This window comes from Nomia melanderi, chromosome 4 (assembly GCF_051020985.1).
Source record: "Nomia melanderi isolate GNS246 chromosome 4, iyNomMela1, whole genome shotgun sequence".
Classification (NCBI taxonomy): domain Eukaryota; kingdom Metazoa; phylum Arthropoda; class Insecta; order Hymenoptera; family Halictidae; genus Nomia; species Nomia melanderi.
This window is the reverse complement of record NC_135002.1, coordinates 18,562,251-19,696,990: the sequence shown is the minus strand read 5'-3', so window position 1 is coordinate 19,696,990 and position 1,134,740 is coordinate 18,562,251. Positions and strand designations below refer to the sequence as shown.

Here is a 1,134,740-nt window from a genome sequence, read left to right as displayed (position 1 = left end):
AGTGGATAACCAGATGATGCACATATGTCTCCAGTGTTGTGGAAATGAATCAATAAATTAGCGAGAATGTCTTTGATAAAGCTGATCTTACGTATTAAAAACTCCAAAGCTGTATTGGTAATAAATAAATCGAGAATCTGGAACGCAAGTGTTTTATCAATACTACAAGTACATTACTAGCTTGTAATTGCATTTCTTTGATTACTAGGTTACACATATTGTATATCCATTGTTTCAATGGTTCAATTGTTGAATTCCGTCAGCAATGTTATTTACTTCTGTTTATTGACAAATATAGAGTTGTTTAATGGTCAACGATTGGCACCTTTCCGCAGTTAGAAAATAATTTCTTTATTAATAATTGTTCTATAGTACTTATAAAGGGGAAAGTTTTTAACAATAAATGTAATTCTTCATTTATTATTTGTTTCCTTGTTTACAAAACAATTGATACACAATCACACCAAGAAATTCACGTTAATGTTCCTTATTGTTACTATCATTCATGCTGTATAACAAAACACTTATTCTTCTATATTTAATTTTTTTTTATTTTATTCACTTATTAACGTGCGACGCATGGAAAATGAAAAAGGTTGTAATCGAAGCAAATATTACATTTTCAATTAACGCTTAAAATTAACATTAGATTTTACTGATTGTACTTAAAAATATCTCGTTGCAACGTAATCCGTTACTTGTAGAGTTCGCAGATTATGCAGATGATCCTCAAAGCACTTGGACCTGAAAAACGTACTTTTTGCATTTCCCAATGCACTCACTCAGGTTTACATTTCACATTTTCTCCTCGAAAAAGATTTTGAGCCGGTAAAAGGATTATTTCGCTAATCCGATTTTTTCTATCCCTCTGTACGAGTACTAACGTCAGTTGCGTCTAATAGGAAAAGAACTTTTCGACGCATCTGCCGTTCGTAACAATTTGACAATGATCAGGATTTGGATCGGATTAAAAGATATCATTATTTACGTTTACAGATTAGTAAGATAGTAGTAGACTAGATGTCCACAAAGCGTGATTTTAAATGTTACCATTATCGTCGGAGAATAAATTATTTTAAACATAACAATTTGCAAGTTAATTATAAGAAATAACTTTTTTATTTCTTCCGACAAAAGTGTACTCTTTTTTTAGAATTTTAATTTGCGTAATATATCACATAACTAAATTTATTTAATTTAAAATTTTCTATTCGAGCGTATCAGATTGAACATTTTCTGATTGCTATTATTTAAAACTTAAATAGTCACGGATTTCTGTTGTTCTATTACATGTCTATCCGTTTAGAATATAAATTGTAACGCAGTAAATAAAATTTTAATATTAATCTTTAATATTTGGAAAATACACGTATTCTCTTGTTCGTCTCGTTTATAAGACTTTTCTCTGCACTAAGTTTTACGGAACAGGATAAGTAGGACAGAAAAAGCTTCATTCTGTTCCGTGCGGAAGTTTCGAGTTTCGGGGCGGTGCACTTGTGAAAAGATCGATAATATTCTAGGTTTGAAATCAAATTTCAACTCTCGATAAGTAAAATTTTAACCATAATTAATAAAGTTTCACGCTCTTTATTCTTGCAATAAGTCCATTAATAATAATCATTTATCACAAAGTATTTTAATCGTTATGAAATCGTTATACAGAATATCATACAGTAAATATTCTAAACATGTTAGAAATTAGAACAGCGAACTCTGTGTTACGTAAATATATACCTCAGTTTTAATATTTACCAGTTATTTTATTTTATATTCTTTATACATGTAAAATTAAAGTCTTAAAAAGTCTATTACCTGTTTTCCTCCGTATAAATATCAAAATAAATTGTATAAAATTATCTGTACCGGGACATAAAATATTTCAGCTTCTTATGCGACGTTAGAACAAGTTTGTAGAAATAATTGTTGCATTAAATTGAAAAGGTTCCCCCGTTCGTTAAATGTTATTCAGTGAAAAAATATCATCAGATGGGCTTTCTCATAGTTTGTTTAAGTACGTTACCATCGCGATTGTGTCGCAGAAGCGCAGGGTTCGGACGGATTTGGCCTAGATCTAGTTTATATTCTGTCTACCTAAGCCTGAGAGCGACCCAACCCTCTATAATAGGGGTGCGCGATTGAATTTATAGCGTGAAATTTACGGACAACACGCAATCCCTTACGGTTCTCATTATAATAATAATTTGCGAGCAGATTTTACCATTAGAATTCAGACTAGCCCCGTTCCTGCATTTGAAAATCAATCCTTCCCATCAAACAATGCATCACTTTCAAATACTTATATTCAGCGGACTGAATCTTTTTTACAGAACGCACCTTCGTTCGAGGCACAGCGTTGTCTCATAAATTTCTCATACTCCGCAATCTCGCATTTGAATAAAGAAATGCGCTTCTATCGATCGGCAAAAACTCTCCCAAGTTTTCTTGATAATTAGGTATTATATTTGCTAATAATTGCTTTCTTTGCTTTGTCAATTTTAATTATATATATTATAAAATGTTTGATTCACTTTAGTCAGATTTCAAACCATTTTTTGTTACATTATAGACGTAAACAATTCAGTTTTTCTATAAACTATATATTCACCACATGTGTATGTGATTTTTATCTTTAAGCATAGGGATCGCAACCTCAAGTTTCACCTGTCGATCGTTTAACTTTCATTAAAACGTTATTGTTCATTTTAGTGTGTTCTTTTAAACAATTGATTCGTTATCAATATAAACATTGGTTTTATTGGTCGCAGTCGTAAATTTACGAGGTGACTTAACACTGAACTTTATTTATATTGTTTCATGGCCGGACCGTATGATCGGAGGGAACCACGCAATCTCATCGATAAACTTCGATAAAATCGGGGACCCACAATGGAGCCGATAAACCTATGTAACATGTTGGTCCAGCAACGACAAACAAAATGAAACATTTCTAAAGGCTCGACTAATTCTTGCCACCGTGGACGTTGAACGCCGCGCTCCGCCGACGAAAAAGATGTTCCCGGCCGCGACGGCCCTGTAAAAAAGGGTCTTTCGATAAATTATTATCATCCGGATTTACGTATTCAGACAAACGAACTCGAGAATCCGATCGGAGTTACGGAGCTAAGGCCTCGTTCACACCACGTTATATATTATGGAATTTCGGTATTATCCGTACAGTATCGATACGATTATTTGGTCGTTCCCGGTTTGAGAAGTTTATACGTTTTGTACCGTACCGGGTTTATTCAGCTCGCGCGAAAACATACGGAGCTCCGGGAACGTCTCGTTCGCTTCCACCGACAATGCCACCGGAGGATTTTAAAATTCGTCCGCGCGCATAATCCTCAGAAAGTGCGGCGAGCGTCCCTCGTTTTTCCCCTCCCTGTATTCGATCCGACTCGAGATTAAAGATTCTCTATTGGGCTTGTCGCTGTGCAGGGTGATTTAAAAAACAGATACGCAACATTGTTGTTTTTCTACTGAAAATTGAAATGGAAAAACAGTTAGCGAAGGGGAGCCTGTCCGATAGAATCTCTTTTTACAAATGTTTGTTTTACAATTTATTTGTGTTAATTCTAATGAGATTAAATTATTGTTCATTATTATATTTATATCGAATTTTTTAATTAAATGTTACATATACGTTTAATGAAACACGTTAACATAATTGTTTGTATTATAAATGCCTTGTAAATCTGAATAGAATTTTCATATTTTATTCGATATTTGATAATATAATACAAATATTGAGACTATTTACATTTTTAATATTTATATTTTTAATAATTTCTCGTATTTTTAAGTAATGTTCACATACCTACTTTATTTCAATACCAAATTCACTGTTTAAAGTTCTGTTTGTCAAACTTGCTAACATTAATTTAAATCACCCTATAGATACGAGCAGCTCCCAACGTTTCTGACCTAGGGTCTACTTATTGTCAACCTCCCAGGTTTCAAGTTCAGCAAACTAGATCCAGATCAAATTGCTGGGTAGATCTCTAATCTAACGCGTTCTTCGTTCCACAATGTTTATTTCACCCCGACCCAATCTTTTACTGACAAAATTCTTAAAAGTAGTTATTATTTCACAGCGAAGCACAATTAACAAGAACAAAATCTACGTTTTTAAAGAGTTCGAATAAATTGAATAAGAATGCGAGAATAAATACAAGAATATAACGCGGTCAAATGAACGCAGTATTAAAAGGGATAATCAGAATAACCTATATAATAATTTAAAATATAAATATACACAGTAGTCTGAAACCCTTAATTGAAACGAACATGTAAATATTGAAATTTGGTAAGACTGTACAGACAGATGACGAGATTTTATAAAATTCCATCCTAATAATAGTTACAATAAAACAAGATTATAATCAAATGATAAATCATCCCTCAACCTTCATTTCTTTTAGAAAAATATTAAGCCACACCTATTCTGTGAACAATGTAATCATAAAGCTGACACACCGTGACATTTAAACACAAATCATTATTTTACTCAACTAAATCCGAATGGTACAGGATGAAAGAATTCCAAGCATTTTAACTAGCGAGTAATTCTGAATGGTTTTGCGAGTGCATGACCCTCAATAGCATAATCTGTTGCTTCTCCACGATAGTGGTCACGATGGAAAGCACCGCGGGAGTCTGAACAGTGAAAAAGCGATAATAACGAGTGGTTCGGACTACATAGGCTGTGTCAAGCGACGGATGCGAGTAGTCAACAGGGTTCTAGGCACGTTAGAGGGAGGAAGGGATGGATAAAGCTGGGCAGGAAGGGGGTGGGCCGGTGCGGGCCCTTTGTTAAGACGCGTGCCCTTGCACGTGTGCACGACTAATGCACGCGCACTTCTGTTATGCACCATGCCATGACGCAGGGGCGGATTTCGAAGCCATAAATTTTATTTTCAAATCGTTGTCGCTACCGAAACTTCGTTACCGCGGCTCGTGAAAGCAACAAGTATACCTATGGTTCGATTTCAACCGAAATCATTCGGTTTTCTCTAACAACGCGTGTAACAATTATTATTTCACTAGACGGATCTTCATTAAAACTTGTTACAACTAACATATATCTATAGTAAGACTATTAATAACACTAGACTTACGGAACGAGTCAATTTAACTCGTATTGAATTTTATAAGCATCATGTGGTAAATATTTTGGGTCAATTTTTAGTAATGCGGTTATGCAAATATGTATCCTAATTGTCTACTGTTAAACATCTAATTTCTAAGATCTAAATGAACGGATAACAATCGTTCTAAGAACAATATGAATGACTTTTCAATGTTTGTAATGATCTTCTGGTAAGTGTTAGTGTATTATAAATTATTCGAATATAAAGAGCACTGTGGAAAGTACGGTTTTTTAATTTCGAATATAATTTCCATTAAGATTTAAATGAAAAATTTCAGTTTCATTGCATTCGTGATTGTAGATACTTCAATATTCGGAAAATATGTAATAAGTTTCGTATAAGTTCCTATTGAGTTTATAGGATTCTAATTTAAATTACAAAATACGTAGAAGATTGCAATTGATAAAATGATCTGAAATTATTTAGATTCTCTTCGGTATTCAACAGACTCACTATGCTACTATAATTTATAAGTTTCAACGGTTACTCTTAAAATATATGTCAATACTTTCTGCGCATAATTTATATTGATTTGGAATGATTTGAATGATTATTTTATTACTTTCTGACGCATATAATTTCATAGAATTACGGTGTTTTAATAAAATATCAGTAAATTGAATTATAAAAATTATATACGGAAGTTCATTATTCAGAATGAACTTTGATGTTCATTATTCATTATCTAAAACGCGTATGTGAAGTCAAACGCTAAAACTTGAAATCTTATCAGTACTACGTATAACTGTAGTTCTCAAAATAATCAGTGTTTTTTCTTCGACAAAAGCTAAATATTATAAAAGAAAGTAGCTTTTACTTTGTCTATGTTTTATGTACATGCACCCTCTGCCACTGTAATTTGCAGTCGCCAATCGGTTCATGGCTCCACAATGTCGGCAGGATACTTTTCTTCACAAGTTTGAAATTCGGATGAAAATAATCCATGGCAAAAGGCTTCTCGAGTGATCGGCATCCGGCTAGAGTTTGGGTCGCTTGATTATTATCATTAGTCACGTACCCTCGCACAGAATTTTGTCGCATATGCGTCATATTTCTTCGCAGAAGCCTGGCTTCTGCTTCGCGGTGGTATTTTAGCCGTAAGCGCAAAAAACTCGCGTTAGATCCGTTCGCGTGAATTAAACCGTATAGCTTTGGCTACAACGCGCAAAAAAAGAATGTTCCCTTTGCTTGTTTTGCGGTCGGGCAAATCCTGGGAGAGGAAACGCTTCAGATTTTTAGCTTCTGCCAATTCGTGACTGTATCAACCGATTATTTCGCCGAAATCGAATGTTTTCGGTAATGCACAACAGGTGAAACTTATAAAACAGCAGCAAACATAAATACTTCTTGCTGGAAACTCGGAGTATTAATTATAATCATAGTCCCTTCGGATTCTTTGTATTTTGTGTACTATCTTGGGTAGATTTTTCGCAGTATTCTTGTGTACTTTCTCCATAGTTATTCAGTGTTGTGTTTATTGTATTAGTGTGTCATTATTTATTATTATTTACAAATAGGTAACGAAAAGTTTATAAATCATATATTAACTAATTAACTGCATTTTGGCGAAAATACATATATAATGTTATTTTAAAGCCCAAAATAATAGGTACTCACTTTTCGAAACAATAAATTATTGATTTATTCAAATAAACATGTACTTCTTTATAAGGTTTCTTTAATTTTTCATGAAAATATGTCATACGTGTATTTCCCCTGTTTTTGATGGGTATAAATAGATATATACTCGCCACTGTTTGATTTTAATTGTGCAACCTACCAGGAATTTTTCAAACTAACGACAAATTTCACAGTTAACACTATGAGAAAGCATAGCTATTATAAATACTGTCGCTTTTAGAGTTAGTTCGACACAGAACTCGCAGTAAGTGTAAGTCTACAAAAAGTATTACATAAACATTCCATAACTTATGTTGCATTGATACGTTACATTCCATAGACATCAGACATACATTTACAATATCACGTGACAGTCTGAAATACAGAAAATGGGTACAGTGTTTGCATAACCTTTGATATTTTCGTTACGAAATTTTCTTATCAATGATTTGTAAACCGTGTATTACACATTTATATCTTACCTACAAATTACAGTAGCAAACTTTCTACAGAAATCATTAGAACATTTTATATGCTCGACGAAGCATACCATCGAAAATATTATTCCAGTATACCCAATAACAAAAAAAGAATAAAATAGCCATTTCCCAGAGAAATAATCGTACACAGTAATAGAACATCCAATTATCAAAGAGTCCTCGAAATTTTGAAAACAACCGTGGTACCAGATCTCGACGCGCCACGCACTTTTCTAGATCGCGAAATTACCGATGCCAGTTGGCAAGACCGTTCTGTCTCGTGGCTCGTATGTCTGAGTGAGTGTGAAACACGTGCGTCCATACTTTAACGTATATTAAATGAACGGTATTTCATACGGTTTACGATCAAGAAGGCTCGAGTCAACTGTTATCGAGAATCACCTAGTGCCGCAGGGTCCACTTACGACTTACAACCGCACGGTACAAGAAAGAGAGACTTCCATATCGATTGGAGTCGCGTGGCCGAAGCGTGGCTGCCGCGCCGCCTCTTTCTTTTCAACCAACAGTACTTACAGTCGGCTGAAACGAGACGGTTATATAAGGAACGAACGACAAAGATGCTCGGCCAGACGCTTGGGAACCGGCGAGGGCACGAGAAAGAGGGACAAACGTTTCAGACACGCTTCGTTCGTGTGCCTGAACTGAAACGTCTGACGCGGACCAGCTGCCCTTTGGCGTGCTGTTTCCTCCAAACGGAATCTCGTTTGGTTCACGACAATGCGATCATCGTCCTTCCCTTCTGACAACAGAAAGTTTAAAGGGAACGAGACTCTGGCCGGTCGTCTTGGTCATTCAAGAAACATCTGATCGACAATGCACCGACATTTTCCGCCGAAAACAGTCCCGCGGCCATTGGGTTGCGCATACACTCTCGATCGAGTTTTGCGGTCGCACACCGCGCGTCTGCGGAATCTCCTCGACTACTTGAACATTCTTTCCGATTTGCGGATTGGAGAAAATGAAGCCGCAGATCTTCTTTTTCATGTTCTGAGGTAGCTTCGTGGAAGTTACGAAGATCTAAGAGAGTTCTTTAACATGTTCCTTGTTATTTATGGTGCACACGGAATTTTTGTAAGGAAACATTTGTTGCGAGACATGTGTCGAAGAATAGTACACGTCGCGAAACAACAAAAACGTAAAGGAATAATATGGAAGTATCTGGAAAGTCAGCGAAAGCTTGAATGTAACTTAATCTAGCAGTTAAATAATCAGTGCAGTTTATAAGCAAAATATAACCGAAATTTCCGGTCGCACGGAATGTGTCAAGAACTTCTGGTTGTATGTAACAGTTTTGTAATGCAATGAGTACTTGCATTTGGAATTTTTTCTGAATATTGAGCATTTCGTTGATTAGTCTCTTTGTTGCCGTGAAATGTCTTTGTTAAGTTTGTGCGGAATGAATTAGATATTAATGTTGAAGTTTGAGTCAATTTACGGATAACATAAGAAGGATTTAAAGCAGAGAAAATCAAACATAAAATAAATAAATAAAATAAAATGAAATTTCATATGACGTCAAGAAATATTGCCGGAAACTTATCGACAGCAGGGTGTTTTGTGACGGAAATAATGAAATATTATATATTACTGGCAAGTTCAAGTTTGTCTGAAAATATTTAGCAATTAATTAAACTTAACGTTGATGTATCTTATTGGAATTTTTTCAATGCGCGAGTCATTTAATGAGGAGAAAGCAACAGAGAATATCTGAATTTTAAAATCAAGAACCTATTTCTAAAAACAGATTTATTATATTTAAATTGTGTAGAATTGAATAGTGAAGAATATTGGAATGAGTTAATTCAATATAGGTAGGGAAACTTACTTTCTTCAAAATCATCATAGGACCAATTTCAAATGAAGCGTCAAATAATTAATGGAAGTTTTCTATAGTTCTTAAACCTAATCTACTTTCTTCGTTAACATCCCATTAATTGGTTCTGTATTGTTTGAATTATCATTCGATAGTTTAAAAAGTGAAGAATTATTATATTACGCAGAAGAGGCGAAAAGAAATTGTGGTTCTGTACAGTTAATAAGTCACATAAATGTGTCATACCACAGAAAAATAAAAGAACGAGCCAAAAATATAGTTCGGTTTACGCAATATTCTTTAACGAGGCCCCAATCATTTGCACTGATTTGAACACAGTATTTTCGCAAACGACATCGATAGTGAAATGTAATTTCGTGCATGGTGACTTGCAGGTACCTCGATGCAACGCAGGTGAGAGTGGCTTGCACCTGGATTCGCCGAAATTAACCGGCATGCAAACGACGATCGTGCTGGCGTTTCATTGGAAACACAATCGACTTGATTAATTACCTAATTAAGCAATCATGGCTCGTGTTAAAATTTTCCCACTGTTACGGAATTTTCATTTGCATCGTACATATACATATCTCATAAAAGAAAGTTTTCTTTTCATACTTCACACAGAATTCAACTATGAACTTCTAATTAAAACGTTATGTTGCACAACAAAATAAAGTGAACTTATTCCATTGAGTTTTAACATAAAAATACCTGTTTAAACAAAATACAAACTTTCACTTCGTGTGCAATAATTGGTAGTTCACAAGTTACGTTGATAATTGTACAAATTAATTAAAACAATCATTTTCTAGAATAAAACAATGTTTAAGAATAAATGTTCTCCATTGCGGAATCCTAGAGTTCAACAATGACCTTAAGTTACGTGTTGTCCATCGTTACACAGTTCCACATTAAAGCTCGAAGAATATCACAATACCGACAACAGAAAATAACAGAAATCGAAAGAGAAAGTTATGAAAAATAAGTAGGCGCTTCCTTTCGCCATCCGAGAATTACTACATATTTCACAGTCAACGTGAAGCTTTAATGAAGAATATAATAAGCCATGAAAGGTTCCTCTCGCGGTTCCAAAATTCGAAACAGTGAGCCTGCCGTCAGTTTCCCGATCCTCGATCTTATTTTTCCACGCGCCCACTCACCGCGTGCGATATAAGCCGGAAAACCAGGCCGGCGCGCGTCGGTGTTGGATTCTCCAATTTTTCTTCGGGGCTTACTGCCTAATTACGAAAACACTCGTTTCCTCGTTTCCCGGTGTCTCTCGGGGGGTTCGTGGCTTCCGACTTCCTCCGTTAGTCGGACAGATAGCCGATTCCCGGTTTCCACTGAGCGGTTCTCTCTTATTGCTCGCGTCCAATATCCATGGAGCATAACATATGCGGGCAGATGGTTTCTGCCCCCTTCCAGCTCCCCTTCTTCCACCAGACCCGGCCTCATACGATTTTGGTCTTCCTCTTCTCTCTTCACTACCCCTCGCCGCAACGCGCTCTGTCTCCCTCTCTCTTCCTCTCTTCTCTCCCTCCGACGGCCCTGTTTCCCTTCGTTCAATCGTACCCGATCCAAAAAAGCCGGAGGCACCCTCTACGAGGAGTGCTCTCTCGCCTGTTGCCCACCCCAAAAATATCCCGGGACTCATCCAACCACCCTGTGCACCCATCAGCCACGTGCACAGTGGTTCTCTCTGTCGCTGACAACCACTTGTGGAGTCTCGCTTTTTATAGATTCCGCTACGTTCGCGATGCTCCTCCGATTCGTAACGGTGCAACGTCGGCTACGATGAAACTGGAATTCCTAAATTGAATTTTCTGTATGGGATTATGCAATGTTGACAGTAAATGCTAGTAAATCGGTGTTTCAATGAACTGTTGGGTGAATATTTATTTAACAGTTAGCCATCATTTGGTGTGCATGAGGTTGTGATTGTTTATTGCTTGGTTGTGGTGAATGTTGACTATTATTCATGGAAACTTTAAGGTGGACAACCATTTGAATAGTATTAGATGTTAGTCTGTATGGATGCAATGTGTTTGAAATAATGTCAGCATTGAAATCATTGAATTGTCAGTTATTAGTCTGTATTAAGACGCGATGCATTCGTATAAGTTCGTTAAACAAATAATTATTTTTCATATAAATGGATTGAACAGTAATAATTGATTTTATTCCGCCAAAATGCATTGTTTGTTACTATTGTAATAAGAGAAGAATCACAAATAAATATATTCTGTTCCGTTCCTCATTCAGTTTTCTCAAATACTGTGTCCAAATAACAAATAATTAAACTAATGATACGATAATATAACGGTTTAATATAAATTATGTAGTTACTAATGAAATATGCATTTTTATTTCCTCTTTACAACCTATCTTCTATTATTGGTGTCCTTTTAAAATCTGCGTTTTCGACGTCTTGCCACTACCTCGAACGTAATCGCCAATATTGGTAGCCTTGCATGTTACGACGGAGAAACAACAATTTTCAAAGTTCAATAGCCCATATTTAACGTCTGAAATTGAGAAACGGGTTAGACGAGGTTTCTGTGTGCGTCTACTTGCAGTTTCTTCACATAGCCGTACAGCGCAGTGTTAAGACAACCTTGCACGCGCGCAAGAGCCGCAAGAGAGTGAATTTAGGGGTGGATTCAGCCCCGTGGCATGCGACGTTATTCTTTTGTGTCCCCGACCCCATGCATTCGCACCAGCACACTCTTTTTTCTCCTTCTCTCTCTTCCCCTCTCCGTTACACTCGACATTTCTTTCTTTTCCCGTGCTTGTCCTCTTCTGTTCAGCACGCTCGTGCGCGAGGGTTGCCGCGCAACCCTCCATTTATCTGGGCGACTGCTTGCACATGCGTGTTCGCGCGGGCCCAGTGGTTTTCAAGCAATTAACGACCACAGTAATCTATGCAATTTTTTCTTATCTGTCCATCATACGATCGCTTAAACGTATGCTGCTGATTTAGAAAGTTATTTTCTCTCCCGATCAAATGATCGTCAGGGGTCGACAATAGTTTTTCCCTTGGGGCATATACTTTGTAATCTAGACTGTTTGCAATTTGTGATTTTCAAACGTGGCTGAGAACCACCATTTCATGGAAATGTATATAATAAGTTTCTTTACTACGCGATGGACTTTTGTTCTTTTTTTTGATAATGCATGAGACGGAACGTGTCTAAGCGATAGGTGATTTTTCTTTGTCACGCGATTAGAAAAATAACTGAGAAATGGTAATCTCATAGAAAGGAAGAAATTGTTTTATCCAAAAATATTGTGCTACACCATTTAAATGAATAAATAACATTATTTGCGAAATGTAAGAGATTAACATACTTTACTATGTTTAGATTGGTATCACTAGATGAATGATATAGATTTACAATGTTTGCAATATTTGAATATTATTATTACTATTATTTCGTAGTAAATACTTTTGATCTTAGATATGTTTAATGTATTAGAATGACGAAGGAATGAACAAATTGTGTTTAAAATTTTTATATAATAAATATATTTGATATTGATATAATAAATTGCTTCAGATGTATGTACGTTTTGGATTTCACAATGAGTAAAAGAAAAGGAATTTGCGTATGTTTTCATAACTGCTCTAGTATCATATACTTTTTACATGCGCTTATTATCCGGCATTGAAATCCCTGTTATTGTATTTCTACACACGAAGAATAAACACTTATGAAGGAACTTTACTACTTTCATTATTCGAGGAATCAAGTGAAATTCTTTTTACTCAATAATAACATAGATTACTTCATTACTGTTTACAAAAATTATTTCATGAACTAAATTATAGGAATTATAACTGAATACTATAGGTTCCCTCTCAAGTATTATGTCTTGTAAAATGGAAAAATCACATATTGATAACAATATTAGGTTACGCACTATATTTATTGAGGAGTTCATACATCCATAATAAATGATGTCATTACTAGGTCACTGGAATCAAAGAATTTCCTACTTGTTTCACTCTAAATCAATTTTATTGTTTCATTACTATGTAAATAATCAATCAATGAAGTAAATAGACCGAACAAAAATACAATCCAAAACAGTTCTGAACTATACTATAGCTTTGCTATCATCTCGTTTAGCGGACTACCGTTTCAACGACCCAGTACTATCATATTGACGAAATTTTAAGGTCAAGGTCTTTCTGAACCAATACCTTCGAAATAGCCTCTAGTTGTATTGTATTGTAATTATATATAAAATTTTCATATGCCCAATGTGCATCATAAAATTAGAATTCGTGGTAATCATTTCAGTTAATATAGCATTGAGTTAACTGATACATCAATATCAAATTTATCGCCTACAATATTAAGAAAATACGTGTGTAAAATAAAATAATCGTTGAAAAATATTTCTGGTAATCTACAGTGGAGTGTCGAAAGTATGTATTTTAATTCATTATTATGGTCGTTATCATTATTATATAGTATTATGCTTGCGTGACACCATTCGATAACCGCCGATTGACACGCGTCACGCCTACGTGACACCGACCACCGAAGTACAAAAAGAAGAATCCCAGTTGCATATATTTGCACACATTACGATAGAAAAATATTTTTCGTAATAAACATTATAAATGGCACTACCCACTGAATCTTTTATATAAAACCTTTGTATTATATGCATTTTGTGTAATTTTGCACTTTCAAATTTTCCATAATTCCACAATAATCCACACACTCCACTCAACAGGAGTACATACAATGTATAATCCAGCAATAAATAACCAAACAAATAAAGATATGTTGAGCCGTTCATACAAACCGCGGCAATAAGCACGTGCTGAACAAATGAACATCATCTTAGATGTGGCCACTCCCGCGTATTTTTCTTTTGTTTATACTTCACTTGTTTTCCACGCGCACCCTCTCATTATTGTGTGTGTCGTCGCATGGTGGATCTACGTGCATCGAGGTTTATCTCCTCATCAAGGTAATGCTGCTCAATTAAGAAACCATTCAATTAACCTTTTACAACAGGCGACTCTAGTTGTCACTTTATTTGATACAGTAAAATTATCAAATTTCAAATACAACATTCAATTTTATAAAATGTATCAAAACATGAAACATTGAAATAAAGTAGCTTTAGTTAGTTCCAAAAAATGTCGTCTACACCTTATCAAAAAGTGTTGAATATTTCTAATGGAAACCTTTCAACTGTAATGGGGTTAACCCCTCGAATTACAATAACGTGTCAGACACGTAGTGTAGATTTTAAACAGAATCGAACAAGTATGAACGTTACTCGATGCCTTTAAATACAAATTTAATATTATTCTTCCATTATCGATTATAATACTTTGAATCAAAGATTAATATAGAATATGCCTTTAAATCTGTTCTTTTTCTTAATAAATTATTCATTACAAAGTAGTTGTATTGATCATAGTTAAGAAATAAATCGTAATGCAAGGGGTTAACACATTGAATGCCATGGGGGTCACCGGTGACACCCGCTCAAATTCAGTTACTGCAATTTCCTCAATTAATACAGTTATCTAATGTGGTAATATGCAGCAAACCAAACCTACGATAATAACAACGCAATTCAATTAACACATTCGCGGACCTGAGTGCTATAGCATTAATTTCCATTGTGATGCAAAATGACATGAATGCTATAACATTGAAATTTATAACTCACATTGTCATGAATTTAATTCTCTATAGCGTTAATTTTTTCAAGTTATTATACACTTTAACCCTCGGAGTACGGCATTTGCATTTTTCCTATGTTTGCGGTTCATTAGAATTTTTACTGTCCGCGAACGTGTTAAATAATTGAATATTATATTTTTTTCATTTCGTATATTCTGCACCTTAAAATTGTGCGGCATTCAACGTGTTAATATTCTATCCAACCCCGTAACGGTTGAATATGGTTGAGCATCACTGTGTTAACGCACGAGATCAGTGCAGTTATGCCGGATCATGGTCTCCGTATGGTAGATTTCGGCCGTAAGTTCTGGCAGGGGCGACATATGCCACCTGAATGCCGAAAATCAGGGGAGCAGTCAGGTTTCTGGATCAAGTCGAAGTTCGGGGATGCAAATTGGGATTAGCCCTCCGCCGGTTTGCCCTGATATGCCTGCATACGTGCGTGTGCATTAGTCGCGTCGCGTATGCATACCTAATTTATCATTTTATGCGCCGATACGGTTCAAAGGGTTTCTCCATTCTTTTTTTATCTCCTTCCAGACTCAATGGCTATTTCAATAGAATAATCGTGTGTATGTAGGTACACGTACTGAAAAATGTGTCTGGCGAGCCCGTATGCGCGAGGTCTATACAGGGTATTCACGAACAACAGGACGATGACTCGAGTCCTGTGAAAAATAGGTCTACGTGTTGTTACGAATTTTAGAATGGATTATACAACAGACTTTAAGATTCGTTTTACTTGAACGTTCTGAAAATGGATTCACTTGTTGTTGTAACGACTTCTTTTATTCTTGATTGAAATAGATTATTTTTCATAGAATCTTAGTATACTTTATACAATGCTTTAGACTTTCATATTTATTTTGTGTATTATGTTTATATCGAGATATGCATTTTCTAAGTCATTTATTGTAAGGGAAGGTGGAGTAAGATGAGGCCAAGGCGGGACAATCGTTTATTTCGAATTATTATGCATTCATGTTATTAAAAATAAATAAGCATACTAATTATATGTACAATAGACGATCAGTTGCCACTGGTTAGAATCTTACATTTGTGATCTTATTCTTCGACGTATTTTAAATATTAATCACTCAGTAATAATTCTCAATCATATTATCATTTTATTACCATCAGATAGCGAATTTCTTAAGGTTTTTTATATTTGTGTTTATAAATATCAATCGTAAATAAGTAATGATTATATTACCCGATTCATTTCGATAATATTTGGGACAAGATGGGGACATTCTCGTAACGTCATTTAATATTTAAATAAAATGCTGTTCTTTCAATAATAATAATAATACAATTACAAAGATTGTTTCTCGAGAGGGTGAGAGGGTGCTGCAGCAGGGGAAAAGTGATCACAGGCTTCCGAAGATTCGACGAAAGGTGAGAAAAGCGCGGCAAGAAATGGATATCGCAGTGACACGATCGAATCCGGACAACAAAACGCGCGTCCCTTCGAACGGAAAAGGGACGGTATGCTGAGGGGGAGAAGAAGGGAAGCAGAGACGGCCGAATCGTAGAAATAAATCTCCATATCTGACATTCGGTGGAATAGATCAACGCTTTTCTATGAAAACCCATGGAAGAACACTCTTTCAAGACCCGAGAACCGAACAAGGATGGGAGGGTGATAGTACAACGAACGGAAAAGGAGAAGGGGGAGGAGTAAATCTGGATTGGTGGAAGAAAGAGCTTCAATGATTTCTGCTTCGCTGTGAAAGAAATCTTGCACGAGCCGGTACTGAACGAAACGACGGAGAACGGTGAAGAGAAGAAACGAGCTGGATAGACGGAGACGAAACTACTGGAAGAAGCAGTTGATCCGCCGTAGTAGGACCGTTTCGAATCCGCCTGTTCAAAGAGATTCGAAGGAAAAGAACCCTCCTCGAGGCATTTCGGAATTCCCTTTGTCGCTGTTTTGTACAAAAAAGAAATTGAAAGTGTCTCCCGATTGGGCTTCCATTTAATCGATACTGTGAGGATGTTTATAGACTTTTGTTTAGCAAGATAGAAAATATTTCTGAAAAATATTTCGTTGTTGCTGTTGTTGTCGTTATCATTATTAATGTTTATGTTAATTCATATGAGTCCCAGATACGTCTACGAAGTATTTGGATATACTTTTCTATGCAAAAATACATTATTACTAATATTGTTTAAATATTATTTTATTCGATTTCAATTTATTTTATTCGTTGAATTATTTGGAAGTACTTGGGATTGAAATCAAAATATTTAACTATTTGGAAATTGTTCTTCTTTGCAAGAAGTAATTGTTCATTGGTACATCAAATTTATATATATATATATATATATATATATATATATATATACGCAGAAGAGATGTAATATTATTGGCTTATTAATTCCGTGGAGGAGTCGAAATGTATTAAAACAGGTGTAACGTCATACTTCCATAAGTAGGTTCCTCAATTAGCATTTGCGATTGCATAATGATCGAATGAGTTCAATTAACAAGGATGCGGATAAAAAATATATAATGAAATTAATAAAAGGACGATGAAGCAATTGCTGGGTTAAATGAATGCACTTCCTTGTGTGAAATAAAAAACATATTTAATCCTTTGGCTGCGGCAAAATTTTACGTCAGCGCGTATTTTTAAGGAACTGTATTGAAACCATCGAAACACTGAATTGAAATAAATTAAAATGATCTAAGATTTACGTCAGATTTAAGCGAGCTTTGCCGTAATTATTCTCAATAACATTTTGCGGGCGCCTGTATGCGTTAATAGTAGCTAAGGACTTAAGAAGTAGGTCTAACTGAAAATTCGGCTAAAAATTTCAGCAGATATTTTTTAATTATATTTGTATTAGTATTAATTCTAATATTATACAATTAATATAAATATTGTATTGTTAGTTGTACGTATAATAACAATAAAGTTCTTACAGCTTATACTTTTCTGTCGAACAACAAACATTTGATTTGTAATATGAAGGTTGAATCATACTTTGCAGGTTCACTTTTGAGTAGAAATAGAAAAGTAAATTTATAGTTTGTTCATTTTACAATTTCACTTGAATTTTCCCTTAAACGTTTGATTGTTGAAAATTTGAGCAAGTTTGGGAGAGAATCAGAGCGAAGGTTGGGAACAGCGAGGAAGAAAGTGTAATATTTCAAAGTAGGGAGTTGAACAGGGAGGGGAGAGAAAAAGAGAGAGAGAGAGAGAGAGAGAGAGAGAGAGAGAGAGAGAGAGAGAGGAGCAAGGCGCGTGCCATGCTTATTAACTTTTTTTCTTTCTGACGTATATATTGATTCTTCTTACTCGTTTGTCTTATTTTATCGGCTTTCGCAATGCTCCTTTTTTGTAGGAGTTGGCGCAAGTATGCAGGTGGAGAGAATGCTAAAATATTGTGAAAATTAATTCCATCATTGAACAAAATATTATATAAGAAGAAATTTTAATAATCCAGCGAGATAATAAATGTCTTCGTTGGCTATAAGACAAAGACACTCGACTGGTAACCGTAGAGAAGTGTCATAGTCAAGTGAAATCAGTGGAGTTTGCTTTTTTAGTTATCTAACTGTCGATCGTATATGCAGTGGCATTTGATGTTTTAGAGCCATCAGTGATATGAGTATATAATTTGTGAATGATGTTTCTAGATCTTGGTAGGGTGTCTTGATTACGACTGGATGGTTTTCCTTACGATAGCGATTAATTAAGGTGTTGTTTCCAATTTTGGGGATGGACTTGATGGGAATGGGGATTGAATTGCTTTGCTTATAACAGGTTGTATATTGATTTCTAGTTCTTTTAAATAGTTGTATATTCTACGGAAAAAGTGAAAGAGCGTTCTTTTTAAAATCGTAGATTTTCGAAAACATATAGATAATGAATGTTCTGGGGTACAAGGCTTTCAAGGTAAACGGAGATTTTAAATGCAAATTCTTATTTCAAGATTTCGGAGATACATGTTAGATTTCTTTGCACTCGGAAGTCTTTCACTAGAGATATTTGAACATTTTCTCATGAGATAAAGACGATATTTTGCGAAACTAACTCAAAGAGAAATCACACGTACATTGAGGAAAAAAGCTATTTTATTTTAATATTTCTCAAATTGACGCATTATACGAAGTATAATATTAAATATCAAATTTTATAGTTTTACTGTGTGAAATTACATGGCGAGTGAGCTTATCACGAGCGATATTTCTAAAACTCGAACAATCCTAAATTACTTCTGCTAACTTCTTCTTAAGATTAATATTTCCATTCAAAACTGCAAAGTAAATAAATCAAATAAAATTCTTGATGACCTTACTGAATTAATTAATAACCAGCATCAGCAATACTTAAAAACATAAATATATGAATCAATATTTGTAAATGCTGAATAACCTACAAAACAAAAATAAAAAGAGACGGAAAGTATAGTTGACACTTCAAAACCAAAATACAATTTCCATCTAAATCTACAATCATATCGAACAAGTACAACACATGGAATACTAAAAATTGTTCAGAAAATCGTGACCGTCATGGTCATACTTTCCAAATACGTATATCGATCACAACGGCTCACCTAGTCATTTTTCTGCAATATTATTTCATTATTACGAAGTTGCCGTTCATTCTTATTTCCTTACACTGAACATATACATACTTCTCTTCATTTAGTCGATTTCTTTCATCGACTGCTCCCTCTCTCCCTCTCCCTCCCTTTCTCGCTCTCTCTCTCACTCTCTCTCCTTCTTTCCCTCATTTTCCCACTCAGACGCGCGCGAACGTTTGCGGACTTTTTTCATGTTTTTATGCATTGCTCGTTTTTCCCTTCCGAAATATAATTGGCGGTGCGATGCACCTGTCTTCCCCTCTCTCTCAGAACCCCTTCGCCCCCTACCTGCCGACCACTTCTTGTACTGCAACTTCTCCCAGGCTTATCCCACGATACCGACTTCCACGTATTCCGGCGCGTGCCACGCTTACTTGAAATACGTTTCACAAGGTTACACGATGCAGGGACACAACGTACACACGAACACACGCACGCATACACGCATACACGCATACTGACAGAAAATTAACACGATAGAGGAATATCGAAGCAGCCGCTGCGAGCAACGGGAGCTTGCGCTTCGCGATTAATTTACTGGACGCTGCTGGATACTTATTACTCGTTGGACTATTTTTTTCATAACATGGAAGTTCATCTGAAGCTGCAGTTTGAAATCCGGTTAAATGAATGTGGAAGCAAGTTTGAAATGGAATTATTGTAGTCATCTATAGATAGCTTCAAGTGCAACCTGTCGGTTTCTTTTGGTGAACTGCAATTGATTTGTTTGTAAAATTGTGGGTTTAGTCATTTCGTTCGGTGATTTGATGCTTGTAACTTTTTTATTTTATTGTATTTATGGAGGGGGAGTAGAGTAAAATAGAAAACCAATGTTTTTCGTAGTAAAAGAGCTCATATCGAGCAGATGTTACATGACATAGACCTAATGAGTCTTCGGTATAGTTTGTAATCGACTGCAGGTCAGTGCGCAAGTATCATCTACGAAATACATTGGTGTTTCGTTTAACACTAGAACTAACGAGCATTCAAATTGATATATTCAAATTTTTATATAGAAACTCTAAGAACGCAGCTATTGACATTCCAATTGACTTACGATTCAATTTGCGTATTAAGAAATCCATTTCTTTAGTAATTTCGCAGAGCAGCATCTGTTATCTTTTTAATAACTGGGGAAGAAGAATTTAGGAATGAGTCAATTTGACCCATTTGGTAGTTCTAATGTTAACCTTGCTGTCCCTTATGTTTTGTAATAACCGAGAACATATTTGTCAAATAATCATATACCTACTTCAGTTAAAAGTCAGTTGTTTTCTACCAAGTTTGGTTCGTTGAAGTAAAAAAATTGCAATGTTCCTTCTTGTTAGATGAACTTATTGGTACAATGGAATTATTTATGTTATATCAACCTACATATATTTATCTTAGGCGAAAGACTCGTGTTTATTGAAGAAGAAAATTGTATACGTTACCATTGTTCCATTGTTAGAATTTTCGCCAGATTGTTTACTAGTACAGTGAAAATTTCGTATAACAATAAAAATTTTAATATTTTACAGTTGAATTATAAAAGGAACCAGTAATACGCATTAATTAGCTGTTCAACAACGTGTTAAGTACGCGAGAGTGTAAAATTAAAGGTCACCTTCACTTCCTCGAATATATTACCGGCATTAAAAAATTACACAAGCTGTTACGCTGGTTACAAAAAACAGTAAAATATTTTACTGTTTCGTTTATCCCAAGTAATTACCATTTACAAGAATAACGGTAGCTCGGAACCGCATGAGCATCTTACACGTGAAGTCTATAACACACATATGCACAGTGGGTTGCGTAGAAATAACTGGACTTTATAGGCATATGAAAAACCGTAATATTTATAACGCAGAATGATATAATTATGCACGGTGGAGCATATGAATGAAATCGAATAAAAGTCTCGGATATAATGATTCCATTTGCACGGCCCACCGTGTAAGTACTTACGAGTTTTGTAAAGATTCTCAATATTCTTTCGAACGCTGTAAATTGCGTTGCGAATTGCGAATTCCATTATTCGCCGAGCAAACTTTAAAACACGGTGTTTGAGAATCAGATTTACCTGGACCGAGCCGAGAATTGGAAAAGTTCGATTCGGTCCCTTTATTCGACTTAATCCGAAGGAACGGTGCTTACGTAGCTGAGTCAACTTCCGTTACCATTCCCGATGTATGTATATTCTTGGACCGTGAATTGTCAACTGGAAGCACAAGCTAACTCATTGAAATCGAACGATGGAAAACGAGATTACAGATATCAATTTTGCTTTTCTTGCTCGAGCCAGCTATGTCGGCCAGCTGCTCGTTACCTTAAAAATGAAATCCACCCGATTTGTAAATGCAAAATCCTCGACTTACAGATATCACCGGTACATAGGATACTAATTTACGTGCTGGTACTTGCTGGTTCTTGTTCTTCTTTATTCTTCTTATTTTGGGGGGATCTGAAGCGGCACGCTTCACCCTAAAGATTCAATTATTTTATCGGATAAAATATAGGCTTACCGATCACGCGATCGCGAGAACGAGAAAAGTTTGTAATTGTTAAAAAGAACAGGCGAGTTTCTTCATTTTCTTACACAAGATTTTTGGTTTCTCTGGCTGTGTTGTCCGCATGCCATATTGCGGTGCATTGGCTGCTTGTTGCAAGAATGTCGCTTGGGATTGCAACACTCTTATAGAAGTTTACGTAATTAAAGTGAGAAAGTTCGCATAATAGATATAATTCACAAAATATACAGTACTTTCTCGGAATGGTAAATTTACCATTTCTTACGTAACGATTAATCTCGTTTGAGTGGACCGTTGATGCGAATTATTATAAAAATGTAAAGAAGGCAGTGCGGTTCGGTCGAGAACGGAATCACGGCGATTGATAAATCGGTGTCGCTTGGGAAATGGGGCATGTAGCATTAAAGGCATTGAGTAAAAAAATAAACGTTTAGTGTGTCTGCCATTGGATACCAAGGAGAAATTCACCCTGAAGTTAAAAGTAATCAATCATGTATCGGTGTGTGATAGTTCAATTATAAACAAAGGAATATGAAGAAAAAAAATTAGCTGCATAAAAATCATTTTTATTGATTTATTCCTTCCATTGTTGTTTCATTTGGTACCATTTGTTCAGTATTTGATGGAAAATTGTATAAGTAGATAGAAGTTAGCGTTATTTTTAAATACAAAATTCAATTTTGATCGTTTTACAATTTAACTTACATAAAAATGCAAATATAATATAAAATTAAATTTAACAAAAGTATTTTACAATTAACAGTTTACAAAGTACGTCAAACTTGCAGAAAATTACACTTAACGATTAGCAAAATGATTTCTTCAATCGTAAAATCGAAATGTAAGAGTTTGGGAACCGTTTGAGAACGACTGAAGAAATATTTTTAGTCGTCGACAGATAAATCTCCATATACAAGAGAAATAATTGTTTGCAAATAGCACAATCAACTTCGAACCAAAATTACAAGGATGAAACCTCAAATCACTCTTCCCTTGTTTCACAAAAATCATTAAATACAAGACAATCCTGGACAGTGCAGAATAATTAACCGAAACCCTAAAACTATCAGAAATACAGTGAAGATTGGACAATTGCAACATCCTCATCCCCACCATATCCTCACCAGCTTCCTTTTAACACGCCATAGCGTTCGACGACCAACCGCGGTTTAATGGTGTAACATAATCCAAATATTGTCGAACTCAACAATTCCAACATTTCTTTCTTTCCTATTAGCAGCTCTTTTCTATACCCGAACCTTCAATCGGTAATTATACAAGCAATTATTATCGTAATTCTATCATGTTTGGTGTGATTTTAACCAGAAAAACGTAACAAAGACGATGATGCAAGTTTCATCCATCAACAGTCGAAACTAAAGGAGTTGAATTTTTCAGTCAAAGGTCTGAAGCTCATCACGAGCCTTTAATATTGCCGAACGCTTCAATTCTATCTTCCTTTCCCTTCACCACGCGTCGTCCTTTTCTACATTCACCATGCTAAAATCTTCGTATCGTCAGAAGGATTCGATTCTACCTCTTCATAATTGCAACCTCCAGGTCCCCATCAATGTTCCAAGCAATCCAATGTTCACTGCATCTAAAACAAGTAGTCAGAGTGAACGACAAGACATTCCTTCGTTAAAAATTAGTACGAACATTCTCTACGACCCATACGTCACCGAAACATAATACAGAGAGACTCCAAGTGACATTAAAAGGGCCGAAGAAGTTCCATATAAATATTCACTTTTTGCGGGATCAGGCCGCATCACAAAGAAAGAAACGATCGAAACGCTGACGAACTATCCGCCCGGAGTTAATTAAGGTCCATTAAGCTTCCCCGGAGCTTGAACAGAAACGAGTTCCTACTCGTTCGTCGTCCGAAAACGACGCGACGTCGCAGATTAATCCGGATATCTGCTACCCTAGTTTTTCTCTTCCGATGGGAAGAAAAGGAAAGGAAGAAAGTGGCCGCGGTAGCACGCGCGCGGTCCCGAGGTCCCGCGACGAGGACGGCGCGGCGTGCCAGAACGAGAGGGGAAGGAAGAAACGGCTCGGTGGCGTGCGAACAGCAGGTGCACGACCTCTTCATGAAAACCGCCGCTCCTCGATCTTGTCTCCTCTTCGTCGCGCCCTCCTCGTTCACGTCTTCGACGCGCGGCGATCCTCGTTGGTCCACGATCATTCTCGATCGCGCGAACCACTTCCGACTCGCTTCGTAATTAGCCACCGCTGAAAGAAAAGCTGAATCCATACGCTGCCAACGAATTCGGCAGTTTGAAACAGTCTCGCGCGAACAATTTTGTATTTACCTATTTTACACTCATATATGAACCGTTTATTTTGAATGTGGCTTCAATTCACTTAAGAAAGATCAGAAAACTATTCAAGAAGAAAAAGATTATGTAGAATTGTAAGTATCGTAACGGTTAATTTGATTTCTTCGGAAAATGGACTTAAGTCACTTTCAAAATAAACAGCTCATGTAGATGAACACTAGGTTTACGGAACGCGTCAATTTCACGCATGAATTTCATATACATTACTTGGTAAACGTTTACGTCAACTTTGATCGATGAGATTAGACGAATATGTATTCTAATTGTGTGTCTTTAGACCTGTAACTTCCAAAATTTCAATGAAGGAAAATCTAGTTATCTAGAGTCAGCAGACTGCGTCGTTCTTCGCATTTTGACTGATCGGCACAATATGAAAAAGAACGCAAACGTGGTTTCAGAGCCATGATTCTCTGCCTGTCAATTACAAAAATATCAGTCCGCGTTACGTACTGCGCAGCCTTCGCGCTGCCGATGATTGTTATTACAGCGCTGGCAAATTCGTGCTTTTGCGGCGTGTACCACATTTCGGAGTTTCAGTAGAATCTCTTAATACTACTGGTCACTTAATTTGTACATTCCTCTTTGGCGGTTGTAATATCGCGAGCCGCTTGCAATTATTCCGAGCTGAAGTATAGTGAATTAAGTCGTGCCTAATGTGGAAGCGCATGATTTCTTGAATATTCCGTGCGTAAAAATGCTTAATGGAGGGATGTGCGTGGCACATGCGTTGCTCCAAACGTTCATTTAATAATTTGATTGACGTATGGTACGCAAGAACGGATAAATGTAAGTTTGATAGGTAAATAATACAAAAAAGGACACTATAATCTTGACATTTCGGGCTGTATGATTTTTTTTATAATTATGTCGTACGAAATAATAAAAAGTACGACACATACATATGGGAAAATTTGAAAAGTTCTATTTGAAGCAATGAAGCAAGCGAAAGTAAGTTTCATTAATTAACTCTTTGCACTCGAGAGGTGCCTCTCACTCACCACTTGATTTCATACAGTAAAACTATAAAATTCGATATTTATTACTATACTTTGTATAATGCATCAATTTGAGAAATATCGAAATAAAATAGCTTTTTTCCTCAATGTACGTATGATTTCTCTTCGAGTGAATTTCACAAAATGAATAGGATAACGAGGCGAATCGGATGAAAATAAGAATAGTGGCCATATATTACGTTGTTATAGAAAGCAGCATGCTCCATATTATTTCGTACACTTTCCCTACACTTAATCCAATACATCTGCAATTGTTTCAAACTGTAGTTTACCATCAGCACGTGTTAGAATCAAAGTGAACCTAACTAATTCTTGGCTCGTCTAAAATACGTAGTTAGAATTTCACATTTAAAATGGAATCGGACATTTTTCGCTTTTCAGTGTTTTGCTTATAAAACGAAGATTTCTCAGTTTTCCAAACATTCGTTTTGCTAATATTGAAGTTGAATGTCTATTAATGAGGAATTTATGAAAACATGTTAATTCGAAGTTCTGACTATTAATTGTTCACTGTTCAATCTAAACTGATCTGATTCATCTCGATCTACCTTACCCCATAACTGAACAAATTGTAAGTGAAATGCATTAAAAAAGGATTACTTCCATAAAATGTTAGTAATGTTAATAATCTGGAGGTCTACATGCATATTCTGAAGTGCATTTACGGTTGTTATCAAACCAAAAGATAATATTCCCGAAGTAACAAGTTCCAATTTCTTAAACGCAATACAATTTACACAACATACACCGAAACAAAATATCAAGGTAAATAAGAAGTCTACCGATAATATCATACGAATAAAACTTTCCTTCGATAGTGGCCAGTCCTGGTTCGAAGATAAGACGAAATTCAATATCCTGGATGAACAATATATTTACGTTTTTATTGAATTATTGATAAAGGGTAAATTCCAATAGCATTAATAACATTCTTCCCGTATGACGTCCCGTAGGTGTTCGCGAGAATCATTCCCGCATAAAAGCCGCGGCGTATAGCGAAAATAATGGCGCTTAGGCGTGAAATAGGTGTTCGGCAGTAGAGAAACCGAGTAAGTGAAGTAATTTCAATTATTCTTCGGGGAACGCCGGCATTCCGCGGGCATCTGCATATCGTACAAGTCATATAAGAGTAATTCGAATGATTATTTCTGTGCCACGTGCCTCGACCCTCTCTCTCCTTTCCGATCGTCCTCTCCTCTTCGTCCTTACGTTCTCGTTATCGTGCCGGTGGACAAGGATAGCTGGAGCCGTCCAGTGACAAGCGGAACAAGGAGAAAAATACGAGATGCACCTGTCTGTCGCGAAGGCAAGGTGCCAGGCTGAAGGCAACACTCGCTCGCGCCAACCGCGATACCGAGCTAATGAGCCACAGCGAAACCGCTATACGTTTTCAGCCCAGTGCTGTCTTAAGCTGGATCCTCAATATCCGTTAACGCAGTTTGTTGCTAACCGCCATCGCGCCGTCATCGAAATATCGTCCGATTGGCTATCAATGGCGACCGTTAGGCAGCTTTTACACCGGTTTCTTCGAGAAATAATTTCGATGCTCTCTAGCGGGCAAGCTCATCGGCGGATAGTGAGAATCCAGCTTTACACACGCGGCGCACTTCAGTCACCGCGATTGATTGGCGCGCCATCGAGATAAAGACGGAAACCGCGAAAGTAATCCCCCAGTTTGATATTCTTTCTTCCTTTTTTCGCGGAGTGAAGGGAGGCTCGATCTCCCTTCTTTCTGCGAGATTAAACTACGGCGCACGTAATTAACGGTGTGGCAGTAAGTTGAAATGTTGTAGCAACGAAAAAAGCTCTTTACTTTGGGCAACTTTTTCGACGGTTGTTTTTACTTCTTTGTTGTTTCGAAATGTTCCCCGCCTTTGTTTACTTTGAATGTTGTTTTCGTGAATCTGAAATTTTCTGATAATGGAACCTTTTCAACTAGCACACGTTGATTTGAATGAAACTTATGTGAGAAATGGTTCTCGAGGACATATTTGACACGTATTTTTTCTTATTAGCCAACATCCTCTTTGAACGAGTGAAAACATCCCTTGAAGTTGGAGGTTGAAAGCATATTTTTATAATATCTCTGAAATCAGGGGGTGCAGAAAAGAAATTTAAATTGTTCATTCCCAGACGATCAATTTAAGAAAATCTCTTTTATACACCCTCCAGTTTATGAGATGTAGAAAATATACCTTCAACTCTCAACCTTGAGGGATGTTTTTACCTGTTCAAAATGGATGGTGGCCGATAAGAAAAAATGAGTGTTAAATATTTTCTTGAGAACTATAGGTCTCACATAAGATTCATCAAAATCGGTGTGTGCTGGTTGGAAAGATTCCTTGGTAGATTCGATTTAATCCTTAAAATGAGTGGGTGGGGACATAGTAATTGTGATACACACGAATAATAAGAATCTTGCATAAAAAATTTTGTGGACATTGTAAAATAATAGTATTAAGTACGAATCTCATTTTCTAGAAAAGGCTCATGATTTCTTTCATATCACTTTTTACTGATTAGTTCGTACTATCAGTTTCATTCATTTTTCCGTTTATTAAGATGCTTTTATATATCCAAATAGTACGATTAATTTGAAAATGAATATTTTTCATTTTGAAGAAACACCCGTTTAATTTAGAGAACATAGTATCCTTCGAATGTTTATCTCCAAAACTACAACAAAATTGTAAGAAGAATATTGTAAATAGATTTTTTAATTGTTTAGGATACGCGAAATTGTACGTATAGGAAAACGGTTTATAAAATCAACTCAACTGACTGAGAAGTTGACTGACCGGGCACCTGAAGACGAATTCGTTGTCAAATTGTCTAACAGCGGGATATTATTATCAAGATGGTGTTGTTGGAAGCCTATTGGCCGAGTCTACGCTCATCTTTCCTCGTACCCAGTGAAAGTGTGTTTCGATTTATCGCTGAGAGGAATCTTCCCTGCGCTTCCTTCTCGAGGATAACACCATTCGAGGGTTGCTAGCGAATGAAAAGGAAAATTTGTCTTCCATGTTGTTCCCCCATTGTTTACGAAGATTAATTTTAGCACACGGTTTGAAACGAACAACTGGTACGAATGCTTTGTACGTGTTCCTATCGATGTATCAATTAATTACTGGAGAATCATTTGTTCTAGTTTCGTATAAGAGAAATCAAATGCTTAATAACAGAATGAGACAAAATTAGAAAATAAGTGAAACTAGTAGGCTACAAACATTTAATAAAAAAAGAACACTAAATAAGAAACTGAAAAATTATTATATAGTATTTTACATTAATAACGAAAACAATAAAATATCAAATCGATAAACAATTTTCAAATAAATTAATTTACCAAATAAAAGTTAACTTTTTTCCGTGAGTTACCGAGGTCGATTAAGTTAATTGACGTCATTACTATAATTATCAAGTACGCAACCCTCTGCTGCGATTACACGATACACAGTCAGGTAGTAATTAATAGAACAAATGACGTGCACGTTTAAATAAAATTGGAGTACACAGGTGTTGCATATGACGTGCTTGACTGAGTCGCGGCCAGCTGATTAAATTGGTTGTATAATAACGTACATTTGATGAGTCAATATGTCGATGTTAATGTTACGACAAGCATAATGTCTGAATGATAACGATTAAGTTATCGATTATAAGGCTATCAGGACGAATAAGTAACGAATGAACGACAGAAGCAGAAATCCGTAAAGAAGATCGACGATGCTCGTCCAAGATTTATCGAGCCTGAGGATCTCTGATTGTGAGTAGAAAAAGATCAAGCTATCCTCGTGGTCCTCGGCTAACCAGAGAAGAATGGACCGGTGAATTTAACAAATAATGTGTACAAAAGAATGGGACAGGCCCCATTATTTTCTATTCAACCGGCCCTTTCGAATCTGCTATCCCGTGTCCGCCGTTTCTCCGTTTCGATATACTCCTGTCGGAAGAAAGCTATTATTCGCGAATTCAGATAGAATCTTCTCTTTCGTGATAAATCAGTTTTCACATTCTGTCTCTTTCGGTTGCAATTCTTTTCGGCGAAGATCAACTTCCCGCGCTGGTCGGCGCATTTTGCATGAAAAAACTCGACTAATGCCCATTGCTTCGTCTTATCGCTTATCGCGCGTTGTGTATCAACATTAATTACTATTTCGCTGTTTTTATAACAAAACATTCTTCTATTTTTCCTTAAAAACCATTTCGTAACAAATAGCCCGTTAAAAACAAACTTAATTTAACCCTCGTTTCTTCTTCCATTAGTCCACCGACAAACGATTTTAACAAACGTGCCAATGTAATATATTCAATGCAATACCGGGCAACTGCGGAAAAGAAAACTGAAACTATTTCGCGGCATGACCTGAGTTTTATTAACACTATTTCTACCGAAGGTATCAAAAGACACCTTTTGAAATTTTGACTTACAATTATTTTCCAAATTTAGTTGTATGTTCGGAATCGACTTTTCTACTTTTCCAATAACGACTATACAATTAAGTATAGGAAATGTCCAAAATTCCATTAAGGAGAAATGATTATTACAATTAGACTGTGAAAATAACTTTAAGTTAAAATTTCAAAAGGTGACTCTTGACAACTTCGCTGGAAATTGTGTTAAACAGTGTTTGAAAATCAGCAAAATTCTGGTGAAATCATTTCGCGACCGATTTCATTTTATTATGTTATTATTGATACAATACTTCTTGAGCTACAACTATGTCAACAAAAAGAAGACGATGGATCCACTCTAATTACTTTAATTCGAAACTTTTACCTGATCAGAAAGAAGGTAATTCTACATAAAAGAAATGAGCTGAAAATAATGAACAAATTTGTTTCGCTTGAAACATGCTTTCCAAGAAAATTGGTTTAATTAGCGCCTGATGACTCGATTAAATAGAGGAGGCATAATTGGCAGAAACATATTTTACATGAAAGTATATGCGAGACATGCAAAATTAATTAATGAATTACAGGCAGAACATTTTCAAACTTGATTTTTTCGAAAAACAGTTTCGAATTGAAGAAATGTTCCAGTGGAACAGATGAATTGTACACATAGTGTGAATGATTATTGTGAAGTAGTATAGTTGCTCTTATTAATACACAATAAGACATAGTATAACCGTTTTTAAATTAATGATATTTTTTAAATATGGTAGTAGAGGACAAACAAATAGACAGAACAAACAGAAGTACAGACAAATTTCCCGTTAACCAGTTAACCGTGGAATTTAGATTGAAAAATCTCTCATTGAGCGCGACAGAGTTCAACAATAAAGTATATACTCGTTAAACACAGCGTAAACGTACCCATAATATATTCTAACGAAAAACTAAACAGCAAAACGAAGAAGAATCACACGTGTATCTGAAAAAATAACTAATTCATCGTCGAAAATTTTAGTATCGTTTCGAGCTTTAAGATGTACACTCGTTAAACGTAGTTCACTGGTCAACACGTTCGCTACTATCGTCACATATTTGTGACGGCCGTAATTCTATATTTTACATAATGAAAATGAAATGAATCCTATAGATATTGTTTTTAGAAATTACAAACTACGACATTATATTTCGGAACTCAATCACTCGTTTCAGTTTCATTTTTTTAATATTTTCTTTAGAAGATTTATTGGATTGATGAAAATATTCTAATTAAGGAGACCGTCACCGAAATATACGCTGGTAGCGAACGTGTTAAAAAAGTCGCAAATGGAAAAGGGTAAAAGAATGAAACAGTTTGAAGGTTATTATATTCGAAAAGAAGTAAATCAACGTCAGCAGTCGCGAATGTGTTAACTCTTTACACTTAAAAGTTTCTCACTAAAAATATTTAACATATTTTCACGAGGCGTTGATGATATTCTTTGAAACTAACTCGAAGGGAAATCACAAGTACATCGAGTAACAAAGCTGTTTTATTCCAATATTTCACATATCGAGGTATTGTACAAAGTTCAACATTAAATATCAGATTTTATAGTTTTACTGTGTCAAATCAAGTGGTGACTGAGAGTCACCTGTCGAGTGCAACGGGTTAATAGCAAAATATATTTAACCCCTTGGCGTACAATGACGAGTGAAACTCACGATGAAGATTTCCAGCCTAATTTAACAACAATCAATATGATTCATTATCCACGGATCAAAGGAAACAACTACTTTCCTATTACCAATAGTACTATCTTCAAATGAAATTTCCAACTTGAAGTACAATGGACAATTTTGTTGCATTTCTTCCAAATTGTTGATAATAAAATGTTACACGAGCTTAATAGCGAAAGTAAATAGTACGCCAAGGGGTTAATTCTAACTCTGCTATTCCAGGCAACATAAAAAAGAATACAAGAAAAAAAGGGGTACACCGTTCTTGTGTAATTGACTCGCGCAAGCTTCAGCAAAGGGATCGGTCGTGTATTTTTGTCGTACTTACGCGGGTTTCGACCCACTCTGCGATCCTTTGATACCTGACTGGATTCTCGGTCGACGTCGGGTCAATTCTCCGCGAGTGCCTAAAAAGACGAGAGTCTCGGCTTGGGCATGTACGCGTGCGCGCACGCACACGCTCGCGTAGAAAGAGAACCGCGGCGCGTCGTGGAAGAGGGGAAGACCTGCTCGAGATGAGACGAGAATGACCGGGGGCAGCGCACGCGAATCCGTAATGATATACCAAGCGAACAGGGCCAAATATCGAGGACCTGGTTCTCCGTGGTCCCTGGGTCCCTTGGTCCCTGGTCCCTCGTACCGATGGTAAAAGCGAGTGGTCACTCTCGCGTGGAGTTGTACGGATGCACCGACTTTACGCTACTCTAAAGTCGAGGACATACAAGAGTTAACCCTTTGCACTCGGAAGTTTTTCACTAGAAATATTTGAACATTTTCTGATGGGATAAAGACGATACACCTGAACTTCGATTTACACGAAAATCCGTTCCACGTGGGTTCGTTTCACGCGAACGAAAATCGCGTAAATAGAGCCTGTTGGTACAAGAGAAAACAAAATATTGAAGAGAAAAGCTGGTATAAGTTTTACAAATACATATTTATTTTAGATAGCTTAACAAAAGAAATACTAATAATGACATTTTAGAAAACGAAAGTATATTTTATTCGCTGTTACTAAATTGAGATCGCGTAAATTGAGATCTCGCGTAAAAACTACAGCGTAAATAGTATTCCAATTTACAGCGTGAAGAAAAGGCTCTTGTAAAAAAAATCTGAGTAAATCGACGGTCAGGTGTATTTTGTGAAACTAACCCGAAGTGAAATCACACGTACATTGAGGAACTGTTTTATAGAAATATTTCTCAAATTAATGCATTATACGAAGTATAATGTTAAATATCAAATTTTATAGTTTTACTGTATGAAATCAAATGGTGAGTGAGAGTCAGTTGGTACTCGACGATATCTTTCATTATAAATATTCATTATTTTCCGATGAAGGCGGTGATACTTTTATAACGAACACAAAGAAAGTTCTCGCATCAATTACGGGATAGAAGTATTTTAGTTAAATGATTCACGTGTTGAAGCGTTACACAATATTTAACACGTTCAGTGTCACGTGTACCATATATGGTATGGTAACCATATATAATGTACATATGTATATGTATGGTAATTAACTTATAACACTAAACTAAATTTACGTTAATAATCAAATGATTTATTAAATGATTTATTAACACTTACCAAACAATTAGCAACTGAAATTACGAAACTAAACTCGCAACAAAACATTACACTGCAATATCATTTTTGCAAACGTTGCTTATTATCACGATCTATGATTAAACATATAAAAATATGTTGCAATTTAAATGTGTTAAAAAGGTGGTTGCGACGTTAATTTTGTTTCGAGATATTTCGAATGAATTTCTTCGAGGTAAATAGGTCAGATCACCTAAATGTTGGAACGATATGCACCGTTTTCGAATGATGCTGTACAATTTTTCCCTTATTATTAGCTGTACTACTTTTCTTAGATATTATTCAAATATATTCCATTGAATAAAGAATACAGTGAAACTTTCTTGCAAACGGATATTATGTTGAAAGTTACCATCCGAAAATATCAAACTCGCCGTCACTCTCCAAGACAACATCTTCACTTACGAGAGATGCGCTCGGAAGCAACTCGAAAGAAGTGTTACTTTCAAATGGATACGTACCTTAACCCTCAACAGCAGCTCGTGAAGCAGAACTACAAGATAAACAGAGTTCTGTAAAAAACATTCCTGTTGACTTTACTCTTAGGCAGTGATAGAACCAGTATGAGACTGCTACAAGGTGTTTCACGTAAGTTAGACATATAAGTTATCTTCACCTTTACTGAAACTAAAAAAAAATTGAATAAGCGAAGTCGATCGTGAGTTAATAAAATTAATACTTTCAGGGTCTTCTTAAATATCACTTCAAGGTCATTGCAGTTTTTTGTAATCTGATACTGTAATCAATATAGTAATCGACATTAAAATCATGTGTATAATAATTTATCAGTTTCAAGTTATTTATTGTGGAGGATCTTGAAAATTACTTACCCTATAATTTTGATGCCAGCACAGTAAGAAATACTACATAATTATCTACTTATTGTATTAGATTATTTCAATTTATACTCATTTGTGTGTACCATATAATTGTACATATCAAAAATACATAACATTTACAAACCAGTAAAACAATTAACCAGTAGCATATCTAATTGTACATTTTACAGCATATGGTTAGTATTGTCATACTTCTTTATACTGTCGAAATATTTGAACAGTATTATTCGATCGTTTACAAAATGTCTAATAAGAGAATACAACATTCGAAACCGTAGCTGTAACTTTGCGTGCCTGTAAACTATAGGATTATATGTAGTACCATTGCAATATATTCGATAGAATACTCATGACAAGGATTAAATGCATACTATGGCAGCACTGTAATTTATAACTGTTATGGATTACATTTTGGAATGTATGTTGACCAGAAATTAACGTTCTTTGGCAATAATTACATTAAGGTAAATATATTAAGTACCGGGAAAATGTTCGTGCGGTTTTCTTGTTAGCGATGAATTGTGGTTCGATTTTAATCAGTATTTGATTAGTTTAATCAATGAAATTGGTATTAGCAGCAAGTTATATTCATGTCTTTGGTACCAAACGGTACCAAATCAGATCAAATAATTTTACGAAAACATTGTGCTCTTTGTGTTTATATTTTGATTTAAGAACCTTTTTCCCGAACCTAATGGCTTAATAACTTTAGAATATTCAGAATATATAACTTCAAATTATTGGACTATTCATTTTATTAATTTCTTCAAGTTTAACACGCTAGAGGTACATGATGTACGCAAGTTATTTTTGCCAGAATAACTGGAATCGTTTCCCGAAATCATCACGAAGGGTTTGAACATTCGTCGACGTGATGTGTCACTTGTTGCGATGTACTTGATCCCATCACTACTTTCAAGAGTAAAAATTCCCAGGAGTCTACTACCAACAGGGCACAGGCGTAAGAGCTACTACGGAGAGTAACTCTCATATGGACAAGGGAAATTACTCTCGAAAACGCGTCCACATCTCATTAATATTTATTGTACAAAATTATATAGCATGTAGAGTTTAAGCTACGGACTAAATGGTTGAAATTACTTGACAGGTTTCCCTGAAATTAGACAGTATGACAAACTTTCTCGTGATACAATTTGTAATTCGTGAAGAATTACCTGAGAAATCCATTCCGGTGTATACATGTTATACTGAATGTGGTATAGACATAAGTTCATGGAAAGATGTATTAATTAATACAGTACTACGATCATTTTTGACCTTGAATGACCTTGATGGCTATTAGGTTACAGGAGAAGAGACCAGTTTCATTTTTGCTGAAGACGAAACCTCTGCAAATAGATTTGTATATCATTTAAATAAAAGATGCATTAACCATGCATATAATATATTCGACATTATTTATTATAGACAATTTTAAGTTTTATTTAAAGTTCCCACATGTTTTATCTGAATATTTTTCTCAACTATCAATTCTTTACACGGAGCAAACAAATCATAAACATAATTTGCAATATTTTAACATGTATAACAAGAAATTTGCTTTATTTGTTTACTTTAATCCTAAACTTTAATCCTACTGCTAAAAGATGTCCAAAAATTACTTATCTTCGTAATACATATTAATTTCAATTAAACCGTCCTTCTTTTACTTTCACCTTGTGCCACAAGTAACCTTATTAGTTCACCCATATTTTACGCAAAAATTCCAACCGATGTGAGTTACGAGTCAAATTTTACAGAGAAATATAAAACCGGCGGCCGAATTACCACCTTCTCCTCTAACAATTATACATCTTTGTTTCCCGACTTTTATTCAATTGAATTTCATAACTTTAATTTACTTTTTTCTCAATAGTAACTATCTTATATACAATACTCTAAATTATTATAATTACGTATAATTGTATACAGTAAATCTCAATCTTGTATGCACATGTTTAGTATAATGAAATTTAATTAGATTTTTATTCATTTATGAACAGTTCTGAATGTTATAAAATGAAACGATATCACGCAGAAATAATACATTTCAAGCGGAGAATTACAGAGGGTCTCAGTAAATCAGTATAACCAATTTGGAAAGTGGCATTCAATATACGATGGAAGTTCGCTCGCATATTGCACCCGTGCAGAACACGCGGTTCCGCGATCATCGATCGAAATTACCGATCGATTGATAAATATCGATTCACTGTTCGCGAAAGCTCCTTTAAAAAGTACCGGCGAAATCGCCCGCTGGCAGGACCCGTTTTCTTTTTATCTTTTCGCCTCTCGTTTCTGGACCAATAAGAGGACTGTATTTAAAGAAAGTCCTGTAGGCGTTTCGTAATGCACAACACTGCAACAATAACGAATTTCCGTGTCTATAAAGAATTACTGTAATTCTAACAACGAAAATGCAGTGTTTATAATACTACGAGTGTAAGATTTAACCAAATGAATAAGCTAACAGATTCCAAGAAGATATACATATGTACATATACGACAAAATCATGACTGATTTTGAACACTAGAACTACCGACCAGTAAAATTGATTGTTCTGCATTTTCTTATAAAACTCATAAAAATACATTTATTGAGTTGTCAATTTCCTTATATTCTAGTTTGTATTTATCTAAATCAATTTCTTGAATAATTTCTGAGAATCGTCTGTGCCTTTCTCATAATTGCGAAAGAAGAGACGCAAAATAGGTCTTTTTGACCGATCTGCTAGTTCTAGTGTTGAACAAACTAATTATTTTAAGAAATCTTTATTTCACCAACTTGATGTTAACATTAAAAAATAAAACTTCAGATAATATTGAAAATGCATTTCAGTTTTGCTTCTTCTCAGGGTGTACTCTTGCATTGATTATATTTCTCCACAAAAGTATGCTTCCACTTTTAACGTTTACTTAAATAAGTCCACATAGTTTCTAATACTTACCTTCAATCTTCTTGAATTTATCAAAAACTATTACTAATATATCTGAAACAAAATTCCACTCAATTTCCTCCTAATATTATTAAACGTTCCATCATTATGGAAGGAAACTAAGCTTAAAAAACTTAACCGACCATTTTTCAAGTAGATACTACTTATTAACATCCCGACAAGCAAAACTTCATTGAAGATCCTCCTTACCCTCCTTCTCGTTTCCAATTTCAAGGAGAAAACCGAGACCGAGTCGAATAATGAAAAATCGATCGACGCGAACGAACAAGAAAATAGAAAGCAGCAAATGAGGGCGTAATGAAAGGAAGTTTAATGAAATTTAATGGAAAGCGACAGGGGTCGCATTCGGAGTGACTCTCGGCGTACGTAGGCGAGCGAAAGTGATCGATCGTCGTGGAACTGATTAAATTGTCGCTAAATCATTTTTGTTTGCGGTGCGGCGGGTTTTATGGAACGCGAGGAAGAGGGCATCGCGCGCGAGCGCGTACGCGGAATGAGTTACGCAGCTGTCTTCGTCTATTTTCTTCCCGTGTAAGCAGCTACGCCGCGTGGCTTCTCTTCCTGGCGATTCCACCTTCGGCTCGTTTATTTTCACGAGGCAACAGTGTTTCAGTCGCTGAACGGAGGGTGCACGCACGCCGAGGAAATAAAAGGCAGCCGCCTCGGGAGCGTGTTCCACGATACACCGGCTCATCGTCGGAGAAGAGGATCCGCTACGCGGCGGCGGATCGGACAAAGACGGAGAGCCCGGGTTCGGTGGGAACCCGAGAAGTTGCTCCCGCTCCTGTTCTCGTCCTGTCGGTACTCGCGCCGATCGTCCTCGAAATTTTTCAAATCTACCGATGCTCGATAGAACTCTTCCCTTCTTTTTTTCTTTAGCACCACAACAATCAATGGGGTCAAAATGTACCGTTTCTTATTGTACTGTTTTATTATTACGGAAATTATGGAGGTGCGTCTGTACCGGGTAAATAGAATCTTAGAATTTTTTAGAAAACTTAGACATTTGTTACATGTAATATTTAGTGGTTTTAATGCTAACAAATATTCGAAACTCAAGTAACAACTTGTCAGTCGCACCGAAAGTTTTTCAAATCTACCGATGCTCGATAGAACTGATGACAAATATCGGCTTGTATCAATAATTTTAGTATCAGGCAATAAATTTTCTTATTGTGGTAATGAAATTTGTACACAACAGACAGAAAGATAACGAGAAGGAAGCATGTAACAACTATTTTCGAAGGAGCCAGCCGTATGTTCTAAATATCTTTAACTTATACTTAGAATTTTATTATATAAAAGACGAATTACTTGTTACCGTTGAATCATATTACACGTATATTCTTTGCACGCTCGCATTTACGACAATTTGAAACTATATAAAGCCTTCTAGCGCTGATGCAGGTATCTCATCACGAATGGAGAACAACAGAAGGGAACACCGTATAGAATGTAGTCGTGAGTACGTTGCCTGGAGTGAGTACTACACTGATCCGAAGAATGAAAGAAGCAACTTGCGAAGGCGAGTAAATCTGACGGCGCCCGAGAGAACAGAAGAAGAGGAAGAGGAAGAAGAAGATGATCTATAGGAAGAAAAGCGAGAAGAGGCAAAGCCAAGACGATCTAGAAGGAAGGAAAGAAAAGAAAGAAGTTTTTCAAGAGAGGGTGGAGAAGAGTCGAGATACCAATCGCTATTTCTTGATACCAATGTAGCGGTAAGCGAGGAAAATTGGTAGAATTAAATATTCTAGAAACTTCCGATATAACGTCAAATAAGAGATATTCCGTCGATTGAGTAATTACTTAAAAAACATAAGTATTAGAAAACAATTGTTTTTTCATTGTGAACAAATATCTTGTGAACACGTGAAACCAAATCTTTTGAGAAACTTATCGTTTCTTACAATTATTTCTATTGTGGTGAAATTTGTTTGTCACTATCTTCGCATAAAAATTGTTCGTATCATTTATAAATCACGATTAGGGACACAATGATATTTAAAAATAAGTGTAATTCATATGATCGTTAATAATCAATATTATTTTTAATTCTAAGCTATTTTCGTTAATACAACTTCCTTCGATATCTTTCCCGGATTTAATTAAACATGTTTACTATAGACAAAACTCTTAAGTTAATTATTCTCAATAGCAGTTGATCAAGATTTTAAAAAAATGTATTTTCTATAAAAGTGTTAATAGAGGATTATGAAAATTGAATGATTATGTTCTGTCTTGAAACATTTCCGATCGTAAGAAAAATCGAAATAGGTGTTCTTATAATCGTATCTCACCTTGTACACCAGTTCTACAAGTCCAAGGTAATACTCGATACTAAAAAATTTGGTGCTTCCTTTATTATTCGGAGTTTTATTATTATATTTAACCTTTTGCGGACGAGGATTCTGTAAAGAATACGAAACCTTCTGCAGATTCCGCCAATTTAGGTATCGAATGCTTAAATACTAAAGAATTAGGAAACTATGTACCGATTTTTTGCTGTTGCAGCAGTCAAATAATTTGTTTGCAACTGGATACTGCAAACATGAAAGTTTGATCTCGGCAAAATGTCGACATTCGTCCACAAAGGATTAATTATTATCATGGAAAATAAATACACTACAATTATCTGATCTGTACCCTTCATTGTAATTAAATGCCAGTTCATTACTCTTACAAAACCGCATTCTTTATAAAACATTCATTACATTAACCCCATTCTATAGAATATGAAGTCAGGTTCCTGATGAAGACTTTAAACAAAATTTAATGAACATAAATATTATATTCTTCAAGTCGAAATTAAGGAAAATTTAGTTATAAAATTATATTATATAATATAGAAAAGAATTAGAAAAATAAAATTTTAATGCATATTTTATGTCTATGTTTCCTCCAAAGGTTAATGATTGATAATAGAAAAGTAATATTTTATTTATATTCCAAGAAAGTAAATAACACGTAAATTTTTCAAATTCGATTGAAAATTTTTATCACGAGTCTGGCACGATACTGTAGATCAAGGGGTTAAAGGAAATACTCGAAGTGTCCTGCTTCGATAGTCTCAAACCCATTTTGTATTCTTTCTTGCAGATCCTGCACATTATTCACTCGCGTTCCATACACAATAGTCTTAACCTAAAAGTGTCAGCTTATGGATTCGTACGATTAAATTCAGTTTACTTATTTGATTTTCTTTCAATTATTTATTTTTATCTTTCTTATCACCTCCTTAGAGAAAGAAAAATGGATCGATCGCACCGTTTAGAATCTTTTTACGTGAAAACAGAAAAATGTCATTCAATTTCTGAGCTGAAACTAAAAAAGCACGATTGCACCGGTTGGCACTTTCCGACCGGATGTTTGCGATGCTTGTGGCACTTAAAGGTAAAAGTCTGAAGGATCGAAATCAGAAGATCGTGATCGATGGACATTGTTTGTGAACATTAGAGATGGTTAAGACACATTAACGCTGAAACTACCGAACAGTCAAATTGACTTCTTAAAATTCCTCTATAGAAACTCCAAAATTGCATCTATTGAGACTTCGATTGATTTACAATTCAGTTTGTGTATTGCTAAATCAATTTCTTTGATAATTGCTCAGAGAAACAACTGTTATCTTTTTAATAATTGTAAAAAGGAGAAATCAGGAGTGGGTGATTTTGATCCATTTGGTAGTTTTAGTGTTAAAGCGTTCACAAGCGTGAATTATGCTAGGAGATAGGCACTTCGAGTATTTCCTTTAATCATCCATAACTCGAAAACTAAGGTACCTATCTAGGATATATGTTCATATGACAGCTTTTACTTGTTCGCTTGTTTTGTTTTCCTGCGGACCGATCGTGTGCATTCGGCCTTAACACGTTAAGCGCCGCATCAGTCACTAATGACTGACGCTTCCCAATGACGAAAACAATCGTAATATACAAGACAATCGATGTGAAATAAAAATGTTTAATAACGTAACTAAGTTGATAATAGTGTAATGCAAGCATTGCAACGCCAAATAATCAATAACTGTTAGCTAGCAGCGTCACATATTTGTAACAGGCACAATCTTATACTTTACATAAAGCAAATGAAATTAATCTTATAGATATTGTTATTTAAGTTATAAGCTACGGATTTGTATTTAGGAACTCAATAACTTGTTCCAGTTTCATTTTTTCGATATTTTGTTCAGAAGATTTATTGGATTGAATAAAATATTACAATTGAGGAGGTCCTCGCCGAAGTAAACTGGTAGCGAACGTGTTAAAGGAGCAGAAGGTAAATGCCACTATACAATAACGTCTATCGGTGAAACGTTACGTTTCTTGTGAAAGAGGAGTGAAATGTAAGAGCCTGGTCGACCCGAAAGCGTGGAAGATGCCGAAAAGGGTTACGGTGGCACGCGCGTTACAGCATTCTCCGTCGGGATCGCAAAAAAGTATCGAGGAAAGGCTACCGTAGTTGGCGGCTGGCTCGAAACGAGTTGCTTACTCGTACTTACAACGATTACAACGGTACCAAGAGTACTACGACTCCTGTACATCGGCTCGTGGCTACGTTGAAGCCATTGGAACGTGGTGAAAACGAAGAAGAACCGGTGTATACCGTGTTCGGTAACTGTTACCTACGCGCTGTACGATTTATCGACGACTCCTCACCTAATGCGAGGAAACTCTTCAAAGTAACAACTAGACGGAGAATATATGATAGATTGTTACGTAACGAATGAAAATGAGATTTTTCGGATTGTATCGATTAACAGTGCTGAGCAATCGAAGAGACTGCCATAAGGTATTTTCTTAACCCCTTGCCTTACGCTTAAATTTCGTAGGTGTATTTGTTAGAACTATTTATCGTTAATGATGTACTAGTAAATTTAATATAAAGCAGTGTTTCCCAACCTTTTTTGTGCCATGCCCCACCTAAGTCTTTCTAAAATTCTTACGCTCCCCTATGTAACATATATATAATTTTTAATATTATATTATAATTTTTTTTATAATATTTATTATACAATTTTTGCTATTTCGTTTATGTGCGTAAATATTGTGAAATATATGATGTGATATTTCAAACTTCAAATTGCCCCCCTGTGGAGCGACGGCCCCATGTTGGGAGACACTGGTATAAACCATACAAATTGCTAACAAGAACAATAATGTTTCATTTAAACTGAACGCAACTCAATGACATTTATGGTTGTTGAACCATATTAGAAATTTTTGCCCCGTGTCTGACACGATATTTTAAGGTAAGGGGTTAAAGAAAATAATAGTGTGCTCATGCAGATTTTGATTGAATTCTTTCGTAGCTACGAATCAAAATAACTACGCGCAATATTCTGACGAACTAAGCAATTTACTTGATAATTTTTTGCAGCAACGTAATTTCATATGTTTCGTGTAATTGTCTATTTATTCATATTTTATAATCATAAAAAGTAATAAGTATAATAGTAAATGCCAGCCGTCGTGTGCAAGAAATTAATTTTCAGAGAGGTGTTCGACGAATCAAGACAATTTCATGAACGGATCGTGAAGATTACCCACTTTCACGTGAACCAGCCCAAGTACGGAAATTACTCTGAAATGGGTGTAATGATATTCAGTTCGTAACATTTGGTAAAAAAGAGGAAAAATTCTGGCCGCAAGTACAGGGTGTCTGTAAAGCGATGGCCTCTTTGAAGAAACCCAGACAGAGAGAAGAGATTAAAAGTGGTACAATGATAACCTTATGGAGCAGACTCAACGTTATCGTTTATATTAAGAACAATGTTACATAGCTATCTTTAATTTTATAGATTCATTAAAAGAACCTGCACTTAACTAAATCTGTACAACACTATTGAACAGTGACCTCAGTTCTGCATTACGAAAAATAATAGCTCTGTTGGAAACATTATACGCTGATTATTTTAATAGCACGTACCATGTTCTATACAAATCTTTGTTACATTCATAAATTCCAGAAACATTGATTTGATCGTACTCAAGTCATCCACCATTATTCACTTATAAAATATAAATAAAATTGATATTTCATATGTAATCTCGTACATTGTTATCGATAAATCCATTTCAACAATTAACTTCGTCATAAACAAACTAACTCACTTGGAAGCTGTCAGATTTTTATAAAATTAAAAACCTAATTGTACAATGCAGGTAACAGATGATAAATCTATATTTCTAAAACTAAATAAACAAGATCGAAATTGACTTAATAAAAGTACACCGCAAATGCTTCTTGAATATTCGTAAAAATTCCGAAGAAGATGAAAAAGAAGAATTCCCTTAATAAAGTTTATTATAACGATGTATCGTACGAATCTTTTAAACCTATTTATATAAAACCAACTGTAGCAAGTGTTGTGATTCCACTTACGCAGTCCACCTTGCATACTCTCTTTAATGAACCAATAAGTTCACTGAAATACGATCATGTTTATTCGCAGAAGAAATTTAGAGTTGAACTGATCGTCATTTTTCAGAGACACCCAGTATCCATAAGCTCTCTCGGTAAGCCGCCATTCGGCCGAAACGTTGGTGATGCGACTTTTAATTCTCTTTTCGAACTGACGGTGCGTTCCTTAGCTCGGGATCCTCGTTACAGAATCATCGAAGGTATTGTTTATTCTCACACGGGCGCAAGCGTTCGGCTGCACGGACGCAATCACGAGGAAAAAGGGAACGGGCCCACCGTTCATTCGACGCTTTGATCTGGTCAGGCCTAAAAGGATCGAGAACGCTGGATTCGGTTTGTAGGTTCGTGTGCCACGGGGCCAGTGGGCTCCCGCGGTGGAAAGTGTATGTGCGCGCACGCGCACCCCGCACGCCGCTCCTCGCTTAAATTCGCACGCGCGAATCGCATGCACGAAACCTGCAGTTTCGTTTGTAATTTCATCCGGTTTCGTGAATGCAGTCGAAGAAGATTATACAACTTTTTTTCGGCTTCTACGAGTACTTTGAGCTTCGGCCGAACATGCGCGCAGTGGTCCACATTCAGGACCGTTCGTGCCATATTCAATGGCCCCTTCGGAATATGCTAAATATGAATGGGGCCCTTATGTTATTATCGGACCGTGGATATATTTATTAACATATATCTCTTGAACGCAATTGAAGGGATATAAATTCGGTAGAAAATTGGGTTAGGTTATTGGTTATTGGGTTCGTCGAATTGACTTTTTGACATTTTTCTATGGAAACTCCAACAATGCTACTATTGAGATTTCTATTGATTTACAATTCTTGCCTATTGCTAAATCAATTTCTATAGTAATTTCTCAAAAAATTATCTGTTATATTTTTAATAATTGTTAAAGAAGCAACCAGGAATGGTTCATTTGACCTCTCTAGTAGTTCTAGTGTTAATGTTTATTGTTAATACTTGTGTTTAATGCAGTGGTTTCCAAGTTTTATGCTACTACGCCTCCCTAAAAAGAATTTTATTTTCCGCGCCTCTCTATCTTTTAATAGATATAACGATATAGACATGTTTTAAATAATAATAACTTATTACAGTATAAGCATTACTTCACTGAATTTGTACTGTTATGTTAAGACATGAAGTTTATTTATTTGTAGATATTATGGCAAGAACATTAATTTTTTATTAAAAATTTTGGCCCCCACCAGGTTGGAAATTGCCGGTTTAATGTATTAGTTTTGGTAACAGGTATTTTGAAACGTTAGAGAAATGTCTCTGAATGAATAGGAATGTTTTTAGTACATTAACTTTTGATAGTCTTATTGCTTTTGTATTATTATAGCCTATTTGATTCTATTTAACTATCAAACCGAACAATTCAGAGGTTTAACGTTTTATTTTAGTTTATTTCATTTTATATACACGGATATGTTGCAAATGTGTTAAACGGACAGTTTTCGTGTGTATTAAGTTTCATGAGAAATAAATAAAGTTACATATAAATTCTAGCAGCCTACAGAATTCATTCAACTTTATGTTTCGGGATATTGTGTCTAAAAATGTAATAAGTGTGTGTATGAATAATATTATAAGACTAATTACTCAACTACAATAATAGTATGATTAAGACGTAATTTAACACTAAATGAAAGATGTGTTTTATAGTTTATTAGCAGTATATACACTACTGTACAGTGAATGCTAACACAGTTTACAGTTACCTTCAGATTATGTTGCTCAATGTTTTATTCGTAAAATAAGCTAAGTTTCAGTGAGACTAATCAGATCAATCAATTACTAAATTTGATCTCTATTCTTCTGATCTATGGAATGTAAAACTAGACACCAGTTAGGCTGATCCTTCTTGCGTTTGATTTGCTTCGATCTTACAGTTCGTGTACAATTAACTGATCATTTATCGACTGTATTCGATTAACCCTTTGCGGATGAATGTCGATATTTCGGCGAGATGAAACTTTATATTCGTAATACTAAGTCGCGAACAAATGATTTAATTAGTCGAACAGCAAGAAATCAGCACGTAGTTTCCTTTTTTTCTATTAATTAAGCAATCCGTATATAATTTAGCTCGATCTGTCGAAGGTTTTGTATATTTCAAAGAATCTTCGTCCGCAAAGGGTTGTTTGATTTACGCGGACTTTTTTCACGCAAGCTTCTTTTTCATGCGGTAAATTGGAACACCACGGGGTAGTTTTTACGCGCGATCTGAATTTAGTAACAGCGAATAAAATATACTTTTGTTTTCTAAAATGTCATTATTATTATTTCTTTTGTTAAGCTATGTGAAATAAATATGTATTTCTAAAACTTATACCAACTTTTCTTTTCAACATTTTGTTTTCTCTTGTACCGACAAGCTCTATTTACGCGATTTTCGTTCGCGTAAAACGAACCCACGTGGAACGGATTTTCGCGTAAATGGAGGGTCAGGTGTACATAGGCGCAGATTCGTACTCGCGGAGACTCGATTAAGAAAAACTGCCAGCACCCTTCCAGCAGTGGACCACCTTCAGCTTCCTCTCTCTCTCTTTCTTATATTAATAATTGCGCCGCCGAAACCTGTCCGGATTATACTCCTGTAGAGGAGCAACTGGCTGTTCGTTGCTGCTCGTTCAGGTACTCGTAATTATCGGAGCCTCTCTTTCGATCCACTCGCTGAATACCACGCAAATACATTACGGTTTTATCGACAGAATTTGTTTCCCAAATGAAAATCGCGCATTCGGCTAGTGGCGACACTAACATAGGACAAGAGATTAGAATTAGATGCAATTGGAATTCAAGAAGATATTTCGAAAGGCAACAAAATTTTAAGTAGTTGTGATCTTTTCGATACCAATACTTCTTCGACTCGTGCTAAATTAACACCAGCATTGTATCGAGTTAACACTGGTCTTGAACCATCTACCTAAACTATCCACTTATGGATATTAATTTGATATTTATCGAATGTGACGATATTCATTGAATATTTTACAAAATTCTCGATATCCATTCGACTTTTCATTACAATATTGATACTAACACACGAATATTATAAAAAATATGGAAATTCATAAACGTTACTAACCACGCAATTATAAGCAGATCCCAGTAAGACTTTCTTGTAAAATTGAATCACTGCTTAAAGCACAACGTTGCGAATGTTGGATTTTATCTATAATAAATATTCACAGCGTACCAAAAGTTCCTAAAAAACTACATAACAGCCAATTCAATAAAATCCATTAGAGTTTCATATCAGTTTCAATCCATTACAACCAACGAAAATAACATTTGAATTTGTCTATAAAAATACGAATTTTTCAGAAACATCTACAGCCAACTTTCCAACGAGTATCAGGTAACATAAACTTCATCATGTTTTACACATGATTATTTGTCTTCTGTAAAGTATACAGAATAATTATCACTCAGTAAAATATAATAGAAAACAACAGAAACGTAAATAGATATGTAAATCCGAATTTTAGATAAGTGTGGTTTCAAACGGCAATGAGAACGAGTAAGCCAAACTGGTTCAAGAGAACACAAAGAACGCTGATGGGAGTAGTAAATTTCAGATTTTCATCTGAAAGGTATTAATCCGCATGGGTGTACAGGATTCTAAGATCGTAAACGTCGTCCTGCCAGTAAAACGACCGGCCAAGTTCGCCGACGGCGAACCCTGTGATCGTCAGCGTCCCGATCGTATCTGGTACCTGCATGGTTTCTTAGTCGCGCGTCCGATTCCTCCCGAAAGAAGAGGAATCTCGTCGTGTTCCCCAGGAGCGAGGAAGCCGCGACCACCCACGACACTCGTGGCGAATTTTTCAAACGCACACGGGCACGAGCTGAATCCCTTCCCTTCTTTTCTACTCTCTTTATTTCCACTCGCCCCTTTCATCGTACGCGCTGGAAAACTCGGCCTGGCCCGCTAAATAGAATCGAAATAGAAAGGAACGACGACCGCCCGCGATGATCGCTTATAAAACGCTCTCTGTCACGATCCTTCTTCCTTGCCCTCCGGGGGATGCTTTCGACGATCACTTCCGGCCGTCCAGACGACTATTTTATTAACACTGACCGCGTTATGGACCGTGTCAGGTGTGCGTCGCTGGTTTTATTCAATTGTTATATTAACACATTGCATACGGGTATATTTCGCAGCGGACTTACTCGTGTAGCGGGCGTTTTTCGTTAATTTCGTGGGAATACGGTCATTCAGTAAAATTCCAATAAATCGATAAGCACTTCGTTTTTCTCAACGAAACTTTTTTTATTTTACACTTAAATATATACTCTATGATTATTTTTTTTAAACAATGCAAATCGTTGTCTAGCAACGCAAACACGATACATACTTACAATGCCCATTGTATTTATACGATATCCGCTCTCCAGCACAAATCTACTAAATACGTACTTTTATGTAACCCGCAGTCCAGTGACAGACTGCGAAAAACGTAAAAGTACATTTCTTGTAAGCAATGTGTTAACAATAGAACTACCAGATAGTTGAAAATGATCCATTCATGATTTCTTCTTTCATAACTGTTGGAAAGATACAAATGCTATTCAAAGAAATCACGAAGCAACTTGATTTAGTGACATGCAAGATGAGAGATAATCCGACTGAAATCTGAATAAACGCATTCTTATAATTCTTATAGTAAAATAACAAAAAATCAGTTCTATGTTAACACTATATTTAGAGGTATTTAAAGAACAGTTTATTCTATTGTTCCTAGAATAGATAATAATGTTCGTTTATTTAGATTTTCAAAATGATAGATTTGAAAATGGACGATTAGGATACATGTTCGTGAAATTGTATGAATGTGTAAGTATGATTTGGTTAAAATTGCTACAGATATGAGAGCATAATCAAATTCAATGGTACTTTAGTAAACGAAGAAGAGTGAATTGTGAATGTTGCCTTTATTGAAATTTTATTTCCCAACAAAGAACATAAATCTTAGAGAATAGATACTAGAAATAATATGAGTTAGTTTAAGTGTTAAATTCTTGATATTTTTAGACTATTATGCAATATACAAACTATGAATATATTAAATATGTTAAATAAACATTACTTGTGTAATGTTTAAATTGTATTATATTGTATACGAATGATATAAAATGTATAAACCTATTATGTGCTGGATACTTCATGGAACGTAATATCATACACCTACATATGGATAATATATATCACATTACACGTATTTACAAAAAATTTCCATATAAGAAAGTCTATTTGAATGTTATATTACACGTGTTTCGATCCTACACAGAATTATCATGAAATTCTCTTGGTCCCCAACCCTAACTAAAAATAAACCATCATTAATAAAATTATAACAATTGAGCAAAAAACATTAAGATAGAAAGTATAGTGTGTCAGCTTCGCTTCCGGGGAGGTCGGAACAATTCATCTTCACGGAACAAGGGGATGAATCGGAGAAAGGCGAAGGTTTTCGTGAACGGAAGGAAACGAAGAACCGCGCAGACTCTCGGTGTTTCTCGTAGAAAACTAGCAGGATGACCAGCATGTTACGGCATAGCTCCTCGACATGGTATAAACTCCAGCAGAGCCATTGTCTGCCGCCCGAGGCGACCGTTCAACGAAGAGCAAGTTTCATTGTCACGATCCCGTAACCATGAATGGCTGGCTATCTCGTTTAACTTCAATTACCATGGTTTCCCTTTCATTTCGTTGCTAGTAACGTCCGGGAGTGGGGACAGGGTATGAATATTCTGTCTGTCTTTCTTCCCTTCTTTTTTCCCCTTCTCTGTACAACGTAGACGTTTTTGTTGCGGAAAAACCATATTACGCGACGGATTACATGGCCTCGTTAAATTCTTCTTTCCTCGATTCCCATTTTGATTTAGCTCGATGCATGTATTCGTGGAGAAATTTGATCGCTATATTTGGATGAATTACTTGCGATTTTATATACATTTTATCAGCAATTTGATTATTAGTAATGATTCGTTATGGATGCGACGATGAGAGATTAATGGTAGCAATGGTTCAGATATTAGTAGAAATTTCATGAGATTTTAATTATTTATTTATGTATTAATAATATTATAGTTTGTATTATAGTGACGAAAATATACAGTTATTTGAACGTTAGAGTAGGCGTTAAAAACAGGCAGTGAAGGTTCTATGAAACATAGAATATATTTTATGAGCATATTTTAGAAACACCCTGTAGGTACGCATTGCTATTTTCTTCTGTTTTAAATATTTTACGCATTTTTCTACAACGGAAGTTATTCTGTTCTACAAGGTTAATTACTGTAGCTCAGCAACAACATAAACAGGTTTAAGATTATGTTATTATCATGCAACAACTTAACTTCGATGGTGAACATAACGCTGACTATTATTAGACGACTTCATCGATGCGTGTAGCAAGTTGTAAATTAATGCAAATAAATAATTCCGAATAGGCTACTTCTATCAAAATAATTTTTTAAGCAGTAGCAAAATCTATTTATACACAATTTTCTACGAAAAATGAATTCCTTTAATACTAAACGTCTCGGTCATTCATCTAATCCTACCTTACATAGCCAAATAACTGGTTACAAAATAAAGATGTGTTTAAGTTAGATATTAAAACTTGATTAATCGAATAATATAGGAATTGATACAAAGTTAAATGAACGAACGAAAACGCAGATATTATTCAATCAAACTTTGAAACCGGTTATTTAGTCCAGGAACGTTTAGTGTTAATTTTTTCAACATTTGCCTTGTCATGTAGAATCTAAATAACATCTTTTAACGATCATTTATTAATGATAATTAATCAAATAATAAGACAAAGGTTTAAACAGGCTTTTTAAACATAATTTTATAATTACAAGAAAAAAGTGAGTTCTTCCACGTGTTTCTTGGAATGAATCATATTATCACGAAGTTTTTTTTCTAATCATAGATTCATTTTTCTTTGTTTGAAGATAAAATCCGTTTACCGTCACGATCATGAGATACTCAGAGAAAACAATGGAGTATCCGGTAGAAGATGAGTGGCGACCGCAGGAGGTCCAATTTAACGATCCACAAGGTATCGGGACGTTAAATACTTTCTAATCGTTTGTCGATGCCTGCATGAGGAAAAAACAAAGGAAGAAGCCTAACTCCGCTGAAACTGCTCTTTTTATCGTGCCTTTCCTCGTTTAATCGACCGTTCGATCTCGATTATCATTTTCGCCGATGTAAAAGCGGCATATCACTGTACGGGATTGAAGAAAGTCAACCTCGACACTCGGACCACCTGGTTCCTTCCTGGGAGGTCGCAAAAAATGGATATATGGACCATTAAAAAAAAGGCGATCGAAGTGAAAAGTTTCGTAGCTTCGGAGCTATAAATTAAAGATCAAACAAAATTTCGGGATTAAAAGATAACCTATCTTCCATGCTTCTTGTTTTTGTCAATTTAGTTGGAAAAGACGCACAGTTTGTATATAATTGTTTATAGTATTTCTTTACCTGGAGAACCCGTTAAAGTAAACATTGATATAAGTATTAACATTATGCGTATGCTTTTGTCTATAATACGATAAAACCTTTAGTTTACTGTTTGAGGTCTTTGAAGGTGTTACAATACTTCAAGCATTCTAGAAATAAATCTTATATATGTGTGTGTGTGTGTAACAGTTTTTGAATTTTAAAATGTATCGTTAAAGTTTGAAAAAGAATGCTTCTTACCATGACATCAACTCTTTTGAATCGAATAAGTTTGTAAGAAATCCTCCACAGTAACATGTTTATTTATTAACTCTTCATTTGTTTTATTTGCTTTCATTTTCATTTTCGATTTCTGTTCAACTTTTAGATGTAACATTAAAATAGAACTGAAAAAGAAATGCGGTTAACTTTCTGAATATTAGAATCTATCATGTCTCTAGAAACCAACAAATATAACTTGTTTGAAATGTCCTATGTCAAAGTTCAAAATGCATATATACTGACAGAAACACGCAATGCCATTACCAAACATGTCTAATCAATTAAAAACATCTTCGATTTTAGTCTAACACAATTCACTTTGCATAATTGAAAACATGAAGATTTCATAATCGAATTGTTTAATCTTTATACCTTAACACTATTTCTACCGAAGGTGTCAAAGAGCACCTTTTGAAGTTTTAACTTAACTCTTTGCACTTGGAAATTCTTTCCTAGAAATATGCAACATTTTTCAGCGAGAAATAAACGATATTCTTTGAAACTAACAAATGAGAAAACGTATATAAACTAAAAAACAAAGCTATTTTATTTCAGTATTTCACATATTGACACATTATACAGAGCACAATGTTATATATAACAATAGTTTTGTTATATCAAATCTAGCGATGACTGAGAGTCACGTCTCGAGCGTAAAGGGTTAAAGTCATTTTCTCAGTTTAATAATTTGTTCTCAATTGAATTTTGCACATTTCCGGTAGTTAATTTTATAATCGATATTAGAAAAGTAGAAATATCAATTCAGAATATACGACCAAACTCGGAAAATAATTGTAAGATAAAATTTCAGAAGGTGCTATTTGACAACTTCGATAGAAATAGTGTTAATGTTACCTGGAAAAGAGCACGTGGTACCAGGAATTTAACACTAAAACTATCGAGCAGTTAATTGCCTTTTTGAAATTCCTCTATAGCAACTTTAAGGGTGCATTTATCAAGACCTTAATTAATTCTCGATTCAGTTTGCGTGTTGTTAAATCAGTTTCTTCAATAATTTTTCCAAGAAACATCTGTTATCTTTTTAATCATTCCGAAAGAAGAAATCGGGAATGGGTCATTTTCACCCGTCCGGTAGTTTTAGTGTTAAGTGAGACATCACGGTGTGATCACGCCTTCATGCCCGAGAGAAACTCTCGTAAAGAGTGGTTATGATGCAAAACGCAAGATAAGAAGATCGATACTCTAGTTTCTAGCGTACGGACGAAGAATCTCCCGCAGTGACCTCCCTAAGAGTTGACTGCGTACGAAGATGAGATCGAGGTGACTCCGGGCTCGACCATTTTCTCTCGGGCGGAAGACAAAGCCCGAGCTTTGTAAACAACGTCCCACTGCGACCGATCGAATTTCAGGAGATGACCGATCGCCCGCCCGGTTGACATCGGTTACGTTCCTCCGAGAGGGTTCTCTGGAATCATGACGGACTTCGGATAAAAATCTTTCGAATAATGTCCCCAGCCCGCCTATGAACAAAGCAGGCGACTGATGTTTAGATCAGAATGCTGGTGATTTACGTAACCAAGATGATGGCTATCGTGAATACATATGTCCTGGGTGACAATAAACGTCGTGTTCGCGACATCATAGTATTCCATCACTCGTTAGATACATGGCTGACGAATATGTTCAGATGACTTGAAAGTTTCAGTTTTCTCGAGTAGCTTGGTATTATTTGTTCTTTATTTGCGAAACGTTTTTGTCTTATTTTCTCTTATTGTGAGAATAATTTTTGACGGAATAATAGAAAAATCTGAAAGAAAGGTATTAACGCGTTCGCTATCAGCGTTTATTTCGGCGACGGTCTCCTCAATTCTAATACTTTCTTCAATCCGGTAAATCGTCTAAATAAAATATTAGAAAAATTAAAGTGAAACGAGTCATTAAGTTCCGAAATATAATGTCCTAGTTTATCATTTCTAATAACAATATCTATAGGATTCATTTCATTTTCATTATGTAAAATATAGGATTACAGCCGTCACAAGTATGTGATGGTGGTAGCGAACGTGTTAAGCGGACAATGTAAGATGTTTAAAAGTGTTGGTTCGTTAAATAGTAAACTTTATATAGAATAAATTTCTACCAAATATCTCCAATCTTCGTCAAGTGAACCTCTATTGTATTGTATGAAACACTGTTCCCGTTAGGTATTCTGTCGGATTTTTCTCGCCACTGCTACGTGAAGTTTTATTTTATTCATTATGGAAGTGGTACTCATTTAATTTTATTAGTGTTCAAATAATATAAAAAAAATATTCTAACAGAATTTAGACCTAAAAAAATATCTGTGAAAAGATGAACCAAGATGTATTATATTGTACCCAACTGTTCTTAATGCTTCAGGATAATAACCATTAATGTAAAATGCAAACAATTGTAGCAAATTAGTATAGTAGGAAACTTAGTATCTAAGCCTTATAACGATCTTGGGCAGCTATCAACATAATAGGTTTGGTAATAGACAATAATCACTTAAACACCGAATGCATCATATCATGGTATTATGTATTTCTATCAATATCAAATAATAAATTACTAATTACTTCGAATAAATAAATTTAATATCTATATAAAATACTCACGATATTTCAAAAATCGATCATTTCTCAAGTGACCTTTATGAACGCAGGCAAGTCTTTTGAAATTCACAACAGCGTCATATTATTTATATGCCGAAGGTTAAGAAGATACTCGTTGGGTTTGTCTTTGCATAAAACATTTAAAATCCTGATACTGTCTCCAAACTTTTTGCTGTTTATTATCAGGAATTCGTCGTTAAATTTTTACGCTTACATCTGTTCGATAATAACGTCGTAGTTAAAACGTTTTGGTTATGAAAAGTATTGAAGGTTACGCAGAGTCGTTCGGTGTCTGCCGTCGAAGGACAGTGATGCTTCACTGCCAACATACGCGTGGAAACGAACATAAATTCATTCGACGATATTTTGGATCGTTGAAACTTGTTTCACATACATTAACCGTTTGAGACCCAGCGGTTTTTGCAAAAACCCGGTTGAAAAATGCTAAGCGACGCGATCGCGCTACTTTTGATTCAATTTAGAAAATGAATGACGTTTTTCTATTTTTACAAACACAAATTTTAAATAGGGCGATCGTTACATTTTTCCAGTCTTAGGCGAGTAAGAAAAAAATAAAAATGAATAATTAGAAGGAAAAGAAATAAATAAGCTTCATCTGATTCTACGAACCGATAGACTGGCACTTTTGAACAATGTGATACAGAAGCGCCATCGCGCCGCTTGGGATTCAAACGGTTAAAAACATTTCACCATAGAATATGTTTAATATAATTCACTTGAGAAACATATATATTTTTAAAGATAATACTATATATTATTAAGATATGCGTATACCTATGTTCATACACTCGCACTCATCATTATATCACAATAATTACATTTTCCAAATAATATGAAGAAAATATTACTACTATGCTACAACTTCAAAATAAAAATGCCAAACTTCCAAAATATAATTTTCTGAGCCAGGAATCACTACAAATGCAACAACTTCCCCAGTTCAACAATGACAAATTCGACGCATTCGAAATTGAAAGAATCTTCCAGCAGAATGAAGCGTTCTTCAATAATTTTCGCTGCTGACCGAAAGAGAGGGCGTGATTCGGGCAAAATGGTGGCAGAATAGCTATGAATCCTATTCTGCGAGTACACAATGGGAGGCCTGGTCTATAATTCCGCGGACTTGAGCCATCTTCCCTGATTTTTCCACCGCAAACTCACCAACCTTTATTTTTCACGGTTTTCTCTTGCCTCTCCCTCCCGCGCCAGCCCTCCGCGTATCTCTGAGGGGGGTGACAAAGAGTCGCTGTCGAAGGAAGAGAATGAAGCGGTGAATGGTAGCGGTCAATGCCGAGGCGTGAGACCCCAGGACATCGTGGATTGTCCTCGAGAGAAAACGACAGAAAGCTGAATGGGGAAGAATGGGCACCAAACGAGGCAAAGTTAGTCGACCTTAGGGCTACCTGTAGGATGGAAGGGGACAGATTCGACGGGGATGAGGTCGAGACCTCGTAAAAACGCTCCTTGTCCCAGGGAAGTCGCGCTCCCTTCGTCCCGAGCTGCGATAATATTTTCCTAGGTGCCTAGGAAAACTCGATACGGCCGCAAAGAGCGATCCGATTCGCCCTGCGATCTCGTTTCTCGCGTGTCCCGGCGGATTTCTCGATTCTTTCCACGACAGATTAAAGCCCTACCCGTTGTTCGGAGAACCACCCCGTTTAGAATGAAGGTAATTCTGGAAAAAATCAATATTTGGAAGAGTCTCGGTCACTAATTGAAAAAATAACAGAGTTTCGCTGGTTGAAAGATTTTTCAAGTCTATAAATGATCGAGTGATTAATAGATTTTTTTCTAATGTAACATGTTTTGAACAGACTAATCAGTGACGATATCGATATATTGTTTTAAGGGCAGTGGTTACAGTATAATAAAAGGGAATAAACTTTACTTGTTTTCTTCGAAATTGGAGGTTCTCTACATTACAACGATTATAACAGCAATTTTCAGACTGGTTTGGAATCATTGCCAATGTTTGTGTAATGTCTTTGCACTGGCTTATTAATGGAACGATATATAATAACTATATATTTATATATTCAATATAAACAGTGCCCACACGATTTTTTGACAAATGCTAAGTGCTCTGGGAATTTTGTTTGCCATGAGAACAATAAACTGTATCACGTTACACGTGTTAAAAATTGTAAAATATCTATGTATTGAAATATGTATCCTACGTAACAATTTTTACTTTTAACTTTTGCAAAATTAATATGTAAATACTTTTTATATTTATTATATGTAATTAAGGTCGTATAATTCAATTGTATGTTTGTTTTATTATTATTGTTATCACATTTGTTCATACATTATTTGCGAAAATGTCGTTGCAGAAATGATATGAAATTTGTTCATGTGAGAGATATTTTCTAGTGGTTCGACGCGTGTCTGACAGTTGGCAGGAGAGGAATAAGAGGGGAAACGATAAAGGATAGCTTTTGTTGCGATACGAGCATCTCCTTAATTCTCGTAGGCAGATCGGTGGGCTTTCGTGTTTTTTTAATCCACATGGCCTTTTTAAGGCTTCTCTCGATCTTCCACGTCCGTGGACGTGTATATTTAGGCTGGCATTAGGCTCTGGCTACTTCTACGCGGCTGCTTATTAACTCTGTTCAGGCATAAATTGCTCGTCGTAATGCAACCAACCAATTGGATTCTCCGCGTTCTACCGCTCTTTTCGTTCGTATTTTCCTTCTCTCATTGCTTTTAATGATTTGGTAAGTATGACTAATTCCTATATCCCGTAGCCGATTGATAAAGTAATTACAGATCAGGATATTAATATTAAATTCGTACTATTTCTGCGAATTGTTCGTTTTATCTCAGTGTAAATAGTTATTTTGTGATTAATCGTTCTCCATATTTGTATTTGTAATGAAATTACAGAAGGCGTGAGAATTAATTATTGAGCCGTTGCCCATAAAATATCGTTTCCTCTCAATTCCGTACGTAGATTTAATTGATTCTTACCAGGTAATTACAAGGTATCTTCGTGATTGGTAATTAAGAAAGTGTTGAGTTTCTACCATGCTTTTTATATCACTTATTATATAGGACCTACATACATATATATATATATTGTAGATCCATTCCTGTATTGAAGAATACTGCAAAAGATAATTGCTGTGACGTTGATAATTGAATAATTATGTAATTAAAATTATATAATAATTTACAGTTCTTATTACGGACGTACCATTAAAATCAAACATTTGCGTTTATATAATGTTGTATGTCATTCTTTTAAATAACAAAATTTTAATACAATAATACATATTGTATTTATATGAAAAACAATATACTTATCAGTATTTTGTGTTACTTGCATCATTTTCTTCAAGGAAACTCACAGCATAATTGTATACGAAAACTGATTACATAACTTTTAATACTACCGTACAACGTTTCATTAAATATGGAAACTTGACTTTTTCTTTAAATGAATTTTTCCAAAACTTATACAGGAAAGCAAATAAGACTTAAAGGTTCATATTTATTTCAGAAAAATCATTAAGTAAAACCTGTTAAACGTCGAAGAAAAAGAAGTAAACATTTTTCAAAGACGTAATAAAAGAAACTTCTTAAACAAAATAATCAGAAAAATATACTCGCATTCTTGCTTGTGTGCACCACCCTGTACATTTCAAACACGAAAGAATCGAACGTTCATCTCGTATGAGTATATTTTACGATGACAAAATCCGTTGTCGTCGTGATTACCGTATTGGTGCATTAGTCGTCATCGTAATGCAGACACGAGTTACTCGAAATCTATGAGGTGGATTGCTTTCGAGGTGCAAAGTAAATCCTCTTATCCGCATCGATGAGGCCGAACCGTATGAGGAACACGAGGAGGAATGCAATTCCGGGCACAAGAAGACGTACGCAACGAGTAGACCGATGAAATCGGCCGCGAACAGGCGAGTTAGAATACGTTTATCGCAAAGCTACGATACAAGCTGAGGGAGTTTCGATTCACAATACTTGATGAATTTTATAGAGTTTTATATAGTTTTTTTTGGTCTTGTACAATGTTATATAGATTATATATATTTATATAGTTTTCTATAGTTTTCTATAGTTATATATAGTCCTCTATAACTTCGTACAGTTTTATATAGTATTACACAATTTTATATCGTTTTATATAGTTTTATGTAGTTTTATGTAGTTTTATGTAGTTTTATGTAGTTTTATGTAGTTTTATATAGTTTTATATAATTTTATATAGTTTTATATGGTTTCATATAGTTATATACAGTTCTCTATAATTTCCTACAGTTTTATACAGTTTTAGATAATTATCATTAGCCAATTAGCCAGACGTACCTCTATACGTCGTTTGAACATGAAACTCTTTATTTGAAACAAAAGTAAGTATTTCCTCGCTTCGATCTCATCGCAGCTCTGCTCGATGATCACAGCTCCGCTATAAACGTACCCTTAAAAAGGCGAAGCGGCAATATAAACACAGCTCTGTCTAACCGGTAAGGATCCTCGGAAGGAACAACCAACGACACTCGTTGCATCTTGTTACTGACCACCTTGTCCTCTTAAATTGGATTTAAATTTGGGGATTTATAACGCGAGCTCCGACCGTCCACTTCGGAGAACTACGCCAACAACTCTTTCAATCCCTCCATCTGGCATGTTTTGAGGACCTTTTGTACTTAACCTCTTTAAATTAGAGATAATCGTATAAACACGCGACAACATAATAGAAGATTTCGTGTAAGGTGTTTTATTTATGTTCTGCTAAACATACTGCTGCGTGTGTGTATTGGGACATTCGGTACACTTAATTATAACATGATTCGTAACATTTCTTTTTCCTGGGTTCTTAAACCATTTATTTGTGATTACAACAATTCAAAATATTTACAATTATCCACAGTATAATTATTTAATTATAAAATATTTAATATTGTGAATACACTTTTAACTAAAGTTTCTTTCATTAAATTTATTAGTATATTAAATGCATTATAAAATGCATTCTAGAATATTAATACCTAAGAAGTAGTACCTGCCGAAAAATTATAAGATTCAATCACTTCAATAACATTATATCACAGTACGTAAGGTAAATTATATTGTTGACTCTATTAGAGGATTATATTGTACAGGGTGATATTCCTAATTTCAGACTTTTAGACAATTTAATTTTGTAAAATATTCACTATAGAAAAAGATGACACGTTTTTGAAAGACACATGGAAAGCAGTAGTCAATGTATGGAGATATGAAGATCACTTTCAGTTAGGCACTGGGTATGCTCGATATTTCTTTCTTAAAGTAGGAGTACATAATATAATGTTTAATTTCATAGATTAAGGATATCGTATACTTTAAATAGATATTGCATGACAAAAACGGTCCCCTGTTAACCGATCTTCCTGAGATCATTTTTCTGCGTCCGTACACTAGAATCTCGGGCCTATGAGAAAGTTCCAAGGCAGGAAGTGACTACAAATATTTGCCTAGCTAGCCGTCTTTCACGATTACACCGCGATCCGACTGGACTGAAGCTCGATTGTATTCACGCGACGCGATATTCGGTTCTGCTTCCTTCTCGATGTTAATGCGAGTCGCGCCAGAACGATTTGAAACATACAACAATCATTTCCAGAAAACTTAATAATCGACTGTTCATATTTCTTCCTCTCGAAACAAGAGATTTTTTTTTCAATTTTTATTCATCAAAAAATTCGAAATTAAATACGAACTACTCTTCAACTTAACACTAGATTTACGAACATTTATTGTACAGTTTATTCTATTGTTCCCAGAAAGATTGATGTTTGTTCGTTTAGATCTAGAAAATCAAATGCTTAAAAATGTATTATTAAGAACTATAATCACGTAATTGAATCAATCAAAATCGACCAAAAGATTTACCAAATAATGTTTATAAAATTCAATATGAGTCAAATTGACTCGTTTCGTAAAGCTAATGTTAATACGTTTATGTAGACAGCGCTAATCGAATACCTAAAAAAAGAAGATTAATCACTACTTAAAACACTGTGGTTAACAATTTATATTTTTTAAGAGATAACTCGTGATATGCTGGTACATTTATAATGAGGCCTTTTAAATCTATAGTTTTTCAAAGTTAGAATATTCTAAATGCTAGGGTACTCGAGTAATAGAGAAATCCTTTATAGGAGACAAAGAACGGAAAGTTCTGAAAATTCTTTTACTTGTAATAATAATAATGAATTATTAATTACTGGTATTAACACTATAACAACCGAGCGTTTAACATGATTAACCCTTTCCAGTACGATTTAATTATGAAAAATTGTGCAGGATAGAAGCGTTTTATTTTTATTAAAGAAAACAACGTGTTCCATTTTATGATTCACAGATTTTGTTAATTAAATGAATATTAATTCAAAATAATCTGGCAAGGTACTACTAACTATTATGCTAATTTATTCTCAATTAAGAACTGCAGAAATTTTGTATACGTAAAAATATGTTACCTGTAACTTTAGTCGTTTGACGAGTGTAGTCGCTGCACAGTTTGCTACGGAAAACCAATGACGAGCTGTACTCGTCATTCTACCGCAAGGGGTTAATACGTAATCCTTATAAAAATTGTAACAACAGATTTTTTTCGGTTTCTCCATGTATTGATTATAGACAGTATTCAAGTAAAACTTTATTTTGTAAATCATTTCAAATATTTAACGCTTTTATCGCTTTGTTGACTGGTCAAGAGTTAACTCATGTTTGCACTTGCATTAGCCATTTCAATTTTTGAAACGCAGGACAGTATAGAATATTGCGAAAGCAAAATATTCAAAGTCATAGAAAGGGTATGTCCAAAGTTTCGTTTCAATCCATTATGTATAAATAAAGTATATTGAAGTTTATTTCGATTGTTTCACTTTCATATTTAATCACAGAATAATAACCGGTGAGATGGGATAGCTTCTGCATAAAATTGCCAGTTAACAAAGTGTTATGATAATAATTACGAAATGAGAATGCCGAAACCCGTCATTTTGGCATGTGCGGTTGTTTTAATGTTAAAGGAAACATTACTAAAATTTACACTTTCTTCTTTTCTTCGGGTAACTTTTAACGAAATATCAATGAAAAGATATTTTCTCCGAGTAAAAGGTAATCTTTACGGACTAGTATTATCGTTTCAGCGCAGACATAGTGGCAGTCAATGAACAGAGGCTTTTTTCGAAAAACCAAGACAATTTTCGTAAACGCATCCGACGTTTTCTCTGACATGAGACTGTCTGAAAAGCACCCAGCGGATGGGCGGAGTCCTCCTCCCATTATCCTTGTCAATGCTCTTGTGGTTTTGAGTAAATAGCCGACAGAATTACAGTAATTTCTCTGTCGAGAGTCCCTGCTGCTAATTCTTCGATTTTCGTAACCACAATACACATGAACCAAAAATCGGCCGGCCGTAATCACGGGTTTAACGTGTTTATGCGCATAATATGTTATTAAGAACTTTCTGTCACTTTGAAGTTTCTACCTAAGTATCTGTGTCTGATTTTCAGGTACTGTGACACTAAAACAAATCAACGTAAAATAATTATTCACAACCTTTAACTTCCATTTCTGAAGTATAATTGTAAACTACCGATTTGTATTCGATAATTTCGAACATGAGGTAATCTACATAGACAGTTTTTACAACACTTTGGTCACTAACAGATATATTAGACTTATTAGACTCACCAATTATTATAATTTTAAGAGAGAATAATATGTAGAGATATTGCGAATAAAAATAAGAGTATACAAAAGGGAACTTTAGGAATCTTTAGCTCAACAAAGCAACAATCGATAATGGAAAATAATAATCTAAGAAATGATTTTTTTTCAAAGTAAAAGAATTATGTTACTTTGAATTTTATATTTGTTTTTAAAATCTTAATTAATTCAATACCTATACGAATCTTTTATATATTGAATTCCACTGTTTAAACTCACATCTAATGAAACAATTTATGCTAATTAAGAAACTACAATAATTAGTCAATAATTGAATATATGCATGCATACAATTAAATGTATGATCCATGGTTACTGGTTCCATGAAAAATGTGAATTTGAAAGCGTTGCACGTAATCTCCAAAGTAACTAAAGTGATTAAATATCTGAATACTCTCTGCTTTTAATAGTGTTATTAAAGAAAAATTGTTTCGGAAGAGGTATTGATACTTTTTCAATAACAATTACATCAAACGTAATTCTGAAGTATAATATAGTACTCTTACGACAATTCCAGTTTACTCTTAATTTCAATTTTACTCGAAATAAATATTTCTTTTCTATTTTATATAATTCTTATCTAAATTAGTTCACTCGATACTCCATGGACACAGTAATTTTATTAAATGTCCACATTTTCTCATTTCTCAGACATTTTCTCTAATTTCAAATTCGTTCATTCTTCTTAGTTTCACCTGTTAAAGTTGCATTTAAGTGAATAACCAATACCTGCAATGAGTTTAGAGTTCTACCCGAAACTATCAGGTCCGTTAGGGTAGGTTAGTAATCTCTACCTGAGAACGAAATTACACCGGCTAAACTTCGTTTATGGAAGGATCGATACTACGATCGAGAAGCATTGCTAGTGATAGATACCGTTACAGAAAACAATAACCGCTCCTCGAAAATTTTGTCCGTCGAGTAATCGCACTACCTGACTCAACTACGAAGTCAGGTGTCCTTGAATTTTCATAGCAGTTTGCAGCGACTACTTTTGAAATAGATCTTCGTAACAACAGATTTTGTAACAACTTTTCTTGTGATTTTCACCCTTCAAACAATAGTACCAGAATATCATTTCGTTTAAAATCTACTGAAAATTAAAAGGCTTTTATAAAACTAAAATAAATAATTTTCTATTTAACTGAGGAATGAAGAATTTACTATTTCTCTTCAAATGAAGACTATTCGCACACAATGAATAAGAAATTTAATCAAATTAGTATTACTATTATACGAGTATTATAATAATTAATGGTAGATGATCAATAATTTTAATTGGTAAGATGCGTATATAATAATTTATTAAATTAAATTCAGTACGACATATTATAAAATTTTGAATATTTTCATTAACGAAAGAAATGATTGATTACTTAAGAATAAAGAAAAGTCTGTAGTAGAAAATAGATAGTTTTCATGATTTTAGGAGAATATTATTGAGGTAAGAAATAACAAGAGTCTTTTATTATTCATAACGTGGCCCAATATATTTAACGAATTATTTCTCAATATTTACAAAAAGGCACTGTCTCGATAAATTTACATTCTTTGCAATTTATCCACTCCGATTCCATTCAATATATATCATTTACAATATTATTACAAATTATATTACAACAAGAGCTTTCACAATTCGCGAGAACAGTATTTAAATACTCCTCCGAATTAACATAAATATTTTCGCGTAGTGTTCGTAACATTTTTCAAATTTACAACGTTTCGACGTTTAAACAAATCCGTCAACTGGCAATTGTATTTCCTGTGATATTCAAACGGAATGTCTTTTCAGAAAGAAAACCGGTTATTATTTATTGCGGAGAGTTATGAAACTGAAGAATTCTAAGGCACTCTGGAATGCGTTATCCTTCGAGGATGTCCCTTACAATTAATGTCGATACGACATCATCTTACTATTTCTAGAGCATCTTCGTATTTACAATTCGACAGACTGATTTGAAATCATCAACGATTGCAGCATTAACACGTTGACTGCCAAAGTTCACTTTAACTTTACAACAAAGAAGTTTCCCGTTGTTCAAATATTATTTCTTATTTTACAATATTTAGATTCAGATAATCTCCTGACGAATTATAGTTTACAGAATCTCGATTTCATTGAAAAATTATTTCACGGGAATTCTCCGCAATGGCGGTCAACGTGTTAAAAGCAAATTACCCATAAGGGACTGGCAAAGACACGCTTTAAAATGACATCTGTATGTACAAACATTAATATGACTAGATCACAGTTAGTGGAACAGCCTGTTCGTCGCCTTCTTCCGATTTTGTGTGTCACCCTTTGACTGGTTTCTGTAACAAACAATTAAAACATGCCCGTTAAATACAAAGATCTTTAATCTATTTGTTCTTATAATAACAAACAAACTTTTTGCTCACAAACTTTTTTATCCTTCAATTATTCGTTAGCAATTACTTGTTCGCTAACGCGTACACTCTCACCAATTTTATAATCAACTATATATTCGCGGCGATACCAGTTTATAAATTTATTCTCGCCGAAAACGGAACCGTCGAAGGTCGCTGCAGGTATAGAAACGAAGCAGGGGATGATTTCAGGTAAGGGCGGTTGTACTGGAAGGGACTCCAACGAAAAAGAAGAAATCGAGAGGGAGAGAACGGGAAAGAAAGAAAGAAAGAAAGAAAGAGAAAGAAAGAGAGAGAGAGATAGAGAGAGGGTTCAAAAACCCACAAAAGGGAGACTGAAATATCCTGAAAGATGCATTCAAGTGAAACGCAGCAGGCGAAATCGTCTGTTGTCGGAGGAAGACGGAGAAGTAAGCGAAAAATGAAGGAGGACGGGCAATAACGAAGAAAAATTCGGTGGGACCGTTACCGTTCGTCGTCACTGAATTCGAATATCCATTCAACTCCGATTTCTTTTTCTTCTTTAGATTGGTAAATATCAGAGAGCATTATATAATTGATAACATCTGGATATTATGAAAATGAAAGTGAAAATGAAAGTGAACATGAAAATAAAACACGAAAGTGAACATGAAAATAAAAAGTACAAATGAAGTGGAATTAAAAGGACATATAAGGGAGCAGGATTTTCCATTGTTTATCAAAAGTGTATAAATATCGAACATTCTTCAACTAACAACGATTCAAACGTAGTAAAATTTTCAAATACCGATAGTCGAGGGTTGTGGAGGGAAGGAAAAACGGTAGGGGCGACACTGACACACAAACGGATCCGTGTGCGTGCGTGTGTTCGCTCGTGTGTGCGCGTCAGCGAATGGTGAAAGAAATCGGGCACAAAAGCGTCGCTTCTCGAATGTATACCCTTCTGAATGGAGTCTGCAATTTGAATGGCTCAAGTTTCAGCGAGGGGTCGCGCGCACCATTGTCGCGGGGCAAGGTCACAAATCTGGTCGGAAACTCCTTTGAACTTCCTCGGTAACACGGATGTTACCTCACGGATAAAATTTACGGTTGTTGAAAAGCGAGGGAGGTGAGAAGCTTTCCGAAAATAGTTCGACCGAAACACTGTATACTTCCTTTTTTATAATATTAGTGAAAATAGTACTACATAGACTAAATTGTAAATTGAATTCAGTTTTCTTTTTTTTTCAAATTGTGCTAGATGATTTTGACAATCGGTAAAGAATTAATTTTGTTGCGATAAAAGTGTGACACACGTTGATGTATCTTCCTCCACAATGATAAAAAGAATGAAATAATTAGGATAAGTAAGAATAAAACGAGGATCGTGAACAACAAAATCGTGAAAACATTCTGGGATCAACATGATATCGTGGTAAATAATTGTTAAATGAAATTTCCTTTGTACAAATCTGAAACATATACCAGTATAGAAACTAAAATGAAGCTTAACAATGAAGAGTGTCATTACGGTTTTAATTGAATAGCATATGTTTAATCCAAGGAGCAAATTGCTGAACACTCATTTCCTGTTAATCAGCCTATAAAATTGCGAATTTGCATAAATATTCACATCCTTAAAATAAATATAAACTAAAAATAATTATAAACTAAAAAAGCGACTGTTAGTTTGGCGGAAAACAAGTGGCCATAAGAATTATCATCATATATTATACAAACAGAATTCTTAAGTTATGTAAAAATTCATTATGTAATCGTAATAATGCAGAATTCAATCTTCATAGAAAGTGCTGTAAATATCTAATAAAAATCAAAAGGTTCATTCGATTCATAGTTACTTCCAAACCATAAAAAACAAAACCAAAAAATAAACAACCATTTATCAAATGATCAATTTAGTAAAAATTCATTATTACCCTTAAATTGAAAAGTAATAATTGAAATCTCTGTAGGAAATAAACGTCAACTCGCTGACTACTACTACCCATTGTTTCCCACGTGTCTAACGACATCGCCAATAAAACGTCAACAAGTGGGGACACAAACACCAACCTCATAAGCAGGAAAGGAACCAACTGGAATGCGACGCGGGGGCAGGCCTCATTGACTTTGTTGCCACCAGGAGATAACGTCCAAAAGTTCCTCGTCCTCGGGGCTCATCGGCTCGTAATTATCGTAACCGTCGGAATGGGCAGTGTAGAGGTTGCCGGAAGTTCCGTATCCCTGGCTGCCAGCTGACGAGGTCTCGGAAACGAAGCTCGGCGTGGGTGAACTGGAAGCTTCGGAACAGGGCGCCGGCACGAATGTCGGGCTGGGATTTTGTCTGAGATGCCTGTGCATGTCGGGGCTGTGGTGTCTGATTTCGTTCATGTTCCCCCGTAGTCTCAATTCTGGCGAGTGGTGGCTGCTCTCCACTCCGATCCCGTTGCCGGAGCCACACGTGGACGAGGAGGTGGACGAGGGCGGCGACGAGGTCGGCGAAGACACACTCGCGTCCGAGCCGCTGTCATGCTCCTCCAAAAGACGTTGGAGACTCCTGATGTACTCGACGGCCATCCTTAGCGTCTCGACTTTCGACAGTTTTTTGCTACCGGCCCTGGCACCGCCATGCGTTCCAGCGGTGCTTCCACCGAGTGCTTGCGCGACGCTCTGGGGTATGTGCTGCCTTAAAGTAGCGAACCCGTTGTTCACCTGTTTCACACGATTTCTTTCCCTCGCATTCCTCCTCGCCACTGAAGCTGGCTGGTGAGGAACAGTCCCGTACGGTCCGGTCTGTCCGTAGATCTTGGACCTCTTGCAACCGTGTTGGTGGATCTTCATGTCGTTGGACGGCATACTGTTCGTGGAGACGATCACGTTGCCGCGATGGGTTTGAGCACTGGTCGTGGACGACCCATGGAGATTATGGTGGTGATGCTGCTGCTGGACGCTCAACATGATGGGCAATACGTTCCCCTCCTTCGACGCCACTAAGGTCATATCACTGATCCGCCACTGCAGGAGCGCGGCAGCGCGTGCCAGGTGACCTTGAGGAATCCTTGCTGAACGGTGGAACGGTGTAACCCCTTTCTGACACCTTGGACGAGTACACGCGACCGCGAACAAACGTAAAAAAAATCAGCAATGCTGGGATGATTACCGTCTTTTCGAACGAGTCAAGTCGAGTATCGCGAGTTAAGAAGACTGCCGCACCCTCGGTGTCGATGGTACGGACCTGGCTCCCGAAATGCCTTGCCAAGAAGGGTTCGAGGCCTTATATAGCCAGGGCGGGCACGCGCCTATCCCCTCCACGGGACCCATACTCGATACCGGGCCCTAAACCCCTGGACTCCCCCTTCCCTCCGACCCCGGCGGCCTGCAGCGCCTCATACCCCCGACATCCCCACCACAGGCCCTACGACCGAGATTCTCATCTTGAATTGCCCTCATGCTTTGGCTCTTGGTTCGAATCTGTTTACTGATTTGGATATTTGAAGATGATACCTCGGACGCATTATCGAGTCGATAATTCCACGCCGCGAACGTTCTTGGAAGTTAGAAAAGCTAACTTTGAAAATCAGCTGCTGTTCGAGGTGTACGGGCAGCTTTCGTGCCAATAAAGTTTTCTGTTGCGTGGCGCTCGACATTGTTGCTGCGAAATGGTTAGCGATGCTGGCCGGTACGAAGAAATGTTGAATCGAATTGTTTACCTTTATAGAAAGTAGTATTGCTCGTTTCATTTCATAAAATTTTGAAATTTCTATACCACATATCTTCAACTTCAGTGTTTTGACTCTTAAGATTTTCTATTACTCTGTAGAAAACATTGATTCTACAATGAAACTCTTATAAAATACGGAAAGGGTGCTCTTATTAAAGCGATTTGAAACTAGCGACCAAAGATACAGATTAAAAACTGTATACAACTGACGGCAACACCAGTTACATACCTTCGCCTATTACAATTCACTACAACAGTCGATCGAAAATTTACAAATAAATACACAAATCTCAACGGCGCGGAAGTATGATCAAAGTTAAAATTGAAATTTTAAACATTCGAGTTGCCAGCTATTCGAACGATTCGACAAAAAAGCTTCCAAACGAAAGGTGACCCGAAAACTCGCAATTTATGATTTCCATCGAAACGTCGGGATCGTTAGAAACAAAACAAACGTGATTTTCATTATTATACTTGAAATAATTTACGACCGGCGTGAGAGACACTGGCGCACGCGTAAGGGTCCAATCCCCACCGGCGGACCCAGGGATCGAAATTTGAACAGTTACCGGGAGAAAGAAAAGCTGGTCCAGAGATCTGGCTGAGAGAGACGTGCGCACGCGAGAGGAACGGGATGGACAGAGAAGATGAGGACGATACGAACGAAAAAGAAGAAGAAACGTGAGACGCTTGGTGGGGAGCCGGGAGGGTGTAGAGAAGCAAAAGTAGTGACTCTACTGGCGGTGGAGTAAAGGGGGTTCGGGAGGATATGTGGGCCCAAGCAGAGGGAAGTTGGCTGCGCCGATGGGCAGAAGAGGGCAGGGGGTGTAAGACGTGAGCCGTTCTTCCCACCATTGGGCCATGGCGCGCGCCGATCCCCATCCATCGACCCCCTCCCCACCATGTCGGCGATTCGCGTGCGTGCTTGGTTGCGTACGTGCGCGTACTAGGGCGCACGCGTGCTCGCCAGGCCGCGTGCTTAAGCGAGTCGAGCGCTCGCGCGTACAGGCGCGTGGACCTACTACGCCTGCGCTCGTGTACGTGCGCGCGCGCGCGAGCGCGTGGAACAGGTATATGCCTCTCTTCCTTTTTTTCCATTTTTCACAGCCGCTCTCCGTCTTTTTTTTTCTCCTCCTCTCTCTCTCTCACTCACTCTCTCTTTCTGGCTTTCTGCTTATCTTTCTCTTTCCCCGACTATCTTCCTCTGTGAAAAAGCGCCGCGCTCGAGGGCCACTAGACGCTCCCTGATAAATATACGACGGCTGACGGTGGATTTCGAGCGATAGAAGACGCTCCCTGGATTTTGATTAATTTCGTGGGTAGCAACAAATAGAGATAACCGCGCGACGCTGCTTCGACCACTGCGCGTGAAATGCCTCGATAATTGAATTACGGGTACTCGTTGCTTTCTTTTAGTGGCTTTAGAATTTAGGTGGTTGAGTGTTAGGAGCTTTAAGGCGAGGAAGATTTATTAATCTCTTGCCCTATGATTTATTTCTCAATTGCGATCGATACAACTTTGTCGTTAATAATTTATTAGGAAAAGAGAAAAATTCGGTGCATATTCTATGTCCACATTTGCTCTAAAATATAATAATTGATAGCGAAAATAATATTTCATTTGAATTCATAAGAATCGAGTAACATGTATGTTTGTTAAAGTCTGTTTAAAATCTTCACCGTGAGTCTTACACGTTATTGTAAGGCAAGGGGTTAATAAAGATATGTGTTTAAATGTAATGTTTTTATAGTGTCAGGCTGATTTGAATTTTTCTAGTCAATGGATTTTCTATAGTAACATTCGCTAATGACAGTACCATTTTCTTGTTTACGAGGAAAAGTGATATCACAGGAAGGAGGGAGTATTGGAAGTTCATTGGATGGGAAAATTCAGGTAATTAGAATGTTGATTGATATTAGATCGTTATTGCATGGAAGGTGAAGAAAGTGATGAGGAATGTTTTTTACGACTCTGATTCAAGGTAACTAATGGTAACTTTGAAAATTTTCTTTCTAACATGGTAACATTATAGGTAAAAAGTACATAAGGCAATAATAATCAAATTTTTGTACAAATGGTTTTTTTTAACAAATTTGTTCAATAACACAAATATACGTACCCTTTGAAATTATTCCAAAATTATCCACGTATTTTTCTTGCAGAACCTAAGATTATATGAAATCAAGATTTTTCAACTTACCTACTCTATAATAATATTGTTACTTCATGTTGTTCACCTGATGAGCCCTGAAAGGAATGTAGGTCTTATTGGTCAACTTTCATCTTTTCTCATCTAATTTTCAATACTAATTTGCTGTTCGACAATACAGTTACACGTAACCAATCAAAACCATAAACAAAATCCTTAGTGAGAGACTCCTCTTGCCCCTGTGCCGTCCCGGGGCTCATCTCGTGAACAACGTGGAGTATCCTATTGTACGGTTAAGCTTTCGTGTTTTTTCTTTCTATTTGTAAGTACGAGTACCTACCCACGTTAAGTAAACCGAACAGTATAATTACATGGGAGAGGATGAATAGGTACTTAGTAATCTAACATATTAATTCTTCAATTGATCGCACATTACTTCTGGTATCTCGCCTGGATGATTAATAATTATCTTGTTTCAAACTAAAAAAATGAATAAATGAAAGCCTTATTCTCTGAACGATTAGTATATGGTATAGAAACTTCATAGAACAAAACAGAAATGGGAAACTTCTTAAATGACCGTTTAAAAGTTAATATCAATAAATTGAATGCACATGGTGCAAGTTCGAGAAAATTAATGTACAACATTGCCATTCACTCAGTGTAATATTTTTGCAAGTGAACACTTCATTCTTCCAAGGTAAAGCATAAAAAATGAAAATCTAGGGAGATAGGCAAATACAATATAAATTATGTGATGTATCATTAAATTATTCAATATGAAAGTGATATGAAAGTAATACAAGTGTATAAAATTCGATGCAGTGACGAATATGATAACTTCATGCGAAATTACGAAGAACAGAAGAAAGTTTTGTTTCAAGTTGTTCCTAAGGGTCAATTGCCCTCACTCAGGTAGTTTACCCTGTCTGTTTCCTTCTTCGGATCAATATTCCTTGCTCAAGGATCGTAACCGCGCAGAATACCCTCAAAGATTTACAGGTCTACCTCCCATTCTTCGTTCATGCGAATTCTCGCTGCGTGACAAATTTTCAACCGCAAAGTTGCAGGTACCGACAGTTATTATCGTTCGTAGAGCTTCTCTCGGTACGACAACCTGTTCGAAAGGACATAACGCCCCTGAACCACTCGCAATCCCGTTATACCTACTAATTTCTGTCTGTGACCAACATGGAAGCCTCGGTATACACATCCCTGTAATTCCATGAATTTCAGTGGGCGGCCGTTGCAATTTATTTTTAGATTGCTATTTCACCTATCCCTTGATTCACGCGGACTTTTTTCACGCGAGTCTCTTTTTTACGCGGTAAATTGGAACACTATTTACGTGGTAGTTTTAACGCGCAATCTCAATTTACGCGATCTGAATTTAGTAACAGCGAATAAAATATACTTTTGTTTTCTAAAATGTCATTATTAGTATTTCTTTTGTTAAGCTATGCGAAATAAATATGTATTTCTAAAACTTATACCGGCTTTTCTCTTCAATATTTTGTTTTCTCTTGTACCGACAGGCTCTATTTATGCGATTTTCCTAAAACGAACCCACGTGGAACGGATTTTCGCGTAAATCGAGGGTCAGGTGTATTTTTCATTTAGTAGTGGTTTTACGAATCTTAATTGTACACATTATTGTACTGCCTCCAAGAAATAGTTATAGAAATGTTATAGAAATAGTTATGAAAATAGTTATAGAAAAATGGTTGTAAAAATGAACTACGATATGTATTAATGCTACTAGATTAATCGAAGCCAGCTTAAATTGATTATAAATAATATTTATAATTCTTGTAATCACAAATTAAAGTTTATAAGCAGACGATAATTATAAAAGAGGGTAACATCGATCAAATATTCGCAACAGGTACCCATACGTGTAGGATATCTATTTTATACTTTTCAAATTTCGACTGAAGATCAGCAGTCAGTAAATTAGTAGTTTTTGCAAACACTTTTGTAGAGGCGAAGAAAGTTTGTTCTAAGAAATTCTTATGTGTGGGTGGAAAATATTCTTTTAATTTCAAATTAATACGATATTTAATTAATCTGAGTATTTTTCTGTTCCATCTATTGATATATCCTAGACATACTATTTAGTAAGTTTGAAGAGTTAAAAATATTCATTAGTACATTAGATTGAATGTTTCTTTAATTAAATCACTAACATTTCTGAATTTCTGTTTATATAAAAACAAAGTTACCATGCACGCTTAGTAATTCAACGAAAAGCGTCAAAAATTTAACTCATCCGTAATAATTTCATTCAGTTGTTTCATTATACCAATAATAACGAAGCGAACGGTTCTTATGGAAGGGATAAAACCAAATTAACTCAAAGAAATGTCGCCGATAACTCTACAAATCAGAAACAAAAAATTATGAAACACACCTATATATGCAGACGCATAATTCCCCGAATAAAATTGATTTATGTGAAAAATCACAAATGGTATTATGTATTTACATTAAAATCGTAATTGTATTGTGTAGTTATCTTAAAATCAGATTGGCTTTTACCCGCCAAGCAGCTGGTTCCTAGTAATAAATAGCGTTCACGGTAGAAGGGGTTAATTAAAATCGCGATACAAGGGACCGAAGTATCGAACGTGCAGGTCCGACTTGGGAATTATCGATTTCCACGTGTTGGCATTCCACTATCGGCTGACATATGTACTACAATAAAACACAGGTAGCTGTCCCGCGAACCTAGGGGGGTCGAGGGAGACAATTTATGCGTGTACACACGTAGCGTTGCGGCCCATAGTCTAATCCATGGCGCATATGGTGCCCTCGGAACGTTAACAGGTACGAATATCGGTAACACGGCAACGTACATCGCATATGTCGTTCCAAGTTCCTAAATGCCTCACGGAGCCGGTAAATTCCTGGCATTATCTGCCTTTCATTGTGGCACAAACAAGCAAGCAACTGATTTCTGTGGGTCAGAAGTGTTCAAAGAATTTCGATACGGCGTGGTAGAATGAATTAACTTATCCCATAATTCCTTCGACAACCACCGTCGCTAAAGTTGCCTGATTGTCATTAATTTCAGGATGGAAAAGGAAATATTCTGTTTCAGGAATCTGTGTTTACACCGAAGGTTCTAATGTCTGGTGAAAAGCATTTGATTTGAACTTAAAGGGAATAAAGAACATGCAAGTTCATTTAAATCAGTTGAATATTTTGATCGCTGTTGCGACTTGATATTACAAAAGTTAAACAATGCAGTTATTATGTGAGGCAAATAAGGGTAGAAGGTATTTTCTGTAGAAATGAAATATTAATACGTGCGATGGAAATGTAATTACAGTGTATTTACGATACAATTAGGTAGCTGGTAATGATAATTTCATTGATTAAACTGATTTTCAATGCTCTATTGCTAGAAGCTTAAATTATTTTAATTAAATCACGGGAAATTCTTTGTGAACTTGGTTCTTTAATCAATTTTAAGATATTTTTATTATATTGAATGTTAATTATTATTATTATTTGTCAATTTCTTTATTTTCGAAGTGTTTGTTTTCTAACCACAAATCCACTGTAGCATCAGTTGAAAGTTAGGCAAATGCTCGTACGTTCAAGAAATATAATAATAATTATTATTATTATTATTACTATATTATAATAGGTATGTTATTCTGTAGGTATACTTTCATCGTACGTATTTACACAGAATTAGCTTATAGAATACTTTATAATCCAATCATAATGGTCTAGCAAGGAGCTTTAAAGGAACTGAATCAGAAAACATAAACGTTTCATACCAAGTTGTTTGTAAATCAAGACATTTTATTTTTCCGCGACACGTGATTCGACCCGCGGGGCTTCCATATAGGCTTTTTGATCCTTTAATCAACCAGCGATGGTTTCATTAAGAAGAACACCGGGGAGCAGATTCTCATCGACCTCGACGAGTCTTGTTCTTCCATAAAAAATATGAGGCACTCGTAATAGTCGCGGATCATTTCTGTTATTACTCATTATGGTTAAATGATATTAAACGTGTCTATTGAACAACTTCTTCGTTGCAGAGATGCAATTAAGCGATACTGTTAAGATAATTGCAAGATTCGCCTGGACATAAATATTTTCGAAATTGTTATATAATAATATATTCAACAAAATGTATTCTTCTGATTCTTAAATACTGCAACAGTGAATATTTTCTAACATGAAATGTTCAAACTGTTGCCACGTCACAGGAAATTCAATTATTAGGTCATGCAATATGAAATGTCGGATTTTTCTTACTTATCATCAAAGTAACCTTTTGCAAAAAACTATTTCTTGCACCATTTTTTGAAAACAGTCCAACATTCCTGTAATTTTCGTACATGAATTCAAACTTAGAAATAATGCTGTAAAAACAATTGATAATATAAACAAAGTATTTGAGGGCAATACTGTGAATGAAAGAACGGTGCAGCGTCGAGTTGCAAAATTTCGGTGATGTCTCTTTGCAAAATAAGCCGCGTGGTAAACTCGAAACAGTAGTTTATAACGATGTCTTTAAAATTGATTAATTCCAAATATTCAGAATTTCTCAGAAAAAGAGTATGTTCATTAAAATCACGTTGACAGAAGTGTATCCAATCGCGTAGAGCATATTTTGATCGAATAAACGTCCTTTAGAAGATCGAACAAGATTTCGTTTCTCCCACAAAATCCAACGTTTCATATTACACGACCTAATTAATTAGTTATGAAAACAGAATGTAACAAATATAGCTTATACTTTACTCAAGAAATCCCTGAAAGCCTTCTAACTCTTACGATCGAAGCTTCAGGATACAGCCCGGAGCAAAAATCTAGATTAGATGTATTTAATATGCGGACAGAGAAGTAATGTAATGTTGAAAAAGGAAATTCAAGTTTACCGCCTTTGGCATAGCTGGGGCCCTCCACTTGGAGCAGTAATTAATTTCACGATAATTAGTAGCGAGATGACCAGGTAGCTTGGTCGTCGTGGTATAAGAACATGATTATGGAATAAATCCTTCAGTCAAAGGTTCAAGGTTATAAGGCTATTATCAGTATCTTAAAAAACGTCTCCATTCCTTCTTTTTCTTTTCTTTTTTTGTTACTATCGTGTGACATTTTTCCCAGTTAAAACAAAATATTTCCCATTGTATTGTAGTAGACAATTGGTTTATGTGGTTCGAAGTATTTAAATAAACAAATAATTAAGTGTAAAAATTGTTATAAATATGATGAAAACCTATAATTACAAAATACCCATAATGATCAATACCTATGAATTTCATGCTCACGACTTAACATTTCTAAAACTGATGCTGATTAATTTTTATCACAGTATTGTATCATTAGAATTTTTTGTTACGCAAACATTTTATTATACAAAAGCAATTATGATTTCTTCTCAAGTTTTTATAATTATAATTATCTTTTAATCAAAGATTTTATGAAACATTCTCACTCATTGACTACAACTACTTAACACAACATAAATGTAAACTAAACAACCCTTTAAATACAGCGAACGCCATATTACTTCTTATTAAAGAAAGTTTCCTACTTTCATTTACCTACCGTTTCCAATTAATTTCTGCAAAATGCATTTAAAAAAAAATACTATTCAAACTTGTCCCTTTGCAGATTGCAAATAATTAAGGTTTGTAACTGTTTCAATGCCTGACAGAAGACAGTGCAGGCATATTGTTTCATTCGAAGAGGTTCACCTTCGAGGCAAACAAATCGCGAAGATAAATTCGCGATAACCGCGTGCCACCATCTGCGTGGTTTTCTTCAACTTCGAAACAGCATATCGCAGGTGTAATATACACGTATCGCGCCGTCGAGAAGACTTTAATTAGCCCATAAAGTATACTCACGTCACAATCCTTAATAGATTCCATAGATTTTTCCGCGATGAATAACGAACAAGGTGCGAATCTGGTTTGCGTGCATATTGCCGGACCGTCCTGTGATTTATTGTTACGCCGCGTCGGCGATAGTTCGGCAATTTATCGGTATGTCAAGCAGAATTCATTTAGAATCAGCAGCTTGTTCCTCGGGAAAAGAAGCATACAGTGTTGCAATTATTTCGTTTGACCGCGTCACGCAAGTCACCATGGTTTCTCCCCGACACGGTACAATATTTAAGCGCAAAAGGACGAGGATTTTACGGCTCCATCGCTTCGTTACACTGATTAATGATCCTGAGCACGTCGTAGTCTGTGGTACTGACGTTTTCCATGGTTCATGCGTGACCTTGTCCGGTTTATCACCACGGGACTGTCTTTTCCAGGAACCATGCGAGACCAGAATCGTGTGGGCATCCTTTCACGCGTTCACCAAACCACCTAAGTAAGTAGTTATTAAGTTGGACTATTAGTAAACGTACTAACAAGTAATGTACTTTTTGGCTATTCAGGAACATTCATGATCATTTGTCGTACAGCGTGCGTAAAAAGACTAATCTTTGTTAAAGGGTGGTATAAATTCCATTTATTATACAACGTTTGTGTAATAAGTGAAGCTTACATATTCGAAGAAGCTATTGAAATAAATTTTACATAAATGACGCTAATGTTTTTTACAGAAATAGAAGGATTTGTAAAATTAATAAAAATTTTAAAATCGATGGAAAATGCATAGGTGTAATATGCACAGCTCGGTTTTATAGGAGTGTATTCAGTTTTCAAATGAATTTTGTATATTTTGATAATTTCACCTTCTGTTTGTACAAACCTTATACCTACATCTTTTCATTTTCGATATTTTTATATTTACCTTGAATGATTTTTTCTAGCTACCAAGATATAATCTCAAGCGACACGGAAATGTTTCAATTTAAAGTAATAGGTGCTGTAAAACGTGATAACATCGTGCATGAAAGTCATTTTAGCAAATAATAGTAGAAGTTTTATTTATAAGTAAATAATATAAGTGAATAAACACGATATGGTGATGTTATATACTGTCATCGAACATAAGCTGAAACAAATAGCTTGCGAAGCGATCTAGAGACTTTAAAAGCTAAACTATCAATACAATGTTAGGAAGGTAATCATATATTATTTAGTTTAACACGTTGAATGTTGCGGGGGTCACCGATGACCCCCGACCAAATCGAATTACTATAGTTCAGTCAACGAAATGACGATTATTTGAACAGATTTCTATATTATACATAATGCTATCTAATACGGTGACATTCAGCTAGATGAACGTATAATAATAATAATACAACTCAATCAAATGATTTAATATGCTATATTTTCCATTTTTAGTATTTTGCTCTATGAAATCGTGAGGTATTCAACGTGTTAAAATCCTTTTCCATAAGTTCTAATACTGTGGTATACAAATATTTTTTCACATGTCTTTATTATTATCATGTATTCGGCATCTGAACGATGTTGATGAGTTCCTGTGATTTATCTTCAATCTCCGACGAAGCTCACAGATACGTGCGCTAAAGACACTTGTGATGGAGTGTTACGAAGACCGATCGACATGAGATCTTGCATTGAAAGATTTACACGATGATGAATTACAAATCATTTTTAAGGAACTGTATAAAAGTAAAATGTAAAAATAGTTGCATAACGACAATTAATTTCTAAGTTCGACAGATTTTTAGCAATAAGCGTTATATCTTTTAAGTTATATCTTACGTTGGATTTTATATTCCATCCTACAATATTCATTGCACTTTTCTATTAAATTTATATTCTTGATTAAATATTGTTGCAACGAAAAACAGATTATAATTTATAAATACAAATATCCTTTCGTTATCTTGCGTGAAATACAGAAAACGAATTATTTTATGCAACATGAAATTAATATTACAAATTTTTCTCTTTTCATTTTTATTCAAATAACTTTCATCATATCAATAACTATTATATGACTGTGAATCATTAAAGTACCTATAGTCCTACAAATGATTGAAATAATAATTTTGTTCACCCCTCAGCAAAATAATTTAAAAAAAAACAATCTGGTATTTAATTTCAATTTTAATTTCTATACATTAATCTGTACAAATTTGCATAAACAACCGCAGTTATCATATTCAATGCAACTGTTCTCTCAATGTGTTCTTTGGACATTTTCGCATACAATCGATCTTGAACTACTGTCAATGGAAACTTTCTAACGTTATGAAAAGAATCAATGTGCAATGTTGAACAAAAAGTATTCAAAGAGAAACCTGAAGATCGGTGCTTGAAGTTTCGTCCAGCATTCCTAACGAATACCAGGGACTGGACAGATCATGGCAGATAGTCCTGAAAGCATACGACGTCCTTCGTGGCATTGGCTTTGTTCGTTCACGTGAAAAATGACTCGGCGAATGATCCGCCACGGGAAAAAGAGCCTCGGAATTACGTGAAGGACAGGAGGACACCGCTGGTTGTCGATAAATCTTGCGGCGTACGAGTGTGCGTATAGTCGATCCTACCCTTGCGACAAGAATTCACCGCGATGCGCTATTATCTAGTCGGCACAATAATCAGAAGGTACTTTCACTTATTTATAGCTTCATTAAATTGTAAATATGGTGGATCGATTCTCGGATTCTGCTGAAACAAGCCAAATCATAGAAATCTGGTCGGCAAAGATTAGGATGAATAAGCGTTGTGAATGTCAGTACCTATACATTTGCCATTACAACTTATTCAGTAGAAAATACATTAGAATTTTACTTTATATTTTTCATTGCTTTGTCTGCATTTATTCTAGGGACCTAGGATAGTTTAAAAGTTCTGTGTAAAATGCAACGATAATCAAAACATGGTTTTGCTTGAAAGTCTTAGAATATTTGACTATTATCAAAATACAATAAATTTCACTGATCGAAATATAGTTTATGAAGATTGGTTGTTTGTTTAAATATTCTTGTATTCTTGATTTTTATGACTGCTAAATTATAACGTAAAATAAAATATATCTTAATGTTAGAATACTCATGTAACAGATTTACGTATTTTGAAATCACTGAAGTTTGTTTGAAAATTCTTACAGCGAGATTTTGTGATTTGTAATTTTCATTTTAATATTGACAGAGATCTTATTTTCCGCGAAGTTACTTTTTTCCTGTTCTTTTTCAATCATCCTCAGTTCTGAAAGAATTCTTCCACAATATAAACACCTGTCGTAATGCGATAACTCTCAATGATAAATATGTAATTTTCCGTCCGATTTTACAAGCGAATGAACAACCGTGGTAGAATTTTCGCATCAGATAAGCTCATTGAATCTCGCAGAATTTTACCGCAGCAAGATTTGTTGAGTTCCAGGCGAAAGCTGTTTGATTGCTTTACGACTTCCCGAACTTCAAATATTCGGTGGGGATCCTTTAAGAAAAATCTCAGCTTCGCTTAACAACCAGGAGAATCTGTACAGTTCTTTTGACAGCCTTATCTAAATTGTCTTTGCCCGGCCCAGCGAAAAATGTCAAGCGGTTCGAAGGAGTTTCTGATAACTGTAATTACAGGTGCCGCGACAGAATAGAGATATCGACTCCTACACATTAAGAACAAATGAATGTTTCACACGCAACTTTGAAATTTAAAACAACAAAAACTTTCGACGTGGCACGAGTACTTGAGTACCTGTATTAATTATTATGGACCATACTAATCGTTATAGAATTAATTAATCTTCTAAAATAATTTTCATCTACTCTTAATTAATCTTTGTCTAGACCACTTCTAGAATTCCAGCACATTTTGAATACAAGTTTCAAGAAATTTTTATTATTGGATTTGTAAAAAAATCTTTTCGTTTTCTAGGGGTTCGTAAATACGAGTATCTACTCGATATTTATCTCGCTAAAACGATAAGCCAATTTAGTAGATTTTTTTAATAGATAATGTAATAATTATTTATCTTTATATCGATTTCATTGCAACCGAAAACCTTTTCCGTTTCCTTTTATGAGTGTCAATCAAACGAAGGGAAACGATTCGGCTCTATAGTTGCTCATTAGTAATCCAAAAATGCCGAAAAAACTGCGTCTCCGTTTCACGAAATGACGTTTGAACTTTGAGGTTAAGTGGTCATGGATATCAAGATCTCCCGGACAAGGACGCTCGGTACAAGCCCAACACTTCGGTGACCTACGACCTCGGCCTACCTCACCTCGGCAGTCCTTCACGGCGACCCATGGATCTACCTATCACGAAAAATAAAACGTTTAAATAACTTTCAACTCGACCAACGTGCCCGCCTGGAAATAATAAAATATACATGTATATATGGACACCAACAGCTGGTCAATCCAAGAAAAAATCGAGAAGAATTTAAAGTAGAATAAAATCTGTTCAACTTCACCATCTATTGCCATTTTACTTGTAGCATCCATTACCATTTATACATAAACCAATGAATAGTGATTCAGAAAATATTCGTAGAACTTTAAGTCACAAATAAACGATCGAAAGAATACATTTTTCGTAATGTATTTAAAATGAGTACAAAATTATTTTGCGTTCACTATTCTTAACTTAATAACAACAACGCAGAAACAGTTTCATCGAAGACACTCAACGACAAAGAAAAGTCTCGTGAAGGCAGAAATTAAGTATATAAGTACCTGTAACACCTTGTAGCAATAATTTTATTTCTCATACTGCCCAACCTTCAATGAATTTCGTATCTTTCACGAACACCGAAAAGATTATCTTCACCGTGAAGTTGAAGAAACTCTTGAAACTGAGGTCACTGATAAACGAAATTGCAAGTACAGAATTTATTCTGTACAATCTTTTCTTAATTAACTTAGACATAAGAGAATACAGAAACAATACTATCGTAAACACTTAGCTATTGGAAAACACGTTCCGGGCATTAAAGTTAAGTACAACCCCTTGTAGCAAAATTCTTATTTCTCGCATTGCTGAAGCTTTAATGAATTTCCTATCTTCGGTAAACAACAAGGCGAATTATCTCCACGATGATTAAACTGAAAGATCTCGTGGAAAGTACCGGACCGTCGGTAAACGAAGTTGCCTTATAAGTTTCGTATGCAAATAGATTACTATAAAAAGGGAGTTCTAAAACAAAAGCCGCTGCCGTGGCCTGGCCAAGGATGACGAAGTAACGTCGACGCAGAACTCTCTTCGTATTTTTTTCCTTCGGGTCCCATCTTTGGTAATCGACCCATTATCTGCCAAGGGATAATTACGATCGGTCGAGGTGTAATTAACGAGATACCGGCGCTAAGAACCTCCAGAGATGCACTATACCGGTGTTATCTTGGAAATCTTCGTACCGACCCAACCACCGCCGCGTTCCTCTCCTCTCTTTTCCTACTTTCGTTGCTCCCTTTCACTTAACTTGATTCACACTTATTTTTCTCTCTCCCCCACCCCCTCATCGCTCCCGCCCCACACCTTTTTGTTCCATTCCCGGCCGACCTTCCCTTCGGGGTTTGTTCTTCCTTATTACTATACCGAGATTATCGACGTTTTTAGCACCTTTGAACCGCAATCGTTTTTTACCCCCTCGTTCTCACGCCTAATGTTGTGGACCTTTCATCCTGCTTCGTTAAAATGTGAAAGGACCATGATCGGGGGAGTTTTCGTTAACCAGGGATACCGATTCGAATTATTCGCGAATCGTTTGCGATGTTTCTTTCACTTATACCCGTTTCTTCGTTTACGCGGTAAATTGTAACAATATTTGCGATTTATGGACGATTCGAATTTCATGGCACCGAATAAAATTTACTTTTGCTTTCTAAAGTATTATTATTATTATTATTGTTTTGAAGTTGTTGCTTATTTTTGTAGACCTTTCTTTTCTGTTAACAAACCCTTTTAAGTGAGTATCAAAAATAAAAATCTTATACTTCTACATCACTAATTTCTTATTTCACATTACTAATTAATATTAATAAAATCCTCTTTATAAAAGAGTTCAAACTATATTTATAATCTAAAATATTCACTGCATATTTAATACCTGAATATTATGTAGTAATTATTCTCCTATGCTATTTGAATTTTCAATGAAATCATTTTACATAAAGAATGTTACATTAATATAATAGAAGAAATACATTGAACAACACATAGAGTTACATCGTATTTATTTCAATGTCGTAAATAAAGAATTTTGAGCACTGAAATTAGTATCTTCTTCTTCCTGTACCTACTTTCATGCTAATTAAAATCAATGATAAATCCAGTGTTTTAGTATTAAATTTAACACATTGTATGTAAGAAGATAAGCACAGTTTTTTCTCACATGTATTCCTATTAAACATTGACATTAATAATTAAAGAAATATTGATGCTGACATCTGTTTTTATAATCTTGAAATACTTTTTTCGGAATTTTTGTACTAATAGTACAAATAAAATATTCTATTTTTATGCTATTCAAGTTTTTGCAACAATGAAAAATAAATGAATGAAAATATCATAAAACTTGAAAACATGCCTGCAGCATCTATTACGATCTTTTTCAACTATCAGACCTTTAAAGCCATAATCTACCCATGTAATAATTACCCCTTCCATTTTGTTCGAAAATTTTCTGTGTATCACGGAGTACTTCGTGATCAAAGTAAAAGAAGACGGTGCAGTAAACACAGAGAAGCAAGAAGCCCGGTTGGAAACAAAACGGCAGGTGGATCCGCTCGAAATTCATTCAGGAAGCAGAAAAAGGATTTTCAAGGTTGGTGGAAAGCAAGTAAGATAAACACTTTAGAAAATAATTCTTATTTTCTAGAAACAATCCTATCTAATCTTTCCAGTAATGATTTAATCTACTGGTGTTCTTGCGAAGTTGTAAAAATTTTAATCAATCTGTTATGTCCTGGACATGATGGTACAAATTTGTATTAAATGATGATTTAATTTTGTTTATCGAAGTTTATTAACTTTTACATTATTTTTAACCGTAGGAAACATAAACATTAAACGTATACACTCAATTTGCATCACGATGGTCAGTATCGAAGCAGAAGAAATTTCGGGTCGTGTAAACATTTGTTTAAGTTGCATATAAGGTAAGCTAACGTATTTCACAGTATGCTATAAAAAAATGATGTACAATTCTAAATAGTTGTACATAACCTACATACAGTGATTGCATGTTTTCCCTCGTATAATCCATGAAACAAGTAACTCGATTGCGGGATTCTTGAAAACTTTAACGAAACAAAAATGCAATTCTTGGACAGCACAGTGGAATTCCTGCAAAATCGACGAACGAAACCGCATTGATCATTCCAATTAATCCTTCAAACGAATATTTTTACCGAAATAGCGCATCGTTACTGACAGCAGAAGTCGATTACGACGGGAATAAAAAGAAAAGCATTCTATGAATTGTTTTGAACTCTGCTGATTTTTCACGAAGTTTAATTGGCTGGGATGAAGCGAAACGCGTGTTTGTATTCCTTTTTTTTTCTGATTGGCTTCTTATTTTTGATGCAGAATACGCGTCGACACTTTGAAGATGCGGGCCTCCGAGGGTACCAATTACGATGGCCAGCTGCCGCACTGAAACCCTCCGGTCTGCGAATGTATTTCGACTCGGATGGTTTGAAAATATAGGCGTTAAGATATTTGACTATGATTTCTACCGAACGTTATTTTTATGATAATTCACATTGATCGTATGATCAGTTTAAATTTCGCATTATTCTACTGTAGTAAAGGATGATTATTGGCGTGTTGTCATCGTCGAAAGTGTTCAATGCGAATGTTTTGATTTTCACTCTCTTATATACCATAATAAACAAAATGTATGTTATAAAATGGTATGAAAGTAGCAAATGAAATTGATATTTTTAAATATTAGGAGTGATTTATTGGAGTTATTTTTTAAGAATAGGATTGACATTGATAATTCATGAGAAATTTGATGAAGTTTATGGATTTTTTATTACCTTCATTTGTATTTTATTTTGGAATATGCAGTCGTTAAAACGTTCGTATTGAGAGTTTTGCGAAGGAGAGGGAGTTTCTTTCTTTTCTTCTACATGCTACAATTATTGATATATTCTACTTGCTATAGCCGGTAGTTCCGCCTTCTTGAATATTAATACCAATAAGAAATGAGTATTTATATTCATTTCTATCAATGATTACTACCCCAATTATAGGGTGGATTACTAAATCTACAATCATAAATATGAACAAAGCAAACGTTATTATTGAATTTTACGAATCTTTGTAAAAGTTTGATTGATCGTCGTTATTAATATTCCACGCAAATTTTCTTTTAAATAATAATTTGTCCTTCAAAGGTCGATGTCTAAGTTTTGGCTTATATTTCATATTCAAAATTATTTCATCAATTAACAACTTAAATGTGTAAACTGATTATAAGTACCTTAGACTCATTTATAAAATGCGTCAACTCAAATGGAAAAAAATTATTCAATGCTTACTTTTAAGCCTAATTTCGAGCTTGTCTTTAAATGAATCATTAAAAAATTCAATATCGTATATAACACAACCTTTAAATTATGATGTAAAATGTTCTTTATTATTAACTAAAATTTATAACATAAATATAATATTTTTATACATTCCAAAGTCAAACACACACGAGTATAACTAAACGTTTTCACAATCGATTTATAGAAATACACGTTCCCTTTAATACTATACAGACACTTGCTTTTCATCTACCAATTTTATAATCTCACGTCCAACTGTTCAAACATTTCCATTGAATGTATCAGATTCAATTCTTTCGACAACTAGACTATTATTTTCTATCTATAAGCATGTTTAACAATAAATCTACTTCAATAAGAAATACAAAAATATCCTTTCCCAAGGGAAAAGCATCAACAACATAATTACTTAATCCCTACAGCCAACACACCGAAGCGCCGATCCCAGCCGCGAACCTAAAAATCAATTTCTCTGATCGATTTCCTCGTTAATTCGTTGCACCGCGGCGACGAAGCGGGAACTGTACCGGGTGGCGGTGGAGAAACGCGCTGCGGCACCGCGCGCGAGACGCGGGAAAGTACGATGACGGAATTTCGCATTAATGAGTGTTGGCGCGCGCCAGCCAGAGTATCAGTCGGTGGCGCACGCGCGTCAAAAGAGGCCAAGAGAGACGAAGAGGTGGCAAAGCAGGGAGTAAGAGGGGAAGAAAGAAACGGCAGCTGCAGCTGCGCTGCCACGCGCCCTCGGATACCATTTTACAGGTTCGCTCCGTGACGTTACTATTCTCCTCTCCCCGCTATGCCTCTTTTCGTCTCTCCTCTCCACTCCGCGCCGCACCTTTCCTCTTTTCTCCTGGCCGGTGCCTCTTTTTTCTCCTACTTTGTCCACTACGAGACACCCATCCTTGTCGCGAGACAAGGTGCACGTATTTTGGTGTCCTTGTCCCCGCGGGAACGTGGTGACACGCACGCACACATGCTTGGGACGGGACCCGCGCCTCCAACAGGACCACCGGACTCGTCACCTGCACCTTGGCAGTCTCCCAACGGTTCTACGGCCACCGTCGACACCTTGCCTAACTTCTTCGGCCAGCGAAGTACGGAGATTGAAATCGAGTCGGCGATAGCTTCTGATAGCGGATTAGGGGATGCGCTGCGTCGAACCGCGGTTGATTGACACTGACGCGACGCGTTTCGTTGGAAAATTTGTCATTGGGTCGTGTATGAACAGTGATACTTCAATTAACGCTCGATATATGCTCTTAACACGTTAAGCGCCATGCCAGTCGCTGGTAACTGACGCTTCTGAATGACTAGAAAACAATCGTAGCATACAAGATAACCGATGTGAAATGAAAATGTTTAACTCCTTATCCTACAATATCGTGTGGGACTCGTGATGAAGATTTCAAATAGAATTTAACAAACATCAATATTATTCAATTTGTTTGGATGCAAATTACACATTATTCCTCTGTTATCAATGATTATGTTTTAGAACACACGTTGACGTAGAAGAAGCCTGGAATTGTCCCTTATTTTCAATAAATTATTCATTATAAAGTAGTTGCATCGATCACAATTCAGAAAGAAATCGTAGAGCAAGTTGTTAATAACGTAACTAAGTTGATAATAGTGTAATACAAACATTCTAACGACAAATAATTAATAATTGTTCCTGCTTTCCCTTGCTGTAAAAGAAAGATTTTCGTGGCGGTTAACGTGTTAACCGTTTGAGTGCCACGGGTCTTTGCAAAAACCCGGTCGAAAACTGCTAAGCAGCGCTCTTCAATTTAGAAACTAAATAACGCTTTTCTATTTTTACATGAGAAGATTGTAAATAGCGCGATCGTTCCGTTTTTCCATTTCTAAGCAGGTAATAACAAGAATAAAAATAAATAATTAAAAGGAAGACAAATAAATGAAGTTAATTTGATTCTACGAACCGATGGAGTGCAAAGCGCCATGGCGCCGCTTGGCGCTCGAACGGTTAAAAGACAAATCGTTGAACGAAACAGTATTAACCCTTTGCACGCGAGAGGTGACTCTCAGTCGCCACTTAAATTGATACAGCAAAACTATGAAGTTGAATATTTAATATTTTGAATGAAACTTTGTATTGCTATAGGATATATTTAAATCAAATAGCTTTGTCGCTTAATTTATTTGTGAATCATCGTTAAATTAGTTTCAAACAATGTCGTCTACATCTCGTCGAAAAATGTTGAATATTTCCAGTGAAAAACTTTTGAGTGCAAAGGATTAAATGAGATCACCCTGATACGTAGTGAGTACAGTGCGTTACTCACGTGAACCAAGTCGGCCTGTGGCTCAAAAGTGAAGAAGAGTAAGGGGACTTAGCCGCACGCTCCACTTCAGCTCGCGACTGGGCCAGTAACAAAGACGTGCCGCAACTAATTCCGCCATTATTATCGGGCCGAGCGCTGTGAGTTGACGTCTCTCATTGCCCCTCTTCATTTTTGAGTCACAGGTCGGCTTGGCTCATGCGAGCAACCCACTGTACTTACTTCGGTAGAACTTTGATTATACGATTGAACACGTTGAATGCTATGGAGGTCACCGGTGACTCCCGAATAAATCAAATTACTATAGGTCACTCAATGAAACGATGATTATTTGAAAAGATTTCTATATTATAAATAATGCTACATAATATAGTGCTATTCAGCTAGATGAACATGGACTACTAATAATGCAATTCGATCAAATGATTTAATATTATTTTTTTCCATTCTGTGTATTTTCCTATGTGAAATCGTGCGGCATTCAACGTGTTAATCTGCTTTAATCCGACGATTAACAATCCAGATGAATAGAGACTTGAGAAGAAATTGTTGAATATGTATGTATAAAATTCGTTCGTATAATATTCCGAGGTACTGCCTAAGACTAAATTCTTCAGTTGAAATCTGATCAAACTGTGGACAGTCTAGATGAAAGTAGCGAGTCGGTTAATCGAGGTTTTCCTGTATGCAGCAATAAGAAAAAAATCGAGAAGGCTAAAAAAGTTTTATAGTAATTTTGTCTTACTTTTCTATTAATTTAATGGTTAGTTGTGGATGATAATGATGTTGTTTCCGGAAAAAATGGAATTAGCTCGAATCTGCATTGCTTTTAGTAGCGTTAAACGGTGTCTTATTATTATTGTTTATTTATTTAAAAATGATAAATACTGCGATTTTTTTTTGGTTCGTTCATTGAGAACTTGAATGGCGCATAGAAATATGCCTTGGTCTGAATATTTTAAGCTTGTATAAAATTGTTTAATCTTTTTATCATCTTCTGTTAACATTTTTTAAATGTTCTAATAAACGATGCTTGGATATATAAATGTATCTTTTTGTGTTTATTTAGTTTGATTATTGAGGAACGTCTTTTTTGCTACCTTTTGCTGAAAGTGAATTGTATACTATAAACCGCTCGTCCCTTACAATGTAATACTCTTTTATTAAAACTGCAGAAAACACTATACACTTATGGTTTTAGTGGGTAATTTGGTATTGTAAACGTGTTTGCGTGACACTGGCCACTGAAACGTTATGTCGCGATCCACACTCTACAACGCATAAAATTATAAAACAGTTGAAGCTGAAGAAGAAAAAAGAAGAAAAGTTGAAGTAGTTAAAGTTTGCATATGTAGGTTACAAGGACATGATACTTATTGAAAAAGGGCTGTTACAGGAATTACCCTATTAATTTCACTAAAATTTGGTGGAATAATATTTGAGAAACATCAATCTTGAGGACAATATGCCTGAAGTATAGGAAAACAGCGTAATTAAGCGTACACGAATAATGGAGAGTGATTCATATCGAGTCCTTAGATGGTTGTCCGATCTTCGATCGCGAGTCAGGAAAGATTGCTTTATCTTCCTTTCATACTCAATGAAGCGTGGAAACGTAGACAACCTCCGCGGTTAAGAAGCAAATCAACGCTACCAAATAAAGGAAGGATCAAAAGACTTATACATTAAATTCTTATAAGAGATAAATGTAAAACATTGTACAACACTTTATTATTTTCTGTTGAAGAAATGAACATAAATATAAAATTAACTGGGAGCCAACGATGCTTGTTATTCTAAGTATTATAATGATAATCGTACAAGCGTTGATATAATGGTCGGTTTGAAAGCAGTATTTAATGAGAGAAACGGATAAAAGAAAAGAGAATTGCAAAAAAGAAATATGCACTTAAGAAGAACGAACAATTTTTAAAATGGGACGATAATGAAATAGCGTTGTGCATGGGGACTAAATTTACCAAGTTGTTCCATTAAAAAACTTGATCGATAGCGTGTCTGAAAGTACTTAATGATTCATAAACATTTCCCGGAAGGTAGACACATTAACCGGGCGCATTTTCACCGAAAGGAGGGAATGCAGGCGCGTGCTCGATCGCGATCGCGTACACACGCACCAAAGAAATATCGTGCATCAGAATTCATCTTTGCCCCTGCACCTGTCTTTGGCTTGGGAGCTCGTTTAGTGTCGTTACATCAGAGCCTGTGTGCAAAGTCCCTAAAAATACGCGAGTATGGCTTCAAACACGTTCAAGATATCTCTGCCATGTTGCTTTCGTGAAAATTTTTAAAAACTGATACTTATTATCATATTGAGTGAGATGCTGCACTTGAAAGCCACATTGAATTAAAATTCCAATTAACAGCAAGATATTTCAGGGTCTTATATACCATTTTGTTCCAACATCCTCATTAGTTTCAAAATATTGAAAAGATAACTTTATCCGTTATAATAATTTCGGAGAACAAATATAGGTTACTTTCCATTTCGGATTTCGATAGAAATAATTGTCAACAAGGAATATATATTGAATATATTGTATGATTTTAATTGGCGAATAATAAGTCTGAATTTTATACGTAGAAATTTAGCAGTGCTGGATTAAAACAATTCATTTAGAGAATTTCCTATGCTGCACTTATATTCATTGAATTTCCAAATTACTGTCCTTTTAAATAGCATACGTTACAATTATTACGTGATTTATCACTATTGAGTTTTACAATTTACTCATGATAAATACTATATAGGATGTTTTAGGTTTTTTTGCGTTATGTATAGGTACTTGTAAGAAGTTTAAGAATCACGATTTAGGTTGACGAACATCGCAAAGTAGGATAATTAGCATTGAGCATAATTAACATTGATGCGTTCGGTGGCGCTTTGCAATGTTCATGCTTTAAAGTACGACGAATGTTTGAAACCGTAGGAATTCAGGTAAATTCGCATTCACCGACTTCCGACAGCCGTTGTAAACGTCGTGTTTGGTGTGGCTGATAATAAATTCGCTTCTTTACAGTTACGATTGTATCTGTAAGTTTACAACGAATAGTGGAATTAGAGGAGTTGACGTTCCGCCGTAAACAGCCTCCATTCTCGAACGCTTCATGAACGTCATTAAGTCATGAATGAATAAAAAACATAATTAATAGAAAACCTCAATCCTAATTATAATGCGAATATTTGAATGAGCTTTCATTTTTTTAAATTTCACTTATATAATATATAAATTAATTTCATAAAAATAGAGAAAAGTTTATTTGATTGAATAGGTATTCATTCACATCACAAATAGACATTTTATTAATATTAATACAATTCCTCTTCATATTTTCCCTTCTATAACTTTTTTCGTATCTTTAATTACTCAGAAAATAAATTATCATTCATTCGAATATCATCCCGACCTACAAAAGATTGGTAGATATTATTTGTACAAATTATTTGTACAGCTCTATATTTTGCATAAAACAGACTGACTACAAATCATATTATTAATCAAATTTGTTTATCATATTCATTTAGTAATGTGTTTACATTTAGTACTGTGTTTACATTTAGTAATGTGTTTTCATTGTAATCGATACTCGCCGATCTTGGCTCATACGATCGTGAACGGTTTTACGCAGCGCGGATAATTAAACAAGATAAGTGTGCGACTTGACGTATATAGGATATTTCTTCTTATTTCATGAATGTAAGCGATAGGTTGGCAAGAAACCATGGGAATTCCTGTAGAACGAGATGTGAGTCTGAGGATTCAAGGGCAACTCTAGATCAAGCGCATGTTAGGTGCCTTAAATGACACGAGTCCGTAATTATATTTACAAACGAGTTAATAGTGGATCAAAAAGAAGTGAAGGTTAATGTACAGTATGATATCTATAATGCACAATATAATATCTACATAGGTATCTTTGGAAGCTATTTGTCGTAATTAAATAACGGATGTTTAAACAAATTCACAATTTCAGGTATCTACTTACTAATTTGAGGAAATTCAAATTAAACACAATTTTATTTTTAACAATAGAAGCTTTTATGGCAGCACAATATTCTTTCGGAAACGTTAATGAATATTTACAGACTACAGTACACATGGGAGCATTATCATTCCAGTTAATTGGTATGCAGAGTTTTCAATTTTCTAAACTCCAAAAATGTTTGAACGTGTATGATACGAATCGAATAAAAATATAGATACGTAGTGTTCGACTACCTGTATGTAGTAGATATTTTAAGGAATATTTTTACAAGTTAAATTCAGATGAAAATCAAGAATTCGTTTTTAAGTTACTAATGACGAAAATTTGCCAATAGTGATGCGTTGGTCACATGTCTCTTTTGTCGTACGATACATTACGACTGATACTGACCTGCCTCACGCATATCATTAAAAAATTGAAATTCGAAATTTTTTTAATTTAAGATATTTCAAACTTGGAAGAGGACGAGGAAAAAAGGTTCCTCTATAAAGAATACATATATATACATATATATATATATATATATATATATATATATATATATATATAAGCTCATTTTTATGTACGCAATAATGATACCAATAATTGCTTTCTTGAAATAAACCTATCAATGACGTAAACATCACTCCTTACTTAAACGAGTTTTACCGTGTAAGTACCAAATTTGGAACACGCGGCACTGGATGCGTTAAATAACTACTCTATACAATTAACTGAGCGCCTTGTATGGCACGTTATTATACTTCTACAATCAGTGGCGTTTGATTGAGGCGCACATAAGTTAGGGCGCATAACGTTAAGTCAGAAAATACCCGCAGGCAAACCTCCGAATCTAGATGTATTCTTTGGTTATTTTTCGGAATGGCAATTTGTTAATTTATTACTGAATCTTTGCAACGAAGTGTTGAATTTATTGCAAGGTACAAAGGGTTAATCCTTGATTTATGCACGGGTGCCTCGTATTCGGCGCGCATGTTACGTGTCACTTTAAGAAGCGGTATACGTGAAGTGGTTCAGACATACAAACATCTGGTAAAAATTACGTTACACGGTTATAGTTGGTGCAATGAAATATACGCCATCTCTAACAAACGCGCTTCAATAACGCTGAGTGTTCAAATTTTTGTATGAAAGGTTCTTTTATGCTGCCTATACGCGACCACTTATATTTTGTTACTTATTTCGTGTAATGTAGGACATGTCTCGGGTAGTAAAATGAATCGTGTATCCTTAAATCACGAACTGTTATAAATAACTTACATACACACTAACTTACGCTTCTTTATTCCACCGACGAAACCACGTGAAGCCCATTTTACACCTGCCTTCGACCAGTGGTTCGACGGAACATTAAACGTACCGACATAGTCATATTCAATTCAGCCTGCGCCAAGAACTTAAATAAGAATATTGCGATCTGCTACAAATTACAATTCCGAATGAGAAGGTTGCAATTTTGTTCGTAATTGCTATCTATATTAATGTTACTACATAGTTCGTTGTTCTCCCTTTTTTATTCGCCTGTTAGCAACTTTTCTACTTGGAAGATATTAACAAATAAACGTCCTTTGGCATATATTAAATACAGCGAATGAACTGCAAATCGAATAACGGCATATAATTGAATAGAGTAAATAATTTGTCCGAAAAGCGTAACACATTCATATTTAAAATACAAATAAATCTTTAACTTTCATTGTAAGCATACATAAATATTGAATATGTATAGGATACCAATTCTAACCAGTGGATCATAAACAATAAAGTATATAATTGTTGCAGGCTAATAGAAAACTGTAATAAAATATAATATATTTACTTGAGAATATCTTCTAACTGCTTTCATTGTATACTAATTTCAATATTTCTTTGTAATAATAAAATATAATAGTATATTGATTATAATCACTTTTCATAATATCGACTAATTGTACCAAATATATAAGACTTCATATTAAATTTAATAAATATGAATACTTATCTGGTGTGAATGATAAAGGAATAACAGTTTAATTTTATGCAGATGAAATTTTTAATATGAACACCCGTGCACCGGGAAATAATTATATCTATGTAGTCACGAAATGAATCATTATACAAGATACTGTACCTTTATTATAATACGCATCACATTACCGAAGAGTTGAATAGGAATAATAAAATTATACTAATAAAAAGTGATCTGTAAATAATTTATCAATAGAACAGTCAAGACGAGATATATAGCTTGCGGTTAGCGTGCCGCGCGCGCTGTAAATCCACGGAGACTTGAACGCGTGGAGAAGCGCGAACGCTGGAAGACAAAGCGGCGCGTCGCCGCTGAGAAATCGCAAAGGGCAGTGAAACCGTAGGAATTAAGTTAAAAGGGCTTCCAGAAGTGGACGGGCGTCGCTCATATCCGGCTGATTGTAACGTCGCCGTCCATTTTCTGCATTGTTCCCTGTGACGCGTCGGCGATCATTTATCAATGCGAATAATAACGAATAATAAAGACTTCGTACGCGTACATATCCTGCGTCTGCGAGCGTATGTTCAGCCGTATACGAGCTATATACTTATAATAAAAGCCGATTCCGGGCTCGGGAATAGCGATTCCGGAGGCGGTTCAATGCTTCAATGGATGCAATTGAAAATAATGGCCGAGTGGGCGGGCATTGTACTCCCGGCCGAGCTTTTTGTTGATTTTCACGTGGCCACTACACGTCCTTTTCGTCGCAAACTTCGAGACGTTCAGCTGAGACCGAATGAAAGAGGAGGAAAGACACGAGATACCTCGATGCACGGAGATACTTCCGTCGAGAAAACGGAAACGAGAAACTCTCTTCTGAATCTTTGTCCATAAACATGTATTTAAAGGTTGAAATATTGAATTCTTGGGGCTGATTAGAAAATGTGTAACGTAATGCATTAAAAGATTTTCTTAATACTATCTGTAATTAATTTCTTTTAAATTATTATATAAGGTACCCATTCCATTTTAAATGGTGGGTAGATAAATGTTCTATTAGTTTTCATCCTTTTGTTAATAGTGTCCTTCTTTGGACTAGTCTTTAACTTCTTTTGTTGTTTTTCAAGAAGTATCATTTTACTGACAAATGATGTCAAATGTAAAATTGGTTTTTTTAATTATTCAACACGCAAGTCGTCTTTGTTAAGTTCCCGGAGCTTGACGTATGGTCAGTTCTTCGGAGTTAACTCTTATTATTGTGTCTTTTATTACTTCTGGGTTTCGTGATCCCCGATTTGTCTTGTTTTGTACGTCTATATATGTAAATAATAATAATACTTATAATCATAGATCCGTTTCATCCCGCCCGATTTGATCTGAATAGCATCGTCCTTAAGAATTGCAAAGTGAATACGATAAATGAATAAAATAAAATGTAATGATCTAAAGTACATTAAATACTGAATCTAAACGTCTTACAGATCAATAATAATCAACACATTTAAATTTCCAAGTTTAGCCATTTTGCATGTAAAATTTCAACTACGTGTTTTAAATCACAAATTCGTTACGTTCGCACGCGTTCAATCGAATCTAACATGTGCTAGTAGTAAACAACGGTTTGAAATAATTAAAGATGTATTGGTTTAAGTGTAAGGAAGGCGTATCAACAAATATAGCCAATATTCTTATGTTTATCCGTTTCATCCTGTGATCCTAATCGTCTCGGTCTGCCCTAGTATGTTTCTATTATAGTTTTATGTAGCACATATTAACCCTTTGCACTCGGAAGTTTTTCACTAGAAATATTTTAGCATTTTCCGTTGAGATAAAGACGATATTTTGTGAAACTAACTCGAAGAGATATTATACGTATATTACACTAACTCGAAGAGATATTATTACAAGGTATAATATTAAATATTAAATTTTATAGTTTTACTGTATGAAATTAGGTAGTGAGTGAGAGTCACCTCTCGAGTGCAAAGGGATAATTTTAGTGAAATTTTGTCAGTTACTGTTGATGTTTTATCATAAAGCAATAGATTTGTTTTTTAATAATAGATTTCTATAAAATTTAGTCCTAAAGCAAAGTTAAAACTACGATAGCATTTAAAATTCAAATTTTATCCTTAATACGGCTTCGTGTACGAAAGTTGTTCATTAGTCTGAAATATTTTAATGACCAGGACGACCAACATAAACGACGCATCATGACCATTTTGGATAAGTCGATGATATCTTGTAGCGGTCGCTTTCGAAGCTGATAAAAAGATCAGATATGTAATTAATGTGGATTATGGGCGCCTCATGGACTAGATCGAATTATCAAAGCTATCTTAATGAGAATGAGTAACGAAATTCAGAGTGGAGATGTTAAGTGTATTCCAGTCGCACAAAATACTCAATTCATACGCATATCAATTCGGATCAAGCGTACGAGATTTTTAACATCAGTAACGAGATCAAACACATTCTAAATATTTTTAATTCGGGTCTTGTGTGGGTTTATGTAAATACAGGTAATTATTTTAATGAAGGAAAAAAGAGATGATACAACAGAGAAATATTACATGGATCTTAATCTGGTCAGATAAATGCTTCGACAAATTCTAGGTACATGGAAAATACCAATAAATATTTCCAATATTACTGTCTATCAAAATTCAAATGCACTTGCATAGTTACAACAAAAAATCTCATTTTTTTGTTTGGTAAGCTCCATTATTTGTTATAAATTATATGCAGTTGAAGCGAAAGAGTAATATATAATAACTTTAAAAATAATGTTCAGTAATAACAGTGTCGTGCAACAAACCAATTATTGAAATAATTATTTCTTATAGGAGGGCCAAAAATGGAAATAAAAATTTGTTTTTATACCAAAAATTGGCCACTTCCATCTAGAAGCTTCGACAACTACCAAAGGTACTTCTATTTCATGAAACGTAGTACAGCACTGCATACGTGTATGTAAAAAGGCAAGTAATGTGGTCAAAAGTGTAAGGGCGCGTGCGGGGGTGGCCAGGTGCTTACTCCCGCATCATAAGTAACTACTAGGAAAACGAGGGTGGTTTGAAAAAAAATATGTTCTGACACGCAGTTGGCATAACTGTGCTCAATGATAAAACCAGATCAAACAAGGCGAAATGATACTACACTTCCGATAATGGAGAATTTATCCTATACAGTTCGCTCCATTTGTCTTCTTAACTCCAAACATTTCTGAAATTCAATACTATTTACTTTAATATCTTTGTTGATTCTTCATGCTTCATTATCATACTAAACAAATTAATCTTCGATCACAGATGATTATTTTATTAAACCTTAACCTTTATTGACAGTTCTTGGTTATATGGCACAAAAGAGAGTTTGTATCGAGAAGATGTATGAACACTATAAACCTAAAATAATATGGAAATAGATTGTAACGAGGTAATAATGGGATCGAAAGAATTTTTCAGAATGAGTCGAATCCAGTTTCTACGTACCCCGAATTTAGAGGGTTAAGAATAGGTATTAAAGTATTATTTACGAGAGAAGGTGGGTTTCAAGATGACATAAGATTACTCACGTTTGTATATAATGTCTGATACGTTAAAACCAAATTTTCATCGAGTTTATCAAAATACAACTGAAATCTATAAAATGATATAAAAATATTGGGGAATACATAAGTTGATGGTTTGTGGGTAAACGAAAAATAATTTCATATAAAATGATATCAGTATAAAATAGATTATGTAACTGGTAAGTGCCATAGATATGTATTGTACATGTTAATATAAAATTAATGATCGTAGTATAAAATAATACACACGATAGAAACAAATTAATATTATTTTAGAGTATAAAATCATATACCAAGTATTTTATTTTTCATCAAAGATCGTGTTAGCACAAGAACATTCAGATAAAACTGTAACCATGAAACAAAGAGGAAAACTGCTTGCTGCTACAATTTTCAAAAACTCCCTGCATTTTTTCAAATTAACGTAGAAACGGTGATTCGGTAATTTCATACGTAGAAAAATCCAGACGTTTGCAACGATCGGAGCAGAACGAGATCAGTGTTTTGTAGTTCCGTTCAGAGGGCAGTTATCATTGCTGATCAAAGGGTGTTACGAGCGATTACGGGGGTGTATTGACATTATCTTTCATGGGGTTGTCAGGCGGCTGGTCGGTGGTCGGCTATCGATCGACCATGAGGATAAATACTTACGTGTATCGTGGGATAGCCAACCACCTGCAGGGGGCAGGTGATGTCGGACATAATCAGAACGGGGCAACAATCCGCGTCACCCTTGTCTCGGAAACATTTGTTTCTCTAGTGCGTCGCAATGTGGCATGGTGACTCATGGAACGCGAAAATAGAGATGAATTTATCGGATAACAAGTTAAAACGAACTTCTAACAAAAATCCTGTTGTCACCATTTGCTTTTACCCTTATGTGTACAACCGGGCACCCTGCTAACCATTTCCACTTTACATATAAATTTATTTATTAAATTGATCTGACTGGAATATTTAAAAATCCTTTTAGGTACTCTTTCTTTGGACATTTTTGAGCGGATGCATGTTTAATAAATAAAGATTCTTGGAAAAAAGAAAATGTTTAAGAATTTAAACCCACCATATGCTCTACTCACGAGTACCTATAACATAAGATGGATGATAGAGGAAAGTTGAATGTTAATAAACAAAAAAGTTGTTGTTTTTGCTAATTGACATATTAATCATTAATTTACATATGAATGAATTATGTACTGTATAAATTACATTTATTTCTTATACTGATAGCCTATAATTATTACCTTTTGTAATCATTTGTACTTGTCGCATATAAGCTTGTTACAATTTTGGCAACGTTTACATGTTTCTGAGATGTTTGATATATTTTTCAGAAGTTTCAACATAAAATCATTACTTTATATAAAATCTGCTTGAATCAAACGCTTGGGGTACCCAAAATAATCACTTTCTTCTGTAAAAATTCTATGTAACACTTAAAGTTCGTAACATAAGAATGTAGATGATATATTTCTGCTTAAATCAATGTCTCTTTTAAAATATCTTATACAGATTTAAAGCAGGCATCTGAATCCAGGGAATCAGTCCTCGTTTAATCAACAACGTATTTAATTATCTCAGTTACCATCTACGGCGTAACCACTGCATAGTTTTATCTTTAATCATCATCTTCACGAATAATCTCCAATTATTAAAACAATTGTGTGACATACATTTAAATCGCCAGAATTAACACTATTTCTACCGGAAGTGTCGAAAGATACCTCGCGAAATGTTCAATTCAAATTATTTTCTCAGTTCAATGATTTTCCCGCAATTGAATATTGAGCATTTTATAATCGTTATTGGAAAAGTCGAAAAGTCAATTCAGAATATACGACTAAGTTTGGAAAGTAAGTTTAACCGTTTGAACTCGGAAGTTTCTTACTAGAAATATGTAACATATTTTGACGAAGCGAAGACTGTATTCTCTGAAACTAACTTGAACAGAAATCATAAGTGCATTGAGGAACAAAGCTATTTTATTTCAATATTTCACGTATCGAGACATTATACAAAGCTCAACATTAAATATCAAATTCTATAGTTTCACTGTGTCAAATCAAGTGGCGACTGAGAGTCACCTTCCGAGTGCAAAGAGTTAAGTTAAAATTTCAGAAGGTGTTTTTCGGCACCTTTGGTAGAAATAGTGTTAACAACGACGAGTAACTGAAACATTTTCAAATACACCTGACCGGACTTTCTTCACGCGAGCCTCTTTTTTACGTGGTAAATTGGAACACTATTTACGCAGTAGTTTTTACGTGCGATCTCAATTTACGCGATCTGAATTTAGTAACGGCGAATAAAATATACTTTTGTTTTCTAAAATGTCATTATTATTATTTCTTTTGTTAAATTATGCGACATAAATATGTATCTCTAAAACCTATACCAGCTTTCCTCTTCAATATTTTGTTTTCTCTTGTACCGACAGGCTCTATTTACGCGATTTTCGTTCCCGTAAAACGAACCTACGTGGAACAGATTTTCTTGTAAATCGAGGGTCAGGTGTATCTTTACAACACTGAAAACACTTACAATTATCCACAAAACATTGAAAAACGCACGTTTATTGAATTCGTAAGAAAAAAGTTACAGCGACTGGGTTAAACGAACACTTCCATCGTAGTAGACCTTAGTCCAGAATCTGCGACGGTCTTGAATGAAAGTAGAAGAAATCCCGCGTGTCCTTCGCAAGGACTATTTCTTGTCTGGTCCCCACTCTATGGCGCGTTCGTACTATAAGAAAGGGGAAATCCACGTTACTAGCAGACTAGCGTTAGACGCCGGTAGACCGGTCCCCGATAAAAACGTACTGGACACTTGAACAGCGGCGTGCATGCTTCAGCCGTTGTTGAGTGTCGCATTCACTAGGTTAGTAAGTACTGTCGATCGATGTGGCCGAGTCTCTTTAGCGTCGTTCCTTCTATCCCGTTCCCCTCTCACGCTATTTCTTCATTTTGATGATGCGGGTCCGTTGGCGGCGTGCCGTGGCTATATACAACTTGTACCCACTGGCCTACACAAGCGTCTGGCCTAGCAACTTGCTTCGATTCTCTCTTCTCTTCCTCCTCCTTTTCTTCTTCCTCTTCGGAGGCTATAAACGCAGCCTGCATCCGCCGACTTTTTCCATTTATCCGGGATCGTTGTCCTTTAATCGTTTGATCCGCTTAAACTACGCGACGCCATACAATACATGTTCAGAGAAATCAAGTGCATCAACATCTGCCACGTGCTCTGGTAAGTACGATGTACTTGTGTGCGAGATGCTATTTAAACTGAAGGGTTCAGAGAATAAAACATGTCTACAAGATATCGTGAATCGCTCTTAACACTTTACCGGCCGCTGTCACGTACACGTGACTTCTTTTTGCCAGCGGTGATGCTATTTTATCGTTCCAATATTTGTATAGGAATACATATTGATGGTATTTTTCGAGAAACCATTGCTTCCACTGTTCTCCCTTCCGAATTTACCAGATCGTCCTTTGTTCAAATGTTTTTAGCGGATGCTTCTTCTGTCAGTTCCTAACTGTCTTTCGCTGCCTTCAAATCTCGAAAGTTTAGATTTATTAGAAAGTTATAAAATATCCTTGAAAATGCAGTAGAAGGGCAGATACGATAAATGTGCGGCCAGCAAAGTGTTAATGTTAGTATTAATTACATCTTTCTTGAATAACTTCGTAATAATAAAAATAAATAAATACTTTACGTGTTTCTTGATAAACATTTTCTTTTGTACTAGATTTAGTTCAGACTTGAATTAACCTTCATCTGGCTCTTAAAAAATCACAGCGAAAATCTCCATTTGGGTCGAAAAAGACCAAACGGCCAGATCAAGGTTAAGTTCACGAATGTTCAAAATTTGTTTAGATATGCTAAGTGAAGTTTGAATACGTCTAACAGTAAATTAAGTTGATTAAATTTAATTCACTCCTATTCTTTCTGAAAATACCGACAGTCACCCATCAGCGGGAACTCATTTTACCCTGATCAGGTAGTCCTGGTAGTCACCAGCTGAGTGCTCCGTATATTCTCCAGATTCTTCGCATATTAATTTAAAGCGTTTTGAATAAAGAACTAATAATCTACATAAATTATTACGTTAATGTAGCAGATGTTGCATTTGACTCGGGCAAAGCGTACACGCGCGGTTTAATGTGGTAAAATGATCATTCTTAAAATCTAACCGCGTTAAGATACTTCGCTCGATCTACTAATGACATCGAACAGGAGAGGCTAAAAGTAACCAGGGAGTATATTACAATATTCATTGTCCGATTATCATTAACATTATTAATGTTCATTATAGAAACTTGCTTCAGCGGCAGAAAAGCCGTTCGTAAAACTCGTAATCGCATTTACAATGAAAAACAGATTTATCCGAAAGCTGAGAATTCTCTTTCGACCGTTACGAAATAAAAAGAATCGGCGAGTCAGGATGGCGGTGGGGAGTTGAGAGCCAGTTAATGACGCGACTACTTTATGCGACAGGCACGCGTGAGTTCTTTCTTTCTCTGTCGTATGATTTTTCGTGGTGGTTAGATGTGGGCATAGGGGCAGTCAGTTCAGTCGTGGCACCCAAGGAGGCAGGCGAGCAGTCAAGTTAGGTGCTATGAACGCTATATTCGTGTTCGAGGAGTCGAGTGACCCGGCACCGTGCGCCTACGGCAGGTGCTTGCCTCTTACAGCCTTCTCGCTGGTGTCGGCTCCTCTCGTACCTTTAATGCCGCCTTGGTAAGAGCCAGAGCCCGAAAGAAGTAAGCATCTGCTTCTCTCTCTAGAGACGGTCGCGCGAGTTTCAGATCGTCGGAGGCACCGCGCCGAGTGGGGGAGAGAGGATTGAGCCACGCGCCAACCATCCCCTCCAATCCTCCTTTTCACCTTTCACAGCGCTTCGTGTCCATTGTACTACCTACATATATGTACCGTACATGCACTCTGATATACAGGGTGTGGCGTGTGATTCTGCATGCGAGAAGAAACTGAAAGTGTAACGTAACATTTTTGCATGAGAAATTTTATTTACGAGTGAAATTCAGTTTAAATGGCGTTGGTTTGATTTACATACCGGTCGTAGGGTAATTAGCCTTTTTGCAGATTTTTATATCGGAATGTCATTGTTATTTTTGTAAGAATTGTTTATTTCAATGTTAGAATACTTTCATCGGATACTGATCAGTAATATCGTTGATGCTTTCAACTCCTCCGTTTTGATAACACGTTCGCTACCAGCGTCACATATTTATAACGGCAGTAATCCTATATTTTACATAACGAAAATGAAATTAATCCTATAGATATTGTTATTAGAAATGATAAACTACGATATTATATTTAGAAACTTAATGATTCGTTTCAATTTCATTTTTCTAATATCTTGTTTAGAAGATTTATTGGACTGATGAAAATATTAGAATTGAGGAGGTGTTAAGCTACAAGTGAAAAGTAAATATTTTTAGTAAATTTGTGGTGAAAATATGATCTGATCCAATATCGTTACTGACTTGTGGCAATTGCCAGTTTCAAGCTATATGATTTAAGACTGGTGCTATGCTCTATTTAATTCGTTATTGAATCATTCATGTTAATTAATAAATGCGTTTATGCCTAAATGAAATTTATTAAGGGATAAATTATTTATATTTACAAGTGTATTTATTTTTCAACTTAGCTTCGGTAGTATCCGTTTGATCTTCTGAATGAAGTCTGACCTTAAATTATTACATTGATTAGTATTACTACATATAAGGGTATGGTAATAACAAGTGAATCAATAACTAGAATAAATTTACCATACATACTTGTTTGTAATTTCTAATAACATGAGAAAAGGAATTTATCGGTTATAAAATATAGTTGTAAATCGGAACATTTATCCCGTGTAAAGTCAAGGATTTTTATACTTAACAAGTACATGAATAATTAACTATTACTTTAGTTGACAGTGCTGTGCTAATAACCAATGGTCAAGTAACACTTTCAAAAAATTCGAATTCATATGAACAAATTTTATTTTACATTTCTATTTATTTTCGCATACTTCATGAAATCAACCCTTACTCTGTTACACTACCCATTGTTACAGAGTCACCGTATATATTGACAGTTATGGACGCTCATAGTAACGCGCTTCCGTGTATTTACCTATATAAGCAACCTGCACTTGCAACACACACTGAAATTATTTAAACGACTTACATCGAAATGTGTAAATTTTATAAATTATTTATATACATATCAAATCCATATGTTTTATTATTAAGGAATTAATTTACACTTAAATTTTTATGCATATTTTTAAGCAAATTTGAGAACAATAATTTAATGTTTCGCTCAAAACATTTGCGTACATCTAATTTTGAAATTCAATATGGCTGAGTATTGTAGGTATAATATGCCTAGGTAATATTCGTTTCATACAGTTACACTAGAACTTATTATACCAACTAGTTGAAAAACGAATGTTACATATAACTTTAAAAATGCTACAAATCCAAAGAGTCATTACTCGTTCGTCTTGACATACAGGTAATTTCACACATAGATTTCTATTATAAAAATAGTTATCAAATAGAAACTTCGTAATAGATAATTCAAGTTTCTAATTCTTTGAACATTTATATGGTTTCTGAATGCGCGTTTGTCGTTACACGACGTGAATGTTACCAACAATTGCCGCCTCTAAAAAAAGAAAGTCCAAAGCAACGATCGCGACAGATGCTTCGATACGTAGATGAATTCGCTTCCACACCTATGAACCTTTTCTCGAATGCGAATCACGCATAATCTTCGATTATGCTACTTCTATTCGAGCTTTCAACCCTTTTCGAATTCATGGAAACTACCTACGGGAATTTTCAGCGAGAATATTTGAATAAGACATCTAGACGACGGGACAGCTGCGCGGTTGGCTCAGCGTTTTCCGAGTTTCCTAGAGATTTTTGCATGGCGCAGATGATGCGGGCACGCGACTACCCTTTCCCGACCCTTTTCTCGTGCATTCCCGATACCCGCAGAAACCCTTCCGGAATCTGTCCACCTTGAGTTACGAGGATCTCGACGCTCGAAGCGGATCGCGGCAAGAGCAAAAGAGAGGAAACTAGCAGATGCTCGGTTTTCCTGATTGAAGAGCGCACTATACCGCCAACTGTGTACATGTCAAAACAGGATAATCCTTTAGGTTCCTTCTTTCGCTAGGATACTGGCTCTGTATACTTCACTTTTTCATTCGAACGCGACGTTAAATACATTTATATTCGCACGGCGTTGCCACAGTATAATGTTACAAGCGAAGAAATTCAAAATCATTTGTTTGTTCCCATACTTTTGTAGAGAATTGTTTTAATTTTTTATATTGCTGTAGTTTTTTAGGATTTTACAGCACATTTTTCTTATATTTCTATATTACATTTTATTATATTTATACATTATCTATTATATTATATTATATTATATGAATATTACATTAATTTTATATTTTTCAGTAATTTAGATTTTGAGGGTACGTAACATACTTTTGCACGTGTGTTCTAAATACGAGTAGATACAGAGATAACGAATGTTATCATGATATTTTACAGTTCACTTATTTATTGTAAATAGATATATCAAAAAACAATTTATCTTCCAGAAATAATTGTTTTACCAACATTGCTTAGTTAATAAAGAATGAATGGTTGCACGATTACTTTTCACTTTTACTGTACACATATTACTTTATTTAATTTTGATTATATCTACTCGATGATTCACGCAGGTTCTCTAATTTAACGTACAAAAGAGAGAACGATGAAACGATATATCGTAAAACATTTTATTCCCACGCATTTTGGGTTGCGTGGCACAGTCTAGTACCCATAAAAGTTCACCCCAACTCGTGCTACCCTTTTGAATGTGAAAAAACTCCTTCAAATCGTTCTCGCAGGGGACCTCGTCGCGTAATTACTGAAAGAGAACCTGGCAATAACAACAACGGCGACGTCCGCGACGCCATCACCTACAGCATATGGTGCTTTCCCCCAAAGGAACTCAATGGTTACCCAAACACTATGCAAAGTAGTCTACAAACGCACCACCGAATCCTGTTTATGAAAATCTTTCGTTATTTCTTCGATTCCCCTATTTTTATCGAAGCAAATGATATGGTTGCAAATACCTTTGTTTTTATCTGTTAAAAAACTCCGATCAATAAAGAGTATCAAGACATCAGTATTTTCGGCTTTATGAAATTTTATATATATACGGTTTATTACCTATGTTGCGTACAATGGAATGCTTCTATTTGAATCGTAGTAACAAAGTATCTGCCGTAATGCAGACGTGCATTATAAAGCAGAAAATAATTCGATTTAACAATAAAATAGGAAATGTTATATCCCCGACTTCTGCATTAGAAAAAAGAGAAGTTAGGACAGGAATTCCATTTTACACAATGAAAACACTAGATCGTTGATTAGCTCGATAGTCAGTAAACTGGCGTTGCTAATATTTACAATATCGAATAAGGGATAGTCAGGGCTATAAATTGCCGTCTGACCGCCAGCCGCATGTCATCGAGATGCTTACGATGAAATGCAAAACGCTCGGTTATCGGTGAGATAGTAAGTGGTTACCGCAAACAATAATAAGTGGTTACCGCAAACGAACATCAAGCACTGGTTTCAGCAACTTCGCTGTTCGTGAAAGCTGCGCTGGGGCGAATACTACCACACGGAAAGGAAAAAGAAGAAGGTAAGTACCTATTGAGTAACATTTCTGCCGTTTACGATCTTTTTGAACGCGAGGAAGAAATGGGAAAGAAAAAAAGTACAAGAAGAATAAAGCACGAGAATAAAACCGCTGTGGTTTACAAAGGGGTTTTTATGGTGTAACCTACGGCTACGCAGCTATTATTATCTATCTCGGTGATGGATATTGGTTGCTTTTTAATACACGCTTACCTCTCCTTCAAATCAAGTTTTTAATAATAACTCAGATTAAAGAATGGGTCGCCGATTCCGAAAAAACGCGACGAAATTCGCGGCGGTTAACACTAGGTTTACGGACATTTCTTCTACAGTTTATTCTACTAATCGTAAACAAATTTATGTTCGTTTCTTTTGATTTTGGAATTTAAATGTTTAACAGTAGATAATTGAGACACATACTGGTGTAATTGCGTCAATTAAAGTCGACCTAAGCATTTAGCAAATAACGCTTATACAATTCGATATGCATCAAATGACGCATTCCGCAAATCTAGTGTTGACGGATTCACTGTTATCCTTGGTAGAACTTCAAGGTTCTAAGTTTTAGAACGCTATGGCACTGAAAGCGATTATTATAAATATCATATTAGAATTAAGGAGCATCTTTATTGTTGCATTATAACATGATTTCTTACGGTTTATAGATACCTATTACTGTAGATATATTTCTTAGTATTATATTAGATATAAGTAGATATAAATAATATTATTAGGTTCCTTGACTAATCATAGGTCATCCAGAAAATGAATATTATTACCGAGCAATTTATTATATAACCTATCTTATTATATCACTATTAGCAATTCAAATACTTACATATACTACCATTTACATTAGAAAATATGTGTATAATCAAACAGCAGAAATATTGATTTTAATCCTAGTATTTACGTATAATAAAAATGTAGATTAAGGTAATTATTAAATTTATAAGTATAGAAAAGGTTATATTTAATCAATTTACAATTTGTATTTATAAATATAGATGAATATAAAATAACTTTGGGATTTCTGAAATTAATGAACTGTTAATGCGTCAACTCTTAATTTGATTAATTATTGATTTTGTGTAATTGAAATAAGATTTATTTTTTTCAGATGAACATGTAATTCTTCTTTGTCTTGCTTTGGTATTTCGTTAAAATATATCCTAGGTGCATTCGTCATGCGTTTGACCGGTACACACTTCATTTTTTGACTTTACTACGCGCAAAACGAGGTTTTTTAAACTAAATTCCACAGTTAAGAGATTAAATAATAAGAAGTATGATTTACAAATTCTGTAGAACAAAGAAAACTTTAAGAAAGAGTTTATTGAATTAGACAAAAAACACATATCGAACAACTTTGACAAATGTGCGAAAAAATCGTTATGTTTAACGTACAAAAACGATTACAGATATAACACAAATAACAGATAACAATAAAGAAAGTATTTTTAAACAGTATAATTGAATACACGCTTTCTTAGAAAGAATTGGATAATTATGAGAAGTGGCAGATCCTTTTCGTTTAACAGCTTATATACATAAAAAGTGTTATTTTCGAAACGTACACGAGCAGAAATAATCATTTGTATGCTTTCCCATAGAGAAAAAGTTAATGAGTGGATAGTGTATTTGTTTCTGCTGGATAGAATCGTATGGACAAAAGAAACAGACGTGTTTCGTACCCGTAAGATTTATTTCGCGAGCAATTCGGGCCCTGAAACAATGCGAAAGTTGGGCATCAGATGGTAAACCAGACGATCGTGGACCATCTGGTGGTCCACCCTGGCATACGGCGAGCATCCGATGTATAAGCACGCAAAAAAGGTCCAAAACCCAATACTCCGAACGCAAGCCTATAGGAACATTAAGATAGCTAAGTCGAACAAGTCAGCTGTAAAGGATAATCCCGATTAAATCGAACGAAAACAATATGGATGCTTCGATAAACAATATTGAAGAGTTTGCACGAGCAAGTGGAAATCCCCTAATCCAACAACTTCCTCCGTCTCAGTGAAGATTTCACTCTTCTAATTCATATGAATCACTTATTTAGGGTGTTCACGATAATTTGTACAATCAGTTTTTTTGTAAACGGTAAACATTAGAAAAAAAACTGAACAGAAGAAAATTGTAGTATATTTTACTAGCACTACGATAGCGTACCTAAATTTTTTTTGTATTTTTAATATTTTTCTAGAAACAAAGGTGGCCTTCAACCATGTAGTATACCATGGTCTTCAAAGTCATACAAGGGCAGAAATAAAATAAATACATTGAACATTTAACGTTTTTCTCTAATGTTTATCGTTTTCGAAAAAACCGATGGTACAAATTATCGCGAATACTCTGTATATTTCGTTTGTAGTCTGGTTTTTCTTTTCTTCGATATAGTGTGATTCCATAAGATAGACAAGTAAAAGCTTCGAAAATAATTGCGTTCGTCAATGAACGATGCTAAGAAATGTTTGAGTTTTCTAGCAGTATATACAATTTTCATCGTAAAGTGAACAATTTCAATATGAAAGTTCTTAAAATAAGAAAAAAAATCTCATGGGGGAAATATGTATTGAACAAGATTCGATTGCATTAGTGTTAATTAAGTTTAAGATAAGTCATACTAATATCGATAAATATTGTGTATGCCAACTGCATATTTTTGAACTACAAACTGTACATCTTTGAAAACTCGATTAATCCTTCGTACAAATTTCAAAGTGAATTTTTATGGCAACGCATCGAAGTAACATCAAACTTTCTAAGATGAAGAAATGTTAAAAGAATAATCACTGTACAACATCTTAATTGTTTCATTTCGGTTTATTAAGTACATCACTTTGGTTTCGTTCGATAGTCTATGTTTTAATGTCTCACATCTTAAACCCTCTGATGTATTACAAAAACATAAGTTTTATATCCAGTTACAAACATTATCTCTATGTTTTTACAATAAACTGTCTTCCATATATGCAAATGGAAATAAGATATTTGGGCCAGAATTTCACTGTATCCAATGCAATTCGAAGTTCGAGGGAGCATAAGCCGAGAGGAGTGTAATTGCTTTGTTTTTCAGGGGTAAAATAAGACGGTTAACTAAATATAAGGCGAAATGGTGACCGAGTCACGTATGCGAGAAGGCACGTGCAGCACGCGTGCTTCGACTTTGTACACCGGCTAAAGAATGGCGGGTGCGCGACTATACGATTCTGCAATGAGACTCGTACGGTTACGAAAATATAATTCTGCTTGGTAGTGTCAAGGACGATCCTTAAGCGACACTCATCTCTGACCTTGAATAGAGTTTGGATATCGACATCAACATTTAACACGACTACAAAATGCTTAAATCGACGGGAAAAGACGTCAATAATTCATTGGTCACACGGTAAAATCTTTTTAATTATACGTGTAAATATTTCAATTATAAAATATCATAATACTTTCGAAAACATGATTTCTTTTATTAGTGACTGTATAAAATGATTATTCATTTAAGTTAAATGGATTATTTAAGTTACTGCCTTACAATGACAACGATTCGAAATTCAATTTAATTAATATTATTATTCGCTGTATATAAATAACAGTGAAATATTGTAGATCATCGCTATAATAAATATTTAATATTCAATGTAAATATAAACCATCAATAAACACATTCCCCTCTTCGTCTGCGTGAAAATGACTAACAAACAACATTAATGAACACTACCATGAAAGAGTTAATAAAGTAATTGGACCTCAATATGTTTTAAAAGCACACCAAAAGAATAAATAGAATTAATACAATAACATTTGGAACAGAATTACGCGTGTTCTATTATTGCTTAATTTTTGAACACCACTATTCCATTTTAACTGATATATTCAAGCGCTGTTCGCTTGCAATTTCATAATCACATTTTGACGGCCTACATCACGCAGCCGCGACTATTATCAGTCAATGCTGATCCAATCGAAGTCACGCAAAAGTGAGTTCGCAAGCCCACATTAAATTAAAATACTCATTTCTAGCCCTTTGACTTTGCAAAAGATACCTATCACTATTAAAACTAAATAAATGTTATTGTGTGGCTTTACCTAGCAATAAAAATTGCTATTTAAACGATTCTATTCGTGAATAATTCAGTAGCTGCGGTAATTGGAACAATCATAAGCAAAATATATGAAATTAGGTTCGATTATTCGATTTCGTTACAATCAATTTTGGAACACGACCACATGATTAATCAAAGTGACCAATATAGCGCACGCGAGGTGTTCCCTTAACCATTTTCCGCCTCCTTTTTTTTATTCAAGGTACTTCTTTGTCTACCGTGGCGGCACGTACCCCAGTTTTGCCGGAATGATTTACAAGTCAGTCCAGCGTGAAGGCAGGTGACCGTGCCGGTTGAACGCTACTTAAACACTTGCACGAGCCATGAACGTGAACCATGGCTTCACCAGGAAACGCATGCCGCCGCCGATAATAATAATAATTCGGTATCCGTCCACCGTTTTTGATCAGAATGCCTCAATGTCTTATGGAAATCAGGCTGGGTTACCTCTAAAATTGTAACAGTAGAGTAATAATTTAGTGATTAAACTTATATACCGCATGAAAGTTTCCGGCGAACATGAACAGAGTTAATGAATTCGCGGATGTTAAAATTTCGCCGTGCTTTCGGCAATCTTCACCCTCCTGATAACTGCTTGTGCCACGGACCAGGGGCGATGATCGGCGAAGATAAAGGTTATCCGCCTCACGAGATGATCCGGCGTTGGTATGGACATCGCTTCAGTCGTTCGCGACGTACTAAACGACGTACGAAATCTAGAGCGCATAATTAAGAGGAAGAATTCTCAAGTCAAAGATCAAAAAATATAAGTACATACCACCCAACGATTAATGTATTGTACACGTTACTTAACACTAAACGTACTGACACTTTAGCTACCGATCAAATTTTTTCGAAAGAAATGTAGGTGATTATTGATTTAATAATACAGAGACAATGCACGAAACGTTTATAGTACAGAATATTTAAAATTATATATTTTTATTTTTTTTTAACAAGAACGAACAATTATAGATGCATTTTCTTATTTGGAAGCATCGGTCATTTGACGTTTAATATTAAATGCACAGTGAATCTTGCTACTTTATTAATCGACAATGATGAAAATGTTTCTAAATCGCATACACGAGAATATTAATAAATCACCGATTTCGTACATATAATTCTACTGTATAATAATCCTATTATGAAGCTAATATAACCCTATCGATTTGATTTTGGTTAAATATAATCTTACTATATAATGATTCTACTATGAAATTGCTGTAATCTTGTTGATTTGACTTTGGTTACAATCTAAGATGCAAAAATTCATAAAAAAAGAAGTATTGTGCCCAATGAAAAAGACGATTTTAGAATTTCTTTCTCCTAATCCGATAATTTAGATCACTCTATCGCGGCGAAGCAAAGATGTCGCGATCCATTCGACGCCAAAGGATCAATTTCCTGGACCAGGATCTTTCATTTTGTTACGGGTAAGGACCGAAACTGTATTCCACGGTCATTAGACCGTAAAATCGTCGTCTGCGGGGGTCCTCCGGTAACTCGGAATCCGAGATCGCTGTTGAAATCACTCGATCGTAACACCGTACGGCAAAAAGTGAGCCGACGAGAAAAAACGTGTTGATGAAAATCGTTGATCTGTAACTTGGTTGCCTTTGTTCGACGTAACTGATTCCATTTCATTTCAGCTAGATGGATTTTTGCTGACTGTTATCTGCGTTTTGAATGCGTGAATTGTTTTGTGATATCGTTGAACAAACTATAACATGTTATGGTAGTGAAAATACCATGAAGAGATCATACTAAAGTGATTTTTAGATAAATCTTTGATAGAAAATAATGTTTATGAAAATACTTGAAACGTATATTTTTCGATATTTCGTATATTTATCGTTTATGAGGTACGTATTATTTTCAATATTTAAGAAATTACAGTAAAAATAAGGATAAGCAATACAATTGTGCGCTTTGTGATAAGGAACTTAATTGTGGGAGCAAACTTCTGGAAATACACCTGTTTAAGTAATGAACCAAGAAGGTCTTGTCAATTTGTCTTTTGTATCTTGTTTTTACTCCTTGTATTTAAATAAAAACTGCTAAAAAACGATGTTACATTTTTTGTGGGAACTTCCATGTAAATTTTATCGAACGCGGTCGATACGGATCCAGTTTGTTCCGTTATAAGCGAAGAAATAAATATTTTACCCGTCGCGTGTTGGCTGCCACAGAAAAATCCACCTTAAAGTCATGATAAAATGCAATTAATCACGTATTGGTGTGCAGTATCTTGAATGTAAACTTTAGAAGTAGAATAAGTTGCACAGAAATTATTTAAATTGATCCACTTTCTCGTTCGTATATAGCACTGTAATATTTGTTTAATACTTAAACGTAAACATTTGAAAAACTCGTCAGTTTCATACTCTAAAGTCTTGAAAATTGTTTTATAATCTTATAAAACAATACGAACAAAAATCGATCATACATGGTTTCCTTTTGTCCTTAATATTACAGGAAACACATTAATTAGTATTATAATTATCGATAAATTATGAAATTAATAACAGCAATGAATAAATTAATAAGTTACATTTTTATTATTATAATTATTATATAATAACATATTAATATATTAATTGTATTACAATAATACTGTTACAATAATACAGGAAATACGTTATTTCTTATTTAACGTTTGCTCCTCTGAAATAAATATTTTCTCTACGTACCTATTTTAGTGCCAATGGAAACAACGAGTATGTTGCAGTCTCTAATTTCAAAGAATTCATCCCATGTATTGGCTTTCAGGTTAATTTTCCACGTGCTCTTTTCAAGTACATTCCACTTTTGCGTTACGAGCAGCAGTAAGAATCATTTACCCCTGATAAAAAGGTCAAAGAGGTGATAAAAGTAACAACGAAGGAAGAACGAAAGTAACGGAACGATTTTACACTTCGTAGAATTGCCGGCCCGAAGAAGTTAATGTGTCAAGGTCCTTCGAAATAAGAACTTTAATTTCATGTTCCCGCGAAACTAGTAACGGTCTTTATTATTTGCCCGAGTATAGTTAACACGACTGACCCGTGCGCAAGTTCCGACAACCTCCAATTATTTCTCACGTACCAAACGGAGCCGTTTTCGATAGATTATGGTTTGCGCGCACGCACTCTGCTCTGCAATGTACGAGACTCGACGCCATAAGGGTACCATAAATATCAGTTTGTACAAGAAACTGAACGCCGGGGCATTTGCGGAGCGAAGGTTGCCCGCTTCGACGGATTTTTTTCGAACGAACGTATCACGTGCCGAGTAACTCCATAAAAATTTCATCCAATTATGCCGCATGAATGGTTCGTCATTTGTCAACATCAACTGATCTTTTCACCTTTCGAAAGCAAGCATCGTATTAAATAAAGTATTCTTTTTGTACTCGTGTTTTGATTTTCTCAGTTGAACTTCGATTTTGAATTTGAATTTTACTTTCGACTTAAATTTGATACTTACAGTCTAGATTTATCGATTAATATTTTCATTGATACGAATGAAATTATGTAGTTCATATAATGTGTCTCGATTGAATATTACCAAAGTTTACGTTTTTCCAAATTTCGAAGGATTTAGTTCTAGACTCATATGTAGAATAAGACAAATTTACAATCTATATTTGGTATTTACAATTTAAAATGCAGCTTGTACTTACGTAAGGAAATAAATAGAAAATTAACAAGTTGAACATTGTGAACAATCCGCATTTCATAACAAGTCTTTCGCACACTCCTTTCGATCAACAAAATACTTGATCAAATGGAATTGTATTGACTGCTATATATAGAAACGAACTTCAAATTTGAAACATACGATGATCCTAAAGATAGTAACAACTAACAAAACTCTTACACAAGAATTCCATTAGAAAAAATTCATTTATCTTGCTACAGTTCTTCATTAAACCGTACGAATACATAAATCGTTATTCATAAAAGAATACCAAATTTCCTAATGAAAACAATTAGAATTCTCAAAACCAAATCCTCAACAAGCCACTTTTATGCACAAACTCTGACAAATAAACGAACGAAAGGAACTTTCATAATGCAGTAAGATTCTTGAAACTGAATGCATAACAAGACCTTTATAGATAAATTACTTTACTAAAAACTTCCACTAAAATTAAAAGTAAAACATTCAAAATTCTCTACACCGAATCGTCAACAAGAATTCCGCGCAAAATTGCCGAAGAGTGGCAGAGTGTAAGGACAGTGTGCAAGGTAAGCGCAGAGGCACGTGCTATCGCGTTCGTCTAGCGGCGCGGGAGTAGATACCGCTTGGCGCGCGATGTTTGTTCACGAAAGGAAGAAAAAAAGTGCGAGGTTGTGTGGTGAACGCGTCGAAGGGGCAGGGAAGTAGGTGTAAGAGCCGGGACTACGTTGAATCGGCTCGTTGTTAGCTTTCCCGTTTTCTTTCCTCCTTTTATCTGTTCCTTCTCCTTTATTTCCCTCTATCCACCGTTCACCTCCGACCTCTCGCTCTCACCCTCGCTCTTCCCCTCTCCGTCGAACAGTTCGTTTAGCTATAAGTCTGTCCTCTTTCCCCGGAACGCAGGAAACTGCTATCTGTCGGAGCTATCTCATAAAATAGAGTACACACGTCGTTGTCGAATCGGAAGACTTTTCAGTGGAATTGTAGCTGGAAGCTGCTAAAAGATTTCATCACTTTTGCTTTCGGATTTCACATTGAAACTATTAAGTACTTTTCTCTGCCAGCGATTACAGAATGGAATTTCTTTACTTTGATTTTTGATTATTTGATTGTAGAAGAATGTCGAATCGTAGATACTTTTGGTTTCCAGTGTTTAGAATAATAGGGAAAGTAACAGTGTTTAGATAAAGGAACTTTTAGATAATGAGATAATAATTTGTTTCATTCAGAATATTCTCTAATATCGAATTGTAAGTGGAGTTTTTCACATTTGAAATTATAGGGAAACAAGTATATTTAGATAAGCAAATTTTTCGATTGTAGGACACTTCGTTGAGAGTAATCATGTTGTTCGTACTAAGTTTAATTAGTATCATTAAGCTGTATTAACGTCAATGTGAATTACACTTGAAACTACTTAATAATTTGCGTGGCATTAAATAACATATAATCATTATAATGTTGCAGCGTATAATTCAATAATGTTCACGTCTGCTAAAGATTTTCTGATTATACTAGAGCATTTACTCTAACGTACTTTGATCGGTTCGATAATCGTATACTGGAATCTGGGTTCCCTTGTTCACATCGATAATTTCCACAGATTGCATAAAATTTCTGCATTAAAGGCGACGATACAAATCAGCGCCTTAAGCAACCAATAGTTTATGCAAATTGTTCTCATAGTCCTGAGTCTGCGCTTGATAATATTATCCAAATGACATTTGAATTTATCCACAGGCTGATTTCTCGTACAGGCATCACTATTTAACGAATAAATAATAATATTATAATTGTTAAACACTACTTTCTGCCAAAATACTTATTTAGTATAGTATTATATCGTTAGTTTCAAAGCAGAAACAAAACCATAAATTTCAAGATAAAATTATTTATTTGTAAAGTGCCTTTAAACAAATGCTTCACATACAAAATTGAACATTTCAATTATTAAAATAATCTCCAATCTGTAAAAGTACGTGAATATGAAAAATAAAATTGTCCTTATAACGTATGCGTGTCACCGTGGAATGTAGAAATAATTATTCAAACTTCATTACTTAATTTGAAAGTGGGAGCTTACATTTTACAATCTGTTATATGTGTTACTTTTGTGAATGCATACTGAAAATATAAAATATTCAATTAATAAATGAATAGGATCAAGTGCCAACGAATAAATAAACAAAATTTACTAACTGTAGTTAATAACAATACAAAAGCAAATAAAATTCATATGCAATCGTTGTGCAAGTGGAACCGGTAGAATTTAAAGAACCGTTTCTTGTCCCGTTTTCAACTAAATTGACACCCAATCTTCAGAAAACTCCATATCTCCCATTACAATAACTTCTATCACCTTTAGTTTATTATTCTTCAATATCTGTTACGTAGTATACATTACAACTTCCACAGAATTCTCAAAAACGCCAACAGACATCGCCCCTTTCTTTCCACTTATCATTCATATTATATAAATAAAAAATTTCGAACAACTTTTAAATGACTTCAAATCCTCCACCTAAAACACGCATCTAATAAGTCTTCATTACACAATGTTCCTACACGTGCAGAATATCCTTCGAAAGTCGAAAGCAAATTACGTCCACAAGGTATTCATTTGGGACAAGCAAATGCCTTATCGCCAAATCACTCGGCCAAAAAGAGGATTCACTCGGAGGCAAGAATCCACTGGAGGGTAGAGCAGTGTTCGAGAAAATCTGCTTCGAATCCTAAACACAGGGTTGCGTTTTAATCAGGCGAAATTGAAATTTCAGTCGGGAGGCGAGCCGATGGGCAGTAACCATCGGGTAAGAATTTGCCGGCCCCGTCTGTGCGCAAACAACAGCTACCGGTGGTTCGAGATGCCATCGGACATCCGTGACAAGATCCCCGATAGAGGACTCGTGCTACCCGAGAGTCCTTCCAGAAATTAGTAAATCCCACACGAATTGCGCGCAGGCTGCGCGACCGGCGCTTGGCCAGCCTGTCCTTTCTAGCGGGGATGCACCGGGAATAAGAAACACGTGCTTGTCAGTACGCCCACGCGCGCATTATCGCTATCTAAAAAAGAAAATATCGATTCTTGGCAAATATTATACTATATATACCAACGTGTTAACGTCCAACGGCGGAACGGTTTTGAGGTATTTACCGTGGGACGGGAAATCGTTGGATTATTCTTAAATACACTCGCGGTAGATACGTGAGTTCCATTTTACATTAAAAAGTATCGTTTTACATTAAAGGTTATTATCCTGAAGCATTAAAAACAGTTGAGTACAATATAATACATCTTGATTCATCTTTTCACAAATATTTGTTTAGGTCTAAATTCTGTTAGAATATTTTTCTTTTACATGATTTAAACATTAACAAAATTAAATGAGTACCAATTCAGTAATGAATAAAATAAAATTCCACGTGGCAGTGGTGAGAAAAATCCGACAGATATACCTAATGGAAATAATGTTTCATACAATACAATAGAGGTTCACTTAACGAAGATTGGAGATATTTGGTAGAAATTTATTATTTAACGAACCTACACTTGTAGTATCTTACATTTTCCTCTTAATACGTTCGCTACCAGAGTCACATATTTGTAACGGTTGTAATCCTATATTTTACACAATGAAAATGAAATGAATCCTATAGATACTTTTATTAGAAATGATAAACTACGACATTATATTTGGGATCTCAGTGACTCGTTTTAGTTTCATTTTTCTAATATTTTGTTTAAAAGATTTATTGGATTGAAGAAAATATTAAAATTGAAGAGACCGTCACTGAAATAAGCGCTGATAGCGAACGTGTTAACGCGTTCCGTGCAGAAACTTCGGTTATATTTTGTTTATGAACTGGGCACTTCTAGTTTTAAAATCGTGCCCAGAAACGCAGTTTTTTTTTAATTGTTTGTTGACTTGTTTAGATCACCGTACAGAATTTAGATCACACACTCACAAAATCAACTCACATGTTATCTATACTGTTACGTCATTTTTGTTCAATGTATTACTGAAGAATAAACAATTAAATGCTTCAGTATAGTTCGTAAAATGGACTGCTATAGGTTAAATTTTTTTTTATATCCCCATTGTATATTACAATTTGTCCAGGATGGACATTTGGTAAATAGTTTTAGTAGTATTTGGGGATGTAGCACGTAGATGCTTTCTCAGCAGAATGCATCTAGATAGTATTTGAGTTAAATAAAATAATCAGTTATATTCAGGTGTTTGGTCATTTTCATGTCTTTTTATATTGTTTCTTTATGTTTTCACTGTTTTGTAATGTATATTACTATCCGTGACCAAGTATCCATTAAAAATATTTTCTTACAAAAATTGACGTGTACCATATGTGGTACACGTGGCACTGAACGTGTTAAAATACCATTCTTGGGATTCCCGGTTTTGATTTTTGTTCTTTAATATCTAGTCTGATATATGTTCAAAGGTTAAGGATAATTACTAGCTAGAATGTGTATGCCATTTTTTAAATATTTCTAATAATTAGACCGTGCAAATTGATATAAAACTAAAATTTCTTGGCACAATGTAAAGAGATTGCATCTCATTTTGTACACTTGCTACTTCATATATAACATTGTAATTAATATGACTTTTACATTACTGTAAAATTTGAATGAATTTTCTGGTCATAATGCGAAGAAATACGAATACAGTTAGATAGGCGTGCTATTTACTGAATAATTATCCTACAGACGGCAGTACTGTATAAATTAAACACTTATAAATACAATTAACCTTTAACGCTCCATTTTTTTCAATACCACCGCTCAGTACGTCCGGCACTTCTCTACAGCAAAACGCTTCAAGATGTAAGCTTTAGTTTAAAAATTCTACTTTTATTTATTTAATACATACACATTGTTTTAATGCAAATATAAAATATAAGTCTCCATGGCAGAGCCAATGGATCGTTAAGGGTTAATATATTAAACGCAAAGTAGATATGATTTTTAAATGAAAAAAAGTAAAATAATTACCGTTGTTACAATTTTCTACGAACACTTTTGTCTATCTCTGTATTTACATATTTATCGTACTCCTAAGATGGAAGATGTTTGGACATTCTGAAAAATATTGGATCATATTTATCGTTGTTCCCTTCTCTCGTTATCTTCTTTCTTCCCCATCGCGAGGCCAAGGTGATGACACCTTGCCACGCGCCATCTAATAATAAATGTACGGCGGACTTTTCTTCTTATCTTTCTCCGCAAACGTTTCTCTTTCACGCTCCTCGCGTTCACTACAGTTCGCCTCCACCGTGCTGAGCCGCGATCGTAGTGGCTAAATGGTAAGGGGGGCAAGGGGAATCGGTCGGCTCGAGCAATAACAAGCACGTCTCCCCTTATCTACATCTATACTTGGAAATCATTTTCGATAGATTTTCTGGTATTACAACATTGAAATTACATACACTGGTTTCACGTGTATTTAATTATTCTCGACGTTCCTTTCACTCCGAATTCAATCAAGAGTATAAACGTGGAAGAAGGAAGAAATGAGCAAACTGGAAAGATGGGTACAGTTCACTCTTTCGAGCTGAGCTGCAATCGTAGTGACTAAACGATAAGAGGGGTAAGGGGAAACGTTACCATTTAGCCACTACGATCACGGCTCAACTCGGAAGAGGCGAACTGTACACGTGTTTCCAGTTTGCTCATTTCTTTCTTAATCCACGTTTATATTCTTAATTGAATTCGGAGTGAAAGCAACGTCGAGAATAATCAAATACATGTGAAACCAGTGTATGTAATTTCAATGTTGTAATACCTGAAAATTTGTCGGAAATTATTTCCAAGTGTAGATCAAGAAATAGTAAGCTGTCTTTAGTTTCACTAAAGCGTGAACATTCTTTCCAAACAATTTTCTGTTTAAAAAGAAAGGAGCATGATCGTTGATTTAACTTGTTATTAGAATTATTGTATTCTCTCCAAGGGTTACAATGAAATATAATAGTAGTATAAGTATTGTATTTTATAGAAAAGTGTGTTTAACTCTGATTGGGTCACTTTTACATCAACAGAATTAATACCAGGCAAGGATCAAACTAAATATTTAAAATTTGATATAATAATATTCGAAAAATGATTTGTTGATTGAGAGGATCGTGATTTCTTTTATTTTATTTCCTCTTTTAGAATGTAAATAATATAAGAGATTATATAGTTTAGGGTTTTGCGAAAACTACCTTGCAAAATTCGCAATTCTGTGTTTGTGCATGTGTATAAAGTTCCAAGGTCGCTGATACTATTATAATTATTTAACGACACTTTTAAAATGACATTATTATAGCGTGCAAAACTTTATTAATAAATAAAAAACATTAAGTGTAAACACTTTGTTATTTTGAAAACATAAACAATAAAAAAGACACGCTTATTTTAGCAGTCATAGCTGGTATTTACTATGCATGTTGAAAGCATGCAAATTTGATTATTTACACCTTCAAAATTATGGAGTGCGTGCACCTAATATTTTGCATACATTATCAAGGGCCTGCATACTGCAACTTTAAAAAAAGCATATTATAATCGATATAATCCGTATGATTAAGTACCTCTTCAATAATCTTCAAATAGTGTCGAAATCGTTCTCAGAATTAAAATTACATAGTCTTCAAACTATTAGAGATTTAGGGGAAAGTAGGATAAAACGGAAAGGTCGAGTAAAACGAGACAGTAATGTTTTTCTTTAGACTTAGACTTTCTTAAAACTTCTAAAAAAGATTTCATACGTTTCTAGTGCTCCAAATATTTTGTTATTCCGATTGAAAAAAGAGCTTTCCGTCTCAGCCTGCTTTCTTTACTTTAATATGGACCTGTTAGACACGATCGCAAAATTGGAATATAGAAATCATTTGTTTCGCCAAAATGAGTAACTCCATAAAACGAAAAATAGAAAACATTTCATGGAATTACGGTATCAATAAAACATTTCAATATGAAAAATTGGAATTAGTCGTTTTTGAACGATTCGTATTTCATAGAAGCAAGTTCTAGCTGAAAGTTTGCTCCAAAGGTGCGTATGTCTGCCTCTCCAAAAGAAAACCAGAGCAATGGAAATGACATTCTTCGCTATATTTCTTCTACGGTGATCAGAGCGAGTAAGATTATTAAAAAACAATGGCTCTCAGTGAAATAGAAGCGCGCTCGCTATTCACTCACGTCCCAAACATGCTGCGACGAAAATAGAAGCTGCACTGTTTGAGGAGCCATCAATCAGAGCGAATACTACTTTTTCCAGACGTAAGATTAAGTGTTACAATTGTAATGCTGTGGCACATCTGTCTCGAGACTGTCCTAAGCCGAGAAAGAGCGACAGTACCTGTTTAAATTACGGCCAGCTGGAGCACCTGCCAAGAAATTGTCCAAACCCCACCACTGATATGTCGCAAAGAGAATTGTCGAAAGTGTCCACGTAAGGAGTTACTCTGGTGCTCATTGAATTGAGTGTTACCGATACTGAAATCACGATAGTGAACGAAGAAATCCGCCAATCCTTACGACAGCATTCGCTCAAGAGTATTTGTATCTTATTGTCTTGATTTAAAATATCTAGCAAGGAGAATTTCGTTTCAAACTGATAAATGTGAACATTGTTCATTCTTTTTTCCACTGAAATACAATAAGTATAATTTTCTTCTTATAAGTCTTCGATGATTAGAGCAAATAATACTACCATATCTGAAACTTAGTGTATTACAAGTTTTCTCAGATATTATTACCTATTTTCGATAATGACAAAAATATTTCGGAATTTTCTTTATTCACTTACTCTATATAATCCATTAAACTTGTAGTTTTCTCCCGTGATGTGCGATTTTAAAAACAAACCCTTTGAAACTCAAAAAATCTCCTTCGAACAGCCACGAATAGTGCACCTAACTTGCATCAAAGTAATTATCAACTATTGAACGAACTGCATTTACGAGTGAAAATATTTGTAAATAATAGTTGGTAATTTTAGCATCGAGTATCAGGTGTCTATGTTACTGTCCGGCGGAATAAAGTCGCTTTATTGTTCGTAGAAGTTCCCGAAGGCTGGTTCGCCTTCAGAGTCCTCGTAAAGCCAGACGCAAATAAATAATTTCGCGCGCGTGCCTCCTTCCCTCGAGATTAGACGATTAACGTCCAGTCCTGTCGACAGCCGACGAGATATGCAAAGTTTCTACCATGCGAAAAAAGACCACGGCTTCCTCCGAAGCTATCGCGACGGGAATACCAAAACACCTTTTTTTTCTCGGCTCATTATATTCTTTTCTTCTTTCCCGGGGAAAGGCTTCCTAACCTTTCCTTTCGTCAGAATTATGGAAATTTTTGAATGACTTTTTGTTCCCGTGCCGCGGCCATTTTTCTGCGATAAATCGTGGAACAAGCTGTTTCGTGTTTAGCATGTACCATAAGGATTCATTTTACGAAGACTTTGATCGACAATTGGCATTATTTGTGGTAAGTGCCTGATCATTCGGTGTACCAATGACAATATCGAAAAGAATGTTTTCTTTACACGAGATTTCATTCCATTTGGTGCGATATCTGCAAAATACTTATATGGTTGAAGACAATTACTTGAACGAGCACTTTATTCATAGAACCCGGGGCTTTATGCAAATTTAGGACTCCCGAGGCCTTTTTCAGCAACTGAGACACACTTGGAACGTGTACTCTCAATTAAGAATCATCAATATACAAATACGATAATGACTGTATTAAATCTTCATTGTGGCTGCCGTTATATTTGATGTACATACGTTTATAGCAAGGAAATGTCTGGACTAATTAGTATAAATTTACAAATTCTCGTGTAAATGTATTTCTTACATTAATTGCAATTATGTACTGGTTTATTAGGTTCCAAATAAAATGTGTATTCCAATAAAGGCTGATGCAGGTTTTATTTGCTGGCATTTACTTATTATGTATACACATGAGATAATTAATGTTCTGATGTAATTGAATTCTTCAAAGTACGTTCCCTTTCCGTGTATTCGAAAATTATTGCTTGAACTTTCTATTATAGAAAAATTGGAAATGATGTAAGAATTCCTAGATAAATATAAATGAAAGTGTGTATAAAAATATAAAAGGAAATCTACCCTTTACACAAGTAACCCTGTTATTTAATACCTTGAATGTCTTTATTAAGATGTCAATTTATAATAAAGGTTGTAATATGGTTATAGAATTTGTTATGGTTTTTCGTAAACTTAGGGATTCAAGTAGAGGAAATGGAACATCCTTAAGAGACCGCATGGTGCGTATGCAAATCTCGTAGCGTGGCGTTTCCCAGGTATACTTTTGCGGAGAATAAAGTAATCGTGGGAAAATACGAAATCCCCGTGCAAGATTTCTAAGCATTCTTACAGGATGATGGTAAGTTTCCAATTTTCCCACGGCTAACAAGATGTCTCAATATTCAGAACGATGTAGCTACATTTTAGGCATTTATTATAAAATCTGCAAAATACATAAACACATATTTTTCAATCGAAATCTGAATTAGCATTTCAAATTGAATATAAACATTCTAGTGTCAATTTAAATAAATGAACTTTGTAAATACGAAAAAATATCAACAAATGATCAGTAATGCAACGATTTCTAACAAACGTTCATGAAAAATTTATTTGTTTCTTTTCAAATCGAAAATTCCAAAATAAATACGGACAAAAGATTCTATACAAATTGACAAATAAAATAAATATTTTTTTTCAATCGAAACCACATTTTACTTGCATCTTAATTATTGCGTAAAATTCTTATCAAAAATCATCCGACAAATTTCCTTGCAACCAATGCAAAACACTCTATATAAAATAATTAAAATAATTTGCTGTAAATATCTAATCGTTATAGCTTGAATACACTATTCAATGACTAACAATTCATTAAGTTGATTACTTAAACTACATACATTTTCATTCCAAAATAATTCCAATAATCTCGAACTCTGGTCTAAATAATCTTGTTAACCGTCGTGCGTCCTATCAATAATAAAGGATCAAAGGTTCGAGGGTAAAAGATTAGAAATCAATTGGTCGGTCCACGCGTGCATTCACCTGCCCAGTCGTAAAAATTCATTTACCGAAAGTCCGGCATCCGAGCACACCTCATTATTCACCGGCCGTTTGTTTCAAGCTGGAAAGTGGATTACGAGATCTTCCCCGTTGAGACAAAAGGAGTCGGTGCCGTCTTCTGCTGTTCAGTTTGCGTTTGCGTTGCTGCGTGCCGCCACTTAACGAGCTGCATTAATTATTTTCACTCGGTGACCAACGGCCTCCTGCGGTGGATTTTCTTCCTACACGGTCCTCCGATCCACCTATTCACTTTTATGACTTTCTGCCTCTTTCGAAGCTTATACGTGAACTTCCGGTTTCTTATAAATTGTTCTTATTTCTCGTTTCATATATACAGAGAAATTCAAAGCTGTAAGAGAAATATTAGATAAGATAAATACGTCGAGTGTACATATGAACTCGTAATTCTGAAAATTTCATTACGATTCATGGCAAATGGAGATGGCTGAAATGAACAACAATTCATTTCTACTCAATTTAATGTCAGCACTGTTTCTTTTTTTTTATACATTTGAGTTTATTTTAATGTGGTCATATTAACAGTAAGGTCGTTAGGGACCACCAACATATGGATACATTACTTATTACTTAATAAGTTTCGTATAATGCATCGATATGTGAGATATTTATATAAAATAGCTTTGTTTCTTAATTTACTATGTGTCCTCATTAGTTCGTTTCGAATGATGTCGTCTATGTCTCATCGGGAAGTGTTGAATGTTTCTAGTGAAAGACTACCGAGAGATTTATATTTAGTTAGAAAAGTCTATTTGTTTACAACATGCGTAAGAAATCGACAAAATATAATACTTAAGCTACTGTACTAATAATACAAAGGACAAAGAGTGACACTGATGTTCATTGCTAAAATTGTAAAAGAAAACAAGCTTTACAGTACACATAAGATATAATACAATGTAAACGGAAATATTGGCGAAAATGCCGAGTCATAGAGTTTTCATTTCTTTAAAGAAAGGATTTCCTTCGATGTTTTAAGGCGTTAAGAGCATAGAATCATTGGTTCGTGTTACTCGCCGCGTTTGAACCGTTGAACACACGGTGTCCATTGTTCAATGAAACAAACGCCGACGGATATTATCTAGTGACAAAATGTTCCCGTAAAAAAATGGCCCCTGAGAAGTGGAAAAAATTTGTAAAGGAAAAAGAAGGAACCGGAGCTAACAATGCAAGTTTTGAAAATAGGATGAACCGCGGTGGAAAAAAACGTTAACGGCGTTCCACAATTTTTTATGCATCGATCGAAATCTCTTGAGATCGGGCGAGGAAGATCGAGTTTTGACAGGGCTGTGACGTAACAATTTGCCGGTGAAATGGAGCGAGTGAGAGGTAGAATCGCTCAAACAAAGCGACAGAGGAAGGGGAATGGAAGACGAAAGAAAATTTGATACGTTAGAGGCAGCTGTATTCAAACGATATATCTTTTCCCTTATTGTTTATTTATAAAAATCGTCTTTCAATTACTCACGTGGTATTACGTAAATTAAAACACGATTAATATGCTTATGTATTTAACACTTCATTTTCATAATACTTGACCTTTTAAAACCTAAATCTAAAAAAATTTGTATTACAAAATTATTCTGTAGGATGTATTAAAATAAAAATATTTTAAATATTTAAATGTTTCATATGTTCAGTGCCACCACATATGGTATACACCAATTTCTGTAAAAAAATATTTTTAAAGAACACATGGTCACGGATGGTGATATGCGTTAAAACAGCGAGAACATAAAGGAACAATATCAAAATATATAAAAATGACAAAAAACTAGAATATAAGTTAATATTTTATTAAAAAAATCAATACAGTTCATATGCAAAGTATAACCGAAACTTCCGTAGCACGAGACGTGATAATAATATTTTAAAGTAAATATTTTAAGAAACCGTAATATATAAATTTTAACTAATCGCCAGGAAATGTTATCTTGTCTAGCGGTATGAAATGTGGGACGTTTCAACAAAAGCAATTTCCGCATATTCATCGGGCTGCGGTCCTCCAGAAAGGTACGGATCGTTTTCGTTCTAGGTACCGGCCAGAGGAACGTTTAAGAACTCGGAAACGTCAATTCGTCGAACGAATCCATTTGTGAGGGCGGTGTAGGTGTGCAGCTGGTCCAACCCTTTCTTCTCGGCTTGGGAAGGAATTGTGGAGGTTTGAGATTCGAGAATGGATGAATGGGTTAACCGCAAGGAATGATACGTGCGCCGGAGGACGAAGGAAAACCGCGTGAAAGCCACCGAACACTGGCAAATTTCGATTCCATGCTCCGTGAGATACTTTTTCATTGGTGACGAGAACGACCGTGGATCCGTTTGCGAATCTATTTCTTGAGAAGGAAAAGGGTGAACAGACTGGCCGATGGATATGCGAAGGTACATCGGTTATAATTATTGAAGCGATGGGAAATATTTCTTTTGACGTTCACGAAATTCATACAGTGAATTTTATGTGAAGAATAATAGATATTATATTATAAAATAAAGGAAATGCTGATATTGTTTAACAGCGGTGGTCTAATTTTTATTGTGAGAAATTCAAAACCGATTAATTAATATGAAAAATTTGTTCAATTGTTAAATGATAGTTTAACACGTTGACTGCTACCAAAAACATTAGCGTTCTATGTATCACTTATTCTTCCTATAGGAAAAATACAAAGTAAGAATGATTAATTTTTTCATATGAAAATTCTTATTGTTACCCTATTATCTAGTCATTTATGTTACGGAAAATTTTTATTCAAAATCAATTATTTTCCAAATCGTAATTATTTTCTCGTAATTTAAAAGCTCCGATCATCGGTGACCGTGGCAGACAAAGTGTTCAATTTGCCTTGTAGTGCTGAACGTGATTTCGTTTGAAACATGCGCTACAGTAGAGCAACTCCGTGTTCGAATATCCTGATACTATATAATATCCGAACTTCTTTTTGGAAGTTGTATAGTGTGGATTGTAATTATAACCGTTTATATTACGTGTGTAACGTAAAAGTTCTTTGAAAGTATGTAATCTATAAACATTTAAAGAAATCTATTAATTTCCCCATTTTCATTATGATAAGTTATCTGATGACATAATTGACGATATACTGTACTTGATGATTAATTATATTAATATTTCATTGAAATCAAATGAATGAAAACATACATAATATGATTAGCTCTTTCCTTAATATCCATTTACGATTATTCAAATCTACAAAATGAATCTTTTGAAGACCAAATTTCCAAATTTATAGTTTTCACGTGATACCTCATTATTGCTGAAAATCATGCGTTTCCCCAGAAACTCGTATTTCTAATAGCCTCATGCTAATAAGATGTATATAGATTTGTATTTGCATCGAGAAGCTCCACAAGAACCATCTAATGGAGCCTGCACATCAGGAAAAAGGCAGAGAGCAGTTATGTGAATTTCATTAATTAAACACTTTTTACCAGAAACACGATGTTAATAATGATTATTAATAGGACAGTAAGAGCAATAAACATGTTCACGGCCACAATGAAGCCGTTGACTGCAGCAGTTAATGGTTCCGGCGGCTTGCGGCCGTCGCGAAGAGCATACCGAGCGCTGGAAAAAGAAGGAAGAACTGGTCGAAAAAAAGAGGGGAAAAGGGTATAAAGGAAACGACAAAATAGAAAAAAAGGCCAGAGAGCAAAGTGTCGCCGGCGCTTGGCCATGATTTCGTGGCGAAAATAATGAAAGGTGGCCGTATTCTCGATTGCTCTCTTTTCAGATCGAGAGGGATCGGGTGCGGCGTGTAAGCGCGCATGCGTACGCGCGAACCAGCCGTGGAGGCACTCGTGGCAAGTCGCCCGGATAATTTGAAAGCGATCCGATCTTCCCGGGCAGCTGCCTGCCTTACGCGTAAAATATTCAGCAACTGGTCTCTCTTCTTACACCGCGGCATGAAATGATAGAACAGTTTATATTTACAACGTCGTGAACCTTATTGTAATCTACTGATTACACTGCGGATCGTGATCCACATTCGATAGTTTTAACACTATTTCTACAGAAGGTGTCGAAAGACACCTTCTGAAATTTTCATTTAAAATTATTTTCCCAGTTAAACCATTTGTTCTCAATTCAATTTTGAACATTTCCTGTAGTTGATATTATCGGACTAAATTCGGAAAATAATTTTAATTGAAAGATTCCAAAGGTGTCAAAAGACAGAAACAGTAGAAACAGTGTTAAAAGTGTAAGTAGAAAAATAGAATAATATTTTCTAGCATAGAGCACTTTGATCGTTCATATATTTGTTCGTATTGTGTGCATTCTGTGGAATTGTTCACTTTCAGATTTTCTGTGAATATGTTAAGAGCCACAGTCTACTAACGATAATTCTTTTGAAAGTAATATCTTTAAAAGACCACGTATACAGAATATATTTAATATTAGGAACATTTTTACTCGATTTGGTAAATTCGTAAATGTTAATATTGGTAAAAATATGAATGTAATGGTTACTTATTATCGCTTTAGAGCAAACGTGCAATTACAATGGACATGGAATTTCTTTCTTTTCTAGGAAAGTGATTACATACAAGTTCTTATGAGAGTAATCACGAGAGAAACTATGTGACGAAGGGTTAAGAAAAGCTTTTAATTTTAACTATAGAAAGATCTTGTTTTGTCAGCCGAGATTAATCAATTGCTTGTTTTTAATGATTTATTTGAACTCTTGTGCCAATCAAAACACTTAAAGAATTTTTCATTTCGAGGGGATAAGAAAGGTTTTTAGAATTATTAGAAAAATGCCAACGTCCGAATTTATACAACTAACTCTTATGACATATAGGTTTCTACGTTTCGAAAATTTCGTTGTTACATGGAGAAGTTTCTAACGGGTATAGAAATGAAAACAATTCTTTAACACTGAATTCTTCATTTACCATTGACAGTGAAACTCAAAGCAAAATAGAACGTCCAAATAGTGGAGCCTTCAAATAACGAAGGTTCCTGTTTGAAAAGTTCCTCCCTACGTGAGTGTGTCTTGCATATAGAATGGAAATAGGTTTCTAATTTTCAAAGGAAACCGACATAGCACCTTTCCGTGGTATCGATTACCGAAGGTACAATAGATTCGAAATCTATCGATGTTGCATCGCAGCGCGTTGTTTATCCTGTTGGTTTACGCTCAGTTGTTTTATGCATCGGCAAGTGACCGCCGCGCTCTTTTAAAGTCCGCAACCTGGAAAAATCCTTCGTTTAGTCTCCCTAATTTTCGTAATCTTCGTTGCGGTGCAGTTTCGGTTTGGGTAATATGATATTTCTATTGTATTTATTTTCAGGGTCTTAAAGTCTTATGTTTGCATCGCGAATCGCTCGTTGCAAGCGGTCACCACGTTTTAGCAAACGTCACTGTCCTGTGTTCAATAACTGTTAATTCAATTTCAAAAATATTTTAACGTGATAACGTAATGATCACCGTTAGTAAACAATAGACAGAAGATAAAAGTAACTAAAGGAATAATATGCTACAACTGAAATCTATTATATATTTATATTTTTTTTTATTTGAAAGAATAAGTTAAATATGCAGAATAATATTTGTTTTATTTAATGCAAGGTTAAACATCTGTGAGTTACGCATAGACTTGACTGGTTTGATCGAATACCACAATTGAGTATAAGTTATTTTCTATGAAACATTAAGAAAAGAATATAAAATGAAATTTTTCAAACAGCAAGATCTCAAATGAGAAAATATTAATTTATGTTTCTGATTTATTTTTTTTATATAGAATCACACCCTTTCTAACTGAAGCGCCACAAGACACTCTGAATAAGATCATACAATTGATTTTCACATTACTTGTACAGTATAATAAACACATTAATTGTATATTTTTCAAGAATCGTATAAGTTCCAAATGTTCTTATAAGAAGTATACAAAGTTTTACGAGGTAATCCATACGATTCGACTTTCGTACCTATACAGAATACATTTTGCAAAGCCCATAAAACGACATTTAGCGTGACTCATTATTTTGTTGCTAAAATAATGAGTACCATTAAACTACAGTGTCTCGTGTAAAAGTTAATGTCGTACTCCTCATTCGGAAGCCTTCCACTACATTTTTCGGATGCTCTTCAGGTATCCGCTGGCAGAAGTATTCCAAGTGGGCTCCGGCATCTGCAACTCGCAAGTAATACGATACCACGTGGAAGAAAAAAGCCAAGTGAATTTTTTCGCGCTACGTCGACAAACCGTAGATTCGGTGAAAGCAGACCGTATAAAAGATACATAAAGACCTTTATTACTTCCCGCACGAAAAAGAGTAACTAAAGAATATAAGAAAAAACTGAAGAGTCTGGCCCAGAAAACTGTTGGTAGTAAATTCAAATTTACAAGAAACCAGCGTCCTTATCTTCGATGAATCGCTCGTCATCTTTGATCTGCGAATTGCTTGGGTTCGTCGGCGAAGTTCAAAGCGTTGATAGAATGGAAAAACGTAGTGGCGATCAATTTGATATCCATTAATGTTTATGCGAGATGGAATTGAAATATTGAATTTCGTTTAATATGATCGATCGCGCTCCAAACTGAACTTTACCATTTATATTTACCTTTGCGATTCTTAACTTTTAATTGTTTTAATTATTAACAGTAATATATACGTATTAACACTAGAAATACCAGATGGGTCAGAATGACCATTCCTAAATTCTCCGTTTACAATTATTGGCAAAAACTAGATCTTTCTCTAAGAAATTTCTAAAGAAATTATTTTAGTAATACGCAAACTAAGTTTTGACTAATCGAAGTCTCGATAGGTAGTTACTACACTACTGCTTGGTAGTTCCAGCGTTAATAGAACAAATCAAATTGATTTGTATTATGAAAAGTTCTGTTAGATTAAAAAGAATAAAAAGCTGTCATTCAAATTTGATCAATATTTCAATATACTCAAATTTCGAAGATGAATGATATTATAAGTACAGATAATCATCGAATAACACAGTACTAAAGGGTCGATCCTGGTGTAGAGGGTAAAACAAATTGAATTTTTTTACTCGAACATTTTAAATTATCGGAAAGCTGGAAAGCACCTAGATAAAGGAAACTTGTACCATACGGTGATCCTCGCTTATGGCTGAGAGCTTAAGTGTTAATCAACTATCAGTACATATGTTTTGATTAATTAGTGCGCAGCCGTATGTTTTTTTCCACAAAATTCATATTTAAAAAAATAGATATCCAGGAACGAAAGGGTTAAGTAAGGTAGTTACTACTGAATTGATATTATGAATTTAGTGCAGTCTGAATGGTGTAATTGGCGTTGTTATATATAACAACAATTCTGTATACAGAATTTAATACAGTTTAATGAAAGTTTCACTTTATTTTGACTATAATAACATTTTCCTGTAAATCAGTATATGAAAAGTCTGTATTTGCTTAAAAATCCACAAGGAAAATTTTATGGAAGGATACAAGGAAGATTTAATGTAATGTTAATACAATAGAAAGAGGTTTACTTTGCAAAAGATGTAAAATAGAATAATTCATTACGGTTATATACCAAGTAATATGGCTAATCTCTTATCATGAATTTTCCCGAAGAATTCTTTGTTAACAGTCTGTTTAATCCGTTCCTCAGGAAAAATGCAGAAAATTTTCGACAGATATGAAATATGATATTGCTACATCATTTTCGTTCTGTGACTCGGTAATAAACCGGCGATTTACTCGAAGAAGCAAATTTGTAGAAAGGGTCGTGTCAAAATGAAACAAAAAAGGGGGGACATTGGAGTCGACGTCAAAAAACATAACGTTGCTTAATAATCATTTTTTCCAGTGCACGAAACACTTTCCTTTTGCCGATCACTGTCGGCAAATAATTCGTCAGAGAAGGCTGCAATAATTTTCGCGGCACGCTACAAAGAACATTGTTGCGTGAAGAATTCTTCCTTTTTTTCTCCGGTTTTCGTGTGTGTCTTTCGACAGGCGCACGCCCTGCACGACATCGTAATTATGCCAAAATATTTCAGAATGACAGTAATCACGAAATGACGGAAAACGTACACCAAATTTATATGTATAAATACCATTTACATAAGTGTACACCTTGAGTACACTGTACGGGTGAAAGATCATGGGGAAAATAAGAAAGGAGAAGGATAAATCAGACACTTGATCTTAGCTGTGTGATTAATAAAAATGAGAGAGAGAGAGAGAGAGAGAGAGAGAGAGAGAGAGAGAGAGAGAGAGAGAGAGAGAGAGAGAGAGAGAGAGAGAGAGAGAGAGAGATTATTAAAATATAGCCACTTGTGTAAATTCACAATTCATGAATCAATTTGAAACAATTAAAATTGGAAGAATTAGAAGAGTTTAGAAAAAATTTAGAAAAAACTGCACTACGTTTTCATATTAATTCTAAAAAGTTTATATGTTTAAACATTTCTTATGTAGGCATATTAACTTATTATTCAAAGTCACACAGCGTAATATTTGAAAGTTTTGTCAAGTATTAATAATTTCCGAAATGTTGGGTAAAATACCGAATTTTTACTAATAAAATAAAATTATTTATTTAATATTATTACTAATAAAACTTCTTTAACGAAAATTCTAAATTGTCGCTACTTCGAAATCACTCAATCTTTTATTATTGCTTTTGAAATGCGCACAGTATTATACGAACCGTTTATTTTAAAAGTGGCTTAAGTGTACTTAAAAAAGATTAGAAAACACTTAAAGAGTAAAGAGATTATGTAGAATTGTAACTATTATAACGGTTAACTTGATTTCTTTGAAAAATGAAGCTAAGCCACTTTCAAAATAAACGGCTCGTATACTTGCTGGTGGAAACAGTTTTACAAATCTGCACCAACTGACATACAAAAACTTTGAAGATGTGCTATCATTTTGACGCAGCGGTCACTACCTATTAATGTTTACGTTTTCAATTTTCCTGTAAGCCCATAGGCACAATTACGTTTGCAAAAATGAACACAATTATAAAATGTGCCATCTTTTTGTCACCGAGTGTATTGTCCACTATCACTTCCTATGACACCAATTGCGTACAGTCTTGAAAGACGAGAATTACACAACATTGTAAACGTTTACCAAATTCGCCACGGCTAATTATCAAGCTTACCGTATTTCTTTTATTCTCACCAATAAATACATTCAATACGTAACACGGTGTCTTTCAACGATATTGATTCGTCCACGTTGCCTCAGGGGTTTGGCAGAAGTTAATCTGCATGGGGTTGCTGGGCCGAGATAATTATTAAGATAAAAAAACACAGCTCCGAGAAAGTTTTGCACGCAGCCACGTGCCTCGCATGAGATAATAAACGGTGTCGTTTCCTTGCCTCCCTCCAACTCTTCTCTCACGATAGGAATTGACTTTTTCATCGAAATAGGTAAATGTATAAGAACTAATATATTCTCTTCAAACATACAGCACGCCATAAAGAATAAAACTTCATATAATTATAATAAATAAATAATAATAACACTTAACAATTCATAAATAAAATTATAAATTAAAATACAATGATTTCGAAATAAACAAATGCAATGAAATAACAACAGATGAAATGTGCAGATACTTTTACATTTCAGACTCATCTAATGGTGAAATCACGTTTTTACATAAACAACAATGAATCGCAATTACTACGCGCAAAACCATACCGAATTGTAATATTGTCGTTTAAACTGACAATTAACTCATAAAGAATTCGCCTTAAACTTATTCAATTGAAATGTCAAATACAACTTGCTAACTGTCAATCTTTCACGTATTTTATATCGATGACATCTACAAATGAAAAATGTATGAAACTGTAGTAATAAGCGAACGTTGTCTAAACAAGTAAAAATTACTCTGCTTGTTACACGTGTTACACGTGTATCAAGCTTGCAACGGTAGATATCGCAGTCTATTACGGTACACCGATAGTTTTTGAAGCAATGGTGTACCTTTTATTTGGTAGCCTCGGTCCGTAATACATAACCGGAAGAAAGAAGAATAAACGAAGAAAGTGACCAGCAGCGCGCAGCCACGCGCCGCGAATACAAAATCGCCAAAGATTAATTACCAAATTCCCCCTATCCTGGCTAATTATTAATTGCCAGAGCGGTGCCTGCCTTTCTTTTTCGATCTGCTGCCCGTTCTTTTTTTGCACGCGATTCTGAAAGGCGTGTCCAGTCCCTCTGGTCTCCGGTCTCCGTTTCTTCGTGATCGGCCCGCGAGGATCTCGGCAAGATCGAGGTCGACTTTCGTTCCTGAAATGCGATCCAGTGACGTCTTTAAAACGGTAGCGGCGTCGATCGCACGGAAAATACACGGGCCGGTTAATTTTATACCGGCTGGCGTAATTAACATCCCGCAGCTTTAATTCCTTTTACGCTGGAGACCATATAATATCTCCTTTCAACGCACGGTGCCGATCTGTTTTAGCGCAACAAGGTATTATTTCAGCTTGTCGGAAGCTGAATTGATCCGTCACACTTTCTGCGAACAACGTGGTTCTGGTATTTGTAAATCTCCCTTGTTACGCCACGGAGAGCACTATTTTCATAAACTTGTATCTAGTTGTAAGGCACGATTCAATATCTACGGAACTAAATAGTTTTACGTGTTTCAAATGTTAAAGGCATTTTACGGTTAATTTGTAGCTATGTTTTGAAAATAGAAAAACGTTGTTGAGTTTGAGTAATGCTTTCATTAAAAACGAAGGCATTCTATTACATTAAACGATTAAACGTAATATTTTATTTCTTTTCGTGTAATATTACAATTACAATTTCAACGATTTCAAGAATCAAAGAAACAAACCGGAGAAACTGTAATTACAACAAACACCTTGCGTTTAAACATTGTTCCCTTTCAAACTTTTATTGCAAAAACTCATGACAGTTATTTTGGTACACATAAATATAAATTTTAATTGTAGGGTATTTACTTTTATTCCATATTTTATATGAATATAAGATATAATAAGCTTATATATCGCTATATTCTAAAGTAAATGAAAAAAGTAATAATAACAAAAACATAAGTTAATACTTACGTCTCAGGATTGGTAGTCTTAATTTCAAATACTTCCCTTTCAGGAACAGAACATCTCTGAACGTTTACCGATACCTCTGCTATATTTTAACAAGTTCTTCCGGTAATCAAGCTTTCAAAAAAGTGTCAGTGAAAAAAGTCAGGATACTTTCATTTTCTCGTCAAGACGGTCAAACATAATTGCTGCCCACTTTACTAGATCTTGTGCAGCTAGAATCGCCGCGAGAAATTCCGAAAAAAGGAAGTTCAAAGTAGTCGGCTGCCTTTGATACACCCTCACACGTTAAAAGTGTCATATCGACCAACTTCCTGGGACTTCCAGGTTGCCGTTTAACTGACACGGAAATTTTGAAGTGGTCGGTATCTACACCGGCTTTACTTTGTTTAAGCAATATCTCTTACCAAGAAGTCTCTTCGTAATGGTATAATAAAAATATAATTAATGTGTATTATAATTAATTTGATTAGACAAAACATGTATTTTATTTATTACCTTCATTTTGAATTTCCTTTCGTCATTTGTTATTGAATTTATTATACTACCACACTAATTTTAACCAAATACAGTTCATTCTTATAAATTACATAAATAAATTAGACAACTAAATAAATTTCAAGCCCTGAAATTTTACTCGTTTGTTCATTTTCTGAACTTTTTTACGTGTAAGTTCTTCTATTTATTAGCATAGATATTCATTAGAAGATTCAGAACAATATGACTTTCCATCCTATTGTAGTAATTAAAACTTTGCTACTCCGATTGCGTATAATCGTCCATAACGGTTCTTCGCTTGTTCAGAATTTCATCCCCTCTGATCATGCGCATTCACGAGACCGTACTCAGGAGGCCGTCAACGATGGGGAAAAAAAAGGATGATTCGTAGGCATGTTCCTAACGGTATGACGCATAATTAACTGGTTATCAATTTTTTATTCATTATTTATTTTTCGAAAACCAAGGCCAACAACGTAGCAGGCATTTGCATATTCGGAAGGTATCGCGAACTGTATGTAGGTTCTTTATTAGGGCAGAGCATCAGTATCTCGAAATTCGCCGTGTAATTTGCTCGCCATTAATTTGACCGAGTACTCGTTGCTACAAGCTGAGTTAATTCATATGCTGAATAATGCAGTCGCGGGGAAACATGGGTACCCGTTTCTCCTCACGTACGCATTTTTCATCATTTGACAAACGAAAATCGGTATTTTCTTTTGTTAATATTTCCATGCACTTTATTTTTATGCAAGGAAAAGGTTTACAATGCAAAGAAATATTAGATCTTAATGTATGAAGTGTATATTTCCATCAATAAAAGTAAGAACAATTATATTATTTATCGTTAGAGACTTATATAGTTTAATTCTTAATGGTTGAAATAAATGGAACTTTATACGAACTTTGTCTTAACATTAATTTCGGAAACTTAATATTTATCGAAACTACCAGTGGCGTAATAATAATAATTATTATTAATGTACGTTTCCTTTTGACGGTTACTTTTGAAAATGAATCAGAGTATGCTTCGTTTGAATCAGAGCGTTCTATTCAATTATAAAAACAATTACTTTGGTCAATTCTCTAAGAGACCGAAACTTTACAATTTTCGTATTTTATCATTTTGGTCCCATTATATTTCCTTAGCTAAAAATGACATTAACATTGCAGAAAATTATACGAATTTCACGAAGAAAATACTGAAATACTATTAAAATTGCTTTAATTAAAGATAGCAAGAAATTTAAACAACATGAAATAACGTTCATCTCTATCCTACTTCATTAGCAGAATGTATATAAACCAAATTAAGTTGTAACAGCACAAACCATATCGCAAATAATATCCTGTCGAAACTAAAAAGTCAACATAATTCATTGTTAACAATTACAACATTAATCCCAACTTCTCTACTCAAAGATTACGCAACATTACTTCTTACTATTAAAATTCGTCGTTAAATCAATTGTTTAATATTCTTCTAATTCTCATACACGATGCTACGTTTTACTGTTCAAAGTTTATGTTAAGAAATTATTCAGTTCGTTGACAATACGTACACGACTACCTAATATCCATAAATTCCTGATTACAATAAGAACACGATGTTCGCATTAAAAATAGGCAAGCGATGTTCGAAACAAGAATGGTTAGTTGCACAGCCTGCGAGTTTTTCAACGTTTTCCGAAGTAAAAAACTGTCCCTTGGGACTGACGGAACAACCTACGAATCGCGCCCTTCGGAGCCTCAATCGTTTAGGCCCGGATGATAGACGATAGGACTAGAAACTTACGCCCTAAGAAGTGTCCCATAAACCACCAACGAATCAGCGACGGTGAGCCGGTCGTCGCGCCGGTAACGGTTTTACCTGCGCACCAGTTTTCAGGGGCCTGACCTAGCCCGCTCGTCGATCACGGATATTTGGGGCAGGACTCCTTTTCGATGCGATATCATTCAACGACTTTTCTACCTGCATCCGTGCTACTCTTCTTCCTCTTCTTCGAGTGGGGACGTGAAAACTCGATCCAGATATAACGGGTGGTGTGCAACGACTAGATTTTCTAATTCCAACGACTAGTTTTTAACTTCAACCCTTTGCACTCGGAAGGCGACTCTCAGTCACCATTTCATTTCACGCGGTGAAACTATAAAATTTGATATTTAATGTTAAACTTTATATAATGCCTCGATACGTGAAATATTGGAATAAAATAGTGTTCCTCAATGTATTTGTGGTTTCCCTGCGAGTTAGTTTCAAAGAATATCGTCTTTGCCTTGTTAAAAAATGTTAAATATTTCTAGTGCGAAACTATCGAGTGCAAAGGGTTAATACTAGAACTACGTACCAGTAAAAATGGGTGGTTTCGGTTTACTTGTTTCGTAATTATTGATATCTTAATCTGTTAATTGTGGGATTTAATTTGAAAAATCTTTGATAATACTCGCAATGAAATCAAATAATGAAGTATATATTCGTCGATCGCAGGCCAAATGCATGTATAACATATTGTAACGGAAAATTAAAGCAAAACGAAGAAAAATTACATGTTTATCTGCAAAATAGATAATTAATCGTTGAAAGAATTAGTAGTATTTTGATTTTAGGATGATGTGTATACTCGTCGAACGTAGTTAACTGGTTGAAAGCGTTGCATATTCAAAGTGATTTTACAAATAAATAGTTTCACTTGAATTATCGGTAGTTCTGGTGTTAAATGTTGATTAGCCAGGATGTCTTGTCGTTTTACTTTTCAATATGTGTTTACAATATAATGTACGAATAAATATTACTGATAGGTAAATTAAAATGCAATAAAAATACGCAATACACAGCTCGATGGAGTGAAATTCAACGAAGTGAAATTTTTTTTTTAAATTTCATTGAAAAATGTCATGCGTCTTTTTAGACGACCTAATATTATTGAGAATTTTATTATTACTAACCGGGAAATATTAACATTCGAATTATACGTTAGTTAAACGTTTAAAATTAATTAAGCGTCTCGCATCAATATATCTATGGGAAACTGATACCTAAATCTAATTAATTAATAAAGTGATTTTCGATCGAAAATAACAAGAAAAAGTATTCGCCAATGTTCTAGTATACGTGATTCGATCACCCCATATATAGGACGGCTATAACCCATATTTCAAAGAACTTTTTAAATCTTCCTCCGCTTCTCCTCTGCCAACAACGTAGGTAAAGGAGAGAAAACGAACGGTAGAAAAGTACTCTATTCGTCTCGGTCGTTGTCCCGAAATCATTTCGAAGTTAGAATCAAGGTTTTATGCTGCCCCGACCGAAGCTACCGCGTACGTGAACAATACGAGACACAATGATCCCCTCTACCGACCTGGTTTTTATTCCCTGACGAATTTCCGCGACCGAGTGTGTAGGTACATACCTGCGCACTGAAAACTCTACTCTACCTTGAGAAAGGTGGTAGAAATAAAAGCGCCGACAAGCCTTGCGTGCTTCCGTACAAGATATAAGTAATTAATGTACTCGTTAAAACACCTTGATGTTTGTGTAAATAATTTCCGTGTAGCTACGTGGCATGGACAACTTAAGATGACACCTTATTCATTCATTAATTTGATGAAGTTGCATGCAGAGTAGGCACAGAAGATATACGAAAGTATTCGATCGTATATCCATCGTCACAAAAAATATACATTTTATGATACCATATATCTATATCTTGAAAATGTATCGTGCGTTCTCTTACTCTCTCTCTCTCTCTCTATTCCTTTCCCTTCTTGATTTGAATTTTATGTTTTTTTAGATGTAATAATATTTTAATTGCTGTTTTAGTTACGAAAACTGTTGTATAACTGTGACAGATTTTAATTGATTAGATTTCATAAATGTGTTGAAAACAGTATAAACCAGTGTTTCCCAACGTGGGGCAATTTGAAATTTGAAATATCAATTCATATATTTCACAATATTTACGCACGTAAACAAAATACCAAAAATATTATAATAAATATTATAAAAATATTATAATACAATATTAAAAATTATATATATGTTAGATTTAGAAAGTCTTATGTGAGGCATGGTAGAAAAAAGGTTAGGAAACACTGCTATAAACAGAAAATACTAAGATGTAATAAAAAGAAGTTGATAAATCTAAGAAAAATTATTGCACAGATTATTCTAATTACAACGAACCGTAATAAATGATATCAATGTTTCATTTATTTGTATTTCTAACCCTTAAAGTATAATTTACTTCATACACCTGTGCATAAACACATTTCCAACCATATACTTTACTGTTTAACTTTAATCACACATTACTTTAATCACAGCCTCTGACATTCAGCTGAATAAAACTTGCAATTTCCTTTTTACCTTCTTCCAATGAAACATGAATAACAAAGCAGAAAACTGCATAGTATATCAAAATCATTTACAAAATATGTATAGTTTACAAGTATTCATTAACACGTGAAAAGGTGAACGTTTGATAATAGGAAAGTAATATTTCATTTGTATTTAACCCTTTGTACTCGGAACATGTTTTAACTAGGCACATACAATATCTTTTTAATTGAACTCAAAGAGAAACCGCAAGTGAATTGAGAAACAAATCTTTTTTATCCCAACATTTCACACACCGATGCATTGTACACAGTTCAATGTTGAATATCAAATTTTATAGTTTCACTACATGAAATCAAGTGGTGACTGAGAATCACCTCTCGAGTGCAAAGAATTAAAGAAAATAAATAACATTTAGATTTCTCAAATTCACTTGAAAATTTTCATCACCAGTCTGGCACGATGTCGTAGGGGCTTAATAATAGAGGTTAATAATAGTCCATTTGAAATACCGTTACTTTCCTATTTGCAAGCGTACTCTTCTCGTTGATAAAGTCCCGGTAATATTGTATATCTAAGCAGGGTAATAATCATAGCCGAATTCCCTGAGAAGGATCGTGAGAACAGGCCGGTGAAGTCATTACGCGAGATTGCAATTACGATTGTCGCTCGCCGAAAGGAGGGCACCGGCGAGAGTATCTTGCCGAAGAAATCTCCGAAAATCTTCCCGTAGGAGCCGGCAGCGGGTGAATTTCGAATATCTGCCGGTAATAGCTGCTCTCCGGTGTATCGTGATCTCTAAATTCAACCCCGAGGCCGAGTAACGAGCAGGGTAGTAGTCTACGGGGCTGCCGCTGGATTTACGATCATTGCCACGGAGAAAAGAGGAGTCGCGTGGCCCGCTCGGATTCTCTTATCTTCGTCTCTCTCGAGCTGCCGGCGATCTCGCTGTCTTCCTTCCTCGGTTTTATTCGTACAACCGGCTCGTGGGAGCCTTCGGGACAAGCGGAGAAAAAGAATGCGGTAATCTATGGAGGTTGCGGAGCCCTTCGGGGCCAGGCCGATTCGTTTTGAAATTCAAGCCGGTTGAATTGAAAATTTGTAAATGAGCCGACTCCGCAGAGGCCGTCCTCTCGAGGACGATTTCCACGAGATTTAAGGCGCGCGAACGACATACTCTTTCGCGCTGAAAGATCCTTTATGGCCGGCTTGCCACGCCCCACACGACTTTTCCGTCTACCAAAGATACCGACTGTGTAATCTCGTCAGCGGAACTCTGATTTCACGCTGTAATCAGTTATGCATCGGCCTGGAAGCAATTATTTGTTTGGGGAACGCACGGGAACCCGTTCCTTGGCGCGTTCAAACGCAACAGTGGCTTTATGGATTCAGTCTTTTTTTGTCGGATTTCGTGATTTTCAGATTTTTTTCGTGGAAGATTTAATGCGTTGGATAATACATGAATGTATGATGAAGTAATGTAAATTACGACTTCTTATTTATCTTGTTATTCATGTTATTTCTACAATGATTTATAATATAGAATTTAGAATTCGCCTTGAATCGGTGCATATTTATGTTGTGTTACTTTCAAAGATATATAAATCTATTTCGTATAGAATAAAAGATATGAGAAACTGGTTTGAAATGTTGTACCGAAAAATTCGTTGTAACTGTTATTAAACAATTATCGTGTTCTTTTATTCGTTTATTTCTTATTATTTCTCTCGATCGTGTTGTACCAATTTTATCGTGTTGAACTCCTCAATAATCAATCAATTAACGTTCAACTCTCCAGTAGTTTTACACCTGTCTTGAAACAATCTATGTAGTTAATATAACATTTATCAGTAGGAATACATATATCTGATTATTGACGGTTATTAATATTAAACACATGTCGAGTACCAATCATTACGTAACAAGACTGATAAATGAAGTCGAGAGTAAACGAACGAGTCGTGTTCATTCTGTCTCGTAGTTGAAGACCCGAAGATTTATAGCAGTTCCGAGAATATAATGTTTCAATCTGCGCAACGTTACAGTAATAGCTGCGAGATCAATAGAATTTCCCGCGGAAACGTAGCGTCCCATTCTCGAAATCTGTTTCTCGTCTGAAGCTAGCCTCAAATTTCAACGTGGCCCTCGCCTCTCTCCATCCTGTTCCTCACGCGTACACACGGAGCGTCAATTTTCCAGGACTTCCGACGGAAAGGACACTCCTGTCGGCTTAATGGACACTCCAAACCTGGTCGCGACAGTTTGAATCGCTGTTTCTTTCCCTCGCCTTTGTCTCCTTCTCACTCTTCTTTTGACCACTTCGTAGCTCGACCATATAGGCAATATTTTAAGCAAGCCCGTGAGAACGAGCGACTCGTGTTCATTACAGAAACCTACTGTTGCCGGAAATGGAAGTTATTTTCTATTTCACCAGTGAATAATTATGCAAATTACACCTGACCCTCAATTTACGGGAAAATCCGTTCCACGTGGGTTCGTTTAACGCGAACGAAAATCGCGTAAATAGAGCCTGTCGGTACAAAAGAAAAGAAAATATCGAAAAGAATAGCTGGTATAAGTTTTATAAATGCATATTTATTTCGCATAGCTTAACAAAAGAAATAATAGCGTAAATAGAGCCTGTCGGTACAAGAGAAAACAAAATATTGAAGAGGAAAGCTGGTATAGGTTTTAGAGATACATATTTATTTCGCATAATTTGACAAAAGAAATAATAATAATGACATGTTAGAAAACAAAAGTATACTTTATTCGTTGTTACTAAATTCAGATCGCGCATAAAAGCTACCGCGTAAATAGTGTTCCAACTTACCGCGTAAAGAAGAGGCTCGCGTGCAAAAAGTCCGCGTAAATCGAGGGTCAGGTGTACTTTAATCGTTGATTAAACTTACATACAGACATACCTGTTATAAATATATATATGTTTCCACCTCAAATATCTTTGTTGTTTTTAAAAATAAATGTCTTAACAACAAAGTTGAATGGTTCAGGGGGTCTCACGTGATACCAAAGATATATCTGTTTTTATTTCATTCTTTTTTTAGAGATTTCAAGGTCACCTTGATTTTTTTTAAATGGAATAACCTATCTTTTATCATAGGTTGATAGAGTATCGGATTCTGAATGTAAAATTGTTGACCTTCATACGTCCTAAACTTGATAGTTAATGCGATATTAACAATAGTTTCATCCGCGTAAAGTGAATGTCTCTGAGTGTCCATTCGCGAAGATGGCAGTGTTTATCTAACAATGTTTATCAATATATCACATATACTTATATGTCAAAAATACAGCTTAACCGTTTAAGTATGAGAGATTTTTAAAAAAGCACGGTCGAAAAACGCCGAACAACGCAATACCGCTTTCTGAATGGGAAGCGAAACGATTCAAGCGGCGCGATAGCGCCCCTTTTATTCTGTGTCGAGAAAAGCCAAGCAGCGCTACAGCGCTTGTCTTAATCTATGTTAACCGTTTGAGTGCCACGGGTCTTTGCAAAAACCCGGTCGAAAAGTGCTAAGCGGCGCGATCGCGCTTCTTTCGTTTCTGTTTAGAAACTGAATTACGCTTTTCTATTTTTACATGAAAAGACTGTAAATAGCGCGATCGTTCCGTTTTTCCATTTCTAAACAGGTAATAACAAAAATAAAAATAAATAATTAAAAGGAAGACAAATAAATAAAGTTAATTTGATTCTACGAACCGATAGAGTGACAGTTTTAGACAGTGTAACGCAAAAGCGCGATCGCGCCGTTTGGCACTCAAACAGTTAATACTATTATGTACATATATTAATTTATAATAGGTAACAACGAATGTATTACTTGGATTACATACAAAAAAAGTACCGATGCGACGTACATGCGTCTGAAAAGTTGAGCGCGTTTCGTCACATTGTATGTGCGCCGTCAGTTGTTCGCATCGTTTAAATGCGCTGGGTTTTTTCGACATGAAATCTGAAGAGCGCGAAAGCGGCGCGTGGGACTCAAACGGTTAAGGAACGTGGAATCCAATATTGTAGTTATCTTGTTGAATTTTTTCATCGGAAGATAAGAAAAAATGCTTGAAACATTTATGTAACATAAAAACTTTTTCACTGAATATTTTTCCAATGCTTTTAATCGAAAAATAACTCATGTGCTGTTCTACAATCAATCTGAAACTACACTGAGGATTTATTTAGAATCATATCATGCGATGTCAACTCGATACGAGTTCTTTATTTATGAAAAACGTTACTGTTCCGGTTTAAAACTGAGATTACATCGAAAACGGTATCCTTTAAAGGTTCGTGAAATTTCGAAGTTTCAAACGACCCGTGGGCGTCGCGTACGCGACGTTGATAGATTTTGACGACACTAAAAGTATCCCTATTCCTCCTTTCACCTTCCGCCTCTTGATTTATTTCTTTCTGCCCGACAGGGACGCCTGTTCTGAATCATCGTATACACAGCTGAAACACTGTTCCCATAGAAACACTCATTTTGAACATGAACTTGTCACTTTAACATGTTTTATTCATTAATTGCTACTTTCTCCGTAAATGTTTTTCGATGTTAAAAACGTATTTATGTATCATTTCCTTCACCTAAGATTTTATAAGGAAATTAATTTAAGAGAGAATACAAATTTCTAATTACAAAAGTATCTGGTATTACAATGTTAATATCAGTTAATGTAGTGACTTCTTTATATACAGTAATTACATGTACTCTTTTGAATAAAAATATTTATATATATGAAAGAAAATTTGAAATAAAAAGTCTTTATACGTAAATTAATTTAAATAATAAATAATTCAAATAATGATTGATGAATAACACAATCAATGAAAATCTTTCTAACACATCTCTTCAATTGTATGACCAGGGATTTAGTATAGTGTATGGAAACTTGTTAAGACCACTGTATACAAAACGTAAAAATTCACTTCCTTTCCGGAAAAGGTTAAATATCGAACGGACAGAAGGAAAAAAGGAATTACCATTTGGAGGACATGGCGCCAGGCTCCCATGCTCTCAAACACGCTGAGAAGGAAGCTCTGGTTCGATGGACGCTTTAATTGATGCGACAATATTTGGACCGCCTAAAAGTCGCCCGATTTATTTAGGACAAAACGGGTCGTCTGTACATATATACCTACTTTGTTCCTACATGCACGACGAGCAACCGTTTCCTAGCTTCCTAAGCCACGAATAAATCTTCAAATTTGGTTTTCCCACCGGAAATTCTTAGTTTAGTCGTGTAAAAATAAGATAATCGCTATTAGTGCAGATTTAAACTTGTCCCTCGAAGATTAAACGGGACACTCGCCGTTTTTCGCCATACAAAAGATTCCAATGAATTCAAATTTTGCATTTTATCTTTCTTTAGTGCTTACAAAATCAATGACGGAGCGACATTTGCCCATTTTTGATCGAGCTTCGATAGAAAATAATTTGTACAAAATTATTGAATACGAATCATTTAAATCAGATATTATTTATATTAATTCTATTCATTAATCAGGCTTTCCAGTGATCATATTCACAATTTTCATTTAACTCTTTTCGCATAGTATTACATCTCTTTTGATGTTAGGTCTTTTATTTGAAAATTATGAATTGAATATTTCACTATTCTTGTTTAAATCTATAGTGTCCTTATTTATATATTATTCCTCTGTGAACTACTTGAATTATTAATATTGTATTGAATTATTAATTGCTTTATTGTTATGGAGAGATTACAAAGGTTCATACACAATTAAGTATTTATAAACTAATTTCTATTGACGGGAATAAACATAAACATTGATTTGCTTATTTATCAGACTTGTCAAGATGAAAAAGAGATAGAAAACTTGTTGATTTATAAATACGTAAAATTCACTGTCAGTTAAGTTTCAGAAATTCTTGAAGTATCATTGATACGCTTCAACTTACCTTGTCATTTATTTTTTATCTATTTACTATGAAACATCAGCATTCATAACTATCTAATCGATATTACTCTTCAGTTTATATAAACTCAAGAATTACTGAAATTTAAACATAAATTTTAAGTTAAACGATATTTAAATCATCGCAACTCCTCAGACTCGATATTATAAAGTAATGTATTTATTTAATATTCTTTTATTCTATCCCAAACAATCGAAGCAAATTAAATGGTTGAATTCAATGAATTCCAAGGAACGTTTCGACGTCTTTAGTGGAAGAAAGTACATTTCCATGATAGAGACCCTGATCCGAAGATCAGAAATGGGAGGTATTCGAATGGTAGACTGATCTCCACCCTCCTAATCGAACTATGTATCCCACAAAAGCAGATACTCCACTTTGAGTCCAGTCTTTGTAGTAGCCGACTTTCTGATGGTCCATTAATACAATTATCTCATAATTAGTCGAGCCACCGAGAAAAAAGGTTTCGCCGCTACCTGTTTTCGATTTTTCGAGATCGCCGATAAAATTTTCTTCTCTGGTGGCATTTTTCCTTGAGAGCTTCCGACGAGACAATTGTGGATGGAAAGAACCATAATTAACTTTAAAGCGAGCCTTATCTATGCATGCGTTGACCACCACCTACTTAAAGAACTGGTTTTTAAGCCATTTATTGTTTCGACCGATCATTATTGTAAAATCGAGATTTAAACGCTTTTTCCCACTATGCATTTTCATAATTAGCAATCACTCCTATCGTAATTTGAAATTTAAGAAGGAATTTTTTTTATTCTGGATCAGAAAAATTTCAATTACATTCATAACCGTATTTATTGATTTGAAATATTTTACATTCATAATTGTTGCGTACATTAATTTAGAGTGTATGCATTGTATGTACAATCATGTGTTACTAGAATTCAGTTAAATGTTACTCATTTAAATCATTAAATATTAGAAAAGGTATCTATAATTTACATTAATTCGAATGCTCTAACACGTATTGTTTTATAATGTTTCTAAGAAGAAATATGTCTAATTTGGATTACAGAATAAAACATATAAGGTAAGAATAAAATATATTTCAATAATTTAGACTTTATTTGTAGACTTTCAACAATGTTCTGTAACTTTTTGTCAAGAAGATCAAAAATTATATTATAATTATAATTAATATTCCAATTATAATTATATACCTATATAATTTTCCATTAACAATTCTTATTATTGTTTGCTAAAATTCATGTAATTCCACGATTAATTTGTAAGTTTATATTGTTATATTATGTATAGTGTAAATGTAAATTATTCTATACAGCTAATCTTTTATTATAATAAAAATTTTATTTAAACCAAATATTAAAATATCGTAAATGTTCGTTCACTGTCCGAACATTCTCCGAGAGAAAATATATCGGCAGCAGGCTTCAAAGGTTACAAGGAGGCAATGTCGGAAGACTGAAAAGAGGGTGGTGTCCACTTGAGCACGTGCTGTGCCCCGAGAAGGAGAAATCTTATTTTTCTTTATGAAACCAACCCTGGATACATGAATGGGTTATGCAACACTTGAGGAATATTTTCGTAGCTGTGCAATTTCGGAAAGGATCGAATTTCTGGCAGTTCGCACTGAATAGAAACTGAAACCTGAAAATCTTTTCAAATTTTCATCTTATATATTGTCTTGTAGTATTGGAAAGACTTGTTTAAATAAATAAAGGCTGTCGAGGAAACTGTGAAAGTCAACATTGCTTCAAGCTTTCTGTACGGTCGAAAATTTTCAAACACATATTCAAAATCTATTTTGATGTAATCACGAACAATACCTTTTGCGAATGATGTTTCTCATGAATTAGTAACTGCTTACATTCATAAAAACATGGGCAAGATTCAACGAATGAGTTCGTTTATATTGAACTTGTATCAAAGTAACAGACAATAATTAACGAATTTAATGAAATCTTCAGTAGGAAAAACTTACTTTTTTAACCAATCCAAACAAATGATGTAACCAAATAAATAATATACGGTAGAGTGGGATTAAAAGTCCAGCGGATAAGAAGTCCCGAATTGAAAATCATTGTTTGTTTGTGGTTGACTGACCGTTGTATCACACAACTCAGTCAACGACAGGTATTAGAAAATATTAGAAGCGATGCCATTTGGTTTCAAGCATTTTTAAAACTTATACAACGATTTTGTGTATATTTATGTCCAATAATAAAAAAAGTACGTAACGTGGTTCCTTATATTCTCCATAAATTAGTGCTTAACACTTTACCTGCCATGTCGACCGCAGTAAAGATTAATTTTCTTGGTGACGTATCGAACGAACTGAATTTTGTTAGATGTATTAAATATAGAAAAAACAGTAGGGCAATCGTTATGAAAAAATTTGACCTTTTAGTCTCCGTTTTATTATGAAAATTGTTTTGATTGTGTGGGGGTTTTGGTGAGTGTTTCTTTAGCAGTAAACGTGTTAACAGCGAACTAAGTAAGTGTATTAAGATTGTATGTTTCTTCAGCAATGTGTACATGCTTTGATTTATTTCAAGGTAATAATTTTCTTCGATGTCTCAAAAACACTATGGAGGTACCATTGGGCCAAAAAGTCTCTTATTGGAACTGTTTACCCTGCATGGAGACTTTTCGTCTCTTCATTTCAAATCTATTAGAATACTGCATTACAAAATACAAACTACATAATCGCGATATTAAACCGCTAAATCTAATGAAATATGTTGCAAAAAGGATAAAAGAGAAAAAATGAAGTCATATAGAGTAACTAGAGAATAAGTCGCAGAGACTAAGTTGTATATGTAAAAAAAGAACGATTCAGTAAATATCTATTAATTACAAAAAAATTTCTTACTTAATTTTATATTACACGAATTAATATAAAATATTAGTGTTACAGTAGTAACGACTTACTCCGTTTATGGTACAAAAAATATATTTTCAATTGACAAATACTTTATACTACGCTTAACGAAAGATAACAATATCAATAAAAAAACAATCTAAAACTAAATCAATAGTTATAGTTTATGAAAAATAAGAATAAAACATCTCCAGATCATTAGAAAATTTTACATATACTCGTACAAAAAACGAGACATTTAGCTCCACCATACTCTGATAGGTTTCACGAGCAATATCCGCGTACTACTTCCAAACATCCAAAATCTTTCTCAACGAAATCAACTAAAATCCCAAAGTAGTCGGAAAGGAAAAAAGAATGATTTCTCTCGTTAACGAGAACACGCTGACTGACGTTTCCCTACGGTAGTGTACCGTCGGCCGATCAGTTATAAATGTTTCGAATCGACTAATAAAAGGGTTGGCGCAGTGCCCAGGCAAAAGAAGCCCTTTAATTGGCCTGTATCGAGGAGCATTACATCCGTTAAATGGATCACACTCGAAAACGTTTTATTCCCCGAGCGGCGGTGATTACTGCCAATAGCCAGGAGGGCCAGATGTTCGGGCGGCGATGACGGGCTAAGATTCTCAATCAATTTTTATTACGTTTCAACTGGTGATGCCGAAGGGTCGCGTGGCACCGTCGTGATTTGGTTCCTTTCTTCGGCGAGCGCCTTCCGCCCCGCGACCGCTCCCCCTGCCCTTCAACCCCCTCCCCCACAACACCCCTTTCCTTGCTCTATCTTTATCTAGCCTCCGTATCTTCATTTTTCCTTTTGTACCCCATGCCTCCTCTTTCCTTCTTCTTTTTTCCCTCCCGTTCTCCACTTTTTTCTTCTCCCTCTTTCGCAATCCTTATCCCCGGTATCTTTTCGATGGGGTTTCCAACGATGAAACACTGGACGTGGAAACGAGACGGACAATCGTACAGCTGTTCGCTCGCGGGGGTGCATCTGCCTTCCGACTCGCGTGCAGTTTAAGGAAAAAAAAGAACGAGAAGGAAAAAGAAAAAAGAAGAGAGAAACTAACGTTCGTAAATTTACCGACCTCTTTAGCTCGCCGTTACATTCGATCGCATTAGCGAGTAGAGCGCGAGTTGGTCTCAATTTTGCCGATATTAGGGTCGGGCTTGTAATTGAATCGATGAAACCGTAAACAACGTAACACAGTTTTCCTTTGTTTTTTTCTTTAAATATGGAAGTAGTGGAATCACGTTATTAACACATTGAATACCGCACGATTTCACGTAGCAAAATACACAAAATGAAAAAAATATAATGTCGAATTATTTCATTGAATCGTTTTATCATTATTGCACGTTTAGCTTGCCGAATGCCACCGTGTTAGGTAGCGTTATTTATAATATAGAAATGTTTGCAAACGATCATCGTTTAATTACCTGAATTATAATAATTCAATTTGATCAGGGGTCACCGGTAACCCCCACGATATTCGACTTGTTAAGGTCTGAATAATTGTTCTTTTTATTATCGTTGTTAAAGGATTGATAGGAATTCCGGTATCGATGGTTCTTCAATGGAAATAAAATATGTTTAGAATATTAGAATTCTTTGACGTATCTTGGAAAGTTTGTAAATATTATTGTCACTAACGATTAAAGAATACTTGTTTGTTATGTACCAGGATGTAGATCAGAACATACGTAATTTCTGTTTTGAATATTTATAAAAATATTGAACAAATTCAAATGTTCTGTAAGAAGAAACGATGAGTTTGATATAACAGTACGAAAAATATCTGCAGAGATAAAGATTAATTAATAAATCCTATATACGTGCATTGAACTATTGATAAAGCGATGCAAGTGATATTTTCTTGACATGATGTGGGTTTAAGTTGCTCAATAATTTTGCGATTAAAGATTATATTAAAATGGTAACATTCAACCGGTAAATCCATTTTGAGACATTCATCGAGACGCGGTGCCTGTGTCCCTCTGCTTCATGCAAATTCGCAGGTGTCCATTTCACGGACCTTAAAATATGTACAATCGCGTGGTTGACAACCGTATTTCATACACTCTCCATATTATTTCATTCGTAACGTACACAGTGGTGACGAAATAAATTTGAACGGCGCTAGGTATAAAATTGTGGCCGTTGATACACGGCGACGCAGGGATCGCGGGTGTACATTAACGGTTCCGTTCGTGTTCTTCTTCTTCGTGAAACGTCACTGCCCCATTTTAAGTATGAACAGTAATTGCGAAAGCGCACTCGCCGGAATTCCTTTTAATTTATGCATAAACGTCCAGCCCTTGTAACTTTCCATTAGGCTCTCCCGCAATTACATCTCGTTATTTATACATGGAACATTCAAAAGTTACGATCAATAGAATAAGGAATACAAAGTGTTTATAAAATTAGAAAAATTAGAAAAATGTAATTCATAGTAATACTAATTTTCCAGAGTGAATTTATTTTAGTAACGGATAAACTACTTCGGTAAAATGAACATTTATTTCGCTGATTTCAAGATTACCTATGATGAGAGCATGATGAATATGGTATATTAATGTTTATTAATACAAACGTATTGAACAATTATCATATCTAATCGTAGAGATCTACAATCTAGAAACCACAGTGGCAAATTTCGAGCTTTCAGTGGCTGTTTCATTATATTAAGTGGCGTCGATTTTGTGGCATTTACGTAGGTGCTGATTTGGCAAACAGTATGTTAAGTGCCTGCTGCTTTCCAATCTCACGTGCCCATGATTCTGCCATTTCGTGATAGATACGATTAAGTGGGCTGAACGTTTGGCGTTTAGCAATGCAAACAGTAATCGTGCAGCTTCCTAATAAAACGTAGAAATCTTCAGAAAGTGGATGGTTCATTTTAGCGTTTGATGTGTTCCTTCATCGTCCATCGACGGAAACGTCTAAACTAGACCGACAGGAATATTGTATTGGTAAACGCATTGTGGTTTCGGGACGATGACTGCAATAGATTACAGGACATATCGCGTGACTGAGACACAGATTGATGTAAACGAGAGCGTAACCGCTAACCACAAATCACCAGCCCTTATCCTTTCACAGAAAATCACGAATGTCGATCAAGCTTGTTAGAGGAAACTGTACAATTTCGAAACCATCAAATTAAAGTCACTATAGATGGAGGTTGTTCCAGCTATATAATGATTTAGAGGACTGCCTTTCATTACGACCAGAATCAATTCACTTCGATTAACACTAAAACTACCAAACGGGTCAAAATGATTTTGAGATCAAAGATCACACATTTCTTCACAATTTGATTTCATTGATTGGGTCACAATTCCTGATTTCTTCTTCTTGCAATTATTAAAAGGATAACGAATGTTTCTTTGAGAAATTATTAAAGAAATTGATTTAGCAATACGCAAACTGAATTGTAAATCAATTAGTCTCAATAGATGCACTCTTGGAGTTTCTATAGAGAAATCTCAAAAAGTCAATTTAACTACTCGGTAGTTTTAGCGTTAACATTAACCTATTGTATATCAGGTGGATTAAATCAACTGTTGTAAATCGTTTTCCTCGAAAATACAATAAATATTCTACACTTTATCTTTTATAATTGAATGGAGTAAGAAATTTGATCATATGGTATGCAGTAATTTTTTTCTGGAACAATTGCTAACGCGATAAAAGTATTTTTCTTTTGTAGATAAAATGGTATATTTCTTTTCTTTTTAATTTACTGAACTGTACATTCATTTGATAAATTTTCTCTCATTCTGCATAATTAAATGGTGGCAGTTTATTTAATGTCGCCCTACATTATACGTATTTATTATATTTCATAATTCTCATAATACTTAATTTTATGAATTTAGCGTATTTAACTCGAAGTTGCAAGGAGAGTAATTAATGAAACATAAATTCTACTTAAAGAGTTTACAGTGTCATTCTAAGAGTCTCAGATTGTCGTCGAATTTAATTATACTTACAGTACTCGGTCTCCATGACGTATGACTTATTAATTTCTTAATTAAAATAATCCAGGTGTCAGAATCCTGCCTCCAACTTTCAAAAGTAATAACTTCATTGAATGAGGCACACTTCAAAGAAATATATAAAGACGTCAGTACAATTTCAGCGACACTCGAAAGTTAATTAAATTAAACGCACTGTAATTAATTTATAGCCCGCGACGGGATTTAATCGCGGCATTATTGCTCATGAATATTTACAAGCAATTCATTTATCCGGTTTTATTTTCGCCGGGTTACCTATGCATTTGCCGAGGATCAATTATTAGAGGCTTTTAATTCATGAACGGGGGGATGGGATGTTTTTAACGCACCGCGTGTGTGCCTGTGCACCGCAGAAAGCGTCGAAAATAAGTCATAATTGACTAACAGGCAGCAAATATATGGCGCGCCGTCCGCCATGATGGCGAACATGACTTTTCGAATATCTGAGTCTTCTTATTTAAGAACACGTTTTCAGACGGGTTATGCAATCACGAGGAATAAATGAAGCGACACGCTTTTCATTTGCGGGCAATGCGATCGTTGCTCTATACAATAAATTAATATCATTCGGATTTACTATATTTATGGCAACAGTATTTCAAAAACGGATCGTCCTACGAAATTTATTTTTTCGTTAACAAAAGACGTTACACGTACATGAGTATAATCTTTCAAAAGTAAACTTTTAATATCACTTTCTCATTTAGCACTTTGTTATTTTATTTAAGAAATTCAGAAAAATTCACCAATTTTTTCATTTATTTCGTTTTTACATTTATCTCGTACATATTTGCTTTTTTGGTTAGGTACGTGAAAATATTACTCTGCAGTATTTAAAACACTTGTGATATTTTATGGGAGACTAAACAATTTATTTAATACATTTAGTGATTTCTCTTTGATTTAAGGAGAAAAGTAGTTTAAAATGAATATTTAAATACTATCAAATGAATACATAAAGAGTGTACAGCAAAAAGAAGTGGCGCCATAGAAGACAAAGGTCCCATTGTCTTTTCGGAGACGAATTTAATCGTTGTTTCTCGGAGAATAAGATCGACAGAGATATTTGGTTTTGGAGACAATTGGGGATTCAACGTTTTAATTAGTACTCCGATCCACGAGCCACCGTGATCGAAACGTTAGGTCTTGGTTAGGTCTTGGTTAGGTATAATGTTTAAATAAATAAGATATATATAGAAACAAATATTATCAATGGTTTTATTGATTAAAACTCGACTTCAAGATAAGAAAATTAATTGTTTTTTAAGATAACTATAAATTTATAATAATTATAAATTTAATATTTATAATAACCTTTAAATTTATTTTCATTATACCTCTATCGTTTATTTTACAAACATCATCTTTTCGTATATACTCCGCAATGTTTATAATATGCGAACAAATGAAATCAAACGAATTGGTAACAATAAAAATCAATGATTTTTCTGAATAAATTGTTTCCCTTCTGTTATTGGAAAATGGTGTCGAGACTTCGACTATGACCTAATAATTTCCCAACTATCTCGAGGAAGATGGAAGCTACAAGGCCCAACGTTGAAATGTAGGACGTCAAGATGGACGAAGAGGAAGGATTCTCGAGTTACTAATTAAGACACCGGCGGATCGGCCATTGTCCGGCCAACAAAAAGCGTGCACACACTTCTCCGCCGGTTCTATAGCGTCCGAGTGTTTGCGATTAAATCAGCACGTCCGATCGAACGAATTAAGTCTTCAGCGTGGGTGGACTCAACCGAAGAGGAATATAAAAGGGGCCTGAAAGATCATCCGACTCTCTCTCTTACACGAGCAAAAGCGCCCAGCGTAAATAAACCCGAACGAGTTGAAATTTGCATGTTTAATTCCTTCGTGGAACTAATCTAAACGCATCGGGGCGAGTTTGCTCGTTACGTTTTAATTAGCGGCCGTTTTTGTCATTGGACCACACAATCTAAGCGATTCTGGTATCCATTGATGAATCTTTGATCAGATTTTTTCTATAACTTTTGCTATGTATTACTTAACACTAGGACTACCGCACCCGTCAAACTGACGGGCTTCAGTTCTCTTATTCCGCAATTATTGACATTTTCAAAGGGTTAAATATCCGAAATTATTTTTAAAATAAATAGATTTATTTGAATATTATAATTAATATCTTAAGAAATCGAAAGAAATTTATCTTTCACCCATAGTATATAACTCAATATATTGATCATTTCATGTACGTAATTCGTATACAAAATTTCAAAGAAAGAAATTGTGAAAAGCAATTATACTTCAAATATATACATATATAATGTGTTTTTTGTACATTCTTTCTCAGTATTATGTTGCAGTCTGAATATACGCACAACTCGAATTTATTTAAAAAATATCAATACAATAAGTAGTACTTATCTTCCAGAAACACTTCGCTTTCTGCTATTAAGACAATTATAAAATTAAGAATAAAATGAAAACTCCATTAACTCGTTCCTCTATAATATTCAACCAGGTATTTCTCGTTTAAAATTATTTCATTACTACGATAAATTAATTTTTACAGTGAACACATATTTTCTTTCTCCGCTGAAAAAGATGTCAACGATTAAAAAGAAAATCACAACGCACCGTTTCCAACGCGATGATAAAATTATAGCTAAAAATAAACGTTGATATTCATGAATGCTAACAAGAAAGTGTGACAAAACTATGTCTCGGGGGAAGAAAATCGACGACTATGAGGCGCACTCGTATGTCCGTCTATAGTCTACTCCGTCTCCAGCAACCACTCGGCCGATCTTTGTCTTGTAAACGAAGCCAGAACTGATTCGTATCCAGACGTTGATAAATTCCCCCGCAGAGTTTAGCAGTTCTTCGCGGAGGCTCGGCCCGAGGCTCTCCGCTTATCCTTCCTTCCCATTCAGTACGGAAGGACGAATGGTCCTGACACCGAGAGCATCCTCCTCCAACGAGTTCAGCGAGAGAGGGAACGAGAGAAAGAAGACTTCGTGGGAAACCGCTCGGACAATCCCTCGAACAATCTTCATTCACAGTCTTCCTTCTTGTTAGGTATGTACATGAAAAAAGGACATGTTATCTAATAAATACACCGATGAATATGCAAATATTACTCCAATAATACAGACAAGCGTTTTAAATGATCTCGAAATTAAGGGAAAAAATGGAGTTTTCACGACATATAATTCGATGACACGTGTTGATCTCCAAGTAGATTCTATTACTTTAAACTACTTCAACTGCTATGTTCCGTAAACCTTTATACATCTTTTGTTTCACCTTATTAGAGGTATTGTTTATTTTATAACTGAACTACTTCAACTATTATGTTTTATTTCTATTATTATTATTATATTTTATGATTTATTTGAATTATTTCATTTGCTTCGTGATTAAAATTATTATGATACTAGGATTTTATTTACGAACATTGTTTGTAATATTTGATTCGTTGGGCTTTACAAACTACAAATTATACTCTTATATAGATTGTATAAGTGAAAGTCAGGTAACAATTCCTTTCCATAACACATTCTTTTATTTTCTTTGAAATTTGTCAGAGATACTTGTAATAGTGTTAAGTATTTTATTTATTAAACGTTTGAAGGCAATATTATATTTAGATGCACCGTGCACTATGCATGCTCGTTGCATCTATGCAACAGCGCTGCGCGGGTCATAAAGGATCAGGGGTTGTGGAAAAACCCATCTACGATAAATCACTAAAGCATACAGCCTTTCCAAATAACTTAACAATTTCTCCCTGCAAAACAGATACTTATAGAATACAGGAACATAGAATACCCAAACATTATTAGATAAATGTAAATATAAAAGTATAAAGGAAAGTGAACGTGACAAATGAAATGTTCTGTAAAAGAATACGTTTTCGTTACATCATTAAAAAATATTAAAATAAATTCGTACTTTATATGTATGTACACTACTTCTTATTAACAATAATCTTTTAAATGTACCTTGCAGTATATATCCTTAACACTAGAACAACCGAACAGTTAAACTGATTTTTAAACATTCTTTTATAGAAACCGTAGAAGTGCGTTGATTAAAATGTCAGTTAAGTTATATTTTAATTTGTATATTAATAAATCAACTATTTTAATCATTTCTTGAAGAAGCATTTATATGTTTTCAATTATTATGAAAGAATAAATGAGGAATGGATCATTTTAACCCATCTGGCAGTTCTAGTGTTAGATATTAGTTATGACTGAAATATTATTTATATATTTGTTATTATTAATTGTATTATATATTTTGCACTGTATAAAATAATGTGGGAATGGATGTATTAACGAACGATGAACGTGCACGTGTATACTGAATAAATGTTTAAGTCATTGGAATATTCCAGACTAAATTGGTTGTCTATAATATTGATTTGTATATGCCAATGATGTTCATACTACACAAATCTATATAGAATATTCCAAACACTTAGCATGTGAAGTTAATGCATGGTGATGAAAGAATGTTTAGATAGTGTGTGATTTGATTTATGTACATTCTTAGTTTCATTGCAAGTCCTGTAGTAAAAATATTGTTTGTACAAATAAAACAGTCTCTTCCTTCTACAATAATATTACACATTTCATATGTGATATATATATAAGCCACCAGGAAGGATCTTGATTTTGTCAGAAAATACTCACTTCCTTGACATTGTTGCTGCAAGAGGCGCGATCAATCCCTCTTCCCTAAACTTTTCTTTTTTTCCCAATGCAGCTCTTCAACCGAGAAATCTCGCAAAATGAAGAAGAAGCTCTAATTTTTCGATGGGGTGTGGCGGGACGTCATCATGGCTGCTTATTGAAGCACCCGACGACGAAGGAAGAAATGAGAAAAGGTTTCGAATATCTCTGAGAATCGTGTGCATCCGATAGATTGAGGTGCCGGAAGAAGGGTGTGGCATCTATACTCCCTTTCGTGATAAATGGTCAGTGAGGAACCGCTTTTCCCTTTTTTATTCTAAGTTTTTTTCACCTCCTTTACCCCTCATTCTAGCAAGGGGACGGTTAATATCCATTATCCTTTTTTATTTAGTTCACTCTCCTGCTATTTCCCAGTGTTGATGAACAACCGAAAATAGAATAGTTTTGACCATAACTTGAACGTACAAAAATTGAATATTTTCTAATACTTCTTGATTAACGAAACACTTAATGAATTGTATTCATAGTTTATTGCTGTAAATATTTTGGAATATAAAAACCAATCCAGTTTTGCCGGATGATATTTAGTATTTATTGTCCATTTTCAGAAAAAATGGTACATTTTGTTTGATTAAAAATTACCTAAGTAATCTATATTATTCGTGATAATAAATAATACAATCGTATAATAAATTGTTTTATAAAATATACATAAAATGAAGTTCTTGAGAAAAAATATTTGATGACAATATCGCGGATTAGCAAAATATGTCAGTAATTTTTCGTTATTATTCTCACGCATGTTCTTAAAGACTAATTAATAAAGTGTTACTTCATTATGGTATCAGTTTTCTTAGATAAGAGAGAATATTAAATTTACATTCGACTAAATTCATAGAGAATCACAGTTTAATAATCAATGTTAGCAACATTCATGTAAGTTGTACCTAAACATAACATTAAATAAAACAAGGATTTTATTTGCTATCTAACGTAACCCAGGCCATAATCTTTAAAATGAGCTTAATCATCATTTTTCAGAAAACTCAGGAAATTACTTCTTTGAACAAGTTTTCCTTCTATATTGTCTCTAAAATTTTTTCCCGCCCAGTTCGATGATTTTCTTTGATTTTTCGGTCGCGAAGGAACCAACAAGTTGGAACCTTGAATTAGACACACTCCCCAAGATTAGAGTCTGTTTTAGGGTGTTTAGGTTCTAAATAGTCACGCTAGTTTGTGCTACGAAATACCTTGAACCGTAGAGTTTGTTTAGCCAAACCTTGTGATTAGTTGCGCCATTCTCAAACACGAAACATTTATTACCTTCCTCGAACATAATAGTCGTACAGTATTAAGCGATTGGGAATGTCCGTTATGACCTCACAGTTTTCCAGTTTTCTTTAATTACCTCGCAAAACTAGTTTTGGTTGGCTGAATATTTCGGAAGTAGACTGTTTTTACTTTAAGAAATCTAAAATACAAATAATCTTTTACAGAAGACGATTAGAAAAAAATACACAAGAAAATTTCGAAAGGAATAAAGAAAATCTACATAAGATTCATAAGAAAATTAACTGAACGCTGTAATTTTAATCTAAAGTTCAATGTTTATTTACTTTTTGGTATCTGTATATTTACTATTCATATAATATTATACTCACACATAAGAATAACTTTATAACAATAATAAGTTCACTTACACACATACCTACACTTTTTTCACTAATCCATATTTCATATTTCTTTCCTTGCATTGAAGCTCTTCATTGATAGTTGATTAATCCATGAGAAAGTACAATTGTTATTATCCATCACTATGAACTTTTATATATCACTACCTATCCAATCATTATTAACTACAACAAAAATCATTTCAAATTCTTAGTTTCAAATTGACGCGAATTATCTTCATCCAATTTCGCAACACGAAGAGCTTCAAGGGAGAACTTCGACGAAGTAACAAATCCAGGTTAATTTTACATTCATAGTAGAACAACATTAGATTGAACAGGGCAAAAGTCTGAATAATAGAATTCAATGATTAACAGAAGTTTAACGCATTGACTGCCACGGTGATCACCGGTGACAGGAACTTCCAAATTGCTTCAAAACAATTACGATAAGGAAATTGATATTGAATCCAAATATTTAGTAAAGCAAGAAGCTAGATAATAGTGTAATACGAGTATTGTAATACCAAAACATTAATAATCATTTCTAATACCATTTTCCTCTATTATAAAGGAATACTATAACAAAAGCGCTTGAAATTCTCGTGGCAGTCAACGTGTATTGATGTTGATATTTAATGTTATACTTCGTACAATGCAATCACAATTTGAGAAATATTGAAACAAAATAGTTTTGTTCCTCAATGTACGTATGATTTCTCTTCGAATTACTTTCACAAAATATCCTCTCTATCTCATCAGAAAATCTTACAATATTTCTATTTCTATTTCTGAGAGGTCAAAATCACCCATTCCTGATTGCTTCTTTAACTCCTTGGCCAATATCGTGTTAGGCTCGTGGCAAAGATTTAACATAGAGTTTAACAAATGTAAATATCACTTAATTCTTCCAAGTACAAATTAAATATTACTTTTCTATTATTAATTGTAATGCTTCTAAGTAAACGTAGACATAAAATAAGTGTCGAATTTTCCGGTTTTTATAATGAATTCTGAAGAATAAAATGTCACTGTTAAGCGTAATTGAGAAAGAAATCGTAGGGTAAGGTGTTAATTGAACATTTCTATCGACCTCTTATTGCATAGCCGAAGGTAGAAAAAAGTGCAAGGACTATCCGCGAGACCTGATAGCTTCAATCGTTCGCGGCTCTTCTTCTTGCATCCCACGCCCTCGGTATCCCCTCCTCCACTTCTGCCACCCTTTTCTCCATTCATCCGGCCACCGTCGGGCATCTCGCTCCCATTTCGCTTTACGTCTTTGTAAGTACATAATGCCCTTTGTACCGTCTCCGCTCAAAGCAGAAGCGGAGGAGCCGGGCGGCGGAGGTTCCAAAGCAGCAACAACGGCAGCGCTGCGCCACGGCGGTGTTCTGCGCTGCTCTGCGCTGCGCTCCAACCACCCTCCTGCTCCTCCACCTTCGAGGAAGCAGGATCTGGTTGCGTTCGTCGACCTCGGTCGATCATATGGGCGCCCCTACGTACGTGCACGTGGGTGGCACGAATTCTTGCAGATCGAACGCTTCTCGCGGAAGGGGATTGCTTTTTTTATGCTTCCTCTATCAGCTCGTTTCGTAACTCGTTGCGTTTCTCTCGCACTCGGATGCAGACAACATTGTAACTACGTGATAACTTATCAAATCGCTTGAGATTGCTTGAGTAAAGATCTGCGGGATGTTCGAGCAGTTATTCGTCGATGTTTCTCTTGTAAACAATAAATATACGGAAGCAAATGGAAGAGAAAGTTTTCGGGTTTTTATTTTACATGTAAATGGTCTTGTACGTTTCAACGCGAATGTTTCATATCTAACGTTACGTGAACGTTCTGTAAGAGCTGTGAAAAATACAATAGTTTGTGTAGTTTGGTAATGTTTTCGTTGAGTATAGATATTTGTGGAAATCTTCAGATTCATAGATAAGCTTGGAGAATGTGAAATTAAATAGAATGCTCTTTGTTCGGTTCGTAGTTTCAGTGAATGAGGTATAATGTAAGATTATGGGCTTCTATAGAATTGTGTCCTGTCCTTCTAGTTTATTATTAATATTATAAGTATTAGTTTGTAACGGGTTTATAACTATATAATTGCTTCGTTGCAATCTAGTTTTAGCTAGTTTATTATTAATATTATAAGTATTAGTTTGTAACGGGTTTATAACGGTATAATTGCTTCGTTACACTTTTGTTTGTAATGAGGAAAATATCAAGTATTTCTCGTGTCTGATTGCACTTATTAGATTGTATAAGCATATAAAACAACTAGTACATGTTCTGCGTTATTATATTTTCAGTTCATTTATTTCAATGCAGGCATATTTATTAAACATTCACTATACTTTCATTCATTCATTGTGTGTTTTACACACGCATGAATCATGCGTATATAAATTCCAAAGCCCGATTATTATGTAATTAACTTCTAGATATGATTTTAATTACTATCGTAAGTATAATTACCAGTTGCAATGATTATAAGGTAACTACCTACGCGCTTCATGGAAGTGTTTCAATCAACACAGAATAAACCTTGTACATACGAACTCTAACAATGAATCATACTATATCTCATCCATTTCACATTACCACAATGTAATTTAATATTATCATTTATAATCGTATAAATTCTCTAAAAATTTACCTGTCTATTACACACGTGAATCTTACTCACTCGAACTCTGCCCACGTCACCAAGAATGTAAGATCTTTATAAAAATTGTATTTAATATTAAAATTAAATGACACGAAAATTATTTACATATTTATATTTATATTATCTACATAAATAATTATTTTCTTTATGTTCATTCTGGATCACTGATACTTTTACTTAATATTTTGATTCAAAGTTAAAGGATACATAAATATTATGAAGTAGTACCTAATTACATTACACAAACATGAAATGTCAATTACCGATAGCTCAAAAAGAAACCACAGACGATCTGTTGAAATCGCTGTTCCAAAATTAACACTAAACGTACCGTGACCGGTGAAATCACTGATTTTGTAATTTCATTTCAAATTCTGCGTCTTCTTCCAATATTTAACTTCATATCAATTCCTACATTGTCCAGTTAGTCAGTCTACCAACTTTTGTCTTTTCTTTCGTTTTTGTTTCCACTAAGAAACATTTATCGTCTAACTTGTTTATCTTCATTTTATACATAACGTAACCAGTTGTGTGACTGGTTACGGCATGAATATTTATATAAAAAGTACCGATACATTTAGTGTTTAGAAAGGACCGGTCATTTCACACAACAATTTTCCAGCCAAATTGTACAAATGGCTGGCTTACAAATGAAATAAACAGCAACGGAACATTCCGAAAACGCCAAGTATTTGTCCCATTTTCAATTTCCCGTTCAATACTCCAACCTGTCCAATTTTCACGAATCCTTCCCAAAGGCTGCTCAGAATTTCCTAAACAGCGTGTCGGTAGCAACGCTTAACCGCGTTCACGACTGATTTCGCTAATGCCCCCGAAAATGCCACGTTATTACCGTTGGAACCGTCCGATTTGAGGCTTATCCGTCGGTCAGCTTGTCCGGGGCCACTCGACGCAACAACAATCGACACGTTCCGTTTCTTGTTTCCTTCACAGAAACCGCCGGTTATTCGTGTTAATTCGACACCGGGGGCTTAAGAGCCGCGCATAAAACGATGCGGAAGAGCGGTGAAAGGGGCCGGTCGCGAGCCACGACGTGAATCTCGACGCATTTTAATTCGAGCTTAGAGTTCGTTAGTGGCAGAAACGATCCCTAAGACGACAGATCCCCTCGAGGCCTCCGTTAAAGCCGACCTAAATCGAGATTAAACCCGTGCCTGAGCGAACGGGACCCAATCTAGTTTCCGATAGCCGATTATCCCGGTAGGGTTCAAACCCGAGGAAATCGTTCGAATTTTCGCGCGTCTTTTGGCGGTCGGACACCTCTATGCCAAAGCATCGTGCCAGGGAAACGTAGGAAACATTAATTTTCCGGCCGAGATCGCTAGCCCGACTTATACCGTTTCTTTACGCGGTCATTCAGCGAGAGACGCCATTCGTAGCCGCACCTTTGAGACGCCGACGCGCGCTTGAACCCGGTCGTTACCGATTTCCCATGAATCGACTGACCGGTCGACTTTCAGTCTTAGGGGTCAGGTACAAATAACGTCGCAGATGCACGAAACGCGCGACAAAACGACACTGTGCTTTGTGGGACTCAATGTTTCGGAAAATTGAGAGAGAAAGGATCGACGTTTCGCGCTGAACATTCAGCGCGGCTATTTTTCTATGTCTGGCTTTATGCAATATATCACGTTGCTTGGAGATAAATGGGCGGTTGATGTTTTGATCTTTGGACCGTTATAGTGCGGTTTTGTAGAACGTTAAGGGAGATTTCGTTTCGGACGTAGCAACTGTTATTTGACAGTTACTTCCAAGGAAATAACTAGACTTGAAACGAAACTTGGAATAATTATTATTTGTACATTGATTTTTTCGGTGGTGTTTTCATTTAAATTCCTAACATTTTGTGATGTTTCATTTGTTTTTTTTTTTTTGGAAAATAAGGACGAATGAGATTAACAGATGTGTGATGTTCGCTTTATTTTAAAAGGGACGCGTAGATAATTTATATGTCAATATGAAATAAATTATAAATTTAAGTCACAGTTGGGTAAAATTGCACTTTGTACAATTTCATGTATGTCATTTATAAATGAGAAATTTTAAAATAACACATAAAGAGAAGAAAGAGCATATGTAGAATACTAAGAAAATATTGAATCGTTCAATGGAACATGCTCAATCATGACATCACGCGTATATTACAAAGAACAATAAAAATCTTTCGCCTATGGTTGAGTAAATAACAGAGGTGTAAAGGATAACATGAAATTGGCGGTTTCTCGGTGACGAAAGAAGGGCAGAACATTCGTAGAAACGCCAGATTATCCAGAAATAGCTGAAACATTCATAGCGCCAAATGAATTCTCCAGTAACGGTACCGTAGAACCTATCATTCAAGCGGAAATGAACGGGGAAAGTACTCTGTCATTTCAGCAAAATTTGATTCATTGTGTGATCATCGCTGGAACCCCATATCTACTCTTTTCTCCCTATTTTCGTTATTTCGCAATCACCGAAATATAGCTTTCGATTTCAGGGATGTCCTTTAGGAAGCAACAAACACAGTGTTGCATGATTCTAAGAACAGAGTTTCACGTATCGTTCCTATAAAACATAATTTGATCCTCAGAATAATTGTTGTGTCTTTATACACAAATAAAAAGAGAAAGTTTTAATAAATTCGAATTTATTCCTGGGTAACGGGAAGATTGGAAAATACATTTCAGACGTATTCTATATTTAAAATATTCTAGTTATAAAACTGTATATTATAAAAATTATATCTAAACAATTAATCTACATGGCCGAATAATTAAATAATATAATTAATGGCTGGATAATATTTATATGTCATATCTTCCATTTCTTTATCTCAACTAAATCTTACTACTGTTCGAATTTCTGTTCACCCTACAGAAGAAAAAGGAAAATAAAAACTATTGCTTATCGTATCGTAATTGTGATTTTACCATTATTCTATCAAACCGACACTCGTGTACTTAACCCTTTGCACTCGAAAAGTTTTTCACTAAAAATATTCGAAATTTTCCTATGAAATATGGACGACATTCTTAGAATTTAACTAATGAGAAAACACACGTTAAGGAACCAAGCTGTTTTATTTCAATATTTCACATACCGATTCATTCCATAAAGCCTAATATTCTACATAAGACCTTTTAACTTTGTCATATCGAATTAATTGGTGAATGAGAGTCACCTCTCGAGTGCAAAGGGTTAACAAATTCACATAACTAACCCCCGCAACACACCCTCGTAATTGCATTAACAATTTAGTCAACATAGAAAAAAATCAGAAGAATTCATTGGCATTTCGCTTCGCCCAACAAAAAAAAGGGCAGGTTCATTAATCACCGAGCAGCAATCGAAGGATAAAAGGAAACAACATTCCTCTAATTATAACGTTCAGCCCCCGAGGACCGATGTTTTTATACAGACGTAATAAAAAATTCCTTCGTTTTCTTCTCACGCCGCCGAATCCGAGCCGGGAGGAGACGAGACGCAATTTTATTCCCGAACGAATGAGAGGGCAGACGCACGAGCGTGCAAAGAGTCGAACGCGGTCAGCAATAGATAACCGTTGTCTTGGATCGAGGTTCTCGCGGTGTTGTAAGGCGAGCAAAGGACCGGCGAACAGGACAGAGGAAAAAAAAAATTCCTCGAGGGTGGATCGAGCACGAATTCTTGAAAGCCGTCGCCCGATGCACCTGTACCCTGCACGGTTAGGTTCTGCATTTTTCGCCTCTCCTCTGGCTTCTTTTCTTTCTCTTCTCCTGCATCAGGTTGCCTCGCCTCGTCCTGCGCGCTCCAACGCGGGCCACGCTCGCTGCCTCGTGTCTCGAAATCATTCCACGAGCCTACTACTCGTGTTCAAGAGCGCGACCGAGCGAGCATTCCTCCTCGTGAAGACGCGTGCCTGGCGTGTGCTTCTTTCCCCCCACCTGCGCATCTTCGAAATTCGGTTTCTCTCCACCATTCCATTCCTCCGTGTATCGAAATCGTTGCTTTACCTCTGTCCTGAGCTCCCTTCAAACTCGGATCTGCATCTTTGTTACACCGAAGGATTCCTCTGGTTCACGCGATCAAAAAATTCACTCTTTCGCTCGCATTCCTTTGGACCTCGCTGCGTTCAGTGTAGGCTCGCAATGGTTTTCTATTATTTGAGAAATGGGAATTTATTAGAGAAATTTGAAAGATTTAGTATTTAGTGTGGTATATTAACCCCTTACCCTACTATTTACTTTCATTACTGAGCTCTTGTAGTATTTTACTATCGATAATTTGGAAAAAATGTAACAAAATATTCTATCTACTTTCAGAGGAAATTTCATTTAAAGATAATACATTGATAATAGCAAAATAGTTTCTTGCTTCGATCCGTGTGGAATGAATCCGTGGTGAATTTTATTTGTATTTTCAAAAATTCTCAAGCGGACAGCTGAATTTTAGTTAAGTATAGTGTATGTGGGATTAATTTACTCTTGTCTCTTATATAAAGTAGTGAAATATTTATATGAAGCATTTATTCTAGCATATGTTCAAATTTCGTAAAGATCATGTTGTGAAAAGGTGCGAGACACATGTAGTCACGTGCTAGGAAGACTACTCAATGAACATAAACAAAAAACTTCCGAATCTTTGAATTTTTCTGTAATCATAGAAATCAGTTAATCTTGTTAGACATTAGTCCGTAACATCAAATAAATTATCAGCTTATCCAATCCACTATCACTAGATATAGTAACATCATTAACATAATAACAATTGATAATTTGATAATCACTATAGGATAACGTTTTATTTTAATGAATCAATTATCTGATTTAGTATTTACTCTCAATTTAAATGGAGAGTGAGCCTTTCTAACTTGATTCCACGATACGTTGTACTTCAGTAGCCAATGATTAAAATATAAATTAGTAAACATATTTATTATACAACTGTATGAATTCTAAAGGCATTCGAAGAATAAACATTTTTCGCAAAACAGTCGCATTAATACGTTCGCTAGCAAAATGAAATGAATCCTATAAATATTGTTATTAGAAATTATAATCTACGACATTATATTCAGGTACTCAATGAATTGTTCAGTTTCATTTTTTGAATATTTTCTATAGAACATCCATTGGATTGAAGGAAATATTATAATTGAGGAGTACAATTTTTCCATCACAAGCTCGCGACTCGTTTGAAATTTGATCACGGCGACGTTATCAGCCATGTCTCGTGTCGTTGGGTTTCTCGCGGTAAATTCGAATGCAAAAAAGTTTAAAGAGGAGCTCAAACGGCAGAGGTGGAGGAAAAAAAGAGAAGGAAAAAAAGAAGAAGAAGCACGAGCACTGTCAGCTCGACTTCCCTCACGGCAGGATGGCAGCGACTAAATGATTTACCAAACAATAAATCCTCAGGAAGATACGATCGGATGCAACGCGGTCCGAGCCTGGGAACGAGCGAACCGCTTACATCGTCTTACTTGTCCGCGAAAGCTTCTTCTACTTCTTCTTCTTCGTTTTGGGGCCATGAATCCCAGTTTTATTCTTTTTCTTTTGAAACGCATTGGATTTTCGGAACGGTGATCATCAACGCGTGTCGACCACCATTAGACTGTGCCCCTTACGCGTTTGTATCATTCGACTTATAAAGGTGCTGATTTTTCTATTTGTACCACTCTTAAAAGAGCATTAACCTGTTGTCCTATGATTTATTTTTCAACTGTGACCGATACAACAACTTTGTCGGTAATAATTTATTGAAAAAGGAGAAAAATTGTATGCATATTCTATCTCTATGTTTTCTCTATAATATAATAATTAATAACAGAAAAATAACACTTAATTTGAATTTAAAAAGGTTGAGTAATATTTATCCTGGTTAAATTCTATTTAAAATGTTCATTATGAGTCTCACACGTTATTATAAGATAAGGGGTTAATTATTTGACGTGACCTGATTCGATAGAAACATAAACATATTGTATTTTCTACTTATACTGATATTGTATTGTACTATCATTGAGTATAGGAATTTTCAATTCATTTTACATATAAATAATGAAAATTTGAATTAGTTTATAGCAAAATAAAACAATGCTTGATAAATGTTTGTTGTATTTCATTTTATTTGATAATACTTATAATATAGAATGGCTACGGACGTATTGAAGTATGTAAATATTTCATGAATATACTTCTAAAAGATATATATGCAGTAAATATACAATAAATATATATTTATAGATATAGAGATTATTTTTACTTACTTATTTACATGGTATAAATACTTAAAATATAATTTTCCTTTATTCTATACAGATAAGAAATATACGGGTCAAAAATTACCCGGCATTGTCTAGTTGGAAGTTAAACGCACATTTAACGAAATGTAAGTTTCTCTTTCCGAAGTATAAATTTCTCTGTTGTGAATGCACATAATGATCAAATAAGGGGGTTAAGGAAATAAATACAATAACAAACAGGTTCTGAATTGTCGATGAACGTCTGTCAGCGAGAAAAAAAATTATAGTAATTGTGCGACTGCGTTTCTCGGGGAGCCCCTTCTTCAACGCATTACACTTGAACAGAAAAGTACCGCTACGAAAAAGCTTTCGCTGATTGAGCAACATTATTTCGAAAACCAGCAATGTTATTAATATTATTAATGTAATCATATAGTGTACAGTAAAATCAGATTCACATGAATTATTTGCAAAAGGTTACTGTAACGAAGAATTGTCCGTCCTTATAATTTTTTACAAAGATTATATTTTCACACCTTAAATAATTGATATTCTTCTGGGTGATTCTTATTACTCTTTTAAAAGTAACGAATGCGCGAGAGTGTGCAAAGTCGTTTAATACTAGAACTACCGAGCCCGAAAACTGACTTTTAAGCATTTCTGTACAAAAACTACAAACGTGAATTCATTAAGGTATGAATTGGTTTAAATTTCAGCTTAGGTATTGCTTAGTTAGCTTCGTCAGTAATTCCTCAAGAAGGTATTTGTACCTTTTCAGTAATCGCAAAAGGAAACATAAAAAAATGGGTCATTTTGACTCAGATAACTGGTTTCAGTATTTTTGTTTCGCAATTATTGATATCTTCGAAACATTGAATATTCGAAATGATTTTGAAACTAAATAGTTTTACTTGAATACTAGAATAAATGTGTGAAAAAATCGAAAGGAATCTATTGTCGCAATTTTCATCGTGGCTACGTATGAATCGTATGAAACACTCGGCAGTTCTGCTGTTAACACTTTCGTAGTCCTGATTTTGTAAAAGACAGTTTACATGTGAATTACGAATTTATCATTGAAATAAAAACCTACTTTTAGCATGAATGTTCATTAATCTCTTACCATGATTTTCAGTTATGAATTTGTGGCAATAAATTGAAGTATAAGTTTTGGGTTAGTGTACTATAAATGTTTGGAAAAATATTGATTTTCATCAACCATTTTTGTAGTGATTAAATCGAAAATAGTTTGTTGTTAGAGTTTTTATAGGGATTACATATGAATCGTATTAAATACTCGGTAGTTGTAGAGTGAAATACCCTTGTTTCACGAATCAGTAGAAATATTTAAGTGGTTCGATACTTTTCGCCAACAGTGTATATCTATGCAACGGTGGACGGCGCCGGGCCTAAAATTCACTGAAAAGGGTCGATTTTATGAGACGCGCGCCGAAGGAGAATGCGAATGTTCGTGTGCACACCATAAAGAAACCGAAAGGAATACATAAGTACACGTTTGGTTTATATGTTGTAAGTGTATTAATCGTCCACAAGCATAACCTTTAAATGCTAGCATAGGAGAAACGTCATCCTATGCGAATATTGTTTCAATATTACTAAGAAACGTAACGACATATGCAAATTTGATAACTATTACATTAGGCTGAAGAAAGTTATACCTTTATAAGCTGACATTTATTAAATACACAGGGTGTCCGGATATGTTTAGCAAAGTGTTCAGCGGATGACTGTACTAAACAAGTGAAATAAAAATTAAGAATTATCAATCAATAACATCGAAATAATTGTATATATTTTCTTGCAGAGTAGGCACAAGGTTATTCTTGTACTTTCCAACTCCCTTCACACCTGATACTTTTAATGAGTTTTGTAAGTCATTACTCGTGACTTAGAACAATCGTCAGAAAAAGAGAAATTCCGAAAAATTCTTAACAAAGTTACTAATAATCTACAAATGGAAAGGAACCTGCAATTAAGTCACTCTTAACATCCATCTTATTTTAATACTAAATTTCAATGATTTAAGTAGGTAAGTATTACGAAAATTGACAAAAACTTTAAGAAGTTATTCTTGTATAGATAGATTATATAAAATGGTAACAGTAAAGTTAAATTATCAGTAAAATATCATTGAACCAAAGGAAAAGAAACCCGGAAAACGACTGAATCGTCTTCATTATGTGTCCGTGTTCCTACTTAATATACGGAAATAAATGAAGAGTAAAAGGATCGCGTTCACGGATTGTTAATTATTTAAACGTTCTGGTCACTTGAGCACAGCACATTGCGCCACGTTATCTTGACACAGTGAAACCATACATTAAACCACACGGTATACGCTTTTATATAAGGGCAGGGAAACCGTACAAAGTTAATATAGAGTATTTCAGTATTGTGCTACCCTATGAAGAAACTGAATCTTAATGCAAACCTTTCTAAACTATGAAAGTATGCACATCCCGAGCCTTATCCTTCTATGAAAATCTCTAGTATTCGCTTTCTGTTTTTTATTTTTTCGGTTTCTAATTCCAGACATAAAAACTGCGAACGTAAGGAATTCATTATAATAGATTGATCTTGGTTTTTGTTAAATGGCCTTATATTCTAGGTATAAAATATATAATACAGAAATTGAAAAATATTTCTATCGAATTATTCTGTGTAATATATAATAATTAGTACGATTAGTGACAAGTAATATCGTAATAAAAAATAACTTTAGTCCAGTTACAACGACACTTTTTATTTATTTCCTATTTGAACTTTTGAACTAAAAAGTAAACTAAGAAAGTAAGTGAGCATGCTCATTCAATGGGACTGATATATTTGGAGGACAACTTTGTTTACGGCGACAGGCAGTGTTATTAAATACGATCCTAAACATTAGACATTGTCGATATGAAATATCAGCTAAGCTTAGTAATGATAAAAGTCGTACGTATAAGTCGATACGCATCTAGTCATCAATGACTGAAGGACACATGTAATTTTAAATGAGAAGATAAAAGAAGACGATTCTTTTTATGAATTCTATTTTATACAAAAAGCTGCGATTTGTAAATTATAATTATCTACTTTGATTAACCATACTTAATTAACTATAATTATTATTCTAATTAACTATAATTTCAAATGCATCATACGTAGGACACGCATCTATTTTATTCTATACGCTAAATATCCAGTAACGTATAGAGGTCTAATAACTAATGATTTAGTAATGCAACAAACAATTTAGTTGTCAATCATTAACATTCATCAATTGGTGAAAACAATCCTTCTTCCTCGAAGATTTAATTAACGTGAACGTTAAGATTCACATTTCTTCCTTTCACTAAGGTATAATTTCTGTTGCCATGATTGAATCCTAGACTAGTAATTGCAATCAACATAATGCTGAGTTAGATTATTTCCTTCCCAGTCTTAATTAATGAAGTTCAGTTGAAACCGCATCTTTACGGCTTCATTTAAGAAATGGTAATTCATACTGTTTCTAATACGTTTAAGCGCAACCGATTAATGTAAAAGCATTATTACAGCTACAAATAAGTATCCACTACTAAAAGTGACTGGTTTTTAATGTTTCGTAACATTCACAAGCCCGTGTTTATTAAGATTCCACCTTAGATACTATTTCAAATAAATTATGTAATTATTAGTTAATTATGCATTTTCTCGATATACACACACATAAGTAAACTTATTTAATAATGTCTCACAAAGTCTCCTTTACGATTTTAGTGATCATAGTTACACAAACCATATATTTTCACTCAGTTGGTACTTCTAATATTAACATTATCAATTTTTACATTTTCATGACATTCTTGCACAACGTGAGTAAAATATCACGTTGCCATCAAATCAGCGACCAACTGATGATTAACCCTGTGCACTCAAGAGGCAACTCTCATCATTTTATTTGATGCAGTAGAATTATAAAGTTTGATATTTAATATTTAATATTAAACTTTGTATAATTCATCGATATGCGAAGAATTCAATTAATAATAAATGAATATTTCTAGTAAAAAAATTATTATTGTACAATTTATTCTATTGTTCTAGAAAATCGAATGTTTAAAAATGTATTATTACGAACCATAATCACGTGATTGAATCAATCAAAATCAACCCAAACATTTACCAAATAATGTTTATAAAATTCAATATGAGTCAAATTGACTCGTTCCGTAGTAATGCATTAGTTTTGTTTGTTTCGTTATTGAATTCAACGGTTTTCACCGTAGAGAGTGAAATCATACGAGCACGAAACGGATGAGTTGGAGGGGAAGACGAAAGGGGGGAAATTTCTGTTCCTACAGAGCGCAAGATCGGTAATTGCTGGTCGTTGAAATCGCGTGCCAGCGATCGGGATCAGGATCGAGAAGGTAAGGGGCACGAGAGAGGGCGTAAGAATGCACAGTGCACGTGCCTTTATTTATTTTACATAATGAAATGTGCTTTGCCCAAGGTATCGTCAACCTGACAGGTTTTCAGCTCATTTTTCTTTTTCTCGTCTCGTTTCCAAGCGTTCTTCCTTTCTTTTTGCTTCGTTCAATTGTGTGGTGTTATTATAGAAACCTGCATCCTTTCGAAACGATTGACAACATATGCAACGATAAGATAAATAATAAAAATATTTGTTAAACTTAAAGGATACAAAAATATTGAACGAAAAATCCGTACAATTTATTTTTGAGAAATATTTATAGTCGTGGGATGAATAAACTTGAAAATCATGAAAGTTTGTCTATTATGAATACATGTTTTAGAGTTTACTTGTGAACGTTTGAAACGATTTATGAACCAGGGTTTAGAGATATATTTGAATAATATCAATACGTAAACATTTTCTCTGTAGGTAAACATAATATTCGAACTTTTACCATAGTCATTATAAGGTAGTGATCATTTTCAAACAAGTATCACCTGATACGAAACGTAACATAAATTTACCTCATTTCAAATTTTAATGAAATAGTTTGTAAAATTATATTAATTTTTATTTATTTAAATTAAATGTGTACATTTAAATATTGTATATACATCCAATAATTTTATACTAAAGCTGTGAGTCGTGCACAATTTCTCTAGAGATTTTAATAAGAAATAAACTTGTAAACTTTTGCAGATAGCTTATAAATGTTCAGATACCTATATTATTTCAATATTGGAACCTGTCTCAAAATGTGTTTACTACTTTGAGACAGTCACTTGAAGGAAACGTCAGTTGTCAAATAAAACGTCGAAAATACTATCATGGGGTAAGTGGAAAATCTATTTGCATCTCATTTCAATGTCGATGTTTGGCGATATTACGATTTCCGTCAGTCACCATTAACCTCGCCTCCTTCAGACCGTAGAAACTGGTAAACTTCCACCTTTCTCTTCAATTTCCCCTTCAATTTCCGTAATTGCGCGCCTTCCACGAACGGTAGCTGGATATGTTAATGATCGCGTTGCAAAGTAGAGCACGAACGTGTACATGTCTCGCAGTTGGGGCATGTTTTGGGTGTGCCAGCGAATTAGCTATATCAAGTTTCACAAAAACGAGCAACATCAAGTACCAACGCGATATCATTCATAATCATTTCAATCATTTCGCTGCGCGCTTTCAGTGAAATTGCTAGGCGTTGGCAGATCGTTTATATAGCATCTAATTTGTACTTGAAATAACATTACACTTTATACCGAATAACAGTTTGCTGTACACACACGCATAAACATTAAAAGACAAATTTCTGAATCATGTTTTTCGAAATATAATAATCTTTTACCCATAATAATTTGTGTTATATTGAGAAAGATTAAATAATAATAGTTATAATGTATTCAATGTTTCTATAATAATATACAATATTCGTAGTGTTATGAAGAAGTTAACATAAACCTTTATTATCTTAACAAGCTGGATATTTCCATATTCTCAAGGGAAATTTTATTTTACACTTTTCATGTAACAAAACGATTATTGGCATGTTTACGTTTAAACATTTCAAAAGTATGCGCATAAAATTTTACGCTTGATTATTTCTTCATATCGTTTTCTTATAGAATTCACGTACGAAAAGCATTTTGTAGTCCTCATAAAACGAAAGAAACGTATCATTTGTTACACGCTGAATAAAAATGACTTTTCTGTTAATATAATAAAGTGCATCGTTACGATCGGATATACATAATCTGCAACTGTTCAATCACCGAGAAACATACGAATAAAGTGCTTGTAGACATTTTCGAAAGAAATTCCGACAATACATCGTACCATATGCATATATATTGTGGTGTACGCGTACGAGTATGGAAATCGCGTTAAAAGTAAAATCTTAATAAAACCCGACAAATAAAAGGAAAAAAGATTTTCATTTTATCCTCAGCATAATGAAACGTTCGGCGTAAGGAATAAACCATTTACTTTCCATGTCTGTAAATCGTATGAATAAAATTCTAACTTTGCATAAATATCGACAATCAAATTACGAGCATCTTCGGTTCTCGGTATAAAATGTTGGGTTTACTACGGACCGCGATGGGCCGCAACGGCGAGTCGATGAAGAATATTATTCAGTCGGTTCGCTTAACCTTAACGACGAATTTCGAATGAAACGGATCCTGGGAATCGACGGACAGGCCGAAATTCCGTCGGAGCCCGAAGTTAGCATTCATTAGAGACCCACGTGAGATTTCAGGCGAGTCATGTAGAAATAATTAAGGCAAGTGCGGCCTCCTCTTTCCATCGTGCAGTCTCACGGTGCGCCATCTTCTTCTCGCCGCGTTTACGCTGGCGCGCACGCTCGTCCGTGTTCGCTCGCGTTCTCCACCCTTCATCTTGTTCCCACTCTTCCTCACTTACTCTTCCCTCAATCAGTTTCTCTTTCACACGACACAAGTTATTACTTATCCACCGGTCCGCTTCCTCGTACTTTCTTTCTCGATATCTCTGCTGTCGTTTCAGCAATTAATGCTTTTCATACCGTCGGCAATTCGTTCTTCCATTTATCGGCAATCTACCAAACGATCCGGTCAATTAATTTTTCCTTTGCGTAACACGGACTTTAATTGTTCGTTAATGAATTTCTTTTATTCCCCGTCTTTACTGGATACTCACGATCGTTAGTTTTATCGTGTCATCGGGACACGATTTCTCCGTTGTTCGAGCCGTTTGTGAAACAGAACAGTCGCCCGGAGAATCTCGCTTGTTACCGCGTCGCGACTTTTATGTATTTATACTAAATCCGAAACTGAAGGACGCAATAAAATAAAAAGCTTCATAATGTTCAATTACGTTTCTGTTTTATTTCGCGGCGAATAAAACCATTACCCGGAAGGTTGTTGCACTGTTCGTGGCGGGTTTCAAAGATGCCTCTGAGATTCAGTAGGTTTAGCAAATTTATTAACGGACTCGTTAGTTGTATATACAATTGACAACGAGTACTAAAATCTGTCCTACTATTGTTTTCTTGTGTCAGCCTTTCTACTTATTTCACACTATTGTTATCCTCCATTTATTTTTCGTCTTTAATTAGGATCGTATCAGATTAGAAACATTTGCTCTATTATCCTCTTCAATCGCAGTTACACGTAATTGCTCCAAACTTGTGAATTTGGAACTATTCGTAGAAACACATATTACTGTACAAAACCCATAAATTTATGGTTCCTTCCAATTTACAATAATTAATCTGTAAAGTAACATTCTTTTGATGCTTGAAACAAATAGTCAATGCCCGATAATTTGCTGGTATAATGTGTTAACATAATTAAGGCATGTTCACAGACACGAGAAACAGTAAGATCATTGTCCCTACAGATTCGACTCAATGATATACAATTCGCCCAATTAAGTTACGATACGATCATCGTGGCCGCGGGTGACGATCTTAAAACGACTTCATTAGACTAGCCATAAAATTCATTGGCCCGTTTTGAAAAGAAAAGAGGTCCTGATGCACACGAACAGGTTAAAAGGACAGGTGGTGTCGTACATCACTTTTAAGGCGGCAGGTATCTCCGCGCGGCGAACGTCTCGGTTTCCACACAAAAGAGAAATGATTGGGGTTTATTAGAAGCGACATACCACTCTTGGAAATTTCGATATTAACTTAAAGATGGAATTCTTGCACGCGCACCCCTCTGCGGGCGTTGAAACCTTCATTCTTATGGCAGGCCATCACTGCGACCAAACGGAAGGAATATACTCCAGTAGCATTGTAAAGAATGTAATTATAGGTAATATTGTAAAATAAGAAGCATCTTTTTCAATAATAACAGCTGATATTAATAATAATGATATTGATAATAAAAATAGAATAATAGTTTTATTATTAATTTTTTTTTATTAAACTAATAGTATTATCAATAATGCTAACAATATCAAAGAGTAAATGTCGAGTGCTCTGTGTAGTAATGAAGCAAAGAAGTTAATTAAAAGAAAAATTAAAGACCATTGTCACTATCTTAAAGATACTATAGAGATAAGAAACTGATGCATGCCCTTATAATTGTTACAAACACTGGACAGCAAATTCTCGATTCCTGTTCCAGTGTATGCATTCTTCGCTGACGATTAATTAACAGTTAACGTTTTGTATTGTTTGCCCGTATTAATTGAACCTTTTTGCACCTGTATGTTACAATTTATTTTATTGCGTATTTATAACTGTTACGTTACCACTTATTAACATAACGATTCCTACCACTTCTGAGAACAGAAGTTGTTCCGTTGTCATGAAAGTGCGGTTTGCATGAAAGTTGTTTGTCTATATTTGGATCTTGCATAATATTCTAGTGGTACCTTTGCTCATTAACCTTTCTTTTGCCTTCATCTCCGTTATGCGTTTTTGTACAGATTTACTTACACGCTGGTACGCAACTACAATTTTAGTTCTTCTCGAATGTTGTAAATAGATTAGTAAATTGCACATGAAACTGCAGTTTAATTAAATAATGTTCGTGTGAATTCCGCAATGAAAAACCGAGGAAACTTCGGACCGTAAAGCGTCAAAGGCAGCATATCGATATAAGTACGTTCTTACTGTAATATTAATTTCCATACAGTTTCATCGAATGAAAGAAGTTCGTCTACATATAATGATATAAAATAATCTTCACCGAACACAAAGCTTAACCTGTTAACCGCGGAATTTAGTTTGAAAAGTCTCTCATTGAGCGCACAATAAAGTCTAACACAGAAGTATATACTCATCAAAAGCAACGTAAATGTATCTGTAATATAGTTGAATGAAAAACTAAAACAAAATGAAGAAGAACTACACGTGTATTTGAAACAATAACCAATTCAACGTGAACAAATATTAGTATCATTTCGAGTTTTAAGACGACGTGTATACTCGTCAGACGCAATTAACTCGTTGGCTGCCACGATTCAGATTTTTATATATCATTTATTCCCTTGTAGCAGAAAGAAAAAGGAAGGATGATTAATTACTTGTTATCACAATGCTAATGTTACACCATTACCTAACTATTTAGGCTAATGAACATTTTCGTTCGATGTCAGTTATCTCACAAATTATAATTATTTTCCAGTAATTGTGAAGCTCTGGTCATTGATGACCACAGTACAGTCAACGTGTTAACTGGTCAACGATGACTTCTTACTGAAGATAAGAAGTACTTAGTAGAAGTATTTACTTCTTAGAAATGTATTTTTCGATATGCTTCACCCAATGAAATTGGCCAAAGTTGTTGAACTATCGTTGACAGAATGAAAAAGTCTTGTTACAGGAGCCAAACGATGCAGAATTTTGTTATGGCAGAAACGAATTTTGTCGATGACTAACCGTTTGATCTCATTTCAACGAAATAAAGCAAGAAAAACGCTGCTCGCCGGTTGTCGGAGACCGGTTGGATATAAACGGCACCGCGGAAGCTTCATGGACGCGTGTCCTGCCAGCCTGTATCATTACTCCTTACTGAAACGTCTCTATTGGCCTGCATTCTTGTGCGCCTCTGCATTTTCTATGCTCCGCAGATCTCACCACGTCATAATTTCACTTCGAAAGAGGTCTCTCGGGAAATCAAGAATGATATTAGATAATATTGATGGAGCAAACGTAAAATTGTCCACCGTACGGAGAGAAATCGAATAATCTCGAAGAAATGAAATGTTCCATTGGTAATCAACATGATCATTAAATTGATTTTCTTGTCAATACAATAATCTAAACATTCTTTAATAACAGTTTTCACTTCATATCTCGGCGGTGATCTTTTCAATCGCTTTCAATGAATTATAGTAAATAATACAAGTATCAAAACTGAATAAGGTACATTTAAGCCGAAATTACAGGGACACAGAGACAGTTCTATGAAAATATACGTCGTTGTCGACAACTTCGTTTCATTAGGCTCGTGTACATGAAACGTTACTTTCAATTTCAGTAATAGTCATTTTCCAGTGCAATCATTAATTCGACGAGTTTTGTACGTGACACTATACTGATTTTCTTGTAACTCAATAGAACCATTATAAATAAGTTGCATACAGATACCAAATCGTTGCAAATATTAACTGCTTCCAAGAATACAGATACATAAGTGTAAAATCCATAACTTAGTATTAATAATAAACAACACCTCCATTACACGAAACACAACTTTTAATAAGCAAACGCTGTTATTAATAATGAAACAATTACTCATTCGCGAATCAAATACAATGTCAGTAAACAATATTCACCGAATAAATGTCCATGATTCGTTTAACGAAATAGAGAATACAAAACTAATAGAATGCTAATAATACATGTGAGCCTCAGCAGAAATGGCATGGGCATTATTTTAGCCGCCAAAATCGAATGTAACGTGAAAGTTGCTACTGTTATAGAGCCAAAAAAAGACGCATTTCAATGTACCTGGCAATGACGAGCTTCGATAAATATGGGTATACGATCAATGTCCGTAAATCTATCGTTAAACCTGTAGCGAGCGCTCTTTTAATTGGGCGTCTGGGGCCCCGGCAGGATGGCACGTGTTTTTGGTTTCTGGCACGCGCATCGCCGGCCGCCTGGTGGGGGAAGGGCAATGGGAGCTGGTCCCAATCGAATGAAAGGGGAGGAAAGAAAGGGATGGGGAGGGAGAAGTTCACTTAACTTCCCCTCAGCAAGTTGTCTTACGTTTGCCAACGCTCTTGTTCGGGGCGAAGGGGCCACGATACTGTATGTAGCAAGGCGGCAGATTCTTTCGGTTACATTTTATACCCGTCTGTTTAGGAGGAAAAAAGAGGGAAGAGGTCGCGAGAGACGAAGGACGAACAATGCAGTGGCGTAGTCTGCTGGTCTTGCGGGCTATTTTGTCGGTGAAGTTCAAAACATACAAAGAAGAACTAAGAAAATCTGGCTAACTAAAATTGAAGTATCTTGAAATGTTTTGAGCATTCGTTGGCAGATTTCTTGCCTTACAAATGGAACTAGATAGCTTCGAATATACCGGCGGCTATTATTTAGTAGTGAATCAATTATTAGGAAGTTACATTAAAAAGTACTTGAGCCTGAATTAATTAACGAAGTTTAAATTCCTTAGTTGCCTTGCAATTGTGATTAGATACTTCAACAGACGGTTTTGATTAATCAATCTCAGGTACCGGTTTCCAATAAGATTTTGTTTGTAATAAAGGAAAAATTCTGTGTTACGTAATGTTTGAAGTAACTGGCAGCTTGTGAATTCAGTGAAAGGATTTAAAAGTATATAGTTAGAAGTATCTTTCATGTTCGATCGTTGCTAGAACGGTAGCGACAACATTGTTGATACTGAACAATCACAGAAGATACGTTTCTAAGCGAAATATCGATTAGCGAATGAGGCAATCGTCAATTTGATCGATCCGACGGTCCTTGAAGAAGCGTTTGAATTATTATCATACTGGTCGCAATGTTTGGCGATCGATAAAATCGTGTGTTCAGGCCTGTTAATAACTATTATTGCTTACTTTTAGGTTCCACGAATGATACGTTACTGTGGATAGAAGGGAAGAAGAGAGGAGAGGCCGCAGAACGGGCAGGTGCGCGCGTTTCATTTCGTGTTCCGGCAAACAGCCTCGGTTCCGACCAAAGGCGCGCTGCGATTCGGCTGTTTGTGATTTTATCCTGAAACGTCTCGTATGCCAAATCTCTCATTCGATAGAATAAAGGGCCACACTTTGAATAGCAAGAACAGCCGTATTTCGCAGTGGGAAGCATCGCGGATCACGAGGGATACCTGACCGCTAAATACGTGGCCCTGGACCTTACGATACGAAAACCAGATTTAGTAACGTTGTCTGAGCTAATTTAAATATTTTTATCGTACCGGGATATACACTTGTTGATATCACCAACACGGAACGATCGTGTAATTTATTTAACAGGAAACGTTGGATGAGAACGTGAACCGCGAATGGAATGAAAGGTTCAACGACGATGTATTCCAATATGCAACAAAGTGTCCGCGTTGATGTTAACAATTCGAGAACATATTTCAGAGGAAGATACATTTGCCATCAAAGAGAATAATATTTTGCTAAAAATCTTTGTTGTCATAGGATCATTTTTTTCGAGACTTTACGATGCTTGACACCGTTATGCAATGCGATTATATGCTTTCACCTGTTTGTCTGATTATTTTGTAAGATAACGAATTACTGTATGATACAAACTCTTCTTTTTCAATTTTAATTGAGACAGAGCAACAAATCGGACAACGTTCTTGTCAGAAATATTATTCGTTATCTTCTCCACGATATATTTTATAACCAAACTATGGTAGACCTCGAATTTTTCAAAGTTGAAAAGGAAACGAAAAATTGCTACGAATCATTTCTCAGAATTAACAGGATTTTTCTGAATTTCTTATAAAAATTCGAAATCATGATTATTTAAAAATTCATCTAGAAATATTTAGAGTATATAAAGAAATCTGCGGAGAAACTGCTGCTGTTTTTGTAATTTTGTTAGTTTATTGACGATGTTGCATAGTGTTAGCATTATAGATACATTGTTTGTACAATTTCGTACACAATTGTAGTATTAGGTATAAATTTGAAAGAAATTAGTAATCAAAATGTTTTCGGTGACTCAAGGCACATGACATTTTCCTTTCGTCCTTTTTTAGCATGCTCGGGCCCACGAAGGTTCCCCGTATGAAAAATTCGTACTCGACCAGGTGAACACAGGTGTATGGGCTAACGAGCGCAGTTTTGCCCCTTCTGTCAGGTAGAATAAGAATGTAAGAAAGTGAATATAAAAACGAGAATAAAGTAACATGGGAAGCGTGAGACTGACAGGAAAAGGAGGAAGGTAAAAGAAAATTGACAAGGAAAAATTCAAGCATAAAGATAACTTAAAGAAAGGTATTTAGAAAAATTATGCCAATTACCGAAACATATATTACATTCTTTTCTTATGCATATATTTGTTGCATATGTTAAGAATAAACATGCTTTAAATATGCTTTATGTGAAAATGATGATTCTTATTGAACAATTTTATTTCTGAAACACCCTATACGTAATTTCAACTGCTTACGTCTCATTAAAAATACCTAAATAGTATTCATGTTCTGCATACGTTGAACAACATACACTAAACGGTATTAACCGTCCAATGCCGCGTGTATCACACATGGTACATGCTAATTGGTTTAAGAAAATATTTTTAAGAGACATATATACTATCGAAATATATAAAAGTCATTAAAAACTTAAATATCATTTAATATTTTATTAAAATAATCAATAGGCTTTAGAAATAAAATGTAATTGAAATTTATGGTGGCACGGAACATGTTAAATATATTTCAAACCGTTTGGAAAGAACATTATATGATATTTGTATGATTGTACAAAACAAAAGAAATTAGATTAAATACAATAACTACAATTGCAGTTGGAGTTTCTCAATATTGAAGATTTGTAAAGCAATTGAAACGATTCAGTTGGCAACCTCATGTACTTCGTGAAAGACGGGTTGCCGGGAGTTAAGGCTCTTTGGTGAGTCATTATTTATTTTTATGAAACACTGTTTCATTTATGAAAATTAATTTCCATTTTTAATCATTTCGCATATCTGATAAAAATAAAATACAATTACTAGTGAATTTTGTTATATTTTTAACTTTGTTGTTTGCATTAATCTCCTATATTTGAAATGATAATAAGGCCAAAGTGTTCTAATTGAAGAATTTCTCTCTAGATAATATAGTACTCATTTTGCTAACTCTAATTTGAACTCATTTGAATACACATCGTTTAATTACATGAATATTTCTACAGGTACAATGACATAGAATTTTATATTAAATTGTTATAATTACAATTTCTTTGCGAACGGATATTTGTTGAATAATACTAATTGTGAGTTATATAGACATAATGAATATGTAATTTTCGAGGAATTTCAATAATCGCAATTAGTATTTAATGGCGTGTGAATTATTCAGATAAATAAATAGCTGTGATGCTATGGCAGGACAAAAAGAATTCTGAACTTTCTACGCGAGGAAGCACGTGGCTATGCAGGAATTTCCTCCTTCCCTATAATCGAACTGACAGTAATTGGCGCTAACAAGATTTCTACGCCTGTATATGAACGTGTGCACAGCTTTTTTTAGCGCAACTGATGACCTGCGGTTTACGTGATACGAAAATTGCGTGATGAAAAGTTTGAATCTCTGTTTTCGATTCGTTCGTTACCTAAAGGTAGTTTTTTACGTTAAAAAATTACGTAGCAAGAAAACCTGGCGGCTTTCTAGTCTGCAATCCACGAATGTAAACAATACGTGCCGATTAGGAAAACTATTAAGCTTCAAAGTTCTTGCTGCATAATAAAATCTGTTACAAAATTCGTCATCTGAAAACTAAAATAATTTATCATTCGAGAGAATAATTGATTAGTATTAAGAAATTTCCGGCTGCGTACGTAAAATTCCTTGTAGTTTTTGTTCTTTTTTAAGTGGTCTTTGATGCCTATAATAAAAATAAAGAAAACAGTGGGTACTTATATTTTATTTTGGTAGAATAAAATATTCTACAATGAAAATCTGCAGAAAATTCTTCAAATTCTTTCGTTTCAATAATCTCAACAATTAGCGCGTAAAAATTGCATAATTGCCTATTATTCAGTCAGCGAATTAATAGAAATATTTTTTTGTTTATTAACTACCGGTTTAATCACAGTCGAAGTACAGCAAATGATTTTACGAAAGTGGTACACAAACTATAATTAAATTCGAATGAAACAAATTTTATATCATCTTACTATAAACACCGTTATTTCAAGATAAATTGGCCAAGAGGATTGTCGGAAAGAAATAATCAACCCATAAAATCGAAATCATATTAATTATGTGCAGCCGCGTTACACAACGCGACGTAAAAATTGTCAAAGAAAGCGAACCGGGCCTTAGAAAGCCATGAGAATATCCAGCTCAGATTAAGCCATATATCATAATATCATTTTCCAAGTAAATCAAGATAATCAAAAGAGAACAATGCTGACAGGATACAAAACAGGTCATACATATGGTACATAATTTCATATTACAACATATTGAATAGCAAACACTTACACGGAAGACAGAGATTGAGGAGGAACAACGACTCGAGCGAACTGCATATAAATAATCGAGTTTCTGAAGAACGCAAAATCACTGCACGAAATATAACAAAGAGGAACGCCTGATTAATAACCATTAATATTCGATGCAATTATAAACACGCTAATATAAGAACACGCTGTTTTTGTCTTGCAAAATATGAAACGATTGAGAGATCGAACTGTGTACACCGAATAGTTCACATAACTCAGGGTTCATTATCATCGAAATTGAAATTTACACGTCGTTGACGATAGCGATTCGCATTAATTTCCTTTCTTTCGCAACTGAATGAAGAGGCTCCGGTTGCCTTCTCTCTTTCGCTCAGACTCTTTCCCTTTCTTTTTCCAGCACCTCCTGCGAATTTGCAGGTGTGCGCCGCGTTGCGGCTCTCAGCAATAATTTCATTACAATCGGAGAAGTTTGGGAGACTAATGATCGCAATTTGCTCGAAAGTTCTGCATTCGATTCTGTATGGGCGGAATTTCAATCTCGGTGGTTTATATTCGGCCGCGAAAGCGACGCAGCCGTGCCCGCGGTGAAATTAACGAGTGACACGTACGGGACCGCGTGTTTTCGAAAATTTCGAGATTTCATTACAAATTACAGGGGACGTTTAAGCCCCTGAATCGGGCCCCGGCGTGCAATTTATCGTGCCCGCGTATCGAACTTATTACGCGCGATTTCATTCGCGGCTCTTATTGGATAATTAGGTGAGACTCTTGCGAAATTTCGACGCAGCTCTAGATTACACGGAACATGAGCGGATGAAGCGACGGAACGATACACGTACGGACGACGAAGATATGTGCTCGTCATAAAAGTGAATAAATAAGACTTTAATAAACGTGGATTCAGAATGAGTTTTTTTCAATGCATCGAACATTTACTGCGTGCCAGTACAATGTTTTACTACTGGAAGAATATTATTTCTATATTTCGAGCGAAAATCTGATTACAGTTCAGTGCGCATTATTTCGAGAAAGTCACATCCTCCCTTTCGTTATTTCGTTAGTTATTTTTCATTTCTCGTGAAACTTGATTCGCGTGCATTTTATTCGAACGAATGAAAAGAAATTTGAATGGCCTGTATGCGACATTTAGGAGCACGGATGTGGACAATTATGAAAATCCTTCGATACATCAGTTTTCTATTCATTTTCCTAACGGAAGCTTGCAATTTGTTGCTTTGTAACAATTGCTCGAATTAATTTAGAGCGTTTGGCAAGCATGCTTAAAAATAAAAAAAGGCATCGAAGTATAACTAATTAAGATAACAATCTTTTTATTCGTTCGTTGTTTCGTTTTGCTTCTCCTTTGTCCTTTTCTTTTTAATTCAAGTTTTCAGTTTCTAGTATTCAGTCAATGAGATAAAGATATATGGAAATTCAATAATTACAACGAATCATTCTGACAGTGAAAAATATTACTTTGTTTAAATATGATTGTAATTAGTTTGAAGAGATAACAAATATAAAGTGGCAGGAGCTGGTTAAGAAGTTGCGAAACATCGAAATCAAGACATAATGATGCTGATGCGCTGTAATAAGGGTAATTATGCTACACGATTGCGACGGTACACTCGAAAATTCTTAATCTACAAACAGGGCCGTCGCGACAAAAATTAATGCACGAATTTCACCATAAACTACATTTAAAATGTTTCGTTCTTTTATTAAACATTGTACAGTCGTGAAAGTGGAAATTAGAGAACAGAATTACAGAATACAATAGTTCACATGCGAAATGGGGTGTTCTGCCAATTAGCGAGCATGCATTCCCATAAGTGCAATGTTGGTATATCATTTGATACCTTCTATTTGATCTGATGATATTAGATACTGATCCCATGGATTCCAATCTCGACAGCTGCTTTGATGTAAAACTCGAGCTACACTTATGGATGTGCTTTGGAACGTGTTCTGTTACATTTACGCCAATTGCTTCCACCTTCACTCCTAATTGCATTCTCGCTTTTGCTGACAGCCAAGTTGCGGTTCATAACTTTCGTTTCTTGGTAATCAAATATTTCATCGAATATTACGTTGCTACAATGTCGTGATCCCGATTGAAAATCGATTAGATAAAGTATCTCATTAAATGCGTATTTACCCTGATACCTCAATATTATTCATAATTATATTAATTGAAGCAAAATATCGTTCGCTTATGTGTACGTAATCTTTATGAATAAATATATGATTTGCATATACCTATTTTGAAACTTATTACTAAACTGCGTTTCTTTATGCAAATTAAAACTTTTTCAAATATAATTAGTGAATAGAATTAGAAAAATAAAATTACAGTAAAACATTGTTATCCCCAAGAAATACTGTAGAAAGCACTACGCTTTAAATAGTTCATGTTTCTTAGTATCCTGTGCATTCTGTGCAATTTTGCACTTTCAAATGAATGCACAAAAATCCGCGGTTTACTTATTATCAATAGTAACTATAGTTACTAGATTTAATCAGACGATAAAGAATTAATATACCTGAAGGTAGTACAGTTTTATTTCGTCATTATTATCTATTTTATCAATCGTATCTCATTGTCACTTATGATTTCAAACTAATTATTTTAAATTCAGACAATTTAACCCTTCACACTCGACAGATGACTTTCAGTCACCATTTAATTTGATATAGAAAAATCGTACAGTTCGATATTTAACATTAAGTTCTGCAAGAAACGTCAATATCTGAAAGACTGAAATAAAATATCTTCGTTTCTCAGTTCATGCGTGATTTCTTGATAAAAAAATGATGAAAATCTTTCGAGTACAAAGGGTTAATAAAATGTTAAGACAACACGAAGGTGGTAGGTATATAAAACTTAGAGTTTACGTTAATATGCGTTTAAAACGATGTCTATCAGTAATAATAAATTATCCGAAACAAGCATTTACATAACCCGATGCTCTTAGAAGTGTTTCTAATTTATTAGCAGCATAAACTCTAATTATTCGATTCAGTGAGTTTTCAGGTATAGCAGTTTCCTTTCGGTAAATATTATTCTTTAGCTAATTATAACCATAACTTATAATCAGACATGTTTGGATGTACGATACAATCTATTACAAGACGTAATAGAATTAGAATATAAATACTACATGAAAATTAAAAAGATAATCTTAAAGAATTCTTCTAAGCTGCATATCTACGCTCAAATCCATTTAATTTATATATTAAAATAAATATTTCAACACAATTCAATTAGCCTATACATATATTTTTCAATTTATATTTACTCTTCGTAAATGGTACTTATAATAATACTTTCACATATATCAATTCTTTTATCTTTTAATAAATGAACAGAGTTCATTATACTCCTTAACAGGGTTTAAAACCTTTCAATGGTTTATCAGAATTTATATATAAGTAGTGAAAACATCAGTTAATTTATGAGTGATCTACTGAATAATTACTATTTAGATTTTCAAAGTAATATATTTTTACTACATAATATATTTTTAAGTAGGTAACTTTTTAGTTACCTACGATTAGATAAATCGGTTTTTTCACTACAGACATAACAGAGTTTACAGGTCAAAACAAGTTCTAATATATGTAAATATGTGGATCTGATTCAAGTTCACAGTTACAGGTTTATTGCAAGGTTAGTTGCAATACCTGATTTAAATTACATATTATACAATACTACGTGTAACACAAGTACTTCTAACAATAATTTCTACTTTGTTTCACGCATTGTGCTATCATTATTATTACAAAAGAAAGTGTCGATATTCTTAATAATGGAACTGTTTAATAATCATAAAGAATTCGACAAATCCTATCAGTATTCTATTATTATATTTAAAACGATATGACAATAAATTATGTATTAACTGATCTATTTTGTCAATCACCTTTTGATTCAGTTCTATTTCACTTTAATCATATTTTTCATGAAAATAAGCAAAAATATCAGAAGTTGAAAATTTGTATCTTGTAAACAAATTCAAGATCAGTAAAATGTTGCGAAATGGTCAATTTAGTGTGCATCGTTTCTAAATAAAAAATTTGGCCATTGTACTTTGTATTTATCATATACCTATATACATATGAACACACGAATGGAGAATATTGAATACCGAATAAGGATTTTATAAATATACTTGTTTTCTGTCAGCTGTCGAATAAAAACGAAACGTGATTGTGACGTGAATGTCCTTTTTGAATAAACAAACATATGTCAATAATTATTGCACTGAATATGTACGAATCTTTGGCATATATGAAATTGATATACTTAAATATAACCCAATACAGAGGAGAATTAAAAATCTTTTATTACGTATTAAAATGACGTCACTGCATATAGGGCGTAATTAAAGTGAAATTATAATATTTTTTTCGTTGGACATTCTGCGGTCGCAATTAGTCATTACAAGAAACATTGATTGTACACTTGGTATAGGGCTCCTGGCGTGATTAATGACGAAGGCACGAAGAAAAAGGGTTAAATACAATTACGTACATTGCTCGTCACAAGAAAATGACGAGTTGCGCATCGAAATTTATTTCCCGGTACCAATTAGGCGTAACGTTACGCCATTTTATTGTCGTCTCATTAAGCTTACCGAATTGGTACACCGGAATTTGATATTTCATTATGCCTCTTAATTACTGGCTTTTACGTTATCTCAATTTCTTGAATTACTAACTTACACTGTCTAAATTTCTTGTATTTAAAAATTCAACGTTATCCACAGGAAGAATCATTGCCGTTCCACCATTAAACATAGTCGCGTGCCGAACACTACTTTCTAAATACTCGTGAAGCAACTGCACGTGCGACTTTACACGCTCTAGATTTATTAAATGTTGGTGTCGATTCTTATTACAACCCGTGAAATATTGTTGCCTAATGAAATGCGCGTAACGAATATTTTAATATAAGTTTTTTCGGTTATCAAAATTGAAATTTTTGTTTCATATACAGATGCCTTTAAATAGTTTGCATGTTAAATTCTCGATATATTAACGAAAGGAGAAGACATAGATAACGAGAATGAACTGAACGTAAACAATAAGAAAATAAGGGCACACGTGTATACATTTAGTTTCTTCTTATACTTGCCTACACAAAAGTTACATAAAAAACAACTAAAACCTGCTGAAAAAATATCTCGTTTTTTAATTTGATTTTATTTGTATTAAATATATAAATTTTATATTATCTTTATTCCTTATTCACTTTTAAATGAAGAAACCATTAATCTCAGGTAAAAGGTAACAAGAATAATATGCGATCGTTTAAATGTTTACATTAAGAATTATTAACGTTTCGCTGCCATTAGATGTAAAAGAAATGTACGAATATTGTAACCGACTACACACTTAATAATTCGACACGAAATTTTATGTGAAAGTATTATCGCAGAAAATTTGTAACTAAAATCATTCAAAAAAGGTATTATAATGATGTTTAAGAAAGCATTGGAAAAAACACATCATCGTTTAGAAGCTGCGTCGTTAACAATAGGTACGACAATTTTGTCGTTAGATAAATTGTCAGTCAAATTCTAAGTCGAACGGTATAACTTTGAAACCTATCATATAGCGGAAGATGAGACAAGATGGGACAGTCGGTTATTTCGTATTATTATGCATTCACATTACTAAAAATAAAAAAACATCAATTATACAATAGATACTTTTCCATGGATTAGAGTCAATAATGTGGCTGCCGATTTTAGTGCGTTCAAATTTACGTTCAAAAGGACAATGGTTCTTTTTTAAGTAATTATTTATTTTAAGTATTTATTTTTGGTATTGAAACTATTAAGTTTTGTCGATCAATTTTAATATATTTTCATAAACAAAAATCAACATTTTTTTACAGGTACAAAATGAGTACATTTAGGCATATACTGATTTTATGCCTGTAAAAAAATACCTCTAAAAAAATGTTAGAGACTTTACTTGAAAATTCATGTAACTATAATTACGTATTACATATTTTATTTAACTCTTACTGTTATTACGTAACTAATTATATGAAATTAATATTAATCTGATTTTCACAGTTTATCTGAAGTGACTAGTTATTCTATAGGATAACTAATCATTTTATAGATTAACGATATTCTATAGGATACTGATTAACACATAATAATTATAGTACCAGAAATATCAATTGCATCACCCTCAAATTTACAAAGAATGCTGAATCTTCATAACAGTAAAATTAATAAAGTGATTTATCTATAATTTGTTTTGACCAATATATTAAATTACGCGTTTTTCCATTAAAAACCATTCCTTAATGGCCGTAATTATTCTTTTAATAACAAGAATATAGTAAGACATAATTGATTACGTAGTTATAATTCGAATGATGCAATAAATGTTTCCAGTATAATACATATATTACCCTTCATCCACAACAGATTCAAGGTAACAGCAATAAATATACGAAAATTAATTGATTAAAATTGGATAATTCAGTCACAGCAAACGAGATGTGATTATTCTTCCATTAAGATTACTTCGTGTCCTTATGTGTTTAATAAGTGTAATGATATACTTGATGACGCTATGAAATGTTTATAATCCTGTTTCGCACTGGGTGAACGTCATACCTGTTTGAGTTATGTGGCTTTCCCTAACAAATTTTGGAAAAAGTCAGTTTCAACCAGTCACATTAATTGGGGGAACCAGATTTCATAGGTTCACTTTGACACGTGTACACTCGCGCGCATAAACATGAAATTAATTTCATATTTTACAGAATAATGTTAAATCGTTGTGATTTTTTAGTGAATTATTTATCAGTATATTAACATCTACGATAACCATGACTTACTGCTTATGACCTTTAGTATTAATGAAAGCAGAGTTTTAATAAAAATGTAAATAACACCCATATCAAATTAATTCATACAAATAATATTTTTAATATAAAATACCCAGCAAAAACATTAAATGTTAAAATCTTAATGCTATAAACCCGTTTTCTCTTTCTTGTTGGAAATATCTTAAATGATTTATAGACTGTAAACACCTGCGCAAATTTACATAATTACAGGCTAATTTATAAGGAATATAAAGTTACAAAAAATGTAAGTTCTATATCAAATTCTCTATCCCATTCAGATTGTATTTTTGTTTATAAAATCATGTGAAAATTATAATCAAATTAACGAAACATAGTAACCTAAAACTACAATTAAACACAAAGCGATTGGATAAAATTTCTTTACAAGCTATTATGAGGTAAACAAAATCCCAAGACTAAAATATGTATTTCACATTAACTTGACCTGTGCACGAGGGTTAAGCTTCTGCTTCCTTGTAGCTCAGTTACGTCTATTTACACAGTACGAACACATAAAGTTCTTAGTCCAATCATTATCGTAAATAACACTTGGAAAGTGTATTGAACACAATATCCTACAGGCTCCACCGTTTCAACAAAATAAACATCTAGACGCTTAAATAATAGAACAATTATATTTCCGGATACTTATGAATCAGAGTGTACATGTATAGGTTTGGAGGAGTGAATGTCTACTGCCTACCGGGCACGTGTCACACGAACTGAGTACATATATACCACTGCCGTTCTGCGGGAACCAACAGTTTACTTCTACTGTTTGCCACCACATTTCTCCGAATCGTGTGTCTATTCGTCTCAAAGACAAAGTTATCAATAATTATTCACAATCCGCGCCAAAGAGGTATACAATTGCGACAATTGTACGACAACATGACATCTCATCGAGACATCTCTCATTCATATATTGACATGTGAAACCGGGCACATTTGTGTACATTTTCACAGAAAAAGTAGATAACCACAGTAAACACAGTTTTTCGTACCGTTTGAATAACTATTTTCATACATGTATCGATATGCTCGTGTATCATAAATTTATGCGAATCACAAATCATGAACAACAATGGACTTGATTCAGTTCGAAATGAATATATTTTATTTGAATAAAATTTGAAATAAATAATTACTTGAAGTGAGGCATTGATTGATGCATAAACGTAATTTCTCTTTGGAAAATATTACATTTTAACCACGTGAATAAGAATTGATATAAGTAGAACTAAACAATATATTTGAAATAATGAATAATAATAATTTATTAATTATTTTAGTAAGGAACATCGTTCTTTTATGTTTACTGTTAGACTCTAGAAGTATGTACGATTAATGGACTCTATAAACTAATTTATAGATATTTGAACTTAATAATTTCGTGATTGATAAAATAAAAATTATCTTCATTTAAAACACTTTTTTCTTTTCTATTAAATTATTCCGCGTTCATTTTCAAATGGAATAGAAAGATTGCTGCATAAAGTTTCTGTTACTCTTGAATTATTATCGAAATATTTTCCATCTCTGTTTTTAATCTAGTGAGAGACCGTCGTTGAGCAAGTACACAGTTGATTAATGATACCTCAAATTATCCTCCACAACACCACGGCAGAATTTGTTTGGAAATAAAAAGATCGTATATCTGAGTGCTGGTGTTAGTGTGAAAGTAAATTTTTCATTCGAGATTAAACGTTACTGAGTGGGGAGAACAGGGTGGTAACTAACGGTTCACGTTGAGTTTTCGACTTTTTAATTCGCTACGTGGATTCGTGTGCAAACTTTAAATGAACATACTCAGGCCGTCGTAATATTTTATGTATTACTGTTATTCAATTATCTCCTTTATCTCTATCGGTGATTTTATTGTTTCATTTGCCAAATGTAATTACATTACGTGATATACCAATTAAAACCTTCTAATTAGAGTAGTAGGTATTTCAAGTATATATTTATTAAACCTCGAACTTTCATTTCTACTTTCACTAAATTTATTAAGTTTTCAACATTTTTATTTATCCATTTTATTTATTTATCTTGAAATATCCCACATAATTATTCTATGGAATTATATTCGATTTTATTAAAACAATTCCATCGAATAATTAGTTTACTTTATTTGTTATTCTTTTACGGCCGTTCGATTTTACACCAGTGAAAAGAAAGAATCATTTATAAAAAAAACTAGATCGACGGAAAGTAATGAAATAAATTCTGAAGTAATTATTCATGCGGAAAGCATATGATAATGAGCGCAACGCTATCGTGATCTAGTTCACAAGGGTGATGAGCAAACAAATGTTAACTCCGTAATTAAATATAGACTAGGAAAGGAGTAACTGATATTGCTGAATCGCAATGCTTGGTTGTCCGTAACAACTTTATCTAACACATCGTCACACTTCGTAAACCCCGCCGAGAGAAATGAAAAATTTTATGCGATGCATGAATGAAAATGATTTAGGTTCTATTCATATTCAACGCGAGTTTAACTACACGTTACGGACAATTTACCATTGTCCTATGGATTACTGCACACGGAACGTTTCCGTATGCTCGTATATATAATTGCGTAACTTTCTTCGAAATATTTGCTCGTTAATAACAGCAATTAATCTCTTGAAATGATATTTTTGGTTTCGTACACATCTATGACACGCATATATTTCAACAAAATCAGTTCAGAGAGAACACAACGGCAAATACGTGTAATGTTTGTTCTCATTAAAATTGAATAAATTCCTCAGTTTGAAATATAACATTTTTCTCGATTCGGGACGTCGCAAAGTTGTCTGAAGAAATATAAAGTTTCATAGAGAGATATTTACAAAGAATCTGGTTAGTAAGAAATTTTGGAAAATTTACTGATTTTATAGGTACTAAACCATAATGAAAGTGTTTTGGAGGATACTTGCTGTGAGTTTGTTGTGTTTGGAAGCAAAAAGAGTAAATGGTCTGCAAAGATGGGGTTCTCAGTACGGAAAGGCACCACTTTTGGAAAGATATTTCTGGAGAACATTGGACTTTGCCTATCCAGATGAAGCGAGTAGACAAATGGCGATGATGAAGGGAGATTATGTACCAGAGAACGCGTTACCTGTTGGTATCGAAATATGGCGAAACAAATTGTTTGTCACCGTACCGAGATGGCGAAACGGTAAGTTAGAATCTAATATACTTGTATTCGCAATATCGTGTAATTGATAATACGCATATGCTTTATTGTTATAATTAAAAAGCAAAAGAATTAATTCTACATACCTTATTTATCGTCTTGTGTCTTTTTCATTTGGATGTACTAGTATTCCAAAATCTTTTACAGCTATTATTATTAGAATTATTCGTTTCACACAATTTAATGATGTAACTTTCAGTAGATTAAAAATATCACGGTTATTATATTTATTTATGCAAAGTTTTTCAATTTCATCTTTACCTTGAATTTAATAAAGCAACTGATAAAAAGAAGACATATTTACTTAGTATTTTCTCTTATTAATTAACAGAATTAACGTATCAGAATTAAATTTTTTGTAAATATTGAAAGTCTATAATTAACGAAAAAATTCGTTTATTTGTTACATTTATTTATACAATTGTTTATTTTTATTACGTATAAGTAAAGAACACATAAGCTTTATTTGTATATATAAAAGAAAGTATTATATAGGTATATACTGTGAAAGGATTATATAGTCATAGCACCTATATAATATTTACATAAAAACGTCTGTACTTCCTTTTCGAACAATAATATGCATATAAAGTACATAAATATGACATCAATTTCGAGTATCACTATATATATATGTGCGTCTATGAAATCTGGCGTGGAAAACCGCAAACTGACACATAGTAAAGTGTGTAGAAGATGACCGCGGTCGGTGTATACCATGAATCTTGTCTGGCCCACTTCCGGTTTGCGACACGAAGTGCCGAAAACCACGCGAAAGATTTCAATACGGGATTTCTATCTCTCTTCACCACCGCCTCCGCTCCGACTAAAATCCAGAAAGGAAACAGGGAATGAATGAGGCTTATTCACTCTTATATTCTCGCATTTCCGATTTTTTTTCTCGGTACTTTAAGTTTATCACGAGCAACGACGCGCGCTAACCCATTGTGTACGAAAAACGCGAGCTGACAATGCTTTACAGTCTTTCGTATTAAGGAACTCAACCCCACACCTCTGCGTTTTCCTTTCGGCCGTGATTTCCTTACTTTTAGTCATTTTAATTGAGGTCAAAGTAGAAATTTTAATTTCGTTTATAGATTGAAGTACAATGGAACCTGTATGTTTCAATATATAAATGTAATCCATACATACTTATAACACCCTCTGTTTCTTTATATAAAATGTTCAGTAAAAAAGACGATTTCACATGGAAAAATAAGTCGAAAATATGAAATGAAATGTTGTTATTTAAAAATAGAATATTCCATGTGTAGGTGCATATTTACACCGAGTTGAAGTAAATGCTTTTAGAGAATTGTGAGGCGTGCTTTGAAATATTGCAGCATTATTTCTAATACCTCTTTTTTGAGGCTAATGATTGTCTCTTTCGAAAATAAAACGTACTCGAATGAAAGAAATAAAGTAATTTAAATGTTTCTATGAAGGTCTATAGTTCTATAAATAGAAGCAATAAAAAATTCATAATCTTACTGAATTTATCAGTACTTATAATCAATAATATTTCGAAACTTCTAATTGTGATTCATGTACTCCAACGGGCTGAAAATACGAAAGGGTAGTGGAAATATTTCTTGCATCATATAAATGGTTTCGTTGAGACTAAAAACTTTGTAAACACGATCGAACTATCTTGAATAACTCTCGTATGGTATTTGTGTAGAACAATTTATTATTACTGTTCTAATTATGCAAACATGCTTTTGGGTACAAGCTCTCTTCACTGGTCTCTCAAGCACAACCAAATGATCCTTTCATTGTTCCTCTCTCTTCATCTGTCTATTAAACCATTTCCATTTCGCTTCCGCTGTTTCTTTACCACATTTTCGCCTTGTTCCGGTCCTGTGATCTCCTCAACACTGTTCTGGAAGTTCTCGAAACGCGTCAAAGCCCACGGAGGTCGGCATTGTTTTTACGAAAAGGTTTTATTCGTCCGTGGCTTTGTTTGGCCCACTCTTTCTTCCGACGTCAGCCTCTCCCCAGGCAAAGAATATGAAATATTAAGAGAGGAAAGAAGAAAGAGGTTCCTGTCACACCGTTCTAGCAGAATGAATTCGGGACGTTCAATGACTTCCTTCCTGAGCTCCGGGGAAACAAATTGTTTTAGAATTCGGCGCGCAATCAAAGTGAAAACAAAACAAATTCAATATGAAATGCCGTGACCCCCGAACGCTATTATGTCGTTCTTTCGTTCGTTCGTTCGTTCGTTCGTTCGTTCGTTCGTTCGTTCCGTTCACTCCGAAACGAAAATATCTGCAAAAGTTCACTGATTTTTCCTGAGCTTATCGTAACATCTTCTGCCCTGTTTTGCCACTCGAAAAATTGACATGATCATGCAATTCGATCACGCGACACTATAACGTGTCGATAAACTTTTTTTATCGTTATCGATCTTGTAATCTTTTTGTTAACCTTTCTGTTCCCTGTCGAAATGTGTACCTTTCTAAAGTTTTATTCTATTGTCGAACATACACGTTTTAGATCAAATCGAATTCCGCGTGTCAGCTTATCGATAAGGTTGTTCACGCAATTCTTGGACTGAATAGCATGCAAATATTTCTTCATTTGAAGCGTTTACTTACTGCCAGTAGCTAACGTATGTAAGAACTAAATATTTTAGGTATACCGGCAACTTTGAATTATATATCTCTCGATGCAAATCGAGGAGGCTCGCCTAAACTTACTCCTTATCCAAACTGGGCGCAAAACAGAGCTGGGGCTTGTGGTAGTGCTATTACTACTGCTTACAGGTTAGTACAATTGAAAGTTCAACCACACAGATGCGATAATTGTTATTAGAAAACGAATTGTTATGTGCCCATAGAATATTATTATACAGTAATGATGCTTAAAATAATTACACGATATAAAACATTATTCATTAAAAATATTAAGGAAATGTTAATAAATACACAATTAGTATTTTCGCAAAAGTGTTCATCATATCGAACCCTGTTGTTTTTTAATCGAATTTCTGAAGAACCGCTTACTTTTGTTTTCTTTTGTAACAATTTAGAAATACAAAATTAACACCTACAGTCTTTAAATACAAGTATTTACAAATTATTGATAATAAACAAACATAGCGTAAACTGTTGCCATCAAATTCTGTTCCTGAAATGTTACGATTGACTTTATATTCACTGTTAGCTGCTCAGATAGCTGATAGAACTCTGCATAGTCCTTGAATATTTAGTATATCACTATATAGATTAATGTATTCATTCTTTTTTACTTTCTATTTGAAAAACGATAGGTAAAAGAATTTTATTTAAGCGCGCGCAAAGAAATGAGCAGAGATAGTAAACTTTGTTACTTTCTTGTTTCAACCGCAGGGAGAACTCTACTCTTGCACATAGTCCTTAAACTTTCTATTGGAAATAAAAAATTATATGACAGCTATCCCGTTCGTTCATTTTTATTGCAAAACTTGTTATCGGCAAAATCATTCCAGAATACACGCAGACGCTTGCGACAGGCTTTGGGTGCTAGACACCGGTACCATAGGCATTGGAAACACGACAGTGCAAGCATGCCCATATACGTTAAATGTTTTTGATTTGACAACAGACAAAATCTTAAGGCAATATAGACTGAGACCCGAAGACATCAATATGGTAAATCGTTGTTTAAGTTTATTTAAAACTAGAGTTACATTGTACTTTACACTTTTATATTTGTTTCATTCGAAAGTAACACCGATTTTATAAATACTTGACTAGACCAATTTTCCATAATACCAGTACACTAATGTACTTACGACTTATCCTATCAATCATATAAAATGTGCCATAGAAAATGATACCCTGTCACATTTCGTAACACTGTGGCATGAAGAATGTTTCATATGATATTTAAATAAGTTTCAAAGAGTAAATGAGATAGAACATATTTTTTATAATTACGATATCTATTTTTCAGTTTTTTCAACACCACTTACGTATATCTTTTCATAGAAACGTACATATTTTTTATTAAATGTTTAGTATCCAATATTATTGTATATTTAAATATGTATAACATTGTAATTTTAAAATGATTTCGTACTCAAAAATGTTTGAATAGGATCGATATTGTTTTTCAACAATAAAAGTCAACTTGAGAGATAAACTACCATGTTTACTATCGTTCTACTAGAATCACGATGCTATAAATCAGAGAATGGAAATGCTTCGTTATGTATTGCTTCAAATAAGAGGAAATTGAATTGATTTTCATTGACGGTGAAAGTCGACGGTACCTAATGCAAACAGATCGGATATACATGGAACTATTTTGTGAACGTAACCGTCCATCACTTTCTACGTACACAAATACTGTTAAGATCTCATCCGTTTGAATTTATTCTTCAGTGTTCTTCATTGTTCCAGTGAAGGATTTATGGAGAGTAAACTATGGTAGCAGAGATTAATTAGAACTTAAATGCTAATATTAGATTTTTAATTATTGAAAAGCTTATGCAATGGTCTTAGAAAATACATATACCAGTCTCTTTCGAAACATCGTATCAAACAAATAGTAAAATAGTAAGTCTATTTATATAGTTGCATAAATATGTCGGTTATGATATATGTAGGGAAGATAAAATTATAGAAAAACAAAATAGTAGAAAGAGTATCTTGCGAATTATATGAACGCTTTTCAAAAACTAAAAAAAATGGTATTTTCAAAAAATTCTTGTTCTACTCTTATTCGCTTTTTGAATTCATTTAAATTGCATATAACAATTTTCATATCGGAAGTTTATTTTACGTGACACACCCTATATATAACGACTATTTCCATGATTTTGTTTTGTTCACCAATTTCGGTTTATAATCTTCATCAGCACAATAAGAAATCTATGCTGCTGTCCCGCCAATCCAATACATTAATTATCAAAACAAGAAATTAAAGAAATTGCATATTAGTAATTTGACTCTATTTTAAAGGGTAAACACAGTAATAAACCAACTAAACTGACCTAACATTATCAACACCTTAAGGGTCATATGACTTCTATGAAGTTAACATCAATTTAAATATCAATCCATCGATAAAATAAATCGAATGAATTTAATTAAACTCCCTCACCTTTCATTTCTATGACACAGCGTCACTTTTCACCAGTCTCCCTATCTTAAATGAATGAAATGTATCTAGTTCTTGGTAGTGGAATGACAAAAATGTAATTCATATAACACACTTGTGCTTCGCATTAGACACATCTCGTAACCTCGTCAATAAGAGATCTGCACTAATAAATACTGTGGTACAAAATATTTGATGCTCTACACGTAGATACATCAACTATCATTGGAATCTGCACGTACGAGTTGAGCGATACATCTTGCATTACAACACTGAAAAAAGTTTGCTCTTAAGTAGGTTCCATGGAAATTCCACAGTGGATTTCCACGATTGATCCGATCACGCAATTTCATTTCGAAATACAGTGAGACCCCCATATTGGGAATTGATTCCAAGTCGCGAAACAACAATAACGTAAAGAAATAATATGAAAATATCTTAAAAGTCAGCAAAGGTTTGAATGTAACTGAATCTGTCATTGAAAAAATTAATGCACTTTCTAAGCAAGATATAATCGAAATTTCCGGTGGCACGGAATGTATTAATGGGATTACTAATTTTAATATAACATTATTTTATTAGTTTATAATCCTATATAATATTATTGAACAGGAAAATTCTACAGAAAATGTTCAGAGGAACACAGATTATCTTTCGTCATATTCTATACTTATATAAAGACATAGATCTGTAAGAAAAATTTGCGAAACGCTTTGAAACGACTTCAGTTTCAATAATTTGTCAAATTCGAAACTCAAGATGAATGATGTAATTAAATAGAATTTGTCGAGCTGTGGCCAACCGCGGATGTTACAAATACTGCACTGTAAATGTGGAAAATACGTAACAAAAGATATGTGTTGTTTAGAACACATTCATTGCGAATATCGCAGTGGATTTGGGAAAAGGCGGTTGCGACGACGCGTTCGCCTACATGTCCGACGAGCTGGGATACGGATTGATCGTTTATTCCTGGGCACAGAATAAATCGTGGCGCGTTACGCACAGTTATTTCTTGCCGGATCCTCTAGCCGGCGATTACAACATCGGCGGCTTAAACTTCCAGTGGGGCGAGGAAGGTGTTTTCGGTATGAGCTTGTCCCCCATCGCCGTAAACGGATTCAGGACACTGTTCTTCCACCCTCTCAGCAGTAGAAGAGAATTCGCTGTCTCGACACGAATTCTTAGGAATGAGCAATTGTCTCAGGATAGCTATCATGAATTCCAGGTAGTACATAAAATATAAGAGTAGTATATTTATTACGAACAACTTTATGTTTGTTATGAAAAAATTTCGATGAAACATTCAAATTCAACTCATATCTAACTCTTTGCACTCGGAAGTGTTCCGTTAGAAATATTTAACATTTTCTAACCAGACACAGACGATATTTTTTGAAATTAACTCGAAGACAAAACTGTTTTATCCCAATATTTCACACATCGATGCATTATATACAGTTCAATGTTGAATATCAAATTTTATAGTTTTACTACGTGAAATCAAGTGCTGACCGAGAGTCACCTCTCGAGTGCATAGGGTTAACTCTTAATTTGAACTAAAACATTTTATTTAATTCCTAACTCTTAAAGAGAATTCAGGATAAAATTTCAAGTATCGTAACCTTAAAGGATCAAATATTTTAACGTTCATTTTTAATACTTTTATGTTTATATTTTGCTATTATTACTAACGCTGTTAGGTTCTCCCTGAAAGGGGACCACTCGGTCACTGTACCTCTTCCGTGATGGACGAAAATGGCCTCCAATTCTTTAATTTGATCGATCAAAACGCAGTAGGATGTTGGAACTCTTTATTACCATACGGACCGCAGAATCAGGCGGTTGTTGTAAGACACGACAATGCTTTAATATTTCCGGCGGATGTTAAGGTAAGTTTCATAAAAATATCTTTCGAAAGTTATATTTTTCATAATGATGTATCGATGTCTTAAGAGTTATTACATTATCATTGTAAATGCACTATTCACATTTATACAGTTATATGTTTTTATAGTTTAATTTAAAATTTAATTTCTTATTTCATGGAAAGTAAAATGAAGAAATTAATTAATTTTATTTTAAGTAATAGTAGAGATCGTGTTTAAAAATCTGCAAATAAATCATTACAATGATTTTACGGGTTAACTGCTGAAAAACACTTTAGCATTACATTTACATGTCAACTTGTTTCTTTCAGTTCCTAATTTTTCGAGATCTGTTCGACTGAATAAATTATAGCTTTGTCTTTTCATTTACCGAAAAATTGTCACACAAAACGTCATGGTTTGCTGTTTTAATTTTTCATTGAATTTTTCTCTGCTATCTTGATTATTCTTTTCATTATGAAAAACTGGTTAACTCTTATCCGTCCGTCATTTTCGCAATTTAACACTTAATCAACTGGCTAAAAAAAATATAACAATAACCTTTCTCATTAACTTCGATTGAACACATTCAATTAATTTTATTAAAGACTTTATTGTATAAAAGCAAAAGATTATTTGAAGAATTGCATATAACTCCAATTCAAAACTTACTAAATAACAAAAGAAAAACTGAACAATATAAAAGGCAATGCGTTGCTAACGGAAAGTGGGTAAACCTGAATTGCGTGTGTCATATTGATACACGAGACTTCTTTTTGTAACAACTATTGTCTTATCTTTTTATTGTATATTTTTCCATTAATAATAACAGTATATACTTCATATTAAAAGAATAAAAATTATAAAATCTCAGGTGAATATTTTGACAAATTACAAAATAACATCATCTTTTACCAAAAAAATGTGTCACATCGACATAAGAGACGGATAAGGGTTAAGGGTTGTATTTTGATTTTTATTTAATCACGTGAAAATGAATTTTACACTCAAACTTGTATTAAGGAAAGTAATATAATTATTTATAGATAAATCGTGGAACGTTATGGATTATATCGGACAGAATGCCAGTGTTTTTGCTATCGACTTTGAATTTCACCGACGTAAACTACAGAATATTAACGGTACCCGTAAGAGACGCGATCGCTGGCACCGTTTGCGAAAACTCTCCTTGGGGATACGTCAGTAACTCCATTTGGTGGGAGCAATGAATTTCACTAAGGAATTCGCTGAAAATGTCAGACACTGCAAAAGTTTTGTACGATTTTGTACTGTGAAAATGATGTAAATCAAAATTTAAATAACCTCAACCACCTAAAAATATAATTATACAGATTTAATTACATTGCATTGTTTAATCCTCCACCTTTTTTTAAACTTCTGAACATTTATATAGATACATATTTTGTTAACATTATGAAGTATTAATATAAAACAATTTACTAACTATAGTTCTTACTTTACCTGTTATTACTTTTAACATATAATATTTGTTTGCTATGTATTTAGATTAAACGTCGGAAAATGTCTAGTTTCGGTAATTTATAGAGACAATAAATGATCTATGTATGGGAAATGAAAATAAAAATAATATACGTAATATTCTTGGAAGAAACTTCTGTTCATACATAATATTATTTATTAAATAACCAAAATCATATTATTATTTGTTCGTTTATAACAAATACTTTTAAATAAAATAGATATTATCTATTTTATTTATTCCAAACAGAAGAATATTAGAGCTAGATCATTCGTTAGAAACCGTAAAAAGTTCAATTCTGTATGAAAATATTAAATGCTAAAAAGAGAAGGAGAGCAGATTTTAATAATTTAAATAATTTTTCATTGATAGTAATATGAAATTTTAAGAATAAAATTTCGATGTCACTATTGTAATAACATTCATCCTCAAAGTGTTAATTAGTTCCGTAAAACAACCAGGTAAAAGATCTTGTACATACAATACAAAAAAATCAGGAAACATGGAAACTTTCGTTCCCCCTATCTCGTTCTAGTTCGACAACTTCAATCACATAGTTGTTACAATTTACCGACCATTTCTAACAGTAATTATACACGTCTGCGAATAAATTCCAATCGTGAGAAAATACGTAGTTTATATCTATACACGTATACTCGTCAGCCGACTTTTCTTAATGTATACGCGCGTAATTCCGGGTCTTACACTTCACTAATAAGACGAGAGCTCACAGTGCACAGTAAAAACAACTTCAGGAAGAAACCTACCAAGCTTCACTTTCACAGCTATTCCACGCCGTTCTCAGTTCTAGAGAAACTATTACTGCAATTGAGGCTAACAACATTATAAACAGTTATATATTACTTTTAATCGATCGACATTTTCAGTCGTTTATCCATTCTTGACGGCACAATGGTCTTTCTTTGGGACAAGAATTTCACTGTTACTCCCTTTTATAGTTGACGAAACTTTATAGGATTCCACGTTTCAAAGGAATTCAGTAACACTGAAATACCATTGATAATTAACGACGACTGAACACTTTATTTAGTACCTAATAAATCTCGGTTTCTAAAACTTCCGTTTGCGTAAAGAAATATTTTGTGCAGAAAAAACTTCTTCAAATGTAAGGCCCGGAGCCCAAAATGAATTGTCCGGAATTTAGGGGCGGACAGAAAGGTTGAACCGTTTAACATCTTTGTACGTCAGTGTTAACAAAAATATTTAAAAATTGTTATTCTAATGTGAAATGGATTAAACAGTTAATCAAATTGAATATTAAAAAATATGATTGAGGACCGAGTTATTTACGTATCAAGTAAAGTAACTAATATACTTATGATTATAATAATTATAACTAATATGTTTATTCCAAACTTTCTAATAAATATTTAAATTTAATTTCAGTCTACGCAGGAAATGACTTTTTATTCGATAATTATTTAACGTTTAGTCCAATTTTTTAGTCCATTATATTGCTTATGAGACAATTAATTTTAAAAAGTAGTTGATTTTTCGGTAGAACATTTAATGTTAGATGGACACCATTCAAACTCTTCCCAGGATCGAAAGGTCGAGTTAACGGTGGTGTAGTTAGGTAAGAACAAACCCAACCTAACTGGACAATTCGTCCGGTGTGAAAATAGTGAACGAGTTGGCGTGAATCAGCCAGCCCCGCGGAGCCAGATGGTCCAACTTGGCCCATTAGTTTGGCCCTTGTTTCCGATAATTTGAAGGCGACCGACCATTCCGTGCTCTGATATACGATCGGATATCGCTTCCTCCCTCCTTTCAAAATTATCCGTTTCACGCCGACGCCCGTAATATATGGCCACGCGCCTCCCTTGTGTCTCGAAGTAACTGCCTAGAACAGTCTGCTAAAAGTAGAAGAATACTCTGATAACATTTATTCTGAATACGATATGTTAATTCTTTGCACTCGAAAGATTTTCCCCAGAAATATGGAACATTTTTCAATGAAATGTAAACGACATTCTTTAAAACTAACAAATAAGAAAACGTACATAAATTAAGAAACAAAGCTATTTTATTTCAATATTTGACATAACGATGCATTATACAGAGCATAATATTATATATAATACGATTATTTTGCTATATCAAATCTAGTGGCGACTGAGAGTCACCCCTCGAATGCAACGTGTTAAACTATCCATTATATGGTTTAAAACATTCTCTATACAAATATACAAAATTGTTTGATGAAACTGTAAAAAGTGTAAGCGATTAGAAAATTTAGAATCTCGACTGATCAACTGGTAAAATAATGAGTTATTTAGTATTTTAAAGTCATGGGATCATGTTTGAAAGAATGCAACTTTTAAACTTCGTCCTTCATTCCATTTTAGTCTTGACACGTTACCTCGGCGTATACTGCTTTCCAACATAAATTAAGTAGTTTACTAAATCGGAAGACCTTCATAACTGTACCAGATCTACTTGATGAATGATAGAAACATACCAATAAATACTTAAATCTCCAATTGCGTCAACAGTAATTTAACGCATGATTAATGCCAGGAATGTAAAACCATAACGTATACTTATGTAATTACACACAATGACACACAATTTTTTTAGTTCGCATACGTAATACTGTTTTGATGGATACTGAATAAAATATGCCTGTAAATATGATGTTTAGTGATGCTAAATAAATAAGTAAAAAACGCTTTCAGTTTATTTATCTATTACTTTAGATCTTAACACGTTGGCTATGCAATTAATAGATTTGACCTCACGTCAAAATTAATATATATATATATATATATATATATCTTATAATTATAATGCTTTTTCTTTAAATATTGGACATTATTGTTAAATAGAGTGCATAATACAATTTCTAACGTGTATGGAATTTTGACGTTGTTCAATATTAATTTCATAACCAACATGTTAAGATCTAAAATAATATATCAATGAACTGAAAACATTTTTTAGTTATTTATTTAACATCACTGTATGATCAATGCACATAGAAAAAGGATGAATGCGTTAAATTATATAGGCGTAAAAAAAGTAACGGAATGCGCAGAAGTAAGGTTCAGCCAGAAGGTTACCTAACTGGTCTCGTGAAAAAATGTACGATGTAATTTCTGTAACAATTTGAATATTAAGAACGATTTAAACATTTGGCGTGGGATATATTAATACCAGAATCTACATATCGCCCAGCACACCAATAACTAATGCTAAGATTAAAATGGCTCTGTTTAAATCCACTTCATTAGACTAGTATCTTTTTAATACTAAAATATTGATTATCCGAATGTAGTCCAAAAGGTCAGCAAATATTTATACTCTTCGTTGGAAGGCACGTTCTTAGAGTCTACCTCGGTGAAATATTTAAGATCCATGCTTAAAGACATAGAAAAATATTTTGAAAAATGTGAACTTAAAATGAAGTGAAGTTAAAACCGTATCCTCTAGTACTTTTTATTCCTAATCATTTAACACATTCCTAATCATTTAATCATTATTTAATTTATAAGATGAACACTAAAGATACTTAAATGATCCCGTTCACTCGATCCACCCTATGTGTCTCTGTAACCATTCCAGTACTTCATTTCATTGCGAAATTCGCGTACGCGTCGAAGTCCGGATTAGAAACGAAGGAATGAAAAACGGTTAGAATTGGAAAAAGGAAAATAAACGAGATTTTTGAAGCCAAAGGTAGCCACGTGGAACTCGTAATGAGTACCTCGTGGATGTCGACGAATCTCGTCTTCGCAACCCATAATTACCGGTGCCGGTAAAAGAACCGGAGCCCGATGAGTAGCCACCTTTTAAAAAGGTGTTAAAGCGTGCCGCGAGCGCTACGATAGGCGTTAATTTAAAACAAACCAAAGGATAGCCGCAATTTTGGGCGCTAGAAGTGCCAACAATCGTGTATCTTCGAAACTCGTGTTTCAATGATGTATCAAACAAATAATGTACCTACATAACTTTCGAAAAAAGATATGATACTCGGTATAATGGATTGTTCAAGTTTGATTAATTGATTGTAGCTGTTTAAGTAAATACAATCTTTTATAGAGAAATTTTATCGTATAAAAATAATATTTCAAATAAACGATAGTATGACATTAATAGTTTTATATATGTAACGTAATAGTTTTACCTATACATTTTCAATTCCTAAAGGCATTGATATTTAAGGTCAAATAAGTAATATGCTTTGGACCAACGAATGGACTGTAATTTGTATGAAATAATCTAACAAAGTAGAACATGAAGAAGAATACAATTTAATAACTCTGTGGTTATTGAAGACAACATTGACGCAATGAAATTTACGTATCATAAAACTTGTTCTGTGTTTCGTCGCTACGGATTACAATAGGTTTGTAAGACAGCTCTACAACTGCAGATTCACTATCTACCGTATAATCAGGAAGATTTGGAGCAATTTCTTTTTAACTTCTCCGAAGGTAGAAGTGCGAGACCTTCTTCCCTTTCCGTTTTTGTTTTTTGTTGGTGGATGGGATTCCTGTGATCAACGACTACCGACCATTTCAAAAATGGCTTCACTTTAAAATACATTACAATAGGCTACTTATTTCTTATTTTCTTTGTAAAGAAATATAAGTAACATTTTCCTTTTATTAATAAGTTATGGATAATCAATTTGACTACACATTCTATAGACATCGTGGAAAGTATACACTTGAACAGATTAATATATTTATTAATATATTATATTTTAGAAAAATATCATAATATCATATTTGTATCATAAGTTTAGTATCCAAATATATGACGGACTGTTTTATTACTTTTTTAATGCTTAAACAATCTTATATAATAAATAAAAGATCATTACCTTTTTATTGGCTAAGATTCTAGCCACAAATTTTATATTCAAAATCAATTGATGCTGGTGTAAGAATACTTTTGTGATAGGTTGTATCTATCACTAACATATGGACAAAAGTGATTAGCAAGTGTTACTACTTCGGTGCTTGTTACATTAATGGGAACATGGACGTGAATGCTTTTTTAAAACATTAACGATAGTGGAAAATACCATTAAAATAGACCAAAATGGATAATAATGAAAATGGATTGTCTTGAAATTCGATTAGACAAATACATTGGAACTTGATAATTTTGTATCGATGCTCTCACTTGATTTTCATACATTTTTGTTCAATCTTCTTATGAAAATTATATTGAAGCAAAAACGTGTTTTCAAAGAATTCATTTCAAGTTTTAAAAATTATAACAATTGAAGAACTATACAATATTTTGATGTAAGTATATTTATATTTTTTCAACATATCAATAAATAATCTGCTGGAATCAATTAAAATACATTCGACAATTAAATGCAATTTATTCCATTATTAGATTTAAATGTAACGCAATACAAAGTGGACAGGTAAAATCCAGGTGAAAATTCCATACGTTTGTTTATTTCCATTTTATAGTGAACTGAAGGGGTGGAATCATTTCTAAAATCTTTCCTTCGATACAGTTATCGATCCGATCTGTATTACGATCGTTGCGCGTAATTTGACCCTTAACAAGACAGCTCATTAAAGTTTCGTTTTATCACGATCGAAAGTTCTGTTTTCCAAATTGAAAGCAATGGCTATATCGTGGCCACCGATCTTTCGCTTACCCTTTAATCGCTGGCAAAGGCATGAACCATCGCGATCTAGGATCTATCGATCGCCGAAATTAGCATTCGAGGCGTGAACCTTTTCCTAAATCTGAGCTATCGACATCTTTCCAAATAATTTGCAGCCTATGCTAAAAACCTGATGCAATCTGCTTTGATGTACGATCAGGCCTAATTTTTGGGTTAGGATTTGATACCCTTCTAAACCAAAAGACTTATTGCGTTCAAAATTACTTATTGCAAAATTGTATTCAAGAAAAATTGATCGAAAATACAATTTTCCTCTTAATAAATATAAAATTAATTTCTTCCTAATGAAAAATTCATAGAAAAAGAATTTTCAATTTAAGTTTAAAAAACACTGAATGTTCACTGTCGATTTTCTTATTTCGTCATAGAAAAAGGGCAGTTTTTCGCAAATAAAAAGTACATTTTTTAGTTACAATCATTTCAAATGCCTGCAATGCATACCATCGCTCTCTCGACCACGTTTTTATTTTATAATTGCCAAAAATCCTTCTAGTCTGAGAATTTGAAATTTGATTTACTTCTTTTATTTGCAAAATGAAAAAGTACTTCTAGTTTTGAAAAAATCTCGAGCTATTTTAACCCTTCGCACTCGAGAGAGATGATATTTAATATTATACTCCGTATAATGCACCAATTTGAGAAATATTGAAATAAAATAGCTTTGTTCCTCAATGTATATGTAATTTTTCGTCGAGTTAGTTTCACAAAATATCTTCTCTATCTTATCAAAAAATGTTGAAATATTTCTAGTGAAAAACTTCCGAGTGCAAAGGGTCAAATTTCATAAAAAACCGTCATACTGTAAAACCATTATACTCGACATACTGTATCTTTCTTGCTTCATCTTATTATACTCATCCTCCGACATTGCAATCTGTGCTCGAGTTAATCCCTGAAAGAAGAATGTTACCCTGCTCGTGAAAATTTGAATTCTGGGTCCCGGAATTGCAAAATTTAACCTGTTCAAGGATACTAGATCATATGTGTACATTTGATTTTAATTTAACATTAACGGACACTTATTTTTTTGAATGTTTCTCGTAACTACCACCGTCCATTTTCGTGTCGTTCGATTCGTGTCAATTTGAACAAAATAAACTGCAGTTAAACGGAAACTAAGATCATCTCTGTCTGTTCCCAAAAAGAATTCGGTCCTGAAGAGGTTAAGCAAGCACTACTGTACATATTAAATTGCTGGAAAATATTTGCACCAAATCAGCATGAAGTAACTTTCCCCAGAAAATGTATACGTAAGGTTAAGCGAACCGGAACAAAATAACATTACCCCAAACTGGATTAGTAAAACTAGTCCGGTTCTGAATGCGATAAGTAAGATGTGAAAATGTTTTCTTCGGCATGGAATGGTTAAAATGAAAGTCACTAATATTATGAACAGATATAATACTTTTACTTTAACAGATATAATAATTTTTCCAAATGTTTAATAATGACTAATAGTATAGAAATAAGCAAAACAATTTCAATGAAAACTTAAAAATATTCAGAATAATATTCTTTACAGATACAACACTGTTTTAGTTTAAAATGATGGGAATCTTTATCGTCTCGAAGGAATGTTACCTGAAGGAAGTGTCATATTAAAAATATTTTAAAAGACGCTACTAGAAATATTCATAACTTTTAAAACTATTATACCTATCACTTTTAAATAAATAACGCACAAATTATTAATAGTAGAAAATTAGAAATTGAATATTCTGTATACTTTACTCCTGTTATGATGGTACCATATTATTTAGCGGCAACAAATATACACTGTGCGTGTACTTAAATAACGAAAATTCGGTTTATAGAACAGAACACAACAGAAATATAATTTCAGTGATTCATAAGTGTAAATATCTTTTTCTGTGTATTTATTTTACAAATAATTGTATTCATGATTATTTATATCTTTATGAGTGTAATAAAATATGTATTCGAATATTTTCGTTAATTATATCTATCCAAAATTCTATCTGTAATACGTGTCACACATTAAATTAATCTTCTAATTATACGTAAGAATATTAACCTGAACTCTATGCAGTCATTAAATATGTATTTACTTACATTTATTCCTTCTTTCCCTTTTTCACTTATAAGTTTCTGATACATTCCCCAATCATGTCATTAATTCTGCTGCCCTATTTATATTAATATCTTACTGACATCTATGAAAATCTTCTGCCACCAATGATACTACGTTACCACCTGCCAATACTTCTACAAATCTCATCTATTTACATAGAAGTAGAACTATCGACGAAAGATAGGATAGACTGAACAACCAATGTAATTTATGTCAATACTTACGTAAGTACCTACATAGGAACATAATTCTATTTTTATTTATTATAGGAACATAAGCCTATTTTTATTTTCATTTATATTCAGTTGGTATTTCTAATTTTACTTGCACACACTTTGCACGTGACTATTGCTTTTAATTCTACATAATAAACTTTATTTTAACAACTTTGATAACTTACTTATTTTAATAGCTTAAAAAACTTTAATTGTATTTTTTTTAATTTTCTTTTACCAGGTAGAAGTTAATATATCATCGAACGAAGACATTTATCAACCGTCAAGGGATACATTTTTTCTATGTTCAAATTTAAACACAAGAAAAAAACATTTAGTATTTTAAATTTAATATTAAGTTTATTAGTTCCAAGTAGCTAGTTGGAAGATTAGTAAAGTAGGAAAGATAGTTAAATCGAACGTATTTTCATCGATGCAACGTCGGTTACATTCATGAAATTGTATCGTTGCCGAGACTTGAGTAAACGGTGTTATTCTTAATAAAGTGTTAAAAAATTAAAAGTAATACCCAGCTAATGGATGCGAATTTGAGATCTGTTTTGTCTGCTGTATGACAGAATGCTATATCGAATATTTTGAAAGAATAATTTATTTTACATGGTAAAAGACTAAAAATTTGAGAGTGTTAATTCAAGTTTTAATTAATTGTTCTCTTTTTAATAAAATAACTTTAAACTGCCATAGAGGAAAGTGGAACAATTATAATAGAATTTAACGACAGTAAACGCTTCTAGTCTGTTTGATTAAAAGTCATTGTAATTTAATTTATTTATATGTATATTTATTTATATTTAATAAATATGCTAATCATAGACCAATTAAATTGCACAACGTTTCAATACTTGTTTATACCACATATAAGAAGTGGCTGCAGAAAGTGAAAACCATGTGATAATATAACTTAAGTGTTCATTTCTCAATACCACTTGTGTTTGACCACCTATTGGATATGTATGAGAATCTTTGTTACGTGTCATTTCAATGTATATAGGAGCAGTTTCTGCTTTCTCTGCCATTGCATTTACATCTCTAGAAAATGATTTTAATATTAATAATGAGTTAAAACACAATATTTAAACAAATTGATTCTATTTGTTATAATAATATTTTATCCTACCTATAGTACCATAAATCATCTGCATCAGGCGAATTTTTGGGTACAAATTGTGGTCTTGGTTCGTTCAACCTTAAAATTCCTGTAATTTCTACCTCACCATGTAACTCAATGTTTTGCCTTTTTGCTGGACTTTTAAAAGATTTAGGAATCCAGCCACGATTTACTAGAATCGTCAAACTGTAATTATATTTTATGAATTTTAATAAGAAAAAAACAATAGGAATACATATTACTTAAAACTATTATTCTCAACAAAAAATACTCACTCTCGATCTGATAGTTTAAAAGGTGTGATAATCCAATATCCCTTTTTAGAATTTTGGGATGTCATAAAGGAATTATCAGTTTTTGCTTCACCATCCAATATTAAATTTCTAAGCCCCTGAACAAATTCTTTATCGTATAAAAATGTTCCTTTAACTTTAATAGGATAATATTCCATTAACTTCAATTGTTCTAAACTAAATAAAATTATTTGTAAGTTTAGAAACTTAATTATTATATGTATATATTAATTATCTTACTCTGCTGGTAATTCTACAGGCTCATGAGTAGTACGTTCGTTTAAATCTTGTATTAGACCTAATTTCCATTTACGTCTTTGAATTTGCCATACACCAAGCAAAAATGTTCCAATTGGAATACTCTAAAATTATTTACATCCATTAATTAAGCAGAAGAAAATCATATATCAATTATAATAAAATTTATATTCCATTATTTTAAATATATAATTTTCAACAAATTTTTAACTTGCCAATAATAAATATCCATAAAATCCAACATTTTTAGATGACTCATAAGGATTTTTATATTTGTAGGAAGAAGATACATATAGGTTAGGTTTCTGTATACGTGATTGAAACCGTTTTTGAATGTTAACAGTATCGTACGATTTAAAAATCTGATTTCCATTCGAAAATTTAACAGAATTTATTCTGAGTTGTTCCCCCAGTTTCGTAAAAAATGTTCTGTTTACGACATTCATTTTTAGTGACACTTCATACGAATGTGTGAAAGAAAAGCAGACAGAAATGCATATGATTTTGTATCACACGAAGATAAAAGTATGTAGGTATTTAAGATATATATCTATAGTACCCTTATAAGCAAAAGAGCTATGTAACTGACTCCCCTCACGCTAGTAACTCACAAACTATGTAGTGTTCAATATACAGGTAAAAATAAGTATAGAAAGAGTAACTTTTTGTAAGGAACACTAGAAGAGTGTTCAATGAATAAACCTCTAGAGTGTCACTAGAGTGCCAATGGGCACCGATTTAAACATCCTTGGTGTAATATGAAATATCGGATTTTGCGGAAAAAAGGAAAGCTTATTTAAAATGTTGTGAAAGACGTTTACTCAATGGAAATATACGCTATTCGATTCGATACAGTTCTGTCAGCGTGTTTTTAATAAATATGTTCCTTTCTGGAAAGAATTCTGAATGTTTCGAATTAATAAATTCCAAAAACATCGTTTCGAGTTTGTCACGCGCACATTTTGTAAATAAAGATCACCGAAACGAAATTTTACAAATCAACTTTGCATTGTTCTTTCATTAACACTCTTTTAAATAATTCTCTTCATAAACAAAGGCATTAAAAGGGATAAAAATATTGAATACATTTGCAGAGAAGCTTCAAAGCATTGAACTTTGAATTTTATTACACGATGTTATTATTTGGATGTTAAATAGATAACCTTCAGTAAATAATTCGAAATACGTTCTTTATGTTTATATTAATTATTATTAGTACTGTATAAGTAAGTACTATATATGTAGTACTTAAATCTACTACTTATTGTATTTAAGCATGTAGATAAATTGCATACAGATGGTAGCATATCCTATGAAGCATTATCTACAAATAAAACTCAAACATTGAAAATATTTATTTTCTACATCGCACTATAATCTTGATCATAGAAGATATTAATTTGTAATAATTGTATGTGAAAATTATTGTTTTTATTTCCTCAGATTTTTAAGGTGCACGAGGTGTCGTACACGCACGTTGGTTCTGTAGATCTAAGCTGTAAGAAAAGCTGTACATTTAATATACACAATGTCTATACCAAATTTAGAAGTTTTTCACAAAAGGGCAGCTGCTGCGGTAAATTATACATTTTTTATTTATAGATAGAATTTCGAAATAATGTAACTTTAATAAGGTAATTTTAACTGATAGTTATAGGTTATAATTTTTATATTTATACATTACAGGAAGAGGAAATAGCAGCTTTAAAAAAACAAATCGAGTGGTTACGACAGAGTATTATAAACAATGATTCCAAATTACAAACTGTATCTAAAGATGAGTATACGAAACTGGAACAAGAAAATATTAAGTTAAAACATAGGATAGCTATCTTGAAAAGGGTGTGTTCTTTTAAGTATACTAATTTGTATGTATTAAATAAATTTTGAATTCATTTTAAATTAATCCTATTTTAAAGTAATTGTTTATTGTTTTTTTTTATTTGTTTTACATAGACCATTGAAGCTGATATAGCAAAGACGCAGAATGAGGTGAAAACGAATTCGTGTAATGTAATAAGTATATATGATACTTTATATAATTTATTTGAAAAGGCCATTTGTACTGCATATAAAGATGTGTCCAAACCTCCAGTGATTGTAACAATTAGTAGTAATCCAAAATTTGGAGACTATCAATGTAATAGTGCTATGCCACTTTCAAAACTACTTAATAATAATGGTAAGATCTAATTTGAGTATATGTAATGCAAGATAATATTAAAATATCCAAATTATTAATTACATCATGCATATTTGAACAGGGGTTAAGACATCTCCATTAGATGTTGCAAAAAGTATAATGTCTAATGTAGAAGAATCCAATTTAGTTTCTAAATTGGAAATAGCAGGTGCTGGGTTTATAAATGTGTTTTTAAAACGAGAATTTGCACAGACAATATTAAGTAATTTAGTGAAAAGTGGTAAAGTTTTACCACCAGAGACCAAAAAACAAAGAGTTGTTGTAGATTTTTCTAGTCCTAACATTGCTAAAGAGATGCATGTTGGACATTTAAGATCTACCATAATTGGTGAAAGTACTGCAAGACTACTAGAATTTTTAGGACACGATGTGTTGAGAATAAATCATGTTGGTGACTGGGGTACTCAGTTTGGAATGCTGATAGCCCATTTACAAGATAAATTTCCTGATTATTTAATTGTATCACCTCCTATTACAGATCTTCAAGTAATTAAATTTAATAAAATCATATTATATTAATATCTATTTATTGAGAACATCAGAAATAATGATTTAATAATTTTAGACCTTTTACAAAGAATCAAAGAAAAGATTTGATGAAGATCAAGAATTTAAAACACGTGCTTATAAATGTGTTGTTCAATTACAAAAATTTGATCCGGATATGATAAAGGCATGGCAATTAATTTGTGACGTTTCTAGGAAAGGTAAAATAATTTGTATAGTTTAAATTAAGTTAAAAATAAATTACTAGCATAGTCTTTTCCTGTTTTATAAATATAGAGTTTGAAAAGATATATGTTCGATTGGATATTAAGTTAATAGAAAGGGGAGAATCTTATTACCAGAAACACATGGAAACTGTGGTTAAAGAACTGGAAGCGAAAGGGCTACTCGAGGAAGATGAGGGACGAAAAGTAATGTGGAGTAAACATGGCAATGAGATTCCTTTAACTATTATAAAATCTGATGGTGGTTTTACATATGACACCTCAGACATAGCAGCTTTGAAACAACGTTTAGAAGAAGAAAGAGCTGATTGGGTAATTCATTTGATAATTATAGATCTTGAATATAATTGAATACGATTTGACTAACAATTTGTTTAAATTTTTTTAATTACTACATATTTTTATACACTTTACTTACTCTACATTTTAGATAATATATGTAACAGATGCAGGCCAATCTATGCATTTTCAAATCTTATGCCACTGTGCTGAAAGAGCAGGTATTTTGAAAAGTTACCACAGAGTGGATCACATTGGATTTGGTGTAGTTCTTGGTCCAGATAAAAAGAAATTTAAAACTAGGTCCGGTGACACAGTAAAGTTAAACGACTTACTAGATGAAGGTAAATTCTTTTTTTATTTATTCTAACATATATTGAAAGTAAGCTATGATCTAATTCATTCATACATGTTCAGGTTTAAAAAGGGCACTTCAGAAATTAAAAGAAAAAGAACGTGATAAAGTTCTCACGGAAGAAGAATTAAAACAAGCTCAAGAATCTATTGCTTATGGATGTATAAAATATGCAGATTTGTCACATAACAGAAATCATGAGTACGTGTTTTCTTTTGATAAGATGTTAGAGGATAAAGGGAACACGGCAGTGTACTTACTGTATGCTCTTACTAGAATACGCTCTATTGCAAGAGCTGCTAATATCTCTCAAAAACAGTTACAAGAACATGCACAAAATACTCCAATATCACTGGAGCATGAAAAGGAATGGAAATTAGCTAAAGTATTAATAAGATTTCCTGATGTATTAATTAAAATTACAAAAGATTTGTACTTACATCAATTATGCGAGTATTGTTATGAAATCTCATGTGCATTTACCGAGTTCTATGATAGCTGCTACTGTGTTGAAAAAAATGAACATGGAGAAATAGTAAATATAAATATGGGACGTATGTTATTGACAGAAGCTACTGCACTTATTATGGAAAAATGTTTTTTCATACTTGGTTTAAAACCAGTTACACGTATGTGAATATATTTATATAATTATAGAATGTAACCCAAGAATAAAATGGATACATCCATTGTAAAGTATTGCATAATAAAAAGTATTGCTTTTACTTTCTGATAGAATCAAAATGAACAGTATTCATCTATCTTTTATTTCTACCTGTTCCTTTTATACCGAAAAATTAATACAATATATTAGGAAATTAACACATTATCATTAACTGATAAGAGATTAAAATATTACAATTAACGAATTTCTTCTAAGTTTTAATTAAAAATTGTAATTTTAAAAAATGTTTATGATTTTTTATTGAAGTTTAAAAACAGTATTATTTACATTTTTATAATAACAATAGAATATTATAATAATTGCACTTAAATTTTGTTTATATTTTTTAGTAATATATTACAATTGAATGAATTATAATTTCTTTAATTTATATACTGTTTTATTGAATATGCAAATATCTAAGGTCTCTTAATATACTTAGTAAATAAAGTACAAAAATTTACAGCGTAAAACTCTTTTCACATAAAAAATTACGTCTTTTTAATTTAAACATGCTTTATCATAATACCTAAAAAAATTGTAGAATGATAGATGAATTATAACTGCGGTTTTATACCAGTACGTCGTTATTGTAAAAATATAAATGATTTTACTTTAGAAATTTAATAAAATTATATTTCTACGACTACAACTATTTTTTCCATAAATAAATATTTACCATCTTATTATCATGGTACGAAATAAATATTTTACATTGCATCAGATTTAGTATAACGCACTGAGAAGCCAGAAAACACCCATACTATTGCGTTTTCCTCATTCCACCTTATCCCTTCCACTACCCCATTTCTCATCTGCAGGTATTCTTCACAATCTCGCAACCACCACAGAACCCCATAATAACGCCAGAGAGAGGGTAAACTGTATACCCCTCAATTTCCCCGATCCGGTCTGACGCAGTCAAGTAGCAAACCGCTGCAGTTAGTTTCTTACTTTGCGTTATGTGTTTAACACGTGTAATTGTGTTTACGATATCTGTTAATCAATAATTTATAGTTATATTAGCAAAATGGTAATTGTTAATTTTTATATTTTTGTTGAAAAAATAACTGTCTGTTATTAATTTTTTTAATGAAAATTTAAATTACATTCAATAAATTACCTAAGATATAACCTTCATACCAGCAAGTGTAACAGTTGTTTTTAGTAGAATCCAATGTGTTTTCAATTATTTAATACTAATAGTTATGAAGCATGATGAAATACATTCTGTTAATATCATTGTTTTATTTTAAGCCTATATAATGATAGATATTTTTAAAACACGTGCATATAAATATATTATGTTTGTTATTAAAAGGCAACAGAAAGGAAAGGAACATTTAAAGTAGAATATCTTCAGAAAATTGAAAAAGATGTTCAAGATAAATGGGAATCTGACAAAGTATATGAACAGGATGCACCTTTGGAAGTTAAGAAATCTTCAGATGAGAAATTTTTTGCAAATTTTCCGTATCCTTATATGAATGGTAAACTTCATCTTGGTCATGTATTTTCATTGTCAAAATGTGAAGTAAGTATTTAATAAAAATATTTGAAAGATGAGGTGTGTTTCATAATTTTAATATGGTTAAATATTTATAGTTTGCAGTACGCTACAATCGATTATTAGGAAAAAAAGTACTCTTTCCATTTGGCTTCCATGCTACTGGTATGCCCATTAAAGCTTGTGCTGATAAATTGAAAATGGAAATAGAATTATATGGATATCCACCAAAATTCCCTAAAGAAGAAATTATAGAAGAAGAAGTCGCAGATACCTTGGAAATAAAAGATAAGAGTAAAGGAACAAAGGTAACAGAATAATGCAAAAAGTATTTATCCCTTTTATATTCCAATAAATAATTCATTGCAGAGTAAAGCAGTTGCAAAAACAGTTAGTGCAAAGTATCAGTGGCAAATTATGCAAACCCTTGGTTTGACCCATGAAGAAATAAAAAATTTTGCTGATTCTGCATATTGGTTGGACTATTTTCCACCCCTTGCTGTACAGGACTTAAAGTCAATCGGATTACATGTAAACTGAAAAAATGTCTTGTGTTCTGTATTGTAGTTAAATGTAATCATCCAAAGGAATAATATATATGTATTCATTTTAGGTGGATTGGCGTAGAACATTTATTACAACAGATGCAAATCCATTTTATGATTCATTTGTACGTTGGCAATTTCTGCACTTAAAAAGTAGAAACAAAATAAAGTATGGAAAAAGATATACAATCTATTCACCAAAGGATGGACAACCTTGTATGGATCATGATAGATCAACTGGAGAAGGAGTAGGACCACAAGAATACACTTTGATTAAAATGAAGCTTCAAGAACCTTATCCTGAAAATTTGAAAAGTCTTTCTGGCAAATCTGTTTACTTAGTAGCTGCAACTCTGAGACCAGAAACAATGTATGGTCAAACAAATTGTTGGATTCATCCGGATATACCATACATTGCCTATTCTGTGTCAAATGGAGACATCTATATATCAACAGAGAGAGCAGCAAGAAACATGGCCTACCAAGATTTTTTCAAAGAAGAGGGAAAGATACATGTTGAACTAAAACTTAGTGGAAAAGACATATTAGGATTAGCTCTCGAAGCACCTCTCACAACTAACAAAGTAATTTATACTTTACCAATGTTGACTATTAAAGAAGACAAAGGAACTGGAGTTGTTACTTCTGTTCCTAGTGATTCCCCTGATGATTATGCTGCTTTAGTAGATCTCAAGAAGAAACAAGCTTTCAGAGAAAAGTATGGAATAACCGATAAAATGGTACTACCTTATAATCCTATACCAATTATTGAAGTACCAGAATTTGGTAATCTGTCTGCAGTGACTGCATATGACAAATTAAAAATTCAGTCTCAAAATGACAAACTTAAGTTATTAGAAGCAAAAGAAATGGTATATCTTAAAGGCTTTTATGATGGGGTACTACTAGTTGGTAAATATAAAGGAAAAAGAGTTCAAGACGTTAAAAAGCAAATACAAAAAGATTTAATAAATGAAGGAAAAGTTGTTATATATTATGAACCGGAGAAAAAAATTATATCTAGATCAAATGACGAATGTGTGGTAGCTTTATGTAATCAATGGTATCTGGACTATGGTGAAGAAAGTTGGAAAAAAGAAACTGTAGAAGCTTTAAAAAATCTTAATACTTTCCACGATGAAGTGAGAAGAAATTTTATGGCATGCCTTGATTGGTTACATGAATATGCATGTTCAAGAACTTATGGACTTGGTAACTTTTTGTACTAGTTTGAAGAATATTGATTATATATATATATGCTATTTTAATAATTATAAATTTTAGGTACTAAGTTACCATGGGATGAGAACTGGTTAATCGAATCCCTTTCAGATTCAACAATCTACATGGCTTATTATACTGTAGCACATTTATTGCAAGGAGGAACATTCAAAGGAGATAAAGAAAATACATATAACATCAAGTAAAGTTCAAAAATTGATATATTCACGTGAACCTAAATGTGAAAGTAAAATATTGACTATATTTAGGGCTGAGGAGATGACACCAGAAGTATGGGACTATATATTTTTCAAGGATGCTAAGTTTCCAAAAACAAATATAAAGAAACAGGCACTAGAACACATGCGACGTGAATTCCAATATTGGTATCCTTTTGATTTAAGAGTTTCTGGGAAAGATTTAATCCAAAATCATCTCACTTTCTGTATTTACAACCACACTGCAATATGGCCTAAGCAACCAGAATTATGGCCAAAAGGAATACGAGCAAATGGACATTTATTATTAAACTCAGCTAAGGTAAAGTAAAACATTTAAAGATATACTAGGTTACTTAACGAGAGTTACAAGTATTATTTTATTAGATGTCAAAATCAGAAGGCAATTTTCTAACGCTTGGTGAAGCAATAGCAAAGTTTTCAGCAGATGGTACACGACTTAGTTTAGCTGATTCTGGTGATTCAGTAGAGGATGCTAACTTTGTTGAAAGTACAGCAGATGCTGGAATTCTTAGACTTTATAATTTCATTGAATGGGTTAAAGAAGTTCTGGCTTCTAAAAGTACCTTTAGGCAAGGACAATTACGTACATTCAATGACAAAGTCTTTGAAAGGTATTTGTTAAAATATATTCATGATTTTATCTATGAAATAGATATAAATTAAATTTGTAATTTAACTAGTGAAATCAACTTAAAAATACGTGAGACTGGAGACAATTATTCAAAAATGCTATACAAAGAAGCATTAAGAACAGGTTTCTTTGAATTTCAAGCAGCGAAAGACAAGTATCTACAATTGAGTGCACTTGAGAATATAAATTGGACATTAATTATGAAATTTATAGAAACTCAAATTATTCTTTTGTCCCCTATTTGTCCACATGTATCAGAATATGTGTGGAAACTCATTGGCAATGTATGTACTTGTGTTTATTGTAGAATACTACTGAAATAATTATAAGATTATAAATTATAGCTTAAAATGAAATATTTTATAACAGGAAGGTAGCATACTAAATGCTAAGTGGCCACAGACAGGAGAAATTGATGAAATTCTTATAAAATCATCTCAGTACCTTATGGATGCTGCGCATTCATTCAGAGTTCTTTTAAAGGTTTATATGACACCAAAAAAAGGTCCAAAAGGAAAAAATGAGGCAACTATTATAGAAAAACCTATGGAAGGTACAATTTGGGTAGCTAAAACGTATCCTGCTTGGCAGAGTACTATTTTAACTACAATGAAAAACTTGTTTCTTGTAAGTAATTATTATATATTCATATATTTCATTTGGAATATATTACATTAAAGTATTTTACAGAAAAATGGCAATAAACTTCCAGAAAATAAGATTATTTCAACAGAATTAGGAAAAATGCAGGAATTAAAGAAGTACATGAAACGAGTAATGCCATTTGTGCAATTAATGAGGGAAAAGATGGAACTTCATGGATTGAATGCACTCAACTTGACATTAGACTTTGACGAATTCAAAATTCTTCAAGATAATAAAAAATATCTTGAAAATACTTTGGATGTAAGCAATAGATCTATATCAGAATTATCTTATATTTCACATATGTGTTATTTCATGTGTTTCTTCTTTTGAAATGTAGTTAGAAAATATTGAGATAAAGTATAGTAATGAAGCTCCAGAAAAAACGAAAGAAGAATGTTGTCCAGGCTCACCATACATGAATTTCTTTAGTTCTGGTTTTTCAGTATGTGCTATTAATCCGCAGAAATGTAGTGGTTTATTTAGGATGACTATAAAGATAATGAATAATGACACTGGTGCAGATGTCATTTCACGAATAACGAAACAAAGCAAATTAATAAAGAGTATGTATTTTTTAATATGTATTTAATTTATTATAATTTATATTAACCAATATAATGTCTGTTTCAGATTCATTATCTGTTTCCTTATATCGTTATAACGATCCTTACATGGGATCTAGAACTAAGCCAGACGCTGATGATATTGTGAAAGGTAAAATACAAATTTCTCCTGACTCTGTATTTATCGTAGACATAGAAAACAAAACCGCTAAATTAAAAGATGAACGGGGTGTATACGACATCGGTAATGAATTAGTATACATAGTGCACAAGAATGGAAATTAAAATACAGGAATTATAATACTTTTTCATATAATACATGTAAATTAAATAATATTATTTATAATCATACATATACTATTAAATATTATATATAATATATTTATGTATAATTTTTGTAATGTTAATAAAATAATTTAATAAAATTGATCTTTAATTCTTCGTATTTAAGGTAAAACAAAATTTATTTTTTATATATTTGAAACAATATTGCTTAATAATGTCAGTTTATACATACATGTGTCAAAAAGTGTCTTTAAGGTCAACATCTTTTAAAATTGTAAAATTATTTAAATATCATGTGTATATAGAAAGTTCTAGGTTTGTTTTTTGTTCTCCCAAGTTTTTACTTCTGCCTGTATTTTTTTTATATCCTCAGCATATGTCCTACAACATCCACCTATGTATCGAACACCCAAATCCAACCATTCATGTACAAATTGATGTAAAGGGTATTCTCCTTCCTCTTTTATCCAACCAGATTCCACAGTATATTTGTCACCACTGTTAGGATATACTACTAAAGGTATGAATTCTTTTTTACATCTTCCATTAATTGCTTTCAACAAAGGTGTTACGTTTTGTGGCGCAATGCAGTTAACACCAACAGCTAGAATTTGTCCTCGTGAAGCTTTCTTATAACACTCGGTAATAACATTATGAAAATTAGATCCATCAGCTATACTGCATCCATCATCACGACAAGAAAAAGACAACCAAGCTTTAGTATTTGGGTATTCTTTTAGCAAAGTGACCAGTGCTTCTCCTTCTCGTTTACAAGGTATTGTCTCTATTGCTAATATATTGATACCACTATCAATTAATTTATTAATGCGTGGTCTGTGCCAGTCCATAAGAACTTTTTCAGACACAGATGAACAATATTTACCAGTATACTCTGAAGCATCATGCAAACAGGCACCATATGGTCCAATAGATCCAGCAATTAGTGGATTCTCATTTATAATATTTTTATCACCTTTTATTTCTTTTTTATATAAGTTCACAGCTTCTTTGGCATAATCAACAGCTTTACTGAATATATCAAGACTCTCCTCTTCTGTTAAGCCCATATATTTAGAAAAACCATCAATAGATGCCTGATAAGTATTTGTAAGAATTATTTCAGCACCAGCTTTCAAAAAGTCCAAGTGTGTAGAAATAATAGCATTTGGATTTGTAACAAGAAATCGCGCTGTCCACAAAGGATCACCATCTATTATATCACCCACATGAGTTGCTAATTGTGTAGAAAATCCGCCGTCTAACACTTTTATTGTTGACATGATTTTGTTAGGAAATTATTGTATTTGTAGTATATTTCTTTATATAAATTGTATCGCGACAAATTAACTTCTACAGATCTGCGCACCAGTCGGTTGTTTAAATGTTTCTGAAAGTCTGAGGCAATACATTCTCCAAGTGGCTACATAGAATGATGTTAATCCAAAGTCCATGAAGAAATCTCAGATAAGTACTACACTGAACGAAGTTTAAAAACGATATGTTTTAAATTTATGTTTTTTTATATCTATATCGGAAAAATTTTGTTATCAATTACCTATTATTTCAACTACCTATCTTCAGTAATTACAATAAATTATGTATTCACATAAAATACTAATATTTATAATATTTTCAAGCTTTTCAATTTGTATCTAACTTAGAACTGATAAGTACAGTAAATATTTATTTTTGAATATCTGTCATCAGATAAGTTTGAGCATGCAGTAAGCGTGTTTGGTCTTTATCGGTATCTCTTTTATAATATACTCTCTATTACTTAACTATTGTTTAGGGATAACGATACCATATTAAACTCTTTAATATTATATATAATATATATATATATACATATTAATTAAAAATTATTACATTATTTATATAATTTATATAAAAAATACACATTTTCAGATAACATTTGTAATTGAAATAGATTTTATTTAAAGTACAAAATAACTAAAATATTGAATAAAATTTATTACATTATTGCTGCAATTTTGTCTTGAAATTATTTACTGCTTTTCTGATAGATTTGATGTTTTCTGAATACACTCTGCAACAACCTCCAAGATAACGTATTCCAAGTTCCAACCATTCTGGCACAAAATTTTCTATCGAGTCGCAACTTTCATTCCATATCCATCCTTCAGTTGAAGAATAAATTTCTCCACTATTGGGATATGCTATTAATGGGATGAATTCATTTTTCTCATCTTTATTAATATTTTTTAGTAAAGGAGTTACATCAGTTGGAGCAAGACAATTCACACCAATGGCAACTATTTGCCCAGGTAAAGCCATCCTGTAACAGCGAGTAGCTACTTCTTCAAAATTACTTCCATCTACTATGTTTAGGCTATTTCTTTTACAAGAAAATGAAAGCCATGCTTTAACATTTGGATATTCTCGTAAAAGTTCAACCAATGTTTCTGCTTCTTGATAACAAGGTATAGTCTCTAGTGCCAATAAATCAATACCAGCATCTACTAAAATATCAATACGTGATTTATGCCAATGTTTCATAATCTCACGATGTGTGGTTTTACCATAAGCTCCATTATATTCTGAACCATCGAGTAAACTGGCTCCATAAGGTCCACAAGAGCCAGCAATTAATGGATTTTTGTTTTCAATTTTATCATTTTCTGATGTTTCTTTTGTGTAATCTTTAACTGCTTTTTTGGCAAAATTGACAGCTTCACATAATAAATTTTTACTTTCTTCTTCAGTTATAGATAAATGTTTCATTAAACCAGAAACTGATGCTTGATAAGTGTTAGTTTCTATGATATCTGCTCCTGCTCTTAAAAAATCTAAATGTGTTGCATAAACTGCATCAGGATTTGTTGCTAAAAATCGTGATGTCCATAATGGATCACCATCAATTTTTGCACCAACATGAGTAGATAATTGTGCACTAAATCCACCATCCAAAATGTTAACCTCCATCTTAATAAATATTACCTTATAAAAAATTGGATGTAATATGTAAATTACATAAATACCTTCTTTATAAATAATTCAAAATTCAAATTATTTATTTACGTATATCGCAAAACAAATCCAAAGCAATTTAAGAGATGAAACTATTGAATTTTTAACTATTATACTTATATTATAATGATGACATAAGAATTTTGTATCTCTTATCAATCACTTACATATAAATTCATTGTGATAACCTTTTATGTATATAGTAGAGAGACTCGAACGTTTATCGTTCTTTTACGAAAATTATAAAAGAAATATTGTAATTTTTCATTTATTAAGAAAATCTAGTAATACAAATTTAATTTAATATTTAGTAGGTAGTTACATTAATAAGCATGTAAAATGAAAATCATTAACCTTTTCAAACTTTCGGAAAATTTTTACGACCATACGATGAATAACTAAGAATTTAAATAGATATTACGTTATGGGTATTAAGCCATTTGACCGTTTAATAAATAATTAAGATTCTTTAACATAAAAATATTCGAATGAGCAGTAATATTTAATTGCATCTCTTATTGCCGGGTGCCATGTCCAAATGTGTTGATAATTTATCGATTTTTTAAACTATGAATTTCGAATTAAAAATAAATCTTTATCTACAAATGCGTTACACTCTTTATATAAATATATATGTTACAACAGAAATACCTCTAAATGTGTAAGTTGATTATTGTTAATCTCATGAACTTTGCGCATAATTGAGTAAAATGATTTGTTTCAGTATAGTATTCTACCTTTAAAATGTTTTAATTCATTCGAATGTGTATAAGTGGTATTGTACTTATTTATAATCAATTTTGAGTTATTATAAGAGGAAAATTAATTCAAATTTTAAATTCTATTTTGTGTTCATGTATTTGTTACCATTTATATGTTTCCAATATATGTTGAATTTATTCTTTACATCAATTGGTACCTTTTTTGTTAAAGCTGTATACATATAATTATTGTGTATAACATGTTTGCATAGAAAGTCTATAGCTATTTGTAAACTGTAGAGTTTTGTTGACTGTTCATAAGTGGTATGCAGAGTGGTACAACTTATCTTTTTGTCTAAAAACAAGAAATTTATACCACCAAGTTTCAAAAATAATAATTAAAACTGAAAATGAATGCAACAATGTGCATGATGTAGTGTCAGATATAACAAGAATAACAAATTATTAAAAATATTTTAGATAGGAATTTATGATTTATTGTTATTTATGTTCAATAATACAAAGCCAGTTTATATACCAAATAAAAATTTTACAATATTCCAAGACTTTTTTCAATAACTGCATGTGGCTGGCCCATTTGTTCTCTAAATTCAGCAGTGTTTAATATGTCTTCAAATCTACGGAAAAGTAATATTAATTAATTATAAGTAATAGGTACTTATATGTAATGGAATATTCAGATAGAATAAATAAATTATTTACCCTATATCCTCATCTCTTCCAAGTATGACATCTTTCATTAAATTTGATGATGGTAAAAAGGGCAATCTTCCAATTTTTTCAGTTGCTTTTAATTCCATTGCTATTCGCATTGGTGCATGTATTCCTTGTGTGTTTCTAAGTAATACCATATTCATACGGTCACAGTTTTTTTGAAACTGAAAAAAGGTTATAGATGTACAAGGTACCAAAACTATAATATTATCATGATTTTTTAAATTCCTTTCTTACATTTCTTTCAGAAACTTCTAAGGGATGGGAGAAGCCTATGCTTTGTCTAGTTCCTGACAACCTAAAACATGAAACAATCATTTAATGAAAGCCATATAAACGATTGAATTTTTTAATGATACTTTCCAAGAATATTGTCATTCTTACCCTGAAACCATAGGGCTAGGTACCCCATAATTGTCATTGTGAACATTGAATTGTTCACTGACAGTTGGTTTTGGGATAAGCGGTGGCAAATTAAAACTCTGAAATTTATTACTGCATTAATTTCATCGTTACATGAGAGGTTTTAATTGACTTTACTCGTTAATTTTCTATTTTATTTTCATAATTGTATACACATCTAAAATAACCTTATAACGACAAGAAAAAGTATTTTTAAAATGTAAGTACTGAAACTTTATTACAGAAGATCTTTTGTTACAATTAAGAATGAAATCATGTATATTATTTCTTACCATTATTCTTAAAGTATGTTTAACTTAATTTTTTCAAAAAGCAAAAGTCACTTTGATTGTATTCACGACACTCTGTTTATCGTCCATAAACTTATCAAAAAATGATTTGACATTTCATAGGTAGGTAAGCAAGTACCTACCTACTTGAGTAGATGTCTCTGATAGATTTTTAAACTTTCTACACGCCACCTAGCGCTATGATACATAAATGAAATCGGAGAGGGAAATACGTATATACACATTCGCAATGTTAAAAACACTAAGGTTCATTCAAAAGATAATAATTAAAATAGAACATTTACATTTCATATTAAGAAATAGAAATGTTTTAAATTACTTTGAAGGAAACCTAGCACTGCATTTAAAGGTCTTTGATCGCTTAACATACAATTATATGAAGTTGTTGCCATTATATATACATTTGTGTCGTATAATTTATATTTGAAATGACGAAATACTTTTTCATAAATAAAATTAGTTGAATAAGTTTTTTCAGAATTATAATAAACAACTTTCATTTTTCCTTTATTTTTTATTAGCTTCTAGGGGACATATTTCAAATAGTTCAAAAAATTCTTCGGTTTTCGAAAAGGAAAGGCAGTAACAAAGTAAAAAATGGAGATATAAAAGCAGAATACTAAATTTACTTATGTTCTCAAAAGTTTTCCGGTCTAATGTATTTCTCTTATTTGATAATACATTGAGGAATTCTGACCGTAGATTCTTCTTGTTTGAATCGCCAAGTATTTTCTACTGTGCAATAATAAAATAATATTATTTTCGACATGCAGTGTATGTACATTATAATTATTTTACTTTCGATAGAGTAAAAGTTCTTACTTTTACATGAACTGTCTTTCTTGTTTTTGATAGCCTCGGATCAGGCGTGTTTTCTACTGTAGGAATGTCTGCAGTAAATTTATCATTTATGTGAGAAATAGAACGAATACAAGACATCAAGACTTACGTAGAACACGATAGTTTAATTTCATATTGTTTCCCGATGACACTAATCTCTGAAATTTATATTTTTCTATCGACTGACTCGGATAGTACTGCCATTTCAATGAAACGAAAATTACATTACTATATTTATAATATAGCTATTTTACAATGAAATATTCTCACAAAATTGTACTTACCTTGCTTATCATTTTTTCTATTGAACCTGCATCGTAGCCTAAAATTATAAATAACGGTAAAAATAAGGAATGAATCGGTGTATCTTCATTACGTGTTTAATTTTACAAAAGATTTTAAATCAAAGATCTTTTGACTGCGACTTTTTAATAAAACTTTCAATTCATACTGATTATCTATATTTGAATTATAGAAATTCTTTGATCCATTTAGTATTTGTTTAATTTCTATATAATGAAATTAACTAAGGTCTGAGATATCAGCATATGATTTGTGTTATAATATTTAATAAACGTCTAATAATAATGTAGATGTCAAAGTTATGTAAGGTTACGTGATATTTCAAACGAAATTTTCGTACTAAAATGATCGTAATTACAATTTTCTGTTCTCAACAAAGGCTTCGCACCCTGTCGGAAATCTTGTATTTCACGAACCATGTGTTCTTAATTCAGGAAATAAAAAAGGTTAGAGTATCAAAGGTAATGTTTACGTTAGAGCTGATCACTCTACTTAGTTTGCAACACTAAAAACGTCATGATCGTCAGTTATTTATTTATGGTTTTTAAATATTAACATAAGACACCTTATTCATGATTAAGTTCGTCATTAAGTTCGTATGATACAAGATTACAAATTAACTGTTTCTTCAATTTTAGAGTATTGTAATGAATGTATATTTAAATAGAAAATGATTTATTTTACCAATCATAGAGTAAGTATAAAATAAAAATATTAATTTTTATTAAGGTTTATAAATGTTCGAATTGTGGTATCGCACTAGTTCAATGTTGCATTTATTTGTCACATTGAAGTAGGGTCTCCTTTTAAGTTGTTTTTTATTCTTTTAGTCTTTTATTAGAATTTCAACATGGTCGTGGAATAAAATATATGTTGCATGTTATATGTATTCTCTATATTACAAAGAAATTTTGTACAAATAACTTTTGTAACAAATAAAATTTCTGCCGGAACTTTCGATGACTGTGTTCTTATCTATTGGTTTTTCTTAAACTATAACTATGCATCAGCTAATATAACTTGAAATTAACGAATAAAAAAGAATAAATATACATTAAGTGTACAGCATTGAAAATGTTTAAAAGTGCGAAAATGTTTAGCTATTGGTAGCGCCTACATGTATTTTAAATCTTGTTCAATCTATAGATGCTACCGTTGTCTTCTGATGTCAACTAACGTCTTTTTTTATCGTTGAATTAGTAACAGAGGATTTTTGCAGAAGTAGAACTTTTATTGAAATCTTTGATTTATGTTTCTTGAATTGAACAATTTTGAAGCACAACTATGAAACGGTGTTGCCGTCTTTTTGTAAAAGAAATAGAGACTGATTGTGAATTTGAAGAATTGACAGTTCTTAGCTATATACATGCCTAGAATATAATTTTCATTCTCATGCGTATTAGAATTCTTTAAAATAAATGTCCTCGAAAAATACCATTTCAAAATGTGCATTTCCTCGTGAAATTGTTTGTTTCCGTCATGTTATGAAACGAAGAAAATATCACGCATAAAATACGTCTTTAGTAAAAATTATACAAATTTATACCTATACTTATCTTTGTTTCTATTCAAATGCGGCAATTTATTATTACCGATGAAATACACCTATAATTTAATCAATAGTCGCTTTAGTATGGTATTAATACAAACGATTAAAGTCCAAATTATGAGTATAATGCAGAAATTTTAATATAATATTAGGTTTAAGTATTTTATTATTGATTCATATTGAACATTTCAATGTACTCAGAATACTTGGCACAGTATTATCGTAAACAGTTAATAAATATAATATACTTTTATTGCAGTAAATGTTTATCGATGTAACATAAATTGTAATTTATTGACACGTTAGTTAAATATATGAATATATACTCACGCACTTACCTATGTGGACCAATGTGAATAGTGCTTTACAATGTCTCAAAGAAGTATTGTACTATTTTAGTTTAATGAATTCTATTTTGTAATTGATAACTGAATATATTATTAAATATGCATTCACACGTAATCCCAAATAAGGTATAATACAAGTATGAATGTAATCGGTTTAACGATAAGTATAATAACAACAAACATGTTGCTTGCGCAAATATAACCTCCAAAAGCGACAATTAATTTAAAGGGAAAAACAAATTTCTACTTTATTGTGTTTTCTTCTCAATTTATATTAATTGTTAATTTTTCAAAAATAATATACAGTACGAGTGATTTCTAACAAATTTAGTTAAGAAATGATTAGTTTTTCGTTATACTCTGAAAGACTTTATTTATTAGTGTAAAATAAATATTTTTTCATTTTAGAGTGAAGATGAGATGACCGTTGAAGAAAAATGGAGGTAAGAAATTAGCATAGTCATTAGAAAAGAAATTTATATTTAATATCCTAAACAAATTTTTATACAATCTGTTGACTTATTGCCAGACATAAATAATATGTTTGTGCATATATATATTCATTAATTGCAATATTATAATTCTCAATTATTTTTATAGATTAGTAATATTAATATTCCAGGGTACAACATATAAAAATGCACGAACAACATCAAGGGCACGAAGCAATGCATACACAAATGCTAATCATTTTATTAGTAACGTTATTAGTAGCACAGATTGTTTTAGTTCAATGGAAAAAAAGTCATTATAGATCATATCAGGTAAATTGATTTTAATATGTAATGTTATAAAGTTAAGGTTATATTACTTTATATACATAAGAAATATTATTTCCTTTTAGCTTATTAGTTTAATTGCTATGTGGATTATTCCATTTGGATTAAGTTTAAGAAATCATTGGTGGAGGTTTATATTTCTTTGGTTGGTATCTTCTTGTATAACAGGACTAGTTGTAAGAAAGGCTGTTCAGAAGCCTATTGCGGGTACAACACCAAGGTATATTGTAATGTTTATTAGATAATATATATTATATGGAGTTAAGTAAGTAAATAATTTTTTTCACAGACTGGTGTACAAATGGTTTCTTTTTATTTATAAGCTCAGCTATATATTAGGTATAATAAGTTATATTATAGTGCTAGCTACGTTTTTTGGTTTAAATATAGTATTTGAAGTAAAGCCACAGGAATGGATGGATTGTGGCATACTTTTGTTATTTTATGGATTGTACTTTGGAGTATTAGGAAGAGATGTTGCTGAAATCTGTGCAGATAAAATGGCTTCACATATTGGGGTGTGTACAAAAGATGAAATATTATGTACAGAATTATGATTGTGAGTAAATTCATTACATTATATAATTTACAGTATTATGTGCCAGGCCAAATGCCTACAAGGACATTAGAACCAAATGTGTGTGCTGTGTGTGGAAATAAACTTTTAGTGTCTGAAAATGAACCTGGTGTTATAGAAAATACATATAAACTCAGTTGTGAGCATGTCTTTCACGAGTTCTGTATCAGAGGATGGTGCATTGTTGGAAAAAAACAGACATGTCCATATTGTAAAGAAAAGGTTGACCTTAAAAAAATGTTCCGCAATCCGTATCCTTTTTTCAACTCATTTTTTTGTTAAATGAAATAATAAAAACTTTTTATATGAACCTTAATAGAGCATGAAGATGGGAACGTCCTCACGTTTTATATGGCGAGTTACTGGATTGGATTAGGTGGTTGGTTGCTTGGCAGCCATTAATTTTATTTCTTGTTCAAGGTATCAATTGGGGCCTAGGCCTTGAGTAAGTAGAGTTCTATTAGGATAAATTCAATTACACCTAGAACATTGTTGTTTTTCTGTAATACAAATGACATATGTAAACGACTGTATGTTTATATTTTTGTACATATGGTTGCTATTATATGTATTATTTATAACAACGAACTGTGTTACAAGCGTATAATTTTCAGTCCAAGTTATGATTACAATTTTGATTAAAGCTGCGACAAATCGCACTTTATATGATTTGAATGTTTCCTATCAGGAATAATGTAAAGATTATGAAATACTATTCACTGTATACTTCGATAGATTTTGATAGACTACCTAATGTTTAATAATGATTCTTCCAAAGAATGCATTTTTTTATTGTTTATATGAAAATTTTCATGTGCAAGCAATTATGTAACAATGAATGTAATTTTAATTTAAATCTTCATTTTGAAAGTCATTTATAAATATAGACTATTAATGTTGGTTATCCGAAGGAATTAAAATTGAAAATTCAAGTATAAATATATGATAAGTGAAATTTCAAGATAATAAAAAAGGAAAATATTTAATATGAAATTAAATTAACTCGTCAATTTGTATTTTGATATTTAAAAAAGGAGTTAAACCTTAGAAACAGTTTGATTCGGATAATCAGTATTAAAATATTTCAATGCCTGTATATAGAAATATTTTGACTTGGTGTAATTCATGTACCATTTCTTCTATCATTCCACTTCGTTACAGAACTAGTCACGTTAGATTCGCATTTTGATTAATTAAATGACAATTTTACATTGTGTACTTGTTAATAATCATAATTAAAGATACATGCACTAATTGTGTTTCTTTTATTTAAATTGCAAGCACACGAAATTGTTAATTAAATAAGAAGAAAGTATAATGAACTGCAAGAATTGATTTCGATCAGTATGTCCGGAAAAACTTTATTGTTTTAACTATAAAGAGAGACATATTTTATTTACAAGTTAAAGTATCTCCTTCCATAGAAAGTTTCAAATATAGTATTTTTCGATTTTAAAGGGACAGATAGTTAGCAATAAAATTATAATATTTCTACTTATAAGTATTACCCTGTGTATTTGCTAATTGTGATTAGATACTATAAATAGTTCACTTCTAGAAGTGTAACATTTCTAAAACTATTTTTGTACAGTAGACCAACCAAAAAAATCATGGAGATCATTGGAATACCATATTTTTTAATTTTGGCATGTATGTATTATGCTATGAAAATTGATACATTAAACATTTTGGAGAATTCGTCTTTTGCAAGCGACCTATGGAAGAATTTGTAAACCCAATTTGCTTCTTTGATAGTAAACTAATAAACAAAAACAATGCGCATAATATTGTCAATTGAACAATATTAAAATACTTATAAACACATGTGTTCAAATATTGTGCTATTTTAAAATAAAAATGTATACATCATATGTAAATCTTGTACAAATGAAATTTGAAAATTCAATTGTGTAGGTTTTCCAAACTATTCAGAATATTCAGAATTAAACGCGCCTTTTCCTGTCATTTATTTTTGAATCAAAATAAGAAGTTAATTACCCTTGTATATGCCTTGAATTAAATCTATTGAATTTCAATGTTTGAAAAAAGAAAATCTTCTTTAATATATAGGTACTATACAGTGACTACAAATATTTGTACAATCCAAGAAAAATTGTCAGTATTTTAAAGTGTTATAATTTTGTAAAAAGAATCGTAAATAATCCACATTTTAAAATGAAAAGCTTCTACTTCTACTATGTTGAGTTTGTCTTGTTTAAAAATGTTTTTTTATTATATAAGAAATACAAAAGTGAGAATATTTTTTGTCTTTTAAATTATAAAAACTCAAAAGCATCCGTAAACGCTGAATAATTTTTTACATGACCAAATCCACCATACTCTTGAAAATTGAAATCTCTTCTTTACAATAATATTTTAAATTTTACATGATTTTTTTCGTCAAGTTACTAAACTTTGAATATATTTGAAAATGTTAAAGGCTCAAAGAAATTTTAGAATTTCTTAAATTTTCGTCAATTCTAATATTCATTGTTTAATAATGTAACGGAAAAAATCACAAATAAGTTTAAGGCTTTAAAATGAGTCCAAGTAAATCGTTGTACATTTTTCATTAACAAAGTTACAACAGTTTAAAATACTGACAATTTTTCTTGGGGTGTATGAATACTTTTTACAACCACTGTACACGTATTTCAGATGTTTGTAAATTTTATTTTTATATAAATAATATAAAATCAATTGTTAGGTATTATTAACAATTGCATTTCAAAGTTACAGACACTTGTAAGGAAATATGTTCTAAGAAATTCATTTTTATTTTTTCTTGTATGTATATTGAATTTCTTTTAAATTTTAAGTTTAATTATATAGTAATATATATAATAATCAAAACAAACTTATTATTACAAGATCTAGTATTAGTTTTTCTACACAAACATGAAATAAAGTAATGATATGATGCTTACACGAGTTGTAACTTCTCTTTATGTCCCCCAATAAAATGAAACTGAATATAAATGTGAATTTAAAAAGTTCATTAAATCTTGATAATTTGAAATGCTAGGCCTAACAAACTAAAATCTATCCCAGTTCAAGTTTTTTGGTACTAAAAGTTCAAAATTGAACACTCACAAAAATATTTTCTATAGGGGAGTCGAAATAGAAATGTTTACAAAATCAAATTTTGATTATTTATGGAAATTTCTATATTTATTTTATATTTCTATTTGATTTTAGATATTTTTATTAATATATTTTCGTGAAATTTATTTGGAGTTCTCCAGTACTTTTATAATTACCGTTGTGTTAACATTTTATTTTTTAAATATCATATATTCTAAAAAGCTTCATTACAAAACTTTCTAAAATAGATTTTGTTGAATCATCGCACAACATTTCGATATTTAGAATTAGTTTGAGAATATTTATATGAAATTTGATACTGTCTTCGGAATGAAGAAATGAACAAAAAACGTATTTTCTACTAATATAAAAAGTCACAATAGACGATTTATCTTATATATAATTTTTCCAGCAAAACTACAGTGGAAGTGGAAACTCTTCCGATGAGGACTACAACCCAAAATGTTTAAGAGTCGTTAATCTTTAAAAGTCATTTTAACGTACGTATATTATTTTTTAATAACAAATTTGTTGAGGAAAAACTGATCTGATTAGAACGAAAGTGATAAAAAAGGTGTACTGTTTAAGAAAAAATTTTATAAAATACGTACCACGTTAGATTTATGACATTTTGGATTAAAGAAAGAAAGCAGGGGCTATATATATACGTATAAAAGTTTTTTTTCTGATGAATCAAATTGTTACTTTTACTGTATTGTATAGTATCTTATCTTGCAGTGACGAATACTTCAAAAAATGAATTTTATTCGTCGTACATAGTATAGAAATAAGAGTTAACTACATTGCATATAATCAAGTTCCTGTATTGATCTGTTATATTATTTGATATAAATATACACCTAATAATTCGTGTTTGGATAAATATAATCCAGTGGAGGTTGTCCCACAATATATTATAAAATTAATTGCAGCAAAGTGCAGAAAGTATAAAAATAATGAAAATGTTTATACAAATGTGTGCCATATTTACTCTTATCCCTGATTGATCAATCATTCTTCGTTTCTCGCAGTTGAGTTAGGTAGACTGAGCTAACATTGTTGATTCTACTAATAAATTGTATATAATTATCGGTAATTCTGTTTTCCGTATCCATACCTTCATTTACGCGGAGCATCTGTTTCACGTAGATTCATTTTACTCGAATGAAAATCACTTAAATAGAGTTTCTCAGTACAAAAGAAAACAAAATATTGGAAAGTAAAGCTGGTATAGGTTTTAGAAATACATATTTATTTCACATAATTTAACAAGAAGATAATAATAATAACATTTCAGAAAAAAGAAGTAAATTTTATTTGTCAATTATAACCGTGACTTTTTTCGTCACTAAATTTAGATCGCGTAAAAATAATACCGCATGAATAGTGTTATAATTTACCCACGTAAAAAGGAGACTCGCTATTAAAATGTGCCACGTAAATGGAGGGAAGTATGTATAATCTTTAAAAAAATGTTTCATTTAAAATAAAACACTACTATTATAGTGTTGCATTCTCATTGATGGTGTATGTAGGCACCCAGATACGTTTTGATCACTTTTTATTGTAGTTACATAGGGAGAATGCAAAAATTATTTAGAGATGTACTTTAATAGCACAGATTTACATGAATGGTTTTCAACAAATCAGTGTTCTTCGTTCACTATTAAGATGTATAATCCATGTAATGCATGTTATGAAATTTTGTGTATGTATCTATCATGTATGTTGATATTATTTGTTAAACGGATTCGGTGCGGGATTAAAGTTTCCGTATAATAAAGATATAGCAAAAAACAATTTTTCGTATCATTGATTATATACTCATTATGACAAATATGCAAAAACGAAAAAAAAAGTTGACTATTATATATGCATGACATATGAAGTGTACACCTACCTATATTCATATTTTGATTATACATTGTTCTCCCACAGCACTCGAAAGGTTAAATGAAGTTTGTGATATCAGCGATACCAATAAAGTAGTTACTGTAAATTCTTACTAAAGCTATTGTGATAAACATAACGCACGTTCAAATACGGAATTAATAATTAGCCTTTCTTTATGATGGCAAGTATGTGAAACAATTTAGCGGAGATACATCAAGCTTTTATTGTATTTGTACATTTTAATTGACGAGATAAATTTTCTTTCAATTTTAAATTTTATGAAATATTTCTTGAAAATAAAAAACATATCACGCAGATGTTACTAGTTTAATGAATATTTTAAATATATATGTAAGTCATGACGTATGATTGTCACTGTTCATTACAAGATAATAAAAAAATTCGATGTTCAATTCCTGCGGTAAACCCAAGACTTCATCGTTTCGGTATTTGATAACTCGTATCGATAGGTATTGAAGTTATATGTTTCATTTCCTTTTTTTTGAAATATATTTTCTGGGCGGATCAAAAAGATGGTACCAATGAATTTGTTTTTGAATTAATCTTTTTAAAGACGTAGATTGAGAATAAAATTGAAAAGTTTCTCTAGCATATTTCACATAGAAATTTGTTTGACATTTCGGCAATTTGTTAAAGGACGTTTCTTACTTTATTGTTACTCTATTTCTATAATTTTCGTTATATTTTACGTATTCTGTTCGAGTTGGAAGCGAAAAGTTTATATCAATCGATAGGATTATTAATAAAAAAGTCTAAATAAAAAATGTGAAAAACAAAGATAACCGTACTTCGCAGAAGTGTGCCAGCGGTATTTTATTTTTACTTGAGCTCGTTAACAAACATCCGAAATGTATCAGAAACGCTTCTTAGTTTTATCCCATAATATCCTGCATACTTAGATATCGTTGCATCGTTTGTTCGAAGCGTTCTATGAGACGCGACATGGTCCGTCGAGTTCACGGAAAAAGAGAAACAAATGACAACAACTTTGTCAGTGATGTTACTAAAAGTCTTTAATTAATCCTTATTATTATCATATAGCAAAAAACAACTTTTATCACATCACGCATTCGTAGGTACTTTTGCAAACGTTTGGACTCACAGCGAGAGCACCAGATACATATGTATATTTATATATATATTTATATATATATATAATATATATTTGTATATTTATATATAATATAAATAATCTATTTATACACTTACGACTAGAAGCCTCTCGTTATCGTCATGGTAGAACTGTACGACGGTTGTCAATGAAGGCGAGGTAGGAACATTTAACGGAACAATGGACCAGAAACACAACGAAACATGATAATAGAGGTGAAGAATCGATTGTGGATGGTTCAGACGTCACGATATCGACGGGATCAGCGGGATGGGTCATGGGACAGACAATCACAAACACTGGGAAATTTTATAGATATATTTATTGAGTACTTAGCGTGTAAGAGTATAGAATATATGTTACCTTATTGTTAAATATTATTACATGGTATCATATATAATGATGTAGTCTTTAAAATAAACCTCACGCGGGACAGATTACGCGCGCGCGCGTGTGTAGTAGGCGGACAAGATACATCCGAAATCATAAAATCGTTCAGGGGGGGCCATAAAAGTCTTTTGAACACTTTCGTACGACCCTTTTCTCAAAAATGTGAAATGGAAAGAGATCTTAGAGTTGGCCCAGGGTCGTGAAAAGTGTTAGGGTTTGGATTCGGTTTTCATTAGGTTCACTTTGAAAATCAGTGCTTTTCTAACGAAATACTGTGTACACAAGCCTAACTACCGTTTAGGCCCAGCGTGAGGCCTGTTTAAATTGTTAACTCGTCAATGGTATAAGTTATCCTTGCGAGTTCGCTGTATCTTGTCCGCCAACTGTACGAGTGTGTGGTTCTTCTTGTATGAGTGTGTATGTGTATGTGTTCTAAACGTATTTACATAATGATCGCAATTAATATGTACAATCTCCACGAAAGGACAAACACAAGATACAGAAGAACGGACGAACTGCGATGAGCGGCTGAAATAAGAGGCCGATGGGATCGATTTGGGTTCCATGGGATCCTCTTTCTATACTCATCATCTGAGTCCTGCAATCGCCGACTACGAATAGCGAGGAAGGAGTCATTGTCCTTTGTTTTTTCTCACTTCTGTTCTACAAGGTGGTACACAAAGTAATTGTAAAACTGTTACAGCAAGTTTGGTAAACAATGGTGAATAGAAAATCTCTAATACCCTGTGGGGCTGCGGGTCTATGATATATGGTGACATGTGACTGATTTTTACATGTATTCTTCATTTTTAACGCTATTTTTCTATGTAACAAAACATAAATCAACTGTAAATTGCAGTATTATTATGGAACACCGAGATTTTTCAGAAAATAACATTATTTATGCGAATGTCACTTGAATGGAAAACAATATCGTTCCAGGGAAGTTAGGTAACAGATAAAAACAGTAATTCAAAGGAATACTTTACTTGGTATATACCAGTAACGTCTCGACTAAATGATCAGTTTCGTATTGTGTCGTTATGAAATCTGTGTGAAGGACTTGGCTCAATTAAGATTCTGTTAGTGGGTATGAACGTGATCTATAAAGTACACAGCTCTCCTTTTCACAATAAGCGTCCAAACGTGCTGAAAAAAAGATTTCCAATTACTTTATAAAACTCCCTTCGCACATTTCCGCAGAAAAATACAAAGGGTAACATGCTCAGCTGACTTCTCGCGTGTATGTACGAAAATGTTACTATCGATAACTGCAAATATATACCCTAACAATCGACACCGTCGGTGTCTGATTCGTCCGAACCATGCGGGAGCCATTTTTCGAGAACAATTATAGAAAAATCTCACCATTACGGTGAAAGGATTATAGCGATCGACGAAACATGAACGAAAGAGAAATCGGAATTTTTAGTCAACGACGCGTGGTTATGTACAAAAAGGAGCGGAGGACACGCAGTCGTCGCAATCGGTGAAAGGAAAACATAACGAGACATCGGGTATTTACGAACCGCACTGTACCTTCGGCCGCCAAGATGGCCAGCGCAAGCCGGTCGAAATTTTAACGGTACCAAAAAGGAAACGCGCACGACTTCTCTCCCTTCTCAGCTATTATTTAACACAATTTGTTATATATTAATATACCATAACAATTCTCGCTTCCTACCATTCATTCTTGCTCTCATTCTCTCTCTCTCTCTTGTTCCTTGTTCACGCTATTCTTCTCTCACTCTCACGATAATGCTTCTCTTTCGACTTTCTTGCTCTCCTCATCAGACGCATTAGATCTTGTTAGACATACACGATAGTTACGAAGTATTGCTTTTTTTTTAGTCGCGTGCCGATCGTGGTTCGCCCTCCAATCGAGTCACAGCGGACGATTTCCCGTCGACGACGAAGGTCTCATGTCAATTGTAACAATAATAAATTTCGCAACCCCGCCGCTGCGATCGAGACTCCGCAAGAATTCTGCTCTCTGAAAACTTGTTCCTCAATGATTTATCCTTTCCCAGATTGGACGTATTTTGTGATTATCGATGATCCGCGGGGACACCGTTCCCTCCCTACCTTTTCTTTTCAATTCGGCCCTCGCCAGCAGAATTCTCTCGGCGCTGCTCGCCGCTCGAAGGTAACCACGCCGCTAAGCGTAAAGTTAACACGAGTACAGGACTGTTCATCGTTTTGTTTTCTTTTTCTCTCTCCCTTGTTTTATTTTCCTCACGCGCGTATCGTGAGCGAATGAATACACATAGAAAAGTGGTTAATTCTCTCGCATGCTGAGCATTTTAGAACGCTATTACGTGGTGCATAGTAGGTATCGGAGGATTAAAAGGAATACAAATAAGGCAAGCACTGTTCGGCGGTGCCAATTGTTACAAGGGATTTGAATATCGGCGAGTTTGTGGTACTAGTTGAATTCAATGGAAAGTTACAGTTGACGGAGATACAGATGCAACCATTGTGATCGTATTTGAGCGTAACTTTTCCTTAATATTTTTATTTCAACGTTCGGATCAACATCAAACATTTTTTTGGGGAAACAGTTAATTTAATATTAAATAAGATTTGGATTATTATAAGCATATTTGAATTATTATACAAGTCATTGTTCGTACTGACATTGCAGGACATTTTTCAGTAAGAAAGATGTAAGATGTAAAATGAGAAATGCATTTTGAATGCGAACTTTTTCGGTGTATCTCTTTATCCTGACTTATCTTTACAGGTACATTTTTGGTTATTATTTGACTTTCTTCAAGAAAAAGGAAAATCGCTGAATATTTCAGTGGGTTTTTGTTATTTCTAAATAAAATATTGGCATTTAATAATTGAAACCTTTATTTTCATTTCACGAATAAGAATAAATACTTCCTCGTATTCGAAATCGTTATGTACAATATTTCGCGATCATTTATCGCCAGAGATTCAAAATGACGATGACGATTTTCGTTTGCCCTTATTGGATTTCATTTCAGATAGAAAGAAATATTTTAAACACGAACTCGCTATCTTAAACGGGATGATTGTCGAATCCACTTTGTTCAAACAATTTTGCCCCGTCATTGTGTACTGCAAACTCGACGATATTCGAACGCTTCTTGAACACTTCGCACATCGTTCCACATGTTTCGGGAGAAAAATCGCCAAGGTATCCGAAGGGATCGAAATCTAAGGACACAACAGAGGATAAACTTGAGGAATGGCGAAAAGGAACGTCACACGTCTCTCCTATCGCGTTGCGAAACGAGCCCGCAGCCGTCAATGGCTTCGAAAATTTTTGTCGAGGAGCGAATTAAAATTCGCGCGCGTATACGAGTACCATGTCTCGGGTATTGAAAACGGTGAATCACAGATTGATATGCCTCGTGTTAGCTCGGGCTCTATCTCACCGATCGAAGGGAAATTTCGATAGGGTCTTGGAAATACTGACGGTGGTTCAGTAAACGGAAATGGAACTGTCGTGTTTGGTGAAACGAAATGATCGAACCGGACCGAAACGGCACGATCGGAATCGGAAAAAAAAGGTCGGTTCGTTCGTTCGTTCGTTCGACCATACGAACGAACAGCGCGCTGTGTCGGACAATCGGTTCCCCGTTACTTCGTAGAAAATTCTTGTTTCGCGTGAACACGGACGCTACGTGGATTTACGACGATACTTGGCTATACACAATGGATATGTACAGCGGCGGGTGGTTTAATTCTTTAAGGGTTCTCGCGCTAGCACACTCTTAACCGTTTTTTTTGTTTCTCTAAATCTCTCGTCCCAACTAGTACGTTACTTGTAATTATGATTATGTATGTTTTGCTTTGAATTCACCGTACAAACTACCCGGAACACAACGCGGCCGAGCCCGTGTGGCGGCCCGAGCACGTTGGCTCGCTATTTTGCTATTACGTTATTATACCGTACGTATTATATAGCGTGTTTTTTCGTCATTTTTCCATTAGCATTTTCTTTTTTACTTTCTATGCTCGGTTTAACTTCACCCACGATCCGAAACCACAGAGAGCTCTCGATCTACGATTTTTTGGTATTTTCTTTTTTCTCGCCTTTTCATTTACCCAATATTGATAAACACCGACCAGTTCCGCTATATTCATACAGAGAGGAGTTTTCTTCTTAACGGTAGTCCTTTTGATAGGTAAAGGGATGATGGGGGCGGGGAAGGTGGGGGGATGATTTCCACGGGACGATCCCACAGACACACGGTTCACATAGGACATATCTTTGACGACACAATTCAAAAAATAATTTTTCATTTTTAGTAGAAAGATAGGCGGGGTATTTTCGTACAATAGTATCATCGTATTATGTACTATTATTCCTTTTTATTAGTTATAGCTATTATTATTATTATTATTATTATTATTAGATATTATCATATCATTACTATTATTTATTATTATTATTAATATTATTAATATTATTATTACTTTATCATTATATTATCATTATTATCGTTATTATTATATTGTTATTCCACGTGGATATTATTATTCGACATGTTAACCGTCACGAAACCTTTTGCCCGTCTATTGCTTTGTCTCGTTACGTCACGGTGGTCATTGCTACCGACTCACGCGAAGTACTGACACGAGGCGTTATACCCCGTTACAAATCTCTCGCTTGATTATACGTCTGGTATGACACGCGAACGTTTCGTACGTATCAAACTATTTACACACGTTTCATCTATGCTCGACGTTGCGGATCGTTCCAATTTCGTTATCGAGAGCGGATCCGATCGACGTTACGCCCACGGACAGGCGTCTCGTCGCATCGAGCATACGAGACACGAGTATTATAACCTTCCACGAACCTGAGTCCAAAAAATTCATTCAATCGATTCGATTTAGTTTCTCTCTTCAGTGAAGAAAAATTCCGTTACAAAACTTTTCCAATGTTCGCCATGCTTTACTACCCTTTACCCTTTTTCCCCCCCAGATCTAGGGTGTCTCCAGCGTATCTTTCACGTAAAACGCGTCGTATTTTAAATACGCGAGACACGCAACGCGCATGTATACATATATAAAAGCATTATCGACAGTTTCCACTTAAGTTTACCGGTTCGTATATTATATATTATCTACAGTTACGATTAGTAGCTATATTTACAGTCGCTCGGCTCGCACTATTACACCATTGCATCATGTTAAAAATATTTGTTGTATATCTGTGCTTTTTTTTGTTTCTCTCTCTCACCTCTGTCGACGTATCTTTTTTTGTTTCAGTTTTATTTCTCTTGCTTCTTTTTCCCTATTAAACTCGCCGGTCGAGGTGTTGACGCACACCCCGTTTTTGCTTCGTCGTGAACGCAAACGCCCCGGATACGTCGGCCTCGAAGCGTCCCGTTCGTGCGCGACGCGCACGTCTCCTAGACCCTGTTGCATGGAAACACCAGTTCTCGACATTTTGAACGAAACACGAGGGTTTCTTTCTTTTTTTTTTTGTATGTATAACATCTCCCTTTTCTCTTTCACGCACTCGTCATTTCATCACGGACGGCACCTTGAAAGTTCTTGCACACGACTCGCTCGTCTTGAGTCCACGTTTGTCCCTCGAGCCTCGCGTCCTATCCCCCTCTCTTTCATCGATTTACAAACTAATCGCCACGTAACAAGGATTTCCCGTTTATTACTTTCTCGATTCGTTACTAACGTGACTAGCTCAATTTTGACGCGCCATCGTCGCGTCCGTGTGACGCTGCGCCGCGTCAACGCCGGACACCTCCGATCGTGCCGTCAAAAGGTAAACGATTATAGACAGTTGAATCACAAGCAACGCTATTATGGCACACCGAGCGGGGTTTTGGTACGTGAAAAATAAGAAAAACAGCACTCGATCGGACGCACTTCCCTTCTTCCTCTTTTCTCGGTCACGAGTGCGGTGAGAAGAGAAACAGAGAGAGAACGGTTTTCGGGATTTAGTGAACGCCGTATACGCTGGGTCCATCGGCCATCGTACACGATTTGTAGGTAAAGAACGTTTAGTCTTGTCTCTCTTCATTGTTCTTTCGGTAAGTCTGTCCGATGCGTGAATTCACGTGGGCGCGTGAACCAAGTCCCAAATAGCGTTACGATCTCGCGTCACATCCTCGAATCACGAGTCGTGCCTGTGAATCCTGTTGCGCCTGTTCCCGCTCTTCCGCCGTTTCCTTTTCGTGTCCCTGGTGAACGCGACGTTACCGGGATCGTCGGCTAACTGAGGATATCTATGGACACTGTGAATGTCTACACCTTCGTAACCGTTCACTGTACCCCGACTGATCAGTTCGTCCTTCTCCTCCTTCGACCAATCTCCCCTACCTTGGAAGCCGGCCATTACCAGCTGCTTCTCGATCTCCCAAGCCCTCTCTACTGCTCTCTTGTGAGCGTGCTTTAATATTCTATGTCTTTCTTGCTCAGGATCCGCTCCATATTTGATCACCACCGCAGCGTCTGGATTATGAAGTCTCAATTCCTTCCAGGTGCCGGCTCCATGTTCCGTTGTCTCGTGCGTAGACACGTTGAACATTCCACCGAGTCGACGCAGCTCTTCGGTGTCGTCGCGGATCTTCAAAGCGTTGTCCTTTACGAAATAGAACACGTCTTGGTCGTGAACACTGAAGTGAAGCGGGAGGAAGTACGAATTATTGAACACAGAAGTCACTACGTCTTGGACAACGCTGTTGACGCCATCCACAACGCTCACTAGCGCTCGGCCGCCGACTCGGGACACCAGAATACCTTCTCCGAAAACGGCGCGACGATGAGCTACTCGAGGAAGGAGGTTCCTTGTTTTAGGCTCCAATTTCAGCAACGGTTTGGGAACAAAGCCTAAATCGGAGAACTTCTCGTGCACTCGGTCCACGATGCACTGCAGTCCGGACATCACTCCGAAGTCTGGCGTCAACTGTGGAGACGTGATTGTAGCGCTCGGTTGATACACCATCTTCTTCATGTACTCAGAGCCGAGCATAGCGGAGATATCGTAGCCGTAGAGTTTCAACCAGCTACCAAGATCGGTCATGTATTCGACATTCTGTTTGAAATTGATCGGATCGTTGTTCCGGAAACGATAGATGAAAATGTCTGTCGGGGTGGTCAGTTCGTTGGCCATTTGCTCCCAAGCTGGCGTCATCCATTGGCCAACCGTGGGATCGTACAATCTTTTATTCAGGTAGACCAGTTTAGTGTTGGGGTCTAACAAACCACCGTGGAAATCGATGGGTAGGTAGAAGTCAGGATTGGTGTCTTTGATGATCTTGCCGAACGGTGTTCGTCTCATTTCCTTGATCAAGTTTCCGTTAGTGTCGAATAATGCTAACGGTGAACCGTTCTGATCCGTCGCGACGTAGAACCTTTGCTCGGACGTCTCCACTGTTATCAAGAAATTGCGGGAATCATACAGGAATCGGAATGTTTTCGCCGATTTCGGGAAATGGACGTGCGTGATCAGGTCAGGTGTCTTTGGATTGGCGTAGAAGAATTGCGTAATGTTCTCGCGGTCGTCGTTCCAAGCCACCAACCGCCCGCGGTCATCATAGAAGTACCATATCTGGAACTTCTTGTGCTCCGATGCATGGATCAGTTGACCGCGTGAGTTGTACCTAAATAATGAAACAATGATTATTATTCGAATTCATCGGACAGCTACTATGTTACGCTTCAAAAGAAGTAAATAAAACAAACCTGTACTTGTGTTCTCCACGAATAACAACAAAGCCCCGTGCATCGTAAGAATTAAACTCGACATCGCCATATTGGACAACGCGATCACCGCTGTCGTACCCTAACGCTATTTTCTCATTATGCTCCGTCACACCGATCACATTACCGTTTTCATCGTACGCATACTGCCAGTTGTTTTCGGTGTCTGCCACTTCTAGCACATGGCCGTCCGCGTTGTACGTTATCTTTTCTATCTTGGAGTCATCTCCGATGGTCAGTTTCCGCATCTTGATACGATTTCGATTGTCGTATTCGAGTTCCATACGGAACACATCCAGCGCTCGGATATTCATCAGCACCGTCTTTGTCCTGCCATGGCCGTCGTAGTCTGTCACCGTATAGAATTGTTTGCTACTGTCTTGCATAACTGATCGGTTGAACAAATTCCTGTAGATCCTCAAATCACCGACACCCTCCAATGTTCCCAGATTTTGGTTGTATTTGAGTCGTGATTGAGGAAGCTGTTTTCCATTGATGTCCACTTCGATACCAGATATTCGAGCGTTACCGTCGTATTGATAACGATAACGAGCGTTGTCCAAACCACTCTTGCTGCCAAACTTGATCTTCTCGTCCTTAACAATGCCAGCGTGATATTTGTACTCGATCCGCATTTCGAAGTTCGGTTCATTGATATCAATGCTGTGAACCAGGCTGGTTGTTTCTTGGTACGTATAGTGGATCGAAGACAGTCCTGAAGATAAATTGATGTCACGTTAAAAAATGTCACGTACATAAAACGGAGAATTTCAACTGTAAAAAGTAATGAATTTTAAACGAGTAAGAATACAACTGACTGACAATTCGACTTTTTAGAATATACTTCAAACATAAATGATATGTAAACGTAATAATAATATAAATGAAAACATAATGATGTGAAGCAGTGTTTCCCAACCTTTTTTTTTGCAATGCCCCACCTAAACCTTTCTAAAATTCTTATGCCCCATATGTAACATATATACAATTTTTAATATTATATTATAATATTTTTTATTTTGCTAACGTGCGTAAATATTGTGAAATATTTGAAAAAGTGATATTTCAAATTTCAAATTGCCCTCCTTAAAAATCAAATTGTCCCCCCTGTTCCGTTGGGAAACACTGATGTAAAGGGTCAATAATATATAATAATTCGACGATAATACTCACCAGCAAGAGTAGTTTCCAATTTTCCAGTGTGATCATAAACATAAGCAACCTTGCCGCTCTGATGTGGATACACCTTGGCCAGAATCTGTCCATCATCGTTATACAGAATTTCATACGGATGTCTATTCATCGGCGAGTAATATTGGTACTTGTAGAATCCTAAGGAAGTCTGCAGCGAGAACGCGTGGATGTGTCCTCTCGGAGTGGTCAACGATTGTAACGCGCCAGCTTCATCATACTGCAGCAGATAATCGCTGCCTCTCGGTGTCGTCACTTTCAACGGAAGGCTGCTGAACATGTCCTTGAACGCGTAGACCATCGACGTACCGTCGCTGTATTTGATTTCGTACAATCGACCAGCTCTGTCGAAGCCGTAGGTTTCACTAATGTCTCCCCAAATCCAGTTGATCAGTCTACTGAATCTATCGTACTCCAGTTCTACGGCAGCAAACATACCGTTTCTTGGGCCCCATTTGATCGGTCTCGCCGTTCTGTCGGAAGTAACATTCAAGAGTTCCACATCTTCTAAGAAAACTCCGACGCTGTTGGTCTCTCTATCATACTCGAGAGATAGGAGAATGTCCCCATTAACACGGAGTTTTCTACCAACTTGCGCGACTGACTTCGAATTTCCTCTGTACTTATTGCCCGGAAGCTTTCGAAGGAAGTATCGCCATTCAAACCTGTTTGCAAGATCGCCAGCAATTTCTGTCCTCTGTTTAGCCGGTACAGGATAACTTTCTTCCAGCAGCGGCTCGATCTCAGCTAGAACAGTGTATGGCATAGTGTCGGTATTAATCATGTGAGCCCATGGTGTCATCTGGCCGACGGAACCATCGGCCAAAACCGTGGTCCTCTGTTCAGCCTCTCCCACTTTCGTAACCACCGAAGACCCTTTAATCAACATCGATATAGGCTTCCTGTTATTCTGGCCAACCTTAACCACTGCTCCCTTTAGGCTGAGATCAAAGGTCAGACTGATCACTTTCCCTGTAGGGGTGACTGCGCTGGTTAATCTACCGAATTCATCGTAATTATACACGTAGCTCCTGCCAGTACTGTCTAATTTAGTCTTCAACAAGCCAGTCGGGCCATGATAATCGAACGTCACGTTATAATTATCGGGTGTGCTCAATTCGTGAAGCATCTTCATCCTGGACATCCTAAGTCTACACTTTTGTCCCTTCGTATTCTCGATCGAGTTCACCTGGCTACTGTAATCTCTTAACAGGAACACTTTGTTTCCAGCAGTGTCTGTCACCGTGCTAAGCTTGCCATTGCTAGTATTCACGTTGTAAGTGAACTGGTAAACAGTCTCGCCGGTCAAGATGTTCTTGGTAGCCACGTGCTGTCCAAATCTGTTGAACACGTATACTTCCTGAGTGTCTGGCGAATAGATCTCGTATTCTCTGGCACCACTCGCATCAGGAATGCTAGCAGTTACTGATCGGATTCTATAATTCGCCTGGTCACCAATGTGGACTACACCGTCAGGAGAAACAGCTACTGCTGATATAGTATTGAATTTTGAGGTAGAAGCCAGGAAATGATCAGCCTCGAAACAATCGCAACCACGTTCTAGACAATTGCATTTTGACTCTGCTCCAGCATATGGAGAAATTTTACCGTCAGTGCCGATCACCCTCACTCTATTTATCCTCTGAGAATCGCTTTCCGCGATGTAAAGGTTCCCAGACGGTCCAAAAGCGATGCTTTGAGGCATGACCAGGGTAGCGTGCGTCGCGAGTTCAGTATCGAAGGACGAAGATGGCGAAGCACAGTGAAGCGGGCGTCCGGCGACAACCTTCACTCGGCCATCCGGAGCCAGCTGAAGCACCATATGATCGTCGATCATATGCAACGAGTTGTCAAGGGGATTGATCGCCAATTCTGTGGGCCAACGTAGGTGAACCTCTTCCACGTTCAAGGTACCCTCACAAGGGATAGGTTTCCAATGCGATTTATGCATGTGATTGCCGATCACTGTAGTGATGATACCGTCTCGATCCACCATTCTGATGTTAGTACCGTCAGCGAAGTACAGAACGTTGTCAGCCGAGACCGCGACACCTTTGGGATACGCGAGTTTAGCATCCCTAGCTAACGCAAAATCGCCGCAATGAGCTTCATCACCCGGAAGACATCTCTCCCCGGAACCAACCACCGTTTCCCAGTTATGGTCAGGATCGGTGTAGTCGTTCGTGTCGCGGATTCGTATAATCTGATGGGACTCTGGGTCGGAAATGTAGAGCGAACCGTCTAATGGACTCAGAGCAATATGATAACGGTAGGAAACCCTCGTTGCGCTGCAAAAGAATAATGTAGAGTTCAATGAAATGCAGAATTCCACAATTAATACATGAAATGCGTAACAGTGATAGAGAATTTCTGGAAGTTAATAGAATAGCAAAGTATATTTTAACCCTTTGCACTCAGAAGGCGACTTTCAGTCACCATTTGATTTGACGCGGTAAAACAATAAAATCTGATATTTAATGCTGAACTTTGTATAATGCCTCGATACCTGAAATAATCGAATAAAACAGCTCCACAATGTACTTGTAATTTCCCTTTGAGTTAGTCTCAAGGAATATCGTCTTCGCCTCGTTAAAAAATGTTAAACATTTCTAGTGGGAAACTTCCAAGTGCAAAGGGTTAAACGAAATAACCAGCCGTTGTACGAGAAACTTACTTCAGTCTAACAACAGTTCTAACAGTGCCGTCGACGAGGATCTTCCTCACAAGGTTAAAATCACCTACGAAGATGGAGCCATCAGGTGCTGTAGCAAGAGCAACCGGTGCAAGAAGGCGTTGTTTCGAAGCTTGCCCGTCGCAGTCGTAACAGTCTAGAGGTCGCTGATGTCCATCTCCCATGGTGGTAAGAATGACCCTGGGTTTCTGTTTCAAGTAGATATTTGAGCCGTCTCCCTTTTGCAAGATACCTTCGTGGAAGTTGTATCTATGATGTATATCGAGATTCCAGCCGCCAACTTCGGAGATGGACATATCGTGACCGCTGAGTTTGGTCGTTTGCACGTCCCAGATAATGTCCTTGCAGTCGCTGTACTCGTACCCCACCTTCACCATAGCAGTGGTAACACCGTAAACTCGTTGCCTGTACACGTTTAGTCTGTTCCATGCGTAAGTGAACTTTATCACTGGATCTGCTTCGAATGTTTTCTCGAATAGAATGCCCTCAATAGTGATCCTTAAATGGATTAAATTGAGGGTCGACGGTATATCTTCCGGGGTCAGTTGCAGCTGTATCGTGGACAGATAACCAGCAGCTCTGGAACTGTGGTAAACAAGATTCAATCCCGTGCCAGGAATCTGTAGGCTTTCTTGGATCACTTGGGATTCTGCCAAAATGGCACTCTTGTCGGGACACGCTCCTTGGAAACCGTGCTTCCATGTAGCCAGTACAACTGGTTTCATCAAATCATAATCGTGTGCGGCGCAGGCGTAGGGGATGTGCGTCGGTTGCTTCTCTTCGCCAGTACTCATTACGATTTTGTCAATAATCACCACCTTCAATGAAGAAATATTTTGTTATGTCCGTTACGATTTTAATCCGAAGCGTTCACGGGTTTTCACTCTAAATTTTGTATCAAGTTGCTTCATTTAAACGTAGTTTGATACGATATCATATATGATATTATCACGAATTACAACAAAAATTAGTAGAGAGACGCGAAGACCCACAGTTCAGATTCGCGGAAAAACAACATTTTGTTAGAATAATATATAGTAGAAGTATACTCGTTTTATTATTCGAATGAACAAACATCGGTCCATTCACCTTTTATTTTAAAAGACCAATTACTCGATTGTACAATTAACCCTTTGCACTCGAAAGTTTTTCACTACAAATATTCAATATTTTCCGACGAGATATAGACGACATTGTTTGAAACTAATTTAATGATAATTCACAGATAAATTAAGCAACAAAGATATTTTATTGAAATATTTTACGTGGCAATACAAAGTTTCATTTAGAATACTAAGTATTCAAGTTCATAGTTTTGCTGTATCAAATCAAGTGGTGACTGAGAGTCACCTCTCGAGTGCTAAAGGGTTAAAAATACTCGATTCGAGATTTAGTACTTAGACACTTCCGTTCGAATCCGGCTCTTATCATCTTGATAGTTGGTAAATTATTAAGCATGACTCTACCTCATTCCATGGTACAAAGACAATGTGACTTTGCGGTTTGAAGGGTGACCTGCCAAATTGCAGGGTAACAGCACCACCGCCATTCACCAGCAGGTCGAACCAGCCGTCGTCTCTTGTCAGGGTAAAACCTTCCAACGGTGTGCTGGTGCTAACGCGCACCCCCATTAAACCGGTACCGAGATGCGTGACAACACGGCCACGAACAACAGCTGATCGGCTGTTAGGAAAAAATAGCGTTAATCATCTGGCAAATACATCTACATTACGAACTAGTGTGATTGGTTTTCCACTGTGCTCGGTCGTACGTTAAAGTATGGGCGAGCGAATAGTCGTTTACAAGGCCTGGTAGCTCACCCTATCGGTTCAATACCCTCTTCATTATTTTTTCGTATCTTCAGACTCTTAATAAGACTTGATAAATCGTTTATATTTAACCCTTTGAGGACGAATGTCGACATTTAGACAAGATCAAACTTTGATATTTGGCATACCCAGTTGTAAACAAATGATTTAATTAGCAAAACAGCAAAAGATCAGTATATAATTTCTTTCTCTCTATTATTTAAGCATTCGACATATAATTTGGCTTTATTTACTGAAGGTTTTCGTATACCATAAAGAACATTCGTTCGCTTTAGGGTTAAGCTTTGATGTTGTTTATTATGTTGCACTTCAGAATTCTTGAGTCATATTTTTAGCAGGAAAATCGAAGAAAAATTAAATTTAAAGGATAACGAAAACTGCGTATTGAATGAATTGATCCTCTTTGACTATGTGATGTTGTTTAAGATATAAGAAGAATATTATATACGAAGGAAAAATTGCTTTCATAATTGATCACGATCGGCCCGAATGAACAAGCAATTTTGGAATCATTGTTTCATTTGACAAACGAATACTGTTCTTTCATTCTTGGCTGTTCCGTATTCTTGTTTAGTACCAGGCTGCAGTATTTAAAACGTCTAGCCTTGTAAATGCCAATGTCGTCGCTCCGTACTTTAACAACAAGGCAACTGCTATCATCTAATCTAAGTCCAATCTACGATAGTATTACTCTTCGTTCTCAAGTCGTTTTACAGTGTATTCAAAGTAAAAGTCTTGTGGAACGAAAACACGCCGTCACGTCGAGTACCAACGGAAGTTTGATCAAACAGGCCGATGAACTGGAAACGATTTCAAGTTTTGCAGCCAGCGTCTCTTTATTCGTTCGACGTGACGCCGTCTTTTCGTTCGATCAATCGATATTCCGTGCGTGTACGGTACCGGCTATGTCTCAGAATGAAACTCTGCAACTCGTGGTAGAATTTAGTCGACCTAGTTTCAGTGCTAAAGAGGTGATTATAGTTGACGAGTATTAAACGTTTTCGTAAGTATGGTGCACTGATAGTCCAACAGATTCTGGGAGGATTAGCGACCCCCCACCCCGATACTCGTGTCAATTTTACTTCGATTATTTTTCATCGATGCCAATAAACAGAATCATTGTCAATTTTAGTCGGTTCTTTTGCATTACCTTCATTAACCCCTTGACCTACAATATCGCGTAAGACTCGCGACGAAAATTTTCAACTGAATTTGACAAATCTAAGTGTTATTCATATTTGTAGAATTGGAATAAAATATTAGTTATCCATTATAAATCGTTACCATTTGGAGTAAACGTAGACAGAATAAACAGCAGAAGTTTTTCTTTTCCTAATAAAGTATTAACGATAAAGCAGTTGTATCGATCGTAGTTAAGGAATAAATCATAGGGCAAGGGGTTAACACTTTAACTGCCACGTCACCCAAATTTCGGTGACGCCATTTTTTATATAAACTTAAACATTAATTTTACTTGGTAACGTATCGAACAAACCAAATTTTATTGTATATTCTTGACTTCTCAGTTTCTGCTTTATTAAGAAATCTGTTTTGACTGCATAGGACCTTCGATGAGTATTTACTTGACAGTCAAAGTGTTAAACCATGGCAATTTTCCGTCACTGACTACGCGCCTTAGATGGTAAAGAATCATTGTTTTCCATATGATCATAAAATCGCTAAAAACAAAAATGAATTTGAAGTTGTGGCAATAGTATTCTAAAATGGAAACATCTCAAGCCCATTCTTATCGAAACTAAGTATAAAAAATTATTGAATTGTGGTATAATGAATGTGAGTAACGATACAGGTTATTAATTACGAGGTATATCTAATCAGAGCTTATTCACGTTTCTCATCATTCGCAGTCTCGTGCTTAAACATATGGTAATCATATTTAAATATAACGATATTCAATGTCGTAATATCGCATCGTGTCAGCACGGTCAATTTCTATCTTTCTATTTCCTAAATATCGCTGATCTCGTCCGAATAATTTTCCTGAAGAAAACACCTTCGAAATCTGCAGTTAGCTATCGAAAACCCTACATTTCCTAATTTCTTGTTCTCGCGCAGACGCAACTGCAAGAATGAAATACTGAAACATCATCGTCGAAACGTACGGTTGTTTCTCCATCGATGACACAGGACACCATAGCGCCTCTTTGGCACTGAATCATCAGTCGACGATAAATTGCTAGTACAATATATAGATATATAGATATACACATATACACAAATAACACAAAGTCAGAAGCTCAACTTAAAAGGCACGAAAGACAACGTAGGAATAATAAGGTAACCAAACCATGCAACGAGAAAGAGTCGAACAATGGTGAAGGGGAGAAGGTGGGTGTGTGAGGGTGAGAGAGCTCGATGGAGGAGAGAGAGATAGAGAGAGAGAGAGAGAGAGAGCGAGAGTTTGGTCGCACGCCGCATTGCAGTTTTCGAGGGAGGTCCTTCCGTGTTGTCGACACAACTTTCGGTGGCGAGGAAAGTGCCGGCAATTCGTGAAGAGGCTCTGCCTCGAATACAATTGGAACGGGCGCGGGCAACCGATCGCAGTTTCGGATGCAGGATGCATTGTTACACATGATATATCAAATATGCACGAAAATATGGTGAAACAGCAGCAGCTATTTAACCGCCTTACACTCTACGGGCAAACGGAATTCGCAACCGGTTTCATTTTCACTTTAGTCGAGCTTGCTCGACGGTTAGTGGCTTTCTTACCTTGTATTGAAGTGATTCCAGAACATACTGACCGGGCAGCACGGATAAAACAGAGCCGAGTTAAAATGATGTGATTAAAGGCAAAATTAGACGGAAAAGAGAGAAAGAAAAACAGAAAGAGAGAGAGACAGAAAGAGAGAGAGAGAGAGAGAGAGAGAGAGAGAGAGAGAAAGAGAGAGAGAGAGAGAGAGAGAGAAAGAGAGAGAAAGAAAGAAAGAGAGAAAGAGAGAAAGAGAGAGAGATAGAGAGAGAATGAGAGAACGAAAGAGAAAGAGAGAGTAAGAGATAGAGAAAGAATGAGAGAGAAAGAAAGTCTGCGCGCTAGAGATAGCGTCCGCGTGCGATAGAGAGAGAGAAAGAGAAAGAATGACTAAAACAGGATTGGAAAGAATAAATTGGGAAGAATGGAGCGGAATAGAAAAGTACCTATCGTAAGAAGTGCTGAGTGAAAGGAATTAACTGTTGTTGTGTAAATTATCCGCACACGTAAATTATGGAGAAACAGTTTTAGCAGAATAATCATTTTTCTCCATTTATCGATTTCGTATAATGTACTGGGAAATCTTTAAGACAAGAATATAAATATTACGGAATACAGCAGATAATAGAATTATAAATAGAGAATAAAAGAAGTTACGTTCTTCAATGTGTAGAAGTTTTGTGCAGTGTACAAATACCGATTTTGCTGTTTCTATGAGTGAATATTTTCTTACATATTAATTGTGATTTTGTTTTAATCGCATTACAATAAATCAGTATTAATTTCGATTTTATTTAAACAAAATTTACGTGGCTCATGAATAAAGAGAATTATTATTTTGATCAAATATTTTTCATCGAGACCAGTAAAATTGATGTTCATTCGAATCATCTTTCCCTGACTTTGGAACGACACATGCATCTATGTATTTAATATTTTAATCGAAGTAATATCAAATGTTCTTCTTCTCTTATTATCCAACAAACTACTACAAGAAAGAATATTGTATTTACATTTTTTACTGTTCATTGGTGTGTTCACAGAACATGTTGAAGTCTTTTGGAATTGCAAGTGATCCTGCAGTGTCGTTCTGCGGTTGATAAATGGATTTCCAAGAGGATCATGGGAGAGGCGAACGTAACGGATTAATTATCAGGAAAAATTCGGAAAAAAATGTAGATATCGAGAATCGTTGCGCGATCCAGTAGCCATTATTCCCTTCCTAATCGGTGTGATGGGCGCAAAGCTCGAGGCTCGAACATGGAATCACACATTCACGCAAGCTGCACTCGGACGGACACGTGAGAGAGGAAGAAGAATATATGGGCGCTGTTGATACGCAAAATATATATTATAATATATAGTATACAATTCATACAATATATATACATATATATTATAATATATGCAACATGAGATCGATAATATCAGAAGTATAGCGATAAAGACGAAGAAGAAAAGTTAGAAGAGAATGATAGTGAGATAGAAATGGAGACGAGAGGGTTCAGTGCAGGGCACACGCTCGCGCACACGTACATACAAACATATGTAGAAAACTTTTGGGATGTGATTTCACACGGGTCACAACAACGCAGAGAATATATCATATCTATGTATACGTCTTCGTGTCTTGTATATCATATATGGACGAAGTGTATGGGGTGTGTCGTGAAAGGTGGCCGCGATTTTTTCATTTCTTACCAATAGTAATAAAATATAATAATACACGAGGGTGTTAGATCTCATTCGTTTCTATAAAATCATTGTTTCTTTCTAAATCTTCAAGTTCCGCATGAGAGCAACGGATCTTGAAAATTCCTATTATTTTCATCCCAAGTAAATACTGAGTAGTAGTAACAAATCGATAGCAATAAACAGACTAAACACTTGTCTATTCAGTTTCGAATTTTATCATTAGATTTTTCATCGCTAATTTACCCTCGACTAGGCCATATTTCATGGAACACCGTGTCATGTATACGCGTGTCTTGTTCACGTCGGGGCAGCTAGAGATTCCCGCGAGCTCTCACGGTTTCGTACGCGTTTCCGTATTCCAAACGGCGCGTCTAGCCGCGATTGATCATCCCCGCGCGGAAACAAATTTAATAATTCACGAATCACCGAGGACAACGATATCCTCGAAGAATCTTTAGCCGTCCCCACAAGACACGCATTATTCCCGAACAGAGACCGTTTGTAACGGTCATAGTATATCGTATGTCTGTAACTGGCAGGTTTCTGTTTCTGTAAACGGACTTGTGTTTCTTGTTCAACACATGTAAAAGAGACTGCACGTAACATCAAAGTCGGGACACGGACATATGTTTCGGACGACGTTAAGATCGCGTACGGATCGTTCTCTCGTCCGACCGTTTTCTTTTTTTTTTTCTTGTGTTTTCCAACGATCGTCGCGATACCTCGGAGCCGTTCGTCGCTGAACGGTATTAACCGCTTAGGTGAATCTCGCATGTGGACCATGCCGTCGACGTGTAACTCACCTCTCGTTGAAGGTCTCCTGGCGCGCGTAGTTTTGCAGACTGCCCTCGTCGATTAAGAATTTCATCCTCTCGAAGAACGAGGCGGTGATGGCCGGCGGCTGCTTTCGCAGAAGTATATCGATCGGCTTGGGTGCCGACACGCAAAGCTGACTGCTACGACATGTATGATACGAGCAACATTCCGGATCCGCGCAATCAATGAGACCGTCTGGAAACACGTTATTGCGAGTTTAGACGAATTGCTCGCGGAAAGAATCGTCGCTGCTTCATTTGACGATTCTGATTCATTTATAGGGTGCGGTGATCGATTGGAAATTCCCCGTAAACTGAAGAATTTTTATGAACTCAAAGATTAATTGTATAGTTTCGTGTTTAGGCTTGATAATTCTGGTATACGAACAAATGAATAACAATGTAATTATTATAGTTTCTACGATGAGCAATTTTATCGAGAATAATGCAAAGTCAAGCAGAAGTGGTGCCTTTGTTTTCAATGCACCGTACTTAAAATAATAGTATATAGAACAGTTGGTAAATATTTCAAGTAACAGTTAGTTAAAAGTAATTGTTCATTCCAGCTTTGTTATTATGACTTCTTCTTTACCTAGCCTTCCCATGTTATCCTTTCCTATTTTTATTGTGTATTACCCTTTTCATTCTTGAGAAATAAACAAGATATCTCGTTGCTAGTGAAGTTGTAGGTAACAACATGTTTTGGTAGATAGAAAATGTGACGCGTCTTGTATACGGAAGTTCAGAATGGAATTGCAGTGTACCATGTGCTCTATACCTTTGTCATTGTCTCTTCCGTCGTTGCAATTCTGTTCAAGGAGCACATTGCAATCCTTGCCATCCCAGCCGTCGTAGCATCGGCACTCCCACTGGCCATCGTTGCCGACTCTGCACTGGCCGTGCCCGGAACAGGAATTCGGGCAACCTTCCATGGTGCAGTGCTTACCATTCCAGCCGGTCACGCACAAGCAGGTTCCATTCTTGCATTGGCCATGCTCGTTGCAACGTGGATCGCACTGTTTCAGATTGCACAGATCACCAGACCAACCTGGTAGACAGTCGCAAGCGTTGTCGACGCAATGGCCGTGAGGGCCACAGTCTAAATCGCATAGTTCTAAAAAGGAGGACGGAACATTGTGACTTACACATTCGAAATACGTATCTCTGATTGTATATACTTGTAAACGTTAGTTGCTGCAAACAGCAAATCAAGGGAAAAGCAATTAACTTCACCCACAGAAATTAGATTTTTATTGAATGAATGGTTGTTGGGAATAACACAAGTGTTTTTTCGGCGCACAAGAAGCTTTAAGGAATGGAAAGGGTTACTGGTATGGAACCTAGAAAGAAGAATACTAATTGAAAGTGAATCTTCGGTAATAGTGAATGATTTGATACAGTAAATATATATATATGACTAAAAATATTGTTTCTTTTAATATCCTTGTATAATATAATTAAGAATAAAAGCTGTGAAATTAATATGTTAACGATCTGCTTTCAAGAATTGATTCATTTGATTAATCATTGTTCCTGTTTCCTCGAAAATTTTCCTATACATATCTTCTGCAGTCAAATATACCTTCGAGTGTCGAAGTGACAGATTACTAGCGTAAAATAAATAAACAAAGATCTCTTTATAGTCTTTTAAGTCTTTAAGTCTTTTAATGTAGAATTCTCGCGATTTATTTAATCTTTCATTAAAGTCTTTTAGTGTAGAATTCTAGCAGAGCAGGAAATATCGATAAGGGTCGTTACCTTTCGAACAGTCATCGCCAGACCACATTGGCTCACAGAGACATGTCTGAGTTTCAAGATCGAAGTTTCCATGTCTGCTGCAGTCCGGCAGACACTGAAGTGCCTCCTTGTCCATTTGACTGCAATCGGGTCCTTTCCACCCCTTTTTACAAATACACGTGCCGTCCGCGCAGAAACCGTGGCCGGAGCAGGTGGGATGGGGACAGTCCACTTCCTCGCAATACTTTCCTTTGTAGCCGCGCACGCAATTGCATTTCCCATTAGTGCAATGACCATGCCCGTTACAATCGGGTACTTCGCATTCGTCATGTCTCAACGAGCATTCTTTCCCTTTCCAACCGGGGTTGCATTGGCACTCTCCGTTTATGTATTCTCCTACAATTCAGAAATACCAAATAGATATACTGTAGACATTCGTAAATAACAATGGCAACAATTATTACAGCTGTGAGGCTTATTAATTCAAGATTAATAAGAAAATTGCAGGCGCTTAGGAAAAGTGCAAGCTGCAACTGAATGCGCAAGAAATAGTTTTTTTAACGAAACATTTACTCAAGAGTTTTATATTCTACTAATTTTATCGTAATTTATGGTAATGTAATTTAGAAAATGATTAATATCTCATATAATAGTCTTTTTCGAACACCTTCCAATAAATTTTATTGTATTCAAACTATCGTAGAGTGATTTATGCTAAGTTCAGAAGTCTACATAATTCGATTACTTTCAAGATATATAACGAAGTTATGTAAAAAGTACATATTCGAAATAATTTATGGTTTATGCAAAATCTTTTTTGTGGCTATTTATTTCGGATGTAATTCTTGTACTGGGTTATCGAGTTATTTATCGTTAAGGTGTTAATCAAATCTAGAGCTCTTTATTTTTGCATTTCTTACACTTAACGTTAACTCACCACGTTGACTGCACAGAACTGGGCAAACGCTTTCGCTACAGTCCTCACCCCCGAAACCAGGGATACACTGGCAATGGCCCAGAAGGCATTCACCTTTACCGCTGCAACCGTTTGGACAATTGTGCGTCATGTCTTCGGCGATTACAGCTATGAAAGACACTTCCTGTGGATCTCCGTCGTCGTTATACAACGACAGAAACCAATGACCAGGTTCCATGTAATTGATAACTTCTTTCTTGATCGAAGGCTGCAGCAACGGAAATTCATATATTTTTTATACGAATTCAATTACTTTCGATAATTCAACTACGTATGTTCCGCTTTTAGGGAAAAAATTAAAAAAAAAAGTGACTAGATCATCGTTACTGTGCCAATACATTGCTCTGTTAATATAAAAAAATATGAAATAAATATTTCAGTAATTTATATATATATAAGAGCAACTTGATTCGTTGATTTTGAGAATCGAATACACGACGATTTTTTATCGAGTCATTTCATCAATTTTCACGTTTCGTTTTCTTTTCTTTTTTTGGTTTTCGAATTATCTCAAATTTCAAATCAATGCATGATACAGTATTATTGTAGTATCTCCTGAATTATCTTTTGCTTTCAGGAACTCGTCCGAACTGTCTCTTCATAGATTTTTAATTATATCATTACTATCGTCTCGATCACTTTGTTAGAGATGGTCTAAAAATGATTATAATATCTGAAACCTGTTATAAGAAGTATTAGAGCCAGCTAACGTTATATTCGTTAATTATCCGAAACTTATTTTCGTGTTTACTTTCATGGCCGTTGACGGATATTATTGTTTAAATTAACAAAGTTTCGATCTAGGACCGAATTTGTTTAAGTTCGCTCTTCCTTACTGTTCTTAATCGTTGATCAATTGATTTTTTAGATGGTCCTTTCGAAAACATGAGAAGTATAAAGAGGTAGCGTTACGTCGAATGATTTACTTTGCAAATAATTAAGCATATTTTGCAGTGTACGGATAGTCTCAACTATGTCATGCGAAAGATCGAACACCAAAATATAGGAAAATTCATGAAAGGACGCGACGTTTACGAATGCTAAAAAATAAAGTAAAATGGGGCAGTGGCACATACAATAACACTAACATGGGACGCCCGAGTGGTCCTGGCTTTGAAACCACTCAACACCTCCAGGAGATCGTACTGCGTGTGCGTGGGAAGTGCGTTCCTTCGAGCGTAGACACCGATACTGGCACCACGTGGGATATTGTAGTCGAACCGCACATACGCAGCTTCCGACTGGTAAAACTGCATGTTCCAGTAGCTGTACGGTGGAATTTCCTTGCTCAGCTTCTGTCCCAAGGCGACTTGGGCGAAAGTCGTTCCGTCAGGTGGGAAAGACCTGGCGGGAAAAGTTCTCGCACCTGGATAATTGGAAATGAACGACCTTAGTAAGCCGAACACGGTTTCTTTTGTATAGAATATCAGTTTTCTACGGGGCGATGTAGAGATTCCGAATGTCATGAATTCGGTTTATGAATATTTCTCTTTGAAATTTTGATTTTGTAGATGCCAGGGACGGGACATCATTTGTGGTACAACTGAGCAAGATGATAAAGAATTTTTCTATTTGTTGAGAAATTATTAATAAAAAATAGATTGTTTATGACTTTTCTTTTACAGTTATCCAGAAAAATGAATTTCTGATTGACGATACGCAGAATTTCACGAAACCGCTGTTTGTTATCGTCAGTGTGAAAATAAAAGGAATAGAGTAAGTTTGATATTTAGTTATTTAATTGATGAAGGTTTGACAAACATTGGGAAATGCAATATTATAACTGAAAACTCCAATAATTAACAAAATTGTAGATTCTATATAAGAATAAAGTTAGAAATTATTAATTCATCGCTTCGTATAAGTGATTATTCTCTTTCTAGTTGCACCGTCAATTACTTCCCATTTTGTATTTAATTGTCACATTAATGGAAAATAGTCCCCGTAAGAAAACTACATATTTCTCTTTGATCATGATATTAAATAATTGCGAGGCTTTATACTTGGCTAGGCTTTGCGCGTCAGCGAATTTTCTGTACTTTTATGTCATTTTACATGAACTAATCGCGTTAATTGCAACGTCATTTTCTTTATTATATGATTTTAACTTAGGCGCATCTACATTATTTATAATTTTTCTTATATTCTTTTTTTCTGACTACTCATCATTTCTTTTTATAACATGATAAGTTATCTAAATAATTTAAATGATTCTTACAAGTATAACTCTTTTACCCAATCATATCACGTACTTCTGTCACCATCACCATTTTATTAAGGATGCAAGAATTACTTTGATGACACATAAATCACGATGCATCACTACAATGTTACAAAATTAGGCAACTACTAAGTTATTACGGACAACGAAAATCGAACATACACGGTGGTAAAAGAAAGTTAAAAGTACGCGTGGTAATAAAACACACATAATTGCATAGAGAAAAATATAAGTTGCAAAAACATGATCTCTCATTTTCAAGAGTTCAGAGGAACTTTAAATCAAGCATGAAATTTCAGTTTCCTCGCGGAAAGAGAAGAGATCAAAACTCGTTTTGAAACAATATTTTTGAAAATGTATATTTTTCATTATGCGCAATTTTTAATTTCAGTATACCAATTTTTAAAAAACGTTCACGAAATATTCGTAACACTCGTTTTATTTGACCTTTCCACCAACTTTGAACTTCCTTCAACCACCACCGCTATTAAACCAGTACACATCGATTCAAGCAAAGAAGAAGCCAGCATAGCAGAATAAGTAAAAAGTTCAGAAATCGGAAAACACCATAATAAGAAGATAGAGTCAATCACAGAAGAAGATGAAGAAGAAGAACAAGAACAATAACAAGAACAAGAAGAAGAATAAGAAGAAGAAGAAGAAGAAGAAGAAAAAGAAAAAGAAAAAGAAAAGATTGAAACAGTTATCGTTCGAGAACGACCATAAACGGGGCCTCACCTTCCAAGATCAGTATAGTGGGTTCAGGGGGTAATGGGGTTGTCCCAGAGCACGCAGGCACAGTACTTTCGGTCTCGTAATTCATGGTGGACCATTCTGTGGATCCGGTATTTTCCTCTGTCGTTACGGAATAATTCTCGGTGCTTGTCGTTACCGAATCTTTCGTAACAACTGAAACCTCTTTCTCTTTATCTCGTTCGACATCTTTCCCATCGATCGTACTCTTTAGCCCTAGATCGGGCGGTTCGTCCATTGAGAGGCTCGAATTGTCGGGCGCATCGTATAAGTTCGGATTCTCGTCGTTTTCTGGAAAATTGTCCCACTCGTCAGAAGATGAACCCATGCAGGGGCAAGAGCATTCGCATTCGCCACCGGCCCAGATGGGCGGCGGCGGCGAAGAGGGCGGCTGCGGAGGCGGAGGAAGTCGGTTATCGTTTTCCATCGACGCTGGATTCGCGACGCTCGCCGTGTTAGCATTCTGGCTCTTTTCATCCTCGCGCGGCTGAACTTGCTCCACGTTCACCCCCGAAGACGATTCACCGTTCGTAGGCACCGAGACCGAGAGAACGTAAAGCGGTTTCGAAGCTGCAGGGTCTCCCGAAGCGATTGTTATGTTCACAAGCACTCGAGATGATGAGGACGAGGATGAAGATGAGGACTCGGCATGTTTACCGTGGACAGGCACTTCGACGATTTGAACTTGTTGAACTACGGGTGAAGTTTTAGCTTCAGTGGCGTCTGGTAATTTTTTAGGACCATCGTGACTCTTGGAGGTGGAGTCCTCGACGCGATCAGTTTCAGCAGATTTCTCTCGGTAATTCTTCTCAAATTCGAGCAGGAATTCTTCGTCGTTATCTTCCCTGGTGATCACTCGCAGATCATTGGCTTGGTGGACCGTGCGCGGGACGTTGAGCGTTTCGAAGCCACGCTGCTTGCCCTTTACGCTGGTGCCATCGCCTTTTTGGCTTAGTTTCACGATCTCCACCTCTTCGTGGCCATAATTATAAATTGGTAAAGGATAGTCCCGTTGGAGTTCCTCGGATTCTTCGGAAGTCTTCGCGTGACTCGGTGCATCAGACTCCGAGGAGGACTCCTCCCGGGAGAGCTCTCGGGTTTCTTTCACGACATCGGACAAATTAGAAGCGTTCCCATGGTTCTGTACTTCTACCTCGTGATTTTCGCCTTTCAAATCGTCTTCCTTGTTTTCTGCATTCCCTCTTACCTCGTCTGTAGATTTTGACGAAGAATTCGGAGTGACTTCTGGCGGTACGAAATTTTCGTCGGAATTACTTACGCTCGAGGATTCGACGGGACTCTGGCTGAAATCGAGCTCGCCAGCGGTTGTAGCGTCTACGACCGTGCTCTGTTTTACTAATTCTAGATTGCTCTCCGTGGATTCTATACTACTGATGCTAGCACTACTGCTATCGTACTCAGTGTTCGTCGAACTTTTCACGATTATCGACTCGGCATCTCCGGTACCGATACTTTCCCCAAACTTCTTCTCGCGACGCGGAGTCTCTCGGTAGCCCCGAGAGACATTTGAACTTCCGGTGCGTTCGACGTTAACATTGTCCATCGAATCAACAGACCGGGTAAACTCGTTCATCTGGACTTCTGCAATACCGTCCTCGCGATTCTCGATGGTAACTGGATCAGTGCTGGTGACGATCCAAGTGTCCTCGTGTTCGTCACTTGACGCGGCTTGGGTCGATTCCGAGCTATCGCTGCTCCAGGACCCGGTCGGGCTCTCTAAAGGCCGCTTTGCTGGTTCGTTAAGTGAAACGAAGGAGGAGGAGGAGGGAGAAGGCGAAAAAGCGGACGAACGATCGGTGCTGCGAGGGTCAGTTGCAACAGAGGCGGAGGCTAGGTCCACGGAAACAGTGGTATCGGTCGAATCACGCGAGTAGTTAGTAATCGAAGAATCAGAGACGCCCAAAACAAGCACCGTTCCCGAGGGACCTGTCGATCCTGATCGCTCGGGCTCATCTCTTAGCGGGTTTTTGGTAGTAGTGTGGTCGCCGATGGCCTCTTCCACCCAAGGATTATACACGTACTCAGTTTGATACTTGTTAACCTTACCGAAACGATCCTCGTCTGAAGAGATCGTTTGCTGCTCAGACATCGAGGTCTCTTCCGGCACCTCGGTCGAGGGCAGCTCGTCAAGGTATTTAGAGGATACGACAGTTTGGTGCAATGCATGCTGGTTAAAGGTGTCCCTACGATTACGGATGTACACGTGCTTTAACATGCGAGCCGATGGGTTAATACTACCTCCGGAGGGTGCTTGTTGTCTTGTCCTGCTGTTGGATTGCGACGACGATGCGACCGCTGTCGAGGACGTCTTGTTCGCCTCGGCGGACAACACCTTAGGGTCCGCATTCTCGCCGACCATCACCGTGCACGCTTTTGTACCTTGGTAAGATCGGTTTACTATACTGGATACTGGAACGGAAAGACGATCGTTAGAAATTTCGTGTGTTCAGTTTGTCTGAACTGAATGTCGCATTTGTCTTTTTCGAGTGGCAGGCGTGGCACGAATTTAGATGGAAGATTATGTTCAAGATTAACCACTTGTCCTATGATTTCTTTCACAACTGTGCTTGATACAACTACTTTATCGTTAATAATTTAATAGGGAAAGAAAAGAATTTTAGGATTATTCTGTACCTATGTTTACTCAAAAACTTAAAGATTGATGATAGATAATATATAATTTCTACGTTTGCTAAATTCGGTTGAAAATTTTGATAACGCGAGTCAGACTTGATATTATAGGAAAAGAGGTTAATCTCTTCAATAGCGAATTGTTTAAGAATAGGTAGAAATGATTCGAATTCTCAGATAGTTATACTTTGAACTGTTTAAATAGGTAAGAGCTTTTCATTAAATTTATTTTAAGCATCGACTGATAACATCAATATAATGTATTGACGGCTATTGAGATAGATTTACGTCATTTTAATATCTATAGCAATTTCCTACTGACACAGTTCTGAGCTATTTTATATTTTGTACTTTATTATTCGGATCACTGAGGACCACAGCTTTCTAAAAATAAAGTGATGTTACAAGATGTCCAAATCCAGAACATACAATTATTATGTTATGTGAGGTAGCGATGTCATTAATGGAAAATTATTTCATTGTCATGTAAAAATATTTAACAAATTTTTCAAGTTTTCATTCCCATTCTAATAATAGAAGCCTTGCCTTGTAGTTTTTTGAAATTATATGTAACATCTATCTGAAGCTCTGACGTCAGAACTGCCCAGTGCACAAAGGTTAACAATATTTACTGGAAAGTTGCAAAGACCGTGATATAGAGAGAGAATCGTTCCGAACAACAACTATAAACTTATCTATAATAATAGCAATGAAAACGAACAACGAAAATGAAATCAGAATAATCATAAATAAACTACTGATAGTAAGTATATTTTTCAAACTTCACGCAAGCAGAAGCTAAGGAGAATAATAGCTTTTTATATAGAAAGTATATTACATAATAGAAAATATAGAGTGAAAATGTATTCTTACGTAAAATGCGATGAAATTCCGTTATCTATTTAACACTAGAACTATCGAGCACTTAAACTGACTTTTCAACATTTCTTTAGAAGAACTACAAACGTAGATTTATTAAGATTTCAATTAGCTTATATTTCAGTTTAAGTATTACTAAATGAGCTTCGGTAATTATTTTTCAAAGAAGTATGTGTACCTTTACAGCAATTGTAAAAGAAGCAGTTAGAAATTGGTCATTTTGATCCACCTAGTAGTTCTAGTGTTAATCATTTAATCTAGGCATTGTGCTTACGATGAATGTAAATTTGATGTTTACTCACCTACTACATAGGCCAGAGCCGCTGTTATACATAACGAGACCATCAGCAATATCATTGCAATTAATTTCCAACTGCACCAATCGACCCCTTTGACAAAATGGCAACGAATGCTTTGTCTCCTCATTGGAATCATCGAGGACGTGTGGCCGTACGGTAAAGGTACCCTGAAAACCATCAACATCAGTTTCATTTAATTTCCGTCTAAGCAGAACAAACTATATATATATATATATATATATATATATATATATATATATATATAATTAAAAACAATTTAAAAAAGATTCTCAAAAATAAATCTGTTAAATAAATTCGGTACTTAAATATACATATTCACCGATCAATTTTCAGAAAAGAAATCTGAAAGTAAATTCTTTCCCAGCGTGAAATATTATATGGCGAACTCTAAATTCAAATCTTTTGAGATATAATTAACATCTCTGCAAACTCAACTGCTAGATATTTGTGTAGCTATAAAGATACACGTAGAGTCTGAGATTTAGTAATAAGACTAACATAAATGTTTAGGATTTGTTATTATTCTAAAAGCATTTGAACAAATCTGTTAGTAGTTACGTTGAACGCGAAAGTTGCTTCCATTAAATAGGTATTTCCCTAATGATCCTGGCTATTTAGCTTGATCCGTAAAGTGGTGTTCGCTATAGCGCAGCGCAAGCGTAATGCCGATTTCAAAGAGGACGGAGCAGCGTTACACGGCGTTTGATACACGGGAAAATATATTTGTGCACGTCGTGTGCTTCCACGCGAAGGCATAGCCCTGGAGTATGTTTATACTGAACGTCGGTCGCTTCCAAGTAACTCAGAAATGTCTAACAAAAATATTTAAACGGGATGGCCGGTTCCCGAGTGTGGGGTTGCCTGTTTGCTTTCGTTGCATGACGCGATAATGGAAAACGAAAGCCAGGCGCAACCGACGTCTTCGCGGAGGTCTTTCTCCACTTTCTTGTTCCGAAAAATCACATAAATTCCTCTCTTCTCGCGGCCAGCTTCGTCAGCAATCGTTAGCCTTTCTGACCGATGAATTAAGGAAACCTTCTTACCCTGAAGAATCAACAAATTTAATTTTCCTTATATTTTCTTGCAATTTCCTTTCTCCATAGTCAAACTCAGAAATGTGAATGCTCGGCGGTATATGAAAAATGGGATTGAAGTACTTTCAACGCGGGGTTTCAGCTAATTTAAATTTAGTTGGCCAATAACTTTAATGAAATTCTGGGAAGACAGTTTTGGAAGATGCATTGCAAGTCTTATTAGACTGATTATTAACACTTTGACTACCACGTAAACACTCATCAAAACTCCCATATACTTGAAACAGTCTTCTTCATTAACAAGAAACTGAGAAGTAGAGATTCTTCCTAGTAGTTGCTCCACTATCTTTCTTATATCTCGTATATCCAACAAAATTCGGTTTGTTCGATACGTCACCAAGAAAATTAATGTCCAAATTCCTGTGAAAAATAGTGTCAACCGAAGTTGGGTAATGTGGCAGTCAAAGTGTTAATGTAGAAGAATTAAACTCTTCCCTTACAATATCGTGCCATACACGAGGCGAAGCTTTCTAATATGGTTTAACAAACCTAAATGTCATTGAGTTGTGCTCATCGGTTTAAATGAAACATCGTTCTTGTTAGCAATTTGTATGATTTATATTAAATCTAAACATGGAAAGAGCATGGAATGTTTTCTTTTACTAGTGCATTATTAACGATAAATAGTTCGAACAAATGCACCTACGAAATTCAATCGGCAAGGGGTTAAGAACGTGGGCTCCTGTTCTCGTAAAACTGCTATAATTTTGGTAAAACTCAATATTTTTAGTTACAAGAAATATGTCAAATTGTTGAAATACGTATTAATAAATGTACTAATATCTGGAGTTAGGCACAGATATATGACATTATTAGAATTCCATAAAAAATATTTACTGCGAGCTTCGTTTTGAAATTTTCATGAAAGTTCAATTGATATTTCACGATAAGAAGACGGACAATAAATAACAGACCGTTTATGTTAATTGTAACATCCCTTTAAACTTTTCTCATAATTATATCAACATTTTCTTTCTTTTATTATAAATACAATATTTACACTATATGACTGCTTGGACAGAATCATCTGCAATCAACTGTATTCCATGATCTTGAAAGCCTTGTAATTCCTAAATTCAAGAAGTCACGGTCGGATGCGTAGAGGGTTTCGATCCCCAAGCAGTCCTCAAGAATGGGATCCCCGTAGTGACAAAGTCTACGACCGTTTAGCAAATTTCGAGTGCACAGTCAAGGGTCCAAGGGTTCTAGGGACGCGATTTTTCATGGTGTACAGTGAACACGCGGACAAAAACCATTTTTCGATCGATGACACTTCGCCTTCAAACATTGACTCATTGTGCGACATCATTTGAATAGACGATTCACTGGAGTCGAGTACATATACCCTCTTCAAGAAGAAGAAGAAGAAGAAGAAGGAGAAGAAGAAGAAGAAGAAGAAGCCAGCAACGTCACGGTTCATTCATTCCAATGGAATCTTCGTTTCGCCGAAAAATTTCCACTTCTTCTTCCCCCTTTTTTTGTCAGTGATTGAAAAAGCAGTAAGGTTACTACCCGAGACGGTAGCAGGAAAATTGAAATAGGCTTACCTGTCCATGTTGTTCTGCAGTTCGACCTTTATTGGACTATTCCCCGTAGACTGATTCTTGTTGTTGTACTCGCTCTTCGGTATCTCTGCGAAAAAGAGAGAACAGAACGATAGAGAAAATTTGTTACGTTGCAGATCGACGAAATTTCTCGTGGGAAACGCTGCCCTATTTTCCTCCCTAACTTTTATCCATCTCCTATGTGTAATATCTTTACGCTGCCCATCGCCGCTTCAACGTGCAAAATAATTCATTCACGCAGACGTCTGAACGTTTGCCATTGCAGACGTGGAGTCAAGAGTTCCGGATGGAATTCATTGAATCTTCAGAACGTGGTAAAATATTTTGTACTTTCAATAATGCAGCGTTTCAGTGAAAGTCGTTGTACTCTCAAAATTAGTTTTGGATTTGGGTTTGATAATAATTGTGCTTCAACTTGGAATACAAAAGTTCCTTCGTACGTCCTTCGTGTCTATTCAATATTCTAGAGTTGCGCAAGAGGTTGTCCTCTTACGTGACGTTTTCTAATGCGACATTTGAGTCACTATAAATAATAAACTGGTCGTTTTTACTCTTTGAATGTTTATATTATAAAATAAGTGCAATTATTAACTCATTATACCTGAGATTTTACAACGTTCGCTCTATCTACGAAATTACTGTAATTTAAAATGAAAATACAAATTGAAAAACATAGAGATATAAATTTCAAATTACTTCTGGAAAGGCAGATCACGTGGTAGTAAAAAGCGACCATTTCTAATGTCAATGTTCTTATTATATACTATCTACATAGAACAATATTTCGGAGATTACAATTATTACATATTTCCTAGGGTTTCTATCAATATCTTTTTGATATTTATTTTTGATTACACTGATTTGAATTATGTATACGATCTAGAGTCTAACGAATATCAACTGTATTCCAACTGCAATGTAACAACGTACTTTCATGTACTACTGATCGAAATAGATTCTTATATTTTAAACGAACACACTAAAAACAGTCGTTTGAAATGCGTAGAGGAAATAACCTAAAAATGATGGTCTATTAGCTATAAATCTATCGATGATCAGTCGATGATCAAAGAAGGCATTCAATGCGCAACATGTCGATAAACTAAGCTACAATTTTATAGCATCGATGGCCGACGTCTTAATTAGCCCCTGCTATCAACAGATGCATTTATTACGGATTTCTAATTGGCGAGGTACACATAATTAGAAAGGGCACAGGAACTGTGTCTGCGGTGGCCAGCAGGTTCCAGGGGAAAATAAATTAATGATGATCGTTTCACGTTTTGCGATGCCAGACGCGACGCCTTTTCTTTTGAGCATATTCCCCGATATACACGAAGAACGAGGAAAAAGAGGAAAGAGTGAGAGGGTGAACGAGGCCCGTGTTGAATCGATAAGTACATGATTCATCGTGGTTTCGGTTTGAATTTCAAGCGACCAAACCGCACGCTGCATGATGAAAACTGAACACCTTAGAAACACCGTAAGATAGTACCACGCACCGCGCCATAAAATCGATGGCGGTCTTCGTACGGCGCCAGTAATCGATCCGAAGTTTCTTTTCACAAGTTTCTTACTTAATTTAATTATGTCCGCTCGCGCAACGTGAACTCTTTGACGGAGAAAAGTAGGACGAAGATTACAAAGGGAAGAAGTATATAGTTTGCACTCAATATTGTAATACTTCCGTTAAAAATGTAACTTATCCAAATTTTTCAACGATTTACAGTGTCTAAGAGTGTTGGTGAGGGGTAGATACCACCAATGAATAATACTATTTTGTTTTATGAAAATTAAACAAAAACTTGCTTTGCAGTCAAATTCATTGTTATTATTCGTCGTCCGTTATTTGTACACTGAAATTTCTCTATAACTCAACTTTATATAAACATCTTTAGAAACTTCCAAAACAGAAATTAAGTATTAAACCTATCAGAGATGCTACGAATCCATAAAGACTCACAGAAAAGATAAACATTTTCACAAATAATCTATTCCAAACGCATAATTCACTACTCAATCATTCAAAGAAGCAAAAGTCGAATAATTTCAATCTGAAGAGGAAAAACTGATTATAAAACAATGAATAAAACCGTTTGTGACCCAGAAAAAGCTTCATTTTTACAGGTGGAACAGGTTTACTAAGCATTTTCGTTCAATTTAGTGAGAGCACCATCAGCCGCACGAGTTTCGAGCCCGTTCTTCTTCGCCCTCTACAACTCCATATAATATCAGATTGAAGGGTAGAACGCTGTCCAACATTCTTCGGAAATTCCATGAAAGAACACGCGACCACAAAGGAATATCCTGAACTTTCATCTTTCACGGATTATCGAAAGAACATCGGAGCTGTTCCGTTCCAAAGGTAGCCACGAAAATCGTTCCCCGCCGCCCCGTCGATTTTGATAGGAAGAACAGGTAAAAGGATCGCGCACTTCCTACGTATCAGTCCCCCTTGTCTTCCCTTGAACAAAATCTGCTGGTTCACCCTTCGCCCAAGTTGCATGTGCCCTGCGCGAGTATGAAATCGGAGCGTGGGAAGACCCAGACCCGTGAAAGCGGACCCCATGCCGCTACTAATTGCAGGTGTTGCCGGTCGTTCGGCTCCAAAATCCGATGATTATGGCGTTTAGGCAGATATCCGTGATTACGGCGATTCAGGGGTTCGCTGGTCGAGTTCTGTTCTGCTTCTTTTGGCCAATGATTGGCCGCACGGGACTACGACTAATCCCTCTGGTCGGATAAAGTGGGATTATGTCTATGGTTAGCGCGTTGGAATTAGTTTTAATGATCGACCGGCTGGATGATATAGTGTTTTCATGGTTCTACGCGCTTGAGACGCAACTTCGCCTTTGACAGGAGTTCACCGTGCCGATTATTTACTCAACTCGCGAAATTTAATGGGGTTTTGCGTATTACAGCACGCTTGTCAGAATTTATTGCTACGATTAGATCGAAGATCTGACGCACTTGTACCAAACATTTTTCGATAAAAGTAAGAATTCCTTCAGAAGCAAATTAAATGTTCGTGTCTGTTCTCGCTTGATGTCTTTAATCGTTGAAGCAAATTTTTCTCTGAGTTTTAACTTTACTAATATGAAACTTCAGATGATTGAAGTTCCAGGTAACATTCTTAAACAGAAACTATACTACATGGAGCAACGAAGGAAGTTAGATAATTAAGTAATGAAGCAGGACGTTTCATAGCTTTCTAAGTTACGTATCTTCCATATGTCTTCTTATAGCATTAATCTTCACATTCATTTTATTTATCAATCATTCCGTGTTCCCTGCAACGACAACTTCAGTCCTATCGATTCCTATCCCTTCCTCCGAACAGTTTACATTGTGTCAGATTCCAAAGAGCGGAACGACTTCCAGCAAAAGAAGGAAACCAGAAATAGAAACTCGAGTAAGAAGAACGCGGCGAAGAATGCAAAGAATGTAAGACGTTCATTGAGCGGGCAAGTCCAGCGAGGGTAGTGAAACCGGGGCAGAGATTGTCGCATCGGCGAAGGGAAGAAGCGGCGCCGAGAAGATTCGACCTTAGGCGGAGCTTGGTATTCTACGGAAGGTTATAAGCGTCAGTCGGTGTCATAACCGAGGGTCAATGAGTCGAGAGATCATAAATCACCGTTCGAACCGTCCCACGCTTTCGAAAGGATGGCTGGTTGCTTTGAAGTGGCGCAAGGTTCTGCGTAAAAGAACGTTAAGTATACAGATGGCCAGGGGAAAAGCCGTTTCTGGCGCCTGGTGCACGGTTTCCACGAGGACCCGTGGAAAATTTCTCGAGTCTCTGTTGCACGCGAAGCCAAACAAGAAAAGAACTTGTCCACGGCTGTCTAAGGGTGCTTGTGCCATCGGCCCTGTTCCCGGGTTCCTCCGCGGAACACGGGGAGCCACTCGAACCTTCGAAAAGGTCGGCCCCGTTGTTTTCCCCGGTGTCGATACACCCATGGTGCTAAAGTGTCTCGGAAACGTTGTTCTCGAGCGTGCTTTTCTCCTCTCGAGTGCATTCAACTCGCTGGCATCGACCACCGCCGCGCCGGAGAGAATTTCACGGGTTATCGTTTCTGGTAAATTCGAGTGCCCCGTTCGAAAGATTCTCCAGTGTCCTCTGTGGGGCAGTTTTCCACTTTTCAGCCTTCGGGATCAATGGAAATTGTTTCTTTGAGTGGAAGTCAGTATCCTTGAGTGAACAAATGTACCTACTCGTTCTTTAGCGTTCCAGTGATTTATCGTATTTCTGCAGATTCTACGGTATTTTACATAGCTTTTACGTGTTGTTGTGACGAATTTGAATTGATTAAAGTAATTTTGTGAATTTGAGGACTGGTATTTCTACAAACGCTTATTGCCAGGAATGGTTCGCTACAGGTGATTATAAGTTTTCATGTCTAATATGACAATATAACGTAAAGAGTTTCAAATATTGCATTTTGTCAAATACTTGGTGCCATCGATTTTAAAGTGAACATTTTAAAAAGATAGTTTTTAATTTTCTAATTTATTCAACTTCAAGTAATTTAATATTCAAATGATCTATTTCAAATATGATACCATGGATTCTAGGATATCACTATTTATGTTTAAAAAGATGAGGTAAACTTATTTTAGAAGATATATTTAAGTTATGGTCAAAGATTATTATAATTTCAATAATGGTTATACTCAAATAATTCTTAGGTCAGCCTGCGTTTTGAAGATAACGAAATGCTTTCGGCTCGAGATATCTTTGATGAATAACCGTTGAAACTAAATCCTTCTAAAGATGTTGAGACTTTCAGCAAACTAGAATTTTTCGACAGATACTCCAAAGCCCCGGTCGATAAGATAGGAAAAGGATGCGCTCTTAGAATATTATCTCATCCTCGTCCACCATTGTTTGCCACTGATTATAGCCTGTACTACCCTCCCCAGAAACATCACTCACTTCCCCACGCATTAAGCATTCTTGCTGCTGTTATCACCAGACACACCTCCTCCAAAAACACGATTGACTTCCCCTCAGGAAATGTTTTTCCTTTCAATTTCGCTCGTCAAATGTCAGCCGTACTTCCCGGTCATTCGCTTGGCGCTTATCCGAAAATAAATAGTTTTATTTCTGTTTCACGGTAACTAATCAATCTTCCGATAAACGAGATTTAATCAAAATACCTAAAGCACCATTCGCTGTTGAGTCTATTAAATCAATTACAGGAATACATCCTCACGGGGTTAGATCTTTAATTTGACATTGGCTGTTCAAGATTCTATTATTATTCCATACTTTTGGTTCAAACGCATTTAAGTTAAGGTACTTTTACACGGAATAATTGAAGACGTCTCTAAAGGTAGAGTTTCAAGAATCTATATTTTCCAGTATATTGTTTGTATCACATTTGCATCTTCGCTCTACATCAGTGTTTCCCAACGTGGGGCCGTCGCCTCACAAGTAGTCCATTTGATTTTTAAGGGGGGCAATTTGAAATATCACTTCATATATTTCACAATAATTACGCACGTAAACAAAATAGCAAAATTATAATAAATATTATAATATAATATTATAATATAATATTAAAAATTATATATATGCTGCATAGCGGGGCATAAGAATTTTAGAAAGGCTTAGGTGGAGCATGGCACAAAAAAGGTTGGGAAACATTGCTCTACATGCTTACTTTCTAAATCAGAGATGCTCGACTCAATGATGCAAAGTAGTTAACAATACAAACACAGGGATATATTGAATAAAGCAAAAACTAAAAATTCGAACTAAAACTTCTGATACAATTAACATTAGAACTACCAGATGGGTCAAAATGACCCATTCCTTGATTGTTTTTTTGCGATCACTGAAAAAGTACGAATACCTCTTTGAAAAATGACTAAAGAAATTGATTAACTTAAACTGAAATATAAGTCAATTGAAATCTTAATAAATTCATGCTTTTAGATTTTATAAAGACATTTTAAAAAGACGGTTTAAATGTTCGGTAGTCCTTATATTAACAATCTCAATCATAGGAACGTATTGAATAGAAATTCAAACTACAAGACTAAAACTAATAGCTAGAACTAACACTTTTCAGATGCAGTCTATTTAATTCGTCATTTCGGCTAATAGATCTTTTCTTTAGAAAGAGCCTCAATTTTACCAGCACGTTAGACTAATCGTAATGTAAGGGTAGGATGGTGTGTAAATTAAAAATATTAAGCTATCCTAGAAGTTTCTTTTGTAGTCTAATTGTAATTTGGGGGAAGGAAAGAACGATTGGAAGGTAGAATAGATTGAAGTTACGTAATAAGACAAAATGTTGTGCATTGATTATATTAATCAAATGAAAGGTACTTTTGGGACAACCTAATATAAATTCAGAAATGGAGGAAATATCTTTCTCCGGAAAGAAGCGATGGTCAGCGACTAGGTACATGAATAATCATAAACTGAAACATTCTGTATATTGGATTTAGCTATCCTGGAAACTCACTTGGTATACTGTAGAAGCCGCCGGATGAGGTGCGTACGAGACAGGACGGCTGGAGATCGGGATCACGCTCGTGGTCGCTAGCTCCGTGACTTCCTGGCAATCTTCCGTTGACACGACTCATTGTAGGGTTACGGGGAGGCACATCGGGAGGTCCCCGTGGCGCCGAATTGTCCAACAAACACCCTGTAATTCAATAAACACTACATAAGTCATTTATTCGATCCTTGAGGGACATACTTTACGATCTATCAATTTGTATTTCTAATTATTTCAGACAGCTGTACTTATTTTGTCATATTCACAAATGACAAATCAATTGTTTAGAAACCAAAGTGATTAACACCATTCTTCGAATGTTCCGAAATTTTAGTGTTAAAATACTTGATTGTGTCTTTAAGTATGTAATTTTATCAAATTTTTCTACTTTTCATTTTGTCAAGTGAATCCTTTCTGTACATGAATTACTCAAATAACAATATACGGTGGGACTTTTTTAATAATATTGCTGTAATGTAGTAAAAAAATAAAAAATATTTTAAGACTCTTTGTTTTTAACTTTTTAGTAATAGTATGTTTCGTTAATTATTGTTATTCGACGATATGTCTCAATTCGACAATGTACACTTGGATAATGAGCGTAAAAGCATATTGTTGACACCAGGTTGCTAAGCAACGATTGCAGTTTGAAATATATGACGATCTCTGATGCTAATGTTGGTTTTGGAGCATCGATAGTCCGTATGTGAAACGGTTGTTACTATTTATGTTTACAGTCGTTGAGGAATTAACACGCTAATGAGGTTAATTACCGTAAAAGTGTTTTTACTTTTTACGACATCCGTCTGGGAAATTAGTTTTACGAGTTCGTATAACTCGGGAACAAAACCATTTCGATGAACGACACGAATATAACTTACTTAACCCTGCACTATATTTAATGGATTCAAAATCATGTAAGTGTCTTTCGGCTGCAGCTGCTGCAATATTTCATAGCAAAAGCTGTGTTCGAATGTTACTCATCGCGATCCATATAAATTCACCTATAAATATGCATAACGTTATTTACAATTAACACTAAACCTACCGAATATTTCATGTGATTCGTATATTTTTCTTATAAAAATTATACAAGTATACTTTTTAAGTTTCTATTACTGTTCGAGTAATTTCCAATATTTCACATTTCTATCATTTCAATGATCACATAATAAATGTATACTTAAACCTTTTGCATTCGATAGGCGACTCTCGGTCACCACTGAATTCGATATAATAAAATTATAAAATCTTAGGTTCTATGTAATACATCCAACGTGAAATATCGAAATAAAGTAGCTTTGATTCTTGATATATGTATGTTCTCTCAGTTGTTTATTTCAAAGAATGTCGTTTATATTGCATTAAGAAATATTGAATATTTGTAGTGAAGAACTTTCAAGTGCAAAGGGTTATTAACCGTTTGAGTCCCACGGATGTTCGCAAAAGCTCTCCTGAAAAATACCAATGATCGCGCTTCTTTCGTTTTAATTCAGAAACGGAATAACGCTTTTCTATTTTTACAAAAACAAATTTTAAATAGCACGATCGTTACATTTTTTCAGTTCTAATCATGTAATAACAAAAATAAGGATGAATAATTAAAAGGAAAACAAATAAATAAGCTTCATCTGAGTCTACGAACCGATAGAATGGCACTTTTAGGCAGTGTAACGGAGAAGCGCGATCCCGCCGCTTGGGACACAAACGGTTAATAAATTAAATATTATTTCATTTGAACCAAACGCTATATTTCATAAACTTCAAGGAAACAATTGGAAACGTATCTGTGAACGTAATCAGAAACAGTTTAAATAATCATCGATCGTGGGGAAACGTTTTCGGAGAAGTTTTAGCGCCCTTGGCCTAACGCTGCGGTCTAGATTACCTAACCTGGGTCTACTCTTCTTCGAGATTCACCGGCGAACAATGGCTACGCGTAATCCTGGGCAGGTGGCCAGGCGATTTTCACAGAGGCGAAAGGGTTGAGCCGATCTTGCGATTAGGCACGTTTCACACAACCAGGCTTTCGCCGCTACAGGGATTACCGCGACCTGGAGTGACCCAGAATCGCGTACGGTCTACTCCTGTGCCTAGTGGTGCGAAATGAACATTTTTTTAAGGCAACCTACAGCTTTGTCGCTAACCACAGAGTATAACAATGTCATTGATTTCCTTTCGTCTCTTTTCTTCTGCACTCGAAAAGTTCCCCTTCGACGTCAAGGCTGCATTAGCACTCTTTGTGGGTACGGTTCTGTTAATCTTTTTCACAAAGATTGATTCACCGATTTGTCATTCGATGGTATTTCTTAGATGCATCAAAAGTTTCTCTAACACTAAGTTCACTCGTATAATGCCGATGAAGTTTCTTAAATACTCTTTTAACCATTTTGTTTTTTTATGACACAAGAACCAACCGGATGGATGAAAATAATCTATTTTGGATTTTTTCTTTAGAATTATTGGAAAAATGTAAGCACATTTTTATGAAGTTTTTAAATTAGTTTAATAATGCGTAAACTAGAAAATAAGTAAATATAAGTAATATGAGAAACGATTAGTTTGTTGACTCGGAAGTTCTAGTGATGAAATCAACCCCAATGTATTCGTTTATTAATTTTTCATTTCCATAAAATATAATGCTTAGTCAGTCTTCGATGTTTTCGTAGGGTTAATGAAAAAAGTATTTAACAGATTGAAGAAATCGAAGGTCGGTACTGTTTACGAGGATTTGCAGAATCGAATGCGTCCTCAGGATTCATCGACTCTAATACTCCATAAATTTAGTTTTACGTAGCCGGCTGTTCGTTTTTAGATTTCCTCGAAGCCGATACGAAAAGTGGAGCAGTTGGCGGCATCCTTAAGTCGATTATAAGACCAGTCGGTGCTCGGATTTGGAGCACCACGACCTTTTATTGTATCAAACAATCCAAAAAGGCTAAGAAGAGAGATCCGGATAGGGTGACCAACGAGAAATTTGAGCTTCACTCTTTTTTTTACGTTCACTATTAACCAATGAACTGGATCCTATAGAATCTTTTTTTCTTTTTGTTCGCAAAGGGAACATCCTCCCGGCGTTCGATGAAGAACGCGACAGGAAGCGAGGGCGTCGAAATGGAAGAACAAGGAAGAAGAAGAGAGAAGACCTGGTTAATACCGTACTGTGCAATTTTCTTCGCAATTACGCTCATTAAATTTATTACACTATCAGCCATTCCTAAATACAATAAATAACATTAATTTTCACTAATCCCTCAACGACAACATCGTATCTCTTCTGGACTGACGTCTTGCATAACTTCGAATTTCATTACTTTTTCTTATGTTATCTCTTTACGCTTGCTATGTTTACTTATATTTAAAAATTCTTGAGGCTAGATTCTCATAATAATATTAATTAATAAATTACTCATAAGTTAATAACAACTAATAATAATATTAATATCAATAAGTGTGCAAATACACGACTTAGGGATAGAATAAGGTAACGTACCGTTAATGAAGGGTTAATATACGATCTAAAGATCCTCATCATGAGTCTGACTCGTTTATACGGCAAGCAGTTAAGAACGAAAAAACCATTTACTCCGAAGCATTCCCCAATTTTCGTCTAATCCCTGACAAACTTCGATTTGAGCTCCGTTTGCGCGATCTCCCGCCCCATCCCTTTGCCCGGCGCTTCAAGCAAGAGCACTCGAGACCCTTTTACGATCAAAGTTTCTCGGTTTCGACATTTTCCCGCGGGGAAAGCGCCATTTTGGCATTACTACCGACGTGCATTACTATCGGTTCACAGAGGAAGCCCCGGACATGTAAATTGCTATGACACCGCAACGCGCCGCCGAATCGGGAGGGCGTTTCGGATGGGATTGCTCCGAATTTGTTTTATTGCGGTTGGATTTTTATTATCTGACCAAGGGAATTTTATGTTCCCCTGTTTATGTGGATCGAAACGGTCCATGATCGGCGGCATGGCGCGTATTATTAAATCACGTACGCCATTTTAACATATGGTTGTTCGACGATTTATATGCGTTTACTGCTGCCGATCTAGCAAAGTGCCGAGTTCAGGAACGAAATATATACTTATTTTATGATTTACGCGAGAATTTTTCCATGAGATTTCTCTTTCACCTAGAAAAATGCTATGTTCGTTTAAGCATTACTTTCTGATCACTATTTTGTTTTACACAACTTCCTTCCGTGGGAACTAAACAACAGAAATCGAATTTAAGAATAGGCTTCTGTAATTCACGAAGAACGTTAATAGGAAAGTTCGCATAGAATCTGAAGAAACTTGAACTTCGCGAATTCGTCGAATTTCTACACTGAAAGTGTTCCACAATATTTGTTAACACTAAAACTATTGAGCAATCGAATCGTCTTTTCCTAATTTTCTCATTGAAACGCTAAAAGTGCATCTACTAGATTTCGACTTATTTATAATTCTGTTTGCGAAAACAATTTCTTCAGTGGTTCCTCAGAGAATAATTTGTTATCATTTCATTATCTGAAAAAGAAGCAATCAGGAATGGGTCATTTTGACCCGTCTGATAGTTCTATTGTGAAACAACAATTTATAAAAGCACATAAAAAATCGCATCGAAACTTTCAAACGACTATGTCCTATCGATCGCGCTTCAGATTCGCCGACGCCTAACGTGTCAACAGCTTCCCTGACATTCCAATAATCGGAGAAAAGCTATCGAAGGAACACCTAGGACTCGCATTAATCGATCAGACGGAACACACGGAATAAAGAGACTTCCCGAGACACGATCTCGCCCAGTTGTCAACGGCAAAGCGTCTTTGTATCGAGCCACGGCGCGAAAGATAGCTCTTAGACTTTGGTCCCGGCGAATCCAGCGAGGCGTAAGTCGCATGCGGCACGTCGTTATTCTTTCTAATAGATCGGCGGGAGTAGTCATTGTGCCGGTCGTTACTTCGAAGATCCATTCTTCTTGATCGGTGCGTAGGGTCGCGTCAAAGAAAGCAAAAGAGCAACGGGAGGGAAAGAGGGAGAACGGAAGGCGGAGCGTGAAAGTGAAGAAGAGCGAAAGCTGGAACGAGGACTCTGTAACCTCGACAAAAGACGCGGCAACGGGCAGAGAAGCTACCGCTATCCGGTAATCCAGTGTCCAGGATGAGCCTCGTGCTATAGAGTATGTTCGCGTTTCGCCATGGAAGAACGAGAGGCATCGGTGAATCGAATTATCCTCGGCTGGTTGAGCTGTTGGGTTCTAGGGATCTGGGCGAGGCAAGAAAGGAACAGGAGAGGGCCCACTGGCCCCGAAAAGGATTTCGGTGAATGAAAGCTTCACCTCCGACGGTTGTTGTCGCACCGGGCTGCGTAATGGATGCTCGGCCCATTCAGGATCCACGTGAAAACGCGTAACATAATATCGGTACCCTTCGCGAGCAAGAGCCCATGCCTAATGGAATTTATTAGAGTAGGAACCATCCTTCAACCGGCGCTACTCAGGTACCATAGACTTTCCGTACGTCGTTCTGATTCGCCGCGTGTCTGAACGTCTTACGCCAGAATCAAGAGAATCTGGTCGACTGGTAGAAGAGGAAAAATAGGTTAGTTAGCTGACACGTTCCGTGCCATGGAAATTTCGGTTATATTTTGCTTATGGACTGTATTGATATTTTAAATAAAATATTAAGTTATGTTTTTGGTCATTTTTGTATATTTTGATATTGTTCCTTTATTTTCTCGCTGATTTGTGACGCATATCGTTAAAAATATTTTCGTACAGAAATTGGCGTGTACCATGAGTGGAATATGTGACACTAAACGTGTTAATAGACCTGTTATATTTATTTTGTTATTTTACGTGTAGATTTAGAATATATATTGAAGGGTGTATAATGAAGTGATAAACGACCTTTTAAACTCGACCTTATGGATTAGTGTTTCTCCATTTATTGTAAGTACATATAGTATTAATAATCAAGCTTTGATTTTATGAACGATAAGTAGATAGATTAAACGAGAACATAAAAGTAAAAGCAAAGAAATTTTATTGGATAAAACCCTGAAATGATTCCCAGGAAACATTTCGTAAAATTCACCAGTGAATTGAACGAGTGGCTGATCAAATACGAAATAAAATATATTAGGAAATTAAATTAATTTTTGTACGAAATCGGGGGACCATGTTAAATCGTTTAGAAATAAAACGCGACGTAGAGGATCGTAACAGCGTTTACTGCCATTCTGATGGGAAAAAGCGAGCGAACGATTTGGAGCCCCAGTCACGTACCACGCGGCAGAATCGACGTATTTTGGGGAGCGGAACGGAGAAAATGGACAAGGGTTAGTCTCGTATCTGGATTAGCTTCCGAACCGGAACGAATTAATACTATATCGAACGCTGGGAAAAATATGCACCAGGATAGGTCCATGTATATGCCGTTCTTGAGAATCGTGACTCCGAAACGAATTGATGCATAACATAAAGATTATTTCAAGGGGGCGGAATATATAAAGAAATATCGATTTAAATGAAAAATACATTAATTCCGCCTACTCTTAGATATTAGTTTCACAATTAAGGAGCGTTTTGCACATTTTTTACATCGAAGTTTCACGAATTCATCTTCTGTATCGGAAATTGAACTCGAAAATGCATACGCGAAACAAATACAGAAATCTTAGAAATGAGTCAGAAAATACTGTTTAATAATATCTAATGAAACAATCATGCGAGAGGAAATGAAATTCGTGTAAATGTTACTTGCAAAAATGAAACCTTATTGAAAGGCACTGGAGAATTTATAAATTACAATAATGGACTGGAGAATTTATAAATTACAATAATGCACTGGAGAATTTATAAATTACAATAATGCACTGGAGAATTTATAAATTACAATAATGCACTGGAGAATTTATAAATTACAATAAAATACGAATTTATGTAGCATAAAATCGCATTTTTAAAATTCTACTGTCAATTGTAATTGTTAGTATATAATTGTATTATCATTTTAAATATAGAATTTCTATTTAGAAAGTCTATGTTTATCTCAAATCGTAGTTGGTATCGCGCGGTCATGTTCAATCTTTCATTCGCAAGGAATATGTATATATATACATTTAAAAATTCAGGGTTGAGTAATACGAGCGCAAAAGGCGAACTGGACATTTTCGAAGCAACCGATCAAAGTTTCGAAGTTTCGGCGCCGAAAGTTTCCAGAGTGTGCCTCTGTAAGAAAACGAAAATCGACGTGTCTCGACTGAAAATGTACTTCCGCTGGGGCTTCTGGTGCAGGATGTGAATTATATCCTGCCTCCTGGAGGGATTAATTATATTCCCGTAGACAATGAAGGGAAGCTGTGTGCCACTGTGAAAATATTATCGAAAGAATATGCTATTTCTGGTCCCTTTATCAACAATGCCGGTACGCAAGTCGAGCCTTTTTGAAACGCGTTCTTCTGCGTTGTGGATATTCACACGCCCGAACGAGCACGAAGCTTTTTTCAATCGTACCCGTTCACGTCCTAATTCGAAATTTATAGAGACCATGTGAGAATTTCACGTGACCGATCGTTCATGCCCCAAATGACATCGTCGCCATTTTAATTGTGTAATAATATTCGAGGAGGTACGGCTGAATCTGTTAGTATTCCAAAGTTTTCGTTGGAAAATTTGTTGGGGACCGCGACACGCGCTAGTTATATCAATTTGCCGTAATTAAATTACGGTTCGATGAAATATACGAGCCTCCGATGTGACGGTATCGGGCCAATCGTTCAATTAAATCCGACACAAAAGGAGAATGATTCTTTTCCAACTAGCAACCGATAGAACCTAATATTGCAAAAAACCAGAATGTGTCCCCAAGAATTACGTAAACGACGAAGCGATGCTTTCAACGAAGTCCTGAACGAACAGTCGGACTCGGCCTCTCTATTGTCCGATTTTATGAAGCTTTGGATTGTTCATTTTGCCGAGCTTTTTGTTAATAGGATGATAAATCTGTCCGAAAATGAGAAGAAATCATACGAGAAGACGTTATTAACTGTATACGTAATTGATCATGGTATCTGGCTCTCTTTCTCGTCGAGTAACGTTATTCTTGAATAAAATATCAAAATCACAAATGATTTAATACTTTCTTCAAGACGATGTTTTCCTGGCGAAGATTTGTATTTCATTATACTACATATTAAAGAAAAATTGATAATCCTGTCTTCATTCCTGACTGTGCGTATAATAATTAGCGCGCTATTCAGATAAACTTATACCGTAAACTAATATTTGAATTTAACCGATTATACGAAGAAGAATACCAAAAAACGACGTACACACAATACGTTTCATTTATATTAGATATTAAATAAAAATTGACAAATTAACAAAGTTTCCCGGTTTTCCGTCCCCGTCTGTAACTGCAATAATTAGCGCGCCATTCAGCCACAGTTTTCCCTGTTCCGAAACGCGTCAAAGAATCGCCCCGAATAAACTCTCATCGTCGAGCGACCCTGTGAAAGTCCTTTCTCGATCTCTCTCCCTTCTCTCTTTTCCCCGTCGACTTGCTGGCGTCGGAGGAAAATCTTGAAAAATGAAGGGGGCGGTTTACTGGCGTGGGGGTTTAGGGGACCGTTGGGCGAAGGAAGGAGAAGAGCCGAGGGCTGAGATGGACGAAAACGGTTTTAATTGGAAGCCGGAGGGGGGAAACAATGTTGGTAGCCCGGCCGAATCTCCACATAGGGTGAGAGGAGTACCGTGGCGGGGCGAGAGACGCGAAAGGTTTGGGGGATGGAAGGAGGGGATGGCGATAGCAGCGGTGGTTCTTAACCCTCGTGCTCGTTCTTCGCTCCCTTTACCGTCGCTACGTACATTTTCACGCGAGCGTACGGCCCCCTACACATGTTAACCCTCGGGATACCGGGTCAATTTGGACCCATGTTTTACGAGAACTTTGCCGTGCGATAAATTGAAATTAAAGTGTGACAGTTGTCAATTGTTGAAAAATGAAAGTATATTCTATACCGGGGTTATTCCATAAAAACACATTATACATTAGTCGAATATATTTTATTATTAAACTTTTGCACTCGAAAGTTTAACTTCACTAGAAAAGTTTAACATTTTTTGGACGAGGCGGAGATGATATTTCTTGAAACTAACTCAAAGGGAAATCACAAGTACATTGAGGAACAAAGATTTTATAGTTTTACTGCTTCAAATCAAACATTGACTGATAATCGTCTTCCGAGTGCAAAAAGTTAATAAACGCTTCTTATTCATATTTTACTGAATTCTCTCGTATTCCTCTATTTATTTATGTTGTTTTGAATGAAAATTATAAAAGTCGAAATGTGAATTGTTATGAGTAGAAGAATCATATGAATGATAAGATAATGAAAGAAGCTTGCGGCGCGTGTTAACACTAGAACTACTAGATGGGTCAAAATGACTTATTCCTAAACTCTTCTTTTACAATCATTAAAAACAATAGATCCTTCTCTAAGAAATTGCGAAAGAAATCGTTTGAGCAATAAGCAAACTAAGTTTTGAGTGATGCAAGTCTCGGTAGATGCACTCTTGGGGTTTCTATAGAACAATTTTGAAAAGTCAACTTGACTGCTTGGTAATTCTAGTGTTAAACATGATCTAACATAGATCTCTGCGAGAGTGGTGAACTGTTTTATAGCTAGCTAGTCATATTCTCTATATTTTAGTGACCAATCAATTGATCAAATTCTGGAAACATTCGATTGTTATTACTTAGCCCTTAACGGTTATAAGTCACCTTTCACATGACAACAGTACTTTGCGGTCGTATGTCACATGTTAGGTGACAAGATGGATCCTGTCACTTAAACTACTGATCACTTAAACTGACTTTTACCAATTTCTGTATAAAAACCATAAGCGTGCGTTTATTAAGACTTCAATTAAGTTGTATTTCAGTTTTGCTATTACTGAATTACTGTCGTTAATAATTTTTCGTAGAAATATCCGTACCTTCTCAGTAATTGTAAAAAAAAAAATCAAAAATAAGTCATTTTGACCCATCTGATAGTTTTAGTGTTAAGCGTCAGCAACGGAGTAATTTATTTGCATATTTACCGAAATCGACTGCAACCTAGTGAGAATCATGTATAAAAAGCTAGCGTCCGATCAGGGTTAATACGGTGATCTGACTTGTCCAGAATATATGTTGTTGCAACGTAACTCGAGTGCTTTGTTTTACAGTAAACTCTGAAAGTTCACGTTTCGAGAAATACTCTGGCATTTCCAGGGTTAATATATCTGTGCACGGTATGGTCGAGTCGAGCAACGCGCCCCAATAGCAGCGTAGTGGTCCAGTATGACCGAGTCGTCATTCTTTCTCATCTTGGCTCGGGCAATTTCTCTACAGCCAGAAACTGTGAAATGGCGCTCGTTTTTCGACGCACAAAATGGAATCTCCACCGGCTTCGAGTGGCGTGAGGTAGCAGTCCGGCCCGGGGAGCAGGGCGCAGAGGCGGAAGGGGTAGAAAAAGAGCTTAATTCGTTTCCCATTAGAATTTACGTGGCTCGAGAATAGAGAGGCTACGGAACTGCCGGCGAAAGAAACCAGGACCCCCCTTACAACAGGGAGAAAGGCAATGGGCGGAGGGTTGAATCGGTGGCGCGTTCCTTCCTCGGATAGCTATCGAATTTCGCGGCGAGGAAATACCGTGGAAAATGGAATTAGCTTCGTCGATGAGATGGCGAGGATAGTCCTTCCGTGGATTCGTTTCCTCTTACCGCGGGGGGAATAAGAAGAAACTGATTCGAATCAAAGTTCATGTAACCCAAGGAGTCTGACGATCATTCTTGAGGATAAGAATAATTGACGTTGATATGTTTATAATACCTTGGTCAGTTATTTCATCCGATTGTCGTTTTTAGGTTGGAAGAAGATTCACTGGGCAATCTGTTTGAGAAACACGTGGAAAATGTTTATTTATTCAATTTGAACTTGAAATGAATGTGTTAACGCGTTCGCAGACAGTAGAAATTTTAATGAGCTACAGAAATAAAGGGGCGCTTCTTTTAATACTACGAGGGTTAAAGTGCATAATAATTTCAAAAAATTAACGCTATATAAAATTAAGTGTATGATAATGTGTCTTATAAATTTGAATGTTATAGCATTCATATCAATTTGTATCATGTTGAAAATGAATACTATAGCATTCACGTCTGCGGACGTGTTAATTTTGTATTACATTGATGCATTAGAATGATAAGCAGTAAATGTTGGTTTCATTTTAATGTGATATGTATATTATATATCTGCATATAATTGTCCGTTTAACGTTTAATTTTGTAGATTATACTAGTAAATGTGTCTTTCTTTTTGTTTCCTTTTTTTGTATATACACACTATTTATGTATACACGAAGAGTTCTTTAATATTTTTTACGGTAAATTGAGCATAAAATTTGTTTCTATAAAATTTTATTTGAGCTGCAGTTAATTTGAATTAAGTACATTCATCTATTATGTAGCATATCTCCTTCTGAGTAGTATGCACTTGATGATTAATAAGAAAATATGTAATTGATGAGTCCAGATAAGTTATTCTGACATGTTTGTTAAGGAGTGATAAGTCTGTGTCAGTTTACTTTCAAGAATTAATTGATGTTTCAATAAATTGCAATCTGGAGAACTTGTGTTCATTGAGTTTGGTAGGTGCCGCCATCTAGGTCCCATATTCGACGCGCTTCAGAGTACGCTGTACTTCAAAATCCTCTACACCAGTTATTTCATTCTATATTACAGAAAATAAAAGTCTCTAACTGCTTATTACAATGCATGTTGTCCAATACAATTATTATTAATAATGTTTGGATGTTCATGAATGGGCGATGTACTCCCAATAAGTGCATCATGAAATTCTTCCTTATCACTTTAATCTAATTTTTACTTTTTAAACTCGGAGTACATTATTTAATCGGGTTTCTAATCCACTTTTACTATATCGAGTAAAAGCTTACTTCATTCAATATTAGATAAGAGAAGAGCGAAAATTTTCAATTTTATATACCTCATAATCGGTAAAATATTCTTCCGAACATTCTGTGAAACAGAAAATTGGAAAAAATATCTTTAACACAGTATAAAACGTACTCTTGTTTCCCGAAATGTCATTATTACTACTTTCGTTTGGCTATGTGAAATAAGTATGTATTCCTAAAACTTCATCATCTGTTCTTTCCAATATTTTCTTTTTTTCTTGTACCAGCAGACTTGATTTATGCGATTTTCACTCGTGTAAAACGAATCTACGTGTAACGGATTTTCGCGTGAACTGAGAGTCAGCTGCACGTAATTATGTGCCGCGAAATTAAAGAAGAAAAAAAAGGATCCACGAAAATCCGGTTGTTCCTCAGAGTCTGATCCGGTGAAGCACGCGTATTCGAATGGACCTTGGACGAGCAGTTTGATATGAGTCAAGGCCCTGTTTCACTTTTCCTTCCGTCGTTCTTCCCACACCTTCTCACTGAGATCCAAGCGACAAGCGGAGCGTAGAAAAGTCGTGGCGGTGGTGGTCTCCTCGAGGAATTTTTCCAGTGGGGCAGAAGGGGATCGAAATCAAAGGAGCGGCGGCCCGTGTGAATTCGAGTGTGCGTCTGGGATCTTTAAGCGACCATACACGCGCTAGTCTCTTTTTTTCTTGTTCGTTCTCTTTTCCTCTTAGCAGAGGGAGATACGGAAAAAGCGTGACGCGGCGGCCACCCGCTCGACTTCCGCTCATGACCGATTAACGCCGATTAAAATTTAGTGACTCGTGAAATTCGAGCGTTATTACATTTTCGCCACCGTCTACCTTTGTCTTCCGTTTACTTTTTGTGACGATACGTTTGCATTGAATCAAGCTACATCTTCGATTAACCCGTTGTTGTAATTTAAGGGATAAATGACATCATATCGAATAAAAATATTAATTAACCGTTAGAGTGGCAAGCGGTGCGATGGCGGTTCTCCGTTACACTGTGTAAATCTTATCGGTTCGTACAATCAATTTAACTTTATTTATTTGTTTTCCTTTTAATTATTTACTTTTATTTTTGTTATTACCTGCTTAGAAATGGAAAAACGGAACGATCGCGCTATTTACAATCTTTTCATGTACATGACACTTTTTGACCGGGTTTTTGCAAAGACCCGTGACACTCAAACGGTTAAATATATATCGCTGAAAAAACTTCTCTGTTGTTTACGAATAATTCTGCAACAAGGTAAAATGAGCAGGAAGGAACCAATTTCTTGAATAATTGAATTGATAGAGCTATCTGTTGATCTACCTGTTTTATTATTTAAGTTTACGTGAATTACTTCTTCTCAATATTTTCCTATATAAATGTTTCCGCGTGTTTTCACCATTCCAATTATTTCTATTAAATGTCTTAATATACTATTTAAATTATTATACATTTGAAGAGAAATCACACTTACATCGACGAACAAAGCTATTTTATTTCATAATATATAGTATAATATTAAATATCAAATTTTATGGTTTTATTGTATGAAATCAAGTGGTGAGAGTCACCTCTCAAGTGCAAAGGGTTAAAATCGTGCCCAGAAACGCAGTATTTTTTTTAATTGTTTGTTACTGCGATAGGGAATTGAGCGTCAGTTAAATGTTTGGAGGTGAAAGTTATTAAATTTTACCACAGTAAACGCGAACATGTTTTGACTTGTTCAGATCGTGAAAAATTGTATACAAAATTCGGAAGACCCTAAGATTCAGCGACCGCGCGATCATTGGAAGGAACTGCGCCTTCTCCACGCAGTGTGGTGCACGTGGTCAGAACGAACGGCGGAATAATTAATTCCCGCGGCTGTCCTTTTTTTTCGGCGAACGGCTGCGGCGCAACGACACGTGAGAAACTGAAACATCGCGAGGAGATGCTGCGCAGTCAGTCGAACACAACTGGCAGACCGGTTCCATGCTCGTTCGCGTGCGATAAACGCTAATACGAGGCCGACAGGCTCGTCTCCTGTGTGCTACGTCAATGGGAGCCTCTTCGCGTTTCCGACTCGAGGAACAACCGACTTGTTCCTCGCCCACGTGTCCGACCATTATCGCTGTTCGATCCTATCTGCATAGAGACTCGATGACGGTGTGCGATTCGCCGGCGAAATGTTATAATCGGGACACGTTTATTTTTTATCGTCCGTTAGAATGTTTCCGAAGGAGTGCTTTAGCTTGTTACCCGAGAACCAATGGGATCTTTTTCTCTTTCGTACGATTTCTCCTATCTAATAACAGCTTGGAAATTCGAAAACAGACTTGAAATTTGTAGCTTTCCATATGTGGAGTGGTATAGATTTCTCGTCGATTACTTTTGCTTGTGTTCAATAATGTGATGACGTCTGTGAGAAATGAATTACCCTTATTGTTTGAGTAAAGTGAAACGAGTATCTAGATGGTTCCATAACAATCATAAAATCTCTATACTTCATGACAAGTTCTTCTTTCGAAAAGTGCGCGTTCTAATTACGAAAAAGTTGAGACGAACTTCGAGCAAACGAAGCTATTAGCTTTTAACACTAGAACTACCGAGCAGTTGAACGGATTTTTAAGCATTCTTTTACAGAAACTATAGAAGTGCGTTGATTAAGATGTCGGTTAAGTTAGATTTTAATTTGTATATTAATAAATCAACTATTTTAATAATTTCTTGAAAAAGTGTTTATATGTTTTCAATTAGTATGAAATAATAAATGAGGTGTAGATCATTTTGACCCATCTGGTAGTTCTAGTGTTAACGCGCGTGCGTCATAAATGGTAGTTGCTGATTCGAACTTCGCGAATTGCATAGTCCCCGCTCAGTGGAGTGTTCTCTCGGTTGATAATTGTGTTCGAACGAAACATTTAATTAACAGAGAAAATTACCAAGTGTCGAACGCACTGTCGACGCTATCCGCAATTCGGATGGCGATGCGCTGCATCGCCAATGGCCCGGGAGTCGCCGGTGAAACTCAGGATATTCCTGTTACAATGAGCGGCGAACAGATAAATTGCTCGTTGAAACAAAACGGTCTTGTCATCTCTCAAGGTTGAGTGGGTGCGAGCCTCGGATCATGGATCGGCGCTTTTGAGCGTGGACAGCACTTTGTTGCGCGTCACTGTTGCCCCGCAAAAACGCACGGCCGATACGGTCAACGTTCTGCGTTCAGATCGGTCATGTTTATTTTCAACTCGGTTAACGTCTAGGGATTAGACGTTTTAAAGGATGGAAGTTTAGAGTATTACCTTACTATGGTTCAAAATTAGATGGCAACTGTCATACTTTAATTAACACTTTTGCCCTGAATGGCACATATAGGCAACTTGCCATGAATATTTTAACTCGTTCCCCTATGATTTCTTTTTGAACTGTGAACGATCTAACTACTTTGTTATTAATAGTTTATTAAAAATAAGAGAAAATTTCAGTCTGGGAAAGACCAGTCGAATTAATTGAATAAATTGAATATTCTTTTATACAAATTACAAGAATATAATTGTGAAATTTGAAATAATTTCTCAAGAAGGCATTCTTATCTTTTTACTAATTATACAAGAAGAAATCGGAAATAGATAGTTTTGATCGGTCTGGTAACTCTACTGTTAAATGACACATTACATGCACTTGTTAGGCGATTCACTGACTCATATTACATTGTGTTCTACTAATATCGATCACTTCACTAACAGCTTTCATACACATGCGATATCCAAGTAGCTCGTAACTTCAAACACTTAATGTAATGAGCGATAACGGCGAAATAATGATATGTAACGTTAAGTGCAACATCATGGGAAACTTTATTAGATTCGATCACGTTAATAATTTCTCTGATAACAAGACGGCGTTAATTTTAACAATAATTAAAATATAACTATATGATTATAACCTTAAGGAACTATTTAAATGACAAAAGGGTTATAACAATGCTTATTTAGAAAATTTAAGTAACAACAAACTTTAAAGTATTACTTATATAGGCATTAGGCTTGTGGCCATTCAGACATTTTAATCTATTAAAGTAACTATTGAAACATTCAAACGTAAAAGCATTAAAAGTTTTTATTAATTTTTTATTAAAAGTTGAATTCTTTCAATTCTTATATCTGTATTCGCTGAAAATACGATTAAATTTTCTAGGATCCTTTTATACATAAACTGTAGATACCTCATCGTCTCATTTGCGTATTATAAAATCCCCAAATGTTTTCCGTTCAGGGGAATTGTCGGAAGGATTAAAGAGAAACACGGGGCTAATGTAATTTCCTATACGAGGCGATTTATTCCTCCGTCGGGGAAGTAGGACGCGTTTCCATTTTCCGCATTCATAAATCCGCGATCCGAACTCGAAACGACGGGCTCATATTCAACCGGGAGGATACATGCTCTGCGCGGAATTAATTAACGGGAACGCGTGGGCGTTAACAAGCCCCGGTGTGCATTTGACATCAGCACTCGTTAATCGGTACCATTAACAATCGATAAGAATCGGCGGTGGCTGCAGTGGCGGCAGCGACGCACGGCGGCGTTGCTTTCCCTCTTCGCGTTATCGTCTTATAATATCTACGTTTCGTGATCAGCTGGCCTAGCCTCGGTTCAGCCATAACGTAATCCGGTGATATAGAATCTGAGACCGCGGTCTAACTATTAATTAAAGCCCTTCCGCTTTGCGGAGGAGGCACCGGCCGTTAGTTCACCTACGCGAAGAAAGTGATGATTTAAGAACGTGTGTTCTGTGATCCCTTCGAGAACTTTCGAACCGGTATTTCTAATGGTTCGTTTGATACTGCGATACCGTTCGAGTTTATAATCGAGTTTTTTTTAATGTTTCGAATACATCGGAGAAAGTATATTAATTGAATCGCGTATCGGTATTCTGTTGTTTCGAACGATCGTGCCTCAAGGACATGGAATGCAAGGCAATACAGTGGAATAATGTGAACTTTTATTGTCACTATTTTGAAGAAGCTTTAAACGATGGAGAATGGCAAGTAGATTATTTCATCGACTATTATAATAGATCCACTGATCACGATTTCAACTTTAATCGTTTAAATTGGATGCCGAGTATTAATTAAAGGAAGGAGAGTTAAGAATATAAAAATCGATGAAAAGACTGGCTTTCATATAACATTGAATAAGGGTAATCAATCGGAAAAGTGCAGTTGGAGTTACGGAGAACCTGTCTAACCTTTGAAACGAAATCCGTATTTGAAATCTTTAAGTAATCTACTTGAACAGAAAATTATCGAGGAAATTTTAAACGCGGAGCGCAAAAGGGATACACGAATTTATCACTTCAATCTTCATCAATATCCTTGCTTGTAACGCAAACTAAACTACACCTTTTGCGGATAATCAATTTTATGGAAATAGAAGAAATAATTTTGTATGACTTTCTATAAAAATTAAAAAATTCATTTTCTGGGTGACTTGCCGAATTAACCAAATTTTATTAGATCTACCAAATGCAAGAGAAGTTTAAGCAATCCTTCCGAACCATTTTCAATTTTCATTTTTACCGTATTAAACCTTTCATCCCTGAATATGTATTTTTTCTCCTAGAGTGAAAGAAATAAGATAAGCACTGATAACAATAACAACAACAACAACAACAACAACAACAACAACAACAACTAGCATTAAGTTGTCAGCCATAAACAAAGAACCCCATGTGGTACAATTTCTCTTCACCTTAACCCCTTGCCATACGATTGAATTTCGTAGAGGCATTCGTTACAACAATTTATTGGTAATAATGCACTAACAAAAGAAAACATTCCATTCTCTTTCTATGTCTAGATTTAATATAAACCATACAGATTGCTAACAAGAACAATAACATTTTATTTAAACTTAACACAACCCAATAACATTTATGTTTGTTAAAACTTTGACTGCCATGTAAACACTCATCAAAACTCCCATGTACTCGAAACAGTTTTCTTCATTAACCAGAAACTGAGAAGTCAAGATTATTCTCAATAATTGTTCCACTATCTTTCTTATATCTCATATATCCAACAAAAGAATCAAGAAAATTAATATCCAAGTTTCTGTGAAAAATAGTGTCATCCGAATTCGGGCGACGTGGCAGTCAGAGTGTGAAGTTATATTAGAAATCTTCGTCTCGAGTCTGACACGATATTCTAAGGCAAGGGGTTAAGGAGCTTCCTAGTTTTCCGGTAATTTAAAATGTTCGTGGTATGTACCTGTGTATACCACTCGGGACGAAAGAGTTAAGGAAATCCTTTCGACTGCATAGGATTTTTATGCGTGTTCATTCGACAATCAACGCGCTATCAAAATCGAAATTCAAACCAAATTAAAACTCATCCAATGGAAAGTTGAAAATCCACGATCAGTAGTGGGAGCTCCAATATCAGGTTCACAGCGAAACGTTCGACGAGACGAAAATTCCATTTTTATAAAAGATACGTGCACGATTATATCGGTTATCCGTGCACGTTACCGGCAGTCAGCTCGCCGAATATGATCGTTCGAGCGAATGTTGGATAGAAAAGAAATTCGGTAACGTAAGGACGAATCGTAGTAAGACCAACTACCCCAAAGATCGTCTTATATGACCTCATCGGGCCTCCTTCCAATATCCACGATCTGCCAAACGCAGAGACCCTCTCCTTGTCCGATTTTTCTACCCCAAACCACTCCTGCTTCATCTCCTTCCTTTATTTTCCTTTCCTCTTCCATTCTGCCTTCTTTTACGACGTTCGTCGTCCCTGTCCCATCTAAACGATTACTGCATCGATTTTAACCTTGGCTTTGGGGATTTATTATAGTTTGGCCCCGTTCCTCTACCAACGTTTGGAATCTCCGGAGAAACGCATTTTCTTGAAGAAATAATTTCTTTTCGTCGGATAGACGATGAATGAGAGATATAGCTATTATCCAAATATCGTACTATAAAGAGAAATCTAAGGGAAATATGAAATTATCGTGTTTGACAATTTTAATCGTCATTGAAGAGATTATTATATTTTAAGAGACATCATCGAATGTATGCTTCAGGATGTTTAATGTGAAATTATAATTTTACATTGAATCTACTTTTATTCAAGAAATTCATCACTCATCAGTGCTTCAATTTTGTAACAAGCGCGTTATTGAATTACAACTTCTGAATAAAATATCATTTTCACTTGAAAATCTTTTTTTAATCAGGACACTGCGATTTCGATGAAGCTTATGTGAGACGTTGTTCTCAAGAACATATTTCACACGTATTTTTTCGTATCAAGCAACATTTATTTTGAAGGAGTGGAAATACCCCTCAAAATGAGGATTGAAAGTATATTTTACAATATCCCTGAAACCAAAAGAAAGGTAAATCGTTTATTTTAGTATAAAAAATATACTATTAACCCTGAACTTTGAGGGTGTTTGTACCCTTTCAACGTGGATTTTCCTTTATATGAAAAAATACTTGTGAAATGTTTTCATGAGAACTATGTTTTACATAAGTTTTATCAGAATCGGCGTATGCTGCTTGGAAGGAGTCCCATGTTAGTTGAAATGTTGAAATATAAAAATGATTGTTTTGATGTCGGATATTTGTTACAGAAATCTGTGATATTATAATTATCAAGTGAAACTCCTAATTCTAAATAAGTGAATACGAGGAAAAACTCGTAGCAAAATAGGCGTATAAAACCTGATACCTATTAAATCAGTATTGAGGTGACGAACAGTGGTTACTCTTCCCATATTACAACACGCCATCCAGTTTACCACACGTTCAGCAGGTAAAGTCTGCAATTTAGAAGATTGCAGGGACACTGTCCCTATACATGGCACATCTGTTAGGGTCACCTAAATGTTCGATGTATTTATGACACGCCAATTGCTATCGGTGGTATAGTTCTACTACTGCAGGTGGTCTCGAGAAACGAGAAGTTTCACAGCATTAGTCCTAAATGTATTTAGTTTATTTTCTTCAAATAAAGATTTTAGTTTGTTTAATATTCGCAGGCAATTATTAAAGCTAAGCGAATACCATCGAACAGAAATTGATTACGAACGTCATCTAGCTAACAATACAATAGAAAAATTTCACTATTGAATAATTGCTGCTTATGAACACCAGAAAAAAAATTCTTGAAATAGTCAACGCTTTAAAGCAAAGTACGTTAATACATCTAAATGTAATATATTTTAACTGCAATCGCTAGAAGCGATAGAAATTAAAAGCTAGCAATCAAAAGCAATTCGTATTAAAAATATTTGACGAGTGTGAAGGACGATTTTAATTCCTTGCCTTATAATAACGTGTCAAACTCATGATGAAAATTTCAAAGCGAATTCGACAAATCTAAGCGTTACTTATTAATTTCTCACATAAATTAACTATTACTTGCCTCTTATTAATCTCTAACTTTTACAGTAAATGTAGACACAAAGTAAGTATAAAATTCGTTTAATTTTCTACTAAGTTATTAACGACATAGTTGTTCTATCAAGTACATCTTCTTGTAAAAATTATAAAGGTATATTTGTTTTAATTTCCGTTGATAGTCTACATATTAGGTAAGAGAAGCTATTAATTTTCAAAGTACTTTCAAATATTTAACGTATTTATAATATCAGTAATAGCAAAATAAGAAGATTAAAACCAGTCATTCGGACTACTAATTCTATTGTTAACTTTTATGCAATCGCTTGAAAAGAACTGTAACTACAACCTCTTCCATTATCTTCAACTGAATTCATTCAATTAATTTGTTTAAAAACTTTGTTTTATTAAAACAAGAACCGTATTCGATGAATTGCAAATAATCCCACTTCAAGACATACCAAAGAACAAAAGAGAGGATTAACAGAATGAAAGGCAATACGTTGCTAAGTGAAAAGTGGGATAACTTCCCATTGTGACACTCGCCGCAATTGTTTTTCGATGAAAATATGTTTCAATATTTCAGGCGAAACCGGGGCTATCGGCAAATAGCAGCTCATCAAGAAACGGTCTTGAAACCACGGTCGGCAATTAAATTCCACAGCGTCGGATCCAAAGTCTCGACAGACGTAAGCAACCGATAACCACCGCGCTTGCCTCTAACGAGGAATCGGAGGTGCGCGTTGCAGCAACCCAGGCGGGCCGGGCCGGGCCGCAGGATCGTTTCTGGTGTTCGGGATATTTTACACCCTCGGTCAGTCTTCCCTCTCTTCTTCTCTTCTCTGTCTCTCTTTCCTTCGCTTGTTATTACTAGACGTTAATCTCGACAGAGCGACACGACAGGCCATGCGATTCAAGAAGCCTACCCTCGTTACAGTAGCATTTTAGCGTTCAGGTCGATAATAGAAACGTTCGGCGAGGGTTGTTAGGAACGTGACGCGATGTCAATTCTGAAACCCACGTCTCGTTGTTTCGAGCACGGGCGGAGGGCGCGAATGAAAGGAAATGTATGGTACGGTTTCGCGTGACTAACCTAGTGGAATCTAACAAACGAATTTATCAAACCGTGCGGATGGAACCGAGGTCAATTGTATATTGCTGAAATGTACTACGAACACTTTGCATACCGTTGTGTTTTTAGATGGATTGCTGGTGTATAATTTGCTTACTGAAGCCAGTGTTAGCTAGTAAGCTGCGCAATATTAATTAAAAACTTGAGAAGTGCTATAGTTCTCTTTGACACAAATAAATTTTTGTTTTATAAGGTTAATTTTTCGGAGACTCGATATTATTTGATAATTACGGCGAATAAAGAGATTTATCCATCTAATTATACTAGGAATATATTATTATTCTGTAACAAAGTACTACCGTACATGCTAACACGTCCACTGTATTCTGCTCGTATAATAATAAATTTGAAAAAACGAATACATACATTCGATTAACACTAGAACTACCAAGCAATCAAATTGCCTTTTCCATTTTATTCTGTAGAATCCCCAATAGTGCAACTATTGGATTGGTTAGCGATTCAGTTTGTGTATTGCTAAATCAATGTCCCTAGTAATTTCTCAGAGGAGCATCTGTTATCTATTGAAAAACGGGAAATAAAGGAATTAGAAATGGGCCATTTTGACCCATCCGGTAGTTCTAGTGTTGTGGAAATACCTAGAAGCTTCGATTTACCGTCAAAATATGTTTCAGATTTAAAGCAATATATATAATCGAAATCGATATATCTGAAGCGAGTTCCGTGACGATAGTTCGTAAGCCTGCTATCCCGCGAATATAAAAAATTTAATCCTATTGGGGGAAGTGTGATGCAGAAAGGAAGAGATAAGCACCCCCCAAAAAGTTTAGCAGCGGTCCGAGATAATTCTACTTCTGATGTCGATTAGCCCTCATTCGGCGCGCAACCCAAACTCGTTTCGCTCTCAATTGGCAGTGATCGGTGCAGCTGCACGTGAATATCATCATCAGAGTGTCAATAGATACAGGAGGCAACGGCAACGGCGGTGGCGGCAGCAGTAGTTGCAACCCTGACTCGACCACGCGATGCCTTATTATGTAAATTTAATGACGTCGACGATTCGATGCACGCGCGGCCGTCCGTTCCCATGGACGTGAACGCGCCTGCGTGTGACCGAAGCTTAAGCTTTCCGCCGGGAACACCTGATAAACCGCGCGACATTTGGAAATGTCAGCCTGATAAATACCGGCGGCTTCTACGAATTTCTTACAAGAAAGGGAACCCGTGAGTGGAGACAGTTGTGTTACAACACTGCAGAATTTTTTGATACCGGGGTCAACGACATACAAGAGATTTCGCGGAAAGATAATGGATTGCGAGTGTATTCAATTTCGAATACAGATTCATCGTCACTAAGAAAAAGTGTACAAGGTGTTCGCGATAATTTGTAGCGTCGGTTTTTCTCGTAAACGGTAAACATTAGGAAAAAACCGAAAATGAGAAAGTTGTAGTATATTTTACTAGCAATATGATAGCGTGTCGAAATTCTTTTGTATTTTTAATATTTTCTAGAAACAAAGGTGACCTTCATTTTTTTGAACACCAGAACTATCAGATGGATCTCATTGGATTTTAGAAGAACGTGTCGAAGTATTACTATTTTCTTCAATGTTTATAAACTTGTATGAAATACTAGTGTTCGGAAATACTTATTTTCGTAATATACAATATTTGTGTATGTAGTGAGTTTGTAAATGAACTATTATGGAGAATATTTATTCAAAGTTCTATGCGGAATATTAGAGGCTTCGTATAAACGTTACCTGGTTTTAGAAATCCAGTTAACGATACAAACAGCGAATTCTTTAAATGGGATAGCCTCGTGCTGTAGTGATTATTAAATATCAATAATATAGCTGATGTAATGAGATTTATGTAATCGTCTGAAATATATTTGAAAACATTGCCACGTACTTTACCACTATCTTTCGTAATATATGATTAATGAGAAACAATAAGATGGAAATATTGAAAGCTCAATATCGTTAATGCGAATCAATTTACAGAGAACAATCATTTATTTCAAAAGGACATGAATATAACACTTGATAAATATCAGAGTTTTCTGGTATGATCAATTTTTCAACATTTTTATCAAGCTAAAACATTGTTTCTGTCTGTAACTTTCCAAATGGACGAATTCTAATCGAAAAGTCATTCAATATTTCTCCAACTTTATTCCGAAAACGAAGGTGTGCGGCTTTTGTTCCCTTCGGACCAATCGTGGCGACCGGTCAACGCGACACTTTTAATCACCGGCTAAACGGAAGTTTCCCTTCCACGGAGTTCTTAAAACCGGTGAATGTGTTGCTCCGGGAAAATCGATCCGCGCTCGAAATAGAGAGGAGGCTTTTATCACGCGAACGGAGCAGGCCGATCGCTGGATAAGCCGAGATTTCGTGGTGGTAATCGATACACGCGGTCTAGAGCCTCGGCGCATGAATTTACACGGGGATAAATTTAGCGTATAGCGATTTGCATGCGCTGCGGTGATAAGTGCCGTGGCTGTTGGAGGAAAATACGCGCGCCCCCGTCGCGATGCGTCCTTCCCTTCTTAATTGCCACCACGGTCTCTCGAACTTTCATCGCTACACCTGATGACGTTATGATTTATTAAGTCGCAACGCGGTTAAAACGTTTTAAAGACCGCTGGAATAACCAGATTTCGAAGACAAAAAATGAAGAGTACGACGTTGCGTGTCCACTTGAAATTGTTGGTTCAACTCGTAAATAACTGCGCTCGCGGACGTTGAAGAATGGTTATTTAACAATGAAAGTACTGAAGTACATACTGCGGTTATTAAATTTGAATGATAAGATGTTAAGTAATTTGAACCGTCGAATCGAATGAAATAGAAATACACTCCACTAGACAGTTGTTCTGAAAAACCTATTAAACAATCTCTTGTTGGTAGTGGGCAATTTCGAGTTTTAGAGAGAATCTGGCATAACCTTCTGTGCTGTTATATTGAATGAGGTTGCTAGTGAAGATTTCCGTTTGCATTTTATAAGTGGTATTAATACCACAAGTATTTTTATGGTATTTCTTACCGGTTCATTAAAAGCTTTCGTTACTCAAATTTTATAATTAGAACCTTCATTACGATAAGTAAGCTTCTTTGATTGTGACATGAAAAAGAAGGTATTGGAAAATTACGTTAAATGTATTATATTTTAATGTCAAACACTAAGTTGAACCTAATATTAATAATGATAAATAATGTAAAAATTCAATTTCTAGATAATACTGTTTTGGTACGTTTAATATTTACATGAATGTCAATGTAACAGTTTTCAGTTTCAACCGTTCGAAATCTTCCAGAATTTCGCACGAATTCGCCTCTCCTGTTTCGACGCATGAAAAATTTCTACACGTCACGATTTGGAAAATGTCAGCGTGACAAATACGTTCGGCGTGATAATGCAGTTGCGTGACACCACCTTGCTGCTCCAAAGGGATGTTTTCTTCATTCTACTTCTTTTTTTTCTAGGTTAGCGTGGGTGCAATCAATTTCAGTCAAAAATATCCGTTTTATTCTTTCCTAGGCGCGGCACGTTCCTTGCTACACTATTTTTGACGACGCTTGAGTGTGCCATTTGATCCGTGAATAAACACTTGAAACAACCCCCGCATTATTTCAGAAATATTATTACATTTGTCGACTAAACGAGAGAAGGACCGTAAAGAAGCAAACTTTTCAATCCGTCAATAAACCGAAATGAATTTCTTTAATTGCTTCGTGTTGTTCAACGAATACCAAACGTGCTTTCTCCGAAAACACAGATATATTACAGTAAGACGGAAGAATTATTTCAATAAATCTTCAGTTCTATTTCCATTGTTCCATTCAAATAAAAATCCATTCACTTTTAATTTTGTTAAACATCAAATATTGAATTTTAAATGTATCGTTAATTAACTTACTTTAACTTTTTAATTTTATTTTTCACTTTATTTTGCTACTATTCATGCTTGATACAAAATATAAAACAATAAAGAAAAACTATTGTAATAAAATAACATATAAATCTTCCCCTTGTTGAAATTCCCCTCATATTCCTACTAAAATTGATTTCCAGATATCGATGCATTTTATTTTAAAAGGCTAGCCGATAATAACAAAACCAACTAAAAATAATTTATTTCAAATCCAATTGTACCACCAAATCAATTCCCATCGGTATCGAATCCCCGTTGAGATAAATTTTTATTATAATTCGCGCAAACTCGTTTCCCGGTCACGAAGGAAAAACAAATCCGATTCATTCAATGCAATAATGATCGACGGCAGAAATAAAAAAAAAAAAGAAAACTCCCAATCAACAACCCCCATCACGGGGTACCGCAGACAGTCGATTCTGATCGAACAATAAACCGTGAAAAGAGAATTACGCAAGGTAAAAAGAAGTCTCGCGCGCGGGCAGAATGATCGTTCGACAATGGCCGGTCGCCGATTGTTCCGAATATGGATCGTCACGTATAATTTCTACGCGGAATCGCGGTTACCAGAAAAATCCGTCCAGCATTCTTCCGTGGAGGATCGATGGTCGAAAGAAATTGGCGCGAATGCCGCGCCGGGGAAGAGAAAATCCTGCACGTTTGGCCGACCGCACGGACTGGTTCCGGCCGGAGAAAAACTACACAAGAAGAACCAGCGGCGGCAAGGGAAGAATACCACCCACCTCGACCACCACCGTAGCAATACGTGTACTCGTTATAGTCCATGGACGGCCTCTTGAGTAATCCCTCGCTAGGCACCAGGTCCAGCAACGCCGTGGGATCGCACATCGAGCCGAACTTTCCGTGATCTCCCTTCGTCATTGAACGAATACCATCTTCCCCTTAATCCTCTCACCGTGAAAACGCCGAGGAACCGACGACGGACACAGTTCGCAGGAAATATTCTATAGCGGCAGGGATTCGAAAGCGGACAAACGATCCTTCCGGTCTCGACTTCAAAGGGTTGATCGGCGACGTCGATGGATAGCGTCTGCGTACGACAAAGTACACACGAAACTCTCTCTCCTCCGCGAGTCCGAAATTAAACTTGGTCGCGTGTTCCCAGTGAAATACGATCGACCGTGGAAAGTTGTCCACCGGAATTGCCCGGGTACACCTGTTCTAAGCGCACCCTCTAGCCACTTTTGGGGCTGAGAGCAAAAAAGGGCAAGAAAAATCCTCCGTGGTTTTCCTTCGATGAACCGACCGATTGATTTAATCACGCGGATACGGAAAGTTCTTTCCAGCGTCGATGAATATCCCGGACATTTGCATTGGATACTCCGACCGGCCGTGAGGACGGATTTGCACGTAAACGGGTTGCGAAAACTCGACAGACACTACCGACTAACGGCAACTTTTTCGATCCGGTTGTTACGGTGTCTTCAAGCTATAGGGGGAAGAGATTGACGGCTTATCACCGGACACGTAACATCACCGGGGTTAATCAACAAATCACTCACTAGCTCATCCCCTAAGTAACCACGACGACGGACACCAACTTCGAAACAGCGATTCGTCACAAATCAAAACTGTCGCGCAGCAATCCGGGCCCAATCGCAGCTCCTTGCCGCGTTATCGCTCCGATAAGGGTTGAGTATTCGCTCCAGCGAAAGTTCAGCTGATCGATAGCAACCCCCGGAGGTAACCGTGTTTCTATCCGTTCTGCTCCGAAATCTCACTTCGGCTATCCACCAACGTTAATCACACACGATGATACACAAATCAGAGCACATTCGTGACCAAGTTCATTCAAGAATCCTCGGTACTAGATTCGCCGAAATCACTCGATGTACTATCCAGCGACGTTGACCCGCAACGTCGATCACGAGTGTCACGTGGATCCAGCGGGAACTCAAGTGTCCAATCAACGGTGCATCGAACGCGATCAATTAAAGAAAATAAACGTCGCGCAATGTTGCGTCTGTAGAATCGGGTAGACACGAATTCAAGGGAACTTCCCTCGTAACTGTGTCGACCCTGTCGCGTATCAAGTAAAAGACGAACCGCACGCTTGCGCGGTTACTGACAGACTGAGGATACAGAGCAAGCCGATGACTCCCGACACTGTGGCGGATGGAGCCGAAAGAAGAGTGGGGAGTAAACGAGCGGCAGGGAGATCTTTCGGGTAGGGGTGCTCGTGTAGGGCCGACCGTTCGGGGGCGTACGAAAAGGGTAGGGAAACGAAAGAGGGGAGGACAACAGCCGGTCCTCGCCGATCACGGGAACCACTGCTTCGCTGATGCTGCGGTGAATAGCATCGAAGGACGCGTCACGTTTTTGTTTCCGGCGTCGTCTTCATTTATCGATGCTTCTTTTATTCGAGTATAATTGAACACGGTTATCTCGCAACATTAAATCATATGGCTGTGTGAAGTGCGCGGTTAGTTTGTTATCTCGTGAAAACGAATTGTGTTCGAGGGTGATCTTTTCTTTTAATCTATATGGATAGTTTAGTATGATATGAAATGTGAATATCTTTGAAGTGTTGAAGTGTTGGCAGGAATGTTTCGTTGTTCAGGATTTTGAAGCGGTTAAATAGTGCGGTTAGATAGTTTTGAGAAAAGATTGTAGGATGGATTTGTTAAGTTTGGATTCAATGAAGTAGAGGGAATTATTGTATGAATGAGAGGGAAATTAAATGGATAAGTGGCAATGGAAATATTAAAGTGGAACATTGTTTGAAATAATATTCTAATGATATATAAAGATTTATATTTTCGGAGTAAAAGTATTTCTTTTCGTTAATCAATGTTTACAAATGGTTTCCCTTTACGGCGAGTAGAATGAAAACACTGAGAATTCATTTGTTTGTACACGTTCCTTTATAGATTTCTTGAATTTATGGCAATGTTTATCTGTCCTCATAGAGAGTCGTAACTTAATATTCTTCGATTATTTCTATGTTTCAAATGTTACGTAAATTATATGGATTAGATGAAATTATATTTTCAAATATTTTTATAATATTTTTTATGAAATGTGTTATTTTTGAGTGAACACGTGTTAGAAACATTGACTGTTGGATAACCCTCTGACATATTCGATTATTTCGAACATTTAAGATTGCACTGGAGTATGTGCTTTATCAGAACTTACATTTTAAGGCACAAATATTATTTTTCAAATAGTTTTATATCAATAATTATTGTACGACAATTATTTTGTACTTTTATATTGACAGTTATTTTTTATGTTTCATTTCGTTTTATTTTCATTCGAAATCTTTCGATTCGAATTTATAAGAATCTTAGCCGCGAACGATTTCGATGAACGATCACGATGTTTTGCGAATGTATTCGTGACGGGTGAAAGTTCAAAGCGTTCGTAATCTCTCAATACCGAGCTGTTGCGTGAATCTTCATGATTCAATTTTTTTTTTCCATACTATTGGAACACGAATTCTTTCCGTGAGGGGCCAGTTGTTTTTGTAAGAGTAAATTTTACTCAGACCCGTTTGAACGTGGAACGATCGGTTGACTCGTTTCAAAACATCGCCGCAGCGCGTGCGATAAATCGGCCCGTCACGAAAGTATTTTTGTAAAATCTAACCCTGCGTATGGAACGTTAACACGTTGAATGCTGCACCATTTTATAAAGTAAAATACACAAAATGGAAAAAATATGATATTGAATCATTTAATTGAATTGCATTATTATTATTGCACGTTCTTCTAGTTGAATGTCACGAAATTAGGTAACATTATTTGTAATATAGAAATGTTTCCAAATAATCGTCGTTTCATTGAGTGAACTATAGTAATTCAATTTGGTTGGGGTCACCGGTGACCCCCACGGTATTCAGCGTGTTAAAAATAAATTATGTTTTGGAATGTCAATTAAGACCTTTGGAATGTTAATTAGAAACGAAGAATAACTGTGTTGGTTCTTATTATAGCCTACTTTCTATACATCCTCTGCAAATCTTTCAGTGATGTAGCAATGAAAATTATATTTATGAATTGTTTTAATTTTATGATCACGTGATTAAAAACTGTACAGAATACAGGGTTTCTATAAGTTGCAAGAAAATTCATTTTAACAATAGAAAGGTTTCAATGCGTTAAACGTACTATTTATGATGATTTTATATGTATATTTATAGAACATGTATATATAAGTATGTATGTAGCGTGTATCTGTATAAAACTTAATAATAATAATTCTTTCAATTTTTGAACGATTTAAATTTAGTAGTTTAAACCTGTTTCTGTTTATTTTATGTTTTTATCATATACTCAAAAGATTAATCTGATAATAAATAAAATATTTAACAACTACAATAGATAAATTTATCACAAGTAATTTACATACATAAAATCATGTAAAGAATCAAAAATCATTTTGATACTGACGTGATTTTATTCAGTGCGTGGGCTACAGTTGCTGAAGACTAGCGACATCTATATTACGTTTTGTGTCGTGCAGCTTACAAGCCAATGTTTCTTGTTTCTATCCTTCCATTCATATCACAGTTCCTTCCAACAACGTTAGTAAATAATAAAATTTATTTTTGAAAAGCAATATAACAATAAATAATTCATGGATATAAATTAATGTTTTAAGGTTTTCACAATTATCTTAATAACAACTAGTTCGTTACAGAGAATGGCAAAAAGAATGTCATATACATATTTTGAATGCATATGATGTGTATTATGTTAATGGGAACAAGAAGAACAAAGAGTACGTGAGCTTAAAATTCACATTTCATGTTGTTTTCGGTTCATAGGTGAAATTTATGTCACTGTTATCTTCTCTTCAATATCTTCGAAAGATTTGAATAACGTATTCAATTAAAACATATTTCATTGACTGTCGTAAATAAATATATTATATTCATTCAACGAAACTGATGACCTATTTATGCTATGAAAAATAAAAACTTGTTTTTATATGCGGCAGTATCAATTTTTTGATAAGATATCGATAACTATCGGCTATTCAAATTTTAGCATATTTTTGTTATATTTTCCATCTTTTATGTAAACTTGACGAAGGAGAACAGAAAATATCAATATGGATTCCCTTCTTTTTGACCAAAACCGGTTCCTTTTATATCCTTCAATTTAATATAAATTCCATCTAATCTTTAGCGTTGGTTCAACAGATAATCTGAGGTTCTGTTCCAAAAATTCGTTTTCTCATTATTTATAGTAGATACTTTTAATACTTAAGACATTTTCAAGGAATCATTTAGTATTATAACATTATCCATTATGTAAAAAAATATATTATTTAATCCAATTTATGTAATGTCACCAATGATGCTTGTAGTGTGTAAATATGATTACAAAACAAAAGACTTTCAAATAAATCTACTTTAACAAAAAAAAGTACTTTTCAATCGTTAATCCTCATACACTCGTTCAATTATATTGTCTGACATAATTATTGATCTTATATAATTTCAATACTGTTGATGTATAATTAACACAAAAGTTTTATTTTGATCCGAATAGAAACTCCCCATTCATAAACAGTATTTCCATTGAATTAGCTTCCTCAATAACGTTATTCGCAACTTATCACCGATAACCGAAGAATTATTAACGTCATTTGCCTAGTCTTGCGTTTCGCCAGTTCTTGACAAAGCGTTCTTCTTATTTTTAGCGAGTGGAAGCCTTTATCAAGTGGTTGCTGGTTGATAGTGTCCAGCGCGACTCATCTTCTATTTTTGTCGATTTTCCTTTCCCTTTGTTGCGAGCAGCCGACTTCTTTCAATATTTCCAGCGAGTTTACCCCATTCATGGAATTTACAGTCAACTTAATGCCTCCGTAATACATCGCGAATGCCACGAGGGAGGGAGAAAGAGATGAAGAGATGGAGAGAGAGTTAACCAGTCAATGGCTAGTATAACGAGATTCGAATGGACCACAGGCAACTTTGGTGCGCGCTTGTGAACAGTCACCAACAGGAAACGTATTTATAAACAATACCGTTGCACTCACCTTTCTTTGCTAATTGTTCAACGTGCATAGAACATTAAATGTTTTAGAACTTAGTTATAGATTTAACTATTATCCAGACTGGATCATTTTTTAACAAACTTTTGCTCCTTTTAATCCTTTAGTTATATGCATTTTTTGGTGGTATGAAATTAACTGTAAACAGATTGGTAAACTGGCCGAAGTTAATGTGTATAATAGTAAAAAACAAAACAAGACTAAAATGATTTATTTCATTGTGGAACTCAAAACGACGACTCTTTAGATTTCGTCATCATTTGTAAGTTTTTCTTATTTTATAGACTTCGAGTTTTTATAAATTTAGAAGCTTTTGATTTGCTAAATCTTATAAACACAGTACTGATCTTACTTTGTATACTGATGAAATAAGTTTGTTTTATATGTTGATGTTTCTCTTGTAATGCAATTACTCTTCAGTATATATTATTATTTACGAGATACTCTATATACGTTTCTGTTCATAAATTACAAACATCTTTAGTCTTCAACGAGTTCCCTTCCTGAAGGATTTCATTATAAATCATGCCTAAGGGAATTCCATCTAACATGTAGTTTCGTTAATGAAACAAGAAGATATATACAGAACATTTTCATGTATCTGAATATTCATCCGAGTTCTACTTCTATCTTATTCCTGCCGTACCACTTTTTTTTCACGTGTTACCTTTCGTCGTATTCATTATTCTATCCAATATTGTTCAATTAACAATGTTAGAAAATTGAGGATCGAAATATTTAATTCGCATATTGCTTTATCGAATAAATATGTACATGTGAGTGTGTTCATTCGAGTTTAATAACTCGTACGCAATTTTGTACGTAATATACGTAAAAGTGAAAATTGAAAATAATAATATAGTCATAATATTCACAACACACGCACTTCACACATTCGTTATATCAAGTTGAATAAATTTAGCATACTTGTAATCCGTGAATATATTAATTTCATATTTATTATAAGAAGCAAAGAATACAAAATTTCAAAGTGCTGTTTGTATATATAAATATTAGTAACTTTATACTAAAGATTTTTTACTTGAATAAACTTAACAACGGTATTAATAACATGATAACACGACTACATTCATGTGAAATATAAATATTTGTACCTATATTTGCATGAATAAATAAAATTTTAAACTTCAAAAAAAGCAGGTGAAATAATACGAAAATAACAAATACTTCTATAACAAAATTCTACTTTCAGCTTAAAATTCAAACAAATTACGATGCGCCGTAAAAGGAAACCTTCAGTAGTCAAAAATATAAATGCACTTTTATCGTTTAACAAGGCGTTTATGTAAAGCGTTAGTATATTTTCCCAATAAACAGACCATGAAACTTAATTGATACCTTGGAAACAACAGTAAAAGTCATACAAAATTGTTAGCATTAACAAAATACTAGTACCTATTGTAAAATATATTTCTATATTATAAAATTATGATATTCCTTTTGTGCAGTTTAGTTTTACAAATTTGTTTTGTTCGCTATTGAATAATAGTGTGCATAAACAAATAGAAATAAAATTAACAAAAAACTGCCAGACTGCAAAAAAAATTATTATCCTTTTTCCTAAGAACAGAATCCTGATTATATTAGACTCGGAGGGTCTCGAATAATCCATCATAGTGGTAGCCTCCAGACGATCAGAGCTTTCCAGGGGTTATTAAACGCAATTCTCTACTTGCAAGGATTTTTTTATCAGGAGGAATTACTGTCGGATTTTATAAATTACACGAGTGATCGGTGGGTTTTACCATTCGCTGAACTTGTTATCATCCTGACCCATTTACAATTATAATTATACGAGTCACTTCTCTCTATACCTAACCTTCGATTTACGCGAAAATCCGTTTCACGTGGATTCGTTTTACGCGAACGAAAATCGCGTAAATGGAGCCTGTCGATACAAGAGAAAACAAAATGTTGAAGAGAAAAACTGGTATAAGTTTTGGAAATACATATTTATTTCACATAGCTTAACAAAAGAGATAATAATAATGACATTTTTGGAAACGAAAGTATATTTTATTCGCTGTTACTAAATTCAGATCGCGCCTAAAATCTACCACGTAAATAGTGTTCCAATTTACAGCGTAAAAAAGGGGCTCGCGTGAAAAAAGTCGCGTAAATCGAGGATCAGGCGTATTTATTCGTTTCCAGTCTATGTGTCTCGGGCTAACGTTGTGGTAGGTAATTTAAATAAAGCAATTAGCTTGAATGGTAAAAAAATCATTGAGAAGTGAACAAGTGATCGGAAAAATGATATGAAAAATGTTTAAAGTATAAGTTGAATGATTTTGAAGAAAGGATAGAATGAAACATTTTTAATGACATTCCTTCTTGAATTTGTTGAAAGCCATCGCGTGTTTACACGAAAGCTCTTACATCTTAGCTCGTTATTTTAATTTTACAAGCTATAAAACTTCCCCATTTACTGAGTTATAAAAATAACATCAGAATGTTTTCCGTCTTAAAAAATTGGTTATCGGTAAAGAATTAAATTCAGTTTAGTATCTTCTTTTGCAATCAATAAGTTACACAAATATGTCTCAAAATTTGTATACACTTCTACAACTTTCAAGTGCTTTTTAATGTGTTTGATCAAAATTTTTCTTATACATTAAATGCATATAATCGTTATAACGTAAACTAATAAATTTAAAGATACACTCACAACCTAAGAGGAAAGTGAACAATTTTGAACAGACAAAATGACGGATTTAACGTCATTTTAAAATGGAGAAAATTGAATATGGGTTCATTGGAAATTATCTTTCTCAAATAGCCTTCATTCCATAGTATAAAAATCAATATCACAGACGATAGTAATGGAATACCCTACAACGATCTTTAGGTTACGTGAAAATGAGTTGGCTCTTGTACTTTTGAATCGGAAGGCTGGATCGTTCTGTCACGGTATAGCCATGACCGAGCAAAGTAGCAAGAAAAGGAATTGGGTCGTGCGAATGAAAATCGGTCAGCGGCTCTGTTCCCCAGAAAATTGAAAATTTTCCCGCAATCTCGCGATACAGTAGATACGAAATTGTTTTTTTTTGGCACGGTATTGAAACGGAAAATTTCGAGGATTTAGAGAACAAAGCCGTGGCATTAGTTTTAATCCATAGTAAAAAAATATCTTTTTGGATAGTCACTGTTATAGTAGAGTCCAATTTTATAATACATATCGTACTCTGTATCTCTCTACTTACACAATTTAACGATAGCTGACCATTTTGGTAGTGTTAATTTGTTTGCAGTGAATAGCGCATTTAATAAATTATAATTATAATCGTAAATATTTTGATATTAAATTTTGGATTAATTTTTATATAAACTGTGATTTCTGTCCATTATAATATGAAAAAATAAATACGACAGAAGGAATCGTTTCCAATAAATATTAAATATCCGTAAAGAGGGTTGTTTAAAATCGTACATTTTAATTCTTGCAAAGTTTCTGTGTATAATTTGTTTTTATTATAGAGTTAATGTTCAAATAGTTTACATATGTATAGATTAACGTATTTTTATTTAATATATAACAGCTAGAAAGTAGAAGTTCTACTTGTAAAACGTTAACGAAACATATATAAATGAATAGACTACAATCAAAGAAATTGGTAAATGTAATAACTCAGAAAATACTTGATTTCCGGTTGTTTAATTATAAATTCACTGTATTTTATCTTCTGCTTTATGTGAATATTTAACACAATTATATGCATTAGTTTGTTATTAATAAACAAAAATTGTTGAATAAGGTAAAATGTATAATATAAAAAAATATGAATTATTTTTTGTCACGACATAAATCTTTTATTATTTGCACAAACAAGGTTTTATTAATATATCGAAATGGACTGTTAGAATAAAGAGGTACATAAATAAATAAATTAACGAATCAAATGTCAAAATAACACTGTATTAATAAATGAAATAAAATAAAGCGAATCGAATTTCCCGAATTTAGTTTTCCAAAACGTTTGAACTTTTAAAAATACAGTAATTTTACTGGGAATAAAAATGTGTCGTGTACTCACATTTAATAGTATATTTATAATGTAGAGAAAACGAAATGATGAAATGAACATTAAATATCTCTCGCTGATCCTCAAGCATGGAGAAGGATTACAAATGGTCTGGAGTTTTATTTTGGATAATGAGGCCAGATGTTTAATATTCACAGACGAGAAGATGGATAAATGGGGTTATTTAAACGTATTAAGGAGTAATATCAAATACACTGCGGAGGAAAGTGGAATTTCAAACAATTTGAAGAAATTGTAAATTCTATGACAGCAATAATCGAAAATTTACTTTCAGTGTCAAAAAGAGTTCGTTATTATATAGCTATTTGAAGATAAGAGTAATATTTACATAGTTAATATATATATATCAATGTATTCAAACACATATACTATATAAAATGAATTAGAAAAAAGATTATATTAGAAATATAATATTATACACGAACGAAGGTTAAGAAACTCATTACAAGTAGTACAAAATGATATCTCCAAAAAATGATTAAAAACTGATTTCTAGTCAATGCTTAGATCATTGAAATGCCATTTAAATCCTTTTACCACGTATAACTAAGTACACGCAATAGTTTTTACCAATTAAAAATTATTATTTCAAAATACCATTACTCTACCCACTTCTCACAAATAAAATGTCAAACTTGCAACTGCCAAAAATTAAACAAAAACTCTTAACGTATTTGAACATAAATTATCCTAACCCTAACCTCACAACAAAATCAATTTACCGTTCCAAGCAACGCTCACGACACAAAGAAACACACCAGTAAACTCATCGCAGTAATTCAGCATCAGCCAGTGCAACCGCGAAAGTCGTTAATGCCCGAGTGCATCGATATAAGTCGAGTTTCCATCGACGCATCCCATGCACACGCCTCGAAGCGGCAGCAACGACTTTCGGTTACCGGGAGGACGTAAAAAAAAGGAGGAAAAAAAAAGAAGGGTAATCCTCGTATCTTGGACAAGTTAATGTCTTTATAGGAAGCTCGCTGGGAACACAGACGACCCTCTAGCTCGCGCTTAATCTCTTTAATCCACTATCGACTGTAAAATAGTGAGTTAAGCCAATAAAACTGTGAAGCACGGCCGCGCCGCGCGGGAGGTCCGGCCAAGTCGTGTGTGATGATGCTGAAGAGCAGCGGGCTCGGGACGCTGGAAAAAGGGTTGGGACGTTGGGAGGGGGGCAACCCCCGGGCCCCGTGGCATCTGCATACGAGAATGATGGTTCGTAAATTACGGAGCCCTGGGCAGTGACTCTTCTTCGTTGCACCGTGACCGAGGCCGCGCGCGGCTGTTGTCGGTCAGAGGGAGAATTCCTTCCTACGAAAAGTTTCTCGCACGCCTCGTGGCCAGAGGCTTGGATAAACACGCGTTCCGTGGGTATAATGTGCGAGCGCCGTGAATACGGGGCGAGAACTCCGAGTAATAATGGATCGTTCCGAAACGTTTCTTTCGAACCACCGCGCAGCACAGCGCAGCGGCTGTTCCTCCGGCCGGCCTCGCATGGGCCTGCCACGATGATTGTGGGATAACGCGGGCACTATACTCAACCGCCTTTTCTCGGGTACGCGGAAGTTCTTTGGTGCGATTGAGTCTTGACTTTTACAGATAATGCTGTAGGAGTTTCTTTTTGGTTTTGTTTTTTAGAGATGTCTGCAACTGGAGAAATAAAGCGGAGGGCTTCGGAGATATTTATAGTTTTGTATTTAAATTTGACTGAAAACAAAATGTCTAATACACAAGTTGAATGTATAAATTGAAAACCAAATATCTAATAAGCAAGTTGAAAGTATAGATTGAAAACAAAATAAGCTAAATATATGCATCGAAAGAAGTTATTTGTGAAATCTGTTCTTTTCAATAAAACTCTCATTCCTAGAAAATTAAATCAGGATGTCTGAATGCTGGATCCTTTTATCCTGTTCCATACAATGATGGACGAAGTTAAATTGATTTACCTCGCACTGACACGAGTCACCATACATCCCTTTAAAGATACAATGGACGAAAGAGTTAACATAACCAACGGCAGGTACAAGTTCCCGCGATCAGTTAAATGTTACCGTGTATAAGAAAATTGCATCTGTTTCTCCCTTCCTCTTCTGCTTCAACGAGCGAAATAAAATCAGTTTCTTAGAAGAATCAGGGGAGTAGACGTAATGTCTATGGTTGGGACGCGTTCCCCAGAATCACCGCGGAAGATAAATGAAATCGCAATGACCGGATCTATCAACGAATTCTCCGATGATCCATCTGTGTCCTCATCAACCCTTAACATTCTTCAGGTTTTGCTCCCGCGAACTTTACGCATTTGTTGTAATCGGCAAAGCTGACACACAACTGGAACGCGCTGAGAATCTTCCTCGAGGACTAACGAAACTTCCGTCGGCACGTCCTTGTCATGCTTCATAACTGTTAGCCTTGGTTAAACACGTGTTCGTTGTTCGCTGTTCGCTGCGCAAGAACACGGGGCCAAGTTTCGTGAATCTTGCCGGGGCAACTTGCTCCGTGAGCGTGCACGGATCAAAAAATGTTACGCATAGTTCTCTGGGGAAACAACCGTGCCAAATGGCCGTTGTTGAAGATTAATCGTGCAAATTTGAGTATTTGCCGCGCACCCGGTTTCTTTGAATGAATTCTAGTTAACCCTTTAATGCATTCGGTGGATATATTGGCTTTCGGGGAGACCGGGGACTATTATAGGGGCTTGAAAAACAAATTACCGGAATACAGATGAATTTAGATAAAATTAATTTAATCGTTGGCGCTAAGAGTTAAGTAATTATTTGACGATTCAGCCACGCGTGTTTATTAGGATTGGTACGCAATTTGCTTCCGCAGATGAACCGTATGCCCGTGTACGCAGTAACGATTGCTTATGGAAATTTATATTTATTGAAATAGCATCTAATTGAAATAATAATTACTAGGTTGCGGTTCATTATGGAAATTCTCATTTTTGTAGAATGTTTTATAAAGATCGGTATAGAAGAAAAATTGATGTGGCTGATTAAAAAATTTATGTTAGAAGTAATATAGAAATGTCATCAACGTTTATTAATTTAAAGGTATTCTTCAAATCTTTAATTTACAAATTTATAACTAACATAAGTGTAAAAAGATCAGATTAATCAGATTAATAATTTCAGTTTATGTAAATAGAAAAAATTCTCCGATTAAGTGTAATTTCTTTTGATATCATAATATATCTTTAGAAAATAGTTACGTGTCTAAATGTGTTAAGAAACCTTATTAAAATTAAAAGGTTAGATTTAACTTCAATTTAGGGATTTAATTTCGTTTTATCTACCGTATTTATCCGATGTATATTTTTACGTTGCTTAAAAAATTGCAATTTTGAGGTTCTTATGTTTGTACAACTTGCAACATAAGTTGATATAATTCGGCAGTTTTTGGAAAACTAGCGTAACGTATAATTACAGAATTGGAACCCTTCTTTCATTGAAGGAAACACGGGTAATCGATTGTATTATTGCTTTCAGCAAAGGGCATTGAATCGAACATCTGGTAGACGAAGATGCGTTGCTCTGTTCGCTGGATCGTTCACCCTTCGCGGCGCTACTTGCAAAGTCATGTCGAACCTGTTCGATGAACACAGCTAACTATTTTTCACTGGCATGACTGGTAAATGGAACGCGATGACGCGCGGAAAGTTACGAATCGGATTTGGATTGAACCTCCTGAACACAAGAAACATGTAGATACGCGATATTCTATTAAATATTGATTATAAATGTTTGCATAAATTTACATGTTTCTAGAACAATCAAAATCAGGAAAATATTGTAATAATATAATAAGGACCCTAATAAAACATCGTTAAACTTTTTCTACGTAAGACATTTGAAAGGACTCCGTATATATTTATGAGGAAAATATTAAAGTTACAATTTTGAAATGCTTAATATAGTATAGGCGAATAGAATACACTTTTATATATTCAAATACAACAATCCAAAATAACTGCGTTCATTATAATTAGTTAAAAAGTGTTTAAATAAAAATGAATCATTTAAGGACATTTTTTTATATAAACCTCTTTTGAAATAAATTATTGATGTGTAGTTAGTTTATTAAATGGCAATAAAAGTATATAAAAGGACCTACAAATATTGTATTGTCTAAAGAACTTATTACAGAGTTCCAATTAGGAACCGTGATATTTTATACTCACATTTTCACATTAAACTACTTAAAACTCTATTCAAACTTCCACTATATTAGTTGAATTATTTGGCTCTTTTTTACAATTAATTGGATTATTTCAGTGGCACAGAATAATAGTGCCACTATGTCTTAATTCTTGATATTTTTGTAAAATCTTCTTAGATTAATTAAATACTAATATTAATAATTAATAATAATAAATATTATCAATAACATTGCAAGAACATTTCACAAAACTATTTTTTCCCGAGGACTGAGAAACAGTAGTTAATATCAGAACTACCAGATGGGTCAAAATGACCCATTTCGTGTCACTTCTTTCGCAATTATGGAGTAGGCACAGTCGATTTATCGAGAAATTATTCAATAAATTGATTTGGATAACACACAAACTGGAATATAAGGAAATTGTACACTCAATAAATGTATTTTTATACATTTCCTAAGCAAATATAGTATAATCAATTTTACTGTTCGGTAGTTCTAGTGTTAATATCACTATTATTCAGAACCACTTATTTATTACTTGCATGAATAGTTTTTGAGTTCGAATGAAATTGCTGTACATTCAAACTCGAGGGACTGATTTATGCATTTTCTTACGAAAAAATGGCCGCAATCGCAAGAAATCTTACTACGGTTTCCCACCTCTTGGGGATATGCTGCCGTTCCTCCCCACCGTCGCCCTTGCGGCCGGTAAACCTCTTGACGGCGAAGGAATAGCCGGAACTGGCCGTACGGACTGAAATAAGGGACGACGAGCGTCGCAACCCGAGGGAAAACAATGTGAGATACGGGCAAACTCGACCGATAAGATCTTCTGTTTGTCGTGAGGAAAGGAAGTGTATTAAGGAAGTCAGGATCCCCAGCGCGACTACTAACCGAGAGTTGCACACTGTTCCGTCGCGACTATTATCAGCCGAGACAACTACGATTAGATTAAAACAACTGCAGCCAATGACCGGGCTTAATTTCATTGTGCTCGACTTTTCAATGAATTGAAATCGTTCTTTTAGAACGTTAATTCACAGTGATTACTCGTTAACCTCTTAGAAAGAGGTCAGTTTATAATGCTACTCAGAAAAATATAAAAGTGAATAACAACATTCATATTTATGTCGTATTTTCTTGAAAAGTTTTTCCTAAAAATATACGAATATATCAATATATAACAGCAAGATTATTATATAATTTAGTGTTTTTATTGAATATTATATTCAATTATAAGAAAATCAGTAACATATTTTTTTTTAATAAAATTGTTTGTCTAACAATTTAATGTCTAACAATAAATAAAATCTATTGTTTTTAACACTAAAACTACCGGACTCTTTTTAAAATTATTAGAAACATAACAGATCTCTAAGAAATTATTGAAGAAATTGATTCAGTGATACGCGACCTGAATTGTAAATCAATTGAAGTAGCCCTCAATACATCCAGTCTTTGAATTTCCATAAAAAAACTTGAAAAAATCAATTTAAGTAGCCCCGTATTAAATATCCTGTTGCCGCCCAAACCAGACTAAAAAATTTACTAAATACAAATCCCATTATCACCATAGAAACAAAATTTTCATATTAAATTCATTCTTGTATTAAAACACTATCGTTTCATTACAACAAACAAAATTCTTCAACTTTTCGTCCACGCAACGAAGCCAACGTCAATAACAAAACGAATATCCAACACATTTCCAGCTATCGTGCGTTTTCCAAAAATCCTCAATAATAGGTCAAGAAAATGAGGGAGAATGGTATGGTCCACGTAAACCGTGTCCCGCGGATTTAGATCTTCCAGAACAGTTTTTGAATAGCAACGAGGGAAGAGAAAGGTGGAATAGAAAGACGCGAAAATCCGAGCACAATAGGGGATGCCTGTCGAGGAACGAGACACTTTCATCGTGATAGGGAGGGAGGGAGGAAAGAGAAGAAAAAAGAACATGAAGGAGAGAAAGAGAGAGAGAGGGGGGGGGGAGAGTGAGTGAAATACGCTTCTTCTCACGTAGGGGTCACGTGAAGGGGTTCAATGTCGACCGGGAAACCCGAATTCGTTTTCCGTCGCGATACAGCAGTTTGAATGGTGGAAGGCTGGTCTCCGTGGCCGGGGAACTGGTGACGAAAAGAAACGGGCCAGGGAAGAACGAGTTTCTCATCCGAGATTGTGAAACGTCTGGGATTACGTAAAAAAAGGACTAAGTCAGATTGCACATCGGCCAGATGGTAGGCAGCCGACGCTCGCCCTCGTAAAGCTAACCCGGTTCCCCTGGCCGGCGCTTACCCGCGTTGCGCTGGATATACCTGGCGCGCGATGCACCTACGCTGGCTGCAGACAAATTTTTCTGTGCAACACGTGTTGCGGCACTAGCTTTTTTACGAGTTTCTTAAATAATGTTTGTAATGGAACGCTCGGTTTTTCGGACTTTAATTACACCGAACTTGGTCGCACGCGGCACAATCGTGTGTGCTGGTTTTACTATGACCAAGTTGCATGGATTTTAAAGAGGTTTCTTTTTTTTTTATTTGTAATAGAAATGTAAGGGTATCGTAATGTGTAATATAAACTTATATAAACGGGATACTTTTCTTTGAGGAATACTGGATTTCGGTGTAGATTTCGATGCTTTGGAATTTTAGAACAGTAATCTAGAATATATTCTGATGGATTTTATGAAAATTTAATAATACCGATATGTTTGGAAATAGAATTTAGCTGACGAATGATTAGCGATTGTTGCATCTTTGAATTTGAATCGAATGTTTACCTGAGATTGAAATGCAGTAGCTCTTCGAACGCTGAAAGTAATAATTGTAATAATATATATGTTATAAAGAGGATACATTTAACATACACTGTCATGTATTCTAATTAATTATTGCATTTGAATAAATTATGATATATTGCCTCTGTTTATTAAACGTTATATCGACAGAAACGAAAGAATGATAATTCCTGGATCCCGGATTACACGGAGGCGAGTTAGCTTAGAATCAGCTGAATCTAATTTATGTGAAATTCGGCGGTGCCTTTTATTTATGGGTCGGTTAGGGATTTCCTTGGTTGGCGTGGCAAGTGGAAGGCGGTAGGTGTCTTTTGACCACCAAGGGAGCGTGTCAGGCTCCAAAATTCTTCCTGGACCACCAGATACGAGAGATTAAATGTCCGGTAACTAAAAACTGGCGAGACCAGTAGTTTCGACCTGTCGGCAGGTTCGATTCTGGGCGCGATGATTTTTCAAGTATCTCCTCTATTTTCTTATGAAAGCTGATATTGAAGAAGACTTTGGTTTTTATTTAATACAACGTTAATAGCTGGTTAATAGGGTAACTTGTGTATACTTGTAACAGTATTACATAAAACAAACACGATTTTAATCTATAAATGAATTTCTGTGATCAAAGAATATTTTATCGGTATGAATATAAAAAGTAACGGAAGATTCTGAAATGTATTACTACGAACAAATTGTTTCGGATGTAATAAACTATCTTATAAATAATTCTATAATTACGTTGGTTAAACCGTATCAATAAAATTAAATAAACATAAGAGAAAGACTATTTAAAATATAGGAAATTAAAAGTTGCAATAGAACTAAAGCACAGCGAATGAAAAGGAGGAAAAATATGGTTTATCAATATTGTAATTATTGATAGTAGTACGAAGCGGGGCGATTTTATATTTCTATTAAAACTTTTGTTTATCGTTGTACGTATACAAAAACTATTAAATAAATGAAAACTTGCATGTGTCATTGTTCTAATGCGCAAGTGCGACTACGAGTTAATCGAGTTACAGTGCAACAATGAAATGAAACAAACTATTGCGTCCACGTGAAAAATGAATTTTTACAATACTTCTATCACATCCGAAAGATACTTTAACCTAAAATATTTTGTACAACGAGTTGTAAGTGCTTTGGGTCCACATATGTTTCTGAATCATTGTTCTCGAAGATGAAGTTCATAAAGAGTTCATCACGTGCTTCATAACTGATGCCAATTTCGAGAACCATCTAAAATATGCAACGTCGAACTTTACAAAGAGATTTACAAAAATTAAGCGAAACAAAGAATAAAGAAATATCTCATTGATTAAGCCTCAAGAGTTAATTACATTGAATCATAGTAATCATTTTCTATTTGTATCACATTTCTTAAAAGCATGTTTACCTAAAGTGCGGCCCGCTGTTACGTTACGCGTCATCAAAGTGGCCCGTGAAATCATTTGGTTCGGCCTGCTCTAATGGGTGGAACCCGCGCGTTACGTGTGCGTATGCATGGAACGCGGTGTGAGACTTAACCGTGCTAATAAATACTTCAAGCAGAAAATCGTACGCTTCTTTACGAGCGTGGACGTCTCGTTGCAGTCTCAGGTATTCCGGTCTACCTGACAAGTGCTCGAGGCGCGCGGCGTACTAATGATAACTAACGGGCGTCCGAGAACAAAGGATTGGAATAAATTTTCGGCGGTCAACAATGCGCGGGAGGGGTCGTCGCTTATTTTCTGGCGTTTACGGACGCCGATGCTAATCTCGATGCCGAGAGGTTCTCGGCCCTACGGGATATCCGCGCCGCGCCGGCTTCTTCATAGGCCCAGCCATCTGACATCCAGCTTCCACACTGGAGGAATCTCGACCGCGGCTCCGGCTTGAATTATGCTAATGCCTTCACCCACGTTACCGATTCGCCCGAGTATTTACGAACGTCTAGAGTGGCATGGCTGTCTCGTTCCTCTTCCCGTATCGGTGTCAATACGTTTCAAGCTGGTAATCGCGTTTCTGGATTGTATAGGCTCTTCCATGGTATTGTCTTATTTCGTTGAAAGCTCCTTTTCATTTGCTTCGCTCTAACGGAACCCACTTTTCGCGTTATTACAGTATTTGGTGGAATAATGGGAAAGTGAAAAATGAAAATATGGACGTTTGCGGAAAGTTTGTGAATGGGTTCGTTGTGGTACGGGTATATGGAAAATAGAGTGAAGTGTAATAACTAAATAATGAATAAGGAATAAGTGAACCAATAGAGAGCATGGGATTTTAGCATTGAGTGATTCAAAAGGTTCATTTGTACTTTTGGGTGAATTTAGTGTCTAAGAAAGAATGCGGAGGGAAGGTTTATGAAATGAGAAGATATTTTGTGAAATTAAATGAATATTACATGGGTGCTTGAGAGAGAAGAGAAGTGATGGAATACATAGGTAAAAGCTTCTGAAATGATCGGTTAGGTTCTGATAAAGGTGTAGCATTATCATGATAATTGTAATTTACGAAATTTCAAGAAGATGGAATACATGACACATCGAGCAAGCTTGTGAAAGAGAACCAGGATGCTTGGCATTCTCATCTGTTTTTGAATGAAATAATATATTCCCTCATTTGATCAATAATATGCGCATATTTCTGACATTTAGTGCTACTATGTCTGACAAAACAGAGGGAAGAAGTGGTTCATATGGAAATGAACGAATTAGAAGATACTATTATGCAAATGAAGCAAACAATGGTTTCTACATAGTATACGAAAGGGAATAGAATGACCGTTTACTGCGTACGAAGGATTGAATAGAAGAAGAAATGCATTATACGGGAAGAATCGTGAGTTAGAAAAGAATTTGGACGTTTAATTAGATTCACGGTCGGCGACCGGACAAAAAGATATTAATATTTATTTGAGCCACAGGGTGATTTATGATACCTGATCATCTTTGTTAACTGATACAAATGATTCCTGTAAACTGCACAGTTTCACTCAAAGAAAGATCATTTAAAATAATGCACCCTATTATCAAAATAAAAGTAGAATTTTAAAGACACATATTTTGAATTTTATTCTCCTTGATTATTTGATATTCGGTAATATTTTTCAACAATAACACCGTACAAGTGATATTACACGTTGTTTCTCGTAAAAAAGTCAGTTTCCTGTTTTTTCACGATGTCAATCATTTTGTAAATTAACTCGCTTATCGTTATTCCAGAAGTACATTTTTATATATTTTTTAAAATGTTCCACATTTCATTTTCAGAAGTTAACCAGTATTTTTCATCTTTCTCGTTTAAGTGATCTCGAAGAAACTAAAACAGAACTGATATACTCAGATGATAAATAATTACAATCAAAAGGGGACGGGTAATAAATACATCGTTTTTATATAACGCCCGGTTTTCGGTATATTTTTAAAAACCGAGAAAAGTGATGTGAAAGCTTTCCCCCATTCGTGTATTTAATGTCAATATTTCTGTCGACTTTTGTAAAGTAACATCTGGAAATTTGCATGAATACGTTTATTATTGTCCACTGGGAATCAGCGAATACATTAAATTGCCAGTTGCATGCCAGATGATAAATCTGGTACAGATTTAGCTATAAAGAAACGGTCTGTTGCGAAAGTTCGACGTCTGCTCGGCAGGTTTCGTCTTTTCCTCTATTCTTCCCGAGGCGTGGGGCGAGCAGCCGTGATTTCGGAAACCGGGAACGACACGACAAACAGAAGAACGTCCTGGTCCTTCTGGCCTGATTCATGCGCGAACACGCACGGAAACGTAAAACGTGCAGCGACGCTACCGTATCACGCATCTCCATCCGTTTCCTTCAAAATTTCGCACGTGAGTCACGTGCCTTTTCTGGTATTATATCGTACGCCGGCGACATCAACGAATATCCTCCCCCGTCTTTTTTTCCCGTGGAAACGGCTTCTTTTTCAACGACAATAATCTTGATAACTTCTCGTTAAACGACATTTATGTGGCGTTTGTAACGCATTTATCTTCTTTATATTCCAAAGTGAATCATGGGATCTGTATGGTCACTCACAACTTACCGTCGAACACGATTTTATCAGTGACTTTATTGGTACTAACAAGTTGAATATAAAATTAATATTATTTCGTGAAGTTCATTTGAATTTTTCGTTTGTTTTTTAAATGAAATTTATTTGTATATCTACTGTTACGTATTTGTGTATTAGTATTTGTATATTAACTGTAACCTTCAATGTGATAACTTTCTCGTACTATCTTTCAAGGGTGATTTTTTTAAACAATATCTTTTAGTACAAATATAAATAGCGTTTTGTATTGAATATAATTATATGGGATTGATTCACTTTTGTTCTGGGACAGACATTTGTTAATAATTCGGTTTCGTAATAGAATATTTAAATATATCATTTTACACGTAATAATTTATTGATATATAAGTATGAGATCTTTTCACGAAAAATAGTAAAATAGTTGGTGAAAAAGGATGTGCTAACCGAATTACGTATAATATTCGTAACTGAAGGAGAATTTATATTATACTCAGTGTACAATAGTGAACTGTTTAATAAAAAGGTTAAGTAATATTAATGTGCAAGATTTAAATAAATAATACTTACAAAATAATATACGTTTTTTTAAAGTTATTTAATATATTTTCATAGAAATTCGAATCTTTTTTAAACGTAATGACATTTTTTAATGTGGATATAAGCAAATATTAAACCGATCTTATTATGCTTTTCATAGTTAAATAATATGGAACAATGTAAACGAAAAGCAATGATTTACTATAACAAAAAGAATGTAACAGTATGATTCTTTAAACAAAATATGCGCATATTATAATTGAGATGTTTTTTTTTAAGGAAATTGCTTAGGGTCAGAGAGTGTGTCTTTGTTTGTGGTTATGTGTGGGTAAAAGGTTCCAGTCATTCTTCGCTACGATGTATCGCTAATCGGTTCTATGAAAATATGTATGAGCTTCCCGGAATCTTCCATTATTAGTAGAGTTAGATTCTTAACAACTAAGCCACTCAGAAAACTTGAACTAGATAAGATCCCATGTTTCGAGTTTTGGAGGTGAATATTTATGCGAATACATAAGATCTTCGATTAAAGTTGAGGCAAGAGTTACATTTCCATTAAAACTGTTCTGTACGCACCGCGAATACAGTTCTTCCTCAATGGTGGGGCTTTCCATTACGGAAAGTTCGGTTTCGCCGTGTGTTTTGGCGCACAACCGGGTAACTTGTTATTCAAGCTCGCAATTAAATTACATTTACATATCTATTACGGAAACGAGACTTCTATCCTGCTCATGTGCATTCATAAATGTGAACGCTCGGCGGTACATGAAAAATGGGATTGAAGTACTTTCAACGCGGTGTTTTAGCTAATTTAAATTAGTCGGCCAATAACTTTAATGAAATTCTGTGAACACAGTTTTGGAAGATGCACTGTAAGTCTTATTACACTGATCATTAACGTAGAAGAATATTAGCAATCTAATTAACCCCTTGTCTTACAATATCGTGTCAGACTCGAGGCGAAGATTTCTAATATGGTTTAACAACTGAGTTGTGTTCAATTTAAATGAAACATTATTGTTCTTGTTAACAATTTGTATGGTTTATACTAAATGTAGACCTAGAAAGAGCATGGAATATTTTCTTTTACTAGTGAATTATTAACGAAGAATAGTTCTAACAAATGCACCTACAAAATTCAATTGTAAAGCAAGGTGTTAATACAGGGAATTATAATTGTATTTTTAATTTAATGTTTTAACGACAGCAGTATACACTTGATGGGAGGTATACAATTACTGTATGAATAATATTTAAGTATATCCATTAATAAACATGAATTACATCATATTTTATATTTAATACATTCGTATTTCAACTATTGTGATTGTTGCGTGCCGTAGTAACGTGATGTTAAAAATATGTAGCCATACATGTATAATATCTATCTTTTTAACTATTCATTTTCCTCGTTTAATACATCTTTCTGGTTACGTTCAGAAAAAAGTTATAATTTCTTCGAGTTACACGATCACTCTAAACTCCTTCAATCCTCCATTCATTTTGCATCGAAAGTAACGGTAGCCCTGCAATCGGTTCGACGATTCGCGCACAAAGAATCCATTTCCGGGGTTACAATGGAAATGTGATGTCTAGTGACATTCTGGGAAGAAATGTCGTAAAGAGGTTTACCATTTATTCCAACGGCAAACTATCAAACACAAGACCAAGAGGCTCTCCAACTAAAAAAATAATGTTACACGACAGATCCAACCGTTCAATTCTCTCGAGACGACAAGCACATACACACCACTGCCAACATTCTCTGTACCCGTGCAATTGGTTTCTCCTAAGACCGCCCGAGACCTGATACAAATCAAAATCACCGAAAAAAGCAAAAAGCGAACGAAAGACTCATCAAACGACCAGTGTATGCAGAACTCTTTTGCATCGAGGCTGGCCGACACCGGCCAACAAAACGAAACAAGTTTTCATTGATTGTTCGCCTCAAATGGTCCGTAAACGAAACCGGTGGAACAATGCCAAACTATCCGGCGGCTGATCTCTTTCTGTTCCACTGGCAAGTGCGCAATTGTTCTTCCTACGATTTCCGAGAGTCGCCGGAGAGATTCGCAGAGGACGGTCGATCGAGCGTCACGAAAGAGCCTGGGCGACGGGTGTAGTGTAACATTAATGTGCTCGTTGACATTGTGTTTACCCTGGCGTGTACACAAGGGCCGAGGGACAGGGCAAAGAAGAGAGAGATAGGGTGATGGACAGAGTAAAAGGGAGTGAGGGAGAGAGAGAATGGGGCGGAGGGGGGAGGAAAGCGACAAAGAGAAAATTTTCGAAAGGGAAGTCGTGAACAGGTCCAGCATCGACCGGCCGCTCCATGAACCAGGGGGAAGGAATCCCCCCTCCGCGTCCATAGATGATGAATGGCGGGACCTTTCAAGTCTTTCTAGCGACAATCCCCCTCTCGTCCCTCGCGCCGCTGTTCTTTGGTGATTATCTAATACGAAGCCTGTGCCGAAGGGGATCGCAATTCTACTGATCGCAGGCAATGCGCGACAGAGGATTCGGGGACTGTGATGCTAGGAAGTGTAACACTGACGATGAGCGTCTGGAATGTGGTAGAAAAGTGAGGACTGCTTGGAGAGAGAATTGTTTGGTTACAGTTTTGTTAAGAGATTTTATTTGTCGAAGTAGTTCAATTTGTAAATAAGAAAGCAGAGAAATTTGAAATGTTGTTGAAATGTTGTACACGATGTATAGGTACATAGAGGACCAATTACGTGTTCTGATGCTAGAATTTGGAAGTATTTCGACTGTGAAATTAGTTTGTTCTTTAAACGGCTCGAGTAGAAATGAGGAGAAATTGTGTAGAGTAATAGTAGAATGTGAGATGTGGATGTGCACGTGTGCAGACTGTTTTATATGATTAAGGAATTTGTTGTTTTTCTAATCAGTTCAAACACTTGTTTTACTTATATCATTTTTACAATTTTCTTGTTGAATAGTGGATAGAGCGATACCTGATTTTGATATTGCAAAAATATTTCCGTGTCTTATAACACATAGTACTGTGATTTGAAATATGCGTAATTGAATTGTGTTGTGTTTTAAGTGTGAAATGTATTTACTTGAATATTTGATCGTATAATTTGAATGTTTTGTACATTTCACAGGAAATAATTTTATTTAAACGTTCAAGTAAAGAAGGGGACCATTTGTATTTGTTAATCGTAACTTTGATTATTTCTTTGACTGTATAAATGTTTTTCGAATTTAATGATTTAAATGTTTCCGCAATTTTCTATTATGATTCGAATTAAAAGCTAGCGATTATGGAAGAGCAAGCAATTTTTTTGAATAATTATGCAATCAATATGCCTGAATTATACGTGATCAATGGTTTGAATTATCATTCTGGTATTTGAAGACATTCCATTGACAACGTTTTTAATCAAACTTTATTCTACAATAAAAATTTAATATTTGTCTTCATTTCATATCTTACCAGGCCGGAAAAAGACTAATTCGTCTATTCTAACAGCTAAAATGTAATATCAAATTATTACACCTTTTTACCGTGTTTTTCAGTTGACCAGAAATTTTTAGTAGATACTAGGTCCATCGTACCAGTTTCCACCAATTTAGATCCGAAAGTATTAAATTTGTACTCGTTTAAAAATATTACATTATTCCATCATCCTCATTTTCTGACGAAGATAATTTCCTTCCGATTAAGTTATTTATGTACAGTTTTTCAGACAATTCATGAATCAACGAACTGTGTTGGAAACGTTTTTCCAGAACTTCAGGATACCCTCAATTTTGGGGTACACAATTCAAGTCTCTTTTTTATTTCCCTGATTATATTACGTTTGTCGCATAGATTAAGTTGACTTTTCCGGGAACAGATCAATTCTATTCTTACTCTTCAGTGAAATATTGGATTCCCACTTTTCCTACTATTTGGCATGCTATCAGTAAATTTTCATTTGATATCCTGGTTTACGAACTTCGAACTGAAATATGAAACCAAGCGTCTGAAGTATTCTAACTTGTCAATAAATTCACTAACCGCAAACGTAGTACACATACAAGAAAATAACTTAGCAATAATTACTATGACATGCGAATATTACTGCCAGTTACCATATGCATGTATATATTTGGTTATTAATTTGGAATTTCAATTTTGTAGTCACACAAGGCATTGTCTCAGATTTACCACATTCAAAGAGTTATAAAGTGAATGGAAAAAATTGGATTTTTATTTAAAAGTAAAATAGTAAACGTATTATTTAAGACAAATGAAGCTGATCTGATATTTAACAAATCTTTCAGTGTCACACTTTTGTATAAATTTTGTATAAAAATTTACAAATCATCACTTTTTTCATTTACATTTTACTGTTATACAGGAGAAACGTAAAATTCAATTTTATAAAAAGTATGCTTGGAACACGGCTTAAAACACAAAAAGTAAAAACTCGTAGCAGTATTCGTGTCACCATCAGAATTTTAAAATGCAAACACAACGGAAGTATATGCCATAATATATTTATCTTCATTTATTCTGAAAGTGGTGCAAGTTCATTTTGTTTAAATTGAAAAACTTGATGTTTCTAAATTTATGTGAATGTTTTAATTCCGATTAACCTTCGATTCACAATATTTGCACAATCGTTTATTTCAAAAGCAATGTAAGTTCATTCACGAGCCGGAAAAACATAGTGTCCTAACTAATTCCCCAAAAAGGATCTGTTTCTATAATGTACTTCTAACTTAAACAGATACAATCATGGACAAACTAAATACTAAGAAGAACTAAGATAGAACCCCGTATAACGCGATGAAAAAATTCCGTGTTACAGTGATTTCACATTTACGAGTCTCGCGTTACATTCCTGTTTTCGATACCGGTCCAACTCTTTCTCTGCTTACATTACCTTCTCACGAACAATCCCATTTTTACTTCTCGACGATTTTTTAATCGCGTTATAGGTGGTGCTACCGTAAACCTGTTAGAATTTTTTACAATCAACGGAAACGTAAACACCTCAATATATCGAAATAAAAGAGAACTCACACTTGGAAAAGAAACGATCCATATGCAAGATACAACGGCTCCGAATTCAATTTTTACTACGACCATGCCTCTTTTAATTCGTTCAGGTACGAACACGAGTAGTGATAGAACAGCAAATTTTTGGAAACTACGGTCAATTTTTTCCGGATCGTTCAAAACCAGACGACATACGGTACGCGGGATACGCCCTGGGACGATCCACATCGTATGGAAAGCCGAAGAAAAAACTCGGGTGTACACAAACGGGCAACCCTTTCTAGTGATGTCGGTGTGTACGTGTTTGTCGGGCATTGTGACGTCGCGCACCGCTGGCCAGGTCCGACAGAGGGAAAAGGAACGACCGGGATTGCCTTTTCCGATGGGAGCTTCCCGCAATCGAAATTGCTAGGCTGCCACTCAAATTGGCCCGGCAACGAACAATCGGCCTTATTACCAGACATTTGTCAGCGTTATGCTGCACTCTACGGGTCTTGTGTTGCCTCTTTTTTTTCTATGTCAAGGGGGACAGCATGTACCTACGACGTAGGTAGTTGCGGAAAGGGGTACCGCCCTTTTGCGATCGAGTTTATACGTTTAGAGGGTTGTTCTGTAGTTAATTTTAGGGCAGGACACATTGTAGCAATTTTAGGCGGGTTTCGCTGGAAACTGATGCCGGCCACCTGTCGAGATTTCGATTAGCTGGGACCGGAAGAAGAGACGGTTACCTAGTTAAACTGGATACTCCTTGGTGAGCTACAATAAAGGACTTGTGAAACCTTTGTGTAAATGGAGGTCAGTTTTGTTAGATTTCTTTTCCTTTCTTTAATTGAATTAATGCCTTCACTGCTGCGTAGAATACTTTAATGTTTATTATGTAATGTATATTATTGTTTTATGCTTAAGTTTTCTGCTGTATACAGTGATAACTGAACTTCAAATATCTATAGTTTTATGTGTCCAATTGAAAATTCAATGAATATTATTTTTTCTGTTTAGGGTTATCAGCATTGGTTGGAGAAAAGATATTGAGTTTAATAAATATTGTTATATTATATTATATTATATTTCATAGATTTTATATATTTTTTTATATATTCATGGAATTTATTGAGAACAACAACTGTTTTGATTTTATTATGTGTTCTTAGGATCAATGATTTTGAACTAGGAGTTAAAAATCTTGTACTGGAGAGTAATTGTGTTAAGGGTGCAAGACATTTTTTTATTTAAATATTATAAAATTATGCAAAACATTTTTAATAAGAGTTTCTCGCAATTCTACAAGCAATAAATAATTTTCTTTCTCTAATATTAATTTCAATCTTGCCTATACGGTGCTATGTATAACTAGAACTAATTCCTTTCGTGTTTTTAAAATAAATAAACAATTGTTATTCGTATTAATATATAATTAAGTGATCATCTTACAAAATTAAAGAAATTCTTGCATACTTGTCCCTTTTTACTTAAAGTTATTGCATAATTCTATCACTTAATTGTAATTTAATTATTTCTTTTTAAATGACAATGACACAATATCATAAATAAAACAATCTCTTCTTTTTTTTCAAGATTATCGTAGACCACTGATTTTGACCTTTGGTCATACACTTCTTCAGTAACACTACAAAATTCTTCAGACTCCTTTAGAACTCAAAAGAGGACAGTCTCTGGTTCTCGAAATAGATAAGATTGTCTGACTCGTTCGTTTGTGGGTAGAGACGTGACATCTCCTTCGATCAAAGAAAGATGTTCTTTGTTCGGTGTGTGATTTCAATAAACGATGCTCTTCTGGCTAAAATAGTTCTTTTTTATGACTTTTTCCCTGGAAATTTTCAACCGTTTTTCTAATTTATTAAGTGATTGACGAACCATTAAAATGACATACCAAGTAAAAGCTAAAACTGAATAATGGAACTGAACTGAGTGGTTTCCTGTATTTTTTCGCTTTCCACATTTATTAATCTCACATTACATCACTATTTTATATCCATAAAAATATTTGATGTGTAGACAGTTAATATATTAAGGATATGTATATTCTTGGTACTGGAATAAACACAATTTTGCAGAATTAATCACACTCCATTCTTGGGTGAACGAAATAAACCGGAGACAGATCTTGTAGCGTATCCATTATTAGCAAAACGAGTCTCTCATGCAAACATTGTAAAACGTGTCAAATATTAACGCTTCTAATTAACTGCAGGTAACTATGAAATAAATCCCAAAAAAAACATTCGAGTGAACGAACGTCACAAACAATTTCAGGAAAGCATTTCCCGTTGTCGGCAATGTTTAATCCAAGAAGTGTTCTCAAAAGTTGGGTAATTTGTTTCATGAAAGCTCTGTATATCTGCCTGGAAACGCTTTTACCGCGGACAAGGTTTTCCACTAGTAAAAACCCTTCTAATTATCGGTCCGCCTGTCTGTCTTAGTTATTTTAATCCATTTAGACCGCAGGGAAAAGTGTCGACGGGTTGAGAGAGGGACGGAGGGAAAGAGCACAGCGACAGATCGTATTTTAAAACTTTAGGATTTCTGAAACGTTGAAATTCAAGGAATGACCAAGGACCTTGTGCTAATATTAAGTTACACGTAAGTCTCGATCTTCTTTGTGGTATGAATTTTTAATAAGTTCATTAACTTTTATGAAGAATTCATCATAGTTTGAATAACTTCTAATTAGAAATTTGAGCTAGTTCAGTTTATCTGTTAAGAGGTTTTTGGTTGGTAAGCAACCAAGCGGTACATGAGTAGGTTTCACTTTGAAAGGCGAATAATTTTACTGGCAGGTTTAAATGGCTTACACCCCAGAGTCTCAACAGTGAGAACTGTCTGATTAATCTTTTCGTCCCTGATTATATAGTAATTTAATATAAATATGAATATTTAATATGAATATTGTGAATATTTTAATATGAATTTTGTGAAAAAGTTTACGGCTGCGCACTAATCAACCAAAGCATATGTACTGACAGCACTTAAGCTACAGCCATAAGCAAAGATCCCTGTGTAGTACAATTTTCCTTTATCTTTAAGGCGTCTTCTAGCTTTCTGGTGATTTAAAATATTCGTGATACCTATGTGTACCATTTGGGGCGAAAGGGTTAAATATCTAAAGGTCTGACCCAGACGATTCAATAACATATTTTATTGTTCAATTTGAAAATATTCATTTGAAACTTTGTTTTATATTTTCATACATTACAGAACTGTTTGTACAGAGCATTTGATACGCAGTTTATATTTTATTTTGCCTCTGTGGTTGAGGGAACCATATTATTAATAAGGAATCATTCCTAAGTGACAGCTATCGTTTTGTGATAAAACTAGGGTATAAAGTAGTTTTTACAAAATATTTGGCACGTATTTTTCTATGGATCATCATTTATATAGACGATACGAATATATCCGTCACAATTAAGGGGAAGAAGTATATTTAAACGAATATCTTGAAAAGTATATACTTTAACAGCTATTTCCATTGCCTCAATGTGATTGTGGGCTTAACACGTTGATAATATATACAAATCATAAAATTCAATTGATTTTGTTTTTAGATTCTTTGAAACGGTGCATAAGAATCTATATTTGCATAATGAAACAAATGTCAAATAATTGTCCATGAATTATTTTCAACCAAAGTTTCATTAATGTCACTGGACTTCAGTTTGGTATATTCCGTTGTACACGCAGCACCACGAATAGCTATCCACATTCACCTAAAAAATTATTGCTCCTGTATTATCTGTTTTTGCTACTACTGCTATCCTCCTTTAGCACAGATGAACAAGAGGAATTCAAAACGCGTTTAAGATGCCACACCCACGGAAGTGGTAGCATGCCACATGTAACACGTTTAGTACTGTGCCTGTAACGGAGTAAAGACGTAATAGGTGCCGAGTAGGGGAAACAACGGCGATAAAATGGAAAAAGGTCGTTACATTCGACTTGAAGACTCCTACTAAACTGAGATTCATTGTCGGCTCCAGACTAAAATTCTTTTACTTATATTTATGTAAATATATGCAAACTCGTCTGATGAGTTCGGATGATTTATTTAGAATTAAGAAATACTCTACTTAACACTTAGGCAACCGCCTGAAAAGAACTATAACTATAACCTCTTCCATTATCTTCAATTGAATTCACTCAATTAATTTGGTTAAAAACTTTTTTTTCTAAAAACAAGAACCGTGTTTGAAGAATTCCAAATAATCCCACTTCAAGATGTACTAAACAACAGAAGAAAAGATTAACAGAATAAAAGGCAATACGTTGCTAAGTGAAAAATGGGAGATCTCCCCATTCGGTTGGCACAGTGTTAAGAGAAAAATTCCTTGAGATCTAAAGCTTTCATTCTTATGGGACTTGATAGCTCCGACATTACACATACATGCCTATTATCAATTATATGTTGAATTGCAACTTAACGTCTAATGGTATGTAGGTAGATATACATATATAAATTAGACAAGAGCGACAACTTTAGTATATTTCAAAGTAATTACTCGATTTAGCTCATCAATGAAGGACACTGACTGAAGGGGTTGCAAGAGGCAACTACAATAATAGCATTCTAATATATTAAAGCTTTTACAAATAGTCCTGTTTCAATAGAAATTCTATCATTAATACTATAATGTTTTTATTTAAACTTACTAATGTTACATAAAAGCAAAAACTTAAAGTAGATAATTTATTTGTTCAAACAACTAGGAATTGTTAGACGATTATCTTCTTCTCTAGTACTTAAGATTCCGACGTGTAATTTAGTTTAGTAATTTAACCCCTTGCCCTACAATATTGTGTTAGACTCGTGGTGAAGATTTCAAACAGACTTTAACAGATATACATGTCACTTAAGTCTTCCAAGTACGAATTAAATATTCTTTTTCTGTTATTAATTGTACTGCTTCTGAGGAAATGAATGAGTGTAGAATAGAATAAATGTAGAATATTCCTCTTGTACTAATGAATTATGAACAATAAAATATCTCTGTTGAGCGTGATTGGGAAAGAAATCATAGGGCAAGGGGTTAATAAATATTTTACTCATAAAAATATTTGATTTCCCAATATTTTTTAGCTTTCTTTCGCATCGAACCCCTCGATCGTTCGCGTGAAAAGGGGATGTAAGTACAAGCGTTGGGAATGATGTAAGTACAAAGGGAACGGGCTCGATATCCTTCGCGTTTACCATGAGCAATTTCATTCGCCGGTTTTTCTTGTCTTTGTCCCGTGCCGGATAGTTAACTGGACGCAGTAGCGCGAGCACAGGGGGTCTACTTCGCGACCGTCCACTCGGTCCGTTATTGGATCCTTATTTCACCGCAGACTTTACCCTCTCGACGACGAAATATGCTCGTATCAGCACGCACGAGGTCTCTTATTGACCGCGCCGTCCTCTTTCTTCTCGTTCTTCTTGCCCGCGAAAGGCACTCGCTAGGAACGTGGAGATCGTAATACGTTTAGGTGGCGGTGGCCCGAGCGTTTGCTCGGAGACAAAATGAGAAAAACCCCTATACGCCTTATTCAAGGCTCCAGCTCTCTGTACCGAGTAAGCACTTTTCCACGGCCGATGCGATGACAAAATGAGAAGCGTTTTTCTTTCGGTGCCCCGCCCCTATAATATCAAACTCAAACGCCCCAATAAAACAGAATCGTTCGATCTGAGGAAATAATAATGACGATGTAAAGAGTGTGGATCTCGGGGATCGTAATAGCCGGCGCGTAAAACAGTGATATATGGATACTGGATACGTATCCCGGATACCTTTCCTTTAACATGTGGGTTTTTATTACTGAATTCAGTTTAGAAAATTCGACGCCGAACATTTGTCCCGCGAATACACGTAGAACAGTAATAACTTGATTTGGAAACCGCTATCGGTGTTTCATAAGTCATAAAGTTTTTATTGACTCTGTAACCAATTGGATGGATTAATTATCTTGTAACTCTGTAAGAGAAAATTTTATTTAAATATAATAAACTTATGCATGAATCAAAACATCTGTTAAGGAAGTAGGATTTTATAGTGAAACAGAGGAATATATAGTACGTTTAAATGGACTTTTTGCTTTTAATTCTATCTTTTAATAATAAACACTGTACAACTAATAAAAGTATGTGAAACATTACAGCTAACATTATAATTGTAAACGTTGCATTCTATGTAAACTTAAAGCAAAAACTTAAAGTAAGCAATACTTCTAAACTTAAGTAAGCAATACTTTTATTATACTGACCATTGTTCTATCCTTGAGTAATAAACCCGGCATATAAAGGTGTAATAACATTTTTCGAAAACAGACCCGATAATAATAAATTACATTGAGATACGTGGCAGTGAATTATTTTCTCTGGCGAAGAACAGTTTTCAATTTCCAAGGCATTGTTCGATCGATTCATTATATGTATTTTAAATTTAAGGGTGGAGCACCGGTTGGAGACGTGTTCCACGGTTTCACTGGGACCTATCGGAAACTCGCCTCGTTTCGATGGAAAGACGATGGTAGGGAGAAGCGAGGATGACTCTTCAGCTAGGAATTTTGAAGGGTGTCTAATTGCTTCAAAACTTGTCACGTCGATCTCGATGCTCAGCTGGAGCCTTGTATGATTAATGGAACCGTACGAAAAAAGAAGGAGCAGGCGGCTCTAATGCATTTCGCCGATGATCCCGATCCACCGTTTGTCACGTAACGACGTCTACCAAGAGGGAAAAATTCAATGCCCTCGATACACAAACCTATCGTTAAGCTTCGGGTGTCGATGGAGTCGTTCTTTTAGCTTGAATATTAGTTTCGTATTGCAACGTGAAATTCGAGCACGGAATAACGTCTTAAATTGAGGGTTAAATAGGGGGGGGGGGGGGTCAAGGATTTGAAGATATACGAACTTGTTATTCGTGTATGTGTTTAGATAGGCGGATCAAAGTGTTCGTACAGTAAGAAAATTATGGTAGACAGTTATAACCAATAAACAGGTAATTTTATGTTATTAACTTTTGTGAAACGTTTAAATTTATGTTTAATATAGACAAATGTGAGGAAATAAAGTTTATATTCTGCTGTTATTTATATAATTTAAATAGAAATTTATGACGTTGTAATCATGCGAATGGCTAGTTTCCGATATATACTAGAAGAAAATTCATTTATCGGGATTTAATTACATACAAATATTTATAAAGTAGTTTAAGCAGTGTTCTTTTAAAATTTGAAAATAAAGTAACCAAATTAGTGTCTTATATTTTAATTACTATACATATAATTGTTACATACAAAGTAGTTTAAGCAGTGTTCTTTTAAAATTTGAAAATAAAGTAACCAAATTAGTGTCTTATATTTTAATTACTATTCATACAATTGTTTAAAAGTTTTATTCAAATTTTTCTGGAAATATGAAATATTTTTACGTTTTACGATATGAACATTACGTTCATATCAAGTTAAAAACCGTTGCATAATTCCTTGCATAATAATGCGGTATTACTACGAAAAAAGTTCTTGGCTCAGCAGCTCATGCTAAATGTAAGTACATACAATCGTTCACAAGTGGTCCAGTTTCCCGAGAAGACAATCGTGATTATACTTTTACAATAGCGGTGGTCATTACGCCAAAGTCCACTAATTAGGTCTCTTTTTGTGTTAATTTGGCCATTTCTCCGCCCATAATGCTGTACGTCGGAAACTGTAATTCAGATAACAGAAGTATAATTTTTCTAATTATTCGAAAATACATTTTATCTCTCCAAATAAACCATCGAATTCAAAACTTTAACTACGACTTGATATATTATTATTCCATTTGTAAGGAACTATTGATAGTATATTAACCCTTTGCGGTCGAGAACTTTTCAATCACCTAAACATTTCTTCCATAAACTTTCATAAACTCTTCCATAAACCGATTCTTGAAAATCGTAATCAAATTGAATGCAATAGTATCTCATTGTTACTGTACAAGAATAATTAACACTTCATTTAACTCTAGTTCCCGTAAATCTGCTTACAAAAATATAAAGTTGCATAAATGTTCAGTGTCTAGTAACAAGATTAAAATACTCATTTTTACGTCCACTAACGCTTTATATTTTATTTCTTCATAACTATATATGCTTTCTAATATATTATAACTATATTCTTTACAGATTATCGAGTTTGCAATTGTATGTATCGAACTATCATCTTATAACCCTTGGACAGCGATGCTTGGATCTATTTTCACTCAGATTTCCAAAGATTTCATTTAACTCCCTACATATTTGTCCCTAGCTACTGTTTCTACATGATCATACCAAACTAAATAACAAGATCAACGCATCTAGCAAAAGTACGTTCAAAGAAACGCCCAAAAATACTAGTAAGCAACAATTTGGGTACTCCGGGACGTTGCTATTTACGAGATCGTCAAAATCGTTCATCACGGTCTAATGAAAAAGTGAATAAAATATTGTTAAAAAAAAGAAATTTTCGTTACACCCCGTTACCACGGAATTTACCCCAGTTTCAGAGTCAGTCGTCGAGAGACGTTAACGTACGCGGAAAGAAGAACAAGAGGGGGTGGTTGGGGGGAAGAGATAACGGTAGGCGGAATGAAAGACACGGCGCGCGGAATACGAAATTCATGGTGCACCACCCTCGGGGGAGCCTGGATCGGATTACCACCCTTCTATGCATCGGCCTAACCGACGCCAGGCATTTGTTTGGTATTCGCGGTGGGTGTTTGCGTGATTCCATGGGCCGAAACAGACGTGGCCGCCCTATACGTCTGCTATGCCGTACGCGTGACGAAGATTTCACCGAATCTACGCATACCCAGACAATTACAATCGCGGGAATATACGAGGGTCCTTAAACTCGCTCCGGCCTAGCAACCGCGGAAAACACCGGGCATTAACACGTTCCGTGCCACGAAAATTTCGGTTATATTTTACTTATGAATTGTATTGATCTTTTTAACACGTTGAATGCCGCACGACTTCACGTAGCAAAATACACAGAATAAAAGAAATATAATATCAAACCATTTCATTGAATCGTTATGCTATTATTGCACGTTTATCTCGGATAAAGTCACCGCGTTAGGTAGGATTGTTTAGAATACAATAATGTTTGCAAATAATCATCGTTTAATTAACTGGATTATAGTATACCTGACCCTCGATTTACGCGATTTTTTTCACGCGGGCCTCTTTTTTACGCGGTAAATTGGAACATTATTTACGCGGTAGTATTTACGCCCGATTTCAATTTACGCGATCTGAGTTTAGTAACAGCGAATAAAATATACTTTTGTTTTCTAAAATGTCATTATTATTATTTCCTTTCTTAAGTTATGTGAAATAAATAAAAAGTTATGTGTATTGCTAAAACTTATATCAGCTTTCCTCTTCAATATTTTGTTTTCTCTTGCACCCACAGGCTTTACTTATGCGATTTTCGTTCGCGTAAAGCGAACCCATGTGGAACGAATTTTCGCGTAAATCGAGGGTCAGGTGTAATTTGGTTTAGTCGGGGGTCATCGGTGGTCCCTATGGCATCAACGTGTTAACCCTTATCGGACGCTGGCTTTTTACACATGATTGAGTTACAGTTGATTTTGGTAGGTATGTGAAAAATCCGATGTTAATTGCTCTGCTGCTGATGCTTGACACGTTCCGCAGCCGTACTGTTTTTTTAATACTTAGGCAACCGCCTGAAAAGGTCTATGACTACAATCTCTTTCATTATCTTCAATTGAATTTATTTAACTGATTTTATCAAGAACTTCGTTTCATAAAAGCGAGAAAGATATTAGACAAATTATAAGAGATCTCCCCATTCGGTTAGCTAAGTGTTGAGACTTTCCGTTCAGGCCGTGTGGGGAGTATACGACCCACACTTTTACAATTAAATAAAATTAAATAAACGAAGTACTAAGATGCCTATATTTGACTCTACAATACATTTTTGAAAAATTCTTCGTTTTTCAATGAGAATTCCAAGCGTATACGCCCCATGCGGCACGCAGCGTGTTAACCCGTTGCCGCACGCTTTTAGTTTTAGAATCGTGCCCAGAAACGCAGTTATTTTTTTAATTGTTTGTTCCCACTTGTTCAGGACATGAAAAATCATACACAAAATCCAAAAGTTCCATTGTACATAATTTTTAGAGAATTATGAAAGAATCTCCTTAACCCATTCGCTACCAGCAGTTCTTTCAATAATAGTCGTCGTGATTATTTTATTAAATAGAACATATCGTTTTTATAAAATACAAAGAATATTCAAGAAAGAATATCTCAGAACACACGTGAATGTAATTTACTCTTTACACAAGATATGAAATGTCGATCGTCACAAATATGCGACGCTGATAGCGAACGTGTTAATTGAATAAATTCAGAATGATATAATCAGTACCGAATGCTATTATAAAGTAGTCTAAGAAAAAACTGAAGAAGTACATCAACACAACTTATCATCCCATGATCCGAACATCGTGTCGCTTGAGTTTGTGTTATCTATTCTCTGGTACGCAACATATTACACGGGATCGTGTCTAAGATTTTCTATTCATCCGATGATCTAGATTTACTACCTGGAGTAGCGTATAGGCAGAGGAAGAGCGTGTAACAAGACGGAAAGATGGTTCTTACCGGGCTAATCGGCGTGTTCACCACGACTAATCGGACTTTCGGTTGCCGAGGACATCTGTTACGGGTCGGACCGGATGCTTCTTCCACGCGGGCCACCGCGCAAACGTGTTTGTCATACTTGTGACTTTGAACGTCGTCGCGGTGCTCGAAGGAATTAGAGGGACACTTATTCAAACACGCGCGGTTTAAAAGTGCTCCCCTTCTGCGCCAGCTCGTCGCATTCATCGGCAGCTTTGTGTGCACAGCGACGAGTTACACCGTGTCGCGCTGTAAAGAGGAGTATTCATTTTCCCCGCATCCTGAAGACGGTATCCATTGCCACGCACCGAAGCGTGCTAAATTTCCAAAGCTCTCCGTGCTGTGGGTCCCTCGAGTAATTGGAGAAATGCTGGTGCGCGCTTCCGGTGACTGAGTACACGCGAAGAATGAGGAATATTCGGTGATACGACGAAATTCAACGTATGCTCGCCGTTACTGATCGATTCAATCCATTAAGCGAGGATCGGCTACGCGAAGAAAGTCTGCGTAATCAATTTCTTATTATGTGTTGACGATTATAAAATTTCCTGATGGGTATTAAGTAATGATGTGCTGCTCAGTGACGGTGTAATTGATTTTTAGTTGCGTTTTATGGGATTTATTGGGTATCCACGAGGCAATATTAAACGTGTGTTGCGTGAATAATTAGTTACTACGTGAACTTCATTTTTATATCTAATAATTTCTTCATACAGAATTTATAATTTTAGTTAATTATTTGATTATTTAATTATTTAAGGATTAACCCTTTGCACTCGAGAGGTGACTCTCAGTCCTCACTTGATTTGATGCAGCAAAATTATGAAGTTGAATATTTAGTATTTTAAATTAAACTTTGTATTACTATAGGAAATATTTAAATAAAATAATTTTGTCGCTTAATTTATCTGTGAATTATCGTTAAATTAGTTTCAAACAATGTCGTATATATCTCGTCGGAAAATATTGAATATTTCTAGTGAAAAACTTTCGAATGTAAAGGATTAGTAGATTCAGTAATTTTAGAATATATATATATATATATATTATTCTTGTATTTAATTTTTTCAAACGCATTACTTAAATTATTAATATTTGAACATTTTTTTGCTAAACAAATATACCAATTATTGAATAATGTCTTTGTATATTCAGAGAACATTGCTTTATTCAACCGATGACTCAGAAATAATATCTATTTATTAAAATTTGAAAAACAGAAATTACTTTCTGTTTAACCTACGTTCTATTTCAACTACATCGGAAATTTTTTTATTTTGCATAAAAATTGTAAAAGAAGGAGTTAAAAATGAACAGGTTATCCGGTCACGTTCGAGGACATTCTACATATATCAGTCTGCGTGGAAACTTCTGTGCGGCCAAGTGAGAAATCCAAGGAAAGATTCCTGTTTTGAGTGCAGGGTGTGAGTGATCGATGGCACCATCGATTGCTATCGGGGGTGCAATACGATGCCCCAGGGATGTAACGCAGCCGCACTTGGAGAAATTGCTAATCCCCTGCATCCCGCACCCCTCGACACACCGTCTCGGTTTTGCTTTTACGTCGTATGCTATATTCAGCTACGTGTTAGGAATTTCTTTCACCCTAAACGACCGTTTTCAGATAATAACCAGCGATACTTTACTTAAAGTACTCACTTATGATTCGTAAGATTGACAAAAGGAACCTATTGTACATTCCTTGCTCGTTTTTGCGCAAATATTTATAAGATCTTCGATTTTTAAGTGCCCATTCTATTTTAACTTCAAACGTTGGTTTACTGGAATGCATGCAAGTCCATGTAATAGGTTATGTACTCAACAGAAATACAATAATATTTAACGAGAATTAAGTTCCGATGAAATAACATCGTTATGATTGTCCCATTTATTTTATGGTTTTAAAGGTCCTGCTTACTTTATCAACAGTGTTATTGTTTGAATATTAAAGCGAAAGTTACGTACGAAGGAGTTTATTTTCATACATTATTTTCGTTGAGCATTATTTACGTATGTTTTAACAGGCCATATCATGTTGGTTGGTATATTAAGAGGTGACAAAGTGACTTAAAAGAAACATAATGCTGCATGTTTCGGTTTGTAGGTGAGTCACGTACAAGTTGTACATCCTGCGAACCTGAAGCATGATCTCTGACCCGACGTCCAGATGGGCCACAAGAACATGACACTTCTTAACGCAAACAATTCCAGCTGTGACCAAGAGAAGGAAAGCGCGAAGAAGAACTCCTAGTTTTGACATCTATGTTAGTACGGCATGTCACGGCGAAAATAATATTTCGTGGTATTTCGACAAAAATATGGCTTACAGGTTATTTAAATCGACTATGATACAACTATAATAAAGTAGATCATTTTTTAAACAAACGAAGAAAATATTTCACTAGAGTTACGTACATTGCAGTTTTTCCAAACTTTCTTTGTACGCGTTCTTTTATGCGCGAACTCTTAACATTAAAACTACCGAGCAGATAAATTGACATTTTGAAATTTGTGTATAGAAACTATAAGAGTGCATCTATTGAAACTTTAAATGATTTACAATTCGGTTTGCGCATTACTAAACTAATTTCTCTAATAATTTCTCAGAAAAACATTTGTTATCTTTTTAATAATTGCAAAAAGAAGGAATCAAGAATGGGTCATTTTTACCCGTCTGGTAGTTTTAGTGTTAATATCACATTTCAATTTCCTTCTTACAATATCTATCTATGATTTCTCCATTTCTTTACTTCGATCGTTTTACTACAATCACTTTAACTTATATAAAAGGAACATGTACCTTGAGAGTGCTCATTGATTTATTTTTATAACACAGAAAAGTAAATTATGTTTTTCAGAACTGTTCTCAAGACATTTCTACCTAATACCTTTACACTGCAATAAAAGGAACTGCGAAGTACGCCATTCTTCCACGCCTCCCTCTCCTCCACACAAGACGAATTATTAAACTTTTTCAAATCTAGTTCAAGACACACTCCACGAATCGCAATCAGGAGCCCGGCACAATTCGTTATCGCGCAACGCGATGGAATCTTCCTCCGGCACGGTTTTCCTTTATTCCACCGGAACGTGCCGAGTGTTACCAGATTTCATCTGGATCCAAGGCGCGCGGTATCGTCGATCCATCTGTTCCAAGATCTGTCCCCGATTGTTCTTCGTCACGTAGCAGACTCTTGTTCCGTTCTAGACCAGCCTTTTGCTCTGTACACCAGTGAGCGGCACGTGGTACGCATGCCGCGATACGCCAACAATTTGGCCAACGCTAGAGACGAGGACTATTTCCTCTCTCTCTCTCTCTCTCTCTCTCTCTTGCTGTTCCAGCAGCAAGAGAAAGGGACAAGATCTCGCAATATCGCACGGTGTCTGTTGCGCACGTTGCGAGCCACCCAAAACGACCAGTTCACGCCAATTTTGCCAGGTATTGTCCCCGTGAAGGACTTGCATTTAAAGCCTAAACAGACCTGACGGGGCGCCTGGGCGCAGGACAATGGGCGTTTGCTTCAGCCTGGGCCTCCTGGATGCCAGACGAGGCGTCTCCTGCTGGGCGAATATTTTCTTACCCCTCTGTAGGGATATTTTTCAAAGAACGGCCACAGAGAGCGGAACTCTTTTTGGTCGGATTTTTTGGCGCACGGTTGAATAGTTTTAATGTCTCTTCGTTGATACAATTAGTAAGCTTCTTTAAACTGTTTACGGTTTAGATAACAATTCATTTTGTTTGTGCACGGTGAACTGGGAGTTTTTTTTTTGGATATTTTGCGAGCAGAAATAACAGAAGTACATGGGTTACTTATGGGTAAAGCTTTTTGTACAGTGAGCAATTTGTAAGAGAGGTAGCATGCAATTGGCAGTCGAATTTTATTTTAATGTATTTTGTGTAACGTTTGATATGTAATGTAAACTGGCGTGAGGAAATAAAGTTCGTATCTTGTAAAGTTTGTTATTAATTAATTTACGTTAATGGTTTTTTTGTTATGTCTTGAACAACTTGATTTATTAATACATTAGTAAATATGAATATAGCATTCAATGTGTTGTATTGTTATAAATGGAATTGACTAAGGTACCGCTGCTTTATGAAAATTGTATTACTAATTTGCTCGAGTCAGTACAAAACAGTAAATTTGAAAAGAACGCTCAACTTTAAAGTTGATAATATTTTTTACACGGTAGATGTTCACTTAAATGTTTTACATTTGCAATTTGATATGTTTTATAAGTATGTGAGGTTATTATGTCTGAGGTCTGTGTAGATATCATAATTTATATCTCAGTATCTATTTGTTAATAGGATTCTTTTTTGTTGAGATTGTTTTACTACATGCATATACCGATATCGATTTCTAACGCATAGTTAATTATCAAATTTATAGACATTAATCTTACATGGATACTAAAAATGAAATTTCATTCATATGAATTTTATTTGAATATTTAAAACAGAAACGACGACTAATAGTATTAATTTTTCGTATATTTATTCAGACTGTGGGTAGTGACAATATATCTTTCTACAAACGTAACAATAGTATCATTAACGCATTTTCGTTTCATGATGCCTTTTAAGGGTTAAATGTGACACGTATTTTTGATACAAATGGAGAAATATTCCTCATAAAATCAATGAAATACGTAAATAAAACTCGAATTTCCACGAAATTGAAAGGAAATCGTTCGAAAAATACAGAAACTTACGTAGCAGGATGTCTCCTGCTGCGTGAAATGTTTTTCTACCCCTGCACAGGAATACCTTTTAGAGTTCAGGTCGAAAAAGGGATTCGTTTTCGGTTTGGATCTTCGGCTAACGGCTTAACGGTCCTAATTTCTTGGTAGACACAATTAGCCCCTTTTAGGCCGTTCGTGGTACAGCCGTTGGACGAACGGACGCTATCAGTGACATCTATTTACTAAGCCTACGAGAAATTGGAAAAACAAACAACGATGATCGTCGCATAGATGGGAAATTGAGTTGTTAGTGACCGATTGGCTGGAGTGCCGGACCTCGTAATTTTCGGTACCTCAAAGGGCTACTCGGAAGCGGGATGAGTTGATTGGTCTGCGAGGAAAGACCACCCTGATGGTTGTTTGAAAATAGTATTAACGTTGGATTTTACACAACGAATTCGGGGTGAATCATTCACGGAAAAACTGTCTAAAAAATGATTATTATGCTGGAATTAACGTCTGCAGAATCAACTGCACACAGCAACTTAAACGTGATACGTAAAATGAAAAGTGAAAATCATAATTTGAATAATGAATGAAATTGTACACTTCCTTCTTAATGTTTGGTTTGAAAACACACTGTATTTTCTATGATATTATTTAGAATAAATGAATACGTGTAGTTTTGTCGGACTCGTGAGAAGAACAGTGAACATTTTCTGCACACTAATTTTTAGATCGTGTTTCCTTTTAAAACTTACAGGTTATGGAATGAGTATCGAAACGTATTGTTCGAATACATGCTATCTAATTGTTCTTATAATGTCATAACGATTAGTCAATTCCAAAGTAAAAGTATTTAGTGCGTTCATTCGTGCATGCAAATTCTATATTACATGAAGTTCCACGTATGATGTACTCGGTTTTAGTTAGAACTTCAAATTTCACTATCTTATTAAAGATAAAAATATTAGGCAGATCGTCGTTAGTAAACCTCGTTCATATTATTTCTATCTGAGATCTCAAGAATGATCTTCGCTCGACTTTAATTCCAAATTCCCAGCAACAAATAAAAGAACCACACCAGAAAGTTTTCCGTACCCGATCTCCGTCACAGACTGAAAAGACTCCATACCCGAAAAGACCGAGCAACCGAGAGACAAGACAATTTTAACCTAGGTGAAAGTAAACATCATCGAGAGCAAGGAACCGGAAACATTTTTCCCGGTGAGTCACGAAGCGTTAAAGTATCGTTAAATGGACACGACATCCGTGCCGACGCCATTTCGCTCAGTTAGCGGAAAATTGCTTCGATAAACACTGGGTAAGACAAGACTTTCGAGTCGCGGGTCCAGGTGATCTTTGTTCAGATAGACGCAAAACGGCTGCACAAACAGCTCCGTTCTCGGTTTAAACGTGGCAAAGGATAGTTGAATTGTCGGTCGCCTGAAAGCAGGTAAATTTCTGGGCTAGATTTAAGGAGGTTAACCTACAATAGTCTCGCGGACGTGCTGTCGCTATTGTGCCACTTGCATTGTATCGTTTAGAGTAGTCTTCATACGGTTTTCAGAGTCTCTGCAATAATACTGCGCTTCGAGCTCGTGCTCGTTGAGTTTCAGACTACCAATTATGTATCCTTTTTCAATTCAAATGAATTTTTACGTAAAATTAGTATAAGGAGTTCGGAATACAAAACGAATGATAAATATTCTATACAACTAGAATAAGTTTGTGTGTGTTGTAGGTAATAAAATATAATTATGAAAATAAATATCACGTAAAATGTATGTTGTAGGTACGTTTTAATAATTTCTATTGAAAATATTTGATTCAACCCTTTGCATTCGAGAGGTGACTCTCGGTCACCACTTGATTTGATACAGCAAAATTGTGGGTTGAATATTTAGTATTTTAAATTAAACTTTGTACTGTTATAGGAAATATTTAAATAAAATAGCTTTGTCGCTTAATTTATCTGTGAATTATCGTTAAATTGGTTTCAAACATTGTCGTCTATATCTCGTCGAAAAATGTAAAATATTTCCGGTGAAAAATTTTCGAGTGCAAAGAGTTAATAATGTTAGTAATGTTCCCTGTTTATCTGATTTCAAATGTTTTATTATTTTTTATATTTTCTAAAAGTATATGATAATTTAAGGCGAGTCATTCTTCTGATGGTTACTATTCATTTTTTCCGGAAGAAAAACTAAATTCAACGGTTAAAAAAGAAATGTAAATGATAGTTGTGTATACAAAGTATTATTATTACAAAGAAACATCTGATTCAAAATTGTAAACTCTATGATTTCACGATACTCGAGAAGAAATCAGTTTAAATATACAGGAAGGGCTAGAGCCATAAAGTTCTGTCATTAAAAAGGCCGAACTGAAGTCTACCATATGTCGTGGGAGAGAAACCTGTTTATACGAAGGTTGGAAAATCACCGTTCACTGTTTAGAGGACATGTAAACAAACAAAGCAACCCGATGATTGCGTTGGTCGCCTACGAACCGAGTGCAGATGTCGGAAGGCAGGTTGCAGTTAAGAACCATCATCCTTCGAAGCTGCATCACTGTCAGAGTCATCTACTTATCTTTGTTCTCGTCGCTTCCCGTATGTCGCAGAACTGGGATTAATGCTCCACGCTTGGAGCACTGCTTTAGTTGCTCATTTATTTCGGATTGTTTTATGTTATATTTTAAAAGAGAAGATTAATTATTTCTGCAGTGTAGGATCTCGAATAAACAAAACTTAGAAGACAATTACTTACAGCTTAAGATAAATAGAGATTCACGTATAAAAATGAGAATTGAACTAAAATTATAAAAATTGTCGACAAAGCTAGAAAATCTAACTTTAACTTTTACTATTTGATTTTATAGAATGTAAACAGGTATACTTTACTTTCAGATAATCGTGTGTTGCAAATACATCAAATCTGGTACATTGTAGTATCTGATCAATATTTATATTTCTTATATTTCTATTTCGCAAAATACTGTTAAACACTTGAAAATGTTTCAAAATTACTGTCACTTAAAAATAATTTAATAAAATAGACTTTTAATGTGTTTAAAATTAAGTTAATGTTATTGCACTTAATTTCTGCTGAATACTGTAAGTAAAAAGAATAAAGTAGTCGGATGTTATTTTAAAGTGAAGAAGTTCCTGTCAGACTTTTGTTAATTTCATTTTGAAAGTTTCAAGAGTTTCTTACATAATTTCATGAAATAACATCTTGAGAGCGTCGAAAAGCCAACTCTGACGTAAACTTCTGTAGTGTAATAGAAAAAGGTAAGTGCGAGAATTATTAGCAAAAAGGAGATTTATTAAATTACAGACGTATGAACTTATCCTATTAGACGTATAAAACTATCGGATTTACTTACACGACGTCTCGTCCGTGTCTGTGTTAGTGGAGCGCATCAGTGTGCATCGTATTCTAAAATCGTGAGTACGTACCTGAAATAAAGAAAGTAGAAAATATTTATGAAAATATTTCTAATCAGTTTCCACTTTCAGAGATAGAGAGACAGATGAAGAATAAATTACGGTAACGATACAAGGAGAAATAAGGCTAAGGACTTATATAATGTTGCATAGTCGTACAATTTCAGAGCAATTTTAGAGTAATTCTGGAACAAGACTTTCGCGTAAACTGTTTAATTTGCAATATTAATCATTGGAAATTTATTAATGGTCAACGTGGCATAATTTCTATTGGTTTACGTAATAGTTTCTGAATTTTTATATAGGTACATACAAACAGAAATACAATATTACATGTTCGATAGGGTAACAAATTCAAATCGAGTTCAATAAAATAGCGAACCTTTTGAAAGTTATAAAAATGAACTTAACAAATGAAATATCTATATTTTCAATTAAATCATTCATTAGAGAAAATCTGAACAAAATGAACTCTATACTTTCGATGTAGTTTCAGTAAACAATTGTATACGATAGGCACTCGAAAAATTGCAATAGTTGATATCTATATAAGGTCTACAATGTTCAACTATTAGAATAAAAATTCATTATCACAATAATTACATCTATAAAGAACGTTTTTTCATTATCATACATGAAATTTTTCTATTTGTTCTAATACACAAAGACCTAAAATAGCTTTTCTTTTCTGTTATGGTATACGGTGCGTTTACAAATATGAATTTTTAATGTCAGAAGTTTATAATCGACAGTGTTCGATTCATTACAATTTATTATACATTCCAGTCGAACATAAATCTTATCGGCGGCGTTATGATAGACACCGAGGTTTACTCAGCAGATCTTCAGCTAAAAAAGCTGTTAAGCTTAAGTGTATTTAAGAGGTAATACATGTTCAGCGAAAACTTCAAATTTTCCTCTTCGAAATCGATGACTCTACCCCTCCGCTGTCACCATCAATCTTTAGGGTTGGCGTACAGGGCGGCGAAGGTTCGCGTCGCCATTCCCGTGGAGCTGTTTAAGGTTCCCCAAACTCGCAAAGTGTCCGGTGTTACGGGGCGTTGTGACTCATACGCGAGTCGAGCCGACACGCCTCAGATTAAAACACAACCCTCGGTAACGTTAATTCGTGTCTGGGACGCCCTACCCCCCTGGCGCATGAATATGTTGCACTTTGCAACAAACCACACTAGCTCGCCGAGAGAAAAATCCAGACGAACGCACGTAGGTAACCTCCCATGGGACTCAGGGGTGCGCGAAAAAGGGTGACCTTTTCATTTTGCGGTAAGAGATTCTCCTGCGACGGAATGAAACGCGCCACGGCGTGTTAAATATTCGAGAAGATGGCGGGTAAAGTAAATTGGCGAGGATTTCTTCGTTGGCTTGCATCGCCGTTTGCAACTTACCAGTCACATGCGTTGTCTTATTTCTAGATGAAACTCGTGATTCAAATGTGTGACCTTTTATGGGATTTTATTTATTTTCAAGTTAGCTTAAATGAACAAAGTTTGTACTGTGTTTTCGGCCTGTTGTTTTCATGTAGAATCATTCTTTTTACTGTAACTCGAGCATGGATAATAGTTGTCTATAAAGGTTTGATTTATGTTAAAAAAAATATAATTTATGATAATGAATCAACGGTTGTGCAAAGTAAATTTGTGTTCAAGGTAAATGTACTTCTTCTGAACTTCAAAATGCTGTTCACTTTATGGGAATGTAGATTACAAATGCATACAGTGGGCCAATTTTATTGGCTACTACTGTATATTTCTAGATAAAAAGGGGTATTGAAATATTGTAAGTATTGAAATAAAATTCACTCGTCAATGTAGGAATCATGAAGGCTTATACAATGTCGTTTATTGCGTATTTATAAATTCGAAAATATTTATGAATGCCTCTGCCCATTCAAAGTATTGAAATTTTTAATGATTATGAAATATAAATTTCACGTTTACACATTTATTCACGTAAACCACCAATGCGAATATTAAACGAAATCCATGAAATGAAAATCAAAATTGGAACAGCTTGGTCAGATGTTTTTTTATACGCGAATACTTTCATCCGTCATTGTTCGATTCGGTCATTAATTCTAGACGTGTGAGTCTGGAGGAACAACAGAGTTAAATCATCTCCGAACTACCACTGCACTCTCGAGAGTTAACGTGGAAGGTCTGCATCCGTTCTAACAAGCAAAGGTCAGCCGAAATCATGTGAAACCCGAGGTAATTCCGATGGAATGCCTCGCCGCTTCTCAATCCACGCAATTTACCGCGAACTAATGATTCCTTTTAGGCCTGTAATTATTGGCCCGCATGAGTCATTGTGGCACGGATTAGATTGTTACGCGAATCGATTAGGCGATCTCGAGGCGAGGTTCCACAACGATCATGATAATTCGTCGGGGTGTATCCATCATTCTACCTGCTGGTAATGACCTTCGCCGCAGGCTCGAGTCATTCGTGGGAGGGTCGATTCTTACAAAGAGGTATCCGATCCACGACCATGAGAAAATAATATCGGCGATCCTTTAAATACTCCGCGCGAATAGTCGACCGTTCGGTTTTGAATAATACAACTCGTGACTCACTGGGGAAGCGTGAGGTGTCTGGAAACAATGGCCGTCACTTCCGGGAACGAAAAGTCGCACGGAAAACGAAGAAAATATTTCTTTTGTTTTCTTTCCGTTGTTCTGTAAAGTGATTCAGTAACTGGGTTATAGGATTTATTGTGGGCAGAGTTGTAAAAGGATTTACTGTACTATTCACTAATCTGCTTATTGTTTATGACCTGTGTAATAATGACTTTCAGCCACGTGGTTGGTATTCAGTAGTTTTGTGTTTTCAACGGTTTTGTTAAATGAGGAAAATTTAAGTCTTTCTCGAAGTTACTCGTATTTTGTTTGAAATACTGTAGATAATAAATGATTTAAGATGCACGTTTTAATGGGGTAACACGTTTTAAATATTTGCAGGGTTAGTGATTCTGAAATAAAAATCATACCGAGACAAATATACAAAATTATTTAAAAAAGACTGAATAAAACCATCTACAACTATATGAATGAAAATGAAATTTTAAGTGAAAATTCTTAAATTTATTTACGGGACGAGAATATACATTATACACCAAAGTGTATAACATACAGTAGAGTTTTCGCTATCCAAATTAATAGGGGAAGAGAAGAGCGTAAAATAATACTGTTAGACAATGATATAATCATTTTTCGGGTAACTTAATTTTATTTAAAAAAGGTATGACTGCTAGTTTACATTAACATGTTCCGTGCCACGGAAATTTTGATGATATTCAAATTTTTGGTAATTTTTGTATATTTTGATATTCTTTCTTTATATTTTCGGTGCTTTGTAATGTATACCGCTATTCTTGACCATGTGTCCCTTAAAGACTATCATAAAACTTCTGTTTCCTTTTCAATTATTTTGTTTATATATATTCAAGAATACTTTGAAAACTTGGAGACCGAGTCATACAGCATTCAATTATTATTTCGAAGCAGATTATATATCTATCGAATTTGTATCGCGAATACAACCTTGTGCTCAACGAACAAAATTATTCTCAAGAAACTAAACAACTAAAGATGTAGGATATTTTGAAACTGACTTCACGACCGGTGCCCTGAATATAAACGAATTATTTAAACACTGCTATCACAGTGGAAATTTCATAGAAATTATCTAGAAATTCCTATCATAGTGGAAAACTGAAAAGGAAAAGGAAAAATTAGATGCCACGAAAGATAATAGAAATAGCGAGCACCTAAACTCCTCGAAAATCTAATTAACCCTGTAAGTAATTTTGATTTACGTGTGCTCGACCGCAACAACTGCGCGCGGTATCCTTTATTCCCGGTGTTGCGCAGCCACAAACCACTTTAAGGGGGATAAGTTATGTACGTGCTCGCGGTCACCTGCTACATCGGCCCTCGAGATGCTTTCGGAGCTCGTTGCTTTCGCGTGCAGGTGCATTGTGTGCCGGTCGGTTCGACGATCTTGAGATCACTCGCGGAACGCGAGAGAAGGCGAACCCGAAAACCAGACGGGAGACAAAGGAGTGTTGAAGCACCGCAGCACTGAACACCCTCTTCGATCCTCTACTGAGGTCGAGTCGAGCTAGATGCTGCTTCGACCCACGAATTATCGCACTCTGACCTTTCTTCAATCAAGAGTTTTCCTTCTCCATTAATCTGTCGAACGTTTCACGTTCGAGTGATAAACAGATCCTCGAGATCACGCATTTGTGGTAGTCACTGAGAGTTAATTGATGGAATCAGGTCGTATATTCAACGGAAATTATTAACGCATTATCACGTGAACCATTTGAATTCGGTTTTTATTTAAATACAGTTTAGAATAATTTCGATCAGGTGAGACGGTATTTTTATTGAAATTATTAAGCTTTTGACCAACTGTTTTTAAAATGAGATAATCAGTCATTTTTACGAAACTTTGTTTGTTAAATAAATAACGGTACATGGGAAAATATATTGTTTATATATATATATATTTATAATGATATATAAATATATAATTATATACTAATTTATAAAGATAAAGTATTAGTGTTCGACTTATATTTGATCAAAATTAAAATTGAATTTTGGAAAATAAAATGGAAAACGTATAAAATATTCTCAAGTGATGATTTTATTTAAGTATAGATTAATCACTGTAATTTCATCGTTTTACTAGAATCGTGTGTGCGTGGTTGAAATATTCATATGAAAGTTCAAACATCAATTCGTAATTTTCTGGAGAAAATTCCAAGTTTTCTTCTGTGCAAGTGATTTTAACCTTCGGACTGTTAGTGTGTATGTGCGAAGTCATTCATGGACTAGGTAAGTATATCTACCAAAGCGATTCACGTATGTCTCAATCGAAAGAAGAGGACTAAGTACGATGAATCGTACAAATTCCCTCATTGCCTTTTCAGTTTACTCAGTTACTTGAAAGCTCGTTTAATCTTTCTGATTGCAAAGAATTTTTCTCTAGGATATCTCCTTCTTAATGTTAGAGCTGTTCAGTATTTTAAGTAACTTATGTAGTAATTGTAACGTTGACACTCTAGTGTTAAATGAACGATTAACACGTTGAACGCTGAGCGATTTCATAGAACAAAATACACAAAATGGAAAAGATATAATATTAAATCATTTGATTGAATCGCGTTATTATTATTGCACGTTTACCTTGCTCAATGTCGCCGCATAAGGTGACATTGTTTATAATATACAAATGTTTTCAAATAATCGCCGTTTAATTGAACGAACTGAATTGTAATTCAATTTGGTTAAAACCTGTTAACAGATTGCGCGCAGGCCCTACTATAATGCGGGATTTTTAGTCTATCGTTTAATTGCTAGTCCTACGTAAATGTAACATTTTAGATACGTATGACACAAATCTAAATTAAAATTACAAAATCGAATACCTTATTCTTTTTCGTAAGTTAGAAACTTCGGTTTGATTAATGTTTAACACTAGAACTACTGTAACAGTCAAAACGACCGGTTTCGATTTGTTTGTTTCGCAACCATCGATATCTTAAAAGCATTGAATATTCGAAATGATTTTGAACATAAATAGTTTCACCTGAATACTACAATGGATGTCTGAAGAAACTGAAAATAATCTATTGTTACAATTTTTATAGGGATTAAATATTAATTGTATTAAATACTTGGCAGTTCTAGTGTAAAAAATATATCAATATAACCACCGATGCTCACGCTTCTAGTATCTGAAATTTGTCCGGCGTACAATGTGTTAACAAGTTTTACCGGTAGGTGACACATGGTAGCAAAAACAAATGCATCGAACTTTATAAAACGAAGTACACAAGACAGTCCCGTGCAGTCAGTTTCACACGTTCACGTTTTCCCTTCGCGGCGCCTGGCCTTCTCAATCATCCAACACGCCCCGGGATCATTTCTTTTCTACGAAAATATCTGGTTAAGACAGTGATCCTCTAACGTCAAGCTTTTAAAGTCTGGCTATAACAGTGGAGGATTAATGGAAATGCACGTCCGGGCCGGGCGAGACGATAGATGTATGAGAAAGACCCGGGGGCTCGGCCGGGATTGATAAAGGCAGCTTTTAACCCTTAACTGGTATTCCGGTTAGCTCGTAACGATGATATATGACGTGGCAGGATCACGACTGACCTTGATGGCCGCTGGAACGAGGATAAATGGGGCGATAGCTTTCGTTGCATCGGCATTCTCTTGCATTAAATATCGATCGAACTGTCGGCCGGATTGTCTCTTAACTTTCGCTCTTCTCCAAATGTGACGACATGTTAACCGTTTGTCAAATCGGCATGCAAACTTGGGAGCCGTTGGTGCCACATAGCGGGTCCACGTGCAGCCGCATACGAGCAATGGGTGAAAGTTCAATATGTATTCGCGAAAACCGCTCGATTTAATGTCTGAGATTCGCCTCATTGGATTTGATGCGACCCCATAAAAATGAATGGGCCAATTTATGGGACTATTGAGTGCTACATATCATCCAGCTGTTTATGGCAGTTTATATGAGATTTGAAACTGAATTTATAAGTGACATCAAGTATACACGTGCCGAACGTGTATAAATTATGTTATGACCTAATTAAAGGGGTACTCGTGCGAAGTAATTTATTTATAGGTCGATGTAAACATTTCCGTAGTTTGGTCAAACATAGAGGAAAAATGGTACTTAATCTCTATCAAGTTTGTATTATAACTTAATTCGATTCCTCTTTGTTGAAGTAAAACAGTTACTCATAGAAAACTCCGCATGCAAAAATATCAGGGTGTCGCCTTTACAGTTGCGACCAGGAAAAAACTCAGGATTTCCAAGTCCGTCCTGATCATGTTGAAGATCAAGCGTACCTGAAAAGGTTGACGATTGTAGTTTTTAGAATATAAATATTGAAGACTGCTTTCTTTCCAGCAGTTCGACGTTGAACAGTCGATGGAATAGGACGTAGAAAGTTCTGGTATATTTCTGTCAACATTGTCTAAATATATATATAAGTATATAAGTTACCTCTCCTTTTTCACTAAGCTCTTGTGTTATTATTTCACATAAATAACCTGCTTCCAACATATATCCTGAACACCCTTAAATAATTAATCTTAAATAATTCATGAAAAATTCAGAATAGCTCATTTCTAGCGTTTCATATATTTTGTACCTTACGAATAGGGATTTTATTAATACTAAAATTATATTAGATGTCATAGAAATTCCTTGCTTAACGTGTTTTGCATATTTACGTACGTTAGTAATCTATAAAAGTGACATTTTATGGACAAAATATATTTTTGTCTTGAATACACGTATCAAGGATTCGAACTTGTGCCGTTAGATTTTGATACGGCTCGCGATGAACTTGATCCCACCACTAGCACGAGCATCACGATCAAGTAATCGACGATGGGAAGACGAGGGGAAACAGGTAGATACATGGACGCGTATTCAACAGGTGCCGCGGTAAGAACGAACGGTGATTCTTTTCTTTTTGTCATTCCTTTTCTTTTTAACAGGCGCCGTCGACTTATGAGCTCTCTTTAACTTTTTACCTCAGAGGGAATGAAACAGTGCGCAGGACAAGAAATGATGAGACTTTGTTTGACAAATATAAGGAAGAATCACATACGAATGAGATTTTGTGAACGAGATGATACTATGCGAACGGCAAATGTTTATTGGATGCGTTTAACGCGTAGAACGCCGCACGATTTCATAGAACAAAATACACAAAATGGAAAAAATATAATATCAAATCACTTCATTGAATTGCATTATTATTATTATTACATGTTCATCTAGCTGAATGTCACCGCATTATTTGGTATTACTTATAATATAAAAATGTTTTTAAATAATCAACGTTTAATTGAATGAACTATAGTTATTCGATTTGAACGTGTTAACATTATATTTACTTCTGTATATATTTTCGATTGAAAGTGTTAGGTTCAGTTTTGCAGTTAAAAGGATAATAGTTCGAAATATTATTTTCGACATTATTTTTTTGTTATACATTAATACAATATTATGAAGTAAATACTCAATTCTTATAAAAGAATTGTGCTTAAAATACTGTTTTCAGTTTTAGAATATTATACAATAAATTTAAAACTGGCTGTAAATTGTATTCGAAATGAAAAATCAAATTCAGTTTGATTAAACATATTTAAAAGTATCTGACGCGATTAATTCAACATTTTCAAAAATAAGGAAGTACTGAAATAAACAATTGGAACACAAATTAAAAAAGGACTTTGATAAGGAATTTCATTGTGTACAATTTAGATATATGTAAAGTTTCAGTCAAGTTGGCAAATAATCTGACAGTTTTAGTTCAAAATATAACCTCGTGGATTCTCTCAACTTTCCCACTTAATTGGCATTATAATATTCTTGAAATATCGCTCTATGAAAATGTATAATAAAACACGCTTTTCTAAAACTTTCTTACGGATATAACTTCTTTATTCATTAAAAAACTATTATTTTATAAAATTTTTATGAAATATAATATATAATATTTTTTATAAATATAATAATTATCATTCCAAGTTATCAGAAAGTTGAAGCCGAAATTAGGTAATAATTAATTCAAAATAAATTTATCGTAATCATTCCATCGTACTACGCAAACTTTTCTATTTTAAATATTATTTTTTCAAAATATACTAATACTATATTTATTCCGAACGTTTGTACGAATGTTTCATAATACTCCAAGTGCTGGAAAAGTTTACCTAGTATTTTGTGATTGATTATGTGCTATAACCACAGGTGCAAATACATTATCACAATTATACAAACTTTGAGCTCATTCGATTATCCATCAGAAGAGAATTCGTCCGAAAGCTGCGCCGAACATCATGAGTCGCTGAAAGCGTGACAAGTGCTTAACCACAATGGCATCCCATCAAGCTCTGTTTGAAGAGTCCACGAATAAAGTAATCGCGAGTCGGAGAGCAGCAATTCCCCTTGTTTTGAAAGTGTCACGGTCTTGTTTGCCTTCTTTCTCGTCCCTCCAACTGCCAGGACTTCGTCTAGCTGCGCGGGTACACAGAGGGGTGATCCCAGCGGACAATAAGAAACAAGATACAATTAAATATTTGAGTTCCCCCTACCTAAATCTTCTTTCGCAGCATTCGAAAGGAACGATCTTTCGTGAAAGTAATGCTATGTGCCGGTGTGAGGGCTTTACTCGCGAGAATAGAACACTCCTCACTAGTCGTAAAGCAGAAAACAACTCTGCAACGAATGACTCTACAATAGCTGCCAGTTTTATTTTCTAGGGAAACTGATGAATCTCTTAGGTACGCACAGCTATTTTCTATATGTCTCGTGAGCGAACCAGAAAACTACGCACCAAATGCAATCGATGAAAAAAGGAACTTTGTTTGAAAAATTCCAGTTTATTATGAACAATTTGTTATACCATTTTCTTTATAACTGTATATAATTTACACGTATATAAGAATTAAAGATATTGTCTAGATATTATCTGTTAGAATACAGGTTGGTCTATGCAACTGTTACAAGTTGTAGCTTCGTTTCAGTTTGTAAAAATATATTGCAGGACAACGATGAACTCAAAGAGTACTACGTCTATGTAGAATCATATTTTTTTTTGTAAATGAAACAATGTATATGGATTTAACAGTTTTATTATCTACTTAGTCAAAAGTTGAATTTTTATTCATGTAGATTGTATTTTCGTATTATTCTATATAAAAAAATATTGAAGTAAAATAGTAAAAAAATTAGTTTATAAGATACTTTACGGTTAATACGTAAATATGCATATTATTTTTGTCTTTCAAGCCGAAATGAAGTATTATTGCTGTATTATCAATACTTAATTTACAGAGTAAACGTAGATAGACGTTTAAGTATTTAAAAAGAAAACGAATGATATTATTTAAATTTTCTTTTAAAATACCTAAGTATTATAAAGCAAACTTTTTACTTTCAAAAGTAACGTAATCTTTAAATGAGTCAAATCGTTACATTTCCAACAGTATATGATTCGATGATTGTACTATTTTATTTTGCGCTATTCATTTCTCCTTACATCTTTTCCTAATGGCACCGAGAGAAGGTCGATGTATAATCAACTCAAATGCGCAAACCACTGAATATTGAATGATCCACTACGTAAAAATTTTACACTACAGTTCTCGCTCTGTAACATTGCGTGACACAACAAAGGCGGCAAGACGCCAGGGAGCAATAGAAATGATTTCATCTTTTCTTTCATTCGCCAGCTACTGCACAGCCAGGGATGAAGAGAGATAGCGCTGAGCAAGCGAGTAAGAAAATAAGTATGAACACGAGCACTTGTCTGATTGGTCACATGGACATGCGTCAGTTTATCATGTCGTGTCTATCCTCTTTCTCTCGTATGCTTCACATGTTAATTGATCTAGACGAAATTCAAAAGTCAATCTCTTTAACCTCTTAGTCCCGAATAATATACATTGGTGCCATAAACATTTTAACACTAGAACTACTGAGCAGTCAAATTGACATTTTCAAATTCTTCTATAGGGACTCTAAGAATGTAACTATCGAGATTTCAGTTTACTTAAGTTTCAGCTTGCGTATTACTAAACCAATTTCTTTAGTAATTTTGCAGAGAAGCATCTGTTACCTTTTTAATAATTGGGGAAAAAGAATTTAGGAATGGGTCAATTAATGTGCCAGAATGACTTATTTCTGATTCCCTCTTTTACAATTACTGAAAAGGTACAGATACTTCTACGAAAAATGATTAACGGAACTAATTCAGTAATAGCAAAACTGAAATGCAACTCAATTGAAATCTCAATAAACGCACGTTTATAGTTTTTATAAAGAAATTTGTAAAAGTCGATTCAAGTGATCGGTAATTCTAGTGTTAAATTACCGGAAAGCTAGGAAACACCTTAACACTAACCGTACCGACACTTTTCCTGCCGTAACCAAGCAAACAACTGTCTGTAAAATAAAGATAAACAAGTTAGATGATAAATGTTTTGTAGTAAAGACAGAAACACAAGGAAAGGCAAGAATTGAAAAACTGAGTAATCGGACAATATAGGAATTGATATTAATGTTACATAAAAGAAAAACACCTAGAATTTTAAATTTTATGGTCTTTTGATCCGTTTCAGGTGCGGTTAGTGATAAAGATAAAGGAAAATTCTACCACACGGGGATCTTTGCTTATGGCGGACAGCTTAATTGCAACTCATTATTATTATTAGTGCTTATCTTATTTCTTTCATTGAAAAGTTTCAGTTTCACTAGAAAGCAGTTGTTTTTGGTCCTCTCTCTGATTTAGGGAAAAAAATGTATATTCAGAGATGAAAGGATTAACGTGAAATTTTGTAAGCGAGAATGTGAGCTTTCAAATGATAGAGTGCGAGAAGCTATGCTTTGCGTTTGAATAAGTCATTCATAAGAGCTCGCATTTATTTTGCTACTTTTACTCATCGTGATTTTTTTTCTTTATACACCTACTTCAGTGTTGGGTATTATAGAGAAATAACAAAGATACAAGTGAGACCATAAGGAGCTAGTAAAAACGCAAACGTGAGAAAAGTGTACATTATCAGGGAAAACCTGCAATTGATCAATAAATGTATTGATGTAAAACGAAAGGTATGAAATATCATTTGAATACATAGGTTATATAAAATTTCTAGTAGCAATATACCAATGAAAATTTAATTATCGAATATTTCTATTGTTGATCGTAAACTGCAAATATTATACGGCTGATCACTCATACATAAACGGGTACAAAGTAATTTACAGTAGGACCTTCTGTAACGCGATTAAAAAATCGTTGAAAAATAACTATGAAAGTAAGATTTTCCATAAGAAAATGATACAAGCAGGGAACTAAGTTCATATAAGCTGAACCAGTATTAAAATGGGGAGTTTCACGCGAAATTCGTACACGTAAGAGGTTTTATTGCAAAGGAATTAGAATAAAACAACCAATGCTTCGTTCGATAAAATTTTCATGGAATAGATGTAACTAAACTTTTTACTATAATGAATTTTAGATGAATTCTGGACAATCGTGTATATTGTGTAATACACGCATAATATCTGCGGTCTTGTCATAGGTGGACGTCCGATTGAAATTCGGCTCCGGTTTTGCGCCTACATCTCCTCGTGGTCACGACGGTTCAACGTTCCTCTAATGGGTATACTAATCGACGTTAATTCGACGACAAGCCGCACGGAAAGCACGTAACTGTTTAAACGAGGCTTATTGACAAGTAACGTATGCAAGCGAACGATCCTACAGTGAATAATCTCACAGGAAGACTGCTAGTGTAGCCCAATTATACCAGGTGTTTCAATCCAGTTGTTTAATAAGTAAAGAAAATGCTGTATACAAACGTAGTAACTTACAAGTATGATACAGGTAAAATGCTATTTCAAGTGTAAATGTTTCAGGCTATTAGATACTTAATTCAAGCGACACCTAGTGTTAAAATTATTAAACCTATTGCTATGAATACGATAAGTTGAACAAACCTGTGACGATTTCAAGTACAGTACACACTTCAAAAATAAGAAAGAATTACATATAATTCGTTCTTACTATTAAGAACGAGTTCATCGAAAGGAAACATTGATTTTAAAATGTAGTAGAGAAGATGAAAGGTTGGTATACAGTAAAATATATTGAATCAATGAAGAATGATTCTGAAATGACATAGTAAAATGTGCATTTTACATTAAAGGATACATTGTACAAGTATAAAAAGATCATGCATGTATAACATTAATGAGCTTGATTATGGTTTACATTGTAAGAAACACTGTCTGACGACGTATAGGCATATAGCCATCTACAATCTACATACATTAACATTACAGAACTGTAGACATCTAAACTCTCTTGCAATTTCGAAGCTGCTAACTACCATTTAATATCTAAATCATCTTGCAACCCCCGCTGAATCACGCACGTGCAGCTCTCACTCCAAGGGCGATCGAACAAAGATTAAGCACAATGCCGGAGGAAAGACCAAAAGGTCCTCGGGCGATTTTGAAAAAATATCACCGACTATGTATTTAGGTCACGCACGTAGGTAGATGGACAGCATGCTTAATCCGGCCGAAGAGATCCCGACAATGAGGATGATCCCCGGGAAAAGACAGAAATCCGTTTAGTTACGGTACCCAAGTGTCCTTTCGGGTAATAAAGCAACGTATCCCGGCCCGCTGCTGCGAGACTCCGGCCGTTTTATCTGTATCCGATTTATAGGCAGTTTGATGGATTTAAAAGTGCCATTTTCATCCTCGACGGGCCTCTTTACCGCGCAACATACACCGATCCACTCTGCCGGTAATCGGTTTTGCGAGGCATTGCGTAGCATCTGCTTGCGAGATTAGCCCACGCGATCGGAGCACTCCGACTCCTGAAAAATTTATGAGTCCTCCGGCACGAGGAAAAGAGAGGTTGCCCGATCGATAACTATCTGAACGCGTACACGCGCGGGAATCACGTGTTGGGAAAGGCTTTCGCGTGGACGATTGCGACAATCCAGTTACACACGTTTAATTGGTCGCTTACAATGGAGAGGGCTGATGCTCCTCGGATACGCGGCTACGCAACTTCCATTATAGTCGCTCGTTATGAATTTATGTCAGTGGAACGACGCGCGTAGAATACCACGGAATAATGTGGGGACCATTCCCCACCCCCCCGGTTTGACGACGAGGCAATGGATTTCGCGTATAACTGTTAACGTTTTACAGATTTTCGGTATCGAATGTTGAACGTTTTGAACATTGATTTTGCACGATGGAACTAAACTAACGTACATTGTGAAAGGCTTTTTGTTTGTTAGTTTCGAAGTCTTTTCGATGAGTTCGCAAGTACCCTTTTCAGATTTAATGTTTATTTTTATGCGAATGTGAACGTTATAATTTATTTAAATTTGTCTTGCATTTAAATATTGTAGATTTGTCATTGTTTTTTGATATTTAATGTGAAAGCCGGGATTCTTTATAGATACTCGGAATAATTATTGATAGGTATTGTCGCGTTGCTCTGTTGTCTTTTTATTTGTGGGTTTTAAGTATTTTTGTCATAGGAAAAACAATTTATTCGTTTTTCGACTCTTAGAGATGTAAATTATTGAAGTAAATGTTACGCCTTTGAGTTCAATACACTACATAATAATTTTCTAAATTCATTGCTGTATAAGTAACAAATTTCCGTTAGAACTTGAAAGCTTTTTATATAATTTAAAGGAAACCTGTTTTCTTTGCAGATTCTCAATAGATATTTTGTCATTCTTCAAAATCACTCATTCTCACTTCACATATTTCAGCGTTATGTTACAATTGATCACCACTCTCCTCGAATATTTTGCGATCAACGTCGTTTACAGTGAACAGTAACAACTCACTCGTTTCAGTCAAGATCTACCACCAAAAGATTTTGCTTGTAAACCTTTGAATTTATGCACAGATCAATTTGATACAGCAATAAATTCCATGAAATCTCTTCTAAGAGCTATTTATATAGCCGCATTGTTCTATTTAAAAGTCTGCAAGTATCCACGTATCATTGTCATTTTCTCGGATTCATTTAAATCCCATTGAGGCTACAATCTCGAGATGCACTGTAAGAATATCCAAGAGGAGAGAAGATTTTTCGAAACCCACCGAGATCCTTTAAACAGCTTACAATTTCTCCCAACACACTGTCGGAAGCAACGAAGTAACGTAAAATATTTCCTTAAATGTCGCGCCGCCAGATTTCAGTCTTATAAGGCCACACGCATTTCGAAAGGTTTCCCCGCTTGTTCCAACCATTTGACTCTCATCAAGATTCTTCATTCCAGGAAGTTCGTACTCGGCGCTAATTACTCCAACGATTCCAGCTGCGGTAAGAAAAATAGTTTAAGGACTGGCATCGTTTCATCATGTCACTATGCAACAACCGCCTTTCCCTTTGACAACCGCGGGGCGGCAAAAAGGGTCGAGAGGGAAGACAGAGAAAGAGAGGTAGACAAAGAGAGAAAAAAAAATGGTAACCTCGAGAAGGGGGCAAAGCCGTTCTAGTTCTTCGCGCCTATCGTTACGTACGATTTTCCAAGTCGCGGGACACGCTCGGTCGACGCACGCCACTCCCGAAATAAAAGAAGCTACAACCCTTTTACCTACGGTCGATATTCCGCTCGGCGGCGGAAAAAAACCCTTTATACTTCTTTCGTCCCGTTCCTTCACGATGAACGGAACGAAAATCGTCGAACGGCCCATTTGCAGCGCTGTTTCCGTAAATAGCTAATGGTTCGAGTGCTTGAACGCGGTGTCGTGTTTCTTCGGGGGACCGGGACCTAAACTAACAGATCCAGACCTTTCCTCTATGCTTTTCCTATAATTTGTCTGCCCCGATTCTTTGGCACACGTGACTGCTATTTCCAAGCACTCGAAATTGTTACACGTTTTTCGTTGATGCTGTAGCGAACTACGAGTGGAAATTAAGTACATTTCGATTCGAATGTTTCGCTCTGTTTATTAGTTTCTGTTTTATTGGATAAGAATTGAATAATTAGGTTTGGATTTTAGAGGGGGGCGTAAGTGACTTTCATCCATAGAAGTCGTAAATTCCAAAACAGCACGAGACCACTTTTTAACATTATCTAGACTCTGAGATAACAAGATTAAGATTTCCATCATTCTAATTTGTTTCTACATTATAACCGAAATTTGTCCTTGCACATTATTTCCGAATATGTTCATTAACATATATAAGCAGAATCAAATTGAACTTTATCTGCTTATTTGATTTTTTTTTAAAGGAAATTGTATTCTTGTCAAAGCTATATACAATAAATTAAGTGTAAAACGTTGTACTACGATATTTAGTTTCTTCGAATTTTACGGTTTCTTACTTGAATAATTCTAAATGCACAGTATATGTTCATACGAAATACATTTGTACTGTTAGACACATTTTTGCACTTTTCACGGAACTAATATATTTGGTCTGAAAAAGCTTGACATATTTTCATTGTATTGCAAGCTAAAGGTTGTTAAATGTCATGCAAGGCCATCATCCAAAAGCATTTAAAAAAGGAATACAAATGTTCTGTCAGACCCGTATTTGAAAAGCAGTGAAAAAGTATAAACCTGTGACAGGTTCCTTCATTTGTTTGTTCAATATTCTGTGTTAACCCAGTATTTGATATTTTTGTACGCTGATTAGTTCTAATGAATCGAGTCTGTGATATACGTATGAGGTAATCAAATATAATGATTAACATATTATTTAATGTAAGATTTGAAGATATTCTGAAACTTAGAATCAAAGATTACGGTGAAAGTAAACTATTTGGATGATTTAATTAGACGACCGTAAAACGCCCAGTTTCTTAGGCAAATGTTGAACACTAGTGCTTTGTTACCTACAATTCTACCTAAATGAATGTAACTTGTAATGCGATTCCATAAGTAAACAGTTCATATTTAATAGTTAACAGGTTCTAATTAAATTTTATATACTGGATACGACATGAAAATTATTTCCGAGATAGAGTTCCGAATTTGTATTACTTTGAAAGAAATTTCAAATAGTGTATTAAATATCTTAATTGATAACGTTTCTAAAAGATTATTTACTATTATAAAAGTGAAGAAGAAATGTTAAAATATCAGAAATAACGTTACGAAAAAGAGGATCATAATTTACCACTATTCCATAATTTTAAACGCAACCCTAGCAGGTAATTTTTTTCTTTTCAGATATGTTTGAATGATAACCTCTTAATTTTCAATGAAAACAAACATATGTCAAGCTTTGTCTAAATAAATACGTATATCGATGTTATGAAAACCGCAAAAAATGTGTTTGCGTCCGTAGTTACTCAGCGGTATATAAGATACCTGTGAACATCAAGAACAGTATTTCCCAACCTTTTTTGTGCCATGCCCCACTAAGCCTTTCTAAAATTGTTATGCCTCCCCTATATAACATATATATATAATTTTTAATATTATATTATAATATTTTTATAATATTTTTGCTATTTTGTTTACGTGCGTAAATATTGTGAAATATATGAAGTAATAGTTCAAATTTCAAATTGCCCCCCTGTGGGGCGACGGCCCCATATTGGGAAACACTGATCAAGAATGTTACTTCTCCAGAAAACATAATTCTCCGATTGGTACATGCTAACCTAAAGACTGAGCATCAGAGGTATCCCATGGGAGAGTCTACTAAAAAGCCGCACGAGGACAGGCGATTTCGCTGAGGAGGGAATCCCTCGGAAAGGTGAGAATATCCATGCACAGGTCAGCAGTTATCGATTGCTGCATTGTGCCTTGTCCAGAACACGATGTCCCAATTTCCAAACTACAAAAGAGGGGATGCACATGTCGAGGTATCAGCTTCGTATATATATACGCCGATGTGTGCTGCAAAGTGAACCCAGACGCGCAAATATCAGCGCAACAGATGATGTTCTTCAGGGAAATAATACGTCCCGTTTTAGACATCGCGATTGCTGATCTCTTTGATCTCCCGCAGGCACCTGGCAACGAAAGTCTGTCATTCGTAATAATAACTCGACATTCACTGGGAAGCCTCTTTCGGGGGTCCTAGCTTATCTCCAGTTGCATCTTATTGCGAGAATCGTACATTGTTTCGCGTTCTCTCCTTTCATGCTTCTTCTAACCCCACAACGTTTCTCATCCCCCCCATTTTCGGTTCTTTCTCTTTCTAGCCATTTTCTCCGTCATGGCGAACATCTGTCAGGTTCGAATAACTTCATCTATGTCAAAGAGAGGCGGACTTTTGCCACTATTTCAATTTTGCGAAGTTGAATTTAGTTTGTGGGCTACTTCGTTGCAACTATGGAACATAGAGGGCAGGTTCCATTTTGTTGGCATGTTAGTTTTTGGGTCACCGTTGGTGAAGATTTTTCGAATGTCGATCTACTTCTTTAAATGAAACATTCCTGCGATCTGTTTAATACTTTCTGATTATTATGGGAAGGATTTATGCTTAATTGTTCTATGAATGCTATTCTTGTTTAATTTGCCGTTGAATTTCATTTTTAACTGTAATCTTACAATAGGTTGAACATTGAATAGTTACATATTTTGAAAAGCGATGTCATATGTAATATTTATAACAGTTGAAAGTAAATTTATAAGAGTATGTATTTTTCTGCTGAAATTTTCTATTTTACGGGCTCTACTGCTTATTTGTAACTTTTTTAATACAGATCGAATTGACATAATATCACTATTGACGTAACAACAATATAATAACTTACAGGCATTACCTTTTCTCTATAGTATCTCAGTATCTTTTCCTCGGCAAAAACTTGTATTTAGTATAGAAGTTTTATGTAATTAATAATTGAAAATAGATATGTAGTTTATTAATGACAATCGTAACGTGATTTAGATTGGAATGAAGCTGAAGACAGGGAATTATTAAATTTTATGAGATTATGGGGACGAACGATGATTAACTGCGTTTAAGTAAACGAAAACATCTGAAAATGAAGAGTAATATCTATTATTAAAGGGAATTTTATGATCAGGATTTGCAATTAAGTCTCAGGAGATTACTCCTGAATTGAAGTAGATTAACGTAGGGCAGATTGTTCCTATTACGGATTATCCGTGGCTCTTACGGCAGAAATGAATTTCGTAGAAAATGGCGTCTCAGGTTGTCGAAGGGAGAAAATTTCAAGGAAGTTTCACTTATCTGTCTCAATTTTCAACGCAGTTATTTGAAATTTGCATTGTGCTGCGAATTACATTAGAAGTTTAATCTTTATTCTGTAAAACACAATTTCTTGTTACCGATTTTGCATGTGATCTTACATGCATGAAATGTACATGTATAATACAGCTTATTTCACTTGTTCTTTCAATTTTGGTGTTCCTTCTTTTATTTATATTATACAAATATTCCTGCAAAATGTTTATTTTTATTTTCTTTTATGTTTGTTACTGAATTAGGGAATTCAGTGATTCTGTTGTAGCAAATGGTAGAATTAATCTAATATTAAAAAATCTAAAATGCATCAATGTATAATTTATAACTTTCTACTGAATCTGATTGTTATTTTTACAACAATCACTGTATACGTTTTCGTCATAATATCTATTGCTTTTATGAACTACGTACCTCTCCTTTGAAGAATAAAAATAATAACAAACACTTCTACTAATTTCTATAATTACCTAATTATTTGTATTGCATATCTAATAGTTTCATATTTATTAGACTCAGTTATTAGTAATCGAAAACATCAACAGTAATAATTGATTACTAACAGTTAACTGTCACCGACACCCACTCTACAGTACATTGCATTTGTTACCTACCATTTTTATATAAAATTTGTATAAGTTTTATGCATTGTATAACCCATAAGTACCTATAATTTTTATTTACGAATACTTATAATAAACACTAACTGATAAACGTTGTTGTAAATATATTCAGGTTTACATTAGTATCACTTCAATTTACAAACAGGAATCGAGAATGCGAGTAACCATACGAATATTAGTTATTACATACTACAAATAAGTATATTTAAAAGAACTCGTGACAAAAGTTATGAATACTTATATATAAAATGTTTAAATCTTATCTCAATATTGCTGTTATATTTTACAGACCTTTAATTATATCTTTCAACTGAATTTCCAAAGAAAATATTGTAAATCGCTTTGAAATAGTTCGTCAAATCTATACTTGCACGATCGAAATTGTACTGTAAGTTCAAACAGTCTCAGATCGTTTCGCTTCCTCTGCGTTCAATCGGCCGCTAACCTTTGAGTCTTCATTTTTTCTTCTTATTCCCACCCCCATTCGAGATGTGGCTCGTCAACGGTCCTTTCTTCTTCCGCCGTCCTCTCTAATTGGCCGTTTAATTACCGTAATCAAAGGGAGCCCCGCAATTCGTCACATTTCGCGGGCAAATAATTCGCAGTGAAACGCAGTGGAAAGAGGGGAGAGCGGCAGGCATTTGCATAAGCGGTGTCCCTGTGCCGGACACACGCAACGATCGATGCTCCAGGGTCCGTTCTGCATTTTTGCATTTTCATTCGGCACTGAATGCCTCGTGGGATTCGCCGCCGTGCTGCCAGCCTGACACAGAAATTTTGAATTCCACGGGAAAAATGCCTTTAACCGATCGCGATCTCGATTCCATGGAACGGGGAAAAGTAAGTTTTATTTCTGCACGGGGATAATCGAATAAAATCCAGTTATTTCATTAGAATTCAATTGATAGATTTCTTTCTTTTTTTAAAGAATTTAATAGAAAGCTGTATACACAGTGTATTCAGGAATATTGGCAAGTGAACGAGAATAGGTTTCTATTTGCTTTTGTGCACCTTTGGGGGCGTTTGAATTTGATTCAATATGATGTATGAAAACAAATGTTTATAGTCATTTTTGGAGAAGAAAATTGAGTTTATACTCGTTGAAAAGATTCTTTTGCCTTTTTACTTATTAATGTTCTGCTTACACGAACTATTAAACAAGTGCTAATTATTGAATGGAAACAGAATAATTAATATTTGAAACACAAAGAATTAAAATCTGTTGGTCGTTTGTTACAATTTTTAGCATAACAAAGTAATAAAACAGTGAGTTCCAGTGATTTAAGTTACGTTTTGTGATACTTGTGTTTAAACAAACCTTTAATAAATTTTGAGCCTGTTTCAAATTTATGTTTAACAAGAAAGTTTTAACAATAACACCACTTGCATGATTGAGTAGAAAAATGTTTTATGATAGCAGAAAGTTTAGTAATAACTTGTTCTTCTTCTCATAAAAATTGTCAACTCTTGTTGTTCACTGAATGTAATCAACAGATTTTTTTCTGCTTAAAGGCGCTACGTCTTTCGAATTCTCGGCAACGTTAAAAGGGAAAAATATCCGAGTTTGTAAGAACGCCGGTGCTCGCCCCCGCCTCGTCCTTCTTCATTTGTACCTTTTCAGCGAACAAGGAGCCTTATAAATCCTATCCTTTCTGCAACGAGACTTGGTGTTACGATATTTTTCCGTAACCAAACGTGTAGCCCGAAGACCAGACAAGAGGAAATCACGACGAGAGAAAGAGACGTACCGAAAAAGAGAATGTTTCAATTTCCTGCCGCGGGCGCTTTATTTCATTAAAAAGCCGTCAATAATATTACGTTACTCACGAACCGTAAATGTGTGTCTAATTGCATAACTTAACGTGGACGCTTTGAGCGAAAGCTAAGTGACCATAACACTAACCATACAACAATGTGATAGCTTTATTGATACAAATGTTGGTACAAAAGTTGGAGATCACTTATTTCGCGAGAAGAATTTTGTATACATTATAATATTCAATTTATAATAATACAGCTATTGGAAAACAATAAGACTACAGTTATTAACTTTTATTTATTGAAGTCTGACTATTTTATTCTTCTTTCATCGAGATAGTTTCATATTTTACTAATGAGTCTGTCGTAAGAAAATAACCTAATGATCAGGTCAAATATTATGAACCCCAAAAGATAAAGAAATTATTTCAAATAAGAAAATCCCATAAAAATATTAATAAAGGAAATAGCGACTCATATTATTTTTTGTTTCATTTGTTTTTACAACTAAAAAAAGTAACCTCAGAGGAATGCTAGTAGACCGAATGCAACAGTCTCAAGTTAAATGAAACAAAACCAGTTTTCCGTTGATTCGATTATTAATTAAATATTCGCTATATTTAGATATAACAGATAATAAAAGAATTGTAAAAAACAAGCCTAACACGCAAAAAAGAGTGAGTCAACCTTTCCAAATTAATTATAGTTTCAATGTATTATCAAAAACCGTAACGAGTACGATTAAAATTTAATAATTATCAATCTAATCATTCTTTGCACTGATCACTGACAGTTACTTGACAATAGCACTCGATAAAAATAGTGCTCTGCGTCATCGTCTAGCGATAAATGTCCGAGGAAAGTCAGTTAATCGTTTTTCATGGAACTAATTACATAGTATCAGTAATTAAGATACTATTGTACGACGAAGCGACGATGAAAGTATAACTTTTCTGGTGGCCCTATTACGAAAATTCAGAATCACCCGCATAGGGAAGAATGGACACCGTTGTTCCTGTCGGAGACGCCGGAAGTCAGTGATTCCTCACGCCTCGATTTGTCACGCCTGCCACGTGACGGACTATTATAGAGTCAGCTGCTTTTTTGCCTCCTTTCTGGTATAACAGGGGAACCTCCTCGCTCGCGTGTTAATTGAAGCTTTCTTTTTACGGTGAGCTCGTTTTATCGATTCCGAGCGATGTCTTTTTATTTTTCTAGCTATGTATGGTTTACGAACATGGACGTTTGATAAATGACCCTCCCGTATAGCACTCTTTTATTGTTTATTTCTGATTCATGATATTCACGAGTCACTCTTTCGACTACTTTTACGTTGTTTTCCTTTCAATCCTTATTGTACCATTTTTTAAATATTCCAACAACGAAACTGCTTATTTCTCATACCCACGGATTCGTGGAATAACGAAAATTTTATTTATTCGTTTGATTTGAATTAAACAACTTTTAAACGGTAAAACCGTAATTTTGTGAAATTCATATTATTTATATTATCAATTCATAGTGTTAAAAGAAAAGAATATTCACGTTACTGTAAAAGTGCCTGATTTTCCTGGAGAAGGAAGTTTGAAAACCTATTACAACATGCTTCACATTACTTTCACACACACTGTGCATTCATTATTATGCAATAATTGCGATAAAAAGGGAACATCGAATTTTCCAATGTTATTTCACGAAGTTGACAATTAAATGAATACTAGTTTTGTTTTTCTGTTAAAATATCCGATAGGTAAGATAGAGAGTAAAAGTTCGACTGTGGTGTCATTACGTTTTTTATTCCATTATGTTCTCTAAATGCAGTTATCCGCGTTACGGATACATAAAACCGGAGGACTAGTGTATACAATAAGTATAAAAATGAACAGCGGTAGACCCGGTTTTCCATTCATTTCGAGAGGTATACGAAAAAAGAGCGGCGACCAGCAAGCATTCAATGAACAATACACGAGACAACGACACAATTTTCGTGCACGCGAAACCCAATCGTTCGTTTGTCTCAATTTTCACTCCATTTCACGCTGTCGCGGTCATAAATCGGCGGGCAAGAGCCGTACCCGAGTTTGATATCTATGCGTTCATCGCCGCGCGTGGATTACTGTAATTAATTCACGGCCAGGTGATTCTTTGATGGTGCGCAGTTCGTGTCATCACGATCCAGCCGTGATTAATTAAATTTAATTAAGCTCGCTCGTTTTCTTGTAACTCGATGCCACCACGGCCTCCCATCGCGCGTCAATAATCGACACGATCAGTTGAACATTATCGAACCTACGGAAGTAACGATGGGATCAATCAAATGATAAACTTGTTAACAGATAGCAGATTTTCGGTATTCGAACGTTCACGATTGTGTAGATCAAATGAAAAGTTCGGATGAACTTCTGGGGTAGAATTTACACTGTTGTCATGATAACCCGATATTTAATCGACTAATGTAATTCCTGTTTATGCTGTTTTAACAAATAAACCGTTTTTAATAAACCGAAGCGAATTGGATCAAAATCAGAATACTCGACGTATTTGTTATGTTGTTGTAGAAATAAACATGATAGAATCGAAGGGAAAGGGTCGAATTCGTGATTAGTCGAAAATGTATAATTGGAATTTCACATTTAAAATGGCAAGCTAAGCTTGGAAATTCAAATGTGTTTATTACTATTGGGGTGTCTAAATTCGGTAATTGTAATTTCAATTACATATTATATATTAGCAGTTTGAATGATGATTCGATAGCAGTTAATGATGAAGCTACAGTTACTTCAAGAATAATTATAGTTGTTACAGCAGAAAACTATTTATATATTTTCCATTTCCAGTGATTTCATTTTATTTATAGCACAAACGATGCAATTGTTGTAGTGACTTGTATTACATTATAATATACTTGTAGTTAAATTTCTGTGTTAACGTAACATAAATGGTTGAATATTGTAAAAGTCAAAGAAAAAGAAAAAAGAATAAAATCGGAAAGGATGGGACGAAAAAAAGAGTGAAACTGATAAAATTGGAGAACAAAAAGTGGCAATATTGAAAGAGATAGATCTACTGAACGAAATTAAATTAACAGAAAGGAAAAATAAATTGGAAACGAGAATAAGAATAAAAATGGATATAAAAGCATAAAAAAGAAAGAAACCGTAAAAACATGCAAAATGCAATATTATTATTGATATATGTAGGTGTAGATAACTATCATTACTATTTATACTCCCCTCTATTTCTATTGTACGACTTTTATGATATAAAATGTTAACTTTGTGATACGAGATCAGTACCATTTACTACTATTAAACTTGTGAATTATTTAATAATTTTAGCTTGAAAGTAAATCGTATCTTAACAATGAAAATCATATAAAATTTGCTGAAACTTATATTTTTCCCATGCCGCATACGAATATAAAAATAACTACATTGAAATTCCGAAAATTCCTTAAATTAACCCTTTGCACTCGGGAGGTGACTCTCAGTCGCCACTCGATTTGACGAAGTAAAACTATAAAATCTGACATTTAATGTTGAACTTTGTACAATGTCTCCATATGTGAAATATTGGAATAAAACAGCTTTGTTCCTCGATGTATCATACTTGTGATTTCCCTTCGAGTTAGTTCCAAAGAATATCGCCTTTGTCTTGTCAAAAAATATTAAATATTTCTAGTAAGAAACTTCCGAGTGCAAAGGGTTAAGAGAATGTTAAGAATTTCATCCACCTCGTGTGAAGTACATTAAATTCGCATGATCAATTATTCAAATTTTCATTTCCTTCTGCGAGTGTCGCACATTCGAATCCATAATCCATAATTTATCCGTAAGTCACATGAATAATAACGCCCAGAATTTCCGAATTCACTATCGAACAACATGTAATTCTTTATCCAGTTTTATGACTTCCGGTGTGGCTTTTTTTCGCGGTCGTTCGTCGTTCACGTCCAATGAAATTAAGAACATCGTTCGTCTTTCCTTCGGAGCAGGAGACGCTGCATGGTTCCCCGCGGAGTTTTTGTTCCCGTTTACGGAAATATGAAAGCAACGGGTCGCAAGAAAAGAAAGTCTTTTCCTGATCCGGATCGCGATTACGATGGCGACTATTTTTCACGTGCGCCCCGATTCATCTCGCTTTCGGTTGGACGCGATCGCGACGAGGATCCTCGCAGACCCAGAAAAACCCGAACGGTAGGGGACGAATGTCTTTTCAAATCCGACAGATCGCCGGTTCAATGATTAATTCATTACTGCGGAATGGGAATGGATATAGCGAAATAAATCCGTTTTTTCCCTCCTTCTTTTTAGTTTCTCGTCGTTCTATGGTTATATTTCATTCTAAAATCTTCATCACCGAGCATCATGTATATTTTTCTCTGTCTGTAAGCTTAATAGATCTTTATCGAAATATTTATCAGAGTTTTCATGATTAGCACGAATGTTGGGTGGTGGAATTAAAATGTGAGAGAATATTTTATGATTCTCGAGCAGGCCGTTATAACGCACAATAAAAGTTTATATTGGTTTTCCATTGAACTCAATTTTTACTATATTTTCGTGACAGTAAAATAAAGGGATGTTCTTTCGACAGAAATGATTTTTTAATGGGTTAACTGCCACTCACCCCGATCGGAGTGTATTTTTTTTTAATATTAAAAGAAATAATAAATTATACTTGAAATTAAAGGAAGGTATTAAGTATTTCACTGACATATTATTATCAGTAAAAAAAAATATTCGAAAAAATCCCAGCTAACAACTGAGAATATTATTGACAGTCACCTGTTAGGTAGCCGGTGAATAACACTGATATGTCTATGAGATCCCAAAGACATAATCATCCTTTAATAGATACTATTAGATTTTCGTTCCTAGCAACATCAAAAGGTAAGAGGAAGAAGAAATTCTCTAAATCAAAATACATCTAATTTAATATTTTTGAATTTCGATCATAGAGGAATTTTTGTTGTTGAAAAATTCGTTGTTAAAAGATATAGCACAACGTGACATACCATTATAAATATCTGCTCGCTATTACACTGACAATTTAAATAAACAGAAATAAATACCTAGATATAATATTTAAATGATATGTCCATACTTTATACGTCATTTGTCGTGTTCACCGCATAGGTGGAATAAATATTTTATTCTCTCAAAATTCCAGATGGATTGTATTGAAATTATAAATAGAAATTTCGTTAATTTAGTAAACGAATATCTTTGAGGACACCGATAGGGTAGTAATGTTTTTCCTCTTTCCCTCTTTTCATTTGTTCACCAATCATACAATAATGGTTATATAATAATTGATTATTATTAAAATTACCTAATTATTATTTAATTAATTTCTACATATGATTGAAAAGAGTAAAAGTGATTGTAAATTATGTTAAAGGACAAGTAATTTAGTATAAACATCCACATCTTTCCACAAGCTGTTCCTAACAATTTTTTCTACCGAAAATGTAACGAAAACGGAAAAAAATGTACGTGCAAAACATTTCACCTCCATCCATGAAATAAATGTAAATATTTTTCTCTCTGTGGACTACATCGATCTAAACTACGATAATATTTAAAATTAGCTTGCGGCGATACTGGAAAAAAGGAATCAGGTATATGTATAGTATGGTACTTATGTACATTGTACACCCTTTAGCATTCCATTAGAAATAAGTTATGAGATGGCGGCGGTAAAAATCTCCATCCAGTTTATTTCTTCCACGGTCTTTTTCATATCGGTGGGTTTGCTAGCTCGTATAGCCTTCTCCTAACATTCCCCTCGTGGCCTAGTTTTTGACCGCTGCGAACAGTTCGCCCAAACAAATATCAATTCTACGGAAGCCAAACAGCCGGCGGCTATTTGCAATTCACCTGGATCGAAGTTGCATTACCACTAACCCACCGAAAGTCACTCGTTTATAGTCTACTGTGACACAAATGATCCTATTTCTTATTGCAATGGAAAAAGTACTTGCCTCGTGTCAATAGTTATTAGATACTTTCCATATAATATTAACATTTATTCTTGCATCGTAGGAAATTCATAGCTAGAGAAGTGTATAAGATAATTGATCTCTTTCATGATATTGTTACTACTACTGATAGTCTAAATAAACAATTGAGAACTTCGTGTTACCAGTCGTTATGTTTTTTAATAGTATTAAAACAATGCTCTTATGACATGAAATTTTACTCATGATAGTCTTCAAGATTTAAATAATTGGTTACGCGATGCTTGTTTTAAAGATGTTTACGATGTGAAACGCATGATATATATGCCCATGTATTCATTTCAACTTACACTAATTACAATGAATTCGTTTATTTATTATTCAGTATGTTTTCGAGATCTTTAATTGCAAGTAGGAATACCTTGAATTATACGTAAAAGGAATCGAACTTTGACTTTCAACATAAAATGTTAATGAAATAAATAAAATTTATTTACTACTACCTCGTGGTACGTGTTGTCACGCGTACAATGTGTTATTCTTCAAACTTCTTGATTAATCGAAAATAACTTTTACAATGAAATGTAGTGTAAATAATATATCTCTTTGTTCAGTAATTTATTAGAGTTAGACGTGATAATAGAACTATCTATTGGTTGTCAAAACGTCATGTCAAACGTTATTTACATCAAATTGTATTTGAACATTATGATCGTTGAAATGCAATACGGGTATCTATTAATAATATCTATTAACACTGAATTGTCCATAATTTTGTAGAGGCATATTATCTAATGATATCATTTTCATCGTTAATGGACAAATGTGCTCATTACCGAATGATCGATTGTATCCCTTCGTTTGAAAAAAGAAATCGTATTTTCTTCAATGAGAAAAGAGGCAAATGTTGCAATTAGTATATTCCCAGGAATGTTCTCTCGAACATCAGCAATTCATTCTGTCGACAACGTTGACCAGTGACTGCGGCATATATGAGAGATCGGTGGCTAGCGGAGGGTGGGTTTTTTAGCGGAGACAGCAGCTGACAATAGCCAGCACAATGCAAGCACCGTATGCTATTACAAAGGCTGACAATAGATTGGTAAAAAGGAAACCAAGTAAATACGAGACCTCTCATCTCGTACACGAGAATTACATTAATGAAACTAACTAATACTAGAACAATGGAGAGGGAAACTTCACCCTCGTGTATTTGCAACCCCTTCGTCCTCGGTTTAACATCATTTTGAAAGACAGGTTTCATCTTTCCGTTTTTTATACTTTTCAATACTTGTCGATTCTTCTTAATAAAATTTGGTATTTCAATAAATTTGTAATATTTCCATAAGTCAAACGGAAGTATAATTGTACTCTTATTATAAGAAATAATTCATCGATGAAATGAATATTAAGTCGGACAAACTTAAAAAAAATCCGAACGGTACTACAATTAGATGTATGAACTCGAAATTGAACTGAAAATTAAAGTTTATAAAAGTCAATGAAGGACTAAAATAATTATATGTTGTGAACAATTTTTAAAACGTTTAATTTTTATCTCTGCTTTGAATTTTCAACTTTAATTAAAGTATTTCAATTTATATAGGTGGAATTGTACCCACTCTATTATTAAACGGAAGCATGAAATGTTTAAATAGTTATATATGTAAAAGCGTAGCCAGTACAAATAAAATTTTAAAATCCTTTGTGTTAATTAAAAATTTTGTCAATGAAATTTTTTCTAACTCTGAGTGAACGTTACTTTGTCGAATGAAGAACAAGAAGCAGTTTCTAGTATCAAAGCTAGATGTTAAATAAAATATAAATGAATATTACAAGTAATGATAGGCATCAATGTAATCGTGACTAAAAAAATTAAGTATTTCCCTCTTTCCGAACGTTAATCACAGTTACAGGGATAAATGCACTCTTTTGTTTCAATTACAATGACGTACATCGTAAAGGTTACGTATTTTGTTAACAATAAATTGCTATTGAATTCGATAATAGAACACGCATTGCCTTCCATGGATTTTCATTGTAAAATATCGTTCGTGCGGCAGAGAGTTCAGATATTCAATGCTGCATTGACGCGAGAACAATAATTAAGCGTTCTGATAATTATTGGCTTGTCATATCGAAATTAGCCAGTGGAAGACAATAACTGAGCGGAATTCCGTCATTTCGACGACAGTTCTTAATGGGGGCTTAGGGTTGCCAAATTATTACCGCGCCTGTTGATTGGACCCTCAAAGCTGCGATTAAATTTCACGGTTTGCTTTGTTAGGCTTAACATTTCTCCAATAAATACGTATTGGTGGCACTTACAAGGTACGAAATTATCAGTTTAATATGATGAATCAACAAAATGCAATGTCACAGAATATATTTTCAAGGTCTCTTGAAATGAAGCGATTACGTAGAAAGGGATATAAAATCTTACACCAGAAATTATTTCGAAATAAATACAAAATGAAAGAAATGCCAATATTAATTGAAGAATAATATGACTATTAATAATCATATCATTTATATCAACGTTCAAATAATTGCTCGCAAAAATTCAAATGGATATGTGAATCGGGTTTATTGTAACTATCAGTGAAATCAATCAACGTGTCATATTTTGAAATCATGAGAAACATCAGTTTTGTACAGTGATCGATATTATTTTTTTGAAGAACTAAACGCCTCCACTATTGATTGAAAGCTTAAAACCAAATTTGGGTGAATTTGACTTTTCTGATAGTATAGTTTACGACGGGGTGATTTTGAGAATGTGATTGTAGAATCACATTGAATTTACATTTTGAACATCAACTAAATGAATGAATTGTCAAAGAAAGTATTTAAAAATCCATGAAATTGATTTAAAGGTTGTCGAATGAAGTTGCAAGTTGTCTTATCGCATATTAGCGTTTTGAGAATCATACATGTACACTCTAGGGTGAAAATGTTTTTAGAAAAATGTGTTTAACCTTTGTAATATTACAATTGTCCAAATTATATTACTAAATATACACAAATATAAGAAATTTCTGCTGAAAAATATTTGTATCGAATTCTGAAGTTCTATTTATTGTAGTTAACACTTTACTATCCATTGTCATATATTTATATGGAATTTCGCTAGACAGCGGTCATTAGACGTCGTGATGTATACGTGATTTACACATATTCAAATAATAAATACGATAACATTATTTATTACGACAAACGTTAAAATTATATTACACACTTTAGATGATAGATTCTATGTTTTCTTTAATAAATGTGTTTTAATTACTGTGTGAACGACTGAGCAAAAAGCGCCGGCAGCGAACTGTAAGATTTACGCTTGACGTGCCGGCGGAACGTGAGGGTAATTGCGTTAAATATGCGACCGTTAAAATGTTAATAGTCATTTTGAAGGCACGTGTAAATTCTACTATGAATTCTTTGCAGTGAATTATGTTTTCATGCCTTTACACTTATAAAGTTATAAACTTACAAAATATACTTACGTGTGAATAAATTTAACTTGACAGATAATGTTAATTATATTTATGTAATTGATTCTATAGATGTGCACAAGGTATACCTGGTATGAGAGTTTCAGTCAGTGTGATCAGAAATAGTTTTGTTAACATTAATGATAATATTTTTCTAATTAACTATTTGTTATTTGTGTTCATACTGTTTTAGTCGTATCAAATGTACCTAGTATATATTCATGCCTCGCTCATAACACGTGCACAATTTTCTTTTACTTAAAATAATATTTTCAGAATAGTTAAAAATTATAAAAAAAACCTTTGATCATACTATCGTTACCCTATTAACACTTTGGTTACCCTACACTAAGTGTATTTCGCGATTATTTACAACATTGATATCTCACTCACTCACTACTACGGAAAAGTCGATTCTGAATAACTTTTTCCTATACATGTTACTACCTCTCAGCTTTAGTTTTCCAGATATTCGTAAAAATACATCCGGAATTTCGTACTTATTTACAGAAAAAGTGACTCCCGTATGACCTTCAGCTTGACATATATTATTAAGGTCATTGTACTGTACACACAGAAGTTTAAACTTTTTGACAGTGAGTATTGATTAAAAAATGAAAGAGCATTAAAGTTTTGCATTACGCTAAAAATGTTCGTCTTCATTTTCACTTACTGAAGTTATTTCTTTATTAAGGCTGAGCGACGGAAACATATATAGAGAAAAGTTATTTACAATGATGACCTTCACAACATATTTCAAGATCATCCAAGTCGGCAAGGAATCAATGTTGTAAATAATTACCGTACATTTTCACGACAATAATAATTTAGGTGATCCCGAATCTCTGATCCATAATTACGCATATTCTCCATATACAACATATAACTGCAGCACAAAAACGTTTATCAACAGAAATAATAAAAAATTGATTTATTTCTGGTACAAGAATAGTTTCTGCGCGTATCCATTCAGTTTCCTGAACTACTTTTTTCATCGATCGCAGATAAGATTCATAAGATCTGACCAAATTGGCCTATATATAATACACTCCCAACGAAATTTTTTAACGAGTATCGAGTTGCACGCCGAGTGCATTTTTACGCGCAACGATCGAGGCTTACGAACCTATCGCGCTTCCACTGAAATACAATCGCGGCAATAAATTTCTCTATCCGCCGTTTCATCTTTATCCCTGAACCGCTCCGGCCGAGGATCATACACGATGCACTCGTAACGAAAGGTCGTGAGATGCGGTTCTTATCAGCATACGAAGCCAGAAATGCCAATATTTCGCCGCGGAACGGTTGAAGCGGCACCGACCAGTCATAAGTCCTGGTAACTGATTGCCGAGCGTGCTTCCCTTGGAACCGATGACGGCCGAGACTGAAACATCCGCCTCGTTATTCCAATCTTAATGGTCCCTAGGCAGATCTTTTCACGATAGGCGTCCGTTGTTCATAAATTTTCTTATCGGCACGCGTTTCCGTATACGCGAATATTATTACTTTGTCGAGCGACATGGGTCGACGGAACTGATGTAAATTGGTATTGCGATAATTTCGGTATAATTTAGTGAAATTTTATCCCACGGTAATAGATACTCGATGTACCTGAGTTTATGTATATTATTAATTTACGACAACGATGACGTAATAAAGAAATTACGATTTTCTAAGAAATTTTGTTCGGGTACTTTGAATCGTTATGATTTACTAAGAATATTATATTGCGATAAATCGATAGAACGAAATATTTCAATGGGACACGAATCATAAGTCATACGTTATTAAATTGTTTCTATTAAACGATTCCTATTTAACATCCATCTGACGTTGATGATTGCTGAATATTCCTGTCTTTATTTTCATCGTAATAAAAGGACATGTTCTGTATATTCTTGAATGTTCTACTTCTTTGATTATTTGTGTAATAAAGACAATAATGTTGTTATTATTCATATTATTGTACAATTTCTGTGCTCGATGAAATGAATTAAATTAATTAAAATGTTTTAATCATTTGTGATTATACTAAGCATCGACAAGTATTGAAAGAGTTGTATATCTGTATAAAATATTTTCATTAACAAATAAGAGGTTATTATTCCAATGTAACTTACTGTTACGTTATAATTCACTATTTTATATGTAAACACGTATGCAAATAATTGTTTACAATCAGTCAAATGAATTTCGTTCCTGACTCTACTTTAGTAGCAAACTAAGGTGCAAAATGTGCATTAATTTACGACGCTCGCAAACTCCCTACATAAATTACCCCAATTCAATAATACAAGCGTTTGCAGCTCTCATTGGCGGGTTATTTTCAGGATTTTCATCAAGGTTTTAGCTGGGCCAGTGAAAATAAATTTCATCTACGAAGCACAACGTTTCGGTGGCATTAAAGCGGATTCAATTGAATTTCAATGCTGTTCGAATTCGTATCGTTGAAGAATTCGCGGATTTCCGGGGCTTCGGTGAATGGGAAATGGAAGTTACAGGATGTCTGGAAATGAACGATTTCGAAATCAATTTTCTCGATACAAGCGCGCTGACGGGCCACGTACCGAGGGATGAAACTGACACTTTCGTGTCGTGGCCGGTGGTAGGGGGCACGAGGAGGGGGCCGGTGGGGGCGGAAGAGGAGGCGGCGGCGATCCGAACATTTTCTAGCCTGCCATGAATAATGGAGGATGTTTGTCAAAATTTCTGAAGTGTACAACGGACGCTTATTGGTTATGTCACGAGGATATAATGTTTACACCCGTTGTTTGCGAAACTTTCAAAATTACCGTCTCTGTGTGCACGGTACACGTTTACGCGCGATGTAGTTTCCTTTCTAGCTCTATCTTCTGCTTTCTTTCTGTTTTAGGAGTCAGGGAACTTGTATAAACAACGACGATAAAAAAGCTGCAACGAAGATTTCGATATAGTACGATGTAACGGAATTTGGAAAATAAGATAAGCACTGAAGCGATCCTGGATATAAGTTATTTGAAACGCTGTATTAGTAAATATTAACGAGGCATGAAATGTTAATATAAATTTGAAGCTTTCAGAAATCGCTTAAAAGTGAATAAAAGAATTTATTAGAAATATACTTTCCTATTTACGTGTATTATATAAATAGTGTAGAAATAAATTCAACTTCACTAAAATCATCTATAAATACGTATGATATAATGAATATCTATAACCTTCAAGTTTGTGATTGTAGTCAACGAATTAAGTAATATTATGTAATATTTCCTTTCAAATCAAAGTTCGTTAATTCTATCATATTCTTCGAAAATTTACAGTGATGAATTAAAGTGTATAACAACCAGCTATGAATCACTGTAACTTTACACGATGCAAAACATTTTTAAGTAGCTCAAAATGACCAAGGTCTCGAAGTAATTACCTTACAATTAGACAGAATCTCTTTACATTTATATCACACAACACTCTCATCATTACCTTAATCACAAATTCATGTTTTCCTAGACGCGCGGTTTTCAACTTTGGAGGCGCGGACTACTACCAGGGGAGGCGTCAAAATTTATAATAAAAAATCAATGTTCACGCCATAATACCTACAAATAAATAAACTTCATATAGTAACGTAACAGTACAAATTCAGTGAATTAATGTTTATTTTGTAATAAAGCTATTATTATTTTAAACGTGTCTATATTATTGTATCTATCAAAAGATAGAGATGCGCGGAAAAAAAATGTTTTTTAGGGAGGAATAACATAAAGATTGGAAACCGCTGCCCTACACAATTAATGGCGCGTTGAACTGCCAAAACTTCGTACTCCAATATCGCGTCTTTCAAGTTTCACGTTCGTCAAGCCGAAACCAATTACACAACACGCCGAAACAGGTTCCTCGGGACACGTCCGATCCCTCGGATCGCTTCCGCTTAAACAAGTACCCGGGATCGATAAAGTCCAGCTGCGAGACCATCGCAGCCTTTCCTGGACATTAATTCACCTATTACCAAAGGAATCGCCCGAAACCCTTTCGACTTTCCGCGAACCAATAATGGAGCTCGTAAATTTTCAATTGCAATTATATCGACTACCGGTGAAAAGTTGGCCGCTCGGTCGATAGTCGAAGCAAAGAAGGAACAGTGGTTAAGAATAATAAGGTAGCCCAGGCTATTCGAAGATTGATAAGATGCCGCGAATAGGGGTTAAAATGGCGGCCAAGGGATGAACCGTGGGGGCGGGAGGCGGAGGACGGTGAGAGGAAGGGATAGTCTGTTTGAAAGGAATCGCGGGAAGTATTTCGTTCCAGCCGACAGCCAGGAATTTCGGGCTCTTTGTGATTGGCAATAGACCGAGGAAATTGGTTTGAAATTCGCGGGGCTATGGAATGTATTGGCAATCAGATTTTCCGCCCTTCTCGCTCCGTGCACGGTCGCCTGGATCGGGGCTTTCCCTCCCTCCCGCCCCACACTCACCGACTTCTCCGCCGTTCCCCCTGCCATCCTCGGTTCTCAGTTATTCTCAGAATACCAACCGTAATCGAGACTGAGCGCCGCGATATTTCCCAGAATTTCTTCGTCTTCCAACGGACCCGCGGAAATTCCGCGCTCCCGCGAATTACGTACGAAAACCGGAAGGCAGGCCGAAACGAGCGATCACGCCGGCCAACAGGGCGGCCGCCCCGCGCGTAACGTGAGCCGCGCCGCGTGCACCACCTCGTGCGCCCCATTATCCGGCAACGGTTTTACGGCCGGCTGTACGGAAAATACGCTCGCCGTAAAGAAAAGCAATAAGAATGCTTTGAAATCCTTACCGGCCAAGAAAACAGATCGAGGTTGAAACTGTTATCGGTCGCGGTACGCGGAATTGTTGGCTCTGCGGATGTGCGCGGCCATTCGCGTACCGCGGCGTTCGCTTCGCGACTTACTGCTAGAGCTGAAAGTTCCATCGGTCTTGAGCAGTAAAATGTTACAGAATTTTTCGTCATATTTTTGCTTCGTCTCTGCTCGATGCTAATTTGTACGGCGATCTTCGAGAAACGATGATTCATCGGTTTCGATGCTGTTCGGTATTTTTGGCTCTTCCTGATTATTGTTTTTCGCTGATGAATGCGTTGGATGAAGTTTGAAGAGACTTTAACCCTCTATAGACCCGTGTGAATTTGAAGTCAATATACTGGGTTAAATTGATGTATTTAATTTCTTACCGCAAAATGACGAATGAAATTACCTAATTAATTAGTTTAAACTTTTATACACGCAGACTTAAATGTTCAACGCCATTGTAGTTTCAAACTTACAATACATTATTAATTTGTATTTATAGGTTAATATTTATTAATTTCATGCTATATACATTTTTTTATAGTCACGAATAAAAATTCGGCCCGTAGAGGGTTAATGTTGCCGATAGTATTTGATTGTTCGTCGAACTTCGTTTTAATGTGATGGATGAGAATGTGCGGAATTACTTGATCTTATATTTGGCAGTACAGTAATATGTGATACGGTTTTTTTTCTTTGTAGGGGAACAACGTAAAACCAAATTATATCTAACATTAGAACTACCGGATGGGTCAGAATGACTTATTTGTGATTTCCTCTTTTACAATTACGGAAAAGGTACAGATACTTCTACGAAAAATTATTGACGGAATTAATTCAGTAGTAGCAAAGCTGAAATGCAACTCTTATGGTTTTTCTAAAGAAATTTATAAAAGTCAGTTTAAATGATCGGTAGTTTTAGTGTTCAACTTTATTCTGAATATACGGTGAGGGTATGTGTTATGATTTAAGAGATTTTTACTTATTGTTAGAGAGTACCTTTTAAAATAATATAGAAATAAATCGTTTGCGGATCTTTTGACAATTCCGTTTTATATAACCGTAATATCCTGATTGATTCTAATAAAAATTTCTTAACTGAACGAACACTCTATTTCTTTTTAAAAATATCTCAAGCTACCAACACTAAGGTAGGTTCGTTTACTTCGCTTTAAGCTTGTTTGTTTCTCTAAACGCTTATTAAACCGTTTATTTTTCTAAATGTTTTCGCTATATGCGAACACGTTTCACATCGTATCAATTGCTGCCGAAGCATACCTGATCCTCGTACAGGTTTGGGTTTCGATTCGGCACGTATTAATCCACCGGCGCCAAACACGGCAGTGCCGATTCCACGGGAAAGCTGTCGTATTATCAGCTGTATCGTGAGAGGATTGCGGTACGACGGCGGGGCTAAAGTTTACTGTTATCTTAATACCTATTATTTTAAGTCGGCGAAAGGGATGAGTTGGTTATTCACGGAACATCATTTTCCCATTTGAGTCGTGGCTAGTGGGTAACGATATTTACTCACAAGTGGGTGACCTAGTCGATGACCCAGGGATAAGCTACCCTTCTCGTTCTTTCGTGAGCTCGCGGCGGGTTCGTGCCGCTTGAAAATTGAGGTATGTACAGCTATGTAATACCTTGGTCACGAAACGTGTCATAAAGTCAACACGATATCGCTTCGTCGATGCGTGATAAGCGATTCCAGGCGGCGCATTCGAAACTGACCGAGATCTCTTTACTCTCGGCCGCGTCTGGAAATTAACTTTTTCACCTGCGCCACGAATAGACTGCCGAGAACGCAATGTAGGCACCTACGTGTCTCGGATGTTCCAGGCTAGTCGAACAACTCGTATGCATGCAGCTTTATTGTGGAGGAATCGTGCTAAGCAAACGCGGCCCCGTCGACGGCTGTACATCATGTTGAAAACGAATTATCTAGAAAGTCAATTCTATTTCTTCATTTTTATTCTGATGAAAACTCTAAATATATTTCGAGACAAATCGAATCGAGACAACACGATATTCGGGGTAAGTGAGGAAAGGTTTGTGCGAGGGTTTCTCAATTGTTGGTGTTTTAATTTTGCTGCGAAAGAAGCGGATAGTTTTATCGTAAAGGTAGATGTGAAAAGATATGTTCCTGTAAGTGAGTTTAAGGAATCGAATAAAGGTACACTGGTAAAGAATTTGATATAGATATATCTTCGTTATTGCATGATTGCATCTGCTTGATGCAAAAACAGAGGAATTGTGTGGTAAATTAAAGTATCAAATCTACTTAAACGAAAAGATAAATATTTAATGAATATTATTTTTGAGGAAAGAGGAGTTAAAATCGACTTATGAGAATTGTTTGATAAGTTCTACACGTATGTCGTTTAGAGTATTTCATATAATATTTCACTTTACTTACAGCTTAAAGCTCTGAAGGAATAGGTTGACATTTAGCATTAACTTACCTGTAACAGAAAGAACATATTTATTAGAGAATAGTGAACGAAATAAACATTGTAAGCATAATACTGATTGAATGTATTGAATTACATGAAAATAAACATTATTACGAATTCAAATAATTAATATGTACTTCAATCAATAAAACACTCGCGGTTGGGTCGTTAATTTTGCTTTTATACATGAAGTAAGTAATTAAAACATAAAGTGAAACAATTTTAATAAAATGCGATAACATTTTTCCCCATTATTGATGACACTTTTACTGTATCAATAATATTTCCAATTAATTAGCGTTTTTACATCAAGAATTCGAATTGAATCTCGACATTCTGATAATGAATAACCATTGATTTATTAGAAACAACCAGTGAAACATAAAAACGTTCCATGGTTATACACTTCCAAAGCAACTCAAATAAATTACCAAACATTTCTGCATCTCGTTAGCAACTGAAAGAATATTCCTAGCATTATTTCGATTTTAATGGGGCACCCTACGCGCGAATATCTACACTTACATGAACCAACCGAATTTCCTTTCCTACAATACAACAAGGAGGAAAACCGTCGATACTTTTTTGCCAATTCGAAATTACCTCTCAAATTTCATCCCCCATTCTCCGCTGGTTACTTAGCATCAGAGTTTCGAATCGATTTCTGCCAAACAATACGCATCCGGCTCTTCAAACAAGAAAAACCGAGGGGGTACTGGGTGGCAAGGGAGGGACAAGAGGGAGGAAGAGGAGAATTCTATAAGTAACTCATCGGTTCTGTTCTCGAGGACCGACCGAGCTACGGGTTACAATATTCGAAGACGATTGGGCGGTTCGATAAAAACTACCCCCCGCGGTGGTCCGTTCGCGAGCAGAATGTATAAAGCGTCGAGGAAGCCAATTTCCCGGTTGCGCACGGTTACGTCGCTCTTTCGATAATAATTGGCAGCATGAATGGACGCGGCATGGCGCACATAGGGACACCTTGTAGCCTGGCTAGGTGCGTGTGTGTGCATGCGCGCGTGCGTGCACCTATTACTCGGATACGGCGACCTAACCCAGACCTAGCCCGGCCCTCTCGAACATGTTACTATTGAAATTGCGCGTAGATGTGCGCGCCGCATCCCCCGTCATCTGAATTTGATTTCTGGATGCGTTTGGTCATTAGCAAGTCCAGCTGCGTGTACCGACGTCCGCGAGCCTGTGGAACACGCACAATAGACCATTCACGTACACGTGCCTGTACACACAGCGGCCCCCGACGGGATGAACGGGAACGGGGGGCTCTCCTCGTCATATCCGACGGAACAAGGGAGAAAGCGGCGATGCCCGAATGCACGGTGTCGATCAGGATCACCTAATCTGTCCCTTTCTCTTTCTGTCACGATGGCTCGGCCCGCGTCGAAAGGGACTCCGCGAACAGGTAGTCCTTTGACGTGTTGTCATTCAAGCTCGGAATTACTTTGAACGCACTCTGTTTCGCAATATGAGGACGTGCCTTCGGGACCCGATGAAAAAAGTGCATGCGGCCATGCGTCTGTGAGACGCGCAGGGGTTTTAATTAATTTTCAGAGGGGAAATGTATAAAATATACCAGCCGCAACGCTTCTTGCACTTATGCCGGTGACAGAATACCACAGCATCGATTTTTGCTGCACGAACGTTCTTTGGGTTTATAGTTATTTTTATAAATCGGAACGTGCGTGCTCGTTGGATTCTGTAACTGATTAACACGTTTGCATCATACGGAGAAGTGGACAGTTGGTTCTTATCAGCAAAAATGTTTTTTATTACGTCAAAATAAGAATGGCTCAAGACGTATAGAAAATTAAAGATAGAGTGGCGTAAATAAAGAATTGATAATGTTATTTAGCGCAATAAAGCTGATACATATTATATATAATAATTTGACAAATACGAAAGGACTTGAAATGGCCACTGCATGTAGATACACGACAATTGTTACACTGATAAAATGTACCTTTTCTTTTATTTGTGATATGCAAACTACGCAACGTTTGCGAGTTTTATTCGATCAACTTGTTTCAATGAATATTGGAATATGTTGATCAATAAACCTTAATACTTATGATGGACATGGCGTAACTGTTTGTGTTCTTGTTCGTGTGCTCTGGTTATAATGGCCCGAAAAGATGGAGTACATATATGTGGTTCGATTATACAGCAAAGAAAAATCCGCGCATATACGCGCTAATGATGCAAATGGGTTAAAAATAATGGGAACTGTAGGATAAAGGAGTTGTTCGAGGAAATGTATTTTTGAGTGTTTTTGCATGTAATTTGAGTTGAATAAATACGTATAGAGAAATATACAAATTTTTCGTATTCCAATACAACTACCTACTTTATCATTAATAATTTATTGAAAAATAGAGAAAAATTCTAGGCATATTCTACGTACAATGTATGTTTGCTCTAAAGTATAATTATTTATAACAGAAGAATAATGTTTAATTTGAATTTAAAAGAATTGAGTAATATTTATTCTTCTTTAATTGTTCTTCAAATCTTCACCGCAAGCTTGACACGTTATTATAAGTCAAGGGGTTAGTATATAATGTTTTTATGTTATTATTCTTTATGTCTCTGAATTGATGTAAGAAATATATTTTGTCTGTTATTTGAAACAGAGATGACATTAATATTATAATTGTAGTGTTGAATTTTATCTAAACATTCATTGTAATCAATAAAAACAAGAACTTTTTTACAGTGCTGGTGGTGTGAGTTGTATTCGTAAAAAACCAGCGGTTTCCAGCGAAATTGAGTAGGTCAAAGAAAAAAAGTTGGAAACCGAAAATATTAAAAGAGTCCCGTGTAATTAATCGCGAATGAAACGAAGTTCCGGAGAAATATGGTGTTGACCGTCTATCAACGGGTACGTCGAAAATGCATTTATCCGTCGGTAGAAATTTGATGAGATTTTATATTGTGCCGCATTTTATCAGCAGTTTCGCGCAATCGCGGTGCATTAATTTCGTTACCGTGTGTTAACATGAATATAAATGGAAAGTAGTTTCCACGTCGAAATTGGATCTGAGGATTGTATTTGGCAATTTTTAGGTTGCATCCGATTGTTTGTGTTATGGTAGGGGTAAATCGGACTTGACCAGCGTTCCGTAGAATTACATTTATCCACGCGTGTTCCTCAATAAAAAAAGGAGGAAAAGGAAAACGAGATCGTTGAATCACAGTTATAACGTTGAGCCGAAATAAAAACGGAAGCGTAAAAGAATAAGGCGAGGTAAAATTTGACGGTGTTTGCAGGAAAATGAGGTGTGTTATATCATCGTGGATATAATTATAGCAAACACGCTTAATAATTGTTAAAACAAGAAACATTATTTTTCGGTTGCGGCAGATTCTTTCCTTAACAATCATTTGTATATGTACAGAAACGTTGTATCAAACTGCTTTTCGAGAAAATTTTGATAAATATGTGTAAGTGTTAAAGACGGCTTAGTTAATAGATTAGCTGATTTTATATTATTTACAATTGCATCAACGTTCCCCTATATCACCTATGTATATTATAATGTTATCAATTATCAATTGGCTAATGATGTAACAAATAGAAGTAATGAAAATTTGGAGCATGCAAGAAAGACAGTAAACATTAAGTAAATATTTAATTATTCATTTTCAAGTGAATATTAATGTTACGAGTAGTTTGTAAAAACTAGTATATAATGAAAATTTCGTTGTGAATAATCGATAAATTACATGAACCTGTAAAGGTTTTCAAAATTGTAACATTGCAATTTTAAAATTTGTTGCTTGGCAAATTATTTGATATCGTACAAATTATTAAATGTCTCTCTTATTTGCGACCAATGAAATCTATAAGACTTTTTTTTAATGGACACACGGACAACTGAAATTTGATAAAGAATTATCAATTGCTATGAATATTTTACCTCGCAGAGTAAAACGCAAAATGAAGTATGTTTGCAACGCGAAAAACGGTATTCTATCGTACTTTACAATTTATAAGAATTTACTCGGCAGTTTAACAGTATGTGATAAATGCGACAAATTAAAAACTACGTATACAGGAAAAACGGGGCAGTATTTGGGTCGTAATTTGTATTCCTGCTGGGCACAAAAACGGAATTATGCGGGTGGCTGTCTTTGTCCTGCGTATAAACAAAGAATTTGAATTCCGTACACCAGGTGCATCGTACATTTCAGGGATGAAGTATACGCAGTAATTGGTTGATCGTTTTTATGTTTAGAGCGGCAAGAACAATCGCGCGCAGAATAGTGTGAGGAACTACGAGACACATTGAAACAAGCAAAGAAAAATATTACAAGTAGACCATTGTGTAACTGTAATAACAGAAAATCAGCATTGAATTTGTCTTTATGTGAAGAATTTTTATTTTCTTTAAGTCTGTTCCTCATGTTAGCATACACAATTGTGCACATGGAGTTCAAATAGAATATCATCGTAATTTGTGTTATAAACATAAACACCAAACCAAGTCTTCATTATTTTCTGATATTCGAATTTCTAATTTTTTAGATATTTGAACACTTTCGTTGCCATAGTGATTCGATGGGACCGGAGCTTTGAAATCACTTAAAATCTATAATAAGTCATAAGAATGGTGGTAGCAAATAATTAATAATTCTTCCTTTTCATCTTTGCTGTAAAGGAATAGGTGATTCGCAAAACGCTGACGTTTCTCGTGGCAGTCAACGTGTTAAATGAAACAATAACATCGTAATCTTTATTTCTAAATGAAAAACTTCGTAGGGAAAATCAGGGAGCAATAAATATAAGATTATGAGAAAACAATTAAGACGATGGAAAATAATATGTTAATAGTAAAAGTTGCTATAAAATGAACAATATAAGTATTGTATACATAAAAAGGAGAGCGCTATTATAAAAGTAAAAAATGTTTCGTACATCCAAATAATCAGTACCAATAAACTTTAATATATGTTACTGTTTATAACTAATTATATAACAATTAGTTATAACTAATTTTTTACATTGTATGCAGTAATTTCGTCTCATAAACAAATACTTCAACGTTGACATGAAATCGTATAATGTATAATAAAGTCATTATTACAATTATTCTAGGCTCACATTTCAGAAGAAAAACTTTTCAATCTGCCCAATAACGTGCATAACAGAAAGATGAATGAAACCCAGAAATTTCATAGAATCGGATAATATAAAGTGCTCTCGAGGTCGCCATTTAAAAGGATTTCCTTTAATTCTTTTCAAGGAAATCACGCAATCTATGTCAAACCCATTTCTCCGATAAAGTGAAATCCTCCCGTAACAATCCTCCTGACCAGCGAATTTGCTTAGATTTTCAGCCCACTTATATTTAGAAGCTCGTATTCCTGCGGATGGTCGCTGACACTGTTCGCTTTGTACGAAGTTAGCATAAGCAACCTACTTTCAGCGCACGGGAACGTATTGAACAGCTATGTCTCGTCTTGCCCCCTCCGTTTTCTTTGACAAAATGGTCAGTCGAGGGGTCCAAGTGTTCCCGATTTTGCTTCGAGAGACGTTTAACGCGCTTTGTCACAGCGATTTATCGATCGTTCCGTGAAAAAATTCTATTCCCAACGAACCAAGGGTAAATCTGGCAGTGCGTTATTCAGCTATGTTGGACGCGAACCATTTTTCTGCGAGGCAGGTCATACTTTTCCCACTGGGCACCCACTGGTTATGGACGTTATTAGAGAATTAGAGAGCAGACGACGGCGGATTAAACAGCGTGGCGGCGTAGTGTTACGTGTTTCAATGGAGGAATGGGAGAAGGCCCGATGTCAATGGGATTTTCGAGCCCTTAATCCCAGTCTTCCGCCTTCCCCCGGCGTCTTCCGGTTTAGTGGCCTCTGACGGTTCTTTTTTTCTTTAATTTTTATTCTGTACAGCTTTCAATATTGCACCTTTGTCGAGGAATTTTCGAATGAATCAGAATATTGTGTTTCAAAACATTTTGAAATTATATTGAGTTTAATAGAATCTTCTAAATTTTACAATATCTATTGCCTTCGTGGTAGGTTGAGGAATGTATTTAATTAATTTATTTTTTATCATATTTGTAGCAACATAAATATACGTGAAAACGAGATGTAAATAAAATAGTTAAGTTAGAATTATTTCTAGATAAATTCAACGAGTTCTTTTATAAATGATATAATCTCATTGATTTAAGAGATCGGTAATCATTCTTTTCTATTTACATCTTATTGGTCTTTATTTCTCTTTTCTTTGGTACAGTATTTTTTGCTTTTTATTTATTAACTTGTCAATATGTAGTTATTTCTTGTATTTATTTATATTGTACTTATTTGTGAAACAATTTTAATAATATTTTTTTTCGGTGATCGCTATCATTCTAATTATAAGAATAAATATTAATATTACTTACGCTCTACTATTTTCTTTAAAAAGGTAACGTTATTACTGCCATAAGCTTGTAGAACTCATATGTACAACGCAATCGGATCAAGACTGCGCCTAAACAGATTAACGTAAGTAAGTAGGGTTGCAATTTCACTTAACCCTTACTACTAAAACCTCCGGGTAATTAAATTATGTAGTATATACGTGGAAGGTCTAATGTTTAACCTTTTATGAAAATTAAATTTCATTTGCCAAAAACAAACCACTTTCTTTTATATTAAAGAACGTGTAATTTTTAAACAATCAGTAGATGTATATTTTTATATATAATTTTAGTATGTGTATACATAAAGGTATATATTAAAACATATTTCAAATAGTTTCGATAATTAACAAGAAATTGCAATTATTTTTATATCCTCGTTTCTACTTAAAGATACGGAGGATATTTTTTTCGTTCTTTTATATTTATCTTCTAAACTACAACCTCATTATAAAATAAAGAAAATCTTATGTAAATAAAATAAAGAAATGGTAAACGAAGAATTTGATTTAATGGGAATGGCTTAAAAATTTTTATTTTATAAATATACAGAACACATAAATAAAAGACAGAGGACGCATACATGTATAAGAAAGTATTCGAACGCTTATATTTTTAACATTTCATGAATGAAGTATGTATATTAACCTACAATATTTCAAATAATTTGGCATATATAATATAGGATAGGTCTTCAGATAATACAAGTAATATTTAAAAATAATTTAACGACGTATATAGTTTTTATAATAAGTTTATTATATACGTAGACCATAGGTGGCTCACAAAAGTATTCGAACGATACATTTAATAGTGATTTAAATTGGATAATTCAAAGTTATAATAGGAAGTTGAACCGTCTTTTGCTTTTATGACAGTTCTAAGTCAATTTTCCATTGAGTGGACTAACTTGGAAGTAATACTTGCGTCAATAGACTGCCATATTTCCATAATATTTCGTTTGAATTCTTCTTTCAAAGTAATAACTGTATTTCGTAGTCATCTTTCCACTTCATCCCATAAGTGCTCATTAAGATTAAACTCCGAAGACTTTTCATAACATTTTTCATGATTATATTTAACCCTTTCGCTCCTAACGCCGGTTATAACCGGAGACCACGAACCGACCCCTGGTGGGTAACGCCGGCTATCACATATATATATATATGTTTTTCGTGTGTTTTCCATAAATGCCTCCACTCCTCTATTGTACAATTCGTATTAGTTTGAACAAAATAAACTGTAACTAAACGAAAACTAGAATCATCTATGTTTCTCCTCAAAAAGAATTCGTCTTCCTGAAGAAGTTCAGCTATAATAAAAACATTAAATATAACGCCACAAAAAATTACGATTAACGACTGAAATTCCATAAATCCTTGTTACATTTTATATTTGAACGATGACATGCTGAGTACTGCACACAATTGCGATAATAGATGGCAGTGAAAAAATTGACAACAAATACTATTAAACCTTTACAGTTTCAAAATAAAAACAAATAACACAAGTTTAACATACGTAAATATTTTTCGTTATATTTATGTGACTAAAAGGCCTATGAAATCATATACATGAGAAAACCTCCTATCGGGTTGTACCTATTTAAGAGATGCTTCGTACGAGCGATAGAACGCCTTTAGCCGATCTTGGACTCCAACACAACTATTGTTTGGACTTGCCAAGCTAATCGGCGATTACATTTTACGACAAGTTCCTCATATTTTTACGAGCGCCATTTCGTAGCAGAAATATCCTCCTCGTTGTTGGCTTGATCGTGTTACAAAGCTGAAGGTGTTTCTGTGATCTTGCCAGTAAAGGGAAAATTATTATTGTTATTCGCAGGAATGTTTTTACGATCATTGGAACTCTTTGAAGAGTACTAGCATACAGATTGGTGTGGATATCTTGATTAACTAAAATTTTTGGAATGGTGGCTTTGAAGATATATTCAAACAAGTGATTAATTAAATCTTTTACTATATTCGTATGAGAACTGCTATCAGATTTAGATATAGTTAATGAAGGGACGAATTGAAGAAAACTAATTTTTAATAATAGGTGGAATCTGGTTTTTATTTTTTCTGATGAAAAATGTTTTTTTTCAAAGAGAAGTACAGAAATTTAAATAGAGAAATGTTTTTGGAATTTAATAAATTGAATTCTTAAAACTTATTTAAAAGGTCTTCGAAACAAAAATAGTCACACTGGTGGGGTTAAGGTTTGTTATTTTCAAGTTATATTCGTCGTGTATAACATTGTGTGTAATTTGACTTTTTAATATTCTATTTAGATTCATAAATATGTAAAAAGATACACAAATAAACCAATTACATGTAATATTTTATTTATCTTCCATACTTTTGGTTGGTAGCGCGTTATATAAACACAACTCTATAGAAACTGTTGACATTCGACGTTGAATTTTAAACGAATTAATTTTGCTTGATGTAATTTCTGTGCGTTATGAAACGACTTTCATATGAAAGAATTAATGGGCAGACGTATCGTACAAAGCTACGTTATAAAATTGATTTTGATTTCGTAATTACGCGGTTCTGTTAATACCTTGTATTTAATCTCAACGGAAAGGTTAAAAAATCTTGACATCAATCAATCAACCGGCGCTATCGTATGCGATGGAAAGATTTTTAAAACTTTAAATATTTGATGGGGAGGGGGGAAATTTATAGATGTTCAAACGAGATCTTCAATGCGTTCCGCGATTTACTTCTCTCTGATGATAGGCTATCAAAACGGAATGTACTACGTTATTCAATTCGTCGAAATACAAACTGATAAAAAAGAGTGGTTGAAATTAAACTTTGGCGAAGGACTCAGACTGAAGAGAGAAAATGGTGATTGATTTCATATCGCTGTGAAAAAAGTACAAGAGTTCTACAAAAGTTCGCTTTGAACGCTTTAAAAAGAGTACAACGCATATCACATGCTGTAGACCAGTAGGGTATTTCTTGACTCATGGATGATGGAAACTGGTTATTTACTTTTCTGTCTCATTCTATATATTTGTTTCATACTATACAAAAAAATAATTAGTTAAAATCTCGAGTTCCATTAGATTCCTATAGGATACATGAAATTTTATATACAAACCCTATTAACGTTACTTTGTCTTTAAAGAAATTTATTAAATTGTAATATTTAATCATTATGTTCTCTGATAATATTAAAATATTTACGACAGTTTAGAAAGGACTAAAGTTAAATTGATTTCATAATTGAAAAGTATAGTAAATATATTAATTAAGTGTAGTAATATAATAAAAGTATACTAAATAATCACATTTATGTATTTTATTAAGATAAATATAAAATATAGTATTAAAAAAGAAACTAATTTATTTACTATTTTACATTGATCATAGGGATATAATACCTTTACAACTACGGAAAGTATTACAAGAGTCTCACGTTCATAATAAGTATTGTTTCTGGTTCTCGTTCATCGTTATTAATTTATCGTATAAAGTATACGTAAGTTATACATTTAACGTACTCTTAGTAGTAACTTTTAGATGAAACAAAACTTTCTTTTCGATTTTAATAAATTAATAAATAGCACAGTGCAGAAAGTTGTAACAGAAATTACAAAATCATTTTATTATTAATAGAAGCGTTTTAACTAAACTCAAAGGATAGGGCAGAAGGCCATCAACGAAAATCGTTGATAGGCTGCGTAGATAAACTTGCTGGCTATTGACTATATATATATATAGTCGACATCGATACCGAAGAGGTTAAAATCAAGTAGCTACGTCGGGTTATCTTTATTATTAACTGAAATACCTTATTGATTGGTAATTTTATTATATAAATAAAATCCGTAATTGACGAAATTAAGTAATTGTTTTTATACTATCGTTTACATTTACTTTCTCTTAACGTTGGTAATCGATGAAGCTAGAAAATAGTAGCTGCAACAACTTCCATTAGTAAACATAGCTTATGTAAACGTATTAGACATCGCCAATTTGTTTCCACGCTGTATCAAGTGAAACATTAATCTCTTATTGTTTCGTATTTAATAAAAATTCATAGCTGTGTAATTATTAAGATGCCGATAATCATGAAAGTCTATTATTTCACCATGATCGTAATTGTTAACGAATATAATAGTATACGAATATTTCTGTCTACCGAAAATATTAGAATATCATATTCTATTCTAAATATTTAACCCTTTACACTCGACAGTTTTTCCCTCGAAATATACATCTTTCAGCGAGGTGAAAACGACGTTCTTTCAAACTAACAAATGAGGAAACTTACGTAAATGAAGATAATAATAAGCTATTTTATTTGAATATTTCAGATATTGATGCATTATACAGAGTATAATATTGTGTATAAGATGGTAGTTTTGATATATCGAATCTAGTGGTGACTGAGAGTTACCTCTCGAGCGCAAAGGGTTAACAGCTTACGGAGTATCGATGTCATTCCCCTGAAATTCATCCAGACAAAATTCAAATACTGCTTCCATTATTCCCTTCAATTTTCTTATTGTACGAACACTTCCGTCCTTTACTGTAAATCTGAAAGTTCTGAAAATCGTGTTCGGAGAAATACGAGCACGCGCGTAAATCATGGGCGGAAAAGAAAAACCAGTGATCCTTTTGCGGTTATCCCGCGGGAGGCACGGCCCGATATCTCGGATACGAGGGGTCACATTATCGTCAGTCTATTTCGTTGCTGTCAATTTCGCATACGTGATATTTCATTAGCTCGTGGTCAAAGGAAGGAGAGGGTGCGCTGTGTCCCTTGATGACGATCGTACTGTAGGGACGTCGTGTCAAATGGACGAAGGGACGTTTAGCCGGGTTTACCCGCGGGACCACTGACTCAATTCGACGATTTCGCGTTCCTCCTGTATTGGTATTCATCGCCGGCCGTAGAACATTGCCGGCGTCACGACATATGAATATCATTATCGGATGTTTTATGGGATTGCAGCCTGACGCCGTGACGAATCGATTCGGACCACCGCCACGGTGTAAGCATTTCGCCAAATTTCCCTGTGACGACATTAATAAGGGAGATACACACACACCATGGCCTCCCCCCTTCTTGTCGCGTGTCGGACGATCCTTCGCCGAGGGGGGAGGAAATTGGTCACGCTCGAATCGAAATGAAATTGCGCTTTCTCTTTGTGCGGGCGGTATGGCGTGCTTTCCCCGTTAATGCGAAAAAGTCGGCGAGATTTATTCCGTAATTATGCAGCATAAATTCGCGGAACGGGTGTACTCTATCCGGGGTGAATTACGTATCAGCGTATAACTGAGAATTAAAGTAACGTATAATTATAATATTCATGGCTCGAGAGGAAATGGAGAACGGAAGATAACGGTGAACTTACATTTGTGCCCTTAATGATAAGATTACCGACATAAGTAATCGAATTGATGAGCAATGTTAACAGGAATTGCTGAAATTTATTGTAACGAATTTCCGGGAGATTTCGATTTCACGGATTTTACTGCGATACATGGGCCACTGGGTGTTTGTTTTCTGCATTGAATTGTTTCAGTTCTGTTGACAGAGATTAAAAACGATTGGAGAAACAACGACTATTATTTTCATGATTTTGTCGGGTATAAGTGAAATGAAAAATTTAATCACGAGTATGTTCTTCATTCTGTTTCGATTATCACTATTATAGTGACTGTGGGACAAAGCAAATGTATAGTGTGGGAATGGACAACAATTTAATGAATAGAAACTAATTAAAAACGTGTCCCATTGAAGAGCGAGTAGGGATTAGAAAAGCATGAAAAAATTTATAAATAATTACTTAGGTGCCTTTCATTAAAAGTATATAACGGAAAGTATTATTAAGTGTTAACGCTTAAAATATTCACCTTTTTATATCGTATCGCGTATGCAAATCTGCTACCGCATTTTGAGCTCAATAATCACTATGGCAATCTAAAATATTAATCTGTTGCATTATTTTCTAGAATATGCACAAAGATAAAGCATACAAACTTTATCTACAAGAACAGGAATTTTAAACTTTTACTACAAGTTACCAATGAACTGATTTCTACTGTGGAGATTCAATAGAGTAAAATCTTGATCTTCCGATTTAATTAAGCGAATTAACAATCTAGGTAAATGATGATTCGAGAGAAAATTTCTCAAAAGACATTTATAAAGTTCTATCTTTTTCGGTTTCAACTTAAGCATTAGAATGATTAACCATTTGCACTCGGAAGTTCTTTCCTAGAAATATGCAACATTTCTCAGCGAGATATAAACGATATTCTCTGAAACTAACAAATGAAAAAACATATATAAATTAAGAAACAAAGCTATTTTATTTGAATGTTTCACATATCGATGCATTATACACAGTACAATGTTATATATAAGACGATAGTTTCGTTATATCAAATCTAGTAGTGACTAAGAGTCACCTCTCGAGCGCAAAGGATAAAAATCAAATTGAACCAAAACTCTGGACAATCTAGATTACGGGAAACAGCGACTCGGTTAATGGAGGTTCTATAATAGATATATAAATATTACCAAGATTTTAATGATTACACACACGTGCTATTTTCCCATCCGAACACGTGTCTCCGACACTCGCGTCGACGTAAATATAATATATAACGACACCAGCGTTCTCGACGGGGCGTAGTGGAAACGGTGTATTTCCGGTAAGTACGATGGCCAATAATCGAGAACAAATTCGATTACGAAGGAAATCCGTGTTCGCGGAGGTGTAGATGGCCGGCATTCTTTTCCCCGTTTCTCATCGTTGATCGATGAGTTACAAATGGCGTAGGAGGGTTCTTCGATACGTTCAACCCCCCGCTACGTTACGACGAATGCGTGCAGGGTGTAACTCGCGCAATAAGAAGAACTTAATGACGTTGCAGCAGACGGGGAATTATCTGTCCGCCGCTTTGTTAGGGAGTCCCATCACAGTACAGAGGGGATGTTACCCTTATACACCCTTCATTTCTCATCCTGTCCTTTTTCCTTCGATCGAACATGCAAAGAATCGCTAAAAAAAATTTGTCAGTGTCGCCCGCAGATTCGCGCGATCTTGGGGATGCTTATAACCAATGACGGTTCGCATATAAGCACTGTGGATCTGTAGCACCCCCAATTTCCAGTTGATATTATCGATAACATTTAACTCTTTGGGGTTGGCTGGGTTAAAAACTGTCCCACCATTTGCTTAGCTTTTTATGCATAGTGGGATATATTTTAACTCATCCCGAAAAATTAAAGTTATTGATAGTCGTAAAATTTAATATTTTAGTGAAAGTTTTTCATCTAGTTGGCAGTAATATGAACTAACGGTAAATGCGTAAATAAGTGAAAACAATTTATACAAGCGCATTGCGTTAAACTGAATTATGAATCATTTCTTTATTTAATAATAATTATTATATTCAACGTATACAAATATAGGTATCATATAAATGGTTAAATAAAGCGATTTTATTAAGAGATAAATATTATTTATGATTTAACCCCAGAAAAAGAAGATTTGCCTAATCTTTGAAATTTCTAATTTCAATTGGAAACTGTAACCTTTGCCCATCTTTCTAATATGATTAGAAACTTTTTTAAACAATAAATCGAATATTGAATAAACACGAGGAACTTGGAGGAGCTAAGCAGCTTCGTTCGTGTGATGCATTTCGGCGTAAAAATTAGAGGATAGAACGCGAACAGCAGCACGGACAAAATGGTCAAAATTCACGGCACTATGGATGGAAATGAGAGGGCAGGAAACGGTGAAAAAAATAGGGGAAAGAGAAGACGAGCAGAGCAGGGGAGATAGATAACAAAAAAAAGGAGAGGAAAAACGAGGAGGTTCGATGATTGATGGATACTGGCCGATTGAAAACCGCGCCGACTGTCTACCCGCACGACTAAATTTCACGTTTAAATTCGCGTGACGGAAAGTTTGCGTTGCAGGGTCCATTTGTGCCATCGTTTCGTTACCGGTTCATTTTCTGCGATTTTGCCACAACGAGGCGGATTTAACCTAACAATTGAAGCTAAATATTCCATTATGTTTCACTTGTATACTATTGAAATCTGTGAAATTTTATAATGGAGAAAAATTGTTTTAGCTGATTCAGTCACCGTATTCGCCCCTTAATAGTTTCGATATGCAAGACGTTTTATTGTTGTGTTTCGATAACAGGATCTGAATCTAATGGAACCGCTAGAATAACTGATTTAAATTAAAAACATTTTTTAATATTACGGATGACTTTGTTTATTACTGAGATTAGTTAGATTGAGTTAAAAGATAAATGTGTTTGAATGTAAGACAACTGAAAATTCAATAATTGAAATATAAAAGAACCTGATAATATAATAGTTTAAAAAGTTTCATTCAAATTTATGTATCTAATTAATCCAGATCGGATTTTAGGTAACAAGGACAATTTTTTATTGACATTGTTTCCTTGATTATGTTAGCTCAAAATAATTAAACTTATAAATTTCATGTCATTCATGTTAAGTAGATATATACATGAAAATGTAAGTTTACATGAAAATAATTTACTTATAATAATAGCTCACTATAAGCTTACTCTAGTTCAGTTATAATAACGTACTTATTCTTGTAATACTATGGGGTTATTAACGTGGATTGTTTTAATCTTGTCGATGACGAGGAAATGAAAGGATATGTTACTAATTACTGTTAACAAATTGAAATTTCGATGCATTTCCATTTCAGCAATGAACGTGTCGATTGACAGCTTCAACGACTGCATTGTTTTATTGCGGAAACATTATTTCCAATGTGTTCGAAATCACATGAGAATTCAAATTAGAATTAACGAGCAGAAATAAATGTTCCATACTTTGAATGTTATTTGTCAAATATGATAATTAACTAATATCAATTTACAAATTTCAATATCACAATTAAACATTTCGCCAGTGCACAAACTCTTCCTATTGTTTCTGTTGGTTATTATAACGAAATAAATTTGAATTATCACTATTAGATTAATTTACATGCCAATATGAGGCATTTATTGTACAAACCGTAAATCAATATTAAAATCAAGAAATAATATCGCTGGTAATAAAAATAAGGAAATTAAACAATAAATAATAGATTAACGGTAGCTGTGGAGTTTTCATTTCATTACTTTTAATTATATTAATTAAAACAGTCACTTCATAAGTAATAGAAAAAACTCCTACAGTTTTTATTACATTTTATAAAGGCTAATAATAATCAATATTTTATAATGAATTTAAGAATATTAATCAAGTAATGTTGCATGATTTATAAATCGTAGGTCAACTCAACCATTTACTTTATAAAATACATGAGGTTTTTTATTCAGTTTTTTGTCAATTTATACCATAGTGTTGTGCGTATTTATCAATGACAACTCAGTTGAAAGTATTGGTCAAAATTCTATTTCGTTGTCAATAATTAGTTTTTTCAAATTATATATTGTACCTTGTATCTCGATAGTTTATTCACTGGTTTCTCGCTAATGATAACTATTATACATAAACTCGTAATTCTAGTAACGAAATACTATTATTCATGCTAATAAAAATCTATTAGATTCCCTTATAAACCGTATCTGGTTTTGATCTTTTATCTTAGTTTCTCCTTCTTAAATGCAGCGCGCATGCCCAGCTTCATCTATATGTAAAAACTAAAACAAAGAATAACTGCGTCCATCTTCTTGCGTTCTCAAGAAAGACCTCGCTCTTGAAAACAGCATAGCGCGTATAAGATGTATAAAAATCAAAGTGCGATATATCGAAATGTATCATATAATTTAATTAATATTAGCACAATTAAACGTATCAAATCATTCTTGTCCAATATTCTGTTATCACACATACATAATTTAATCTCATCGTTGCATACAAGTCAAATTACCAAATGATGTTAAATATTTCTCCGGTAATGGGAACGACATATTACATTGCGTCATGTACTAAAATGACGAAAACGATGATTCTATCCTTACAAGTCACAACCAGGACCAATATAATCCATAAAAGAACCCGAACTATCCTGCGAGGAGGAAAGGATAGAAAGTTTCAGTATAAATTCAGTCGGTAGCCGCGTAATTAAGAGGGAAGAACGGACAGTGTAGCAACTTTCCTGAGGCTGATTGGCTCTTCAGCATTCGAGTCACACGTGTTCCCAGCGGTACAAGCCGGGAAGGTCCCCAGGGTACTCATCTGACGCGCGGTATCGAGGTGGAGGACGATTTTCGAAGTTAGAGGGGAAAGTTTAGCTGGGCTCGTAATACCGCAACCTCGATTGCCGGTATACAGACGAAGGAAAAGCGGAATTGAGTCAAAGACATTGAAGAAAAAGGGGAAGAAACGCAGCACATAGGGAACAGGAGAGGAGGAAGACGTGGCTTCACGTGAAGAGGTATGTGTTTGTGGCACAGTGCTCGTAATTAGCGCTGCTGGGCCACCTTGGATCGTTTGTTCAAGAGTTTTTGCTGCGGGCGCTGCGGATATAGCTCGAGTGGGCTCTGTTCGACCTGCGTGATTATATTTCTATGTATCAGCAACATTGTGACATAAATACGAAATGAGTCGCGAGGACCAGATCAGCTAAATATCACTGTTAAGTTTAAATACGTAATAAGCTGTGAGACGGAAAAATTAGAAAGGTTGATGGTATATGTTACCGATACATTCAAATTAACTTTATTCGATAAATAAATAAAGAAGGGGAATAGTTTATAATCATATGAAATGTTCAGTATCAAGACAATTGTAATAAAAATGTTTCATGTTTCTATTGATAAATTAACATTGATTTATATTTACTGCTCTATTTGATTAACATTTTAAATATATTACTTTAAAAAACGTGTTGGACAATAATACGTTTTAAAAATTTCTTTCGCAAAATGATAAGATATTACAAAATTTTCTATATGAAAATTCCTATTTCATTTTCTAACCTATAGGTTATATAAAATAATGTTAACGTTTTCAAAAAAGAAAGCTTCAGTAAAATATGTGATCGTGCATATTTAATTTATTTTAATTGGAAAAAAACTTATACATATCTCTATCATTGTCATTACTAAACTGCGAGTTCTTATATATTTACAGTCAAGATTCATAGAATACAAGAAAACAAGGATAATGTCTTTGCTTTACTTTTATCACGAGAAATTTTATAGTCGCTGAAAGAAATAGATCTATAATATAATCTAATGTATAGAATACAATAGAATAGAATAGAATAAAATAGAATAGACTCTATAAAAATAGAAGTTCGCACGAGGATCCGCAGTCCAGTAATCGCGAATACCATAAAATACATCAAATACTACATAAATACTTGCATTGTTACTCATCGTGTCGCATCGTGCTCGCCATGGCCCTCTATCTGACCACGAATTACTCTATCCTTCCACTATTTCACAAGCCTACGCTGTCAGCCCTCTCATCCTCACTCTGCATTAATTTCGTTCTTTCCTGCCCGCTTCTACTAATTACAAGATCCATTCTTCCATTCATTCCAGTAGCCACCAGATAATAATGCTACCACACGAACACTCTTTCACGTGTAATTATACCAACGAATCCTTCCAACTTCCGTGCACGGTCTGATCACCATAGAATCGCTCCCCGTTGCGCAACTTTTCAAAAAGCTTGGATGCATTTTCGCCCCAGCCAGGATTCACGCATTGAAGTTCTGCGGGATTGGTAGACGGTCGTATCGTCGCCGATTTCGAAGGGATGCCGGCGCGGCAGCCGAGGATGGGAAGGGTGGACGCGGTAAAACGGACAGCGTAGCGGGCGCAAGAACGAAAACATTGCACTCTCTCGGCCAACAAGCCTGGCTTCGTTGTAATTAGTTTCTGTAGAGCAAGAGTTGAGCCAGCTCAGCGTTGCAGACGGCCAACACAGAGACCGCGCGCACACGAACGTGCACACTAGTGTAGTCGATGTAAACGCGCACACACGCGCCACGCGTACACAGGGTGACGTGTGCGCGCACACCGAGCTGCCGTCTGGCTTGCGCTATTGCGGCCACGTTGATGGCGGAGGAGCAAATAGGACGCAATAAACATGGCACTACATCATCCGCGAGCAACCCTTTATCCGCGGAGGATCAGCCGCCCAGCCCGGCATTCGAATGCACCCTCCCGCGCCCTGCGGACAGTTGGTTACGTAGCGCGGGAATTACCTTCAGGTACGCGGCCGGCTGTCCCGCGTGCCCGTTTTCTTTGTGTGCCTCATGAGAGCTACTAAAAAGTAAGCACGAATGTATCTACCGGGAAATTGATTAGTTACTAGCGCACTCGTTAACGGACACTCGCCGGGAACGGAGAGTCTAATAGGAATTCGCAATTCAGGTGTTCCGAGAAACGAATGAAAGGAATATCGTAGGGTTTTCATGGGTTTGCACTTCAATATCTAGTTGGTTTGATATCTCCAATGGCTATTCGAAGTTAATACATCGATGAGATTTTGTCGAACAGAATTCAGTTTATTTTCTATTCACACTGTGCACTCGGAAGTGCTTCATTAGAAATATTTGAACATTTTCTGATGAGACAGAGGGGATATTTTGTGAAAGTAACTCGACGAGAAATCATACTTACATTGAAGGACAAAACTATTTTGTTTGAATATTTCATAAATTGATGCATTATAAGAAGTTTAATATTAAGTATCAAATTTTGTAGTTTTACTGTATGAAAGTTGGTGAGTGACAGTCACCTCTCGAGTGCAAAGGATTAAATGATTACTTTGGTGTTGTGTTTTTGGCAATTGTTGAGTTTGAGTAGTGTATCTCTTTCGTCGCGGTTGGATTGAATCCTTTAGAGTCCAAAGCGTTTCCAGTTGCTGACTACAAAATTTGCGTGAACGTTAGTTGAATTAATTGTAGTTTGATATAGCAGTTTACTAATTTGCATGAGACGGTTTGGAGATTACTAAAATTTTACTTGCATGCAATGTGATTATGGTATCACGAATAACTGTGATAAAAATGACTGAAATGTGTAACTGTTAGAATGAAATTGAATGTTGAGTTTGGTTCAAGATAGAATCGCAGAGGATTAATATGGAATGCGCGTGATAGAGGGCAAACATTCCGCTATAAATGATGCAGTAGGTGATAAAGTTCTTCACGAATTCATATCTTTCATTTAAGTTTTAGTATACATGTTAAATATTAATATAATGATGCCTATAGCATAAATTTTGCGATATTGCTTGAATACCTAAAAGTGCCAATAGCATTCAAATGGTTAATATAGTTTTATGTTTTTCAAGACGACTGACTTTGTGCAATGGATATTTTAAAAGAAAATCCTATGAATCAAAACAAAACAAATATAGTTATATATTTTCTTCTCCTCTGTTTCAAAGTTCTATATTAGATAGAACATATCAACGGTTAAGGATTAGATCGTGCATCATTACGTAAAATTCTAGAGTTCAACGAAACATAGGACTATACTATCTCACCACACCGCATACTAGAGTGCTATTGCACGATAGATGATTAATGGGTGTCACGTGTATTGATTCCTCCCATCACTAATAATATAATTATCGAAATACGAGGAATGGAATATTTAATATAAGTAATAATACTAATTGGTTTTAACTGGTAACTCTTGAACAAATCACAGGACTCTTTGAATATTATTTTCCAACGTTCTGTCCACTTTAAACGCGTAATTATTAACACATTTAAAACTAACATTTAAAACTAACACATAAAATATTGTTTCGAATGTCTATATTATCTAGCTTATTGCATGTATGAAATTTAACATTATGATGGAGACGTTTTCTTTAAAAGAAAATTCCTAATCCCCTGCGAGCCGGTAGAAATGTTCATACATTCATGGAAAATGCCAGACAATTTTAACGTTTCCATTAATTTTCAGTTAAAGTTAAAATAAATTATATTTTTACACAATACTGCTTACATGTTGAATGTCCTTTGTTAAGAAAATACAAAAAATAAGTTCACAAATTTTACATAAAAAAATGAAAAAATATAAGAGGAGCACGTTTCTGAAAACTTTATGCTGGTATCGCTCGTGTTTTTAACGGATATGCGGAGGAGCGGTATATGGTTTTTCGGCACTCAAAGGGTTAACCCTTTGCACTCGGTGTTTCATTAGAAGTATTTGAACATTTTATGATGAGATAGAGAGGATATTTTGTGAAAGTAACTCAACGAGAAATCATATGTACATTTAGGAACAAAGCTATTTTATTTCAATATTTCTCAAATTGATACATTATACGGAGTATAATATTAAATATCAAATTTTATGAAATCAAGTGGTGAGCGTGAGTCATCTCTCGAGTGCAAAGGGTGAATAGTCAAAGCCCACCGGTAGAGACACGCGAATAACGTCTCGACCTTTCTCTTCCAAGATATTCTTAATCATCTACCCAGAAAATTTGATTAATTCCTCTAGAATTCAGACTGGAACGCTTCGTGCAGCTTAGAAACCCTTTTGTCCTTCAAAAGAACGAGCGTGCTCATCAGAGTCTGGATATTCGGTGCTTCTTCCGGTCCTCGAGGGTCTAGATCCATTGAATCGATAGCGGGAGGAGGAGACGGCGGAGAGTTCCGCGTCGCGAAATAACGTAACGGGCGGAATGGATGGTAAGCCGTGCAGCAGACAACGGTCGATCTTCGACCTCTTCTGCGAAGTGTCTTTCGACGTCAAGACGTCAAGACAATGATGCCGCTTGATCCCGACTCTCGGGGGACGACGATGGCGCTCGCACATATCCGTGGCTGAGGCTCGAATGAGCTTTCATTGCCTGCTGCGATCTCGAGATAAACAATCGACGCCATTGTAAGGGACCCAACTCGTGTGCACGGACCGTTGACACGCGTTCTCGCGCGTGTGTTCGTCCGCCTTGACTTTTTCGCTTCTCTCCCGGCTCGGTGTTCTTTGCGCTGATACGAACGAACGGTGCACAGTGGTCGACTTGTGTCGGTCCAGCTGGTCGCGATTCAACGGTCTGTTGATCGTCCATCGTTCCGGAGAGAGACCGAAAGAAGGAGATGCATCTCGCTTCGACTGCACCCAGCCGGACAATAGGAACGGGATCGAGTTATTTGGACGCGTACTTACGAACATCGAACTGTTCTAACCGCGAGCGAGCGAAATAGGTTGAACACATTGAAGTCAGCACGGGTAGGTACAGTCGAATTTCGATAATTCGAACCTCTACGACTCGAAACATTCTTTCATTCGCTTCCCTTCGTTCCTTTCGTATAGAATTTCATGTAATAAATTCTGTTATTTAACACTAGAACTATCGAGCACTTAAACCGTCTTTTTAAAATTTCTTTATAAAAGCTATAAGAGCGAGTTTATTAAGATTTCAGTTGGCTTATATTTTAGTGTAGCTATTACTAAGTCAGCTTCTTTAAAGATTTCTCAGAGAAGCATCTGTACCTTCTCAGAAATTGTAAAAGAAGAAATTAGGAATTGGTCATTTTGATTCACCTGATAGTTCTAGAATGAAACATTTAAAAGGAAAGCGATGTAGAGTAAAAAGTACACGATTCACGAGAAAATGATTTAAGTATGGTACGAAAAGTACGTATTAGATATTTAAGAACTTTGAATCTAATGTTATAAGTATGTCCTATTGTTTTTCAAGTACTTCAATTTGTTTCCCATAATAAAAGAAGAAAAGGAACAAGTAACCACAACTTTCTTCGTGCTCATAATACAGGTCAATTAGCATAGAAAAACTACGCTAAATTAGTTCAATGAATTCCATAATTTATCAGGACATCGAATATTGTAAAAGCGGATGAGAATACTTAATGACAACGCGGAAGTGTATTTTCTTCAGGAATATTTTACCGTAACGCGATTAATATTTTCCGTGGTGGCAGCCTTTCGTGTATAATGGATTAATTTCAAGCTTTATTGCGACAGATATCGCTTCCAGTCTACTATAGTTGCCCGGTTATTATAAAACGTAGCCGCTGGTGATTTTATTTCGACACTTCGCATCTTTACTCCGTGCACAACGACTCGAGGAAATCTCTTCGTCGTAATCGTCGCGGAGGAACGCTAATTATAACACATAAGACAATTAAGTGAGCATTGTAGTCGGCTAATTAAGAGATGGCTTCAACTTACTGAAGCCGGCGAGATTAATTAAACTGAATTGCTGCATAAGTGTAAGGCTTGAGATCTCGATTTGATTCGCCTCTCAACTTTCCGAGTTTACTCGGCGAACTGTTTCTTAAAAACGGGAATAACTCTCGCGCTGCTGCGTCGAGTGCTTACTTCTCTGCTGTCGTTACATCGTTTTGTTAGAGGGATGCTATATTTTTGTTAAATACTTGATTCAGTGAGAAATACTTTCTATAAGTCGACAAAAATTTTGATGAATATTGATCAATAAATACCATTAAAAAATCGTTGAAGTGTAATTATTAAATTGTAAAATACAAAGATATTTTGAACAAAAATTCAATTATTAGTGCTTTTTTAAGGCGAGGGTGGTTATAAGTACGTTTATGAGTGTATATATTCGATAAAAACGAATACATAAATTACACGCTGTGCATGGATAATTCGGTACAGTCATTTATACATAAATATACCTATATAGTGCTATTTAAAATGAAATTGAATTAAGTTTAACCCGTTAACTTATAGTTTATTTCTCAATCATAATTGATTCAACTACTTAGCCATTAACCCTTCGTCTTACAATAAGATATGAGATTAGTGGTGAAAATTTTAAATAGAAAGTAACAATTATTATACTTTAGAGGAAACGTAGACTGGGAATATGCCTAGAATTTGTCTCTTTATTTCAAAAGTCATTAATTATGAAGTATTTGTATCGATCGTAGTTGAGAAATAAATCGAAAAAGACAAATTTTACGCATATTCTACGTCTATATTTCCCTTAAAGTATAACAAATGAGAACAAACGAATAATATTTTATTTAAATTCAAAAGAATCGGGTAATATTTATGCCCGTTAAATTCTATTTAAAATCTTCACCACGGGTATAACGAGTTATTATAAGGCGAGGGGTTAAAGAACGTAAACACGTTTTGCCCGTAGTAGAATTTTTATGAAAGCGCTACTTAAAAGTACCTCCAGGTCGTAAAGGGTTGAACTAATTTCCTTAACCTCTTTCACTTTGAGATCTTAATCTGTTCAAACAGCAACATCTTCACAAACAAGTCCGCGATCAATCTCTCGGCACCCTCATCGTTCAATTTTTCATCGACCAACGTGAGAGGAACAATTCCACCGTGAAAAACGTCGTTGTATTTTCAATTTTTTGCATGTTCGGGCTCGATGACGTAAAAGGGAAGTCAGCCATGATTAATTATGCCTTTAATGAAAAGAAGAATTAGGCTGGTCAGAAAAGAAAAACAGTCTATACAACATTCCCCGGCATTGTCTCATGCTCGTTTCTCCGCTTGCCACTCGGAGCGACACGGCGCCGGGTATTTTTGCACCTACGCCATGAAAGACGAGGGTGGTCGGAATGATTAATGACCGAGTAGAGTTTTGATTGTGGTGGCTCGGAGGGTGGCCCGTCATGCAATTAGAAGATGAATCATTTGTAGCCCGAAATCGCGGTGATCCATCGAGAGGATCGACGGAAGAGAGATGGAGGAAGAGCAAGAGTGAGTGTGAAATCGAGATTCCGAAAGGGTTATGAATAATAATTGCCTCTAATGCGATCGTCGATAACATATATCCAGCAGAACACTTATTTAGCAGAATCAAGTATGCGTCAAATGGCGTAGTAACTATCATTTCATTTATTTCCTGAGATGCAAGTTTAATGCTGAGCAATTACATATTCTCAGGAAATAATTCTGAAGTTATTTTTCATTGAAGAACTGTGTCTTTTTTTACTATTCACACGATGAAACTGTGAAGACTTTTATAATTCGTGCAATTCGTTATTGGTGGTTAAGGAGTAATCAATTTCTCAAACGTTTTTAGTTTATAAAGTACTGAGTAATTAATTGGCGTAGTTGTTTATGTTTGTAATTCGTAATTTCTAATAAAATACATAAATCAATGCCTCTAAGCGAATGAACCTCTTAATATAAAAGTGTAAGAAAATCGGGATTTCACTGAAACATTCAATTATTAAAAGTAAGTTATTGTGCCATAGAAATAATTTAATTTATTTTGTCTAAAATTGGATACTTTAATAGTAAAATAGCAGATAAGCTAAATTATAACGGATTAGTTCAAGTAGATTATGTTTCGCCCGTTTACTTCTGTCCTTGACAATACATCAAATGGTCGCCGCGCTAAAATCAATGCCTATTGTAACTACATTATTTTGCTATCTCTTTATCTACCTATTTACCTGCAGAATAGGTAGTGCTCGTGCTTCGGCTAGTATCGATTCGCACGACCCCATCGAAACGTAATGACTGTAACGAACATTTGTGTCAAGTGGTTCCGGTTATCGCTGATAAGTAATCACAGTTCCGACTGTACCATCGTATGGAAACAAAATGGAGTGGACTGACAGCTCAGAAAATGACGATAAACGGTAATTCGCAATAATGTTTCATTTCGATTCAGCACGCGACAGACGAAGCACACGGTTTTACGCTTACCGAATAAAAGGAACATTTCACCAATACATTTCCCTAAATGACATCGCACAGGTTATAAATAAATGTTGCAGGAGAAAATTGCTTAACTGAGTTGAATTTACCTTTAAATTTGTGTTCAAAGTAAATATCATTGGATAAACAAGTTACACTGTTCAATACAAATATTTGTTCCCGATATCCATCGAGTAATTTTTTTAGAGAAGAGAAAATAATCAAATTTTCAATTTAAGAAATTATTTGTGCGTAATTATAAACCCCCACAATGATTGCTTGTATAAAGTAATTTTCTCAGCACTTTAAAATACAAGTTGATATAATACTTTATTAAATTTATTCATTTAATTTCATAATAATACAAAGATTATTTTATACAAGCAATTATTGAAGGGTTCTTTATTTATTAAATTAAATACTAAACAAAAGCCAATATATACTGGCGAAACGAAGGTTAAACGAGAAATCAAATGTATATTGTACTTTATTGAAGTTTACACTCCATTCTGTTCCACAGATTCCTGTTCAATACAAGTACATAAACATTTCTAGTTCATACTTCGCCGTTTACGAACGCGACACAATTTATCGGAGCATTAAAGCACCTAGTGGATCGCTTAATACCGGATCCTAAATAACAATAGGGAAATCTCCTAGTACCGCATTACTTTCACGATACACAATTGCGTCGGATTGCAGCTTGAAAATCTGCTACAAGTGCGAGCAGTCGTTATAGGTAGTAAAGAGGCTTCGCGAAATGTGTAGCGCGATCCATCAACCGTTAAACGCAGCTGTGCTTGCCGATTTTCATCGTCTGTGCACCTGCCGTTGCGCGTTTTTGCGAATATTTTGCCACCGTATTTTGACCTTCGGAAAATGGCTCGCACTACATTTTCTAAACCATAGAGATATTAATTTCAGATACAGCTAAGTGATTTATGAAACACCACTTGGAGAAGTATCGTATTAATTGCAAACAGATAGAGATTATAAAAGTCAATTGAAACTTATGAATGTATTGCATGGAACATTTGTTATATTTTTTATTAGACAGGGCACACGGAATACTGTAATAGAGTTAAATAAAGAAAAGAGAGTAACAGGGAAAATTTAAAGCAATGTTGTTTGTTCAAAATTAGTATTTCTAACGATTATTATAAATTGTGTATCTAAAATATCTAAATAAATTTCAAATTTTATAATAATAAAATGCTGCCAACTCGGAAACATAAATAACTAAAGAATCATAATAAAAATTTTAGAAAAATATTTTCTAAACGCTGTACTTTTCTATGCAGCAAAGGGAGTAAAATTGATAAGGGATTCTATTTTTTGTTATGTGCCATAAATATACAGATTGCAGGTTTTAATTTCTAAATATCTTACATTGAGAGTTCGTGAGTCGTTTTTTGTTCAATTGATGATCAATAAATCAAAAAGATTTATAATAAGAGTGGTAATCTTTAATGGTATCATCCGTCCGTAATGATGGCTATTAAGGTCGACGAGATGGTGTCAGAATTCAACGCACACATGTGTACATTCATGTATACATGTACATGAATCGATGCCTAAAGCAATCGATATTTCAAGGCCAGTAAAGGTGAAAGGGGTAGGTGTGAAACGGTTGATGAGAGGGTGAAGGTTTTCCACGGATAATAGGGGCAGTCGACTTGAACTGTGATGGGAGGAGAGCAGATTAAATAACTTAAAACATCGCACCGACAGGATTATCGTTGTTTTCCTCGTTTAGATGGCTTTTGATTATTCGAAAATCATATTTGGTGGTTCTGTTATTAGAAGTTAGCACAGTTCATTACTGAGTAGCAATTATAAAAAAAAGAAAAAGGGAAAGAAAATTCGTCTGTTACTTCTTTTCTGCTACTGTTCGTTCGATATTCTAACTCGTACAAAATGTATTCTAATTGCACTAACATTACAAAGTATGGCAGAACAGTCTCCCTTCAGTTACAGGAATACTACAGGTAAATAACTAGGTGAGCGATGTAAAACTTCAGGGTAACACTTTAGGAGCGAACTTAAGGCTATAATAAAATGTTAGCTAAAAAAACCAGAAAATACTGGGCATATGTACAGAACTGATCCCTCGTATGGAAATTCAACACGCTAACTATACCCCGTAGCAGTGCTTGGTTCTTGTTGCAACTTATAATTAGTTATATCTTACTAGTGTTTGAAATTCAATCATGATTGCTTCGAAAATATTCGAGTAATAAGTTATGATTGATTAAAGAAATAAAATTCTTGGGACTACTTTTTATAACCATTAAAATATTTCTATGTATACTACAAAATAAGGAATACTGCTTCGGACAAAAAGTATTTGATAAAAGTGATAAATATCATTTCTCAAAGTATTATTTGTACGCATATTAAAGAAGGAAATTAGTGTTATATGTATATCTGTCTGTGGTTTTCTACCAAATTAAAAATACAGTAGATAGCTAATGTTTATCATTATATTCAATATCGTGAAAAATTATTATGAGTAAAGAAGATGACACTTTATTTACCCACTAATGACAATACTTTAAATGCATAAATTTCTTTACTTTCGAAGTAAATGAAGTAATGATTACGACCGACGTTTAATTCATTCGATCAAGCACTTTTCATTAGAATTATTACGATTTACGAAGCTTCTTTCATTTTAAAACATGAATACAATTTCAACTGATCTTGTATTGGTATAACACTCTACGATGTCTAGAAAATTTCAAAGCACCGAAAGCTGCCTTGTAAAACAGGAAGAATGTTACTCGAAACGTTACGAGGGGTAGCAATATTTCTGTCAGGGGCGAGTGGTATTTTAATACTCCGTGGTAATCTATGACGAAGCTATTAATTAGAGCAGAGGATGTGATGAGGCGGAGGGATCGACGAGCAGCAAATTCATCTCCGCGCTCAAGAGTAACCAACGCGGTCGAGAGGGGTTGTACAGTGGAAGCCAGGTCCTAGGATCCCTTAGCGTCGTTTCCGCCAGCCCCTCGCCAACCCACCGCCACGAACTAGCGCCGCCATCCTTTCTCGTTCCAACCAATCTCCTTCCCTGATACTCCGCGTTCAGGAGCGTATATTGAAATATAATTAGGGGCGGTTTAATAAGCGCCGGTCTGCGGTATTCTCTCGACTCTTGAGAAGGTGAGCTTTTGCCCTGTTAACCGGTACGTTTGCTCCTCTTTCGTCGGACGAGCTACGAGATTAGACAACCGGTGCGCGATAACTTTTATTGCTGTTCAGAATCGTTGAATGGTTAAGCAGATAAAAATCAAACTCACGCTTCTGAAATTCTTCATTATGAGCGAATGTAAGGGATGTTTGTATTATTGAGTTTTTCTTTGTTTCTGCGATTATGCGTGGAATCCTACTCCCTCGTTAACATTAAAGTTATCTAGTGGTGCAGTCAGGATGATTTTAAGTTTAATGTTTTGTAATGCTGAAATCATTATATAAGATGGTCGGGATTATTTTCGGAATGAACAGATTTTAGTTAGGTTATTTTAGTTAGGTAAGTAATGGAATGAATATCAATAGTAACTTGAAAAATGTGCTCTTTTTATTGTTATAAGAAGTGTATATCAATTGTGTTAAGTATTTAGTAGTTTTATTGGTAAGATTGTTACTTTTTTCATTACGTACACAAAACATCAAAGGCATCAATGTTTATATTAGTTTTTTTAAAGAGACTTTCACATTTTTAAATAACTGATTAGCACTATAACATTAACGTATTCTGCACGTTTAAAATCTTTTCTTTGTCAGCTATAATATATTAATAAAAATATACCACTGCTGTTCAAAGAAGGAATATGAAAGAAGTTGATGGAAGATAAATGGAACATTCTGAATAATAAGAATTTTTAATTTATTTTCATTTCGTATGCGCTAATATTAATTATTCATTGTTACGTTCCTAACAACGGGCATTATGAAAAGGAATATAGAAATGTGGAATCATTTCCTTATTAGGAAAATATTTATGAACGTACAGAATGATATAGATATTATACACCAAAAAAAGAAAAGAAATGAAACTGTTATTATGACTGTAAAAGTGTTTCTACTAAAGAGTATTGTATTTAATGAATCTATCCATTTTATTCAATGTACTTTTCTCTAAAGATAATTTAAACTTTGAGAATAATATCCTGATGATATGTATACACTAAATAATAATATTTTACACATTTACACACAAGATCACTTTCATATTAATTCCATTTACGAAATTGTAAGTTCAACGGTTTGGAGCTAATAAATAATTATGTTTCAGTTTATAATTACCGACAATGATTTTAAACATCATTTTTTCATTTTATAACAGTATGAACGATCCAGATAATCAAAAAATAGAAGCGGAAGATCTTTTTACCCGTATCACAGATTTATAACTCTTTCAAAGTCCCCTGCCTCCATTGTCTGAGTAATAACGGACACGTTCCACTTATAGGTAGGTATAAATAGTTATGACGTTTCTGAACAGGGAACGATAACCTGTGAACGATCCTAACGTACTTTTATCGTACTCTGCTTCGTAGAAAATGTAATTATAAGACAATTATATGATTAAATATCCTTATATTGTATAACCATGAATTTTTCTATTATACACCCAACAATATTTTTACGATTCTATGATTGTTGATTTCCTTAGAAATGAAAATTGAATTTCCCAAGTGCGTACATTAGTTTTTTTGTTATCTCGGAATATGGAATTCCCATCTGATGTAACTTTGTCAATTAATTTACCATCTGGTCTATCGATATCATGTCAACTATGCAGAAGTGGTTATTATGCATTGTGGGCTCAGTTATCTTCACTGAACATTGTCGATAGTGTTAATATTAGTAACGCAATATATACAGGTCAACTAAAACTGGTTTGCTCTCCTATATATTGGGTTGGCAACTAAGTGATTGCGGATTTTGTCAATAGATGGTCTTCGCGCATTCCTTTGTTTTGTCAACGTGTTCAAAGCACCTAGCCTATATTGTTTTCTTATTGTTTGGACTTCCATTTTTAATTTAGTAAAAGAATTGTATCGATTAGTTATTTAGTTTCATTTTTATGCCAATTTAAAAATGGAAGAACAAAACGTGCATTTCAGGCATATTTTATTGTACTATTTCCGAAAAGGTAAGAACACATCACAAGCACACAAGAAGTTACGTGCCGTATATGGAAATGAAGCCTTGGAAGAAAGGCAGTGTCAGAATTGGTTTGCCAAATTTCGTTCTGGTGATTTTTCACTGAAAAATGCACAACGATCTGGCCGTCCAGTTGAAGTTGATGAGACCCATATCAAGGTCATTATCGATTCAGATCGTCATATCACAACACGTGAGATTGCAGAGAAGCTCAATGTATCGCATACACGCATTCAACAAAAACTAAAACAGCTTGGCTATGTCAAGAAACGCGATTTATCGGTCCCTCATCAGCTTAAGGAAATTTATTTGACACAACGCATTAACAGCTGCGATTCAATTCTAAAACGCAACGAAATTGATCCATTTCTGAAACGACTGATTACTGGCGATGAATAGTGAATAGTTTATAACAACGTTAATCGGAAAAGATCGTGGGTGATGCAAGATGAACCAGCCCAGACGACACCAAAAGCTGAGATTCACCAAAAAAAAAGATTATGCTGTCAGTTTGGTGGGATTATAAAGGAATTCTGCACTTTGAACTTTTACCAAGAAACCGATTAATTCTTTATTAATTAATTAATTTAATTAATTAATTTAAACTGATCGATGCAGTTCAAGAAATGCAGCCAGGATTGGCAAATCGTAAGGGTGTTGTTTTCCAGCATAATAATGCAAAGCCCCACACATCTTCGGTCACTCGCCAAAATGAATGTTGTCACATCCACCGTATAGCCCTGACCTTGCGCCTTCAGATTACCATTTATTTCGTTACATGCAGAACTCCTCAAATGGTAAAAGTTTTAATGACACTGATGATGTAAAATCACATTTAATTCGGTTTTTTGCTGGCAAAAATAAGAAGTTTTATGAACAAGGAATTATTACACTGCCTGAAAAATCGCAAAAGGTCATCGATAAAAACGGACAATACCTAATTGAATAAAGTTATATTTTTAAGCAAAAATTTAAAATTTTTCTTCTTATTTAAACTCCGCAATCACTTAGTTGCCAACCCAATATTTATCGGTGGAACTTGTATTAGACTTTGTTATTAGATCTCATAGACAACAACGTTCTAGCACACCCGATATAACCATTTCGTTTTCATAGTATGAGTAGGTATACATAGACACAGATTGTTAAAACTTTTAAAAATATTCACCAGAAAAAGGAGCACAGGAAGAAACTAAATCAAGAAGATAATTCAATTATTTTGGAACTAATATAAAATGTATTAAACATAAACATTGCAATATCTATAAAGGCCAGTCGAAAAGACGTAGTTGCATTTACAAAATTTAACCAAAGTTATTGGAAGCATATATACATGAATCGTTCAGCTCGTTTCGCGCTACAAAATAGGAAATTAGTGTTAATATAAAGATAAAATGACAACCACATTAAAACCCCATTATTAGTCGAAAACTATACAAACTCCTCTCATCGTTAATTATCTTTTCTTGTTTCCTACATCAACAACAATAATTTAAATATTCAAATTCAGTGAGACACTCTCATTGCATATACCACAAGGTTAACCTTTCGAATCATTAAGGAACCTTCGAAAATTCTAAATGTCTACACTAAAATCATGTATTACATTACTTCTTGTCCATAAATCTGCCGTAAAACAATAGCAACGTTACTCACATTCATTAGCAATCATCAAGAAACCTCCCTTCCGTGTCCAAAACATTCAGACCGGCGCATTAGAAAACTCAGGGGCAGCAAAAACGACACTTCATATGGCTCGGTGGAATAAACGAGGGCCAAGGCTTGCGGTTTAATAAAGGGTAAACGGAAGTAAAGTTCCACCGCGGGTGTCGAGAACTCGCTTACTCATCCGTGAGTGGAAGGAAGCTAGCGAGCAAGCAGGCGAGCAGGCGAGCAAGCAAGCGAGCCCAGCCGGTTCAAGTGCATTCTGCCAGCAATTAAAGTTTTTCAATATATTAAAGCCCGGGCGTGTCTGATGTTTATAGATCGCGTCAGCTGTCGGGTTCACGAAACTATGAATTTTTCGAGGGGTGGAATAACAACGCGGAAGGGCGCGGTGTACAGGCCGAGAGCGTCGCGAGACAGTTCGGCCGTAAGAGAGGCGGCTGCGTGACAGCGATTTACTCGACATCTCGGCCCTGAACTTTTCCCTCTTCCCTCCGACCCGTGGCTGCTCCACGGCGTTTCTCTTTCTCCCGGCTTTGTGCCGGCGCTGCACAGCAACCCGTTTATACAACAACCCGTTGCCGTAGGTCGTAACCTTCCGGCGCATCGAGCTAAGCAGACCGTACCAGACGGTTACAGCTGCGCATCGTCTGCCGACAGCGCCCAGCGATTTCCGTTCTGACGATTAATTGTGGCGAAACGGTTGCGCGCGTTTTCTGCGAACGTCACCCTACGTCTCCCGGGAAATTGCGAAACCGTGCGTTACGCGGAGTAGAAATTTCTTTGGTAACCCTGCTCAAAAGATGCCCCGGTCTGCTTGAATACTAATGTGCGTATACGTGTATTCCTGTTTAAATGTAGTCGAGAAACGAAAAAGTTCGTGCTGTTTCTTTTGCACGGCTGCGTAGGTATTTCGTGTCGAAACGTTTTAGTATGTTCCTGGTGGTTTCACGAATAAGGGAAGTAGTAACATGGAATTAGACGCTTTCGAAAAAGTTTGTCATTTAAAAGGTTCACTAAGAAATTTCTACTGTGTATTTGTACGAGATCCTATGAACATCTTATCATTGGAATGTAATTGAAGATATTTGTATAAGGTATTCATAATTGTGATTTGTAGACATTTAATGTCCAAGTTGATACTGTTTTCTGTAATGATTATTAAGTGCTTATCACGCTATATATTTACTTGAAGTACTTCCTCTTATTTTGCATAGTCAAAATGTTATGGGGGAGACATTTTCGGCAGATGTTAGAAAAATTCATTTGATATTAATAAGCATTTCATTGAACGTTTAAAATAATATACACTTTACTTGCAAGAGTAAACTGTACCCATTAAGTCTTTCAGTAATATTATTTCACATATCAATACCAAAATGCATTAAAGTACTATCATGTTGAAACCAGATTTTTCTCTTTATGTCTAGTAGAATATTTTTCAAATTATCTTGTCATTACCAAGTAAACAGTTAGAAGAAGTAATGATAGCATTTATTCAGTATGTTATATAAATAGAAAAAATAAAAAGAACTCTTTGTTAATTTGAAAGAGTTTTCTCAAAAACAAGAGAGGAAGGCTATTAAATGTCATATGAGAAATTATTTTGTTCCAAATTATTTCCTACGTGTACGTACACCATCAGACACAACATATCATTTATGTGAATATTCCTTTAAATTACATTTTACAGTTAACAAGCTTCGACCGCATAAATGAGAGAAATGACTCGAATAAAAAGTACAATTTCTCTTTTAAAACATGAAAGTAACACTAATGAAATGCGGCAAAATTCTTAGAACATAATTCTTACAGCAATTATATAAACTTATACAAAAGAAATTCAAACTGAATTCAATTCTTCGACGTATGTCGTTATTTACATGAAATCTACGAAAAACGTGTTTCATATAAATCCGGTAGTTATACAATAAAGTTCTTTAATTCGTAGAGAAAAGTAAACCCCCAGGAAAATTGACTTTCCGCTGAATCATCAATCTGTCTGTTCCATTTAATTAAGAAAGAAAGTCAATATCTGCCATCGTTCCGGAGGAAACAATTAATAAAACTACATCCGTGCCATCGTGTATTTTTGAAATAGCGAAAATAAGGTACACCGGTGCAAATACGTCGTTCCATCCCGTCACGTATTTGATTAGCAGAACGAAAAGCTGCAGCGGATTGGGTATATCGGAACGTCTTCGTCAATCGCGCAGAGGAGGACTAGAGCAGGATCAGTCGGAGGTGCGAGGATTTTCCGTGAGGCGCCGTCAGAATCGTCTATATATTTTCGAGCAATTAGTGTCACGATCTTTTTCTACCGTGCGCTTAACTTTGACATGCTCTGTCACTCCGAGCCCTGGTACCCTTCAATCCCAGTTGTCTGCTATTCGGATGCGAGTAATTACGCGTCACTCATGGCTCTTACGTTCGACGAGCGTGCTGGCGAAGTTTCCTCGCTCGAACACGAGCTCCACCGCTTGACGAAACTTCTGTCGCTGGAACGTAGGAGGCGTTCGCCTGAGCTCTATCTCCCTCGCCCGCCCCCTCAATTTTCGTTCGCGATCGCGTTTAACGCCTTCGAGTCGAGCATTTTAGATTTACATTGATTCGCGGATTGTCACACGACACGACTCGGGATTGGCCGCGCAGGAAATTATCGTATTTCCCGCCGCTTCGGATTCCACTTCAGAGAAATTATTGCCAGTGAAAACGTACTCAGTATTTCAATCTTAAATATTAGTTGAACAGATTGAACGTTTTTAGAAAAATATCAGGATGAGATTGATTCGACCCCCTCAACAGCACATGTTCTATATGACTCTTTCGTGTTGAATGGTACACATAGCTATCGTAAACATTTGAAACTTCTGGAAAACTAGGAAACAGTTAGATAAAGAAAAATTGTATCACACTATATTTTACATAATGAAAATGAAATGAACCTTATAGAAATTGTTATTAGAAATTATAAACTACAACATTGTATATAGGAACTCAATGGCTCGTTTCAGTTTCATTTTTCTAATATTTTGTTTAGAAGATTTGTGGGATTGAAGAAAATATTATAATTGAGGAGACCGTCATCGAAATAAGCGCTGGCAGTGAATGTGTTAATGTGCTAATCAGCTGTGAGTACAGGTGTCTTGGTTTCTTAGTGTGCAGCCGTAAGCTTTTTTCTCGCAAAACTCATATTGAAAAAGTACATTTTCAGTGGCTAAAGGGTTAAAGAAGTTATGTTGCTATTCGCTTGTTTTGCTTCACTGCACTAGTGAGAAAGAAATGTATGTATTATCTGTTGTTTTCGATGAAAAGAAAAAAAGTTTTGAAGGAACAAGTCGTTCGTTTCTTCGATCTGTTACGGAATATTTCAAATGAAACTTTTAACTCGCGAAACAGAATTTCTCATTCATTCTATTTGTATTCATTATTAGAGGTAAACACTGGAAATAAACAGTGGAACGTGGGGATAAAAAATCTTCTAATTATACCCTTTTTTAGCGTGTTATAAATAATCCAGCTATTAATGTGCGATTATAAAAGATATTTATCGAAATTCTTTATCACGAGCGGAAATACTTAATCCAGGTGACGAATAAATTTTTCATGATATTTGAATAAGTTCGGCGTGGGAAAGAGGCAATGTAGCTCCCGACAAAAGCATTATGAGGGTAGAATTAATTTCACTGAAAAACCGTCAACGAACAGCACAGACCCGTGACAGATAATACGAATGCCTATATTACACTAATTAACACCAGTGATACGCGCGAAACGCATATCAACGGTCGTAACGTTAACGCATTAAATCGACCATTTCCGGTTGATTAATCGACGATTGATTACCCTGCGCAGACTAGATGCGTAATAAACTGATCTGGCTCTGTGCCACTGACACGTAGACCGGGGCACTGGCGAATATACGCGTTCTCGCTGCGTGTAAAACACAGCTCAGACACCAGGGTATCGCGAAATTATCTCGCGACTCGGATGAGACGAGCAGCGTTTAATTAAACGGTCCGCGTGATTTCAGAGCTAGCGGGGCCGATCGAACAATACGCGGCCTATTTGCGCGGACAAATCGCGCGGGAGGTCATTGAACATCTTTGTCTTGCGAATATTGATGGAAAATCTGGGGAAAGGATGTTTTCTCGTAATTTCGCGATACCGTTATCGGCGAGCTGCAGAGTTCAATCATCTACTCTGAATAGGAAATTTGTCTATATACGCGTAATTTATGAAACATTTCATAATCGAAGCTGAGATTTAGTAATTGAACATCTGGTCTTGCCACTTCTTTCGTAATTGCACTCGTCAGAGCTGCGCAATGATTAGTTTTTTTAGAAGACAAAGAAGTTTAATGGAGCTCAAGGAAGTTCATAGTGCATCTACTATCATTTTACGGGTTACATATTAGTATCTGGAAAATGTTATTTTATTTCGATGTAGAGAAGCGTATATGGTTTTTATTTATTAAATTGAATTCGATGTCTTCTTTGCGAATTGGTCTTGATGTTATGAGGTAAAAGATGCAATTCTGTCGCGAGTATTCTGGAGCGAGGAAAATGGAATCATCTACGTTATTGTTACTTACACTTTTGAGTAGTACGAGTGGATGTTGTTATGCTATGAACTTACCTGAAACAAAAAGAACGTATATATGCATTGAGAGGATAGTAATTTGAAATTGCATGTATGCATTACTAACATCTTTTATTGTTTGATTCCAAGGGTATATCTGTATTGAATGTTACGTTCTTTTGTAAAAAGCAATTGTACGTTCTTAAATATGTTGGCCATTCAAACGGCAGCACATATCAATCAAGATCACTTGAATGATCCATAGACGTTGGAGCAGATTTTCTATTTTAACGCTTCTTAACCGACCAATAACGATGTCCATGTCATTTCCTAGACAGACATTTCGTGGACAGATTCACGGCATACGAATAATCTCCATGAGGAAAATGTGCGCGTGATATCAACGCCAACGAATGGCACCTTTGACAAGTAGGCAATGGTCACTGGTGCCTTCATTTGCACGTTAATTAAAAATAAATTTTATTTTGTGTTGTACCGTTGACGATTTTTTTTTAATTGTCAAGCTGAACCATCTTTTCGTTTGAATTATTATTTATATCATACTGAACAAGTCAACAACAGATCAATTTCTGCAATGAATATTTTTAGAATATAGTAGATAGAAATACTTCCCTGGTGAAATACACACATGGCATAGAAGGAAATTAATATTGAAAACAGAAAATTGAAAATTCAAAGTACAACGATGACAAAATGTTTAACCTTCCATTTTTTAATGTTAAAAATTCGTAAAATATCAATTAAAATTATAAATATTTATATAGTGTAATATATTAATACATAACAGCAAGGATAGTATATTGTTTGAAGGAAACAATAAGTCTTCTAACTATCTAGAGAAAATAAAGTGAAAATAAAATCTTCTAAATTGTCTTTATTTATTCATTTATATTAAAACAAATAAATATTTTATCTCATCTTTACACGAAGTAAGTACGTAGAATATTTTAAAATTGATTAGGTTTAAAATGAAGAAATCAGTTTTCACAAAACTTTATTGAAGTAACTAATACACAGCTCTATAAACTCTCAAGATAAAGATACGAGATCAAAAATTTTTTCGTACTTTACATGATAAAGAAGTACATAATATTTTTAGATCATTTCAGTTACATTTCAGAATCGCTAATAGGATTCTTCCGTGAAAGATTGAAACAGATAATATCCTAGAGTACGTTTTCTAGAGAGCAACGTCTATAGACCATTGTATTATTAAGCAGACACGGCAGAAATAGTCTTTCTCCGATTATCTACTATACACATTCGTTGCATACGATATCAACGATCGTCTTAAAAAGACCATATGTGATTTTCATGCCGCAGTAATTATATTATAGGCTGAGTGTATTTTCCAAGGACCACTACAATTATTACATAATTGTATCACAGATTCCATGTACTTATAGCTTCAATATCTTTGAAGGAACTATTCTTTATTAAACATTTTCGTTCAGTTTCCTCCTGCTTCCGTTCCTAACCCAGATCTTATTATTGATTGCTATATAGATACGAATTTTTGCGCCAATGACAAAATGGAAACATTAAATCGCTTCAGTGAATCCTATTTGGTATGGTCGGATATTAAATGTGAAAGAATTAAAATGATGTAACGACATATGTAGGTATGTACATATATACGTACACATAGTGAGCCATGTAAATCAAATTGGAACGATGGGATTACTGTATATGTATTTGTGTATGCTATGTTTCATGTAAATATACGTGTGCGTAACTACACATTGCGTTAATTTATACAAATATACTATGAGAAGAATGAAAGTCAATTTTCAAATAAAATAAAAATTCTAATTCTACACTCTTTACACTCATTTTTACAAATCTGAAATTATTGTGTATTATACTGTTGTAAGAGTAAAAATGATTATTATGTTGCGCCTAGGAGTATGTCGTTCGAATCATTACTGAGTTATCAGCTGAGACTCTCAAAATACATTTACTTGCTAAAAGTGTGAGACAAATTATATTCCAAACAAAGAAATGTCTAATTAGAATTTCTAAATAAAGGAAATAATTGAACTTCTAGTGTCTTAATTGTAATAGTAATCTACAGTCAAAAATGAAGGGTTTCGGTTCCTCGAATCGTGAACTATACTATGCTACAATTCCAAAATGAAATTGATTTACTAAATGAATGTAATTCATTTCATTTGTACAGTTTAAAGCAAAATGAAACTATTCGACCATTGTTTGCTCCTTGGAAAAATCGGAACACCTTTGTATGTATCGATAAACATTAAAAACGATTATGTGTTCTCACTTTGCGCGTTCCATCGAATCGTTACAGCGATATTAAACGACACGAAGTTCCTTTTATTTCCAGTTTTATAAAACTTTATTCCATGTCGTTCTATGACAGAAATAATCTTTATAGGGTTATCCACTTGACTCGTGACCCGCACGAGAACAAGCATCAGCAGTAACAGCGCGATACCAACAAATACTACCTCGTTTACCGAGATGGAGACATTTTAGTCTGATAGAATTCGGAGCACACGGTTCGTTGCCGACAATGAGCTTCGCATCAAATTGTTAAATACTGATCTAGTCCAGGTTATCATCCGATTTATGGCGTGTTTAGATACGTTTTAATCAGGAAAGCATCTCCAGTCGATTGCTGATGCTTCCATTATGATGATGTTTCGTGCGGCAAAGCTCACGATCGAGGTGTTAGACTGTGTATGATCAACCCCTTACCCGTGTTAGCCACGGTTCGTTGATAAATTAATGCCGTGCCGGTAATTTTGATATGTTCGGTACAGCGTTTGAGTTAAATGGATACAATTTGATAGTACAACGGTTCTCATCTGAATAATAAGTGAAGTATTCATCAGAATATTTACGCCAGAACATTTATGCAAGAAGTTCATTGGGTTTCATCAAAGAATTCGTTATGATTCATGAGTTTTTGACCGTTCTATACACTTGTATCCCCTTAACCACTTGCGCTGGAAACGAATTCAGAGATTTGGCAATGTCTCGCTCGATGAATTTTGTTTTTACCTATTTTACGCTGATATGTACACCAATCTTGCGTGTTAATCATTCTGTATAGAGTGATACATTTCGAAACAATCTAATAGGCGTAATGCAACAAGATTGTCAATGTGCGAAAGACATAATTGAGAATTTTGCAACAGAAATGTCTCGACGTGCGTGGCACGTCTTTCCAGCGCAAGTAGTTAATTGCAGTAGCAAAATACAAACTCGACGTTCTTCTAGCGATAAAGAAAACGAAAAGGCATCGATATACGGATGTCCAGGGAATTACCAACGATTATTCGGACAAAACAAGTACGTTAGCCTGTGGCGAGACAACGCGGATGAACATTGTGGTTTCTTCTATCTGCGAATAGCAGCCGAAGGTGCGCGTTGCGCCGTGTCCCGGCACGATTTACGACGTTCTCGAGGTCGAAAAGAAACCGTACGATGAGACTACAAGGGATACATCGTGGCCCGGCAGCACGAAGATGAAAGGGACCGTGAGCACGAGTAACGGGAAAAATAAAATGATGACATACGACGAAACGTAGCAAACGCGTTGCTTTGGCTATTAATAGGGCAGTCGTTTCGCGATATGTTCCCGCTTGTGATCCGTGGCTCCTTTTACCATGCGCCATTTTATTATCCGATATTTTTGACAACGTCTTCCGCTGTTAGTGTGTTCTTGTGACACGTTCTGCGCGAGACCAATTTGAACAATCCTTTCAGATCACAGAAAACTGTTTTGATCTTGTTTTTGTTCAGTTTAAGCTTTGCATGGCGAATATAGGGTCATTTCGACTCAGCAATAGTCATCGTTGTGTTCGTATATTTTCTTATCTATGAATTTAACCATGAGATTATGTACACATGCAATTGTATTAACACTAGATTTACGGAACCTGTCAATTTGACATATATTGAATTTTACAAATATTACTTGGTAAACGTTTATGTTGGTTTTGATTGATGCAATTATGAGAATATGTACCCTAATAGTCTATTTTTAAATCTTCAATTTCCAAGATCTAAATGATCGAACTTCAATCTTTGAGGGGCAATAGAATAACACTTTGACTGCTAAGTAAACACTCGTCAAAACTTGTATGCAGACAAAATAGTTTTTTTTAATTGAGCAGAAACTAAAAAGTCAAGATTCTTCATAATAATTCCTCTACTATCTTTCTTATATCTCATACATCCAACAAAATTCGGTTTGTTCGATACGTCAAATAGCCTTGATCAATAGTTAGGTAGTTTTTATGAAAGTTAATAGGTTGTACTTAATTTCTTCTGATGTTAAACTGAAGAATGCGTAATGTTTTTACTTAAAAAATTAAACATATAATTTAACAAATTAAAGATTTGTCATATTTGCATTACATTGCCACTTTGAAGCAAATTGTGAGTGATACGTTGATACATTGAACACGCGGGTAATAAATAAATGCAAAACAGGATTAATTTATATTTGAAGCATTATGGCAGGTTTTGTGCTAATTAAACGTGAATCTTCGACGGATACAACGGTATTCTACGAGCCGACACGATTTTCAATGTACCAGCATATAACAGCGTTCTTGTTGAAGCTTCATTTACTACTATATACGTGATGATAAATAATGACGTCCGTGATAATGAGTTTCCCTCCATTGGCTACAGATAAAGCTCGTGTATGTATCAGAAATACATGCGTTATTGATTTTAATTAAAATCACGAGATTTAAAATGTATAGTTGGTAGTATAGAAAATGCATAAACGGTGACACGGTATAATTTTTGGGGAGAAATTAGATGCCAGACAAAAGAAAGATTCTTAATAAGAATATTCTTTAGTTGTTTTTTATCTGTGAATTTACCATTACGTATTTACACAAAATACTCCATTGAACGTAGAAGGTAAAGTTCAGAACAGATTACAAATCAAAAAAGAAATTGTATAATAAAATAAAGTAACGAATGAGAACATGAAACGAAAGCATTTTATTACTTTCTTATGGATCTAATATTTGATTAATATTTTTGGTATTTCATACGTTATGTATTTTATCCTAGATTTTTAACATATTTTTATGATACCTAAGAAATGAATAGATTTAAATTTATAATGATATAATAATGGAAGTAACAATATTACTTAGAGATAAATTAAGTTAATTGCATTGCAGATTATAAGACAAACATTTTAGTACATTATCGACACGAATACTTATGTTTAGAAATAACATATTTTTTTATTATTAACTAAATAGTTGTAATTCCTCGTATATGAGTAAGCGTAAGACATGCAAATATCGTTGCATGTTTAAAGGCTCTACGAAATGAATGTCCTAAAACTGGCAATATAATTTCATAATTATAAATACTGTATATTTGATTAATTCTCTTTAAAATGATGTTTTTCATTACCTGTAAAAGCTAACTTGACATTTATTTTTACCAACCTAAATATTACTCATGTATGCATTTCTGACAAAAACGAAAACAGATTTTTGTGTACTGATACTTCATTTCATCTGCTGTAAAATAATACATTCTGTGAAAGTTCTAACAACCTGCTGGTGAATACGAAAACATTGTTTTTATTTCAATTTTAATTAAAAGCTGATGGTATATGGAATTTCACTATTTACATCAATCATAGATGTACAAAATAATTACGTGATGCAACGTTAATCACAGGTGAGAAGCAGGAGAATCATTTAATTAGGACACTTAGATTGGAGTGCGTCTGTATACGTTTGTGTATCGAGTGTAGCTCATACCTGTGCAGAACTTTCTTTCATTTCCGTCGTTGAAGGATAACAAAAAGCCAGGCGAGCGAATCTCAGACAGAAAGCTACGCTTCCGGTCAATCTTTCCGGCCAGCAACACTTTCACGGGTGATCTAGTTTCTGTCATATAATTACCTGGTATCAGAGCATGAGATAATTAACCGATAAAGGTTGTCAAAGACAGCAACGAAACAGACAAGTGTCATGAAAAATATATGAAGTTAATCATAAACAGAAAAGATAATGATTTCTATCTCTTGACTCCGCTTTTTGATACGGGAACATATAAAAGTGATACCTCCTAAATTTTTGTAGAAAACTGTTTTGATAAAAATATTTGATATGTATACCTTTGTTGAACACCATTTTGTTACTGTTAGAATTTCCTTCTTAAGCGATATAATACTGTTGTTTTAATTGCTTTGATGTAAATATACTATTTTTTTAAGTATCTTGACGAAGGACGAATATGATAAGGAGAGATTGCTTACAATTACATAGAAATAAGGATACGAAACAGTTAACTTTAAATGAAAAGTAAAGATGAGATTACGTTTACCAAAAGTTTTAAATGATATATCGATTTTGATTTAAATATTATCCAGTATTTATAAACTATAAATATATTTCTCCAGTTATTTTGTATTATATGACATACAAGTGAATTATTATATTTTAACATATATCACTTGTATACAATATTGTATGTACGTAATGTAATACAAAGTTCAGATCCTTTTAAGTAGAATATTTACTATAATTCCATTTTATAAGAATAAATCATCAAGATGAGCTGTCTAAAACAGAACGATTAGCACCAATTATTTTTAACATAATCTTTAAATGAATGAGACGCATGAATTATTTCAAATGTACCGACGTTAATTGTAGAATTGGAAATTACTTAAACTCATTAATAAGATAATATTATACATAACCCATTATTAATTTCTACTGCGATTATTCTCATTAGGTGCAAATTATCTTGCAACTTAATGAAGTCGGTTCAATATAATTAATAATTAAGTGATTACGGAAAACGGGTCGGAGAAAGACCTTCTTAATCGGTGCACGGGGGCGAAAGTGCCAATTCCGAGCACGTTGCTCTCTTCTGTTCACTTTGCTAATTGTTTCATCGGCATTGTACAAATCATACCGGATAACTCTGTTACATTTACTGCAAAACTTGAAACTCACGACAAGAATAAATTATACGTTACACAAAAGTTCATACTCACATAGAAAACGTTCGTCTTTGTCGAAACAGTAAATATATACTGTAAATAAGATGTTATTATTTCATTCTTATTGTCTGCTAAAGAAATCAATGAATAATTTACTATTTCTAAAGCAAAGTTATTAAATAATTCAAATTCAATGCACTTTGTATAATACTATCATATCTTCAATATTATTAGAAACAACTAATAAAATTGGGAAATATAATTAACCATCTATTGACACAATTAATACAAATTTAAAAATTTGCATTCCACACTAAAAATTTCAAAACATTAAAAAATAAAACATAATGCAAAAAGAAGATTTTTAGATGAGGTGTTACGTATCATTTCTCCACCAAAGATCAAGAAAAAAGTATTGATTGCATCGTAATCGTATAAGAAATATCTCACGAATCCACGCATCCGTCGATTCAAATCACACCAGGATTAAGCTGCATACCCACTTACCCAAAGCATACCACCCCCATTAACAGACATCATCAAATTAAATTCCGACCTGGAACCAGCAATCACCTCCCCAGCACTTGAAATCGATCCACATTCATCAAACACAACAATAATTTCGCAGTCGGCCATCCCCTAGACTATTGCTCCCTTCAGATACCATATAAAAACTGGTATTAAGATTAAAGTTAGATACCTGAATTGGCAGACAGGCCCGAGCCAGAGAAGGAGACGCGGTCGAAAAGCTGGTGGTACGAGAAAGAAGAACAGAAAGAGAAAAAGAATGAAAAATAGGAAGACGCGAAGACCCGACCTTCAGAGGAAGAGAGAGACAGTGGTTTTATTGGCGTGGCGTTCCATAATTGAACCCACATAAGTACTCTTTTCATATCGTCGTTGCGAAATGATGGAAGAGGATTACGTCGATCCCGCGGGACGAAAGGCTGACATAGAAACGGGAAAAGGGCGGACGTGAAAGGAGCAAAAGAGACAAAAGTCGGGGAGCAGAGGAATGAGAGAGGAAGTTGGGCGGCTGGTTCAAGCGGACGTTCCAGTTTCGCTTCTAGGCGACGTCTGAAGACAACCACCGCCAGTCGAGTCAGCAACGTGTTCCTTTCCCCCTCTCTCTCTTTCACTTGGCAACTTTTGCAACGATATCTTCCCGTCTCGGTCATGCTGGCAGCCTCGTAACGTTTTCAACTTCCTCCACCAGTTACACCGGCCGAATCCCGGCAGCCGCCGATACGCTTCGACGTTGCGGTTCGCGAACGTGCCGTAAGTGGTTTCGGGCGATTTAAGCAGCGGGGAACGAGCTCGAAATTTATCCTGTTCCGGGGAAAGTAAGTCCCGTACTTGGGACCGGAATTGCGAGACTATTTCGTGACTGGAGAGCTCGCGGTGAATGATGTTCAGGAGTTTAAGTTAGACGCCCGGCACGGAGCTCGCCTTGGTTCTACTTCGGTTCGAGAAACTCGGTGGAAGATTTGTTCGTGATCGAGGGCATTTGACTTAGGAAAATATAGGGATTTAAAGGAAGTTAGTTACGTTTCCCAATTATGTCGAATTGTCAATCCTTATGATTATAGGGATAACTGAAGAAATACTTTATAGAAGGTGTATGTTTGATACCTCTGTTGGTGGTGATGAACTTGTGTTCTAATTTTTGTACATACCTTGAATTTGTTGGTAAAAGATTATGTGAAAGTTTGTCTAATTCGTATAGAACATGTTGATTCATACCTTCCTCAATTTTTGTTATATATAGCACGTGCTTTTCGGATACATTAAGGAGCTAAAGTAATTTGAAGATTTTCTTCTTTTTGAGATAATAAAAGAGTGAAAAGGGAAAGAAAATTTCTCTTTAGAAGTACATTATGTGAGTTTCAGAAAGTCGAAAACAGTCTTTACGATTTTATAAAATGCCAACGCTAAGCTAAGCTACATGGAAACTGTGAAAGTTAGGAACGTACAGCACAAATTTTAAACCTTCTATCTTGAGAAAAAAAGCGTTCAAAATTTCAATTGCTTCTTCTTTATTTATGCAATAGTAAGTAAAATCTCATTTTACCATTACTTTTCTATTCCTGGAACGTGTAAGTGATCTTTCAAATGTTCGTTTTTCTTGTTACTCAGTTTTACTGTACTTTTCGATGTTTAGTGGCAGCCGTCAGAGAGCTATTATTATATACAGGGTGTCAAGTAACAGGCGATACAATCGTATAGGGGTTGTTCTATGTCGAAAAAGAAGTCGACAATATAGAATAAAAGTTTTTCATTTGAGACTCCGGTTTTGAAAAGTTACATGACACCTTGTATATGAATTTTAATATGAAAATCTTAATAATTATTTTTCAATTTGTTAGTCTATTATTGAAATTACACAAGGCGAGGCATAAACCTGTTTTACTGCTGGAAAAGCTCTCTTTAGTTTAATTTTCATTATTATTATCACTTTATATATTAACCCTTCTAAACAGTGACTTAACAATTCATCACTACTTATAATTATATAAAGTGCTTTCATAGCAGTGATAATTTCCTGTTTAAGCGATGGTAAATGTGTAAATCCAGCAAGATTATTCGAAGCTTTGGTCTCTTGTCACGTATACCGCGAATTCATAAATACACAAAATGTCTTTATGTTGTGTAAACCGACGTTTAGTAACTTGGTAGTACACACAATACTCTGATTTATATCATATGTATGGGCTGTACTTATTGGAATCGCATTTGTAACACTTGCCTTACATTCTCTGCATTTAACGACTATCGTAAATTTCGAGGTCCCTTCGAGTTACATACCAGTAAAACTTAACATTTCACCTATTGGGAAGTTTTCAATAGAAGAAATTATTAGATTTAGTTACACAAGGTTTATTCATTTCTATATTTATCATTTCTATGGCTATTAAAAATTGTATAATGATGTTCTTAACGATTAATCATTGATATTTAGGAAACTATGAAATAATTGTCTGTTGATAAAATGTCAAATAAACTAGATATGGCTTGAAACAGTTCAATGTTTTGACATGTCTCGTTAAGTAGACTGTGATGGCGTAGAGTCATTGTAATTATTTATTTAAACCATTTGGGCTGTACTAAGGAAAACAAAGAAATTAAATTTTTTCAAAATACAAATATTCCTTTTTTCCTGATCCTGTAACTATTACTTTATTCAACATACTTTACATAAAACAGTTTGAAGGTTGCACAAGAAGACATAGTTGTAAAATTTATCCTTTAGGTAAGATACTAAGTATGAAATGTACGTAATTATATTTTACCCTTTTATGAATAATAATAATATACATACTTAAACGGTTATACTACATATGAATTTTTCAAAACCGAAGATCAGAGGACATACTATGTTGAGTGCATATTATAAATGTTAAATATATATCACTAAAACATAATCTCTGTAACATTAAGCATAAAATACGAAATTTCTTAAATCTGATCTTAAAATGCTAACATTAAACGAAATTCTATTTAAGTACCGAGTTAAAATAAAGCTTCAGCTAGTACGAATAACCCGTCGTCGTAGAAGTAACAATGAATAAAAGCGCAATGGTAATGATTTACATAGTGAACTTACGCTAAACCGAAATAAAGATTTGAAAACAAGTGAAAATGAACTCTGACGTTTATCTATGGTAATATAATCTCGCGTGACGTAACCGTAATGAGTTCTTTACTTCGAATTGCGTCGAATGCGTACGCATTTGAGTACGTGAGCCGCTCTAAAAAAAGTGTTAGGTTTCCATAATAATGGGAAAACCCCTCGGCAGAGCATGTTAAACGAAACGGAAGGCTGAGGGTGAAGTTGCGGTAATATGTTGAAGAAAAGTAATATGCAGGGCGTTAAGCCGTGGTAATATTTCGTTTGCGACTGTTCGTGCAGCCGCGTATAACCGACCATGAAGCACCCGCTGCTTTTTCTTGCCGGAAATTAAAATCTTTTTGTCGAATGCTACAGAAACAGCGAAGGACAGCCATATTTCTGTTTACATAGTTTCACGAGACCGCCGGCGTAGTCCATTTCCTCGATTGGATAGGGTCACTAATTTCATATTTTTGAATCGAAGGTAACCGACTTGTGGTCGACCAGAGAATATCTTAGTCTTAATGCTTCCTGCGAAGACATTGAATCGTCTTTTCGCTTCTTCGGCCGAGGAACACCGGGCTTTCATCCTCTCTGTAATTCGGTCCAACGGTGTTTCCTCGAAAAACCGTCGTCAAACAGGATTTGTGACTCTCGGAGAAGCAGATATTGCTTCCGCCGCGATTTCTAACTATACTTTGAGGTTGCGATTAGAAAAATGAAGTACTCGTTGTACTTTCTAATCGAAATCCAGGAAAGAAACGGGGAGTTCGTTTCTAATGAAACATTTAGTTTTCTCTTGAGGCAATGAAACGTGATTTCCTTAAAATACTTGAAAGTAAAACTATAAATCTATTTTATAATATTTAATGAAAAAATATAGAAAATAATTGGCGATACTTTGTTGGTTGCTAAATTTTTATTGTATTTTAATATTGCGTGGATGGTTTAATCACTTAAATTAATTGCTATGAACATTTTTTCCGGACAAACAGTATTTGTTATTATTTTATACTTTTGTTTGATATTCAGTATCTATTTTTGGTTTGATTTTAAAAGCTTCTCACTCTCTCATGAAATGTAAATCATTGGAGAATATCTGAAACATATATATATATATATATTTTCATTGCACAATTATTCTACATACACAACAGACATTGTAGTAGTAAAATAGAAATGTGAACTATTTAATACTCTCTCCTGTATCTCCCTATTAATTAATATTCGTGAAAATAGTTTAAACAATTTAACAATGGTAACAGTAATAGTTACAATTTTAAGCACCAATTATCTCCCTATTTTCTGTTATACAGAGCTCAGGTGTTTGTGTACGATTGACCTCTTACTCGCGATAGCTACAGGTCGTTGATAAATTAATATCACCCAACTAGTTTCGATTATGTTTGATATGATGTATGAATTAACCAAACAATGTTTGGTAACACAATTAAACTTTTAATGAATATAACAGGCGTGCCATGCACGGTTTGTCTGTCTAGATGTATGTTGTACAGTGGTTAATTGCATTCTGCCTGTAGATGGTAGTACAAGAATAAAAGTGGTGGAAAAATTATACTTACTAATCGATTCTTCGCAAGAAATAAATATGTTGTTTTGAAATTCCTAGACATCACTGTTTAAGAATGTTAAGTACCTAAAAATCATTTACCTCTGTTACACCTCGATGAAAAAAATATTACTAACACAAGATTCTATTCTCCTGCGAAAACAATACTGGTACAACCAATTTCTTCCGATCACCAAAGGCAAACGAATCTATTCAAATATCTCATCTGAAGTACCTTGCTAACTACATTCTGATCGGAACTCTCTAATACCACACTTTGAATTCTCGTTAGGAAACTTGCGTAACAATTTCAATTTCAATACTTCCTCTATAATGCGTTTGAATACGTGCTCTAGTCTGCGGACAAACATGAAACCCTCGTAACATAACAATTGAAGCGACAGCGTCGATTATTGCTCTGAAATTCACAGTCGAAGCAAACGGAACCATCCCATTGTCGCTGGGCAGATTCGTATTTCTAATCCGCGCTAATCAATGACAATTTGACTGTCAATCTTAACATCGAAAGGGATGCCGCTTAACGACCAAGACAATCACCGCTCTCCCTGTAGTTAGGCGTACCTAGAATCGGCCACGGATTTGATGGTTGAGAATTCGCCACGGATATAATCGAGGCGAAACAGGAACGGACTGTGGAAGATTAGCCAGCGTATCGATCACAGGGATCGATCTTGCACGACAGATAATTGGATCGCAACTACTTTGTGTATAGGGCTGTAGCTCGGCGCACCTGGTTGGTTTAATAACCTCGTGCCCGAGATTCGTTCGTCGTCGACCGGAGTCGACACGGAGTGAACTCTGTAACCCGCATGCGGTACCAGACCGCTTCCGGGCGTTTCCTGCATCAACGAATGCCTTCGGGGACATTGCCGGTGTGCCAAAGCCGAACGCGTAAATCGTGCCTGCATGTTTTAATGGGCCGGCTGGGGGAGTCGGAAAATTGTGGACATTGATGATAATCGATGTACACTGGTCCACAAAAGTATTCAAAATCGATTAATATTTATAATGGAAATGTTGTGCTCAAACAACGGAAATTTTGAAATTTCCGTGTATACGACTGGGGACAGAATGACGTGGACAGAAGGCGATATTATGTCAATGAATTTTAAACAGATTGGAACTAATATTATATGTGTACATTTTATTTATTAGATATTCTCGTAATACGCAAGTTATTTGTTGGAAAATTGAAATTCATATTTATATTTTTGTTTGAATGAACGATATCGAGCATGAAATTCATCTTTCTGTCGAGGGACAAAAATAAGTGGACACTTGGTTGCGGTCTTATTACGAGCTGAAACGTGAACAAACACAGTGCGCTGCTAACACTTGCAAACATTAATCTCACGTGACCTTCTCAGTGTCGATTCTGGTTTTACAAAATTAACAATGTTTGTTAAATAGTAGCATAATGTCGGAAACTGGAGAAATTGAAAATCAAATTAGCGGGTTCGTTGTTTCGGATTGTTGTAATAACTTGAGCTATCGCACCGTTTTCAGGAAGTATATTATGTCTAAAAGCGTAGCAGAGAAGATTTGTAGAATATAACAACTTCCGGCAGAATCATTGTAGAATCGTTAGATTTAAATATTTCTGCGAAAACAATTGCGCGAAGATTAAAGAAAGTTGAATTAAAGTGCTGTAAAGCTAGATGCAAACCATATGTTTGTAAAATCAGTATGACGAAGCGATTAGTATTTGCTAAAAAATACGTAAATATGTCATTGTCATTTTGGAGAAATATAATACGGAGCGACGAGATCAAATTTGAACAGCGGCAGTTAAAAAAGAGCCATCAAGTATGAAGAAAAGGAAATGAAACATACAAACAGTAATTTATTACACCAACTGTGAAATTTTGCGGGGGAACATTGATGATGTGGCGCTGTTTTTTATGATACGAGATTGAGACATCAGTTTAAATCGATGATATACTGACCGGAAACAAATACATTGATATATTGAATAAAGATTTGGAACAAACTATTTTAACACTATTTCCAGCGAAGATGTCAAAAGACACCTTTGGAAATGTTAACTTAAAATTATTTTCTTTGTTGAATAATTTTTCCTCAATTGAATTTTAAACATTTCCTGTAGTTAATTTTATAATCATTATTGGAAAGTCGAGAAGTCAATTCAGAATATACGACTAAGCTTGGAAAATAAATTTATATTAAAATAATTTTAATATTTTAATATCTTCGTTATTTAAAGTTTTGTTAATTTTAAATTTAAGTGAAATTTCTATTTAAAATTTGTAAAGTACTCTTACTAAACACTGTTGGTTTGTATTTCAAATAAGATTTGCAGTTTTGTGTTTCGCATTCTGTACATAACAGTTATTATGTTTCGCATTATGGTGAAAATGAATGGGTTTTAACGGGAATTGAATAAACGGAAGGAGAGCATTGTTCATTTCACGAGTGCACTTAATGTCTCTCATTATATGCCATTATTAATTTATTACTCTAAATATCTTTACAAACTCAAAATTAAGCATTCTATTTGTAATATGTTATTTTCACAATTATTTACTGATTTCAAGATATATATACTGGTGACGTATACGATTTATAAATAATAAAGTAGTATCTGTTACCTTTTAGACTAATATTAAATGCAACACAGGTTATATGTTACGCGTTCACAAAAGACACAAAACTGACGTAATATTCCAATGGTTTTAGAGCAACAGTGAACCCTATGTTTACACATTTACGTTGACAACAAAGTATTGATTGTTTTGACAATGCAACCAAAATTTTGGAAGATTTCCAGGTAGTATGTTTATCTTGGAAACAATAATAGACTTCATGCATGTTTAGCATATGTAAATGTATCGTATGCCAAGCTCAGTATAATAAATAATTTAACAAAGTTCAATGAGCCGTATGTTTTAATAACAAAGTTGTCATATTTCTATTTGACTTTAGTTTCTGATATTGTAGAACTGTCTTATAAAAGTTAGTATTATACTGTCCGAAACACATTTGGTCCACTTATTTTCTGATTAGAACTGAATGAAATGAAATAACTTTATGTAAGAATAATGTTCCTTTCATTTTATTAATATTACTTTTTAGTATTACATAAATGACATAAAGTTCTAATAATTATAATTCAATAATTATATTAAAATAAGGTTTAAACGTTTCAGTCATAACTCAAAGTCTTCAATGTATATAAAATATTCATCAACTTTATTTAAAGTAATTAAATATCGTAAAGAACTGTTGTTATCGCAATTAACTAAAGATAAACTTACCGCTCAAAAATATTTTACAATATTTTACAAAAATATTTTACAAGATTCACGGATTAAGAAAATATTTCATAAACGTTTTCATTCCATTTTCAAAAGCACTTATTAAGTTGAACAATACAAAAATTCAACCATCTGACTCCATGTTTTTCATTGAAAAAGCCAGGTTCAATGCTCGATAGAAACATGAGATATTTTTTGGTCGATGTGTAGGCGCATCAGGTATTATAAAACTACGAGAATATCCAGACAGATCGCGACTAATAAAATAACACATTCAGATGTCGGTTATACGAGCTATGGAGAATTCATTTGTTCTTTCTGTAGGAGGATTCTACTATTGGTGTTTCCGCCATGAAAATATACTCCTCTGTACCCACGTGTATTTCTGGTTTTGCAGTACACTCCGTTTTAGGAATGATCCGCTCTACAGTTTCCACTCAAATAGGCTTTACCACGAACTTGTTATTATTCGTACGATAGACGAGTACTTCCATCTTGTATTCTTTTTCTGTGGATAAAGCCCTGTGCGATGCAAAACGCGAGAAAATTTTTGGTTCTAACAATGAGAGCACCATATGTACGCATATAACGTCCTTTTTAAGAGGTCTTCTGGCTCAGACATACAAAACAACGTTTCGTATCTTTTTATTAAAGATTTGAACGAATATATATGGATTAATTGTGTATATGTGTTACTATATATTGTTCTTAAAATGTTCAATTGGTAGCTGCGATAATTACAGCAGCCATTGAGTTTCTCATTGTCAGGAATGTGTCGAAATACATCACACTTCCGTTGATTAGACGTTGGCACGTTGAATACCACGCGATTTTAAGGCGCAGAATATGCGAAATGAAAAAGATACAATATTAAATTGTTTAATTGAATTGCGTTATTATTATCGCAGGTTCGTCTTGCTGAATGTCGCCGCATTAGGCAGCGTTATTTACAATATAGGAATATTTTCAAATAACCATTGTTTAATTGAGAGAATTACTTGAGAGAAATACCCCTGGCATTCAACGTGTTAACATATAAATAATGTTTTTATCCGTTTTAGGCATGACTATGGTTAGAATTAGAATTATTGTTAAACGAATAATATTTCTTGAATATCTGTGTAGGGTATTAGCTTTGATATAGTTCGTCAGCCTTTACATTTTCTACAATTAAATATAACTATAAAAAACAGAAAATAGTGCACATTGTCAACAAATAACGGTAACATCTATAACCGAAAACAAGTATTGGAAATCATTGAAAAGAATTAGAAATTGGATGTCGTCTGAAAGAATTAAAGGCGAATTGACTGTTTTCTTTAACTGTAACTAACAAAGAATAGACATTTTTATCATATTAACGATTCATAGAATCAGTATTTAAAGGAACAAGCTGAGTCCGTAATTTCTGAAAAAACCGTGGGACAAGGTTAAAAACTTATGTTCGAGAAAAACGGTTTAGAGTTTTCCAAACGATTTTAAGGTAAGTAGTCAAGTATTTATGACACTTATCTTACTTTACTGTATTAAGACTATACAGAAGATTTTATTTTTCAAAAAAGAAATCTCGAAGTGCTGTTCACTTTTACAGATAACTTTCACACTTAACGCATTGTCGAATTGTCAGCACTCAGTGATATTAACCAGTTAACTGCATTTGACAAGTATACACGTAATCTTAAAGCTCGAAGTGATACTGATTCTGCCGACAATGAATTATTTATTATTGCAAATAAACATGTAATACTTGTTTGTTTTTTCATTAAAATATACCCTAGGTGCGTTCGTATAGTGCGTCCCTGCGTTTGTCGAGTACACATTGATTTTTATATTTTACTGCGCGCAAAACGAGAGGGTTTTCAAACTAAATTCCACAATTAACAAATTAAGGTGTTTGAAGTTTTATGATTCGAAAATTTTTCTACACTTGCTTTAATTTCCATTTCTATTGCTTGCATTATTTTCATTGTTCAAATTAAATCTTCATTGAAAATTGATGTTATCAGTTGCACTATGAAATTTTATTTCATAATATGAATACTTTAGAGAAGTCCACGTGAATGGGTTTCAGGATTCAGTATTATTTGTTGTGAATGAACAAAACCATCGCTCCAACAATTTATCAGCTCTTCATAAATTGGTTTAAACGATTTCCAATACTTTGTCATTTGGTGATGGTTTTTCATGCGTGAAGCTATCAAGTTCTATTATGTTATATCGATTACATTCGAAAGTCTGCCTACAACTTTCTTTTCATGTACGTGTATTTCTGATATACACCTTAAGAACCGTTTATTCGCAGAATTTAAAATTATTTTCCACAGATTCGTATAAATACTCAATTGTTCCGTGCAAGAGATACATAGAAACAAACTGCATATCGGTTTTAGTAAAATATAATTAAATTGCTCGGATGGAATGTTTTCAAAATATTTATATTTATATTTTGAAAACTTTTTTGTGCTACCTGTTCACCATACGAGTTAAAAGTAGTACTAAGTTTTTTCACGTTTTACAACCTTTACAGTTTTGAGAATCGATGTTGTTGTATTTCTAGAATCTAGAGTCTAGATCGAGAAATCTTTTTCATTTTCCATCATTAATAAGCATAAGTCAAAATAAAGGAAATAATTATCGAAAAATTTGAATTTATACTGTACTTGAAATAGAAGGAATGGAATTTGTATTTTTGAAAGAAAAATAGAAACTCTAAAGAAGTTTCTTCTTTTCGAAATAATTTTATGACAGTAGTAAAATTAACAGTAGAACATGAGTGTACACAACATTAAAGTCGCTGTAGCTTGAAATGAGAAACGTATTATCACTTGGGGAGTTTCGTCTTTCATTTACAAAATTGACATCATCATAATAGGAAACGTGAAAGTACTTACACTCCCAAGCTCGTACAACTGTATCAATATTTCGTGTTCACTTACCTAGAACAGAAAATACAGACATTTGTTAGAGAATCAATATTACCTTGTAATGGAGATAGAGTTTTGCTAGTGTAGATATTTAAAATACGCTTCGACTTCGACATTTTGATACAAACCTTTTGTTTTGTAATAAAATAAATTTTAATCTCTGTAACAATCATAAATTATGTTCTCTATATAAAAACGAAAAATTAATTAACGAGAGCAATTAAATGAGCCATTCCATGGAGGTTCATGCGAGCATTTAACAAAGCGATATGATACAAATGTAATCACCACCATTGTTTATTAAAGAATTCATCAAAGCTTAAAAATTGTAGGATTTATTGTAGACAGATGGTAGAAAAATGAAGGTGCGTTATTAATAATATAAAAGCACTGCATGAATATATTGTACTATAATTTCTATAACAGTAGCTGCTCACTTCAAACTATCGTGTAGGATTAAAAAAAGGTATTCGCGAATTATAGAAGTAGGTACTGTTTCCTTAAATATAGAAAAATTAAATGTATAGAAACTTTAAAGAAGTGTATAATCATTTGTTTGGAATATTAAAAATTTATAGTAAGGTTTAAAAATAATAATGGTCATAAATTTTAATTTAGAATATATTAATTATAAGTATTACAAAACGTAACGTATATTAGTTTTATTATAAAATCATGGAAAATACGAATAACGTAATGAATGATTAAGGCGTGTTATCAGCTGTTAATGCAGTGGTTTAATGCAGTGTACATAATGGCAAATTTCGAGGAAGTAGAACTGGTTGATATTGGTTAAACATTTTAAATTATGTTATACTCGCGTCTGCGGATATTACATGATACATAAACATATCGTGCGTATTTCCTGTTTGAGATCAAAGAAACAGAAATACAAAGAACCGGAGCTGTTTGCCAGTTAATATCAAGCATGTCAGAATTGTACAAACCGCTCGTTCGAAATGTGAAGCTGAAAAGACTGTTTGCAACTACAGCAAATACTTTTCACTTTCATTCTGGTACGGCGGACCGTGCTTAAAATTAATTGCAGACACAGCATTACTTTGTTGTGAAATCAAAGTTCTGCAAAGTTATTTAATTATATAAACCAATGGTGGCTCGCGTATTGGAACATTTAATATAATGAATTCTTTTTTCTTTAATTCTTACTTTATACTTGTACAATATATAATCCTTAAGCTTAATGTCAGTAGCCATCCCCCAGTTTATGAAAAAGGTACAATCATTTTAAAACAAAGGCTAAACATTTTCTGGAGCAGCAACCCCACTAATTTTAGGTATGAGCCGCCACTGGTTTAAACTCAAGTCATCAGACTTATGAGCTCTGATCGTTTCCTAATATCTAATTGTATCTTTTTTTCTGTGTCATCTAAAGTTATATATGTATAAAATATTGGTTATTAAGATCGTTGACCTTTTTGTTTGTCTTATTGAACTAGTTTCCAAATGTGATGTGAAAGTTCATGAGGAAACTATGGTAATAATTACATTTGATCTGCTGCCCTTTTGATAACCTATTTATACCCTTGCCGATCATCTTATGTCTTTTTTATTGTGCAGAGGCTCAGTTCATATACTGAAGACGAGATATTGATTGGAATTTATCTCTTTCTATGTTACTGAACAACCTTAAACTTTCATATTACTTGTGCATTTTAATAAAAACTATGGTAATAGAGTAATGATATAATAAGAAAGTAGTTCAAACATTAATGTATGGACATTTTAAAAGTCTAATTTTGATGGATGGATTAGTAAAGGCAATTAAGTTGAATAAATACTTGAAGTATAAGAACGTCTAATTTATTGAAGATAAGAAAGCTATCAATACATTACAATAGCCAATATGTGACAATTTATTAAGGTATACATATATATATATATATATATATACCGACACATATATCGCAAGCATAAAATGTAATAAAATGTAGCATAGATTTTAATATAACTTCATTTCCTAATTTATTTTCTTTTTAATATTATTATTGATATAAAATTGAATCAGAAACTAAATACTGTGGTATTGAGAAATTCGATTTTAATGAATATGTAATAATTTTTTATAAGAATTATATTTCTTGTTAAAAGCAACAGTCTCAGGAAAAATCTCCGGTAAAATATATTGCATTTAATTGGACTGCTAAACACTGATAAACTTTGACGCAGTAATTAATTGTAGAATAAACTACGCCATGTTACGGTGGATGTAATGCCGGTAATTTCAAATGAAATGGAAACTTTCAGTTGAATTAAACGAGACATTCATGACTGCGGTAACCGTCTGATCAATGCAGCAACGTTTACATCAGTTCGCTGAAAATCGAGTTAAAGAGAGGCAAACGCTGTCTATATGTGTGCACTGATCATTCCATAGTACTGGCTGAGTATTTGAATTAGTTAATAACATGGTCGGAAAGTATTGATTCTTGATAACGTTGGTCGCCAGATTCAATACAAATTTGAATTGAGTAAATATACGTTTAGTAAATTTATTACTACCGTAGAAAATAGTATTTCATCTATAAAACTTAAAAACGCAAACAATTCTTTTTGATGAAGTTACCTTTGTAAGTTTTTGATTTTTTCTTTATTAACACTAGAACTACCGATTGAAAATGACTGGTTCCGATTTCCTTGTTTTGCAATTATTGATATCTTAAAAGTATAGAATATTCAAAATGATTTTGAAAATAAATAGCTTTACTTGAATTTTATAATGAATGTTTGACGAAAAACGGAAATAATCTGTTATTGCAATCTTTATGGGGATTACATATTAGTCGCATTAAATGCTCGATAGTTCTAGTATCAAAATAATAAAACTTTGTGTGGTCTTTTTGCTGGCAATGAATTAGTGTTCGATTTCAATTAATATTTCATTCATTTAATGGATGGGATTGGTAATTGCTAGCAACAAGTTACGTTTATGCCGTTGGCATCAAATACAATAAAATTATTTTACGAAAACGGTGTCTGTATTTAAATTTTGATTTAAGAATCCGCACGAACTTTTTCCAGTACCTAAAACATAATATCCTTTCAAAGTTTTAATGATTTTCAGTCTATCCTTCTACGTAACATAACAACAATTCAATAAGACCGCGATTAAACCATATTATTCAATAGATCCGATGGTTATTGCTCTTCTACGAACTGAACAAATTTTAATATCGCTTAATCAATTATCACAGATTCGGGCTTGCAGGTGAATTGAGTTTTCCTAACTCTTTTGCTTATCATTCAGAATTGTTATTAGAATATCCATATCTACCCTAACGATTAGTGCTTATTCATTAGTATACACAATATATTTACACATTAAAAAAAGTAAATTTTGAATCTCGATAATCCAAAGCAAAAAGGCTTCACAGAAGATTGAGTTACTAGGGACCTGGATTCAACAGAATTTCTCTAACAATGTGTCATGTTAATGATACATTGAAATTACTTGCTAAGATTAAGGATGCCATTCCGCTGGTTTGCTCGTGTCAGAGAACGCGTCTCCATTGTCCACTGAACTTTTCTCATAATGATTTCGTGTGTCGAAGTCGGTCACATCGGGAAGATTAGATTCTATCCGTGGAGAAGTAGTTTTCGACTATATAAATCACTTCGCGGATCTCTGATATCGCATGACTCGACAGTAGAAGTAGGTCGTCGCGTTTCTGGCAGATACGATCTTTCGTGGAGAAAGACAGGCGCGAGCTAAGGTATCGACCGGATACTCGGACGTCGGAGAAAGAAAAGGACTAGTTGGAGTCGAGAGTGCGCCTTGAAAGGCAACGCGATGGTTACGAATCGATCATTCCCACGTACAATAGTAATGTCCATGTTCGATTTGTCTGTCGTCGATGCATTTTTCTCGGGACGTCTTTTTCAGAAGAAATGCTAGAATGTTCTTTACAGACGTTTGCGAGAAATCATTATCAATCTATATAGCGAGCATCATAGGCGGGTTGCTATTCCGTGTCCTATCATCTATAGCTCGCCGTTGCACGTTACAAACTGTATTTCTTCCGTATACTTGTAACGGACTGGTAACGTAATTATAGGGAACAATAGATACGAATTTGCGATAGCTTCGCTGACTGACATCTCGCTTCGATCTAGTCCATTGTGAGAGATCACTCTGAATTCCATCATACTGTTCCTTTTTATGTACTTCTTTCCGATGGTAGGACTGTAAGAAGATCTCTTCTGTGTAGTGTAGTCCAAAAACTTTGTTGGAACGACAATACGATAACCGTCTGACTAGTACGTGGATGCTGGAAGCAAATACTTTACAATACGTTTGTATATTGCTCATTGCCGTATGAGCAACGTATTTGATCAAATATCTTTGATGGCAAGGGCTTTAGTTTGGAAAAGCTAGTGAAGTACAAATATAAAGAACTTTCTTTATAATGTAAACAGAAAAATTTTAGTTGAACTATATTATGCATTGTGATATATGTGCTTCGCAGATGTACAGAGAAGTGGATTCTTATTTTATCAGGAAAGTTAATAAGACTTTGATAGTAATAATAACAGTAAGAAATGTATTACTTAAATAACAATAAGATTTCAGGAATCTATGTTCTTATGGCTGAATTTTTGATTAAAGAATATATAACGTGTAGATTTATAAATTCTTTCGACTGTAACAAACGATGAAATGTACGTTTAAAACGATACGTATAAGAAGAAATCGTTTATCTATCGAAACTAATGCAAAAACGTGTGTATAGATACGATATAATAGCGTCTGATGAATACGTAATGACAAACATATGTGTCAGTCTTTGATTAGATTGAAACATTAATTCATCTTTAAGGCTTTCGAGTCTATCGAGATATATATCTTCCACCCATGTCTCTAGACAGTCTGTTGACTTACATTTACCCCAATTTACATTACAATTACACGACCCAGCTCTATAAGTGCACTTTCAAAATAGTTCAGTCGGTTTCAGCAGACCCAAAGACTTTTTATCATAACACACAAGCTAATCTACTTTTATGTTAAATGCAATATAATAACTGAGTAATAACTTTTGTAAAAACTCCGACTTGAAAGGGTTAAGAAATATCACATTTTCCTTAATACATGTAACTATTCAATATTCTCAAAATATTTGTTTTCGAAATACTCTTTCCAAAAGTGCGAATTATTATTGACAAAACGTCGTAGTCAGAGTTCAAACACAAATCATTGCCAACAAGAAATTCGAATCTACTGTGTACGAATAAAAAGCAGCTCATGCCAGAATACATAGTCAACACTATTTCTACCGAAGTCAAAAGACACCATTGGAATTTTTCAATTAAAATTATGTTCCAAATTTAGTTGTATATTCCGAATTGATTATTTCAGTAACGATTATCAAATTAATTATAGGAAATGTCGAAAATTCAATTCAGGATGAATGATTTAACAGAGGAAAATAATGTTAAGTGAAAATTTCAGAAGGTGTTTTTTGACACCTACGGTAGAAATAGTGTTAACGCGTGAATATATCCTTAGCCCAAATCATTTGCACCCGATACCATTATCAATGTGTCAGCAAAGCTCATTAATAATTGTCAGCGAGGTACCCAAATTCATCACGTTAACCCTCGATCTCTCGCTTCAGCCGCTGCGTTACATATTGCTTTCGTTAGGGCAAATCGGTAAACGCATCGACATAGAATCTCGTCGAACGTCCTCAGGCATCGGTATGTAGGAACGCACGGTGGCGCGTCCCTCATCACTCTGCCTGATTAATTCATTGCGTAGACGGGAGGAATGGGTGGCGGAGGGAGGGTGAAAGCGCACGAGATGGCCGACACAGGCTCGCGAGCGTGAGCGCGCGCGCATATGATCGCGCACACGTACGCGAGTGTCTACACGCACGTGCGTGCTGTGGCAGGGGTACCAGGCGAGTGTTTGGCCTATGGTAACGGGTCGGTCGGACGTTTTGATTCAATGCCGCCTGGGCGAATTGATTAAATGACTTCGAATTAAAACTGATAGTGCAGCAGGTGTGGTGAGCCGGCTCAATTAGGAAATGCGAGGCCGACCCGAATATCTCCAGAATTATGCACTTGGACGACTGCAGGTATAATCGTCGCTGTGACCGAATTCTCAAAATAGGTACCGATCCGTTTTGCGTCCTGACCGTCTCCCAGAATGTTCCGTTTCGCCGGGCTAATGGTGATTGAGTGGAAAGATTGTAGTAACCCAGTCTGGTCTATAACACAGTGGATTTAAGAGATTGGATCCGATGCCGCGATAATTTCGGATGTGATGCGTTCCGCGTGGGTTAAAATAGTACTTGGTATTAGGTTGATTAGTTAGTTTAGTCTTTAAGTGTGGAATTTATGTTCTGTAATAACAGAGACTTTTTGTATGAACATCATTGATGAACTATGATGAAACTGTGTACTTAAAATAAAATACTGGACCTTTATGTGGGAAATATTGAAGAAACATTTTTAGACTACGCGCTTTAGACTATAATAATGTTAAGATTAATTTTCCATATATATATTATCACGAAGTAAGTTAGGTATAAAGTACAACAGTATATTTTGATAAGCTTAGTGCAGTACATCGAATATTATATATTTAAGAAGTTACTTTTTACCTAATTCTTCATTAATGTCTGGCAAACATAAGTATCTAAAAAGAAGAAACGTCTACAAATTATGAAGGCTTCAGTGTCCGATATAAATAGAAGAAAACTTGAAATGCAGATATCTGAAGAATTTACTACTCACTACTGGAAACAGCAATGCAACAGAACAGTATAATGTGATCTATATATTCGCACGGAACGTAAAAACAAAATACTTATACCTCACGAAGCACCATATTTTCTGTGCCATGGTGAGCACCATCTCCAAAGCACTATCAGTAAATCGGACATTTCGTGTTCACCACTTAATACATAGAATACATTGCATCAACGAACCATGCGCTTCCATCAGAGCTAACTTATCTCCATAACCGTATGATTCTACCCGAACTTAAGGGCGCCCCGGAGAGAGCTACACTTACTTTCGAAACTATGCCTATTAATACCTCTGCCAAGGAATCTATTTGACCGCACGGGGGAAGAAGAAGGAAGGAAGGAAGAAAGGAAGAAAGGAAGGAAGGAAGGAAGGAAGGAAGGAAGGAAGGAAGGAAGGAAGGAAGGAAGGAAGGAAGGAAGGAAGGAAGGAAGGAAGGAAGGAAGGAAGGAAGGAAGGAAGGAAGGAAGGAAGGAAGGAAGGAAGGAAGGAAGGAAGGAAGGAAGGAAGGAAGGAAGGAAGGAAGGAAGGAAGGAAGGAAGGAAGGAAGGAAGGAAGGAAGGAAGGAAGGAAGGAAGGAAGGAAGGAAGGAAGGAAGGAAGGAAGGAAGGAAGGAAGGAAGGAAGGAAGGAAGGAAGGAAGGAAGGAAGGAAGGAAGGAAGGAAGGAAGGAAGGAAGGAAGGAAGGAAGGAAGGAAGGAAGGAAGGAAGGAAGGAAGGAAGGAAGGAAGGAAGGAAGGAAGGAAGGAAGGAAGGAAGGAAGGAAGGAAGGAAGGAAGGAAGGAAGGAAGGATGAAGGGCAAGGGCGAGGGGTTGGCGACCAAGCGTAAAGCATCGATAGTTCAAGCAGACATAGTAAATTGCCGACCATTTACGTTGGCACAGAGGTTGATGGTAGCGGATGATGGTAGCAACAAAAGGGAATCAGCACAGAAGCTTATGATAAATCGGACGGTCGAAGGCACTGACGAGAAACGATGAGAAACGATCGAAGTGAGAGCAACAAGGAAATAAATTTCTGATAGTGTGATGTAGCGCAGTTTCGGTGAGCTGGCCATCCACGTTGTCGAAAGATCTTCGTGCTCTCCGCCATCTTCTGGGCCCACCGCCGTAATACACCTGCTCGATCAATACTGCTTACGCGGCATCGATGCACGCGCCACTCGGTACCGTTCAATCCGGGGGACATCGACTGGAATAACTTTACAGATTTTTGGAAACTGCTTCGGAAACTTTGTTCGAATTGGCCAGTTCGGTCATGGAATAGTCACATTCAATCGAACTAAACGAGAACTCTTTGGTATTATTCAGGATCTCATTTCATGTGTTTGATTTTGAACGCGAGTAACATTAGAATAATATTAATCCTCTTAGAATAGACTTATTTTTGTTGTAAAGTTGGTTATTTGAATTAAGTTTAATTTTAATACGAATGCTAAAGTAGAATATGTGTTTTATTGGTCGGAAAATTAAATTATATTGACACCTAACCCATACTGAAGATCAAACACTGGTATTGAAGTACGTCATAAGCAGCATTGATTAAGGGAAAACAGAACAGAAAGGACGTAATATTTTTCTACTAATTCTTATAAATTGCTTAAGTGCGTCAGCAAGTTTTCCTCTGTTTACTTTTATAATGTATTACAAATATATTCTAAATACGATACACGCCCTTACATTTTATTAAAAGGAATGTCATAAAACACGAGAAAACAAATAAATAACGTGGTAGAATAAAATGTATGATCCAAGCATTGAAAAATGCAATAAAAGCAAACTTTAGTAATAAATAGGGAATGAGGGGACCTAGCTTCATAGATGCATCGCATATCCTCGTCCAATAATTCTAAACCCACGCGACTTGCACTCATTTTCCGGTACAACATTCCGCACACAAATTCCCTTTCGCCGACCTTCCCTCTTCCGATATAGGGAGTTCAACAGAAACCTCGAGAATCGAATCGCGCGGGAATCCCCCATATTAAGTCCGATATCAAGATCTCCTTATCCATGTCCAGACGATACGATCGGAGCGTCCGGAGAGCGGCGGTAGGGAAATCTCATCCAGCCGGGGATACAGTATTACCTATCCGTCTATCCTCTTATCCGCCTACCCGTCATTAAGACTATTAAAAATCGATGACGGAGATGGGAAGACAGGCCAGGTTCTGGACGTGGGTCGATGAATATTTCTCGGCGATTCTGGAGGTTACTTAACCCCATCCCGAGTGACTTAGCTAGCCCGAGGCGCATTAAACCCGCGCTCTCGGAACTACGAGGAGCGTGTGCGAACCGGTTACGGTCCTCGGAATCTGTTTCTGCTCCCACGCGCCAGTCTCCCTTCTCCAATCGGCGCGTTATGGTGCGTTTACACCAACCGGACGAATCCCCGTGCAACCCCTATTCTGACAAATTCGTGACCGTTGGGTGCGAACGGGAAGCGATCTACGTTCGATGAATGCAACTCAAGATTTCTGCATTAACCCTTTGCATTCGAGAGGTGAGTCACCATTCGATTTGATATAACAAAATTACAAAGTGTTATATACAATATTAAGTATTGCATAATGCATCAATACGTGAAACATTCATATAAAATAGCTTTGTTTCTTAATTTATGTATATTCTCTCATTAGTTCGTTTTAAATAGTGTCATCTGCGTCGAAAATGTCGAACATTTCTAGTAAAAAGCTTCCGAGTGCAAAGGGTTAACACATGCATTGCGAATATGATCGATCTGGCGTATAGAAAGATAATGAGGAACCGAGTGGACCGATCAGTCAACGCAGTTCTGATTTAACCCATTCGCTGTTAATGTAACCACTCGATTCCATTGACGCTAATAATAATGACAATCCCTTTTACTACGCTAATTATACTAATACTCAGCAGTTAGTATCTAGGTAAACAGACTGTGGTACCTTCTATCTAAAATATAAAAACACAAAAGACAATATTGAGACATGTTCATTCCGTCACTTGACATAAATGGGTTAAAAGTACTAGCTCTCGTGTAAACGCACCATTACCTCTTTACCGAGGCCTCGTTTCGCGAGATGCGAGGTCCGGCGCTCGGCGAATCTCTCCTCGGCCGTCCGCCATTTCGCCTCCTCCGCACACGCCAATCCGATCCGTGGCCCGGGATCAGAAATTACCGCTCCGCCCGGTCAACGTGCATTGACCGGCGTGCGAGCGCGGGCACGACGCAACCAAGCGTGACCCCTAACACGAGCTAGTCGTCCGTGACCCCCTAGGCCGTGCTACCCCTCAAGTTGCGCCGCCGGAGCCAAGATACACGGACACGTAACGCGTGCGCCGCGATTACGCGTGTCGACGTGCGGAATACGGCTGGATCCGTGCGCGCATCCCCCTCCCCCCCGGACACGTGTACGAGGCCTAGGTGAACCGGAGCGTGGTGAACGATGAGTTTCGTTTCGGTCACCCGTGAGCTGATTCGAAAACGTCATCACGGGTCGCGGAGCGCGAGCTATTCCAATCCTGGGAATATCGGGCAGCGGTAGAGCCCCGGAAAAATTTCCTCGACACTCTCTTGCTTCGATTTGCATTCGACGGGAACCAACAGAAACGAGGGAATCAACAATTTTTTGTTGCTTTGACGTCTTCGGCGCGATGAAAGCGGATGGTTGAATGCGGTATTCATTTTTTTCCTTTGTTGCATCCATTAGAATTACACGTTTTTCGTTTTCGGGGAGCAGCTGGAAAGTTAGTTTTAGTGATTTCTTTTTGGCAGTTTCTACATTCGCGTTTCAGTTTAGTATAAGATCGATGATCTATTCGAAAACTGTTTTTATAGTTTTTATGTAGACTAGATTTCTGTATTACTAGTTGTTTCGGTTTACAGGTTTTAAACGGTCGATTTGGCTTCTTTCTGCGTATCTTAAAGATACAAGATGTAAGACGCCTTTGGAAATTTGGAAAATTAGTAAAGTTGCAGGCTTGTAAATGCAGCGATATTTGATGACAGTGACTATACACAACTGGAGCACGTATACTTTCAACTTTTAAAGATTTAAGCTGCGTCAAATGATAATTAATCGTAGAGACATTTCACTGCTGTAAAAAATGACAAACTAAAAAGAATAAAATAATCATTCACCCTTAATGAATTCATATTTTTTGTTTTTTATTTTTTGGTTTTATTAGTTTATTCTACATATTCAATATATAGTTCTGTATTTTTAAATGCTCTGTGTACACAGGTAAATGACAATTTCGATGGCCGATAAAAAAGACATAAATATCAAAATGGCCTTTCATTTAACCTATTAATTGTGGAATTTAGTTTTAAAAATGTCTCCGTTTGCGTACAATAAAATAAAAAAATTAAATGCGCACTTGCCAAACGCAGGACTAATGCACCTGGGGTATATTTTAATAAAAAAACAAAGCAAAACAGAGAAGAATTACATGCTTATCTGAAAAAATAAAGAATTCATCCTTGAAAGAATTGGTATCATTTCAACATTAAGATGACGTGCATTCTCGTCCAGTTAACCGATTAAGAGTTGAACAAGTAAAAACTGTAGCATGCTTCGATACTTATACATTCAAAGATGGTTCTGTGCCATTTCTACAAGAAATGAAATGTAAAGAGCATGATTTTACAGCAACTAGCAAAAATGCTTTTGAAGAGCATACGTGAGCGCACAGTCGTCACTGAACATCGATCGTTAGTTTCATTCAAAAGGGGTCAAAAGTGCAAATAACGACAGTACAGATCGCCAACAGAATTTTTTTATCCAACATTTCTTTCGTGTTAAACTTTGAATACATTTTTCTCGAGACTAAACTTTTCAAATCGGTGAGATGAATATTTCGAAAAGTTATTGTTAGATTCAACTGTAATATTTTTTTTAATTTAACGGATGTTAAACGGATGTACATTTTCCCAAGTACAAATGTTTAATATCTAAAGTAATACTTTGAAATTACAACAAATTTGTATCTAGTAAAAGCGCCGGAAAGTAAGAAAATAAGGAAGAAATAAAATCTCTACTCTAAGCGTTATTATAATAGAAAATGCTTTCTCCTTGCATTTTCAAAAGTTACACCGTTGAACAAATTTTATGAGCTTCGGCCCCCTAACTTTCTTTCTTATTCCAAACCAATGTTTTAGAAATTAGGCATTTTGTTATTTTGAAGAACTTTTCAGTGCCACTTGCAAAGATAAAATTGAACAAAGAGGGTATACCTTGAAAGATGAAGGACTTTCATTAAATAAACCGTTTTAATGTTCTTTCTTTCAGCTCTTAAAAATAGCATTCGTTTAAAAATTACATTAACGATGAATCACGCGATTCCCGCAATTATCCGTATTCTCGCTGCGTTCGTTATTCACAAAGATCAACATTTGTCCTCCGACAATAATTACTACTGCGTATGCCTTTTACCCGGTCCGTGTAACGAAGTTTAAAAGGAGAAAAAAAGCGGGACGAAACAAAACAAGCAAAGTTATTTTCATTTTCACGTATCAGCACTTAATTGCCGACCGATTTTTTCCCCCGGAGAAAGAAATTGATTATCCCGGTGGGTACGTAGGTCGCCGATTCAGCTGTAATACGTGACTTGGCGAAGGGTTCAAGTTGGGTCTGCGCGGTTGCTCGTTCGACGGCTTCGGCCCTGGAGATTGCGCTATTACGCTTCCCGGACAATCAGTGCGAGACAAATGAGAGGAATACTGATGCGAACCATGGGACCGGGCAACACCGCCGCTGCCGCCACCCAGCAGCGCCGGTAGGGGAAGCGAGCAGGGTGATCGCGCCGAATCCTGAGGGGTTGGACGAGGACCAGTTAGCTGTCCGAAGGGAGGAAGGGAGAAAAAAAAGTTGGTAAAGGCATTTGCATTCGGACAAGAAGGAGAGAGAAAGAAATAAATTAGGTGCGCGGCGAAGTGACTTTCAATTGAGGATGTCCCGGGGCTTTTTCCTCTAGCTCGTCACTTGTTCCTCTAGCAAAAGGAAAAGACGTATACCTAATCTGAAAAGAGGACTTCTGCTAATTGCATCCTGTCTAACGTCGCTCGTTAGCCGACATCCGTGCCGGCGGAACGGGACCGACTTGCTCGTAGACGCGGGGGAGGGGGCATGAGAAAGTTCGTGGCTTCACTCGATGGCAATGAAAGAGGAAAAGCACGCCGGGATAAAGGTAGACTGAGACGAAAGTGGAATGGGGAAGAAAGTTGGAAGTGGTACTTATCGATGCCGGTGATATTCATCCGTGGAGTGGTGTCCAATTAAATCCGAGGAAGATATTTTCGTATCTGACGTCGATTGCGTGCGTTTGTGTACGTGTTTTTTTTAAACAAGTTGGCTTTCGAGAGGTTTTTGCCGGTGAAAGGTACAGATCCGTGTTACGTTTTTAACATAATGTTGCTGGTATGAAATAGGATATTGCAGAACTAAAAGCTAACGTTTTCTTCTATACATGTGACGAGGTTTCTATTGGGATATACGCACGAATGTTCTTGTTGTCGGTATAATATGGTCTAGGTGGATAGTATCCGTGCGTCTCAAGTAATTAATGTGAATAGTTGCAAACAGTTCTACTTGGGTATAACAGAATTAGTTTTACATTCTTGGGATAGTTAACAGTGGTGACACATTCATGTTTTGAACATTTGCGTCGACTTGTTTCGTCGATCTCGGTTTCTTACAAAGAGAAGAAAATACAACTTCAAATTTCTTGACTAATATTCATAGCTTCCTAGCTATTAATAAAATAAATGTTTAACAGTGAAAATAAATACACCAGATTACACTTTAATTTTCATTCTGAAAGATACGTCACAAACCATATTTACTTACTTCATAATACATATAACATCCTTGGAAAACGTTTCGCAATAACCTCCATTTTCATATTTTTCCTTATAAATTCCGAGTTCGCCCAACGAATGAAAACGCAAATCGGAATCGCAATTTATTCGGATGGACAAAATATTGCTAGCAGATAATTAAAAAATTTCACGAGTAAATCCGGCTCTTATCTAACCGGTAAAACCACAATCCAAGCGAACCGAGGCGTTGAGCAATTTTTCCCGTTTCCGACACGCATTCCATCCCGACGCGATTTGAGATCATAATTTCGCCGAACGCACTTAAATGAAATTCCATCCGAATAATACCAGATTGTTTTTCCACTCGTACCACGGGAGATGCGCCATTCTATCGCGCGCGAGCGAAGTATACCGCAAGGCACCATACTCTCTTCTCTGACAGCGGGCCGAAATATCGAGGGGTCGATTAATTAATATAATTGCAATTGGTTCGGCGATTGTAAGCGAGTTACTCACGAGTTTCGCGTTTACAAATAACACTTTTACGCGTGCTCGGGCCGGACTAGTTCGGAACCGGAACGGGAAGGGTACGAAAAAGCTCACGCACTTCATTTCCGGCGCGAGCCATCGTTCCGTGATTCGCTCGAGTTTGATCCGTTTCATCGCGGCCCGTCCCGAAGCCACCGCCGCGGCGTAAGAACGAAGTTAGTTTCATATCCGGTGCGGTCTCTAAAGCTTTCGGAATCACGCCAGCCACCCTCCTGTCAAAGCGAGCGTACCGGCGCGCTACCATCGACCGATCTGAAAGGAGTAACCTGACATGCCATGTCCTCCCTACACGCGAACCTGTCGTCGGGAATCACACCCCCTCCTCCCGCGTCCCTCCGTGTAGACCGTTTCTCTCACCCCTTTTATCTTGCTCACGGTTTTCGTTCGCTCGGCCATCGTCGCCGAGGCAAAACCGGCACACGGGGTTCAGACCACTTTAGCCGCTTGACAAAACGCCTCGACCTATCGGGAAAAATCTCGGTCCTGACCCTTGTTTCTGCGATGAGGGTGCTGACCGCGCGCACAGGCTTGTGTCCCTTCGTCCACCACCGCCGCCACCCTGTGTACGTTTTCCCGGCGCGGTTCTCTTCCCGCTACGCGATCACCCTTTCCTCGCTACGGAGATTCCCTGGTAAATTATCGGCCGTCCCAGACTGCCGCTAATGGAGCAAAAGCTAATACGCTGGGACCACGCTTGATTCGGTTTGATCACGGGGAAAAATTGGAACGCGTCGGGCTGAGATTTTTCGGTTAACGCGGTCAGGGAGTTCTTAATGGAAAAAGTACTGTTGCTAATGGTGGTTACTTAGTGTTTTCGTGGAAATATTTCAGATCTCACTTCGATTATTTCAAATGTTTTGTTCGTTTGCGTTGGGGGTCAAGCGAATTCTATTCTTCAGGGCAAAGGTGTTGGGATAATCCCTTGATTGCGAATGTAATAGCGCCAATAGAGCAAAAGTTAACCCTTTGCACTCGGAAGTTTTTGACAAGACAAAGACGATATTCCTTGAAACTAACTCGAAGGGAAATTACAAGTACATTGAGGAACAAAGCTATATTATTTCAATATTTCGCGTATCGAGGTATTATACAAAGTTTACCATTAAATATCAGATTTTCTAGTTTCACTGCGTCAAATCAAATGGTGACTAAGAGTCACCTCTCGAGTGAAAAGGCTTAATATTCTTAAAAAACGCTGGATTCGGGTTAGTCGCGGTGAAAATTTGTCTACGTTGGATTGAGATTTTTCAACTCTTGCGATTCAGAGATTCTTAATGAAAAAGATTTTTATTAATCTTTTACGGATAAATGTTTTCTAATTTGAAACATTTCGAAGAAGAAGCTAAAGTATATATCGAATTCTGATATATTAGAAAAGAAGAAAAGTATGTATTAACCTTTTGTTGGTTGATTACTTCAGTTTTTTACGACTTTCTATTCCGGACGTGAACATTTGACTTCATGAACGTGGCAACATTTGTTCTCCTAGGGTTAACCCTTTACATTCGAGAGATGACTCTCAGTCACCACTTGATTTGATACAAAAGAAACTATGAAGTTGAATATTTAGTATTTAAAATTAAACTTTGTATTGCTACGTGAAATACTTAAATAAAATAGCTTTGTTGCTTACTTTATTTGTGAATTATCGTTACATTAGTTTCGAACAACGTCATCTATATCTCGTCGGAAAATGTTAAATATTTCTAGTCAAAAAGTGTCGAGTGCAAAGGGTTAATAGCGTTTATTTCGTGTTTTAAAGGAAATATTCCCAACGTGAACTTGATCATTCCGATTGTTTTGTTCGTTTGTATTCTGAAAGCGAAATGCATTCTTGCAACCAAACGTGTTGGGACAACACCTTAAGTATGAATATAGTGGCATAGTAAGTACTACAAACTATGCATAGTATGGCTGACCGAGACCAGAACATCATAACGCGCTTGCGTAAGAAGTCACGTGCTGAGCCAGAGGGTCCATTGAACTCCCTGCTGATACTGCACGCTGTGTTATTGCCCGCAACTAATAGTACTTCCTTCCTTTTTCAGTTTACCTTCTCAGTTCTAGACTTGGATAGTTAATATGTTGTTCTCCTTCTTTCGGCGTATACATAGATGCGTCGATGTATGGGAAACTGTCTCGTAATGTAATTTACATTTGTCAACGATATGCCGATAACTATCGTCTTCTTTTGTTCCGTGCTTTTACGTAACTTTTTCCATTGTCTTTTTGAAAATACTGGTTTCGATGATGATATAACTGCGTAGAATTATTATGTTCATGATAAATACTAAATTTAAATTCCTGTTTCATTCGTCCAAAGTTCCTACAATTAATTAATATAATTCCAGTTATATAGATTTCACTTACAACAGCTTACATGCGGAAATATTCATTGCTTATGAACTTATTTATCTCAATACAGAAGATTAATACATGCAAAACTCAATGCAATTATGACAGACCTATAAAATTACAAAGATTATATGAACAAAAAGAAACTCGTGTAAAAATATTTATATTAAAAATGTTCGAAGTTGTGCAGCATTTAATCGCTGTTTCAAAAAGGATGAAAATATATTGTTCGTTCGAATCTCCTTTATTATTCATTGATTTGATCAAATCCTCATATTTTCTATGTATAAAGCATTTTGTAAATCTACGCGTGAATCCTAGATTTTCGATCTCGTTTTTCCTGCCAATATAAACTGTTAAGAATTTATCCATGATAACTGTAAACACACCTTTTAGTAGTTTTTAAGTAAAAAGTAAAACTTTTATATAAACCAGTTTATATACACCAGTAGATATAGGTGTATATAAATTATCAGTACGTTTAGTATCAACGATTTCCCCGATGTTTGCAATACTTTAATAAACCAACATATTATTCTGTTACAACTTTCTGTCCATCGCATTCAAAGACACACACCTCTAATCAGTTTACAAATTTCATTCTCTTGAAAACTAAGCTGAAAGCGGGCAAATTTTATTCTACATTTTAGATCGTAGCTTTTAACAAAGAATCACTTTATACCCTGCTGCACGATATATCCTCCCACGCTACGTATAAAAGGGAACCGTGACACGCGTTAGACCCTCATGAACCTCGGCGTGCCACTTTCCTTTCGAGTAAACTGACCCTTCTCGCGTGGCTAAAGACATCGATGTATCGAGCGCGTGTACACCGGCGTGCCGTGGAATCCAGAGGAAATGAAACAAACCGGAGACGCGAACCCTCCGGTTGATCCTTTATTTATTTCCTCGCCTCGGCTCGCTGTAATATTCATCGAGTAGAAATTGATTTGAAATTAGACCTCCTCTTAGACCTCACTTCTGTTTCCTAGGCATTTCTCCTGGGGTAGACAAGATCCCTTGTCAGGGAAAGACCACTCCACGGGACCCCGACGTCATTACCCCGAGAGTAATTTCGAATAATGCTTCAGTGGCTTTCTCCTGTTACGTATAATATCGTTCGTTATTGTTTTTCTGTGATTTCCGGTTAGGTCTTGGGGAATAGATATTGTATAATATTGTTTTTTTGAAGTTAGTGTCGAGACAGTTTCTAGCCTATGAAATTTTTTAATTTTATTCGCTTAATAAACTCTGCGGTAGACTGAAGTGTTGATAGAGTGAGAGAATGATAAAGAACAGTGTATTTGTATGACATTGAAACAGGTGTTTATTGTAAATAAATATAAAGAAGTCAAGTTTATATTACGCAGTTTAATAATTAATTCAAATGGAAATTCGTATCAATGTAATTGCACGAATGGCAGTGCGATATAGTACGATAATAAATATTCATGTAACTTACTGTATTGCATTCAATTAATAAATTGTAAATCTATGTTTCGTTTTTGTTGTGTAGATAAAAAGATTGATCGAAAGTAATAGTGGTATTTTGGAATGCGAAAAGTATGTAATATTTCTCTAAATAAGTGGTACATTTATTGTAAAAAGACACGGATTTAATTTCAATGAATTTTACACATAATATTTACCAGGAAATGTGATATTGTGTGCATACTTTAGTTCACAGAAAATACAAATTTGTATTCACGTATAAGAAAATTATGTCAGAAGGAGAAGAAATACCTCCGGACGTGAAATATAGAATGAAAAAGAGAGATCGAATTTTGATCGCAAGATACGGATGCGGCAGCGAAGTGAAAGACAGGAAGTAATGGAAAGAGGAGAATGATAGAATGTACCGATAAAGCGTGAAAATACAAAAAGTAAAGAAGAATAGAAAGAAGTGTTAGGTCCAACAGGGTTATTGTAAGAGGAGGAGCCACAGAATAATAACAAATGATACTCACAAAATCGACGAAACTGTAACATGATTGTAAACTGGGAGTTCGTTCAAAGACGATTAGATAAGAACTATGTACAATATATTCACATTGCAGAATAAACTTCAACCAAACGTTTCATTAGTAACACAGTATTTTTATTTTGATCCCAAGAATAGTTTCAATTAAGTTCACAGTTCAATATTTTTTAACACTTTGATACAATTCAAGAGGTATAACATTTCGTTACGAATAGTATTTCTATTAATGTAAGTATTACTTCTGTATTTACCTAATTTTTATACATAAAATAAATATTTTATTAATTTTTCATTTTTTGACAAAAGAGAATTCTATAATCGATTATTATTTTATTTAAATTAAAAGAGAAACAAATTATTATTTTATCTTCTATTTATTATCGTGAAATTATAAAATAATACATAGTAACAGACATTCAGAGAAATAGATTCCTACCAATACGATTGCAAGTGTGGTCAAAAACAGATTATTGATATCCGTGACGAGAAGGCGAAACACGGTCACATCACCCATGGTTGTCAATAAAATTGCGGTTTATGGTTACAATGCTTTTGATTGCTCTTATTCAGTTATAAGAATGACATTCGATTCAATAAGTACTTTACGTCCTCTGAGAGATATTGCATCGCAAAAATGTTATCTTCGTTTGTAAACTACAATATATTCAATTTTACAAAGAATGAAAAGTTTAAAATAAAACTTACTGCATTTCAGAAACGTCAGAATTTAAAATGAAATTTCCAGTTCCTTAATAGTTAACATATCTGTTCTAGACTTAGTGCGTTCGATACGCGTGTATGTAGGATCATCCTACGTAATCACTTTCCCTCAGACGTTTACGAACCCATGCATTTTTACAAGCTAATTTAGAAAATGTGAGGAAAAGATACAATTTCTTAGACTCAACCTAAAGTGAAAGTTATAATATCACGCTATTAATTATTATTAGACTGCAGATTTTTATGTATTTATGCGAAATCTGGAAACGTAAAATTGCACAGAATTCACGCAAAACGAACAAATCTATAAAATATCGAAAGTATATTACTCTATATAATATTCGTTAAGAATAATCATTTTCCACAGTGGCCCTTGTTTCGAATTACATTCTTGAAATCTTGAATTTCCATAAAGATCCGCTGTCTACTTATTACTAATAAATGTCACTGCTATTGCTAATGAAGATTCTCCAAAACAGAAGAGATTAAGCATCGAAATATATTCTGTGTTTAAGACTATCAGTGCACGATGTACCAGGACAAATGAGCTCCATTTCACAGGTGCGCGATCAAATGTCCAAGAAAAAAAATTCAGAGACATCAGTACAGAGTTTATCGTAAAACGGATGGGAGAAAAAACAAATGTTTCGATGAAAAGACCGTAGCGTATTATCGAAAATCTGTCTTCTGTGAATTCAGCCGTAGAAGCAACGAAAGCGCCGGAAGATAACGCGTACCGGCACAGACGTCCACGGTTAGAAGCGGGTCCAAGGACTCCACCTCGGGCCTAATCAAATTGTAAATTCGCTAAAAATGCAAATTCACCGAATCGCGGGGCTATCTGGGCGCACGGGCAGCGGCGTGCACGCAACCGGCCGTTTTCCAACGTAGGGAAGTATCGCGGCATCTACTGCTCATTTGCATACACACCCCGAATGGCTATGATTCCAGGCGCGTCCCTACGTACACACTTCCCGTACCACTCTTCTTCCTTCTTATCTCCCTTGGCAACGATTAATTACGCCGAACTCTTGAATCATTTCACGACCTGCGCCGACTGAAATCACTGAAACACCTGGACGCCGTTGCTAACCTGTCATTCTATCGAATAAAATGTCTTAACGCTTAGCCAACCGAATGGGGAGGTCCCCAACTTTTCACTTAGCAACGTATTGCCTTTTATTCTGTTTATCTTTTCTTTTGTCGTTTAGTAAGTCTCCAAGTGAGATTATTTGCAATTCATAAGATACGGTCCTTGTTTTTATAAAACAAAGGTTTCAACCAAATTAATTGAATGAGTTCAATTGAAGATAATGGAGGAGGTTGTAGTTATAGATCCTTTTAGGCGAGTGCCTAAGTGTTAACGCGTTGTACGCCGGCTAAATTTCAACTGGTAAAAACGCGAGCATCAGTGATTATATTGATATATTTTTAAACATCGATCAAATCGAAATTTTGAACTTACGAGGAAGAATACGGAATTCGATTTTGTAATTTTACTTTGGATTTGTGTTATACGTATCTAAGATACGTTACATTAACGTAGGATTAGTAATTAAACGATAGAGTGAAAATCTTGAGTCGAGTTATAGCAAATTTGTCCATGTTTTGGATAATAAAAGATAGATTTTCTCGTGTACTATTAATCTATGATCCTATCAATGTAAGTTTATTTAAAAATTTTGTTCAAAAGTTGAATATTTTTGAAGTTACGAAGGTTCAGTCAAAGGAAGCGATGAATATTTCTACAGAAGCGAATGGGAAATTTGTTGGATTTTTTAGTCTGTTTCTTTACATAATTCTAGTTTATATTATACTGATACCCTATCTTATTCTAAGAATATCATTTTTTCATTTCATGAATACAGAAGATGTAGCCTTAGTTACAATCAAGCATGCAATATGTCTGACTCAAATTAACAGATATATCGTGAATAATTGTTTTTATTTTTTCTGGAGTTTAAAGAAAATACGTTCTTGTGTTAGTGCATGCATATTAAGAGCATTCAATTTATACTACTATAATTTTGTATTTTTAAAGAAAATCATACACTCTCTCTATTGTGCAAGCTTTCGAATAGAAATGCTCTCTTACTTGGTTATGTATGAAATGGTAAATTTGTACTATATTATCTCATATTGAATTCTAAATAGTTTATATCAGTCGGAGTGCCATTATTATGCAGAATGTGAATGAGAAATTCAAAGAGCCACGCTTTTAAAATGACTATTCCATCAAAATTGTAGAAACATTTAAATACAAAGAACGTGAATTTCAAATATTTCAAGTGCCGTGTTCTTTATATTTTAAGAGTCGCCGTATATAGCACTATGTAATCTTGAATACTTTTTTAAGAAAATCGGTCAGACGCAGAAACTAAGAACGTCCATAGAAAACACCAGAAAAATAGGTCGCAATCCGTTTCCTTCGAGTTTTCTCAATGACGCCGCATTACCAGATTAAATCGCTGCCTTTTTAACAGACACTTTCAATCGCCTGGATACGGTCCTGTCGTCATGTTTGCACTTCATTTCGCGCATTCCGCTTCTTTTCGAAACTGGAACGCGGTACTTCTTCGCGCAACACACTTTCAAAAGTGGAGCCTGGAGCATCTACTCCTTTATCTTCGAGTCAGATACTGCCCTAGAAAACTGTACGCCTCTCGCAAAGTTTGCTTAATCGTCCAGTGGACTGTATGTTACTCTGTACTGACCGACACACTATAAATTTCGTACATTTTGTCGAATGAACAATATTTCAAGTGATCAGAATGGAAGCGTTAGGCGATTTGCAGTGCTGAAAACTGTTTGATGCTGTTAGCTTATTGCTCAAAAACGATTTCGTATGTTAGGAAACCTGTTCAGTACTACCGTTTCCTGCTAAGACCTTAGGACGAGATTATTATAAACAGTGAACACGATTCAAGAGATTTATGGATTAACAGCGATTCGGCAATTACTTGTAGTTTAAATTTTATTTTATAGACCTTCATAAATTTCAACAAAAATACGAGAACATCTTCTTGATACTATGTCAGTATATAGGAAATGAAATGTATGAACACTTACGCAAACTTAAATTCACAAAATGTTATAGTAATTTAAGTTCTTAACTCCGAAATGGCACGGTACATTTTTTGGGTAGATATATGTAACGTTCTATATAATTGAAATATTATTTAATCTGAATTTTCATCTGAATGAAATCTAACTTACGAGGTAAATTTCATTTTTTCAAAATCTTTATTCATTTATTTACGCAGAATTACCTTGTTTTTAGTTATGCTATTTTATTGCAGTTTATATATGTAGCATTAACATTTCATTGTTACTCTTATTATTGCTACCACAGTTTCTTTCGTTTCCTCTCTATTAAAATAAAGTTAATATTCGCTATAATTTAATGTTCTTTAATGATTGCAAGCGCTGCGTAATACCGTTATTATATCATATCCGAGGTTTCCTTATCACGTAATGAAAAAATAATTAGTGCCCTTCGGGGCGCAGTCACGAAGGATCGCTGTCTCTTACAGTACAAATTTTATCAGTTGATTATAGGGTTTCGCGTGTAGACAATATGAGCAGGGGATGCCCGATCGATGCAGTTGAAGTCATACACGACGCATATTAAATTATTAAAGAACATGAATTAACTTAGTCGAACAGAAGATTAATGCAGACAGACTCGTGAATTTTTTAATCGAACAATGTTATTGATAATTATATAACTTTGATGTCTTAAGAAGATTAATATTTGCCAGAAACACGACGCTTAGAAAAAAAACGCGGGTGAATGTAATTAAACAGAAAAATGAAGTGCTCTATTTGAATGTTATAATGGATATGTCCATAAAACATATATCCTATAATGTCAATTACGATATAGTCATATTGATAAAGGTACAATAATGTTCTTATTTGATTTATGCTCTAATAATACCTTTGATAATGAATAAATGTAATTATGTTTCAATGTATCGCTGCTATTCCACAGAAAATAGTTGTATGTACTTTATACATATGTTATGGTCGAAATTTTTCAGAAATTATGTACGTTTATAGAACTCGGCGTATGAGTAAACAACTGATGCTCAGCTACCGGATATTGTTTAACCGCTTAAGTGTCACGGTTCGTTGCAGAAACCTGATACAGAAATCAAACCATTGCGAAAAGTGCTATATGCACAGATGTACAACGCGATCCCGTTTGTTTCATTTCATAATTATGTATGAACGAGCATCCTGTATAATACAATATAACGAAATGAAATGTTTAATCAAATAATTACAAAAGCTGATGACATGTTATGGTACAACCTGTGAATAACGTGTCCTGATGATTTGGTACGTTCTGTTAAAGCATGCAAACAGCGCGATCGCATTGCGTGACATTCAAAAGGTTAACAGTGAAATTATCAAGTATTCCAGTTAATTGACGTATAAAATAATTGTTCCGTAATGAAACATTTTACAAAGCTTTCATCTATTTTTTCAGATAGAAGGACTAAAGAATTTACAGTGTGGATACAGCGATTGTTCAGGTCATTCGCAATAATAACAACTTAAGACTTTAGCCATTATAAATATTCCTCTTACGGAATATTAAAGACACTCCATGAGACTGCAAAAAATGTGCGAAAACATTCATCTCCTAAACTGAGACCAAGATTTTTCTAAAAACGGTCCCCAGGAATCAAGACTCTGAGTGATTTTACATAAAAAATATTTCAGGTATAATCATTGAAAACCTAATATTCTTCGCCATATTGTAATTTGAATATTTAAGGTTGTCATATTAGAATCGCTGCTCTGCTATATCGTTTATTTATTAATAAATTGTTGCGTGCTCTTAGTTAATATTCAAAGTAAAATATCTTAAAAGTATAGTTTTCAATAATAATACCTTAAAGAATTTTTTCAATAAAATAAAGTAAATTCACGATTTATATAATAAAAGAATATAGAATGCCGTTGAAGAAAACAGTGGAATTGCACTTTGCCACTCCATCAATGATTTTATGGAAAGAAACTGATATTGCAACGTGACAACTTTTTAAATAGTGCAAAGATTTACTTCACAATTTTCTTTGATGTTCACCAGAAATAAAATAATAACCTGTTACAGATAATAGACGCACTCTGTATAAAACGTTCAAATCTTTACTCTATTATTGGTTTAACCAACAACATTTTTACTAGGTTGGTTATCAGAGGTCTATATTTTACCTGGCACTAATTTGCATTACATTAAAGTTCTACTACAATAAATTTTAGCACCGTTATTCTTGGAATTCCTATGGGGCGCAACAACACGCATTATTAAGGTAGTGCATGCGCGTTTGAGAGTTCTTGTCAAGACGGTATCGGATGTTCCTTGGCCATTAAGGTGCATCTACCCGGAGACTTACATATTACAATGTAAATACCTAAACGACGAAATCCTTTGAGAATCTAACTACGGGGGCTGCGACAGATTCCTTTTTCCTGCAGTACAGATGATGATTTTATCTTAAAAGCGTTCAAAAGTTCTGGAGGGAGTATCGCCTAAGTCAAAGTTGCTCAACTAATTTACAATTTTTTGTTAGATCTTGACAAACCGATCACAGTCAATTGTGTTTTTATAGGATAGTAAAAGAGATAAAATATGGAAAAATAGAAATTGGTTTAAGACCTAAGAAATTAACAAAATAATTCCTTTCATAATTGACATTTTTTTCATAGAGTTTCGATGTTCCTGTTAAATTAAAATCCTTTGGAGAAAGTTCTTGTAGAAACAGAATTGGTTATATTAACAAAATGTTGCTCCATTACCAGCAAATTGTTTTATAAATGAACGTTTAGCAATAATTTGTCTCGATTTTAATTTATATTACATAATTAAATTAACAAATATGGTTTCCTTAGAATTAATATCGTTAATTTATTAATTTAACTATGCAATTACTTTTATCGAATTGAATTCGAACATTCCTTTACGCAATCAATTTCCCTCTAAACGATTTTTAAAAAGTATTATTGTTTTGTAGAGGTAGGAAAAGGACGAATTTCTAATTTATGATGCTATCTTAAATAGTATAACGCCTATTGACCTCGTTTTCTCACGCAGGCCTCGTAGGACGTTGCACAAGGATCCCTTGTTCAAGGATATTGGACCATAAATTAGTATCGCCTTTCTGCTGTGTGTGGGCCAACAGTACTGCTGGTTTTCACTAAGAAATGTACAGTTCATTTCTTTAACACGAAACTATTATTTTATAGCTATGTCCGGGTCTTTAAAGGAAAATCTTGAAAGCCAAATATGCCAATAAAAATTCTGAAAACAACGGTTGTCCTCTCAAACGTAATGAAACCCAGGCAAATATCTAACATAAACAGTTATAGACTATTAGTCACTCGAAATTATTTTACACTAATTAGAGTCGTGTAAGCTGAATAAATACTGTTGCAATAATTTTCATTCTTCGTAGATGTGAAATTAATGCTTTAAGTTAACAATGTATCTTATAACATAAACAATAACCGGTCGAATGTAACAACCGAATTTATTTCAATAAATCGAAAATGCAAGGCGTCATATTAAATTCCGTTGATACATTTTCGTGTTATAATTAATGTAATATCCATGTATCGAATTCTTATTAATTTGATAAATTGATAATTAGAATAATTAATTCAATAATTAATTTTATATTTCATACGGCAAGCAATACAGATTCAGCACTATACAATTACGCTAATATAATATATCAATTTAGATGTGCACATATCACGTTTACTGAAATTTTTCAAATGTAAATGCTCGAATAAATAGGTATTCCATACGTTGTCTTGTTTTATTGTTGAATTACAGATGCAAAAAGTTTTTACAGAATTTACTTTCATAATGTTGTAATATTTCGCAGAAAATTTATATTGGTTTCAAATATGTTTCTGTTGAATCTGTTCTGATTATGCCAGGATTATTATTTATTCAATCGTAAAAATAATATTCCTCGCATTCGCTTGAAAAGTTTATACCTTTAAAGTAAAATCATATAATGTTTGCAAAATTTTATACTTCTGAGCCCTTTATTTTAATTAAATTGATATTTTATTTATTATAAAACTATTTATTGTAACTTAGATCTAATTGTAACTGGCTAAAATAGTGGAATAGAGACATAAACACAGAGGCGCCATGATGAACGGTTTGATATTAAAATGATTCATTTTATTCTGGAAGTTTATTCAATGATTCCATTTTATATAATTTAAAAAATAAACTAAAAAATATCTTCTGGCGGAGAATCTATCTTCGTAGTAAATAAACAGTAATATAATACAGTGGTACGAATATATTACTGAAGACGTGTAACAATTAAAGGATATGTGAAAGTGTAAAACACATACATTGCGAATGATCCGAGTCGCCTCGGTTTGCTTTATTAACACGTTAAGCGGCACGAAAATTTTAAGCGTTTTCCCATGGAGTTTTTCTGTTGTAGCAAAGAAAATCAGGAACAATTATTAATTATTTAGCGTTATAATCTTTGCATTACACTATTATCAACTTAGTTACGTTATAAAACATTTTCATTTCACATCGGTTACCTTGTATGTTACGATTGTTTCTTAGTCATTCAGAAGCGTCAGTGCTTAACGTATTAATGCCATTTTCGCCGTCCACCTTGATTCGCCATTTTTCACACGTGCGGTGGTTAATAACACGACGCAATCGTGGAAAGTTGCGGCGTAGGATCACCGTCAAAGTCTCCGGACAATGGATACGAATTAAAGTCAGCCGTGGATGTCGGCTAAGACCAGAAAGCTTCCGACTATCTCGTTGCGCGGAGCTTTGGTACTCCGGCAGCCGGGTTACTTTCTCACTCGGTATCCATCCATGCTGGATAAAGTCCCTTTTCATTTTCCAAGGAGCACATTCACCCATCCCCGGACGACTTCTGCGCGCATCTTCTCGTCTCTCATTTTCTCTCTGTTTCTTTGTTTCCCACTCCTCGGAGTTGTCCTTTATGCTCCCTTCGTTCCACCTTCTTCTCTCTCTTTCCCTCCGTCTTTCTGGCGCGCGCTCGCCAGCTCACGCACACACACGCTTCTCCCTATCCTGGCCATGGATTTCGTTGACGTGTTTTTTCGTCGCTCGAGAAACCACTAGCTCCGACTGTCGGAACGAATTCCACGTTTTCGCCGATTCCTTTATTGCGGCTCGGCCTAGACGACCGAGTAAACAGACGGCGAAGGGTCCTTTCACCCCCTCCCCAACCCACCCACCTATCGTACTTCGCTCCCCTTTTGCGCTCGAGAGGCCGCTATCGAAAAAAATTCGTCGCGAAAGTGCAGCGACGTCACACGGGACCTCTCCCCCCTTTCCATTTTCATTTGCAACGGTTGCATAGGCGACGGTGCATGTTACTGGCGAAACCGCGTTCGAATTTGGATTTCGCATTCTTCTTTGACGTAGGGAGGATTGTTGCTTCTCAGCTTCGTTGACGTATTCAGGATCGCGTGTATCGAACTTGGTACACGGTGAAACTTATTTTTACAGCTGATGTTTTTATGTCATTGATAAATATGTTATAAGAAAATTGGTATTGTTATTATGCATAAGCAATGTTCGCTGCACTTTTGTATTGCATCTTTTCATTTCAAAATTTATTGTAGCAGTAAATTTTCAACCTATGAGAAGCTGAAACATTTTTATCGTATATCATTTGTGGACAGTATATTGGATGTATTAAAATACTAAATTAAGTAGAAGACTTTAGCTTCTATATATACCAAGCAATTATTCATTTACATTAAAAATTAATTACGTTGGGTAGATGCACCGGTTGTGGCTATTGCATCGGTTTTAGCCACCACAGCGATTATCGAATATTTTAAATTTTAAGTTAATTAAATGCAAAGCGAGCAAATTCTTCAAATAATTTTGTTAATTATATCGTTTGGCAAATTAGCAGAAATTTATTTCTTGTAGATTAAACGAGTCATTTTTAAATATTTAAACTATGCCTATACGTATTACGTTCAGTAGTTGTTTTAATACAAACTTTTTGATATTCTTTACTATCATAGTAAGAACTCTTAATGTGTTAATTACATGGGTAAATAGAAAAGGGAATTTAATACAGTATTGAGCTGCTTAATGGTACGGACGTTTTGGATGACATTATAGAGGATTGGTTGAAAGGTTTGTTATACAAGTGCACGCGTTTACATTTATTGCAGCAAATATGCAGATGTCAAGCATAATAGACTAATCGCAGGTCTATTGTGTGAAGAATCAAGTCATCATCGTTATTACGAAGAGGCTTGTCTTCTATGTGATTAAACAATATGTATAGAGTACGTTGATTGTTCATTGTGATCACCGACAACTGGGACTCAACTTGCCAGTGCTGCTGCTGAAGCCATTAATAACAAAATTAATTAACGCACCTGTATTAGTATTCTTAGTGAACATAATAACACATCACAAAAACAGGAACGGAAGTTCGTCTTAAATAAGTCATTCGCTTATTAACTTTTCCCTTGTGTTCATAAAATTATTGTCATTACTATTGTTACCGGGAAATACACTTCAGTATAATAAAAAAATAATTAAAATAGTACATAAAGATATTAATGCCACAGTAATAATGTATCATTGATTAAAATCATATGATATAAACGATGAAAAAATGAAAAATTGAACATTTTAACAGGAAAACTGAATAATTGATCAATATGTCAATTCAATAATGTTACAGATGTCATTCTTCATTACCAATATCTAATTTTGATTAAAAAAAATTGGGTAAATATAGTGTATCAAGACGTGCGATTAAAATTTTCTGTTTGTCCAATTAAATGCACCAAAAAGATTACTTTTCAAGCGTTCATAAGCTTCCGACATTAAGAGCTTATCATTGGTAGTTACTCTTAATATAGATTACATCTAAAGCATTTTACTTTAAGAGTAGGTCATTCCGTTTGCTGCTAAGAAATAGTACCAGCTTCTAAATATAATTATCGGGTAAACCTGATTATTATCGTTAACAAGATTTACTGGCATTCAATTGTGTTTGCTTGTAATCATTAATTAAGACGCAAGAAACGGAATTAGCAATGAGAACGTTTAACTTTGTAATTGTATCAGTGAATTTGTTCTGCATTTAGCAGTTTAACTTCCTGTACACGAGTATTCGAAAATACTTCGGAAAAGTGAAAAACGCTGTTGGCATTAACTTTTGAAAACTGTTTTCAATGTTTTATAAAATTCTTTCTTACTTACATATTGTCCCGATTTGTTATTTTCAATTATTCCTGAATTTTTATATTGTCACATTATATAAAATAGCTGAAAATATAAACTTATCATGGTAAGAAATTATAATACAATACTTTCTCGCCGTATATTTATTTTTATAAATATTGCAGTCTCCAATAACGGTTTTATTGAAGAATCTATTATGTGGCTTATCTTAGATGACACGTTCTGTATAATTAGAATAATGAAATGTATAAGATCACCTTATGAGTAATGCGGTTTTTCAGACAGTTGATTGTAAAACAATGGATCTAGTCATGATAATGACCAACTTGTTTGGTTTGCACACTATCGCGAATGGGAAACTTCAGACAGTATTGCATTACAAGTTTGCAACTGAAGATTAAAGATTACATGTATTACAGTACCCTTTTTTTTAGAATCAAGACAAAATAATGTTTTTCTGCTACACTAAAATATATTCATGACAAATAAACTATACACAATAAACAATAGTATTCTAAACTATAACGTAACGTAAACTGTATACAATCAACGAATATTTTGCAAATTAATATATTCCATACCAGCTAATTTTCAGCACGCGAATATAATTTTTGATTTGTTTATTTTAATAGAACGTCACATATTACAGCTACACAAACAAAATTACAAGTAGTAATTACAATTACTTTTAACTAATTGCTTATAATATTATAAAAATATATGAAATTTCATATGTGAACATTTATAAAATTATTTCTAGTCAGAAATATTGGTATATTCGTTCCAATCAACACAGAAATCATTTTTCCAAATGAGAATGAATCTTTCTACGAAACTATATTCCTTAGGAGCCAAAAGTAATACAGCAATCTTGCATCCAGATTCGCGCTCGAAATGAGAAATTCCCCAAGAATTACCGTGTGAATATTGCCAATTAAAATTCGTGTTGAACGATATAATTGCAACACCTTTCATAATTATACAGCATAATCAAATCGAACCTAACCCGTTTTACCTCGGATCTAGGATTCAGTACGAAGACGCACAAGTTATAACGGTATAATGTATGAACCCGGGGTCAGATGAAGATAGAAAACCAGGGAAGCGTGTGTATGTCTCTTGCGCGGGGGTTTAAAAGGTCGTAATCCAGCCCAGCGCGTGAAGGGTGTGCGTCCAAGCGAAAGTCTCGGTCTTATCGAGGCCGTTTGATCGTGACCCGTAAATAAAATTGCAGGTTGTTACGTGCGTCCGATACGTTTACATTACGAGGAGAGGCGAGGAAGAAGGCGAAAAAATTGGAGGCGCGTTGGTCAGCCGGCTAAAAAGCAAACGCGAAACCATATCGTGCAGCGGCGCGAGCGTAGGCCCTCGCATTAACCGTTCGCAGTTCGCAACCCGTTATTTCGCGGTTAGCCCTACGAAACGATAAGTGCGAGCGCGGATCTTCTCGCCTCTCTCACCAGACGCCCATTTATTGGCTAGTGTGGCCATTTCCAGGCAATGCTATGGAAATTTATGGCCGTAGGATGCGAGACATCGATATTAGCCGCGTGTACGCGGCCCACCGACTGATAAAAGAGTTCCTGGGAATTGCGGCCGGAAATCGGGGGCGTCGGAAACGGAAGCCCCGACGTTCCTGAGATACTTCGCATCGGGAGATAGGGGACATTAGAAATAGCCATTCAGTAACTGGGTCTCGTTGTGGTATCGGTCCATTCAAGTTTCCAAGTTTTAATTGTTTTTAGGAGCTTCTAGGAGCTTTTAAGACTGTTGGGAGTTTTGTAGCAAGGAGTTTGATTAATTGAAAGGGATCGTGGAATTAACCAGTAAACTGCGTTTCACGAGTTAATGTCGTGTTAAAGCTTGAAACAATACTAATTCTTTCAATGATGAATTATTTATTGTTTCACGTAAACATGTAATTCTTGTTTGTTTTACTTTGCTTTTTAATTCAAGTATAACCTAAGTGCATTCGTCGTACGTTTGACGGGTATACTCTTCATTTTTTTTATTTTATTGCACGTAAAACGAGAGATTTTTTTCAGTAAATTATATAGTTAACAGGTTAATAGGCCAAAAAGGACAGTGTCTTGTAAGTACACGCTGATAGTAATAAAATTAGGTATGTACACATCGATGAGTACAGCATGTAGAAGACTCTATAACGCGATTAAAATATTCCATGTTACAGGATTTCACGTTTACGAGTTTTGTGTGATATTCTCCTTTTGGATACTGGTCCAACTTGTATTTTGTCTTCTGCTTGTATCAATTTCTTATGAAAAATCTCACTTTCATAATTACTTTTTAACGACCTTTTCATTGCATTATTGGAGATCCTATTGGAACTCATGTTTAGAAGGTGAGAACATTTTATAATGAAACGTTTAACCTTGTGAATCACCATTTGTATTATTGTCTGGGGAAGAGTGTAATCTATTTTTGTATTGTTCTTTCAATACATTAATTTTCAGCATAGTCATTCTAACTAGCTTGTAATATACCTACAAAGATATTATTAAATTCTCTCTAGATATATATTTTCATATTAACAACATAGCATTATATTAGAAGCAAAATTTTAATAGAATGTAAAAGTTGTAGTAATGATATACTTGTATAATCCGAGAGTGGTGAAATAATTGTTCATAAATTGTTTATATATACATGAACACAGATTATTTTAATTCTATAATATTCAAATCAATTGTACTATTAACAACTCAATCCAATTAGTTTCCCGGATCACATATTAAATCACAGTTAATAAAATGTTACTACATCTTACCTTCATTACATGCCCAATTATACTACTAATTTAATTTGATTCAACAATAATTAATTACGTTCTAGATTTGAAAAACGAAGTTAAATAACGATAATATACAACACGTTATATTAATTATACGCAGTTAAACGATTTAAATAAATACATTAGGTAGGATCATTTCGGGGCACAACCATAATTAATCCAAAATTTTAATCACAGAAGTGGAAACCGTTAACTAAGAGAGACCTTTAAATCTTTAATAAGTATATGCATTTTCTCGGCGAGAAGAAGAAACTCTCGTTGAATATTGATCTACTGTCTGCGAAAAATCGTGGATTGATTAAATTGTATAATGGAATTGTAGTACAAACGTCGGACTAGAATACTCTTCTCTAATTAAAATGCTAATTCATCAGAGTAAAACGCACTTAGGCATTATGGAAAACGCTTAAAACGGTCAACGGGCAGTTGGAGGAAGCCCAATCCTAAAGACGAGAATTAAATAATCCCCCGATTCCACTTGAAATTCCATGGTGGTACGCCGAAAAGGCTGGGCAAGGGGCTCAGCACGTTCACCGGTAGACTCGAGCGGGACCAGCACTTAATTACCATAGCAGGAGTTATAATCTGTCGTAAAATCTGAATAACTGCAGCCAATTTCTCAAATTTATCTAAATCGCAACGAAGCAGATTCCTGGTACACATGTTACCGAGGGCGTTTAATCTAGTTGGAACTGCGAAGAATGAAATGTATCTGCGATTATTTTATTTTCATATTCGTTAAACAATATACTGGGTTGATTAATTTCGTGAAATTTGTACTCGGTAGTCGCGTAAGCTCGGGTTAATTGTAATTATACGGAGAAATTATGTTTTGTAATATCATGGAATAACTATCGTGAATTTACACCGCGACTGGAGCTTGGAATATTTGAGTCTGACATGTATAATTGTGACGGACACTCCTTTTTTATTTGTAATACGATCCCCTTAGAGAATGCAAAACGTTACAAGTGATTCTTGCATAAACACTCAAGAACGTATGAAAAGGTTCAATCTTTTTATCTGATTTCCACTGGTTTTAACAAATTACGGAACACTATCATACACCCTATTAGCATGCTCTTAATCCATAAATAAACTACGTTAACAAAGATACTTTAATAAAACGTATACATTCACGTACACGAGAGCCAAAATATTAAGTAAACGAACATTAGATTAATTTACATACGTAGATCCATTCACTCAAACCGTTTCAAAGAGCAAGTACCGTGCAATATTATCTCCCATCTCCCCACGAAAAACTGCAGAAAAAAAGCTCCCACCGAAATTAATCAGCCTTCATTTAAATAACCTTGACTAGTCATTATCCATCCCCCTGCGTGGACACGAAAACGGCAAGATTTACCATCGACCGTGCTAAACACGGTCGGGGTGTATCATGGAGGGGGTCAAGGTAGTCCATTACACCAGGTGGAATGAATATTCGCTAGGCGAAACCTGGTCGCCGGCGCGTGCCTAGCCAACATTCGTCAGGGCCGTTGCAAAGCGAATTCTAAGAGGGTCTACTGACCGTCTAATATACTCATCCAACCCCCGGATCCTACCGGCCAGAGGCCGCGATACCATCTCAGTACACTAGTTATGCCACGCTTCAAGAGACGTCGAGATAGCTCGGTGATATATTCCCTTCGTTCCGAGTTTTCGAGCCTCCCCGCCGACTTTAGCTTCGCGTTTCCACCAGCGCCTGTCTCCTTTCACGCTGCCCACATCGATTCTCTTTATCCTGTTTCCTTCATCCGTCGGTTCCGATTCTACCCAGTAGCTGTAGTAGGTTGGCCAGAAAGTCTCGTCTCATTTTTAAATGAATGCTTAACACTAAACCTACCAGATGAGTCAAAATGACCTATTCCTGATTTCTTCCTTTTGAAATTGTTAACACGGTCCGCGGCACGTGTACCATTTATGGTACACGCGGAAATTTTGTAAAGAAACAGTTTTTTCGAGACATGTGTCAAAGAATAGTACACGTCGTGAAACAACAGAAACGTAAAACAATAGTATCAAAATATCTTAAAAGTCAGTTAAAGCTTGAATACAACTTAATCTATCATTTAAAAACTCAGTGCACTTTATAAGCAAGATATAACAGAAATTTCCGGTGGTACCTTTCGCAATCATTAAAATTCCTTTTGCAATCATTAAAAAGATAACAGATATTTCTCAGGGAAATTATTCAAGAAATTGATCTTGCAAAGTGAATTGTAAATCAATTAAAATCTCGATAAATGCACTCTTGTGAAGTTGCTAGAATTTCGAAAAGTCAATTTAACTGCTTGGTAAGTTTCGTGTTAAAGAACTATGTTAAATCAAACCTCATTGAACTATGCGTTGCGTATTTTATTTGACGATATTCTACTGACTTTTTTTGAATTTATTTATTTTTAATGTTTGTAATGCTTATTGTAATATTATTTGTATTATTTGTAATAATTATCTGTACGTTAGAATGTGAACTTTGATTTGAAAACTAAAATAAGCAGACTCTTTGGCTGGGGCAATTCTTTTGTTGAAGAGCATTGAGAACTTGGGATAGTGATCAGTTTCGAATTCTATGATCGCAGTGTACTCTTTAAAGCAGAAAAAATTTAAAAATGATTCTGAGTAGATAAAAATATTTAGTAGAAGACCTACTATGAACGCCATTCGATATTACCAATTCCAAGTGGACTGGTTAACAAATAGGTTACTTTGATTCTATATATAAAAAAACAAGTGACTGCAGAAAATGTTTTTCCCATATTTTATGAATCTATCTGTAAATGAGATGAAAAGTCATAAGGTAAATTTAGTAGTAGAATAGTTTGTCCAGTTAAATATAGGTAGAGTTTATCTTACATTTTGTCATTGTAGCTATCTCGTTACAACTTTTACGGAAAATAGCCTTCGGTTAATAACGAACAAGCCGCAGTAAAAGTTGCGTAACGTTGCCATGACAACCAGCAAAAAACATATTTGTGTCCAAATTCATTTATTTGGTACTGTGCTCATATTTATTTACTATTTTCCTACACAATCACCAAACATTTGCAAACACTAATAAATTAATTTACGTATTGCAGTTCAAAAATATATCTCTTCTATTTTTCAACATCGTTTCAAAGTTCTGTCCATTGTGGTATTTATTAGTAACTTCCTTCTATCCGTTTTTTGAATGTTTTCAATCATTCATTAATTGACTAGCGACTCAGACTATTTTGTCCATATTTTGAAAATATAAATAGAAAATGTAATGTATTTGGAAATACAAGATATATCTTTATAAATATCAAAAGATGTCAGAAGTACTTTTAAAGTCTAATTAAACCTATGACAAACTGTTTAGTAACATGTCAAGCAAAAACATTGTGCAGCAATATTCAATTCCTTACTTTAACGTTAAAGGTAGTTACAAGATAAATTTGGATTATAAGATTTCAGTTAAATTAATTGCATATCAAAATTCTGAAAAATCAACTTCGATTAAATCAATAGATGCAACTGAAACAGTGAACGGAAGAATGAAACGAATATAGTTTCTATTGGCAACGATAAAAATACGAACAAAAGTCCAATGAACATCAAAGATCCATGCATGTGTTCTATACACTAATAGACAACATAAACATTGTATGCATAATAAAATTTCTGAGAAGATATAGCATTTCCTGGTACGACTTTTTATTTATAATATAAAATATGGATGTTTAATAAAATTAATTAACATTTAATTATAAGTATAAAATGTTAATATATTTTCCATAAAATATGGAAAAACAGATAAAAACAACATTTTGCTATGGATCAAATTACACCGTCATGCGCCCTACACGTTGATAAAACGATTTATCGTTCAAGAGTTAGTTAATGGTCCAGCTTCAACAGCGGATAGTTAATAGGTTTTCTATAACTTTCGTGAGAAGCGGTCAAGCTATTATTTTCAATCCCAGCAGCTAATTACATATAAACAGAAAAGACAACTTAAATAATATAATAAATACAACAATACTTTCTAAAATTCTTTTATGATTCTTATTTCATTCTCATAGATTATGATAAAGTATACATGTTTAAAGGATTAAATCCATATAATAAAACATTGCATGAAAACACATTAAAATAACATTATACTTATTTATACGAGAAATAAATTAAAATATAATTCTCGCTTTACAAAGAAATTTGCAGCAACATTTACGAGATACTAATCATATACGAACGGAAATTCACATTTCCTCGAATGTCTCACGGAGCACGTTCAGAGCCGAGTACACATAAAATTTTCCAGCGTCCTTCAAGAAAACATCTAAACTAGGCCCTAGCGCACGCGTAGCTACTTATATTCAACTTCCTCGAAGGACCTTACTCGTCCCTTCGATGTTCCAACCCCCGGAGCGTGGTAAAGAGGGAGGCAAATCGCGACGGAGCGATCAATTGTGTTGCGGAACAGCCGAGAACTGCCATTGTTGGTGGAAAGTTCGGAATTATACATTGGAAAGTTGAAATGGATGGAAGGAAGGAAGCGAGGAAGGAAGGAAGGAAGCAAAGAGAAGAAGGAAGAAAGACAGGAAGGAAAGAAGAAGGCGGGATGGAGAGAACCTAGAGTCAGCCAGATACTTCAAGGTACTCTTAGGGTCGATCCACACTATCCACTTTCGGTCCGCCCACACTTCGCTCAATAGTTTTTCATTGTTTATTGTTCCTGATGAACAAAGACACAATGAGATCAAATTGAGATCACACCGCGATTTATAATGTGACCTAGTATTATAAAAATGAATCCTGAGCCTTATGTTTTGAAAATTGTCGCTGCGACTCAAGCCCTAACAGCTCGTGGTCTTACGACTCGAGCCTTGAAATATAAAAGATGTAGTCTTTAACAGTTGCTATATTAACACTGTACATTGCAATACAGTAGAATCTCAAATAACGCGATTAAAAAATTATTGAGAAATAGTTATAGCTGTGAGATTCTTAATAAGAAAGTAATTCAAACAGGGAAAGAAGGTTGACCAATTTCGAAAAGGGGAATTTAACGTGAGATTCCTAAACATGGAATCGCTATAACACGGAATCTTGCAATCGTTATACGGTGTTCTACTTATAGTAACAGTCGACTCGATTCTTCGATCACGAAGACTTGAGCGTTGCAGGCTTTTAACACGTCGAATACCGCACGATTTTAAAGAATATGCGAAAATATTAAATTATTTCATTGAATTGCGTTGTTATTATCGCAGGTTTGGTTTGCTGAATATCACCGCATTAGGTAGAGTTATTTACAATATAGGAATGTTTTCAAATAATCATCGTTTAATTGAGAAAATTGCAGTAATTGATTTTAGGTGAGGGTCACTGCGGCATTCAACGTGTTAAAGTTCAGGTTGAGTTCAGATCAAAGCTTCAAGGTTGAGTGATGAAGCTTCGAGGGCTCGAGCGTTTTAGAATATTAGACAAACACATGCATTATAGACACTCGAATATTTGATCGAACTGAGCGTGGATCGAGAGCTAACCGATAATGTGGATTGACCTTTATTCGATCTAGTTACGAACCGGTCCTCTTTTTCGTTTCCATCGTTCTCCCTTTGCTATTCTGCCTTTTTGTTCTCCTCTTCTTATCGAAAGTTTTCAGACGATCCACACGCCACCACGCAGAATAAGAGATGACTCCGTGGCACGACGCGGCTTCAATTTAATTGGATGTTGATTCTGATTTAATTAACTGCCGCTGCCGATCAGGCGGAACTCGTCGGCGGTAGCGGTCGAAACTGAATTTTTAATGGTTTTCGGGCTACGAGGAAATGTTCTACACGAATTCATCGAACAAATAATTTTTATGAACCTGCATATTTTCATTGTATTTGGAGTAAAAGTGGTTGGATTGCAATTATTGAGTTCGTAATGAAATAATGAGAGTTGCAGCTGTTATTCGGGAAACAACAAAATTGACTGTTATTATTCTAATATGCTATTATCCGAATATTTTCTCATTTAGAGTTTTAAATGCTTTTTGAATGATGCACAAAACCTAACGAATGCTTCAATAGACAATGTGATTTTCAATGAAAGGTATAAAAAGTATTTCCTAAAATTAATTAAACAGAGTAGTCAGAGAACAGGCCCTGAAGGAAAAACTCTTTTGTTAATATATAACATTTGCTCGTATTACAAAGAGTAATATATAATAGTAAAATGTTTCAACTGTACTCTAACGCGAGGTTATAAATGATCAATTATAATATTTCTATGAAAAGTTGTTACAATATTTACATCGTTCCAATGTTTACTTGCACTGTTTGGCCTAAAATTGATGCAGTTCAGTACCAATAGTGCTGTCATATCATTATCTAAAATTTGATTATCATCAAACTCTTTGCAGCCATTTGGAAATTTTCTGTAAGTTTCGAATTTGTAATCGATTCATAATAATATTTCTCACACTTCTACGCCTCTCATCTTCTAATAAATACGATGATGTACTGAAAATGTCATACGAGAAATCGTAGAAGAGATGACAACGAAATCATAATGGAGAGGCACACAAAACATAATGGATAGACACTGTTGGTTCGGAACATGTCTACACCATGGACAAAGTAGCTATTACGTTTCCTCGTTATTCGCGTACGCTTTTTGAGCACGTCTGGCCGGAATACTCGCCTACACGCGGCCATGCCGAGTCAAAAGCGTAGGGCATAGAGAAGACGGGCCGGGGTTAGACGCCGGTTGGCATCTCTGCCCTCTTCAACCCATGCACTCGTTTTCCTTTTCTTGAACTTTAACGAACACCAGGCCCGTCCATTCGTTTTATGCCCTCTTAAGGGAGCGCCGTGCTGCCACCCTCGCGCGTACCCGCCACGTTAAGCTTCCTTGACTAAGAGATACTTACTTTTTAAATTAACGATGCTACTTTCGTAATTTTTTCTCGGCCTTTTTATCGCCAGACTCGGATACGAGTCGGCTGCAACGCGGCCGCGATTTACAAAATTCTACAACATCCGAGTGTTAAGCGTCGTTCGACAGCCTCGCGGAACGCTGCCGTTCTCCGGCAGAGTCTAGAGAGCCCCGTTTCACAAGGGTACTTTGGTAATCCGAGATGTCTGATTCCCGTCGGTTTTTCAGATACCTGAATACAAATGTTCGCCAAGTTTTAGGTTCTTTAGCTCCCCCGGAAACTGATGCTCTCATTTAAAGAAGCAGCACTTGGTCTCGTGGTTTCGCGAATAAATTGAAGGCTTTGATCTTGGGATAATTCTGGCCTCGCCGGTGATTCATTCCCATGCTCAACGTGAATTTCATATTTCTCTGTAACGTGCAATATAAAATGCCTGGAATGGGGCCAATTGTTGGAGAATTTAATGATGAAGGTAATTAACAAAAAGTGCTCTTATTTCTGTTCTTATTATAATGGAGAAATTATAGCGTTATTCTACTTCTGTATTTTATTGTTTCGTTACTCATATTTAAAGTTCATAAATAATACACTAATAAAATAGGAATTCTCGTTTGGAAAGTAAAAATTAAAAATTGCTATCTAGGTTGGAAGCATACTTTTTATGATAAATATTTGTTAAAAATATATTCCATTTAATATCTAATACCTGTTTGGGTCGCAAAATGCATATTAAGTTTTTTAAGTTCAAAGTTCTTTCCAGATGATTATAGTTACCGTAAACTATTAATAAGCCAAACAATTTATTCTCAATAATTTCGTTTCATAACACATTCATTTTTAAGCAATGATGTTCAAACTTTCCAGAACAATACAATAAACACCCAAGCGGACAAATCTCTCTGCAATACACTTTTTCATCAGCATTGACACCCGCTTATCGGATGCAGACAGACAGATAGACAAAACGCAACTGACTGTCGTACAACGCGTATCTAGACACCCACAAAACACACGTAATTCATATCTCGTATCGACTAAAACATATTTGTGTTACACCGTATCTGAATTAATTCATTTGTACACAATACACCTCGAGAAAGTAACAAAATCAGAATAAATCGGAAAATATATGATACAAGAGAAATATTCAAACTTTCTGTTACTTATTTTCACAAATAAAACTATAAAATATAAAATCATGTGCCACAAAACTGGGAAAATCTAATTTTCCAGATAGTTTCAAATTAATTCACAAGAATATAAAATGATAGAGAACCGTAAACATAATATTGCTCATTCTAACGATCAATTTCGGAAATATCTATATAGATAATAATTGCATAATACAGATGATGGTTTTGTACGTGTAATAAAAATAAACACGCATCAAAGTATACAGGCACTTACACGTATATTTAGATTATAAGACATGAATACGTTAATACGCGTGTACCGCGTGTATTTTAATACCTACCCGGCTGTCCGTATATTAAAAACTACAAGGATTAAAACGCGAATATACCTACACTAGTAATTAAACGTGCACACGTGTATATAAATACACGCGAAACAGAAATCTCTAATGAACAGACACCACTCGCAAGAAGGAAAGAATTTCAAATAACTAATTCGATTTCACAATTAACAAAATTTTATAATATCAAATTGTTCTACCATATCTGCAGAATCGTGTCCGCATATAACGGCGGAACTGCTTTATTTCTGTACACGGTTCACTTTATCTAGCCGCGTGTCGATGAACGCGAATATTAAGCTGGCTGGACCGTGTGCCAGTGTAGGTCTCGTAAATAAACAAAACGGGTGTCGTTAGCATCGATCCGCCAGTCGTGTTGCGTTATCGCTTCGCGTTATGGAATCGGTTCTAGCCAATGATCAGTGAATTCCGATTGATGTCGGGTATGTTGGTCCTGTTTCTCGATTACGTTATTGTACGCCGCGTTTTTGATAGGGCTGTTGATATACCAGCGAATGAACTACCCGTAGTTATGGGAATGAAGTAAATTTATGGGGACGAGCAATTTTGGCTTTTCTATTGCAGTTCCTTCGGTGAAAAAATTCTGACACAAGTGTTTGTAAGTGAAATATGCGTTTCATTTCAGCATAATATTCGAAAGAGTATGACAAACGAAACATGTACTTGAACTTTGGAAAATTCCAAATTTTCCATAGATGATAATATATGATACTTACGAATGTTCATCCTAAATGTCAATTTAGAAATGATTAACTTCTTTTCAACTTACTTTTTGCCAGTGTCAATTATTGCGCATACGTTTGTTCGAGAAGAGGTGGAATGTTGCTCTGTGGCAAAATCAAGTGACGCAATACGAGCAAGCCACTGATTGGAGGTGATGATATAATGAGATAATGAAGTAAATTATTAAGGAATTATTAAATAAATGCATGCTGATTTTGCATCGTGTTAATAAAGGTTGAAATAAACACCATTGCGAATAAAATTGTCGCAATATAAATTTCATAAACTTTTTCCCTGTTCAATAATTTTGTACAGCCAAAAGCATTCTGTACAAAGAATGTTGAAACTTTCTTATTATACATATAAGGGTACACCAAGAAATGTGGGGAGTCTAAATTCCTTCAAAATACATCTTAGTGTCACTTAAGATAAGAATAATCATTTTAAACTTAAATGTGTTAAAACAAATCTCAAAATGAAACATTGTTTCAGAGATTGTGTCGCTGATTCTAATGGAATTCATTAGAATACCACTACTGAAGCAATGCAATTAGAAAATGTAGCTTAAATGTCCTCTGGAAGAAAGCGGGCAAGTTCCTTTATCTAAACAATCTTCAGCCGTGCATTTTGCGCTTTAATTCCGTTCCAGACTAAAGTATGAATCCACTTGGGCCTACGTTGAAACAATTAACAAACGCTGCAAGGAGCAGAGAGTGTCTACGAAATTAGAATCGTTAAATTCGCGGCAGCGCGTAGGGAAAGCTTCGCAGAGGCGCATTTTTGACGGTGAGAACCTCTAATGTCAAGCGTGACGATGGCGATACAATTTGCGAAAGCTCAGAAAATGTCATGTCGTTTCGCGGTGAATGTCGTAGACTGATAGCTTCGCCGTCAAATGTCATTTCAGCGTGAAACTAGTGTTCAAAAATGTTGAAACCTGATCGAATTAAGTCTACACACTGTAGTATACATTTTTAAACAGTTTTGCAATACCTGAATAGAAGGTATCGTACTGCGAGTAAAAAATTGTTTCCTTGATTATTATTTACAACAGGCTTCGAATTAAACAGCATAGAATTATATAAAATTAAATTTCTATGTAAATAGTTTATTTTGACTTTTTTAACAAAGATTTACTGAGGATATTGTTGCTGTATGTCATATAAAACGAAATAAATTAATCTTGAGTAAAGAAAAACGATAATAGTTAAGTTATTTAGAATGAAAGTTAGTGCGGTTTATACTAAGAACAAGATATTTTGATTCTAATAATAACTTAATGTTTTTATTTTAATTAAAGTCTTGTCGTTAGTTACATTCAAGTTATATAATATATAAATACATACTAAAAAACAGGAAATAATAGCATAACATTAACTATTATATTATGGTAATTTCAAGGTCACAATAACATTCATCACGAAAGTTCAGAAGATTTTCACGATGTTTACTGGTTATTTATTAAAATGAAATAGCATGAAACGGTCCTCACACTGAAGATATAAGAATGGAGTGTTAATTAAGGAAAAGAAGAATTATATGAGGGATTTTACAAGGTGCGAAACGACAATGATGAAAAACAATTATATTGTGACAGTAAGACAGTCTGTTTTTAAATATATTACTTTGTTCTATAACAGTTGAGTAGTTATGTAAAAGTAATATATAATAGCTGATCTCTGAACTCTGAAATAAGGAATAACCTGGATGAACCGCCCAACGCAAAGCAAGATGGAAAGGAATAAAACTAAGGCCCATTAATCAGATCTTAGTCTTGGTTGTCAGAGTTATTATCAGAGTTTTTGAATAACAATAGGAAAGTTTAATTCAAATTCTAGAAATTTTTCAGACGATTTTCCCTATGTAACTGAATATTATGATTCATTCAATATAATATTCAATGTAATATTCAATACTTGTTTTGTATACCACAATTTAAAATGGTAAATTTTTATAGAATAACGTTGAATAAACTTGCATACCATATATACTGCTCAAAATATATACAATATATGTACCTACATATATGTCTATTTCGAAATGATTTCTATCAATGCGAAATCATAATTAAATTTGTTTGAATGCCAAATTTTAATATTCTTCATATGCATATCTTAAATAGATGCATGTGTTTGTATTTTGCACGTGTAGATACTTGTAATTGAATATTTTACAATTTGCTTATTGCTTTCAACGATCAGCTAATTTTAATTGCCTAGTAATAGGCGAGGTTGTAGTATGAAGACAATTCCTTTTTCTTCATCTAGTTCAAAATTCATTTATCTTAAACATTGTTCTTTCATCGTAATTGAAATGTTATTTATCCAACAGGCGAGTGCGAGAAAGAAAAGTAAGTGAACATAAAGTAGCCGAAGTAGCCTTCCACTTTCGACGAAAGGAAATAATGGAAACTCGTAGGGGTAGCCTCGGAAGCAAGTCGATCGCGGGTCCTTCGTAGAACCGTTTATCTTCCTTTCTTCGTCACCTCTTCACGGCCGAAGTGGATTTGCATTGCGAGCTCGACTTTCCGTGCGACTAGCAATGAAAGCCACGGTTACTCGCCGTGGAATTGTTCGGTGGTTAACATAATACTAACAAGATTGAAATTTAATTCAAGCCCTTTCACTACGCCGTCGCAATTTGCCTTTCAACCGGAACCGGAAATTTCTGAGACGGAAACGTAAACCACGAGTTCTCGTTACAGCGTTCTATAGTTAGTTGAGAAAACTTCGCTATCATTATTTGTAAGTACATTAAACAAAGCTGCTGCTTTGTTTTTCTGTTTGGTTTAAAAAATAATTCCGATATTTACAACACTGACGTCGGAGTACTTCTTTTCTTAATTATCCTGTATTTGCAGTTTTAAAAAATTTTTGGTCCAGTATCTCGGTGAAATATTGGGAATAATATAACCGTTCTTCCCAAAAGATTTTCGTTTTACTCTGAAACAGCCCGCCGAATCATCTTCGAATTTTATAAATACTAAATTTAGCTAATTATTAAATATTGACTAATAATAAAAATGTTTCGGAAATATTTCTCAAAATATCTAACACTTTTATTGTAGTAACATTGCGATATAAATGATATAATTTTCTGTTCCACTCTGAATATTAAAATTTATTATACTCTGTCGTACTTGTTGATTGTTGAATTATATTTATTATATTAAACAAATTCAAAGCAATATCGCAAGACTTAACAGAATTTCGGTAAAACCAAGTATAACGGCGTAGCGTTCGTATTCGTGATGAGTCTAGTTGCTCGTCCACAGATAATTTGATAAGATCTTATATAAGAGGAAAAGTAAACCTAAAAAGAAAATTTTGGAAAAGAAAGGAAATCATAGAGTGGAAAGTAGAGCCATCGACATTTAATGGAGTTCCGGAATCAAAATTTGTATGCAATAGTAACTGCAATTAAGTAAAGACTTTAATCAGACAGAGCTTTCAGAAATGATAGATTATCAGTCAACATGTCACATTAGTCTTTTACAAAAGACTTAATAGGATTTACGAAAGGCTAAATGGCAAAGAATATTTCTCTAATTTATAATTAAACTAAAATCGTCAAACTTCCTCAAGTATAGTTAATTCCATAGATAAGTTATCTCAGTGGATCTCGTAAATAGAATTTCGTCTAAAAATAACTTAATACAATCATTGAATTATTGAAATCAATAGAAAATCGAATTCTTCCATAAATTTAGATTACTTTCGAAAGGAACTGACTAATAAATGAAACACGTTTATAAGCACTTACTCCGGTCCTAGGTCCAGCATTAAGTAAATGAATAAATAAAGTGAAACAGGTGAGAATTAGTCTTGAAACGTATTTCTCGTGACACGTTCACAGTTTCGTCCGTTTTATTTGAAACTGACGGTACGCTGGCCCCACCGTTTTCGAAAATTTCTCACAACCTCCCACCTGGGGCACAATTAGTCATAATCTACCTTAGTTATGACTTATTCACCGCAGCTGCCTGGCGCACAAATTACTTAACTTGGTCAGCTTTACTCGGAACTTGTTACATGGCCGAAGTTCGGGGCCCGACTTTACACCAACCGTAGATTCTCATTAGCCGGCTTCCCGTCGTTGTCGTCGATGTCGTCATCTTGGTTCGAAGTGGCCCTTGCTCCGCTACTGTCGCCGCGATATTAATTGCTGCGTGGTTAATTGTTATTTCAGCGCGGGGCGAATACCTCCCGAAGAAAGGTAAACGTTCCAACTGTGACCTTCGGGTCAAACCTGATACTTTAAACATTGGCTAAAACAGTTTATCGTAATAAATCTAATTAATAACACACGTGCTTCATCATTTCTATGGAGCTCTACTAGAATTAATTTGTTCGTAATTAAATGTACGACATAATGCAATGGAGTCGGGTAAATAGTCGATTTATCGTGTCGTTTCATGAGTTATAAAGTATCATATATTGCAACAACGATATATGATTTAATAACTATTTATCTTTTACTGTGAATTTTAGCACATTGCATGCCAAGTAAATATTAGCATTGAGAGCCTAAACGCCGGTGATTGTATCGATATATTTTTAAATACCTACTAAACCGAAATTTTTAATATATATCTATATATTCACATTATATACACCGAAATGTTATATATGTAAAACGTCACAACAATGAACTACCAGCGATTGAGCGGTGGTTTAACAATTTCGCAATTACGTGGGACCAACGTACCATTGCCTTAAAATTTGTCTGCGTTGAATACTGGAATTTCGGATCCTTGCAACGCACGCCTAAGTATGTAAATGCGCGTGAAGGTGCCATTCACAAACAACATTGATCGAAACACCGGGTATTTATGACGAAGATATTATTTAATTAACAGGGTAAATCTTACAATATGTTTTACTGTGCTGTTATACCATATGTTTTTGGTAAACGCAGTCAATTGTCTTTATGTTTAAAGTGTTTAGGCCAGTATACAGATACAGAATTATAAAGGGATGTTGACCCTTCGGGACACATTAGAAGTGCGTACCAGCACGTAGAGCTGTTTCTGAGAAACTTTTTACCGTAACCTTCTCAATTTTTATGATATCACCAAAAAAGCTATTTGCCGACTCCCTATGACGGACTCAGCCGTTGCCAGCAAATGGCTGTTGACCAACCTCTATGAAAAGCTTAACGGAGATACATCGAAATGCTAAGTCGGCGGGGTGGAATACCGTCAGATTTTTTTTTCGTCGGATCTCGCAAATCCATTATCTCGTTGGCTAACGTGGGACGAAATTGTAGACACAGCCTGTTTTAACTTTCGGCTCCCGGAAAAAATTCAGTTTTCACGAATATGCGATGAAATGTTTTGAGGGATTGCCTACCGTCAATGGAAGGAATTTATGAGCGCTGTTTAATTTAATGTATTTCTGGCTCTGTGACTGACTGGTACTCACTTGGGTGTACGAATTTTGAACAATGTGATATAAAAGATTAAAGATGTACATATAGAATTGTTGTTTTACTGTTACGATGAATAATATTCAAAGTATTTTCCACTACAGATTCCTCTCCTTATAATATTGTCACACGCAATTATAGGTTATATCTAATTTAATTGTTAATTATAAATTTATAAAGCATAAATAAAGTAATAATATCTTCATTGACTTTATGGCCCTCTGAACGAGCAAAATGGTACATTAAGTAAATTTTATATTCGAAAATAACTATATCTTTGAAATTATTCCATTATATTCGAGTATGTTTAATTCAATATTGAAATTTTGCTTCTATTTTGTTTGTCGCTGTTAATACATACTTAAATTGTAAATAATTTTTTTTATTCGTGTTGTGTCGTGATTTGTAAATTTGATAAGCTGATTTAAAGTGTCAAGAATAATAGTATCTAAGTATTTTTTTCATTTTATATTTAATAGACCAAAAATTCGGTGCATTTGTAGCGCAAAAAGTTAAAAAAGTTTAACATAAATGATTTAAGTATTTCTTTCACGTACAATGTAGTAGATTTTTTAATTATTGCAGTATATTTTCATTGATCCTTAGAATACTTTTAAAAACATTCATAAATATGGGCACTCACATAAACTTTATTATACGAGTATTTTATTCCCTTACTCTATTTATTATCGCTTCAAGTTGGTGTGAGGTTCATAATATAATCTTTAACACGTACAATTTAATAAAGTAAATTGTTTCAAAACTTACGGTTCCTAACAAAATTAACAAAATATTACAAATTTAACATTAATGTTACACTATCTGATGTTTAACGTTGACATTTCTATGTTGATGCTAACAATGATAATAGGTCATATCTCATGCTTTATTTCTAATAGAATATATTTACATGCACACACCAGGCACAATTTTCATATGAATAACGTTCTTTATATTATCTATGTAATCAGGCGAGAAAGAAATAATCGAAAAGGAAGAAAATTGATTTTTTGGGTAGACAGTCTGATCATTAATTTCTCATAAACCTTATATCAGCTGATAGTGAACATAAATCGTGATTAAACAATTAGAAGTATAAATTACATTATTTTTGTATCAATCACTATGCATGAAAAACTTTGACACTTGCATTTCTGAAAGATTAAATTGATACTATTTGTAAGAATTAACGTTAATAATCATAGTAACTGATATACTCGGTTCATTGGAGGAAGATTGAAAAAGAAACAATTTTAGAAAAAACACAATCAACACAGATGGAAGCCATGTTTTCTTTGATCATGCTAGAATAGCCAGTGGGTTTCGTGGTATCGTGAAAAATCGAGGCAAGCTACTGACTTCGGGGTCACCCGGTGCGCACCATAAAGGCATTATTAATGCAAGCCAATCCCGGTGCGGCGCAGAACGAATTGCCCCTATAAAATGTAATTTCGGAAGAGTTTCGATACTAAATTTTGAATAGCACCACTGCCTGAATATTTCCATCTCAATGGAGACTTTTGGCTCGAAATTTCAAAACACACCTTGAGAATCCTTTGTTCTCGCGAACAACCATTACTTTGATTTAATTTTACGACTGAATATTTGTTTCCAAAATTTCTCTAACATTTCCAGTTAGTTTCCAGACATTCTGAAAATATTACGAGAAATGTGCACAGGATCAGAACGTTTTACTAAAAATAAACTGATCGAATTCGTAAAATTAAACATTTATTTTAGTAGACTCAACAACATTGTATTTTACAAAGTCTAATCACAATTATTTACTTAGTACTTATTACCGGATTCTAGAGATTCAATTATCATTTTAACTGATAATCGTCAATTTATGTACTTCAAGATTTTTACTATTGAAATTGAATTTAAGAAAAAGTCGCATTTACCTTACTTTACTTTACTGTTTATAATTTCATTTGGTTGTGCCAGATTGGAGCATCAGTTGTCAAAGTTGATATTGATGATAAAGAGAATATAGATTCCTTACAGCCAAACGTTTAAGCCTTTAAAATTGCGAAAGTTCAAACTTTAAACTTCAAAGTATAATGAGAAATACAGTATTATCTCTTTAAATGTAAGCCTGTGACCGCATCGCGACAAGAAAAGAGGGAAGCAGAAGTTTCGCAATAATAATTGATTGCTGTTATAATATTCCTGTACCGCACAGAACAGTTTACTGTTTCTCGAGAAGCTATTCAGAATAGCAACAAAACTCCATTTTCAATTCTCATTTTCTCATTCAGTTAAGTAATAAAGCACTGTTGTACAATCTATCTTTAACTCGTCTCTTGATTGTCTTTAAGTTGGTCGTTGGAAAACAATTCTGAATGAAAATTAGTTTACTTGAATGAAGTAGTCTTCTACTTATAACAGAATTTCAAAATTTAAACATCAGTTCTATTTTTCGAGTGTTCAGATCATTTCACTATACATCATTCTTCAAATATTTAAGAGTTCTTAAGAACACAGTTCTTAACATCTTAAGTACATCAAGAATAGAAATTAGTCACAACCATAACTAAGTCATATCTAAATCAAAATGACTAACTCCACTTTCTCAAATTTTAATACTAAAACACCTATCGAGTTTTATGTTTATCTCTACGCGAATCATTATGTTTCGTTTCCTTAACACTGGAACTACCGAGCATTTAATACGATTAATACGCAATCCTCATAAAAATTCTATCAATAGATTATTTTTAGTTTCCTAAGACATTCATTATAGTATTCAAGTGAAATTATTTATTTTCAAAATCATTTTGAATATTCAATGCTTTTAAGGTAACAATAATTTCGAAACAAACTAATCGAAACCAGTGATTTTGGTTGGAACGGTAGTTTTAGCGTTAAATCCTACTTACCTTTTTCCGTAGTTAATCATTCTGGAAAATGAATAACTCACAGATTCTCGTGTACCAATGAAAAAGAAGTCATGCCCTTAAGAAGGCGTGAACACAGTTTAAATAAAAAATTTCGTTTGAAAGTCTAGTTTGGTAAAAAGTGTGCACGGTGTGCTGGCACGTTAAGTTTAGCAGAGCGGTTGACACAGACACAAAGCAGCGCCGGTACGACGGCCAACAGCCACCTTCTTCGTGCTCCTAACTCGGTCCAGCGATCTGATTTAAATTTATTTACATTTGTCCCTTTTCTACGGGAAGCTTCCTGCGCACCGCTATGAACCCGACGGCGCTATTGATTTCGTCCTCACTCACGAACCACCTACACCCTCTACCAGCGACTCCGCCACGAGTACATCCCTCCGCCGCCCATCCCCGAACCAGAAGAGCTCCGTACCACCCTTTGCCCGCGGAAATTCGTTGTTACGAAATTCATCGATTCGTCCTTTCTGCTAGTTATCGAGACCCGCCAGCGATGGGAGCGTGGCTCACCTTTCGGGAACCATGGAATAAGTCGATGGCTACGGCGATGCGGTGGGAGGAGTTTAACTTAAGCGGGGAACCGTTTACTACGGAGGCACGGTGTTATGAAAATTCTGGTTTGCGGTAGTCCTGGGTATCTGATCGTGGAGACTGAGGACGAATTCGATGGGGGATCGGCATTCTTTGGTTTTTCAAATGCATTAACCATCCTTGTGAAGTCTCTTATACAATAAACTTTTCGAATGATTTTATCCGCTTATTCTATTTCTTTTTAAGATTGGTGTAATTAATGAGAGCATTTCAATTATCCTACAACTAGAACTTGTTGGATTGCGTCTGATTTTGGAATTCATTTATGCAAAACGTGAACGGTATGTAAATACTTGACAAATTGTTTCCGGACTACATTGGACTTTTTTCAATTTTTTGGTACGCTGCATTGATATTTGTATTTCTATTGTATGTAGCGACATGCAATTCACTAGTTTGTTACTTAACAATATGTAAGTTTGTAGTATTTGATTAGATACTTTGTGTGGAATTTAATTTAAGAATGTTTGCATTATGTAACAATCTACAGATTAGATATAATCGATATACATACTGCATATTGTCTGCTAGCCACTTTATAGGAGAACTTATTCGTAGAAACAAGGTGTTCCATTTAACTTGACTTACAAAATAAAAGTTAAAAATAAAAAATATGTGATTTAATAAAAGACAAGTTATATCTATCACAATTTATTGGTTAAAGTCATAATAATATTTCGATAATTCAAGGATCGCTGTCATTTACTTCTAATAGAACAAAACATAGAATAGAACAGTAGAAGGTAATATTCTTATGAAATACTCAATTTATTTTAATGATAGATATAACATGGACTATTAGTACATAGATCACCTTAAAAAAAGATAATAGTTATATGAAAGAGTCTTCAAAAGTAAGATTTTCACCTAAAAATGTTAAGCATGAAAATTTCTTTTTACGTCTTACAAATTTAATGTAAAACAATTTTTTTATAAAGATTTATTATGATTACTATCAGATATTTGTAACGGTCGATACAATTTAGATATCTCTTATAAAAGTTGTATGTTATAAATAGTACCTCACAAATTTTGCGGGATAAACAAATTTATTAAATTCATCTACAAATTGTTTCTGTTTCTTCATGAAAGACATCAATGCGAATATTTACTTTCCATCAGTCTAATTGTTCTGAAGCAATTTCTATACTGTTTCCGACTCTTGCGAGGTTCCATCAATATTTTTTTTACTATATCCCAACCGATCGGAGAAAACAACCGCAAGAGAACCTAAGTGGTTCAAATGCGTACTCCGAAATTCACTTAGCGGTCTAAGGCGATATCCTGGCGATTGACAACACCCCAATACGGAAATTTACATTGCGCCGGCCCTTCTGCATGCACTTACCATTCACCACCCTCGAAATCAAGCTGAGAATGCCTCTATTATCGGATCAAACGCATGCTGGAAGACCACCATTTCGGTTCAGCAAAAAGCTTCGGCAAAGTAATTGACATTATCTACGACAGCGCGAATGGAAGTACCCACAATGCGGGCGTACTTGTGCGATTGTGTATGCATTCGAGTTTTACAGGGGTAGCCAGTATATTGCGAGGGATAAATAAAGTGTACTTCGGTGAACGAACGAATAAAAAAGTCTTCGTTGGAAACTTAAACTTTCCAATCTTTCTACTTTCAAATAGGAGAAGCTTAGTTATCCCAGACACATGATCTTTTGACTAAAATCTAGATAACTATTAATAACGAATGATTACACTTGGCAACTAATTGTGAAACATATTTACGACAGACTTAAATTTACATGAAAAATTATGTAGTTTTATCTGTAAAGGATTAATATGTTATTATTCGAATCTTTTATGTAGAAATTACTATTTCTGGATTAAAATGTTCATGTCTTGGGAAATGTAAATTGTTAATTTACATACGGCTCTCTATGCCTTTTATCGTCTGTCTTCTTTAAATAGATACTTTGTTAGTATATTAAATTATACGATTACATCGACAATAATATATCAAGTTGAATTCTATACAAATAATTATATAATCTCTTTTAATAAATATAAAATTCTCTTGTATAAATTTTAAATCGGAGAACTTCTTCTATACATTAAAAGCTTCGTTATGGAAATTATTATATATTGCAACGTATTAATTACCTATTATATGTTCTATAACATGTTATAGAAATAAAAAATTGTCATGTCAACTGTATTATTTCAATGTTAAAACGAGAAAAAGTGGTCATGCAAACTGACTGTGTAACTTAATAAAATGAAAATAAACATTTCAGTATTAAATATACTCTACTACAAATTATAAGACAGATAAATAATGAATAGGAATAATAAAAGCAATCCAATACCCACTAAAGGACGACGTTAAAAGAGACCAGACCAAAATCGTTTAGCTGATACCGTAATCGTTTTCACGCAAATAAAATGCACGCCATACCAAAGGGGTCGTTTAATAGTGAACGTTCAAAGGAGATCGATGGTTAAAGAATCTTGAGATTCTAAACGTAAGCAGCCACAAATCGAGAAGATCAGTTGAAGGATGGAAAGGGGGGACACGTCTACACGCGTCCTTGTGCAAATCCTCATTCATCCCATAAAACACAGGAAGGCGAACCCCTCGAATAGTCGTCGAAATTGCCGGAGGAGCGAGGAGCAATGACAGAAGGGATCCGCGTTCCTCTCTTTTTCTTATCCTCACCCTCTCCTCGTGGATTCTCGATTATCCAAGGCGACCCGGAGCTTTGAACACCGGTAATCGGACTGGAGTTCGAACAAAGAAGCGAGAGACAGCGTAATGGCACGCATAGGGTTAGAGACGGGGCAACTGATCAAAAGAAACCAGATTCATCGGTACCGGTGCGTATTAATGAACCGGAGAGTCTGTAATGGCGTTCACGACGATTGTCTTGCGAGAGGCACAGACTAAGTCAAGGATGCGTTGAAACCGAAGACAGCGACGGATGGAACCACCGAACGGAACTCTAAGATGTTATCTTCTAAATGTTTCGAAGTACTACAAAACAGCAATTGAAATTGAAACAATTTTTAACATACAGATAATTTACAAGACTAACAAATTTCGAATATTTTGAAAGTATTTACGTAAAATATTTAAACTTGTCGTGAATATTGTCACTAATTCTATTACTAAAGATGACCGAACAGTAATAACCTATCACTGATTCTCATTGATTGTACTCCACATATACCGTTTCATTATTATTCATACGTTTACAAGCTACAGATTACAAGGCAATAACTTGGACCATTAAATTCCTTTATACATTGATGTAGCTGTAATAAACACGTGCTATAGATGTTATTGTCATTATTATGTTTACAATCTCATCAATTTTAACGTTCTTCGGGCACCGAAGAGTACAATATCAAAACGCCATTAAACGCGGGGAATATCGCCATAGAGCCGAAAATTTGAAGGCACTTAGATTCCATGGCAGTTTCTCCCGAAACTGCCTAGCGGGGGCCATAAAAAATGGCGTTAAAGCGTTATTCATGAGTCGGCAAGAAAGCTACCCCCTAACGCGTATTACGACAATCTAGTCGCTCTCTTTCGTCGGCCTCTCCATCCACACTTTCTCCCCAAACCTCTCCCGCTTCTGCCATTTTCTTTCTCGCAAGAGAACAACTATTCGCTGACGTGATAATAAATTCCGCTCATTCGTCTCGGGGCTTATTTCGCGATATTATTTCACCGGCTTCCCCAACCTTCTCCCTTCGTTATGATCATCTCCTCCCGCCTGTCTTGCTTTGTTCCACAATTGTTTTCCTGTCTCTTTTACCGTGTTATTCTCATAGAGGAAGATTTGGTGCAACGGCGAGAAAAATGTTCGGCGGTGAACGATTAAGTGGTTTATTATTACCGCTATTCGAATACATTAAGAGGACAATTTTGTTGCATCGAAGGAGTTTCGTCCAGGAAGACGAGCTGTTTGTCGGAGTAGGAAATGTTTCAACCGATCTAGTATTGATTTACAAAGATCAAGTCTTGCAGGACAAAAATAAGAGAGAATCTATAAAAAACAATCTGAATGAACTACGTAATATATGAACTTATATTCTATGTATGCCCATTATCTGCGGTATGTACTATCATTTAGAAATAAGTAAACATTTCTTCCACGTATGATGAGTTCCAAACTCTCAATTCGTCAAATTTTCTCACGTATCATCTTATTGCGTATCATTTCTCAGCGAACGAAGACATTAAACGTGTAAATGCAAAAGATTTGAGGCTACTTACACACGGATTCGGCGGTACTCAGCTAGGATCCAACTCGAACCCTCCATGCGCTAAGATCCGTTTCGATCTGAATGCGATCCTCGTCGAGACGACTCTCGAATTTATACGTGGACACTTAGCTAGGTGTTTCCCTCAAAGGGCGTCAATATCGGATTTCCATTTTGTCGCTTGAAGCGGGAGTCTCGTCCTGGGGTTTTTATTCAGCCCAGGGCTGAATACTACCGGTGGAAATTTGTGGAAAGACGGCGCGGCAGGCTTCGAGGAGGGAAAACTGGCGATAGAAGTTATGGAAAGAGGGAAAAGAGGAAGGGTGCCAGCTACGAAGCATTAGAATACCCTTCGCGGGGACGGTAGACGAGTGAAAGAAGCTAGAAAGGACGCAGGGCGCAGCCTCGAGGGTTGCATAACTGTGGATCCTCTCGAATGGAGCCTCTTTTCACTAGCTGCACCGCAGGATCGTACGAAGAAAAAAGAATGAAGAAGAAGAAAGGAAAAGATGAATAATCAAACACTCCTGTGGGCTCGCGGTGGAGTCTGATCGCTCATTCACGTGGCTTAATTAGATTTTCTGCGGGAAAATACAATTAATAACTCCCCCGAGGCGTAGCGTAAATATTATGGTGTAAAATTTGGTGGAAGCTTCTTACTGCACTTCGACGATGAAGGAAAGGAATCTTTTCGTGCTTAATTGAAGTTGTAATATCATAGACTTGGTATAAAGAAGATTTTTCAATTGGAGCTATTGTGCTACGCATTCACGTCAAAATGGATGAACTGTTCCTTCGAAGGTAAAAGTAATCCTTCTAGAGTATTTGACTTTCCTAGGAAACATAAAAATTACCTAAACTTATAAGAATTGCATATACTACTTTTCAGCAATTTACGTTGACTTTGATGAAATCAAGATTATGTGAATATACGTATATGTTCACATCATTCCTATACGAAAACAAAATGAAAACTATATTTATATAGTTAAATGTTCTGTTGCATTTGCAATATTCAATTTTATTGTTTTTGTATAAAGTGTTTATAAGATTGATACTTATTAAATTGCACTCCACCTTGCTGAAGATGAACAAATTGCTTCGAAATATTTTTTTAAAACTTTACTTTCACAATAGTATAGTTGGACATCATAGATAGATGGGTGGAGGGCGTACATTCGTTCATCTTCGTGCAGGATAATCGAGTGGAGTGTGAAAACGCCGCTGGGGATGGGTTAGCACGGAGTCCAGGGGATGCGGTACTACCGACCCTACTCTCTACCACGCCGCTATTTCCTCGACGACTCGTAAAAAAATCACCAAACAACGAGGCTGCACGCGCGTTGAGTCTCATCATTTATTCAGGCCGGGAACCGAGTCGGCAGGGTGTAATTCGTCTAAGAAGACAATCGGAGAGGGAAAAATGAAAATGCGGCAGACCGCTGAAAGCCAGCCAGAGCTTGGAGCTACAGGATTATTCGCTGCTATCGCTTTACCCTTTGAAGTAAAAAATTAGCTGAATAACGGAACAGGGTTCAGAGACTGATGGCCTATTGTTCGTTTATTCCGTGTAGGGTATTCATAAAATGTGAACTCGTAAAAGTTTGTTTTCCTGGCAGAGGAACAAATGAAAACGCGAACGGAGAACGTTAGTTTATCAGTGCATTATGCACGCGCCATCTACGCTGCTAATATTACTGCTCATTCATGTGAGGATTCAGTCCTAACAAAACAACACCACTTTGTCGAGTTTTTCAGGATTCCAACGATAAAATATTTACAGAAGCAAAACGGCTAATAATTTTTAAATCTAAACGAATATTTAATAAGTTTTCTATTATTGAGTTATTTATTATTGAATTGTTGAATTATTTATTAAAGAAAGAAGAGCTGTGGATTTGAGGAATGTGAGTAGTATTATGTTCAAAAGCAATCAGTTAAAGAAATTCATATAACATAAGAACTTCATACTCGGAATTATAATAAATAGATGTTATATTCTTTTAAATGCATTGAGTATTCTGCTAGTTTAATATTCATTAGTTATTTGTGTATACTAAATTAATGTGAAATACCACATGATTGAATACCATTACTGGCATTACTGTTTCGTGCAATCCTTAATGGTCTCAAATGTAATAATATAATTAAAGTATTTATAGTGATTAGTAATTAATCATTATCAACAGTATCACTTCAATCGTCATTCTTAATGCGTAATCAAATAATTCATCCAACTTTATTCCTGCACCATCTACTAAACCATAATTAGACAAATGTATCCAAATGAACAATTCAAATAAAGCTGCCCAATTGAGAGTTTAACGATAAGATACTTTCTCAAATTCATTATAACAAGTAACTAACTAAACCTTCAATAACCAAATGCATATATATTCGAGTAACAGAATATAGTCATAATCTAAATTTAATTATTCCATGCAAATGCACGATCGAAATCGCTGAGGAAGTTCCCAGCCCCACTAAACTTCGCAGAATTTCGTCGGGCATGGGTATAACCATAAAATATTATCCCCTATTTTCCGGTGGTGCCAATTTACGCGAGAGTCGAGAAAATATTATACACTTTCTACAAGTCGTTTCCGAAATGATCTGGCACGGCAGGCGCGCCGCCATATAGGGGTCTCGTTGGTGGTCGTAGATAATCGTGTTGTACCGTTTTCGTTTCGACGCCGGTTCAACCTTCCACTCCCCTCAGTCCTCAGCCACCCCCGCAACCCCTTCAGCGCCACTGTTGGCCCACCTTGTTCACCGGTCTTTTTTTACTTTTTTTTTCCCTTCTTCTTTATTATAACGATAACGGCTTGGCGCTGGCGAGATGCGGTTAATATTGAGTATCGGTCGGAAGGAGGCGCAGGGGGTGGGGAGATGAAAAAAGAGAGAAGGGAAAAGGCAGAAAGAGTCGACCAGCAGCTACGGGCGAGAGCTTGTGGAAAATGGAGAAGAGCGAGGTTGAATGAGTACGAGGTAGGAGGGAGGCGAAAGCAGCTCCCAAGGGAGAACCTCGTTTCTGCGAGGGTTTGGAAGGGCGAAGTCTCGAGTACCAAAGTCTACCACTTCCATCGCCCTTAGCCTGGCCTGTGGACCAATCTTTACAGCCCAGCCTGCCTTTTCCCTTGATTCCACTGTTGAATTTTCACTAATTAATTCCTCAAACTCGCGCGCGCCTCGATCTATATTTATTAGGGGAGGGACGGTTTAGCCATCGAAACGGTCCTTATTAATAGGCCGGTAAGACTTGATCGTTTGCGTGATGTAACTTACGGTTTAGCGGGAGTCTCTGATTGCAGTGATGCTTTTTGATATTGAACTTACCTGAAACAGAAAACGTTTTTGCATTATGTGTGGGTGAAATGGATTAACGCATTTTCATTAGTTTGACACTTTGTTTGCTAGGTCAGCCATAAGTTTCTGGTAATGATTACTCCCTTTCAATCTCGAAGGGAAAAGGTTTTAATAATTTTCCAAATTGTGAAACGCGTACCTTATTTTTCTGTAAAGTAAACATAAATTTGTATCTCTTTTTGTTTGCTTGCTGTGTTATTATATAATTCTAATTTCTTATTGAAATAAGTATAATATTATTCTGCATATTCATCCAATACGGAAATAACTGTATACTTCAATGAAACCTATTTTTCGTTATTACAAACTCAGATATTCTGTATTTCACTCTGAAATCAGCTATACAAATAGTTAAGCAAGGATAATTTGATAAGTACGTGAATTATCTATCGTGTCGTGTGTAATATGTTGCATGGTTCATGCAGCAACCCTCCTGAGATAGCTCTGACCCATGTTTTGACCCATCATAGAATATCAATACCACTTTAATTTATTATTAGTAATGCAATTAATATCAAGCAGTTATTTCCGTGGAAAAGCGAATGATTAAGTATATTCGTAAATGTTTGCAACGGTTTAAAAAAGTGCGATTCTAATTGATAAAAGATTGAAGAACGAAAGATTGATGTGCCCCAAATGTCTGAACGATAAGATTTTTAACACTCTCTTTCAACACTAGGTTTACGGACGTTTATTCTACAGTTTATTCTTTTGTTCCTACCGAAATGGATATCTATTCATTTAGATCATGGAAATTAGGGGTTGAAAAATAGACGAAAAATATTCGGGAAATTGCATTAATCAAAATCGACGTAAACATTTAGCAAATAATGTTTATAAAATGCAGTATACGTTGAACTGACGCGTTCCGTAAATCTAGTGTTAAGGAGAAATATACGTAGGAAAACCTAATTAAAAATCTGACAAAAATATATTCTATCGCGTCGAGTTTGAGTGTCTTCGAAATTTTAACGATAAAAATTTATAGTAGCATTATTCTGCGTGGCAGTGCTAGAAAACTGCATATGTGTACGGACGTCGGGTTTATCTCACGTATTGATTCTGAAACAAAGTACCATTAACTATTGTCGAACGTGAAAAGATGTTTAAAAGTACTGAAAAAACAAACATTTGAAACGTGCACGTCACGGATATGTCAAGCGAGAAAATATTTCTGAACAGAGCGTTGAAATTTCGACACCAACAGAATGACGAAGGTTCCACCGCGAAACAAATTCCACGCAGACAGTCAATAGAAACTGCTATAAACATGTCCATATAAAAAAGAAACGAAAAAATTTAATAACGGTTCTGCAGCACGGCAAACTAATTTTTGGATATTGAACATACAACTCGACAAGAATAACATTCAGGTGAATTTCGTACGTGTAGTTTATGCAAACTATTTATCAAATCGAACAGTGCTTTTTTGTCAGTCTTCACAGATATTTCACACGCAAATACATACACGATAAACATTATAGAATATGTATTTATATAAAAATATGCATACGGTTGACACTTCGATGAACGATCAATCCATGAACACGATAAGTTGCGGGATTAAAATAAAGAATAATGCTTTATTCGTTAAAAACGGGGAATGTATGAAGGGTTGTATAGCAATTAAATACAATTTACGAAGGAAATTAAGGGGTTGGAGGAAACGGGGAATTCTCGGCGACCAAGTACAAACCCTATTTCGCGGGAACAACGAGACCGCTAGGACGGGAGCAGATTGCGGCCATTACTGCCGATAAAACAATGACATTTCCCATTTTTACGGAGCGCATTAAATTCGTTGATTACATCATTTAAAGTGCATAAACTACGAGGAACGCTTCAAATTACACAGCGGCTGTCGGCTGGATGCGGGTGAAAGAAAGAAAGGGAAAAAAGGGAAGAGAATGCAGTTAAAGCGTCGGTCATTTGAGTCGATCGAAAGCCCATTTGGCCGGTAGCGCAACCATCGTTGAAAATTCCATTTTTCTCCCTCACTTTCGCCAGGGTTTTTTTCACGGCGATCCCGCTGCGGTACACTTTGCAGTTTTCGCGTGTTCGAAACAAAAAGGCGGCAGGAAATAGAAGGAGCGTATAGCTCGATTCTAACTTGATGTCACAAAGTTTGCAGACGTATAAGATGCCTCGAAACTGTTGGAAAAGTTTTGGGGAATATAGTTTCACTGATCAACGTGAGGTTGTTCGAAATATTTTCAGGTTTTATAACGTTATTCATTTTAATGCTTTAACAGTAATAAAGGCGAGGAAATAAAATGACTTGATATATATTGCCGAAATGAATAGCTTAAGTTAATTGGGAAATATCGTTTACTTTATTAAAACTACTGGTTTTGATAGTGTTATTATATTTTATCATATTATTACCATATTATTATGTGGCCATATCATTATATTTCGAAAGTTGCAGTGAAAATAAGTTTTTCTAGATAAGTAAAATTCCTTGCTCTCGCGTACTAAAGAAGTATGAGAACTTGTATGGCAACCTGTCATTCAATTTAATGTTTATACTTTAATTCAATTAATTAAAAGGTTTGAAATATTGCGGTAACTTCGTTGAAGTAAAGGTCAGTACAAGCGATTACAACAGTATATGCAGTACTAAAAAATAAATTGTGTAGAAAGAAAATCAAACGAATGGGACAAAGTGACCAAATGTTTAATCCATTTCAGTAGTCACAAATTGCAAGATCGCTTTGTTTTTCTTTTGTAACCAGTCGGACGGATCGAACAAGAACAATACAAGTAATCCCTTCGCTGAGCAAACTATCGAATGTTACAAATCAGAGTACAAAGGGGTCGCTCGGAAACTATCGACAGCTTTACTCTTTGTTTAGTAAGGTACGTGATACATCATAATCCCCTTGCGAAAAGGAAATTTCATGCGTTATGTTGACATGTACGAACAAAGTATAACCAACAAAAAATAATAATACTTTCGTGTCCTAGCAGATGCTCTACCTTATTTTTCAAATTGATACTTGTTACCCTTATTGAAATAAATGTAAATATATCTATGTATCCGAGACAAAATAAATTCAGAATTCAAAGACAGTTCTGTAAATTATTAATAATTAGATATTAAATCTATTTTTTATCGAAATCCATTCATTGTCAGTTAAAAAGTATTAATATTCGTTATATACCGTAATTATCCTAATCTAAAAAGTGTCAATAATTCAATATTTCTTATCACAAATGTAAGTTTTTATACAGATATTTATTATGTTCTATCAGATAATCTTTGCTGAAAATAATCTATTTAGAAAAGGTTATATAAGAAATAAAATATGATAACTTTGAGGAAAAAATATAACAGGGGATATTACACATCCGTGTAGAGATGAAAATTCTAGCTACCGATAAGAAATGAATTAAATCTCTTTTTTCACCATATTATTAAACTTTCCGCCGTCTGGCGGCTTTTTAATGGAATTTCAAAGCAGCAGCGGTGTAATTGCTACGCGACGAATCTTTTCACCTTTGTAGCCCTAGCATTCTTTACACACGGTCATTATTGTAACAACGTTAGTCGGTCTTTATAACATCGTCATTATTGTTCGCATTTTTCTGAAATCCGACTAACACAACGTCTTCAGGCGTCGCGGGATGACATTGACGTTGCGGCGGGATGAGATTCTAATTAAAAAATTAACGTTAATTACGGCCACGGCGCAGACACACGCGCGATGCTCGCCGGAACGCGAGGAGAGAAGCGTGGAAGCGAAAAATCCAACAAATGCGTTTTAATCAACACGACGCTGCCTCTTCCTTGTTTTCCTGCCGCCCAGCCTCGTAATTTAGAAACTGTCGAACAACGAAAGAACGTTGGATCCTGATGCTTTGTCAACCAATTTTTTCCGTTTAAAATTCCTTCTCGCGAGAACGGGCTCAAAGAATTGTGAATACAACGAGAAAGGTAAATTTCCAGGCTATAAAAATAATAGAAAGTGAGTAATAATGATTTTTAAGTAATAATTACTTACGGCTGTACACTAATCAACCAAAACACATGTGCTCACAGCTGATTAGCACATAACCGCTTGCCTTACAATAACTCGTTAGACTTGTAATGAAGATTTGAAACCAAGTTTAACAAACATAAATATTACTGAATTCTTGTGAATTCAAATGAAATATTATTCTTTTCCAATCAATTACTATATTTTATATCAAACATTGCCACAGAATAAAGTAGTTGTATCAATAATAAAGTAGTTGTATCAATCATAGTTGAGAAATAAATCGTAATAAATTGTATTTCCTTTATCTAGGCGTTTCATAGTTAGTTTTTCGGCAATTTAAAATGTTCATGGTATTGTGGTAATACCTATGCGTACCATTTGGGACGAAAGGGTTAAGTGAAGTAACATATCTAAATTTATATGTGTATAAGTATATTTATCTGTGATCTTTCTAAAAATCAATTACATTCTAATTTTGATTAGCTAAAATTCTTTGAATCTGCTACGCAGTATTAGCTACTACCTATATTTTTATAATTCACACCTTTGTACGCGCATCTAATGAAGTGATTTTCAGCCTGTATATTGAATAACTAAATGAACCAATGCATATTTGTTCGCTAAACTATTCATCGAACCTCTTGTGTTCTACATATATTTCATTCTTTCACGCGATGCATTCCATGCATTATTTTGCTAGTAGGTGAGTGCGATTATTACGTGGAAAGAGTGTAATCAATTGTAATAATCAGCGTGAAAATATTTTAACGGACAATCTGAAAGGGGGGTACAAGGGTGAAACGTTCGCTGGCTCGTGTGCAGATGAAAACGTCGATTATTTGTAGCAAGATGTAACTATTTTATGGCGCTCGTATCTCATGGCAGGAAATCTAATGTTTAGTTTGACTGTGACACGATTCGTGTCACGAAGTATCCAGTTTCATTTAAAATAGGTCGAAACATTCTAAAAGTTATGAACGAATATATGAGAAATAATAAGAATATATTTTATTTCAGATCTTCGGAATATATTTTTTAAACAACAGGCAGATATGTTCGAACTCTTGTGATGAAAATAAAGTGTCTGTCCCACTTTTTAAATGAATTATGTATTTACCTATGGTAAAAAAATACGGTTGATATGTTAAATTCGAAAACTAATCGCGAATGTTAATAAAACATATAATTGAGTGGAATGTAATAATTCTTATTATTTTGACTAACATGATAGATCAGAAATTTAATTTTGTAAGAGAGAATGCACCAAAGTTATAATAATATAAATACAGTATTTCATTTTAGATATAATTACGTTAAGCGTAAAATCATTTGACAAAAGTGTTGAATATATATACATATATAAATAAATTCTTTATTTTTTATTTTCGAATTATGTAATTGAAATTTATCATAATACAATAGAAGAGATAGTTCTACTATTCGAAACTTGCTTTATGTAAGTAATAAAAGAAGTGTATAACATGTTTCGTTAAATATAGTACAAAATGCTCTGTACCTGAGATGGTACTACTGAAAACTAAATTTGAAAATAAGTAGAAGATGGAAAATTAAATTTCGTTACATGTGGCTGGAATAAATTAACTTGAATAGTTAATTTATTTCGCAATAAATCAACTTGAAAAATTTGAGCGATTGATGTGCATTAGATTAGCGTACAGAACATTAATCCATTCATTACTATCTAGGTAGGCATATCTACTTGCGCAAATTCACTGAACATGGTTATGGTAGCATCTGTTTTCCAATAATTAAGCACGAAGTGATAGTCATGAAATAGTGGAATCAACAGGAACCAATAATGTAGTACGATTGCCAATATGTAGTACTAATAGAGGCAATGTATACTCCATATGTTGGTAATCTAAAATAGGTAATTTCACTATATTTTCAGAGCTAATTTTGAAATTATGAAAATGTGTTAATGTGGCGTTATAACCTCTTATTTTACCTCGAATTTTTTAGTTGCAGAATTTTAATAATTATGTTAACAAATAAACGAAAATTGCAAACTAATTTCATTTAAATCGTATCTAAATGCGTAGCACAAAATTAAATTTTTTATTTTTAGTTTATAATAATATTACTTGTGTTCGTAAAAATAACAGTTTTTATTTTATAGTTAAATATAGGATAATATAATGTGAAAGATAGAAGTTTCCCCGAATCAATGCGTTAATATGTAGATATAAACGATTCACACTTTCCACATTCCGATTCGCGAAACATTTTGATGGAATAATGAAATTTTGGTTCGTCATTTATTTCGCTATTGTCAAACGTTTTGAAAATATTTTTTTATTCACTCGCACAGAAAATCTATTGTCTACAAGCACCATTTCAATCTCCGTACATCAATGCTCATTGTGCAACTTTTATTCCACGCGAGGAGCAAGGATTTGTACAACTCTGTATTTAACAAGTTCGTGTTGCACAAATTTTTCTACTATTCAAAACCGCATGCGAAACTTTCCATGTATTAACGAGGCTGGTTTCACATGCATTATGAATCGACAAAAGCATTTGCATGAAACTCTCTGAGGTAAACTCCAAGTACTTAGTCCAGAGAAACGTTGAAAATTATTCAAAGCCCATAATGCGGTAACAATTACCAATTATCATTCAAATGTTCGAAGGTCTGTTTATGCTTATTTTGCAAAGATTTTCAATGCTTTTAAATATTTTCATCGAATTACGGGAAAAATAATGAATCAGTATACGCTGGATACCCTAACTAGGTTTTAAATGTTTTCTGAAATAACATACAATTATAACTTTTGTTTGTAAATATTGATCGTTTCCTAAATTCATATTTTATGTAATATATACTGTCGCTCTATGTTGTACCTTTATATTATATACTGTCTTCGATGTGAAGAAACATTAAAGTACAGACGTAAAAGTTGCCATTGCAGAATTTTGATACTGATCAAATAAGATTTTGACATACAAGTTATAAATGAATTTTAAAATGAAAACGTTTTAGAGCAACTAATGATGTGTGATGGTATAAAGTACATACTAGCAATAAGATACAGACAAAGTATCAATGTAATAATCAACAGTTACTCTTTATTGCTACGAAAGGATCATTATAACGGTTTTACTTTCTTTAGTATCATTGTAAATCAGTTATGCATTAACGTATTATGTTTCCTGAGAAAATGCAACAAATAACGTTCGTTAACAATACTTAAGGCTGCAAACATCATGATTTTACAAAAACACAATTAACACTAGAACTACCATTCCAGTCAAAATGATTGATTTCGGTTCTTTTATTTCGTAATTATTGATATCCTCAAAGCAAATATTCGAAATGGTTTTGAAAATAAATAGTTTCACTTGAATATCATAATGAATGTCCGAAGAAATTGAAAATAATCTATTGTTATAATTTTTATAGGAATTACATATCAATCGTATTAAATGCTTGATAGTTCTAATATTAACGATACAAGTACGACAAAATTACAGAGGTTGCGAATAGGAAACTTTCCTTATTAAAAAGTATCTATATAAAAATTGCTTTGTCGAAAGATAGAAGTTAAAAATCTGTATTTGCATTCGTCAAGAGTTATGAAAGGAACGTTAATTGCGGGTATACATTCGGCATAGCCGTATCTCATTTCTGTGAGTAAACGATAATTCGATTCGCTACGTTTGCACTGACGACAACTGAAATAGTGAATTATTGCGGAAACATGACATCTACTATCCCTGGGTTTTAATTCGTTTCGGTAACATACGGTTCATCCCCGCTCACCGATTCCGTCCTCGATTGCTTATCAATTTCATTGCTTTGCAGTACAACAATATGACTCTGTCGTTTCCCGTTACCCGCACTTTCATTATCAAACTATCATCCGTCCGTGCTCTCCGAAAATATTTACGTAACTCGACACTGTTCGATCGAGTTTGTGGTAAATAGTTGATACCTTTAGGATGAGAAGCGTTCATTGAAACAACGGAATAAGCCACTTTTGTATTCCATTTTGACCTATTAACCCAATTTCTTAATTGCAAACAATAAACGTTGACATAATTAGAATTCACCAGTTAACAATGCGGAGGCATAAATTAATTTACCAGTTACATTGGATTATTTTATTTTAAATAAAATTCATTGTTCATGAACTTGTATAAAGACATCTGAATTTATACTGTAAATAAATTTTCCTAGAAGATTGCTAAAGCTATTACAGATGAATACTATAGGTATCAAGGTTGTATATTTTTTAATACGTAACATGGTAATGTAAACATGCACTAGAACTCCATTTGTTTGAACAATACAATAAAAAACAGCGTTTTTTAATTTCGATATTTTTACGAAATATGATTTTATGCAAGATTTTGAAACTAACAATTAAAAGTAGGAACTGAAGTAGAGTCATAACTATTATATTATAAGGTATATCGGTTCCGAGCTATATCGGTTCCAATTCCGATTCTTCAAATTATCAGTTTAAAGCATCAGTTCTATAACTATTATTAGGAGCGTGTCAACGGTATTTTCTTCCTGGATGCAGACATTTATTGGCCTCTTATCAAAAAATTGAAAAGCATCATTATGATTTTTCAATAACGTTCCACTGCAAGGCCGTACGCTGTTTCACTCGCTTTACTACTAATGATTATACTTCATTGCATAATTCTAATTCAATGTTGCCGCCCGAGTGCATTTGATCTTTCGAAACCGAAGTCGATATACGGAACATTTTCAATCCTTAGTTGAAAGTAAATATAGTAATGACTACTTAAAATAACAAACCAGTTAATGATAGTAATTATTTAATTCTTAAACTACTTTCTTTCTTAATAATTTCAGATAAAGTGTGAACATTTTCAACAATAAATATTCAAGAAAGAATTGAGTGAGTTTTAAGAAACAGAATAAGCGATCAGATAATTATCTTGAATTATACAAATTGTGGTAAAGCTGGAGAGCTTTATAAAATGTTAATCTAAAGCGAATGTATTTAAATCTTCAAATAACTAACAAAAGAATATTAGATCAGATCATATTAGACATAGCTGACGAATTACTTTTGCCATCTGATTTGATACTTATATATTTATACAATATATTCTAATTTCACATAGACATTACTATTATTACCACCACAAAAACAGCTCACATTTCCTTCAGACTAACCCTAAAGATTAACTTTTCTCACATTCGTGATACATCCAACCCTACATTCTTCCTTGACATTGTCTTTGACACAATATCTCTAGTGTCTTTACACTTTTCGTTAGGCTCAAAAGCTAAACATTTAGCCAGCAACAATTCAAACGCAAACAGATCGAAGCACGTCAACAGCAGCTGCTTGCGGAAAGAAGCGGTTCATCCCGCCGGATGATAGATTGATCATCAATCTTGCTGGAAACGCGCATCAGGGTATCGCGAATTATCCAGACCGGTCCGATGACTATGTAAATCTTTTACCACGGCGCGGCACCGGCTATCGGTTTCGGTGGAAAGCACATCGGCTGTCCACGCTAGCAGACAGAGGGCCATGACCGCGCCCAAAATCATTAGGGGATCGAAAACTGATTAAGGGGAGAGGAGTTAAGCCCGGATCGGCAGTATGAAAGAGTCACGGTGCTCCCTCATTGTCGAGCTGGCCTATTCATTTGCCGCATTATCTGCTCGGATCACGTGCGGTTGATACTCATCTATAATTTGCCGACTGGCTTCGTTGATACTGACGCTCCTACTACTGCTACGGCTACTGCTCCTGTTGCAAAGTCCATCTCCCTGGTGCGCGTCGACAACCGACACCACCCTACGTCGATCTTTCATTTTGTACGGCTCCCTCGACGAAATTGAAAGAAAATATTGTCAGGATAACTAGCTACTACCGACCGTGGCAGCCATGATAGTCGGGTCTTTCTACGGGCGAGGACAATGCGCGGCTCCTGAATAGGATAGCCTTTTGTTGGAAAGCCACAGGATTTTGATAACGGCGAATAAAATTGCGACCGGATTGATGCAATTTTGGAGATTAGGTGTTAGCAGCGATATCGGTGGGGGGCGCTTCCAATCAGATTACGGCAGCTTTGTTTAAAAGATACTGAGTCTTGTTGGTTTTCGCTTTTGTGTTTCGAGATATCTTGATTCTGCGAAAGCGTATTTTTGAAAAGGCCTTCGGAATTTAAGAAATCCAGTTCCTTATGAAACGCTCAACGAAATCCGTTAAGATACTATGGAAATTTCCTGTTCATTCAAATTCTGAAATATTTTATATGTAGTGTTCGGTAGACTAAAAAGATTACTATGTTTTAATAGTAATTAAATTACTAATTTAATAACTTAATAAATTAATTTACTAATTTAATACTTTACTACTATTTTTGTAATTATTATTTTTAAAGGCAGCGTCACCGAACTACCGTTTTCACATTTATGTTTTTTTAATCAGACTGGATGAAATCAACTACCACATAATCGGCGTCTCACTGCATTTTTGTGCTAGTGTGGGTGAGCTGAGAAATCTTGCACACCGGAAACTCTTTCTGAGATTGGATCTGCGGTGTATTCATATGTTAATTGGTTGAAAGATAAGGTGACACATGAATACTTGAAGTGTTTTATTAACTGTGTTTTGAAACATCAGTTCAGGAAAGTTTATTTATCTATATAAAAAATTAATCAAAATAAATTCTTTCAATGTAATTTATTATTATAATGAACTATTACAGGATTATAGACATTAGGTTCATTTCTATGCTAGAGAATTACAGATTTCGTTCATATATCTTTCACTGTATTGTTATATATTTTCTGTATACTAATTTAATCCGTGTAATTTAAAATTTGGAGATCAAAGTGTGTGGAGCACAATTTTAATAAATAAAGTAATAAATCTTCGGATTAGATTTTGATATACTTAATTGATGAAATTCCCATGCACAGCAGTCTCTTAATATGTAAACAGAAATATATTCATACCTCTTTTACATGATAGATAATGAAGCTTCATTTCTATTGAAGAAAACAAAAGATAGGAAAAATATTTTTAAAATGTTGATACATTCGTCTCTCACAATGACACGAATAACAAATCTAATAAACAAATCTATTGCTTAATTAAACATCCCCTAAAACACCAATTCGTACAAACCCATACACAAACTTCCTGCACCGTTCACACATTTCTGCTCCTTATCCCTTTAATCAGTTTAAGTTACGAATTTACTAAACTGACAGCAAGAGCATTCCTGCCGGCTGAAAACGTAAGCAGTTTGCATCGAACACGTTTAACAAGATCAGTTGCTAATGGAACGTGCATTTAACAGAATACAGTCTAACGAATCAATACGGCCCTCCTTGAGTCGCTAATCAGGGGAAGGACGGTTGGTGGGGGGGGGAATGCTTTCATGGAAGTATCAAGACAAAAGGGTGTCGTAAAACAATATTGCTGTGTAGATTGCAGTTATTACGAAGTAGAACGCGGAAAGCTAGGCTCATCCGGCCAGTTAAAGATTAAAATCTAATTAATCAAGTCGACGGCGGCTGCCGACGACGTGGAATGGGAAACGAAGTAAGAGAATGGAGAAATACTCAATTAAGCTCCAGGCCTTTTCGCCTCTCTTGGGGACTCGGGAAGATTTATCTTGGATAACCAGTCGCGGTGGTGGTTGCGTATTTAAATCAAAGTGGATTGAAGATAAAAAGTAAAAAGGTGTTGAATTTGAGACAAGGGCTCTCCTCTCTTTCGTCTCGCGTACGATATCTCAAGAAGTGGGGAAGCGGAAATGTCTAAAAGCGTGCTGCGATACTAACCAATCGAAGGTAGTTAACTCTGTTAACCCACCAGGGATCGATTGCCCGTAGATATTTCTTCAGATCGAATTACCGGTACTCGAGAGTCGGACGTTAAGACGTTGAGTATACTCTTGAAATACAAATGGTACTAACGCCCCCACTTTTCCTTTTATTCCGACGCCAGGTATTCTGTTCTGCGAAACAATTCTCTTCTCTTATGGTCCCCGTATAGTGTAACATAAAATGAATCTTAGTCTATAATATCTCTTGAACTGAACGAAATAATTCCAAGGTAAAGTAAAATAATTAGGAACTTCTATGCATTGGACATTTTTTTACGTGAAAAGATTCAATTTTGTATGATCCCTTTCTCATTTGTTTAAACATTATACATATTTATGAAGTCCACCTTAACATTTCCTTATCCATCTGACTTTATGTGAAACTGTTAAAATGGATATTAAACAAATATATAAAATAACTGTAAACTATATTGTTATCATTTCATTGTTTCTATGATTTAAACTTAAATTGCACTTGATAGAATTTGCAGAATCAATATATGCTTAACAAAATTTTACACATAAAGAGGATAATTCTCTGTACGAGTAAGTAATTAGAAGAAAGTATAAATCAGTTCTTTTGATTGCTTTAATAGTTCTAATAATAATACTGATATTTTAAATACTGGTATTAACTGATATAAAATATTAAGTTTGACAAACTAACTATTCCCTTAAATTTCTGTTCAATACCATATACGGTGGAAGAAAAACGAATTTTACTTATTGCAAATTCGAAGATTAACGAAGTTATATGTAAAATAAAATAAAATCATGATTACAAAGAAGTATTGTTATCAGTTCGAATAATAAACACTGTTATTTAGTTTGTCACTTTAATTTGATAAAAAATGTGACTAGTGACATTGCTATTAGTTAATGGAAACAGTTTTATTCTTTCATCAATTTTATTCGCTGGGAAATTTACAAATTACTCTTCAAAAGTTGACCACACGAATTACCAAACCTTTGTCTGTTTGTTCAACAGACCAATGAATTTAAACCTTTCAAAATAGAATTTAATATTTTATAATGCTATTGAAACATGAACAGCAAACTCCAGAATTTTATCAAGATGAAATAAACAAACCGCTCATAAAATAAACTTTAACCTAAATAGAATTACAATACATTCCATGGAAAGATTCTGAGTTACAATTTTCATCATAAAAATTGAATAATCCAGCTAAATAGAAACTTTTCCAGGAATGATTTGAAAGAATCATTTCAGGAGAAGAACTCAACTAGCCACGTATTATTTTTTCTTTTATGTCCGCCGTTGCGGTTCCTACGAAGATTATGTGCCAGCTGACCACCCTCAATATGTCCGTGACATATCGTTCTGATAAATCGCAACAATTACTCAACAGAAACGGTGGTACACATATGTCCCGGGAAATCAGGGTTGCCGTCGAAACGTGTCTAGCCCCCCTCCGCCCCTGTGCGATGGGAACGTTTTTTGTCGGCACACCGGGTACGTTCGGTACGTCGCAGGCTTATGCGACCATAGTCCCGTCTAATTGTGAACCGCCACCACCCCGGAACCCCGTTGAATTAAATCGTTGTAATCCTATGCGGACCACCTAGAGGAGAACGTCATTGAAAAGTCTTTTTGAGGTTGATACTATTACCTGACTGGAGCTTCAAGTATCGATCATTGGCAGCTGGTAAAGAGAGTGCAAAAAAGAAATTTCAGTCCATCCTTTTGCATTTTCCAAATCTTCTGGGTGTTCGAAATTGTATGCATAAAGGAATTACTGAAAATTCGAAAATTATCAAAGTTGTAGGTCTGTAAATGGGGTAATTTTTAGAGACACTAATCGCACAGAGTTAGAATGGATACATTAAGTACAGATTTCTACTTATTTAGGGTTTGACTACACCAAGTGACAATTAGTCATTGGATATTTTATTAATACTCGGATCAGACAAATTCCAAAGTAGTATTAATGAAATGGTAATAATGATAATGAAAGTTTCGTCGTATATACATATACATGCGTTGGTAAACATTCAGACTGCGTAGTTGAAACAATAAGAACAGCACGTTCAAGACTTCACTTAATAATAGTTACATATTCTTTTTATAAACTGCTCAATATCTCTCTCTACGAATCAATATAAGTACATGAACAATAATAGATCCATAAAGAGCAATATTGATCAGAAGCATTTCGAAAATCATGTCACCTACACATTCCAAACAATAAACATTTTATTCGAAAGCATCTAAATATTTTCATGACTCACCGGATGTCAAAGGGCCATTCTATCTTCAGTAAAAGAGAGTGATACACGCAGGCGTAATACAAAATGTCGACGTTGGCTGGCCCACCGAATGAAACGCGTTTTATCGCGGCGCGTAAAATCGAATTCCTCTAAACGGATTGATGCCGTGTGTCCGGCGGGTGTTCGATTGTCCGAGGACGCGGCGTGAACGTAAGAGATTCGATTAATTCGCCTTTTAATTCGTTCTCGTTACGGGAATTATCCAGGTCTGCGATCTGAAAGGACAGATCACGGCTGGCGTGCCGAGCTAAAAAGGAAGTGGGAGGGTCGGGAAGGGAAGAGAAGGGCTGGCCGGGTTGCGAGTGACGGAACTTTCAGGGGCGTGGAATGGAAAGAGAAAGGGAGAGAAAGGGATGGTTAAGGGTTTGTCAAAGCAACCGGTCATCGGTCGTTCCCGCTATCAGCTGGCTATCGCTCGAGCGTACAGTCATGGACCGGGCCAGAATGTATTCGAGTGGCTCTATAGTTACCTTGGGAATACCCCCGGTCTCGAGAACGCATGTAACGCGCCCCGTATGTACCGTACATTACATGGCCATGTGTGTTTTCTGCGTGCGCGCGCACGCAGAAAGATATACGCCTGATCGGTCTCCACGAATTGCACGTACGTGACATGCGTACTGTTCGGGATTGGACCGTTGCATGAAATTTGAAATTCCGTTGAAAGAGAGGCTGCGGGGATTACTGAATAATTTCGATTCTACGATTATTGAGTAGAAAGTTCGCTTTAGGTAGGAAAGGTAGATTTAATTATGATTCATCGTTTAGTAACTTATGCTTCCGGTGATTGGAAACTTTTCTTTACACGGATATTTAGATGAGGAGCTTTTAGACTGAAATATGATTAAATGTGGACGGCGCTAATCTGTAATATTTTGAATGTAATAAACTCGTCTGTACGACTTTACTGTGAAATATGTGGATATTAGGCAGTGTAGGTTCAAACTTGTATGGTAATTTTTGCATGGTTGATGTTTTTTCACTGTCAAATTCATTATATTCCTTGTATCAATTTTGCTAAGTGTTTCAGCCAGTAAGAAACTGAAGTTCGTAATTTGTCATTTTCTATGATAAATTAGATGTATTTGTATATATGTATTCAGTATATTTATATGTAGGACATATACATATGTATTTATAAATAAAATGAGTCTGCATGATTTATATTATTTACACTCTTTTCCTTCTTTCACCAATTATTGGTGGTAAAGAGAATTGACATAAGTTACAATCGCAGAACGATCAATTTTATTTCCATAAGGTTTATGGGACCTTTAAAATAATATTCAACACAAAAGAATGAGGAAGTATGTAAATATGTACTGTTTATTACTTAATTAATTTATAATCATTGCATATGCAATACAATATATCATTGCATTGCAAAACATAACTTCCACATATACATATTTATTTATATAGATATTAATATACCTACATTTTATAATACTAAATTTTCTAACAAAATTACTCATAGACGGTGTACAAATCCTCTCATTAGGTTTTTCTTGCTATAGAAATACCTTCCTACTCCAGTGTATATTCCAGCATGCATACATAAGACTGACGAAAAATATGCAAGTTTTATAGAATGTACAAAAAGTGAGCAGAAAATACAAGAACATGTAACGTGTAACATGTGTACATAGTGTACAGGTAGTGCAAGAAAGCACATAAAATATACATAAGCTACTTGAATGTGCAGAAAATACGAAATATACAGAATCCATTGGAATATGCAAAATATATAGAATACATTATAGTATACAGAATAAATCAAAATATAAGAGATGAATGAAAAAATTCAGAATAAATCAGGTTATAGTAAATACGTAGGGGTACACATAATTAATTCAAATATGAAAATATATTAAAAATAGAACATATCACTTAGATTTATTGTATATACATATTTTCGCATGCTCCCCAATTGTGGTAATGAATTCATGATATTCATACTGTTATTTATATTTCCTAATTTGTTGAGATTTAAAGTAACTTGACGAATTTCTTATCTTGACTATTTGATTCAGTTATACTGACAGAAGTAAAGAAAAAGTTATGTCTTAGATGTTTCCAACTTTTTGTACGAAATGTGTGAAATCTATGTGTATACTTAAACAATTGAGTATAAATAGTCACAAAGTATATATAAATATATGTGTATATTTACATTTGACGCGTATATTTATCTATACATATGCAAATACTCACATTATTTAAATTTAATTTATGTAAGACAAGTAAATTTTCACAAAATGTACAAAAAATGGGGTATTATCGAAAGCCTCAGGATTTAAGATCAATTTTTGTAAAACTTTCATTTTTATAGCTACATACTATAATTCTATTCATTAATATTTAACGTCGGAATCATTAATTTTTTATTAACCTGCTCATTAAGGTCATTACGCAAGATATTAACCGTTGATATTATACAAAACTTATTTAATTCAGTATTAATACAATGATATAAATGTCCAATATAAAATTTTCATATCATTTTATTGATCTTCAGTATATGTCACATCACAATAGTTTCACGTGACGAAAATATGGATCTTACGATCGAAACAATCTTCGAGATTTCATTTTTCGGATATATTACTTTTAGATAAGTATTGGAGGTTGTACCTTCGTATTTCTCTTAGTACTACATACACGCTGTACCGAAGTGTAGGGTCGCTTGGGGGTAAGTTTTTTCCTAGAGGAGCCGTTCCTACGAGTTACGGGCAAGGAGTCTTGAAAATCTCGCTTAAGGGATTCGTCGGGGTTAGGATTGTAAACGGAAGATCCCTCAACCAGAGGGACAGACCCTCGAACGATCGTAGATAGACAAAAGATAAAGGACAGAAGGGGCAGCTCAACCCCTATTTGATTTATTTAATTCCGTTCTTCTATTTGCGCGAGATCGTACGATCTGATATGATATTGGATCGAATCGATTCATCCGATACCGAATTCGAGTAAAGAAGAACTTGGAATATGAAAGAAATATGCCCATTTCTGCATTCGTAGATTTATATATGGGAAAATTATTGGGCAGAAGTATCGAATTTGGAAGCTACTTAGATTTATTGATGTGCAATTTTAGGACGTCCATTATTTTTAGCCGAATGTATTCAGTAAGCAGTGGTATAAAATGATTAATGGTTACTTGTACATACCTTATATATGTATGCATGCACGTAATATAAAAAAGTAAAATAAAGATTATGCAATATGTTCATGTACTGTCAACATTTTTTCCCAGGTAAATATAACATTCAACGTTGATTTACATCTTTGATTTTCTTTCATGGTTGTGATATATTTGATGTTCACCATTACCGATAATTTAAATTCTCCGTCGTTCATAATAAAATGAGAAATATTTCAAATAATTGAAATACAGTACGATTTCATTTATATCTCACCTCAAATAACCGAAATTCACGTTTACATAAATCGATTCAATTTTACAAGTTCTTCAGATTATAGCGACTCCAAGTTTAATGAATTGAACCATGACACGAGCAAATAGTAATTGAATAAAGCCTCGTGGATGAATTAATTTACTTAAACAATAAAGATACCAAAATTAAACACTTTCCATTGCTTATACTGTAGCACGTAGTGTACATATAATTAGAATGACGTTTAACGCTAGTTCATACAATAGCAACACAGTTAGGGTTCACTTGATTGCATATGTCTAAACATTTCACGGAGATCAACTCTACCGAACAAATAAATTTAAAGTTTTTATACAATACAATAAATATTTCTTAAACGGTCTTCTTCTGGAATTTTTTCAATATTATCCGCATATTTAAAGTGTCTGTTCCGTAAAAGCAACCCTGCACCGATATCCCATGTCGCTGCCAGATCGTCTGCTTTTTAAGGATTAAACAACTACAACGAAGTTCACTCAATTAAGCACGCTATCCCGTAACAGAATCCAGTAATCTAACTGTATCCTACAGAGGCAGCACGTCCAGGTCGGTCCGTCAATAAGCCAGTGTCGATTTCCAAGCCAGATAATGCTCCGATAAAAGGCCAGTTCTCTTTTCCCTCTGATCTGTATACACGAGCATACGCGTAACTGGAAAAGGGGGATCTCTTTCGCCGATCATCCGTGCTTTATCAAGCCGGAATTATGCCGTCCTATCCCGGTGCCGTATTCTCGGACGACTTGGTCCAATCGAGAGTGGCCGAGACATTCCCTCGTTTCGTGTACCTCCGACCCCCAGAGCGAAAAGAAAATCTATTCCGTAGGAACGGCCGAGAAGACTCCTACCTTTCTCACCCCCTGAGCCGAGCTCCACCTTGCCAGGATCCGTCCGTGGTGATTCGTCCCTTCGAAATCGACGTACGGGCGAATTCCGGGCACGTAAGCTTTTCCTATTTATTGCACCTTTTTCGGCTGGCCGGCTCGCCTAAATCATTGCGCATCCCCTTATTGAATGGGAAAACGGGATGCATGGTTTACAGCCGCTGCCACCCGGTCCGCGCTCAACCTACCCCCCTCCCTTCGGCCTTGTTCGGCCCTCTTTTCCCTCTATCTTCTTCCTGACAGCCAGGAATAAAGTTTCCAATATTCTATCCGACTGGACTCTTTTCCGGGCAGACGGCGCGGGCTAGAGACCTATCGGTGGAAAACTCCAACGGAAACCCGTTTTTTGATATTGCATCGCGCCGTCCGACGGCCTTCCCTTTTATGCCCCCTCCGATACAATTTTTGAACGACGGTCAGGGCGAGAATCTGCCGATTGATATTAGATTCGGTTAGCAGAACGCCACTTCGGTGATTGACGGTGAACCGAACGGTTCAAGCGGATCCCGAGACCATCGCGGCGTTAACTATTGATCGGAAGAAATTCCGATTTTATGTCTTTACGTGCTTCGATGGTTCGTTATGGGATTGGGGGATCAATTATTTATCTTCGTCGGGAACTAGGTTATCGAGACTTTTAAGCGCAGAGAACGTTAAACGTATTCGTATAGCGGTTGGTTACAATGGAAAAATGTATAATTTTATTTGTTGGTAGATTTTAGAGTGCTTGCGTTTTCTTTGGAGATATTAATCAAAATTCATAAGTTTATGGAAATATTTAGTTTTAATTTTAGTAGAGAATCTATAAATCTTGGTATATAAACCTGACTGAAATTTATTTATTTGCAACTCCATTATCCAATGGTAGTAATCTATTTATCACAGGTTTAAGAATTTTATTCCACTCTTTAATAATTACTTGGTAAAATCATTCTTTTCAGAAACATCAATATAGTTTAACTACGATTTCCCTACATTTTTCTTTGTGATCAATATCTGTATATACAGGATGAATGAAAGATGATATAGTTGTATCTACTTAAAATTGTTGAAAATACTGTCATCAACCGAGACATTTATACACTAATGTAAATAATATGAACGTTAGTCTATATTAGAATATTTCTCATTTAAATATTAGAATTTCATGGTTTATTATAAAGTTTAAAAGAAATGTCTTATGCTACTAGGAATTAGTACCCGAAGACCAGCATAAATTTTTTGTTATAGTTAAATTTAGATGTAGGATAGGTCTTAAATGCAAGAGAGATGAAATCTTTCAAATCCTTGATTGAAAGTATACTGTTGAATAATTAAGTATGAGATTCGCTCCATTTTTGAGTACCTTCTACCGTAGATATATTTTAAGTATAAACACTTACATTATTGCTGGAATTGAATTATAGGTTGATTTGTTTGGGAATCATTCCACTTACCTGTAACAAAAAACGTCTGACATTAATGATACAATTTCACTAAAATACTATCAACTACTTAGAATAACAGTTTACACACGAGTATATACTTGCCGCTCAATAAATAATAATTCTTTTCTGCTTAATAGGTTTGCCAATAAAATTCTCTTGTTCCCCTTACATCGAATTTTGTCTTTTCCCACCACCGATGCACTCAAAAAAGGAACGAATCGCGAGGAGATAACAACCCACAACTCCCACAACACTCACCTCCGCGGAGACGAGACGCGAAGTCTACCTCAATTAGCGTCTATTAAGCGTCTACCGTCGTAGTTAGAGTTATTATTTCAATCTTTGCCAGACCACGGAAGCTCTTTTAATCCTTCAACCGAAACATCTCAATTAATGCTGCCAGAAAGATAAGAATCTTGGATCCGGAGAGGCCACGGTCTCGTTAGAAGGGTTATATATGGTCTCGTCACTTGGGGAACTCCTCTAGTTAAAAAAATTTCGCTCGAATAAATAGGGCTCTTCTGAATATCTACGATTCTCCTGGTCTCGGATACTCTCAATCTCTTTGGCATCCACTTCAAACGTTTGTCCCTGTCTTTCCGCCTCAGACGACGACCACCCACCATTTCCAGACGCGACCGGCGCACTTGGAAAACACATGGCAATTTCATTTGTGGCTGGGAGGTAGAAGGATAGAAAGGGGCAGACAAAAAGGAGAGAGATGCACGCAGCATCGTACAATTGAAGTTCGTGGCATGATTCCACTCTCGCGTGCTTATCGCGGCCGGACAGTGCGGAAGGTGGTAGCTCGGAGCGTGCTCGACTGGACGGTAGAACAATTAAGACTAATTGCAACGTCGTACAACGATCAGACATTTTAATAGCATAGCCGGGGAATATTAAATCCGTGTACGCGCGGTAATCTGACTTTAGGCTCGTTTCGTGTCGAAATGAAAATTGCGAGTTTGTTTCGCCAATGTGTTAAAACGAGCAATTTACTTCATCGATGTGTCCTTTTAATTCATGGCCAACGGGGGATTATGGGCATGCACTGTGTTTTTTACGTCGCGGTTAATATAACATTATGCGCGCCGTTGAGGAAGCCTTTATTAGTCTTTAATGATTTTATGGCAGAAGCCGTTGCATAATGGAGAACAGCTGTGAGTGTTTCTAAAATAAATTGGAAGCTTCGTATTTATATCTGATGAAGTAATCAAATGTTGCACAGTAAGTGACAATTCAATGTTGCACAGGAATGAATAAAATCAGCATAACAAGATGATGTTGCCTTATATTTATATGTTGCTGTTTATAGAATTTATTTGTATTATTACTTTTTAATGTAACAGTACACTTCGGTTGCTTTGGAGACTATATGCATCTAAATGGGAAAGTCTTGTATTACAACGGCTTAAGTAAGAACATCTTTTCCCTTACTTAGGCACCTGACACAACCCCAATTATCATATTACATTTATCATCAATCGAGTTTTACTACATCGAATATCTTTTATTCCTGTCATCAGTAAACATTGCATAAGTTATCAAGAACAAAATTTGCTACAAGTGAGAAGCAATTTTTAGATATTGGAAACTTTCTTACTTGAAAAGTACGTTTTTAATCTACAGCACATCACCTAAAACTTTAGAGTTTATAAGTTTCCATTCATTTTTTAAGAATTCCCAAGAATGTAATTCATTAAGCTCTTTTAAAAAACTGTCAACTCTTTAAACTCAGACATCGTCATTCTTCCACTGGATGTTCGAAAGACAATAGCCTCTTAAAAAAGACAATACAAAACTTTCCTGAAATCTCGATAATGGACATCATTTAATTCACTTTGTTCAAGCATTTACGAAATTCAAACTTCTGATAGATACTGTTTCTTCTAGTTCAGGTGTTTGTGATGAAGAGAAGCTTATTCACATGAACGTAATTGTGTACACATTGGGAAGTATTATAAGGAATTGGATCATGAAACATTTGCAGTTGTACGAGTTACATCGAAAGCACAGCTTCATTTTTAATTAAATAATTGATGTCAGTTAGGAGGTTTGTATGTACATTGAATTTCTCTATATTACTTTCGAAATTATACGTAAAATCCATTAGCATTTGCAGAGGAAAGCTCTTTTCTTTGTAATATATTGCAATTACTCTTAGCTGCCTGTTTAGCCGTTCATTTTGATAATAATTGGCCATTTAACGGCTATATGATATCTTTTCCGATAATATGTTCTGTGTTTAGAGAAATGACAATTTTACATTCTCTTTTCGTATTTCTACCCTTTCATTCATTTGTTTTCACGTGTGGCAGGATGTGATTCAATTCATATTGCAGATGTATTATTATTTACGTAAAATGAAGTATGATGTTCCATTCAGTTTCTGATCTTAAATCTTATTTTTGTAAAGAATATTTTATTCCTAAAGAAACATGTATGTGCAGACATAAAGAAACGAATAGAAACATTTGCAAGCTTCTCTTCTTTGTTGATTACAGAATCTTTCTCCTCGGAGAAAACAATATTGTCCAATACAAAACCTTCCATTATACTCCGACGTCGTACCTGACACGAATTAAACAATTCCCTCGCATTAAACTGTCTTCACGACTGGTTGCTTATAAAGCTACAACATCGATGAATGCGATTCACATGTGAACCGTCTTGCAGTACAGGGTGGAACACGTGCAGAGCATAATGTGTCGTTATGTCGGCACTCCTTGTCCGGTTCTCTCGGTATGTAAAAGCATAAACGAGTCCTGGTAGCTCGCGGAGTCTCTGGGAGCGATTGGCTCTAAGTTTACGACCTCGGGTCGTCGCGGCATCGTTAAACGATGGTACCATCATTGGACAATGACATTCCGAAGTAACGCAGAATTAGAAGCATATGCAGCTCCACGTTCCAGGAATAATAAAATGCACGAAATTTAATTGTTCGCGTACTCCACGCCGCAGAAAACACACAGCGATTTATTATTAAATATGTTGAATATCATTGTGTAGTATCCTTCACTTGTGTCACTTCCATTCAAATTCTGCAGAGACATTTGTTTACATTACGGTAAAATTGGAATTTTACAAATATTTCTCTAAAATTGGGGTACATTATTTGTCACTCGTGCTTATGTGTATATAAAATAATACGTTGCAATGTTATTTTAGTGTTTATGAAATCTTAGTTATTATTACAGTCGTCAATCTATACAAAAATGGCAATGCAATAAAAATAATTTTGACTGCCTTTAAATCACCATCTTAGTCCCCATCATCTATGAATCTACAATTTCTTACCTCCTAAAATTACAAATATGGCATCCGAAACAGTCTGCTTAGCTGGGAGATCCATAAATTAACGTTTCGCCCACATTCACCTGGTACAAGACTATTGTACATATACGCGTCCCTAAATCACTCTCCAGGACTTGGCGAAGAACTCTCATTGCAGAAGCAATAAAAAAGTCAAAATGGTTTTCGTGATATACAGAAAGACACAGAAAAAAAGACAAAGAAAAAAACGGAGTTGCATAACGAATTGTTTTAGGATGATACATCGAGGTCGTGTTAGTTCCGTTTTTCTGTCACGTTGCCCGGGATGTCCTTTCTTGGGATTGTCAACGTTTATAAGTGTTTATGCCATCCACTAGCAAACCACGAGACAGTCACCTCTGAAATAGCGACAGCAGCCTGCTGACCGCTGTCTTTGTGACCCTTTAAACCCATCCTCTACCACGTTTTGTATCCCACGGGTATGATGAATGCACTCAATGTTTCGAGAATCTTATATATACGTCTATATATGTATATGTACCTACTAACACAACTGGTTTTACAGGTTTCCAGGCAGATTTAGGTTGAAATTTACCTAAACCAACCGTGTTAGATGGACCAGAGTAGTAGCCAGCGAGTTAGACTAGTTATCGAAAAACACATCAACTATCTGAATACCTTACTATCTGACACGGGAGCTATTTTATTTATATATGTTTTTGTAGAATATTGATTTTATGTTCGGTAGTTTATCAGCGAATCTCTTTTGTTTTAGAACAGCGGTTTCCAAGCTTTATGCTACTACGCCTCCCTAAAAAAAATCTTTTTTCTCCGTGCCTTCCTATCTTTTAATAGGTATAATAATATAGACACGTTTTATTAAAAATTTTTTATTAAAAATGTTGACACCTCCCCAGGCAACAGTCCGCGCCTCGTAGGTTAAGAGCCGCGGCTTTAGAATCAATTTGATATACGTATGCGGGACTTTATAGACAAGAATTATAATAGTAAATAGTAACTTAATTTTATACTATTAATTTTCTTGAGATATGTGTTCGATACTTTGATATTAAACTTCCATTATACGATATATATAAGAACTAAATTTCTATTAGTACTTTTTAAATATTCTTATCATCAATCACTTCGCAAGAATAAAATCTAAATAAATGTATATTTCTTTTGTTGGTGTCCTTAATTTACAGTGCGCTGCAATCTGTTATTTATCTTCATTAATAGACAAAAAGAAATATGTATAATGAATTTCTAATGTTCTTACTATAATTATTAATTGAGAAACTCATGCTTCATATTCTAATTATTCACGTGGAACATTTTATCGCAAATAAATTAATAAGTATTAACATTATAAAATTTATATGTACATATACTATGAAACTAACACGTTGAAACAAAATATTTACAAACTTCTTTGTTTCTAGGGATCAAGAAAAACCCTCATGCTGTTATATACATATATTAGGATAGATACTTCTTAGAAATAATATATAAACAGTCGCTGTAAACGCTTTAAGGAAATAAATAAACATTAAAAGTTTAAATAGGAACTGTACGTAAGTATATGACCGCCACTGTACATATATACAATATTTCATTTACGTTATTTTGTTACGAAATGGTATCAATATTTAAATATGTAAGTTTATCCCGATCGACCGCGAAGTTAACGCTTCCTCTTACGCGCATGCGCGGATTAATGTATTTTCGTAACACGCGCCAGACGCAAGTCCGACTGGAGAACATTAACTGCTCCGAGTCCTGATTTGCGATAAGAGATTAGAAGTGCACGTGGCTGGAACGTCTGCCGTTTCCGACTTCAACACGTGGCTCGTGTCACCGGGGAGAGGGAAATAGAAAAGACCAGAGCAGAATAGATCATACCGTTCTTATCAGAAGATCAGCAACGCTGCAGGGCCTGTGTCGGATTATTGAGGGTACGTAGTTGATTTGATTTACCCTGGCGACTGACGGTATCGACCCGCTATCAAGTTTCGATTTATCACGGGAACCGTATGCGATTCTCTAATCTTGCATATAAATTATATTTGTACACGTACAGGGTCACCCACGTTTTCCAAGACTCGCAATTTATGACACTCGATTTAATTTCACTTGCGCGTGCAATATTCTTACCCGCCACTTCTGCGCACGCGCACGTTTCTCAAGCGCAAACGTCTTTCGGTTTATGGCGCGAATTATAAAATCGATGTATTGTAAATCGTAAAGACAATTTTAATAGTAAATTCACTTAATACGTTCGCTACCAGCGCTTATTTCGGTGACGGTTTCCTCAATTATAATATTTTCTTCAATTCAATAAATCTTCTAAACAAAATATTAGAAAAATGAAACAGAAACGAGTCATCAAGTTCCTATATACAATGTCGTAGTTTATAATTTCTAATAACAATATCTATAGGATTCATTTTATTTTCATTATGTAAAATATAGGATTACGGCTATCAAATATGTGACGCTGGTAGCAAACGTGTTAATGAATATTAATGAATATTAACACGTTAAGCGCCACAAAATGTTAAGTGTTTTTCCGTAGAGTTTTTCTTTTATAGCAAAGAAAAGTAGGAACAATTATTAATCATTTGGCGTTACAAAGTTTACATTACACTATTATCAACTTAGTTACGTTATTAAACATTCTTATTTCACATCGGTTATCTTGTATGTTACGATTGTTTTCTAGTCATTCAGAAGCGCCAGTCACCAGTAACTGATATGGCGCTTCACGTGTTAATGAATCGTAGAAAATTTACAATTTTTACTAACCCAATAAATACTTTTATTGATTTTTTTGCTATTATTGAAGAGGTAGCAATACTTCTTTGAGAAATTACTAAAGAAGCTGATTAAATAACGCCTAAGCTGAAATTGAAATTAATTCGAATCTTAATAAATCCACGTTTGTAATGTTTATAACGAAATTTTCAAAAATCATTTTACATGCTTGGTAGTTCTAGTGTTAAAGCACGCTGCCAACTTTCTGATCAACCTGAAAGTTAAGACTATTCCATCCCAGATGACTAATGCGAGGTCTTTCAGTCAACATGAAAACAAGATGTAAAAAGGAACGAAAGTGAATCCCAACACTAATAGTGACTCGGGATCCGAGTCCCCTAACCGATTCTCCTAACCAATTGAGCCATCGGCACTGTCAACGCGTTTCTGACTTCATCCCAGGTCTAACAGCCCATAAACTTATCTCCGCGCCAGGTAAAAGACAAAGTTGAGGTTAACGAGGGCCCATTTTCCACGAGCACGCGGAGTAGGCTGTAAGTGAGAGGGGGTGGGGAAGACGAAGGAATCCGCGGGCCACTGCGCTCCTGAGACAGATACGAGTGGCTCGAAGATGGTTCCCCTCTTTTCTCGTTGCTCTCCGGCCGCTTTCCTCGGTACTTTACTGAAAAACGAGACTGTTTATCAGGCCGCGTTTAGCGTAATCTCACGTCCTGAGGCACTCACGTAATTAGGGTCGGCTGTCCCTCCTCCCGCCGACTCTTTCTTCACTCCCCGCCCACTGTTCATCGTCGTTGCACACACTGTCGTGCGTAATAAGTGCGTTCAGGCACGTTGCTTCTCCCTCGTTCCCTCGCTAGTTTCCAACTTCGTGCCTCGTGCCTCGTGCCTCCTCTTGCACCCTTACTTTATCCTCTCTGACCCTGGTCCCTCCTTCCTCCTCGCGTTACTCCTGTCTGAGCTCTAATTTAGATCGGAGGTAAAAGTGGGATGGCAAGGGGTGCAGCGGAGACCTACGAGAATTTCTCTCCGCGGTCCGGGCACTCTATCTTCCGTTCCCCGTTTTCCCCGGCCCGACTTCGCGTTCCCTTTCAGTTGTTTCTCGTTCTCTTTCCGTTCAGCCCGCTGTCTTATCGCTTCAAGCAACCCCTTTTCACCGGCAGGAATGGATTACCCTTGACGCTTCATTTATTCGTTTCCCCGCGATAACCGGTAGCCCGAGCTACAGGTGTAACGTTCTTTGATTGTCTTGTTTAATGGTAATGCCTGGGCGTTCCTTAAATGCGGCAGAGTGCTCGCATAATTCCGGTTATAACGGAAGAACGCTAAACAGTCGGCTATTTGTTCCGCGACGACGGCACGAGGGCTTAATGAACGCCGGAATTTCGAGTGCGGCTGAATTATCGCGCGATGTTCCACGGAGAATTATGCGACCGGGGGTTTAAGAAATCTCGAAAGCGGCAAAGAAATGCCTGTCACGATTAGGAGAACGGGGATTAGTTTCGTTGAGAGAGTCTTTTGGTTTAAGAATGCCTTTTTAGAGCAATCTTTGAAAGCTTCTTAAACCTTTTATGCAGAATGAAATAGTCGTATATAATTGAACCTTTTGTATTTGCTTTAATATATTTTCAACATTTTGAAATATTTTTGGCATACAATATTACTAGTCGTAGTTTGTTTCAGCAGCTGTAGAGTGTGCCACCGTTAAAAATGTGTCTCAGAATTATCTCATACTTGGCATTTCTTTTGTTTATTAACAATTAACAATCAATCCATCGATATTCGTTTTATTTATTAGAATTGTGACTTCGGGTTAATGCTGATGCAGCTATGTGAATGTGATTAACATATTAAAGACTTACGCGTAAAGCTGGATTGATGGAAAATAAATTTTTATTCATTTCTCAGTATATTCATTATATTAATAAATAGTTCTCTATATACTTGTGCAATATTTTAGGATAATATTCTAGTACCTTAAATTTAGGATAATTTCGAAGAGGCTCAAACAGTTTGAATCCTTATTACTACGAGTAATACTACGTGCAAAGTTGAGAACGAATCCTTAGACTTCCTCTACCTCTCTTGTTGTGTCTTGTACATACATACACGTCGTACTTCAAATTTCGACTATGTGAATTACACTATGTATGTATATAGTTATATGAAAGTGTAGTATTATATACGTTCAAAATCCATTTTTAGGTACATAATGATGAAATCTTGAAATCTTTTCCCACTTTGTATTTAATTCATAATAAGTGGGGACGAAGAAGCTATCTTCTGTCCGTATTTATACATTATTGTTATGAAGTATTTAATCCATAATTAATTTTGAAATAACTATAACAATTAATAATAGAAAATTATTTTATTGCAATGAATAATCACTGCATTGGATTCACTGGCGCGGAACCTGTAAAAAACAAGCAGAAAGGGGAAACAACTATAAAACTTGGCATAATTCCGTCAGTTAATTAATTGGGTCAAAGTGCTGCGGGCGCGACGTGTGCCAATTAACCAGAATACAGTGTAATCAGCCATTTCTGAAATAACTGTGGGCAGTATACGCTGTGTTTCCCTTGTGGATTTAATATTCAATATTTAAATGAATAAATACTTATGTTTAATTTGTCACCGATTATGTACAACGTCTTTAGAGATTCCATGTCAGATTTTATTCCTAAACTTACATTCAATAATTTCATAAACATTTTTTGCTGTTTCATCATTTTAAATATCTCGGTATCTAGAAATACTGTCAAAGGTGTTAAAGAAGCGCTCAACTGCCTAAAAATGTATATAGCTAAAAGCACGTTCTGAAATCTCGTTCCCATTTACTCGATACCTGTTTGAAGCTTAATCATGCGTCGCGTTCCACTGAAATTTCTAAATTAAATTCGTTAGCCGAACGCACCAATGTCGAAGTTACGAACAACAGACTTCGCAGCTTTAATTAACGATTGTACTCTAACGGAAAAAGTAAGTCGTTATCGAGTCGCATTGTCTGCCCTACGGCTACGTTCTGCCATATTTACCGACAGGTGCAATGAGTTTCTAAATTTTCCGGCCGGTAACGAGCGCCACGTAGTTATTGTACTATTCGGAGGAAAATATTAATTCCTCTTGTGTGGAATTACTGAAGCTCTGGTTCGATCGTGTGTAACCTTTACAAGTGCACTTGTATCGAAGCTGCATAAATAGAAGTTCTACGAATATCCAACGAACGTACCACTGATTAAGTTACGTCGCATTTATATCGCTTCATTTACTCGTGATGTACAGGCCGACTCTAATATTACAATATCTCTGAATATGTTTCTCCCCTTAAAATTCATAGGTTTTAATAAATGTTGATGCTCAGGACATATATTTTTTAAACACTTTCATCCAGTATCATGAATGTTCATACAAAGTTGTGAGTTTAAACTATTTATCATGGAAAAGAGTTACATGGAAATTTATTTATTTCATAAAAGATTTTAAGATTTAAACAATAAAATTAAAATTTTATGCATTTTTCTTGTTCAATTTATGTAGAATAATAAAATCTTTGATGACAAAGTTAAATTTTGTTTAGTTATTATTTCTGTGAATTGCTTTTCGAAATATAAACCAGTATAATTAAACTTCGTAAATTTTAGCAATATTTTTGAATTTCAGTGTGTTCTATATAGGTTGCTGTACGTTAAGCAAACAAAATCTGAAACTACAATATTATGTAAACTGTGTCCAATATTTGTGTTAAATGCGAGGAAACTAATACAAATATAATAATAATGTTATAAAATAAATTATGTATAATTATAAGAACTTCAAATTCGATACCGAAAGATATTTAAAATCAAAATACTTTCTAACACTTTAAAAAAAAAAGTATTGTATATCACGTACAAATCGTTTCAGGACCTGTGTTTTATGTAGGACTACATACCTCTAATGTGTAGATACTGAAATTATTTTACATATTGTAATTTTTATTACTTACAATTATGTTACATATTTGTTACGAATGTCTGAAAATTGTGAAAGTTTTGAATGGCTCAGAAGATTTAGTTAAGCGAAGTATTGAATGAAATTCGAACAATTCGAGCTTGTTTTATAAATATCATTCTTCACCACTGTTCGAAGATCGCTGTCAACTGCTGGAGTTTGTGTGTGTAGAGTTTGAGCTGGAACAAATGTCGTAAAGGAACCACTAATTTTATTGAACAAACGTGAAAGAACTTTGCAGAAGTTAGGAAGAAGTAGAAGAAAAAGTTTGAAATTATTTCGCAACAGTGAGATTTGATGGCGGTATTGTTTTACGAGTCATTGTCAGAAATCAACTAACTGTCCTCGGGTCTACATCGTATGCTGCCCGTGAACCGATATTCCAGAATACCGTTAACTATAGTCGACCGTCAATAGATGCTAAAAGGCATTAAAGAAAGGTTAACTTGAAAGAACACGGATATATCTGGCTACGGAAATATTTTGTGAACACTATATTGAAATTCGGCGATGATAAAACGATTTATAGGAAGCTTTATAACTCTCACAGCGGAACAATTAGCATACGCTATAAACGATCACGCACTTCAATGCACACATAAATTCAACGAGGAACGATAAAACTAACGCTTCAACTTCTCGTTTCCTTCCCCGAGCCCCAGATTATTCACTGCAATTAAAAGCAATTGATAAATTAACATCAAGCCCGGAATTCATCGTCTCGATGCGTTTTCGCTTTCCGATATAAAAATAGCGTGTCAGGCCGTTTAATCCGGAACGAGCGATGCGAACAAGCGTGCATTAAACACTGGGGACGTCCCGTGCATGGCTACCTGGCCGGTCCAGAATAGAAAGAGAGGCGAAGAATGAGGGAGGAAGAGAGAAATAGGCATCGATCGGTGTCGAAGGTACGGAAAAAGAAGGAGAACGGTGACAATACATCGAAAATGCGTTTTCCATTATCCACTCACGTGCGAATCGAACGAGCGGCTTTCGGTCAGCCCGGTTTATTCGGAGCGCGATCGTTGATGTCCTCGTAGGCACGAAGAAATCTATTTCCAGTCGTCGGTTGAACCATTTCTTTTTTAATGGATAATCCAGCGCAGAACGATTCTACGGATTTCGCTATAGTGACACATAGAAACGTGCACTGTGCTCGCATTCTGAATGGAGAGTCAATAACTCGTTGCCCCCGTTTATACTCTATTTATCATTCGAGGTAAAGTGAAAATGTCGATCATCTGATTATTTTTATCTGAATTATATCGTGTAAAATGAAACTATTTTGGGAATAGACTCAATCAACATTGATTAAACTGAAGTGTATAATTTCTTCCCATAACAGTATTAGGTGTTCGTCATATTAAGCTTACTAAATCTTTTCTACCATACTTTTATTCAGTCTAGAGTTACTTTTAGTAATTTTCAGTTTGTACTTTTCATGATTTGTTCCGGGATATTGTATAAAATATATGTCTGACGACACAATGAACCAACACATCGAATTTTGAACGTATTTTTTGTATTTAACATATCACCACAGAAGTTCTATAGTTGGAATGACTTTCCATAAACATGGACCATTCACTCTGATGTAAATCCCGAAAATACATGTAGATAACTCTGTGCTTCATACGGCAGAAGTGCACTTTAGTTTTCCCGTTATTTATACGTCACGTACTCTTTGCTTCGACAATACGTCGTCTCTGCAAAATGACACAGAAACAGATTATTTACGATAATTTCAGTTCCACGTTCCCATGCAAGATTAGAAAACAAGATTACTCCTAAACAACTCTTTATTACAAACTGTTCATCACGAATCAATTTTTGGGATGTAATCAAAATGGAGATGCAACTTAGAACAAAATAGTTTACTGAATAATGGAAGACAGAAATAATTACATTAAAAGTACTGTCCTTCGTGCGCATGATCACTGAAATTAAAAGGAAAGAAAAAAATATAAAAAGGTATTTTCATATATTTAATATATGTTTTAAATATATTTTATATATTTCAAATATTTCTTCCATTTTATTTAGTATAACCATATTTAAGATATGCGGTTAGGTTAAAAATACATTAAATACTTTTTAAGAGTAAGTGGACAAATAAAAATTATTGATTCAAAAATAGCACCATAATGAAAAAAAAACATTGAAGGCAGCAGTAGAGAGCACAAAGAAAAGAATATTTTTCAAAATCGGAGAACACTCTCGTCGTATATTAATTAGACGCGTTAACCTCCAAAAGAGAGCAATATTCTTGACAATGAAGCAAGCAACAGTGACACGAGTGATGTTTCAAGAGGCTAGTAACGTATTTGAATGTGATTTGTTCATTTTTCCTCTCTCGACAATTCATATTCGAATAATCGACATTTCATCGTGTTTTATATTGATGATTTATCACAGCGACCATTGCTGGTGTACTCCGAAGGTCGAAGACCGCTAACGCGCACGCAAACTCTTTGTTTATTTTCAAAGCAATCCTGGATTAGCCGATTAATCGTAACAGTTGACGAATTTATACATAGGGAGCACGGCTCTGAATTAATGCTGCCAGGTGGTGTGTCAACGAGATTCAATGATGGATGTCATTCTACTCCCGTTTGTGCAGCCTTAATACGTTAATCTCACGAGCCACAATAACACGATTCATTCATAAAAATCTTTTTTTAGCTTCTTTGTATTTTAATCAAAATATGTAATTGAATTGAAATATCGGTGCTTGATCTGATCCAATATAAACTCATCCAATGTATTAATATGTTAAGTGTGATTGAAAAACAAAGAAAAATATTAGTTCGACATTCAATATTTGTAATTAACGCTCTCCGTGACTGACGAACCAGAGATTAAACATTTTTAATGTTTCAGTAGAATGGAAAAGCAATTCAATAGTTAGATTCACAAACGTACAACTATCAATGAATACAGTTCAACGTAAATGTATATCTTATGACATAGATCTGAAGAGATATAGGATGGATGGATTTTATGAGAATAACACTTATATTATGTCACACAATAATAACTTTAATCTGTAATAAACTACAATTATCTAGAACAGCTAATTTTCCTCGAAAACAAGGCAGAACATAAGGTTTTTAATTCCTTAGTTTTGAAGCCAACTAGAATAAATGTATAAATAATTCCATAAAAGTATTGATAGGGAATGATATTTAATTTTATAAATGATGGCTTTAGTAATAGAACGAATTCCTTCTGTTTTCAAGCAGCAGTATAAGTGTTCTCGACGATAGGCGAACCCAAATAGGGGCGTCTCGTCTCGGTCCGGAACTTTTTTTTCTTTACAATTTTTGTGAAACGAGAGTCGACTCGTAATGTTGGACGGGGATATAACACTTTCTTTGAGCCGGTTCGTGGAAGAAATTTCGTGGGTGGGCCACGCAGGGTTGTATGCAGATAAGGACCGTAGGGGCACTTAAAAGTCCCATTAAAACAATCTGCTCGAGTGGCTCGGACGTCTAAAAAAGACTAGGCTAGTTGGAGCACGGTGTTCGTATATAAAACAGACCCCACTCGAGTTAACGTTTCTCGTTCAGTGTTATCGTTGACTGTGTCTACTTGGTGTTCCGAAACGAAAGGACTCAATGGGACACTAGAATTCAACAGAAAATACAATTCTAACAATTGTAGATATAAACGTGAAATTATTAGTCTTAAAGCAACAACATACAAAACTATTCTCTTACTTTCATTGATATTTACATGTTATTTAATATTCAATAATTTATTTAACTTCATCTTTTTTTTTCATTTGGCAATGAATTCAGTTTTAAATCTATTGAATTCGCTGGCCGAGTAATTAATATCTTCCTATTGTTCCTCACATATTTCAATTTGTTCTCTTTCTTTCATTCCAAACTATTCTCTTCCTGGCATTGATATTTTCATACTATTTAATATTCAATAATTTACATAATTTTATCTTATTTAGTAGCCAAGTAATTAATATGTTCCTGCTGTTCCTTCCATATTCCAATTTTCATATTACAGTTTTATTTTGAAATAAAAGTTGTAATTCTTTATAAATAGGTTTATGATATTAACATCCATTTCCAACATTTAAACGAATGAATATCATTCTTTACGTATAACTGAAATTTAATTTACAACAAAAAGTCCCGAAGAAATACGAAATAATAAATAAATGAGTTGAGTGTAATTGATATAAATTGAATTGCTGGTTCCGTCGTATCACAAGCCAATATCCGTTTGTTTGGAGACACCCAGTATGCCGTCATATTCCGTTCGGATAATTTACGAGCTCCTTTTTTCTTCCGTTCGTCCAGTAGTAGGGGAAAAAAAGGGCGCTCGCTCGCTTGATTACTACTTTAATCTGGTTGAAGTAAACTAGTTCACGTTCCATTGGATTGGGGGGGTGGCAAACGTTGTCGAGAGACCGTTTGCGCGTAAGAATCAGCAAAGAAGTTTCGCCTCAGCAGCGCGAGAACGTGTGCACGCGCGAACGACGGATGAAGATGATATATTATGCTCAGCGGGCCAGCGCGTGAACGTATATACGCGCGCGAATAATGCAGAGAGCTTACGATATTCCCCCTGTATTATCGCAAGCCCTATCTCGAGGCAGCGACATATTTCAAGATCTGTTATCTTTAATGCTGTATCGTGAGCAAGAACGTGAGTCGACGCTTAGGCTTAAGCGGAGAAGGTACACGCGGCTGATATAACTGCAGGATGTATCGATAGGTTGAGCTCTATTTTGCATCCTGCGATTCAGCGGAAGCTTTATGGAAAGTACCGGAGTAAATCATCTTCGTGGGACCGATGTTACGAAGGATTTATTGGTATTAGAAAAATTCATCTTCGAAACAATTCAGTGTGTTCTCGGCGAATGATCCCTTTGAAAAAGTTTACTATTACACTCCCTTTAAAATTACAACTGCTTAAGACTGTACATGTTATGAATGGGATTTTAGGTTTTACTTGATAGGTAGGCATGCCTGCATGACGTTTATAAGACTGATTATACGGAGACCGTGATATAGTAAGAATAGCGACGCGAATGTAAAGAATTCGGTGAAGTGTGATTGTAGAGTAGGTTGTATTTTACACGAGACTGAATTTTAATCAAACATTTTGCTATATGAAAAATATTGTTCTCTGTTTCACGAACCATGATCATTTTTTCGGGCGTTTTATTGAGTTGTTGTTTCTTTTATATTTGTACCAAACGAATACAAGCGCGTGAGTATTTTTTAAAATCATCAATGCTATTAGATTAAATGATGCACGAAAGTGATTTATCAGATACAATAACGGGGATTTTGTTTATTGCAGATAAATGTCAGGTAAATGTAGAAACGTTAAAGTTCAGGACGTTTTATTCATTTTATGTAAATGGTTTCGTGATAACGAATATTAATGTCTTCCAGTATACACGGTGTCCTACATTATTTGGCTCGCGTGAATAACGACGTATTTATTAGTGATATCAAACAATGCTTTAAGACCAACATTAATCATACCAGTTAGAGAAAAAGATTAAGAATTGTAAGAATGATTAGTCTTCAACTGCTCCGTCGCGAACGAAAGAAAACGTTCTTGCGTGATTTCCTTGTTTTCCCGTGCGTTTCCAAATTAATCGTATTTATCATTACGTAGTTATGATTTTTATAAAACTTTAAGAATTAAAACGATAAGTATCGATAATATTATAACAGTTAAAAATTGAGAAATTTAAATTATTGAGAACTTTAAAAATATGTATACGAATGACAAGTATTTATAGATTTTAATGAATCTACAGAAGAAATAAAAATTTTCATAAGATAAGAAAGTTAAAAAATGTTTAATGAGATCAGCACAGAAAGTTTAACGATTTAGTGCGTTTATTCAGTGTCAATTTTTTTAAGAGAATATAATTCACCTCAGAATTTCACTTAATATTACTTAATTTAGACACATTAACCTCCTACATTCATTATAATTAAGATATGTCTATTCCGTGAATCATGTATTATTATTCGTACAACTACTACATTGTTATACAACAAGTCATTATGTAATAAGTATTATTAAATAATAAGTAATGTATCCAAATGTTAGTGGTCCCTAATGACTTTATTGTTAACGTGACCACCTTAAAGTTAAACCACAAGAAAACAAACCGAAAATAAAAAAAGGAAACACTCGTGCACCATACCGTAATAAATCTACGTAAAAAAAACGTTCGACAGAGCGATCTTGAAGCCACAGTTAGTAACGAAAAAGTTTCCTTCCCCATCGATCCAGATCGAACTGTCACCTCCAGGACAGCTCGTGCATGTCGAGATTTCTCGGGATGGCGATACAACACGTAGATGTACGTACACGTCGCAACGTCGTGTCGCGAATTTTCCTCGTCGAGGATTTAGCATAATTCCGTTGGCTGCGCGCTTCCGGCAGGGGTTGGATAGGGGGTGCTATTGGGTGAAGGCGGCTACGAAGGTTGACGAAACGAAGCTCATGGTGGTGGTAGAGATGACAGGGTCCTCGCGCTTTCCTCTTTCCCTATGGTCCTTCTTTCTCTGTTGCACACTCAAGGCAGACATGCTCTGGCAACGTGTGGGTCCATTTGGTTCACAGTGGTCGCCATGGTAACTTCAACCACCCTCTTGCTACCGCCTGATTCTGTGCTACCCAGTCCTCTAAAACTCTCTTCTCCTTTCCTTCTTTCGTTCTTTCAGCCCGTTTCCTGCTTTTCTCTGCTTTTTCACGCGTCTCTTCCTACTTTGCCTCGCGCCCACTCCCTCTTCGTCTCTCTTTTGTACCGCTCGATACCGCTTCTGTTTTCTCTTTCTACCTCTTTTCTCCTATCCTAGTCTGCGTACTACCATTGCACTGGTCTATCTTCCCCGTAGCCCTCGTTCCAGTTGTCGACGCTCGGTCTCAGTTAGTAGGCTAAAGGGTTAATAGTTCCCTGGGCGCTCACGTGACTAAAAATTACAGACACCGCTGCTAGCTAGAGTCCTGTATTTACAGACTGACTTGCATACCTCCACTGGTCGTTTCCGTGGTGCAGTTTGTTAAGACTGACGTTGCGTATATTCGATAAATCTTTATTTATTTGAAGTTTGGTTCGAGTCCACGTATAAACTGGATGCAATTCGAAGATTGTATGTGAAGTGAAGTGAAATTGTGCTTCAATAATTCGATAGTATTTATGATAATAAGATATTTATATTAATGCTATAGTCAGTACTATAATAGGTTAACGAAATTGCGTTCCTGGTCTCGCTTTAAATTATTAGTGATTAAAACCTTCTTGAATTGTGAAAATAATTACACCAATGACGCAATATACTATGAAGATGACCTGACTCGTACGTCGCTATTGATAGATTTTAATTCTTAAGAAAACAGAGCTGAAATTGTAATTTTGTTGTTCTCGATGTTCTTTTTGGTTTAACTTGTAGAGCCACTTCTAAATATTTATTAGATACAATTAAATACTCAATATAACGCATTCTTAATGTCCAGAAAAATCTTTGTAGTAGCTGCCTCGTAACGATATTTAGTTGGATTTCAAACTTCGTTATTATCTAGGCTGATAACTTCTTTCACAATCAAGGTAGTGCCGTGGAGAAAGATTTACGATGTCTTAACGGGGTCGTTAACTTAGCGAACCACACACTCAAATCAGGATTTCTCCCCTTCAACTTAAGGGTGAAGTCGGTCGTTGACACGTGGTCACGGTTTCCCTCTGTCTTAACCTAAAACGTAGGTGTGACCACTCCCAATACGAAAAATTAATAACCAGTGAAAAAGAGAAAGAAGTTGACAGTTTGTTTCTCCACCCATAGTGAAACCATAACGTAGATTTGAAAAGAAGAGTCCTAAAGTAGACTGCGACTATATAGTTTAGAGTATTTTCGTGTGTACTATCAATTTGAAGCGCTTTGCCTGTACAAGTCATTTCACTTCCTTTGTCATTATCATGTGACGTCTATTAATTTCTAGCACTTAGTACTACGAATTACTTTTCATTTATCACACGCATACCCCCATCTTCCTCACGCATCGTGCGTCGAATATTATTCGAAAGTATGCACTATAAATGTCAACGATCAAAGATATATTCTGTATTTCCATAACTAGACTTTTGACAAATTTCATTTCTAAACGAAGTGAAAAATTGTTCGTATTAAAAATTATTGACCGGATTTAAAATTCTGCGTTTTCTTTCGTTTATTTAATTTTATATCAATTCCTACATTGTCCGATTAATTGGTTTTTCAATTTTCATTCTTCCTTTTGTTTTGGTTTCCACTGAGAAAAATTTGTCATCTAATTTGTTTATCTTTAGTTTGTAGCCAGCTATTTAACTAGTTGCGGTAGGAAAAGTGCCGATATGGTTAGTGTTAAGTACAGAAGCAACATAAGTGTTTCTAGAAGAAAATGATGTGATGAACTAGTTCAAATAAAATTACATATATTTTTATAAAATCATGAATATTTAAACATGTTTAAGTAATGTTTAAAATGAGTGAGATACACAATATGTACGAAGCAGGCAATGAGTTCTTCCCGTGACACGCGATAGTAACCGCCTGTGTTTTTTTTTCGAAATACAGTAGAATTCCATTTATATGAACTAGTCGGCAGCAAATTGTTCACACAACCAGACCGTTCGTACAATACGAATAGAACTATTTATTTTATTTAGAACGAATTTTGTTATTTTTCGTTGAAATAACCGGATATTAAATAACTGACATCTAGTTCATTCTACGGTTACAGTGACTTCAAATTTTATAAATTTCGAAACGACTTGTAAAAACATTCATTTAATATAACCTGGAGATTTCATTTATTTACTTTAACAAATATTTGTTATTGTTTATACTATAAAATACAAACTATTTATAAAATTAAAATGACATTCAACATTGATTTCTATAATAGCACAACTACGTACAGTTCACTAGAAGTTCGTTTAAATAAATAGAATTCTTTTACATTTAAAAGTCATCGTTTTTATATACTTTTAACAACAGTATCCGCGATACAGGTTCTTACAAATATTATTTTTCAGTTTGTTGCGCTCTCTTCAGCGCCGTTAATACTGTGTTAGGTGTAATTTGATAAAGCAATCAAAATACAATGCACGCGCGGGGATTAAATCACATAAGTGACATGACTAATGGTTCTATACGCGTGGCCAATCATCAAAAATATATTTTAGCGACTCGATGTCCCCTGAGATAATAATGTATGGCGACCGACCGTTCATATTTCTCGTATAACTCATTTCCTCATTTCTGGTTCAACCAGAAAATAAAATAGAAGGGTGAGGAAATGCAACAAATTTTTTGCGTCGAATAGTCCTCGAAATATTGCCATCAGCCAATACTGAAATTCGATTAATTTAGTGAAACAATCCGTCACTGAGAGGAGGAGGCTAGTCGCTAAGTGGACGAGCAGAAATGAGCGCAGCGACGAGGTGGCTCATAAATTTGATTAGTCTGCGAATGCGACAGTGTCTGCACTTAGGCGGCGTTGCTATCGTATCGAATATTCAGAATTACCAAGGAAACTTGAAAAAGCTTCAGGGGGTTCGTCAGAGATTTCTCATGAGAAATCATGAAACCCAACGAAGGCGAAACGAAATTGAGGTAATTAAAACCGTTTGATTGCGTCCTTGGTCACGCTCACCGTAAAAACAGTTAATGAATCAGCGTATATTGCATAGATATCTTAAAAGGACTTATAATTTGTCAATTATGAACAAACTTTTCGATATCAGAGAACATAAATAAATTTCTTTTAAATTTGTTTTAGAGTATTATTATTTGTAACTTAAATGACTAGATAAGTAGGATTTTTCACTTGATATTTATTTTTCAAAATATCATTTCTTAACTTTCTATAATATAGTATAAATTCCGAGTTTATGTGTTTTTGAGTGTGTATAGACTATCACGCATTTATACAAATTAATGTATTTCTTACAGTGATGTATATCCATTGTTATATCATTTATAAAGTATATATCAATCGATTTTAATAAACACGGTATAAGTTGCCTTTCAATAAATGAATATTTAAATATTTAAATACCGAAAGCAATATGTCAATAATACATTGTGTCTACACTGTGCACTGCAAAACGAAAAAGTTATAAAACTACAGTTTCACTCTTAATCATTTGGAGAGTAATGAGAAGTAATAACTAATAAAACTTACTTACTAAAATAAGTAAGTAAACAAAAGAAATGAATATCTACTCCAAATATAAGTCATGAAATAACATTTAATTTCCTTAAGAATAAATACTAAAGAATTGTTAAACGACCAAAAATTCATTATTAAACGATCAACTTAATCTGCTCTTTACGATGAACATACTTTCCAGCTACTATTCATTCTGAACAAATCGGAATAAACAACAAAAATCGCCAACACCAATTCCAAATCGTGAATGAAAACGGAAACTAGACGGTGCATATAAACGTGTGAACCAAACAAGTTATATAATCGATACTATAACAATTTATTTAAACACGAGCAAAGCTTCGTTCGCCAATAACAAACACGATGATGCTCACCGAATACACATCACGTTTTCCGTAATAAACTGGCCAGTAAATTTTCATCCCACCCCGCTATCTGCACGCTGAGAAAGACTTTCGAGCCGACTCAAGGATGTTACGCTTCCTGGAAGAAAGAGAACGAACGAGGCGAACGTGATTATGTAATAAAGAAGAATCATTGGGAGCAGCTGATCAATTTTTCAACGGTCCCAGCAACGGTAAGCTGGAACTGGAAATAAAAATACCATAAGCCGAAGCGAATCGATAGGCAGACGAGAGAACCACGGTTGCCAGAGAAAAGAAGAGAGACGGGAAAGAGCCGCAGCTATACCAAGAGGAAGAACAGAGTTCTAGGCGATCCAAGATGCTAGAGAAATGAATTCGAAAAGGGGTTGTTCATGTTTCACCGGGTATCTATAGCCGCAGCATATCGATCTGAGCATTACTGCTGCAGGAAGTAGCGACCTCAAATTCAACCATCTGTGCCGAGAGAACAGGATCATTCATATTTCATCACGAGGTGGTTGCACCGTCATTACTGCCATCGATGTGTACGCATGCTTCCTTCTCACGAGCCTTTCGCTCCTGCAGCTCTTCTTTATCGCTGGCCCTGTCCGTCATTGAGCGCTTTACTCGATTTACTCGCGTTTGCGTTCACCCTTCCTGTCCCAGTTTTTCGATCCTCTTTCGCCCCTCAAAAATAGATTGCTCGTTGCTTCGAGCTCAAAACGTACTGCGTTTAGTGGGTCTCCTTTGCCGCTATATTTGGTGAGACACGAATTTGAAAAATTCACTTCTTTAGGCGGTAGTCAGTTTTTTAACGGTGACCGCAAAAAACAGTACATACTTTCTTTTTATTTATACGATTGTATAGAATTTTTTGTATTGTATTGGAAAAGATTATAACGAGGTGTAAAAAGTCAATACAAATTGCGATTATTTCGTTAATTATTGACTTACTTTTCACTCACACATTCTCTCTTTCTCTCTCTCTCTCTCTCTCTCTCTTGCGCGCGCGCGCGCGCATGTGACTAACAAGGAATTACGTTTATATTCTGTGATTACAAAGAATATTATTAAACAGAAGTGAGTTTTAATAACAATTATGAATGTAACTGTGGACTTATGTAAATGGCAAATATATATGCAAACAACAAAATGATATGGGTATCTGTATGATGTTTAATTAACGTTTTCATATGATATTCCACTTAATAATATCTATAATTGAGGAAACGCTATACTCCATTCATACTTTTAGAAATTAATGTGCAAAGGCGTAAATGTGCATGCGTTACCACTACTTTGTTACTTTCGGAAGATTGGATTTCGAATTTAAGCTCGGAAACTTTATTATGCAACAGAACTTTTAGTTTATTTTACTTTTCAACCTTACATCAGAGGCGGATCATATTGTTGTCCAGACAAAAAGATCTTTGCATAATCAATGAAAGTTGAAAAACAATTTGCCTATTCATTTATTACATCATTATGAAAATTATACGAACAAATACAGTTTAAGTATAAATAAATAAAAGTATATCTACATGAATATATGAACGAATAAACATTTTAAATGGCTTATGTGTGCTATTTTATACAAGAATAAAAGTAGATTTAACTATACCTCACCTGTAAATTCATTTTACTTCTTCTACAATATTTTCGAAGCTCACTGCGTATTATTTATAGAATGAAATTGATTAATATTAAAAATATTATGTCCAATACGTCCACCTTCAATTGCATATTCTACAAATTCACCGACACCGACAGTTACAGAAGTATTCTTGTCACGTCCATCCATTCCAAGAAAATACAATAAGTCAAACCAGGCATGCATTTCAATATAACATGGATGGTTTCAGTGTTCAAGACGATTTTCTATACACAAATTGCTTAGAACAGAATGGAAACGCGTGCGAATGAAACCAAAATCATATCAGCTTGTCACGCGTTAATTAAATCCGAATATCAGATATCCACAATACATACACCCGAGTCACATTAGGCGTGACACAGGACTCTATCGGAATTCAAAGTGAAACTTGATTGATCGGCCCCAAAACGTCTGCGAGATTCCTGTTATGGGTATATCGAATTTGATTATACTGACATTACACTTGTAGTTACCGATCGAATTACACAGCGCGATTGCTCATAAAGAGTAGCCGTATATATGTATATCGTGAGTTTTGCAGTCGCGGATGGAGATGTTGCGATCTAGAGCAATGAGCAGGTATCTATATACATATATAGGCTGCATTATTCATGAAAGTAGTACGATTCTGATGAGGCTGGCTCCATTTCGCATCCCCCTTATCCCGACACTGATGTTACATTTTCGGGACGTATCACTCGTTGCACGATGTATCGAGGCGTGGAACAAATCACGCGTGATCCCTATACTCCCGGCCGTTCCTTCTCACATCTGTCGAAGCACGTTAATAATTAAGCGATGCGTCATCGTCGGAACCAATCGTAGGTACTTAATTGTTTGCGGGATTAACGGTGGGGGGTTACGTGTCAGGATCGTTCAATTGTTACCAATTACGGGCTTTTAGCAGTAACACTACCGAACAATAAAAGTAACTTATTTCAAATTTTTTTGTGAAAATGAGAATAATACGTTTCTTGAGATTCGAAGGGTCTTGTAGTCTTGTATTTATACAAATACACAAATTTCATTCAACATTTTTCGCAAAAGCGCCTTCATAATTTAAATACTTGCAAAATAAAAATTCTGAAGTGAGTCAATTTGACCCGCCCAATAGTTTTAGTGTTACAAGTGAAAAGTAAAGTATTGGCGTGTTTATGATGGTTAAAGAATTTTAACTATGATTAGTATATGTTATGTCAGATGATTAATAGACATTTAATATCGAACGAGACGTCCGTAAACACGAATAATTGTTTCACGGAGCAGCTTATACTCTTATTCGGCTCTTTTATGTTGTTATAGTCTAGAACTCTTTATTTTAAAATTAAATTTACGAAACCTAACAATGTTTCGGAAATATACATTGACTTTGATAGATCTATGAACACATACATTAATTTACTTCCACTCTTGTACTTTGATACCGAATATTCATTTAAAAAATGGCTATTTATCCAAACGCAATACAATAAATTATGCTACCAATGTCTATAAATTTACCAATATATTTATTACTGCCTCTAAAATGTTAATGTTTCATATTAAGCCGATCGTTTATCTGCTTCATGTCTTGAAGCTGTATGCAGATAACTAAAACAGCGGTTTAACACGCTGAATGCCATGAGGGTCACCAATAACCCCCAACCAAATGGAATTACTATAATTCACTCAATTAAACGACGATTATTTGAAAACATTTCTATATTATAAACAATGCTACCTGATGCGGTGATATCCAGCTAGATGAACATGTAATAATAATAACGCAATTCAATCAAATGATTTAATGGTATATTTTTTCCATTTTGTGTATTTTGCTCTATAAAATCGTACGACATTCAACGTGTTAACGATTCATTGAAAAATCTATTCGAACTGTCCTGTCGTTTCGGATAGAAACGCGATCGTGAAAATCGATCAAGGCCGAATAGTCACGAGGCCGTGCACGGAATCGCGATGCTACGGGACTAACCATTGCACACCGAACCTAATTCCGCGCGGGATTTGCTAATCCGGGGTTGCAGAGTCGGTCATTATTTGGTGTCGCATGATCCCGGGGGTAAAGCAGCACACGGGTCGTGCTCCACGCTAGAGAACGCGCTGTATTTATCCCTCGATATATCACCGGAACCCCTAAACACCCCGGGAAAAGCCCATCTGACCGAGCCTCGTCGCGTATAAAGCGTCACCGTACAGACGTACACCGAAGTATTTAGCAGTGATGCGAAAATTTGAGCCGGACCCATTGCGAGATTGTCCTCCGCACGCACAAATCCCGCGCAATTTTCGCAGCCGTGGAATAAATAAGCGAGGACGACCCACACAATCAATGAATTTGTAAAATCCACTTCCACGCTTGTTGATAAAGTGCACAGGAATGACTGATGAAACATACGTTTTAGAGCGCGCGTTTAATACCACGACGGTTCTTGTTTGCTCGTACTTATTACAAATTCCGATGGGTTATTGGGAGACCAGGGAAGACCCGAAATTAGAAAACGGTTAATTCTCTATTCTTGCTTGTAGCGGTAAAAGGAAATTTTGTTTATAAAACTTTTAAAGTCTACGACTTTGAGGCATTTAACATATTTAAACTAATGTTATGTATCTTAAAAGTAAATCTTCATCTTCGATGTATGATTCGTAAGACCTGCTAAACAAAGTGGAATATTTAATATTTGCCGTTCAAAACGACACTTATTATATGAAGAGATATTTCGTTTGTAACTTTAAATTTTTACCTACGTTAAATCGTAGGTGATCTATTTTTCGTCATGCAACAGTCGAAAGAAAAGAGTATAATTTGATCATTTACAGAAAATTAATTTGTACAATTAAAATGATCCAGAAACAAAATATAAACGACAATTTTCATAATTCGCGAATATAATAGGCCCTCACGTCTGTGTCGACTACCCACAAGCTAGAAGTGCACAACAGCAAAGGGGAAACATCCACTTGCGATGATCGGTTTTGTAGTTATGGCAACAGTGACCCCTCGGTTTTGATAGATTCTTGTTATTACCCAAATAGCGTAACGAAAAACATAAATAAAACAGAACTCGACAAAGTAAGCTATAACGACAGAGAATGAACATCGACGTTAATTTCTTATTTATAACTCACTTTATTCTGTTCAGTTTCATCTGTGTTTCTACTATTACGCGTTCGGCGAATAATGAAAATCAGTCGAAATAGAGAATGTCAGATGGACATTTCCTCTTGCCCCTGTGCACGTTTAGCTTGTGGGTAGTCAGCACAAACCTAAGAGACGAGCGTGACATTCCCAGAATGTACCTCAGTATTGTTAACAAAATCCCTACTGCGGGTTGTTCGGGAGCTCAGTCTCGGGACGGCGCAGAAACAAATGCGGTCTCTCGCTTTGTTTATAGTTCTGATTGATCATATGTAATCGCATTAACGAATAGCAAATTAATATCGAAAATAACACGAGGAAAGATGAAAGTTGACCAACGGAACCCAAACTACTTGCAAGGGTCATTCGTTGATCAACACGGAGTAGACTCATGGAATACCGGTAGACATCATCTTGAGTAGAAGTGATTCAAACCGTTTCGACATGAAACACGGCTAAAATAAATGTTGCCCCGCAGCGTGGTAGAGTCGTGTAAATAGTGGAAGCCAATCCCATCATTTTAAACAGCGGACGAATAACTGCAGGGAGAACGATTTCCGCGGGCGGGACGAATGCATCGCGGGCAGGAGGATTAAAATTGGAAGGAGCGGAAAAATTCCCGTCCCGGAGCATATCTACGTACAGGCCAATACGTATCGATCCCGGTGACTCTATTCAGCGTACACGACTCTCGACGAGGTGAGTTATATACCGCAGCCCGGTGCCACGGTAGAGTAACCTCCCTTGTACACGCTTGGAAGCGTGTGTGCTTGTGAAAACACCGATATCGTTATTTATGTATCGCGCCGATAGTAGGCATCGCCTATATATCTCATCCCACAAATGCCTGTATCTCTCTTTCCCTCTTCCACCATTCTTCTCCGTCCTCTTCTCGTCCCGGTCCCTCACGCAGGCACTCGGGGAAATGTACCACCGTAGGCAAACTTATGGTTGGACTGTGGCATTACCGGGAATTCTCGGGATTTTCACACGATATCTTTTGTCTTCTTTAACGCCCGAGCCACCTTCAGTTTTCACGGGATGAAGACATCCCTGGCCGCGTTTAACCTACCGAGATAGGGAAGGAAACAATGCTTAACAGCTTTGAGGTGAGATGTCTTGCGACTATCTCCGGCTGATTTGTGCTTCGAAATGATACAAATCAGTTGTCGATTCACGATTCTTGTTTATTCATTTGGAATTCTAAAATCATGTATATATACATAGCCGTTTCAAGCAACATTTCGCACCATTTTTGAGATGCTTGTGACAGCCTTATCGAAACTGTTTGCAACCGAATGTTTACCTGTAGCAAGAGTACTATGTACAACGACGATAGAAATTGGAGAAATCTTTCATTTTCATAGGAAACTACAGGAGTTTTATAAATACATAGAATCACACAATCTTTTTTTTTATTACATTTGATTTAGAACAGTTTTTTATCGCATTACTGCAAATACTAAGAAATCCGCTTGAAGGTTTGATCGAGATTGTTCAAAAAGGGGACGATTTTAAACGTTAATCGTTTGATGAAGATTAATTTTGTTTAGACTAGATTGTACATTTTCAAAAATTATAAGTTTACATCCTTTGACAATTTACCCTACTCGACAAAGGTCAACGATCAGTGATAATTCTCTCTTTTCAATCTACCTTCCAGACAACTACGTTCTCATTATTATAAAGCCACTAACGAACCGGGGAAGCACTCTCAGATCGTCCACTTTCTCTCTGCCCTTTCGCCGTCCATCACCCTCAGCCTCTCTTTGACTCTTCTCTCTCCGGTTATTTCTATTACGCTCTGGCTAGCAGGCCAAATCGATTTTTCTTACAACTTACAATCGCAATTACGAAATTAAAGTCCTTATTTAATTTAGAATACGACTATAATATTTAGAAGGGAATATGTAAAATTCTTATGTAGACAATTAGACTATAAATGTCGCCAATTTCATCACCACTTATTCGAAATGCACTATTTATACTGCATTGAACTGTTATAATTCGTAATTAATAATATAATCATTTTTAATTAGGTTTCAATTTTAATTTAAGATTCAATTTGAAAAGTTTAAATAATTTAAGTTTTAAATGCGATCGTTTGATTGTTCATGAAAAGGTCTGAATAATAATTAGTTTTTAAACGTTCATACAATCTATATTTTCATACAATAGCGGATAACGATTAAACTCAAAGACAAGTTCAATAATAATTCTGTAAAAATCAAAATGGTACAAAATTTTTTCCAATTTTTCAGCCATATGAGAATATCGTATTTACTATAAAAATCACACGTATTTTACATACATTCTGTGTTAACAATCACATACGATACAAGTAGAAACAAATGAAAACCAATAAAAGTATATTTTAGAGGATTCGCAGTTTAATAAACTCCTGTGGAATGTTATATGGAAATGAGAGTTTGCATTAATATAATCACATGAATTATTATTTCAAAAATATTTTAGTTGAATTTCTACAATTTCAGTTAATACTTCCTGTGTAAATGAAGTTACTTCAAGGTTTTGCAACGATGCATTCTTTTTACTTGCAGAAAGGAGTTGTTTTCAGCTAACTGAAAAGCTTCTGTATAATCTCAATTAATTAGCACTACTGTTTTCACCGTTTCATGTAAACATGGATGGCCGGTTAAAATCGCAATAGATCCAGTCGACCGTCGATAACCATTGAAAAACTTCTGATGCTCAATTTCACCAATAGAACGAATTCGCTGCTAATTGCAGAGATGCATTCACGGCTGTGTTCTTTTATTGATTTTTTACGTTTTACGGACGTTCTATTTGTACCAGCGGTGAAAAAGGCAGCAGCAACTTTTCAAAAAGTTCCCGACTGCAGACAATAAACAATGAAGAAAATTAATTTGTCAGGTTTTCCAAACTGTTATGCACTAAGTAGTATTATGGGATTTCTTTTGTTGTTTGCCCACAATCAGTCTAGACAGTGGAATAATTTGTCTATGCTTTAGTGTAGCTTTAGTGCTTTCACTGCTGAATAGAGTTTCAGTCGATTTGATACAAAACGAGTATTTCAGTTTAATAAATTTTATATGCTACAATATGAAAATAAATTAAACAAAAAAATCTACTTTGCTGTATTCGTTGTTTTAATCAACTTTGTATCAAAAGTACACAAATAAGTGTTGTCGAATAAAGCATAAACATTATACCAATTTTCTACCAATTGCTACCAATTTTTATATTAATTAATATACTACTAACCTCAGATTCGCAATTTAATACAGTAAGCATTCTATTTTAATTTTGGTTCGTTATCATAATATTCGGAAATTAGCTAATATTCAATTAAGCTCTAAATACACTTTCAGATTATTTAGCTTGTAGCATTTCGATATACTTTGACGCATTACCTGTTAAATTGAAGCAGCTGTTCAAACAGTGTATCAAATAGAATTAATATATTTGGCTGAAAGAAGATTTTTAAGATAAAATTAAAGTATAAATATCGTTTAAAGATCTCAAACACATTTATCGTAACAAGCAAATATTTAAATGTCTTTTTGATATACTTATAAGATATCTTTACTTATTATAATAATACCAAAATGATAATGATCCAAATGAAAACCGAATGGAACCATAACCGTTGCGAGTTCGACAATATTATAATACGCTCCAAACTTCCCCGACTTATTGACTAACGATAAGAAAAAATAAAGGGAACGCTGCTTTCCAAATGTTTTACTTCCATTTGCACGATAATGAGAGTTACAGAGAAGCTGGGAACTTCTCGCCCAGAAACTGCCAAGTTTCGGATTCCAAGGCTTCGTTACGGCCAGGAATAATAAAGACTACCGTAGGTAAATGTTTTCGCGTGGGGTAAGTACGTGCGGCCTGTGAATATGCAAATCCGCAACCAATTCTCTCTGCTTGCCAATGCACCCACGTAACACGTTTTTCTCGTTCCCTAATTAACTCCTCGTGAAAGTAAGATTAGCGAGTTTGTGTCTCTACTTGTGTCCCCACCGCTCAGTATTAAACATAACTCTATTTTCGATTAGCTTCTTACTGTATTCTTCGGCGTTCGTTTGCTTTTCTTCCCTCTTTACTTAACATTTTCCTTAATACCGTTACATATATTTCTAATAACATAATGATAAATCAGGCGACAGAAAATAATAAAATCAAATTACATGTAGTAAAACTTGAGTTGAAAGCTTACTAAAAAATGATAAATTTATGCGAGGTTTATATTTTCTTTCAAACAATTCGCAAGGAAAGGGTATTGTTCCAAGGTATTATTATATAGATTGTAGTATTATAAAGATTTTCATTACAGCATTAAATGCACCAAGTTAATTATACGGAAAGATCATTTAATAAGCAAGTTTGGGATAGGTTATATTTCTTAAGTACAAGGTAAGATAGAAATAGTCATTAAGCAGAGAAAGTAGGAACATCGGACTATTTAATATAAAGGGCAGGATTGTTTAATAAACAGTTTAAAATTCAACTATATTCATTCAAAACATTTTTGTTAATGTAAGACTTTATCTACTAATTGTCAGATAGTAGATCATGTAGATTCTTGTAGTTGTATTGTTGAACTTCCGTATTAACCCTTTGTCCTATGGTTTCTTTCTCAACTATGGTTGATACAATCGTCTTGTCCTTAATAATTTATTGAACAGAGAGAAAAATTCTAGACTCATCCTATGTTTCTGTTTACTGTAGAGTATAGCAATTGATAACAAATGAATAATATTTCATTTGGATTAAAAAGAAACGAGTAATATTTATATTTGTTACATTCTGTTTGAAATCTTCACCACGTGACTCACACGATATTATAAGCCAAGGTGTTAAGCCACGAATGCGCTAGCAAGTTCAAGACTATGCTATTCTTCAGTTACTTTTTCCTACTTTTTTACGTCGATCAATATTTTACACCGTCATTTTGCCTAGTAATTCTATTGCTGATTACGATCAACATTAACTAAACGCGAACATAAAGGATAAGAATAAGCGAATAATCGGAAGTAATTAGGCTAGCGTACCGCATGAGACACGCCTCACAGCTTCCAATAGTTCAAAGCGTTCCATGCATCGCACAAGCACGTTAGCCACTTAGACCCTTGCCCTAGGATATCCTGTCAGACTTCTGGTGAAGGTTTCAAATAAAATTTAACAAATATAAATATCAGTTAATTGTTCCAAGTCCGAACTGAATATTATTTTTCTATTATTAATTGTAATGCTTCTGAGTAAACGTAGACATAGAATAAGTGTAGAATTTTCCTCTTTTTATAATGAATTATGAACAATAAAATATTTCTTGATATCATTGTTCAACGCAATTAGGAGAGAAATCATAGGGCAACGGGTTAATGCAATGCAACTTTTTAATTCATTCAGGCGGGACTTTTAATACTAGCATAAGTGAAAGTAAACAAAAAAAAGTCAAAAGGATAAAGTTGGCAAAATTGTTTATTCAACGTTACTGTAAATATTTAGATACTGTTTAACGCGTTTGTGAGTTGACAAGCATCACAAGACGTGGGAAGGCATCGAATAATTATAAAATGACTTGAACACCGCAATTACATTTTAATAGAAATAATGTAACATACATTTCAAAGAAGTTAAACAGTTTGTGTGCCATATGTTTTACATAATTCTAAAGAAATACGGAAAAATAAATTGAGTTAAAGAAATTTTTTTCAAGACTAAATAACTTACACCTAAGCCAACTGCAATTGACTGTGGCATGGGCGTGTCTACAGAAGCTGTAAAAAGAGAAATACGAGGAGCAAACCATTTTAAACGGAAGAAATATGCCATAAAACTGCCGTTAACGGATAAACATAAAACGGCTCAGTTCAGTTTCCGTGTAGACCGCTTTCAGTAGAAGAAAAAATGGAAAAACGTGTATAGTTTAGTGATAAAAAGGTGAATTTGGGAGATTTTGTTATAAATGTTGTATTATTTGGACTTAACAAATAGAAGAAAGAATAAGGTGTTTTAAGGTCTCAACAGAGTGATGGCAATACAATAATGATACAAGCAGTATCAAGTACAAAGACAAAACTGAAATAAAATTTGTTCATCGTAATATCAACAATTCAAGCTACTTAAATTTAATCAGAGAATTCTACCTGGAAGAAAAACATCTAAAAAGAAATATATATATATATGTATATACATTATTTCGACTAAAATTTAAACTAAACTGTTATAAAGGAATTTTATAAAACTTTACCCATGGAAGAAATTTCTACAAAATACTTCATACCTTATTAATATTACATGTATTTCCGTTTTACGGAAATACTTTTCTCTTTAGTAATCTAAATGTTCCCTCATTTTGATATTAAAATTAACATGATTAAAAAGCAGGTTACTCTTTTCACTTACTCCGCCACAAATATAACAATGAATAAATGCATTTCCCTTAATGGTAGCTTTCAACGATCAAAAGCCGAAAATCTATTTGGAGACTTGACATTTTTCAAACGAATCCGCACATTCCCATACCGATTGAAATAACAAAATCGCAAAGAAGATCGAGTTGCCCCTCCCTGCAAACCGTACCCGCTACCTTTTCGAACGAACCCGCCAATTATACCGCACGTCGAGCAATTGTAACTGGGATAGCCAAATTTTCCCTATCGGTGTCAATTAAACTGGTTTTAATCCCTGTCGATCGTTCGCGCTCGTGACCCCATCTACGCTATTCGGCCCGCGGTAAAATGAAAAAAAAAGAGAGGGAGAGAGATCGATGAAACGGGAAACGAGATCGCCGATTTCCCTCGATTTACTCTGCAAAACTCGGGGGATTGGTGATAGGTTCGCCGCTGGCGTCGGTACACGTACCGTTGGAAACTGCTTGATATTGTTTCGTCTCACGCACCCGGCGAAATTTAGCGATCCCATGAAATGACGTGGCTACGCGCGATAGATCGAGACGAGGCGTGCGGGGTGTAAAAAAAAAAAATATTTGTCACCAGTTTCAGAGATGAATCCGCGCTTCTCAATTGACAGAGATTTATCAAAAAATTTTCCCTCGAAGTCTGCCTCCGGTTCGAATTTTCAGAATCGATTTTTCGCTTCGGTTTTTCCAAACGCTGCCGAAGCACGGAACGGAAACTTCACGACTTTAAACCTTCGATTCCGACGCACGCTTGTTAGTCTTACAAATTTTGCGATTGTATTGAATGTGTAATGTTGACATAAAAGCGCTTTATTAATACGTTTGCAATTGCTACTTAGTTTGATATCAGTCTTTATAGCTGCAATGGTATATTAAATGCAGTGCATCTTCCGTACGAAACGTTAAAAGAATGGAAGAAAGAGATGCGATTAACTTTTCAAATGCTATATTGTAATGTAATAGTTTTAAATAAAAAAGCACGTAAAATAAATTCGGTTTGTTTGACAAAGAATATGAAATTACGGTATTCAGAGTTACGTGGTTCTTGAAATAATAGTAATAAGTTACAACAAAAATTGCAATCGTGAACATTCCATTAAAAAAGGAGTACAGATTCTAATTTTTCGATTCATTGGTGAAGTATTTACAATCATGTCATCGTTCTGAAACATCTAACAATGTAAACAACAATTACAATTCATGCTCTTTTAATATGCAACCATTTATTTCACAAGAACATAGATTTTATCTACTTTTAGTATTAAAAATAACACCATCGTGTAGATATTGTCTACATGAAAAAATGTGGGATCCATATCCATCATCTTCCATTCCTATAATAGTGGTACCAGAAAAGTTTGAGGAACATAAGACGGGGGACCTCCTGCCCCATTTAATGTAAAATGGACAAAGATAAAATCGATAACAGCTCCTCTTTCCGACGAACCAGTTCGAACCGTTTTATTTAACCCGAACTATAGACCGAGGTTCAGACTACGCGACCCTTTTCCAACACGCTGCGCTAACCGAACCCGCACCGAAAGCATAGATAGGTACCTTCCGCTTGTTTTCTTTAATTTTAGACGTGTTATTTTCAATCGGCGGTTTGATTGTACGGAAGAGAAGAGCTCGTCGGAAGTGACGCGTATAGGAGAGGGCCGTAAAGAGCGCGAACAAGGTCCTTGTTTTCCTACTCGTCGCGGGAACACGACGGAGATTTATTAACCGTGTCTCCCTGGAACGCCTGGCTCTGAACTAGCGGCGAAGAATAAACAATAAATTCAGGTTTAAGAAAACAGTAGGGTGAATAAGAGAGGACGTGGGGAGGAAGAGAGATAGATAGAGAGAATAGGCGGTAAGTATGGGTCGGCGAGTGTAATTGGAGTCGGCGCTGCCGCCTCCGCCAGTGCCGGCAACCTTAATCCTAACGTGCTTAAGGTGATTTGTGATGCCAGAACGAAGGCTTTAAAGACTCACTCGTTATCTGACCGTTACCGTGAACGCACTGAATCACGAAGGATCGCCCCAAAGGGCGAAACCGCCACGTCGAAAGTCGGAAATTTTCTTCCTCCTTCGAGAGTCTCTGGCCACCCTGGGCGCAGACAATCGCCAGACGAAGCGAGGGGAAACGAGTCGAAAGGAAAAAAGGGACTGGGGAAAGGTAAAGGGTAGAAAAAGAAGGATTGTCCCGGTGGTGGGCGACGCCGATGCTTGCCGAGATAAATCTTGAAATATTAATATCAGCGCATAATGAACAGAGACTGCGGAGGCCCGGGGATCCCTTCATAAATTTTTAATTGAACTAAGACCGGTCCCCTACCCGATCGGTAAAGCGGAATCCGCGGCGGCTACGATTTATCCATCCTTCACCCCAATAACCTTACCGCTTTTGATAATTTAATCAGCGGTACATTACTCCGCGTGAATCACGATATCGTCGGTCCCGGCTGCTTTCGACCCGGCTACATTACGATATTTCACTGGCGGTTCGTTAATTATTCATTTATTATTCTTGGCCGAGAACTTTGATTCGCTCTGTTTTATTGGACTTCTTATAGGATGGACTGCTCGACATAACGAATAATTAGGTTGGCTGATTGCGTAATTGGTTACTAGGTATTTTATCCGTTGTTGTATCGCTTTTTATGTTGTCTTATTACATAAGTTCGTTTGGAAGGTTTATTTGATAACTACGTCGATTAAATGTTCCTTTTATAGTACACGTAGTATCGTGTTAATGACCCTTTTATCGCTCGATCAGCTAATAGTAGATTTCTTCTGATCTACGTTTATATTTTAACTACTTGCAATTCTATTTTTCAGAGAGATAGATATCTGACAGGTCTAATTTAAGATAAGAAACTACGGCACAATTTTAAACGAGAATAATGAGCTAACATGAATGAAAATACTTCTAGATGTTGTCACTAAAATTTCAAGTGAAATGGTTACACACTAGCCTTCAAAATTACGAGAATATTTAACTTTCGTTGAAAAATTGTCAATTTTTAAATCGTTGTAGTTCCGCCAAGAAAAAAAGTATGTAGAACGTTCATTCTAGTTTCATTTCAAAGCTTGAATCTTCTACTTTCGGAAACCGTTCGTTTTTCTGAACAAAATTTTTTGTGTTATGTCATCAGCGAGAAAATGGACATTTTATCTCGTTTCGAATATTTTTCAAATTTATATATCTCTATGGATTTTAACACAGTTTTTAATGTGTGAGTATGGTAGTTTTAAAGATTATGCTCCCCCCTGAAAGTTGATGTGTGATCTCTTTTTTGTCGAATTATTTAATGTTTGATAAAAAGTATACCACGAGTATTTAAATGACCTAAAATACCGAATGGAGGTTTATTTAAATAGTGAAGACTAAACGTTAAAGAAGAACGTACAGAATTTATTCTACACAGATACATATTTGCAAACTGTAATATAATATTATGTTATAATCCTGGTACGCGTAGAACGATTAATGTTTAATTAATATAATTGAATTTTATACACTGACATGATTATGTGTTATTAATACATTAACTGCTGTATTCACAGGTTTATTATTGTACTTATTTATAGCTGCTTGCTACGAATGTAATTCTAGGTTATTTTGTATTTACTAAGGCTTTATCATATGAATTCATGATTATTGTAACTACCGAACAATGAACTACAATAGTCAATGTATATTACGTGTTTAATGTTGAGCTGAAAAGGATCAAATTTTACTGATCTGTAAAATTATTTTATTGTTTTTTAAGAAATATGTTTTATAAATTTAAAAGAAGCTCTAACAATGTCTACATTCCGCTGTTGTAAACTTTTTATGTTTGTTATCCTATTTGCCATGTTTTATTTGTTTTTAGTTTGAACGATAAAGTTTTATAGGAATGATATCATGAAACAATATTTTTCTTCCATTTCCTGTTCCAGAACCCAGTAGTATTCAATAACAATCTTTTAGAAATTGTAAATGCTATGTAGCAAAGGTTTTTATGTTAAAATCACCAGATACGAAAGAAATTAAAATGTTGAATTCTAAAACAATGCATAATTCGTGATTTCCATTCAAGATATTATAGATTTTCTAAGAAAATATTAATGTAACACGCGGTAAGTCGTATTACACATATAAAATTTCACTTATTTTTATTATTAAGGATTATTAATAAATAGTCTTGATTTCGACCAGTAGATTTAGTAGCCATATATACAATAAAAAAAAATTGCCCATAGTCGAAAGAAATGGAGCATTTAATTTTTATAGGTGTCGATAATTTTGAAAATAGCTTTTATTTGACGTACAAAAATTTCATGGACTCGTCACACGAACTCGAAGCTGCGCAATAAACAGCTTAATAGGGGTACTGATCCAGATTGCATTTCAAAGATTAAAGCTACCCAGCCTTTTGCGTAAAATGAATCAACCATTCCTACGCGATGGGAGAACACTCCGGCTAAATAGATCGGCTTTCATTCAAACAGTACCAGCATAAAGAGAAGATGATTATGTGATATTAATTGAACGTGTTTCATTAAAGGTTTGAATGGACGAAGACCAAGGATGAATGAACTTATACGTCCACTTTGAACGCAATTTCATAAGTATATTCTATTGTATTATTCCATGTTTTTACTCTCTGTTCTTTTTCATCACTTTACGTTGTTCTTCGTCACGTTGCGCAGTGGTTCTCATTTACGAATTTTAGGAATGTCCGAATATTTCTATAGCCATTAAAATATTGACTTTATAAAGATCTATTAATTGAATAATTATTTATATCTTTTTAGTTATAGTATATTATATTTTGTTTTGTGGTAATTAATTTTTTAAACATTGCATGGTAATTATGATAGTTGAATTATAAAGACGTAGATAAAGATATGCTCAGAATGGAATGGTAAATTTATGATTAGAGCATAGCTGTATATTTTATCCTTTTTAATATATTTTTCAAACTCACAACGATATCCATTATTCATTTATTATTATATTATTATTGGGCGAGTAATTTTTAGAAGATATATTTTGTATAATACAGTTGGATTTCTGAGATTTATTATATTAGTTCAGGAAATATAAATGTTAGTAATGAAGGAGACTGTGTTGAAACATTAACCTTGTCATGGAAATATTTAAGTAACTATACAATAGAACACTTATTACGCCATTAAATAATTGTTGAAAAATAATGATAAAAGTGGGCTTCTTCAGAAGAAAGTAATACAAGCAGAAGAACAAGTTATAACAGTTACCACGGAGGGAACTTAACGCGAGATTCTTAAACGTGGAATCCCTATAACGCGGAATTTTCCAATCGCGTTTTATGGGGTTCTGCAGTATATACAGTTCGTTCCATTATGATTGGGCAAAATGTTCTAATAAAAGGATCTCCAAAAATGGAGAATCACATCAGAAGACAAATAGCAATGTGTTTCGTTTTCTAACTTTTCTTCGATTGTGGAATGTGCAGTTCCATTCAGTTTTGTATAAGAAAGTTTTAAGTATCGTACACTGGGTTCCTTCGTATTCTAGAGCAGAAGAATTATGTAAGATTTCAGAAAGAAGTAGATTTGATCTACTTCTCAGACGAACATGAAGAATTGTGAACACGGAATCGGACTTTGCAGCAAGTTATTTCGCACTTTCTCATAGGACTATTTCAAACTTTGTTTGAAACTCGTTTGGACTTGGCGTTTATACTGTCAACTCGGACTTCAGCACTAACACGATTGAACTTTCTATAGCCAGCATGCATTTCATCATACAGGCTGTCCTATAATACCTAAAACGCATTAAAGAAATGAAGGGTACAAAATGTATTCATGCAAGCACATAATCTATTTAAAGCGTGAAAGTGCGAAATGTTTGACAATTACGTAAATTACGGCACTTTGTAATTTATTACCGGCGATACAATTTTTTTACATTACATTGAATACTAAATCTTTCTTTTTGATATTTACCTTGACATATTACACTTCGAAAAATTTACAAGTTTTCGACGTGATTTTCATATCAAGTACTATCAAATAATTTCAAGGGAATACATTAATGATCGAACGATGTTTAACTCACAAACGTCTTGCAGAGCCCTGCATATTTTTACGTAATCAAAACAAGTTAATAAAACATAATACATGTCTTATTAGCCAATTAAACATAATTAACATATTATCTTTTGTTCTTGATTTCACTCGTATTTCCAACATCACATTCGTGCATCATACAGACGCAACATGTGAATACCTATGTTCATAAATAATCCGAGGATCTAAATATACAAATTACCTATCACTCTGATGGCACTTCACGGTGACGTAATGCCTTCATATTAGAAGGTCCTTTGATTGTAGATGCGAAGTACGATATTTTTATTTGAATTATCTGTAACTCCCGTCAGGCTATCAAAGCAGAACAGCAAGTACATTAATTTCGGGGCGACACCTCGAACGCAAACTTACACACGTGCACGCTTGCGTGTGTGGCCTATAAGGGTGTAGGTGATTCTGGACAGTGACTACGACACGGTATATAGCGATGGCTAAACCCCACTAAAGCTCGTAATGTATAGCCTAGCACAACTCGTGCTACGCCCTCTGGCCAAGCCCTACGATTTCTCTGTCTCCCTTTCGTGTAACCTCTCAACCCCTCCTCTCTTTCTCTCTCTAGCCCTTAGGCCACTTCCCCTCCAACTATAGCTTTCGTTCCTGAATTCCGATAGCAAGTAAAAACCCCCTGAGCTGCTGCCCACACATCGCGATAGATTTAACAAATCCTTGATTAATTACGTTAACCCGTCTTCCAACGAATTCGTTCTTATCGTTTGTGTAATGTTTGTTATTATTACGTATAAATGTCGGCTGTGAAAGATATAATTTGTAGAGTATTAAGTAGACAACGGATCATTATGGAAATACAGATTTTACAAAGTGATTTAAACTAGCCAGCTGACCTTGAGTGAGGTATAGGAGTTTCCTTGGAAACGAAGTTCACGGATCATGTCGCGGAAGGATTATAAGATTCTGTGCTATAGAAGCCTGGATTAAGTAGAAACTAATTTCTTCTTTTGGATTTAGGAATCCATTAATCTAGCGTTAATAGGACCGCTTAGCGCACGGAACCTTGCGCCAGATACTTGCGAGCTATCTACCCCGTGGCCGATTATCACCCCCGCGTGGACAGCAGTGGGCGTTAACCTCACGCCTGCCAGACTATACTTTACATCAGAGTAACAGTATCTGATTTGTTAGTCGTTTTACTCACATTTTTACGTACACATTATGCATTGATAGACTTGATAGTAGGTTTACCATTATACCAAAAAATGAACTAGACACAAGATAAGAAAGGACAGGCATTATACTGTATTCTTATTGCTAATATTTGTAACAATGGAATGTTGATTTGATTCAATTGTTAATTAACATTTTTTTTTGTAATTGGACAGTATAAGAAACTAATCAAAATTTCTTAACGTGTGCACGTAATATCGAAATGGTAGTTTAGAATGAGATTCAAGGAGACTATTCATTGGTTTGAAATTTACAATGCGTTCTGATTTCTAATTGTAAGTTTGTCAGAATATGTAAGTAATTGATTTTTAAAATTTTTTTCTGAAACTGTAACCAACCAAGATATATAATTAATTAAGTTCCAATTTGATTTTCTAATACCCAGATTCCTCCTCGTGAGAATATTGATAGTTCTAAGTGTTATAATATGTAATATATACATTTATAGTAAATCAAAGTTTAGTCGAGTGTTTTCGTCTGCGAGTATAAACAGTCAGAAGATAACATAAATATAGATGATTTGATTAATTCTAATGGTATTGTAAAATTTTCGAAGGTACATGGGATACTTTTTTTTGCAATTCCCACAAGTGTCACACATAAGAAAACTTTGAAAAGCAAAGCTGATCCAATACCTTCAAAAACGAAGTGAAACGTTATTCTAGCAACAATCTGAATTCTTTTCCGTTATAACACGGATGTTCTGATTATCAGATGGATAGGATACATTTGTAAAACAGCGTAGAGTGTCACGGAGTAAAGCTGCAGGGTATCAAGTATCGAGCGCACATCGACAGTTCTGGACAGGATACAGTTTGACCGTAGAGTTTCTATTACATTTAAACGCTTTAAGTTAATAAAACATACGAATAGAGTACAGTACTGCGGCGTCTAATACAAGTCCACTAATTACTACCATGTAGATGACGGACAACTTTTCAACGTTAAAAAACTCATTTACTGCTTCTACCTGACAAGAGTATCGTTTACCAGGCCACTCGAGAAGATCTGCAAGTCACCATATTTATTCTAGAGAGAATTTTACGAGGTGGCTCGTAAATTTGTACCTAAATGCACTATGAGCTTCGAATTGGTTCAATTGAAGGAAATAAAGGATACTTGAACGGAGAAATGGAATAAAATTCACAATACAAGTGAACGTATTTTTCAACCCGTAAAATTCTTTCGATATCTATTTATGACACTCTATTTCTACTATAAAACTTCTCGCCGATTGTAGGTTTGTCACTTTTTAAACACACCTGTCTTTAGAAACGTCTGAAAACTTGTCTCGGTTATAGCTTTAATAACTCTATTATGAGTACAAATTCTTTATGAGACGTATAGCTCAAAACATGTTACAGGTTTATATCTTTCGTCACAGTGTATAATTAATTTACTAATAGCTTCCTTAATAATTCAATTATATTTGATTTCTTTGATAAATAAATTTTACGATTCAACTATGTATTGTTTGATACACGCGGATTTATGGTTTCCTAAATAAATTTATAGAAACAGTAATACAACGAAATGTTTTATTTCCAACATGAAATAAACTTAAAACTTTTACTTAATTTTCACGTTCTTCTAAAAGCAATATATGTAAATAATTTAAATATCACTACATATTTAAATATCCAAATTAATATTATTATAACGTTCATAACTAAATATTTCAACTTAAGTATTATTAAATTCCTCTATCCCCCTTTAAAGTCACCGTCTCTATCATCTTCTGCCTGTTTGCACAATTTATAGTAAATTCAGAACCCTCTGAATCAAAGATGGTATCAACGACCAATCAGTAAAGTATCTACTCGCCCCGATCGTTGTCGTGTAACAATGTCAAGTGAAGAGCACTTTTTAAGAGATTTCTGCTACGTGAATATCACAGTATAGTACCATATTTACGGATCACATGTGAACATCATGGAACCAAACAAAGACGTAAGACTTGAATCGAATTCTGGAGTGTACGTTAAACTTATTCCCGTTCGAGGTACACGCGGGTACATGCTGCGTAAACGTCGCTACTCGAATTCGTCTGATGCAGCAAAGCATGCATACGCGAAAGTGTGCAACCGTGTCGGTGTGACAGCGTACAGTGGCCTGATACGAGGCTCTATGGGGTGTGTATACATGCGCGTAGCACGTAGCAAGCTGTTCCCGCGCTCAGAGTGTACACACTTGCTTTGCTTCCAACCATGTAGTCCCCATGACATTCGACCTCGGTAGCCGTGATAATGTCTATCAACTTTATCACGTGCTACAATATAGAGAACTAATTTAAGACACAGTCGGAAGCAATTGATGTGTAACTACGTGCATCCATCCTATTCCGCTGCTGCTGCTCGGATTGTGACATTTGATTTACCGTATCAAATGGTTTTAGGTACTGCATGAGAGGCTGTCTGTTTCATTGTTAAAATAGAACTCGCATTGTGGGAACCGCAGGAGGTAAAATATTTAAAATGTCAATGTTTGAAGTAGTACAGTGAAGATCGTTGGTAAATACATGTGTAATAGCATGTTATAATTAAATACATTTCTTTAGACCCATCCTTTGGAAACATCAAATTAGTTCTTTTAATCATCTTTATCGTGATTTTGAGGAATATTGTAATATTGTAATATTCGAATAAATGATTGTTTTGCAATGAAGGTTGGAATGCTTGTTGCAGATGGAATTTTATATAGCTCCGAAAAACATAAATATCATTTCTATGTAACAAATGAGAGGCGCATGAGTATTTCAATTATTTGTATTTTTTTCTTTATTTATTTTCAATAAATACTGAGAACTATATGATAAATGGCGGTAACTATATTTAGAACAGAATGTTTAAAACTATCAACAATTTTGGGTGTAATAAAGAAATATCCTTCGACGTAAGTACTTCTTCAAGGTTATTTGAAAATGTTGAAACTTATTTTGCACTGTTAGGAATGACGAAAATATTTGGACTGATTAAAATCAATTAAATATCTTTTTATTAAATTTTCCACCCTTGAAATCCGTAGAAAACGATTCTATAGTATTTTATTATATATTTGACTGATATACAACCCTCTATAAAGTGATAGTGAAATTTGGGGTTTTGTGGAAAAATTATTTTCTATGACATTTATAGTGTCATGAATTCTTGTTGTCATGCGTTGTAAAATTCCTACGTTGCGATGGTTATTTTTCTTCCTTTCATCAAATTAAAGTTTTTAAATACAGACGTTTTCTACGTGCGAGGCTGCCGAGTGACAAGTAAATTGGGAAACAAGAAGCGGTGTCATGAGATGGAATGCAAAAAGGAAGTGAGAACCAGAAAATGCACAGCAAAAATAGGATCTTGTAATTTACAAGTAAATATAACATGTACGTCTTCTGTTACTTTGACCTGACTTGCAAGCTTAATATAATTAATTATAAATATTCGTTATTATGGATTTACTTGTAACTATTTATTTGTAAATCAATTAGTTCTAGTATTAATTTCACTGCCTATCACAGTAAATTGGAAATTTGAATACCATTTAATATAATTTAATTTTAATGTATTAATAATAATGTTTATACTTTATAGCTTTCCATTATGTTCATATTTTATAAAAACTTGATTTACGTTTGCCTTATGTAATTATTTTTTATCCACTTGTGCTACATATGTAATAAATTGTTCTCTATAGATTTTGCATAGTAAAAATTTCATTCTGCAATCATATCCAAAGTACGAAAAGAAGAGCTAAGCAATTAAAATTCTAACACTTCGTAGAAAATTAGTAAATTATCTTTTGAAAAATTCAAAATTGATCAATACGGGAGAATACAATCATTCCAACATTATGAATCCGTTTTATTCTGACTATTCTTTATACCGAGCCTGATTAGTATGATCAGTTATCTGATTAGTTCTGGATATGCTAACGAAGTCGAAAAATTTCATTTAGCACGAAACGTGTTAATTATTTAAACACTTAAATCCGATTGAAAGAGTAAATAGCATCGAGAACACCATTACAAAATCACCGAGTAAGTAAAGGTACAATCAGCTAAATCGATTTCGAATAATCGCGCGCCAGTAATTTCGTAATGAGACGCATTGGCTGGGTCAGAAAGGGGTCAGGGAGGAGGGCAAACGGTTGCGATACGAAGCGAATAAAGCCGCGTAGTGTTGGAAGAATCGAAGAATATATAAATATGTAGTCACATGCGGACTACATTTGCATGTCGATGATATCGACGAGGTTGGGTCAACGACCGGCCAGTTAAGTATTTTTAATAGGCGGTTAGACCAAAGGAGCGCATCGGCTTTCCTTTTCACCGATCTCTTCTATCAAGTGCAATTGATTGCCACATCGCTACTGAGAAGTTAATCGTAGTCACTTGTCATTGTTCTCGAGCCGTTACGAAGCAAATAACTTTCAATCGTCTTAAGACCATTCGGAATACTTGCGTGAATCATCTGGAATCATCTTCGACTTCGGTTAAATCGAATTATTGATCTTTCCTCGTTTTTTTTTTTAAAGCGAACGATGGAGAAACACGGAAGTTAGATACTTAACACTAAAATTTCCTTATTATTTATAATTTTGTATATATATATATATAATTATAATAATTTATTATAAATATATTTATACACACAAGATCTGAATAATAATTATACAAAAATTGAAGTCTCTCTATAAATAATTTGGACTATTTTTCTTTCATCTTAGTTTTTCTTTTTATCGTTTATCATATCCTATTAATAAATGTACGTATAATGGCGTTATAAAAGATTTCTTAATTAATTCGTTATTTACCGACAGCCCATAAACATCCTGTAGAGTAATTGTTCATGTGAGTATAGTTTGTACAGTCACAGGTCATTATTTTTCGCGTATCTATTTTCGTAGCTGCCACCAGCATGTGTGACACGCTACCACAGGAACGTGCTGTCGTTTTGAGAAGCGTAAACGCGTGTAGTATTCATTTCCGTTTTAAATGAAAACAAGATATGTAATAATATTGACTACATACTCTGTTAATAATTTTATTATTTATAACTACCCTTAATTCATTTATTTTTGTACGTATACTACGTTTTAAGTAGTATAACGATATGACATTAATAATTACATTATTGTGGATGATATGTACAGTCACTTGATATGCTTCAATGAGAATATTAATATTCAAGTAAAATTACGTAGTGAATGTGCTTCTCAAAATTTATTGAAATCTGTGATAACTTAATATTCGCCCTGATTAAGAATGAAATAAATGAGGAGTAATGCAGTAATTGTACCTAATGCACTGTACTAACACAGAATGAATAATTTATGTTGCGTGTGATATATGTAAAAACTGTCACGTCATAAATAATGACTCCCATCGCCTTTAATTATTCTTCTGTTTAATGTACAAGGCTGTTAATCAACGCACTGTGTGAACTATTAGGTTGATCTTTTGTGTAGTCTTTGTTTAATATAATGTAAAGAGTGTGTTACATTCTGTCATACTTTACAAATTCTCTATGCCAATACTTTCGGAGGTTTTTAATAGCATATTTTAATGCAGAAGTCTGTAATACAATCCCTTGAACGTTTAAATCATGAAACATTTGCATTTCAAATTCATATTCGTTTACTACATTTAAAATTAAAATTCTGTTTTTACAGGTTACATTACCTGAATATTTTATTATTTAAATGTAATAATAGTAATGATAAAAAGAAGCATATCATTACGTATACTATAGTAAGTGAGAGATATTGCTGGAGAAAGGAAAATAATAATTGTAACAACATTTTTCTTGTTATTTTACGAAGAAATAATTTAAATGACAAGTCTGAAAATATTTGAATAATAATTGAGAAATGTTATAATAAATTATAGAATTGATACTTATCAATCTGCTAATACATTACAAATCATTAGGTTCTCTAAACCTTTGATAATCAAATAATCAAGTTATTAGAACACGTCGGAAAGTTTAGAATATCTTCAGGATCACGAGGAACTTCGATGCAAAAGCGGAAAATAATTGACTAAAAATTTGTTTTATCGATCGAGGATAACATGGAATTTTGCAAATCCTCGCGAACAATATTTACGAAATGTCACGACATAAGCTCAAAACTCGCACAAAAATCCAAGATAACATAGTAGCTTTGTACCTAGCCAGTATCTTACGCGTAGATTAAGCGAAAGAGAAACATTTTTGTTATCCGAGCGATGGACATTGCCGATCCATCTTTCTCTCCTGCTTTTTAACATTATCGCTTCGTCGCGTGAGCTTCTCACGTGACGAGCTAAGAAGCTTCTGCGTACATACGTATCCACTTGACATTCGCCAGAGCCGAGTTTCTTCTAGCGCTGGTGTCAAGAACATCAAGGTCGGTGACCTTATAGTCGAACAAATTTCCTTTGCTGAACATTGTGCGTAGAAATCGTATCAAATTGAGTTAAAGCTATCGTTCTAAGAATAATCTTTATTCGTGTCATTATTACTGCCAATCAAATATCATTTCACCATAATAACTTTCAAATGTTGCGAAAACTGTGACTCGTCACATATGTTACTGTCAACCGAAACATTAGCAAATTTTGTGAATTTTAAATTGCGTATACTGTGTATACGACAAAATGTACAACATTGTCGTTCTAATGAGTGACTGTAAATATATGTAAGCAGAGAAAAACTCAACAGAAAATTTACTTTAAAACGTCAGAATATCTACTGGTCTTAATTTGTTATTATTTTTTTAGTACACTTTGAAATTTTCCATTAATCAATTCTACTAACATTATTGTCTATAAAATATTCTGCTTATTAGATTGATAAGAAAGAAATAGTCCCCCGTGACAACGTTCCTATCAAAAGATATATCCCAAATAAAGTCAATGAAACATGTTATAAAATTAATGAAAAATACAACATTTTCATTGTAAACTTTTAGTTGGTTCTATTTTGTTTAGTAGTATCATTAAGAAATTAAAATATTTTTCAAATACTTCAGGATAAAAATTACACTGTTTGGGAAAAAAAGAAACTATGATGACTAATAATTTGATAGAAATGCGCGAAAGCTACACAATAGTGAGGTAGGTTAAGAATGTAAGTGCCGTTGGATGCACACTTTCCGGGAAATTGTAGAATAATTTCCAATATTGCATTGAATATGCACAGCTGATGTAACATACACTATATTACTACATATCATTTTGTATCTATATGAGGCACAACTCAATATTACATCAAATCCATTGAACTGTTCATAAACGTCATCTTGCTATCGTTTCGGACACGCTAAAAATAAAATCTGTCAATTTCAATGTGCAATATATTCTGCATTGTATCTCCTGAAGGAACATCTCCATTGGGAAATCAGGACGAAATTATTTACTTGGTCAGAGACGTCCAATAATGAGAAAATGCTTATTAAATGATGAGGTAATCAGTTTTAGAATCCGTAGATATTGTGTACTACATAAAACATTGGAAGGACCATATTTCTCATGGTTACAAATAATTGATGTACAATAAATAAGTGTTTGATGTGTAGAATGTATGAAACAGTAGAAGAATTTACTATCAGGAGAAGATTATGAATTAAAAATTTCATGTATGAAAAAATAAAGGGATCGTGAGAGATACTATAAATCTTCAAAACATGAAAATTGTTCAGTTCTACACATTTCGGCAACACATATCAGCAATATTAACTCCCAAGTTATAAATGTGAAGAAAATCGAGGTTGGTAGAATATTTAAAACATCCCTTAATAAATACAAAACAGACAATTCGAAAATGTCCCTTCTGTTATGTCATTTTCCAATTTGGCAATCAGACACTTTTGTTATAATATAACGAAAACGAATTGTTTTAAACACGATGAAAATCTTAATCGCATAATTCGGTAGAAGGTATGACAGTTTCACTAAAACAACGACTTGACATTCTTTTTCAACTTAATTTTGATATCGTTCAGTAGTTCTGTAACAACATTTTGCCAAAACGATTGAATTAACAGAGATTATCAAAGGTATCACAAAAGAAACATTCAAAACATTAAAATAGAACAGTCCACCAATGAAAAAAGTAGGAAGACATTGTAAATATGTCCAAAAATGTAACTTTGAACGACTGTTGAGCTAAACTCTTCTACTTTCACTGAATCTACACTTCGAAAGGAACTTAATCACTTATAAAAACATTATCTTCCTGGAACACAATCTCGTTCATAGTATTCTCAGACGAAACTCGAAGGGTGCACGAACATTCTTCGAACTACCCTAAAACTCAAATACAAAGAGTCTCACCATCAAACACTAAAACTTGTGTCTAATGAACCAACAGTTCTAGCGGAAAAACTCGCGCTCGAATCAATCGAAAGAAAAAAGTTGCACGTCCCCTAAGATTTTCACGGCGGAAAAAGGAGTTCAAAGTTCCGGAGCAGCGACTTACAGGCCAGCGACCAAGCGGTCAAACTCTGGGCGTGGTGGGGAGGCAAGGATACTGAAAGAGCGCGCGATTTACCGTATATACGGATCCCACGTAACAAACAACTAACAATAAACTAACACAACGACCGGCTACCAGTGCACACCGCTAATTCGGGGAACAGAACGTCCTGGTTGAAAGCGGCACTCACCTAATTGGTACATCAAAGATCCTATACGATCAGCGACGATACGGTCGCCTGTGTCATAGTAGAACGGCACTGCACGACACTCTTAAATCACCATCATCATCATCATCATGATCATCATCTTGGGCACCGATCGTCGCCGAGAGAAAACACGTCGTTGGAGCGATGGGCTGGTTGTGCAATGCAGTTGCAGGGATCCGTGACACGGGACCGTAGGGGTAGTGGTAGCGTATATCCAGAGGTGGTCGGTGTATCCTCCAAGACACAACACATGTACACCAATGAAAATGTCCGACACTACAGGTATTAACCGTTATCCTGTTATCTCATCCGAACCGTCGACAACAACCAGATCCTTTCTCTCTATTTTCTTAATTTTTTTACGAAACCACTGAAACAGTCGTCCGTGAAAGAACGCGTTGAGTGGCTTGGGTCAGGGGGTGAGGGTGGGGGGTCAGGCTAGGTCCGGAGTAGAACGAGACGATCGTTTCGAGTCCGTCGTGATGCGTCCGGGTACTTATCGCGCTGAGTGACAAGCAATTACGTGTGTGTGTCTCGCGAACAAGAACGCGCGAGTAGAACGCTCGCGGTTCAGGAGCTGGCAATGCACTGACTGGCTTCCCGGTTCGACCCGAGTCCGCGGCTGTTACTTGTACGTAGCGCATGCGTGCGACAATACGGCGACATTGCGCCGCCGTCGATGCCGTTGCTGACATCGTCATCGTCGTCGTCGCCGACGTCGTCCTGCTCGTGGTCCTCGGCATTGTTACCCCTTCGTCCCTACTTACCCTTCCCTGGCCTGTCTATCGTCCTGCCGCTTGGTCGTTCCTCTCGGCGCGCGCTCGAGGGACGCGCGTGCACCTATACGATCATACCAGCCAGACCTTACTTCCGTGTTTCATCCCCTAAATCGGCGCTCCGCGCCCCGGAGAGCGTTCGCTACGGTGCCACCGTCGGGAAACACCGGGCCGAAAGAGGTGTCGACTTTCTCGCGTCGAATGCTCTCTTCTCTATGGCTGACTCGAGGACGTAATGCGAGGACCGATGACGGTAAGATTGGGACTGGATGCATCGGGAGTGGGGCGGTACGCTTAGGGAACCATTTTCTCTTGGTGCCTGTGTGTGTGTGTTCGATCTCATTCGTGGCTATTGTCTTTGATAGGTGCTATACGTTTTTATAGCTTCATAGATTCTTTTTTGACAAGTGAATGAGTCTGTTGGTTTCGCGCGGTTTATTGTCATTTCGGAGCCTTCAAACTTTTGTTGTCCTGTGTCGAAGCAGGCCAGATATTTCATTTTATTTCAGTTGTTAAGTGTTTCAGCAGTTTTTCTTACAATTATTCGTAACAATTGTATCATATACAGGTTAATAATTTTAATAATTTCCAAATGTTTTCAAATAAATTTCTACAGTGTCGTATTAAGCTATGTTGACATAAGTAATGTTAATGCAAGTAATAAAATAACGGAACTGAGGAACTTCGGATTCTAAATGCTAAATTGTCTCAATGTTGTTTTATATAACTGTGATTTTCTATAAAGATCGCAAAAGTTTTGTATGGAGTGTTAGAAATGTCTACAGGTGTAAGTTTCGGCTAGTTTCTTAACCTACAAAGGTAACATAACCGTGAGTATAGTCGGTGAAAGTGATACAGTGAACTCAAGACATAGCGGAGTAGGCACTCTGAAATTTAAAACTGTTGTCTTAGCTACGTAATATATCAGTCAATGCCATTCAAAACTCAGAATCAGATTAAGCGTAGCTTTATTACTGAATCTCAATCATTGTACGTTACATTGTACCTTATATTGCTATACTTTTATAACTGCTAATATATAAATACATTTATGTATGTAATTTAGTTGTATACCATGTAATAAAAATGTTTTCGTTACGATTTATTATTGCTAGTATTTATATACCTATATTTTGCTTAAAGACAAAAGTACTTTTATATATAGATCCTATTGCCATTTTTATTGTTACGTATTGTTTAAATTTTTTTTCAAGTGTCGTTTTCCAATAATTTTGTACGAAGTGGTAGATTTCAGAACAATCTGGAATATGTAATCCAATAAGACTATCGACATGTACAATATGTCGTTGGTAATTTTCGAATGAAAACATCACGACGTGCGTAACGCGTCTTTCCAGCGGAAGTGGTTAATTCAAATAATTAAATATATCAAGCCTTATAATGTAATGTATTTGATGTAATTTTACGAAAAAAAATTGGATATTTTATTTAATCTTTTTATATTGAAGCTATTCTTAATATAAATATTGAATGCAGAGTTAATTACTTGGCATGCATAAATTCGAAGGATTTTATATCGCATATAATGTTCCTATATGTTATACATTAGAGTAATTTCGCGTGAGATAGTCCAATCTCATTTAAATCGTCAAATATTTGTATTTCCAATTGGTTTCAGTGGTATACTGAATCTTACACAGAAGCCTATTTAACTATTCTTCGTATATGTAATTTACTTTACTAAATATATTTTGTTTCGTTAGGAAACAATGATATTTGTCATGTAATCGTTGTTTCAAAAAAAGTGAGCGACCTCCCCCGACTTACATTATACGTAACTCAAATTATAAAGTATCTACACGAAAATATATTTAAATCTTAAATTGGTTATTTTACAAGGTCATAATCTGTGGCTCGCGATCTCGTTAAAAGATAAAATGAAGGAATACATGGCATAGATAAATGTCTAACGTCAAAGGTAAATTGGTAGATCGATAGATAAAATAAATTGGTTCTAGTCGTATACACAAAGAGATCTGGAGCAATACCCACTTACTTGAAATTCGTCGTAAATCTATGTAACAAGTTCCTTATTCTTTGGTGAACAGGAAGCAGAGCATCGTAATATATATGTACGTTTAACCGCCTGATGCTGGAGAGTCGGATAAAAAAACGAAGTTGCATCATTCTTAATCCACGATGAAGTGTGTTAATTACAAATTAGAATTACATAGATATACACCATTATATCCTGTCTGCATAATTTAAACTTCATTTTAAATACCATTTTTCTTTCTTTATCTTCGATAAAATTATTGTTTTAAAATTGAATTTTTCGATAATCATGCCTAACAACCAACGCACAGATCATTCAGAACTATTTTATAATTATTAAAATCACAAAGACGCTTTTGTAAGAAATTATAAAACAACTTATGAGCAATTGCACAGACTTTTCTAATTTCTATAACAAATAATAAAAAATTGACTCTAATAGTCCAGCAACTCTAGCATGAACCCATCAAAAATTGTCATGCATCATTTGATTTACTGATCCTCATGTTACACGCTGCATTCTAAATAAATCGCGGTCAACCAACTTCCCGAAGAATCGTTTCCTCAGGACAAAGTTAAGTCGCGATTGGAGTGACATTCAATGCGTCCCTAGAAAATTTACGGGATACTCGATGAAGAAAGTATATTTAGCAGTTCCAATTAAGTGCGAGCCAGCGAAGGTTAAGGAGGCGTGAAGGATCCGGAGTCCGTTCTTGCTTTCTCTATCTGCCGGCACCGGTGCCGAGGCATCGTCTACTGTAATCCTTAATTGGTTCGCGTGATTCATTCGGTCCATTCATCGTAACTAAACTGTTCTCCGAAGGAGAGCCCGTCCTCGCCTCGAGCGACAGGACGGAGCACGCCGCCACGTTCTATCGTTTCTTTCTTCGTCCCTCCCGCCGTCGTCTTATCGTGTCCTCTCCCTCGCAGTCGGGGCTGCTCGAATACGCGGTAGATAGCGGTCGAAGGAGCCCAACGGTAGCCTGTCTGTCTGTAGTTATAACGTGGGATCAGATAAACAAACGTGGCTTTAACTTCGACTGACATAATCGGTCGTTCAAGTGAGAGACACGGGGAATCGAGGGTCCGTGGAAAAGCGAGCGAAGGAAGAAAGCCAGCGGATGGAGGGATGGCCTGGAGAAGAGAACCTGGTGGAGAGATTGACGATTACGCGGAGTATAGAAAAAAACACACACACAAGGAGATATATTCCGAAGGTGAGCAAAGAATAAGAAAAGAAATCTAGGAAATGGATATATAGATGGCGTTACGGTATTGCTTTATGGGAAAGGTTTATGGGATCATTCCTGGATGATGGTTAAGAGACGATGATTGCCTAGATCAAGAGTGATCCATGGGAAGGGTGATACCAATTTGGGGTGATCAGATAGTTTGTTTTGTCCTCGAATCTTAGATTTCTATGTAGAAGGTAAAACTAAATGACTTCTTCAAGCGTTAAGATTGAGCTAATTAATTAGCTTCATTGTACGTTGGATATTTATACTTGATGATGTGTAGTTGGAAAATATTGAAACATAATCTATACAGTTTACGTTTTATAAAATGTTTGTTTGATAAAAGGTAGGAAACTTTCAAAGTAATGAATAATTATTTAAATTAAGTGCTTAAGCAAAACGTGATAGTATTTGATGAAGCTCTAAGAATATATCTCTTGAAAAAAGTTTAGCCTGTTTTTTTAAATACTAAGAGTAATGTATATATATTGTATTAATGTATGTATGTTTTCAAAATGTGTCACTCTTTGTTTGAATTTAACTGTGGAGCATTCTTAGCTGATCCTTGTGATTTTTACTTAATAAATTACTTAATTAAATAATTTCCTTACAAAAAAAATTTTCTGCATAATTTTTATTTCAAAAAATCAATTAGTGTTAATATGTTTTATATATTGAACTGATTAAAATGCTTGTTCAAATATCTTCAACGATAAATGTATTTAATTTTCAACGCAATTTTCAACGATATCTATGTATTTAACAAGGAGGCATATTATTATTAAGGGTTGGCGATTACTGATGATATTGGAAAAATTTGTTCCTAAAATTAAAACAGATAAAATGAATTTTTTCTTAAGCAGAGAACTTTTTACTATATTTCATAATACATATTATATGCTAATCGTCACACGCTTGTATCCTTTTAAATATGCTGATAAAATTACGATATTCCTGATAATTCATGGTCTAATGGGTAACCGTGCAGCAAAATCAAATTCTGCCTCCTTATCATGAATACCTATTTTGTGGTATATAAGATTGTTACATTTTCTGATAAAATCTAACTGTGAAATATTCATTGGAACAAAGGAAATGTGTTTAAAAAAATATAAATTCATAACATATTTATCACATATGGAAACTTAAATGTATAAAAAAAAATTCCAGAAGAATGATTACTAAATCAAAGATAAAACTTCACTGCTCAATTGTTCTTTAAGAAAATATACCTTTATCTTTACATTCCTACAGGAGTATTCTTTATAGAAAATCTAATTATACTTTAAAACTAATTCTAAAGTAGATTTATATAAGACTTTACTGCAGATAGTTAGAGAATAACTTACACTTCTGCTCTCGTAAATTTTGTTTTCAAAGATTACGTAAACTCTTACTTTGGTCGGTAGACAAATTACGCCTTTAAATCACTAGCAAAGTATTAGTTGCTTTAAGAAACGTATGAAATTCAATTATAGGATATTTGGAGTAATTGTTTCCTACACCATTTATTTCATATTTTCTAACTAATTTTTATCTTAATTCTAAAATAAATAGTCCACAATGAAGTTACATACATAATGCATATTAATCACGCGTTAAATTGATTTCATTCCCTCCAATGATACGCGAAAGCTGATTTCATTTGATCCATCCATCGGCAAAAAAGCTCCCTAAAATGATTAAATCCACTGTCTCCCTACAGAGGAAAGAAATGATTTGCAGTATATCCGATGACATCGACGCGTTAATGTTCACACGGTCGCATGGCTCCCGATACGATGATCGCATCGCGTTACAATATTCGGGATCGTTCCCGGTCCATTGAATAACGCGACGATAAAACCCGGCCTTGTCTTCTCATCAAAATACACTTCTGATCTTCGATTGAATGTTCAAAGAAATTTCCCGTGTACGCGCCCACTGATCTCTCAGCCCGCTTCCGTCCTTCTCCCTTCTCCCAGCTTTGGCTCCCACCCCCGCCAAGCGAGCGAGAAATGGAATCGTGCAGAACCCGGGCCAAACATTTCTAAGAGTCGAACGGCAGAAAAAAAAGGAAGAATGGCTTCCGGGTGCGCACCTAACCGGAAATGCTCGACGACGAAGATCTAAGATTCGCGGAGGGGTTCGCGGAAGGGTGAATAATAACGTTTGAAATTCGAGACGCGGAATAAAATGATGTCGTGGACGAGAGGCGCGCTGGTATAGCATGGAGCGGATAGGGTGAAGAGGGGAGGGGGAGGGAGTTCTGAGAAAGGGGACGAAATAGTGGGTGGAGTGAAGGAAAACAGGAGCTAGAGGTAGAATATATGTATATCCCGCGTGCGTAGCTGCAGGAAAGCAAAAGGATACAAGAAAGGGCGTTAGGAAGGAGCAGGCTTCTAGGCTTCGTTCAATAAAACGGAATATCTAATAAGGAACAAATGCAGTCAAGAAAAGAATGGAGAATCGAGGCAGTGCCGGGATAGTTCGTTCGTCGGCGAAAGAGAGAGAAACAGAGAGAAAGAGGCTAGCGAGGTTTGGCGAAGGTAGAAATTGAAGTGCGGGAGTCGCTTTATTAAGGCCGCAGTCTATGCTCTATTTCAATTGCTGCGTCGCCTCTTGTACCTGTTATCAAAGGACTAATAAGACAACACCTTCCCTGAGGCTAGCCAATCGGTTACCGATTTCTATGTACAAGGTTGGACGTGCGACTAGGCGGGTTATGTGTTGGGTTCGATTGGCGGTAGGGAAAAGTTGGGTAAGAAGTGAATTATATTGGAGCATTTACTTTTCTGCGAGCGTACTGTTTTTCTGGTGACATGAAATGGGGCTTTGTATATTTTTAAATGGAAATGTATATTTTCCTTTTATACCTTTTCCTATGAAGTTATTCAATTTAATTCGTTCTTATCGCTAACTAAACTTGGCGTATATTTATATTTTCTACCTGGTTCATTCTCTATAACGTTTTTAGCAAATTCATCGAATAGTTTCACGCATATATTTTACTCTATAGGTCTATGTATTCAAACTTTAGATTGTATCTTTTTCTACGAACTAGTCTCTGTCCATAAAAATTTAAGAAGTTAATAAATATTTAGATGCTAGATCTTGATTCCTTCATTTCACGTTCCATAGACGCTTTCAATTCATCTGGGTCAGATCTCAAAGAAGACAACAAAGGAGAGGATCACGTGTCATCTTTTCTCGAGATGCTCCGGGAAAGATCTAGCGAGCACTTTGATTTCGATTTCCATATGCAGCAGTAAGTGTCATTATCCTATCGACCCTTTGTATCGTGCACAGATTTAAATAAAGCAATCTACGAATATGTAAATATGAAAGCCTCCATGGAATAGTGACGACTTCTTGCCTACATTTCCATACATGCACATTCATTCTGCATCGATCTTTCTCGGAAGAAAACTATTAGGCACAGTCAAAATTTTCTGCCCTGTCTTTTTCCAATTAAAACGAGCAATTCTTCGTGAATGCAATGGTACTACTATTGCTTGATCAAAGTACTCACACAATCATAATGCATAATGTTACATTTCATTTTGAAATGATCCTTACAACTTTTACTATTTATTTTATGCAACCTGTGGGTTTTTTACGTTTAAAACAAATGGAACTGTGTAAAATAACAGAGGATATAAACTTTAACAGAGCTGCATGCAAACTTTTCTACTTAATTAATGTAGAGTTCGTGTGTAATTTATTTTTACCTAGATAAGTATATAAAAACTACACTTTTAATTCTGTCTGTTGCAAATGAACACGTTTCATTATTCTCCAATGTCAATGTAAATACAAATATATTATATGCTTGTAAATTTACTCTCATTGTAAGTGAGTCCAGTATAATAAAAATTTCTTAGTTTTTCTAATTATGGCAATATATATAATTTTTTACATAATAATCTTTCGTACTTGTATTTTATAAAGACGATACGTTTCATATAATAAAATATTGTAACCGAGACTGTTATTGGAAGAAGTGCTTTCCACAGCACATATACACTGCCGCTCAAAAGTATCCGGACACTTGCGAAATATGTATTAACGTTGCATAAATTTTATGTAAGTGCCTAACATAGTGACTAAAACCGATTTTTTATAAAATTTCTAATTTCTTATTAAATATCTAACGTTTTAAATTAAAAATTACGTCTGTGGAACTTACCAATACTACACTAAAATTAAATACGAGATTCATCGACGTATCCACCGCGGTTAGATATTACCGCTTGCACTAATCTTGGCAATCTTTCTACCAGTTTCTTCATTGTTTCTGTGGAAATCTCTTTCCTCGTTTCTTGCAAACACTTCCATAAGTCCTTTTGCGATGTTGGGCACTTTTCACGCACTTTTCTGTCCAATTCATCCCATAATTTTTCAATGGGGTTGAGGTCCGGGGATTGTGGTGGCCATTACATAATTTTTAGTAGTTTTTCTTTCCCTAATGTCTCTAAATAGTTTTTACACAATTTAGCTGTGTGTTTAGGATCATTGTCCTGCATAAATATAAAATTTGATCCTATTAACCTACTACCGGTGGGCACAGCGTGTTCAATTAAAATGTTTAAATATTGTTCCTTGCGTAATATGCCGTCTATTTTGACTATATCACCCGCCATATTTTTGCCAAAACAACCCCACACAATAACCGAGCTACCCCCATGCTTCACCGTTGGCACTACACAATCGTCTAAGAGTTTTTCGTTGGGTTTTCTGCGAACGAACTGACGTCTTTTGCTGCCAAAAACTTCGAACTTGGACTCATCCGTCCATAACACGTTTTCCCAATTTGAGATTGTCCAATCTTTGTGTTCTTTTGCCCAATTGTATCGTTTTCTCTTATTTATTGGTCTTAAAAGTGGTTTTTTAACAGCCACACATCCACGGAGACCAACATTCACTAGCCGCCGTTTGACCGTCGCCACGCTGATGGGATCTTGCCTTGTCCTATTAACTTCCGCAGTGATTTCTGATGCAGTAAGACGTCTGTTACGTTTACTTATGGTTTCGATAAATCGGTCTTCGGATTTTATAGTTTTTGCTGGTCGTCCTGTTCTTTTTTTTGATGAGCAATCTTTACTTGTTGCATACTTTTTAATAGTGTCATGTACTGTTGACTTCGCAATTTTCTGACGCAGTGCAATTTCTCTAACTGTATATCCTTCTTCTGCAAGTGTAAGGATACTGGCACGTTTCTGTATCGATAATTCTCGTTTCGAATTCATATCTTCATGGAAAAGAAGCTACAGACGAACTAAAGCGAAGCTGGCGAGTGCATAGCGTTACCTCCATTCTTATCTCTATCGAGAGAACATAAACATATCATCAACAGTTTACAGACACTTAATACGTATTGAAGAACTCTATGAACTCGTTCTGCGCCATAGAGATGAAACAAAGTGGAACTTGAGATTCTTTTAAGCGTCGAGATCGTTCCATTAGATTTTGTATTTCTGTGCAGGAATTTTATTTCTGCATACTCATTATATAATTTGTACATAAAAATTAATTCTACTATGCTATGATACCTCAAAAAGGTTACAATAATAATTATAATTGATATAACCATTCTAAATACCTTTCGTACAAAGTTAAACTATGTTTTATAGAACAAAAGCAAGTGTCCGGATACTTTTGAGCGGTAGTGTATGTAGCAACCACAATCCTATATTTTACGTAAAGGAAATGAAATTAATACTATAGATGTTGTTATTTGGAAATACAATAGACACCGTTGTATCTAAGAACTCGATAACTCTATTTAGCTTCACTTTTTCAATAATTTATTCGCGAGGTTTGTTGAGTTTACTAGAACTACAACTGAGAAGATCGTTTACGAAACAAATGGTGGTAGCGAACGTGTTAATCGAGGTCCTATTGTACTGAAAACAGCGTAAAAAGAACTAGGTGTATCTGTATAATCAAGGCAAAACATTGGCACGAAGTCAGCGTGAACAAATCGAAGATTTAAATCGTCTGGGATGATACAGTAGGAAATGCAGAAGGAAATTCTGTATAGGGGGCGACATCATGCTCTCACAATCAGTTGCGCAGGCTGACGTTATCGCGCGCGGGAGATAGGCCAGAGGGTTGGAAACGAACAGAATAAAACTTCTTCGGAGACCTGTGTAGAAGATGGATGGTTACGGCTCGAGGTGAACGTCAATGTGGGCTCGCTGATGCATTCCGCTTTCAGTTCTGCTTTCTGTGTGTACAGCTCGTTGGATTCGAAGCATGTTAGCATCTTATCGACAACATGGTCCCGGGCTTCCGAAGAACGCATGAATCGTGAGAATCATTATGGACCCTGTGATTAATATTGCAGAATTATTTCGCTGCTCTCCTAACACTCTGTACGAACGCATTTACGCGTACATCGCAGGAGATTATGCATCGTTACAATATCTATCTGCATATTCTGTAAATATTTGATAGATAAAAGATAAAAGTCGTTTATTTTAAGTACTGTTTCTTTAGACTTATTTCTTTTTCCAGAAGGAAATTTAGGCTTTTATTTTTACAACATGACTTTTCCACAGCTGTTTTTTGCACTATCGAAATTTCTATAACGAAGGTAAGAGATGGCATAAAATTGTATTGTAATGAATGTAACTGTATTATATTTAACGATATTACACACATTGTAGTAGATTTAAATTTAATAGTTTCTGAGAGAACGAAAACGAAAGCTAAACTTGGCGGATTTACTTAATAACAGATAAAGGTGAGTCTTATTTCGAATTTAAATTGAAACGATTAGAAAACTGTTCGTAGTTTTTAATCTGGAACTGTGTATTACGTACTATTTCCAGAGAAAAAATTAAGTAGATATGTTATTTGTGATAATAATTGTTGTAAAGTGAAATTTAAAAAGTAAGACGTCATAATACATTATTTGTAATGGTAGTAAATTATTATAATAAACGTATATTCTTTTTATTTGTGATTTTTTAAAAAAACCCTCAAAAAGTTACAAAGTTAATCGCACTTCTCACTATGCTTTCTTACGTTAAAGTATACAACATCTAAGGATCAAATTTTTAACTAAATTAATTTTGTTTTTCTTCTAAATTTTCTTTTTCGTGTTTACTATTCTTAACCACAAATGACTGGAAAGTTAAACTTTATAGTAATTGAGAAAATTACAGTTCTTTAGACACGATTCAATTCATATTTTAGGTTCACTGAATTCTTATTTCAAAATAAATTTCACTTTATGACTGAAATAATAAACATTGCATCACAATAGGGATACTGCAATAGAATTTTTGTCCAATTAAGTAGATTCAGGGTTTCAGGTTTACGTTCCTCTAGCTGTTCACAGCGAACCAAGTCACGACCTGGAACAGGATGTCCGTAGAGTTACGGTTGACAGGTCAGGGTATAGCGAAGAGAAACAGCCGCCGGTTATTTTATTCGCTGACCAAGACCTTTTCTACGGATTATGATACTTTGAAACGATTTCATGGTGTATAAACTTAAAATACCTTCTGAAATAGGAAACTACCCTCAAAAAACACAATCCTCTTAAAAAAAAATAAAGTAGTCGACAGTAACCATTAAAAACTAGTCCAATAAGAACTGCTGTATAAAAGAAGTTACCTGTTTTACAGTTTTTTCAAAGCTTCCAGATCTTCTAGTGTTGTTTTGCCAATAAATTACAGATAAAAATTGGGTCAAAGAAAAGTAAACGAATGGACAAAATTTGTAATACTTTTTAATCTTTTAAGCTAGTGGAGATTCTAAAATTTGCTTGTATAACTGAGTTTCTTATTAAGAAAGTACAATTTCCCTGCGTTTCTCAGCCTTCTACTTTTCAAGATATTTAACTGTTTCCATATTTTAATATTAATGATAATCAAGTAAAGGAAGTACGGATTTGAAAAAATCTACTTTCTACGAAGATTCATCAAAATCAGTGGATATTGATTTAACGAGTCAACTGCGTTTGACGAGTATATACATCATCTTAAAGCTTGAAATGGTACTAATTCCTTCAGCGATAAATTGTTCATTTTCTCAGATAAACATGTAATTCTTGTTTGTTTTGCGTTGGTTTTTCATTAAAATATGTCCCAAATTTTCAAAAAAACCTACCTACCTTTTAAACAAAAATATTTTTCAAGATATTCGACCGTTTCTGCAAATAATTACGAGGGAATTTGTACATATCTGAAGGAATATTCGAAAAATCTTGAGTTTCCCGCGTTGTCGTTCAAAATTGTCTGCTGCTTGCGTACACGTTCGCACACCTAATCCTTTAGGATAGTGATAAATGAATGGTGACGTCGCGTGCCCATAATCGCGCTCACGGAATAAATGTTGCTAATTTCGAAGAAGGGCGCAGCGTGAACTATGCTGAAGGCCGCGGCAGGTCTAATTTATCTGGCAGCAATGTGCTGTACGCGGCAATTTAAAAGCGAGCGAGTGCGTATATAATTCAATTATTCACTCGAACCCTAGCAAACTTTTGTAGCATTGCGAGATTTATAGGTAAATTAAAGGTTAAAATAATGGTGCTCGTTTCTTGCTGCTTCACGAATTACACTGGCACAGGAAACGTTTCTCCTTAGGGCAAAACGGCTCCGTTTCCTTCTCCAACAGTCGTTCCCTCTTAGAAAACCACGTGACAAAACAGGAGCCACGACTTCCATTAATTTAATACCGGGAGATTACCCAGAATAAACTGATAAAACTTCCAGAACGACTTGCCGGTCTTTCCTTAATGGCGCGAAAATTTTGAAATTTGCACTTCTTTGTCCTTTGAACGGCACTTTACCTACGCAACGTCGCGGTCCGTGCCAATTTAAAACTTTCTGAAATCCCCTTCACACGTAAATCGTAGGAGGTTAACGGAAGGTTAACGGAATTAAATTCCTGATGCTTAGATATCGCCTTTAATGGGTTGAATGGAAGTTACGTGGACAGTAGGCAAACTTGTAAAAACGTTGAATTCAAGCGCACTTCATTGATATATTGATTTTTTCATAAAGTTTGTTCTTTTCGTAAAGTTTATTCCTTCCTACTGATAAAACTATGACTTTATTCTAAATATATTTTAAATTATTCACAACCAATTTGCTTCAAACGTGGAATATTGCTATGTACCTTTATATGTTCAACGTCGATTCTACGCAATAACAATTTAATGTAATGTAATGTCATCAACATTACTAGTATTATTAACATGTTAACTGTCACGGTGGTCACCGATAACCGGGTCGTATCAAAGTATTTAAGTACGTACCTAGCTAACTAAATAATAGTGTGACTTAAAAGTTATGATACCAAATCATTGATCATCAATTCTAATACCATTTCCGTTTTGTTATAATAAGATAAGTATATAATGCTGTACAAAACACTCTAAATTGTCGTGGCGGTCAACGTGTTAACCCCTTGCCTTACAATAACGTGCGAGACTCGTGACGAACATTTTCAATAGAATTTACCAAACATGAATATTACTCAATTCTCATAAATTTAAATCAAATATTATTCTTCTGTTATTAATTATTATATTGCAGAGAAAACGTAAGCGTACAATATGCATACAATTTTTCTCTTTTTTCAATCAATTATTACTGACAAAGTTGTTATATCGATCACAGTTGAAAAATAAATCATAAGGTAAGGGGTTAAAGAGGAGCGCCAGTAGGCCGGTAAATACTACAAAAGTGAGAATACCTTGCGTCGGTACATCAAACAGATTTGACAGTTGAATCATAACTGTTTGCTGCTAGGAAAAAAGGATGCGGCAATCTCCTGGTGTTTGGTCAAGCGGTGACAAAAAAAGGAACAACATGTACCAGCCGGCGATTTCAATCCTTTGAGATCTTTTGATGTGTATCTTGCAGTTGCGTTGCTTTGCACTACATTCCACGACGCTATGCGAGGGAGGACGACGAGGGCCAATGGCCTGGAATGAAACCAGGACAATTGAGGAAGAATGGAAGAGGAATGTTCGCCGTGAAAAAGAAAAAAGGACAAAGATGTCGCAGCCATCAGAGGTAAACAGATAGGTAAGGCAATGGGAAGGGATCCGTGCGAAAGACCATGAGCCAAGGTGGTTCGAGAAAAGTACAGAAGAATTTCGTCGGCGTCTCGTTTTAAGTTTTTTGCAACCGGTTCGTTTGATGCCAATTCGCCACCTACCTCCACCCACCTGCGGCGGAATCGAAGATCGCGAAGTTGCGATACTTCACAAAGACGAGGATAAAACGGGAAAGATGTGGGCGGTGGAGAACCACGAATGGAAATGGGACTGATGTAATGCAGCTGTGGTCAAAAGAAAATCAAAGAAATCAGGGAAGGCACACGCGATTTGCTGAATACATTTTCTAGTATTAGTGTGGACATGTCAATTCTTCTATTCCAGGCTTTTCTGCTTTCAGATTTTTTACAATTACCTGAGTTAGAGGACTTTGAACACTAGAACTATCAGGGTCAAAATGACCAATTCCTAATTTCTTCTTTTGCAATTATTACAAAATCGCAAACACATCTTTAAAAACTGGTTAAAGAATTTGATTTAGTAATACCTAAACTGAAATATAAACCAATTGAAATCTTAACAAATTCACGCTTTCAGTGAGAATTTATGGAGAAATTTTAAAAAGACAGTTTAAATGTTCGGTAATTCTAGTATTAACATAGATTTTTCAAGGAATGTAATATTAGGATTGGTTATACCAGCAACAATTTTTAGGGTAAATTAGTATAAGTATATATTATATATCTACTTAGGCATATCAATTGTCGTAAATTTGCATTATAAGTTTTACTATATTATATGAGCTTACTTATATGTTTATAAATAATCTTTATAAACAGAAAATGTCTGCTTGACTCAAAAGTGAATAATAAAAAACTTTGTTCCAAAATAACGATTATTTAGATTAGAAGATTTAACCTAGGGATGCAACAAAGTCTGTTGGTTATTGACATGTCAGATTGTATTAGATAAATTACCTATTAGATGTTACACTTTTAGATCTGTATATGCTCGTGATGTTGAAACTATCAATTTAATTAATCCGTCTTTTCCAAGAATTTTAATGTTCAGAATTATATCACTAAACTTTACATTCACTTGAACAATTTAAACAATTGATGATATGTATAATTATTAGATAAAATTAAGACTATTTTTATTTCTGAGAAAGAGAGGGAATTTGAAAACAATGGAAACGTCTTACTTTGAAACATAACGCTAGAAGAAAGGATTTGAATTAACAAACAAACGAGTGGAAATTCAAATTGCCACGAACATTCGTTACAACTCGACTTAAATCGAAGATCTAGTCCCGTCTCAACGACGCCCGACACTACCGCCATGTTTATAACTTATTAAGGAATTGCTTCTACTAAGAATAATAATAATTAGCGTGACAATACGCTAATTAAAACCTAGAAAAGCTTGCACATGTATTTGTTTCCCGTTCACGTTTAATAATTGACTCTGATTTTCAATTAAACGAGCTAACTTTTAAACTACTAAACGTTTTTCTTCGGTAAATTGAGATTTAAATGTATTCATTTATTCGCTACGCCGGGAGTCTAAAATAACTTAAAATTTTAAAATTTATAACTCAACACACTTAAGGACCGAACTAATTTTATCTTAAGGGACAAGAACGATTACATGCTTTTTCAATTTCGAAATCATCCCAGGAAGAGCTTGAAGAGCGTAACATTTACACCTGACCCTCGATTTACGCGAAAATCCGTTCCACGTGGGTTCGTTTTATGCGAACAAAAATCCCGTAAATAGAGCCTGTCGGTACAAGAGAAAACAAAATATTAAAGAGAAAAGCCGGTATAAGTTATAGAAATACATATTTATGTCATATAGCTTAACAAAAGAAATAATAATAATGACATTTTGGAAGACAAAAGTATATTTTATTCCTTGTTACTAAATTCAGATCGCGTAAAAACTACCGTATAAACAGTGTTCCAATTTACCGCGTAAAAAAGAGGCTCGGGTGAAAAAAGTCCGCGTAAATCGAGGGACAGGTGTAGTTTCTGTCTTTGCCGTATGAGCAGCTTCGTGGTTCCGTTTCCACAGTTGTGGCAAATATTTGCTTGCCTTGAAGACGAAAGGCATGGGAAGCTATTGAACGATCGGAAGATAGTTGACGTGCATGTGCGATGAGCGGAAAAGAGGAAAGAGGCCGGAGTTACTTCGTCAGAATACCAAATACCCATTTCGATTCGCCTGACCACCCACGAATCAGACCGCGACTCTCGCAAAGGACTTTTGAAACTCCCTCAAAAGCGACTATATTCATCCTTGTCCGTCCACCGATCCCTTCACAAATTTTGTTCTCTTTGTTTGATCAATATCGCGCGAATATGAAACACTACGAAGCTTCTTTTATTTTCTGCTCGTGTCCCTTTTTTTATTAAAACAGAGGTATAAATTAGGTTAATTAATATTAAGTACCTTAACTCTTTGTACTATGAGTTTTTTTCAAAACTACGATCGATACAACTTCTTTATGGTTAATAATTTGCTGGAAAAGGGAGAAGATTAAAGAGTTACTCTATGAGTACGTTTGCTCTAGGACTTATTAATTAATAAGAGAAAAATAATATTTAATTGGAGGCCAAAAGAAGTGAGTGATATTTATATCTGTTACATTTTGTTTAAAATATTCGCCATGTATCTATCACCGTATTGTATGGTAAACGGTTAATCGATACACACGCGCCACTCGCAACTTTGCAATTTTACGTTGCAGCAGTTTAAAGTAATCTATGCGATGGTTTCGGTTTATTTGTGAAAAATTCGAACTGATTTACTTGATTAGAAAATATACTAGTTACGTAACATGTTTGAAAGAAGGTAAATACGTAACAATAGAAGAAAAATACGTTTTATATGGGATGTTGAGAACCAAAGCAGTCTGAACTACAAAATTATCTTTCTATAATTCCATTAGAATCCAATTTTCAGAGAATCTACATCCTAAAGAATTTTGCAAAATGTTTTTTTCATTTTCGATATATAAATGCTGCTAGTCCATTTGGCTTATCAATGTCTAGCCCAATTTATTATTGGCTTAGTAATATTATTAGAAGACCAAACGAGTAGGTTCTAGGTACGGTAGATAAGTAGGTAGGTAGATATATACGCAGGAACCTTCATGCTCAGCATTTTCTATCTTTTGTCATTATTGCTGACCCCAGTAAGAAATGGTGAATAGAAGTGAGGGTGTCCATCCATGTACGGCATGGATCTACTTGACCGAGGTGAGGTGAATACGGCGAAAGTTAGCTATCAATCATTCAAACGATTGCAGAACCGTAACCACTATACCTTGCGACCACGTTACGAGTCACAATTACTGTAATTGTAGAAGGGGATTGCCACAATTTTCAACGTTACAACAATAATTTTTGTCCTTCTCGCAGCTAATATATTTTTCGTAATTATTACCAAAATGTCTGGCAAATACGTGCGATTAAAATTGTTTACGCTCACAAATATTGAAATATTTTTGTGGAAATAGTGAAGAACGATTTGATAATGAATTATATAAAATTATACACTAATCAATCATATGTTGTCTATGTTACTTTCATAACATTCTGTCAGTAACCATCAGTGCACTTAATTATTTACAATATTCATTTCTACGTTATGATTGAAATACTAGACGAAGAAGAAATAAGATTGTATTACGCTATCCCTGTTGAAGTACTGCTTACATTCGTAATTATCACCGACGAGCGTACATCGTGGATCACAATAAGAATTACCACACTAAAGACCAATAGGATAAGGAAGGAGCAAGGAAGCTAAAACAATGGATTCTAAACAGAGACTAATCCGGAACTTCTTGACAAACAGCCTCTCGATCCTTGTGTACAGATCATCTATCGGGAATCTTTACGGGAATATCGTGATCGCAGCTTGGCTTATAGCGTGGTTTACTCGTCCACGGTTTTACTTGTGTACACAGCCGCACGTACGCGGATCAGATAGTTAGCTTATTCTAAAGGTGGCCGAGGGTGGACGAGGATGCGTCTTGCGTGAGTTAGGGTTGACCAGACTGAATAATGCATTCGGCTGCCTCTGACCTCTCTTCCTCCGTATTCTCACCACCTACGCACGTACGAACTGGTGTGCCCACGCGCACATTCACCGTACCCACGTGCGCATTCTTGTCTCTGTTTGCCTGGTAACTTCGTATACACGCTCGTTCCAGCCTCTGCCTCTTTGCATTCTGGCTTTATACACTAGGGCAATCTGTAACCTTTCCGACGACTTCGTTAAACCGATGAAAAACCTCGGGTTTCCGCGTTTATTTCTTATTTATTCTGACCCCCATTCAATATGCCCTGTTTATGGGGTTCGCTTTTTTTCAGAACAAGTCTGGTATGGGTTTCAATGTTTCTGAAATTAAGAAATTACGGGTGCACCTGTGCTTCGGTCTTTTTCCGACGAACTGAGTTTTAACCCTTTGCGGACAAAGATTCTTCGAAACATACAAAACCTTCAACATATGAAGTTAAATTATATAACAGTTGCTTAATTGATAGAAAGAAAGAAAACTGCTTGGTGATCTCTTGCTGTTCGAATAATTAGATCATTTGTCCACGACTTAGTCTTCCGAATTTGAATATTTCATCTCACCGAAATGCTAACATCCGTCCGCGAAGGGTTAATCTGTGCTTAGAAAAAAGTTATAATCTTTATCGTTTTTATTGGTGAGAACTTGATTTATATTATCTTCTATTATTTTTATTTATGACTAAGAACGCGATAAAGTGTGTACCATGTAGGCAGTGGGGAATAGTCTTACTGCCACCCCTAGATGCAAGAGATAAAGTAAAAAAGAATAAAATGATGTGACAGTAAACAAGTATACTGTTTTATATCTTTTTTAGAAAGAGCGTCCTTTTTCTAAAAAAATGAAAATTTTGTTTATGAAAAGGTTAAGGCTTTTCTTAAAGAAGTTTCTTGAAATAAACTAGTAGAAGCACATTCTTGACGCGTCGTTTAAGGAACAGTCAATAAACGCAATAATTAATATTTTTTTTTTAGTTAATATAGTGTGGAGAGATCAGAAGTTCTTTCGTGATAAATTGTTTAACAAGCACTGATCGCATACGTTTACTTTTTGTATTTAAATAATCATTTAGAAAGAGATTGCTGATATTTGCATAGCTTGACTTTCGAAACTACAACTCATTGTCAATAATAAACCTTCAAAAACGTATTTTCTTTGAATAAATTTCGAAAAGTGTGCCTCGCGTGAAATAATTATTAAAATATTTACAAAACTCACCAATGTAGTGGCGTGCTTTTAGAATTGGGATTACTCACCTGAAACAAAGAGGAAGAAATAAAATTTAATTACACTCTGTTTGACAACGGATAATAGAAAATTTCAATATTGATCCTCTTTGACGACAAAAGAGGAAAATCAAGAAGAACAAAATAACACTTTCTGCTTTCATTTCAAGTTATTAACCATTAAAAATCTCTATACTACAACGAATGTCTGTTAACAATGGTGTGCGCAAGATAGGTCAGTTCAAAAGGGACCATTCACATACACGAAAGCACAAAATTACTTCCCATTTTCATCTTACATTATCAAAAAGTATTATCCTTTAAATTTTCCCTGATTTATTACCAAATATTTTACATAATATATTCAATCGCTTATCAATTATTAGACTAATATTCAAATTGTCAGTGAAGACAAGATTAGTACGAAAAGTTCGCTTCTCGTAAGTCCATCGTTAACTACAAAAAAAATAAATAGTAATTAATTATTACTGAAAAAGAAGACATTTCTACCAATTCATTTCGGTTGAGCTTATACTTTAAAGTTTGATTTTTCTGATTTAAATATGGTAGTTCATTAATATCTAACAGACATAACGATGTCTCGAGACGAGCTGAAGACATATTCTGCTTTTAATTGAACGCCAAGAATATGTAAAGCCACAACAGCGAAGGGAAAGTATTCACCGAAGTAAAACGCGAGAAGTAAAAAGTTTGTATTTCGATATATACTTCGAAGAGTGGTTCACAATGCCTTTGTCTAGATATTCTCGTTTCTTATTCTTTCAGGTTTCATCTAGATTATGGCGATGTACGAGACGTCGGCCACTCTCATTTTCGTTCTTCGCTAGTTCGAACTTGTGAAGCATCGTCTGAAGGGCAATTTTGTCGCTGGCATGTCTGCGCTTTTACCTTTTGCACTTTACTTTCGTTTTTCCCCAGGAGGCCGGAACGAATGAAAAATATGGATGGCGTCTAAGATTGTCTCTTGAATGTCTTACTTACCCCTCTGCATTAAAACTTCCCTAGAATTTTGAATCTGAGTAACTATTCCATATACAAATATTGTGTTTGTGTTAACAGTTAAACGTACTTATAAGATTTTGACAGTTAGAAGATAATCTCGAATATATGTTTTCATCAATATAATTATAATTTAAAAAATGCATAATTAGAACTTGATTCAAAGGGGACAAGTAAGAAGAAATAAATATACTTGAATATGTACAATTCTTAATTAATGGAAATATAAAATATTACATATTTCATAAAGATTCGGTTGAACTGAATATAATAGTAATTCAGTAAATTATATTTCTCACGCGTTCAATGAAATGTTCAATAAGTCATTAAAAGGGAAAACGTATTACTTAGACTTTTGTAGCTTTAAAATATAACAATTTTCAGATGATTTAATCTCAGAGAGATCAAGCACTGACAGGAGTAAAAATATGTTGCAAGTAATAATTAATACGGGATTGTTTAATTATTTTAATATATTTAAATCCTCCTTGACAATATTATTTCTACTATAAAGATTGTAAACAGTAGAAATAAATTAGACATTTTGGTCTATAGTATCCATACTTTACTATTTGTAATTAGTTTTTATTGAAATTAAATTCTATGTAAATTATTCTTAGACCAGTAAATTTGTGTAGATATTTATGAAGTTATTGTGGCAGTCTTGTACCCCATTTGTTGAATGAATAAATCTTTGAAAGAACGATTTGAATTTCTGAATAAGAGGGTTTGTCGAGATGCAATGCTGATAGTGATTGCTTGTCAAGCTTCCTTTAAGCCTGCTGGAGACAAACTCTATGGCGAAGATAAGCTCTTGCTGGTAGTAATTGAACCGCAGTTGCTCTAATCTCGACTGGACGTGTTCCCACCGAGAATCGCGAGTGCAAAGTACGAGGGTAGTTACGGTCGTATCGCACATTCTGTGGAATCGGCAAATTACGGTGTACTTGGAACTACATTTTAAGTAATTGAAAGCCAACAGCCTTTTTCTACGAACATGCTGAAATACTACGTGAACATAAAGAAATGCGCCCAGTTATTTCTCCCGTTTTATTTGGTGGGCTAGCTTTGTGAAACAATTTCATACAAAATTAAGACACTGTCTGTTATTGGTGTTAATTAGTAAATCACAAGTATTAATATTAACCCAGGAGTTGATAAATAATTTTATATTGCCCAAGATTGAACAAAGATTTAGTTTCATAAAACAAGATCAGAAAATACAATAATAAAGTACAAATTAAATTTTGGATCATTCATTAAATTTCTAATAAATGAAAAACTATAGATAAAAGTACTTACTTGGGCTTTCAACGGTTAGGATTGAAATCAATTTAAAATTTAGACTAAGAATGTAATTAATGTAAGTCTGTTAATATACTTTCTAAAATTTTTCATTTCATTTCACTCCATAATTTTTCATACTTATAGTTTAAGAATAATGATAAATAATATATGTATAAACAGTATTCTCAGGAAACATCACCACTTATAATATCAACGTTTCGATCAATGAACAATTTTTTCATTTTTATAAATTCTAATTTAAATAAATTTGTATTCAACTAAGTAGAACCTCATTCCTTGATTACAATCATGAGAGTTATTTTATTGTTCAAAATTTCTCAAGAAAAGAAGAAATTATACATTCATTGCAAACAAATTCACTGCAAAGGAGAAATATTCATTAACAGGAAATAGTACCTACTTTCGTTCAATTTATGTGACCTGAATAATATTTAAATTCATTATACACGTTTTAAAGTCTATCTAACAAATTCACTCAAAAATGTAAGGAAAGGGCATAAGATTTAATATAATGTTCTCTGGCGTAAATGTACTAATTATACAAATTGCTTTTGATGAACGTTTCGAATTCTCAAATAAGCCTATACACAGAGAATACTGATACATGTAACGGACTTAAATTTTACCAACCGTGAAATAATCACGGCAAATTGGCAGACAGATAATAGGTTTAGTAGCTTAAGAAGATATTATCTAACCATGATTAAAGGAATCTCCGATGTTTTCCTCTGATTCATAGGGTGAAGGAAGAAAGGGGTCTTCGCAGCGTTCTCACTAAGAAAATCCTATTATTAATAGTCGTAAGCAAGCGATAATTGCCAGGAGGGTATCCCGTTCGTGTTATATGAGGTCGGGCAATGCTAGAAGACTATGTTTCGTGTTAATTATCGGTAACGATCGTAATTTCTCAATGAAAACACGGAAGGAACCCCCTTGTCGGTCGTTCCCGCTTGTCGTTTTACTCGAGTTACCGCGATTCCTTGGTGAACTTGGAACGAGACGCAATATATAGTTCCTTTTTTATTCGCCTGTTTGACGATATCACCTTCCTCGGAAGGAAGCGAATTTCCCCCTGCGATCGTTAGCGCGCTTTTATATTGTTACGTAGCAGGGAAAGAGAGGGGGCAAGAAGAAATTTTAGTTGAACTCGTTGCCTTACGATTTCTTTCGCAACCGAGTTTGAGGCAACTATTTTATCCTAATGATCCGCTGGAACCAAAAGAAAATATATGTTCGATGCAGATTTATATGATTTAGTCCGACTTCAAAGAAATGAAGAAGATTCGCATTTATTCGTTTGAGATTGAAGTATTCTTTGAAACCTTTACCCTGGAGAAATACAGAATTTTTGGAATTCTATTTACGACAATTCATGTTGTAATGTATACGAAGATACGAAACAGCTGTTTGAATATTCCTATAACAGAGAATTCATCAGTAATTTAAGTAGTGATTTATCGTAATTCATATAACATTATGCTGGACGCAGGATATGATTTTATATTGAACTGTAAGCAAATATTTTATTTACATGTTGTTATTATAACGTGAGTCATTTAAAACTTATTCCTTTATTTTCATGGCACAAGAAAATGTTTCATCATGTTCATTTATAATTAGTCAATTATTTAAATTTCAGTAGTTAAGAAATTTAATAAAGGTTTATAAATTCAAAACCTCTAAATTATTTAGCCATAATTGCATATAGATTGTCAGATGATTTTGCAGTATTACGAATAATTTGATGTTTCTACTGACAACTTTATTTTTACTTTTATATATCTATATATACATATTATTGCATTATAAATAAATAACTACATACAATAAATATTTGTTTGCATTGTATTATTACATTTATATTATTTATATTAGTACAATGGAAAATGATACACACAGAAGTATTATCTCGCAGTTCACTAATTATTTACTACAAATCAATTCTCGATAATTATGAATATTACTGTTATTATCGAACATAACCTAGCATTGCAAACAGAAGCGTAACTGTATGTAGCATTGAAAAGTGTATAAAAATATGAATAGCAAAGTCTCTGTAAAATAGCGTTTATCATTTTCAACAGTATGAAGTGTTCGTTCTGCACTTTTGACGCTCAGTGTATGAATCCATACATCGTTCGGTAGCCCTGCCTGAACCTTCATGCATGCGTACATAAACTCCGCACGGCACGGGCTCAGTCGTGTATATTTTAGCGTCTGTGAATAATCAGCAATCAGCAGTAGCTGCGGCAATGGCGGCGGTAACAAATTGCACGTGTACACACACAAACTAGGCATGCAAATTCGAGAACCGAGTCTCGACTTTGCCCGAATCCCAGCCTACTAGGATGTCCCTTTCGGTCTAACGAGTCATGAAACCGCCGCGCGGAATCGACGTATTGCTCTTTAGGGACACCGTAAAATTTCGACCTCGTATAAGCCTACCCTCTCTGAATAAAGATACCTCGTATTTCTATGTTTCTCGTCAGCTACAAGAATTATTTCTTCCAGGCTCGTGTACAGTGCGTCGAAAGAGTAGTTAATTTTTCATAATATGTAGGGTAGTCCGAGTAACCCTTACGAGTCATAACTCTCCCCGCAGAGTAATTAGACAACAATGTTACCGGAAGGAGAATAATACTCCAAAGAATATTATGTTTGTGCAACGGTGTTCGTACATTTAATAATAATGTTATTTTTCAAATGAGGAACCATGATTAGTTGCCGAGGTACTTTAAATAAACATTATTATTAAAGGAGACGCTTAAACTTTACTTTATTGCATTATCAAAATTGCGTACATCGCGTTGCAATCGTTTTCATAATTAAGTGAAGGTGAGTTTTTGTTTTTGTTGTATTGTATGGTTCTAATAGCTATAAAACTATATAGCTATAAAACAATTCTACCCAATCAAGATATTAAGGTGTACCGACTATTGACATGTTTATTTTTTGAAAATTGTATGAAAACTTGCGAATTGAGTTCTAGCGTTGCATCTTGCTGAAAGACTTTTAATATTTAATCAGCTTTCTACTGCTAGAAATGCGCACCAATAATATTAATGTTTAAATTTCCACATTATGCATTGGTACTGTATTATATCTAATTTTTATGCCTTTCATATATTCATTGCTGCTCAATAATTGAGATGTGACGTGTACAATTTTTAAAACTGCATCCGCTTCAACAGTAAAGACATTTGTTTAAAATGATTCATAATTCTTCAATCTCTTCATCCATATACTCTGTTACGCGCGATAATGAGAGGATTCTATTTAAATATATACTTACGCAAAGTGTCCGTTTTCATTAAAAAATAAAGCAATTGTTGAATGCACACGTGTAATTGCATATTCCAGAAATACTATTCTACAAGCACAATACGTAAGCCTAATGCCATTTATTTTTACAAAAAATACTTAATTGATTATTAGAAAATTATAATAAAACTAAAGCAATCACATGTAATAAGAATGTAAGTGGTACTCGCAACATCACACATGTATCCGAGTATATACATAAGAGCAGCAACGACTAAAAGTTACTTAACTGCCGTGTTTTTCAAAACTCGCAAACAAATTGCTCCGTTGATCCATTAGTAAACAATACGCTTTATTTCATTAGTAACATTGTATCATTTAAAGTCGCAAATAAATGTTTTTCCCCGTCATTCACCTTGATTGCGAATGAATGGCGGCCGTCAATGTGTGTGTAACGACCTAGCGCGATCTCTGACTAGATCCAGCAACAATCGTTTTTCATGGCCATGGTTCGGAGTGTTCAGGCAGGTAATTGACAGGCTGATACTTTGCTCTCAGCCTCGAGAATAATTGGTGATCCTATCGGAATGTCTCGTATACGAATCTGTGGGTCGGACGAAATGCGCTCCTCCATCTTGAGGAATGATGTCGGGCCCCTAGCCTCGTAGGCGTTGATCGGCCAAGTGTTAATCTGATTTTGAGGGTGCGGACAAAGATGAAGCGACGTACAGGTATCTGTTTTGTATTTGTACTTCTCGCAGACGGAACCCCCGGTCATTTATATTCCTTGATCAACAGGATAAAAATGCAGCCGCTGAAACACGTCCGGGGAACTGTTAACGACGCTGGATATCGTCTATTTGTAGAGGAACGTGGGTTTTATTGTAACGTTCGTGATCAGAGATAGTTGTCCGGCGAAACAGCTAAGTGTTTTTTTTCATTCCGAATGAACGATGATATTCTAAATTATGGTTTTCTTCTTTCTTTCCTGCCTTTTGTTTATCTTCCGATGTATCCGGTTTGAAAATATATTTTTATTTATCTCTATTCTCTGCTGAACAAATTATTAACACAAATATGAAGTATTACCTTTCCAAAGGTGCATGTACATGATTATTTCTTCTGTATTATAATCCTTTTAAAGAAAATAAATGTTGATGGAAATGCTAATGTTACAATTGGTTTGTTACAACAGAAGCTTTTCAATACATACGTCACGCTTCTTTTTACCGTATACTGTTATTCCATTATTAATATCAATTCTCACGTATTTCATACGTAAAAAATATAAAACTCACAAATTGCCTGCTTAGTCATTTCACAGAATTTTCAATCCTACGATAAAACTGGTGTTCGATTCTGAGGTTAGCTGTTTTTATTTCTGAATTTGTCAGCGAGAAAACAGCGGCGAAAAGAAGGAGAAGGAATTATCCTTGGAGATCATTTCACTTTCGCGCATGCCACTGCCTCTTCGTTTTTTCCGCGCGAGACGGAGTACCCCTGTTACATTTTTCTGTCGAAAACTTTTCTGTAAAGTATGGATTTTGCGACAGCGAAGGAAGAAGGACTTTGTATACAAGGAAGAAATACGAAGAAGCCGTAGGCGGGGAAAAAAGAAAGAGTCCGGGGGAAAAACGCGATGCAGGGAGGAAAACAGTGTCATCGAGAGAAACAGAAAGCAATGGATTGCTGGAACGATTTAAGCCGCCGAGTATAGGGACGAGTGACGGCTGAAGAGGGAAAGACGATGTTCGAAGAGAACGAAAGCCGGAAAAAAGCACCTGACGTTGGAAAAACGAGATTTCTGGTGTAGCCTTCTCCTTCATCATATTTTCCTTTTATTGCGTATATTTCTTTTTTTTTCGATTTTCCATGCATGCAAAAACCATGCGAAGTATTCCTGAATTACTTTTCTTGTAATCCCATTGAAATGAGAATTCTCATCAAGTTGTAGAATCAAGCAATTGCAACGGAAAATAATATAGTGGATCTACAGTATACGGACTATCATAGGAATAGTTATGGAATTTTCTTTCGTAATAAAGACATGACAAATATTTCGTATACAATTTGAATGGTTTCAAAAGATAAATAACATAAAAGAGTAATTTTTATAAATAAAAGCTTTTTCAGATTCTTGTTAAGAATGCATATATTTTTCTTTTTAAATATAAGTGTATAATTTCCTTGTTATATTTATGGCTGGCGCTACTTTAAAATCATTTTCCTTTTAAAATATTTAATGAAATGTGAAATACCAACATACTACATATTTTTTAGAAGATGGACCATGAAGTGCCCATGATATAGACACTACATGGTATTACCTAACACAACGACTAATGAATATTATTCATTTTTTTATAGAGTTAGACTCTGTTCGATTGAATTGCCAGCTACAAAATGACCAACACAAAGGAGACACGAAACATCATACGTACAATAACAATCTGAATCTGCAAGGGTATCAATAGTCGCTGGTTACTTTTTTCTAAATAATACTTCGAAAGAATGAAACAACTCAAATATACTTGAAAGAAATTTCGGTTGCAGTATTACTTGATATTACATTTTGCTTCTCTTTTGTTTCTCTTGTATGTTTCAAACTGTTCCTATTTCATCGGAATAATAAAAGAAACATATAAATGTAGCTTATCAGAAAATGTTTCCATAGATTCTTTCGCGAAAGTAGCCATTCTTCTAAAAATTCAATTAATCAATGAAAATATGAATCATAAAAATTGGAAAAACAAGAACATTATGTGATTCAGACGAGCGTTATAATCATCAGCACATGCTGTCGTTCGAGAAGTAGCTGTTAAAATTTTAAATTAATTTTGAGCTACAACAGGCGCGTGTAAGTACACGATCCGTTGCACAGTGCTGTAGCTGTGCGGATTAGACCCCTCGTCCGGCGACCTGCTTCAGCACCACCCCTGCTAAGCCAACCTATTCCGTGATCCGCTTTCGCCATTTCAATTTCGTTGTCCCCTCGTGTCGCTTCTCTTCCGCGTCTTCCGCATCCTGAGAATATCTACAGCTGCGCCTACTACGGAAAAGAGAACCAAAGAGGTGACACTCTCTTGAACCTGTGAAATAATGCTGTACTTTCATCTCAGACTTTACAACCTTTTCACGGTGTCTTCGGCAACAGGATGAAGAAAGAAGGGAGATATACCGTATATTCCGAAAAGCCGAAATAATCTTCCCTAAGATAATCGGGCGATGATAAATTTGCCACTAAAATTCGAGAGTCTCGGAATTAACACATTGCGCGCTTGCCCTGAAATAACGCGGGATTTTTAGTCTATCGTTTAACACTAGAATTACCGAGCACTTCAACTGACTTTTTAACATTTTTTTATGAAACTTACAAACGTGGATTTATTAAGATTTGCATTGGCTTATATTTCAGTTTTGGTATTACTAAATCTGCTTCGTTAACCTTTTGCACGCGAGAAATGACTCTCAGTCACCATTTGATTTGATATAACAAAATTATAAAGTGTTATATATAATATTAAGTTTTGTATAATGCATCAATATGTGAAATATTTATATAAACTAGCTTTGTTTCTTAATTGACGTATGTTTTCTCATTAGTTCGTTTCAAATAGTGTCATCTATGTTTCATCGGAAAGTGTCGAATGTTTCTAGTGAAAAGCTTCCGAATGCAAAGGGTTAATCATTTTTCAAGAACAATCTGTGCCTTTGCAGCAATTTTAAAAGAAGCAGTTAGGAATTAGTCATTTTGTCCGACCTGGCAGTTCTAGTGTTTATTGTTAGTCCCACTTTAATGTAACATTTTAGATATGTATAACACAAATTCAAAGTAAAATTACGAATTCGAATTGCTTATTCTTTTTCGTAAGTTACAAATTTCGGTTTGATTGATGTTTAAAAATATATTAATATAATCACCGACGCTCGTGTTTCTAGTAGCTGAAATTTAACCGGCGTACAACGTGTTAAGTTGCTTTTACTGCATCTAAAGTATGATACCGCTGAAGCTAAACTACTTTTAACCCTTTGCACTCGGAAGGTGACTCTCAGTCATCACTTGATTTAACGCAGTAAAACTATAAAATTTGATATTTAATGTTAAACTTTATATAATGCTCAATGTACTTGAGATTTCTGTTCAAATTAGTTTCAAAGAATATCGTCTTTGTCTCCTCAAAAAATATCAACAGTATTTTATGAATTATTTGTTGCGAAAAAGTCAGTGTACACAGTCGATTGCTATTTACCACAGAAACATGACAGAAAATGATTTTTCATAATGAATATTATAAAAACCACTATAGTTTTGTTATTTTATATGTTTTACCGTATTGTGTACATTTTATGGACTTCCAAATTTCTCATAAATGCATAAGAACACACATTCTAGTTATCACGTTGTATTTTACATTCCCATTTCATTGACGTCTCTGACTAGTTTCAGATAATGAAAACTCATGTGATCAGATATTCAACAAAAAATGGGCTTTTTTGAACAAGTATGCATGAGAGAGTGTTCTAGTGCGCGAAAGTGCTGGGCCGCAAGTTGTAAATTTAAGAAAAGGAATTATTACAAGCTTGACCTGGAAAGTTCTACCTCTAGTGGCTTATTCGCCAGATTTAGCATCAGTAGACTTTGTTCAAGTCAATGGAGTATTCCTTCCGGAACAAACACTTCGCAAACTGACAATTTACGAGAATCCAACTATGAAAATTCATCATTACATTAAAACCTATATTAAAAAGTACGTAACTTTTTGCAATGAAAATCATGGTTTACTTGAAAAGTAGCGTACAGCAATAAACAATACTACTAGTATCCTAAATCTGTTAATCATCCTATTCCGTAATATTTGCAATTTTCCATTCCGGAACTTGCACGAACGTTACTTTACTCAACTATCCGTTAATACGATACTTCACAGATTTATTCCAGAATAAAATAAAATATAGTTAAGACATAACAAACAAGCATAGCGAGGACTTGCAAAATACATAGTAAAATTCAGCACCGAATTGATCTGAACGTATGGACGCACATGGTGAATAAGCGTAAACGCGGAAAAAAAGCTCAATGAACTTTCACTAACGCCCAACACACAAATTGGCAAGTTGATAGAGACAGGTGAAAACGATTTCGACCGTGCCAGTATTATTCACGTCGGGTCGTACGGGAGAAACTTTTCGATTCTAGCACGAAGCTCTCTATAAGCAAGCGCAGCGTGCCGGCAGCCGGCGCAACGACTGCATCGTATTTATTTCAGCTCCTAATGAGTTTGCAGGCCAGCCAGCGTACGTACACCTAAACGCTTTGCGCCAAGATGAAAACGCGCGCATTTATGGCAGACTGACTGGTTGGCTGGTTCGCCGGCAAGGGATGGGAAATGGTCTAAAGCTTTCGCTACGCGGAAGGAATCGGTGCATACGTTACCTTTTCGGCGTTTTCTACCTGGAGTTTTGCTCCAAGTACCGTCTACACTTCGAGTTAAGGGGGTTGGCGGCCCCGACCAGACATTTCACCCTCGTTTTCCTCCTGCCTCTCTCTTGGCCCTTCCTTTAGCCCTACCCGTCATCCTCATTCTTTTCATCTCACTTTTCCCTTCCCATTCCTCATCTGCGTTTCGCTCTTTCCATCGACATCTCTTTTTCCCTCTTCCCTTCTTAGTCTGTCTCCCCCCCCCCCCCCCCCTCTCTCTCGCTCGCTCTCTCTCTTTAACCAGTTTCGTGTCTATGTCTTTTCTCGTTCTTCCGTGTCTCCCTCTGATTTTTTTCTCTCCTTTCCTACCATCCTGCAGTGCTTTAAACACAGGAAGAAACGAGGCTGTTAAAATGTTCCGCCATGCACAATTTACTATAGGCTGCGAATGGTAAGCGCGGGACGGATACCGTCTCAAAGTGAAGGAAAACGAAACGCGGCTTAATATTTTCCGTCTAAAGGGAACCCCGCAACGCGCGAGCGTCGCCCAAGAAAAGCGTCCCTTCCGCGCTCTTCTATTTTCCTTCCGTCCGGCTTCCCGCTTTTCTTTCCTCTTTCGACCGACCCCTCGCGTCGAAGACAGAGAAAACTGCGTTACGAAGCTATGAGGAAATATTTTGTTTTGTTCACCGGCTTTAAGTTTCTGGTACGGCGAGACAGGGGAATCGGCGAGTTGTAACGATATCCCTTGGCTTTATTCGTGCTCGGAAATTTCTTTTTCGTGAATTCATCCCATAACGAGTGTGAATATGAAATTTATTTTCAGAGAGGCAACAAATTTACTCTTGAGTTTTCATTTTCGATAAAATTGACTGATTTCTAGAAGCAAGATACACGTAATGCAAAAAATATAATATCATATTAATTCATTCAGTTGTGCTTGATTTACTGAACTAACTTTGCACGTTTATCTTGCTGAATGTTATCGCTTTATGGTATCTTATTTATAATATAGAAAAGTTTCAAAATAATTATGGTTCAATCGAACGAATTCTAGTAATTTGATTAGGGATCATTGATGATTCAACGTATAAATTTTACTTCTGAAGTGATTTTGAAATCGTACGTTCTTACCTATTTTATGATTCAGGTATTATTCATAAATTATATTGTATTGTTACAGTATACTACACTCCCATATAATACGAATTCCTAGAACGTGAATTTTTGCAGCACCTTAAAGATATTTTTTATATTTGATGACCTTTTTATATAATTTGATGCCCTTGTGCAATGCTGTATATAGGCTATATACTATAATCTGCCACCACAATTTTCCTATATTTCTAATAGTCGGACAAACAAATTTTTCGAACGAAAATTAATCTTTTTTCAATAAGCTATAAATTGCAATAAAAAAATTCTGAAAAGAATTATTTCTCAATAAAAAGTCCAAACCACCTTGACTTCTTTAAATGGTGCTATATATTTTTGCCCCACCAATTCGCGCAGCTATGATCTTAATTTAATCTGAAATTTATAAATTTTAATGTAATGAAAAAAAGAGTTACTTAGTGAACTATTTTATTTGTGTTTATTACATGCAAACTGTGTTTATGCATTACTATATTACTCTTAATTATTATAACAAGTGTCCAATCTGTGGTCTATTTTCTCGTAAACGATTGCAATCAATGAAACAAATTAGTGTTTGTACGTTAGTTAGGCACTAACGGCCCCATTCTATGGCTACCTCGGTCTCCTGATTTGTCTCGCTTAGATTTCTTCTTGTATGGACTCTGACAGGCAATAATTTACGCAGAACCTATTTAAAAAGTTAATTCGTGTTGCATGTCGTGAAGTTTGCCGCGACAGTATTCTAACAGTAATAACCACTAATTTACTTTACCGGCTTGTATTGTCTTTACGAGACAATGGATTTCAATTTGGACACCCATTGTAATTATTAATAATAACGTCGTAATACGTAAACACAGTTTAATTTGGCGCAAGAATGAATGTAAGTTTACTGTAGTGCAAATAAGGTAATTTAACACGATAATTCTTTCTTTCATTCGACCTAAATTTCTAAACTCAAGGTCATGTTATCGTTAGATTTACGGAACTGTTAATTTCACGGATATTTAACTTTTTAAACATTATGTGGTAACACTTTAAGTCAATATTTATTGATGCAATTGTGCGAATACACATTATAATTCTCTGTTCTTGAAACTCGAATTTTCGCGATCTATATGAACAAACATGCAGTCTCCTAGGAACGATAAAATAAAGTGTGAAATAAATTTCCGTGAACTTAGTGTTAAGGTCATAGGTTATGGAGTTGTTGAATCCGTCTTTATTCGGAAGATAATTTCTTTTGCAACTTTTTTTCATTGCAGTTCGTAGCACTCTAAAAACAGGTTAATTTTTGTTTCAAACATTTTTCTAACAGACCATTAGAAGTTTATGAAGAAAATGTGACGACAGTTGCAATATAAATACACCCTGAATATTAAAATGCGGAAATTCACTGTTTACTTTAATGAACCATAGTCATATAGTCATCGGAAACATTCCATTAATATTCCTGTTATACGATAATATTCCTCATATGATATGATTTCCTGTAATGCGATTTCATATAACGCGTAATGTACCTATTAACTACGTTATACAGAATCTACTGTAGTGATCACAGAAATTGCACTAGATGACGTTATGAACAGTATCCATCTATGTTTTGGCAAATTGAGAGTCTCCTATTTTATACACTTTGAACATGTTCAGATTGCGGCTATATACTAATTGTAAGATGTTAATAGAAACTGGAATAAGGCATGCATAGAATTTTGAGACTTACATGGGTATCTACTATAAATATCCCACCTTTCTATTTCACTAGATATGCATCTTATTGAACAACATGTTAAACGAATGCTAAATTGAACTGTTCCATTAAAACATACAGCGTTTACTTTTAAGCCCTTAGCCTACTATTTACTTTCGCTGCTAAGCTAGTGTTATATTGGACTATCGACAATTTCGAAGAAATGCAACGAAATTTTCCATTCTACTTCAAGTGGAAATTTCATTTGAAGATAATGCATTGATAATAGCAAATTAGTTGTTTGCTTTGATCCGTGGGTAATGAACAATATTGATTGTCTTCAAATTAGTTTAAAAATCTTCATCGCGAGTCTCACTCGTCATTGTACGTCAAGGGGTTAAGTAAAGTCATATATTCTTTTATTGTACAATGTTTTAAAATGTTATTTGAAAAGAGATTAAAAGATGAGTCACTCTGAACACAGCAGTGTGGTTTCTAGTATTATCCATAAAATTGTATAGGTGTTAAGTGTTTTTGTTTGCTGCAAAAGACACAGGCGAAGACAAACCAAGCCATATTGACAGTAAATACTTGCAGCTATAGATTTCTTGTGCGCTGGCTGAGTGTATTTATGAACAAATAGTAAAGAATCTATTACTGTAACTATAATCCTAACTATCGCTACAACATTGCATTTTTTCTAATCTTGAAATATCCATTGAAATTATATCAAATATGAATCAACAAAAATGAACATATGGCCAACAAAAATCAAATTCAACGTCAAATCTATCTAACTCTGAGGTCACAGCTGGTTAACGAGTATGTTGATCAACTTTCAAGGCTTGAAGGTCCTGTTTACGTTTAATCAGCTTACCATTAAACCTCTTTAAGAACTTAAGCCTGGCTTTCATAGCGTGGAGTTATCGTGTAAGGTCAACTTCTTGCCCGGTCATAGTAATCACACTAAAATAGTCGCTTTTAGGGCGCTCATGACTGCAGTAAGCCTCATTAATTGACTATTAATATTTAACCTTCAGTTACGAACTTAAGATTTTAGTCCGTAAATTGTAGTCTTCGTATGTGCATGACGTTTGCTTTCTGTATGCCCAAAGTAAACACAATATGAAACAATTATTTTCCTCAAATTTGTTTCAATTTTCATATTTTATCCTTTCAGATGCGTAAATATACGTATGATAACATACATGGAGAAAGATCTGTATGGAAGATCAGTTAAAATAAATTGATTCAGTAAATGATAATTTCTAAGGAACTGCATTTTATTAGCATGTGGAAGAAAATTCTACGATTGGCTAATCACAGGTATTGAATTGTATTTTGAAAACGTCAAATGTCAACAAAAGACGCCTTCCGGTTACTATCCTCCGCAGTGACGTGCAATTATAAATAAAAGAAAATCATAAAATTCTTATAATACCGCATTTCATTGTGCATTCATACAAAGGACTTCTTTTATTATTCTTTTTTTCATTACTGAGGCACATGTACTTTAAAATTATATATACGAGCGAACAAAGGATTATTATTGTTTTTTACTACTTTGTCGTTTCAACTTTACAATCAGTGGAAGATAAAACATCAGAAGTAATAATATTGTGAAACTATAGGTATAAATCCAAATAAACTCATTTTTTTAAACCATTTTGCAAAATGAAATAAAAAAAGTTAATGATTATATATCTTTCTATTTCCAAAGTTTCACTATAAAATCTAAAAGCTTTGACCCACTGGTAACCAATAATACAAGGCCATTAAAGTATGGTTATTACAGTAGCTTTATCACTTTGTCCGATATTACTTCATTGTGTTTTATATCGTTTTAAATGTTAAAACGTTTCTTCTTTACTGCAGTTTACTCTTCATAAAGTTATCGTTTAGACGTGTATACGCGTGAAAATTGAAAATTGAAATCTTTATTAGCGGCATATTATCTCTCATTTATTTTAGACGCATGATTAAACAAATCGAGATACGTGTAATCTATTGTTAGCTTGAATTTGTTAATTTCGTTGTCTTATAATTATCATTTCACGATAGAATTTCAAAATCGCTTTAGTGGATTTTAACATAACTGAGATATGTGATTGTTGTTCGCCTCAGAATTGATTGCATTCACATACTTGCATAAATTGGAATCAAACGTTTCTTTTAGTAAAATAGTTACTTTCTGCCAAACAGGCCCATACTGTCAAAAATGTCTGAAGAAAGTGCACACGCCTTCAAATATTCTAGCTGAATTTTCTCAAACACAATCTCTAAAGACAGAAATATCATATTCTACATTTTTTCAACCCACGTTGTTATATCAAATCTTTTCATACGCCATTCCTGTTCGAATCGCCAATTACGAGACGCGCTGCACAAAATAAATAACAACTTTATACCAACGTATAATTCTCTCAAACGGATATTCGTTTTTAACGAGCAATATAAGATACCGGGCTTAAAGTGGAATTAAAATTATGACATTTATAAAGCTGAAAAGCACAGGAGTATTCGACTGCCGTGCCCTTCTGATCAGCGTGTACGGTGCGATTAGTAAAAATTGGAAAGTGCCCGGAAATCCTGAGCCCTCCATCAATCTGTGAAATCTAGCGGACCGACGACGAGGGCTCGTTTGCCAAATTTCGGGTATCAAACGAATAAGACTCCGTCGTCGGCGTTTGCTCACGGGCTAAATCTATTCGGTATCTCCGTCATCGTATTTACTCTCAGGCGTTCGTTATCGCTCGTTAATTGAGCCCTTGACGCGGCTAGCATTCACGCGGCTCACAGGGAGAAAAAGAGAGAGAGAGAGAGCGAGATCGAGAGAGGCTGACGGAGAGAGTATCAGAGAAGGAGAGAAAGCGGAGATGAAGCTCGAGCGAGTGCACAAACATTCTCCGGCGTGTTCCGCGCTTCTATTTCATTCCCCGTTCGCCCACCCACACCTACTCTCTCGTCCTCCTTTCCGATTTCTACTTTCGCATCTGTCAATTTCACCCCTCTCTAGCCGTGTTCACTGTCAATGCCAATGGGAGAGAGCATCGGTAGCGATCGCAACGCGGCGCGGGATGCGAGCAAGCGAGCGCGCGCCGCGCCGCCTCGGCGTTGCTCATTTATTTTGCCACCTCGCCTCGTGGATTCGGATTTAATTACAGGATCCGTGGCGCGGCGCGGCGAGAGAAAGCATCAGACGGCCGCCACCATTCTGAGCGGGCGACGCACAGGCGCGTGCGCGCGCCGCGGAAAGGGTTCACATTTTTTTACGTTTCTTCCGTCGCATCTGCTACTTACGCTGCCAGCATGCAGACGGGGTGGGGGTTGGTTAGAGGCACATGGGTAGGGATTTTTTTGTACGCATCGTGATATTGGTTCTGACGGATGGGAAGGGGAGGAAGAAGATGTAAGTAAAATGGTTTTGTGACAAATATGAGACACTGTTTGAGAAATTGATTTGAGAATGGATTTATATAGTGTAAAGTGAAATACGTGGCAGAGCTGATGATCTACGAATTATTGATTGTAAGCATGAAAACGAATTGTAGGTATACAGGGTAATTTATTTTTATTGTTTGGGTTGGTGGATGAATCAGTTGCATAACGTTCATGTGTAGACTAAGTATGACAATAGTTTCTGCGAAAACTGTACATTTTGGAATTGATTGAAATGCTCTGGTATTCGGAAAGTATGATTTGTAGAACCGTAGTGAGCTGATCGAATTCCTGACTATGGCTCCCGACTGATTATTAATACATATACGAACAATTATAAACGACTGATTAGGTGGATATTTTTAATATGTAAAAATGTCAAATATATTTTAGTAAGGTATATACTATAAAAATATTCCTTGAAATTAAGTATTTAAAATGACTTTTAATTTTAGTTACAAAGATATAAATAATTTAAAAGAGCTCGACGCAAAGGGATAATGTAAGTAGCTACCAAATATGAGTGGCACAAAATATTTCATCTGCAGTATGTTAAAGAATTCATCGTGTATTAATGCATGTAGTTATGTTGGACACTTTTATTGTATCCCTTTTATTGTATCTACTAACAATGAAAATAATTAAAACAAATATGAATCCTGTGGCAGTACTAATCTAAGGACGTTCTTTTTGGTTCTTGATACATAGAAAAATGTATAAATTAGTAATCATGTAAAAGATGTATCATTTAGTATTGCAGAAATTGTAGTTTGGTAAACTAATCATTCCAAAATCAATATGGAAGGATAGCAAGGGTGGACTAAGGGGGTCACGTGATTGCTTGCACAGTCACGCTGTGGTCTCAGTCGTGGTCAGTTAAACTATAGATAGGCGAGACGTCGTTTGAGAGATAATTAAATGAATGCAGATTTTTAAGAAAAAAGGATCTTTGTACGAATTACTGATCAGTGGTACTTCGAGGGTCTGCTTAGTTACGTAAGTTTTACCTTAAGAATGAGTTGTCTGAAGAAGACCAGGATGATTAGAGTTTTTGTATAGTTACAGCTTACACTGTGTACATATTTATGTATATACATACACATATATAAGTACAGAGTAGATATAAAAAGTTCCTGGGCTAATGCTTTTTACTAAAAAGTTTTATAGAGAGACATAATTTTACTTTTTAATCTGAGAGGTCCCCCTCCTGTCTTAATACACTACATTCATAAAGTTTCGCGAAACATCCGAAAAATTCGTCCTCTCAAATACTGCTCGAAATCGTTAATGTGTGACTTTTAATTGCCTTCATGTTCTCAAAAGGATTCCTTTTCGTGGCTAATTTCAACTTCGGAGGCAAAAAAGTGGTCTGGAACTAAATCTGGTGAATACAGTGAGGTGTATTATAACCATAAATGATGAGACAATGATTGACATATGAGATGCAGCGTTGTCGTGTAACAGAAACCATTGACCGATCTGCCTCGTCACATCCGCTTCAAAAGTCGATCCATTATATTGTGATAAAATTGTCCATTTCGGTCCATTGTCCTCTTTGTACTCAATTTTTCACAAATCAAGTAATACTATCGGTATGATCTTCATTTTTGATTTCGTTACCTTTATCTCGATTGATTAGACATCATCCGATCCTTTCTATTCTGATCATGCTCGTGATAGTGCTGTTTGAAATGTCAGGATTAGTGTTAAATATACTCTCTTCATTTACAAATCTTTTCGGTGATGCGTTTACATTGTTTTGTTGTATTTCCTGAACCTCATTAAACACTATCGGTACACGGATATAACGTGCAGATTTTTGCAAATCCTAGAAAAGTTTTAAACGCTAAATATTCGTTGATTTGTTACAATTCTGGTTTTTGCCATTCAAAACTGGCTATTAACATAAAAGTAACTTAGAATTCATTCTATTTTATTCGTAATTGCATATTTTCTATTTATGTATGTGCTATGGTGATCTCGTTTAACACTGTTTCATTTAACACTTTGCCTTCTAAAAATATACCTTGAACGTTAATCGAGCTATTTCTGTAGTGTCAAATAATCTATATTTGTATCCATCAAGTTAAAAATGATTAATCATTGAACATGGCATGTTAACAAAAGAACAACGAAAACGTCTAAATCAAACAATAAGTAAACGTTGACTTTTTGATACATTCAATTTTATCGTTGCTACCGATGGTACATGACATAAAATGAAAGAAAAACAGAAATCCATATACGGAATAATAAATATTTACAAAAGATAAACTTGAAATGTACGTAACGCGACTCCAGACTGAGAATTGTGTCACCCGTCTGCGCACGACTAAACACTCGAAGTGTTAATCCATCGCATCCACCATTTCTGTTTCCTTCCACGTCGTTAAAAGTTCTGCCAGCTTACTTTTCCGCGTCAGTAATCTCTGCATGTCGATCAACGAGACAGAGGATAATGACTGTTTTCCACGCACAGGTGGCAACGAAGTTAGCGTGAGACAGTCAAGCATAGGCTTTCGTATCAGAAAACGATGATTCAGTCGCGATGCACGGTGAAAAATGACGAGTTTGAAGGAAGTCACCGGAATGAAATGCGTGGATTGGTTTAGCCCCGAGCGACTGCTGCGGAACTGGCATAGACAGCGCATGATGGATTACCAGGCATCGAGGTTCTCGCAGCAGTTCGCTCACATCTTTCGTGTCCCTTTGATCTGCGCGACTCTGATTCGCTTCTGTTTTTTTTTCTTCTTGTTGCATGAACGCGACGCCTTTGCTAGTATCTTTTACATCTAGCCGCTGCTCTATCAAGCGACGCGTTTTACGATAGTCTAAGATTCTTTAAATCGAAGGAACCTGGAGAATACGTTGTATCCTTTCTAGTATAAGAAAATGTACAAGAATATTTTTGCGAAAATGCTGTTATTCTACAGAGATAAACAAATTTCACGATAAATTTCGTGCATATACGAAACACGAATGTAAATGAGATTCGCAGGTCTAATTACGCGAGTAATTAACGATTTTCGTCAAACAACGAGGTCTGTGGCTTGGAGAACAATGGTATCACCAATCAACTGTCTGGCAGGAAGCGGACTCCGAAAGGGTGCGTTACTACACTGCTACATCTCTATGCGATGGTACATATTCTGTAGGTATTTGCGTACATCGAGAATCATGACAGGAGAATAACGTACGATAATATATTTCGATATTCATTATCTCTCCACTCCAAACATAAAATTCAATATAAAATATAATTTTTAATTCGAGACAAGAGGAAACAGAATATTCAAATTTTACTCACGTTTGTCACGAATAATAAGTTTACGTAATTGAAATTGTTTAAATTGTTAATACGTATATTAATTTGGTACTGAACAAATTTTCTACTCCTGACTCAACAATTTTTTACACTGGTTTTCTTGAAATAAATGATCAATGCCAATCTATCAAGTTTAAGGTAATGAACGGGATTAGTAAACGCATACAAGAATTTAGATGGTACGATTATGTGTACAGTATCATTAGTTTGTGGATCTTTATGCAAATACAACTTTTTACATACTAATTAACAGAAATGTTTCGAAATGTGTTTACACTAATAAAAATTTCCAGAAATTAAAAATAAAATGGAAATAACATTTAATTTTGTTAATTGGTCGTCCGTGTGTATATGATTTACACGTTGCGAGTAAATGCATATTACAAAGAAGGATTAAAAAGTGTTCAATGCTTTATGCAGTATGTACTTTGTAATTGTATATTAACAAAATGCAGGGTATCATAAATTATTGAAGTATAATACATCCTATAAAATAGTCAATAATTGTACAGACCTATTTAACAGTTTGTTTTAGGTACACTTACAATTAATGAAAATGAAATTTGTTACTTTACAAAAGTTTGATACAGCTATATTAAAAAATACATTTCCATTGCCTTAAGGATCAGTTTTAACCCTAATAGTACCATGTGTTTTTATAACAAATCATACCACGATGTGAGTTTTAGTCACTTATGAGAATAAAAGGAATGATTAAAATGTTATTGTTCTTGTTTATAGGGCCTAAATTTTAAAAGCCCAGAAAAACTTTTGGAAATGCAGTATGAAATAATCAAAAAATTTAAGTAAAAAGTTCAAATGTGAGCCAAAGTCACATCGTGGTCCGATTAGGGTTAATTACATAATACAGTGCATTGTTAAATATAATAGATACATTCTATACGATAAGAATAATGTTAACCCCTTGCGCTACAATATCGTTTCAGATTCGCGATGAAAATTTCGAATTGAATTTGACAAATCTAAGTGCTACTTATTTTTCTTGAATATCAATTATACATTACTTTCCTGTTGCCAATAGTTAACTTCTGGAATAAGCGTAAACTCAGAATAGGTATCAAATTCTTTTCTTTGTCTACTAAATTATTAATGATAAAGTAGCTATATTAAGTATGGCTGTGAAAGAAATCATTCTAAATGGTAGTGTACAAAAGATGACTAATGATAAGACGCGCGGATTGTCTAAAACGGTGATTACAAGGATTCTGAAAATAACTGTTTGAAACTGTTATATATCGGTTCCGAGTGAAACAGTTATGTAGAGCTGAAGTAAGGTACTGTTATTGGGCCATTTTAATATTACCGGTAAATCATTCTGTATCGATTTTATGACTATTATTTTTCAGTTCTAGTTCTGTATTTCTCTCAGAACTGATAAATAACAGTTATAGAACCGATATAATATCGGTCATGAATAACCGAAACCGAAAGCAATATAGCTCAGAAACGATATACCGAACTACATTTATAACTTCATTTCGTTTCTTCATAACTATTTCAAGAACCAAAACCGATATTATAACTGTTTTCAATCCCCGATCGAGAATGACTCCACCCGCCGCTCAATGAGTAAAATTTTACTGTCTTCCACGACATGCTTCGCTGAGTATTATGTACTTGTAAACGCGTGGTTTGTACGTCTGTAAATCGATTAGGAGCCACCCGCCTTTCAGCCCCCAACCTTTCTTTATTTACTACTTCCAGGGAGCAATTCACGAGCCGCTCGTAAATCTGAAAACTCTACTTGCAGATGTTCATTTTGACGTGCTCGACTAAACGTGACGTCGCGCCGGCATTTTTGCTCCCTTCTTCGGCGCCGCTGAAATCCACGTACAACAAAATATGGAGTGGCCCTCTTGCCGACCCCTCTAGTCCGCTAAGAAATTCTGGGATTCGTCAGAATTCTGTCCCCGGCCCCTCCCCTCTTTATAAAACTCTGACATTCGCCTTTTCATTACCGGCCGTTTTTCCCGAACCCCCAGTCCCGCCAGTTTTTGATCGTTCTTCCATTAAAACAGTTCTTCATGTTAACGTCTATATCCTTCCGTGCCTACCTCATATTGAATTGAACCGACCTGCCGTTGCATTAACCCTTACAACACGAAAGACGTACTCCGTAAGCCTTCACACGCGACCGACAAGTCGAAATAAAACTTCTTTTGCAGTTTCATGTTTAAAGAACTAAAGTAAGAAAATAATTGTATGGTTTTCGTTCAAAATGTGCCTACGAGTCTATTGACGAGTAAGTGTGCACGAATAGTTGAACGCGTGAGCGTGGGTGTGTGTGTAACATGGATAAGTGTTTGAAACGTTTGGGATATTCTAGATTATTGATTTTATAAAGTATTTACTTTATACATGTTCCAAATGAATCCAGAATATTTCAAATGTCCTTGAAGTTTACATTCGGTGACATTTGGTGACGGTCTCCTCAAGTATAATATTTCTTCAATCCAATAAATCTTCTATAAACAAAATACTAGAAAAGTGAAACACAAATGAGTCATTGAATTCCTAAATATAATGTCATAATTTTTAATTTCTAATAACAATATCGATAGGATTAATTTCATTTTCATTGTGGAAAATATAGGATTGAACGTGTTACTGAACGGTGACGAAAGAATGTTCCAGAAAGGGAGCGAGTGAGGTGAATATATCCGAATGTATATTGCGTTTCTGAGCCTTGTGCAGATTATGTATAAAAGTCGTGTCATTCAAATATTGTTTATTTCGATAAATAGTCTTTCTCCTACAAATTTATACATAATGTCTTAATATAAAGATGGAAATTCGACTGCATACAATGACTAGTAGCTCGGTACGCTGAACCTTCTTGAGAGATTAAGGGGTATTCCCACGTGTCAGGTAAAAAGAATTGATTTTTTCCGCATACTGTAGAAATGATCCTTCTGGGATAAGTGAGTGCATGAATCTGCTTAAAAAGTTGAAGATTTTAGAGATTCCGGAGATGTATAGCCAACCGTGTTCTTGGAAGAAAGGTGGTTTTGCATTGCGATGGAACCCCTAAGTTTCTCTTATAAATTTTGTAATTATTTATTGTCTACGTGCAGAGAAAGTTTGATGAAAATAATAAATGTACTCATAAAAATGAATGGTAGAACAAGATTGTGGAATGCTACAGAAGTATAATAATTAATGGTAAGAGTAGTTCTGGAAAACTAACGATGATACTTGAAGAATCACCTTTAATTAGGAAAATGACCGTATAATGAAATAACGTGTTGCAAAGATTAACCAAGATAACAACGAGGGTATTAACTTTGACGATTAAAATTTGAACATATACGGCTGCTTAAAATTTTATTGAGAATACAGTGTCTTTACTGTAATTTTAACAAATTGCAAGTATATTTGTTGATGTAAGAGTTTATAAATATTTATCTGGTTAGAAAACAATTGAAATTTCTTTAACAGATCAGAAACTAAAAAGGTGATGTTTATTATAGCAATTACTTATTTGATTTTTTACATGTCACAGACTCTAACAAAATTTAGTTTACACAATGTAGACTCATAAAAGTGAATTTTTAATTGTGGATAAAAAGGTGTGACGTTCATAAATAATGTATGTAATAATCAACATGCTGAACATACCGGTCAACTAAATTTCTTTTTAGAAAAATTACATCATTCGTTGACGGATATTTGCATAAAATGAAGTGTACTTGTTAAAACAGTACAGCAACTTCTCCAATTGTAAGACCTTCTTACAGGGCTTTTCGAGCCAAATCTTCATTAGTAGGTAGCTTTAAGTTTTGCACTTTCATCTAAATTATAAATGACCCGCAAGTGAATTTTAAATTAACTCCTCGAATTTGCATCTGTTTATCAAAGTAATGCATCTTAAGTGAGTATTCCATTCTCAAAAAATTTGGAAAACTTTAAACATTTTATTTCGACAACCTAAAGTTCATTTTATGTTGAAGTGTCCTTTCGTAGCAAATAATCGTATACGTAACGAATGATATTGTAGTTTGCTTCAAAGCATTGCGGAACGAAACCGACTCGTGATTCATACACCAGGTTTAAGTACTCTCTTTTTCCCGCGTGTACGTGTAAAAAGAATTGTATTACGCTGCCGTGTACAGTAAGTAGAATTGGTTTTATACCGCTCCGACTTTTATATTCCCTATTTCTCTCTTCTAAGCGGATTCATTTGTATATGCCGACTAACAAAAGTTAATGAACAAAATAACTAAAAAAGGATACAGTAAAACATTTTCTTTCATTACTTATGTAGGAAATTGTTCGAATACAATTCAAGCTATATACATATATTTCTCAGTCTCCAGGAATAAGAAGAAATGAACGAACTCTTAATTAAACACGAATGCAAATTTATTCAAAAGTTTGACTTGTTAGTTGAGATACGTTTCAAAATTATATTTCATCCTTTCCAATATTTACAAAAACTCAGATTTATAATCATGTTATTAGGGATTAACAAGATTTAATGTACTATTTAAAAAATTACAATATTACAATATTCAATGAAATAATATACAAAATTTTCAAATCGAATAGAATTTTATGTTAAATTCCCTTGTATTATAATATATTTCAGTTAAAAGCATTATTAGCAAAATAAACACAACAAAGCAATTATATCGTAAAATATTCATTTTAATAAGAAATTCTTTTTAAAACGACTAAATGTAAAGGATTTAAAGAAGAATCTACTGGAATTTCTGATCGTTATGATGATGATCAAAGTTCCCTTTTCTCTGTTCCTTCCTTTCAACCACAGTGAACGAGATTTCCTCCGCGCGGCGGTCTCTCAAGATTTTCAAAGTAAAATTCAAGAAACCGAAGTTTCGTTAGATGTTCGATCCAGCTATGTGTTAGAGGTTTGAACGTTGACATTTACTCTCCCATCGGTGGGCGCTTCCGATCGTCTTGATCGGTCATCCTCAAAAATAGTCGCTCGTGCTGACGGTAGCTATTTCAATCGGCCGCCTCTGACCACAACCTTCCTTCTTTGGCCGAACACTTTGACGTTATCCTGGCCGGGCGAGCCGAGGTTATCTCGTGAATGCGACTTTGAAGGTTCGCGTGTAAATAGGTGGCTGGAATAAATGATGACGCTGGAAGAGCACAGGGCGAAGGCAGCATTTCCAAGATATCGCCCGCTTCGGCTTTTGTGCATAGACTGCCGGGCCACTTTAAGCGGATCAGTTTCGTACCAGGCGGCCGGCGAACGAAAAGCATCGCTTATCTATCATTTTCCAATATGCTAACGAAAAAGTGGATCCTGTTCAGAAAGCTGGACTGTAAAGTTTCGAAAAAGAAAAAAGAAACTTTATATTGAATTCGACGACATTGACGAAGGTATAACGTCACTAGGTTCTATTAATTTATAATTCATTTAAGAACAATTTTTTATATTACATACTTAGATAATAAAGATTTTGTAGTAAGTGAAATAATAACATTAGATCTACCAAATGGGTCAAAATGATTGATTTCGTGTCACCTCTTTCGTAGTTATGGAAAAGGCACAGACGATTTTCTGAGAAATTATTCAATATATTGATTTGTTTTATGTATGTTTAGATATTTTATAAGGAAATACAGAATAATCAGTTTTACTGCTCGGTAGTTCTAGTGTTGTGTTACGAGTAAATAACGAGATATCTCAGATTTCATGTATAGTTTGAATGAATCAGAATTTCTTAGTATATAATACGTACCTTGTTTCGAAATCGATATCAATAATTTTGAAATATTTCTTGATATTATTTCAAGTGACAATGATTTATAGCTTCATGCGAATTGTATTAACACAAACCAGTAAATGATTACTAAACATGATTAGCAACAGAATGTGTAGCTTGTAATCCGTTGGCAATGGTAATGCCGTTAAATAAGCCAGCGCAAGAATGATCAAGAAAGATAGAATACAAAATAAACAACGAAGATAATGAATTGGCTACAAAGTCAGTGGATTCACAACAATCTACTGAAATAGTATTAAATATTTTCAAATCGAATAGAATTCTATGTTTAATTCTAGTGTATCATAATATATTTCATCTAAAAGCATTATTATCAAAATAAACGCAGCAAAAGAATTATATTGTAAAATATTCATTTTAAGAAGAAATTCTTTTTAAAACGAATTTCTTCTCAAATACCGTCAATTATTAATTGACAAGTTTACTTTCAGCCATTAAACCTTTCAACCTATTATTTAACCTCTCATTCCAGACAAAGACATGCTCTCTTATTTGACTCTTCCAGACAACTTTTCTCGTTACTCTCAAATGACCCGCCATACCGAAAGTTGGACAGTCATTCGACCACCAAGAAACATCTAGAGTTTCCGTAAAAAATTTTAAGGACGCCTGTAATGCCTACACTGTAACTGTGCAATACGATCTAGCTGTAACCTTGATCGACAGATAGGATAACTATTGCAACGACAGTATCGTACTACCTGCACGTGCTTGTATGCAATTCTTTTTTATGCGTGTGGCGCTGATCTTAACAAGCTGTCGAGTAGATAACAGCAAGTTACAAATATTTATGACCTCTATTTTGTTTCATCTAATCTGCAAGGTAGTTTACATTTTATTTATGTCACTTATATTAGAGTGTCGCTATCTGTAATGTAACCACAATAAGTGGCGCTTCAGCGGAATTCCGTAACAATTAAGTACACTTGTGTTTAGAAATGTAAAATCATTGAAAACTTTCAAATTTATATTTTAGTAAAATATTTCTTCTCTATTGTCCCAAAATGGAAAACTTCTTAAACCAGTCCTTTTTTCATTGATTTCTAATAAAAATAAAAACACTAAGAGGTAGAAAATCTTAAATTAGATTTCGAAGTGCATTTATATTAGTATTAGTGCATATATATTTTCTTGCATAAATCGTTCCCTCAACCATGATCGCACCGATCTAAATAACCTTAAAACATATTGTGAAAATGAATATTCTAAAAAATTTGTTTACCTACACGTTGTTGCCATTTGGCCTTCGTTTATACATCTGAGAAACTCCCTTGTCACGAACAAGAGAAATCTTGAAAAAAATCATTCTCATCTCTACACGACATATAATATATCCACTATTACATCAGTCTAATAAAGTTAATAAATATTTCAAATTGCACAATATTTACTTGGCGCACACATGTATACATACTTCCCGATACACATATCGACAAATGTATCAAGTTACACGAGTCGATACGTTTCCCGCAGTCAAAAGGATGATTAGAAAGGAATGAAATCGATACTACTTTGAATTTTGAAGAAAAATCAACGTTTGGTTAGGTTCTTTCGTGAAAATCTAGTGTCCCAAGGTGACACCACGATCGAGCAAAAATTAGCATTGAACGCCCTAAGAAAAATGTCTGCTCGGGTTTCCCAGCACATAATGAAAACTTGCGTCAGCGTCATTATCCGCGTGCGGCTTGCGAGTGCGTTTACAGTGCTGCAACTGTGCGAGAGTTTATGTGCTTTGCGTTATCTCGCACTCGCCCATTCCCATCTAGCCTGGGCTGTGTGCGCGAGACTACTTATCTACTCTGATGTATCGCTCCGGAAACTCGGCGCACGAACGCTTTCGTCTGGCCCTCCATCGCCGTCTTCACCCTCTCCCTCCTACTCCTTCCCCGTCACCTCCTCCGCCGGCAACCCTCCGCGTGGTTCTTCCGCCATCGCCACCTCCTCACCGTCACCACCCAACGCGCCCTGTTTTCTGGTGGTTACGAGAGCTACGCCAATGGCATGGAGAAATTCGCGAAACTTCACTTTCGAAAGTTGTGCCGTCCGCAGCACTTTGCGGTGGTTCATCGGCCGCTTCAAGTGAAGATAATTTCAGACGAATTCGAGCAAACTACGCGATTTAAAATCGCTCACGCGGTTCTAATTATCTAACTACGCCGGATGGCGTGTGTACCACTTCGAGGAAGTTCGCGAGGCTTTTTTATAAATAGAGTGTAATTGCAGCTTTATGCTTCGACTCTTCTTTCTTTGGGATTGGTTGAATGTCGAATAGAATCGTCTAGCGAACGTTTCGTGTTAAATAGACTGTATACAGTGTTGCTTAGAAACGTTTGATTGGTTATAATCGGCGATTGAGAAGGGAACTTCTTTTAATTTCGGAACGAAGGAACTGTTTGAAATTTCCTCGATATGCATTGCATTAAAGAACTCCAGTTCTGCACTGTAAACTTATATCAATATTCTATGTTATTGTTTGTAAGCGAAGAGGAAGATAATATAATAATTTTGAATCAGAAACCCACCTCATGTCTTATTTTCTTATTTTTTCGATATTGTACCGTATTGTAACCATTACCGATGTAACTACTCTACTAACAGTTATCATTTTATTTCGGTTCTCTATATTTCGAATATCCATAGCTGTTTCAGTCGGAACTAAGATATAACAGTTTTAAATAGTTATTTTCGGCACCTTTTCAATTTTTAGTTCTTCGTAACCTGTTTCAAGAACCGAAATCGATATCATAACTATTTTCAACCCATAGTTATAATACGTTACAGTGTCGAAAAAAGAAGGAATAAGACATGAAATGGATCCAACAACAAAGGTCACGAATCAGCTGGAAGAGTTTCTCATCAGTAGTTTAGAAACGAAAACATTTCATCTTATAATGATTTCACTGATTAAGTCCTTTAGGTGTATTTAATGGCATGTATTTCAATGTGAGCAAAAATTAAATTTTAACAAAATTTCAGCATATTTGGCTCACATTAGCTTTGAAAATACTTTCAAGATATAAAGCGTTAAATCCTTTTACAGTTTAGTACTGTAACCGCGACTAAGTCATGGTATGAATCAGTTTATCTTAATAAAGTCTCAGATTGTTAATTTTTTCCCTACATAGTGCAACTACGCACGTGGAAGAATCTATGAAAGATTTATAAGTCAGCGGTAGAATCATTTGACATTTCATATTTTCTTCTCACGCCGTACTCTTGTACTTATTAAGAAATTTTAGTTTAATCATGCCTTTTCAGTAAAGTATCATTAGAACAATGAAAAATACATAAAACTATGTGAATAGAAGCGTGTTACAACGGGAAGCACGTTTTTAATTAATTGTTCAACGAATTTTCATAATGATTTTCATAATATGCTCGCATCTTTCATATACCTGAAAAAATTTATTCAACATTTCATATTAATGCTTACAGGATATTTGTGGTATATATAAAACTTTAAGTATTCTTCCAATCTTTCACATAGAGCAGTTTATTCGCGTCAGATTTCATGGATAATCTGATTTTCCCCTACTTATTATTATTTTTACGTACTATATATAAAGATTAATACATTCCTTTACAATTTCGTTGCAATACGTTTCAAACGAATGAACCTTTCTGTTCTTATTCAATTAGTCAGGATATTTCTCGGCAATGAATCCGAGTTTCACATTGATATCACGGTAGATACGTACAAAGATTAACTAGAAGACGATATTCATGCCTATATATGGATTCCATGGTACAGGTGTTCGCCGTATATAATCCATCCGTTAACCGCGGCCACGTTTACGCTTTCAAGGTTATTCTCAGAAGATTTACAGATTTATTTGGAGATTTCCGAGCAGCTGTATCCAGTACACGACAGCTGAAAGCAGTGATTAAGGTGTAATCGATGCCTACGGCGAATGTGAACTTGTATCGACGTGAGATCTGCACGAATATGGATCGTCCTTGCTCACAGAAATTCTTTATGAAACATGAAATCGCTTCTCCGGAGAGAATAAAGGAATCATGAACGCTATTCTGTAAAAATACATTCGATTAAGGTCATTATGTATTCATTGGTATTTGGATCGAAAGAATAAATCTTAAGATTAAAATATTATTTATAGAATTATATATGCTAGCGTAACAGTTTAGAATCGTGTATCAATTTTCAAGGAGGATATGTCGCATAATATATATTTTTTTAAATGAAAACTGATACTTGTGAAAGTAGCTACTGAAACTTTTATTTTTCATTTCTTGTATAGTAATGGAATTTTATATAATTACTTCAGTTTTGTGACTTGACGAGCGTATTACAGGTATAATTAAATTTTTAGTAGAGGTTACCGAAGGTATAACAGGAATTGCTTTAGTTTTTAATCGAATGTGGGAGAAATATAAATGTATACGATATTTGATTCGAAATATTTCGAAATTTTACGCCTAACATAACAGACACTAAGAATAAGAATATCATCAACTCTTCGCATATTATAGCGTTCTTTGCGATTTCAGATGACAACACAGATAAAATTAATTTACTTCTTTTAACCCAAAATACAGAACATTGATTGTCACAAATATGTGACGCTGGTAGCTAGTATATTAGATAAAAATATAATAATTATTAAATATTAGCAACCTTGCTGATGTAAGAGTATTATCGGGAAAATTGTCAATATGTTCTGAATTAATCACATTGTTGCCAGCTCTTTGAAATTGAATTAAGACAAAAACGTGTCAACCTTTAGTCCTTCACATTATTTTTATTCAACATTTTCTCGGAGAGTTTCTCGATTGATTGTGACGCGAAGAAGTCATCGCGCAAGACGAAACGCGTAACGAGGTAAATCGAGCGACAAAATGGATCATGCAAGAGCTAATAACTCCCGGGCAAATTCTCGAAAAGTCAGATTGCGATGTCAGCGAACGCCAGCACACGGCTTAAGTTTGAATCGTTAACCTAAACGTGGGATAGCTTCGTAGAATAACGTGTGCACCTGACAGCCCGTTGAAGCGTCTGACCCTGCGAGAACGCCGACAGAACGCCAACTCAGCACCTTGACTTGATGGACATTAACGCGAAATTCTCCTATTTCTTCTTGGCCTAGATACAATTATTCGTGGATTATGAACGTTCCGGATGATCATGGGCAAAAAGATTTCTGATCTCCTGGTGCAAACAAATACTATCTAGTTTATACGCGAATGCCAAAAATTGCAAGCATGCGTTAACATAGTAAGAAAACATAAAATTTATGTTTTTGTTTATATAATGTAACAAAACACAATATTGCTCTCGTGGAGAGATCAATACTTGCCTAAGTTCATCAATTATTTTTAAGAAATTACTTTCTCAATATATTAATCATTTTATTTTTCAACTGTCCACACCATGTGCCCAATGAAATATAGAGGCTGTCTGACTTATGTTGAGCGTCTAAATTATTTTCGCTGCTATTGAAAGTGAGAAAAAGTGACCAAGATTAATGCGTTTTATCACTAAAGATAAAAAGAATAGAATTTGGAATTCATTCCAAAGTCATCGATACATTTTCTCATATAAATGTCTGTTTTTAATAATGAGACATTATAGTCATCAATAATATAAATTGAATTATCCATGACGTCATAGCCATTAATAAAAATATATTTTAGAGTTGAAAAAATGTAAAAATAACAAAAGAAGAATAGCGAATTAGTTAAATGTTTTATTAAATGACAAATGAATAATAAAAAATACGTGAAAAAACTTTATACAATATGCATTCTGAATTCGTCTTTTCACTTGTTGATTTAGAATTTTAATATGCACTATTTGTAATATTTTTTTTTAACTGAATCTATATAACTTTTTTAATTTCCTTAACGTCAAGGTACTTTTTATACAGGCATATATTCGTGGTTCTATTTAACAGAACACAGAATTTTAAGAGAAAAGCGTGACGAACAAAAACTATGAAAACACGTAACGTAAACACGTAAATATAGATTTTCATGCTCCAATTTACGGAAACTGTAGTAGAGAAAGGATTCTGTGTACTCGTACCAAGCACCTTATCAACCTTCAAGTAAAATAAAACGACTATTCAAGTGTACCAAATTTTTAACAATAAAAAGTCTTATATATTATAAATATATAAAATTCACAGTTAGATGTTAATCATTTTTAACATGTTAATAATATTCAAGAAGTATCAAATTCTTTACGACATTAGGATTGGGTACAGAGAAATGGAAACGGTGCATATGTAATTAGAAACGACAACTTCTAAATAATAATACAAACGTTCGTTGAACTCAATTGAATTCCTTATAAAGAAAAAAAGAAGAGTCGACTAACAAGTTGTTTTAAATACCGTTGGAAACACTATCGAGTAGACGAAATCGAGAATTCGGTGTCGTTCCGGGCTAATGAGAGGACCACCTTCCAACGAAACTCGAAACTTTTGACTCGTAATCGGATTATTCGTAGCGCGGATGCCATCTAATCTCCGCCAACCAAGCGTCGTATTTCGTTTGACGGATGCTGGTAGTAAATTTTCTACAGTGTAGTATTAAAAGTCAATATTTCGTTACGGTTCTCAGTGATAACTCCTCGTAAAGGGATAACGATAAATGTCACCAAAACGCCGCGACTCTTCTAGTCTTTTACGACCTCGTTCATCTCGATCTGTTGCTTATTAGATGATTTATTCGGTTTATTGGAAAGGGCATCTGTCTGATCCTAAAATATAACATGTCTTTCTGTCGTACTATAATAAGCGCAATATAAATGACGAGTAATTATCATTAATTACAATATGTAAATAATTGAATCTTTTGTTTGACAAAAGGCTGCTATTCCAAAGTCTTGCAGAGTTATTGCCTAACGCACAGGACAGATGAATCTATAATTGAGTCAGATTAAAATTATTGTTACTATAGATACCAACCCTGAATTGTTTTGTTTGTCGGATGGTTCTATTTTTTCCCAAAAGTCATTTTAACTGGTATTTTTTAAATGTATCAATATTTGTTGGAATTGAAAGACATTTAGAAACTACTAAGCACCCTTTATTTTTAACAGTTTGTGAATAAAAGAGATTGGGGTCTCTCAATGGCTCCACTTTATATGCTAAGAGATAAGTAAAGGTGCAAAGAGATCTGCCTTTTATGAAACATAAAAGAAATCATTGCAATTGCAGTGAGCGGTTACAAGACTCCAAATAGGTTAATAAACTTCTATCGTAATCAACAAAAATGAGTTTTCCAGAATGGACAGAGTGAATTTTTTCATCACATATATCCTGTATTATCCCATGGCGATTTTTGTTTTAAATATTTTTCCATATAACAATACTTCAGTAGTTTTCACAGTTGTTTATATGTAGTTATAACGTATTAACACGTCGACTACCATGAGAATTCCGAGCGTTTTCTATAGTAATATTTATTCCTTCGTAAGAAAGGCAAATGTTATTAGAAATAATTATTAATCAGTTGATACCACACAATTATAGTAGTATTCATACTATATTATTACCTAACTATTTATATGACTAAATATGTATCTTGATCAATTTTCTTTGTAATTGTTTTCAAGCAACTTAGAAGTTCCAATCATCGATGACTACCGTGGCAGTTAACATATTAACCGTAATTATATAGAACCTTAAACGTCAATTCCCACTTTATTTAACTAAAAGGGTCAAACAAATGTTGTAATTTGGGAAAAGAAAGTACAGTGACTACAGTCTAGTATCAGACTGTACAGCTTGCTTTTAGGAGGTATTCAATAATGCAGCGGCCGCGAATTAGCTTTCTGTATCGTAAGATGTCACGTAATCCGATGGTGCTCTCATCGTGGTCTCAATTTTACGAATCCTGTCGCTTATATTAGAGTGGATCCAAATCAAATGGCAGTCCTGAATTAGTACGTACTAAAACTATATGCAGGATATGTTCGCATGTAGCGTAATTAACGTATTTGCGAAAATTCCAATTATTCGTATAGTTTCGTGGAAAATACACAACTAAAAGTTCTACGTGCCTTTATGAAAGTACTGCTACATTTTAAGCACTTATAGATACACCTGCTCCTTTATTTACGCGGCATTCCTTTTACGCGAGTCTTTTGTATATGCGGCTAATTATAACACTATTTAAGTGAATAATAAATTAAATCATGGTATCTTAGTTAGACAACATGTTCAGACAACTTAATGCAAGTGATAAAATATTTAATTTCAGAATATTGTGCGTAAATTCAACTTCAATGGAAAATGCATTTATTTCCAATAGCCGTATTCGTGTTCGATATGGCTTCCATTAGTTAATTACACTCAGTAGTTAAATATTCCGATAACCTATAAAAACGCAAGAGCGGTCACATCGAACATTATATATAGTTTTATACATTTTTATAAATTCAAATTTCTGAAAAAGATATGTATGTACATAAACATATAACGTACAAATCTCTCTCTCTCTCTCTCTCTCTCTATATATATATATATATATATATATATATATTCCATTAAAATCATTAAAAACGGCTTTCGTTTCTCGGAACATATTTGGAACATATAAAATTGACATAGACTATTGTGTCGGTTATACAGCATAGTAAAACTTAACGAGACTTTTTCCCGTACAGCGGAAGAAAAAAAGAAATTTTTCAGTCGAGCAACAGAGCATATTACTTATCCTTTCACGCAGCGACGAACTTAAGCCATTTATGCACAGGAATTCAAACGCCACAAATTTCTTTAACGTACGCGAACTTAAACGGTATACGAGGCGGGCGCGAGAAAGCTGCAGCCAGACGGTTGGCGCTATACCTGCGCCAAAGTGTCTTTTCCTTTTTTTAAACTCTGCGTAATTTTTTTCCACGTCTAGCCGGCACCTCTCTCGGGCCGAGCTGGATTTTTAAACGTCGTTTTTGTCCCGCGCGCACTCGTCAGGTCTCGTTTAGGATCGCTTAAGTGAAACGACCATGAAAATTAATCGCGATGTCTCAGGGTAATGAAGACTTCAAGCGGGCTGCATCTCGAGTGTAAAAATGTTTCGTGCGTGCCACATGTCCCCTAGACTCCGGTTCTCGATAATCTATGCGAGGCTACGGTTCCATGTTTACGTACGATCTTCATACGTAGAATTTGCAGAACAATTCTGGCATACGTAACACGTTAGTCGTCGCAGTGGTTTCGCGGTTGGAACAAATTGGTTTACCAAACTAATGCGTCGAGACATCTCGGTGCATTTGTATAACAAAAATCTAACATGATTGTAATTTACGGTTTCAGTGTATTTTGTACTTTGCATGGAAATGTATTTGTAGTATAGTTGAATTCTCTTGCGTTGTTTTGACGAAGCATGGTCTTTAATTGATGAATTTACGCGATCTGAATTTAGTGACATAGAAAAATTTTCTTCTATTTTCGAAAATGTCATTATTATTATCTCTTTCGTTACATTTGATGAAATTAATATGTATTTCTAAAACATACCAGCTATTCTTTCCAGTATTTTGTTTCCTTTTGCACTGACAAACTCTATTTACGCAATTTTCATTAAGGTAAAACGAATCTGGATCTGTTTGTAAATTACTTTCCGAAATAGTTTAGTGAAATAGTCTTTTTACATTATTTTTTAAGCTTCACAAATAACGAGCTATTCTTACTTCAGCATTCTAGAATTTTGAACAATAAAAAGGATACGCTGCTGTTAATATAAACAATTCAGGAATTGCTTAATATTCTTTAGAAACATCCCTGCTTCTTATAAGTTCCACACAGGTAAACAAGATGTTAAAATCACCTGTTTACTTTAGACAAAGTTACATTCTCCCTTAAACAAAAATGAAATTATATTGTCACGCTGATGTTCTTGTCAACATGTTTACGTCTAACTGACTTCCGTGACACGTATACGTCCCCATGAGACATAAGGTGTGAGTAACCGTGAGCCAGACACTATAAAAGGACAGTCCCGAATTGCTTGCGGGCAGTCGCATCTACATTCTTATTCTTATCGCATTGTTGAACTACGTTTCGTCTTGCGCGCCGTTATACTGCTATATCTTATTGTACGAAGTCAATCATTGCATTCATTCTTCATGAATATATCTTATCGTATCATTTAACCTTTTGTACTCGGAAGCTCTTTGGTTACATATATTCATCACTTTCTAATGAAATACTGATTAAATTATTGATCGAATTACAATAGTCTTCCTCTTATCCGTCTTCGCTCTAACCATCTTTCATTTTTGGGTACATGATAGGTCCAGATACTTATCTTTCTGTAGCAATATTCTGTAGTCTTTGACATAAGACCATCGGCAAACACATTACATTTATTATACACCTAATCTTTGGTTTGCGCGAAAATCCGTTTCACGCAAATGAAAATCAAATATTCGAAAGAAGATCTGGTACAAGTCTTAGAAATACATGTTTATTTCACATAGCTAAGCAAAAGAAATAATAGTAATGACATTTCACAAAACAAAGGTACGCTTCATTCGGTATTACTAAATTCTGATTCCGTAAATGAAGATTGCTCATGAAAACTATCGCGTAAACAGTGTTCTAAATTTACGCGTAAAAAACTGCAGCATTGGTCGAGGGTCAGATATATTACGTAGACGTTATATCTAAATTTTATACATAAGAAATGAATAATATACACATATTGTGTACGTTTTTATTCTATTTACAATCCACCGTATCAACATGCTTTTCGTTAAGAGCGAATCTACTGTAAATAGAAATTACACGCGAATCAATGAACAGAACTATTTCATTTCAACATTTCATGTTTACATAAGCTACAGCAAGTTCGATATTGAATATCGAATTTGATGATCCTGATATATCAAACCAAATGACAAGTATGAATCGTTTCTCAAGTGCAAAGGACGAAAAAGTTTCTCTTTTAACGCGTCGAATGCCGCACGATTTCATAGAGCAAAATAACCAAATCGAGAAAACATAATATTAAATCAACTTGATTGAATTGCATTATTATTATTGCATGTTCATCTAGCTGGATGTCGCCGCATTGGGCAGCACTATTTATAATATATAAATCTTTCAAATATTCATAGTTTATCTGCGTAGACTATAGTAATCCGATTCGGTTGCGGGTCACCGATGACGCTCATGGCATTCAACGTGTTAAGGCGCGCTCTGCGACGTCTCGCCCGTGACAATATAAAATATAATTTAAATCACGAAGGACGAATACACTCCTCGCTGCCTCTTAACATATCTATCCACAGAGGTATCACATTCAGCCATTTGGCCACGATCAAGTACCAATCACAGTCGGTACACATGCATTCGCGTTATCGCCACGTCATTGAACGCGGAACTGCAGACGCCGCGACTATTTCCATTCTTCACTCGCTCCAGACAATAAATTAAACAATTCTCAACGTCGATGCCGGTCCTCGGATAGGTACATAAAATTTGATGTAAAGCCCGGCGCTCCCTGTTTATCCCTGCTCCCTACATAACTTTATGAACGGTTGTAAAAAATGATTTCGATTCATCCATGAAGGGCCGATAAATTTTACAGACTCCGGGCGGACCATTTCCATCGTGGAAAATTGCTTTTCCACGGATCGCGGAGTCTCGGAACTTGTTTTCTCTCTTAGCTCAATATTTTCACCTTCACCTCGTGGCATGGAGGGGGTGGTTAGCTCTTTCGACAGGGTTGCTTATCGAGTGTTGCCTTTAATGGAATAGTTAAAATGATTCAGCCTGTGGCTCGCCGTCGCGAAGTCCTCACGTACCGACTTGATGTTTCCTTCGCGAAGGGTAGAAATTGCAAAGAGGGTCGACTGATGGGGTAGCCTGCACCAGGTGTTGCGGCAGTTACTTTTAAAAGGGTTTCTACAGAGGTTACTGTCGCGAACTATACCCCTTCTGCGCGCCTGCACTTCGCCACCCTCGCAGCCACCCTTAGAAATTATTATACGATGTGGTATCGTCGGTACACCATCTTACGCTGAACGTTTCCTTAATAACCTACCGAAATATGGCCGTCGTGTAAAAATATGAGAATGAGGCGTGTGTATTGACATTGGAGCTCGCGGAACGACTTCTAACGTTAAAGTGGAGTACCGCTGCCCATGAGTGAGCTCTCTTGTACGTTTTAGACTCTCTCTACGCATATTGCCGACTGAAGATGCTAGCGATAGCAACATTTTGTTAATCGATGCACGGCGAGGGCCAAATGAAAAGAATACATACTATTTTATATGAAATTATAAAAAGTTACTGATTTCGATTTTCTTCTATTAAGGGAATCACAAGGAATGATAGTCGAAGACCGATCAATTTTTTAAAGATGGACGCTAATAAGACAGAAGTAGAGAGTATAATTTTGTTTTTAAACGAAATAATATATTGAATTTTTTTAGTCGAATAGGATTGGATTTATTACACTGAATGATGTTTACTTAAGAAACTATAATTAGATCGTAGATTTAATGTGTTTATAGCATTCACAGAGGTATCAAAGTCAGGTAAATAATTATAGTATAACTTAAAATAATTTTTATATTACTATTCTTATAATGTAATCTATATTAAAAAGAATAAACTTATTCGTCAATTTTTATAAGTTACTTTATAAGTATTTACTTTTACATAAAAATCTACAGTTTGATTACAATGAAAATGTAATTTAGTTTCAAGTCTGTGTGCTTAAAGACGAGTGTTTATTCTAAGCTGCTATGAATTTGTTTACAAATATGCTTCCCACATGCTTCTTTAATTAGTTGCTTGGTAATGAGCAGAAGATTTGGAAAATATTACATTGCATATGAGTTTCAACACGATACTTAACTGTAACACAATGCTGTCTCGGCGTGATATGTAAACTCGCTAAGTTTTTTGAGAAAAAGTATTCGACATCGTAATTCCCTAACTATACATTGAACAAACGGTTGAAAAAAATGTTATTCACTTTGTTAAAGAATATTCCAAAATAAATAAATTCACCAACCCATTAGAAAATAAATTAGGATTTTTTTAGCCTCTTGTCAGTCACTAAACAAGTATATTTTACTTCTTTGATATCATTAAAACTCACAAACAAACATATAAGGTTAAAATTTTCGATTCTCTATTTATTATAAATCTATTTATAAAACTATAGAAATGACATGAACTCCTATAATCTATGACACAAATACACGATGTAATATTAACGGGATTCCCATATTTTAATAAATGTATATTAGTATTCAAAAAGTATTCTATATTTCGTCAGATCTTATGTTTTCAAACTTTAATACTTTTACATAATGAAAAGTAACAACTTTGTCTATCAGAGAAGGGAAACCTAGGAGGCGTTCATGTACTATGCATGTAAAATGTTTCTCTTTGAAGAACCTCTAACCCGTGTTTCCTCCCACCAATTCGTGCGGAGACCGGAGATGAAAAAAAGGGCGGGAGGGGACCGGTGTGCTATTCACCGCGACCAGTCTAAAAAATTTAGTTCCACGTAACAGGAGTAACCTGAAGAGCTGAGGTCAGAGTGAACAGTCTTTTCGTTCGCGACATGGAGATGTGTACTATCGTCTAGCATTACGGACGGGGATTCTACTGTTCACCTCGTCTCTTTGAACACGTTCGTCATGGTTTGATCTTCAAAGGAATGTCAAAGTCAAATATTTTGCGTTCTCGTGCATTCCTAATTATAGAGAATTAAAAACTGCAGTATAGAATGACAAGAATAATTATTATAACTTTAAGAAAAGTTTGTTTTATTATGACAGACAATTTTATGTATAATATTATTGAATACGTAACGTATTCAATATGTACGTATGTACAAAATGATGCAGAGAAATATTATATATTGAATATAATGTAGTTATTATTTCGATAAGAGAGCAATAAAATATATAGTTTAACGAAATTAAAGCTTTCAATGAATAAAACAAATTTATATGCAAGTGATTTGTTTTTGGAAATAGTTTGGTAAATTTAATTCTTCAGAAATGTGTGACTATTAAACACTAACAAAATGCGATAAAGTAGCTGGAAAATGTTCTGAAATTAGGTATACTTAAAATTATAAATAACATCGGGTTTGATGTTATAGTTACTATGATGACATTTTTTTCCATAACAGTTTTTAATAAAAGCAATGTATTAACAGTAACGAAAAAAATGTGAAAACTACCATTATCTATTTACTGTCGATAATGGTAAATTATAATTATCAAATTATGAACTTACATTTGAAGTGAACGATATGTTTACTCTATTCTTGAAAGTAAAACCGATGAATTGGAGATGGATTTTGCTATTGATACCAATTACAGAATTGAATGTACTATTACACTTAAAATTCTACATGTTATAGGCTATCGTAACTTTTAGATGAGCAATATAATGTCAAGAAAAATTTACAGAAAATTCGCAACTATAACCTTCTAGTTACTCTCTCAATTTATCCAGACTATACGTGCGCTAGAAAATTCTTGAAAGATGAAAGTAACTTTCGTTCACTGAGTGTTCATCAGACATGAAAGAAAAGGCACTTGACCTAACGAGCGAATAGTTGAAGTGCATCCTTCAGCGAATTTCTGTATGTATGATAGTTGTTAGAACAATTTAGGTTGCTGTTGTTAGACTGCTGACATGGAACCTTTCTTTTCGATGTTAGAGTTTTCATTCAAATATTTCATATAAGAGAATAGAATGGCAAAAACGGAAACAGACCAAATATTTTCATTTCACAACCACACGGCAAATTAATCTTTGTATATGCGTAATGTTTCACAATCAGAGTAAAAACTACTGCTTACTTGAATATTGATCTAGACGCTGTAGAAAGAACTTGTGCGCATCACTTGACAAGGGGTCAGTGGAAAGAAGTGGAAAGCCAGTTAACTGCATACTTTCTCTATGTCTTTATCTTATTTACTTATTCATTTACGTGACTATGTATATATTTATTCTCATTTAAATGAAATACATGTGCATATGTACCTACAGTTCGTACCATATATTAATTCTCATCATTTTTCAGAAACTTCCAATCATTATATAAAAAGATGGTCAAAGTAAAGGTTAAACAGTTTTCAATTCACTCCGAGCTACGATGTACAAATTTTCCAGAAAATTATTTCTTCGACAAAACTTTAAGGTGATTTTGATTTCTCTACATAAATAACACAATATATTCTTCATCTTATATTTTGGCATTACAAGTTCCAGTTTCAGAATATTATTTGAAAACTATTTATAATGATTAAAAATAATTCGCAACTTCTATGGAGAAAGTTATTTTACAAGAAAGAAATAGGTCTTAGAACCAATTTCTAAAAAATGTACGTATCTAAAAACGGTACCTTTCTGTTAGTCAGTTCTCTCGAATATTGAAATAATATTAAATTAAAACAGAGCATTATACAGGAGACAGTTTCTTACACAAAAAGAGTACCATTAATGTATGCCGAAGTACAGGTTGAACAAACGGTAACTGATGTTCGTGGTGTATTTAAGTCGTTCATTTTTCCAATAATTGCTCTTTCGGATAACTTGTCTTCACGTAATTGACATTTTCATTAATCGACGCTTTTCTATACCCACGCCGCTTCTGTTTCTATTCTTTCATGTTCCAGTTGACGAGCTGAAGCGAAGTGAAAGAAAAAGACCGCGGGAAGGTAATCCATTAGCTGTTAGACAAAAAGGAGTCTTCTAGAGGTGAAAAATGTCAAGATAATTCACGTTCTTGCGTCTTACTACTATTTTTCAAACGCAAAATAAAAGAATATTTGCGTGGCTTTTTATTTATAACATTTTTGTCATTTTTATTAGAAAAGAAATTACAACTTTCGTGATTGAAAATTTTGAAAGTCATTTAAACTTTATTGAAGCTTCGTTTAATATTATTTAAGTTGACCCATGAGTTCTGTCTGTTTTTTAATATGCAGATATGCTCATATTTGAAGCTATGAAATTCATAAAATGGTAGTTTTAGGAATTTAATAATTAATACATCTGTAGCGACAATACAAGCTAACATATGCACCGAAAGTGTGCTTTTACGACATTGCGTACTTTACGAGCGTCAGCAAGGCAATAACTGGTTCTGGCCGCTTGTTGTGTAACATTTTCAAGATGAATGCCGTATCAGAATGTGGACATTTAAACTGATAAATCTCAAAGATAAAAGAATTTATAATGACCAGATTATTAATTACTTCATAAAAATAACTTTGCAAACCTATTAAAAAATGAACAAGTCATTAATTTTTTTGTGCACTACGAAAAAAAGTATTTGGTGCTTCTAATGATTAATACATCACGGTATGCAAAATTTCTAATTATGGAATAAGAGAATTGTAATTTGTTCAAAACGATTTCATTGTGGTTAGCATAATAATTTAATACAACTGTATCAATTTGTTTATAAAAATTTAAACAGGTCTGGATCATTGTACATCTAGGAAAATAAAAAGTGATTCTTTTGTTATACACTATGTAGACAAAATAAAAAAATTATAACATCTACATTAATTTCACGTTTTATTTCAATTTTTATGAGTAATAAAATGAAAATGAGGGAAAGTAGATTCTTCTGGAATTATTATTGTGAACGTAGAAGAGATTTATTTAGCCAGTTGAAAGATTGTAAATCAAGAAACATATTATCATAATTAGTTTGCATACGACACAGTACAACAGGAATTTTAATGAAGTCTAGAAAATGTAAAATGTAATGCGATAAAGAAAATAAAAGTCCTGTTTTTGTAAATTAGTTTTCGTAATTAAAATGCTGGTAGTAGTAGATTAATCATTGGAATAAAATTATAACAGTCCTCCTGTTGTACCTTGTCCTTTATGGAATAACATAAATTTACTCTGACTATGAACCCTTAATTTCTTTTTTTTTTAACAGATGATTAACAATAAAACAATTTACAAATAAGCCTAGAAGCAAAAAAGTTACAAGGCAAATGATTCAATATGTCTATAAAAATTATAACAACAAATTATTGTCAGTTTCCTCAGATATTCGCTATATTATTCAACTAAAACTATTTATTTCCGAAATGATTTCAAACATTCAACGTTTATAAAATATCAATCATTGCAAAGCAAGAAAACAGAAACCAATCACTTTGACTGGCACGGTAGTTAATAGTGTTAATAATGCAAATAGGTTAAAAAAATTCGATCCATTCTTCGTACATATTTAATTTTGTTCAGTTTCCTCAGATATTCACTATACTATTCAACTAAAATTATTTATTTCCGAAATGATTTCAAACATTCAACGTTTCTAAAATATCAATCATTGTGAAGCAAGGACACGGAAACCAGTCACTTTGACTGGCACGGTAGTTCTAGAGTTAATGATGCAAATAGGTTAAAAAAATTCGATCCATTCTTCGTACATTTTTCAGTTCCCGCGCGACTGCGGGCTGGTGTTTGAAGTCACTTGACCCACCGTACAAAAGCGTAACCGGCCAGGTGCATTTCTCATACGGGTATGTAAATTATCCGTGCCCGAGGCACGTGTCGGTCCTCCTCCCCTTCCCCGCCGCACGGCCGAAGTTTATCGCTTGTATTAACGCTCGTTACAAGAAACGGAGACGAAGTGAGGCAGGGTCGTGGCCTTCGGCTATTAAATCCGAAACACATATTTTCAGGTTTCGTAATAGTCCCCGAGGGATGACGGGTGGGCTTGTTTCTAGGTTTGTTGTCATTCTTGTTCCACGTGGAGCCACGGGGTGCCCGACGGGGCGTCCGGACCCCACGCACGCTCAAAGGCTCCGAACTACCGGGCCCCTGCCATCGCACGAGCACCTCCTCCTGATCCTTTCCTCTTGTTGCTCCGTTGGCGGCTTGCCTAAGCATACCCGGGATACCATTTTCGAGTGGACTCTCGACTTTTCGAGGGCCTAAGACCCTTTTCATTAGCGGTTTAATCCTGATTGATCAGCGCGTACAATCGTGGACGTCCGACGGTCAGCGCTCGTTAAATGCTGGATTTTATCTGACAGTGTACCAGCACGTGGAACCGAGCAACCATTTGAAACATCTGAGTTTCGACGTGCCACTGATCCATGATTTGTAATCTACGTGCGAGTGAGGGAAAAGTAGGGAACTCTTGTTGATCGTAACAAATAGATTGAAATGATTGTGCGATTGTCGATGCTCTGGAAAGCTGCAATTTGAAAATTTGATTGAAGCTTTGAGGAAGTAGTACGTTTTCTGATTATTTGGGTTAGAAACTCATGCGTACACGCGTAAAATAAATAGTAACCTTCGTTGTCGAAGTACACTTTATTATTATTTTTGATTTTAACAATTATGTACTGTGTTTTGAAAAACTTGACGGAAATATGTGTATACTGTTATCATAAGATATGTGTTATGAAAATGTTCATTACAAATAAAGATACATTGTTTGAAAGTTTGAACATTAAAACAGCAATTATTTTCGCACCCACCTAATATTATCTGTTAAACTCACAATCCGAAGCATCTTTAACGCAACAACGTCAGATGCAAAGATATTAACGTCCCACGATACAAATTTCTTACGTTTCATCCACCGTTAATGAACAACAATTATGCCGTCGATCAATCAAAGAACGACATTATTTTCCCACGAACGCAATAATTTATTCAATTTCAAAATCGGAATCAGAACAAATACCGTGAGAATTCCGACTGTCTCCAGCCGTTCCACTTCAGAAACACCTGCAGTTTCTCTTCGATAACGCGACAGAAACATAATAACATGAAATTATGATTATTGCGACGTTCAGACCGCGCGACTCATTAGTTTTCGATTTATTTTGAAATATTTCGCCGGGTGTCCGTCGATCAATGGCCGGCCTGACGACTCGCTCGTTCCATCGATGTGTCGCGCAGTCGATCGTAGCTACCAATGAGAAACGAGCGATTTATCAATTTTCAAAGCGATTGTTCCACTGCATAAAATATCATACAGTCCAGCGTGTCTACCCTGCTGAATGGCCCGGGCGATCGTACCCGGGGCCACCGGCGGGGATAATAATTATTATTTCACGCGGTTAACGAACGAATTGTGTCACGAGCAGCGCGGCAGCTCGCGTCGAGAGAATTGCTGGGCCGGGGGGGGGTGGGGGAGGGCTAAGCACGCGTCGGTATAAAGAGAGAAGAAAAACAGGGAGCTATCTCGTAATTACCGTGGAACGTGAAACTTGAAAATCCTGATTGGCATGCGTCGCTTCGGAAGGAACCATGGGTCCGCGGGCTTGAACAGATACGTCATCCGTCGCCATTTTAAACGAACGGGGTTACACATACACGCACGGTGGATCGGTGAAGCGTTTGCACGATCAGTTCTTTACATTCGTTTCATACGATGAACCAGGATATGGATGTAATCTAAATTTTTTAGTACTTTATCGAGCAGGACAACAATATGCTTCATTAGTAACCAGTTTAGTTATTATCTAAAAAAGAAATAAAAACGGTAAGAGTCCCATGGTCGAAAAAACGCTTATGCAATGCTAGTTACAATTAGAATTAGTAAAATAATCGTAAATTTAGCAGTAGAAATATCATTTGTAGGTCCCGAATGTTATTCGTCGATATTATGACAGCGTGTAAAGAGAACAGTAGCACAAAACCATAGAAAACCTATTATTATCTATTGAGTGGACTTCCATAAATCATTAGATGTTTAGAAAAATGCATCACGAAAGCAATGTATTGTTAATAATTTAATCGTTAAATATTGTCAGACTATTAGTTGTTAGACATTTACAAATGCACAATTTACTGCTTTTCTTACATTATGTTGATTCAAGATACAATAATATAGGCACAGTTATAACGGTATTATATTCTTTTATTAGTGCCACGTTATGGCGACAAATGTTTTTCTGCTCTTTGTATTTGTAAAAAATTATAATTGATACAAAATGATTTGTTCCGCAAGAGTATTAGAAAATAGTTGCTAAAATAAACAAATTTTCCCTATTTTCATTATTCTAAAGATAAGTGGATTTAATTGAAAAGTTGTTTCATATTTTTATTGATATCACTGTAATCTTACAAAGTTTTTCAAAGTATTGAGATTTTTGAATTATTAAAACTCCCTTGTCATTTGCTCATCTATATGCTACTATTACATGTACATAAAAGAATTCAATTTACATAAAATTCAATATACATAAAAGAATTCAATTTCGAAGCTATATTACAAATTGTTTTCAGAAATGGAAATCCATATTTACTTAATGAGTGAAAAAAGCAGCTAAAAAAGAAGTGAATTTACCTATGTAGTATTTTTTGGAAATGCTAAAACAAGGAATTAATATTATTTTTACATTACATACAGAAATAACACGTTAATGAAACACTTACATTTTTCATTTATAAAATTAATGATCACTTTCGTTTCTTCGAAAATATTGCTATTATGAGAAAAGTATTTTCTACCTTACAACATACAGTAAAATTTGTCACACTTTCATTTCGCCTGTGTACTTATCATTTGCGAGAAAAATGTTGGCTAGTAACTGCATGTACTCTCTGTGTGTTTTTATATGCATCAGTTTTTCAAGCATTGTGTAATTTAGGAGTTATTCCGACGAGGAAATGACGTGTGTCTCTCTATAAAATAGAAATAACTAAGAAAAAGTTTTAATATTGCATATTGAATGTAGAAATTAATTCAATGTTGTTTTACAATATATTTACTTTCCGCTTATAAAAATCCCACATACCTTTCAATTCACGGAAAATAATATTTTTATTTAAAAATTCCTTATTTAAATGTAAAATATTAAATGAAATATTTTCACTTTGACAAATTTGATCTCAGTACAATATAAAAATTTTCATTAAAATTTAAATTGATTAAAATATTATGTTCTTTAAAATTGTCAACAAGATAAAGGTGTCACATGTTTAATTCTCCGAAAAATACCTCGTATTCACCAATTGACAAGTTCAAGAGTTTTAATTCATAAAGGATGCAGGTCACATGTAATTTTTCTTACTCTAGATTTTGTGCGTATGAAATTTCCATTTCAAGCTACAAGATTCTTGCATATTATGTTGCCCTGTAAACGAACATTATGCTGTGTAAGATGTTTCCTTGTTACACGTACTCATTTTTGTATCCAAAGGAGAAGGTATTCCCAAAAAACTAAGTGACGACTGGTGTCTACAGCAAACAAAGTACGGTACGGAACATTTTGATAAATTATTTTCAACGTAGTTATTCCAGAGAACTTTCGCAAAGCTCTACGTAACGTGGTCAAAAACGAGCATCGATGAACAGTTTAGAACGTCAGGGATGCTCCTAACTGCTAAATAAATTGCTGAAGTTTAAACTCCGGTTGCGGTTCCGCGCTGTCCAGAGGCGTGTGTGGGTTAATCGACATCGATGAAATTTTGAAATGAAATTACACGCGGTGCGGTTGAGTACGATCGTTTCGGAGCGAATCGGCAAAATGATCAGGGGGTTGGTGTACACATTTTTCTAGAGACAGAATTATTGCTTTAGTCAAGAAAGGTTTCGGTATCCCTCCGCGGTAGAGCCAAGTCGCCGACCTTATAACTATTATAAGCGTTGCCATTAAAGACGAAATGGCCGGATAAACTTCTCTGTAAAGATCCTTTCCCTTCCCCTTCCATCCCTACTGTAAGATATCGTTCGCGAACATCGGGGTAACGTTTTTACCCGACTACGAGAACTTCATAAACTTCTCTTAAAGGGTTATTCAACGAAGACTTGGTCAAACTATTATATACTCTCCGAGAATGATACTCCTTATTCTTTTATCGAGACCCTAATTCTTAGAACGTTCTTTTTATTATCGACTGTATAACGATTAAAATTCGAGAGAGAAATATGATTTATTGAATTATCTTTAATATCGATTCAATTTAGTAAAGGACAACCTTTATTGAGTTACAGATTCTGCCAGAAGTAAGGAGATGATTTGTATCCTTATCAGTTTAAAGGGGAACAATTGAAAGTTTTCACAAGTATAGTTCCTCGCATAATTAGGTGTATACGTTGATAGCCCCAAAGCATTATGTGGCATGTGTAATGTAAAAACTAGAAAATGGACGACGTTACCATTGTTTGAATGAACAATTTAAGTAGCTCGTCGACTCGGTCAAATTTTTAAACTTGTTTCTTAAATACTTCCTCTCTTTTCTTTGGATTTTAAGAACGATTTTATTTTTAATGATGGAAATGGAGCTCTACGAATGTACTTCCAAGTTTCTAAGGACAATTTTGTGAACTCAAACTTTTTATTTGAGTTCCTCTATTATATTGATGTAGAGTACAGATAAATTTTGATAAAATTGTTTCGTTGTAAAGAATCCGCACAATATAACTATTTTGTGGCTTAGGAAAATTGTGTCACTTTAAGAAGGCCTTAATTCTGACAAACATATTTGACAAAAAACATTATAGTTTACATATAATTATAGCGTATACATGTAGCGTTTACATATAATTTTTTATTCCGAAGAAATTTTGTAGTAAAAGGATCAAATGTTTATTTTAATTCGTATGTTTAAAATTATTTCATTAAACATTATAATTTCGCTAAAATGTTAAACTTTTATATTCACTACTTACATTCAAAGTCACCTAATTTTTACCATATAAGTGAACAAATGAGAAAGTACATTTTGTTTGTGTTTTACACTTAAATTATTTGCATTTGGAAATTCAAAATATTTTGTAGAAAATCATAAATTCAAGTTTGTATATAAATGCTAGAAAAACTTTCGGGTAAAGGAAACACATCCGAAACGTGAGAATAAAAAAGGAAAGCAAGGATGCTGGACTGTATCTTCCCAATTTGAAATTTGATTTTATGCTAATCTTTTTGAAAAGCGAAGCAGAGTATATGAGCGACCATAATCTACAGAGAAAATATTTTGCTGAAGAAATACAATAGTCCAAATCTGTTGTTTATTTTGATTGATTTTTAACACTTAACTATCAGAATGAAAAATTAAATATCGGTACTCCTCTGAAAAATTAAAATAAATCTTTTTGGTAATACACGAATTAAAATAAAAATCAATCGAAATCTTAAGAATTACATTATCGTAATTTCTATAAGAAAATAGTAACTTGTTGATTTAACTGTATGGTAGTTTTAATGTTGAACGGTGATGTGCTTTGAACGATAACAGAATATTAAAAAATGTCATGATATTACTTAAAAATGTTGTTGTTGAAAGATATATTTATCAATTAATGTGTGAAGTGTCGTTTATTTCAACTATATTAACGTATTCTTTATTTTTCGTGGTCTACAAAAGTACGTCAAAGGAAAGTTATTTGATTCAATGGAGTGCTGTGTATTGTGACGAACGATGCTTACTTTAAATCCGCTTTTTGTTAGCTATAACAGTGTCATAAAAAACATACGCCACTACACAAAAGCTACAGTATAGTGGTCCTAACGAACCGAAGAACAGTTCTATGTCGCATGTGTTTGAATTGTTAAAAATAAACGAGTTATAGAAGTAAAAGAAATAAAATAAACTTTGTGTAGCGGAATTCTATAACAATTGTTTGTAATAGATACAGGTTTTCCTATAGATTGCAAACGTCAAAAGATGAAAAGAGCGTAATACAAACTCAAAGGGATCTGTTAGAGTAAAGTAAAAAGTTTTCGATATAACGCTTCTTATAAAATGATTTTCACTGGGCGTTCAATACATTAATCGAAGTGAGTTTTTGCATTATTTATAGAAATAAATGTTTTACGATAGATGCATTTATTTTATTTTACGCCAAGAAGTTTGTTCTAGAAGGGCTGCTAACAAATGGCACCATTTCGCACGTCATATTGTCACATTCATCTAATTTACTAAATAACCCGATATATCTAACTTACAGATTTGAAAAATAGTACTAATAAACAATAATTCATGTCGATAAACAGAAATTTTAAATAGTTTAAATTTGAAATTTTTCCTTCCATTCACAAGTCGTGAAAATAGTCCTTATATATTTATATACGTTCAGATATTTCAAACTAATTTTCCTTTCATCGATAAACATTACCAATTTTCATTCTTTTATTCACTTAAAGTTGTCTACGATTTGCACTCCGGTCTTATAATACCAATTCAGAGTCGTGACGAAGCCCTCAAACGGAACTTAATAAATATATTACTCTATTACCGTCAATTGAAATGTTATTTCGAGCATATGAATATTTAACACTTTTCAAACCTATATGTAATCTCTTTTCCTGCTGGAACATTATTACCGATAAAGTAATTCTCACGAGCCAAATAAGAGGAACAACGTACAGCAAAGACTTAATTAAGCATACTTTGCTCAATTACTGTTCACCAGCACGATATCCAGCAAAAAGCAAAAAGGACATTTAAAACAATCTGATGCATGATCAAACGAATGTAATTGTAATAACTTCTCCCGCATAACGATGTGGTTCTTTGCGTATCGGACTACCGTCAGCCAATTCACGTGTAAGTAATAAAATGGCCCGCATATATTAACATCTCTCCGTTTACTCAATTTCCATGGCTCTCATCAACGCAACACCGATCGACCGCTTCAATAAAGAACAACACGATCGAATCACTGGTATTTCCTTAGGGAGCAATTTCTTACGGCGGTCATCAGTTTAACATTCTCCACGGTTCGTTTAACCAGCGCACAACAGTCGATGACCATACACCACCGTTAACGTGCATTATGCACCGAGTCGAATTGTCCGTACACGAGAAGAGCTTGGCAATCCGCTTCCTCCCACCGCCGATAACGTGTATGCGCGATAGCATGGAGACGAGTACAGCTGTAGCCGATGGATACAGATCTTTTCGGAACCCTGTCCCTGACGATGCTGCGGCGCGCGCTAGTGTTTTTTGGCAGGCTTCCCAACGCACCTAGTCTAGACGTCTACGGGGTTCCCAGGCATGCTCTGCATTTTTGATCGATTCAATTAATTCCTGCCGGGCTAGACCGAGCCAATGACCTGAATCGATTTCGTATTTGGACTCGCGTTCGTGCGCAAGATCGCGTCTAACGAGTTCCGGAAGATTTTTAATTACGTTTCTGAAGGTCTCGTATACAGTCGCGGGTGGATTCTCGTTTAACTGTCAGTGTTTCGCTATCGAAAACGTAATTCTATTCTAATTGTAATTGCGGACAAGTGCTTCAGAACCTGTACCGCAAACATAAGTACACTCTATTCTGCTTCCACGCGAACTTTTTTACACGATTTCTATTTAACAGGAATTAGTTTGTTCTTTTTAGACGGTTTATTTGATTTCATATAAATTAGAACGAAATTAATTATGTTCTTTCATGATTTGCTTTGATTTCTTGTAGTCTAAGATGGATATGGTTCATTGGATTGCTTTATTGAGTTTTTAGGTTTGGAAACAAATATTTTTCTATAGGTGCAGTCTATTTTTTGCACGAATGTACCTATCGTGTAAAAATAGAATTAGATGTAGGCTCTTTGAAGCTTTCTAAATTAAAAATTGTTAATTCAAGTAACAATTTTTTGGAATAAGAGTATTTTTGGAATATCGTATCATTCAATGTTTTAGAATCTATTGTTGACAGAGGTGTATTGGAGACTTGATCTATGCTTTACGACTTCCCTACTCATTATAGTAATCTATAACCAATTCGCCAATAAACCAATATTCGGTTGGAACAAGTACTATCTTTCCAAAGAGGAATTTATTGAAACTGCGGACAATTCAAAATGAATAATACGATTGTTATTATATCTGTTTTATTCTATGAAATCGAAGAAATAGGCAGTTTTGTTGTAATAAGATAATTTTAGTTTTAATTATAGCGACAGATGTGTAAAATATATGTTTAGAAGGGCAAGTTGATTACGCCAGTAATTTCGAGAAAAACATCTAATATTTTACGAACGATTTTAAGACAATTAGTCAGATATTTATAGCGTTTATCTTAATCTGCTATCTCGGGGTTGTAAAGAAGACATTCCCCTTTATGAAACAGATCATATCTTCTCTCTGAGAAACGTTTACTGGCATTAGCGCTCATAGTGGTCGAATGACTTGGTAATCATTTTTATTACTTTCGTTATTTTCATGATTGAATTAAATTATTATTGAATACTGATACTGTCAAATATGTTGCAATATTGATTGCTATTTCTTCTGTAGTGTAGCGGAAAAATGGACGAAATTAATAATTTTAAAGATTCAATATTATTTTACATGTATACACTGAAACATCGTTCCAAAAATTTTTAAGACGATTCACTGAACATTATTATAGTATAAACATCGCTTCGCGTGCAAAGGAATTCTGTCGCAGTTACATAAAAGTGCAGTCACTTTTGTTTTAAGACAAAGTTTTAATGAAAGACTAAATATATTTGAAATGCGCGAACAATGTGTTCTGTTTTGCTCGATATTTCGTGTAAAATGTATCATAAGACTTTTTCGAGACAAGTAAATTATTGTTACGACGACGTGTACATTGAACGAGTACTGTTAATAAAAAACGAAGATAAGGTTTCAGAATTGTTATCATTCAATCAATTTTTCAGAAATTCCGTGAGAATTTGAATATCTTCGGCGTTTCCGTGTTACCCATATATTTCTGGGTATAATTTTATACTTCTTATCGAAGTCCGTCGTTCTCGCACTTCGGACGCTCGTAATTTCTCAGTCCACGTCTCATGCTAGGATGGTGTATGCTGTTATTACATTGCAAAGCTTTTTCCGTCGCATTAGCTCGTAAAGCATGCACTCGTGTAGATTGTTCAGCGTGAAAGTCTATATCGTGACTGCAGCACTTGCAGATCGATCGTAAAGGCTAGTGTATGAGACCGTTCGTTCGTTCGATATCAAACGCTTAGAAGAACTCTAACGATAATTTCTCCTTGGTACTTTTCATATTTTTAATGTTCGAATTCTTCTTTGAACTACATTGTGTTAGGAATCATTGCCTACATGTCTACGAAATTGTTTGAAAGAATTTTATTCAAGTTAAGGACTGTGTAAAGTAACAACAACAACAACAATAATAACAACAATAACCACAACGACAACAATAGTAACTTATTTAAGAGTCGTAGAACTTTTCTAAATCAACCGTATAAGTTAAGAAAGAAAATTATAACTTTAACTTCACTTGTTATAACCTAATTTCATACTTTTATAAAGTTAAAAAGTTAAGTTATGCCATTTATTCATTATAATTACAAATTTAGCTTCAGTATTCACAGTATACGCAATGTTTTTACAATCGCAATTACTCACTAGAGACTGGTGACACAATTTCAAGACAGTTTTATCTACTAATATTCATATGTGACATGAATCTTGTTACTGTTCTATTCTTTATTGTTGCTCTTGTGTTTTACCATTAGTGAACCAAACCGAGACTTATGTAGAGAGAGATAACTACTGTACGATGAAATTATCGATGATATTACAAAAAACAATATATTATAAAGTCTCTTCTTTCTATTGTATATTTTAAGTTGCGTCAACCCAATTGACACATTAGCAACTAGTTAAAATTATGCAGATGGATTATTGATCTATGTATGTATATGATTGTATTGTGTATTCCATAGCTGTGGAAGGCTTTTGTCACATTCAATGTCTAATTTCAAGGAAATGAAAAACCAATATTTCAATATTTCATCAGAGGAAATGTATGGCGAATGTCGTAAATTTATAATCCATCATTTTAATTTATTACAAAAGGCATTACGATTGTTAATTTACAGTTTATGCTTGTTTGCGTGTGGTAACTAAGACTATAGAAAAATTAAAACTCTCATTACCTACACATTGCATATTTTCAGTAGAAAAGAAAGATTATTGTTTATTTAACAAGTGATTAAATATTTTTAAGAGATATTTTATGTATTTACCATGATGCGTTTTTTGTGTTCGTTTTATTGTATCCATTTTTAATGGTTACTCAGTAATACATACGCGATGTTCAACTCAATATGATATTCATATAATTTTTAAATGTATAGCGAACCTTCAACTATTCTATTGTTCATACATTTTTACTGTGCATTGTGAAACCTGAAATGTTAGAAACAAAAGCACAGAGTAAATGTGACGAACTAAAAGCTATTCAGAGAACAAGCTTCAGTTTTACAAGTAGAGAGATTTGTGTACTGTGTATAGACCAAATTGCTCGCGAATTTCTATATTTCCTGATCGTGGGAGCGTATGAGCGATATACAGGCTGTTCCACCATATAGGTTACCAGGAATATTCCTGAATTTTATCATGAAAAAGAAGTTTCTCTTCAATATTCGAGCAAAGCAATCCAATAATTGATATCATAATGATATCCAATATTCAGAGCATCATTTCATCCTTAAAACCAATAAAATATTATTTAAAAATTTGAACCTTTCGTTTCTTATGCTTGAAATGACACAACAATTTTGTTATTCGGATTACAAGAAGCACATTCATTTAATGAGTTTGCAAAAAGAAAGATCATCTGAGTATTGTTATTTGGTTTTGTACACATTGACTTGTCACGTTTCTGATGAAACAGCCTGTATTTTGGGATTCATTGTCAGTTAGACTGAACGCAGTTACAACTACCTATCATTATTCGGCTACGGGCACGTAATAATACGGTATTGTTGCGCGCAATGTGTTCAGGAAATTGACAGCTTCCAACTCGAGAAACCCTCCTACGATTATTATTCGAGCGTCAATAACTGAACAATTGCCGCCGATCGAACTGCTTGTACCTTCTGATAACGTTTAAACTATTTCTGATTGAAGAATCAACTGAACAATAGTAACCAGGGGTCGGATCAAGTTCAACATACAACCAAAACAATTGGTCAGGGATGTACAGGTGCATATAGGATTAATTTCATTGAGTTCAACTGTTATTATTCTAACAGCCGTACATTTTGTTATAAAATTGATCTACCAAAATATTTTTTTCAACATTCTTGCGTGCGTCATTTACAGAAGCAAACGCACTTATTGCTTAGAAACGGTTAAATTCATCATTGTTTTAGTCGCTAAATGCAATGGTTATCTATTATATATTAGGTAGTAAAATAAATAAATATCAGTACTGTTATTTTGCTACATCATGAATATATTAATATAATGAATATATTGAATATTATCTAACATATTTACGTTATAAATCTAGAATTCGAAAAACGAGTAATATAATTTGACTAAGAAAAATGAAATCATATTAACGTGACAATGGTTGATCGTCAAGTTCCAAGGGTTTCAGTATTGAAAATAATACAATTGAAATTATAATGGAGCACTATTATTAGTTCTTTATTAATGGCATGAGTTTGAATGTGAACTCATTTGAATATTACTTCTTAACAGCGACTAATGTTCAACAGGTGATGTTTCTACTCTCAGGAGTAAAAGAGTAACAGTCGCACCTGTGTCAACTTTAGGATGAATGTTTCTAAATTACACTCTTGAGAGCAATGCTCGTATGAACATCTTGTAGGCAGTGAATCAAGCAATGGAGTCGGGTTGTATCTTCTATTTGAATGGAAGTAAGAGACATGTTCTAGAGTAAGAGATTGAATTTTATAAGGAGGTCTATCTTCTTACCGCTCCATTTTTTCCCAAATATGAAGATACACTTTAGAAAGATGTTAAATGTAAATTTATTTGCTAAAGAAAGAAGAAGGAATATTCTGTGATAAATAAATTAAAGAAACTAATAGTGTTCGAGATTATTTTACTCTGTATAAGTTAATGAATATAACATAATTTTTAATATAATATTATTATAATTTAATGTATTATAATTATAAGCGAACGAACACCGTTACTAACCATTGTCTGAAAATTTACGAACTAAGTTAATTCTTATATATAACGTATATATATATATATATATATTCAGACTAATAAAGCTACCGTAAAGAATCTCACAAAACATTAATGTTCCTTACGCTGAGACTTTATTTAAAAGGTACATGGCATAAGAATATTAGAAACCAAAAATAGAAAAAAAATGAGCAGTCTTTTAGACGTCCTGTGATAATTAATCTTTGATATTAATTTTTATTTTTGCACATAAATTTTTTTTATAGCAATTCAATGAAAATTAAAGTTTTTATTTTACATATTAATATCATATTAATTTAATGATGATAATAATACGAATTGATGTATTAGGTATTAGATAGTAGGTATAGTATTATAGTAAGATAGGTATTAAATGTATTAGGTATTGCCAATATTTCGTTGTAATTTTAAAGCATTTCTAAATGATCACATTAATTATCGTTATTATGTTATTATTTATCGTTCGAGCGTCCGAAACTACGTTTCTCTGAATAATGCTCACGAAAACATGAATACAAATGAGTTATGTTTTCTTGAATACCCTAAATGTTCGTTGTATTCAAAATTTTCTCTGCAACGGTAACTCTTACAAATTACTCGGAAACTCGTGTCCGGAACATGCAATTGTTTCCATAAAGTTGTCGTAGCATCTCATAGTTTTACGCCACGCTTTTACCGAGTTTGAAACAGAGTTCGATGTTTACTCATTGCCGTGTTCTATAGACATGGAGTCACGTTAAAGATATTATCACTTTAATGGTTACATTTTAACAATCACATGTTTCAACAATTTCGTTACGTTTATACATATTTATTGATGAAAATGTGAACTCCGAAATCTTACCAATTACAGATCAATAATAATTTTAATTTAATTTAATTTTTCAGAAGTATTGTATATTTTTCTACAATAACTGATGTAAAATAAAGACTGTTAATAATTTGTTGATTCAAATGCGTTAAGTGGCGTAGATATATCTCTAGAAATGTAATTAATTATGTCAAAATAATGTTACACTTTATATCAAATATACAATGCTCCTTATAATTATTTAATTAATAACGATTAAGTTATTAATTGTATAATAATATATCGACGAATATGCACATATATTTTATAAACAATTATTCGTGTGAAGTAATCGTAATATCAACCACGTAAAATCATTTCGTGATTAGCAAAAGTTTATTACGGGAGAATTTAGGGCAACCTTCTAAAGCCCTCTATCGAATTTCCTGCTTCTGAAAGTTTCTTTAACTATACATATGTTGGCCAACAATTACTTGTTAGAAACCATAATCAGCAGTTAACTTTCCTCGTTAGTAATAATCCGCCGTAAGGTTGATTGATCACGATTATTACTGAATATAAAATAGTTGCATACAACACTTGGTTGCTTTGATGGCTGAAAAAGGTTATAATTTTAATTTATGCAAAATTGACATTTTGTACAGTTTTCTTTCTTGAGAGAATGATGAAATATATTAAATGTAATTAATATATTTAATTAATATATTAATTTAATATAATAATTTTTAAAACCTGGATTATGTGATTTCAAATTTGTAGCCATTAATTTTCAAATGTTCCAGTTAAGTAAATGTTTATGCATTCAAATTTCAGAATTACTTTTCTGCTAAAATTTCGTGTCATGATCTTGAAGAATCAGGTTCAAGACTATGTTCGAAATATTTTATAATGTTCAAATTACAACTTAATGCGAATTTCAATACCTGATTTATACACATTTCCCAACGTCTACATTGCTGTCAAAGTAAGTTGGTATACCAATCCCTTGATATCAGAAAAGCAGAACCATGTCAGCTTCGTTACAAAATTCTAGACAGCTAGTAATCATTCCCAGTTTCATATGTAATATATTTTCTGCCGTGTCAACAGCATATTAATAATACGAAGACAATAATGAACGTTCAAAACGATTGATTACTTGTTAATAACACAATGAGATCGTTTTTATGAAACTCATTTAGTATATGCAACCTTTAAAGATTTATTAAAGCTCATTTCAAATATAGCAAAAATATAATAAGAGAATTATTGAATCATGAATGTACAAGAGATTTTACAGATGAATGATTGAAGATTTATTTATTTTCCGTTTGGAACCTGGTTTGATGACAAGGATATTTCTAGATTTAATATTCCATTAAATTTTAATTAAATAGTATGATTTTTTATATTTGTATACTTATAATTAGATTAACTCAGTGACAAATTAATTACAGTCAAACAATAAGTTATTCAAAAAACTAAATGTAAAGATATTGTTATGTTTTTGGAATGAACAGGTAAACAAGCAACAGTAGTTTAAACATTTGTTATTACTTATTTATGTACTCATAACATTGCTTTTATAAAAAACAGTTAAAGTTACCTTTTATACTTTTTATGAGGGTATTGCGTTAAAAATTGTCCTAATAGTAGGCGATAAAGTATGTAAGTAGACTGGCTTATAATTCAGTAGAGAAACTAAAAATAATTTAGATTTCAAAGAATTAATATTTTTCAGAGATATAAAAATTAAATTCAGAAGCAGTGATATTTTTAGTGCTCTGTTATTATTTATGCTTAAAGATAATCTAGGAAAATATACTTCGATTTCATCCTCTTTGAATCAATCCTCTGATTTCATTTCACAATTCAAGCACCGAGTTTAATTCTTTTTTTTCTATATTATAAATCTTATAACATCTTCGAAACTCATCTTTGCCGTGCTTTATTGTCTCCCACATTTATTCTTTTCAGTTTCATATTCTTTCCACGTAAAAGTTCCTTCTAACCAATTTTGCTCATTTCAAACACAAATTAAACTAAAGTTCACGTCTCGTTCACTCCATATTATTTTCTCAGGAATCTCGAAGTATAAGTTAGAATTCCAAGTGCATATTCCTTAAACTTTCTGATTTGGTCTGTCAACAATCATATTCAACGCCAACGAATAAAATTCACGTTTTATTAAAACAAGTTCTTCGAAGTTGTATTAATTAGTGTACATTCCGTAAGAAATAAGTATGAAAGCTAGACTAAACCACGGCTCTTAAAAAGAAATCATGACAAATTGGCAACGATTAAGTGGAATCTGGATGATGGATAGGTTTATGTAAAGATGGAGTATTTTTTAACGTTATCCATTAAGAAGCGTCTTCTGTGGATTCAGACCACATGGACGGCGATTCGTTGGTATATAAATAAGGGATTCGTATTACCATACTCGTTCCACGATTAAATGCAAGAACTCCTAGTTAATGGTATTCGTCGTAACTCGACAGAATAAATACAGCCGCGGGAATCTACTCTCCCGGCGAGGTCGATATAAATGAACCCTCGTTAAGTCAAACTATAATAGATGGATCTTCGTTTACGTCATTGAATTTGCGTCATCTAAGGTTCTCAATTAAAATGCAGTATCATTCCTAGATACTCAGAAGAAACCATCGCAAAGAAAACAGAAAGAAGAATTCTTCAGTTATGGGGTGAAACATGTACACTTTACAAATATTCTTGAATATTTTAATGATCATTATCAACTCGCAACTGGTTAGCTGTGTATTCTAAATTATTTTGTTTGGGTAATTATGTTTTAACTCTTTGCAATTAGACGTTTTAATATTGCATTTAAAATGTCCGCTCAGAGCAGACTTCCGTGTGTGAAGGGTTAATAATTTCTTCTAAAGAATTCAAATTTATTTTTACACTCCACTGTCCCCTCTAAGGAGACATTGTAAATATAGTAAAATAATTGTAAAACCTCCGAGACCAAAGGTGTAGTAAGTAGAGTAACACAAGTAATATTAATAATTTTTATTTATTTAAAAGATTCAGGTTTCAACTACTCACAAGCTTGTACGGTGTTGATATTGTACATATTATCATTGTTTATAAAAAGTGAACTTCCCATTTTTAAATTCCAGTCTTCTTAGATTACCATAAAAGGAAAATTAAAATAAATACTAATAAATGCTATTTTGATGTGAATATTTAAATATGATATATGAGAATAAAATATTAATGTTAATAAAAATACTAATGCTGATTAAAATTGTTGAGTCTGATAGTTTGACAGAAGGTTCCGCATATATATCATTATAGAATATATCGCAAGCTATAAACCGGCACAACTCGATTTAATTCATCGGCATACCACAAAATAATAAAATTATCTGATTTTATTATACATTCAAATATAATAAAAGATTTATGTTCAAAATGAAATCTGTTCAATTCAATTTCCAAGCCTTCTAATTCTATGGAGTTATATTAATTAAATGAAAATGGTCCGAAACTGTAAAAGGTATTCTGAAAGCTATTAATATCTTGATTATACAAATCTTATGCTCGACCCAATTCTTCCAAAATAACGTAATTCATAATTGATTCTAAATCACTGACAACTTCTGCCAGTCGAAAATAACTTCCAAGCTCTTACAGTTGATATTAAACTAAGATTACGCAAAGAATGTTAATGTTAACAACAATGTTAACATTGTTGAATTATAGAACGAGCATGTTAACATTGTGAACGTTTACGTGATCTTAGTTTAATATTAACTGTGAGAGCTTGGAAGTTATTTTCGGCTGGCAGAAGATTCACTCGGAGATTAATTACTGAAACGTAACAACACAATGACGATATTTAAAATTGTTAATTCAAGTAAATCGACTTATTTCGTTTGCCAATGAAATTACAATGGCAGAAACAAGAAGGAAATAGTTTTATGTACAAAAATGAATTGAAGGTACATGTGTAACAACATTTCTTCTAGAAAATTTCGCTTCCTAAAATATAGAATTTAAATATTTTTCGAAGTCACTACTAATTTGTCCGTTTAAAATATGATTATCAGATATGGACATATTATTAATAATATATCAGAAGTGTTAAGAAGAAATATGTCTACTTACTGCGTATTGTTTTTAGTTTTAAGTGGTAACAGCGATTGATCGATGCATTTACTTTCACTTATTCAGAGTTTCGTTAGACCACAGCTTTAAAACAGCAGTTTCTGCAATTGTCCTAGATTACAGTATTGCAAAAGATAAATGTCAATATTCATGTTTGAATATTCGAAAAATATTCGATTAAATTAAAAAATTATTATACAATATAGTTTGTTTAACGTTTTATTTTATGTCTTAATTACAACACCAATTTTATATCGCCAGGTTACAATATACTTTAAAAGCTTAAATAGAAAGTGTGCGCAGCAGTAATAATGTCGAAATATCGTTGCTTTCTTCGCAACAGCTATAATTTAGATGGAATCAGTAGTAAAAGAGTAGCGAATATGGACAAGGTATAATCGCCTAATCAATAAAGTACTACTTTAGCTCTATAATTGATGACTAAATAGTAACAGCAGGTGGTTGGACAGGTTATAATTGAGTTATGGCTCATAAAGCTGTTGCTTTCCTATATGTTTGTCTGCAACGAGAACCCATTTCGCTCCGCGTGAATCATCAATAAATTCTTCCATTTAATAAAGTTCATTACTTTTAATTGCTAATGAAAGAAACATTGGTCGGTGGTTAGCGACACAAACATATCCGATACATTTTCGTGCCGGAGTTCCACGGAAACGAATATTTAAATGTACAAATTTTATTCCACGTTTTTGACATATTTTCTCATGTAGAATAATTTCTTGATAATTATAACCATCCGTACGGTGTCAAGTTAATCAAGCGTGTATGTATTCAACATGTATATGTACAATCTCAATTATCTCGAAAAAAGACCTGAATGAAAAATCGTACTACATATTTGTATCTTATTTTTTCATGTGCAGTCACTTTATTTCCAGTTATACTACCAGTTACAGAACATCATGTGTATTAACTGACGTGTGAGCGCGTGCATATGGTTCTTACGCCAATAAAGAGCAATTTTATGAACGGATACATGTGCATATGCTGTTTGCAATCAAAGAGTTAATAAGATTCAGTGAATGTGTCCGTTTTCTGCGTATCGTTTTTATTTATTGTAGATACGAATGCATGTAAATCGGACACGTTCTTACACTCGATTTCTTCGCGGAACGATACTTTATGCGACTTTATTTGATTTTACACTTTCAATCCCTTTCTACACGAGACATCGCTTTATGATTGGTTGGGGAGTACCTCTTGTTTTTATCGACGCTACATGTAGTCCATATGAAATTCGTTCAAGTTGTTTTGGATCATTTTAAAAGAAAGATTCAAACGAACGGTAATTTATTTTGCACGTTCGATCGTAACAAAAATTACTTCATTCATATCCAAAACTTCAGAAATATAGAAATTAAATACGCGTTTCGTTCGAACGTTATCTTCATTCACCCCGTATAGAATCCAAACTTCATTGAATGCCTTTGAGATGTCCTAAATAATTTTAAGACACATATTCAAATGAACAATATTTTATTTTTTACATTTTATTGTTAAGAAAATTGCGTCATTTATGTCCGGTATTTCAAAACGAAACACACTATATGTACATCTCGACCGAATATCATCGAATACAATGGGATCTCGATTAACGAAGTTGCCATCTTTTGCAAACTAGCTTATCTAGAGTATTTGTTAAATTGGTATTCAATGATTCTGATCTTTTTGAGTCTTCATCTATGTACACCCGCCCCTCCAATTTACGCGATACTTCTTTCAAGCGAGTTTCTTATTTGCCTGGTAAATTATAACACTATTTACGCTGTATTGTTTATACGCGACATTAGTTTACACGATCCAAATTTAGTGACACTGAATGAAATTTACATTTGTTTCCTGAAATATCATCATTATAATTTTCGTTAAGCTGTATGAAATATGTATTTTTGAAACTTATCCCAGCTGTTCATTCCAACATTTTGTTTTGTTTCCTTCTTTCCTAAATTTCTAACTCACGAAAAAGAATAAAGAATTCAATTTTGTAATTTTACTTCGGATTTGTGTTATATATATCTAAAATGTTACACTGCCAGATGGTTCAAAATGACTTATTTCTGATTTCTTCTTTTACAATGCGCTGAAAAGATACAGATACTTCTACGAAAAATTATTAACGAAACTAATTCAGTAATATCAAAACTGATATTTAATTGTATTTAATACAATTTAATCTTTATTAATTGTTTATATAAAGAAATTTGTAAAAGTCAGTTTCAGTGATCGGTAGTTCTAGTGTTAATATAAGACTAGTAATTAAACGATAGTCTAAAAATCCCGTATTATCACGGGGCTGGCACGCAATGTGTTAAATCGGGTATCGAGGTTTTGCCGCAGTACTTTCGTTTTCATAGATGAGCCCATGAACACATGACAAATGACTGTTGAATACCTTGTGGTTCCCTTTACACCGAAAGCTATTTCCACGGATGTGTCGCGTGCACGATGACATTAGCATTATCGAGAAGAAAAGAGGGTTGTAGACGGTGTTAATGAATCTCCCATGGATGATATAGCTTCCTGTCGAAAGAGCGACAGGAGAAAAGGACATTGTCATTCGTCTGAGCCGATCAATGCGTGAATATTACACTTGCGGCACACGCACGACGGATGCACGGGGATTAATTAACGAAGACTTTTCCTCGCCGGGAGAGATCCACGCAGCCCGGAACGCCGGAACCGGATGCGTCTGTCGTCAGTTATGTTTTTCTCCCCCTTGGGTATCATGGTTCGCGTTTCTGACTTTGACCGTGACTCAGCTGGCCACCGCTATTTAAATTGTGCGAAAAGGGAGAACGGATAATATCGCGTGTCAGATCAGTCGGTGCATTTCGGGACGTTGAAATCCAGATTCATTAACGCATGCCTAGATTCTTCGGTCTGCCGGTGCACGAAACTAATAATGTTATATGGCTGTTGCGCTAGGAATATTTTTCGAATTGAAATAATTACAACGTGAATTTTCATTAAGGGGACCCTGTTAATTAACGCCTTTGTGAACATTGTTTGCTTCGAATACCGCGCGCTAAAGAATATATGGTAACATTTCTCGTATTTCTATTAAATACATTGTGCGGTTATAACTCTATACTAGTTGGATTTTTAATCAGTCCTTCCATTTTACATGTAGAGAAAAGAAATAAATGGTGAAGTGGGTGATTTATAAATTTGTATGGACCGCGAAGTTAATATTTTATGTTTACTGTTTGTATGTATAGTGAAAGGTATTTATGTGCATGCTTCGAATAATATACTTTGATACTTGCGAGGTCCTCGTTTGTAAACTGTTTATTCCATAGCTAGTTTAATTAACAATTGTGCACAGGAGGTTGTACTATTCATTATCAAAAAAAAACATTAAGTAAATTTGAAAATAAAGTCATGAAATCCTCGAAAACTAAAAATCTTCTGGATTATGAAGATTTTAGTGATTATATTTTATTTGATTTTCTTATGTTCCTTATAATAACTGGTTGTCCTTTATTAGTATCAGTTTACTACAATTAGAATGGAAATATTAATATTAGGTAGAAAAGATGAATACTTATTTCATCACTATTAAAATCGCAGAAGTTATACAGAAATTACAAGAATTGTTAACAGGACTAAAAATATGGTACAAACCAATTTTATTAAACGATACGAAGAATGTTGTCGTCTGTCAAATAAGTGGAAAAAAAGATTTAGTAATAAAGGAAATACACGAGATAGGTATTGTATAATAAAAGTTGGAAAAATAATTCTTTATTACTGCAATGTTTGCTGATGATAGCATAAATTGTCATGGACGAACTGAGCACAAGGAACTGTGCATTAACAAACGAAGTTGACAAATACAAGTCAAACGTGACATATAATATTTAAACGGTCGCTTTAATTTCTCGTAACATAATATTTTTAATGCTAAACTAAAGTGTGATGTATTTATATTTAGTGGTAAAATTCAACACAGTTAATCAAATTAATATATATTTCAGAAAGTGGTTGTATAAATTTTGTCCTACATAGTACACATTTGTTTATTGGTAAATATTCAGAAATAATAAGAATACACATCTGTTGATTTTCAATTAAAAGTTACGTCGCGTGATATTACGAATAAATGTTAAAAACTGCATTATAAATAGGATGGAAGAATATCTGCATGGAACTTTATAAAAATGTAGTTAATCAATTTCCAATAGTTCATCGGGACACTTACTAACTGACAATTGTTTACCTTTAAATAAATATTTAATTTACCTCTTAAAAATAGAACTTTCAGTTGACACATGTATATTATATAAATAATACGTAAATTATGCCAACGTTAACGTATTTAAATACACAATAGAAATAATGTTTACACAAAGGTTTAGTGAATGTAATAAAGTATCAAGTAAAATATATACCTCCTTCAACAACAGTCTATTTCATTATTCATTGAAAATATTAAAATTGACATTTAATGATCAATTATGGTATACATTTTGTGGTTTCAAATACCTCTGACAAACATATATATATATGCAATCTGCAAAAATATTTGTCCCAGAAAACTGTTAATGAAATTAGCAAATGTTTCCTAAATCTGGCGTGGCGCAACAGAAGGTAAATTACAAGCTAAAAACTACTGTGCTTACGTAAATGATCGGTAAAAACGATAGTTTCCCAAGCATTGAATTAACTAAACGACGCATCGTGTCTTGAACGCTACAATCTTGAGGTTGGCACTAGAATGCAACACAGAGGAGAGTGAACACGTTCGTAATGACTCCCCATAGGATATCCTTACTTCAGGAAGATGCCTATCAATCGCGTCGTTTACGTACGTCCGTATTCTACGCGTGATACTCCCAGAGGAAAGCGATACTCACTGCCGTAACGCAATATCTTGCGGAATTGACATGGTAATATTTCCGCAAGAAGCATTAACGACGCTACCGAGATTCCATCCACCTCCCTACACAGTTGTAAATACATTTCTTTTGTTCGGGAACGATGTCTCAGCGTCCCCGAGGAAATCGACACAAAACTCGAACTGGTGTGCCTTGGGTTTTCTAACTTTTTGACCTAGAAACTTTGGAAAACAGGGATTGCGTTCAGAAAATCGGAGGAAATATGTATTCTTAGGTACCGTCCACTTTCCGAAATAAATTTCTTGAGTATACATTAATATTTGAACACTGCGCTATCATCTCTACCATCATCTTTATTGCTGTGTACAAGAGGATATGATTTAACACTGGAACTACCGTATCAGTAAAAACGACTGGTTTTTGATTTTTTTGTTTCGCAATTATCGATATTTTAAAAGCATTGAATATTCGAAATGATCTTGAAAATAAATAATTTTAGTTGAATATTATAATGAATGTCTGAAGAGACTGAAAATAATCAATTGTTACAATTTTTATAAGGATTATATATATTAATCGTACTAACTACTCGGTAGTTCTAGAGATAAATATCACATTGTTAATTTCACAGGAACATGAACCAGTCATTATAGATAGAAAATACATAAATAATTTCTTCCTAACAATTACGTGCAATTGTAAAATGAATTTGAAATAAAAAGTTGTCTCATTTTCACGTCACATTGATATTCGGACACTCTATACTTTTTGTAATCTAGCAATTCTCAGAAGCCGTTCAAACTACAAAACGGGTTTGTTTTGTATGCGATTCGGTGGAACGTAATTCTATCTCAGTATAAAGTTATATTTCGAAGCGTTCATACCTAAAATTTAACATGGCATAAAAAGTAAAGAACACTAGCTTTGATAAAAGACAATTTGTAACACATCGTAGAGAAAAAGATAAAAGTTATCGTGAAATTGTACAATTATTAGTAATGAAGTAGAGTGCAGTTGCAGACATTATTAAAAGATATAAATAAGAAGACCGCATCGAGCTCAAGATAATTCGAGCGCATGATACCCTACTTAAAAGTCTAAACAGATTTCACTAACGTAATGAATCTCAATAAAAGTATGCCTGCATTGAATCTGAATTAAACAATAAGACTGAAGGTCTAACTTGAAAAGGACGTAATGGCATGTGGATAAAATAACATTTTTTACTTGTATATATTATTTTATAATTGTTGTTTGCATCTTTCTGTTATTTAACTCTACACAGAACAAAAGTTGGAAATTACGAAGAAATATGCATCGATGAAAATTGTAATGTATGTATTTACACAGTGATGGTGCAGTATGTAAGTATCTACGTGCTCACGATTTCGAATTCTTTATCCGACGCAATTACCTTTTTACGTGCGGATATCCGATGTTCACTATCCGCTTTGCATTCAAATCCACGTATACCATATTGGAGGCATTCGCGCGCGAAGAAATCGCTTATTCCTTATTCCACAGGGGAATATAAACTATTCACAAACGGTAGAGCTAGGATATAGAAACTATTTATTGGATCTTTAAGTATAATATATCTCCCTATAAATATACTCCCGATGAGTGCTTGATGTTGATTTAAAGAATTAATATACTCGTCCAATCTGAAGGATACTAAAAACGACAATAACTTCGTTTTAGAACACTATTAAACTGGGAATTTTATAGATCTTCAATGCACAGCAATGTGTAAAGTGTAATAAAGTGAACATTCTAATATTTTATGATAAAATTCTTATTCTTCCTTTAATCTACAGTGACAATTAATTAAGAAAATCATTAGAATTTATAAGAACGTATCTCAGTATATTCAAAGAATTGGTTTCATTAAAAAAGATTAATTAGTATGTTACTAAAATAGAATTTTTTTCTCGTTGAAAAACGCGTGTACAAGGTATGTGTTATTATTTTCATTTAATTAAGCACCTAGGAAGTAAAAAATATTTCCATTCTAATTTCATTATGTGCAACAATTTCATGCGTATTAATTAAATTGTTCATGCACTGTTTCTGAATTTTATAAAACCAGAATTCGAGATTAATTGAACAGGATTATATTATTTTATAACAACGTTGCAGAAACGAAGCCAATGATTATATAATTATTTACGTTCTATTTTTGTTTATCAATTTTTTTAAATCCATATAAAATAATATTGTCCTGCATTACTCTTAGATATACCAAATCTTCCATTTTTTTCTCCGCGTTATTCGTACACCTGTGTGCACGTAAATTATGCATCGGAATGGAATTTATTTCGACGAAAGAAATTATTCTTCATTATACTGATTGCGTATTAAATTAAAGCGTCGATGCACACCATATTTTCTGGGATAGCTTAATATTCTGTTCAGTTAATTTATGTATTCCTCTCTAAATTTAAAATGTGCCAATTTAGCTATCCATTTTATAATCTTAACGGGGTATTCCACTGCGACGAGTAAAAAAATCGATCTTTTTCTACTTGTATCAAAAGTATAACTCTTTTTCCTAAAACTTCAAAGTAGCATTCGAAAAACTAACAAAATTATAGATCCTTTTGTGAGATGCAGAGCCCGAAAAGAAGCTTTCAAAACGTTAAATACGTTATTCTTGAAAGTGCATTTTTTAAACTACTTGCTACGGTATATCAAAAACTATCGTATGAGTATCGTGGTTACCTCAATCATGACAAAATATATTTTTTCCTGATTTCAATAGATATTTGAAGACAAAAAGAGCACGAATAAGCGAAATGTTAAATTCGTTTATTTATTATTACAATTTTCAATATATTTCTTTTCTTTAGCTTTCGAAACAGTCACTTTCATACTGTTTGAAAGTAAATTGAATTGTTTCTTCAAGTGAAACTTTAGCGTAATATATTAATTCATGATTAATTTATCATTTGAAACAAATAAACGTTGCAAGGCTTAAATCGTACGCTTAGTTCTTGAAACAATCATTTCTATAATGGACTTGTAGCTACATAAACACATAGAACTGTGAAAAAATTAAAGAAGCTTTCAGGAACTTTCAATCGACGAATACGGAGATGTCGCAATAATTCAAAACAAACTACATAAAATTGGTATACAAGGTAGTCCTTTTAAATAAGGCCACCTAAATATCTTTTCAGGTTATTGTGATGCAAAAAATATTTGTTACGTAATGTGGTAATGGGTCAATGGACCAAGTATCTGGCAAGAATATTTTTTTCCAAGGTCATTTTTTACGGAATTATCAAGGTCATCGGTGTTTCTTAACACATAACTATTTTTTTTTATTGCATCGTGTAACTGATAAAGAAATAAACATTCAGATATGTGTAATGACGTGACTTTGAAATGACCTTGATCTTCGAAAATTAGTTTTACCTAAAACTCATGTCGAATATCTTTTGCCCCGACTTCTGAACCTGTGAATGCTATATATATCACTTTCAAAATAAGTGGCAAATATTCAAGCGTTACCTAATCCTCCTCCTGTAACACAAATATCTCAGTTGCTGTTTCTCGGATTGAAATATTATCTTCGATTCAAATGGAGTTAAAATATCTCCTGCCCGACGTCTGCAAGTTAGCCTTAAGTATGCAACAGGGAAAATGGGGCGTCTATCAAATTACGACGATGGAATAGGTACACCTGTAATAAGGGTCGAGACGGAGAAAGAATACGCGAGAGAAACGGGTTGAAAATCGGTAGTTGGGGAGAAACGCGACAAGGCTCTTGGTAATTGTCACTGTTGCTCCGCCATTTTCATCAGAAGCCGAGAGCAAAGCTTCCTGAAAGCTCTACAAATTGCGTGGCCCGTGCGTCCCATTCGCCAGAGCAGCGTCGTGGGTGGGGGCTATAAATTTTCATTATTTTATAGTCAACGCCTCGTTTATATCCGCAACAAGCAACGCGCCAGAAAAGGAAGGGAAGACGATTCGACCGGCGGGGACAAAGAAGAAAATCGAGCTACGGGGACAGAGATGGAACGATGACAGGAAGGAATGAGAAGCAAGTCAAGGAAAATTGGGGAGACATGGAAAATAAAATGTGGAAGGAGGTGGAGGCAAGCCTCAAAGCGAGTTGCGTAGCCACTAGTTCCTATCATCCCTCACTTTCGTCACTCATATTCGTCTTCGATTCACGCCTCCATCCTTCTATGTTCCTCTTAGTAGATGTCTTTTAAATCGTCGCTGGACCTTGTCACCCTTAATTTTTCCTTAATTTGCCGGGATCCTTCTAAGCAAACTGAATTATCTCATGACTTGCCGTTATTCCGATGGTCACTGTCGTCAATGATCTTTTAATTTCGTCTGCGAATATTCGTGACGAAGGGGAAACATTAACGTGATTAAAAATTGGAATCTTGGGGTGTATAGAGTATTCTATGATTGCAGATCATATTACAGATAAACCTGTAAAATCCATTTGCTATAATCACAGGCCTCACATGAATGCAATAATAAGAATAAATGTAGATCTTAACACATTGTTGACCGATCACAAGTTAACTCTTGTTTGTACTTGCATTAACTATTTCAATTTTTGATACGCAGAGCAATATGGAATATTGCAAAAGTAAAATATTCAAAGTTATGTAAAAGATATGTCAAAAATTTCATTTCAATTCATTATGTATATTGAACTTTTTAAATAAAGTTTACAATTTAAATATTGTTTGACTTTCATATTTAATCACGTATGTGTTAATGAATGTTTTAATTACCCATCAAACTTCACTAAAAGAAAATCATGCTCAAATAAAGAATACCCGGATGAAACTATGAACAAAATAAATCGAGCACTTCAAATAATTAACACGAAAACAAGGAAACGACCCAGTGTTTCGAAACCTAATCCCGATTTCCAGATAGACTCATTGCAACCGACTCTCATTCACCGTGCTGCGTTTCCGATGTCGCTGTTTTTCCCCCGAACGCGGCTGCATTAATAACGAAACGGCGGTGTAAAAATGGCGAGTGTAAAGCGTGGAATATCGAGACCGGCTACCTAAATGGACGAACACGTAAAGGCCGTTGTTAATGCTGGCCTGCTGGCGATCGTAAAAACGAGATCGTGGATCGTTATGGGTATAGCCAGAGCCATGGGTTGTACAATTTTTACGTCACTTCTTTATGCTCGCAAAAACTACGACGTTGGATAGTTACCGAACAAGCAGAAGAGGCTAGGCGGTCGAGATCGTTCCGAAGCGCACGCGTTTCCATAAACTCCGTTCGTTCGTACCGGTCGTCGGGTTAATACTTGATTATAGAGGCCCTGCGGGGGAGGGTTACGCGAGCTTCCGTATGCTTCCACTCGCCCTTTGCTTCCGTTCGGAACAATCAAACTACCGCGTCTCAGATATTCCGGCCAGCCCCGAAAAGCTATACCTCGAGCTAACCGTGTTCCGCATCCTCCTGAATTCTTCTGCGCTCCAGCGCCGGCCAATAATGAGATAACAGGTGGTTCAACTATCGGCGAACTATTCTCGTTACGTGTGATAATCTGCTTTCAAAGGTTCCGGTATAGTGTGATTAATACGTGGCGGGGAATAATAGTAACTACCGCGTTCTAGCGAATATGGACTTCTAAGGAGTTGCGGATTTCGAAGTTGTTGCGCGGAAGGTGTTTGTTTTGCTTGGGCAGCTCTTTCGATCGTGATCAATGTAAACTCCGGTGGCGATAGATTTTCGAAAGTCTGCGAATATTTCTAATAGAGATATTCGAGATTTGTGTTGAGAAATTGTTTATTTGTTTAGCTTGTGAGAGTAAAAGCTGAAACAGATTTTTGTAATAAAGAAATTGTACCGAATATGCGCAAAAAGTATGAAATATTAACCCCTTGTCCTGTAATATTGTGTCAGACACGTGACGAAAATTTTGAATAGAGTTTAATAAATATAAATATCATTCGTCTTCTTTGAGTTCGAATGAAACATTATTTTTCTTGTTATTAATTTGTGTTTGTAAGTAACAGTAAATCGTTAGGGCTAAGAAGCTCTGACAAATATAACTGAGAAACTAAATCATAGGATAACGATTTAGAAATTTTCTTTAAAATGAAATGTTATAAGAGACTTCATGCTAACAAATTGTTTAATTCCTTGTTTGTAAAGTATCAACAATTCTTCAGTTATGAATCTCACTTCGTCTTTTGCAGAAAGATTTACATGTTCATAAATTTCATAATTTGATTTCCTGTAAATTTTTTATTTCATTACATTTTCATTGTTTTATCATACTTTTCCATTATGTAGAAATTTTCTCCTTTAGTTGAATATCAAATTTGATACAATTTAAATCACAAAGTTTCAACGTAGTAATTATTTGAACTATGTACAAGAATGGTAATACCATACAAAATTTAACATCGCTTTATCTCAAACGAGGTCCATTTTGATTAAATATTATCGAAATAATTAAAACACTCTTTGCCTTTATAATAAACGAAAATGTTTTACATAACCTATTAAAAGTATTACATGGATGTTATGAAGAAAAATTGATTTCACTTCACACGAAACCTTTAACCGTAACGTAAATGTTCCTTTAAAAAGAATATTTGTTGAAATATTAAAGGGTACTTTGAAGTTATCAACGACAACGCGCGTCAGCCACTACTGATCGTAATCGGACACGTCTATTACCTATTTGCATCAAACAGCGCCGCCGTGATAAAGTATCGAAGTAGGGGACGTCCTCGCATAGTTAAGTAACCTGCACCTCCTTCGCAACATTCTTTCCTTCCTCCCTCTGTTCTTCTTTCTGCTTCGATACGCTCAGCTGCCAGTGTCGCGGGCAACTTCTACACCCGAGGGAGTTCCCTTCCGCCTGATTTCGATTTTCGATGAAACTTTACCGTTCCACGGATCTCCCTTTGCCCTTTCTGTCCCTTGACCAATCGGCCGGCTTCGGTCACCACTGAGACCCGGGGAATTTTCTTTGCTTGTTTACGAATTACCAGCCTTATTTCCATTCGTGTGTCCTCCTTGCCTTTAAAACTTCATTTCAACAGCTATGGGGGAGATTTTAAAGTTTCATAGTACAGCAGAAAAAATAATATATTTTCGTGCGTTATTAATATTTCCAAACGTTTACGTTGTTGTCTTCTACAATTTATTTCATGTTTTAACACTAAATTTACGGAACAAGCCAACTGGACTCATATTGCATTTTATAAACATTATTTGGTAAATGTTTGGGTCAATTTTGATTGATTCAATTATGTGATTATCGTTCCTAATAATACATTTTTAAATAGTTGATTTCCTAGATCTAAACGGACGAATATCAATCTTTCTGGGAACAATATAATAAACTGTACAATAAATGTCCGTAAATTTGGTATTAAGTCATGCATACATAAAAAGTTAAATACGCGAATAAATGATATTAATGGAAAAATCAAGTTGGACCTGAAGAACAGTTATTTGGCAAAAAATGGGATTACATAACTTACAAATGAACTGAAACAGAATACATTAAGTGGATAAGAAAAATTCAACAATCAGTAGTATATCAGAATATATAATCAATCGTCAAATATTAGCCACATAGAATCAAGGAAACCTAAGCGTTTCATTTATTCGTCGTACAAAAGATGCTTTCTCGTTCAATACCGAAGAGGTCTCAATTAAAAACTGTTCGAAAAGCAAGTAAAACAAACGGCAAGGTTAGAATAAACGAACCCGCCGCTCGGGTGTCAAAGCTATCCGCCGAGCACCGCGAAACGAAACACTTATTCACTCGAAACAACGATTCCCGCGCGCTGTCGCCTCGCCACGATTTTCCCGCAATGCGGCGGTAAAGCAACCGATCGCGGATTAAATTTCTGGAATTCATAACTCCGATTGTAGATTCAAGGTTCGTCGCATCGGGCGTATTGAAGTTGCGCGGAGGAGGACGCGGATGTCTGTTTGGTTTGTGCGAACCGTGGCGAATGGGAGGCGGTGTGGCGCGGAGGAAATACCTGACCGTATTTTCAAGAAACAAAGACCGATTGTTTCCTGCAGCCGTTTAATTTCATCCGCGCCCCCACCATCGCGCTGTTATATAGGTCAATCCTTGTCGAAGCGATCGCGGAAAAGAGCAGAGGCTCGCGGATATTACATCGGCGATTCGGCGAAAGAAGGCACTTGAAAAGGCTTCCAACATTCACAGTGGCAAATTATACGAATGACGTTATCGCGAAAACGTAATTTGGTTCCATGCTAATAGGCTGCCCTCCTCTTTCCTTCGTATCCTCTTTTCTTTCCCGTCGCTCCCCGCCGTCTCTATCCGGCCCTACCTTCTCCCTGAATAATGCATAGGTTGAACTTGAGCGTGATAACGTAGCAAAAGCCTCAGAATAGAGCACCTCTCGATTATTGACGAAGAAAGGAAGAACATCATTTCCCATTTAGTACGATATTAAAAGGGATTTGGGTCGTTCTATTTTCTGTTCGACCGTTGCAAACGAGGAAAGAGCTGGTGACTAAAATTCTGGGGTCACTTACGTGTCCTACATGGATGTATCGATAATTGATTCGGACCGGAATTCATTCTGAGGCAAATGCGATTCCGGTGATCTCGGGTCTACCGTGTCGAACTGAAATATTCCTGTTTAACTCTCTGTGAATGACTAATGCCACTTCGCGATAATAAGATTGAATGAATATTGATTTTGTAGATGAAGTAAGGACTTCGTTAGTTTCTAAGCGATAAAGTTCGTTTGGCAGGGTATACCAAGTAATCCGACAATGTAAATGTTCCCTCTACAATAGTAAAGTTAACGAAGATTTCAGAAAGACTTACTATAAATCATTTCCCCAAAAATCTCTGTCTATATAAGTCCTATTTTTACACATCAGACTTGAATTTTGTCCGTACAGGTTTAAGAAGATTCAAATTCGTATATTTTCAATAATGGGACTTTAAAAGTAAAGCAACATTTTATTACGTGGTTATAGATAATTACTAGCAAATTGTAAGAAACCTGTACTACGTTTCACTGAAAAGATATCGCTTTATTCCCTGTCGCTCGGCGCGTTCGTAACCCTTTCAAGCGAAATCCCCGGAAAGATAGACACTGGTTTGAAGGGAGGTGGGTTCCAGTGGACGTTCGAGGTGCCGCGAACAGACAAAGAAACAACCAGACTGCTGGTGAACATCCGTTTGGAAAAATCGACGTGGAGGAACAGAGAAAATCGGCGAGGGATATACACATGTCGGAATGTAATTTGTTGTCTGCGAAAGACAATCGAAGAATTGGTCCTGACGGAAGGACATCGGTTCAAGCGGGATCTAAAGAGATACTCATGGAGCTAGTCGGCTAAGAGTACGGAGGATCTTTCCCGACGAAGTCGAGGAAACAATTTCAATCGTTCCAAATGTAGCTTTGATGTTTTCCAAGGATACCTACGCATTCCTCTGGCCCGTGGACTTGCAATCCGCTCGAGGAAGAACGGAACTTTGTCCCCCGCTCCTCGTGCCCCGTCTCTTCCTCCGTCATTCTTTCCGGCCAGAGGAGCATATGTACTGGTATTACTTTTCGAATTTCTTTGCCCTTTGTTTGCCCCTTAAAATCACAGGAAAATAGCGAGACACAATCTGTAATTTTATTGTGTCGAAGTTCAAACAGATCCCCCGTGCTTTTTGGACTGAAAAAAGTCGGGTGTCTACCGACGTCGATCGACTTTAGTGGTCATGTAAATGCTTCTTTCTCTTTTTTGAACGTAACAAATAGTTAGAAAGATCTTCGTTCCATTGTCGGGGTTAAAGAATTCGAGCGACAATAAGAGTTTATTAAGATTGCAACTATTACGAACAGCGTAGCTAATTTCTTCTTTTGACTGGCATAGGTAAAGGGAACAAGGATTATTGCTCAGAATACTTTGTGTATTAAAATAAAAATAATTAGTCAGTAGTAGAAATGGATGAACAAGGCAGCGTTTCTATAATATTTTTAATATTTTTCACTGTCAAACGGTGAATGCTCGGTTACAGTGCAACCTAGTGAAAATATCACTTAATTTAATTATACTTTATATATCATTATGCTTTTTACATTGATATTCGATACAAACGCATCAACTTATAACCAAATTACGGACTTTTACGCACTTATGACCTAACGCAAACCTATGGAATGGATTATAAACAATCAGTGTTGCTTTAATTTTACTATTGAAACTCTTCTACTTGATTAATACAAATGTTTTACTTATTCAAATCCTTAATAATCTCGAGCAATTAGAATTTTCATAAGAACCCAGTATTAGTACTCATGATAATTAATCTTACAGCAAATTTTGTAACTAGTTCAGTTACATCATACACTATTATTTAAATACTAAATAATATTAAGATTAAATAATTGCTGAACATTGAGCGACAAGTTATGTCGTATAATAAATGTCAAAATCACTTTTGTTTCTGAAACTCCATCAGGTGCATCGCAATAATATTATTCCACGAGTCAACTGAAAAGAGCATTTTTTTTATTGTAGCCATGTAAAATGCAAACTGTAGCTCTTAACGTTACGCGACTTAGCGTTAGTCATTGTTCTGAAAGCCCTCTGAGATTTTTCCTCTGAGCACTCTTTGTTACCGTTTTTCTTTGTCGTTGTCCGTAGCTTCGAGACATTCGAAGAATATTTCTCGTAAATTTGGAGACCCCGTCAATTTAAAAATAATTTTCACAATACATTTATGAAATTTATTTAGGAACTAAGTATTCGTATACTCTCATGGTATTCTGATGATAAATAACGATTAACTTTCCTCTAATACCAATGGTGATCGTTTCTTTTTATTTCAACTCTTAACCTTTGGCCCTATTTATTAACTACTTACTTAAGAAACTGTAAAACTGGGAGTTCCAGCTAACAGAAAAGAAGATTGTTCCTGTAAACTGAAAGGTTACTTTGATTCCGTCGGCCATTATCGATTTAAATTCGCAAGCGGATTTAAGATTGGAATTATTAAATGCTTTTCATATTTTCAACTAAGAACTGAGAATGAAGAATCTGGGCCTGTTAAGAAATTATTGAGCAATTCCTTTAAATGCTGTTAGATTATTAGACTTTGCGGGTTTAAAAATCCTTACATTTGTATGTACATATTTCTTAATTCATAAAGTTATTACTATTATTTTAAACGAAGAGTTGAGCAACTCATAGTTTGATAGTTAATTCGAAATTATCAATGGAATTAATGTCGAGGGATATAATCCCCGGTACTGAATGTTATATATTGCACAAATTATTTTAAAACAAAACTTATTTTATTATTAAAAAACGTAATCCATAAATCCATAAAAAGTTATTTGATATTTTCTTGTAACTTTCAATAAACATCAAGTACATATTAATTTTGTTATTAATTTCAATACACCTAATTTATTATTTCCAGATTTTCTATGATCACACAAAATGTCTCCGATAAGTTATGAAAAACTAACCTGTCCCCTTCGTTTAACACTAAAACAACCAAGCAGTTAAATTGAGCAGTATTGAGACTAATTAATTTAAAATTCAGTCTGCATATTGCTAAATCAATTTCTTCGGTAATTTCTCAGAGAAATATCTGTTACCCTTTTAATAATTGCAGGAAGAAAAAATTAGAAATGGGTCATTTTGACCAGTCTGGTAGTTTTAATGTTAATGTTAAAAAGAATGTCGGTTAGAAATATATAAAGTTTCTTAAAAAAAAATCGAGTATCGAAACGATTCGATATATAAACAAATTTGTACCGTTGTATTCCTCTCGGCGCTGGGTAAAATCTACCTTCCGGACGAGTTTCGCCCATTTCTACCGATTCTTCTGTAATTTCCTCATGTGTTCGGTTTCGAGTTCTCACGGGTTCGCGAGCAACGCTTTTCCGATTGGTACCGAGATCGCGAACGTGCAAGGAATATCGGCGATAATGCTATTACATTTTGAATTTAGTGCTCGCGGCTCGACCTCTCGCTTCCCTTTGGCTTTACGCGCTTTGCATGAACGTTTAAGAACTTTGCAGACGCATAAAGAGTGTCGTTGAAGTATTGAAACGTTCTCGCTGTTGGTACCCTCTAGTTGCTTTTACACAGCAATGCTTTAATAACCTAGCTTCGATAAAATACACTGCCGGAAATAATTGATGGATTAGAAAAATAAATCAGTCGTCGTTTTGTACATTGTTTAAACAGAAATTTCGTTGACCTACAAATTTCTATTCCATTTGAATCTTGTATTTTTGTAAGAGACCTCAAGACTTCTTTGAAAGTGTGTAAAACTATAAACTCAAATTAACGAAAAATATATTGTTTGACACTTCTATTAAGATTCCTTATAAAACTGCAAAGGTTTTACATAAGAGGGACATTTAGGTTTTTAACGTTTAATCATTATTATTTATATTCTCGTTCTCATATTCAAAGTTAAACATTTTATGATTACAGAAATAATTCAAATTTAATTAATCTATTTAATTGCAATTGAAACTAATTCTTAAATAATATAAATTTTTTGAAGGAGTATTAAATACAAATTAAAGTTATTATTAATTTAATCATGAATTTTAATATGGAGACGAAAAGTATTTAAATATAACTTCTATATGATAAACATTCTCTGCTTGTAATTTATTCAATATAGGTACCGCGAAATATTGTGTAATTGTTTTACTATTTGAATTCGCATCATTTTCATTTAAAAGTGTATCACTCTTAAAGACCGTATCCTGTTAAGTATCGATACGTTCGATATTATTTAGAGTATATTTGTGATTCTGTAAATGTCGGGTTACAATTTCTACTATTAATATGTGCAGAAATTATTTTTTTAATTTTTGAGCACTGAAAAGTGATTGGCAAGTATGCAGGCAATAAAATGCAACGAATACCATACGTTACGGAGAACAAAAATGTCCACCGTCAAAAAACACAAGCATAATATACATTCCAGAAATAATTTACGAGTTTTAAATTTATATTTGTATGCTTCTATTCCATTCCATTGTATGTCAAATATCTAAGCAAATTTTTATTTAATTTAGTACATTAATTATAATTTTACGTATATATTGTTTTTTGTGTTGTTAAGGGAAAACGTGAAGAATTATTTCAATCAATAACGCAATATTCCCTGAATTAATATATTTCGACAGTTTTCTATGACAGCTCAAAAAAAAACTATTTTTTATTACTTAACAAAGAAATCTTAATCAGGAGTATCGATCAAATATTTTTATCTGAAGAATATTTTGATCTCTAATTCCACAGTTTTTCATAATGAATCAAGATTCCTGTATTAAGTGATTACTTACTTCACTAAGATAAACATTGGAATTATTTCATTTATCTTAAGAATCCTGCTTCATTTTACACGTTTTTTGTTATTGTCTTTATCTTATTATTGTGCCCAATCAAACATTATTGGATAGAAATAATATAGAATTAACATTATTTATAACTAAGAATATAGGGAAGTATCTAAGAAATATCTTTCGGATTTCAAATCCTCATCAATTTAATATATAAGTCAAGTTATTAAATTTTGATTAAAAATATCAGAAAAGGATGTCCGTAAAAAAGTGTAGTGTGAAAAGAGTATTATTATAACAATTGAAGATATTCTCGACATTCATAAACATAGAACAAAACTTTACACAAATATATGTTCCTTTAACATTTTATTTAATTTAAAATATATATTTATATTTTATATAGGCATCCATAAAGTCCAGTGAATCATTAAGTATAGAGTCGTGAATCGTTTCAGTTAGGCGTTTCGGTAAAATTATACGCTTGTAGAATGAAAAAAGACAAGAAGTGGAGGCACTGGATGCATATATTTTGTCTTACAACAGCCTGCGGCTAACCCATTTGGTTACTTTAATTTGAGGCCTCCGATAGCGATATTTCATTGCAGGCCCAGGAACAACGAATTCGGCCGAAGGTTATTAGTAACCGATGGTCGCCTCGCTATCGGTTCCGAGTGCTTACCCTTCGTTGTGATTTCTACTTTGATCGTGTTCGACGCCCACACACATTTTACCTCCACCCCCGAAGATCGATATCAATCCATACATCTATCGTGTTCGATCGTTTCCGAAGAGAAAAAGAATGAAAACTTCTCCTTCGATGAGTACTAAGAATAAAAGTGATCTGTTTAAAGTATCTACTGTTTATGAAAAATTTGTAATAGTTCTAAACATCATTATAGAAATTGCATTGTTAATAGTAGTTATAATACATTAGATATTAAATTTACAAAGTTATGTCTTTATTAGATCTATTTAATTCGAGTAATTTTTAAATGAAAGCAGATAATGTATTAATGTGTATAACACTTTCTACCGAAGGTGTCAAATAGCACCTCCAGAAATTTTATCTTAAAATCATTTTCCAAGTTTAGTCCTATATTCTAAATTGATTTTTCGACTGTTTCAATAATGATTATAAAATTAACCACAAGAAATATCCAAAACTTAATTGAGGACAAATTGTTAAACTGAGAAAATAATTTTAAGTAAAAACTTAAAAGTGTTAAATTAATTGAAATAAAATTGTATAATACTATATAATAAATAGAATGAAAGCTATAGGAATAATAATTATTAAATGCTGTGAAAGGAATGTTCAGTAATAGGATTAATATATAAATAGAATTGTGTTAATTCTGCGTATTTTATGTATAAATGTTCTAATTACAATTTTAGAACGCATGGGTGCAGATAAGCATGTAATATTCAATCTGGATTGCGAGTGACCTAGTTAAAGGCGTTTAGATGTATGATCCATCATGCAAGGCTTGAATTAATTAATTGTACTTTTTTTAAGAAATAGATTTTTAACGGTTATATACAAAGAATTTTAAGTATTTATTTAAAAATCTGAAGAATCCGATTTTCAGAGATCATTTTCTGAGTAAACCTTTTGTTCATATGTTTGAATAAAATATTTTACATTGTTTGTCCCATAATAATGAAATAATAAAAGAATACTATTGAGAGTAAAACAATATTAATTTATCACCGGATTGTTACATATTATCGCATTAAATTAATTTTCGGAGATTGAAATTCAATAGACGTTGTATCCCTTTGTACAAAAATTTCATAAAATCAAAATTAAAATACCAACAACGTGAAACGTTACATGTCACGTTAAATTCATAAAATGAGAAGAAAGCACAATGAAAAATAAAATATCTCCATTACTAATATTACTATTAATAGTACGGCGTTAAAAACCGATATGAATAACATTGAAATTGTAATGATGATACAATTTAACGCCAATCTAACATAACGTTTTTGGCCCAATAATCTAAAATACCAATTGGTCTAAACTTTTGTTTTTATCAAGCAGGTAAAGATAAAGTGTCTAGCTAGCTTAAAGATTTTTTGCCTAAGCAACTATAATAAGTTAGGTCACATGGGTGGCCTCACCAATGTCCATGTAGTATCTATAGTTCCATAGCTGTATATCGGATCCTGTTCGGCCGACCTTTACATTGTAGTCACGGCACAGGATGTTGAACGATAGAAAAACAATTTTATCGCGACCAGGAAGAATTCTGTTCGACAAATGTCGAGAAATCGAGTATCACCCACGAGCAACTTATTCGGTTTCAGTAAAAAATGAATAAACGCCGCAGCTAGAAACGGAGCTCAGTATGCAGATCGCACAGTATCGACTGGGAATGCTTCCATCGAGTCCCGTTGATTTCTCTGACTTTATGGGTTCCAGTTTAAGTTCTACGAAACTGATACAATATATAGAATCACAATACGAAATCTGTTTCTGGAGAATAGGACATTCAACATACTGAAATCCTGATAACAGTAGAATTTTAAGATTATTACATCGATAATAATAACATTCTAGATGTTTCCCTATGAGATATCAATTTGTATAGGACAAAATATTCGATAAAGAAATCATTATCTACTGACGTGTAGTCTTCATAGTAAATGCAACATACATATGTGAAAATGATTAATTACATTGTATTCTTCATATTTATCTGCATCCGTGAATACTATTATTAGCCCGTGCGATGTTACCAATCAATATACGATCGAATTACTCAAAATACTTTATATGAAAGCAGAGAAAGTTAATATGATTTTCACCCGTGATGAATATCTTCAAGTTATGAGAGATATCAGTATACACGTGTGCTGAAAGAAACTGAAACTGTGAGTATGCATTTATTGAACTACGTATATATCCTCAAAGTTAGCATTCTAACATTCTTATTAGCTACATCTATGTAAGTATGAAAATAAATCATCACCGTTGAATTAGTTCCTACAAATTTATTATTTTATATAGGTATCTGTAATTGCCACAAATAATTTTTCATCATGAGTCTTTATGTGAGATACATGGCTACATTGTACGTTAAAATTCTCTATCGTTCCATTTAAAAACAGCAGAGTTACATTCTACCCTAATTAAATATGAAAATAATTATCAATATTATTTTGAAAATATGGTCTAATATTAGCCAATCATTCAAATGATCTGAATTAGATGCTCCATTTTTTATGTCTACGGTAATAATGTGTAATACAATTTAGCACATGCAATTTAATACATATCCATATATGGTACACGTGAATTTCTAAAAGAAAATATTTTTAAGGGATACATGGTCACGGATGGATCGTTACAAAGCAGCGAGAACATAAAGGAACAATATCAAAATATATAAAAGTTACCAAAAACTTGAATATAAGTTAATATTTTATTGAAAATATCAATACAATTCATAAGCAAAATATAATCGAAATTTCTGTGGCACGGAACGTGTTAAACAAAATATTTCTTATTGTTTAACCAATAAGAGTAATAATGAAATTGAAGCTATCAGATGAAAAACAAGGAAGGCAGCAGTTGGAGATCCGTAGATCCCATGGCGGACTAATCAAACGTTGGCGTACCGCCCCATTAGCAGTTGTACCTTCGGGGGTGCACGCAACTTGAGTTTCGCCCTCATACGAGGAGTTGGCCAGGGCTCCCAGCAATTATAAATCGTCCATTAATTAGCACACCTCCCACCAACGTGCACTGACGTTTTATTAGGAACTCTGATCGCGGATTTAAATTATTTGCGGAGTGCGAGAGTTACACTTCTAGTTGTTTTTCTCGATTCTGGGAATTCAGGCGAAAACTAATTTATTATGATCTTCTGTGATCCGATTATCTTAAAGACGAGAGATTTAATGGGAAATACAGATTTACTTTCAATACTATATATTTTCAACGTTTTATATATAAAGAATCTTTTCCCAGAATTTAGAGCCTAAATATTGATGAAAATATAGGTAAACATATTTAGTAAGTCCAGAATAATAGATTAAATTTTCAAATCAATCTTCTGGTTATAAGTGTTTGATAAAATTTTCTAGATGCGATTTTCTTGGTATTATGTTTTCAAATTGACCCGTGGTCTAACTTTACAACTGACTGGTTACTTTCGTCCGAAGTTCAATTCAATTGTTACAAATTTTTTTATAGACTACACTTAAATATCTTACAATAGTTTTTGCTCAGTATTTTTGTAAACAACATGAAATCATCGTTTACAGCGGGAATAGTTCCTTTTCTCCTTTTTATATCAAATGTGTATTTTTTATTTTTTTATTTTCGAATAGAGCAATGCTTGCTTTTACATACCTCTGATAAATATATTGTATATCACCAACGACTATATTACCGATAAGGTTTATAACATTATATATCTATTACTGAGTACATAATCAAATGAATAGATAAAATGAATAAGATGTTTCCCCTAATTTGTGAATGTATCCTTACATAGCAAGACAAGTTGCTCAGAAATAATTAGATAATCATCGTTTTTGTTAGGTTATATTAAAAAAAATTTCTAAATATCACTTCTTTTCAGTTCTGCCACTCTATCGAGTTATTTCTATTAAATTGATGGAGAAACTATTATAGATTTCGTATAAATATAATAATTCATTCCAATTAACTAAAAATTTCAGTTGTTAGGAGGAACCTTTGATACAATTACCGTATGCTATTCAATCTGATGTGGTCATGCAAAAGATGCAATTGACGGAGATAAAGGGGAGACAGATTTGCGATTATACCGAAAATTCTCTAGTCGGAGCCCTTGAGACGACACAGCCAAGATTATTCTGTCTTCGAGTAAGCGCGTAGTCGACGAAGGGTTACTCGTATTTAATTAAACTGTTACTTCGCATTGATTGCCAAACTTGGGCCTGGAGCCGCTGCGGCGAAGATTATCGAAGTTCTGCGCGCTCCCACTTCGGCCATATCGGGAGGCTGCTAAGCAATTTTGCGAACTTGCAGGCGTGTGATAGCGACGCCAGCCTTCTTTGGTTTTCCTATTTTACTATATGCAGCTAAAACAAGTATATTGATTCATATCGTTATTAGCGGAAATAGAAAGTAACACGAAGCAATACAAGCGGTTATCAACTTTTTCAATATCTTCGAAACGGTACGTGCTATTGATATCTTTTGTGGAATCAAGTTATTTCAATTTTCATAGTAGAGTCTAAGGGAATATTTGTTTTGTTCAATGATATTTGAATAAGGAGCACAATGAGATATTAACTTAGATATTTACATGTGAAGTTGATGGTAAGTTCTTTGAAATAAGAACTTAAAATATCTGTATTTCTTTTAATAATACAAAAAGCATTCATAAAGGAAAGACATTAGGGGACAAACTTTATGTTGAAGATATCTTCCACGATGTCATATTCTCTGAAATTTATTTGTGTGTTAACTATAGAATATGTAGGAAATGATACTACATATTTTCTCAAATCAAATCATATCGGTACATTTTTATGATGAACATTTAAACATTGTTGAAAAAAGCTTTGTAACGAGTGAAAATTTAGTTTCTTTTAAAATGACCCAAGAAAACTGAACTGAAAATTTCATTTAATTAAAAAAATAATAAAGGATACCAGGGAAAATTTTCAGTATCAACAATCATCTGAGGTTCGTAACAATGCCCTACAGTATTCTTATCGTGTTAATTAAAATAAATAGGATTCATATTATTAATAATTTCATTGAGTAGCATTAAAAAATTGCAATACACGAGTTTTTATTCTACACGTTCAATTATTCTACAATATTTTCATATAATAATATTAGCCACTTAAAGATAGAGAAGCTGCAATAAATGTTTAACTGGCTCACTGAAAATTGAATATTCTACATTGAAATCTAGAATTGTTCGGAACGTTCCTATGGTAATATGAAATCTATGACTACCTTATAAAGTAAGGGATAGGAAATGTCAGTGGGAGATCACTGAATGCGCAGATACTGCCACCGTGTGCATAACGAGTTACGTGTAAGTAGTTTTAGGATAATCTAAGTTTGTGTCATGATCTTGACAGGAATATAACAAGCAGTTCGTAAGCGGTTCGAAGGTGTTCTTAACTCGTGTGCCTACTAGAAAGTAGGCTAATCTATATATCCAGTTAATCCGATTACTCCGATACTGTACGCTTTATTGAAAGTGGAACGCCGACAATTTATCCAACGGCTGTCAAGTAAAATGGTGGGAAACTTATGTAAAATACTTGCGTTTATACAATAAATGTCGCATAACTTTCTTCGCATGAAATTCGTTACACGTTTCTCCAGATATTGTTAAGTAAATCTTCTATTCTGTTTAGAACATTACATTTTCACTATGACATTCTTGTGTTTTCTAATGAAAAAGTTTATGTTTACCCATAATTTTATACCATTTCGCATTGATTATTTTCAATTCAATCAAGAATTTTTGACACAAGAAGTTACTATATTTCTAGTAATTCAAGTTCCTTCTAATAATCGATTAAAACAAAATATTTCCATTACCTTGGTATTATAATACACCAGAAATTTCCATAACTTTGGTACTACAATATAAAACGCAGAAGATATTTTCATTATTTTCGAACTTCCAGCGTCTGACACTCGCCCCAACGAAACATTAAAACTTAACCCTTTACATTCGGAAGGTGACCACTTAATTTGACACAAAACCAGAAAATCTGATATTTAATGTTGACCTTTGTATAATACCTCGATACGTGAAATATTGGAATAAAATAGCTTTGTTCCTCAATGTACTTGTGATTTCTGTTCGAATTAGTTTAAAAAAATAACGTCTTTGTCTCGTCAAAGAATGTTAAACATTTCCAGTGAGAAACTTCCGAGTGCAAAGGGTTAATAATCCTCTGTTTCCTCCAAATCAATAATTCTTCAAAGTCGAAGCCCAACACTTCCAACAATAACCGGCATATCCCTGAGGTCCGCAAAGGACTCATCAGTAGTCATGCAACCGTTAACAAAGTAATCGCCGCAGAAATTGTCCGAAGAGTTTCGATGGTATCCATCGTTATCGCGTCATTGGTGACTCGAAAGGGTTAAAGGAACAGCGCAAGCCCGCCCGGTCGTAGCCTCACCGCAGGAAGATTAAATTGCGTGCAGCAGCCGAAGTTTAGGCTTGGCTGGGAATTCTGACAAGAAGGTGGTGAGTTGCGTGTAGGCGTTCGAGAAGCCGGCCGTAGCACGATCGTCTCGGGAGAAGAACTTCCGTTGGCGTCCCCCGATGAAACCCGAAGACGAACGGCACGGTGTATCCTGTCGATCGTGTGGGGGGCGGTGGAGAGGGAGGGGGACGGCAGCGCAAGACCGAGCAACCGAGTGAGAGGGAGTTTCATTTAAGTTAGAAATTGCTTCTTCCGCAGCGATGATGGGCCGCAAATTGGGCGCGAAACAGAACGCGAAGGAGAAGAACGTAAGAGTGGAGCCGTCGACGAGGAGAACAGGAGGACGGGGAGGAGGGGACATTAAACAACCCGCGTTTGGTAACGAGACGCGATATAAAATATTGATTTTTCTTCAACATTCGATTCGACAACGACGGAAATCGGAAACGCAGGGCTGAAAGGGCGAAACAGGGTAAGACGGAATAATTTCATCCGGAGGGAATATTTTTTTAGTATTATATGTTTTGGATTGCCTTTCTTGACGTGGTGAAATTACGATCTTGATTTAGTTTTTGTGTCAGAACGTGTTATTTTATGCGACGAAGGAACTGAAGAGGTAAAGCAGATGAATGCTGGGGGAAATGAAAATTTGGTGAGCAATTTGTTGTAGCAACCGTTAAAATAGTAATAGATGTGGTTAATATTCTTGTTGAGAGAAAATTGTAGTCATATTCCGTGTATATACTTATATTAACTGTTTTCTTTACATCGTATATCAATAATACAGTTTTGAGTGCAAAGATTTCATAGCGACGTATAAAATGTGATAATAGTAAACATATCTAATTTTGTTTGTAAACATTTATTTTTGCCAGTGTAACAGGTTGAACTTATTATATGAAAGTCAAAGTTGAAAAGATTTTTATTTGAGGAATAAAAGTGAAGAACTTTTTGATTCTGGAAACTTGTTTTTTGCTGCTTAAATGTAAAAAATGAACATAAATTGATATGTGAGATATAAATAATTTAATACATGTTAAGTAATTAATAAGTGCATATAATTTTACTTTTATTTCTCTTTAAGGTTCTTACTTTACGTCTCACTGTTCTATAATCTGTATAATAAGAATGTGTACTACAAACATTTCACTCACATGCATAAGGTGTAGCTATCATAAGAAATATAGTTGCCAATGATGAAATTCCATCCTCCGCGAAAGTATACGATAGTATGATTTCTCTAACACAGAAGAGAAATTGCCCTGACATCAAACGTAATTAACGAACCGTGGATCTTTATAGAAATTTATTTGTTAAGTATGCAATGTAATTAAGGAGTCAGAATTACATTAGAAAATAGTTTTCCTAACAAACATTACAAAAAGAGTTACACTTCATAAATTTTGTATTCTTTTCGCTTTATACGTATTCCGTGCAATTTTGTACTCCCAAATTTGTCACAATTGCACATAAATCCACAGTATAGTAATTGACATAAATATTGTATATTTATTGTATCAACAACATAATACGTAACACAAAGATTGATTGTATAATTATGTCAAACAGCGATTACATGAAACAAGTGAACGTAACAGAGACGTTGCACCGTTAATTTTGAAGTTTAGGAATTACCTATAATTAATAAAAAAATTGCTGATATTCATTTAATAAAGATACAGTAGTACAAAGTTTATTTCTAGATTAAGATGTAACAGGGGAACCCCGTAAAGTCGTCTATGATAGAGGTGTCGGATGGATGTTACCAGAGCATCGAGGCCAGCACTTGTTGAAACAGTACCGATTGTTACAAAGATACGCAAAGGGTGGGCGCTCGTTAATTTGGAGTGTCGAAGACGAAATTCGATAGCCCTGGTTCGCCCTTTTAACGCTACAAACAACAAAGGTTTTTTTGCTGTCTGAAACATAAATCACCAACTCCTTAGGTGGAACGAACTGTATTCACGCTCGGCATCGACAAAGGATCCACGGGTATCATTAACAGCTTGTATCGAATAGATACGGGACTGAGGGGATACAATGGAGTAGATCCCTTTACCTATTACCTTCAAAAGTGTCCTTAACACACTTGGAACACTATCCGTAATTATTCCTATCATAATAAAATGTAGATTCACGTCTTATGTTATCGTATCAGCTAATAATTAGTAGATTACGAATTTTTATGGAAATTCAATTTTTTAAAAATGAATTAGCAGAATATACGTACATTTTGAAAATTTTATATATTCTCGGGTATTCTGCATATTCTGCGGAGTTTTTCACTTTCAGACTTCTAATAAATACATAAAGATCAAGAATTTAATAACTACAATCTTTGTGTGCAGATGCTCAACACTAAACGTACCGACAATATCTGTATACTTATTCCTTTCAAAACAAGTTAGACGATAAATTTTTCTTATTTGAAATCGGAGTAGAAGGAAAGACAAGAACTGAAAAACTGATTTATCGAGCAACGTAAGTAATTAAAAATTTTTATTTTGTTTTTAATGTAATTAATTAACTGCATGAAATAATTATAATTTTCTCTGGCCTATTAATTACATGATATCCTGTATAAAATTATATTTGTATGATATATTTCTTCAAGTTTATATTTTGCTTTAATATTATTCATAATTAGAAAATATAAAAAGTATTCATGAAAACTATATTGCTGTACGAATATTTATCACGTCAATTAAAGGATTAAAGAGGTATCAACGTATTCAAAGTGATAAACTACGGTATTTTTAAGCTTTACCGGTATCAAAACTAAGCCCCAATATACACTATCAGTTAGCTCTAAATCCACTGTCGAATCAGTCAAATATTCAGATATTCTACCTTCCTTTATCGGAAACAATAAACAGTAAAACAATTTTGAGCGTAATCTGAACAGACCGATAGTGTGAATCCGGCCTAAAGAGTGCCGATAACGGGAAATAAGGGTATAGTGATTGTGGTCGGAAAATAATGAGCAACAACTCACAATTAAGTATAAGAAATCACATGAATTTTAATTGCATTTTATTTGATATCATTCTTCTTTCTTCATTAACCGCGGGTAACTAACTATATAATATTGTTCTCTAATTAATTTTAATCCCAGAGCTTAAAAACTTTTATCTACCTAACCACTGTTAACCCTTAACTCTTCACTCTGTTTTCATTACTTTTCTCATTTTCTTTCCATAACCATAATATTAGATAACCAAAACAGCTCCTTGCTTTTTTCAGTATACATAGATATGCAATACCTAAATCTTTTCATTAATTTTTATTACTTACAATAAATAACTTATTATTACCAAAAGAAAACTTAACTTTTACTATTACAAGACTCGTATATCATTTTTAATGTTCCAGTGCATAGAACATTTCATTTCACATTTTATTTAAAAAATATATACCGAATAAATTTTCCAGCAAAGTGTTGAGAAGTGATAAATGGATTAATGATCACTTATTTCTTTCTAATTTTATAATCCTGTCTTTTCTCTCCAATCAAAATAATTTAAAACAGTTTGAAACATTAGAAATCACATTATTTTTATTGTTCGTTTAAACGAGTAACACGAAATACAAATAAACAAAACTTCTTGCAAACCTGTTAATAACCATAAATAACGAATCTCTCTATTCTTTATTTTATTTTCTTTCAAAAACCGTGAATATCAGAAGTGATACCACCCATTTCAATATTAATGTATATCCGACCATTCAAGGGGATTATGCTAATACAAAAATAACACCGAGCAATAAAGATGAATCGTCCACGCCTGCATATTTTGCCTCCAAGGACCTGGACAAATTCCATTTCTGTCATCTAAGGGTTAATTATTGGCGGCGCGGACACTTTCATAGTCGGGCGTCGAATGAATTAGGATTTTCGTGGGTACATGGTCGGCAGGCGTGACGAATTCCTCGATCTCGCTGCGTGGAATCGTGGCCCACGCTAATGAGACGGAAGTAATCCCCCTCTTCGGGTATTCATTCGTCCTGGTTGAAAGCTCTCCTGGGTCGGTCATGGTTCCGGCGCAGGAATGGATTTCCCCGCGAAATTCCGGCCGCGCGCTCTAATCCACGTCGTTTCCGACCTTCGACGCTCTAACACCAAGGAACACTGCGCTTTATCAAGAACGCACACCTTCCCGGTGATCTCTTTACGAATTATCGTCTCGCAGATAATTAATCTACCCCTTTTGTTATACAGCTTTCATCTCTTTGAACATTAACTTGGGATGTTTCTTCCTCTGGACGGTTTCCGGTCGCGCCGAAGTTCAGACAAACGAATACCTTATCTTTAATTGCCGCTGAAATCTGCTAAAGAAGCGTCAATGAGTTTGTAGTTCATTCAGGAGATTGTAATCTTGTAAAAGTTTGATTTTTGTAACCCTTTTTGTTTGCTTGATATTGTTAATGTACAAAATGAATCGTGAAAGACGGAGTTTGGGATATGTTGAAATTGAAAGCACGAATTTTTACTGGTTTTTGCTAAACCTTCTTTACTGGTACGGTAAGCACATTCAGATAGTTTGGTATTTCATCAATCAGTGTTCTGGTAATCTAATTGTCTTATAATTAACGTTTCGATAATAGATTGTTCCGCCGATCGATGTTCCGCTAATGGCTCTAGTGTAACTAGTGTAACCGGCAACGGATGGTGCAATTCATATTCTTAAGAAGTTCATTTTCATAATTTATAGATAACAATATTGTAACATTGTCAATGTTACATACTGATTTTAGAAAATAAGAGGTGAATAATTATTATGCCACACATGTGCTTTGTTTAATTGGTTACGTTTCACTAGAAATAGTAGTCAATTGGAAGAATGTTCTGCTTGAACAAATACATTAGTTGAAAAAATGTACGATGAAAAAAATTTCCATTAATTTTACTCTCTTAATACATTGCGTGCGGGCCATTTCAACTTATATCAGTTACATTCAATTCATTTATTTATTATTCAACATATTTCCGAGAGTTTCCATTGCAAAAAGAAATACTTCCACTCATACGCAAAAGGAATCAACTATCTACTTTTATCAGAAATGTTAATGAAGTTGTACAAGTATTTATTTGGTACTTTAGTACTACGTACATAAAAATAGTACTTTTACATTTCCTGTATATAGTGTACTAAAATGTGACTCTACGATGAAAATAAAGCTAATAGTAACTACAGTAGAAAAAGTGACATTCGGAAATATTTGTCTAAGGTTCTCACCTATGACTGTCTTCATAGTACAGTTGGAGTAATCTTAAGAATAATATATAGTCTTTCTGATTTCGCGATTCATCCAGAAGTAGTCACAGAGGGCAGTATCTGCTGTTGCGAAGGAAGAGTCAGAAATTTATGTTCGAATTCTCTGGAGAAAAATTTGTATTTGGCCACCGCAGAGACACCTACCATTCATTTTCCAGGCGTTTTCTTTGTCTGGGAAAAGAACAGACAAACTGGTACCGTTCTATCCCCATCTACACATTCCACATTTCAGCCACCCTCTTCAGCTGCCTCGAATTCCAGGAGTATACTGCACCGCGAAGTTCTCTTTTCTCGAGCCGCCATTATACGTTACATACCAGTCGCTCACATATCGCAGACTATTAGCGAATAGTTTGTGTCAAAACTTGGCGCAACTGCGAGAAAACGATCGTATTGGTATTCATGGGAATGGTGTCGAAAACTTGCCCGTTAAAAACATTTTACCGATTCCCGTAATTGCCGAAAAATCTCGCCCGGGTCCGAACTTTCAACGAGAATCCGACCGAAGTTCTTGTCGTTCAGTAAATACCTATGTGGTTCGCTTTCCTATACCTTAGTATAAGTGAGGAATATCTGTTAGAGTTTGTATTGTCCAAATGAAATTGTAGAAGTATGTTACAAAGAAGAAAGTCTTACTCTATTGCAATAACAACATACAAGCGTGTATAGAACATATATTTAATAATACAATAATTACTTGCGGCTTTAGCTAAATCAAAAAGTATATTTATTAATAAATGTTGTAAATGTTTTTTTTTCATTTAACGGAAGGATCATTTATCACATAGCAGTTGGCTTGAATTGCAACTAGAAAAGAGGAGTAAACGGTAAACGATGTGAGAGGGAGCCATACTTTTACAATATGCAACTGTGTAGATTTTTCATAAATACATATATGCCTTATATTAAGTAATCCGGGTGGAAGAAATGGGTTCAGTTACATATTTCTATATCTACATTCGTCATATTTCAGACATCCTAATATTTTATTAATTTCAATATTTCCTGTCACCTTCTTTGCTATTTATTACCTTTTTTGAAGACAAATTCCTCCATGATAATTTTAATTGAGATCGCCCACGATCGTTTCATGTTTTATTTTATTAACAAAATTAAATCAAGCCTTCAATTCTGCTTGCATTTTGTCTGGAAACATTGACCCATGTATTTTGACGTTAATTCAGCGGTGACACGTGTTATTCAAATCTTTCTTCAAATTGCCGAGCGAATGCTTCAAGTTCGATAACTGGACTTTATAATTGCACAGTCTGTGATACGGTAAACGTATTAGTTGAATGGTGAGCGTGGATACTACATCTAGTAATTTCACACCCGTTGGTAAAGGTACGTGTAGAAATTAGATACCCATTGATGATAGTGCATGTAGTAATTATACGCACGCCAATGATATTGGGTGTGGTAATTACATACCTTACAATAACGGGACAAGCAGTAATCTACATGGTCTTTGGTGGCAGGAATAGTTGCCACGGATAACGCTACAGTCGTAATTCCTATTTATTACACATCAGTAAGCAGGCATTGGAAAATGTTTTCTAACGGTCGTTTAGAATGTCAATATCTGAAATACAATTAATGAAGAGAACTATGTGGTAGGATTTACAACTTGATTAGTTAACAATGTTCATAGTGTTACTCTGTACAATGTAAATATCATTAGACATTGCGTACAAACTATAATTAAAGACCGACAACATATTGTAATTAAGATTATTATAATTACACGAGAGGAACGCAAATTAAAATTAATAGAAATATAATTTTCGAAAAACTGATAAGGCCGTGAATATTTCATAAACAAATCACTGATGAAAACGAAAGAAGACATGGCACCCACATGGTACTGTAAAAAAGTCTTTCATACAAATGTAAAGCATAAACAGGTATAAAAATTTAATCAAGTAATTGCTTTGTTACTGGCTGTTATGCATATACATGATTAAATATAATGAAATATTACGTTAACAATATTACTTTCACATATGTTATCATGTATTTCTTTTTAATATTAGCTTCCATCTTTAGTTTACTTTTACATACTTGGACCTACAAACACAGGTACTCTTACGAAACTAAATAAAAACGAAAATAATGATCAATTATTAACACACGTAACGCAATATATTACTAAAACAAGTAGTACGATTGCGAACGAGGACTCCCAGATGAAACATCCGCCTAGAAAGTATCCGCTCGACAAATTATCTGAGCTACAGATTCATTCGAAACAATTCGAATAATACCGAACTTTGTTATATCCCAACATCATCCATCAAATTCGTAAGTCACGCCGACGATTCGTCCACCGAAGTCACCCACAGGATTGATCGAAGACGTTATTTATTAATCCATGTCGGTCCGATGCACACGGTGACGAAACGCACCCTCCCGCGGGTGACTCCGTGCTTTCCAGTGTCATGCTAATCCGATGCAGAACGTAATTGTCGATTTATGCGTGGCCCACGGGAAGACTCTGTCCTTCGTCGCACAATAGTCGACGCAGGATGTGCCGTGGGGATTCGAATTATTTAACCGCGAAAGAAGAAAATCATATGTTTGATAGATGAGGGGGGTCGTTTCGTCACGCTGGGGCTGAACGGACGAAATCGTCACGGCGAAGAATGGAATCCGCAATAGAGTCTTCCTGTTCCTCGCGGTTTCACTGGAGGCCAGTAAGAGGAGTCATTCTGATTCAGCTAAAATCTTAATGGAGTATCGAGAACCCATGCAGAATGCCTATTATGAACTCGCCTGTTTCCCATTACGGTCAATAGAAGAACGGGGGTGGGATTCGAATCGCATTTTTTTCCGAGGGATGGGCACAGAGGGCGCGTTACTAGCAACATTGATGTCATTTTAGCCGGCGCGATCCATTCGCAGCGACACGGAGAACATTTCCATTTAGATGCTCATCTCGCGGGAAAGATTCCGCGAGGATATATTACCGCGGCGTTATGTCTCCTTTCGTTCGGGTAGAACAGGGCCTGAGATAGTATCTCTGAAATAAACGATCACGGTTAAACGCTTTGCTCGCAATACGAGCCATTAGCGTGCATCCACGCTAATATCCAGCCTCCCCGATACCAATGCGGCAAGACGTAAACAGGAACAAGATGTTTCGCTTTAATAGATTTCAAACCAAGTCGGTCGCGGGTGGCATCGATCCCGAGTCGACTGTAATTCATATAGCGGTTGGATAATTTATTAAAATGGACCGAAGTGACGTGCTTTTCTATGCTCGTTTAAAGATACGTGTGAGCTGAAAATTGTGTTATTAGGGACTTACTTGGCAGTGGACGCCATATTGGTCGCTAAACTTGAATTTGAGGAACAGGGTGGAAATAGGTAGCCTTCGGTTTGACTGAAATGTAAAATATAAGTGAGTAGCGGGAATGGAGCGAGAAGATCACGAAATTCGGAATGAGAGTTTGAACAGCGCTTTCTACAGAGGAACATCGTTGTTTAATTAAAGTATTTATTGTATATGTAGCGTATTCGATCAACCGTAGAAGATATTTTAGAGAGTGATTGTACGAAAGATAACGGAATGGCAATCAAAAGTGATGAAATTGTCATTTCGGCTTCAGTCTCGAGTATTAATAATTAACGTGTGTTGACAACAATGCATGAATGATGATGTTTCTGTCTCTTGTACGTGTATCCACGTTTGCACTGATCTGCTTCACGCAAGCCGTTATTGCCTACTTGTCATACATCAGACAGGTCGTAATTGTTACAGACTTGAAAATGTGTTTGTAACCATAATTTCGTTACTCTAGATTTACACAGCATTTTGAGTTGTAAAATTACCTTGAAATGTATAAGCATATTATATTATCTTGAAATGTACAAGTATATTAACCCTTTGCACTCGAGAAGCGACTCTCATTCGCCATTTGATTCGATACACCGAAATTATGAACACTAAAATTCAATATTCAATTTTGTATTGGGTATCAACACACGAACCTTAGAAATAAATTAGTTCCAACCCTTAATTTATGTAAGATTTTCCTTTATGTGACTTGCTAACAGTATTATCAATATTTCAACAGAAAATAATAAATATCTATAACGCAAAATATTGGCGAATGCAAAGGGTTAACACTTACTTCTACACTCTCTTTATCATATTGCTTTATAGAAGTCATTAGTGTACAATAATAATACACAACAAAATTAATAAAATATTTATATAGTTAATATGGAACGGTAACTCATTTTATATTTCTACTATACGCGGAGTTCTATGAGACAAAAGTGTGTAAGCTTCACTGAAATATTGCACGATAGTGAAGTGTTTGTTTAAGATAAACCATTTGCCTTAGAAGGCAGGTTGCATTGTGCAACAAATTTGATTTCTTTTTATTTATTTCAATACGCAGTGATCGATTTTTGTAGACTTTCGTGCGCTGAATATAAATATGAAATCTGCATTCCTCCATCGTCTATAGCTTTTGAGAAATAATCAATAACTGCAAATGATAAAAAAAAAACGGTTTCTAAATTCGCATTTCGCACTTGAAAATGTATAAGAATTGCTTACAGTTTGTTTGAATTTATTAGAATACAAATATATATTCGGCAATATTATTGAATGCTGGGTAACTTATACATACAGAAGTTGCAAGAAGAAAGCAATAAGATTCATTATAAAGGAATCCGATATTTACACTCATTGCAAACAAAAATTCTCGTGTCAGCACTATACCAACAAGAAATCCATTAAAGCCACCATTACACTAGAGTCTAATGTTAACCTTTTGCACTCAGACTGTCAGCTGTATTAGCACTGTACATTCCTTTCGACAGCTTAAATCGTCAGTTGTGATAGCATAATCACTTTCGCATTTTCTTATTATACAGAATTCTATGACTGAAGCAATCATTTGTCTTTAAAGATAATTCCTTTAAAAAATATTACATCCTAAACCATTATAAAATACAAATGAGCATTAATACATTAATACGTAAATGTTTTATTTATAAGAAATAAATAACATTTCATATGTTTCTTTTTATAAGAGATCCCTATTTAATAAAACCTGTATTTTAATTGATTTAAATTTGAAAAATTAAAAATCATTTATTTTCTTCAAGACACGAACAAATTTTTGTTAACCGACCGCTCATGAATTTCTATAAAACGCCCACTTTTTATTATCCAGCTTTAAAATAAATTGAACACATTCTCCCAACAGATATAGAATTATCGACAAAGTTCAAGTAAATACAGGAACAAATATCCAAATAAAGTATAGAAGATTAATGCAAATGCAAACCATTAACGCTTCAATAAGTTAAATATCAAAACGAATTGAAATCTCAATCTTTCCAATAAAAATGCAATTAAGTATGAACAAAATGAAAATAGAAGTCACGAAATAAATGACATTAACAACTTATTCATTCTCAATCCCATAAAAGGACCAATAAATACTCTACAACAACTGAATTCATTCTTGCTCACAAAAGAAAAGAAACATCATCCCCGAAACGCAACAGTATCAGACAGTCTTGTATCTTATCAAAAAGATTACATTCCCGAATATTCCATCCGCGACGCTATTAATCTCCGTTAAAAGCGGCTTCACTTCTTCCGAGCAGACTGTTCCATTTTATCTTTCGCCTAGCCTCGTGCCCGCGGCGACACCGGTCGAGGGACAAAGTTGTCGCGTAAGTTTAACGTTAAATGGCTCGATTGACTCGTCTTGTGTCGGCCCCGGGTGATAAATACCTATCACTTGCAAGTGTCCGGCTCATACAGTGGAGACTCGTCCAAACCGAGACGGTTTCCAGGTGGCGTACCTAGAAGCTGGCGCAGGTTGGGGTGGACGGGTCCAAGCTACGGTGTATACCTTTGCAGCGATACGTCATCCGTGACAAGCCGGTGTGCCGATAACCTCCATCTCCGACAAACCCCCGTGTGCGGCCTCACACCTCATCGCGGCGAAGCCCATCCATCATGTTTGAGTAATGTAGGGACACGATTTCACGATATTGCGAATGACTGATTCCACTGGGCAAAACGCTCCTCTGCGCTTTGATACGATTATTATCGAAGAAGTTGTACCTTCGTTACGAGAGACTATTATCGATTGTGTCTTTGGCTTTGATTTGCTCCTTTTGACAAGGGACACCACCCTTCAATGGAGTACAATGGATATTAGGATATTGAATGCGCTATGAAGGGACATGTGCACCAGAGATCCGCTTGATTTGTATTAGTCGATTATAAATCTATGTCCTCTGGTTATGTCATTAAATATACCGTATGGCTTATATTATTGTTTTATATATTATCATTGTGTCTTATTATTATATAATGTCTATCATATTATTTATTGTATTATCATTCTATTATGTTTCGTGATTATGCGTTATATTCTTTGGATACGTAAAGGTAGGTACTCATCACTTTCTATGTATCATTGTGGAAAAGTGATAACTAAGTACGAAATATTATGAACTATTCTATTTTACCTGAAATGTCATGTTTAATTTTTGATTAATTTCCAGTTCTACGTCAGTTCAGAATTAAAAGTCGCTTAACCAACTTCGATTTGTAGGGGAAGATTTCAGTTCTAATTAATCGTTGATATCTCTATTGTACATCGTTGGAATTCTTTCTATTTGTGTGTCATCTGAAACTTTATAGGTTCTTGGTTTCATACAACAGACAGAAATGTGCTTATACATTTAAGTGTAGATATTTAACTTCATATGCACTCATAAGTATCCGTAGTTGTATGTGTGTAAGGGATATAACTATGTATTTCAATATCTATGAAATAGGGACCTCTCGAATATAGTGAATAGAGCAATATAATTTCAAATACGTGACTCCCTCGAATTAACCCTCTTCCCTTTATGTCTCCTAATATGTATGTTAATATATACATATATATCAAGAGATGCGAGTATAAACTCGGGGTAATTCTCGTATACGGAATAAAGAAAAATTTTTAGACTGAGTATCCATGAATGCCTTAATTGTATTTGTTAACCCTTTGTGAACGAAGATTCTTCGAGATACATAAAATCTTCAAAAGATAATGCTGAATTATGTATGAAATACTTAATTAATATAAAAAAGGAAACTACGTGATGATCTCTTGCTGTTCGAGTAAGTAAATCATTTGTCTGCAACTTAATCTTCCAAATACGAAAATTTCATCTCGCCGAAATATCGATATTCGCCCGCAAAGGGTTAATATTCAAGGCATCGGCCACTCTTGTAAGAAAAATGTTTAGCATTATTTTATTTAAAATAAATTTCGGTATACCATATCTTCAATACCGTATTTAATAATATAGCAAATGTTATAATTGTTCATTGAACAGCAAAAAGATTAAGTATATTGAGCTTCATTAAATTTCTTCGAATAATTCTCCCATTGAATCTTATTTTTTAAATAACAGGTACATTAAAAATAAATCGTAGACACAATCAAAGGTAGGCATATGTAATATGTAATAAACAAAATTTTCATCTAAGATACATACAAATGCATTTAATGCCTCTACAGCGACGCTTAATTGCTAGTTTCTTCTAATTCTCTCAAATCCTTTTTTCCCCATTACGCATCTTTTCATACGTACACAGACTATTCGGATTTTTTCACATTATTCATAACTATCTGTTATCCTAGGAAGTAACAGGAAAGTGATAATCGAATGATAAAATAAAATATCGACTACTAAGAAAGTTATATACCGACATTATTTCTGAAGGGTTGAACAGAAACAATCTAGCAATTGTCATACAACGATGTTTCGGGCGTCTGATAAGAGATCTCACGCGGGTGACTTCAAAACGTATATTCCCGTTTCACTACAGACGTATCCATACTCAAACGAATTAACGGGCACAGAATGGAACAAGAATTACCATTATGAATCGGCTGTAATGCATCTACTCACCGTTATGAACGAGCAGAGCGGAGTCACGAGCAACAGTGATTAGGTCACTATCGGTGAGGGTTTCGTCGGACGCGTTACCCGAAGTCGGTGTGTCACTCAATCCAGCACCAGTGCTGGGCATATGATACAGGGGATGCTGCTGTTGCTGCTGGTATCCGCGTTGTTTGTGCTGACTGGAATTGTAGTGGTTCAGGTGCGATTGCGTGGTCTGATGATTATTTTGGGGATAGCTGGGAGTTCGGCCGCGCAGACTTGGCGAATTTTCTTCACCGTCGCTGCCGCTTAGACTGTAGGCTGGGTAAAGCCGTCCCTTCCCTGGAAAGAACGTTGAAGAGGTCTTTTAGTTTGAAACTTCGGAGCTCGACTTCCTCTGCGCTTTCTTAACGGTTCATATTTCACAAACGCGATCTTTGGTGATAGATTAAACGAGGATCATTGGGGGAACAATATAATATTATAATGGAGCTTAAAATTATGAATTTTCATTGAGGGAATTAAGTTTAAAGAACATACATTAGTGAGAGAGGGAAATTATAATACACGCATTATAAATATTCACGTAACCTGTATGGCATATTAATTGTAGCAATTATATCCATTATACAGTTACTCTAAGTTTTTAGGAGTGTAGGAAAGAATCAAAAAATCAAATTAAAAATCATTACATTGTTTGTGAAATTTTCATAACAGTATTTTTATGATTATGATTCACCTCTATTCTGGCTATATTTAGTTAGTTACAATAGTTATACAAACGAAAATAATATTTCTTGTTGTTTTTTTCTTCCATTGTTTGTAGTTTTTTCAGTTACGTACATATATAATCACTTCATTAACTCCAAGCATCAATTAATATTTTTACCATTAAACATCTTAACCTGTTAAGTGTGGAATTTAGTTTGAAAGATCTCTTGTTTTGCACGTAATAAAATAAAAAAAATGAAGTGTGTACTCGTGAAACTCAGGATAAATGCATCTAGAGTATATTTGAATGAAAAACCAAAGCAACACAATTAATAATTACATGTCTATCTGAAAAAATTGAGAATTCATCGTTAAAAGAATTAATGTCATTTTAAGCTCTAAGATGACGTGTATACTCGTCGAACGCGGTTAAGTGGTTAAATTCGTTGTTCATCAAATATTTGAGCAAGTAAGTGTATATTGATACGCTGCAGTGTGTATAATATTTACTCTACGGTCTTCGGAACAGAATAAAGAAAATTGTTATTCCACCTAGATAAAGCTGTGGCTATTAAGTAGGTATTAATCTACATGTATACGTATGGGGCACTTCCTGGGGCGTAGCTGTATTTCCTTTGAAATAAATTTAAATCAAAACTAAAGGAATTAGAACGCCAGATTTTCTTTCTAAACAGATTTTAATTATTTTCGTGCAAAATAAAAAGTTAAAATTACAAATGAAGGAACATCATTTAAAAATGATTTATTTTTCAAAATACTACTCCACATTAGAAACATGACATGTATCACCAGTCGACAAGATTCTAAGGCAGACTCCATGAGATTTCTACCGCGTTTTTGTCTGAAGAAACAACACGCGACTTCCACGGTGGAAGACTAATCGATCCCACGGGTGTCCGCGAGTTCCCGTCGTCCGGAAGACATCCCAAAGCACAGCAGATGCTGTTAGGCGACGAGCGAGCAGGAAAACTGCTTTTGGGCCATGGTAAAGATCAGAGTGAATATAGAAAAAAGGAAACGTCGACGACGTTATGGCATGACGGAGCGTTTGGAGTAAATCGCGTGAAAACTATGATCGATGTCTAACGTCTTTGACTTTTGACTCCGTTCGCTCCCTAAGAGCACCAACGAACCATGTTATCGAGATATCGATGCCTTGGTCTCCCGGTTTTCTTGTGTGCATCAATACTTACAGTAGGGCGAATTTTCATCTGAGCAAAAAACTTCGCAACAGCGAATAAAAGTTCAAAGTCCATTTACTGGTTGATTTCTGAATGGAGCGAAAAATCGTTTAATCCATTAAACAAGATGAATCACTGCCTTCATGCTCTTTTGCTTTATTATTTATTACTACGTCTATTTCCGATCTAAGCGGTAAAGTTTGAACACCTACAATCGAATAGGAATAAATATTCATTAATAATAAAAATTCTACTTGTTATTTATTATTTATAATTTCGCTTACTTATGTCTTATTATTTGTCGATTATTTACAATTTATTTAGTATTCTTGAAATTAAATTGTTAACTAAACAATGAATTATGTATGTTTTATCATATATTTTTACATTGCGGAGATTAAAAACATCTAAATTTATGGATATTTTTTTCTCCATTAATTTGTACAAGCTATCTTAAAATTACCACTCGTTCACTTACAATTAGCATAATATTGTTATTTAGTACAGGACACTTCTAAAAATTTTAAAATAAAATGTTCTTACAGTACTGTATCTATAATAATTTATTGTTAGTGTAACGTTATGTCTATTCGAACTTCCTTTTCAATTAAGGTTTAGAGATTTGTGGCGTTTATATCTACAGTTTAGTAAAATAATTTATGCCGTGCCATCAGTGGTCTAAATTTAACCATGACGTTATGACAGTCACGTACAGCCCCAGGGGATCGAAAAAGAATATTTTTCAGTGTGAACGTTTCCTTAGAACCAAACGATCCGGAAGTCTCGTGTTTCTTCTATATTTGTCCAAGTGCGCGCGATGCTCGAATTGTTTTGTCACCTTCTCGTGACATCCGTCGACCGTTGATGCGACCCGCGTCTCTTCATCTTTGGTAAATGGACACCAACGGCGCAGTGTTGTCTTCTAATACCTTGATGGCCTGCTACCACGTAGTAGATGTCTCTTGTTACGTGGTTAAAGGGTTGCCCTGCTGAACATCGCTGTTGTTGTAGGAAGTTCAGTATTCTATCCTGATTTTGGAGGAGTTACCCTTAAATGTCATTAGAGTATTACACATGGCTGTACTTGTAATTCGATAAAATTATTATTGATTTAAATTCTGTAGTACTTTCTATGTGCTATATTATAAGTGTTATAAAAACATGAATAACCCTAAAGTTTTAATTACTATTCAAGTATAAAAATGACCAGAAATTAAGTTGAAAGCATTTAAATACATGTCTGATATAAGAAATTATTTTCCTGTTATCAGATAAGAAAATTTTGACTCTTCGTTAAAAGTACTCGCTATATTTATTACATTCTAAAATTTATTTACTAGGTTATATTATAATTTATCTTATTTATATAGGATGATCTCCGACCATTGTCGTGAAGTACTATAAAAAACCGATAAGCAAGAATTTTTTAATCAACTTGACGTAAATACACCGATTATTGTATTAAGTAACAAAGATTCTATTTTAACATTTTTGGTAATCTTTCTAATTTGTAAATACATAAAATTCGTGACATAAGTATAAATGATTTTTGCTCAATTAAAGTTTTTACAAATTTAATTAGGTATGAAATATTTTACTTGAAGATTCAGTCGTTGTTTCATTTTGCTATGATTTACATCTAATAAGAACAAATAAAAAACTGCGCATTTGTTTTCTCTAATAGGTGAATAACGAAAAACACCGTAAATTTATTTTTAACTTGTACCATATACAATTAAACGGAAGTGTACGTTAAATATAAATATATTATATACGTTATATTCCTATAGCTCAAAACATGATCAATAAAATACCAGAAATCTCCTTAAATTATCTTTATCTGTTATCATTTTCTGCTTTGTAATCCTTAAAGATTACATACTTGACGGCTGTGAACTAGAAATCCCACTTCACGGAAACATTCTCACTTTCTCGTCAACGCATATTATTATTGCACAAGAATAGCGCGGTGACATTATACAAGTGTGTAGGCAGCCTATCGAGTTCATCGGAGCTAAGTGCTCCGATTCGCGGGGCGTTGTCGAACGATGCGGAAAAATCTTGTGAACTACAATTACCGGCCAGTGAAGGAGAGTTGTGGAAGTTGAAAGGGACGTAAATTATTAATGAAGTTATGGCAGCAAATGAAATTAGGCGTATCCATCAGTGATGAGTTGCTCGACATTTAATTATGGTCTGCGTGTAATGTATCGAGTTTGCTACTTCCTGGTCGCTCGGCGAGCTTTCAAATAATTTCTTTTTCTGCAGCGCCGCCGGCATTTATGAGAGGGAGCCCGTGCAATGCAGAATTACTGAAAGGAAGGACGGTCATGAAATGACAGAGGTTTCCTCCTATAACCGTGTTCCCGCGCGCATACCATTAATGGACTATATATCAAATCTACTGCCCGGTTAACTTGTCGCTAATCGAATTACCGCACCGTTCCCTTGTCTTATGTCCTCACTTTCGTTTTTCCTCTCTTTTCCTCCTTTTTACCTTTCCCCTCAATATTTTCTTCCCCATCCCTCATTATTATGTACCTGTACTTTCACCTCTAGGTTTTCTTTTTATTATTTACTTTGTTCTAGTATACTTTTTAACCGTAGTTTTATCTCGAACGAGTTTACGATCTTTGACCGTCTAATGAGCTCGGCGAACATCTAATTAAATTATATGCGGTCGGGTATACCGTGCTTATTGGAATAGTTTAAACCCGGTGAAGTCGATGAAATTGCGTATTTTTTTTTTGTAGAAACTCCAGTTATTTCTGAAGTTTATGAAGATGAAATTACTAGATGTGCGCTGATAATATGATATAATATCCTTAAATTGAATGGTACAATTTTTGCGAGTGCATTTCAAAGAATGATTAAAAATTAATTAATACTATGCTTCAGATGTAGAACTACAGTAATTCATTACTGTAAAATCCGGTTCGCTTTAAACAGTATGATGGCTACATTCCAACGGTTAATGTTGAATAGCTGTAGTAATAGATACTTTTACTTGAATCATTCAAATAATTCAAATAGCATTCCGAGTATATTAGCAAATAAAGTCGATTCGTAAATAATCGGTTCAATTGCTTACAACAATAGTTTACTTAAAAAATGTTGTAGTGTAATCATAGTTACTTAATAAAATATATAACCAGTTTCTTATATATTTTGCATGCTTGGCGAATGTTATAGTTGAAGTTATATATACTTAATAAAAATGCATTCAATTAAGAAGTTTGCTATAGATTATTAATGAAAAATTACTTTATTTCGTAAGATGTACTTAAAAATGCATTTTGTTAATTAAGGTTGAAAACATTTAATGGTTAACAATACCATGTTGTCTTTATTTGCATTGAAAAATTGAAAGGGAATATTACTTTAACTATTCAGGAGTTAGAAATAAACATAACGTATTGGAAACATTTCATAATAATTTTTTTACCAAGAGCACAAACGAAAGAAATGTACTTGAAAAAGTGATAATCTTATATTTATTTATAAAGTCTTTTTAATTAAATACAGAACAAAACCGTAACTCTAAGTACATAGTCAATCAAGACATATTTTTAAGACAGTACATTATCACACGCATATCTGATGAATATTCAAATTATTTTTTCTTGAAAACAAAGATTAACATATAAAATTTTATTCATATTTAGTATTATTATTAGTATTTTATCAGGAAATACCTCTATATTATTAACATTTTTTTTACTTCATTTAATATCCTATTAGATAGTGTAATCTCAAGTTTTATAAAAAAATATTCTGCAGGTTTTTAAGTACCACGTGGTAGAAACTAAATTTAAATTGGGACTTTCAGGTTTCTAGGTAAACTCTCAGACCTGGCCGTCTCTAATTTCTGTAAACATGGTCGTCCCGAAGAGTGAAGAACTCAAATACTCTAAAAGATCATGTGCTATAACTTTGCTATACTTTGTCCACCAATTAGGGACGCGATTAAAAATTAAACAAAAGTAGATATACTGAAGTAATTTGTTCATGAAGTAGTACTCATTAGAAACTAAATGCTAGGTACATATAGATATTAAATTTTGAATACATGTATATGCATAATTTTATCTATTTACCAATATTTATGAAAATTGTATTGTATAATTATATATTTTATTAATGAACAATTTTTGTTATTTTAATTACCGACCAGATGTTGCTTATAAGTATGTTGTACTCATCCTTTCATACATTACGATTTATAATTTTGTTTTGTGCTATGTTTAATAACAAATATAATTAGCATATAGCTAAATACCGCAATGGTCTGCCATTCAAATGTGTGTAAATGTAAAGATATGTGACAGAACTATGTTGTCAATACTTAGCTATAAACTTTGAAATAGGGTAAGTTTAAATGACTGACATTCTCATAAAAAATGCAAAATAACGGAAAACTACGTTATCAGCGTTTTTCTAAAAAAATTACGTAGTACTATCTTGTGGATGTTCAGCTAAAGACTATCGAGTGACATAGGACTACGTTACCGATCTCGAATGTGTTAATATAACAGTTCAGGAAAGAAGAAGGTACAAAATCAATACCACAGTTTCAGTGTAACAACTGAAATCGCTGTAGCTATAAAAATAGCTATCACAGTAGCTATAAAACACAAATCAATCGATAAAAATGATATATGTCCATATGCAATTATTAATATGACATTCTTCCGATCAAACAGAATATTCTCTAATACTCGACGAGTTCATTTACCTTAATAAAGAAGCAGCAAAGATTACTTTCCTCATTTCTATATTTTTGTAGTTATGCAGGCCTTTAATCAATGTTTAACACATATATTCATATTTCTGCGCAGAATATGGAAACAATTGCAGATACAAATGATGCTACATAAAGTTACGCAATATACATACCGCACTGCACTCCAGTATTATAGTATGCAAATTCAATAAAACGGAAGTAATGCTATTAATCGTTCAATTCGATAGAATATCAAACTATTCTAGGAAGTAAATTCGTCCAAGAATATTCTAATACATTTGCATTTGACTTCGATCAGATGGAACGTAAGTAACGTCACTTGTTCACTTTAGAGGACAGTTTTCAACGCCGGAATCGAACGACAACAGTCGAAATGTATCGGTTCGACATAAGAATGAATTAATCTCACTTTGAATCCAATCGAATGAGACCTTACAAAGGGACAACGGTGTGGCGTGGGAAGGCAGAACATAGACCAGGCGTGAAACGACCTCTTCCGCGCGGATACTCGTCGACCAAACACTTTGTATTTTCCGGGTATGCGGCTAGCGAGATTCTCTTCGAATTTCACGTATCCATAATACATTATCGAGTTGCCATGGGGGAATATTGTGGCCACCGTAGAGACTCCTGCGATCATATATCCACCGTTTATACGCGCACGTGCGTGAAGGCTTGTAAATTTCTTCCTCACCTCCAACGTGGATTGTGTTAACCCACATAATTTCATCAACGTTCCCATAATACCGCAACAACGTCCGTATACGCGAGAATCTATAATTCCATTCGCATACCGTGGACAACAGTGCTTTGTTAGCGAAACGAGGAAGCGATTGTTACCGACTTTTGCGGAACGACATACTTTGAAGAGGATCAAATTCACTGTGATTAGAAATATTTCGATGACTTAATTTCTCACATTATTATCGATATTTATAAAAGTTTAAACAACTTGTAGAAATGCGATATCAAAATAAGCGGGAATGTCTTGGCAACGAAGGTATAACAATTGGAATATTGTCATTAGAGAAATGCTCTATGTGTGTATAGTAATTATGAGTATTAGGGTCAAATGATTTGGAAAAAATGTGTGTAACATAAGAATATTATGATAATGGCTCCATTGTATAATAAATGAACGTGTAATGAGAGTTTCGGCAAACCTAGGTTGTTATAAGATTACATCATATCAGTAAATTAAATGAGACATTTATATAAAAAAGGTTGTTAATATTTTAAGAGGTTAAAATAGTAAAATGCGATATTTGTTTTAATAGAATGGAAAATTAGAGGCGATGTGTATTATTAGAAATTGCAATTATTATAGAAGGGAAATACAATAAAAAATAATTAGATTTTAACCGATTGCATACATTTTTTCAGATTTAATTCCATAATACATAAACTTTAGTCGGTAACACATAATATTATACATTTTCTGCTATATATTTGTTTACCTTATTCCTGTGTATATAATAAAAATACAAATTTTCAAATACAATTTAATGAGTTTCTCATTTGCAAATGGAAAGAGTCTACTATATGGTTCGCTATATTTATTTCTGAACAGGACTGGATGGATTGCATTAATAAAACATATCGATTATTGACAGCTCAGGTACCGAGGGTATATGTATTTGATCGTTTCCAGGTCGTGACTTCTCGGTTTAAAAATATTTCAATATATTCCAACGTATGCGCGATTTTTCAATGTTATGGAACTACGACAGTTTTGGGCCATCCAATGAATTGCAGCGAACGAAAAATTTTTCTCCGATAAAAAAGAACTTTCGCCTTTCCTTGATATACGGTCCAACTCCACGATTTCAATATGCATGCGCACGTGTATGTCTCGAGCTAATTTAATGGTTCTTTCAATTTACATTAAATTGGACTCCACAAATTGCTAACTCTATTCGTGACAATAATATTTCTACGAAACGATGTTCAAGTAGATTTTTTGTTAAAAGAAAATAAACTTAACCGTGTCATTGTAAATTCCGTCTCTCTTGTTCTCACCGAAGCATTAAATATTAAAAATCATTTAGTACATTTTAGATTCATTTGTTTCAGAAAAGTCTAAAATTTTATAGTAAAAAATAAAATATTTGAAAGATAATGTTACAAATCTACATACTACAACTCGAAGTTTAGGGTTTTAAGTGCAAAATAAGTGTACAGCTTAAGTTTAGGTACACAGAATTAATTTCGATTTCATACATGAATTGTTTAATCCTTCTAGAAGTTGGTAATTCATAGACATATTGAAAAAGCACGTTTATATAGAATTATGCAGTAACATTACGTTGTGCACTTCGTTTTTCCAATTTAAAAACTTTCTTCCTCTTTTAACTAACTACCGTGCATTCCGATTGTTTTGTAGAAACTATCGTGTAATTTAAATAAAGAGAAAACCTTCTGTGTTGCTGGAAACGGTTTTGTATATATTCTATCCGTACAAATTAAGTTGTTCTATGACAACTACGCAGGGTTTCATTGTATAATGATGCTTACGCACGTGTAGACAAATGTGCAGCATACCGCAAGGCACGTAGGGTCACACATTAAGGTTACTTTTACAGCAGAATTCAAGTTTAAACTTTATATATACACGCAAACTTCTTGACTTCAGTAGAATTTATGCTTAATCTTCGTGTAATGTAGCAGCACCACCTTCGAGGGAAATTTCTTACATCCTTATATCTTCATCCACGGGTTATATAGCATTGGATCGATAACAAAGAAATATTCGAAAATTGTTAAATTTATATTAGATTTCGGTAAATATTAATGTTTATATAAATATACATAAATATTATTTCCATAGCGAAGATAGATAATAGGATTCACACAAGAAACACATTCATTTCGGATTTAAAATTTGCGTATTTGACTTTAACTTTGCGGACGAAGATTCTTTTGAAATATACAAAACCTTCAGCGAGTGAAATTAAATTATATATCTATTGCTTAAATGATAGAAAAAAAGGAAACTACGTGCTGATCTCTTGCTGTTTGAGTGATTGAATCATCTTTCGCGACTTAGTCTTCGAAAGGTGAAAGTTTCATCTCGGCAAATTGTCGACATTCGTCCGCAAAGGGTTAAATATACGATTTCTAGCCTTTGCATTTAGATTCAATATCTTGAATTTTCGAATAAATCTTCGTATTTGCCCTTAAATTTCAATCTTAAACTCTAAACTTAACGTGCTTTACGTGGGATATTGTATAATATATTCAATTCTTAATACAGAATAATGATTATTTCCAATATCTGAGATTTTCATATTGAATTTACTCCAGCCTTTATTACCATTATTCGCACTGCCGCAATTACTGAAATAAATTCGTCATTCGATATTCTCAAATACGTGGCAACACGAACTTCTCTCCAAAATGATTGAATGCTTTGGTGAAATCTCTCTGCATACATGTAAAGCCTCATTGTTCTTTAATGCGAACACACGAAGCCATCGTTTAACAGTTCATCAAATATTAATGTTACAAATAATACAAAATCACTGGAAAATCGTTTTCATTGATCTACAACATCATCTGTTCATCTTGAGCAAATCTCAATTTAAAAGTACCTCAGACCTCGAGTCCTGGACTAATAATTTCGAATGAACCCTTATAACCCCCACCCCTTACAATATCTCTATCTTTACTGAGTTACTTGAAAACAATCGTAACATGCAAGATAACCGATGTCGAATGAAAATGTTTAATAATGTAACGAAGTTGATAATAGTGCACTGCAAGGATTGCAACGCTAAATAATTAATAATTAATAGTTGTCCCTACTTTTCTTTGTTACGAAAGCATAACTTTACGAAAAAACGGCCAAGATTTTTGTAGCGCGTAACGTGTTAATCCGTAAGAGTAACAACTATTTTTTCAGATAAGCGCACAACCATTCCACAGACCTTAATCGCACGCTTCCTCCCACCTTTGTCAACGTTAACACTAGAACTACCACATGGGTCAGAATTACTTATTTCCGATTTCCACTTTTACAATTACTGAAAAAGTACACATATTTCTATGAAAAATTATTAACTGAACTAATTCAGTAATAGCAAAACTGTAATGCAACTCAATTGAAATCTCAATAAACACACGCTCATGATTTTTATAAAGAAATTTGTAAAAGTCAATTTAACCGCTTGACGTACTATTCACTTTCGCTACTAAACTCGCGTAATATTTTACTATCGACAATTTGGAAGAAATGCAACAAAATTTTCTACTCTACTTCAAGTGGAAACTTCATTTGAAAATAATAGATTGATAATAGCAAAATAGTTGTTTGATCCGTGGGTAACAAACAATATTGATTGTTATTAAATTAGTCTAGAAATCTTCATCACGAGTCTCACTCGTCATTGTACGGCAAGGGGTTAAGTCAGTGTTTCCCAGCCTTTTTTGTGCCATGCTCCACCTAGGCCTTTCTAAAATTCTTACGCCCCCATATGTAACATATATATAATTTTTAATATTATATTCCAATATTTTTGCAACTTTGTTTACGTGTGTAAGTATTGTGCAATATATGAAGTGATATTTCAAATTTCAAATTGCTCCCTGTGGGGCGACGGCCCCACGTTGGGAAACAGTGGGTTAAGTGATCGGTAGTTCTAATGTTAATAACGAACGAATCAGGCTCTAAGCGCCACCACTATTTTCACCGAGCACCGAAGCGATAGGGCGCGACGCGACGCAGCATAGCCGTGCGCGGCCTCCCTGCCTGCCGCGTTACCATAAACTTCTCTAATTTCAACGCGTATTATTTGTACCCGAGTTACTGCGGGGATTATTACCGCCTCGACGCTTGGCGCCACTTCGCGAAATGGGAATGGCCGTAGCCTCTATCGTCGATGACGCACATTGTACGTGCCTGTCCGCCGTTTCTCATGACGCTATGAAATAATACTGCCACTCGATTACGATATATCGGTATCACCTGATTATCTAATGTCGTGTTTGCCCGACGGGGCGAGGGTGCGGGCCCATGAAGCGCCCCGTTTCGCGTACAACGACGCGCGCGACGGTATCGTCGGTGTCGCGCGTGATATCGATTTTCGCCGAGCCTCCTGTGACCAGCTACGACTTGACGGGGTTATGAGGTAAACGAGGTCTTCTTCGGCGAACGTTTCCTCCCTTCCTCCGCACTGGACGCTTTATCTGAGATTATATCACAGGTAAAAAGATTGCATCATGGCCAGAGTAATAGACATTTCCCTTCATCGGGAAATTGGATGGGAGCCTTTTAGAATCCTCTTGGAAACGTTCCGAGCATGACTTCGGAACATCGGAAACGTCTTCGGATTAATCGACTTAACTCGATCATTGATGCTCGGCCGAATGAAACGACCGCACGTGCCGATAGCTCGACTTCCACGCGTGCGAGAATTAATAGAGGTCCTCTTTGTTACTGCCATTCGCGCCGAATGTTTCTGAACGTTATGCGTACGAGAGTCGCGGTGCTGAATTTTCGTCATTGGTTTATGTTTGCACGTGAGGTTAATGGAATTCTGATTTCTGGGAATTATTGTGATAGTCTGCTGCGTATGTTGCAGCGTGTCTGAGCGCGTTTTCTGTAAATATGAGTTTTGGCAACAGTTTTGCACTTACTTTAGAATAAAAGTGACCGGACAAATAGAATATAGAAATTTGAATAAAATTTTGTTACTGCTTTAAGTCACTTATTTTACTTTACTTTTATTTATTGAATAACTCTGCGAAGAAAATTAGGGTTTATTTAATAATACTTTTTTTTAAGCATGTTTACAAAAATGTATACTGTAACCATAATGCCTATCAATTTTTAAGCAAAAAAATATATTCATGTATGCTAGTTTTCTTGCCTTAGTTTGTTAAGTATAGAACAGTAAGACAATACTTTTCACTTATTACTAATACTCATGTATTAGTTTCACTCTCAAATATAATAAATGTTGGCTCTAGTTATTAAGAATTACTGACGTGACCAGATGATCTGAGAAATACATATAGGAACTAAATAAAAATGTGAGTTACGTTTTAATTGTACTTTAAACTAATAGAAGCTACACATTGTTGCACTCTAAGATAGATTATGATTTGGATTACAATAATGACTTAAAGTCTGATGTGAAATGATGAATCCAGTAATGAAAACTGTCAAATTTCAACTTTCATTAAAGAATTACAAATTATAATTATTCAAAATAAGATATGATTCTCACATATTACTCTTATGTATATTCTGCTTTCTTTAAGGATTACTTTTAGACTTCAACTGTCTTGTATAATGTCTGAAATTATAGATAAACAGAAACGTTTTGCAGTTACTGCTAATTATTCTGAAAATTAGTTAATATTACAATTTTGCTTTATTGTCAACTAAAAAATCAATTTGACCCTTAAGTTACCATATTACAAATTAAAGTGTTGAAGGATAGCAAACAGGTTAAAATATATACTCCTGTTATTGCATTAATAAAAGTCAACATAAATTGCTAGAAAGTAATATTTACGACTTCAGTGACTTTATACATGAAATCTGAAATCCATCCAAATGATGAATTCCGTAAATCCAGTGTTAAATATCATCTCTCGATCAGTACAAAAAGCAGAGGCAGCGTGCCAGTATCGGAAATTCCGTTAATTCATAAACCGCTGACAAGATACACGTTTTTCACATTCATAGCTTGCCTACGCATCCCATAGTTACGTCGTACTAGCATGTCTCGTGGATTCGCGGCCACTTACTTATGCAAATTTCGTTGCCAACGCACGATATCCATTAAACTGAAACAGTGTAATCTAAAATTTTACGGGTCCTTCATGTAGATCCTTTTTTTTTCGCCGAATCGTCACGAACTGGGACCACAACTGTCATAGCCACAACTAAAAAGAATCATAGAATAACAATTATTTTTCCAGATAAAGCGTTTTTTATTACACATAACAATTATAGGCGACTGAAAAGTTATATTATCAACGACAATTATTATTTTTCAAAGAAATTTATTTCGGTTGCTTGTAATAATTATCAATGAGGGACATTTTATTTTAGTTTATTTATTATGCAGGAGTATATGTAGGTAAACAAGGTATTTTCATGTTTGCAGCTGTACTTTTTCTTTACAGCAACGAAAATATTGTTTGATACCAATTCGGAGAAGTTTATTGCTTTGTCGAACGCTAAACATATCTTCACACTATTATAAGTAATCAAAATACAATTTTCCACCATCGATAACTGTCATAATAAACTAAAATAAATTTCTTAATAATATTTACAATAAAAAGAATTTTCAATCTCTTGCAGCTGTTATTTGTAATAAAAATCTTTCAGCATTTTTTTATAGTAAAAAGTAGCATATCATTTAGTTGGAACATTGCATATGTATTTACTATACTTGTATTAAGTTTTATGAATTTCTTCAGTTGAAATAGTTGAAATATTTCAGTTCTATAAAATCTTATATCTATAGCTTTGTTGCATTACACATAATTAGATGCATCACTCTATAAAAAATTATTAATAAACAAAATTAGTGTACATACCTTAGTGTACATACCCACACGTGAAACAGGTAAAAAACAAAAATTCTTCGCGAAAGACTTTAGCCAAATCTCTAAATTAATTTCCAGCGCACGAGATCAACAAAAGATCCAATTCATAGAAATTTCTGCAATAAATGTTATCTCTGGCCCATGGTACCAAGAACAACTTCTGCGCCCGTGATCCAGAGTTTTATTGTCTTTCATGGACACGAGTGGTACACCGTGCTGTGTGTTTTTGCCCCGTCCACTCCTTCGATCGCGTTAGCGGTCCTCTTCCGATGGAACCGGTTTCCGGGAAGCCAAGAAGCATCGTCGGAAGCTTGCGTGCGTGCAGTCACGCGTGCGTGCGACGTCCTTCGCGGAGACGCATAAGTCGCCATGGATAATTGGCCGATGGCCTGCGGCCAATGCCATCGATTTGTACCACCTGCTCTCGTGGAATTGCCGCGCGGAATGTTACCGTAATATTTATTCTCGATCTTGTTCAGCGTCAGCCTCGTTGAGGGTGTGGGCTCGGTTTCACGAGAAAAATTAAAAAAAATGGGGGAATAAAGCCTGGAGAGGGAACGATGTCTGCAGAGACGCCGTTTATTTCTCATTTAGATCCTTCGTGTCTCGGACTCGTAAAAGTTTCTTTAAACCTGGTAAGAACCTCCGCCGTTACATGAAAACTAGGTGACGGAGGCTCGCGGAGACCACCTACGTGCTTTAAATTTTTTGTCCTGATGCATTCTCTAAGTACGTACATTTTAAAGATATCGGCGTCAGATTTGGTGCTCCACTTTTGCGTTAGGAAAGGAAAGAATGTTCATTTGCGCAAAAAATTGCGGAGGGAGTGGGTAATTCTAGGAAACTGTGCTCTTGTGGAGTTGTCGTCGGCATGGAACATACTCGATAGTGACGTTGCAAATCTGGAATTTATGAAGAATTCAGCATAACGCAAAGCAAATGTGGATTGCTTCGTTTGAAAAAACTCCGGTTTCTTCGTAGAATAACAAATAATACAAGACGAAGGATGTGAGACGTCGATTTCACGCAGTAACGCTTAATAACTAGAAAGGGACCTAAGCAGTGTGTTTCTGTATGTATAACGTATTCTGATTCTCGAGAAAAAGTTTTTAAGACACAAGTGATTTACAGACATTGTTTTAAGAATATTGTAAAGCGTAACGACTCGTAGCCGTAACTTCCTTGGTACTTATACAACATTGTCAGTTGTGATGACACAGTTATTGAAGAAATCAGTTTTTTTCTTTATATTAGTGTAAATATTATTACACATTGATAGCATTACTATCATTTCCCCTAGTGGTTATATTTAGAAATTACATTTATGATATTTACAAATTGAATACAGATAGCTCAAGTAACGTGTGGAAAATTTTCCTTTGAAAAATTATTCGGATGCACTGATTTAGGAAACTATGTAATTTTTTTCAATGACATAGTATGATCTTCCATTATGAGATTATAATACAATAAAAAGATCTATTCAAAACTCAGTAAACAGCATAAAATATGCTCCATTGTTTTCTCGTGTATCCATAAATACAGAAGATATTTTCGTTTCGCAAGTTACGTGATTCACCCTTTATATTTACATGGTATCAACTTGCAATTATAAATATAACAAAACATATATGAAGTTAATCATTGCTTGTGAAAATGTTCATTTAATTTTTTTTAACAATAATGGTTAGAAGTAAATCGAATTGCATCACGCTGAGTCGTTCACATTTTTAAAATCGTTGGACTCGCGAGATGGTTTGAACGGTGGGACAAGAATTTCCTAAGCGTTCCAGAAAAACAAACTTCGTCGGTATCTTCGACGGGTCACCATGTACGGAGTAACGTTTGATGTTCCTCCGCTGACGGGTGTTTAGAGAAAATTATAGGTTTCTTGCGCTGCCAGCGTATGGCATTCACTTGGACGAATGTCGAGCTATGTAAAGGCGTGCTTCGAATATCGATCTAGAGTCAACGGTCAGCCAACCGAGTTTGAAACTATCCACCGTTCTCGATGAAGAGGCATATTCGATTTCTTGTCCCCCTTAATTATTAAGTAATATATCAGCACGCAATGGGGTGGATGTTCCTGGAATGAATTTTGCAACTTTGTCTCCGAGAAAGTTATATTTTATTGAAAGCGAAAGAGTAGAAATATTTTCCGTCTAAAGCGATAGCGTCTTCTTCTTTTTCTTGATGAAATGAAAAGTATAGATGATTTGAATTATTGAATAACTGTTAGTAGTTTAGTTTTCCTATATGAAAAATACACAATGGAAAGTATCTGATCCATTCAATTTTTGAAGTAAGGTAAATGGTTTGTAAAATTGGTCTTGAATGAGTATTATATGGTATTAATGTTTTGGTATTGGTAGACAAATTTGTTATAGGGGATTAATGTTTTCTAATAAGCAGATTATAAAATTATTCGTGTTTAAGATAGAAATGTCTTTATTATTTTCTTTTTGCAAACAGGAGAAAAATTCAGTTCTTAATGGTTCTGTTTTGTTCGATGCAGAAATTAAAAGAAGGAATTTTAATGTTAGCTTAGTAGTCTAATATTTTCGTTATTATTTCTTAATTAAATGGGAAAAAACAGGTTACCTCAAAATCAACAAATATACAGAAATAAAATGTAGGTTTTGTAATTCAAGCAATTTATATTCTGTACCCTGTGATAAATATTCAAAACAATATTCAAAAATATTCAAAAAGTATTCAAAAGTTTAATACACATACCTGCTAAAAGAGACAACAGTAAAAATACTGCTGTACATTCAAAACATTGTAATATTGTGAACTTCTATTGAAATTAGATATGTAGTGTATTGAGAAATATAAATTTTATTTTTACATGTTTTAGTTTACATTAAATATGAGTGCAATTTTTATACAATATTTATTAAATTAAAACTGTTTGTTTACAAATTACAACATAATGCAAATTATTTTTACAGTACAAATACTTTCATGTTCTATTGTATTTCGATATGTCCATATTTATTAACTTGTAAAAAAAATAAAACCTGTTTGCTCACTCACTCAGTTAGTGAAGTATCGATAACTACTAATAAAATACGAATTAATAAGTCTTAAGAAATACAAATGTATACGTATACAAAATCACTCCATACGTGGGAAACTAAAAGTTACTTCAACTTTTTTAATGAACTGTGGAGGCAGTTTTCATATGCGCATATAATCCTTATTAAATACAGTAACATTTGCTTGAAACATTTTTGGAAGTTTTGTAGGTATAAAAAATTAGAACTGTTTGAAGTTTGTGTATGACATTCAAGTGCTTGAACTGTACTAACTCCTTTTTTTAAACCCAGTGAAAAATACTTGAACATAAATGAGGAATTTAAACCTTTTAAGGCTAAATATGTGGAACATTTTGAAAAAAATTTTTCAAATAGAAGTTATACATTTCAACAAGGAGCACGTGGCCAGGTAAAAAGTTGTATTAGAGTATTCATCACACTCTAATTCACACGTTTGAAGTGACACTGAACGTTTCTGCTCAAATTTCATAAAAAGCACAATTATTAATCGAACTTTGAAATAAAAATCATTTCGGTATTTATTAACAGATTTTTAAGTTTGTATATTAGTTTGTGACATTCATGATGAAACATCTTGTGTACCTCAAAAATTAAATGTAGTGAACTTATATTTGTTATTTTTATAATAAATATAGGTCTTTTATAACTGTGCTCTAATCAGTACTGTCTACGCGCGCTATAAAACTTTAATATGGCATACGCAGGATGCCACGGGAACCATCACTTGATAACTACTGTTTCAAACTATAGTTTCAAAGTTACAGGTATCCATGTAGAAGTAAGTTTTCTTTTTGTTAAATGACAGAATATGGTAGACTATGCTCCTTTAATAATCGTTTCTATATAACAGATGCTGTAAGAGTAAAAGAAACATTTACTATTGTTAAAATAGCACATAATTTTTATATAAAATGGTATCATAACAGGTTGTATAAAATAAATTCATTATATATCAGATAATATTGCAACTGGTTTTGATTATACCGCAGCGAAGATTATAATCAATTGTTGAACAATAATTTTACCATTTATGAAATAAGAATAATCTCTTGTATTTACAATAGTGTTCTTACAATAGTATACTGGGAAGAAATATTTAAGTGTGCGTGTAAATAGAACATTTCTCGTAAGCTGTTACTATTACAAAAAGAAAAATTTAATTGAAATAAGAAAGCTTTTACATATCTTATCGTTAATTATTGTTATATAATGAAATTTTTTAAATAACAATCTCCTTTCTACTTCTTCATATAAGACAAATAATTAATATTTGGTAAGTATAATAGGTTTAACAGAGTAATTTCAATAATTTTCAGGAAGCAAGTTAAATGCTACAAAAAGATCTGAAAATAATATACCTTTTATAATGGAAACAACAAATTGAATTATTTTCACAAAATCTTCCAGAAATATTACCTTCACTTGGACAACATGTAGGAAATTGTTAGAAATGAAGCAGCATACCGAGATACAGACGCTTGTAAAACATCAAAGTGAAATTATCCTATATTACATAAAGAGTTTTATAAATACTCATAAATATAACAACAATTGAAAATTAATTGGTATAGTGGACTTCGAAATTTATAACAGAAACGTGCACTATCAGTAACAATGTCTGCGAATATCAGCTGCATGCAGAGTTTAGAAAAGATCAACATATTATAGTGACAATTAGGGTTATGAGATTGGTACGTAAATAAATATTTATAGAGGAAAGATTGCTTTAAGAATCTAAAATGAATCTTATTCCATTTGAATGCATTACCCTCAATCAAAATCTGCTATAGCCGCACAACATTAAACAAAATTTAAAAACAGATCTATGAAGACAAAAAGATAACGTCAAAATAAGTAACTTAAGAATAAAAACACAAATGATATCAGAAACAGTAGATATCTTCTTATATTAGTTCGCCCCAAAATTTCTTTCGCGCCCTCCTTACAATGTTTAATCTGGCAGAAGCTTTAGAAACATGGTATTATGAGATTTCCGTAGAGATGAAGGAAGATAATAGATCAAAATGGATTGCGCATAATTCAATAACACGACATAAAACATAAAGCATGATGCACCAATTACCTACAAGTAAAACGACAGAAATGTTCGGGGCAACCTCTTACAAATCGCAATTAGTCAGGAAATCCGAAGCAATAAAATAATCTCCAATAAGAAAACAGAACTAGATACACGAAAAAGATGGAAAAGAGAGAATCCTCATTCTGAACAGACATTACAAATCGGTTTACGGATTACCGCGCGCAAATATTCGTTACCATGTCCCCAATCTTCGAAGCGCCTACAATCCGAACGTGATCCATCAGCTCCTGCTTGCTCCTGGGAACTCGCGCCGATTCCACGGTCCCCTTAAAAAAATTTCCAATCGTACACAAACGATAGGTACAATCTATTCGGGTTCAGAATCTGGATATATCGAGCGCGATACACAGGAATGGAAACGGATCGGTAGCGCGGTGATTCAACCGGGCAGGCTTGTTTTTTAAGCCAGGTACCGCGATCCACCGCAGTGGAGGAGCTTATGAAAGCCCTGGCGGGCTGAAAACAACCGAGCGGAGCATTGTGCCTCTCCCGCGCGCACATCCACGGGCCATCGATCACGCGTACACGAACACGGGGAGCACGGCGATCGAGCAGAAATTTACGACGTAACGCGAAAATCGTTTCGCAGTTTGTCAGGCGGGCCGAGCCTTCCGGCAGTTCATGGGTTCACGTGCTTCGCCGGCATAAAATATGAACTGGCCGTATGTAAAGAGTCATCGGCGAACGAAACGCTCGCGGCGTTTCGGCGCACGTACGTGTAACCACGCCCTCCCCCCTAACCCTTTCGAAAGCTAAGCCATTCTCATCGTAATGATCGATAAGTCACTTCTTATCGCGTTAAAATCACGTTAATAACTTACGTTTACGAAGCTTTCGTGCTTGCGCACGGGCATCGATAGACTTACGCCGCGACAGTAATAACAGTAATCGAAAGGATTGCCGTTTAACATGTATGTACGTACACAATGTTTCTTGACAACGACGATGAAAAGTGAGGTAATGATAGCAATTGACCCGCCACTTTCGCGGAAATCGTTTCGCCTGTTCGGCGATACGTTTGTCTTCTGTTGTCTACTTAATATGGTTGCGCGTGTACCGGCTGATAAACATGGTATTTCATTGATGCTAAGAGGGGATACTTAATTCACGTAAACTCTAGGATGAATCAGTGGTAAGTACGTTGATGTTTATTTTCTCTCTTCAGTGGCTTTTCAGAACATGCAGTGCTAGAGTTAATTGACGTAATTCAGCTGACACGTTCTGTGCTGCGTGTACCGGGGATAGGACACGCCAATTTTTGATAGAATATATTTTTATGAGACATATGGTCACAGATAGCGATACGCGTTGTAAAGCAGCAGGGGCGTAAAGAATGATGTTGTAATATATAAAAGTCAACAAAAATTTAAATATAACAACATTTTTGGATAAAAAATCAATACAACTTTTTAGCAAAATATAATTGGATATTACGGTGGTGTGGAACGTGTTAAGATAAACTGAAGTTTACTTTTTACTTAAAGCGATCGAGTATCAGCAAAAAGTAGGTAATCTTCGGTTTAAGAATATCAGATAGTAAATCAGCATGTGTACCTTCATGATCTAATTCATTTTTCAATTTTAAATTGTTTCTGTTCACAGGACAGCCGAAATTGATTATAATACTACATTAGTTAAGAGCAATATATTTTTAATATATGTTCACTGTTTTATTGAATTTATAATATAAATTATGCAATTACTTTAGTGTTGTAATCTTGGCGATTGGATAAGTACTTTAAAAGTTAAAGAAAAAGAAAAAAGTATAAGACCACGAGAATTTATGATTTTCATAAGATTAAGTAGTTTGGTAGCTTTTTGTGTAGAAAGCGTGATTTTAAACATAAACGAGTTAAATCAAGGAATATCATTATATTGGTCACAAATAGAAGAGTTAGAATATTCATGTTATTAGGTACATGCAAAACTGACTTTTCTATATAATATATTATTAAATCACCCGATACATTTTCCGGTTATATCAAGTGAAGTACGCTGTTCGCGAATTATTCATATGGGAAAACACTTTATCAATAAAATAAAGATTCATTATTGGATTTTCTGTAACCGCCGTTGATACTCCAGGAAAACTTTGGATTTATGAACATTATCGGCGGAATAAGTTTTCTAATTGCGACTACCATTCGACCGAATTGTAATTGCTGTTTGCAAATTTATTGGCGTCCCCGCTCCCACCACTTTCCGATAGATTTCCAATTCGATAAAGTTGAAAAGTTAAGTGGTATATTTGAGATTTCCACTGTTCACCGTCGAGCTCTTTCAATCGCAAAAATTAACCGACCGATTGCACAGTATTATGGAACCTCATTTCCTGATTGTTCCGAATGTAACGCGTAACAATGCGTGGAGTGGCCCGTTCTTGAAGATCCAATTAATAATACTTGATGTAATTGCACGTCTAATTACTGTTTCACGTGATGTACTCGCGTAATTAGTAACATTCACAGAGTCAATCGAATCGATTAATTCTTCGCAATAATTAGCAATGAATTACGAATTGAGAGTATCAGTGATAATACAATTATATTTAGAAGCCACGGTCTTCAAAGGATTGTACCGTATCACACGTGTACGGAAATTTAATGAACTTCTCTTAAAACACATATATTGCAGGTCTTCTTTAAATAGATAAGCGAATTAGAAACGAAAAACAAGTTTCTTGTCTTGCTAATAAAAGTGTGTAATTAATTGTTTTTGACATAATACATTTCTTTATTCAATTAATTTATTCTTCACGTATCATCGTACAATACTTGTGTTACTCATATACATGTAGCTTGTTCAGATGCATTCGGTAACAGTTTCAATTTCCGATTGGGTTTACACGTAACTTCACATGGCGGTTGGTTCTCTTTTGCAAAACGAAATATTTCTACCACTTTGTGTTTACAGTAGAAAGCATTCAGTTTTAACATGTCGACTGTCGAACCGCCTACAAAAATCGCAACAAAATAGAAGTAATTTGTTTAGTGAAAGGTGAAACAGAATGTTAAGATTTATCATAGTTACATATTAACTTATTGCGAATTCCAGATAATTATCAATTTTAATTCTTTACTTATCTTACTTAACATATCACCATAAAAATGAGTTTTCATTCTTGCACGAATTTACATCTCTCACATATGACTGACACAGTAATCAATACGTTAACGTAATTGTTAGTGATAATATATTTTCAATAACATTTACTAAATAATTATTCTGAGTCACTTTTTATCTGCATTACTATAAATGATAAATTTTTACAAAAATAAAGTATACCCGCACATACGAAATGTTACTACATGTTACGTACTACAATTAACCCTCCACCAACAATATATACTATTATAGACTTATCAGAAATTTCTTTCCTTCGTGACTTCACCATGATTGTTAATTTCTGTCGTTAAATGATATGAAAATTCTTTCAAGTAGAGCCAGAACCGAAACTGATATAGTTTAGAACCGATACACCGAATATCAGTTAAGATTTCATTTCGGTTCTTCATAATCCATTCAAAAACCGAAAACAGTATCATAATTATTTACAACCGCTGCTAATAAATATCTCAAAATTGTCTCAGATTCTTACAGAATTCACAACTATAAAAAATCAAACCTAACAATAGGTTAGGTACAATAAACCCCACAATTCATGTGTCGATTACGTTGAATTAACACATTGCATACTGGTAGCGAGAATTCTCGTTTTTATATACAGACACTTAACTATGCAACTTTGCTAATTACCAGAGCATTTAAAAAAATATTAAATTTCATTCGAATTAATTATCTACTTAAAATAAATTACACAACAGTACGATATCTGAGTTCTTGTACGTATAATGACATAAGTTGACTTCACTGAAAATTATCGTCCACACAATTCAGTTTTCTAAAAATCAACCGGCACTCAATGTGTTAATATCACTAGACATTTTGAAAAGGAATATTCTTGAAACAATAAGTTCGACGTACCAAACATTACAAAATGCACCTACGTACCACCTACTAGTAACGATGATTGTTTGACAAACAGATACTGAAGTTTATCACAGGTTCGATTATGATCCAGATAAGCCTTTTGTCTCTGTCAGACATTCCGTCATCCGTTGGTTAATAGAGAATCGGTGCCTGATAGATCGCATCAATTATGAAGAACGCTGCAAACGCAACTCGGTGTACAATTCAACAGGACCGCGTAAATTCGTTTAGACCGGTGCATCATACATGCAAGCGTGATAAATAACGGAACGGGTAATTAACGGAGGATGGAACAAACGTTTATCTATCTGCGCAGACGCCTTTATCACGCTCCTGGTACATAACGCGTATATACCGTGTATATACGGCTGCGTAACGCCGCACAAAAGCAACATTATGCGTACCGCATATTGCGTTACCGATAACGTACGACTTTATGTTCGGCTCGACCTTTCCACTGCTCAAACTCTATGCGTATTTTATCGTCTCATAACCCCCACCCGGTCACTTTAAACGGTTTCGGTGAGCTATCTTCTTTTCTCATTTTTTCCTGCAATGATAAAGCTGTCGTGCGTCTGCGAGAAGCTCCCAAGGAATTTATTTCCGGAGGTAAAACAAGTTTCATATTTCGCGTCAAGTTATACGTACAATTGTACGGTTTTTATTGAAGCTTCTATCTATGTTGACTTCTGCATTTTATATGTATTGTGAATAAGGGATTGATGGTCGATGATGTATTGTTATTCGCGATGTGTCAATCGTTGTTGGACACTGGGGACGGAATGTTGGAAACAAACGTGTCTATTAAAATGCGCAGAGATAACACAACTTAAGTTGAAAACTTAAACATTATAGAAAAGCTAGAAGAATAAAATGAATATCTAACAGTAATAAGATTAAGAACAAGACATATCGTATAGTTTTGTCAGGATAAAATAGGAATTTAAATTCTGCAATTATTATAGCGGCGTTACTATACAAAATACACTTTGCGACTGTCTTAAATACGATGGAACAGGAAAATAATTGTATAAGTTATATTCACCAAGGAATCTTTTTAACCAACCCACGCCGGTTTTGATGAAACTTATGTGAGGCATAGTTCTCAAAAAAATATTTGACAGGTATTTTTTCTCATTGGTGAACATCCACTTTGAACACGTGATAACACCCCTCAAATTTGAGGATTGAAGGTATATTTTTCACACCTCTGAAACTAGAGACTATAGAAAAGAAATTATTTTTTTAAATTGTCCTCCTCAGAATGAACAATTTAGATTTTCTTTCTACACCCTCTAGTTTCAGAGATGTTGTAATAAATTTACTTTCAGCCCTGAAGTTTGAGGGGTGTTTTCGTTCGTTCAAAGTGGATATTGGCCGATAAGAAAGAATACGTGTCAAATATTTTGTTCAGAATTATACCTTACATAAGATTTGCATAAAAATCGGCGTGTGCTGGTTGAATAAGTTCTCTTGTCAGTACTATTCATTTCATTAGGGAATAAAACACTGCGAAAAGATACCTTAAACTTTTCAAAAGAAGTAGCACTTCTCCTACAATTAGCTCCTACAATTCCATGCAAACAGTATTCGATCAAATAAACGATGCGTATATCACAATAATCATTCACTTATTGAACGTGGAAAATATTTTCATTGCTGACAAAAGCAATACTAGTATTTGTTGTGCACAAATGATTCTTTTTAACTCTAATGCGAATATTATTTGTTAGCATTAACACGTTCCGTGCTGAGATTTTTGTTCAAGCTGCTTAGAATTCTCATTGAGAAACGAAGAATTTTTGAAAAAATTACTAATTATGATTTTGTACTATTGAACAATTGTAAGGCGTACTTCAAAAACAAGTTTATTTCATTGTAAATAAACTTGAACCGAAAGTCTTAAAAAACGGTACGGCACGGAACGCATTAATAACAATCTATCTAATAATTCATAGTTAACGTTTTCATAAATAATATAAAATACACAATTCGTAAATACGATTAATTGATGGGATGCTAATTTTTACAATAGAAATAGTCTATCAGAAGAATCTAGCCTGTTGAGTGTGTTCAACGAGTATCGATGACCGCAGCCTATCGCATGACCCGCACTGGTAAGAGCTTACGAGTTGAACGTGTATGAGTGCGCGTGCATGTGAGTAGATGCTTAATGGTTCAGCAGGTGGGTCAATCATGCTAGTTGCTCCTCACTTGTACCGCACAGTTTGCGCCGCCGAGAGTTATGGCGTTAAAGCGCCGGTTAGACTGAGAAAAAAGCGAAAGCAAAGAGAAGTGCTAGTGGGAAAAATGATACAGCTAATAATGAAATAAAGAGCTTACATATATATATAAGCTGTTCGATTTTGAAATCTTAATTGTCCCTAGGGTTATTTAATTTTGTGTAAATTGTTACGTGGCAGAACCTTAGAACATCGTGAAGATATTCAGAATATTATTCCAAATAAAAAATGTTATTCATCTATAGGTCTGTTAAACTTCGTATTCAACGTTAACCGGATAAATATTTTTACCTGTATGCCAATAAAGGATCTACATTGATGGATTATTTATGCAACATTTTTATTTGAAATCACGAAGAGAGTACTGTTTGTTCTAATATTACTAACAAAATAATGGAGATTGCTAGAATTTGCTTGCACAATTGAATTACCTGTTAAAAACTGCACCATTTTTACCATAGGAAATAAAGTATGTACTGTTTGAAAATTACTTTCAACCAAAGATGCAGTTTAATTGACGACTGTCAGTTTGAAATATTTCCTTATAGGTAATATTATATTGACAGTCTCACACGGAAAAGTTTAAAAATAATTTTATAACTGTATACAAGTTATGCAGAATTTATTGTTACAACATAAACCTACATATTTCAACAAAAGATGTTTGAAATCAACCCGTAGTATTTGAACACGGTTTGCAGATGGCTTAGTCAGTTACAGCTTAAATTTGCTGAAAAGTATTCAACTGTTCGCCATAATTGTTTCACATTGTTTATTTGATCTGGAAGATAATTACTTAGTACTAACAGCAATAGTTGGTAAAAAGGATACGAATATTGTTAATGTTATACGTAGTGGAAATGCAATACAATTTTTCATTATTAGTAAAAAATCTTCAAAGCAAATGTAAACTGACGACGAAAATATAGTTACTTTTTATTGTAATTAATTATTAACCATAGAATTACTGATTCTGTCGCTTTCAGGGTTTCTTGTAATTTTGTTCAGCGCTAATTATTAACATACCGAATGTTGAATGCTATTTCTTTACACGCAACGGATAGTACATGAACGAGCAGAATTTTATTCCAGAGATGAATGACAGACATAAAATCTGAATAAAGAATACTCTATTCATATTATGCACGCGTATAATTAAAATGAAATTCGTATTTTTCACCAAGAAATATTGTCGACAAAAGCATTAATTTTCCTTTCACTGGCTAACAATCTCGTCTACCTTTTGTTAAATGAAACACGCTCACTATTCGTATTGTAGATCCAAGCATTATTAATAAAACGCGAATTCCGCGTGCATAGTTTAAATTCAGGCAATAGTACACACAAATCATTGTTCATCGTTGTGTAACTAATTATACGGAAACAAAGACGTATGAGATTATTCCTAGCATACAAAATAGAAACATCGTTGAACAAATTGTAATCTGATTATTTAATAAAACTGGCGATTAAAATGTAGTTTAAACTGCGACCTATAACTGTTAATCAGGATTCACCGTATTCATTTGAATTTCAATTGTAAGTCAGTGACAATAGGAGATTACAAAAGATATTTCGTAACAGATTGAAGTATTGAATTGAAATCATCATTAATAATATGTAATCAGATTATATTTTACCAAATTTTAAAAGAAAGTCGTAGTATGAAAATACTGTAAATGGAACACTGTGTAATTTGGAAACGTCGGAAATTTTCAATTAGCTCGGGAATGGTGTGAAATGATCGTTAAAAAATCTAGATAAGGTTAAGTCGATTTCAGTAAAGGGGAACTAGGCCCTCCGTAGTAGGAGTACCCTTAACAGCCTGTAGGGCAAGTATCAAGTGTGTTTACGTGACTTATCTATATCAATATTCAGACGCGTGTGACCCATCAACCAGATTATCACGATATTATAGAACATCATGTTTACTTCCGAACTTATGTAGGATGTTTAGATGTTGACGAGTGTGATGAACTAACCTTTACGAATTACAGATATACCGATCACAAGAAGATATTGTCAGAAAAGATTTGTACGTAGAAAAGGTATAGGTTTTGTATGAATGTTTGCAAAAGAATATGAATTGACCTCATTGCATTCAAAGCTAGCGAAATCGATACTAGATATTCTGGTCAAGAATGTTTGATCACCTGTTTCATAAAATCTCTGGTTCTTAGTCAAAAATATTTGATTGGATTCTTATTTTTTCATACGGTTAAGATTAATACAATACCTTAAATGCTGTAAATGATTTGTTTCTTTCACTGTGATTACTGTAAGTGAGCAAAAATTTTATTAAATATTATATTCTTTAAGAAATTATTCATTTTACTCAAGCAATCATTTTCAATAGATCATCATGCAATGAAAAATGCTCCATAAACTTTTTGGAGTCGTGTACAGGCTAAACCAAAATGTGTTCATCTTAAATAATTTTGTTATTAGTTTCTTAGAGATAAAATTACATTTTATATTTATATTTTAAGAAGTATGGGAAGGCATTCGGCTAACATAAAATATACGTATACAGGCGTTATTCCTTCTTTCTTATTTATATGCTTCGAAATGTTGTGATAATTTAATTAATTTCACTTAATTAACTTGTTTCCATTTGAAATTTGGATGTCATGATTATTATCATAAATTTTTCTTCTCTTCCCATTTGTTGTCTGCTCTATTAACCCTTTCATACTGTTTTATCACTTTTTATGCATAATTAAATATTAAAATAATAATAAGCAACCAGTAGTAGTACATTGAATATCAATCTTTCGTTGTCATGTCACTAATGGTTAAGTTTAGATTCAAGTCTTTTTCGGGAATAACAGAAAAAAAACAGAGCAGACGTAAGATTCAGGGAGCCGTTTTTCAAAAGCAAAAGGACGATCTCTCGCAGAATCGTATTCTCTCCCGAACAGTAATGACTCGGTCGTCGTTGCATCCGACCATACGCGTTTAAACTTCGTTCTTTGAACTGTTTAACTCCGCTCCTGGTCTGTGCTTTTTATTTACCCTGAGAATATCACAATACTAAGTGCCCTGGCCTGGCACATGAGTAAATAAGGGACGCCTGCTTTCCGTTCCTGCGTCGACGTTTTAATGCACCTGCTGGCGATGCCTGTTTGGATAGCGTTACATCGTGGCCGTAACAGTTTTTCCTCTTTGCCTCGTAAATGAAACGCATCCACGGCGTGTACGTTCCATTGGAAAAGCTGCTGACCATGTATCTGCGAGTTACGGAAAAATCTTTCGCCGAGTGAATTATGACTCGGCATTCCTACAAGTTAGATTTTTTTTTTAAAAAGCTTTTCAGGTATTCACTGTTTTGTGCTGTCTATCTATGTTTCAGGGTTACCTTATTTCAATATTAAAGCGATGATCAATGGAAATTTAAGCAGTATCTTCTCACAATTCCACCATATGCCAATAGCGTCTGTTAAAAATGTGCGGAGTGAGTATCAATCTAAATGCTTGTACAATTTTGGAAACTTGAAAGGATTACGATGTCTTTCAATATTTCTTTGCAAGTTTACAAAATTATATAGATACTTTAAAGCTTCATATACCATTAGAAGTTAGTTACTTTTAATCTGTCCCTAAGATTAGTTTAATCTATTAATTATTTAAATTAATTATTTAAATAGGTTATTATTATTTGTAGTAGTTCAGGATCAGAATCATCAGTTACATCAGTAACGTAGAATGAAACACAAATGAAATTAAATATTTAATATGCTACTAAATATTTTGGAAAAAGATGCATTTACTATGTTTTAAGCGAACTGTGTGAATAATTGGACAATCTAATATGCGGTACAACGTGATATAACATAGCAAGAGTGACGAACTTCTCCACCAGGAGTTGGACATGCCTCACCAGCAATTAGCGGCTTCTCCCACTAGTTGGCTAACAACTCACCCTCACCGTGTTTCGGCTGACATTAGCACGTATAACACATTTAACACTCGCACAGCTCATATAACAGCTGATAAAAAGGGTCATAGAATGCGGCGAAGACAGTCCAATAGGTCGATAAATTCGAATAGGTGCGGAAGGGAGTGTTTTCTGCACCGCAGCAAACCAAGAAAATAGAGAAGGGAACAGCATAGGACACGCTCACGTCTCAGCGTTAGTTTATACCAAAAGTATTAAGGTATTGAAATTGAAGAGAATAAATTGTACTTAGAAATGATTAAAATTAACGGAAACTTTCAAATTTCACAACACAAATCATGAGTATAGGTAAGTATACTGCATGAAAAAAAATTGGAATTTCCGGGTTCGATACTTTTCCTTCTGAGGTACATATTCTTACTCGTATAATATTAAATAAATTAGAAGCGAGTATACAAACATTGATTGAACGAAGATTCAATATTAGAATGTATTTGTACTGTGTAGGATATAGTTACTACACTTAAATTTTTATAAAAACTGATCCATACTGTGGACAACTTTTTAAACATATTAATTTTATCAGAAAAGTTTTTCTGAGAACTTTTTATATAGATCAATCTATCGTTTAAAAGTACGCGATCCCTTCCTAAAGATACACTATGGAATGTTCTTACAGAAACGTATTGAAATGAAAATATTATGTTACAATTGATTTACCATTTCAGAACTTTAAAAGAAATTAATTAATTCTAAAATGGGATTGAAATTTCAGATTGACTTTGGTGACGCATTATTTTCGAGGGGGATTCGATGCCTGTTTAGAGTGTGCTAGTCAACATACTCGGATTCATTAAAGTTACATCGTTCCGTGTGTTTGTTGCAAAATACAGTGGGTGCAGAATGTTGTCGTCGTATTTGTCTCTGCGTGCGATTACGCGTGATTCCTCTTTACGAAGTTAGAACATGTTTGTCGACGTTGTTGTCAGAGAATTGTAGTCGCAGGATTGCGATTTCTGCTTTCAGAGACCGACTTTGTGAGAACAATTCCCTATATTAAAAATGTTTTAAAGGAAATTTATAAACTATAAAGACGAATACGTAAATAGTGTCTATAAAAAATTACATACGTGAATTTAATTAAAGCAGTAAATTAAATTTTAAATTTTATTAAGACAGTAATTTTTATTTCTTTTTCTTACAGAAGTTTGTTATCTTCAATGAGCAGTATTGCATAATAATTCCTTTTCAATTTGAATTTAATAAATCATTTTAAAATCGTTTCAATTTGAGTACTACTTATTTCAAATAATGTATGTAAATATTATACCATGCACAAATTTTAACGTTCATATTACATTTATAAATATAATTTTCCGAAATATAATTTCAAAATTTGCTAAATAACCTTACTTAAGATTCTTTTACGATCGCAAAACATTTTCACAATGCTATATTACAAATTACGAATCATTTTACAATCAGTAAATTTACAGAAACTATGAAATCCATAAAATGAAAAACCAAATACTTCTATAGCTCACGTACCAATCTGATCACAGGTAACTGGTTCGATATGCTGATTACTCCTTTCACGGAAAAATAATTCTGACTTCAATTATTTGTTTAATCAATAGTGCAGGCTATGTGTCAATGCAATCAAGGAATTTCCGCTTTCATCAACTCGGGCGACGATGGAAATTGCCATGCTGCCATAGCTGAATTTCTGAAGTAAATGAAACTTCGTGCCCGTATTCACCTGTACAGAGTGCGTTTATACGCGCGCATAACCGACATAGAGGCAACCGATGCTACGTGTTCTGGTTAAACACTATATATACGGGGAATCGTTACCGAGAAGAGCTACGTAGACTTAGCGACGAATTAGCGCGTGTATCTGCGACTAAACCGTTACTCACCGAACTAGTCGCCGTTATCCTCGCCTCGTTAACCGTTTTGATGCTTCTCCTAAGGTTCCAAAATTCCCTGTCCGACGGTATTCCTCGCTTTTGTAATATTAGAATCCAGGTGGTCATCTAAATGTGTTACTTACAATACCAATTTTTATTATTTGATCATCTTTGATGGAAACTGTGGTAACAAAATTTTGAATGTGTAGGGGTAGGCCAGTCATTACCTACAATATATTTATAATGTTTATTATAGATATGCACAGTTTCCAATGTAAGCTGGACTAGTTGAATCTGTAAATGAATTAAAGATGAAGAAAGGATAAAAAAAAGAACAATGAAAGGTTTAGGATGTAATTTTGCACATTTTAAAAAGTTTTAAAAACTTTTAATATCACTGAGTTTCACACACTAATAAATTATAAAGGCGTAACGAATTCAAAATTCAGTAGTATTTTCTATTTTGAATTACCTTATGTAAACCGTCTATTCGCAAAACTTCTCTAAACTTTGATTTATAAAAACAAATCCTAGGATTCCACTAACGAAATACGATTGTACTTAATAAATATACTGATTGCCTCATGAAAAATTGCAGCACAGAATGTGATAGTCTCTTAAAAGGTATAATAATCTTTCATACAATTTCTTTTTTACATTCATTTATTCAAAGTAGGAGAAATAATGAGAAAATTATTACATCTGGCGACTAGACAAGTCATGATATTTGCACGTGGTGCAAGGAAGAACGTGGACGCGCGAATCGTAGAATGTGAGAAGTTATGCAGCAAACTGATTGACCAGTCAGGCAAATGTTGGTATTTATTATGTACCCTCTTGTCCTTCTGGCATTAGCTCTCTTCATTCTCGTTAAAACGCCTGCCAACCAATGAGAGTGAAGAAAGAATCATTTTCCTGCTTCCTACCACCCTGTTAGCTCTCCAGAGGCGTATGATGCTAACGAGCTAACACTATCCTGCGAAATCCACGGAGACCTACATTTATTCGCCAAAAACGGTTACCACTGTCCTAATCACATATGTGTGTATTTTGAATAGGATCCTTTACTAGCCGAGATTCATTCACGATATAATAACCAGTTAACTGCGTTTGACGAATATACGCGTCATCTTAAAACTTGAAATGATACTAACTCTTTTAACGATGAATTATTTATTTTTTCACATGAGCATGTAATTTTTCTTTGTGTTGCTTGAATTTTTCATTAAAATATACCCTAGATGCATTCGTCCTGCGTTTCACAAGTAAACACTTAATTTTTTTATTTTATTCCGTGCAAAACGAGAGATTTCTCAAACTAAATTTCCCAATTAACAGTTTAACATCTGATACACACTATCCGCCCGCTCTTGGTCAGCTCAAAATTGTTTCTTTGTCTTTTGTTTTTGCTGAACGAAGATAGAACAAGATTGAACCGAGATTCCTAGTGTGAACACGTGTATTATGAACAACTGGGGAATGTTTGATTGAACTGAGATGGTTCGAAACCTCACCGATAGCGAGTGCCGGGTCTAATGTGGTTTTTATTGATGTTCATTCTTCTAAGGTTAGGACCACACGAGCATTTAACACGCTGCGTGTTACACGTCGTGTTTCTTCCGCTGCAGGAAAAACTGTATATCTTATAATATAAGTAAGTTCACATGCATGTAACATGCTGCGATACGCTCTTGAACGCTTGTTTATTTATGATTGCATTGAAATATACAGCCATATAACGGGGAAATGCAACGTGTAATACGCCGTGTGTCAAACACTTGTGTAACCTTTGTTCCATTCTTTCGTCTCTGAATACGTATTCTTCCCCCAAATCAAAGATAGGACCATCAACAACTGCTTTCAAGTGAAATTGAAACTTTTCAGTGACAGAAATAAGATAAGCACTATTAACACGTTGAATACCATGGGGGTCACCGACAACCCCCAACTAAATCGAATTACTATAGATCACTCAATTAAAATGTGATTATTTTAAAACGTTTCTATATTATAAATAATGCTACCTAATGCGGTGACATTCAGCTGGATGAACGTGCAGTAATAATAATTCAATTCAATCAAATGATTTCATATTATATCTCTTTCATTTTGTGTATTTTGTTCTATGAAATCGTACGGCGTTCAACGTGTTAATACTAGTAATTAGCGTTTAAGCAGTCAGTCATAAGCAGAGATCCCCGTGTGCTACAATTTTCCTTTACCTAGGTTTTTTTCTAGTTTTCCGGTAATTTAAAATATTCGTGGTACAGTGCGTTAGTGACGTGAGCCAAATCGGCATGTGAGTTCGCTATAGGCTCAAGAACATTTCCAAGTCACTTTAAAAAATTTGTCACATAATTTTAGCGATTAAAGCCGTTACATAGTCAAACTTCAAGCACAAACTAATACAGCCCACTTTAACTTTAAATAAACAATTCGAAGATACTTGTAGGTTACAATCGAAACAATTGCAAACTTCGATCGTACGTAGCCAAACATATAACCTAAGAATTCGAATTATCGAGTTCACCGATAACCAGGACTCTGAACGATGTAAATTTACGAAAAGCAGTAACTCGATTAATCGCGATCCCCCTGTAATATGAATGCAGTGCTTCAGATTCCTGACCGTCGGATTCACCTAAAAGCCTAAATATTCGGGCGAGCCATTCGCCGATGAGCAAACCCTCGTCTTCTATTCCCAACACGATCTCCCGGATCAGCAACGTAGGGGTAGAAAAGCCATCGATCTCTTCCCTTTATTTACGCGGTTACTCCAGCGAGGAACCGCGGCTCTTTTACATACAACGGAGCGGAGCGCGCGCACGGTGTCCCGTCAAGTGTAAGCGTGGGCCAGCCTCTGCCGCGCGGGTTCCGGATCACAAAGCACGTCCCTCTGGTATCCTATCCGTCGCTTATCTGCACGGTCTAAGGCGCATGCTGTTGCGAGCCTTTGGATTTAGTGGATCTCCGCCGGAGCTGACCATCCGTTAGTTACGTAGGCTTCAGCAATCCACACATAAATTTCTGTATCAGACAATGGGTAATTGTGCGCGATCCACCCTCGACGCGCGTTTATGTGTGCACCGTGGCATGGACAGTGGGTGCGCGCGACCTACCTGTCCAGCGCGGCGTTCCCCCAACGACACGGAGCCTGTGCGGAGACCTGGAGCCGCAACAGCCGGCCCAGAGGAAACTCACACACGATCACACCGGGCGGGAGTGGGCGTTGCTCTTATTGTTAGATGCCAGATCTACCGTGTAGATAGTCCAAGTACAGTCTGAGTTACGTTCTCTCCTCCCGATCCCCTTCCCATCCCAACTAATCCCTTCGACTAACGTTAACCCGGACGGCGTTGGCTCTTGACACCAGAACAGAAACGAATTACATACAGTCACACTTCGACTTCTCTTATTATACACCGCTAACCTGTTATACCACTTACCGTCGCCTCTGTTTGAACACTCAATATGAGTTTCTTTTTCGATTTTTCTTTTAGAAGACGGACTGAACGTATAGAGCTTAATCCTGCAGGCATGGAAATTTACGGTTTCTTTCAGTTCATCCATATTCTTCTTTCTCTGTTATGGATGTTACTATGACATGTTAACCCTTTGCACTCGAAAGTTTTTCACTGGAAATATTTGAATATTTTCTGATAAGATAGAGAGCATATTTTACGAAATTAACTAGAAGAAAAGTCATACATACATTGGGGAACAAAGCTATTTAATTTCAATATTTCTCAAATTGATGTGTTATACGAGGTGTAATATTATATATCAAATTTTATAGATTTACTGTATGAAATCAGGTGATGAGCTAGTCACCTCTTGAGTACAAAGGGTTAATTTGGTCGTTCTGATGTTTTTTATAGCAGTCTTTTCATTGTAGAAGGTAGCGATGTTATCCTTGGTGAGTTAATGTTTCAAATGTGTGGTGTCCACGTATTTAATGCTCCGAATATCGTTGTTTTTTATATTGAGCATGTTATCATACCTGACATTTGAGAATGTATGTCATACTGTCTAAAATGTGCACAGGGTTATGCATTCAAATGTCAACATACTGAAGGGAAGATGTACAGCCTGATACCGCCGAAAATTAACGCTCTATTCTTGCATTTTTATACTTTCTATGAAATGAGTAATTAACTTATGACTTTATTTTATTGAGAACACTTAAAATTATTAAGGTTAATATAATCTTTTGCATTCATATTTTTCTTCAGTTCCGTAGTTAGGTCTCTAACAAATTTAAACCTGTATCCCCAAAATAAATATTTCTCCTTCCAAGTTTTAATGAAGACAAGCAAATAGTGGATTTAATGTTTCGATTTACCTCTCTCATGTCTTCATTTCTATCCGATTCAAACGTGACTATTTTTTTTCTGCCTGATCAGATTACACATTTCTAAAACTTACATGTATGTTAGAAATATACAAGAGAGAACGCCGGTATTTCTAAAAATGTATTGAAACTTGTGAGATAACAGAGCTCACGTTAAAAGCAATGAAGCTATTTCAATGGTTGGATTTTTCTCATAAAAGGACCTAGCTCAATAGGAAAACGATATTCGCACTAAATTCACAAAAAAGAAAACCGTTTGTATCGTTTTTTCTCTTTCCGAGGAATTTTAGGAATCATCGAATCGAGCGTGTTATCGTATTGACACGTCCAATACAGCGTTGAATTCAGCGTTGAATTCAGCGTTGAATTCAGCGTTGAAATAGTTATAATTGCAACTATTTAGTTATTACACGACAATTTCACATCTAAAAAAGCATATTTTCTCAGAATTTTAGGTCACCTTACAAATTTACAAATATTATCAAAAATAACAATTTAAATGGTACATATTTTCCATAAAATGGAAATTCTGTCTAATGTATTTGTTCAAGAGTAACAAATTGTCTAGTAATATACTAATTGTTTTTGCTGTAAATATGCTATTTCTAAACAGGAATATTTTCCTAGAAATGGAAAAAGTTCTCTTCCTTATTATTTTACCGTACAAAATATGTTTATCTTCGTTAATCGACTATACAAATAATTAATGTTTCTTTCACCTTCCAAAACATTCTATTATTAGTTTGTAATAAAAGCAAATAGCACAATATAATCTATGATGTCCAGATATACAAATAAGTATTTATCGTATGGCATAAGAGCATTTGAATATTTCGAAGAAACTTGCACGATTCCACACATATTTCATATCAGAACCAAGAAATAATTTCTAGCCTTTCATTCGCATATCTTAAACACATAAAAGATATTCTTCTCTTAAACTTACATGAATTTTAATGAATCTGTCTAATCGCATAAAGAATTGTAGTTAACTAATCCATTCATAGATACCAAAGAACAAACGTTCAATTTTCGATCTCTCCGAATTCAAGAATTCCCAACGCGAACCCTCGCGCGGAAACCGATATCCCAAGCAAACGGTTCATACATTGTGTAAAACGTCGCCACGATCGGTCTCCGCGTGACACCGATTTGAATGTCAAAGAGAGCCCCGTTGGAAACCGAATTTCGAACTCCCGTGAAATCTGGGTTTCCCCGGAGTATCATGAAGGGCGGCGGCTGGGCTTTCACGGTATCACGAGTAAATTCGAAAATGCAGAGAATAGAGGAGGGCCCCGTTATTGTCGGCGTAGACCGTGTAGATAACTTCCAGTAGGTGAAATTGAACGGAATAACGTGCTAGGCTCGACGTGTTCCTTTGTTCTGGCGGATTTCAACGTGGCGCGGCGGCGGTGGGCCTGTGTCCAGTTCCGTCTGAGTTTCGTTACTCCCGGCATTACCATATTCCTCGCGTTGCCGCTTTAATATTACGTTATGCCCGCGAACTGCACACCTCGCGGAATTACTTCTGAGCTGCAGCTGCATCGGTAATCTCGCGCGTGTATGCGCCGCCCTCCACTTCGGTATCGAGGCACCGAATTAGACGGCGACCACCACCGCCGCCGCGCGCCGCGGCGTCACGAGGCGATCAAAGTTACGACGTCGTTACAGGGATGTACGAACCACCTACGCAAGACACGTTAATGGTAATTGCATCGATAGATGCCCATGAGCGTTAACTTACTACCGGCGATACCGGGATCGTTTGTAGGGTGTATGTCCTACTTTGATGATCGCGCATCAGCATGTGCTCATCTTCAATCCTGCCGGCTTCTTCGGAACTGCTCCCGCGTAACCTGGTTTTCACTTTGTTGAGAGTAAGCATTAAATATATTTTTAATGGTAGGAAAAGTGCGTCCGTTGGTACAGTCCTCTCCCTTGTAAGGGTTAGTTTTACTTGAGGAGAACAACCATTTTTATTGCACTCGCCGAGCGTCTCGTTTTTCTTCGAGTCGTTCGCCAGTTCGCAGTAAACGTTCAAGAAAGGAACGGCGTTCCTGTTCAGTTTTACAAATCACCTTCTTGAATACATTAAATACCTTTTCTTTACGCGGTAAATTGGAACACCGTTTACGCGGTGGTTTTTACACGCGATCTCAATTTACGCGATACTTTTGTTTTTTAAAATGTCATTATTATTATCTCTTTTCTTAAGCTGTGTGAGATAAATATGTATTTTTAGAACTTATACTAGCTTTTCTCTTCAATGTTTTGCTTTCTCTTATACCGACAGGCTCTATTTATGCGATTTTCGTTCGCGTAAAACGAACCCACGTGGAACGGATTTTCGAAACATTATTGTATTTATTTAGCAAATAAATATTCAACATACTTCTTCGATAACCCTATAGTTTTTTACTCCTCTCTGGTATAGTAGTATCTCGATTTCTTCGTAACTGACATTTCGTTCGAGGAAACTGGAAGAAATTTATTAGTAATACAGTACGACGCTCCAACACGATTAAAAAACTGTTGAAACATAATTATGAAAATGAGATTTCCGAGAGAAAGAAGTTCTAGTATTAAAAAAGAGAATTTAACGCGAGATTCGTAAGCGTAAAACGTGGTATTATTAATCGTGTTTATAACGTGGTATTTTTTAATCGTGTTACACCGGATTCTACTGTATACAGTTTATGACAAATGTATGGGAATACAAATGTTTGTCGTGTATGAACAGATTTTTCACGAGGAAAAAATTGAGGTAAACCATTGATGAATTTTTAATTTAATTTCTATTTATTTTGCGACGTACTCAAGATTTTAACTCTCCAATTGGATTTTAAAATAACACAAAATTCACAAGGTATGAGAAAATCTGTTTTTTATGGATTTACAAAAACTGGCAAAAGTCAAATAATGTTCTTCGCCATTAATATACTTTTTACTACCTTATTTTAGACTTACAATTTCAGAATAGATTTTGATAAAAATAATTCAATATACAATGCTAAAATTACGCATGAATAGAATAAAGTAAATAAAAAATGAAAATGTTATAAGTATTAAAAATTTCTATATATTATTATATTTCGTACACTGCAACATATAATAAATTTACAAAATGCTCAGACTGGTTATTAAATGGTTTCGAACCGTTTCAAAACGTAATTTCCAAATGGACTGGTTCAGATACTTGTACAGTATGTAGTACCTTCAAGTTTGTATGTATAAGGAAGTTCTAAAAATTTTATGAACCATTTTGTATAACCAAAACAGGTTTCGAGAAATATATATTCTCTTTAATATTTTGTTTCCAGTTTCGATAAAAATTCTGGCATAATATACTAGTTGAAGAGCTTCAAGAGCTTCAAGCAAAACATTTGCAAACTTTTCATTCCATCTGGTGAACCTTTCGCTATTGCCCTCCCTCGTTTCTACCTTTCATCCTTTCATTCGACCCGTCCCCCCTTTCTTTGAGTCCAGAGGTTTGCGAACCGACTCTTGTCCCGTTTTACGGGTAATCGTTTCAAACGATAAGCAACGTCTTCCTATTTCAGATCACCTATAGAGAGATGAAAGCGAATTTGATTAAAGGATTCGATTAATGTTTACCGATTTGTTTTTATAAACTTCAAAGATTCTTTGTGTCTTTTTTCGCGTCAATTGCGTTTCTTTGACGTCGTCAGACTTAGCTTCGATTCGGTCGACCATCAATCGCAACTTGACGAAGGAATTCTAATGCGACTTCCCCATCAATGATTTCATATAAAAGTGAATAATTCGTTAATTTAATGTAATAAAAGAAGAAAGCGTATTAATGATGATAAATATACACCTGTTCATGTATAGATTATGATTTTGTCGTTAAATGTTCTAACGCAGAAATTAATATAGTTTAATAAAAAAAATAATAATAAATATAGAAATAAATATGTACAACGTAAGTAGACAAGAATATATAAATTGATACAAATATTTACATAGTAAGACAATGTCGCTTTATAAACTTCTAAAAAAGGAAAAAAGGAATACGAGCTAAAAACTTTCTTATTATAAAAATGAAATACTTTTATACATCTGAAACAATGTGACTCATAAGAACTAGTTATATTATCAAAAACTATGTATTCTCTGAGTATATGATCGTTAATGCAAGATCTAATTTCTATAAATAAATATTTCAATATAATTATTACATAGAAACTAATTTCTAGCGTTAATGATCGCGTCATATAAAAAATAAACGATGTCAAATGAACATACTTGTTATTTATCAGTACCATAATCACATCAACCAGAAAGACATAAATTGCACGTAACTAATAAGTATATTACAATAAACAAATTATTTTATTAAAATACCGCATTGCATTCAGTAAAAACAAAGTCCATTTCATTAAATACAATACTCAACATTGTTATTAATTTATGTAAAAACCCCATTTCACAATAACAATAAATAAACAATTTAAATAACAAAATAAACCTAATAATAATAAACAAAACACTTTTAACGATGGTATTGGAAATATTTCGTAGAAGCAAAATAATATAGTACACCAGTAACAAGTCTAAATCAGCAATGAGTGAAAATAGTGTAATATTAACAAACGTTTCAGAAAGTTATTAAGAACACATACTGTGTTTCAATTACGTTTGTAGTTTCTTCTCAGCTTGCATCTTTACTATTGAGAACAGTGGAGCAAACTCTTTTTAACCGGACCACCCAGCTCATATTAACTTATGCACTTCTTTTTCTATGGGATTTAACATCGTTTCGTTTGTATATATCTGGTTTCGTAATCACACACACGCGCAGAGTTGGACACGACAGAAGGAGGGGAGAGAAGAGGTACTACGTTAACAAGTCGTAGTCCACCCTTTACAACCTCAAGACCATTGTTTCGGAGTCCGAGGACAAGAAAGTCGTGTTCGTTATGCCGGATGAAGATGATACGCGACATCGACCGCAAGTAACACGACACTAGTACATCATACATATTAACCCGACGTTGTTCACGATGTCGGACAAATTAGTATTGCGTTCTTGTACCATCTGACCCGTCCCGTATCATTTTGCCGCGTCTTTTTGCCGCTCCTATGCTCTCTATCGTAACCCCTCACGATCCTCCCACGCCGGTGAATTCACAATGACGCGCCGTAATGAGTCCCATTGCCGGCACATCAACGTTTAGTAGCCACACGATTTCAATTCGATTGGAATTCAGTGTACACGAATGTATTTATAGTTACATGCACATTCATACATGGCAAATGTTCAATAGAAACAAAGAACTTACGTTTTAGAAAAGTAGCGAAATAAATAGATAATATTTTTTATTCGTTATCATTGAACAGATTTAGAAGAACATTTTATTACAAACACACGAAAAATATGAAAGATGCTAAGAACATGGATTTAGTTACAGAAATTATTTCTGAGTTGTGTTAGTACATAAAAGGAATGTAAATGATATTTTTTTATTTTTACAGTGTTCATATTTGATATGAATTCTTAATAATATATGGAAAGGATAATAATGGCCCAGAAACTACATTCAAAACAACAAGGATTTGTTCACTATTATGCAATGTGCATCCTGCAACTGTTCTTATAAATTCTGCTGTCATTTTTTCTTACTAGTAGTGAAAATAAGATAATTATTTGCAGCACTGATTCCTCGCTGATTTGAATGAGCTTGAAATATGTTGTCAAAGTCATCATTCTAAACAACTTTTTCCTATACATACGGTCTTAATTTTCTAGATATTCACAAAAATATGTCTCGGAATGAGGAGTTTTCGCACTTACAAAAAGAGTAACCTTCGTATGCCCTTGATTCTGACGTATTATTAAGTTTATTTTTATGCACACTTAAGACTGTGAACTTTTCGACAGTGAGTATTGGTTCAAAAGTTATGAAGCATTAAAGTTTCGCATTGCATTAAAAATGTTCGTCCCCATTTTCAATTATTGACTTGGCAATATATTTCAAGGTCATTCAAATCTGTGAGAAATCAGTGTTGTAAATAATTATCGAAAATAATTCAGATATTCAAGTTAAGTAAAACACTCCATATGCAAACATTACTTAAAAATATAATCCTCAAACTCTATGATGATTCAAAAATTCAAATAAGAGGGAAGACGAAACACTGTTATACAAGTCTTCCATCTTATCAAAAGGCGACTATTTGCTTAAATAAATATGAAAACTTTTTTAATTTCCCCTACTTTTCAGCCAAACCCAACGATGACACGCAGTTCTCATCGATTCTTCAATCTTCCTTAACGTTACAAAAGGGGAAAGCCTAATCTAGTTCGATAAATTCTAATAAACTTCTCAATGTACTGTGTGCCCATTCCGGAAAGAAGACCGATATACAAGATAAACATATTCGATGGAAGGTGAGCTAAATGGCCGTACAAGGTGACGCGTTGAAGATTAGAAGAGGGCAATGAAGCAACGAGGATAGAGAAGAAGCGGCCCAGATCGAGTGGAATAAGAGAGGGAACGCGGTCGTTACTTGGCAGGATGAGTCTGAGAGTTGGTCTCCCCCGGGAGTCATACTCGGGCTAACAGCTCCCAAGGAATAGATACGTATTCCTGCGAACCTGGGGTTGCCGACAGTTTCCTCCGCGTTCTCTGAATCCTGGCCACTTTCTCCGAACGGGAAGGTTTACGTCCTAGGCGAAAGTATTATCGCCAGGCACACGTTTCACGCCAATGGCGCTCTCGTTGCAACCTTTTAGTTTGGACCCTTTGTAACAATAAAGATGACGTAAGGGCCATCGCTAGGGTCTAATCTGCTTGAAGAAATCGTCAATTTACTTACGTGCACACCCTCACGCCATTTCCGGATCTTAAGGACAATGAGGCGAACGTGTTTACGGCGGCCGTAGAAATGATCATGACGGACCATTTTGTGACACCCTTTAATTGACTCTAAAATGCCCTATTCGAGATATGAAAGGTTTTTCAAAGTTTTCGTTAAAATTTGTCTAGTTTCGGATACCGTAGTTTCTACTGTTATTGATTATTATTGATCAGGACAATTTAGGTTTATCTTACAAATAGTAAATTTTCTTTGTGTAATAATGAGAATTTGAATAATCACTTTGTTGATCCTATTTAGTGATAAGTGTTTGTGTACTGTTTGCTTGTAATTTCCAATTAGCAGCATTGTTTATTAATTTTATAATATATTGTTGTATACATATTTTATGGGCTGTGAAAATTACTAAATCGCACATCTCCAAGTTTCTTATTTAGTTGGATAAGTTCCCGGTTACAGTTAATTAAAGTACCCGGTCTGTTTTCATCGGCAAAATGAAATGAATCTTAATTACTTTCTTTTGGTCACACTCAACGTTGAATAATCTCGCGTAATTTTGTTGCCACTGTTTTGTTTGTGTAGATTCTTGAATAATATCTCTCTATCATCGGTTGTAACTTTAAACGATTAAACATTATTAGATAATACTCTAGGTTATTCGCATATGCGGTTTCCCACGAAGATGTGTTATAGAACCCTGTCAAAACATGAGGTTCTTATTGTTAGCATCGCAGAGTCGTATGGAAAAAGGAATAAGATAACCTGTTACGACTTACTGATGAGGGCCATATATAAACACCATTGATCATAGGTCGTAGAATGAATAATAAGAAATTCTATTATTATCTAATAGGCAATACTCGTACAATCTGGTAAGAATAAATATTACGAAAAGTAAAGTGAAACAGTTTAAATTTGATGATTTTTATCTGTATTCTTGAATGAAACTAAAAGTGGCAAGTATAAACTGTCATTTTAATTACTTCTACGGAATATTACAAAACATATTATTTTGTGAAATTAAGCTGGTATATAAGACATTATCAGCAATTATAGTAATGCACATGTGTAATCGAATCAATAAAACACCGACGACGTGAAAGTTAACATAATTCGTATAACAATATTACTTCAATCGTTTTGGTAAAAGAATTGAAGTGTCACTCATAAAAGAGGCTTCTAAAATTTCTTATAGGTGTGTCCAGTATGCATAGTTTCAAAGAATTCTCATGATTAGTACAATAATACGAAACCCATAGGAAAACAGATCACATTGTTGTCACTTTTACAACTAAACCGTACCTATCGATGGATTCACGTTGTATTTGATTCCTCGACACCCAATAATGCACACCTATCAAAATAAAATCTCTCACAGCTTTTAAACTTCTTCAAACATATCGAAGTTCTGTAAAAAAAAAATCCCATTCAATGCCAATTCCTCAAAACTGCTTTTGAGAACCTAGTAATTGCACGACTGTCCTCCATCACCTCATCCAAAATCCACAGTTCATCGAGTAAATGACACGAAAATATTCGAGTGGCATCAAAAATCCCGTTCAAGAATAACACGATGTCAGCGGAGGATCGGTAATAAACGAATCGAGAATCCGTGCGCGCTCGCCGAGCGAAATTTCGAGCGTATAAGATTTTCCAATTACCCTTACCGCCTCTACTCGACCGGTGATTGAGTAAGCATATTAATCAACGCGAGCTAGCGTCGCGTTTTCACGAAATTATCCATCAACGATCGAGTCCGACGAGAGACAAGCAATCTATCATGCATCGGTGGGCCAAGAGTCGTCGTTCTCTCAAGCATGATAACGATCCCCCTCTCCCTCCGATTCCGCCGGGGCGTTCGTATAACGGATTATGAAAAGGAAATCCGATGCGCGGTCCTTCATTCAATCAGATCTACAAATAGGAATTAACGTTAAGCCTCGTACAAACAATGCCCCGGCCGCGATTGATTGACTTTTTGCTTTCCCCTGCCGGTGGCCTCGCGTGTTCCGCGTTCCGCCATAACTATGTACGCCCACTCCACAGTATGTCCCCCCCCCCCTTTTTGCAGCGGCTGCTACCCTTAACTGGCCGCGGAACCTACGGCGCCCCATCGGATAGTGCGGTAGGGCGCGATAATCCCAGTCGAGTATGAGATCGCGCGCCGTTAGATGAGATTTTCTCGAAAAGCACTAACTTCCATCGGTCCTCCTTATCGGATTACCCCCATGGAATCCCAACGATTGAAACCTCGGGAACGTGGTTGTCGATCGGCGGACCAGATACGCCCCGATAGTCACCTCTCGATACGTATTGAAAATAATGAAAGCCGGATTAGAATTCTGGAGTTCGCTATGGCTTAGATTTCTTCGCTGTCGGACTTGTTCTGGGCTCGATTAGGATGGGGCTGCGCTGTTGCGTAGATCAAGAGGGTCGTTTATGTAGATGCTCCCTTTTACAGTAACACTTGGAATTTTCTTTTTGCAGAAAGAGAGACAGTACAGGTACTGCAATTACTTATGTATGATTTTTAGTATTTATGGTGCTAGAGAAATATCTTTAGCATGTGTGTAGTGTCTTGTATTGTAGTTTATGATCATTTTGGGGGTTGGAATTCAGTAAACCAATTTTCGTGTTAGTTTTGTGTACTGAAGTTTTTCATTTGAGAAGTAGAAAGACATAGAGATCTTTTTCTTTATGAAGTTGATAAAAGCACAGTAGTAGATATGTGGAATATGTGGGTAGACAATCAAATTATCAAGTTAGTGGTTTCTGGGATAAGTATGAGCAAGATTCAAAAACTAAATATTGATAAGAACGCTTTTAAGGATTTACAAACGATTTTAAAGCCAGTACTTCTCTCTAATTTTTTCTTTTTCAATACACCTTCCTTTTCATTGATAAAATGAAGATAATGTAAGGATAACACGCCTATGTTTCTGTTTTATGAAATTGTTATCATTCTTTAACTTCGCTTTTATGTTCATATAATAGCTATGTTAGTATCAATTTTCACCACATACATATCTATTGCTTTTCAACCATATAAATATATTTTTTAATAAATCTAACTAACTTTTTCTTTTAAAAATTTATTCGTAATAGTTCATAATAATTCTTTTATTATTAGTTTCAAGAAGTAAAGCAGTATAGATATAAATCGATTGTAAGTAACACGTTTATACTTGCAACGAAAATTGTTTGTGCCACTTCTTTCAGGAAACTTCTTAGTGAAATTACTACCACAATCGTAGCTTTCTATCGGAAATAATCAGCATCCCACACCTAACCATTAACTTATCAAACAGCTAATACGTATTCCTTTCGGCGAACGGCAATTATTGAACGGTGACAATCATACAAATGAAACGTTCGCCGGCACGCAGGCATAATTCTCGACGAAAAGCCGGCGCACGCTGGAACGATGGAAAGCGGCTTTATACGCGTTTATACGCGTCCCGTATACCCATAGGTCGAATTGTTCGGTGTCGGTGTACCATGGTGGGTTGAAGTTCCAATAGCTGTCGAATTATTGGCGAACGATTAAAGCAATGTAAAGTCTGCCTTGGCTCGTCTCGCGACGAATAATTTAAGCGTGTGATTGCTGGCGGGCAAATAATGCCCGTACGATAAACAACAGGCCCGCCGACGCAAGTTAATCGCTCCATTGTCCGATTGCGTCGACGTGCGTGAACGAACTCCACCGGCCTCCCGCGTGAATATGTCCAAACCTGCCTGACCAACGCTGCCTCGATTTCTGTTCCATTAACCAACAGCGTTTGCGCGCACGGTGTCCCGTGTACATACACACCCGATCACTGTACCAGTGTGTACACTAGAATTCTTTTTATTTTTGTGACACCGTTCCAATTTCCTTATAAAATTTATCAAATTCGATATTGGCGTTATACGACACGGGAAAAGGAAAGAACAATTGTTTGATGCTATTTCGCCAACGAAATGTCTACGATTTTTAATTTAAATTAAGAAAGTATAAATTAATTATAATACAGAAGTTCTCTTTTTTTTGTTGCACAGGAAAGTACCGTAATATTACGAGGTTTAATGAATTTATCTTAGTTTATGTATAAAATTAATGAAACATGGCTATATTTATGTTATGTACACGAGGTTTTTATTTGATGATCAATATTTGAATCAGAACAATCTGTTTATTTTACTATATTGTTATCGTATTGTCTGGAAATGGTAATTAACTTTCTATCAATGCTTCATAGGCCATACAATACACTACATATTTACGATATTGAAAATTCACAAGTTTACACGCAACAACAGATTAAAAGTATAAAACAAAAATATGCAATTTGAAAGCTCCCATGATGATCGCATAAACCCTAAAATTACAAAAAATAACAAATACACATGACCATAAAAATTATTTCCCGCAAAACCTGGAAGTCCTGTTAAATTCCTTAAATAATAATAAAACAAATAAAAACATTTCGATGTTTGTGAAATCTTCCGGCAATGAATACGGCAGTAAATATTTTATTACACACGAGTGAATGAAACGAAACTATCCCTAGCAGCGGTGAAATGCTATTAAAGAAATCATTTCTTCACCGATCCACCAAAAACGAAATTAGATTCCCGTGGAGCTAACTGATTCAGTCATAAAATAACTTTTACAATTCACCGTATATCGTTCTCGATAAGCTCAAGCAGGCGGGTCGATGTTAACACATTCCTCGCGTCAAACCGTGGGCGATTCACTCTCGTAGGAGAGAAAAGACGGAATAAAAAGCAGTATCCCGTATGGGTCACCGTAATCTATAGTCGGCGAATGTCAGTCAATTTTCTGCTCCACAGCTTGCACCATAACAAGTCGTAAAAAATTTGCACATAAAAAAGGAACAGCGCGACCGTGGCTAATGAGAAGCTACCGATCGTCACGCTTGCCCGTGCCACGGCCATGAATAATTAAACGGCGGCCTTGCCGCTGCCATAATCCTTAGACGCAGACCGTAAAAAGAATTATTAAAGCGCGCCCTCTTGTCCGCCGGGATCAGACCCTGGAAGGATCAAACTGCTCGCCCGCCACGCTGGAAACGGTGAACGTTAAAACGGCGCGGCGCGAGGCGGCGCGAAATTTGTTCGCTCGAAAACCACCTGTGAGGGCTGCGCAGCACCGGTTCGATGAATTTTTCGCGCTGTCGACCAAATTGCTCGCGCATATCAAACAAAAAAATTGTTCTGTTCCCCGATGACAAACAATGCGTAGACCGGCACGGCGCACCTTTATCCAGCTCGTTACGCGAAACATCGACCGGATGCCAAATGTTCAGTTATACGTCTGATTGTTTGCCGGCCACGTGTTCGGCACGGTCTCATGAAACGGGGGCAGTGTTTGACGCGACCCGATCGAAATTTACGCATCACGTGATGGAACGTTGGATTAAGCGATAGAAGTTAGATGTTATATGTTAACTAATTTGAAATCAATCTGTCTATATCAGTGTATCCCAACCTTTTTTGTGCCACGCCCCACCTAAGCCTTTCTACAATTCTTATGCCCCCCTATGTAACATATATATAATTTTTAATATTATATTATAATATTTTTACTATTTTGTTTGCGTGCGTAAATATTGTGAAATATATGAAGTGATATTTCAAATTTCAAATTGTCCTCCTTAAAAATCAATTTGCCCCTCTGTGAGGCGACGGCCTCACGTTGAGAAACACTGGCCTCTATATAATAGTTTCTTTGTTTCATGTTCTGGCGACACCGACGAGGAAAGGTATCGAAGCCGGAACTTCCAAAAATTATGAAACTTTGTCTGTGAGTAGGGTTAAGAGTGATACATTGCAGTTTTATTTTGTGCCTAATTTCACTTTGAAGGGGTGAAACTATCCCTTGGAAAAATGCAAATTTTTCTTTCCCATGGATTATATTGAAGACGATAAGTTCCTTTACGTCTATAAAATTGCAGAATAAAATTGTTCAAGGGATTCACATTTCTCTAAATTCTAATTTTGGAAATAATAGGTTTGAACATTTTAGTTTACAATTTTGTAGGCACGAATGAACAATGTATTTTTGGTTTAAACTTTGTATCGCTATCTTTTACCATTCTCGAAATAATCCACGATAAAGGAAAATTTTACATTTTTTTTAAGGGGTAATTTCACCCCTTCAAAGTGAAATTCGGCGTGAAAGGAACTGCAATGTATTGGCTCGCCTTATTCTACTCACACACGAAGTTTCATAATTTTTTAAATTTCCGGGTTCGATATCTTTCTTCATGAGTTATAGTGAATAACCAGACGTGAATTGTGAGAAAACACTCAAATCATAGGATAATACCCATCTCTAAATGAAACGACTGATTTCTTTAATAAAATATATTCCAAATTACCATAAGGATGGACTATAGTGTAATTAAAGCAGCTTATTTGTCCAATTCAAAATTTTGATTCCCTCTAAGAAGTATTATCGAGTTGATAGTCTAAGGGTTAATGTTCGAATATAACAGGTGACGTTAAAATAGAAGACTATTTCACTTAAAATACATTGTTCAATAAATACTATCAATTACGTAAATAGTATTCTTACTATTGTTAATTAGATGCAGTGCATTAATGTTACACCTGACCATTGTTATGTGTTGCGAACAAAATTATGAAATTATTAACGAAATTAGCTCGAAAAAATTAAAGTCACTCGCCGTCTTTATGATCTCGGAATGTTTGTTTGTTAAGCATTCAGTGTGATATGTTTATTTCAAGATGCATTTGGAACATAATTTTATTTGATTCTTTGACACGTTATTTTGAATTAAAAATATTATACGAAGTGTATGAGTTATAAATATTTAACTACAAATATTTTAGCTAGTGTCGGTAATTCCATAAGAGCATATCTCAAATGAACTACTTTTAATTTTTTATTTGGAACCATGCATTTTTCTCTTCTTATTTGTAAATTTTCGTAACAAAACGGTTAAATAAATTATTTCCATGTCATTATTATTAACATCAAGTCAATAATTTCCGTCCTGACTGTAGACACAATCGTGCTAATAAAAGTAACATTTAATTGTGTAAGTCTTGAATATTGGAAAACCTTTCAACACGATTGCCGTCTCAGTGTATTGGAAAATTGAAGTTAAATTACTGTCTAATATCTATATACAAACTTTCTGCATCGATACAATGGTATATTATATTTCCAATCTTACAGAACAGAATAGAAGAAAAGTTCTTTTAAGATTTCTGTCCGTTTTTCCTTACAAACATTAATAGTGTCGTTAGGAACATCGCTCAACACAGGAAATAACAATTTTTTTGATATTTCTAAACGATCATATAGTTTATCGTGTATAATGTAATAAGTACTAAAAAATTCAAATTATACCTGTGTACTATTTCTGTAATAAAAGAATACAAATTATTACAAATGAACTGAGTGTATTACATTGATTGGCGTATCTCCTATCATTGTACCTTAACGATTAATGTGTTTTGTAAAGTGTAATACTCTATAAAACAATCATAGAAATCTTTCTTTCACAATGTAAAAAAGAGAATGTACCACAAAAATAATTTGTTAGCTTGAATATAAGCAACATTAAAAAATAAATCAAAATATTTAAGAATTTATTGATACAACAACTTTAAACTAATTAAGTGTTCTCAGAACTATTACAATTAATCTTTTACATGAAACAATTTTAATTCTCAATTCTCACGTTTCCTTGGAATGTTTGATTCATTTCCTTTTTAAGAAATTTATTTATCTCGTACACTCTATAATTATATTAGTGTGTCTGTTCAAAAAAAAGAAACTCTCTTACCCCATGTCCGGTTGCGCGTACAAAGCGTTTTGAAATTGAAGACGAGCACGTATACATACCCGCGAATAAGAAAAAAAGGAGATACGGTTAAATAAACAAAGAAACAAATTGGGTAAGCAAGCAAGTTTGGTAATTCCTCGTAACGTAGTGCCAATAATAAATTTGTAAAATAAACAGCCGCGACTACTGGGGAGTAAGGCAACGCGCGGCTCGTTGCAACGCTGGGCTGCATAATTGGAGTTGTTCGTTTAACTTTCGAACAGTTGGCGCGCGGCTCGCGAAACTTTCTCGAATGCTGTCGGAAAGAAACGAGAGAAACAGAAATGGCAAATGGAGCAAAAGAGGGAGAGGAATCGAGTCGGAGAGACTCTGGTCGCCTGCATCACGTAACCATGAAGTTCCCCTTGGAGAATGCAAAAGCTCCTTTTCCTACGAGCCACGTTACTTTTCTGAGTTGCGGCACACTAATAGGCAAATATAATCCATTTATCGGTCTTGCGGTTTATTTGAATAAAATTATTTTGAAATGCGTCACATTGACATTAGATTCGACGCTAATTAGTCAATTAATAACTTTGATGCTTATTTCGTTTCACCAATTTGTATCTAATTTAACACGTTGACTGTCACGAAAAACTTCAGCGTTTTATTAATTATTTGGTACACAATTATTAGGTTACACTATGACCCAGTTGTTCGCGTTATTAAACATTTTCATTCGACGATTGAAAAGTTATCTTACGAATTATAATTGTTTTCGAGTAATTTGAAAGCTCCGGTCATCGGTGTTCACCGTGGCAGTCAACGCGTTCAAATGCTAAATCTAGTTCCGGGTATTAATAATTAAAATCACTTACTTCTGTTTTTAATGTATTTTCTCTATATCATCGAATTACTTAACTGATCGTTTATTTTAATTCAGTACATAATAAAGCTGTATTTTCCTTCAAATAAAGATTATCTGAATCTATTTAATCACATATAATTTCAAATAAATGGATGATAAATGGTTTCTTTGATTACGTGACCTATCTAAAATGACTTATGAAAGTAACTACATGACTTCTTTGTTAAACTATATTATTGTTTGCTATCTGTCATGATTACTTATTGAAAATTCATGTGTCATCTCTAATTATTCCAATATTGTAATTTGGTTGCAGTTATGAAAATATTCTCCTCTTTTGATGAGTATTCACTTAAAAGAGGTGCTTTCAAAAATCACTTCCATATTAAAACAAGGTCGTAAAATGTTCATATTTTTTGTTACTTTTAACGCGCTTCCTTGTTTTTTGTCAAATTTTTAATTTCCGAAAAAAGTTCTGATACTTTTAGAAAAATTGCGAGTTATAATTACCCAACTTATATTAACCTGCCTGAAAACAGTTGAATTGAGGAAAGTTGAAAACCGGAGGTACAGTCAGGACTGATATTATACACAGTTCATTAAATAAATAGAACGCTACATCCTTTTTTAAAGCAGGATCGAAAAATAATAAAAAATCTCTTGAATCCGGGAAGTTGTTCTATCTCTGGAACACGTTTCCAAGAATTGTGCACAATTCGTGAAAAGAAAAAGTTGGAATCCACGACGGAGCTGGATTCAATGGAAGGAAAACAGTCGATTATGGATGTAGAATTTTGATCCCCTTCAAACTGTCTCTGTGAGATTTAACGGCTGTTAAAGTCAATGTTTTTAAAACTGAAATACGTCGAGCTCTGTTTAGATAGAATTAACGAATTTTCGCATGAAGAGCATTGGCCTGCGTAAATGTGTACGATCTAGTTACAAGGTACACCATCAAGTTATTACATGTACATTTTATTCAATATTTTTATTGAAATATGTGAAGTTTACATTTTGAAAACATAAAAATTCAAATCTATTGAATTAACGGTATCCCAGATAAAACTAACGTAATAATTCAGACTGTTGTGGTATAAAAGAATTATGCAAAATAAAAGTAGCAAACATCAGCCTCCAGAAATGAATATAACAGTTCTTTTAGAATTACACGTTTTATTATGAAAAAATTGTTTATGACTTTGATTTTATAATAAGGTACATATTTTACAAATTTAACTAATTCTTCCATTTTATTCAGTGAAACATTAAGGGGTTTGTTGCGTTATATAACGGGTGTATGTGCAATCAATTATTTAATTCATAATTGCTAAAGCTAATAATCTACTGAAGTAGGTGAGAGAAGGACCCGATGTTCTAAAATATTCAAGAAGATTACCTTACTGCGCTGCAAAGAAAAAATTTTTTTTTTCAGGGTACAGTTTTTATGGATAGTTCTTTCAATTTATTATCCTTTTTCAGACGTTTCATTTTTAACTCGTCACTTTCTTTTAGCTATTTAACTCATAATATCAAAAGTGAATCACAGTAAGCAGGAATGCAAGTGTTACGGCAAAGTTAATTTAAGCTTCTTCTCTATCCCGAATATTTTCTATGAAATATTATAATTGCGACACGATAAGTCACCAGTTGCTATCTGACTGTTTAATCGTCTCCGAATAGGACACGCAGGAAATCCGGCATGTATCTCGTGATATCAGTTGTAGCAGCACCCACCCACGATGAAATGTTTCTATATAATCATTCTCTTCCATAGATATTCTCTGGATAAAGTGTTTAGTGCTTCTCGTACGATGAGCAAATCATTGCTGTACTAAGACTTTTCCCTTCACCGTTAAATGCTGTATACATTACTAATGACGATACTCCAAATCCTCAGTTCTAAAATCAGAGCTTCAACCCTCGAACATCAGATCTAAATGTATTTATTATAAAATCTTTGCTTTTTATGCCTTCTTAAGTAAGAAATTTGCATTATCACTTAAAATATATATTCATTTTCTTAATGAATTATAAATTCGATACATCAGTAAACGAAAAAACAATCGATACCTGTTACTCTCATATTTTTGACATTGATATCTGTGACTGAAGAGAGGTGGTTAAGAAATAATTATAAATGAATATCTGATGTTGTTCTTATTTTGTTTTTTCTTCTAAATTGTGAATATTATAATTGATTACTTACTTTGTGGACAGTAGTGTATATTTCTTAATCGAGAAAACATAGAAAACGAAATTTCAATAGATTAACATTTAGCATTCGAACCGTTTCATTACATACATTTACATCTTTTTTCTTAAAAATCTTGTTACTATGGTCAATAAATTACTTTTAACGTATAAAAGTATAAATAATGTATAAGTAAATAATGATTATGTACACTGTTGTGGAAATTGTTTGTTCGTTGATTCATAATGGGCGAGTAATAATAGATAATAATATAAAGATAATAGGCAAATTATGCAACAGTCCAATTATTCACAGAAGTGTCAATTTAATATTATCATTCCTGTTTATTAACCTTTGTTCGTATCCAGTCATATAATTCAGAAATAGCTTTGCTTCCTCATACTTCATTCTTACCAGACATTCTATTTTGATTAATGTGTCGTTTAAAAAAAGGTAAAGAAATAGGATTACAGAGCAGTTAAATCTGTTACATTACGTTATGTATAAAAGTACTTTTAACCTTGAAAATGAATTAAATAATTCACACTTATTAAATAACAGCCTCATCGTTTTTTTTAAATCTCTCAGATACAGTTACCATTGTCTGTTATTATATTACAAAATAATAAAATTCATAAGATTGCGACTAAAAATTTTTTTCTTGTGTTTTGTATGCAAAATGAAGTTTTGATATCTGTGACATCCCTTCAGACTCGCTTATATACATATATATATATATATATATATATATATATATATATATATACATATATATGTATGTATGTTTCTTCTCTTTTTCCATCAACGATTCCGTTCCTAGTTCACGCTCGACCATGGTGCACCGGACAAAGCCATTTCTTTTATCTGCTTATCCTTATCCATGGCTGCTTAAAACCGTCCTCTTCCCTTGCCTTCTACATTCTTGCCATCGCAGCAAGTTCTTCTCCACCTTCAACAATGTTCTACTCTCGCCTTCATCTCTCTTCGCCCCTCTACTAGTTTCCATTCTCATTAGTTCAACTTGCTCTACAATGCAGTCAGCTACATTCCAAAGTCCCTTCGTTTTGCACTTTTTCGTTCTCCTTTCATTCCTATGTCTCTTTACAATGAGTGCAAAAACTCTGTCAGTGCAGAACAATCAACTGCAATTACTGCACCCGGAATTAGTATCATGATTAGCTATCTGGAGTTACGTACAGATACAGAATACTATCTAAAAGAGATTTTTCTTTACGGACCTTTGTCTTATGTATTAATATTAGTTGAAACTCGTGGCAAAGAGTATAAGTTGAATATAATGATGTACGGAGTGATGCGTTTAAATCGGCCCATTCGAATATCTTCGAAATTATTGATGGAACTAAGAAATGTGTCAGACAGTAGTTAAATTGTTTCGAAGAGCACATTATCTGATACGAGTAAGCTTCTCCTGCGTGAATGTGTAGTCAATTATGCCTATTTTGTGTTCACTTAAATTATTTAAATTTTGTTTGTTATATTTTTTCGTATCATCAATAGTATCGAAGATATTCGAGTTGATCGATTACGATAGGTCACCATAAATTATTGTTTTCTACTTAAAAATATTCAACATTTGCATTAAATTAACTTCCACGTACAGAAAACATATAGTTATTCTAATGAAGTCTGCGGAAATGGAAAACAAGATATGTTAGCCATATGTCAAATACATTTTCATGTTGATCTCTTAAGTAGGAAACAAATTTTCGCAGGATATTCGTTTGTTGAGAGAAAATCTTAATACTCTTATAAATATTATAAAATTGATTAATATTAACATAACTACAATAAAATTTTGTATTTCAAGTGAATCATACAGTGAATTCCAAGTAATTAGTTTAAGTAAGTCATTTAATGGTTTAAATATTGAATTTCAAAGAACATTTAAAAATTACTTGCATCTTCAAAATATAGACTTGTTAGGAATGTTTACGTATTAAATTCGTGCACGGAACGTGAGATATCTCGTCAACTGTCCGCGACGAGTAAACATTTTTTTGAGATCCCTACTATTTGAGATTGAAGAAAAGAACTAATTACAGGCAACACGAAATCAAAAACAAGCTAAAACAAACGTTCTCTCGTATAGAACTGGCATCCTACCCAGGTACTCGTTTTGTTATTTATTACTTGCGATGAGATGCACCGTAGCTATTCATTTTTTTTCTCTTTTTATTCGTGTTTCACGCTCGACTACGCAATTCATCGGGTCTTCTGCGGGCAAAACAGCATGCAGTGCTCGAACCCGAACCGGGAACTTTTACTTTTTAACAGCTACCGTGACGTTAGTGGTACTTTCAACCTCTTCATTGACCCTATTCTATTGATACACCGCTCGTTCTCCCTTTTTCTCTTCGTCCTCCGTTTCACTCGATAGATTGAATATAAAAAATTGAGTTTGCTTTGTAATCGGAGAAAAAGGAATTGAAATTAAATCGAGATAGAAGCGAAGATAATCGAAACACGCAAAAAAGGGGGAAATGAAGCGTGGAGAGTGAAACTTTGAATTAAAAATGAAAACAAAAACGAGATGGATCGATCGGTTTCGTCTCGTATAAAGATTAATTACTATCGGGAAATTGCTGGCCACGATTCATGATGAGGTCTGATACATTTCGGCAGAAACGTTCTGTCCAACGTTGAGGCAATTTATTGAACGGTTAAAATGTTTTCTTTTTCTGGTAAACAGAGATTTTATTTCATCAAGAGTGCATTTTAATCTGCATATTAACTTTATTATAGAAATATAATATTTTATTGCTCACATAAACATGATGATACTTATGAATAAACCTAGTACAAAATTAATATTAAAAAACAAAAGAACAAAAATATGGGATATGAATTATTTACGGATTTTCTTTCCTTATTAAAAATTCAATACCTGCTTTTTGATTTTGTGTTCTTGTTGAAATGAAAATTAACATATATAACTATGAATCAAATAACAAAGCAACAATTATAATATGATTTTAATATTCAGTCAACAATCTTTTATAAACTATAAACATTACAGTAAATGAAGTATTTTAAATAGCACTATATCCAAACTCAGAGTACATCCTGATGGTAATTTAGAAGAATAAAATATTACTTACAATTAAGTCTCATTAATCATATACATAGTACAGGAGCTTCATTTGTTCCTTCTTCATAAAAAATCAGTTACTTAAAAATATTCCAAATTAGATATGTTTTCTACAGTAAACTATGACTGTAATAATACAGTAAACTTCAGTGACCGCAGAGTAGCCATTAAGAACAAGATCAGCTCGTCCTCAATCGTATATGGCGACCCGGTCCAACTGATTGTATCTGAGAACTTCAAAGATGACTATTAAGGATGATGCACGTTGCAGATTAAGAAATTCGCAGATGGATATAGAAGGACGCGAAGCTCGGCATTTCCTCGGAACGATGAGCTGCCGAGAATTCCAGAGGCCAAAAGGAACACCTAGTGGAGGCAGTCGCACGGAGATCTACGTTGCCCGCGGAATAATCCCTGAAACCCAATTATATTTTACTGCGACTCGACTCCGACTTCCATCCCGGTTCTCTCAACCGCAGAGGAACGAAGACGAACGAGCGCCGTTTAGGCGATGAAATACGGATTAGCCGTTATAACTGGAAATTGCCACCTCTACTCACTCCCCAGCCCTCCGTCTCTTTCACTCCTGCTCCCTCTTTTTCCCTCCCTCTCTTTTCTCTTCTTATTCCACCCCGCCCCTTCTTCCCACGCTTCCGTTTCCTCCCTCTTCCTTACCACTTCAGAGGAGCGACGCTTCCTTGAGAATCCCTTTCCCGTGATAATTACATCGATAGTTGATGGGGATAATACCAATGGCCTGGATAATGTTTAAAATCGGAAAGGACACGCTAATATTCCCGTGCACGGGGATATGAACACGAAGCATAGATTTTAACTGATCATTTCCGATGTGCACTATTGATTAAAACGTTTGGAATTACTTTGCGACTTTCATTGAAACTAGAGCTGTCTTCGAAGAATGGCGGCGGTTTCTACTTTTCTCGGTTAATTACATTGAGAAGGAAGTAGAGTGAATTATGTTAGTTGCCTTTAATTGATTTTAATGTCAGAAGGTCAATTCTAAAGATGGCGCAAGTCCTAGATATAAGCAGATCCTAAATAAACTTACGACGAATAAAGAGACCATCTTTGATAAAGACCTTCATAGTAATTGCAATAGACAATAAATGATATGATAACTTCAAAATATTTTTGTAACAATAAAGAAAGTGTTCATTTAACTCTTCCAAGAAAAATTCTAATCATAGTTCACCGGAACTTCCAAGGGGTCGCTGAAAGATCCAAGAGGGTGTTTCCTTGAGTAATAGTACCTTCCTATCTATACTCTTGAGGAATGTAGATTTTCAGGGTGACACTTAGTAATATTTTCTCTGAAAAAGGCGTGGTGAACCATATAAGTTTGTAAATCTTTGTTATAAATCATAATTTATTCTTAACACTAAAACTACCGAGCACTTAAACCATCTTTTGAACATTTCTTTATAAAAGATGTACACGTGAATTTAATAACATTTCAATTGTAACATTTCAGTTTAGGTACTACTAAATCAGCTTCTTTAATCATTTCTTTAAAAAGTATCTGTGTTTGATGAACCTGATGGTTTTAATGTTAATAATATAGTGAACATTATAATCTCAAGTTCTTCTTTAAAACTCTTGTTATTCGCTGTTATCTTATACTCTATTTAGAATCCATCTATATATGAACAGAGTATAATTTCAATATACGTATGCAAAGACAAATTGAATTTCAGAAAGGAGACGCATAAATTGAGTTTTGTCACTTTTCGATTTTTATTCTGAGCAAATAGAATATTCATGATTCTCACAGGAACCTCATGTAAGCTCTGAACATCTTGCAAAGAATAAAAAAATATTGGCTTAGAGTCCGGATGTAGGTCAGGGATTCCTTAGGCAGTGTATTGAAGGCGTGCCGTGCTCTAGTCCACGATCACCTAAAAAATTCTCTTCTTTCCTTTTATAGTCCAATATCATGGAAATTACTCGTCTTTCTATTCAAAGCTACGAATCTCAACATCAAAGACATGATTTCTTTATTCAAACTTGACAAAGAAAGCGACACACAGAAGCGCCGGGTCCAATGAAAATCAGCATAGATTTCATTAAGCTAAAATAAGTAGTCTCTCGTTGAATGCATGCATAGCGTTAGATATCAGAGCTTACAGAATTAGTACATGAATTATCAATGATTTTCACAGGAACTGTAGCATTGAACTTTTACAGATTAAATTTCACGAACTACGTAAAAATGTTTCATTTGTAAACAGTAGAACTTGTAAAAAATACTTACGAAGATTAAATATTAGAAGATTGAATATTAAAAAACACTGAAATGTATAAATTATGCAAAACATAAGTAATTCATATTTTAGAAACATTGGAACTGTAGTAAAATATCTAACAAAAATTAGAACCTTTCTTATCATTAAAAATAATTAGTTGAAGAGAGAAATGATAATTACTTCTAATATGTTAAACTATATTGAATTGATAGTTTAATCATTCAATGTAGATTTTATTCTATATAAATCGGTTCTTCTCAACTTCTATGTATAATAAAAACTATTTTTCTAGAAACTGTTTTTCTAGAAAATTGTAAGAATTCAATATCTTCCCTTGTTAATACAATACTGCTATTTTCTTTTCAAATTGCTTCCAAATTCCAAGAAGGCTTTCATCTAAGGACCACTTCACTGCTAAGCGTCCTAACGTTGCTCTAACTTGAACACCGGTCTTATTTTATTATTAACCGTTTGTACTCGGAAGTATTTCCTTAGAAATACTTAACATTTTCTAACTAGACAAAGGCGTCATTTGTTTAACCGTTTGAGTATCAGAGGTTTCTAACAAAACACGGTCGAAAAAAGGCGAACAAAGCAATAACGTTTTCTGAATGGGATGCGAAAAGATCTAAGCGACGCGATGGCGCTCCTTTTATTTCATGCCGAGAAAAGCCAAGCAGCACGACAGCGCTTGTCTTAACCTAGGCTAACACATTATATACATATATTAATTTATAATAGGTAACAAAGAAATACAAAATGTATTATTTGGATTGCTTATATACAAAAAAAGTAGCGATGCGATGTACATGCGTCTGAAAAGTTGTGTGCGTTTCGCCAAATTGTGAGCGTGCCGTCAGTTGTTCGTATCTCTCCAATGCGCTGGGTTTCTTCGACATGAAATCTGAAGAGTGCGAAAACGGCGCGTGGGACTCAAACAGTTAAATGAACTCAAAAAGAAATCGCAAGTAAATTGAGAATCAAAGCTGTTTTAGCCCAACATTTCACACCGATACATTATACACAGTTCAATATTAAATACCAAATTTGGTAGTTTTACTGCATCAGATCAAGAGGTGACTAAGAATCACTTCTCGAGTGCAAACGGTTAAGTATCCGAGTCTACAGCCTAAATCAGACCTATCGAAGTAGAGCTTCTACAAGTACGAGTTATCATGTACTTTCACGAGCTTAATAGCGAGACCCGCGAAGAGTCAAAACCAGAACAAAGTGCAAACAGTAACCCCTCTGCTTTCTATTGACTGTATAGCTGGAGGCGTTGTCCGGAAGAGACCTTGACCTTCTCACTGCTAAGCTGCCCGGACCCCTAGGTCCCAGTGAGCTCAATACTCGTCTCTTCTTATTACTAGACACCTGAGTTCCACAGTTTTGACCTAGTCTGTTCATAAGCATTCAATATTCAAAGACACGACTGCCAATGAATGTTCCGTATAATCTTCCAATATATTAACTCTTTTCACTCGAAATTTTTTACTTGAAGTATTCAATACTTTTCAATTAGATATATACAAGACGTGTTAAAATTAATTTATCAAGAGATCATTCATAAATTAGGGGGCGAAGCTATTTTCTTTCAATATTTCACGTATTAATACAGTATACGAAGGTTAATGGTAAATACCAAAGTTTATCATTTTGCTGCATCAAATCAACTGGCGACTGGGAGTCGTCTTTCGAGTGCAAAGGATTAATGTTTAAGACTTAATTTAATAAAATAATATATTGATCAGGTAATTGTATCTCACAATGTGATCTTGTTGGTTGTCTTGCATAAATGCTCAAGTTTGTTGCTTTATACTAAATTTTAAACTTACGCTCTTTTTCAAGCTCTTTTTCAAGAAGAGCCAATGTCAAAAAGAAATTCAGTTCTCACGAGAGAATTTAAGGGTAAAAGCCAAAGATCCACTGATCGTGTAATGTCTACAATATTTGTGTTAAAGTGTCTTCCAGATTTTCCTATGTCGAAAATCTAGCCCTTTCTGACTGTGGTTTCACTGGTTCACTATTCCTAACATTTAGCCACTGGAAACTGGTTCGTCTGGACAGCAATTTGGATATTTCTAGGTGTCTAATTCTGCTTTTGTTATTGATGTATCTATATAAAGAAGGAGCTGAAGATTTAATTTTCTTAGACGGTCGAAGATATTCTGTGTTCCAAACTTGATATCAGAACTGTTATTTTATTTTTATTACCGTCAGTTGTTATTAATAGTTTAATATCTCTTTCTTAGTACTGTCATCTTTCATAAACAGAGTTTGTTCATATTTCCAAAAATAACCTGATAAACTTTATCTTTCAATACTTTCAATGTATGCAGACAATTAGCACGTTTACAGAATATAAATAATTCACTTATTTTATTATGTTTAAATGATGAAATAATGTATAGTGACTGTCCATATATAAAAAAATATATAAATCTATTGAATGTTGCATATTAACACTTAGGCAACCGTCTAAAAAGAACTATAAGTACAACCTCTCCCATTATCTTCAGTTGAACTCATTTAATTAATTGGGTTAAAAACTTTGTTTTGTAAAAACAAGAACCGTATTTGATGAATTACAAATAATCCCACTTCAAGACTTACTAAACAATATAAGAAAAGATAAACAGAATAAAAAGCAATGTGTTGCTAAGTGAAAAGTGGGAGATTTCCCCATTCGATTGACTAAGTGTTAAGCAATATTCACACATAGAATATTATCTACTACAATATTAATTATATTTGCATAATTTTCTAATACCCACGAAACAATGTAATATGGACAAACCTAGCACCTACACATTCTTATAGTGTAACAAGATCTTCATTTTGATGAAACAGAATGTCACCATCACTTACGTTTACAATTCCGTTCTGTAGCCGCGATAGATATGCGTAATTTTCCTTTAATACGGTGTTTCGATGCGGGAGGAAAATAAATTTTTAACGAGGCGCGTGCGACCGCAGGAAACACACGGGAAAATAATTCATGTCGAGGAATAGAATGGAAGTACGCGGTGATAATTGCATAAACGAGATTACCGGAAACAGTCGTTAAAATTTAGCATCGCGCCGGAGCGATAGGTGGAGGGCTACGCGATTTATACACCGCGATATCATTCATGGACAATTATGTGAAGCTGATAAAACGTTCCCGCCAAATTCGCCCGCGATTTTGTTATATTCACGCAATCCTCTTAAAAGCTATAAATCAGCGTGCAGAAAACATGCCAGCCGGTTATCGATATCGCCAATGAAACTGTGAAATTGGACTGCTGCAGGGTGATTTTCGGGAAAGAGGAATTGGTAAAATCGAATCAGACTGCAATTTATTTGAATAAGTGATAATTAAAATTGTATCTGAAAGAATATGCTTCAAATGATTCGTGATGCGTTTTAACATATTTCTGTAACATTTCATTCTTTTTAGAAACATGCTGATAGGTGTTTTACTCGATATGAATACTCTTTATAATGTAAGATACATAAGAATTTTTCCAACAATTTTATACATTACTCGAAATGCAATGTTATGTTTTGTGTAGATTAGTTTATAAGTTGGATTCACTTGGTAACAAGGTTTTCGTGTAACAGTGTTTCTGTTAGCTGTTACGGCTAATAATATAGTGTGACATAATAGGGAGCCCTTGAACCTCACCGGTCGGTCACGTGACTTCTTCTGTATGCGCTTTGTGACCCCGGTCTCGGTTGGTGAACCTGTAGTGGATTTTCTCACTTGTTCTCTGACCTCCTCTAGACAGAGAATATTAACATGTTCCCTGTCTGATGCTTTTATTGCGAATTAATTAAATTTAACTATGTTTTTAACCGTGGCGTATTCACCTTGTCGCTTGTACTGTAATATAATAAATAAACATTTCAAGATTTTGTCTCCATCGATGCTCCCTTTGATTTATCTTAATAAAACATTTTCAGAGATTGAAGTTTCCATCAAATTCAACAATTAGGTCAGGATAGTACCTGTTATTAAACATTTTACAGGGCGTGGTATTCGTTAATTTTTAAGTGCACTGCCGAATAAACCATTGGTTACATCTGAATTAATATTTTCATGTGATGAAACTATAAGTTGTCCTTCAATAAAGTATAAGTACCATCTTCAAATAAAAAATCGTTTAGCAACTACTTCTGGGACAATATAGTCATATAATATTGCTATATAATGTAACTAATATAAGTTCTTAAAAAAGGGTTCAATAGTCTCAGTTACTGAAGACATCTGAAATACTAAAATTCTGACTGCCTATCTCAAGTACAAAATGGGTTAACTGTTATACAAATATTTGTCATATAAATTTACAGTTGGATCATTTCATTAACCTTATACTTATTAAATAGTATGTATATACAATCATATTAATAAACACATAATATTGTTACATCGTTCTCTTAATTATGCTTCCAGAGCGAGATGCAATCAAAGTAAACTCTTTACCACGATCAACACTAGAATTTCGTATACCAGTCAAAATGATTGGTTTCGGATTTTGCGTTTTGCAGTTATTGGCAACTTAAAATCATGGAACAGTCGAAACGATCTTGAAAATAAATAGTTTCATTTGAACAGCCGTAGTTAAAGGGTTAAATTAGTAAGAGACAAACAAGATGATCAGTTAGGAATATCTTAGGATATCTCACTTAGGGTATCTGATTACAATATCTCAGTTAAGAATAGTCTTCGCAAGTTAACATCGCGAGTACGTAGGTCAGATGGAAATGTTTCAAAAAAACGCTTGCTCATCGTGCGTCGGTCGTCGCAGGGGATGTAATCTTCCCTAAATTGAGCTACTCGTGGACCGACCTGAATTTATCGATACCACGCGGGGAATTCACGATGACGAGCGATAACCGAGGAAAAATTCAAAACGAAAAATCTGTTAAAAAGTTCCAACGACGTTGCACGCGGCGAGCAACGCAGTATTACAACAAGGGTTGCCGTATTGATCGTGAAGGGGCGCCGCGCGCAATGTTCAGTTCTCGGCCATCTCCGACGATCTTCGTGGAATAACCTCACCCTAGCCCTTAATGTCTGTATCCTCCGCAACCTTGCTGCGACGCTGTCCTAACTCAGACTATGGTCACGTGTGTTTTCCACCATTTCTGTATTATTGCGGTAAACGGAGATTTAATAGAACAAAAATCGAAAGTGACTGGGACAAATTTTGGAGGAACGACGGAGTTTGAAACAGTGACGGGACCAAGCACATCTACTAGTGGACAAACCACAGCGACCTCACACTATTTTTTGGCTCCGTAGAAGTGTTGTTCGCATCTTTTAATCATTTCCGGTATTTGAAGTTTGTAATTCTAGTTTGTTTCAGTCCACATAGGATCTCTGTTAATTTTATTGCAAACATCGGTGTCTTTTAATGTAAGATTACGTGAACAGGCCGGATAAGGGAACGTACGGAAGTGATATCAGACGATTTTAAAAACAGAACAGTGGTTTACATATAATTATTTGATATGTATTTTTTTATTGGTTACTATTCGCATACAAGGAATGAAAATGTAATTATAAATGGTTCTCTGAGTTAGGGGTGAGAAATACATTAGTGTCGACAATTTGGAGATTACTGAAAATAGATAAAATTTGAAAACCGTGTTTCGAGGTATAATATAAGAGAATTAGTTAAAATATAATGGAAGTTTACCACCTGTTTGATTGTATGTGCGTGTAAGGACACAATTTTGCGAAAAAATTAGAGTAACGTTGGGCTATAATAATTGTTCCATAATGTGAAGATAAGAATTTTACTTTACGTACATTTTATATTTAAATATACACCCTTAAGATACAGGAAAATAGATTAACATTTGCTTAGAAATCTTAATAATAATGTATTTTTTAATGGATTCATTAAAATAACTGCAGTCTTCTTAATCTGCTTGCATAGTTAGCTTATTTATTAGGAAATACACAAGAAAATTGTCTCATTTATAAAGTTTTAACTTCAGTGGATATAGAAGTATAGAAGAAATATATTTTACTTCAGATACCTAGAGTTTTATCGTGCGAATCTCATTAATTCTAATTGTACATAAGGTTAGTATGAGATGGACTTGCATGTCGTCGCGTTACTGAACATTTATTTATAAATGCCAATCTTCACAGGTACGTTATGGTCTAATTACAAAATACGTTTGGTTTTAGACTTTATTGTTTCGACTTGCGACAAATAAAGTGCAACAATAATATGTATTAGATTGGTGCGTATGAAATGTCGGATTTTTAAGTGAATATATAAAACTGCATATCTTCTTTTAAAAGCTGTTTATTTAATTAAAATATGCTCCATTTGCTTCAATACACTTTTTCCAACGAGATTTTAATGCATAAATGCCTGTCTTAAAGAAATTCTGATCTTTAGAAACAATAAACTCTGATATGGAATTTTTCAGGCTGTCTTCATTTTCATACTGTTTAGCCCGTAAAAACTATTCTAAATGTTTAAAAAAATATGAAAGTCGGTTGGCGAAAGATCCGGTGAATAAGCTGGATGCTGCAAAATTTCATATTTTAATTCATTTAATTTCGCAATTGTTTTGTACGACGTATGCGGCCGAGCGTTGTCGTGGAGAAGTATTGGGCCATGCCGATTAACAAGTGATGGGCATATAATTTTCAATTTTTCATGTATTTTATCAATGTACTGGCAGTACTTTTCGGCAGTAATTGTCTACTCAGTTCGAAGGAATGAGTAGTGAATTACTCCAGTTACATTCCATCAAACTGTTATTGAAATTTTCCGTGAATGAAGTGATGGCTTTGAAGTAGAGCACAAGCCTCATCCCTATCGTGCCACCGAGCACACTTTTTCCTATTGCCGTAAAGAACCCATTTTTCATCACAAATAATAATCCGATCGAAAAATGGCACTCGATGAAATCGAGTTAGTAATGATGAGCATACGTTCAACCGATTCAACTTATTTCGCTCGGTTAGTTCGTGCGGTACCCACTTATCTGTTTTTTATCACCTAGCCAATTTCAGAAAGGTTTCGCAATATTGTTGTATGGTCAACTTTCATTCTGGCAGCAAGTTCCCCTGTAGATACAGTTGGATTTGTTTCCACCAATGCTTTCAGAGCATCATTTTTCACAGACGTTTTGGATCATCCACGCGGTTCATTTTGTAGGGAAAAATTACTAGACCGAAAATTTTCAAACAACGCTGCATTTTTCGATTGTTAACAGTATTGTCCCCAAACGACTGATTTATATTATATAAAAAAATTACACGAATATCGGTTGAATTCATATCGGTATAAAATTCAAAACAAATAACAAAAGGGAACACTTTTGAGAAAATTTTCTTTGTCAAAATGTGACTCTGGCAATGGACAGTACGACTATAAACGAGGTTATGCAAAAACAAAAGCGTAACGAAAACAGGGAGACAAACGTTCACATGTAAAGAAAAACCGACATTTCATATGCACCAACCTAATATAACATAAGAGGTAATGAAAATAAACGAAAACATCACAGCTTTTCCTGTTCTTTCCATTACAATGTTACAGAAATAGCCTGTTGTTTAATAATTAATTATTATCCTGGTTGTGTCATACGTAAAAATAGTTTGTCCGAACTTGATTTTATATAACCCTTCTAATTGATATTATGGAAGATATTTCTGTCATTTCCCTCATTCTACTTTATTAATCATACAACCCCAACATTCAACTTTACAAAACAAAGTCAGAGAAAGAGATATGTTCCAAAAATATTATTTAATCGATATAACATTATGTAATCAATACATGAACACGTGATATTCATCATTACTATTTGTGCATGTAGAAACATAAAATCATGTATAAAAAATGAGACACAGGAACTTACTTATACATTGTATAGAGTAATTTTAGATTACTATGAAACTAATTTTTTAAAAGCGTTACATGCGAAAAAATAATAGTTCAAGAGTACTTTAACGGAAAATGAATTGAGGACTTAGCACGAGTGTTCAATGATATTATGAGAGGATTTCATTTGCATAAGACATTTATTAATAACAATATAATAATCAGAATAATTATTTTAAACGGAGAATCAAGAACGTGTTGAGATTTTTAGAGAATAAAATGTAAATACTCAGTTTAATTTAACTTTTTGAAAACAACGCTGTTAAAATCGGATCTTCAATGAAATTGTGTGTATATTTTAGGTTTGGATAGTTAGAAATTAACGTAAATTGGAGATAAAAATAAAAAAGATATAAAACTAGTAACAAAATTTACAGATGTACTATATTGCATAATAAAATAACTTCCTGCGTAAATTATATTTTCTCATTTTCACCCGAGAATAATGAATCATATGGATTAGAGTCGCTAATTACTACTGAATAAATTATAACAATTATTGTATCAATTTTTACTACCAAAGTTATGATAAATTAATATATTTGGATCGTATTGCACAACCATGTTACTCTAGGCATTTTACAGATGTTCATGTTTTAATTAAAAGTTATTTCTTTCTGTTTCTTTAGACAAATTGAAATAGGTAATTTTATTGAAGTTTCTTTTGCCCAAAATTATTTATATAATTACAATTTTTAATCCATAAAGTTCACTAATGATTTTGTGATCGTAAAGAACATACACTTAAATTGAAAGGAGAAATGCATATAACAATGTGTTAAAATTAATTTTTTGCATGTAACCTGTTCAATTGTATTATTGAAATTTAATATTATTTGTCATTTTAAATAAAATGCTAATTTCATAGAAGATGCTACACGTACGACTTGAACGAAGAAATATGTCAGTAAGTAGAAACTTAACTCACAGTTTCCTTGTATTTATAACTTTACTTTTACGATGTGATGGAAAATCCTAACCGGATCAATCGCATAGTTCAATTGAAAAGGTTTTCTTCAATAAAAAGAACTCGACCTGATGCATGAGTCTGGTGCAGCGAAGACACCATGTTCCTCGGATAAAATCAATTCACTGAAATGGTATCATGAAACTAAAATCCTCAATAGTAAGTGGATATGCCTTTTCCTGAAAATTGTATTACTTTTTACAATTTCTCCAAGTATGTCTGTATAATACGTGCAATGTCGCATAATATAAATATTTCAAGTACACCAAGGCCTCACTTGAAGCTGTCCACGTAAGTATGCTTGGACGACTTTTAAATTTTATATTTTGTAGTACTACTTTTTTATCAATTCAATCACTTCACATTGAAATAAATAAATAAATATTTTAGGAATATTTATTATAATATTGTCGTCTAAAAGAATTTGACTTCAACTTCTTTCCTTTTTTATGCTACTGAACATAAATGATAAGACAACTTTATCTTTTCTCCTTTCCGAAACTGTAACTGATCTGCTATTTCTTAGGAATAATATAGATCAGAGGTTTCACAATCGTTTGGAATGGTAAAAAATTTTATAAGGTTGACTAAATTAACCCATAGATAATGATATTTAAGTTAATGAATAATAAAATGTATCTGAGGTTCAAATACTTTGCGTTTTGTTTTGCATATTTTTTCCAGTCTATTTTCAATGCCATGTAAATAAATATCGGATACATTTAATGCAATACAATATCCCAACAAAGCTCTGCATCTTTTTTTTTATATTCCTTTGCAACTTATAATCCGTAGTATGTATAATATTTCATCACTGAAAATTTGTATTTGTTCAATTGTATAAACGTTCACGTAATAAATTTTATAAAATTATACATGACATGACTCGACCATTAAAGGCAATTTACGGATTTTAAATGTTTTATTAAAATATTGTATTTCTATACAGATGTTTACAGAACTCTGGAACTCTCAATGAGCCAGTGAACAAATGCGTTTCTATTTGAGTACAAAAATTCATCGAATAAAATGTATCCGAAATATATCTAACAACAACGAAACATTCAGGAGAGAATTCAAATAAAATAAAACAGAAATTGCTTTATCATTGGTTACGTATTTGTAATTGGAAAAAAATAATGATGACTATTTACTGCCTCTATATGCAAACTTCTTCTTGAAAAATAAACAGTAATCAGGAAATGAGTTTGTTTCAATATGAGCAGTTTAGAAGTCTGCAAAGAAGAATAAGGATAGGTTCTTGTTAACCGTCAATTAGGAAATATTACAAAAATGTTTTATTAATAATATAACGTTTACAAAAGTCGTATCACGTCATTTTTTCTCTTGTTTTCATAGTTTCTTTTAATAATGTGTTTATCTTATATCTGTATCGATGTCTATTCTAAATTCTTAATTCATATTTTTAATCTTAGCCTGTAACTTGTAATTTGTTATACGAAAAGGCTATATATTTAAAAGATGTAAGATTAACTTTTTTACCTAAGATTTGCCCCAATGAAAAATAATTTTTTAAAATTCAAGACATCATATCCAACTCTTCCAACATATTTATAATAAGTTACTTATGGTATCAAAAAACACTCACTATTTATTTCATGTTTACATTTATAATCTAAGAGTTAGTACGAATAGTATCTTATCAAAATACCCAAGTGCACTCTAAAGAACGTTGCGCTTAGTATTCAGACTTTGATCTTGGTTTTTACGCCCTTGGTACGTCTTCAATCTTATTTTTTACGCAATGGGGAATGTCATCGAGCGTGAACTTCTTAAGTTTCAGGGGTGAAAGCGTGAGATGACGGAAGTATGAGAACGCAATAGTCGGTTGTATCGTTAAGGACGGTTACTTCTCGAGTTCGACGAGAATTTAACGAGCGCCGGTGTCTCCTAAAGCATAACGAGTGCCTCGTCCCGACACGGGGAATAAGAGACACCGTTCAAATTGGATTTTAATTTGAATTAATTTCCCTTTATAGACGGCATCAAAGCTTAAAAGGGAAGATTACAACAGGTACATCGCGGATACATTGATTACCCTCTTCGATTCCACGCTTGGATTCCTGCTTCATACTCTATAACTCTTCTAGTGGAAATGTGATATTTATTCAAATATCACTGGAAGCTGATTGGACGTTCTAATATAATTAATTCCGTGCGTTTGAGGCGATATTTAGGATTCTCATTGGAATTTCTAGTATTTCGTGACAGTTTTATTCGCCGGATTGTGAACTTGGAGTAGCTGAATTGTTATTTATTACCTATAAGTTAGATTTACTATTTGAGAATACTTTAAAGAAGTTTCTTTGTTTGGATGTGTGCAGTATCATAATCATATGTAGCATAAAAGAAGTATAAGTGTTGATAAATTATATAGTATCTATTTTTAGTTTTAAAATATAATTTAGATACAAAATTATTGGATAATTAATTAGTTCAAAAACACCATTTGCATTGTTTCTTCTTACAATTTTATTTCTCTTCCCTTTTTTGTTCTCTTTCATTTCGTTCACTTTTCTTTTTCTTTGCATCGTAAGTCAGTAAAAGGATTCTGTCGGTCTTGTACATATAGGAAACATTTGAAAAATTGGGTTTTAAGTTATGACAGTAAGGAATTCAAGGAGTTAATGGAAGTGAGCAAGTAGTGCTTGCCATTTTGCTAGGATAGAAGAGGTAGTATTGTGTTTACTCATGTAGCATAATTTTTATCGTTTCTGATACTACACTACGACCTACACTTTCATATTTATTATATACCTGACCACTAATGAAATAAATGCTTAAGTATTGGTCTGAAAATATTACTATATTCGATTCATGTAGCCCAATCTCTCACAATAAAACTGTCAATAACACTTAAATCTTAAGCTTTTTTTATTATCACCACATTCAATGAATAATTCTTGTAAAATTTTGTTTGCTGAACAATCAGTTGAAGTTGAAGTTGCCCATTCGAGGATTTTCTTTCATAACGCACAACTTTTCAGAGATTTCGTGTTCAGCAGAATATTTCGTCTATTACGTAAAATTAGGTTGCATATATTTTCTGCTTGTTTTTTCATCTAGAATCATCTTCTGCGGTTTTCTCATAATTTATAAGGTACTGCGTATATTTATCCTGCAAATAATGCTAGAATTTTTAACTGTAACACAACCTTCTTTCGCTCTTGAAGCACTTATGGGTAGGGCACTTAATGAGAAACAATGCTGATAAAATGAGATAGCGAGATATTAGTTGATGTGGGTTCGTGGGTACCTTCATTCGCGGATAATCTGCGAAAATATTGCGCCGGAGGGTGGAAGCACCGCTTTTCCGGCTGGGAAATACGAAAAATTCGGGTCGAGAGGATCCTCCTCGCATCGTTCGCTTGCAATTTTTTCCCTTCATCTGCGGGAGGAATGAAAAAAAGAAGCGCGTAAAAATAGGAAACGGATCCACTTTTCTACCGAATGAGAGGAAGTTACTTCTCTTCTATTCTCACTGGAACTGTTGCTGGCCCTTATCTAACTTCTACGAGTTTTCAGAAATGTCCCCCATCAAATTTAGAATATTCGAAGACATTGTTACTTTCAGATTTGGACCATTAAACTTTACCTCATTCCACATCCAATTCTACAGTAAGTCTTTTAAGATTCTACACGAGATTTCAAATATTATACGAATTTCGTCTTAGGTATCTATGAAAATATATATGAATAATTTCTTATTATTTTTGTGAGTTTTCAACTTTGCACGAATCACCACAATCATACAACCTGTTTCTTATCTGAAAGGGCATAGTTCCAATCTAGTCAATTTCTAGGGAAGAACTGTTTTTCTTATCGAACATTGCTAATTCGAAACGTTATTCCTTGGTAAATTCTACTTTACTGTATTATTAAAAACGAAGACAATTTGCGCGAATTGTTTGTAACGAGACAAGTGTTTAATTAGTAATACACGAAGAATAGATTTATTTCATACAAACTTTAATGGGTTGAGTCATAAATAAGATCGACTAGAATGAATGTGTTTTTTATTGTTAGCTTCACCAAATAAAATGAAATAGTTGGGTTACTATTGACTACTGTGCTTCTATGCAACTGTTTTAAAAGTTCGTACACTTAAATGAACATTATCTGTAACAGTAAATATAATACTAAAGATGAGAAATTATTAAAGATATAATGTATGTGTACTTTAATCAATTATTCTGAACCGTTTTGAATCGTTTATCTCTTTCGTTGCAATTATTAAATAACATATTAAGAATAAGTACTGGTGAGAATAAAATAAAAATCAAGGAAAGAAGTAAAGTATTCTGTGTAACATGAAATATATATTAGAAATATATAGGTAGAAATATTATAAAGTATATACTCATTTACTCTTAAATAATCATTGTTTTAATATTCAAACATCATATTTATTCGAGTGTTTATACAATTAAAAATCACTGCAATTCATGTGTATGTTAATCTATTGAAACTAATCACAAATTTTTATGAACTGAAAATAAAATTCCTTACGAAGCATCATATTACATTCGGATAATAGAAATTTTAGCTGAACCAGTTCATTATCAACTGAAGTGAAAATTAGGTTCGCTTTATCTTCCGATTAAGTTCGTATAATCGAAGTTGCACTAGTATATATTTCTTCCTTAATCTCTTGAAACTAATTAAAAAATTTTTTTACACACTGAAATCGAAATCAATCACGCCACATCGTGTTGTATTTAGATAAAACACACTTTTTATCAAAACTGTAGGAGCCGAAGCGGTTTATTATCAGCTGAATTGAAAATTAGATTCTTTTTATCTTTCGAACAAGTGAAGAGTTGAAAAAAATGAGCTGATAACTCGTCAGTGTTCAATATATTTCTTCTCTCATAGAATCTCATTCCCCTTATCGCTTCGATTTTTTTTATGTCCGTTGATACCTTCATTCTTGTTACACGTTTTAGGACTCTATTTCTGGTAATCTACAGTCTGCTTCCGGTGTTCAACCCTATCGGATCTAACGAATGAATGGACACAAAACCTTATCTTATTACTGGTTCCTGATGATGGACCCGGTTTTTGCCAGGCTTCGTGATACCGACTGTAATCTATGACTCCTAGAATTTCTCTTCTCTGTTGGAACATTAGAGAAAAAAGAAACTTTCATTGGTCACTGTTGGATATTACGTTTAACGTTAAGCGATTTTAAATTATCAAACATTTACAATGTAAATATTCTAATGGTACGTTTGCAGAAATATTATACTACATTATTCCGATGTATGCATGCTTAAAAATATTTTAGTGGTTTTAAAATAACGCTTATAATAAAATTCATAGTAAAATGTAATTTTATATATCAAAGAAATATTAGTGATAATTGTATAATTGTAGGAACAATAACAGAATTATGGTTATAATAGGTTCGAATTTAAAACGAATTAATTTCCGGTAATATGTAAACGAATAAAAATATTTCTTAAAAGAAACTTATGAATTACTTTCAATTTGATTATTTCTTTCAAAAAACGTGTTAACGTACCGTTTATATTTTATCACCTGTATCTTGTCATTTGTTTCTTGTGTTCAATTTTGTAACGTATAAACACAATTTATTAAATATATAACTCATTCTATAAAATTTTAAAAATATTAAAACTTAGTAACTTTGTAAACATATAACTGCAATCATAGTACAACGAAAGCTTATATAATATAACTTGCGATATTCACATTTATTCCTGAAAGGTGGCAAACAATATATGCAATAAAACACTAAAATATATGTGTACCATTCGAACAATTACGAACGCTACAGTACATCTATTACTCTCATTTCGAAGCTGTAAATCACAATCTCTATAAATCAGCATTAATAATCTGTTCCCAGACGTTCCCATATTTACAGGATATTCCAACATACAAATCATAACAAAATAAAAGTACCCCTTCAATGACCTCTAACTGCCTTTAATACATCGAATGCCGTGGGGGTCATCAGCGACCCTCAACCAAATTGAATTACTATAGTTCATTCAATTAAACGATGATTATTTGAAAACGTTTCTATATTATAAATAATGCTACATAATGCAGTGACAATGAACTAAATTAACGTGTAATAATAATAATGCAATTCAGTCAAAATGATGTAGTAGTATATTTTTTCCATTTCGTGTATTTCGCTCTGCGAAATCTTGCGGTATTCAACGTGTTAATATCAATTTCACAAAAACATTTCCAAAGAAAATGAATGTTCATTGAACGTGGCATTCAGCTTGAATACAAAAGGCACAAGTTTTGCGACAGACTCGACGTTCAAACGCAAAAGGGGCATTCCGCAGCGGAAGCGTCTGTTTAGAATAATCTTTGGAGTTCCGCTCGAATCGAACTCGCTCGTCATTTCAGCCGAGCGTTTTTTTATCGATCGAGAAACTCGCCGGATTTCTGTGCGCCGCGCCGTCTGGTAAGCAAGGAGCGTGCTCGCTGTGGCGGAGAAGGTCGCGTTCCTCGCGGGCACATCCATCAAGCAATTCAGTCAGAGACCGCGTAGATGTGGAAGCGAGATAGCGGATAGGTGGTCCCATCAATTTAAAATCCTCACGCTGTAGGGGTGCCAGCCCCCGTTGCACGATCCAAGAAGATTTGCATCGTGGAAGGTGCAGGCGTGACGAGATAAGACAGGAGGAGGGTCGACAGAGGATTTCCATCCTGGTGGGATTACCGTGTTCGCAGGCCCTTCTCCGTTGAAAAAGATGGAAACGCGCGACCCGCGGACCGCGCGCGCCGCGAGGAAAGTCTGCTTGCCATTGCAGAAAAACACGCGAGTGCGTGCGCAGATTAATTTGCCGGAACCGGAAGCCTGCAATGCGCGATAAGTGAATGAAAGAGCCGACCAACGCGTCGGCCACGATCGACCGGACTTCGAAATTGCTTATTTACTTTTAACGGGCAATTCGATCTTTCACACAAACAGCAAATTCGCGGAGACTTGTCTGAAATCTGGTGTATTACTGCATGGTGAATTCTTATGCAGATGTATTCTCCGCGAAAGCGAATGTGTTCTGTTGAATTGAGAAACGTCTAATTAGAATGTGACCGAGCAACTTTTGGGTTGCGAGTTTGACGATTTAATTGTGAGATCGTAATAATTTGATCTGTTTAGTAGGTCTTGGTTAGGTAAAACAAGTTCGCTATAAATAGCTAAAATATCCAAACATATAACTGACACTCAATTCCCTATTGCAGTAACAAACGATTTAAAAAAACTGCGTTTCTAGGTACGACTTTAACCCTTTGCACTCGAGAGGTGACTCTCACTCATCACTTGATTTCATACAGTAAAACTACGTAGCTTTGTTGTTCCGTATACGTGTGATTTCTCTTCGAGTTAGTTTCACGAAATATAAAATTTAAAGGGTTAAAACTAAAAATCTGCGGCAATGGTTTAAGTTCAATGGTCCAGGGTTGGCAATAAAAGTTGAATTTCCTTCGTCAACCGCTACGAAAGAAGGGTATTACATATATCGGTGGGTCGTTTAACAGTATCGCGATGAAATCAGGGATGGGGTGAAATTTCCCAAAGCTACAGTTCTCCGTGGGTTTCCCCCGCGTCCGCGGAATCCCTCATTTCGCACACTCCGTGTGTGGAATTCCCTCGTGGATAGCTGTCGGACGCGAGCCGTTTTGCGCCGCTGGCGAAAACATAAATTCCCACCAAAAGTGAATTCGCCGGGCGTTACCCATATCGAGCCGCGAGGCAAATGCGCGCTGAACCGCGTGTGCACGTATGCGTCCCGCCCCAACACCTATATACGGGGTGTTTCTGTAAAACAGAATAACGAAAAACGTTTTATATTCTCGTATCCGAAGCATTTACCTCTATTACAATCTGTATGATGTTTATTGAAAACTATTAACCTGTTACCTTAAGATTTCTTTTTCATGAAAATTAACAAACTCTTAACCCCTTACCTTAACCCTTTGCACTCGGATGTATTTCGTTAGAAATAGTAGACTATATAAAGATGATATTTTTTTAAATTATCTGAAAGAGAAATCATAAGTAAATTCAGAAACAAAGCTTTTTTATCCAAGTATTTGACGCACCGATGCATTATACACGGTTCAATATTAAATATGAAATTTTATAATTTTACTACATCAAATCAAGTGGTGACTGAGAGTTACCTTTCGAGTGCAAAGGGTTAAGATTTATTTTGCAACGGTATTTACTAGGATTAGGTCGTATTTATTAATTAGCTGGAACAATCTTACAACTTAATTACAAATTGTTAGAAATGGGTAAAATTATTTGTGGTAAGTCTGTTCTTGCTTTGAAGGTTTTTTAGTATTGATAATAACAAAAAATAGTATTTCGCTTCTACGTAAAGGAGAAAATAATATTCATGTTTATGAAGTTCAATTTGAAATCTTCAGTATAAGTCTAACTCGATGTTATAACTCTTTGTACTAAAAATTATTGTCAAGGTAATTAGTAAAACTTGATTATATATGATTTTACAATACACATATATTTTTAACAAATAATTATGATTACCCGATTATAATATTCCAGAGTCTATATGTATAAATATCAACGTAATTTGGAAAAGTCAATAATTGACAGGCACATGTCAGTAATGAATAGTACCTTATTATAGGTGTATCGGAGAGATATTCGAACTCGTTAGTGTGAAAAGTGAAATTTAACATGCAATATTTTTATTCGCCTTAAGGTTTAATTTAGCATATATTTGATGTTAATAAATGTCGAGGAAATAGAAATTTATCGAAATATATATCCCCACAGAAAATATCGTTATAAATTCAACACAGTTAAATCAATAATTATAAATGTAACAGAACGATATAAAGTGTATTTTTAGCCAGTGGAATCTACAAAGCAGAATCCTCATTTTCAGATGAGAAAAGTGTATGAAGGTAGTTTGTTCTTCTGAAAAAGGAATGCAAGAATATCTAAAATATGTAAATGCTGCGCCGCCACAAAGGTAAAAGGTATGGAGTTCTATATTATTATACATATAAAATATTCATTTTAAATTGTTGCTATGCATCCTAGAGATTAATAATTATACGTTATTATTGCAAAATCATGACATAATTAACTACTTATTGTGTAATTTACATATGAAGGGAAGCCACCATAATAAATCATGAAGTATGAGAAAGATTTCACAATTAACAAAAATGTAGAAGTCTTGAAGTGTTGTAATGGCTTATATGTATTATCAAACATTGTATTATTAATAATATTTTTTAGTTATAAAACACTGTATACATCGTATATGTATATTTGTAATACAGCACATATTCAATTGTATGGGTATGGCAAAATGTTCGTAGTTTCATAAATGAATCTTTCCTCCTTCGTTTTCTTCTATTTCTTTTGGATGGCTGCCAGAGGTGAAAAAGGTGAAAGTAAAAGGCGCAAAGGAAGTAAAGAGGAGACAACGCATCCTAACGAAGTCTAAGTCGCAGACTTGATGCATTTACTCGTTTGCTTTCCCTTCTTCGCTTATATAGCCCTTACCTCCCATTGAGTTTCTAAATTTACCGCTTCTGCTGAATGAAAGCTTGTTGCCTATAAGCATGAATATTGTTTTATGTTTCCCATATTTCATAATTTTTTCTTCATTTATCCATGAAGTATGTAGTTATTATTGTGCGTTATAACTTGTAAAAAATATGATAAAATTATAGTAAGGATTTAAGGAAAATTAGTACGAGTTTCATACAATTCGCGTAGTTCTCCAAAAAATGAATTAAAATTATCACAAACTATTGGTCGGATGTGAATTAACAATGTTATTATAATGTATTTCATATCGTATTAAATATCTATCTCCAATGCATTAAAAAAATGACTGATACCTAGAGATCCACGTGCAATAAAATACAAAATATTTTCGATTCAAAATGCAAATTGAATAATATTATAAGTTTGTATTTGTCAGAAGCTTTGAACTATAAACGCTTAAAATCTCTAACGGAAGTACCTTAATATTTCGGGAGGTATAAAAAGTACGTTGTTTTAAATAGAAACGTCTATGTATTTATTTTGCATCCATGAAACTAATAAAAAGAGAGAAAATTTAAGTATATCGGAAAACTTTTAATTACAGAGTGATAACAATAACTGTAGCCAACGTTTTTTATCACGTAGCAGGTGCATGAATTTGATGACTGGTTGAAGAAACGGCGACAGAGAACGTATACGCAACGAACAGTTAGATCTGAATAACTTTGAAAGGAAAAGAGGAGACGGGAAAACGACAAAATGCTAACATGGCCTTTAGCTCAATGAATATTTCAACGAGTGAAAACCTCGATGCCGGTTTCCAATATTCCGGCATCCATTTTCGTTCTTTATCCGTGGCGGAATTTTCTCGCCCGACCTTTCTTTTCCCAACCAAAGTTGGGGCGGAATAAAGATGTCTCCCCGAGTTATGACACAACGCGATCGAAAGATAAGAGACGAAACCGACAACGAAAGGAAATCTCGAAAAGCGACGTACATTTTACTCTAGCTTTCTTCTTCGCATACATATATGCATATGTACGCATTGTGTAATCAGGCGTGTTTGTGTGACTGTATCTACGAAAAAGGAACATTAGTGAAAGCTGTTTCTTCCAAAATATTTCACACATACTTTATTTATCACCTGTTATTCATCTTGAAGGAATGAAAGCAGCTTGTTTGAGTTGAAAAACGTATGCAGAGAAATGCAGAGAATGGAAGGAAAATTTAAGTATGTCTCCTTTTATAATAGAAAATCATAATTTTAGTTTACCCATATTTTGTATTTTAGTATTATGTATTGTTTATGTAAAATGTACAGGAAAATGGATTTAGTACCGAAAAAGTGAACAAAACTTTTTTCCGTTTGCTGCATTATTCTCTGGAATCTGTTTGCTTAATTGAAAGTTTTATTTAAAAATTCATCATGTTGCCATTTATAACAGTCTTACAGTTGCAATAGTATTATAATAATTAAAAATATTTTAATTAAATGTGATTTCTATCCGCAACTTTGAGGAGCTGCTATCAATATGAATGATGTTCGATAGAAAAATGGACAAATATTTTTTATGGAATCACTGTTCTTTCTTCTGAAGATCCACAGAAATCTATGAATATCCCTTTGATGTGTTTCTTAATGATTCAACTATGAAATAACCAAACTATTTAATTAAAGATCAAAATGACGATGATTATCCAGCTACTACTGCACTTATCAGTAAACCATAGGTATTTATGAAAACTTTCTATTTCATGTCAAGAAGATTTAACACATTTCGTTGCTGCGTGCTTAGATATGATTTTACATTTCGATTGCATCACGTTGATTCCATAATGTGTAGATACAGTTTTGCGACAGCACGGTGTAATAGATTCATATTAATAATTTCACAGTTGCTGTCACGTACGCGTGATTTCGCTCCCCAGCGATTATCAGCCGTCATGACATGGACGTGACTCCGCTTTGCCAACGGTTATCTACGAGCATTATAGGTGATACATTTTCTTAAATCGCAGAAACTAAAATTACAATATAAAGTGTAAACAAGTGTCTTCAACATTTTATACAATACGCATTTCATAATATTACTATGAGCGAATTGTGCTAAATATACAACTGTTAAAGTATTAAAAACACATTAATAGTAAGAACTATCGAATTCTTTTTTTCAGTTGTGTTACATAATAATACTATATATTATAAACACGTATATTATACATTATTTTTTCAGCTATAATGGGATCGTAGCTATAAAGCGTTTTTCAGTAATCAATATTCAACGAACAGAATAAATCTAAACTTACAGAAGTGAAATAAGTCTGGTGAATATTTAAAAACACATCATAAATCGATCGTTTTGATTTTTTCAAATTAATTAGAAAAATTGAATAACTTCTGAGAACTGCATTATTCCTAAAATATATGAACAGTTTTTTCACTCTTCAATATATGTCACATCATAAACTATGTTTTGATACGTATGTACTCTCAGTAATTTTTAAAACTGTGCAAATGCATTTTTATACATTCAAGCAGCAAATCTAAAATGATGGCTTCTCTTGCTGTTTCATCTGCGGATTCATTTCCCGGCAATACTTATGTAAGGTAAAATCCTTCACTACGGTAATTGCCTTTTGTCGCTCTGTAGCATCCTGATTTATTTCAAGAATGTTTAAGATGCTGTTGTCATTACTGGGACGGTTAGTAATGGAATCGGTAGCACATATTCAATCGATGAATACTGCATACTGCTGTTATGGACCATCTAGTGCGTCATTACTATGTAGAGGCATTGCAATTACTTCAGTTGTTATTAACGATGCATTAGGAAGTATAATTCCGGTCATAAAATCTTATTGATAAATAGGTTCAAGAAATGACATTAATGTTTCTGTGCCTTTGTCTGTAATCAATTATCTATAAGGTACTCAGAAATATAATAATTTCTACGATGTTTCGTAGAAAAGAAGAGAATTTCGTAGAAAAGAATGTGAAAGTTATCAGTTCCTTTCATTAATTATATAAAATACTATTATATAAGTATTACTGATATAAATATTGTTTCATTAATACTATACAGTATAGTTAAACTATTAAAGTTTGACTGAAATTTATATTATAAAATTACAATGGAAATAATACTAACATAAAAAGAACCTAAATATATTATAATAATATGTGTAATAAACTTACATAATTTCATACTTCAATAATTGTTTAAATCGATACATAAGCAAACCCAAGTATACTGGTGGCCGGTCAACTATATGTTAGTGTACAGAAAAATATACTATCCCATTTGAGAAGATAAAAGTGACCTACATACGTCTCCGCATCTTGAGGAACATAACAGAAATATTTCATACCTAAGGAGGAAGACATCCCCGAACACGAGAAACTAAAAACTAAAAAGAATTTCGTTCCTATCTCTAAGAGTTCCCAAGTAAACAATGCGTAACGCTATACGGTTCGCTCGTATAATATCTTCTCGAGTTCAACAGTATTTCAGCTGAACAATAATTCGAGGTTCTTCAGTCGAGCATAAAGCGTAATCGCGAAAAATTATTATAGGGAGGAAAAAGTTGGAAGTTGTTAGAATAGTAATCGCCGAACTGAAAGTTCCTATCTAGCCGCGTTAATTAACCTCACATTCTTCCATTATATAATCTGCAATGATTAAACGACCGCGATAACAAGTCTTCCTAACTTCCTTCCTGTTTAAACTTTCAAGCACGCGGCGCATTCGAACGGATTCGGCGTAAAATAGCGCGGAACATGGCTGATGTACTCTCTAACAGCGACTTACATAATATACAAGGCGGAGGTTCGCTAGAAATTTACTTAATGTGTCTTTTTAAGACCTCCTTTGAACTTGCTTATGCTGCACTTCTTGTATTTTTAATTACGCATAATGATAATTACGTATATATGATATACAGAATGTGTTGGTATAAATAATATTGGAATATTTAAAGAAATTTGATCTGTATATGTCGTACAAAAGAGTGCAAGATATAAAATGAAACTAATATTTAAAAGAAATTAATTTTAGATATTCCACATATTTACATTGTGTATGATTGTCAAATAAAATATAAGTTATTTTGATGGTAACGTTATTAATGTTTCATATAAAAAAATTTACAAAAATTTCGTTGTACAGAAATAATATTACAATTTATATTTTACTATTATATTTAACTGTTTTACTACTGAAAGGGGAGACTGTTGTGTAAATAAGAGTAAATAACATATAAGTAGGAGAACGTGTATTTAAATAAAATGTGAATATAAATATTCGAACAAGAAATTTATTCATTTTTAATGGAGTCATATTCTATATGCATTATATTATAACATTATTTTGATTGGATGTATACACAATATACAGTGTTTTACGTAAAGTGAACCACCTCTTCACAAGAGTTGAATAAAACCATGACTATAACCTAATAATTACTAAAATGTGTAAGACATGATCTTATTCTGTCAGACAAGCATTAAAGTAGTTTTTATTTTAATATTGTGATTTAATCAATAATCCAATATTTAAAAATTCATTAAAAATAGTGACAGCCGGTTACAAATAATCCTGTAATCATTTTACAATTATCGACAGCCAGCAAACCCTATGCATCAACTTTTATGTAGCACGTTAACGTCTTTATTATCCTATGACTGATTAATGTCTTCACAGTCAAACGATTGGCTTGCAATATTAATGCTACACGACTTATGACGACGGTAATACGTGGGCAATGACTTAATAGATGATTAATGTGGTTGTAACCTTAGCAGTATAATTTATCGTTTACGTCTTCAATAAACGTTGTTTTCCTTACGTAACGTGTCTTCATTGAGTGCAGCAATTTTGTACTTACAAGGATATACGAGGCGGTTCATATTATAAATAGGAGAAGAGTTATTATCACGTAACTGATCAAAAAAGGTAGTAGAGTTTTTAATAAAAAATGACTAAATGTTTAAACTTTTATACTGCACTTTTAGTTAATACTCACAGCTATAGAAAAACAGAAACAGTACAATTATTAGCCTGTATTTATTTAAAATCATTTCATCAAAGTATTTTATATTTCATTTATTGAAGTAATTTCTCTTATTCTCAATAAAGATTTGGATATAAAAATTTAGTCATTCAATGAAGCAACGATCTACATACACTATAAGTCTGAATAAGAGTAAAGAAATCAATAAAACATTCCTGTTTGAAAAAAGCTTATAGTAAGGTCTTTATAACATTTACTAAGCTGACCATTTAATTGCAATTTCAATTTACAAAGAGTAAAAGGCAACAATTTTTCTCTGAAATTTCTTAAAATCATAATAAATATAAACCAATTATTCAGTCTTTCAAAACTTCTGATAAAATTTTCTAAACTTCCACAAAATTTACTACTCAGGTTTCTTCAGGTACACTTTCCTAATAATTTCTGATAATTAGAATCAGTATTGAACGAATAATTTCTCAGTGGTAGATTTATGTGTATTGATAAAAATAAAACTACAATATCTCGTTAAGTGGAAGCGATAAAGTAAACCGACGGACTGTAGTTTTAACAAAGGCTTGGTTAATGTGGAATTTTTGCAAAGATCGTTAAGCCCATCGATTAACAGAACGATCGTCGCTGGCTCGTCGTCCCTACAAACTAAACAATAAACATAAAGTCTAATTGAACGGGTCGTTCTCCTTTAAATCTCGAAATCCCACTGAACTGCGAACCCGTCCTCCCTGTTTCTCCTGCCTCACCCTTTCTCACTCTCCCTCTCTCTTTCTCTCTCTTTATAAAGCGAGAGCTGATAGCTATCGGATTTTACGGTAAAACAAATGCATCGCTCCGATAATCCTGGAACTGTCCTTCTGCCGGCTCAATTTATTTTATAGTTTTGTTTTTTACATTCGATTTCGCCCACCTCCACTATTCCTTCCCTTTCTTCTCTGTAATCATGCCTCTGGCCAGCTTAGCTTTAGTCAGTGAACTCAATAGATAGCACAGATAGACCTCTATCTATTTTACAGTAACATTATTTCTTTTTAGTTCGCTGCTTTAATTCATTAGTATAATTGAAATTAGTAAGTGGCAGTGTTATTTATACGTTTCTGAATGCAAAAACTTAACAACCAGAAATGAAGATCATGAAACTTGTAAAGTAACTAAAAATAATGCACTTTTACTCTGCTATTTTAAATTCTCAGTTCTACTGAATTTTTTAAAATAAAATGTTAATTTATGTAAAACAGCACTTAAACAATTACTATGCATTCTATAAAGTCCTTGTGTGTGTGCTTTATTACATGTTCATATAAACTATTACATTAAACATTTTCTTCTATAAATATGGTGGAATGCACGGCTGAATACAGCAAACGCAACTCTTCTCAATCTCATAATGTCACCACACAAATACGTTAACCCTTCGCTATACTTAACCAAACGGAACCAATATCCCGAGATTCTCGTTCGTCGCAAACGAGAGGTGAACGCAACTTGAAATATCGATGTTCAGCGAAGTAATTTTTTATCATAGGTAATAACATTAAATGGACTGGCTTATGTAATATCCCGTGGCGAATCCCTTTGAGATTTCACCTCATGATTCGATGCGCTCGTTGGATACCGTATACCCGGCCTCTCACAACCAAGGATTCATGATAGTCGTTGTTATTACAGTCAGATGAAAGATTCATCGAACGACCGGGAAAAGTGCTTTACGAGGAGGGTCAATCTTTCAGGCTACCAAGTTACAACACGCCAAAAATACACGTTTCCATGTACATATGTACACGTACATGGATAGGTATGCCCGGATCGCTTCGGGAATGCCGTAAAAATCGTCTGACGGTCGCTTTAAACATCCGGGTAATAGATATCGCTGTTCTACGTGATCCCATTACTGGAAAGTCAGTTCCTCCACTCGTTTTATGAGAATAATAGTGCCGAATGTCCAAGAATTGTGCGTAAAATATTGTTGAAAATCATTTGAATGATTAAGAATATAGTAAAATATACATTCCTTTTACTATCTATTCGTAGACTAATGACTGAACAACTGTTTCTTAGATATTTGTTTAATGTGTTTTTTTAGATTCTTTCTTAAATATATCATCAATTTGTATACGTCATCATTGGGATATTAAATTTACATTAACCTATTAATCGTCTGACCTTTCTATGTTTATTAAATTCACTGTCAGATATTTAATACTACCTTAAACGTAGCTATACTATAGTACAAGGGGTTGAAAAGAAATAAATAGTAATTGAAAAGAATTACATTATGAAATGCTTCCAATTTGCGAAATAAATATTTTACACTTTTTTCTTAAGGAAAATTTAGATAAAAGTGTACGTTGTTCCTTACACATTCCACCTTTACACATTCATATGTTCCTATAATTAAAATGTCACTATCGGTCAGAACTAATTCTGATTAAATTTCTAATGATAAATTAACATTCCGGTATTGAAATTTTTAACGTTATACCATTTTTACACATGTAAATTTTAAAATACGTCCCTGTTAAAGAAAAAATTAATTTCTATGAAATTTACATTTTTATAAATTACTTTAAACGAGCAGAAATGTTCTTAAAAATATTCCGCGAGTTTAGAAATCCGTAAAACTGCTGTAGAATTACGCATTTCACTGATGTTACTTGTGAATTGCATCGATCCGCTACTTGATTGTCCAAAAATCTCGTTTACCGATCCCACGTCTATAACATCGTTCACGCGGGAATAAAAAAATCGACCATCGAATTTGAATTTCAAGCGAACTCAAGCGTGCCAGCCATATATCCAGATTCGTAACGAATAATATAATCGCTATCGCGGCACGATCGTGCACACCAGCGATGCGTGACACAGTCGGAACGTTTCGACCAACTAGGGGGAGGATATTCGATTTGCCCGTTGTCCGTGAGTAAGGACATTAAAGGATTAGGGTGAAAATCCCCGAAATTATTAGGCGATATCCAAGTGGAAAATGGAGCGCGGTCGGGAAATGCTGACTGGTCAACGGCCGTTGCACGGAATACGGTTTGTCCATCTGTCCCTCGGGACGCTTGCTATACACCAGCAATGGAATCAAGTACATCATAGACGGCGTCGAAACTTGACATCATAAATACAGTGTTTCACCTATTTTTAAATAAGTGAGATGAAGTGGCAGATGCATCACTCCGTACATTCACTTCTGAAAAGAAGTTAACGTTTCTACTAAATGTATTAAAAATGTTAAACCAATGGAATGATTACAGCTTTGATATAGATGGATACTCGAAAAAGTCGATGGACGTTTAAAAGGTGCAACATGTAGAAAATCAAAATTTCGATTTAGAATAGATTAAATGGAATAGAATTAGATTTACAATAGAAAAGTCCTGGGTGTACATAACGATGCCCTTAACAATATATGTTAAGATCAAGGTCATAGGAGGGTTACTCCTTTTGTAAGTAAGTGCGAAAACTCTCCATTCCCGAACATATTTTTGCGAACATCTGAAAAAGAATGGTGACTTCGACAACATATTTCAAGTTCATCCAAATCGGCGAGGAATCAGTGTTCCAAATAACTACCAAAAGTACTTTCATGATAACAAGTGTTCATGAAAAGCTGCAAACATTTATCAAATCTTCCATGGACGCATTTATATATTAACATACACTATACAGGCTCCTCGTAACATTACTTGTGCAATCGTTTTACACAATACCAACATAATATCGCCATCGACGACCAACAAACGCAATCTTAAATAAGAAAAAAAGTAAGCAACAGTCCGTGACATTCAACCCTTTGCGGACGAAGATTGTTGAAAGTATACAAAACCGGAAGGCAACTATCAGTCACCATTTGATTTGACGCGGTAAAACTATAAAATCTGATATTTAATGTTAAACTTTGTATAATGCCTTGATACGTGAGATATTGGAATAAAATAGCTTTGTTCCTCAATGCACTTGTGATTTCCCTTCGAGTTAATTTCAAGGAATGTCGTCTTCGTCTCGTCAAAAAATGTTAAACTTTTCTAGTGAGAAACTTCCGAGTGCAAAGGGTTAAACACCGAATACTTAATTCATGGAGAATAAGGAAACTGTGTACTGATTTTTTGTTGTCTCAATAGTTAAATCATTTATTAGCAACTTGGTATTCCAAGCATGGAAGTTTGATCTCGGTAAAATGCCGACATTCATCCGTAAAGAGTTAACATACACAATATTTTACTGACACTGTCGCATCTACAGGCATTTATTCCCAAGAGATTTCCATAAAAAAAACAAGAGTACGAGACGCAAAGAGCGCGACGTTCGTCTTCGCAATTCGAACATGATGCCATCGACGCGACGTCGAGATAAACAAAGGAACAAGACAAAGAAGGTCACGACCACGGACTGATGACTGCCTCGCAACACGGCCAATGCATTCCTAATGATTTTTCAATTAATAAACATAGAACACGAGTCCTGCTGGCTTGCAGAATGCAGGCCGGGGCGATTTTTGTGGCGTGCACCGTCAACGTGGTGCAGTGAAGGGGACCGCCGACGGTGCGGTGGAACCTGTAAGATTTACGATCTCGTAATCATCTGCTGATCCACGAGTGGGCTCACCCCTACCATTCACTCCACCCCCCTCCCACCACCTTCGCCATCCGACCACCCATATTTTCTATCCAAGAGGATCCCGATGTTCATTGTTGGTTGCGGGTCGCGCGAGCAACGGAGACACGTAAACGAAACACTCGAAAGATAAAGCGATACCGTTCACAGAGAGGGTTGCCGCGGGAGGCGAGATGAAGGGGAAACTACTACCGTCTGGGTTTAATTCGTTTCGCACCTTCTGGCCCGCTAAATCGAGAGACGAATGGCTCGACCGCTGAAATTCACTGCGCTCCCGCTAGCCCACTGTTCCGCTTAATATGGCGAATATTTTTGATTATATCGTGCTCAGTCTTTTCCGTTTGAGTAATTTCCGCGAGCCACGTTGAATACGGCGAGTCTATTCGTTTTAGTCCGCACATTGTAACCTGGAATCTATTTTATTTTTAATTTGGGAAGATTAAAGAGCTTCCCGGTACGTATCTACGTTCGGGTATATTTTAGTGAGGCGACTAGTGGAACAAAGGTATTCATGAAAAGGCCCCTGGAATGTTGGAGCTTATTGTTTTAAATTTAGTACAATGAAACGTGAAATTGTAATATATTGAAAAGAATGGGAAACATTGGTGTGTTCTGTAATATTTACGTAATGAATATTTAGTGATTGTAACGTACATCTACAGAATATATTGACAAATGAAAGAATTGGAGAAGATACTTTTGATGAGAAATCTGTATAATTTATTTGCGGAAAAATCGAAATACTTTTGAAATAGAAATAAATCGATGATCTGTCTTGTCATGATTTACTGAGAAATATTAATCTTCTATTTAAATTCGACACATAGATAGTAGTTTCTAATTATAATGTTTTATATAAAAATTAATTTAGTCGCATGCAAAAGTGCTTTAAAAAGTATAATAAAATGGAATTTTTCCATTTTGTTTACTGAAAATTATATTTGAAATAATTAGAAAACATCAATTATACATTAACAATATGGATGTGGGAAAATATAAAAGGAAATTATTTTGTGGCTTTAAAAACTGGAACATTTATAAGTATTGTATTCGATTATTATCTACGGTCGGTATTCTACCAAGAAAGTAAATACTTTTGAAACTAATAAAATATACACAATTTCAATGGATATAATACATAATTCCTCATATCTTGTGTTTTTCGAATTAAAAATATTTCTTACATGTTGAAGTGTACCTTCATATATGTATCGAAAATATTCCTAAAAGAATTAAATATAAAAAAGTAAATATAGAAAATTTGCGATAAATATTTCGTGGTTTATTACGACTCGTCGAAATATATGATAAAATTGATTAAAATATCTATTTCCCAACATTTTTACTTCGAAAGCTGTTGAGAATATCTTCACTTTGAACGTCATTCCAGTGACCAATATTCGTTATTAAAACATACGAATTTGCAAATCTACTGCAGTAACTAGTAATTGCACAGATACCACGTTTTGTCTGACCTAGTTCGCTAGAGGGATGTATTGTGCCGTCTATTGTGCGGGAAATTGCAGAAAGTTTCATAGAACCGCCGAAAAGGCCATAGACGATGCGGCATAGGTCTCCGTTAAAGTAGACAGAAACTAATTTGAAACAAATCTTAACTGGCGGAAACTCATTTGTAACAAATCCTTATCAAATCTCATGTGGCTGTGGGATACAATAGATACCGGTCCATTTTGATCACTATCGTCGTTACGTTTCTTCCCCATTAATTGCATTTTTCTATCAACGGCAAAGTCGCCGTCAATGGGAACATGAAAAATCGATAGCGAATTACTTTTCCTTCCTTTGAAGGCCATTAAGTTTGTCCTTATACTATGTGTTTGTCACCAATTATATACTTTTAATCTGCATATTACACAAGCAGGTCTTCTGAATAAATTATTCATTAATATTGAATAAAAATGTATTAAATGTGGGGATAGATTTGATGATAGGAAAACTTCTCTTTCTTATTGCGTATAAAAGTCTATTTTTATAAACTTTTTAAGAAAATGGAATTGAAAAGAGTTCATAATAATAATACGTCTATATTTTCCTTAGAAACGACTATAGAATCAGAAGATAGTTATTAAATATTTCTCTTCTTCTCTAATTTCATTTATACTTTATTCACTACGTAATTATTACATATATAATGTTATAATATTATTTCCTGCAGAATTAATTGTTCAGGAAAGGTAAGATTCGTGTATCTCAATGCAAGAAATGAGTTACGAGAAACAGAGCACCTGAACACATTTGTTATTGACAATCGAAAAAATGTTTCAAACAAACATTCTGTTGTCTTGGAAAAAAACATATCAAAAAACGTATCAAAATAAATTCAATAAATTCAAAAAACCAAAGAAATCGTTTGAATATATCGTACCATTGGATTTTTTTACATTTTTTGTTAATATACCGTATAATAGATATATTCAATGTGACTCTAGTAAATTTCACTGTAGTTTTTGTGCATTTCCATTATAGTATTATCAAAATTGATTTATCAATCTACAGAATCTTTTACTAACCTAGTATGACCATGAAAACAATAGTATCGCACATAATTGAATGTCTCTTGCTTCTATCCGATAAGAAGGACTGCAAAGCTCCTTAAAAGATTATCTTCATTTTCCAAAAAATGTCAAAAACATAGAAACAGTGCAAATACTATTACAATAGCCATAAGAAGTAAAGAAATGTTTCTGTACTTGATTATCTTATTTTCAGAAAGATCCTTTTCAAAAATCTTATTAACAATCCAGCTGTACAGAAACATACCAATGTTTTAACATCCATATTTAATTCTTCCAAATTCTAGACATTCACAGAAACATTCGGTGGACCCAATGCTGTTCGATACCGGTCGACAGTTTCGGCCGAAAGTAAATCAGAAGCCTCTCCATCCGGCGTTCACGATTAACCATCTTGTAGCCAGAAATGAAAGCCGCGGTGTACAGCATGTTCGATGAGTCCCGTGCGCGAGTTTTGGTCCCTTTGTCGGCTCGCGCTCGAAAAAAGAAAATAGGAGGACAAAGAAGAAAAGAAGCCGTGTCCCCGGAGAGTCGACGATGCAGATATTCTCGTCTTGGTACCGCGAAGCTGCACGGTGCTTCTCGGTTGCGGGACGAAGAGGGAAAGCCAAAGGAAGGAAATAAGCGGGGGAAAGGGCGCATTTGCATGCCGAGCCGCAGGCTGGCTGCGGTGCGGTGTCCACCGGTGGCCCAGCCGTTTTGTTCCTCCTTCGTTCCTCAACCAGCCGGCATTGAGATTCAGGACGAAAAGTGAAAACGGATTTCTCTCGCGTCGTCTTCTTCCTCGCTGTCGCCGCGCCGACAACGACGCGACGAATCTCTCTCGTTGCCCGGTTTCGTTGTGGACAATTTCCAACTGTACCTTTCTACCCCTGACGTTTCACTCAACCCCATTAGTGATTTTTTCCAAAAATTACAATTAAAATTATCTTTTCCAAGTCTGCGATAGATTATGGAAATTTTTTATCGGAAAAAACTTGTATAATTGTTATCGTTAAATCTAAACTGCCACGCTTTTGAAAGTGAAACTTGGAGATGATACAATACGACTTATAAACCTTGTTCTTTCTATTACCTCGAAAATGCTAAACAAAATATATTTTGCGCTTAGAAAACAGAAAATGGAGACTAATTTGAACGGAATAGTTGTGTCCTGCTAGAGTAGGATTTTATAGATAGGTACATTTTGGTGCTCGTATGTACTTTTCAATTCATTTTCTTGCAATAGGCGAATTTTCACTGTAATGTAGGAACTAGTTATATGAAAAGTTAATAAAATCGTCAGAATTATTGAATTATTTTTTAAATGAACAATGTTATGTCAACGAAGAACGCACTTTACCTTTGAACGTATTGTATTTGGATCCTTTGGATTACTTGTTCCTTCGATCGATGTTTCGAGAATGTTATTAGTTCCCGTTAAATGATTAGTCGGTGTAACTGTGTTGCCTACCAGGGATTCGCATTTGCAGGATCAAATAAACTGCTGTGACCGACTAATAAAGACACATATCGTCGGGAACGGTCCTTTGGCAACGGAAACTTCCTTCCCTGCCATAAAGATTAGCAATGGCCCATATAATTCGACGAGACCCAACGGTGCACCGGGTCGCCTTCGGAGAAACCTTAATTGGGAGACGAGGAATTAAGATAGTTCGCGAACCTGATAGCACCATAGAATAAGGGCCATTTGTTTCTTAACTCGCGTCGAGTGACTCATCGCCAGTGTCTGGAATCAATACACTACCCTAGTCGTTTTTACCGAAAGATTCTCTACGTGAATGAAGTTAATTGTTTTTCTCACGTGTGGACTTTCTGGAATTACAGCGGAGAATGGGTAATTCCCGGTAAACCGAGCCGATATTGTCGAAACCTTGGATTAACTGGAATGAGATCCGGAGTTTCATGTATAATAAAATAGAAACTGATAATTTTATACGAATTTACTAGTTACAACTTGTAACATAGAAATTCTATATTATTATAACTATATAATTATATAATAATTATGATAATAACGTTGATATTTTATATTTTATGTTATGAATTTAAAGTAAAAATTACGATACAAATTTTAAATATTTTAAATTGTTCTATTTGTTTATTGTTAATAATATTATTAATTAACTTTGTTTCCTATTAACTAATAGTATTGCCCACATAATTTGTTATTGATAAGTACATAAGCTAAAATCTATAAATAATTACATATCAGTTAATTTGCAATTTGTAGTTGTAAAATTGGACGAACATACAAGCTAGATTATACGAAAGGTTTCTGTTCTAGAATAAGTACAAAACAGTTTCACGATAAGTCTCTGTAGGTAACTGTATTAAACTCGGTTCTTTAACATGCAACTTGTCATGCATTTCTTTTAATTCGAGAAACTTTTAAAATATTCCGCCTTAATAGAATTGTTCAAATGTAGGAAATCATTCTTAATAATATTCACCGCTGATTATCGTCTTGGAAACATTTCCAAGGTTCATCGTAATTTAAGCCAACATTATATTGTACATTTAGTAGATATATCTTTATGAATTTCATTTTTACTCCTTTTGTATCTTATTTTGGATTTATGTAAAAATATTTTACGGTACTGTTTCTTATGCCATTTTTCCTTTATCCATTATCTATTATAAATTAAAGAAGCAATTAAAAAACAGAAGATACAGTGATACAGCATACAATAATCATGAGTCAAAAATTCATTCTATACAAAATTATTTGTATATTAACTCTTTGCAGTCAATGATATTTTTCATCACAAATATTCGTTACTTTGAGATGAAATGTCGATGATATTTTTGTAATTAATATAAAGAATAAAATGCGTAAATTAAGGCTTTATTTAATATTACTTTATTTTAATATTTCACGTGTTGAAACAAAATTTATTATTAAATTTTTAATTTTATAATTTTGCTGCATTTAATCAAACTGTCTTTCGACTGCGCTGGGGTAACCCTTCGAATGCCAATGAGCGATATATCCTTCCTTCATACACTTGCAAAAAGTTTCCTTTTGATTTTATCAATAATAAAGGAAGTCTAACATGTTTTTAGTACTACATAAAAATTTCATAAACTTTAAATCAAAATCGATCGAAATATAAATTTTTCCCGGACACTTAAAGGGTTACAATATTGAAGACCACAATTTAAAAATTAAATCATAATTTACCTTTGAATAACTGACCAATTAGAAGGAAAATTTTCCATTTAGTTCGAATTGACCCGAGAACTGTACATGGGTCGAACAAGCCTGATACTGGAGTAGTTAGGAATGTTTGGTCGTTTGCGAGCGGAACAAACGGGGCCAATCCGTCCGAAGGGTTCCGGCGGGCAACAATTAGATTCTTCATGCACGTTAAGTATAAATCAAGACAATGAACCGAGCATCGATTCAAGCTCGCGTGCCTCCGGAATTAACTTCTGCGACCACCTTTTCGTGCTGCCGCGGCGAAATCAGCGCGCTGCGGCCGACATTCCCTCGTATAAACCGTTTTCTGGGGGCGCGCACGCACACACGCCCCCGATGCACATGAGAATGAACGCATATAATCGTACTCGTAAATATGACCAGCGCCGCGTGCACATCGATACATGCTCTCAACGTTGTTTCGCGTGGCGGGGAGGCGTGCGGCTGTACACACGTGTCTATCGTATATGCAGGTACATATTTATGCCGGTTCATGGCAGCACGACACAACAAAGTGCATTCGCCCGGCCGCGTAGCGGAGGGACCGGGATGGCGGCCTTTGATAATTTAATTTATACACGGTACCCAGGCCTCTCGCGAACGTCGACGTGCCTGGCTAATTGTATAAATTATTGCCGCCAACCGAGAGCCGCCGATAAGTACCAAGTACGGGCGTGCGTTTGCACAGTGACGTGAAAGAATTCTGGGAGACTCTCCTTTTACTTTCCGACTGGACGAAAATACTCGGCACTCGGTGAGTCAGTCGTTCCGCCGGTCTCTTTCATTAACTCGCCCGCGATTGGTCACACGGAGACAGTTTTTATGAAAAATTGGAACGAAGGATGACAAGAGGAACAATATGCGAATGTTTATTCAACTGTTCGGTCATGTGAAGGAACGCTGGATTGGCTTGCCGTGGTGAAGTTCTTTGAACGTGAAAGGAATGGAAATTTTTAGTGGAATATGCAAGCGTAACGGGTTGAATCGTGTAAAATGTAGGTTATCGGAGATAAAAGTCATGCTAGATTATTCTTTAACCCTTTGACGTACAATCACGAGTGAGACTCGTGATGAGGATTTCTAAACCAATTTAACAACAATCAACGTTGTTCATTACCCATATATCAGAGAAAACAACTATTTTGTTATTATCAATTTATAGTCTTCAAAAGAAATTTCCACTTCAAGTAGAATGGAAAATTTTGTTGCATTTCTTACAGATTGTCGATAGTAAAATGTTACGCGAGCTTGGCAGCGAAAGTACATAGTTCGGTAAGGGGTTAAACACCCTCCTTTTAAGAAATTATAGTTTATGGGTGCTAGCATTTGGTTAGTGATTTATGTTTCTTTCATATGTTCATATATTTCTGTCATAAAGCGTCAAGTAATGATTAAAATGTTTGTACAGAGAAATATATACGGTTAATGAAATTAAATGATTGAAATAATATCTGAGAAAAACTTAACGAATCCTTGAAAACTTAAAGACTTCATTTCTCGGACTTCATCTTCATTTACCTGACTTCTTTTCAAAGTCTTTCTTGAGAAAGTATTGTTGATCATAATGTTGAATATTGGATTTCATAAAAAATGTGAGTGGCCGTCTCTATCTCTCCTCATTACAAAAAAATTCGCTACGTGGTAAAATGGAAGCGCCTGTGTTCCATTTAATTAAACGAAAAATAAAATCCATACTTGTTGGAAATACCAGTATACGACCCTTTATTTTACCCACTTTGTAGAATATATTCGTTCATCAATTTATACAGCAAATAAACGAATGGTTAATTTGACTCGAAATACACTTTCGGTGTATTACAATGATATCCATTTTCACTCGACAAATCAAAGTATCAAGTCGAAGTATCTCAGTTTGCCATTTTAAATGTGAAATTCGAACTATATATCTTGGATTAGCAACAAATTCGTGACGTCCACTTCGATTCTAACACATGTTGGAAGCAAATAACGGGTTGAAACAATTGAAGAGGTATTAGATTAGATGTGGAGCAGGTGTATGAAAATAATATAGATGATCAGCATGCTCATCTTAATAATAACATTTAAAATATATTCTTAATTTTATCCGATTTGCTCGGTCTACCTTATTCCACAATTAATGCATGCTTATTATATTGTATTACATATTAAATTTCGTAATAATTTGCTCTGCCAAAATTTGATACGGCTTCAGCAATTTAATTCACGTAATGAATTAATGTTATCATTTTCAGTGGACGATGAACAGTGTAATAATAAACCCTTTTTTCATTGCCTTCAGTTTACGTTACTTGTGTACTGAGAAAATGAAACCAAAGTTAATAATATTATATCAGTGGAAGAGTAATAAGTGGATCGTTCAAATATTTTGGTTAGACTGTTGATATATAAACATCCAGCAAATTTGTTAACATCAGTTTATATGAATATATCGCTATGGATACTGCACCTTAATGAAGACTCAAGATAGCAGCTAATCAATACATCATGCGTCACGACGCACATTCCACTCGCAACGTTTCTCTACATGGCGAATAGTATGGATTACTCCCCAAGGTTATGGAATTAGGTGATTTTGTTCCTTTTCGCGTGACACAGCTCGATAGAATTTCGGAATCCGACCTCTTCTTCGAAGCCGATCCGACTGATCCTATCGAAGAAATTTACGAGGCACGTTGTCGATGCTTACGGCGGTATTTTTCCCATGAAACAAAGATCTCGTGTTTTCTTCGACCTAAAATTAAGTGGCTCGTCCACTAGAATTTTAGGCATATTGTTGATGTATTTAGATTCTTGTGGTTGCTATTTGATTTCGATTGTTTTCTGACAAAACAATGTTTCGTAGAAAATATGGGAGAATGATATACGATTCATTGATCTGAGACAAATTGGAAAAAATTCATCGCATTACATAGTATTTTAACCACAACATATGTACCATCTTCACGTTTTGTTAACATTGTGTAACTTTATTATGCAGAAATCTAATGGTTACTAAACTAAATGAAAAAAATATAAATGAAAATGAAAAGTACACTCTAACAAGTATATAATTTAAAGTAATTATGTCAAAATTAATTTACTACATAATTGAAATTATATTTAATTACAGTTTTGTAAAGTTTGTGGGGAAAATTGTCGAAAAATAAGAATTCTAACAAAATAAATATGAAATTCCAATTAGGTATCCTAGCTATAGGAACTTGTGCATTACATTAATACCAACAATTTTCCATATTACTGAACGGTATTTTATGTGCATCCCTTTAATCTGATTTTAACTTTAACATCATTTACAAATAGGTATCATTATTAATACATATTATTTAATATTATTTAGACAGTGAGAGTTAAAATCCCATGTATTATTATTATAACTACAAACATAACAGCAATACTTACAATTGATTAAATACATTAACGAAGTTTCATATAGCTGCATCAGCTTTACGAGAAAACATTGATAAACAATAAATACCAATTTCCAAACACAATTTCCAATATTATATTAAACGAAGGAATGTCAAGTTTTGTAATTATGTACAGAATATGAATTCTTCATATTAAAGGGTAACACTCCCACCAATGCCATTATTGTAACCACATTTGCTCAAGATCCGATTAAAAATAGTTAAAAACAGCAAATTTTGAAAAATTTACATCACAAGTTAACAGTCCAACGAATCATCTCTTCCTACAAGTAAAAATTGTTTGGAAAAGAAAGAGAGATCCTCTCCAAGAAACGGTGTCAACATGGCACTCGACATGCAATCCGGCGCATCGGTTAATTCAGCTGCGAGGGAAATGAGCTTCGATCTAGTCTGTAAGGTGCGTCATGAAGCGTGACTGATCAAACGAGGTAGCGATGTATCGCGCGCGAGCAATTAATTTCTTCCATTTATTACCCCTTCGTGACAACCCATAAAAAAGGACGGGCAAAGGGAGGAGCGAGGCGGAGGGAAGAGGAACAAACGCGGCCGAGGGAAAAGAAAGGAGAAGGAGAACTGTTTCTGTCCCGCGGAACGGTGGACGTTCATGGAGGGAAACGCGCGAGCGGAACGGGGTACGCGCGATCGTAAAGGGAGGCCGGACCGGGGGCGGTTGCTCGCTAACCTGTGTGCAGGGCGGTGCGTGACGTCACTGATGACTTATGGCAGTCATAAATCAAGCCATTGAATTTCACAGTGTCGATATTTCGTTGCCGCCCCTGCGTGTTGCTCATCTCACCCCCTGATCGTACGCAACTCACGATCACCCCTGAGCACAGGCTTGAAAGCTTGGAAAAAATCGGCTCAATTCTCGTGCGAACACCTCCACGCGTTTCGTGTTCCTGTAGGGTGAAGTCAGCCCGAGCAAGGTTATGGATAATTGTGGACGAAAATTTCGGCGTGAGAATGATTTGTAGCTTTCGATCCCCGCGGGCGGCACTGGAGAAGACACGTACGCCAGTGAATTATTCCTCGTTAACCTCGCTACTCCGGCTACGATCATATTAAATAAGGCTGATTAATATCGTGAGTTTTTCCATTCCGGAAATAGGATGGAGATGGGTATTTCATTAAAAGGATATTAATTTAATACGTGGAATATCGGTGGTACGAGCGCTTCGTTTTATGTCTTCGTACCTCATTTTTCAAATAACGATGCGATTGGTTGATGAATATTTGCTCTTGTTTGTGTGAAGAATCATTGTACTGTAATTATCAAATCTGATATCTCAAACGTGGTCTCTTTGTCTTATGTTTTAAGGGATGGAATTCGTGCGCATCTGACATATCGTGGAATATTTCGTCACACTTCTGAATGCAGTTAATTATAGATTTAATATAGTTTAAAAATTCAATTGAATTCGTTACCATTTCGAATTTGATCGGTTTGAGCAACTTCTTTGTTCTCCCTTCAAATAATATTTTATTATTTGAAATCTGTAATCATGTTTAACAATCTTTTTGTTCCGTAGTAAAGAAATTTTTATTATTTCGAATTTTGAGCTATTTCAATCAATTTCGTTCTCTTCTCAAACTTTCTGTTATCCCAAATTTGCGATCGTTTGAGTAATTCCTTTCTCAGAAATTGTTTCAATGCTTCTTAATATTCTGCTCCTTTCCTTCGCAATACGCACAATATATTCGGTATATTATTACTCTATACCAGTGATTATTAAAAATTATATATATGTTACGTAGGGGGGAGGGCATAAGAATTTTAGAAAGGCTTAGATGGGGCATGGCACAAAAAAGGTTGGGAAACACTGCTCCATACTGCGATAAGTCTTCACAGGGAGAAATTTGCCTTTCAAGTAAAAATGCCTACAAGAAGGAGGAATCACGAAAAATTCAAGGATAGAAAATATACGCGAGGGTCTGTATTCAGTGGTGTCGTGAAAAGTTTCGGGTCTTGTAGGGTAAGAAGGATATCTTTATATGTAGGATGAGACGAGCTACTCAACGGGAACACTGGGCTATCGGGTTTGCGGTGTAACCGGACCCGGAAGCTACACGAGCAACTCTCCCTCTCTGTCTCTTCCCCTTCTCCTTGACTCTGGCTCCTCTTATTTCGCAAGATTTCCCCGGATGCTCATTGCCTTCTCCCCTAACGGCAACTCGTTTCTAACTTCCGAGAGCCGAGTTTATCCTCCTTTTTTTCTGCCGCCTTCATACCTTCCCCTCTGCCCCTTACCATCTTACCCGCGTTTTCTCACTTATGATACTTCCAGCCTCCAAAAAGTCTATCCTCCTATAGTTCGCATAGAGCAGAGGTTTGTGAAATCATGATTGTCTTTTTCTGGATCCAATACAGTCTATCCAACCATTTCATAATGGACTGACTGTGGCACATAATTGATTTTTGACACAGTTTCACGAAGTTTCTGTGTTTAAAATGAAATGAATGTATTTCAATTTACTGTAAAGAAACTTCTAAATATTGTAGTTGATATTAGTCATTCATTTTGTGAAATGTTAATTACTGTTTTAGTTCGTCATATTATGGTTTGTTTAGGACATGGAATAAATGTATTGTAAATGAAATTTGTAATGAATTCTAACAATTAAACCGTGCACGCGTGAGCAAATTAAAAATTAAAGAATTTAATTACATGAATACAAGTTTTAATTTATACAAACCTTATTAACTTTGAACATGTGCGTGAAGCGTACATATTTTTTCAAAAGCAGTACAGTAAAGCACAGAATTTGTTGATTCTATGACTATTGCACCTGTAAAATTGCGTTATCTGTAGAAAACATACAAAATGAAAATGTAAAAGTGAAATAAAAACAAAACAGGAACAGTTTATTCTTAATACTATCTCGCAATGCATGAGGTCCATAAAATATAACGATGCAAAAGTCCAATTATAAAATTTGCAATTAATGTAAAATTCGTAGCACCAAATACATGTAATGAAATAAATCCAGAAATAAATCCATAGCCCGTAAAAACACAACGTACAATGAATTAAAGGCCCGTAATTTAAAGGTACGTCCAGAATATAAATCCGCATTCGAAATAACATATATAGATGTACAAAATACTGTATGTACCTATACCTCTGTCGACGAGAAATTACAAGTCCGCAAATTTCGAGTTTAATTAGTTTGTGTGAAAGAAGACGCAATCATTGCGTGTATTTTGTTTTAACATGAACGCAACAATAGAAAAAAAAACATTAAATATCCTTACCCATAACTCTTTATATTGCCAGAAACTACTGATAACATATTAAGGCATCGCAATTCATTAAAATAATACTACAACGAGTGCTACAATGGGTACACTCAATTTAAATTCTAATTAATTACTTATATTATTTGCTCGATCTGCATGGACTTTTTGCAAGTATTTAATAAAAATAAATAAATCTTAATTTTATTGAGTCTAAATTAAATATTATATTCCTGTTATCAACTATTATACTTTAAAATGAACGCGGATATAAAAGAATGTAGAGTTTTCCTTTGTTTCCAGTGAATTATTAATGACTAAATGATTATTATGTATATATTATAGTGCAGTTATGAAAGAAATTGTAGGTTAAGGTGTTAAAAAAGAATCTGAAATGTGCAAATCAGAATTAATTATACAGTTGGCATGATAAATTGGATTTGTAATGTTCGCTATGAATGTAACTCCTGGTTTTTAAGCAAAGCGTTCAAATATATTTTTCTAAGAGCTAATTTCAGAAATGTACATCAATTAGAGCAGGACAAAAGTTCTTCGAATTACAAAATGAACAGCGACACGTGGCACATGACGATTACGCGTGTTCAACTGTTATTTACGAGTCGCAATGTACCTCATTATCCTGGCTTTCAAATTAGTAGCCGTCACGGAGACCAATGTGCTATAAGTAATTTTATAGCGTCATTAGCGAGATTTTCTATGGCCCGAATTACAACCAATTTCCCGTCACTCGAATTAGGAGTACTGTTGCACTCCGGAATAATCTGATTCGACGAATTGCCTCAGATTTGTATCCAAAAGATAAACATTGACGTCCTCTTACAAAATATAACACGTATGGATGCACATAAAATTGCATAAATCGAATATCTGTATACTGCAAGTATATCTTTCGTTTAATTTAATAACTTTTATAAAAAATTACACTTATGTGACAAATGTTTTCTTACTTTACATATATTTTCAATTGTTGCAAATAAACATTTTGAGTGTTTAAACTTATCTCTTATCTAGAAGAAAAAAGTTCTACTATCATTATTATATCAACTTATGATGACGCAGTCTATAATTCTGTAATACCTGACATTAACAAAATAGCAAGATATTAAAAATATATTTTCATCAAAATATTATCTAAGGTGACATTGTTTTTCAGGGATTACTCAAATACAATGTTTGATAATTTAATTAAGATGGGAAATTTCTAATTGAAATAAATGCAATACGCGAACATAACTACATAATTGCTACACGATAATATGTAATAAACTTATTTGAAAATGAGGACGCATATAGATCAGCTTCAAAGTTTTATCTTTGGAAACAAACTATTTTGAATCGATGTGCTCGTAAAATTTTCAATTATACCAAATGGTAATATACAACAATAACTAACATTTGTTCACATTATAAATATAATTAAGAATAGAAATGTGAAACGCCATAGGAAAGAATCATCTCAATTTTTCCGAAAAAATTTAATAATAAATGCTTAAATCCTAAAAGAAATGCCAAATATTCGAATAATTTATTTCTCAACTTACAGCAAAATACAACATTATTATTCAGATAATATTTAGTAAAATATATGAACGAGAAAAATAGAAAATAAAATAAGAATTTTATTCGAGCAATTACCACAATAAAGTTTGATCCCCAATAATGCCTTAATCCGTTTAGTGCCCGAGCTGCGTTGACAGATGAAAAAAATACAGTGTCAAATTTCATGTAATTCCACGCAGGATCCCTCATTGCCTACGGATTAGTGAAATATCCTCGCGGCGACCTCAGACGAGCACGTGCCCGTGATCGTAATTCGATGTTGGATTTGCATCGTCAAGCTGATTCATCGTGATGATTAGCGGGCGTGGAAGACGTTTGCGTCGGCAGGCGCAGGAACGCCGACGAACCGCTGATTCTCCAGAATTTACGTCACCCTCCTCTTTCATATTAAGCAACTAACCGGCGCGCACAGTCGAACGACTTATCGAGAGATTAGCTGGCGTTCGTATGTCCGTGTCATGTATCCTCCTTGATGCGTTCCCCGTGTACCCACGCCGACACTCCAAGAAACTTTACTAACTCTATCACGACGTTAGTTCCAGTATTAGCGGTTGAATACGAATTGCAAATTGTTTTGTCGGTAATCTGTTAGAACGGTGAGTTTATTAATCGAGATTTATGAACGTGTAGTTAATCGTTTCCCCGCGTATTACGCTTAAGTAATTATACAACAATTGCAGCAGTATTATCAGTTAATCTGTGTTAACTGTATGTTGAATGTTCTTTACCTTCAGGTGTCTGCATGTTGTTATGAGGAAAATTACTTAACTGAACAATTTTGATTTTGTATAAGAGAATGGTGATAATTTTACGTAAAACAGGCTTTCGTTGATTTTGTATAAACCAAATGGCTTTGGTGCAATGGAAAAGTAAATGCAAACAAATATCGCTTTAAAGTACGGAAATGTGAGTAACATTGTAATTACATAGTAACAAAATATATATAGATATGCAAATACATAAGAATATTATAGAATCTAAAAATATTCTTAGCAAATAAGGTATTTTAGGAAATATATTCTTTCATTCCTTGATATATCTATCGAAATAATAATTTATTTGTATGTAGATATTATTTAAAAAAATTTTCGAAATTTAAATGAATACATGCAGTGAAACTTTACTATGTAAATGTATGAATTTCAGACGAAGCTTACCCTTATGACGTACGAATGTATTAAACTTCGACATTGACATACCTGCAACAGAAAAAAATATATTCAAATTAATTTTTATCTGTTTATAACTTTGTATTTTATAATTTGAGAACTACGATTTCCTAAGAAATATTTTACCAAATCTTTATTTCTTAAAAATATGTTGCTTCAATTTTCTGGAGTCCTTTTAAGTACGAATTTGACAGTTATCGAGTTATTTAATTCGATATACCTGTCGTCATAGCTACAACTAGTCATGTTCGCATAAAAAAATATTCAACCAGTTAAAGAAACATAGTAGAAGTCACGTGCACGTTCCAGTTATGGTCGAGCTTATAACGTTAAAAATCTGCGAGTTCAATGAATTTAACAAGACAATTGCAAACTGAAAAATTTCCCAATACCTCTCGAAGCGCATGAGACTACACGAGAGCTGAAACAGGCGCCAACAATCTACTTGTCACTTGGAAAATATGTTTATAGTAGGAAAGATATACGAAAACATCCCCAAAAGTTCCAAGTACGTGGTACACTTGTTCAATTCTTTAATAAAAAAATTCCAAAGTGTATTAAAAAAGACGAAGGAGCTCTTAAACCAGCAGACTGCCGGTGGACTAGATCCCAAGAGTCATTAGTCAGGGATAATTCTCCTGGCACGACGTTTCCTGAACATCTTCAGCGATCCTCCGTGGCCTAAATGCAGCTTGCGTGCTGGAATTTTCACACGCTCGAGAAGCCAGAAACAAAGAGGAATCTCCAGGATTTCGGTGGCTTCGTGTAGCAGCGGCAGGGTAGCTAAGGAAGGGAGGGGGATACAAAAGGGAAGCAAGAAGGGGTGATAGTGTCTCGCGAGCCTTGCGCGCGGGCATTGTGCCTTCTCTTCTGCCTCCTTTCTTCTTACCAAGGTGCCCCACTAGCTCTCCGTCCTCCTCCTTCCCCCTCTCCTATCCGACACACTTCTGCAGATAGTGCGAGAAGAGATCTTGGAGAGATCCTGAAGGGATTCCGAGAGTAGAGAGTATAGATGCCAAGGACTCTCCACCCGGCATTCTCTCTGTCTGCGCATCCTCTTTCTTCGTCGTAATCGCGCGCGGTCGCCGGCTTTATCTTTGACTATCTCGCGTCCCTTTCCTCCTCGTATTCTCCACCCTCTGCGAAATCTACCCTCTCTCAGCTCCGGTCCCGGCGTTCTCCGCCGCGCGTAGTTCCCCCTTTTTCTCTCATTTAACTTAAGATTGGATTGCAGATTACACATCGTGCCGTCCTCGCTTTTACCGTTCTCTTCTTAACTTCGCTTCAGTGCTCCCTGGTCCTTCTCCCTATTCTTTCTGCTCGTCCCTCGCCCCCGCACTACCCAACCCCTGCCCCACGGTCAGCTCTTTCTATCGGCGTGGCCTTTTATTTTTTTAATCTCGTTTTATATACCTATCCGCGAATGAACTACGAAGTGAAATAACGCCGGAAATGAAAATCTACCGGCGACCGACTTGGACTGCGAAATTGGTACGCGGAATTTAGCTAGTCATTATTTTATTCTTATTCCGGCCGACTTTATTAGGGCGGTTAAAAACCGTCACGAGACGATCCGGTTTTCGGTGTACGGGGAAAGCGGTGCGATTAGAGGGGCCGTTTTTTCTCGGACGGCGATGTTCAACACGGGGGATGATGAGAGACAGCGCGGAATACGGTACTGTCTTCCTGAATTGCGTTCTAGCGACTTCCTTATATTCGTAGTATCATTCTAACTGTATTGTGACGGTTGAATTTGATGAACTCGAGAGAAGGGCGAAATAAATAGTAAAGTATATGTAGTTGTAGAAGAGATGTGTAAAAGTAGGAGAATGAATATTTTAAGTACTCTTCGAAATATTATTTTCTGTACAGTGTTGATAAAATAATAAATCATACATTGTAAGTAATTTTTAAGTAGAGATTATAATTAACTAAAGTATTTCTTATAAGTGAGAGCAAAAGTAAAGGCAAATGTAAGGAAATATTTGACCAAAGAAGTTTATTTTTATTTAAAAGTGTAACAAAGTTTGTTACTTAAAGTTCTCATCGTAGAGGTTTCTATTTCGTGAATTAGCAAGAAGAATCAAGTCAGCGAAATTAAACTGAAATATGTCAAGATATAGGCAAAAATGTTTTTAAAAATATTTTTATAGCCATGTATTACCAAAAAGGGTATTTTGTTTCCAAACTTATACGTATCATTACACATAAAATAGACTGTTTACGTTTTAGTATTTCTAGTTAATGTTTTACTGATTACTTCTTGATGTAAACAGACTCGTTTGATCCTTATTAATATTTTGAATGAGTCGAAGAACATATTTACTCATAGCATAGAAAAAAAGAGAGATGAAAAGAGTCAGATCCCCACTTTATAGTGTTTGCAATTTTTTAAAGTAATATTTGAATATTTCGTGTAGTTACAATTCAGTTGATGACGTACTTTTCTTAACTATAGAATTATCAATTTACTTAAGTTAATAAACTTCACACTAATTGTTCGTTTTCGCGGTTCTTGTATGTAAAAGTGAATAAATTGGCAATAATTTTAACGTTAATATTCAAGAAATGCTCATCTACGACTTTAAGTACGATAACATTCATAATATTGTTCAATGAGATGATCTATTAATTTAATGCTCGTCAAATAAATTGCTGTTTATGATAATCATACATTGTTCTGCGAATCAAGGGTTGCCGCGAAGGTCGTTAATTTATCGTTAACTACGGAGCAATAGCAGTTTCCGACTCTGTTTTCCAAACAACTACATTTACAGCACGCATCACGGAAGAATTGCAGTTTGACCGAGTGAAGTTATAGTTACCGTGACGAGGGGGGAACCGCTTTAAAAGGAAAAGCAAACAGTGCGCAACTGGGATCATTATCGTAACCACAACCATTTCTGTAGCAGCTTGAGAAAACAACAAACCGTAGAATATCACCCTGGAAGAATAAGCTTAGGAAATGTAGAAGGCTACTGGTTTTAACACATGAAAATGGAACACCTTTGGTGTATGTTTTTCTGAAATGAGCTTAAAATCTTTCATTTCGATCTATAAAATTGGAATTAAATTCGTTATTCAAAATCACAGCCGCTGGTAAAACATTTAAATGAAAAAATCTGTATATTGGGCTAATGAAATGTCAATAAACATTTAAAACACGAATTTTAATGTTGACTTCTTATATTTCCATGGTCCAATGAAGCTTAAATTATTTTAGTAAAAATTACTTCAACCCAAAGTCATTTTAATCGTTTCAATTATTTACCTAAATTATTTAGAAAATACTTTCGTTTCCTTAGAAATGAAAATCATGTGGAATATTTTATTCTTCACTCTCGCAGATTTTCTTTTACTTTTAATTCATTTCATTTATTAAAATCATTCATCAAAATTCTTTTTGAGAAATAACTAATGAAACACTTTCTCGTATGTAATATCGTTTCAAATTCATCTGAAAATTGCACTTAACCAAATAACCTCAGACATTCGCCGACAACCTGCCCCAACACAATTCTACTCGACATTCGAACCGGCCAATCAGTCACCCCGCTAAAATCATTGTTCGAATGAAACATTCACCCGAAACCGTCACCTCGGCCAAGCGTCTGTGGCTCCTCCACTTTCCTTCTACACATCGCGGCCATTCACTTGGATTAATATTCTAAGCTGTCGGTAAGGCTAACGACGCGGCGCATCGTCGCGCGGATTAGGATTCTAATTACGATTACCGTCGGCATCGGGTCGCGTTGACAGGTCCGTCCAGGCGTGTTTACCCTTCCGTGACATCTGTCGATTCAGGGTGGCGCGCGTACGACACGAGAAGAAAGGAGGGTGGAAATGAGGGAGCCGGGTGGCGGAAGGTGAGGAGGGGCCAGAATGAAAACGGTGGAACCAGAGTCGGCCGAGAGGTAGGGGGTGGAAATTGGACGGGGGTAGGGGTTTGGGTAAATGAAAAGCAGTAAGCCGAGCTGAACGTGTTTAGGGGATGACTGTATTTGAGTAAGGCACGTGACCAGGACTCGCGCAGTCCACGGCAGCTGCGAAAAGGCTCCTCTTTCTTTCGCCGTCCCGATTTCACCCTATTTACCCCAGCAATCATATCGACAAATACTGCGCAGAATTAAAGGCAATATAACGCGACCGCTCTTGACATGTGCATCGGCACGAAAAATACAACGACCTGAAGGGAGTAGACGATATTGTTCCCATTCCTCGGACCGCCCTGTATTAATTGAATTGTAATTTTCGGGGAACGTTCCGCGGTATCTCTTAGTTATAAGCGTTTCGTTCATGTGACAGTAGCAATGAGTTCGATAGTTGGTAGCTTGTATGAAGTCTTCTCGCGTGACAAACGGGGAATCAAATTAACTGTGCGGGGAACAGTTCTCTTAGATATGTGACAGAATGCAAGCATAATTTCGTATATGTTTGTATTTGTAACAAGTGTTAGTTATAACGCTGTAATGTTATAAGTGTTGATATTTTTTATTGGCCAGTATAAATTTTTTGCAGAAATTATACTGATAAATGGCGCGTTGTTGCTGGTGATACAACATGAAAAAAGCGATCTGTACTCAAACGGCGAAGATGCGATGAGACGCAGGTCAATTGCAGGTATCCTGACACTTTGTAATTTCTTTTAATTATTTGGGGAATAAGAAAATTATGCGCGGTGTCTTGTGCATCAAAACTATCTCTTTTCCGGTGCTTTCGTTACCTGTCCGAGTGCTAACAAACGCTATCATTTCTGGTGTGATAGAACGCTTACACGATTGATCTTGGTATGACGTATGCTGCGTCATTTTGACTAATAATATTATTCTGACAGTGTTAAAAGTAGATATATAATTCTATAATGTTAATCAAAAGTGTCAATTGTTGAAAAAATACGCAGGAAAGATAAGATTAAGAATAAAGGAATTTGTGTTAAAGCGTAAAATAAAAGTTCTCTTTATGAATTATGAGGTGTATTTGATTAAAGTAACATAAAATGCAAATATTTCTTGTAAATGCATTTGGAGAAATTACTATTGATTTATTAATTACATTCTATAGAGTTTTTTGATCAATTTTTAACTTCTTACTTACTCCAAGATTACTTTTATTCACTCTTATTTACTTTAATATGTTTCGGAGTTGCGAACTTGTAAATATTTGAATTGGAAAATACATATACCTACTCTCTAATTTAATTCCGTTTTTCTATCTAAATACATATTCTTCGAGTAAATATTTTTCCAATATTATTGACATATTACAGCTACACTCGCTTGTCATTTCCGCAGTTAATAAAATCTGGCTGCGCCCAGTTAATGAATCCAGTGCATTTGCTATTCTTGGTTATTCACTTTTACATATTGCTTCCTTCATCTTCTGCACAGCTAGAACTGTGATACATGTGCATGTAGGATTGGTTTTCATTTCATTACTTTGGCATCACTATTGCTTTCGATATTGTATCTAACAAATGTTGTATAGAGGGGCTTCTAGATATTACTGTAACTTTTATTAACGTTAATTGCAAGCTATGTCCCTTCCTTTAGTTTTATTGGACGAATTCAACTTGTGTTGGTTGCTTTTAATATTTAGTTTAATGATATTTACGATTTGTAATTGTTTAATTAGAAACTTCCTGAAAATGATATTTACCGACATTGTCGGAATAAGTATCTAATTCCTTCTATTGAAACTAACCATACAAATAGGTATGTTAAAATTCGATATTTTCTATTGTAATATTAACCCACTTAGTTTGGAAGCAGGAAATTCGTATAAATATATTGCTTCAATATATTGTTTGTTCACAAATTAATCACGAATATTTCGAAACGATAATGCAGCTCTTTTAGAAATTACAGGATTGAAATGCTGAGAATATGAAATGTATCTGTCGTGATTTGATAAATGCGCCCAGTGCGATTAATTAGATAACTACTCTTATTAATTTGTTTTCATACACATCCAACCACTTCCGCATTTTTGGTATATATCTACCAAATTTGTTTAGCACTTAAACGGTTAAAATTCATGCTTATAAGTGGAAAAGTGCCCTTGCACCTATGCATTTTTAGCTTGGAGGTCGAAGCTAACTTAAGAGGCGTACAGATTTTGATAGTTACTTTGACTAACTTAATTTTAATTCGTAGAATGACAAGTACATGTAATATATGTATATTGCTTCTCCAGGACTAGTGAAAATCAATTACATCGGTGGCTACTGTATGGACTATATACAGCGAGTCTCACTGATGATTCCGCATAATCCATTTAACCTAGATTTTCCAAAGAGAAAAGTTCCTCGCGGTTAGAATAGTCAAGCGAACTTCCCAGTATCCAAACTGAATGGACTGATTGAAGAGCGATGGTGTAATTTATCCGACTCATCTACCTTTGATAGTGGTACCACACTACCGAACTTCCTATTGGAAGTAGGTTTAGGTTAACCACTTCGGTACTCCATGATATGTGTTGTGTAACCCTAAACCACAATCGCTATTTGCTAAATTTCATCGTTTTTACTGTCTTCGAGCATTTTATTTGTCCAAAAATCGTATTTATTTTCACGTATCTAACTAATATTGCAATATCTTAACTATTATGTAGTTAGACTTTTTTCTTTTGTTCGATTAAATGGTATTGTTCAAGCTCTAATTTTAAAGTCATTTTTTATGAACATTTATGTTAGTTTATGATAATTGTCGAATTTGTATATATTTTAATAATAATGTGAATTTTATGTATAGAACTGTTTTAATAAATCTATTTTTTCATCGGTATTTCATGTGATATAGATTTTGTTAATATTATACCTTTGAACAAAAACAATAAGATGTATGTAAAATTTTCGGCAAGGTTAAGATACGTGTTCTTTCATGTGAATTCATATGTATTTACCGTTGTTGAAAAGAATGATATAATTAGTATTCGTCGAAAAATTTGTAATTAGTTTCATTACACCATTATATCGTATGAAATGTAAGAATAGTCGATAGAATGTTTCGACAAACGTGTGACTCGAAATAAAGATTTCTTTCGTAATTTATTTTTCATATTTAAACTAATACATACTTATCGTTACAAAGAATCCAGGTAATTAATAGTTTTGAAGAAATGTAAAACGTCGTTAACGGTGCTAATGTCGTTTAAATTGATCTTCCAATTTTTTCTGATAGCATATCAGTTCCTACCGCTTGTCAATACAGGACATTTTAATTATACGAAGCGAAAATCGTTGACGTACGATCATTCAATTTCGTCTACGCGGCTGATTCCACAAATATATTTGCTCCGCGAAAGACAAAGGCGTATTATTCGACATCCGCTGAACGCTGAACGTGAAAGGTTCTTTATTTAATTGAATAAACGTACAATTTATCAGATTTTGTACCGTCTTCCGTAACATGCCAATATCAAGCCGCAGGTTAGCAAAATTATTAATTAAACTAAATTTAAGAATTACTTTCGAGCGGCATCGACATTTTCGTGATCGAAAGGTCGACGCGTGCCGTTCCCATGTAGTAAATCCGATTCGATGATTCGTTTGATGAATGGAATGCGATAATGACAATAATCATATAGATATAGTATCGTGATGGTACACAATGATGCTAGAGGGATATTGGATTATCGTATGTATCGTTTAAATGAAAGAGGATAATATCCGTAAATCGCTCAACCGCAAGCACCAGGTAAAGGCCATAAAGGTGAGTGTATCATTATACAATCATTAATTTGCACGCACGCACATACTTGGTAATTATTTCGCATGACTTTTGTTAACGGAAATATTTGCGTGGGGCATTTTGGTGAACAGGATATTAATGCAAGGTAAACAGGGAGCGAGGGAGCGGAAATTCAGTTTGTAACATCAAGACAGATATATCTATTGCTATTTCATAAATTAATCGATTCCACCTAAATCAATTAAGTTATTTGATATGAAGTTCTCCTGATAAATGAAATATTCGTTTCCTCTCGATGCTAATTGAATAAGATTTTTAAATAATCAAATTACATTGCTACAATGGTAATTTCATATAGAGTACTTAATGTAAAATTACCATCTTAATATATCTTAATATAATAAAGATATGGTATATTTTATCTGAATCTAAAAGTTTAAAATAAGTTTGAGTTATATTATTAATGTTAAGTGAGGAAAAAAGGGAAACCGTTATGGCTATTTTAATTTTTAGGTCAAGGTCATGCTTTTTAACATTTTGGTATAATTGTTACCTTTTCTTTAACAAAAATATATATTCGTACTTGTGTCATGTAGTAGTTGATGTTAAAATAAACTGAGATAAATTAGGAGTGTAGTAGAACATGATTCTTAATCAACATTATAAGATCAATTTTAGATTTTAAAAAACGTTCATGTACTTCTTGTCATGTTTGTATTTGTTTGGAAACAATTATTGTTGCTTACAATATTTAGCCAATCGTTAATATAAAAAAAAAACATTATACACACTGTGTACAATCCGTCCAACAAGTAATGAAGTTACAAAAAACTGATCCCTTGAAAATTTATATCATTAATAGTAACAAAATGTTGCCTCTCAAATTGTAGAATTTTCATATATAATATTTACGTTTCTCTGCACAATAAAAATCAACGAAATATTACAAATCTTTATAAAAACTACACAAATATTACATCTAAATGTCAATCCTTCGTTCGTCAGCAAACCTGTCAACAATATCTTAACACCTTCGCGAACGTGAATGCTATAGCATTAGTTTTCTTTGTAATGCAAAATGACATGAATGCTATAACATTGAAATTTATAAGCCACATTGTCATGAATTGAATACTATACAGCCGTAACTTTTTAAAATTATTATGCACTTTAACCCTCGGAGTACGGGATTTGCATTTTTTCTTTGCGGCGCATTAAAATGTTTACTGTCCGCGAACGTGTTAATAAGAATCTAACTATACAGAATGAACTATCTTCGACCAACTGCATCATCAAACAGTTATTCCTAGAATACTACCAGATACCTTTCAACGGCGGTGTATCCACTGAAAAATATCCGGGGACGATAGAAAACGACGAGCGCAGTATATTTAAGTTAACTCGCAACGGCGAGCAACGGCAAAGTAAAAATTTGCATATGTACCCTTTTCAACCGGGGAACCGGGTCTAATTCGCCATTCGGCCTATGGCGGGGAGTTCGCATGTCAATGACGCGAGCGAAGGAGGATGAGAAGCTGGAAACGGGAATGATGAAAAGTGGTGGGCGTGCGCGGCTGGAGGAACGAAGAAAGAGAAAGGGAAGCGGTATAGCGGAAAGGAAAGGGCTCGGTTTGTCCATTTGTTCCTTTTTCCTTCGGCAGAGATGCAACCACCACAAATAACTCGCCGCTATCTGTAAACTACAGCCGCTTTGTGCTACCGCCGGGGTTTTACGTCGCAACGACTACGTGCTCTATAATCGTAAAGCGAATTCTTATTTTTCGCCTCTCTTTTTCTTTTCCCTTTCTTCCCTCTTTTTTCCTCTTTTTTCATCCCCCCGCTTCGATCTCTCCCGTATCCTAACCACCCCTCTCGCCACGGAGAAATATAGAATCGCGAGAACGAGGAAAGAAACGACGCGGGAAACGTTGTGACCTACTGAATTCCGACACGACACCTCAAAGCATTCCATTTTATTCTCGACGCGAACTGACGCCGGGATATACGAGCTGTTGACGAGCGAATGGACGCCTGAAAGGATACGCCGCGTCTGACCGTGCTTGAAAAACTCACGTGTACGGGAACATTGCTTAATTATTCGAATGATAGAATGGTCTATGTTTAGTGCCCTGCTGGAGATCGAACGTGTACTCCGTACATGGTGTGCGTGGGTTGAAGACAGTTGTATGTAAATATGTTCACGTTTGGCGGAAGATAGAGTTGTACTACAGCCTTTGGTAATTCGAACGCCCTACATTCGGGAATTGATGTTAGAACGGTTTAGATTTAGAGAATCCGTCAGTTTGGATAAAATTTTAAATGGGTTATTCTCAAAATTACTTACTGTGAGTGTGAAAACTCGAGGTAGGTTCGAGTAATAGACATCACATTTTATATGTGCATACTTAAGCAGATTTCTTACAGGTTAATGAAAGCTTTCATCAATTTACCATCATTGTGTTTTTGCCACGGAGAAATGTGAATTCCATTTTTAAACTGTAACTCTTCGTTTAATGTGCTGTTATTTATTTGTTTTTCAAAATTTAGGAAGGAAATTCGAACAATAGGTAGCAATTACGATGATTAGATAATGAAAGTGCATTTGATTTTTTCAATTTTATACCGCACAATTCTCAATTATTTAAATTAGTACTAGTCAACAAGAATAACTAACTTTTATAATATTGATCAATCGAAATTCCTTTTATTTTACAAGCTGATAAGAGAAAAGGACTATCTCTTATATTGTACAAAAATTTAATAGCTATCATTAAAAAAGTTTCCAGTAATAGTTTTTCTCTCTTCATTATTACAAGCATGCAATTAATAAATCTTAAATAAACTTTAATTGCGCAGATTCGCAATCTTCAAAATACCTGTTCCCAAAAGTCTATAATTCTGATAATTCGAAGGAATCAATTAAAAAGACTTTAATGAAGAGCAGTCCGTCGTCGTGCACTGTTATTTACACACGCCATATTTCTTAGCCACTAAATAAATAAAACCATGAAGAAAACATCCAGTCAAAGAAAACAACCATGATCATAGACGAAGTTCGGTTGAACCCCTTCTGTGCTCCGCTCTGATTGCTGCAATTAAGCTAAATCAAATAAAACAAAATGCACGTGTGCGCCCATACACGTACGTATGCCGAGAAATTGTCGTATGTAAATAAATATGAATATATTCGGCACATCGTGTAACCGCTTTACACCCGGCTTAACAGTCGATGGTTATAAGTCGCGGGTAAATATTGTGCCAGTAAACAGTACCGAATCCGACAGGCCTCAGGGTTCGGTAGCAACGAGTCGAAAGGGGTTGCTCGGTGGTTTGCACATGCCACTATTTATCTAGAGAAATACGAAAAGTGAGGGGAAGACAGATTATGTATAATTCCAAAAGGCTCGTGTGCCCGTTTCTTTTCCGTATCAGTTACCCACCCTCGACTCCATTTACGTTGATCCGCTTTCATCCGTCCTCCTCCAATCCAGTATTCTTCTCGACCTCTAATGGACAAAATTTGAATTTGGATGCGACACACGAACCTCCTTTAAATGTTGCGTATTACAATTGACGGTAGGAAATTAGTAATGATATTATTATTGGTAAAAACACGGTGCTATAAAGGTATATTTTCACAGTTCTATGCGCTTTTTGTATCTACTATAAATTATTGTAGACATTGTTAAAGACATTGATGTTGTATTAATAATTACTGTTGATAGGTTGTTTTGTAACATTAATTTTATACGTATATGTATATAAACTTGTTATAAAATTCATTGGCAAATGTTTATGATACTATGACGCTGTGATATTTAAAAAAATACTACTACCTTAAAAATAACTACCTTAGTACTTTAAATTACATATTTTAATAAATATTTTTCTTAAAGAAAGTATGTTAACCAATGTCTACAATAATGGTACACATTTGTAAAAGTGTAAATATGTGATTCATTTACAAATTATGGTACATATTTACAAGTAATACATGTCTTCAATATCACGTTGACTTTATGTTGATTCTATGTTGACTCAATGTTAAATATTCCATGCCGAATATTGTCATGGAAACTGCATGTAATTTATTATCATATTATGAACATCAATTGTATTTTATGTGCTCAGGTCCATAATGCGAGTCAACATTAATATACCTTCTTTGAAGAACAGTTAAATGATTCTTAAAGTTAGTAATCTTTATAGAGATTCATAGTCATATAATTGTGTAGTGTTCTGTTTCGAAGATTATAAGTGGGCTTAATAAATTGGAGGAAAATAGTACACATACAAAAATTGGGATACAGTTATTCTGTTTTATTAGTGGCAATGTTATACATTATAATCTTTATTCTATCTTACTATATTTTCTTGTGTCTTCAAAAACATACTGTTAGTGATATTTTGTCCGATACTGTAAAGAACTATAGTAAAATTAAAATAGTCTCCAAACTGAATGTTTCCCCACTTTTTCCGAGGTATCGAAGTAATTAAATAAACTGATGCAAGGTTAGCTTATGGAAAAATTAAAAATTATATTAATTTTCTATATATCCTAATATACACTATTTAACAACTATGAAGAATGCGTTTTACATTTTGATTATAAATTGATTTAGAAAGTTGCTTAAACCAAATAAATAGATATTACGAAATTAAAATTTGATTAAATTTTACATACAAACGCTTTTTCCTAGAATTTCCATCAATTTTCCATAAGAAGCTACTACCTTCCTAGTGAGATGTTCTGTATGTGTGAATGTCAGCCGAAATGTAGTGGGGTTAGCCAATGAGCTGATTAGTGGCAAAGCTCGTAAACTAGTGTTGGAGCATGTGCAATTTCTGACGAAGAAGAAGTTCGTCGCCCCTGTATATGTCTTCTCATTTACAGTTAGCCACTTGACTTCTCGCACCTGTTCGTTGTGGCCTAAATGATGCATTGTCGAGTGGTAGTAACTTTCACGTAATTTGCATACTTTTTCTAACGAAACAATGTACTTCCAAATAAATACATTGATAACGTAAACATAAAGTATCTTTAAACTATAAGTTTCCGAAACATTTAAATTTCAGTTTACTACGTTATTATACCTTAACATTCTACTTCGTGTTTATGACTCAGTCTTTACGATTAAAAGTATAATATAGCAAGCAATCTGGTTGTATTTACTTGAAAACAGAAGTTTCGCGGAGCAAAGCGTAGTTAACCGACATCTAATAAATTTAAAGAAGAAGTAAATCAGGAAGAGGTTTCGAGCCTTTACTATGTACAAGAAATATTATATTTTTGCTTTTCATTTTTGTTAAGGATATATGTTGGAAGCAGGTTATTTATGTGAAATAATAATGCAAGGGCTTAGTGAAAAAAGGAGAGGTAACTTAGTAGGTAATGTTGACAGAAATATACCAGGACTTTCTGTGTCCTGTTCCACCGACTGTTCAACGTCGAATTGCAGGAAAGAAAGCAGCCTTCAATACTTATATTCTAAAAAATACAATGATCAACCTTTTCAGACTTTTTCAACAATTTTGCATGACACTATGCAGTTGTGATATTCCATAAATTGTTGTCGCAGCTTAAGGATACAAGCAAATTCGCTAGGTGTAGGTAAGTAGTTCTAACAAGGACTGGCATTCCTTCGATATATTCTCGACAACTGCTCAAACAGTTGGGCAAGCATGACATAGTTCCATTGAAGCAGAGATGAAGTGGCAGACCGAGCAAGTGCCTCTTCGTCTGGCCAACTTGGACTGCATGTAACCAGGATCTGCACGGCAAATATGCTCTCCTAGTTAGTGTCGCCACAAACATTGATACGTGGACCTAGCTGCAGTGGCAACGGGGATAAGGAGTTCGGTTGGCAAGAGGAAAATTCATTGAGCCCGGTAGTGGATGTCGAGAGTTCTGTTCCAAGGACTACGCTCCCCTGTTGTGCAGCGGTACCAGTTTGTGTACTTTGTGTACTTGAAAATTACATAATCAATAAGTTAATTGAATAACAGAACGGCGAGACATCGCTTTTGGATGTTTCATTCAATAAGGTTTCCATATGGTCTCTTGATAGTACTTGAATACTTCCTCTGTAAACGTACAACAAAGAACGAAATACTGCTCTACACACCTTTCTAGTGCTGCTTGTTTTATTTTAATCATTTATGAAAATTCCTATGATATTACTGGGTGAGAGATTATTGCCAATGATAGCACTTATCTGTGGCACTAGTGGTGGCATCTTTCATGTCTCTTATAAACTATGCAGAGGTTCCTTTAAACAAATTATTAGTTATGCTTGTAAATCTGTTATTAAAATTATAAACTTCAAGTTTAATCTGGATCAATTAATAAATATGTTTTAAATAAATTATAAAGGGGAACACAAAAGTTCTTCGCTTCTCTACCCTCGATTGTGACTGTTGCTCTCTATTAATAAACGTTCATCGATTCTGAGGTACAATAAGTTCCACTGATTTTAAGCGTATTTTTATTAAATTAATTCCAATATTTTTTTAATAACGATCAGTATTCAAAATGGCCTGGGGAGGATTTCTTAAAGCAATAGGTAATACCAATTCAGATGTTCAACTTAAGTAAAACATGCTGTACATGAACGCTCACGTCAATGATTATTTAATTAACAGTTCCGCTTCCCCACTTTTATGAAGTTCCAATTTTAACCCTTTGCAGACGAAGACTCTATAAAGTACACAAAACTTGCAACATCTGAAACTAAATTACACATCGAATGTTTGAACAGTAGCATCAAAAGAAACTACACACTGATCTTTTGCTATTCAAGTAATTAAATTAATCGTTCGCAACTTAGTATTGCAAATATGAACATTTCATCTCGCCAAAATGTCGACATTCGTCCGCAAAGGAACGATTCACCTTTTAAAAAACAATATTATTATAATTCCAACGTGTACACTCGTACCCTGAAATATTTATTAATCTTTACTCATCCATCTATTAAATTTTACAAACCGTTCAGCACATATAGCTACGTAACAAATAAATTTCTTCCACTTCATTTTTTAACCACTCGATCGGAATTCCTGAAAGAACCGATATCTCACAGAGAACAACTTAATAGACTCTGAAAGCGGAAGATTTATTCCATTTAACCCGTTCATAATCGCCTTAATAGTAAACCGAGTAACGCGAGAGTCAAACACTCTTATCGAAAAAGGTAACCTCTCCGTCCAATAAATCTACCCCCTCACGCTTCCAGCACGGCGGCGGCGGCGGCGGCGGCGGTGTACATATTCGCGTAGATAGGTACGATAAGATCGTAGCAGCTTCGCGAGACGTTTCGAAAAATAAATGACGGGGAAAAATATTCCCGGCGATATAGGAACCGATCAAATTCCTTCAGGAAATTGCCTGTGATATTACGATGGTCCCGCGCCGGTCCCTCGCCCTCTCTTGCTTTCTTTCCCATCCCCAGCCGTTCTCTGTCTCTGTTTCTCCCCGCACTCTGTCATGCCTGGCAAGTTTCCCCGTCCTCGAAGACGATCTCACCGTTCCCGGGAGAGTCCGTAGCAGCCTTAAGCCGGAGTTAGCTCCTCAGGTTCCGGCCAATCCGTGAACTACGTTATTGTCGCTCGTTCCGTCCCGCTCGTGATCGTCGTCATGCTCTCTGTCGTCTTAACCTCCTTGGCCGTCGCCAGTCATCGAAGAGGAGGCGCGCCGGAGGGTTCGAACGTGGCCAGATGTTCGGTTCTTTGTCGAAGACTCACGTTTGCGCTAAAATCACACGAAACTACGCTCCCACACGACGGTGGAATCTGTCTTTTTCTTAGCCATCGGACACGTGTCTTTTGTACCGACGTTGCGGCAATGCGTGTTCTTTCGTTTTAAGAAATGCTGGGTAATTTGTTTGATTTTTTCGTTAACAATTTAGTATTATAGCGTAAATATATGACGATTGAAGAGTATGGAATGAAAAGAGGAACAGATTTTGATTGTAACAGCAAGGGCATGGAATTGTCATCGATTGTGTATCGTATTAATTGAAATTCGACGTACTGATAGGTGCATTGAAATACGATACTTTTTATAACAGCTATAACATTAAGTTATTTAATTTTAATTTAATAGATTTTTATTAAGATAGATTTATTTAATAAATTCTCTGCGCACGAAATAGTTACATGAGATTTGTCGAAGCAATAACCTGGCCATTTTAGAAATGGCAGTATTCAAATATTGAGAATATAAAGTGATTCAGCAGCGATTTGATAAATGCGTCAAGTGTAAACGATTTGAACCATTTTATTCCCTTTCTCTGTTCTGAATCGAACCATACATTTGTCAAATCGTGTCACGATCAATTTCGTAGCGATTGCAAATATTATTTTTATGACTTCACGAATAAAACTGATTTATTACAATTAACTACGTTAGTTAACCTGTCAGTTTGATGGATTTACGGAAAAATAGATGTACCGTGCACAAATGTTACAAATTAGCGGATTGGTAGTAAGTAAATTTGGATATCTATCATTATATAATCACATCAAGCAAAGTAAAAATATAGATTTCCAAAAAATTATATTTATCATTACTGTAATTTTAATTAACACATTTCTCGATGCGAATACTATCACTTTCTCATTATTTTATTATTTGTACTATTATCACTATCTTTCTTATTAAAACTATGGTTTACATCCAATTTTTTAGTAATGAAACTACTAACAATCATAAACATAATATATAAAACTCAGATTCTATATTAGGCTTTAATCTCTATTGCTCAGAAACATCTTCCAATCTACTGTCATTTGACACCTTTCTTTTTTCTGCAACTATCTGAGATCCTCCACTAACACGCAGAATAAAGCAGACGAAACGAAATCTATTATTTGCTCGAAATACAAATATTATTATATTTTCTACATTGCATAAATTATATTGAATTATAAATAACTATTTTCCCAATTTATAAGCTCCGCGTTAGTATTGTGTACTAATATACTTAGAAACAATTATCTACTGCTGTATGTAAGATTTTCTTCAGTATATTTTCACTCAAGGCAGGTACATTTACCAAGTAGATAACAAAACTTAACGAAATCTACACTCACGTAGGCAAACTATTATTGATACGGAGTTTCCACGTTAAACAGTGCACAACAATGGCTATTGCTGAAACTTTTGCGCAACGCGCGCATCCTCTGCCGCAAATTTGCCATAACATTAACATATCTATTCAGTTAAGGTCGCATGAAACACATCGAGGATAAAACACATTATGGAATCGAAATATGGCTAATATCATGGTGGAATAATATTCTGCTGACAATGAGGGAAGAAGGTTACGCGGTTATTCGGAAATGGACCTTTATTGTTGATTTAAGGAGAAGCCTGAAGGCGGCTTTTTTGTACGAATAATAGAAAGTATTTATTTAACATTACAAAATACTTTGGATCAATTGCAAAATCCTAGAATTTTGTATTCGTCAGATGCGTATGTTTTGTGGATTTATTAATTACAGTTAATTTGATCGATAATTAATAATAATTCTTATGTGAATCGTTTATTTTGACAATTCTATTACCGCTCTCATGTATTGATTTTGAGTATTCTACTTATAGTTTCTCGATACATTGCAAAAATAACTTATCGGGTTTAGAGTAAACGCGCTTTGAAAGCCTTTGCATAATTAATAACTGTGGTATTATAATTTTCCACACCGCTGGCTTTATATACATTCAATATAAACATTCATTCAATTTATAACATTCTGACATTCAAACGAGTTCTCATAAAATATTCACTGTTAGAACGTCCTATTTCAACGGCATGCAAACTATATAGGTTAATACACTCAAATGTTAACATGAACAAAAAACTTGCTATGCTTCCGATGAAATTTTGTAAATTAATGTATAAGGCGAGCGATTAATACCAATTAAATTTCCATGATTCACCATCTGCAATGATCACGACGAAAATCGTCCACCAAGACCCACAACAGCGGAACGCGACCTCCGACACCGTCCGCTTCGGAATTAAGAAAACAAAGCGTATGGCAGTCATGCGCGGGCCAACATTCGAAAGCTATAAAGCATGAAGGCGAGTCACATCCGGCGCATAAATCTAGCGGGGGTTAGTCGGTGGTTCGTTCTGTGTATGGGACCAAGGAGAAAGTGAGCGTGACAGCGCGGCACGCACCCGGAACAACACGACAAACGTGTGCCAGCGGGTAGGTGGAGCGGAGGACAACCGGTTAATGGTCATTAGCGAGTCGCGCCAGTTTTAAATCTTCCGTCGCCTGGCAGAAGGGGCGTGCGCGACCCCTATCAACTCCCAAAAAGGCTTCTACCTAGTTGCACGTTGCTCGCCTCTACAAATTACCCTGACCCTCCCCCCTTTAACCGACTGGTTATTACGTAATGCGGTGTTGAATGTAAGGGAGCACCCTTGCGAGCCTGCCAATTATTTGTCTACCCCACCCCCACCCCTTCTTGTACCGCTAGTCGGCCGCGTTTTCAATGCGTTTTCTCCTGCACAATACACGATCGTAAATTACAAGTTCCGGCTAGGCTGGCCGACCCTTTGTACCGTTTCGATCCTATGAAATTTTACGTCCTTATTAATCTTATTAAATCCTTTCTAGCCGGTGCATACGTATTGATTCGATTTAATGTGCTGTTTGAATGCATTTAAGGGGACACGTACAGCTAGACATGTGAAAGTTTGATTTTTTTTTTTAGATATTCTCAATGTTTGATGTGTTGCGGACGTTTTTCGTTAGAGTAGGTGTGGGAATTTGGCAGAATGTAGAAGATGAAGGTATTAGAAATGAAGTAAACTTATGAGTTTGTTAAATGCTGATGAGACATTCTTTGACTTTCGTCAATTTTATATGTGACGTATCCAGTACATAACTATTTAAATATATTTGAATGATTCTCCTTTCTTAGGGAAATGAAGGATTTATTTTATGAGATTGAAGGACATTTGAGTGAGGAAGGATTGATACAGCGATATGTTTGTAGCTCTCACCATAAGAATAATGACTATCGACTTCTAATAATTGAAATTAACTAATGTAAAAATTAAGATTGTTTACATATGTAATATAAAAATTGATTATAACTGAAGATATGATTAAAATAATAAAAGTATTATGACTGCAATGTGAGTTCTCCATAAATATCCTTAGTCATAATCACCGATTATAACTTTATATAAATTATATGAATATTGTAAAATTTATCTGTTTATAATTGAACTAAATATTAGTATAATACTTAAATGTGCATTTCCCTTAAAAAAATTGAGCTCACTGATACTTAATAGATCGAAATAAAGCGATAAAATATTTCCGTCGCCTCAGTAAATATATTATTTAAAATTTGAATGGTATACAATTTTTTATTTATCATTGTTTGGTAAAGAATGAAGGTATTTTAGAATACCTCTCCATTTTCCCATACTGAATATCTTCATGTTAAAAGTCTTTTCTAAAAATATTTGACTTCCCTCGAATGAATACACAGCACTCTCCATTCGCTGTCGTAATGCCCCGGCATCATTCGTTATTCACACACGCTTCCATTTAATATTATACGCAATAGCTTATACTGTGACAAAAAAATGATTAATTTCATCATACATATGCGATGAGCAAAGGCAAAAAAACCACTCCCCCTACTGAAACTGAAAATTGCGTTTACTTCCGATAGTATTGATTTTTATGAAAACCTTTCGTCATCAACCCAAATATATATTCACTTTTTTTTATTACAATTGTATGTACATATTGATATAGGTATATATTACTTATGCGGAAATACTCATTTAAAATATGGAGTAATCCGATCAAGTAGTTTTTAAGTAACCATGTATGTATTTATGAAATTATGATTTTGAAAAAAAAAATGCATTTGCGTGTGAATTAAGGCTAGAATTGTCGTAGTCTCTTTGACTAATAGTTTATCGAGTATATATAATGACACTTGCACGTAGACACATATTCGCGAATATTCGAAGCCACAAATATACATATAATTTATCAAATTTTCAGTGAAACTGTTTCACTTTCATTTGGAATGCGAGCAGTAACGAGTTGGAAAAAGTCCACCAAATATTCTCTTAGACATACAAGATAGAATTCGAGGGTTGGGAGATTTTCTCCGATCTTGCCAAGAATTTAACCACTTTCGACGAAATGACCTTTATATCTTTGAAATGTGGTATTCATTTTCTTAGTATAAAGTAATCTTTTGAACACACAGAGTTAGTCAAACTTTGCTTGGCAACCCTTAAGCATATTTCAATTCTAATATTCGTATCTTCCAAACATTTTAGATTTCATCAAAATCTACAATAGTTTAATCAACTATTATATTACGGGATAAACAAGAATGAATTAATATTTCACAGAACTTTAACCCATTTACTGTCAGCTGCGAGATATTTCATAATTTGCGCTATAAGTTCGTGTTAACTACTACTATCCACGAACGAGAATTTTAGGAAAAATATAGTTAAAAAAGACGATTTCTGGAAGAGAATAGGTTAACCATAAACATATTTTTTACGTAATTTGCTCTTAGTAGTTATCACTACATTGACGTTGTTTATTTTTACCTCCGTTCCACAAATGTATGGAGGGGTTCTTAATTTTTAATGAAAAGTTTATAAGATAAACCCAAATAATACGTTACTATTTCAATCGAACACGCAGAATAAAGCAAACGGAACGAAATCTATTACTTCCTCAAAATACAAATACTATTATATCTTCTACATTATATAAATTATATTGAATTACAAATAACGATTTTCCCAATTTATTAATCTCCGCATTAGTATTGTGTACTAAATATAATTGAAAAATAATTGTCTACTGCTGTATGTAAGATTCTTTTCAGTATAGTTTCTCTTGAGGCAGGTACATTCACCAAGTAGATGACTAAACTTAATGAATTTTAAGGTCGATTGTCGACCTTTCAACATTGATTTTTGCAAATGTCGCTGAATAAGTATTTCCGATTTCAATGTTCTCATTACCATTTGCTCCCACAATTTATAATGAAACGCAATCAATCCACCTTGATTCTGCGACTATGTTTCACTTCGTTGTTAAAATAATTCCACAACGTTTCACCGAGATACAGAACCGCGCCATTGAAACACGTGTCCGTCGCAGAAATGATAGATAGTTTCGAGCCGAAAACTTCTGGCGGCAACTATCGCTGCCCGCCGGTAATAACGTATGAGGTCGACGAGTGGCTAATAACTGTTGGTCCGGGGCAGCGATACGCGGCGTTGTAATGCATCAACCGGCAGTAATTAAAAGCTGTTTCGTAGTGTCGTAATGGCCGAGCCCGTTACGATCATCGCCGTGCCAGTAATAAATCCCGCTCGTAGGTGGATAGGGCTGTTGCAGCATCGCTATACCTACTTTTTTGTTTCGTTGCTTTGTTTTTCTTTTTTTTTCCATTCACGTGTTGTAGCCGGCTGGGAGCAGCCGACGTCCCCACGTGGCCCATGCGCTTGTAATAAATAAAAGCGAGACACGCGCTCGATCGTTCGGTTAATGATCATTAGCAGTGGCCCAGCGGTGCGATCTGAAATCTCGGATAGACTATATTTTAAAACAATATATAATAATACGAATATTTCTCTCATTGCAGAAAATGTCTCGTGCACACAATAATCAATATGAAAAATTTCTATTTATTTTATCTTAGTGATTGATTCGTTATGTATCATTATTAGTTTCATTGCCGAATATTAAAGAGACATAAGTATATAGCGTTTGACGATTTAACGTTCAGCTATTGTGTTTTAATTCTTTACACAAAGTTATTGCTTTGCTGTACATACAAAGATTTCTGCATGTACTAGAAAGAGTTATAAATCTCGGGAAAAGGGATTGGACTTCTATCACAAGGTCAGATCACTTTGTGATAGCTCTCGGTTATAAATCTATATAACTTCTAAAGTTTCTGACTTTTTGAAAGAAATTCTTGCGTGAATTTATTTCAGCAGAATTTGATAATGTGTAAAAAAGATTGATTTTGTTCCGCTTGAAACATGGGAACACCCTCTTAACGGCAGACATGTGCCCCTTTCCGACTATTAATCCTTCCGGCCTGCAACGCGAGGTTTTGGCACTGCGAACTGCCGGCTGTTCTTAAGCCGAAAGACTTTCTGGATACTAGATGCAATGTTATGGACTTGAAGCAGCATCCCGGCAAACGGTCTTTATTTATGTTTATTCATCTTTCGTAGTGTCCTTCATACCTGAAAAATACGCTTGAAAACGAAACTACATGTTTCCAAGGTGCCATTTCTCGATCAAGGTACTGATTGCGAAATATGTTCCTGTGCGAAGGAACTTTTTCTGATTTTTTATCATGAAATGATTTTAATTCCTGGATTTCTCAGTGGATTACTTATAGTTAGTATCGTTCAAACGATAATTTTAATGCTGAACACGAATTATAGAAATATGCATCTTTATTTCAAATAGAACAGGTACTAAACGTTGAAACACCAGAATAAGAATTTCAATGAAATTGGATTACTGTAAAAAAAATCGTACAGGCTCAATGCAAAATATTGAAAGAAAAGAAACAAACTTCTGCTTTAATATCTTACATTGGAAAATGTCAGTGTTTCAACGTTGGAAATTATTTCAGTACTCGAATTAGAAACTTATAATAAAGACATTAAGTCAGTGACACCCGGGAAGAGTCTACAGCCTCAATGCGATAAACATTAACTTTAAGGATATATAAAATTTTAAATAGATGTTTGTACATTTGTTTTATTTGGATATTTCTTACGTTATAGAAAGATATTATTGTATGTAGAAGGCTTTAAAATATGATTCAAAATAGCCGTCTTAGTATTTTTATATTTTCATATTTATTCAGAAGTGTATCCTTCTCATATATATTCTCATATATATTCTTTTTTATTTCTAACGACATTGGAAATAATTTCGATATTCAATTGAATTGAAATGCTTTGTAAATTTTGAAATCTAGAGCAAATGTTTACGTAATCAACACTTCACGAAACTTAAAAACTTTTTTCACTAATACATCATATTTAGGACCCTTATGAACAGAGACGATACGACCACAAAACATAAATTACGTTAACAAAGAACAACAAGCTAATTTACCTAATCCCAGATTACGTTTTAATTTCATAAAAATAATAAAATGAATACCCTCAACGGAATGAAAGTAACTTCTTAACTCTCTAAAGGCTACTCAATCTCAAAACACACACCGACTCATAGCTTACCAGCACGGATATTCCATTTAAATCTCGAACGTTCGTAAAGTTCGTACATAGAAAAGTGTCGGTTCTGACCAATTAAGCTAACGAAACCGGTAAGAAGGATTTCTCTTCCGTCAAGCTCTCTAAACCTCGCCGCAAAGACAATTATATACTAGAAGCGTCTCTGCGGTTACTGAATTACTCGTGCAACATCCGAAACCATGATTCTCCTTCCCATGCGTGACTATATTTATTTTGAGCCAGGGCAATTAGTTCGTTTCACGGAGACAGCGAAGGGTTGCTGTACCTAAAGGTCGGTCTGTATACGCAGACACGCTCAACTTCTCTATATCACGGATGTGTTTCTAGCAGGATGTTCGTGGTGCTCGGTGGAGGTGGCGGTTTTACAAAGTCGGCGTTAATTGCCTCCGGTGGTATTCTCAACTGTACGGTAATTCACGCATAAATACATGAAATTACTTTCCCTTATTTAAGGGCTCATTAGGCAGATCTACTGTTATTGCCGACGAAACGAAATCTAGTGAAAAGAAAAGGTGCCAAAGCGAAGGTGCCTAGAAGACACGGTCGAATTCATGAATAAAAACGAAACGGTACCGTTGTCGGGCAGGAATCATTACTATCTAGGATCTTTGGTATTTCTGGAAGCTGTTTCAAGTAGTTGGAGAAATTGTGAGAGAAATCAAAATATTGATAGGATGAAGGATGTAGGACCGTGAAAATGCTATTAATCCCTGGTCCTACAACGAGTGAGACTCGTGATGAAGATTTTCAACATGACTCAATAAAGATATATATTACTCAGTTTATTTGAATTAAAAGTAAATATTATTCCTCTGTAATCAACTATTATACTTAAAAGAAAATATAGGCGTAACATATGCTTAGAGTTTTTCTCTTTTTCTAATAAATTGTTAATGATTAAGTAGCCGTATCAATCAGAGTTAAAAAAGAAATCATAGGCCAAAGGGTTAAGGGTAATAAGTAAGGTATTAACATTTCAAGAAGTCGTTTTATTTATTCAAGATGTTTCACGTAAAAGATGTCACCCGATGTACGAGAATCTTTCCTGACGTAATATCAACTGTTTCAAGATAATTTGGTGGAAGAACTATACTTTGAAAGGTATATTTTTTCTTTTTGCAAAGTCATTTATGTATATTGCGGTCCATTTATGCGTCTAAGGTCTTGTGAAATGATTTTGCATTGTGTAGTAGATATTTAAATGAAAGTGGAACTTATATCAATGTAGGATCGGGGTTGCACTGAACTGACACCCTGGGTAACGTATAATCACTAGATTTAATCAAAAAATTTTACAAAAAGGCACGAGGTATTCTTCCTACCAATGTTACAACACGACTAACTATCTCTACCTTCACGTTGAAGTCGTTCGTCTTTTTGTTTCGTCGCGAACGCACCGAAGCCTGCCCGTCGCCTTCCGATTTCGATACATTGTATCTACCGATACTCGCGCGCTACATCCTTCATCAATATAGTTTTAATATGACATATTTAATATTTAAGTAGGGCTAATATTCCGCAGATTACAAAATTAGGTGATATATTTGCTAATAATATTATAAAAGATCGCTATTGATATTCTATTTTAAATAATATGCATGAATAATGTTTTTAAATGTAATTTGATACTGCATATTTCATGGAATTGAATTGTATATATACGATTTCAATTTAACGTTACGCAAAGTAAAAGTATGATATTAATTTTAACATTAATTAATTACTTCGAACACTCAGTGATCGAGAAATTTAGAAAGTTATAAAGTTCAATGAGGTTTGGTTTTAATGTTTGAACAATTGAAGATTCATAACTTTTTTCATTGGAAAAGTAAAGAATTCTTAAAGAATGAAATTTTTGAACATATGTTTGAAAATCTGACTGCTTATGACACTTATCGCCATTCCACTGGAATTTATGTATTCACATCGTACGAACCACGTAACTGATCTGAAGGCAACATTTTACGAGAGAGAATTTACGAAGAGGAATGAGTCAAGGTGGAACACATATTTCCGCATTACCAAGTAAAGCTGCCCGAAGTACTTACTGTACCGTAATCTGTTCGACCACAAGTTTATCCTCTGCGGTGTAGACGCACTCGTACTTATTGTTATTAATTATTTAAACATGTCTTGTAAGGCGGGACAACGGTTGGATTACCATCTCAATAATTCTGTTTTGGAAATTCTATTCTAACCATGAACAACGACACAAATATATAGTACAAGTTATAATTATTAATTTTACCTATTATTATCACAATTTTCTATTTTTAATACTCGAATATGTTTATTACAAAGGTTATAGACTGAAAATTAACTAACAGTAATGAAAGTTCACATGTAATGTTGCAGCAGTGCAGTAGTAATTAAGATTTATGCTGATTATTAAATATAATACAGTTGTTACGTTAATTCCATTATATTCATACTGCTATGTTATGAATAATCAATAATATTTACCACTTACCATTAGAAACATAATAATCATAGTACTCCAGTTTATAATTAAATTATTGATTGTATTAGTATTTTAAGAAATGCATAATATTCAGAATGTCTGCCATTATAATTATACCGTATCAGATTGAAGTAAACAAATTACATAAAAATATTGTAATATATAGGTAAATCCGTTGCCATAAGAACAAAATAAAACTCTTTAATTTGAACTTAATTTAAAAAATAGTTTGATTATTATTAAGTCAGACTAAAGTCGCATTTTAACTCTAATCGGACCAAGATGTGACTTTGAGTTACATTTGAATTTTTTACTTAAATTTTTTGATTATTTCATATTGCATTTCCAAAAGTTTTTTTAGGCTTTTAAAATTTGAGCCCTATAGACAAAAACAATAACATTTTAATCATTCCTTTTATTCTCATAAGTGACTGATAGTCACATCGTGGTCTGATTCGTTATAAAAACACGTAGTACGATTAGGGTTAAGTATATTCTTCAAATATCTCATTTCTCGATATCCACAGATACAGTGGATCACAAAATTATTAGTGCGGTAAAGATAAATGAATTAACCATACAACGAAGAACTTTTTCAGATTTCTTTTAATGGATATACATTATTTACAGTTCAGTGTAACAAAATGGTATAAAAAAGTATAAAGTTTTGATTTATAATTGCAAAAAAAACGAATTGTGACAATTATCTACACTTTTTCACGCCACAAAATTATTCGCTCATTTCATAATAATTACCGTTTTAATTATTATCTTAATAAAATTAATATTTAGTGGGATACCCCTTCTGTTTTATAACTTCTGCTAGCCTTTTTGGCATTGATCTCACTATTTTCTGTAAATAATTAACATCAATGTTTTGCCATTCCTCTTGTAATCTGTTTTGTAGTTCAGTTTTATTTTTAATTGAATGTTTACGTATTTTAGTGTCTAGTATATTCCACACCATCTCGATAGGATTTAAATCCGGCGATTGAGGTGGAGTTTTCATTACTTTTGGGCAATTGTATAGCAACCATTCTTGCACTACTCTTGATTTGTGCTTGGGTCGTTATCTTGATAAAAGTGGAAAATGTCTAAGATCCCCATCTTTTGAGCACTTTCCTTTAAATTTTCTTTTAAAATATTTAAATACATTATTTTGTCTATTATGTTTGTAATAATTTCCAAATTACCCACTCCATGATAACTAATGCATCCCCAAACCATTATATTGCCGCCTCCGTGCTTAACAGTACTGCATAAGTTTTTCGGATCCAACTCCGTGTTTGGTTTTCGCCAAACTTTTTGCGGGCCATCGGAACCCCAAATATATATATAATATTGAATTTGCTTTCGTCGTAAAAGATGACATTTTGCCAAAATTCAGGAGGCTTCGAAATATAGTTTTTCGCGAATTCTATTCTTTTTTTTCTGTTCATTTCACTTATATAAGGCTTTTTCCTTGCTGCGCGGCCGTTGTACCCATTCTTTCGCAGTGTTCTTCTAACTGTTTCATGGGAAACTTCTTTTTCAGAAAAGCCTTGAAGGAGTGAATTGATTTGGGGAGCACTTATTTTTGGATCTTCTTTAACTTTTCTCACTATAAATCGCTCTTCCGCGGAATTTAATAATTTTTTCCTACCACGGCCTGTTTTATTTTCTACTCGTCCTTCTTCTTTATATCGTTTTATAACGTATCGCACTATAGAATAACTTTTGCAAACAATTTCCGCAATGTCCCTAATGGATTTTCCATTTTTCCAATGAAAAATAATGATTTTTCTAACTTCCAGATTTGTTTCTTTACTTTTTCTACCCATAATACTGAATTGTTGAGACAAGAAGTTACAAATCAAGATCAATGCTTTTTAGTCACTTATCTACATTATACTGACTACTTTTAGCCAAAAGCATAAACAAATGCCCACCAAAGCCACATTGATAGCATTTGTTTTAGTTGGTTCGCAACATGCGCGAATAATTTTGTGACGTGAAAAAGTGTAGACATTTGTTACAATTCGTTTTCTTTGCAATTATAAATCAAAACTTTATACTTTTTTATACCATTTTGTTACACTGAACTGTAAATAATGTATATCCATTAAAAGAAATCTGAAAAAGTTCTTCGTTGTATGGTTACTTCATTTATCTTTACCACACTATCGACTGAGCGAATAATTTTGTGACCCACTGTACGTAATAATCAAGGTGATGAGAAAAATGTAAGCTATTATCGGCAGAAGAACGTTTTATTAAAAAAGCAATGGATGCTAAAATAGAAAAATTGAACATCTGGTTTCATGTCAACGGTGCTTTTACAGCCTCCCTCGACGGATCTGCAGCTTGTATGTTCAAGTGTTTAATGTCACTATCTGGGCAGCACGCCGAGTGTCTGCACTCGCCTAAAAAGACCTATAATCCCTATACTTGGAAAAATAACAATAACACGCGTGCTTTTCCTACAACCATGATGCGAAGCCATTGAATTTTGTTATTCCTTTAAAGTAGACTTAAGCTAACCATTACAAGATAAATGTTTATTCTTTTCCTTGCAGAAAATTTATGCAGTGCATCAGCGCTTAAATATGAATACACCATCGCCTTTTAAAATATTCGAGGTAGGCAGAAAAGAATGTTTATACAAAGGATATATATGGTGGGAGTGACAAATTCATGCAAATCTTTTGCTAAAGGGAACGTCAAGCTATCATGGGAAATCTGTTGTGTAATTTTCATTCATAGTTTCTTTACAATTAGAATATATTTTGTAGTGCTCTGATTAAAATGTACTTTTTAGTTTTCAAAATGAACTGAACTGGTATCAAGTCTTAAGCTCCTGTTATAGATGTTCTGATATGGATTTTATTTATACATATTTCTAAAGAATCAATGAGAACAATACATAGAACTAGAGGACGCGAAATATTAGTGATTCTACATAATAAAAATTAATGTAATTTGTGCAGCAGAGTATTTTACAAATGGTTTTCATTTCAGGAAAAATGAATTTGAACAAAAATTATGACACCTTTTACCGAAAACCGGTTTTATTTATGCAATTATTTTGAAAGGTTAACGATAAAGCAAGCATGAAAACAACGTATTCATTTGTCACATTCACAGTTTACGAATAAATAAAATCTTCAGATTTGTTCTTTGAACTGTTGTTCATTGAAAGTTTTATGGGATCTAAAAAGAAATATGTAATAAAACTACCGTCTAATTATTCACACCAATGAAATGTTCTTTCCAGAGTATTTTACAAATAGTGACGTACGAGAATTCATTGATGATTTGATAGCATGAAAATTTAGATTATTTTCTTTTAACAGAATTTCACAGTTCAATTAAACAATATTAAGTATATACCACAACTGATATTAACAAATGCAATTTTAGAGAAAAAATATCATGTTCCAATATAATATTGTAACGACGAGATAACTATCACATTAGATTATTCACATTAACAAATCTTAACACATTGACTGCCACGGTGGTCACCGGTGACCGGAGTTTCCAAACTGCTTAAAAACAATTACGACGAGAATATTGATATTGAATCAAAATATCTAATACCACAAGAAGCTAGATAATAATGTAATATGAGTATCGTAATACCAAAACATTAATAATTATTCCTAATACTATTTTCTTCCAATATAAAGGAATAAATCTTACTATAACAAAACGCCCGAAATTCTCGTGGCAGTCAACGCGTTAACAAGTGTCAAATATATGACTATGGAATCCTTACATTTGTAATAAAAGTATCGGTATGCACTTAATTACATTATACATCTCACGCACTCTGTCCGTCGTATCCTTCACCACTTTCATCGATCTCAAAATTCTCGTGTACTTCGAAATCGATTTGTTTCGATTGTCCAAGCGAACGAAAGGGGAATACCGGTCGGGCTGGATGCGACGAGTACACCGACAAGAGTTACAACTGGCTCGAAACAATTCCGACGACTTTTGATGGTGTCGGATATTAAATTTCGTTTGCGTCTCCCAGTTTTATTGGATTACTGGTAACCAGTCGGGATAGAGTACGGCACTCGAGTGCTCGCTATCCCCTCTAAGTATTCCGTGTGCCCGCGTCTGCATTGGCACGTAACCCTCGACCCGTCGAGTAGCAAAGGGAAAGGGGCTGTTTGTACGAAAATTAAATTCATAACGATAAAATCCTTTGCGATCCAAACGTCGACCCGTGCGCAGATACGCGCTCGAACCCGACCCTCTCTTTCTCTTCCGGCGTCCACGTCGCATCGACATTCAGTACCAACGCAATCACTCAAAACACGCGAACAGCCCGATTTGTAGCGTAGTTGCCAATGTCAAGCACTGACTGAGTAGCCACTAACCGCGCTATCGAGCTTCTGTCTTTAGTTTCCCTAGGAATATGTATTTATCAGCGTAGAAGGGATTGAAGGGATCGATCAGTGTTGTATTATAACGGGGGTGGAATTCAACGGTCATAAATGAAAGATCAGTACCATCTGTATCGAAACAATTTATTTTACTATTTATTGTTTTCAAAATATTCCGAATAATAGTTGGACATGTGAAAAGTACAAAATGTATAGTTGTGTGGACTGTTTATGTAATGTTGTTATTTTATAGCGACTTTTCATTGAAATACTTTGGAATTGAATATATAATTATAGATAAAATGATTTGGAGGTATCCTTAAAATATAAATTACAATTACTGTCTTTTCCGCAATTATTTATTGTCAGTATTGCTGAATTAATTAATGAATCACTTGTTTAGTTGTTATTTCGAACATTTGTTTACAAATTATTGTTTGCAGGATTTACATTTGCGTGTACACTTTTGTTTATTGGGCTACGATTACATTGGAGGTGTATAAAGATAAATACGAATCAACAATCAAAAATTGCTGGAAACAATATATCTAAGCGGTCACACTGGACGCATATCGGTCCTCCGATGTCGCACGTGCTCGTCCGTGCATGCGAATCGATCAAATCAGTTTGATTTTTTATGCAATGTGCAGCGATTGAAACTACGGAGTTTCGGACAACCAATTTGGACGTATATACTAATTTAGATACACCAGCACGTCGTACGTGCCTATACTCATTCAATGTAACCATAGCCTTAAAGATATTGAGTACCATTGATGTGTAAAATTACTACTATACCACTACATTATCATATTGCAGTAAAATTAGCTGAATTAGAACAGGAAATCTTAACTTATGCCATATTGAACAGACTTTTTCCAAACAAGTAATCACCTCTACTATCATTTAACACATTCACTAATACCATGTTGTTTTAACGGTAATCTTTTCAGGCTCAGTGTTCTACTAAATCCAATAAATCTTTGAAATAACATATTGAAAAAATAAAAATAAAAGAAGTTACTGCGTTCTTGAATATATTACAATAACATATTACAGTAATATATACATATATCATAATAAGTTATGCCTATACCATTCATTTCACTTTCTTTATATAAGGTATAAGATTGTGGTCGTTACAAATATATGACGTTGATAGCGAACATGTTAAACGTGGTTTTATAAAAAGAATGATGCACATTCGCTGATCGGTAACTTGAATTCGAGGATTTTATTGAGTCAGTAAACAGAGGTTTTTATAAAAATTGGACAGGTTATGTGATTAGAATGATACTCGGAAAAGTTAGAAAATTGAAGTATTCAATTTTCACGTAGTACCCTTCTGATAATCATCAAAACCGTATCCTTTTACAGTAACAATAGAAGATCATTTGATGCCCCCAGGAGATAAATAACAATGGTATTGTAATAGCATGACGAGGATCAACGTGAACCGTGTAGCGATAGTATAACCTGTGCCTGTGTAGGTTAGTCGATGAAATAGGATTTTCAGCATGAATGCAGCTCGGAAACACGAGCAATAAAAAATATTTGCAATTTCAATTATCGGACTATCGATTTTCAACTGCAATGCAATTTTCACACAGTCTTACAACTTTCAAAATCAGATGAGTTACAAATAAAGTTTATATACGGATGGTTACTGATTGATTACAATGTATGGCGGTGTTAACCTTAAAGTTCATATTTTCAACTCTTTGTTTGAAATAACGTTCCTCGTACGTGATTAAGACGTTAGATTAAAATTTCTATACATTTTCTTTTATATTCTATAAACTGTAATGTTATACTGTTGAAACTGTGAAGACAACGCAGAATTATTACTTTACGAAAGATTCTTCTTAATTAAGTATTACAGAATTAGACAGACAATTAGAAAATGAAAAAAAAATCTTTTCCTTTTTATTTTCGATAGGATATTCGAAGAACTTATGTAGTTTCACGAGATAATTTCGAAATGATCAGATATATTGTTTCTCATAAAAATAACTATCTCTCGTAAAATGATCTCAAACTAGATCCCCTTTTCCATACTCGATCTAACAGATTTATCATTCGTAAGATCGTGAAACGCCCGAAACGAACCGCTAAAGCAATTTAATCGAAATCCTTCATTCGCGTTGTAATTCACAATTCCAGCGTCCACCGCAAACACGTTTACCTATCTCGGAAACCGGGCCGACGTTGGAGCCAACGAGGCCGCGTGCTTAAACAGCACGGCGCTTTGAATTTTTGATGGAATTTTTTTTGTTTAACATCCCGTGATTCGCTTCTATTGACATTCCCGTCCGACGAAAACGCAACTCTCTGCGGTCGCATCGATGATTCATAGTCGCGAACGACCGGTGTATCGCGGGTCGCGTCAATACGCTCTCGCAGGAGTGCAATGCGTCGATGCCTGATTCAATTTGATGACCTATGAATTGCGCCCCGCCCATAGCGGCGTCGCGCTTTGAATAAGGAAACTTTAGCCTGCGCTGAATGCGGAGGCCTGACCCCGTCCATGGTGGATTGATTAGAAACCCATCTAGAATATGACTTTGGGGAAGTTCCTGGCGTGAAGCTTTTTCAACGCGCGCCGGCATTGACGGCCGGGCATGAATCCGCGAAGTGCAACCGGGCGGCCGGGTCGTCCGATCGGTTTTATACGCCGATAGATCGATACGGTTGTGGCGACGGATTCCCACCCGCGGCCATTCGAGTAAGGAGCCACTCCGGATTCGATCCGACCTGCCTTGCTCGAACATTGTCACTGACTATCATTTGATCGATCCCGTGTGTACAGACGAGCCTCCCTTTTCTTTTTCTAGCATCCCTTTGATAGTGTACTCCTGTGGCTGTGTACGCGTGCAGGCAGTCGCGTGCGTGAATCGCGGCTGTGTAATAGCTGCGCAATCGAGTCCCTCGTCAATAAACGAACTCGCCTCTATTTACTTGTTACTTCATCATTGGAATCCATGCTTCCCTCTCTGCGCGTTTGCAATCTATCCCGGCCGCTGATTTACACGGCTGCGCGAAATATCTCGAACTCGGGGATAAATCTCTGTAGTGCCTCCTCTACCAGTGGCGTCCTTTTATGCCATTAACGCTGGATACGTTGATCGATAATGTCATGAGTGGATAGGGCGGCGGATACGTTGCGCTGCGAAAAATTGCGCACGTTGTTGCAGTCAGGGATTATGATACTTGTGATTGCGAACGGTGAGGTTTCATTTTTTAATCACAGATTCGCAGTTTAATGTGTTTTTATGAAGCCGTTTTGTATTCTTGGTGAACTGTTTGATGTTAACATTGTTTGTTGACATTTCAATGGCTCTTTGTTCCTGACGATGCGATGCATTGCTAATATTTGTGTAAAATAATCCGTTTGTGGAACGCTTTCAAACATACGAAAATATACGCAATTATTAGATCAAGCGTTTGAAACGGTTGTTTCAAATAGGAGAGTAACAATGAAACTAATCCAATAAAAATACGTCCTGAGGTAGGTCAAATTTTCAATCTCGAAGAGATTCGCATAAAAATAACAGGATACAAATACATTTACAAATCTCCATTCACAAAAGAAAGACTTATTAATCAGATTTTCTCTGATGAATATAGAATGTCTTACTAGTAATTTTGTTTCGATAATATTATTTAACTGTATTTTCTTTGAATACACATGTCTATCTGAGATATTATTAGTCCAGTTTAACAGAGCATTTCCCAATTCGTTCCATCGAATCCCTTTGTTGACCGTATAGTCTCGCGAGTTTCGATATAATTATTTTCCACCAATCCTTTCGCGTCGCAACAACAACGGTGGGTAAGAAAAGAAACGTGATTGATGACTGTGTTTTTTTTAATGTTTTATAACTTCGTATCCTCGTTACCGAACGATAGGCAGCGCTCGATTCGCGATACTGTTTCGATTTTCCGTTGGATATTAGCTGGTAACGTGTTCGATTAAAAAAGCTTTACCATCTTCTAATTACCAGCTACGGGATTCTGTACAACAGAGTACCCGTATCGCGTTTTTACGCGACCGAAGGAGGAAGAAATCTCTTCCCAATGGTGAAAATCGTTTTCAAACTGTAATTCATCAGATGAGAACTTTTTGACGGCGCACCGTGTTCCCAGAGGCATCGACACACGCCGATCGGTTGCTTTTTCAAAAAATCACATCGACAAAGGAACGTTAATTTATTTTTCAAATGTAACTGCCTCGCCATTCGATTTTTATTGAAAGCAACAACATCGCTCGATCACCGTGTTCCGTACCGGAGACCTGTTTCCAATGCACCGCTGCGTATAAAACAGGAATGAGCGGTGGGAAACGAAATAAAAAAAAAAGAATCGGCGGATCTTGTCAGTAAAATAATGAATCGAATGAAAAATTGCTTGTCAATTTGTTGTTCGGCACAATGGAGGTAATTAGTGGCAGTATACAGTGGTATTAAATTAAATGGCTGCAGCACAGGTTCAATAGGACGCTTATAATTTGCTTTATCTGTATAACGTGCTCGAATGACAGCCCGTAAATTCATTAAACAATTTCATAGAATTCAGCAAGTAAGCTTGTCTTTGCCGGCAAAATTCAGTAGGCGTTTTATACAATATACTATAGAATACACTTCTTTCAATGGAAAGTACTAGTTGACTGCATAATTTCCTCTTGTTATTGTTTCTCTATCAATGTCCAAGAAATTCTGTTTCTTTTTATGTATTACAATCATTTTTGCATTCTTCTAACTTGAAAATTTTAGTTATAGTTTTGAGGCCTATGATTTTGACGACAAAATCAAATTAAAAATTTGTTTAATTCTATGGTCTTCAATTGTAACAACTACACAAATGTTTCTCGCAGAAAACTATGTAACAGGTTATTAAATAAAGCTTTTAAGCGGTATGACTATTTCTATAATATCATATATAACTTGAATATATTCAAAGTTAAAAGTAAAATCTTATTTTCACATTCCATGCTCATATTCACTATTTCCTTCACAGAAAGATCCTTCTCGTGAACGAGTGAATAAACGTATAACTCCGACGTCTCGTGCGAAAGAAAATCGCAAAGGGTAACGTTTTAATTAAACAGTATGAACACTCCAATATCCGGCGACACGTCCAACCTTATTCGTCAATGGAATGTTCGCTCCGTAGACGCGGGTGTTATTAAACACAGTATCAACTTCATTTACCCTCGAAATTGTCTCACTCACTTAACTCTATATACGACCAAAAGTTAGATAACGACAGCCCTTCGTATAAGTAGCCTTTCAAGTAGAATTACGACCTTAAAATTTCTGCTGGTTCGAGGCTGCGCACGTATTTACCCCCGTGTCACGTCTCAATTGCCGTGAATAAAAACGCTAGAACAAAGAGCTGGTATGGGCGAACGCGAAGGTTTTAAGAACTCTCGGGAGGGAATAGTCAGATTAACATCGAAAATAATCGCCTGACTGCATTATGCCGTCGCATGGACGCTTATACGTTGCACTTAATATCAGCCAGTTAGGGCGCGGTAACGTTTATTCTTGGACCTGCCGTCAGCTTAAATGCGATCATTTTAGTACCCGTCATTCCCGGTTCGTTGTGTTAAGTATTAACCCTTATATGTTTGTCTGGTCGACTAATTTGCATACAACCCGTCTATTACGTCCTAGGCGAGCTCCGGGGGACTTGTGCGCAAGTCTGGGTCCACAGGGTATCCAGAGTTCCACTTGCATAATGGAGTGAGCCATTCGGTTATCCTTTGTACCGGCCGCCGTTCTACTAATTGATTAATATGACATTCGACCAGCCTCGATGCACTTGAACATTGTCTGAAATTGCGCGGAAGGGTGTTATATGAAAACAAATTGACTCGTATATTACGCCCCCGCGGTACCACAAGCCCAGTCGTTGAGAGCGTCGCGCGAGATCTCTTGTCATAAATCGTTGGGAATTTTTTGACTAATTACCTGTTTTGGGGGAACGTAAATGAGTTCGATGAAGATGAAACGAGCGGGTAAGTACGGCGTTGAAACACGCCGTCGTTCGAAGTGATATAAACTTATAATCTGTTTATTCGAAGCGGTGAATGAATAATTTTGATTTAAATTTATAGTCCTCCTTTCTTTCGTAATCGTGGAACATTTATATGAACTCTTCACGTTTATCAGATGTAGATTGTCTTTGTTTATTTTTATACCGGTTGTTCTAATTTTCTATTAATTTTAATATATCTCTATTCTTTTAAGATTGAATTAATGACATTTCAAAAATGCACATTTGTACCGCACGGATTTTACGGATCCTTAGGATACAAACAATTTCAAACATATGAAATAAAAAATAAAAGTAAAAATTCAATAGAGTTTAATGCAAATGTGTTTAATAATATAAATAGTAATAATGAAAATAAAAGTACTCTCATTTTGACTTTATTAAGTCTTTGTAATCTTACAATATCAAAATTAACCAATTAATCATTAATCACAATTAATCAAGTTTACGGCTATTAAGGATTTGAGGGATTATGGAACGACATGTTTCGGTATACCCTGTATAGAGCAGAGTTGGAAGCGAAACAGGAGTAGTTTCCGCTCTTTATACAAATTGCGTAATTTATATTCCGCCGCAGGGGTGCTACACCCACTATCTTCGCAAAATTTTTTCATCACGTCAGGGAGTACGTAACCAAGGGTGAGAAAAGGAGAAAAATCATCCTAAAATTTCCCACCCCCGTGACAGCTCACGTCTTAATAATGCGCAACCCAGTTTCAACATAATCGAAAGAAGTCTCGGAGTTTATCCTCTAGAATAACATTTGCCTCCAGGAACGACAGAATCTTCACGATAACTGGGACTATTTACTTTTTGATCCTGAAACATGCAGAGACATTTCAATTCGCCCTTTGGATTAGAATTCCTCGAATTTTCAAGGTGTTGCATTTCTTTGAAACTTGTGGAATATTTATTATCAACTTTATCCTCATCGCGAATACTGTTTAATAGTGCTCCAAAGTTGCATTTCTGTTATCGGACGATTTAAGTAAAATATATTTAGAAAGTTGATTGTGAAAATTGGCAAACGATAGTTAGTGACGTCTTAAAATTATAATCTTTTCAAATAGGTATAGGAAATATAGATAATCATTTACATAAAATAAATAAATTAATAAATGAAATGTATAGGAAGTAAGACAATTAGATGGTACTTTAAATACGAACACTTATAATTTAGAGTTACTGTATTTCAAGACTGCCAATTTTCAGAGTTACTTCATTGTTAATGATTTCCTAACAAGAAGATATATCATATATTCATACAGATTTTTATATAATATAAATATTGATGTGAGATTGAATGCTATTTATATTTATTAAATTCAAACTAAGGATAACAGGAGAACAAAAATGTAAAACTTATGAATAAAATTATTAATGTAGTAAAATGTATTTTAATGAATGTCAATATTAACTGTGCGCTTTTGAAGACAATAAACTATTGATTAATACAGAATTTTTATTCAGTTGATTCAACGTTAATAGGAATACTTCGTACAGAATTATATAAAAATTGAAGTTTAACAAGGTTTAAAATATCATTCCATCATATATTTGAAAACATGTTTATTTAATATTCAAGCACTTTTGGATATGTATATTATTGAACTATAAATAAATGCCCAAACTACTAATGCTTCACAAAATAGAGTAACTTATAGTTGGTTTTTACAAAAATGAAATTCAACAAAAAATTTAAAACCTATTAGAAGTTAAACGCTTTTAACAACGCAGCAGCTGGCATTCTGTCATCGTTTGTACAATCTAAACCTTGCAATTCCTATGCATTCGGTTAGGAGCTGAAAAGTACATTTGCAAGCTCATAACGGTCTACGAGCCTATAACGTTCGCAAGAAGTGCCAATTTGGTTCTTTCATGTGTGATGGTTTTATACACGCAACGCTTTTCAGGTTGTGACCAATAATAAGAATAGGAAATGAAGATTAAAGCGTAAGCAACACGAGCTGCAGTTTCTTCACTAACAGTATTACGACTGCAGTGGACTGCTGCATTTGCAGTTACCTCAGAAAGTAAATTAACACCCTCGCTGACCTGATTTTGAAATGAACAGATGTTTGAACAATAATGGTAGATGTTGCGATACACTTCGCAGGCTGACTTAACTGTGTACTATCCATTGTTCTGTTGTGGGAGCTAGTTCTGTGATACGAAGTTCCTCGAGGGATTTACTAGGCCCAAGAGAACTACACGTTTAGCGGACTCATCGATGTTTGTATTAGCTTTGGAAATTTCTAATGCGTACGGTAATACCACCTACTACGAAACACTTGAATTTAAAAGCTTGCCAAAACAAGAAATATAAACATTTTTCAATGAAATTTGTATCAAAACAGGAAGAAATTAATAAACGTTCGCACACGAATCGGTAGCAATGTAAAAACTATTTTTTAGTCTATCTATATTAAGAAATTTAACTACTTAACACGTCTCTCAGAAAATTCAACTACCAAAGACAATAATGCTTCGCATTCAGTAATCGCATTACTATTAATAAAGTGTTTCACATCGTAACTGTCACTTTAAGCTATTTATTTTCCGAAATACTGTAATGTTTGCGGTAATAGACACGCGTGAAAGTTCTAATTCTAATTCCACTGCCGATTTAATCTGCTTATTGTATTTATTACTATGTTCAATTGAAATTGAAATTTTCTTATTAATTTATTTAAAGACTACTGAATGACTACTGTTCGATAATATCTGTGGTAGTGTCACATACACGTCATTTACATTTGTTCCAATATCATTTTTTTCAGATCATTATTCTTTATCTTTGATTAGTTTTCATGAACAACAAATTAGCCAGTTAACAGGTTAATAATAGCTGAAAATACTGTTTTTTCATATACTCTCAAAAGCAGCGGATTTCTACCGTCTGTATTACAATTGTTAAAGCGATAAGCATTTCCTCTGCGACAAAAAGGTTTCCGCAAGAATATAAAGGCATTACGCAGTGTAATGAAATGATAATTGAGCTTAATTGATTTTGAATAGGCGGTAATACGTATGAAGAGGCGTTTATGGACTTTCTGGGACAATGCGTAATTGATGCGTGTGTAGTAGGGTCTACACAATGCGGCAATTGTTGAACGGCAATCTCTGAACGTCGCCAATCAATTGCGGTGCACACAATGTCTATATCTTATGCGTTAAGCTATACTTTTATTGCGACAATAGCGTTCAAAGGAGCACTAGTTGGTTCACACAGATATTAGGAGAAAATAGATTCCTATTACAGTAGAACCACGATTACTCGTACCAGTGATGCATCATTTTTATTTATTTTTTAGACTCAATTTTCTTAATTTCAATTATAATCATACAATTACGTGTGTTTATGTTTCTTCCCTTTCTATTCATATACACACAGATATGTACAACAATCGCATATTATTACTTCAAAGCATTTCGTTCACTCCATAACCAATTTTAAAACCTAATTAGTTTCCTGTTCGATTGTGCAAACCATCTGAGTCCCAACTATTTCAAATAATCCTCATTCTACCATACACGAACAGTGTCGCCATATAATCTAGATTCTGCCATACATAACATTTTACAAAGCCAGTTCATTTGTTTCATTGCGTAACCAGCGAAAAACAAATGCAAAACCTGGCGATAGGGATGGTTACAGAACCGGTGTAGGAAACGAAATAAACATTCGCCGAGAATGCACGACGGCATCGGTTATGGGAGCTAAAAATTACGTTGAATCATCGGGGGGTGGCGAGCATAGGGGTCTTTGCATAGCAGCGCTCGTAAAATAGATCTGATACTACCGTACTTCGGTGGCGCGCATATATTCCGGCTTTACTAGCGTTCAATGCCGCTTCCAAATTCAGAGGAAAAGGAACATCTGAACAAGAGGCTGGGGCGACGGGTGCTGGCCGTGGAGGGACAGGGTCCTACGCACGCCAGGTCGATTCAACATCGTCGCATTTCAGTATCGCGTCGAGCGAGAATCAAGACGCCCGCGGCGCGGCGTTCCGCCATAAAATAGCAAACTTTTTGCGGATCGACCAGTGCACGCGTCACCAGACACCATGCGCATAGTCGCACCACTGCACTGGCGCCCCTGCTGTAACCCTGACAGCCCACGTGGGCGATGCCACGGCACCGCGGCTGTGGGGTTCAACGGCGAAAGCACTTGCTGGAGCCAACCCGCTCGGGATCAAGCGGAATGCTGGCAGCTTTACTTCCTCGTGGTCCCTGCTGGACAGCGCTGGAAGTTGTTCGTGTGACCAGCCGAACTTTGGACGCCAACAAGACAACTTATCTATGCCCTATGCCTTATGTCAACTAAAAGCTTGTATAAAAGACCGCCTAACTAGATCGCAGCTAGTTTTGAACTAGATTTTGGATAAAACGTTTACTTCACTACACGACTCGTTGATTCTCCGGAATCTCCTATAATTGTGTGGACGTAGTAAAGAATGATTCGCGCGGATTCGTACGGCACACGTACCTTGTAGGCTGACGGATCGAGGATGACTGCCTGACGCGCACTCGACCGCGCTATTCATTTGTTTCGCTTTTCGAGAACGCTCGACTTCTCGGTGTCGCTTCGAAGAATAACCTTCGCATACTTGTGAATCTTCTAGTAGCGCTGGTGCGGTTGATCGCTACAATTGTAATAGAATTCTACAGGATAAGCGGAGCACACCGCGCGTCGTATGTTCTCGAACCTCCTAAGATTCCTTTACCGTCTGAACCTTTAAGATTTGGGATAAGCGAAGCATACCGTTTGCCGTATGTTTTCGAACCTCCTAAGAATCTTTTATCAAAACCGTCAAACCGTCCGAGGAACTTGCACGTGACATTCGCAACGTTCGGGGCTGACTAAACGAGTCGCTTCCCCCTTTGGGAGTAGATCCAACTTGTCCAATGACTTCCGCAGAAGAAAAAAGGGTAGGTGTTACGTTCAACGTACTCGTCCCGAATCATAAACCAATCGACAGCGAAGCGACTTAAGATAATCCTATAATTACTGACCAGGTGCGCGAGCACTCCGAAATCTTGGACGCCACGTGTGACACAGCGGCAAGCTGCTACTGTAGAAACCCATAATCGTAAAGACCAAATAAATAGTTATAAATCACGACAGTGATGAAAAGAACCTAGACTTTTATCAATTTCCCACTTTAAGACGCGAAATAGACACACCTTCGACCAAGGACGAAACACAACTTTCCTCCACCCAAAAATGCAACTGACCAATTCCAACAAAACCAAGTTTAGAGAAAATATGACGCTATGAGACCAGACAGAACGCTATGAAATCTCTCGAAAGATACAACTCCACGAAACGCGCTATTTTCACAGATGTTGCGAAACCTCAAAATCCGTGTAGTTATAATAAAGTATTACTTTTTCACCAACAGCTCGCCGTGTGTCATTCTCTAATCGAGATAAGAACCCAACCGTTTACACGGGAAACCTTCCGTGTGTCATGACAACGTAACAGTAGGGTCATTCCAAGCCGAGCCCGGTACAACATCTACATCGGACACTTTCCATCGCAGCTGTGGAGCTGGAAAGTAGGGAACAAGATCACACCGGTGATACCGGTATGAGGTCCATCCTCGAGGTGCGGTGTGCTCACAAGAGCAACGCCTAGACTACATCGCGCCCTTGGTATATGATAACAGTTTTCGACTAGCATTCGTTGCTAACGCTTCTCGCCCAGCTTGCCATCTTTCTTATTTTAGCTTGTCCAACAGGCCTTCTCACGGACACAGGCAATCTCGGTTGCCCACGAGAGCTTTGGACAAAGCCACGAGCATACGTTCCCGAAGCGAGGGAAATATACTTGTGTTGGTGTCCATTTTGGCATCAATCTGTTAACACATTGCATGCGGGAAACGTACTTTTACATCGTATAAATACGATGTGCATTGTAAGTATGTATAGCGTTTGTGTTGATAAGCAACGATTTGCATTGTTTTTTTTTTAAGTAATAGTAAAGAATACATTTAAGTGTAAAATAAATAAAAGTTTCGTTAAGAAAAGCGAAGTAGTTATCAATTTATTGAGATTTTACTGAATAACTGAACTCTTGAGAAATTAACGAAAAACGCCCGCTACACGCGTAAGTCTGCGGCCAAGTATACCCGCGTGCAACGTGTTAACTGAGGAATTTAGTTTGAAAAATCTCTCGTAGAAGGTGCAATAAAATCAAGCAATAACAAGTACACACGTTCAACGTTGTATGTCAATACAAGAAAAGACTTCAAAAATATAAAATGTCGTAGGACCACGTTACCAGTCTGGATTAGGTTAAATGTTAAATAAATGGATCGTAGATATAATCTACATAGTTTGATATAATTGTATACCGCAGCGCAATCACACATACTGTACAATCGATGCAACACACTTCATATGTACTTGATTTCTTGTACCTATAAGAGCAATCGGTAGTCGCATCGATATATTGCACGGGTTTACCTTTAATTTTATTGGATATATGAGATGCAAGAAGGTTAAAAGAACAATCGAGCAATTCAAGCACAATCTGAATATTTAGTTATAATTGACTGGCCAAAGATATGGAATCATATAAATCGTTGTTCATTAATGGAAGAGTAATAATGATGATAAAATAAAGAGCAAGGGGCGTAACATTGATTTTTGGTTAATTTAATTTTAATTAATTGAACGTTATTTATCGTAATAATAATTTATAATCCTACATAATAACTGTAAAACTATAAATGTTTAAAGTTTACAGAACTCTTTTCAAAACTACCCTGATGTTAATAGTCGTTTAATCAGCAACATATTTTTAAATCTTTGAATTATGGCAACGAGTGTCATAATTCAGAATAATATTTAGCAACATTAATATTTTTATCATTTTAAAATGGAGTTGCACAATTTTCTTTACCTAGAAATATCCCGGAGGATGTTAACGAGAAATCTTTGACAATATTATGGTTTCATTGAATTTTATATGACAATGTTTGCTGTATTTGTTTTACTTTACATAATCTTATGAAAGTAAATATTATATCAGCTGATGAGTGCGCCTTTATGCTGTTAACGCGTGGGTGGCTCAAGAAACAAGATAAACCTGGTAAACCTGTTGTACGATAAATGTAATACTATCGAAAACTAATTACCCTTTTATTTTATTAAACATTTTCCACCGTGGAACCTTACATAACAAATAACTATAAAATACAATGAAACAAGGCAAAGTTAAAATCATAATAACTTAATGTGTTGTTTTTTTTTTGATAGAATAAATGAGAAGCAGAAAACACTATCTTCTGGTTTTTAACATAAAATGTACTTCAATAGTTTAACTATGTTTAATAGTTATAATGCTTCGATTCATAAATTATATGTTTTCTTATTAGTTGAAGGTATTACTTACGCCCTGTTATCCATGAGAAGTTGTTGACTATATATAAATTGAAGTGTACATACCTGTAACAAAGATAACAAAATATATTGCAATGTGGAGTAAAATACATCGTAGTGTGTTTTTGTCAAAAGTATGAAAGTTTTGTTTCCTTTTTTTCATTGTTTCCCTTTTCCGGAAACACATTTCATTTTCTTTTACGCCAATTCCAATTGAATTGAATTAAGTATGTATACTAATTAAATAATGATTAGTGGAATTATATCATTTTTATTTTAGTTTTAATGTAAGATTGTACCTGCTTCCTGACGGAACAGAATATTTTTGTTATTAGGTAGAATAAATGGAAAGTTTAGTACCCTTTTTAAACTACAAGACAGGAGATGAAGTATGAAAATTACTGTACATATTATAAATATTATTAGCGGTTCTTCGAAATATTTCATACAGCTTTTGGTCCGAAAATTTGTTATTGGATGCGTTAATGATGGTACCTTTTCAAACTTTACCTTTCTTTATTTCCTTAATAATTCATATATCTACCGACAATGGCGTCGTTACAATATAAATAAAACATACGCATGTAATTTCATCTAATCCTCGGATAGTTAATAATGAACTCTAGAATTTCTTCTAGATACATAGCTAGGAGTTTCTTTGACAACAAAACACAAACTAATAATAATTGTAAAGTTACGTTGTAAATTATGAACATTATGAGCTTGTATTTTATTGCACGAGAGTCTCCAGATCGTAAAACAAGGATCGAAGGATTTCAATTACAAAGGAATAACTTTAAGAACAATCGGTACTCAAAAACGCTTCCATTTCATTTGCACTCATTTAATACAAGCTCTGTCTCTCGGATTCTTCGTTCCGCCTATCTCCGGCCTCGCCGTTTGTTGTCTTAAATTATTAATGAAAGCATTGTTCCATTACTCGGTCGCCGGAAAGCTAGGATTGTTCCTCTCGCCTCGGTCGTAATAATCCAATTTACGTCACCCGGAACGCATATCGAGCGTAAGATAAGAAATTTATAGAAGGAGAGGATATTTTAATTAGCGCATACCTTTATCACCGCGCAAAAATTCCTAGTGCGTTTATAAGCGCTGCGTAGGAGGTCGCGGAACACCAGGAACTTGGAATGAGCTGCAGGTTAAAAAGAAATGCCGAACAAATTCTTTCCATCCCGAGTTTTTGCCAAAAACACAGCGAATAGTTGCTCCAATACGATTCCCAATGGTTTCCAAATGAATGTTACATGAGGGATGAATTCCTTTCGTTTTTTCTTACCGGGAGGTAAACAGGTACCTTCTTATCCTTTTTTCGCCAAAAGGACAAGTGAAATCTGTAATGTAAATAACTATTTGTGTGGTATCCTGTTAACCGATGATACTTTGTGATTTTCTTCAGTTTTTTTTTTTATACTTCTGGATACTGTTAATATTATATGAAATGATTTACCAAAATGAAATTGTCAACATTTTCTAAATTTATAATTAATAAATTTATAATATAATTTATATATCTTTGGTGTAAATAATACAATAATAGTATCATAATTTAATAATATTGAAACTTTATGATAGTTTTATTTGCAGTAAGAAGCAATCAGAGAGAACGGGTAGAGCATGTTATTTGAGAGGATGGGAAATTCGACGTAGCAGTCTTTCCAAATTTAATCCTTTTGCTACTATCCTTATATTTTCACGATGACCGATTTTTCATATTTTGATAACGTATGTAATTCTGTAGTGAGTCTAACTTGAAGCTGAATAAAAGTCAGGTAAAAAATATTTCGCATACTACATGTTTAAAATGTTTTATAGTGCGCAGTCCAGATAAAATACTGTTTTATTACGTGCAGAAATTAATTCGAAGTTAATACTTTCAATAGTTCTGTTCTATATTTGAATTAAAAATGAAAAATCTAAACATTTCAGGCAAATGACTAAAATGGATCTGGTGTATTAAAGGAAATGGTGCCAAATTAATTTTTATATTCAATAAATAATGAATGAAATTTCAGTAAATTAAATGTTTTTATACCAATTATCTATAGCGTAAAATAAAATATTTTATTTCATATTCTAATTACGAGATTATTAACTTACACTATTAACAAGCGATGGACTATATTATATAACAAAGTACAATACTTAATTAAATGCTTTGATCAGAATTCTCATTGTTTAGGGCATTCGTTTATGGAGACGACATTAATCCAAGGGAGTTGAATAGAAATATTTCATAGTAAATTTTAAATTCCACTACAATTTCCATGAAATCAAGTACCATTTATAAAACTGTTTTAATAAATTATTATAATGAAAAAGATATTTATTTTTCAAAGCTACACGCGCGATTAGAATTAAAATACTCCATTAAGTATTTACTTTCTCGAAAATAACATTTTACTGAGCACAGGTTCAATTCGAAAGGGAACGGTGTTACTATAAAGTTCTTTGGATTGCTCCCGCGATATATAAGCGATGCTATTTAACGCAACGAGGTACCAACGATATTAACTCATCCACTCGCAAAGGAGGGATTGAAAACGAATTTTATCAACTATAAGCACCGTCGTGGCAGGCGTAATTCAGGAAAATTGGAAACAACCCCTTCTTGTCGGGAAGTGAAATCAGGGGATTTCGTAGGAGTGAGCACGCTCTTGAGGTGCTTCGTATGGAAGGTTTTAATAGCCAATCTGCGGGGCGCTGAAACGATCTTTTATAGCTCAACACATTCACAGACCTTACCTACATACTTAGGTGTTCTGTGTGTAGTTTAATTCAAGGGTACTCAGAAGTTCGAACGTTTCTCACCGGCTCTATATAGGAATTACTAACCACCCATGCACGGATTTCGGATTAATAACAAACCAACGCTACAATGCTCCAAATCCGAGTTTTCTATTCATTTAGTAAAATATCAACTTTCTCGAATCGCTGTTTATCGAGTATCTATGTATCCATCACATTTGTAACCAAGGGAAATAATAAGATATATTTAACAGAGCGATTAGAGTAGGCATTTAAAAACTAACATTTTATGAATACTATTTTTTATTGAAAATATTATTGATATTTTGGATTGTTTATTTAATATCACGTGTTTATTTATGTTTTAATTGAATAAGATTTGTTTATATCGAAAATATATCTTGTACACCAGGACTTAATGTTGATAATTTATTTTACAAAATAATGCTCAATGGATAAAAGGCAATCGTGAAAGTTCTCCATTAGTAAAGACTATCCTTAAGTTTCAAAGAATTCGGCACTTTATCAAAATGCAATATTTTCAGCACCCTTCTCTCTATAAAATCAGAGAAGAATTGCTTCCCACTTCGTCCCACTTCACAAGTTGTTACTGTTTGAAGCGTATGTATCGAGGCAAGTGCGACTGATCCCTTTGTTGTTTAAATGCTAATATAATCACAGCTGTAAGACAATAAAATCTGTTACGTTAAAAGTTACGAAGCATTTTGTTTATTTCAATTCCAAACGGCTAAATTTCAGTTCCGGATAACTATATCAATTTTAAAATAGTTTTAGCGTTCTTCATCACGAATGCATACAATTTTTCAAGCACTTCCGATAACCTGACAAAAACTGTTCTAGTTTCACATAGGCAAGGTAACTATTGTCCAATTTATGAGCGGCTTTTATTAAAATCTCTCTATATAATTTCCTTCAAACTTTTCATTTTTACTTTTACTACGAGTTGCATTGCTATGCAATATGACCCGTGCACGTAAATACGCGATGCTTTTAAAATTTATTTCTGGAATTTACATTTGGAATTTATATTCTACCGATATAAATACATTCGACATCCTTCGATTTCGGTAAAAATCCTGTTGACACCAAAATGTCGATCTCTACCTTATTCCGCTTCCTGTTAGCAATAAATGTTGGGAAAGGAATTATTAGTGTTCTGCTTGCCGGAGTGTACTTCTTGAAGATGGCTTTGGGCCATGTACGCAATATCCGTGCGGCTCTGTGCCTCGTCGAAATCGGTACAGCTAATAATTACCACCCTCGAAATTCTCTTGGTTCGTGCGACCCTTCGCGGTATTTTACGGATCGGTAAGTTCACGCAGCGATTTCGGAGGTGGCCGAGTATATGCCGCCTGAGTGCCTCCACTCGCACCCGTTCAGATATCTTGCCTCCGGGCTGAAATCTTGCGAGGGACGATTGCAATTCAGCGAAGTCGAGGGAATGAAATCATCTCTCGCGTCACTAGATCATTACAGTTTTCTTACTGGCGTTGCTGTTCAGGCGTGAACCGAGTTAAGCCGACCCTGCCGAATCGCGCGGCACAATTTTATTGCGAGGCAATTAAAGGATTCAATTATGAAACGATATCCGCAAAGATTTCCGCAACTTGCGGTGTTCAGAAAATATAGAATGAGTGAAATAAAGTGAAACAGTAAAACTACGCTTAGCCTTTTCAGAAGAGCTTTATACAATGGAGTTTATACAATCTGGATTATGTAGCTTTTTATTGTGTATTTAGAAGTATGGGTCTTTAAAAATGTGAATAATTGATCGCTAATAACTAGTAAAAGCAATGACAGTTGTGTGGTCGAACAAATACTTAGGCATTGCTGATGGTATAGTAACTATTTATTTAGCAGCAACACGTTATATTACGAATGGAAAAACTGTTGGAGTAAACATTAGTATAAAACTGTAAAAAATATTTTATCCTTAGTTCGTGTGTGTACTTGAACCGGAAAAAGAAACATTCATTGATAATAGGTATAAGGGAAATTGATTGAGATATAGAAATGTAAATTTGTACAATACACTGGTATTTGTTGCTGAATGTTAGGGAGCATCAACAAATAGTGTGAAAATGTGTATTGGAAAGGGCATGATCTGTCAAATGAATTTTTTACTTTTATAAATAGAATATTAGAATTTTAGCGATGATAAACGAATAAACTATTCCGAAGTCAAAATCAAATAAATCTAAAAACTTAAGCTTTGATAGTAATCATCTCGAAGACGGATAAAACGATTATCTGGTCCGTAGAGACATCTGGTAACGATATTTTAGCCCCTAGAAATCGAGCTATAGTCGTATTGAAGAGGGATCCCAAGCCAACAGAAATTTTAGAATTCACAATTACTTTTTGCAGATAGAACATGTACAGCATTTCCTAATGTACATCGAGTTTCAATGGATCGATTATAGACTTTTATGTTTATCAGAACACAACAGCTGCCGTATAGCATTTAAACAATCTTCTTTAGTTAATCCAATAAATGTTTGGAAAGAAATTCTGATCTTTCGAGTCGATTAATTTTCTTAGTGGCCCAGAAAAAACGGTAATAGCGTCGAATTCTCATTCTAAGTTTCGTGTTACATCATCTGCAAGGTTATTAACAACAGCTTCAAATCAGATATGGAAGTGTTACATTATTTCTTAATTAACTTTGATTCTTTTGTGTTTTCCCTGTGTATATAAAATGTTGAAGAAACTACGTAGATGTTGAATATGATATTATGAAGCGATTTAATATGATTACTTTGTCAATTAGTATAGAAACAGTGAGTGCAGTTTAAGCGAAAGCAGCAGAATTAAGACATTACACGACATTTACTTCTATGCAATCTGCCAGTAATCAGTTCCCGATATTGTTCCCTATTGGTTCGCGTCTCTTGGACCTACCCTGCGTAATTCAAAACAATCGGGCCAATTTCACGCTCGATTCCTCGGTGACCCTTGCATGCTTAATCAGTGCCCGTCTTCATTGGACGTCTAATTGCATTTTTGTTAAGCTTGGAGGACACAGGGACAGAAGAATGGAGTCTGGGTATATTGACGTTGGATATTCGATGAGAAAAGCGCCATGATAAGAAGGGGCTTCTCATGAATACAATAATAGCAGCATGCCCTTCGAGTAACCAAGCCCAATGCTTTGGCCTTTAATGAAGAATATTGTCAGTGCAGTCTACGTTCACCGGGAATCTGTATTCTTCTGCTTCTTTATTAATTTCTAAGGTAATAAGGAATAACTTGCTCGTTTTGATGGAACAAACGATGATCGGTTTATTGATTGTGAGACTCAGCTACCCTATACCTTTATAATGAGAGAGTATTGTATTCGGGATAAGTCACGAAAGCGGAATTCCTTAGTACTCGACGATATAACGTTTGGATTAGATGAAAACGGAAATTGCTGTGAAACATATACATAGAAACTTTGGGAAGATGGAGAAATAATCATACACGATTTTCAGTTACAGAAACTATAAGTATCTATTATTATCTTGATTTCAATCGATATAGATAAGAATATGGCTATAGGTGTATTGTAATTTATTTCTAATTTTGTACTCGTCTATATAGCATAACTATTTCTTCTTCGACCAGTCAAATTGAGGGGGCAACTACTATAATAGTTAATTATATTAAACAAGCTTTATTTATCCATCTGTGTTGATAAAGATTTATTGATTTTAATTTGACTGAACCGATGTTACAATACTAAAACATATTATAATTTGTCCATTAGTATCATGAGTCTCAGTAACAATGGGAGGACAAAGTGTAGGAAAATATTGTCTTAAATCCGATGTTCATTGCCGTTGATTTTTTATTAAAAAAAAAGACTTGCAATACTTTTACTGTTACATAAGAATCAGTTGTGGAATTCTAGATTTCTCATTAATGACTGTAAATTCAACGATGACTATGGTCATTTTAAATTGGGAAAAAGACGAGTACGAAAGAAATTAGAAAGAGTCGACACACATACCCGAACTCCTGCGAATTCGATCCAGGCTTCCGCGAATAGCCCATTAAAACCTACCGCCTAACTTGGAATCAAGTAATCGCTGTTTGCATATTAATTGTTCATTATGACTTCGTAGCCTCCGGTGGAAATGCAGACAGGGGACTCTTGCTCGACTACCAAGACGAAATTTTGTTGACTACCCCCTAACAAGAGGACGTCCATAACACTTCTCTGACGTGCAAGTCACCCTTCCTCGTTAAGCCCAACGATCGTTTCGGATGAGAACAAAAAAGAAATCTATGGGCGTCGTGGGAGTGATGTATGCAGATTTTTTTAAAACTTGCCCAACCCTCGATACGACCGAGGAAAAGCATAAAGAAAACCGGGGAACGCTGCGGTGTGCTCCGTCACCTAATGTCATCTTCGTCTCACATTTATCATTTTATATAAATGAGAAAATAACTACGAGAAAGTGGTGAGAAATAGACGATATCGTTAAAAATTCTGTCAAACAATTGTAATTTTGTCGGAATACGTTCTGAATCAATTCTTCAATTTTTTATTGTCAAAATTGTGAATGACCACAAACTGAATGTGAGTTTTTTGAAATTCTTTGTAAAAATTACTTCTTTATTACTATTGTATAAGAAACCAAATGAACCTCTTGATCTACAACATCGTGTCAGACTCGTGACGAAAATTTTCAATTGAATTTAAGAAATCTAAGTGTTATTAATTCTTTTTAAGCACAAATTATACATTGCATTTTTATTATCAACCGTTAACCTTTGAAGTAAACGTAGACGTAGAATAAGCATTAAAATTTATTATGCTCTTAATAAATTACTAACGATAAAGTAGTTGTATCGATTATAGTTAGAAATAAATCGTAGAGCAAGGGGTTAAAGCGTCTTCATGATTTCAGTAATAACAATACGTCCAGTACTTTTAACAATACAGTTTGTATTACTGTTAAGTAGGTGTATTAACTTTTGAGAATTATAAATTTAAAAATGGCAATGGTACTTATAAAAGTTATAAAATTCTTTATATTTATTATTTTATAACCAATATAAAATTCTAACATACTCCGATGGAGAACATAAGAAAGATTTAAAAGTAGAACAATTTTCAACTCAATCACACTAAATAATGATAAATTGTACACGTTTCGGGAATGTTATGGAACGAACCCCTTCTTTCGATCGAAATTACGTAGGTGATGGGAATACCCTCGTCTTTCTGTTCCTCGGTTGTGGCCTAATCCGGTAGTCTTAACCGCTCGACTTTACGTATCCTATGGAATTAGAGGATAAAGATTATTAAGTGACGGGTCGAAGGGGTCCTTCGAAACGACGTGACAGCCGGAAAATCCGGGCTGACGTCCCGTGAGATTTTCCTGTAATAGATCCGATTTGGAACGTACTCTGGTTTCAAATAAAATTTTTTATTCAACGAACGACAAGTGGGAAACTAACGTTTTGATACCAGATATGTTTATAAAGAAAGGTGTTATCATAGAAAAAATAACGAGAGCTGATGAATTTATTCTTTGTTAGTAAATTCTTTGAGACGTTTGTTATCATAAATATACTTAAACTATTTCTTCGTTATTTAATTTTCGTCATTTAATTAATTGAAGTTAATTTATTTTTATTTTAATTTGCTTATTTATTTGCTTATTTATTTATGTTACAAAATACTTTTATTTGGTGCTATTTATTTAACACTGACAGATCTTATTACATATGAATGATGTGTGAAATGAAACTAAGAAAGCTTTTGAAACTACGTATATTATGAATGAAATTAAGATATTTAATACAAAATTATAATTTATTTGTATATCAATATATTTACTGTTACAATTAGATAATAATTAAAATCTATAATGTACACTTTAATTACACATTTGTTAGTTGGAATTCTAATATTCTTTACTACAAGATCAGAAGCTGCAGCCCTAACATACAATTTTTATGAAATTGCACCAAGTGAATTATTACAGTTTTTGTGTACGAACAACTGTATTAAAATTACAGTTTCGTTAAAAATATATCAAGACTATATCACGAAGAAATTGTTTTAAATAAACGATTGTAGCTATCGCTGTGGTAAAATAAATCCACCATTAATATTTAAACAGAATTCAATTGAATTTCAGTGAAAAATTTAATAAACTTCTCTTCATACGAACGGCCGTTGATAATGATGTTATGTTGCATATATAAAAAAAAAACATATTTCCTTATAATTCCTCAAACTCCGCAGAATTTCCTCATTTAACTGAGTAATTTTCTGACGAAAAGCCAGATGTCACAGACCTGGGAAAATTGCTGCGCTGCGAATTAACTGGACGTTAAACGGGGGACGGTCTTTCGTTTGACGAAATCCATAAACGCGTTAGGAACTTTCGGCGAATTACACGGTCCAAGGGAAAGTTCCTGGTAACTCGGTTCCTGTATCACGCCTTGGGAAAGTTAGCTACGCGACACGTAAGTCCTACCATGTCACGTAATCGTACAGTGATCATGTTAATCGGGTAACCGATAAACCAACTCTCCAACTTCGCTTATCTCGTTTGAGCTCGATCATCTGTATTGGCTATTTTAGTACACCGGATACTAATTCGCGAAAAATCTCCTACTTCTATTTTGTCGCTAGTGAATAATTACTTCCTGACTTCTTGGTACAGCAGAAATTTTGAACAAGGTTACGACTGAATACTGCATAAACGAGGTTGTAATCTGGTTTCTACAGGAATATAAGAAATACTATCTATTTCGATACATTTCTTGTGGAACGTTACTTTTACAGAAATATTTTACAATTATTTCATTCTATTGACAATCGTCTGTACTGAAAGGATGGGAACAATGTATAACAATTTGTAATGCTGAGGAGTAGAATCATATTTGGAATTAGAGAAAAGTTAAACTACAATAACTTTTTCTTATAATACAAGTACCGAAACTGCGATTTGTCGAAATATTTTAAACAAATGCTGCTTTAAACATACACAAATGTATTAAAGAATGGTTTGATAATTAACCAAAGAACTTAATTAAATAAGTGGAATCTTTTGTTTCGTTATTTGAATTAGTGTAGTTTCCTGAAGATAATGAACACAGGTGAATATATTATTAAAAAATTAGTAATATTTTCCTTTAAAACTTTTCTCTAATTTAGTTCCGGAAACTGAATGAATAGCGAACTGAAAAATTGATTAACGTTTGAATACCCATGAGTGTTCATTCAATTTTTCTTATTACGTTCCCAATTACCAACTATTAGGTTATGGTCTATTGTAATGTTCAAAACGCAGATATTTATAAAATACGATTCGCCGACATAGTTTACAGAAACTGAAATTGTTCAGTAATCTAGTATATATTACGTTCCTTATCCTGATGTTCGATACAAGTGCATAAATGTTCACAACATAATGACACTCCCTCGCCGCTGAATTTGAAAAATCTTCCTTTCTTCGTGTCTTCTTTTTTTTCACATGGCACCTGACTCGGGATGCGCGTATGTGTTACCGTTCTCCGCTTTTTTCTTTTTTTCTGAATGCAATACCCTTAGTACCCCGCTATACAACTTACCTCTTAGCAGCGAGGTGCAGCACTCCGGAGAGGGTTGAAAGTAGTCCAACGTGCAGGTTGTAGGGATAGAAAAGGAGGAAGTTACGATGAATTCGTGGATAGCTCAGACAGAGAGAGACGCTATGGTTACTGGCAAACTGGTGAACTTTCAAGAAGCATAACCGTTACCGTAAAGCAATGACGAAGTGCCACTCCTGGCTTCTTGCATACCTAGATTCATCTGTTTGCTCGTAGAAGTATTTCCAATACCGGAAGATATTTCGATAAGTAATTACCACATCGGGGATGTGCGTGTAAACATAAACACTCTTTTCAAAGCGTTCTGAGAATATTTTTCTGTTAAGAGATTTTTTTAACGTTACATATTCCTAATGATAGGTAAATGCTTTATTAGATATTACAAAGAATTCGGTGGATTCTAACGTTTAACACTAGAACTATCGTACCAGTCAAGATGACTGGTTTCGATTTGCTTGTTTCGCAATTATTAATATCTTAAAAGTATTGTATATTTGAAATGATCTTGGAAATAAATAGTCTGAGTTGAATACTATAATGAATGTCTGAGGAAATTGAAAATAATCTATTGTCACAATTTTTATAGTATTAAATGCTCGATAGTTGTTAATAATGGTTTTCTAATTTTACATGGTGTGTTCTCTTCAATAGTTATACAGTTAAATTCGTTTAAAACAAGTGTTACTCAAATAAAAATTAACATTAGTTCTTGCATGGATGTTTTAATATTTATATATTCAATATTAAGTGGTAGCGTTTATTTAAAAAAAACCTGATATTAATACGTAAGAAGAATTTGACATATGTAATACGAATTAATAATTTTCCTTTATTCTATGATTTTATATTTATTACATTATAATAAATTATAATATTATAATTCAAATTTCTGATTTATTTGAAAGAAACACGATTCTGTTACTTGATATGTTATACTGTGAAAATGCACCCTATTATAAAAAAAATTGTTTACAATAATTAACTCTTTGCACTCGATAGATGACTCTCACTCACCATTTGGTTTCATGCAGTAAAACTGTAAAATTTGATATGTAATATTATACTCCGTATAATGTATCAATTTGAGAGATATTGAAATAAAATAGCTTTGTTCCTCAATGCACGTGTGATTTCTCTTCGAGTTAGTTTCACAAAATATTTCTAGTAAAATATCTATCTATTAAAATATTTCTAGTGAAAAAGTTCCGAGTGCAAAGGGTTAATAGTATTTTTGCTCTAAACGCACAGCTACGCAATTTTCAATCATATTTAGCATTAGGAACTGCAATATGCTGTTAAATCGATGTCACCTTACTCGAAAAGAAAACGGAATACCAGCATGTTTATTCACCGACCTTAATTTCCTATTCACTCCAAACCTCTCTATATTGGAGTCGATCGATCACTTTCGATCTTACTGTGTTGAAGTAAAGGGCTGGGTTCTGTGGCGTCGAAAAAGGGATCCTTTTCAATTTCAAGGCTCTTTGAACGACGAAAAAAAAGCGATCGACCGAATCTCATCGAACCGGCCGATAACGAGCTCCTCTCATGTTGGAATGCGAAATGCTCTCTTGTTCCAGAGGGCTGTCGTCGTACCGAGAGATCTTCACCGTGGAACGAGATCAGAAAGAACAAGACCTTCTGACGCGACAACAAGCTAACGCCTTGGGAAAACAACATATCCTGTTTGTCGTTGCTACGATATTCCAGTGAAAGTTTGGTTGACAGATAAATTGACAGATTACTTTGCAGGTAGTCGCTCACGCCATCATTTTCTCCAGCTCAATGCTCTTCTTTTCGGCTAAACGAAGACTGATGAGACTTTCCTAGCTATATCGTTGCCCTATTTTCCCTTGGAGTGGGAAACGAGGTTAACGCATTTATTTGCACTCAAAAATTTGAAGGAACATGCAGTTTTTTAGTTACATTAGGTTATTCCGAAACTATTTGTCTTATTTCTTTTAATTTTAATGATAGAATGGAGAATTTTTAATCCAAATATTGGTCGATTTGTTGGAGTTAAATTCGATTAAAATAAAATCATTCTTGGTGTAAAAATCCAATTATGAGAGAGCGACATTTAAAAAGTAAAAACTAAAATTATTTAGGTAGAAGAAAGTAGGGTAAAATGGAACGCTTTTTTAGAATCGTAATAACAAAGTATCTGGAGCTATGAACACATGAAACTTTTTTTGGGAAGTCTTAAGTAGACCTTTGGCTATAAGGAAATAAAAGATTTTTTAATAAAAATATTCGACATATAAATACTTTATAGCTAGCAACAAAATCTAACTAACAAAGGAAATAATAAAAGGAATGTTTCAAATAAAATAAAGACTTAAATCATTCATTGTATTTTCCTTCTTTTCGCTTTCTATATAATTATTGCGGTTTGTTCAGTTAGCTTCTGTAAACAGCTGTTATTATGTAAATACTTATATCATAATACATTTGTCACCTAGTAATAGAAGAAGTTTCAGTGAAAGAAGGAATTTCCCCGTACATGAGACACCGAATGATTGCGTATAAAGGGCAATTTCCGACGACAGCGTCCGGCTACATGGTGCGAACAAGAACAAGACATGCGACCGTATCGCAAACCTGTCTGATAAATCGCTCTCGTATAATCAATTTGCCTTTTATGTAAACGTATACCTTGTGGACCACACGATTAAGCGTTGAGCTGTGTACATGAATAATGACAGTTAATCGTTTTGTATGCATAATACGTTTTACGTCTACAACATTTGTCAACCCTGCATTCCGACCGATGTACGTTTTAGGCTTATTTCATTGGAGATAATCTTCTAAAATCCAACAAAACTTGTTTGAAATATAAAAAAGATTATGTAACGTAAAACTAGATACGAGTTAACATATAATTTACTTTGTACTACAAAATGTTGTACCTAATGAAGTAGAACAATCTTTGGAATACTTATTCAAGTCATTCGTGATGAATCAATGTATAGGTTATATGGATTATTGTTGCAGTATCATTAACTTCTGTTCCGTCCGATGCGGAACAAAACGATGAAAATCCTCGAAGGTTCGTTTACGACATGGACGTGCCAACAAATTTATTTTCGGGATTAGCTTTTTTCGAGTCAGTTTATTTTTTGTTACGATGGGCAATTTCACCCCAAATAATAGTAAAGTTATTTAGTCATTCCGCGTTTTTTCAGACAATAGTTTTGGAATTTTCACTTCGTTAGTCCAGACAACCGACCATATCCTAAATCGGAAATTTCCAAAGGGTCGACGCGAACCTCGTTCGTAACAATTCCTTCAGACAAGGGTCAACCTGAAGCAAATTTCCAAGGTATCGGCGAATCTTCAAGGATCCCCCGCACGTGGCCATAGCCCTCACCCTCGCAGCAAGAGGACTGGTCAAAGGGCGTCATACAAACGCCTCCGACTTTTTGAATTATGCGCTGATTGGAAATTTGAAATTACCCAATCAGCGCCCTCGATGCGACCTGAAGGTGTCTTACAAAAACACCTACAGGATCGCACTCGGGACAGACATTCGACAACCTTTCGTGACACTTCGCGACAATCTTTGGAGATACTTACTACACAATCTTTCGTAACACACTCCGCTACACTACAAGTCCATCGTTTGGGACACACACACTTCAGCTTCACGTTCCGAAGAAGGATCTAGTTCGAAATTCGAAAATTCGTTCGCCTCGAAACGCGTAACATAAAAACGGGTTCTCAATATCGTGAGAAACCGGTGGTCTGATTTCAATTATTCAGAGATCAGAATCGAAACAGTCGGTTTCTGATTAAGTTCTGAAATCGAAGCGTCGCGATCATCAACGAGATCTAAAGTTAAAGCTGGGCTTTACATCCCCAGCCAAGGAATTTAATCAGCGTTCGGTGATCGTGCACGGGCGTGCAATCTAACGAGGTTGCCACGCTATCGACATAACAACTTCAATAATCCCAAACAAGGAAAAATAAAAACATTACTAAACTGTATTGAAACTTGCATATAAACTGAATTATAAAATCTAGATTGTGAATCTTTATACAAATGCAAATTTTATAAATACATTTGGAAGAATACAATTTTTACCAAAAATGATACAGCATAACAAACATTCTAAAAAGTATTACACTTTGGATATTTTTCTTTTATTATGCAAATTCGCACTCTCAAATATCTCATACATGCATAAAAATCTGCAATATAGTAATCACAAAGTCTGACACTGAAACTTAAACGCAACTATCCCCATAGCATCTCGTAATCCAGTATCCTACGTGTTGACGATAAATCAGCATCTTAAAAAGGCATCAGTTACACGTCTCTCTGCGTTCTGCAGAAAATTTCTCTCTACCCGTTTCCCCTGTCCGACTCAACACTCGCCCCTTTACATTTCTTTTTCACTCCATTCTGCCGGGGGAAGATGGTGTCTCGCCGTTGGTCTCAATTCAAATGGCCCCGGCGTATCGCTATCGCGCGTATCAGCTTCTGTTTCCACGACGTACGACTCCGTTCCCCATGAATAACGCATTTCCCTCGGAAATCGATATGCAGATTGCCAAGTGTACCTACCTGCGCTCATCTCTATTTCTCTAGCCTTCTCTTTTCACCGTTCCGTTGGTTTCTACCGGATACGCGGGTCACGTGAATCTGGGTCAGTGGAGAGCAACCCTATTTATCCTTTCTACAATGACCACGAGATTCATCAAACCAATCAAAACGAACAACAAATACCAAAATCTGGCAACATTATATCCCTCGGTTGTGCAATTGAATCGTCTTGTTGCTTCAATGGTGGAAACTGTTGTAGTGATTTCGCGACAAACTAGTGGATTTATTGTTTCAGGATATAGATTAATAGCTGCAATTACTGATCAAGTATGTAGAAAGTATTATGAATAAAATAAATATGGATTTTGTTGTTATAAATTTATATATTACTTTGTACCAGTTAAATACACAGGATATTCTAGAAATACAGAATTTTTTAGAGAATGTATATTTGTACGCACGTTTGAACTAATAAATCGCCCACCAGTTAACATATTGTAGATTTATTTTTCATATAAAAATACAAAATGTAAAATCCAAGAATTGGAAGAGTCCGAAACCTCGGAAAGTTGATTTTACTGTTATATTTACAGCGTATGTTCTGTTAGCAGTTACATAGATAAACAGTTTCAGTAAATATTTTTGGGTTGGATGCATGCGTACCGTGGTTAGTTATACGGATTTTTAGATATATACATTCGAAATTTTACGATGCAAAAGAAATGAATCTGTCGTTGAACGCGTTTAAAAATTCTGTCTGTAGTATTCACACAAGTATTTACACATAATATTTTCTACGGAGTTTCATCGAAGAAAAGTACTACTAATGACACTTCCCTTAAACATAAAGAAGGTATAACTTTAAAATGTTTAAGCAGCGCTATCGAGTGCTTTGAGAAATTGACGCTAGAAATTTACGATTACATCAGAACGAATTGTTCATAAAGTTATGTAATCTAATTAAGGAATCGATTCCGAGGAACAATCGCACCAATCTACAAGGATGTTTCGCAGAGACTGGCGAATAGTATACCGAATCAATACTATCATTTCCAATTTACAAATTTTGACACCACATCGAATTAGAAAGTTATCTGCTTGATATTGCGATGAAAGAATAGATACGCGGTTAACAGGGCTTGAAATAATGAATAACTATTCGGTACTTCACCAAAAAATTAATATTTTAATGAAAAGGATTATAACTAAATCACTAGTCATTTGTATTAGTTTCACATTTAAAGACATCGCGCTTAATAACGTTGTTCTATATTTCTGCTCTTAATAAATTCATTTATTCAATTTCTTCATTCTGATATCATTACATACTCTAAAAGGGACACGATGATGTATATGTAACATGAATAATATATATATTACGAGGAAGATTACTGAATTATTGATCATTTCTTTAATGTTTGTTCTTTAGTATTGTAGTGACATTTGCAAACCTATATCTTTAATTTTAATCCTTATGGACGATAATATAATACTTTTATCGAATATTAGATTCACATTTTTTATTTAAATTGTATCGACATTACGTTGAATAAGAAAATAAAACACTCGATCCATATATTAAACATAAACGTCTAATTGTAAGTGAATTAGACAATGAGCAATTCCTGTCGGTGCAGGAAGGGCAAAAATTTAGAAAATCTTTAATATGTTGTGCCTCGTTTCATGATTATTAGATTGTGCTCTGGAACCGAGTGTAAAAAGCTGGAAATGGTTTGAACAAGAGTCTAGCGTGTGTTTGACTGTGTCGAGTATAACAAAGCTCCCAACGGTGGTTTTATGTTGCCGGCAAACGGTACGTAACGTAACAATTTATTTGATTTAATATCTATCGATACTGATTTGGTTTCAGAAACATCGGCATATAAAATTGATATCAAGTGTCTATATTCAATACTCGGTATCAAATAAAATAACTATAATCAGGAGTATCAGTATCAGTTCACTAACTGGCGGCGATGTGCAAACGATAAATTGACATCAATGCGCCGGTTACTGTTTATCCAAGTCTTTCGCTTTTAGAATAATATGCTGATTTTTCTGAAATATGAATAAGAACTCCCCCAAGAATGATAACCAATTCTTGGGAAGAAACAGCTGACTATTCTTACAAGAGACTACAATATCTCCTCACTGTTATTTCCTCTTATTTGTCTGTCGATGATTCTCCTTTTATTGGTCAAATTGATGTCAATTCTGCCCTCTGTATCGCAATGGAAAAAGCTTAATTGTTGAAAATTGGTGCGTAATAATTAATATTCTGCCAATGAAACTTGTTTCTTCAATACCGAATTTTCTGTATAATTTAACGATGCAGATAATGATTGTATAGGACTGACACCTTCATTATTAACACTAGGTTTACTGTTTATTTTACAGTTCATTCTATTGGTCTTAGAAAAATTGATGTCCGGTTATTTAGATTTTGGAAACTAGAGGATCAAAGACAGACGATTAAAATACACATTTGTATTGTTCCGTTCATCAAAATCGATGTAACCATTCGCTAAATAATGTTTATAAATTTCAATATGCATCAAAGTGACGCGTTCGGTAAACGTAACGTTAACATTGTTATCTTCGACGCTCCTGTGATTCACGCGTATAACTTCTGATTTGAATTTCTTGTTACACGACTCGCCACGAACAATGTCCCATGGGTACGTTTTTATGTTACCAACGATCGAAAGCCGGGTTCACAGCTTTGAAGCGTAGTTCGTTCGTTATGAATAGTATGAAACGCGGCGTGAGGCAATTTTTCAGGGCAGAATGCGGAGATAACTCGCCACATTGGATTCCAGGCCAGTTTTCGCCGGTTGAATAATATATGAATAGCCTCCGAACGAAGTTTAGTATCTCTCCAGTGGAAAATTTAATAGGATTACTCGTGATTGGCTTTCGAAACTGGAGCATGAATGTGCAAGACTTTGGAATAGTACTCGTATTATAAAATCAAGTGTCTCATTTACACAGTTTTATAGTAGGTATAAACAACATTCGTTCTATCAAACATTTTATGTCTTATAGTACTAACGTGATCTTCTGTATATGCATAGTAGAGAAGCAGAATGTAAATTTATAACATGTATCATATTATTAATATTACTTACATCGTATTATTAAAAAATTTACAACCAATTCAGACAACACAATCGTCTACTATGGGCAAATAAATTTAGTATATAATATAAAGCTTGATGCTTTTTACATCGTTATAAATAATTTTCAAAACTCTTAAGGGTATAGGAGTTTAAAAAATTCAACGAGCACGTCTGCCAATTGTCAGAAATCGATTCTTTAGATACATTGAGAGAAACCTGCTAATAAATTTGTGAGTCAGAGCAAATTGTAGTGAGTTTATTGTATAGTAAACATAAATATTCTGTTCTTTGTAATAAACTGTTATTGAGAATCTTTAAAATTAATTAAACACATGAGATGTGAGTGCAGTTATTTATGATACTATGAGGTAATAAAAAGTAAAAAAAATCGATTTTTAAGTTTACCTCCTCCTAATCCTAAAAAAAACAGTTCACAAAAATGTTTAGCATCAACGGAATAATAAAGAAGAAAATTGTACGCTGTACAGCAATAAAATTTCATGAAAGTATCACGTGCTGATAAAACAACGTAACTTTTTCTTGGATAGAATTTTATCTTCATTTTAATTTCATAATTTAATTAAACCAATCTAACACGGTTTATGTTGGACGATTTATTATGAGGGTATTTCAGACCAAAAATTAAACATAATAATGTACCCATAAATGCATTTATGTGGATGCATTTGAAGAAACATATAGACTCCGATAAAGTGTTTGATATAGTCATTTTTTGGCCGTTCGCTGTTTTAATAGCAGAGATTATAATATTTTCTGACTTATGGCAATTATTATTGAACCTAATGCTTAATCTTTTACGATTTTGCGTGACAATACCTGAACCGCTTGCACAGATTTTCTTGTGGTCATAACGAGGAAAAAAAGCAATGATTACTTTTATGCGTCTGCAATCGTTAACTGAACATGTGTGAGAAACTTGTGTTATTATTGCCAACTTCATAATTCCAAGTTCGCTTTTCGGAAAAACAGTTTTCAAAGGTAGTACTAATAAATGCTAAAAACTTACACAATAGATTTCTGAAATTACTCATCTTTCTATAGTTAAAATTAGAATTATGTTACTAAGTTAATTTTTTAAACTTCTTCTGCTTTAAGGAACAATAAGAAAATATGATAGAAATGTTAATCAAGAAAACCTTAGTTTAAAGTGAACCGATTCAATTTCGGCATTATTAAAAGCAAACAAATAAATAATTGCAGTTCTACTACCATTCACAATTTCTTTTAATAAAAGTAACATTTGGTTTTTACACTTCTATCTAATAAAATTAAGTAACAAGGATGTCAAAGGAAATAAAGGAATTTAAATTCGTCAAAAAATTGTTGTCAACTTAAAAACCATTTAACTTAAAAATTTCTAAATTTTGTATATCAACCAAGTATTACGTCAATACCTTACAGTTCGATAGTAGGAAATATTTACATTTGACATCTTTTTCTTACAAAACCAGTAAATACATATCTTCCAAAACTGCATCCAAAATAGAACATAGAATACCATTTCTTTCAATGAGCAATATGAATTCTTTAACATTTTTTATAGAAAAGAATACAAATCTCTTTTAGTTAATCAAATGAATGACTTGTTCTATGGAGACAGTAGAAATTGTTTTTCTAAATAAATTCAACTGATAAAATTGATGAAACTTGTTGAAAGTATTGTAAAAACATCAGCCAACTTTCAACCAAAAATATGTATACCTTTTTCTAATTATTACTCCCTAATTTTCAACGAAATAAATGAGATTTCAATCTATGAAGCATTCGGCAAATTTGAAAGGGCCTAGTGTGTTGACACGAAGAACATTATGGTAGGCAAGATTGTATGCTGATCTCCCGATGAATCAGCAGTTACGATTCACGGTACAGAAATCTTCGACACGTCGAGTGTCATAATTGTAATTAAATGTTACAATTGGCAACTAAACGTAACGCAGATTGTAATAAAGCGCGCGCGCGCGTGCACGCGTTCGTTCACGGTAACAATAGTCGCACGAGCCAGCACGAATCAATTAACTGAAGTTGACGCAGCGAAACCGAAGTGTCATTATCAGTGTAGGCTAATACGTAATGCTTTTGCAGATTGATTTCGAACGGTTCGTTTCGAAAATCACCAAGCAAACAACGCGCCCTGGAACGGGGCGGTCGACCAGTGTGATTAGTCTTTCGCAATTTAAACGCGAAAAGCGGATAGCCTCCTCTCGTGTTCCAATTCCCACGCTTAGCATTATTACGTTCCTATTGTCTAGAAAATGACTATTTTTATTTCGAAGTAATAGCTCTCAGAAACTTCAGCCATAAGAACTTGATACTATAAGGTAATGAGGAACATTAAAAACGTTAAGCATGAATGGAAATTATTTATTATTTAAATTTTACTATGGATAATTAGAATTTTCCGTTGGTTAGAACAATTACAAGGTAATGGTAGAATAAAGCCTTTATTCACCAATATTTTTAGATTTTATATTGTTAAATCGTAGTTCGATCAAATCATGCTATTTTGTAATGATTCAGGAGTTTATGAAGATTTAGATTACTGTAACCAATCTTATAAATAAATTTTTTCATGTAATAAAGTGTGGTTGTTTTTTGGACTTCAGAAAAGGGTTTTATTACTTATTACATATGATTCCTGTCACAAACACTAAATTGAAATTAAACAAGGAAGTAGTTGAATACCTCTAATGAAAAGATATAGTACGAGAAATAATATACTTTAATGTTTAGTCATACTGATTTTATTATAATGTCATTTGAACCTATAGTTTTCATATTGGAAAGACAGAAGTGATAAGATCATTCATTCTAATTCGAATAATGTATTTCTATATGAGAAATTAATCAATTATCGCTTTGTAATTGTATACCACATTGTTATGACTATGGCATTTGTTTGTTCGTTATTGAATGCAAATACAAATTATATAAGCGATGGACATTTACGATAATATTCGATGGGAGGATAAAAGATAACAATGTGTGACTGGACACGAAGCTTAACAGTAATCGTGTAATAACTAACCAGAGTTCAAAATCGTTTAATATTAATTTATTTGATTCACTTTGCAGTATGTTACGCTTTAAGTATTTTACATGAATGATGTATATATTATGAGGAAGATTACTGAATTATTGATCATTTCTTTAATGTTTGTTCTATTAATATTGTAGAGACATTTGCAAACCTATACTATATCTTTAATCTTAATCCTTATGGACGATAATATAATACTTTGACCGAATATTAGATTCACATTTTTTATTTACATTGTATCAACAATACATTGAATAAAAAAATGAAACACTCGATCCATATATTAGATGTAAACTAATTGTAAGTGAATTAGACGTGAACTTTGAAGTGAATGAATGAAATTGTTCAGCTCGACAATGTGTTCAATTTTTATTAAAAATTGTCCAAATTCGTATTAAAATGAATGAGAAATACGCAACTTCTTATTCTCTAATTATTAGACTGTTGCGGACATTTAAATCTTTCATTCGAAAATCTTTCATCAAGTGTACAATATCATTTGTAGTACAGGATTTTAGTAATATTTAAATTAATTTGATCACGCGACATTGGAACATTAACTTTTAAACAAACTTCTTGAATGTTAACAAAATGACTGGTCAAACTTGAACCTGATATTATAAAGATATATTTAATCCAAAGTACCACAGTTGTAACTTCCTGTCGCGTTATTTAAGTACGTAAATACAATTATTCAGAAAAATTCTCGGTTCCATAAAGAATTTTATAAAATACATAATGATATATTATTTATTCTGCACATTAAAATAAATATTACGTTAACGGAGAAAGAAAAACTTTCATAACATTTATTAGCAATAATTTTACGCAGATCTATCATTTATTCATATAAATCAAGATTCACTAAAAATTGAATGCTAGAAAGTTGGATAAATATGCATTGACCGAATTGAAACCAAATTGGTTTAGGACATAAAATTATTTTTTTGCAATCAAGGGGACCAAGTTTTCTATACAGAAATTTATGTTTAATAAAACTGTACGCGTATGCTCGTCTGCACAATATGGTAATCGATTAATAATATTTATTTTAACTTCAGAGTCTCGTTATTTGAAATAACATTTTGAACGTAAATCAGTCTCGATTAATAATGTTTCCCTGCAGTATTATTTGCAATTAACCTACTAATTACAGCGTATCATGAAACAGGAAATGGAGACCCTTGACCTCATCAATCAATTATGCAACTTCTTGAACATGCGCATTGTACTTTATGCCCCGATTTTCCGAACCAAATATAATTAAATTCCATGTCAAAAGTAATGACTAGGCTATGGATTTTATACACATCTAACGAATGTAAATGTCTAGAATTGAGAATAGTAAAATATATAAGAACGTTTAACACCTGTTCAAAGTAAAGTTGAACAGTTGAGAAGTAAGGTTATGGAACCAGTATATTATTTATTAAAGTATTTATTAACATTCACCCACAATTATTAACTGAAGTAAGAAAATTAAACATGTAAGACAACAATGCACTCAAACATTATTTTTGCAAACATTGTTTTGTTATTATAATTAAACATATAAAAACATATTTCAACATGACTGTGTTAAGCCAGTTGAAGCTCTGACCCAGTTTCAAGTACGTAAAATGAGGTTGTTTCACGTTTAAGACAAGGATATAGAGAATCGTTAGATACTATGTTGGTTTCCATCGACACCAAGGAAGAAGCTCCCGCGTATGCTATACGGACACAGTAAACGAGCTTTCTTCACAGCGGACATTTCTCCACTTACGAGTACATTAATTGCTCAAAGGCATTTCCCAGGTTCCCTTTGAGCGTGATCAACTTTTATGGATTTAGTAGCTACGCGTCACGGAATGGCAAGGAAAAAAGAATGCTAGCAGCCACGCGAGAGTAATTAAAACTTTCAGAGATTTCCGAGCAGACCTCCCAACGGGATCAGTCTTATTATAAATCAGCAAAGTGGAGAGCGTTGTAATCCGAAAGATCTCGTTGAATTTGAAACGTTAATGTCTTCTGATGTGAGAATAATGATAATGAACGACGAATCTGTTAGAACGTCTTGTCAGCAATATCCTTCTTGTCCTTGAGCTGTGTAACGCAAAGATAAACCCGATGATTTACTCACGTAGTTGTACATAATATGTAAATTATATTCAATTTTTACTGTATTTAGATTAAGTTTAAGAAAATGGCATTAACCAGTTAACTGCGTTCGACGAGTATACACGTCATCTTATAATCAAAATGATAAGAATTCCTTCAATAGTCAATTAATTATTTTTTCAGATAAATTCTTCTTCGTTTTGTTTTAGTTTTTCGTTAGAATATATTATAGGTACAGTTGTCCTATACTTGACGAGTATACACATCATTATTTGATTTCATTGCAAGCATTATTAGAGATTTTGATCTACCAAAGAATTTAAATAGAAAATGATGATAAAGATATACGTGTTTTATTTAATTGAATGTTAACACTAGTCGCGAACCCGTTAAATGAGCGGTTTTAAAATTTAATTGAAGATTCTGCATTTTCTTCTGTTCATTTAACTTTATATTTCTATATTGCTCTATTAATCAGTTTATCGATTTTTGTCTTTCCTTTTGCTTGTGTTTCCATTAAGAAAAATTTGTCATCTAACTTATTTACCTTTTTTGTGTGGGCAATTATTTGACTGGTTACGATAGGAATCAGTATATACAAAGTGGAGGAAGATTAGTGTTAATTACAGCAAGCAATATTGAATAATATAAATCTTCATATTTGCTGTTATCTGTGTCAATGAATATTCTTTCTATACATCTCAAGTCAATCATACAAAACGAATAATTATACAATTGTGAATTTCTATTTATATTATTAATTGAAATGATTAAGAAATCAAATTATTTACGTACGATTTATAAATATCTTCTTGTGTAAAGATAGATATTTCACTTATACACTGCTAGAGACAGATGTTGATCTTTAATAACTTGAAAATTAAATTGTCATGTTGTTTCGACATTCTTTCTTATGTTTACATAATCAGATAAATGTGAACGTGAACAAACCTTCAAACCTGATTTACTCTTGACAAAATTTATTTTCCATTTTCACCCTTGCAGCTTATAGTTGTAATCCCTACACAACGATCTAATTACTGTACAGATCAATCAAATAGACAATATTTTACTCAAAACAAGATATATTAAATTATATAAAGAATGATTTTCTCCAGACAGGTTCAGCAGGTGAACCTTAATATTTAATATAATTAAATAACGGATTCCTTCACAAGACATAGATAGCAACGATTTTTAAGGACAACTTTATTTTGCCAATTTCCTAAAATCACCCTTGCTCCCTATCAAACACGATAATATTCGATTTGTGCCTGAAAGAGCTAGTGTCAATTAAAAACATCGTAGACTGCCATTAACTTACATAATGTGATTGCGGCCTTTTTTTAAGGGCGCATCAAAGTATCTAGAAGAGAGAAGTCGAACGGGAAATCGACGAATAACTCTCTGGCCTCCTTCAACTTCTGTTGCGATCTTATTTGTCCGTCAGCTCGTTTATTCTGAAGAACTCGGGGGCACGACGGAGTCCAATTAAAAATCAGAGGGTCATTTATTTACGCTTGGGATAGAATCGAGCTTGAACGGGGTTGCAGGAAGAGCGACGGGGGTAGGTGTAAATAATGGTCAAGCGGCTAGGAAGGTCGGGCGCTGTGAAGGAGGGTGGACGGCAAAGAGAAATTAAGGCGAGAGCTGGGTGGGAGGGTAATGAGTGAAAAAAAAACGTGGCCTGGCGTGAATAGGGAGGAGACTTCTGTTTTTTCATACAAAAAATTATAGGGAGGCTAAACTGGTTCAGTCTATTATTAGACACGCCGAAATAATGGCAAAATAAACTCCATTGTGTTTTATTTCATTCTTAATCTTAACTCGTCAATTTGAGAAATGATCATTAAGGTGACATTTTATAGGAATAACGATGAGATTGTTATCTCTACGTAAAAAATTGTAGCTATTTGTTTTAATTGTAAAAGATTATCATAGATAACATTTTATTCTACACAATTTTGTTTTAATATTATTGAATAACGTAACGGCTCCGTAACACTCACTTTTTAGTATTTCTTTAGTCTATTAGAAGTAATGCTGCTGCGAAACAGAACGGTTTTCCATTTTCTTCATTACAAAAATAATGTTGATAGTATTAACACGATTTTGTTTAATGATTGCTTTTATGATTTATACCTTTATTGATTATGGAAAAAATGCCCTGTCTCTGATTAATGACTATCGTTGTATGACTTTCATTATATAAGTTGTTCAAATAAAGTGTTTACTTGTTTGGGAGACCTTATTTAGATTAAAACAAAAATGAATGTAAATTCTTTAAAAAAGAACAAAATCACTCCCTTCACTGCCTCCGGAAAGTGAATGAACAATTTTACAAATATAAAGATTTCTATGTATTGATAATTGAAAGTTTCTATTTGTTGTCACATACATTATAAGATATCTATCAACTTGTTTAAAACATAAGTAATATGAAAAGGACACGATAATTTTACAATATGGACACGATTCAGAACAATAGTACATGTTGTATATACAAACATGCATCGTCTAAAATAGTTGCAACAAAAACATCATTCATTAGAATGGGCAATTAAAAAACTAAAAAATGAATGCAAGGAAATATCGTGTATTAGAATAAGAAAGCATGAAACTAAAAAATCCTTGGGTCCTGGTACACGGATACTAATCTAGAAACAAGAAACTACATAGTATTGTGCAGCTGACCTGAACACGTTTGTGATTTTGTATCTGTAAGTCCGCAAGGGTGCAAATTCCTTCTTCAGAGAAACGATCGAGTTAAGGGTGAAACCGTGTGCATTAATTCAGTAACGTTAAAAATGCACGACACGATGAGTAGGTAGAAAGGATAGCTTAGTCACCTGTGCCTGGAGCAACTGCGCACGGCATGTATGTTCGATAAGGAGTACCGGTGACGTGACTTGCCGACCGATGGTTGCAATTGCCGTTGCCGTTACACTGGCCACCATTTAAATTTCATTAGGAGCCCAATTTATCGCCACCCTAACTAAGCGTAATTTGCTAGACGTTAATTACATATAAAATTAATAAATTGTAACTTTATGTTGTGAGTATTATTATTGTAATAAAATATAATATCTGTAATATATGTAGAATTACAATTTATTAATTTTTTAATTTACTATATGTTCTAATAATATATGATAATAATACTATATTACTGATAAATGTGTGATAACATAATCGAATTTTACTAAGCTCGTTTTATCAATCATCAGATGAGTGTACTGAAGTTTTAATTACGAATCATGAAACGTGACAACTGCTGGTATTCGACTGATGGACTGGAGATAGTCTATATTCATTTCTTTTGACTTTTAAACGGTGCAATGCATAACTTTAACATTCTCTTTTCAAACGATTTGGATCTTTAAGTGAGAATGGAAATATTCAGTTGCATAAGTTGAAAGAGTATTATAAAACGAAGATTCTAGGTAAACTTTATTAAAGTTTATTTTAAATGCGTAGTAATTTAGATAATCAGAAAAGTGATTTTTAAGTTATATATAATTATAATGACATTATTATTGATGACAAGTGAATACGTTTATTTACAATTTTTATTTTGTTTACCATTTATACATTTGAAAATAAATTCGATGCTCTCCTAATCAAGTATATTCTACAAACTTATATTTTTGAGACTGTAACCAGCATTTCAGAGATGTGAAACTAAATTCTTAAAAGATTGTTAGGTGGGTATCGTGTAAGTTAACGGCCGTGTCTTAGATACGATTCTGGACACTTTCAATGGCAGTCATAACACTAACTTCTCCTCAACCTTTATGGGAAAGCCTTACAAAGGCTTTCCATTTCCAACGTGCGGTTCCATGAAGAACTATCTTCAATAGAGTTACCGAAGAGAAACATTTATGAAACAAAAGGAGGAGTGATGAGGTTATTCTAGAAATGAAGCCTCCTTTTGATTAATATTACCATAAAGGTTCCGCGACTTTAAGTCACTTTAAGTCATTTTTTAGACCGACCTCTGTGCAATATTCAGTTACTTAAGTTTGCCGTGAGAAACGTTGACGTTTAAGCTTTGAAGAAATATAATTATTTCATGTAATTACTAGAAATATGTACTAATTTTTAATAAAGACAATAGTGGTAAATTCAAGATAAAAGATGGACAAAGAATCTTTTATTCGATTAGTTTGAGATAAAATGGTGAAAAATATTACAAAAACAAACAAAGAGATAAATTAGTTTTACAAAAATCAGTGTATTTTTTGTTAAACAGCATAATAAAATACATTGAAACTTGAAAATTTGGTATTGCTTGTAATAGTGTAGTGTGCGAGAGGAAATGTAACAACAAAATAATATAGCAATGTTTTTTTGTGTTTGTTAGGTTAATTATTGTCTTTTATCTATTGCATTGTGATGTTTGTCATCTATTTCAACATGAAATAATATTCTACAAATTTTGTTACATTACTCGTGCTTCATCGATCAATTGTTCCATGCATTATAAAAGTATGAAATCAATAACACATAAAGGCATCATTTTCTAATTAAGTATTTAAAATCTTAAAAAGAATTAATTTGAGGAAAGAAATACAATACAGCTTGAAACAATAACCCAAAATAAATATAAATTAATAATTGTAATTTTCGGTAACCATAATTTCTATAACTACATATATCAATGTAAAATGTACAAATAAATTGTCTAAAATTCCAAAGTAATCCGACACATCAACTTCTACTTTAGTGAATCAAATTATACTTCACCTTATTCTAGAAACACAATTTAGTTCATTTAAACAAATACTTAAATCGTTAGATAAATGATTAGGAAAACAAGAAAGAACACAGAATCATTACTTTTCTCATTACGCAGATTAAAGGTCCAATGAATATTTAGAATATTATTAGAATATTTAGCATGAACAATGAATTGCATTTAGTTTCAACAAGCTAAAATCAACCCCTAAAATCAGCCTCCGGAATACAATTAAATGTAATAGAGTCAAGCTGCAGGGACGACAGATGTTTACTAGGATTAAGTTCACCTCTGTAGGAGAATTGTTTCTTATCTCAACCCCCTCCTCACTTTCGGTTGCACCTGATTTAGGAATAGTTATGCTTAGGTGTACAAAAAGCGACTCGTGTGCAAGCACTGAATGGACCAGTGGACGAAGAAGCACGGTATCTGGAGGTTAACGTTCACCAGAAGCTGGCCCGACAGGAACCAAAGGCGTGTTCGGGGACCTCTATTGAATTAACTTCATTCACTAAACTGCTCTCGCATTATGCTGGATCACGGTTGAGCTAAGTTCCACCCTCTGTCGACGGTCCCTCTGTCACAAACGCCGGCAACGAAGACAAAGTCGCCGGACGATTGAAATTCGTAGTTCGTTGCCCGACGAGTATGGGTGTGCGGACGATGCCCTTTTGCAATTCATCAAAAACCGATATCCGTGGTTCCTTCGCCCTGCGATTTTCTTTCGTCGACGAAAGTTTTTCTGCTCTGGCAAAAACATTTAGAATGTTAATTTTAAGTGACTATGGCAGTATATAATGATGATTTTAACTTTAAATTTTCTTTCCGAAAATAAATTAGTTGACTAATTAGTTTGTTTAATATTATCTTAATGGAAAATGCGATGGCCTTTATTAATAATATAATTGATTAAGGAAAATGTCTTGTAATGTATAATCGGTATCATTTTGGTTATGTTACTCAGTTAATATTGAACTTTACCTAATGATTAATTTTTTTTAAAACGATGAGGAATCGTTTAAAGTGTGATGTCTCATGTTCTCTATACAAAAGAAAGATGTAAAAATAAAATCTCTCGTATTACAGCAACTTCGATTGAAAGTAATAAAAGTAATATCAGTTATATTTTTTTCATAACGATATATTGTAATGATTATTCCGTCCAAATTTGTTTCGTGTTTTATGAATAAATGAAACACGCTTCGTTGAAATGGGCGTCAACAATTTTTCCATTTTTCATGTGGGCAATAAAATTAAAAAGAACTTGTAAAGATGCAAAGGGTAATTTTCTTTTTTATACGAAAAATAAACAAAATGTCAATTTTCATGGAGACAAACCAAGGACACTACACTGAACTAAATTTATATCCAATTACAAAATCCAATTTTTATAATACTATCCGAAAGCGCAGAGGTATTACTGAGATTCTTATATATATATATATATATATATATTATGCGTAATCAATATATCATTGATTGTCTACGTTTTATTTCAATGTAATAATATTTAAATTTAATAGCACCAATGTAAGGGTGAATGCGGAAAGCGAAATATTCGATATTTCGATGGAAAAAAATGAACGGAACCTTTAAAAAATGTTCGGTTCGCAAATATTAGCAAATGCGCGCAGAAAAAGAAATAAATAAGTTTGAACTCCACATTGAAATTCTCGCAATTCCAGTGATTTTTCACGTTGAAATATATTTAAGAAAAGAATCTCAACGCTTTGCCAGACAATTTTATTTTCTATTTTCATATATCACATACGTTTATTTTTTATTTCCTTTCCACATGCCCGTCCTCACATATAACATTCCGGTTGGAGGAAGACAGGATAGGAGGGATAGGAGAAATCTTGAATTGTGGAAGAATAAAGAGAAAAAGGAAAAAGGGGCTGAGGGAGCGAGAAGAAAACCGTGAGGACACTCGCCAATTTCTCCCGACGCTACCGCGTGCTACTACGGCTGTGAGTAAACGAACGATAAATTTTCCCTGAAAAATAAAAATAAAGAGAAAGGTCGAGAAGGACGAGAAACATCTCGCGCGATGCACAATAGCTTTGCCTGCAACAGCCCTTTCCCTTCCTTTTTCGTCCCTTATTTCTCCGTGTGCGATTGTCCACCAATCGAGAATCGTGTTGGCGATCTAATTCAATTTCTGTTTTCTATTTATTTCTTCTTTTTCTTGCCATAAAAATAGTTACGTAACCAATTAGCGTATTGAAGCCACGTAACAAAAGCAATGCCGATCTTTATGTAAACAGAGCGCTCTGTAATTGGTGATCTAATTAGAAAATGTGTTATTTTTTTATATAATGAGTTCAAAACAGAAAATAAAAAGAGTAATCCGGAAAGTCACCCATTTGGGGGCACTCGATTTTAGAACTGGTTTCGAAAATGTAAGTTCAGATTTGGTTTTAGTGTATAAATAGACAAAGAAATCACTCGATATTTTTATTGGAATGCCCCCTAAAATTCAGAAGAAATTACAAATATCTTCATTTTGTTTTTTCCAGTTAAACCTTAAGGTATCTTGTCACCGAAAATCGATTCTTGAATAGTATCGTTCGCCACTTTATTCTTAACACATTTTTCAAAAGCTTGTAAGATTTCAGATAATTTTGTATTTACAATCACCGGATACAATTATCGGATTTTATTATTAAGGAATATATCTTATAATAGCCGCGACTGCCACAAAACAATTCCGAAGACAAGTTTTCTATCATTTTTACCTTACAGCGTAAAAGATTCTTACAATTTCTTGAAATGTGTTTCTAGAATGAAAAAGCATTGATTAAACTAAGTTGGTCAGTTCTTCCAGGAAAGGTTTTAAATAATTTTATTGCATTGATGATCCTGATCACATTAATGCTGCGAAATGTAGAGTTATACGCAACATTATTTTTACTAGGTTAAACGAATAATGTCGTTAATTGCTTGTAACTATATTTTCCCGGGACGAATATACATTCCACGACATCGTCTCATTTACCGAGAAACGCATCGCTCCCTTTCTCATTTCACCGTGACGGTGAATCTCAATTATTGATTGCGCGGTATCATACCTGTATCGCAATGTCCCAGATTTCACAAGTGCCTCGCGCCATGATATTTTTATCCGCGTTTCCTTCATCTTCCCTTCATCCGGCATCCTCAAAACAAGATAAGCTGTGATTCACGCGGGTTTCGTAATGCGCGCACGGTACTTTGATTAAAAAAGGGCCGTGAAATTTCTGGCTAACGAGAGAGCGACGGAACGGCGACCAAAGATTTTTTAATTAAAACCGAAGAAACGCGAGGGAGAAAAGAGAGGGAGAGAGAGAGAGAGTGAGAGGAGGGGGGAAAGGAAAAAAAGGAAAAACATTCAGCATCGGCGGCAATCGTCAACGACGATCTTTCAACGTAGCGAGAAACCAGGTCGAAAACAGCGCGACGAGTCGTATTCTTTCGCGCGTACGCCCGCCAGCGAAATTACGTTGGAATACGGAAAGCGGAAAGAGTACGGACGACGGAAATCTCGTTAAGGTAGGCAACATTATGTTCTATTTGCGGCTGGAGAGAAAAAAAAGCATCCATATTATAACACGAGTCCACCCGCCCCGCTTTCTTATTTCTTTCGTGCGCGAGAGCCCGTTCCCGTTTCCTGTTTCATCCCGGGAAGATGAATGGAGTTAACCCACTTTGTTAATGTTGTTATGGGTAATGGATTGTTCGCAGAAACATTGTTTTCTTATTCGCAATCAATATCTTTCTTTCCAGCGCGGCTGCACGTCTTCATCCGTTAGCACCGCGAGACATTACTTTTCTGCGGCTGACTTTCGTAGATTATAATTGAGAAGAAAGTGTTAAGTCCATGAGAAATGTATCGTTGCTTGGAACGAGTCTAACGTTTCCTACGGTACAAATTACTTAATTTTCACTGTCTGCGGTTCACATTAAATTGCAATACCTAATGTCTCGGTTAATTCCTTGCCTTATACTGCCGAGTCGTACTTCTGGTGAAGACTTAACATTGTATTTTCTGAATTGGGAGATTGTTTTTGTTGGATAATTTGAGGACGAACACTATTTTCTATTTATGAAAGTTTAATATTTTTTATTTATGAAAGTTGAATAAATGGTTTCTTTTCTTGTTATATGAGTAGGGCAATCAAGTAACTGTTGCGTATCCAGAAATCGAAATACTAAAAGTAAGCGAATGTTGGTAGAAAGGGGTGCTAAAGCCCTTTCCTTAACGAACAAATTCGTTATTTAGCCGAGAAATTATTGCGGAGCTATAATAATGCTATGAAGTAATTTATTTTTTTTTCTACGAGTAACTGCGATAAATTATAGTTACTATAAAAGTATTTTTTACATATTTTTTATCCATGAGATTCAAATTTCTAGAGTAATTGTTTTTTTAAATGGATACGTGTATTATTCACACACAAGTATACAAGAAAATATATACATGTTAAAATCTGGTCAGGAATAATAACTAAAGATTATTGTTCTGTAATGTAGTATATTATTTATGAAAGAAAGTCTTCTGAAATTTATTTATACTGGATTCCTCATAAAAAATTCCTAATTTTGCACATGTATCATTTTTGAACTCTAATAGTTTCGAAGATATTCAACTGAATATGTTCATTACTTTCATTTTATACATTGTTTTTACCTTTTTAATACTAATGAGGAATGACAAAAAATTAGGAATTAAATATTTCGTAATAACTATTTCATACTGAAGTTTCATTCTGTTAATTTATCCGTTCTATTAACACAACACATCTAATCAAAACAAAGACCGAATACTAAATTTAACACTAGATTTACAAAATCTATACATTTGTTCGATATTAAAAATACGGTGTGGTAAAAGTTTATATCTATTTCGATCGAAGCAATTATACGAATATGTATCCTAATTCTCTGTTGTTGTAGCTCTAATTTTCAAGATCTGAATGAACAAACATTTATTTTTCTAAGAATAAAAGAATAAAGTGTAGGGGAAAGTAGGATAAAACAGACAGGTTAGGTAAAACGGGACAGTAATGTTGTTCATAGATAAAGAGCTCGTATCGAGTTAATATCACATGACATGGTTCTAATAAGTCGTCGATGTAGTTTCGAGGTCAACTGTAGATCAGTGCATGAGTTATTTTTCGATTAAAAGCATTGGAAAGATATTCAGTGAAAAAGTTTTCACGTTACGCAGATGTTTCAAGCACTTCTCTTACCTTTCGATTAAAAAATTGAACGAGATAACTACGGTACTGGATTCTACGTTCCTTAAGCTAATTTTCAGCACTTAAGTTATATTTTTATCTTATGCCAAACTGTAAATTTGAAATGCTTTTCTAAATTCCGATGCACGGAGCAAACCGGAACCCTTTGGTATAAAGGCAACAGGAGTTCCTTGCTAAGTGCTTTATTTATAGTGTTCGTTAGTCACGTGTAATCGTATTGATGTATAGAAAATTAGAATCGAGGATGAGATAAAAACTGACCAATTAGATTGCACTAGTGCAGAAAAAGAAAATGACACATTTATTTGTCATTTCTATTCATAAAACTATATATATCCATTTGAGTCCCAGGTGTCATTGAAAAAACACTGTCGAAAAGTACGAAACAGCGCAATACCACTTGTTTGAACTAATTGCGAAAAGAGCCAAGCGGCGCGATGGCGCTGTTCTTATTTTGTGTCGACAAATACCAGTCAGCGCGATAGCGCTTGTCTGAATTTATGTTTACTGGTGCCAAGTAACGGATTCACGCGTTTTCACGTCGTCAAACTTAAAGTTTTTTTTCCGGTAAAAATTATTGGAAAGGTAACAAGAAAATACAAAATGTATTACTTGTATTATTTACATAAAAAGAACCAGTGATGCGATGTACATGCTTGTTGAGCGCACTATTTCGACAGACTCTGAGCGCACCGTCAGTTGTCCGTAGCATATAAACGTACTGGGTCTTTTCTGGATATTTATAGTTTCTTCATACAGCTGAAAATTAAATATATTCAATTAACAATTTTGATTTTGCATTTTCATACAATTTTATTTTTTGTCCCGTTTCGCTCTACCATTTTTGCGAAGCGGATATTTCAATACTTTTAGAAAATCATATTTTCCTTCTTAACTAAATATTTTCATTAACACGTTGAATGTCATGGGAATCACTAGTGACCTCCGACCAAATCGAATTATTATAATTCAGTCAATTAAACGATTATTATTTGCAAATATTTATATATTACAAATAATGCTATCTAATTTGGTGACATTCGGCGAGATAAACGTCCGATAACAATAAACGATTCCATGAAATAATTTGATATTACATTGTTTTAATTTTGTGCATTTTGCTACGTGAAATCGTGTGGCATCCAACGTGTTAAAAAGAATCTTTTATTTCCTTATAAGTTCAGCTCTATTTAAGACTTCGAAAACAGGTTTCGCGTGTTTATAGCTCCAGATACTTTGTTATTACGATTAAAAAAAGGCGTCCCATTTTCTCCTACTTTCCCCTACAGCAAATGTCCATAAACCTATCGTTAATCGCGTTGAAACGGATAAGGTAAGAGAAAAACCGTGCAGGATGTACGTATCGTGCGCGTGTAAACGTAGATCGACAGTTCGATTGAAGCGATTGCGCGGCAGCCGACTAATCAACGGCACAGATACCGCATATTAGTGAGAACAACGTTGCGGGCATTCCGTCGGGTTCGCGTCGGTCTGTCGACGGCAGATTTTTGGTGCGGATGCGTTATGGGTCACTTCGGTGCTGGACAGTTACGCGTCGACGTGAACAATCGATGTTAGCCATCAGTTGCAGTTTGCACGGGGCAGTTATACCCGGGACAATTGTTATTGACAAATCGTAATGCCGGTCATCAGTCATGGCGGAGACAGGACGCTCGTTGCGATGCATTTATACGCCTACTGCGTGCGGCCAAGTGTGAGTAAATCGGCGCGCGGAGGCCCTTCGCGCCCTATCCTTGATGATCCGAGGTAAACGGCGTCAATCTCTTGATAGGAAATATGCGGACGGTCGATCGAAGCGCGATTCTACACACCACATTTCCATGTTATCTCGTGTATGATGCTGCTGTTGAGTAAAATGAAATGAAAATGAGCGCTGTTCAATTTGTAAGAGAGGAAGAAATTGAAAGTTGGAAGGAAAGAGAAAGTTACGTTCGCGTGGAAAATATTTCAATTGAAATTATTAACTCGATTTGTTGTTGAAAGATGCGATAGGTACAACATTTAATTTGTAATAAATGAAGATAGTTATTTACTTGAAGGTTATGGGTATTGATAAAGTGTCTCCTAAATTATTTTTTATTTATAAATACTTCATTCAAAGTGTACATGCATAATAAAATACGACCTAAGGTTGCCTGCTTTCAAGTGTACAGGTGTTATATGTGAATTAATTTCAGATTACAGTTATTTTGTAAAATTGCGATTATTTATTATATGTACATGATTTATCTGAAATGTTTTATTGTTTTGTTGAATACCTAGTCGTTGTATAAATTAATAAAATTCTATTTGTAACATCTATGCATATACATACTCCATAAATGAGTAATGCTGTTTCATTAGCTATGACAATAAGATATCAATTTCTGGGAGCATGCCTGCTACCAATTATTCTGATTCGTTATATCAATTTACCGAGTGTTCTAATATCCAAACTGTAAGTCATCTGGAGGGAAATAAAAAGAAAGTTCAATTAATTAATTAATATTTTGTATAAAAATACTACTATCATATCATATCAAATTGAACTGTAAAAGATTCATTCCATCTTGTACATGTAAAGACAAAACCGTAAAAAGTCTTTTGGAAACTATTAATCTTTCTCAAAATTAAATTTCATGAGATCTAATGCATTTGAATATTTAATTAAATGAACAGAACCGAATCTGGTTTGAAGTAATCAGATACACACCACCGGAATCCTGATAAAACTCCGAGTCTCATATTCGTTTTGAAAATGGAAATCGGGTTGACATGTTGGTCGGGGAACCGACAGCGACGAGCAAACGGACATTTAGAATTGTGCACGAGATCCAGCTAACCCCTACTAAGATGACTTCGCTCGAAGTGAGGTTCGACGTGGCTTTCGGGGTCGGGATATCGCATTATTCCCGACTGAATGGGGTAAATCAGGATCTCGTAGAGTTTCGACGTGGAATCGGCGGTGGTCTCGGATCGCTGATGCTGAGAGGATGAGGATTGGTTGCCAGCGGCTGTCTTGGGAATTCAATTATAGCAACGGAACAATGGCAACCGCGCCGGTAATGAAGGGACCGTCGCCGAGAGGTCATCGGATTACATGGTATTTACAATACATAAGTTGGATGGTTGTTGAACGTAGCGACCTTTTCATCGACCTAACCCTTGATTCTTTTGTTATCCTTCTAGATTTTCCATAAAACACAATAATTCCGGAAAATTCTTAAATTTATATTAATTCTAATGGCGATCAATTCATTAATTTCTTTTAGCGAATTTTGTATTTCCAAGGAAGCGAAGGGAATGGCTTTCTTAATTCTGATTTCACCTTGTAATATTATTGTATGAAATTCAGTATTATGAAAAGCATTGTGAACATTTTTGGATTTATTTTTAAAGATGCTTTTACACGTTTCGTGGAATTGGTTTTCAGATTTATCGTATTTTTGGTATGCATTGTATTATAGATATAACGGCGTACCACTGATTTTATATAGTGAATGTCCAGTGGGACTTGATCTCATTGCTTCAGTTATTGATCTTGATACGAAGATGTGTATTCCCTTCAGTGGCTTCTGAGTGTGGCAGAATTGCAAACAATTAAACCATAACTTAATTTAGACGTAATTAGGGCATTATAAGGTTGAATCTTTCTTTTTAAGAGTTTTCTGTGCTTAGTTTAAATAGTTCGAATAAATAATAGTATTTTCTTTTTTTTTTTTAATACAGTATATCCGTGCAGTCCATTTATTGTGTTAATATTCTGAATCTTAATATTTTTGATCATTTTTGTATTTTCATAATTGTTCATTTTGTATTCATGTGCTTACAGAACTTAAAGTTTGCCTGCTTCATATTGAAATCAATTCGCAACTTCTTCGAATTTTGGTATTTCAGTAAAATTACAGTAAAATTTATACTAAACATTATTGTACTGCAGAAATAAGATCGATCAATTGTGAGATGAATATGAATCATATCTATACTTAATTCATTAAAAACAGAATAAATACTATGTTAAAAGGATTGAACAAATGTAAATCTAGTTAATTCGAGATTGTCCGGTATTGTCACTCGGCTATCGTCGCAAGTGAACAATAAACTCAGGTAACCTTTAACTCCAATGGCTGCGTGAACTTTGCGATCGAGATTTGTGGCGAAGGTGGTCACCCGAGTAAACATCGGTTTCACAGAGGACCGATGGGGGAAAAAATTTACAAAGAAGCAACCCCTTTGGCGCTGTCGAGGACGAGTTTCGTAATTACGTTACCGAAGCAGTAGGGGAGAGGAGAGATCCAAACGAGGGAGGTTCGGAGTTTCTTGGTCGAACGGCCGTGCATTCAGCAGCAGCAATGGATTCTGTCAATAACCTCTTTAAAAGAGCCTAAATTCATTACTTGCCTTCTATTCGGTGCTCTGGCACACGGCTCGTTTTTTTCTCAGTTTCCTGAAAAGTTTTGATCGCTCGGTTATTCTCGAAGGGTCGCGACGGCATACTCGCTCAATTCAATATTCCAAATCGTAGTGTATTATTGATCATGTAATATCGACACTAGGCAGCACCCTCGTATCAAATGAAACTCGAATACTTTTGGAAACTGGCCTGTACTCTGAGTGCTCTTAAAATCGGAATCATTTATGAAACTTATCAAAGTTAACCCCTTGTCCCATGAATTCTTTCACAACAGTGCACTTTGGAACTATCGCATTGTTAATGGTTATTAAATTTTCATAATTACAAGAGAGCAAATGTTCATTGTTGAAAAATTAAGTTTTTTTTTCAAAATTGATTTTCTTAAAAACGAATTCAGCATGAGAAATACTATTAATATCACTCATTAAACCTTCTGTAACAAACATCGTGTTGACCAGTGTAATGTGCATGCAATAGGAGAGAATTTCATATTCCTTCTGACTATATTTACTCCAAACATGAAGAGTTTGCAATAGAAAAATAACATTCAATTTTAACTCAAAGGAATAGAATGGTAGTAGTAATAAAATCTTCAATATTATTAATATATTATTTATAATCACACGTAAAGATTCCACATTAAATTGATGCTTTCAACTAACTGAACAATTAATCTTAAATTATATAGAACAAGTTTAAATTATCTTATAACTAAAAAAAAGGTTGAGGTGTATAAATAAATTGAATATGAGAAATAAATATTTTTTATGAAAAAAATATTGAAAAACATCGGATACGAATATTCATCAAATCTTTACACATGTTAAAAGAAGCACATATAAAGAAATTGATTACGGATTTTTGAATTTTTCAAGAGAAATTATTTTAATTTTACGCGTAACTATAGTTTTGAACATGTCTTGTATTAATAGTGAATATTCTGTTTGTTGTTTGTTCTGTTTGTATAATGTTTTGCATTATATAATTTTGTTGCAACAGGAAGATCTACCAAGTACTGAAAATAACTGCTTTAATTCCCTTTGATAAATCATTAAAATTTTTAATGTAATACCTTTTGAGATTTTATCTTATTTGTGCAACGAACGATACATCCGTTATCATGGCGCGCAATTTTCATAAAAGTATCGAATTGTTTATTTCTTTGTCAGACACTTTCATGGAAATATGAAATTAACGCGACAACAACCGTAAATAATTCGTTGAACAAGAAGAAATGTTTATTTAATATTTATTAGTAGCGAAGCGGCTTGAATAAAACGAATTTATATCGATACAGCGTATTGAAATGTATCTGTTGAAGTAATTTATTAAAATGTGAACGGGCGCTTCTGTCTGCATCGTTAATGGTTTGAAATATAAAATTGAAGAGCTGTTTCGCTTGCCTCCGATTTTCAAATACGTTCGGCGAGCAATGAAAATAGAGGAAATGAATCGTTGTGAAACAGCAGTTATCCGCAATTTCCCGTTTTAAATAGTATTCTCCATTATTAAACAAAATTTATGATCAACTATGTATAAATTTTATATTACTATTCTCTCTTATAAGAATTTAGGTAGGACACTAAATCAGTAAAAAGTTAGATATTTTCATATTCATTTTATATTTACAGAGTTGCGGACATACGAAAACTCGTTTACAATTTTTTCAAATACTTATATAAGCATTCAAATTTGTTCTTCTTTACGTTATATGTAAATGTTTATTGCATCTTAATAACTAGCCAATGTAACGTTCAATATGAACTGTTCATGCTTTAATGATAATATCATTAATGTACCGTCGCCTAACTTATCCTACAACAATTCCAACAATAAACCAGGAAGTCTTGTTAGTAAAAATGAAGAAACTAACATTTCTCGAACGTGTCCAGTAAAAATCTGGTTAGCAGTTGTCGAAAATACGAAACTTTCGTGAGATACTGTTGTCGTCAATAAGCGATTTGATGAACTAAATCGGGAACGGGGATCGTTTATTGACTTTTATTTATTTTATCGAGACTGCGTCGATGAAACAAGTGCGTAGAGTGTTTATGTTTATGTTTATGTTTATGTTTATGTTTATGTTTATGTTTATGTTTATGTTTATGTCCTTATGTACATAAATCATCACATATAGATAAGAAATGAATGTACCAGCATTTGTACAATTTTCCTTTTCTTTTTGTTTTGCGTTTAGACAGACCCATTTGTGAACATATACGAGTAGCTAAAGAGTTGAATAATAGAAAAAACAGGAAATACGTGCTGATCTCTTACTGTGCGAGTAATTAAATCATTTTTTAACGATTTAGTCTTCGAAACATCAACATTTCATCTCGCCGTAATGTCAACATTCGTCTGCAAAGGGTTAAAAACCGTTGACCATCCCAAGGCCACGCGCGGTACTTGTTACTTCTAATTTCACTGGCCAACATGTATTCTCCATCCCTATTAGAATTTTTAGAAATTAACATGTTCTCCTACCCCCAGCAGCAAGTCCTCTTCCGACCGATTATTTGCCTCCGAGGAAGCTAGAGCTTCCTGGACAAACGGTCACTCTGTAATGACACAGCAATGTCAACTTTGTTATTTGAAGTATCTTTGCTACAATTAAAATTTCGTAATTTTGTGTCTTTAGAAGGTTTGAAGAATGCACAGTCCAACTGATCAAGAAAAAATACTGTAAACTGTACTGATAGAAAATTATACAGGACATATACTGATTTAGTAAAATAGGTGTGTATGGAAAGCATAAATTTAGAGGTGAAGGACAAAATACGCCAAAAACAAACTGTTTTACACCATTCGTTTCAACATAAAATATAATATAAAAATAGACACTTTAAAAATTTTATCGGAAAAATAACTAGTAATTAACTTTCCGCAGAGTACCCTCCCTTAAATCTCGATCTGTCCCTCGAAGTTTTTTATGGACGTCCTAAATCTCTCTCTCTCTCTCTCTCTCTCTCTCTACATCAATTTTATATATTAAATTTTATGCGACCCATTATCGTAATTATTCGCGGTTTCAGTTAAGCAGACTTCCAAGTTAACAGAAAACGTATAAACTTTCGAAAATGAAAAAAGTTTACTGCCAAAGGGACGCTTTAGTTTTGAATCGAATTCACTTATTTCCAGTAACTCATTACTACAATTAAGAAAAGACTTTAAATTGTTCTTAAAATAATTAGCGAGTTGATACATACGTCATTAAGAAAAAACATTCCTGGTTATGTAAAAATGTGTACGAAATATATTTTCAATCATTTCTCCTCACTGACAAATCATCTATTGATTTTCGATACATTCAATTTCTCTATGTTCTTACATGCGTATTAATCCTTAAGCTGTTTTATGCGTAAAATTTAACCCCATGTAAATTGTATTTTAGCATTCCCTATTAAAAAATGTAACAACTGAGAATACTATTCTTTCAGGTATAGATTTACAATTATACTATTGCACGCAGCATTGAAAAACAATAATAAAATACAAGGTGCAGTCCTTTGTATAATATTTGCCAATAAGAGACCATTACTTATCGCAATTGTACTTTTTTACTTACATTCTTAAATCTTTGAATTTCCATAGAGATTCGCAGTTTAGTGATAATGTTATCACAGAGCGGATTAGTTCTCCCATATACTCTGTTATGAACACAACAATGATAGCATCAACGAGTTTGCCTTTGATGGGTGCTTTCAAGGGTTAATCACGATCCTATTCAAATACATACATGAAAAGTTATTCAAAGCATCTCTATTGCATAACCTATCCGAAACATTATTTATGAAAACTCATGTTCCAAATTACAAGTATTGACATTGTCGTCGTTCCTGATACCATTAGCGATAGTGATTGATGCTAGTTGAAACGAATAACGGATGTTGAATAGAAAAACCGATTCCAGACATTCGATGCGTGGTTTATCTTCGAAACCGTTCAACGATCACCAACGATCCGTACACGCTCCCCGAAGAATTTAATTTCGCTCGGAAAGCCATTATGTAAAAGACTGGACGCGGGGCTCGACCGCCATATACGCAAACAAAAAGGTCGCCGGGCAGCATCTATGTAAACCGAACGAGTTTTTAATTGTCGAAGCATCGCGCACGGCTCTGCTCCTCGCACTCCGGGATCACTTTGTCTCGAGGGTGAGAAGACACGTGTGGTCGACCCGTCAAGATGTTATCCCCTGACCCTCTTCCACCTCCCTAATTGTTCTCATATTTGACAGACACGTTGGCTTTCCGACCTGCTCGTGACACCTTACATCGCACATTTCTCCTAATGCCTATGCGTCTTTTATTATAATATGGTCAAATAGAAAGAAAATTTGGACATACCTATTTCAGTTTTGGTTCGAGATATCGGAATAATATAAACTTTGGTTGTCGAATAATTAAGAAATAATTACAGTGATTCTATACTGAATGTATTGTAATATGCATGACAGATTGATTCGCATAAACTCAGTATTTTGAGAAATCGAATTTAAATATTCCACATTTTTGGGAAATCGAATTGTTTCTAACAATGCTAATGTATGCAAATGTGAAACTGTGGCTATTATACTGTTTAGAAGTTTTAAATAAGTAAAATACTAAAATGACAGTTTATTATTGGTTGACACATTTATTAGTTGAATAATATAATATAACTTCAATTTATGGTGCACTTCCTTAACCGTTACATTATTTTAATCAATATATTATCAAATAAATTCGAAATAGTGATTGACGCAGTGATATAAATTCATAGATGAAAAAACTGTTTAAACAATAAAGTTAAAGGTTCTTGCCTGCATCTCACAAAATTATCTCTTATTCTTCCGTGTATTTGATCGAAATAAAGAAAAACGATACATAATTCCGCAGATATTTGGATGGCAACTGTTAACGAAGCTTGTATAGGTATCCATGGTTAAATGGAATCAGATACTTGTGCGTCGAGTCGTTTCTCCTCGTTAAGGGATTCCGTAGGAGGAGAAGATGGAGCTGGCGTGCGGATTGCGGAAGCAGTCGCGAGCGTTTTCGCGCTTCGCAGCCGCAGAGCAGTTCGGAGTTGCCATTCGGAGCACGTAGATTGCTAACCTAACTTGTTTAGCGGTTTTAGCGGTATTTGATTAGTTGAGTGAATTTCCGAACTGTTTCAGACCGCTCGCGTTGGCTTCGGACTTCGCTCGAAATCGGACGGCGACAAACCTTCGGCGAATTTTCCGCGTACACGCTGTCTACGTGTCTTGTGTATATTGCGATCGTATCAATGCTGCATTCTAACTGATCCAGTGGAAATTGTAACACCGAATTTAACCCCTTGGCCTACAGCTCCTTTTATAACTACACCCGCTAGAATTACATCATTGTTAACAATTTACTGAAAACAAAAAATTCAATGATCACCTGTACCCACGTTTATTTCAAAGAATAAGAATTCATAATGGCAAAATAATATTTAATTTGAACTCAAAAGAATGGAGTGACATTTAGTTTTGACACGAGCCTGACACGGTATTGTATGGCAATGAGTAGTCATTTGCGGTCGTGTTAATTTTCTACACGAATTTCATTTTGTTCGGAATTCATTTCCATAGAATAGACTGTAGTAACGTAATAAACAATTATAAATAGTAGATGTAATTTGTTACCTTTTCTTACATTTTAGGCGAATTTAACACAATAATAGGATTCAATTTTAGAGGTATAAATATCAGGTTTTATACGACCATTTGTACTAAGTTTATACTTAGAACCTGTAGACAGGGAATCAAGGGATAGAAGTTCTATCGTAGAATTATTCTACCTCAGTATTTCATGTTCAGTTAATTTATATAAGATTTGATATCGAATATTGCATGTTATAATTCTGCTACATCGAATTAAATGTCGACTGTGAGACGCATCTTAAGTACAAAAGGTTAATACATAAGAATTGAATAAAATTTGAAATTCTTACCTTGAGAGTAGTTCATGTCCTTCTCTCATGTACCTCGATGGCTACTCCTGACCGGAGTCGCGGTCACACGAACACAGAATACCACCTGCAGCAGATACAATTTTATTATTAGGCATGTATTCATCATCGGATAGCTAGGCTTTAACAAGAACGTTTGATCTATATTGCAACAGTCAACAGTCATTAATAAATTTGTCACGAATTTTATTTGTAGTTAGTATAAATTTTTATTCAAGTCCATACAAGTTGCACTTGAAATTTCCAGGAACTATTTCTTTATTTCGATGGACATAAACGGTGAAAAAATATAAGTTAGACTATGAAAATAGTCATATTATGAAACAACTATAGTTGAGATAATTATAACCAGACTGAGGAATGTTATGAATTTATTAATAAAATTTATACACTTTTAAGTTAATTGTATTTCCTAAGAATTACTCCTGTGGAATACAAGTATGTATATGCATAAGATGCCAAATACTAGTCACGTATAAAAATGAGAATCCTCATAAACATTTACAGTCTAGTAGTTATTATATTAATTTTATAACTAATTTGAATGGCAATTCCTAACTGTTATCACACAAGTAGCTTGTTCAGGATATACCGAAATAAAATTTGAATATAAACTTTCATTAAACAAATACTTCTGTCTATATAAAATATTATTAGCAATTTGCATGAAAATTATTTAATTGTTATGGAGTTATGTATACTTCCTTACGTTAAATATTAAAGTAAATATTGTGAACCAAAGTTTTGTTAAACGATGCGATTATAACAAGTATTTTCTCTAACTGCACGCTTGTTCCGACTGCTAGCTTTTTCGTCATTACGGCCATTATTTCTGGACATAACCGCCACCGGGTGGTCTTTTCATGAATAACAAACCGAAATTTAGGTTAACGATGGTTTTCCTTTGTCGACCAGTGTTGCATACATAACAGTGCATGTAGAAGACAGAGCACGGAAATGTAAGGTTCCGAGCTAGACAGTATACACGATCGTGTTCTTGTCTTGCTTGATCTTACGTTCAGACAATCACCTTTAGAAGTTCACCACAAATGTAATTGGAACAGTCCGCCGATTACTGTAAGACATGCTTTTTACCCGATGCTTTAAGTTGTACACAGGGTGTTCATGTTATTACTGACTAGCATTTTTTTGATAATTATACATATAACCAACATAATAACATATTTCTATTTCTTTATATGTACAATATGTTTGATGTGATTGAATTCATCTCAAATTCATATATTTAAAGCACAATATGAAACTGCTATTTCCATGGATGAAAATGACAAATTATTTTCATCAAAATAATATTAATTTAATTAAATTATGGATTTATATACACGCTTTGTATTACTGTACTTTTTTTATAAGATTGTCAACTAATATACGTCACTTTTAATATAACTTGAAAATTTTTTATTGCATACTCTGAACAGATATATCAATTATTTATAAAGTAATAAAAAGTGTTTACTTTATTCCAACTGAGAACAGTCGGAGCAATACAAAGATGTTAATGAAAATGGTCCTGGTACATGCACTGTAGTCTAGAACGGATAACATTTTCTTATTTCTGTTAAATCCAGAGGAGAAAAGAATTATCACGAAGCCAGGTTATTATTAATCAATAGCTATTAATATTTTCGTTTAAGGCTATTTTTATTATAATCATTATCCGTAAAACCATTCGTAGCGAAGGAATTTCAAATAAAATATTCCCGCGTACTGAAATAAATGACAGACGAGACAGAATAACGGAAAAAGGTATAATAAACTAAAGTCAAGAATTAATGACCTGTGTCATTTTTTATTTCATTTCCCATACATTGTGAGAAATGAAAGTAATCCCATACTTTAGAGTGGTATGCATTATACACCTGACACAATTCTCTGCCCCAATTTCCAAATTGATTTTTATGCAGACGTAAAAGTGGAATCGCTATGGTAAATCTTATCATTCAAAGTCCAGTTCAATTAAATCATTTATTTCAACTTCGCTGAATTTCCACCAACTCTGATTCCACACTCAACGCATTAGAGAAAATTCTTCCCTCAGATAGTGGTTATTTATAGTCCCTGACCAAAAAATTAGAGTCACCATCGATGTCATCTTTGAGAAAGTCAACAATAAATCAGCAATCTGATTCTTGTCTGGTCTTTTCTCCATATTCATTTTTTACAACTCAGGTTTAATTTCTTTTCTTAATTCTTGGTCTTAAGCCTTTGCACGCCAAAGGCATCTCTTAGTCGTCAATTGATTTGACACAGCCAAATTGTAAAGTTTGTCATTCTATATTAAGCTTTGTATAATCCATAGATATGTGAAATATTGAAACAAAATAGTTTTGTTTCTCAATTTACGTACGATTTCTCACGAAGTTAGTTTCAGAAAATGTGGAGTACTTCCAGTATAATACTTCCGTTGTATGAAAGGTTAACACTATAACGAAGAAATTATTATTAAATTACTTTTTTCACTTTCAATACTACGACTACCGTGAACAATGTGGCGTAAAAACTATGATGGCTCCAAATTTTTTCATCAGAAACTGTAACTTTTCTTAAATGCACAATTACGATGACGAATTAACAGGACGAGTAGGTTAACATCAATTGGTTGTTGTTTATGTATAACGTTATCGTTAACCATTCGTCTAATCCGTGCTACAATCGATCAGCTGTTGCTCGAACGTGCTTTCACTGTGTACGTGCGTGTGTGTTCATTCGTCTACCACACTCCCCTCGTAAGTCTCAGTGGCCAATGACGATTGGAAAATCGAAGTGCCCGCGAAGGTGGTTACGGGTACCCGTTAAACCCCCTTAGCGGTGGCAATATACGAGAAGAACTTATTGGCTAACTACGCCAATATCACCGCGAACGATGTGTCCATCTGGCGAGCTAATTAGCAAATTATGAAACGAATTCGAGCGCTAGCTCTAATAACCGTACGTATTGGCCTATTTTATCCGTTCTGCAGCGGTTGTAACGTTTCCGTTTATTGTTCGACATAATTGCATTCCGGATACGATACACCGACACCGGTAAACTTGGTCAAGTGTTTTTTATTTGTGGTCGCAGTTATCGTTAAACAAGCAACCAGAAACTGGGCCAATTCTCTTATTAAGCTGGAACATTTTTTCGAGTGGCAGCGCTTTGATAAAAACCAGGAGCGCGTTCTCCTAGAAATTGAAAATTAAAATGTTAATGGGCGAAAAGTACGCTGTAAACAGTTGCTCGTTTACGTTAATGTTTTACATTGTGGAATAATCGTTTTTAACAGCGAATTATTCATATAAAGGTTCGAATTACAGGCTGATTCTGAAGTTTTACTTATTATGCACACATTCGGGGTTTAGTCTTGAAATATTTTTGTACATAGCCAGAACAAATACCGAAGTGATCTTGCTTTAAGGTTAACAGACTCGCAAGAATGTTATGTTGAAGGGTATTCTCAAATGATAACATGACTTTTGCTCTATGATTTCGTTATCGTTGCTTTATTTTTATACGTTTATTTGCATCTACGTTTTAATATTCCTTTTCATCTCCACACATACTTATATTTGAAATTTGACGTACAGTAAGTTTCCATTTAATTACATTCAATAATATCTTTCCACGTCTTTCAATAATATTTTTCTCATAATTGATTTTCCAGGCATTTTGCTTGTATACATGCTGGTGGAAATGCTTTTAAGAAGGGAAGACCTTGCTCTTTGCTCCGTTTTGCTAGGTGCAAGCAGATTTCAGGATTAAATTCTACATGCATACGTCTCCTACTGGCAAAATAAATATATGGTTTGCATTTAGTCTCCGCACCTTGAATTACGTGATTCTCTTTTTTATTGCTATCTTTATTCTAAATGCTTGATTCTAATTTTCTGAGCATTTTCTGTATAATCATGCTTGAAGTTAAATTGAACTACTTATATGCGTATATTTTAATAAAGATGGTATACTACTGTAGTATGACTCTGGAACAAAGAGTTTTACACTATTTATTGGAATTACTATAACATTATTTAGAAAAAATATGACAACAAACAAACAATCTAGTCTATTGATCTTTTATTATTATTTTATAATAATCTGTTATAATGTTTCTTTTTCATTAAAAAGTCAAGCCTATTTTCCTCTGGACAGATTAATATTCATAGAAATGAATTTACTACATATCTTTATAATAATATTATACACATATTAAGGAAGATTAAAATTTTCAACCAAAGAATATTGATACTAGATAAATATCGATTGTCTATTATATACGTATGTCTATCAAGGTTCAAACAATTATCTATTTACAATATACAACAGGAATCGTTAACAGACAAATACTACGTTAATAAACAACATAATAATATATCTGTTATCTCAAGTGTAATAAAATTCCTCTACGCACCCTGATATATAAATATGAAATGTTGAAGTTTGCTTTTGAATATTTTTAAAAACTCATTGTATACAGTGTGAATCTTATCAAGTGATTGTCTTCTGTCTGATAACATGGGCTCAGATTGCAAGCCACTTGATTGTTATTTGTTTGAAGACATTCGTCTCCTTTGAAAGAAGAGTGACATATATGTAGAAATGCAATTAGGGGAAAGTGGACGAAGTTGTCTGAGCAAATACCACTTAGGAAAATACAATTGGCAGAGGCGGTAATCGAAGAATGCATTTGCGTTGCGGCAGAAAATGCTGCCCGAAATAATCGGATAACGCGCGCCGTTCTCAGACACAAGGATATAATGGAGAACTTCGGGAAGCGGAAAAATAAGAGAAGGGAAGAAGCACTTACGGTTGTGATTCGATATGCCGGGGATAAATTGATACGAAATGGATTATGGAGTTAGTATCTACAATGTATTTCATAACTGGTGTATCGCAATGTATTATGTGCGTACATTTTTACGTATATACCATTTTGAAATAATTTCTTGATTTAAGAGATAATATTATAAACATTCTGCTTAGAATCTATAATGGTCCATTAACTTTGACCATTTTTTCAGTTGCACAAATATATAATAACCTAACATGAATATTTCCGAAATGAAAATGCTTGACTTCATAAAATATACATGCAAAGTATATTATAGTTTATAATCCATAAAAATAAACGGCTCGCAGAAAAGTATATCAATTATACACTTTCTACAACACAACGTTAAACGTATTAAAAATACTAAAATTATAAAGTTCGCAATAACTGAGAGTATCGTGCTTCACTACTGTAAACAATAATATTGTTACGGAAGAAGCGAAACACTTACGTGTATGTCAGAAAGTTATTTAATATTTCACCGCAGTCCTATATCGCTGTTTCTAAAAGAATTAATAATGTTCAACCCTGCGAAGACAGATTTACCAAAGAATTAACAGCGTCGAACGAAGTCGACGAAAATCGTGCAACGAATCAACGTGAAAGTTCCGCGATAAAGGATAATCCCGGCAAAGAAGGCGGAAAAAGAAACGAGACTTTAACGACGATTCGTGACAATTGAATCCCGGTTAGCCTTTTCAGTTTTCACCTTTCGCCTTTCACCCTGCAGCCTTATTGCAGGCCATAGAAGAGCGATTCATGGAGCAACTCGCAGGCCGACAGGGTTCAAGGAGCATGGTTCTGGCCAATTCTTCTTTTCTCTCTTCAATTCCTAACCGGTGAAGACGCTTACGCACGTACGAACCTACACACATACACGTACACGTGCGTCGAGCTTTGCTGGATCCGGGGCGGTCTTGATTCTTAAAATTCCCGATGCAGGTCCCCGGCGCAACCCGCGGGCGATATTGGAGAACCTATCACTGGCTTCTCATCTACTCCTTGGCATTCAATGGAACCGGACGAAATATTCGGACGCAATTTCTTTATGATAATTCAATTTCTCCCCGTGCTCGTGACTATCCTGCCTCTCGCGATTCTCCACCCAGCTCCGGGAGGTCCGTCCGCTGGCCTACGCGGACCCTACATACCTAACGTACCCGACGTCCAACCTTTCCTCCGGCTTTTTATCCTGCAAATGGCCGGACCTTATTCGCCCATATTGCCGCGAACAGGCTCCCAGCTATAGAATCCTATCCGCCTTTCGTGAATTCATTTCGAACGCTTCCACCAACCATCTTCTCGAGAACTTTTGCCCTCGTTATTCCTCCACCTAGCAGGCTTATGGAAACTGATCGATTCTTGCCTCCCGGGTATAAGGAAATTTATCGCGGGAGATAGTCAACCCGTCATCGATAGGGAACGTGGATTAAAGTACACCGGGTCGATTATAATTGCTGCGAATAGAAATGTCATTTTCTTTCTGTTGAAGCAGCTGTTAAAATACTTTTTAATAGGTTTATACTGTTTATGTAGAGCTTTCATTGCAGAATTTTTGAACGGTGGATTTTATGGTATTGACGTCTGATGGGGTTTTACTTTGAAACTCAGGAGAAATCGTCGGTATTGTGAAAATCCAGTGTATATGTGAACAACTATGTGAATTCGATTCATATTGAGAAATGTTTTAGATTATATTTATAGATCGCATGCTAATATTATGTTGTCATTTATTTGAGAAATGCTGGTAAGGTTATGAAAAATACAGTCGAATGTAAATATGTAAGCTTGGTTGTGTTTTATTTATTGTGTATATTTATATTAAGACAACCTATGAGAATATTTTAGATGCAATACTAGTTACTAATGTATGCTTCTAAATTCGTGTATAGTGTTTATAAATTTCGAGTACGTACAATGAAACTTAAAACTGTTTCTAAAAATTAAATCATTAAAAATATTTGCAATAGTGGGTTTATTGAGAAGAAATGTCAATGACTTTAGAATGGAGAATTCATTTTTGAATTTGAAAAAATAACGTTCTTTTTCTTTACATGTTCCTGTTCGACAACTTCGTCCTGAAAAGAATTCTTTTTCCTGCAACGATAAATAAGGGTGGTATTTAGATGCTCGTATTTAATAAGTACCTTACTTTGTATAAAATCTTGTTGAAGTGCATACTTAAGAATATGAAGACTGAAAAGCCGTAAAAGGAAATCAATTTTTGTTACCCTGTAAATCTGAAGATCGCTTTAAGGACGGTGTAGTTACATAGAGATCGATGAGATCAGGTATCACAAAGTAAAAGAGTCGCGTCTCTTGCATCATTGGAAGGTGAGAGCTTCTGAAATGTAATTAATTTCTGAATACATTTCAAATTACTATTTGTGGTTATTGTCAATTACATACAAATGTAAGTATTATTTGTGTAACATGATTGACAAATGAGAATTTGTTTCAAAAATCAAATCTGCAATTATCATTTGTTGTACTACTATAAGGGACGAAATGCATTACAGTGCAATTTACGGGGTTACTGACACTCAAAAAATTGTATGTTCAACGGACTCATTCATTGTTGTGTCGCATTTGAAAGCTGGCGATTAAAATTGAAATCTACATATCAAACAAAATTTATTTAATGTACATAATTTGCAAAAACTAACGTTAAACGAAAGTTTATTTCCTTTATCACTAATTCAGACGTTCTAATGTACAAAGTAAACATTCGTTCCTAGGGTCTCTCTTAACTCAAATGCTAACCTGACATCAGTTAAAAGTATCACTTGTTAACATGTTCGCGGACGTGAATGCTATAACATTCATTTTCGTTGTGACGCAAAATAACATAAATCCTATAACATTGAAATTTATAAGCCACATTATCATGAATTTAATTCTATATAGCCTCAACTTTTTGAAATTATTGTGCACTTTAACCCTCGGAGTACGGTATTTGCATTTTTCCTACTTTTGGGGATCATTAAAATTTGTACTGTCCGCAAACGTGTTAATATTATCTCAATGACTTTCATTCGTCAAACTCCTAAACCCCACTGTATTACAATATGCTAAAAAGAATATTGTATCTGTGTTTCCAATCATATTCAATTTCAAATAAATAGCTAGCACTATTCCATGTATCAAGCTGTCACTGCTGAACTATAATAAATCAATTTTTTCGGCGGGTCGCTTAAAATTTGCCTATGCCGCTAGAATGTCTGCACACGATTCTGCCGCGCATATCGATGTATCGCTTAATTTTGACGACGCTAGAAGCATATATAATGTAAACTCAATACCTGGTACCGTGTAGGGTGGTAAGCGCCATACGATCTGATGCTGGATACCAGCATCAAATCCCCGACACGGCCATTATACGCTCATTTCAGGTTAATACTTGGCTGATGTTGGTGCATTGACCTAACGACCGACACCGTCGGACATTAAAGTTGAGCACTGCTGAGCTCCACCGTGCTGTCCGCATTGTCTGCCCTTATTTGCGGAGTTGGCGAACAAATTATCCTGAGGATTTTGCCGGAGATATTGACAATGTCGAGAACCTTGGGAAACCAGGAACAAATGTTTGTTTACGTTCACCTATCCTCGAAGATCTCGAGTGAGTTTTAAAATGAATTGCTGCCATTGTTTGTGAAAATTACAATTCTCGACTTAATGATAAGATCACTGATTGTAGAAGCAAAAGTTAAATTCGATTAGAAGTACGCAACAACTGTATACACGCGTGAAATGCAGAAATGTTGTAAGCGTGTTTTGTTATCTACTTGCTACTTCATTTAGAAGTAGTGTCTTTTAATTTATATTAATAGAAATTATATTATACTAACTTCTGGAAAAGTAGAATACGAATGAAGTTTCTTGATTTATATTTATATAATATGTTAAGATAATCATTTATTCAAATACTTTTCGGGACAATTTGTTTACCCATCAGCATGTCCTAAAAACTGTGATCATTAATGTTCCAAGAAATACAGAAAAACATTCAGGAAAATATAAATATTCAATATAAAGTAATATATACTGCGATGAATGAACGATTGCCTAAATGTGCATATAAAAAGCGTAATCGTAATTCATTACAGAAATTCAGATTGTACGGGTAGTGATAAATGAAAATATACAATAAAACTGAATTTTATTGTGCTCTGTTATCGTTCCCATACCACCTGAAATCAAAGTTTCCAGAAAATTACCCATCATCGATCGTCCGTCAAAGGGGCGTACATTCCTTTTCATGCCCATGTCTTCAGTAGCCGAAGAAACGCGAAGAGTGTCGAAAGTTCCGTGGAACTTTTTCACGGGAGTCCGAAAATGCGTCGTATCTGTCGGCGAAAAGGGAGCAAAACGTGTGGGGAAGGAGTACGAAAGTACAGCAGGATTTTCCCATGGACGAAAGAAACGGGGGAGACTTTAAAGACTGTCTCACTGGCGAGTCATTCGAGGTTGTTCTCTACCCGAATTTTCGACCCTCTACGAAGAAAGACGTAACGTTGTAACGCTACCAGCTTTATAAACATATTTACTCGTAACGTTGTGTGAACAATTGTAACAGTTATATAAAATAATGTATTGTGCAGAAGGTGTTTAATACACTGAGTGTTCTTTAAATGGCAGTAAAGTCGCGAAATCCAGACACTCGCAGAGAATGAAGAATGAAAGAATTTAATTATATACTTTTGATTTATTTATTTACGTAGAATTATACAATTGCTGGTTACCAGTTATAGGATATCCTGAAGATTCTAATACAGTTTTGAAAAATATTTATATCTTTTCGTGTAAATAAAGAAACAGATGAAAGAAACATATAGAATATCAAAAGAGTTACAAGCCAGTGTGTTTCTGAAATGGTAACTATACAAATGAAATTAAAATAATATTTACTGTTTTTTTATTATGAATACAATAAAGCAAGCGTCAAAACAAATTTAATTTTGTTCTGTGGAGCTTCAAGGATATATCAGGTTAGAAACGAAAAAGAAGTTAATGTAATTCGTACTATAGTATTTACTATTTGATTTAGAAACTATTAAATATCTGCTTGATATCTCTAAAAATAATACAGACATGAAAAACTTTCAATAGATTTTTTTTCGTTTAATTTCGATTTGTTTTCATTTAATGTTGCTAGTGGTTACAGAATTAATTATGAGCATATAACCTTAAAGAGTTATAAATTGGAAAAGGAAAAACACAGAAAGTGAAACGAACGATATACTTAAATATAAATAACGAGATAAATCTCTTCTTTCTGACAACAGAAGTTCTGACATTCATACATTTTAATACTTTTTTAATTGCACTATGCACTTCTGCGAGTACATTAAAAGGCTTTACGTTTCACCAACCCTTCAAAATTTGTAATTTAATTTTAGTAGTTCCTGTGCTTTCTTTGGTTATGGTCAGACGGTTTATTAGTGGCGACGCTACGGTCGTGTTGGTTGGCGCATGCAGACTTTTGAGTAATTTCCACAGCAGAAGCCAACCGCATCGTTAAGTAACTGCGAGATCACGTACGGACAAGCATCGTAAAAGTTTGAAAGTATACGTGTTCTATGAAGCTGTACGAATGCTGGACAGAAACCCTTTACGATTTTATTTCGGGAGCCCTGCATCGCGAGAAATTTGGCATCGTCCGCCCTTTGCGTCGGAACTGTCGCAATAAATCAGGCAAGGGTTGTAAAAAAGACGGCTTTATTGAAGATCGAGATATGGGACGGTACGTTCATTAATTAGTAACCTTCAATCTTGCTGAAGTCTAAACATTTGCGTTAGAAATTGTTTTCAGTCTCCCGTTCCATTGCGTTTCTTCGTATTCATTAATTCGCTATTGATATTTCAGTACCTTAATAAGCAATACAGCATATATTAATAATCAATATAACGATTCCGCTTATTCAGACAATTTCAACATTAAAGTAAGTCTATAGAAGCGTAATTAATTGAATATTTTATATATATATATATAAAATATTCAATATATATAAAATATATATATATATATATATATATATATATATATATATATCTATAAACATATATCAAATACTTATCGATCACTCTTGAAATCAAATGCATCATTCACTTCATCGAAATATATTTTCGATGGACAATATTTAAATTTCACAAAAGTAAAAACAATTGAGTGAAACTAAGGAAAACGAATAAGTAATGAAAACGGCAATGATATAATTAATTTTTAATAATTTATGATAGATTGATTGTTCACGAAATGAAATGATACTCATAGAAAATACATTGGGATTATAAAAATGTGATTAGTGTATGAAATATTGAGCATTTCGTTTGTAATGCCGTTGACATGGTTACGTTTCACGTATTTCAACGTATTTAGTCCGGGGGATAAGCGTTTCTCTTAGATCTGCAGAAAAAGGGATTTTCAATCTCGAATATGAAACGAGAATTTCATTTCCCTCTGCAGTCGGAGGAGCTGACGTAAGCGGTGGATTCTTGACGACAGAAATTAAAAGCGCCCCGTTGATCCCATTAATCTTGAGATGATAAAACGATTAGCGATCCTAATGGAAAGAGATATTGAGGAAACGGAGAGAACGGCGTTCGAGGGCCGAACAGATGAAAAATTCTCAAGCAGCGGCTCGGCGAATCATGGAATACCTGCGAAATAATACTATTCTGCCGTAAATTAAAATGGCACGGTGAAATAAAAGAAATGAAATATCCGACACCGCAAACACTGAATATTCATATAATCCTTTAAAACAAGTCAAGCGTGAAATTTTCTAATATTATGTTACATGGATCAGGAAGCTCTTCCATTTTGTGGATTTTATTTAATAAGAAGTTAATCAACTATATAATTAATACATTACAGGTCACATCATTCGTGTCTGAATAAATCAATGTATAATATATAATATAATAAATAAGAGACTTTAATATGTACATTTTTTGGATACATCAAGGGACTACTTTATGCATTGTATTTTTCAGATTATAAGGTGATCTACATCATTTTTAATAATCGTAAACATTTTTATTACTCCACTTTTATAATGAAATAAAAGATAATTAATTATACAATAAAACATACCTTATCGAAACGTTAATTTCGATTTTCTCATAAGTAAATCCTTGTAAGAAAATAATTAATTTATTACGCGAAATAAATAAATTTTTATTTAAGATATTAGAAGAAGAAAAAGTAACATTGTAAAAAATGAATCAACGAGAAAGATTAACGTACTAAATTAGCAAATTATAAATTAGCAAAAGTGAATAAAATTTAAGAAGGGAGAATAAAAAGTTAGATTAATATAAAAAAACGGAATAATCGAAAAACTTAAAACGTGAAATCTTATGACACACAAATCAATTGACACACATTATAAATTTATACCAAAAATATATTGACTTACATACTACGAGGTAGGTATACTACTTATAGGTACCCTAATGTATTTCCTGTCGACTAAACATGAACTGCTAAAAACTTGAGTAGTAGTGATTACATCTTTGTATTTTTGACAATTAGTCAAAAGCAAAATGCTTAAGTTATAAAAAAAGAATAATAATACACTAGTGAAATCCCGCAGTAACGATGAATTAGCGTTCAACGTGTTAAAATAAAGGCATTGAGATACAATAAAAGATTCTCGATCTGATCACAAACGCTGTATGTTACCCTCAAAGGAATCATAGTCACAGCTCCATCAGTATAACATGATTTCATATTCGATGACAAAGTCCTTCACAATAGCCATCTTACCAACAGTTTCCTCGGTCGTTCTAATATTACTCGGAATGGACGTGAGCAAGAATAAAGACATTACCCCGGCGCGTACACCTCGGGAATGATTGAATATGCGTCAGAGCGAATTAGTGGCGGCGTTGAATTAAATATAAGACGTTTCGGGGACGGATCTGGAACGGTAGTCGCTATTAATGTCACCAACCCTAACCATGGGTCACGGATATCGTTCGGGAGGGTGCATTCTTAATCAGTTGCGCCTTTTGGTACAGCCGCGCGCCCCTCGTACGCGATGAGATAATAAAACTGCATCCGCGGCAAACCCCAATAATTTCCGAAAATCTATTCCGACCGGCTAAGGATAGCCGCCAATCAAGCGGATGCAATGCGAACCACGGGGCACCATGCTGTAATTTTCCGGCTGTACGTGCTCCGCTGGGCTATTATAGAGCGATGACTGCGAGGAATGAATGTGGCTTATTGAAAGTAACTGATTTAAATAGTTTAATATTTATCGAGCTATGAATGCTGCAGCAAGAGAGCATGCAAGCGGTAATGATGGTAATATGACGCATCGGTCTATTAACTGTACTGTGCGCTTCGGCTAGAATCTATGTGTAGTAATTGAGGTTTTGTAAATAATGTTTTAGGAATTGCGCAGTTTCAATTGGTGGAAATTGTTCAGTCTTCAGTAAATATTGTTGTGTCTTTGATTTGTATTTTAGTAAGGTTCACGGTATTATATATGGTAGAAAATATAAATACTTGTATTGTATTTTAGTAAAGTTCACGGTATTATATATGGTAGAAAATATAAATACTTGTATTGTCGATTCGATTTAAAATAAAATGGATTTATTGTAATTTAAAAGGAACATAGTAATTATTATTTTGTATAAACGATTGATTTTTCAATCATTTATTTCGGTAATCAATTATTTGGAGTTTTGAATTTGAAAATCGTACATTTTTTTGTCACTGATTTTATTATAAAAGTATAGAAAATGTGGATTTCGCACATGATGGCGAAATAATCTAAAATATAATGTCAGTTGAAATGTAGAAATTTAATATTAGAAATGGGTATTATCAAAATAAACTTTGATTACACAGTATTTACTTCTAATACAAATAGTTATACTTTATAACCGAATAAAGCCGATATTTAGGTTTCGGTATATAGATATATTCTAATAAATAAATTGACGTTTATTGTTTGATATTACTAGATAATTACATAACCAGCATATTAATTATTTGAAAATGAGATTAAAATCTATTAGTTCACATTCTCAATTTCAGATAAACGTATTTGTTGTTATCATCGAATCAATCATCATTCGGTATTCTCATTACAAATTTACTTTGAATTGAATCTATATAATAATCCACCCCACGAATTCTAAACAAACACAGAAATAAAATTTCTTGTGTAATTACACGGAAACTGTTTGCTTATTTCTCGGCTCAGCCATCCTCATATTAACACGTTGACTGTCTCGAGAATTTCTAGCGTTTTGAATAGTAATACTTATCCTTTAATAACAAAGGTGAATGATACAGAAAACAATTATTAACGGTTCAGTATCACAGTAGTCACATTACGCTATGATCTAGCTACTCATGTTACTAAATATTCCTATATAAAATCAAGTGTTTTATTGTAATTGTTCTACAGCAATTTGGAAGCTCCGGTTATCGGTGACCACCATGGCATACAACGTATTAATAACTTAGAAAATAAAACATCATTACATTAAAAGCCACAAATCATTCAGAACTTCTCGGTACTCCTCATTTCGTACGATCATAGACGAAAAATGCCGATGAAGCGATCCGTGAATATTTCAGACAAGGAAAATCAAAGGGATCCGCAGCTGCGACAACGATAGCAACAAACAGAGTAAGTATCGCATCCACCTTCACGGACAAACATTGCAGCCGGCCGAGCAAGGATCAATAGCTGAAGGGCGAATTGTGCAGCGATCAGAACCAATCGGTACTAGCGCGGTACCGGCGGCGCGCGGCGCGCGGCATGGCGCGGCGAGGCGTCCCGTTACCAGGGGAGTTTCAACTTCGAAATTCGATTTTGCGTGGGAGCCTTTTTTCAATCAGCGTTATCGGCCAGTTGGCAACCCTATCGTCTGTGGGGGGGACCGGTAACAAGGTAAAGTTCCATGGGAGGGGGAAGAAGTGGCCGATTGTAATAGAAGGGACGAAACAGAGAAAACGAGGCGGGATCACCGAATAAAGCCGAATAACGCTCACCGAGCTGTTTCTGGCCGTTGCTTACTTTGAGAGGACCGACCGAGGAACAACCGCGCGCGGCTCAAAAGAGGAAGTCTCGTTGAACCTTCGAGACTTTAAGTCTCGGCACGTCGTCGATGAATGGCCTGACGAGACTCCGCGAGACATTGTGAGACAATCGCTTGGGAAATCTGGGGACCCGCTGATCCACCCTGCATCCTCGTCTTTCCTTATCCCCGGTGTCTCTTCGGAGACATCTTTCGATGTACTCTTACGGCTGTCTCGGTCCATTCCGGTCTCCGACCGGTTCATGCTCCCTGCCCCTTGGTCTCGCGTGTGTCGACTCGCCGCCGTTTAATCGTACGAATGGTTCGCGATTCAATTTCTCGGCCGTGCTGAGAATTGCCTCGGCTCAGTGGCCCGTGAAAATGACGTGACACTCCCGCAAAAATTACAGATGTGTTTCTTTCTTCCGTGAAACCCGGCCACCGATTGCGCTGGTTTCATGGATATTGCGTGAGTAACGAATGGCACGGATGATTTGCGACGTGTGTGAAGGATTATAATAACAATGTATTCGTTAGATATGAATATGTGAAATGAAGTAACGTTAAAGGAAAGTCAGATTCGAATATGTTTCCGCTGTATACATAATGTAATATAAAAGAAAATATAAATAGATATCAGATTAAGTTTTATTTATTGGGGAGATAATTTGTTAAGCAATTGTTTTTATATGACCTTTTTACTTCCTTGGTAAATGGTTTTATATTTGTCATAAAGGCTAATGCTACTAAGTTTTCAAATTCATGTTATAATTGAAGAATGTAATAAAATATATATTTTTATCGTTCTTCTTACCTGCTTTCTCTGTTGTTAAAAACCTGGAAATTATAATAGTGCATTTATCTGTTGAAATTGTTAAAAATATTCAGTTCAATTTTCATTGACCTGGAAATTTGATTGCGTTAGTAATTACATGAGTGATTGCCAGAATGGTCGTGATTAAATCAAAATATTTCTTCCAGAAAATAGTGTCCAAATCGCAATCAAATAACTGTGAAATACTTTATACAGATGTTTGGAAGACAAAGACGAGGCAAAAGAAATCAATACTAATACGAATAATTACATACAAGGTACTAAGGACCTTTCTCCAAATTTACATCTGTTTTCAAGAATAATTAAACAAGATGGAAAGTAAGTAGTAGCTTATTGCTTGTGTAAATGTTCTTCCTAGTTAAAAAAAAGTACCAACCCTTTTAGTGCCAACACTTGCGAAAAGTGCCAACGACGATAAATGTATCGTTGCGTATGCGATGGCGCCTTACTATTCGCATCGCTCGAGAAGTCTGTCCCAAAATACATTTATAACACGTTATAAATGGTTGAATTCCTCTTTGGAAGCCCTGTGTGAAGCCCACGAATTGAAAAAGTTTGAGTTCAATTTTTCGTTATATTCCGTAATGATTGGTACGGAGACTGTGTATATGCTAGAGCGATAAGGTAGAAATTCGACATATGGGATTTGTTATAAATAATTTTATAACAAGTAATTGAAAATGTAATATTTATGTTTTATACTACGTGTTTTATATCCAAATAAAACCAAACCATGATTCTCCTTATTACCAAATACGGTTTAAAAAAGAAAACTGGTTTTTCCATGTTTCCCGGTGACTTTGAATAAATATTATTAGTATGATTTTCAATAAGTATTGAAATACAGTTAGCATTAATTCATTCTCCCTTTATTTTGTAATGTGATCCTTTTTGAATTTTGTACGTGTCATCCTTACTTTCCTTTTAATCGTTTTTTTTCAAGCCTGACTAAATTACATCAAATTGGTTCAATATTCCTCACTCAGGTACAATTCTGTCGGTCGACACTAAAAGGATTAAATCTATATTCCAGTTCATTGAAAACCTCCCTCTGCTCAATGACATTCAAGTGCACGAACGTCCACAAAATGAACATGGAAATAGTTTCCTAAATGATCAAGTTTTCCATCTTCAACATTTGAAAATATCACTGCGAGCTGATGGCCAACAGCGACTGTCGCACATTCTTGGTCCTTTGATTGTCGAACGTTCCCAGAATCCGCTTTGAATTAACGTAACAAAATTTGCCGACCTGACCAGAACCTGTCCCCCCGACGTATTAATTAGAAGCCCACCCTTAAAGCACCTGCGCGGTCTAGCCTTAAAGTACCGCGCCGCGGTCTGGCGAATTCAGTGCTCGGATTTCACGTAGCCAGACCGGAGTTTAGTACACCGTGGGGGTAATTATTCAACCGGCACCTTCCGTGGCAAGGGGGAGAGTCACGCAAGGGCGCTGTGGGAGTGGAGGGGCTATATAAGAGGGACTGGCACGGATAGAGAGAGCACACTGAGGAGAGGGTTTTCTGAGCGTGTCATCAATCACTCAGGAACGTACGCATGCATGTACTCGCGGGCGGCTCAAAATAATTAAGCAAGCGTGGAGAAATCGTTCGTCCTAGGATGCCGGGTAAGAAAGATTTCGGGGATATTCGAGCACTGACGCTATGCATAATAAATGACGTTCGTGTAATATTCACGTTCGCCGCTTTCCCGAGAATAATTTTAGCTTTCAACGTCTACCGCTACCCTACATCCACGTGTTTCTGGTAGTTAGGATTGTTGTTTCGTTAAGGATGCTGGTCTAAACACGTCTGTCTGTTGCAATCATTGGTAGGTACTTAATTGTTTTAACCCTTTGCATACGGAAGTTTTTCACTAGAAATATTTGAACATTTTGTGATGAGATAAAGACGATATTCTGTGAAACTAAAGAGAAAATATATTATATTGAGGAAGAAAGATATTTTATTTCGATATTTCTCAAATTGATGCATTATATGAAGTATAATATGAAATATCAACTTTTATAGTTTTACTGTATGAAATCTAGTGAGTGAGAGTCACCTTTCGAGTGCAACGGGTTAAATTCTCGAATGATAGAATATGTTTTAATTGTTTATACATGTTTCTGTGTACTTTTACAGGATGAAAATATTTTAGAGTATCATCGAAAATATGGCTGGGACTTGGGTCGCACTTTAAAACAAATTAATTTTCTGGTTTTTTACGTATGTTGTGATTATACTTGGAACGATTTTTAAAAAGAGAATTTGTTGAAATTGCAAGCAATCAAAATGTATTTTCGATCTTCGATGAAGAGATTCGAGTTTAGTTGCTGTGGGAGAAAGAGAACTTTATTGATGTAAACAATATTTTAATCGCATCATTCTTAATAAATAATTTGTGTAAAGTACGATAACACAATGACCCAAAATCAATTCGCATGTGCAATATACACATTCGGATACATTCGTGTCACTCGCACGCTTTCTTGAACATTTTTACGTCACCATGTATTAACTTTAAGTACATTTGGAATATTCTAGATTCATTGATATGCATGTAAAAATCAATATTTCAGAAAATCAATAGTCCAAAACATTCGAACATCTTGAACATTTATTCGCATTAGACACACGTGCATTTACGCGTTCATCTATTCACGTACACTCACTCATCGATACAGCCATACCCATATTACTTACTTTTTATTTGAACTGAGAATAAGGTAGTATCAGTCATTTGTCGTCGTGCAGAGAAAATTAGAGAATAGAATACAAAAGTGTCTTTGTTGAATTTGAAGGTAATCAAAATTTAGTAAAAAATAGTTTACATACTTCCGCAGAAATACCTAGTAAACAACTGATATATTCTGTTATTCGTTTCGTATTTAATATTTCGTATCTCTTGTAAGAGTTCGTCATTTACCTTTGAATAGCTCAATGGTATGAATGACCATCGTCTAGACAAATGAGTACGAGAATGAAGTTGATTAGATTTCACTCGTCGCGTCGTTTAATCTAATGGCGCTTTTAAGTGCCACTAAATCCACGATGGAAATTAGCATGCCGCGAGCTCACAGTTTAACCTTGTTACAGGTACCTCGTTACATCCTGGGAAGCGACCCTTCTTATGCATCATAGAGTATTTGTCGACGGTTTCCGATTGGATTTATCGTATCCATCGTAAAATATTAATTCTCTTACGTCAGCGTTTTTTTAGGATTACAGTACTTACCTGTTATAGTTTCACTTTTAATTCTCGTAATTTACATTTGTCTAAAATTCTATTATATATTTTATAAAAAATACAGCTCATATTCTAATACGAACAAAACTAACTATCAAATATCTAATACTGTCCATAAAATTGTATGATCATAACAGAAGCATACGTGGTATGAACACATCATACATGAAGCATAAGCAATATAACTAGATCAGTTGTGATATCAGAATTTATAATTCTGATGATCTTACTAAACATACGAATACCGAATAAAATACATGCTAAAAAGTATCATGCAATCTTTCCCTTGCAAATGTAGGCTAAGGTTACATTGTGAATATGAACAATTTCATTCAAATGGTTTTAATTACAATTAATGGCAATATGTTCCAGAAAATATAGTTTCGTAAGTTTGCCTAGGATAAAAATTGCATAGGTATACATAAACACACGGATAATCTTGTTCTGTACGTCACCTCTTTTATTTTTGTTTTTTAAGGAAGCGCATGGGAAGCCACACAAAGTCATAGCCAAAAACGATTTACGTATGGACGTTACTTTCCATGAAAACTTTCGCAATTTCGTTCAAGTGTGCAGTATAGGTTACCTGGGATCAGGTAATACCAAGTTACCCCCTTAAATTGCAAAGGTTCGGTGGGTTCCTTCCACTTTCTCAGAAATTATTCCTTGACTTGTATTAACGGAAATGGTTTCGTGAAACTGTATAAATTTACATCAAATTTGTTCTATTTAGCTTTAAGTATTACAGTAAGTCTAGGAACACTGATTCAAATCGTGACCTGTCGCGCCAAACCGTTAGGAGACTTCTTCAACAGAAAATTATTTTTGATAGTTAAATCCATAATGTTTGAATATATTATAATACTGTACATTGTAAGTATAAAACATTTTTCCAACTGATTTATTTTTCCGAACACAACTTAAACATGACGTACATACATAAGTCTTATATTACGTTAACTTTTTATTATTTTTTAGAGAAAAGAATACATTTTTATTTTATATCGGACATTGCATATAGCTTATTATAAATATCTGTTAGGTACAAAACATCTTTTAATTGTCATGTATATATACTTAAAATAATATAAGTTTACTCCACTGAAATGTCACTGGTTCCTACTAAACTGTAACAACCACAAATACTTTCTTTAACTAAAGACTTACCTAACTTTAACTAACTTACTAAGTTAATTGAATAGTTCTATAAAGAATGCCGTTGAACCTTTAATTTATCAATTTTTATACATACACGATTCCCAATTTTCTTTACTAAAGCCCTTACCAACCCATTAAAATTTGAAAACAGAGACAGGGAATTTCAAATTACCAAATGTTCTTTAGGAAACTCTTAAAGGACTAGTGATTAGTGATCTACAAAAGGATCATCAGATATTGACATAAGGCAAAAAGCGTCAGTTTCAAGAGCAGAGTAGTAAGCAGCAAATTGTACATACAAATGGAAATAAGAAAAATGGTTGACAGTGGAGCTGAATTCAATGGCCCAGGAATCGGCTTAGCTCGCCCGTCGTCGCTACAAATTTTATTGGTCTGCTGCTGTGTCGTTAGTATTCCCGACTATGCAGAACCAGCGAAAGGTGGTGAACAAAGAAGCAATGAGAGAAACGGGGGCGGGATGGTGAGCATGGCGAAGTCGTTACATTGGCGTTCAGCACGGCAACGCGCCACGCTATTCCAATTTATAAAGCTGCCTACGGAATTAAGAACCTGTAAATCTACGATTCCGAATTAGTATTCCGTCTGACGAACAGCCGTGTCTCCGAGCGCCTGGAAATCTGCGTTCGGATGGAGCTAAGGTCTTGGAGCCATGTGGTGCTACTGGTACGGGGGCGTAAAGGAACGTTCATAATGCAAACAAGAAAGATATATGTCCTTCCTGTAAAGCGTGATAAAGAAATCTATGGAGTTGTAATGATTACAGAGTTTCAACTGTTTCAGTTTGACTACTTTTAAAGAGTAACATTTTTGGAACATTTTTCAAACTTATGATACCGTAGATCCAAATTGTGACGTTTTTCATAAGAAATAAAAAGGAGAGTTCTCAAGTGTTCTCTGGCTAAACCAAAACTAAGTAAAAACGAAGAAAGAAGTGTCTTTTATACACGTTATAATAATTTGAAAGTAAATGTTATCTGTTTCCAAAAAAAATTTGTTTATTAACCAATAAACTTTTATTTTGGTAAGCAGAAATACAAAAATTTAAAGCGGTTTTCATTTGTAAACGACGATGATCAAATGAGTTGTGTATACATATTGTGTAAGAATCTACCGTTCATTTTACTTTCATTAGAAATGCCTCGGGCTACACAGGCGCGCAACACAATTCACTAATTTGTGGTAATTATTAATCGCTCGCCGTTGGTATTACAAACTACGTCATTTATTGACTTCAATGTCGAATCGATTCATCCAATAATGTAGCCCTGTCGGATACGTGTCCCCCGGTAGTTAATTGAACGATAATTCCGATTTGATCAAATGACTAGACATTAATTTTCTCGACGTGTTAAATTTCATTTGTTAAGAACACGCTATACAATGCACGGTGACCGTCGCTATTGAATATCAATTCAGCCAAAATTGAATTAGTCTTAATCGATTTGAATAAAATTAACTGGTTACTCAATGTAATGCTGTTCTACTTCCTTACTATATTACCTTCAATAAGGAGATATTTCATTTTAAAATACCTTCTTACAACAAAGATTCATAGAACAGCATATGTGACGGCAGAATAAATAAAAAATAAATTGGCACAACAAAAATAAAATAAAAATAATAAATACGGTGTAAATTTCAAACTAGTTGAAAGAACAACATTTCGAAAAAGACGAGCTAAATCCATTTGACAAGTAGAATGTATCATTCCTAAATTATACAATTATTTAGTTCTAACTAAGTACATCATGGAAAACAAAGTGACGTATAATAAAACAAAATGACCTATATAAAATATGTTAGAACTTAAGTCATTTTTTACCATGTCTCATGCAGACGAGAAGAGACTACTGTGAAACATTTCATATGATCAAATAATTATTTAATGAATAACAAATCTGTCTAACTATATTTTGTACATACATTAAATAATACAAAAGAATCTTTGAAAACCTGAAAATCCAAAAATGTCGATTTGAAAAAGGTATTAACACAAATAATCGATAATATATATTTAGCCTACTTCTTATTTTTTACATATAAAAAAGCCTTTAGAACTCAAAAGTTCCTATTTCACAAGACATTGATGAGAAATTATTCAAATAAACATTTAATTAATGATTTATATAATTCACTCTAATATAAAATATGAAACCTGTATCCACAATATATTATTATACCAAACAAAAATTCTCGTTACATTTATCTCACACCACTTTTAATTTGTTACATATTAATAAAATCTTCAGGACTTTGTTGACCGCGTACATTAAACGTATAGTTGTGCAATGGATTTCTTCAATAGCTTGAATTAACAGTCAATCATGCGTCTTTTTGTAACTTTTTATTAATATTTTTATGTTTCAAAATAGGTACCTGTGTTCATTTATTTCAGATTCATTTCTCCCAAAACTTTTGCAACAACCCACATACGTAACAATCCTTTTTAATCGTTCACTCCTCATTTAAAATCTTTTTATTTATTATATGCACTTTTTCCCGAAATGCCGTTCATCTCTGATTTAAAGTTTTGAAAACCGTCGGTCCAGTCTAGCTAATACCACATTGCGATCGCTTTCGTTATATCTCGTTCCGCCATCCTCGGAAAGTAAACACTAGATAACGCTGAATCCCGCAATAAAAAACAGATCGTTATCTAATCGAAAAAAGTTCCGGACTATGAAAAATCACCAGTTGTTTCATCCGAATTTTTCCTTTTTATTTTCCGAAGCATTATCAAGCACCGGAGAAAAAAGCTCGAGTAGTTGAGCGTAAGGGATGCAATACGTTCTGTTGCTTGCACACCTAACTATTCAATCGGTCGCCGCGGATTCAATCGCCGCGTAAATAATTCGGTATACTTTTCGAATGTGCAGGGGCTGCCGCTGCGTTCTGTGCAGTATACATTAACTGGGTAATTGCCGATGCGTCAACTTTGCCCAATAATCGATCGAGAAACGTTTCATTATTCGCAAAGTTACGCGAACTCGTTTGGTACTGACCCAGAAAGTCCTGGTCACGAGCCGTGTCGCACGTCTGTGACTTTCAATGAATGAAAACGAACGTTTCCGCGAAACGCTTCGAGGATGGGCGTCCACGTCCGGCACACGTACGAAATAAAGAAGAAAGGAATTAGAGGATGAAGGGAATAAAAGAGAGGAAAATGCGGCGCGGTATAGTTAGAGACAGGAGTGGCCACTTCGATAGGCGGTAACGAGAGCAATTAGTGTGCCTACGCACGGACCTCTTCAATTTAGAAACCGCTGCGGAAGCGGTCGGCGATCAGCGGCTCTGAGTCGTTTTACGGTTTCCAGGTAGCGAATTGCTAGGATGCGACGGAGAAACTGTTAGAATACGTGTACGGAAAACCGCGTCGTTTGATGAACGTCTCAGGCCTCTCTGGAAGGTCTTACCCGGCAGCTGAGTCCTTTTGATATGCGATGGTTTGGTATATCGTATGAGCTGTTGCGTTCACTGGCTAAAGCAGTGTTTCCCAATTTTTTTTTGTTCCATGCCTCACCTAAACTTTTCTAAAATTCTTATGCCCCCCTATGATAATTTTTAATATTATATTATAATATTTTTATAATATTTATTATAATATTTCTACTATTTTGTTTACGAGCGTAAATATTGTGAAATACATGAAGTGATATTTCAAATTTCAAATTGTCCACCTTAGAAATCAAATATCCCCCTGTGGGGCGACGGCTCCACGTTGGGAAATACTGGGCTAGAGCGACTAACTCTAATTTTTGAATGTTTTGAAACTTCAGTGGTGAAACATTTGATTAGTTCTCTGAATATTTAACCCCTTGATTTATTTTTTAATTGTGACCGATGCTACTACTTTATCATTAATAATTCATTAGGAAGGAAAAGAATTTTGATGCTTGTTTTATGTCTGTGTTTCCTCCAAAGGTTAACAATTGATAATAGAAAAGTAATATTTAATTTATATCTAAAGGAAATAAATAACACTTAGATTTTTAAAATTCGGTTAAAAATTTTCATTACGAATCTGACACGACATTGTAGGTCAAGAGGTTAATTTTAGTCAACTTTTCTAGACGCGTAACCCTCGATTTACGCGTAGATTGATTCGAAAATGTTGTTTAAATTGAAATCCCGCAATTCGGGTTTATAATTTATATTGAAAAGAAATACATATGTAATGAACTTGACAAATCCATAAGAAACAGTATTATTTATTTTTTTCTAAAATAAAACATTATATACATATTTTTTAATAAAAATTCATTAATCCAACAAGATTGCATACGTAATTCGCGAAACAAAAGGAAAAATTAATGTGATTTTTGCATTTGTCTGACCTAACCTTGTTGAAGAAAATGCAAGCGCTGTGTAAATGCAAGTTTTTCTACTCTTCTACAATCGTGTTAAACCGAAATCACGCAATTCGAGTGCCGTGTAAGTCGAGGGCTAAGTGAAGTTCGTTTTGTGGAATGAACTATTTTGGTAAATGAAGGACTCGTATATCTCTCACGAACGAATAAATATGGATTGTATAGATAAATCTTGATACAACTTTGTATAGCAATTAGAAAGTACGAGAAGATAATTTTGGATTTTTTCAATTGTTACCTTCATTTATAATAGAAATGTTTTTCTTAAATAAAAATTATGAAAGTATAAACATTTTTAAATTATGAATAGAAACGTTCATAAAGGTAATACTAAAGTGTAAAGTACAAATTTTGGTGGAAAGTGGTTTTAACATAAATATTTGACGTACCAACAAAAAGATTGGTCGTCATTTGTATTGAACAGCTGGAGACAGCTATCAGCTATTAGAGCTGAGGGAACATACAAACTGATTTTCTTAGTTCTAAACATGTTATTCGCTGTAATAATTTGCAATTTTCCTGTTACGTAAATAGATTGTACGTGCCAACAAAAAACAAATTAGTTCCATAAATTGTATTTAAAAATATTTTTTTAAATATAACCAATTTAATATACTTTGATGTTTAAAGGTACGACTCTCCTTTGAATAAAAATTTCAATTTTATCACACGAAAAATTGTTTTTTTAAAGCAACAAATATATGCATACAAAATATAAAATACCGTTTGAAAACTTAAACGTCATCTCCATTTCTCCAACAATATTCGACACATTTAAAATTTACATGTAGGTACTATTCTGTTATTTACAATGGACGCTGTCAAACTGTTTTCTCTCTCATTTTTTCGAATATAGGTACGTACCATTTGTGAGAAAAAGGTTGACCAGTAATTACAAAAAATACGTTGTACATTTACTAACAGCGATTATTCAATCAACTTTCATAGAATTTGTTGAAGTTCACCTTCATTAATTACAAAATTAACACATTGCGTATAGTCCTACATTAATGTAACATTTTAGACATGTTCGATTTGATTGACGTTTAATAATATGTCAATATATCACCGATGTTCACCTGAGAGGTGACTCTCACTCTCCATTCGATTTGATATACCAGAATTATAAAGTATTACACACAATATTAAATGCCGTATAATCCATAAACATGTGAAATGTAGAAACAATAACTTTGTTTCTTAACTTACATATGTTCTATCATTCAGTTCGCCTCAAAGAATGTTGCGTACAACTCATTGGATAATGTTTAATATTTCTAGTCGAAGACTTTAGAGTGCAAAGGGTTAAATTTCTTTAGATTAGTTTTCTATATATAGATTATTCATACATTCTGCCACTTAATATATCCTAGCATATAATATATTCAGCATCTTTTATTATAAGCTATATATGCAAATGTGTATTATATATGTATATATATATGTATATATATATATATATACATACATAAAAATATATACAAAATACAATAATACAAATATATCAATAAGAATATATGTCAATAAGAAAATTCCTATGTACAGAATGCAATGTAAAAAGTTAATCAAATATAGAGGATATAATACGTAATATATGATTTTTCATTATTTAAAGGCTACAAACAGTCTTATTACCTGTAAAAATAATCAGTATAAATATTAGATATTGCATACATAAATAAATGAGCCTTAGAAAGATAATGAACTTGAATTTTATTACTGAACAAAAAATTGTATAACTCTCGACTAATTTCAGTAGGGGTATTTAATCTAAAATTTTGTGGCTGACATAAGACCCCACTATGTCGTAATTTTCATCGTTCTCACGATAAGTCCTCGCCTCTTGTCCAGTTGTACGTTTGCCAAGGATTATAATTTGACACTGTGGTTCGCCTACGTGTAAACTTAACCAACAACCTTTGCGTCCCACACAAAGGTATCTTCTTCCAGCTTCTTAGTCGTCGTTTAAGCATGCAGTGTCATTTCTTACGCCCTTCAAACAAAATGATCTTGAACACATAGTACACCGAATTTAATTTCTGTAAATCGGCTTGATAATAAAATCAATTTTAATTACCAAGGAACTTGAAGTTTTATTTATGTAGAAACGTACATACTGTAAGTCAACAAAAATATTGTGAAATTTTGACATTGTTAGCGAACGTAAACGTAAATCGAAGAAAGGTAATGAAATGAAACAAAACAATTATCTACAAGTTTATCAGTGGTTGAATTTCTATACGTATAATAACAATCTGTGGTAGCATGTGTTTTAATTACAATGCTGAAATTGTACTGCAAGTAATTAATTCGATGTTTGTTTTATTATGAACATTCAAACGTGTAATATTTATCGTGATCTGAACAGTTTGTTGTTAAACGTGTACTTTAGAACGATACATAATTAAAGGCTAACATCAAATATTAATTCAACATTTCATTATTCTTGCTAAAGTTGGAACATTGTGTGTGAAATAAACGTTACGTACCGCAAGAATATCCTTGCGGTCCGATTTTGTTTACTTTCCAAAATGCAAAGTTTCGAATATTTTTAAAGAAACGTATAAAAGTCCTTTGTATATACTTACCTACTTGAATTACCTTCTTACGCCTTAGACAGAACGTACATAATCTACTAAAAAGAAAAAGTTAAATACTACACAGTCAGATTCTTTAAGGTAAAACTTAAATTAAAGCAAAGTCGTTGCATACCGAGTTTCATGAATATTCCGAGTAGTCACTTATACTTGGCTTGTTCCCGCTCCAACAAAACCCAACGTCGATGCCATTGTCACCAAGTTTTCAAAAAAAGAAGGAAGAAAGAAAAGAAAAACGTATTAAATGGGTTGTAAAGCTGTGATACAGAATTCAAATTTTGTTATATGGAAGAATCGTGAACGGAGACAGGACAAGAAGAAAAGGAGTAAAACGAAGTAGAATAAGCAAGAATACGAGTCGTCCTTTTTGTAACACTGCGGCGGGTGACAAAACTTTGAGCATGACCAGAATGTAATAAAAGTTGGTTATCAAACTTTTTAAAGATCAGCAAAGAATGTAGTCATGACTCTCAAACACGGAAAATAATGGCACTACGCCAAGAAAAACGTAGTGTCAATATTATCTTAAGAGTCTCTTACTTTCATTTTTTTATATATGTGTACGTTGCTCGTTGAAACCTTTAAATGGGCGAAAAATTTAAGCTATCACTTTAGGAAGATAAGTTCATTCATTTAGTCGTGTTCGAAAAACTCGGAAAACCAATAAGATTGTTTTAAAAGTCAATTTTAGCTAGTAAAATATAAAGTGATTTTAAATTTTATAAGTTGAAAGCGATTTAAAATATACGAAACACGATGCAAAATGTACCTAACTGAAATTATTAATCAAAAATTCATAATGAGAATTATGCAGTTTCATGAAATATCATCTTTATGTGTGTAAATGCATAAATATTCATAAAATATAAATGAAAATACAATAAACTCTATAAAAAATTGAGAATTAAACAATTAGATGTACGACAAATAATGATTGTGTTACACTTTGTCACTTAAAATAACTATTGGAATATCAACATTAATCAACGTTATATAACAATACTATAAATGTAACAATACATTTTTTCTGGTTCCTTTCTATATTCATTATAATACTCAAGTGAAACTATTTACTTTCAAAATCATCAGGAAACTTAACACTGTCAACATTTTACATACCGCCTTGCTGGAATGATGGAAACGTTGCTAATACCAGCGACCTATTACTGCGATCCATTTTTTTTATGGAAGGAAATAATTTCAAAATATTTATTACTTACGAAGAGCTTATAATACGGTTACCGATATCTGAACAATAACATAATTCACACAATGTTACTTTACTCGATAAACACTAGTTTCAAAAAAGTCCGGTTGGTAAGCGTTGACATTGGAAATCCATTTCTTCGGATCCCGATAGATAAAGTATTGAGGTCAAAAATCCAATTGTTTGGGTTCCACTAGGCAAACTGTTAAGATATCAATAATTGCGAAATAAGAAAACTGAATCCCATCATTTTGACAGGTACGGTACTTCTAGTATTGATTTATTGTTACAAAAATCATTTCGTTCATGAGAATATTCTCAGATTTGTTTCTTGTTCGCAGTGTTGTTCACTTAGTAGACATATAAGCGATAAGGAAAGCTCGCGTTGCATAATCCCGGATTAACAAATGACCGAAACGTTGTCAGTAGATGGTGTTATCAAAGGGTGGGTAACATGTTGACCATGAATTTTGGAAGTTCGCGGACGCAAACCGGCCGGCCGGTCCACTGAATTCGTCACTAGGGCCGGACAGAAATTCGTGTTCACCGTAGTGTAGACAGGAGTGCGCGAAATGACCAAATTTGCATTCTTGACCGCAAATAGCGGCAGAGGGAAACGCTCGTGGAGATGGCGGCACGGGCGGAGCAAGGAGGCGAAGCTAAACTGGCACAAACGAGCTAATTTGCTCTCGTTAGTGTGACTGCGTACATCGTCCTCGTTATGAGCGGCGGCGTGTTAATTACACTTACACGTTGTCCGAACAGGGAGATAATGCATCCGGTCATCCAAGGTACCCTACGGTATGTATACCTGCAGAAGAGAAATGGAAACGATAGAACCTACTCTGGAATGCGGACGAATGTTAACGGCGTCCGTGGTAAGTTACCTCGATCTTTTCCAGTTTCAGAATGGTCGACGCTCCATCCGACAACTCGTGCGTTCAACAAATACATGTCAGACTAGTCGTTTTTCTTGTTCTCGTTTAATTGTGTTCATAAAGAATAATTTTATGAAATTGACAAATCCACTGGAAGATGTTTGTAGAAATAACGGATAGAATATTTATAGAGATTCACTGTTTTATGACTAATTGGTCAATCTGAAAATGTTAAGGTTAATCGTACAAAATATTTTCTATATTTTAACATATTTGTATTTATGTATTCATATGTTTATGTCAAATGGTGAATGATTGTACCTTTACATTCTAAATTGTAATTCAAATTCCAAATTCGGAGTGTGAAGAATAAAGCGAACTCTTGAATTATTACATTCGTTTCAAAAAACCAAACATTTCTCTGCGTATCTGTCCTTAGCTGGATAATTTTATAATGAAGCTTATAATATTGGTCTCGCAAATTTTAACTAGGTGACAAATAGTAAAAATATTCTTTCACATAAAGAAAGTGATCGAAAAGTAATTCTTGGCGTTTCCACTTACAATTTGAAATATGTTATAGTTTTACGTTCATTATTAAATTCAACAACTATTATACCAAACAATTTTCTCCTAACTGTAGAAAAATAAACGAGAGATAAAAGTGCCGATATAGTATATGACAGTATCCATCAAGAATCCACGTACAGAATCATAAATAAACAAACAAAAAAATATCTAAAAATCTCTAACAATTGCGAAAATATTTTACCTCCGTCGCTAAATATTCCCTGGAGCCTCCGCAGAAAGGAACAGATAAAAAAGTTCAATCAATAAACGGTGGGGAACAATTCGGTCTTTCAACATCTCAAATATTTGCGTTACCATATGAATCCTTTGTCGTATAATAAACAGCATACGCGTAACAAATGCTCGCTATGTCGACACGAATACAATAAAATCCCCGGGAACCAGTTTCCCAGAGAATAATGGTGGTAGTGTAAAAATAAAGTGGTGCTGTTGAAAGCAATAACAAAATGATAAAGTACGCCGGAATACCGGCAGAGGATGGAAATAATAAATTGTAGAGGGACTGTAAGACGATAAAACGATATATTGAAAGAGAACGGAGAACGGTGACCGTGCGCGGAAGGTGCAAAAAGAAGTGTGAAAGGGGTAGGAGACGAGTTGCTGATGAGGTAGCTATCGCGCTGAAACGTTGCGTTGTCGGGAGCGAGCGCGCACGCCTGCGAGGGTATAGAGATTGCCGGCGGCGCGCCAGATGCTGCCTGCAGCCGATGGAAATGTAAAACTGTGACAACTCCCGGAATAAAGTGGCTGAATAAAATACAACTAAATCCCCCGTCGCCTGCCTACACGACGCCCGTCGAGCTACGCGAAAGCTAAGGGGGTTGGGACACGCTGCAATGTCGGGAGTACCACACGTTACCGCCGAGAGCCGTTCTTATATGAGATAAAGCGTCGAAGAGAATTTATCCGTCGGTTGTAAGAGCGAAACTTTCGCGAATAACTGTATTGCAATTTGCTACCGAGCTGTTTGCTCCCGTCTTTAATGTTATTGGCTTCCCCCTTTCCTCTTTTTAATGGAGGGAAATGCGTTTAAGGGGATTTCTCGCGGTCGTTCTCGAATTTCAAGGATTTTTTTAGAATTCCCTCGCTGTGGGAGTAATAATCCGTATTGCTTAATGTTTTATATTAATTTATTCATTCTGCGTGATAATGCTGAGAAGTAATATTAATTATACAAACGAAGAGTAATAATAAGAAGGAATATCAATATCAGATGTTCTAAGTTGTTCAATATCAGGTACAATATAATTACACATTTTGAGACTTTTTAAAATAATGAAAGAAGTATTGTTTTCAAATATTTCTCAGTTTCATTAATTTTGGTATAGAACTTAAATTTTAATGTCGTCTGTCCATTTTTCAATCAATTATATTAATTACCAATTATAGAAGTAACAGAAGAAAATTATTTTACATTAACAGCATAAAAATAGTCGTTCAAAGCATACAGTACAGAATAATATTAAAGGTGCTGAAATAAGTAAGAAATTTCTCATTAATGAAGTAAAAAATTATGGTATAATCATTTTCATTTTCAACTTCGGTTGATGAACTTGAAATTGTTTAATTTGCAATAAGTTATGATTGTGAAAACAGGGTGTATTGTAAATAATAATATAATTAGGAGAATGTGACCCTATATGAATGTATAATTTACAAACACAGAATAAAATACAATAATTTCCTTTAAATTCTAATTGTTAAAAAAATTAGAATTGAAAACCTCTAGCGTATACATGCGATTAGCTGATTTAACAGTAGACTATAATAGATCATATAATCGACGAAGAATTATTTTACAAATGAAGAATCAAAAGAAGTGTAGATAAAATTTCTCGTTTAAAAATTCGTTTTCAAGACAATTCGATTGAAAAGTATATTGTACGCGTTTACATTTAACTAACTACTAATTTTATTATTACACTTTCTATGAAATGATCCGAATAATTCTTCAAATTGATACAAGTACCTACTGAGAAGCGGAAGCGGTCGTTAAAGTTAGATTTCAGTGATGTAAAACGTGTATTATGCACGAAAGGGGGATGTTCTGTCAGACGAACAATGTTGCACTTCCTACTGGCTCCCTGTTTTACCTCTTCGCATCTCGCTGGTTGTCCTCCTTCTTACTATCTCTCCTACTCTCTCCTTTGTCACGAGATATTGCGGTTGCTAAATGGATTCATCAGCATTATCACGTCAGTCTGAATGTGGCTTAACCTTTGTAGCGGTTCGCCCATTTCTCCCTTCCATCAGACATATCTCATCTTCGTTAATATACTTCAAGCAGTGCTTGACAATGACAGGTTATAGAAAATTCTTATATTAAACTGGTACCTTTTCGTGTTTACTTTTGATAACCTGACACTTGACATAGGTGTACCATAATAGTTAACACGTTGACTGTCACGAGGGTCACCGATACCCGGCACATCGAAATTACAAGAAAACAATTATAATTTATAAGACAATCAACGTCGAATACAAATGTTCAGTAACGTAAATAGCTAGACAATAGTGTAACGTAAGAATTACGATACCAAATAATTAATAATACTTCCTTTTAATCTCTGCTACAGAAAGAATAAACGATACACAAAACGTTGACTTTTTCCTGGCAGTTAACGTGTTAACTATGTACATAATGAATATTGGGATTTTTGGTATCAAATAATAGTAGATTCAGTGTCACAATAGTAGGGATTAGGGAAGTTTTGTTTTTTCATCAAGAATTCTTTAATAGTACTTAAGATATACTTGTAGTTCGAAGGAAACAGGCAATTTCTTTGTTAACACAATGAACAGTGATAATATTAACAGAAACAAATCTTGTAAATGTTTTAAAGTTACAATTAGTCAAAATAAATGTATTTAATGCTTAAACTGAACTTAGTATAAATCCTACGTAAGATTACTTTCACTATTTTTAAAGTAAAATATAAGAAGCTAGAATAATGGTACATAGTTTTTAAAAATTCTACTTACTCGAATGAAGTTTATTACGAATATATTCGTGTGCGAATTCTCTAGATGTTTTAAGAAACAAATGACATTATACTGTGCAACAATAACCAAAAATCACCCAATTCAGATATGAAAATAATTGAAAATCGATGTGCGTATTCTTCAATAAAGGTACTTGAAATATCTCATTAATTTATTACTTCTCAAGAACTGTACTCCATATTAATTAACCTATATAAAAAGATATATAGATTCATTTAAAAAAATACAGTAAAATTACACATCGTTGTGTGCGTGAAAAACGCATATTCTTACAAACATGACAATAATACAATAACACCGCGAACCATTTTCATCCTTGTTGCAACGTTATTCTTTTAATTGCTCTGTGGAAAGAGCTAACACCTGCAATAGTTTCACCCATTATTATCCGTATAAAAGGGAGTAAAATTATATTTTAATGTCTCTATAGCAAGCAATTCTAAAATCACAATCATCCCGAACAAACAATATTAAATCCACGACTGCATTTCATCCGACATCCCGGAAGACTTAATTACGCGTATTCTCATTTCTTTAATCCCCGGTGGAGAGCGCGAATATATCTTCGGTGTCCACGCAAAAGAATTAAACGGTACGGCAATTTCAGCGCGATCCCACCGAGCGATATTTATTGCTTGGAAGCAGGCACCGCGTCCGGGGGCGCAATATGCCGCGCATGGTTGTACGTTCTGTGTCACCGTCATTTATTACACTTTTAACCGTAGTCCTGTTTCGCCCAGCCATCACTTTTCCATTTGAGAAGCCCGCGAAAGGGGTAAATGCTTGGCTGTCAGCCGGCAACGCGCGCCCACGGAGCGCGCGCTTACAATTAAACGTCTCGTTAACCCAGCCCGGCGCGGTCTGCACTCGACTTTGTCCCGGCTGAACAATGCCATTCGAATTTGGCGTTGCGTGGTTCGTGCGCGGAATCCTTCAAAGATGCGGGAATAAAAACTGGAGACACGGGCTTTTGCTTGGAACCGCTGGCTCGCGCGTCCGCGTCTCCCGGATATCACGCGGCACCAGGACTCGTCGCGGAAACAGGATCACGTTTTAAGGTCTGGCGGGTTGAATTCCTTTTTAAGAACACCCTCGACGGTGAAGGAATTTCATAGCGCGTAAGAGACTCTGAGAACCGTGGCCTGTGTAGGTAGGTGTTTCGGTTAATGGCGGCTCTGACTCGAGGAAAAGTGTTTGCTTCGTTTGATGATGAATGAGGCTGGCATTAGAGGGAGATGATAAATTTCTAATTATTTGCGGGGATATTCTCCACGGGATTTTGTCGGGATTAACTCCGGAACGTTGAGGGATGCTGCGTTGGTTTGGCTGACCTGTAGGTATTGTAAATATGAGGCATTTTTCTTGCACTGTAAGCTCACGGAAATTAATTTACTGCCCCGCGTACTGAATTTCGGAGTGTAGCTTCTGGAAAATGTAAGTTATTGATTTACGAAATATGACTACCCTTAGTAGACCTGAGCATATATAATTAAATTGGAGAAACTTTGCAATTAACATTAATAGTTGCATTTCAAGCAAGTGACAGAAAAGATAAATGTATTATATGTTGTGTGAGTATAGAGTGAAGATAGTTATGATTCATGTCATTACGTTGATGTTGAAGTGAATAACTTTGATACTTCAATAATTGACTGAAATGAAGCAACTGATGATAGAAAAGTAAAAAATTAGTAACTGCTTTTACAATCATTTAATTTTATACAAATTTGACTCGCTCGACATATTCTAAGAATCAATTTCTAAATATAGACAAAGAACTGTGTCATACGTGCATGATTAATACTGTTCCGGCACGGTTTATTTGGTTAAGATACATATCATAAAAAAAACGGCAGCTCAATGACCTAAACCCTGAGCGCACAGCCACCGGTACCTTTGCAGGTCAGAAGGGACAACGTACCCCCTACCTCCACTAGTAGTAATGTGGGCGTAGGTTAAAAAACTATAACTAGCAACACCCCGAGCGTTTTAGCCTTCTGATTTGTCACTAAGGACACCGCCCTATCTCAGTATTTTTATATATGTAGAGAGACATTGAGAGACATGACAGACAGACAGACATACATCACAAGTTCATAACAATCACCCTGTACTCACTGGACAACACACACACTTTAACTTTGTAAACATATACACATTACTTTCACTCAATATTAAACAAATACAAAAGGAGAAGCCTTTTTTTCATCACATCTATTTCACAGAAGGTTAATTCGGCGTGTGAAAGTGTTACGCCACGTCTACTAATATTGCCTGGACAGCGTGCACGAACAAAGACAACATTTAGTGTTAGCCGATAGATTAAGATTTTAACGGTCCATAGAAAGCAGGAGAGATGTTTGAAATCTGATAACCGGTCCGCTTGATTTACGTTGCGCTTGAAAGATACCGTAATGCATCGTGCTAGGTTCAGGGACGCCACGCGTGCGACTCGGCAAACGTAGATTTACCGACTGTTTATATTCGACGCTTAATGGCCGTAGAATATCAACGTTTCTCTTGTTTTACATCAATGTATCGACACAGTAACACGTTAATAGCGCTTGGTTTCCTCTTTTACGATAAACTCCGCAGCATGATGGAGCGACATCAAACAGAACACCGAAAACAAAGTGAACTGCGGTACATGAATCTGTGTATGCCGGCTTAGAGTATGCCCACGCCGCTACTGCTATCGCAAAGCATACGGTCCAGTCTCGACCTTCCTCATTGTGTACGTGCGAACAGTTTCAAGCAAGGTTGAAACGATTGGCAGGTTGCACGGACGAAAATTGGGTTTGCGGGGGATGGAATTCTGTGATCAGGTAACAATAGTGCTACGTTGATTCAGACACTGTTCTTTGCCTGAGAATTTGGTCAAACGTTATGAGGATATATACAATCTCTCAAAAGTATTCGAATGTTACGTGCTGATCGTACTTAAAATTAATAAATTAACCATTTGAGTGCCACGCGTCTTTTCAAAAACCTGGGCGAAAAATGCCAAACGACGCGATCGCCTTACACTTCAGCTAAGAAACAGAATGACGCTCTTCTATTTTCACATTAAAAAATTCTAAATACTGCGATCGGTCTATTTTCCCATTTCTAAGCAGGCAATAACAAAAATTAAAATAAATAATTAGAACGAAGACGAATAAATAAACTTCATTTGATTCTACGAACCGATAGGCAGGCACTTTTAGGCAGTGTACCAAAGAAGCGCGATCACGCTGCATAGCACTCAAACGATTAATAAGTATTAACAAAATTAATAATGCACTTAAATCGTTATAAATGTTACATCATTTTTATGCGTAGTATTAAATTTTTAAAAAATTTTAAATAGTCTTGGCGTATGTACATACGTTACCATAAATGTAATTTGTTTTAATAAGTTGTAATACGGTAACAATTTTTTTCATAATTTATTTTCTACTAAGATATCAATGAATACTTTCATTGATGACTGTAATAGTATATTTAATAGCTCAAATTAAGTATATTAAGGTGAATTTATTACGCAGATTGTGTTGTGCAAAGTTGTGTGATTTACAATTTATGACTGTAATGCTTACATAACATTTCGATTTAACAATTTTACTGTTATCAATCGTTTATACATGTGCAATTATTTGATTGGTATAAGTTTAAGAGCAAATCTGCGACATAGGAAATCCAATGTAGGGGAGAGAGGGGCTAGAGTATAGGGTGAAATGGTTCTTTCTTTTAATACTAGTTACGTGATTTTTACATACGTATGTATACTAAGATTTATCATCTGAATTCATGACTCACCTATATAGATTTTCAGAGATAAATTTGGGTACTCATACACACCTACATAATTACATATTTAGTATTAATTAATTTAGTTTATTTATTTAAATATAATAGACATTAAAGGAGTTATCAAATTATTATGTAAAAATGTTATTATATTCTATTTATGTTTACAATTATTTCATTGTGTTTCAAACAATACTCCCCACAAATTTTAAAGTTTCCTTTTAATTAAAAAGTTTTTATATTCATAAATTCTTACTTTTGTAATCCACACAAAGATGACATACTTCAAGAAATATTTCAAAGAACGTTAAGCTATATTCGATACAGCTGTGGAGGTAAATAATTTTGTTTCACTTATAAGACTAGAGATACAGAGCTTGAACCATACAGAAAATGTTGCATCCGTTTCATTTTACTAATGCATTTAACTTAAATTGCATGCTTCTAAACGGTATGCTTAAACTTAAAACTTCTTATGAGTTCCTAACTTCCTTAAAACCTCTCATCTCTTTAAAACTTGGTCGAATGTTTGTTGAATCTTTTTAAATTATAGGAACATGTTAAGGAGGCGATAACGTAGCTGACAAATCGCTCATCGGTTTTCCCGTCGTGGACAGTTACTCTGCAAATCAGTTAATACTCTCGCGTGGGTTCTGAATTTAAATCGAGCTCGGCGCAAGCGTAGTTGAAACGTTTATACTACTATGTCGCATCCTGAGCACCATCGTCAATCACTATCCAGTTGGAAACTAGGACGCTCGAAGCGTACACGTTAGCAAAAATGAGTACGAATAAATTAGTTTCTGAAACAGTAGAAATAAATTTACTTGCAGAGTCTTAATTTCAATGCTAATTTATTGACAATGAAAAACACAGTTGACTCCTATTTTTCACAGAGATAATATATTCCCTTTCACAACATAGACCTAATTGTTTTAAGACTACCGAAAAATATTTTTTTAATAGGTACTTTCACAGCTTCGAAGTTCTAAAAAGAAACTCAAGAATACAAAGCAAAAAGATAGAAAACATTGTAAGAAACTTCAAATTTTTCAAGAGAAAGATGAAAGTTACTTAATGTTACATTGAATGTATTCTATCATCATGTCATAATGTTATCGTCTTATATTATTAGTACGATCGATGGTTTGCAAAAAAAAAATTCCAATGAAATTGTATGCTAGAAGAGAATAAAACAGTCTTCCAATTATAGCATTTACAACGTTCTCCAGGAAAACTCTTCAATTATCGATCAACAAAAAATGAACTCCGTCAATGAATATACGGGAATACCTTCGAAATATCACTTTGAACTAACTATATAGATGATCTATCGCGAATCAGTTGAAACTTATCGAAAGTCTATTAAAGCTTAGAATAGGTGAAAAGCTAATTCCCGATGAAGCAGCCGTAGATTGCCCGTTCGAGCATTGTTAATTCCTCAATTATCCGTGGTAAATCGAATCCCCATTTATTAATTAACGCCGTGATAGGCGCATCAGGATCCGCGTAGCACGAGTTACCATTTGGATCATATAACGACACGCATTTCCGAGGAAATTGGGCTGACATGCCGTATGGAGTGCGTATTGGGAATCGGGAGTCACTCGATTCGACCACCGGACGATTGTTCCGTAATGCCGGCTGCGTGTAATACGCCGCTCCGGCATCGTCATGGGACTGTGACCTCCGTTCCACGGGATCGCAGCCTCGTGCCATACCGGCTATTATGCGCGAGTAGGGGGAACCGCCGAGTAAACGAGTTACATCGTTAGCGAACTGGCTAATTGTAATATTTACTTGACTCCGCGCGACAGGACCTGAGTTACGGGACGTGCATACACTGGCCGCCACACCAACGTGGTACAATCCGTTTCTGTGCCTCCAGGATCACACTTCAAATATTTTCGAATTACACCTGACCCTCGATTTACGCGGACTGTTTTCACGCGAGCCTCTTTTTTACGCGTTAAATTGGAATACTATTTAAGTGGTAGTTTCTACGCGCGATCTCAATTTACGCGATCCGAATTTAGTAACAGCGAATAAAATATACTTTTGTTTTCTAAAATGTAACTAATTATTATTTCTTTTGTTAAGCTATGTAAAATAAGCATCTATTTCTGAAATCTGTACCAGCTTTTCTCTTCAATATTTTGTTTTCTCTTGTACCGACAGGCTTTATTTACGCGATTTTCGTTCGCGTAAAACGAACCCACGTGAAACGGATTTTTGCGCAAATCGAGGGTCAGGTGTAATTGTCACTTGAAAAACTGATCGAGTGGTAGAGAATAATTTAGCGTTGAAGGTTTGAATGTTTAATTTGGGTATATCTGTTTTCGGAAAAATGTAAGATACCCGGAGATTAATCGACGTCTATTTGAAGACTATATTATAAGATTTCTTTTTGGGTTAATGGGTTTTATTAGGTTAGTTTAGGTTTCAAATGCTTCGTGATGTAGGAGGTACTCGTGTTTGGGTAGAAGATAATGGATTTTGATAGAAGAAGTAAACGTGTGTTGTGACTGTTCTTGGAATGAAATTATAATGACATATTTTATCATTTTGCTATAATATAAAAGATAATTTAACCCTTTTGCTATGGCAGATTTTCACATGTACCACACATGGCATACGACAGAAGGTTAATTGAAATTTAGTTAACAATTACCAGTATAAAATAATCACATTTATATAATATATGATTAACGGAAGATGTAATTTTCGAATTAGAATTTACTTACGTCTAATACAAGTGAGCTTTGTTGCAATTATTGTTAATTACATTTTACCGGCACTAATTTATAGAACTTTAGGCACCAGCAGTAGCCAAAGAACCATATAACATTTTTTACGCTTGCCGATGATCATAATCTTTTCTTTTATTTTCATTAAAAATAAAGAGGCTGCATTTTCTATGGTTAACGTATTGGCGTCGTATACAATTATATTTACCCTTTTCTTGGAATTTCCTTTAAATATCTAATATATGGTCTATAATATAACGTGACAGTTATAAAAAATAATTGATTTCATAACTATGAATTGTATTAGGTTAATTATATTAGATTAAATAGTACACTATATTAAGCTAATTATATTAGATTTAAGGTTATAAAACTTTATAACTGTTAGGATAATCAGTTTTTTTAAATCATAAATTTATTTTTGTTGAAAATTTCATTGCTTAATGTCATATTGGAATCGATTTCGTTTATATAAAATATGGAACAACCCCCTTACAATGTTGGTGGTAACTGATGTAGTAACGTAATACTGTTCAACGTAAGCTACGAACTAGCTAGTTCGCTTTCCGTACTCATTATCGTTGACATACATCCTTTGCTTTCATTGCTTCCTTTACTATGCTACTGTGGATACACCACTACATGTTTGAGTTTTATGCAAACACAATGGGGTGTACACAAGACATCCCATCCATGGATAACACTTTAACAATTAAAGTGTGCAAACATACAGTTGAGAAGAGATCAGTTATTAACTCATATCTCTGAAATATGAAACTTTTTAATTATACATATCTATAACATTTTTCTCCGTTTATAAATAAAAAAAAATACAAATTTCCAATAACTCAGAGATGTTTTACAAAAATCAGAATCTAACTGAATTTAAACGGACAAGAGGTCTTTAAAGATACAAAAATTAAAAGTTCTTGGCAAAATATTGTTATACACTTTCGTAAAGAATAAAGTCTTCTTTATTTGATATTTCTCTTATTATCCGATAATAAGTACGCAATAACTGTACAGGTGATGAATTAACACATTCTCAATCTATTCAAAGCAAATACTGCTTCTGCTTTACTACGAAACGATAAAAATCGCATACAAAACGCACGCGTATTGCAACAATCGTATCAAAGTAATCCGTCTCCACTGAACAAACATCAGTCTCTCCACACAAAAAACCAGAAATTATTTACCGCAAAACAACCGCATCGCAAAGCAAATTCCATCCGTGTACTCTCCTGTGATTTATATCCTACGAAAACATCGAATCGCGTCGATACACCTGCCTATAGTGTCAATATTAACGGATTCGCCGCACTGGAGCGCGAAGAATATTCAAAAGAAAATCTCGCGTCCAAGCCCGATCCGGTTAATTATAATATTTAGCGTGCGCACGTTTAACCCGCGGACATCTTTGTAATTATACACGCGCGCAGGGACGCGTCATGGCCCGGCTAATATGCTGGTACATGATGGTCCGGTAAAATACAACGGTAGATCGGCGTAGCGGTTCGACACGCTCGCGCACGCTCGCCTGCATGCGCGCTCGCGATTTACACAGGCGGGCATCAATGCATACTGCAGCCTGCATTCACTAGTTTAATATTTCAGCCGCTACTACCGGCACCGGGTTTCGGCGACACACATTCCAGCCAGCGATTCCCATGAGTTTATTGAAACAGCGACGGTCGCGCGGTCCGTTCGAAAAGCCCAGGGTTTCCTTCCAGGTCCACGAATAATGTATCCCGCGGCACAGCAACGGAAACGTTCGCGAGTTCCTTCCGAAGAATCGGCCGTGAAAAATGCACGAGTGCCCTGACACCACAGTTCCTTACGGTTGACACCGCCGCGGCGTGAAATCATGACGCCGGCTCGGGATTTTCATGGCGGCCCGGTTATCCCGCATTGTTACGACCGATCGTCGCCGCAATAAATTCACTCTTGAAATTTGGATGATGTTTTTACGATTCGCCCCTGTACGTTACGCTGGCCGAATATGTGGTTCGCCAATTGTGTAACGAATTTAGTTGAGATGAACCTCCACGACATGTCTTGGATCACTATTGCTGGATGTTTGTTGTTTATTATGAACAGGTGTTGGGAAGATTTTATTTTATGGAAAGCAGAACGCGTTCTTCTTAGCGGTACTGGTTACTCGAGTGTTTTTGAAGATTCTTGTGTTTATCAGGAACGACTATTGCTAGATATTTGTTGCTATGAACGTATTATAAATAGGTGTTATGAGTGGGGGCTATGAATAAGATTTCATTTTATTGACCACGGAATGCATTTTTCTTGTCAACATTTTCAACGTAAATATAGAATTATTTTTAGCGAGTATCAGGTATTCATTATTATGTCTGAAATTTGCTATTTTTCGTTTCGTTAGATTTTAAATGTAACATGTTTCATAACCGTAACTTATGAAATATAGTGTTTAACATCGAATTTCTTATTTATCGTTGCAATAGAAATTCTTGAAAGAAAACTTAAGGGATAAAGGCTGTGCAGTTTTGGACATAAAAAATTTGGATATGAAAACTATGATTTAGGTGAACGTATTTTTGATTAATAATTTTCTTGTTGGCAATAAGTCATCCTTATCCAATTTTTGTTTGATTTGTAACGATTGTAAACTATCAGTATAATATATTTCTATATATTATTTACTGCTATATTATTATAAACTTCCTGTACTACATTATAAAATTCTGCTTAACACGTTTGCTACCAGCGTCACATATTGGTGACAGCCGCAATTCTGTCTTATATAAAGAAAATAAAATTAATCCTATACATATAGTTAGTTAAAATTATAAGCTACGAAATTACATTTAGAAATCCAATGACTCGTTCCACCTTCAATTTTTTAAATAGTTTGTTTAGAAAATTTACTGAATTGAATAAAATATTAGAATTGAGGGGATCGCCACTGAAACAAACGCTGGCAGCGAACGTGTTAACTGCTGGAACATTTTCAACGGTTAGATCAATATTACATGGCAAGATTTGGTATCCAATGAGAAAATGAAAGGACAGACAGAAAATGGGAAAGAAGGCGTAGAAGTCTAGACACAAAGAGTCAACCTCCGAAATACTATTCCCTTTTTCTTGCACAGACAGGATGCCTTTTATCACGATGATGATCTTTCTTCTTACCCTACGTCACTTTACTCCTTCCACTTCCCTTATGGACTGTCTGTACGTTTTAGCGACGGCTTGACGACTTTTAGGTCCTTCATGCGTGTGTCCCGAAACGAAATACGCGGAATCCATGTAAGATTAATCGCGACGCGCTAAACAGTCTGTTGCTCACGCCCGCAAACACGTGTTACCCATTCCGTGTGTGACTACTTGGGTGGCATTGCTACCATTGAAATGCAGGATTAACATTCCAAATCGCGTTACTATTGCTAACTGATTTGATTTTTGTACGCACTCCGTCCCTTTCAAGAAACCAAAATGCCAATTTTTTCATTTTATTCCTTAAGATTTATCCTTACGAGAAAACAATCTGGAACACACTCTCAACATTTAAAAATATTTATTGGTAATTATGAAATGAAGATAAGAAGTTTCATGAAAAGTTTAGTAACTGTTAATATTTGCATTCTTGATTATTTTTATAAGCATCGATGCAAACTCTGGCTTTTATCATAGAACCAGAAATTCATGATTATAAAGAATTTATTTTGAAGAGAATTTATTCTTACCCAATAAACTTTAATCTCTTTTTATGTATTCCAATATTTCATATATGATTCTTGTATACTTTCGTGCGCAGAATTTTGGCTTGAAAATAATTATTTTTCACCACCCTTAGCTTTCAGTTTTCGCGCTGCAAACGTATGCATGTTGTTACAGCGTTGCATTTGACATCAATTACGAAACTCCCCTTTTCTGCACTTAGTAATTATTCCAACAAAATTTGCATATTACATTTAATTGAAAATTAAATGAAGTTGATACTTTACTTTGATTTCGGAGAAAACTTACAAGAGAAGGTATTGAACTCGAAAATTGTAAAATAAAATTTTACGGACGTGAAAGAACGATATATTTTTGGATTAAACGTTATGTCGCTATTTCTTACCGTTCTCAAGATAATCCATGAGAAAGGAAAATTTGCAATTTTCCCAGGGGTGGTTTCACCCCTTTAAAATAAAATTCGGCACGAACAAAATTGCAATGTATTAAACTTGACTTACCCTACTTACACACAAAGTTTCATAATTTTTTACATTTCCGAGTGCGATATCTTTCCTTGTTAAAATACCTTCTTAGCCTAGTATTTACATGTTTACATTGCCCACTATTTTAATTAATGTTTTAATCATATTACACATGAGACTTACGAGCTTGGCATAAATTTAAACAGCAAATTACTGTACTAAATGACGTAGTAAAATACGGCAACTTATGAAATAATCACTAAAGCTGGAGACTCGAGTTTCCACTAGCAATGACATTTGCAAAACGGGGTCAACTGTTCGCTGACTGTAACCAGGTGGTGTTGATATTCCGTCTTTCAAGTTAGATCCAAGCTTCGACGAACATCTACGTGAACACTTTGGACAATCTTGTGATATAATATTCAGGAAACTAGTCTGCATCAACGATTATAGCTAAATCATCAAATGTACCAGCTGCTTCGTAACGTAATCGCTGCCATATTACCAATAATGTTGAGAACTAAACTAAACAGAGTATAAAGATACTATCTTACTCGATACTGGTCACTTCTTTGTCAAAGATTAGTAAAGTAGAAGAAAAGTGATACTAATACTAGTTATAAAAATCTTTGAAGTCAGTTAGAAAAGCACAAATAGCTGAATATATCAGTGTACATATCTATTAGTAGCAAATAAGTAAATGAACAAGATCAATAATTAAAGAAATAAGTCGTTGAACATTCTTAGCCCGGATTTTGAGCAGACTTCGAGGTAAACTCGATGAAAATAGAGGTGCAAGGAGCGGTTATAAATAATCGAGTGTTCTTAATTTCATTATCACCAGGTGTGTGGAAGCACGTTGTAACGAGCAAGAACTTATGAACCATGAGAAAAAGGAAACGTACCATCGGACCCTTACGTCCTATCTAGTTGCCGTTTAGCCAACCATTCGCTTCACTTCCTCGCAATGTACTCTCCAATAACTTCTCGATAGTCCGGATGTCACGAGTTCCAACGAACGAGTGGACTGTTTATATGCTTCCAATAACCGCAGAACAGTTGCCAACTGTCGCACCCGTCGATTTCTACGGTCCTTCCGTTCGCGAACTTACTTTCCGTACTTGCCAATCTCGCCGAGGACGGTCCGATGTAATCCCAATTTAGGAATTCTTCGCTGCATTCCGTAGGGTAGCGTCTCGTAGCCTGACTCCCTTAATAAGGCGGACCGGAGGGACCGTGGAAAAAGTATGGGTTAACTTTTTCATGCTTCACCAAGTTCATTTCAAACGGTACTTCGTGCCTCACGTGACTTCGCGCATGTTTTCAGTGTTGAAATTGGAGGACGAAAAGTTTATTACTGACACTTCTATTACTGACGTTTCGCTACTTAATTTAATATTCTGTGAAACAGGATTGTACAGCAAGCGACAGTTCTTTATTTGCAAAGCATACGAATTTATTTTTTTTTAACGTAATTATATAAGGAGTAAAATGAAAGTCAACGAAATACGTATTGTACAAAATACAAGATCAGAATATGAAGACTAAGTTCAAATATGAAACAATATTGTAAGTATAAGGAGCTACACATTATAAAATCTAAAAGGTACTGTTAGAACGTCTAAATATAGGATTTATGTACATATAAACTAAATTTCGTATAAATACGTATGATTATAAATCCTAGGCGTTCGTTTTGTGGTACACAGTAATGCGCCAAGCTCATAAAGATATATACTTGAAACATAGTTACAGAATTTTCTGATTTGTGATGGATTTTATGGGCAGCAGAATAATCTAACCTGATCGTGCTTCCTGGCCCACCCTGTATATTCGCCATATTACCAAACGGGATATTTATAATAATTATCAAACTAAAATTTGTCTATATTTACTCGTAAGGCGTGATTCGCTTAAGTAAACATTTTTGAAGTAACTGCCGGCGCACACCGATTTTGGAGGACTATTTGTACAGTTCTCAAGAAGGACGAGAGCCCTTCTGAAAAGAGACAAGGCAGGAAGAATAGGTGTGAAAAGAGTAGAAGAGGAAATGTTACTGAAATACCTAAGCGGAGAAGTAACAGTCTCGTATACAGATGTGCAGATTGGCGTTAACCAGACCCTATGGAATCTTAAAGAAAAGTTATTGGAAGAAAGTAGAAGATGTAAAAGAAAGGACGAAGGCATGGTAGCAACAAAGGTGTTGCAATAGCTTTGATTCTTCATACGACTCGTCGCCTCGCCTCAAACCTGTACGTCTACGCAATTCCTCGGCGTATTTCCAGTGACAATGTTTGCACAGGGCTCTTGAAAACTTGAATCGGACCGTCGTCGATGTTGCGATCAGGTTTTGTTCCGCTTTATCCGCAAATTTGTGTGCGTAAATTCTCAAGAATTTTATAGCTTCTTGAATTTATATTCAAACATACTAGTAAGTTACCAAACGGAAATATATAGCTCTTTTAAGAAATTGAAATAACCGCCGTATATCTGAATTAATATAAAATAATCTATGGCAAGAAATTTCGCTCTACGTAATTCCCATGGGATGTTCCTTGTGTATTTGTGTATCCTTTTGTTATCTTTAAACATATATACAGTATAGACATTCTTCCGTCTATTTTGTGAAGTTGATTTTTGGAAAATAAGATATAGTGTGCGACTGATATTTTTCATTAAGGTACAACGCTTAACTTATTATAATTTCTTATGTACTAAACAATTTATAATTAGTGTTTTCGTATTATTATATTGACTAACACTAACATCCTGTACAATCTTGCAATCGTTACATGATCAACATGCATTAACAAAACAATTAGTAAGTAGAATTATCTATAAATTGTTCGAGCCATGATATAAAGATATCACTCTATAAATAAATGCCTCATTGTATTATCACTTTCCACAGTTTATAACTGATCTATACCAAATTACTTAGAAAAAGTATGTATCAGTAAAACGTGACAAAAAGCACTACTCATTAGCAGCTCTTCCAAAGTATGCAGATAAACGTCGAAAAAAGAGTATTAAGTGTTTGAGGATATACAGTGCCAACATAGTAAAACATCCAACAAGTTTAAGTAACGTTGTTCATCGCCGAGAAAGCGTTGAGGCTCCTCACTAATAGTTCACTAGGCGAAACTTGGTCGGAACGTTATGAAAATTTAGGGATTTTAAATGCCCGCAAACGATGGGGGAGTGGGGTGGCGTTATAACTTTTAACTCGCGCGAAACTTTGGCCTCCTTATCTCCCTTTATGGTCGAGTGCCGTTCCAGAAAGTGGGCTAACGCGAGTATTTGGAAGCAGACGTATCGATCTCACGGGACGCTCGTAAAAACGTGAAACATCGAGGACAAGGACCAAGACGTCGCGCCGGAAGGAAATAGTAGCAGGAAACAGGATACAATTCAGGAAATTGTAGTGGACAGTGTCTACACCAGAAAAGTAGTTCATCCCTCGTGGGAGGGACTGTCCGTTACTGTGCCACAAGCGTGTCCACCTTATATTTGAAAGAGCTGACGACCACGTGAGATGCAGGGACAAACAGTTTTATTGTACTCCAATTGCGTCTTTCACAAATATTCCCGAGGAATTCAAATTCTCGAAAGTGTCGTGGGAAAGTACAGACGATTTATTGTATTTCACACAATTGTTTTGATTGACGTTAGAGTTGAAGCTGTACTACCTACATCGTATTCTAGCAATTTGACAATTTGATGCTCGTAAAGTGTTATAATGATTGAAAAGGTATAAACTTTCTCTAGAGAATGATTCTTTAATTATTTGGCATGTAAGCCTAACTAAGACATAGAATTTCATTTCATTTTTATTTCTATATAAAAATGTAAAATAAATATTGTAAACTGTAAACATTATATTATCATTACGTATACGATAACATGTCATAAGTAACGTCGAAATTCAAAGTAGTCTGTTATGTTTCAAACGTGTTTCCTTAGAATAACAAAATTATTTACAATATATAAAATTAACGAAATGGTAACTCTAAAATGAATCATTTACTTTGAAAAAAATTATTTAGTAACAAACGAAGAAGAATATTAACTTTCTATTGCATTCTGTCTTTGAACTTACTTTCAAATGTTTTATAGTTTAATAAGTTAAACAGCGTTGCAAATTGTGAGTATGCTGATATATGTATGAAGTTTCCATGTAAGAATAGTCATAAAATGCAATGAATGACATTATTTATTAATATTTTCTTATTTATTTCATTACCACACCAACATTTGAGTAGAATAACAGTCATATATATTTTATTAATTCCTCATAAAAATTCATGCAATAGATGACATGATTATAGAGATGGAGTACCGTGTAGTCTGTATACAAAGTCATTAGGAAAATCGCTTTTCCCAGACATCACCTGTTATTTAGAAAGATAATCCAACTAACTCGAGACTAGTTTCCGAGATGGCTAAATTGGCATTCTCGCCGATATCTGAGAACCAAGATTCGACGTTAGATTTTGGACACAGGATATTAGTAGAGCGGCAGTTGTGGAAGGAAACGCGCAGGAATTCTGCTTGGAAACAATCTCCTCTAGCTATAGTGTCTGTTTCTCCCTTACATGAATTCTACCCAGCAATCTTGTTGGCTAGAGATAAGACTAATTACCATTGTATCCGCAGAGAATGGCTCCTATACCGTCATCCTGGAAATCGTAACCCTTAATAATATCGCTGTCAGTCGACACGCTATGCAGAATAGATCAGTTAATCGTATTTAACTAATACCACAGTGCAACTTGTAATTTGGAAAACAAGGATTATTCGGTGTAACAGCAAAGGTATTACACAATATTTGATTGAAGATCAACATAAGAAGAGATTTATCGAATAAATTATTGGACAATTTGGTAATGCTTTAGTTGCCTGCGATTTTATATTAACTGGGAAATGAACTACAGTGACAGATAAAAGGAAATAAACAAGGACCACCTTCCCTACAAACACTTCTTACAGTATTATGATATGCTACTTCTGTCTCCTTGCTACGAGTATGAAGTAATACATAAATATAGTAGCAGAAAGATTCTTTAAGAAGTATTAACCTTTAGTACTTTTAGAAGTATTAATTCTTTAAGAAGTACTGTTTGAAACTAATTTAACGATAATTCACAGATAAATTAAACGACAAAGCTATTTTATTTAAATATTTCCTATAGCAATACAAGGTTTAATTCAAAATACTAAATATTCAACTTCATAATTTTGCTATATCAAATCAAGTGGTGACTGAAAGTCACCTCTCGAGTGCAAAAAGCTAAAAGATTAGGAACAGTCGAATGACACCATAAATATGGTCATTAGAAGGTACCTGACCAGTTGTCAGATTTCTAGAGTACTAGATTTCTAAGTACTAGTCTTTAAGTCCTATTGGTGTTGACTTTGTTTCTTCTACCATATTACACGCATGCAATTTTCTAATGTTAATGTTATTCGTTTTGTAACAATAAAGAAAAATGTTGAAGAAAAATACTGGTGTTTTTGTTTGATAGCGAAGACTTCACTTACATAACGTTGAATGTTGAATCTAACCACTAGGTTAGATTTCATTACTCTAATGAAACATTCATTGATTTATCACAAAGTCTGTTTTCAAATCAAAATAGAAATCAGTACACATTTTTAGCATACTAAAAAAATAAGTTACTTATTGTTATATCTAATGAATTATAAGTAAAATTAAATTTCAGTGTTATTTGCTTCTTTCTTTCATTAAATCTCGTTATTTCCATTATAGCTTAGCTCTACCGAAAGATGATAATAGCGTTATGTGTATTTTCTCGTGTTGAATTTCACGAGGTATGACGTATGCTTGAACGAATGAATGTATATGAGAGAAAACGGGAAAGTTCGCCTGAGCGTGTGTATGAACCACGAAGATCGCGGGCGAGAAAATCACAGGTGCGTAATTATCACGGATCGGGAGAGACTCAACCCTGTATCTGTGTCATTTAATAAATGCATTTGCACCAAACTCCGGTAATTTAAAACACAATAATAGACATGTATAATTTAGTTGCACTCAACAGAATCATATAACTGTTAAAACTATATAAAAACGAAATAATGTTAAACGCGAAATTAATTCTCCACCTATTTATTTAATATATTTTACATATTTTACAAATTATTGTTAGAAAACATATTAAGTTAAGAAAGAAACATTCGTACCTTTATAAGTAACAGCAAATTGTTACTTTTGGTATTTTCATAAGAATATTTACCAAAGAACATAATTAATTCATAGGAAGAATAGAAGAATAAAAAGGAAACAAACAAAAAACTCACGCTAGTTCAACTGATGCTTACGTACGAACTTTAAATTTTGGATGGCCAATAACGACAGAAAAGTTCGTTCAGAGAGATACTGGTTGTAACCCAGTTTACAACTTGCGTAGCTTTGATTACACCATCGAAAAATACAACGGTGCCGAAATCACGTTTTAAGTACAGTTTCCGAAGTTAGCTTATAGGATCGGCGGAAATATAAGATACTGGAAGTGGCGAAACTTGCGTGAAAGAAAGTTTGTCGAAAATTCTCGACGAAGTGAACAACCTTATCCTTCTCGAAACACGGATATTTCTTAACTACCCACAAAGCCTAGTATACAAGCTTCCGCTACGTGTACGTGAAATTTCAGGTAAATGAGAATTCGCCCGGGTATCCTTGACGTTTTTACTTCCCCATCAAACGTGTTCTCGTTCTGTTTAGACCAGCACTACGAAAACTTTGTGGATTTCATTCAAATAACGAAATATGAAGAATATAACACAACGTATATATGTTACATAAATGTTCGTTAATGTTGTACAAACTAAGAGGTTTGTTGCCGAGTAAAGTGCAACGTGTGTCGATAATTTTACTTTAAATGAATGTTTTATATGTACACAAATGTACAAAGTGAAGTGTTTAATAGACTTTTTATAAAAGTGTTTGCGCCGTAAAGGAAATATTTTTAAAATCAATTGTAAGATATAATTATTTTTTAACTATTCATTTCGAGCACTCATTTTGAGTATCTAAATGTACACTAGAATGAATATTATTATATACTGTACTGAAAAATATTCGTTTCAAGAATTTTCCAGTACAGTAGAATACCTATATAATAAAATTTAGTCTAGTGTATATTTAGATACATAGTAGGTTATAAATGCACAAAATGCACTAAAGCAAATTTGTAAGTCCATAAAGGAAATCACTGAAGTACATAATTTCCTTGAAATTTTGTTCAGTAAATTATTATTTACAGTATAATATTAAATATTATTTACAATGCTCAACATGTATAAGGTAAGATTTACAAGTAAACAATTTCCATTATAAACTAATTTTGATGTGAATAAGTTTCTCCTGAATTCCATTGTCAATAAAAAATCATTCTGAAATAAATAAAACATTATATCTTACTGAAACGACAGATTTTTATATAAGAACACATATATTTTATTACCACGTTCGCGGACAGTAAAAATTTTAATGCGCTGTAAAAATAGAAAAAATGCAAATTCAGTTCTCAAAGAGTTAAAATGCGTGATAATTTAAAAAATTAAGGATACGTAGAAATAAATGCGTAATAATGTGGCTTATAAATGTGAATGTTTTAGCATCCAAGTTATTTGGCATCACAATGAAGATACTATAGCATTCACGTCCGCGAACTTGTTAATACGCTCATTACCGAAGAGTGTCCTATTGACAAACCTATTACATTAAATCTAAAACAATTATGTGCATCTCTTTCTCCATTGCTCCATCGCGAGATCAGTAGTAAAAGGATTCCGCCAGACTCGAATCTGACGAATGGGTAAGCATTTTTTAACTGATCAGGAGCTTTATACCCGACAGAAAAATATCGAAAGGAGAGAAAATGTCCTTTGGAACATTACTCTATTCAGGAGGTTCTTTCAGTGGAGAGGTTTACTCGGGACTGATTCTTTCTTTACAACCAGGATCATCGACTCAAAGGGCAGAAAAGTCGAATTGCCCCGTAGCCAGGGGTGGAGAGAAGACCCCCTTCTTACGACTCCCACTTCGTCGAAGTAAGGGTTATGCTCCCTTCGCTTTTCTTCGCGGGTTTCCGCGAGGGAATCATCTCAAAGGGCAGTATGCTTTAAATAATTTCGTCCTGTGCAACGAGGAATTTTATTGGTAGCGCAGTCGTAAGTTCTTTTCCCTTCCCGCTTTCTCTTTCTTTCTTTATTCAGTAATTGTTCATAACTCGACGGCAAAAGAACTTTTACTCATCCGCTGCCTCCACGAGTTATACAATTTTTCGAATATATTACGCGCTGATATTGACGTACGCTCTGTGTTTTACTGCCAGTTTCTTTTCGTAATTGGCTGTATAAAATGGCATAGAGTGTTCTCTGTTTTTATTATTACACGGTTATAGTTGTAAATATAGTCCATGCGCCGCATGGAAATATTCGTATAATAAGAAAAACCTGATGAAAGCCAATTTAGTTTGTAAATGAACATTTCCATCGTAATGAAATTCGTATTAACAAGATTTTACACACTTCAAAGTTAAGTATATGAACGCGAAATTCATATTTTGTAATGCATCAACTCAAAGTAATTTAAGTAAAAGTTTAAGAAGAGTAATATTCTAAATGGAAGCAAGTATTCATATACTATTAATGTTGTTGACCAGTGTTAGAGATTCGGTTTATGAGTATGTTCAATGCGATATTCAGTATAAATGTAATTTGCCAGCGTGCTATGTTCTTTATTACATGGCGATACGATTTGATATTATTGTTAAAGGTTGTTGTTTGTACTTTTTTAATTAATTCTGTTCACGTATATTCCCCGATTGAATAATCCGACAGTAAATAGAAGGGAAATGTCACAAACAAGACAGAAATTTAATTTCAATTTTGAAATCTGAGCATATAAAGTAATTTATGTTAATAGATAAGTACAAGACAGACGAATGATCAGATTTGATCAGTAGAATTAATTATAGAATTAGTTCACAATTACTAAAGAAAAATTTGTATATGGCAAAAAGGTGAAATCACGTGGATTTTGTATATACTTTATTGCATGCTTTTAATTAGAATTTTAATCAAAATACTGAACCCCTTTCAAAACAGAAATTCCTATACAGTGAAGTTCAAAGCGCCGAATAAATGTAAAAATGTAACGAAACAAAAATTCCATATCGAGAAAACGTACATGTGCAACATTTTGAAATTATTACGCAACGTAATAAGATGTGATTAAATTTAATATGTCTGAAGATATCTGGGTACGCGTATTCGTTTAGAAAATAGCTTACGAACTCGGCACAACCTAATTATCGCTCGTTCAGCGCGAAACGGCGTCTAACCTATTATTTTCAACCGATAGTACGGGACTAACGTAATTATATATCCATTCCGCGTTTGATGCGGTTTCAATCCGGTTCGCTTCGCTGGTCCCTTATCCTTACACTGTTTGCCCGTTCATTGTACACCATCGTTGAGACGAACAATGAATTTCCGGTGGCGGTTCACGTCTTTAATAATGATGTCATGTTACACCTGCACCACGTGCTTACATAATAATCAATTTCATGGTTGAAAATTATGCACCGTTACAAGTATTACATGTGTATATTCAGCTCTCTACTTATTGTTTAAAATAAATTGGTAAAATATATTGTGGGTATAGTGTGAAACATATTAGTTACTGTTAGTTGATAATACATTTTAATGAAGCAAAGTTATTTACAAAATACATTTTAGTTTAATTAACACATTATTTTATACAATAGTAATACAATGATGAATCAACAATTTATATCCAACAATTCGTAACCGAAATTCAAATTCATTTCTAATAAGATTTCCGGTTCAGTGAAGTTATATAAATGTTAGTAAATAGGCATTTCTTCTATTTATCCTTAAGAACTTTACAGTTCCTGATTAATTATAACAATTAACTATCACTCAAAGAGTTTCAGAATTATAAATTTTTGTAAGTAGTAATTATAGTGACCCTTTGGTTATCATGTAGTACACGATTAACTATTTATAAATGTTTATCTAAAAATCATTAAATAAAAATTGACAATACAGAAAATTACGTTTTCATTTCTGTTACAGGGATAGTTAATTATAAATATTTTAAATTATTGAAGAGGTATTATTAGATTAATTATGCTTTAATATTAATTATAATATATATGAATCTTAGTAAACTTATAAAGTCTTTAGAACCTTTATGTATTTTTCATTTTTAAATGAGAAAATGACTAACGCAAAGAAAAAACACTAAAAATAATATATTATATATTACATTCATTAATGAATGAGCTATATTTTTGTGCCAGTGATAACTAATAGAAATAAGCTCGTTCTAATATTGTATTATTAGAAAACAAGAATATTCAGCTGTCGAGGTAATCTTCATTTTTACTGAAGTAGAAACCTTATTCTCTCGAGTACATTTATCTATTCACCTAATTTTTCATATCTTATCGTAAAATATCTTTATTCATAGATTAATTATTGATTGTCAGTCACGACCAAATATTTGGAATCACTTATCAATAATTTTCTGTTTTCTATATCGACAGAACTTCCTCGTAATTGTAAGTTATCTTTCGTGGAAACTGAAACTCTTATTAGTTCTTACCCTTAATGGACCAAAGCAATTATCTGATGTTATTTTAGCTGTCGAACTTGAAACAGGTATCTCCATTTCCGTCAATTCACAGAGTGATTCCAGATTTTCAGCTGATAATTTTTCCATGAAAATTACCATTAATGCTGCCACTTTTTTCAATGAAATTTTTTGCTTACACGCTCGTTGCCGCACGTTTTAGCCAACGAATAATAGAAACCAATGATCAAACCCGAGCTACACGAAGGTATCTTGAAGTCTGATCACGTATTTTATATCACACATCGGATTATTTTCAGCGCATTTGAGTTTCGCATTGCATTCGAAATTCTTTTCAATAACTGATTCGCTCATTTACGAAATAATTGCATAAAACAAAAATAGAGAAAATCTATGAATTTCAATAACCTGTGTTTTAATATTCTTTTTAATATGTACAGGGTATACAAAAATGTAGCTTAAAGAGCATTGTAGTGTGACTCTGCACCTCTAGATCGATGAAGGTTTAATTAAAATAGTCTGTGTAAAATTGACCTAGATCTTGAAATTCAAGGTCAACATTTTTTATTATTGCAATGTATTCTACTTATTACAAGGGAAAAAGTATCAAAGTAACCAGGGCTTGGAACTCACCCGTTTTCACGACAAAATGGTAAAAGTTCATTAAATTCGAGAGATCGCTTTATGCGTAATGTGGTTATATTTTGAGGTCAATGTCAGTGAAAATTGAACACAGTTAAATGCCTTCGTAGCACATGGATACCCTAAAGTCACTATTATGGATCCCCACTTCCTGTTATTTCAATCTTTTCTTCTTCAATTCTTCTGCTTTGCTGTTTGGGTTATTTGCATCAGGAATATTCGCCGCATCGTATTGGGTCCTTTTCACCGAACGCGGAATAATCCGCGGGGAAGTAAACATGGAGTGTGTTATTCCACATCTATCCTGTATGTCACGGCATATGAAATTTATGGAGATATTATATGTTTCGCGCAGTTATTAGTATTATCCCAACTCTCTTACGATCATAGAAATTAATCGCATTAACAAGTCAAAAAAAGTAATGAAAGGAAAATTAGTACAATCGACTTCGTTCATCAAATCTGTTTGTTATTGATAAATCTTCTAACTTGATATTACATTCAATTTTATTGTTGATAAGGAATATATATTATTGTTTGAGTAACTAAACTTTCTTTCAGTATATCGTAAACCATTTATGGAATTATACTGTTATAGATTTCTATTTAAATTATTTAATGAATATTAATGTGGCGGCATAACGGGACACAGGAAAGGTTTTCTTGCCGTGCGGATGCTCTAGCCCAGGTAGCACGGGTATGCAAACATCAGCGTTGCAGACCCGTGCGGGTGCGTTAAATTGTCGAGCCCTAAAACGGGCGTTGAAACAAACAAATTACCTAGCTCCGCACGTGGGGGAAAACCTTCCTTTTCCGAATGGAATCATGGGAATTTCCATGTACCCGATATCTTTGTCTGCGGACAAAGATGTGGGGGTGAAGCGACGTTAAATGGAAGCTGCCATGATAGCCACATCTCACTCCACGTCCATTCGTTTTGGCGCTAGGTCAGACGGAAATCTTTCCGCGTATCTTATAAGTGTTGAGTAATAAATAAGAGTTTTCGTTAAAACTAGTCATTCATTTCGCACCCTACTACCCACAATTAATATTTGCTAATTTAATTTCGCAGTGATTTATTACGTACAAACAATTTTAACAGTGAATACACGTCGTATAGGATATGTTAATTAAAGGGAATAAAAATAATTGTCCAATACTGTTTCACTAAATTTCGAGAAACATGTTTGTTTCTAGTTTCATTTCGTAAAATATGGATACAGGAAAGACAAAATATTCAAAAGTGTGTGCAACCTTGCATGATAAGGAACAGCTCCGTCATAATTACAACCATTTTATTCGCACAATTAAAACGTCTGAATCGGGAAAGGAAGTTCATCGAACCGTACCTGTCTTCCACTTGTACGATTCGTGACACTTGCCAGTACTAATGAGTTGTGCTCGACGGATAGTTCGCAAGAGCAACTCGGTAATGATCGTTTATCTAAGTTCTTGGACGTAAGTTTCTACAAATTGACGTGAATTCAGGAAAAGAAGTCAAGAAACGAACTGGCAGCAAGAATGCAATAATAGAAAAGGAAAACACATTTTTCAAATGTCAAAGCAAGAAAATAATTAACCATTATTTTTGGATTTCACTCAGAACAAATTAAGTATTTTACTTTAAAGCAGATCTAGTGTTTGAAAAGTATCGGAGTTGTGCACTTGTAAATACGATTCTGTATACAGGCATTATTTTTACATCATTGGAGTGTAGCTTAAAACTGTATAAATTTAGTTTCGCTAATAAGCAGTTAAGAGAAATGACGAAGTAATAATAATCAGATCACACAAGTGGTAATGGTGAGAAAATAATGGAAGCTTCAAACAGCATGTATCTAGGTGGCTATACAAGCATGATCTAAAAAAATTACTGAGCTGAAGTTCTTGAAATTGCATCGTATTTGAATATTCTTACTTCGATACTAAATTTTGTGAAATTAATAAATAAATAAAATTAATTTATATATTCTGCTTGTAAGAGATCTTTGATTTAATGCAAAAGCTCTCATAAAATGGACCGTCTTAATTTTTTTCTTATTTCTTAAATACGACCCACTTTTGATGGCCTTAGACCGAAATTCCTTTCCAAACACCTAATCTTTTTTAGGATCGCATGCTTCTACTCCGATTATCGGATCCTTTGAAGTCAAAACTAGAATTATTGGTGATTCGGAAGCTCGCACACCTTTTCGTTTTTTAATCGCCGGTAGTTAAGGGAGCTCAAGAGAAGAACCGTACGGTTCGGATCGATTTTATTATACGGAACGAAGAGGAAACTGCTTGTTTGGGTTCGGCAGCGCGAAATTTTACGGTGATTACCCGGTCAAAAATATAGTGGGAAAGGAAACAAGGCTTGCCATTACACCTTAATGGGACGGAGTAGTCACAAATTTCTTGTTAACGAGTGTTCTGACAACGGAAGCTGCTTAGGAAGGTACAACCTGTCTTCGACAGGTGGATACATACCACTGTGTACCAGCACAAGTAGAAAACAATTTGAAGATCTGGTAATGACTTCTTAAGCCTAGAATTACGTTATCGTCCATTGATGCAATTGGACGAATTTTCTCTATTAAAAATTCATACCAGCTTGAAGGTGTAGTTAGTGAACATTTATGTGGTTTACGTTTGTCTAATAATTAGAGTACTTGTATATATTAGAAATAAAATTTTCATTAGAATTTTCGTTTTATTTCTCAATCTCATATATAGTTTCTTAATATGTTATCTCAAGTTTTCAAGAATGATGCGTTTAAAAGATTACTTATATTACTTCGTCCTTTTTTCTTTCTGTAAAGCTGAGCTGGGGAGATGTTGTTTTTGATGGAATAAATTTGAATCATTCTGTTTCATTTGTATTATGTTGGAACTGATATTTGTCTACCCTATAAATTGGTGAAGTAGAGCCAGTTAATCTTTATTTTTAATAAGTAACATTATTTCATAATTCGTTAAAGCACCTGAGTACATTAAAGTCACGATGAATCGGATAAAATTATTTTATTATAGAACTGATGTAATATACTATAGATCACTTTATTAATTTCTTTTTTTTTATTTAAGGTTCCATTCCAGGATAGAGAAATACTCTATAAATACTAGATTCCATCATTACCTTTCGTTTGCATGCATTAATGACATTTAACATTAAAACTATCAGACGGGTCAAAATTACCCATTCCTGATTTCTTCTTTTCCCAATTACAAAGAACATAACAGCTGTTTCTGTGAGAGATTATTAAAGAAATTAATTTAGCAATATGCAAACTGTATATCAAGTCAATTAAAATCTTAGTAGATACAATTTTGGAGTTTCCATAGAGGAATTTCAGAAAGTCAATTGAACTGCTCGGTAGTTTTAGTGTTAAACAAGTCGTATTTGCTTTTGTAACTACTATAATTATTATTCAGTAATTATTATTAGTAAAGTATAGATTGGAATTATCAGGTATGCACATATTCAGATAATAACTTAATATACTCAGAGTAGTGTGTAATTGAAAAACAAAATGTATCAACAGTATGTCCGAGGTTCGAGAGTCTCGCAGCTGAGAACGTGACACGACAGTCGCTACCTTTGTGGAGTCAGGCTTGTTTAAGCACCAATTTACACTGGCATTAGTCTCTAATAGGAACTAACTATGCCCTTGGCGTTTCTTTTATCAAATCTAACGGTAATTTAACACGGGTCAAATTGTCTGAAATTGATGTAGGATCGTAGAAAGACGCTTTTGTATTCCTATTTTGCTCAAGGAATCGAAATAAAACAAGTACAGCTGATTCTACCTGCTGGATTATCTACTGGTAGATATATTTTTCAATTTCGGAGCAATGATTTAATGATACTATCATTTTGATTTTTACAAAGCCACTCGCACGAAAGTGGTCACCTTAATGGAGGTCCTAAGGAATTTACAAGAAAATGAAAATGTTCTATGTATGTGCAGTGTAAAAATGTTTCAGACTTTTATACAAAATTTGATGTCTTCGAAATAAAAAGAAAACGAATGATAGTAGCACATTTCGAAAATTATTTTTCATTATTCCCAATCCGAGATTAAATAATCTTACAAATGAAAATTTCTTCCTTAATATGAATGAAAAATTACATGTATCCGGTAAATATACATAAGATTATAATTATTCATATATTTGAAATTATTATTCCAGGTCTGTTTATGTTCCATTACTGTGAAATAACTTGTTTCCTTATTAATGAGAATTTTGCAACTGAAAGCTAATTACCTAACGCAGAGATAAATTATTTTAGACTTTATAGCTCATCAGTAACTCATCGCACTGTTCAAACCGTATGAAATAAGGAAAAAGCAATAATAAAACGTCGTTTGTTGAAATGAAATGAATAAACGTACTAAATATAAAAATTAGCATGTTATTTCCTTTCATAAACCATAAATATTTAAAATGATATACAGCACACGGATTAAAATACGTCTTAACTTAACGATATACCGTAGCTAATATGTATAATAATTTCAATTAGAAACAAGGAATAAGAGCAAATGGACGTTCAATTATTAACCCCTTGCCCTATGATTTCTTTCTCAATTCTGATCGATACGACAATATTGTCATTATAAATTTATTGGGAAAGGAAAAAAATTCTAAACGTATGCTATACCTCTGTTTTCTTTTACATACAATAGTTGATTACAGAAGAATAATATTCAATTTAAATTAGAATGAACTGAGTAGTATTTATGTTCGTTGAATCATGTTGAAAATCCTCACCACGAGTCTGGCACGTTATTATAAGCTAAAGGGTTAATAAAACGGTAACATCATACAATCAGTCGACTTCTCCGATCAAATCTATCCGACACACGAATAATTTTCCACTCAGTCCGAAAGTAGACCCCATTCGCGTTAACAAATGACAGATTAAAATCAGCCCGACCACTTATGAAGGTACATTCCATAAGGCTCATACAATGTCCCGTTTCGAATTTCATCGTCGTAACTGGAAGTCCCCAAAGCGTCATCTTTAATCAACGAAATCGTTTACGTCTAGGTAAGTACATAGAAGGGTGGAAAGATACTTGGTCGCATTTTTCTCAGAGTCTTATCTAGAATCTTGGCGCCGGCTGAACCAGAAGCAACGAGGGAAGATGAAGAAGAGACGAGGAGAGGCCGAAGACGAAGGGGATCCTCGAAGAAATTACTCGGTCCAAGGACGACAAGGGGGATGGAAAGTAACGGTGTCATAGTGAATCGTGGCTTCTATAAAAATTATCCTCCAACCGGTGACGAAGTGGGATACCACTCGTTGTGAATTAGATTGAACGTATCCATCTCTGCTCGTGAGAAGTGTCCACAGGGGCCACCTCCCCATCGAGACATTTAATAACAATTTCTTTGTTGCGATGGCATTACAATGACGAGCGCCATCTACTTTCTTCCTCTAAATACGCCATCTATGTTGTTACCATCAGGATATTTAGGTGACCGGTACCATATACGTGAATTAGCCTAACGATAAACGTACTTTTAGGAGATCACTTGATAGCTAAGCTGAGGAATTCGGTCGATTAATAAGTTTTCGTTTTCCCTCGACCAATTTGTTGATGGTTTTATTTCTCAATTCTTGATGTTTTCGATCGCGAATTTACTATTGGTCAAAACAGTAACACGTAACCAATCAAAACTAAAAACTGTAAACTGGAAAAATGCCTTTTGCCTCTGTGCAGTTCCACTAGATATTAAGTCATCTAACCCTATGTTTATAGTAGAGCAGCAGTAGAGAGAAGTTAAAAGAATGTCGATTCATAACGCTTGTATTCTTGATCAATTAAACTAAACATAACTCCATGTGTCGCTTCAATGTAAACGCTTTCATTTAACTCTATATTATTTTAACAAACTGTATTATTTTAAATGTTTTATTTGAAATGCATTTTGAAAGATACATATTTAGCTTGTAGATAGCCACGGAAACAATTCTTTTTACTAATAGTATTGAAAATAATATGATAATATACTTTAAAAATACCTTAACAGGGAAATACACCTGTGAAAAACTAATGTCCAGTCATACTCGACGTAGGAGCGCAAAGGGTTAAAACAATAGTATGTGTTTCGTCACTTTGCCCTCATCACCGCTTTTATCGAATATCGCAGCACCGTTATAAACTCACGCTAACTCATTTGTATTATAGATTGTGCGAGTCTATATCATTGTATAGAACCAAATGATTTTAAGATATCTTCAATTAACGAATAATACTTCAACCATAAAAAGAGATCTTATCTTTACACGCAAACAAAAGAGTTTCAAAAATTTAGAAAATATATTTACTACTTACATTTCTGACTTATATAATTAGATAATATAAAAGGATTATAGACATTTTTTTAATGGAGAAAGACTGAGTTATTGTGTCACGTATAATAGTGGTTACAATTGAAGAAGATTATTCTTTATCTTGTTCAAACTAACTTCACATTAAATGAAACCATTTATATCAAAAATCACATATAAACTATATTTCCTTTCTTAATTCCTTTTAATAAATACAATGAACACTCATTTCTTTCAATCCAAACTGGTTACATAGAATCATTAAAAAAGTTATTTTTAGAATATGATACGTAGATGATCTTACAATATAAATTATCTATAGAAAATCAATAATATAATATCCAGTCACAAAGAAAAGAGACATTTGAATATCCCGAGATGAAGCAACAGATATCCACAAAGATCTAGCTTCTCCGGCACGTGGACTAATCGAGTATCGTCATTGGGTTCACCGAGTAATCCTAGTCGGATGTCAAGCAAATCGAGCTCTTTAATCTCGAATCGAGCGTATTCCTTCGATAAGATTTTCGAGGTTTGGGGAACGTCTGAAGGAGCCACGCCCGCCTCTCACGCCACTCATTACTCACGTCGGGGAGAAAAAGAAGAAGAAGAAGAAGAAGAAGAAGAGAAGCAACCGTCCTCCTTCTCCTTCGTTTCCAGTTAGATCACCTCTATGAATCTTATCCAAGCCGCAGGTTCCCTCTCGTTAAATCTCACCAATCAGATACGCCTGTCGAAAACGCAAGTTCTATAGTTCCGATGGCGTTTGTCCATTTACAGCGAATAAAAGTACAATTTTCGTTTTATAGCATTCTCAAATTTCACTTATCGCGAAAAGAATAAGCTTATTCATAATTATGCGAATAAATCTTAAAGTACTTATGTGTACCTACAATCGCTAAGTTTCTTATACGTACATTGATATACCTTGATTACGATCTTATGGAAAATAACTTTTATTTGGAAAATCTGATAGAAGCAAATTTAATTTTAAATGTATTTCAATTAATCTCCTATAATATATATAATACATTCATATGTATCTTATATTAGTGAATATAAAAAACCAGAATGTATGTTCCATAATGGAAGCACTAATTAATTTCAATAAAAATTCGTAGTTATGTCAGTTTCAACATTTTTAGTGGCATATATTATTTTTCTCACAAGAGTATTGCGAATTTAACACTACGACTAACGTGCCAGTCGAAACGACTGCTTTTGGTTTTCTTTTTTAGCAATTATTGAAATCTTCGAATCATTGAATATTCGAAATAATTTTGTAAATAAATAGTTTCACCTGAATGCTATGATGAATATCTGAAAAAATCGAAGATCTACAGTTACAATTTTTACAGAGATTACATATTAATCGTATTAAATGCTCGGTAGTTCTAGTGTCAAGTAATCCTTTAATCGTCCAAATTGGCGATCTCGAGTAAAACATATTTCCGTCTACAATAATAATACGCCTTCCATAAAATAATGACACTGAACAAGGAATATACCTATAAAACCTAGATTCTACGAGAGCCTGACGAAAAGGTAAAAATTTATTATATTATATATTCCCCTGCATTAAATTATCGATTACTAGAACACGACACCGTCCCTATCTCGCATAATCGACTAACTCGATCACAATAATCCATTAACAGACTTTCGCTTCCCCTAATATCAGCAACGTAACAGATCCCGTGGAACATGCAATCTTCTTTTTTGACCATGAAGCCGACCCGTCGCAGCTTGAACGCAAAAATTACAGGGACCCAGGTACTTCCGGCATGCTATCCGTCGATCTCTGCTTTCTGTCTGCGCGGAGTGCACGTCTGACCCGTTGCGAATCGAAGTTATCGCGGGGACGAAGAAAATGTCGCTTTTAATATCACGGTATCTGTTGAATCTGAACTGTTAGGCGTCCCGCAGGGAGACACAGCTCTGTCCTTTCCTTACCGAATGAACTATGATTTCCAGAGGAACTTTGTTTCCCGCGATAACATTCCGAAGTCAAAGGGTTCTCTGTCTTTTTGCCCGATAACGATCGCCCTTTCCCCTCTCCGCTCTTTATCTCCGTGCGATTCACGACTCGGATTGAAGAATATAAGCGAGTATCGCGTGAGTCTTTGATTCCGTTGCGGGGCCATCAGATATTCTGTTGGAACGTTGGGAACGAGTCAGGAGAGTCACAGAAGCCAACCTAAGTTTTTGTTTCAGTTCACGATGAGATAATAAATATTTATTAGTCTCTTGGAATATGTAATGTCTTGTATTTTACTACTGATAATAACATTGCGAAAGTATGATTGGTTGGTTCTTGATTTGTATTGTATTACTGTGTGCACAGGATCAATAAAGATGAAACAGTCTGGCTGTTTGTATTAATTGGATTACATTCATATTTTATTAAATTAAAATTATTTATAATAACATTCTATCATCGAAATTGAAAAAAATATTTTCTGTGAACTATAAGTTTCCTATAGATGACATTATACATAATTTCAGTCATCGACGTTTTTTTAAACAAAATGAATTTTTATTGTCGCTATATTAAACTCTGTAAAATAGTCTTAACTTGATATACACGTCAAGCGATAAATTTGTTCATTGATGCTCTTTGATTCACAATAATTTGGCAGAAGAACAACGATACGTGAAACATTTAATATTTATATAGAAATTAATATAAATACAACATACATTACATAGAAATTAAGAAATACAAATAAATTAAATGACAATCAGCGGTTTCTCTCTGTTCTGTAACTGTCGGTTACGGGGTATATTGTCGGTTAAGGGGTATATTGAACCGTGAAAAAACGTTCCTCAATTTTCTATAGATTACCGTTTCATTGACACAGTTCTGTTTTTCAAATGTCAATATTGTCACTCAATCCCAACCTCGATATTCATAGAAGATACTATATCCCTCTCAATTTTGCATTATCGAATAACGCGAGTCTTATTGGTAACTTCGACCACGTAATTTGCTGTGTGACATACGCTCCAAAATACAAATACACAAATACAATTAATCGTAATCGATATGAAAGTACGTTCCCCTTATAAATAAATTTCCTTCTAATTCTGAACACAATTTTCCTCCCGATTAACTTTCTTCCTCGCTATAAAGGAATCAGGTTAAGTCAAAGAACAAAAAGATAACAATATTACGAGAGTTAAGGATTCTTGATATTACGGATTGAATAAATCGATAACGGGAACGATTTGTAAGGAATTATAACCGTTCGTTAGCCAGAGAAATATCTGGCTGAAACTGGCGGATACTATCGATCCCTGTGGTATCTCGTTCCCGCATCATTAATCCTAAATAAGGTTTATAAAATAACGTAGAACGAGCCCACGGAGATAGATAACCTAAGGGAATAGTAGTAAAGGTTATTCCGGATCCGCCCGAGATTCTTCGTTACGGTCAGAGGTAATACTTTCTTGCCATTTCTCGTTCTACCGATTGGTAGATTGCTTTTCCTTTCTTTTCACAGAATCTCATTACAATTTATACCGATATCTCCGTGCCACGGTTCAGAGGAGCCGCCGCAATTGTGAATACCTTTGCCTCTCAAATTGAAGGTAGAATTTTTATCGGCCTTTTTAGAATTCAATTCGTTTGAAGCGTCGTGCTACTATGATCGATAGTGACCAGGGAATCGGTGGATGTGTAATAACCGCAACGGAAGAGATCGTTCAAATTATTTTCGAACCAGATGAATGTTGTATGTATACATATATGTATATTCTGGAATAATAACAGAAAACAGTGATGTTTGTAAAATATTTTGTTTCGGGTATCACGTAAGTGCACCGGTTTTGATTGTTTTAACAAATTTTTCTAGTTTCAGTCCGTTTGTTCTTAAAACCACACGTCGCATAAAGAAACAATCAATTTGAAAAAATTGTATAATGTATTGATTCTTGAAATATAATTTGCGTTTACGTATATTTAAAGAAAAGTTGAATTCAGCGTTTGTAATATGGTACTATTTTAATTATCCAACGAGAAGGTATTAAATATTTTCAAAGTCAATCAATGAAATATTGCTACTTGTAATTATTGAGTTCGTTATCTTTTATCTAAGTGTATAGCAAAAAATGTATATGTAATGTATTTTATTTAAAATTCTATTTCATTTGAATATGAAGTTTAATTTTGTTAAATATAAATTAGAAATATTCCGGTTAACATTTGATAACGGATTATGGATTACGGATGGCAAAAGAACGATAAAAGTAATGAAGTTTTTAGATAAAACTTCCTGTAAAATATATAGAATTATCTACCTAAACATATTTTAAAATATTAATTACTAATAGTCAATTATTTTCATGCAAATATTAAAATGACAAAATCATTAAATAGATTTTCTTCTTTGTTATTTTCTAATTAAGTGGGGAATTTATAAGTTCAATTACTCGGTTGAGCTAATTCGCAGGTAAATACAATTTCTGCTGATAACAATACACGAACGCATGTATTGTACGTAACGGAGCGAATGCAACAGAAATTAATGTGCTCCATGTTTCTGAAGGCTGCAAGCCTGCATTTTGCGGTTATATATTGCTCGTATTTCATTCGATACAATTCAAGATATCCTAACATTTTTACCAATTTCTCGGTTTCAGTAAATAGGATGGAAGAAATAATTTGTTCTCGGTCGCAATTTGAAATTCCAAGTTACATTGCCCGTAGAACAGGACCACTGAAGCGTGAACTGTATAAACCAAAATCATTCTGTCGCATTTTAATGCACTCCAATTTGTAATTTGTATTTTTAAACTAATGTATTGACTTTGTCCAATCGATTAACATATCGATTATCATATCTCGTATCTTCGTTGCAACTAGTAAAATATGTATAAAATATCAACAAGTAATTAGAAGAATAGTAATAATTAAGGTGTTCAAAAATATAATAGTGAAAATTTTAATGAGATAATCCGTTTTGGAATGGAAGAAATCGAAATTCAGATTTAGGTTTGCACAGACTCGAATTCCTTTATTTGGTCTGTTAAATGATCTACCAGCTAAGGGTTAAATGTCGCCATTCTTTATCTCTGCGCGTGTTAAATATTTAAAAGTTCAGGGACAAGAACACTGATTGAATTTTAAATGGATTTGTCCAGTGTTGAAGATTAATTTTTTAGTTCAAGTTTTCAATACCCCCGTAGCTCGCTTTACAAATTGATTTTTTCTGTTTTCAATCCCGGGAACGAAGTTCAAAGGACGTGCATTCGTTCAACCAGCACGTTGCGCGAAGTAAGTTGAATATTCAGTTCGTGACGTTTAAGTGTCCCGGGAAGTTTGCATTTCTTTGAAGCCATTGAATTTTAAGAAGCACACTCTTCCAAAAAGAAAATTAACTGGAATGAAAAATATGGGAAAAGTTTGCGTATATGTACACGACTTAGCGAACAAAGTTAAACTAGCGTTGCGTTCAAAATGTTCTTAATTTATTCGGAAAATCTCGAGCTCGAAAGAAATGCGCGGATTAAATAGAGTTCAATATTAAAACGAAGCCACGGAAGAGGAAAAGGATCGGTGATTCTAATTCTGATTGTTCCACTGTCTTCTAAAATGGAATGCATTGTCTCTATGCGTCGATGCTTACTGCGTCAATTCAATTCTGGACTTACAATACGATTATACTGTTGGTACAGTGAATGCGAATCTACGATCGTTTCATTAACCGACAGTTGACTATGGTTTTGTTGTGTTTCCCATTCTATCGTCGTCGTCAAGATTGAAGTATCGTGTGTCCGTGATATATGATGGCGTAGGTAATGTTATTGTACGAAGAGGATAATATGTACATTTGATTCCCGATAAGCTGTCGCCGGATAGTTCACTGTTTGAGAGTTAAAACAAGCTCTGTATATAATGCAAGGTTCATATGACAAAACCACTTTCAACACTGAAATTCATACAATAACGTTTCACAAAACATGTTTTATAAAAATTGGTAAAGTATACTGTATATGTTTAGACATTATTCCTCGTCATACAGATGAATCCATAGCTCGTATTAATTTACAATAGCAGATACAATTTATTTTTGAGTATCTTAAATCTGTACAAAAGAAATTCAATGAATTCTTCACAATCACTAAATAAATTATTTTTCAATTAAACGGTACCAACGTTTCAACATTAAATTCCGTCTGGACTCTTTCCAACGCGTCCTTTAATTTGACTCTCATCTACTTAAGTCTTAGGTCATTATTTTCGCAATTAAAAAGAAGGAACTCAGAAATTACCGACATACTATTCTCGCGATAAAAAGACGATTCGGGATTCCGAAAACGTCCACGGTGCTCTGGTACTCCAAACGAGGCTCAGCCTAACGAGTTCACCGCACCACTCCGACCGTCTTTTTGATCTTTTCTATTCTGGTTTTCTTTCTTACGCCTCATCAACGCCGTTCACCGCTTTTCGTTTCGCTGCAGTTTGAAATTCGCGTAGCTTTCGGTCGCGTTTGCATCGTCATCACCGTCAGTCGTAATAATGAGGACATCTTGTACCGCTAACAAGACGAGTGTCACATCTCCTTGTTCTCCGTTCCCGTGTCTTCCGGCTTCCCTTGCGCGGAATATCATAATGCGGTCGACGATGAATGTGTGCTTAGTCGACGAAACTGCTTCAAAATTCTGCGGTGGGAATGATTTTATAATCCGCGGATTACAAGGTGGGAAAGCTACAGGTATTAACATTTCGTAGCTACATTGTATTTCGTATGTTATCAGACCTTATAGTACATTCAACGAATCGAGTCGCTGTATATAAACAAATATTCATGTCAAAGAATATAATACAAATAAAATAATACAATAAATATAATAGAATAAATATAATGATAATAAATAAATATAATACAATAAAAATAAACATATTATATATATATATATATAATACAATAATATTACCAAAAATAAATATTAAAATAGAATACTCTATACCTAAGCTAAAAGGTCAGATTGTTAAATAGAGTTATATACTTATTTTTTATAACGGTATAAGTAGATTTTTAATTAATACATAACGATGTATTATAAATCACATATGTTTGAATAATAATAAAAGCATATGATATTACAAGTAAAAATGTGTGTATCGAGGTTGCAATTATTTTAGATGAATATGTTGATATCAATTCTTTTAAATTTCAGATTTATCTGCAATATGAGAAAGCTAAGAAGTTTCACTTACGTAACATTATTTTCATGGTAATTAATCTTATGTTAGAAAATAGATTTAGAGCACCTATGAATTTAATTTAGTTATACATGATTTGGTATTAAACACTTGTACCCGTTATATAGTTCCAAGCTGTCCGAGGCTTTCTCGTGTACGGGGTTTCTCCATACTCTGCTTGTTAAGATAACCAATACGCTAAGCATCGTACCATCCATTGTCATTTACGTCGAACGCTAGAATCTGAAGTCTCTTTCACTACTACTGCTGTTTATGGACATGGGAATATACGGACAGAGTATAAGCTTGGGTTTTAGATGAGAGGATTGACCGTAATTTGAGGTGCAGCACATTTGGCGCATGGATTTCATTCGATACTGTCCCATGCTCCGCACCACTAAATATGAAAAATTATAAATCATAGATTTATACTGATGATAGAAGTTCAGGGATTATTCATTTTCCTTTTGAATAAAACTCAATATATTATTTTCGTGTTATATTTGTATACTATTTTTTAAAGAATAATAGAAAAATTCAAAGTATAAGTGGAAAATCGTATTTCTCGTAAAGAATCTTATCTTAGTAACTGTAGATAGCAAAATTAATTGTTGCAATTATGAAAGTTATGTTCAAAATTTTAGCCCTGTTTTTCTTGAAACTAGAGTTACTAACCTAGTGTGCTCGATATCTCGATGATTCAAGTTTAAAACTTTCTCAATGCATATGCTATGAGATTTAGATTTCGTTTAAAATACTTTAATAATTGCATGTAAATTTTTAAATAAATTAATCATTGAAAAATACTTTAAATAACAGTATGTGCATAATACTGCACGTGTCTACTTAATATTCGAAATTAAAAAAAAGATGGTGTCATTTCAAATACAATTGAAGAAATTAAAAATCTATAAATATACAAATATTAAATTTGAAATAGTTTTAAAAGTTCATTGAATATTCTTATAATACCACTTTAACTTAGCTATAATTATCAATATTAATGGCAGTTTGTATTATTTTATAATTAGCGTTACAAAACACGTGCAAAATAGTATCCAATCAAATCTAAACGCCAATAACGGGGGCCCTTTCTCCTCAAATAGTAGTTAACCGCACAAATTATATCCCTCGTTCCTGTGTTTCTATATCCACGCGTTGTCCCTCGTTAGCAATGATGACAAGAACGAATGCAAAGTGAGTCAGGGACCCCACCCGTGGACAGCAAAGCTAGTCGATTCTTCAGGGGTTAATCAACCAATCTACATAGGTTTATTATCCATCGAGTCCCTCATACACGGACAAGATGGGATAAAAGTAGAGACGACACCCTTTATCGCATTAAAAGCGACGAGCCGTCATATGGACAGCGGTATCACCATTCGCCTCACACCCTTCAGCAAAGTATCTCCTTCACAGTTCGTAAAGCTACATATATATGAAGCCACACCTCGCTGCATGTCTCAAATTCGCGATTATATACTGTAGAAAACGACCAAAGAACCGAAAAACTTTCATCAAACCCCAAGCTTGTGAACAAGTAACTTGATTAGCATTTCAAAAATGAAATAGCAATACTAATTCTACGTTTTTTCGGTTTCCTAAATGCTTTAGCTATGCTGGGACTGGTTATAAATCTGTATTTCTGTATGGTAAGGCTGATTTAGTGATTTGAGACTGGTGAAGACCTTCACTTTGAAATTACATTAGAATACACAACAATATATACATATATTAATAACAGAGAAAGAAGTGAGGCGATATAGCGGCGTATAATAGCTATAAGATTAACATTTTATTACGGTTTTCATTGTATTATAATGTAATTTCTCAAACCTTCAAAGAAAAGGAATAACGGTAACTATAATTAAAGTTATTAATAATTATTTCCCATTCCTGCTAAACGTCATGAGCTATAAAATATTACACAGTTTCCAGCGAGACATTCGAAAATAGTGAATTATTTTATCTTCTACTTCATTAGGTGAAGCAGTTACAGTGTTTTCAAAGGCATGTATATTGCTAAGTAATGGCACGGAACAATGAGGATACAAATGACGTATTAAAGAGGTCGCTAAATCGAGCTGTTGCGGAGGAAACGTGATAAAGTGCATTGTAGACCGTAACATTTCTACCGCAATAGAAATGTACAAGTCGAACGATTTCTTTAAAAATTCAAAATGAAATAATTATGAAACTACGACATGTAGATTATACATTCACAGAAACAATTCAGTAGTTAAAAATACATTTAAGTGTAATGACGGATCAAAAATAAAGTTCACATGCAGTACAAGATGATTGTACAGACATTGATCCCTTGAAATTAGTCGATTTGTTCAAAAACATTAAAACATTGTTTAAAGATTTACTAACCATTTACACTAGAGAGGTGACTCTCACTTACCAGCTGATTTCATACAGTAAAACTATAAAATTTTATATTTAATATCATACCTTGCATAACTCATCAATTTAAAAAATATTGAAATAAATTAGCTTTGTTCCTCAATGTACGTATTTCTCGAGTTAGTTTCACAAAATATTCTCTTTGTCTCATCAGAAAATGTTCAAATATTTCTAGTGAAAAACTTCCAAGTGCAAAGGGTTAAAAAGCTTATTTCCCATATACCAGTGACTTCTAGCAAGATTATCACTGAACAGGTGCCGGAATATATTACCTAACGTATGTTTCAGTGTATACCAAGCTTGACAAGGACACGGGAGAGCCACTCACCCTTCGGATCAAACCGAAACGTCTTACGGATCTCGAACGCGAATGATATGATCCTCTTAATACGTTCTACGGCTTACTGGTATTATGATATTCTCTAACCTAACACTAATTCTTATCGTTCGGAGAGCTAGCCCGGGCTTAAGCCGGACGATGAAGCCCCTTAAAACGTCGGCTTACATGCATATTGATGCCCCGTGCGTGGATACACGTGTATTTGTACACTAAAACATGATTATTTGTCCATTCAAGCTCCAAGTATCGGTTGCCTTGTCACGGTTAGTACGTTGTTTCGTATTATCGTCATTGTCACTAGATTTTCAAGGCTTCCACAGACACACTGAATTGCAAATAATGCTTTCTTCGGAATGGTAATCGGCAACTCAACTACCTTGATGGTAGAGAATACTGTAATTGAAGATTAAGAAATTAAGTGCGGAAGGAAGTCCGACGAGTGAATTTAACGGGCTCTTATTTGAATTAATTGATTTATTTGATTTTTAGGTCACTTTTACGAATTATCGAATATTCGTTTACAGAGTAAAATTTCCATGTTACGAGAAAAGTTGTTTTTCGTTTGTTAAGGACATACGTTGGAAGCAGGTTCTTTATGTGGAATAATAACACAAGGGCTTAGTGAAAAAAGGAGAGGTAACTTAAATATAAATATAGATATACATACACCTGACCCTCAATTTATGCGGATTTTTTTCACGCGAGCCTCTTTTTTACGCAGTAAATTAGAACACTATTTACGCGATAGTTTTTACACGCTATCTCAATTTACGCAGTCTGAATTTAATAACAGCGAATAAAATATACTTTTGTTTTCTAAAATGTCATTATTATTATTTCTTTTGTTACGCTATGTGAAATAAATATGTATTTCTGAAACTTATTTCAGCCTTTCTTTCCAATATTTTGTTTTCTCTTGTATCGACACACTCTATTTACGCGATTTTCGTTCGCGTAAAACGAACCCAAGTGGAACGGATTTTCGTGTAAATCGAGGGTCCGGTGTATATCTGAGAAAGAAGAGATTCTATAACGAAACGTAGGTCAAACGTATAAAATAAAATTTTTCATTTGAGATTTTTTCATAGAGAAAATTCTTGATTGAATGTGGATTGTACAATCATCAGGCAGTTATTCTGTGTAGAGAAAGCAAATCAAAAGAATAGAATAATATGTTCTTAAAAGTTTGTTCAAAGTTGGTTGATTAGTGCCCGAACACCTTGAAACTCAATTTTTTTAAAAACGAGGTTTTAGCTAATAAAATCGCATTTTATGTTTGAATGTGTTTACGGATTATCGTAATATTCAACTGATCTCCGGTCTAGAAGGAAATCGTGACTTAATAGACATTTTGTAAGTGCTATCGATCATAAGAATATTTCTAACAAGATTAATTCGAAGTTATGACTCAGAAGTAACTGGAAATAAAACATTTCCTGTAAACAAATTTTGCTAAATATTATTCAATTTTTCAATTACCGTTTCCAGAAATTCTTGAAATTTACTAGTAAACAACAAGTGATAGTGAAAGTTCTACCAATTTTATATTGCAATTAATATTGATAGTTATTGTTACTTTAATAAAACTCCTAATAAGAGGAATCGGTTTCTGTTTATTAATTATATGACAAACTATGAACTTGTATAGTATTTTATTAATAAACCGAATTACTTGACAGCTTTAAATTGTTTATAAGCAATGAACCAAAGTGTTACATGTAATTTAAATTTGAGAAACTAGGTTTACTTCACAGTATAATCAGGTGAATGTACGCATTTATACGCGTGATCAAAGACGATGGCGTCATTGAAGAATCATGAAATGTGCGTTTGCTCATCCAGTTTACACAGCTTTCAATGTTGACGCACAACTTCCGTTCAACCAACTATCGTTGAAGGGAATGCTAATGATGATGGATAGGCAGCATGTTTCTTTTTTCTTCTTTGTAAGCTGATTCAAAAAATAGTTTAAGGTAGACGGATCTACACTTGAGAATTGGTTACTGAACCACACAAGCTTTTGAAAGTATATCACAATCGTGTGTGTTTCTAAGTAACCCCATAGACTGATTACTTTAATATTCAAATTGAAAAGTTAAAAACATGTAAACACAGAACAGTTAACTTAGCGGATCAAATAATTGTTCCTGATTATAACAATAATAGCATGATTCGTTTCAACATTTCACTCCATTTCCAAATTACAAGTTTACCTTCATTAACGTTAATTTAAATTACATTTATACGGTGCAAAGTAAGATAATAACATTGCAGAAGCAAGGAAAAAGGTTTAATCAATAAAACAGTAAGAGAACACTTTCACCTTTGCGCAGCAGCGATGGTGACAGTTTATCATCTTAACATCGCTGATCCTCAGACTACGTTCGTTCCCAAAAGAATCCCGCGCCCTTAGACAAGGGGATGACAACGAAGGGATAGCGGTTGCTCCCGATGACACGGAAGGTGAATTTGGGCATCGAGTTCACGGGGGAGGAATGAAAAATGGAGGTACGAAACGGAATCGCGGGGAAGTTGACGCATTGCGGCGGGGAAATATGGGTCGTTTCCGATTATGTTGGATGTGCACGGGTACAGCCGAATCCGACGGCGAGTGAGAGTGACGCCGCGCAGCGGCTCATACATCTCCTGTATAACTAATGCCCGCATATATCAGCCATTCGTCTCCCTTGTATATATTTTTAGCGATACGATGTGTATCTGCGCACGCCTCACCTTCGCGTTTTCCATTTAAGCGTCATCCGTGCCCGGTGTTACCTGGCGGCTGCAATCGTTTGCCCGAATCTTGTATCTGAAACGTGTCTATCGCTTTTCCGCGGATTTATTGGATACGAAATGAATACCGGTAGGTATTTGAAGGAACGGGAAATCATTTGTTGCGGGCTACGTTTACGACCGCCGGACGCAATAACGACGTGTTTTGAAATGTCCACATTTATCAGGCGTGCCTTGATGGACATCCGGCGGTTGATTGTTGTGGACGGTCTGCATTTTCATGGAATCCGTATAACGGAATCTCCTCTATTCGCCAATGTGAGACATTATTTTTATTAGTTGCTCGATTTGTCATCGATTTCAGTATTTCCAGCATTTTTCAAACTTCTCTTGGTACGTAAATAGATCTCTTTCTTTCTCAAAGTTGTTATTTCACTTCTTGAAGTTTTTCTTTCCACTGTCGCGGAAAGTGTATGCTTGCTGGCGTACGTTTCAGTCATCAAAATTAAGCTGACAATCAGAAGGAACAAGGGAATGCAGAGTAACATGGGAACACGTCAAAATACGAGAAAAAGTAAATGTGAAGGAATTGGAGTGAATTATTAATAATTCAAAATTGTCCACGATTAGGACATGTTGCTAAAATAATAAGAAGGTAATAATTGACACACCATATAATAGTCAGACACCTATTCTGTAATAAATTGCACACATATTGTGTGAAAGCACATAAATCTTCTGGCTTTTTGAAGTCCAAGAAATCATATAAACGTCAACTGCAAATTGACTAAATTGTGTAAGACTCAATTGACTAATTGAGTAAATTGTTAAGGAAAGAGAGAGATTGTGGTTTCTTAAATTACTGATACAGAAGCACACAAGTTCACTGTGAATGTCAATATGTATGACGTACCGCAATTATCTCGTTCGTAAGTGCCCGCAATGTCATAGATACGCACTACGATTATTCCGTTAGCAAATATTCGTCTACATTGCATGTACAATTTGCTGAATTGTCCCATTCACAAGTGTTGACTCTGCGTTCTATGAAGTAAATATAAACGGGACTGTTGATAAATTTTCAAATATAATCAAATTAAGAACTATTGAATTATTGAATTATTGATTATGGACTATTCATTATTGAATTAGATACAATTTTCATATCTGAAGACTGCGATGTTACATCATTTGTAACAACAGAAGTCTTTACGTAACCAATTAAAATTATAGTATAGTATTTTATTAAGAATGTATTCTGGTGTAAACCAGCGAGAGAATTTATTCTTTTATATTTTCTTTTCAATTTTTGTATCATTAAAAATTCTCTTCCGTAACAAATTTTCAAGTCTATGCATAAATGTAATTTTAGAATATTTTTACTCTAAAATTTATGCTTCCACTTTAATGATTCAGAGAGTGTTGTTCTTATGTTTTACACGAAACAGTCGATGTTTATTACAAAACTGTGGTATATAAATATTCTAAAATTTGATAAAGAATTATGGATTGGAATATTAATAGAAAAATTCAGGAATATGAAGTAAAAGTAAGTGAAAATTGATACTAATAATAATACTATCTGAACAAAGAAACTAAGAATAATAGGCATTAAAATTGTACTATTATTCTCAAAGTTTAAGGGAAACTTGTCATCGTTTACCATGTAGCATTATTTGAATTACACATCAAATATTATATTAAATATTAAATATCTTTATTTACCAACAATCTATATATACAAACTATTTATATTAAAATTTTCTGGGACGTTATACAAATTTGTGATTACTGCAGTTCACTGCAAGTCAAAAATATATTGATGGAGACATATGACTGTTTATTATACAAAAGATTATAAAACTGTTACATAAAATTATTATAAAAGCGTATTCTTACATTATATATTGCTATATACCTTTTATATTTTTGCTAAAAAATATTTTTAGTAAATATTAAAGACTTCTATATTTATAAACTTTTAACTCATTGAATTTTAAATTGTAACATTTACATTTCCTGAATCTAAAGAATAAATGATTATTATCAAGACATTCCAAAGCGATATTTTCTATTTTCTCTTACACCTAAAAAATTGTTTAATGCAACTTTCGAAAAGTAGCTCCTAATCCTTTTTCATCAATAATAAACATAATATCTACTACAAAATATAACAATAAAAAAATACGGACACAGCAGTATCTAATCACATCAACACGTCCGGTTCACATTAGTTCCACAAGTTCCACGTAGTAGTTCTAAATCAATTTTCATACTCAGAAGAGTTCACTAAAACTTACACCGAGTTACAACGTGCCGCCCCCAAAACGTCCACTTTTCCAAGATGTCCCGACAACTCGGACGCCTTAAACGTAAACAAATAATTAACAGTCATTAAACAGACCAGCCAAAGTCGTGGCCGAGACGACGAGTCGCCAGTTATGAAACTCCGTGGAACGGCGGTAAAGAGAAGGATCGTAAAAACTCGACAAACGTCTCCTATAATTAGTCACAGTCGGACGCGGACGGCCGGCAGGGGGGTGGACAGGGGAAGAAAAGCTTCGCTTTACTTTCGCGGTAGGTGGTCCGACTGCGACGGACGAATGCCGAAGAACGTCAAGAGGGCATCACGCTTGTTAGCAGGACCGACTTCCAGCGGCTAATTGGTATTCCTCCGGCGAGAAGTGTCAGCCTTTGACTGATTCTATTTCGAGTAGGTTGCGGTCTTCCGAGAGCGGCTGGCTCTGTTTACATTCTGGAGGGAATCTTAAGGCGGGAAAGTGGCTGACCAGTGCCGCTGAACAATTGCCAGCTTCACCGTAGAGGCTTGAGATCTTCTCAGACCGGTTTCGCCCAGGGATTTTCAAGCGGGTCTCCGTCTAATCGGTCAGCAGCATCGTTGTCCTGACGCCTCGCAAACTCCTCTGCCCCGAGAGCTGTCGTGAAACGGGTTGTCCCTTCTTTTAAAATGCTCTTTCCTATTTCATCCCTCGTTCTCTCATCTTTTCCCGTTCACCGATGTCTGCGCGTCTCCTTCCTCCTCCTCCTTCTCCTTCTTCTCCTCTTCTTCTCCATTTTTCCGTCTCCGTTGCGCCTCTTCACGCACAACCGTGATGGCACATTCATTTTTAACGTGTCGAGACTTCGCATTTTCTCGAGTGGTTTTCAGACTCCTTCAGCACGGATATGCGCGAACGTTCACCTCGGACCGAATAGAGGAGCGCGCGACGAACAAACGCAGAAGCTGGTCTGGTGACGTTATATCCAACTCGGTTGTCTCGACGCGCCATCCATCTCGGTAAGCTGTCGCCGTAATCACCTTTAGCCTTCCCGTTCCCGTTACTATTGAACGTTTCGTTATGCTTATCCTTTCGCGCCGCGACGTGGACGGAGACGCCGTTTAAAAAGCAGGCAGCGGATCATCGATTAGTTCCTCAGCTGTTACAGGTGTACGTTTGTCAAACTTCCAGGACAGGTGAAAGTTTCTTTTGATGCATGCTGCGTGGGTGTCTTTAGAATACCTTCCGGCATTATTCAACGAACGGTCACCTTTTTCAGCTTCTTAACATTGTATAGGCGACTCTTGCGGAGTTTTATGGGCCTAATCGAATGTAAGATACTGTTTTCTTGTCATCGTTTTCATTGTTTTGAGACATTTAATTATGAACAAGAAATTAGAGATTTTGAATGGGAAACATTATTTTTATGTAAATTGTGAAAAGAACACGAATAAAATGATGTATATTTTTCTGTTAAAAATGTACCTTAATTGGAATTTGTTGTTAGTATTTAAAATTCATTACAGCAATATAAATCACATCTATTCTCGGTATTCAACTATATTTATTCTATCAATGTGTTCGATGTAAATCATACTTCCTCTTCTTATGTATTTTTATGAAATAAACGTACAGTTTTCTGTATTCTTTTTGAATGTGAAAAGAAAAAAAAAGTTACAATTCTCTAAATAAAGTGTTACTTTTCTTATGTTATTTAATTATTGTTATGGATCCCAAACATCGAAGAACTTCTCGTTAATTTTGATGTGCCGAGAAGTGAAAAGCAAAAATTGAATTTGAAAGAACTGCGAAACGATTACTAGAACCTGATAGGCGGTATTCTCTTGCCGGAATAATTACTCTGCATTATAGCACAATAACTGAAATTACTAAATCGCGCAGTTTAGAGTTTTCTGTTCAAGTAATTGGAATGACTGGATGCATACAAGACTGTCTGCCATTCAGACTGTTTATTACAGAGACAATGGAGCGTGCATCAATCTTGCAGCTTGAATAAATTACGCGAAGGTGTTGATAATCATGATGCTGTGTGGCAACGTGTATTCCCACATTATCTCTAGTATAGATTGTTTATGCATCACTTGCCTATGCACTAATTTATCAGCACTTTGTGTCAATAGCCTTTTGTTCAAGAAGACAACTATAGCAGACTCACTAGATAGTGGAAATTGCATGGAACGTGTATTATGCATTACTCGCTTCTATTGCTACCGTGTGCTATAAATGGAAAGTTTAAACTCTATTAATATAAAAGAAATTAATCTAGAATCTATAAATGGAGGAAAAAATAAAATTAGTTTTAATTATATTATGGCATAACTGTTTGAAATATGTTTGTAGTATAGAATATAACTTATACTATATTATATTAACTTACATTATTTAAAGATATCGGCCAAAATAATTGTGCAATTATTGCATTAGGACTAACCTGACAATGAAGACTTCAAGACAGAAAACTTTAAATAGTGTTTCTATTTATTCAATTTCACGAAGGTATGAATTTAAATAATTATTCAAGTAACTTTAATACATTGCTTCTGGTCCTTTTTGTATTATATGTATTAACAGTTTTAGTTAGAATGAATTATCAAATATTCTGTTTGTATTTAAAGTTGTATTAGTACATTAGTACATTTTTTTCTAATGCAGTAACTAATTCGGAATGAAAAATAAAGTATCGTTTTAGTTGCATTTATGATACGTTCCTACGTACATTTATTGTAGATAATTAATAGATATTAATTAATTTTATATATTGTTTTTATTTGATTAATATGCAATACACTACAGTTTACTGACTGATTTTTACCTAACCTTTTCAATTTCTGTGGAGAAGTATTATTAATTTATGTTTCTCGATACTAGTTCGTTTAATTTTAATATATTCATTTTAATAGTAATAAACTCATGGTTATAATTATAAAAAACATTTGTATTAGATCATCTCATAAATAGTAAGGTTTTTTATATTTATTTTACTAATTTAATAAATTACTAATTTATACATTATAATTACTTGAAAAAAAGTTTCTGTTTATCTTTATTTTTAAAAATGAAAAAAATTTTTTAAACTGCAGTATTCACGAAATGACCCACTAAACACGCAGTAAAAAAATTATACGATCTTTAACTCAATTTGCCGTCAGACAATAACATTTGTACCTTACTATTGCAATACAATCAATAAAAATACAGGAACATATTTATATGGAAATTATTTTCATATCAATTATATAATAGAAAGCAGTTTATAAAGAAAATCATTGAAAATATTGAAGTGAGCGATTTCAAGTAACGCTCGCTGTAAATATGTTAGTCCCTGGAGTAGAAGAACTAAAATAGACTTCACAGAAATATTATGCATATTAAAATAGTCATATTTAACAACAGAAAGAAATATAGAATTCGTAAAAGATAAAAAATAATTGATCCCTGATACTAAAGGCGTATTCCTGGATTTAAATTTCGTTGAACGTTTTCCTACATGAAAGCAGCTGAAATGTGCTGACATGCGCCGTAACGCGGTTACAATTTCTACTTTTGCATTTTCCATTCAACAGCTTAACGAATCGTTGCTTCCGAATGGGAAGTTAAATGTTTATATAGCCGAAACTCGCGCAACAAGCGAGTGCACGTTTATTCGTCGGTGGGAATCGCAAGTGTCGGGAGATTCGTAGAGGATGTCGCAGAAGCCTGCAGTGTGTAACGGTGGCGTTCAACAGGTTGACGTTGCACGATAAAAACTCTCGAACAGTTGATACTTCTTCAAACATCAGTCCGAACATTAGATAAGAACATCGTCGCCGACAATTACAGCATGGTTGGGATAATTGAATGCTCGAAGCTCAAGCCAGTCGTGAGATTCAGTTGCAAAAGAGAATTTGATAGGAAACGTCCATCATGTGATGAATGATGTACGACTATAGAATCGGTTTAATTGTTTTTATCTAATTTAATTCAGTTGATAATTCATAAATTCTTAAGAAAAAGAACCATAATATACAAATATATAAACATAATCTATAAATCGATAAGGTATTAACTGAAGAAGTCTCGGAAAGTGTGTCCTCGTACACTTGAATAATATTTATAACAAATTTTTGGAAAGAATTCAAGATGCTAATGTTCATTTACAACTTTTCTGTGATTAATTTGTGAACGATATCATGGATTAAATGGATATTTCTGTAGTTACACCATCTGTAAACCTATACAATTCGCTGTAACCAGACTTTTAAATGATAAGACCAATATTCGTTTTAATATTACCAATTTCTTAATAGAGAAAACGTAAAACATTATAAAAAAATCATTTGCTTGGAAATTATAGTGGTTATTGTGGTAAAACTAAAAAGGAGATAATATCTCACGAATATGTCGGTCAATTATACAAAATCAAATGTGTGATGTTGATCGATATCTACAGTTGAATAGATAAATCTGCCGGTTATTTTTATTTTCCACTTGTAAATATTGTATTTCTTGTTTGTATGTATTTATTATCTTTTAGATTTCAGTTCGCAGAAAACGAGACTGACACAATAGTAACAAATGGGTTTAATCTTTATTGTATCTCAACTTTATTATTTACATCTAATTAATGCCTTGACATTTTGTTAATGAAAACTAATTTGTCCTACACAATTTTTATTACATTAATAAAGCATTAGAAATAAATAGTCAAAGAATTATGATGGGAATAAGGTGTTCAGATTAATCTATTGATTAATGAAAGGAGGAAACAAAAAGAGAACAAATATCTTGATTAATAGGATTTCACTTTTATTCACTTTCTGAAAATTGTCTTGAATATGCACGAATTTTTATAGACATTCTCAGTCTGTCAGCAGATAATGACTGTTGAAATTTGAAAAACAAGTGATGATTCGTTTCTTGACGCAATGCAGTTAAAACTTTGACATGGCGGAAGTGATCGACTTCACATGAAAAACGATTTTCCAGGACCCTTCGCGATCTCGTCAATGATAATTCGATGGTCATCATCGAGCTGCTGAATAAACGAGCGAATGAAGGCTTGGTCGGGAGAAAATTGATGAAAAGTGACAAGAAACGATATTTGTTCGCAATTTTGAACACAATATTTATCAGCAAGGCTGGCCAGGACGAGAAAGGAAATACACGATGGGTAAGCGAAGAATAATTTTCGCCTTTTTCAATGAATATTTAACTCCGGTATGTCATGAGATATAATCTGTGTCAAATTGAGTATAGGTTAATACTCATATGCTGGGGGTCAGGTTTTAATTGTTTATCGTTAATACGCTTCGACATATATCGTGAAATTGAAAATCTGCTTTTTGTGATAAATGAGTCGAAAGTGATTTTTCAAACAATAATAATGCATAAGTGACAGGTTATATCTGAAGAATTTAATGTTTTAAAGAAGTGATTTTAGTAGATATCAAAAATATTCAGAATCAGACCTTATTTAGACCATCATCTTATTATTAATTATGTTTACACAATTATGGATGTTATTGTTTTACATCTGTTTCGTTTTCACTGCCTCTGATAAGGTCGATCACTGATATTCTAATTCTGTTACCAAAAATAAAGTACTATACTGGTTTCAAATGACACTTACGTCGGTTGATCTGTTGGTTTGTAGTATTTCGAAAATCTTATTCTAGAATATTGTAGAATTTCAAACTCACCTGTAACAGAAAAAAAAACATAAATATTAACTCATAAATATTCGAAGGTTTTATTAAAGATTAATATTGTTCACAAGATTAATTTTTATATTCCGCTATTTGAAATTATAAAAACGGTTTACATAAAAAAAGTCAATATAATAAGATACTACGTTTTTAAGATAACATTCAGAATATATTATCATAAGGTATTTTCTTCAAAATTATTAGAATTACTTAAGTTTGAATATTTACATTTTTGTATACATATATAGGACCTATTATATATTCCTTCGTGTATATTGTATTACTTAATACGCATTAAGATGTCCACTGGTAACTAGCAATCATGAAAACATACGTTTAATCGAAGAAATGAATAAACAATTTCTTTTTATCAATACTAAGCAGACAGAAATGCCATGTAATGCTTACACTGCAGATTCTTATAGTTCCAAACTTTTTCAAACATAATTAGAAAAGTAGAATTGCAATAGAAAATGCAGTTGCTTAGAAAACATTATAAAAAGTACTACAATTTGGATATTTTATAATTCGTTCCGTATCGTATGCATTCTGTGCAATTTTGTACTTTCACGGTTCGTATAAATGCATAAAAATCCGCAGCCTGGCAACAATCATACAACTATCAGTTCAATTCCGCACACTTGGGACACGTGTTATTTGTTCATTTCACAGAATTACAGATTGTGAGATTCCTGTTTGCGATAATGCTGTGCATCGCAAATATGATCATCTACGGCCTGAAAGTCAACATAGCTACGGCCATCGTTGGCATGGTTAAGGCAAAGGCGAACGGCACACATACAGGGGATGCGTCAAATGAATGTGGATTCGAGGTTCCTGAAGGTTCGCACGTGGACATTGATGGTCCCTTTGACTGGACCCCGACGCAACAGGGTTTGGTAGTGAGCATATACTTCGCCGGATACCTCACAGGAATGTTTCCAGCTGGATATTTTGCAGATCGGTAAGTTATAATCGGACTGTGTGTATTAGCCAAAAGTTTTAGCTGAATGTCACGTACTATTTTTCAAATCATGAATGTCACTTTTAATAGCCACCTTCATATTTAGCAATTTATTTTTAGATAGCTGCAATAATCATAAAGAATGATCAATTTTAGTCAAAACAATACGTATGTTATTTTAATCATAAAATGTTATAGAATCATGTTAACAGTAACCATCATAAAGTAAGACAATGCTGAGAATGCGTTAAGGAAAGCCCTTCAAATTTATGAAGAAGATTGTTGTAAAAATAGTTTGATGCTTTAACTATTAAATGTTATAATTTTTATTCTTAGAGGAACAACACTTTTATTGCAATTTGAAGCATCTATAGTTTATATGCTTCATGATACATACGTGTCCATACTTTTGCATGGGAACGAAATATTTCAACATTCCTGTTCCTTTAAATATAAATATCTGTAGAAAGCACGGAAATCAAATAATAAATGTGGTGATATTATGTTGTTTAATTTATTTGAAGAAATATAACAATTCTCTACAAAACCTTGTTCATCCGCGTTATTAAATATAAATGATCATAAAAAGAAATGGTACAATTATTTTTCTACATTTTTTAAAGTTCTAGAGTTCATTTTCAATATTTTTCAACATATTTATGAGTTTTATAAATGCAGAAATTTTACAGCTCAGTTAGGCTAAAGATAATACATCTCTACGACATATCACTCACTTATTAAGAACTTACAAACGTGATTTTCTTTCTTATCAAGCGATTACAGTATAGGCTTATCGAAGATCTTGAAAGAACATTATATAAGATTTCGACATAAGATCTTCATGCAAAGCTTCCCCACTGTTTTTTGGAATTACTTTTAAATTACTTGAATATCATAAATATCAGAATATTTAACACAAATTATGCATTAGCTCGGTTAACATAATTTCAAATGTTTAGATTAAATGATGTTGATAACTTCAAACACATGAAATTCTAAAGAACAAAATATAATAAAAGTAATAACAATTTAAAAATACCAATGACTGAAATTGCAAACATTAACATTTAACATTTTACAAATATTGCTACTAACAATTTTAATCCTGCTTAATTTTCATTTCTATTCTGTGACTGGTGGATAATGCGTGTGCACATTCTTGTCATACGAGAAAAGCTTTCCCATGTTTGCTTTTCAATGCTTCTCATAGCAACAAAGTTCATTATAAAATATTTGAATTATTATTTTCAAGTAAAATTATACGATTTTTCTCATATGAATAAAAACGAAACAATTAGGAATTTCAGTTCAAATAAAACATACTACGATAATATGGTTTAGTAGCTAACACGTTACCATTGTAATATTATAGAATAAAATTCAGGATCCTACTCAGAAGATCATCAATAAAAACGATTTTGCATATTAATATCTTGCAGCTTCAATACGAAAAACATTTTACTGATCTGCGTGTTGGGGAACGCCATTTTAACCATATTGGTGCCAGTAGCCGCTCAAGAGCTGATTGTGCTCTACATCGTGAGATTCCTCACGGGCCTGGTGAGCTCGGCGAATCTTCCGTTAGTGAATGTGCTCGTCGGCAAATGGGTCGTTTACGAAGAAAAGTCCATGTGGGTCGGAATCATTTATGCCGGAACGTCACTGGGCACCGTAATATCCATCTTCACATCCGGAATGATATTAGACGCGTTGGGATGGGAGGCGGTCTTCTACATCCACGGCACGCTGCCATTAATTTGGTGCGTAGTCTTTTACTTATTTTTCGCCGACAGCCCGGAATTGCAGAAGTACATCACCGAGAAAGAAAGGCAACTGATTACAACCGCGTACGGTCATAGAAGTCCTAAATCAACGTCAATGAAAATACCGTGGAAACAGATATTCACATCAGTGCCGTTCCTGTCTTTACTATTCACCAACACATTCGGTAACTTCTGCTGGTACTTTTTGCTCACGCAGCTACCTCTGTATATGAACAAAATACTCAGATTTGACATTAAGTCGGTAAGTACCTTTTTGAACGTTTCATTAACGTGTTCACTGTGAACGTCACATGTTCGTGACAGTCACATTGCTACATTTTATATAAAGAAAATTATATTAACGTTGCAATTATTGTTATTTATATTAATGAAATACGAGTAAATAAGTTCATTGTATTCAGGAACTCAATAAAACTTCTTAGTTTTATTTGTTCAGTATTTCTGTTAGAAGATTTGTTGAGTTTAACAAAATACTGCAATTAAAAAGATAGTTATAGAAACAGTTGCTTTTTCCATGGAAACACGTGGATATAGTTTGGCAAAGAACCTTTGTCCGTGGAAATTTAGTGCGTCCATGTTAGAGTGTTAGTTACTAATAATAAATTAATTTAAACTCAGCTGGTAAATATTAAGAAGCTCTTTAACACCTTGTCCTGTGATTTATTTTTTAACTGTGATCGAACGAATTAAATTACGAAAGTAAATTTAAATTCAAAATAATTGAGTAATATTTATATTTTTTAAATTCTATTCGAAATTTTCGTCACAAGTTTGATACAATATTGTAGCATAAAGTAAATGATTAGGCATGATAGGACAAATACCTGTACGAATATTTTCACACGACTTTGTTTTCGATCGAGAGTTTAACTGTCAACCGTTTGAGACTATTTGTGAATGTTCCGAAGATAGTATATTCGAATGCTTGCGAACATTCGGGTATAGAATAGAATGTTCGAATTTTATAGGTAATAAACCAATGAAGTTTTTTGTGACGAAACATTCTAAGACGACGTGAATGAGAAACGGCGTTGTATGGATGTAATAGCGTTTCCAGAATTGTTGCTGCTTGAGTTTATTTTTTTCGCATATTGGTTTATATTTTAGATATCTCCGAACACTAATCCTATTCTATAGTTGCGTTGCTCACATTAAATAACGCAGTTAAGAATCAAAAGGAATACCTTTATAATTGGTCTATTTTATTTCCTAAAATACTTTCCTGTTCACGTTAATGAACTTTCATTCATATACATAGGAATATATAATATATATGTACATATACGTATAATGCTTATATGTTTGTTATAGTATGAAGGATAAAATCAGTGACTTTTAATTTTATTTCATCATACAGAATGCTACTCTCAGTAGTTTACCATATTTAATTAATGCAATCACCAATCCACTATTGGGAAAAGCACTGGACTGGGGCAGACAAAATAAATACTGGTCGCAAACTACTGCTCGAAAGATTGCTGTGTTCATAAGTGAGTTATATCTATTACTATCATATAATGCAGATGTTTCCATTATTATTTAATATTATGATGCAGTATGACGAGTATACTACAATAGTGTCATACGACATTAAAGTATGTGTAGAATTTTGTAGTTAATTTTATTTGAAATGAAGGATGTCTTTTCTTATGCGTTATAAGTACAGTGTCCACACAGCAGGCTAGTTGGAGAAGTTTTCTGTTAATTAAAACATAAATTCTACATAAAAGTTTATTAAAAGAACGAAAGTCATTGCATAAATCGTTACTTAAAACAATAAACAAAAACACTTGTTTAAAATTTTCTATCTTCATTTGTTAATATCTCGAGTGTATATTAATATAATTTAAATCTGTTTTGTAGGTTGCATTCCACCAAGTTTACTCCTAATCATCGTCATGTACATTGGTTGCGATAGCGTAGGTTCCACAGTACTGTTGATTCTAAGTATCGTACTGTGCGGTGCAATTTTCATGGGTCACCTTTGCAATCAGAATGATCTAGCGCCAAATTATGCAGGAATTTTAATGGGAATAACAAATACACCGGGAACAATTTCTGCATTTATCTTGCCAGCATTGGTGGGTGCTTTTATGGAGAATGGGGTCAGTAAAGAATTATTTTAATTCTTTAATTCACATTCCTGTGATATTGAGTAAGACAAAAATAAACTAATGAAATGGAATTTTGATTCACATTCAAAAGAATTTTCAGTTCGTTTTTTTAAATAAGAGACTACCGATGTTTCACAGCAGAGAAACGTAATAAGTAGTATATTTGCTTTAAATTGTTATACACTTTAAACTTTATATGATAGAATTAATTACTCATTTATAAGGTATCACTAATGTTTATGATATTTGTGGAAATCTATTATAATGATTCAGTTTCAATACTAATGCTGTATATTATTAATGTCAAAGCTATAGTTACAGTAATCATATTATGTACAAGGTGTTCGATTATTTGTAATACATATTCCAAGTTTTGATTATACGGAGTAAAATAAAACGTAAATTAACGCGATAAGATATTACGGGTGTAGCATTATTTTCAATTTATTTACGGTTAAACGACATGTTTAATAAGAGATCAGAGTTGACAGGGAATTTAGCAGTTATATAAATGCTAATGCAATTTTAAAATGCATACGTGGAATAATAATGCAAGACTATGTATTAAACACTAACACTGTTTCACATTCTGTGAAATATTTTATTTGAGTTTAATTCATTTTATCGAGGAAGTGTAATTAGTATTGAAAGGAAATTAATTATCTTCAAATACCCTTAATCCTTGAACACGTAATTATAAAAAGTCGTTACTGGACGCACCTTTAAAAAGAATCGCCAGTTTTTCTAATTTCGATACCATATATGTGAAAATATGTATTTATTGATTCTTTATTTGTGTATTACAAAATTCTGTAAAATTAATTACTTTATCGAAAATACAGTCTCGCATAGAGTAATCCACGGATTAGTGTGCATTGAATGAAGGCTGATTGCCTGCTCTAATCCGTAAACTGTAACGATCAGATAACCATTTCCAATAATTATTAATATCGATTGATATTATGCTCGCGATTATAATTTTATTTTTTTTCTAATCTAGCACACTATGGCACGATGGCGATACATCTTCTGGATTAATATTATCGCACAACTGTTAGCATTTGTTGTATTTGTTCTCACCGGTTCAGGAGAAATTCAAGAATGGAATAATCCACCCGATGTAACAAGAAATGAATGAATTAAATTTTACTAGTCACTCGTATCTTTTTGTATTCATTTTATCTTGGCGACAATAGAGTAGAGAGAGAGAGAGAGAGAGAGAGAGAGAGAGAGAGAGACATTGATGCCACATTCTTCAGAAAAGATTTGTTAAACGTATATCTGCATTTTATTTCAAATTTGATAAGAAACTTATTTTAAAAGCAACCAACAATTTTTACAACTCTGTCAATAATAATATGGTTCAGTTGTAAATTTAGAAAATTATCTATGATTTATTTCTAATTTAGCTCTTTGATCTCAACTGAAATTTTAATGATTCTTTTGAATGTTGTACGGCTAAACTATTATTCAAATTTGCCTAAAAAAGGAGAGATTTTTCATTTCATCACGAAGAATGATCCAACGTAGATTCATTAAACATTGTAACAGTCGTCATGGTTATAAATAATTAGGCCCGACAGTCGGTCTGGTGGTTGTAAAGATCTTTTGAGTGTTATATGCATGATATACAAAGATACCGCCAATAGTCTGCAGTAATTAGAGCCCCGAGACCACCCGTAATGATGGCCGACCAATTAAGGGCCACCTGGTACAAAAATCCGTCTTATCCCAATTAGATCGCGGCGTTGGCAACTAGCAGTCCGCAAAACGTACACGACTAAGGGAAAAGGATGGACCGGCGATGTTAACAGGGAATATTTATGGCTCCTAAAATATTACGTTTGTAATCTATTCTCGGACTACAGCAGTCCGTTTTTGGTGTGTTTTGCGCTCAAAATCAGACGATTAGTAACTCGCCTCTCGTTTCAAACACTTTTGTAATTGATAGTTAATTAATTTGAACCTAAGACTATAAACATGAAACTGCAAGACATCAATGAAATAGTCAGAAATGTTATTATCTTTATAAGAATAGTTTATTATGTTGTTTGTTCTAGAATACCTTACAGATTTATCATACGTACGGTTTTCCTTGTACTAACGTATAACACTTGTAATATAATCATTTTTAAGCTACAATAACCATGATCTGATTACATGCTCGTCTGATTACACGTGCTACTTTAATGTTGAACAAAGCATTACCTTGTCATCTCCCTTATTTTACAATTTTCTATTCGACTGAAAGAAATGTAGCAATGTATAGAATCCGATATTAGATCGTTCTCAAAAGTGTGAAAATAGACGAAAGTGTAAAAGTTAAAGTAAAACCCATGTAGTAATACTTAAACTGTAGTTTAAAATAAGCTCTGACATTTCATCCTATCTTTCCGTCTGTTCTTTTTATTGATATGTATGATCACGTTCTTAAAAAATCGCAAATATTCTATTATCTTTTCCATAATAGGTTATTTCAACTTTGTCTTATATAATTGGTATTCCAGAAGACAGTATTCTATTTAAAAGGTTAACACGTTGAATGCCATGGGGGTCATCGGTGACCCCCGGCCAAATTCAGTTACTGCAATTTTCTCAATTAAACGACGATTATTTGTAAACATTTCTATATTGTAAATAATGCTACCTAATGCGGTGACATTCAGCAAAACAAACCTGCGATAATAACAACGCAATTCAATGAAATAATTTAATATTGTATCTTTTTCATTTTGCATATTTTCCAGCTTAAAATTGTGCGGTATTCAACGTGTTAGCGACATCTTCCTAAACAAAGCTGAACTTGGCTTTGTCTCCCCGTTTCCGCGAAAGCTGCTGAATATTATGATTTTTCCGTCGCCGTTCTTGACGATGGCTGCGACGCTGGCGTCCCTGGCTTCCGTCTGGAACGTCATGCGAGCTCTTATTAAAGGTGGCGATTTATTGCTAGTAATAACGGTGTGGTCTGGTGCCGCTCGACGGCGAATGTCTCCCGAAGGTTTCCTAGGGGAATGGAATAACGGTGTCGGAGGGTTCAAGGTACCTAAGGCCGAATCTACACTTGGACCTCGGACATCCAATGTTCACTACTATCTTTAATATTTTTGTACGCGGACGAATGGTAAAAGGTTCAACGCAGAAATGTTAGCTGGGCATTCGTATATATGGACGATTCTAACCCTCTTCCAGTAATGGGGACCTTATATGGCTTTTTCACAGTCGATCTTTATAACTTTTATATAGTTTTGTATAATTTTATAGTTGATTTTTCATTGTTGACTCCTGTAAAAATCTGAAAACATTCTGACACACTTACACTTACTAATTTAGTAAATATACAAATGCAACTTTAGCCAAATCTTCATATGGTCGAGTCGCAGTAAAATTACGAAGACATGAGATTTTCGATAGGCCTTTAACCTTCTCTCTGTGTAAACATTTTAACGTTCATCGTGTGCAAAAGTGTAATTGTACCCCATACATTTTTAGTACAAAATGTAAAAAAAAATTTGGCTGCATAAGTATCTACTACTACATTCAAATTCATCTGTTTCAATGAAATCTGTTCAAATGTTATATGAAACGTATTATATGTAGCATTCCTGATAAAATTTCGGAAATTTTACATTTATGGACTTTTTATTTACGCTTTTTATGTTTAGAGAGAAGGTTAACGATTCTCATTGTCGGTAGAGGGTTAATAGAACCGATTGTGAGCCAAATGGCGTCTCTTGAGTATTTTTTGCGAAGAAATGAAGATAAAATTTTAAATGTTGTTTATGTACTGTTTATTACTCAACATATTTGGCTTCAGTGTGTAATTTTTGTTTTGAAGATAGATTTTTGAATCTCACTCTAAGTACGTACAAAATTATTTTTTATTTTCATATTTCAACATTCTCGAAACATTCTCGAAACTTTTTGATTCACTCTCATATGTTTATCAAAATATCCATCATCAACGAATAATATTTACTTATATAAAATAATTATTATTAATTATATTGAATAATATAAAATTATACATATTAAAATAAAATTTTATAATTCAAATAAAATCAAATATAAATTTAGCTGCATGCTGTGCAGGTAATTAATATTTCCGTAGAAATGTGTAGTACGTAAAAAAATTCTTCGACAGCGATTATGATTCGAATAATTCTGCAATTGTTATAGTCCAGGTTGAGAAAAATCAGTTAGCTTTGAAATATAATAAGCTCAAAGGATTCAGATGAAATTATTAACTAACGTAAATTGGACCGAAACTCATGAAAATTGATATAATTTAAAAGGAGGAATAACGTTTTCTTATTATAATAGGCCTTTGTCGACTTTTTTATAATCATACACTACTGTATTATGAAGCTACTGGGAGTCGACAGGGGTATCTCTCTAATCTATTTTTCTCTTATTCGTCTGGCATTTTTCTCTCATTATTAGCAACAGCGAATAATGCGGTTTGGATAATGATGTGATGATAAGGAGATCGATAAAACGTGATTACAAAGGGAGAGTAGTATAAAATATTGAATTGTCATAGGTTTCACCAACTTCTTCGTAATCGCGTTAATAAGTGAAATGGAATAAATGATCTCGAAATCCGACTCACTGCTCTTTATATTCACGACATCACTGATAAAGGGTACAATTATAGAGAGATAATTACGTATCATATCGAATGAGAATGTGAAAGCAGTTATCACCACTGATGGAAAGGTAAAATATTAATTCAAACTGAATTATTGAAACTATTGTACCGTACTATTGTAAGATTAAACACACATACTTTATATATTTGCTAATTCTACAACTTTACATAGTACTTAATTTTACATAAATGTAAAAAAAAAGTAATACTTCAATATTTCATTAATCATGAATAAGACTATCTCATAATTTTAGCCAACAGTGTACAATATTAAATTATGATTCTCTAGTTACATTTTCAGTATGTATTCTTTAATATTTCTTAATATTTTTAAATTACATTAATTTCTTATTTAATTTATATGCTACATGGAACCGTGTCTTTTAACTAAACAAATTTCTAAATGATCAAGGTGTTGTATTCTCTGTTGAAGTATTTCGGAACACGGTAATCATTTCCTTATTGATTGGATATTAATTATAGTATAATATTTATTAATTAACCGAATAAACTTCATACAATTCATAACTACAATAAATAATTGAAAACAAAGAAGACAGGATATAGTGTATACATAAATAATTAAAATGTGAAATACTTTCGTTATTCATTTACATATATAAAAACAGTTATTAGAAAGTTAATTTAATATTAAAAAAGTATTCATACTAGGCAAAATTTCATCCATGCGAAAGTCGATACACTAGCAAGTCTTGACATTTTGTTAGCGAGTCGTATGAGTTGACGCCACTTGAACCGTCAGAGAACTCGACTGTAACGAGCTTCAGGATTGATTAACCGTGGCGTGGAGCAACCGAGTCTACTTTTGCCGGGTCTAAGCAAACGAGTCGACGTCTTGGTAAGGGATTAACAGATCTCCCTTAATTACGGTTGATTAATAGCTTCTTCGACGGATTGTTTGGTGACGGGAAAGTCTCCGAAGTGGTGATTTTTTACTGGAATTTTTTATTGACTAATTTTAGATATTCAGGATGTACTTTGAGAATGTGATTTATTTACTTTTCTTCGTGGAAAAGCAAAATTAATCATCTATTATTTTTTTACTTTCTATTTCAAAGATTTTTGTGAGTAAACCCATCCCGTTCAATTATAATTCACCAGTATACAACACGAATCATAACAACTATATAGCTGTTACTATTATTATAATTCAAATGTTATCACAGGTAAGTCATCATAAGTCAACATTTGTAATATTTTTAACAGAAAAATAGTACTTTTTTCATTTTATTTCAAAGCGAACGAATAATATTCATACTTCTACATTTATATAGTTCGAAACTTTTGTAGAAAGATAGAATTGATATTTTAATTCAAGCAGTTAAAAGTCATAAAGGTTTTCATTTTACTATTATGTATTTAAATGTATAATATTTCAGTATTACAAAACAATATTCAGGTATTGCAAAACAACTCGATAATGTAAGTACTCATAAAATTCTGTTTTAAGGTACATACATACCTGTGTATGTGTGTATGTACGTTTTCGATTGAATTTTGTTCTCTTTAAAGTCATTGTTGTTTACTTATGATTTTACGAAAACATACAAGTCAAAGAATTTGACGTTTCTTCTTGGGTTTATTTAAATGGGGAAAATACATTTATGATGGATAATAATAATTTAACTGTTACCACAATGTAATATTCAGCAAGTAAATTTTGCCTTCGCGTAGTAAAAATGTTATTAGAATCGTTTCGCACCAGAGAAAGGGAATATCGATTGCACTTTCGACAGTCTGCGCACAGAGAAATCTAGGCCAGTGTTATCAAAGGGTGAATTGGATGGGTAGAGAAACTGAAAATGCAGTTGCTGACGGTCAGGCCAGTTTCCTCGGAACTTTTCCACAGTAAATCCCTTTTAGTCGTTAGGCTGAGCTATTAAGGTCTCAACATACCACGTGTCTGTACTCTACTTGAGTGTCTTCTACCTCTACATGATTTTGTTTATATTCTCACATAAATATTAGCTCCTTTTACTAAAATTACTTTCTTGTTGCAATGTACGATAAAATATCTGATACAATTTATTATTAAGTATTTTAAATCTTAAATGAAATTTATTCGTAGTTATTTAAATTTCAATCTACTTAATATATAATTTTATATGATACTTCTACATAATTTTCAAAATATTTAAAATAACCCGTAGGGATACATATACAGACAAAGATACCTATAACCAGTAGATTAATCATTTTATTCCGGTCAACTTTGTGCAATGTTTAACTCTTTGCGATCGTATGTCTGCTCTCAGACACCAAAGCTCCTTCACTGTTCCAGGCATATACAGTCTAATGTTTATGTTAAATGAAACTTTATTATTGTATGAAATTTGTCTAAATTTTTAAGAAAATAATACATTTCATTTATCATTTTAATTTAGTTTAATGTAATTTTAATATTTTAATATTTTGTTTCATTACGTTGTTATCGTTCACACATACGTATACAATTAATACTACCACAAAGGGTTCAATTACAATAATTTTCAAAATAATCTACGTAAGGATAGTGGGTATATGGTTAGTAACTTACTAATTAATTGTAAGTCAAGAAGAAATTAATTGAAGTTTAATTACACGTAATTTTGATTGTTGTTTTTCGTAAAAAATTCTGATAATGTTGTAATACTTCTGTCCAGTTAACAATGTTATAACTATATATTATATATTAAAATGTTATCGCACTTTATCATCTGGTAAAACACTGAATTTTATTTTACCAAAAAAGCAAAAAAAACGCACAGTTCGTTACAAACATTGAAAGCAAATTTTACGATATTTAAGAAACACTTTATAAACAATCAAAGTGTGGTAACATTTGTTTGCAACACTCTGGAATCCAATTAATGCTTAAAGAAATATTTGTTCGTCTTTATCTCTCATTACATGATACATGGATTGTTACATAACATTAAAAATAGATAAACTAAAGGAAAGCAGAAATTGACAACATAGGATTAAGTATCTATAGTCTCTAAGCATAAATATGCTTAAAAATTACCAGGTGTCGGTAAAGGATAATAGGCTTTGCGGTTGATTTGCACGCTTTTAATATTTGATATAGATATTATTACTATTGATATTATAGATACTATTTAGCATTTTACAAATAAATACTGTTTATTCGGTTATTCTCGTATGACTGAAACTAGTATTTGTAGCGATAACCTAAATCGGTGCGCTTTGAAACTTTCGTAGATAATTTCGACTGAAGCCACTCAGCATCAATCCAGTGTATCATCACAATTTAATTCTTCATATTTGGGACATATTGCTACAGCAACTTCGCTCGTTAAAACAGATTTATACTTGAATACATTCAAATTATTTCTAGCTTTTCTAATGGACATTTATAATATTGCACCTATCATCCACAGAAATTTCGTGAAAAAGCTTGCTCGAATTTGTTAATAAAACTTTTAAAAACATTTATTATATTGTTGAAATTTTGTGGGAAAAGTCTATTTTGAATTTCTTTCTCAAATCAAAACCCACGTACATACCATTCGATAAACCTTTCGAAGAAAATCTTTTGTGCAAAATATTAAACCGCTATCCCTATGGTAGGGTAGTTACGAGGTGAAACTCAGTTTACTGTTTAAGTTTAATTTCTTTCATCCTGCTTTATAGAAAGTTCTGAAAAAAATTCGGAATATACGGTCCACTGGTCCTCATGCCTGTGAATTTTGTCAGAATTCTTTTTTGGAAAATTGATTTTTAAAAATCAGGAAAGTTTTGAAATGCTGAAATTGTAAATTTCATCCTGTAACTACCTTAGCAGTAGAGATAACGGCTTAATATTTTGCATACAAGGTTTTCTCCGAAAGATCTATTGAATATATACTCTGATCAATTTGGTTTGAGGGCACTTTTGCCATGTAAATTGACTATACCCTTTGTTTGAAATAATAGTTATTTCATATAATTTATTGCTTACAAAATTGTTTCCTTATAAATGTACTGCTAAAATAATCAGTAGTTCTACAGAAATATCATTAATGTTAAAAGGGTTAACCGATAATGCGGTATTTATACCACATAATAAGTATTATGCAACATAGCTGTGAAATTTTCAATTGATCTGCAAGGTACTGGGATCATTCCGATCAAAATGCGTTATAATTTCGTCGAATAATCAAACTCTGAGTCAGATTTACTCTATAATATTTCTAAAGTATTAATCTGCATCAATGTACGTAACCAAACTGACCGTTTGAAATTCTCAGGATGTCGTAACCCCTAAGGAGAATCAAGAAAAAACGATTACTATGCAATCCATGAAATTCCTAGAACGCAAATCGTTTGTAACGATTTTCAGATCGTTACAGCTACATTATCTCCTGACTCTCCCACGGCGTCGTCACACTTAAAGTGTCCTCAAGCAACCGTTCGCCCGTGAGCGTGAACTGGGCCATCGGGTACAGATTCATGAATTGTCAAAGTATTCCAGAGTATTTCTTCACGATCCGCGGAGAACCAGCTGGGGTAGCGAGAAAACGGAGAATGAGAAAAGGAGTGCAGAAGGTCGACTCGATTCTCAACATTCCACGGAATCCAGCGAAGAATTCGATATGCCGGGCTAGAGGACGCGATCCAGGACGAAAGCGGTACCGTGGCAAGGAATCTCGAAACTCGGTCACCTTATTTCCAATTGAGCGCCCCGGTGTACCCTTCGCCCGAGCAACCCCCTCTTTGCCCGACTCTTCCGTGACAAGTGAACTCGTAGACGTATTATGCGAACTTCCAGCAGATTAGTTGTCGCCTGGTTTAATATTTTATACGACGACGCCAGACCATTCTGGGATTTGGCTTCCTGTTCGAAACAAAAGGCCCGGGTTCCGTGCAAACACGCGTCTCCGCGGTCTATACGCTGCGCCGCCGGACTTCCTACAAAAGCGACCGACCCCGTCGGGGATTTCGGATACGCGGCGAGGGTTCAACGGGAGGAACGGTTTAATCGGCGCTCGTTGTTGCTGCATCGGATTTTGATTAGCGCCGGCCACGTCACGTTCGTTCGCTCGTTTGTTGACGGATGAAAAAATGCGTCACACGCGTCCACCCCCCTCGACTGTGTACATAACTTACGAGCGCGCGTCAAATATAAAATGCGTGGTTGGCCCAGCGCCGGCAGGTTGATTCTATCGGGTTGTTACGCGTGAAATGTGGACTGTTCCTTTTTTTTTTTGATTTTTCGAAGTCATTAGCGACCGGGCAAGGTCGGGGTTCGATGAATTTTTTATGTGGCTGGAGTTTCTGAATGTTTTATCTATTTTTTTGTCGGCGAACTTTTGATGACTGGCGTCATTTATGCATGACTTCGTTTAGTTGGGTGGTAGTGAGCGAGAATCATTTCGTGTTTTCAAATCTTTTGTATAGTATTTTTTAGTAATCGGGATTGAAAAATGTTCTATATATTACTTAATATTTCACTAGTGATTATTTAATATTTAGACATTTGAAGATCAATTATTAATAGCCAAGAATTTGTTAAGAAAATTTACGATAACGATAGGAATTATAATCGTGAAACGTCAAGTAGTTTCGTGTTACGTAATTCAATATTATTCTAAGAATTTTAGGTAAATTAAAATAATTCAATTACTTTGTGATATAATACAATTATTGAAAAGTGTATTAATAGGATTTCGATTAATAAAGTGTTCATATTGAACTCATACAATAATTGTATATATTTTTCAAGTTAATAAAATTCAGATAATAAGGCTAAATTTAAAATAACAGTGCTGTAAAAAACATATGTATAGTTTTGTAAGTATAGCATAAATATTTTTTCAAAAAATGTAGGTGTTAGGTGACAGATTTTAAAATAAAAGGTAAAACTGTCAAAGTATTCAATTGACCGTAATATGTCACACATCGAGAAAATCGAGATCTGTCTACTATGGACAAATAATACGTAGGGTGATTATTTATGCAACTGATGAACCGGTAAATACAAACGAAAAATACGGAACATCGCATACCATACGAAATGAACCAGAGTAAATGTTAATTATTGATTAATTAAAAATGTATATTTTTATGACATCTCGCATATACAGAATATTGCGCACAACATAAAAAATATATAAAAGAGTGAATCGCTGTACACAACGATCGTGTCATGCAAAAGCACAAAAAAAAATTATCAGAATATTCACTCAATAAATTAATCATAAAATGTATAAATTGAAAGTAACATGTTATATATTCTTCTATTTACACAGCTTTCAAATCAAGTTTTACCAATATAATTTAATATATATGCAGAGTGTTGTGTTCCACGGGAAAACAGAAATATCTCATAAATTCTTGGAAATGCGGAACAATTTATTGCTACGAAAAATATTTAATGTGGATGAAAACCGTTGTATAGTATAGTGTTATTCTTTTTTTGCACATGAAGGTACAGAGAAAATATCAAAAAGAATTACATTTTTTAAAATAGAATACTAATACACATTCTTATCGGTAACATGATGATACGGACTCAGATCTACAAGAGGAAAAATTAGAAATAAGAATGAAAATAAATTGTACTAGAAGATATTTCAGTCTTTCACCTCTAAACAGGTTATCTGAAAATATAGAAAATATCTATTTACTTGTGGTAGTGTCAACTTTAAACATTTAAGTTCAATTCATTTCGAAATTTATGAAAAATATAACGCGACACCGTAATAATATTAGTACTTTATTATTTTAGACGAAGTGTAATCATTTAAAAAATCATGGCTTGAAGTAAGGTAATCAAATTTTATTTTAAAATCACATTATTTTGAAATAAAATAATATATTTTACACTGTGTTCATGTCTGAGCAGAGTATACATAGCTGTGCTTATCTGAATCTTTGAAAGTTCGCCAGTAATATCTTCTATTATATTATATTACAGTATAAATTATATTGTAAATCAAGTATTCAAAAATAATTAAATTCAATTTTAAGACTCCTCTACAATTTATTATTAATTATACTAAAGTATTATTAACGCCAGACAATGTCTCTTGTCATTGCAGTTAACCGAATGCTCCTGGGTTTTGATTCTATTTCAATCACGTTCGAAATGAAACGGACCCTTTCAATGCGATTGACGATTCCTCGTCTCCAACGTAATACACCACATCCCTCCCACGGTTCCCTTGACCACCCTTTCGAACCTCCCGCTCAGCACCCTTGAAAACTGTCAGCATATTGCGCATGCATAATTGAACGTGTTCAAACAAATAACAAAGTTTTCGCATGCTGATGAGTACGCTACCGCATCCGCATTTCGGTTGCCACCGACTGCCACTGACATATTTTCATTTGACACGCGGCAGAGACTATCACCAATTCTCACACACCGCCATTTGTGTTCCTTGCACTTTCTTTTGTAAACGTTTACAATAGATTCTTTCATTACTGAATATAAGAAATCAAGATATCGATATCATATAACATAGAATGAAAACTCGATAAGTAGATTATTTTATATATAACAATATGTCATAAAAATATAATACGTAATATTTATTTTTATGAAGCTGATCTTTAAGACGACTAAAGATGAATATTAGTATAATGCGTGTGCTTTCGCGTGCAATTAATCATTTTCACTTGTAAGGGATGTTCAAAAATAAATTATTTTTTTAAATAAACCATAACCTTTTTTTATATTACATTAGTGTTCCTTTCTTACTATAAAAGTAAAGCAACCATTTTATGTTAGTAGTCCATTTTACTTGTGCGTCCATAGTCATTAGACTACAAAGGATTTAAAATATAAGAAATCTACTAAAGTATGTAAATGTTTAAATTGAAGAATTGCTAATAAAACTGTCGCTCTTTATCACTATCCCATATGGACACTCTGAATCAAAGTCCCTCTACCTTATTTTCTGTATTTTATTTTCAAAACGGTACAGACAATCAAAATATACAATTCGTTTTAAAACGAATTATGAAACTATGTAAATCTTAATAAAATGTTATGGATGTCTCATTGAAAATCCTTATTATCAATAGTCTAAAAAAAGAAAATTTCTAACTGTATATTATTATAATTGTATATTCTTCTCTTAAAGTAGTATAATTATATATTAATTTTACAGAAAAGAAAAATATGTAATTATAAAAATGTCAACATAATATTTTTTTGCAGACCGGCATTTACCAATCTATGAATCAGTAGTCTACTGTACACGACTGTAGATCATTCTAAGATGACTACTGTTTTAAATATAAATATCAGGGTCTCTGAATACACAGATGTGTATAGATCGAGCGAGTAGGTAATTCCTAGATGTAAATGATCGATGGATAAGTCAACGCAACGTTTTAGATGACAGTTAGGTAAGAGGAAATTACCCCTAACCTATAAAACGCTCGCCACGGCTTACAGAGGAGTTAAATTTTATGTTTGGTCTCGTCATACGAACGATCCTCCACTCTGGTTCGCGCACACTAGAGGAAACTGCTGAATTTTACGAAGCATAATTATAGGGAAGTCGTGCGTATCCGGCTGTTTTTTCCGGACAACGGGAGTAAACTTCCGGTCGAGTGGTGCGATAACCGTTTATGGGCGTTGCGTGATCGTTCAAGTCTCTTGTGTTCATGTATCAGCCATCAGTAACGCGAGAACTTACGGGGTGTTGACCACTAGTACATTCCTTCACACAATTGAACAGATCAGAGAAAGATTTCGTTAACACGTTAACTGTCACAGTGGTCACCGATGATCAGAGCTTATAAATATCTTGAGAACAATTACAATAAGAAGACTGATGTCAAAGGAAAATATTTAGTAACATACGTAACATAATACCATTTGCCTTTGTCGTGAGAGAATAAATATTATACAAAACACTCGAAATGTTTATGGCAGTCAACGTGTTAATCGAATAGAATCAAAGAATTCAACATAGATTTAAATAAGTAAAAAGTCTATTTTCTGTAAATATGTCTATTTTATTATATTATTTCTTAATTATTCTCTTTGAAAATTTCTAATATACAATAAAACTATATAGTGAAGTTACATCTATCGACATCTGATTTCTCTTATTTCATTCGTGTGTTATGTTATGGTATTCCTTATTGTTCTTTTATCTATCGCAGAAACTTTGATTACAATTAAGCTTAGATATACAATAGACTTGCCACTTACTTAGAACAATATATAAAAAACTAGACAGATGATACTAAATACTTGATTTGGAAAACACATTGAAACATTCACACAGCAACATAATGAAAGGAATTGTGGTAAAATCATTATTAAGTTTGCTATTAATATTACCGCTTGTGCATTTAACGGAGGCAGATTATTGTTACTAAAAATAATGCAATGGAGATTTTTGCTGCCCTGGATGCTCATCGATGGGCAATATCGGAAAATGACAGATGATGCATTTGTCCTGAATGCGTTGCCATGAATGCTAAACTAAGAAAGCGAGAATTAAATAGTAATAAAAAAAAACAATTGATGAAAGTTACAGCATTGAAGAAAGATAACTCATATGATTTCGAATTTGATAGATTTATATACAACGTATGGGTGAAACAAAAATTATTTCCTATTTCAGCTTATGTTATAGACTGTTGGAGTTATTTTCTCACGATTGGTTTTCATAAATCGTCACTAAGTATATTTGAATCATTTAAATACCTAATTTGAATGAAACTTTCAAAATCGAGTAGTATTATATATTACTATTTATTCTTTGTAAGACTTTTTTTACATAAACCAGATTACTGTTTCGTTAAAAGTAGGCATCATGAATCCGAAATATAATATTGAGTACCATCGCGTACTTGGCTTTTGATAATCGTCTCATAATTCACATATATGGCGTCATTATTATTCACACATTGAGTGAGATCACGATATACATAGGCAAATTGCCAGCTAGACCGTGCAAATACTGTGCTGAATTCTATGCGTGAATGTAGAGGAATTCAGCTTTTCAGCGACCATTATGTAACGTTCGAGCTGTGTACTTACAAAGTGTGCGATTGTGGAAAGGAGCCGGTTTACTTCGAAAGTTAATACAATAGAACGCCGATTAACTGGATTTTGAGGTTTCTGAAGTTCCCTTTGGTCACACAAAGAATGGACAAAATAGAATTCAGTTATTCAAATCACAAAATTTTCAATATTAATTGTATATCGTAATAAGTTATAAGTATCGACAATGAGTTATTATTTATTTAATTCTAACAATAAATCTGATTCTACTGTCTTACGATGTTTTGTGCATTGATGTAGTGATTTTGATATATTAACCCTCTGCACTCGACTGCCACTTCTGTTTAGAAGAAATATAGGAGATTAAAATCTTTGAATGCAAAAGGTTCAAAAGGTTAAATAAAAAGATTCTATCTGTATAAATTTTATGAGAATTAAAATAAAATAAGGGTATATCGAATTTGTAGACATTTCTTCATATTGATTATCATTTATATATAAGGAATGAAAACAGCTCTCGATGTTAAGAGTAGACACTCCATTCTTTGGAATATCTTCAAAAGTAGAGTTCATAGAAAAATATATCTCTTTAATTTGCATGCTTTTGCATTAAGACTTCAATTACATAAAAGATTAATCAAGGAAATCATTTGTTTAGACAATGCATTAAAGCTATGAGTTTTTATCTGTAATGTACACACGAACCAAATCATACCTCGTGTTTTTCTTCTTCATACGATGCTTACATTGACCAACTACTTTTAATATATATGAAAGGAAGTAGGAGATATTTTGGGAATATAAAATGCTTCTAGTATTTAACGAAATGCCTTTCGAAACACAGAAGTTATTGCTTCATTAAATGTCGACAACGTTTTCTTTGGTCAATGGATAGCAGTCTTTCATATTTTTTGAATGGCCTTTTAAATATTTTGCATATTAGTGGCTTACGCCACCCCCCGCAGAATCCTTGTTAGTTGTTTCAACGAGTTTAGTATGCAAATTGACATAAAGGGTATATGGGCGCGGAATGTAACTCAAGTGCGGGACAGGCGGATAATGAGGGGTACGTTTTACCCTCGGGGGTAGTATGTTTTACACTCAAGCCGCTTATGTATTCGTCCGATCCTAAAAATCGTCGGTACAGGCAAGAGTATTACCGCTGTAATTTGTTGAAGGTCCCTTTACCCTTTCGTGTATAACGATTTCGGAAACTGGCGAACAAATTATACCGTTCAACGTAAAACCAACTAAACGAGGTTTCATCGTAGTTATTGTTAAACAGAGTGATACTGAATTTAACAATTGAAATTGGTCTGTATATTTTTGAAGTGAAATTATGAGAAGAACTTTGACGAAAAGATACATTGACTTGAAAATGTTTTAGTCAGCTGTTGTCAGAAGTATATCAAATGGGCGACATAAAATAAAAGTAAAAAGGCATGAGTTGTTATATTATAGTTGTAAGTAAAACATATTTAAAAAGTCTTGTTATATTGTGAAAATGTAGGGTGAAACCTAATCATAGGTTTTCATTGAAAACCATATCTACAGATATAAATTTCCATTTAAAATGTGCTGATTTAGTCAAGAATTCTTTTGCATAATAGATGTATTACGAATAATTGTAGTCAGTGAATGTAAATAAATCATGAAGTATTAAAATATAATTATAGAACATCATGCTTACATAAAACACACGTGAAATGATAGCACGATACGGTGAAATTTTATTCACCATAAAAACGTGATTCATCTATTATACTACACATCGTCCAAATTTTATGCATTCTAATAAGAAAAGTATAGATTATTTTATATGGATGTATTTGAACCATATACCCAAACAAACGTACGTATAATATTTGTATACACAATTATTTTATATAGAAATTATACTAAAATAATTTATTCACTAACTAATAACAAAACTTGTTATGTTTCAAGACCATATCATTGGTGAATTTATAGAAAGAAATGTGACTTTCCTTTCTCTGTGGAATATTATGTGGTATTTTGATACATTACTATCTACAAGACAGACCATCTTGCGTATCAATTAATTAGTACATTAGGGTCTGTTTAGATTGCCTTCTGTAGGTACTAATCCATCAATTAGCTAGTTACTCATTAATCAAAACTATAAATAGAGGTATATATTATATTCATACCAACACAGAAGATGGATTCTTGACAACGATATTTTATCAAACTAATATTTTATATATTTAACACTAAAACCAACCAGGAGTCAAAATGGGTCAAAATGAGACCAAATGGGTCAAAATGACCCATTCTTTGACTTTTTCTTTTGCGATTACTGAAGAGGTACGAACATCTGTTTAAGAAATTACTAAAGAAGTTGATTAAGTAATACCTAAGCTGAAATTTAAACCAATTAAAATCTTGATAAATCCACGTTTGTAGTTTTTATAATGAAATCTTCAAAAGACAGTTTAAGTGCTCGGTAGTTTTAATGTTAATATGTAAAATAACTAATTTAATAGTTGTATATCTCTTATTGTTACTTCGTGAATGAATCTGAATTGTAAGTAACGGAAAAACTATATGTATAAAAATACAGTTCGCCCGAGTGCATTCTCGCTTGTTTGGCAAATTTATTTATACCGGCCGTAACAGCGGGGATTAAAGAATTCATTACTGTTATGGCGGCGCGTTTGTTCTGCCGCATATTCGAGGTCGCGCTTGAATCGCTCTATTTATTTTACAGCGTCATAGGTTCCTTTTTTATTGGGTAATTATGCAAATTGCAGTGGGCCAACGGTCGGGCAAAGCTTCAGCCAGCATTTTTAGGTTTTACGAGTATAATCGTACATCGTTCCTTACCGGCGCGTGATAAATGTGATCAAATTTGCTTCTACAAAGCATGTCTGTGTGCTAATAAATCAATTAACTAGTATCTCGCAACTGGATAAGATTATCTTTAACAAATCGAACGAATTTTAAAGAGATTCTCCGTTAGTTGATGATTCAAACAAGTATTTTTATCCCTGTATTCATGAAGAATAATGCCATATTATTACAACTGAATTGTATATTATTTCTCCTCCCTCATTTCACCGAATTACGAGTGAATGGAAGAAAATGAGAAACCAGAGAGCCAATGGAAATGATTACATAATTATGTCCGCGGCTCTCATGAATTGTGCCTGACAGTTGTAACAAAGTATAATCATTAATTAATAATAAATATACTAATTAAGGCTCTTACATTCTTTAACGCAGCAGATAAATTTGAATAATGCATGTATGTAGGTCAAGCTTTTCGTATACAGGGTGTCTCGTATTCGTTGAATACCTAAGTCGTTACTGTGACAATTAAACATATGACAAAATACTTCAGAAAATATTTAATGAGTGAAAAATATCATTCATAAATTTCTAATAAAAATTAGTTGATATTCATGTTTATAAAATAAATAATCAAATAATTGAAATGTTCAGCATATGTGAGATGTACGTACTATAAATTTTAGTTGTAGATATGAACTCGTAATCTCTTCTTTGAATTTCAAATCTTCTTTCATCAATTTCTTTCAAATTTACTCGCGAGATCAGCAAAAGTACAAGCTTTTACAGAAGCAATACTTATAGCAGTAGTAAAAGAAAAAATCCCTTTGAGTGATGTTAAAAGGAAATCCTTTTTGTTTTCGGTTGGAAGGAGAAGCTTTCCAACATTATCAGTCCTTCAGCACTTTAAATTATTCAATTTCAAATATCTATAAAATTAAATATTATTTAAAATGCTGAAGGACTGATGAAGGAGTTTTTGATATTTTAGATTCCTGAATTAGCATCAATTAATATTAAACCAAAAATGTTCATATAAAAAAATTTGATATACAATACTGTCAAAGTCAAAAATTCAGTAATGATTTGTATTCTGTTACGGTTAAAAGAAAATAGAAATTTCTGTATGTATAAAAGGGTATTATAAATCCTTAATATGTACAGTTCAGTTTGATCATAATTAGTCACAATAGCTATGTATTCGTCAAACTGCTTATTCTAACACAAAGTAGTCAAAACAATTCCGTAAAATCACGTTGCTTAATATGACTCTCTTAGACTACTAACAAGCAACACAAGTAATTCGAGAAACATAGCAAAAATCACATATAACAATTAAATGTTTAGCCATCATAGATATAAAAATATTGCGTATAAAACACATCATTTTTTTCTAAAAGCAACCAATAATATATTTTGTTCCTTTATCAGTTCAGGTAATCGCGATTCATCTCTGGTACTACAGCCTCCATACAATCGTGTTCTTTCGTTAAAATTTCGTGCACGTTTCCCTCTGGTTCGCTTGGCACCGGGTTAAATCGATAAGCACCATCGGCCCTGATAAGACAAAGCTGAAGATCGCGATAACAATCGAGGTGTGAACACATGGAACAATAGTCCGAGCTTTGTTGATTAAATGTCAACAGAAGATAGATCCTGTCTGCGTTTCGTCCAGTGTACAGGACGAATCAGCGCCGGTGTGTCCTGCACCTGACGTCGCAAGGGTTGGATGAAAACGAACAGGGGATGCTGCTCGTCTGAGAAAAAACACGAATGGGAGGGGGAAGGGAGGAGGTCGGGCTAATTGGATGTCGGAGGCGCAATCTTGTGGTCTCCATTTGTCATTCGAGAGCGCGAGAGGCGGTTTATCCCTAGCGCGGACCTTTCCTTTTCTGGCTTCCTTCCCATTTCCATTTTTCTCCCGTCTTCCTTATCCCTTCCACTTCTCCGAGATCGTTCACACACACGAGAATGTTCGTCTGAATTCGGTAATCTCAGTGATTCCGCACGAACGTTTACCGAATAACGCGGGAATCCTCGGGCATCCACTCTCGGAAATTTGATCTATGCGCTCCGGACATCGTATCAAAAATGCTGCAAATTGTAGCGATTAGTATCACCAAGACGAGACATTTTCGTCTTCGAATATTTGAGTGATTGAATTTAACAGAGAAATTGACAAGGCAATTTATTACACGCTGGATACATTTAAGTGAGCAGTTGAAAATCAACAAGTAATTAGATGTGTATATGGTTTGGGTTATTAATAATTATTTAGAATACTGTTTTTCAATCATCAGACATGTGCTATTTACATTCAGCGTCATGAATGGCTGCGTGTTTCGAATAATTCTCTTGCGACCGTAAAACTCAAGATTGATTCATCGCGGAACGTAAGTGTCTTCAGACTATTACCAGTTAATTTATTATTGGTTACGTGATTTAAAGTGGTTTATGTTCAGTGATTTGAGTTGTAGGATTTACTGTATGAACACCTGATCCAATAAGATTGAATATATATGATTGAAACGAAGATAACAGAAAATTCGTTTGAAATTATTAGAATAACCGTCTCAAAGTGATTATCTGATTTTTTATATTTGCAAAAATACAAAGTTTCGTTAATTACGAGGATTTTCTGGTTGCAGTAGTTTTCGCAAAATTTTACTCATCTCTAAATATTAAAACTAATTTCAGTACTTAACACTAGGACTACTGTGCATTTAATCCGTTTGAAATTTAATAATAAAATTATGATAATAGATTATTATCCTTATAAAAATTGTGGTAATAGATTATTTTCAGTTTCTTCGGACATTCATTATAGTATTCGAGTGAAGCTATTTATTTTTAAAATCAATTCAAATATTCAATGCTTTGAAGATATCAGTACTTGGAAAACATGATACCCAAACCAGTCATTTTGACTGATACGTAGTTCTAGTGTGAAATATACAATGACTGACTTAAGAAAAACATGTTACATATTTTTATAACTGATACTTTTGCATCGAGGCTTTTAAATCTTAGAATAGCATTTATTACTTCTTATACAATATAAAAAAGAAATATTAAAATACTCAGATTGTCTGAGTATTCATAATAAAATTAAAAAAGAACTAGTTCTCTAACTAAAGTGAATAAAACTATGAAATAAAACGGTTTCTACGATGCTTCATTTTCGAAGAAATTAAATGTTATTATTCGCTGAATGCATAAAAAAATTAAATGTACCACTCTGTTTGTTTGTTATTTAACCATTCAACGTATTGTGTGCATGAATATACGTTTTTATACGTTCATACGAAAAAAAATAATCAAAATCATTTATCGTGAAAGGTAGCTACAAATCAGTAAATTTTATTATACGCTTTTAACTTATATCATTGCACAGTACCCCTTCATTCTCAGTTTTATCACAATTGTTTGGATAATCTGTAGAATGTTGAAAAAATAATCTCACATGTGAGGTAACTTTTCACAGAGGTAGAGGAAAGGTTCCATCCCACGATAATGAGCCCGATAATAACTGAGTCAGGAACATCATTTCAACAAAGTCCACTTAGTTAACTGTCTTCGTGGTACTAATTACGGACAATGTTGTAGGGAATACGAAACGCGGATGGTCATTACGTGCAATAACGAACATCGGTTAACTTCGTTTTTGCAAAGTAAACCGAGGCTATCCCGGAACAAGTTCGCAACAAGGAACGATCTTCGGATCGCTTTTGATAGTCTCGACAGCAAATCTAGTTCTCTACGTAAATACTTTTCTACAGAGTGAACAATAAAATACAATTTCTCACATAAACGTTTGTAACCTCGAAATAGTCGATTTTATGTATTTATAGATGAAATTGTATAAAACACACTACAGCAAAGTCTTAGAAAAAGTCAGTTGATTATTTACAGTGAAATTTTTATTAAAAGAACACAGATGCTTAATTTAGCTCATGTTCTTTTTACAATAATTGTAAGCAATATACATACTTCGTGCTCCATTTCAATCTTTCGATACTCTCGCTTATTACGGAATGCAAATGTAGTTGAGAGGGAAGTTTTAAATTAATTAAAAAATCAAATTAGTTATTGCACTTACTTTGTTCATTGATATAGATGAAGACTATGGATCGTAAAAGTTGCCTTACTCACCTGAAACACAATACAAAAATTATCATTAGTAGAATTACTTGCGATGCAACTGTATACTTGAGTTTACTTATATTTATACTCTTAAAAGTATTATAATAGTGTTATTCATTTGCAGCAGTATTAAATACGGTTATCATTTTCCTTTATAACTTTTACAGAAATTATACTTAAAAATTCAGAAAATCATACACGGTAGAAGTATCTTCTATATTAATCACTCTTGAAATAACATCTCTTCCACTTTTGCTGAATGCCATACTTTCTTCTACAAAATATAGTACAAAATATGGAACCATTCGACACGTGAATATGACAAAGGCAATTAAAACTACGTTCTCAATTTAACCTAAACTGTTAATTAAAACATATTAATTGTAGTATTGAAGTAAAAATATTCAGATTATATACTCCTCCATACAATATCATTTCCTTATACTTCATATTATCACGAATAATCAAAACATTCAGATGGACAAACATGTGGACAATGTAATTATTCGACTTTGAATAGCTAAGATTCATTCGCTTCAATTACATCGTTTACACTGGTTAGACAATAATTTCTGTGGAACGTTCGGTTATTGGTTCAGTCAAGCTCCTGACCGTGTACTGTATAGGCAAGGTCGTACCATTTCTTAGCGCAATTAGGTCAAATCGCGTTGCTGAGACGAGTAATGGCTTCTGAGGCCCTTTCACAATCAATTATACAGGTGCCTCCCTTCCAGCCCTTCGATACAACGGGAATGCTTCTGATAACCGGCAAGAACGCATAACAGATCGATCAACGCGGCGGAAAACGAGAAACACGCCGTTCCAGAATCTCGCGGCGCGTTAGGGGAGAGAACTATCTTGGCCTGAGCTTTGTTTCGCTCGATTGTTCCTTCGGGTTTGATATATTGACGAGCGGTAAACTTGGCGTTTAATGCTCGCCCCGTGGCATGAATAGAAACATCGTCCATTGCCGCTGAGGATTTATTACGTCATGACGTTGCTGTCTGACGAGGCGAATGTTTTCACTTTGAACTTCCCCGGCTGAAATGAAACTTCTCCGCTGCAGAAGATTTTATCAAAGAAGTTCGCTTCGTCCGCGAGACCTTGCTTCCAGTTACGAAGGTTGAAGTAACATTATTGCTCTCGGAGAAGATTCGAAAGTAACTTCTTGTTCTGTACAAATTGCATCTACCCACAGTCTCAAAGCATCGGTTTAAATCGGCAAATTTCACTTTCCTCTTTTGAACTCGTCTTGCAATGAAACAATTTATAATTAACTGTCATTAATACGTTAATTATCTTCCAAAGTAATCCGCGGTTCAAAATCATTTGGATTATAAAATTGTACAAGTTATTCGGTTCGATCGAGTACATCAGATCTAAATGTTAATATTTGATACATACTTCAACGAAAGGATAACATATTTCTTATGAATTATGCTTGGTTCCTATTTATTAATTTTCTCGAATTTTATTCATTTTTATTGATAAACATTTATAGATAACATCAAGCGTAGTTACCAATGAATTTATCTTGACTTAATGAAATAGAAGTGTTACAGGAATGCGGGGAGACAAAGTGTGTGCACAATCAAAAAACAAACTAATCGTTCCCATTCGTTCTGAGTAGATGCATTTCTCAAAACTGTTCACATTTTCCAACTGTTTGTTATTTCAGTTCAAGAATATTTAATTATGTGACGATTTAAATTCGATTTTCTTTGGTAGAGGCACGTTCAAAGAACACTGTATAAAGAAAAGAATCTGTTTATTTCGTTAACTCTTTTCCTATGCCATACATGAAAGGAATTTCAATCTTCGCAGTAACCTTCAGTAACGCACATAACCTAAACTACAGATAACTAATTGTAACCTCGTCTGTAACACGGAGTTGTCTGATTCTACCGGTTTACCTGGTTCACCCTATAGGAACAATCAGTAAACACAAAGTGACAATATCTTATATTTACAATTAATTCTATAAGTAGCACTTTTAGACGACACTACAGAGTTAATACTTTTGCTCGAGAATACTTAACCTGCTCTGTTATCTATTATTGTAATAAAATTGTGTAAATAAAGCAAATATACAGATTCAACTAAGGACCCAATGATTATTGTCATAAAAAATAAAGCTCTTGCATCATTTGCTTTCCATTACAAAGTACATTAGCAGAGTTAACCAAGAATCCCAGGATTATCAACATTGGCGCATCAGCAAGCGCAAGGTATCAAAGATCCTCTCGTTTCAATGAAAACGATGTTCGAGTTCACAGCGATAAGAATTGCATAGGGAGGGCTAATTCACTCAGACGGCGGTGGAGGCAACCAGGCGCGTGCTGTCGCTGATTCCCCATGTTACCGAAAGTTGCACGAGAGATTAAGCTGCCGATGATAAAGAGTAGCAGGCGGTAGGACCCAGAAACAGGAATGGTAAGAGAAGAAAACGAAAGAGGGGAGAACGTGACGTAGGTGTAGAGGGTTAGAAGAGAAGAAAAGGAATAGGAAAGAGTTTCCCTTACGGGTCTGAAATCCGGAATAAGAAGTTCCGGACTGTTCGAGGCTGCGGGCTGTTGGTAGGCGATAGCAAGCCGAACGTGAAAGGGAAGGCGGAGAAAGAGAAAGGAGCGAAAAGCTGCGAGAGTGAGGGGAGAGGGACGAGATAAATCGAGCACCCGGGGCGACCAGATAAAAGTCACTAACAAGTAACAAAGGTTTTGCCTCTGGGTAAAGAAGGAAGAAGCGAAAAGTGGGCGGAAGGGAGCCGAGCGGCGCACAGGGCGAAAGAGTGGGGCTACATATTGGTTCCAGCATCTTCTTTCGTCCGTTGCCTCCACGAGGCTTTTGTTCTCCTCAACTCGTTCCTCCCTGTCTCGGACCCGGCCCGTTACTTCTATTGGAACTAACATCCACCTCAAAGCACGATGAAGCTTCAATTGTTTCTGGCCAATGCTACCTTCGCGGATGGCTCGGGGAACACCGACCAAGGCTACTTGATTGACAATTGGTCCCTCGTGTTCCGTCGGCGGGACAATACTTCCAGCTTCTATTTCACCCTTCGATCGTCTTCGAGGCCGAACTTTCGAGTTCCTCGGTTATAACGTATTTCGCCGTTTATCGGGTAATTTGTAATTGAATACCGCTCAGGCGACCGTTAGGAAAGTAAACGGACGTCGTGGTCGGATCGTGAAGTGTCATCAAGCTAGTACAGCTTAATTAAAATCTTGTTTCTTGTTTTTATTTTTAATTTTATTTAGTATATACATATGTATTCATACACTAAACATATAAATGTATTTCAAAAGCAAGCGTATCTTCTGTTATAGGGGTTAAATTGTACTTGTACCTGAGACGTTTTGAATTTAGATCCTTAGATAAGATTTCATATGTCATTTCAAAATTATCAAAAATATAATAACTAATAATAGTAACTTTTAGAACATTTATTCAGATTATCAACTACGATCATTTATAATCATTCACAACATCAGTGATAACTTTTAGAATATTCATTCAAATTATCTGTTACGATAATTGATGAACTCATGAAGCATATAACTGCATTAACGATTTTCCCTTGATAACAGTTTTCAAAGGTTATCCACTGCTTTTATCTATCTGATACATGCTGTGGACAAAGACAGTCACCAAGCTTGCATGTAGCTTCGAAGAGAATGATGGTTGAGGAAGGTAGAAAACGTTGCGAAAAAGAGGAAACCGATCAAGGAAGGGAATCATCTGTTATGCGTGACTGGCGACCAAGCGAACTAAAATTGTGGTAGAAACAAGAGCTGTCCGTGCAGCGGAGAGAAGGCGGATACAGTCTAAACTTGGAAAGGAACTCGGCTCCGGGAAGAATAAAAAGGAGAAACTTAAAGTTATCGCGCCTCCGGCGAAATCGCGAAACTTGTATCTACGGACTCGGCGACAAAACGTTACCGCGCCCGAATAATATTTTATTCTCCTCGCTGTTACGGGAAATGCTTCGCGACTTGAATACGTAACTCCGTTTTGATTAGAATATCGAGTACGTTCGAACGCGGACCGCTGAATCGCACCGGAACGGAGTTTGTTTCCGTGCTTGCGGCACGAAATACACGAAACCAGAAAATAAAATCATGAAACGCGTGCAATAATAGTAAGAGTGTTCGATCATTATTGGATTATTAGATTAACTATGAATCTTGATAAGTCTTATCCAAAAGTGTACAGTAGCTTCTATACACAACACAGGTAATGGAGATATTTGTACCTACAGTATTCTATGTTTACAGTGTTAATACATTCATTGTTCACAATTTGAACAAATATTATATTCACCTTTTCAATTTGGATACAAAATTGTGCCAAAAGTGATACAAATTAAGTGTTCCACAATATTATTACGAAACCGCGAATATTAACTTTTAATTTTTTTTATGTAAGCCAACACTTTCATAACAGTATCTTCTGAAAGAATTTTTTGTTCACCTATGCTTCTAAAAAATGTAGAGTGATACTTATGTGTCTTAGTAAATTCTGAATGTTATGAATGTATAAATTATTCGTTATACATTTTAATAATTGTGATCTATGAATTGTTTTATGTTATATTGTGAGATACATATAAAGAAAAGCTTCTCTTCTAATGATAAATTTGGCAGTGAAAGTTCAAAGTGATACGACAGTATTATTCAAGTAAGGAAAAATTTGATCATCTAGCTTCCAATATAAATCTTCTTCCGCGAAAAAGTAAAAAAAAATACAAAATTTACAGTAGAAATGAGGACCCCGAAACGTGTAGATACAGAAAAAATGTCATCGTTACGATTTCACGCGTATGTATGCGAGTTCGCATGTCATAACAATTCAAGTACTCACGTAAAACTCATATGTCGATTTCATCCCAAAAAGGACGATCAGATGTGTCACCACAGTTCGAGTGCCCAAGTGGGTCACATATGAGCCATCTAGTTATGACAGGGTTAAATAGAACAGATGCGGGGGGGCTAATCATTATATGTCGCAACAATATTTCTAGATTAACTGTCTGCAAGGAATAAGGAAAAATGGGAACACTTGTCGTTTATAGTAACAACTATAAAATATTAAATTAAGTTAAAGAAAATATTCTTCAGTTCAATCAATTAAATAAATATACTATTTCGTATATTAATGAATAGAAACTTTTACAGTAAATACACACATATTAAGGAGCTAATTCTTTTTAGTTAGGAATAACTGCAAGTATCGATAATGCAGTGGTAGAGAACAGCAGTGAGAATAATATAAGTTTCGAAATATTAATATCATTAGTAACAGAATTGTATTGATACAACAACATTGTATTGATATTCGAAAAAATAACGAAGTTAAAACTTCTTTTGTGCAGCGCTGACAGCTCGGCCACAGGGCGTCGAAACAGTAAACGCATTTCTTTCGAAATTACATTTTTCGAATTGTTTGTCACGATATTTCAAAAACTATTACATCAATCAAGCTCAAATTTTGCTTGCGTCATGCATGGCTATCATCGATATGTACCTCGATCATACTAAAATATACTTTTTTTCTGAATTTCACAATCATTTACGGATTACAAAAAGCATGGAAAAATTAAACTTTAAATACAAAGTGTCGTCATTTAAAAAATTTTCAATATTTATCTTTCTTTTTGATTCTTGCAATAGCCACATTCATACCTTGTATTTTTGTTCCAGTTCGCTACAAAAGCCGGAATCATGGCAACCATTATAACAAGATTTCTTAAAATGATTTCTCTTCATTACACGTAACTCCCATAATTTTGTATATTTTGACTTTAAAAATATAACTCAAATGCCAGTAAATATGTGCAAAGAATCAACGGAAAGTAGCGTTCAGATTAAAATAAAAATTCTCAAAGTAAACCTAAAAACTGTTGTTATAAATAAGAATACTCCCCTAAAGAAACCGTTTCGCTGAAAATGTAAAGGAAATTTTATTACAATAAATCATCTTGTACTATAAAAATAAGAATAAAAATGTAATCCTGTTTTTTAGACGGATTTATATAGATTTATTCTGTAAGAACAAATGAGACTACTGAAAGAGGTACAATATCTGCCGATATCGTTTTTAGACCAGATTGGAGGTAACATGGGGTACGAGTGGTACAGACAGCTGACCACAGTTGCAATGTACGCGACCCGCTTGCCCAAAGTAGGACATGCTGGTTCTTTAATCCCGCACTGTAACACAAATTCCACAGGATTCATCTTAACCAAGGCTTGCTTTGAATCTATTTTCAAAGTTCCTTTTAATTTTTTATTTCTTTTCTATTTTCTTCTTTCAAAAGAATGTGATTACACTTTTTTAAACTTGAAAAAACCTAATCTTTAAAGGGAAATGTGTAAACAATAAGATCTTATTTATAATTTTCAACGTTACAAAGCTCATTTTTATATCAAAAATACATACTAAATACTTTCCACGTAAAAATGTTTAAGAAAATAAAAAACATTTCATCAGAAAAAGATAAAACGGAGTTATTTCTTAATGTATTGTTTCAACAAATAGAATTTTAAGAAATTTGTTTAAAGAGTACCCATTATTTATATTTAATGCTAAAAATTAAATAGATTATTTAATTCTTATTTATATTTCATGTTTCTTAAACAGATTATTTAACTCTTATTTCTCTTTAATTAAAGTTTGCCCAAATTATTCTTTAGAAATCTAATCTTGCGCAAACATTCACAGTAAATTCGTCACATTCCAAATTTGAAACTACTTAAACGCAACATTGGACACATACCGACCTACTTTGTTGTTCGAAATTTCAAATATACCCATTAAAATCAATAATATCCTTCCATCGACGTAGAACGCGAGAAATACTATGGCTGCGTATTTTCAATTACATAGAACGCGTGCCCAGGAAAAGTGGCAACGTTCAGAGATACGGTCAACATCGTAACTTACTTTCCTTCGAATTCGAAAATTAAAAAAGAGCTTGGAAGGTGCAAGGTCGCTGAAACGACGGTGTTACGAGGATGATATCAACTTATCTCGAAGCCAGAGGCAAGGTGGCCGTCGACCCTCCATGGGTTCGGGGGCGAGCTCACCTTTTCATCTCAGCCGAGCCGATACCCGACCTTGATTGAAAAGCAGATGACGCGGAATAAGGAGTTTTCCGGGGAAAGAGTGAGGGGAGAGGCGGTCCAGAGAAAATGTCTTCTACCCTTGGGGCTCTCCAATTTCTCAGAAACGCGGAATTTATTTCATTCCCCTGGCTCTACCAACGTCTACGGCAAAGACGAAAACGAAAGGAAGGGGTGAGTGTGGCACGAGAAGGGGAGAGGAGGCGATAACCTTCCGCAAAACGTTTCTCGGCCGAAATGCTTGTACAGTAGAACCTCGATTGTTACACGAAAACGGGGTTGAGAATGCGTGAAATCAGAGATGAGAACGCGCATATCGGGATAATCTGTTATCCGGGTGGCCGTATGAATTCTATACCCCCTTTCTGTGATCGATTTCTTAAAACTGTTTCTCCTTTTATTGTCATTTCTGCTTTATTTGTTTGCGCTGTCGAACAATCTCTTTTAATTTTATAAAGTGCAACAGCAAGATTTAGATTTGTTTTTGTAGACTGCGATATTGCTTTATGTCACCTGGTGTACGTGCCTCTTTGAAAATGGAGGCGTTTTAGAAGTTCAACGGGGATAAAAAATAATCGTTTATTTTAGAAAGAATTACATTTAATATGTAGGAACCTACTAAAATGAAATTCAGTAAGAAATCTTCCTAAAGTGATTGATTTAGAAGAAAGTGTGTGTATTTATATTTATTGTTCAATTTAAGTGAATTATTTTTAGCTGTTATAAAAGTACGAACAATTGATGCTAAAATAATAAGACAAATATATGTAGGTATATTATTGATAAGTAGGAGTAACTTGAAATATAATTATCGATTACAGTCCGAAATTCGATGGGAAAGTTAAAGAAATGACTGCAATAGTATGAAAAATCATTGAAAGCTTATACTAATAAGTGCAAAACTAGGGCACGTACAATACATTTGTGTATGATGGACAAGGGGTAACATGGCCAACAAAAAGGACCAAATATGAGAAAATAAATTGTAATAGACTATAGTAAAGCACGGTGGAGGGTAGTCACAGTTTGGTATTGTATGTGTATGAATGCGAGTGATGTTGCAGTTATCCATTTTCTCGATGATGCTGTGGCCCACAAAGCATACTCTGACATTTCGAGAAACCATATCGAAACTGATGCAACTAAAATAGGACTAGACACAATATTTATTCCCATGCAACGATTTGAAGCATATTGCATGCAGTATAAGATAGTATTTCTAATATGATATACCAGAGTAATTAAAAAGTCTCCTGAAATCTACAGATGTAAACGTAGTAGCACATTCAATAAATTATATATTTATGTCTATTGACTAAATAACAGATAAAGTAATAAACAATAAAGTAATTTCCTTTTCCAACACATAATTACTCAAATAAAGATATTTAGGGGAAATTAACGGAGTACACAAAAAGTTTAGAATTATTATTTAATTAATTGAAATAAAATTGTACTTTGAAAATATAATTTCAATACAAATATCTCTATAAACTAATACAAAGGTATGAAGTATTCTGAAGTAAATTTTCGTATTTTGAAGTAAACTAATATTTATTTTTCATTCAGATAAGACGATTAAGTTAAACATACGCACTTCCAAATACTCTATGCAAACTTTCTGAAGAATTTTTTGTTAGTCGGATTTATATCCCTGTTCTTTTGAATAATTCACAACTTACTACATTATTAATCGAGACACATGGATTTTGCAACAATTTGGTAAATACTTTACGAAGGTTGAATGAACGACTGCAGTAGCAAGAGGCGAAGTAGGTCATCAATGACTAGAGAATATTACACCCTGTACTCGTGAAGTTTAAGACAGCTAGTTGTCGTCCAAGAGACCGTAGTTTTCGAGAAGACCGAATCGTAAAACCTGGACGAATAGCGTGGTCGTGTAGAAAATTCATGACAAAGGTGTACGCGAAGATGTATGAAGTGTACGTTGCCGAACGGGAACGATGAAATACAAGTGGAATGCAACAACGAGTGTGGTCTGCCTTGGCAGTCGGAACACATGGTAACGAATTCAGTGTTGATAACCGAGTACGATCTAGAGACAGCATGCTAATGTCTCGCTGAGCGATTGTGTTTCGTTCCTTTGGTGTCTCACTTTTGGAAAGCACTACTCGAAGTAAAAAGACATCTAGTGAATACTAAATCTGCTCACAAATGCATGGGCCGTGAATCACGAACTTAAATCGTGAAAAATCGTGTAATTCCTAGATGTTTAACCTGGAAGAACCTTTTTCTCCGTACGCTCTATGCACTGAATTTAAATGTGAATTCAAGGAATGTTTACATGTCATTCAGCCTGGTTTACTCGTTGTTTGCATTTAATTACGACTTTCAATGATTTGCAAGTTCTTCGCCATTTTGAAAGTTGTTTGCATGTAATTGATTGGTAATAGCACGGATCTAACAAAATTTTTACTGTTAAAAATATTCCACTATTTGATATATATTAACACTTAGCTAACCTGCTTATGTACAGTAGAGGTTTTAATTGTACGACTGGTACAAGTTGATGCGTGTTAGAAGTTTTCCGTTTTTTCTAGGAAAATTATTGTATTTCTCATAGGAAACATTACTTTTTAATGTGAATAATATAATTTAAACATAAATATGCTGAAAGATGTATTAATATGCCGTCGAACGGTTGCCGCTAGTCGAGATAACACACATTAATGTGTTGCTGGCCAGTGTTAATAAGGCAATAAGTGTTAATAGTACATTAGAAACAACTAAAAGTATTATTATTATGAAATAGCAAGAGAAACAAGTATTTAAGTATCATTTACAATGGTGGATAAAAGAAGATTTAAAAACGAGCAATGCAGAAAAGAAACATAAGTTTAGGAAGGTAGTTTCTAAAATATCGTTCGTTTAAAACGACAACAGCTTTTAAAGTCAATCTTATTTTAGATTAAGAGTTTTATGAAGCTTCTAAAACTATCATATGTTACTCAATAACTTCGATCCTGAAATATAAAAGATGTTTTTCAAAAATTCATAGGTGAATCATAACGCGAATCGAAGCAAGGATTTCTTGTTGAAATATGTTTGTTATCTGAAAATAATGTTACTCTCCTATTATTTTCTAAAAATTACTTATTAAAACATTCTAACGAAAATATAAGTAGTGGAAACATCTATATTTATTGATATACGTTGAGTTATCGCTTGTTTATTGAATCAAGTCTGAGCTCGATATAAAATACATCCTGCACTTCGGTTAAATTTTGTTTCATAACAGCTAACATAGTTTCTACCAATAAATACTACAAACGATCTCGATATCAATTCTTTCATATTTTATATTTTTATTGTAACTTTTTGATAAATTAAAGTGTATTTTTGTTTTACTTTTGATCATATTGTACCACGTTGTTTGTAGAAAAATCCGTAAAGCATTAAAAAAAAAAATACATTATTTTTTCCACTTATTTTCATTACACGGTAGAAATACCATTTTTTCATTATCCATATCCGACTGCATAAAAAAATGTACAGGAATAATGAAATATTTCTATGTATATCACTAAGCTGTAGATTTTATGCATTTTTAATGCCCACAAATATGTTAAGTGTGAGAAAATACGTAATCTGACAAAAATGAACGAAAACAATTCTGTTTTCAACCTTTCAAACCTTTTATAGGTTTCATTTTAATGCTCATTTATCTTCATTCTTATTAAATAACTTCAAAAATAAAGACCTGTAATTGTATAAAAATGTGTAATTTACGGGATAAATTATATAAACGGAATCACACGAATATTTCTAATAATTATGGATATATAAAAGAATAATATACTTATTATCTCTTAAACAATTTTTTTATATATCTGAACCATCGAGTTTAGCTAAATACTAGACTTTGGACTCCATTACATTTATGTGAAATTCAAAGGTACCAAATTCCTATAAATACACAATATTATTTTCTATCGAAAATCTATTTTTCTATTTCATTGTTCAAAGTTGAAATTTATACAAAACTCTGGAGTCTAATTATAAAATTATCAATTATAAATAATTCAATATCTTCGAAACATATTTCTTACGCAGCTATAAATGAGGAAATACTCTTAAGATTCTTTGTACATAGATATTTACGCGATCCACTCAGTGTACATTGCAAATATGCGCGATGCACAGTTAATTCGCTAGAAAATAGGAAAAAAGGAGAGAAGATGACATACGATGTTTACGTAAAAGGGAATATCCTCGCTTTGCGAGTGTAAACTATTCTTTGTATAATGGTAATAAGAGTTGGCATTAAACAAACTTATTACTCAACCGAATAGATAACGGTATTTACGAGCGAAAGATTGCGTTTCGGTTCGAAAGGAAGGAACAGATTTCACGTCCAGTTAGCGCCTTCGAGTCTTTGGTACGTGGTTTATGCCAGTTTAACACGATTCACTGATAATGACGGGACCGTGGTCTCGTATCCACTTGGTCAGCTTGATATTCGCATCGAGTCACGCAACAACGTGTCACGCAACGGAGAGGTAACTCGGACCTACGATCGAGGCGACACCAATTGTCACGGCGTTCTGATCCTTAATTACTGTCTCCCATGGCTGTCCCGGCCCATCGATGTTGTGCGTAATGGCCGAAAAATCCTCAACAATGATCACGCCAGTATTTCCACACTGATCCTCCGACGAGATATGCTGACGGTTAAAAATAAACGCCACTTCATGAATTATTACCCCCTTTCGCGTTAGTAACGGGACTGCTAAACGGAAATCGAATCTTCCATTATTGGACTCTGTTTGTGTTTTATACCAAACAATCAGGTTTAATGTGATTATAGCAAACGTAAATTTAAATAAAATTTCATTGCTATAATTAAATGATTATATATTATTTAATCTATGATAATTATATGATTTTTAATGCATTTGATTACATTAAATGATAATTAATTTTATCCATTTAAAAATGAACGATATCCATCTAAATGGTAAGTGCATTCATTGAATTATCAGGCTGTTTCTAATTAAGGAAAATGCGTAATTAACCTAGTATTAGTAGTTGACCATTTTTCAGGAAAACGTGCAAAATAAGGTTTGTGAAAGTAATAATCTTTCGATACTGGTGCGATAGATATGTTGCAGCATCTACCAATCCAACTCCGAAACGTAACGTGTATATAATATTATAATAATAACATATACATAATATAATAAACCTAATGTGAATCCGTTTTGTAATTTTCTTAACGTTATCGTTATTTTCTGTTCGTTAGAAAAAATATTTAGGAAGTTTTGTAATCTTACAATAAGAAAATAAACATTTTCTAATAAGAGGAAAGAAAACAGGAAAGTGTTTTCATTATATTTGACATTCTTATAGATATGAAACATTCAACAGTGAAAAATGAAAAAGATTGTCAAAATTTATATTTCAATTCATCGTAAACATCGATCGATAAATATACAATGTAATGTTTTATAAAACTGAATTTCTATTTTCTAGATCTGCGCCCAGCTAAATTTCTTTATCTACCATATTATTTTTAATATCGAGTCGAACAATTTCTTCATCACTTTCCAACGCCACTAAAGACAAGAAAGTTATCTCCGGTACTTTATTAATTAAAACATCCTGCGTTCATTCTGCAGCAAATTGATTGCTCCGCCTTTGACAAAAAAGTTCGTTAACGTCACAGGAGGACGTGTACCCGTCTCCAGTTTCCGGAGTGCGTAACGGTGTTCAGACGTTCGGCCGAGTAAAGTAATGCAAGCCCCTCAGTCCGAGTCGAAGGAAGATTTCTTTCCTCCCTTTGAAAAATTCATCGAGACCAGGCATCAACGCGTAGAAAAAGGGAGGAAGGAACATTAGGAAGAAGATAAACAGAGCCCCGCCGCGATCCTTTGAACTTGACAAATCGTGGAGGAAAGGTCACGAGGAAAAAGGGTAAACGAATCCTTGGTCCTTGAACCCTCGGCGTGTATTATACGAGACGGCCGCGCCTCTGGTAATGGCCTCCTTATGATTTAGCGAGAGTGTTTTCTTAGTTTTCGCGAAAGTGGCGCTTGCGTAATCGTTTGTCAAGCGGCCGACGAAATAATAGCCGGTACCGCCTCCTTCTTGGTTCAACGTATTTCCACCCACTGCGTCCACCCTCCCTCCCCCTTAACGTTCCGTAAAATCCTGCCGTGATATTTTACCATCATCGCTATTAAAGGCCATTCCGTAGATGAAGAGTAACGATGCGTCCTTCGCACGAGCGGTGTCGCGACGTTACTGGCCCCCATTTCGAAGGATCCGCCCCTGCGTCCTCCGAGCACCCTCTGGTATCCGACGTTGCATTTTTCCCTTGGAATGTTGCCATTTCTGCGCAATCTATTTCACGGGTCACGTAAATTGATGACGAAATCAATTCGTATCAGACTTTGATTTCTTAATTGCTATATTTGGAATTGGATAGTTGTGAAAGTATACGCGTTCTTGTGGGAGTTCATGGTTAGTAAGCTGGCAGATTTGCGCCTCTTTCATTTTGTTGCTAACGCTTCGTTGGTTCGGTTTAGAGAGGCTTAATTGTTTTATTTTCAGAAATTTTTGAAATGTTGAGATAAGGCAAAATGCGGTGAAACTAAAAGTTCATTAATTATTTAGTAAGAAATTATTACGGAAATGTGGAATAAGAATAGGACAATAATACTTTTTTTCCTTCAAGTCGATCATCCCAATATCGATCACACCAATGTCGATCATAATCAAAATTTATATTAATTCAACGAATCCGTAATCAGCGTCACACTGTCAAAAACATAATCACATTTTAAAGACGTCACTATTACCCTAAAAATCAATATCAGTGCAACCAATCGTCATTCCCGCAGGAAATCGTATCAACACAACGTGATCAAGTCCACAAAGTAAAACATCGGTCATGTGTCGAAACGATAGCGTCGAATGTTTGCCAGCGGCTTCTCATTAAGACACGGAATCTGTACGAAATTACAATTGTTTGTCTCCTGGCGAGGCGGGCGAGGCGGGCGAGACGGGGACTCGTTCCAGCGTTTCTTCCTTTAATCCTAGACTTTCTTAGTTTCGCTGTTTTCCCGGGCGTTTTATTTTATTTGTCTTCCGTGCTCGAAAAAGCTGCGCTCTTTGGCCGTGGGGGAAGGATTGGAAGAACAATGGTCTGGCGGTTATCGGAAGTTGTTTGTCGGCCAATTAGGATAATGGTTTGCCTTTGCTTGTCCGTTCCATTCTATTCTGTTCCGTTACATCTCGGAGTGCCAGGTCGATTAATACGACTGAAGATAAAAGAACTTTGCAATATCCTTCACGATTCGGGAAGAACGGCGCGGGACGAATGAAAATAAATTCATTTGCGGAGTGGTCCGCCTTTGTTGGAACGAAAACGAGGGATTTGTGAACACCGTAACAAGCTGCGCGCGGATATAAGCTGAAAAAAAGGGATATTTAAATATTATTCCGTCCGATCCGGGATATTTGTCGTTTCGCCAGGTTTCAAAGCTACTTCGACGCGTGTATACGCGAAACCTAACGTTAATAGCGTCCCCTTTCCATTTTGTTTGATAATAATGGCGGATGTCCGTACATTAGCTTAGAATTACAGATTGGATGTGTCGAAAACGATTAATATACTGTGAAATTAATAACGATAATAATGTTTGTAATGCGCCGTATATCTACACGCAGTTACAATTAAGATTAAATTAATGGCTGCAATTTCGACGTATTCAACGGCAGTATACACGCTGTAACGTACATTTAATTTTATTTATGTTTCCGTATGGTTGTTTTTAGCCGGTGTAATGTAGGTGTACGCAGTTACGTGAAAGTATGCGAACGATGATGAGTTATTGAACTACGCAAATCTGGATATGATTAAAATTAAACAATATATATCTAAATGACGAAGATTACTGAAATGTTTGATTTATGATTTTGACATTATTTTCAAACAAACTCTTTTCCAAAGTGCGAGTGTTAATTGGAATTTATGAATTTCCAAATTTCAGTAATAATATTCAGCTTCAATGTTTCTTTCTTGATAAAGTGTGACATTTAATCTTCTTTCTACCACATTCTATAATACTTTATAGAATTTAAGTGGAGATTTTATGACTAATACGACTAAAGTTTATGAAGTGCCATATACTTCACAAAAATTATGTGTAACAATGAAACTTATTGTCATTTTCTCCGTTTTCGAAGGAGACAATAAAATAATATTAAAATATGAAAATACAAGTACAGATTTAAATAATAAATGTAATTGATTCAAGATATTATTTTATATGGGAAATCCGTTGTGAGTCGAATTTTATGTTTCGTAGAAATTAGAAAATATATGCTGAGTGAAGAAGGTAAATATTCGTTAAATTGTCCCCGTTTCTCCTCTACAAGAGCAAACTGTAACATTAACTCTTTGCACTCCTGTATCAAATATGACTCGACATCAGATTTCTTCAAAAGTGTGTTCCTCCATTGACATATTTTAAAATTACATTATTATACAATTTTCAATATCGAAATACATTTTAAACGAAGCACTTAAAACGATACAAAATTATTGAGAAGGAAATATAGAAGACACTCAGAGTGCAAAAGGTTAAATATGATGTGAAGGCGAACATAAATGATCCCAACAGTATCCATACTGTATTTAAGTTTTTCAGACAAATTAACCTTTTAAATTCATTATAATTAAGATACATACGTCTACTTCGTAAATCTTGTATTATTATTCATACAACTAGTATATTATTATAAAATAAGTCATTATATAATAAGTATTATTAAGTAATAAGTAATGTATCCAAATGTTTGTGATTGCTAATGACTTTACCGTTAATGTGACCACCTTAAACTAAACTCAAATAAAAAAAAATATTCGTTCATCCCAAAGGACGAAGAATAAAAAGTGTATGCAAATGACAGGATGTCACGAGCTTCTTTGATATCTCGTCACGTGCTACGTAGTTGTTTAAAATCAGCCTTTCGACCCGGATAAGGCACGTGTTGTAATTATTAAGCGGATCTTTGACACGCTTTTAAATATTTTTAGATTGGGATTCCGGTATCGATCATCGAATCCTGAAGTCGTTGGAGACCAGTGGCGCGATCAACGCGGAATAACAATTGCCCCCGAGGAGGACGTTCCACAACATTTTTCGAGGGATTTATGAGTCACGTTTCATGCGGTTGCACCGCGAAGCCCTTCACTCTAAAAGTTCTATGCCCATAAAATTCTAATCGAACCAATGATGAGTCACGAAAAACGGAATTGCATTCCGTTTTGCAAAATATTCCACTTCATTTTAACGTGATCTGCATTATTAAAAATTTATCTGAGAAACTAATGAAAATTTGAAGTCTGATGTTTTATATTTTATAAGAATAGTCTTATTCGTGAAATGATTGAAAAACTGATGTACACGTGGGAAATATTTAAGGTTAATATTATAGAACTAAATTCTATATAGAATGAATACATTCTGAAATGTAAATATCGGCATAAAATAATCTGTTTCTGTGAATTCTAATGTAAAAACATGTTTAATAGGAAAGGCAGTAGTAATGTACTTCGTACATCTTTCAATATAAATAATGTATTACACCCTGTGTTGCTTGTACTTAAGAACACATAATATGTTTCAAGCAATAGTTTCAGTGACCTCAACTGAAGAAATTAATTTTGTTAATTCAAACATGTTGTATGAACTAACTTATTCGCCATATAAGTTTTATTTACTTTTTAAAATAATCGAATATATCAAAAAACGTAAGTAGTCATAATTATACATAAACAGATTTCTAAATTATCGTTCATAATCTAAGAATAATTAAAAATATACATACAGAGAAAATATTAAGTAACAAGATGTTTTCTCCTTTTTGTTAATATAAATCTTTCTGTTAATGAAAACTTGGTATAATACAGTAAAATTAGTGAATAACAATGGTTTTATATAATTATACAGTTTATCTAAGCGTAAATAAATTACACTTACATTTTTGTTTAGAATATTGCTCGACTGGGAAATCCTGAAAATCTTTATGTATATAATAAATTCGTAATTGGTTTGAAATATCCTTAAAATAAAAAATACTGTATATTATTGTGTGAACATTCGCACTTTCTTTTTATTCCATCATTCTGTTCTAGAAACTTAAATAGAGATTAGTATCTCTTGAATAATTGGAGACACTAACCCGTTTATACCTGCAATAAAGAAAACCAATCGCTGTTTGTAGGATTATGCAATCCCGAGCGATTTATCCAGTGTTATTTTCTTTTAGCAGCAGGAAAGTGTAGGCGGATAAATTCCAGGGAAACGTCTGTTGCGACCGCTTCAACAGCAGTTGCGGTCCGCGTGAATGTAAAACAAAGATCATTTTGTGATAGCGGACACATACCTCGCGCGGAATGAACCGTAAAAACCTCGTAAAATCGTCTTTCAAGTTACGTTCTTGTGTCAGTCCGCACATTCGCAGCCACGGGATTTTCTTTCCTCTTGGCTATAGATTCTTCTTACGTTTCCGTTTTTCTTCCGGCATTCTTGCAAATTACCTTACGTCCGAGCAATTTTTTTCAGTGGAATGTTTCATAGGCGTGCAAGTGAGAAAGTTACGGTCTCTATATGGAGTATAAGAACAATTATTTCTTACGGTATTTTCTAAAAAATTTTACTTTTAGATTAACGGGCACTTGGATTAAATTACATGATTAATGTTTATACAGTAGTAGAAGGAATTACATGTAGAAGTATGTTTGCAGTTAAATTTCAATGTTTATTGGCTGAAAACAACATTTTCTTGTAATTTATGTGAATCATATAATACTCATATTTGTTAAATTCACTGATAGTTTTCCTATTGCGTGATTGACTTGAGATTATGAAGCAAAAGCTTAATATTGTTCTCGAACTATTACCGCATTGTATAATCCTAGTTTTATTGTTATACATTTTTCAGGAAACAACAAAATCCTTAGCGAGAGATCCCTATTGCCCCTGTACCACTCTTATATCGTATAACTTTTTTTCCATTCTCAAAATTCAATAGTAACAGATGCATTTATGCTTTGTTCGCTCAGAACATCCAAAGGTCGACTCTCGATAGTAAAATATGAAATTAGCATTGACATTTCGTAAACTATGGAACGGGTAACGATAATGTTATTCGATATCAAGCAAATATCAATATCTTCGTAACGCGTGTAGTATTAATATCAGTCTGGTAGCATTTCAAGAAGTATCGGTATTGGAAATTGATAGGTACTAAGTGTTTTATGTTTCGATAGCCTTCAATACTATCTTATTACCAAATTATTTATATATATAAATAATTAATATTAAATTGGTATTATTTTGATCACTAAATATAGCAAAAAACTGTAACACTCAGTAATGAAACACTTAACTAGTAATAGAAAACAATGACGTTAATAGTTGAACATTAAGTAACAATTTGTCATTGATTGCGAAGCATCATTGTGTTTGGTAGTACATTAAATGTTTTGAAATACGAGTTAAATCTTATTACAGATAGGCCAAACAAGTTTTATTTTTTCATGATTTATCATTGAATATATTTCTTGTTCACTATTCAAAAGCAATTTGCCACAAATTTATTTTCTTCTTAGAATAGTTATTATTTTTCTATCGAAATATGTGGGTTCTTAATTGAAAATCCTAAACATGTTCCAAATGATTATAGAAACGCCACCAAACAAGATAGTGACATTTTGATACAATAATTTACCATTTTAAGTATTGTAATTGAAATATCTTCGAGTAACAAAGATATATTGTTTACATTTTATTATATACGTTGCAATGACAGCAACACATCTTTTCAACGGGAGAAAGATTTTATTGAAACGCGAAAACATGTCTGCGAGTGGAAAGAAAACATTGACGTTGGCATAATGCGGTGTATTTTCGGTATAATGCCACGGGGCGCGGGTGAACCGCGAAAATGATGCGATAGTGAAAAATAAATCCTTGCTCTGCATGCCATTCAACGCGCAATTTTAAACGTTGCAACACTGACACAAATACTGCACCACTTCATCCGTGGAAAAACATGGGCGTCTACAAAAGTGGATGCTCAGTCTGCGTTCGCTGTTCGCGAGTATATGATTCCATTTGACTGTAACGATTCCTTTGATAAGTCAAGCAGAGAGCGCAGCAAGTGTCCAGGACTTTATTAACGTTAATTAAATGCATTTTACTTTATATTTTAGTATTGTACAATGCGAGAGTTTTGTTTGCAAATTGAATTCTATCGTTTACTTGTATTGCTTATACGTTTATTTAAAAAGAGTAACTTTATATACTGTGCCATGCAATTTCTTTTATTTATTTTTAAAGTGGAACCGCATTAACCTGTGAAAATTTGATATCTACACTGTAATAAGAAATTAAATAATTCCGAAATTAAAATTGCGATGTTACGCCAATTCAAAATATACACAAAATATTCAAAGTCGATGAAAAGAATTCATAGATACAGCAATTGTTCATTTTCATTTCATGTTTTAAACATTGCATTTCAGCCATCAATTATTTTTTAATCCTTTCTTCGAATAGTCACTGCTTTATTTCATATGTAATTAAACGAGGAACCATGTTTATTCATGAGTTTGGGTTATACAAAATAGAAGAAGGGATATACAAAGTATTTCTTTGATTAAATTCGTTTCGGGAACAATAGCTTCGCCACTTTTAGTTTCCATGGTGCCAGCTCTTTTCGAAATAAGAGAAAGAAATAGCAAATGTAAGTTGATACAATGGAGTATTAATGAATTCAACCCCAATCTTATGATTAAAATCCTTCTCTTTCTTCCGTGCCTTTAATTCTTTTCCATATCTCAGTGAGTGTGCTTTCCGCGCACTGAAATTGTTAAAAAGGCAAAAGAACCACTTCTCCTTTGCAACAGCACATACGCTATTCTAATCTAGCGGAGTGCATTGAATGAGGATATCTTGACGTTCAACTCGCCAGTTGCTGCAGATGAAGAGCATATTTTTACTGAAAATTTATTCATCTCTTCCGTTTGCAATAAAAAGAAAGATTAATTGCATTCTGTAACCACTTTTCCCGCATATTCTTACAACCGCAGCCGTTGCGATTTAATGAAAACAAACCAGCATTACATTTATGTTTTTTCAATACACCAGTGTACTGTTTTTCACAGTTGCATCGAGTTTTCGTGTTTTACTTTTAATTGACTTTCATCCAATCAGGGGAAATAAATTTGTATGGAAATATTTTCGATCATGCTCTATTTAAGTATATATGTAATAATAGCAGTTAATCAATTAGACGTTAGGGAGATTAGAAGTAGATTAGACGAACGAGTTTAAAATTATACAGAATACTTCTAAAATACACTATGAACTTTTGCATAACTTCTTCTTTAAGACAATGGGAAAAGGTTCTCATGAAAGATAGTTTCATTTAAAAACGTCTCAGTGTTCAAACATTTTATAGTTTTATTTCTAAGTTGAAAGGAACAATTTTATTTGATAACCCTGCCAGTTAAGAAAAAATGCTAAAAGTTAATACTTATTCTCTTCGCTTTAACAATTTATCGTAATTATTGTACCTACTTTCAATTTAGTTCAGCTTAACTCTTAATTTGTTTCAATTATTAAAATTATTAATATCTCTCAAAAATTTGCAAATTTATATACGAAAACTAGAATTATACGAAATTTTATTTTTCCGTTGAATGTATTTGTACATTATATTTTGTAGACGAAACCAAGTCCAGATTATTTTTTCCTGTATTCTTATCGCCTAATATTTATCGTGTTAACCACTTTTTGAAAATAATTCAAAGACAAGCCATTAAAAGTTTACTTAATGCTTGAAAGTACAGTATGGCTACGTGAGTATTACTGTACCATGAAATAAACATGGGACAAAAGAGATTGAGACCATCCAGATACAAGATCTCAAAAGGCTAATAGGAAAGTTGTGTTGCTGAAACGATGGCTCGGTAAAGTACCGATTATCGGAATGGAGCTTATCCGAAATTTCCATTATGCGAAAATCTGTTTATGCATGGAGGGGACGCTTTGGAATTAGCACTATGCCGACGTAAAACTTTCTCGCTTAATATGGCCATCAAGGAAACAAGCATAATTTACGAAAAATTTATCTTTATCTGACATAAAATAAATGACACTTACCTTGCGACAAATATTGTATCAAGAATAATAGGAATAAACAACAGATTTTTTATACTACTGTTTGTAACGTTTTAATCAGATTATTTTAACCACAAAATTAAATATAACATTAGCTACACTACAGTATTATTAACTTAAATAATTTCTTACCATTGTACCGTAATACTTATTTACATTTCTTAGACGTTTAACGCTAGAATAATCCTTATAAAAATTGTACAAATAGATTCTTTTCGATTTCGTCATATATCAGTTACAGCGCTGAGGTGAAACTATTTATCTTTCAAATCATTTCAAATATCTAACGCTTTTCAGATATCAATAATTACGAAATAAGAAAACTGAAACCCATCATTTGGACGGATAGGGTTCTAGTGTTAAATTATAATTCCAAAATAATAAATCATTCTCCCACATGAAAATATCTGCTCAAATATTGCGAGCAAGCCGATCATTCATTCTATAGATGAATATTTCCAACTTCCACGATACGAACACGCACGAGAAACGAATTGAGTTAGAAAGGGTTAACGCCACTGTAATAAGTCCCGGCACACGTATGAATATTCTTCTAATCAAGTTAAAGTGGACGTCGTCTGGTAATAGCCATTTCGTCGAGATAGCAGTCGAAGAACGATGTGTGCGGGCGCGTTGTCCCAAGAATCACGTGACATCCGGCGACCGAAACGAGATGGCTCACCCACCTTCATTATCATGTGCGTAACGTTCAATGGGAAAACGTTCCTGTACACGCCCACGCGCACACTAGTCCTGCGCGACGCGCGTTACGCCGAGATGCGCGAATAAAACGAGCCATTTCGTCGCGGGTAAAGTTAATTCTGCCGATATCAGGATCGTCCTTTCTTCGTCTAACTAGGAAACCGACGCAGAAACGTTACAACGGCTGCAACAGCACGCCCGTTGCCGCGTACGTCGCCCACACGGCGCTCAACCGCGGCCTGGCCTCTCCTACTGGCCACCGCCGAATCGATGGCTATCGAGGCATACTAATTGGACTCGGTTTGGAAGGACCGGATGGGCTATGATTCATGAAAGAAATGACAAACTGCCCCCTTAGTCAGTCCGCTGCGAATAGTTCGTGGAAACGGCTCGTAATTTGCGAGGTTGGACGTGTGACGCGTGGTAATTGAATTTAAATGTTCGTTACAAGGAAATGTCCTGTCCGAAATTGAAAATCGGAGATAATGAATGCATTGTCATTAATATTCTGTGTTCGTAATGTACATATCATTGGTTGTGTACGTCGTCGGAGTCTTCATATTTTAGGTATGTGCGTAACATGGTGTGAAATAAATATCAAATTTCAGTAGTTTAATTATTATTGGCAGTAGGTTTATGGATATTTCTTGTACAGTTTATTCTATTGGTCTTAGAGATCTTGATGTTCGCTCATTTAGATTTTGGGAATTAGGGGTTTAAAGATTGGCGATTAAAGTACACATAAACAGTTACTGTTTTTCAATATGTTATTTAATATCACCGATTCCTTGAATACTAAATGGATCTTCTTTTAAACTACTCTTTCTTCTCTTGTAGTTATGGTATATATTCTACACAAATTACAAACAACATAATATAATAATTTTTTAGATATTCATAAATAATTTGTTATTGCAATGTTTTAACCTGTAACTTATTCTAGGTACTATTATAAATATAGACTATTTTATAGAGAAAGGCGTATAAATGTTGGCTCACGTTCACGAGTTTATGTATATTGCATTACGCAAAACAATACGAATACTAGATATGTAAACAGATAAGCAAAGGAGAAGGCGCCACTTACTGACAGAGCAGTGCATATTATATAATAAGCGTAATCAACAATATTCGTTCTCACACTAATATCTCTATTTTCTATCGTAACCTACAATTTAACCTGAAAGCGGCTGCGAAAGAAATTATAGGGCAACTGGTTGCTCCCAAGAGAGCGCCTTGTTTGTTATGTACAAATTTTAAATCTATATTAATATAATTTTGTACATAATAATACATTACAATAACTATTATTATTTTTGAATATATTTCCTTAATTATTAACACTATTATTAGTCATTTTGAATGCAGCTTTATTTAATTAATGAAAGAATGACACCAAAAGCAAAGAAAAACGGATATGAAAATAACAAATTTAGCTTTTTGGCAATTATTGTAACACAATTAATTTTTAAAAGATCAGCAATGTTCTTTTTGAACTTCGGTACACATATATATATATTTCTGAAAAGGAGCATTGTTCATGAAAAGATGCCAGTCCATAAAGGAACAAATGAGGGTCTTTATTAAATGAGGATGCTTTAAGTAAAGTCGATCATCACTGTAATCATCATTCGTCGGAGTGACGTCCGTATTTCATTAAATCTTATCTTATAAGGAAGAAACACGTCGCCAAGATAAGACATATGGGAAGCGAGGCAAGCTCGAATCATAGGGTGCAGCCAGACTAATATAATAAACAATTGCCTTAACGAGGCAACAATGGAGTCGCAATATTGGTTGTGGTTCCTTCCTAACGATAACTGACAGCGGTTTTATGAACACTCTTACACACATAGAACTTCGAAGCTGAGATTCACTTGCAGGAAGTGGAGACTGTTTTCAGTCAATTTTATGGTATATCCCGAAACAGAAGATGGAAGAGTTAATAAAAAATTATGTAAATTAATATTATAAATAATATTGCATACTACAGTAGGTTAAAAATTGCTTCTATGTAATGGAAATACCTTTGCCATATGAGAACTTACAACATACATAGATGTTCAATGTATTTTTGTATAATGAATTATCTTTTTCTAAAAAGGGAGAAAGTTTTTTTCCACAAAGGGAACACCTTTTTCTAATTCTATTATAAGTCATAAAACAGTGTGCATTAAATTATTATGTTATTTGTATATAGTTGATGGTAACACAAGTAAGTAATAAGAATAATCGCGTAGATAGTAAGGTCATGAAGTACGAGTAAATTATAAAAATAAAACAGTAATGTGTGATACGCGATAAATAATTCAACAGAAATATATCACTACAAAGAAATTACATAAAAGATTTGTAGAAAAATAATGTAGATGCTCAAAAATATAAACACTAAAGACTCCTTAAAGTAAAGAAAAATATTCAATAGCCGTATAAATTTTACTTCTGTGTCTGTTAATAATGAAAACGAAAGGTCGTGTCTATATATAAATATTTCTAGCATTATATTATTACCTATTAAAAGTAACAAGTCATTTTTTAACTTAGGAACCTCATATAAGTTTTATGGTTACTATAAACTGCACTAAATTAAATGTAGCCAAAGACTGCACAATCAAAAGGAAAAAGTGAATATGATATTTATTCTCAAATGTTATTCTCAATTGTCAAACAATTTGACATAAACGCAGCACTATCAGCTTAATTGATTTGTAAATTTTGAACGTTGGTCGCATTTAGTACGTGCACAATTATCACGATCGTCCAATTTCCCACGAACTATTATCCTACTTGGAACTGCCACAGGCTGTTGTTGCGAATGATGCGTTGAGAGAAATCCGTAGTATCATAACTTGTACACTGACCACGCGTTATTCTCTGTAAATCAGTTTACTTGTTATGATGCGAGTGCGAATGCATCCCGAATGACGGTACCTTGTGTACACACGCTTTGTACAAACATGTTCGCTTTTCGTTTTTCTGATTGTCATTATTTAACGTTCCATTCCCCGTCTTTCGTCATAAAGCATTTCTAATGGAAACTGCAGTACGTATAGGGCAAAGGTACTTAATATGGAAACCATAATATTTGGGAAACACTTCATTAGTCATAGAAAACAATGACATTAATAGTTGAACATCAATTAACAATTCGTCATTGATTGCGAAGCATCATTGTGTTTAGTAGTACGTTAAACGTTTTGAAATACGAGGTGAATCTTATTACAGATAGACCAAACAAATTTTATTTCTTCATGATTTATCATTGACATATTTATTGTTCACCATTCAAAAGCAACTTGCTGCAAATTTATTTTCTTCTTAGAATAGTTATTAATTTTCTATCGGAATATGTGGATTCCTAATCGAAAATCCTAAACATGTTCTATGTTGCATATTAAATTTTATAATTGATATATCATACATACACATAATATCAATTTAATATTTATACTAAATACGTGCCCTATTACACCTACAAAACAATGAAAAGATTAAGATTATTAATCGATAGTTATTTGAAATAACTTGTGTCCCTTTATCGAAATAATTTTCAATGTTATTAATCAAGATCGTTATAAAGTGATAAATATTTAATAAGAATAATACTAATTACTAAATTATAAGGCTTATAGAATTTGCAATATAATAAAACAAACAATTATTTACCTTTATCTACTTTTATTCTATTTTATGAACCGTGCATATTAGAAATAAAACCAAACTTTTGAACGATGGTGTACATGAAAGCAGACAGGTGCCTATAGTTTGACATTTTCCAGGAGAAAGTTCTATACATCATTGAATAAGCAACAAAGAGGCTGTCAGGCACGTACATGTTCAATCACCGTCGTTTCCTGCTAGAATTGATTATTAATTGCCGGCACGTGTGACGCGTGCATCCATTTTGTATCCCAGACGATGGCGCGAGGACATTGCGGGCATTTCGGCACCTGATAAAGTTATGCCCTGTCCATCGGTTACTAATTACCGATTGATTGACTCCCCCTCCTTTCCTTCCGATCACGAGGACAAATCCGTCCAACGATTATTTCAGTCTTCCTATAACCATCGATGTTCTCATTCGAAGGAATTCCAAATGACGGTTTAAATTAGCAGGAACTAAATCTGTTTAACCAGTGAATCATTTTACTGCGTTTAAATTGATTTATTTGAACACAATGATTACTGTATTGTTGGTTGTATTTGTATTTTACTAGTTTATCAAATCATTTATACGAGTATTATATGTAATATTTTTTTATTACTGTATGGATCGAATTGTTTGAAATTGTCATGGAAACAGGTATCAAAGAATCCTTAAATATAATTATAATTCGTTTTTCACTTTAATAAAGTCTTTCTGCATTATATTTACATCTTTATTTGGAATACTCTACATTTGTTTGATGATAAAATAATATTATTAATACCTCTTATATTACTTAAGAAATTATTGTATTTTCTTGCATTTTACTTCGTAATTTAATGCTTCTATATATTGAAACGTATGTTTGCAATTAAACTCATTCTTTATGTAATTTGTACTGTATTTCCTTATTTTTACTGTGTATATAATATTATTTCATTTTCCTGCATCATAATCCAATAGAATTCAAAACTGTTTCTTTGACAATAATGCATCATCATTTTAAATAAATGAAATCAAACCTTTTTGTAGCAAGCCACTATCTACATTATTTAAAATATTTCTTTACTATATTTTAGATAACTTTAATGCTTTGACAGAAGTCGTGTATCATTTACTGAAAGCAATATCTATGACACATACGAAAAATATGATAATAACCTTTAAAAATTTAGTCATCTCGATGGATAAGCGCAACCCGTCAATTTATGCTCGCTTAATGCACCTGAAATATAATAATTATTTTTACTTTTGTTGCCGAGCATATTCTCTTTTGAAGAGCGTTAAATCGTCCTGACTTTTAATATCGCGGCTAAATGGGCGAACAGCGTTAAAAGGGATAAAAGTAGATCTATTCAGCAAACAGCTGTAGAACGTTAAATTCAATTTTGATTGCGTTAGCAAACTTTCTACGTTCTACAACTTCTTTAATTTAAACACCTAAAGCATAAGGATATATTCAAAATGTTTTAAATGTTTCGTAATTGAATTTATGTTACCCTCGAAATGTAATAATACAGAAACCCCGAATGGTGAATCTGAAAAAGATTTTTCTTAAAAGGTATAAATCGATTAAACAGATAAATAAAAGTTCTTTGTTCATAATACTATTGAAAATGCCCATTCAATTCAATAAAAATCTACTTCACTAAGGTAAAGTGATTAATGCCCCTTTAATATTATACACGGTGATGCAACAGAAAGCTCAGAACTTAACAAATTTAAAGTTTAATTATTAACACACATAAAGTTTTCTTATAATAATCCTTAAATAATCCTCATCGAAAAATTCTTCGCGTTCAACAGGTCAGTGAACGATTTAAGAAAAATGTACACAAACAACTCGTGTTCAGTTAAAAGCATCAATATGATCATCATTAATTTGATTAACAAGTAAATTAATGAACATATTAATTCTTCTTCATACTGAATTTCGAGAATCAACTGAAAACGATTACATATTTCCAAAATACGAAAATCTACGAACGTACAATTTTCCAAGTACAAGTCAGAACTCACGTACTCAATTCAACCAGTTTCCGATTTTCGCAATTACTGCTACCTTAATCTGGTTCAGTAGTGCGAAACTTCAGTAATCATGTGAACCTTATTCGAAACGCAAATGCAACTGCAGTATAGGACGACGCGATCAGACGTAATCGAGAACATTGATCTGTGCCTCGAAGAGACCGGATAGAACTGTCCAACGACATGACTACATCAAACGGCTAACCGGCCGCCTATTAAACGTGGGCATGCATCATCCTGTAATTACATCGCAGTAATTTCACCGTGATTATAGACAGATGAAGGTATCCAGGGAAGGGCAGGCCGATTCTTGGATCGGCCGGTTATTAATCCTCCCACGCGTGGAAACGCCATTACGGTTTTCTTAAGTAGTTCACTGCATTATAAAGTAAAATCTGCATTCTTTATATAGGGTAACTGAGCAAAGACTGAGGCTTAAAATATCTGTTACGTATAGTTTATTCTTAAAACAACTTATTTGATAAACTCAGAAGTGCTTTTTTAATAAATCATGTATGTTCATTACTGTAATAGTAAAACCAATAGCGAAAAAAATAAGTGCAAGTAAAACTTTTACCTTGAACGAAAATCCATTTTGTTATAATATATGTCTTCTGAAACATATGTTTTCTTCCATTTACTTCGCACTGTAAGAGTTAAATAAATATATCGACACTAAAAAAGTTAATATTCATATATTTAATCAATTATACTGAATATCTTAAATTCAGAACGAAACTACTCTTGCAGTATTACCATACGCTGAGATTTGATATCTTATGCTTGTGGACCTAGTTTAGTTACTGGTTGTTTTGTTGTTCTTAACTTTATTATTCTACAAGTTTATTATTTACATACCCCCATGTAATTCTACATTTTATAAGTTTGTACCTGTTTGCTTATGCATCTACAGGATGCCCTAATGGATGAACCAATAATGGTTCACGTGAGGTAGGTCAGGACTAACAGTAGTACGTCAGAGAAACAGATACAGAGATCTAACTTTCGCACTGCTGTTAGCTAGCTTTAATTACTAATAACATGAAGACGAAGCAAAAATGATCTTGGTTTCTCGTCGCTCTTGATTTGGACTTATAGAATATTCATCTCACGTCAAATATCTACATTTAGAGAAATCAGTCGAACTATCTATAGATCAATCAATACACTGATCTATTAAGACTAAAACATATTCATGTAGCTCAATGCTGTTCTACTTACATAAGTACTTAGTACTTTAAATATTAGGTACTATCATTATTTTTAAAACTGAAGACACTTCGATGTATAAATAATAACTCAGTAACTTCATTTATATAGTATTTCGATGCCTAAATAATTCAGTTTCACTATCATTAATTAGCAAACAGTTTAACACACCGTATTATACTGCTTTATTATTGATACATATAAATACTCTTTATTAACATTCTATAAGAAATTTATATGCCCCAGTAAATTTCCATCGCGATCAGCAGCGTGCTTTATAATTAAACCTCTTCAGAGCTGAATTTCTTTTTAGAACAGACAAAACTGATGTCCGTTTTCGTTTGAGTGCAATTTATTTTGTTTAAATTGATACAAATTGAACAATACGAAAATGGACGAAGACAGTTATGATAAACATAAGAGAAATGGCGAGTGTCCGTTCGATGGACTTCTAATGTAACAAGATCAAATGTTAGAGAATTTCAGGTAGGAAACTAAAATGAAATGTACACATATGTGTCAGTACTCTTGAAAAGGTTAAGTATAAAAGAATTATCTTAATTACGGTCTTCTTACACAATGCATTGTAATTTCTAATAAACTATTAATGACCTTTTAAGCTATAAATCTCGTCGGATTAGTGCCCCAGTAAATGCCTTGAGTGTGTTCGATATACCGAGAAGTTTATTAGCACGGCGTAAACTTCCTGCAAACTCTGAACCGTTAGGGATAATCTTCAATTTATCGTAAATGATATTGTCGTAGTGCAGTATATTGATTAAGGTCGAAGATCTCTCGGCAAGCTGTTGTGCCGGGAACGGATAATGATTGCGCATCTCGGGTAAACTGATTACATCGTCACACAATGAAGACTCTTTGGATGAAGTTGAAGGAGGTGACAGCAGGTTCTTCTTAAACGTGAACCGGAAATTCTGCTGAAGATTGAAACCTCGCGTTTCATAACAATTAATTTCTTTTAGTCATGTTACAGTTAAGTAACGTTAAATTATTTCTAGCTCGTGAAATCGTTTAATTCCATTCGATACGTTGAGTTCAGATTGATAAACAAAGTTATAATAACAAATAATGATACATACTAATGTATCTGTCATACTAGTCTGTCTATCGAGTATTCGCTGTGACATAATGGAAACAATAATAGAAACAAAGGTTTCTCTAGTAATTAATGTATGTCTAACTTCTTGGAAAATATAACCAGTAATTTGGTAGACCATAATAATTTAAATATTTAATGACTTGGATACATGGAAGAAATCGAATAAATTTTATTGCGATAACTCGTTCATTATGTGTTATACGAAAAAGAAATTATTTTAAATGAAAGTTATAAAATTTCATGAGAGATTTAAGTGATTTATTTCATTGGTGAATGTAAAGAATATGACATTTTGTCTTTATAGAGTAATAGAGGCTAACAAAATTTTAATAGAAATCGTTTTTCCATATAAAAGATAAATATGTAAACAAAACAGACAATAATTGTTTATAAAGTTTCATAACAACTAATGTGTAACACTTGACTAATATTATTTGGGCGTTTCACGGTATTGCAAAGTGAACAGAGAATCATTTTAGTCAGATTAGTGAATTTCGCATACTGAAGTCCGTGTATTACAGGATTTGATTATCTTAAGAATTCTATAACCTTAATAAATTCACATACACCCGAGAAATTTGTCGTGATATCATCATGATTCAGCTAAATTTACGATTCACTTTTGGCACTCAGTTTTCGCGAAGATTGGAAGTTTTTCTCGTCACGCCAAGTAAAAAGCAACACGAGGAAACGAGGAAAAGCAAGAAAGGAAAGAAAGAGTAACTACGAGCAGGCGTTGAAGAGATTTATCGCCTGGTCCTCAAGATATGGAAGGTAGAGAAACTTATTTATGGACTGTGTACGAGAACAAAATCAATATCGAGAAGATAAAACGCATGTAGGAACTAACGTGTTCTCAGCACTTGAATTTTACGCGATTTACGTTAGAAAGTATATCGATCATCTAATTGTTTCTTAATTATCATGTACAAAAGTGTCAAGGGAAAAAAGGAAACTCCCTCATGTATCGTAAGAAGGTTACAAGGTTCAAAAGATTGCATTGCATTTTTACTTGTACATTTTATTTTTCACATAAATTACACGGTTACTGTATTTTCAAAGTAACATTCGTCTGAACATATAGCAATTGTTAAATAATACACAAATTCACAGAAAATATTGAAATTCATTTTCAAAAGATTGTACCACTATAATGATAAATTACAAAAAGACTGTAAGAAAACTCGCATGCATTGCATATAAAGAAACACTCGGTTACACGATGAAAAACTTTTTAAATTCAACGTATCTTCAATTCAAAGTATTCCTATTTCATTAATAATGTTCATATTTACATTGACATTCACGGTCTACATATAACCATAATATTTGTATGATATTTCCAAATACGACTCGGAAGCATTTTCTCCATCAGCATAATATACAATTTTTCACCTGACCATTGGCTCGTTCACCGAAATAACGACATCAACTCACGAACACGGGAACAGAAAAGAAAGGACAGGAGTCGCACGTGCCTCACGGCCCGTCAGAACCTCACCCCAGCAACAACATATACAACACTCGCTACGCAACCGACGTGTTAATCGTCCCATCCCTTTGACGTGTGACAATCCACATATCAGGGCATTTAGCATGCGACTCTGTATCGGAGTTAAGGATATCTGGGGCAAACCCAGCACGTCGGTAATGTTCCGCATCAAGCATTCGCGATGATCCCCGTGCGCGCACGGATAACGATCCACGTTTCCTCGTTATCTCCGTTCGTTTCCTTTTTATCCGGTCTAGCCAATTCAACCTTAAACTCTTGCGTGCAGCTTTGACCTCTCCGAGATTCCTCCGACGTTCCGTGCTTCTCAGAGCGAAAGGGTAAACTTCAGGGACGAAACTTCCGGAAGTCGGACTAGCTGAGTACACTGCAAGCTCCGAGCAAATGCTCGACGGCTTTATCGGGAATCCGGCAAGTTGGAAAGGGACGAGACGTATCGTGAGAGTATTCGACTTTCTCTCCGCCACACCCCGCAGCCGCTACCCTCCGTTCATCTCCTTCTTAGTCTCTGCTGTTCACCCCATCCCATGGAAACCACCTTCAACCGGGTCTGAACGCAGTACGCTTCGAAACTCCTCAGACGACGGTCTCGATTGATTTTTGGTAGCAGTCTTATACTGAATTACGGAACGCCGCTTGTATCACGACTTATCGAATTTACGAGATCACGTTGCCCCATGAATGAACGGCCGGACGAGCAGAACCCTTCGCTCATGACTTCCCGATCGTTCCCGCGTCTTGCGATCGTTGTGTAGGTTGCGTTTCGTGTTCAATGAATCGACGTAATTATTAGGATAATTATATTTGTATAAAGGTTTTTGTTTATAAAATATGTGATATTTTTTATTAGTAGTTTGTCTCTATGTTTCTACAAATCAGATTTGGATATTTGATATGTTTGGAAGTGTTTATTGAAAAAATGGATGTTTATTATTAATATAAGGCTCATGTATATTAATACGTTGAACGCCGCACGATTTCATAGAGTAAGATACACAAAATGGGAAAAATATAATATCAAATCATTGTATTGAATTGCATTATTATTATTTTACACGTTCATCTAGCTGAATGTCACCGCATTATGTAGTATTATTTATAATATAGAAATTTTTTCAAATAATTAACGTTTAATTGAATGAATAAATAAACAATGTAAACGCTATATTTGTCTTTGTAGTTTATAGTACCATCCGGTTCTTACGAAACAAGTATATTACCCGTGTAATATTCAATATACTGCAAACCTAATTTCTGCAAGATTTTATTCAGTTTCTAGGAGAAGGAGAATTATCGCGTTCTTTATGTTTTATATTTATGTTGTAAAAAAATTTTACAATAAAGCTTTTGCGGACATTCAGTACATTTTGTACCTATTTTTAGATGTTAGGAGAGAAGTTATAAATATTAGAAGCATCAAAGATAAATTGGAACATCGCTCTAAAAAATAAGAGACGATAACTATAAATCTTCCAAATAAACTATTTAATAATCTCAATATAGACATTATAAAAATTCTTCAAGAAACATATGAAAATGGTTTGCACAATAATGAATGTGATTTATTAAGAGGGAGGTATAGAGTAAAATGTCTACAGGTGTTTCATATTCTTAGACATATTACAAAAATTCAATCAACGATAATTAAAAGGTTTTGGATGTGGGACACACTCACGTGGCTCACACAGAGACTGTATGGACACCTGTGGAACACTCTACATATACTTTATATATAACAATAGATCAAATCCAAATAGGTACAATAAGTAATAATTGATCTGAAGTCAATTGATTGTACTATGGGCTGTTGTAACAAGATGATTGCACTGTTGTAATTGTGGGCAAATTTTTATTGTTCTATAACTTATGAATGCAGTTCAATACCTATTATCTATAATGACATATTTGGAATTGGTAATTATAGGGTGCAAAAACTTAGTTTTGAAAGCATTTTACTGCGGATGCTACGTTTCTAGGTTGAGTGCATGTACTAGCTTCAGTGCATGTACTGATTATAGGACAGTGAATAAAATATAATAGCTCGAAGGAAATAATTAATTAATTTACTGCAGAAAATAAATACAATTTTAAAAGATTCTAAGAAATATATGGCGAACACAATCTGTATATTTTATATCTTTAGAGTAGTTCACATGAAGTATGACACATTATTTCATCGAGAAGAATTTGAGATACAGATGAAATGATGTGGTACTTTTTAATAATTAGTAGAAAGTTATTTGGAAACAAGAATACATTCAAAATATTTTTTACAAACATGCTATCATAAAAAAGCTCTGTTTTTTGAAAATAGAATATAAAAATTATGAATGAATATTCCTCAATATGAGCTGTAAAATTACAGCATAATATATCTAGCATGATTATTAATTAAAACAGGACATTACAAACTAGGAAATATCATGGGTAGAATTCGTGCGCCCGAAGAATCGTGATAAAATTATTACGCGATCTGTGTTTGTTCCCTTTTTAATCTTCCCGCTGTCCATCTCACTTTAGCCTCAACGATGGTGCACGATCGGCTAGCGAGCAATATTGGTGGACTGGGACGTAATAAACCCTCAGGCATCTCACAGATCATCTCTCTTGCTCGCCGTTATTGAGGCAACATTATATGACATCCCATGTCCCTGTATACGCACCGCGTAAAACAGAAGGCACACGTGTTATGAGAGTCTTCACCCTTTGCGTTCCAAAGCGTTCCCCGTTTTCATTCAACTTTCATCAATATCACGCATAATGGAACTAGATTTCAATACTTTATTTCAGTAATGGGTTGCTAACATTTCAGACATATGAACACTGTATTTATAATCAATACAATTCTAATAATATATCAGTATTAAGTAATTTTAGTAATAATATTTTAATAGCAATATTTTGATAGTAAACCAGTATTAGTAAGACAAGTAGTAATTAACAGAAGATGCAGTTAAAGCTTGCTAAGATTGATTCCTCACAGATTCGTTGAATATTTATGACTAAATCGTTTCGTTTGTAAAAATTTAAGAAAGTAACATCACCTGATATGAGTTTAAGGTGAACGGTAGATAAAAAGATATTCACTTATATTCTTGAACTGTTTATAATATTACTCATATATTTACTAACAATAAGTGTCCGTCGTACGTAATATGTATTGTATAATGAATATGCCACATACTCTTACTATAAACATATGTAGATGTAGTTATAACAATTTAGTGCTTTCAAATGACTCCAGAGATGGCTACATACATGTTAAATTTGATTATTCGATAATTAATTCAATTTAACATCGACATTTCAATTAAATTACGAGTTTACAGCTATACCCACTGGTTCCTATCTCGCCGTATAAGTTTATTAGCAGTCATTAAAATACTATCGATCATCACTGCTAATCGAATATTCCAATAGAGGTTACATCTGGATTACGAGAAAGCTTCCTCGAAACGTATAAATTAATTGAGTGTTGTTTCGAATGATATTTCTCTTTGAATGTCCAAGCTTATACTGTACCATAGACTTTACGCTTAAAACGAGTAAATTGAATCACAGAATTCATAAATATACACTCTATTTTAATATAACAAGTTTTCTTGAAAAACATATTCCCGAAAAATTGTGTTCTATATTTTTAATTCATTTAAATATACAGTATCAACTAGAAATAACATTTCATCCATGTTTCACAATATGTAAATAAACTTTTAAACGTGTGCAATTTGTAGTTCATAATTTAAAACGAGATATGTATTAACTCTAATATATCACACAAGTAATTCATTTCATGAAAATATTAATCATTTCGTAAATTGAATTGTGTCAAACTTGATACTAGATCAAGGGAAAGATTCATCTATAAAACAATTGCGATATACACAAAGTAATATTATCATCTTTTTTAACACATTCACATAACAATTGATTGAAACAAGACATAATTTAATAGTGATAAAATCATGATAACAATCAAACCATTTATATGTAACAATATTTCACAGTTGGGACTCGTATACCAACATAAGAAAATGGAAATATTGCTAAAATGTTTAAAAAATATATCTACTGAAAAAACAATGTGCTTACCGAGTAATGTAAGGGTCAGTTCTCTTTCGTCACACCAAGACAAAACCTAACAAAACATTCGTAGTTCAATGTGTGCACCAAACTATCTTTCCGTGTAAGCGCGAAGCGGAAGAAAAACAGCGATCGAAACTTGCACGGTCACTTTCCCACTCACTCCCAATAAATCCCGGAAATTGTTGAAGGTCACCATCTGCGCGCGATGGCCAAGAATCAAGACACATTTATCACAAACCACTTTCGATCGATCGATGGACACAGAGTTCTAAATATATTTACGCGCGTACAACCATACACAGACGCAAGTTTATGTATGGTGTTCCGGAACTCCGAGCAGTTTCACTGAACTTTTGTACCCCTAGAACTTTGACTTATACGGAGCGATCCTTCAAGGCCAAGGTTCGCGTCACGTGCCACTATCGAAGCTCGAAAATCTTCCCAAATAGTCGTCATCTATAATCGAAGCTTCGAATAAATCCTACCACCCCTTAACGATCCTTACTTAACGATCAACTTTAAGAAAGTCCTCGATCTACCAGTGCTTCGTTTATCAACAATTCACGATTGCAAAATCCCCGCCGGAATTCAAATCTTCGTCTCGCAACCTCGATTCTCCGTGACAGTGTCCGGAATCACGCAACTTTTACTGCAGCATTTCGAGATCGTCATCGAGGATCCAACCGGAGTGCTCCGATAACATTCCCAACAGCGTTTGGAAAACCAAGTGAAGTACCATTGAAAACGTAAGAGGGAGCTCACGTGTTCGCTTGTCAATATGGTGGCGAGTCGATGCACGTAGTGTTTACTCGCTATCGCTTTACGAAAGCCCGTGAAAGGACACGCTCCCGAAACATTTTTCTTCGTTTGGCGAAACTTTCGGGCCTAACCGATCGCGTGCCTCTATCCCCGCCTCACTTAATGCAACTTTTCTTTCAAGAATAAGGGAACCGTATCACGTGTATCAGTTACGAAACAATCACAAATGGATCGAGGAAAGATCTGTCGACAAGATTCTTTGGAATCGAGCGAACGTGTTCGAAGCGATCGAAGCAGAGCTCTTCGGAGCATGCAGGATAAAAGTAGCACAGACTTGCACGAGTCAGTTCGCAGATGATAAGGGTGCCGGGCAAGGTCGAAGTTGTGATTCGCGGAGTCCTCAGGACTCGACTGACAGCGAGAGCTTGGCTACCGAGACGGTGAGCGCGAAAGGGGTGTCGGTGGGGCGCGATACCACCCCGCGATAGAGGGAGCGCGAGGGAAAACCGGGTCGCGTGCGGTGAGGGAGCGAGAGGACGGCGGGCAGACGCGCCGCCGCCTTGACGCTGCTTCCGCGATGCTTACCTTCCGCGATTCGGGGTGCTGGCACGGTGCGCGGAGGACCAGTGGAGAGAAGGTGAGATGCAAAAGAAAAGAAGGAGATCCTGCAGGGAATAGTAAGAGTAGACTAGAAGAGAGAAAAAAACCATCTTCTGTCTTTATCGCGAAATCCCAGAAAGAAGTAAGTGGAAATCGTTGTAGGTTGCCGGTCGACAAACACGGATGCATTGCCAGGGAACCCGAACGATACCCCGAATTTCTCTCCGACTACGAATCTTCCCGCTGCTGTCGCGTTAAATCGTGTATCCGAGACATGAAATCTCGATTCGAATGTCATAAAATATCGCTGATACCGGGGGTCGCTTTAACGACGAGCCGAGGGTCAGGTCCGGAGGGTGAAATTATCCAGTTCTTGATAGAAGATTACATTTGTACCGGGTTATTCTACATGGCGCGACAGATTTCAGAGGTACGCCAGCGCTCGGAAATATTTCATCGTGTAATTCTTGCACAGTGATCTTGGCTTTTTTCGCAAGGAATGTAAATAGATGCTTGTTGCTTTTATTCGAGAAAGTTTTATTCGAATATTTTCTTGGGAGACACTTGCGAATTCTTTCGTGTGTTCTTGATGTGTTCTTTTTTAATAATTACATTAACAATTGTTTTTAATAATTTTTCAGTATTATTTTTTTAAGTCTTTCATTTCAGCAACGAGGTTTATTGCATAACGATGCTTTTCAAATATTGAATGAGAAATTGACCATTGTTTAATGAAGTGCATTTCTTTAATTTTTTAAAATTGTTTTCAACCCTGTATGTATTTTATGAAATAGATATTTTAAATCCACCGAACGTTGGCGGGTCATACGAACTGATCATAAATTAACTATTGAAAAGACTAGAATAGCACCCTGAAAGATTCAAAATCTTTCTTTTCCAATTCCAAAATAACTTTCCTACGAATTTTCTCACAGCGTGAATGTCCCGTGAAAGGATAAAACTTTGAATCCCGTACCTATTAAATTTTCATTCAATTTTTATCTGGTTTGGACTGAAGACATTGATTGAAGTAGAACTAGTTCCGGTAAAGTATGTGAACCTAAAAGAGTCTGGAGAAATAAGTCATGAAGTCTGATGAACTCCTGCTGTTCATTTATGTAATAAAGGTACTTAAATATTCTTTCTTTGCTTCCGAGGAATTTTTAAACCATTTTGTTTCCGAGAATATAATTTTTGTGGTAGAAGAAATTATAAAGGCAATTTTGAATTTGTTAAGTGTGGCTCGAGCTAACTTTAGCAATTTAAATATGTAAGGTTTAAAAGAATATTCGCAATTCAAGACAGCCAGGATGGGTAACTTTTGTGAAATTTTTTTAACTTTAAAAATTGTACTCTTTTACAATGTTTTTAATAATTAGTAGATATATTTTATATAAAAGTCAGCTTAAATAGGATCAATGCATTAGAAGCAATGGCAGCTTTTTATAAAAGCTGTAAGATTGAATGAATTTTATTTTAATAAAGTCAGATAATTAGATTTCAAATAAAATTCAGCTGAAAACAGTATAGTTTCAAGAGAAATGTGTTTTACAATTTCGGTACATTTTTTATCGTAGTAACAATATAGTATTATTACCTACTATTTCCTGAACTACGACGATATGTTGCATTATTATTTTCTTTATTTAGAATAATTCCGGGGGAGATAACTATATTATCATTGAAACACATTTAAATGAGAATTATAAGAATTGGAACACCTAGTTTGATTTCTAAATAAAAATTAAAATTAAACTTAAAATTAAAAAGAACATACCTTAATCGTAATTCTAATTCTATCAATTATTTATGTAAGACAATTGCCTTCTCTCCCGCGCGGCCATCTCCTTCAGAATTATCCTAAAGAAAATAGAAATTGTTTGGTTAAATAATTAGACCTCCAGATATATAAAGTATAATATTCGTTAAAACGGATAGTTTTAGCGTTATTCTTGTCTTTCTATTACTTTCTTAAGGTACTTTCCATTACATAGAAGTGTCTGAAAATAATTCGATCTTTTAATTACCATGCCCTACTTATTCTTACCACAGAATTCATACCAGAAAATCGTAGTCGCTTATATTTTCGTATCATAGTGTTCGAATCGACCTACATTCAAAGCTAATACGCAGGAATATTAGAGATGCGGTTACTGCTATCTGGCTTTTATGTGCACGAGCGCAATGGAGCGTAATTTACGATGTGTTGTGCTGGTGTTCAAAGTGTTCAATCTCAAATGAATTGATCATGACATATATTGATTGGATCTTCCGCTATTTCATGTAAACAGTGATGCGCGTAGACGCAATTACAGTAATTGACGTTTCTATTGTCACTTTCTTATGTAGGTACGGATTAAAATAGTTTTATTATAAATAAAATAAAATATTACATAAAAAATTAAATAAAACTATTTTATAAAAGCGAACGACTTTGGAATGAATCTTCTGAAATTTTTAATGCAATCTATACTTTTATAATTTTAATCAGTACTCTTCATCACTTGTATTTTGAAAACGTACAAATTTTCTAGAATAAACTATAAAAAGAGTTTAAAGTATTTACTTCATATTACTACAATACTTTGATAATTTTTCAAAGCATTTTAAACATGGAAAGAGTCAATGCACTCGACATAAATACAGTTTCTAGGATGGCACAAAGAAAGTGGAATCACGTCTTCAAATATGATTAACAGCTTATTCAACAATAAATTGGTAACGATGAAGGCATTTAAATCGACAAAATCAAATATTTCCTCACATTAAAGAGTTTTATATGATTTATCGATGGGAAAGTAGTTAATTTGAGAAAAATTGCATTATTTTCAATAAAACAATGAACCGTATAATTTCATTAACAGAAACAAACGTGTTATTAAAAAGAAATTGATTTAATTGGACGCACGGGAAGACTGTAAATTTTATACATTTGCAACAGACAGGAATATTGATCTCCATAAAACAGCTAACCTACTGAACCTGTAATAAGATTTCAATTTTACTTTCGCTTCCCACAGCCTTTAATAGAAAAAGTAAACTTCTACAGGTGAAATAAATGTGCTAGGTACTGGAAGGAGACTTGGGCAAAAGGTAGGAACGTTTGGCCCTATATTTGTCTGCAAAACTCTCTTTGGATTCCTAAGCTCAGTTGATGACAGAAGTTGAAGTCAGCTGAATTTTTTTAGAAAAGTTATAAAGTGAAAGAATGAAAAGAGAAATGGGAACATTTTTTACTACATCTTTCATCAACTTGGTCTCGTTTAAAGAGTTAAAATTCATCCAATACACAGGGCAGTTACTTAGTTAATATTACTATATTTAGGTTGCAATCTACCCTTTCGCTAATATGGCAATACTTAAGAGAAGTTTTTCAAATCAGGTTTCTATAAATAGTATTAGGAGTCAATAAATATAAAAAAATTGGTTGATGAAATAAAATACAATTAGTGACAGCCGTAATTAGCATGAACAGAGTATATGAAGAAAGAAAAGAGATTCATACTTAAAAATGGAGTAGTAGGTATTCAAGTTAAAATAGTAAAATAAATAAAAATAAATTAAGTGGCAAATCAGTTCTATTATACCCTTCACGTATAAGAAAATGAAAATTCAATTTTTAAAGCATCGAAATTGTAATCCTGTGGAATAACTAAAACTATATAACAATATAACTTCCTTTTGATTACGATATTCCTATCCAATTATACTAAAAATGAAAGATTGTCTTTATTCACTACAAGTGTAATGAAATAAGAATACAAAGTAAATTCTTACATAAACGATGTAAAAATGCTCTGTAACAGATTAATATTACAAACATGACAAAACAGTAATTGAACATTTCTTTCCATCTACTAGTATATTTCAAAAAACACAAATTTCCTAAAACAGACCGCACGAAACTAGCGAAATAAAATAATCCGCATCTTCTCCACCGAAATTCATTTTCAATCTCCGATTTCCCAATAACCATCGTCCGGTGTTCCCGTATGCTGAGGCCCGCGGAGGGAAGAAAACTCTCGAGAGGAAGGTATTTAGGATGCAAGAAAGGCGTCCAAGCACGATGTTCGTAGCACCCAGAATCGCAGAACCGTGGACGAAGGAAAAGATTTTCGAATTGTAATATCCAGAATTTACGGTTGTCCCCGTTACGGGACAAGAATTCTCCGGTGAGCTAGCCCGAAAAAGAAAAGGTAAACGGTACAGTAGCGCGGGGGTGGGCGGAATAATTAATTTTATCGGCATCGAAAGAAGAATCGCAGTTTCGTCGGGGATTTAAAGGCGGAAGGACAGAGGAAAGGACAGCCGGGTTACTTCTGCATTCCTATCTATTCCGCGCAAGCATCTTTCCCCCTCGCGTCTGCTGGTATCGCCATTAGCAAGCACCGCGACGAAAAGGGAGAAATTAAAGCGAAAATAAAGCGGAAGGCGAATAAAAATAAAAGTATCTCTCGGCCATCGCTGTTGCAGCGTTGGGTTAGGTTGGGCAGCTACCGGTGCGGCGGCAGCTGCATGCACGGGACTGTGGAACAGTTTCATTTACCTACCCGTAATTTCATACCCGCTCTACCTCACGTCCACCGTCCCTTAACATCCCTTCACCTTTGCGCTTTCTCTCTATCCCACCGTGACTCCGGCAAAGAGGCCACTAACATGTTTCTCCTCTCTCCCACTCCTATGCTTCACCTTTATCCCTATATATTTTTTCTATTTTCTCTTTATATGCATGCGTGTACGCGATGACTTCTCTATCCCTCGCGACCCTACCCCAACCAGTCCATCAAATGTCCGTTTTATTGTGCCTCTCGGCGGACGGAAGTGAAATTCGCTGGCGAGAAGGGCGTTGGCCCTCGGTCCCTCATAATTCGATTCCGCGAAGCACGGCCGTCGATGCACACACGGGCTTTCGTGATTTCGACTAAATTTAGTTAGAAGGGATGCGCGTCGAGCTGCAAATAAAGTATGGTTGCGGAACTCCGGCTCCGTCGATGTTCTTACGTTGGTTTTCTTTTGAGAAAAAGAAGTTTGCGATCGGAACCATTTTGCATAGGGTGTCTCAGTATGGAACCATCAGAAACTTTGTCAGTCTGTTCAATGAGTAGGAATGAGAAAAAGTGTCGTGTAGACATAGTATAGATATGCTAATGTTTCGTAATAAAGTTACGCGAGAAGTATGAAAATTAAATGTGAGTTTGTTATTGCTACATTACACGGTAATGTAATAATGATGTGTGTGTATGTGTTAGATCTCAATCATTCTAATCCAGATGTCCACTGATTAGAACGTGATTTCCTGAACTTGAGATTATTTATTGTTTTAGTTGAATGATACTGCATATAGTGAAATTATCATTATCTATTATTTTTGAGGCTTGCATAATAAGAGAATGCACTTAAATTAATGGAATTCTAATTACTAAACTTTTCGTTGTACTTTCTTGGAATTTACTTTCTTAACTCTTGCCTTACGATTTTCTTGATAAATTTTGGAAGAATAACTTACTAATTTGTTAGCGAAAAATAAATGATTGTATATTCGCTGTCGGAATAAATTGATCATAAACATTAATAATTTATAATTCAATTATTCTTTCCATTAATACGAACTTAGTACTTTACTTGTTTACTTAATTATCTACTCAGTTCATTTTATTTATACAAATTTAAAACAGCCGATTCAATTCTTGATATTTGAATACATTAATTGCGATGGATGCAAACTGTATTTAAATGCACGTTACCATAGTTCTCTATTTAAAATTCCTATTAAAATTATATTAGAATAATTCGTTATAAATTTAATTCCTCAAAACTGTTATTTAAATGTTCCTTATTTTTATATACGTAATTTATATTTTACAAAATAATTAGTTAATTATTAATTAATTAATTTAATTCTAAATTTATTTTTAAAAAATCCTGGATTCCTATTGCTGTTGACTCTAAGTCCTCTTTCGCGTCGGCTGGTGTTTACTTTGGCAAGTTTTATCTCACCACTGGTGACGTGATAGAGAATCAGAAGTTTCACGATCATTAAATTCTTGTGGCCACGAGTTAAACGTGTCTCTCGTATCAGTGACGTAATGGGAGTACTATTATCGACACCTCCACTTCGATACCTGGTGCAGCTAATGGAATGTGTCGGACGAAATGAACCGAAACGAATGAATCCATCAAACTATAATCGCTAGAAGGTTGTCGTTGATCGAGCATCCTAGCAGAGATGGTTTTGATATAGTTTCTATGCGATCGTATTTTAGCATAATACTAATTTCAATCCCTCTTAAAGGAAATTCAATTGAAACAAACTATTCCAGTCACTCAATGCGGGTAACATAGGATTCAATTACTGTAATGAAAGGTTAACTGATTGGTCTCTAACGTTCTATAATTTTCACGAGTGATTACAATGCTTCCATTGTATAGCTGTACTACTTTGGACCTATGCAATGTTTATAGAGAACAGAGAATACTACTTCATAATTGTTGCCACTTAGAAAGAATGTATACGCTCTGGAAGTTATATATTCATATTATTCATATTATATGTTCGAACACTCTATAAAATACGATTAACAGCTTTCTATTGTTATTACAGTATGAAAACATTATAAGAGAATTATATGTTGCACTGTAATTTTAAAAACAACATTGTAACTGATATGCATAATGAGGCTTTATATTTTGTGTAATCGTACCTTTAATGGTACAATCCGGTTACAGGCTATCTATTCTGTAGTAAAATTTTTTAGTATTTAAAAGGATACATATTTTAAATGTAGAAATATCAAATCTAAACCATGAATAGTGACAAAGCCACAATATTCAGTGGAATAGTTGTATATACTGACCAAAACGACAGTTTGAATACATTTTTACCTTCCGGTAATAATAGGAACTTCCTCGCATAACCGAAACACGTTTGCAGGTTGAAATCATATTGCAAATTTGATAAATAATAGAAAAATTAGGTGTTATATAAAATAGACGTGAAAAATTATCTGATAGCCCCACGTTAGAATAGTTTCCATTAAAGTATTAGTTAATAACCGCCTTTCCACACCTTTGCACACCTTACTTAATAATTCTATGACAATTTGGACATTTTATTCATATACAGGCACCAATTCCTCAGAAACACCATATTAAGAATGATTTGTTACTCACGATAATAATATAAAATACGTATCTTAATATGTATCAACAACTATGTTATATCAATATATATTGAAATCTTGCAGCAATTAAATGCCCCCTTTATATCGGAAGAAACTCAGTCATTCATTGGCCGTAGCTATTTGCTAGATACTCCCTTATGTTGCATGAAAATTTACTCCAATTTTGCATTATTAGCAAAATTACTTAGCAAATTAACATCGCTACTAAACAGAATTATACCGAAAAGAAACTTCTTTTCTTTCAAAACGTTCAAAGCATCAAAGTCCTTCACAAATGAAGTTCGCTTCGGCAAGAAGGTTACCTAACGCAAAATAACACCTTCGAGTCTTACAGAATTCTCCAAAAACCGGTAAATTCCATGTTTCTAAATCTAGACAACCGAGTTCTGAGCCGCAGTCCGCAAGAGATCGTCCGAGGCGAATAAATTCTGGAAATCTTACGCCGTCCGGCGGAAAATGGATCATTAATGAAACCCGTCTGGCGTACTGTTGGCGTCTCAACTGCGGCGACAGGAAAATGCTGGGAAAAGAGCTGAACAAAGTGCAACCGGCTCGAAGAAACATTTTGATTTGCTTTCGCGAGCCGACGCAACTGAGCAAGGAAACATAAATAAAAAGTTTCCGACGAGCAAGACGAGCGCGCGTGCTCGCGCACAGGCTCGAATTCATCCAACAGCCGTATTTCTCGGAAGCTCTCCTAGGTAGTAGCTACCTGTCCGCTTCGCCTTCGGTACCGCGCGTAGAAAACCGTGCGGAGTGGCTTGTCCGTGACAGCTGGAAAATAAATATTTGCACGTATTTCAACGATTAGTCTGCTATAAGCGACGCGAGACGACTACCGAGATGTCGCCGTTCAGTTACTCACCCTCGCGATTTCGGCAATTTTATTCTCACCCTCTCCCTCACTTGCTCTCTCACTCTCTCTTTCTCTCTGTCTCTCTCTCTCTCTCTTTTGCTATATACTGCTGTCTTTTTGCTCTTCCTCTTTCTTTCTCCCTCCTACACCCTTTTCATCCCTTTCATCGGTCTTCTCTCTGTCGCCCAAGCCTGACCAGCTATTTCAGCCGATATTGAAAGACCCAAGGGCATAACTTGAAGCTACATGTGTGCCGCCCGTGTAACAACCATTTCTTCTTTTTAACCTCTCTCCTTCCTCCTCGAATGCAGCCAACGTTCAACGGTTGCAGGGTGAAAGCTTTTGTTGTCGGTCGATGTTCAATTTGGAGATTTATTGGGCTGATTTAGGGATATGGAGTATTGGTTTTTCTGCTTCGGCTGTTTGTTCTGCGTAATTTTTGGCGGATCGGTCGCGCTCGCGGACTCGTTTTACGGTGCCGTACGAGAATGTTCGCAAATAAATCGGAAATATGAAATGTAATTTGTTTGAGCATGGCTCTGTCTCTGGAAAAATGAATTTCGAGAGCGCTGGGCGAATTGATGAATTTTTGTAAAATTCCATTCGATAGATTTTCGAACGCGACTTGTTAACAGAAAAAGTTCAATACGTGTAAGGTAAGCGCGTTTTTCATTTTTGTTTGTTAGAGTCGCATCAACTTTTAAATTGGATTATCAACGACTCATTGTTAGTCTATAACAATGATTTTTTATGGCGCTTGGAAAGGATTGATATTCGTTAGAAATCCCATTACAATATTCTCTCAGGTGAGAGTTTAGGGCAAACGGGGACAATGTGATGGATGGTTAATTAGCATAGCACGTGTTATAAGTTGGGACATCTGTCTTGCTTAAGAAATATAAATGAGAGTTCATGACACAGAAGAATGTTTGATGCGTGACATTATGTTTTGACTTTGTTTTGGAAAATTTTAGATAGAGTTGTTTTTGTAAAAATTTTCTACCCTTTGGTGCAATTGTTTATTGATAAATCGAAAACAGAAATATTTTTAAAAAGTTGTTATACTATTTGTTACTTTTTAAATAATTCTTTAATCAATATTCTTCATCATGATAAATAATATGTTATAAACGCTATGGTTCAATCCTTAACGTTCTTTACAATAGAGTATTTGCATAGAAATATAAAAATCAATATTATAAATAAGCAAATACATCGAATGAAAAATATCAGAAAATTCTTGATGAGAGTAAGTATTTAATAATATTTAACTTAAATTTAAATTTAATCTCTTTATCCAATTTAACATATTAAATCGCACGAACATCATGAATTTTCAAAGGAATCCTTCAAGCAAAATCAAAGTCAAAATGAAATAATTTTAATCAGTATTTCTTTCATCGCGTCGAATTACCCACTTTTGTTTTATACCACAAATTTACGAGGCACTCGATATGAAAAATGTTGAGCATGAATTTTGGATAAACGTTCTTCCAGAATTTTTATTGAAAGCAATACTGGCCTTGTTCTTATATTACAGACTTATATGACGGTGGTTTCTGCTCGACGACAGAAGTCCGGCAGAGAATACACGTTCAAATTGAACCCACCCCCTTTCACCCTCGTCCGGTGCAAATCGTCACGAACGCGGCGAACGTCGCTACGGACCGAATTGAATCTCCACGAAATCCCGGTAGGCGTCCCGTGTTACGGTTGCAACGTTGCTCCAGTTGACGTTTCAGATTTTCAGCCGGGCATTAGCATGCGCCGTGAATCGCGTTTCGTCGATGCGTGTCACGTCGTCAGCACGGCGTCGCATTCCTGTGGAAGCGCCCTTAAAGGGCGACACGTTATGCCGTTTAGCCAGTCTCTCTGCCAGACCCCCGTTAAAGAGAATCTCGATCCAATCAACTTCTCAAAGGTCAATGATCGCTGGCTGCAAACATCGAATCGGTCTGCAGTCTCTTTCGAATGCAGTATCTAATAAATAGATAACGGACCTTCATGGAAAATAAAGTGATACACCAGAGCAAGGATTAACTAGAAATTAACTCTTAGCACTCGGCAGTTTTTCACTAGAAATATTTTAACATTTGATGAGGTAAGGACGATATTTTGTGAAATTAACTGCAAGAGAAATCACACATACATCGAGGAACAAAGTTATTGTATTTCAATATTTCTCAAATTAATGCATTATACGTAACATAATATTAAATATCAAATTTTATGGTTTCACTATATGAAAGTGGTGAGTGAGAGTCACCTCTCGAGTGCAAAGGGTTAATTTCTTCCCCTAAAAATTTTAGTAAAGTGAAAGTAAGCTACACCCAATTCTGTTTTTACAGGATTTGAGATTTGACAGAAATTATTTTTCTTCTTGTACAAGATTTGTTTGATTTAACATGAATTAGAAAAACTTTTATTTTCTTTTTACGCAATTTGATTTGCTTTATCACGGTCACCAAAATTCTAACATTGGATTTTTATATAGTTTGTTCTGTTATTTTGCTGATTTCTTAAGTCAAGAGGCAATATCTTTTTATAAGCATCTACACTATGTCTTTTTATAGACGTTTCTTTTTGCACGGAACATATTTATCGTGTGTAAATAAAATTGGATATCATACAATTCTTAAATCCTTACAAACATTTCTCTTTTTCGTATTCCAAGTACACATCTTTGTTAGAAATTAAATACATTTCGCTGTAGAGAAATACAAAGTTTTAATGTTCAAACAGATTTTTCGCTCCTATCATACGCGTTGACATTGAACATCACTGCTAGTACCTTATGTTTCGCTGAACTATTTTTCACTCTTAATTGAAAACGAAATGTGTCATGGAACTTTTTTCTGCGGATATCGCAAGGTAGACGTCTGCTCTATCGCTTGCTGGAATTACATTTTCTCTTAGACGCTTAATTTTCCAGGTAAATTGAAAAATGGCTGCAAAGATCAGTTCGTTTCGGGTACCGTTTTGTCTTTCACCATTGTTTAAACATATTTAAATATATATAACGTCATTAAAATTTACATAATTGTGTTCAGAAAGGTCCATACAATAATACTGAGTAAGAAAATTTCGAAAAATGTTCATAATTAAGACACAGCAAATGTTCAAATGATTGATCTTTTCAAAAACTATGACGAAGAAAAATGGATTGCATATTCGAATTCAGCATAAAAAGTACCAATAACACCACCCATTAAAATTTCTGTAACAAAAGAAAAGCTAAATTTTGTAGACTAGTGTAATTAAGCATTTTTCTCGGTTGACTCATTATTTCATTAAGAATACTGTTAATAAAATGAATTACTAGAATAATATATTTTCGTCGCAATTAAAGTTCAATATCCTTTCAGAAGTTAATTAAAGAACATACGACTTCAATTACAAAGACAAAGTTGCATTTCTCTTACATGTTCATCTATAAGAAAATCGTTAATATCAGTTTATATTTACCTTGAAACAAGTAAAATTGGTTTTGTGAATTTTTATGTATCACAAAAAATTAAGTTGTTTCGATGATCCAATTTAAATACTTTATCTTTTGTATTGCTTTAACGCTGTTTTTTATACGTTCTAATTGCCTCTTATATAGTTTTCCTTTTAGAAATGTTTTGTTACTCGCGAAACTTCCAAGGAAAAGCAAGCGAGAAGAATACTGTTGAAAATGGGGGAGGAGGTTAAATTCTTTCTGTCAACGCTCTTTTACCCCGGTCTTGAAAGTTTGTTCAGGTTGATCTCGTAACTTTCATTCCGTGCTGAAAGTAAGTGCATGAAAAAGTGATAAAACAAGCGGATATTCAATATGCCTTAATTATCGGAGAACTGTTAAATATTATTTTCATGGATGAAAACTGTGAAAAATTACTTGCTTCGAATGAATGCTTCTCAAGGAGACATCGTATAAATAATGAAACTAAACGGAAAGTTTGGCTCATGTCATTAACTTACAGATTAAAGGTGTATTCCATGTATCGTTTAAATAAGATTTGAATAGAATTATTGTCAACGATATATTATTTTATTTGAAATGAAATTTCACTTCCTGTTTTGTGTGAATAAATATCTACTTATGTTTGAAATGCTGGTAAGTGATCTAAAAAAATCGCTGAAAGCAAAGGATTCGAATTTATATACGCAGACACCATTTTTAACATTCCTCTATTCTAAACTGTATACTAATGCTTTTCATAACGAGTTTAACGAGATGCAATACTAAATGCTTTCATTCAACGGAAAGTCATAAATTAATGGTACTCTGTCTGAATAGGATAACGCAAGTTCCGGTTTTTAGCTTGGCGAGACCGTCTCTGACCACTTGATCTTCAAATTAATGCTTTTATTCTGAATCGAAACGTATTGCTTGTAAAACACGTACTCAAACAAAATTGATTTTGCTCGTACAACTTCTAAATTCTTATTCTTTACAATTCATTTCAATTGTATGCCTAATGTATAATTTTTCAATCACAATCGTATTCAGAAATTTTAGATCCTTATCCGTTAGCTATATATACATATGCCAAGCACCTACTTATTTTTCATTTGTCTGATATTTCGTATTACGTTACTACATACTTAAATTTAGTTTATTATCGCATAATAAACAGTACTGCATAAATAAGGTTATTAATTTACCGCATAAATGGTTGTATTCTTCGATTCTAAAGAAGAAAATAGTGTCTATTCTCTTTCTGACACCGCCAAAATCTACATTGTTATAACGATTTAGTTTTGTATTCTACATACGACTACGTAAGTGGTTAGCGAAATGCTGGTGTCTTAAAGCTTTTTGTCTATAATGCAGGTAGGCTGAAAAACTGTTCTATTTTCAGCATAGACAGCATTGCACCCTTTAAATAAGTAAATGTCTGAAGGCAACCGGTGTATCGCCACTCGTGTTAAACCGAGTTTCGACGGAACTCTCTTTTTCCTGTCTGTGATTTAAATATTCAGCTTGATGAATAATGCACGCCAGACCAGCTAAAACTCTATGAACGGATTCTGACGGTTTGCTCTAAGTTGTAGGCGCGGAAGTGCGAAGGAATTATTCAGAATATCGTTCCAGCTTGTATGATTTTGTTCAGCGGTAGTGAGACTCGGTTTATAATTAACGATGTATCATATTTGAAGCAACGAGCGGTTTCTCCGAGTAACAATTCTTATTGGTTTGCATTAACCAATCCTGTTTCCTCTTTACTCTGTGCAATATAATGTTATTTCGCCATAAATGCAAGAACAATACGCACTTGTTGTTTTATTAAAAAACGAGTTTCAACTTTAATGGAGAAGCACTTGAATATCTCCATTAAAGGTACAATATTTCATTTGAGTATCTCGTCATTGAAATATTTTTCAGGAGTTTACCTTGTTTCCTTTTTACAGATAATAACCAGTGCTTTCGGTGTATAACGTATAAAAAATAAATATATTTTCATCGAGAAAAACAATGTTATTGTTTAATGTGTATAAATCGTTGTAATTACCAAAAGTAACTACATAGCCCTACAAGTGTAGCATTCTTTGAATCGCTCACCTGTTCATTTTAACGTTTTCCTTTAATTACACGGAAAATGAAAATAACTTGTTAGATTATAAAAATTATACAAGTGAATTTATTGAGACTTCAATTCACTTATATTTTGGATAGTATATTACTAAAGCAATCTACTTATTATTATTCAATGCTTATTTCATACTTTCTCATAGCAACAAGTGTATCTTTGATTAATTGTAAAATAAGGGACCGAAAATGAGTCTTTTAGACTATTTGATGGTTCTAGCGTTAATGAACTCAATATCATCTATTCGTATGTCAAATACCATATACAATTCAAAGTACATCAAAATTTATGTAATATAATTGTCATTCAGTATTTTGTATTGAAAAACTTACAAATTGTCTGTCCTCCAGATTGATAATATTTTAATAATCTAATATAATATGCAACTTATGAAGGTATTTACCATAGTTGGAAGAGTAGAATCACTTCAGCTCTGTCGGTACAAGTTAAAATGCTCTTTCCTTGTTCGAAGCGATTTCCCTGAATCTAGGTCAGATTAAGCAATTTTCAAGAGTACCTATTTCCTTTTCAACGCTCGAGACAGGTGCGATATTCCTTTTAAGGCGAGCTTAGCGCCTATAGCTAGGGAAGACGCGCACTGAGTCCAATAAAAAGGTAACTCGACTGCGAGAGTTTCTATATCTAGGCTCGCAACGTCACGATAAATTCCATTAGCAGAATTTACCGAGCACCTACACCAGCAGAAAGGACCTAAAACACTGCGGACAGTGTCTCTCAACCGGTATCCTACTGAATATTTCAGAATTTTCCATTCCATTTGCCTTCTGGGTTTGATTCATCCGGAAATCATTTGCTGAAAAGGACCACTGCTGTTTATACACCACCTTATCTGTTATTAACTGAATTCATTGTAAAATATAAATGAATACTGAAACGATCTTAAGTTATGTGCATAATAAAATTACTCAGTATTCGTTAATTATTTACTGATCGAGCAATCTTAAGTATGTTTTTTGTTTATTTGTTACATTTAGGTATAACGACTGGCACTAATTAAGGTGGCCTGACTGCGACATTTTTTTCTAATTATTTCCTAACTAACTCTACTATAATTTATTATAATCCTCTCTTAAAACCTCACAGAGTTACAAGTTACTTCTGGTTATTCATTTTAACCTAATTTCGTCTGAATACGAAAGAAACAAGCTCCGATAGTCTAAGTGTTAACGTAGACGCGCAATGCAGCAAAGTGTAGTTACGACAAGCGACAAGATCAAACCAAACGATTTCCTTGAGATAAAAATATAAAAACGCTGCGAAGGAGCCAAGGAAAATCGTAGAAGACAAGGAGCTCGTATGTCAGACTCTCAAAGGTCGGTCGCTGTAATAAACAGAAAGCGACCAAGAGAGGGGGGCGACTGAACGTGGAAAAAGATACGTGAAAGCTGGTGAATAATACGATAAAAGCGCGCCGGTTGCGCGAGGAACGGCAGGACGATGTCGGGAGGAAATTTGTAAACGAAGTAACGCCCGATAATCTCGACACAGCTACAGTTTTCGCGTGTACGAGGACATTCTTCCGCCTCGGCCAGAGACTAACGACGTCCTCGTCCTCTTATCTACTTGGTCACGTACACCCAGAGAGAATATCCTTCTTCAGCCCTCCTTCTCGCCCCTCTCACTTCTCCTTCTCCTCCTTTCGCCTCCCTTGGCCTGGTCTTCGCTGGTCCTCCAGGACGAAGGAAAATGTGAGGACGTGGGGGGATAAGGATCGCCAGCCTTCTCGGTTAATTTAGCTCGCTAGGAAGTGCCGTAAATAGGAAACGTCTAGGTGACTTCCGAAATCTCCCTTAGCGAGCCTCGCTTGAAACGTGATTCCGACCGCGACGCGGACCCCCTCCCCAGTCTTCCTTTTACGACTGTCCGAATCGTTCACCCAGAGACCGGTGACGTATGATACGGCGTAATCACTTGACCGGTGATACCTGCATTGCGCAAGCGTCCATCCATAGAATATTCATGCACTGTAATTCCTAGCTTGTTGCCCTTTCCAGGTTGCCCCGTTTTCCTGCTCAAATGTCGCTGGTGTTCTGTAGTCATTCACGTGGGTTTTGTAGCCATTCTTCGTTGGGATTGCAGGTATTTAACGGTGTATTATTTGTGGACTACTTTGATGCAAAAACAAAATTCCCTAGAGTAATTTAACCTTTTGCACTCGAAAATTTTTCTCTGGAAATATTTAATATTTTCCGACGAGATATAGACGACATTGTTTGAAACTAATTTAACGATAATTCACAGATAAATTGAGGAACAAAGCTATTTTATTTACATATTTCACATATCGACACAAAGTTTAATTTCAAATACTAAATATTCAACTTCGTAGGTTTGCTGTATCAAATAAAGTGGTGACTGAGGGTCACCTCTCGAGTGCAAAGGGTTAAAAAAGTGGTTTAAGTGGAAATTGATTTCTTCTATTAAGGAGTTTTATAAATTGAAAATAACGCGACTGTATTCTTGAATTCTCATAATCACTGGATTGCTTTGAATTTTATGCATTCGTACATGATTAAGTCCACAGTCTAATTATCGGTTTTAGTTTAAATTGAATTTACGAAGACGTTTCAACTATTGTTGCGTAATTTTTGTTAAGACACTGGTCTACTCTCACACTTGTCAAATCGTGTACTCTTTGATTATCTAGTTTAGATTTGTTTATATAAACGAAGGAGAAAGTTTAATTTGTTTCAATTACTTTAAAACGTATATGCTTTATTATGTTCATTCAATTATATTATTCTCTCGAATGGTTTCTTCTTTAGGAACGAAGAATAGTATCATTTCCCAAGTCACAGTATCTAAACGGAACTCTTTGATAAACTGAAGAAACATTTTAAGAAACATTCCGTGGCTAGTTATTCTTATTTCGAATAAAATCGCAAAAGTAATCAACCAATGGAACAAACATTGATATTTTCGTTCGGTTATGAAAACAGTAACTGAGAAAGTTATATTTGATACTGAGCAGTAATACCGGGATGTTTTTCACTCTCGAATTCGAAACGAACATAATTAAATCAACTGCAGATTCTGGTCTGTACATAATGTTGTTTATTATATTTATTCGGTTCCTATCGTTGAAGTACAAGCGAAAATTAAAAGTAACATTACCGTGTTTTCCTTTCATGATATATTTAAAGGACCAGACATAATACTAACAATGAATGATTAATGCGTTTGATAAAAAAATAAATATCGAAATACACGTGACAACATCAATTTGTTTTCGAATAGTAATCAGGAATTCGAACAATAATACAGTAAATAATAGAATTTTAAATGACGCGGAATTGTGTTAACCGCACACATCTGTATACATACGTAATACTATTCCAGCAGAAACTTATTACAGAATTCCTTATCGCGTGGAACTATTTTAACAGTTATAAAAATATTAATTGATTCATATTACATTCTCTTTTTCATGTATTAACACTATAACTGATTGAAAGTAACCCTCAAGTTAATCGTTTCCACCCTTCAAGTTTAAACGAATCTAAACGAAATGGTTCAATATTTTCCTTGCAAAAACACTGTTTACTGCAAAAAGTTCCACCCTTTTGCTGGTACCGTTGCTCATCCGGATCGTTCTGGTTCTGTCGAACTCTCTTCCTCTCCGTTTCTCCCAACACTCCACATCTAACTTCTATCACTCCCTCTCGCTCACTCTATCTCTCTCTCTCTCCCCCTCTCTCTCTTTCTGTCGTTTGTCACCCGTGTTCGTCTCTGTTCAATGACAGGGTAACAAACGCAAGCACGGCCGCATCCATCATGCGAGCCACTTTGTCACGGCGGGATCAACAGCGCTTAAATTGTATTCGCGATTCGAGAACAGCCCATAAATTCTCATCGCAGCGACGGGCCATCCTCCTTAACACGTTCTCTCGCGGCGTGATTCGACGGCTCTTCTGCCTTCCACCTCCACGGTACCTCCTTATTTTTCTCCCTTCGCTTTCCACCGCGAGATTTACGACTCGCGCGTCCTCTAATTTGGGGAAAGTAGACCATGTAGTCTCTTTATCGTGCGTAACAATTCTCTTTCTTGACAGGGGATTTATCAGGTTGATTGGTTCCTTTGGAACGGTAATGGACAGTTAACCTACGGAAACTAACGTAACAACAAATATCGTCGAGATGACGAATATGGTTTTGTAATACACGTTTTTTTATGGTTATTTCTCTTTAGTGATCATGCATTATTACCTCTTTTATTAATCCTTGTACATCGTTTGCGTAATTGTCATAGTGATACCTCGCAAAGTTCATTAAGAAAAAAAGGTTATTTGCTAATCAATTGCAATCTTTGTAATTAATTCGAATAACTTTTTAAGCACATGGTACGAGTAAAATTGAAGATATAAATAAAAGGCAATACGTTGCTAAGGGAATGGTGGTAGATCTCATTCGATTGGTTAAGTGTTAAATAATTTCTAGACGCACTTGAAACACAAACCCAAACCCTGCAGATTAACCACCGCAAAGTTCACCAACATCAAAAGATCCTCTGCCGATACTATATTTGACTTTTTCTGGTTTTTCTAGGCATAATATTTTTACGAGATACCAATGGTTCGAACGCACGAACCCACGTACAAGAGTGGTCGATAAAACCAACGAAATCGGCACGTATACTTCGCAATTATTCCGTGGCACATGAAACTTTCGCATTACCGAGGAGAAGGTGCATTGCATTATGACTGTTATACGACGTGTGCGTAGAAATCGGCCAGGGTTGATATAGGACGACGTACTGGCAATTTCTCCTGGAACATTTCGAACAACGCCGAGTCAGTCGCGTAGTTAGCGCTGAAATACCTGTCGTTAACTAGAGCAATCTCGCCCGAAGCATACGGAGAACGTATTCACAAGGGAGCCAAATATATCGTCCCATTGCACCCGCGTTCGCCCACGAATACGTGCGAATGTTCAACGAGTAAATGCTTACCCGCGACGTTTTCGAATCGGCGGAGGAGTAACGTGATCGCCGAGATTCCCTTTCCCACGCATCGCGTCGGAGCAAGTTCTGGCGCATCATTTTTCGAGACACTTACCTGCAAGGAAAAAGTTTCACGTTAGTACAGATAATTATAATAGAACAATTGTTACGACAGACAGCTTTCCGATTTCGAATAATTTCAATGTATCCCGTGTTTTGTGACCACGCGATGTAATCTACGATTTCAACGATGTAGTTTTACTTTGTTTAAAAATTCAGAAATTTTGGATAAGTAAATCGTTATTATCTATAATGAGTTAGGGATTTAATTCATACTGTATAACCTATGTTTTTAAATTTACCTTTTTTGATTATATGTGAAATTCGTTTAAGTGTCCATTCATGAGGATATCGTTTATTCTTCAGAAGTATATTACTACAGTTTGGTTCGATATATTTTAATTTGACTTACTGTGTAATAATTTTGTGTAATTAAAAGAATTCTCAAATAGTCATTTAGATGTTATTATACCAAATTGGTTTCGTATTTGAAAACCGTGAATTTCAATTTTGATGTAGGATTTAAAAATTTGTTACTTAAAATATATTCGTTACTTTCGTAAGCACGGTTTTTCGGTACGTCACTTTCATACAGAATTTACAAATCCTATACGAGCAGCATGTGGATACTAATTTCCGCTCCAAATGTTGAGAAAATATTCACAGAAATATGAACGAAAACATTTACGGAAATACGGTGAATGTTAATAACACAAAACGATCGTTGATAACGATTAAAAATCGCGGCATTTGAATACTCATTTGAATGGTTACTAAACGTTACGTTGTTCATATCATTTACATGATATCGTAAGATTAATTCGTAACGTGTCGATAAAGAACAACTTTGATCGTTCAATATTAAACATCTGCTTTTCATTTCCCTGGTATTCCGTGGCAGCCTCGTCACTCCTGAACGTCCCGATTTCATTATCGAAAAATATGTCTCTTAAAAGTCACGAGACTCGTTCGATGACGCAGACTTTCTCCCAGGTGTGGGTGCTCGACGCCGGGGAGAAATAGAAGACCGTGGAAGTCGCCCGATAGAAGTGGCGGTATGCAAATGTCCAGTCTCGGCAATCTGCTTAACTTCTCGTCTCGAAATTTCCCGACTTTCCCGTGGAGCTTATGTAAAGTCAGCCCCATCTATTAATAATGTATTAAGTAATTACGACTACGGAAAAAGAGATGTCCGGGAACCACAGTTTCAAATACGATTTGCACACTTATAGACGGCCCGGATACAACTGGGCATACGATCAAACTGGTCAAGGAAGTGTTTCAGCGGAGAAACACGATTTCCAAAATTATGTTCGCGAACCAAGCAAAGGAAGCGTAGCTAAAAGTATAGTTCCACGAGCATTCGCGAAAAACCATCGTTTTCCATGGTAAGGCGCGGAACTTTCACGATAAACTAGATCTGGGAATAACCCGGAACTACACTTCTTCGCAGCTGTTCGCATCTGGTCCCGTTGAAATTTTGTGAAATCACGCTCATTCGGAATTCTTTTAGTGAATTGTGCAAACTTTCCGCAGCCTATGGCCACGGGTGTCTATATTTCATTTCGTTCGCCTCGTTTTCGATTAACCGTTTACGCGAAACATTATAGATTGCAGCTGCAAAATAGTACAAGCATTACGTCTTAGCATGAAGGAAGCAATTTTTTCTCATAATACGATTTTAATTTAACATGTATTACTACGTTATGGGAGATGTTATTTAAAATACCAATTTTAGTGAAGTTTATATATAATACAGCTCTCATGTTGATCTATGGTTTAATTTACTATTTATTAATTTACTCAACATATGAAAGTATAGTTGCAAGGAGACGTGTAAAAAACTTGTAACCTCGCGACATATTTTTAATCGACTTTAGATTTTGGAAAATTTTATAAATAGATGAATATGAAATTCTGATCGGTTGGGATCTGTTTAAAACAATATTTTTGGCAAATAGAAAATATAATATGAAACAATGTTGATACAACTTGAAGCGAAGTTAAAAACCTTTTTTTAATACTAGTATTAACGTACCAGTTAAAATGACTGGTTCCGGTTTGATTGTTTCACAGTTATTGATATTTTCGAAGCACTATATATTCAAAACGATTTTGAAAATAAATAGTTTTACCTGAATACTATAACGAATGTTTGAAGAAACTGAAAATAACCTACTGTTACAATTTTTATAATAATCGCATATTAATCGTATTAAGTGATCGGTAGTTCTAGTATTAAAAGAAACCCTCCCCCATTTTTGACAATCGTCAACCTTTGTAGTATTAGCATTTTGCACGAGCTACAATTATCAACGAACTGCAGGATTCAGCCAAAACATTGGCACGTGCTTCTTCACGATTTACGGTCTATGCACACGAGCGACGCGATCGCTCCGCAATCCGTGACACTGACGATTTTACGTAGATGTACCACATATACAGAGCAAGTTTTATCTTGTATAATATACACAATTTGAAAAAATGAAATACATACATTTGCCATCCTTGTCGCAATCCGTTGCCATTTTGTTTATGGCAATTCCGCGAGATCAATTGCCAAACGCCAACGGATCGCGACAAGGATGACAAATATATGTATTTCATTTTTTTTAATTGTGTATATTGTGCAAGATGAAACTTGCTCTGTATATGTAGTACATCTACGTAAAATCGCCGGTATCACGGATTGCGGCGGGATCGCGTCGCTCGTGTGCATAGGCCCTTACTTTGAAAACCATGGCTACATAAAGAATGGTAATAGATAGAAGAATAAAGTGAGTGACAATAAAGTGGCATAAAATACCTTTTGAATATTTAATGCATATTTATACTGCATTATTATACTTCTGTATGTTTAATGTTTATTTATATTGCAGTTTTATATTGTTGTATATATGATGTACATTTATATTGTACTTCTACATATCTTTGTATATTTACGCTTTAATTTTGTCATTGAAGATTACAAAAAAAAGTTCAAACTTGTTCCATAGTGTAATTCTTACAGTTGCAACGAAATGTAATTAAATGTTTCAGCGGGAATAAACTGGTACACCGATATCGGCGCTTGAAGATTCACCGAGTTAGTATCGCCTAATTACGATCATTTTCGCACAGTAAACATTTCCTCGGAGCGTCCGCTTTTGACTGTTCAACGAAGCCGGCAGCAATTTAATGAAATTATATTGAGCGTTGGTACGTTATTACTGTCAATAACGAGAGCCAACCGTGGATAAGAGGTAGCGCGAACAATCTTGAAAACAAATCCTTGGCAAAGCTCGAAACTCCTTCCGGAATTACTAGCTCGGATTTACCTCGGAAGAGCTTTCAGTGGAGCTTTCGCCGTTCTTCCGTTTGGAAAGTGCACGGAGGAACTTCAACGAACGAGTGATTCGATATTAATGCCGTTACCAGTTCACGCCTTACTAACTCCCATATGGGACGCCCGTTTACGGATCCTACGCGGAAACGCTGAAAACTTTGCATTCACCCGTGGAAGTCTAATGCCCTCCTCGTAATTAATGGGTAACTATTCGAATTGCTTCGTTTCCGAATCACAATTCCGTTGGCATTTTCACGGGGTGCAAATGCAACGATGAGATTGGGATAGAATAATCACGTCTATTTCGATTATCACGGACGCTCGGGGCTGTGACCCATCGTTCATATCGACGTGCTACGGACTGTCGAACACGTTGAAAGATTTTTTTGTGTGTGTCTAATGTAAACGGAACGATGCATGGATAATTCAAGTCGGTGTAGTTCACGAGCTATTTTATGAATTCCATTCTACCAGCTCATTCGTTATTTATTCAGATAATTATTCTGTTAACTTTTAAGCTGATTAACAGTTATTCGCGATATTCTTCTGTTCAATTCAATCTTTCCTGAGATGCTCTGTAACTAAATGGATATAATGTGGGATTTATAAACTGTTTTTTTTTTAATTCATTGTTTTCTTTTTTTCTAATTAAACTGAGCGGGGAGCTGTTCATTTACTGATCATTTTATGGAGTATTAATTTATCGAACCGAATTATAGGTACTTACACACCACAATCTTTGATAATCATTAAAAACATTTTTTTAGTTAAGGGTAACATTGTATTTATATTAAAATAAACAGTTGTTAGCTAAAAGTGAATGTTTATAAATAAAATATTAATGTACATACTTTAACCTTCCTTTGAATCTTACGTCTTTATTATAATCTTGTTCTTTTTAACTTGAATATAAACCAGAAAAATGTTGTATTTAAGTGCTCAATAAAGAAAATTTCAACTCAGATATTCGAGTGCAAAATAGGTCCTAATTTTGAAATTCTGAAATTTTCAAATTTTGACATTTTAACAGTTTGACATTCTGAAATTAAGTTCAAGCTGTAAGAAATCTTACGAATTATCACATACACATAGTAATAACCCTAATTTAATCTAATTTACTAGCCTTTCTCTCTCTAAATCAATTATATCGGAAGTCAGGGTTATGAAGAATGTTTTCTCTACCCATTATTTCTCATAATCTTTTTCCGATAATTTTATTATCAAATTACACATGCAGAAAAAGGGAATTTCGCGGTTCACCAAACAATTAATTATCCGCAAAGATACCGGAAGGCACGGTTGTTCTTTGACTGCAGCTAGCATTAATTACTCGATATCTGGAAACGGTTAAGACTACAGGGAATACCGACGGTCAACGATCGTTCCCAACGAACCCTTTCTGACCAACCCTCCAGTAATATCGGGAATGTTAACTTTTTTCCCCTCCATATTTCTACCTCGCGGTTGAGATTCAATTTGCAAAAGCTATTCCGCTAATTGCATAAGTACCGGACCGCAGTCACGTGTAGTTGTAATTCGATCGTACTTTCTGAGCCTGTGCCTCTAATATGCTAAGATCGAGGTATACGGTGAATAGAACGCGTTGAATTGACTGACTTAACTACTCCACTTACTCTCCTTTATGGTATTAGGTTTAATTAAATTTTATGTTACATCTTATGTTCCCATTTTCACTTCAGTTGGTTTGATATAAAAAAATCAGTGACAAAAGGAAATGTTAAGTATTGTGAAAATAATTGATTACTCCAGATTTAATGCATGTGAGTATAGGATTAATATCGAATTAACGTCATCATTTAAATTCCTATTAGTATAAAAAGATTTTATTTATGAAATGCCTTAAACTTTCTTCCCTTCGATCTTTTTGATATAAATATAAGTTTAGTACATTCTTCGTGACTGACAGTATTAACTAATTATCAAATACATATTAATAAAAACATAAAAATGTAGTAATATTTACATAGATTATTATCTCATGGGCAGTAACATGATTTTTAAATTATGGGTTGTACATAATATTTAAGCATAAAATAAGTTTATTTTATTGTCATCGGTACGTTTAGACAAAGATTTTTAGAATATTTCATAAAAATTACGTTCTAATATTACGTTATGATTAATAATTGCGTTTTCATTAAATGTGCTGAAATGTGAATCTTTACACAAAAAAGAATAGAAATTCCATATTCTCGATGGAACACCTTATTTCCATTCCAACAAGAAAGTAGAAGGATGAATCGATCAGACACTACCGAATATATCTTCCATTGTTAAATACGTAACCAGTGTAGCAAAAATTTAAAAAGTGTTTGTAAAAGATTATTCAATAAAAACTAACTAAATATAGTATTTACAAATATCTGGTATACGTATGTACTGTTGTTTCACAAAATAATATTATGAATTGAAGCTAGCAATAAAAGGCAGGCACAATTTAACAATATATTCTAACTGCAAGTCGCTTGTAGCCATTTCTTGAAGATAAACGATGATAGAATTTGAGGTTCCGAAATGGAATGGTCATACCTATCGCTTCGATTCCGCAACGGTATTATAATTCGGTAGTGGGTGGACCGAGGAATGGATAGGCCGAGATCTAGGGGTGGAGGGAACAACGACGAGGCACCGATGCAACTTTAGTGGTAAATTGGAGGTAATTTGCGAGAGAGGTGGTCGACCGAGCAGTTAGCAAGCCAACAACCGCCGCCAGAACAACAAACTCGCTCGTCCAATGTTCTGCAGTTACCTGAACGTTAGCCTCACAAAGGGTTAAAAGGAGCTTGCCGGACGATGCACACTGTTCCATTTGCATCGAAGCCACCCTCTCAAACTTCACGCCTTGTTGGACTCCTAATATCCTGCCGAAAAGTGGAGATGTAATTGCGAACGTTAAAATAATGTAATCCACTTCGTGAAACAAGATCCAGGCGATCAGGGTTCGACGGACAATGGCTGGAAGACGTTCTGTGCGCATTCGCGTACTTGTTGGATAAGCTTCTGTTATATCTGTTGATTTTTGTGATCTACTTTCGTAACGTTTAACACATTGAATGCCGCACGATTTTATAAAGAAAAATGCACAAAATGGAAAAAATATGATACTAAATTGTAGTATCGAGAATATTTGTTGTAGGATGAATGGTTTGTTGTGCGTGCGTAAGGGCGACCAGGTCATATTGCGACGGACCGGCGCCGGGATGTTTGGGAAATAGTGTGACTGCGTTTAGACAATTTCGAGTGGCTGAAAGAATGCGAGGAAGAGTGTCTGGAACTGAGCGACTGAACCGTGAGAAAAGTGTGTACGTGACTGCGTGAGTTTTGACTATGGATGGAAGATGCGAGTGAGAAGGGTGCAAGGGTGAGAAAGACAGAGCGAATGGGGGTGTGTGATAAAAGCGAGTGGAAATGCGTGCAGACACACATTTTGGTGAGCGACAGCGGAGTAGAACATTTTTGGTGCGAGAGTCGTGTGTTGTATTTTACGTGTTGTTGTCCGTATTGTTTCCTTTATCTTATTAAATATATTATTGTTTTCCTAATTCTCTTTTTACTAAAGATCCACATTTTCAAATATCATCTAATAGTAAACCACCACCGATATACTATAAAATCATTTGATTGAATCGCTTATTATTATTGCATATTCTTTTGGCTGAATGTCACGAAATTAGGTATTTATAATACAGAAATGTTTCCAAATAATCGTCATTTCATTTAGTAAACTATAGTAATTCAATTTGGTTAGGGGTCAGCGGTGACCCCCACGTCATTCAACGTGTTAAATGTTATTTATGAAAAATATCTTGTATGTTTGAGTACTAAAATTATGTTTTCAGTATCATTAAGGGAAACACTTTGGTATCTAAATAAACAGTATTGTGTTCTCTGGTCTAATCTATTCACTATTCTGTACATCTAGACCTATAGTTTGCCTAGTTAAGACTATAACAAATGTTTATTGTACTGAAATTTGTGGAAAAGTATAAATGGCACGACAAATATTACAAGCAAAAGTTGTATGGTTTCGAGCAAGGCGCATTCTGCTTTTACTTGTTTCCCTTTAATACTAATCATACCGGTACTTTACGTATACCTATTCCTGCCGTAACCAGTCACATAACTGGCAATAACAGTTTGCTCTAAATTCCAACGCTAAACTCATTCCGCTGAGCATATCCACGCAAGTTTTATCTTGCATCCCAATCGCTCTTTCCTTCTTTTCAAACGCATCCCTTTTCACTCGCACTCTGACCCTTGCATTCATAACCAAAACTCACGCAGCAATGTATGTACACTGCAGCTCTCGCGTTAACTCCAACGACCAACAACCTTAAAGTGCACAGGGGCAAGGTGATTCTTCAGGACAATAACAAAGAACAGAAGCGAGACCGAATGCGATGGAGTGGGATGTAACGCTAGAAAACAAAATTTTCTATAGTTCTTCTGATAAGAACCATATGTCAAAAACGGAGGCCGCCTGAGTTTCGTGAATAGAAGAGTCCCCTTGCCCCTGTGCACTTTTAGCTTGGTGGTCGATGGAGTTAACTTCTAACTTCGTCAGTCCCAGTCGCTCAGTCCCAAACATTCTTTTTTCACGCTTATCTCGACATTCGATTTTTCCACAACGCAGTCTTCTAAAGACCTCTACGCACGTTGAGAGTTTCATGATACATGTTGCACTGAAAGGAAAAGTGAAAAAGGCTCAAACCCATCGCTTGTAGCGATGCCTACATCGCCGCGTGTTTCAGCGTGTATCAGAGCCTTAACTCTTTCGCTAACTACGGGTGACTATAGTCACTGGCCACAAAAATAGAGTCGAAATTTAAGACAATATAAACAAGAACAAAAATACGTTTATGGAAAAATGATACACACATTGTTATGAACACAAATCATTGTGGGATAAGTGGTTCGTCGTGCATGCGTAAGGGCGACCGGCCATGTTGCGGTGGACCGGCGCCAGTATATTTTGGAAAACTTGAGTGCCTGGAGAAGCGCGAAAGAAAAATGTTTGGGACCAAGCGACTGGGATCGTGAGAAAAGCGTGTACGTAACCACGTGAATTTTGACTATGGACGAAAGATTAGGGTACGACCGAATGGGGTGTGCTTTAAAAGCAAGTGGGAATTCGTGGGCGAGAGACTTTTGTGTGCGATTAGCGAGCGAGCGGTTGGGTGCGCGTTTAGAGAGAGAATCAACAGCGAGCGTTTAGATATCAATCGAAATATATTTAATATTATAAACAGCGAAAGTGTTAATAGAAAATCAACCTTCCGGTTCCTCAGAGAATCATACGAATTGAAGATTCGTCCGGGATTTTATCCTACATCATTTTACTTCTAAAAGCAGTGTCACAACAGCGTTTTTGAGACAAAAGGGCCCCGAGTGCTGCGCTTAACGTTCCCACTTTTGACACGGCGCTCCGTTCTACACGAGGGACTTCGCGGCGAGGCCCGCTCTAGTGAAAGGGTTAATTTCCAAACACACCGGCTCCATCCAGTCGCGAGACGGCACATCCTCGCGCACGAACAATCGCCCATTCATACTTACAATATACCCATACCCACAAATATAAAATCAGGAAGAGGAAAGGGTACAGAGCATCAGAATTCAAATTCACATTTCACCACATTTAATGAAACATAGAACATCGAGTTAAACAATGACACGTATAGAGAGAAAAGCCATTCCGAATTATCCAAAAGATTCTAGTGAAAAATCGCGTCACTCTCAAAGACGAGCGGGATGAGGCGAAGATGAGCAGGCCGGTACTGTAATACGAGCTTAGTTGAAAAGCTGAATCGTACTCCTGGGGCAACGCCTCGCTCGTTGGCCTCGGAACCCTCCTGACTTACGAGCAGATTAAGAAACTCCCAGCTTCTCGAAAACCAGCCTTCGAACTGCCTCGGGTCACTGCTCGTCCGTGAAACGATATCCCAACGGAGCCCCTCCGAATTCACCAAGATATTATTTTCCCGACCTCCTTCGCCAGTGTTAATTACAGACAGGCTTCATGTTATTAACTCGCGCCGCTGGATTCAATGCTGCCATGAAATTTTACGTTTCGGAATATCCATCTGTTTCGATCTTTTCTCGACCTCATTACCTGGAGAAACTGTATTATCCAAAGTTTCGGCGTAAAAGTGTTTTACATTACCGTTTTAGCTGTGAGGAATGTTTAATGGCCACAACCGCAAGAGTTACACTCGTTCTTATATTAGACTGTCCTATGAGTTTCTTTCGTGGTCTAATTGTAATATTTTGTTTGACAGAAATGGTGGAAAGTGGCCCTGCGAGTCTTTTAGGGAAAGGAAAGAAGATAGGATCGATATGATCGGAAGGTAGACTAGATCGATGTTACATAATAAGACATAAACTGTTGTGCATTGATTATATCAATAAAATGGAAGGTACTTTTGGAGCAATCTAATATTTACGCGGAGTATCTGCTTACGCGGATTCGTTTTACACGAATGAAAATCGCGTAAGTATAGAGGAAAACAACATATGTAATGAAAAATTGCTATAAATTTTAGAAATATATATTTATTTCACATAGCTTAGCAGAGAAATGATAATAATGACATTTCAGAAAACGAAAGTAAATTTTATTCGATGTCAATAAATTCAGATCATATAAATTGATTTCTATAAACAATACCGCGTAAATAATATTATAATTTGTCATATATGAAAGTAAGTTTCTTATAAATTATAAAGAACGAAATATCAAAACATGTATATTTTTATGAATATATGTTCTATGAAATAATTAATAATTAGACTGCAAGGTTTTGGTATTGCAAGACTGTTCTTTTATTTTTGTGCGGTTAAGATTAAGATTTTAATTATATACTACAATAATTATGGAGAAAACTTCGTCTCATTGCAATTTTCCTCCACTTAAGATCGTGTTTCTCGCGCTCTCGAAGTACTAGCCGCTCAGAAGCTGCTTTGTTTTCCCCATTCGTTTCCTTCGGACCTCGTTCGCGCATGGAAGCTTACAGGGTTAACGTTTGGATGAGTTTCTATTGCAACAATAGCAAATTTTTATCGACAGAACGGGCATATAAAATGCCATTTTACTTGATGAAATTGGAATAATATTTGTATACACTAAAGTTAAACCTTCAAATGCAACAGAAAAGATTTATTTTAAAAGATAAATTAACAAGCATTTCGGACGTGTAAAATCATTATCGCTGCAAAAATAAATATCTAATAAAACAATAACAGTCTTATTCCTGGGATACACTTGTATTTGAGATAACTCACTTAGAATGTTTCCTGGGTTTTAAAATTAACTTTGTTTTTATCTCTAATTGACATATTTGGACTCTTCTGAAATCTATGACTTAATTATTATTCCTTCTTACAGAAATTTCTTCTAAACAAATTTCCTTACGTCTCTGGTGACTGTCCAAGATTTTATATTTAAGCTCACTAACCGTCCTGAATGAGTGCCATTATTAAAATATCAATATCAGTGGCGCTAGATTGGAATAAATATACTTAACGCTTTGAGTGCGAAGCGTACAATTTTGGATAAGAAAAATTATGTTTACTTCCTCACTCGTTACGTAAGGCAAAATCATCATAGGAAAAAGTTACTTAGGAAGGCGAAAGTATAAGGTTTACACTTTGTAATGATTCCAGACAGACTATTGGCCAACATTTTATTACAAAACTGTAGAACTTCAAACAATGGCAATTTTTCGATTACAATACCCCTTAGGGCCACACAAATTTAAAGAAACAAAAAATTCACCCTGCAGGATGATACTATAGAAGTATTATCCGTAAAGTAATTTCAATTAAGTTTGGTGGTTTAAAAATATCCTACCATGCATTAACTGTCAAAAACAAAGTGGGACAATTAGAAACCCATCTAACTCCAAAGCGATATAGTGATTCTTTTATTTTATACAGTAGTGTATATTGATTAAGTTTGGAAAATGAGGTTTCATTGCTGTACTTTACATATATAGGGTAGACGAAACGGGTAGGCGAAACTGATCATTTCGTATTTGACAATATAGAAGCAAAATCACTTGAACATTAATAATAAGAAATAAGGTTGAACGTTTAAACGTTCCTTTCGCGAATAAGAAATAAAAGCCAAAAAATATAATTTGAATACAATGAATGCTGGCTGAATTCTTATATCGAACCGATTCGCCTCGAAGTGCTCATGCGTAAACTTCCTTAACACGTTCGCTACCAACGTCATATATTTGTGACAAACATAATCCTATATTTTACTTAATGAAAATGAAATTAATCCTATAGATATTGTTATTAGAAATTACAAACTACGACGTTATACTTAAGAACTTAACGACTTGTTTCAGTTTTATTTTTCTCATATTTTGTTTAGAAGATATATTACATTGAAGAAAATATTACAATTAAGATCTGTCGCCGAAATAAGCGCTAGTAGAGAACGTGTTAATAGAATCACTGTCAATGTTGTTACCTATTTGAAAGGATCACGATACACAACCGAATCGTTCAGCGCTACCAATTCGAGGTGCGAACAAGTTACTCCACGTTAATCCGTCAATGTATACTAAAAGTAAGGCTGTCCCGATTCTATCGGATATTACACGATGAACATTTAATCTGTCGGATTAATTAAGACGGCATGAGCCGCGTCTTTCGTTGCGTTAAGGAGCATCAACAAACAACCGAGTTGGCCCGGTGAGTTTCTAGTACTTTCGATGTGGCAAACTTGGTAAGCCTTAGGAGTTATGCGTACCCTGGCAAACTTGCCCTCAGCCTACGACGCATTACAACAGTTCTGTTAGGTGGTCCTACCATGTAGACGGGACAACTTGAATAATAGACATTGTTGTACGAATTAGGCGGAAGGAAAAGGTCCCACGCTAGCCACGAAATACCAAGAGAGGTCGGACCTCGCACCCGGACCACCGACTTTAATTAACGGTGTCTGAACAGTCAGTCCGCTGGAGGTATTATTAACTCGTCCCCTGTCGAGGCCGTCTCATGGAAAACGTTCCGGGAATTCGACGATTCGTCGATCGTTGGACTTTGGTCCCTTTTCAAAGTTCTTCGCCTGTCCCTCGTCTGTCGTTACCCTTTGTTTCAAATCGGGAAAGAAGACCTGTTAGTTGGTAGTACCTCAACGGATTGGAATGATCGAGAATTATTGACCCTTCGCTGCAGTATTAACCCTTAACCCCTTGTCCTACAACAACGAGTGAGACTCGTGGTGAGGATTTCCAAATGATTCAACAAATATATATATACAGGGTGCCCCCGATGCATGGTCAATCAATTAGGTCATTCTACATGTAAAAATGAGTCGAAAAAATAGAATAAAATTTTTTCCTGCGAGTCTTTGTTTTCGAGAAAATCGAGGTCGAAAATTTACTCGGTACCTGTACACTCGGCACATGTCGACTTTGTGCATCTCACTATACACTTTTGTTTTGATTCTTATTTGTATTTAAAGTTGTATCTAACAGTTTCTCAATATGGTAGCTTATTCGAATAGTAAGTATACGAATATGATTCTCGCACTTGAAGCGTGCGAGGGTAATTTGAGTGCCGCTTCGCGTTTGTATCAAGAGCGGCATCCGCACTTTGTCATTACTATATCTTTATGACATATATATATATATATATATATATACATATATACATATATATATATATATATATATATGTCATAAATATATATGTATATATGTATATATATATATATATATATATATGTATATATATGTATATATATGTATAATGATTAGGTTTAAACCTTATGTGCAGAATTTTATTTTAGTGATGGAATAGACGCAACAGTGTAGATACATTAATTGAGGTCATTTAAGGATCTATCTGAGTTTTCATAGATAAACTTAACACTTAATTTGATTTAAATATTTACCTAATACATAAATATTTAATTCGTTTCTAAACATGAAAATAGTTAGAGTATGAAAAAATTAACAAATGTTTTAAATTAACAAAAAGAAATATGGAGTGGTGTAGATAATGAAAGTATATAATGTATTCGTATCAAATATATCTAATCTAATGCAATTTTGAAATATTGTATCTTACATTTTGGGCTGATAAAAGATTGAAACGTTTCTATGCATGTATTTACAACATACTTTAAAGTATGTTATGATATGTATCTATTGGTAATATAATTATATTATACCTATTTGTGATATACATGTTAACTGAAGTTTTTATAAGCCTCAATGCTATTTTATTTTGCCTACAGTATTTTATCTTTTATCTTTGCATAATTTAATTTTAACTACACACATAATCATTTTAATGATGTAATAAACATAAATTATCGACTATTCTAATCAAAATTAATTTATGCTGAGATAAAGAGTAAAATATTATAGACAAAATATAAAGAGTAAAATATTATAGAGAAAACACTGTTTTTCATTCAAGAAATATACCTTACATAATTTTCATAAACATAGAGTCAACAAAATTTCAGAGAATGAAGTTTCTTTAACACATATAATATATAGAATTAATCATGCTTATTAAAAATAGGTACTCTAAATAAAGTCTTCGAAAATTCTAAATGAAAGAACAATTCTTTATCAATTTCTTACTCCAACACTATTCATAAATTCTGTATTGAAACCCTTATTTGCGCCTGTTTTCTATTACTGTAATGAATCAGTTTATCTAAGAATTGAAATAATGATACTACAAACATTCTTGGTGGCTTTTTTTCTGAGTTTCACTAACACTAGAACTACCGCACCAATCAAAATGACTGTTTTCAGTATTTTTATTTCGCAATTATTGATATCTTAAAAGCATCGAATATTCGAGATGATCTTGAAAATAAATAGTTTTACTTGTTCCTCAATATACGTATAATTTCTCTTCGAATTAGTTTCACAAAATATCGTCTCCATCTCATCAGAAAATGCTAAAATATTTCTAGTGAAAAACTTCCGAGTGCAAAGGGTTAACACAGACCGAGAAGGAATATCACGAAATTATAGGCGTAACAATAAATACAGTGTGGATCCTTGTACGTAGGTACAACATATATCTGACTTCACGGTAAAAGTAACGCGGGGAAGATGGAAGAAAGGTTTCTCACCCAAAATTACGATCGGGATCGACCATAAATAAGAAAACGAGCGTTTCATATAATTCACTGGATTTCCATGCGATGATAAAACGGATGCTTGGACCCGTGCGCAGATGATTTATAAGATCTCCATACCAACCAGAATACCTTTTTCGGCTTCAAACGATTCCCTTCGAACTGCCCGGAATGTTTGCACGCGATAACAAAATACTGCTTCACCAATATCTAGCTTTGTTCTGCGACGTACCTTCTCACTTCCTTTGCATTTCTCGACTAACCACGTGCGAATTTCTATTAACGATGCATATCATTTTCATGTATACTGTAAAGAAATGATTTTTGTTTTTTTCTTAATAGAAAACGTAAAATTCAATATTTCAAGTGAATCGGATATTTCTGATTTCTCAGTTTCTTTGTCTATAAAATGAAGATTTTTTAAATTAATATTGAAGTTGAGAGTCTATTAATAAGAAATGTATAAAAAAATTGTTGATTCAAAGTTATAGCTATTAGTTTTTTCGCTATTAAATCTAAACTGATTCGATTCGCGTCGGTTTACCCTATTTATTCCACATAGCTTAATAAAAGAATAATAATGACATTTCAGAAGACAAATGTACGTACGTATTACTAAATTCAGATCACGCATAAAAACTACCATGTAAATAGTGTTATAGTTTACTGCGTAAAAAGGAGATTCACGTAATAAAAGTGCCGCGTAGATTATATAATATCTGTAAATAAATTTGTTACGAATAGATACTTTAGTTTTTACCGTTCCGTTCTAAGTTCAAATTGTAATACCTTGATCACGATAAAAACGGTTTCTGGTTATCTTCGGTGAAAATTTAATAATTTCACACAGCGCTTCCAGTAATTCTACACTAATTGAGTTTTGATCAAACAAACGAGATTATTACTTGATTTTTGGTGCGGCTAATTTAACCAACCAGCAAGTTTCACGGCTGGGAAACTTAATATCGGTTTGAAGTATAACCCTGGAGCAACTAGCCGATGACCGGTTAATGTGGCGTAGATTGTTTCGAAGAGTTTCGTTCGGAATCTGAGAAACAAGAGGAGAAGCTGGAAGTGATGTTGCTTCGAAATGAAATTATCTCCGCGTTTCTACCTCGCCGTTCGTTCTTTATTACGCCGTTTCCGAGAGAAATTTATTCGATTCGCGGACACGAACCATTTATCAAGCTGTTTGAAAATATCTTAGCGGAACTAAAACTGTCCACGCTCGCACGTGTATCAGCCCCACGTGGTCTGGATCGCTGTGCAAAATAAAAAATCGTCCCATTAATCACTTTGCTTAGAATCACGTCTTTTATCAGGGATTGAAATATATATTCTGTTGGATTTAAAAAGATTAATACTGGGAATAAAATATTGTACCGAATTTCCGGTGTCTCTGCTTGCGGGATAGAATTGTCTGATTGTATTTATAACTATTGTGTTTAACGTTAAATTTACGGTATCGATCAATTTCACGGATTCTGGATTGTGTAAATATTGTTTCATAGCGATTTACGTTGACTTCGAGTGATTTAGTAATATAAATACATGTACCGACTCATTCCTTCAATTCATCCTCTAATTCCGAAATATTGTTGCTTATTAGATATCTCCTATTAATCTTCATTGTGATATTAAAATAGGTATATGGATATCCTTTTACAATGAGTTTAGATACGTAAACAATAAAACTGTATTTACATGTCCAACCTTCAGTCTCGATTTGTGAATCATAATACAGTTGATGCACCTATATCTTGATCCAGTAGGTTATAGATTTACAGAGTAATGAATAAAGCTACTGTAATATATTATTTCCCCTTAAGATTAAAGAACCTTAAAATTAAATACAGTGATGAACGAAAGTCATCGTATCCATTATTACCCTTTCTTCGAAGTACATAGTAATATGCAGAAAATGAACTATATACAATTTAATGCGTTTAAATGTAATTAAAATTATTTGAGTAATTTATTTAATTAAATTAAAATACTCCTTTATAATGAATATTATTTCGAAAACAGATTAACATATATTAGAATATGATTATTCTATTTGATACCCGTTACAATTAAACAAATGTTTTATAATTTTCTTATTTTATGAATCATTTTAACCCTCACCATAATTGATAAAGTATAGTAGGTCTGAAATGATTATTTACTAATTGTATGCGTAACAGATCCGGCTCGAAGGACCAAAAATGTTACGTTACGATCGACGGGTCGATGCTTGGTCGCGACTCGAATGGTTTCGCGATTTTACGTTGACCGTACGCGTGATGTCCGATAAAATTAATCTTGGGCACCTGGATCCGTCGGCGGAGCAGTGGTCGCGTCTTCGCGTTACGTTTTGTTCGAATCGAGATTTTGGTAAGCGATACCTCGAATCAGGAACGATGATTCGAGTGTGATTTCGAGTGGTTGTCGCGTAAGTTGTGAACGAGTCCTTCCTGTGACTGTAGTTTTCGAATGTGGTACGTGAACTGCGACTTGTGTGACTGTGGTAAGTGAACTGTGCTTGTCGAATGTGGTGATTGAACTCTACTTGTCGAATGTTGTACGTGAACTCTGCTTGTCGAATGTGATACGTGAACTCGTGGAAGTGAACTCTCCTTGTCGAATGCGTAAGGTGAACTCTCCTTCATCGGAGCTCTTGCACCCACAAGTCAACTTTTTTACCCCTCCTTCGGATGTTTGGAAGGAGATGCTGACGGAGTGGGAACAAGAGATCGACGAAGGTTTGGATAAAAAATACATTTGGCAACAGCGGGAAAATCCTGCTACTTGACGAACGTGCAAGGGTGTACCCCGATGCGAGTACGCACCCTTGTCCGCAGGTAGACCTCGCTGTTGCGCGTACATTCGGTGAGTCAGTGAAGGAAAACCCGTTACGTGGGCCCATGTGTACGTGCCTACCTAAGTACGGGCACGCATCCATGGCCGCGGGTAATCCTTGCCGCTGCGACAGAATTTGTCTTTTTTATGACAGGGGCGATTTTTGTACAGGACAGAAAATGCGAGGCTGACCTGCACAAAGGCCGAATCCGGGCCCCGGATCAACTGTCCCGAACGCTCGATCATGTTTGCGCCCGTGTCATAAACCAGAGCCGTCTATCGACGTGCCACGGTCCTCGGTATGCGTAAGGGTCCCTTGTTCTGCGACGGAACACTAAGACATTCACGATAAAAGTACGTATGTTAATGAATGTCTATGTCACTTATCACATATCGAACACCTAGATAATAAACTTTCATCGCACGTACAATAAATGCTTCACATTTGTTATACTATGTCATATCTTCTTGTGTTTAATTTATCTTTCGATATAAAAACACCGATATGAAAATATCGATAAAAAATGTATGTATTTTATATACCAGTATTATACTTAATAAATTTACAATAGAATATCACTGATTAGAACAGGAACTTACACTGTACAGTTTCAGATCGTCCATACAAAAGTAACATCAACACGAATTATTATACAAAACATTCACCCTTAAAGTACTACAAGCATCATTTTTCCAAATATAACCATATGTTAAATGAACCCTGTTAACGATTTAATCAGTGTATAAACATCAGGCGCTCTAATCAAAAGTTCTAGGCACTCAAGAAAGAAACTTTTGCTCGCTGAACCATGGAGCAATGACTAAGCGATACCATCTGCACAGTGAACGGTCCTGGCGAGAGGTTCGACTATCAATTTGGTTGGCTGCCGATGCCATCGGAGATCCAGGGACCAACGGATATGTCGAGACAATCGAAGCAATTAAAGTGGATAAATAGACCGATGAAAACAGAGAGAAAGGGACGGATTAGTCGAGTCCCAATCCTATGAATCGAATGAGAGACGAGGTGGCTTTTAACCGCTGGAAAGGAACTTGGGATGTACCGGTGAAAAATTCAAAACGTTCAATTAAAAGTTCCGCGTGCACTTCAAAGACTGGCCGGTGTTTCGGGAGACTGCAATGAGGACGGAGGGCATAAATAACAAAGATCAAGAACGCTGATCAGACTCGAGCGTGTCGACTACGGAGATTCGCCAGGCATTTAGTTCCCAGCCCTGCGTCAAGGTACCCCATGAACGACTATATTCTTGAAAGTTTGGCGTCACGTCGATAACAATTATCGGCTGGATGTTTTAATTATCCTGTCGTTTCCCGGACTGCCGGCGAAGTTTCGGTAATCGAACAAACGGATGGACGAAGCACCGATCTGCCGGCAGGAACGGCCGAAGACGTCGAAAGATATTCTGCTCCAATTTTCCTTGGTGGATCGATAATACGCCCGCAAGTCGAACACTGGACGGGGGTGGCTGCGATGTTAATTAATATCGAGCGAGGCAAGTTTGAAGATTCACCTGGGAACTTCGTACCCTTTCATCTGTCCCAGGAATGATTTAGAAAATTGGACTTTCGCGGGATCAGAGGCGGGTGAAATTTTCAATCCGAATAACTGTGTTCCGAATAACGAATAGGGAATAATTAATTTACCGCCTTTTATATACCGATGAAAGTGTTCTGATTGTGGGACGAATTCACGTTTTAATTTGAATGATCCTTCACTGAATAATTATTTCGTGGAACGAAAATTCCAAGTAAACGTGTGAACTCAAGTGGATAAAAATGTAGATGGCGTAAAAATTTCAATCGCGAACAACGCGTATTAATTATAATTTAATATTTGAACGATAAAACAGAAGGAACTCTAAGAAACTGGATATCTAAAAGAATTATATATAAGAAATGTATTGTGAAAGAGGATACCCTCACTACTTCTTCATTTTACTTTTAATCTTTTATATGCTACTGTTGGGAAATAAAAATATTTTTGTAACAATTGCTTTTTACCAATGTTTCATAAAAATCGATGGATGTCATTTCGTAATTGTTGAAAATGTATCAACCATATTGTACAAATATGTACCAATCGCATATGTCATCGCGGTAACATATCCAACACGACATGATCTCGCATGTAAATAAATCAGTTGTTTTGAAACCGTTGCATTGAAAAGGCGTTTGTGTAATTTTTATGATTTTTCTCCCATAATATTTAAAATAAATTCATATAAAAGTCCAGGAATAATGTTCTTTAGTTTAACACTTTGCGGTTTTCTCGTATCTAACTAATAGATAGTTCACCCGAAAATGCCTATAAATATTAGTTACTGTAGTTTCTATTACCTTTTATTAGAGGTTATTAACTTTTTTTTATATCAGTCTGCGCCATATTTACAAAGTAAATCCTAATTGAACCACCAGTTATAATTTTACCAATTATTATCATATGAAAATGTGATTGTACTTGCATCTAATAAAGACATAATCTACTAGAATTCATCGAGCCGTGATGCTTCTTTTGATGAAATAAAGCGCTGTCATAGACGTGTTAGAATGTTCCGCCGGAAGAGACGATCAGAAACTTTCAGAGGTACTTGACAAGTATTGCTGACGATAGGTACGGGTGCCGTGGAGGCGCGAATAAAAAGAAAAGAATGAAAATGAAGAAAAAAGAAGATAACACGGGAATGGGGGAGGCCAGAGATCGTGATGTTAATTAATATCAGACGGGGAGCTGTGGCCTGAGGGGGTTCTGACCAAAAACTTTTCACATTTTCCCGGCATCGTGAATCGCCGACGAGTTTTAAGTTCACGAAACTCTTTCCTCGTTAAACTCTTGGGTGCATCGTCAAATTAACGCGGTTTCATGATTACATCGGAGTTCGTCGCATTATTATTAGCTCCTGGGAATATGAACAAACCGGCAACGACGGGACGAAGCCACCGTGGAAAAATCGATTGATATGTTGATGAATAATGGAAGGAGAATTCGACGGCGGTGCGGAACTTCTTAAGAGGTTTATAAAAGATTGAGGGATTATGAAATTTTGAGGGATTTAATTGCTTCACTGAACCGTGACAGCGCCTATTACTTTTAAAATTTTGGTCAGGTCTACTTTAAGGTTACTGCGATCATTTGATGTTGAAAATTATCCCTAGTAACTGCGACGGATATTTTAATTCATATTCTATATTATATATTTCTTAGAATTTACGAGTTTTAAGTCTGTCTACATTATGCGTTATAAATTATTCATTGTAATATCCTATCCATATTAAATTAATTGATTTTATTATATGATTCCTCTCAATTTAGAGGAAATAATTAAAAGAACAACGGAGTTGTGATACTTATAAAAAATCTACTGATACGTGACAAATAAGAATTCTTTTCACTGAAGTAAAACAAATTGGATTTTGCATTCCTAAGTTTATTATACTTCTGGTTTATTATACTTCTATAAAAACAGTGAAACGAAGTTTGATATAGAATACTCTGGAAGAAGCTGTTACGCTAAGGAATTAACAAAGAAACTCATCATCCTCCATCTGCATCACGAGTAAATAAATCCGCAAAACGACAGTATTTACGTACAATAGGACGAATGTCATCACATAGGTGACAACTTATCGTTAGTTATTCAAGTAACCGATTGTAAATACGTAGTTTTCCTTCCTTTTAATGCTTAAGAATTCTGTACGTAATTCAACTTTATCTGCTGATGGATTTGAATACTTTAAAAGATTTTTCTTCGCAAAAGGTTAAGATAAGATGAATCTCTATATAATATAAGTAGAATAATTCCGAAGTACACAGCCACATTTTCATTGAAATCAATTTATATGAAACCTAAAAGCATTAAAACACCAGATTTGACTTCTAAATAAATTTGAATTACTTTCTTACGAAATAACCAACAAGAATTGAAATTACAAATGAAGAAGCATCAATTGTAATTGTAGTTCTATGAATTCTTTATACAAGATAATCGAACATGCCATCTCTCTTGAAATAACCTTAATAAGATCAGGAAAGCTGTCATAGACAATTCACATAAAATTGTATTTTTAATTACAAAATAATTAAATATTGGCACAATTAAACATTAGTAGAAATTAAATTGACTGACAAACTAACAAAAAAGGAACATACAAAGTGAAAACTTAATTTATCACCACATTACTACAAACGGTCTGAAATTATTACGTATGCATCAATATAATTCAAGTTTAAATGACCAAATACGACACGTGTATATGCAGGAAATGAAACTCGTCCATTGTCCTGACTTTGTCGGTTCGTATCGTGACGCAAGACGCTTTCGAACAAAACATTTTTTTTTCCGTTTGCAGAAAACAATTTGTGCGCCATCAGATTTTTGACGTGTTCCTTGCGGGTGCCCCTAGTAAACGATGTCTATTGTGCAAACCGTAACATAGCAATTTTCTTCAATCCATCTCGTCGGAAGAACCCGATGGCCGTGTGGTCAAACAAACGAATCTCCGTTGTTTTCTCTCGTGGCATGCGCATACGAGAGAAGGTCCGACAGCGTTCGAAAAGAGTTTAATGTGACCGCTTAAGAACCGCGGAAGTGTCCGACACGCATCTGTCGAAACGGATGAATGTCTTTCATCTGCGACAGACCGGATCTCTGAAAGAGCTACCTAAATGGTGCCTACTACTTTTCATGCCATGGCCATTAAATTTTTGTTCTATTTTTGAGCAGTGTTTCGACATTACGACTGTATTTTTGATAAAGTCTTTGAAAAGAATAAGAAGCAGTGATAATCTGTTATAATTGATTTTTCATATTTCACTCATTCGATAAAGCACATTTTGACTGAACATGTAAGAACACAGTTGCTATGTAATAAATATTGTTTACTGTAATGCGTAAATATTTTCGTTGCTTTAACTTTTTTGCTTCAATGAAATTTCCATTGTCGAATGAAGTTTTCTACAAAAACAACAAAAATACATTCGGATCACCGTTTGTCGATTTACTTGTGCTACGTGCGATATTTTTCAAATAAATAAATTAAAAATAAAGTCACTAATCCATTTAATCACTGTACTTTCCTTATTGATCAATGTATAATCGTATAGTTTCAAAAACGTTATTATACAATAAACAGCCTTAAAGATATAATAAATACATAAGAAATGTAATACAAAACTATTTTATTCAATCATACATGTTACCGATTATAACGACCGGCGAGTAAAATGAACCAATTGAGAGATAAAATATTCTAAGTTGAAATGTTCATTATTTATTTTCAGTCATTATAAAGAAGATAACTGATCACTAATGGGAACGTATTGTAATATAGTAAACAATACAGCTTCGAAATATGCTACGCAAAATTTCAAACTTGTTGTTAATTTCAATAAAGTGCTATTACTCTGTAAAAGAAATTAGAACAAGCTTTATCGATACTGTACGACTACCCCCTCACAATTCACGAGTCACTTCAATTAGTGTAACACTTGCTACAATCAATTTCGTGTGTAACGTAACACGAGTTCATGAAAACCATTTAACTGCTTCCAAACATAAATCTATTTTCTTAACACCAATCTATAAATTCCAACACATTCTTTCATCACCGTGGATGACGAAATGATGCGGTGGATTTTAGAAATTCCATGGCGAAACATGTCTGTCATGTCAGACGACCGATCTTCAACCATTTTCAACTTTTTCTTCCCCGTTCTCCTGTCTTGTTTGTGCACGTCGTAGCCGTGCGAAGAGTTATAAGAATATTTGTCGATGGCCGTCGGCCTGAAAAACGTATCAGCCCCTCGGCCGTAAGTATCGTTACACGGTCACGCAACAGTGGGCGTAGGAGATTCATTCTTTTTCTGACGAGAGAAAAAAAAAGAGAGAGACTGACGGTAAGAAGGGACGGCGACATCGGCGAAAAGTCTGTTTACTTAGGATACCTCCCAAAAACTGGGCGTTAAAAGCGGTTTCCACTCGTTGAAATACCCGGGTGCGATGTTTCGACTAACGTCGAGCTTGAGGAACACTCAGATAATGCATCATGGCCGTCGAGAGAGTCAATATTTTTATTATTTCGACGGAGTCGCGCGTTTCGGCGAGGGAACACATACGAAAATTTCGGTCGATTTTTTTCTGGCACCCTTTCTTTTCCTGAAAAACACCTTGTTATTTTCTTACTTGACCCTCTGTGAATATTTTTCTTCTACCGGAAGAGGGCACGGGAAGACGTACGTTACTTTAAAGAATGTGAATTCTTCCTGCGCGGCGAGTAGAATTTATGGGTCATTTCATATTTAAATTTCTTACACGTATGACGATTTGTATCCTTTTGAAAGTAATTTATTTATAGGGGCGGAATTAAATTCGAAGTTTTTCTTTTCTTTAGTAGATTTCGCCGAATTAAATACTGAAGAGGCAAAGTAATTAAGACAAAGGTACGTGAATTTGTTGTTTCTTGTTTCAGCACTACATACATTGTGCACAAAATATCTCTGATTAGGTTATTTATTAGCGAATTTTCTTCGTCACAGACTTATTCAGTATTCACAAAACCATTTTTTGGTTTATTTACGCTTTACGCTTTCATGGGTCATTACAAATCCAAAGACCCTGTAATATATAATATAATATAACACTAATGTATAATATATAACTTACTAAACTATAATATACAAGTAACATAACATTATAATATAAATTATATTACTTGTATATTATTGTTTAATAAGTTATATATAATAAAATTATATTAATAAATTATCCATTTTGACAGCCCAGGCATTATTTCCCTTGTTGACAGTTAGAAGCTTTAAATTACAAATTACTTTAAAAAACAATAAGTACAGTTTTGTGTATCATTAGAATAATTTGTGTAATTCACATTTTAAATACTGAATCCTTAGAGAATTATACAATGTTACATATTATATAACAATAAAGTAGAATAAATAATATGCTAAATTAACTTTTCATAACAGTATTGTAGATTTTATATTGTAGCAAATTTTAAGATTATAAAGTTTAATTCTCCGATGCAGTCGATAAAAAACTGCTGCTTAATCCTGATGTAACCAAAACGTTTGCTTTTGTTCAAGCTTTACTGCAGCAATATTTCTGGGTAAATTTATTAATTTTAAATCATATTTCAACACGAAAGTGATAAAAAAAATTCAAACACGAAGCAATTTTGTCAAATTTTTGTAAAAACGTAAATTTTATAGATGAAAATTTAAAAATGGGTAAACGGATACACGGTTGGAAAAATAAAGTTAATGGGATCTAGTGATGTGTATGTTGAGAATGGGCGATTCATTTTGTCAAGCATACAATGTATATTGATTTCATTGGTCTCGAAAAGTCAAAACTAATACTCGTCTACATGCTTCAAAGAAACGAAGTATAGGGGTCGTTTCGTCGACGTTAAATTTCGTTTTATCTACACAATATTCGATCGTTACTACTTCTACCTGCAAACAGCAATATTTTTTGCGATAGCAACTTCATGCTTTGTTCCAGAAGTTCCAGCCTCGATATATCCTGTACATTCTTGTCTACCTAGTTTCTATTTTCGCAAGTGACTGCTGCTCGATATTGCTTCACGTGAGAAGAATAGATTGAAAAAGACCGACCGATTCGTACTCGTTCCGAGCTACCGACTTGCTACTTGACACATGCTCCTACGACTGCGTTCGTTGGACACATCAGACAAAGTTCTCCTTGCTTTTCGCGTAACACTGATTTACAGGGTGTAAAAATCTCTGGGAGATGTTTTGAGAATAAACGAGTAGACTGTTGACTAATAAGGAACAAGAAGAAAGAAGAATCCATTTTTGTGAATAAGAATACACAGATCATTTTAATCCATACCTTACAAGTTACTGGTTTTTAGATCTATACATTATAGTTTAATAACATTTCACTTAGAGTACAATGTCCTCTCGAATGTTGACCTTAGTATAACATAATACAATATTTAGCTTCTGTCTGGAGCACTTTTCTATTTAATTAACGGATCACAAATTATTTTAGTTAATATAATTAAATGATTAACCGTGTGAATTGTGAAATATTGAACCCTTCATTGTATAGGTAAAACAGAAAGTGCTAACATCAAAGCCTTCACGTTGAACTTTATAAGAAACAGAAAGCATAATATTTCAATTTCAAAAGAAACTTTAACGCAAACGAGACACGAATACCATGTCAAATCAATTTCGATCGTCATAACATTAGTTTCCGAGTTGCGGTATAATACGGTAGAACACCCGTAGTGTTAGCGACGTGATAACGTCACACAGCTAGTTTTCGCCGCGATAAGTCGCGAAAAGTATCAGTTGGAATGCAGAGTCAGTCGTTGATGGTATTTTATAAAGCTGCACAGGTGACTGTGCTTACGAGTACCGGTACAATTTATCGGTGTGAGCGTTACAGGCTCAGAGGCGCCTAATTTAATCACTAAGTAATTGTATAGAATCCAATTTGTAATGTAGGCTGCCTACCGCTGCGTTCCGTGCCAAGCCACTTTAGTGCGCATCTAAGCGTTTGCAAGCTGTGCAAGTACCAATTATTAGAGATGCGTACCACGCAGTCTGAGTTAGCGAAACGCGAGTTCCACGATCTCAGCATAATTCAAATGAAAATGAAAATTCGTGAGGACAAGTACCACAGAACGTTCTCTATTTGATATCGTTGCTCCTCGTATTACTGTGTTTCATAAAAACAATTTATACAATTTTGTTCACATTTTGTTAGGTTTCAGTAGGTTGTACATATAGTAACATGTGGGTCTGCGTGTAACAACCAAGCAAGTTGTGAGTGCATCGTTCATTTAGACACACAATAAAACTGTAATTAAATTTATGAATTTTCATCAATATTTTTCTAAGAAATTTTGTAAGTAACTTTCGTAATACTGCAATTTTTTCTCATTCAAAAATATCTCGGTTACTAATACAGTAAGCGCAGCAAATCAATAATTTTCAAAACTCTACATTGTAACAATAGTTTTTTATATTGTATAGTACCGTTTCTAGTAACAAGATTAGATACCATATATTACGTTCATTAAATTTTTAAGTCGGCCAGAGGTACCTTACACTTTAACTGATTAAATACGTAATGATTTCTCAATTTCAAATCGCGATGTACATACAATAATACATTCGCGCACGTTCTTTCATTGTGATGCAAAATGACATGAATGCTATAACATTGAAATTTATAAGCCACATTGTCATGAATTTAATTCTATATAGCCTTAACTTTTTGAACTTATTGTGCACTTTAACCCTCGGAGTACGATATTTGCATTTTTCCTAATTTTTGTGGCTCATTAAAATTTGTACTGTCCCCGAATGTGTTAAAACTGTAGATGTTATATTACGTATTAAAATTTACGTTCTTATTATTTTATGCATGGTTTTAAAAACAGATATGTTAAAGCTGAAAAAACGCCCTAAAGTGATCACAAATATTGCACCAACTCTACAGATGAAATAACTCCGCGTGTATCTGTTTTGCTCCAAGCCGTCCATTTTCCGGCGCTTCAAACTCAACATCGACATCTACGAACGCAAAATGAAATGCCATGTCGTCGTCACCGCGATTGTATTTCACAGAACCAATTGCAGCACACGAAATCAGAGATACGCGATATGCCCGGCCTCGCGTGAACATTTACGATATTCTCTTATACAAGATACCAAAACTCGTTACAAATTCTGTTTGATTCAATATTCCCGTTGCAATTCATCGAGTCCAATTTCGCAGTTTCTTTTGCACGCCGCGAAATATTTCAGATGTTTGAAACATCGTTGAGAATCGTTCGTTCAAAGGACGGTTGTCCCCGTGATTTTATTGGTACCGCGCGTTCACTCATTGAGGCCATTACAACGAGCCAGCTGGGTGGCCGATTTCCAGCGTTCGCCGTCATTTTCATCGTTTTCGTTAGCGCGACGATGTTTGCGCGGACGCACGCTCGCACGCACGCACGCCTGAGTTTTACAATCCGAAAATAGTTGCACTTGCGAGACATACAGACCGATATTTCTGTAGACACGCGTTTCTACAGCTGGCGATTCTCAGAGATGCTGGCATTTCCGTTAGAGAACGCCCCGGGGTGGTCCGTCAGGTTGAAATTATCGCTATTGACAAATCTGTGTTCACTGGCTTGATGGTACTTGTTGAATGATGTCTGTATGGTACTCCTTTTAGTGAGAGCTCCTAAACTTCGTATGTAAACAATGTCAAAATGAAAGATAAATATTTTAATATATGGCACCCTTAGTGTCATGCGATGATTGTGTCACGTGTTTCGTCGTCCGACGAATTGTTTATGAATAATCTTGAGCTATGTCAGGTCAGACATTTAGGGAGTAGTAATATACATACTTTGTACTTTGGTAAAATAATTGTAAAAGACGAGAACACAGATAAAGTGAATATACCAATAACTAACTAGTTGAATCAAAGGACAAGATACTTGTATCATAAATATAGTTATACAATATAAATATGTTTGTGTATAAGTATAAATGTAAATATTTATGTGAAACGTTTTATATATATATATATATCAAGTTTATTTAGTTTCATTTTATAAATATAAATAAATAAATTTGCATTCTAATTTTGTCAAAAATGAACTTGAATTTTAGAAAACTACGAAGAAAATTATTAGCATATAGTACATATCTATATTCTATTATAGGTTATATTCTGTTACAGTGTTATCTATTTTATTATAGTACTATTATATCATCTATCAGTACCTATTTAATTTCATTAAATTTACTAAAATACACATTATACTATATATTTATATAATACAGTTATACTTTTCAAAATGTCCAGTTAAACTGAGAACCACAGCAAGATTAATCATTCATAACTTGCATTTATTTTTTCGACAAACTCGATTAATATAATGAATGAATGCTTATCAGTCGTTGTGAACTCGGTACACCCTAAGGCAAATAGTTGGAATCAACCTCTGGAATAAGGTACCCTCCAATCGTCGAAGTTACAGAGCTGAAATGTGTACAGACGTGGCCTTAATTAAAAGAATCTTCATTTACACAACTCCAAGTATCAATCGGTGTGTTTAATTACTCTCTCGCCACTTTCTTTTTCATTTAAACTTCCCCTTGGGAATCGGATAAATTCATGCGGTGTCCTCATTAACATTTCATCAACGTCGCCGCAGACGGGAAGACGTTGATTATATGTACACGATTACGGATTGATTAATAATTGGCCGAGTTTGCTTCGAATCCTAGCATACTAACAACATTATGTTCATCGTTACACGTGCACCTCGGTGGAACACAGAATTACCGTAAGACCCAGATCTGTTTAGTCACGATACATATCGTGATGTATTACTGCAATTTATTGCTAATCGCGATCCGCTCACAATTACAATTTTCTCACCTCCAGCTTTTTGAAAAGAAGCAACGCTATGAACTCAAGTACCAACTTGTTTTACAATTGAAATTTTTCTCTACAGAAATTAGCGATGAAAGAAATTCTTTTATGTAAAGTAGTTCAAACGAATCTGAACGTGTTTCAACACAAAGAGTACACTATATAAGTATGTAGGTATGACGAACGATCGATCACTTTAATACCTTTAACACTGGTGAGTTCCGCACGGAACGTTGCCGCCAGCATATTCTGCCGGATAAGTGAAAATACTTAGATTTGAGGAAATGATGCAAAGTAACATATACACAATGCATTAATTGTTAGCTTCTACGAGATAAAGAAATAATTCAAATACGAATTAAGTATTTAATTATTTACATCCTTTTGTAAAACAGAGCTACTATCGAAATTGTTGTCTTCTAAATTTTCTTCTTATTTTTTAAACAACGAGTAAAATATATTATGAATAGCTTTAATGTGTTGTAAACGTTAAAATTTGTTACTAAATACTTTAAAGTCACTGTCTGCTTTAATATTAAGGAAACACTTGGAAACAATATGCAAATAAGTCAATATGAAACAAGATAGATTAACTAACTGCTAGTTAGACTCGCGTAAAAAAGTACTGCGTAAATGGAGGGACGACTGTACATGACCTTCTTACTTACTCGAAAACATGAGAAAATTTAATCTTTCGAATCAGGGGAACTTCTACCATATCTAGTCCAAGTGTTTCCAGCCCATTCATTAGAGTAGACGTATTACAGCTATAAAAAAAGAGTTACAACACTGAGATCGTCGGATTAATGCACCTTAAACAAGAGTAGAGCGCTTCGTGCCGCGGAATCCATTGAAACATGATATTATTTCCGCGGGTTATACGAGAAGGATACGATTTCGAAGTAGAAACTCCACCGACAATCCCTTCAGGGAGGAGGACACGTGTTCTCAAGTGTTTTTGCGCTCGGTTGGCCGCGGAAAGTGGAAAGAGAGGTCGCCGGTTGAGGTCGTTGGAATAATAAACTTGATCGTTTTCACCCTCGCTGGAACATCCGATCACGCGGTTCTAGCGGGCTACTTTGAACTGAGCGCACCGCGACACCGAGCTTTCGATTATAAGCCGGTCACGTTTGGAAAAGCAAGCAGTGCACAAATATCGCTTTTATCCTATGTACTATATAAGGATAGATACACCAATGGTGTCAACGACGTGACGAGAGATCAAGGATAAATGTTAGATGTTGTGATCAAACTACTCTTAACCCTTTGCACTCGTAAGTGTTTTACTAGAAACATTCGACACTTTCCGATAGGACATGGACGACACTACTTGAAATGAACTAATGAGAAAGCATACGTAAATTAAGAAACAAAGCTATTTAATAGAAATATTTCACATATTAATGCGTTATATGAGAGTAAACGCGTTGAATGCTGCGGAGGTCACTAGTGACCCCCAATCAAAGCGAATTACTGCGATTCACTGAATTAAACGATGATCATTTGAAAACATTTCTATGTTCTAAATAATGATACTTAATGCGTCGACATTCAGCTAGACGAACGTGCAATAACGATAACGCAATTCAATCAAATGATTCAATATTTGATTTTTGTCATTTCGTGTATTTTTCTCTATGAAATCATACGGCGTTCAACGTATTAATATTATATATAAGACTTTGTAATTTTGTTACGTCAAATCAAATGATGACTGAGAGTCACTTCCCGAGTGCAAAGCGTCAACCTTTAATTATTAAAGCAATTGATTTAGCAATACGCAAACTGAATTGTAAACGAATTAAAGTTTCAATAGATGCACTATTGGAGTTTCTATAGAGAAATTCTGAAGAGTTAATTTAATTGCTCGTTAGTTTTAGTGTTAAAATACGATTTATTCTTAAAATACAAGAACGTTTACTAAATAGTGATGACTTTGGTAGTTATAGAGATGTTGTTATCTTGAGGTCTGACGAATATCTCAGGAAAACGCACAGAAAGGGCCTGAGAAAATGTTGCGGAAGTGGGGAGTTTTGGGACCTTAACACGTTCGCTACCAGCGTCACATATTTGTGACGGTCATAATCCTACATTTTACATAATGAAAGTGAAATGAATCCTATAAATATTGTTACTAGAAATTATAAACTACAATATTATATTTAGGAACTCAATGACCCGTTTCAGTTTCATTTTTATAATATTTTGTTTAGAAGATTTATTGGATCGAAGAAAATATTATAATTGAAAATACCGTCACCGAAATAAGCGCTGGTAGCGAACATTTTAAGGAAATTTCTCTCAGCGTTTTAGTGTTCTGACGCTTTACTCCTTGCCCTGTGATTTCTTTTTCAAGTATGATTGATACAACCACTTCATTATTAATAATTCATTGAAAAAGTGAATAAATTCTAGGCACATTTTATGTGCATGTTTACTGTAAAGTATGATAATTGTTGAAGAAGAATGACATTTAATTTGAATTCACAAGAATCGAGTAATATCTACGTTTGCTCAAGTTTGTTTGAAATCATCAAAATCTTACACGATGTTATAAGGCAAGTAGTTAAAATAAAAATCCTCGACTTACGCGTTAAATTATCGTACTCGGAAATTCAAAAATTTAAGAAACTCTGTGTGTAAGTAGACTAAGTCAAACCTAATATATTACAATTTTGTTTCGTGCTGAATTTCACTTTGATGAGGTTAATCTACTCTTTGTAAAAGATGCAAATTTCTCTTTCCCCGGATTATCTTAAGAACAGTAAGAAATAACGAAACAGAGTTTAAACAAAAAAATTGTTATTTCATGTTTATAAAATTGCAAAATAAAATTTTGAATTCTATATCGTTATTATTAAATAACGTTACGACTAGTAACATAAATAAGTCCAAACTACCAAAGTTTGAATATTATTTGCTTTATTAAGGCTACATCAAATACATTCAATTATATTATGAATATTGAATTTTTAAATTAAATATATACGTTTTTTGCATTCAATAAATTATTATGACAACAACAGAACAACCTTTACAGATCTAGTAAAAATTAAATAATTAAAGAAGAAGTTAAAGAATATGATTCAAATCTGACATATCAACGTCGCAGAAAATAGTTTCATTTTCAGCAGTTTCCCTGACGTAATTCATTTTGAACAAACATAATTTTATGGCAAACCAACAAAGATCGTAAAACTCGGTCATACATTTTCCAGAAACCAGAGAAGGAAGAACTTCTGCTGATTAAGCCACAAATAATCATAACCCAGATAATCGAAATCCCCTTGTAGTATTGTAGACAAAAAGTTATCACATCGTAAATGGAAATCCATTAACACGTTCTCTGATTTCCTTGTCGCAGTGTTATAACCGTAACCAGAGTCAGATTTAGTTCTCATAATGATTACTCACTCTAATAGGTGTAATCTTGATAACCAGCAACTAGATAATATAAATTACTTTGGTTCATATGATACGAGTAGCTTGCAACGTTGCATTAATGACGACAATTATAATTACTAATTTGTATAAAAACCCCGGTTAAATACAAACGTTCAGTAATCTTTAATAACGAGTATTTATTTTCAAATTATTACTTAGTATAATATAGTAATATAGTATAATAAAATATATGTACCAAAACTTCACTAAACGATTCAAAATAAAAATTTTTAATTTACTGAGTTATTCTACAGTTTTTTGCATAATATGTTTGTTACAACTGTAATCCTTTCAAGGTAGAATAAATATTGTTTTTTTTAACTAGAACACGTTTCTAGATTCAAGAAAATAAAAGTTTCTTATTTATTCAAAAATATATGGAATAAAAAATTCAGTTTATACATTCCATTGTATAACAATTTTAACGTAATAGGAAAGATAATAGTCATAAAATTGGGCATATTTCATAATTAATTGATCATTTTAACAGTTTCTTTCGATCCTTGGTTACGAGATACCTAGCCAAACGACGTATCGATAGAAATATTTTTAACGTTATTGAAAATGGAGCAGTCCATGCTCATGCACATTCAGCTTCAATGGAACGAATCTTCACACGTGCATAACCCGGGGTAAGTCACGAGGAGAAGCAAGGAAAGATAGTAAAAGCAAAATTTTCGTAGGTATACGTGCAGCTTTCCGACAGTTTTTGGTTCCAGCTAGGGGTGGAAGGCTGCTGTTATTACCGGTCCATTGCCTTTTACGACAACGATCGATCGAAAAAAAAAATATATATATACATTCGAAACGTAACATTGATTGGCATTTTAAATTTTTCAGTCCATTTGGTATCTAGACCCAGCCAGAAGCCGATGGTTTACAACACGATAATGTATTGCACTTCTATGCTCGCGGTTTTCCATAAATGGCTTATTCCTTTCGATGGTGTAATATTTTTTTTTATTCTTGGTTAGATTTTTCGACTTCTATTTACCGTATTTAATTTTATATGAATTTCTTGATTATTTATATGTATTTATATTTGTACTTACATCTATGTAATGTGAAAGTAGAGCACGAAATTTAGTGAAATAAAACTTCGAATATTTCATCCCTATAATTGAATTTTGTAAGCTTTTAAACGGAAGAATTTATTTCGAGTGGATTTTATGAGTGTATGAATTTTTCCATTGCGATATTTATACGTAAAGTTTGCAATTTACTTCAATATAACTTTAATTAATTTAAATATAAACTAAATTAAATAAATGAAAATATTGACAATAAATTTCTTCAATTAAAAAAGAATTAATAAGATATCCAATAATTGGACTATACCTGTTCATATTATTCTCTGTGTTACAGGAATTTATCGAACGTGGACACATTATAAAGGCAAAATGAAAAATAGAAGTTTGTTCAGACATTCGCGAACATAGTAAATTAAAAAAATATTAATTTTTTGTCAAATAACATTCTAAATAATAAGTTAAAAGTGAATAAAACTAACCAAAGCAAGTGAAGATTTATAATATACATATTCACATAGTTGCTACTTAATATTTGTTATATTTTCACGATCAATATACCGTTATACAAGATTTTCAGGTAAGCTATGTGCTTCTAGAAGATACATATCACGTACATTGATATTTGACCCTTGAAGAACATGGCTGAAATGTTGGAGAAACATAGGGATACAATTCCTGGTGGACGTGGCTTACATCCAGAAACCCCGAATAGTAACAACTTGCTATGCCGTAATTTATTCAGCTGCAGTTTTGTGGTTATTACATGTTATTATGGTAAAAGTTTGGCTTAGTTTCTAACAGAACCGGTTTCCGAAACGTTGCTGCTAGTGGTAGAAATTTGAAAACATCAATTAAAATTCTTTGAATTTTATTAAATTCTCTACTGATTCTGAAGATGAGGAAAAAGTATTTTATTTCTTGAATATATTGTTCACATTTGTTATTTCGTATTTTATTACAATTATTCAAAAATAATAAGCGTATATTTTTGTGTAAATACTGGATCTATGTATCAAATACTGACATTTACGCGGTAAATTATAACATTATTTATGCGGTACTGTATATACGCAATCTGAATTTAGTGACAGCGAATAATATATACTTTTATTTTCTGAAATGTCGATATTTTTATTTTTTTATTAAGCTATGTAAAATAAATATATATTTTTGTTTCCAATATTTTGTTCCTGTTTTTGTACTAATAGACTCTATTTACGCGATTTTCTTTCGCATGGAACGAATCCACCTGGAACGGATACTCTGCGTAAATGGAGAATCAGGTATATATTGTATGTTATTTTTTAATCGATACATTCTTAGATAGCAATGAACATTCAACTTTGAAAGAAATCGAATTTAATTAAATAGAAACTTCAAAAATCAAAGGAAATGTGAGAATCATAGAAGTGTACATAGTTTATTGAATCCACCATTACATGCTTTGCATGGTGAATATACGCTATTCATGCTACAATCTAACAGAGAATGGTTGTTCCTATGAAAGGGGAAAAAATCTATAGTACGAAATGTTTTCATACGAAGCTCTGTTTTCGAGAAAATTGATTTTCAACATTCATCGAACACTCGTATGATTGGATACAATTTTGCTATAGTGTGTATCCAGATACCGATTGCTTTGGACTATATTAGCAATTCGATGACTTACAAGTAAAATTTTCGACTCCGGAAATTCTAAAAATTATGAAACGTTGCGTATAAATAAGTAAGTAAGCCTAATACATTGTAATTTTTGTCATTTCGAATTTCACTTTGAAGGGGTGAAACCACCCATAAGAAAAATTGCAAATTTTCCTTTCCCCTGAATTATCTTGAAAACGGTAAGAGATAGCGAGAAAAGGTTTAAACAGAAAGTACATTGTTCTTTCACGCCTATAAAATTGCAAAATGAAATTTATAAAAATTTTTCTAAATAATTCTGCTTAATCATTCTGCCTAATATATTCTGCTCGTTTTATCTTCCGAATAATATTGCCAAGATTTTTGAGAAGAAAATTCTCTCGTTTTATTTTAACAATTTTCTACACGTTAGTCAGAGTAAAACGACATACGGGGCTGTTAAGGTTTAAAGATATTCCCTATTAAAAGACATTTCCTTAAAGATGCTTCTGATTTAAAAGCATTCGGGCCGAGATTCAATTACTATACAGATTCTGATAAAACAATTAGGGTCACCCATAGTTTTCTGGCGATAATTTTGGAAGTAAAAGGCTAAAATGTAATTAGTATTGATTGTTATTAACTACTTAAGAATGTATACTTATATTACATATTTCAACAGTTAATCAAAGTTATTATCACGTTAAATTACATTTCAGTTTTCTAATTCCCTAGTGGTGGCCCTAACATTCAACCTTCATTAGCATACTAATCAGAGTAAAATTGAATTTCATACCAAAAGTTCTCCAAAGAAGAATATCTTCGCAAGACTTATGTTTAAAATCAAGCAAACAAAGAATACGATAGATTCGTACAATAAACAGCAATAAATAATGTTCCCAAATATCAGATCTTAAAATCACACCAAATCTTTTTTTCCAGATCTCATCTTGTATATTAAATATTTGATTTCATTCGCGCGTCGAATTGTTCTATAGGATGTCCGTCCTATCTCTCGCGAACGGGCGGAATACCGTGGTGCGACTCGGTAAAAATTGGAATCGTCATGAAACTCGCCGCGATGAAATACGAGGTTGGCTGCGCAGCTGCGCGCGTTAACGTTCCCCACGACTCCGTTGATGTCATTAATATTCCGTTTCCCGGCGGCTGGTCTCAATAGCCGACGTTTCGAAGCCGTGGAGAGCTGACTTTCGCGGATTCGGCCTCGTCAACTCAAACGCGACGAGACACCTCTAAAAGCGTCGTTTTCAAGATTGAAATTTCACAGAGATGCATCCGCGCGAGGATTACGTCGCGACCCGTGTTTACTTTTCACCGGAAGTATCGGCGCGCGAATAACGAGCGAGCTTCCGTTGGCGCAACGACTCAACCGTCTCGATCCCGTGGTCGGCGATTCGGTAAAAAAGCGTTCGTACCGGTCGCATTTCTTTTTTCCCGGTTGTGAGCTTTACCGCACGAACATTCCGAGGAATGTCGCAAAAAGTTCCGCCTTCTTTGGTTGGTCTTTGTAAGTAAGTGCCATTTGTATTTACTCGGATCCAAGAGTAATTGCATATTTCAAGTATTGCACTGGTGTACTTGGGATACATTCTTGCTGCCCGAGTTTTGTAATTGATGCACTGCTGATTTAGCACGGTCGTAGTATTAATGAAGATTCAGTAATATTTAACGCAACGTATACTCATTTCTTTGTCCAATATATCGCTTACTTAAAAAAGTGGATATTAATTTCAATTTTACTTTTCTAATTGAGTCAATGTATGCACGTATGTTTGAAGGTTACATAGTTACTTTGAAAAGTAGGTCGTGCGATTTTGTGTGAATGAATGCAGATTCTTGGCAACATTATTTTCAAAAGACTGACGACGGTTATAAAATTATTTCCAGGTCTGTGTTTTATCATTTACAAATATTTACATTTCAAACTTATTGACAGGCTTTAACACTATTCCTACCGCGACCGGTTAAATGATCGTTTTTAAAATTTCGATTAGAGTTTCCTATATACAACGTGATTGAATTGCCCTTAAACTTCACGACTTTTCCTCAAATATATAATACATTTTTCAATATTCACTTTTTTTTATTGTTTATTTTTTGAGAAAAATTTGTAGTCTGTCTTACCTACCACAATCTCAATTCCAAAACTATAAAGTCGTAACAAACAAAAGGTAATGCAGTTGTGGCATGATTTTAGCCGAGAAGTGCCTTTCAAGGACTGCTTTACGGCACTTCCAAGTCTTCACAGTTTTCGCTCGCCTATCGGCCTCGGTAAAATCGGTAAAATCTTAATGTCAGAGATGGCCTTTACAGGTATTTTTCAATATTCTAGACACAGCTGGGATAAATGCATAGGATATATATAAAGAATTATATAAAGAAACCACGGGAGAAGAAATTTCGAGACAAGAATTTTTATTTCATTTGGCAGAAGAACTTGCCATCGAATATTAAAAAGTGCTACAGCTAGGCAAAGAAAATCAATTAACACCCGTTACAAATACAAGTACAGGTTCACGTGAACAGAAAACATGCCAGATAAAATATTGAAAACACAAGAAGACTAACAAAATCTGTCTAAAATGTAAAAAGTACGTATGTGGAAAATGTATAATCCAGAAGCCTATTTGTAAAAAATGCGGTGAAAACGAATAAAATGTACATTGTATACATCTGAATAAAAGGAACTATATCTTTATACTGTCAAATTGGCTACTATCTTCATTCTATATTAAAAAATATAAGTTGTGCTAAAGACCGGTCGTTTGGCCAGTCGCGGTAGGAATAAGTATACGTGAAATGACGGTAGGATTAGTGTTAATGCTCAAAATTGTAATCAGTATCAAATTTTATGGTAATATCTTAGTACATTCCCGCAGTAACCAATTTTAATAAAAGCTTGAAATATTGCAAGAATTGCACATTTTGACAAACTTTTTTTTCTGAAAGAAATGTCCCTGTCACTTTTGCTACCACTCCATTGAATTCTTTATACATGAATGGGTCCGTAAGATGAACGGAAGCATAGTTACGTGGTCGTCGCGGCCGCTGCGGCTTACATGAATGAGCTTACATCGTCTCGGGTTGCGCATACGTTCCCAGATAAAAGTTAAAACAGTTCCAGTCAATGGCGACAATTTCATATCTTTCTTCGTACATATAGAAATGAGTTTCATTTGGATAATAGATATCGGTATAGATAGGGCTGGCTAGGTAGGTATATACTGTCGCTCCTTCACCTACGCTTTTATTTTACATTATATTAATATCTATTGTATCGTATTATTATTATTATTATTATTGTTATTGTTATTATTATTATATCATCATCATCATCATCATCATTAATGGTATGTTCAATTATTATTATTATTATTATACTTATGTACCTATTACTTTTCTATGGAAAATAAGGTCGTACTTCGGTTTTACTGTTTTAATAACTATGCCTATTTTACAGTTGTTACTAACACCTTTACTTTGATAAAATCCATTTAATATTAAATCAGCAAAATTGTTTTCTAAAATGGCATTATTATTGTTTCTTTTGTTAAGCTATGTGAATGAAGTATGTATTTCTAAAACTTATACCACCTTTTTTCTTCTATATTTTGTTTTCTCTTGTACCAATAGGCTCTATTTGCGCGATTTTCATTCGCGTAAAACGAACCCACGTGAAACGGATTGTCGCGTAAATCGAGGATCAGATGTATATATATACTCCTCTCCTCTAAAAAATAGCCACACTACGGCATTGCCGCGATTGAGTTAGAACTTTTGTAACGGAGCATATCTCATGTGAAATTCGAGGAGGTAACGACCAGAGCGGCGACCGCGTGGCTATGCTTGCGTTCGTTTCACGGACCAATTCACGTATAAAGAATTCAATGTAGTGGTAGCAAAAGTTTTTCGCGATTATCTCGGAAACTAAATGTCGGCGACGTTTTTTTCAAAGGAAAAAGTTTGTCAAAATGTATAATTCTTGCAATGTCTCAAAGTTTTACTAAAATTGGTTACTGCAGGGATGTACTACGATATTACCGATTCTATAATCTGTTACATTGTTTATGTAAATAAATGCATAGCTACATACTTCGTTTTAATTTTGAACCAAATCTACCTATTAGCTAATATTATTAAAATATTTACATTGCGTATTCTGTCTTTCGAAACACACTAACTCTTATTGATTGTTTGTCGTTATGTTAGTTAAATAAGTTTTCAGACATAAAGCAAGTTGTATTCGAAAAACAAATAAAATGTATATTTTGTATCATTTCTAATGAAGCTTTAAGTTAAATTCACATTCTCTGTATTTTAATTTATCTATACAATTGAATTATCTACATTGTAATTTGAAAAACACGAAATAAATACGTTAAATCGAATAAGAATGTTAATCGAACCGGTATGAGAAATGATTAATTCAACTTATAGTATTAAAATTTACAAAACCTCAAAATATGCGTTAATCGCAATCAATATTAAAGAAAAGAGTATTTCACTGATTAATTTATGTATTTGATCAAAAAACGAAATAAACACTTCATTAGTCCGCAGCGAAGCCATCGTTTGATTTCGTTCTACACATTTGCATTCGATATAGAAACCGCGATATTCACAGTCTGCTAATAACACACTATCCCAGAAAAAGATGAGTAACCGATATATTACCATCATTCAATTTGCCAGCACACCGATCGCGAGCGTCGAGTACGCGGCCGCAAAATCGACGCGCAATATAGTATTCCCAATCATGCAAATGCTCGTACCCGATAATTCGAATTCACGCTAGAGAGGCGTAAAATGCGAATACATCGGGAACCCCCGCGAATAAATAACACGTCAAACGCGGACAAGATTTTTTATCGTAACACCAATCTCACAATGGCATCGGCACTCGATCATCGGCCTGACGTTCGTGAATTTTCAGACCGCTGGGTGTCCGATGGAAACCGGCGGAATCGAGTTTGCGGGGTGGCAGCCACCGCGCCGCGTCCGCCATCATCGGCATCGTCGCAACGAAAGGCTAGTGCACGCTCGTTCGCTCCCTGTTTTCGACGCTCGTCTCTCATTGAACATGGACAACCATCGGGTTGCGTGGCCGCAAGTGTATTTACATGTTACACATAGAGACAGCAAACAACCATGGCGCCGATTTAAATAATGTATCGTCAAATAACACCGCGCTGAGGCGCCGCGTAGAACCTTCTTCATCGCTTGTCTAAGGGAACGCTCACAGCGGAGCTTGCGATGGAAGCTAACAGAGCTGTGCATTGATCAGACTGATGATTAAAAATGTTATCCCTGGTGTGTTTATCCTTTATGTTACCGAGAGACTAGGTAAAAGGCGTTTATTTTTCAATTAATGTTCCCCGGCCTTACAATGTCCGGCCGGACTAGGTATACTACAATGAACAGTAGATAATTGACACCTTAAATGGGGCCGGAAGGTTGTAAATCTGATGGGGCAGAATCGAATTCACACCAAGAAACGAAGATTTTAGTATGGCAGACGCAGAAAGGGACAATTCCAGTGAAGGAAAAAGAAAGATTGAGAGTTTTAGTGTTTAGAGATTTCGAGTGTTCAGCAATACTAAAGGCTCGCGATAAGCTTGAGAGGTTTAATATAAAAATTAAATCTCTTGAGGAATGCAGCTTTCACTACTGCGTTTCTTATGGGTTTCTGATTAGAATGACACCAAACACAATAGAATTACGGTCAAAATTTATCTAGTTGTTATTTATTTTGATCGATTGAGCCACAAAATGGATATTACAGCTCGTGGCATTGTTAAATAATAGTAAAAATAGTAAGATAAGTAAATATACCAACTGCATTGATAGTAATACACAAAGTAACAATGACTGTTTAATTTTTTATTGTTATAATGCTAGAAATACAAATATACTAAGCAACCAATAGTAGAAGGTGTCAAAAGTATTTAGAAATTAATGATTCTAACTATGTTAGAAATTACAAATGGAAAAATAAAACAAATCACTCAGTAATTTCTAATCAAACGATGTAATTTAACTATTCTAGTCTTAACTAAGTCAGAAATTCTACACTTATATTATTTCATGTGCTATTCCATTACCACGGCATTTAAACGCGAGCAATAACATAGAAGTTTGAAATTGCTCATTAATGTAAAAACAAACAGATTTTAGGGAAGCACAGAATGAGTATTTTTTCTTTAATGTAATAACTGAAATTACTGTACTGTAATGAGCTCATAAAATGGTCGATATGAAGCAGAAGTAGGTTAACAATGGAAATATCATACAGAAGGTAATTTTCACCATAAATTTCCTGCAGATGTTCACATAACAATTAAGTTAATTTTCAACTTAACTACAAAACTGAAGTCTAATATTCTGAAAAATTCTAGTTTTATGTAAATAGCTTTAGGTAGTAGAAAAAAAATGTTATTTTTAAATAATAGTATTTTTATATATCCAATAAATGGGTCAGTTACTTTATAAGTCTCTTATTCAACTTTATAAAATTAATTTATTATAAAACTTATAATAATTTTATAAAATTAAATTTCGTCTTGACGTCTTTTCCTTCTCGATTTTTGAAAATAAAACGCAAATGTGTATAACCAATTGGACAGACAAGTGGAAGATGAAAACAAGAGGTAACAATGTGGTTTCCTGCGCGAGGAAGGGAAGAACTTGAAACGAAACATTGGGTAGATATATTCAACGCTGAAAAGAATAGGGAGACAGCATCGGTAGGGAAATTAATATGGCGTAGTGTCATTGTCTGCCATTTCGCGTCGTTCTGACCTCGAGAATTACGAGAAATTGTGGTAGAATTCAGGAGGGAGGAAACTTGGAGGACTTACAGATAACTGTGGATAATGACTTTTTGATTACGAAACTCGTCCTCCAGTGGGGCATGAAAAGAGGATCGATATGCTGGATCGTTTTAAAGTATATTCTCGAGCAGACAGTAAATAGTGATTTAGTACATTAAATTATTTCGAAAGTTCCTACATTATTCTACAATTTTGTATATCCGTCATGTTACAAATATTATTAGTTTCCATTGCTACTAAATGTAAAGTGATTTCACTATATAATTTTCATTTAATATAACATTTTCATATATTTATTAATAAATTCAGTGTCACTCTAATAATAAACAGAAGGTAACCTGTATGTGCTTTATTAGTTATTTACGGAATGAAGGTAAAAGAATAACATTTTATTTTGGATTAAGGGAAGTTTGTTCGAAAATTATATCGTTTACTATTTTCGTTCATTCTTTATCCATTTCTTAAATAAAACTTTCTATATCTTTGTTATTCCCATTCATTTCAGTATATTCCATTTATGTGTCAAGTTTATTATGTAATTGTTCACTCACTGTTTAACGCCCAAAGTGGATGCAACGCATACGATGTTTACGTACCTGTAACAAATATGAGGAAGGCGTTAAAAAACAAATATCTGTACAATTTTTTATTTTTACGATTTCGATTTTATGAAGAAAGAATACTACTTCACTTCTGTTTTGACCAACGAATATTATACACTGATTTATTTAGCAAATGTATGCATTTCAGTTTATTACATAAATTTTATTCAATAATTGAACTTGTATTTCAAAGTAATATTACACATACAACTAAAAAGTACATAAGACGTATTGCATACCTATGGCGGTATAAAGAGTTGGAATGCTAAAAAAAAATGGTAAGGAAAAGTCGTAAGTCTGGAAGAAGAATCCTGGAATCGTATCTGATGCATGGTAATAAATAACCTAGGACAATGCGATACGTCGTGTGATATCGACTTCAAAGCTATGGTGGACACGTACACAATCCATAAAGCGGGATGATCTGCTTTCCCCTATGCTTTCCTTAAAGTAAGCTCCTTGGGAAGTTATGTTCCATCCAGCGACGCGAAAGTTATATATGATTCGAAGAAAATACTCCACCGATGATATACTGTGACTGAGAATATTGGATTCTATTTATTACACTCTCCAATCAATAAGTGAAACCTTTAAGAGAATAAAGAAACTGGTTATAAAGGAACTAGCAGAAATCTCAGAATATTTTACGGTCGTTGGAAAAGAAATGTTGATTTAACTTAATAAATTAGATCGAGTTCATCGATCTCTTGAAAAAATATATTATTCATTTTAAAGCACGTAATTAGTAATTGTAATATAATTTGAATATCATCTAATACAAAGTTAAATATGATAACGGCTGAAACTGTTCGCCTGTTCCGAGTACAGTAGCGGTCATAGGTTTAAAAATGCACAGGGACAGAGGAGACGTCCACTCACAGCGCTCGGCCAGGCAGTTATGGTGGTTCAGTTTCGACACGCTTCGTTATTGGCCGAGTCGCGGAACAAAGAACGCAAGCGACGTAGAATGTGATGAAATGGGACGTTACGAACATTGCCGTTTATGTGTGCGGCCGATTCCCCTTGCCCCTGTGCACTTTTAACCCTTTACACTCGGAAGTTTCTCACTAGAAATATTTAACATTTTTTGACGAAACAAAGACGCTACTCTTTGAAACTAACTTGAAATCACAGGTACATTGAAGAACGAAGCTATTTTATTCCAATATTTTACGTATCGAGACATTATACAAAGTTCAACATTAAATATCAAATTTTATAGTTTTGCTGCGCCAAATCAAGTGATGACTGAGTATCACCTTTCGAGTGCAAAAGGTTAAACCTACGGCCGTTATTATAGTCGGAAGAGGCGAACCGTAAGTCACAGTTGTAACCTATAAAGTTATTGGTAAAATATAATGGTTTATTTAAAATTGCGTAATTAACACTATGGCAATTATGGAGAAACTTTAATTTCTTATATAATACTTAAATACAGTAGTTTTATAATACGTGCTTTCAACCTTCATGCTACTACGTCGCTTTAAAAAAAGGTCACTGTTCTTGTTGTCTTCATTGCATGATTACTTTTAACGTTTATCTGAGATCTTAAATTTAAGAACTTCAGAATCTTGGACTTCAAACATTTCATCCCACAGTGTATATTTTAATCCAATTATTATACCTGAATTTTGTAGAAGTCTTGCAGGCAGAAATTTGTTAGTTGTTGACAAGAATTGTAACAGTATTATAGCTAATTAATAGCGTACATTTGTTTTCAAAATAAGATTTCTCTCACTGAGGTAGAACATTGTTCAGAGAAAAACAGACGCGAAAAATCCAAAACACAACCGTAAAAGAGTGCGCACCTCGTAAGAAAAGTAATTGCAGGCAACAGATCATAGGGTCGGTTCATCATGGCGTGCAGAAGGCATTTGGCCGTGGCAAACTTAATAAAGTTTCGTTCTGCCGCCGCAGCACCGAGATCTAATATAAAATGGAAATAAATCAAAGCTTCTCTCATCACATCAACCATTATCCTCTGTTTCTTTGTATCGCCTTCATAACGGGGATATTATTAATGTCGGAAAAAAAATTTGTCCTACGATTTGATCATTAATTTTTTTTTTCGTTTGCTATTGAATGCTTGCAACTCTAAAAGAATATCAATGTAAGTTCAATAGCTCGATTGAAATTACATTAAGAATACTTAATTACTTTTTATGAAATAAATGTTCATTAACAACAACGATAACAGCAAGGACTATTTAAATTATGAATTATTCGTACAAGTCTTGTGCAAAGCTAACTTGTATCTACCACAAATACTAAAGTAAAAGGAACAAATGAAGAAAATTAATGTGAAATCATAATCAAACTTTCATACTTATTTTTGTCCTGCTAAATTATTATTTTAAGTTTGATTAGAATTACTTATGACATCTTCTTATTATTTTGAGTAATAAGGTTTAAAAGGTTTCATTTTGAAAAGGTGTTAAAATTAAATGTAAAAGGAATGATAAAATTGAAGGTATGTAAAATTGCATACCATAAGAATGGTTAAAAATGAAAATTAGTACTCATTTTTCTTGAAAGGAGTATTTATCTCAAATATCTGTTCAAGCAGGTGTAGTAACCAATTTTTTACGGTGTATATACTTTCTCTTTGTGTTGGAAACAGAATTGTTGATATCCATGATAGAAATTAAATTACCTTTCAGGTAGGCCGCAACACGACTCGCTTTACTTCGTCCAGTGTTCGCGGCGTAACATTAATGCGTACTTTAACTGACGCCGGGCTAGCTCACCCGCTGTCAGAAGAAAAGACACGAATGCCAATGCAATTGTAAGAGAGGAAAATACATTTAAACGTACAAATAAGAATGAAACATTACGCGACCTTTTCTATTTGTCAAATTCAGCATTGCAACTCTGTTGCAGTATGCTTCGCTCGACAAACAGATCACTAAATCCACTGTGTGAAAGTTAGTTAAATTAAGATCATAATAGTAACTGTATAAATCCATACAGTTTATATATTGAATGCAAAATTCAAAAAGTTCCCGTATTGTAAAATATCATTTACTATTTGCTTGTATAAATAATTTCTCGTATTTCACATTTCTTTAACAGTGAAAAAAACGCCATTTAAATTCCCTTCAACAAGGTTTAATTGCTTAAAATTTTGTGAAAAATACTCTGAAACAGTAGAGATATTTTAAATAAATTTTCATTGGGTAATAAAAATATAGTTCTTACTCGACAAGCGACAAAAATTATATTGCATTAAAATTGTCACGAAGCAATTGAAGCTTGTTAAAATTAAATTATGTTGAAGGTAGTTAAATGTCCAACATTTTCGAAAAAAAATACTTATTCGTCATATTAGGAAATTGAATATCCAGGAAATTATTCCTCGGGTCACGTGTATTATAAATCACACATTACATTCGGTCCTTCCGTATTCACTCGCAGTACGCGGACGTAAAACAAAAATGTACGTCCAACCGTTCCCCTGCACCACGATCGTGTATAATAAGCTCAAACGAAATATCCCGATCCGGCTGCAGCTGCAGATACGCTCGCGCATTTATAGAAGTACAATGCTCGATGTATCCGGCCGATTGTCGACTATAAATATCGAGATTTATCTCGATTAACGTGCCGCCACGCGTACGGGTGTACGTCTGCACAAAAATGAGCCGTCTCTATGTTCCTTCCTGTTCAAGCTCCGACATAAATAATTACGTCGAATCCACGTCTCCCAATTCAATCGGAATATTCGTCCTGTATTATTCTGCAATCACGTTGTAGTGATTGGTTTGATGATTTCATTAATTAATCCATACATCTACTTATTTATTGCAGAAAAAATCGTCAAGCGAGTGAGGGGAATTTAAATCAGACTCGTGTAAATAATTGAGATCGTATCGAAATATTTGCAGGAACTGTGGCAATACAATATAATTATGATTAAAATGATAATTAAAAATAATAGATTTTATTAAGCTTTAATTACGCTTAAAAGTAGGTACTGCTTTCATTTTTTAAAGTAGATAGGTAATTATAAATGATTTTTATCGAGATTCAGGTTTATTGAAAAATATAGTATTTCTTTTCGAAATACTTTTGATGTATTCAAATGTTATGAAGTAAAATTCAAATCAATATACCACGTAACTCTGGGCTTTGTGCTGCTTGGTTTCATTATTATGCGATTCTTAATATTTCGGATCGTTGAAAGTATTCCGTGTGAATGACAAAGACAAAATTGCAATCAGAAGCATTAACATTTGTGTTTGCAAATTGGGAACCTGGAACTAGTACTTACGGACGGCGTAACTGGTCTTACCAGCCGTAGATCTCCATCACTTTCTATCGGTTAACAGATAGAAGATAAAGGGAAATCGGTAGATTCACTATTTTAGACGACAACATTTGAAACACTAACCACAGTTTCTGTTACAATAATAAAATAATGGGATATGTATTTATATTTTATATAATTAAAAAAGAAAGTGGAAATTATATACTCTCAATGTTGGAAATTTTAGTTGCATTAAATAAACGAGTTTGTATTATAAATATAAGTATTATGTACATTAGTCTTCTGTCAAAAAGATTAGGAGTTGTCAGTGACAGAGACTTCTAAACAAGAGGAGTTAATCAAAAATATATCATATACCCTCTCTTCCTTTTATTTTGGCTGTTACTTTATAATTCCATTAAAGTTACTAACATATTTTGTATAAAGTGTCTTAACATTCAATTTGACACGATTTTGAAATATTTATTTGCTTTTAAATTTGGATTCTAATCGAACAATTGTTATTTCCATATATGTAATTATCTGTGAAGTAGTATCTATATAACGATTTTATATAGCGTTTACGCAATATTACATAGAGATGCATGTGCATAGAAAATTGATTTCCGGAGAAGACCGGAGTTTCACTTCTACAAGAGATGCCTATGATAGTACGATCACGATTTCGGAAAGTACTATGCTATCACACATATCCTTATTCGTTCATCGTCTAGTCTGAAGTATGAGACTTTTTATGGTAAAATTGTACATGGTTTGGTGAATCGTGGAACATAGAAATTTTATATTTTTTGTATAATGGAAATTTTAGCAACACATCCTACGATAATTCGTAAACAACTGTATCCAAAACTGCTTCTGTTGGATACATTAAAAGGAAACTAAAATATTAATGTCTCGCTGCAATGTGACATATTCAGATTGTCAGTGATAATGTATCTAAAGTAATTTCGTATTCGACGAGAAAAAATCTTGAAGTATATTACTATACGAAGCGAAATACAACCGCACGAATAAAATTTTAAATGAAATTTCAAGTTGAATATGTATATAGTATAATATACAAACACCAAAAAGAAACTAAAATTACAATAATTTACATTTAGTTAAAGTTAGTAGTTATTATCTTCATACATTCTATTTGTGACAGGAAAGTTCTTTCTGTTGTGTTGTTAGTAAAGATTAAGTACCCCAAAAAATTGCTAGAAGTTAAATGAGAGAAAAGAGTAATTAAATATTCCTTTAAAATAAATAACTGACAAAACAATGCAAACAGACATTAAGTGAACATACTAAAGACAAGAAACTGCGAATTGTATTATTTCTTTTTTATAACTCTGTTTTTAAACAGAAGCAATTAAGGTTTGACCAATTGGTTCATCCATTGAAAATGTTGAAAATCACATTGTATTGTGAATTATAACATTGAAAGGAATTAATAGTGATCTGTACGTTATCTACAAATCAAGTGAACATATACAGTATGCAATGTAATATAATATGACATTCTAAATAATATTATATATTTAATAAAGAGAACACCTATTACGCGAATAATCTGCAACTCAGAACACATAACAAAAAAATGTGTACAAATTAAAAACAAATTAACGAAAAATTTTTTTGTAATAAACAAAACATCGTACATGTATAACATGGATACAAATTTCTTCGCAAATAAAAAATTGTGAAAATTTTGCGAAATATTAAGTTTCCAGTCCATCGAGTACAACATTTCATAACGGTGGTTATTTAAACACCACATACGAAACGTTCATTCCACGAACCTTTATTCACTGTCGAAGCTTTACAATCTCTCGTCTGCAGTTGTAGATTCTGGCTGCTACGAGTGGATATTTCGAGGTCTTCCTGAAACGGTCGGTCCCTTTAAAGGGCCTCCCTTTTGTGACGACTCTAAAGTTCAATTTTTTTCATTCTCTTACGGGATGACACCTTGAAATTGAAATTCTAAAGGGATTTAGGTGAATGAAAAAGATTGACGAAGTTACAATCCTTTAAGTACAATGAAGCACTATCATGTGTAAATGAAAGCGTTCAGGGCTCAGAAGTAAGGGTTAATCACTCGATTATGTAAAATTTACAGACTATCAGAATCTGTTAATGAGTTACTTATTAAATGTTATTAAAACTAAAGAAAAAGAAAAGTGTTTTAAAAACCAGGAACTAAAAATAAGTTTAATTGTCTCAGAAAATACATCTTGAAAGGAATGATGACATTCCTCGTTTGGTAAGTGACAGAAATAAAGTGATTTAGTCAATTATAGAATATATCTACTATGACAACTTGCAAAAATAGTAGACTATGATCAGATTAATTCATAGCGACGATCGAACAGTTATTTAGATATTAACATCGTAAAAAAAAATGTTGAATGCTATTTAAATATTAAATATTCAGTTATAATTAATATGAAGAAATCTAGCTAATATGCATTTGGCATTTCATTGACTGATATATGCATACTACAAAACATGGAATACTTCTTCAGAATTTTGAATACGTCAAAATATCGAAAGAAATTTATTTACATACAATCTACATGTATAAAAAAAATGATGTTACTTTAGTGAAATATGAAATGAATATCTGTTGTTTCGAGGGGTTTCAAATGGCTATCGACACATAGGATCCGGATTAATATGAATACAAATAATGCAATATTCAGCGGAATCAGTTTGCGAGGTTTCCGAGACTTCTTTCAACGTTAACATAAATCATACAAGTTTTTTTATAAGAGGAACAAATCATCTAAACATGGATCGAAGGATGTAAATTAATAGAGACTTGGTAAAAACACTACGGATTTATCGTTACATGTATGGAGATATGAAGGAACAAAAGAAAGTGCAATCGACACTATTAAATTTCTTTGTAAACATGTACATTTTATTAGAAACTAATAAAATACGAATGAAAAGGTATATTTAAAAATTTGTGTTGTATACTTTTTTCAAGTTAGAATGAGTTTCTATATTTCAAGTGTTAAAGTAGTGCGAATTCAGATAATATCAATCAATTTCTGGTGTCGATTATTCGCAGTTATCGAAACCTAACTGTATTTTTATAAAGTATGAAATTTGTATGGATACGTTGATTGAAACATTAGGTGGGCATTAATTAATGTTGGCACTTATATGGTTTATACTCTCCTAAACGATATTATAATTCAGAGACTATAATTAATAGTATTAATTTAATATTATTGCAATATCCAGCCATAGGCTTCTCTAATATCCTAGGGTTAATTAGCAGAAATTTAATAAAAATTTTTTAACAGATTTTATAGCGCTTCATAAATTATTTATCATCAAAATTGTTTAACTCGAGATGTGCATTTATAGAACTAGATTTGCTTTTTATCTGATCATTGTTTAGTAACGTGCACTATCATCAAAGGAATATTGTTAAACACTATAATTATAAAAATTGATTGCAAATCAAATACTTTAAATACTTCCTGGTGTGATTTCATTCGAATTTTCTTATAATTCTTCATAAGATTTTGCTTGGTTATTAATTTATTTTAGCTTATATTAGGATGATCACATTAACAATAGAGTCATTAATAAGTACAAGCAGTTAAACGTTTTATTACTTATTACGTAATAAAATAGTTTCTACATAATTTCAAAAATAAATCACACGTAGTTGTAACGAATTCAGTGGATCCATCAGAGTTTTTCAAAAGAAAATCTAGTGCAGTTTATTAGAATGTATTGTATACTTTTAACGTTTTGTTTTCCTTTCAAAACTAAAAATTGTCTTCCAATGAAACAGTGATGCTGATAACTAGTTCAGGTAGATATAATATTCCGAACAGACCAATAAGAAAATTGAAAGTGCAGTTGTTAAACTGACCGAAAACAGCGATTTTTAGTGTCATAAAAATGAAGTACAAAATTACATTTTGTCCATATGAATGTGGATTTGTATTCGATTTAGCTTGTTTGTCGGCATTGAACGGTGAACTGCCATTGAAAACCGACGTTCATTGTGGTTACGAGAGATTTCCGGGTAGGAATACGTGAGCGTTCAATTTTTTCCTGTATCGACGACTAAAATCTGGACACGTCGTGCACCACAGAAATTTTTAGTAAATTCAATTTTCTTTTCACCAGACCTCTAGCCTAAATCGAGTCAATCGTTTCTGCCGATGATTAGTCGATAATCCTACAATGGAATATTCCCCGCGCCATAATTGACTTTATGAGATTACCCCGGCTGCGTTCTCCGATTCGCGTGCACGTGCAGGAAGCGAGATGAATACAATGAATGCTTCCAACGACCACGAATTCTACTCTATCGGCAGTCCAGCGTCGTGTTCGCAAAAAAGATCGTTTGTTTTTTCTTCGCAGACAGGCAACTCTTTCTAACGCGGTCCATAAAAAACTATGATACCATTATCGACATGAATGTTGGAAATTTTACATTAATTTTCGACCTATGCTTTACAAAGAAATTTCATGACTATCAGAAGGTTTTTATTGTCAGAAATAAAAGTAAGGCTTGTCTCGATAAAATTTCTTTTCGATTTTTTAATGATCAATCGATTAATATAATGATTAATACTTTTTTCAGCAAAAATTATATAGGTGAGTAGTAAATATACTTTTTTCATTTGGCTGAGTTATTTACAAGGTAATAGTGTTGCGTCTGCGTATTATATAGTCATAGAATTTTATATTAGATAGTTTTAACGAGATGTGTGTGAATTAGATTGTAGGATTGTAGGTTGGCATATTTCCCAAGAGTAGTCTTTAAGAACAATTTGTTCCCTGAAGTTATTAAGAGAATATCAGAAAAACAATGTATTAAACGTATATAATGCAATGGAGAAGAGATTAAGCACTGACTTTAATAAAGATCTTTATTTATATCTTGCGACTTGTTCAATTGCAACCTGAGATCAGTTTTCTTATTGTAATTGTATTTAACTTATGAGAATAAAAGGAATGATTAAAATATTATTGTTTTTGTTTATAGGGTCTAAATTTTAAAAGCCCAAAAGAACTTTTTTAAATGCAATATGAAATAATCAAAAAATTTAAGTAAAAAGTTCAAATGTGATTCAAAGTCACATCGTGGTCCAATTAGGGTTAAGCAATTTTAAAGCTCCGGTCACCAGTGACCACCGTGGCAGTCAACGCGTTAACACGTTCGCTACCAGCGCTTATTTCGATGACGGTCTAATCAATTATAATATTTTCTTCAATCCAATAAATCTTTTAAACAAAATATTAAAAAAATGAAACTGAAACGAATCATTGAGTTCCTAAATATAATGTCGTAGTTTATCATTTGTAATAACAATATCTATAGTAGTGTTTTCCAGTTCGGGGGCCGTCGTCCCACAGAGGGGCAATTTGAAATTTGAAATATCACTTCATATATTTCACAATATTTACGCACGTAAACAAAATATTAAAAATTATATACATGTTATATAGGGGAGCATAAGAATTTTAGAAATGCTCAGGTGTGGCATGCCACAAAAAATGTTGCGAAACACTGATCTATAGGATTAATTTCATTTTCATTATATAAAATATAGGATTACAACCGTCACGAACATGTGACACTGGTAGTGAACGCGTTAACGGATCCCTGGAAAATCTGTTACGAATTGAACCCTTACAATAGACGATTACGAGTAAGTAGACTGTCGCGCGTTTCTCATGGTTTTTGCCGAAAGCTGCGCGCTCACCGCGGCCAATATATCTTCCTTTTGCGGAGTCACCTCTTTTGCAAATGTAATGTGTGAGCGGCGCATGCAAAGAGGAAGCGAATGACTCGGGTAGCACTGGCTGCGGCACACTCACCCATTCATGAAACAACGAACGTTCTATAAATCATGCACTGTCCTCGCTTATGTATACAGCTTACGGAATAATCTGTCGCGGGGCTGAAAATATCGGAGTCAAATTCAGCGATAAATAATTCAGACTCCTTCTTTTCCAGGATTTTGCGTGAGACAGCTAAAGTCAGGCCACCAGGAGGCAGTGAGTTGATTCTCCTTGCCCCTGCGTGTTTACATCGAGCCAGGGTTTTAATCATGGGATTCTGTGTTAGGTGTATTTGCATACTGTTAGGCACATTTGAACCTAGTGTATGTGTGATTCTTAAGAATCGATAACGAATTTAAATTTTTCGTTAGTATCTGCATGTAGAATAAACCTAAGTCGATTGCACAAATCGTATTATATTATTCATAAGTTAGGCAACTGCACGCGTGCTTGATCGATAATCACGTCTGATTTACTCGTGATTTTTATGAAGTTTTGAATAAATACATTTGATTTCATGTTCATTTACTTTTTATTTCGTGACGAATTTTATTCTTCTCAGTTATAGAATACTTTTTGTATACAGTCTTGACAGTGTCACTTCAAGTAATTACTCTGTGCGTGATCGCTAACTATTTTTATGATAGATTCTCTATCCTTAACTTCCTGTTTCAAATGTATCACATTATATGTACTGAAAACATGTTTTTTGCTTTTCTATTATTATCTTGTTGTTAATGAAGTGCTCTATTTTTTCCTGAATTACATTAAACTTTTCGTATATAGCCTATGATGTCTCTTTCTCCCTCTTTCTCTTGTTTTGTTACACAGATTTGTAATGAAAATTGTGTAATACATTTGTATTATTATTCCTTAGGTTTATTATAGTATGTTTCTGAATATCGTCTTTAGATATAGCTTTCCCTTAAAATTCCGAATTGTGTTGTAAATCTAAAAACAAAAAGGTAAACAACAATTTCTGCATTTTAATTGTTTCTCGGACATCCTATTCTAGATCTTTTCTCTCGCCGGATATGGTCGGAGGAATTTCAAGAATCCGTTTCCAGTCAAAGCGACACCGCAACGACTTCTTCGTAGTATCCTCGCACTAACAATCGCTATTGTTCTGTTCGTGGACAGCCAAGAGGAAGAAGAAGGCATGTGTGCGCATAAAGATTCGAGGGTTTTCACTTGGCCGAGAACGGGTATGCTAATTGCCATCTAAGGGTAATTAATCTTACCTCTCTTGACGCTTGTTCTTTGTTCGAGAAACTAGACAATCGCTTGTTTTTTCATAGTTTGGCTAAATAAAACAATTATTATTTTCATCTTTGAAACTAATCCATTATACAATACCGAGTCTGTGAAATTTGTAAAGTGTCCTTTTCTATTCGTATTATCCAACGTCTATATATTAACTTTACTTAAGTAATCCATTATTTGATATTCTAAAATACTAATATTATTTAAATTTGTAATTCTTACCAGCTGTATGTTATTTTCAAAATAACGAAGGATAAACGTCGTTCAAACAGTAAAATTATACAAATTTAATTATACGAAAATCAATTTTGTATATTACAAAAATTTGTGGTTTAAATACTACCTATTTACATATCAGTGTATGTACTATCATGTTAAAATCAATTTCACTTATTTATTAATCTTATACATATTCCCGGTCTCCTTTTGTCTTAAGCAATCTCTCCAACAAATTTTTATTATTTTACATATGTCAAAGCATAATAGGCAACTTCCGTAAGTTTTCATGTTAAACGCGATCCTCACCGCACAAATAATTGTTGACGTTAAAATTCTAATTCCTCTTGCAAAATTAAATTTCTGAAAGTTTGTATATAACGACGAAAAACGATTTTGATTTGTATTCAGCGGATGCAAACCTTTAGAAACTGTATAAATATTATTGTATCATAAAGTATATGATGAACAGTGACGTTGAGTCAACTTTGGTACCCATAAATTTGATATTCTAAAACAGTAAGGGAGGAACATGTGGTGTTCAAGCTAAGGTCAGGACTTTAGGAATTTCTCGGGCACGTCACTGGTACTACCTGAAGATGACCGTTACGTTAGAGGCGTGTGTTCATCTAATGACTGACGGAAAGACGACCGCCTCTTTGCCGATCACTAAATTAAGAAGTAACCAATCAGGGAATTCATCCCCACCACTACTCCTCCCGCACCACCTTAGAAAGAGTTGTTTTCGGCCGAAGGGGCAGATTTTTCAATGTCGTACGGACTGACGACAGAGATTTCTCCGGCTGACCCCTGTGACTTTAATGAGCATACCCTCGTATGTTATATTGTCACTTGTATTATCATTCATATTGTTGTATACTCTGTCTTATAGTTCAGTTTTCTACACTAAATTATATGTAACTTTTTACACAGTACACTTCGAACTATTCACTCAATATTTTCCGGTGCACAAACAGTCATACTATGTTATGATCTAGCTACTTATGTTACTAAATATTTTTATTTAAAATCAAATTTTTTATTGTAATTGTTCCTCAGCAATTTGGAAGCTCTCGTCATTGATGACCACCGTGACAATCAACTTGTTACAAGACGTTATCCTAGATGCAAGACTTATTTTTTTACGTTAGTCTGTAGGTGACATAATGTTATATGAATTAGTGGCTTTCGACTGAGAGCCGTGCCCAATAGGAATTTGTTTCCAACGTTTCGCCAATATTGTAGCTGGCTTCATCAGAGGCTAAAGACACAATGATACTGGCGTGTGCCTAGGAAGACTGTCTTTATATAGGTTGGTCAGCTAAACAATTAAGAAACTACTGGTAACTACTGATCCGGACCATGAACCAGGTACCTATATAAAGACAGTGTTCCAAGGCACACGCCACTGTCATTGTGTCTTTAACTCCTGATGAAGCCGGCTGTAATGTTAGCAATCGTGAGGAACAAATTCCTATTGGACACGGCTCTCACCCGAAAGCCACTTTGAATGTAATATTTTAGGCCGTGAAAGCATTAAAGCTACTGTAATTGTCGTGCTAGGAGGCGATCTTTCCGAAATTGTAATAGGAGATTCGATTCGAACGCTTGGCGCAATACGGGACTGCTTTTTGCGGAGTGCTTAAAGCACGTGGCCCGATGGTGAACCATAAATTAAAAGTTCCATCGCTGGCGAAAGCTGTGCCTGCAGTCAGTCACAGCCGAACCATTGCGCAGTGTACATCTTGTACTTTTAAACCGTATCATAATAAACATACCTCTTACTTCCATAATAATTTTACCTTTTCTGCCCACTGCACCTCTAGTATAGACCTAAATTATTACAATAATGTTATATGGACGTATCTTACTCGACAGGAGAATTTTTTGAAGATTGTAAGGCATCCGACATTTATAAACGGCAAGCATTCAAAGGGGACGAACCACAGAGATTCTTAAATATTGAAGTTGGGCGTCGTAACTCAACGATGGAGAGACACAGTGAACTACCGATGTCATAAACAACTCAAGAAAGTTCGATTGTGAAACTTCTTTGGAAATAAGGTGGTGAGATGGGATACCGAAGAATCTCAATATGCGGTGCGTCGCGTGCACCCCCGCTGGAAAACAAATGTCACATGGCTATTAAAAGTTCTAGATCCCCGGGTGAATCGGAACATAAATAATTTTCTGCTCAGTTGAGTTGTGATTTATCTACAACTTTGTTACCTTCTGGCTAACCATAGCGATGCTGGAAAGAAATATCAAAAGATCAATAATTGCTTACGTACAAATGTTTGTAAGAAGTAAATAATGATTGAATACACTTTATAGATATAGTTTAAATAATTGAATACACCTCAAGTGTTTATTTGAATAATTTGAATATTTAATTTTTATCGTTTTTAAAATTATATCTACAAATTTAACAGATATAAAAGTATCATTTCTTATAATTCGCTTTAAATTTTAAGTATTTTCGTACATGTTTCATCAATTTTCAAATGATACATTAATGATAAATTAAAGTTCAAAAATTGAGGAGCAAAGTATGAGGTATATGAATCTTAATCTTGGCCGCTAACATTTACGTTATATAAGCGTAACAGTTATTAATTATTCATTGAAGTGAAAACTTCTTTCCACATGAAATTATATATTTCTCATTATTTCATTTGTTGATGCGATTAAATAGAAGCTTAACAACCTTGAAAAAATCAGGAAAGACAAACCCAAACGCACTCAAATAAGAATTAACAAATCTAAGTCGAATGTATCAAATAATATTTTTCAAACAAACCGTCACTCTGACAGAAATTATTCATAAAAAAACAAATAATCCTTTCCTTCTCCGTTTCAGTCCACTTCAGTGGATTTCCGTCCGGCATTATTTTCCACGTTACAACTAAGCAAGCAAATGTCGTCCCAGCACGAACAACAAACACTATAGTGCACTAATCTTCGCGAGTTACCGGCGGTAACTAAGTGAAACTTTTTAGCGTCTTTCGTACAAGCATCGAGAATTACCTCGAAAGAACTGACGCACGGGGAGCTGTTTTTCTGCGAGCGGAATAGCCGGTGAGAGACATCGCGAGGCGAAAGCAAGCGAGGGCGTGCCGGTGTGTGCATCTCGGATGCAACGACGAACGCAGATTGCAGGTGTCAGCGGACTCGGGCGGTTCAACAGCGAACTTTCGCCAGGCAGTATTTCATAAAAGTCGAGGCCGGCGACTGCGACGAGTAAGCGAGCCTGCTGCGGCAACGCTTGTACAGTTTCACGGTGTCGGAGTAACAGCTAGTTTATTCAAATTTGATGTAATGCCTTCCATCTAGATGGCATGCAGGTTGCGATCTAATGTACGGCCGCGGAAAAATTTCGCCCGGTTTGTTGGCATTCTTCCGTCAAAACTTTCGTATCTCAACCGCGAAGGTATAATCTAGTGGGACCACTCCTATCCAAATACACTTTCATTGGAGCCTACTTTGACACGTTCGCTGACACAGGAATCTTCAGCCTTTTATATATCACAGGCTGAAGAGTATTTGTAGGGAAAGTTACAAGTGGCAACATTAAATTTTTTAGAAGAGAATAAAGTTACCTAACATTACGTGGAACGTTAATGGCTGTTATTATTAATCACCACTTACAAAAGGGAAGTTACATTTAAATTGTATACCAAAAGATAATAGATAGTATTTTCTACAAAAACTGTTCAATTCTTTCTTAGTAAGGGTAGATAGAAACTGTTATGAATTATTTAATATCATAATTCTTAGGTTACACTATTGTCTACTTACTTGCAATATTAAGCTGTATTATTTGACATCGATCATCTTACATATTTTGGGTAATTGTTTTCAAGTAATTGTGTTATAAATAATAATAATGTACATAATAATTAATAATAATAATAATAATAATTGTATAATAAGCAACAATGAATGTACAATAACCACCATGGCAGTTGACTTATTAATATCCGAACGGATCATCCAATGACAACATGAGAATTTTGCTTTTTCCAAGGTACGAATGTTTGAATAAATTAACTTCTTGCATTAGCATTCCCTTTATAGTTACTTTAAAGTTAATTCGAATTTCTTGTATTAAATATAAATATTCCATAGTTCATGTAAATTGAAGGTAATTGTTATTTTATTCTCACGAATATTGTATTTCCACTATAAATGTAGGAGGCCTGTCACAAAAGAAATTATAAGATAAGAAGTTAATAATTTAGCACAAATTATGAAACATTATGTTCATTGCAATTATCCATAGATTTACTTTGAATATTAAGCATCAATATATGCAATAACGTCTTATGCATAATTTATGAAAGCAATATTTATTAAATATGCACCACGAGATTTACTCGTTTATTATAGAACAGAAGTTTAACAATGCGTGATTAACGAAGATCATTTAGATCATATTCAAGATTATTCGTTGGCAGATTATTTGTTTAATAACGAGCAAGAATTTTATTAGAATTTTTCTGAACATAGTTTTTCTACTTCGCCCTTGTCGTCGAGGAAATCCCTCACGTAACGGACGAAATATTTGCTGAAGGAAGTGGACGGGGACGATTTAGGAGAACGGTTGCCCCCCAAGAATATCATCGTGAATCCGAAGACGTCGGGTTCTCTCTGTGTCCGCACGCTTCACTAGGAGCATCGAAACTAGGCTAGGATAAGACACGCATAGTTGTAGACTGTGCAGGTTGCAGCTTTGCCAGGGAAAACCTCGATGTAAGGAGATCCGAACATTCGAAGATGTATTTCAATGTTGAGGAGATTTCACATATTGCCCGGAAGCTTTGTGATCCTTTTATTATTTTTTCTTCTTCCATTTTTTTTCTACTCTTGGAGCTGAAACTTGAAGGAAATCCGATATTTGGAAAAATATGAGACTTGTGCCAGAGAGGAACGTTGTATAGTGTTATTCGATGAACACGGAGACTTAGTTCGTTATGTAAACGGAAGGAAATATAATATGCGTGGATATCGATTCGTCTTGCGCAAACGTTTAAGCATTTTGCTTTTGCCTCTGAGTTTATTTTATATTTTAAAGAACAAATAAAGAATATAGATAGTTGTATAAAAAGAAACAGTCCCTAATTATTGTATAGGTAATAATACGTCAATTATATCGTTCAATACCTATTCGAAATTCTGACTTTCGTTAAATGGGCTTATAGATTTTTTTTACAAAATAGAAATCTGTAAATCTTTTTTTATTTAAACAGAAGCTAATCATATGGGGAAAAGCAATTTTTCGAATTTTAAGGAGGCCCTGTGTGTTAATGATAATAGTTGTGCTGTTATATCTCACGTAAAAATATTGCACAGACTGTCTTGAACATAATAATGCATATTACTCGCATCTTATAGATACATAAATACTTTTACAAAATGATTATAGGAAGGCATAAACTAAAACTTTAAAAACGTACTAGATGTACTATAAATTAAAAAAAAAATTTATTTTTATAATAAGTATTATAAGTGTTATTCATACTAACAGTAGTAACGATAATTATAAATAATAGGATTGTACTGTAGTATAAATACATTTAGAAATATTCAGTTGAGTTTTTGTGTTACAAGTTACATGTAACAGTGAAATAATAATGATGTTCTTAAGTTCATCGAAAGTAGCTTGTGTTCATTACAGTAATGAGTATATTTACCACATTATAATTAACTTCAGAAAATTAGGATATTTTCATACCTGCAATCGAACTTGTTTTTATTATAAACTGATAGTCGTAAATAACATGGAAACGTCATTTAGATTTGCTTCTCTTAATTCTCTTAAAAGACAGTTGACCTTCACCTCACCTTGGAGTCTCCACCAGGAAAAACAAAAGCTACACCACATGATGTCCCCCTCGGTGTTGAATAACTCTCGTCTGAAATATTTTTGCGTATAATCAATATTTTCGGAGATATTCGACTGTAACGCTTTATAATTTCCACCCTGTATATTTTCATTCTATTATCTATTATACTTTAACAATTTACTCGCGCAGAAGATAATCGAATCGCGATAATTTTTTATTTTAAATATCTTTTTATTAAATCACTGATGTTTTCAACAAATTTCAAGACAATATGAATTTCCATCAATATTGTTTTGACAATTATCGTATTAATTGCGGTTCCAATTACTGCCAGCGTCTCAAATTCGTCTTGGCTCTAAGGATATCCAGTCTTTCATTATCATAGATTGTAAAAACTTTTATAGCTTTCCTTCAAGCCCAATTTCGTCTGATTTCCCTCGGAACCGCCAAGAAAGCAGGTACCTCGTTCGGTAATTCATTGAGAAAGGGATTCGTGACAGTAAAATTTCAAACGGTGGCGGAAGTTTACGTGATCCATCGAGGAAGGAATTTCAGAACGGAAAAAATTCCAGATTTAACGGAACTTTCTGGAAGGAGCTTTTTAGAAACGAATCGGTTAGAAGGTTATGCTCAGCGATCGAGTATTCGACGTTTTCCTTCGTCTGTTTCAACGTAAAATATTCTAATAAGGGAACAGCAAGTAACGTGGGAGGCATTTTTGAGCGGAAAACTAGTCAGTATGAAGAATACGTTCATGGAGGAATAAGACGGCGAGTAAAAAGAGGGGCATTCAAATATAGGAATCAGGAGAATAGTAGTGCAATGAATTATATAAGCTCACCTAACACTAACAATAAGAATTTCACTTCACGCCCCAATTTTCAAGGCACTGAATCTGTTTTTATCTTTTTCTTAATCAATATTATTATAAAATGGAAACTTTTTGATACAAACTTCACAATACTCGTTAAACATTGTTTTAAAGCTATTAATTAAACATCAAATTTGACCTACTCGGTTCGACTTACTGGGAATGGGATTTTATAACATTTTAGAGGTGCATTGAAAAGTATATAAAAGTGTTCATCTAACTGTTAAAAGTTATTCTTATAAAGATATACGATGGAAGAGAACAAAGCTATTAACACGTTGAATGCCGTAGTATTTTAAGGTAGAGAATATGTGAAATGAAAAAGATACAATATTAAATTATTTCATTGAATTGCGTTGTTATTATCGCAGGTTTATTTTGCTGAATATCACCGCATTAAGTAGCATTATTTACGATATAGAAATTTTTTCAAATAATCATTGTTTAATTGAGGAAATTGCTGTAATTGAATTTGCCCAAGGGTCACCGGTGACTTCCATGGCATTCAACGTGTTAAAATACCTCTCAAACTAAAGTTTACTGACGTAAATGTAGAGGTAAAACATAACATTCTTGAATATATTCGAGAGCAAAGGGTTGTATGTAAAGAAAAGATTCAGTTGCACTCTCTCATTTCAGAAATGTATAAAAGAATGCACTTCAACATGTTATATCGTACAGTTTAAACTATTTCATTTCGTCCCGTAAAGATTCCTTCCGCTTTTAATCGTTTTAAAGATGCAGGTAATTCCGTTTCTCTGGTACGTATGATATATAAGCACCTACGTACTTACATATAACGTCAAATAAAAAAATTATGTTCTGTTGTCAACTTAATTAAATTATTTACTATTTTTTAGTGGATACACATCGTTCTCGGTTAAAGTATCAGTTACAGGATACTCTGTATATCTGTAACATGTGAATCGGATTTCCGTCTTATTTTTAAAAGGTATGACACTGTCTTCGTTGTACTTACTGATTTATTTTTAATAAATCGTCAAAGTTTAGAACGATTATTATTTCTTAATAACTAAGAAACGAAGCTGAAACGGCAAATTCATTATGCTCAATATTCATCTCAATTTCATTTGTTGGATCATCGCATATGTCAAGTGAACATAATCGAACGTCTAATATTTAGACTTTCCGTTCTTTTTTCTCGTGTAATCGAAGTTACTTTATTAATTATTAGTAATATTAACGAAATGTAATTATTCAATTACTCAGTAAATCTTTCTGTCGCCATTTATGTGTATCGCTAATGAACCAGTCGTTATAATGACGACAAAATTGGGGTTTACTTTACATTGCCAATAGCCAGAAGTAGTAATTTAGATTCTTTCCTGACAAAAGAAGCCGAATTAAGGCGGAAAAATCTAGGAGAAGACTCTAAACGAGTTTTATCGAAGTGTAACGGTGAACTGGATAGAGGGCAGCCAAGATATAAAAAGCGAATTTCAATCTGGCCTCTTGTATTTCTTGAATCAAAGAAGAAAGAAATCCTTTCGGAATGTTACAGATGAGACGGACGGGCCAATAATGGATGGGTAAACTCTGAAAAGAGTAAGAGCCTGACTCTTGATGAGGAAATTGAAAGGACCGAAGTTAGTCAGAGTTTTGTAGACTTGCCTTTCATTTGCGCGATCTTATTGTAAGGAGACTAATTGAATTGCGAGTACAATGTCCCGTGAGTTAATGGGGCGAATGTGAAATGTATTGGTTTACGATACAATAGAGATGGATACAATAGAAGAACGACTCTTTTCTAATGCGACAACTTATTTCTCCTCATTATATAGATTGAATTGCAAAACTTGGTCACACGAAATAATTTCGAAATTACGTGTTGTATATTACAAAAGGTAGTTACACAGTATATGTAGCTGATGTATGTGTAACATTTCCATTTCTCATATATTTCTCATTTTAAAATAAATACACTTATTACAGATAGGTAATGTAAAGTGTACCCCGACGTGATCCGTAAGATGAAAATTGTACTTGTTTGACAGATGGGAAAATTATTTCAATTCTCAGATAAATGACCAGTATATTATTAATTTCTTAAAGTATGTAGAATTTTGTTGTAAACCAATTTTGTATTGCTTTTCTAATTTTTGATTTACATTGCAAAATATTTTAACCATATTATTAAAAAGATATGATATTACACTGTGAAACATTAATCTTGATGTCGGAAATTTGTTGCATAAATATTTAATCTTCAATTATACATATCTGTAAATATATTGAGTTATAAAGATAATATGACAATCATATGATTATCATTGATATAACAGTCATTGATATAACGCAACATATAACGGTAGGTTTGTAGATAAACTGTTGTATTTCAATATGCTATTGAATAAATACTGTATTAATAATTCTTCATTCCAAGTTCCTTTTTCATTCTGTTATGAATATATTGTTACTTATTAACCTATTTGTATCACGGCTCTTTTTGTACGATCTCTCCCATATCAGCAATATCGAAACGTGTATCATTCATCATACATAAATATTTAATATACATAGTTACTTAAAATCTATTTTGATTTAAATAATCACTATTTTCCTTTATTACTAATGAATTGTAGAATTCCAAAATACAACACATGCTACATATAGATATTAACTTATTCGCATCGCTTGACCATATTTGTTATGTTACCCCAACATTTTCAGCGAATCGGATTTTTCTCATTTTTCAGTTGTTTGCTTATAAAATGCAAATTTGTAAATTAAAAAAAGATTTTTTACTGATACTATAGCTGAATATGTATTAATGAGAGATTTATGAAAAACATGTTCATTCTAAGTTTTAACTATTATAAGAATATTTAAAGTAGAATAAATTGTCTATTAAAAAATATCTACGTGTGATCGGTCATACATGGATAAGTCGTACAATTATAACCGTGATGCAAACGAGTAAATCAAATCCGAAATACACACATATACAAGTAAGCTGCGTTTGGTGATACCGAGCAAACATTTTTTGTGGATTAATCTTAATACAGCCCGTGTTAAACAATTTCAATCGCGTATAGCATCGCTGGAGCTGTATTTACCTCGCTTTAAATGGGATTCAACATTCCATAAAACACGACACTCGTCATGGGTAGAGCTCGTTTTGTATCATCGTGCAGACGGAGTATTCCACTTTCAAACTCACAGGATTATTTATGCCGTCTCCCTTTGCCCTAAGGCCGTTTTCATGGTATTTATTGGTCCTCGAAGTGCGGGAACGTTCGTGAACCAAATCCAGAATCGATTTGGACGTGGTCAAACAGCTCTTTAACTTACAGTATCGTTGCGAAAGGCGTAATGGCAGCTTCAGAACGCCGGACATATATTTCTCAAAGACAAATAGCGTTATTTTTATCATCGAAATAAACATCATTTCAGTAGTGGTGAAAATTTACCACAATTTCTTCCTTTACAGTTTGGCAGCCACTCGAGGAAACCTCATTGATTACACAACGAGACAGAAATCATAACATGTATTTATCAGCAATACATACATGTGCAAATTTATTATATGTATGCCCATATAGAAAGCATATTGATTTTATCCATGTTATATTGTACTATACTAAATAAATGAAAATTAATATTTATTAAAATAATGAAGTACACGTGCTTCTAAATTAATGCGTATATTCTACAGTACTTGTGTTCCTAATAATTGAAATAGCGCTCGAATGACATCATGTTTTCTCTATTCGAACGATCTTATTCAAAAGTAATAGCGTTTTGTTGTTCAAATATATAATTTAAATGAAGCCGTTTTCAGGGTAACAAATAAAAAAGATATTAACTAGAAGAAGTTGTAATAATTGTCTTCTTTTCATAGCTTTCGTAGTGGTTCTTATGTAATCTTTCACGGAAAAATATAACATGTAAGATCGACCACAGTTTTAATTAGTTTCTATTATTATTAAAATCAACGGCATTCTTAATTGAAGTTTATTTCAAGGTTTCAAAATATTTATTTCGGTTTTCATTGACACTAAATGTTTTATTTAAAATTCTGTATTTGCTTTACGTTATCCTCTGCCTGTACGGTTTTAAAAGATTAAAGTTGTTTCCATCAACAAATATCAGTGCATGGCTATTGCCGATACGCTTCCTTTATATACACTTCATATACACCCTTTCCAAGTATTTTAGGATATCTAGAATATTGTTTCATTTTTAAACCAATTTATTTGTAAATAATGTAATTATTGCAAGTGTGATTAATAAAGGAATCATAAGGCGGAATCTCAACTATTATTTTGAAATGTGTATTCCGTTGTAGGATATTCTAATGGTATTTTGTAAAGCAAAATATTCTAGATATTCCGGTGAATATCTAGATAATGTTTTTTATTAATTTACATACTTTACGTACGAATCTATTAAGATAAAACTATAAGATTCTAAGCAACACTTTAAAAAGAGAGTACCTATTTAAAGACACCACAGGCAATTACATAAGATTCTTAATATGGAATGCCACATAAAAAACATTCAATTATGTTTAATTCCAACTGAATATCATGAATGCATTGATGGAAAGAAGACCCGTTAATTAATTTGACCGGTGACTAAATTCAAATCGAAATGATCGGCATTCCTATTTACAGTTACGTTTCGTTTCAGCGACAAGAATGTTTTAATTACGTGGGATGCTGACAACGTAAAGGCTGAGTCCCGGTTAATGCGGTAATTCACATGCACTTTGACTGCATTCGGCAAACATCAGAAACAAACTCGACAAGCTAGCTTCGATGTCACAGACCACCCCCCGCGCCACCCTTCCTCATTCGTTTGCGTGTATATCGTTTTACTAGACTGAAATGTTCGATACCTGTACCAAATGAACGCCCTGCGGATTTCGCTTGACCATAGATTTAATGGATGGCATCCTATAATTAAGGATACAAACGATAGTCGATGACTTTGCACAAAGGGATAACTTGAAAATGTTAGACAATTTGCTGTATTTAACACTAGGTTTACGGAACGCGTCAATTTGACATATATTGATTCTGATAAAAATTAATTGGTAAATGTTCACGTCGACTTTGATGTACGGAATTATACGAATACGTATTCCAATTTTTCAGTTTCAAACCTCTAATTTTCTGGATCTGAATCAAAGAACATCAATTTTTCTAGCAACAATAGAATAAATTGTACAATAAACGCCCGTAAATCTAGCGTTAAAAAGACTTCGAATGAGTTCGCCACATTGAAGAGTAAAAAAGTGATTGGTTGCTGTGTTTGTGTGAACTTATTTAAATTGATGTAAGTGTTAATTGAGTTATGAAGATAGTACCAATTAAGAGAAATGTAATAAAACATTAACGAAATTCATTATAAGGAAGTAAATTGGTTACGAAAAGCAAATAAACGTGTTTGATGTGTATTTTTCATTGCACGTTATAAGTACTAGCATTGTGTTTTAAATTTTAAACAGTACTTTGTTGTTGCTTTCATAAATCGATTAGAAAGTTCATATTTAAACTATTTAGATATCGACAAATATCATATTTGAAGCATAATGAAGTCATAGAAAGATGAATTTTAAAAACAATGCATGAAATCATTGGTCAAAACGGATTCAATACGTCGTACCCTTCATAAGAGAATTATTATTTCTATTCAAAGAAACTATGAACATCACATCGTCTGAAGCTGACAGCTACATTACAAATCAGACCGCTAGCAACAGCTGTGGCAGCTGTTATTCCTTTTACCAACGGATGGAGTTGACTCGTTTCCTATTTCTTCTCCTTTAACTCTCTTTAGTCTCTTGTCTTCGAGATGTGTCTAACCCAGACCTGGCTGAAATTTATTTAAAATAATAATTTCCAAAAAACATAAAATAATGCAAATCGTTAATTTGATAATGTGATTCTATTGATTGACGTTATTTTTATTACGTTTAAATAAACTATTTCAGAAAATAATTGAATAGAAAAACATTATTCTTAAAATAATCCCCGAATGTAATTTTGACATATTATTGGAAGTTACTCAAAATATCCAAGTCTGGTCTAAAATATAATAATTATATTTTAATTAATTATGAATATTTTATTAATTATTATATAATAATTATATTGTAATAATTATTATGTTTTATTATTCATCATGTACCGTGGACATTTCGAGAATTTTATTACAAATGCAGATCATTTTCAAGTAAATAATGCTCCCTATAAGTTAAAAATAAACTCTTTTGATGATTGAAATCATCCAGTACGATTACTTTTCAATAAACGTTACTACTATCTATATAATTTATAATATTCCAAACTGATGCAATAGAGTGAGAGTTTTTTATAATCCTAATATGATCCTTAATGTGATGTAACACCTGTAGCATACAATGCCATAGTCTAATTATATCATAAATCAGCACCTATACACATGCATCACTACAAAAATTAAGTAAACAACCGGGTATATACCTGAACATACATTTTCAAACTTGTTTCACTAAAATTTGTGACGTTCTTATGAAAATTTGACTAAATTACTTGGATTTCTATTTCGTGTGCCTGTTTATATCGATTTACGCTCTCACAATAAAAAATATATGCAAGAACACTGTAATATTGAAATGTGAAGAAACTCAACCGTTTCAGTTGGTCACATAAAGTTTAGGTACTGGATTTTATTACGTAAAACACATCAATACCTGGAATATAATGAAGCATAACATAAAATTCGATTATGATCCCCACATATTCCGAGAACAATTCCGTGGTTAGAAGAACCTCGGAAATGAAAGGGGTTTCACGACAGGTGATTCAGTGAGTCTTGCTCGGTGGACTGTTTGAAAACACCTCTTGGGAGGTACATTGCCGAAGAATACAATGATGCTCGGCGCAGGAGACGCACAGTTCGAGGAGGAACGCTCAACACATAGATAGAAACGTTGCTTGTAGTCGTAATGCCGCACAGCCGTGTGTGTCAAAGGTATTGTCGTATAAACAGGTCGCGAGTAAAAACCACTGGAAGTCAGTGAACAGACTCAATCTTTCCACCTACATAACTCTATCGGTCTTTCCCTTACTCTTTCGTTCTCTACCGTACCCACTGTCTCCCTTTGGCCGTCGCGTCGTATGCCTACAATATCTTCATTCATTGTCTCATACTGTGTCTGTCTATAGCTCCTCTTTCTTTTCTATCTTCACCTAATGTTCTAACGGTTTTGTAGACCAGTTACATTATACATTAGTTATCATTATACAATTACTTTGTAATGTATTTGCAATGTGATTAGGAGTTAACGTTATACTAACTAGTGTATTTAGTAATCTTGAAAACATATATTTGATAAATAAAGTAACGACTATAATACCTAACAAACGTTGTTAAAGAATTATCAAGATAACTGATTGCCAATGTTTTTTTACTGTTATATATTACCTGATTTCAGTTTAGCAATTAAGATTCAGTTCAGTGTGTAAAAGGCTGACTGAGGGATTGTTAACGTGAAAAAAATGAAGTACATTGCATATTAAGAAAATATAATTGGAATTTGTCTGTCGTATCATATTTAATACTTGTTTCGAAAGTAGGATGTACTCTGCATTATTTCGGTAAGAACAAAACTTGTTTACTGTAACACCATCCTGGGTCTCAGTTTCTTATAAGTAGTAAAGTAAGCAGGACGACACTGAACTCGTCTAATATTGGGTCAGTTCTACTTTGTACACTTTTCTTTAAGAAGTTTGTCTTTCTTCAAGAGAAGGTGAGGGTAAGTTAATTTTTTAAGGAAACCTGTCGCAAACTCCTGCCAAACATTATGAATTAGTTACTCTATTTAAATCTGAAATTTTACAAAATTTCAATCAGTAAGATTTAACATGTTCTATTGATATTAAGTAATCAAATTGATACTATTAGTAATAGAAATTGAAATATTCAAATGCATACATGTAAATTAAATATTACATTTAACATATGTGATGTTAGAAAACTTTTTCACATTGTAATTCTTGACAGTTTGTTTTCTAACTAAATATGTTAACATCGTACTTTATATTGAAGCATAATTATTTTTTTTATACCAAATACAAATAATGTGGTTTCAATGGAATCAATGCACAAGAAATTATGCTAGAAATATGTTACCGCCTGAAATCCTTAAATCAATATTTAATTTCTTAGGCAGAAGAATAATATTACTTATGTAGTGAGTAGTTTGGAATTTTACTTACTTGTTTAGTTGTGTCAGAAACAGTTAATCGCCATTTGGCTAAGAAATGTTAACAGAAACAAACTTGTCAAATCTTCATTTACAAATTCCATTGTCATATTTATTTGAAATGAAAAAACTAGATTCATTTCTAATCTATGTAGTATATATGTACATATATGTAACTATGGTCTACTAAATGATATAATACAAGAAATAAAATTTATTTTGGCCCCAGCTAGTTTATGTAATATTGCTGCAAATATTCATTGTATTCTAATATACCAATGGTTTTTAAAACATTTCATATTTTCAAAAAATACTGTAATTCGTTTACTTTTGCCGTTTACTAAATTGTCTATAATTATGCCCGTTACGTTCGTAGTAAAATTCAACTGTATGGAAAACTTCAACATTTCATCAAACTGAACACTATAAAATTCTAAAAACACATTTCCGTAATGCTACATATAAAAAATTTCAAAGGACTAGAATCGAATTTCATTCAGCTCATCAATAAATACAATAAAACTCCCTTTCACGCTGTTCCAATTAACGCTGTTCCGGTATGACACAGTTTTTCGAATTCCACATTCTTCATTGATTTACTTTAGCGTGTTTTTCAAACCGTTATACCCATATACTACAAATTACAAAGTAAAACAAAAAATTATCCCGTTTCACGCATCATTCACATGTTAACATTTACAATTAGCCAATCGGATGGGGAGATCTCCCCATCTTTTGCCTTAACAACGCATTGCCGTTTATTTTGTATATTTTTTCTTATATAGGAAACTTTGAACCGAATATATTCGCAGTTCATTAAGCACATTTCTTAATTGTATGGAACGCTATATTTAACGAAATCTGTTAAACGAGTTCAGTTAAAGTTAATGAAAAAGGTTATATATGGTTGTGACATTTTTTTAGGCGGTTACCTAAGTATTAAGATGACTTCGTGTAACGTTGTTTCATGTAGCGCTTGATGTTTTTGAAACGTATCTCCCGCGTGAAACGGACTCTTTCCGCATACTATTTCGGGGGTTTAATCGAGGTCCGAAAAGCAAATTGAAAACTGTTAAAATAACACTTCCCATTCCGCAGCCATAAACACCACAAAATATCGAAGGTGGAGGACCGTAACGAGACTCTGCTCAAGATCCAAGGCCACCGATCAAGAACCAATTGAGAACACTGACGTCGGCGGAAAGAAATCCGCTCGTAAAGTTTTAACAGGTCGCGCGGCGCTCCGGCTGAAATAATATGATCGTGCGTTTCTCAAAAGTGGCTTTCGTCGATCTTCCGACCGTGAATTCGTTCGGAGGGACTTTAACGAACAACGACGGAACTTTGAATCGTAAAACTCGCTGGCCCATGAGAAAGCAGAAGGAACGAGCTGCGTGGTAAAGCCGGCCCCGTTCCCGACCGTTTTAAAAGGGAGTAAATCTCGGGTACAAGTCGATTGTGTCGAAGAGCAGATCGCAATAACGTAAAAGTTGTGTGACACGGAGGCCGGCCGGAAAGGCGCGCACCTGCGCCGAATGGCCGACGCTATATAACGCGTTACCTTCTCGTCTGTAAGGACGCTGTTGCACCGAAGGATCCCGAAATCAATTTATTTCGCGGAGAAGCAGATTTCTATCGAAGACTCGGATATCAATTTCCTTGTGTAACGTCTGTGAATCAGTCCCTAGTGAAATTGATGCGCGAGGACCGCGCGCCGCCTACGTTTGACTTTTATTCCGCGAATAATTCCTGGCAGCCGACAATATGGCGGGCAAACAGAAACCAACTGAGAAAAAGGAAAATATTGAATGCAAAGTGTAGATTTAATTATAAGGGAGAGATTCTTTTAGATCAAACTGTAAAGCAAACGCGCAAGTATTAAACTGTGTAATTTGTAACATATAATTGTTTAAGGTACTGTGATTTAATTATTAATTTAATAATTGTTTAATTATCATCAGGCGCAGTTGTTCGTGTTTATACAGGTCAAACGATTTTATTTCTTATTTTCATACGGAATGCAGTGAATGTAGAATATTGTGAAGAATCTATAATTTTTGATAAAAGATACTGTTCGTCGTTATTTTGTTATTATTGTATAGAATTTATATTCGGAGACCGATTCGATGTATTGCGCCTGTCGAAAAGTTCAACTGAAACATTTTATATTACTACAAATTCTTGACATATTGGGTCGTCTCATAAATATTGTAATTTCTTATATTTATTTTATTTTTAAAAATAAAGATAAACAAAACTGTTTTTAATCGAAAACGTATTCTCCTTCATTATCTATAAATTATAATTTATACCTACATTATAATTGCTTAAAAAAAAGTTTTGTTTATCTATATTTCTAAAAATAAAAGAAATATAAAAAACCGCATTAGTTATGGAATGACCCTATAGTTGCGGATCTTTTAGAACACATGTCAAATGCCTCTGTAAATGAAAACAAGGTTTAAAGAGATTTAATTATAATTGTTCTTGAATGTGAACATTACTTAATATAGCATGTTACATGAGTAACTTGTAATTCATATCCTCTAAACGACTGCTTTGTCTATTTACATAATGTGCATCCTGCATTATGCAACTAATATAGCCGATAATGTGGCATACGTTCATAATCTACTTATGAAAATTTCTCTAATACAGCATTACATCATTGCGAATTACATGCTGTTTGAATTCAAGAAGGTAAAGAACCATAGATAATTTGATTCACTTATACTTCTACTCGTACAAACTCATGAATGAAAAATTATCTACTTAAAAAACCAATGTAGAGTGCATTATGCACGATAAGATAATAATAATGAACATACTTTATTGTAAATTACAAGTAAATTTTGCGTCATCCTATTAGCAAGTTCAACGGTGTTTGAGATACTAGTTAAAAATGGATTGAACCTCGGTCCCGAGAAACAAATGTCGGAATGCAAATGCAGTATGTGAGGCGAGCGCTAGCAAGGGAGACTGACAAAGCGATGCACTCACGATCCATGGCGGGTAATTAGTTAGCAGTGCGTACCAACGTTTGATCGCATTCGATTTTTCTCGGGTGAACCACGCGTTAATTACCGGCCGCGATCGATAGTCGTCCGCGAATCTCGAGGTCTAGTGAGGGGTTAATTTTTTTATGAAATCCGCTCACTGCAGTTTTACAATTAATAAAACTAAATCTACATATCTGGCAGTCTGGGAATCTTAATGACAAAAATTAATAAACGGCAGAGAAATATATACACAGAGAAAGAAATGTTTTGCGTGATTATATGTATAATCTAAATGGTGAAAATTTTAAATTATTATGGTAGAACGGAATAGGGACAAAAGGTGTTTCTCTAGTTTCTAGTTTTACAGTTTCGATTGGTTACATGTAACTCTATTGACGAATAGCATATTATTTAGGGAACATTTTTGAAATTTAAAAATAATACTAACAAAAAATTCGGTGAGAAAAGATGAAAACTGATGAATCAGTTCTGCCATCCTCCGTCTAATCAAGTGATTTCTGAACAGTACACGATTCCCTCACGCTAAGAAAAAGGTAAGTATGTATGTACAACGTGTCTGACGCATTGCTTCTGTTAAAGTACTCCTTGGACAATATATCCTATACATTATATCCAATCCTATACATTAGGATTAGATTAAAACACCTTCTATTCTGGACCGCAGGGGAAAGTAATAGAAACAAAATACTTTCTTTAACGCTACTAGTCAATTCTAGCCATTCTAGAATTTAAAAGAAAATAATTTTTTTTGCTTAAGTGATGCTTTATTATGTGAAGAATTTGAAAAGAAAGTTTTAAGTGGAAGAAAAATCGGGAATAGGATATTTTTTGAGGTGGAGAGCAACTCGTAGCGCGCTTTAGGTGTGTTTATTGTAACTCGTAGGAACGCGCACTATAGTTAGCTAATTATAATGTATTCACATTTCTCTTTAATTGGCCGGAAACATAACTCAAAAAGTTTTCAAACAATCGACTTGAAATTTTGTGCAGAGATTCAAAATAAGATAACTCAGGGAACATCGTAAGGGTTTTTTGATTAATTAACAATTCTTTTTTTTATTTCTTGACATTTTTCTTTAAATGTTCACTAAATTAAGAAATGTCCATATTTTTTAATTTCCTTACGACGTTCCCTAGATTTTGATATATAATATCAGAAAATCTTTGATTTTTTGCAACTCTCCGAAAAGTAGGTGTTGTTGCTTGCCAGCGCCTATAACCGCCATTTTAGATCCAAAAGGTTGAAAAAAATTCACAAACATTTCTGAAAATATATGCAACAAAGCTATTGTGTTTTTGATTCTATACCTTGTATGGTTTTCATTTAAAAAATTTCTGAAAATCATCTTATTCTCCAACTTCTAGAGTGGCGTTGCCCCTTAAAGAAAACAAAGGGGTAATTCGCATATCTCGCATGAATGAACCTCGCGGAAGAGAATAGTCGCAAACGCGTACACCGAACCCTTGATTTACGCGAAAATCCATTTCACGTGGGTTCGTTTTACACGAACGAAAATCGCATAAATAAATCCTGTTGGTACAAGAGAAAACAGAATATCGAAGAGAAAAGCTCTGGTATAAGTTTTAGAAATACATATTTCTTTCATATAGCTTAACAAAAGAAATAATAATAATTACATTTTTGAAAACAAAAGTATACTTTATTCGCTGTTACTAAATTCAGATCGCATAAATTGAGATCGCGCGTATACCATGTAAATAGTGTTCCAATTCATCGCGTAAAAAAGAAGCTCGCATGAAAAAAGACCGCGTAAATCGAAGGTCAGGTGTAGTACCAAACAGTCGTCCAAAAGACAGCGAAGTTGAACCAAAGCAGCGGCGCACGGTAGACGCGGAGGAAAGTAATGGAAAGGGAATACATTTTTTAGCGTTGCCACTCGATTCTGGTTGCCGGATTAACGAGGAAAGTGGATAATCCGGAGCGTCAAGGGCCGGCATAGGTGAAGCTAGCTGAAAAGGGAGGAGGTAGACTACGGTACTGCCAATAAAACCCGCGGTGTCAGTATATCACGTGGCTCTGGCCGGTCGTGTCCAACGATACAGTCCAATATATTACGCAGATAGCCATGCTAATTCAGCTCTAGCTCTCGCCGATTCCCCGCTTGGTTGCCTTTGCCTCGCATGCTCGCCCGTTTACGCTCCTCTCTATCACCGTCCGCCATTGCCGGCCGGACTCTCTGTCTCTGTCCATCGAGCTCTACTTCCGGCCGCCGTGCTTCTTGCTCATGGCCCAAATACACGTATACGCGCGGCGTTACCTGTATCGTCGCATACGGAGACGTGTTTCGTCATTCCCGCGAATCCAACGATCCTCCGCAGAGCCGGCCTACGTGGCAGGGATTTCGGATGACATTGCATCCTCGTTACGAGGCATTACACGATCCATTCTGATAAGGGAAGATTACCCGACTCGGATCTTTGCTCGAACGGAAGCCCGATTTACGTCCCCCGAATCGGGGACGATGTTTATTGTTTGTTTATGATTCGGGGCTATTGCCCGGATGAATTTGTCAAGTGTTCGTGTCTTCAAACTGTGGGCCTGAATATTTTTCAAGCGTTTAGCACCTTGTTGACTGGTCACGGGTACACTCGTGCTTCCGCTCGTGTTTTCACGGCTCAAATTATTCACGAGTTCGATTGTAGTAGGTCATTTCGTAAATGATACGGTTTTTGTACGCTTGTTTGATTTTTAAATATTAAAATAAATAACGCTGTTTTTAGTCTGAAGAGTAGTGTGCTTTGTTATATGTAGTTTGTCTATTTATAGATTAGGACTAGATTAAAACACGTTTTGTTCTGGACCGTATTTATTCGTTTAAGTTGTTAAAAATAATTAGGTTTTTTATAGAAAGTAAACAATATACGTACGATATCACATAATTAATTGGTGTCTTCATAATGCACGTATAATACAACTCATACAGTTGAAATGTGTATGAAAATTAATTAACCAGTAAAGAAAACAATTAAGCAATGCTATCTGACGCATAAAACATCCTTGGTCAGTAACTGAATTTACAGAAATACTTTTCAGTATCGAATTAATTAAGAAATGTGCGATATAATAAATTTTATTAACAAGATGTTTCATTTATCATGAAAAATATTTTCACAGATGTGTGTAACGAGAAAATAAAAAAAAAATACGATCACATATCACGATTCTAGCTTGTGTGCATTGAAACATACATCGAAACGTACATCGAAAGGGAGTAAGGAATATTAAATCCAATATTACATGGAATTCAATATCACATTCTTCAAAAGAAATCGAAACTTCAGCCTTTGATACTTACTACAGTCCATGCATATGACGTCCTTTTATATACATGTACATATTCCCTGCATAAGAGTATGGAAATATTTGTAATTACTTCTCCATTTCAACTATCAACATATTTAATGTTTTCATTAACACCTCCTTTCATAATAAAATGGAATCTTATTAATCTGAATTTACATGCGAATACACCTATTATGAATTCATTGATTTCCTTGTTATAAATTCATTGATTTCCTTGAATACGCGTTTATCATGTAAGTATCTCCTAATCACAATATCACTCTACTTAGCTTACCATTGCAAGCATACCACTACAGAATTTACCACGTTTCCGTCATGTATTTAAATCTATCCTTGTTACAAGCCCCACAAATTTGGCACTTGCGATTGTCTCTTTTAGTAAAAACTTTGGACATTATTTTATGTGACTAAGTATTTATTCGTAACGAAAATGAAAATTTAAAAAATTGTAAGTATTTATTTTTATAAATCAATTTCCGATTAAAGAAAGTGCTATTAAATGGGTATTCTGAATATCTCAAAGATTTATGTTTCTTAGGGAGATATTAGATTTACGTCGCGTGTTTATTCTTGACGTATTGTTATTGGGGCTAGCATAATCCGTACAGTGTAAAATATGCGTAGTCTGTAACCCGTAGATACACTGTCGGTCAAAAGTTTGAAACCGATAGGTTAAAAGAAAAACTTTCGTTTTTTAATAATAACTTACCAAATTAACTGTTATATTTAGGAAGAACTGAAGATTTACAATAAATCGTTTGTTTAACATTAGATAATTATTTTTCTACAATAATTTAATAAATATTTCGCATTTCTCATATGTGCGGATTTTGCTCTGTGCGTATTTTACATCGTGCGCTTTTTTCTTGTGAGCTTTTGTATATATGTGCATTCTTCGCGTACGCTTCTACCCTGTCCGCCTGTTTTGGCTACGGTTAGTATTCACCCTCGGTTTCTTACGGTCAAGGGTAGCGCGGGGATTTCGCTGTGCAGTTCAAAAATTCGGGAAGTACGGCATCAAAAGAAAGAAATTGTGTTGCCTCCGAGAAATAACCAGACAGAACTGGGAAAGATTAGGAATTAGCAAAGCGACGAATGATTTGCAAGGTTACGTTTTTTTCCGGTCCGACATTCCCTCCAACCCCGTTTAAGATAATTAGCACTCGTAAAGCAATGAAACGGCGCCGCGTGACACCTGTCGCAGTGCCGTAAACTGGTTCCGGCAGAGAGATACGGTCGCATTTTGCAACAGACTCAATTAGTCCGACTTCACAGTTCGTTAGACCTTTTAAAACCGGTTTTGCTGGACTAAATGTTTTCAGCGAAGTCAGCGGGTGCACACATAACTGAGGACCCCTGGTGAAAGGGGTGAAAGCAGTGGAGAGGAGGTTCCTGAAATTATTATCAATTCGACAGAATTGTAGGACGTGAAACATTATTAAGTGACTGAAAGCTCTTGTCAGATTATGTATAAGATATACTACTTCGAGTGGTGCAACACTATCAGATATAACGACTAAGGTGCTACTCACGGTTACGTTCTTATTGCCGTCAAGTTTCGCGTAATCAAAATCTTTGCAGTCGTAAACAATTTAAACTTATAATATTAGATTGTTGTAGTATGCAACGATCAATAGATTGTTAAAATATAACGCATGCAGAATATTTTACGTTTCATGGCATGTTATTGAATTATACACAGTCCATTCTGATCTATTACATTTTTCATTTTTTTAGCAATTTTGCAGTACCATATCATGTACTCATAATCTTTATAGTCATAAACAGTTTAAGTTTATAGTATTAGATTGTTGTACACAGTCTATCCAAACTCTGGTGCGGCTAGTACCGAAAAAAAGTGAGAGTCGAATTTGCCTGCAAAACCGCAGTTGAAGCTCTTTGTATGTCCTGAATAGTGTCGTAACGGTTTCCTTTCAGTATTAACTTTAGTTTTGGAAATTGCCAAAAGTCGCACGGAGGTAAATAAGGCGAATATGGGGGGGGGGGGGGGCGTTCGAGCACTGTGATATCTTTTCTAGCCAAAGAATCGCGTAAAATCTCGGATTTCCATAAGTTCCGTTCCATAAGTGATTTAGAACATCGGCATAATATTCTGTGTTTACCGTTTGACCTTCAGGTATGAATCCCTTGTGAATGATTCTTTGCGAATCGAACAAAACAGTGAGTAATATCTTGATACGGCTCTTCTGAATGCGCACTTTTTAACCATCTAAAAACGTTGGCACGATCTATGCAATCACTACCGTACACGCCTTTCATCATTCCGTACGTTTCGCTTGCTGTTTTGCATAAGTTAAAGCGAAATTTAATGTTGGCCATTTGCTCCATATAGTTTTTTCAACGTGCGCTACGAAGCATTGTCAGATATAACCTCAATAACAAATGACCTAGAGGTGCTAGCACATTGAAGTTGTACGTGAACTCTACTGACATGTCAAACTTCACAATGCATTTATTCATTACGAAATGGTGTTACAGAAAAAAATTTAAAGGTTCTGTCACACTCGGGTCTGGACAGACTATGTAGTATGTAACGATCAATAGATTGTTATAATATAACGCATACAAAATATTTGACGTTTCATGTCATGTTATTGAATCATACACAGTCCATTCGGATCTATTACATTTTTCATTTTTCAGCAGTTTTACAGTGCCATCCTTTCAAGATTTAAATAAATAAACATTGCGGGAAAAGCGCGAATGAAACTTATGACATAATCTAATACTTTAATCTTTAATTCACTTTCTCTTGTTAGTCATTATAACAGTAACATGTGTAATTAACACATTTTGTTACGTAAGAGACGATCAAAAAGATAATATACAGGTATAGTAAGGATAGGTTGAGAGATAATACCTTCCGAGTCATTTATTTTATAACGGAAGTTTCGAAAGTTATAAAATTACTTATCAATTTACAAGAGAGGTCCAATTTTTAATGAAATAAGAACATGACATTTGTTTTCGTTCACTTAAGTTGAAAATGTCGGTATATGGATCTCTAGAGGAAAGATTAAGGTAAATGTAACTGTGATAATGAAGTTTCTGTAAGAATTATTTTTCGAAAGTACTAGTATATTTTGTCAAATAATACTTCAGATAAAACGTTTACCTCTTTTTATATGGAGTAAAAGGGTCACGTTCATTTTGAATTTTTCACATTACTAATGACTATTAAATAATTATTATATAATTTACCTGTAATGATTAGTTTGGGTTTTATAGGTAAAGAATTCATATTCAGGATATATTTGCCTACGTTCGGCTTTGATAAAAATTGCAACGAAATAGTGACTATGCATATGAATTTTCAGGAATTCAATTATGGAAATGTACAGTGCAATCCGCCATCTGTGACAAAAAGTTTCTCGTGTATATTCACAATTAGAATAGCTCTGACAAAATAACAATGGCAGCTTAACGTGTCACGCAATCTACATTCTCAATGGTCTGTTTTGCGTCGAACGAAGTGTGTCTACTCGTGACAACCCTTAGCGCACAGCCCCTGCATAATGATTTACATATTTCTATCTTTTCAAGTTAAACGTAACATGAAATTCGATGTTTGCATCGTAACTACCGCAAAAATGATTTCCACTGCAACTTTATTTTATCGAAACTATGTAGACAACGGATCTTTATACAATACAATGGAATAATCAATTTTTAAAAAAGAAGAAAAGAAATGTTTGAATTAAAACTCATTCGTTTTAACAATATTTTCAATTTATTCAAACTATTAACATAGGAATATAAATTGAAACATATTCTAGATTCTTAATTCTATGTGGTAAAAACATAGACGTCGAACATAAATCATATCACACCTTTAACATTTTCAAAGGTTTGTAAATTTAACAAGAGCTTTCTAGAGTTCCCAACATAATTAAATACATCATACCAAATTTTCCAAATTTAACAAAATAGTTAAAAGCATTGTCGTGTTAAATTCATCCGGTTTTGTACAAACGAATATTGTTGTTATCTATATATAATCTACATGTATGTATAAGAAATTAAGACGATAAAATAAAAAACTGAAGATAAAAAATATAAGTATCAGTGAATGCTCCGTGTACTATACACACTACATAAATGCATAGCGACTTCTAATATTGGATTAATTAACAATTACGAGAGTGATACTAAGTCACATGTAACGAGTAAATGAAGAAATCGCAATCTTTTAAATGTAATCCTTCTACATAATAATCCTACTAAATACAAAACTACTATAGTCCCATTAACCTGATTCTACTTAACACTAGAACTACCGAGCACTAAAACCATATTTTTAAAATTTCTTTATAAAAGCTATATATGTGACTTTCTTAAGATTTTAATTGACTTATATTTCAGTCTAGGTATTACTATATCAGTACCTTTAATCATTAGTTAAAGAAGTGCCTGTACCTTTGCAATAATTGTAAGCGAAGAAATTACGAATTGGTAATTTTGACTCACCTGGTAGTTCTAGTGTTAAATTAAATCTAAAACGCAAAAATGCGTAAAAAATACTATCATGATCAATAAAAAATATCATTTTAAAATCTTCCTTGGCAATTTGACAGTCTAGACAACTTCCTATCGTACGAACATTATAATTAAACAGATTGAATTTCGCGTACCCTTTGATTTCAATGAACGAATCACTCTTGCCGCGATTTCAGCGCAGGATGCAGCAGGGGCATAGTTAAGGGAAGGTCCGGCTGTTTTAGCTCGCGCGAGCATTTTCATGAAAAGGATAAATCCCGCTTGCTGCGTGCCGCGTGCTCGAAGAATACGTCGGGCGTACGTTATTTTATTAACCGTACTTTTCCTCGCCGGCCAGCACCGTTCTCCCTCGGATCTCATCGTTCCCTCCGTCATCGTCGTTACCACCGTGGTTCCCGGCGTCGATTGGCTGGGGAATGGGGGCTACAGGGACGAGGAGCCAAAGCTTTGGCCGCGCACTGTTCTAACCGGCTTTTATATTAATTAATTTGCTCAAGGGTTTTAAGGACTTATTGCACTTCAATTAACTCGTTTTAAATTGCATAGTCCGTCGATGTGGCCTCTGTGGGGGTGGCTGGGAGAATTCATTCGGTAATAAACCAACGGTTCTACCGACCGCCCCCATTGTTCTGCGGATGTGGACCAATACGAAAGAAGATTTGACGTGTCGGCCACAATCTTTTTGTATAATTAACATCGTTGATTTACTATAGAGAATTGCGTGTCGAATAAAATTCTTTTCCTATTATTGAACTGTGGAACTGTGGAACATAAGTAAACAATTCAATTTCCAAAGGAAGACGATTGTATCGGAGAGTACGCTTAATTTTGTATAATAGAAGTAACGATTATTGATATCGTGAAATAATAAAGTTCTCGGCGATAAAGAATTGAAATTTAATTCAATAGATAAAATTTAATTTAATACAAAATTAAAGATCACAGGAGTCATGTTATTATGCGGATGTAGAATCATAAAGTAAATGTTAAGTTATTTATTAAGCACAAACAAATTTGTTAATAAATTATTATTTTTATCAATAAAAAGATCTTTGTGACATAGAACGTTCCTGCTCTACTTTTCTCTTTAATCGATAGATTATTCTTATTTCCTTATTTAACCACTGTTTTGTTTCAATGTATACCAAATCAAACGTTTCATCATATCAAACAATTAACGTCTAACGTACATAATAATTTATAAATCATAATGTTAAATAACTTTATTCTTTTCACCGTTCACCAATCATCTGTCATCTTGAGCCTTATTTTAAGATTAATTTCCGATGTTCAGTGAACCAGAAACAGTATTTCTCGAATTAATTATTAAGTTTGTTATTGCCACATGCGATATTAATTATTTCAGGTTAATTTAAATTTAAATTCAATTAGTTAATTGCAGCAAGTGACGTTGATGAGAGCTCTATATTTGTAAAATATATTTCACGTTATCTAAAACGTTCATTTTCAAATGATTGCTCCATATTAATTTCAGCCAGATCAAAATTTCATCGCACTAATTCCTCGCACAGATCTAACACGAAGGAAACTGCAATTACCATTCTATCGAAGTCGAAACAAATGTTCAGAACTCCAGTATAATTGGTCCAAATGTTTAGACAGCTCGTGATCGAAACCTTCCTCGAGGCAGTGACTTAATATCCCATGAATGCCTCAACATCATTCAGACCTGTTTGCTGATACTCTCTTCGAATAAATAATCCGCCTGTTTCAAGTAGATTTCAGGAGCGATTTTTAACGGAATAATTGAATAATTTGCGCTGGAGATAACGACGCTCTCGCGCAGAAGTTTGTTCGACAGCTTCGATTGATGGCATCGGTTTCATTTATTTCCAGATACTTAACGATACGAATCTCCACTCGATTGGTTAATTCAGTGTAACGATAAGCTGCAGTAACTGAACTTACGCATGCTCTGCAATGAGGAAACTGATCTTATCTAATGTGTACTCTGAGCGGTATATTTACAATTTACATTCATTTTATTTAACATAAAATGGTATACATTCAGAAGGAGTTGACATGTTTCTTCAGATTATAGAGATGCATTTGTTTTATATATAAAAACTGATACAATTGTGTTGTATGTAATTGTAATCATCTGGCATTGCAGTTAATATTTAACTAGAAGTAAGAAATTTGAATAAATATGTCAAATTTTACTTACTATTCTAATTTAAATTGTAGACGAGTACCTATATACTTAATAATGATTTTGAGTTACCAGAGGATACGAGCCGATTATTTTGGAAGTAGCTTAGGTCCATTTAAGTATAAAAATATAATGTAAAATGATAACTATTATAATCATTAACTTGACTTTTTTCTAAAGTGGACGTAAACTTAAGTCACTTTGTAGCAATTTTTCTCTCAACTCAAATGAAACGTTTTCGACAACAAAATTATTAAAATTCTCATAAGTCAATTAAATTGTTTAAATTTATCGCTTCGCAGAACGATTCTGCACTTTATATAGGCAGTTCATACAGACAGGCAGTGTGTACAGACCGTATACACAGTTTCTAGCTAGTATTTTTCACATATATAGTCAGTATATGGAAAAAGTAAAAGTGGAAAATGTTTTATTGTCTTTGTCACCAATAAAATTGCGAATTTATAGTTTTAGAGTTAACAATATTTTTTTCAGAGCAAAGGTGATTTTTAATTGTTTTAACGGAATGCTGTAAATTTGTTAGGCTCGTATGAAACCGTGTATCGTGGCAAAGTAAACTGTGTGCGACAGTATAACGTTCGAACTCATACAACTTAAGTAATGGAAAAAATAGTTTATATTTTCACTGTCGACATATTTACTTTTTAGTTATTCTTTTTGATAAAACTATATAACATATTCAATGCGATCTGTATATGTACAAATTTATTTTTCGATCCTATGAATTACGTTTCCAACAATTTTAATGTAAAAAGTACAAAGACAACTACAAAAGTGATAAGCATTACTTACAACTCAGAAAATAACTGAAATAACAGTCTATGGTTCACTATATAGAAATAAACATTTTGATCAGACAAACGAGATTAATTTCATGCATTTATTGTACCTGCAAACGTAAAACTGAAAATGAAACAAAACTTTCAATTGAAATTCTTAAGTCTTTCTATTTTACATACAACTTTGTAAAATAAAACTTCAATGTTCCTTTAGTTCTGGTGTTTATTCAATTATGTGTGAAAATTTAAATTAGCATAAATATCCGATGTCTATTCGCAAGTTCCGCAGGAAGTTTATAATAGCCACAGAAAAGTTGTGTGTTTCAACTTGGTTGAGGTAAAAGATGTGAAAGTTTAGCAGTCACACACGTGGCAGGATCGACGAAGAAGACGAGAAGAAGGAATGCGACGACGAAAATTTGCAATTCATGAGGGAGAGAGACGCAACACATTTATTATTTTTATGGGGTAGCAGCTATCCTTTGGACAACAACAAAAACACATTCCGTTTCAGCTGTTTAATTCAAAATGGCGCGAACGAACATAAACGTCGGAATTAATCATACCGCGAAATACTTGCTAACTATTACTGGGAAGTTTGTTGCTTCGCTAAACTGAATTTGTGGTGACGTTGAAATTATTTGTCAAGAAACTGGCGAAGCGTTTGCGGATACTTTTCGGTCATAAAACCTCGAAAGGGACTTACTACCATTACAAAGAGAGTCTGCTTATAAATTCTCTCAGAAAAGAAGTCGTAAACTGTGATACGACTTTATTATAGCCGAACAAAACGCCCAGTTTGGCCAGTGACATTAACATTATACAAATGCATAATAAAGTGAATGGAAATGATGGTCATTTTTCATATACAAATTGTTTCTTTTAATTATATTTAATAATTAAGCATTTTTAATAGTTGTTTTGGCTTACTAAATACATTAATGAACTCTCTTTAAATTCGTCAAAATAAGGATGTGTATCAAAAACACTAAAGTGAATTAAGTAAAAAGATTTTGTGTATACAGTGATCCACTTAATATAAATCGTATAGGCATAGAATCATGAAAATTTTATTTGAATTCTTTTTTATGTTGCCAAAATTGATTGAAATATTTAGGATGAAAATTTGAAAGATATTTTGAAATGTAGAATTGAAGCTTTACAATAGTTACATAAACGAAATTCATAGATCCATACGTTCATAGATAATTAACTATTACTGTTGACAATGAAATAAATTTAATAATTTTAAATTGAAGTTCAAGTCAATTTTTATAAATGTTTTAAAGCAGCACGAATAAAATTAAAAGTATTAAAAAGATGAGTTATCTTTAGAAAAATTCGATAAACGAAAAGGTGTGACTTATACTGAAACTATTATACCTAAAATAATAAATATTAAAATGTTACAATTTATTTTCCAAAACCTGTCGAATGTTATCTACAAAACTTTACGCAATTCTCATTCCAAAAGTATCATCTTCTTTAATTTTCACTGTTAGGCCTATTAACACAAAGAGTTCCATTAATAATTCCTACTGCGTTTGCGCAGTATAATTGTTAAACGCATCAATTTATACACTTCTTAATAGTTAACTTACGCGAAAGCTAACAATACAAAAAAACACATTTCAGGCTTTTAAAGATACATCAACCTCAACAAGATCAGATGGAATTCCCATAAATTATTTTCTCTTTTGACATCGACATTTCAGGAGCGAGGTAAAGAAGATTACTCCGTAGTAATAAGTAGCTTGCGAGAAGCCTTCCAGCAGAAAATCCTAAATGACAAACAGTCGGTGTCGAAGAGAATCAACAAGCTGAGCGTTATATTGAAAGAAAACACTGAGGAGAAATGAAGTATATCCGGAGAGGATATAGATGAGAGACAGCCCAGAATAAGGAGAGACAGGTATGCTAAGGACGATTCGGTAGAATGAGAGAGTAGAAGGTAGATCAAGCGGTGGAGAGAGATACGGTGTGGAATAGTACAATGCTAGGGGTAGAAGTGGGGGCGTGCTGAAATGAGGTCGACATAATTGCACCCCTAGTCATAGTGGAACCGGCGAGAGAGCGGTAAAGGCGAGGAGGAGATGAAGGAGACAACGGTGGTAAGCGAGATGGAGGGGATAGGCTGAAGGGGTTGGTCGCCATCTATTGTCTCTCGTAGACTCGACTCGGCCCTGATTAAATACTTGACACATCCCCCACCCGATCCAGGCCGGCATAACTTTGTTCGAATTGTAATTACGGCCCGGATCGGACTTCAGTTACGAACGAGTTCCAGGCGCACCGAAAACCCCCGGAAACTTTGCCGTACCCTTTTCTGAATGTCGCGGTTCCTATCTAACCGGGGCACAATTTTTGCAATCTATTCAATGACGATTTCGTGCTTTAGATGGTCTGATTTTTATTTTTAACGGTTCAACCTTCTCCCCGGGATTATTCAATGTAATCCCTTGTTATCATCATGCTCAACAGACTTACATTTCCGTTCTTTATCTGGTAAGTGATCCTCAGAAATTCGTTGCGCTGTGTTAATTGAAATATGGAGACGTTTTTACATTAACGCTTTATATTACGACTGATTAATTATGGTTTGTTGCGTTTGTTACCATGTTCCGGGTGGTTTTTATAGGTTTGAAATTGAGGTACCTAGATGAATAAATAAGATCAGAGTCATCGTGATAATATGCGACAGTGATGATTGCGAATGGAGGAAGATCCATAGATTTGAATAAATCTATCAAATTTCTGTTCCATAATTAAGAGTTATTTAAACCATATTTGATTTTTGCAAATATTTCTTTATTCAATTATAATTATAAAGGTGCCACTTCTCTGCGTAAACACTTAGACCTACTGAATGTAAATATCCTGCTAAAGCGTGCATCACACGGATCTAGTTTGTTTACTACTCAGTTGCGAGTGTACTCGCCAGTGGGTGAGTGAGTTGTGCCAATTGCTTTGGTCAGTCGCTGGCGAGTTTACTATCCGGATTGATTACATTGGGCGTGTTTAAAAGACGCAAGTAGTCAGTAAACCAGCTTCGTGTAATCGAGGGTTAATCACACGAGATCATTATCACTTTGCCAGTGTACCGCAGAGCTGATTGTACATATTCCAGTTTCGGAGGAACATGGGGAGACCGAGACATTTTAAGAGAACACTTAAATATAAATGTTCTATAAAAGCTTTTAGAAAACGCAGCAATCACTTTGCTAACATATTTTATTCATTTAAAAGAAGATTGGGGAATTTGACAGTTCACTCAAATACTTCTGCACTTTACATCTTTCTGATTATTAAATTACTTATTTTTCAACACATTTAACAAGTTTCAGTAAGCAGAATTAGAATATAATATAATCATATTTACTAAACGAATGTTATTTCTGAAAAATATAGGGTTGATACTAATTATAATAAAGCATATGTATTATATTATAGTGGGAAACTTAAAAAGAATTACACAATTGCCTAGTAATAAAATTAACATTGTTAACCTGTATAGATATGTACTTCTATACTTATAAATAATCTCATTATATTGCAGAACATCAATAAAATATAAAATGAACAAAAAATATACAATAATTAATAACTATATGACGATTTATTTGGATATATTTGCAAATAGAATATACTATAGTATTACCTCAATTATAATTATAAAATAGAGGGTAAACTCATGATTTACCATTATGTTGTTAATATTTTAAGAAATAAACTCTTTGCATTCGAGTAGCGACATTCAGTTGTCGTTTGATTTAACGCAGCAGGATTATAAAGTATAAAATTCAACATTGAATTTTATATAATTTATCAACACATGTACCACTGAAATAAAATAGTCCTGGCCCTTAATATATGTAAAATTTGTCTTTGTGATAATTGCAAGAATTTCATCGATAGTTCACCATACAATAATGAATATTTATGATGAGAAACATTGGCAAGTGCAAAAGGTTAAAGGAACATCAACATTCACCGTGAAGAAACCAAATTATATCAAAGGAAGGGTTTAAAATATTCAAAGTAAACACAGCAGTCCGATAACCGCGAGAATCGTTTCATTCTAATGCGCGACACGCGCGAAAGAACGAGCCAAGCGCCGACACGTCCCGATTACAAGTTATGGAACATTAAATTCACTCTTCATTGATCGCAATCTGAACGCTTACTTTACAAATTACGACGATACATGGTATTTGAATGTACGTGGACGGCATTCTACCGGGCCTAGGCAAAGGCAAAAATACCAGCCGCGCCGGTATTTCGTCCGCAATCTTCTTTTATCTGATTGGGGGAGGCGTGCGACTCTTAGGCATTCTGCGATCTTGATGTATACGTGTATCCGTGACGTCTGTTCCTCGAATCACGCTCAACCACTACAAATTCCCGAGGTGCACGCGATCCCGACCGGCACACGATTTTTCTCGAAATGAAAAAGCCTTTGAACTTACGAATAACTTTATCGTTCGTTTCAGACGCGCCAATTTGTATTTGCATCGTGTGCCCGCTACCCATCGCGGCGCAGCCGCCATTTTTTTCATGATGGCGTCGCGCCTCGATCCTTCCATGCCATGTGGTCCGCTTGTTCCACTGTTTCTGCGCTTTTCGAAATGTCAAAGAGGGTAGTTCCATTTTGGTAAACATGTTAGCAACGGTATTACTCTCGACACCCGAAATTCCCGTAGTATCAATTTACATATTTCCCCGCAATGCGAGTGGAAATTCTTTGAATGTTTGTTGGAAGATTCCGCGATGGGGAATTACATTAACATTCGAATTTGTTTATGGTGGCGCGTCTTGCAGGTGAATTTGTTGTAAAAAATAATTCACAACGTAGAAGTGTTAATGCAATTAAAAATATCGATATAAGGTACATTTTATTAAGACTAAATTCCACCGTTGAATCTTTTCTAAATTTACATTGAGTTTCACTTTATTTTCTGTTTAAATTAGACACTTTTTTTTTATGTAAAATAGGTGAAAAGACGATGCTTTTTTGGGGTAATCAAACACTTACGATACTTTATTTATGAATAAATTAATCGAAAGACTTAAATATCCCTTGTTGTTATTAAAAAACACTTCAAAATACTGTTGAACAAAAGAAAGATAATAATAATAATATTACCATTGAATTGTACATGTACAGTCAATAACAAAATATTACTATTATAATAACAAAAATTTGATGTAATACACATATAATACGAATACACTATAAAAAAACACAAGAGAAACGACAGCTTATAATTATTAAAAACAAGTATATAAAGACATCAACGTAAAAGCATTTTAACTAAAAACAAAAGTCTAATCTGAAAAAGAATAAAGAACATATACAGAAAGTCAGGGGGATCAACAATGTTACAGCTCCATGCAATGTAAAGTGTATTATCAAATATACTATTGTTCAACGTAATACAGATTTTTTAATATAAATGTAAAAAGTTTTAGAATATTTTTCGATCAGGAGAGAAATTAAAACAGAATGATTATAATGGCAACGCGTCAGGTTTATTGACTGCATTTCAACGTTAACAAATCCGAGAAAGAGACCGGTAATATTAATAAGACAAGCACATTGTAAATTCGTACCGCGAGCTTCCACAAAACCAGTATCAAATTTATGGACATCCCAACTCGGAAAACCTAAATCCCTCGTGATTGTCTGTCAATTATTTATGATTGGCAACAATTTGTCCAATGGCGTATAAGCCCCACCGGGATGAGGATTTACCAGCTGTCATCCTATGTTTCGGACTGTATTACCCGGTTTTACTGTTCTGTGCTTGGTGATTAATATAAAAATCATCGGAAACAAAAATAAAGTATTCGAAATGTGACATACTAGTGTTTGATCCTTGTGACAAAAATCTGGTACTTTTGGAGCATACGTTTGTGGGAGGTATTCATTTAAAAGCAATACGTACTAGATTCCACCGATATAGAGTGCTATCAAGTAATATAAATTTTTAACACGCTTAAAATTATGTTCATTCGTAACGGTCAAAAATAAATTAATGATATGAAAAATAAAATAAAATTAGTCAAAATGACACTCAATTATTTTTAGATAACCATTTTAAACTAACGATAACTAGTGTGGAAAATGCAATAGTAATCATACCTTACTTTTGTTATTACAAATAATCCTGCTTCATTATAGTGAAACATATAATAACACGATTTTGTTTCATTGTTCATTCACTACAATAATGAATCGTCATTTACTTCGAGTTTGATGTCACTAACACATTTCTTTGGCCGCATATTCCCAGAAATTTGTACAATATGGTAATTTAATTCATCACGCACATAGATCGTTTCAGTTTGAGTCACTTCACAATGTTTAATAATTATCGAAATCAATATTAAATTGATTTAATTAAAAAATAAGCGAGACAGCGTAGATTTTGCATCAATAGTAAACCGATTGATTTTTATAAACTCCCTAATCACAGTAACTCTAACGAAACTGGCAGTGAATTTTTAATAACCTTACTGGTCCCTAAATTGAGGATTTTTATCTGAGATCAAAATATTTCGAAGCAACTTAACACTAAAACTACGGAGCATTTAACACGATTAATATGTAATCTTTATAAATATTGTAACAACAGATTATTTCCGGTTTCTTCGTATATTGATTACAGTAGTCCAGTGAAAATATTTATTTCTAAAATCATTTCGTACATTTAACGTATTGATTTATTTACTGATTTTAAAATATCAATAATTACGAAATCAGAAAAGTAGAGCCATTCATTTTGAATGATACCGTAATTACAGTGTTAAAGGAAAAAGAATTAAGTAGAAATTCTTGAGAACATTTCTCCGTTTTACATTCCACGTACTCATATTTGTCATAAATGCATGAAATCGCAGTCCACTTGTCACAATGAATAATAGATGCAGCAATAAGCAATGTGATTAAAAGAAAAAGTACGAAGTTGTGGAATAATCTTCAAGGGAAGGGAGTTGTTCATTTCACCGTGGACTCCTTTATCAGGAAAAATTCCCGCGTAATGGGAGTTGTACTGTCTAACAGGTCGACATGCTGTTATCGACCGCGTAACGTTGCAAATATCGCAAAAACGCCGGAGCCAGCCGTCACGGAAAAGCGAAACGAAAAGTTGTCGCCGGAAGAATGCCGTGCAAATATTTTCTGGGCCATTTCAGAGGAGGCGGTGAATTCTTTCGACTTCATTCCAGCCCGGCGAACGATAAGCCGGCGATGAACGAAAGAGAAGGGTCCTTGCGTGATACGGCCGCATCGATCCACGCTCGACGACCTAACGTAACTCCGACTTGGTTGCTCGTTAATTTTTGATTATAATTTAAATTAACGGGATACACAGCGACCGCGTTGTATCGCAACGCGATAACGACACGTCGAGATATTACATGCTATCAACGCATTTAACCAGGTAACTGCTGGTGAGAAAGTACTAGCTGATGGCATTCATTGTGATCCTACAAAGTGGACGTCGAGTCAAGATTAATATGACGCTGATTGACGTCCGAGCGTCTCTAATCTTATCATGAATGAAACCCCAGAGGCGGAAAAACTGAAATCTGATTACTTATTACACACGCCTATTGATTGAAATGCAACTTATATTCGAGTGCAAATTACTATCTGTAGTTATTCAATAAAAGTCATTATAATATCTTTTATATCGATTGTAAATGAGTAACAACTAATGACTTGGAGGAATAGTTTGTAACCTAATCAACTCTTACACTTGCATTATTATTATTATTCGGCGCAGTGTTCTCTTTGTATTAAATATAATAGAAGTAGCATACGTATCATAATGATAGTTTGAATGATAAAGATTTTATACAAAGGTAGAAATTAGACTCGAAATGAATTACATAAATCCAATTGCTTTCAATGAAATGTTTGACATGTATCCATATTTGTATTATGTGACAGTTATGTTATAAAAAGAATAAATATACGGGTCGTTCTATATTAGATGGTACAAACGAACAATATAAAGAAAAGATTTTTCCATAGAAAAATTTTTTTTATTTTGGCCATCTATTCGAGAAAATCAAAAATGGAAATTTGTCGAGTATACTAACGCGACTGCGTACAGTCACAGTGTAATCGACGGGAAATCGTTTTCGATGAAAAAAATAAGTTGAATATCTGGAATCAATGTTTTTCCTTTGAAATCCTGCTTTTTCAGTGAATTCTAACTCGAATTTTTCGAGAACGAGATCTCAAATAAAAATGTTATTTCATATTTTTTTAATCTCAATAACCCTTTACCGATTGCACCACTAGAGTTTAGTAAGTTTTCAATCGCAAGAACATATTTTTATCAAACAGTCGCACTTGATTAGAATCGTCATAAACAAATTTCATTGTATGTTTATTATACGTATCTCCATGTTTTTTTCAATTATTATTAGACTCTAAATACTTCTAGATTAAAAAAAGTAGTTCATAACATGAAACATAAGGTGCTCTCGTTCCCTTTATTCAGAATTTCACCATTTCAGGATTCCTTTATTTTTACTGTTCTTTCCATTAGAAATGTATTGGTACATTGTTAATAACTTTTTCTACAATAATCATACTATACAGTAAATGTAATTTATTTCTGACTAATTTTTATCCTGTTAATGTATCCTATTAACAAGTAACGTACTAATCAATTACATAAGAAGACATATCACTTTTCCCTCCTATTCATTATTTAGGATTTCTCCTGTTATTCTGAATATGTAATTACCTTTTATGTTAATAACTAATAACCAATTAGAAACATTTTATGATAAGCAGTAGTACCATTTAAAACTTGATACTCTTACTGAAAAATGAATCCCATTAACATTTCACTTTGTAAGGCAATAGTTACCAACTAATTACGAAGTTCTTACGTTATTAATATTCATCTATTATTTAATTGAATACATTAATTCATAACAGCTAAATGAACATCTCAGGAATTAAATAAATTATTAAAAAAGTTAATATTCTTCTTAAAATTGTTTAAGCAATTTATCGAAATAGAAAATTAAATATTTTGTATCTTATATATCGCGAAAGTTAAGGCACATTAAACATTAACGATTAGGTAATAAAGATTTCACTCTTAATTCAAGCGCGATATATAACAACTTAATCTGATTAAATTTGATATTTCACGATTACTGGAAAATGATTTTTAATTACTATTTTATTTTCCAACCGAAGCGAATACAAACGCCTGTACTTAATTACAATTTAAACCATTTCTATGTAACAACGTGGAAAATATAATAGTTTCATCAATAGAATATTCCTCCCGCGACCGCACGCTCGAAAATAATATCATCGAAACGAGCTAACATTTTACAACACTGCAGAAAATCTGGATTCGATGGGCTGTTGGAATTATCCGCCTCTTCACCACACAATCAGCAACGTGGTATACTAATTTCCAACGTTTACACTCGCGAACGATGAGAGCTGGACTTTCCCCGGATTTATTACAACGAAGCACACAATCGCCGTTTCATTTTTCATCGCGACGAGATTAAATGAAAATCCTATAACTATTTTCACGCGTATAACACGTCCGGCGTTCCCGGTCCTGTTTACAAATTCATATCAAAGATTGTCTCGGCGGTGCAATATCAGCAACACTTGTTGCTTTTTCTCTGAACTCCTTACTGGAGACGGATGTTTCCATTCCGCATTCACCCTTGCTGATTTTTATTCATGAATCCCGTGACAATTTTTTACAATCCGCTCTGCGTATGTCTATTCAATGATCCAGTGAGAGTTTAACGTGTTCGCCACAGTAATAAACGATTGTCATCTGCAGCTTTGCGATCTTTCACCAGGTGAGAAAGCGTTTCAGAAGATTATTCTACTTATTTTATTCGTTCTTTTCTAAATAAAATTGCTGGTGTCTCTGAATTTTTATATGTTACTTGTGATAAGTTTTTATAACTTTTATAACATAAGTAATATAAGATATGTCACTAACAATTAATAAGAAAAATTCATCTTAGAGTTTGAGATTTTTCATACTTTCGACAAGATATGGTTCTACACTTGCTGAAGAAGCACTCGAACTGTGCTGTGCTCTATACAACAGTGCATTTCTATGAATATTAATTCCTTTCATACAATCATAATATTATATATTATATTGAATTATATATATAGTCAAAATTATTTATGACGTTAGACAGTGCTGCGGATAGGAGAATTACAAATGGAACGTTAACTGCTGAGCCAATATCCATAAGAATCCTATAAAATCCAGACAATTTACGTAATGAAACGAGAAATAAAAATTTCAAATTTATTCTGGTAATTACTCGTTTAATCTTCTTGCTTGTTATAAACTTTAACGATATTTCGTTCGTTTAATACATCATCGTGAAAATAAACTTTTAATTCTGAGCAATGAATTGTGCCATCCATATGTGAGTGACGTGACAATGAAGGTGATGAACAACGTTAATATTTTATCACTATTTTCATATCATATTTTATCGTCACACAAACTTTTACGTCGTCTTAAATTTTTCCTTGAAGTTTCAGCAGGTTTTATCAAGTTTATAAGTGTAGTATTACCTACCAAAGAGCTTTTTTATGCACAGATGCATAATTACTGGAGACATTTACATGATTCAATTTAAGCGGTGTAACTTGAATACAAGATGAATGATAGACAATTTTTCTTTATAATCCTTTAACGACCTTGCTTAAAGTTTCCGCATCTTTATGATCATTAGCAAAAATATACCTATAGCAGTTTAGGGAAACTATTTTGTGTACTACTTTCTTATAATTAAGGAACTTACAAAAGTTTTAATGGTTTTTTACGTGTGAATGCCAATTCATCATTGAATTTCAGGTATAGTTACCCTTATGTGAAAAATATGAAATATAAAATTGTCATTATAATAGTAAGTACGCACTTTGTTTCAATTAGTTACAATAGAGTTATAAGAAAATGTTTCGTACTGAAGACTGTGGTGAACCGAGTGTCAAGAAATGTTTTGTTAACTAAAAATTGAAATGGTTCAGTATATTGAATTCCCATTTTTAAAGATTACAGTGGATGAAATAAGATTTTCAGTGACTTATCATATCGTGTTATTACATTACTGTATTTTTGATTCTTATTATATATTTTCAGTATTAACAGATGATTCTCGAGATGCCACAGTTTTATCGTTGAAACGTATTTGAAGTACAACTTCAATATTAATATGACCCTATAATTTGAAAATAATATTTCGTTCAATTTTAAAATGGTCAAAGCGGTCTAAAGTGTTGGGGTAAAATATTTGGTCTTTTGAAGAATTTATTATACGACCCAAACAAGTAAGGTTACTTTTATTTTCTACGTGACATTGTTGTCACACCATAAAACTGTCTAGAAATTGTGTGGGCTATCAAAAATTGATTAACTTTGCATATATCATATAATAGAATTAATTTTTTGCTAAAACGTTAAATGTCCTGTTCAATAAAATCATATATTAATAACCGAGCTGGACAGCCCAAAAAGAATGTATCGACAGGAACGTTACGTTTTTAATATGCACTGACTAAAAGTATCGATACACATTAAAATGTATATTCCGTGTGAATTTGGGATTAATTTTTTTATGAAAAATACAAATATTTCGGTTCGAAGAGGTAAAATCGAAAATAGCCAAAACCAAGTGAAATTAATAGAAATATGTACATATATTTGGCCAGTTACTTCAAACCGACAAAATTTCTTCAAACAGTTGAAAATTTACAGTATTTTCTATATTATTATACTTTTCTTCGGTAACAAGACAATCGTCCTTATAACGTCAGACGTTCAAATGACGAATTGTACACAATTCTTGTAATGCATAAAAAAACAATTCGAGAGGAATTCAGTTTACCAGTGTCGCCAAATTCTCCTAAACTTGATCTCAAAAGCAATTACATAATCGCCTTCGAGGATCAGCGGTATCGGGACAGCCCTCCGCAGCAACGTGCCGGGGAGCGTGTCAATGACAAATGCACGAGACTCACCAGCCACGTTGCCGAAAGTCGAAGAATCTTGTCCGAACCGCGTTCCCTCCGATCCTCTTCCGCTTCGCCCTCCCTGTTCACGTTTCTGGCGCCATGTCACGTCGTAGTCCCTAGAGTCTCCTTAGCACAGATCACACTGCACCTCACTGTCCCTCCTCGCTCGCTACCCTTGTCTATACCCTCACTGCTGCTTCGAATCACCCAGCCAAGTTCATGAAGAATACGTTCGAAACAACGTTAAACCTCCCCGTTCACAGCACAGGATCACGCAGGAATGTTAATAGAACAGACGGGTGCACGTATCGTCGGGATTCGGGACCGCGAAGCCACGTGTCACGGAACGTTAAAGAACTCCTTCCGAGCGATTCCCAGCGGATCCTAGTTCCCGGAACGACGCGAATCACGAAGGGGAATCGACGAACAAACTTCCGGGGATGGTTCGATCGTAAAAAGCTTGAACGGGCCGGGGGAGAACTGCACGCGAGAAGCGGGTCTGGGGGTCCTCGCACGGGACGCCTGAAGTTGCTAGAGCGACTGGAGCACCACGAGTCCCGTCACGTGGCGGACGCGGGACTCATTGATCGCGGGCGACCTTGGTGCACCCTCCTCCGAGGTCGCCGCGTGCATAGATCGTCGCCGGACGATCCTGGAGCCACTAACTAGTGGAGATCGTAGCGACCGTTCTGCGATCAGGACACAAGGGCTTCCCCTGCGTTATCGTCGACCATCGAGCGTACAACTGTCGCGGGAAACCGTTGGCATCACGCGCCTCTGGGTGGTCTTTGTTAAGCAGACCAGAGAGGTTGTTGGTCGGCCGAAACGCGTGTTCTTGTCTCGTGTTTATTCTTGGAAGAGAGCGTTCTCCAAGAGAGGCCACGAAGTGTACGTCCGTTCGCGAACTGTTCGCCAAACGCACTGACGATCCCGGCGACTGGTTCGCCGGTGACGTTGTGCCTCCGCGGGTTCGATTCCCGGATGGGCATGCGCCACGTCCCACGCTTTGGAGGGAGGCTGGTGTTGCCGCTGTTCTTGCTACTCGTGGAGGTGCATCCGCGGGAGGGTGGTTGCCACGGGGTACCGGAGGGCCTCCTCTTTCCCGTCTTTGTGTACTTTTGTCTTCTTCCGTCTTCCTTCTTCACGGCCTACCCCCCTGTGCGCGTTCTTATATCTTCCTGCCCCTACGACCAAGGGAAATTGTTCATCGGCGAGGAATCCCGCACCAGTTTCGATCTGGTGTCGCGGGATCCCGTGTGCACCCTGCCGCCTTCGACAGATTTTATGCTGCCTTTGATGTTGTGAGCGGAGTGGGCATGGCGCGAGCGGATATTGGGGGAAGGAGAACCTGTGACCATTCGAGTTTTGGAAGGTGATCGTTACGCGTGATAGTGATTGTTTCCATTGATTAACTGATTAATAATTTCATGTATGCCTTGTTTCTGTTTGTATTGAGAAATTTCATGTAGTCTTTTTGAACTCTTGAGGTTGTAGGAGATGGTGTATGTATTAAAGGAAAAGAATTGATAGTTGTGTAAAGAAACATTGTATACTTTACTGGTCACTATTATGTTATGAAAAGTTTTATACTTAATAATAATATATGTATATATAATTCAGTTTTTGTGAATATTTTAAATAATTCGGTGATGCTGATCTTACCGTCCGGATTCAAGAAGAAGGAGAACACTGGCGTTGATCAAGGAAGATTCCATTCAAAACAAAATTGAACATTTTCTAATGAGATAGTGACGACATTCTTTCAAACTGGCTTGACGAAAAATCGCAGGTGAATCGAGAAACGAAACTTTCTTCCAATATTTCGCGTATCGATGCATTGTATGAAGTTTGATATTAAATATAAAACTTCATAATTTTGCTGTGTCAAATCAATTGGCGACTGACAGGTGTCTATATAGTGCAAAGTGTTAACGTTTAATGTAGGAATGGAACAAGAAAACTTTATCGGTATCGCACTAACCGATCACAGTACCAGAGGTCACAATGCAATGAAATTATCTGAGATTCATATATTTAAATGAATGCAATAAACATCAAAAGCTTACACATTATAAATACAACTCCCTTTTCAACGTTTCAGGCGTATTGTAACATGACCTGTTATTACATACTTTTGAAATCAAATTTGATTAAAGTTTATCTAATGCTGATTTTTTGCAGTGCTGTTAAACTATTCTTCAAGTGTAAAAAATAAAAATAACTGTAACAAAGGAAAGCCTCGGAGAAGAAGCATTATACGTATATGTTCTTTTGTATTATTATATACTAACTTAAGAGTGTACAGCGTTGAAATTACCACGAAATGTCAAAGATCCAAAATCGGGTAAAGGAATAAAGCGTTCATGTTTCATGCTTGCCTGTATTTTCTACAAAATTTTTAAGGCAGACCGTGCTAAATTTAGTCCGCACTGATCAAAAGGTTTAGAGGACAAGAAAGAATATTTGTACAGAAAGACATTCTATTTTATACAGGGCGTTTTGTAAATAATATTTCAACTTAGAAAAGTATAATTATAAATGAAAAAATAACTCGTTTATAGTAGAATACAATTTTCTCATTTTTGAGATTTCGTTTTAGAAAAATGTAAAATATTTTATGAATCTGTGTGCACATTGTCAATTTCTAATTTCATGTTACACATTTGACATCGTATTATTCCACTCGAGAAAATATGTACGAAAATAATAAAAAATGTAAAACCAAATATGTTTACGTAAAAAAATCTTGCTTTCGTAAAAAACTGAATTTAAACCCATACTGTTGAGACTTAACTAAATATAAAATAAAAATATAGTGGCTCGACGAATTTTTAAATCGGATTTTTAGCAAAATCAAATTTCAAGGGAAAAATTCTGATTTTACATTTTGGCTTATTTTTTCGTCTAAATTGGCTTTTTGTTGATCATATCAACTACATTCAAACCAGTGGAATGGGTTGATGTACTTGACACATTTTTAATCAGAATTCACATGTAAAAGTCATCTCATGTGAAATTCTATTCCAGGTTCCCGGCCATTTTTACATATTACTGTGATACTTTGCAACTGTAATGCATTTAGAACATATACGTATATTGTCTCATTATGAGTTTCCAGACACTAAAAATCTGACAAGGTAAGTGAGACGTGCATTAGTAAGATCTCACGATTCATGAAAATATTTATATTCCTTAGTAATTAACGAAAATTTCAGTACACGTCATATGTTCAATAGATTAAAAGTAATCGAACCAATTCAACATTCTCCAAAATTTAAAATTTCTTGAAGCTTTCGATGGAAAAAGCAACATCAGAAAAGATGATGATTTGTCAAGATTTATCAAGCAGTGAATACATGCAATTACTTTCAAATCTTAACACTTTTTATCCTCTTTAATGTGCAATAAAAATGACACTGCTATAATACGTAAATAATTAAAACAGTTCACTGACTTAATTATAAAGCATATTGTATCAAGTGAAGATATCGGATGTACAATACGATCACAATGCCAAATTGTTTCCAAAAAACTTAATGGTAGCTAAAATGAGACCAACTATTCAATTTATCTAATAGCTGGAAGAGAAGTTACTTCCGACTGAACGTGTCTTTAGGCATCTCCCTCTGTCGCAACCGGAAATTAGGAAGAGGAATTTAAGGGAATTTCTTCGACAGGAATCTTCGGCGAAGTTTGACGATTTATTTTGCTGTTTCTGCAGGTCGCAAATTTCTTAGTGAGGGTAACGGTGTCTGAAGCGAACTTGAGGGTAATTACATCTTGAGCACTTGTTGCTTTTACTCTTGTTACATGTCTGCTCGTACTCTCGGTGGATGCATCGAATGCTTAAGTACGACTGGTCGTAGAGGAATTGGAACCATACCGAAGAATTAATTTGGCCTCGGCAAATGATATTCAATATTCCTCATTACTACGAACTTTATTAAATCTAGATTTCCTTAGGCGCTGTACAAAGATCCTTTCCATTAATGTCACACTGCAGTTCGATCATTCGGAATTCTGAATTCTGTATACAATTACCGATGCAATGAGATTATTCTTGGGAAGATTTTCTAGGAAAATGTGAAAAGGTGATTCGTTAGCATGTTAAGTTGAAGCCATGAAATAAATATTTGAATACGTTTATCAGGTTTTATTTAATTTCTTGGTTTCAAGTTTATTTGTAGTTGAATCGTGAAAAATCTCCTTGACAGATATTGCATGATAGTTAATTCAAAATTATATGCTAACAAATATTTGTAATTTGAATATAATACATACATATGTATAATATTTCATATGATATACAATTAAGCATGACATGATACAAGCATAAATATTTTAAGGAGAACAGTAACCAAGAATATAGTTACTAATAATTTCTTTACCTCAGGAGAACAATCTTGTTAATACAGGATCACAACTTTTATCTACGGATAAGGAAAGTTGGAGTAAAATAGGGATAGAAATATTTATTAAATAACATTGTATTAATTAGTGAACACTTCATGAAGTTTTTAAACGTAGAATCTTTTACATATGCTGTGTCTACATTTAACACTAATTCATAAGTGCAATTGTAAAATGCCTTGAAGTGTAATAAAGTTATTGTAAGGAAAGGAATGCAAAAATTATTAATACTACACCTTAATATTTAATATTATTCAAATAAGTAACATAAAACTCATGTAAAGCTTTACATATATAATATATAAAATTTTGTACCACAGTATAATTGTACTTAAATAATATTTGTTTCTTTAATTGTAAATACTTTAACAAAGTATTGAATAAAGTACATTGATTACCTTAAGACATAGCCTATAATAAAAAATATAACATATAATATTAATTGGTTTTAAATGTAAAGGAACTATCTACAAATTTGTTGAAACTTTATTATTATTAATATTATTTATATCGCATTATTCCTTGTAACAGAATGAACGATTTTTTACATAATTTCTTTCGATTTCCATTATTTTTGAAATATAAATAAAAAAAAATTAATAAATTACAAACGAAATGTATACTAAAAAAAAATAATAATATTATTACTTGAAGATTTACCTGTCCGGGCAAAAAATGAGTAAAATAAGTTTTAACATATCCATAGTGGAATCGGAGCATATAGGTATGCTTCCATAAAAACGTGTGTGTCCCTTACGATTCGATCAGTGATCCCCGTTTTATTGTAGAGCCCGGTCTTCCCTCTATCGCGCACTTTTTCCTCTCTCCAATAAAAGAAATGACCGGTAGGTAATCAAAATCAAGATATCGTAGACGAAATAAAACAAAATTCGTCCTCGGTCGTTCCAATCAGTACGGGTATTCGGCTAGACCAGACTTCATTCAGAGAACGATTCAGTCTTGTATAGATGTCGAATTTGATTTGACCATTGAAAGGAAAAGGTACATTCCATACGAAACATATTATGAAACAATGCTTAATCGTACAATTTTGAATATATACGTTTGAAAATATAATTTTTATTCTTTTGTAAGTAGTATTTTGTTACTTCAAGTTTGATGTTGTAGTTGACAGAAAATTTTTGCCCGAAATATTATAAAGGCATCTATGAATATGACAACCAACAAATTTGATTATTATATTTATTAAAAAATATTCTTTTAATGACTCTGTATTAGTTGGTTCTTTTCAGACGAGAACAGTTCAGTGAAAATAAACATTCAATGTGAATCAAAGGAGAAAACTACTGCTCCGATTTGGCTGAAATTTTATCAAAACATTCTATATAAAATTACCATTATTGATCATTGATCCTTTCTATTACTCTGCAATTGGATTCAACGACGTTTTGATATTAAAGCGTTATACTTGTTTTACAATATTGTATGAAAAGAAGGT

The 1,134,740-nt window shown here is 34.6% G+C and overlaps 11 protein-coding genes and 1 long non-coding RNA gene across 34 annotated transcripts; 5 read left to right on the top strand and 7 right to left on the bottom strand.

Annotated features, from left to right (window-relative positions):
- Positions 1 to 65,795: 65,795 nt before the first annotated feature.
- LOC116425238 (uncharacterized) lies at positions 65,796 to 66,674 on the bottom strand. The gene has a single exon (XM_031972677.1). It carries the CDS (start codon positions 66,672 to 66,674, stop codon positions 65,796 to 65,798), a length of 879 nt encoding a protein of 292 aa, XP_031828537.1.
- A 122,654-nt stretch (positions 66,675 to 189,328) lies between these two features.
- Y-y (yellow-y) lies at positions 189,329 to 200,316 on the top strand. The gene is made up of 7 exons (XM_031972803.2): positions 189,329 to 189,682; positions 191,709 to 191,989; positions 194,646 to 194,775; positions 195,480 to 195,642; positions 197,964 to 198,323; positions 198,799 to 198,987; positions 200,010 to 200,316. The coding sequence occupies exons 2-7, from the start codon at positions 191,722 to 191,724 to the stop codon at positions 200,190 to 200,192; spliced, it is 1,293 nt and encodes a 430-aa protein (XP_031828663.1). The 5' UTR covers positions 189,329 to 189,682; positions 191,709 to 191,721; the 3' UTR covers positions 200,193 to 200,316.
- An 8,915-nt stretch (positions 200,317 to 209,231) lies between these two features.
- Positions 209,232 to 215,227, bottom strand: Surf1 (surfeit locus protein 1). Of its 2 annotated transcripts, none has more exons than XM_031972812.2 (5): positions 215,043 to 215,227; positions 210,114 to 210,235; positions 209,856 to 210,050; positions 209,590 to 209,766; positions 209,232 to 209,501 (listed from the first exon to the last, which is right to left on the bottom strand). In XM_031972812.2, the coding sequence occupies exons 1-5, from the start codon at positions 215,082 to 215,084 to the stop codon at positions 209,291 to 209,293; spliced, it is 747 nt and encodes a 248-aa protein (XP_031828672.1). In that variant the 5' UTR covers positions 215,085 to 215,227; the 3' UTR covers positions 209,232 to 209,290. The 2 variants fall into 2 exon arrangements, with proteins under 2 accessions (XP_031828672.1, XP_031828671.1); XM_031972811.2 differs by lacking the exon at positions 215,043 to 215,227 and adding an exon at positions 210,347 to 210,595.
- On the top strand, positions 210,899 to 214,442 carry ArgRS (arginine--tRNA ligase-like protein). Of its 5 annotated transcripts, none has more exons than XM_031972801.2 (9): positions 210,899 to 210,917; positions 211,575 to 211,707; positions 211,818 to 211,973; positions 212,088 to 212,313; positions 212,396 to 212,820; positions 212,900 to 213,041; positions 213,118 to 213,377; positions 213,496 to 213,688; positions 213,762 to 214,436. In XM_031972801.2, exons 2-9 carry the CDS (start codon positions 211,660 to 211,662, stop codon positions 214,334 to 214,336), a joined length of 2,025 nt encoding a protein of 674 aa, XP_031828661.1. In that variant the 5' UTR covers positions 210,899 to 210,917; positions 211,575 to 211,659; the 3' UTR covers positions 214,337 to 214,436. The 5 variants fall into 5 exon arrangements, with proteins under 5 accessions (XP_031828661.1, XP_031828658.1, XP_031828656.1 ...); XM_031972798.2 differs by lacking the exon at positions 210,899 to 210,917 and adding an exon at positions 211,102 to 211,357; XM_031972800.2 differs by lacking the exon at positions 210,899 to 210,917 and adding an exon at positions 211,406 to 211,431.
- LeuRS (Leucyl-tRNA synthetase) lies at positions 215,111 to 221,333 on the top strand. Of its 2 annotated transcripts, none has more exons than XM_031972795.2 (13): positions 215,111 to 215,304; positions 215,685 to 215,897; positions 215,969 to 216,178; positions 216,240 to 216,401; positions 216,484 to 217,627; positions 217,700 to 217,838; positions 217,906 to 218,176; positions 218,242 to 218,489; positions 218,559 to 218,793; positions 218,879 to 219,136; positions 219,200 to 219,415; positions 219,495 to 219,720; positions 219,788 to 221,333. In XM_031972795.2, the coding sequence occupies exons 2-13, from the start codon at positions 215,847 to 215,849 to the stop codon at positions 220,003 to 220,005; spliced, it is 3,378 nt and encodes a 1,125-aa protein (XP_031828655.2). In that variant the 5' UTR covers positions 215,111 to 215,304; positions 215,685 to 215,846; the 3' UTR covers positions 220,006 to 221,333. The 2 variants fall into 2 exon arrangements, with proteins under 2 accessions (XP_031828655.2, XP_031828654.2); XM_031972794.2 differs by having other exon boundaries at positions 215,248 to 215,396.
- LOC116425293 (betaine-homocysteine S-methyltransferase) lies at positions 220,025 to 221,663 on the bottom strand. The gene has a single exon (XM_031972809.2). It carries the CDS (start codon positions 221,283 to 221,285, stop codon positions 220,317 to 220,319), a length of 969 nt encoding a protein of 322 aa, XP_031828669.1. The 5' UTR covers positions 221,286 to 221,663; the 3' UTR covers positions 220,025 to 220,316.
- Positions 221,664 to 221,870: 207 nt separating this feature from the next.
- LOC116425294 (betaine-homocysteine S-methyltransferase) lies at positions 221,871 to 223,738 on the bottom strand. The gene has a single exon (XM_031972810.2). The coding sequence runs from the start codon at positions 222,949 to 222,951 to the stop codon at positions 221,986 to 221,988; it is 966 nt and encodes a 321-aa protein (XP_031828670.1). The 5' UTR covers positions 222,952 to 223,738; the 3' UTR covers positions 221,871 to 221,985.
- Positions 223,739 to 224,171: 433 nt separating this feature from the next.
- On the bottom strand, positions 224,172 to 225,273 carry Pomp (proteasome maturation protein). Its single transcript, XM_031972813.2, has 5 exons — positions 225,128 to 225,273; positions 224,817 to 224,914; positions 224,670 to 224,730; positions 224,421 to 224,596; positions 224,172 to 224,335 (listed from the first exon to the last, which is right to left on the bottom strand). The coding sequence occupies exons 1-5, from the start codon at positions 225,128 to 225,130 to the stop codon at positions 224,248 to 224,250; spliced, it is 426 nt and encodes a 141-aa protein (XP_031828673.1). The 5' UTR covers positions 225,131 to 225,273; the 3' UTR covers positions 224,172 to 224,247.
- Positions 225,274 to 228,143: 2,870 nt separating this feature from the next.
- On the top strand, positions 228,144 to 234,424 carry LOC116425292 (E3 ubiquitin ligase Rnf121). Of its 5 annotated transcripts, none has more exons than XM_031972804.2 (8): positions 228,144 to 228,310; positions 228,593 to 228,627; positions 228,807 to 228,948; positions 229,029 to 229,183; positions 229,253 to 229,481; positions 229,556 to 229,791; positions 229,869 to 229,985; positions 233,037 to 234,424. In XM_031972804.2, exons 1-8 carry the CDS (start codon positions 228,284 to 228,286, stop codon positions 233,092 to 233,094), a joined length of 999 nt encoding a protein of 332 aa, XP_031828664.1. In that variant the 5' UTR covers positions 228,144 to 228,283; the 3' UTR covers positions 233,095 to 234,424. The 5 variants fall into 5 exon arrangements, with proteins under 5 accessions (XP_031828664.1, XP_076223247.1, XP_031828668.1 ...); XM_076367132.1 differs by lacking the exon at positions 233,037 to 234,424 and adding an exon at positions 231,132 to 232,466; XM_076367134.1 differs by lacking the exons at positions 228,144 to 228,310; positions 233,037 to 234,424 and adding exons at positions 228,328 to 228,489; positions 231,132 to 232,466.
- A 7,374-nt stretch (positions 234,425 to 241,798) lies between these two features.
- Ten-m (teneurin transmembrane protein Ten-m) lies at positions 241,799 to 1,129,777 on the bottom strand. 10 transcript variants are annotated; one of them, XM_031972869.2, is made up of 18 exons: positions 1,128,878 to 1,129,777; positions 870,355 to 870,439; positions 681,516 to 681,830; positions 273,352 to 273,534; positions 266,861 to 266,945; positions 264,202 to 264,365; positions 260,354 to 262,798; positions 258,471 to 258,760; positions 257,356 to 257,602; positions 256,440 to 256,814; positions 255,460 to 255,795; positions 254,670 to 254,877; positions 252,192 to 252,218; positions 249,096 to 249,312; positions 247,612 to 248,447; positions 244,920 to 247,225; positions 243,729 to 244,461; positions 241,799 to 243,646 (listed from the first exon to the last, which is right to left on the bottom strand). In XM_031972869.2, the coding sequence occupies exons 2-18, from the start codon at positions 870,368 to 870,370 to the stop codon at positions 242,158 to 242,160; spliced, it is 10,272 nt and encodes a 3,423-aa protein (XP_031828729.1). In that variant the 5' UTR covers positions 870,371 to 870,439; positions 1,128,878 to 1,129,777; the 3' UTR covers positions 241,799 to 242,157. The 10 variants fall into 10 exon arrangements, with proteins under 10 accessions (XP_031828729.1, XP_031828730.1, XP_031828739.1 ...); XM_031972870.2 differs by having other exon boundaries at positions 258,483 to 258,760; XM_031972879.2 differs by having other exon boundaries at positions 262,628 to 262,798.
- On the top strand, positions 950,128 to 958,166 carry LOC116425318 (putative inorganic phosphate cotransporter). Of its 4 annotated transcripts, none has more exons than XM_031972881.2 (7): positions 950,128 to 950,383; positions 951,432 to 951,615; positions 952,823 to 953,114; positions 954,554 to 955,139; positions 956,256 to 956,388; positions 956,762 to 957,003; positions 958,013 to 958,166. In XM_031972881.2, the coding sequence occupies exons 2-7, from the start codon at positions 951,612 to 951,614 to the stop codon at positions 958,148 to 958,150; spliced, it is 1,395 nt and encodes a 464-aa protein (XP_031828741.1). In that variant the 5' UTR covers positions 950,128 to 950,383; positions 951,432 to 951,611; the 3' UTR covers positions 958,151 to 958,166. The 4 variants fall into 4 exon arrangements, with proteins under 4 accessions (XP_031828741.1, XP_031828743.1, XP_031828742.1 ...); XM_031972883.2 differs by having other exon boundaries at positions 951,377 to 951,615; XM_031972882.2 differs by having other exon boundaries at positions 951,309 to 951,615.
- Positions 1,004,542 to 1,006,442, bottom strand: LOC143174498 (uncharacterized). The gene is made up of 3 exons (XR_012998522.1): positions 1,006,299 to 1,006,442; positions 1,005,437 to 1,005,500; positions 1,004,542 to 1,004,688 (listed from the first exon to the last, which is right to left on the bottom strand). It is a non-coding gene; the product is annotated as an uncharacterized LOC143174498 (long non-coding RNA).
- Positions 1,129,778 to 1,134,740: the final 4,963 nt, after the last annotated feature.

Excerpts from the sequence above, each read along its gene's own strand:
- LOC116425238 (XM_031972677.1), bottom strand. The coding sequence starts at position 66,674 with ATGACCTTAGTGGCGTCGAAGGAGGGGAACGTATTGCCCATCATGTTG.
- Y-y (XM_031972803.2), top strand. The coding sequence starts at position 191,722 with ATGAAAGTGTTTTGGAGGATACTTGCTGTGAGTTTGTTGTGTTTGGAA. Across the intron at positions 191,990-194,645 it reads CGTACCGAGATGGCGAAACG|GTATACCGGCAACTTTGAAT; the intron begins GTAAGTTAGAAT and ends TAAATATTTTAG. Across the intron at positions 194,776-195,479 it reads GCTATTACTACTGCTTACAG|AATACACGCAGACGCTTGCG; the intron begins GTTAGTACAATT and ends AAATCATTCCAG.
- Surf1 (XM_031972811.2), bottom strand. The coding sequence starts at position 210,577 with ATGAATGTCGTAAACAGAACATTTTTTACGAAACTGGGGGAACAACTC. Across the intron at positions 210,236-210,346 it reads TTTATGGATATTTATTATTG|AGTATTCCAATTGGAACATT; the intron begins GCAAGTTAAAAA and ends AAATAATTTTAG. Across the intron at positions 209,767-209,855 it reads TTTAAACTATCAGATCGAGA|TTTGACGATTCTAGTAAATC; the intron begins GTGAGTATTTTT and ends ATATAATTACAG.
- ArgRS (XM_031972801.2), top strand. The coding sequence starts at position 211,660 with ATGTCTATACCAAATTTAGAAGTTTTTCACAAAAGGGCAGCTGCTGCG. Across the intron at positions 212,821-212,899 it reads CTCCTATTACAGATCTTCAA|ACCTTTTACAAAGAATCAAA; the intron begins GTAATTAAATTT and ends TAATAATTTTAG. Across the intron at positions 213,378-213,495 it reads AAGAAGAAAGAGCTGATTGG|ATAATATATGTAACAGATGC; the intron begins GTAATTCATTTG and ends TCTACATTTTAG.
- LeuRS (XM_031972794.2), top strand. Across the intron at positions 215,898-215,968 it reads TTTCATTGTCAAAATGTGAA|TTTGCAGTACGCTACAATCG; the intron begins GTAAGTATTTAA and ends AAATATTTATAG. Across the intron at positions 218,490-218,558 it reads AATGACAAAGTCTTTGAAAG|TGAAATCAACTTAAAAATAC; the intron begins GTATTTGTTAAA and ends TAATTTAACTAG.
- LOC116425293 (XM_031972809.2), bottom strand. The coding sequence starts at position 221,285 with ATGTCAACAATAAAAGTGTTAGACGGCGGATTTTCTACACAATTAGCA.
- LOC116425294 (XM_031972810.2), bottom strand. The coding sequence starts at position 222,951 with ATGGAGGTTAACATTTTGGATGGTGGATTTAGTGCACAATTATCTACT.
- Pomp (XM_031972813.2), bottom strand. Across the intron at positions 224,731-224,816 it reads CCTAGCCCTATGGTTTCAGG|GTTGTCAGGAACTAGACAAA; the intron begins GTAAGAATGACA and ends TTCATGTTTTAG. Across the intron at positions 224,336-224,420 it reads GGAAGAGATGAGGATATAGG|ATTTGAAGACATATTAAACA; the intron begins GTAAATAATTTA and ends ACTTTTCCGTAG.
- LOC116425292 (XM_076367132.1), top strand. The coding sequence starts at position 228,284 with ATGCATTCACACGTAATCCCAAATAAG. Across the intron at positions 228,311-228,592 it reads CACACGTAATCCCAAATAAG|AGTGAAGATGAGATGACCGT; the intron begins GTATAATACAAG and ends TTTTCATTTTAG. Across the intron at positions 228,949-229,028 it reads GTCATTATAGATCATATCAG|CTTATTAGTTTAATTGCTAT; the intron begins GTAAATTGATTT and ends ATTTCCTTTTAG.
- Ten-m (XM_031972869.2), bottom strand. Across the intron at positions 262,799-264,201 it reads GGCTCTGGCCTATGTAGTAG|TATCCAGTATAGTAAACCGA; the intron begins GTGAGTAAACAT and ends TTTCCGTTCCAG. Across the intron at positions 247,226-247,611 it reads AGAACTGTTGTTAGACTGAA|CGCAACGAGGGTTTCCTACC; the intron begins GTAAGTTTCTCG and ends ATTCTTTTGCAG.
- LOC116425318 (XM_031972881.2), top strand. Across the intron at positions 953,115-954,553 it reads GCTGGATATTTTGCAGATCG|CTTCAATACGAAAAACATTT; the intron begins GTAAGTTATAAT and ends AATATCTTGCAG. Across the intron at positions 955,140-956,255 it reads TCAGATTTGACATTAAGTCG|AATGCTACTCTCAGTAGTTT; the intron begins GTAAGTACCTTT and ends TTCATCATACAG.